The 1,153,433-nt window shown below is 46.0% G+C and overlaps 4 protein-coding genes across 5 annotated transcripts; 3 read left to right on the forward strand and 1 right to left on the reverse strand.

Moving 5' to 3' along the window:
• Positions 1–94,826: 94,826 nt before the first annotated feature.
• On the forward strand, positions 94,827–944,840 carry SARDH (sarcosine dehydrogenase). 2 transcript variants are annotated; one of them, XM_086921071.1, is made up of 21 exons: positions 94,827–94,966; positions 126,842–127,163; positions 150,097–150,275; positions 151,955–152,134; positions 177,436–177,559; positions 192,584–192,684; positions 300,654–300,758; positions 326,653–326,782; positions 411,300–411,386; positions 434,775–434,865; positions 583,642–583,783; positions 602,910–602,993; positions 626,878–626,991; positions 646,956–647,094; positions 652,743–652,856; positions 716,825–716,972; positions 738,346–738,439; positions 821,474–821,636; positions 824,273–824,441; positions 838,441–838,576; positions 944,368–944,840. In XM_086921071.1, exons 1-21 carry the CDS (start codon positions 94,880–94,882, stop codon positions 944,491–944,493), a joined length of 2,835 nt encoding a protein of 944 aa, XP_086777197.1. In that variant the 5' UTR covers positions 94,827–94,879; the 3' UTR covers positions 944,494–944,840. The 2 variants fall into 2 exon arrangements, with proteins under 2 accessions (XP_086777197.1, XP_086777198.1); XM_086921072.1 differs by lacking the exon at positions 94,827–94,966 and adding an exon at positions 113,738–113,873.
• LOC147710376 (uncharacterized) lies at positions 203,455–204,375 on the forward strand. The gene has a single exon (XM_086919985.1). The coding sequence runs from the start codon at positions 203,455–203,457 to the stop codon at positions 204,373–204,375; it is 921 nt and encodes a 306-aa protein (XP_086776111.1).
• On the reverse strand, positions 591,762–595,738 carry LOC147710377 (uncharacterized). Its single transcript, XM_086919986.1, has 2 exons — positions 595,468–595,738; positions 591,762–592,477 (listed from the first exon to the last, which is right to left on the reverse strand). The coding sequence occupies exons 1-2, from the start codon at positions 595,736–595,738 to the stop codon at positions 591,828–591,830; spliced, it is 921 nt and encodes a 306-aa protein (XP_086776112.1). The 3' UTR covers positions 591,762–591,827.
• A 77,795-nt stretch (positions 944,841–1,022,635) lies between the features above and the next one.
• On the forward strand, positions 1,022,636–1,027,626 carry LOC147710378 (uncharacterized). Its single transcript, XM_086919987.1, has 2 exons — positions 1,022,636–1,023,568; positions 1,027,192–1,027,626. Exons 1-2 carry the CDS (start codon positions 1,022,636–1,022,638, stop codon positions 1,027,624–1,027,626), a joined length of 1,368 nt encoding a protein of 455 aa, XP_086776113.1.
• The last annotated feature ends 125,807 nt before the right edge of the window (positions 1,027,627–1,153,433 follow it).

Here is a 1,153,433-nt window from a genome sequence, read left to right on the forward strand (position 1 = left end):
ATTGTTGGGAAGCTCTAATACCGGATAAAAGTGTTTTGGACCAAATCCGAGGCGCAAATTTTTTAGTGTTTTTGCTGACTTGCTTGCCTTTGAGGTGCTCTTAGGGGGGGTTCCGTCTGTTTGTGGGTGAGTTTCGGGGTCTGGGAGCACTGCTGGGACACTCTAATCTTGATTGCATTTGCTTTTCAGGAAATCCGTGGTGGCAACCCCGACTTATGGCCTAGCTATGCAGCGCGTTTGGACCGAAGGCCGAGAAATATTGCAAGTATGAGATTTTGCTTTTGGCCTGTTTGGGGGTGTTATGCTTCTTGGCGGGTGGGTTGGCGGGTCTTGGGGCATTCCTGGGAAGGTCTAATACCGGGTAGAAGTGGTTGGGACAAAATCCAGGCCGAATTTTATTTTGCTATTTCTGACATTTTGCTCAATGTAGCGTTTTCGGGGGCCTGTTTGGGGGGCTTCCTGGTGTTTGTGGGTGAGTTTCGGGGTCTGGGAGCACTGCTGGGACACTCTAATCTTGATTGCATTTGCTTTTCAGGAAATCCGTGGTGGCAACCCCGACTTATGGCCTAGCTACGCAGCGTGTTTGGACCGAAGGCCGAGAAATATTACAAGTATGAGATTTTGCTTTTGGCCTGTTTGGGGGTGTTATGCTTCTTGGCGGGTGGGTTGGCGGGTCTTGGGGCATTCCTGGGAAGGTCTAATACCGGGTAGAAGTGGTTGGGACAAAATCCTCGCGGAAAAGCCTTTTGGCACTTTTTGTAACTTAGGGTTCGTTAGGGTTAGCCCTAGCAGCAGGATTGCATGTGTTTCGGGGTGTTCTAGATTTTTGCAACTGAGTTCTGGGGTCTTAGAGCACTCGTGAGAATGTGTAATTTTGGTTGCAAGTCATTTGAAGAAAATCCATGGTGGGAAAGGGGGGATTTGGCATAGTTAAAGAAAGCCTTTGACACTATTCTTAACTTAGGGTTCGTTAGGGTTAGCAGTATTTCTATTGCATGTGTTTGGGTGGGGGGGTTTTCGAGTCTTGGAGCGATGCTGGCTATGGATACTTTTGCTTGGTTGCTTGCAAGTGGTTTGAATGCAATCCACGGTGGGTAAGGGGGTACTTGGGCCTACTTTTACTTTCAAAGTACGTTTTGTCACCAGTTTTCTGCTAGGCCTAGTTTTTTGAGATTTGATTGGGGGTCTTCTACATTTTTGCGACTGGCTTTAGTAAGGGTCTGGGTGGGAGCACTGCTGGGAAGATCTAATTTTGTTCTAAAACACAGTTTACAGGACACCTAGCTTGAGGGGAAAGATCCGCTACATTAATTTGCCCATACTTATTCATCCTTCAAAAGGTGACTCTGACAGAGTACGCACTTTCAAAAATATAGTACTGTCTACTAGGAAAATCAAAGTGTGACTTTTTGCACTCCACAGCCTACATACCTTATATTTATTTATCAGTGGTCTTGTAATATTATATCACTTCCTGTTTTTCGTTGAATAATTACAGGCCGGGTTTCAGTCTGTGCAATGGGGAAAAAAGGATGGAGTCAGGCTTCACATTAGCGAGCCACAATTCAGCATCAGGCAGGCAGTGGACAGGGTGTCTTCTGGTCACCAACATCGATGGACGAAGCGTCAGCTGCAATGGAGGAGTGCCGCTAATAAGAGGATTTTTTTTCTGCAAGCAACTTACTTACCAAATTCAACAGGACAACTACAACAACATACAGATATAGTATCCTTTGTCTTTTTCTCTGATTGTGACTGCATTTCTTGGATCTCTCTCTGCTTCTAAATTGATCCCTTAACACATCACTTAGTCCACTCCACTATCACATCTGCACCACACATAGTCATTTGTAAGTGCTCCTACGTAATTCGCAAGTCGCAGCACGCCCCAGCCCGTAGAGGACTGGGATGGCCCCAATGATGAAGCATGTCACCAAGGGGCAACCCTGGTGAGTGAGGGGACACCTAGAAAAAGAGCAATTTCTCCTTTTCTATCTACTATACCTTCCAGACCAACCCCATTGAGTGTTGTGAATGGATTTATAGTGACCAGCAAGGCTCTCAGGTATCTGGCAACAGAGACCTTATGTTGAATATAGTTATCAATAATTCCACACACGCCCTGTACTGTCGCTTTCTTTCTTCCACAGTTGTCGAAAGTACTACTTACTTTTCACTGACATGCATCCAGTAGTGCATGCACTTTCAAAGATTGATGGATAGGTTTGTACCCAAAGATTTGTTTATGTTCAATTGTTTGTCCATGCTGTGCTTTTTTTACAGGGTGTCTTCTGGTGGTGACCAACATCGATGGACGAAGCGTCGGCTGCAATGGAGGAGTGCCGCTAATAAGAGGATTTTTTTTCTGCAGGCAACTTACTTACCAAATTCAACAGGACAACTACAACAACATACAGATACAGTATCCTTTGTCTTTTTCTCTGACTGTGACTGCATTTCTTGGATCTCTCTCTGTTTCTAAATTGATCCCTTAACACATCACTTAGTCCACTCCACTATCACATCTGCACCACACATAGTCATTTGTAAGTGCTCCTACGTAATTCGCAAGTCGCAGCACGCCCCAGCCCGTAGAGGACTGGGATGGCCCCTATGATGAAGCATGTCACCAAGGGGCAACCCTGGTGAGTGAGGGGACACCTAGAAAAAGAGCAATTTCTCCTTTTCTATCTACTATACCTTCCAGACCAACCCCATTGAGTGTTGTGAATGGATTTATAGTGACCAGCAAGGCTCTCAGGTATCTGGCAACAGAGACCTTATGTTGAATATAGTTATCAATAATTCCACACACGCCCTGTACTGTCGCATTCTTTCTTCCACAGTTGTCGAAAGTAATACTTACTTTTCACTGACATGCATCCAGTAGTGCATGCACTTTCAAAGATTGATGGATAGGTTTGTACCCAAAGATTTGTTTATGTTCACAATTGTTTGTCCATGCTGTGCTATTTTTTCTTGTCTCCCAAAACCTTTCCCAAAACCCCCCGTACCCATCCATTTTTCAAACCCTAACCCTCTTCCCCCGGGCTGTGTGGTTTTCATTGATGTGTGACTAAATTACAGCAATAAATCCACACACTTGCTAGGGAGGATAAAGTGATAGCAACAGGCTGGTGAAGAAATCCGAGGATATATTCTTACTCTGATTGACAAAGACCCATGGCTAATGTCAAAGAACTTCAACCAAATTAGTTATACTTTAACATTTGTTAGGCTACAATGTGGCACTGTTCTAGTGTACTTCTGTCACCTGCTATATTCTCTATTGTACCGTTGTATTGCTCAGGAGGACAAACCAGATTTCATTTTCTTTTTTTTCATAGGCATGCAACTGCCACTGTGTCACACCACTAGTACCACCGCTATGAGGAAATTTTATCCGCCCAGGATTGCCAACCTTATTCGCTGTTTCCCGTGGAGCCAGCCCTGGGCTTAGCCCTACTTGCAAACAGAAATTACAGGTAAGATAGGCGTTTGGTTGGAGGTAGTATAATGGAGTATTAGGAGAGACGAGAGATTGGATTGACGGTAGTACTACTAAAGTCCGAGGACTATTCAGGAAAACAAACTTACTGTTAAACCTCCACCCACCAGACTCAAAAGCAGTAAAAAACAGGTATGGTCAGATAAAGTTTCAAAAAGTATATTTTTATAGCCCTAACAAAAGAATCTCCCGCAAGACCCTCCCTAACCCCAACGATTGTCCTTCAAAAGTCCCCAAAAATCCCAACTCCCAATTCCCACCCCCCAAAAGTCTCTAATAAAGGGGCAAGGGACACTATGGCAGGGTGCTGTTGGAATTAGCAGCCAGGGCATCATGCTCCTTGCGGAGGGTGGCAAGTTCGAAGCAGAGGCCCTCCACCACGTTCTTATAATTATGGACCTCCTGCTCCAGGTAGGACAGTCTGAGGGATAAGCGGCGCCGGTGTGCCTTGCAAATCCTGTGAGGGGCAGCTGCTTTCTTTGCTGCTGGGCGGTGGCGTTTGGCTTTGGTAGCCCGGCTCCGTACCGCTGGAGCACTGCGCTGGCTGGCAGCCCGCACGGAGGAGAATGCAGCTGTCCCAGTGGACGTTGTTGTTGTACCAGACTGCGTCTCCTCCTCCTCCAGGGCCACCAGCCGCCGATATTCAGCGACAGTGGCATCCAGCCTCCGTTGCCGGGCCATTCGAGCCAGCTCCTTCCTCCTTGATGGTGTCTTGGATTTGGAAGGAGCAACTACATGAAAAAAGAAAGACATAGTCTGTAACCAATGCTCCTTAAGATTAACACAAAATGATTGAGCAGAAAGTTGTCACAGTACAAGTAGCAAATTGAAAGCACAGTACATAACTATTGAGGACAGTATCTATGTAACCTCCGACTTCTTCATCCTTGCTCTAACATTAGTGGGAGTTTCAGGAACAAATTCTACGAGCACTATGGACTTCCATTACAGTAGACTATGACAGTACACCACTCTTATTCTTCTTCTTCTCTCTTGTTTAGGAAAATTGGTATGTTATCTTATGCAAGCCGGCATAATGCCAGCGCAGTGAACTTGCACCCGAGAAAAACAGACGCACACCATGGTGAGTGAGACAGACTTGCGTTACTGTACCGGTCCAGTACATGCAGGTGGTGAAGCTCTTACTTTTCTATTATGGGTGGCACTGAGAATACTCTGTTAAAAGGGCTACTGCTTAATTAATTTAGCTTTCACCCTACAGTGCAAATGAGTATTAGAAAAGGAAAATGAAGAAGCTAAATTATCTGATTATCTATCACTTCATATGGGATGTATTTGATGACATATGGGATGACTTTAGGTGCTTTGCTGATTATTGAGTGAACAGTGATACCCCCACACATGAATGACGTACTACTACTAAACTAAAGTTATTAAGAGAGGTAGGGAGTGTCCACCGTAATAACCGGATATATGCTGTGCTTGCAGTTGCAATACAAACTACTGCTACTATTCATGGTAGTATTTGGACAACGTTACAACTTCTTTTCCTTGCCTTTCCTACACTGGAACGGACATGCGGGTGCGGTGTTACATGCTCTTCAAAGTAACACTTAGTTCATCCAGTGACCGTCTACTCTCTCTAGATACACATATGCTATCTAAGAGTCAGATAGTACCATGAATGATCCAGGCATCCATCCATTCAAAGTATATTGCACACATACAGTTTCTGTCTCACCCACCCAGGCTGTTCTCCTTCCACCCATCCTTGCTTCATCATTCACCCAGCCATGCACCATACCATTTTCTTACCTTCCCAGCCACCTTGGGGACCAAGCAAGCACATATCATTCTTCTTTGCCAGTCATCATTACATTTCTCGTGCTTCCACACTTACTTACACCCTTCTTTCGCTTTTCGTTCATCCCATCCATCAAGTTCACCTCAGATCTGATTGGGATTCTTCTCGCCAAAAACTTCACAGCTAAGTCGAAGTACATTTAGAGGAGGCTACTACCTGCTTTTTTTATAATACACCCGTGCAGAAAGCACACTCTGCAGTCTTCAATCTCAATGACTAAGGAATGTATAGCTTACCTCTGCCCGCCACCACCGTGTGAACCCTCACAGGCATTTCCTTGTCCGGCACTTGCACCGCCTCCTCCCCAGAGTTGTCCTCCTCGTCCAATGTCACCACCACCTCCGCGCTGGCCCCGTCTCCAGATGTTCCACCTACAAAGTACATTTAATAATGTTAGAATACACCACTCACTACTATATAATATTTGGTCTAGGAGGAAGAAAGAAATGTGAAAAAACAGTATACAATTTAATAATTTATGACTGTGTACTCTAGAGTAAAAATGTCCCTTTTTCCAGGGAAGGCTGTTGTCTTGCTGCACTTTTTGGTACAACTGATGAATGTTTGCTTTTTACTTTTTAACACGCACCACTTTTTCTCCTAACAGACAGAACCTTGACTTCTAAGAACACGAGCAGGATCAAGTTCAAACCAGGTGAGAGCTCGGCTCGGCCACAAGAAATGTGTCCAATTAATCGTCAGCACTAAGCACTTTTCCATTTTCAGTTACACGTTCACTTTTATGACAAACTTGAATTTAATAAATGTGTTTACTTTTAATAAAGCTTTTAAACTTAAATAGACTCTGTGGTTTTTGGTCCTCCAGACTAGAGTGGATGAGCTAAAGGTTTTCGAATTTTTGCAAGCATGAGTCCGTGCCTCTGCCATCGGTGACTTTGGGAGCTAAATGACTCTGCCACACTATCTAGTCAGTAAGGAGATTGGGGGTTCAACTACAAAGTCTGTTATCACTGAGGTATGTGGAAAGTCTAACAGTTACAGCACCTATTATAATTGATAAGCTAAGCGATGCATTATTTAGTGTCCATAGTTCTGTTTGTGCAGATTTGTCCCTGCAACAGTAGTAGAATGGATTGTCCTCCTATCCAAACCAAAAGTAAAGTAGTATCTTATTCTTTCTTGGTGGTCATTCACCTTTTTATTGTTGGCAATGGTCAAAGCATAAACATTTAGAAAACTTGAAAAGACATTATGGACAATCCCAGAGGACTGAAATCAGTGCATAGAGCTATTGCTGACTAGAATGGGAGTCCAATGGAAATGCCAAATGTGCAATCTTAGTTAGCTACACAGACAGACTAATAAGAATAATCTAGTAATACCACACGGAGTCATAGTCGAGGCAGGATAAGAATTTAGATCCTGTCTACAAGAAGATCAAAGACGATTTAGAAAAAATCGAATGAGGAACGCTAGGAAAAAATAAGTACTCTATATTAAAATTAAAACTTACTGGGGTCAGCAAAGGAGCCCTCGCCTGCCCGGTCCTGGCCTGCATCGTCAACAGCACCGTCCTCCTCCTCCTCCTGTGTCCTCCTCTTGCCCCTGGGGGAAGCTGATGTACAACATGAAAGAAAGAAAAACAGAAAACATGGATGATATTTCTCAACCAAATCAAACATTTCAAAAGAACTAACAAAGTAACAAAATATTTTTGCGAAATAGCAAATAGGGAACGACTCCACGGGATATATTATTGACCAATCTCATGTGGTCGACTACGTCATTACTTTAGTATTGCTTGATTTGCGGACCGTCGAATTGGAAACTACCCTATGTAACTCACTAAACAAAGTACTAAAAAGGTTTGCCTAGGATTGGCAGGCAGCAGTCCGCAGCACGCAAAGTGACAGCCAAAGTCCATCGTGATTGAAGATCAGCGACAACACTAAAGTTTCCTACTAAATTAACCAGTCATTAAAATACTCAAACTATTAATCCACCACCACTATGTCTTATTATCGCCATGTGTACAAAGGAAGGACTGGACTTGAGTCTGTAGGGGCTGATTTAGAAGGCCCTTGCGGCTCTTTTGCTCCATTGTTGCGTGACTTTTGTGACGCAGCGACAGCACAAAAGAGGCGCAATGGTGCGGCGTATATTAACAACGTGACGCATATGGGAGATGCATCACGTTGTAAAGCCCTGCGCCAATAGGGGGCGTTCCGGCGCAAGGGAGGGCGTTCCTGCGCAGGAACGCATCCTAAAAGTGGCTGAGGGAAATCTACAAGATTTCAATCAGTCACTTTGAGGACAATGATGCGTGACTCAAACCCTGCGCCTGCTTGAAGCAGACGTACGGCTTGACGCAGCATTGGGGAGATAGGGCACCCCAGAGCATTGATGGAGCTGCACCATCGTTGCGACGCAACTCCAGCAATGCGCCGCCTTTACGGCACAGATGCGTAACGCTTTGGTGACGTTTTGGGCCCATGGTGCGCCGCATTGTAAATACGGCGCACCATGGGTGATGGTGGCGTGACGCACAATTACTGGCGCATCCCTGCTACTTTGCAGGGATGCGCTGGTAATTAAAAATCTGAACCTTAGTGTGTAGCATTACGCAGTTCTTTCAACTACACTCATACATAATTTCACAGGCCAATGAAATGAACACAAAATCTAAAACAAATAAGCATAGTAGCAACACTACTGAGAAGAAGGAGAGCAGTGTACCTGAAATGCAAAGAAGATTTTGAAATATAATTTACCTACAATGTAATGAGCAGCATTATTGCTCTTGGTAAAAAACAAAAATTTGCAATATAATAACACAGCAGGAGAAAACATAGTAGTAAAGACATAGCTACTACTACTCACCAAGCCCGGGGATCTCAAGGCCAAGGAGGTCGAGCAGATCTCGCTCACGGGGCAGGACATCCGTCCAGCGGTGGGTGGCCTGGTTGTAGGTGCGCCAGACCCGAGAGTGGTGGTAAATGGCCTGGCACACCTTCTCCCGCTGCTTCCGGCGTTCCCGGGCCCCGTACCCGGCACTGATCTTGCCGCCTCCCATGATGGTCCTGGGGAGGCGGCACTGAACATAAAAAACGAGTTGGCCCACCTCCTCCGGGGTAAAGATCTCCCGTGGCATCACTAGCTCCCCCCTCAAACGCCCGCACGGGAGCCGGACACGGGGTGCGGGACCCTTCCCCTTCTCTGGATGCTTCCCGGCTCCCTTCACCATGTTCTGGGCGGAAAGGAATAAAGAAAATAGAATAGGGAAGAGAAGAAAAGAAAAGAGTTTACAAAAGTAGTTTAAAATTAACCAAAAGTAGCAGTAAACACAACAATATAGGGCTAGAAAAATAGAGGGATAGATAATAAGTAAAATAGATCAAAAAAAACTTCAAACAAGCAAAGGATGGCAGAGATTGACAGAGGATACAAAGACCATGCCCAGAACCATAGCAATGAATGAGAAACTAGATGGCCGCGCCCGTTCACGACCGCGCGGGTAAGTTCGCGCGAGATTTTCCTTGCGAACACGCGCGAAACTGTACTGGCAAGCCGCGGACTTTGCGAGATTACACTTCACGCCCGGAAACGGAAATACGTCAGGCAAACAAGATGGCTGCGCCCTTGAACGACCGCGATGGTAACTTCGCGCCTTGCGCTACGAGCGGCTCGCAAAAACGCACAAAGCCTTGCCAACTAACACGCCGCAAAAAAAACAGATTGCATATTCGCACGAATTTGCGGCTTCCGAATCTCGCGTGTTCGCGCCCCCCGAACCCCGCGAAATTGCAGAAAAACGAGTTTTTCAAAACTGAAAGCACTCGGCAGGGGCAAGAGTTCAAACTCATCATTAGTAACAATTCCCGGTAGTGCTTCCTGACTGGGGCCCCTCCAGAATTCAGTTGCTAGTTGCAACAATTGTATGACCCTGCTCTGACCCTCACAGCAGGCTCATAGAATAGCTACAAGTAGGCCACAAAGGTCCTGGGGAAAAAAATGCACTGCAACAGAAAGCAAAATTACAGATAAGGAAGCAGGTGCCAGACTGGAATTTTAAAACAGTGACACATTAATAAACTAACCCCAAATTAATTCATCTCAGTTGAAGCAGGGCTGGTGTGCTTGCTTTCCCACCCATAATCTACAGTAATGATGAACCAGAGGGTGGCATTGATGTAACAGAGGGTTGCAGTGGTGAAACAGAGGGTGCTGGGAACCTGTGATGATGAACCAGACGTAGAAACAACATAATTCCCGACCGTTGCGCGCCGAAATGTAAGTTCGCAATTGCGAACTGGTACGAAACCCTCGCGAACTGGCAGAAATCCTTGCGAACACACAAAAAAAACCCCGCAAATTCGCAAGAATTCGTGGATTTTGCGGATTGCGAGTTCGCAAATCCGCAAAATTCGCAAACGCGAGATTTGCATAATTCGCCCATGCTTAGTTATGGCTCCTCTAGGCCTTTCTCCGTATCTCTTTGGACCGACGCATGAAAAAGGCCATACCCTGGATCAGATCTTCTCGACTACTTCCATTGAGATGCTGGTGCCTCTGCAGGTGCTCTGGTCGGATCACAGGCTGGTCAAATACTATGTGTCAGAGGCAAAAAAACCATCTAGTGCTCCTCCTCGGCAGTTATGTCAAGTGTCGAGGGCGTACCATCGGGTAACTCCAGAATTGCTGGCACAGGCATGCCTGGATCACCCCTGTCCTATGACAGGAGACCTGGAAAGGGATCTATTATTGCTGCAAGCATGGCTGACGGACAGGCTGGATGATCTTGCCCCTGTGATGCCCCCCGCAAAACAGCTAAACTGGTTTCCGCCCCTTGGTTTACCAAAGCACTGGCGGCTTCGCGGCGGCAGTGCAAGGTGGCAGAGAGGGCTTGGCGCTCGCAATATGATCCCGCGGCAAAGCTTGCTTACAGGACTTCTGTCAAAGCCTACCATCGTGACATCCTCTTTGAAAAAAGAGGCTATTTTGCGAGGAGGATTGAGACTGCCTCCAGTTCGTGCAAAGATATATTCGCTATCGTGAGGGAATTTACGGCCCCACGCACTCTTTCGACTCAGGTACCCCCTTCTGAGGAGTGGGCTAGTGCCCTTGCCAACTTTTTCACCTCCAAGATTAAATCGATCCAGGATTCTTTCGCCCTGAGGGTGGTTGTTTCATCTCCTTGCACTAAGGGTGTCTCAGACTTAACAGCAAGTGCGGATCCGGTTCTGGCAGACTTTCCGCCACTCTCAGTTTCCTCGTCCTTGGAACTTATGGCCAACCTTAAATCCGGATCGCCTCGACACGTGCCCTGCCAACTTTCTGGCAAAGGTGGCAGAAGTCATAAATCCCATTGTGAATCCCGTTTTGAACCGCTCCTTGAGTGAGGGGGTGGTCCCGCAGGCCTGGAAGCAGGCGATGATCATCCCTCTGCTCAAGAAGCCTGGCTTGGATTCGGAGGTTCTGGCCAATTATAGGCCCATTTCTCTCCTGCCCGCTTTTGCTAAGATCCTGGAGAAGCACACGCATATTGTGCTCTCCAACTATTTGGAATCTCATGATTTGCTTCATTCCACCCATTCCGGCTTCCGCACCAACTTGAGCACCGAAACGGCGCTCTTGGAAGTTTCGGAGGCAATTAAGGAGGTTCTGGATTCAGGAGGCAAAGCGATGCTTGTGATGCTCGATCTGTCGGCGGCCTTCGACACCGTCCCCCATGAGGGTCTCCTCGCCAGACTTTATGAGATCGGTCTGAGGGGGACGGTGTTCAGCTGGTTTAGATCTTTTTTGGCTGGCCGTCGACAAACGGTCTGGGCCTCTTCCTGCTCTTCCGAGATGCTGTAATTGGGAGTCAGAGTCCCGCAGGGCTCAGTGCTGAGCCCGACTCTTTTTAACATCTTTATGACCCCCCTGGCGGCACTGGCGGAGTCTTTCGGGGCCCAGATCGTTTCCTACGCCGATGATACCCAGCTCCTCTATACGTGCGGGAAAGGAGTAGATTTTGACGGAGAGAGTATCCGTGGTTGACTTGGGGCTGTTTTTAACTGGTTCCAGCTTAACAGCCTCAAGTGCAACTCTGATAAATCAGAGGTACTCTTCTTCGGCTGCAGATCGGACCCAGATTGGCAGGAATGGTGGCCTGCCAATATGTTTCCTCCAGCAAGCTCTTCTCAGCTAGCCAAGAATCTGGGGATCAAGATCGCTAATGGCCTGACATTGAGATCCCAGATCCTGGGCCTCACTGGTACTTGCTTTGGCCTCCTCAGGATGCTCCGCAAGTTTCTTCCTCTGCTCCCGGAGGATCATAGGAAGATCACGGTTCAGGCCATAATTGGCTCGAGAATGGACTATTCGAACTTCCTTTATCTCGGCTTGCCGGAGTATCTTTTGCAATGGCTGCAGGTGGTCCAGAATTCGGCAGCACAGGCCATTTTTGGACTACCCGGCCGAGCTAGAACTTCGGGCCTCCTGCAGTCACTTCATTGGCTGCCCATCCGGAAGCGGATAGTTTTTAAGGCCTTGACCTTGGCCCATAAGGCTCTTCACGCTTCTGGAGCAAAATATCTCCAAAAGAGGCTAGCTTTCTATTGCCCTGCCCGTTCCCTGAGATCTGAGTCTCTGTTTCTCGCCGTGGTCCCTCGTGTAAAAAGGGCACGTACAGGGGGCCGGTCCTTCAGGTTGCTGGCACCACAGCTTTGGAATACTTTACCAGTGACACTGCGCAGCACCTCCAATTTGTTGGCTTTCAGGAAGGGCCTGAAAACCTGGCTTTTTACTCTTTAGATATGAGTCTTGGACTTTTTGTTTATGGTCTTTTACTTTCTGCTATTTTTCTTTGTTATGTTTTTTGGTACAGGTCTGCAATAAAGCACCGGGACACTCTTTGAGTAGCTGTGCGCTATACAAGACAAATGTAACATAACATAACATAACATTAACTTGTGGGTTGGGACAATGTAAATTGAGGTTTTTGCTATGTGATACTTTGTTTGAAAATGTACCTTATTAGCTAGAATTTTGCGCAGTGGGTGTCCATTTGTAAAGTGAATATTGGGTATAAAAAGGGATGGTTCGCCTTATAAAATTGAACAGTTTCCTGAGTTGTACACCGTTTTGTATTTCTAGGACTTCTGTTACTAGCTGCAGCTAATAAATTTGGTCTTTGACACCACCCAGAAGTATTCCGTGTCTCTGTATACCAAGACAGGTGAATCTGAAGACTTTGGGCGTGCCCCTGGCGCCGCTGGGTTTAAAACCCGGTTTTTCAACTGGCGCCCATTGTGGGACCACTTCAGCGGTACCGGTCCAAGCCCGAAGATTGTGAGGAGCTTCATGAGGAAATTCTGGAGGAGGGCCCCCACTTCATCAACCCCTGCATGTCGACTGTGGACAGAAGGTCTTTACTGTGAGGCTTCCCCTTTCCGACGGCTACGAAGGACTGCTTCCCTGACTGTCGCCCTGTCTTGGACCCTCTTGTGATGATTTGTAAGGCGAGACGATAGACGGTCTTCTGGTGGCGTGACAGACATTTTGGTTAAGTACAAGTGGGTCGCTCCCACGACTTTGTTTGGTTTCTTGGGTTTCTTTGATTTGGTTATTGCAATTACCAAAGCGGAGGGGCTCGTATATTTTCCCACCATGGAAGTAGTGATCTTTCACCTAAAAGCTAGCCCTAAGGTACACTGGAAAGGGGCACTAGTATACCGCCCACCCGGACCTAATGCTGGGTTCTCCCTAGCCTTGACTGAACTTTTAGCTCCTTGCATGAAAACTAACGAAAACTTTATCCTACTTGGAGATTTTAACTTTCATATTGATGCTGCAGACCACCCTGATACAAAAGCACTTCTGACAGATCTTGCTCTGCTGGGCCTTCACCTTTGTAATAATGGTCCCACCCATACAGGTGGCCACACCTTGGACTTAATTTTTACTACCCTCCCTAACGTTTATTGTCATCCCCCTAAATACATCTACTGGTCTGATCATAAAATGCTAGACTTTTCTTTTCTGCATCTACCAGAACCTACTAATCACCCTATCACGCAGCCCATCAAACGCAGACCATGGCATAAAGTCACTCCTGCCAGGTTCACACAAGTCTGGAAGCAGCCAGTACTTTTAAACTCGGATGACATCGAGACATCCCTCTCCAAATTTAACTCCACACTGATGACAGCCATTAACACACTGGCTCCTCAGAAAACTATTAAACAGCCAACCATAGCTAAGAGGGAAACATGGTACACTGAGGCCCTCAAAGTAGAAAAGCAAGGGTGTAGGAAGTTGGAGAAATGTTGGAGACGGACACGTAAGGGGGAAGACAAGGACCGATATTTGGTAGCTATGACCACTTACTATAAAAATATTAAAAAAGCGAGGAAAATCAGTCTCACCTCCCAAATAACAGAGGCAGGCAATTCTACCCGAGAGCTATTTAAAATCATACAGGCCTTCACTAACCCAGTAATTTGTGAGAGCCCGGATATCTTTACCCAAGATCTCTGCAATAAAATTTCCCAGTTTTTCGAAGATAAAATTGAGGGGATATATAAGAAAATCATGAAAGTCTCAGGTCCCTTAGAGACTGAGGCCTCCGAAATTTCCCCAACGGTGACCCTCGGGAATACCCTTCATGTAATCCCAGAAATAACTCTAAAAGATCTGACCACACTTATTAGCAAAATGAAGACCAGCTCCCCCACTGATTTGATTCCTGCTAAAATGATTTCCCCCCTGACGGAATCTCTAGGCCCCACTATTCAAAAACTATTGAATCTCTCCTTTGCCGAAGGACAACTCCCACAACCCTGGAAAGAAGCGGTAGTGAACCCCATACGCAAAAACACCACCCTACCTTGGTCAGAGCTCTCCAACCTCCGCCCTATTTCCCTCCTCCCTTTTTTTAGCAAACTGGCTGAGAAACACATCAACACCATCATTTCCAGCTTCATCGAAGCGACAGGGGGCCTGGACCAATCACAATCTGGGTTCAGGCCCAACCACAGCACTGAATCGGCCCTCCTCTCGGTGACTGATAAGATCAAAATGTCACAGGATAGAGGGGGTTCCATGATTCTAGTGCTGTTGGACCTGTCCGCGGCCTTTGATACCGTGTCTCATAACATCCTCCTCAGCCATTTGCAGGGAGTGGGGATCGGAGGCTTAGCATTATCCTGGCTGGAGAGCTTCCTTTCCGGGAGGTCGCAATCTATTAGCCTGGGCCCCTACCGTTCCACCTCGAAGGTGCTCACGAAGGGGGTGCCACAGGGCTCATGCCTTAGCCCTACATTGTTTAATGTATATGTGGCCCCCCTTGCTGAGATTGTGCGGAAGTATGGGTTCACACCGGTTTCCTACGCTGATGACACCCAGCTCCTCTACCCTTTCAGCTCTCTTGGCCCTAAAGTCAAGGAAAACTTTGCTGAAGATATGAGGGCAGTGTCACATTGGATGGCCGCAAACTGCCTCCAATGTAAAAACAGAGGTTATGCTCTTCGGCAAAGCAAGTCTTCTCTGGTCTCCAGATTGGTGGCCACTGGTTCTGGGTCCAGTTCCAACATCAAAGCCAGACGTTAAAAATCTAGGGGTAAAAATTGATCAAAAATTGACCCTTAAGGAACACACCAACCACATCGCAGGATTGTGCTTCCACACCATTGGCCTTCTAAGACGAGTCTTCCCGTATCTTCCTGACACCTATAGGAAGACACTCGTACAGGCCCTGGTTACTAGCCGCCTGGACTACTGCAACGGCCTGCTGACATTAGCAAATGCAGATGCAGTAGGCCGCTTGCAGGTGGTCCAGAATACTGCGGCTAGACTGGTCATGAGTGTACCGGCTAGGACTCCCTCTAAGCCCTTGTTGAATGAGCTGCATTGGCTCCCTATACGGCAGCGCATCAGTTTCAAGATATGCTGTACGGTCCACAAATGCTCATATGGGGATAGTCCTAAATACCTTTCTCAATCACTTGAGCTGTATCAACCCAGCCGGTCACTCCGCTCAAGTAACCAAGCACTCCTAAAACCCCCTGCAACAAAAAAATCCAGACAGGGAGACCGAGCATTCTCCTCAGTTGGCCCTGCTTTATGGAATAAACTTCCAACAGATGTGAGAATGACCACCAACCATCTGTCCTTTAGAAAGGCATTAAAAACTCTCCTCTTCCAGGAAGCATCTCAGTCCCACTAATCTATCTCATTTACTCTGCTAATGTTCTGGCTGGCAAAGCGCGGAGATACCCTTACGGGATTGAGTCCAGCGCGATATAAGAAATTAAAATAAAATAAAAAATATATCGTTTTTGATAACCCCTTGAAGTTTGAAGCTAGATTAGTGAGCTATAAGATGCCTGATCTTAGCAAATTTAGGAAATGGTTTTGTTGTAATTGTAACAGGGATTCCTGATTGGAGGACTCGTGTCCGATACCTCCGGTTGTAACTCCAACTTGTGATTTCTATTCAAAGCATGGCATGGGTCCAATTACGTTTAATGAAGTATGGATCTGCTATACGAAGAAAGATGGTGTCTTACGATGGCCCCAACATGGTAGTTTTGAATCAGAAGTTTTAGATAACCTAGAAGTTGCGCTATTTAGGAAGAAAGCCCGGCCGGCGATGTTTGACTCTTTCCGCCCCTGGCGTAAGGAAGCCAAACAGCGAGAAATTAAGCAAGCTAAGAGAGCTAGGAAAGAAAAGAATATATCGATAATGCAAGCTGCTAGGCAGTTTAAAGAAGATGAAGAAGATCGTGCGCTTGAGGTGTCAGATAGACAACATTGCATGGCCATTGACAAATGTTATCCGGCTTTGCCACCTCTTCTTCCGAATGCCAGAAATGACCCTGAAAAGGATCCTTTGATGTCGCATTTGTTGAGATTACCACCCCCTTATGTGCAGAGTGCTACGGCACCTCCGCGACCCCCAGTTGTTCAACCCCCTGGTGTTGTTCAGCCACCAGCTCTTCCACATGTGGTTCTTCCTCCATGGGCGCAGCCTCCTCTAGGGCCGCCAGCTTTGCTACCAGTTCTGCCTCAAACTCCTTTACCTTCCTCTCCTTTGCCTTTGACTTCCTTTTCTACTGACCCTACGTCTTTGTCACCTCAAAACACTTTGTCTCCTGTTCTTATGTCAACTTCTTCTCCTTCTACTCGAAAACGAATGACTGAGACTGTTGCTAGTCTTTTGTCTCCACTCTTTGGGTCACTGAGTATGACCCCGGTTTCGGAACGTAAGCAGAGTCGTAGTCAGCTTCCTGGTCCCGAAGAGCGGGCAGTGTTGGATCTTTTGGCTCGTAGATGGGGTTTAAATGTTTCTAGGTATAACTTACAAGCGGTTATGGATGTTTTCTTACAGTGGGATCCGCCTAAGCAAAGGTATGTTTGATGATGTAATGTGTACTTTCCTTCGTGAAGAATGGGAAAATAATGAGTTGGGTCTGATTCCGCAGGAAGTGCTTGATGCTCAGTCTGAATTTGCTACAGGGACGATAGTGGGTCCCGATGTTGAGGAAGCGGTAGAGACGCTTCTTGCGTTTAGGTGTAGACTTCCTTCTCAGTCGTTGTTTGAACCTGATCCTTCTGTTAGGAGGAAATTTAAGCAGTATCCTAAGAGAGAGGTTCCCCCTGTATGGAGAGAGGCAGTTGTTGCTGATCCTAATAATGGTATTGCGGCTGTACCGGCTCATTTTCAGTGAGTGTTGGTACATGTTCCTTGGAAGAGAGCTGAGGTCCTGGCTCTTAAGCAGACTTTGCCTGACCCCCGTAAAAATCCTGCTGGTTACTACAAGGAGTTGTCCCAGACAGTTGATGCATGTGTTATGAATTTAGCTGACGTGGATATGTTGTTGGGTAATGTAGTCCCTCAACCTTTGTGGGCGAAGATCCGTCACGAGGATCATGCGGTAGAGTTAGGAGATATGTGGGTTAATATTGTTGCTGCAGATGGTCGATAGGTATGAGGTCCCAAACCTGAACCTTTATTTGCAGAATTACCTGGTAGGATTATAAATTTAATGAAAACCTTGATGCCTCCTATGCGAGTGAACTGGGACAAGTTAGCAGCATGCAAACAAAAGAAAGAGTGTGTCTGATTTCTTCACTAGGTTTGAGGAAACATTAAATGATCACAGTGGTCAGGACATGAGTACAGAAGGTGGTCAAAGGTTGTTTGTAGACAAGTTTGTTTTTAATTTGCTTCCTGAACTTTGTAATAAGTTAAAGGACTCTGAGAGTTCATGGGCTGTTTCTTCCTGGGCCCAGATATTGGCTACTGCACAATATTACGAGAATAGAGATAAAGATGAGAAGGATAAATCAGAGAAGAAGACTAAAGAATTGAAGACGAAGGTTCTTCTACAGCAGGCGTATCCGCCTCGCTCTAATCAGCGTCTGCAACCTTCCCAGTTTCAGCAGCCTCCACAGTTTCAGAGATTGTTGCAGAAGCCTGAGTCTTTTCCTCCGCGACTTTGGCTAGGCCCTAATCAGTGTGCTTACTGTAGGGAAGAAGGTCATTTCAAGAATAGTAGCCCGATTCTGCTGCAACATAGGAATGGTGTAGGAATGGTGTGTCTGGTCAAAGAGGTAGTGGTGGTTTTTAACAAGCGCCTAGGGGTAGAGGACGTGGTGCGTTTCCTCAGAATGAACGTTCCTTTCCCCCTCAGAATTCTATGAATTATTTTGATCAACAGAATGTTCCGTCTGTTCAGTCTGCTCAGTACTATATGGATGACTATTATGTTGAAAGGGAGAGTGCTGGTTTCAATGATAGCTAGGACAGCCATGGACAAAGGGAGGGAGTAGTGTCAGTTCCAGTAGACCAGAGTGGACCTTATGTTGAAGTAATTACATCAGGTGTGTCAGAACCTTTTCTTTTGGATACTGGTGTGGCTCAGAGTTCTATCATGCACTCTAAACTCCCTGGCGCACCTTTGTCTGGCTTGATGAATTGCTCGGTAGAATTTTCTGGCGCCCCAGTTCGTAATCCGGTTTCTAGTCCTTTGCCTCTTTCTATTGGTCCTTGTGAATTGGAAGCACCCCTTATTCTAAAGACAGGTTGTGGTGAGAATCTGTTTGGTTTGGATTTGTTGAAAAGATTGTATACGACATTACATTGTTCTCCTTCGGGAGTACATCTTACGTTGGGTAAGAGAGACATCTCTCCGATGTATTTGTCTAAAGATCGGCTTCCACTGGAATTGCGTTCGCTCCCTGATACTCTGTGGGCTACAGGTCCGAATGATGTTGGCCTTTTGCAGATTCCACCCTATGTTGTTACCCTCAAGTCAAATGCTAAGCTACCTCGCATTCCCCAATACAAGATCTCTAATGATGGTGAGAGAGCTCTTTGAGCGATTATCTTTGATTTGGTTGAGAAAGGTGTGATTGAAGAAACGAGAGGCAATGTGTGTAATAGTCCTATTCTGCCTGTCCTTAAGCGTACTGTTTCTTCTCAGCCACCTGTGTATCGGTTTGTGATCGACCTTCGAGAGGTCAATAAAATTGTCGTGCCACAGTTTCCTGTTGTTCCGGACATAACTGCCTTAATGACTATGATCCCTGCTTCAGCTGTTGGTTTTCTGTTATCGATCTGAAGTGAAGGACCGGGTTTTAGAACCCAGCGGCTTCAGGGAAAACGCCCGATGCCTTCGAGTTCCCCTGCCTTGGCAAACAGAGACACAGGACACTTCTTGATGACGTCAAAGACCAAGGTTTATTGGTTGCAACCAGGAACAGAGATCTACGAAGCACAACACGGGTGGTTCGCTAGAGACTGCACAAATTCAATGAGCGGAGCATGGTCTTTTATGCCAAAAATCAAGCCTCAGGCAACATTCCAAATTAGCATTGGGTTCATACAAACTGACCAATCGCAGAGTGACATTTCTAACATATCGCATGACGACAATCCCATTTTCCATTGTCCAGCCCACCAGAAACGACCAAGCACATTCCCTTATCCTGTTCAGTCAGGCCGGACAAATTATGTCGTAAAGGAAGGAGCAGACACAGATTAGTGGCAAGATAGAGAAATGGGTGCAGTGTACTGTAAACTTGAATTTGAATTTTGAATTTAAAAACATTTATTTAGCGCGCTTTTACCAAGCGGTTTCATGGCGCTTTTCAGATTGTGAACAACAGCAGTGGCGAAGTGGGATTAGGCAGCAAAAGCTCGGGAGAAAAGCAGGGTTTTAAGACTTTTCCGGAACTCTACATAGGAAGATGAAGTGCGAAGTCCCACAGGGAGGGAGTTCCAGAAAGCTGGGGCGAGGACCGCAAATTTTGTTCCGCCAGCCTTCTTCTTTTTAAATCGTGGAGTGGTCAGGAGTGCCATGTGGGTGGAGCGGAGTTCTCTACCCGGCATGTAGGGCTTGATGGCAGAGCATATAAACTCCGGAGCGGTGCCCATTTTGGCATGAAAGGTGAGGCAGCCAAGTTTGAATAGGGCTCGCTTTTTCACAGGCAGCCAGTGAAACTTCAGCATGTCCTGCTCTTTGATCTTTATCTGACCAGCTGCTTAACAAGGAACTGGCTCAACGAGGTCAGCCTCGGGCAAGGGAGTCAGTTCGGCCAGGTCATTCAGAAGTCAACTAAGGTGTACATGTCCCAAAGACTCGATCGGCCGCAGTCATCGGCCTATGTGAGGGCAACCACACAAAATGGCTGCCACACACAAAATGGAACCCAAGGGTTTGAACGAAATCTCTAAATACGTAGTGTTCGCACTGATCATTTAATGCGAAAACACTCGTACATACCGCACTCGTGATTTGCGGTGCGATGACACCAAAATCGTCTATTTCTGACGACCTTTATTGAACAGGTTCGGAACCACCGAACCATGGACCCTCAAACCACGGAACTACAGACCCTCCTTTTGCCCTTACATAGGCAACAGACCCAAACCCATGTCAATCTGAATCTGGATCTATATTCATCAGATCATCGATGTGTTGTTGTAGCATCATCCTATTACTTAGTACCTCACTCTGGACAGGGCTCCTTGCACACGAAGTAGCACAGAGGCCACAAATAGCAGGAGCACACTCTACACAGAGACAAAACATGAAAAGGATAGCTAAGACCATCCCAATGACCATCAGAATCTTCCAACCCCACGTGGATATCAATCCCCATAACCATCCCATTAATGACCAATCTCCTTTATCCAAATGGACAGAATCGGAGATCTTATGTAGCTTGGAAATGGCCTGGAAGACTGACGGAGCGTTGTCTGGAATGAAAACGCAGCAGCTCGATTGAATCAATTTACATACTTCACCTCGACCTGCTAGTATGACATCAAGGGCAACCCTATTTTGAAGTGTCATAAGTCTATCCGACTGGAGCTCAGCAGTCAAGTTACTAAGGGCACCGGCAGTTTCGACTATGGTGGACTCAACCACTCTCGTCAACTGGCGAATATTCCTGCTGTTAGCCATCGGTCCCCAGAATGGCAGAAAACCCCTAAAGAAAACTCTTGCCCTGCAGTGTCTTCTTGACTAAAAGCACCTCTGGCAACTCTCGTTTTATGGTAATCTGCTGCAGCTGTAAAAGTGGGGGGCAACAGGAAAGAAACAAAATATGTGCCCGAAAAATCAGGGGGCAACCATGTATATGCTTTGTCATAGCAAACAAAGTAGGTACCCTTAGCAGCTAGAAATGCTGGGGAAGACTGAGACGTAAATACGTAGGTGTCAGTACAAACGCTCTTCCCTAGCTGAGCTCTCGGATTCTTGCCATTACCATGCAGGCAATAGCGACCCTGATGGGGCACTATCCAAATCGGTGGAGAACTTTTCGCTCGCTGGTTAACACTCAGACTAACTCCATATCCAGTAATATCCCAACCACTATATGGTTGATTCTCATCTGTCGGAATAGTTTCAACGGCATTAGTCCCTTTAACCATGTCAACTATGCCTCTAGCAACAGCACTGTTCTTCGGATTGTCCTTCGGTGAACATAGGGGATAAACACTATGGGCATAGATAAACATCGTTCTATAAGCCCAAATAGAACCATTTAAACTAAAAGGCAAAACCAAGTACGGAATACCCTTCTCAGTCGTATGGGGCATTAGACCACACATCCAACAGTTCGTTGTGTTCATCACTAACTGGTGTTGGTGCAAAAGTTGAATAAAGGAATTATTGGCAAATTCCAATCGTCTAACTACCTAATGTTTAGGCAAAGGATGAAAAGAATAAGAAGAAATGGTAGGTGGAGGTGTAGGTTGCATAGTGGGATTAAACGTCACTTTAAAGGAGAATGTCACATAACCAATTATAAATATCATTAAACTCAATAGCAAAAACAAACACGGTATTATAAAACTTTTCTTTGATATGAGTTTGCATATCTCCTTTTTAAAAACCATTGTCCTTGCAGGTCTCTCCAACTCGAAGAAATCCTCCTAACTAAATATGCTGCTCGCGATGGTAGGGTGTTCTATGCTAAGGAATGCCTCGGTCAACCGAGGGCAACTCCCTTAGGCCAACCAGAACCCTTGACCTAGTGTCTCAGGCTTGCACTCCAAAGACTTAGGCACCGCGACCCTACAGCTGAACCCGGATGGCGGTTCGAAAAACAAAAATTAGTAGATCCTCGGTGGAGAATTAACCTGCAAACAGAAAAATATCATAAAAACTTTATTTGTACTTTATTTGTCCCACGACTCTTGGTCGCAAATTATAGCGGTCCTTTCCAGGAAACGTTTGGTCCTTAAACAACAAATCAGGCTCAGTAGTGTTCAATCGATTCAGAGGAGGCACACTTCTTGCAAGGTATCGTCACTTTCCTTCTCAGAGTTTGTACCAATCAGACGAGCATCGCTGAATGGCAAAAATCGTGGAACAGTTTCCGTTTCAGAGTCTTGAAGTCCTTCCTGGACCCACTGATCGTACGGTAAGGGCAATGGTGCTCGCTTACAGTGTACGCCGTGGATCCAGTTTTTCTTGCCTTGCACTCGAACTGCAGAACGTGTAGACAGGAGCACTTGATAGGGTCCTGTCCAGCGGGGCTGATCGTTCTTGCTCCGCTGAAAATTCTTGATAAAGATCCAACTGCCAGGTTCAATTGCGTGGCCTGGATCCTCAGAAGCTTGTGGTAGACTATCATGCACCTGTTGGTGTAAAACACGCAATTTAGTCGCCAGTTCGTACAAGTAATCAAGCAACACAGGGTATTCAATTTCGCTAAACCTAGTGGCCTTGGTACGCCCCAAATATTCGCTGGGCGACCAAAGACAATCTCATATGGACTCAGACCCATTCTCAAATGCACAGTCATTCTTGTGGACAAAACCGCTAAAGGCAAAGCATCTGGCCATTGTAAACCAGTGCTCGCTTGTATTTTAGCTAATTTTAGCTTTAAAGTGCCATTATAGCACTCAACTAAACCAGCTGATTGGGGGTGATTTGCAGCGTGGAATTTCTGCCGGATTCCTAATCCCTCACACACTCTTCATGACTTGACCCACAAATTCACTCCCATTATCACTCCAGATAATTCTCGGCATTCCAAATCTAGGGAAAAATTATTTGATTAGGGCTTTCGCTGTGGACAAGGCAGTATTGTCCTTAAGGGGATCAGCTTCTACCCATCTAGAAAACGAGCAAACAACCACTAACACATATTTCAAGTTGTTGCATCTCTCCATGTGGATAAAGTCTAGCTGCAAAGCCTCAAACGGGTACGTAGGAGGGGCAAAATGACCAGCTGTTGTTGGAGTTCCCTTGCCAGGATTATACATCAAACATACCATACAGTTCTTAACCAAGTTCTCTGCACATTTTGGAATTCCCGCATTCTGCCAAACCGGAGACAACAACTTGCAAATCCCTTTCACGCTGATATGTGCCATGCCATGAGCCATTGTAACAACTGGAAGCACATACGCGTCAGGCAACAGCCAGCTCTGATGCTCAGACAAATCAGTCCAACAACCATTCGAATCCAGTCTACCCTTACTTTCTCTCCAATCATTCAACTCTTTCTCTGTAGCTTCGGCTTGAATGGATTTCACACTCTCAATCGTATCTTCACACATACTCTTCTCTGGAACCCATCTCGCCGGACCTGCAACATACATTCGGCTCATCATATTTCTCGAAGTTTCTTTCGCGACTTCATCCGCAAACGCATTTCCGCGACCAACATCATCCGTAACTTTCTTATGGGAACTACATTTCACAATCGCTACTTGCAATGGCAAAGTAAGAGATTCAAGAAGTTCATGCACCAACTGCCCATGCTGGATCTTCGTTCCATGCGAAGTCAAGGACCCACGTTCACGCCACAAACGCCCAATGCTATGAGCCATACCAAAGGCATATTGACTGTCAGTGTACACATTCACCCGTTTCCCTCTTGCCAACACACATGCTCTCGTTAATGTAATCAACTCCGCTGCTTGTGCTGTATTATGTGGGATACGTGCAGCTTCAACAATCGTATGCAAAGTCGTAACAGCATATGCCGCAGTCGTATCACCATTCGGCAACTTAAAACACGAACCATCAACCCACAAAGTACCATCACACTCCAGAAGAGGAGTGTCCCTAAGTTCAAATCTCCCTTTCGTTTCTTCTTCAGTTCTCAGAAAACAATCATGTTGTTCTTCAATATCTGTCTCAACTGAAATTGGCAACAACGTGGCTGGATTCAACGTGTTGCATCTCTTAATATGCACATGACTCGCTAACAAGGTCAACTCATAACCCGACAACCGAGCACTAGTTAAGTGCTGTGTCTTGGTACGGTTCAACAAGGTATCCACTGCATGTGGAACCATTACCACTAACGTATTGTCCATAACCAAAGCAGCAGACTGTCGAATTGAAACAGCCGCTGCTGCTGTAGCTCTCAAGCAACTCGGCAACGCTCTAGCTACCGGATCTAAAGTCGACGAAAAGTACGCACATGGACGCTGCTTATCGCCGAACTGCTGAGTCAAGACTGACAATGCACATCCCTCTCTCTCGTGAACATACAATGTGAAAGGCTTACTGTAGTCGGGAGTACCCAATACAGGAGCCGAACACAACGCATTGCGTAATTCAGACAAGCTCTTCTGACATTCGTCAGTCCAAGGAATAGGATTTGGAGTATCCTTAACAGTAAGAGCTATCAAAGGTTTCGCTAGCAAAGAAAAATTAGGGATCCACTGTCTACAGTACGACGTGATACCCAAAAACGCACGTACTTCTCTCTGTGTCTTAGGAACGCTAATTTTCACAATAGCTTGAATTCTTTCTGGGGTCAGTTTCCTTCCCTCCTTCGATAAGAGGTGACCTAAGTAGGTTACTTCTTGTCGACAATACTGCAACTTGGAGAGAGAAACTTTGTGATGGAAATCAGACAAATGGCGTAACAATGACAAAGTGGTTTCCCTACAAATCTCTTCAGTATCAGCGGCAACTAACAAGTCATCAACATATTGAATAAGGGCTGCACCGTCAGGTAAAACCAACAGATCAAGTTGCGTTTTCAAAGCTTGACTATAGATCGATGGACTCTCGCAATAGCCTTGAGGAGCGCACTTAAAGCGGAAACTTCGTCCTCCTAAAGAGAATCCAAAGATGTCCCTACTTTCCATGGCAATCGGGATACTGAAGAAAGCATTCTTCAAGTCAATCACCGAAAACCATGTGGCTGTAGCCGGAATCAGAGTCAACAAGGCTGTAATATCAGGCACAACAGGAAATTGTGGAACAACAATTTTGTTCACTTCGCGAAGATCGATCACAAACCTATATACAGGAGGCTGTGAAGAATCAGTTCTCTTCAGAACAGGCAAAACAGGACTATTGCACACATTACCTCTCGTTTCCTCAATTACACCCTTTTCGATCAGATCATAAATGAACGCTAAAAGTGCACCATCACTCGAGATACGGCACTGTGGAATGCGTGGTAACTTAGCATTCACCTTCAGTGTCACAACATATGGAGGAATTTCTAAAAGACCCACATCGTTCGGACCAGTATTCCACAATGAATCAGGTAAAGAAGACAATTCAGGTGGAAGTCTGTCTTTCGACATGTACATTGGAGAGATCACTCTCTTACCCAAGGTAAGATGTACTCCTGACGGAGAACAATACAGCGTCACATACAATCTCTTCAATAAATCCAATCCCAACAAATTCTCATTACAACCTGTAGTCAAAAGAAGGGGTGCTTCAAACTTACGAGGTCCAACAGAAAGAGACAATGGAGCAGAAATCGGATTTGTAACCGGGGCACCAGAAAAACCTACAGAAACATTGTCAAAGCCAGAAAAAGGTGCGCCAGGGAGTTTAGAGTGCATAATAGAACTCGTTGTAGCACCAGTGTCTAGCAGAAAAGGCTCTGACACACCTGATGCAATCACTTCAACATAAGGTCCACTCTGATCTACTGGAACTGAAACAACTCCCTCTCTTTGTCCATGGCTGTCCTAACAATCATTACCATCCACTTCCTCACCTTCAACATAGTAATCATCCATATAGTACTGAGCTGTCCTACCAGACGAACCTTGCTGCTGATCAAAACTATTCATCGCGTTCTGTGGAGGCAAAGAACGTCCATTCTGTCCGCGACCTCTACCTCTAGGCGCTTGTTGAGCACCTCGACCTCTCATACCAGAAGCACCATTCGTGCGCTGCAACAAAACCGGACAACTTTTCTCGAAGTGACCTTCTTCTTTGCAATACGCACACTGATTAGGCGCATTCGGAAAATGCTGTTGAGAAGACTCGTTTCTTTGCGAGTTTCTCGAATATTGCTGATTCTGCTGATAATCGCGTTGATTATTAATACGGGGTGGATAAGCTTGTTTTAGAAGAACTTTAGTCTTCAATTCCTTAGTCTTCTTATCCGCTTTCTCTAACTCATCTTTGCGCCTATTTTCATAGTACTGGGCCGTAGCTAAAATCTGCGCTGACGTGGAAACAGCCCAAGCACTCTCGGAATCCTTCAACTTAGTGCACAACTCAGGAAGCAGATTATGCACAAATTTGTCAACGAACAATCTCTGGCCACCCTCAGTAGCCATATCCCGACCACTATGATCTACAAAGGACTCTTCAAACCGCGTGAAAAAGTCGGACACAGTCCCGTCTTTCTTCTGCTTACATGCAGACAACTTGTCCCAATTAACACGCACTTCGGGCATCAAAGTCTTCATATAGTTAATAATTCTACCAGGGAGTTGAGTGATAAGATCTTCAGGCTTAGCACCTCCAACTTGTCTATCATTCGCAGCAATAATATTAACCCATGTATCACCCAATTCATTATCATGATCCGTATGTCGAATCGTACTCCAGATAGGCTGTGGGAACGACATTACCAAACAACATGTCTATGTCCGCTAAATTTATGATACACGAACCCACAGTCTGAGTGAGCACTTTATAATATCCTGCCGGATTTTTGCGCGAATCAGGTAAAGACTGCTTTAGTGCTAAAACTTCCGCACGCTTCCAAGGAACATGTACCCATATTCGCTGAAAGTGCGCAGCAACATTACCATCAGTAGGTCTCCAAACTGGAGGAACCTCACAACCTCACGACCTCACGCATCGGATATTGTCGCGCTTTTCTCCTAACTGACGAATCAGGCTCAAACAACCGCTCAGAAGGGGCATTATTACGGAACGACAACAACGTCGCAATTGCTCTCTCGACGTCATGGAGACTCACAATGGTCCCTTTCGCAAACTCGGAACGCACTCGATACAACCCTTCGGGGGCCTTACCCACCTCGTCAATCCATTGCTCATGGAGGAGAACACTCATCATCTCAAAGATGTACCGTTGCTTTGGTGCTTTCCATTGACGGAAAACATCCATAATACCCTCAAGATCATACTGAGAAGTATACGTAACCCATCGACGCGCCATATGATCCAAAACTGTACGCTCATCTGTATCAGGCAACTGACTACGTGATTGTCTACGCTCGTTAACAGGAGACATACCCAATTGACCCAACAAAGGAGAAAGGAAACCAGAAAAAGCAGCAGTCATTCTCTGTCTAGTAAAAGGAGAAGATGGAAGAATAAGAGAAGATGGAACAATAGTAGAAGAATCCAAAGTCGGAACAGACGGAGCATTATAGGTAGGCGTAGGAGTAGAAGACGAAGAAGAAGCAAAGTTGGCGGCCCCTGAGGAGGCTGCGCCAAAGGAACAGTAGCCAACGGAAGAGGAGCTGGCTGTGAAGGAATCACAGGTGGTACAACAACTGGATGTTGCACAGCCACAACTGGTGGCGGTGGTGCCGTAGCACTCTGCGCATAAGGGGGTGGGGAACTCAATAGATGCGACATTAAAGGATCTTTCGCAAGATCTTTCTTCTCTTCCTGTTCTTTAAGCGGCAAAACTGGGTTGCATCTATCTACCGCTAACTTCTTAACTCTAAGCATCTGTTCGCTCTCTTGCTCTTCCTCATTGTCCCTATACGCAATAGCAGCTTGCACCATTGACATACCTCGTTCTCGTTTATTCTTCTTCGCTAATTTAATTTATTTCTGTTTGGCTTCTTTGCGCTATATGCGGAAAGAGTTAAACATTGCCGGCCGGGCTTTCTTCTTAAACAATTTCACTTCGAGATTATCTAGAATCTCCGTTTCAAAACTACCATAACGGGGCCACTGTAGGACACCGTCTTTCCTCGTATACTTCACCCAGATCTCATTATAACTAATAGGGCCCACACCATGCTTCACGTATAATTCGTATGTAGGAGTTCCAGTTGGAGGAACCGGACACAAATCCTCTAACCGGAAATCCTTAGAACAACCACAACTAAATAACTTTCCAAGTCAGCTAAGACCAGGCATCTTGCTCACTAGTCTAGCTTTAAACTACAAGGGGAAATCCGAAAACGATAGTCTTGTGAATACACGAGTCCCTTGGCTTTGGGGCCTGCAGGTACCAAATCAAAGCGATCCACTAAAGGGATACCAAAACAAACTAAGGACTAGGAGACGCTCCACTCATACTTAACTGAAATGTCGATGGCGTCACCAGAAGACCCGTCAATCGTCTCGCTCTACAAACGTCTAAGGCTCCAAGACAGGGCGATAGTCAGGGCAGCAGTCCTTCGTAGCCGTCGGAAAGCGGGGAACCTTGCAGCAAAGACTTTCGGACCACGACGACATACAGGGGTCGATGAAGTGGTTGGCCTTCCTCCAGAATTTTCACACGAAGCTCTCCACGATCTTCGGGCTTGGACCGGTACCGCTGAAGTCACCCCATGTTGGGCGCCAACTGAAGGACCGGGTTTTAGAACCCAGCGGCGTCAGGGAAAACACCCGATACCTTCGAGTTCCCCAGCCTTGGCAAACAGAGACACGGGACACTTCTTGATGACGTCAAAGACCAAAGTTTATTGGTTGCAACCAGGAACAGAGGTCTACGAAGCACAACATGGGTGGTTCGCTAGAGACTGCACAAATTCAATGAGCGGAGCATGGTCTTTTATGCCAAAAATCAAGCCTCAGGCAACATTCCAAATTAGCATTGGGTTCATACAAACTGACCAATCGTAGAGTGACATTTCAAACATATCCCATGACGACAATCCCATTTTCCGTTGTCCAGCCCACCAGAAATGACCAAGCACATTCCCTTATCCTGTTCAGTCAGGCCGGACAAACCCATCATAAAACCTTCAACCCAAATCAGTGATTATGTCGTAAAGGAAGGAGCAGAAACAGATTAGTGGCAAGGTAGAGAAGTGGGTGCAGTGTACTGTAAACTTCAGCATGTCCTGCTCTTTGATATTTATCTGACCAGCTGCTTAACAAGGAACTGGCTCAACGAGGTCAGCCTCGGGCAAGGGAGTCAGTTCGGCCAGGTCATTCAGAAGTCAACTAAGGTGTACGTGTCCCAAAGACTCGTTCGGCCGCAGTCATCGGCCTAGGTGAGGGCAAGCACAGAAAATGGCTGCCACACACAAAATGGAACCCAAAGGTTTGAACGAAATCTCTAAATACGTAGTGTTCTCACTGATCGATTAATGCGAAAACACTCGTACATACCGCACTCGTGATTTGCGGTCCGATGACACCAAAATCGTCTATTTCCGACGACCTTTATTGAACTGGTTCGGAACCACCGAACCATGGACCCTCAAACCACGGAACTACAGAACAATGCTTTCTTTAGTATTCCGATTACCGAAGAAAGTAGGGATATTTTTGGCTTCTCTTTAGGAGGCCGAAGCTTCCGGTTTAAGCGCGCTCCTCAAGGTTATTGTGAGAGTCCCTCCATCTATAGTTAGGCTTTGAAGACTCAGCTTGATGCTTTTGTCTTGCCTCCTGGTGCTTCTCTTATACAGTATGTTGATGATTTGCTGGTTGCTGCTGATGATGAAGAGATTTGTAAAGCAGCTACGCTTTCTTTGTTGCGACATTTGTCTAACCTTCAGCATAAAGTGTCACCTTCAAAGTTACAGTATTGCCGCCAAGAAGTGACCTACTTAGGTCATCTCTTGTCGAAGGAGGGAAGACGATTAACCCCAGAGCATATTCAAGCGATTGCTCAAATGACTGTGCCATCCACACAGAGAGAGGTGCGTGCGTTTTTGGGTATCACCTCGTATTGTAGGCAGTGGATTTCGAATTTTTCGTTGTTACCGAAACCTTTGTTGGCACTTACCCTTAAGGATACACCAAATCCTATTCCTTGGTCTGACGACTGTCAGAAGAGTTTTTCTGAGTTGCGTGATGCATTGTGTTCTGCTCCGTTGTTGGGTACTCCCGACCACAATAAGCCTTTTACACTCTACGTACACGAGAGAGAAGGTTGTGTGTTGTCAGTGTGAAGAAACCTGAAATCTTCATTCTCAGGGGTCTCACTAATAGAAAGAAGAACTTGACACAGAAGCTAGAATATAAAGAGAACATTTTTATTAAACTCAAATGAGTGAGGCTACGTCACACAGAAGCCTTAGCAACTGAATGAGGCAGTCTGAGGAGTACAGAAAACAGAGGCCTTATATATGCTTAGGGTTACAAAACTCAGCATAAAAGTAAGGGGCAGTCCTAGCTTTTGCAAGCATGCAAAATGCCTAACATGGACATGCAAGATCTGCCAAATATTAGCCAATAGGAAAACATTCAAAACAAGGCATCATGTAACCAGAACATTCCCCTTGAGTCGTGTCTTTGCCCGATCCCATAAGTCAATCAATAACAGCACCTATAGGTCAATCAGTAATGGCAGAACATGTTTGTGTGCTTCAAATGAAAGGGTTGTGGAATAGGAAAACACAGGGAGAGAATAGCGAAGGCCAAAAGATAAGATACAGCACAAGAAGAATGCTAAAGGCTAACATATAGTTGATACAGGGAATAGGTGGTCCAGACAAGAATTAGTTTAGGCCGGCTGGTGTCTGAGATGGGTTTCAAGACAAGGACGGAGGGGATTTTCAACACATTGCAGTCCAAAAGGGCAGAGACACTTCGTGAATCATGCAGCCTGTGTAAAGGCAACACAAAATGGAGTTGAATGTAAAATGGAGTCAAAAACCACGTAACCTCAGACCCTCCTTTTGCCATTACACAGGCAAATCCTAATTAATTGCTAGACGAGCATTTTACATTCTAAACATTTGATTAAAGATATGAGCAGGAATACAAAGAGGACAGGGCATTGGGTCATAATTAACATAAAGTAATGACCACTATTACAAACAAAGTTATCATTTTTCACAACCCTAAGCAAAAAGCAATTCCTAAAATTATCTAGTAACATTTTTAGGGCTCCTATGCATTTCAGTAACTTATTATATATTCAGGTGAAACAATGGCGATCCTTATCAATGCTCTCAGGTGAAAAAGGGATACTCTTCCACAGAGAATGGACTTTATTCTGCTTTTACTAAACAGAATACTACTTTAAAACAATGCCAGCAAAACAATAAGAATCAGTCTCCTAACACCCATTTTATGCAATCGCACGGAAACCACTTGTGAAACCACAACCATGCCCAGAGTCCGTTCCAAGCCGCTCTGTCAGGCTTCTATTGTCCATCAAATCTGCTCCCATTGTTTTCGTATTGGGCCTCTCAATTCAGGTATTCCATGAAAATAGTGCTTCTCAGTATCCGTTGGAGTGCCCTCCTGGCAAACACTCACAGCTTATTTGAAAGTCTCAATGTCTCAATGCAGTGCACCAGTGTCTCTCCTCTGCAGCAGACACTACAGATATTGTGCTCTTCATTGGTCATGGGCACAGATCATCTCGTGCAGACCCGGGACCATTCTCAGGCTCCAACACTCATTAGTCAGTGTCAGAGGACGCTCAGGCTGCTCTTTCATGGGCACCAGAATGTAGTGCCTTTTGCCAATCTTGGATCCTCCGGTGCACTACACTTCCGTTGGAGCAAAGGAAAAGGGGGGTGTGTGTGGCCAAAACTCAGGCCTAGGTGCTCAAGGGACTGCACACTGTCAGAGGTTATCAGCACATGACAGGTGGACAACTGAATCCTGAAAACAACAGGAATCCTTCTCTTTCGCTCTTTTGCACTGAAATTCTGGTTCTGTGATGTCCAATGCCGTCTGATGGAGCAAGTGCGATGCTTTAAACAGTTCATTGTATAACAAGGGGACTGCAAGCAGGTGGCCTGCAATCTTCAAGGAGTGGCCATACACCATGGGACAATTCTGGTCTAGAATACACTGTCATTCTCAAAGGCAATACAAAGACAAAGGCAGTAGGCAAACAGTGCCTCTAGGCTCTTCAATTGGGTTTCCGTGTGAGAGCATATCCTCCACCATCTAAGGGTAGATAGCGGCATGATTAAGTCTAGGTATTCCTAAATTCCTTATCTAGGACTTCTCAAAAGAAAAATCGCATAATACAGATTATCAGGGACATGAAGTAGGCCTAAAGAAAATTCTTAAAAACCAGTCTGGTCATACAAAAGGGAATTATACATAATATAGGGGTTCCTGGTACAATACTGCAGTCTGGAAGTGTGCTAATGTTCCAGTTCCTTCTTCAGGGAAAAATGAAACCTGGTTCGGTTTATGGTACAAAGCCATACACTACTTAGGAAGCAGAACAAAACTGACTAATGTAATATAGAAATTAGGTCACCATGTAGGAGAGTCACAGATCTATAATTTTATCCTTACGTCCAATCAGGATACATAAATCTAGGGCTGCCTGTTCCTTTAAGGGAAGGGGGCAGTAACGTGACTAACAGCAGATGACACACTTTGATCCTGTATATCTCTTTTATTTTTCTTGAATACTATTATAGCCAAATTGACATACACTGATGAAGTGTTGTCTGTCTCGTTCACAAAATAAAAATATCTTATCTGTGGAATTCAGTATCAGAGCAAATCTACCCAAACTGTTGTGCAGCGATATGCATCGTCATGTATATCCCTTCACAACACAGGTAAACTTGTAATAGTATCAAAAACAGCAACATAAAACCAAAACATGCATAACATTAAAAAAACGCACAAAACGCACATGTCAAGCCATCAGATATACTTGCTGTATATCAAGCACAAAAATCATAGACAAAACAATAGCATATGTGAATGAGTGGTGACACACAACACCATGTTATGTACTTTATGCACTGTGAACCTGCAGCCCAAAACCCAATATTCGGGCCTGCTTAATTTGTCAGGTTTAAAATCCTTACCCTCCTTTTGACAGCAGATCACCAGGCAGTGGAAATCGGCTGTCAAATACAACTTACTTTGCTCATCTGACATACAGGACAGCAAGAACAATTCATGATAGGACTAAATACACAAACATGAAAAACACAAGAACATTTCTTCCCAAAGAAGTTACGCAAAAACACATCTCGTTTCAACCAACCAAACTCACGTGTCTTGTCAGCCTTAATATCACCCAGAACAATCCATGAATGATCTGTGGGCAGAAGCAAAAAAAATACACAACACAAAAAAGAGAAACATTTCTCATAACAAACAAATTTCAATTATAACTTCTAACCAGAAGACAAAACATGATGCACATTAACAAACACAAAAATTAATTTTCATTACTTAACTGTTACCATCTTGTCAGTCAGCTTGCAACATTAAGCCACCTTAATTTTAACTTTCTAAAAGTAGAATTGTCTTACTGACACTCCATATTAATTTGGCACCTACAATTTTCACTGTCAAAAATTATTCCTAATTGGCAAATCAATCTCACTTAGGCATGTAGCCTTCAAAATTTTGGTAAAGGGCTTCGTCTTATTTTCTGTCTGAGACTTAATGCAATACTTTGTTTTTTGTCAAATAAAAGCAACTAGCAGACATTATTTTTTCAGAGCAGAGATACAAATGTATCAGTTCTGCAGAGCATTTAGCATGATGTTGGGACTTTCAAAGAAACCCTTTTTTCATATTTACCATTTGGAATTAAGTTCTTATAGTTTATTGATGTTCTTATGGAGAAACCAGAAACCCCCCCTTTTAGAGGCCCATTTAGCAAGGTCATTCTGCACCTCACAGGGACAAGGCCCTAATTTAAAAGGTCACAGATGTCAACATGATAGCCTCCTTCCATTGTTTGCAGGGAACCTAAAGATAGCACCTCAGCGCAACTTGAGCCAGCCTCTGCAGCTCTCCTAGCCCCCAGCTTCTGATCACTCTGAGGCTGTCAAAGGCAAAAGGCCTTCCTAATTCCTCAAAACCTGTAATAATCACTCTATTTTGAAAAATAATTTCTCCTTTTTAGGCGCTAAAAATGTATCGCTATTCCCAGATTATTAAACAACATTTACTGTGAATAATTCACAGAACCTAATAACACACATACCAGTTTTTAGAACAAATGCTTGTTGCAATGGTACTCATTTCATCAACCTTGAATGGCTCTCAATGGCCATTTAAAAGCAAACCCCAAATGGGGACAACCTGCAAATTTGTATTGTACCTAAATGTATGCATTTACTGAAGCCTAAAACACTTTAAAGCTATTATAAATGGCAAGAATACTGTTTTAAATGGTCTATTTTACCCAAATTCGACTTTGATATTAGAGGCACTTAAAAATAAATATCCTATAATTGTGTTACATATTAATCATCCTCAGAATGTTCTTTACAAATTGCAGAGGTTGGACATTAGACATATCCCACGTAAATCCTTAGAAAAAGCAGTTTTTTTTATGCCTGCGCTAAGTAAAATTCCATATGCTAATGTCCTCATTATGCAGGACAGTACAACTTAAATTAAATTATAATGCTAGGAGGTCACAGTATGAGCATTAAACTTCATGAATAGTAAAAAACGAATTTTGTAGCACTTATTTTTAATAATTATTTTTCATAATTAATAATTATTTTTAATAAACCCAATCATTTTTGATAATTCCACATATAAAAGCAAGCTGCATCTCTTGCCTATCTTTTTTAGACGCATTCATTTATAAGCCTAAGCACAGAAGCCTAACTTGAAACATGACAAAATTTGGCGCCACATTTTTTCTTTCTAAAAAAGACAATTTTTATTTAGCAACAGACCCAAGAATATGCTTACAAAAATGCTTAAAGAGAGGAAACCCTTAATTGAAATGCCTTCCTGTAATACAAAATAATGAACCTTAGTTTTGTGACCTTCTGAAAACAACATTCTGAAATACAGATTCACCCGTGTTTAACTGAGGGCAAAGTCCTGGCTGAGTAAATACTCCTGTTTATTTAGCTTGTCTCTCAGGGTTTGTAACATGAGCACAGTGGCCGTCTTTTTCAAACTAAGACACATCAATGCATGTTCTATAATATGCGTCTGAGTTCAGCAAAAATTTACTTCAGCTGAAATGTTTGACTGGAAATTTCTAATACAATGTATGTAAGTAAAAAATGCTATAAGTTTGGTTTTCTACAAAACACACCATTCGTTTTTGGGGGCCTTTTTATTCCTAGTGAATGTGAATGCTGAATTTTATTTTCTAAGCATTTAGACATTTTGCTTAATAGACTGAAAACATAAAAAAACCACAAACACACATTTGAGCTCATTTCAGACATAAACAGAAAAGGGTCAAACACTCAGGACACACAATACGGCGAGCCATGCATTTAGTGAATTGCGCCATCGCTATTCACTTACAGAAGTTGCACTAATGAGAAAACCACATAGACATTTAAACACACATTTAACCCACAAATCAATACTCAGTACAGAAACAAAGGACAGTCCACAGACTGTACTTGAACCAAACCATTTGCAAATACTAGTTGTAAGTCATATTTACAAGAAACGCTTCTCAATAGTGTTCCAAAAGACTGTAAAAAACAGCCCAACAGACTGATGTATGTCCAAGAAGCCAAAACACACTCAATTCACTAGCTTTGGCTGGCAGAACACCAAACAAAAATCGTTCTGCATATCTTCATTCATAAAATTGCGCAGAACAAAGGATCCTTGTTTTGTATTATGTCATATTTTAATTCCCTGGAGATACAAAATCACCAAGGAAGAAATATGTATTTAAATCTAAACCTATTTAGATATTCCCTCTAGGGGAGCCGGCTAATTTACTTCACATCACACTATGGTACCTTTCAAAAATAAAAAAACACATTCTTCGATGTGAGCTTGAAAACAGGCATGCCAAAAATATTTGCAGAATATGCAAATATTATAATCAAAGTAGTGCTTAAGGTACTTTTCGTACGTACACCGTTCAACAAAACCAAATAGAGAAAAATCTCCTCATTACCTGCCTACACAAATTGCAATTTGCATATCCAAAATCCAAAACATATCTAAAGTTGGCCAATACAAATTCCAAAATTCCAAAGCTACAGTAAGCGTTACTAAACTATCTTACTCTTACTAATCAAAAGGTTATCCAAATTCTAACTGTCAAGTTCTACATGACCTAACGGTCTTTTTAGAATACTCACGCCAAAAAGGTTCTCAGTCAGGAGTGACATCATGTGGAGGATCAAAATCAGGAAGATCAGAAATATACTGGGCTGCAGAGACAAAGAATCTCCACAATCCCTGTGCACCGAGTACCTTCTTAGTAGAATCCTGTTCTGTCCTCCTCAGTAGATTTCAGTCTTCTGACAAGATCACTCCCACAGATAGTCACTTCTCTGATGAAGCCCACATTGGCCGCGCCAATTGAAGAAACCTGAAATCTTCATTCTCAGGGGTCTCACTAATAGAAAGAAGAACTTGACACAGAAGCTAAAATATAAAGAGAACATTTTTATTAAACTCAAATGAGTGAGGCTACGTCACACAGAAGCCTTAGCAACTGAATGAGGCAGTCTGAGGAGTACAGAAAACAGAGGCCTTATATATGCTAAGGGTTACAAAACTCAGCATAAAAGTAAGGGGCAGTCCTAGCTTTTGCAAGCATGCAAAATGCCTAACATGGACATGCAAGATCTGCCAAATATTAGCCAATAGGAAATCATTCAAAACAAGGCATCATATAACCAGAACATTCCCCTTGAGTCGTGTCTTTGCCCGATCCCATAAGTCAATGAATGACAGCACCTATAGGTCAATCAGTAAAATGTAAAAAAATGTAAATTGATACTTGTATAGCGCACTATTCACCCGCAAGGGTCTCAAGGCGCTTGTACGTATACCGCTGTGGAACCCATCCTGGCGTTCCCTGTGAGGCGTCCGCTCCTGGGCACCCCCAAGGTGGAGGCCAGGCATCCTTAGCGTTGTGGGGGCCATTGTGGAGATTAAGCAAGCTATTGCCCAGAGTTGCAGAGTGGGACTCCATGATTTGAATAGGAACCGAGGCGAGAATTATCAGGTCCGTGGAATTTTGAGCCCAAGACCCAATAGGAAAACACAGGAAGAGAATAGTGAAGGCCAAAAGATAAGATACAGCACAAGAAGAATGCTAAAGGCTAACAGATAGTTGATACAGGGATTAGGTGGTCCAGACAAGAATTAGTTTAGACCGGCTGGTGTCTGAGATGAGTTTCAAGACCAGGACGGAGAGGGTTTTCAACACATTGCAGTCCAAAAGGGCAGAGACACTTCGTGAATCATGCAGCCTGTGTAAAGGCAACACAAAATGGAGTTGAATGTAAAATGGAGTCAAAAACCACGTAACCTCACGTGTTGACGCAACAATTTGGAGACAAGCAGCACCCATGTGCGTATTTTTCAGCTACTTTAGATCCGGTAGCTAGGGGGTTGCCTAGTTGTCTAAGAGCTACAGCGGTAGTGGCTGTTTCTATCCGACAGTCTGCTGGTTTGGTATTGGATGATACATTGATTGTGATGGTCCCACATGCAGTGGATACCTTATTGAATAAAACAAGGACTCCGCACCTTACGAGTGCGCGTTTGTCAGGTTATGAGTTGACGTTTTTGGCTAGTCATGTGCATATTAAGCGGTGCAACACGTTGAATCCAGCTACATTGTTGCCGATTTCTGTAGAGACAGATGCTCGGGAACAGCATGATTGTTTTCTCCGGACAGAGGAGGAAACGAAGGGTAGAGTTGATCTGAAAGATACTCCTCTTGCGAATCCAGATGGTACCTTATGGGTAGATGGTTCATGCTCTAAGCTTCCGAATGGCGATACGACTGCAGCGTATGCGGTTACGACTTTGCACACGATTGTTGAAACTGCACAAATTGCACAGAATTCAGCTCAAGCAGCAGAGTTGATTGATTGCACTGACGAGAGCGTGTGTGTTGTTGAAAGGAAAGAGAGTGAATGTGTATACTGATAGCCAATATGCATTTGGTGTGGCCCATAGTTTTTGGACGTTTGTGGAGAGAGAGAGAGGATTTCTTACTTCTCAGGGTATGAAAATTCAGCATGGACAATTAGTGAATGAACTTCTTGAGTCACTTACTTTGCCGACAAAAGTTGCGATTGTGAAATGCAGTGCACATAGGACGGTTACGGATGATGTTGGTTGTGGTAATGCGTTTGCGGATGAAGTAGTGAGAGAAACGGCGAAAGATGTGACGAGAATGTGTGAAGACACAATAGAAAGTGTAAAATCGATTCAGGCAGTAGCTACTGAGAAAGAATTGAGTGTGTGGAGAGAGACTACGGGAATGTTGGATTCGACTGGCTGTTGGGTTGAGTTGTCGGAGCACCAGCGATGGTGTTGCCTGATGCGTATGTGCTCCCAGTGGTTACAATGGCTCATGGATTGGCTGACATCAGTTCAAAAGGGATATGTAAGTTGTTGGCTCCGGTATGGCAGAATGCTGGAATTCCTAAATGTGCTGAGAATTTGGTTAAAAACTGCATGATTTGCTTGATGCATAATCCTGGCAAGGGAACCCCAACTCCAGTGGGTCCTTTTGCTCCTCCAACGTATCCGTTTGAGGTATTACAGCTGGATTTTATTCACATGGAAAGATGCAACAGCCTAAAGTATGTCCTAGTGGTTGTTTGTGCCTTTTCCAGATGGATAGAGGCCTACCCCCTCAAGGATAATACTGCTTTATCTACAGCCAAGGTTTTGCTCAAAGAATATTTCCCTAGGTATGGTTTGCCGAGAATGGTATTGAGTGACAACGGAAGTGAATTTGTGGGTCAAATTATGAAGAAAGTGTGTGCGGGTTTGGGAATCAGACAGAAATTTCATGCTGCGAATCATCCCCAGTCAGCTGGTTTGGTTGAGTGCTACAATGGCACTCTTAAGCTTAAATTGGCCAAGATACAAGCGAGCACTGGCCCTACATGGCCTGATGCTTTGCTGTTGGCACTTTTGTCAACGAGGTCGACAGTACATTCTCGTGTGGGACTTAGCCCATACGAAATTGTTTTTGGTCGCCCGGCGAATGTTTGGGGTGTGCCGAGGCCGAATTAATATTGCGACATTGAGTATCCTATGTTGGTTGATTACTTACATGACTTGACTGCTAAATTGCGTGTTCTTCACCAACAGGTGCACGATACTTTACCTTCAGCTTCTGTGGATGCAGGCCACTCGATTCAACCTGGAGATTGGACTCTCGTAAGGAATTTCCAGAGGACAAAGAACCTGGAACCGAGGTGGACGGGTCCATACCAGGTGTTATTGGTGACTCTGACTGCCGTCAAGGTTTGCAGCAAGAAAAATTAGGTGCACGCCTCCCATTGTAAAAGGATACCCTTACCCTTACCATATGACCAATGGGTCAGAGATGGTATTGCTGATTCAGAGACTGAAAGGGTTCCGAGATTCGTGCCTTTTAGTGATGCATGTTTGAAATGGACTCAGTCGGAACGTGCGGATGACGAAGTTCTGCAAGAAGCTGTGCCATTGCATTTGAGACTTGATACTACCCAACCAGAGACGCTTTTCGAGGATCAGACGGTGTCTGGTAAAGAACGTTATAATCTGCGGTCTAAAAAGGACAAATAAAATCCAAATTTATTTTGAGAATTATACTCTTTCAGACATGAAACTTTTTTGTTCTATTTTTCTTTTTTGAGCTACCATCCGAGCTCAGCTGCAGGGTCACTGTATAAGTTCTTAAGGGGTGACCCGCGTATTGACAAAAGGTCTGCGGTTCTAAGGACATCTAGGACGCCTGGGCGCACACTTAAGTGAAGAAGGAAAATTGCTGTTAGCAGCACGTTAGAGGATGTTGTTTTTTGTAACTGAGAGAGTTGTTGATAGAATGGATTTTAAGACTAGATTCTATACATTAATACGTAGCAAATGTTTTATCATATTATGTTCTTCTATGTTTTTAAATATCACATTAGTTTGCGTGGGTTGCATTGTTAATGCTACACCACTGAAATCTGCACCCACTTCCCAACCTATGCTTTCCTTTTCTACTGTTTCTTTGCACCAATTTTACATGTTGCCTGAACATGAACAGACAAGGAGGTCAGAATTTGTTAACAATTTGTTCATACAGCTGTTGCATCAGCATCAGTTCGTAGTAAATACCACTAATTGCTGGGTTTGTAGTCTTACACCTCATACGAGAGATAGAGGTATTCCTTATTTGGTTTTGCCTTTTTCTTTCAATGGGTCTCTATGGGCTTTTCAGACTATGTTCATCTATGCAAATGAGGTATATCCCTTACGTTCCGTGAAAAACAATCCGAGTAATAGTGCCTTGATAAAGGGAATAGTAGATATGATTCGAGATATTGATGCATATAATGCTATCCCTAAGGATGAGGTGCAGGCTTATGTTGGTTGGAACGTGACTGGATACAGTACTAGCTTGACAGAGAAGGAGAGACGAAAAAGGTCTCCCCCGATTTGGATTGTACCCCATCTAGGCCACTTTTCTTTGCAAGGTAGTGGTCGAAATCCGAGAGCTTAGCTAGGTAAGAGTGTGTGTGCTCAAACCTATGTCTATTCATCTCAGAGTTCTCCTCCGTTCGTGCCAGCTAAAGGAACGTATTTTGTTTGTCACGACAGAGCCTATATATGGTTGTCACCTGATTTTTCGGGAACTTGTTATGTGGCATTTTTGCTTCCCCCTACATACACTACTATTCCGGACTATCATAGGACAAGATATGGTAGAGGTGTCTTCGATCAGGAAGATACTGCAGCACAGGAAGTAGGAGACTTTTTCAAGGGTTTCCTACCGTTTTGGGGTCCTAGGGCCAATAGTGGGAATATACGTCAACTTGCGAGAGTGGTTGAGGCCACTATAAATGAAACTGCAGGTGCTCTTAGTAATGTTACCGCTGAGCTTCAAGCGGATCGTCTTATGATTTTACAAAACCGTATGGTTTTAGACATTATACTTGCAGATAGAGGAGGGGTATGCAAATTGATCCAATCTAGTTGCTGTGTTTTCATACCAGATAATGCCCCTACAGTATACCAAGCCATTTCTAGATTGCATAAGGTTTCTGAGTCTATTCATGTGGATGAAGGAGACTGGTCATTGACTGGATGGTTTTGGGAACTACTGTCCAAATGGGGATGGAAGATTCTGATGTTCTTTGGTATGGTTTTAGCTATCCTCTTCTCTTGCTGTCTTTGCATCCAGTGTGGTCCCGCCATCTGTAGTCTTTGTGCTACCTCATGTGTGCGGAGACCTGTCTCGAGAGAAGTAGAGAATAGTAGGATGATGCTCCAGCAACACCTTGATGATCTGATGAATATTGATAAAGACCTAGATTCAGATTAACGTGAGTTTGGGTTATTGCCTACGTAAAGGCAAAAGGAGGGTACTGAGGTTCTGTAAAATTCTGTCTTGTCTCGTGAGGTTAGGGTTCCGTCACGATTTTGGTGATGTTGTACCGTATTTAGTAAGTGCGGCTAATATGGAGTGAATTCGTCATGTTAACTAGCGAGTTCATTACGTATTCAGAGACCTTGTCTCGAATATGGGTTCCATTTTGGCCGTGCCTCCATTTTCTGTTGCCATCACGTAGGCATGTGGGCCCGTGGAGGTAACCAAACGAACAAAGTTGCATGGGCTTCGTTGTTCATGCCTTTATTAACTAGGCTAGGCCTCTTCTTGACTCTAAAGTGAACTGTAAGAAACTGACCCCTTCACTTGAAACCAACCTCGCTAAGCCAATTTCCTTGGTTGATCGTTGTCTGAGATTGCCAATCAAAGTTCAGGACATCGTTAACTTTTAGGTTCTTTACACATGCTTTATTTTGCTAGTTATCCGTCACTGTTTCATTTTCTATGTTCCTTCATTACATGCATTGTGCTTTTAATTATGGGTTCGTCCGGCTTGTGGAGATTGAATTTGGGACGTTCCTAATAATTAACTTGTGGGTTGGGACAATGTAAATTGAGGTTTTTGCTATGTGATACTTTGTTTGAAAATGTACCTTATTGGCTAGAATTTTGCGCAGTGGGTGTCCATTTGTAAAGTGAATATTGGGTATAAAAAGGGATGTTTCCCCTTACAAAATTGAACAGTTTCCTGAGTTGTACACCGTATGGTATTTCTAGGACTTCTGTTACTACCTGCAGCTAATAAATTTGGTTTTTGACGCCACCCAGAAGTATTCTGTGTCTCTGTATACCAAGACAGGTGAATCCGAAGACTTTGGGCGAGCCCCTGGTGCCGCTTGGTTTAAAACCCGGTTCTTCGGTGCTCCTAACTGAGTTCAGAGGGAGGCCCCTCCAAGTACCTTGCGGGGGGCCCCTTGAAGTTTTGTTACACCACTGCCTTACCTGATTCTTCTGCCATTATTTTACGATTGGTACAAAAAATCATTATATTATGTATGTATCACTTACTGCTGAAAAAATAGTTATTATTGTAAATACACGGACCGATTGAAATTAAAGTCATTCTGATGCCCTGCACGTCGCAGATGGTGCACGTCACGTGACATGGGGGAACAGCGTTTACAACGAAGTTTTTACCACGCAACTTTTACAATGTAAGTTGTTAAAACAACTTGCGCTGGGGGGCGCTGTAGGATAGGGAATAGTTTAATTTACTATCCAAAACCTTCCCTACTATCCACGGGGACTGGAGTTGGAATAGTAAATTAAACTATTCACTATCCAGCGCCCCCCAACGCAAGTCGTTGTAACGACTTGCGTTGTAAAACCTACGTGGTAAAGGCAAGCGTTGTAAATGCATGCGTAGTAACGACATACATCCCGTGACATCGTATTGGTAACACAGGCACTCGGGCAATGCCCGAGGGGCCGGTGTCCAGTTCCAGCTGTGGGCTGCTTTTTTGAGCAGCCTGGGGGCGATTTGGCAGTTTCTGCATTGTTCAGATGCCGCCAGTACCCCAGTGGGGGCCTGAGTGACCTTTCTGGAGACAGATGGGCCCCAATTGCCTAGTGCCGCGTGTAAAATCTCCTGAGGCACAGCCGGGAGACTTGTTGTATTTTAGAAAAACATGTGTGCTATTTTTAAAAATTGTGTTGTTTTTACAAATCTACCTTGTTCAGGACGCACATTTGACTGCGTTGCCCTTCCGCTATCCTGTGCAGCCGAGTAGGTGCTGGTGCGGGTAGAGTTAGTTTTGGCCGCCATATTGGGGGTAGCCCGGGATCACCGCTCAAGTGGTTCGGCCACTCCCACCCCAGCCAGGTATTTAAAGCCCGCCCTTAGCCTCGCACACAGACCTAGTGCCGCGCGTAAAATCTCCTGAGGCACAGCCGGGAGACTTTTGGTATTTTAGAAAAACTTGTGTGCTATTTTTAAAAATTGTGTTGTTTTTACAAATCTACCTTGTACAGGACGCACATTTGACTGCGCTGGCCTTCCGCTATCCCGTGCAGCCGAGTAGGTGCTGGTGCGGGTAGAGTTAGTTTTGGCCGCCATATTGGGGGTAGCCCGGGATCACCGCTCGAGTGGTTCGGCCACTCCCACCCCCAGCCTGAATATGAGCAGCACACCCTCCCGGCCGAGCAGCAGGCGCGCCAAAGGCAAACCCGTCTGCGCCCGTCCGCGCCCGGGCGGGATGTGATTCTGTAATTCTTAAACCTGGCTCCATTTTAGTCTTGCCCTCACGTAGGCCTGTGAAGTAGGCCCAACGAACAAGTGGCCTGGCCTTCTGAGTTCGTGCATATATTAACTTGGGTTTTTCTGACTCTGAATGAACTGCAGAGAGAGTGACCCTTTTCACCTGAAACTGACCTTTTGCAAAACTTGTTTCACTAGCTGGCCGTTGTCTGAATTTTTCAATCACTGTTCAGGACCTCGTTAACCTTTAGTTTCCTTGCACATATCTTATCCTAATCAATATCTAAATTGTTTCTTTCCTTACGACTTTTCATTACATGGGTATGGGTTTGTCCGGCTTGTGGAAATTGAATTTGGGACAGTCCTAATAATTAACTTTTGGGTTGGGTTACTGTAAATTGGGTTTTTGTTAATGTGATACTCAGTTAGAAAATGTGTCCTATTGGTCAGAATTTGGTGCAGTGGGTGTACATTTATAATGAGAATATTGTGTATAAAAGGTGATGTCTTGTTTCTTGAGTTGTACACCGTGTTGTATTGTTGGGATTTCTGCTACTAGCTGCAGCTAATAAATTTGATCTCTGACGCCCCCTAGAAGTATTCCGTGTCTCTGTGTACCAAGGCAAGGGAACCCAGAGGACTTTGGGCGTGTCCCTGGCGCCGCTGGGTATTTGACATCCCAGTTCTTCAGGGACCAGTTACCATAACCCCTGGTTCTTGCAGGGGAAGCCCCCTGAGTTATAGCAGTGCTGCTCTACACAGGCTAAGGCCTAATAAAAGGACAGATTGCCATCATACCCTAGACCCAGCAAAGCCTCCGCTGGTATGTTGTTACTGCCATTGTCATTTTAAACTGCACAATCACCTTGATCGAGATCGTACTTCCACTACTCAATATAATCTAGCCCTCCTAAACTGTAGATCTCTGCCTAAACATTCCACCGAATTAGCTCTCTTAATCGAGGAATATAAGCTTGATGCTTTATTTCTGATTGAAACATGGATGCAACCAGGGAATGAACCCGATATTATTCGGGCCCTTCGGATAGGATATGGTATCTGCAGAATGGATCGTAGCATAGGAAGAGGAGGAGGCCTGGCTATTATCTACAAAGACATCTACAGATGCAGATTATTACCATCTTTATGTACAGACTGGGAAAATCTTGCTTTCTCATTGGAACTGTCCCCAACTGACTGCTTATCAGGTGTACTTATTTATCGCCCTCCGGAGGCGCTAAAGGAATTTATCCCCAAACTTATTGATTTGGCCTCAGAACGAGTGGTAGCTACAGCAAACTTTACTACTCTAGGAGATTTTAATATACACTTGGAGGATGCAACTCTTTCTGCAACCAATAATCTCCTATCCGGCCTCCAAGCGCTGGGTTTAGACTTGAAGTGCCTCCTTCCTACACATGAAAAAGGCCATCTCCTTGACCCGGTCTTTAGTAATTTAGATAATTTTACATCAGGGGACCCCATTTTTCTTCCATGGTCCGACCACTCCCTAGTGCCCCTATTTTGGGTAACAAAGGCTGTACGGGGAGCACAACCATCCAACATACGGTGGGACCGGAAGTGGTGCAATTTATCACTGGATGAATGGAAAACAGCCTTGGAGGCAGCCAAGCTATCGCTAGGTATTGACATTGAGGAGGCAAATGCGAACTTCAATAGGTGGATTCAGGAAACTCTTGATAGGGCTCTCCCCAAGGTTATTGTTCAAAAACATAATAGGAAAAATGTAGCCCCGAGGTATAGCCCCCCACTGAGACTATTAAAGCAATCTTGCTGCAAGTTAGAAAGGCTATGGAGACTCGACCCCTCGCAAGAAACAAAAGAAACCAATAGGAAGGTGATCAGGAGCTATAAAACCGAGATTAAAATGACCCAGGCAAACTTCTATGAGACCAAAATAAGCACCGCAGCGAATTCCCCTAAAGAGATCTTCCGAATAGCGAAGTCCCTTACTATCCCTCCACAAACTTTTTCCTCAAAGGAAGGGGCTCTTGAACGCTGTAATCAATTGGCGGTGTTCTTTAAAGAGAAAATACAAGCTATCTACACCGCTATCTCTTCGAAGCAGGCTGACGTGGTGGACAATATTGCCACAGATCTAGCTCATGTACCAGTGCTGGATCAATTACATCTTTTGGATGCAGAGATGCTTGACAAAATTGTCAGCAAAGTCACCTCGGGCTCTCCGCTGGACGCAGCTCCGCCCCAACAGCTTAGGGCAGCTATCAAGGCTGTTCAGTCCACCATTATAGAGTCAAGTCAAGTCAATTCAAAGAATTTATATAGCGCACTACATACCCAGAGGGTCTCAAGGCGCTTAGGGAGGGGAGGAGGATTACTTGTCAAATATCCACGTTTTAAGTTGCTTTCTGAATGCTAGGTGGTTCTGGGTAAGGCGAAGGTAGGAGGGGAGTGAGTTCCATGTTTTAGCAGCCAGGTATGAGAAGGATCTGCCTCCCATGGTGGTCTTGTTGATGCGAGGTACAGTGGCGAGGGCTTGGCTGGAAGAACGTAGTTGGCGGGAGGGGGTGTAGAAGGACAGTCGTGAGTTGAGGCATTCTGGTCCGATGTCGTAGAGTGATTTGTGTGCGTGGGTTAGCAGTCGGAAAGTGATCCTCTTATTGACAGGTAGCCAGTGGAGGTATTTCAGGTGACCAGAGATGTTTTCGTTGCGCGGGATGTCTAATATGATCCTGGCTGAGGCGTTTTGGATTCGTTGGAGTTTCTTCTGGAGTTTAGCGGTGGTACCTGCGTAGAGGGTGTTTCCGTAGTCCAGTCGGCTCGTGACCAGAGCATGGGTGACTGTTTTTCTGGTTTCGGTGGGGATCCAGCAAAATGTTTTTTTGAGCATGCGGAGAATGTTGAAGCAGGATGAGGATACGGCGCTGACTTGTCTGTTCATTGAGAGTGAAGAATCCAGGATAACGCCTAGGTTTCGTGCGTGGTCTGTCGGGATGGGTGCTTTTCCAAGGGCCTCTGGCCACTAAGAGTCGTCCCAGGCAGAGGGGGATGTACCTAAGATGAGGACTTCTGTTTTATCTGAGTTCAGTTTCAGACGGCTGTGTTTCATCCATTCGGCGACTTCTTTCATTCCTTCGTGTAGGTTAGTTTTGGCGGTGCTGGGGTCATTGGTGAGAGAAAGGATCAGTTGAGTGTCATACGTGTAAGAGATGATGTTGAGGTTGTGTTGGCGGGCGATGGCCGCGAGGGGGCTCATATATACGTTGAAGAGGGTGGGGCTGAGTGAGGATCCTTGTGGTACGCCACAGATGACTTCAGTGGCCTCGGACTTGAATGGTGGAAGGCGGACTTTCTGGGTTCTTCTGGTGAGGAACGAGGTGATCCATTCAAGTGCTTTTCCTTGTATTCCGATGTTTCTGAGGCGTTGTAAAAGGGTGCTGTGGCAGACTGTGTCGAAGGCTGCAGAGAGGTCGAGGAGGATGAGGGCGACTGTGTCTCCATTGTCCAGTAGAGTTCGAATGTCGTCTGTTGCTGCGATGAGGGCGGTCTCAGTGCTGTGTTTTGCTCGGAAGCCGGACTGTGAGGAGTCGAGGGATTTGTTGGTTTCGAGGAAGGCGGCGAGCTGGTTGTTGACCGCTTTCTCGATGACTTTGGCCGGGAAAGGAAGGAGCGAGATGGGACGGTAGTTTTTGAGTTCGGTGGGGTCCGCTGTTGGTTTTTTCAGAAGGGCAGTGAGTTCAGCGTGTTTCCAGCTTTCCGGGAAGGTGGCGGAGTTGAAGGAGCAGTTGATGACGTCTCGGAGGTGCGGTGCTATGACGAAGTCTGCTTTGTTGAAGATGTGGTGAGGACATGGGTCTGTGGGGGATCCTGAGTGGATGGAGTTCATCAGGCGGATGGTGTCCTCAGTGGAGATTGGGTTCCAGTCGTGCACAGTCCCTCTCATGTGGAAATGCGCTATGGTCAAAGCATTAATAAAAAAACTTAGCTTAGATCCATCCACACTTTCGAACTACCGCCCAATTTCTCTCCTGCCACAGCTTAGTAAGCTGTTGGAGAAACATGTAAACAGCATTCTGTCTAACCATCTCGAATCCAACAAATTGTTCGACGACACTCAAACTGGCTTCCGCCCAAACCATGGAACAGAGACCGCGCTGTTGGTGGTAACCTAAGAGGCAGTGCTTAATTTGTAAAATATTAAGTGCAGGTGCTATCATTTTTTTAGGATGCCACACCCACTCTCCATGGCTCTGCCCACTTCCTCCAGGGGCTCCACCCACTTCTGTTATCGGCTCCGCCCACATACTTATGCCTCAACACATCAGAGTTGCCTCCTAACTCCTTGAAGTCTGCAAGAAGCTGAAGACTTGGCTCTTCGCATAAGCACCTAGGGGTCCTCACACTTGCCGATACACCTGGACACCCTCTCAAGTCATTAGTGCGCTAATAAAATCAATATAACATAACATAACATATTGGAAGCTAGTATGACAACAACTTAAAAGTGAACGCAAATTAGAGAATGTGTGTATATCTCAAAATGCAGTTTTAGGAAAGGTTATTTGAGGACTTGAGGCAGCTTTGCAAACTTAAAGAGAATGTGTTTGTACTGCGCTGTTTAAAAGAAAGGAAAGGATGAAGGAATGAATATAGTAAAGAAAGTAGCAACAAATGCAAAATGGAAGGAGAGTACTGGAGTGAGAAAATATATAAGTAATGGAAGAATGAAGAAGGAAATAAAAAAATGTGAAAGGAAGAAATTAACGGATAGAGGAAGGAAGGAAGTGAACTATGTGGGATGAATGAACAGAAAGAAGAAAGGAAAGGAGGAAGAAAAGTAGAAGGAAGGGTTGAGGATAAGAAAGGAAGAAATTAAAGAAAGGATGAAGGGAGCAGCATGAAAAAAATACTAAGGAACAAATGAAGGAAGAAGGAAGAAATGCACTGAGAGAGGATGCTGGGAAGGCTGACGGCTTAAAGTTCCCTGGCCTTAACGAGATTGTGCGCTCTGACACAACAACATTCAAATTTAATCGACATTAATAGCATTATCTGTGCATAATGAAAATTCAAAAAGTTGTGACAAGTACTTGAAGTGAAGTGGCAGGCCGTGTGCGGTGGGCGTGGGCAGACTTCAATCATCTTCAGAACCAGCAAACTGCAGTGTGGTCTGGCGCGTGGGGATCTGACTCAGGCCGGCAGCTCTGCTAAGTCAAGCAGCTGGCTGCCAGTGACCCCGTGGCAATTATCTGCCGGTCAGTGCAGACGAAGCTGCGGCCAGCAGTGTTCTCTACTTCAGTCACAGTGACTGCAACGTAAGCCCCCCACAGGGTGGGATGTCCGGTCGAGCTGCAGTGCGAGCTGCACATTCTCAGTGCTGGCAAAGCAACTCCGAGCACAGAACACCATTATTGCCGCACCCGGCGCCACCCCAACAGGCAGTAGGCACAAGACTCAGTGAGGCCCGCTCAGGTGTCAATAGTAGCTATTGGATACATGGGTCACCTTAACGGCCCTGGTTACCATCAGAGAGGATTGCGTGTTAGGACAGAGCCATTCTTATAGGTTGAAGGTAGCCCATACCATACAGTACAATGCTGTGGCCCCACTGTCTAGCCTGACCGAGATCTCCTTGCCCAGCAGTCAAACGTCATTTCCGGCGGTTCATCGCGTTTGTACTTGTATATTCTCGTAGGCTGTTTTTGTCCTTTCTTGTTTACTAAGGCTGTGGATTTGACCAGTTTGCGCTAATGTGTTTTTCGAACTGGCCCTTTCCCCCTCATTGAGCTGCGGAGTTACTAAGCGCATAACGCATAGCTGCCAAGGTTTCAGATTGCCATGTGTGACATTTTTTTAATTTCTGTGAAATTATGAGACATTACAACGACTAAGAGTGACACTTTCTCTCTAGCAGAAATCATGCAATGAAGACGAGGGAAACTTCTAAATAACAGAAATTACAGACATTTGAGCAACAAGAAACTCCCCCTGCCCGCCCCCCTCCCTCGTCCCTGCATGGGCCCCAGTGCTGAGAGAGCAGCGAGCGAGAGTTAGCCTGGCTGGTAAAACGGCCACGCACTGACCCGTAGTCTGGAAAGATAAACCCAATTAGTCAGGGCTCCCATTATAAGGATGAGAAGACAAAGCAGCCCTGCGGCCGGGCCTGCAGATTTACTGTGATTAAATCAGATCTGCAGATAAACCTGGCTCATTCAGAAGGATGATGAGACAGAGCATCCCTCACAGCAGATTGTAAACTATATTGATTGTGTGTGACTAAAATAATTTATCAGATATCAGACTGTGCGTGCCACTCCGGGGCGGCGCTGAAACAAGCACTGATTATTAAACTCTGCATAGCTGCCAAGGTTTCAGATTGCTATGTGACATTTTCATAATTTTAGTGTCATTATGAGTGACATACAGTGACTATGAGTGACACTTTCTTGTGTACAAAATCAAGCAATGAATATGAGATAAACATAAATATCAGAAATTGCACCAATATGAGCAACAATACACTCTAAGGAAATCTTAAAACTTTTGCACAGCACCAGAAATGGAAGGGCACCAACTTCACATGAACGCCTGTAGTGATAAATGAATGCAAAATTGCTATTGAACTAAAAGAGCTCGTGACAAGTGTACTACAGCTGCAGGGATGGTCTTGCACCGGAGCTGTGATTCACACAGTAAAGCTCTCAGCTCCTCTGGCCAGCTCTGCTCCCCGAAAGTGTTTCAGGGCTGCTTAAAAATTTGCAAACATTCGTGACAAGAATTTTCAATTCTATTAAGGACTAGGAGGCGAGGATTATGCTTAGTCTCATTTCTTTACTGACACATAGCAGCCAATCACATTACAGTAAAGAAAAAACAGAAATAGGGCAACCATAGAGTACACCCCTAGTATATAAACAGTCTCAGAGGTAACCACTTCCTCTTTCTTTGTCCAAAATCCAGTAGGAAGAACCAATTAACATCAGAAAAACCAAGGAGAACATCATCCAATAGGGCCAAAATCCGAATGAGGCGGCGGAGGAACTTCCAAAAGCCACAGGAACAGAAGCAGGCCAACGAGGAGTAGAAACTCGCAGCAGAACGTCCACAAGGGCGGAGACGGAGGAGCCTCACTTGGGATCAGAGCCTGAAAAGAGACACAAAGCCGTAATACACATCCTGTGTAATCATGAGCAAATAAGGGTGGGTAGAGAAAAAATCAATGCATTCATCACATATCATTAGGAAAGATCTATGAAGCAGTGCATAGTAACAATATAATCGATATATGCATAGACAACGGGTGGGATAATCCTCGCCTCCTAGTCCTTAATAGAATTGAAAATTCTTGTCACGAATGTTTGCAAATTTTTAATTCTATGTCAGGACAGGAGGCTCCGATTATGCTTGTTTAAAGCTGATCCACCACTACAGAAGCAACACTATCGATAGGTTTAAAATAAAAAGTCTTAAACACAGAAGCAGATGACCAATCTGCAGCCTTCATTATATCAAACAGAGTAACACCCATGGAATAGGCTTTGGACGCCATCGCTCCCCGTGCAGAGTGTGCGCCAAACACAGAAACATCAATTCCAGCTTCAGACATAAGTCCCCGCACCCAGCGCGCCAAGGTAGCTGGAGAGACAGGGCGAAAAGGCTTTTGTAATGCAATAAAAAGCGGACCCTGCATGTCTGAGCGCAAAGAAGCGGTACTCACCTCATAATCCTTCAGGCATTGAACCACACAAAGGTTGGGGTGAGAAGGAAAAGAAGGATAAGAAATAGAAGGCGTATTAGATTTGGTACGTCTGGAGAGACGAAAGGAAACTCCTTCAGGAGTAAAGCTGCGACCCGCCAGGTCCAACGCGTGTACGTCCGACACGCGCTTACAGGAGACCAAACATAACAACATGGTCAGTTTTGCAGATAGTTGCTTGCGAGATAAGGAAGCATTGGGAGGCCAGGCCTCCAAAAATCTGAGTACAACCGAAACATCCCACAAGGTAACATACTTAGGAGTGGGAGGTTTTGCGAAACGAACTCCTTTAAGTAACCTGGAAACAAAAGGATGTTCACCCGCGGGTTTCCCATCTATGTGGGCATGACCCGCCGAAATAGCCGACCGAAAACCGTTGATAGTCGAATAAGCCAGACCAGAGGTGGCTAAGGAGGCCAAGAAATTAACAATCATGCTGATATCTGCTGAAACGGGATCAACTTGGTGTTGTGAACACCAATCACACCAACGCTTCCAAGACCCCTTATACCGTTTGTGAGTATTGGGAGCCCATGCTTCACTAAGGAGCTTGGAAGCGTCGCTTGAAAGGCCTGGGAGCGACCAGCGATCCCCGAGATCCTCCACGCGAGAAGCGGGAGGGAGCCTGAGAGGATCAGGGGATGAGGATCTCCGAGAGGGTCCAACAGGAGATTCCACAAAGGGGGAAGGAGAAACGGTGGAGCCGAACACATTTCTAGAAGGACCGGAAACCACGCTTGAGCCCTCCAGAGAGGGGCAATCAGAATCAGATCCGTCTGAAATCGTTTGGAGTAGGCCAATACCCTGGGAATCATCAGAAATGGAGGGAAGGCATAACAGAGGGTCGATGGCCACTGCTGGAGAAAGGCATCCATGGCCAGAGCCTGAGGGTCCGGCCTCCAACTGTAAAAATGCGGAAGTTGCGCATTGAGGCGTGAGGCAAAGAGATCTAGTTGGCAAGGACCCCAACGCCGATGGAGAGCACGGAAGACCCGAGGATGCAGCCTCCAATCGCTGTAATCCCGGAGATGTCTGGAGTGCCAGTCCGCTATCTGATTGTGGCATCCCGGAAGGTACTCCGCAATAACAGTGATCTTCTTCTGCAGACAGAAGTGCCAAAAATCTTTGGCAATCTCCGCCAGGATTCTGGACCTGGTCCCGCCTAGTTTGTTGACATAGCGGACTGCTGATATATTGTCCATCCGGAGAAGGACACAACAACTGGTTTGCAGAGGGGAAAAACATTTGATCGCAAAGGAACCCGCTAGAAGTTCCAGACAGTTGATATGTAGTGTCAATTCCTGAGGGGACCAACGACCCCCCGTCGAGACCGAGCCGCAACGGGCTCCCCAGCCCCACCGACTGGCATCGGACTCTATCACTAGATCCGGAGACACACCGAAGAGGGCTCGGCCGTTCCAGGCCTCCATGTGGTCCAACCACCACTGCATCTCCCACCGGACCTCCTCCGTAAGAGGAATCTGATCGGAATAACCGAGGCCTTTCCGGAGATGAAGAATTTTCAGGCGCTGCATTGCCCTGTAATGCAGGGGACCCGGAAAAATCGCCTGGATGGAAGATGCCAGCAGACCGACTACACGTGCCAACGACCTCAACGACACAGTCGGTCTGGAAATAACAGATGTCAACTCTCTCTTGATATAACGCATCTTTTGGTTGGGCAAGAGAAGCTGACAAGTTACCGAGTCGATCTGAAAACCCAGGAAATCTATACGCTGGGATGGAACCAACACCGATTTCTGAACATTGATCAGAAACCCCAGAGACTGTAAAAGAGTGATGGACAATTCCAGATGTTGAATAAGTTTGAGTGGACAATCCGCCATAAGGAGAATATCGTCCAGATAAATAATCAACCTGACACCCAGAGACCGAAGATGTTCCACAACTGGTCGCAACAGCTTCGTGAAGCACCATGGTGCCGACGAAAGACCGAACGGGAGAACCTGATACTCGTACCAGACTCCCTGCCAGAGAAACTGGAGAAAACGGCGATGTGGTTTGTAAATCGGAACCGAGAGATATGCATCTTTGAGGTCCAGTCTGACCATCCAATCCTTTTCTCGAAGGAGATCTCTCAAGAGATGGATTCCCTCCATCTTGAAATGTCGATAGACGACTCCCCCGTTGAACTCTTTCAGGTTGAGAACAAGGCGAGCACCGCCCCCTTTTTTCTCGACCAGAAAGACAGAGCTGGCAAACCCCTTTGGATGACGGGTGGTTGGAATCACCGCCCCTTTCTTGAGAAGAGAGTCTATCTCCTCGGAAAGACAAACCTGATCCTGAAGAGAAAAACGCAGACAAGGAGGGGGACAAGTCTGATGCATCGGGTGATAGAATTCTATTCTGAACCCTTGAACAGTTTGCAGCACCCAAGCATCGCCGGAGAGCATGCGCCAATTCTGCAGGAAAAACTGAATGCGACCCCCCAACATCACATCGCATGCAGGAATCAGTCTCACCTGTAGAGTGGGAATCCTGGTATTGTCCCTGATGACCACCGGAACGTCCTTTGCCGTACTGGCCTTTTCCTTTTCTGGAAGGATAAAAGTTGGCTCTCGATGAATAACCTGCGTCGTAGGAGCCTCTGTGTTGAGAGGAATTGCCTCTCTGGGACTGACTGGCAGAACCACGGCCGAACGAGCGTCCCCTACCTCGTCCGGCCTTTCCAAAAACCGGACGCATGGCTCGCCGCAAGGAGGCCTGCGCCTTGTCGATACCACTGAAGGTTGATACAAAGCGCGTGAGTTCCTTAAGGAATGGCTGGCCAAACAGGAGGCCGTCCGCCTCAGGGCCCGACTCAGAAGTGGCCAGTTCAGAGAGTCTAGGGTCAAGCTTTAATAAGATGGACCTGCGACGTTCCGCAGATATCGCACAATTCGCATTGCCCAACTGGCAAATTGCCCGTTGCGCCCATTCGATCATTTCCTTAGGGTTCACAAGGGCAGAAGCTTCCTGGGCCCTGTAACCTAGGTCCAAAATTTTAGTGAGAGGCCCAAGGACGTCCAACATCTTATCCTGACAGGACCGCCAAGATCTATCCAGGCCCTTCTTTGGGTCCTTGGCATATTTTTTCAAATATGTGACCATCATGGGGTCAACTTCTGGGGTCTCAGCTAAATGGGCAGACAAATCAGGCCTCGGGCATTCAGAGCGCAGCCTGGCACGAACCGAAGCCTCAAAAGGCTGACGGATATGTGCCTCAATGTAGGCAGCTACAGCCGGAGAAGGCCCCCATGATGAAGAGTTGGGGTGAACAATGTCGGCCGGCTCGAAATTGAGCACCGGAGGACGCTCAGGAGCGTCCACAAAATGTTCCTTACAGACCCGTTTTTTAGGTGGAGGAGAAACATGGTCTGAAGATGCGGAGGACAACACATTGTCCGAATCAGCCTCATGAAGACCTGCAGTCGTGGATGGCGCAGATGCTAAACTTTTCGCCAGACGCTGAAAATCAGTTTTGTGAGGGTTAACAGGCGACTTCGCCGATTTCTTGGCAGCTGGCAACCAGCCCTGCTGTTGAGCATAGAGATTGAGGTGACGCTTCAAAGGATTAATAGCACGTACAAGTGCTTTGTTAACGGATTGCTGAACACCTTTGTCCAGCTGTTCAACCAAATCCTGTTCCAAGGAGCCTTCCTCCTCATCAGCATAATAATAATAGTCGTCTTCAGCGTCATCATAATAATCAGCCATTCAACAGCAAGTAGAGGTAAGTGCCCACAAGACGACTTGAACAATATGGAGTGTTGACAAAAAACACAAGTCAAGGGGGAGTGTTGAGACCCCAAAAACAGGCTTCGAAGAAGCAGGAAATAAACCTGACTCGAAAAACAATTAGAATGTGGAGGGAGCCAAAGCCTGTATCAAATAGAACACTCTAGGCAGAGCCTATGCGAAGAAAAACAACCAAAGCCCTCAAAAGACCTCGGTGTCTGACGGGGTTAACTCCAGTGACAGGCCGTGGGCAAAACGTCAATACGCCGTCGCTCAACCAGCTGAGGAAACACCAACAACCGGAAATGGACAGCGCGCATGCGCGACTGTCGCCTGTCCTCGAAGACCGTCGCAAGAGCGCTCGCGCTCCTAAGCAAAACGGAACCCCTGCTCCCGCTCCACTAACAGCGCGCGAGCAGTCAGGAAGCGCTCGTGCAAGGAAAACGGAGGTGAGGCACACGCTCCGACAATGAAGGAAAAACTGCACGCCGGCAGCAAACAACACGCGAAGTCAGTGAACGGAGACACAGCCCCAGACGCGCGATAACAAAGCGCAAAGGTCAGCACAAAGCAAACAGTAAATAACAATGCGCAAAGTCAATAGTAAAGATAAAGCACTTAACTGGCTGCGGAGCAGCAAAGAAAGAGGAAGTGGTTACCTCTGAGACTGTTTATATACTAGGGGTGTACTCTATGGTTGCCCTATTTCTGTTTTTTCTTTACTGTAATGTGATTGGCTGCTATGTGTCAGTAAAGAAATGAGACTAAGCATAATCGGAGCCTCCTGTCCTGACATAGAATTGATAGTGCTGGCACTGTCATCTGACAGACAGCCTTTCTGTTACTGTAGTGTCTCTCTTCCACGGATCACGTTAGGGATGCAATAAAAGCCTGTCCTGAGTCCTCCAAACTGTGACAAACGCACACGACTGGAGGGAGGACTTCACTGGTAAGTGTGAAGTTCAGTTCCGTCTGGCCTGCCAATTATTTCCAGATAGGGCGGGCGGCAGGCTGCAGTTTGAAAAAACATCCTGCGCCTATGCCAAAAACTCAACCTCACACACAGCACAGATCAGGTAAGTGTTGTGCACGAAACCAACTGGGCAGGTGACAAGGGAAAAATGAAAAGTAAGATGTTTTTAAATCGTCACACAGTTCAAATTTACCACCAGTCAATGCTACAAATGTCCCAAAAATATATTGTTTACTGACACAATCAAAAACTTTGCAAACGAAATAATAAATTATGAAGCAGGCATATTTATGGCTTACCTGAATGGAGGAAAGCGGAGTTCAAACAGCTAATAACACTGTGTGTTGTTGGCACATGGTTTTGGCCAAAGTAGCATGTAACTGGCAGCCAGCCCCTTAACAATACCACTGACTGCCCTGTCTCTCGGTCTCTCCTCGGGATCAGACTGTGTTAATTGGAGTGCGGCCGGGCGGTGCAAAGTGTCATCGTGGTGCTGCAACTCGCACTCTCCACAGGCCCACCCGTTGGGTCTATGCCGCCTTGAGTTTCTACAGTATGTCTCCTGGCCACTGCTAGCCCTGGTATGAGCTGGGCTCAGCTCTGGCCCAACGTCGAGCGAAAAGGGTGACGACTGCCGTGATCCAGAGCGGACGGCTTCCCCTGGGATGCTGCCTTAAAGTAGGCCTCCGTCCCAGGCCTTGTGACTGGGGGAGCGGGTGCACATTAGAGTCTAGACTGCTGGCCTGTCGAGGCATATGGGGCAACAGGAAGGGGAGGCTAACATTAGAGAGTCACTCACTCAGGTCGATGCTGCAGCTGTGCCCATCCCGCCTGTCTAACGGCCGCCGGGTTAATTATATTATAATAAAGTATTGCCTCGTCCTCCTACGCAGGCAGCCGGCAGCACAACGGCGCCACAGAGCTGCTTGTAACGCAACTGCTGAGGGCAGGCCCTACCCGGGTATCCGGGCAGATTGCAACATTGTAGCACACCACTAGTGAGAGCATGATATTTAACTATTTAGTGATACTGAGCCTGGCAAATCAAAGTCAAGTCTGCTGTGGCCCGGGCCGGGCGCAGAGCACACAGGTGTCAGAGGCAGCGCCGGCGGCCCCGTTTCAGCGTTGTCATCAGAGTGCCGGTCAGTGGCACAAATGCTTAAGTGTGACAATGCATTTAGCACCACGCTGAAATGTGTTAGAGAAGCAAAGCATGCTTTCTTCACTGATTGGGATAATTGTTTAACAATTACTGCGGCTACCGCTCGGGTAAGGAAACTTTCATAGACCCGGCCCTGAGAAATAAGTGCCGGTGCTAAGCACCGGAAAGCACCGGCACAAATTAAGCCCTGCTAAGAGGCAAGGAGGCTGATGGATGAGGGAGGAAGGGCCGCCATTATTTTTTTAGATCTTAGAGCAGCGTTCGACACGGTCAACCATTCCATCTTGATCAACCGACTCAAGAGTAGCGGGGTGTCGGGCGCTGCACTAGATTGGCTCACCTCCTTCCTCAGCAACCACCGCTTCCAAGTCTTTGATGGAGATGTGGTCTCCTCCAGTCTGTCCTTGGAATGCGGGGTACCACAGGGCTCGGCTTTAAGTCTGACGCTCTTTAATGTGTACATGCAGCCATTGGCAGCCGTCATCCATCCATTAGGCATTAAGATCGTCAGCTATGCAGACGACACCCAGTTAGTGGTATCTCTGTGCCACAACAAGGGATCGTCTGGCATGCTGGCCCCCTGCCTTGAAGCAGTGGCCAGGTGGATGGAGGACTCTTATCTCCGCCTCAATGGAGATAAGACGGAGATCATGTTACTGGGCAACTCTTCTCCCACACTTTCCATCCCAGCATGGCCCTCATGCCTAGGGCCAGTGCCACTGCCAAAGCCACATATAAATAGTTTGGGCATGTGGCTAGATGACACCCTTAATTTCGGTCACCAGGCTACGGTCTTAGCATCAACCTGCTATAGGTTGTTGAGGATGTTACGCAAAGTCCTTCCTCTACTTACATTCGATGCCCGCAGAATTATGGTCCAGGCGCTGATATTATCTCGGCTGGACTACGGAAATGTCCTGTACTTAGGAGCCCCACTGACCACAATAAACAAATTACAGGTGGTTCAGAATAGTGCAGCAAGACTGCTTCATCAGGTTCCTAGGAGATAATCTACAGGACCAGCGCTCCGTCAGCTGCATTGGTTACCTATGGCCGCCAGGATACAGTTTAAGGCGATGTGCATAGCCCATAAAGTTATGTGGAAATCTGGTCCAGCTATCCTTCACTCTATGCTGTCGCCCTACGTACCATCAAGATCTCTCCGCTCCAGTAACTAGTTTCTGGCTACTATAAGGAAAATTAAGAAATCAAGATGGGGAGGTCGCTCCTTTTCATATACGGCGGCCAGACTATGGAACTCACTCCCCCAGTCAGTAAGAGAGATCCGTAGTCTGACGACCTTCCGCAGACTTTTGAAGACACATTTATTCAACTAGTAGTTCGGCTGAGGCCTTTGTCTGTGGCATTATTGGTTCCTGAAGCTCTACAAGGCCTCCGGGTAGTTTAAGCGCTATATAAATATTTTTTAATAATAATTTAATAATTACCTCCCTTGTATCAAAGGGCAGAGGAGTCACTCCCTTTCTCTTGCTGGGGCCAGCCCATTAGCATATGCATATTGTCCGGGGGGCAGGGGGGCGGAGCAAAAGTGAACTCACTTTTATTCAGGTGTGTTTCACCAGTAATCCGTGCATTTTTTTTTACCCTCCCGCCCCAGTGTTTTACAAAGGCAATATGCAAATGTGGGCCACTTTTTTTTGCGTGCCCTGGCCGATTTTTAATCCCAATCCAACCCTGGTGACATGGAAAGATTCCCCGGGGGCCAGCCTGGATCTCTGATCCTGATCAGTAATAATTGCTGTATCTGAGGTCTGGCAGGAACCATGATATTCCAGCCTCGCTACCACACCTGTGTCATGAAAGGAACCGCTCTCCCTTTTTGGATGGCATTTCTGATTGAAATATCAGAATGCTCTTGCTCAGATAAATAAAAGAATTCACACTGTAATTCTTCGTGTTGTACCTTTTTGAACAGTGCTTGAAGTGGAAATCTAGAGGTGCAGGTACCCTGTACCCGAGTACCTGTTTGTTTCTGAGAAGCGCCGTTACTCTCCAATTAAAAGTATTACTTCTCTCTTGAGAAGTGCAGGTACTCGCCCTCTCAAAATAAAAAGTGCCGAACTTCGTACCGGGCAGTACCGGAACATTTAAAGCACTGTTTATTAATAATTGAGGACATGAAGTTACAGTTTGATGCTATTGTAGTCACTAGCCAGAACCAGTAACACACTGGTGGATACAGTATCTGCAGAACCTTCTGAGACCCAGGTTGCAACATTTGTGACCGAACGCGTGAGTGATTTTGGATACACGAAGTGTTCGGAAACAGTATCGGTAGAACCTGGAGATTAGAATGTCTTTTTGAGACTACGGTCGCAACATTGTCACAAACTGTACACTAATAGGATGTGTCTACAGCCACCGACGTGAACAGAAGTTCTCACCAGCGGGATCGCACTTCCGTCATTTTATTCTGTGGAAGATTCCATGTTTGATCTACTTCCTAAACAATCCCAACGGGAATCGATTCTGACAGTGAAACTTTGACTGTTCGGGCGCGGACCCCCGGCACGGAGATCCAGCCTGTGCTTGCCTTTGTCAAGGGCACACCCTCTTGCTCTTCCTCCAATCACAATCGCTCGTGCGTCACACGCCCCTAGCTATGAGTTTTGGCATGTGTTTGCAGGCCGCGGCGTGGCCGACCAAGACAAACCCTGTACCAATAAGCATTGCATTGGCACACCCAAGGGATCTGGCTCGTATTTGGAGTACCGATTAAAACATTTAAAAAGCCTTTTGCAGTGATGGAATACACACATTGCTTCACCCATAACGCATCTTTGAGGGAAAGAAGGTAATGCGTGAAAACCGTGCACATTGCAGATGTAAAATTGTGCCTGTGCATTGCAGTGCATCATTCATAAGAGCTATACACCGAACAGACAAGCACGAGGTGAGAGAAATATTGGTCTGGGTGGACCCAACCTCACTTTATCAATTTTTTAAATAATTTGTAAACAATAGGTCGTGCAGACAGTGGTACTGAAATCCAGACCTAAAAAAACAGCCATCCTTGCTTTTCAGCAAACAGAAATACCCGAGTGACCCCTCGGTTAAACGCAGACCCCGCCAGAAGTCCAGAGTGTCGGATAAGGGGATGCTGGGTTGGAAGGCAATGCAGGTCCGGCACTCTCGGGCCATTATTATTATATTAAATAGATTTTTTAAATTGAAATATGTTGTATATTTTGTGGATGTGGCTGCATAAATATATGCTCAGGAGGTTTATGCACCTGCCCCTAAAAAATTATGTACACGGTAGCTCCATCGGAGGTTGGTAAATTCAGTAAGATTAAGTGGGAAATACTGAAAAACATCATTTAAGTAGGGTGCTTTGAAGTTGCAAGTCTGTGGCAGTAGGTGTTGTACAATGTATTATTATTACAATTACCATTGGTAGTAGTAGTAATAGTAGTATTGTTCAGCGATTCCTACAAGCAATGTCTCCTACACAATGTCAGTGGAAACAATTCGAGCAAAACCACTCATTTTTTATTATAATGCTTTTCCTTCCTTAAGGACAAATTGGGGCAGATTTACAAGGCCCTTGCACCGCTTTTGCCTCTCTTTTCCCATGTTAAAAATGACGCAAAAGTGGCGCAAGAGCCTTGTAAATAAGCCCCCTTGTATTTTTGCGTGAAGGTTGCTTCATATTTTCAGACTTCATTAAAAAATGTTTATAGGTAGCAGTTGGCACCATGTCATGACCAACTCCTTCAGCCAGCCACTTTTTCACCAACATCACCTGCCCTTTTGGGGATTTGTATTTTACCATTGCATTCTGGTAGTTGTAGTATTGTTTGCTAGGGGACTTCAATTACTGGCCCTCAGACCCACATGAGTGCTCAGCCTCAAAACAATTCACAGATTGCCTTTCGTCCCTCAATCTCGTGTCACACATATCCATCCCCACTCATTCCCATGGGCACACACTGGACCAGGTCTGGTCCCTCAACCTCCCTGTGGCCTCGGCTGCTGTCTCGCCGTGCCCATGGTCCGACCATGCCCTCATCTCCTTCTCCATCCTCCGTAACCTGATGCCTAAAACTCCGCACGCCAAAAACACCTGGGCGCGGAACTGGAATAGACTGGATTATCCCTCCTTGACCTCCCTGCTCCGCAACTCCACCCCTACTCTTGCTGGCTTACCATCTGCCTCTCAAGCCAAGGCCATCGACACCTGGCTGGCTGAAGGCTGCGACTCAGTGGCGCCCCTACGCCGCATTTCCACCCGCCGACCAAAGGACTCCAATAGATGGTTCAATGACCACCTAAAAGATCTCAAACTGAGCGCCCGACGGGCGGAGAGGCAATGGAGGAAAAATTACAGTCCTTATCAAAAACCCACTTTTTATCAGCACTGGCCGAATACAAAACAGCAATCCTGGCTGCAAAAACTACCTACTTTTCGTCAAAAATAACTTCTGCAGAAAACAAACCCAGGGAAATCTTCGGCATAGTGAATGACCTGGCATTCTCAGACCGAACCTCGCCCCATATCCCTCCCTCTCAGCCTCTCTGCGACCAGCTTAACACCTACTTCTTAGACAAAATAGCTACCATCAAGACCAACATCCCACCACCCTCGTCTGCCTTCGTCGATCCCTCCCCCCCTTCCATTCAATACCCTCTTACCTCCATTCCCCCCCTCACTCAGGATTCTTTTCTGGAAATACTCCCCAAAGTGAAGTCGGGGTCTCCCGCGGACGTCTGCCCGGCACGAGTCCTGCAGCAAATTTACTCCGGCTGCCCTGACCCCCCCATTGCCTTCCTCAACAGCTCCCTGGCACAGGGCGTAGTGCCCTCTGCGCTAAAGGCAGCTACCATAGTGCCCATCTTGAAAAAACCTGGCGCTGACCCTTCCACCTCGGCCAACTACCGCCCCATCTCCCTGCTACCCTTTCTGGGCAAGGTGATGGAACATCAAAAATGAAAAGGAGGGAAGAGGAAAAAAGTAGGGTCCATTCGTTTCCCCTATTTATAAGTTACTGGTAATCAAGAGAGAATGGACACTGGTATCTGCAGAAACCATTAGTTTTTTTATCGAAAACCCTCATAGACTTCCTGAAAATTGTCAAAGCGGTATATCTTTTTTCCGCCCCATCAGGAGTCTTGGCATAGTCATTGGGTCTACGATTGACGTGCAAGATGCCTGCCTCACCCGAGGCTACTTCTGGTGTATGCAGAAGTGTCCAGAAATGAAAAAGGGGAAGTTAAAAAAGTAATGACTAGAAAAAATGGAAAACTTTAATGAGTGCAAAGAACTAGTCACTCTTAATAAAAATCTTAGTGATATGTGAGTAGCTGAGTTATAGAGCTACTATATCATTCCAAAGGTGTCGACATGTTTCAGCTCTCGGGGCCCACAGGGGTCAGGGGAGCTTTCGTCAGGACAATAACAAGGACAAACAAAAACAAAGTATATATATATATGTCAAACACACACACCTTCTTGCTTGTAGAGTAATCCTACAAATATGGTTAATATTTACCAGCATTAAATAAATGCTTTATTATTATTTGCCTTTGCTTGCTAAACCCTACCATTGCACCAACTGACACAAGATTCTGTTGGCTTTTTTCACAGCTTGGAAATTCCAGCTTATCATTGCTGTAACTCACACAGAAGGTATCGCCCCACTCGCAATCAACAGAGAGCACTAAATCTTCCTAGGGGACCTCAAATGGGTATCTTGATACTTCTGGCCCTTGGACATTAGGGAAGCTCTTTCAAAGGCATAAAGTTTCAGTCGGAGGATTAAATCATCAATGTCAATCAGACCTCCAGATGTCCATGAATATGCACTGGATGATGACGGTGTACAATTTAAAATAATGGTGATAATAGTGAATTTACATTCCTACGGGGGCATTCACACAACATCAGAGATATTGTAGATGCTGTTACTAAAGCCATCCGTAATAAAGGTAATTAATGCCCTAAGATTAATGTGTGATCTGTGGTGTTCAGGAGTAAAGAAAACTACAGCATTTTAACACGTGAAAAACAGGAAAAGTGCTAGAAGTTACACCAAACTTTCACCATGCTTCATTATTAGCCAAAAGCTATGTGGTTGGAGATGGGGGTTTTGCAAGATGTGTGTATACTGTGACACCACAGAACATCTGCGAGTCGGAGGCAGTGCATGTTATGTTATGTTATAACAATTTATTGTGCGCACTACTACCAGGAGGTGTCTAGGCCCTCACGGTCTGCCATGCTGCGTTAGGAAAAGCTAATTTCTAAAGAGCCATGTCTTGAGAAGTTTCCTGAACTCAAGAAGGGGATGACATCTTCCTAAGGGAGAGTGGAAGGGCGTTTCATTCCTTTATAGTGTTGTAGCATGGATCTCCTTCCCCCCCAATTAATCCTTTTGATTCCAGGGGTGGGCATTAGCTGAATGAAGCGATCTGTTGGGAGAATACCAGCTAAAGAGGTCACAAAGAAATTGTGGTCCTTCTCTATGCAATGCCTTGTATGCAGTGCAGAGAGCCTTAAATTTGATCCGCTGACCAACTGGTAGCCAAAGCAATTCCTGAATGCCTACTCTGATAGACTGGTATTTAGGAACATCCAAGACCAGTCTAGCCGCAGCATTTGTACTGCGTGCAATCTTCTAAGTAAATTGGATTGTAAGTTAAGATACAATCCATTAGAGTGATCCAATTTGGATAAGACAAGGCAGGTCAGTACTGTTTTTCTGGTGTTTATGGGTATAAACGGCAGAATTTTACGTACAATTCTGATAGTAAGGAAGGAGGAGGACACCACCTTAGAAACTTGGGACTTTATATTGAGTGTATCATCTATGATGACCCCCCAAATTTTTTGCCTTGGCTACTGGTGTAGGAGTAGGGCTCAGTGTGTCTGGCCACCCCACTGGCGACCCCTGAGAAGAAAGGTTTCCAAATAGCACCACCTCCGTTTTTCCTGAGTTCCTCTTCAAGCAGTGCCTACCCATCCAGTTGCTCAGGGTGACCATACATTCATGAAGTTTGATGGAGGAATTGATGTCCTTATTCACTGCTGAGATAACCAACTGAGTGTCGTCGGTATAAGAGGTGGGAATTAAATCAAAGCTTCTAATGAATGAAGCTATTTCGGAAACATAAATATTAAAAAGCCTAGGACTTAACGAGGACCCCTGAAGCACCCCACATGGCAGGACGAAAGGTGCGGATTTAAAATTGCCCAAATGCACAGATTGAGTTTGATCCCAAAGGAATGAAGTCTGTTGCCTGGAAATCACTCTCAGAAATAATAGTGTGATAAACATCATTTATTCCAAAAGGGGGTGCGTGGTGGTCACCCAAAAATATTTTCACAAAATAATGTTGAATCTGAAGGATACCATGAACAAGATATACGATTCTAAGTGGATAACGGTGAAGCTTCATTTTAATCCTCCCCATTAAGAAGCCCCCCAGAATAAAGAATGTATGGGAAAGTTATGTTGACATTATTTTTATAGAGATTACTATAGAGCAAAAGCCGTGTCAGGGCTCCTGGGTTTTCATGGATCATCTATCATGCATGGCGCAGGTATCGGCAATATATTCAGGAGCCTTTTCAGAAAAGCAGGACCACTTCATTTTTTTAATTACTATCTTTGCTGGATTTTACCATTTCAAAAAAGAGATAAATTGCAAACATAAGCATAACGGAGGAGTTTGATTCTGGAACATGTGCAATTATTATACCAATAACTGATGATTACACTCCCCACTGTCTTGCCATTAGTGGCCCATGCCTCTATGTTATTCTTTCACTGACGGGGCAGCCCACGATCTCCCGGGGTGAGCAATAAACATTTTGGCAACAACCATGTCGATGAGCACCACCTGTTTTGCTATCCACCATGTCCCATTCTGACTGTGTGCCTAGAGGTGCACTTTATAGATCTATATATTCAAGGGGCTCCTCCACCGCACTACCCCCAAAGCAGGTCGAGTCAACTCATTCCCATTGTGTGTAGCATTTCATTGATGTAGTTTGTTCTCTGCAAGTACTTGAATTGAATGAGGCGTAATCAGGCCATTGTCTCCATGTGTCTGTCCGCCATGTTGGCTTCCATCCACTCCTCATCCTCCAAAGGCCCTAGATCGCACCCACATTTTTCTTTTAATTCTTTTAGGGGGCTGGTGTATTCATTGCCAGCGCTCTATGCAATTTGGAAGTGCCTTTCTCCTACAGTTTTTCCAGGACTAGTTTAGACTCTGGTGGGTTGAACTCTGGGAGTGGCATGAGTTTTCTTTTGTTCTCTCCTAGGACATGCCTGATTTGTAGCTGTCTAAAGAATTGCAACTTGCGCAGTTCAAATGGAGGTACAAAATGCTTTGATGTGGCTGGTTTTCTAGATGGAACTGACTCTAGATATTCTTATGATGTCCCAAGCATGGTACCCTGTCAGTCGGATGACTGCTGACAGCCACTTCCCATGCCACATGCGGGTTTCTCAGCACCGTGTGCCTGCAGAACAGTGAGACCCTGGTTATTGATGATGTTTGCTAGGGTCAGTTTCTCCAGTACATCTGTGGCAACACATTTTGAATCCCTAGTGTATCACTTTGCAATTGCACAGTGTGGTCTTATCTGCAAGTAATTTCAAGCAGTCATTCACTGGGTGTAAGTGGACTGCCAAGTAGTAAAGTCACATTTTTGCAAATCGAAAGGGGACTGAACACATTAGTTGAAGGCGACTCTCAGGGACCCGCATGCCCACAGGCAGCTTGAAATTGAATCATGTAATTGGTAAATATACAATTTGGTAGAGCATTGGGATGGTTCTGAAGGATATATAGAAGCAGTGGCGGCTCCTCCGCTAAGGGGGAGGCGCGTCGCCCCACTGCAAGAAGGGAGCAAAGAAAGGAAAAATAAAATGATAATAACGGAATGTTATTATCATTTTATTTGCCCCCCTGCTGCGGCAGTGCAGGAGGTGGCGGGCGGAGCTGCAGGGGAGAAATGGTAGGACACTCCTGTGAGCAATGACTGTTAGGCAGGGTCTCTAAGGCCACCCAAAACAGTCATGCACACTTTCAGGCTGCATTACAGCCTGCATGGAGAACATGCCCACCCCTTCCGCACCTGGCTGAGCACCGTGTCACAGCGCTCAGACCTTGCAGCGTTGTGATTGGCTGAGGGGTGGGACCCTGGATGCCTGCTTCCTTTTCTGACTTGAAGTCAGACACAGGCGAGCAAGAGAGAAGACACAGGACCCGGTGGCAGCCAGGTCACTGTTATCATTTTTTTCCATGTGGCCCGTGCCCTTTCTCCCCCATGCGTCCGCTCTCCCGCCCCCCACTAGCGAGCTGTGCCGGCCACCCCTGTATAGTAGTTGAGGTAGCGCTATTATTTTAAATATGGCTCCCATTCATAATATGGGCACAGAAAGTTTGCTCCAAGCCTCCATGTTTACTTAGATTCATTGTGCCTTCAAAACAACATTAAGGTCCCACCTCATATGCGGGTTCCTAGAGATGTGTATGCCCAGATATTTAAATGCAGCTCTCTCACCTTGGAGAGTTTTACCACTCCAAATCATGCTTGTATGTCACTCTTTACCTAAAGTATTATGGATTTTCTCCAGTTGACTTTAAGGCCAGAGGTGTTTCTGTACACTCTAAACCTATGCGTTAATCCAGGGCTTGATTGTTCTGGCAATAACAAGAACAGCAGGATGTTGTCTGCTGGCCATTCAAGGTGCCAAATTTGCACATCCTGTCTCACCCATTGGGCCAGAGAGTCCATATTTAGGGCAAACAAAAGAGCGGATAGGAGACATCCCTGTTTGGTACCCATCTGTATAGAGAAGGGTGCTGATATGACCCCACTGAGCAGTTTCGTGGACATCATGCAGAATAGAGTCATTTCCAGTATGCTCTAAAGCAGTGATTCTTAACCTTTTGACTTGGGAGAACCCCAGCTGAATAACTCGAATCCGGGGACCACACTCAGTCATTATTGGAAGTAAGGCACGCCTAGCCTTAGAAATTTGTATTATTTGAACCTCAAAACAATACAACAAAATATAGAAACTGGTACACACCCAACAAATTCTCAAATATTGAATATTTATTTCTTTTAATTGAAATGCTATTTCCTTTGCTAAAAACGGCCATGGACCCCCTGAGAAGGCCTCGCGAACCGCCAAAAGTCCTCAGACTACAGGGTAAGAATTACTGCTCTAAAGAGAGCCAACATTAATTGCCTCCAACATTCCATGGAGGAAAGACCAGTCCACTGAATCGAAGGCTTTCTCACAGTCTACTGAGGGTACAGCAGTGAGCTCACCAACCTCTTCACCTAGTCCAAGGCTGCTTGCAGCAGCTGAGTCCAAGGCTAATTGCAGCCACCAGAAGCAGTGTCTAGTCCCACCTGCCCAGCATAAAGAAGTTTTCGTATCACTAGATTAGGTTTATTATTAAGTTTATGAAACTATCATTAAAACCTTGGCTAGTAGTTTACTGCTGTATAAAATAGCCGGTTTAGGAATGACCACCTCTGTGGTCCTACACAGATAATTTGGCTGAATTCCATTCTGAAGGGCTTCTTTGTATATTTCTATCATGTGAGGGATAAAATCGGAGGCATTGCCTTTGATTAAATGTAAGAGTAAAGCTGTTAGATTCTGGCATCTTCCCCCAGGGCATGTCCTTCAATCTCCTCTGCAATGGGGAGGTGTTGGACCTTCTTATCCTCCTCCTCCTCTGACATGCTGGATGTTGATACATCCTAAAGTATAGACCTCTGTATCTCTAGCTTACACTGTTCTTGTCTTTCATACATTTTTAAAGTAGGTGGCTAAAGTGTTGGCAATGACTTGGAAGTTGGCAAGCATCCTGAGCACGGGATCATGGAATTTGGAGAGGAACATGGCCTCTGTGATCCTGTTGGCTAGCTAGAAGATTCATTTGCTGGTCTTGTCCTGTGCATATATTCTGCGTTACGATGCCTTCCTGGCTAATTTATCAGAGTTTAACAACTTGTCTTTCAGTGTTTCTCTTGTTGCTAATGAAGGGCGAGAGTTTCCATGCTGGGGTATTGGACAGGTTCTGGATGTAGGCTGGTGATGTTCTGCTGTTACGTATTGACCTCTCTCCCTTTTTTGTTACCGGCTGTATATAGTACTAATCCACCCCTAATTATGGCCTTAATACCCCAATGCTCGAGGGTGCATTCCACTAATGGGAAACTGTTGCAAAGTCATCATGTGCCCTGGGCAACCCCCAACATTTTGCTGACTGGTACTGGTGGTAACTGACTCTGACTGACCCTGGGCTTTGCCTAACCAAGCCCAGGGCTATGCTGAAAGAGACACATTTAGATTACAGTGAAAACACCTACATACACTAGGGTACACTATGGGTTGGGGTACCCCTGTGATTGGCAAGACCTAACCTCTAAGGCCCTAGTACATAATAGGGCAGGTGGATTGAAAATACCTATCAGTCCCTAGCATATAAAAGGGCATGGCAGTTTAGAGGCCAGCAGACCTTTCTGCACTTGCATGTGTGCACTGCTGAGCCTGAGGTCAGTTTCAAAATGGCTCTGTGTTGCAAGACTGCTTTTAAAAGTTAATTCAAGATGATGAATCCTTTACTTGCGGGACACTTTGTCTAATTTATTTGCGTCATACCATACAGAGTGTAAGATTTTGAAATTATTTTAAATAATATATTTGAAAATATTAAGGGAAAATGATGCTCTTCTAAAGCAGTTTGTGAAGCGACAGTTGCAGAGACTTGTATGTGTTTGTTGTACAATATTTAATTTATTCATGCAACATATACAAAAACATGCATGCATGTACTAAAATAGGGGCTTCAAGCAAATAGAAATGCATTATTAATTTTATATTGTAATTAGTATTTCCTTTTTCCATTTTTTATTTGTTGTCAATATCAGTGGAGCTTTTCTGTGTTTTCCCGTTGTTTTTAAAAAAGTGTAAAGATCAGAGGTTATCGGCGTGTATTCGTTTTTTCTCCATAGATTACCACGGGGATGGTGCTTTTCAATTGCTTATAAATACATTTGCTGTTATTTCCTTTCTTCCTTCCTTCATTCATACATTATTTCCTCCTCATGACTCTTTTCTTTGTATCCTTTCATTGAATGTATTCTTTCAAGTACTTTTTGTTGTTTCTCTCTTTAATTTCTTGGCATTCAAATCATTCTTTCGAGCAGTCTACTCCCACCCGAAGTCAAGGATATGCTTATATGGATGCATGTTTTTCCCAATGAAGAAAGGTTAATGATGTGTGTTAAACACTCCTTCCTGCTGCTTTGTTCTTTGGCTACATGGTAAGGATTTACCGAATTAAGATGTTCTACTTAGGACATATGAACTATATATGTTATGTTAAGTGGGATTTGTAAAGCGCGCTAACACCGTGGGTTTCTTGGCGCTGTAAAAAGAGGTGAAGCTGAGGTCGGAGGAAGCAGAGTTTAGCTGGGTGGAGGAAAGAGGAAGGTTTTGAGCAGTTTCCTGAAATGGAGGAGGGAGCTACTCGATTTGATAGTCAGGGGGGGAGAATTCCAAAATTTGGGGGCCAGGAGGGCAAACCGGCGGCCACCGAATTTGTTGGTTTTGGGGACAGCAAGCAGGTTGAGGTGGGCTGAGCGAAGATTGCGAGTTGGACGGTGTGGGTTGATGAGTGATGTCAGGAAGGCGCAGCTGGTACAGTGGAGGGATTTGAATGTGAGGCAGCCCAGCTTGAAGGCCGCCCTTTTTTCTATAGGTAGCCAGTGCAGTTTGTATAGCAGGGGTTTGGCCGACTGCCATTTGGGAGTTTTATAGATGAGACGGGCTGCTTGATTCTGCACGACCTGGAGGCGATGCAGTAGTAATTTTGGGAGTCCGTAATACAGAGAATTGGAGAAGTTAAGGCGGGATAGTACCAGGGAGATGGTGACCTGGACCAGAGCGGCTGGTGGTAGTAGATGGCTGACTTTGCGAATTTTACGAAGTGGGGTTCTTAATGCTGAGTTGTTATTGTAAGTGTCACTCTGCCCTGTTCTTTTCTTGAGATACCAAGAATGATCTGGGCCTATTCCTAGGGAAGAAGTTCGCTAAGAAATTAAGGGGCAGATTTACAAGCCCCTTGCGCCCCTTTTACGCCGCCGTTGTCACTTTTGTGATGCAGCGGCGGCGCAAAAGATGCGCCATGGTGCGGGGTACTTACAACGTGACGCATCTGGGAGATGCGTCACGTTGTAAAGCCCTGCGCCAGAAGGAGGCGTCCCTGCGCAGGGGGGGCGGGGGGGCGTTCCGGCACAGGAACGCCTCCTAAAAGTGGCTGAGTGAAATCTACAAAATTTCACAGTCACTTTGGGGCCCATGCTGCGTCAAAACCCTGCGCCTGCTTGAAGCAGGCATAAGGATTGACGCAGCATTAACAAGATAGGGCCCCCCAGAGCCTTGCTGGAGCTGTGTCAAGCTTGCGACGCAACTTCAGCAATGCGCCGCCTTTACGGCACAGATGCGTGACGCATCTGTGCCGTTTTTGCCCATTGGTGCGCCGCAGTGTAAATGCGCGCATCAATGGTGGCGGAGGCATGTCGCACAATAAGTGGCGCATCCCTGCTAATATGCAGGGATGCGCCACTTATTGTAAATGCCCCCCAATGCATACTGTAAACTATAGGGACTTTGGTGACAGCAAACTGTGCTGCTGTGTTAAGAAGAAGCTATGGTAGAAAAGATGCTTCGTCTTTTGCAGGATGCCTTAGGCCATTTGCATGTGCAGTTCATCTGTGAATGAAGTTTATGTTGGGTTTTTAAAAGCACCACAAGGATGTCTAGCACTGACGATGGTTTACCAAGCATATGGTAAGTCTCTTTTTTCTAAAATAACTCAGTCACCTATGTCCCTGAAGGGTATTCGTGACAGCTTCACAAGGCACTTTGTATTCTGCGCAGTGTGTACTGTTTTAGTACATTTTGCAACAAGGACAGATCAATATGTTTCCACTGAATGCAGTCACATTGTTTGTACAGATGATGTTGCCAAGAATTGAGCCTTGATTCGCACCATAGGTTAAAGTTCATTTTGACATGAAGACAGTAGGAATGAAAGTTGGCCTTGTTAATCTAGGGCTGTATCTAGATTGGCATACAGGGTTAGAGAAGGTGCACGCACCTGTTTTTGTTTGGAGCCGCACCATCTATGATACATATTTGGAAACGTTGAGCAGTGGTTGCCTCTTCATGTTTCTGAGCTGTACTGTATACAGTTTACACACTTACTCATTCATTTTCTTAGTCACTCAAAGAAGCGCAGTTTCACCAAAACTAGCTCGGGGGCCTCTGTACATGACGCATGAGCACTTCATTTGTTCATTATATGGCTTCTGATCCTTCAGTATGAAGGAATGTAGCAGCAATTGGCATGCTTTTTTTCTTTTAACCCATCATAATGTAAACCTAAGAACAGGGGTATTGGATGTAGTGCTTTATGGGAGGACATTGCTTTTGGAAGTAACCATATGTAGTTATCTATTTTGCTACAAACTGTTGCTGAGCTTCAAAAAAGCCCAGTTCTGTCTTGCTGTCTAAGAAGATGATGGAGTAATGGAGGTACTGATGCCCTGGACCGAGACGGTATACAGTCAAAATATTGAGTTAAAAATATCGAATTGCAGTAATATCGAATTAAAAATATAGAATGGACAAAATATCGACTGGACAGAATATAGACAACAAAAATATCGAATTTTAATGGACAAAATATCGAATGGACAGAATATAGACAACAAAAATATCGAATTTGAGGTAAGTAAGTTAATATCGAATTACATAAATATAGAAAATCAAAATATCGAAGTATATAATATAGGTATTAAATATATCGATTTTTTAATAATATCACATTTTATAAAGTGTTTTTATGTTAGTATATGTGGGAAAAGTGTATATTTATTTTATAATTTATTTTAAGTAATGAATGTTTTGGTATTTAATTGTTGCGTAATTTAATTCTGTAGCGGGTTGTGGGTTTATAGGAGAATAGGGTGGAAAGTAATTTCATTATAATTATTTAACAGTTTTAATTTATTTATTGGTATTTATCTTGCTTTAATTGTTAATTTTTAATTGGCAATTAATTAAATTATAATTGGTCATTAATTTTGCTTAATTTATTAATTGATAATTATGTTAATTGTATTAATTTATTTTCTGTAGCGGTTTGTGGGTTTATATGGGAATAGGGGTGGGAAGTTATTTAATTATAATTGATTATATGTTTTAATTTATTTATTGGTATTTATCTTGAATTAATTGTTAATTAATTCTTAATTGGTAATTATTAAATTATAATTGGTCATTATTTTTCATTAATTGCCTAATTGATAATTATGTTAATTTTATTAATTTATTTTCTTTAGCGGGTTGTGGGTTTATAGGGGAATAGGGTGGGAAGTAATTTAATTATAATTGAATAAATGTTTTAATTTATTTATTCGTATTTATCTTGAATTAATTGTTACTTTTTAATTGGTAATTAATTAAATTATAATTTGTAATACATTTTTATTAATTGATTAATTGATAATTATGTTAATTTTATTCATTTATTTTCTGTAGCGGGTTGTGGGTTTATAGGGGAATAGGGTGGGAAGTAATTTAATTAAAATTGATAAAATGTTTACATTTATTTATTGGTATTCATCTTGAATTAATTGTTAATTATTTTTCAATTGCTAATTAATTAATTGTTAATTGGTAATTAATTTGTATTAATAGGTAATGATTTTTAATAAATAATTTTCATTTGTATTTTTAATTGATTAATTATTATATTATATTAAATTGGTAATTATTTTTAATTAATTTGTAATTGGTTTTAATATTTAATTTATTTTAATTAATATATGAAGTATTTACTTTCCCTACTGTTGCACTCACTGGAGTGGGAATAGTAATTTTACCCCTAAGCTATCCAACGCTTTCCCTACTGTTGCACTCTCCGGAGTGGGAATAGTAATTTTTACCTCTACGCTATCCAACGCTTTCCCTACTGTTGCACTCACTGGAGTGGGAATAGTAATTTTTACCCCTACGCTATCCAACGCTTTCCCTACTGTTGCACTCTCTGGAGTGGGAATAGTAATTTTTACCCCTATACTATCCAACGCTTTCCCTACTGTTGCACTCACTGGAGTGGGAATAGTAATGTTTACCTCTACGCTATCCAATGCTTTCCCTACTGTTGCACTCTCTGGAGTGAGAATAGTAATTTTTACCCCTACGCTATCCAACGTTTTCACTACTGTTGCACTCACTGGAGTGGGAATAGTAATTTTTACCTCTACGCTATCCAACGCTTTCCCTACTGTTGCACTCTCTGGAGTGGGAATAGTAATTTTTACCCCTACGCTTTCCAACGCTTTCCCTACTTTTGCACTCACTGGAGTGGGAATAGTAATTCTTACCCCTATGCTATCCAACGCTTTCCCTACTGTTGCACTCTCTGGAGTGGGAATAGTAATTGTTACCCCTACGCTATCCAACGCTTTCCCTACTGATGCACTCTCTGGAGTGGGAATAGTCATTTTTACCCTTACACTATCCAACGCTTTCCTTACTGTTGCACTCACTAGAGTGGGAATAGTAATTTTTACCCTCCCACTATCCAACTCTTTCCCTACTGTTGCACTCTCTGGAGTGGGAATAGTAATTTTTACCCCTACGCTATCCAACGCTTTCCCTACTGTTGCACTATCTGGAGTGGGAATAGTAATTTTTACCCCTACGCTATCCAACGATTTACCTACTGTTGCACTCACCGGAGTGGGAATAGTAATTTTTACCCTCCCACTATCCAACGCTTTCCCTACTGTTGCACTCTCTGGAGTGGGAATATTAATTTTTATCCTCCCGCTATCCAACGCTTTCCCTACTGTTGTACTCACTAGAGTGGGAATAGTAATTTTTACGCCTACGCTATCCAACGCTTTCTCTACTGTTGCACTCACTGGAGTGGTAATAGTCAATTTTACCCTTTCCGCTATCCTACGGTAAAAATATTGTATATATTTTATTAATATTACGTTCATATATATATATGTATTAAGAAATCAAATTGTATGTTTTTTTAACTTACATTAATTATTGATACATTTTAAGGTTATTTAGGTATTTTAAGTATGTTTAATGTAATTATATTTATTATTTCATTAATCTTTAATTACTTTTAAGCATTTAAAAAAATTCGATATTTTGACTAACTATATTTTTTACATTGATATTTTTGATTCGATATTTTTGTACTTGCCTGTTTGGAGATAGGAATTCGATATTTTTGCATTCTATATTTTTTCTTCGATATTATGGTAGTTCTATATTTGTGTCATCAATATTATTTCAGTGATCCTACTGAGACATTGCACGGAGTTCATCTGTAAACCTGCTGACCTCTCCGCATCATCATGCAGTTAACAGTGAGATGAAGCCATAAAATGTGAGTCTTGCTTCCAAATGGGAGTTGAAGTATGTCCTAGTGGTCCGGGGACCTTGTGGATGGCCACCAAGGCATATTAAGTGGCACAGCAAGGGCTAAGTGAGTCCGAACAGGAGCATCTATCATAGAAAGGTGCTTTGAGGTAGGTGCTTCATTTATACAGTTTGACACCAGATGGTGTCAAAGCAGTACAAATAAAGCAAAATCCTGTGTTCTCCAGTTTCTGCTGACAAATAAATATCAGAGGTGGATGGAACTTGCGGAGGAGTTTCACTCCAGGGACTTCCAAGGAGTTACATGAATACTCTGCGAAATTCCATGGAGCTCTGCAACTGGGCGGAATTAGGCACTTTGCGCGGATTTATTTGCATAGGGAGCTCGTTCTGAACTGAAAAATCTGCACGAATGGCACCACGTGGCACAACGGAATGAGCTGCTTCTCAAGTTGAGTGTTCTGTTGCTCCAGCAGATTTTCTACTCGAGCAGCAGATTTCCAACCGTGACTGTCCGTGATGGCCCGCGTTGGGGAAATCTCACCGGGTGTCCTCCTAATGACCGAACATCACACTAGAGTATCCCTGTATTATGAAACACATGTACACGTGCAGGACTGGTAGAGAGTGGTGTTATGAATTGGGGGAGTCCAAGCATGTATGCTCAATCAGTGGGCCAACACAATCAAATAGTTATGGTTTCTTAATTTGATGATATCATGGTTCTTTGGAGAAGTGTGGCTCACTGGTTAGAGGAGGCAGACCTGGAAGCAGAGGTCAACCCGGGACCAGGGTTCAATTCACGGCTCAGCGGGGTCTTGAGTTCTAAAATGTCCATGGACTCGACAATTCTCGCTCCGGTGCCTACTCGATTCACGGGTTCACACTCTGCGACTCTGGGCAATAGCTTGCTTAATCTCCACAACGGCCCCTCGCGGCGGGATGCCTGGTTTTCACCTTGCTCATACCCTGCCGGGGTTATCTCACAGGGGAATGCCAGGACGGGTTCCCTAAGCAAGCGCTTAGAAACCGCTTGGTGATTTGCGCTATATAAATTCCTGTACATTTACATTTACATTCTTTAATCTAAAGGTGATTTAATGTGGTTTTGACAGCTACACGTATATAAAATGTGATGTTTCAGCACCAGGTGCAAATGAGTAGGATTTGCTGTTTCTGTTTAGGTGTCATTTGTTGTGAACACAATATGAACAATTTATACTTATATACGTGTTTCATAATACAGGTATACGACCTAACACTGGCAACATACAGGTGTTGTGGGAGTCATATTTGGGTCTTGAAAAAGATGGTCCAATTGAAATTTACCATCGAAATGCGTTGACGCTTGGGTACACAATCAGTGTAGTGGCTGGAACTACAGATATTGAATTAGGCACAATTTATCGGGTTCCAGGCTTTACGTGTTTTGAACACTGATATCTGTTTCCTATGACAAATTGCACTGTCTTGTTTTCTCTGCCCTCCATGACAAATTGTGCTGTCTTTTCATGCGTATTTTTTCTTCATTTTATTATTTTTCTTGTCTTTTCAGCCACGATTAAGGTCAATTTTGTCTAATTTATATATGAACTGGAAATTCGAGTAATTTTTATGTGTAATTCTTTTTATCTTGTTTTTAAAAAGCAATTGATTTTGATATGTTTTGTATATGCTTTAAATAATAAAAAGTAGATATATTTTCTATTTCTTGTGTTTGGGCCTTAGGTCTGCAGCTAGTCTCCCCTGTTTGAGTTGATGTGATTATAAGTGGAAGAGTATCTGTTTATGAGTGGTAAATGCAACCAAGTAAACCAAAGGAAGCCCTGTTTTTCAATTCCTTCTCTTAGTATGCAGAAAATGCAATATTCTCTCAAAGTGTGGAAGAGCAAAATTTGTAAGCGGCAGCTCTATTTGTGTGTATAAATCAAAAAGCGTAGTTTAAAAATCACTGGAGAAAAACCTTTTAAAAGTGAGATGTCCACAAACAGGTGTCTTACATGTCTGCTCTATTACCTTGGGTATATTTCAAAAAGTGTGTGGTATAATTACCCAGGTAAGTCCCAGGGCGTGAGATGTGCATGAACTGTTGTGTATGTCAAAAGCACAGGAGATAAGCGTCCTACCAACTTTCAGAAGGCGTGATATGCAGGGACAGGTAGACGTGAACAGCAGGGTGTTGAGGGTGGAGTGTGTGTGAAGGCTTCTTACAATGAGACTAAGTTGTGTTCAGAATTTGGCGGGAGACTGATTAGACATCGAGATGTGAGGCCCCCCGTCTACTGGAACTCTTCAGCGCAGCTATAAGGAAGGAAAAGACAGCGGAAACACCTGCTGACCATTCATGACTACTTTCTCCTGGCAGACTGGGCATTGCTTCTCTGAGTGATAAGCTGAATCAGACACCAAGCTTTCTGGGATAACCAGCTGATGGAGTGCAGATTTAATTTAAAAGAATGGCTTTTAGATCGCGAATTGATGGTAGGGCGAGATTAAACGCATTTACAGCATGTGATCTAGCAGTCAGAAAAAGTTATCTTTGGTCCAAAATGTTAGCATTCATTGTGTTTTGAATTAACTCCCCCAGCCACTGAAACAAACAGAACAAGCATTTGCAATGCAATAGGTCTCGCTTTTGCGCAAGTTTGAGCTAATAGCATTGTATATGACATTGCCTTTTATTGATATGTTTTGAAAGCCTGCAAGCGGTGCATATGCGCGCACTTTGTACTTATAGTAAAGTATATTGTTCTAGGGTAGTGCAAAGTCTTTTTGCAATTCCAAATTTGACCTAGGTCTGATTTATGTTTCTGTAAAATATCTAACTTTTCACCCCATAAAACAACTTAGACAAGCCTTTACATTGAGAGCACTATTGGCTAGCATGGGAACAAAATTAGATTAAGATGAGCCAGAGAAGTCAATGCATTGAAATAAGAAACTTCTTTCCCAGAAGTGCTATAATTCAACTGATGTCATTTGTAGAGCAAATAATCGAAAATGTCCAGTTCAGTGAGGTAGCCATTTTATCCCAACTATCTTCTATTTACATCAAAAACAAAGTTACAAAAAACTTTCAATCTGACATTCCAGATCCTACAATGTAGTGCATAATATTAGAGACCAGTGCGTTTGTAGAATTTAGAATTTTACGTGGAAAAGCTTACAGAATTGTAGATGGATACCTGTGATGTTTTTCAAAGAGGGGTTCTAAGTGACATGAAGAGCAACTAGTCTATGATGCCACTTAGAACCCGGAGGTGAATAATGTTCCCTTTATTCAGTTACTCATATGCAAATGTATGTTGTATATGGGTCCTATAGCCATACAGTAGAAATGAATGGGTACAATGGATTAGAATAGACAGTGATCATTGTTACATCAAATAAGTAAGATAAGTACCCATATAAAGTGGTGGATATTATTTTCCCCATAATGTGTCTATGATGGGAGTTGCCGCTGCATGAGATGCTATTCAATAAAAGCAGCCTTCAGGCAATATAGTAGGAACCACCATGAGAATGGCATGCAAACAAACTCAACCTGTGGGTGACATGGCAGTTATATTGATTGATGTACATTCCACTGGGAGTTGTAAGCTAATACAACAGCATAGACACTGCCCAAAAGACACACAGCAACAAAATAAATAAAAAATGCCTTGTTGTTTTGAAATGAATATGTTAATGGCGGCTATATGAGGGCCGCATATTTTGAATACAACAACGCTGAGAGTGGCGTATTTTAAAACATCGCACCACCGATTGAAAATATCATTGTAAAAACGCGTTAAGAGTGCTGTATTATAAAACATCGTACTTCTGTTTTCCCAAATATGCACTGATTACATCAACACAATAGACGCTGTATTTCCTAATTGCAACAACGCTGTGTGTCAGGTTAAGGAATAGCCAAACTCCACAGGAGCGAAGATAAATACCCCCAACTTCCAAAAAGCAGCGCCCAGAGTGGGCTGTGAAACACACACGCTAAGGAACTGTTCTCCAAAAGTATGGGGGAATTAAAACCAAGGAGTGTCCACCACTCTCCCCATACGTGGTATAATGGTGTTGATGAAATTAGGTCAGCCAGGAACAGGTGCTGGAAGGAAAAAAACAATAACACAATTTTCTATATATACTCTAACTCTTCTTATACATTGATATGCGTTCAGAGCCTTTTCACTTACCCCACGTTTTTCGGATGCCAAAATTTATAGGAGTCTCAGCAGCAGATCCACAGTAGTGTCTTTCAGTGGACAATGTGATCACAGGGGATTATTTAGTATCACAAACTAAATGTACTGATTTTGGGGCACTCACACATCATTCATACCGAGAGAACTGTGGTGGACAAAAAAAAAGAACTACCATCAACAAGGAGAAACTAAAAGTGGACCTCCTGATAGTACTAAATGATATTCAAGGACAGGGAATAATGGCGGCCAATAGACCAGGGGTAGGAATTGAGGTTTTCCGACCGGCTCTACCGACTGGATAGAACGGAGCAGACACACACTCAAGAGGTGCGCCGTCCGGCTCCAGAATGACAAACGGAGCGGAACAGCGACACACTCAAGTAAGGGTTACGAGGAGAGTGTTCCGGCTCTAGAAGGAGGGATAGAGAGGAACAACTCTAACTCTCGAGTCGACTTAGGCAGATTCAGTAACAAGGGCTCGAGCAAGGAGTAGCAGCCCTCGATACAAACATGAAAAGCAGCCCAAACAGGGAAAAGATTGCAGCGAGGGAGAAACACTGCCAAAAACATATTCCAATCACCAGAACGGGAAAGCTTCAGGGTTCGGCATAAGCTGAATCAGGATCGAGCAAGAGGCACAGGCGAGGGGACGCAGAACGCCATTCGGGAAACACGAAAATAAGGAAGGGCGTGGTCACGGACGGGGTCAGTAAGCCAAGCGTCGGCTTACGTGAGAGGCGTCTCTTTACAGGGATTAGGGAGTGTCTGCAAAGTGCAGACACCTTGTGAGCGATCCAGCGCTGAAGGGAGGAAACTCACACCCGACAGGATCCAGGCAATTCTAGACACTCCCGTTCCCAAGAATCAGAAGCAAGTCAACTCTCTGATATGCCTCACCTCATTCTGCCAACAGTGGTTGCCGAACTTTAGCCTCATTGTCAAACCCCTTCTCTCCCTCCTAGCTATAGACACTCCCTCACCTTTTCCCTGCACACCCGAATGCCAGTCAGCATTCAAAGAATTGCGAGATGTCCTCTGTTCAGCTCCTGTTCTAGGTACCCCAGACTACTCCAAACTATTCTCCCTCTCCACCCCCTGAAAGGGAGGGATGTGCATTGTCTATCTTAACACAGTCAATTAGTCACAAACATCGCCCATGTGCGTACTTCTCTGCCACCCTCGACCCAGTAGCTAGAGTGCTGCCAGCATGCTTGCACGCTGTGTCGGCTGCAGGTGTATCCATATGCCAGAGTGAGGGAATAGTGCTCTACAACCCCATCACAGTGTTAGTTCCCCATGCAGTCGACACACTACTGAACCAGACCAAGACCCAACACCTGACTAGCGCACGACCGACAGGCTATGAGTTAACCCTGCTAGCAACACACATCACCCTGAAGCGATGCACCACTCTCAATCTTGCGACATTGTTACCCCTACCCGAGTCCGACCCTGGTGTGATTCCACTGCACGATTGCGTAAACCTCACAGACGAACAGACAAAGAGTAGAGTAGATCTCCGAGACACTGCCTTCCCAGAACCAGACGGGGAACTATGGGTAGACGGCTCGTGCCTCAAACTTCCCGATGGCACCACCTCAGCAGCATATGCCTGAACTATCCTAGAGACAGCCCGCATTGCCCAGCGATCCGCCCAAGCAGCTGAGCTCATTGCCCTTACACAAGCGTGTATTTTAGCGGCTGGCATGACAGTCAACATATACACTGATAGCCAGTATGCCTTTGGGGTGGTTCATCATTTTGGGCTCCTTTGAAGGAAAAGAGGGTTCCTGATATCACACGGCACACCCATCCTACATGGAGATCTAGTCTCAGCATTAACGGAAGCAGTCTTCCTCCCTAAGCAGCTAGCAGTAATTAAGTGCCAGGCTCATACAAAAGTGACCGACCTCATTGGCCAGGGAAATGCACTAGCTGACTTCACTGCCCGAACCACAGCCCAGGACAGAACCATGACACGGATGTAGGTGACCAGGTCACAAGCAGAACAATGGACTGATGCTAGAACGACTGTAAGGCACATACAAACAACAGGCACACAGGGCGAACTGACTGAATGGGCTCGGGTGGGACTAAAAGACGAGGAAGGCTGCGGGAGGACAAAAGACGGGGACAAATAGCTGCTGCCAAATGCCCATCTGATCCCTATAGTGACCATGGCACATTTACCCGCACACATAGGATCTGCCCCCATGGCTAAATTGATCACCAGGGTATGGCATAACAGCAAGATAAAGGAATCAGCAAAATGCCTAGTGCAACAATGCCTAGTATGTCTGCAACACAACCCAGGGAAAGGGACCGTAGTACCGCGGGGAGGGTTTGGAGTCCCCGACCATCCCTTTGAAGTCCTCCAAATGGACTACATCCAGCTAGAAAGGTGCCGCGGTATTAAATACGTACTGGTGATCTTGTGCGCTTTTAGTAACTGGGTGGAGGCCTACCCCACCCGTGACAACACCGCCTTAGCCACAGCGAAGGTGTTACTAAAAGAATTCTTCCCCCGATATGGCCTTTGTTGAATTTCATGGAGCGACAATGGCCCCCACTTCGTAGCAGAAGTTATACAAAACATATTGAAGGGGTTGGGGGTAAAGCAAAGGTTCCACGCTGTTTTCCACCCCCAATCAGCGGCCTGGTAGAGAGACACAACGCCACACTAAAACTTAAGCTAGCAAAAATAGTCGCCACAACTGGGTTGAAATGGCCAGACGCTCTACCACTGGCATTGCTTTCAATGCGCTCCACCCCAACAAAACACCGACTTACCCACTATGAAGTGGTCTTTGGCAGGCCTATGAACATTTGGGCAGCACCAAAGCCAACTTCCATCCATGATGTCCCGGACATACTAATGTCTGATTACTTGTACAAATTGACGAACAAACTAACTCTTATCCACCAACAGGTGCTGCATGCCATTCCAGACGTGTCCAGGGGCCCAGGACATGATATCCAGCCTGGGGACTTTGTGCTTCCAGAGGTCGAATAGTCCAAAACCCAGGTGGACGGGCCCCTGACAGGTCCCGATTACCACCCGAACTGCCCTTCGAGTGGAGGGAAAGAAGAGCTGGGTGCATGCGCACCATTGTAAGAAGATACCTCCAACACTGACGGCCCCCTGAGAAGTGAACAGCCAAGAAGAGCTCCTGACCAAAGACCGACCAGCCCTGAGTTGCTATCCACAAACAGAGACGCTTGAATTGGCAGAGTTTACCGACCCCACAGTACCATCCAAGGAGGGGTACAATTTAAGATTGATGAAAGGAGAGTGCTCCGACAAGCAGGCCACTAACTGAGTCAAAAGTCTCAGATCGGTAGCTAACACTACACGGCTCCCGGGAGATACGCTAGACGAAAGTATGTGGTCCTGCCATTCGTCGAGTCTCTTGAAGGTGATGGAAGATCCCGGACGACCGAAGAACCACCGCGATGACTCCAAACTTGCCAAACTGCACAGTGCAAAGACAATAATTCTTGTGGCAGCATCTCTCACCTGCCTCTTGCTGATTGTTGCCATTTGGTACCTTGAAGAAAATGCTCCCACTTACAGGACAATGTCACCCACCATGCAACCCACCACCAAGATAGAACACTATGTGGTGTCACTGTCACCGCGCCTCCGAGAACGGCGCAAAGAGTTCTGGAGCAATTCTTTTGTACAATTATTGCACCAACACAATCTTGCCGCAAATGCCACCAACTGTTGGATCTGTGGGTTGCTACCTCATGCCACTGAACATTCCATTCCTTTCATACCTTCACCCTTCTCTGTTCATGGATCCTGCCTTGTCTGGTTAATGCTCCTGCAAGAGAGCTACAAAGACACTGCCACGTCCGATGGGACCATCAAACAGTTTTACAATGAGTTCTGGTTGAACAAAATGGGGAGAACCTCTGCTCTCTTTTGTCCTCTGACTTCGAATGCAACCTTTCCTATGAACATTCCCGCCAAAGAAAGAATTGAAATGCAGGTGTACCACAACCCAGCCAGACCCACCTTTTCCTATCTGGAGAAACAAACTGCCACAACTCTAACAGTGGCCCTATCTGGGGTGAACGTGTCACGCCTCGTCTGCATTGAAGGCCACAGGACTAAGATCGTAGGCCACAGCTCTTTCCAGATAACGAGGACTCTGAACACTGACGACCCCCCTTCATTTGTTGCGCATCACCCAACATGTACTTTATCTGTGGTACCAAAGCCTACACCTGGCTCCCAAAAGGCTGGGAGGGCACTTGCTACATTGCCTTTGTTCTGCCGCCAACCTACACAGCATCTGCAATCCATCACAGAGAAAGGCGGTCCAAAGGCACAGACAAGCAGACTCAGCCTCATCACAGTTCCTTGATGCAGCAAAAGGACTCGTCCCGCTATGGGGCCCGATGGCAAACAGCCGAGCCATCCGACACCTATCGCTAGCAGTGGAAACAGCCTTGAACGTCACAGATGGCATCCTCACCAACAACACAGCCGAGCTTCAGGTGGTCCCCTTGGTAGCTTTGCAGAGCCGTCTTGTTCTAGACGTGGTACTAGCAGACCGTGGAGGGGCATGCAGCATCATCGGTGCCAGTTGCTGCACTTGCGTCCCTGACAGCTCGCCATCAGTCTACATGGCAATTGAACATCTCCACAGGCTGGCATCAGAGATCCACCAAGAACCAGAGACTTGGACACTGGGAAATTGGTTTTGGGGCATAATAGAGGAATGGGGTTGGAAGATATTGATGGTCCTCTTGGTTCCGATCTTAGTAATATGTGGCTGTTGTCTGGGGATACATTGTATACCGCCCCTGTGTTCTCTTTGTTTGCATTTTCTGCGCTCTAAGACTTTGGACACTCGATGCGAAAACATGAAAGCAATGTATGACAGAGAGGTACAGGACATTATGGACATTGACGCAAACCGACCAGCTGGCCCCTACATGTTCAAAGGGCGACTGTAAAATATAAAATGACAAATATGAACATTGTCGCCACCATCTTGCTTAGTGAAGGCCTCTGCGAGCGCCTAAGCAGCAACCATTTTAGATATTGCAGCCATTTCATTCACTGCTAGTCACCTATGATTCACCCTGACCTCGCAATCATCCCCAGCACCCTGACTAAGCGTGACCAAACAAACTGGGTTATAAAACCTTGTCCTTGTGACAAGGTTTCTTCCCGCCCTAAACCCATTTGTCCTTTCATCCTCTGCACATGAGCAAGGCCTCCTAATAACCTCCCTGACCGTACCTGGCTGCTCAATCCGGTCTCAGGTACTAACCGACCTGGAGAACCGGGCCTTAAGGGCCTGGCGGCGCAGGGCACGCCTTAAATCCCCCGAGTTCACCTGCCTTGTAAAACAGCGACACGAGACACTCCGTTGAGCGTGGAAGCCAGGTTTATTAGCTGCAGCTAAGCACAGTTATCCTAGAAGTGACACACAAGGTGGGTTCTGAGGAGACTGCCACTTCAATCCGTGGCATACAATCTTTTATAGGAACATATTTACAACGTTTTACTCCTTACACAAACAAAATGAACCAATGAGAAAAGTTGGAAAACAAGCTATCAGGTGTCTCAAATACGCCCCTCTCTCAAACCCCGTGTGTTACCCCTCCCAACAAATTAATCAGTGATGGTATCAACAATCCGATTTGCAGGTGGCAGGACATATTTGTGTGCCTCAAAGGATAGTTGTGTAATAGGAGAATACAAGGAGAGAATAGCGATGGCCAGTCGGATAAGATAGTATAAGGAAAGAATAGGAGAAGGCAAATAGTCGGTCGAGACAGGGATCAATCAAGCCAGACATGGATTAACGAACTCAGCCAGACCCTGACATCGGGTTTCGTAAACAAGGGCAATGGAGTTACTCTTTAACGGGAAGGACACGCAGCAGCTGGGAAATGTAAAAATACACCGTCCGTCGTGCTGCCTGAGTGAGGGCAACACAAAATGGCGGCAAGACACAAAATGACGGCTAGATACGGGATGAAGTCAGAAATCGAAGAACCTCAGACCCTCCTTTTGCTATTACTCAGGCAAAACACCAGGGACTCAAGTCAATCTGAGTCGATGTCAATGGCCATGAGGTCATCGAGCTGTTGCTGTAACATCATTCTAATATTCTCTGTTTTCTGTGACACAGGCTTTGGAACACACATAGTGGCACAAAGACCACAGATGGCAGGTCCACACTGTACACAGAGACAACAGGAGAAAATGATGGTCAAAACCATTCCAAGGAAAGTTAATATCTTCCATCCCCATGTGGACAGTAGTCCCCAAAACCATCCCATCACAGACCAATCTCCCGTGTCCTGGTGTATAGACTCGGAGATGATATGTAACTTGGAGATAGCTTGGTATACCGTAGGATTTAGAAAAGGGGGTGGTGATGAACAGAGTGTCTGAGTTAAGCAGACCACTCTTACCCAGTCCAAAGATCAGGGCTTGATCCATCACCGTTATTTATCTCACCGCCCCATCCCAGCTCAGAACCTGGCTATATGCAAATCAGTCTGTCCCTGGCCCAGTGCATCATGGGAACAGGGCATACTAAACTACCAAGCCAATTCTTCACCAGAAAGGAGACAAGCTACCGGGGACCGGTTTCTGGCATTTCAGCCTTCTTCGGCCCGGCTTGCTTGAATCCTGATGGAGCAGTGAGAAAGGGACTCATGTCTGAGTATACCCTGCCACACCTGTAGTGGCCAAAAACGATTTAGAAAAGGGGGTGGTGATGAACAGAGTGTCTGAGTTAAGCAGACCACTCTTACCCAGTCCAAAGATCAGGGCTTGATCCATCACCGTTATTTATCTCACTGCCCCATCCCAGCTCAGAACCTGGCTATATGCAAATCAGTCTGTCCCTGGCCCAGTGCATCATGGGAACAGGGCAGACTAAACTACCAAGCCAATTCTTCACCAGAAAGGAGACAAGCTACCGGGGACCGGTTTCTGGAATTTCAGCCTTCTTCGGCCCGGCTTGCTTGAATCCGGATGGAGCAGTGAGAAAGGGACTCATGTCTGAGTATACCCTGCCACACCTGTAGTGGCCAAAAACGATTTAGAAAAGGGGGTGGTGATGAACAGAGTGTCTGAGTTAAGCAGACCACTCTTACCCAGTCCAAAGATCAGGGCTTGATCCATCACCGTTATTTATCTCCCTGCCCCATCCCAGCTCAGAACCTGGCTATATGCAAATCAGTCTGTCCCTGGCCCAGTGCATCATGGGAACAGGGCAGACTAAACTACCAAGCCAATTCTTCACCAGAAAGGAGACAAGCTACCGGGGACCGGTTTCTGGCATTTCAGCCTTCTTCGGCCCGGCTTGCTTGAATCCTGATGGAGCAGTGAGAAAGGGACTCATGTCTGAGTATACCCTGCCACACCTGTAGTGGCCAAAAACGATTTAGAAAAGGGGGTGGTGATGAACAGAGTGTCTGAGTTAAGCAGACCACTCTTACCCAGTCCAAAGATCAGGGCTTGATCCATCACCGTTATTTATCTCACTGCCCCATCCCAGCTCAGAACCTGGCTATATGCAAATCAGTCTGTCCCTGGCCCAGTGCATCATGGGAACAGGGCAGACTAAACTACCAAGCCAATTCTTCACCAGAAAGGAGACAAGCTACCGGGGACCGGTTTCTGGCATTTCAGCCTTCTTCGGCCCGGCTTGCTTGAATCCTGATGGAGCAGTGAGAAAGGGACTCATGTCTGAGTATACCCTGCCACACCTGTAGTGGCCAAAAACGATTTAGAAAAGGGGGTGGTGATGAACAGAGTGTCTGAGTTAAGCAGACCACTCTTACCCAGTCCAAAGATCAGGGCTTGATCCATCACCGTTATTTATCTTACTGCCCCATCCCAGCTCAGAACCTGGCTATATGCAAATCAGTCTGTCCCTGGCCCAGTGCATCATGGGAACAGGGCAGACTAAACTACCAAGCCAATTCTTCACCAGAAAGGAGACAAGCTACCGGGGACCGGTTTCTGGCATTTCAGCCTTCTTCGGCCCGGCTTCCTTGAATCCTGATGGAGCAGTGAGAAAGGGACTCATGTCTAAGTATACCCTGCCACACCTGTAGTGGCCAAAAGCGATTTAGAAAAGGGGGTGGTGATGAACAGAGTGTCTGAGTTAAGCAGACCACTCTTACCCAGTCCAAAGATCAGGGCTTGATCCATCACCGTTATTTATCTCACTGCCCCATCCCAGCTCAGAACCTGGCTATATGCAAATCAGTCTGTCCCTGGCCCAGTAGTTTGGTTTGCCCTGTTCCCATCATGCACTGGGACAGGAACAGACTAATTTGCATACAGCCAGGTTCTGAAACTGGGATGGTGCAGTGAGCTAAAAAACGGTGTTGGATCTAGCCCTGATCTCTTGACTGGGTGAGAGCTTTCTGCTTAATTCAGAGACTCTGTCCCTCACCACCCCTTGTTGTAAATATGGTATACCGTAGGGGCATTATCAGGAATGTAAACAGAGCAACTAGACCCGATCAATTTACAGACTCCTCCACGATCTGCAAGGACAATGTCTAAAACTATCCGATTTTGCAAAGTCATAAGGCAATCTGCTTGAAGTTCGGCTGTCAGATTACTCAAGGTTCCGGAAGTTACATTTATGGTAGCCTCAACAACACAAACTAATTGTCTGATGTCTCTGCTATTGGCCATTGGGCCCCAGAAAGGAAGCAACCCTTTAATAAAGTCACCTCCCTCTTGTCCTGCTGTGTCTTTCGAATCAATAACTCCCCTGCCATATCTCTTCCTATAATGACCTGAAGGGGCAGTATATGTTGGAGGAAGAAGAAAAGCCACATAACAAGTTCCTGAAAAGTAAGTAGGAAGCCATGTATAGGCTCTATCATGGCAGATAAAATATGAGCCTTGCGATGGCACTAATGGTGAGGGAATCTAAGGTGTATAAACATAAGTATGGGAACAGACACTCTTTTCCTGTTGATTTTTAACATTATGGCCATTAATCTTTAAGCAGAAATTACCTCGATGAGGTACAGTCCAAATTGGTGGGGATCTCCTTCGTCTAGCCTTATCCGTGAGGCTAGTAACATAACGGGTTATATTCCAGCCATCATATGCTCTTTTCTCATCCACGGGAGTCCTACTAATCTCAGCAATTCTAGCCATAGCCATTATTTCCTTTATCAAAGAACTGTGACTGAAATATGCTCCACCACCTACCAGGAGAATACCGTAGTTGGTTCTGATAGACATTAGAGAACATAGCCAAATTAGGCCCAAGCGGAGCCTTCATAGGAGAATGGAAGGACTAAATACGGCATACCTCTCTCTGTATTATGAGGCATGAGCCCACAGACCCAACAATCAGTGGTATTCATCACCAGTTGGGGCTGATCCAATAACTGAATAAATGAATTATTGAAATATTCTGTTCTCCTAATCTGTTCGTGTTCTGAGAGTGTATAAAACCGATGTGGAGAGGTGGTGGTAAAGAAAGATAAAGAGACAGAGGTTGGAACAGGTGATGGCTGTATAGCATAAACAACCCAACTTACACACGCTAATAGAGTGCATAAACATATCAGAATACATAAGACTATGCCACATGGACTAATCATCAATTTTTTACATTTTCTTTTTATCTGCACATTATTATCATCACTTTCCTTTTTAGTATCCATACTCTAAAGCGTTGCTCACAGCAATCTTCCTAGATCACTTAGCTGTCGTTGTTAGCCGTCCTATGACACTGATAGTCCTGTAGACCTATGTCACTTCTCAGGTCACAGCTTAAGACTCCTACCGTGACCCTGCAACTTGATGAATAGTGGAAGAAAAACATTAATGTCTCTCAAAAAGCATAACCAGAAAAATAGAAAAAGGAAAGTTCAATTGTCTTTAGTTACTCTTGGTCGTAAATTATACCGAGTCTTATTAGGGATCGTTTGGTCCTTAAACAAAGTTTCTGGATTCGCTGTGTTCAAACGCAAATGTAATGGCACAGCTTCTTGCAACACGTCGTCGTCTTCTTTCTCAGAGTTCGTTTGATCCAGGCGTACACTACTAAACGGTACAAATCGAGGGACTCTTTCGCCTTCACTGTCACTCATGCCCTTACAAACCCATTGATCAAAAGGTAAAGGCAAGGGTACCCTCTTACAATGCACGACAAGGACCCAGTTCTTTTTTCCAGCGACTTTTACTACTGTACGTGTTGTCAATAAAACTTGTCGTGGCGGGCCCCAACGAGGTTCCAGATTCTTTTTCCGCGGAAAATTCTTCACGCAGACCCAGTCTCCAGGTTGGATGGAATGACCTGGATTTGCAGAGGCCTCCGGTGAAGCGGTTTGGACCTGTTGATGAAGAACACGTAATTTAGTGGTGAGGTCATGCAAGTAGTCAATCAGCATTGGGTATGGGATGTCAGAATACTTTTTAGGTCGAGGGACTCCCCAGACATTGGCTGGGCGCCCAAAAACGACCTCATACGGACTAAGACCTAAACGAGAATGCACAGTAGTTCTCGTGCATAAAAGTGCCAATGGTAAGGCATCAGGCCAAGCGAGACCCGTGCTGGCCTGAATCTTTGCCAATTTGAGCTTGAGAGTGCCATTATAGCACTCTACCAAACCTGCTGACTGAGGGTGGTTTGTCACATGGAATTTCTGCCTAATACCAAGACCTGTACACACTTTCTGCATAATTTGGCCTACAAATTCACTCCCATTGTCACTCCAGACAATGTATTCTGGGTCAGAAAAAAATCCGCTCTGCGCTGATGGTTGACTGCCTCGCCTTGGGACCCCTCCAGCCCTTCTCGGCCCCACTTGCACCATGCTGAAAGGAGTCCAGCAACAACAAATCCTGCAGCAGCAAGCCATGCAATGACCTACAGAAAAAAGTAAAAATAGGTTTTACTCATTCTCAAAGGTAACATTTATTAGCAGGAACTCAATCCCATTTTTCCTGCCCAGGTTTCATGATCAGAATTGTATTATCATTGCTCGTGGCAATCACTTCAGCCTGTTCAGGGGGTTGATTGGGTGACTGAACCCACACTTTGGCTCCTGGATTTTTGTCAGTTGAGCCGAAAACTCCTTTTCCACGTAAAGTTAAGAGTGTTGGGGCACTCCCCTTCCTCACCAGCCCTCCTAGAACGGGCATGATGACCAACTGAGCAACTCTGTCTCCGGGCTGGACTATTAAGTCCTTTCCGCCACTATTCAGCAGGATAATTTTGATCTCACCCTGATAATCAGAATCATTGATGCCACCCAGCACCTGGATGCCTTTTAAAGCTAGTCCAGATTGAGGGGCAATCAGACCAAAGTGTCCTAGTGGTATTTGGACACCAATTACAGTTTCAATAAGAACAAGGTTTCCACATTTTAACACATGCTGTTTTAGAGTATGTAAATCAAGACCAGCAGCTTCAGGAGTCGCTCTGTGTGGAGCCAAGGCTCCTGGAACCATTTCAAAGTAAACAATCGTGTTGGTAGCCGGATGAAGCTGAACATTAACAGATGGGGTCAACATTCGCATTAAAGGAGTTTCAGCATTGGTCTTTTATTTAAAATGTGTAATGCGTCAGATAAATGATCTCTCCAATTTTTTAAAGAACCATCAGAAAGCTTTTTCAGTTGAATCAATCGAACAATGAGCATCAACATGATAAACAGTAACAGTACTCTGGGGAAGCATATCCCACACTTCTTTCCACAGTTCTTTTCCACATACTTCCTTTGCATGAATCATCCATTTATGTGCATGCCATGTGGGAAGCCATGTGGCTAACCCATTGGCAGTGGACCATGAATCTGTATAAATATGACAAGTTCCATGTAACTCTTGTTTCAAAGCTTGGTAAACAGCGTAAAGTTCTGCAAACTTACTGCTTTTTCCCTCACCAGTCGTGCTCAACAATTCCTGAGTAACAGGATTATATGACACTGCTTTCCACTGTCTCTCTTGCTCCAACATACCTGGCTGAACCTTTCGTAAACCACACATGCTTTCTATCCTCCACGGAAAGATCGATAAATGGCTTACCCCACTTAACAGGAGATTCCTGTACTATAGGTACATTGTACTCCATGTCTGTCTCTCTGATCGGCACCTGCGCCACTTGCTCATATAACATCGCTGTGCCTTTAGGACCCCCGAGCCCTATCCTGTATGTACCACTTCCATTTAATCACACTGGCTACTTGTGCTTGGCCAATTCTATGAGTTTTAGGAGAGCTCATAACCCATTGCATTATTGGAATCTCAGGTCGTAAAACAACGTCATGTCCTAAAGTCAACTGTTCAGTATCCACTAAAGCCCAATAACATGCAAGCAATTGTTTTTCGTATAACGTTCACCAGCGCCTGGTAATTTTTTTGTCCAAAACCCCAAAGGTACTTTCGTTCTGCCTAGTTTTTGTCATAAACTCCAATTAGAATATGGTCCCTGTACAGTCCTATTCAGATCAACATCACCATCTCACACCGGCCATAAATCCAAAGCATGCTGGATAGCCTATTTCGTCAATTCAAATGTCGTTTGCTGCGTCTCACCCACTCAAATGTATTTTTCTTTTGTGTGACTTTGTACAAAGGGGCCAAAATTTGACTCAAATGGGAAATATGTTGTCTCCAAAATCCAAACAAACCATTAAATCTCTGAGTCTCTTTCCTATTTCGGGGCACTGCAAATTCATACATTTTCTGTCTTACCTGAGGAACCACTTCTCGATTTCCCTGATGCCACTTAATTCCTAAAAATATCACACTTTGTGCTGGACCTTGTAATTTATCAGGATTAATTTCCCATCCCTTGCTTTGCATATGTGTTACAATTTGGTCTAACTGATTTTGTACTTGTTCTTGTGTCTCACCTTGTATCATAATATCATCAATGTTGTGATAGATTTGCACTCCAGGAATTACTAACACCTCATCTATATGTTCCACCACCAGCCGGTGACATATCTTTGGACTATGTAAGTAGCCCTGGGGTAAACTTCGAAACATCATTTGTCTACCACACCATGAAAAACTAAATTGTTCCTGACATTCGGGAGCTATAGGGATTAAAGAGAAAGCATTAGCAATGTCAATTGTCGCATTGAAGAACCGGGTTTTCAAGTACCCAGCGGCGCCAGGGACACGCCCGAAGTCCTCTAGGTTCCCTTGCCTTGGTATACAGAGACACGGAATACTTCTAGGTGGCGTCAGAGATCAAATTTATTAGCTGCAGCTAGTAGCAGAAATCCCAGCAATACAACACGGTGTACAACTCAAGAAACTGCTCAATTTTACTAAGGCGAGACATCCCTATTTATACACAAAAAGGTACATTTAAAATGCACGCCCCTGCACCAAAATTCAACCAATAGAAAATACATGACATCATACAGCATCATACAGTAAAGCTAATTTTACAGTGTCCCAACCCACAAGTTAATATTTAGGCATATCTAAATAATAATCTGGAAGGCCCGCACAAACCCTTAATTGAAAGCGTAACCCATGAAATGAAGAAATAGTCAAGAAAAGTAGTTTCAGATAATGTGCCAGATAACAGATACGTAAAGAAACTTAAAAGTTAACAAATGTCTTGAATAGTGATTGGGAAAATTAAATAACGATCTTGCAGGGAAATTGGCTTGGCAGGGTCAATTCCAGGTTAAAGGCCAGCTTCTGAAATGAACTCCAGTGCACAAAGAAATCCTTGGTTAATGTATATATATATGATTCACAACAGGTCAGACTACTTTGCTCACAGACTAACTTCTGAGGCCTACATAAAAAGTAACACCAGATGGCAGTCACAACACATGGCAAAAACCCATGTTTCAGAAAAGAAAGTTTTTAAGGAAAGAAACCATTTAGATATTGTTTAGGATAAGATATGCGCAAGGAAACTAAAGGTTAACAAGGTCCTGAACAGAGATTGAAAAACTCAGACAACGATCAGCTAGCGAAACTGGTTTTGCAAAAGGTCAGTTTCAGGTGAAAAGGGTTACTCTCTCTGCAGTTCATTCAGAGTCAGAGAAACCCAAATTAATATATGCACGAACTCAGAAGGCAAAGCCACTTGTTCGTTTGGCCTACTTCACTGGCCTACGTGAGGGCAAGACTAAAATGCAGTCAGGGTTGAGAATTTCAGAACCACAGCATACCAAGTCCCTGCATGTCGATACATTTTCTCTATCAAAGTAACAGTATCAGAGACGCCAACAGTCAAAGGTGGTGTATGTTTATTCAGTTCGCAGTAATCCACTGTCATGCACCATGAGTTGTCACTTTTGCGCACCGGCCATACGGGATTATTCCAAGCAGTAGTAATTGGAATCACCTCTCCTACATCCATTAAATCATGAATTGTGGCACTGAACTCTTTGTGCCCACCGGGAATTCTGTACTGTTTCATAGAAATCACTTTAGTTGCCTGCGGCACTTTCCTTTTTACAGGAGGAATTTTCAAACAACTTACTCTCACAGCATTAACTGAAATGTAACGTTTAGATCCAAACTGATAGTATCCATCATCCAAACAAAGTCATTCCCCTCAAAATGTCAATTTGATAATATATTCAGAAAGGGGCCCAATCAACACACTTTATTCTCTTTTTGTATTCTTCCACTTTTTAAAACGACTTTAGTTTGCACTGCCAGGGTCTCTTTACCACCTAAACCTGTGATTGTAAAATATTGTCCTTTAAATTTCTTAGGATTTCCATATATTAAAGTGGCCTACGCTCCTGTATCTACTAGGGCTCGAGTCCTCTGTACATTATGTTTTTTCCAATAAATCTCTATATCTACATAGGGTCTATTGTCTTTGCGAGCCCAATTCTGTACCAGAGTTTGACCTATTTTCTAGTCATCTTTGTTTATTCTGTGCCCAGGACAAATCAGGGTAAAGGCTTTCATATCGTCTAGGAAGTACATCCAGCACATCCTCCTCATATGCTCTCTCTTCGGGGTATAGGTTTCCCATGTCCCTATCATTCTTCACTCTACGATCTGAGGTTCTCTCCCTCTCATTCCTTACTCTGTATTCCGGTGGTCTTTCCCTTCCATATCTCACTTGGTATTCTGGAAATTTCTCCCTTTCGTTCCCAACTCGGCGGTCTAAAGATCGTTCCCTCTCATTTCTTCCTCTGTATTCCGGAGATATTTCCCTTCTCCCGCTATATGTTTCATCGTCACTATTGTCCGATTGTCTTTGTCCTTGGTCCTGTTTATTAACTCTCCTGCTCCCTTCTTTTTGGTCTAAACCTCTTTTTTGAAACATTTGCCACAGATTTGTTGTAGGTATTCCATCTATGACATCTCACTTCACTCCGTCATCTTATGTGCTTGGTCTAAGAAAATTGAGGTCTTCATTACCTTTTCCTTCAATCTCTGTATCGCATCTCTCAAAGTATACCAAGGCTTCTCATTCACTGGCCAATCTGATTCTGTTGGGTATTTATGACTACATCCAATCACAGCCAATTGTAACAAACTAACCTGTTCGTCATGTGCATAATTTCTGAATTGTTCTTGAACCGTTGCATCTGTACTCAACGTACAAAATGTCACTGCATCTCCTTGATCTAACATCACACCTGCAGCACCCAAATCATAGATGTGAACCATCCATGTAAGTAAATGCTCACCAGGTTTCTGCCGAAACCTGTCCAAGATGTAATTTATCTCTTGTTGTGTGAAATCCTACAAACTGTCTAAAGACACCCCCTGTGGGTATTGTGGACCACCCAGCAACTTTCTGAGGTGTGTCGGCTGCGCACGGACCTGTCTGCGCCTTCTAATTTATCATCTTTTTGCGTTCTAACAGGCCCCTCTTTTCTGTTATCTTCCTCACCCGAACCTGAAAACTCAGAAGAATCCCAAATACTTCCATCCCACTCCTCAGGATCCCAGTCGAGTCCTGCCTTTGCAAAAGCCATATGCACCTTCCTCTTGTTAACACTTCCTCTCCTGTTCCTTTATCAGTACCTTGCAATACGTATCGCAGCCCTCTCGGCTACGGTCTGGTAAGTCTCTAGCTTATCTAATAAGAATTTATTTTGACATGTTAACAACGTAAAGGCATTCTTTGCTTCAACATATTGCTCTTCAAACGTCCTACACTTGTGCTGTAACTGTACATATTTCTCATGCATAATCTTGTTAGCATTCAAGAGAATCCAACCGCTCCTCCCTAATATAGAGAGTTCTTCTCCTTTTTGTATAGGCACCTTTTGTAAGCATGAAACCACCTGAGCAGGTTCAGCTTCCAATAAACAAGCATTCCAGTTTTCACTCAAATCAGCACAATTAGCCAACTCATGGGCCAGTACTCCATACGGAGTAATTTCCCATCCGGGAATCTCAATCAACAATCGGGAGTCGGCTTTCATTTTTTTGGAAAACATAATTTATTCCCCTTAATATCCACCCGTCGATCCTGTTCGTGACGCCAAAATGTTATGGCCCGATTTTTGCCAATAATCAGGTCACTCAGGCACATTCTCCCTCAGGACCCAAAAATACAACACTCTACAATACTCTACAATACTTACTCAAGGTAGGAATACTACTTATACTTTGTCTCTTACTGAGAGGTATTCTACAATAAAAATCTTCCTAGCGACAGGCGCTGTGCATAAGGCAATTAGCCGATCCTCTCTGCTACAGAATACTCGCCTAGGAAGAACCACATACAACAAGCACAGTACCTCTCACCACAAGAAAAAAAGAAACCAATTGTTATATCTTGGGGTGTATTTATTATTGGTATAGTAAGCACTGACGTTAAGCAAGATAAAGTCGGAAACCGAAAGGGACATAATCAAGCCCTACTTTGTAGCCTATTCTAACGTGGCATGCCTACACATCACTATATTATGCTGAAATATGCTAAATAAGACCAAGATGGTGATGGGCGACGGTCATTATCAAGCTATTTATCCACATAAATAGCACATTCATAACACACGTTTACCACAAGGAAGTTTTTGGATTAGGGAGTCGTTAAACCTCGGCCGTATTTATTAACATAAAATTAAATCAACACTTTTAATATAATATTAAAACAACACGCAGAAACCCATTACATTGATTACTTGGATAGGTACAGATGTAATTTTGCTAATCTTAACATATCTCTAATACAAATATATTCCTATCCAAATCTAAAAATAACATAATCAATAATCATAACAATAACCTTTCATTTTCTGCGTATCCCTATATTGAGCCTCCGGCAAGGTCACTAACTGGTCAGATCCTTATCAAAATATTATTATGCCTGCACTCCAACCGGGATGCGCATGCGCAGGGGGCCTGTTTACCGTGAGGGTACTTCCCCCCCAGGTCACCCCCATACGCCCTTATGCCCGCCCTCCAACCGGAGTGCGCATGCGCAGAGGGCCCATTCCCCGTGAGGGTACTCCCCACCCCCAGATCACCCTTGTACGCCTTGTAAATTATCTCCATAAGGGGCCTTTGCAGTTATGCACCGTTTACATGCGCCATTGTGCATGTCCGGGGTGGCCAAGCAACCTACAGGAAAGCGTAGCTCCCCCTCCCCCGCACCCATCCAGCCAATCAGCTGTAACTGCCCCTGGAGTTCTATGAGAGACCACTTGTCCCTCCCCATTGGGCGACCCTATTAAAGAATGGTGCTGCCCTTTAAGGACCTTAAATTTACTGTTCACCAATCATGACCTTACCGCCACAGGCCTGCATAGTTGCCCGACTATCAGGCCCCCCCCAAAAAGCTCACTGAAAGGTCATGCCCGGTCCCTATACACAACTAACTAGGTGAAGATTTAATTCCTTAATTTATACAAATGGACGCCATCTGTTTAAGATGCTCGACTCCCCCCAGATGCACCCCTGGCTATAGTCTGCAGGTGTACAAAAACCCTAGATAGCCTCACCAATCTGTTAGTAATTATTTTACTGAGTGGAACAATGCCCTCACAGACTCACTTCCCCCCCCAATGGAATCTCTGGAGTCTTCGTGCCAGGGTGTACCCCGGGCATAGACGTGTCAACCCACCCACTTTAGTGATTAATGTTTTGACCATCCCCCTTTTACCCAGGCGTACCCAGTCACCATCCCTCCCATGTGCAGGATATTAATGCTAGGGCTGGCTTACTCAGAGGAAGTTTGACCTACAATCTTGGTACAACTAAATGCCCCTAATTGACAGCAACATGATGCGGCCGATAGACACGTTGCCCCAGACGAGTATTCCTTACAGTCTTGGAACAACTAAATGCCCCTAATTGATAGCATCACGTTGTGCCGTTTCCCGTAAGCCTATCCTGGAATCCGTGAACCACCTACACCTGACCATTATTGATCTGGTATGAGCTCTGTGTAGGTTTATCCTCTTACTACGGAGCATCCCAATCCCGCGCAGTGTCTGCTATGATGGCACCTGCAAGCACAAGTGCCGTAATGGCAGAATACCGTTTCATGACATGAGGGGGTCAGGTGTTGCAACCGCCCATTACCCCAGGGTTTGGTCAATCTGGGAAGGCATACTCCTGTAAGGCAGCGTACTGCTGAAGTATCACGGCTGGCAACAACAAATGGATGACAATGGATGGTTAACCCCATGCACCATTATGACGATGGATGCTGTGCTCACAATCACACAGTGCAGGCATTGACTGTCCAGGTCCAGTGAATTTTTGTGCTTTAATTGCCTCAATCGCGCTCCCCTGACAGAAAGCTTCAATTTATGTTGTCTAATGCTTTTTTGCCCGCTAAAACGTGGCTCCAGCACCCTCGCGCCACACCCGCGCCTTCCCCAATCCCCTTGCACCCTTGCCCGAGGAGATTACAAGATAAAATTGGCTCAGAAGAAGCATACAACACTCCACACAAAACCAGTTAAGCCTCTAATCGAGGCTAAATAACTTTCTTTTGCGTACACCTTTCATTGAAGAAACAGAGACATTGAAACACCAGGAATTGAACACCTGACTTTGAGAGTAAGAGTCTAAACGACGGTAACCATTAGCCACAGTGACACTCCAGGCTAAAGTGCTGTAATCCCCAACTAATGAGGCTGCTAGCCACATGCACCTTTCTCTGTCAGCTGAAAAAATATTACAACACTGCGAGCTATCCTCAGGCAGCCCCAACCCCGCTTTCAATGCGCTTGTTCCGCTACGCTTGGGCACTAGACACTCGCTCTCCACAATCTCCCGCAACCCTGTTTAAAGTGCAAACACGAGGAGATTACACAATGGAAAAAAGCCTGCCCCCACCGCATTTAATAGAGCGAGCGGTGGGAGAGGCGAACTCTTGCTGAAGAGGGGCAGGCTCTCATATTACACTCGTGGGTGCAATACGGACTGGCTTTCCCTCAGCTGATTGCACCTGGTCTCTCACCTTCCACAGCTGTACTTAGAAGAACCGGGTTTTAGAACCCAGCGGCGCCCGGGAAAATGCCCGAAGTCTTCGAGTTCCCCTGTCTTGGCAAACAGAGACACGGGACACTTCTAGGTGACGTCAAAGACCAAGGGCAGATTTATGAAGGACTTGCGCCGCCGGTGCGTCACTTTTTCCCATGTTAAAAATGACGCACCAGCGGCGCAAGGCCTTCATAAATCTGCTCCAAGTTTACTGGCTGCAACCAGGAACAGAGGTCTAGGAAGCACAACACGGATGGTTCGTCAGAGACTGCACAATTTAGTAAAGCGAGACATCGTCTTTTATGCCAAAAATCACATTCCTGACTAGCATCAATTACTTACAAACTATCCAATCACGTAGTGACATTTCAAAAGTATCGCATAACGACAAGCCCACTTTCAGTTGTTCAGCCCACCAGAAATGACAGGGCAAAATCCAACATTCCTGCTCGGACAGGCCAGACAAACCCATAATAAAAGGACCTCAACCCAAACCATAAATAGGCCATAAAGGAAGGAACAGAACAGATGAGAAGCAAGATAGAAGGGTGTGTGCATGTACCATAAACTCAGCAATGTCCTGCTCTTTGATCTCAATCTGACCGGCTGCCTAACAATGAACTGGCTCAACAAGGTCATCCTCGGGCAAGGGAGTCAGTTCGTTCAGGTCACACAAAAGTTATGTTATGTTATGTTATAGTAAGTTTATATAGCGCACGGCTACTCTAAAAGAGTGTCCCGGCGCTTTCCACAGGCAGCTCAATGTAAAACAACATAACAAGAAAAAAACAGATACAGGAAAAAAAAGAAAGGCCCACCAGAAAAAACTAGAGATTAAAAAGCCACGTCTTCAGGCTCTTCCTGAACTGAAGCAGATTAGAGGTGCTAAAGAGCAAGCTAAAGAGTGTACGTGTCCCAAAGACTCGTTCGGCCGCAGTCATCGGCCTATGTGAGGGCAACCACAAAATGGCTGCCGTACACAACCTTAATTAAACAGGTTCAGAATCACGGAACCTCAACGCGCGTTGCTCTATTCATCAGGTTCCAAAACGATTACTGATCAATCCGAGCACCTGTGTTCTAGCGTAAGAGCAACTCTGCCTGGTAAGCTGAACAGGTGCTGAAATACTGCCAAACTCTACTGAATGTGGGCATCTACGACCGCTATTATAACTTAACCGCTAAAACTTAACCGCTACGTGGACAGGTTCGCTTTTAAACCAATTGTCGCCATTCGAGCCCACATACAAATAACCATTGCGCTTAACTTGCCCCCGGTAGCGCTCAACACTTTTTCTATATTTGCCTTATCAAAACAGCAGCTACGAAAATTCTGCAGCTTTAACCCCCGCAAGTGTGCCACACGGAAAGACCAAGCGCTTGGGTGCCCGATGCTTACTGCACTGCAAAGTGCCCGACTCCTCGAACTGCTCCTCGAAGACCGGATCTGCTGGCCCCTTGCTCTCTGTGCCTCGGTAAATCCCGGCACAGAAGAGCGCACGCAGTGAAGATCACCCGCTCTGTAGCCCATCACCGACTCCTCCGCTCCACCGACTTGTGGGATCAGAAGAAGACGTGCAAAAGAAGCCTCCCCGACGATCTCCCGGGCTCATGAACTGGCGGCCTGTAGAAACATGAACAAGAAATTAAAATACAGCCTCCTAGCGAGCCTGGTGTCCTTAAGAGCAGGCTGTGGGAGCAGCGAGTAAAGAGTTAGACTCTGTAGTTCCGTAGTTTGAGGGTCAGTGGTTCGAAGGTTCCGAACCCATTCAATAAAGGTCATCGGAAAAATAGACGATTTTGGTGTCAGCGGACCGCAAATTACGAATGCGGTTTGTACGAGTGTTTTCGTCTAAATCGATCAATGAGAACACTATGTATTCAGGGATTTCGTTTGAACCCTCAGGTTCCATTTTGTGTACGGCAGCCATTTTGTGTGGTTGCCCTCACATAGGCCGATGACTGCGGCCGAGTGAGTCTTTGGGACACGTACACCTTAGCTGACTCCTGAATGACCTGGCCGAACTGACTCCTTTGCCCGAGGCTGACCTCGCTGAGCCAGTTCCTTGTTAAGCAGCTGGTCAGATAAAGATCAAAGAGCAGGACATTCTGAGTTTACAGTACACTGCACCCACCCTTCTATCTTGCTTCTCATCTGTTTCTGCTCCTTCCTTTACGACATAATCACTGATTTGGGTTGAGGTTTTATGATGGGTTTGTCTGGCCTAATTGAACAGGATATCGGAATGTGCTTGGTCATTTCTGGTGGGCTGGACAACGGAAAGTGGGATTGTCGTCATGCGCTAATTTTGAAATGTCACACTATGATAGGTTAGTTTGTATATAACTGATACTAGTCTGTAATGTGATTTTTGGCATAAAAGACCATGCTCCGCTCATTGTATTTGTGCAGTCTCTAGCGAACCACCCATGTGTGCTTCGTAGACCTCTGTTCCTGGTTTCAACCAATAAACTTTGATCTTTGACGTCATCGAGAAGTGTCCCGTGTCTCTGTTTGCCGAGGCAGGGGAATCCGAAGACATCGGGCGTTTTCCCTGGCGCCGCTAGGTTCTAAAACCCGGTTCTTCAGTTGGCGCCCCATGTGGGGCGACTTCAGCGGTACCGGTCCAATCCCGAAGATCGTGAGGAGCTTCGTGTGGAAATTCTGGAGGAAGGCCTGCCACTTCATCGACCCCTGTATGTCGTCGTGGCCCGAACGTCTTTGCTGCGAGGTACCCCGGTTTCCGACGGCTACGAAGGACTGCTGCCCTGACTGTCACCCTGTCTTGGAGCCATAGACGATTTGTAGAGCGAGACGATAGATGGGTTTTCTGGTGATGCCATCGACATTTCAGTTAAGTATGAGTGGAGCGTCTCCCAGTCCTTAGTTTGTTTTGGTATCCCTTCGTGGATCGCTTTGATTTGGTACCTGCAGGCCCCAAAGCCGAGGGACTCGTGTTTTCACGAGGCTATCGTTTTGAGATTTCCCTCAAAGTTTGAAGCTAGACTAGTGAGCAACGATGCCTGGTTTTAGGAGATTTGGAAAGATATTTGGTTTTGGTTGTACTAGGGATTCCCGGTTGGAGGATTCGTGCCCGGTTCCTCCGATTGGAACTCCGACCTATGAGCTCTATGTAAAACATGGCATGGGCCCCATCGGTTATAATGACATCTGGGTAAAATATACGAGAAATGACGGTGTCCTACAGTGGCCCTGTTATGGTAGCTTTGAAACAGAGATTTTAGACAATCTCGAAGTTAAACTGTTCAAGAAGAAAGCCCGCCCGGCAATGTTTGACTCTTTCCGCATATGGCGCAAAGAAGCCAAACAGAAAGAAATTAAATTAGCGAAGAAGAATAAAAGAGAACGAGGTTTGTCAATGGTGCAAGCTGCTATACAGTTTAGGGATAATGAGGAAGAGCAAGAGAGCGAACAGATGCTTAGGGTTAGGAAGTTAGCGGTAGATAAATGCTACCCAGTTTTGCCGTCTAAAGAGCAGGAAGAAAAGAAAGACCTTGCGAAAAATCCTTTAATGTCGCATCTACTGAGTTCGCCACCCCCTTATGCACAGAATGCTACGGCACCACCGCCACCAGTTGTAGTTGCGCAACCTCCGGTTGCTTTGCCACCTGCGATTCCTCCACAGCCTGACCCTCTTCCGTTGGCTACTGTTCCTTTGGTGCAGCCTTCTCAAGGGCCACCACCTTTGCTACCTTCTTCGTCTGCTACTCCTACGCCTGTTTTGTCTCCTCCTTCTGTTCCGACTTTTGCTTCCCCTAATGTTGCTCCATCTTCTCTTATTCTGTCACCTTCTTCTTCTGCTAGACAAAGAATGACTGCTGCAGTTACTAGTATCTTTTCTCCTTTGTTGGGATCATTTGGTATGTCTCCTGTTGTTGAGCGTAGACAATCGCGTAGTCAGTTGCCTGATACTAATGAACGAACGGTGTTGGATCACATGGCTCGTAAATGATTTACGTACTCTACACAGTATGATCTTGAGGGTATTATGGATGTTTTACATCAATGGGAAGCGCCTAAGCAACGGTACGTCTTTGACATGATGTGTGCATTCCTTTTTGAACAATGGGTGAACGAAGTAGGACAAGCTCCATCTGAGTTGTACTGAATACGTTCTGAGTTTGCGAAAGGGACCATTGAGGGTCTTTCGACATTGAGAAAGCAGTTGCGACGTTGCTGTCATTTCGGAGTGCAACTCCTTCTGAGCAACTGTTTGAGCCTGATCCATCAGTTAGGAGAAATGCACGTCAATATCCGATGCGGGAGGTTCCTCCAGTTTGGAGACCTCAAGATGGAAATGTTGCTGCACACTTTCAGCGTGTTTGGGTACATGTTCCTTGGAAACGTGCTGAAGTTCTAGCTATCAAGCAGTCTTTGCCTGATCCGTGCAAAAATCCAGCAGGATATTATAAGGAGCTCACTCAGACTGTGAGTTTGTGTATTATGAATTTGGCAGACATCGACATGTTGTTTGGGAATGTTGTTCCACAGCCTATTTGGGGTAAGATTCGTCACACAGATCATGCACAGGAATTGGATGAGTCATGGGTTAATCTTAGAGATGCCGATAATAGACAAATAGGTGGCGCTAAGCCTGAGGATTTGATTGCTGACCTTCCTGGTAGGATTATCAATTATATGAAGACTCTGATGCCTGAAGTGCGTGTCAATTGGGACAAGTTGTCTGCGTGTAAGCAGAAGAAAGATGAAACTGTGTCCGACTTATTCACGCGGTTCGAAGAGACCTTTGTAGATCATAGTGGTCAGGACATGGCTACCGAAGGTGGCCAGAGATTGTTCGTCGACAAATTTGTTCATAATTTGCTTCCAGAATTATGCAGTAGACTGAAGGATTCTGAGAGTGCTTGGGCTGTTTCCACGTCAGCGCAGATTTTAGCTACGGCCCAGTACTATGAAAATAGAAACAAGGATGAGATAGAGAAAGAGTATAAGAAGACTAAGGCATTGAAGACTAAAGTTCTTCTACAACAAGCTTATCCACCCCGTAGTAATAAGCCCCGTAGTAATAATCCACGTGATTATCAGCAGAATCAGCAATATTCGAGAAACTTACAAAGGAACGAGTCTTCTCCACAGCGTTTTCCGTATGGGCCTAATCAGTGTGCGTATTGCAGAGAAGAGGGCCACTTCAAGAATAGTTGTCCGGTTTTGTTACAGCGCACGAATGGTGTTTCTGGGGTGAGAGGTCGAGTTGCTCAAACCGCTCCTAGACGTCGAGGTCGTGGTCAGAATGCATGTCCTTTGCCTCCACAGAATTCTATGAATAGCTTTGATGTATATATCTAAAGATCGACTTCCACTTGAATTGTCTTCCCTCCCTGATTCTCTTTGGGCTACTGGTCCGAACGATGTAGGCCTTTTAGAGATTCTGCCATATGTTGTGACACTGAAAGCAAATGCTAAGTTACCGCTCATTCCACAGTATCGTATCTCGAGTGATGGTGAGCGAGCACTTTTGGCGATCATTTATGCTCTGATTGAAAAGGGTGTGATTGAGGAAACGAGAGGTAATGTGTGCAATAGTCCGGTTTTGCCTGTTCTGAAGAGAACTGATTCTTTACAGCCTCCTGTATATAGGTTTGTGATCGATCTTCGCAAGGTGAACAAGATTGTTGTTCCGCAATTTCCTGTTGTGCCTGATATCACCGCTTTGTTGACTTTGATCCCGCCTACAGCCATGTGGATTGACTTGAAGAATGCTTTCTTCAGTATCCAGATTGCCGTGGAGAGTAGAGATATTTTTGGATTCTCTTTAGGAGGATGAAATTTCCGCTTTAAGCGCGCTCCTCAAGGCTATTGTGAGAGTCCATCGATTTATAGCCAAGCTTTGAAAACACAACTTGATCTGTTGGTTTTACCTGATGGTGCTGCCCTTATTCAATATGTTGACGACTTGTTAGTTGCTGCTGACAATGAAGAGATTTGTAGAGAGGCTACTTTGCCGTTGTTACGCCATTTGTCTGATTTCCATCACAAGGTTTCTCTTTCGAAGTTGCAATATTGTCGACAAGAAGTTACCTATTTAGGTCGCCTCTTATCGAAGGTGGGAAGGAAACTGACCCCAGAAAGAATTAAAGCCTTTGCGAAAATGAGTGTCCCTACGACACAGAGAGAAGTACGTGCGTTTTTGGGTATTACGTCGTACTGTAGATAGTGGATCCCTAATTTTTCCTTGTTAGCGAAACCTTTGATAGCTCTTACTGTTAAGGATACTCCAAATCCTATTCCTTGGACTGACGAATGTCAGAAGAGCTTTTCCGAATTACGCAACGCGTTGTGTTCGGCTCCTGTGTTGGGTACTCCCGACTACAGTAAGCCTTTCACATTGTACGTCTACGAAAGAGAGGGATGTGCATTGTCAGTGTTGACTCAACAGTTTGGCGATAAGCAGTGTCCATGTGCTTATTTTTCGTCGACTTTAGATCCGGTAGCTAGAGAGTTGCCAAGTTGCTTGAGAGCTACAGCGGCAGCGGCTGTCTCAATTCGACAGTCTTCTGGTTTGGTTATGGACAATACACTGATTGTGATGGTTCCACATGCAGTGGATACCTTGTTGAATCGTACCAAGACACAGCATTTAACTAGTGCTCGGTTGTCGGGTAGGTTACGAATTGACCTTGTTAGCGAGTCATGTGCACATTAAGAGATGCAACACGTTGAATCCAGCCACATTTTTGCAGATTTCAGCTGAGACAGATAGTGTTGAAGAACAGCATGATTGTTTTCTTAGAACTGAGGAAGAAATGAAAGGGAGGATAGACCTTAGGGATACTCCCCTTCCAGAATGTGATGGTACTTTGTGGGTTGATGGTTTGTGCTTCAAGCTGCCGAATGGTGATACGACTGCGGCATATGCTGTTACGACTTTGCATACGATTGTTGAAGCTGCACGTATTCCACATAATTCAGCGCAAGCAGCAGAGTTGATTGCATTAACAAGAGCATGTGTGTTGGCGAAAGGAAAACGAGTGATTGTGTACACTGACAGCCAGTATGCGTTTGGTGTGGCTCATAGTTTTGGACGTTTGTGGCGAGAGCGTGGGTTTCTGACTTCGCATGGGACGAAAATCCAGCATGGCCAGTTGGTGAATGAACTCCTTGAATCACTTACTTTGCCATTGCAAGTAGCGATTGTGAAATGCAGTGCCCATAAGAAAGTTACGGATGATGTTGGTCGTGGTAATGCGTTTGCAGATGAGGTCGCGAAAGAAACTGCGAGAAATGTGATGAGCCGAATGTATGTTGCAGGTCCGGCGAGATGGGTTCCGGATAGAAGTATGTGTGAAGATACGATTGAGAGTGTGAAATTCATTCAAGCTGAAGCTACAGAGAAAGAGTTGAATGAATGGAGAGAGAGTAAGGGTAAACTGGACTCGAATGGTTGTTGGATTGATTTGTCTGAGCATCAAAGATGGTTGTTACCCGATGCATATGTGCTTCCAGTTGTTACAATGGCTCGTGGGATGGCACATATTAGTGTGAAAGGGATTTGCAAGTTGTTGGCTCCTGTTTGGCAGAATGTAGGAATTGCAAGAAACAAAAAACACACACTGGGGGTCTACAACTGGGCCTAATATGCTCCAGGGAATAAGCTGGCAAAACGGCTGCTCAACAAGTCAGGGGACGTTTGCCAATGCTGTGTAACAACAAAGTTTACGGGGTATTAACAAAAATGACCTGTGCGAAAGGGATTCACTTCAAATATAGACCAGACCCATACAGAGAGAAGTAGGATGTCCATCAACGTCAGATGTAGATCATGTATTCTCATTTGGCCATCCAAATAGGAATGGTGTGTCCCATGATCATTGGGACTAAGCCATAACCTAAACTGGTCTGGGTCTCGTCTCCAGATGTAGTGAAGACCATATGAGGGAAAAGATCGTGATGGAGTCCAGTGCAGTGCAAAGAAAATGTGTAGTGAGGTTAAAAAAAGGGTAGTGAATCAATACCAAAGCTTTAATATAACTTGATCACTCCTTTAATAAAAACAAACAAGAACAGTGCAAAGATGCAGTTTAAACAAATAGCTGCATATATACGGCCAACATGTTTCAGCCTAGAGGGAACCAAATCCTGCGGCTTTCTTCAGGGCCACAGTCCTTAACGTTTGCTACTGCGTGACAAAAAGGTAACAGATAATGATTAAATTAATTAAAGGATACAACTGTGTCGTGATCAGTATCTTTCGAAGCCTCTGTATCAACCAGTGTCTGTATTATCTATTGATGAAAACAAAACAAAAATATTATATATGAATCTCAACAGGATTTGCTTACAGGTCACTTTTCTATACTGCAAAATACTATAGCTTGATTCCTTCATAGTACTAACCTGTGTTGTACAGGGAGTACACCTCACCTCTCCTGGATCCTGGCTCAGGATAATTTGAGGCCCCGCTCTAAAGAAGGTGAAAAAAGGGGATAAAAGAATAGTATAGGATGACAAGTAACTGTTGTATCTCCTAACTATTTAGATTGATATCCCTTTGGACTTTACACCTTATCGAGCAAAAACTAAATCTCAAAACTGGTGAACACATAGGACCCAGTCTCTTACAGTCAGCAAGAAACCCATCCAGCTCTTCACTGCTGTCTTAAATATTCAGAAATATGTCTCATCCGGTTCTGGTGCTAACTGTGTTGTTAGTTAAATCTGAGGGTGAAATGAGAGTAACATTCTCTCTGTGTTTTTTTTATGGACTAATAGATAAAAAGTCCCTTTAAGTGTCTGTTATCTCTAGTTGGAAGGTGTAACAGAACAGGAAAAGCAGAAGAAAAAACAGCGTGCTGTTTTATTCAACTTTGAAACAGCTATTGCCTCTGCTTATCATGCTGATCAAAGTATCTGAAGTTAGAGGGTGATGGTAAATACTCCTCTTTGGATATTAAATAAGGGAAAACTCTCAGTAATAACAAAGGGGATAACTGACCCTCCCTTTCTGAGTCCATGCAAAGTAAATAGCCACCAAACGAAAAGGAGAAAAGCTCACAGGCTTACCTGTCCGTCGTTGCCTCAAAGCTTCCAACTGAGCTTAGAGGGAGGCAATGAGGGCAGGGAAGCGTTTCCGTTAAATATAGTTTGAAAATGGGCGGGGCTTCCCGCCGAAGTTGCGTGATTAGTGATTTAAGGCTACTCACTTGCTGCTGCGAGAAATGTATCTGGCTAAGAACGCAATGCAGATACAATCACATCTTAGGTTAACTTTTGTGCTTTTAGGCTCACCTCTGAAACGCTGTGAAATTCAACTCGTGTCTGTGCTCTCAGCTCCGTTGACTCTGCTCCCTCGCGAGAACCACGCGCCAGAACTACACAATCGCGTCATAGCGCGAGGAAATGTAGTTCGTGGTTTGTACTACTGCCTGGCACTGTGTAAATCAAACGTTTATGGGAGCATAATTATGAGTGTACACCTCTTAATTAGAGACTTGTTCTGTGAGGCCAATAAATAATTATTATATGGCACAGACAAATGAAAAATGAAAAAAATTAAACAAAAGGGAAGAAAAGAAATACAACAGCGCGTCGAAGCGCAAGCAATTGTAGTTCTTAGATTATGCTGAATGTTGCAATACTTAAAATCGATAGAGCGTGTGAATACAGAAGTTCTCCCTTCCTATGAATTAACCTGCTCTGTGAAGCCAGATTATTAGGCAAGCGTCTTATTCATACAAGGAAATAGCGCTCGTAGTTCTCTGAGTCAAAGCACGAATCTCTATAAAAATGGGCACTAGAGTCTTATTTGTTGAGTGCTGCTAAGGGCTGTCAGATATCTAAAAAACTAGCTATACACCGTGCCAGGCAGGATCCCTAAATCAACTGGATGGAAAGAGGATTGTACCCGCATCGCTGGCTGTTTGGCACTATGTAGAGTTGTGACTGCAGGCGTTCATGTGCACCCAGGCTGGATAGAATGTGGTGCTAGAAACCCATCTTTGAATAGTCCGTCCACACACAAGGGTGTGTATCATGTCATGCGTGTCAGGGCACTACAAAAATATATATGATCCTCCCTTTAATTCAAAGCTGTCCAGGGTATCTCATCATTCAACCCGTTACTGTCAGAGGCCAATCTGAAGACCCACCTCTGTTCTTTGAGAAAGAGAAACCTAGAGACATCAGTAACATGTGGTGCAACATAGGGTTTCTCCAAAACGGTCCAGGTAAATTCAGTTTCCTGGTGGTTACAATCCAAGAAGTGTTTCGACAGTTTAGATACGTTTTTTCTGCAGCGGAACAGAAAAAATGTGCAGAGAATCTGGTTAAGAACTGTATGGTGTGTCTGATGTACAATCCTGGCTGGTCATTTTGCTCCTCCTACGTATCCGTTCGAGGCTTTGCAGCTAGATTTCATCCACATGGAGAGGTGCAACAACCTGAAATATGTGTTAGTGGTTGTTTGCTCTTTTTCTAGATGGGTGGAAGCCTACCCTTTGAAGGACAATACTGCCTTGTCCACAGCGAAAGCCCTTATCAAAGAGTTTTTTCCTAGGTTTGGATTGCCGAGAATGATCTGGAGTGACAATGGGAGTGAATTTGTGGGTCAAGTGATGAAGAGAGTTTGTGAGGGATTAGGAATAAGGCAGAAGTTCCACGCTGCAAATCACCCCCAATCAGCTGGTTTAGTCGAGTGCTATAATGGCACTTTGAAATTGAAATTAGCCAAAATTCAAGCGAGCTCTGGTTTGCAATGGCCAGATGCTTTGCCCTTAGCCCTTATGTCCACGAGAATGACTGTGCATTCGCGAATGGGTTTGAGTCCGTGTGAGGTTGTGTTTGGCCGTCCGGCGAATATTTGGGGGGTGCCAAGACCGACGAAGTTCAGTGAGATCGAACATTCTGTGTTACTTGAATATTTGTATGAATTGACGGCTAAACTGCGTGTCTTACACCAACAGGTTCACAATAGTTTACCACAGGCTTCCGAAGATCCAGGTCACGCCATTGAACCTGGTGTATGGATATTCGTGAAGAACTTTCAGCGGAGCAAGAACAAGCAGCCCCGCTGGACAGGATCGCACCTGGTCCTATTATCTACACGTTCTGCATTTTGAGTGCAAGGCAAGAAAAACTGGATCCATGGAGTACACTGTAAACTGGCTCCGTTGCCCTTACCGTACGACCGGTGGGTCCAAAAGGGACTTCCAGACTCTGAGACTGAAACCGTGCCTCGTTTTCTGCCATTCAGCGATGCCCGTTTGATTGGAACGAACACTGAGAAAGAAAGTGACGATCTGTTGCAAGAAGCTGTGCCTCCTTTGAACCGTTTGAACACTACTGAACCTGAACTCTTGTTTAAGGAACAGACATTGCCTGGAAAAGACCGTTATAATTTGCGACCGAGAGTTGCAGGACTAATAAATAAATAAAGTTTTTATGATTTTTTTGTTTGCAGGTTAACTCTCCTCCGAGGAACTACTGATTTTTGTTTTTCGAACCGCCATCTGGGTTCAGCTGTAGGGTCGCAATTGACAAGTCTTTGGAGTGCAAGCCGGAGACACTAGGTCGAAGGTTCTGGTTGGCCTAAGGGAGTTGCCCTGGGCTGACAGAGGCATTCCTTAGCACGGAACACCCTACCACCGCGAGCAGCATATTTAGTGAGGATGGAGTTCTTCGAGTTGGAGAGACCTGTCGAGACAATAAGTCTTAAGAGCAAGATATACAAGCTAATGACCCAAAAAAGATTTTTAATACTGTGTTTATTTATGCTACTGAGTTTAATGATATTTTTAATTGGTTATGTGACATTTTCTTTTAAAGTGACGTTTATGCCCACTGTGCAACCTACACCTCCTCCTACTATTTCTTCTCATTCTTTTCATCCTCTGCCCGAACATGAAGTAGTTAGAAGATTGTAATTTGCCAATAATTCCTTTATTCAACTTTTGCACCAACACCAGCTAGTTATGAACACGACAAATTGTTGGTTTTGTGGCCTAATGCCCCATACGACCGGTAAAGGTATTCCGTACTTGGTTTTGCCTTTCAGCCTTAATGGTTCTATTTGGGCATATAGAACGATATTCATTTATGCCCACAGTGTCTATCCCCTACATTCACCGAAAGAAAATCCGAAGAATAGTGCTTTAGCTAGAGGTATAGTCGACATGGTTAAAGGGATTAATGCTGTTGAGACTAATCCGAAAGATGAGAAAGGACCATATAGTGGTTGGGACGTTACTGGATATGGAGTTAGTCTGAGTGTTAACCAGCGAGCGAAAAGTTCTCCACCGATTTGGATAGTGCCCCATCAGGGTCGCTATTGTCTGCAGGGTAATGGCAAGAATCCGAAAGCTCAGTTAGGGAAGACTGTCTGCACTGAGACTTATGTATTTACGTCTCAGACTAACCCAGCGTTTCTAGCAGCTAAGGGTACCTATTTTGTTTGCTACAACAAAGTGTATACATGGTTGCCCCCTGACTTTTCGGGCACATGTTTTGTTTCTTTCCTGTTGCCTCCCACTTTTACAGCTGCAGCAGATTACCATAAGACGAGAGTTGCTAGAGGTGTCTTCAGCCAGGAAGATACTGCAGGGTAAGAGTTTCTTTAAGGGTTTTCTGCCGTTCTGGGGACCGATGGCTAACAGCAGGAACATTCGCCAGTTGACGAGAGTGGTTGAGTCCACCATAGTCGAAACTGCCGGTGCCCTTAGTAACTTGACTGCTGAGCTCCAGTCGGATCGACTTATGACACTTCAGAATAGAGTTGCTCTTGACGTCATACTTGCAGACCGAGGTGGAGTGTGTAAACTGATCCAATCGAGCTGCTGCGTTTTCATTCCAGACAACGCTCCGTCAGTCTTTCAGGCCATTTCCAGACTACATAAGATCTCCGATTCTGTACATCTAGACAAAGGAGATTGGTCATTGATGGGATGGTTTTGGGGATTGATATCCACTTGGGGATGGTAGATTCTGATGGTCATTGGGATGGTCTTAGCTATCATTTTCCTGTTCTGTCTCTGTGTACAGTGTGCTCCCGCTATTTGTGGCCTTTGTGTTACTTCGTGTGCGAGGAGACCTGTCCCGAGAGAGGTACTAAGTACTAGGATGATGCAACAGCAACATATCGATGATCTGGTGGATATAGATCCAGATTCAGACTGACATGGGCTTGGGTTTGTTACCTATGTAAGGGCAAAAGGAGGGTCTGTAGTTCCGTAGTTTGAGGGTCAGTGGTTCAAAGGTTCCGAACCCGTTCAATAAAGGTCGTCGGAAAAAGAAGATTTTGGTGTCAACGGACCGCAAATTAGAGTGCGGTATGTACGAGTGTTTTCGTCTAAATCGATCAATGAGAACACTATGTATTCAGGGATTTCGTTTGAACTCTCGGGTTCCATTTTGTGTACGGCAACTATTTTGTGTGGTTGCCCTCACATAGGCTGATGACTGTGGCCGAGCGAGTCTTTGGGACACGTACACCTTAGCTGACTCCTGAATGACCTGGCCGAACGGACTCCTTTGCCCGAGGCTGACCTCGCTGAGCCAGTTCCTTGTTAAGCAGCTGGTCAGATAAAGATCAAAGAGCAGGACCTTCTAAGTTTACAGTACACTGCACCCACCCTTCTATCTTGCTTCTCATCTGTTTCTGCTCCTTCCTTTACGACATAATCACTGATTTGGGTTGAGGTTTTATGATGGGTTTGTCCGGCCTGATTGAACAGAATATCGGAATGTGCTTGGTCATTTCTGGTGGGCTGGACAACGGAAAGTGGGATTGTCGTCATGCGCTACTTTTGAAATGTCACACTATGATTGGTTAGTTTGTATATAACTGATACTAGTCTGGAATGTTATTTTTGGCATAAAAGGCCATGCTTCGCTCATTGAATTTGTGCAGTTTCTAGCGAACCACCCGTGGTGTGCTTCGTAGACCTCTGTTCCTGGTTGCAACCAATAAACTTTGGTCTTTGACGTCATCGAGAAGTGTCCCGTGTCTCTGTTTGCCGAGGCAGGGGAATCCAAAGACATCAGGCGTTTTCCCTGGCGCCGCTGGGTTCTAAAACCCGGTTCTTCAACTCCGCCGCTCCCCAGCCTTTTATTTTAACCCAGGCCAGGCCGGTTCTAACCGGACTAGCGTTAGTGTGACGTGTGCCCCGGGAGTGATTACAATCACTTCCGTGGCATACTCCAACGGAGACCACTCGTGTGGGCATCGGGGGCTGGCACGACCGCCATACATGCGGCGTGTCCGATGATGGCCCTGCCTTCTTATTCTGTCCATCAACTGTTGTTTTTGCATTTGTCGCCCCGAGTGGGACGGGTGAGTCAGACGTGAGTCTTGTGCTCTCCATGCCACTGGAATCAAACTATCCTGGCTGATGAGGGCTGAAAGCCTGAAACCGGTCTTAGGCTGCTTCTTTCCAGTCCAGCGAGGACATGGCTTGGCAGTTTGGGCTGGACAGTTCCCATGGGGCACAGGGTCAAGGCTGATTTGCATATGGCTGCGTTCAAACTGGAATGGCATGGTGCCCAAAAAAACTATGGATTTAGGCCCATATCTCTGTACTGGTGTGAATGTATGACATTGCTCTGCATTCTGTCCATCAACTGTTGTTTTTGCATAGAGTGACCAGGTGGGGCAATGTCACGGGACAAGACTTTTCCAAGAGTATAACTCCCAGAATGTACTCATTTGTTTCAATTAAAACCCAGAACTAGAAAATGTATGTACCTAAGTGTAAATCCAGTACTTGTATAGCGCACAAATCACCCCTGAAGGGGTATCTAGGCTCTGGGGGCCGTTGGGAAGATTAAGCATATTGCCCAGAGTCGCAAGGTGCTGGGCAGACCCCTGCCGTGGGAGCCGGGGATCGAACCATGATTCCTAGCATCCAGCGTCAGTCGCTCTGGCCACGGCGCCACACCTCTCCCACCTGTACCTGAGACAGGTGTCCTGGTGCTCCACCTATAAATTACATGTAGAATACTTTAAATTTAGACGAGTAATAAAATATGAAGGCATGTCTGTATTTTTGAAAGTGGTTCTTATACCTCCAAATGCTTTTTTTATTGTATGTATGTTCTTCTACATGTAGAGGAACATATATGTAGACAGCTATCGTGTAACACCATGTTATGCGTGACAGCTAGCAGACCGGGCTTCGTCTCCAATGGCAACATTGACAGCTGTTTTTTCTAAACAAAACTACAAATCCCAGAATGCAATGTGTTATTGACTCATATACCTGACGTTGTTACACGACAGAGGTCCTCTGTAAAAAGTAAGTTTTTTTTCTCCAAAAAGCTATAATTTGACGTTGGAAGGGAGCTCGTGTACCAAGCAGCACACACAGGGTCGTGCTGACAACTCTGGGAACAGTTGTAGCTGGCCAGCAGTCAGCCAGCCGGCTTCCATGTGGCCGCAGTTGGCCCCGCCCCCATAAGTGAGCATATGCTCCGACTCGCAGAATCGTGGGGACAACAGACCGGGCCTTGGAAGTGAAGGCGCAGACGACGCAGGCATGATACTGCACAGACAGGTAAAACACTGCCCCAGGCACCCGGAGGTCAGCCTCCACGCGCCAGGCAGCGTGCAGCAGCGGGGGAGGGGTGAGCCAGCCGGGCTTGTTTACCAATCGGGAGAGCGTGTCTGTGTGCATCAGAAAACCAGATTCCACTTTCAAATGCTATTTTGGGGGTATATTATGGGGTAAATAGTTTCAGTTATTGGGGTGAGGAGTGAATAATAGCCATGAAAGTGAAGGGGAGCAACTGTTGTGTTTAGACGTTAGCACCAGCATGCAACTTTAAGGACACGTGGTAGCACTCTGGTGTACTGCAGAAGTGCACGTCAACAAAATACAGAAAAGACATAAAGATGGAGCGGGCACAGTTTGGACGATATCGGACTGTGAATAGTTTGTATGCCCTATTTTATTCCGATTTACATTCTAAACGAGGTGTTTAATTCTATATTTGCCAGTATCACATCAGTACTTTCTCGTGCTTTTCGTAAATGTATGGAGTTTATGTCCCTGAATGATAAGTGCTTTAGGTTACAAAGCCCGCTCAGTCTCACGTATGACCCAGATATTTCTGCAGCCTGTATTCATTCACAACAGGCGATTGATAGTAAACGACGGTCTGCGGCTGTTTCAGGAAGTCGCTACACATCTCTCGTCTCCCTGCTGGGCGCCCATGTTTCCCACCACTATTTTTAGGCTCCCTGGAGGCCGCTGTCTCGAGCTGTCAAGTAGCCTCGTGCCATAAAGACGTTCTTGAGTCCGGTGTATCTGTAAATCCAGGGGCCTTATTTATGAAGGCCTTGCGTCAGTTTTGCGCCGCCGGTGCGTCACTTTTTGTGACGCACCAGCGGTGTAAAAAATGCGCCTCGTTGCGCCATATTTAAAAAGTGGCGCATCTAGGTAGATGCGTCACTTTTTAAACCCCTGCGCCACATTATACCTGCGTCAGGTATAATGTATGCAGATGGGGCGTTCCCCCGCAAAAAGCCTCGTAATAGTGACGCTGTGAAATCTATGAGATTTCACTGCGTCACTTTTAGGACGCTGTTGAGTCAAAATCTTGCGCCTGCCTCACAGCAGGCGTAAGACTGACGCAAGCCCTTTCACATGGGGCTTTCCCCACGTGAAAGGACGCATTGCTGGAGTTGCGTCACTTTTGTGACACACTCCAGCACTGCGTCACTTTTGCGCTTACAGATACGTCAGAAATACTGACATATCTGTAACTCCTTTCGACATGATGCGTCATACATTAAATATGACGCATCAGGAATGTCGTAGGGAGTGCGCAGTGAAAAGTGATGCATCGCTGTTTTCACGCAGCGATGCGTCACTTTTCATAAATGAGGCCCCGAAAGTTTAAGTGGCAACTTTTACAGGGTCTCTCAAAGTGGCGTGCCCGATGGAATTAAGGGTGTGGCTTAAAAACACATAAACCAAAAATCTACGCTTGCATAGTGTGCCGCCAGACTGACTTGTTGCAGCTTCTGTCAATACATCCATATATACAATACAACAAGTAATGTTACACCTACAACAAGCCAGGACGATTGGCTTTGTCAATGGTTGTTAGTGGCAGGAGATCAATTAGAAACAGCTAGGGCTTCGTTAGATATAATATCGAAAATGCTTCAGTTCTGAATGAAGAGACTGTGAAAGAACCATAACGAGTCTCTTTAAACTTACTTTAGATGATGTGAAGGAAGGCACCATTGCAGAGTTAAGATATTTTTTTTCCACCCCGAGGATGAGGGCAAAAATGGAGAACCCAATAGGGACCAGTCTCAACAATTGCTCTTTAGAACTGCCAATACTGAGCACCGGCTGGACCCGGCCACCTTAAAGCCCTGTGCAGATCCACAGAACTAAGCATGCTGTGACACATGGGCCACACTTATAAAAAGATAAGTGAAACTATAAATCCCAGTATGCTTATAAGTGGTGACTGAAAAGACAGGAGTGACTAAAAATCATCTCATAACATGGGGTAGTAGGCACCTGTGATGTCCTGCAGCTGCCTGGGATCCTGAAAACACATTGGGGCAAATTTACTAAGAAGTCACGCGATGCAGGAACCAAAGTTGCTGTGTTGTGTGAAAGGGAGCAAGCAGGACAGTACCAGTTCCTATAACCAGTGCTTTAAATGGGCAAGCACTGTCCGGTACGGAGTACCTGCACTTTTTTAATTTCAAAAGAAGAGTACATGCACTTCTTAGAACTGCTGCAATATAATTAATGTCAGAGTACCGGCACTTTGTAGGAGCTAACAGGTACTCTAAATGTTGAGTACCTGCACTTCTATATTTCCATTTACAGCACTGCCTATAACCTAATATTTTCTCCCATGGCAATATCGCACTTTAGGGTGCCTTGCACCATTGTGTGAGTTGCTGAGAATTATTTGTTACTGGAAGGGCACCCTTGCAGTACAAAATACTATGCTATGCCGTAGTGCACTAGTTTGAAACGTTTCCACTTTTGCATGTGCGATGTACAGCACAGTACACATGCAAAGTTGCAAAAGCAGAGAGAAAAAAACTTTCTCTAAATTTACATCTGCATCATATATATATATAGTCTCGTATGCTGCCTTTGCCTTAAAGAAATTAAAGAACTTGCCTTGATTCTGGGACTCGTGTCGTTTTCTGGGTCTGGGGCTCCAGATTTCAGTCTTCGTGCTTTGCCTGTGTATATATATATATATATATATATATATATATATATATATATATATATATATATATATATATATATTCCAATTGCAGGCGCTCCAAGTGAGGACGACCGTAACGGAGCAGATTTCATCAGGATTTATTGGTAACCTGCCAGCACAAGTAGAACAGCAAACCCCTCCAATTATCGTAGAAAGCCGGACGCGTTTCGGGAATGGCTTCCCTTCTTCTGCGGCGAATGTTTTACTAGAAGCAGCTTGCACAGTGGGCGCGCACCTGTATTCACAGCCTGCCTCCTGGGTGTGGCTTCATGCAAAGCCTCCTGGTTCTTGTGGTGCGTGTGTGGTATTACCCCAGTGGGTGTGCAATAAGCATGGGCGAATTTTGCGAATCTGGTGTTCGCGAATTTTGCGAATTTGCGAACTCGCAATCCGCAAAATCCGCGAATTCTCACGAATTTGCGGATTTGTTTTTTGTGTTCGCAAGGATTTCTGCCAGTTCGCAAGGATTTCTGCCAGTTCGCAAGGGTTTTGTACCAGTTCGCAATTCATTTTGAACTACTTGCACACCCACTGGGGTAATACCACACGCGCACCACAAGAACCAGGAGGCTTTGCATGAAGCCACACCCAGGAGGCAGGCTGTGAATACAGGTGCGTGCGATAATTGGAGGGGTTTGCTGTTCTACTTGTGCTGGCAGGTTACCAATAAATCCTGATGAAATCTGCTCCGTGTCGGTCTTCCTCACTTGGAGCGCCTGCAATTGGACTTAATGTTTGCGGAATAAACGAAAATAACCAGCATCCAACGTGGTCCGTGTCTGTTTCCAGCGCAATCGATATCGAGTGTGGTTGTAGCAGGAGAACGGAGGTTTTTACATATATATATATATATATATATATATATATATATATATATATATATATATATATATATATATATATATATATATATATATATTATTATTATTTTTTTCAACAATGTCGATCCCTTGAACCAACAGAGTGAGCCGCCACAATCAGCCAATATTCTTGCCAAAAAGGTTTTAATAAGCACAGAAATCCAACGCGTTTCGGTAGTTACATCTACCTTGTTCACGGTCAGTTTAACTTACACAAAGCATTGTTTAAATTGCCCCTGTGTACCCAGGAAGTTATTGTTTCAGTTCCGCTCACAAGGAATTCTGGTCCATATAGTTTGCCTTATCAAACATCATTTTGCATTAGTTTTATGGAAGCCCCCATTTTACTGTATTCATACCAACTGTACAGTGAAATGAAAATCAAATAATCTCTGCAAGTGAAGCCCTCCAGTGGGCTTTTACCCAGAAAATGTTTATGATGGTCATTGTCAATAATGAAAAATCATAAGTTCTATTTAGTGCTGCCCTCCAGTGGGCTTATGGTTTAGCATGTTCATGGTGAACAACTTCATTGTCCTTCAAAGGATATTTTGGAAAAAGGGGGGGGGGGGATTTGAAGGGTACCATGAGGGAAGGGGAATAAATTGAATAAATTGTCAATGGAAAGGAGTAAGAATTTCATAGTTTATAAGTGAATATACATTTCTTCTGACTGGTTCAAACCCAAAGGTGACGAGGTCCGAAAATTCAGGATGTGGCATGACTCTTTGTCTTAAAAGCTTTTCCCGGTGGCCACCTCGATCTGACAGGGACATTGTTTCCAAACCCCAGAACTTCAGGAGTTTCCAATTGCTGTTATGATGCTTTTCCATATGTTTGGCAACAGCGTTGTTTCTGTCCTTGTTAGTCGTTGCACGGACGTGTTGAAGGATTCGTGTTTTTAGTTCACATATGGTACTGCCTATGTACCTCAACTTGCATGGGCATTCTATCATATATACCGTGTATGGACTTTTGCAAGTGATGAGTTCTTTTATTTTCAAAGTTTTTTTGTTGCCCATTATTAGTTCTTTCATTGGTTTGGCAATCTCACAAACTTTGCAGTTAAAACACTTTACGAATCCTTGTGTTTTCAGCCAAGAAGTTTTCGGTTTGTTGCTTTGAAAATGGCTGTGGACCAATTGGTCTTTTAAATTGGTTGCTTTCCTGTAAGTGATTACTGGGTGGGTCCCCATCTTTTCCCCCATCATGGGGTCTAATTGGAGTATCTTCCAGTTTTTTTTCAAAATCTGAGATTTTTTTGGATTCTTGACTATAATCCAATATCAGTCTTATTGGCTCGTTTTCCGGTTCATGTTGCTTCTCCTTGTTTATGAGGCAATCCTTTTTTTCTGCCGCTTTTTTCCAACATTTGTTGATTAACCGTGTGCCGTATTTTCTGTTTTGGAAACGTTTGATTGTGCCTGCACAGTTTTTTTTCCACGCCAGGTCTTCACTGCATATTCGTCTTAGACGGAGAAATTCCCCATAGGGAATACTCGAAATCAAGGAAGGCTGATGGAAGCTGGTTGCTTCTAGGGTTGCATTTGTTGCAGTGGTTTTCCGATAAAGTGCTGTTTCCAACTGGTTGTTTTTAACATACACCTCCGTGTCTTAAAAGGTCAATTTGCTGTTACTCATTTGATAGGTAAATTTGAGGCACAGTGTACTGGTGTTCATATATTCAAAGTATTGTTGGAACTCTGCTACACTTCCACTCCAGATGATAAAGAGATAATCAATAAACCTTTTCCAGGTCACTATATTTCGGGTGAAGTGATGATTTTGATCGTTCCAAGCCACTGTTTCCTTATACCATCCCATTGCTATGCAAGCATAGCTTGGGCTGAAGGAAAAGCCCATAGCGGCCCCATTTCGTTGTCTGAAAATTTTGTCTCCGAATAAGAAAATATTGTTTTCTAAACAAAAAGAAATCCTGTCCATTAGCATTGTATTGTGGTCCGTGTAGTAGATATTCCAATCTTGCAAGTAATATTGACAGGCTTGCATGCCCAGGTTATTGTGAATGTTCGTATAAAGGGCAATTGCGTCCATTGTAATCATCTGATAGTTGGGTTGCCATGTTAGTTTTTTTATTGTGCAAAGAAAGTCAGTGGTATCTTTTATGTAAGATTTTAAATTCTGGACATAAGGGTTGAGAAAGTAATCGATAAAATTGGCCATTGGTTCTAATACTGAGTCCTTTGCAGACACTATCGGTCTCCCTGGTGGTGTTTTAGGATCCTTGTGCATTTTTGGTAATAAATACATTGAAGCAGTTCTTGGGAAATCCACCACTAGGTATTTCTTTTCATCCAAATCGATTAAATTCTGTGATTCCCGAATGTCAAGTTTTCTGTCAATCTCCCTTTTGATCTGATCCGTGGGGTTCTTTGATAGTTGTTCATAATAAAGGGGGTTGGATAATTGAGACATTGCTTCTGTGATGTATGCGTTCCTGTCCCATAGAACCACATTTACCCCTTTATCCGCCATTTTTATTTCAATTTCTTTGTCTTTGATCAGTTTCGAGAGTGCTGCTCTTTCTTGAGGGGTTAAGTTATCTTTGCCTTGGGTTTTGGTGATGTTATACGAATCACGTATCACTGCCTCTTGAAAAATGTCTATTTTATTGCCAGGGGGTAGCTGTGGGTAAAATTTCGATTTTGCCTTTTTCTTGCTAATCCCAGCCCCCAATTGTGTTATGGCATAGTTTAGTTTGATTTCCTTACCCTCCTCTGAGTTGAGGTTTAATAATGTGAGGTAGCTTTCAGCTTCTTTGACTTTTAATGTGGATGTTAATTTAGGAAGCTCTTGGATTTTTTGAGGTTTGTTTTTCATTTCCATGAAGTGTTTTGCCAGTTTGATTTTACGTATGTAAAGATAAAAATCTATTCGTGTTTGTGCTAAGTCCATCCTTTTCGTGGGACAAAAATTGATGCCCTTTTTGAGTAGCGATGTTTCTGCTGGTGTTATTTCTCTTGTGGATAAATTCACCACTTGTAATTCGTCCTTTATTTGTTCTGCTTTTGTCTCATACTGCGCGTCTTGGTGTCAATCCTTTCGGCGGATCCACCTTCGTCTCCACCCTCTTCTGGTTGTTGATTTCCTTTTCTTTGTTGCCATGGCCTGCCTCTTCCCCTTCCACGTTGTGGTCTTGGCGCCCCCTGAGTTTGTTCCCACTGTTGTTGTTGGAGAACGAGGCGCATATCCCCTAAAAAATGTTTTTTTACACTGTCTGTTGTTAATTCTTCTTCACTCTGTTCATTGGAAGTGAGGGAAGTAACAGAGGACAAGCTAGTGGATGATGTGCCAGTAGTGTTTAATTTTGTTTTAAAAGGATCGTATTTCCGGGCAAATGTAAATAAGCGTTCCTCTGCATAGTCATTGGCATCTCTCACAAATTTATTGTGTTTCCTTACTCTTACAATTTCTTCATGTTTCTCAATTTGTTTCTCCAAGTTTTCCTTAAATTTGGTCATTTCTGGGGTTAATTTTATTGATTCCAGTTTTTTTTCAACCTTGTTGAGTTCTTCTTTAACTTTTTCCAGGGCGATTTCAATGTGCTTAACTAGTATTTTGATTAGGCCCAAGGATGAGTTTAATGAATATTCCCCCCATTCACATAGTAAGTCATTAGTTGCATCTTGCTGGCTTGGCATCAACATGATTCGGAGTCCTCTTGGGACTCTTTCCACATCCAAGTATTTCCTTAAAGCAATTATTTCCCAAGCTTTGTTTATTTCCTTTTTGCTTAATTTTTCCCAATGTCTTAGTTTGTTTTTGGGATCGTTTTTGCTAGCTGTAGAAGGTTTATCCTGTATTTTCTCCATGTTGCTTTTATCAAACATTGTAGAAACCAGTTACTTCCTTTTTGCTTCTCTGTTTTCCATTGTTGTTCGTAATTCCTGTGCCTTTTTATCCTTCGTTTCGTTTGGGTTAGGCAAATTGTATCTGGCTGTGTTTTCCCCGAGTACGTTTCCTACCTATTTCTTTTGTAACATTCACTTAGTCCGATCTGGGCTTCTAATGTTGTTTATAACATTGTTGCAAGTCGGGGAAAGTTAATCGCCTAATCGAGTGTGAGGGATGTGTCCCTCGCGGTTTGTTTACTCGACCGCGAAGGGAAAGAAAGGGCGTGTTACTGGAACCGGGAGGCACACACGCTTACCTCGAAAGCAGTCTCCGGGCAGTGTTCTTTTTCTCCCAAATCCCGATTTCGCTGAATGCCGATTCTTTTTTCCTTCACTCGATGAGCACCGACGAGGCTTTTAAATTACAACAGCATGGTTCAATTTCCCTCGTCCTGGAGCTGCTGGGCAGTGCGTCGCTCACCGCGGCTGAACCAAGCCGCCAAATATTTTCAACAATGTCGTTCCCTTGAACCAACAGAGTGAGCCGCCACAATCAGCCAATATTCTTGCCAAAAAGGTTTTAATAAGCACAGAAATCCAACGCGTTTCGGTAGTTACATCTACCTTGTTCACGGTCCGTAGATGTAACTACCGAAACGCGTTGGATTTCTGTGCTTATTAAAACCTTTTTGGCAAGAATATTGGCTGATTGTGGCGGCTTACTCTGTTGGTTCAAGGGATTGACATTGTTGAAAAAATTTGGCGGCTTGGTTCAGCCGCGGTGAGCGACGCACCGCCCAGCAGCGCCAGGACGAGGGAAATGGAACCATGCTGTTGTAATATATATATATATATATATCTTGTATCAGTGTTTATATAAGAGAGTCGGTATGCATTAGTATCTGTATGAGTAAGTGAGGTTGTGTGTGTGTATAACTGAATAGGTGAGTAAATGGGAGTGTGATTGATTCTTTGCATGACTGAATAGGTGTGTGAGTAACTCCATGGATGAGTGGCGGTATGTGAGTGTCTGTATAGGTCTATGAGTGCATATTATAGTGTTGTATTGATGAGTGGATGTGTGTGTAGACCTAGGAATCAGTGAGTGCATATGTAGTAACTGGTATTGGTATGTCAATAGTTTTGAAAATGGCTGTGGCGGCGGCGGGAAGGGGCCCACCATCCAGCCCTCACTTACCTCCTTGAACAACTTCTCCCGCACAACCCCCTTGTGCGCATTGACAGACTTCAAGTTCTCCGCCCCCTGGCGATCCGCGGACCCTCATACCCCAGCGTCCGCGGATAAGACACCAAAAGGGGCTTGAGACGATCCAGCCTAACCAGTGTATGAGCCTTTGCCCAGAGTTCCTGCCCCCCCCTTTTCCACCTGCCGACCTCCCCGCGCGCCTGCCAGCCTCCCAGCCACCGCGGGCTGCTGCCCCTGGGTACCCCCCGACTCCCCAGCATCGCACCACTGGGTGTCTCTTCCCGGACTTGGAGCATTCATGCTGGAAACGGCACACTTGCCTGCCGCATGCACCTTTATTAAAATCACAACATGCTCCGACTGTGGCCTGTGCAGTGCTTTCTCCCTGCCCCACCCCCCCTCGGTTCGGGCAGGCCAAAAAGGGGGACAGCGCAAGCGGCAAACCGCTAGCCGTATAAATCGTCCTGCCAAACTTCGCCCCGCCCGTGGTCTGGTGGTACAAGGCTGAATCAAGCTCACCTCACTTTGCCTCCAGATCCGACGCCGTCCGTACCCGGAACTCACTGTCATAATGTGACCAGGCATAACCTCCATAGGTAACCTGCACCCGCCTGATCACATCCATGTATTTGAAAAGAGCTATGGCCCTATCTGGGTGTTTCCCACAATATACGCTGGCGTATGCAAGAAAAGCCGCTGACCAGTTGTCAATAGTCGGGGGAACTTTGGGGCGCCTAGCCAACTCCTGCTCCTCTTCCTTCGACCCTTCCTTCACCATCAGCTCCCTGTAAAGGAGCTTCAGGATTTCCACATACTCCCCCTTCCATATGTTCTCCTTAGTCGCCAGCAACAGGTGGACCCCCAGCGGTTTTGCCATGCCCATGTAGAGGAGCCTGCGCACCGGGAAATCACAACTCTCTTTACCCCCTTTGTCTCCGACGGCTCTCTCGCCTGCTTTCGCTTCCCCAATACCGGCACCCCGACACCGCCAATTACTCCATCACCCCCAGACCCCCGACGTCCTCCGCCAATGCCCCGTCCGGGCCCACCCCTGTGTCCTTCACATACTGCCCCTTTAAAAGGCGCACCCCCAAGTCCCCCCTTGAGCATCCGTGCCCACCGACACACAACAAGGCTTGCCCAAACCACCCCCGCTCCGATCCTTACCTGGCGTCAAGGCCGGCGTCCGCACTGGATCCCGCCGCCTAACCTGTGTAGGCAGGGGGACCGTCACTCTCGGCGCACCTTGCCGCGGTTGTGCCTGTAACACACTACCAACATTGTTACTCCGCTACCCCCACCCACCCCACCCCCTCCCCTTCCCTTCCCTTCCCGAATTTCCCCCCCCCTCTGCAGAATCCTACTCATAGTCCAGTTGCACCATGTCCCCCTGCTCAGCACTGGGCCCTGCCTTCCACCCTACCTCCCGGCCGCCCCCTAAGGTCTCCAGCAGGCTAAACTCCGCTTCTCTCTAGAGGCCCGCATCAAGTCCCCCAGATCCAAACTCTCCCTCTTCACATCAACCGTATATGACTCCGCCACCTGATCCACAGCATCCAGCTTCCATCCCGTTTCCCCGGCGGCCGTCTCGACCCTTCGGGTGGGGCTGGCAGGGACCTACCGCCTCGCCTCCCAGTGTGCTGCCTTAAGTGGTCCTGCGGTGGAGCTCAACCGCCCGTACAAGGCAGAGCTGGCCCATCCCCTCGGTAGAGTGGAGCTGCATGCTTCTCTCCCGAGCACCTAGCTAAGCGTTCCTGCCAAGAAAAAGAGGTTGAGTCCAGCAAGCCGGGGAAAAAACGTTGCCCCCGCCCGCTTAATGACCACCCGACCAACTGCCCTCCCTGACCCCTCACTCCCCACTCCAACGACTCCCCCCCGCACCGACCCATCCCCCCCACACGACCCGCACCCCGCCCGACCAGGTCTCCGCCATGCTCCCCACCCCTTGAGCCCCTGCCGAACCCCACTCGCCCCACCCCCGCATCCCTACCTCTGTTCCCCAGCCCTGTCACCCCCCTCCCTGCCCCAGCTCACCGCACGCCCCCCCTCGGTGACGGTGATCTGCTGGGCCCCACCATACCCCCCCCTCCCCCTCCGACGACACTCCCTCCCCCGCCACTCTCTGTGCCCCCTAAGCCCTCCTCCTCCTTCATGTCTGATTCCTCAATGAGTAGTGGAGACTCCCCACCCCCTCCCCCAAACCGCACCCCTTCTCCCCCTCCCCCCGACTCCCCACTTGCCACAGACCCAGACGTCACCCGGCCCTGCCCCCCCTGTGTCCTGCTCACACCCCGCGATGCTGCATCATCCCCAGGCCCCCCCGCCTGCCCCCTCCGCAAACTCTAGAGGACGCGACTCGCTTCCCTCCTGCCCCTGTCCCCTTCCTCGTGCACGCACCGCAACGTGACCACGTCGCCCTCCTTCCCCAGCCTTCCGGCACAGCCCCCCCCACCGGCCTCCTTCCTCTGGCATGCCTGCGGCGGCTCTGTGGCCAAGACGGCTGCCGTGGCATTGCTGGCAGCACGCCGCGGCGGTCTCACCTTCACACCGGGCCGCACGATGTCCATGCTGCCCGCCTCCTCCAGCAACTTCAGGGGCTTCAGCACCCGCGGATCCTCCATGCGAGCCATCCGATAAGTAAACCGCGTCTGCTCGCTCCTCCCGGCTCCTCACTCTGGCACCACGCGACCACACACACACGCCGGACACACCAAGGCCGGTCCCACGTGCCCATCCCACCGCGCACTCTACTCCACACACCAGGCCCTGCGCGATCCCCCGGACCAGATGCACCGCCGCCACCACCTACTCGCCACCCAAAGCAGCCGCGATGAACACGCTAACCCAACACAAATTCCCTTCTTTGCCCAACTACAGATAAAATCAACCTCCAAAATTAGTTGAAGCACCACCGAAAATCCCCCACCCGGCTGCTGTGTCACTGCCACCGAAATGGTGGCTTGTGACCTAAAATGGCTGGCTTTAACCCTGCCAGCCTAACCCAGCCCAACCCCAGCCCAGAAACTACAGCCAGCCTAAAACCAGCCCTCATACAGCGCTGGTCAATCTCTCTCCCCCCCCCCCAAGCCCTATTCTGCTGTTTTGCCTCAGTCCCATTAACCTGGGAGTTGGCCTTAGCCCTGGTTTTGTATCCTTCAAGTTATGGTGCTAAAACCTCTTTGAGTACTTCTAGGTGGTCTGTGAAAGGGATTGCATTAGTCATGAATTCTCATCTGGATGGTAAAAGATTGATAACCATAGTGCTGTGAAGCATTCAGCTTTGGATAAGTGTGTTTTACGGGTGGATGTGAGACATTCTCCAGGTCACTACGTTTCACCCGTGTATGACAAGGTTCACACAGGCCCTGCAGTTAATGAGGCGAGTGCCTACGTGAATTAATATGTGATCTAAGCAGTTTGAGCTGCCAATAGGCAATGATCAACCATCCATGTATAAATAGGACACATGGTTTATTTAAGGTGGATCGAATTTTCATTTGCTTATCAAAAAGAACCAGTGCTTGCCTTCTTCCTGAAGATGGGGAGCATACACACCTGGACACACACAGCTGCTGTGAACAGATGGACCAGTTGCTGCTTTTGTGGTTGAAAGTTGAATCCTCGGCTCATGCATCCCACGGAGGAGTCTAAGCGAGGCCTTAATGACACACCTGGAAATAAGGTCCACTGAAAATCAAGTGTGGAAATTTTCTTTGAACAAAGTAATTGTACATTTCTGGAACACCTGACTGGAGTTAGTCCTGTCCTAGAGATTGTGAACCATGCCCCATTTCCTACTATTTTCAGCTCCCTCTTAAACATGGCAACAGATGTAAGTATCTGTGATATTGTAAGCATATATTCCCCTAATGTGTCGTGGGAGAAGCATGTATTCCACTCCGAGGATAACAGTGTATGTTTAATATGTAGGGAACATTTTGAAACAATTTGAAGATTTACCATTATTCCATCAGAACACCCTAAAGAAAAGACAAAAGTTGAAAAGTAACATAAGGGGAATAGAGGAGTTAATGGGACTAAATGAAACTGGATCTATGCTACATCCGTCCAGCCTAAAAGAAAAACTTATCACTTTTTTTCTTCTCTGAAATACACACATCTATATATTGTTTTACAAACTGCATCTATTGGGTGGAATTGCCTAGTTAATGTAGGCAGCTCTCTTTTTTGAGAGAACATGCTTTAATTTCATGTAAAAATCGAATAATGCATTGTGACTGAGTGGCTGTGGCTATTTCTTTTTATGTAATATCCTCTGTAACATGTTTTCTTTACCTGGTGTGATTTCCCCTGAATATTCCTACTTCACATCCCTTTTGTTCTTTCAGGTCATTATGTCCCCCCTGAGACAGGCTTTTCTAAAAGCTGTTTCCTACAGGACACCTGCGCTAAGCCGAAACGTCAGATACTCCAGTACTAGTGTGAGCCAGACATCTGAGAAGAGCGTCCCGTACACCAAAACTCTAAAAGAAGAAAGCACTGAAGCCAAAGGGCCAACCAAGGCGCTCCCCAAATCTGCTGAGGTGGTTGTGATTGGCGGGGGTAGTCTAGGATGCCAAACGACCTACCATCTAGCGAAGCTTGGCGTCAAGAACGTAGTCCTATTGGAGAGGGACCGTCTGACATCAGGGACCACTTGGCATACAGCAGGTATGGAGGGCCTTGGGAGGGCTGCTTCGTAGAAGAGGCTTAGGGGCAACATGGTCTTACTTTCAGAAGAGGTTAACATTTAGTCCAGCGATGACCCTAGAGAATTAGCCATGAATTAAGCAGTGGCTTCAACCCTTTAACCATCACTGGAGATGCACAAATCAAGTGGGGAAATTTTATGTGGGCAGATGATGCAGAAATTATCGTTTTCACAAACTTGTTTTCGCTCCAAACAGAGCATTAGGTTGTTAAGAACCCCCTGCATTAGGATAATTTTCCAAATGCGATAACTTTGGCATGTTGCATGTTATTAATGATTGCGTTGATGTGTTCCTGGTGCAAATTTAGCATTTAATTGTTTTGAGCACTGTCTCTTCTACATATTGCTCATGCTTGCTGCATGCTTGGAATATGTATAGAAACCTGTTGTTTTGTGGAAAACCATGTCAGTCACTCAAGGTTTGTGGGATAGCTTCATGAAAGGTTTTGTGGAAAGGAGGAATACTCAGGGATGAAACTGTGCAAGGAAAAACCTTTATTTTTTAAAAAGAACCCTCACTAACCAACCTAGTTGGTGACATGCTTCATCATCGGGTTCCCACCAGGGTGACCGAATGCCTCCCTGCTGTGCTTCAACGCCTGAATTACAGCGGTATCCCAACAGGTGTTATTATAGAGACAATTAAACATGCATGCTAAAAGCATTGCTACTACAGAAATAAGGAGACTTGAATAATTTTTAGTTTTGGCTGTTTTGCATCATATTTCACAAGGAAAAGGAAATACAGTTATAACAGCACTGTACGAAATGAATCCATAACAACCAGAATTGCACTTGGTGCTCGGTATGTGCAAGTGACATAGGTGGTGACGCAAGTGACAATAGTGGACAGCGTGAACGGCGTGAAGTGAGTTAGTGAGAAAATTATATACAGTGAGTAGGACACTGTGGCTCAAGGGTGATTCAAATTACGATAATCAATGATATAGAGGATTTGCACTTCAAATGAGTCATTGTAGGAACTGCGCCATGTATTGCGCTGTTTAGTCAACGACGTTTCGATCCTCGTGAATTGGGATCGTCTTCAGGACGGGGTTGTGTCGTTAGGAAGGTGCTGCAGGAGGGAAAGAAAGGGTCAGGAAGGAAAGAAGTGGACAAAGGCGCAAAGCAGTGGCAAGTACTGGCAAGCAGGGGGACTCAGCTGGTTTATGAACCACCGGTTGAGAAGGTAGAGATGGCAAGAGCGTGGGCGGGTAGGGGTGAGGTGATCAGCGGGTTAAAAAAGAAGTGGGGCCGCGTGGCTCAGGTGGAGCAGATCAGGTGTTGGGTACGGCCAATCATCACTGTATCAAGTAGGTGTATGAACCATCAGTTACGTAGGGGGGAGCGCGAAGGTGTGGGCAAGCCCAGGTCGATGATCAGGAGGTGAAAGGTGAGTGGGCCGCGTTGTTCAGGTCGAGTAGACCACAGGTCACTGTATCAGATTAGTGAGAAAGTAAGCTCTGACTGAAGACTTGGCAAGCACCTGCATGGGGCGAGAAACAACGTTTGCACAGCGGGGTGCGCTATCCGGGATAAGGAAGGAGGCGTAAGGAGCGAGGCTGCTATTACGTGGCCAGTTTGGACTAGGTGGGGTGTTGTCTGTTAAAAAGCGCATCGGGAATGGGGCCCACTATGGGAATACCTTGAAACTTGGCGAGCCCGTGGACAGATAGCGGGTGGTGATCGATCATAAAGCTGATCAGGACGGGTTCCAACAAGATCTGGGGGCGAAAAGCAGAAGATGGGGAGGGGGGACCCGAATTGAATAACCAGGGTGGGGCGGACGGGGGTGGGAAGGGCATGTACCTGTGAAAAATAACAAGACGTCGCTGGTGAAGGATGCACCGATCGGAGACGTCTGTGGGGTCCGGATACTCCGCGTCCAAATTACTGGGGTAGGAAGCCTAAGAGCAGGGCTTGAGTCGGGGTACCACGCGGGTGGACGGTGTCCCCCCACTTATTTTAAGGGGTCTTACCGGGTGGACTCCGTCCCCCCTGCGCAAAAGCTGGGCTTTAAATTATAGTGTTATTCCCAACTCGAGCCCTGCTCTTGCCTCCGTTAGACGCGCTGTTTAATACAATGAATAGGAAGGAGCCAGGAGTGCCAGACAAGCACCCCAGCCCCCTGTCCTAATAACTCTGCGATCTTATTGGCGCTGCTGTGTTAATGGAGTATGTGAGCGCTATTACGTATTTGAGCGTCCCCCCCACTTCTAGGTTTTTTCCTTTTTGTGACGTCACTTCTGGTCGTGACGTCCCTTCCTGTCTGTGAGCGTCCCCCCCACTTCTTTATTTAGGACTTGTGCCCTGCCTAAGAGAGTGAGCAAGGTAGGTTAGGACGTGATTAACTGCCAGGGTTAGAGGTAGCGGTAAACAAAGCCTCCGGTTGGACATAATACCTGAATGATCCCGTAGTTTCTCAGCAATGGAATAAATCCGGGGGCACTGGAGAGGTCGGCGAAGCACTCAAGCTGGGGCTCGCTCCGGTTGAAAACCAGAAATTGTCAGGTCACGAGGTGTCTGACGAGCTAGTAGTATGGCCAATCGTAGCGTGTGTGAGGCGGGTTCCAGGGGGTGGGGGCGGGGTCGATGAGGGGGTCAGGCATAGTGATGGGAAGCCTGAGTGACAAGCCACGATTTGGAAACGAAAACTTTATCGAGAGAAGCTAATGCAATTATGCTGGAGTGACTGGATGTTAGGCAGATTGCAAACAAAGGAGCAGTACACTTTTGGAGGGTGGGCACAACATTTCTGGTTACATGGCAATCACATTGTGGGGTAAATTGTGTCTAAATAGAAATGTTATACCGGGGTATTCAAGGAGTGAGAAATCAACTGTTGGCAAAGCTGTCTCACTGACAACAACTGTATGACACATGAAGTGATTAAAAGAAACATAAGGCAGTGGCATATGACCTTGGAGGAAATTTGTTAATAGTGGCAGTAAAAAACAATTTCAGGACAGATAAACCATGTAGATAATGCCGGGAATTAAACATATAATGGACAGAATAAGTGGCTGTACAATAGGGGAAGGTAATACATAAATTTCCGAGAGGTCAACGTAAGGATGTAGAAAGGGCTAATTAGCAGTAGCAATCAGAAATTAGACATTCAGATACAGAAGTCATGTAAATTGTGCAGGCAGGTAGGCATGTAATGAACAGAAATTGTGTTTGTACAGTTTAGGAGACAGGAAAGGGGAGTTGGATGGTTCAAAAAACCTCTCAATTCTGTAATCCAGTTAGACCGCAATTGTACTGTTCCATTCATCGATGGTGTTCAAACCATGGTTGACAGAGTTACACAGGGCCATCCATTTGCATTCTGCCCTATTTAGGAGGATTTTGATGTCTCCACCTCTTGTAGGTAGAGATGGTTTCTCGATTACTTTCCAACTGATGTCTGTGTCAAGGTGATTCTTTTCAAGGAAGTGTGAGACCAGCGGAGCCGTAAGGACCTTGCAATTGATTCTGCTTTTATGTTGGATGATGCGATGTTTAACCATCTGGGTGGTTTGCCTGATATAGGTTTAGTCACTTGGGCAGTGGATGGCATAGACCACATTCTGAGATCTACAGTTAGTGTGGATTCTGAGTTTGTATGTTTTACCGCTGTGATTGAAGTCTTTGGTATGGACAGTGAGGTCATATACACTGCAGTTCTGGCACCTGAAATGACCAATGATGGGTTGTAGTCCCCAGGATGCTGTGATGGTGTGTCTGTCTGCCGTTTGGTCTGGCCAGGTGATGGCATGCAAAAGATGACTTCCTAGATTGTCGCCATACTGGTATGAAAAGAGTGGAGGTTCTTGGAATGGTTTGTGAGGTCGTAGCAATGGCCAGTTTTTCTTACTGATCTTAGATATGTTGTTGCTGCCAGGACTGAATTTGGACACAAATGGTATCTGTGTCATCGATTTTTGTTTGAAGTGTGAGGACGTGGTCTCTGTGACAGTACCATGCCCTTTTGCGTGCTCTAGTGACCAGGCGCCTGGGGTAGCCTCTGTTGATTAATTTGTTGGCCAAGATTTCTACTTCGCGAAAATAGTCCTTACGGCATTCGCAGTTGCGCCTGATATGTAGGAATTGGCCGTAGGGAAGCCTATCTCGTAGTCCTCGTGGGTGATAACTAGAGTATTCAAGCAGAGTATTTCTTTCTGTCGGTTTGCGGTAAAGTGATGTGCCTAGTTTGCCATCCTCAGCATGGATTGTGACATCCAGAAATGGTAAATTATTGTTTCTACAGTCACTGGTAAACCTTAGATGATTTTGTGAATGGTTGAGCCAGTCAATTAAAGGGTTCAGTGTTTCAAGTGTGCCATTCCAGAGGAGAAGAATGTCGTCAATGTATCGATGCCAAAGTTTGATGTTCACAAAGAAGGGATTGTTGGCAGATAGGATGCGATTTTTCTCCATATGGTGTACAAATAGGATAGCAAAGTTTGGGGCAAAGCAAGCGCCCATGGAGACACCCTTGATTTGTAAGTAATAGGTGTCTCGATCTAGAAAATAGTTGTTCTGTAGAGCGATGCGTAGGAGGTCCATTATGAATTCATTGGGGATCTGGGCAGGTTGGAGTCTTGCTAGCAGGAGTGACTTAATGACTTGTAGACCTTCACAGTGTGGAATGTTTGTGTATAATGATTCTATGTCCATCTCAACCATCAATTGTGTATTAGTGTCAAAGGGTCTATCTTCGATAGTGTTGATGAGATCCATAGTGTCACAGATGAAGGTGTCTGTGATGGGTACAAAATCTTTGATGATGGCATCTATGTATTTGCCCACAGGTTCGAGAATCGAGACACAACCTGAGGCGATAGGACGACCAGGGGGATTGGTACTGACTTTGTGAACCTTGGGGAGGACATAGAGAACTGGTGTCCGTGGGTGCGGGTTATTCAAAAAGTAAAATTCCTTCTTGGAGATGATGTCTAAGTCACTGGCTTGACTGGTTACATGTTGTATTTTGGTTCTGATGTCGGCTAGTGGGTCTTTAGTGAGTGGGCGGTAGTGGTTTGGGTTGGAGAGTTGGTGTTTTATTTCTTGGTCATATTTGTTTATTCCCATGACCACTATCCCACTGCCTTTGTCTGGTGGTTTTATAATGATTTCGGGGTTGTTCTTCAAGGTGAGTAAGGCTTGTTTCTCAGCCAAGGTAAGGTTGTAGGGCACATATTGGAACTGGGATTTGAGTTCCATCACATCCTGCATAACCAGACGTTATGCAGGATGTGATGGAACTCAGGTGGTGGGATAGTGGTCATGGGAATAAACAAATTTACAAGAAGGAATTTGACTTTTTGACACTATGGATCTCATCAACACTATCGAAGATAGACCCTTTGACACTAATACACAATTGATGGTTGGGATGGACATAGAATCATTATACACAAACATTCCACACTGTGAAGGTCTACAAGTCATTAAGGGCCATATGTATCAAGATACCCATTTGCGATTCTCAAATAGCGGTTTTTGAGGAATCGATATTTGAGAATCGCAAATGGGTATGTATGTACAAAATCACATTTTTTTGCGATTCCATAGAATTCCTTAATTGCATTTAGCAAATTGCGAATCGCAAATTGAGAATAATTTCAAGGGTGCAGGGGTGTCCAAAGGTCACCCTGTTGCACTCCTGAAATATGGATGGGTGCACATGTGGTGCACATGCATGCCCTAAGGGCATGTATGTGCGTCACATGGCACTTTGAAAAATGCAAAAATATGCATTTTTAAAGGAATTCGCAACTTACCACCAACTTCCAGTTGGTGGTAATTTGCGATTCCTTAAGGCCAATTTGCGAATTTTTTTGGCTTCTTACATTGCATTTAAGGAATCGCAAAATTTTGATTCCTTAAATGCAATCGCAAAATAAGGAATCGCAAATTTTGCGATTCCTTATTTTTAAAGCACATTTCCTTCATACATACCATTTGTCCAAATTGCAGTACACACTGTACCACAGTTATTTCTCATGGAATGGCGAATACTCGTTGGCACATCCATGGGAAATTGTGCAGCTCCCAGGTAAGAGTTATTTTTCACATCCTTTTCACTATCCTTTCTGCATGTTGCATAGTCACCCGTTTTTGCTACTGTCTGACCATTTCATTCTTGACCATAACGCGCACTCCTGAATTCGTTTACAAGGCCTGTCTGTTAACCAGTGCATGCAGCACCGCACGCCTGCACCCCTCACATAATTCGTTTTTGCACGGTGATTTGGAGCGTTACATAAGATTCGCCCCCTTTCACCTTTTCACACCGAACCCACATTATTCACCTGCGCAATCTACTCACCATGGCACGTTCTTATACCCCTGTTACGTTTTTTGTTTTTGCTAGTGAGGTTGGGGTAGCCTTTCTGAATGTACATATATCTTTTTTCGTTTCTAGATTGTGTTAATGTCCCCTGATGAAGGGCTTCAGTCCTGAAATGCATTGCGATAAAAATATTACAATTGGAAGAATCAGTACTTGTTTCTAAAAACAGACCTACAAGAATGGATTATGTCCAGATGACATGAATCTGGTATTCAACTGAATAAACGATGTATATACTTCAGAAGCCGCCAATGAAATTTACGGACTCATCCAGGAGACCAGACGCATCACCCCTCAAAAAACGACCACTGCACAAATTCTTAGGCAATTTGAATACTTAAGCAAAAAAGAAATAAATCAACGGTTGCACGCAACCACCCTCATACACTATCACAAAAACCAAAGGATCCCTAGGGGACTCAGGATCGCACTCAAGCCGATGCTCTGTTCGAACAATAAAAAATTTTTGGAAAAGTGGTATCAGATTTTGAACAAGTGCTCTCTAGACCTGATACTTTTGATAGTCGAGGAACTATCCAAAGTGTTGGCAGAAGTTGAAGAAGAAATCAAAACAGTGAAAGAGCAATTGAATACCATTCCTGACCTTGAAAAATTACTGGAGGAAACGAATCTGAAACTAGACAGATACGCAAAGGAAGTGAACGAAAGAAAAATCCGCAAGTATCGTCGTGATACATTAGATTACAAATTGGAAGAGGTTTATTCTTGGGCTGAAATTTACAACAGAAGGAAATGGCAACCACAAGCACAAAAACAATCAGCAACCACTTCCTCCCAAGAAAGTGTAGTATCCGATGGAGACATTGCGCAGAACAGACCGCCCTTAAAGAAATCCACCAAACCAGCGGAAACAACATCAGCTGGTTCAACAGACATGCCACAAACATCTTTTTTAGACATAAGTCCAGCAGCAAACGCCCCTCCAACAACGTCACAAGAAGGGCAAAAAGGAAAAGAAACAGCAGAGGAAATCGCGAAGCGAACACGCAGTCAAGTGCAGAAGATAACCTAGTCATTAATATCTCAGAGAAATCATTGACTTCTATGCAGCTGGCAGTACTGAACAAAGGAACCACATTTGTACCTACTTATAGGTCTAACATTGGTGAGACTGAACTTTCTCTCTTCAAATTCTTCAGGAGCCTAAAACTCAAATATTTCTTCAAAGACATCAGTCAAACAGATACCATCCCAGTGTGGGATCAGGAATTCAAACCACCCAGCGCTTTCTGCGCTCCTACTACCCACAAAACACTCGAGGCATTCGAGAGGTCAGTGATGTCTGAAATTCAGAAAATTTCCTTTAGTAAAGTGAATAAGCCTAACTTAAGCGTGAAAGAATGGAACACGCTTAAAAACCTCTGTAATGACAAAGATCTCACATTTCAAAAAGCCGATAAGGGTGGCGCCCTTATCGTGATGGACACTCAATTCTACAGATCCAGCGTGACTGAGCATGTTCAGAACATCAACATCTATGTACCACTTGCATCTGATCCTACAAGTGAATACCAAAAAATTTTGTACAATATCGTTGACCACGCTTTAAACATGAAATGGATAAACCAGAACACTCATGCCTTTTTTCATCTGAAATTTCCCAGGAGACCGCAACTCTACATGTTGCCTAAAATACATAAGGATCCTTTGAGACCTCCTTTCAGACCCATTGTCTCGGCCTGTGGGTCGATATCAGAACCGATTGGCAAGTTTGTCGATAAATTTCTACAACCATTGGTCCAGAAAGGCGTCACATACATTAAAGATACCACTGCGTTTTTGAACATGTTAAACAGTGTCAAACTATCACCTGACAAAACATATTGGCTATGTACAATTGATGTTGTAGCCTTGTATACTTCAATTCCACACAAAGAAGGCATTGAAGCTCTGGAATGGAGCTTATTGAACAGCGACTTGGAAGACTACCAGAAAGTCCTGATTTTGGAACTGATGCAGTATGCTCTGTATCACAGTTACTTCGAATGGAACGGTGTTTTTTATAATCAACTCAATGGAACATCTATGGGTTTTGGGGGGGCCCCCTCATATGCGAACATTTTTATGCAGAAGTTTGAAAATGATTATATTTTGTGCAAGCGTACTTGGATTGAAGGTCTCACCATCTTCAAGAGATTCATTGACGATATTTTCCTAATCTGGTGCGGTTCAAGAGAATCATTGGAAGAAAACATCAGAGTACTAAACGGTCAAAATGAAAGGATTAAATTTACGCACACAATATCCCAGGATTCAATATCTTATTTGGATGTATTCGTCAATATTGCCAATCATGAGATCACAACTAGCGTGTTCCAAAAACCCACGGATAGAAACTCAAGCTTGCTTTTCCAAAGCTTTCATCCTGAACCACTGAAAAAACACTTGCCATTTTCGCAGTATACTCGACTAAAACGTATAACCTCTGATGGAGAACAAGCGAAACAAGCAATCTTGCAACAATCAGTCAAGTACAAAAAACGAGGGTATCCTAATGACGTTCTTATTCAAGCCTCTTCTAAAGTTGATAAAATCAACAGAATTGAGTTATTGACACCTAAAATCAAATCGACCATGCAAAAAACAGTGTGCGTATTGAAATATTCCACTGATGCTTCCAAAATCAAAAGAATTATCAATAAGCATTGGCACTTGGTAGAAAATGAGCCAGACTTGAAGAATATATACAGTGATCGAGTAACTTTTGCCTACCAAAGATCTAAAAACCTGAAGGAATTGCTCAACACTCCCAACAAAGAGAAAAAGAACTGGAAGGGAATGACTAAATGTTTTAACTGTATCCACTGTAATAATGTCATCTGTGGCAAAACTTTGATGCACCCCACCAAAGGTTTTCCCATTCAACTTGAACATTCTGGCAACTGTGACACCTCGAATTGTATATACCTGATAAAATGCCCATGTGGCAAGGTTTATGTTGGCCAAACGGAGCGGAAAGTTAAAGTTAGAATCACAGAACATAAAAGCAATATTAGGCTTAGCAACCTCAAGTCAGCTATATCATGCCATTGGAATGAATGTCATCACCAAATATCACAGTTAAAATTCACGGTTCTTGAAGTCATCCATCAGCGCCCTGACATGGATCCAGTCAAACAAAGACTTAAAGCAGAATATTTTTGGATGAAAAAACTGAACTCAGCCCAGCCCATTGGGTTGAACGACCGCATAGAATATGCGTGGGTCTTATGATGCATCGACTTGTTTTTTAATTCCTGGGCTCCTTCATGAACTTGTTCAATTGCCTTAAAATTTCGCAAATTATATTGTTTAGTTCTGTAATATTGATTATATTGTTTAGTTCTGTATTTTTGCTATGACTTAAGCCTTCTTGGGTTTTGTTTATGTTCTTCTATTGCATGCGCTAAGCGTCTGTTTTTTATGTTTATTTTGATGCCTCTGTACTCAGTACATGTGACCGTTAAGCTACAACGTGATTGGTCACTACCGCGATCACGTGACATGCAGTTTCCCTATTAGCCTACAACTTGTTAGACGATGGGTATTGAGCAGACTCCCACAGAAGCGTCTTAGCGCGTTTAAACCTGTAAGTTCCTTCTCTTGTGAGCTGTTTCTGAGCGTGTGTATATTTTAGCCCACCGGTAACGCGTAAGCCTTTCACATGGTGGAGCTTCCTTGAGCTCGTTGATTTATGCATTTTGCCGATTTATTCACAGTTGAAGTTTGGGCAGTATTGGGCTCTGAAGGCACTCTTTCTTTTCCATTTTCTGCGCGAGTGTTAGTTTCAGCCATGTGTTTACTATTTTTGGTTTATCAGGCAGGGTGACTAATTTGGTCCTGTTTGTTTTCCCTGATGTAGACCCCCGACGAAGGGTCTTGGCTATGGTTTGACCCGAAATGCATTGGGTATTGTGAGATGTTGAAAACTTTGGATGAATTCAACTATTGTGCGACAGCATAAGATGTGATTATGTTGGAGAAATACATATCAACAGCAAACGTTTATCTATGAATCTAAAATTGAAAACAATATGAACTGCAATTAAAAGTAAATAATGCAACGAGAAAACAGTGTTTTCGTGTGAATTTGGAGTGCCCCAGTCTAGGAGTTAGTGTCTATAACTCCAACATATACTACATTCAACTGAATAAACCATTTGTTGTACTCTAAGAGAATCCTTGTTTTCATGATTACAAACAAGCAACAACCAACCTATTACCTTTGAGATGCTGTCTTAACCAGGCATGCCACCAAGGTCCCAGTGTTGTTTGGTTTGACACTCATCCCAGTTTTGTATAAATTCCGGTCCCCAAGGCCAGGAGGGACCAGTCCAGTGGCATGCAGAAGATCAATACTCTGGCGAATTATGCGAATCAGCGGTTCTCGAACTCGCGTGAAATCGCAAAAATATCTGCGGATTTCCCCGCGAAATCACAGATGTTATTTGCGATTTTGCACCACTGCTAGTGTGTGTGGGGGGGCAAACTTGGGGGCTTCTATGCGAGTTCTCATGCCTCTTGTGTGTATAAATGGACAGGCACCGATCAGAGCAGCAGATCCGGGGAGAAAGAAGCTTGTGGTCACAGGAACTGCACGGGGATAGCGCTCGTGAAAGTCAAGGGTGCAAAGGCCTCCATCAAGCATCATAGCTAATTTTCGAGGGTAGATATGTGGAGAACACACACCTGCCCAGCCTCGACAAAACGCACATTTCTTTTGGGTTGATTAACTTTGCCATCGTGCTGAAGGGCGCCGGGGTCCCTCGAGTGAGCTGTCCGTCATAGTGGCTAAAGGGCGGGAAGACGGTGCACACCACTAGTGTGTGTGGGGGGGGGGGGGAAACTGGCGGGCTTCTATGCGAGTTAACACACCTGCCCAGCCTCGACAAAACGCACATTTATTTTTGGCTGATTAAGGAGTTACTGAATTTGACCTTCAATCAATCAATCAGGAGTTTGTTAAAGCGCGACTACTCACCCGTAAGGGTCTCAAGGCGCTAGGGGTGGGGAGGGGTGGGGGGGTGCAGGTTCCATTCCATCAAAAAGGGGGTCTGTCGAAGAGCCAGGTTTTGAGGTTTCTTGCGAAGATGGGGAGCGATGTTGTCTGTCTGAGGTGGAGCGGAAGGGCGTTCCATGCTTTGGCCGCGAGGAAGGAGAAGGAGCTGCCTCCCGATCTGGTCTTTCTGGTGCGGGGGACCACGGCATAGGAAAGCTGGGCTGATCGTAGGGTCCTTTGGGGTGCGTGGAATTTGAGTCGGCTGTTCAGGTATGCTGGTCCGGTGCCGTGGAGGGCCTTGTGTGCATGGGTGAGCATCTTAAAGGTGATTCTCGCCTCGACGGGGAGCCAGTGGAGTGTGTGCAGGTGCTGGGAGATGTGGCAGTGTTTTGGCAGGTTGAGACCTAGTCTTGCGGCGGCGTTCTGGATGTTCTGTAGCTTGCGGATGAGGTTTTTGTTTATTCCGGCGTAGAGTACGTTGCCGTAGTCGAGTTTGCTGGTGACCAGGGCGTGAGTAACTGTCTTTCGGTGTTCGAGGGGGATCCATTTGAAGGTCTTACGAAGGAGGCGGAGGGTGTGGAAGCAGGAAGATTAGACCGAGTTAATCTGGCGGTCCATTTTGAGCTCGGAGTCCAGGATGATTCCCAGGTTGCGTGCGTGGTCTGTGGGGGTTGGCGGGTTCCCGAGGGCAGTGTGCCACCAGGTGTCGCTCCAGGCGTCGGGGTTTTGGCCCATGATGAGTACTTCTGTTTTGTTGGTGTTTAGTTGTAGGCAGCTGTTTTTCAACCATTTGGCGACGGCTTCCATGCCTTCTCGAAAGTTGCGTCTGGCGGTGTTGGGTTCGTTGGATAGGGAGAGGATGAGCTGGGTGTCGTCTGCATATGACACGATGTTGAGTCCGTAGGTTCTGACGATGGGGGCAAGTGGAGCCATGTAGACGTTGAAGCTGAGGGAGGAGCCCTGGGGGACTCCGCAGGTGGTAGGTGTGGGGTCTGAGAGGAAAGGGGGGAGTATGACCCGCTGCGTCCTGCCGGAGAGGAAGGAGCAGATCCAGTCGAGGGCCCTGTCCTGGATTCCTGCATCGTTGAGTCTCTGTATTAGGGTGCAGTGGGAGACTGTGTCGAACGCCGCTGATAGGTCGAGGAGGATGAGGGCTACTGTTTCTCCTTTGTCCAGTAAGGTGCGGATGTCGTCTGTTGCGGCGAGGAGGGCGGTTTCCGTACTGTGTTTTTTTCTGAAGCCGGATTGGGAGCAGTCGAGGATGTTGTGTTCTTCAATGAATGTAGCGAGTTGGCTGTTGATGGCTTTCTCAATGACTTTCGCTGGGAACGGGAGCAGGGAGATGGGTCTGTAGTTTTTGAGGTCGGTGGGGTCCGCTGAGGGTTTCTTTAGGAGGGGGTTGACCTCGGCGTGTTTCCAGTCGTCGGGGAACGAGGCGGTCGCCACGGAGCGGTTGATGGTTTGGCGGAGCATGGGTGCAATGGTGTTGGCGGCTCTGTTGAAGATGTGGTGGGGGCAGGGGTCCGTGGGGGCCTTTGAGTGGATTGACTTCATTGTCTTCAGTGTGTCTTCGGTGGTGAGGGCTGTCCAGTCATCAATCGATGGTTTCCGGGTGTCAGGGGTGGTTGGTGAGGGTTCAGTGTGTTGGTTGTCTTCGTCGAAGTTGTCGTAGATGCTCTTGATTTTGTGGTGGAAAAAGATGCTGAGTTTGTCGCAGAGGTCTTGTGAGGGAGGGATGTCGGTAGACTCGCTGGTGGGTTGGGCGAACTCCTTGATGATGCTGAAGAGTTCCTTGCTGTTGTGTGCTTGGGTGGAGATTCTGTCTTCAATCACTTTTTTCCTCGTTTCTCTGATGAGTTGATGGTGGGTGTTGGTGGCGGCTCTGAAGTTGTTGTGGGCTTCTGTGGATTTGGTGTTTCTCCAGGCCTTTTCGAGGTGGCGGCATGTGCGCCTGGACTCTCGCAGTTCGGTGGTAAACCATCTGGCTTTCTTGGCACGGGTATTGTTGTTTTTCTTGAGGGGGGCTATGGTGTTGGTGCTGTCCGAGATCCATCTATGCAGGGCTCGGGCTGCGCGGTTGGGGTCATCGTTTTCCGCGATGGTTGGGGTGGAGTTGTTGAGTGAGGAGGTGAGCTGGTCATCGGTGATTTTGGTCCAGTTTCTTTGTGGAAGCAGGTGCTGGTGTCTGTGGATGGTGGGTGTTCTGAAGGTGAAGTGGACGCAACGATGGTTGGTCCATGGGAGTTCGGTGGTGTGGCTGAAGGTGATGGAGTTTCCTGTAGTGAAGAGGGGGTCGAGGGTGTGTCCTGCTGAGTGCATGGGCTCGGTCACGATCTGGCGGAGTCCAATGTTGTGGAGGTTGTCCAGGAGGCATGTGGTGTTGGGGTCCAGTTGATTGTCGAGGTGGAAGTTGAGGTCTCCCAGCAGGGTGTAGTTGGTGGATGTGATGGCCTGCGGGGAGATAATGTCCGTGATGGAGTTGGCGAAGGGTCTGCGGGGTCCAGGGGGTCGGTAGATGAGGGTTCCTCGGAGGGCGGCGGTGGGGCTGGCCAGTATCTTGAAGTGAAGGTGTTCCATCAGTTCTGTGGACTCGTCAGGGAGTGTGCTCAGGCGGAGGCTGGATTTGTGGACGATGGCGATTCCTCCTCCTGGGTGGGTGGGGGGGGGTCCTTCCTGGAGATCTTGTATCTCAGGCACCTGCTTTATCTATATCTGTAAGTGCTTCCTGCAGGAGCCTCGTTGTCTACTTGTAACTATTCTCTGACCCTGTTTCGCTGGTCAGAGCAGGGTCAGAGAATAGTTGCAAGTAGGCAAGGAGGCACCGCTCTGGAAGCACTTACAGGGTTACAGCAGGTGCCCAAGTTGAAGTTTAATTTCTTTGTAACCATTTTGTAAATGGTTACAAAGAAACTAGCTTCAACTTGGGCACCTGCTATAACCCTGTAAGTGCTTCCTGAGCAAAATTTGTCCCGCTCGTGAATTCGCGGATTTTGCCGCGATTTTGCGTGATTCGCGGATCGCGAAATCATGGAAAATCAACAAATTCGCGAGCGTAACAAATTTTCCGCCCATACTTAATATAAACCTTCACCGGAACCAGGTGTGCCGCACACTATCTTGATTGACAATCTAGGAAGTCATCTTGTGTATGCCATCACCTGGCCAGACCAAACGGCAGACAGATGCACCATCACAGCATCCTGGGGACTAAAACCCATCATTGGTCATTACAGGTGCCAGAACTGCAGTGTATGTGACCTCCCTGTCAATGCCAAGGTCTTCAATCACAGCGGTAAAACATAAAAACTCAGAAACCACACTAACTGTAGATCTCAGAATGTGTTCTATACCATCCGCTGCCCATGTGACTTAACCTAGATCGGGCAAACCACCCAGATGGTTAAACAGCGCATCATCCAACATAAAAGCAGGTCCTTACGGCTCCGCTGGTCTCACACTTCCTTGAAAAGAATCACCTTTACACAGACATCAGTTGGCAAGTAATCGAGAAACCATCTCGAACTACAAGAGGTGGAGACATCAAAATCCTCCAAAATAGGGCAGAATGAAAATGGATGACCCTGTGTAACTCTGTCAACCATGGTTTGAACACCATCGATGAATGGAACAGTACAATTGCGGTCTAACTGGATTACAGAATTGAGTGGTTTTTTTAACCATCCAACTCCCCTTTCCTGTCTCCTAAACTGTACAAACACAATTTCTGTTCATTACATGCCTACCTGCCTGCACAATTTACATGACTTCTGTATCTGAATATCTAATTTCTGATTGCTACTGCTAATTAGCCCTTTCTACATCCTTACTTTGACCTCTCGGAAATTTATGTATTACCTTCCCTTATTGTACAGCCACTTATTCTGTCCATTATATGTTTAATTCCCGGCATTATCTACATGGTTTATCTGTCCTGAAATTGTTTTTTACTGCCACTATTAACAAACTTCCTCCATGGTCATATGCCACTGCCGTAGGTTTCTTTTATTCACTTCATGTGTCATACAGTTGTTGTCAGTGAGACAGCTTTGCCAGCTGTTGTTTTCTCACTCCTTGAATACCCCGGGATAACATTTTTATATAGACACGATTTACCCTACACCGTGATTGCCATGTAACAAGAAATGTTGTGCCCACCCTCCAAAAGTGTACTGCTCCTTTGTTTGCAATCTGCCTAACATCCAGTCTCTCCAGCACAATTGCATTAGCTTCTCTTGATAAAGTTTATCGTTTCAAAATCGTGGCTTGTCACTCAGGCTTCCCTTCACTATGCCTGACCCCGTCATCGACCACGCCCCCCCTGGAACCCACCTCATACGCGCTATGATTGGCCATACTACTAGCTCGTCAGACACCTCGTGACCTGGCACTTCCTGGTTTTCAACCGGAGCGAACCCCAGCTTGAGTGCTTCGCCGAACTCTACCCGGACCCCGGATGTATTCCATTGCTGAGAAACTGCGGGTTCATTCAGGTATTATGCCCAACCGGAGGCTTCGTTTACCGCTACCTCTACCCTGGCAGTTAATCACGTCTCTTATGCTCCCTACCCACGTAATTCGGACGCTGAGTATCCGGACCCCACATACGTCTCTGATCAGTGCATCCTTCACCAGTGACGCCTTGTTCTTTTTCACAGGTACATGCCCTTCCCACCCCTGTCCGCCCCCTCCCTGGTTATTCAATTCGGGACCCCTCTCCCCAACCTCTGCTTTTCGTCCCCAGATCTTGTTGGAACCTGTCCTGATCAGCTTTATGATCGATCACCACCCGCCATCTGTCCACAGACTTGCCAAGCTTCAAGGTATTTCCATAGTGGGCCCCATTCCCGATGCGCTTTTTAACAGACAACACCCCACCTAGTCCAAACTGGCCACGTAATAGCAGCCTCGCTCCTTCCGCCTCCTTCCTTATTCCGGATAGCACGCCCCGCTGTGCGAGCGTTGTTTCTCGCCCCCTGCACGCGCTTGCCAAGTCTTCAGTCAGCGCTTCCTTTCTCACTAATCGGATACAGTGACCTGTGGTCTACTCGACCTGAACAACGCGGCCCCCTCACGTTTTGCCTCCTGATCATCGACCTTGACTTGCCCACACCTTCACGCTTCCCCCTCTGTAACTGATGGTTTATACACCTACTTGATACAGTGATGATTGGCCGTACCTAACACCTGATCTTCTCCACCTGAGCCACGCGGCCCCACTTCCTTTTTAACCCGCTGATCACCTCACCCCTACCCGCCCACACTTTTGCCATCTCTACCTTCTTCACTGGTGGTTCATACACCAGCTGAGTCCCCCTGCTTTCCAGTAGTTGCCACCGCTTTGTGCCTTCGTCCACCCCTTCCTGACCCTTTCTTTCCCTCCTGCAGCGCCTTCCTAACGACACAACCCCGTCCTGAAGACGATCCCAATTCACGAGGATCGAAACGTCATCGACTACACAGCGCAATACATGGCGCAGCTCCTACAATGGCTCATTTGAAGTGCAAATCCTCTAAATCATTGATTATCGTAATTTGAATCACCCTTGAGCCACATAGTGCGAAAATTATATACAGTGAGTAGGACAATCTCACTTCGCGCCATTCACGCTGTCCACTATTGTCACTTGCGTCACCACCTATGTCACTTGCACATACCGAGCACCAAGTGCAATTCGGGTTGGTATTGATTCATTTCATACAGTGCTGTTATAACTGTATTTCCTTTTCCTTGTAAACTAATGATGCAAAACAACCAAAACTAAAATGATTCAAGTCTCCTTATTTCTGTACTAGCAAAGCTTTTAGCATGCATGTTTAATTGTCTCTATAAAAACACCTGTTGGGATACTGTTTGTTTTCTCTACTCCTTTACCCTGATCCCAGCGTGGTCTATGGGTCATATTCCTGTAATATTTTACTGAATTGCAGCGTAGCAGGATTATGCAAAGCTTTCATCAGGACCGATACTCCCCGGTGGTATACGCTCGCTAAGTTTTACTAATGTGGCCTTCTGGGATTTCCATAGGCCCCTAGATTGCACCGTGGACGATCGAGATTAGGTCGAGAGTGGGGCACTGCTAAAACAGAAACATGCTTGGGCTAAAACAAACCCCCACCACAGACCCATGACGTGAAGCCATCTCATACTTCACAATCTAGGGTCCTTTGGAAATCCCAGAAGGCCACATTGGTAAAACCGTGAGTTTTACTTCACACATTATTCCTCCGGTCAGGCTACGCCTTAGCGAGCGTATTTCGCCGGGTAGGATTGGTCCTGATGAAAGCTTAACATAATTGCATTTATAAGTAGAAACATGTTGATCATTCTTTCACTTATTTACTAAATCGGACGGGTCTGGTTAACCTAACCCGCCAGCGCACGTCCGTCTCACTTGATTTTAATGATTGTTGGTTTTTCCACCATTAAAATTAATTCTGGATAAAAGCATCCATCTTTTAATTCTGCACCACCCCTTGCACTTACACCTTCGCCCAAAGAATCCTGCTCCGCTGTAATTCAGGTTTTGAAGCACAACAGGGAGGCATTCGGTCTCCCTGGTGGGAACCCGATGATGAAGAATGCCACCAACTAGGTTGGTGAGTGAGGGTTCTTTTGAAAAAATAGAGGTTTTTCCTTGCACGGTTTCATCCCCAAGTATTCCTCCTCTCCGGAATTTTTTGTCACTCTTTTGTTGATTTCAAGTACTTTTACCCAAAAATAAGAGTGACTATTCCTCGCTCTCTCTCTTGTTGTCTGATACAGTTTTTGAGGAATACCAGGTACAGTTACTCGGGGGGGTTGTAGAAAACCAGGTACCACCAAGGTTTTGAAACTGCTGGAACATAACATAACTTTTTTTTTAATGTCTCCAGATGTAAATTATGACACATTTGAGAATAAATGGTTCTTAAAAACCCTATGATATTGTGAAACTATTAATTTAAGTTGACTGATGTGTATAACCACTCGATTATTGTTGTGCAACGCGTAGATATTCCTGTGGTTGAGATACATTCCTCGTGTGAAGGTAGCAGTTGGTGACAGAATGTGATACTGGAACCTAAGGAATATTCCAGGGAGATCTAATATATTCCTCTAAGGCATCTCTTCCTCATAACTAAAAATGTAAAGAAAACCTGAGGTCAGTTGGTAACACCGAAGCTTATGTGGGAAGGAAAAATGCAAAACACTCAAAAAGAGGAGGTAAAGTGCCAAGAAATGCCTTCTCAGTCATATGCTGCTATGCAATAGCAGCTATGAGTCATGTGAAGAAAAATTAAGTGGTGCAAAGAAATAACGGTCCTAGTTAGTGGGGCAGACCTGTAAGGCTTGTGACATTGTTATAAAAAGTTGGTTACAATCCAAACCACTTGCTGTACTCTAGTAAAAGGATACATTGTATCAGCTTTGAGATTGTCAGTTTTAGCTCTTGTATAAGAAGGTTCCTTCAGCTGAACAATAGCTGTCACACTGCTTGCAGCTTACTGTGCTGAATTTAGATTGTAAAAAAAGGTACTCATAAATGCTCCCTATTTGGCTTTGGCCAACTTGGCTCTGCTCATGTTGTCTACCGCATGTGCCACCCTCTTCCACCACTGGTGCTGCGAGTGCTTGCATGGATGGTCCCAGATTCTGTAACCAGCGCATGAACGCCCATTCCTGAAGCGGGGATTGAAGGCGCACTGGTCTTGGTGGAGACTCTGTGCCTGCAGCTAGCAATGTAAAATACATGGCTTGAGCCCTTTTCAAATGTCTGGTCCACATCTCGCTACATAAATCCACAATGTTTTCCTGATTTGGCACATCAACGGTCTTCATGCAGAGACCAAGGATGAAATAGCAATTGAAAGCGGTCATCTTAAAAAAAAAAGCCAGAAATGAGTTCTACTGAAGAGGAGGACACATAAGGGAATGCACCTTCTGGCTGGTTGGCTCAAACTATGGATGCCTAGCACCTCAGGACCAGTAGTGTATGTAGAGAAGGGATACCGAAACTAGATGGTAGCGTAGTCCAACAAAGGTCCGAGAGGACCAGATCTGTAACAGGTTTCCAGAATATTCACGTAAAGTACAATAACGCGCATTCAAGTAGGACTAAATTACGTAATCCATGTTGAACCCATCTTGTTATCTGGACGCTTAAGGAGGCATCTGTGGAGTTTAATAGTCGCCAGATGTTAACAAAAGAAGTTGTGCCCAGTCATTAGTCTGCTTTTAAGATTTGTGAACAATCTGGTGGGTGAGTGACCCTTTCTAAAACCAAAACATTAAATTCCCCTCGTATGCTTGTCTTTTATCAATGAAAAGTCGATGTCATTGCCTATTGCAGTGGTTCCTAACCTCATGACTTCCATGGCGCCCCCCACTGCTGGAAGCCGGGCCCACTGCCAAACTCTTTTTATAATTTGTACCTTAAAACAAAAATATAGAAGTATACCACAAACAAATACTCCAATTATGAAATATTTGACTGATTTCACCAACAAAAAGAATTGAAAAATAGACCCTAGCATATCACTTTGTCGTTTTGCACCTAATGCCGGTTGTCTTCTTTGTGTCAGCGCATTCCTTTGCTGCTTCATCTGAGGTTAATCATGCACGATAGATTCCATTTACTCTACTTTGGCCTACTCCCTTGAATAAATAGGCTGTGTGCCAACTTAATATTTAGCTTCAGTTTAAAATTCCTTCATACACTGGAATTAAATAGTTAAGCCAACTTTACATTGCAAGCTGTATGTCTTTAGTTTTAAGGAAGCATCAGCTGCACCACATTAACATGTATGTGTTGTTTGTTCATATTACAAAACAAAGGATTTACTTCAATAGTCAAAGTGTAAACACTGCATTGTTGAAATTTAAATACTTTCAAAGGTTAAATGTAGCATAATGCCCATCATTTTTAAACATTTATATATATTGTCAAGGATTTCTGGTGACCCCATTAAACCAAGAGGACAAAAACACAAACAGGCGATATAGGGCCACATTATGTGTTCTCTATTTGTAATTCTTACATTGCATGTTTATTTTGGCCATACAAAGCTTGAAAAGACTATTTTGTCAAACATGGACATTTTCATTGAAAATAATATTTGAAATACTGGACTAAAATGTTTGGTTGCATGCATTAAAAAGAAGAGAGCAATACTTAATTCTGTAGTTAAGAATACGAGCAAAAAATAACCTTTGTGTTAGTAAAAAACATTGTCTGTGGACCGCAGAGATTGTTGACGGTGTCTTCTTCAATGTGCAGCTAGCAATTCGACCTGACTGGATTACGATTACGATTCATTGGGTGCTGTTTACCTTCCATACATAAATTGTTCAATGGACAAACGTGAGAGCCAGTAGAGTTAAGAGATTACGTGTCTGCAGCCTCTACGAACTACGTAGGGATTTACCATATTTGCCACATAATTTGCCTCGTCATTTGCAGGTTTCAACAAAGAATGTTCTGGCTCAGGAGGATCAAAATAATGCTGCAGCAGAAGGTGCCACATCACGTTCTATTTTTGGCTGCTTAATTAAGATAAAGTCCTAAATGTTTTTGTCCCCAATTGCTGCACAATCCTTGTGCTTTTAACCATGGTAAAGCTCTGTAGACCATTAGCATGTTCTCATAATGGTGGCTTTTATTTATAAACAATAAAAGGTCTGACCCCAGAGAGCAGTGAGACAAACGTTCTCAAGACTTCTGGGGGTCATTAATACTTTTCAAGAACCCCTCCCAGTACAGTTCCAGTTAACAATCCATTAACTGGTTAGTCGTTACTGCTCAATTTTTTTTTTTTATAAATGTCAATAACTACATCAAATACACATCCTACCCTAGTTGAAATTAATGTGTATACCTTACTCACAATATTAAAGAATTAAAAAAAAATGGGTGAAAAGGCTAGAAAGCATCTCACGTGCGCAAACCCTTAGGGCTGCTGGATGGTATCCGCCCGTATGCCCACATTATCGTCATCGGTCACTTTAAAGCCAGAAAGGTGTGTGTGAGAATTCTTTAGAGGTGGACAGTCAGACAACGTAAACAAGCGGGTGACAGACAGCACTGAGATTCTGTGACTCGCTCATTGTTCTCTCAACCCCAACCGTGCAAAGAGAATACGATTCTCAAGTTAAAATTGAGGTACCACTCACATACAGCAAGACCTTTATTAATTGTTGTGTGCGTCCTCCGTTTAGAAAGCAGGCATGTCACTGGCCACTTTTAACTGCAAAAGGCCATAACGAAGGCACCATGTTTTAAATTGACCTGAGAAATTTTACCAATGATGTATGGGTTGTTATTCCAATGCACTATTGAATAAAAGCACCCAAATATGTCATAAGAAATGTTTGGATGCTCATACATTTATAACTTATATTTTGGAGGTCTCAAAGTTTCAGGTCGACATAGTTGTGAAAACACTTTGGGAAGAACCAGATTCTACCTTCGATCTACTGTAGCGCGCCATTAATGGGTGAAGGAGCACAGTCCTTTGCATAATCACAACTGATAATAACAATGCGAATTGATATCCCTGCCCATCAATTTACAATGTTTGGAACTCTTCTATGAACAGTGTCAGATGTTGTTCTTTATAAAGTGCATAGCCATTTCAGGAAATAGTTTAAAGACAAGTCTCCACTCTCCAAGCCACATTGCAGAGCATAATGCCCAGTGTAGGTGCACTATGCACTGATTATTGAAGGGTAACACCAGTGGGCATCGGACAGGGACTCATAACAATGTAAACAGCTGATCTTTCATTCCGCCTTTTTTTGTGTTTCGCAAAATACAAAAAAAAGCTTGTGACATTCGAATTAGGGATGTAAGAAATTTGCGATTTTTGCTTTCTTGTTATTATTACATACAATTTGGGGCAAAAAATTACATGGAATTATGCCAAACTTAAATCTGTCATTTACTGATGTATGTTAGCATTAAATGGGCCCTCACAGCCACGTATGATGCAAGGGTGCATTTTCTGCAAAAAAGTAAGATTTTGTCACGAATGGTGCATATTTGCACGATGTGGCGTAGAAGTGTAAATTCAGGAATTTTGCAGAACAAGTGTAACATTACGTCAACGTAATTTTACATTTTGCCTTGACTATGCCCCAAAAAACATAAAGGAGAAGAAGAAATAGATTTGGTAATCAAATCACTATTTGGCATATGTTGTATATGATCCATGACCGTATATATCCTAACCTAATTTAAGAACAACTGACAACTACAAGTGAATGATGAACTGAGCGCTGCTGAATGGTTGCTAAATAAAAGGGAATAAGCATCGAGTTAATATGGCTACACAGGCAAGACTGTAAGCGTGTTAAAAAAGGTCCCACCTGATGCACTTATATAGATGTAGAAGGCTAGCAGATCCTTTTCCTAAAACCCCGGGCCCTGGCACAAGGTTGGGGTATTATAGGGGATGTACCAGTCTCCTTCTGCATGTGCACCTGTGCTTTCATGGTATTGGCCAGTTGAATATAAGTAAAAATATTTTGCTGTTACCAACAGAACCTGGCTAATCCTGGCCTTTTGATTTCTCCCAGGCCTCCTCTGGCAGCTGCGTCCCAGTGATGTTGAGGTGGAATTGTTGGCCCACACGCGGAATGTGGTGAGTCGAGACCTGGAGGAGGAGACTGGTCTCCACACGGGATGGATACAGAATGGGGGACTCTTTATCGCCTCCAACAAACAGCGATTGGATGAGTACAAAAGGCTCATGTCTGTAAGTCGGCATGCAAGCATTCCACCATTTTGTGTGCACTGGTTTGATGTATTGAAAGAAAAGTACTTGGGTTTTGAGGGTGATAACCTACTCTTGTTTAGGCTTATCACCTAGTTTTAAGAACCAGTGGTAAAGCCTGTAGATAATGTTTTGCAAGATATTGGTATAATTGATTATTAGAACTTTGGACTCCTTGCCTCTGCAACTGGAGCTGCTGCCTGGTCCCACCTCTGTGTCAGGTTGAAGCTGCCTCCTCTAGCTTCGGATGCAGATGTCCACCTCTGTCCCCTCAATCTGGCCAACTTGCTGACCAGTGATGCCTCACTTTAATCTCTGGATCCCACAGCCTAGCCACTCTACTGGGCGCTGAGGTTCAGGAGTGGGGTATGGTGGAGAGGGGAGTTGGCACCAGTTTTCTCAGCCACCTTTTCAGACTAAGATGGCTTGGGTTTGCTTCCGGCACGTTGCACCAATTGAAATAGGCTCTGTTAGTCGACATGCTGTGAAATGTGAGTGCATGGATGGTGACGATTTTGGGAAGATATGTTGCCCCGTGGGCTCAAGATGAACTGATAATCTTGCTCCGTGCACGGTGACCATATATGGATCAGCAAAGGTAGATGATTGGGTGACATCTGCCATTACACTGACAAGGGAATATGATTTATCTGCAAGTAGCAGGGGGATTTTTGGTACAGGGTTTATTTTTCCTACTCTATGGGTAAGGTGTCACAATAAAGTAAACATTTAAATGGGAGCAATTTTTCCAATTATTTCTTCAGCAAGGGCCGCACAACCAAGTTTCGTACAAAAAATGCACGCAGGCATTTAGACCTATGGAATATAGGCTTCATTTATATGTGTTGATGTATATTAGCCCCTACATTCCCAGAAGGGGGTTTTCTTGGGGATGCTTTTTACTGAAGAGCAACAAAGCAGAAAAGGAAGATCACGTGCAAAATTGAATTTTTTTTTTTTTTTTTTTTTTTTTTACCTCAACACAGTTTTACATGACTAGGTTCTATGACTTGCTTCAAATCGTAATCTTAGTTTGATTTGTTTTTGTCTTTTTGCATTTGTTAGATTCATTAAACTTCCTCTAACTTTAATTCATCAGAATGGTAGGGAGGTCATTGAGAATCGAAAGTTATGCATCATTTTTGTTTTGAGTGTACTGATGGTAGAAGAGGCTAGACGCAGCTGACCGAAAACTCTCTTGAAGCATCTCGGTCGCTCACAGTGATCCTCCAAAGAGCCTCATGCTTTGATGATCTTTCTTGCTCACCCACTAATTTTCTCCCTTTTTTTTCAGAACAAAGACATTTTTTCGACATTAGGCTTGAATTGCATTCGGTGACCAAGTAAATCCTCTTCCTAGTGAAATTCACTTTTTTTATGGATAGAAGCCTTTGGTTTTTTAATGTGTGCTCTCTTGTACCCAAAAACCTGGACCAAAAGTACAATTAGAAAACTTTTTCTGGTTTTCGAGGGGGAGGGGTGCAAACTAGATGTTAGTGGAGTTTAGGATGCGGTAACCTCCTTAAATCATTTTTTGTTCTTGCACAACAGCTTTAATATTTCATAAAAGTGAATTATAGCACCGCTTGAAAAAAACATGTTTGATGCTTTTTTTTGCACCTTAAATTTGTCTTGACCTTTCTATTGTGTCTCTCTTACAGCTGGGAAAGGTGTACGGAGTAGAATCTTATGTACTGTCTCCAGCAGAAACCAAGGACCTCTACCCACTGATGAACGTCGATGATCTTTATGGTACCCTGTATGTCCCAAAAGATGGCACAATGGACCCAGCAGGGACCTGCACTACCCTTGCCAGGGCCGCCAGCGCCAGGGGAGCTCTGGTAATCCAAGAGAGATGCATAGCCTTTTTTTGCATGCAATTGATAGGGCGTTTGGTGCCGTTGCTTGCTTCCTCTTATTTGGTCGTCTACCACTGCCCCCCTGGTTTACTTGCCATAATGTGTGTAATTTGTAATATCTGATTTTACTCATTTTCTAGAATATGTAAGTATCCTACACTCTCACTTTTCATCCTAGACGTCTTTTGAGGACAGAAGGGAAGGAGATGGGTTACCAGGCTCTATAGATGTAAATTGGCTAGAAGAGCGAGGGAGCTGTTGACCGCCTATAGTTACTTGGAGAGTCACGCGTCCTAGGTAGTCCATCACACGCTGTAGGATGGATGTTATACTTCGCAAATTGTGGAATGGCTACTTGAGTGTATTTTTGATGATGAGTCATTTATCAGCGGCATTCATGATGATGGTAGAAAGTTCCCCTGACTGAATTAAACTTCTTAGATGACCCATGAGCAGCTGCTTAATGCTGTGTAAATGCTGTTAAATAAATGCTTTGCTAACCTCATCAGATTGACGTCAACTGAACTACACGGTCCGTCAATGAGCTGTTTGTCATATTTGCATAGCCGGAATCATGCCATTGGCATCCGAATGTTTTATAAACTACTATAAAACAAATAGCATTCAGAAATATGCATCCTGCACAATATAGTTGCGGTCTCTGAACTGATCCAGAGTCTTTGGTTCATGCAAACTAGAGGTGTCGTAACCTCAGTATTTCTTCGATCAGATGCTGGCTACTGGCCGCCAGATAATACCAGTATGGGTGGCTGATAAGGTGGTCTGCCTAGCCTTATTACATTTTAGGTAAATGCAAGACACACTGAACAAGGGTCTTGCAGCCCGAAGAGGCCAGCGAATCAAAGGCTGAGCAGGAGTTCGGCATCATTCACAATGGATGCCCATATCAGGCCATGGTGACATGCATACAGCGTTTGCAAGGAGGACCTGGGGCTGCACCGCCACGAGAGACTTCTCGGCTTCCAGGCATAAATCAGTGGAAAACCTGAATAATAGTTCTTCAGTCCTTAGTTTAGGTTTGAAATGTGGGGGTCTGTAGGAAATGGAGCTTACAATTCAAGGTTGGTTTAGGTTCTTTATATTATACTGTAAATTCCTGGTCTAATCAATAATGACCTGGAGAGCCAGCAAGAGACACTAATGTGAACTTGCAATTCATTCGCGAACCGGATCATTCAGCCATTGCTGAGCAGTATCGGAGGGTTTTCTGAAGGAGAGAAATAGGAATGCTAAAGGGGGGTAAGGTGTAATTGACTTCTGTCAGGTCCTTGACAAATGCACAATGTGTTTCAGAAAGTGCAAAACTGTCATCTTTTAAGTGATAGTCACCCACCAAGCAGTAGTACTCGTGTTCATATTCCTTACTTGAAATTACAACTATAAAGGAAGGATAAGGAATTCAGCTAAGCGGAAATCTATTGGGGTTGGAGAAAGAGCCTTTAGATTACTTAGTTATCCTCCTAACAGCTAGAAGGCAGGCAGAGTAGCTCAATGACACCCCCTTCACCTGCAAACCAATCTTCGTCTTACGTTTTTTCAACAAAACCCCTTTATCGATCACTTATAATGCTCCACATTGACTCATCAGCCAGGAATAAATATTATATATGCTGATGGCATTAGGCTGCTGGCTGATCTTTCTTGGTACTTTAACCAGCCTAAAAGCTAAATGTGCCCCCCACAGATTATTTTCACTAATGTCTCTGTACAATAATAGGGCAGAAGTGAACCATGTTCTCTGGATCTTAGATTTTCTTCTTCAAACACGTTGCCACCTAGTCAACCTTTTATGGAAGCTTTAAATAATCTATAAGTCAGTGACTGGTTGGTCAGTTGATCTTAAAGGGTAGAAACATGTAGATGTGAGATTGCCCTTCAAGAGCTGGAAAAGCGCCACTTGAAGGATAACATGAATACTATTTTGAAAGACAGATTGTTAGTCGACGAGTTGTCTGGAAACAGGGTGGCAAGAACCATATCTGGGTTTGATTTTTTTTGGACATTGTTTTGTTAAAAATGAGTTTGCATTCCTTTGGTTGCAAACCTGCATTACGGGGAAAATGGGTTAGGCTTATGTTTTGCTTATTGCAGAAAGCAATTCCTATGCATGATTGTTGCCATTTGATATGTTTTGTTTAATGACTTAGGCTTTGGATTTAATGGGCTTTGGATTTAATTGCAAATATATATTCACCTTCATGAACCATTAGTCACAAAATCCTATGCTCATGGCCTTTCCTTAAATGAAACAGTTTACATTTCGATTTTTGAAATAATCTTGAAGATTACTTTTGTGAATGTATTTGATTATGTGATGACTTTCATTACATTCAGCTTTTAGGTGTTTTTACAAATATTGTGACTTCGTAAGCATTGCATTTGGTGAGTGCGTTATGGTTTGCATGGTTGTTATGCAAGTTATGGATTGTGGTCCTCTGATTATGTTGCCTACCAAGTCACTTGTTAAGTTCTTTGAATAATAACTTCAATTTAACTTTTGGTGTTTACACTGAAGTTTAGGGGTTATGCCTGCTGTACAGTGATACTTTTGGGCATCACGCACCCCCTCCCCTTGTTGTTCTTTGTCCCTGCTTGATAGACCTACACAAAACTTAGCATAAGGACGCTAAGTGGATGCACTTTTTTTAAGTCTTTGTGCAGATTCGTCAAACAGCAGCAAAAGTATCCACAAAACATGCCTTTCCTTTGCAAGCTCTTAAATTAAATTGCATTCTAATAAAGCGTGCCTTCACTGCCGCAGGAGCATCCTGACACTTTGTAAAAGAAGCCACTCACTCATGCGAAACTGAACTCAGGAAAAACACTAAACAAGCATTGGCATAGCCAATAGGTCTCGCCTTTGGGACCTTATAAGTGTTTAGTTATTGTTGTGTAGCATTTTAGAATCCAAGCGTAATTTACCGATTCATGACCTTATATAGCTGTAATTCACATTGCCCTTATATAGGCATAGAAATCATACCCATATTTAGACATAACCCATCCAGTCCAAATACAGGCCTGGCTACTTCCACTTGTTCCAAAAAGCCACAATGATTTCTTGGAAAACTCTGCTTCAGCAGTCAGGGACATCTCCTTGCTTTAATATTGATTTGTCCTAGAAATCATGGAGTTTTCAAAGAACTACCATTCCCTTGGGGTTCTTTCATGACGTTATTATGTCCGACTTTACGTCAAACTAGGCACCTTCAAGGTTTAAATATGCCTACACTTGCCCTAGCAAACACACAGTGGTTCGGAGCAGCTCAACTATCTACTTGCCCGACGCAACTCGCTACAGCAAGTGCCGAAGGAAACCGACCATCCAGCTGACGCACTGACAAAGAAGCTGTCCTTTCTCTAGCTGAGAATCCAGCTCCAGTGTTTCCAAGCTCCCCTCAAGGGTTGTTGGGAAATCGAGTCTAGAGACAGAGATACCAGTACTACCAGACCTCCTTCATTCTAAAACCAAGGTACGGAGCTGATTAGACCCTAAGAGAAATCTTGGTTAGATTCTTGCAAAGAAAAACGAAACCTATGCTACACCTCACTTACTTCTTCCCTCCTACTAGACTTAGGTTAGGTACATCGGGGTAGGCGTATTTTCGAAGCACCAGTTGAGTACTTTTTAGCTTTATTTATGTATGTGTTTAACTGTGGTCTAGGAAATATACAATGCTTTTACAGTATTATTTCATAATACTCTTCCTACTGTACGCATTATTCTTTGCAACCAGTATTACGATTGTAGCAGTTCACTTTACTTGCTTGAGAAAGAAGACTGTTCAATAAACCCTTCTATTGAAAAAGCCGGTCTCTCTATTTCTCTGCACCTCTGATGAAACGAAGCATGCACGATTGACTGAGTGAAATCTCTATCTATTGTTTCCACAACTCTGAAGATCACTTTTATTCTTGGGGAAACAAAGTTGTCATGTTTATGCGGTTGTCAGAAACTAATCCCTTCTTGTTTATTCGAGAAAGTTTATAGTGACCTCTGAGCTAGCTGGCACTCGCAATAAGTCTAATATATTCAATAGAGACCTAGTAGACATAAGTCCTACGTCATATCTAAAGGATATGTTATTCCAATGTGCAGGGCATAATCAGAATATAGTAACTACACTAGATTATCCAGCACAATATCCTTGATGCAACAGCATCATGTGTTGCATGGCTAAACACTTACAAGGTCCCGAAGGCGAGACCTATTGGTTATGCCAGTGCTTGTTTTTAACTGAGGGGGGCTATGAACAAGATTGCTGAATACTAGGGTAGCATGAGTAAGATGCATATGGGCAGTAATAGCTTGCTAAACGTAAGAGACTCAACATCGGTATATCGTAACTAAAATATCTCACAGAAATGTTGTGCCTCATATACAGCAATGTCAACAAATTTGAATTAATAATAGAAATCTACAGCCAATATTTTTATTTTAAGAGCAGGTGAGAGTGGATGTGCCTTGTTGGTCCTCGTGTTCCCGTTGTGTGTGGCACAGAGATCCAAGTACCTTTAGGGACACCAGTGGTGGGGTTCAATTTAGATCTGAGCGGGCATGGTGGCCAATCAAGTGCTTGGCGCGCTAACTTAGCAAGCCCCTGAGATGAGACTGAAGGGTGGGGAGAGAAGGTGCTGTGTATTGCATTGAATCTGTATTTACTACCTTAGGCAAGGTGCTAAAGCGCTTTACAGCGAGAAGCATGCTACTCTGGAACCAGTGGCAGCTGGTGACATTTGAAAGTGGTAGGGCGTAAAGTTACTGGTGTACTGCACTAAGGCGAGCGAGCGTAGCGTGTGGTAGAGAGAGCTCACCTGTGCTAACTTTTACTATGTCCACTGTTTCTGGCACCTCACACTATCCACCAATGCCACCTTCACATGCTGCCCATGAGTCAGCTCATCTCTGCCCACCAGTGCCAGCTTCACACTGTCCTCAAGCACCTTACAGTGCTCACCACTGCTTGCTTGTTGGAATTCAGAATGCTGTGAACTGGCATGTGGGGCCTCTTTGTGCCTTGTGTGAGCTATGGCTGTGCTCCTCCACCAATAGTGTTAACCGGGTAATAAATTGTGAAAGTTGGAGGACTTCAAGGGGAAAAGTTTAGGGGATCTTGTATTGGTGAAAAAGGTGCAATGCAATGGAGCTTTCTGACAGAAGAATATTAAAAGTAGAGATGAGCACATGAAAATGTGAGGAGTTTGTGTAGTTCCCTTCTGTGCTAGCCCTCTTCTGTGAGGGTTATTGAAGTTTGCGCTACGAGAACCAGGAATTGGGCCCCTGGTGAAGTTTTCGATCATGGCCTCACAAACCCTTCCTGAAGTCCTGACTGTGTGTGTGGGAGGGTGAGGAATGCTGATGATGACTCTTGTGCATGGAGTGTGCATAGTGGTGGTTCTCCCTCTTCTGAATGCTAAGACTGGGCTGATAGCAGGTGTGTATGAGGCTGAGTCTTGAAAAGCCATGGTGAGCACTGAGATGTGATTAGAGCTGTGGCTAGCAAGTGTGATGGTGGAGGTGCAATGTAGCCTTCAAGGCAAACCGCGCGCTCGTACCTATAGTTTCTGAAACTCCGCTATTAAAAAAACACCACTTTGAAACATAAATGCAAGCGAAACTCAACTTTCCGTTTGTCAGGAAAAGTAAAAAACTTAAGACTCTTGAGCCGTGTAATGGCATTCAATAATATTCTGCAGGACTGGTGATGTCACCAGGGCTGTCCCTGAGGTATTGTTACCTTTTTAATACCATAACCTTTCACCTTTGGAGACAATAATACACACTATGAGCCTGTTCAGAGTCATGGTAGAAAATCAGAAACCTACTTCCATATGTCTTCTGTTACATTAGCAGGATTTTTCGACCCTTTTCAGCATTCAGACATACCTCGTTTGCTTCCACCGACAAACATTAATGGGCACACAATGCTGTGATTGTGGGCAAATTGCTTAATCTCCTTGTGCCTGTAATCCGTGAATGCCACCTTTTGCAATGTAACTGGAACTCATGCACAACGCTCCAATTATAGCCTTAGGGTCGAGTTCACTTAAAAGCTGCCAAAAATGCACAGAGGCAAAACAAATCCTTAACATAAGAAAAGGCAAAAAGATGGTCGTTTCCTAGCTGATTTGTCCAAAGTGAAACACGAAAACCTGGGAAAATTGTATGATCTTGGGCAAATATTTTATTTTAACCAAAACTCTTTATTCTTCCTTATCGTGCATCATAAAACTAACAAATATGTGAGTTCAGAATATCTGTGGTACAAAAAACCTTTTGTTCTTGATTTAATAGACTACAAGGCTGCTTTGTAATAATCTGGGCAAGTACAGGGTAGGGTTTACGTGACAATTGTCTTGCCTCTTAGTGCACTAATTGTTTATGTTTAAAAGTGATTACTTTTAGTAATCGTTGATGTTTAAAACTGTTACTTTTAGTCGCTACTTCTCAGTGCTATAATGTGACGCATTGATGCTAAAGCTTCACAGGTTGCAGAAGTGCACATTTTTGAATTTGAAGCAACTTTATCACATTTTACCTGATGTCTGCTTGGAGATTTACACAGCAAACATTATTAGGGCTCGGCAAGGCTCGTGCACGGGCTTTAAGATGCGTGCCAGACCCTTGGCTCCGGTCTCCCTGCAAATTATTGGCTTGTCCACCACTACTGCTCAGGGTGTTACGCCACTTCCACACTAAACTACTGAGCAGCTGAAACACTGCATCGGTCGGTGTGAAGGCAGAGGCATCATTCCACTAAAGAAACACGCATCTCAAGTAAGCACTCAGAGAAATATCGTACCGTTAGAAAAACGCATAAACCTTATACAAATTGCTACTCACACACAAAAAATTCAAAGCATTTTATTTTAAAAAACCGACTTAATGATGTCAAATTGCATTTCTGGGGAAGGACTCGCAGACAGCCAGGTGTTCCATCTGCTTCCATTTTCTGGCTTTGTCAATATTTCAGCTCCGGGCTGCAGTGAGAAGGCCAGGATTGATTTAATGTAGCCAGTGTTAGAACAGATTCGATGGCGGGTAGGGTGGGTAAGTACATTAAAGGAAAATGAGTGGGGAGACTGGGCAGTTTTCTTTAGACATGCCATGGAAGACGGGACCATTCAGTGGGGTGAAGGGAGGGGGAGATCTCATTTAGGTTCTGGCAGGCAGCTCCAATGCAGGAATAAGCAGCAACTACTGCAGGACCCCGCGGTGCGCAGTCCAAATGGTAATGACATTGCGAGGGAAGAGTGGGAGGAGAGGATGGCTGAGGCCCGCAGAATCAAATTAATAATAAAGAAAAGAGAACAATCATCTTACCTCAGACTGAAGGAAGCTGTGTTGGTGTGGCCCTTCCTCTGCTATAGCCAAGCAGGCCTCCGAAGTGAGTGGCCTTCCTGTGAGTCAATCCAGACTTCTTCTGCAGCCTTCTGCGGTCCAGGGAAGACCTGGCTTGGCAGTTCGGGCTGGACTGTTCCCATGAGGCACAGGGTCAAGGCTGATTTGCATATGGCCAGGTCTGAACTTGGGTGGTGTGGTGAGCAAAAAAACGATGGATTTAGGCCCAGATCTCTGTACAGGGGTGAATGTATGACATTGTTCTGCATTCTGTCCATCAACTGTTGTTTTTGCATTAGTCACCCCGAGTGGGACGGGTATGCTCAGACGTGAGCCCCGTGCTCTCCATGCCACTGGGGTCAAGCTATTCTGTCTGAAGACGGCTGATAGCCAGAAACCAATCTTAGGATGCTTGATTCCGGTCCAGGGAAGACATGGCTTGGCAGTTCGGCTGGACTGTTCCCTTGAGGCACAGGGTCAAGGCTGATTTGCATATGGGAATGTCTGAACTGGGGTGGTGTGGTCAGCAAAAAAACGATGGATTTAGGCCGAGATCTCTGTACTGGGGTGAATGTATGACATTGTTATGCATTCTGTCCATCAACTGTTGTTTTTGCATATGCCTCCCAAACTCTTACCAGCCCTTGCCAGTTGCCAATCCATGCCTCTTTAGGTCTCGCACCTGGCGACGCAGCGCGAAGCGCTGTCGCCAGCGAGACTTATTGTCAGCGACTTGGCTTTCAAGGGCTCTCAAGGGAGACAGGAGAGGGGCATGCGCATGCTGCAAGCCGGCCGGACTGGAAATGTGAACGTGCGCGTTCACCACGTACAGTCACGCGCTGTGCCCATCTCCTGTCTCCCTTGCAAGCCTCATGCAGTTACTTTCATTTTCTCTCCCCCCTGCGCCGTCGGCTCCACAGCCCGTCAACACCCACCAAAGTGCTCCTTTCTGCTATCCGCACAATTGCATTTTACTCGCGCCTCTAAGACCGGCTCCCCGGCCCGACTAACCCCAAGCCAACCCTCCCTCGCCAAGTGGAAACATGTGCGCTCAAAAAGGGGCATCGCGTGGGGCGGGCAGCACAAAACGAGCAGCAGCGGTCAGACCAGCCCCCTGGCCCTCACTACCAACCTGCACCTGGGCCGCGTGGAAGAGTGCAGGCCAGCTTCCCCCGCATCCACATGCGGGATGTGTCGTGCGAGACAGCACATCCGCCGTTTCCCCATGGCCAGCCTCTAGGGTCGGGTGGAGCACAGAGGCGCTCTACGACGAGGCTCATCCCTGTAGGTTCTCGCTACCTCCGGCTGGTTCCTCCTCCCACCTCAGCTCCTCCTACCTCCGCTCCTCCTTCGGCAGAAGCAGGAACCAGGGGCTTTTTTTTTTTTACGCGAAAGCGATCGCATTCAGTTTTGCTTTTTTTGTTGTTGTTACATTTCAAGCACTTTGCACAGCTCTCGGCACACACAAAAAAAATTTGAGTGAGCGCGCGGGAACTTGAGCAGCTGCCATTTGCGGTGCTTGTGTGTTTTTGCATTGCTTTTTTAACATCACATGTATTCAAATTGACAAGATGATGCATTGCGTGCTGACAGACAGCCCGAACAAAGTGATTTCACACAACATAGCTCTTGCATTCTGGCAAAACAGCGAAACGTATCCTAATTATTTGCATTCACAATATAGAAGCAGAAGAAATACGTAAATACTGTTAAAGGTGCGCAGTCAACATATGCTTGGATGACGTGTGGTATCTATATTGTGGCTGGGCATAATCCTGTGCTATGTCAGGAGACGGACAAGTAGTAGTTTTATGTGTGCTCCTGGCCTACGTTCCACGTTCCAGCTCTTCAGAGGACAGCTGTAGTGAGTCGGCCCTTGCCCTGGACGTGCAGGGACCTGGTTGTGAGCTCTTGTGAATAATGAGACAATAAACGGGTCTCCAACCTTATCCTGCAGTGGTCTCGTTATGCGATACCCTGCAACAGGAAGATACTTTAATTTCTTGCTTTACTATGTTAGCTACAAGCATAATCAATCTGGGCACAGATCTACAGAAAACACACAGCCACTCTCTAAATGAGTAATAAGGACTAGGAGGCATTCCTGTCAATCATCAATAGTTTACTAGCATCCCTCCTCCCCCAACTTCTCCACACAAATAGCATTTTTGCCGCAAGCACACACAACCACACACACAACCGAACACACAACCACACATACAACCACACACACACACACACATACACACAACCACACACGCAACCACAACCACACATACCACCACACATACCACCACACATAGAACCACACACACTACCACACGCACACTACCACACACACACTACCACACGCACACTACCACACGCACACTACCACACACACACACACACACACTACCACACACACTACCACACACACACACACTACCACACACACACACACACACACACACTACCACACACATACACACACACACTACCATACACACACACTACCACACACACTACCATACACACACACTACCACACAAACACACTACCACACACACAGCCACACAAGCAGTCAGTGCACACTTTCAACAGGCACAGACACCATCAGTCATCAGTGCATGATTTCACCGGGCACAAACGTCACCAGCCGTCAGTGCACGCTTTCACCGGGCACAAACACCACTAGCCATCAGTGCACGCTTCCACCAGGCACACACCACCAGGCGTCAGTGCATGCTTTAGCCAGGCACACACACACTACCAGCCATCACTGCACGCTTTCACCAGGCACACACACACCACCAGCCGTCAGTGCACACTTTCACCAGGCACACACACACCACCAGCCATCAGTGCACACTTTCACCTGGCACACACCACCAGCCGGCAGTGCACGCTTTCACCAGGCATGCACACCACCAGCCATCAGTGCGCAATTTCTACAGGCACACACACCCCAGCCATCAGTGCTCACATCAATTGTTAATGCATCCACAATTAACTATTGTAGCAATCGCAGTATGGCGCACTTTACTTTTAAACATATTCATCTAAAGCGCAGCATGCCACCATTGCTACAAAAATAAATACACATTTTTTGGCCTACAATTTATAGACTTTTGTTGCAATTGGTGTTGCAATATTTAACAATGCCAATAGCTGAAACGTAATTAATGCGAGACCTATTGCATTGCAAATGCTTGTTTTTAGTTTGGCGCTGATGACATATTCCTTTCCCTTTCCTTAACTTTCCGAGCTGCTCTGCTTCAGATGCAACCTCATGCAATGCTGTTGTCACAAGCACGGCTCGGTCGGTGTCTGTTGACAGGAATGATGAGACGAACCAGGCGGCAGCGTGAGAACTGCACATTCATATCCGCATCTTTTCTGGCCACTTGACCCCCGTCCCCAGTTCGCGGCTCGGGGGGGTGGGGGGGGGGGGGTGTTTAAATAAAATCAATATCTTACCTGACTGGAACACCCAAGAGTTAAATGGCAGGCTGCTCCCTGGGGTGTACACCTCGTAGTATCTTAAGCATCTGTACTAAGGGTGCAGCAACAAGGCTGCCACTTCAGCCCAGAGCCAACAGTGGGGCCTCCTTCACAGACGGCTGGAGAGACCCCCCTTTCACTCCAGCTGCTTACATGAGTAGACACCTCTCACAGGCTCCCACCCTCTCACCCAACCACCGTCCTCTCGATCCTAGACGAGGAGGGGCGTGAGCTAGTAACGTCATGGGCGCCTCTCACAAGTACACAAGCAAATGTATAATTTGGGATCTGTGTGGGAACAGCAGCTTGAAGAAGTAAATGGGCCCAATATTGCCTGAAGTAGCTCCGATTTTGCTAAATTGAGAGTGAAAGTAGTGCTTGGGTCTGCGTTATTAAGTGATCATGTGTGACACCACTGAGTCCTGTTCAGCCGCGGGCAGTGCTTTAAATGGGGAAAACTAAGTGCAGGTACTCATTAAATTGAGCTAGGGGCGTGACAGTGGACGGGGCGAGAGGCGGGGCGAAACATGGTGATAAACATTCCTATCAATTATTCATTTTGCCCTTACATTTCCGTTGATAGTTTTAAGCTTCCCATATCTGCAGATTAACATCTGGATATACTAATAGATGGTGGTGTGAAGATCTGCTGGGAACAGGTCCTAAATCATAATAGAAGTAGCATTTAAATGTATGCAAACCATCAACGGCACTATTCAGGCTAAAATTCAGTGTACCTCAGAACAAGGGACACTTTAGAATAGTAGCATCAATAATGGGTTCTACACCAGTTGCAGGACATATCAAAACATGTGAGTAATGTTTCAATATAACAAAACATGTTAACTCTACACAAAATGAAGGCCAAACATCATCATGCGCGATCCCTAACATATACTTTTGAACAACTGCGCTCCCTCAATAAAAACAGGCCGCCAAACCCTGCCACACTGCCTTATGCTCTAAATCTTGGCATTGCTTCACCTATGCCTATCACGCCCGTCCCCCCCCCACCCCCCACTGCTGCCGTCCTTTTGAATACGAGATCAGCCGTTAAGCACCAGACCGAAATATTCAATCTTTTAGATTCCAATTCCCCTGACCTACTGTTTCTAACCGAAACTTTGTATAGATCTGACTCACTGCCGAGCGTCCTGGCGGCCCTCCCGCCCCACTACTCCATGCTCCGTGCAGACCGATCCGAGCAAAAAGCAGGTGGTGGGGTCCTGATCGCCCGCAAGGGATTTCATTTTCAGATACTTGCATTGCCGATACTACCAGCAGCTGACTGCCTTGTAGTACGCTCCACTTCTTTCAAGAACCCAATTACCTGTGTATTAACGTATCGGCCACCTCAGCCATCCCCCGGCTTTCTCTCCGCCTTCCAGAACTTATTGCCCACTTTAGTAGTCAATAGCGCCTCTGTCCTCGTCCTGGGAGATTTCAATTTTTGACCCACTGACCCACCGAGAGCACCACTTCCAAAGACTTTACTCAACTGCTTCTTAGCCTTAACTTCACTCAGCACGTTCAAGGCTCCACCCACTCCCGGGGCCACATCCTTGATCGGATCATTCCCTGCTCGATTTTTCCTTGGATTTGAGCCATAAAACATCTCCCTCCCTCGCCAAAAACACCTGGGCAAGGAATTGGAATCAGGTCGACATTCCATCTCTGTGCAACTCATTAGCAGCCACCTGTCCAGATCTATCGGGCTCGGCTCCACATTCCCAGGCTACCATCTTAGATCGTTGGCTCACTACAGCCTGCGACCCAGTGGCCCCCCTGAAGCGGATTACCATCAACCGCACCCACAATGCTAACAAGTGGTTCAGCCCTGGTCTAAAAGCCAAGAAACTAGAGTTACGGCAGGCCGAACGAGCTTGGAGAAGAGCATATTGCCCCACTCGAAGACAACATTTTATCACCTTACTCGGTGAATATAAACTAGCCATCCTGGCAGCTAAGACCGAATATTTCTCTGGGCGCATTCTAGCCGCAGAAAGCCAGCCTCGTGAGATTTTCTCCACCGTCCACGAGCTGGCATCATCGGACAGAACTCTACCCAAGATCCCCCCTCCCAGGCCCTATGCGACTCACTTAACGAGTTTTTTATCGAAAAAATAGCCTGCATCAAAGCCAACATCCCCCCCCCTTCGCCCACTCTCACTCCCCCCCAGCCACCAGACAATAATCGGTCCTTCACCTCTATTCCCGCACTGACTAGTGAATCCCTGCCCCCTTTACTCAGGCGCGTTAAGTCGGGCTCCCCAGTTGACATCTGCCCGGCACGCATTCTCCGCCAGATTTTTATTGAATGCCCATCCTCTGCCCTTACCCTCCTGAATAATTGCTTCACGTATGACTTCGTTCCGGCCCCTTTCAAGGCTGCTATAATCCTCCCTATACTAAAAAAACCGGGGGCCGACCCTTCCTCCCCGGTAAACTACCGCCCTATATCTCTTCTCCCTTATTTGGGAAAGGTAGCTGAGTCCCATGTCACCCAGGTGCTCAGCTCCTTTATAGAGGACAGTAACTACCTTGCACCCTGCCAGGCGGGCTTCCGACCCCGCCACTCTACTGAGAAGGTGGTTATTTCGGTCATGAACCAACTCAGGGAGGGACTCGATACCAACACCCCTCAGGCCCTGGTCCTCCTGGATCTGTCCGCCGCTTTTGACACAGTGAACCATTCCATCCTTTTGTCCCGTGTCAAGGCGGCGGGCATAGGGGGACAGGTACTGACCTGGATAGGCTCCTTCCTGGACGATCGCACTCAGGCGGTTCACCTTGCTGAACTCTCGGCCCCGCCCCGCAGGGTGAAATGTGGTGTCCCTCAGGGCTCCTCCCTCTCTCCCCTTTTATTTAACCTTTACATTTTTCCTCTTATTTTTGCACTGCAACAATTGGAGGTCACAGTCTATAACTATGCTGATGACCTCCAACTCATTTTTAATTTTTCCTCCCCTTTACCAAGCATCACTAGCTTCCAGTCCGTCATGCTGTTTATCCGGGACTGGATGAATGCAAACCATCTCAAACTTAACCCGGATAAAAAAGAGCTGATTTTGACTGGAGGCAGTGGCAACCCCTGGTCTCCCTCATTTTGGCCCCCCTCTCTTGGCCCACCTCCCACTCCCTCTCATTCAGTTAAGACCCTTGGCATCACACTTAATCATCATTTGACACTTCACACCCACATCAGTTCTGTTGTTTCTTCTTGCTTTTTTACCCTGCGCATCATTAGGAAAGTATCCCGGATCTTCTCTCCCTCTGCACTCAAATTGATTGTAATGGCCATGGTCTTATCCAAGATCGATTATGGGAACATTATCTATAATGGTGCCCCCGCCTATGCACTCCAACGCCTTCAGCTGGTGCAGAACCAGGCAGCTCGCCTGGTACATGGACTATCTTAATATCATCACTCCTCACCCCTTCTCACTGCCCTCCACTGGCTCCCCTTCAAACAGCGGGCCCTTTTCAAACTCGGTTGCCTCACTTTTCAAGCCCGGGCGGGCACTGCTCCTGCTTTCATCAACTCTGCCATCACCAGCTACAGCCCTTCTAGAGACCTGCGCTCCTCTACTAAATCCTTATTAGTCATTCCCCGTTTTAAGAAAAAAAGATCGGGAGGCCAGAAATTCCCGGTCCTTGCGCCCACCTTCTGGAACACTCTTCCGCCCCTGTCAGATTCTCTCCCTCCTACATTGAGTTCCGCAAAGCCCTTAAAACTTTTTTGTTCCAGCAAGCTTTTAGCTTCTAGTCCCCGGTGTCCCCACAGCACAGGAATCCTATAGCGCCAAGAAACTGCATAGTGAATGTGCGCTCTATAAATTGTTAAAAATTCAAATATGTTAATCTTTCCTTGTATTTAAATATTTGCAGCTTCTTACTATCATACTGTTCTTACTTGGTTGCATTTGGCACAATACCTATTTATTCTAGAGTGCACACACACATTCACACAGACACAAGCAGACATGCACACTCAAAAGCATTCCACGCATTTCTTTGAAACTACCTCCTGGAAGTGTCTCGATTCTCTTCCTGTCTGAGCTCCACACCCACGCACATAGATAAAGTTTCAATTGAGGTTATTCCTGAGTTACTTCACAGCAGAGGCGCAACTAGAGCCACATTTCGGGGGGGCTAAGAAAAAATTTGCTGAAACTTTAAGCAATAGGCAGAGTGGAGCTGCAGGGGTCTTAGAAGGGGTAAAACAACAACAAAGCCTCTTTAACAAGCAAAAGGTCTTTAAAAGACCTGTGAAGTGCTCTGGTGCGTGCGGCTGCGTGTGCCCGCGGAAGCCACACACGAGGGGGGGGGGGGGGGGGGGGCGCTGAAGCCCTTTGAGTAAAATGGATGTTGCGCGCCTGCTTCACAGCAAGGACTGTGTGAATGTGATTGATCGAGCAGGCCCATTCAGGCCTTGCTTTATCAAACACAGCAGGACAGTGGGATTTTCTACACCTGGGCATCCCTTGTATATGAGCTGCTGCTGAATGGTTCAGCAGTGACTCTGCTAAGAGCTAGGGAGGCAGTTTGGCTCCTAGAATGCCATACAGATCTGCTCCGCTACTATACCCTCAAGCTCAGCAGCACTAGCATCAGTGACCTTACCTTCAAGAGTACCGGTACTCTCCTTGTCAGTGGAGTTGTGCCGGTACTCAGATCGGTAAAAATAAGAAGTGCCGGTACTCACTACTGGTGAGTACCGGCCCATTTAAAGCACTGGTCCTGGGCCTCTGTCGTGGTTGTGTGGCTCACGCGCATATCTTCAGTCTGGGGACAACGCGCACCCCCACTGCTGCGCCTTTAACGCCCCCACGCTGTTCTGTGGGCGTAATGACCAGCACTTAGCGCAAAGGCCAAAAGAAATCAATCAATCACAGATGCTGGCCGGCCATTTTTCACCAGACCCCCGGGGTCCCAGGCTGTGCAGGAAGGCAGCACTGCACTCCACTGCCAGTAAATGTACATCTGTTTAGTGTCGACACTGAAGATCCATTTCTGACGCATCTCTGTCCTTCGCTCTGTTTGCGATGAACAGAAGCGCCTGTGTACAGCTGCAACACTTGTTTGAGATGCGCGGCCTGGCGCCACGGCATCTTGGTCCAGGTGGCGATGTCTTCACCATTCATTATGTGGTGCGCTATCATAAATGGAGGGCTTTCTAGGTTTGCGAATACAGACGATCGCTTTAGGGAGAAAGACGGGTCGCTGTATGGTTTTCAAACCTGCTAATCACATATCACCAATCGTCTGCTACCTAAACAAAAATGAGCGCAAGATACCGTTCACGCTGACATAGAAGCGTGTACTGGGAAGTGTTGAGGCTTACACGTCTCAAGTGACTCCAACAGAAGAAATAAAACCGCTTCTATGAATAAACCTGCGGTTAATTAAAGAGCTGGGCCCGCTATTCACATTCGGGGTAGGTTGCTAACTAAACATGTCTGGAAATCTTAAGCAACAAGCGAGGCAGGCTGCCGGCAACAAGGGGAGGTGCGCACAAGAGGCTCGCGCCAGCAGGGGGGGGGGGGGAGTAGACGAGGGCCTACGCGATTCCATTGCGGGAGCGATAATTGATACCATATGGTGGAGGTCGCTCCCGCAAGGGAATAGCCACACTTGTGCTGGTTGCCATTGAAGGCAATGGAACGTGTGCACGTTTTAGCCTGAAAAAGGCAAACTATGGCTATAGGTCTGTTTCCTATGCAACGCATGCGTGTGCGTAGGCGAGACCTAATAAAAAGAATCCGGGAGTAGCAGAGCAAATCGGGAATTGTAAAGAGCTGGATCTTTAACTGCTTTTCGAATATTGCCTCAACGTCAATGAATCTTAAAAAAGGAGAGAGTTTATTCCAAGCCCTGGTGCATAGAACCAAGAAAGAGTTACCACCTTGTGTCTGGAGCCTAAAAGATATGGACTTGAGGAGGTTTGCATGGGAGGATCTCAAGGGCATATTTGTATTGTAGTGAGTACATCTGGCCGATAAGTATCTCAGCTCTGTGGACCTGTAGGCTCTGAAAATTAATAAAAGGATTTTAAAAAGCACCCTTTTATGTACGGGCAGCCAGTGTAGAGCCCTCAACGCTGCTGAGGTAGATGAGCATCTCAGGCGTTTAAATACCAGTCTGGCAGCTGCATGCCACACATTTGGGAATTTCTGAACATTCTGTTTGGAAGAACCAACATACAGACATTATTAGTGTGCAGGGCACCGTCTCTCTGGCTGCCAGTGGGAGAAAGTAAAAAAAATGCCTTCTATGAGTTTATTAAATTAAAAACACATCCCTCCCTCTGCAAGGGCTTGTGGACGGAAAGACAGGAAGGCGTCAACTTTTACTCCCAGATTCCTAATGGTCTCGACAGAAGCGGGAGGATAGCATGCCAAATTTGTCCTCCGTTGGACTGGGGCAACAGATTGGAAGTGCTAAGCAGCATAATCTGTTTTATCAGTATTACACCTTAAATGATTGGATTGCATCCACCGGATAACTTCAGTGAGGGAGTTTTTTTTTATTTGATCTCTGAACTGATGGATTCCTTTTTCAAAGATAGGATCCACATACAAGATGGAGGCAATCTGGGAAATCAGCGTAAAGAACAGGGCTCAAATATGAGCCCAGTAGAACTCCTGATGTTTCTGTGGATGAGACTGGTCCTAACCAGACCGTTTGTCTGTTATCTGTAAGGAATGATTTAGCCCAATACAAAGCCATTCTAGAAATCCCATGGTCTTGGATACAATAGAGCAAAAGTTATATGTGAGATGGTCTCAAATGCAGCGGATAAATTAAGTAATATCAGCAATGCATTTTTCCTCCAACCAGAGTCAATTTAAAGGTATACGCAACCTCTAACAAAGCAGATTTAGTGGAAATTCTTGGGTGGAACGTGGTTTGAGCAAATGAGCGTTTACCAAAAATGCAAATAATTAGATATTAACCGGTTTCTTTTTTTTTCCCCCCCAGAATTTTGCTCATTGCAGGTAATCATGAAATGGGGTACAAATTGGAAAGAACTGTTGGATCAACTAAGGGCTTTTTCTGCAGAGGTTTATTCACTGTCAGTAGATAATGATGTATTCAGAATTTCATTTTTCACAGGCTTGACAATGACTTCATGAAGAAATGACTGGGTCAAGGATCATTTGGCAATTCTGATTTACGGGACAAATTGGCCTGATGTGACTGGGCTGAAGTGGTTTTGCTGAAGTGAAGGACCGGGTTTTAGAACCCAGCGGCGTCAGGGAGAACCCCCGATGCCTTCGAGTTCCCCTGTCTTGGCAAACAGAGACACGGGATACTTCTTGATGACGTCAAAGACCAAAGTTTATTGGCTGCAACCAGGAACAGAGATCTACGAAGCACACACGGGTGGTTCGCTAGAGACTGCACAAATTCAATGAGCGGAGCATGGTCTTTTATGCCAAAAATCAAGCCTCAGGCAACATTTCAAATTAGCATCGAGTTCATACAAATTGACCTATGGCAGCGTGACATTTCAAAAGTAGCGTATGACGACAATCCCACTTTCCGTTGTCCAGCCCACCAGAAATGACCAAGCACATTCCAGGTTTCTTGTCGGATCAGGCCGGACAAACCCATCATAAAATCCTCAACCCAAATCAGTGATTATGTCATAAAGGAAAGGCAGAAACAGATTGGAAGTGAGATAGAAAGGTGGGAGTAGTGTACCATAAACTCGGGCACGTCCTACTCTTTGATCTTTATCTGACCAGCTGCTTAACAAGGAACTGGCTCAGCGAGGTCAGCTTCGGGCAAGGAGTCAGTTCGGCCAGGTCACTCAGAAGTCAGCTAAGGCATACGTGTCTCAAGGACTCGTTTGGCTGCAGTCAGGGCCTATGTGAGGGCAACCATACAAAATGGCTGCCATACACAAAATGGAACCCGAAGGTTCGAACGAAGTCCTCGAATACGGAGTGTTCTCATTGATCGATTCATACGAAAACACCCAGACACACTACACCCGTCATTTGCGGTCTGCTGACACCAGAATCGTCTATTTCCAATGACTTTTATTGTACGGGTTCGGAACCACCGAACCAGACCCAAAAACTCATGGAACTACAGAAGGCAGTCAGAGTTTCTGTCAATGACATCAGAGGCGGCAGACCCTGATGCAGAGGTCTAGCCCAGGACCAGGGTCCAATTCCCCACCTCGGCGGGTCTTGGGCTCAAAATTCCATGGACCTGATAATTCTCGCCTCGGTGCCTATTCCAATCACGGAGTCCCACTCTGCAACTCTGGGCAATAGCTTGCTTAATCTCCACAACTGCCCCCACAACGCTAAGGATGCCTGGCTTCTACCTTGGGGGTGCCCAGGAGTGGACGCCTCACAGGGAAAGCCAGGATGGGTTCCACAGCGGTATTCGTACAAGCGCCTTGAGACCCTTGCGGGTGAGTACTGCGCTATACAAGTATCAATTTACAATTTACATTAGGGATAACCACCACCGAGTCATTCATCAGGAGTATAGGGTCTTAAATACTTGTTGAATTTGTTCTATCAAGAACGCAAACAATTTGATTGATTATGGGGCATTTTTAAAACTAAGCAAACCCTCCGAATTGAAGAACTTCTACCAATTTTGTTGTAAGTGCTTACCGTACTGATGTTCAGCTAAAACCTGAGTAAACCATGGTGAGAATGCCTGAGATTTAATTTTTTTACTCGCTACATGTATTACCGGGGCTAATTCATTCATTGTATTAGTAATCCAATTCTTAAAAGATTGAATGTCTGCCGCCATATTACCCACCAAGTTATGACTGGCCTTAACCATAGCTATCTATTATTACCAGTGTAAAATATATATTCCAGCACAAAAGGCGTTGCACTCCGGGGAAAGTTATAAACATATGCAATTTATTTTGCCATAAGTACTGACAGACGTGTGTTAAGCCCCCTAGCTATGAAGGTACAGGCTATGGACAGACAATGTCTACTAGTTCAAAAGAAGCAGGGGGGAAGGAGGGGAATCGATGACGAGGCTGATTATACATTTCTCAGCAGAATTTAAGGAAGTCTGTCAGATAGTTAGAAAACACTGGAATTTTCTACACTTGGACCAGGTTATTGGTCCCACATTACCGGCAGCTCCACATGTCACACATCGAACTAGTACATCCCTTAAGGATCTACTGGTACATAGTCATTATACTGATGAAAGATCAGAGACACCCAAGATTACTGGGTTTCTCCCATGTCATAGATGCAAAATGTGCAAGGAAAGTAGTAAGTTTAAGGAATAATAGGTCACAGGCAGAAGAAAATACCAAACAGATTATTTAACTCCTTAAATGCAATTCTAACTTTATCATTTATTGCCTAGTGTGCACATGTGGCAAGAGATGTATAGGCAGCATGATGCATCCAGCAAAGAAAAGCGTGCTGGAGCATGTGCGGGCAATAGATAATCAGGATGGAATGTACCCAGTGGCCAGACACTTTGCTGCAGACCACAGCAGTAACAGTAAATTACGGCGTTTCCTATGCGTTGACCATGTCCCACAAAATGAGAGGGGAGGGGACAGAGTCAGGGCTCTGAGATAACTAGAGTCAAGATGCATCCTAGAGATGCAAACGAGAGTCCGGTGGGGAACCCAACACCGATGAGGAGTTGTGAACGCATATAGGGTGGCAACTAAGCATGAGCGAATTTTGCGGATCTCGCGTTCGCGAATTTTGCGGATTTGCGGATTCGCAATCCGCAAAATCCGCGAATTCCCGCGAATTTGCGGATTTTTTTTTTTTTGTGTTCGCCCGTGTTTCTGCCAGTTCGCGAGGGTTTTGTACACTTTCGCAAATTGCGAACTTACCTGTCGGGTCGCAAGTTTCGCAAACTTGTTGTTTCTACGTGTCCAGCCTGTTTGGGACACTCTTCTTCATCACTGCCACTCTCTGTCACCACTGCCACTCTCTGACTACTCATGCCACCCTCTGGCCCACCCATGCCACCCTCTGTTTCATCACCACACCCTCTGGTTGTCCAGTGTACATTATTTTCGGCAAAGCAAAGCACACCTTCCCTGCCTCAAGTGACCTGAATTAATTTGGGGCTGATTCATGTGTCACAGAATATTTTTTTAGCTGGCACCTGCTTCCTTAGTGCGCCCTGATTAGTGATCTTTTGCACTTGCTAAGTGCTTTCATTGTTGCAAAATTAGTTACAACACCTGCCCTGCCCCAACTGACAATAATGAATTAGGGGCTGATTAATGGATTTTAACTTCCAGCCTGGCTCCTGCTTGTCTCCCTTAGCTGTAATTCAGGACCTTTGTGGCATATGTGTAACTATTCTGAGGTTCAGAGCAGGGTCACATACTAGTTTCAACTGGCAACTGAACTCTGGAGGGGCCCCTCAGGAAGCACTCCAGGAAATGGCTACTAATGATGAGCCTGAACTTTTGAACCTGGTAAGTAGTTACTTTCAGTTTTGCTAAAATCGTATTTCTGCAATTTTGCACTTATTCGCGGGGCGCGAACTCACGCGAACAGTGCGAGCAGTGCGAGCAAAATCCGCTGCTCGCGGATTTGCGGATTTTGCGGGAAATTCGCAAATCTCGCGGATTGCGGATTTCCCGAAAATCCGCAAAATCCGCGAGCGGAACGGATTTTCCGCCCACGCCTAGTGGCAACACATATTTAAAGAGTATTGGAAGCAATACACCTTTTAAGCACTAATTTAGTTATCACTTTGAGTGTATTTTTATTGCACCAGTTCACTTTACACATAGGCAGGTATCTTACAAACCGTGGAATGGAAATTCCCAGGGAATCTAGACCCATACAATGGACCATTTTTGACATTTTATTATTGATACCCTACAAGTGGCAACAGCCACTACAGGGCATGATGGCTAGTCATTCATTCAGAGTGATAAGCCAACACATCACTGGTTGTCTGATTAATAGCGGACAGTGTTGCACCAGAAACAGCCCACAACCAAGCTCCAAATGGCTGATAAATTCACACATAAGATAGCCAAATATTCTGTTCTGAACATCAGTTTTTAGAATGATGTGAGTATTGCTTGGAATGCAGTCACAGTAGTATCAGATTAAGCAATCATGTGGAGATAAATTGATGGAATATACCTATAATCATAGTTTTTTTAACAATAGGATATGAACGGCATTTTCCATCTGATACAGATAATCAGGCAGCATGGGATTTACCTATTGTATTAGAGTTCTGAGGCACTAGGATAAGACGGTCACCACCATAGCAAGTATTATGATTGATTGACACAACATTTGCTAGCACAATTATTTCTATGCCGTGAAGCTACCGCCTAGCCATGTTTCATTATGTATATAAAATGGGTAATGACGTGGACACACTGACATTGACAAAGGCCAGGGGGGCTGGAATGCGCCTGTCCGTAATCGTGGTATTTGTGGTGAAATAAACGACATATGTTTCCCCAGATTAAGTCATCAGTGATATCATTTGAGATGTCAACAGTGATGTCGCTCACCATGTCATGCGAGATGTAATATTTGAGGTCAAAAGCAGTGCATTACATTGACATAACTTATAGTTAACTCGGGTAACTATAACTGAGGAATTTCTATGGTTTTGTGAATGCAAAATCTGAGCCTAACAATAAGGTCAGTCTAATCTTTGGTTTCTTCAATGAATTTTCAAAGTTTTTTAGTTCTATTGCCTAACTGTAACCTTTCTGTAACCTTTATTTTTTTTCAGTGAATTGCTATGTTTTTTAAATTTTATTTCCTAACTGTATACCTTAGGGGATGGGTGTGTGAGTGAGTGGGTGTGTGAGTAGATATAAGAGTGTGCGAGTGGGTATGTGAATGTCTGTGATTGGCTGTGTGAGTGTCTGTGACTAGCTGCGTGAGTGTCTGTGTGAGTCTGTGAGTATGTGTGTGACTGTGTGGGTCTATGAATAGGTATGAGTGTGTGGGTATGTAAATGGGTGTGTTGGTCTGTGCGTTTCAATAAGTGGGTGTATAAATGGATCTGTGAGTGCGTGTGTGTCTGTGAATGCGTTTGGGAGTGTATGGGTATGTGAGTGTATGGCTCTGCAAGTGTCTACATGGGTCTGTGAGTGGGTCTCTGAGTGTCTGTGTATGTCTGAGTGGCTGTATGAGTGTCTGAGTGGGTGGGTTTGTGAATGTTTCTGTGGGTGTGTGAGTCTGACTGCCTATGTGGGTCTGTGAGTATGCTTTTTTTTTTTATTATGGCGGGATTCATGGTTCTGTCTCAACTTTACTTGTGGGACCACAAGGGCTCAGCGGATCCCTGCACATGGAAAAAAGCTATTTAGGCAATTTCTTGAACCTCATGGGTCACTCTGCGACTCCTCTAACAGACCCATGGGGCCAGGGTACCTCTATCCTGACCCCTTCAATCACTATGCACTCAAAATTTCAGGCCCGGGATCATGCCCTGGTGCATAAAATGACAGCCACAGCTTTCCTGTCAGGTTGTTGCCAGCCAATCATGACATTGCTTGCTGTTGGCACTAAGATTCATGGAGTGCTGCGATGGATCCTCAAAAGATCTGCGCCCCTGGATATACAATTTTGCTTTTTTCTTTAATAGCTCTGCAACTAATGAACAGGTTTAACCCAAATCACAAAAAGGGCTCTTTCTGGCCCAAGAGCTAGCTTTCTGCCAAATTGGATGCAATTCTGTTTAGCGGTTCGGCTGTAGTCGTACCTAAATATGGCAAAATCCCCATTGACCTAGAATGGGGAAAATGCATTCTACACACCTCCCCTTATCTCCCCCCCCCTTGTTAAATCACCCTGAAATTTTCTAAACTGCAGCTGAAGTGAGCGGGTAACAAGTTTTGAACATTTCGTAAAGTTTCGTCAAACTGTGCCAAAGTTATTGGCAAAACAAAAAAACACTTCATCTATGGGAAAGGTTTGTCCTAACTATAACTACCTACTGGTGACTGCCAGTAGCTTTAGTTGTGTGTGTGTGTGTGTGTGTGTGTGTATGTGTGTATTTTTATAGATTATATAGTCAATAACATCTTGATATAGCAAAGAAGAAAAATTTTCCATTAACACTGCATGTCTCCTTGCAACCATATATATATTTTTCTAAACATTAACTTTACTTAGGCGGAACACTGAGTAATGTATAGTGTAATTACATTCACTATAAGTCAAAGACATCCTGAAAGAATAAACCAATATGAACTCTGTAAAGTACTCTGCTACCCAGAGGCTCTCTGCTGGGAGGATAACTACATCAATTAAATAAAATGGCAGAAGCCGTATTATATTAAGAACAAAACTATGCTGTTTAAGGACAAGGCAAGAGTTAGATAATGTTTTAAATTCCCACCTAAATCTTATTGGCTTTGTTTCTCCTTTTATTGTCTTGCGGTCCTATCATTACAATTCTATTTTGTACCGTCTCGTCAATTAATATACAGGACTTTGATGAAAAGCACTTTAGAAAATCCTGAACAAAACAAAAAAAATACATTGGTAAGGCTCCTGCCTGAAGGTGGATGACGTTACCCAATAAATCTGTGATGAAGTGGAACACTTGAAACTCAGAATTATAACATACTGACTTCTTTCTCTCAATAGAACATGTCCATCCACCTAAAGAGAGGTTAGGACCAGGTAAACCGGCTTGTTCAAACTGAGATGTAAAAAATGTAAAGGGATGAAGATTGAAGCAAACCTAGATTACCTCCTCGCCACAGCAAAGTTAGTGGACAAGTTGGAGGCACCTCTTCACAGCACATGCTCATTTAGAGAGCCAAATAAGGATTGTGTATAGCCGCTCCCCTATCTATGTGGGTGAGGACAATGCCCTGAACCACTGAATGAAAGTTCTCAACTATGAGGGCAAAAAATCACTTACGCAGCACAGACCATGTTAGTGCACTTTAATGTCTTTCGATAGTGTATATGGAAACCATGTTCTGTACGCTGCATAGTCTAGATGACTGATTTGAATAGAGTTCGTTCACTGTTTTTGCAATTTATCACCTTGGGTAGGTGACACTTCCAGGAACTGTTTGTGGCTGTCTGAAAACTTGCCGAAGGTGTGGATTAATTTCTTTGTTGTGCTGTAGTATGCGGCACAAGAATCTAAATCCTATCCAAGTTTGTAAAGAATATCTACATGTGTTGTGATGTACCTTTCGTATTCCTATTGTTGTGGGTTCATATAAGTTGCCAAGAATTAACCAAAAAGGACCATATTTCAAGATGATGCTCCAGTAGCTTTCTATTTGGAAGAATGAGGGCACTGGAGATATTTGTGTTTCTTTCAATGTTGGTGATTTGCTATGGGCTTCCCTTCCAGTAGTATCTTGGTTCCAGCAAATAAAGTTCTGCAAAGTGTTTGCTAAATTCCACTGTGTTCTCTTGCATCACTATGATTATAGATGTATTTGCTTCTGCAGGTCATTGAGAACTGCCCAGTCACTGGTGTGCAGGTGCGGACGGATGACCTGGGTGTGAAGCGGGTGGCAGCAGTGGAGACGGAGCATGGAACTATCCAGACTCCCTGTGTGGTGAACTGTGCGGGTAAGATCTGGCACGCCAAGTCCATTCTGATATATATATATATATATATATATATATATATATATATATATATATTTTTTTTTTTATGAAATCCTTGTGTTTTTTCCAAACTCTTTCTGGTGTGTTTTGCACGTTTTGTTCCTTAAGCAATTATTGCTTTTCAGAGAACACAGAAACCCCTAAAGCCTTTTACAAAGGATACAACAGATTGAACACCCCACCTTCTGTGGTTGCTTATTGTGCCTAAAGACAAAAGAGGGCAGTGATGTCCTGACCTTGGTTCTTTCCTTAATACTTTTGTTTAATTGCTTATACAAAACATTCATTAAAAAAAATACAAACAAGCATTGGTACTTCTAATAGGTCTGACTTTAAAGGAGTGTTCTGGTAATGCGTAGCATTACAAGTAAATAGCATGGGAATGCACATTTTTTTGTGGCTGCACACAACTTCTATCAATGAACTCCTGGCTCCTAACATAAAGGTGGAGCCAAAACCCCTCTACTGGTGATGGTGATTCTCACATAATTGTCTGACAACAGCTGCATTGTTAAGCTAATCCACAAAAAGTGATTGATGGACTGATTGGGTTGCTTCTCTTCTGGTTCAGGCAGGACGTGTCCTGGCATTTTGAACTGGACCATTCCTACTGGACAAGGGTCAAGATTGATTTGCATATGGCTGACTCCAAACTGAGATTTAAGGTATGCAAAATAACACCGAACTGGGGTGCAGCTTGAATAATTACCAGTGCCGGAAGCTTGTTTCCGGTCCAGGGAAGGCATGGCTTGGCAGTTCGGGCTGGACTGTTCCCATGAGGCACAGGGTCAGACTGATTTGCATATGGCCATGTCTGAACTGGGGTGGTGTGGAGTGCAAATAAACGATGGATTTAGGCCCAGATCTCTGTACTGGGGTGAATGTATGACATTGTTCTGCATTCTGTCCATCAACTGTGGTTTTTGCATTTGAATAATTACCAGTGCCATTGATTAATTGAAGTATTCCATCCATCTCTTTTTTGTGTGTTTTGGTGCAGCACCCTGTGTGCGACCGGTATGCCCAGGAATATGTTCCATTCTCGTTGTGCCTCTGGAGCCAAGCTACACCTGACTGCCAAGCCCCAATCAGGACGAAATTTGTTTTTGATTGCTTGTGTTCTAGCTCAGCGAGGCCCTGCCTGGCTCATACCAACTAGACTGGTCCTACTGGACCAAGATGAAGACCATTTTGCATATGCCTGAGTCCAAACTGAGGTAGCAGAGGTGGCATGATGGGCAAAATATTAATAGACTGGGATGTGTCCCAAGTAATTACCAAAGGGTGAGATATATTCAAGCATTCCATCCATATTTTTTTTTAATGTACTTCATTTTTTCCATATTTGTAGGCCTCTGACAATAATTGTTTGCAACCTGAGGGAAGAAATATGTAGGTAGATAACAGAGATTGTGAAAAGTTGACTGTATTCAATCCTGATCTGTCTTGATGCTTTCCATAAAAAAAGAATTTAAACAAAAAGGGGAAGAAATCTTAATAGTACCTATTACAGTAGCATTAGTGAGTTATTTTTCAATAACTTTTTGAGTGTTACTGCTTGTGCGTATGTGGATTTAGAGAGCAAAAATCTAGCTACAAAACAACAGAGGGCTATACATTGCAAATACTTACAATTATTAGCTGCCTGTTTCTAGCTAAAATGGAAGCCCAAGTCCTTCTTGCACAATGAAAAGCTTTTCTGATTAGTTAGTGCCTGCTTTGCAAAGCTTGCTCAGTCAGGATCATGCCTGCTCACCCCTTGACTAGCACAGCTGTATATACATGGAAATTGTGTACTCGGAGCAAAGTAGTTGGACAATATGCCCTCTTACAAGCACAGACGTTGCTGTGCAGGCCACTTGATTTTGAACTCTTGCAGCCCCTAGTTAAACATTCTACCTTCTGGGCATGCACACAGTGTTTTAGAATATGTAAAGCTGGAGAAGCAGTTTTTTAGTAACATGCAAGATTGTCCTACTCTCTTATGGATTGTCTCATGCAGGATCTTTTTTTGCTCACTGTAACTTTCATAATTGATCAGGCACAAAAGAGTGATCTTGAGGTGATCGTATGCGAGGGCACCAAAGTGAGCTAATGTTACTGGAATGTGAAAGGAACAAAGCCCTCGACTGTATCCGCTCATTCTTCTTAGGCAGAATGCAGCGAGTCAGACTCCCTCCCTTCCTATCGTATCCCTCACCAACCACCTGCGGAATCCCCCCCCCAAAAGGATCCTCCATCAGCCCCACCATGTTCAACGTCTACATGGCCCTGCTCGCATCCATCGCCAGATCACACGGTCTCAACATTGTACCGTACGCAGACCACACTCCACTCATCCTCTCCCTTTCCAAGGAACCCAACATCGCCAAACACAACTTTCAAGAAGGAATGAAAGCAGTCGCCAGATGGATGAAGAACAGCTGCCGAAAACTTAACATGGACAAAGCCGAAGTACTTATCATAGGGCCTCACCCTAATGCCTGGAACGATACCGGATAGCCCCCCACCCTTGGGAACCCATCCCCACCCATGGACCACGCATGCAATCTGACTATTTTTATTTTCTTTGCAGTGGGGGGGTGGGGGGAGGTGGGTGGGGTTGAATGATTCTCCTCCGCCATAGTGGACAAGTCCCTGCTGGATAAATTAAGGAAATTTTGAAATGCTCTGCCAAAACATGTACACACTTATTATGAGATGAAATTATGATTTCTGTGCAGGAATGAGTTTGTGTGATCAAAAGACTGAGTTGGGCAATGCTTATCAACCCCCCGACTATTGTCCGTGATAGATTTTGGCGGGTAAAGCCTGGTATAATTTATCGAGTGGGAGGAGGCCTTCTAGACTGGACTCCACTGCTGTAACTATTGAATCGGCATGTTATTCTGCCTTTCAAGTGCTGGAACTCACAATAGGAGGAATTTATCACACCTGGTAAATACCTCGCTTCTAGGCAATGGCATTTACGGAGAGCAGTAGATATCACCCACTATTCCGACCCCGCCTATCCAGGTGCTTGAATGGTTTAAACTACTTGTTGCTGTGGCGGAAGCTAAATCCTTAAAACAGGCAGGTGGTATGCGAGCAAATGTATGACTTTTTTTCTTCACTGAGTTAGAGTCCACTTAGATGTAGAATGCGCAAAATGAATACAGATTTAGAGCACGCCTGGGTGTAGTTTGCAGAGTTTTGCTACGCAGAACTCCGCAAAGTTCCATGAGTGGTGGAGTGCAGTGCGAACTGCAGTTAGTGCTGGCACTCTTGCTGCTCAGGTAGAAATTCTACCCAAGTGGCAGCTTGCGAACTTACCATTCGCGATCGCGAACGTGGAAAAAAACTCTGCTGCACATCGCGAAGAGGAGTTCTCTGCACTCCGCGAGCTCCGCGGAGTGCGAAGTGCAGAAAACCCCTCAAACTCCAAGAATGGAGCACACCTCCCAGGCCTAATTTAGAGACGAGGGGCAAGGCTAGGGAATCCTTTTCTTTGTACACAAATGGCAGCAAGTGCTGGGATCAACTTCCTAGCAGAGAACATGGAGACAAACAATAAAAGAAAATGGCAATGGAGAAAATAAACCTATATTTGCACATAGGGAAGAGTGAAACCAGAATGCCCCAATCCATAAAACTTGACATTGTTATAAGCGCTGTGCAATGAACTAGGAGATTGTTAGCACCTTATAAAAACTGTATAAATAAAGTAAAGCTGTTTTAAAATCCCATTGAAAATATTTTTCTTTTCCATGGAGTGGTTTGAGATGAGCATTTTCCATCTACATTTGAATTTTCGAAAGCAAGCCCACTAAAATGATTTTCGTGGCAACCATACTGAATAACTACAATGTGGGAGAGAAAGAGAGAGACAAAAATAGAGAGAGTGAAAGAAAACATGTAGTCCAGGTTTAAGATTATCCCTAGTTTGCTTCTGGGAATGAGGATGAAACTGTGTATGATGCTATCACTAGTATGAGAGTGACCAGTGACATCTAATGCACTGTGTGGGGTACATCAAAATCCCATTATCTACATAAGTACAGAGGACCTGAACTGCTGAAAAGCACACTGCCTCACCCATTGCTAGAAATGGGGGTCTCTCGTTTGCAATGGTTTCACCTTTGTCCAAGTAGGGACCCTTGCTTCTAGTCTGGGTAAGGGAGTTACACTCCTAGACAACCCGTCTGGACTACCGGAACACCCTCTACGCTGGAACCACAGCCAAACTCCAGAAAAGACTCCAGCGCATACAGAACGCTTTTGCACGACTCATCCTGGACATCCCTCGCCACAGCCACATCTCTGCCCATCTGAAAGACCTGCACTGGCTCCCAGTCAGCAAAAGGATCACGTTCAGACTCCTCACCCACGCACACAAGGCTCTCCACGACATGGGCCCGAAATACCTCAACAGCCGCCTCACATTCTACACACCCACCCGCCAGCTCCGATCCGCCAGCCTCGCCCTCGCCTCTGTCCCACGTATTCGCAAATCCACCGCCGGGGGAAGATCCTTCTCCTGCCTGGCGGCCAAGACATGGAACTCCCTCCCCACCCACCTACGGCTGACCCTGGACCATCTCTCCTTCAGGAAACAACTCAAGACCTGGCTGTTCGAGCAGTAGCGACCCCCCTCCCCCCAGCGCCTTGAGACCCCAGCGGGTGAGTAGCACGCTTTACAAATTAGATTGATTGATTGATTGACAACCCCTGCCCACCCCCTTGGTAGCTTGGCACGAGCAGACAAGCGTATCTCAGAGGCAGTGTGTAAAGCATTTGTGAATGTATTCAGTAACACAGTGAAAACACTACAAAAAGATACCACACCAGTTTAGCAAAATAGGTAATCTTTGTCTAGACCTTGAGTACTCACAAACATTCTCTCCGGGGCCAAATTTACAGTGTGGTTTGTGGCCGAGAGCCGCACCGGTGGGGGCAGGGTCAGTGGGGGAGAGGGCGGGCTATAGCAAAAAAAACTGTGACCATGAGGTTGAACACAGGCCCCTGCAGCGGACGACTTCGTCCACTGAGCCACCAGACCCGGCATACACACACACATCTCTCTCTCTCTCTCTCTCTCTCTCTCTCTCTCTCTCTCTCTCTCTGTCTCTCTCTCTCTCTCTGCCTCTATCTGGCTCTGGCTCTATCTTTCAGTCTGTCCCTGTCTCTCTGTCTCTCTCTATCTCTATCTGTCTCTGTCTGTTTCTGTCTCTATCTGTTTCTGTGCCTTGAGCAGTGCACAAGTACTGTGTCTACACATCCCCGTCACCAGCCCAGGGACAGCCCCCCACCTCTCCCTGTGTAATGTAAAAGCCAGCTAGTTTTCTCTCTGAACTTGCTGCTTCGCGGGGTTTTTGTCCCACCACTGGGCATGGGGTCACATCTGTCGCTGGCTTTAATTCTGACTCTCACCCCGAGCTGTCAGATCAAAGCCCCCCCCCCCTTTGGTGCCAGTCACGCGTCCGTGTAGGTATGCATGCATCAATTGTATATAGTGCTAACCTATTGGTGACCATTTGTGCGCTGTGCTGTTAGAGCGGAGAACAGGCCTGAGCTCCCTGGCCTTGCCTTAACCCTCTGCCTACAGGCTGGCGGGAAACATCACATCACAGGCTCTAAATGCATTCCTCACCTGACTCTCACTCCCTGCTGCCCTCCGTCACCTCACCCGGCTCTCACACCCCTCTGTCCTTTGTCACCTCACCCCGTGTGTGTGGCAGCCCGACTGAGACAGCTTCCCGGGCACACACATAGCTGTACCCGAGTACTTCACAGGTCTTTAAAAGACCATTTACTTGTTAATGAGGCTTTGTTGTATTTCACCTCTTCTTAGCGCCCCTGCATCTCCATTCTATCACTGAAATCACCCGGCCCCCATAGAGCAGAGTCTCTGAGTCCGCGCTGCTGCAACCGGCGGTGTTTTTTGACACTCTTTAAAAAGAAAAAAAACACAGGTACGATGTCTGCAAGGTCTGTGGGCCGCCAAGGAAGGCTTGCCAGGCCGCTGGCGGCCCGCAAGCCGCACTATCGGTACCCGTGGTCTAGACCAAACAAGACCAAAATGGCAAAAATCCAACATACAGTTATCCAAATATTACTTTTAAAAGGTAAAAACAGTTCTATCCATAGTAAACTATGGCTGCGACACTTTCAACGCAAAGTACCTTGGATGCGTCAAAATCATAAGCAAAAAACAGCTGCAGATAAGGTGATGCGTCGGTTCGGTGCTCCAGGGATGTGATGCGTCGGTTCCTTACTTCCGCACAGGGGAGGTGGAGCGTCGGTTCCTTACTGGAGAGGAGGTGATGCGTTGTTTTCTTACTGTACGTGAAGGTGTTTACTAACTGCGACCTTGGTGTAGTTGCAGACTTGGTGCCCCAGCGCGATGCATGTAGATACTGGATGCAACCATTCTCGATGTGGTGGTGACACACGGGCACAGCATCAATATCTCCAGCCACAATCCCACGGTGCGTCGGTTCTTGCAGCCACACAACCGCCGCTGCATCGGTTTCTTCAGCTGCAGAGCGGAGATGCGTGGAAATGGGTGAGAGAACCACAATGCTTCATTTTTCTTTGGTTCTTACAGTTTTTCCCAGCTCCCAGTCACAGGAACAACCTCCAGAAGCCCAGAATTGGAGCAGGCACCACCTGGCAGGTCAGAACTCCCAGCAAGGGAATTCTGGGGGGTTGGTGGTGAAGTTTTTGCCTTCCTGAGACTTCAGAACAGGAGGCAAGCTCTACTTCAAGCCCTTGGAGATCTTCAAGCAGGATACACAGCAAAAACAGCCTTGGCAGAAACAGCCACTGCAGGCCAACCCAAGAAACTACACAGCAAAGGGGCAGTACTTCTCCTTCAGCATTCCCAGCTCTTCTCCTTGGTAGAGTTTTCTCTTGAGTCCAAAAGTAATCTAAAGTTCTGGGGTCTGGGTCCCAATATTTATACAGCATTTTCCTTTTGTTCTCTGTGGCAGAGCGGCTCTCTGCTCAGTCCAAACAAGTTCTGTTCTCTCTGATCCAGCTTCCTAGCAGTAGGTGGAGACAGCATTGTGTAAATGGACCAGGCCCATTCAAGTGCCAGGAAATCTCCTCCCACTACACTGAATGCAGCCCAAGGCTATTCAAATCAGCTCTGAGTCATGCAGGGAAGGCAGGACACAACTCAACCCTCCTTGTGGCCATCTGAGAGAATGCACATCCCCAACCCCTGTAACTCCAAAGCTAGACAGCCAATCCACAACCCAGCAGAGGCACACAGGATGGCGAAGCAAGAAAGTACCTGCTTTCTAAAAGTGGTATTTTCAAACACACAATATAAAAATCATCTTTACTAAAAGATGCATTTTTCTATTCTGAGTTCAGGCATACTAAACTCTATTTCTCCATCTTGTCCCAATGGTAAGTTATACTTATAAAATGTTAGCAATATACTCCCATTATATCCTATGTGAAAAATGTCCTTGTCATAGTGAAAAACGAAATACACTATATATCAGGACATGTCGCACACATCAGTATATGTCCTACCTTTCACATGCGCTGCACCCAGACCACAGGGCTACCTTTGGCCTACCTTAGGGGTAAACCCACTGAAAAAGCCAGGTTTAACACCCATCAGCACTTAAGCACCTGCATACATGGGCAGCATGCTCCGCCATGTAGGGTTTTTCGTTGAAAGGCTGTAGTCTTTGTTTTTGATCCGATGTCGGAAGTGTTTCGATGTTGTGTGTGATGACCACTGAGGTGTGGTTATTGTGTTATGTTAAGCAGTATAAGGGAGATATTATGTAGCCTGTATGAGCTACAATTTTCTTGATATTATGGTATTAGTATTAGCGTGGGCAAGAAAGGTTCTATATGAATTGGCCTGACAATATATTGTACTTAATTTAAGAGGTGTGGTCAACAAAACCACTACTACCTACTGTGACTATGTAATACCCAGGCTAGAATGAGGTCAGTCCTTTATAACTTACCTGGTAATAGTTGTATGTCCTTTTTAGGTTTTGACTGGCGATGCGTACTTCAGTACGCATGCGCCAAAAAACCTTTTGATGTGTGTGTGTGGGGTCGGGAATACGCCCTTTCCTCTCATTGGCTAGCTCCATAAATGGAGGCTAGCCATTGGGAGAGGGCTCCGTCCGTCAATCTCGGACCAGATTCGGGGGCGTTCCCGAGAATTTTTGGCTTTTGGCGACGTCAGCCGAAAGCCTCTTCTCGGGAACGCCCCCGAATCTGCTCCGGCATTGAAGGCACCAGCTTCCTTCCTGCTCGGGCCACGCTTTGAACGGGTGCGCAACGTTTTCTGTGTCCCTGAGGCTGAGCTGCCCCTTTAACTGTGAAGCGGTTAAAGAAACTAATTCACTCTCACCCCTCCCCCCCCCGCGCTCCCGTAAATGTGGTGGCAGTTTTTATAATACAATATTAATTTTAGGTGGGTACATAACAGACTTGCATGAAGTGGGGTGCATGACAAGCGGGGTATTAAGACGACGTAATCGCAAAGGGTGCATACCGTAAGGGACGTTTACCCGCATAGGGCCCGCCTACCCGCATCAAATCAAAGGGTTAATGTCAGCATCCAGGGCTGCTTCCCTCCCTAGCCTCCCCCCTCCCCAGGGTGGCGGCGTCTGACGAGGGGACGGGCTATGCGGCGCAGCATTGACCATGGTGGGTGAAGTCAGTGCGATCGCTCGCAGTCACGGTATTACACATCATGCGCTCAGAGCACTGCTTCATTACTACATCCCGAGCTAAATAGGGACAGGCTGCACAGCAAAGGTGTGAGGCTAGGCAACGCCGCTATGCTGCCTTCCCGTTGTTTTTTCACTCCCTAGCGCCTCGAGGATCTCCGCAGGACGGCCTCCCTGATTCTCTTTCGTTTCAGGGCAGTAAATGCCATGCAGCTGTTGCACACCCAGGCTGCTTTACGGTTCAGTGCAAATGAGATGGGGTTGTCACTATCTAATGAGCCTGCCATCATATTTCTCCGGTGCCCCATAGCCCTGGGCCGGAGTTGGAAGTGGGTTTAGTCGTGCCCGAACCAACACTCCAACACCCCCCCCTCCTCCCCCACAGCGAGCACTGGCGCCCTGGGCGGCGCGGGCCCTGGAGTGATGGGACGATGACTAAGAAGTCACAGTGAGGCTAGTAACGTCAGTGAGAGCTGCCGTCCTATCGTGGTTCGATTTAATGTGAGTAACTCAGTTTAGTGTCGCTGCTTTACTCAGTGTTTAAGGCATGTTGCCTCACTCTAGTCGTTTTTCAGGCTCAAATACATAATTAATAAGGTGGCTTGTGTTTTTTCAGAGCTTCGTAACGCACGTCTCATTTACGAGCTATGCAAATAACAGGTATTACGATTATCCAATGTAGGCCCTCGGTACACGTTGTGTGGTGTGGAATTCCTGTATGGAATTACGATCGCAAATTGTATGTGGGCCTGTGTTTCTGAATCCAGATTTTCCAGATGTGGGAACAATGGACACTATGTTATGTATCATGGATTCCAGATGGCAAAATTGCTTTAAGGAATGCCATTGTGAGCTCCACTTGACCCCCAGCCAAGGCGCCGGGGGAGAGCACTAGTCCTGCCAGCCAATGTTCACTTCTGTCGCCACACTCGCCCCACATGAGACAACTTGCCGATGTTTACGCCTGGTGTGAGCCGGTGGAAAACATCTACTTTGTCTGAGTCGAACCCCCTTGTGTCAGAATCGGGAATTCTGCAGGAATCCTGTACATTGATAGTGGCCAGTATGGGAAATTCCGGTTGCATCTCCGCAGAGAACTCTTCTCGTTATCAGGATATTTATGTTGCCGACCTCGGAAAGATGAAAGGATGAGTTGATCATGTCAAGATTAAAGCTAATGATCTGCAGAGGACAGCTGATCTCAGCCGTAGTTGTTTAACTCATTGTGCGATCTTGTTGTCAGTAAATATAATGATAAATTAGGGTGACCAGACGTCCCCGTTTTCCCAGGACGGTCCCCGTTTTTGGAGAAGTGTCCCCGTCCCCCGACACTTTTCTCCAAGTGACTCAAATGTCCCCGTTTTCAGCCAGTGTCCCAGGTAAACACAGAAATGTCCCTGTTTTTCATTGTTCAGGTTATGCATGCGCGCGCATGCTCTCTTTGCACTGGCATTTGCTAGCCTGTCATGTTTTATTGATTTTTGGCAAATATATGCTGTAGTCCTTAAAAGTGTAAATGTAATAAGAAGTACTAATGCTGCTGTGTAAACGAGAGGGTTGCCAATAAAAGACCTCAGATTTGTTGTCTGTAATGCTTCGTCTCGGTCTGTGGAGGGAGCTGTCGTTTTTGTCCCTTTTCTATGTCTATGACAGCTGTCCAATAATCCTACTTTTATGTCAATGGTTACTGCAAATCGTAGTCCTACTTCTACGTCTATGACCTGTCCCCGTTTTTTGTTTTGAGAATCTGGTCACCCTATGATAAATGACACAATACTTTTGCAGTGAGGAACTATTTCTGTTCGAAAACTTAAGTCTAGCGGCATCAGCATGAACACACAAGTAGATAAATAAAGTAGAACCTTGCTGGATCTGTAAAATAGATTTGTTGAGAGGAGCAGGCGACATGCCCATCCCTGATGACACAGCACACTGTTTTCAGATGTCTCCGATTAGCTCTACGTGAATGATAAACATGTACCGTGTTCCCGGAAATGTGATTTGAAGCCACAAGTGTGTCTTATCCGGTGCACAGATAAAAATAAATAAATTGGCGCACTAGTCATGCAGTTTGCTCAACTGAAAGCCTTCACCTCTCCTGCTTTTCCCAACATTGCTAAAGTGGCAGAGGGAAGAATAAGAACCTAAAACATGCTTCAGTTCAGAAAGAGTGAACTACATAGGTTTAGATTACAAAGTACACCAAACAGTGACGTCTCATAGACTGACATTTTTAATACAATTACAGTTTCGAAGTGATTACACTGTGGAAACTGTAACGTGTTTTGAGTTGGGTTCTGTTTCTAAAGAATGGAGCTTACAGCATGCTACCTTCCACATAATCACCTGGAACTATTCTTTTAGACATGTCCCTTTCCAGCACGACCTCACTCCTTCTCCAAAGTGTTCCCATGCTGCATGTGCTCTAGTCACCCGTTTCTGGCCGCTGCAAGAATATCGCATTTCGAAAGCAGTTTCAACATTTTTGTTTCCCTTATTTTATTTTTGACAGTTTCCTATTTTAAGAGTTCTTCTTTTGTTTTTCAAAAGTATTGCTATGGAATTACTTTTTCAGTGGATTTATCCCTTTTTTTTTAACTCTTCTGCCATCTCTTTCCTTGCATTCTGCCCCAGAACTTTTGTGAAAAACTTAAGGGAACATGTGAGACATGTCTTAGGGCCTCATTTAGAATATGTCAGGCGGTCTGTTGTCTGTCAGGGTGGAGAAGATATTTACATCTGCCCACCATACTTCGAGAACTTCCCAGGCCTTTTCCAGATCTTCGGGCCTTTAAAGACACAACAATTAGCTAAGCGGCTCAGGCAGCCACTCGCGCAGGTGCAAAGGAGTCTTGTTTTGTATATTAGTTTGCTCCTAAGCTGTGAATCACTCCCTCCACGCTGCTCTTTTCACCCAAAGTGTCTCCATGGCTGCAGCAGGCAGGGGTGAAGGGACTTCAGGCGGAGCCGGTGACTGTGCGGAACATATGGTATGTATTAGAGGTACTAGCGGGAGAGCTGAGGAGGGGGAGAGGGCAGGACTTTTGTTTTCCCTCTCTTGTAATGGTATGTGATAAAAACCATGTTTGCCGCTGTACGGGTTTTATTAAAATGCTAATTAAAATAATGTTTCAAAAAAGTATGGGTGACTAAAAGGAGAAAGGATCCTTAAGAGTGGATGCTGGTATGACACTGTATTTTGTCTTTTGCAGTCACCTTTGCCCTGATATCTTTAGCTTTGACCAGAAGGGTCCAATCTTGTGCCACTAAATAGAAACAGCTCTTTACCCAAAGGAAAACCGCGGTGAGGCATATCAAACGATTACAATGCAATAACTGCCTAACTGGGCTGGCACTTTCATGATGCGGCGTTCAGTTGCTGTTTTGTCATTAGAGTATCATTTCAGCTTTGTCCCGTTCCCGCCCCCCCTCCCGCTGTCCGTGTGCCCGTTAACCCGCCCCCTCCCGCTGTCCGTGTGCCCCCTCCTGCCCCCCCTCCCGCTGTCCGTAGTAAGAGTTCATGCAGCAATGTTTGCTGAAGGCCAAGTAGTTCTATTGTCTACCATAAGTGTTCAGTGATTTCTATATAGATGAATTACGAATTACAGAAATGACGAGTGTAAGAATCTGATGGTTTTTTTTCTGCGGGCCTCTGAGTTTTTTAACTCTTGATACGTTTTTTTGTTAAACTGGCAAATGGAAAACTGCTAAACAGCTCACGCTGCATGTACGCTGACCCCTCAAACACAGTAACATTGGTTAATGCTGATTAACTTGCCGGACTATTTAATAAGGCTGCATGAATGTGGTGGAGGAGAATGTACCAGTAGCATAAAGGTCAGCTGTTGTTTGTGGGCTGCAGTTTAGCTTTACGCCACCCATTTGGGTGACTTTAAAAGCAAAGCATGCTCAGGACTGCAATTGGAACCCTGAATGGCTGCGGTGTCCGCCTATTCTTCAAAAGCGGTATGTTCCCAAAAGGCCACTTTCTGACATCACTGAAACTGGTTGGTGTCAACAGAATACTGAACACAATCAGCAGGGTGTGATCTTTATTTATAGAGTGTGATGAGCCATGATTACGAGGTCTGATGGGACATATATTTCCTTCCTTTGTTCTATTGTGCTCAGTGCATCCAAAAGCACTGTTGCAAGAGCAAGCACGCATACCTCCCTAGGACCATGGGGATAGCTTTTGCCACAAAACCTATTAGGGCACAGTTCTGCGGTTAGATCGGAGGAATGAGCCACTACAGCATGTTCTCCTTCTGCACAAAGTTGAATTATGTATGCCATCAATAAACTGCACAGACCAAAGTAAACCATTTTGACCTGGAAAGACCTGCTTTCAACATTTGCTGAGAATCCCCTACGTAGTGCACTGAAGCCCACAAGGTTGTGGTGCTTTATGGGTAAAAAGCATAACATGCCATATTTTGACATTGGCCTGCCCTACATAGGTTGGAGTAGTTTGTTTTGTAAAAGGCCCACTTCTTAATAGAATTGTTCTGTGGAAGAGACACAAGGGGGCGCTGTGCTTGCTTCCCTGCCCCCTCGCTGTCCTTGCTTCCCTGCACCCTCGCTGTGCTTTCTTCCCTGCCCCATGGCTGTGCTTGCTTCCCTGCCCCCTCGCTGTGCTTGCTTCCCTGCCCCCTCGCTGTGCTTGCTTCCCTGCCCCCTGGCTGTGCTTGCTTCCCTGCCCCCTCGCTGTGCTTGCTTCCCTGCCCCCTGGCTGTGCTTGCTTCCCTGCCCCCTGGCTGTGTTTTCTTCCCTGCCCCCTCGCTGTGCTTGCTTCCTTGGCTGTGCTTGCTTCCCTGCCCCCTCGCTGTGCTTGCTTCCCTGCCCCCTGGCTGTGCTTGCTTCCCTGCCCCCTCGCTGTGTTTGCTTCCCTGGCTGTGCTTGCTTCCCTGCCCCCTGGCTGTGCTTTCTTCCCTGCCCCCTCGCTGTGCTTGCTTCCCTGCCCCTGGCTGCGCTTGCTTCCCTGCCCCCCCGCTGTGCTTTCTTCCCTGCCCCCTCGCTGTGCTTGCTTCCCTGGCTGTGCTTGCTTCCCTGCCCCCTCGCTGTGCTTTCTTCCCTGCCCCCTCGCTGTGCTTGCTTCCCTGGCTGTGCTTGCTTCCCTGCCCCCTCGCTGTGCTTGCTTCCCTGCCCCCTCGCTGTGCTTGCTTCCCTGCCCCCTCGCTGTGCTTGCTTCCCTGCCCCCTCGCTGCGCTTGCTTCCCTGCCCCCTCACTGTGCTTGCTTCCCTGCCCCCTCGCTGTGCTTGCTTCCCTGCCCCCTCGCTGTGCTTGCTTCCCTGCCCCCTCGCTGCGCTTGCTTCCCTGCCCCCTCGCTGTGCTTGCTTCCCTGCCCCCTCGCTGCGCTTGCTTCCCTGCCCCCTCGCTGTGCTTGCTTCCCTGGCTGCGCTTGCTTCCCTGCCCCCTCGCTGTGCTTGCTTCCCTGGCTGCGCTTGCTTCCCTGCCCCCTGGCTGTGCTTTCTTCCCTGCCCCCTCGCTGTGCTTGCTTCCCTGGCTGTGCTTGCTCCCCTGCCCCCTCGCTGTGCTTGCTCCCCTGCCCCCTGGCTTCGCTTGCTTCCCTGCCCCCTGGCTGTGCTTGCTTCCCTGCCCCCTGGCTGTGCTTGCTCCCCTGCCCCCAGGCTGTGCTTGCTTCCCTGCCCCCTGTCTGTGCTTGCTTCCCTGCCCCCTCGCTGTGCTTGCTTCCCTGCCCCCTCGCTGTGCTTGCTTCCCTGCCCCCTGGCTGTGCTTGCTTCCCTGCCCCCTGGCTGTGCTTGCTTCCCTGCCCCCTCGCTGTGCTTGCTTCCCTGCCCCCTCGCTGTGCTTGCTTCCCTGCCCCCTGGCTGTGCTTGCTTCCCTGCCCCCTCGCTGTGCTTGCTCTCCTAGGTGTGTTTGTGTGTGGCTCTGGGTGTGTGTGTGTTTGTGTGTGGCTCTGTGTGTGTGTGTGTGGCTCTGGGGGTGTGTGTTTGTGGCTCTGGGTGTGTGTGTGTGTGTGTGTGTGTGTGTGGCTCTGTGTGTGTGTGTGTGTGTGTGTGGCTCTAGGTGTGTGTGTGTGTGGCTCTGGGGGTGTGTGTGTGTTAGTAATTGCTGTCTGCTGAGCTCGTCCAGTAGGGTACAATATGTCTTACATTTGCGAGAGATTAAGCTGTTGGCAATGTAAATGACAATGCCATTTATTTATCTGTTTTCAAAACCAACACAAATTTTTTTTGTCATTTACAATGCCAATAGCTCTAACTTTTTCAAAGGCAAAACCGTTGCATTGTAAATGCTTGTTTTAAACTATGTTCTCTTCCTCTGTTTCAGGTGTGTGGGCGAGAGCACTAGGGCAGATGGCTGGGGTGAACGTGCCTCTAGTGGCGATGCATCATGCCTATGTGGTCACAGAACGGATCGAAGGGATTCAGGTATGGTGGCCCTCTGCTTACCCTCCAAGTCATATTATGTTATGCTTTTTCTGAACAGAGCTGGGGACAGGTGCTGGTGTGTGGTGTGTTCTTGTTCAAAGTTTAGTCCTAATGAATGCAACCAGTTAGATATACCAGCTTTGTTCAGCTTAGCACTTTGTTAGAGAGAATACATGAAAAAAGAGATAACACCACTTTCAAACCAAACTAGTAATGAAGTACATATGGTTAATAACAAAGAGTAGAGATGATTAAAATGGAGAGTGAACATGGTGCAGTCATCTATATCCTTCTGCGACATTGTGCTATGACTCCTCCCCTGACCATCAACTCGCTCACTTGACCTGCTTATTTTGAAAGAAGAATTCACATATCTCTGCAATAATACAGCTGAGTACTTCCTGAAATACTTTTTAATAACGCCTTTTCTGCATGAAGGGTGTAGTACCCTGGTAGATGCAGGCAAGTAAGCCTTCTAAAAACTGTTCTCTCCCTGCTGTGTCTAATAAACAAAAGTTGCATTCTGTTGGTTAGATTGATGAGTGAAGGGGCCGTCATATTCAGCTTTTTGAAGTGTTAAATCTCTTGAATCCAACCCCATCCAGATTCTTGCAAGAGTCCCATTCCTGTTCAACTCTGATAATTGCTTAATATTATCCAGTCATGAATATTTCATATAATCCAAATTTCCTTTTATTCTGACCCCACATTTTGAGAGTTTTCCGTAATCTCATCCAACAATAAGTGTGTTTGGGGACATTGAAACAACCAGGCTCTGCATGATCACCACTCAGACACTATGCCAAAATATCTTGTTTACAGTACTGCAGGAAATATGTCATTTTCCCGTTAAAGCAACCCCCCTCATTTCTGAAAAGTTATTTTTTAGGTAATAGTTTGGCACCAATCTTAACCCTCCTTATTCATGTGATGTGTTTATCTCAGAAGCGAATATTCAAGTATCGGAATTCTTACAGCAAAACTTTAATTCTACACGACAAACTTAGTGTGCATACCAGCCTGGATGGAGCTCAATTCAGGATTGATTTGGAATGTGTGTAGTGTCTGCGGAAAAGCAGGAGGCTAGAGCAGGTAGTGGTAAGTATAGTTTTGGAGGACTTCTATGAGGCAGTCATTAACCAAGCTGGTTGACTGAGAGTCAATGAGCACCTTGTATTAGCTTGATTTAGCAGAGTCATGGTTTATCATTAATAGATGTGGGTGATAAGCATTGGCCTCCAAAATTTGGTGAGTTTTGAAACTTTGCATCATTGAAGATTTGTGACTTAGGTCAACTTTGCCAGTCTGAAGCTCCCCTGCCTGCAGGTCTCAGCAGTTTGAATGTTTACTAGCATCAGGATGTCCCATCCATAAAGAGTGGAACATCCTGCTGCTGATTAAAGGTTCCAACTGAAAGCAAGGTATGCAGTAGGGTGAGTCAGCAACGTGTATTGGGGCATGGGGGAGTCTGGAGTTCTTGCAGCCAGTGTGCAGTGATTTTTGCCCATAGGAACTTTGTCAAGAGGAATGCAGCGTGGTGCAAGGTGTCCGCTATAGGAAATGCTGGGAATGGGGCTATGAGGCACTCTTTTAAATATATGCCCTTGTCTATGGAAAACTGTTTGCACTCTAAGGTGTGATGCATTCTTTCTACATGGGGATGGGTTTGCATCTGTCTAGAGTGGACTCCTACAGTAAGTAAACTGCGGCTGTGGGAGTGAAATTGTAGAGGAGTTAGTGGGAGCTGCAAGGAGATTAAAGGGGTTATTGTAGGAGGACTCACTGACCGGAGCAAGGCAGTGGTCGATCTCTACTAACTAAAGCGATAATCTCTTCTAATCCATGCTGCTCTGGGCTACTTGTCCACTTTAGTGGTCTAAGAGACCCGGTGATTATACGACACAGCTTTCATGGTGATTTTTGTATTTCTGGATCTTAATTGAAAATGGTCTCATGTACGTATTTCTTCATTGCCATTTTCTAAGGTTTCTCTTTTCTGTTTCTTGGACTCTGCAATATTGGACTATTTGAATGTGTTATCTTATTACATACCAATACAAATTGTATGGAACATTAAATGGAACATTAAAAAATAGAATTTGTGTTCAGATATAGAGGGTTGGTGATAGGCCACTGTGTCAGAGAAGTGACATTCAGTCATAAGGACATAAGAGTGGTCCGCTGCGGGCCAGAGGTTGCAGGAAGGGATATGTCATTGAAGTAGATGTGAGGAAGTCCTAGTGGTTTACCTGGAGAGGGGTTGGCACAGAAAGGATTATTGGCTAGACTTTGATCAGAGAATATATTGATTGAAGGGAATGTCTTGATGAATAGTGCCACTGAGGATGAGGTGGCTGTATGCTCCGAGATGTGCCCTGTGTTCAAATTGCCATCGGATTTACGCTGTACCTCACTTATGCAGCCCAAGTAGGTTTAGACCATTCGGTATAGCTTTCCCATTTAGAGGGGACCTGGCCTGGCAGTCGTTGCTGCACTCTTCCTGTTGGGGCAGCTCCCAGTCTGATTTGCAAAAGAATTGTCTCGTTCTAGACTGGCATATAAGGCAAAAAAGATGGACTGGGGGCGTCTCCGAGCAATTACAAATGGCTAAGACTGATTCAAGAATCCCATCCAGTACTTATTTATCTGGTCTGGTTACAGACTGCTGTAGCTATCTGTAGTGCTTATTTTGTAAAATATTAAATGCCAGGCCTCTGACCAGGAGGCCACTGCAGCTTTCACCACCCATCACCCTTGTCATTGCTGCCAAAACAACTACTAACCATCGCTCTCGTATGTAAATGTAACAGTTCAGATTATTCCAGGTTTCCGAAGCTAAAGGAAGGGCTGGGGAGCCAGGTATTAGCAATTTTAATGTGTATTGTATTCCTAAACAACCGTTGTTCTGCTCATCTCTAAATTAGATGAGCAGCACTGCCATGTGGTAGACTGTTCTAAGTATGGTGTTGACAATTAGGTGCCAGTGCCGAGCACTGGAAACTAATTAAGTGCCGGTGCTGAGCACCGGAAAGCACCAGCTCAAATTAAGCACTGGCTATCTGGAACTTTTTCAATTCTTTGAAAAACTGCAATATGAAATACAAAAAGAGAATGAGATTTGCATCAGCCCCTTCAGACCTTAATTTTAAAGTTTTTCATGGTTGACCATTGTTGGGTGGGTTTTCGAGGAAGGCCATATCATTTTGTTGATGGTTGAATTGTCCCATTCGTGTTCCCTTTAGGGTTTTCTGGGGAGTGTCAAATAGTGTTTTTGTTAGACTTGTGACTGCTTTTTAATGTATTAACTTTGCTTTCACAAGAATGTTATATTTGCTGATTTGTGGTACTTGCTATTTGGATAATCGTAGCTTTTAAGCACACAGTGCTGATCACTAATGGCCCTTGCATATTCATTTGTTTTACTCTATTCTCAAGAATGCAAATGTAATCTTATGTCTACTTTTCCTAATATTATTCTTTGACGGTAAACCTTAACTCTAATGTTTGTGAAGGGACACTAACCTCAGGGTCTGTATTGGTTTAGCCCAGGATGTTGGTTAGTTATGACATTGTTATTCTATTCCAACTGTGGGAAATGCACACAAAGTCTCCCTGCTATTTTCAAACTCTTCCCTCACAAAAGCCAGCTGTTTTTAGTGGTGGGAGTAATCATAGAGATTATACACTTGTGGCAAGTGCCACACCCCCCTAGAGGAATGTTTAAATATGTCTAGATGTATTTAAAAATTGCAGTTAAGTTCTGTTACCATTTAAAAACACAATCAAATACATGACCACCAAGCATACTATTCTGGTCAGCAGACCTTACTAACGTGCACAAGTATCCACAGTGTGATTATTAGAAATGGGGTGGGGGTTTGAGGAATATTTGGAGGCCTTCCTTTTTGACACCACCTTCCAGCCAGGATATTAATGACAAAAGATGTTAGTGATGGCCTATTACAGAGCGGATTACTGTCACTCATTTGTCCCCACTGAAAACAAAGACATGTTATCAGCATAATGCTTCTTTGGGCAAGAGCCTGGTGCCCCAAGACCCCTGGGATCACTTGAAGCCCCCGTAGGGGAGCCCATCCCCCAGTTTGAAGAGTCCTGGTTTACAGTAACACATATAACATGTCTCCTATCACTGCACTGCCAGAGATGAATCCGGTTTGCTGACAGAATGCCCTTTCTAGATTTTACACCCTTTAGGATTCAAAGAGATAGTTGGACATGCTCTAGATGGAAGAAGTGAAACAGGATACCGGACAGCGATGTAAGCAGTCCAGCTCCAGCTCCAGCTCCAGCCCCCTGTGAATGTCTGGCTCTCATTTGTTATAACTTTTTGTCCTTCTTCTTCTTTGAGCGAACATTGATGGATTGTACACATGCTGGCCATCTTTTCAAATAACGTCACTTAGAGTGCCAGCTCAGCGAGCGCATAAGTGTGTAATAGTGAACGGCTCTGATGATCTAGTTAGGAAACACACTGCCATGAAGCCTTTTCATTTCTGGTCACATGCACTGTGCCTATTAGGAGTTCCTTTATTTATTTTATTTGTATTTATTTATTTTATACGTTTTATATAACACTAGCTTGACCCGAAGGTATCAGAGCACTTTACAAAATCGTGAACAGGAATACAGTAAATCGGGCATGCAAACACAAAAAAGATGAGAATTCAAAATGCCAAAATAGCAAACATCAAAGAAAATGAAAGCAGTACTAAAAACAAGAGAAGCAGATTCAAGATGATCTAAAGGATAGCATAAACAGATAAGCAGCCGACTATGATCTAAGGGACTAGACCTGTACATGCGCTAGTTAACCAAGGTCAATAATCTAGGAGTTAAAGTATTTGTTGAGGAGGAGGAGTTTCAGGTTCCTTTTGAAGCTAGGGAATGAGGGGTTGCATAGCAGGTCACAAGGTAGAGTTTTCCATTTGCTCGGAGCATTTCCGGAAAATGAGCGAGACTTGGTTGCTCATTTTTAGGTCTCGCCTAGGTAGCGCGCATGCGCTGCTCTAGGAGATGACCTTTAGAAATTGGTCAGCTCTTTTCCACCCACTCGTGCATGTGGCGGCATCCACCTTGAGGGAGCGAGCAGCGGCACGCGCAGAGGCCATCTGTTTTTTTCTAATGAGCTTTCACGCACGCGCTTGTTTCCATTTCCATGCTCGCGGTCACTTTCACTTTCTAGCCGGCTTGGGCATTTGGAAGCAGCGGCGCGCGCAGGGGCCATCCGTTTTACCATTGTTTTTGACCCTCACCCATCTGTCTGATCTGAGGGTTAGGGGTCTCTGGCAAGGCCCTGTTTTCTCCAACAGACAGATAACTTCCATTAGAGTGCCCTACACATTTCTTAGCTCATCACGTGATCTGTCCTAGAAACTTTGACCGCTTAGCCTGCTTTTTCCTCGATCCATGAGACATTCATACCCTTTCTACTTAACAAAAGCTGCAAATAATTCTGCCTGTCCATCAGAAACATCCTTTTTCCCAATCCTCAGTGGCACCTGTATGGCTCTCACAGCTGCCACTGTGACCTTTACAACCTCTCACCACCGTATTTGCAGCACTTACCAGTCCTCATCGAACACTGGAGTCTCTCTTCACAGAGCTCCCAGTCCTTTGCTGAAAAGGGCACAGCCTTCACTGAAGTGCTGGCCGCGATGCTGACAGACTCACGGTACGAATGATTCCTTGTGATCTGTGGTCTTGGCAAGGTTAGGCCAAGTTGTTTCAGACAGTAAGTGTACCTCTCTCCATCTGCTGTCTGTCACCCATGTATTTCTCTCTGTCCCGCTCACCCTCGTGTAGTCCCCATCCCTTTAATCACTTTTTTCCCGTCTGCTTTCCCACCACATACTCCACCACATACTCCACTTTGCTCTCTTACACCCATTGGCTCCCCACTCTCGGTGCTGTGTCTGTCATCTGCTTTCCCCAACCCATGCCCTCTGTACAGCTTCCCCAAAACCCATTCCTCCCTTGATGGTGCCTCCAACAAAGCCCCTGTGTTGTTTCTGCCACCATTACTTCCCCATCTGCTTAAAACATTTTTTGCGATGCAATACGTCTCTCATTTGCGAGAGTTTAAGCTATTGACATTGAAATTGACAATGTCTTTTATTTATGCTTTAAAAACCAACACGTAAATAAAAGGCATTGCCACTTGCAATGGCAATAGCTCAAATTCTCTAAAATGCGAGACCTATTGCATTGCAAATGCTTGTTTTTAGATTGGGAGGTATGAGTAAAAGTGCCCCGATTTACCTCTAGCATATATGGTACCGCTGACCGTATCCAGTGATCAGCTTTGCTGCATCACTGAGGAACAAGCAATTCATTTATTTGGGAGAGAGGGGGGGCGGATTGCATAGGTGAAGGGGGGTGGTGATGTATGATGTGAGAAGACTAAGAAATAATTCTTTGAAAGCTAAAGTTAGTAAACATCACAAGAAAGCTGCAGAGAGAACAGACACTGTACCATAATCCTGCTTTGCAGACTTTCCAAAGGTCAGAAGTGACCTATCATGTTATCGGGGTACATGTTACCCAAAGGATTGATAGAATTGTTACTTTTTGTTAGCTGTGCAGAGGCTGTATGCACACACAATGTTGAGTACATTGCTTATACTGACAAGGTGCTGTGCAGGGCTTTAAGTGGGATGAAAAAGGTGTGGGGGAAGGAGTCTCAAACGGGTGTGGTGTAAAACATATCTAGTAATACTTCCAGGAGATGTGGCCTGTGTAATGAAGGGTGTGACATTAAAGGAGATACACTAAAATCCTGTGTTTTCCATAATGTGTCAACCAGCTAGTATTTTGGCGCCTTTCTATGAGCTTTCTGTTACTGCAACTAGACCTATCACACAATAACAGATATGCACCGGAAATGAGCCACAGCTATTGTTTTTGCCAATGCTTGTTAGCAGTTTCAGTCCAATAAATACCCATGGTGATTTTGTTGTGAATAATTAGAATTGAAAAATTTTCAATTCTGAAGGTATGAGACTGTGACATGTCGCTGAGGTTTATGGAAAGGGTAGTGTAGTGGTCTGTAGAATGTCGCAACCGTTCCTGTTCTCCCCTTCACACCGCTTTCCATTGTAGCTTCCGAAATGCACCACTTTCTCTCTGCATATTTTAGTAAGCCTCGATCACAACTCTTCCTCTTCTGCGCTCTCTTCTCACCCTCCCCTCTGTGTATTTCTTTGCTTCTCCTTTTTTTCAGCATCCTCTCATACACACACTAAGTATCAACTCACCTGGAAGTACTGCCTTTTCATATACTATTGTATTGTAAGGTAAAATTAGATTTAAAAAAAAAAACATTTACCTTATGTTTGCGGCATCACCGACAGCAAGCGCAAAGTAAATGGTTTTATTTTTTTTTAATTTAGTTTTACCTATCCTTTCGTCTGTTGACTTCCCCGCCGCTTATATATATATATATATATATATATATATATATATATGTATATGTATGTATGTATATATATATATATATATATATATATTATGTATATGTATGTATGTATATATATATATATATATATATATATTATATATATGTATATGTATGTATGTATATATATATGTATGTATGTATATATATGTATATGTATGTATATATATGTATATGTATATGTATGTATGTATATATATGTATGTATGTATATATATGTATGTATATATATGTATGTATGCATGTATATATGTATGCATGTATATATGTATGCATGTATATATATATATATATATATATATATATATATATATATATATATATATATATATATGCGGCGGGGAAGTCAACAGACGAAAGGATAGGTAAAACTAAATAAAAAAAGAAATATATATATATATATATATATATATATATATATATATATCCAACCAACAGTTCGCTATAGACCCCTGCCGCTTGTCAAAGGCGGGCCTCGGATGGGATAGCGAGTCCCAATAAATCCAACCAAAACCTTCTCCAGTAAAGAAAAGAAATCCGGGCCACTTGGAAGTGCAAAGCGTGATTTATTCAATGGCTTTCTCGACGCGTTTCGCAGTCAGTTCTGCTTTTTCACGAGACCGAAACCAAACAGGAAGTGTTGAATATATACAGTCACATGGTATTGGATTCATACACATGGAGAACAGACTACCGGTATGTTTACAGGCTGAGTCCGGTGCAAATAAAGGCTCTTTATACATACAGGTTAGAATCATTCGAAATGTATGGAACAAATCAAATACAGAATCAACAGAAAATACATTGCATTTAGCTTGCATTTAGAACTATTGCGCCCCAGTGGGCCAAGGTTCCACAAACAAGGTGTCACATGGTATTGAATTCATACACATGGAAGACAGACTGCCGGTATATTTACAGGCTGAGTCCGGTGCAAATAAAGGCTCATAATATATGCAGATTAGTGGAGTATAAGGGACAAAGTAAATTAAGTAATCAACGAAAATTACAATGCATTGAGGACTATTGCGCCCAAGTGGGCCAAGGTTCCACAAACCAGGTGTTCCCATTCAACACGCCGTGGAGCCGTGGAGGGCAGAGGCAGTATTATCGTCATTGGATCGCGCCCTGTCGGCGATAGGACAGCAATGAATTAGGTCATTCATCCTGTCGATTTTCACATACAAAGCCTTATAAGGTACTATGATGGCCAGTGCAAAATGTTCCAAAATTCCATTGATTCAAAGTGGTCCATTCATACTCAGACAGCGTTGAATTCGGTCATTCATACTGTCGAATTTTCACATGCAAAGCCTTATAAGTTACTGTGATTGCGCCCAAGTGGGCAAAAGCAAAAAGTTCCAAAGTTTCATTGATTCAAAGTGGTCCATTCATACAATCGGACAGACTCCCAAAATTCATCCCGTAATTCTGTAAACCAAAAGTGAGAGAAATGCCGTCAGTGACCGAAATATAAGTGACAATAATAAAAAACAGTAATAGTTAAAAAACGGCAGAATTACACGCAGACAAACCGGCTAGTTAACCCAGATGCACCCTCAATTCCTCATGCAAGTTGTGGCCATTGGGTTGGGTCGTCTTGTATTTGATGATGAGTCTGGATTCCAGTCTCCTCATCTCCTTGATACGGTCTCCCCCTCTTTCCCTCACTGGGACTGTCTCCAATACACAAAATGACAACAGATTCGCATTGCTCTTGTGGTGCAAAGCGAAGTGCCTGGCAATGGGATATTGCTTATCTCCATTGGTTATGGCTCGCATATGTTCGAGCACCCTTTTCTTGGCTTGGTGTATGGAGCTGCCGATATAGTACAGCTGACACGGGCATTTTAATGCATATACGACATGGTCGGTTAGGCATGTCACATGCTTAGTGATTTTGAATTTGTTGGTTTCTTTTGATAGCTGTACCTCCTTAATGTTTTTGCTGTTGCGACCGGCTTTGCACCTGCCACAAGTGTAAAAACCTTGTATGGGATTTCTCTGTTTGATTGCCTTAGGTAAAAGAGTCGAACAGAGAAGATCTTTCAGGGATTTGGGTCTTCTGAACGTGAGTTGTGGGTGCTCGGAAATTGCTGGGGAAAGGTCCTTGTCTAGTTTTAGAATATTCCAGTATTTGCCTAGGGCATTCCTTACCCCCTTTGAGTCACAGTTGTAATCAGTAATGAATCTGCTAATCACCCCTTCGTTAGACTGACTCGAAGGTGGACTAGGGTTGAGGAGGCTTGTTCTGTCTTTTTCTTTCACCCTGGCTAGGGCCCTGGCTATACATTTTCGACCATACCCTCGTTCTTTAAACCTTGTGCTCATGAGGGCAGCTTCTGTATTATAGTCTGATTCGTTAGAGCAAATTCGTTTGGCTCTAAGGAATTCCCCCATAGGGATAGAATTAATCAGATTGGTGGGGTGGCAGCTCGAGGCGTGCAATAGGCTGTTCCCGGCTGTGCTTTTACGGAATAGGGTCGTGGTAAGAGTGTTGTTCCTATTTTCCACCCTGACATCTAGGAATTCAATGGTTGTGGGGTCAATATGACAGGTGAAGCTAAGATTGAACTCGTTGGAATTCAGTTCATCTACGAATTCCAACGCTTCCTGCTGGCTTCCACTCCAGACAATAAAAATATCGTCTATGTAGCGTAGCCAACAGGACACCTTGGTCGAAAATGCAGGGGACTGATAAACCACCTCCTCTTCCCACTGTCCCAGGTAAAGACAGGCAAAACTGGGCGCAAAACAAGTCCCCATCGCGGTGCCCAGTAGCTGATGGTAGACAGTCTCATTAAAAAGGAAAAAATTCTTGGTAAGGCATGTGTGTGCCATCTCCAGAATCATCTCAGTATGGAGAAGGTAGGAGATAGATCGTGTTTTGAGGAAATGTCTACATGCCTCAATGCCTTGCTGGTGGGGAATGCAGGTGTAAAGGCTGTTTACATCTAGGGTCATGAAGAGATACTTGGCGTCCCAGGGCATGTTATTAATTTTCTGTAGGAAATGGCCAGAGTCTCTGAGATATGAAGGAAGGTTCATAACCTACGAACAGAAACGCCTATCTTTGCTTCACCGGCTGTATTGGTGAGTGCCTCTGCATTCTGTCGTATTCCGTTACTGAAGTGAATTTGTTTGTTTATGATCGCTGATCACGAGCCACAACATTCCAGCGTTTCAGAGAGGCTTAAGGCTTGACACACTTCCCGTATACCGTTACGCAAGTGTGTCACGAATGCAAAGCAGGCGGAAGCTCATATTTCCCGCAGACATTTAAGACAATCACAATAATGGCTTCTAATAGGAACCAACGGCGGAAAGAGGCAGCAAGCCGTATGTTTACCGATGCCGACTCACCTGCCACCAGCAATACCTCTGAGAATGTGAATCAGAGGAACATTGGCCCTAACAAACAAAATCTTTGGAATGCCCTGTGGAAATTGCTGGTAACTGAGCAAAGTAAATGGTGGGAAGCCACTACACTTCAGAAATATATTGAAGTAGACAGAGTGCCAAGGGGGTTGCGGATTTACACCACGCCGACCCTCGCAGACCCGGACCCAGATATGGTGGAAGAATGGGCGGGGAACAGTCACGAATGTTCCATAAGAATGCTCAAAATTCTTGTGAAATACGCAAATAAACATTGTGAAAAACTGGCTTCAGAAATAGAGGCCATTACAAACCAGTTAAAAAGCCTTTATGAAGATGAAAAAGACTTTGACAGCGAAATGGCAAAGTACGATATCAAGCTCGAGAAACTGGAGAAAGAAATACGTGATAAGAAAGAAACCAAATTCATACGTGACCGCAATGACTATGAACGCGGCCAAGTGTTGACCTTTGCCAAGAGATACGACCATTTACGTTCAGTTACCATACAGGGGCCAAATCCGTCTCCTGTTTCAAATGGAACAAATGCCACTAACACTACAGATCAGGCTGTCTCAAGGGAACAAACAATAACCCCAGCTGGTCCGAGCACGATAACAGCACAAAATCCGGAGCTTATGAGCCCAAAAGAAAAGATTTTAATGGAGTTTGCCATGGTAGCCCAGGGAAGACTGACTGGGCAAAACAAACCATCCGGCGGAGGAAAAGGACGAGGTCAAGGCGCGAAAGGCGCCGGAAAAAACAGCGTGACCATGAACACAAGCAGCATTTCGAGCCCAGTGGGATCCAGGACAAGGGGCCAAAGGAGAGGAAAATAATGGAGTCTAACACCATCATCAACTTGTCGTCCAGGGAGCTGAACAAGGCTGAGAAAGAGGTACTTTCCTTAGGATTATCCTTTTGCCCCACCTCCTCTTTTGACTATACACAAAGTCGTATTGATCTCTTTTATTTTACTCGAAAGTTGCGCCTAAAGAAGTGGCATGCCACAAAACTCTCCACCGAGACCCGCGAGTCTGCACAAGTGCCCACCAGTATCACGGGTGAAGATGTGGAAACGCTGCATCTACTCCATGAACTGGAAGGAAACTTGGACACGCTTGAGAATCCTTTACTTAATGTGATACCCGATGACGTGGATATTGGTTTGAACTTTAAAAGCGGTTTTAGACCGAAATCTGTGTTCTTACCGCAAATTGTCAATGAATCAATCGATATCTTTGAAAAAGCTATGATTAGAGAATTTGAAAGATTATCTAAAACCAACAACCAGGTGAAACACAATTTAACTAAAGCTCAATTTGAGGCCATAAAAACCCTGTGCGATGACAAACAGATTATTATTAAAAAATCTGATAAAGGGGGAAATATGGTGGTGTTACCCCGTGACATGTATATTAATGAAGGCCTATCCCAGTTGAGTGATGATACTAAATATGAAAGGAGTAACAAAGCAATTTACCTTGCCTGTGTCTCGAAATATACGGAACAACTTAATGAGTGGAAGGAAAGGAAGCTCATTAGCAAAGAGGAATTTAATTTTATCCTCAATAAACACCCTAAAATGCCAGCCCTTTACCTTCTACCCAAAGTTCACAAAAATGCAACTAATCCCCCAGGTCGACCGATTGTGTCATCACGAGGCAGTTGCTGGGAAAACACCTCGAGATATGTGGACTTTTTTCTACAACCTTTGGTTATGAACCTTCCTTCATATCTCAGAGACTCTGGCCATTTCCTACAGAAAATTAATAACATGCCCTGGGACCCCAAGTATCTCTTCATGACCCTAGATGTAAACAGCCTTTACACCTGCATTCCCCACCAGCAAGGCATTGAGGCATGTAGACATTTCCTCAAAACACGATCTATCTCCTACCTTCTCCATACTGAGATGATTCTGGAGATGGCACACACATGCCTTACCAAGAATTTTTTCCTTTTTAATGAGACTGTCCACCATCAGCTACTGGGCACCGCGATGGGGACTTGTTTTGCGCCCAGTTTTGCCTGTCTTTACCTGGGACAGTGGGAAGAGGAGGTGGTTTATCAGTCCCCTGCATTTTCGACCAAGGTGTCCTGTTGGCTACGCTACATAGACGATATTTTTATTGTCTGGAGTGGAAGCCAGCAGGAAGCGTTGGAATTCGTAGATGAACTGAATTCCAACGAGTTCAATCTTAGCTTCACCTGTCATATTGACCCCACAACCATTGAATTCCTAGATGTCAGGGTGGAAAATAGGAACAACACTCTTACCACGACCCTATTCCGTAAAAGCACAGCCGGGAGCAGCCTATTGCACGCCTCGAGCTGCCACCCCACCAATCTGATTAATTCTATCCCTATGGGGGAATTCCTTAGAGCCAAACGAATTTGCTCTAACGAATCAGACTATAATACAGAAGCTGCCCTCATGAGCACAAGGTTTGAAGAACGAGGGTATGGTCGAAAATGTATAGCCAGGGCCCTAGCCAGGGTGAAAGAAAAAGACAGAACAAGCCTCCTCAACCCTAGTCCACCTTCGAGTCAGTCTAACGAAGGGGTGATTAGCAGATTCATTACTGATTACAACTGTGACTCAAAGGGGGTAAGGAATGCCCTAGGCAAATACTGGAATATTCTAAAACTAGACAAGGACCTTTCCCCAGCAATTTCCGAGCACCCACAACTCACGTTCAGAAGACCCAAATCCCTGAAAGATCTTCTCTGTTCGACTCTTTTACCTAAGGCAATCAAACAGAGAAATCCCATACAAGGTTTTTACACTTGTGGCAGGTGCAAAGCCTGTCGCAACAGCAAAAACATTAAGGAGGTACAGCTATCAAAAGAAACCAACAAATTCAAAATCACTAAGCATGTGACATGCCTAACCGACCATGTCGTATATGCATTAAAATGCCCGTGTCAGCTGTACTATATCGGCAGCTCCATACACCAAGCCAAGAAAAGGGTGCTCGAACATATGCGAGCCATAACCAATGGAGATAAGCAATATCCCATTGCCAGGCACTTCGCTTTGCACCACAAGAGCAATGCGAATCTGTTGTCATTTTGTGTATTGGAGACAGTCCCAGTGAGGGAAAGAGGGGGAGACCGTATCAAGGAGATGAGGAGACTGGAATCCAGACTCATCATCAAATACAAGACGACCCAACCCAATGGCCACAACTTGCATGAGGAATTGAGGGTGCATCTGGGTTAACTGGCCGGTTTGTCTGCGTGTAATTCTGCCGTTTTTTAACTATTACTGTTTTTTATTATTGTCACTTATATTTCGGTCACTGACTGCATTTCTCTCACTTTTGGTTTACAGAATTACCGGATGAATTTTGGGAGTCTGTCCGATTGTATGAATGGACCACTTTGAATCAATGAAACTTTGGAACTTTTTGCTTTTGCCCACTTGGGCGCAATCACAGTAACTTATAAGGCTTTGCATGTGAAAATTCGACAGTATGAATGACCGAATTCAACGCTGTCTGAGTATGAATGGACCACTTTGAATCAATGGAATTTTGGAACATTTTGCACTGGCCATCATAGTACCTTATAAGGCTTTGTATGTGAAAATCGACAGGATGAATGACCTAATTCATTGCTGTCCTATCGCCGACAGGGCGCGATCCAATGACGATCATACTGCCTCTGCCCTCCACGGCTCCACGGCGTGTTGAATGGGAACACCTGGTTTATGGAACCTTGGCCCACTTGGGCGCAATAGTCCTCAATGCATTGTAATTTTCGTTGATTACTTAATTTACTTTGTCCCTTATACTCCACTAATCTGCATATATTATGAGCCTTTATTTGCACCGGACTCAGCCTGTAAATATACCGGCAGTCTGTCTTCCATGTGTATGAAATCAATACCATGTGACACCTTGTTTGTGGAACCTTGGCCCACTGGGGCGCAATAGTTCTAAATGCAAGCTAAATGCAATGTATTTTCTGTTGATTATGTATTTGATTTGTTCCATACATTTCGAATGATTCTAACCTGTATGTATAAAGAGCCTTTATTTGCACCGGACTCAGCCTGTAAACATACCGGTAGTCTGTTCTCCATGTGTATGAATCCAATACCATGTGACTGTATATATTCAACACTTCCTGTTTGGTTTCGGTCTCGTGAAAAAGCAGAACTGACTGCGAAACGCGTCGAGAAAGCCATTGAATAAATCACGCTTTGCACTTCCAAGTGGCCCGGATTTCTTTTCTTTACTGGAGAAGGTTTTGGTTGGATATATGTATATATATATATATATATATATATATATATATATATATATATATATATATATATATATATATATATATTACCTACTGGCGGTCGCCAGTAGGTAGTTATAGTTAGGATTTTTTTCAATGTTAAATCTCAAAGTTCTATTTGGAATAACTTTGGCGCCGGTTGACGAATCTGCCTGAAAATTTTCTCAAACTGGCCTCGCAGCGCCCCGGTCCTTCCCTGAAAGTTTGGGGGGGATTTGTCAAGCAGGGGCCGAGATAAAAGGGGGGTCCCAAAACGTGTTTTCCCCATGTTAATTTCCATAGGGCGGTCGACCTCACTTTTAGCCCGAACGGCTGAATGGATTTCCACCAAACTTGGCAAAATTGTAGGGACTGGTAGCCCGATGTGCCTTTGCTATGTCTCATGATGTGTGCTCCAGTGGTTTTTGAGTAATTTAGGTTCAAACAAATATATATATCTATGTCAGCGCCCTGGGGAGCGCTCTGGGTGCGCCACGCGCACGGAAAGCTGATTGGCTCTCGGGTGTCTGTAAACATTCGAAACAGTCCGGAGCGGCCGCCATCTTGTGTCTCGGTAAAATCAAGACACAAGAGGTGGCTAAAACAAAGGGGGAAATGACCATAAGGGGTCAGGGATAGACCCCCCTGACCCCCTAGGCTTGATGTGGGGGCTATAAAAGGGCCCCGCGGGGCATTTAAATATATATATATATATTTTTTTCATTTTGCGCGGGGGGAGCGCCCGGTACGCGCACCGGGGAGCGTACTATGAGGAAAAAAGAATGACAGAGTTTTTAAAAAATGAAGCCTTTTTTTAGAAATTGGAGGTAGTTCTAAAAAGAACTGGTTTTTTTCTTCTTTTTGTTGTTTTATATTTTTTGTGTTTTTTGAACTTTTGTACTTTTTTTGGCTTTTCAAAACAGTTTTATATTTTTTTAGGGGGAGAAACAAAAAAAAGGGAATTGAAACTGACTCAACTGGAGCAAAAAAACAAAAAACCCCAAAATTTCTTCTTTTTGGGGCACTTGTGATTGTCACCTGCAAGGACGATGAGCTTTACGCTCTTTTCACCATAGGCGATAAGCTTGCCACATGCAGTACAAGTGATTTTAAAATCAGCAAATCGTGGCTGAATACAAGGCATCATCTCTGATGTTTCTGGTCCCGATGAAGTTAGTTAGTTTCTTTGGGAGGTGGTCCTTGAAGACTGGGGGAGGTTACTGGCCAGTTCCCTGAGCTCTGCGCGAGAATAGTTGTTAGGGTGCTTACGGATCATATGTCGAATCATGGTATTGTTACCAAAGGAATATTTTTTGTTTGGGTTGCCCCTTGAGAGTTGTTCCTTACAGATTAGGCAAGTTACCTTGGCCGCATTCACTTTTGTCTTGCCCTCTGGGAGTGAAAAAAACTCCCATACAATGTGTGACTTGGGCTTGTATGGGGTATTTTGTTCAGGCAGCCATCTTCCACCATCCTCCTCTTCCTCTTCCTCCTCCTCCTCTTGTTGACCACCAATGTAATCTTGAGGTGGTCCTCTTGGTGGTTGTGGTGGTGGTGGTGGGGCAGATGCACCAGCTGCTGCTGCTACTGAAGCCATTATAAAGATCAAAAAGGTACAGAGAGGTGCAAACAGGTCTTCCTAAGTCAAAGGACAAAGTCAGAATAAGGAAAAAAGGTGGGGTCTTTCATCATTTGGAAAAAAAAAACTGTCCTGAACCAATGAGAAATGTTATTTTCAGGTCGCATGACCTGACGCGCTTACGCTACGCGCCCCAGGTCGCGTCGCGTAAGCGCGTCGGATGTTTACGTTGCGCGATCGTATTCGCTCGAGTACTTCCGGGTGCCCTTACGCTGTGCGTGTCACGCGGACGCAGCTACGCGATACGTCACGATCACGTTTTCGTTCGCGATATGGGCGCTAACGGGACGCTCCCCGGTACGCGCCCTGGGGCGCTTCATAATACTCCGATTTCCGGGGAGCTCACCGGGGTGCGCACCGGGAGCGCTCCGAGGGAAAAAAATATATATATACAAACAAAAAAATGGGCTAAATTGTAGAAACTGGTAGCCCGATGTGCCTTTGCTATGTCTCAAGATATATGCTCCAGTGGTTTTTACGAAAATTAACTTTGAAAAAATATATATTGGGCAACATTGGGCTATATATATGTTAGAGCCCAAATGTAGCCCAATGTAGCCCAAAGATGGCCACCAGAGACAAAAAAAAAACAAATGTAGCCCAAATATCAGCCAGATGTAGCCTAACTATAGCCCAATGACAGAATGTCCCAGAGTGTTCTAAAGAACAACTAAAGCGCTAACAGTCTTACTTATAAACTGAGACTTATAGTTAGGAATTAGCATTTAAAAAACCTATGAAATTCACTTAAAAAAAATAGGTTTCACACCAGTTATAGTTAGGAATTAGCTTTTAAAAAACCTATGAAATTCACTGAAAAAAACATAGGTTTCACACCAGTTATAGTTACCTGGAAATTTTACTGACATAAAACCAGTGAAATTCCACGTTATAGTTAGTTGGACTCACTATAACTTGCGCGTGTAATGCACTGCTGATGACATCACGTATTACATCACTCATGACATGGTCAGTGACAATGGACAGTGAAAACGGAGTTCCTGGGCCCACTGTGGGTGAATTGACAATATGAAAAATGCTGGTTTAAAGTGGAAAGTATGCGCAGAACCTACAAAGGTTGAACACTGATTCCAGAAGGACTACAAGTCCTAGCATGCAAGCCCACTGAGGGAATAAAAGCATGCTAATTGGAGCCACCTGCGAGCTTTTCTGAATGCAAAGAGACCTCAGAAGAAGAGGCAGCAGCCTCGAAACGCGTCAGGTCGAGTGAAAGATGACCGTGGCATTCTGTTGCAGGTTCCCGTTTTTGTAAATAAACCGGGCTGGTTTAAATTTGCTGTGTGTGCATTCCTGAAGCATTTGGGCCATTGTTTAACATATATATATATATATATATATATATATATATATATATATATATATATATATATATATATATATATATATATATATATATATATATATATATATATATATATATATATATATATATATATATATATATATATATATATATATATATATGATCTAATTTTTTTTAACAAAAAATCGTTTGACAGCTCCGCAGCTCTAGAGATCAACAACAAGTGTACAGAGTTCCCCACAGTGGGTAGACTAAAGTAACTAAAGGAAACCTCTCTCTCTAGAAGTGTACGTGGCAAGGAATGTAATAATCCCTTAGCGGAATTAAGGATGCCTCACACAAGTCAAAGGTTGGACGACTGTTGCCATCACACCCGATGATCGTACAGTGTCATCATTGGCTTCCTGCTCCTGCGGCAGGCTGGCAATGCAATGCCCGTCGGGTAGCACTGGGTGCTACGCTTTAGCGGAGTTCTTTTATTCCTTAGCCAATGGGTGCATGTGTGTGAGGGGCCTAAGAAAAAAGTGCAATAGTGAACGTGAGTGAGGTTTAAAAGAGGTCAGTAGAGTCCATTAGGAAAACTTTAATAACATGGCTCACTGCCTTATTAAAAATTGGTGAAAATGAGGGGTACTGAGGCGTAACAATTAGGGTGATCAAGCCTCATTCAACCCTCAATCAAAGTGTGGTCGACATGTTTCATGCCTCTAAGGCAATTCATCAGGACCAAAGTGCTCATCAACTTGCTACAGATTCCCCCCGTTTTTGAAGGAATCGAGTATACGACCTGTATTGTGTCGCGGGTTCAACCCTTCATTAAGGCCCTCCCTAGGACCGCAGTCCCTGATCGGTAAATCCACACACTGTCCTCGTGGGGCCAGAGCTGTGTGAAAATCACCTTGCTCGCTTCTGGCATAGGGCACGCAGTCACCTACCCAGCCCACATCGGTAAACTTGCAGAACAGCCGGCTGCTCTGTCACACACTTAGCCTAGAAGCACAATTAGAATGCGCAATAATGACCATTGCTCTGTGTGCTCTGCAGAGAAGCCAAGGATTGGATGAGCATGAATTCCGAACATCTTTATCCCCCACTGACAGTCACGTTGAGAAACTCTCACTGTCTTTAGCCTCAACTACAGAGCTCTCAAAGTTGACAAGCACTTCTCTCATGTCAGATTAGCTGACTGTACAGATATGGCAGAAAAATGTTTTTTGTGTTTTTTTAAATTCACTTTGCTTGCATAACCATTTCTGTAAATATATATCCATCGCAGGCATAGAGTAAAAGCTTGATGGCAGATCGACAATAATTCATTGCACTATAATATTAGTAACATTTACAAATAAAACACTGTGTTATGAACCTCCACAACCTATTTCACAGGGACACCTACAGAAAAAGACCCATTTCACGGCACGCGCTATTAAAATGTAAGAAGTGGGCACCTATTGGTTGTAGCTGTGAAGCTGAACCTCTTCAGTTCATTGTTCTTTTCAATGCAAGAGGGGTTTTGGGAATGCAAATTGCTCTCAGGTTTAGTACCCCAAGCTATGATAGTATAGAAAAACGCCTTGGCATGGCTTTTCTGTTTGTGAAATGCATTAAAAGGCTTCCTACCAATCACAGTTGACGGCGCAATAATTGATTTTGTGTTCAGGCTTGGCCCCTTCTCCAGATTGTACTCCAAGTAAGCCCCAGATCACCAACAGGCTTCCACACTACCAGTTTGTCACCCAAGGACCAGTGTGTGAGAACATTGCTTGGCCCAAAATTCAATACCTGTAGTCAGGGCTTTAAGTGGGATGAGAAAACTGGGGTGTCTCTCATAGGGGTGATGCCGATGTAATTAAGGGCGTAGCCTAAAACACTTAAGCTAAAATTCTTTACTACGCATAGTGTACCGCCCCACTGGTATTTTGCTGTTTCTGTCCATTTATCCAGCTATTTGACACAAGTAACATTACACCTACAGTAAGCCAAGACTATTGTCAATGGTTGTAAATTGCACAAGATAAATAAGCAACAACTATTACTTTGTTGTATATAATATTGAAAATGCTTCTGTACTTGTGGGCGAGGTTGTGGGAAAGGCTAGAGCAGCCGACTTTCGAGCTGAAAAGGCAGGTTCGAGCCTCTCCTTGGTTTAACATCTTGTGATTCAAAACATGAATGTGTGCTTGTATTATGTAACTGGTGCTCAAGTTTGCACTATATAACACTGAAAAATTAGTCTATTTTTAAGCTACATCAAAAGCAGTGATGGATGGTACGAACGCAGAGTTAAGCTTTTTTATTTCCACCCTGAAGGTAACAGTGGAGAGCCCGATAGGGACCCGTTTCGGTCCCTGCTTTTCAAAACTGCTGGTGCTGAGCACCGGAGAGACCCGGCCCACTTAAAGCCCTGCCTGTAGTTTCTTAATATTTGCAGTTAAATGGTTCAGCTTATTCTTCATGGGCCATTATGGACCTCTGTAGGCCCATGTTCATGCCCACATACAAGGCTAAAAGTTCAGCATGGTAGAGTAAATGGGATGGGCGAGCGAGCATGCAAGGCCGGAGCTGTCCCGCCATCTTTCATGCAGTGGCGTAGCGAAACTTGAGAGGGCCCCTCTGCAAAGTACATGCAGAGGGGCCCGACGCTCCGGATACAGTTCGGAGCTCTCAAGCCAGGGCCCCTCATTGCTGGAGGGGCCCACACCCCAGGTGCCCCCCCCCCGCAGAAGGGCTGCCGGGGTTTTTGTTACGCCACTGCAGAGACGTAACACAGGCCCCTGCAGCCCCCGCATTGTGAGGGGGGCCCCGCACTCCAGGGGCCCCCTCGCTCAGGAAGCCTCTTCATCATGAATTAAATGGAGCGCAAGCCCGGCCTCTTATTAAGAGGCCGGGCGTGCGCACCATTTAATTCATGAAGTCGTGGCCCAGGAGTGCGTGCGCGCCACGCCTTGTAAGGTTGAAAGTGTTTAGTGCAAGGTCATCATTCATCAGTAAAGCCAATGCTTGTGAGGGACAAAGGATGTGGTATTTTAGGTCATCACATAGTGGGGAAAGTGAGGACTGTAAGGAACGTACCACTGGCAGCCCTCATGGGGAAGCACGTGCTGCACCCCGTCCAGACAGGGCACATCACAGCCGATGCTGCAGGTGCCCTACAAGATTCAGACCAGCTTTTAGGTGGAGGATGGGCGCAGGAAGAGGGGTGCAAGCATATGATTTCTCTTTCCTTAGGGTCTCCTCAGACATATTCAGCTGTTGCTCTCACTGTATCCAGTGTAACCGTATGCCTCAGATCTACCTCTGATTCTTTCATGCTCTTTTTCAGTGCCGGAACGCGATCCAAGTTGATAGCTTAGGGGGTGGCTACAGGAGGAAGATGTAAATGCGGTTGTTGGATAAGATGCTCTACTTTATCACCCATAGGTCCAAGACCAGGATTCAAAAGTGACTGGCTGTTTCCAGTTCTGCTAGACATAGAGCACTTTTCGCCCTCCTCCCTAGCCTGTGATGCAGTGTGGATGGAGTGGGCAGGTGAAGGCATGGGTGCTTCAGATGGAAAGGGATCTTGGGGTGAAGGAACGAGTCCTGGCCGTGTATACCCTGCTGGACTGACAAACCGGTACCTGTGAGAAGCCCTGGTCTTTTCCAGCCCCTGGTCCAGGCTGTAGCACAATTAAGAGTGTCTTTCTGAAAAGTGTGCCATTCCTACTACTTGCTACTGACCAACACCCTTCTCTGTGGTCCTGGAGGCCCCACTTCCCCTATATGATGAGGGCCAGTGGCCTGCACTGAAGAAACTATGTGAGGCCTAAGGATGCAGAAACGCCACCTCATTACCTCCAACTTAGGACTGCTCCCCTTCCCCAGCCAGAACTCAAGCAATGCTGTTTAAGTTGTTCACACTCAGGCACACCGTAGGTGTAGTGGAAAGCTGGTCTCTTTGGCACTAACACACTATATGCCCTAACCGAACAGGTCTCACAGACCATCCGCCCCCCCCCCCCTTTTCTTAATAAAGGAAGAGAAAGGCAGAAAAGAGAGAGGGGAGGGAAACGAAGACAGGAAATCTCCGGCAATGGGAGAAAGCAGTGGTGAAAAAGAACCTGCAAGATTGAGGTAAAGAAGTCTGAGGTGGACAGTGGTGGAAGAAAGAGGCAGGAGGTGGAATTTAGACTTACCAGCATTGGTATTTGGCACCCCGGCATCAAGCTCGTTCACCAGAGTGGGCGAGTGATAGGGTCGAATTGCAGGTAGCAGTGGCCCAGCTCACAGACACTTTGGCAAGTGTTGAGGTAGTCAAGTGGCCCAGCTCCTGAACGTAAACAAGGGAGCAATGCTCTAGTACTAGTTACCCCGTGCATAATCAAACTGTGTGATCCTGGGTAGATCGTTCTATCTTCCTGCTCCAAAGGCTAAGATAATAACAAGACGGTACATACCAGTTCTTGTGCTAGATTTTAAAAAGGGCCATATCCCCCAGCACTGTTCAAAATAAGGGTATTACAGGCCATATCCCCCAATACGGCACAGTTTAAAAAAAAAAGGTAATTTCAGACCATTTCCCCAAGCACTGCACAGTTCAAAATAAGGTAATTTCAGGCCATTTTCCATAGCACCACAATATCCCACAGCACTGCACAGCTCAAACGAGGTATACACCTGTTACAACGCATTTGTTACAACGCAATACTGTTACAACGCGACTTTTACAACGCATACCATTACAACGCATTGCGCTGGGGGGCGCTCTAGGATAGGGAATAAGTATAATTTACTATCCAACACCTTCCCTAGGGTCCACGGGGACTGGAGTTAGAATAGTAAATTATACTTACCACTATCCAGCACCTCAAAGCGCTATGCGCTGTAATGGTATGCGTTGTAATGGTCGCGTTGTAATAGTAGGTAGTTGTAATGGTATGCGTTGTAACATGGTACATCCCTCAAACGATGGTCAATTCAGGTCATATACCACCAGAACTGCACAGTTCAAAGGAAGGCCATTTCAGGTCATATTTTCACCAGCACTGCTCCGCTGATAAGGTCATTTCACCCCATATCCCAAAGAGACTGTGCAGTTGAAAAGAAGGTGATTTTAGACCATATCCCCCAGCACTATACTGTTCATAAGAACGTCATTTCGGGCCATATTCCCATGCACTGCACAGTTCAAGAGAAGGTCATTATAGGCCATATCACCCAATACTGCACTGTTCACAAGAAGGTCATTACAGGTCATACCCCGCCAGCACTGCACAATTCAAAAGAAGTTCATATTAGGCCATACTCCCCCGGCACTCCTCATTTCAAAAAAATATATCACCATATCTCGCAGCACTGATCAGTTCAAAAGACGGTAAGTTTAGGGCAGAATGTTATAATAGACCTCCCAATTTCAACACTGCGAGTAGGATGGCTTTTCAAGAAATACACAGGCCAAAAAAACCCATGTGAGCTCTTGTAAAGCACACAGTCGTCTCCATCGATGTCTTAGTGCTGTATAACAAATGTGTGCAATCCGACTCAATGATACTCTTGCTATCGACCTTTGAAGGATGAAAGACTGAATGCACTTGTATTAATGGGATGAAACATTTGCCCAAACCTTTATAACGTGAGTAAAAATAATGAGCCAATGCTATCCCAACATTGTGCCACATTATACAGCATACTTTGCCTTTTCTTGCAGCATAATATAGTCCACCCTGCCACATAATTTGATCCATCCCTGCTACATAATTCCAGTGGCCTTGAATATTAGCAACTGCAATTAATGAGTAAACCGAGCGTAGAAGGGATTGCGATCAATGAACCTCTCCACTATAACATACAGACCCCTGGTTTCTTCTCATTAGCTTTGGAAGTGGGTGGTTTATATAAACAAAAGCTGTGTTTCATTTAGCTTCAAATTTACAGGTAGTATTTCTAAAGTTTCATAATATCGTTAATTGTGGCTGTGAAGGGAAGCAGTAGCGTAACAAAGGCCCCAGCAGCCCCCAGTGTGGGGGGCCTCCGAGCTCCAAGGGGTCTCCTCAGCACATTTCCCTGGCCTGAGAGCTCCTGACTGTGGTTGGAGGGGCCCCCTCCATGTACTTTGCAGGGGGGCCCCCTCAAGTTTCGTTACACCACTGCTTTAATGCAGTAGGTTCAGAAGAAGTAATGACCCAAGCCCGAAGTCAGGCGCGCAATGCCCATTGGATTTAAAGGTCTTCAGCCTCCATCACCCCCCCGGCCCCCCCCCCCCCCTTGTCGTGTGTGGCAGCCCGGGATGAGACTGCTTCCCGGGCACACACACACAGCCGCACCCGAGCACTTCACTGGTGTTTTAAAGACCTTTTGCTTGTTAATGAGGCATTGTTGTTGTTGCACCCCTTCTAAGAGACCCTGCAGCTCCACTCTGCCTATTGTTTAGAGATTCAGCCCCCCCCCCCCGAAATTTTTTCTTAGCCACCCCGCCCCCCCTAAATGTGGCTTTAGTTGCTCCTCTGCCCGAAATTATACAAGTCATGGCTGCAAGCATTACTGGGGTACTAGCCGTTCACAGGTTACCCGGTGAGCTAGTTTATGCAAATACAATACAATACAATAGTTTATTCCATTTCGGTATAGAAATGGTCCGAGTTGTATCCGATTATTATCGTCACATGGAAATCTGATCTGTCTGTATAAGCCCACATTCCTTGTAGAAATCGTGCACATACATCCTCCTTGTGGAGCGCACCAGGTACTTTCAGAGTGCCTTGACCGTGGGCGGAAGCTCTCCGTGACGGCAGTCCCCGAGGCTTCCCAGCAGCCCCCGTGCTTGTAATGCTGCGTCCGAGAGTCATCAGTGTTTTAGAACTAATAAAGGACCTCTGGAACTTTTTTCTCCACCAAGTAGCCACAGCCAAGGGCCACGGCTCTCGTTCGGGGCTCCCAGGATAAGCGTGCGCATTGGACAATAAAGCTTATCTTAACTCGAAATATTCGGGCTGCCGATTTCCTCTCCGTCCATTCACGCTGATGGCTGGGAATGAAATATAAATAGACTTGTGCTTTTCGCAGAGTCCTGCTGAAATGATGGCATACTGTCCAAGGTGTGAACGGGCTGCGCGATTCACACAAATATCATTTCAATCTGTCCTTTATCCAGATTTAGCATTCTGTGTTGTTACTACATCTACCGCTAGATGTCGCGTCAGCACTACTGGAGCTTTCTTCATTTTTCAGTTGCGGGGAAGAAAGGCAAACTCCATCAAGCGGCCGCGCGAGAGTGTGTGCAAACATTTTAGATAACATCGGATTGTCGTTTTATGTATGAACTACTGTTCTAGGTTGACATTTGCTCCAACTTTTTTGAAAAATATGCATTTCCTATGAGTAGAGGTAGGCGAGTCACTGACAGTAAGTATTAGCGGGACTGGAGCCTGAAGTTTAGATTTGGCGAGCTCGAGGTTCTGTTGTGTAGTGCGGTTAGCACTCTAGTGGACGCACGCACGCATCCATGCATCCGCAGGCCAGGCGTGGCCTGCGGGGGTCAATAAAAGGAAGGCGTGCGCTCGGGCACGTCACTTCCGACTGAGGCGATTGTGTGTGTCTCACTGGTTGTCGCTGCGCGTTGCCACCCCTGCGCAAGCGACCGTCCAGGCCTGACCAGGCCCACACATCCCCGCACAACATTGGCGACGAGCGGAGGGGGCCCAACCCTCGCCCGTACACCATACCCTGGGCGGAGCATTCTGCCCACCTCGCGGTGCATACCGCGTGTCTCCTGGCGCACTGTCCTGTGTCCCGGGAGCCGGCGTGCTCCTTCCTGCATGCCCTCTGCCAGCTACGGGACGACGATCATCCGTCCTCGCTGCCCTGCTCTGGGAGGAGTGCCCTGCGAGTGTGCCTGCTGCCTGCACCGGAGACCGCCGCCGAAGCCGAGCGGAGCGGTCCGACGGAGCGCACGTGGTGCCAACTACCACGCATCTCGCGTGGTACGCGAAGGAGCCGCCCCTGGTATTCCCCACGCATTTGGGGTGAGAAAACGGCAGAAGTCGCCAGAAAACGGGCTATCCACTACCCTGCCTCACTCCTACTCCACCAGTAGGCCTACTGCTGCCTGGCGACGCCCCTGCTGTCAGTGTTTGCCTGAAGGGAAGTCCTGAGTGCCACAGTGACCACCACATCCCACGGACCACGTGACACACGACCCTGGACAACTGAGGGAGAGACACCGTGCCGAGGTACAGTCCGTGCTGCTAACTGTGGGAGAGCTGGGGTGATTTGGAACTGTACTGCAGTAGTCCCTGCACACCACCACCATGGGGGTTAGAGACGCTGTGGCCCCTATCATAAACATCCCATTCCAGCATGCTGCTGCCGGGGTACTACCGCCATTTAGTGAGGCGAGCGACCCGCCCACCGCCTCACCCCGCTGGAAGGTCTGGCTAGAAAGGCTCGAGAACTACTTTGTAGTCACAAGGGAGACGGACGACGCGGTGAAACGTTCACTGCTCCTACACTACGCCGGGGACGAGGTCTTCAGGCTCTTCAAACACCTTCCAAACCCGACAGGAGTGACCACGTATGCCGCCGCAGTCACTGCCCTAAACAACCACTTTGACCCTCAACTCAATGTGGACTTCGAGGTCTTCAAGCTAGGGCAGGCCCGCCAGCGCGAGGGGGAGTCCATGGACCAATTCTACACCCGAGTCCGGGAGCTGGCCAGCTCCACGGACGAAGACCAGCCGAAGGCCATACGACGCCAGCTAATACAGGGATGCCGAGACAAGACCTTGAGGGGTCACATCTTGAGAAAACCAGGAATAACACTGGAAAACATCCTCATTCTGGCTAGATCACACGAACTTTCTGATGCCAGGGCAACAGCCATGGAGCAGGCTCTACATAAAGCTCCCGCCAAAACGGAAACCATTAAGGTTGAGCGTGCTGACGCAGTACGCCCACGACCACGTGGCCAGGGGAAAAAGGGGTCACGAAGAGACGCACCGCAAGGCCGCTGCGGATACTGCGGACACGAACCACACGCAGCAAAGGACTGCCCAGCCCAAGGGCAAACCTGCGGGAACTGCGGAATTCCCAACCATTTTGCGTCAGTCTGCCGCAGAAAGAGCCAACCCCGGAACGCCAAGAAGCCGTGGGCACCCACCAAAGCTGTCCGCCAATTATCTCTCGCAGACCCACCCCCGGAGAGAACAAACAGATTCCTGCCAACAACTTATGACGAGTCGGATTCGGAGGACGAGGAGACATACGTGATCTCTTTTGCTAGGGAGCTAAAGCTCAGACGCCGACCTCAGCCAACGTGCGTAGTTCAGGTGGGGGAGAACGAGGTGAAGGCCGTCATTGACACCGGGGCTACCGTCAACGTCATGGGGTTGCAAGAGTTCAACAAGCTACGCCCTCGTCCGGAAGTCCTGCACTCCAAGACCAGAATATTCGCATATGGAGCGGACACTCCCCTCCCTCTGAAGGGAAAAATCGTAATACCCATACGGGCCGACGAGGCCGAAGTGACAGCAACGATACACATCATCGACCGAGAAGCCGACACGCTGTTGAGCAGCCACACGGCGGAGGACTTGAAGCTGATCGCTTTTGCCAACCGCATCCGGGACCACCAGGTAGAGGAGCTACTGGAGCGCTTCCCCGAACTGTTCAAGGGTCTGGGATGCATCAAATGTGATCCGATAAAACTCCATATCGACAAGTCAGTCACCCCCACAGCCCTACGCCATCGGCGTATACCATTCCACCTGCGGCCGCTGGTGGAAAAGGAACTCGAGAAGCTAGAAAACATGGGGGTAATTGAAAAAGTAACGGGACCCACCCCGTGGGTTTCCCCTATGGTCGTAGTCGAAAAACCCAAGCAACCGGGCGAGATCCGACTATGCATCGACATGAGGCTGCCAAATACCGCAATCAGAAGGGAGAGACACTTAACACCCACGATGGATGACATAATAGCGGACGTGAATGGATCGAGATGGTTCTCGAAAATCGACCTCAACGCGGGCTATCACCAACTGCCCCTTGCTGAAGAAAGCCGGTTCATTACCACGTTCAGCACACATCTCGGTCTCCGGCGGTACAAACGCCTCAACTTCGGAATATCCTCGGCAGCGGAGGTATTCCAGAATACCATCAGGGAGCTACTATCCGGACTGCCGGGGGTCATCAACGTAAGCGACGATATCCTCATTCATTCGGCCACTGCATCTGAACATTACAAACAGCTACGGGATGTGTTAAAAAGACTAAGCACCTATGGAGCAACACTCCACAAGGAAAAATGCCAGTTCTTCCAATCGTCGATCGAATTCTTTGGTTATGTGTTCAACCAGGAAGGGGTTCAAATTGACCCACGGAAGTCAAAATCCATCAAAGACGCCCCAGCACCGAAATCGCCAACGGAGGTGAGGAGTTTCCTCGGAATGGCCACGTACTGTGGCCGCTTCATTCCAGGACTAGCCACCCGCAGTGAGCCTCTCCGAGCACTAACGAAGACAGACGCTAATTGGACATGGGGCCCGAAGGAGCACGACGCGTTTCAGAGTATCAAAGACGCACTCCTGGAAAATGCAACGCTCTCGTACTTTGACCCAACCAAACGGACCGAGGTCATCGTGGATGCAAGCCCAGTGGGCCTAGGGGCAGTGCTGACGCAAGAACGCGAGCCAGGCAAATGGACGGCCCTGGCATTTGCTAGCAAGGCGCTAACCCCAACCGAGACCAGATATGCGCAGATAGAACGAGAGGCCTTAGCCATCAAGTGGGCCTGCAGCCACTTCCATCTTTATCTACAGGGACAATCGTTCGTGATGGTTACTGATCACCAACCCTTAGTGCCGCTCTTCAAGGGCACGGCTCCCCATCCGCCGCCACGCATTGAGAGGTGGGTGATCCAGCTACAAACATACGACATGGAAGTGGTCTACAGACCGGGAGCCAAAAACCCCGCCGACTACCTGTCGCGCCACCCTCTACCCCAAGAACCACCAGCAGCCGATGAAGGGTGCGAGGAATATGTACAGTGGGTAGCGCTCACATCCTGTCCCCAGTGCATGACCGTTGAGGAGATCAAGGAGGCTACAGTGGACGACAACCCGTACATGCGGTCACTGCAAGCGGTACAAGAGGGAACCTGGACCGACTACCTACATCCCCCCAACACCTGGACAGCATCGGATAAAGAGACACTCACCAAGTTCTGGCACATTCGTCACGAGCTCAGTGCCACGGAAGAGGGCATACTACTGAGAGGGAATCGGCTAGTGATACCAAGACGCCTCAGACACCGAGCCACCCAGCTCGCACACGGGGGCCACCAGGGTGCCACGAAAATGAAGGCGCGCATGCGCGAAAAGGTATGGTTCCCTGAACTCGAGAACACTGTGGACGAGTATGTCAAGAACTGCATGTCCTGCCAGCTGACCAGCGATCCGGAACGACCGGTCCCCATAATCACCGAGGAGCCATGCACGACCCCGTGGTCGAAAGTCAGCGTGGATTTTGGAAGCTTCCCCGGAGATGGCCACACCCTGGTAGTCATTGACTCATACTCTAAGTACCCCATCGTGGAAAGAGTGCCTTCCACGGCGTTCACACACGTGGGGCCAGCGTTAGAAAAAATATTCTCCCTGTTTGGACTGCCCGGCGAAATCAAAAGTGACAATGGACCACCCTTCCAGGGAACAGACTTTGCCACATTTCTGAAAACCAGAGGCATCATCCACCGACGCATCACCCCCCAATGGCCACAAGCCAACGGGGAGGCAGAAAGATTCATGCGGACCCTCAATAAAATGTTCAGAATTGCGGTGGTAGAGGAGGCCGACCCGGAACAGAGACTGCATGACTTTCTGAGAGAGTATCGCGGAACGCCCCACTGCACCACTCAGAAAAGCCCGTGGTCCCTAATGCTTCAGGGGCAACGCAGAGACCTCCTCCCCATGGTCACAAGACCGACATCGGAGAGGGGCGACATGAGGGAGGTTCAAGAACGCCGGCGCAGGAACAACATGAGAGCGAGCCACCGGCGCAGAGCGGCGCCAAGACAACTAAACCGAGGAGATCGGGTCGTCATTAGGAACAGACGCCCAGGGGGAAAATTCCAAACATTCTATGAACCAGGACCATGGACGGTGACCAACACGAAGGGAACCATGGTGACTGCCAGCAAGGAGGGAGAAGAAGTCTCGAGAAATACATCCTGGTTCAAGAGTGTCCCCCCTATCCCAAGCGCGAATACCGAAGCCACCGAGGAAACCATCGAGCCACCCCGAGCCGCGACACAAGACGAAGGAGGCAGCTCACCACACGACATCGGGGAACCGGGAGCGGGAACGTCGGTCACGTCCACTCCCGTCCGGAACCCATTGCGCAGCGGGGAGCGAGGATCAGGTCGCACCCCCCGATACAACCTGAGGCCCAATCCCCGCCCAAGTCAAAGGCTCAACGACTACGCCTGTCAGCTGAGACCCTGAAGCCGTCATCCAAGGGACACGCAAGTACAGAGCGTCTGAAATGATTCATTGTGAACAGTTTGTTTTGAACATTGCCGAACATATGCATAGTTGGATAGAGATGTAGTGCGGTTAGCACTCTAGTGGACGCACGCACGCATCCATGCATCCGCAGGCCAGGCGTGGCCTGCGGGGGTCAATAAAAGGAAGGCGTCCGCTCGGGCACGTCACTTCCGACTGAGGCGATTGTGTGTGTCTCACTGGTTGTCGCTGCGCGTTGCCACCCCTGCGCAAGCGACCGTCCAGGCCTGACCAGGCCCACACATCCCCGCACAACATGTTGCACCTCGGAGCCGTGCTTTGCTGTGGTTTTTGTTTTATTTTATTTATTTTATTTTTATTTATTTAATTTACGCATTTTTATATAGCGTGGACTTTAGGTGTCAGAGCGCTGTACAATAGAACCAGCTCCCTTACTTGAGAGAAATGTTACAAAATAGAGCGCTACAAAAATAAACAGGAGACTAAAAGAGGTAGGATTAAACCATAGAAGGCAAGCACACAATATCAAACACATCAAGCAAGGGTGAGGAATGTACAAGAAAAAATTACGAATTTACAATGATGAATGAACTTCTTAGAGGGGTCTGGGAATGAAGGTATTAGTTCTGAAAGTGTCTTTGGAAGAGAAGAGTTTTGAGTTCCGCTTTGAAGATCCGGGTGGAGGTGGCGACACGGAGCAATGGAGGAAGCGAGTTCCAGATTCTCACCGCATTACCCGAGTATGATTGAGCCATCCATCTTTCCCTTTTGAAGGAGGGTGGGCTCAAGCAGAAACTTTTCCGCATTCCGAGAAGGTCTCGAGCCTCCAGACATTGTCAGTTTATTCGCCAGGTAACGAGGGGAGGAAGTATGCAAGGCTTTGTGGGTGATGCAGGCAGTTTTGTAAATAGATCTAGCCTCGATGGGAAGCCATCGAAGAGAAGACAGGATAGGAGTGATATGGTCACTTCGTTAGGACCCTGAAATAAAGCGAGCTGCTGAATGGAGGACATATTTGAGGGGGGAGAGGTGAGATTTTGGTGGGCCAGTCAGAAGAGAATTGCAGTAATCCAGTCTAGAGAGAACTAGCAATTGGACCAAGGTTTTTAGGTCTTTCTCCGGGAAGAACCGATCCCTCCCACAGAAGGCGCAGCTGGTAGTGTGCGTTCCTAGCAATGGAGTTGATGTGGAAGATTAGGTCGAGTCTTTTGTCAAGAGTGACACCTGTCGGCAATGATGGGTTTATTGTTTAATAAATTAAGCTGATCCATCCAGGATTGAACAGAAGGGGAGAGCAAGGTAGATAGGAGGAGGAATTCAGTTTTGGAGGGATTGTGAATGAGTTGGTGAAGTAACATCCAGTTGTGAATAGAGTTGAGAGTAGATTTGAGTAGTGAGATATCATGTGCGGAAGACACCTTGAGGTAGATTGGAGTGTCATCCGCATAGAGATGGTAATGGATCCCAGCTTTACTTAGGAGGTTCCCCAATGGTTCCAGGTAGAGATTAAGCAAAGTGGGTGCAATGATAGAACCTTGAGGGATGCCTTGACCTACCGCCAATGGAGACAAAAGACTGTTTGGTATCTTGATCATTTGGGATCTGCCCAAAAGGAATGAGGCAAACCATTTAAGCACTGTGCCTTCCACGCCCATTCTCTGCTGAAGAGTGTTAAGGAGGGTGCTGTGATGAACAGTGTCAAACGCTGCAGAGAGTTCGAGAAGAATCAGAAGGCACAATTCCCCAGAATCGAGTATGTCCAGCGCATCATCAATCACTTGCAGCAGGGCTGTTTCAGTGCTGCAATTTTGAATGAAGCCAGACGGGAACACGTAAAGGAGATTATTGTCCATAATATGTAGGAAAAGTTGTTCCGCCACACATTTTTCTGTGATTTTCGAAAGAAAAGGCAGGTTGGTGATGGGGCGGAAGTTGTTGAGGTTGTTCGCATTTGCAGAGGTTTATTTTTTATTTTTAGAAAAGGGGTAACCTGTCCTGTTTTTAGGGCAGCAAGGAGGGAGCCTTGACTGAGGAAGAGATTAACTAGCCTTATCCAATAAGAGAGTATTGGTGTAGAAATCAATGGTGATGACACTAGGGATGGGGTCAGAAGAATAGTTGGAGGGTTTGGTTTCGAAGATGCATTTGAGGAGGTCATCTTCCGAGATGGTGGCAAAGTTCTGCCAAGTGACTAAGGATTTTCGCTCCTCAATGGGGGTGGGGTGGGAGACCTGATCCACCAGTGATTTGACCTTTTCATCAAAGAATATAGCAAATTCTGCTGCTTTCTGTGAAGAATCCTCAGGATTGATAGTTTGGGAAGAGCAGTTTGGGTTTTTGATGAGGTCATAAAGTTTTTTGGGTCTGTTTTGGCTGAGTCGAGGAGGGATCTGAAATGTGATGCTTTTTCATGGAAGATGTGCTTGTGGTATTTGGATCTTGCTGAGCATAAATGAGAGAGATTAGAGGTGAATGGAGATTGTCTCCAATGTTACTCCAAAATTCTAAGGTACTTTCTTTCATCATAGAGCGCTTTATTGAACCAAGGTGCTGAGGGGGTGGGTCTTTTCCTTTTGCTTTGGAGTGGAGCCACATTATCAATTTCGACTGCTAGGACTGAGAGGCAATGGGAGGTGAGATCGTTGACATCCACGTTAGGGTCTAATCTAGGAAGTGAACACATAGCAGAATCACAGAGTGTCAAGATCAATGTTTTTTGTGTTGCGGAACCAGGTAGAAGGCTTTTAGGTTGGCCGAGAGCTATAACGTGCGATAGGTGACAACGGAAGGGAATGAGAAAGTGGTCTGATCAGGCTACATGGATAAGGGGAGCAACAGTAAGCATGTCTGCTTTAGTTATAACAAGGTACAGAATTGAGCCCTTAGAGTGTGTAATTTCCAGGAAGTGTTGGAAAAGATCATTGGCTGAGAGAAAGGTGGCAAGCTTGTTAGCAGCCGAGTCTTCCAAAGAGCCCCAGTGGAGATTGAAGTCACAAAGTAAGATTTGTCCACCACCTTCGTTAAACCTAGAATGAGAAATTACTGACAGAACTGGCGACTTTGGAACTGAGAAGCCAGGTTCGAATCTGACGTTGACTCATCCTGTGATTCTGGAAAAATGGTTTAATTTCCCCGTTCTATAAAAAAATGACCTGGCCTTCTGTAAGTAACTGGTGCTCATTTAAACAACTCCGATATCTTCAGTGTAGCTCAAGATCAACTCTATAAAAACTGCAGTAAAATTCATAAAAAAGTAAAAACAAAGTCTTAACACAAGTTAAAACTAATAGATCGCCTTTTAGTGTCCAGTTTGTACAAAGTGAAACTAGAAAACCTAAATAATTTGCGGCTTCCTTGTATAAATTGTGTAATCTTAGGCAAATATTTCATTTCACTAACACTTCTTTTTCATAATTTTTGTGTATAATACGTCTTTCAAGTATGTGAATTCAGAATACAAGTTGTACAAAAACCTATTGTGATTGATGTAATATCTTAAACTTGCTTTACAATAATTTGGGCCAGACCAGGGTTTACATGACGGCTGTCTAGCCTCTTACTTCACTCATGGTTAAAAACCTATCACTTTTACTAAGTATGTCTCAATGCAGTGCTATAAGGTGATGTATTAATGTCAAAGCTTTTACACTTTTTTTTGAGAAATTTGAAGAGACTTTAAATTGTACGTGGTTTCTTGTGCAATATACATAGCATATATTTTCAGGGCTTGGTTCGTGCACGGCTCTAAGATCCGAGCCAGACTGTGGCTCAGCTCTGGCTCGCGGTGCTAATTTGTCGGCTCACCCACCTCTACCAATGGACCTTTCTCTGTTATGAGGCAGTCGGTGATTACTGAACTGTACTGTACTGGGTACCTTCATTTACTGCAGTTTATTATTGGACACCCCAGGGCCTTATGTGCGATTGCACTCATTAGAAAACCTGGGTTAAACCCTTTGTGCACTTGTCTCTTAAAGCTGAAGCGGTCAAGCAGACCAGGCTTACTCTGGCAAGTGACGGTCGGGGTTGCAACGTTAAATATGGGAATCTGTTCACCATAATGCTAGGTAGGGGCAGCAGAAGTGCACTTTGAGCCCAGATGTCATCACAGGAGGTGACATCACATGACCATTGATCCTGGTGACATCCCATGAAGTGATGGTATGGGTTCTTTGATCATGTTGTCGGTAATGTATGCGACATCAGAAGTTTGAAAATAGTTAGTAAAAATTAGAAAAAGAATGATGATGTAGGAAAATGTGAACTTTAGTTATCCACTATATACTCTAGGGTGCAGTCGTGACATAACCATAAAAAACCAGGAGCACAAATCATCCCTGACCAGGGGAGAGAAAGGATGGCAGGCACGAAGTTGCCTAGATACAGCTTCAGAAGCCCATAAACAGCCTCCAAAGGCCGGACAGCATCTCCACTTGGACAGGCAAACCCAAGACATTCCTAAAATAGAACCGCATGGCAATCTCTGCGTCATAAAAGCATAACCTTTTAAACAAAAGGTGGTCCTGGGAGCTGCACATGGGCCTATTCACAGCCATTACGCTCAAAGACCCAGGCACCATATGCAGACACTCAACTCACAAATAATTGTTATCCTTTGTCCTTCCTTTGTCACAACTGCCTGTGAAGTCTAGAAACCTGGGGGCCTATTCTGGTAAAATCACGCCTGTTTATGTACTGATTTGTTTGGTTTATACCAAGCCTATGGATGACATGAATTATAGAGGGTTTGTTTTATTTGCACCTGAAGTACTCAGTATAGGTCAGGTCCGGGATTTGATCTATAACACATTACTCTGTAAATAAGCTGCATTTAGATGAATCCATTTGATATTATATGCATGTAGATTTCCTACAACTATGTTGTGGATCCAACAGCCTGGACCTATGTTAGACTCCTGGCACCAATTATGTTAGCCATGTTTTTAGTTCATGCCACAAAGTGAATTGTATCTTAATCCATTTATGGGTGTTACCCGACAGACCATTTATTTTAAACCTCTGTGCACATGGCCACATCTCGCTGGTGAGTGTACCACGCTCACACCTCGCCACGCCTCACATTTGTACACTTTGACACCTCTTACCCGTGTGCTCCTGGGTCTCTGGAACCTTCTTCATTAAGCCACATCTCACAGGGTTCAGGCACTGCCCCATCTCATGTGTGTGCCCATAGGTCATAGTCTTACATGGGTGTACCTAGTCCCACGTTGACGGTGTGCATCTAGCTTATTGCTTTCTGTGCACACTCTGCCGCTTTTAACTGTATTGAACTGCTCATATTACCCTTATCCACGCAGCACCTCTCACCCGTGTCCACCTTGTAGGTTTCCACCCATTCTCTTTCTCTCTCTTTCAACACACAAAAAAGATATAATATGAACAAGAGTTCCTTTTACTTCCTCTTGCATACAGAGCAGGTACAGTGCAACCTTCTTCCGCATAGAGGACGGACCGCTGTAGTACCAGTTTGTTTTAAACAGCACCACAGGCTTCTCTCATACTGAAGTCTTAGAGAGAGCAGGAGTGGAGGCTTTCCTATCAGAGAATGGACTAAGTGTGATCAACAAGTACAAAACAACCCTCATTTACACCACATACGCCATTGTAAGGAGCAGTGCAAGCTTCCATAACGAGACTGGTACCCAAGAAATGTGCAAGCTTCTGTTGCACAGTACACAAAAATGAAAGGCAGCTCCATAGAAGCCTTCCTCATGAAGCAGATACAGCACAGGAAGCAAGGTGCAGTGCAAGCCTCTTATACAATGCAGTTATAGCATCAAAGACAGCCATTATGGCAGCCGTATATCAGAGCCAGACTGGCCCATAGGCCAATCGGGTAGTTCCCGGTGGGCTGGTCTGACAGATCAGTGTGTGGCCTGTGTGTTTTTTATTTTTTTTAAGGAATTGTGGGTCGGTTCCATGGCCAGGTGGGACAGTTTTTCCAGATGATTTCCCTAATATTGCCAGTTTTTAAGCTATTTGGTTTCACTAATGGGGGACCCTTTTACTTGGGTGCTGGGGCATATTTTGTTTTGTCCCAGACCGACCCTGACGCTTATATTTATAAAATGGACACGGGCAGCTGTAAAGGTAGGTGTTGCATGGTTGCTAACATGCACCATGTCTTGTGTGACACCTTCCAAGTTGGGCATTGCTTTTGAGTTAAAAGCACTTTACAGACTGGAATTTTGAATCACGTTAGTTTAGACAGGTAAAAACAAAACCACAGAGTCCCAGAAAGCACAGTTAGTCTGAAGGTGGCACCAGGTGGAGTCTGATGTATGAATAATGGTATTTGTCTAAATAACACAAAAGGGAGAGGGAGAAATATCGCTTGGATTCGTTCTCCCTGGTTGATATGTATAAGAAAAAGAATCCACAAGTAAGTGACAAGTGTTCTCTACAGTGGTGGGGAACACAGAGTGTTTTTAAAATACCCCTCACACACCAAAAGGACCCTTGGTGTCATGCTTCATCATTGGGGTCTTCGCACCCCTCTATGGGATGCCGCGTGCTTCTACCTACGGCTGTGCGGAGCACTTTTCCAATGACTATGCGTGGTATGTGTGAGGGTTGGATGTGAGTGAGTGGTGGGGTAGTGTGTGAGTGATTTAAAAAGGTACCTGGCTCATGGGGTAAAACTCAAAACACATTTTTAATGGCCCCCAGGGCTGGTACTGTTAAAATAGTGAGACTAGAGGTGTTTATGTAGCGTTACGTACAATACCTCTTGGGTGCGTCAACATGTTTCGGAGATCAACTCCTTCTTCAGGACTGGGTGCACTACTTCCCACCTTACTCACGTATTTCAAAAAAAAATTTTGTTAAATTTACAGAAAAGTGAAAATGTACGCAGGCTACAGTGTACCTACAGCAATTATTTCAAAAGGTTCTCTGCTATTTGCGCAACCTGGAAAAAAAGAAAAAGAACAAATTTGTTTTCTGCTCCTCATTGTTTGCATGGTTCAGTGACCTTGGAAAAATATATATATGGTTTGGGTTAAGATCACAAGACCGATATTGTCATTCTATTTGTGATGGTGACCCTGTAAAAAAGGGACTAAGACAAGACAAACATACAGTGAACATAAAACACACGCTATATATTCTTAGTCAATCTGTGTTTCTGGGACTTATGCACTATGAGTGGGGGGGAACAAAAAGAGGTTTTGAGGATGTATACTTGATTCCTCCATCTTATCCGCCTCATGAGCCTCAGAATGTAAGGGGTTGGTTGTGCCAATCTGCTACCTATAAGTAATACATAATATCAGCAAGGCAGTTACTTACAGATGATGACGATCTACCACCGTTCTAGTGTCATACTCACGAGTCCTAAAGGAGAATCCCTCTTTGTGACCCCTCACGCGGCTCCAATGGGAATGCGGTAGTGCGTGTGGGGAGCGGTATTTATACCTTCCTTGCTGGTCTAATTAATTTCAATTAGCCTTAATTGATCATGATGACCGGAAGTTATATGCCCTTGTTTGGATGTTCCGGCAATTTTAGGAGGTCTCCATTGTATTTATGGCAGAAGCGCTTCTCGTTAAGTGCGCATGCGTGTTTGCCGAACACCCTATGCTTATGTGAGCCTGCGCGAGGTGAGGACACTCGCTTCTCCCCCTCGATACATGCGCACGTGGTCTCAGAGCATGGTGTGCATCCACGTTCGAAGAGATCCTCAATTCTTTGTGAGCATGCGCGAAGTTGGGACACTCGTGTTCCTCCCTAGGTACATGCCCGTCTGGTTTTTGAGGTATTTTGTTTAACCGTAATGAATTCGAAGATTGCATATCTCAACTTAGATCTGAATTCAGGAATCTGTCCATCGTCAAGAGATAATGTGGTAGCAACTACAAGTGCAGATTTGTTGCATATGTTAAAAATTCTATGAAAAAAATTATTATTATTGTAGTGCTTAACGAATGCAGATAGAAATGCTGGTAGGCTTAGTGTGTATCCGCACATAATCCATTAATAATGTTATGTTATGCGTTTGTATTTGGCGCACAGATGCTCCAGCTAAGGAGCGTCCTGGCGCCCGACAAGGTAGCTGCACAACACAACTAAACAAAAGCAAACGTATATACACAAACTAAGGGAATAAAAAGGTTTTCACCGCGCGGCGAAAGGAAAGCAAATCTCTCATAGCGCGAATCGCCGGGGGCAGGGAGTTCCACAGGGCCGCCGCACGCACTCGGAACGAGCGTCCTCCGGCTCTACTCCGCTTGAAGCGTGGCACAACCGCCAGTTCTAGGTCCGCAGATCTTAAGAGTCGCGCAGGGGTGTAGTTGGTAAGGAGGGCCATAAGGATTGTTGCTGGAGACCCCTTCAGAATTTTATAGGCGACGCAGAGGACCTTAAACTGGATCCGCTGGGCCACCGGGAGCCAATGCAGTGACCGCAGGGTACTAGAGGTAGGACAGAATCTTGGGAGGCCTACCACCGCTCTAGCTGCGGCGTTCTGAATCCTTTGTAAGCGCCCGATCTCTGCCTGATTCAGACCAGCCAGCAAGGAACTCGCATAATCCAGCCTGGAGATGACAGTGGCCTGGATCATGAGTTGCCTGGTGGGGGCATCGAAGAACTTAAGCACAGGACGGAGCCCACGCAGGATGCCAAAGCAACATGCTGCCGTGCGTTTGGTATGGCACGCAAACGTGAGGGAGGGGTCCAGCCAAACCCCGAGGTTCTTAAGCTCGGCGACTGGGATGGGAGCAGGACCCAACTCCCCAGGCCACCATCTCTCTCCCCACAGATCCGGCCGTCTGCCAAAAACCATGACCTCGGTCTTACTAGCGTTCAGCTGGAGACAGTTGGACGTCATCCAGCTGGCGACCGCCCGCAGTCCTTGTTGAAACCTGGGGGCATCGACTTCGGCATCCCCGCTGATCGTGACCGCTAGCTGGGTGTCATCGGCGTATGACACCATCGTCATGCCCCATTGTCGGACAACCTCAGCTAGCGGCCTTACGTACAGAGTAAACAGCGTAGGACTCAGCGAGGAGCCTTGGGGGACCCCCAGGTTCAACGGATGGAATTTGGACTGGTAAGGTGGGACGGTCACGCTAAAGGCCCGGTTGGTTAAAAACGACCGGAACCACTGGAGAGCGATACCGGTGACACCAGCCTCCTCTAGGCGCAGCAGAAGGATCGGGTGCGAGACGGTGTCAAAGGCAGCGCTCAGATCTAATAACACGAGCGCTGCCGTTTGTCCCGCGTCAAGCACGGAGCGAAGATGCTCCACCATATAAAGCAGAGCCGTCTCCGTGCTATGATCAGCCCTAAACCCATTCTGCATTGCGTCGAGGATGTCTGCGCGGCGAAGATGTTCCGAGAGGACGGCGTTTACATGCGCCTCCATAACCTTAGCCGGCCACGGCAAGAGTGAAATCGTCCGGTAGCTCTCAGGCTTGCTGCCGTCCAGGCTGGGTTTCTTAAGTATAGGCCGAACCATGGATCGCTTCCACTTCAGTGGGACCTCGCCAGATGTTAACGACGAGTTGATCAAAGAACATAGCGGTGAGCTATCATGTGCCGCTAGGTCTTTGAACACATCTGGACAAAGTGGATCCTCTGGGGACCCAGACTTCACTCGGCGGGCCAATGTGTCAAGGCTATCCGATGTTAACATGGGTAAGGAATGCAATCCCTCAGATGGTAATGGCTTAGGAGATGGATTAGCCGAGGGAGTGGCCGGAGGAAAGGCCCGATAAATGGCATTTACCTTTTCCAAGAAAAACTCTGCCAACTTTTCACAGTGCTCAACAGAGCTCTGGTGCGTCGTTGTTACTTTTTTGGCAGTAAGGTCTTTCAATACCTTAAAGATAGCCTTAGACGGGTTCGAACTACTCCTAAATTGTGCAGCATAAAATGCGGCACGAGTTCTACATACCGCCCGATGATACACGTTCACAGTCGACAGGTAGAGAACTTTCTTCGTGCTGTTATAGGCTTTACGCCAAGCCCGCTCTGCACGCCTACAAGAGACCTTCAGTGCCCGCAGTGAGTCGTCGTACCAGGGGCTGGCTTTACCAGCTCCAGTTTTACAGCTTACCAAGGGAATAAGGGTGTCCTAAGCCCTGGACACCCAGTTGCAAAACCTGTCATAAACCTGATCAGGCGATCCCAAGATGTCAAATGGGTCAGCCGATAGGAGATGGAAAAACTCATCCAGCTTAAGTTTGTTCCAGCGTCGTCTTGGAACCGAGCACACCACTGGCTTAGGTTGAGTAGCCGAAATAGGGCAATGGATCTGTATCAAATAATGATCAGTCCATGCTAGGGGTGTGTGGCTGGTAATGCAGGCTTCCGTAAGATTAGTAAAAAACGGATCAAGGGTGTGACCCCCTGAGTGGGTAGGCTGTGCCACCAGCTGATTCAGCTGGAGCGCCTCAAGGTCTGCCACAAAACTGGACACCGAGGGACTGATAGAATTGTCAAAATGCAGATTTAAGTCTCCAATGATGGAAAAATTGGAGCACCCCGTGGCCAGTTCACTAATGGCGTCAGGTAGCGCCGCTCTGAAAGCCACTTCACTCCCCGGGGGCCGATAAATCAATAGGCCCGACAGGGTGAAGTTTGATGTAATAGCTACCTTAAACAATGCACTTTCGCAACCCTGGATTTTTTGCCCATGCCACGTACAAGAATAGCAAGATTTAACCGCAAGCGCTATTCCTCCGCCTCTTGAAGCTCGGTTTAAAGTGAATACCGAGTATTCCGGCGGGAAGGCCAGATTGACAATGGCCGTGTCGGCATCCTGCAGCCAGGTCTGTCACACAGAATAGATCAGGCAACTCCTCATCTAGCAGATCATGAATGTCTAGATGATGCTTAACGAGCGACCTGGCATTGAGATTCCATACACTAATACAAGGCTGTGAGCTTATGGCCGCGCGGGTGGCCTCTCTGCAGCTCCTGCTTACGGGGGCGGACAAAGAGAAGCATCCGCAGCCACATGAAAACGGGCCGCATAAGGGATCCACCCGAGACGCAGTGCAGGTCACCCAGGACCGGTTGATGGCAACCAGACTGTCTCTAGTATAGCACCGCATGATGTAAAGGAGTACGGCCAGGAGGGGGGTCAGAGTCCAGCCACGTCCAGCACGTCCTGTCGCGGACGGGCGCAGACGGGCAGGACTCTGGCACGACTCCGGCCACGCGAGGACGCGCCCGCTCCGCGATCCCGCTACGGAAGGGAGAAGCATTTAGTAGGCGTCCCCTCGCACACACATGCGCAGTCACGTGCTGGCAAAGGAAGCTGCTCTGCCCCTAACAACTATGGCGCCCACCCCGGGAACCAAGCCCGCCAAGCGGCGGTGGGGGGCACAATTTACTGTGAGGGTAAGAGGGATAATTTTAAAAACCCACCTGTCTACGCGCAGCACAATTTGGTGAACAGACTGTATTTAAAAAACGCGGTAAACACGCAGCGCGCTCCAGTATCACAGCGCTTCGCTACCTTGTCAACCGGAAGACGCCAGGGACTCGCCTTTAGTAGGCATCCCCTCGCACACACATGCGCAGTCACGCGCTGGCAAAGGAAGCTGCTCTGCCCCTAACAACTATGGCGCCCACCCCAGGAACCAAGCTCGCCAAGCGGCGGTGGGGGGCACAATTTACTGTGAGGGTAAGAGGGATAATTTAAAAAACCCACCTGTCTACGCGCAGCACAATTTGGTGAACAGACTGTATTTAAAAAACGCGGTAAACACGCAGCGCGCTCCAGTATCACAGCGCTTCGCTACCTTGTCAACCGGAAGACGCCAGGGACTCGCCTTTAGTAGGCGTCCCCTCGCACACACATGTGCGCTCTACAGGGGTGCTATAGACCAAGGCCACCACTTAAAGATGTTATATTGTAATTGTTACAGGGAAATCATTTTTATACCAGTTGACCCCATGGTATGTCATCGATGAGGCCTATCTCATGAGTCCCTAAACGGAACACCCAGCATTGTTTTTTCTAGAACAGGCCGGTGTTGGACTGTAGCTGTTCGATCACTGTCCAGTGAAGGTCATTTAAGCAATGTTGGGCCTCCAGGAAGTGCGTTGCCATCTTGGTGGTGCTTTTCCTACACCTTACGTTGCTCTTATGCACACTCATTCATGTCTTAACTTCCCTGGTGGTCATCCCTACATATTCGAGTCCGCAGGGGCACGTGATCATATAGATCACGTTTTTGCTGTTACAGTTGGTCAGTTTTCTTTGTCCCCATGTAGTGCCATTTCTGAATGTTAGTTGCTTGCTTTTTTTAGTGAGGTGGCAACTACTACAATTCCCACATGGAAAATGTCCTTGAATACCGTGTAGTGACGGTGTGTGTTGCTGATTTCTCCTTTGGACGGGTATGGACCAGGATGTCCTTCAAATGTCTCCCCCGTGTGTGTGCGAACATGGGTTTGTCAAAATCCAGTTCACCACAGGTAAGTATTCCCCAGTGTTTGTTGATGATCTTTGAGACCTTGTTCGAATGTGTGTTGTATGTGGTTACACAAATTGGTCTCTTTTGGTCTGGGTTTCTTTGGACCTTGTCTTCCAGTAGGGCTTCCCTATTGTTATTCCTAGCCTGTTTCATTGCTGAATTTATTATACGGACTGGGTATTGTCTTTGTTGTAGCTTTGTTTTAAGGTCCTTTGCCTGTGTTTTATACATTGCTACATCAGTGCAATTTCTCCATAGGCGCAAGAATTGGCCATACGGAAGGTTCTCCCGAAGTTGTCGGGGATGAAAGCTGTCAAATCTTAAGACAGTTTCTGGCGGTGGGCTTAAAGTGGGTGGTGGTCTTGAGTATTCAGCGGGGTTAACACCATTAAAATGCAATTTGAAGAAATATTTAATTTGACCGACACCAGAGCTGATACTTTCGCATACAGTGATGAAGAAGTTTCAAGGATCTATGCACTCATCAATGAAGACGTCACCGAAGTCGCCACGAATCGAACAAAGGAACAAAACTTAAGACAATCATTGTATCTTTTCAAAAAAGAGATTAACCAACGCCTGCATGCGAGCACTATGATTAAATACCACAAGGCACAAAGGATCCTGAGAGGGCTCAGGATACCATTAAAGCCATCATTATGGAAAAATGTGCAGAAATTTAAGAACCAATGGTTCGCGATTTTGAGCAAATGTTCCCTGGACTTAATTCTTTTAATCATCGAAGAGTTGTCCAACATTTTGGAGGAACTTGCAAAAGATATTATCAAGGTGAAAACAGAATTAGAAAGCAGCTTCAAAACACACAGCAGAAGTCAATGAACGTAAGATACGTAAACTAAGGAGAGACACCATTGATTACAAAATGGGGGAATCTACACGTGGGCGGAAATGTATGCAAAATGGCGTCGAAATAAGCCTTGCACAGCGAACACTGACACGTCATCTTCTGAAGGTGACACAAGCAACCAACAGAGAAGAATGGGACGCTATCCCCACAGAGACCTACGAGTAACATTGTTGTATCCCAGATGAATACTGAGACACCATCAACATCGGCAGAGTCTTTTTTAGAGGTAGGCCACGAAAGACAGGAAGACTCAGGAGGGGTAAAAGAAAAAACCAAGTAACCACCTCAAACGCGCACAGTCACGGCCAAGAAGGACAAACCGAAAACAGGAAGATAGATGACAATCTCGTTATTATCATTTCTGACTTTCACCTCAGTCAAACACAAATCAAGATCTTACAAAAGGGTACATCATTTGTTCCAACGTCTAACCCCTACAAACTCGAACTTGATATTTCTTTCTTTAAGTTAATGAGAAAACTACGTTTACGAAATTTTTTCTCTAACATCGTACCTATTGACACAGAAGAAGATCAACTTAAAGGTTTACATGCCAGCAGCACCTATATGGCACCAGTATCTCATAAAAGCTTGGATACATTTGAGACTCTGGTTAGAAATGACATATCGAAACTGAATTGCAAGTTGAAACCAAACCAGAAAAATTACACTAATAAAGAATTGAGCACTCTCAAAGCCATATCCCTCAATAGGGATATAATATGTGTTAAAGCGGACAAAGGAGGTGCTATCGTTATTTTGAATACCACCTATTACAATGCACAGGCATCCTATCACTTCTCGGACCAAGACACATATTTGAAATTATAAGCCAACCCTACAGTCCATTTCATGGAAATATTGGGCACTATCCTACAAAAGGCTTTCGACAACGGGATCATCAATGACAAGACCAGAAAATATCTTTTACAACAACATCCGAAAAGCCCCAAGTTCTTTTTGGTTCCGAAAATCCATAAAAACCTCAAGACACCGCCTTGCAGACCTATAGTTTCCACTCGTGGAAGTGTCCATGAACCTGTGGGCAAATTCCTAGACTAGTATCTACAACCGATTGTTATGTCTAGGCAGACATACATCAAACATACTACTGACTTCCTCAACAAGCTCAATGACATCACCCTTGAAAATTATGACACCACACTTTTGTGTACAGTGGATGTTACTTTATTGTACACCTCTATCCCTCATTCAATGGGTATTGAAGCCATCGAGCATTGCTTGTTAAGAACAGATCTCCAGGAAGGTTTTAAAAAATTTCTAATGGAACTTCTGGAATTTATGCTATTTCATAGCTATTTTACATGGAACAACGAGTGGTATCAACAAAAAACAGGTACATAAATGGGAAACTCAGCAGCTCCGGCCTATGCGAATATTTTTATGAGCAGATTCGAGGAAGAAAACGTACTCAATAAAACAACTCGGAATAATCATCTAAAAATGTTTGTAAGGTTCATTGATGACATTTTTATGCTTTGGCAAGGCTCAAAAGAAACTCTAGAAACTGAGCTAACTAAACTCAACGGTATAGATTCCCGTATACAATTTACTCATGAAATCCAAGGAGAATCCATCACGTTTTTGGACGTCAAAATCACAAAAACTCAGACAGGTTTTCAAACTGATTTATTCAGGAAAAGCACAGACAGAAACAATATTTTACACTATACAGTCAACTCATAAGAGCAATGAGGATAGTCTCGGACTCTGACACTTCAGTAATGCAACTACAGAACATGTCATCAAGATTTCAAGAACGTGGTTACCCTAATCATACTCTCGAGCAGGCCAAACAACGCTGTGCAGGGAAGACACGAACAGAATTACTGTTGACTCGACAACCTACCATCAAGGAATCCATTACGGTAGTCTCCAAATATTCCACTGTCAGTAAAATATACAAAAGCATCATCAAAAAACTTGGGAGATCCTTAGAATAGAACAGGATTTTAACCACATTTTTGATGCAGACCCTATCTTTGCATATACTAGAGCGAAGAATCTTGGAGAACTAATTAAACATTCTGACCAAAAGCCCATTCAATATAAAGGAACCCTTCCGTGCTGGAACTGCAATCATTGCCACAGCATTATTAAAGGTACCACCATTAATCATCCCCTGAAGGGACATAAGATCAAGATTAGAGCTACAGCCACGTGTGACACCTCCAATTTGGTGTACATGTTAAAATGCCCTTGTGGAAAAATTTATGTAGGGCAGACCGAGAGAAAGATAAAAATTAGACTCAATGAACATAAATCAAAAATCAGAACAAAGCAACCAAAATCGACTGTAGCGCAACATTTCATTGCAGCAGGACATAACATCAGTCAAATGGTTATTGCATTCTTGAGAATGTGGCAAAAGTCGAAGGCAAAGACAATCATAACGCACTTTTGCAAAGAGAAAACTACTGGATTTCTACCCTGGCCAGCATGAGACCATACGGCCTCAATGACCGTCTGGAATTCAGCTGCTATCTATGCTATATATACATTGGATAATAAAACAAACTAATGCTAGCCGCAATTACACGGACAAAGGATCAAATGAATAACATTCATTTGATCCTTTGTCCGTGTAATTGCGGCTAGCATTAGTTTGTTTTATTATCCAATGTATATATGCGATTTTCCGTTGCAGGCTACATTTAGTCCAGTGGTTTATATATAGTGTATAGTGTTTATATTCATTTATATTCATCTGAAACGTCCTTAATACATGCCATTTTTTTCTCCTCAGCCTCTGCATGTCAGCGGGCAATTTTTTCCCAGAACATTTTTTTCATATCACAGTATCTTTATTGACTAGTTCGAGTCACAACACTGTTTTTAAATGCTCTCACTACATTACGTTCAGTTAATGTGCAACACAATCATTACAACTGAATGTCCTCGATAGGACCGGCATCCATTTAGCATTTCACACAGTGTGGGGTTAAAACGATTTACATTGCCGTATTGACTCTAGCGTTTTCGCTAATTTTTTATCACCTGAACTCCCATTTGGGTGTACTTCAGTACATTTGGCAACCATTTCACCCACTTGTAACATGCAAGCTACGCATGCTTTGTCGTCTACACTACGTTTTTTTAAAATGACCACTAGTTTCTTATTAACACCTTGGCTGCTAGAGCAATTTTCCTCCGGTGCTGAATTATTGGAAAGCCCCTTGTTCATGACGAGCTCAGCTCGTCATCAGCACAGCTCCACTGTGCTTCATGACGAGCTGAGCTCGTCATGAGCATCGAAGGGGTTAATGCACGAATTTGGTTTCTTGATACACCATCACCCACCAAACAGTTCAGCAACTAGGTTTCAATAAGCACATGCATATAAATGACACTGACTCACGAACAGCACCGTTTTCCATTTATATAGCCATGATATTGTTTTTTGAGTTTAGCAAATTGAGCTTATCATATATTGTTCGTTACGCTGAGTGCATTGTAATTTCCTTTGTTGCCGAATTATCCCCGGAAGAAGGCAATCACATTGCCGAAATGCATTGGGAATGTGAAACTGTTTAAAAACTTTGTATGGATGCACCGACATACATAAATCTATCAATCTTGTGATGTCAACGAGATGAATCAAAAACAAAGATTTTCATCACAGAGACTTTGTTAAATGTAAAAAATTTAAATTGATAATTGTATAGTGCACTACTCACCCGCAAGGGTCTCAAGGGGCTTGTACGAATACCGCTGTGGAACCCATCCTGGCTTTCCCTGTGAGGCGTCCACTCCTGGGCACCCCCAAGGTGGAGGCCAGGCATCCTTAGCGTTGTGGGGGCCGTTGTGGAGATTAAGCAAGCTATTGCCCAGAGTTGCAGAGTGGGACTCCATGCTTGGAATAGGCACCGAGGCGAGAATTACCAGGTCCGTGGAATTTTGAGCCCAAGACCCGTCGAGGCGGGGAATTGAACCCTGGTCCTGGGTTAGACCTCTGCATCAGGGTCTGCCGCTCTAATCATTGAGCCACACTTCTCCACATTATTGATCACTTTGAAGAAACCTTCCTTGTTGAAGGACAGTCAACGGAGCCCGGGGGACACATCCCACTTTGGTGAGAGTGCAGCCCTCCAGGTCTTGAGCATTCCCCATTCAGGAAAGAAGTTCAGGTCAAGGAATATTATGGACTCATTTGAGACTGAGCTCGTGAATTTCAAAAAGGCGTTCTCTGTATTGAGCCAAGCCATGAAATCGGTCACTGATTGCAGATCACCTTGCCATATGATGAAGACGTCGTCAATATACCTCTTCCAAACAAGTATATTGTTGATGACCACCAGGGCAGTTAAGACACGAATGAGTGAGCATAAGAGCAACGTAAGGTGTAGGAAAAGCATCACCAAGATGGCAACGTACTTCCTGGAGGCCCAACATTGTGTAAATGACCTCCACTGGACAGTGATCGAACAGCTACAGTCCAACACCGGCCTGTTCCAGAAGGAACAACGCTGGGTGTTCCGTTTAGGGACTCATGAGATAGGCCTCAACGATGACATACCATGGGGTCAACTGGTATAAGGATTCTTTACCTGTAACAATTACAATATGACATCTTTAAGTGGTGGCCTTGGTCTATATCACCCCTGTATAGCGCACCTTATAGTAATCTATTCATTAATTCAATTATTAATGGAATATGTGCGGATACGCACTAAGCCTACCGGCATTTCTATCTGCATTCGGTGAGCACTACAATAATAACACATTTTTTAATAGAATTTTTAACATATGCAACGAATCTGCACTTGTAGTTGCTATTACATTTTTTTTTATGACGATGAACAGATTAATGAATTCAGATCTAACTTGAGATATGCACTCTTTGAATTCATTACGGTTAAACAAAATACCTCAAAAACCAGACGGGCATGTTCCTAGGGAGAAACGCGAGTGTCCCAACCTCGCGCATGCTCACAAAGACATGAGGATCTCTTCGAACGTGGATGCGCACCATGCTCTGAGACCGTGTGCGCATGTATCGAGTGGTAGACTCGAGTGTCCCTACCTCGCGCAGGCTCACATAAGCATAGGGTGTTCTACAAACACGCATGCGCACCTAACGAGAAGCGCTTCTGCCGTAAATACAATGGAGACCTCCTAAAATTGCCGGAACTTCCAAACAAGGGCATATAACTTCCGGTCATCATGATCAATCAAGGCTAATTGAAGCCAATTAGACCAGCAAGGAAGGTATAAATACCGCTCCCCACACGCACTACCGCATTCCCAGCAGAGCCGCATGAGGGGTCACAAGGAGGGATTCTCCTTTAGGACTCAGGAGTATGACACTATAACAACGGTGGTAGATCGTCATCATCTGTAAGCAACTGCCTTGCTGATATTATGTATTACTTATAGGTAGCAGATTGGCACAACCAACCCCTTACGTTCTGAGGCTCATGAGGCGGATAAGATGGAGGAATCAAGTATGCATCCTAAAAACCTCTTTTTGTTCCCCCCACTCATAGTGGATAAGTCACAGAAACACAGATGGACTAAGAATATAGACCGTGTGTTTTATGTTTACTGTATGTTTGTCTTGTCTTAGTCCCTTTTTTTACAGGGTCACCACCACAAATAGAATGACAATATCCGTCTAGTGATCTTAACCCACACCATATAGATATTTTTCCAAGGTCACTGAACCATGCAAACCACGAGGAGCAGAAGGCAAATTTGTTCTTTTTCCTTTTTTCCAGGTTGCGCAAATAGCAGAGAACCTTTTGAAATAATTGCTGTAGGTACACTGTAGCCTGCGTACATTGTAAATGTACATGTATTTATATAGCGCAAATCGCCCACATCGCAGGCATCTATGCGCTTGCTTAGGGAACCCGTCCTGGTATTCCCCTGTGAGATACCCCGGCAGGGTATCCACAAGGTGAAAGCCAGGCATCCCGCCGCGAGGGGCCGTTGTGGAGATTAAGCAAGCTATTGCCCAGAGTCGCAGAGTGTGAACCCGTGAGTCGAGTAGGCACCGGAGTGAGAATTATCGAGTCCGTGGAATTATTGAGCCCAACCCCCGTCGGGGCGGGGAATTGAACCCTGGTCCAGGGCCGATCTCAGCTTCCGGGTCTGCCGCCTCTAACCCCTGAGCCACACTTCTCCACTTCTCCACATTTTCACTTTTCTGTAAATTTAACAATATTTTTACTTAGAAATACGTGAGTAAGGTGAGAAGTAGTTCACCCCGTCCTGAAGGAGTTGATCTCCAAAACATGTTGACGCACCCAAGAGGTATTGTACCTAACATTACATAAACACCTCTAGTCTCACTATTTTAACAGTACCAGCCCGGGGGGCCATTACATTTTTTTTTTAGTTTTACCCCACGAGCCATGTACCTTTTTAAATCACACAACCCCACCACTCGCATCCAACCCTCACACACACCACGCATAGTCATTGGAAAAGTGCTCCCGCGCAGCCGTAGGTAGAAGCACGCCGCATCCCGTAGAGGGGTGCAGAGACCCCAATGATGAAGCATGACACCAAGGGTCCTTTTGGTGTGTGAGGGTTTTTTTAAAAACACTCTGTGTTCTCCACCACTGTAGAGAACACTTGTCACTTACTTGTGGATTCTTTTTGTTTATACATAATGGTATTGGTCACCATGGGCCCAAATGTAAGCAAACAAGTTGAAACCCCCACCCCGTTTGCTAGAATAATACAATCCTCATTGGGGTGCAAAGGTCCCCTCACAGCCCTGGTGCCACTGCACTTGCTGACTATTGATAGCTAGGACCCTGTTTAAGAATCTAGCTGTGACTCTCTGGCAACTTTAATGTATAGGTTTCTTTTTGGATTGAATATATGTTTTAAATATATTATATTGGAATTTTATTGAGCTGTTAACCAACATTCACATAATATTGCAAACTGTAGCTCCCTCTGGTTCCTGTGGCTTGTGCCTGTCCGCATATTTACAAGAAAGACAAATATACGTACAGTTTTCAGGATTCTAATAACTGCGAGAAAGTGTTAAGCCTGTTGCCTCTGGTGGCACCATGTGCTGGTCTTTAGGAACGGGCCTTTCACACCCAGACATGCATAAACACACTAACATCAGCACATGGGCCCCCAGACTCCAAGCCCCTCATGTCTCCCTGTTCTTCAACAGTTCTCTGGCCTGAGTTGTGCTGTACCCATATGTAGCTGCTGAGAAAGTGAAACTAAGTTGGTGGTGGTACATGGATACCCTCAGGGGTGACAAGTAGTGCTCTACAAATCTAATGATTGATTGGTGCACAACAACCGTGAGGTAGGTTTATTGGGCTATACCGAGAGCTGCCCCATCCTCCCTGGCTTCCCACTACAGGCAGTAGGCAATAGTGAAGGGCCCATCAGCTCTTCATCCTTCAGCAGTGGAGCTGATCAGCTCAAGTGTTGGTAAGGAGCTTTCTACAAAACATTTAGCTTGTTTAGCAATGGGTGCCCCAGTGAACAGTGAACAGAAGCGTGGTGGGGCTGTACCTCAACTCAGGGGCCACAAACTACAAACTGAAGTCAATGGACTGTGACCTCTGATGACCTCCGCTGCTTATGACACGTTGATTCAGTACATAACAAGCACTCCATGTCACGTCAGAGCAATATGATTTAAAAAGAAAGCAGTGACCATCATGCAATCTTGGCTGCCTTCCTAAATACTCCCTATTTTACCATGGTTGCGTTTGAAGTGCTGGTGACCTGCAGGAGAAGTGTCAGAAAAAATGCTAAAATATGTTGGGTTTGCTATTATATATATGGCCATGCTCCTGCTTGTGTGGAGACACTGGATGTAATGGGGACAATCCAATGAGTTCGAGACAAGACTGCTAAGAGCCTGACCAGAACTGCCCAGAACACTAAACTGTTTTAAAAGTAAAAATCACACTCCAGTAAATTGGAATTCCCACCCACAGCAAAATTATAGAATTGGGGTGCTTAGGAAATGGATTAGTGCCAAAGTTCTAATATGTAATTAACATGATCTATTGGGATCCAATATGAGACTGAAATTTCACTTTGAAGATCAAACTGAGTAAAACCAAAAAGCGATGCTATTGATTCTGAAAAAGGGGTAGCAAAGCTGGTATATTTACCCGGTGAATCAAGCTTTAAGTGCCTGTGTCTCGTGAATGGCTATTTGTAGTTTACATTGTCAGGCAGAGGGGACCTGGTGGGACGCAGAGCATTTCTTCAACCACAAGTTGGTCAGGGTTGGTACTCAACTCTCTTGCTAAGCAGATGTCCTCTGTTAGATTCGGATCAGCTTGGCCTCAAGGTCTTCCTGGGAACCCAATTTCTTCAAGATGAGCATCAATCGGGCATCAGTCAGCTGGCCTTTACTCTTGTTCTCCTGGCCACGGGTCATCTTCTCTTATCTTACCAAACAGTTGAGCTTCCTCTTCTTCCAGGGCACAGGATCTCCAGAATCATCGGCTGGTTTCCATCTCTAAGGCAAACAACTTCCAGATTCCAGTTCCTGGTCAGATATCACTTGGTGTTGATAGAGCAAAGGTTTTCAAGAATGTCTGATAATTACTAGTCCTCTTAAGCATTTCAAAGTGAGAAGACTGGCCACAAGGCAGGGCCAATGAAGCTGAGTTTCATGTTTTAAAACCATAATCTCATCAGACTGTAGTAGACAACGCTTTGCAAGACTTGTTCTCAGGCATGCGCAAAGTCTGGTAAGGACAAACTCAAACCAGTCAACAAAATAGATTTCTAGGGAGGTATTGCAGTCACACTGAGTGGGGTTGTGTAATAATGGAACTGCTCTTGACAGTCCTCGAAGAGGAGTGGACACAGATTCCCACATGATGTGGAGTGCACACTGAGCAAGGAAGCGGAACCAGTAAAGTGGAAGCTTAAATGTGTGAAATCACCATTATTTTCTGCATGCAACGCACATTCTCTGTCCTATAACTCCCAGTCTCCCTGCACATAAATATTGAATGCAAAGTTCCAGTGTTCACAACTTTTAACGTTCACACAGTGTGCCTGAATGATTAAATTAAGTGGGACATAACTTTCGAGGAAAAAAATAATCCTGAAAATACTGGAAGATAAAATTGCCAATAACATAAAAAAAATCAATGCGTAAAAGTCACTTTTAATACAGAAAAAGGAGAGGTAATGGAATAGAAGGTGGGACACATGAGCCATCCCAAAAAGAAATAATTAAAAAAATTAAGGTGGGGACACTTGTTATAAAGCAGAGGAAAAAATAAAAAATGATCAGATTAGAACAAAATTATTAATCCAATGTTAATTAAAAAATTAACGTAACCTGGGAGCTTAAACTAATTACTCCTTATTTGACTCCATCAATCCCAAAGTTTTAAATGGTGAAGATACAATGAAACCTAATCAGTAATGTCTCTCCTGCTATGGGTAACAGAGACCACTTTAACCTGAGGTTTAGGTCCTCTCTATACTGGGGTACGGCAAAAGACATCTTGTGCTCCTAGTGTAGAGATTCAACATCCATTAAGCATCAGTCTTCCCCTAGGCCTGCTTCCAAGTGGAGCATCCTTTCTCTGTCATCTGACTTCAAAGACAGGATCTCTGCTGTTGGGAAGTAAATCCAACCAATACCCAAAAAACAAAACTGGCAGAACTTTACTCCTCTATACAAATACTTTATAAAGCTTGATTTTGCCATTTGATATCCTATCTCTAAAGCTAAGATTTTTAATTTTAAAGTGCACAGCAGCAGCTTTTTCCCAAAGTTTTTAATTTTATTTTACCAGAACCTGTTCTGTACTGTAGTTTGCTGCATTTGTTGTAGGCATCATTCTAAAGCAGGCTGAATGTAAATGGTGTTATCTCCTGACCTTTTAATACCCAGCAAAGGATAATTATTTTTTCAAAATGCAGGAAGGAGAAAAAATACAGATGTGGTTCTATAACTCATTCCTTTCAACCATCGGGTGGTCATTTTTTTAAGTGCAGAAAGATTGGTACCTTTTCAAGTGTATGCAATAATGGAATTTGAAAAGGCAATGCTTTCTGAGAATTATAAAGTTATGTAAATTAATATAGAGGGAGTATGGCCTTGTGTGTGTGACCGTGAAGAGTTCAAGGGAAATGATAGTAAGAGCATGTATAGTGTCAATGAATATTCCCCCTGAACGTTTTAGCTCATTCTGCCTCAGCATTTACAAAAATCTCAGATGATTAATTTAATTTAATATCTTCATTGTTCAGTTCACTAAAACTGAATATTTATTATAAAATCACAATTTAAAAGCATCATTAAATAAATTCCGGCATTTTTTTGTGCATCTCTTGGCAATCATCTGTCGTTGGTTGTAAAAAATGTGACGCGCCTAAACACTAACACCAGATCAAAAAGAAAGAATAGCACATAAAACATGTTTGAGTTGCTAGTGCATGTACTCAGAAAAACAGGGCTGAATAACTTGACTTAGTATCAAGATAATCACAGGACACACTGGGCAAAAACAGCGGAAGTCGTGAAGGGCATAGAGCATAATAGTAGTGAAAATACTCATGGAAAGTGCTTAGTGCTTTAACGTGATTTCATTAGATCATACAAGGAATACTAAGGAAAAAAGAGGAAGACAACCAGAGATAAATCGTAGTAGCTATTGGTACAAAAAACAACAGGTGATGGACAGAATGCAGAACAATGTCATACATTCATCCCAGTACAGAGATCTGGGCCTAAATCCATCGTTTTTTTGCTCACCATGCCATTCCAGCTTGAACACAGCCATATGCAAATCAGTCTTGACCCTGTGCCCCATGGGAACAGTCCAGTCCGAACTGCCAAGTCCTCCCTGAACTGGAAACAAGCACCCAAGGACCGGTTTCGGGCTTTCAGCCCTCATCAGCCTGGATAGCTTGATTCCAGTGGCATGGAGAGCATGGGACTCACGTCTGAGCATACCCGTCTCACTCGGGGTGACAAATGCAAAAAACAACAGGTGATGGACAGAATGCAGAACAATGTCATACATTCATCCCAGTACAGAGATCTGGGCCTAAATCCATCGTTTTTTTGTTCACCATGCCATTCCAGCTTGAACCCAGCCATATGCAAATCAGTCTTGACCCTGTGCCCCATGGGAACAGTCCAGTCCGAACTGCCAAGCCAAGTCCTCCCTGGACTGGAAACAAACATCCAAGGACCGGTTTCGGGCTTTCAGCCCTCATCAGCCTGGATAGCTTGATTCTAGTGGCATGGAGAGCACGGGACTCGCGTCCGAGCATACCCGTCTCACTCGGGGTGACAAATGCAAAAAACAACAGGTGATGGACAGAATGCAGAACAATGTCATACATTCACCCCATTACAGAGATCAGGGCCTAAATCCATCGTTTTTCTGCTCACCATGCCATTCCAGTTTGAACCCAGCCAAATGCAAATCAGTCAGTGCTATTGGTTGCATTTTATCATACAGGGATACTCGGTCAGAATTAATACTAAGGGCAACAGCAAGTGCATACTGCTCACACATAGATGTCCATTGCCCTGAAGGTAAGTACATGGCGGCCAGGGCATTCAATACTTGCACAATAACTGCTAGAGTAAAATCTCGATCAATTTGCAGATAGTGCCAAATCATAGCAAAAAAAGTTCTTTATAATTCTGTCTTAGCTAGTTTTGAGTCTGTGATTCACATGAACTTAAGGAATTTCCCACAAACCATCATATCATCTCCTGAAGGCAGCCTATGATCGCTTGCCGGAACGTGCGTATTCTGTCCCTGATAAAGTACTGTCTCAGCAGATCTTTCCATTCCATCATTAGAGCTTGGCAGATGCAGATTATATGGAAAATGTCTTCAGGAGGGGAGTCTGAACCCTTTTCTATAGAAAGAGGATCCAGGCAAGGTTGTCCTTCTTCCCCCCTGTTGTTCGCACTATATATATAGACCCTTTTCTGCGCTGTCTCGAGACTTCTCCCAATATTTCTTCAATTACACTGCATGGCTGGGAGGTAAAAAAGATGGCATATGCTGATGATGTAGTGATAATCACATCTGAACCGGATAGAGCAATAGCCGAAGTTGAAATACTGGCGGATCATTTTGGCTCTCTTTCAGGCTATCGGCTGAACAGAGCTAAAACTCAGAGTTTAGCAAACATATACACCACAGTTGCAGACAGCAGGTTGGTTGATGAGGCTACATATTTAGGTATACGGATAAAAGCTAAGGTCGACAATATCATTGATCTAAATCTCAGTCCTTAAATCGGTAAGATCAAAAACGATTTGTGTTGATGGGATAATTTAAAACTATCAATAATTGGCAGATGTAATCTGATTAAAATGACTATTGTGCCTAAACTATTGTATATTTTTCAAACTATACCACTTGAAATTTCTAATTATTGGTTTAAACAGATTGAGAGGGAGGTTTCCAAGTTTATATGGTCGTATAAGCGCACATGGAGATAAAAATGCTTTTCTATCCCTTCCCAGAGAAAGGGGGGGTCTGGGATTGACTAATTTTAAATTCTACTACTTAGAAGCTTCTCTGGAGTATTACTGGCCTCTTTTTGGTGTAAAAAGGGAGGAAGCAACCGATTCTAACTATGTACCATCAATCTCTGAGTACCTAAATGGGCCACGCGCTAATGGCGATCTTTTAAAAATATATGAACCTAGCTATTACAAAAAGCCTGGTCTAAGACCTTGATAGCGGCATTTCGAAATTGGTGTGGGACCAGAAAAAAAAAGGGATTGACAGATAAAATAGGTACACGCCATTGATTGAAAATGAGCAGATTCTGGAAGCATTAACAGATCGACATCTGCAGAGATGGGATAAAGCAGGGGTCCATAAGATAGGTGATCTTTTAATAGGTGAACATTTTGCCTCTTTTGAGGAATTTAGGATCAAATTCAATATTGATCACTGAGATTTCTTTAAGTTCTTCCAAATAAGAGATTTTCTTCTTAAAGTGGTGGTGCAATGGGATTTTCAGTAGTACCATTGATGGAAGCCTTAAGCCATACACCCAAACCTTCAATATCGTCTCTTTATAGCTTACTGCTGGTAAAAGGAATGGATGACCTTGACAAACATGCATTGAAATGGCAGGCCAGGGTTGATGAGACAGATTCATGCTTTCTGAAGTCTACAGAAATCGGTAATCTGGTACCTTGCACTGCTAATTTGCGGGCACAACACTTCAAGACTTTTTTCAATTTTTGTATATCACGTCCACAAAAATTGTTAAATGGGGGGGGGCTACAGAGGGAACTCGCTGTTTTAGGTGTAAGGTTTGCGATGCGAACTTAACGCCTATCTTTGCAACATGTTCCATCTTGGATTTATTAAGAAATACATTTCCGCTTTTCTGGAAATTATGTTGAAAAAAGAAACCCTGCTTTCTCCTCAGTTAATGTTACTTGGGTTAACGATACAAGATAATCACAATTGTGAGTTCTTATTTATAGCCATGTCTGTGCTTAGACTATGTATCGCTTCAGCTTGGCTTGACCCCCCCCCAACCCCCACCCCCACCCCCAACTTTTTTCCAATGGAAAGCACGGATGGTTCATATATGTAATCTTGAAAGAGCAAAAGGCAGAGTATTAGGCATGAAGATTTAGAATCCATTAAAAGATTGGGTTAATGGAGTAGCCCAGGAATGACTCAGGAGAGGCAATAATATGGCCTGCTCTCTTTTTCCCGTTTCTTTTTGTTGATTATGCATAATCTGTTTTAGATCAGGAACGTGACGTTATGTGGATTTAACTTTAACTTGTGTTTTGCTTCAATACATCTGTTCTTGTAAAAATAAAAATTAATAAAAAACGTATTTAAAAAAAAAAAGGAAAATGTCTTCCTTTTAGTAGTTACAGAGCTGACATTAGAGCTCAGTGGAAGATCTCCTCCAAGCAGGGGAATTGAACCAAATTTGGAGATTGCCTAGCTGAAGATAATGCAGGTTAAGCTTAGAGAGTTACTCTAAGTATGATTGGGGTTTTAGGATAATTGTTTTGAGAGACATCGGAAAGGGCAACAATTGGCGGAAACTGATGTTAGAATCTTTCTATGGTGTTAGGTTGATAGACATCATCATTTCCACCTTACAACTTAAGGACCACAGAATAGTCAGTAAAATTCACAGAGGAAAGAGAAGAACATTTGTTAGGCTCGTGATATTAAACGAAACCTGGATATGACTTTAAGATCAGAATCTTTGGGGCGCATATCTTGTAACACAGCTGTTAACAACGAAGTATTGCACATTCGTCTAAAGAATAAGAATGGTTTTAGATAAGTAAATGAAAGTGTGTGAAGGGATTTACACATGAGCTCCAAGTAAAAGTTTAAGCAGTTTCTGTTAATTGTAAGTATATGTACGAATGTGTGTGTGTAAAAAGTAAACAATGCTAGAAGACATGAGCAAAGAGGGAATAAGAGAACGGTTGAATCCTTGGAATAGGTTTCACCTATTGCTATTGTCCTCCAAAAATCCAGCAAACTAAGGTTATGTGCAAATTTCACATCTTTGAACTAACAAACATTTAGTTGACAGTCCCCGAACTAAATCCGAGAGTGCCCTGCCATGATGTAAAAACCCAGATAGATTTGACAATAAATGTATGTGCTGTGTACCATTGAATTGAGCTTAAACAATTCTCACCTTTTCACTGCATTTGAAACCCCCAGATGTTACCTTCCTCTATTCAGTGGGTAATCATAAACATTTTTCCAGGGGTTCAAACGTATTGGCTTTGGCATGACCGAGGGATACATTGATGCCATCAGGGTGAAGGGTAGGCGGTGTAAGGTGGGCTTTGGGTAAGTAAAGCATATACATGGTGAGGGCAGTGAGTCATGGAGTTTTTGAGAGTCAAATGTTCTTCCTAAGCCCATGCCCCGTTAATTTCCATTATGTGATAGAGGTGGGTGAGTCACAAAAGGCTCAAACCAGATTCTTGGCTCTGGCACAGCTCAAAGGTCTCTTGAATCCTCAAGCCCAAAACTAACCTGAAATGCACATGGCTCCCGTCTGCCACCTGTGCTCTAACCTCATGCACCAAGAATTACAGACAAAACATGAATGTTTGATGTAAGACATGAGCGAGAAAGAGATACTCATTTAGTGTATAAATTGCACAATATGAAATCAGAAAGTCTGGGATCGATCGTCATTTTCCCACTTGACCAAATTGTGTGACCCCAGGCAATAGTTTTTTACACTTTGTCTACTTTTTTCTTAATTGTCACATATGAGAGCACTTTGAAACAAATGAGATCAGGGTGCACCCTGAACAAGTCCTTCTCTTGTGTGTAATAAACTATAATGTTGTTCCAAGTATAATAACAACTCGTGCCACCCCGTGGGTGCATTTGACAAATGACTTGCCTCTTGGTTCACTAATGGTATTGCTGTCTGGGTGCGAAGAGGCGTAAATGTTCCTACATTAATGTCTGAAAGATATTACTTCTAATAAATGCCTCTCAATCCAGTGATCTAATCTGATGTGCTAAGGTGAAACACTTCTGCATGTTCATGAAGTACACTCTCTTGAACTTTGAAGATAGTTTATCATATTTCTACTTGCTTGTGGCACAATGTCTTTAAAAATGAACTTGTTAGTAAACATAATTGGTTCAGGGGACCTTTTGTGCTTCATTTCCTGTACTATAGTTAATGTGTAAGTAATAAGGTTCGCAAATGGCCCCTGGACTGTACTTGGAGCATCCATGCTCTGTTTGCATATGCTTTTTGGTATGGCATAAGCTGCCTTTGTGTCCCAGAAGTTGATGGATAACTTGTGTCGAGTCAATAAGGGAACTACCATTTTCCTCCAGATATCTCCTTTTTTGGTGGTACTTTGCTTGACCACAATGTTCCACTGAGGAAAGTAGCAAAAACTCTACAGAACAAACTTTTGACTGTTCAAATGTAGATTGTTTGTGTGAAAAAGTTGACAATTTAGGTTACATGGTTACTAGTGCAGGCGTAAACCAAAGCAATAGTTACTTCAGGCTAATGAGACTGCATTATCTTCCAATGGCAGGACCATTTAGTTTCATTTAAGTCACTGTGGGCCAGATGTAGATGGTCCATTACCGGTCGGTAAACCCGAAACTCAGTAAATTTCAGGTTTACCGACCGGTATTGAGCCAATTGTGATGTAGGGGAGGATTCGGTAAATAACGAATCGGTATTTTCCGAATCCTCATTTACCGATTCGGTATTTACCGAATCGGTAAATGACATGTAGGAAGCACTTTAAACAGTGCTCATGTGCTTTAAGGATTCGTTATTTACCACCAACTAGTAGTTGGTGGTAAATAAAGAATTCCTTTAAAAATGCAAATCAGTGCATTTCCAACTGTGCCATGTGGCAGACATACATGCCACACATACTAGACACACATGTGGCACACATACATAGGGCATGTATGTGTGCCACATGTGCACACAAGCACTATTCAGGGGTGCAACACAGTGTCAATGTGACACCCTGCCACCCTTGAAGCTTTCCCTATTTTACCGAATCTGTATTTACCGAATCGGTAATTGACATTCATTCCTATGGGCCTCAGGCCCATAGGAATGAATGGCAATTACCGAATCGGTAAATACCGAATCTTAACGATTCGGTAATTTTTACTGATTTTTTTTTTAATCTACATAGCATTTACCGATTCGAAAATACCGAATCGGTAAAATTCGGTACTTTTGAATCGGTAAATTTCAATTACTTACATTTAGCCCTGTGAGTATTATTCAAGTTTCGTGGGTGGGGTTTGAAGATTGCCAGTCTTTTTTAAAGGCTTTGTTCAATAAAAGAAATCAGTGAACTCAAGACTTGGACAGAATGCTTCCAGCACTGACTCCATTTTCAGAAAAGTAAATGTGGATTGCAATGACTGACACCAGTGGTGTAGGTTTTTCACTACTACCACCAAGCAGCACTATTCCTGGAATGTGTGTGGCACTATATTTTAACCTCATGCGCGCTAGCAGAATTCCGCTCCTGCGCCGAGATTTTTAAAAACGCATGTTACGTGACGAGCCCAGCTCGTCATCAGCGTGGAAGGGGCTAAGTAATCGTGGTTTGGGCTTTATTATTGTTTCACTCCTTTCTCTGAAAGAGCAGTCCTTGTCTGTGCTACTAAAGTTTATCTGGTAAATCTTTCTTTTGCCTCTGTGATGTTCCGATTATAACGGTGTTGTGGGGCCCTCACCTTAAGACCTCTTTAAAAATGTGACCGCCACCCCCTTACTAACATGGTGGATTTCTTGAAGGTATGCTTTAGAAACTGAATACTCTTTAGACCCCTATCATGACTGGAATTATTAGACAATTTAAAAGTACCCCCTTATTTAACCCTCAAAGCCTGGCACACTGTCTCACATAAGCACATTCCTACCCATAAGCAACAAGAAGACAACATACATTTAAAAGCATGTATTACTTACCTACGCTACAGGGAGGGTCATATTCGAGCTATTGTACTCCATTCATATTACACTAATAGTGAATAATATATTACTCGCTTTTACCATAAGCTAGTTCATTTCCTAATTAACGGGTGTACATATAAACATGTATCGTTGATGAAAACTTATCAATACTAGCAGATTGCATATAACCATGAGCAGTCGATGTGATTGGCAGAATGCAATACATAGAAATTTACATTTGTTGGGTTACTACAAGCCTAGGGTGCAGCATACTACACAGTATAAATGCTTCTGACTTTCTCATCAATGTACAGCTCTAAAGGTGACCGACAAACATTTTGAAAACAATACCAAGTGGTTGAGGGAGGAATTCAGTTCAATATATCTTCGTCACAGTGTCTTTTTAGCAGTGAGCCATCACTGGTAGGCTCTCGTCCATATCTTTTCGTTGGCGCTGTTGAGCACCGGCGGTGGAGCTATAGGTCCAGCTCGGATCTATCCTTACGCGTTGCAGGGTGCGGTCAGTCCTCTGCTGTTAGACCACAGTCCTGTTCCCTAACCAATCCTTTTGGTGGTGCCTTATGCTCGGCACCTATATTTCTTTTTACTTCCGTTTGCAAACCTCATTTCCACCTAAATGCTGTTTCTTCTTTCTGAGTCAAAAAGTCATGTGGAAAAAGAGGGGGGTTGTTGGATAGTCGAGGGAAGAGAGGGCGGAGTGGGGTCAGATCCTTTCGGACACTTCCAAGGGACCAAGGGAGCAAAGGATAACGAGCAGGCAGGCCCATCAATCGGGCCCAAAAAGGGGACGAAGACTTCAGGCACACGTGGGTTAGCAGACTGAGGGCTTCAGGGCAGCCCGTCAAGTTTCATTTTCCACGTTTGAAATTGCTGTCTCGTCCCGTATCTTGTTGCTCTGCAGCTCCTCCTTTGGTCGAGGTTACATGTGTCTCAAGATCTGCAGCCAGGCTGTACGTCACGTCCGACCCATCTCCTCCGGTGATCGTATATCTTTGAATAGGTACAAAACAAGCTTTAGAGAACTGGCAGGAGAAGACATTTATGCATGTGAATTCTTCCTTCAATCCTACGCACTTGGGAGATACGTTCATCGGTCACAGTCAGAAGTCTATTACCATGCAGTGTATATGTCGGCATTCCTACTGAGTTCATGCCAATTTTATTCATCGTCTATTCATGACACAAATGGAGAGAAATCAGACTACTATCAACTGCGCATTTCATCAAATTCAACATTTCGGAACCTCCAGCGGAGACTTGTCCTTCTAACCCGAGCCTTAACAGTCTAACATTTCCCTTCAGAGCGGGTTAACCTTTTCAAACAGGGCGGGGGTGCTATCATCGAGAGAGGGGGGGGTAAACAGACTTTCATCGAGGAGCGACAGTTAATCAAGGCCATCAGTTATACTTCGGGGGTAGCTGATATGGTGCAGGGGTCAATGGGAGAAGCGGGGACGCTTTGAACATTCGCGCTTGAGTACATAAGGGTGGGGCAACCTGGACATTGGGGATCAATCTGGGCATTGGGGATCGTATTTCTAACGAACTGAAGAATAGGAAGCCATTGACATGTAGTCCCCCCTATAAAAGGCCAGATTGGGGGATATCAGTCGTCTTACCTGCCCTTTCTTTCTTAGCCAATTCAAGTTCATTTATTTTGCAGAAAGGAGAGGTAGTAATATGGCAAGTCACAATCGTTTTAGTTTCTGTCAATTTTGCTGAACACCTTTGCGTTCAAAAAGGAACCCAATTAGGCTGGTGCCGACGGGGCACAATTTTACCACGAAAAGGAAGAGGGAATAGGGAGACTCTCATAGAGAGTGAGAGTCGTCCGCAACCTAAACGAGCCATTCGGTACACGTATGACATGTAGCGAGAGAGAGAGAGAGAGATAGGGAGATAGAGAGGGAGAGAGAGAGAGAGAGAGAGACGTGTACAGTAATGGGTCTTTTAGTGCGCTCACAACACAGAACAGCAGGGGTCAGGTAACACAGAGACGCGAACAGAGGGGAGACATGAACCCATACATTACATACACACAAACTCAGTCAAAGAAAGACAGTACATGTATTACATACAAAAAAGGTTCATGACAAAACATAAAACAGTTATTGGCCAAAAAGATCTTTCTGCATGCTGCGTATCTTTAGTATCCTATTTGTCTACGTGCTGAGCTCTTTTTACCTTTTCCTCCTTTTCCTTTCGTTTGCTATCTTTGCGAGCGTTCTCGATCGCCAATACTTACACCTCGGTCAGTTGGTCAGGAATTAACCTGGTCGGGCTATTGCCCACGGTTGGATCTTGAACCACTTTTTTGTTTCTTCTTTTGGCAAGAAGTTTCCAGGCTGAGGCAACGGGGGGCATTAATCGGGAGAACAGTCGGACAGCTTGGCTATATCTAGAAGAGTGCGAGAAGGAGGTGGTACATTTTTGAACATCAACATCATTCCTACTTTTCCAGACGGGTGGTGCCTAGGTAAACCTTACCCCGGAACTTTCCTTGTCCTTTCCCTATCTAGTAAAACATCAGAGTTGCACTATCTGGTGTGCTGGTTCGAGTCAAATTCTGTCATACAGTACAAACCCGTCAAGTTTCTATGTCAGTCCATCCTCCCAGTTGCTACGTTCTAAGGAGGCACAGTCATATCTAAGTCTACACCTTTCAAAGCTCGTTAACATAAGTACTATGTTCAGATCCCCTTTTTCCCCTTCTGTCGGTCGCTCGATCATCGCTCTTCCATACTTCAGCCGATGTTCCGGCTCGACCTGCAGAAGGGAGGAGAAAGAAGGGGGTGGGGGCAGCATTCAAAACACATCAGCGCGCAATAATCCTAAAATGTGTTTACCTACCACATACTCGACCCATCTCCACGCGATGCATCTTCTACCATCTCGGCGTTTAAGCCCAGAGGGACCAGTATTGTCAGATAGATAATCATCGATGGTCTGCGTATCTACATGAATCACTTGATCGTGGCCTTTTAGGCCATGTGCAAGGGTGAGGGTCTGGTGGCATTTATTCGGTATCGCTTAAGGGCGTCTAAAACACTTTTCCGGCTGCCTGTGACACATAATGTAGCTGCTAAGTATCGGGCCTTTTTAACCTTCAACCTTAATCATGCTGCATGTATTTTACTTATATCGGTGACAGTAGCCATGCATTTCGAAACTCATCCGTCCAAACGCTACAATTATATTTGCCTGTTCAAAAAACCCTTTAATAAAAATGTTGGCGCACAAATACGGGCCTACAACCCAGTGGGCCGGCTACGGAGCAGACTGGAACTGTGCATAAGAGGAACGAAGTCAGTGGCCATTTATTTCATAATATAAAGTGCAGCAGTGTAATAAAATCGTATCGAAATTCATTGGGAGCAAGCATCATAAATGTCGAAAATTCGAACTTTCAATAACCATTGGTTTCAAACTTTACATCATCTCATTGTCCAACTATTCACTCAGTACCTATCGTGCATCAATCCATTGAAAAATCACGTAACCAGTATTCCTCTCATGCTGAATTCATTGTTGAAATACATGATCAATACCCATCTCATATCTGTTCATTATCCATCCACATAATTAGTACCCACCCCATATCAGTTCATTGTCCCAACAAATAATCAATACCCATCTTACATCGCTTTCTTTTCCAAACACATAATCAATATCCATTTTATCTATTTTCGTTGTCCAAAAACTGCATACATATCTTGGAACATCAAGGCTGAGCAATCAGGGTGCAACAAGGTGTTGAAAGTTTCATTTTATATCGGCGCCATTTTGGGCGAGGTCAGGCAAGTCCCAGTATAGTCAGATTGTCTCTACTGACTCGTGGTTGGACCAGAACCTTCTTTTGGCAGTTCAAAAAGTTTTTCGTACTAGGGTAACAGACTAGCGATATGAGCCATCAGTCAAAAGTGGGGAGGGAGGCAACAATCTTTCCTACCGGGTCATTCTGGTGTTCCACCGGAACTGAACAAATCTGTATCTTTGCAGGATTTTTAGTCATTTCCAAACTGAGGCTGGCGCCGGCAGGAGTGCGCCGACGTCTCGTGGCTCCATCGGAGGACGGGGGCGGGGGGCGCCTCGTGGAGAGGTTGCCCCCCCCCCCCGGCTCTTTTAGAATCTTCAAGGCCGAGGAGCGCAGGGCGCACGCCAGTCCTGGGCAAAAAAATCCACATTTTTGATATGGACCCTCTTTGAGCAGGAGCGTTGGGGTGTCGCTGGAAGCCTCCACCTGGAGGGAGGTGGGGGAGGCGCGTTCGCGCCGCCTCCCCCTTCCAGCGACCCCCGCACCATTTCTTGGCTCCACCACTTTGGTATGGCCGTACCAGGCAATGAAGAGTGGCCAGACCAGGCGGGACTACCTGCAACTCGCAAGCGTTGCCGCTGAAGGGGCTACCTGCAACTCTCCAGGGTTATCGCTGGCCGGACCCCGTTGGCCTCGGCCTCTGGCCGGACTGGGAGAGAGAGAGAGAGGGAAAACTTGCAACTCTCCAGTGTTACCACGGCTGGACCCCGTTGGCCTCGGCCTCTCCTCCGGCTACACCCTACGTGATGATCTCCTGGCCGACGGTTGGCAGTAGGACCCTCCCTATATATGCTGTTTCCTGCTGGGCGTAGCCGTAAGCCTGTTGCATTTTGGAAGTTTCCAGAAAAAGGGGCGGATGTCTGGTGACTTGTATCTTTCCCACTTTGCCGTTATTTGGGCGTGGCAGGCGGTGGGACAGGCACGTTTGGGGCGGTGAGGGGCGATGAAGCCTTGTTGCCTCGTGGCCGTTGCAATGTCACGCTTGGTTTCTCTTACTGTTCTCTGGATTCTTATTATGGGCTTATTTCTAACGTTTCTTGTTTCTAGGACAACAATAGGTTTTATCATTACGTATTGTTATCGTTTCTTTGTTCGTTATTTAAATAAAAGTTCATCAGTGGCCTACTGATTTCGTTTTCCTATGTCATTCCTCTTTTTCTCTTTTTAGTTTGTTTTTCCTTCCTTTCCAGTTTGTTTCATGCTAAAGTTTCTGTTAACAGGATTCGGTGATCACATCATAGTTTATATGTCCTTTTATCAGGGATACCCTCCGGTTGAACCGGATGATCTACCTCCAATAAATGGTCCGGGTGGAACTAGTTTACCAATCAGTGGGGAGAAGATAGGCATGACGGATTACAACGGGGACAAAAGTCTGCACTACCTATCTTATCACGGCGGGCAAAGACTAGACAGAATATTTCTATTCTTCGTTGTTTGCAGGCGGTGAATACCTCAAAAAGAACCAATATCGAACAATCAATGTTCGGTCAATCAAACAATCAATGGGGAGAATGAGTAGGTACGACGTGTTAAAGGTTTGCGTTACTTACCCTTTCGCTACCTGCAAAGAGAGAACCTGTTCTTCCCCGTTTGCAGGCAGAGAATCTCCAGAGAACAATCCGCGAACAACAGTTCGGGACCACAATCAATCAATGGGGAGAATAAGTAGGTACGACGTGTTAAAGGTTTGCGTTACCTACCCTTTCGCTACCTGCAAAGAGAGAACGTGTTCTTTCCCTGTTTGCAGACAGCGAATCTCCAGAAACAACAGAGCAACCAATCAATGAACAATATCAGTATTTAAATACCGATTCCAATACAAACAATCAATCAATCAATCAGATGGATAAAACCATCCTACCAATTAGACGTAACAGGCGTCTCCTACTTAACCTTACCCGGACCGGACCATGTGGACAGTCCTTCGTCTTCCTCCTCCAGCGCCCGATCGTTCTCTTATTCCATGCAGCATTCCTGTGGGATTCCAGTCAGGACAATAGGTCACTCGAGAGAGGTCCGTTCAGAATCGGTGAAGTTCATTCAATCGGCAGCCGGACGAGGGCCCTCTCAAGGCAGGTATACTCCAATCATTTAGATGTTCACCTCATCGTCTGGATCTCTCTTACTGGACCTTATGTCACTGATGGACCCCGCGTTGGGACGCCAATTGTGGAAAGTCAGCCCAATTTACAACCGATGCCCAGGCTGCTAGCGCAAGACGCCTCTTAGTTCCCATTCTGAATAGTTACCAAATAAAGAGACGGGCGCTGGAAGTAGGAACACAAGAACAGAGTTTTATTTCTCATGAGGAGAGCCTGTCATTTCGGACACGAAACACAGTGTCTTTCGGGAGGTGCTCTAACAAGTTCTCTGAGGCCTGGCCTTTTATACCCTGGTTTATGACATGTGAGCATTCTTTATTGCATAAAAAAACTCTGTGAACTCATAAAAAACATCCCCGTAATCCTCGTGTCAGACCCACCCCCACATCTATCCACAATAGAGGTCCTCACCCTGCTGATAACAAGAGGGGGCTGTCACGCAGCTGAGTGTTCCGCCGATTCTTAGGATGTGTGCGCCTGATCGTATCCCAGGGGGTGGGGAGGCCAGGATCAATAGTGGGCCCTTTGAAGAGGAGCGACTCCATACAATAGGGGGCAGTAAACTGTATCTCCCGGCTAGGCGATGGCCTCGGACCTGTGTGGACAATCGGACTCGGGGGAAGGGGTCATCAAAGGAGAGGTATTCATGCCGCGTGGACAATCAAGCGCGGAGGGAGAGTTTACCAACAGAGGGGTATTCATGAAAGGAAAGGATGTGTTGGTCAGGCGCGAGCGTGACTCCCACGGACAGAGTCACACAGAGAGAGAGATCTCATGACCCGTACATGAGAGAGCGGGGGCAGTCAGGTACGGCTGGGGGGTTATGTCAGCTGAGGCGAAGGATGCTTCATCAAGAGGAAATGGGGGGGTGCGTGGGTCAAGCAGGAGGGTTACTTTTCAGAGCAGGGTCGCACAGAGGGAGAGGGTTTTACGGTCTATGCATGTGAGAGTGGGGATGCTGAATGCGTGCAGGAGGGAAGCCGGGGATTCCAATGAGCGGGCAAAAAGGCCATGGTGCCTAAAATGGCTGTCATGTATATATGGGCACGGGCTTTTACTAGCGGGATGGTGCGGTCAACGTTTCACGGTATTCATGGTGCCTACAGGGAGGGGGATGGGAGAAGGCAAATGAACGCCGCTTATGTACATTAATATTGCTAATTTCCACACCTCTGAGGCCAGGGCTCGCAAAGGAAGTGCAAGGGACATGCTTGAAGTCGCAGCTGCTACCTCTGAATGACGTCTATGACTGTACAGCCCATACCATTAGCATGCTATGCCCAAAACCGACCACACAGATCTCGACAAGTTTTGAAGTGAACTTTGCAGACGGTGACCGTGTACGGTAAGTCGAGTGAAAGCCGTTTTTTCTGTCTTTACTGCATTCGGCGAGCTAATTTCTGAACATGCTATGGTACGATTGGTCATTTCTTTTCATGATTCTCCCAAGTTGGTCTGGTCTACTCTCCTTCTGTATGGTGATCCACATTTACTCCAGTGTCTGCTTGCTCCCTTTGGTAGAACCCACTCACTGAAAGACTTTTCATTAGGCAACCCACTTTCAGAGGGGCTCATCAGTGCAACACAGCTGATGGTTCTCAAACTTTCACAGCAGCAGCCAAAAACCATGAGCTCTTTCATGCTTACTTATTTTTGATTTTTTGGAGAAAGTGCAGGCACTCTATCTCAGGAAAAGATGGCCCTTTGCCTGAGTATCAGACTTCTCTTCAACTCCCTAAATTATATGGTCGCATCTTATTTATTTATTTATACAGGATTTATAATGCGCATGGCTGCCTCAGCAACGAGGCGTCCCAGCGCAACCAGAAACCAGACGAAAGACAGAGAAACTCACAAGCGTCAAATATCAGATAGTGGATAGATACACATCCATTTAAGTGGTTTTAAGCACGACAGCCATTTGTGACATCCTTCTCCTGTCTGGAATCAAGGAAGTCCTGGGGTATCTGAGCTGACAAATGGCTCCTTTCCTGTTTGACGTATTGATTATCTAATGTTTGTGCTGATAAATTTCATCAGCATGTTCTTGCATTATGTGTAGTGTTTCTCAGTGCTCCTCTTTGTCATCATCACTGTCTATCACCTCCTTCGAGATAGTGTACCTGCTGTGGGGGGCGTGGCTTGGATGCCGAGGAGGTAGGCAGCGTGAGCTCGGAGCTCCGTGCCCGATCCCGGAAAATATCCTGAAAATTCGTTCGAACCCCGAGATAACCGGTACTATCCGGTACTGGACGGTACTGCGGAGGGTCCGGGGCCCACGGAGGACGACACCGAGCCTTCCCACAGCAGTATTTCGACTTTGAAAGCTGAACCCAGGCGAGAAGTCGCGGACCCCAAAATGGCGGCGAGGGCATGAGATCGCTTGCGACGGAGACATCTGCCTGGAGACCCACTGAGGACTGCTCCCGGACACACTAGAGGTGTTGGTGGCCGCATCGCGCCTCTCCCCAGGAGCCGAATGGACTTTGGGCGCGCCCTTGAGCGGTGGTTGGGGACCGCCTCCTGATTGGGGCGACAACGGTGCGACAGTGACCCGGAGACGAGAGCCCCGGACCTCTTGCGCATCTGGCGCTGGCCGGACTGCGACCGCTCGGTGCTTCCTGCTTCTTGGTGTCATATCTGGGCCTGAGAACCCGGCCGGAGGACGGTGCCTGGCGACGCTCGGAGGGCGACCAGGAACACACTCGAGGACCACCGCCCATCCCGGCCCAGATGGGGAAGCCGAAGGGGAAGGGAGATGGCGCGACCGACACTGAGGCGGCGGAAGGAGCGGAGAGAGACCAAGCGGCATTACAGCGGATGCAGGATCGTATCCTGGAAGCCATCGCCACCACAAAGGACGCCCTGCAGCAGGATATAGCTCAGGTGGCGACGGGCTTGGGCCTCCTGAAGGCCGACCACGACAAACTTAAAGACAGGGTGAAATCCGTGGAGATCACGGTTAAGGACTTAGCCCCGGGCCAGGCAACGATGAAGGCCCAGATGGCCGACGTGATGGACCGCCTGAAGGTGCTGGAAAGGAGGGCCGAGGATGCAGAAAACAGGAACAGGCGCAACAACGTACGCCTAGTGGGCCTGCCGGAGAAAATTGAGGGCGACGACATGGTGGGCTACTTGGATAACTGGCTGCGGACGGAGGTGGCACCAGAAGGCCTGTCCCCCTTCTTCTCCCTGGAACGGGCACATAGAGTTCCGGCGCGTCCGCCAGCCTTGGGCCTTCCTCCTCGCCCGGTGGTGTTCAAGTTGCTCCATTACCGGGACAGAGACTGGCTTTTACAGAGGGCGAGAGAGGCAGGGCCCTTTCAAGTGGACAACAACAGAGTCACCATGTTCCCGGACTATAAATTTGAGACGCAGCGACTCCGGGCAAACTTCCTGTCCCTCAAGCGGGAGCTCCGCCAGGAAGGCATCAAGTACTCCCTGTTGTTTCCTGCCAAGCTGAGAGTGGTGGTGGATGAGAAGTCTTTATTCTTCACGACCTCCGCGGACGCATGGGACTGGTGGGACACTTATAAAGCGGGAACGGACGGTGCTAAGGCCAGGGAGGAGGAGGCTAAGGTGGCGAAGCCGATCAGGCAGTCCCAACGGATCAGGAGGAACCGCAAGAGAACAGGGAAACCTTCGATGTCGCAGACGGAGGCGGAAAGGCAGGCGGCCCTACAGGCGGTGGTGGACTTATCTAGAACCGCCAGGACTCAGTCTGGGAAGGGTACAGATTCGGAGGACCCGGGCACGGGCTCAGAGACAGGACAATCGGAATTTGGTGGAGCCCGGGGCCCTATTGTGACGCCGCAGACTTCGGGAGAGATACTGGAGGCGTGTTGAACTGATCTGGCGGAATGGACTCGCTGGTTGGACACTGGGGCACTGGGCCCGCAGCAGTGGAACGATATTGATTGAGGTTTTGGGGAGCTGTAATGTGGGGATTGTGGGGTGGAGCGCGCGGGGCTGATTTGTCTGAGGTCTTATAGCATTGAGCCGCGCCTTACTGGCCCCTAAGGTCATCGCAGTGGGGACTGCGACTATTACCACCTTTCCTTGAGGGGTGGTCGGGAGTGTTGGTTTGGATGGGGGTACTTCCAGTTGCGGGGGGGCCTGTCCTGGGGGGGTGGGAGTTGCGAGCAGTTGGGGTTGCTCAGGGGGTTGTAGTTGTTGGGGGGGTTTGGCTTCCTGTTTGGAGAGGGTGGGTGGGGGGGCCCGTGGTCGCGGGACTTATGCGAACATTGCTCTTTGCTGTATGGCCCGGTTGTGTAGGGGGGAATGGCTAGTACTGGGGCGTTGAAATGTGTGACCTGGAATGTGCGGGGTATGCAGTCCATGACGCGCAGACATAAGGTTCAGGCGTACCTCAAGCGTAGGGGGGTTCATATAGCGTTCCTGCAGGAGACGCATCTAAATAAGCAGGAAGGGGCGGCTCTGCAAAGGCGCTGGAGGGGGCAGTTATTCTACACGACATTTTCAGCATTCGCAAGGGGGGCATTGATTTGGATACGGGCGGGGGTCCCCTTCCAAGTCTCGAAGTCATCGATAGACCCTGAGGGCAGGTATGTGGCGGTGGAAGGAAGGCTGAGAGGCAGGATGATTTCTCTCTGTAATGTGTATGCTCCTAATGTAGACCTGCCCGCTTTCTTGTCTAACATCTCGGGCAAATTGGCGGGTTATTTGGCAGGGCCGGTCCTCTTGGGGGGGGACTTCAACTCAGTTGAGGATGTGCTACTAGATAGGTCCCATCCCCCGCTGCGCGCGTCCCCAGTACATAGGATCGCCAAGCGTAGGTTAGAATGGCAGGAGAGCTGGGCCCTCACGGATGCATGGAGGGCGTTGCACCCCACCACTAGGGACTACTCCTTTCACTCGCACCTGCATGATTTGCATGTGAGGCTGGATGCGTTTCTTTGTTCGGAATGTGTGCTCCCCGCGGTGGGAGGGGCGGAATACTTGGCCAGGACGATATCGGACCACAACCCCTTGTTGATGTCTCTGGAATGGATGGTGACTGTTAACTGCGTGCCAACATGGCGCCTGCAACCTGACACCCTGGACGACTTGTTGTTCAGGGAGGCCCTGAGTGAACGTATTGAGAGGTATTTTGAGGAGAACAGTGGCTCGGCCTCCACGAGGGCGGTTGAATGGGATGCTTTCAAGGTGGTGGTGCGGGGACACTGTCTCGGACACACGGCAGGGGCACGGAAGACTCTGTTGGATGACTTAGATAAGGCTGAGACATGGCTGAGGGATCTCGAGAAGAGGCGCCCGAATCACCCTGAACTGCAGGAGGGGCTTAGCGGGGCACGGGAGGGGCTGGCGGTAGAGCTAGAGCGGCTGCGTAGCTTCGACCATAAGGCGTACGTGACGAGGGCGCATGCGGAAGGTGATAAGGCGGGGGCGATGTTGGCTTGGCTTGCTAATCCTATCCGGGGGGGAGGGCCGATCATGAGAATCCAGGAGCCAGGGGAGGAGCCCTGCCACTCCCAACCCGGGATCCTGAACAAGTTTCGTGCTTACTATGAGGGGCTCTATCTGAGTGGTGATACGGGAGGGACGGAGGAGCTTGAGGAGTTCTTGGACGGGCTACAGTTGCCGCGAGTGGAGGACTCGGAGGCGGAAGAGTTAGGGTGGCCCATCTCCCTCGGAGAAATAGGATGTGCTGTAAAACAGATGGCTAGAAACAAGACCCCGGGCCTTGACGGTCTACCGATCGAATTTTATGGCAAATATCTAGAGCACCTTGCTCCGCGGCTGCGCGAGGTATACAATGAGGCGCAGGAGAAGGGCCGACTCCCGGGCTCTATGTGCGAGGCCCTTATGATCCCGCTCTTGAAGCCGGGCAGAGAGGGTGCGGCGCTGTCCTCGTATCGTCCGCTGTCTATGTTGACGACGGACTACAAGATCCTCAGTAAAATTCTGGCCAACAGATTGCTAGTGCACATGACGGGCCTGGTTCACGGTGACCAGTGCGGTTTCATACCGACACGCAATACCACTCATAACATCCGTAGACTCACGAGACTGATGGGTGCGGACTGGCCAGACACCGTCTCCCCATTTGTCCTGTCCATTGACATTGAGAAGGCGTTTGACAGCCTCGAATGGGGATACCTGTATGAGGTGATGCGTCGCTTCGGGTTGGGAGACGGATATATACAATGGACCAAGGTCCTCTACACTGAGGCGGTGGCGAGGGTCCGGGTGGGCGCACTGATCTCGAGACAATACCCGATTAGGCGTGGCACTAGACAGGGTTGTTCCCTATCCCCGCTACTGTTTGCATTGGCAATGGAACCCTTCGCTGCGGTAGCCAGACTGGGCCGCCACTACGCAGGTTTGTCTTTTAGGGGGAGGCCACACTTCATCTCCCTGTACGCAGATGACTTGTTGATGTTTTTGGCCGATGCGGGCACCGAACTTCAGGGGGCGCGGAGGCTACTGGAGCAGTTCGGTAGGTTGTCGGGCCTGAGGGTCAACTGGCCTAAATCCTGTCTGTTTCCCCTGAGGCCGGGGGAACCGTGCCCACTCACTGCTCAGGAACTCCGGTGGGAGCCGCGCTGCCTACATTATCTAGGGGTCTATGTTTACCACGCCCCGTCCGACCTGCTGGATGGCAACATCACTCGCTGTATTAACGCCCTGCGTGGATCCATGGACTTCTGGGCGACTCTGCCGCTCTCCCTGGCTGGTAGAATCTCCCTGCTTAAAATGATAGCCCTGCCCAGGCTTTTGTATTATTTTAGGACACTGCCGGTATGGGTCCCGAGCTCTGTTTTTAAACGCCTGAGGTCACTGATCATAGCGTTCCTATGGGGCACGGGTAGGAGGCGCATAGCGCTCGACACGCTGTTGCGCCCCAAAGATGAGAGTGGTATGGCAGTGCCGGACTTCGAAGGATATTACCTAGCCGCGCAGCTGCAGACTTTTGCTCAGGAGGTGGCGAGAGTATATAGAGGCCCCGAGGACGCGAGAGTTGAAGGCACCCCGCGACACGTTCTGGCTTATATTACGCTGCACCAGAGACTCCGAGTGGGAGACCTGACGGTCGAGGAGCAGACATTCCGGCTATGCTGGGACCGGGCCCGTAAGCGGGCGGGTGTCCGCCTTATGTATGCCCCCGAAATACCGCTGGGAATGGTCACTGCCCTCCCACATGGAGGTGACTGGTCACGCTTGCTAGGGTGGGAGGAGGCGGGAATACACATGCTGGGTGACCTCTACGAAGATGGGGTGTTGCTGCCGTTTCGGGACCTGCAGGAGAGATTTGACCTACCGAGGGGTGACTACCTGCTGCACGCGGCAGTCACGGGCGCCATGCGAGCCCACTGGGGGGAAGGGCTGCAGGAACCGGGCACCTCGATGGCTTGCCAGTACGCCATGATGGCGGCGGGAACCTTTAAGGCCGTCACGTGCCTGTACTCGAGGATGCAGCGGGAGGCCTTGCAACCTTTGGCAGCCTTGAAGGCCAAGTGGGAGCTGGACCTCCAGGTGGAGATACCAGACACGACCTGGGGCCAACTGCTGGGGCGGGCACGGAAGAGCTCGAGGAATGCCAGGTTCCAATTGATCCACTTTTATGTTATTCACAGGGCATACCTCACGCCCGGGAAAATCCAACAGTATTTTGGGGCGACCGACGCTGCTTGCCCCAGATGTACTACAGCGGGGGCGGATCTGTGTCATATGCTGTGGGATTGCCCCTCTTTGGGCGACTATTGGCAGGAAGTTGGGCGGGCCCTTAACGGCGCGACGGACAGGGATATCCAGTTTACTAAAGCAGTTGGCATCCTTCATTGGTTCCCACACACACCTAGAAATAAGATGTCTAGTAAGTTTATAGATTTAGGGCTTATCTTGGCCAAGCGGGAGATCACACGAAATTGGAAGTCCAGAGTGGGGCCCACATATAAAAGATGGTATGGGGAGTGTCTGAGATGGGCCGCGTGTGAAAGTACCCTACGATACCAGATGGCCTGGAGGTCGAATGACGAGAAAGCACTGGAAGGGGCGACTGCATGGGAGGTGATGGTGCAGGCGCTCCGGGATGTGGACGATGAGGGGCGGGATGGTGAGAGCGAACTAGCTGGAGCAGACCCTAACACTACACAGGAGAACACACCTTAGCGAATGATTACTTCCTCCTGCATTACACCGGGCACTATTACATGGTTACTCAAGCGCAGCGCGACCACGGGGGAGGGCGGGTAGGAAGCTAGTTTGGAGGGATGTTGGGGTACCGAAATTTGGGGAGGGGGAGGGGCGTAAATCACAAAAGCATTCCAGGGTTATGTGCACGATGAAGCGGTCGGACATTGTAAGAAGTACGAGACCAAGACAGAGATGAAGCCACCCGCGTCAAGGGCGAGGTGATCCCTCCGGATAGAGACCGAATGTCTCAAATTAAGTCTGTACATGTTATATTATTATTGCTGAATATGTTGTCTGTACCTTTATATTGGTGATGCAATAAAAATGACGTTAAAAAAAAAAAAAAAAATTGTGTACCTGCTGTCATCATCTTTGTGTTTCTGTAATTATGCAGATGATAAGCAATGTGGAAGTAGACCTGTGCTGTGCAGGTCAAGCATTTAGCACCATCCAAAGTTGGAGGAGTTTACCTTGGCTCAGCCTCAATGAAGGGCAAAAGGATTTTCCATATATTATATTAAAGGCAAAGTACAAGAAAATAAAAGATTATTAAATGTACATCCAAGTTGGGGCCATGAGCGTGAATATACCTAGATCATAGAAGATGCTGGGAATGATCCTGGCCTTTGCTTTGGTGCTGAACAGACATGTTAACACTATATTAGCTTTGTGTTAGTACATCAAGTGCCTTCACTATGTTCACTAATTCTTTTCAGAGTCCCAGAGGGCTGTTATCCGTGATTGTGGAATCTAACTCCGATTATTGAACTTTCACCTGATGGAAACATCCATAAACTTCGCCATCCAAAATTCAGCTTCCAGAGCAATTTTTATTCCAAGCTAGGATATGGAATTATATATGTATTTGGTTGTTCAAATAACAAGGTAACACACCCCCTGCAGAGAGCAATGCAACAACAGTCATTGGCAATTACATAAAGCATTCAACAGCAACAAGTGAGCACGTATCACTGACTGATTCTCATCAGTTCACTCAATTGACGAGTACAGTAATGCCGCAGCATCGTAGTGCAAGCAAATTCTATCCTGAATATCACAGAAAGACTATGGGCTTATTTAAGCTACTCTAGCCACCTCTGCCTCAGTCTGTGGTGCAGAACGTTGCAGGACATATGCGCAGAATGGTCATCCATATTTGCAATTGGGATAGCATCGGGTCCCAACAGGCATTCAGCTGTTCATTGAAGTTGGCAATGTCTTTCAACTAGAGTTTAAGCCTGGGACCTCAACCCCCAATGGATCACTACTTTCCTCTTGTTAAGCAGTACTGACACGGCAGTGAATTTCGACCTGTAACAGGAATGTTTTCGACATACCCCAGCTGGGCCAAGAGTGGTATATTAGGGAGCTACTAGTAGCTTGGACCAGAAAGTGCTAATGGGTGGGCATTGCCATTCTCTGTGGAAGAACCCTTTACACAGTCTATGTGGTTCTGTCGGATGCCCTTTAAGAACTGCTGCTAATTTTAAGGTAAGCGTTTTAACAATCCAACCACACAACTCGATGTACTCATTGGGAACACATTTGTACATAATTCCGTGTAATTCTTGTATGGCCTAGCCATATGCTTCTGAATAAAGCCTCTCAAAATGGGCTTGTGAGGTTGAGACACTTTTACTTCATGGGTCAGACTGGTTTTAGGGTTCAGGTCAAACTAAAAAATACGCCTGCGTTTCTACTCGTTCAGAGAGTGTGTGCTACAGAAGCATCAATTTGGGTCTTCATCAGGACAGTGTAAGGAAAACCCTAGAACTTGGGATAATGAATCCAACGGCTCTATAAAATGAACATTTGGTGGTCTGTATCTAATGGCCTCAAGAATCGAATGAGTCAGAATATATGGGCCACTTCAATTTTAGAACATCTATCAGGAACTAACTGATCATTTCGTTATCAGGTTCTCCCGGTTATACTATTCTCATCTAAGAGTTGAAAACTTGGATTTTAGAAAAGACTCTCTTCTTCTTTGTAATCTCATGCAGATTAATTCACCACCGGGGTTCCACTTCCCGGTTTGTTAGTGCTATATTAGTGGGATGGTGATGATACAAACATTGGTCAAGAACCATTCATCCGATACAAATTACGAACTAATGGCACATCATCTTGTTTTATGTTAGAACTTAAGCCTTTACCTGGTGAGAGGTTCATGACACATCCATTACAAGCTGGGTGGGGGGAGCAAATGTGGGTAAAAACATTTTGTGCCCACCTATGTTCCCTTCCTGTGGCAATTGGACCGCATCTGGTTATTATTGGAAGATTCTGAATGGGACGCCTTATTCCTTACGGAAACGTGGCTATCTGAGGAAAATATGGCCTCTATATCACTGGCAGTCCCGCCGGGTTTTAAAATAAGTTTTTCAAATAGAGAAAAGGGTAGAAGGGGTGGCGGGGTAGCTATTATTTTTAAAAACAAATTCACATTGGCGTCCTCAACACCTACCACTCTTTCTGGCATAGAGGGGTTACTTTTTTGCCTCCAAATTACTCCTCAACTATCCCTAGCCGGTCTGATTATTTACCGACCCCCGGATTGCTCTTCAACAAATACCTGCGAACTCATGGACTTTGTTGTCCAAAGCTCCTTGGCCCACTCATATTTCATTGTAACGGGTGACTTTAATATTCACGCTGACAATCCTGATTGCCCACTGGCCTTGCAACTTATCTCAACTCTGGAAGCTGCTAATCTACCTCAAATTATCTCGGAACCTACGCATAAGGCAGGCCATACGCTGGACCTGATTTTCTCCAACATCATGGATATAACAGCTAAACCCCCACAACCACTACTATGGTCGGATCACTTTCTTATCCCTTTCTCGTTTTCCCTCCCCCACTAGCACCGAACAAATGGGAGGCGCTCATATGTACGCAGAAAATGGGACAATATATCACCTGATTCCCTCTGCCCCGCTCTCGCAGCTACCCCCTAGCTCTGTCTAAGGATGTAAACACTGATGCGACAGCGCTGAATTGCTGGATAGGTAACACGGTGGATAGCATAGCCCCTGCAACAGTCGCTGCATCACGCAGGGAATCCCCCTCCGCCCCATGGTTCTCTACTGAGTTGAGGGAAAAAAAAGCAACTGTAAGAGGCTTGAGCGACTATGGCGGGCAAACTATTGCGACTCAGCAAAAACTTGCTATAAAGAAGCCCTCCGTGGTCTCCACCAAGCTACAAGGAAAGCAAAAAAGCTTTTCTTTGCATCTTCCATTCAGCAAGCGGACCAATCTAGCAAAGAAGTTTTCAAGATTGTCCAATCATTCTTCAAACCTGCGGCTATTGAGACTGAAGTCACTCCTTCGGAGAAACTCTGTGAGGAGATCTCAGACTTTTTTGATAATAAAATCGAGAAGGTTTATGCTTCCTTCATTAGCCCTGAGCCCACAGTCATGACGGATATTCCTGATACGGTATTGCCCTCGCCCTCCCTAGCCCAATTCCATCCTATTTCCTTTGCTGAGGCCCTGATGGAAATACAAAAATGCAAAGCAGGGGCCCCGGATGACCCCTGCCCGCCTAAGCTTTGGTCTATGATGTCGGAGGCGATTGCGACACCACTCTTACACATCTGGAACACTTCCATTGCATCAGGCATATACCCTGAGTGTTGGAAACACGCCACACTCATTCCCCTGAAAAAGAAGCCAAACGGCGCCTCAGATGACCTAACTAATCTCCGCCCAATCTCCCTCCTAGCAGCCCCTGGAAAAATGCTGGAAAAATTGATACAACGTCAGTTGAATAGATTCATTGAGGTCAAGGAGATTCTGCATGAAACTCAGTCAGGTTTCAGATCGGGCTTCAGCACCGAGACAGCCCTTATTGAGGTGGCTGAGTCAATTAGGTGGTCTCTAGATTCAGGAGCATCAGCTATGCTGGTGCTCCTGGATCTATCATCCGCATTTGATACGGTGGATCACGGCAGATTGCTGTCACGGCTGAAGATTATAGGTCTGAAAGACAAAGCATTGAGCTGGCTACAATCTTATCTAACAGATCGCTCCCAGAAAGTAGCGCTGGGCACCTTCACCTCAAAACCAAAACACCTTAGATGTGGCATCCCTCAGGGATCGGCTCTTAGCCCACTACTTTTTAATGTCTATTTAGCCCCCCTCTTTACCCTGATTTCAAAATGGGGAGTTAAGGCGATTTCGTATGCAGACGATACGCAATTAGTCTTCCCCTTCTCTGACGTATCAGAGGCAGCCTTCAGCAATTTAAGGACTTGTCTTCGGGACATTGCTAGCTGGATGAATACCAACAAATTAAAATTGAACGCTGGCAAGTCGGAGGTTGTCTTTTTTGGCAAACACAATTGCCCCCCCTCGGACCTGTGGTGGCCTCCTGAAATGGGTCCAGCCCCTCTACCTAGCACTAAGGCGAAGAACTTAGGCGTAAGATGGGACGAGGGTCTTTCTTTTTCGTCACACATACAACAGGTCACAACTGGCTGTCTTTTCAAGCTTAGGAACCTTCGAAAGTTCCTTGCTCTTTTGCCTGCAGACTGCTGGAAAATGGTGGTCCATGCAACAGTTACATCCAGATTGGACTATGCAAATGGCCTATATCTTGGCCTACCCAAATACTTGGTACATCGCCTACGTGCAGAATGCGGCTGCGAGACTGCTAAAACACATCCCTTTCAGACAGCATGTCTCTCCGCATCTGCACGATCTGCACTGGCTCCCTGTGGCTAGTAGAATAAAGTTTAAAGCTCTAACTTTGGTGTTTAGAGCGCTCAAGGGGTCCTGTCCCATCTACTTAAAACTCAGACTCCCCAGGTATCACCAGGTGAGGTTCCTGCGCTCCAATTCTCGACTTCAGCTCCTTGTCCCACGCGCCAAAAAAGCTAGACTTGGAGGCAGGACCTTTTCGGTTGGCACGGCTGTACTGTGGAATGCCCCGCCTGCCACTATCCAAGCTGCCACCACAGAATCCAGTTTCAAGAAGCTACTAAAGACCTGGCTCTTTGCCCAGAATAGATAAGCCCTCTCCCTCCTTTCTTTCTGCTTTTCCCTCTAAACAAGTTCTGCATTCTCAGCGCCAGGACACCTCCTTGTGAGGTAGCGGTTCGCGCTTTACAAATATCAGTATCATTATTATTATCTGAATTTAAAAGTGTTCAGACTGGGAGCTTGCGAGTGCCACATCACCAATACAGGAGTCAAGAAGCTGGTTGAATGCAGAGACTAGACATATGCTATAAATTTGCAGAGTCTACGTAGAGTTTTCTGTGTGCTACTGTTATTTTCATTAGTGCAAGCTGGCTTGTGACGTTGAAGGACCGTGTTTTAAAACCCAGCGGCGTCAGGGAGAACGCCCGATGCCTTAGTGTTCCCCTGTCTTGGCAAACAGAGACACGGGATACTTCGTGATGACATCAAAGACCAAAGTTTATTGGCTGCAACCAGGAACAGAGGTCTATGAAGCACACACGGGTGGTTCGCTAGAGACTGCACGAATTCAATGAGCGGAGCATGGCCTTTTATGCCAAAAATCAAGCCTCAGGCAACATTTCGAATTAACATTAGGTGCATACAAACTGACCAATGACAGTGTGACAATTCAGAAGTAGCATATGACGACAATCCCACTTTCCGTTGTCCAGCCCACCAGAAATGACCAAGCACATTCCAGATTTCTTGTCGGATCAGGTCGGACAAACCCATCTTAAAACCCTCAACCCAAATCGGTGATTATGTCGTAAAGGAAAGAACAGAAACAGATTGGAAGTGAGATAGAAAGGTAGGAGCAGTGTACCATAAACTCGGGCCTGCCCTACTCTTTGATCTTTATCAGACCAGCTGCTTAACAAGGAACTGGCTCAGCGAGGTCGGCCTCGGGCAAGGAGTCAGTTCGGCCAGGTCATTCAGAAGTCAGCTAAGGCATACGTGTCTCAAGGACTCGTTCTGCCGCAGTCTTCGGCCTATGTGAGGGCAACCATACAAAATGGCTGCCGTACACAAAATGGAACCCGAAGGTCTAAACGAAATCCCTAAATACATAGTGTTCTCATTGATCGATTCATGCGAAAACACTCAGACACACTACACTCGTCATTTGCGGTCTGCTGACACCAAAATCGTCTATTTCCGACGACCTTTATTGAACGGGTTCGGAACCATCGAACCTCACTCACGAACCACAGAACTACAACGTTAAAGCCTTGTTCATGTATAAGTCAATCGAATGGGGATATGCATTACAGGTATAGCTGGTCCTCCCTAGTTAAGGTTGGTTTCTCATTTCCCAATTGAATTAAACTGACGTAAGGGATTCCCTGTGTAATCATTTGTGGCACAGAAACCGAAAAGCGCACCAAATTTTATTGGCACAGCCATTCTCCTAATTTTGATATTGCAGCTACATTGCTCTGGCATCCCTCATCCAACATATATTTTTCTTCAGGCGTTTGGTTAATTTTCAAATACAATGGTGTAGATGAGCTACAGGAATGGTGGCGGATCCTGAACTCCACGGTGGATCTCTGCTTTTCTGCCTCCACTCTCATCATGAGAGAGAATCCATAGTAGTATATATTTCAGGGGATATTTAAACTTCCTAAGCCATTGCTGGGTTGCACTAGAGACCTGTGGGGTATGTGGGGTATGTGGCTCTGAGTGATGCAAGGACCGTGGCTTTCCCTGCTTTGCCTGGAGTTAAGATGGCGGCATGCATTCGACTTTGAAGTAGTGCCTGATGTCTCGATCAGTGAGCTAACATACCCCAAGAAGATAACTGTGCAGGAGGGCTGCAGCCTGAATCTTGCTTTGTTAGGAGGCAGGTGTGCTCCAGGCTAAACGAAGCAGTGGATTGGCGTGGTGGTGTCCATGATGATATTGACTTTCAGGCATGGGCTGGACTGAGACTGAGTTCTCCTGAAATGCAGTGATTGAACTAGTTCCAACTGATGGAGATGCTATTTGCTACCTCATTTGCAATAGTATTTTGAGTAAGATTCAGAAGTGTGTGAGCCACAGGTATATCTTCCACAATATGGCTGCTGATCACCATTGCCAAGTCTGAGCCGTTTTCGGTATAATAATTGAGAGTAAGTGCTGATCTCTCTAAGTCATTGGATAATTGGTTGGAAGGTGCTGCATTTCTTTTCTGATTCCTTATCCACACACCAAAATGAGCATACCAGCTCCCACAGAAGCATTGGCTGCACCAGTGAAGCCTGTGTTGGGTTGGAGACTGTGGAAGAATACATACAAGGAGTATTTGTACTCTCTAGGGAAAGAATGAATGTCACTGCAAAGGAAATCTGAAATTCCTTTAGACCTCTGGACTCAAACTGTGCTTGTGTAGGACTCGCATTGAATGAGCTAGTTAACAAATGGAATGAGCGGATTGAGCTGGCGTTCAATTTAATAAAACTGGAAATGGTAGGCGGCTTCTTGTCTTTGTTCATTTGAAACAGCAAAGTTCTGCTTTGAAGATGGCCTGGTTACCCTATGGAGGCGCAGAGGCTGGCAGGAAGGCTGGAGTTGTGTGTTTGCATTATGCACGCTGGAGGCATCAAATCCAGTAATTGAGTGAGAAACATTAGCTTTTGCAAGGGCCATGCATATCTTGTGGGGTACCAGGTGTGCTATTACAATAGACCCTAAGCCATTGGTGAACATGATGGGGGAAGGCAAGAGGGCAAAGTGGACTAAGATTTGCAAATGTTGATGTAAATAAAAGGGATTCTAGTATCGTGTTGGATATTTCCCTAGAAAAGTCCATTTGCATGCTGACTGATTATTAAGTTTAATGTTGGATGTGAATGAAGAAGAACACTATGAAAGGGCAAGAGGGTCTCCGGGAATATTTAGAGACCTGTGCGGAATACCTCCCCAAATCTACAATTACAAAAACATTTACGAATCCGCTGGTCTATTCAGTCAAAAGGGGGATTACATTGAACAGTAGAAGAGCTGGAACTCAATTGTTTGATAGACAAGGGAAAAGCACATTTCTTAAAGAAAAACCTTTAAAAAGGAAAATCCTTTAAAAAGGACGGATTCCCATCACTCACCCGAAGGTGACATGCTTCATCATCTGGGTCTCCTCCTAGCCACAACTTAGTGTGGCCAAGGACTACAATCTTCTTGTATAGGGAAGGGAGCTCACAGATGTTTTTCAGGTATTCGTGAGCGAGGTAGCTCACACAGAAGTGAAGAAAGGTTTTCTAAGAATGATGGGCGCAGTGCATAAAAAGTGAAGGTGAGATTAAAAGGGGACTAAGAGAGAAAAATGTGTTTATTCCGTATCTCTCATAGCCCACGTTAAAAACAGTGCAAAACAGTTTTAAATAATAACTATATGAACAGGTCAACATGTTTCAGCCCTTGGGCTAGTTAATCCTGGGCTTTCATCAGCACCACAAGAAGATTAAGTATTGCTACTGCGATGTGTGAAAAATTATAAAGATTGTTATCTAACATTTGGTTGAAAAGATACAACCATGTAACCTGATTTGCAGGTATTCAGATCCTCTGTCAAACACAAGGTGCAAATCAAACCCGTATTTGATGAGGAGTCGACCCCACCTCACCTGGCAACGACTCAGGAGAAAGAGGCCACGCTCGAGGGAAGAAGAGAGAACCTAGTAGTGATATACACAAACTGAGAATAATCTCAGAATTTATCACCTGTTCGAACTTTCATTCCAAAACCTGGTTGTGAAATTATCAAAGGTAGAGGGGCAGGGAAACGGCATAGGAAAGTGGTTGTTATATATTTCATGCATGTATGGGAAAAACAGTGTCACTTTAAGATGCCAATCTATGGTATTTTAATGAAAACTGATACTGCTAGATGATGGTGCAGGCTCTCAATAAGTCACCACTCTATGATATAACTGGGTGGTCTCTTTATCCAGCTCTATTTATGAAAAGCATAAAACATTAATATGGACAAATGAGTTTACTTCATTTATGTGGGTAATGTTAGTAACGCCAACCCATACTCCACGATGTTGGTAGCATTATTGCAGAAAGTAAAAGTTAAACGGCAGCCACTGTTGTAAACGGAGTAAACGGAGTACTTTACAACGATTTCGGCCTCTGCGAGCCGCTGTGTTGTGTTTTCTTCTCCAGTTCTCTTTGCCAAAGCGCCGGGACACCCCTTGGGGTAGCCGTGCGCTATAGAAGAGACATAATAACAACAGGGGAACATTCTAATGACAAACGGCCACTTGCGTAACAAAGCGTTACAAATTCAAAAGCTTTATTACGACAATTAAGTCTTAAAGAACATACATATAACAATACAAGTGCATTAAAAACCATGTATTACTAAACATTAAAATATACAATATAAATATAATAAAAAGAGGAAAGGACATTTAATCCATTAGATTAAAAGGTGTTTAAAAGAATCAGAATGTAATACAAAGGTAATTAATTGAAACTGTTATTGTAATCAGGGGAGTTTAGGTGTTACTCAGCTTTGGATTCCACCAATGTGGCGCATACGTATACTCCATGACCAGCTTAGAAATTTAGCCATTGCTATGGCAATTGGTGGTGCAGGATCGGAACAAAGTACTCTCAATGCCTCAGCACAGTTTCTAAGGCCCAGTGATTTTAGCTATCGGACTTAGCCATGCACGCCGAGGAGTAGAGTATGCAGGGCAAGCTATGAGAACATGGGGTACTGTTTCAATTCGGTCTATGCAGAAAAGGCATTTATCGCACTCGCCTTTACCCCACTTTGCAGTAAATGATCTAATTGGCAGAGTGCCTATCCTTAGCTGGAAATATAATTTCCGGTCACAAGGTTTAGTTATGGTGTCCCAGTATTGCTCAAGGAAGGGAGAGGATTTAAATTCCAAAAATGTACCCGTTAAAGATAAAGAAGATTGGCTGCGATATGTGTTGCAGAACACCATTTCCCAATATTTTGCCTTGAAAACTTCTTTAGAGGGGAAAGGCGCATTGGCAGGGTCTGTCCATAATACACCCATGCCCATCATTTTTCAAGAAGGGACTTGATTTCCCGAATCCATTTAACTCGATATTGGCTATCTGCCAAAATAACGTCCATAATGCCTAACGCATAGTGTTTTAATTCCTTTGTGCACCAGAGCCTCCGCCAATATAAGAGGGGGCGAAGTCTGGCCAGGCCTGCTAAAGGTTTCCTGCCAAGGTTATACAACAACAGGCCTGAGGGGGTACTTTGTGGGAAGCCTACGATTTTCCTTAAAAACTTTGTTTCTGCAATAGAAATCGCTCTAAGGTTTCCAAAGCCCCACAACTTAGCCCCATAAAACGTAGAACTCAAAACTTTTGAATCATAAAGTTGTATGACCGGACTTATAGGTTTGGTATGTGGCAGCCTATGATTGGTATAAATAGCCCCTGTGTTTTGGCGAAATTTCAGAACAGACATATCCATTTTGCCTTTCCATCCCTTATCTTTTTGAGAAGTTATGCTCAAATATACAAAAGACTTAGCCTGTTCCAAGGGGAGGTTATCCATTGTTATACCGCCCCTAAATTACCTCTGCTGGTTGAAGAACATGCATTTTGTTTTATTATTATTAATTTCTAGTCCCGGAGAAGTACAAAAATCGTTAAAACACTTCAGGGCACGTTGGAGGCAGCTGGGGGTTTTAGATAAAATGAGCGTATTGTCCGCAAATAGTAAAATAGGTGTGCGGCTACCGACCACAGCTGGGGCATCAGTGGCTACATGCATAAAGGAGTCCACTATGCCATTAATGTAAAGAGAGAATAGTGTTGGCGCTAACACGCATCCTTGGCGGACTCTTCGGTCCACAGGGAATGAATCTGTGACACTGCCCTGATCACCTCATCTTATGTGGGCAAAATTGTCCTCATGCAGGCGAATGATTAATGTTAATAACTCGGGTGCCATCCCCAGCTCAGATAGGACAGACCATAATTTGCTGCGAGAAACTAGGTCAAAAGCTGACCTAAGGTCAACAAAAGCAACGTAAAGTGAACCATTCCCCAAGACCACAGTGCCCCAATATAGATCTGGTCCACTGTACTGGTTTTTGACAGAAAGCCTGCCTGAAAGGGTGACAGAATTGCATGTTCGTCAATCCACTCTTGAACAATATTCAAGACCATGCGACCCACAACTTTTTGTAAGCAGTCTATCAGCTTATGGGCCTGTAATTTTCTGGTCTCGACTTGTTGCCTTTTTTAAAGATGGGTACAATTTCAGCCCCTTTCCATGATGTTGGGACTGGAGCACCTTGAGCAATGGCATTAGCCAAAATGGTGATGTACTGAACCCAGTTAGATTTATTGTTTAAAAAAAGGTTGGCGGGGATTCCGTCAATACCTGGGGCTCTACCCTCAGTTACAGCTCCCAACTCTCTCTCTTTATCGGCCGGTACAAAGGGTGAATCTCTAAAAAGAGTATACACACAATCCTCCGGTGCCCTCACATTATCGTCCTTACAGGCATACTGAGGTTTGAAGAAATCCACCCACTAGTGTTTATCGACATGGTTCTGCGGACGTTCTGGGTGGTCCCCATTACCCCATTTAGCGAGATTCCAGAACAATTTAGAGTCTCTATTTGTGCATGCCACTCTTAAGTCCTGCCACCTATTCTCATCATACTCTTTTTTTTTTTTTTTAGTCAAAACCTGAGTCCTCCTATAAATGTTCCGTGCCTCACGGACTCACAGGATTCCTTGATTTAAGCTCCATCCCTAATATATTTTGTGCCGCTCTACAAGCCTCATTAAACCTTTAATTCTGCGTCTCGGCAGTCATTTTTGGTCTAGACGTTCGCCTTACAAAGTGAGTGCGTAACCTTAGGAAAAAAGAGTTATGGATGCCAGTAATTTCCTTTCGGAAGTCGGGATTTTTATGCAAGCCAGCCTTGAGACTGGCTAGGGTGTCGATCATATCCTTATTAAAGGCAAAGTGTTACATTATTGTGCATTAAAGGAGCAGTGTCATAGGTTTGTGGAAACAGTATGCTTAATTTATAACAGTCATAATCACCGCTGGTGGTTGTGTGTATTGCACTAAGAAGCAGAAGTATATCAAGCCTCTGTTTTAAAGCGTGCATCTACTACGAATTATCAGCAATCAAAAGTTTTAAATTACTATTCTGTGCAGAGAAAACAGTATAAGGACGCTATGTTCTTAAGTGATGTCACTCGAGACCTGTTTTAAAGGGAAACGCAACTCAACGCCGCTGTGTTCTTAAATAGTTTCAAGCGAGACCTAAAAACACACCCTCCCATAGATAGTCTGGTTTGCACTGTGAATGAAGACTCACAAAGTGAAGTGACAGGTGAATTGTAAGAAGGTGTATTCCGGAATAGAGAGTAGTGGTAGTCACTCTATCTTTGCAAGAGTGGAGTGCTTATCATCAAACCATGGTTAGCATCAAACCATGGAGTGCAGTTTGTGTTTGAGGACATGGTAGTGTTTCGGTATAGAAGTGAAATTTAGCACTTGGAGGGCTATGTTACCTACCATCCTAATGGTAATGGGTAAGTCGAACATGCGAACACTTGTGAAACAGTCAATCCAGTTGACTTTGAAGACGAGAATGCGATTGTCACGGAATTTCTCATAGTCCACCATTGACTATTCAGCAACACACGGTCTTTTATAAATAAATAAATAAGTTTACACCATCAGAGCTGTTTGATAGCAAGGAGATGGGAAGTCAAGAAGACAGTGAAAGAAACAGCAAGTAAAAGTAAACTGTGACAAGGAAAGTGCTGTTAAAAAAGATTTCCCAGGGGTTATCAAGACTATCTGAAGCAGAGGAGCTAGATAAGGTTTGTAATTATTCTTTAAAGCTGCGGAGTGATGATATGTGTAATGTGTCAAGATAGTGAGAGCCTTTTCTGGGAAACGGAGAAGGTGTCTGCGTGATGGAGCAGATGTCCCCAGATTGAATGGAGAGGCTGTGGTTGGTCAAATTAGAATGAAAATATTCTGAAAAAAGAATGGAGGAGAAATGACAGGTGGAGAGTTTAGTAATGAAGAGACAAGGTAAAACAGAATGTGGAGAAAGAGAAAATCATGATAATGTGTAGGTCAGTCTTACCAGACTGAAAATCTTGGAGCAAGCTGAATTTGCAGATCATTACATGGTTTAGTGGGTCTGTTTTTTTCTTAACTGCATTGATTCAGGTTAGTCTGCAAAGAGAATGCACAAAGCATGGGGCCATAGGAGTGGAATATTTATGATCTTAGAAGGAAAATATATTGGAGGAAGAGGAGATGAAATGGAGTCCTGCAGAAACCTTTATCTCAGTCATTCCTTTTCTTTTCATTGGATTCCACACACAATAACAATACCCTAAAAATTCTAACTTGCTATCAGGTTGTCTGTAATTGAAGGCAGAGGCATCAACTAGCATGGTGTAACCATGACCTAGGATGTAACGAAGGGGACTGGATTATTTTGAGCAAATAATTCTCCTATTTTGGGCATGCTGTCAGGAACTGAAGTAAATAGCAAAACATCTCACAAAACCCCTAAATATGGCCTATCTTTTTTATGGAACAGAATTGCAGTGAAACGAATATGCGATCCTGGAATAGTTTACCCTAGCAGCGATTCCGAGAGCCATCAAAACTATAATTGGGAACTTTAAGACAGTCCAACGTGTTGATGCCCTGTGGTCTTATCATTGCAGTGGGAGTATGAGGGGTGCAACTAGTCTTACACTTGGTGCATGGATCTATGTGCAACCATCAAATGACAATGGTTCATCCTCACTTGTCACCTCCACTAGGACAAACCACAATATCGACTAAGAGCAAGATGAGAAGGACCGACAACAACCCTATGGAAGCAGGCGGTGACTGGGCCTGAAATAAAATGGCAGGAGGATGGGGCTCTCAAGCCAGCATGTAAGATGCCAATAAGACAGGTCCACTTAATGTGCTGTAGCTTCCTCCCTTTCCACTTTTTATAACGACTTGTAGTTGCCATTTTGCTTCTTTGTCGCTGCCTCTCTTTCCATCTCCTACCCCTGTCTCCTGTTACTGCTTTCTTGTGACCTCTCCCATATAAACACCCTCTCTTTTCTCTTCTTTATACCTCTCCCATGCTGTTTTCTTCATTGTTCTCATCTTTTCATCTCTTCTCCTCGTTCTAGGCCTTCACCCTTCCTCACCTCTCACCTTTCCACATCATTCACTCACATATTCCCTCCTTCCCATCACACTCTGTTTGCTCCTCTCTGTATGATCCCATCCCCTAGGCCGCCCCTCCATGTAAAGACGTCCACTGGGCTAGCACAACCCGCTCAAAACATTGACATGGATAGGATGCTTGTAGGCAGGGAGGGTGAAGATTGATGGCCCTGGAGAATCACACAGGGACATGGAGACAGAGGAAGCTCTGGCAGTGAACGGAGTACACGCTCCTGTAACCTAGGCAGAGGGTTCTAAGACTGCACCCGCTTTGGGCCATAGTCCCTTCTTTAACATTACAGTCAACCACACACAACAATACACCCCAAAACAACAAAATGCTGTGAAATGGCATGTGCTGGGTGATATAGAGAATGCATAATATCCTACGAGTCATCCAGCAATTATTAATAGGTAATATCTCTAATAGTAGTGCTTAATTTTAGCCTTTGGAGGCTACCGGCACACATTGTTGGGGACCAGCACATATTTTTCTGTATTAGACAAGAGAGGGAAAAAGACACAAAACTGAAAGATGGAGAAGCACATACAAGAGGAGAATGCAGGTACCTACAAATGTGCGATTAAGGGTCAGGGAGTCTCTGGTAGTGGATTAAAGAGATATGAGGTGAATTTAATGTCACACAGCTTTGGTATTTGCTGCGTGGACATTTCATTGCATTGGCAGTGGGCTTCTGTCACTGCCGCTTATGCCTTTCAAATTAAGCCCAGCCTAACAGTGCTTCCAACTTCTATGTGTGTTTGATAACATGACAATAGGGTTTTGAATATCTACCATACAAGTTATCCCTGCTTTGTAAAACATTAAAAAAAACACCTGCCCCGTTTTTAGTCCCCCTCTCCAAAAACCAGGACATGAGCTAAATTTCTCTAAATCTACACAGACAGCTGGTGAAAAACAGGGACCGTCCTTGCAAATCCGGGGCGCCTGATCATCCTACACCGAAGGCACCGCTGAGGAGACAGAGGGGAGGGGCAGCGCCTCAGAGCAGAGCACACGGAGGGCAGGGAATATGACGAGGAAGTCTTGGAGGGCCGGTTCTGGCCCCCAGCTCACTAGACACTACAAGAGAGGTCATTGTTTGCTGTTGAGTCGGATCGAGCAGAACTCAGTGGAATTCCACTTTGCTTTTATGCAATTCAGCGGAATTCCAAGTAGTACAACTCTGCGAACTCCATCCAAGATAGGAAAATCGTTATGACCCGGCAGTGTTGGCCGCATCATAGCACTTTTTTTCTCTTTAAGCTGTTGCACAGCAGCCAATGCTACTGTGAAATATTTCAGAACAAAAGTATGGGGGCGTAAGCAACATGAGTGAGGTGCAGGGGAGGAGGAAGGGAGACACTACAATGAACAGAGGGATGAGTGGGAGGAGTTGGAAGACCAATGCTTTCCACAGTGATGGATGTAACAGACCTGTCCATTTTTAAGTGAGGGCATGGGGGAGAAGAATGAAAGATGGAAGTGGAGATAAATGAAGAGAGTGAAAGAAAGACAAAGGGAAAGAAAGGTACAGATGTACAGATAGGTCTACTAGAGATGACAGAAAAGGTTCCTCTCGGGTACTAGCTGTTTTCCTGCATTCGGCTGCATATCATCTTTGTGGCACATTTTGGCTTTTTATTTTAATTTGTGGCATTGTGTCAATCCGTGCTGTGTTGACTATGGTCATTTGCCTTTGAATAATGGAAACAGCTTTCCTTAACCGAACTTTCTATGCAAATACATTGGTGTCAAAAGCAACATGAGGTAGGTGACCAGGGGCAGGGGGTGGGAGGGAAGGAGCAGCAACATTGGACAATGGGCTAGAACGCAATAGGAGGGGTGTGCCAGGGCAGAGGTTGAAGAGGGCGGGACCAGAGGGGCAGGACATGCCCATACCCTTTCAATTTATGAAAAAACGTTCCCCTACTTTTTGTGGAATGACAACCGTCCTCGGGCAGTTAAATCCGAAAGTTTAAATGTTTCAGCTGAAGTGTAAATCAGTGAGTCCCCTGCACTGTGAAACCGATGGCCGGCATCTAAAGAAGCCTTCTTGCCTGGGTGCTGGCTTGCCTGAAAAAAACCCAAATGTGCACAACTGGTTAATCTCAAATGGAAAGGGTGCTTGGAAGCCTGTACTGGCTTTAATTGATGGAATCACTTGAAGCTTTGTGATGACAGATTTATTCTTTTTGAATGGAAGTGCAAGAGTGCTGAGTTGTGAGGTGCATGCTTTCAAGGGACAGTTAATATATTTTTTTAAATTATGTACATTCTGGCCATTACGAATATCTATATTTTTGAAGCACCATTTTTCTTCAACAGTTTTGTATGTTTCTTAGCATTCTACTTATACTGAGTGTAATGCAAGTTTAAAATAAAGACTTACATATTCACAGGGCTTTCTGTCACAGGCTGGGACCTCATAGCGCTAAAAATACACAAGTCACTATTCTCCACTGCACCAATCAAGATTTAATTCTGTGGCTCTCTGGTTACACAAACACCTCTGCATTGCATTAAATAATAGAGGTTTCATAAAGTACTATAGTGTATTTCCCACTTATTAACTTGTGCAGCTTAAATGATAAATGCATTTAAAAAGTCATTATATTATATGTAGCTCCCTGAAGGTGATAGACAATAAAAACGTTCAGAATATTTCGTTTTTTAGCCACGTGTTTGACCCCGTCACCATTGCATGCAGGGTCACAGTACCCATACTTGTTTTAATGTGCTTCTTCCGCTGTCAAAGGGAGATAGGAACATGAGGAAGGTGTAGGGGAGAGGGAGATAGCAACATGAGGCAGGTGAAGGGGAGAGGGAGGGAGGGAGCAGCAACAACAGACAACAGGAGGATGGCGGGGTCAAACTAAAGAGAACATACACTTTAAGAGTGCATGGCAAAAAGCAAAGGAAAAGAAATGTACCTGCATGAACATACAGCTAGTAGAAAATCACTGGCCGCGGACAGAAATCTATGCTAGGTTCATGTTCCACAGCAGGGACAAACACTGAAGCCCAGAAGGAAGCAGGAAGCGCTGACCAATAAGAAGTTAGGACATGAGAGTGACTTTTTTTTTTTAAGTCCTCATTTGCCTTGCCCTTACTTAGGAGATGCCAACCACCTTACGTGTCCCCAACCAAGAGAGGGAACCAAGATGTTATTGCCCATCTCTGGTGCCGAACCCGAGATATTTTACTGGTGGCAGAGAAGTCCCAAGAGGAAGAGGGGTTTTAAGATGACTCCATCTAGGTATGTTTCAACCTGTAGGACCAAAAACCGTAACGAGGCCAGACCCGGTCCAGGGAGTGTTGATGGCATAATCATAGGACCCGGGGGAAAAAAGAAAAACAAAAAAAAAACCCGGAACACTATCTCCATTGTATCAGCAGATCCCAAAAGGCCAAGTTACGATTATTGCAAGCTCCAGCCATGTCCACCTTTGATGTTTCGTATAAAGACATGAGCCAGTCCGAGTATGTTGGAGCAGTTTTCTCAACCCACCGTATACAAATGTGCCTTCTAGCCAGCAAAATAGCATAGAACAAAAAGGATCTAGCCTTGCCAGAAATGCTGTCCTCCAAGCCGAAGATGATAAGTGGCAATGAAATTACTAATGATGTATTCAAGATGGAGTTCAGGGTAGACAACACTTCCTCCCAGAACCGGCCGATGTTGGGGCAGTCCATAAACATATCAATGTCTGATGCTTCTAATAAATTGCATTTATTACATTTCTTGTCTGGGAGAAAATTAGAAATTCTCAGCGGTGTTATATATGCCCAATGGGCTGTGAACAGGTGGTTGCGTCTCAACCATGATGGCTTCACCACTTTATAGATGAGCGCAAAAGATCTTAACCATATCTCCTCACACTGAAAGCCAGTCGCCTCTCCCCAGAGTTCACCTGGAAGGGTAAAATCCCCATCAGTTTCCTCCTGCAGCTGCCAATACCAGAAGGCCACCTCCTTGCCTCCCCTAGGTCTTTCCAATAGCAACTGCTCCAGGTAACTTGATTTCCTGAAGTGTACATCTTTACAGCTCTGGGCCCTCCCCCAGCTTTCCAGCTGGATGAATTTAAATCTAGAAAATGCTGACCTATACGGTCATGTAATTCATCCCAAGGTAGTACTGATCCTTCCACCATTAGCTCTCCCCATCTAATAATCCCAGCCTCCTCTAATAGAGAGGATAAGCTGTCCCTTAGGCACTCCGGTAAACCCGGAGAGTCCCAAATGGGAGCGAAATTGGAGTAGTAGGACCGCCCCAATCTTCTTCTAATGGCTAGCCAAACCTTAGCCCATGACTGCAACATTTTTAGCCTTATTTTCTTGAAAAATTTCTGGCTCCCAAACTTATATAGAAATCCATCAACTGGTAGATTTGCTCCGGTTAACATGGCCTTATACATTGTCCCCTCTGGAAGATTAGATGGTGTTTTTAATAGCATCCTGGAGTAGGATAACTGAAAGGCCCATGCGTAATATACGAAGTCCAGTAGGGCGAGACCCCCCTTCTCCCTTCTCCTCCTCAACTTTTTCCATGCATTTCTAGTGGATTTATAATTCCAGATAAAGGAATTAATCTCTCGCTGACACTTGTCAATTATCTTAACATCAAACCCCAATGGAATGGCACCAAAAATGAATATAAATTTAGGAAGAATAGACATTTTTATTAGGTTCACCCTACCCATTATAGAAAGTGGTAGGTGAGTCCAAGATTTCAATAAGCCCTTACATTCCCTGGAGACTCGATCTAAGTTGGTTTGGGCAATGGTACCGATGTCTTGGGTGATTCGGATCCCGAGATAGCGCATAGAGGTGGTGATGTTTATGCCTAACCGTGGATCTGGGATATTCCACGCCATGACCTTGGTCTTGCTTGAGTTGATACTGTAGCCCGAGATCTTACCAAACTCTTCTGCCCTATGGATCACAGCAGGGAAGGACAATACAGGATCCGAGGTAAAGATTAAAATATCATCAGCATATAATGCTGTCCGCCTCTCCCACTCCTTAAATTTAAATGATGGAATATTTTCGTCTGCCCGCAAAACCTGGGCAAACGGCTCAATTTATAGATTGAAAAGGAGGGGAGAGAGCGGACAGCCCTGCCTCGTACCTCTAGTAATCTTAAAGGGTTCTGTCAAGATCCCATTGATCAGCAGCCTCAACGAAGGGGCACCATAAAGCAAGGCAATGGTTCTGCAAAAGCCCTTCCCAAAGTTAAACTTTTTTAACACATCATTTAGATAGGGCCAGTTGACCCTATCAAAGGCCTTTGCCGCGTCAAGGGTAAGGGTGGCCAATGGAAGGGAAAAAGCTGAGGCAATATCTATTGCCCCTACCAAATCATGTGTAAGGTCTGAAAGATGGCGCCCTTTAATATAACCCTTTCTGGTCATGATGGATAATGGTGCCAATTACGTTTACCAATCTTGCTGACAGTATGGCGGCCAAGATCTTATAGTCGCTGTTCAGCAACGATATTGGTCTGTAGGACCCACAGTCTGATACATCCTCCCCTGGTTTGGGTATGAGAACAATTGTGGCCTCACCCCACATTTTGGCAGTAGCTTCCCTTCTCTAAGGATACCGTTAAAAAGGGTCGTCAATACTTGGACGATATTCTCCCCCAAGACTTTATAGATCTCCCCAGGAAGACCGTCTGGGCCAGATGCTTTCCCTTTTTTACCTGCTGTATTGCTTCCCTTACTTCTGCCTCCGTTATTTCAGTCTCAAAACTATTGCGCTGTGGTGTTGAGAGGGTTGGAAACATTATCCCTTCCAGCCACGTATCTCTTGCCGTCTGGTCATTTGGTAATTCTTCACTATAGATTGCCTCGAAGAATTCAAAAAAGGCTTTACCCATCTCCTGATTAGATACCCTTGGCGCTGCCTCCCCCTCCACCTTGATTTCTCTAATGTATTTCAGAGCTTGGTCAGATTTTATTTTCCATGCCAATACTCTACCCGCGGCCTCTCCAAACTCAAGATGGGAGATCTTGCTTGCTTTCCATCTTTTATTAACCATCTCTTGTAAAATGTTTTCTAGTTGGAGTTTTAACTCAGCCAATTTTGACTGCTCCTCTGGAGAACCTAGAGACTGTCCTAGATTCAACTCGATGCCCTTCATTTCCTGTTCCAAACTGGCTATCATGTCCTTATATTTTTTACTCCGATATGAGGCCCTACTAGTAATACACCCTCTTAAAAAGGACTTAACGGCCTCCCAGACCACTGCCGGAGAAGAGGATTCAAGATTTATTTTAAAAAAAGCAGTTGTTTCTGCGACCAGGAAGTTAACTTCGCCTTCCTCAAGTAGGAGTGTCCGGTCAAATGACCAAGATGGGTGTTCTTTCCTACTGTCGGTTCTAAGTGAAAAAACAAGAGCCGAATGGTCTGACAGATGAGATGGGAGATATTCTATCGCTATTAAGGTGTCTTTCAAGTTGTAGCTAAACAAAGCGTAGTTGATTCTGGATATATGCTTGAAGCGACTATTCCGGAAGGAAACACCCATTTTACTGCCCGCTCTTTCCCTCCATAGGTCCGCCAGGCCTAGCTGAGTCATAATTGCTGTAAGAGTTCGCCTAGACTTTGGTGAGCTACAGGCCTTCGAATTTGCTGATTTATCTAACTTAGGATTCAGTAATGGTATGTAATGTGCCCGCTCTGAGTCTATTTTAAGCCTTTTTTTATTAACAAAAGATGCCATTGACATCACATGCGCTGTCTCAAGCAAACCTAAAAATGCCAATGCTTAATTTAGGTGGGGTTGCATGTGTTGGGGACCAGATCTCATGATTGGGGAACAGGGGTTATCTTTCGCCATCAGACTTTGCCCTGGAGCAGAAGAGCGAAGGGCAGAAAAAGTAGGAAAGATTGAGGAGGATGGTAGGACAACATTGACAAAGGAAGGAAGCAGGGATGAAAGCAAGCCTGCAAGAGTGCAATAAATAGAAACTATATGTAAGAGAGAGATAAATAGACATGGATTATAGGGAAGAGTGAGATAAGAAGACATGAAGTATAGGGTGATGGAAGAAAGCGCCACGACGTGGAAGCAAGATCTGGCAGCCTTTTTTTCAGTCATTTCTTTGATTTGCAACACCAGCAACTGGGTCCTAAGAAAAACTTTTGGCCTCTGCATTTATTATTTTGTAAGTTATATATTTATTACAAATTACGCACTGCAATTGCCTTCTCGCATTCGAAGACTCACTCCCACTTCCGCCAAGTCTGGGGCCTATATCAGAAGAGGGAAAACGGAAAATCGTTGTGACTCCCACATCGCTCTGGAGACCTAAGCCTCCCTTGAGATCACCTAAAGAAATTTTTCTAGTAAAAATCCACATCCCGCGCTGCATTACCCACGTAGCGTGATTCTTATTTTCGGTTCAGATCAGTTCGCGGCGATGGTTTCTGAGAGGGGTATCACAATTGATATATACAAATTCACTAGAATACAACCAGCATAGCACAAGATCAGAGATCAGTGTCATGCATGCAGACCTTAGTGATCTACAACTGAACCAAATAATAATGGAAAAAACAAGAAGCTCCAAATATACAAGAAAAAGGAGATCCAACCAGGTGCTCATATTAGCATATGATGCCCTAATAAAGAAGAAGAAACTTGAAAAAAATATTTAAAAAGGAGAAACTTTAGAAAAGGTATGTTATAGTCCAGCCTTAGTGTATTTAATAACTGAACGTGGCAAGAAAGCCTGTAGATTAGAGAACTCAAAAACCGACCTACTTATTTACTAAATCAATAAGGGTCAACACTCATTCAACATTAATTACTCCTGAGGTCACGGAAGGAAACATTCAGTCCATATAAGAATCGATCCAAAATACTACAGGATAAAAGAAAAATAATCCAAAAACGGTGCCCAACAAAATGAAGAGAAAAGTTAAATAAAATGATAGGCCATAAATATATTCGAGGGATATCGGAGAAAATAAAGTCCCTCTCTTAATGGGGAGATACAGCACAATCACCGCTCACAAGAACTATCAGGAAAAATCTTAACTGAAACAAAAAGAGGGAAGGGGAATCGTTAATTCCACTGCAGGGAGTTCAAACCCCATAGAATCGAAATTGAATAGGTGAAAGGTGTAAAATTACATTTACCAGCCCGGAGCTGCGAGCATGTGTACCATTGGATAGCTGTGCAAACCACGAGGGCGTCTCGGTGGTAGCGTATTACTTGAACCTCTGTTGGGATTCTAGTCTTTCCCGTGCCCCCGGTTCAAGTAATAGGGCTGCCCCCGTTGGTGGTAACTTGCATTAGTTGAGCTACATGTTCTGGGTTTTCAGGACCTGCATCATATCCAAGATCATCACTGCTTCACACAGTGGGTCTAACTATGCACTAAAATGTCATCGCACCCCACCTGCGGGACATCATCAACACCTCCTTCGACACCGCTACCTTCCCGGAGAGCTGGAAGCACGCCGAACTCAGCGCTCTACTAAAGAAGCCATCAGCCGACCCCACCGACCTCAAGAACTACCGCCCCATCTCGCTGCTCCCGTTTCCTGCAAAAGTCATCGAGAAGACCGTCAACAAGCAGCTGGCCGCCTTCCTCGAGACGAACGGATCCCTCGACCTCTCGCAGTCTGGCTTCCGGGCCAACCACAGCACCGAGACCGCCCTGATCGCAGCCACCGATGACATCCGAGCACTGCTTGACAACGGAGAAACAGCAGCCCTCATCCTCCTAGACCTCTACGCGGCCTTCGACACTGTCTGCCAACGTACACTAGTGCAGCGACTCAGCAACGTCGGAATCCAGGAGAAGGCACTGGAGTGGATCATCTCCTTCCTCGCCGGAAGGACACAGAGTGTCCGCCTCCCCCCGTTCAGATCTGAAGCCACCGAAGTCATCTGCGGCGTTCCTCAAGGCTCCTCGCTCAGTCCAACCCTCTTCAACGTCTACATGAGCCCCCTCGCAGACATCGCACGCCAGCACAACCTTAACATCATCTCCTACGCCGACAACACCCAGCTGATTCTCTCCCTCACCAACGACACCGCCACCGCCAGAGCCAACCTTCACGAAGGGATGAAAGAGGTAGCCGAATGGATGAAGAACAGCCGCCTGAAACTGAACTCGGACAAGACGGAAGTCCTCATCCTGGGATCCTCACCCTCCGCCTGGGACGACTTCTGGTGGCCCCCCGCACTAGGCAGCGCACTCAAACCAACAGACCACGCACGCAACCTGGGCTTCATCCTGGACTCCTCCCTCTCCATGACCAGACAATTCAAGTCTCCTCGTCGTGCTTCAACATCCTGCGCATGCTACGTAAGATCTTCCGGTGGATCCCCACCGAGACCAGGAAGACGGTCACCCAGGCCCTCGTCACCAGCCGTCTGGACTACGGCAACTCCCTCTACGCCGGAACCCCCGCCAAACTCCAGAAGAGACTCCAGCGGATCCAGAATCCCTCAGCACGACTCATCCTGGACATCCCCCGTCGCAGCCACATCTCCGGACACCTGAGAGACCTGCACTGGCTCCCGGTCAACAAGAGAATCACCTTCCGACTCCTCACCCACGCACACAAAGCCCTACACAACCAAGGCCCAGGATACCTCAACAGCCGCCTCAACTTCTACGCTCCCAAACGCCAGCTTCGATCGACCGGCCACTCCCTCGCCGCCGTCCCCCGCATCCGAAGAGCCACCACAGGGGGACGGTCCTTCTCCTACCTGGCCGCCAAGACTTGGAACTCCCTCCCGACCCACCTCCGCCTGACCTAGGACCACCTCGCCTTCAGGAAGCAACTCAAGACCTGGCTGTTCGAGCAGTAGCGGACCCCCCTCCCCTAGCGCCTTGAGACCCTCTGGGTGAGTAGTGCGCTATATAAATGCCTTGATTGATTGATTGATTGATTGATAAATATCGTTGTTTTATAAATCATGAAGATGAAACATAGCATATTACACTTCGGACATCTATCATGCTATGTGCTACAGCTATAGTGGAAGGGGAGTGGCAGCACTGCCAATGTGAGTTGATGCTCCTTCCTACAGTCCACTCTGAACATCTGCATATGTTATATAAAGGTATATATTACACAGTTATGGTAAGGCCAGAGTTTCCATTGGAGAGTGTTAAAATGTTATAGATGGTCCATATACCTTTCCCGAACCTGGGTTTGAGGACGTTTTGTGGGCCTAAATTAAAATAAAAAAATGAAATCTATTGGATAAGACAAGATGTTTTTTCTTGTGCTTTATTCTGGGACAGTGGATTGAAAACAAATACCTAACATTTGATGTTATCGGTGATGTCATCAATGCAATTTGAGAAGATGCTAGTGGGGGCCCGAGTTATAGTTTTGCATAGAATTTAATCGGTGACAAATTCAGAGGTGTTTATCTTTTGCTTGAGAATGAAGACATCACTATTACTGTTTATTTCAGTGCTATGTATTTGGTTTTGAGTGACTTCTTCTCCGTAGTCCTCTCGGATCTGCAGTGCTTGCGGGAGTTTCCAACTTTGTTTCCTCTCAAATTCATGCCTTATAGTTATAAACTTCTGCAGACGAGAAGCTGTGAGAGACATGATCACTCCTCTTTTAATGCTGCTGGGCTGTGCAACTAGTATTAGTCTGAATATAAAAACAAAACTTCTCACCTCCCGAAGATGACATTCCTTGAGCTTTAACATTGTAATACCCCCTCTCCCTACTGGCATGTCGTTGTATCCCTCCATGAGTGCTTATTCACCAGTAACGCAGTTACATTCTGAAGGATATTTCTACTTTACCTGTAATGCCCCAGTCCTTTCTTAGATACTGCTCCAGTTTGGGAGACATTGCTATCCCAGCTTCCACATCGCTTGGCCATCTAATCTAGGGTTACCCCACTTACCGCAGGAGCTGAACCCTCTTGTATGAGAACTCTTCATTGTTTGCTAGATGTTCTAATATATAGGTGTCCAATATTGGTCGTGAGGACCATGTGCGTGCCTGTTTTTCAGTATAAACATGTACTATCTAAATCGTTTCCCATTAGACTTACTGTAAATACCCTCTTTCCCTATTGATATCCTTAACATACAACATGGATATGTCCCTCATTAGTTCAAAGCAATTACTGCCTAAAGTTTTTTTTGCACTACATATGGTGGCTGTACTAAAACTATGCTTTTTAAATTGCCTAGATTTATAACCCTGCATTACTTTTTTAGGTCAATCTTGACCGTGCAGCTGTCGCTGAACCTTTGTGTAATCAACCGAAAAAGAGCTCTAATAAGCACTTCTGGGAGAGGGGATTTAGCTCCGCCCACATATTGATTACCTTGAACATAGCATTTGATTGGTCACATGTTGTGTTCTTCACCAAAGGAGTTCATGGATTGAAAACCCATAGGCTTGTTTCTCTTCACTGCTGCATTAAAATGAAATGATGGAGTAGCAAAGGGAAAACTCTCCACCATGTTACAATGCTAATGTTTTAGAGGTTCTCCCCCCTCGCACCGCAGTACTGAAACACAGTGTTATGGTGGTGTTCATAGTCCACGTCAGTGAGGTGCTTCTGCTGGAGGGGGGAAGGGTGCAGGTGTATTTCAACTCTTCTCCCAGCACATCGACCAACCAAGTGCTGTGAATCTCTGGTGGTGTGTATGTCTTTGTAAGGTATAGTCTTTCCTTTATGTTTCTTTATTTATCTACATTCTAATGCACGCTACATCAATTAACCAGCTGGCACGCTCCATTGTCACTCCAGCTGGTTCCTCGCAGAGGAGTGTATCTTCAAACGTATTTATGTTTGAAGATGCATCCCTCGTGAGGTATTTTCCTGTTAGGGCCACAGCTGTTGTAAAGATCAGTAGCTGTTAGACATACTGGAAGACGGTAGCACTCCCGTGTTAATGCTGAAGTTTACCTGAAATAAATCTACCTTTGGATTTTATCCTACTCTGGATTCATCATCATTATTTGGAAAATAACCTTCTTTACATTTGGCGACGAGGGTGGGATTCATTTTCACTAAATCTTTGGATTGTTTCACTCCTCGAAAGGTTTTCATTCCAAGGATTAATTTGTTCTACCACGCATTTCTTTAACGTGAACCTGGTGTTTATTTCTTACCTCTTTCAACGGAAGAAAACGGAAGAGATTTCACCTGGCAGCGCATTTTTGTCTGTTTCCTTCATTTTACACGGAGCTTCAGAGTTTGATAATCTCGTGAGATTTAAACGTGATGACATCGTCACGCAACTAACTTTACCATCCCTGAAGCCCATTTCAAGGAAAAATACAACGCGCTCGTTTTCTGTTATAAAATTGTTATTTCAATTGAAGCTCGTTGTGGAAGCGCTCACTTGGGTTCACATTTCATTACAAGAACTTATACTACGAAATGGTATGTAAAAGATTTCCTTTTTAATGTATTAAGGATTTATAAAAAACGTAAGGAAATTGATTTCAATGAGAACGTTGAAATACAGTCTCCGGGCATTTTAAAAGTTACATTTTTTTTTTATTGTTGTCATAACGAAAAAGGAGGCCCGTTACCTGCATAAAATTGAAAGTACATTTGCCTGACAGTATATTAAATTGAAAGTGAAACATTTTTATTTTTAACATTTTAAAGACCTTCAGCATTTTTAAAACTTTTAACATTTTAAAGACTTGGAATATTGTTCTCAGCATTTTAAAGACATTCAGCAGTTTAGCATTTTAAAGACATTCAGCAGTTTAAAGACATTTAAAGACATTTAACATTTAAAGATATTTAACATTTTAAAGACTACATCTTCAGCAATTTTAAAGACATTTTACATTTGATTTAAAGTCTACTAAGCTTAGTTAAAAGCTATAAGAAAGGAAGAGTACAAGAGTTGCATATTTACAAATTATATTATTTTCAATACAATTTATTTAAAAAAATAATAAAAAGAAATGGCTAATAATCAACAGGTAATTATTCTGAACAAATTCTTGCCTGTTAATGGAAAACCTGTGGAACCGTGGAAAACTTGGTTTAGAAGCTTCGAGAATTATTTAGTGGCGATTGATGCAGAGGAATATGCTCCAAAAAGGAAGCTTGCTATTCTTTATAGTCACTTGGGGAGAGCTGGTAGAGAAGTTTACGATAACTTACCCCTTTCAATTCCACCGTCAGGAAGAGGCGAAGGCTGGAATGTTTACAGAGATGCAATTCTAAGACTCAATAGGAAATTTTTGGAACTTCCAAATGTCATTCTGGAGCGTTATAATTTTAGAAAAAGAAAGCAAAACCTGGAGGAAAGCGTGGAAGATTTCATTTCAGTTTTGAGGAACATGTCTGCTGATTGCAACTTTGGAGCTGATTTAGACATTTACATCAGGGATCAATTTGTTTATGGTTGTTGCCATAAAAAAATTCAAGAAAGGATTTTAAGTTGCAGAGATCCAACATTGGCTGAAGTAGTTGATATGGCCAAAAGTATCGAAAGGAGCATTGTTTCATCAAAAAGTATTATGTTTGAAAATGTTTCTCCTGTTAACTTTGTACAGAATGATGTTTCTGTTAATGCAGTGTCATTCAAGAATAGTTTTAGTAAACCTCAGCAGAGAGGTAATAATACATTTTGTTTCAGGTGTGGGTCAAGAACACATCTCAGTAACAGTCCCATGTGTAGTGCTCTAGGGAAGAAGTGTACGAACTGTCAGAAGTTTGGTCATTTTAATAATGTGTGCAGGGCCAGACCTACCGTACAAGTTAGTTCTGTGTCAGCATTTGAGAATTTTGATCAACATAGTCAACATGATATTCTTTCAGGGTTTGATGTGGTTCCCTTAGAATCTGATATGCAACATGTTAATATTAACACCTTAGATTTACCTTCAGTTTCAAATGAGTCTCTGCAGGGAGGTATTGTTCAATTATAGAAACTTTAGCTTCTTTGGGGGTGTTTGAGAAACCTAGGGTTTTGGTTGGAGCACACACTTTGTCTTTTGGTGGCGGTGTCAAAGGATTTTTGTTAAGATTTTCATGTTTTAAGCATTTTTATGGTTAAAACATCTTAATTCCTTTTCGTACGTGATGCCACTGTTATGTAATGAGTTATATGACATTCATGTTCTGCATGTAACGTGTTCTGTGACATGATGCTACTGTTATGTAGTTAGTTCTATGACATTCATGTTCTGCATGTTCCTTGCAAGTTTCCTGTTCAACTCAAGGGCTCATTGTAATTGTCCCTTTTTCCTTAAGGTTTTGAGATAGGCTAACCTCACTCATTTCAATTTTGTTATTATAGGAAGGGAGATGATGTAAGGTATAGTTTTTCTTCTGTTACTTCTTTCATCACGCTCTCTACTATGTTGTGTATTCCACTTCACGCTCCTATGTTCCACCAGCTACATTCTCGCGGGAGAGTGTATCTTCAAACGTGTTTATGTTTGGGGATGCATCTCTCGTGGGCGAGCTTCGTGGGCGAACTTCCAGTTAGGGCCATATTACATTCTAGTCCTGTTTCTGTTTAGAGTGGCACTTCTACCAATGCAATGTTTAGACCGTCTAGAACTCATTGTATTTATACTATTCCTTCTAGTTTAGAGATTTTTTATAGGTCTTAAGTTAACTTTATACTTTTCAAAGTTTTGTCAATGTTATAGGAAGGGAGATGATGTAAGGTATAGTCTTTCCTTTATGTTTCTTTATTTATCTACATTCTAATGCCCGCTACATCAATTAACCAGCTGGCACGCTCCATTGTCACTCCAGCTGGTTCCTCGCAGAGGAGTGTATCTTCAAACGTATTTATGTTTGAAGATGCATCCCTCGTGAGGTATTTTCCTGTTAGGGCCACAGCTGTTGTAAAGATCAGTAGCTGTTAGACATACTGGAAGACGGTAGCACTCCCGTGTTAATGCTGAAGTTTACCTGAAATAAATCTACCTTTGGATTTTATCCTACTCTGGATTCATCATCATTATTTGGAAAATAACCTTCTTTACAGTCTTCTCATGCTTTGAGTGCCTAGGACGTGGATAAATTGTGTAATGCAGTTGAATTTAGAGGGATGCCAAAGGTGCAGAGATTCAGGAGCAAGCAATAAGTGTTGTTAGAGTAAGGGCTGTGCAGAGAGTTCCCACCATCACTCTAAACAGGTGTATCCTTACATCTTGTATGCTGCTCTTTCACAATCTTTTACAGAAGCGGGTCTGAGGAATGCCTCAAAGTGCAATCAATCTGAACAGGCTTTTATGCATTTCTTTGGGTCCCAGGATGCTTTTTTCCGGTCCAGGGAAGACCTGGCTTGGCAGTTCGGGCTGGACTGTTCCCATGAGGCACAGGGTCAGACTGATTTGCATATGGCTATTTCTGAACTGGGGTGGCTGAGTTAGCTAAAGAATGGTGATGGATTAAACCCAGATCAGTTGACTGGGGGTGAGTGTTTGATTGGCTCAAACGCTCCGTCCATCATCCCCTTTTGTATCCCTATGTTTGTAAAAGACAGCATCAATTAGAGAAATAAAGGTTTGTACTTTTTTTTTTATTCAAAATGTTTACTTCGCTTTTGGGGGTCCTTCTGCAGAACAAAAGATGTACTTTGTTTTTTTGCTGGATAAAAATGCATTTTTTCTCCAAAGTAAATAATCACGTCTCTGCAAACATGGCATTCGCTATTCTCTATAAATAGGTGATATTAATGTATAAAAGTGGTGTATACATGAATTTAAAATTGTGTTTGTTTTGAAATGTACTACTACGCACACTGTGTGTGTCCTTGGAGCCCTTTGTGACATAGATTCATAGGAAATCTGTTGTGAGCTGCAAATCAGCCCATTGCTGAAACCATGTGGTGTGCAACCTGTTGACCCCCCCCCCCCCAAGTAACATGGACAATGTTTGGAGAGATGTCCCCACATAATGTTAAAACCTTGAACAAGCACGAGCCATGATGGAGAAGGTGTCCGCCTGTTCCTGGGTGCCTTGGCCAGACTGAGGGTACACCTGGGGATGGATGTAGTGGAGAAGATCTCTTTATCCAAATGTCAAAGTGTAGAGGTGGATCTGTAAAGAGCTGCTGAATCTGAGATATTCTGCTTTCAGTCTAAATTGAAGACATCAGGAAATCCACACAGATCAGCTCAAATCCACCATTGAATCTCCTGTATCTGTGAAATCTGGTCAACAAAATGACAATCGGCAACTACTGGCAGACCTGAGGCTGAGGTGGGCTGGCAAGTGATAAGCAGTTTTGTGAGACTTCCATGAGCAAGCTGGCACAAGACAGTGACTTTTCAGTCATTCTTTCTTTTAATAGGAGCCAATGGGAGAGCTTTTAGGTGTGATGTAGGGCAGGGACACATTCAAGCCATTCAGCAATTAAGGAAACAATGTTAAAGTGCACATAATCAATGTGTGGAGGAGCCTTCCTGGAAAACCACCTTTAGCAGCCTCCACATTATGTTTTTATAAAGGTGAGCAGGGATGTGTGAGAGATTAGCATGGAAGACAGAGCATGGGCCATGGAAAGTTCTTAATACACCCCGTGAGACCACAGAATGGGGCAGAGGGATGGGAGCTGTAGTACGAAGGGCAGGGTGTCAGAAGGAGGAGGGTAGATAAGGTCAGATTAAGGAGGTGTTTATTACAGGCGATGAATGCTGGCAATCACAGTCACTGTGAACAGAATGGTGCATGGCAGACAAAGTTGGAGACAAAACAGGAAATGTTTGCTTTTATTTTATTCATACAGTATGGATGAGCTGAAATTTAACAACTTTCCAATTCCATGGCCTATATGTGATCAGAAGTGTGCTGGGCCGCCCATAATCCACACACCACCCCCTCCCCCAAACCCACCCATTCCCAACAGTTTAAAAGGTCTTTTTGACAAAATGTTTTTCTTTTTTCTTGGCTTGGTTTAAACCCATGCTTGGTTACACTGCCGATGGAAATTGCGATCCCTCCACCTCCTTCAGCCTTCCTGGAAAATACGTCTACTGGCCCCTCCAACCCTGTACTGTAGCAGTGTTTCCACATTTCCAACTCTATCTCCCCTCTCCATCCTTCTAGACTACTACCCTCCGCCTCCACCCCTTTATGCTCAAGACGCATTTCAGCAGAGTCCGATGTCTGTCAGTGGAACGCCTGCCTACTGGACATCAATAGTGACTTGTATGGGACACTGTAAATTGAGTTTCATATGTGGTCAGATTGATAGACCAAGACCCAGGAAAATCCCAATTTGAAATTTAGAAAAAGAGGTGGATTGTATATTTCTTTTAAAAAAAACAAGAAGCAGCCTAGAAAAACACAGTGAGGCCTGGAACTTCAGCCTAACTTCCCTGAAAGTAACACCTCGCTCTAATAGAGTGTGTGGCTGATTGTGAAAAGATCTGTTTGTGTTATATTGAAAGAGGCATGAAGATAACTCTCCTTGCCTCTTGTCAAAGGCATCCCTTTTAACCCAGCAATTTGTTTTAAAGTCAGTTTTCAACTCCCCGTGCAACCAGTTCAGGCTTTCTACGCCATTTGAATGTGTATTTATTGTGACCACATATTCGGAAGTGCACCACAATGTAAACCGCTTCTTCTCACCCACTGGCATGGTACTGATTCTATTGAACTTGAAAGAATGAAAAGCTTTGGAGGGTTCATTCCTAGTGCAGCCTCCCCCACGCATCTCTGAAGTTGGTCCACCCATACCATAGTACAATGATAGGGGCGTCTGCTCGTTCGCCATTGCCACTCGCCCACTTCACCCGAAGGGGGTTTGCTGCATGCTAGCTCCTGCCTGGAAACTTCTCTAGATGGTTAGAAGCTGTGTCTTTCTTTTATTTCCGCAATAAGCAACAAAATGACGGAAGGGAATGCTCGAGTTCATCTCAGCCACTTGGGAGCGCCTGGGGCCACACTCCATTCTATTGTGCTTCACCCACTGTGCCACTGCAGAGTCCAGCCATACACAAATAAGTCTTGGCCCAGCTCATCCCTGGACAGTCCAGCCTGAACTGCAAAGCTAGGGCCCCTCTAGATGGCAGAACAAGGGCCCTCGGACCAGGGTCGGCCCACCTGGGCCTCATCAGAGGGGTGCAGCTCGAGGTATGATGAGTGAGCATGCGGCCCATATCTGGAAATACCACTTATTGGATAAAAATGGAAAGAATTGCACTAGTTACAATGTTGTGGTGTTGCATAGATGCAAGTTGTGGTCGATTGTGAAGCTGCACCAGTGTATGCACACAGTTCTACACAAATGCACTGACTATGGTGACTATTGTGACATGTGGAGGCATTTGACTGAGTGCTGGGGAGGCGGGGCGGTGAAGCCCGCTCTCCTCAGATGGAAGCCGGCCCCGCTTGCTGTTTCCTAACGAGTTCCTTCTTTATTTTTAGAATATGCCGAATGTTCGAGACCACGACGCTTCGGTCTATCTCCGTCTCCAGGGCGACGCTCTCTCCGTGGGTGGCTACGAGTCCAATCCCATATTCTGGGAAGAGGTGAGCGGGGCGCACTTGCTTTCTTTCCTACAGAAATAGACGCGAATGTTTCCAGGCGAAGGATTTTGGACAAAGCGGTACAAAAAAAGCTATGCTGGCTTTGTTCATGGTGCTTCTTCTGAATTGAGAGAAAATCAGTTTTTACAAGCCGAAAAAAAAACCGAGGAGATGAGCAAACAGTAATAAAATGGATAAATAAAGAGGAAAATGTTTTTAAAAAAATACTACTGAAATGCTTTTCCTCCCCCGAGCTCCTTGACTCTGAGGACTGCCTGGTAATGACTGGTGTTGTCTGCTCCCATTTTGAAGGTTCTCTCATGAATGAATAAATGAACGAATGCTCCCACAATGATGGCTGTGAGATTATGGAAGTGGTCGGTTTATGGGAAAGGCAGGTGGTAGGCATGTGATGGAGGGAGCAAAGAGTTGTCCAGTGTTGGGCCTAACCTCTAACCCTAAACAAAAAGAAGAACCTAGAGCCGGCCCCTAGGTTACCTGGTTCTCACGCGCCCTAACCTCTTCCCTTGTGACAACTTCTTAGTCATTTATGAACAAAGTTGATTGAAAACTCAGATGTGCTGCTGGTCTGAAAAGAGGAATTGATAACTGGCCAACTTTATCAACTTGTAAAATTAGCATATTTATTATTAAATGATCAATAGTGAGTTTGGATAACATGTAAATATTGCAGAACTGAGGTCACAAGCAGAAACATCTGGATAGGAACCGCTGTTCCTAGGATATGCCCATTACACTGCCACATGCATTGGTTTCAACAGTCTCCCATATTTGACCTCTGTAACTGACGTAAAAGATGAGGACCAATGAAGAGGTGCCACACAATGGAGATTGAACTCCATCTTTTAATAATTTTCCTGCGAGGAAAGTTGCAAATAAGTCAGAAATGAATGTATGACGTTACAACGCATACATTTTCAATGCATGCCTTTACAACACAGTTTTTACATTGCAACATCCTTTACAACGCATTCTTTTACATTGCATGCCATTACTTCGCATTTTCAGAAACTACCTTCACAACGCATTCCTTTACATCGCATTATACCTTTACAACGCATACCATTATAATGCATACCATTACATCGCATTTAAAGTAAGTGTTGGATAGTATAGGGGTAATCATTACTATTCTAACTCCAGTGAGTGCAACAGTAGGGTAAGTGTTGGATAGTGTAGGGGTAAAAATAACTATTCTAACTCCAGTGAGTGCAACAGTAAGGTAAGTGTTGGATAGCATAGGGGGTAAAAATAACTATTCTATGCCTGCGTTGTAATGACATGCGTTGTTGTGACATGCAATGTAATGGCTGTGTTGTAATGACATTCTATGTAAAGGATGTTGCGATGTAATGACTGCTATGTAAAGGTAGTGCGATGTAATGACTGCGTTGTAAAGGTTGTTTCCCGTAAAACATATCTTCATTGTTGTGAATGCAAATGAGACCATTAATGACAAAAGAGTGAATCTTGACGGAGAAAACCAAAGCCACAAAGCAGATTTAAGATCCGGTCTGGGTGATGGAAAGTTTGATGCTCCCAAGCCCTATGTCATGACAATCTTTAAATATTGATTCTTTATTTGCCTGAAGGTGAGTTGAAGACTTATACTAAGGTTTGCTGTTTAAATTTGGATTTTCCTATTCTTTTTGAGGGGTTTGTAAATATTTCTGTGAGGAAATTTGGAATAGGAGGCTGGGGAAGAGAGGCGCAGGTACTGAATAGCACTCTGACGCTTCCACAGCCTGATTGACAGCACAGTAGACAGACGAGTGACACTTTAGGATACTAGTTAGGAAAGCCACGGTGGGAGATGAAAACGAAACTTCAGCTGACCTTGTGCAGTCTGTGCGACCGTTTTTTCCAGAACAACCCATATCAACTTTGAGAATATGTGAGTGTACGGAGGGCGACAATGACTTTTGGAGTGTATTGGCAGCTGATTCACTGAGCATCTGCGTGGGTGTGCCTGCATGTGCTTAGAAGCAAGAATGTTGGAGTGAATCTCAGTCATTTGTTTGAGGCTGTTAATGGCTGAGGATGGCCCTTAGGGGTACGCCAGTTGGACAGCCTTTGGTGCGGGGTTCCAACTTGGCCTCTCCAGTAAGAATGTAGCTGACCTCATCTAGATTCCAATCACCCACCTGCACATGACCTCTCTTCCTTCCACACTGAGATCCGAGGAGTTCTCTATTCAGCATACTCCTGTGGCAGTGAGGGATCTTGAGGTTATAAGTGTATGTGAGAAAGAGAATGAAATTCCCAAGGGTTATGTCTATCTTGCTTGGCCAGGAACTTCTCGGCATTGCTTATTTTATAGATTTTTATCAATTCCCTCTCCTACCACTGGTGAGCTGATGCTTAAGGGTCTTTTCTTTGTCATGGATGTCGAATAGGAAACTCAGTGGCTATAACACACAGCCACCCTGGATACATTTCTGGTTCCTTGACCAGGTAACGTATGGGGAGGCTCTATGTTCCAGTTTTTCTATAGGGTTAGAAGTTAGGACCAACACAGGGAAATCTCAGGCTGCCTTCATCACACATGAACAATTTGCCTTGATCTTGGGTAACCAGTGTCTCTGCCTGTTATATCCAAAACATATCACGAGAAGTTTCCGTCCATGATTGGGCAAGAGAATAGGTGCTATATGGCATTCATATTTACCCCCATGTTTGTCTGTAATAGTGTTAGGCTTGCAGTGCCTGATGTAGTTTAATCAGTGGCTAATTCTTTGACGTGAGTGATGTCCACTGTCTGCCCCAGCAACCAATTATGTCTCTACATCTATCATATGCCCTCTAATTCCACAATTCCTTTCGCTTGCAGGCCCATCATGACATCCTTCTACTTTTCTTCTGTAATTAAATTGAAATTAAAGCAGCTTTAAAGCCAACATCTATTGTCAGGTGGACACAAATTCAATTTTTCTATGTAGACATTCGGAAGCATTGGGTAGAAGGAGGTAGGGTTGAAAGATGTAAGAGAAGACAACGAGGTGGAATTATAAACCTGAAAAACAGATAGTTTTTTTTTTATTACACAAGAGTATCCTTTTGAAAAGTACCTTTAGGTAATTAAGTTCCTCCTCGTTTGGTCCAATGTCTTTAATTTCCCAGAAAGTTTGGAATGCACATGGAAGAGTTATTGATGACACAGAAATTCGTGAAGAATGGCACGCTGTTTGAAGTGAAATAAAAAATGCTTTTTGTTACTATCAATCAATCAGGGAATTGTAAGCGCGCTACTCACCCGTGAAGGTCTCAAGGTGCTGAGGGGGGGGGGGGGGGGGGGGGGTTCCGCAGATCTGTTTAGCCGAAGAACCAGGTCTTGAGGGTATTCCTGAAGGTGTTGGGGGCGCGTCTGATGTCTGCCGGTACCTCATTCCAGGTCTTGGCTACAATGTGAGAGAAGGATCTTCCGCCTGCTCTGGCTCTGTGGATGCGCAGGGTTTCGGCCAGTGCGAGGTTGGAAGATTGGAGGTTTCTTTTGGGCACGTGGAAGTTGATTCTGTCGTTGAGGTATTTGGGTCCGTTATTGTGTAGGCATTTGTAGGCGTGAGTGAGGATTTTGAAAGTGACTCTCTTCTACACGGGGAGCCAGTGGAGACTTCATAGGTGTTGGCTGTTGTGTTCGTGTTGGGGGATGCCGAGGAAGAGTCTGGCGGCAGCGTACTGTACTGTCTGGAGTTTGCGTAGTAGGGACTTGTTGATGCCGGCGTAGAGTGCGTTTCCATAGTCCAGTCTGCTGGTGATTAGTGCATGGGTGACTATCTTCCTTGACTGCGGAGGGATCCACTTGAAGGTCTTGCGGAGGATACAGAGGGTGCTGAAGCAGCTGGAGGTGATGGCGTTGACCTGTTGGTTCATGGTAAGTGATGAGTTGAGTACGGTGCTGATGTTCTTGGTGTGGTCTGAGGGGGTAGGTGGGCTTCAGGGGGTGGTCGGCCACCAGGTGCTTTCCCATGCAGAAGGGGTGGTACAGAGGAAGAGGACTTTGTCATTGAGCTTCAGACAGCTGTTGGTCATCCAGAAAGGAATGCAAGACGTCGCAGTCTGGAAGTTGAGTTGGCAGTGGTGGGATCTTTGGTGAGGGAGAGGATGAGCTGGGTGTCATTGGCGTAGGATACGATGTTGAGACCGTGTTGTCGGACGATGGCTGCGAGGGGGCCATGTAGATATTGAAGAGGGTGTGGCTCAATGATGAACCCTGTGGGACTCCGCAGGTGATTTTCAAGGGGTCAGAGAAGGAAGGGTGGGAGTCTGATCCTTTGGTTTCTTTCGGTGAGGAATGATCGGATCCAGTCCAGGGCTGTTCCTTGTATGCTTGCGTCGTGTAGTCTGGCGACTAGTGTGCAGTGGGAGACTGTGTCGATGGCCGCTGATGGGCCGAGTAGGATGAGGGCTGTGGAGTGACCTTGGTCCGGGAGGATGCAGATGTCATCTGTGGCGGCTAGTAGGGCGGTCTCTGTGCTGTGTTCGCTTCGGATTCCGATTTGGGATGGGTTGAGGATGGTGTTCTCTTCAATGAATCGTGTCCGTTTCCTGTTTACAGTTTTCTCTGCAACTTTGGCTGCGAAGGGGAGCGGGGAGATGGGCCAATAGTTCTTGAGGTCGGTGGGGTCAGCTGTGGGCTTCTTGAGTGGGGGTCTGACTTCTGCTTGCTTCCAGTCGTCTGAGAAGGTGCTTGTTTTAAAGGTGGTGTTGATGGTGCGTTGTAGTTCGGGTGCGATGGCGGCTACAGCTCTGTGGTAGATATGAGGGGGGCAGGGGTTGGTGGTGGCCACAAGTAGATGCCTAGAGAGTTGGCCACTCAGGTTTCTCCCAATATAGGTTACGTGTAGGAAAAAACACAGTTTACCAACTGGCACCCAATGATATATAACGATGTAACGGCCTTGTTACCTTATTTTAGTCACCTGCATGCAATTGTGGATAAACAGAAAATATGCTGACTGTTGTCTTCATTCACAAGGATATGTCTGAAATCTCATTGTGATGTCTTCCATCCACTTCAGTTTTGAGGTTTGAAGGGGTGACAAGTTCACCCAGTGAAGCTCATGTCCTTGTGACAAATGGACACAATGGCTGGTAAACAGTTGGGCTCTATCTGCTCCAATCTAAAGCTAGAGGTGTGATTGGTTGTGAGAGACTTAGCCCCTCAAATCTACCATGTTTGGCAGAAGTGCTTTGTTACTGGAAACCTGGTATGGCAGCACAACAAAGTGGCACAGTGACCAAATCGGGTACCCATCCCAATCCTAGGACATGGGATGTGGAGCTCTTTTCTTAAGTTTTAGTAATTATTGATACAGTTGAGCAGGAAACCACCTTGATCATCTTTCCTCCTGGTGGTGGTCTTAGAAGATAATGTCTGGAATTGGAGTAAGCAGGAAGAATTCTTTACTTACATTTCTTTCGATAATATTGATTCTCCAATCGTGTGAGCCAAGCCTTCTAGAGGAAGGTTGGCTTGTGCCTTTCCTTTGACATCTTAACCCTTGAATCTACTAATTGACCTGCCTTCCAGAGTCTCCACTTTGCTACATATTGTTAGGCGCCTTCCATTAATGAGTTGAATGGTGTTCGGTTATCAAATATGCTGTAAGTAGCAGACACTTTAAGTAGAATCAAGGCCACCAACTGATCTTCTTTCATTACAGGCCAAAAGGCCTTTGAGGATGTTTATTAAAATCACATGTGCTAACATCTGTGCCCCTCATGAGGGTCTACAGCCTTGTTATCCGCCAGGGCACATGTTGGCTTCCATGTGCCCCTGGAGATGCAGTATGTCCTTTTCTTCTAAGTCATTACTTTATTTGGATTAGGCAGGTTTGAGTTTGACTTTGGACAGAACCATGGGGTCGTCAGAAAACAAGTTTAGTGCTGGGTAATCGTTGCTTCTTTCAACTGGTGATGGGCAGAGTCCAGCAGGAAAAAATGCACTGATGAAGCTAATCACACCAGGGGCCAGTGAAGAGAGGGAATCCTTGAACGAGCATGCGGAACAAGGGTGTGCTTAGCAGCCTGAGATCTTGACTTCTGCAACCACATTCAATATTTGCATCAGATCGATTGGCTTGAAGGTTTTTAACCTGTCCTAGAGATTAGGGATAATCAAAGGGTAGAAATGGGATGGCAGCCTTTACTTGGTGGCTGTATCTCAGAATTTTACAGTCTCTGATTCAAAGGAAGACTGGAGGTCTGTTGTGATATGTAGATCATTCTGAATCTCTAGGACGCACATTTCATGGAATATCTTGAATAGTTTGTTTGCTGGCATTAGACCTGCACCATTTGATCACTGTAGCAGGTTGTAACCCCTCATCAGGATTTTGAATATATTTGTTCTGCTCTACATTTGTTAGTTTCCAGCTGCTTATCCTCAATTTTGTTTGGTTCTATTAATAGGGCCAACAAGACCTGCAAAATACTGTTCACTGTACATGGTCCAGGACGTCCTTCCCATTACTGCATGTTGATGACCAGTGAAAACTGCACTTTGTGACTGCTCTCCAAATAACAAGAAGGTCTGAAGAATATGGCCAGGCAAGCACTTGTGTTAAGAGCAGTGAAATATGGACTCTATAGTTAGCCATACAAATATGCATAAGGTCCAATAAACTGTACTGGCAGCCATCTTCCTGCGCAGTGTCCAGTGAAGCTTGTTGCATATGGCCTGTGACCTCTTCAGAGCTGTCCGGCAACCCTTTGCGCAGGGCTCCGCAAGGAATGTTTAGTACTGGCTGTAATGGATCTGTACAACAGACAGTGAGTCCTGCACAGAATTTGCCCATAATGCACAGATGCGAGCATTCTGTGAGAGAATGTCCTCACCGTTCTGCCTGCAATGCATCCGCGCAAGGTCTAGAGAAGCCTGCATTGTACAGCCTGTAGCCTTTACTCTATTGCGTGCCATCCACATGAGTAGGGCCAAGCACAGTCTGCCTGCCAAGAATAGGTGCACTGAAGATTGAACAGAATTAGTTGCAATGCATATGTAGAGCACCATGGTTCAGTAAACCTTGTCTTTAGTGGTAGTGTTAGTGTTGTAAAAGGTTGGGCAATCCTAATCCCTCTCCTATGAGGCTGCAATCACTCTGTATTTAGTGATTCTCAGGTGTTCCCTGCCCGATGAAGTTCTCTATGACTTACTGTAGTTGCTTGAGTAAAGAGGTATGGAGTGTCATATGGCCGTTAGGGTCATTGTCGACATTGTTAAGTTAACATGAGCTCAGCTGCCATGATGCTGCTTTTGCACACGTTACTACATGACTTTATTTTGCAAGACTCGGTTTGTGCTTGTCACATGAGACCATCTGCTTTCTGCGTTCTCTGCCTGTTCCTGGAGTTTAGTCTGAAAACTGAGTGCAAGGTCGATAAACCATTCCCCTTGTTGTTCTGTCCTAGTCAGTCCCTAGCACTTAGACAAAACATGCTACACAGCTGCGGCTGCTGGAAACTCACGCTTTGATGTTACGGGGATGCATGTTGGTTTAACACACACTTGGAGAGGGACCTTTCCAGGGAGAAGAACTATGATGTTCCTATGATGTAAAGCGATCATCTAGGCACTAAGGTATGGGGTCTGCTGACAAAGTCCAGAGATCTTCATTTACATAATAAACCTTCGTCTTTCCAAGGGAAGGTGGTTAAGCCTTATATTCCTTTATCCACTGTCAGCATATGATGACATCCCCTTCATAGTCTATGGACTTGTTACAATGCTAACTGTTTTAGGTTTATGCGTTTTGCTCCTGGTAGTGTCTCGTATACTGCATTATAGAGCACTAAACTTAAAATAAACATTTTGAACTATAACAGTGACTCTGTCAATTCTTATTGTGGACAAGTACGAGTGAGAGTTAGCGAAAGGGTATGTCTTGCTATCGCGATTGCTGAGAGAGTCAGGAGTGTTGTGTTCTGGGTTGTCTAATCATTTGTAGCTTTGTGATTATGTAGGAGAACAAATTAGACACTATAGCTAGTCGGTTCTGGGATTTTGGGTACTGAGGCGGAAGGAAGGCTTATCCCCTACACACAGAGGTCCTGTTTTCCTGAGCATAGTTCTGTGTATGTGCAGAATTTCTGCAACATGGTGCCACCAACGTTTGGTCTGGTACTTATCTGCGAGACTCCTGAGTAGTGCTTGGGCTCGACCACAATCCCCTCACTTCTGTTTCGGGAGATGTTTGTGACGGTGTAGCCTCCTATATTGTATAATCAAAGGTTTTTCAAGCTTGAATTTTAAAAGGTCTTTCTCTTCCTTTTTTTTTTTTTACACGTTATTGCGCTGATGCACATAGGTTGTTATTCTCTGCTATTGATTATGGAGGTTTTCATATTGGCTCCTAACCGCGCTCCAGTTACTGCTTATTTGGCTCAACATGGAGTCTCTAATGCTGGTGCTGCTCTTATTTTTGTTGTAGAGGTGGATGCGGCTCACCGATTCGAGGTATTTTATTTGTGGGTCACCTTACTGGCAGTGGATGGAACTGATAATTTCTTTCACAAATATACTGCCACTGCGGTTCCGTGTGATTATCAACCTTGTTGAACTCTTGAAGTTCTGTTAACAGCTTGGCAACACACCATATGGTTTAATAGCACCCTTCTACACCCTTTGACAGCGGTCCGTTTAGGCTCCTTATCGATTGATAGGGCCACATGACCCGTTAAGGCTGGGTATACCCCGAATCCAAATTATCTAAATGTTACTGTCACAGAGCTACCCATATTACATACTTCTTTAATATGTGTACATAGAGCTGTTATATAGTTTCTGTTGCACAACATATAGGTGGGACCACCTGGAGTTGCTGCACAACCACCGGGACCCGGTGGTATAGTTATCAGCCCTGTCATGATTAATTCAGTGAAGGGCAATCGTCCACAAAATAAAGACAAACTTCCTTATTGGCTAGCTGAAAAATTTGGACAACTCAAAGCTGTTTTTCCAAATACCACACCTGTGGAGAAACACAGGATCCTGACCATGAATTTACCTAAGGGACTTGTTCCCGAGTTAGTTGATTGTAACACTTGGGGTAGAGTGTTTGCAGTGGTATATTCAATGTGTTTAGGCATTCCCTCCATGACCGTTCTTCCTTTGTGATAAAACGTGTTCAGGATGAGCATGGGGCCGAGGCGGCCCTGGAGTTGGGGATGAGATGGGTGGGTGTGTTCAATATTGTTTGCGATATGATCCTAGGGAGATGCCGTAAGCTTGGAGGCTGTTGCTGACCGAGACAAACACCGCAAATTGCCAAAGATTATTGGTAAAGCTGATAAAACTTTAGGGGGCAATAGTCTGGGAATTAAGCCTTTTACGCAAACTCAAACACAACATCAACAAAAAGCCCAAACTGATAAGGATGTGCGAACGTTCTTTCCTAAAAAGAACTGGAAAAATAAAAAACAGGGGCAGCAACAACAGAAGCAAGGTTCGCGTGCTGCTTCACCGACACCTGATTCTTCTGAGCGAACTTATGATTTGCACGATCGCGCAAAATTTACATCTCCTGATAGATTTCAAGTCCCTGATCAGCGCTCTCCTCGTTCTTTACAGGATTTATCAGACTCTCGAGTCGGTGGTGGGGAGCGCCAGGATCGCAGCAAAGGTGTGACCACTCAACATGAATGGGATCAAGCTCACCAGTTTGATGTGAAGGCCAAACAAGAGGGACTGCTTTGTTTCAGACACCCGTATCAAAAGAAGAAAGGTGAGGACGCTACTTCTAGACTGGAGATGAGCTGTGGCTCTGCTCGACAGCGCAGTGGAGGTTACCATATTGCGGGAGGCACTGCGTCCCTGTCTGGAGGCGAGAGCATCTGATACATTTATTACAGTAAAAACAGCAGATACTAGAGTTGCTCCCCAGGATAGACTCTATGAAATATTCCTCCAAATTTAGGGTGATATAAAGCGTACAGTTATGGCAGTTTTCTTGGAAACTATCACTTCTTCATATGACATTTTGTTGGCGGAGGCAGATTGATGTCCACCATTTGTTTTGGCCGCTTCTAGAGGGGAAGACTTATTACTTTCAAGTTTTTCACCATACGTCCCTGTAATGACCTGATAATCCTGTATTTCTGCTTAGAAGCTCTGGGCTTCTGCCAACTATCAGGACATCACGTGCACCATCCCTATACAGAATGCCTGAAAACACCAACACTTTTAGAATACTTGTCTGAGAAAGGAACAATACTAACTATTAAAGACACTAAATCTACTATAAATCATAGCTCTGAGGGTATGTATATCAACATTTTCCAACAAATCAGCAACACCTTCCGGTGAATAAACGCGCATCTACGCGAGCAACGCACACCGTGGTGCGAATCAGCAACGCCTCCCGGTAATCAACCTGCAAGAGCAACACCTTCCGGTGAACAATGCACCACCGTGCGAATCAGCAATGCCTCCCGGCGATCAACGTGCACCTGCACGAGCAACACACCCTGGTGTGAATCAGCCACGCCTTACAACGAACAACAAGAATCTATGTGAACAACACACCCTGGTGCGAAATCAGTACATCCCTCATACACTATGTTGGGTTGATCTACTTATACTTTGGGCATTCTTGCTTAGGAGCCGATTTCCCTTCCGTATCTACAAAAAACAGGGACCCGACCTCCCTTCACAAAGAACTGTCAAGCCAAATCACTCCCATCTGCAATTATCTCTAATCATGAGTCATGCACCTTTCTATCATCAGTTACATGTAAGAAGGGAATTGCACATCCATCTATACATCCACACCTGGCTAAAAAGACACTGGGGCTCCTTCTTAGAAACAACATACAAATGAAACTAATGCACACTGGGGTCTCTTTATTACACAATGATAGAATGACAAGAAAGAATCTTTATTACACAATAATAGAATAGCAATCACCAACACATACATACAGATGGGAAGCTGAAAGAAAAGGGATTAATTATGGCTTACAAATAGGTAGCTGGTAGAAAAAGCGGTTAAGCATAAACAGGTATAATTAAAACATTCTTAGAACACCTCACCATGTGTCTATATATTCCAGCACTGGCAGTTGAACTGGTTCCTCTCTCTCCCTTTTTGGTTCATTCAGGGGTCTGCTCTGCACGTCTGGACCGCTCTGCTTCATTAGACTTCCACAACTCGACCTCACACTTGAACTCCCTCCAGCTCTCTCCTGAACTCCCACAACTGAACTCCAGCTGTCTTCCAACCGTCTTTACCAACTCCAAAAAACAACTGACACCTCTGCTTCACTACTGTTCGATAATATGGGAGGCTCTCTCCTCATGGAAATTTCCAGCCAGCCACCTGCCTCCCAGCAGATTACTGCACCACTCTCTGTGCCAAAGATGCACCCCCAGCCGGCCGAACTGTTGTTGCGTTTCCGACAGAGAGAAAGTACATTCCTCCAATAAGGGCCGGTTCCTTCCAGTTTGCAAAGAGCAAACAACAAATTATAACTAAAACTTCACCCCTAACCTACAAGCGCCTCAGAGAGTCAGGGCAGAGACAACATGGAGTCTCTCTGGTTTAGGTTTCTAGGCCCCAAAAAAGGCAAAATAGACATAAAATCATGTCAAAGCCAATAGGCAAACACTACCACTAAGCAAAATATAGTCAGGAATATAGAGAACTTCAGGCGTACACATCCCTATATTGTGTGATGATGTGAATTGCAAAGCAGTTCAAAGGCAATAGTCAGTGCTGTCTAAGTGTCTACAATAAGCTGAGATGGTGGTTGGCCATGGTCATAATCAGATTCAGTCATAATCTACCAAAATATCAGTCACTACAGTCCCTGAGGAGGCTAAATGGGCATATGCATCGGAATGGGCGATGGCCCTTGCCCAGGCAGTGTACCATAATCAGGTGGGCTGATATAGAGATTCACCAGCACACAAGATTCCATACGGTCTATGCCACAGCCACAACTGCAATATCCAATCAGGCAGGAGGCTAAAGCTCCTGTTAGTGACATTCTGACTCAATTGGAATATCAAGGTGTAATTGAATCCTGATGAATAATCCTCTTTTTACGGTATTGAAACCGGATGGTCCATGTCCCATTGTGTTGGATTATAGAAATTTGAATAGTCATTGTCGTATGTTTGCAGTACAGATCACGCACAGCTCTGTGTTAGTCAACAGTATTATCCGTAAAAATACAAAACAACACTGGATATATCCAATGGTTTCTACAGTCACAACCTGGCTCCTGAGAGCCGTGACTTGACCGCATTTACTGCCATCGGAAAACAAACAAAGTTTACGCATTTGCCTATGGGGTATAGGAACAGCCCCGAGCCCTATGCTGCACATGTTGTGTCTTTGTTACACAGCATCGACCTGGATGCATTCTTGTACATAGATGATATTTATTTGACGGACAACAAATTGGTACCTCATCTAGTCTGTCTACTGGATTATACTGTCATTTGCGGACTATGGTTACAAATTTAATTTTGGTGGTGCTCTTTTTGGGCTATGGGCTCAATAATGAAGGTAGGGGGTTATCCCCCCGCTTTCTGGAGAAATGTCTACAATTGCAATCTGTGTACACTGAAGAAGCTTCAGTCTTTGCTGGGATTTTTGAATTTCAGGAGGACATGCATTACTGATTATGCCCAGCATATCAAACCGCTCTATGCCTTGATACAACCTACATTTACTTCTGCCTGCTGGCTTTCGTAACATACCTCTATTCGACTTTCTTTGCAGTCTGTTCTGCTAGAGACTAACTTCTTGTTGACTCGTGATAATTCTACGAACCTGGTCATACGTATTGTACCAGGAACGGTGGGTTTCACATATTTAACGTTCAACGAAGGTGACACAGTACCTATTGCATACAAATCACATTTGTACACAGCAGCATAAATGCGCTTTTCAAATGTTGAAAAGATTTTGGCTGCGGCCCAAATGGGGGTGCTGAAGGAATGCTCGCTGGTGCAAGGAAAACGCGTTCATATAGTTTTGCTTATCCCTGCGTTTGAAGCAGTGACTAAGGCAAGTGTACCGAACTCTAAAGCTTTACATCCCCGTTATATACAATGGGCTACTTCTTTGACATCGGCTGAACGTTTATCTTTGATCCTGCTTTTCAGACACAGGAGTTTCTACAGTATGAACAAGTACATCCTCGGCTGTCGTTGCTTCCATTGGAAGAGTACAAATGTATCATTTATACCGACCCCTCGGCTCAACCAGCCATCGGGTCTAAACATGCTAATCCAGCAGCTTGCGCTATTGTGGCTGGTTTGATTGAAAATTATGAATTGAAGTCTTCCATTGTGTTTACACAAGCATTTGGGAACTATACGGCGCAATTGGCTGAGATGCGTGCTCTTGTTTTAGCTCTTGAGTTTGCAGATTCTGATTTGAATACTCTTATTGTATGCAATTCTTACTACTATGTCCTGTCTTTTAATGACAACTTATTCTTTTGGTCTCAAAATGATTATCAAGACTCCAAGGGCCACACAATAAGGCATACAATGCTTTGAGTTCAAGTGGCGGTGCTTAAAAAACATCTGCAGCTCACACAGGTTATTCATATTTTTGGCCATCAGCGTGTGGGAGCACATACTGTTGGTAATTCTTTGGCTGAGGAGGCTGCCAAATCTGCAGTAGCCACGTGTTCCGTTGCAGCAGTAACAAGGTCCTTGACTCAGATCGATAATGACAATATGGTGGCTATGGCTGCTATGAAGGATGGAACTGCTTACCCACAGGGCTTCCCTTCTAAAAATTCTTATCATTTATCTCCCAAACAAGTTCCTTATGCTACTATTCAGTTGGGGATCGGCTGATCCCCCAACATGGACTGCAGATTTCCTTTGATCAGAGCAGCACATGAAGGCATGGCTTCTGCACATACAGAAGTGCCTGCGACTGTCTCTATTCTACAGCAACGTTATTGGTGGCATGGTTTATATAAACAAACCCGTAGTTATGTGCTGTCTTGTGATATCTGTCAACAAATCAAACCTTCTACAGTTTTGCGTCCACCACAGACATAGCTATGTATTTCGAATCAGCTGTTTGGCTGTGTATATCTTGATCACTGAGGTCCATTCACCTCTGATACTGCATATAAATATATTTTTGTTTCAGTTGATTCGTGCACCAGATTCCTATGGGTTTGGCCACAACGCAGCGCTGGCGCTCAAAATGTCATTAGATATTTGTGTGTCTTTTTCAGGACTTTTGCCTGTGGTACCTTCCGTTCTGATCAAAGGTCCAGCATTCGCCTCTAAGGTGTACATGGACGCGATTAAGTTTTTGGGTTGCTGGTGCAGTTTTTGTCTCCATACATGCCTGAGGGCAATTCAATAGTGGAGCAAATGAACTGTGCCTTAAAGAGATCTTTGACAGCAAGAGTCTTGGGTACTGGCAGGAACTGGCTGGCCCATTTGTATGGGGTTCAATGTGCACTTAATAATAGCCCAAGAAGATCTCTGGGTGGGCGGACCCCATACAAAATGCTGTTTGGCATTAATATGTTTGTGCCTGACCTTGATGGTCTAGATGATGTGGTGGTGGCTGCATCATTTGATGTAGATAACCATTCTACTATGTTACAGGACTAGCAACAGACCCACGACCGCTACGCTACAGAATATATTCCCTCTTCCAATGACAAGGCAATGTTGATTCCAGTCGCCGGCTGGCTTCCTAAAGTTGCAGATCTGGTATGAGACCAGCTGGTGAAGAAAAAAGCATTTGGTCCCTCTTATCGTGCACCGGTCACTGTTCTTGGATTGAAGGGTATTCCTACAGTGATACTGCCACCTTCTCCTTGTCGCAGTGAAAACCGATACATTTTGATTGACTAAACCATTTGGCAGACTCTAGTGTGACTGAGTGTTTCCTGCAGCGCTATTTCTTTGAATCCGATGACTCCTGCATCTTTGACTAATCCTGGTGTAGATGAGGGTGTAATAAAGACTACTGCTAGCCTTTTGCTTGCTGTGACTTCATCCACTGTGCCTTCCAACGCGGACCTTGAGTATAGTTATCCTGCAAATGAGTCCCATATTGAAGTAACGGACAGTCCTTTACATCATGAAGCTGATGCTGCGCTGCCACCGTTAATGAACATGGAAGCAAGCGGTTATTTTGAGGACCATACAAGTTTCTCTCATGACTCCTCCTCATCCTCCTCTGTGGCACCTCCACTGACAAAAATTAGCATTTTCATCTCTTGGTTCAAAAAGACTTACCTGGTCCCACCCTGGACCTCCATCTGGCTGGTGCTTATCCTGATTTTTCTCTTCATGTCAATTGGGTTTGTAACAGTGTTAGACTTGGCTGTCTCTAGTTGGCAGAGGTATACACTTCTGACAAATAGGGACTCACCTCCTCTAGTCAGGGCAAGGGGATCACACACTTAGATAACCCCTGCTCACCCCCTTGGTAGCTTGGCAAAGCAGACAGGCTTATCTCAGAGGCAGTGCGTTAAGCATTCATGACCATATACAGTAATAAAGTGAAGGCACTACAAATGGACACGACACAGTAGTATTATAAAAATAAGGATGTTTATATAAGGCTTAGCACAAGACCAAATAACGACAAAAATATACCACAATCTTATAAATACTCTTGGAAGGGAAAATAATAGTTGAAGTGTAGTTTCTTCTTAGCACAAAGTCTTTAGTAACAAAAAGCAACTCTTCTTCTTTAAAACACAGTTCTTGGCAACAATGCAACCCACACGGGAGTCACACGATGTCGAGGCAAAGTTAATCCAAAGGTTCGGCGTCGACCACGAGGAGCGCTACGTCGAGCCCGGAGTCGCCCAGACCCCCACAACACAGTACCTTGGAAAAGCGAAGCACACGATGATCAGCGGCGTCGAGATGTCCGGCGTCGCGTCTTCGGCGTCGATCGGGTCTCGGAGTCGGGGCGATCTGCAGCGGCGTCGACAGATGTCAGGCAGGAGCAGCGCTCACGAGGCGAAGCAGGATACAGCGTCGTCGTCGATGTCAATGATGATGTTGCAAGAGTGAGCAGCGCTCACGGCGTCGAGATGGCTCGAAGTCGATGCGATCAGCAGCGGTGCAGACACGGGGTCACTTGGAGCTGGAGCCGTACTCGCTACTCACTGGCGTTGCTGCTGGCGTCGATCAGGCCCGGCGTCGAGGAAGCGGGACACTGGAGCCGTTACTCACGATGTCGAGCTGGATTCGGCGGCGTCCGTCGGCGTCGAGATTGCTGGTTTCTTTCAGAGGTGCTGGATTTCCAGGCTCCAGCAACAAGCACTTTTAGCAGATGAAGTCCTTTAGCCCTGTGACTTCAACAGGAGGCTGGCACTCTTCCAGCCCTTGGAGATTTTCTTTAGAAAAGCTTGAGAGTACACACACAGTTCCTCTCTCCTGGTTCCTTGGCAAAAATAAAGAAGCAACTGCAGGATTCCCCCAACAAACAGCACACTGGCAGAAGGGGTAGGCAAGTCCTTGGATCAGCAGGCTTCTTGTCCTTGGTTCAGGTTTCCTTGTCAGAAGTGATCTAAATTATTGGTTCAGGGGTCCTTCTCTTATACCCCTTTTTGGCCTTGATCCCTTTGTCCATGCAGGGGAATTTCCCCACATCCTGGGTTTGTTGTGGATGTAGCCAGGCAGAGGCACCTGGCCTATTCACTGTGCAGGGCTGGGTCCTCAGACGCCCAGCAGGAGGTGGAGCCAGCATTGTCACTGGCAGGAGCAGAGCTATCGGCCTCTTGGTAGGAGATGGGGCCAGGATCGTCCCTGGCAGGCACAGAGCTATCAGTCGCCTGGCAGGAGGTGGAGCCAGCATTGTGTCAGGCAGGGCAGGCTATCAGGAGGTACTCTCCCCCTACTCTCAATGCAAATGTCCCACTCTGACTCATTCAGACCTCTGGCGCCACCCAGCTCCTGTCACACGCACACCAAACCAGCAGAAACCAGAAATAGTTAGACAAGAAAATAGCCACTTTCTAAAAGTGCTATTTTCAAACCCAGAGTCCAAAAACCATCCACACCAACGAATGCGTGATTAAACCCCGAGTTCAGGGATACCAAACTCGACATTGCACCATGCTCCCCGAGCCAGCTAGGATTATAGCTTTAATAATCCTGGCAGTCCATTCTAACTAATGGAGAGCAGGTTACCTTACAATAGTGAAAAACGAAAATGGCTGTAATTCACTATTAGGACATGCCAACTTGGTCAGGCTTGTCCTACCTTATACTTACAATGCACCCTGCCCTCGGGCCTACCATAGGGGTGACTAACATGAAGCTAAGGGAAGGTTTAGGGACTGGCAAGTAGGTGTACTTGCGCAGTCTGCGTGACAGTACCAGACTGCACGTAGGTCTAGCAATGGCAGACCTTTATACATACTTTTACTAGGCCGCTCTTGTGGGTGGCACAACACGTGCTGCAAGCCCACGAGCAGCATTTGTATTTACAAGCCCTGGCACTCCTGGTGCACTCTACTAGGGACTGACAGTAAACCAAATAAGCCAAACATGGAATTCAATTAATACAGCAATTTTACATAGGGAGCACTTGCACTGTGGCACTGATCAGCAGTGGCACAGTGCCCAAAGCATTATACCAGCAAAAACATCGTAAACCGAGGAGGCAAACAGAAAAAAATGGAGGAGAGACTCAGGCCAATGATGTCAGGTCTATCAAACAGTATTCTTCTTGCTCATCAATCGTCAGTATTTGCCAGAATGCTCTGCTGTGAAGTTGGTCGAAGGAATTCTGGCTCCCCATACTTCGTCCCCTATCATGAAACTCGATCAGGCCCTTGTGAACATTTCGGCGTTCCATGTTGCAGATGGCATCATTTGGGATAAAGTTGCATTTGAAATCCAAGGCCTGACGGAAGTCCTCAAGATAACATATGTGTTTTGCGTTTCCTTAGGAGATGTGGTAACACAGGACATACATTCTGATGACTGGGATGTACAAGCAGTACATTCATTGTTTTCTGATCTAAAGAATTATGCTGCATTTGATGCTGAAGATTTGTATTTAGATTCTGCCAATTATGCTGATTTATTCTGTTATCAACATTATGGCCATCACTTCTTGCACAAAACAGATACGTTAAGACCTGGTTTTAATTACACGCAGTGAGAACATTGTCCAACTCCCTTGAAGGGGAGCCCAAAAATGCTTAGAGATAAATTCACTTATTTCACTGATTACAACATGTCCAATCCATAATCTTATTTCTTTAAATTGAAATTGCTGTCTCAATCTAAATTCATTCTCACACACATGAAATTGATGTACTCCAATTCATTTAAGACTGAATTGGCCATACAGGGTTATGATCACTGAAAAGATACGATTGATTGAGACAGTATTCCGTTTGCGCCAAATTGACAAAGCAAATTTCGAGAAGGTTCTTGCAGTAGTTGACAATAGCATAAATACACTGTCTTCCTGCATTTATACTTTCGATAATATTGTTTCATCTATTATTGATATTGGTCATTGTGATGTATCTGTGTTATATCCGGGTCAAAATCAATTACGCACTTTGATGCAATTTGCATGGACGTTACAGACTCTCAAAATGGGAACAGTACCATGGGATTATTTGAACACTAGTGCTTTGTTTTTTCCATTTAATCTAACTGATAAACAGAGATTCATGTCCATGAAAGACGGTACATACACGCTGTTACACATGGAACACTTGGAACACTTTACATTTTCTGTAGCCGAAACCGATTCAGCTGTATAGATATTTTATAGCGTTATCTCTGCCATTTTCGCTGGTTCAATTTAAATTTTGCCTGAAACATTTCCCAATTGCCAGCTTGGATCTCTTAGGTAGTACCTTTCTCCATGAAATATGGTCCCTACCTTTCACCTACAGATGTCAACTGGAGGGTACAGATGTTTTCCTAACCGAGGATTGCGATTCCACAGTAGGACACTCCCTAGTTTGCAAACAAGTTAAGTTGCACAGCGCTTGTAATGTGTCCGCGCCTAATCTGGCTTGTTTTGGAGAGGAACGCCTGTCCCGGAAATAATTCCGGCTCTCACATTGCTTTCTAACGGCAGTTATCTTATTTTAAATAATGACTGCTGTGGCTTACGGGATGGAATCCTGTATATATTAACAGTTTCCCAACGTGTTATTTGTTGTAGCGAAGCGCTTTTTCACCCCCACATGGGAATGTTGATAGTTCCATTTGGCCTTCCATTCCTACTTTGAAAACAGATTTCAATAAATTAAGCAGACTCAAAGCTCTCACTTCGGCTCGAGAGACCTTGGAATTGCAGGTTGCTAGAACATCCAATGAGATTCAGTCACTGCTGAACACGAATCTCCCACTTCATTTCGGGGAACTGATACAGCAAATATTTTATGCGTCTGACACAGAAGGCCTTGCTCATTTTTTTTATACTTCTGACTTCTTTTCAGACAAGTTTTGGAGTAATACCGCCGTTTATACATTCTATTTTTTCCAGCACCTTCGGAGGGTTCCCCATCATACTAGCGCTGCCGACTGGCCTCCTAATACTTCTGCTCCTGTTACACAATGGCTGCCCATCTTGTGATACTGCACAGACCCAGACTTTTTCAACTGTACCGGGACAGAATACAACAACTTTTTGGATGCTTTCCATTAGCGGCGCTTAGTGTGAGTTATAGACTAACTTTTTGATTTGCCTACTTCACTTGCGTGCAACCTGTGTTTTACTGCCAGCGATGCCCTTTCTATTCGGCCTTGGATTTATGCCTCTCCAATACGTCATGCACAGACCCGAATTATGATCTATTAATGGGTCCCTTAGTGTCCCATGACCACATCTGTTCACGGGATGACAGTATGCCGCCTGCGACTGCACTTGGAGTGTTGGCTGAGTGGAATATCTGTGCGGCTGCACAGAACCTCTTGAAATTGAACTGAAATTGAAATAGCATTTGTATAGCTCATGGCTACACGGAGGCATCCCAGCGTTCGCAGAAGCAGCAATGAGGTGTTCAGCCATGTAGGGAAAAAGTAATGTTTTTAGTGATCTGCAAAAAGAGAGATGGTTGGGTTCTGATTGCAGTTGGGGGGGAGAGGGAATTCCAGAGTCTGGCCGCATTAAAAGAGAATTGCCAGCTTCCACTTCTGGCCTTCCTAATCCTAGGGATAATGGCCAGGTTCATGGTTTTGGAGCGAAGGCTCCTACTGGGCTCATAAGACTGGACGATACTATGAAGAATGGGGGACCTGTTTTGAATAAAGATTTATGGACAATACACAAGGACTTGAACTTAACTCTCTCCTGGATTGGCAGCCAGTGGAGTGATTTCAAGGCAGGTTTGGCTGAATGATGTTTAGGGATGCCCAGTAAGAGTCTTGCAGCCCAATTTTGGATGGTGTGTAGTTTGGAAGGGGTGGCAACGGGGGCATCCAAATAGAGATTGTTCGCATAGTCCAGCCGGGATAAGACAAGGGCCTGGACCATCATTTTCCTTGCCTGAAAAGGAAGAAGAGGAAGAACCTCCCGAATCATTTTAAGGACACCATAGCATGAGGCGGCCGTCTTCCGTGCCTGAGTTTTAAATATGAGGTCTTGGTCGATCCAGGCACCCAGACTCTTTAGCTCGGTCTTGGGGATGGGGGGTGAGTCTAGGGAGGTAGGCCATATTGCCTTTAGGGAGAACGATTGCCCAGGATCATGTTCACTCTTTTCCCCATTCAATTTAAGAAAAGAGTCTCTGATCCAGCTTGCAATTTCTTCCAAGCAAGAACGCAGGCAGGGAGGGGAGCTTTCTGCTTTATTAAGCCCAATCACCAATTGCGTGTCATCTGCATAGGTGATTATGTGTATTCCAAAGGGTAGAACTGCCTCTGCAAGGGTGCAGGTGTAAACATTAAATAAGGTGGGGCTCAAGGAAGATCCCTGAGACACTCCACAGCAGAGGGGTGTCTGTTTACAGGTCCCCTCGTTATCAAAGACTTGGAAGGATCTGTTCAGGAAGGATTGTAGCCAAGCTAGGGCGATTCCGGTGATCCCTAGTTTCCTGAGCCTATGGATCAGGATACAATGGTTTACGGTATCAAATGCTGTGCTGAGGTCAAGAAAAAGGACCACTGCGGTGCTACCGGAGTCCACTATCTCCACTACTGAGAGCAGGGCCGTTTCTGTTCCCTGTAGTGAGCGGAAACCTGTCTGGGTCCGATGGAGGAGTTTATGACTCTAGAGTTTCATTTAATACCCTGCCAGTTGCCCGGATATGCTCTTGGAGGGATCGGATTATGAGGAACACTTGTGTTCCTTTCGGTTGCTAGACTGGATGGCGTCTCTTTTTACTACAAAGGAGAAGGATGACCTATTGGAATGAATTGCATTGTTAAGTTCACATACTTTAATGGATTTTCCAGTTTAAAATTAATCATGTTCAAAATATGTCAAATTATGTATTTTTTTCCAATTTCGTTTTTTTGAGTGCTTTTAGACTCTGTATATCTTTGCACTCTCTTTCTGTCTTTTATCTATATGCTACAACCTTGCCAAGGGCGGGTGTCAAATGGCCATTAGGGTCATTGTCGACATTGCTAAGTTAACATGAGCTCTGCTGCCAGGATGCTGCTTTTGCACACATTACTACATGTCTTTATTTTAAGACTCTGTGCTTTTCACATGAGAGCCCTCTGCTTTCTGCGTTCTCTGCCTGTTCCTGGAGTTTAGTCGGAATACAGAGTGCAAGGTCGATAAACAATGCCCCTTGTTATTCTGTTCTGGTCAGTCCCTAGCACTTTGTCAAAACATGGGACACAGCTGCGGCTGCTGGAAACTCGTGCTTTGATTATATGGGGATGCATGTTGGTTTAACACACACTTGGAGAGGGACCTTTCCAGGGGGAAGAACTATGCTGTTCCTATGATGTAAAGCTACCATCTAGGCACTAAGGTATGGGGTCTGCTGACAAAGCCCAGAGATCTTCCTTTATATAATAAAACTTCTTCTTTCCAAGGGGAGGGTGGTCAGTCCTTATAGTCCTTTATCCACTGTCTGCATACAATGATCCCCCCCCTTCATAGTCTGACTTGTTACAATTCTAACTGTTTTAGGTTTATGCGTTTTACTTGCTGGCAGTGGCTCATGTACTGGTTTGTGGGGCACTATAGTTCAAATAAGCATTTTGAACTATAACAGTGACTGTAAATTACGATTGTGGACAAGTACGAATGAGTGAGCAAAAGGTTACTTGCTACGGTGATTCCTGAGAGAGTCGGGAATGTTGTGTTCTGGGTTGTCTAATCATTTGTAGCTTTGTGATTATGTAGGAGAATGAATGAGCCACTATAGCTAGTCAGTTCTGGGATTTTGGGTACTGAGGCATTAGGAAGGCTTAGCCCCTACACACACTGGGGTCCTGTTTTCCTGCGCATTGTTCTGTGTATGTGCAGAATCCCAGCAACACGAGCGGGAGGGGGTAGTCTGAACTAAAAGGGCTTTGGCCTTTGTCATTTGAACTGCCTCTCTGCAGCTCAGCCACAGTAGCCTCCACATATGTAATGATAGTAGTTCCATCCATTTAGACTAGAGGTTGCCACTAATTGGTCCAGTGAGTGTGATAGAGCCCCAGATATTCAATGTGACATGGAGCCCAGTTGAAAGAGAATTCAGACTCCAAGCAGTATTTCTGTTCCAGGGGATCAGAAAAGTTAAACATTAAGGTTTTGTGAATTCCTTTTACACCCTAAAGCCCTCAGATAGGCTTTTAGTTTTTGCATTAACTGTGGGATGGACTTGGATGGCTCGCTGAGCGTGATAAAGACTTCGTCAACAAACATCTTTAGAATGCCACTTTGCCTATTTGGACCCCTTTAATCTCTGCATTGTTGCATATTTTATCTCCCAGTGTTATGACTCTTTGAGAAGAGGGGGGGAAGAAGGGTCCGTCCTTCCCTAAACCTTATCTAATCTGGAAGGAGGGGAAGAAACGGGTCACAATTTTTTTCACATAAGCAGAGCAGTTTCTATAGCTGCAGAGCACCCAGTCTTTAAATCTAGGTCCAAAGCTAAATGTGGCCAAAGTGGCCCTTAGGAATTTCAAGGCAACCCTGTCAAACGATGTATCTACATCAAAAGGCAGCAGAATCACACTTTTCTGAGGCCTATGGATGTTGTGTATGATGTGCATTTGGGTTTTTATCTTGTCTCAGCACTTCCTTCCCCACTGTGAAGCCTGGATGGTATAGATTTATCAATCCCGGCATGTCTGGACCTAGTCTGGCTATAAGAAGCTTATTAATGTTCACTTCCATGTTCAGCAGTGAAACTGGGTAGGATGATTAAGGGCAGGGGTATCCAACCTTTTCTGTGGTGAGAGCTACTTCTGATCAGTAAAAATCATTGAGCTACTGAAGGCCAAGCCACTTGCGCAGTGTTACCAGACAGCCTCACACCCAGCTTCTTTGTCTTTGTCTAATCTCCGTATACCCATATACTATGGTTTGAACAAAATACTTTAACTAGGGATTCAATGACAGGACTGCCATGTATGTCAGTGAGCGTGTAGTATTTGGGGATGTGTGAACATGTGTTCATTTGAATGGGCTATATTTGTATGGGTGAATCCCAATGTTGTATGCACTTGTGGCTCAAGGTATAACTTTCACCATATGAGACACCGTCACATGTATAATACAAACATATACCCCTTTTTTTTTTAAATGAGTAATTTTGAAGTGCCAAAAAATTTTCTACAAGAATGTCCATCATATATACAATTTTCGCCACATTAAATTTCTCCCACTATATATTTAGATGTAATTGGCTTAATTAAAAGTGGAGAAAATCATTGGCTCAATTGTCATATAAATGTTTTTCTTCACTTTAAATTTCTTCCATATAAAAAATGGACCATATTTTTCAGTTATAAATATGGCACATGACTACTGTCCATTAGGAACAGGATGCCTGCTGTTTGTAAATGCCTCACTTTAATCATTAAGCTAAGTATTCATTTTAATTTTCTCCCATCTAATATTGAGTTGGCAAGCGCTTTTATTTAAGATTTAAATTTCTCAGTGCTTCAGTTCTTCACCTCTGTGCCCTGGGTCATAAATCTGGCTCCAGCACTGCTCATTAACAGGCTATGCTACCTGCAGCCTGCAGATAATGTAAACTGATAATGTAAAACAAGCACAGCCTTCCCTAAACTTCAAAAGGAAACTGTGACCCTGTGCTTATTTAAAAATAAACTCAAGGCTGTGAGTTACTGGTAGCCCATAATGAAGTCTTTTTAGTCTTTTCAATGTGGTAAATCCTTAACTGCTGCAGAGGATCACATCAATTACGCTAGTGATGTTTCATTTAGAGTGTGGCTCACTTTTGTGATGGGTCTGATAGAGGTTATTGTTGGTAAGTGCTTATACCTCAGTGTGGACTCTGGTGGCAATCAGTCAATGATTTTGTATGTAAGCAGGTGATTCCGTGAGGGAAATTACTTTTAAACCTACCTCTCTTTCACCATTCTTGCAGATTATTTTGCGAAGAAGAGGGAGTAGTTTATTTGAAAGCACTTTAGACTTATTGGACCACATTTCAATGGGACAAATTCTTGGGTTTCAAGATTTTTATGTACTTTAAGGAATTGTTTTGACCTGAATTTAGATGTGAGTTGAGAGACTGGCCTTCTGAAGTGCTTACCTTGCAGGAGACTCATACTGGATTGGGAGTGGTTTGCTGTGGATGCTGAGCTGAAATTCGATTCAGATCCAGGTGGACCTTACAATGTGTGGATTTGTTTCCATTTCACATTTTTGAACATATTTTTCTTACTTTCCTTTCCTTTCCTTTCCTTTCTTCCTTTCCTTTCCTTTCCTTTCCTTTCTTCCCTTCTTCCTTTCCTTTTCCTTTCTTTCCTTTCTTCTCTTTCTTCCTTTCTTCCCTTTCCTTCTTTCTCTTTCTTTCTTCCCTTTCCTTCTTTCTTTCTTTCTTTCTTTCTTTCTTTCTTTCTTCCCTTTCCTTCTTTTCCCTTTTCCCTTTCCTTTCCTTCTTTTCTCTTTTCTCTTTCCTTTCCTTCTTTTCCCTTTCCTTTCCTTCTTTTCTCTTTTCTCTTTCCTTTCCTTCTTTTCCCTTTTCTTTCCTCCTTTTCCCGTTTCCTTTCCTTCTTTTCCCTTTTCCCTTTCCCTCTTTTCCCTTTTCCCTTTTCCCTTTCCTTTCCTTTCCTTCTTTTCCCTTTTCCCTTTCCCTCTTTTCCCTTTTCCCTTTTCCCTTTCCTTTCCTTTCCTTCTTTTCCCTTTTCCCTTTCCCCTTTCCTTTCCTTCCTTCCTACTACACACAGCAACACCATGTTACAGCCCTTAACCCAGAAGTAGCCGCATTGAAGTTCAGATGGTGCCCATAGCAAACAGCCTTTAGCCTCTGTGATACTGATCATAAAATTAATGCTAAACAAAATTCTTCGGGATAAATCCAATTCCTATGTACTTTATGGGATTGCTTTCCACAATTCCAGCAATTTGCTCAACTATTGATGTATTTGGACCTTTTACATTAGGTCTGGTCAGCCCAGAGTCCACAGAAGTGTGTTCTTTTGTTATCCATTTTACAACCAGTTTCTAATTTAAGGTTGATCCCTGAAGGTGTGTGTGTTTAAACAGGGAGATGGAAGGTAGAGTCAAAATTATAAAAGCCTTTCTTTTTGTGGTTGCAATCTTACAAACCTTTAAATAAACACCCATTTTGGGTGTCTGAAAAGCAGGGAAGTCTTTTTTGAGCAATCTTCAGGTGTTTCCTACTTGGTCTTGTTCCTGAAATAATTGTGACTTTGTAGCAATAAAACAAATTTGATTTGAGCTGTCCTCTCACGCTCTGGTTTCCATTGACTTCACCCTGTCACCTGTACCCTTTTGTTCCTTTGCAGGTTTCGGATAAGTTTGCATTTGGCCTGTTCGACCTTGACTGGGATGTCTTTAGCCAGCATATTGAAGGTGCTATAAATAGAGTCCCGGTCCTGGAGAAAACTGGGATTAAATCGACTGTGTGCGGACCAGGTAAGGAAAACCCTTCCTTTAGTGGGGTGAAGTTATTCTCATAATTATTTTTAAGTGGAATGGATTTATTTTAGAAATGATTAAAGTTTAGAACTAAAAGGAACTAAAACTGCACCCTGTGGTGAATCACATCTCTATATTGGATAGGTATGGCTTTGTTCTAGGACCTTTTAACAAAACATTTTTTGTACAAAAATGTTTGGTTTATACCTGTCTTGATTTCATCCTGCAGAAAATATCATGTCTTTGTAATTACTGAGTCTACTTTTGCCTCTTAATAATGTCTTCCTTTTCATGGGTACTTGAAGGACCTAAATATTTTTTCCATTCCTGAGATCATATTTTGTGTAATATTCATTGTATTCTACACCACTTAACAGTTGCAAATATTGGCACTTTTTATTTCCATATGTATATATTTTGCCTGTTGTCCACCTACCAAAATGTGCTCTTTTTAACCCCTTGTATGCACATGACGGAACCACCCCGTCATGAGCCACGAGCGGCGTGTGCTCATGACTGCGCTGTTCTGCCATGCGGCTGCCGCTCCGCCACGTAGCATTAACTCCCCGCCTGTGCAGGCAATTTAATGAGACTGCAGGGCCATGATGGAACCATGCCGTCACGAGCACACGCCGCCCGTGACTCATGACGGTGTGGTTCCGTCACGAGTGCAGAGACGCCACGCTCACCCCACCCCCTTCAATGTAGTTCATTAATGCCACAATCCGACTAGGCCTGAGCGAGTTTGTGAACTTTTACTACGCAGAACTCTGCAAAGTGCTAGAAAAACTCTGCAGCGCACCGCGGAGTTCCGCAAGTGGCGGAGTCTGTTAAGTTGCATTGCTCACACTAATTTTTAGCACCAGGAGTTTGACCCGTGCAGCACAAACAGGACTACGTGTCGTGCCTGAAGGTGCTGCTGCATTCTGCCACTTGGGGAGACATTCTACTTGAGCGGCAGATTCCTCAACGCGAGCTGCAGATTTCTCAACACAAGGGTTTGAGACCTGCAGCAACAGCTCGCATTGATAAATAGCTCGAGGAGGAGGTCTAACATTGACCTCAGTGCTCTCGATTTGTAGCATCTTTCCACATGGACTCCTCAGAATGGATACAGGGAGGTCCCATCAATTAAAATACAAGAACACTCTGATTTACCAAAAACTGAAAGGAAGGAAATGTGTGTAAATTATATCTAGAACCTGTAAGAGAAATCACAAATCTGCCTACAGATCTGCCCACATTATGTACAGGTTTAGACAGCAGCTACCTGCCATGTTTAGACATTATAACATAATGTGTATTTGGTCCTCCACAGTGACAGCTTGAGCCTGAACAACTGAAGTTTGTCATCCAACCCAACTCACTGATACTCATTTTTCGATTTACTGAGATTCAATCCTATTTTCCCCAGGCCAGACACATATTCCTGGCGAGGATATATTAGTTGACAGTGTCATTTGAACATGCTTGCACGAGCTTACTTCAAGAGAACAGTTGCTTTGGAACCCTCTACTTCTGACACTTAAGCCTTTCCCCCAAACCTTTCGATGGCTTGGAGAAGTTGAGAAGAATTTGGATTCGCCTCGTTACTGGCCCTTTGTCCCAAATGATACTTGCTCTCTATCCATTGTTAGAAAGATACTCCATTAGATCCTGTCCGATGTGCTCAAAGAATTAAAGGCCTTGTACATAAAGGAGCCAACAGGTCATGAGTGTTTTTAACAAGGAGGCTCTATGCTAAGTATGGGCGAATTTTGCGAATTTGTGATCCGCGGATTTGCGGATTTGCGAATTCGCAATCTGCAAAATTCGTTAATTTGTGCGAAATTGCGGATTTTTTATTTTTGCATGTTCGCGGGTGTTCGCTGGGAGCTTTGTGTGTTTGCGGGGCGCTTTGCGTGTTTGCGTTTTTTTTTTTGCCAGGTTCATCACTGCCACCCTCTCGTTTTTATGACCTTCTGCCCTCTGTACCACTTGTTTTTGTGCCTTTCTGCCCTCTGCCCCACTCTTGTTTGTGCCCTTTTGCCCTCTGCACCACTGGTTTCTGTGCCCTTCTGCCCTCTGCCTAACTCATGCCCTCTGTCCCACTTTGTGCCCTTCTGCCCTCAGCCATAAGTCAGCTACAACAGAAAGCACTAATAGGTAAAGTAAAGCAGGTGCTCGAGTTGAAGGTCAAATTAAGTTACACAGTCATTAATCACCCCAAGTTTGGGGTGATTAATGATTGTGTAACTGAATTTGAGCTTCAACTCTAGCACTTGCTTTACTTTATCTATTAGTGCTTACTGTTGAAGTTGACTTTTGTAACGATTTTAGAGGCTCTGGCAGCTTGCTGGCGCCATTCTAAAATAGTTACAGAAAGTCAGCTTGAACTTTTGACCCAATCCATTCCGCTAGCGGATTTTGCGGGAAATTCGCGAATCTCGCGGATTGCGAATTTACCGAAAATCCGCGATCGGAACGGATTTTCCGCCCATGCTTACTCTATGCACTGTAATTATTTTGAACCATATATTAGTAAAGTTACCCGCTTCTTCTCAATGGTTCTTGTAAGAAACAGAAAAACCAGGATATTCGAGGAGCGTATTGAAAACAGTGAAGCAATGCAAGACAGGGAAGCCGCCTCTTCATTGGGATTACCCCTTGCTTCCACAACAGTCTCCAGAGTGGCTAAAGAAAAGTACAGGGAACCCTATCAACTTGGGTATTTCTTAAAACGAGAGAGTGGTGGAATTCCCGCCTGGTATCTTACCCAACATGCTCGGCACATGTCAAAATGATACCTGAAAAACCCAACTTTTTCATTGATTTCATGAGAATTGCTTCAGTGTTTGGGCCCACAGGTCAATCAGTACCCAGGGAACCCAAACATCACTTTCTGAAAACTAGATATTCAGGGGAATCCATGGTGGGATCGCATGCTTGTATCCAAGCACGTTTTCTTTACCTCTGCACACATCTAAACTAGGCATAAGCTCAAATTTCCTTCATTTCTAGAGAATAGCTGCAGTATTTTCAATCCATTTGGGTGGTTCCCAGGGAACAATATTGGCCAATTCTCGTACCATGCACCTACCCACCCATGCATTTGGAATAACTTTTTATTGCAAGAAGCTTGCCAATGTTGCATTCTAAAACTTTTGCCACGGGCAGTTTCAGATGTTTTTGTTGTATAAATGTGTGGAAATTCATTTTTTTTTTTAAATTATCAAAGTTTGATATTTTCAGGGAATTCTGGATAAGAAAACATAGCATTCTGGATAAGAAAACATGGTTTGTTCCAAGCCAACGATAGGACCCACCACTTCCCTGGGTCTCTAGTTTTAAACTTTTAAAGAATGTTTTTATTGATTATATCAGGATCAAGACGAGTTATACGGACAATGGGATAAATACATAGAATCTGAAGGATGTACACAAAGGAGTCTTAATCCACAATTCTTTGTGTACAGTTAAATTACAAACTGGAAGCAAAAACACAAACAGCAACCAAAAGCGAACAATGTGCCTGATCTGTTACTTATTGTCTTGGAGTTCACATCTCTAATTTGGGCAGTGTAGTGTCATTACAAGGTCATCATTCCTAAATGAATGCTGTAACCTCGTTTACTATTTGGCCATCAGCTGAATTGTGTATCTTTAGTGGGATGTTCCTGTGTGTGGCCCACCTTTTCCATATTAGTTTTAAACATTTTAAGGTCATATCTCATCATGTTCTGCAGGGAGTGGGGGAATCCATTTGCATTATGCCACTGTTTCAAACCCCACTCATGGCATCGGCATTCATGCCTGTTAGATCTGGGGGTCTCTAGTTGGCAGAGGTAGGTACCAATGTCCAAATAGTGAGCTTTGCTTCTAGTCATGGTTAGGGGGATACACTATTTAGATAACCCCTGCTCACCCACTTGGTAGCTTGGCACGAGCAGACCGGCTTATCAAAGGCAATGTGTAAAGTATTTGTACCAACACTCACAGCAACACAGTGAAAACACCCCAAATGGACTCCACACCAGTTAAGAAAAATAAAGTATCTTTATCTAAACTACACAAGACCAAAACAACAAAAATCCAACCTACACAGTTCAAGATAAGTCTTTAAAAAGAGTTCAAGGGTTTGCGTCAAAGTAATCCACAGTTGCGTCACTCTAAGCCCAAAGTACCTGTAGATGCAACAAAAGTTCCAAGTGGAAGCTGCAGCGTTGAAAAACAAGCGAAGCGTCACTCCTCAGGCCCTGAAGAGGCGATGCAACAACCCCGCTGCAACCCAGCGGGCGTGTTGCGATGAATCCAGTCTGTATGGGGAGGGATGCAATACTTTTTATGGATTCTGGTGCGCAGGTTTGGTAGGAAGCGTCTCGCACAGGCACGATGCGACGATCTTCGAGACGGCGATGATCTCCGGTGTGGTGATGATGCGCGGTGCAGCATTGATCTTCTCCTCTCGCGGACCCTCGATGCGTTGGCTCTGTGACGATGTTCGCAGCAACGAGATGCGATCCGCAAGCAAGCGATGCAACGGTTTCTCACATCGACGACAGGCTCTGCGACGATACTCACAGCAACAGGAATCTTCCCGAACTGGGGCGATGCGCTCCACAAGCGAACGATGCGTCGGTTCTTGCAGCGGCAACAGGCGCTGCGACGATCTTCGTGGCAACGGGAATTTTCTCTCACTGTCGACAATGCGCTCCGCATGCGAGCGATGCATGAAAATTGTAGATCTTCTGTTCTTCTTGTTGTCCAGCTCCCCACACAGCAGGCAACAACTTCCAGAGGCCCCACAAATGGATCAAACACTCTATTAAGGGCAGAACTCACACAGCATAGTTCAGTGGGAAGCTGGGGGTGAAGTACTTTTGTTCCTGGGACTGCTTAACAAGAGGCCAGCTCTTCTCAGGCTCTTGGAGATCTCTTCAAGCAAGGTGACACAGCAACAGCAGTGTTCTTCCCCTCTCCTTGGCAGAAAAGCAACTGCAGGTCAGCCCACTGTGGGATTTCGGACGGGGTCTGTGTGATTACAGAGGGGGCCTCGAATAGATTCGCACACACGGGTTGTCGGGGTAGTGCAGGTTTTATTACTTTATACAGTCTGCGTTTCTGTACAGGTACACGGTAGAACGGTAGGGGTGGTTCTGCCTCCTCCGTCGTGGGTCTTCCGCCTCCGGATCATCTGTCCCAAGGTCTCCTGGGAGTTGTAGGCCTTTTCCCCGCCTTCTCGCTGACCTCGTTGTGCCGGTATACCAAAAAAAGAAGGAAAGTCCGTCTCAGTACAGGTGTTCAGTAAGACACTTCTTGTAGGGAAGGGGGTGGGGGAAAACACACGTGCAAACTCCTACCCCGGCTTAGTGACGTGACCCCTTGTGCTAAACAAAACAACAGCAAGGGTGTGCAGTGGGGTATCGTGCATTTAAGGGGGCTTCCCTCGTCTAATGCCTGCCCACCCTGTGAATTTGGACCGTACCTGGTCGAGCTACACTTCCATGTTAGTGTGGATGGGCGATGCGCGTTCCACAGAGCCTCCTGGCTTCCCGCGGTAGTCACCCTCAGGTTCGTTCTCCGGTCCTGCGTTCGCCTTCCCTCCTGGAGTCTCCTCGTAGCTCCGCTCCGCCTCCGGTTCTCTCCCCGTCCTCCTTCGAGGTCTCGCTCCGCTTCCCTCCTCCTTCCTGCGATGTTCTTGCACCTCCTCCGCCTCCGTACTACGCTCTCCGTCCACCTCGTCCTCCGTCCTCAGATCTTCCTCCGTCCTCCGCTCGTCGTCTTCTTCCGTCCACTCCGCTCCGCTGTCTCTCCACTCACTCCACCAGTCTCCTACTCCGCCTCCGGGTGTCTCGCACACCTGGGTGGACTCCGGGATGGGTTTTACCTCTTCGGGGAGGGCGTGCCGCCATTCCAGATCCGCCCCCTTAAAGGTGTAGGCCTGTCGGGTCTCCGCATCGGGCCGTCTCCGTACGACATCAGGAGTATTCCACGCCTCTGTATGCTGGACGAAAAAGGCAGAAACGTTAATAGGCATACCAGGGGGCCCCTCATCCGGGTCCCCCATGTCACACCCACAAACAGACAGCAGGACAGTCCTTCCTCTTTCTCCTTGGCAGAGGTTCCTTCTTGATTCCAGGATGATCTGAAGTCTTGGGATCTGGGTATCCCTTTTTATACCAATATTCTCTTTGTTGTCTGAAGGCAGAGAGGCCTTGGCCTAGTCCAAACCAGTTCTGGTCAGTCATGGAGCATTTTGTTTACCTGTCTCCTTCTTTCCTTTGAGAGAGAGGAGCAGGGTCGTCAGCCGCCCAGCAGGAGGTGGAGCCAGCATTGTGGAAGGCAGGCACCGCCCTTTTCAGGCCCAGTGGCTATTTCCTCCCACCACTGAAGATGCAGATGACGCTATTCAGTTTAGGGGTGACTAACTCAGCCTTTGGGAGCCACCCCAGCCCCTGTCACTCACAAACCAGAAAGTCCATTCACACACAGGCCAAGGCACACAGAAAATTCAGACAAGAAAACAGCCATTTTCTAAAAGTGCTGTTCTCAAACACAGCATTTAAAAACCATCCTTCCTAAAAGATGAGTTATTAAATGCTGAGTTCAGGGATACCAGACTTAAATTTTCTATCTTGCTCCTATGGGTAGATATGCAGGTATATGTAATCAAAGAGTACTAGCCTATTGTGAAAATTTTAACAGGACTCAGAACTGTATGACGAAGTACAAACCATTAGGTTTTTTCATGAAGCCCTCACCCACTAACCTAGTTGGTGACATGCTTCATCATCGGGCCCACCCAGTGACACCGAGTGTGTCCCGGGTGTGCTAAGACACCTGCTTACAGTGGAGCGGGTATGTAGCTGAGTGTGCAGTGTGTTGACGTGAATAGTGATAGTTAAAAAGCTATACAGTGGTCCCAGTACCAGAGGGTTAATTAAACTTTAATAACTGGGCCTCTGTTAGCGGTTAAAAAGGCTGGTGGATGTGATAGGAGTATATATTAGGGACTCCTGCATCCAGGTGTGGTCTACATGTTTCAGCCAGGCCTTTGAATTTAAAATTGGCTTTCCTCAGGACCGTAAAATAAGGGATGGTGCAATTTTATACTTAAGTGGGTGTGTTGATTGAAATATGTGAAGCAAGCACTCGCTAAGGTGCTATATGTGTGCGAGGGGGATTCCCTCACCAAGCATAACTGGACATACAACATGTATGACAAGACAAACATACAGAAAAGAGTCTTAGCATGGTAGCTTATTCTCACAAAAACAGTTAATTGCCGAATTATAAGGTGCAGTGTAGACGATAAAATGCGGCAAAGGTGTAACCATTTTTGGTGATACGGTTAGCATCAAGGTGATCGGGATATGCATATACATGTGTGTGTGATACTCTAAGACATGAGAGTATCACACACAAAATTAGTGGTTTGGAGCATAAGGGAAAAGTATTCCCACGCTGGCGTTTTGCCGCGAATGCCTCGGAGTAATCCGGCAGAGATTTTGACCCTGAAAAGATGAAGGGGCCAAGGGTAGTTAGCGACCTTCAAAGGAAAATGGCTTACCCGGGCTGTTGCTGAATGTCATGCTACTCACGGTACTGGCGGTGAACCTGTTGTTCCATCACGGACCTCCGGGGAATGGTTCGAGGTCTTTTGTGGTTTTAAGTAATGCCCGGTTTCATTTAGGTCACCTGTGGTAGGGAATGACATGGAAGAGAGACTGCTTTTTGCTGCGTCATGCTTGCACTGTGCCTGTGCGAGTGTGGCGGTGAGCATCACTGGCCCTGTGCCTGGTCCGAGGAGACGGGCTTGTGATCGGCCAGCGCCTGCGCAGAAGTGGCAGGCCTGGCGCCGGCAACATTCAAAGTAGTGCGAAGTATTGGCTGATCTTCTGCTCGATCTGTACTTGGAGGAACGAAGGGAAATTGCCATTACAATTTATGGGCTCAGTATTACTGAGACGGAGGAGTATGAAAAAATAATAATAAAAAAAAACTAAACAAATAAATACAAAAAAATAAAAAATAAAAGTATATATGGATATATATATACGGTTTGGAACACTATAGTGGGGGGACTAACACATAGGCAGAAAAAGGCGTGCCCAGTATAAGAGGGGTTATGATCAATGTTGCATAGCAAGTGTCTGCATCATGACTATCATGCCCAATGAATGCAGTTTCAGCAGGAGGGTGAACATAATATGGTTCAGCAAGGATGTGAAAATCTGCATTTACGGTTTTAGCGTATTCCATGGAATGGAGTCATTAAGGCCTTGATGCTGTAAGGACAGACGGTGGATACATCTTTGTTCCTTGGTCAGCAGGATCTTGTCGTTGTCATGTTGGTTGGCATCAAACCGGTCAATGACAGTCCAGGTCATATCATTGGGAGTGTGGTGATTTTGTAAATAATGGTCTGTCAGTTTGCTGATGTTCTTTTTACATCTGATGGTGCTCCTGTGTTCGACCACTCTAGTCCTGACTTTTCAGGTTGTCATGCCCACATAGCGAATGCCGCATGGGCATGTGATGAGGTACACAACGTTACTGGAATTACAGTTGGTATGTTGGCGTTGTGTCCACGTCTTGCCTGGGTCAAGGTCAAGTGTTTTGGTAAGTTGGGTGAGGTGACACACGCTGAAGTTATTACACGGGTAATGGCCAGTGACTCTCGGGAGCCCCCAGGTGCTGAGGACAGTGTTATTTGTGGCTTTTAGGATGGTTCTTGGACGTGTTGACACCAGGTGGTCTTTAAAGTGATTTGCTCATTTGTATTCAAAGCGCGGTGTGTCCCACTTTCTTGTCCCTGAATTAATTATCCGCCAGTGATTACGGATAATCCTGGAGACCTGGTTGGATGCTGTGTTCTAGTTGGTCACGCCTGTCATGGGTGGTGATTCAGGCTCTTTTATCACTGTTTCAAGAAGTGCCTCTCTGTTTTGATTCCGGGCCCTTTTGCTGGTTTTTGCAATGACTGCTCTGGGGTGGCCATGTTCTTTTAATTTGTGCGATAGGGCAGCTGACTGTTTCTTGTAGTCCGTCAATTGGCTGTAGTTCCAGCGTATTCGCAAGAACTGGCCAAAAGGGAGATTTTCTCTCAGTGGTCTAGGGTGGAAACTGTCAAACCGTAGAAGGGAGTTCTTTGCAGTGGGTTTGTAGTAGGTGGTAGTCGTTAGGGTGCCTTGTTTTGCTGTGATGTTGAGGTCCAGGAATGCCAGCTCAGTAGTGCTTGAGGTACTGGTGAACCTGAGGTATGGGTCACGGCCACTGAGCCAGGTAAGAAATGTGGCTAGGGTGTCCTGAGTACCCTCCCAGATCATGAAAATGTCATCTATGTATCTGCGCCATGTTTTTATATTGCTCAAGTATGGATTGGTGATTGGCATTATGTGTTCCTGTTCAAAGTGGTGGACCTATAGTCCCGCCACACTGGTGAAAAAACACTTCCCATTGATGTGCCGTTAGTTTGCAAGTAATAGGTGCCTTCATGTTCAAAATAGTTTTCTTTGAGAGTCCGGGCTGCACAATCTAAGATCAAATACCTAGGTGTGTGATATGTCCATGGGGTTTTCATGAGGACATCATGTAGGACCTGGAGTGTGGCATCTTGTGGTAGGCTGGTATAGAGGATTTCTATATCGAGCCCTGCCAGGAGTTGGGTGGGTTGGTCAAAGCTCTCATGCTGGATGATATTTAGGAGGTGCTTGGTGTCTTTGATGTAAGTGGGGGTTTGCTGGACCAAGGGGTTAAGAAAGTAATGACAGTACCGGGACAGGGGTTTCCAATAGTGAATTGATCCATGACACTATGGGCCGGACTGGAGGTGGTATTATGCCCTTGTGCACATTGGGTACAGTATAGAAATATGGTACTTTGGCACGTTTGGTACACAGATATTCTGCTTTCTGCTTGGAGATGTGCTCTGAGTCGCTAGCTCTCTTGAACAGGGCGTGTATGGTCAATTGTAGGTCCAGTGTGGGGTCCTTGTTCAAGTGCTTGTAGTTGCGGGTGTCTCTTAGCAGTCTGCTGCACTCTTTATCGTAATCAGTTTTGTCCATGAGGACATTTCCTCCGCCTTTGTCAGCGGGTTTGATGATCAGGGTGAGGTTGTCCTGTAGGGGTTTGATGATGTCCCGTTCTTGTCTTGAGAGATTATTGAAAGTTCCCGTGGGGTTCAGTTTCTCTATGTCAGTATAGACCTCTTGCTCGAAGGTAGTGATCTCAGCTGGCACGCTAGTAGGTGGTGGCACAAATGTGGATTTGGGTCTCATACCCGTCTCATTCGGGTTGTTCTTAGTGACATTGTCATTCGGTGTGCTCTTCTCAAAGAAAGCTTTAAGTTTTAGTTTCCTAAAAAATTCAGCCAGTTCACCAAGAAGTTTAAATGTCTAGTCTGGTGGTGGGGACGAAGGATAGGCCTTTGTCGAGGACCAATATTTCATCCTCTGTCAGTGCGGTGCTGGATAGGGTAAATATCAATAATATTGGTGGTTCAGTGGTCACTGTTTGCTCGTGCCTGATTGTTCTCGGGATTTGTTGTGGGTATTCGCACTCACTGGGTTCTCGACTTCCGCCCAGTGTACTTGTTGGTGCTGTCTTCTTCTGCCGCGAGATCTGCGGCCCTGTCCTGAAAAAGGAGGTCTTTGGTTTCCTGGGTAGAAGGGCATGGGGCTTGGTGGGTACATGGGTGGGTAACCGTACAAGGCATTCTGCATGTGCCCAAATGGTGGTGGGCCATAGGTGTGTGCCTGTTGCGGTCCCTGCCAGGTTTGGGGCCATCGTTGTGCTTGGAGTCCTCTGTTGTTTGTTTGAACCGGAGCTGGAGTCACTGGATACAGAGCTATTGTCTCCTGATGTATCACTGGCTCTGTCCGTATTGTTGGGTGGCTCATAATCATCATCCACGTATGGGTACGTCTTGGAGTAGCTTAATTTCTTGAGATTTTCTTGTAATTTATTGATTTAGCTTGAGTCAGATAGTCTTTGTATTCCGTCATCTCTTTATTCTGATCATCTGTTTTTTTCTTGTAGGATGTGATTGTGGTTCTGAAATGTCTCTCTGTAGCTTGGATGTCAATTATCATGGCTTCCGAGAGGCGTTTTGCCGTTTTAATGATGAGCACCAGCTAGTCCCTGGTGCAGTGCCATGTTATCTGTGCCCAGTCTTTTCTAAAAGTCGCATCGTCCAGAAATATTCTAGGGGCATTGGTTACCAAGAGTCCCCTTGGGGCCGTGTTTGTCCGAAGGTATTGGGATATGCAGGTAAACATTATACACAGCATTCCCCATTATAGCCTAGGGGCAAGATAGCCTTTCAACAGTGAAAAACGAAATGGGCAGTATTTCACTATCAGAGCATGTTACCTACATTAGTACATGCTCTACCTTTCACCTACACTGCACCCTGCCCAGGGGGTACCTTGGGACTTCCATAGGGGTGCCCAATGTGCACAGAAAGGGAAAGGTTAGGCCTGGCCAGTGGGGACACTGATCAGGTCATCATGACAGTTAGCAACTGCACACAGGCACTGCGGTGGCAGGCTTGAGGCACAATTTTAGGTCTACTCATGTGGGTGGCACAATCAGTGCTGCAGGCCCACTAGTAGCATTTGTTATTACCAGCCCTGGCACACTCAGTGCACTTTACTAGGGACTTCCTGGTAAAACAAATATGCCAATCGTGGATAACCAATCACAATAATAATTTATACAGAAAGCATATGCACTTTAGCACTGATCAGCAGTGGTAGAGTGCCCAGAGTCCTATTGCCAACAACCACAGGTCAGGAAAAACAAGGGAGGAAGAAGCAAAAGGTTTGGGGATAACCCTGCAAAAAGGGTCATTTCCGCCATTTCCACCAATGCCCACCACCAACCTTTCATCCTTTCTCACCACCCCTCTACGTCACAAGAGATTCCCACCATGTACATCCACACCTTGTACTCCTCCAAGGCACTGCCTTCTACAACACTTCCTAAACTCCAACATGCCCTCTTTTCCAAACACGCACTCACCGAGGACACTTCATACAACTTGAACAACCCTTCCCCACTTCTTTGACCCCAGTCACTGCTTAAAAGACAGTATCTTCTATTAAGAATATGTAGGGTTGTCCTAGTCATTTAAGGGTACAATTTCATAGCATTATGAGCACTTTAAATCAATAGTTTCTGTCGCATTTGGCTTCATTTGATGTTTGTGAATTGGTATAGTTTCTTTATTTCATGGTTCGCCTACTCTTCTTGAAGTTCAATCAATCAATCAATCAGTGACACTTATAAAGCGCGCTACATACCCGTAGGGTCTCAAGGCGCTGGGGGGGGGGGGGGGGGGGGGGGCGCTTTTCTGCTCGAACAGCTAGGTCTTCAGCTTCTTCCTGAAGGAGAGGTGGTCTTGGGTCAGGCGCAGGTCGGTCGGGAGGGAGTTCCAGGTCTTGGCGGCCAGGTAGGAGAAGGACCTTCCTCCTGTAGTCGCTCTTCGGATGCGGGGGACGGGGGCGAGGGCGTGGTTGGCTGATCGGAGGTGGCGTTTGGGAGCGTAGAAGTTGACTCGGCTGTTGAGGTAGCTCGGGCCTTGGTCGTGTAGGGCTTTGTGTGCGTGGGTGAGGAGGCGGAAGGTGATTCTTTTGTTGACGGGGAGCCAGTGAAGGTCTCTCAGATGTCCGGAGATGTGGCTGGTTCGTGGGATGTCGAGGATGAGTCTGGCTGAGGCGTTCTGGATCCGCTGGAGTCTCTTTTGGAGCTTGGCGGTGGTACCGGCGTAGAGGGCGTTGCCGTAGTCCAGTCGGCTGGTGACGAGGGCCTGGGTGACGGTCTTCCTGGTCTCGGTGGGGATCCACCAGAAGATCTTCCGTAGCATGCGTAGGATGTTGAAGCACGCCGAGGAGACGTTGTTGACTTGCCTGGTCATGGAGAGGGAGGAGTCCAGGATGACGCCCAGGTTTCGTGCATGGTCTGTCGGTTTGGGTGCGGTGCCCAGGGCGGGAGGCCACCAGGAGTCGTCCCAGGTGGAGGGTGAGGAGCCCAGGATGAGGACCTCCGTCTTGTCCGAGTTCAGTTTCAGGCGGCTGGTCGTCATCCACTCGGCTACCTCTTTCATCCCTTCGTGCAGGTTGGCTCTGGCGGCGGCGGGGTCGTTGGTCAGGGAGAGGATCAGCTGGGTGTCGTCGGCGTAGGAGATTATGCTGAGGTTGTGTTTGCGTACGATGGCCGCGAGGGGGCTCATGTAGACGTTGAAGAGGGTGGGGCTCAGAGATGATCCTTGGGGGACGCCGCAGATGACTTCGGAGGTCTCTGACTTGTACGGTGGAAGGCGGACTCTCTGTGTTCTTCCGTCGAGGAAGGAGATGATCCATTCCAGCGCCTTGTCCTGGATGCCGATGTTGCTGAGGCGCCGTACTAGGGTGCGGTGGCAGACCGTGTCGAATGCCGCGGAGAGGTCTAGGAGGATGAGGGCCGCTGTTTCTCCATTGTCCATCAGGGCTCGGATGTCATCGGTGGCGGCGATGAGGGCGGTCTCGGTGCTGTGGTTGGCTCGGAAGCCGGACTGTGAGGGGTCGAGGGATCCGTTCGTCTCGAGGAAGGCGGCCATCTGCTTGTTGACGGTCTTCTCGATGACTTTGGCTGGAAACGGGAGGAGCGAGATGGGGCGGTAATTCTTGAGTTCGGTGGGGTCCGCTGTGGGTTTCTTGAGTAGAGCGCTGAGTTCGGCGTGCTTCCAGCTCTCGGAGAAGGTGGCGGTGTCGAAGGATGTGTTGATGATGTCTCGCAGGTGGGGTGCGATGACAGCGTCGGCCTTGTTGAAGACGTGGTGAGGGCAGGGGTCGGTCGGTGATCCGGAGTGGATGGAGTTCATCGTGCGGATGGTGTCTTCGGTGCTGATCGGGGTCCAGGCGTGGAGGGTGGTGGTGGGGGGTGGTTGTTCGGTCATGGTGTGCGTTGGTTGGTTGTTGAAGCTGTTGTGTATGTCCGCGATCTTGTTGTGGAAGTATGAAGCGAGGGAGTTGCAGAGGTCTTGCGATGGGGTGATGTCGTTGTTTCCTGCGCTGGGGTTGGAAAGCTCTTTCACGATGTTGAAGAGTTCCTTGCAGTTGTGTGCGTTGTTGTCCAACCGGTCCTTGAAAGCTGTTTTCTTGGCGGCGCGGATCAGCTGGTGGTGTTTCCGGGTGGCAAGTTTGAAGGAGGTCCTGTTGTCCGGTGTCAGTTCCCTTCTCCAGGCTTTCTCGAGGGCTCGGCAGTTCTTCTTGGAGCTCTTGAGTTCGTCGGTGAACCATGGGGCCTTCTTGCTGCCGCGTCTGCTAGGCGGGGTCCTCAGTGGGGCGAGTTCGTCCGCGCAGTTGCTGATCCACTTCGTGAGGTTGTCGGCGGCCTGGCTGGGGTTCGCTGAGCTGGCAGGAGGGTGCTGGCTCAGGGAGGTGGCGAGCTGGTCTGCTGTGATCTTGTTCCAGCTTCTGCGGGCGGCCTGTTTCTGGTGGTGGTGGGTCGTCGTTCTCTTGAAGGTGAAGTGGACGCAGCTGTGGTCCGTCCATTGAAGCTCAGTGGCGTGGCTGAAGTTGAGGTCTGTGCTGGAAGAGAAGACTGCGTCGAGTGTGTGTCCGGCGAGGTGGGTGGGGGTGGACACCAGTTGCTTGAGTCCCAGGTTGGCGAGGTTGTCGAGCAGGGTGCTGGTGTTGCGGTCGTTGTTGTTCTCCAGATGGAAGTTGAGGTCTCCCAGGAGGATGTAGTCAGCGGAGGGGAGGGCATGCGGGCTGACGAAGTCGGCGATGTCCTCGCTGAATTGCGTGCGTGGTCCAGGGGGTCGGTAGATCAGGGTGCCTCTGAGGGTGGTGTTCGGGTTGGTGTGGATCTGGAAATGCAGGTGTTCGGCGCTGGTCAGGGTGTTGTCGGTGCTGGTCGTGAGACGGATGGTGCTCCTGTGGACGATGGCAATGCCTCCTCCCATCTGGTTGGCGTTTCGGTCCCTCCGGACGATCTTGTAGCCCTCTGGGATAGCGATGGCGATGTCGGGAGCTGAAGAGGCGTTCATCCAGGTCTCCGTGAGGAAGGCAACGTCAGGGGCTGTGGCGTCTAGGAGGTTCCAGAGTTCGATGGCGTGTCTGTGGACGGAGCGGGTGTTGAGCAGGATGCACTTGAGGTGGGTGCTGCTGGTGTTTGACTTGGCGGGTGTTGGTGCGAGGCAGGTCCGGATGCAGGAGAACTTGCAGGCGTGGCAGCTGAAGGGACCGTGGGTGCGTCGTGGAGTGGCTTGGTGGCACTCTGGGCGTCGGCCGGTGTTGAGTGCGATGAGGGTGGCGGCGGAGTACGTCAGGCGGGTCGGTCGGGGTCCTCGTGGGCCAGGGGTCCTGGCACTGGGCGCGGTCCAGGCGCGGACGGGCGTAGACGGGCTTACCTTTGGCGCGCCTTTGGCGCACAATCGGCGCGCCCGCTGCGCGTGACCGCTGCGCGTTCGCACGGTCGCCATTTAAGGCCAAGTGCGCGGGTGGGCGGAGCAGCTGGGAGGCGGGAGCGGGGAGTGTTACAGAAGAGAAAAAAGGGGCGGAGCCAAGCGGCGGTGGCGGGAAAGGAGGGCGGAGGGCGGCGAGGTAGGCGGACAACAAGGAAGGAAAGTCAAAACACGGGCCAAATGAAATTAGGCAACACAGGCACAAATATTCGACAAAACAAGGAAAAAAAAGAAGTTAAGCACAACAGGCACAAATATTTGACAAAACAAGGCAAAAACAATCCCCGCAGCGGAGGCAGCCGGCAACCGGCAAAACGAGGCAGCAGCGGGGCAGAGGGCAGGCAAGGGGCACACGCAGCAGCTGGTGGCCGTGCGGCGCGGGGGTGTCCCACAAGTTAAAGTATTTACTTTTTTAGAGCCGTTTAAATTGTGTTTCAAGTATGTATTTATGTTTTTATTTCATGAAGTTCCCCTTTCAGAGATCTCACCTATTCATTAAACTTTTTAAATCTCCATTGCATTCCAAAAAGAATGTTGAGAATGGAGAAAATGGAGAATGCGTTTGACTGGTTTGGTGTGGCCTGGGGCCGACCAAACAGTCAGCGCCAACGGAGTGGGCACGCCATTCCTCCCTCCCTTTTACCCTACCACAGGACCGCCTGCCCCTAACCAAAACCTTCTGCTTTCTCACAGTGTGAGAAGCTGAAACATAAAATGGTATTTAGAATACCATTTTATGTTTGTGCTTCTCGCACCGCAAGAAAGCAGAGGGCCGACGCTCCTCCGCCCACATGGAGGAGCCGCCCCTGCTTCTGATCCAGTTCTCACCTTTCCTGGAGTGTCATGGTGGACTCAGTCTACACCAAGGCCCTTTCAAGATGCATTTTGAATCCTCCAAAACCCTCATTACGAATCAGCCGGAGTGGAATTACCTTATGGAATTTCCGTACTACTGAATGCAAGAGGTCGATTTTTCTACCCCTTTGTTATTTGGATGGAGACTGAGAGAACTGGACAATATGTTTACAATTCGTTAATTCCACACAATAAAATCGTATAAGGCTTTTCTCCTCTTTCCCCATTTTGTTCCAACAGAGGGCATAGATGCTCCCCCTGCCAGAGAAACCCATTGTGCGTCTACTTCCTTTCTCCTGCTCACTTACCACCTCGCTCCATCCAGTGCTCCCCACATACATTTATCTCCTGCTTGAAACATGCACTAAATGTACAGATTAAACCCCACAGAATTGGGAATTCCATGTGATTTTATAACTGGAAAAATCAGTCCACAATGTAAATCACCATTCCCTGTGATTTAATTTGCAATTGTATTGTAATTAAATGGATTTACAGCACGGAAATTGCATGCCCCCTATACTAATCCAGTGAAAACAATTAATAGGAGATGCGGATACTGAGGGAGGGTGATAACTTGCCAAGAGCATTAGAACGATCTTAATGAATGTGTTATTCTATGTGTACGGGATAGGCTTTCAAATCGAAAGTGTGGTTCAAAATCAATAAACAAAGTCAAAAAATACTACAAGAGAGGCATGTTGCCCAACAATAAGACATCGCTAGGGCCGCATCATAAACACTGACGCTCACCCAGCGCAATGCTGAGGGCCTGTTGTGTCTATTTGCACTGAGGTGCATTCATGTGACCTTGCATTCCTCCAAGTGTGTGTATGATATTACATAGCGGTAAACAACCTTTACAACGCAACTTTTACAACGCAGTGCCTTTACGACACAACTTTTACAACGCAAACCATTACAACGCATTGCGCTGTGGGGCGCTCTAGGATAGGGAATAGGTTTAATTTACTATCCAACACCTTCCCTACTATCCACGGGGACTGGAGTTGGAATAGTAAATTAAACTATTCACTATCCAGCGCCCCAAAGGACTATGCGTTGTAAAGGCATGCGATGCAAAAACCGCGTTGTAAAGGCATGCGTGGTAAAAGTATGCGCTGTAACGTCATACATCCTTACATAGCACAACCCGGAAACCGAAAGAGACAATCCCTGCTCCCTGACTGTGAACAGAGACATGTAAAAAGTAAGCACCTACTTGGAACAATATCCAGGGACATGAAGCCACTTTGAGTCCATAAACAGTGCTCTGCGCTGAGCCTGTGCAGCTGTTCATGATTCAGACCCCCTGGAGACAAATCTGCTGCTCATAGATGTACAGCTTTTTGTGTGAATTGGGTGATTAAAGTCTGATTTGCATATATTTGCCCATGAATATATAATCCAGCGAGGAATCTTTGCAAAGCTGAGGTCTGCAGGTGTTTTCATCGTCCACCGGATGCACGTCAGAAGGTTGCATGAGTGGAGTGAGCATGGCATGTATTTATTTGCAAAAGCACATTTTACTTTACTTTTTTTTCCTGTGGCTAAAATATTGTCCCCTTGGAGAACCTGTTTCCCTTACAATTACTTGAATTCAGGAGTGTGTGCCCTGTTCTTTCCAGCCCTTTTCCCCACTTTTTTTTCGAATAGTGAATTTGCATGTATCGCACGGATAGGAAATGGACCACAAACTATCACGGTTTTTCATGTCCATCACATTTTGCCCTCAGATTCCCCCAGTTGGAGCAATTACTTCCCCTTTCCTGGCGCTACAATTGTGAGTCCCTCAATCTACCATAAGCGTGAAATGCAGGGGCATCCGCACGCGACATTTATGCTTAATTTGTAAAATAAGTGCCTAGTTCCTGTCCAGGTCACTGCAGCTTGCACCACCCATCGCCCCTGTCATCGCTGCCAAAACCACTACGACCAGGGCACAAGTCCTAAAAAAAGAAGTGGGGGGACTAACCTAGTTAAGCAGAATGCAAGTGACATCATGGCGCGCTACATCACGACGCGTGACATCACAGCACATGACATCACAGGAATTGACATCATAGGAAGTGGCATCACAAGCCATGACTTTAATATGTAAGTGTGATGTAAAGCGTTCTGGCACTCTGCTTTGGGATGAGTAGTGCTATACAATACAAAAGAGTGGTATTTAAATTATTTCACTGCCTCCTCAAGGGTAGTAAGTGCTATATAAATTAAATTTATTTTGTATACATACTAGGAGAGACCAACACATCTGACATTCTTACAGAGCATGCATATCTAGTAAACTGAGCCTGAACAAAATGAAAAGCTGCCTCTCTTAAGTATGTATGAAGTGTTAACCCTCTGCTGCATTTGCTTCTAGGTGTGAGGCTCCTGACTGCTCCCGGCCTAATGACCCCTCAAATTTGACCTTTGTTATGGGCCCAGCAGGAGTCTAAAATAATAAAGCCCCATCCCCGCCTGCACCGTTGTTGCTTGTTGCAGATGCTAAGCAGACAACGTGCAGGTGCTGCTGAAAGTGTCCCGGTGTTTGGACATTACACCGGGACGAGTTCTGCACATTACTTAGTGGGTCCCAGCTTCTTGGCAGGGTGGACGCCGTTCACTCTGTGAAAAAAGTGGGTGGACGCCATCCACCCGCGTGTACCCCCGACTCGTGCCCTGACTACTACGATCTCTCTCGCCTGCAAGTGCTGGTATTAGTCATTTTTAATGTAGATTGTATACATTAACAACCATTGTCTCGCTCCTCTCTAAAGTAAATGAGAAGCGCCACCATGTGGCAGACTGTCCAAAGTGCGGTGTTGAAAATCAAGCGTCTGTGCCGAGAACTAGAAACCATTTAAGTGCTGGTGCTGAGCATGGGAAACAACAGGCTCAAATTAAGCACTGGGCATTACCAATTATCTATTTTCTAGCTATGGATCAGAGAGTTGTCTCCAGTAGATCAGTCTTTTGTGCACGGAAACAGTGTTGTGAAAGCTTGCTTGCCTTACAAATGTGTGGTAGGAAGGGGAAACTGACAAACTAAGCGGAGTTCTAAATTTGCTGTCCTTAGGGCAGGGCGAGCCACTGAAAACTCGAGCCAATCTCCGGCTCGGCTCGGCCCTTAAGCTCAAAGCGAGCCGAGCTTCTGTCTGTCACAAGTGCTGTACCCACATGCATGCTTGAAGTATTCTACTCAAAGCAGTAATCTTTGATGTGAAACGGGCAAGAGAAAGAGATACTCTTGTAGTGGTTTAACTGTACGACATGGAACTGCAAACCTGGGATCAGTCATGCCTCTAACATTGTGTGATCCCTGACAAATATTTTTATTTACTGAGTCTCCTTTGTTTTAATTATCACATATGAGAACACATTCAAGCATTCAAGTTTAGAATGTGTGCTGTATGAAAACTTCTTGTTTGATTTTATACATTATTATGCTGCTCCTCTCAGAATCTTGACCACATATTATGGTGGATTCATGCCAAGCGACGTGCCCCTTAGTCCATCAACAGCATTTTTGTGTTAGGGGGAGGGCAGCAATGCTTAAAAACTATCACTTTTAATAAATACCTTTCGAAGCTGTGATTTCATCTGATGCGCTAAGGTGAAACGCTTCCGCGTGTTAAATAAACCTTATAGTATTTTTACAAGATGTTTTAGTGCTAAATAATCTCGGGTCTCGGCTCGTAGAGCCCAGACAGACTTTTGGCTCGACTCTTCCTGTTAATTTGCTGTCTCGCCCCCTTCTACTATCAATACATTTATTTGTTTTATAGTTGCAGTCAAACATTAACACGCTGCTAATAGATAGCAAGATGTTATCATCACATTTACCACTAGGTGGCAGCAGCGGGTTGAAATAACTTGTACTAAATGCGTCAATTCTTGTACAACACAAAAATATCTTCCTCTGACGGCCCTGGCTTGTTTTTTTTCGTTCTATACGAAAGGTCTCCACATCTGTCAGGTTAGGTTCATCAAGCTTGTCCTTTTCTTTTTTGCTGCTAGAGGGGAAGTGCAAAGAAAAAAAAACTTTGAAAGTTTGGGATTAAAGTTCGTAGAGCTGGAAATGCACATTTCTCAAGTGAGAGAGATGGCAAAGGGGTTGATTGACAGCGGGAAACCATCGCCGCGGACTGATCTGAACCGAAAATAAGAATCACGCGCCGTGCGGGATGTGGATTTTTGCTAGAAAAATTCCTATAGGTGATCCCATGGGAAGCTTAGGTCTCCAGAGCAGTGTGGGAGTCACAACGTTTTTCCGTTTTATCTTTTCTGATATAGGCCCCAGACTTGGCGGAAGTGGGAGTCAGTCTAAGAATGCGAGAAGGCAATTGCAGTGCGTAATTTGTAATAAATAAATAACTTACAAAATAATAAATGCAGAGGCCACATTTTTTCTTAGGACCCAGTTGCTTGTGTTGCAAATCGCAGAAATGACGGAAAAAAGGCTACCAGATCTTGCTTCCACGTCGTGGCGCTTTCTTCCATCACCCTATACTTCATGTCTTCTTATCTCACTCTTCCCTATAATCCATGTCTATTTATCTCTCTCTTCCCTATAGTTTCTATTTATTGCACTCTTGCAGGTTTGCTTTCATCCCTGCTTCCTCCCTTTGTCAATGTTTTCCTACCATCCTCCTCAATCTTTCCTACTTTTTCTGCCCTTCGCTCTTCTGCTCCAGGTCAAAAGTCTGATGGCGAAAGATAACCCCTGTTCCCCAAACATGAGATCTGGTCCCCACCAGCTGCAACTCCACCTAAATTAAGCATTGGCATTTTTAGGTTTCGCTTGAGACAGCTCATGTGATGTCAGTGACATCTTTTGTTAATAAAAAAAGGCTTAAAATACTCAGGGCGGGCACATTACATACCATTACTTACCATTGGTTTGCTAAAACGTCACTCTCATGTCCTAACTTCTTATTGGTCAGCGCTTTCTGCTTCCTTCTGGGCTTCAGTGTTTGTCTCTGCTGTGGAACATGAACCTAGCATGGATTTCTGTCCGTGGCCAGTGATTTTCTACTGGCTGTAGGTTCATGCAGGTAAATTTCTTTTCCTTTAATTTTTGCCATGCACTCTTAAAGTGTATGTTCTCTTTAGTTTGACCCCGCCTTCCTCCTGTTGTCTGTTGTTGCTGCTCCCTCCCTCTCCCCTACACCTTCCTCATGCTCTTATCTCCCTCGGACAGCGGAAGAAGTACATTAAAACAAGTATGGGAACTGTGACCCTGCATGCAATTGGGACAGGGTCAAACATGTGGCTAAAAAACGAAATATTCTGAACGTTTTTATTGTCTTTCACCTTCAGGGAGCTACATATAATATAATGACTTTTTAAATGTATTATTTAAGCTGCACAAGTTAATAAGTGAGAAATGCACTATAGTAAATTATGAAACCTCTATTATGTAATGTAATGCAGAGGTGAATGTGTAATCAGAGAGCCACAGAATTAAATCTTGATTGGTGCAGTGGAGAATAGTGACTTGTGTATTTTTAGCGCTATGAGGTCCTAGCCTGTGACAGAAAGCCCTGTGAATACATAAGTCTTTATTTCAAACTTGCATTCCACACAGTAAAAGGTAGAATGCTATAAACGGTTGTAGAAAAATGGTGCTTCAAAAATATAGATATTTGTAATGGCCAGAATGTACATAATTTAAAAAAATATATTAACTGTCCCTTAAAAGCATGCACGTCACAACTCAGCACCCAGGCAAGAAGGCTTCTTTAGATGCCGGCCATCGGTTTCACAGTGCAGGGGACTCACTGATTTACACTTCAGCTGAAACATTTAAACTTTCGGATTTAACTGCCCGAGGACGTTTGTCATTTCACAGAAAGTAGGGTAACGGTTTTTCATAAATTGAAAAAGTATGGGCATGTCCTGCCCCTCTGGTCCCGCCCTCTTCGACCTCTGCCCTTGCACACTCCTCCTATTGCCTTCTCGCCCATTGTCCAATGTTGCTGCTCCTTCCCTCTTACCCCCTGCCCCTGGTCACCTACCTCATGTTGCTTTTGACACCAATGTATTTGCATAGAAAGTTCGGTTAAGGAAAGCTGTTTTCATTATTTAAAGGCAAATGACCATAGTCAACACTGCACGGATTGACACAATGCCACAAATTAAAAAAAAAAAAGCCAAAATGTGCCACAAAGATGATATGCAAACGAATGCAGGAAAACAGCTAGTACATGAGAGGGACTTTTTCTGTCATCTCTAGTAGACCTATCTGTCTATCTGTACCTTTTCTTTCCCTTTGTCTTTTTTTCCCTCTCTCTTCATTTATCTCCACTTCCATCTTTCATTCTTCTCCCCCCATACTCTCACTTAACAAGCATTTACAATGCAACGGTTTCGCCTTTGCCAAAGTTAGAGCTATTGGCATTGTAAATGACAAATTGTTTATTTATGTGTTGGTTTTGAAAACAGATAAATAAATGGCATTGTCATTTACAATGTCAATAGCTTAATCTTTCGCAAATGCGAGATCTATTGCATTTGCACACACACACACAGCCACATACACACACACAGCCCCACACACACAGCCCCACACACACACAGCCCCACACACAACACACAGCCACACACACAACACACAGCCACACACACACCACACAGACACACACACAACACACAGCCACACACACAACACACAGCCACACACACAACACACAGCCACACACACAACACACAGCCCCCCACACACACAGAGCCCCCCACATACACACAGAGCCACACACAGAGCCCCCCCACACACACACAGAGCCCCCCACACAGCCCCCCCACACACAGACCCCACACACACAACACACAGAGCCCCGATTACATCTGAGAGAAGGATTTGAGAGTCTGCAGGCGGCTGCGCCGCAGATCAAAGGCTAGGTGAGCGCCCCGGCCCAGAGGCCATGGAAATGACAGGGAAGCGAGTCTTCCAATGAATATGACCCCCGGCCTCCAAATTTCACTTACAAAAAAAACATCTAGGCAACAGCAGGCAGACGGGGAGCTCCCCATTCAGGGTTCAGAAACAGTGACATCATCACAGGGCAAGCGCGGAGACACAAAATGCTGTCAGACACACGTACATGCAATCACACCAAGGCACACGCAAGTAGAAACACTTGCACAACCGCAGGTAAGGGCAAAACTACACCAAAGGCAACAGCACGAAAACACGACCATATCTAAACACACCTAACCGCACTCCCACAGATTACACAAACACACAAGGCACACATGCACGTATCCAAACGTAGGCACACAACCACACGTGTGCTCACAATTGTAAAGACGTCGTTGCCACTTTCACCTAGCAGCCTGGCCATGGATGATGGAAGAATACGTCACAGTGAACATCCATTAGGCTCGAGTAAGGATATCATTCCCCAGTATAATGACCCCCCCCCACACTCTTTCACTCAGGACTGATGTCCTGGCCAGCCCTTCCTCTCTACCATCCCCCTGCGTCCAGACGGATGCACTGCCCAGTCACCCGAACCAGTGGCTGTAGGATGATGGGTGCCAGGCTGGCAGTGAGAGAGGTGGGGCCACGTCCGCCCCCACACTTGTGAGCTCGCCGCCCATGCCTTGGGTGTTTTCACACCAGTAGTGGAAGTGGGCTGCAGAGCTGCTTCCCGCTCTGCAGGGTGGTCTCCAGCCACCCTTCTTTCCACCCTTCGGCATCGTGTAAAGCAAACACCTGGTGGCACCGTGCTTGATGACCAAACCGGCCAGAGGCTGCTACCCCTGCGTGGTCGGTGCTTACATCATGTCGTGTTCAGACAGGCACCGGCACACTCCCCAGGTGTTTCACAAGAGCATGTGCTTGTGCAAGAATTATGGCGTCCCCTGCAGATCCGAGTGAACTGCTGCCACAATGGATTAAATGCGACTTTCATACCTCTTTTCTCCCCTTTCTCGTCTCTCTTGCTGCTCCAGGTGTGAACTTCACTGTTGTCCCCCCTTCAATTCTTTTCATCTGACCCCCCCTATCCTCCAGGCGGGGCCATGAGTGAGGAACTGGTCTGATGCGGCCACAAGTGAGGGACTGACCTGCAGCAGCCACGAGTGAGGGACTGGCCAGGCGCGGCCACGAGTGAGGAACTGGCCTGCAAGCGGCCCAGAGTGAGGGACTGGCCTGCAAGCGGCCCCGGGTGAGGGACTGGCCTGCAAGCGGCCCCGGGTGAGGGACTGGCCTGCAAGCGGCCCCGGGTGAGGGACTGGCCTGCAAGCGGCCCCGGGTGAGGGACTGGCCTGCAAGCGGCCCCGGGTGAGGGACTGGCCTGCAAGCGGCCCCGGGTGAGGGACTGGCCTGCAAGCGGCCCAGAGTGAGGGACTGGCCTGCTGCGGCACTAGTGAGGGACTGGCCTGGCCGGGCCACGAGTTGGGGATTAGCCTGGCGCGGCCACGAGTGAGGGATTAGCCTGGCGCTGCCGGCCGGTCCCCCTGCAGCAGTTCTCAATGGGCTTGGGCGGGTCCAGCCCCCACAGCCGTGCAGCCATGGTGGGGGAGAGTGGTTGGGGTGGCTTACAGACAGAAACTGCAGAACACACGCCGCCAATCTCTCAAAGATTGAGAGTTGAGGGCTGCAGCTAGCTCATCAGCCGGAGACACACACCCTTGCAGTCTGAAGCGGAAGCACCATTAAGGTTCAGTGGAGACCCTTTTCCAGATGCTTTTGTGCTGCATTTGAGGATCCCCTCTCCATAGCAACTGTGAAAACAGCGGAGGCTTTCTCCGGCCCAATCACGACCACTGCCATTCCACCATTTCGGGTCACGTTTGCAGATGTTTTGTCAGACTGAGAAGATACCTTTTCGGTTATCTTTCTACCCATGCTAATCGCCTTGCCTCACGCTTTCGGCAAAGGAGGTTCAGACCAACAAACACTGGCCTCCTAAAGACAGATCTGCAGGAATGCAGAGCAAGGGACAAAAGACTCATCGGGAGAACCTTACTAACAACTGATGGGATGGGGGAGGAGTTGTGTTACGGTAAGGTACTGCTAATGCTCACCCATTCACTACCTTACTTTGAAGTAAGGCAGTCTGTGATAAAAGGAAGCCAATGCCAAAAAAAATGCATAGTCAGCATGCTACAAAATAACATAACGAACTGTACTCATCGTAACTCGTAACTGTGTGATCATTTGCGTCCTTGTGCAACGCCAAAGACCGTGCTGCCAATGCTGCAACATCAAACACATGCCACGGAAACCCCAAACAGGACCACATGACTACAAAGCTAGCAGCAACACACCGGTGCTGTCTCCCGTTTTGAAGGCCTGCCATTACACCGAGTTTGTGGCATAGGTAGTCTGGGGGGATCTGCTGGTCTCTTTGAACGTAACACTCTAAGGGAGCTTCCTGGCCTCGGACTTCCACACACACCCTGAGAAGGGTCCTGGTTCTTCCGACGCCCCCTTGTCGGATACTTGGGTACTAGCGTTGTCCCTATGCCACCCGTCTTGCCTCCGTACGTAGATAGATAGATGAAGTCACTGTCGGGAAATGGAAGTAGGAGTCCGAAACAGCAACAGGTCAGGCGGGCTGGGCGGAGGAGGCACTGACTTACCCAGGGGGGCAGCTCCGCTGTGGAGATGCGGAGCTTCACCGACTTCTCCTCATCCTCCAGGAAGGCCAGGGCCCACGAAAGCTGGGAGCCCTTGGCCAGCTTGTTCTTCGGGCACCATCTTCGGAGGAATGCCAAAAACAAACCTTGGCGAAAAAAAAAAAATAACATCCGCCCACCGCCGCAATGACGATCGCAAGGGGGCGGAGAGGGAAAAAATGTACGGAACGCCCACGAATCGCCTCGGAAAATGACGGACGCCTCTCTCTTCCAATGGCTAGCCTCCATTTATGGAGCTAGCCAATGGAAGAGAGAGGCGGGGCAAAGCCAACAACTGTTCTAACATAAGTTTTCGCCTGCGTGAACGCTGCTACGCAGCAGACGCCAGGCGAAACCTAAAAATGGGCATTTCTGTTACATCCATCACTGTGGAAAGCATTGGTCTTCCAACTCCTCCCACTCATCCCTCTGTTCATTGTAGTGTCTCCCTTCCTCCTCCCCTGCACCTCACTCATGTTGCTTACGCCCCCATACTTTTGTTCTGAAATATTTCACAGTAGCATTGGCTGCTGTGCAACAGCTTAAAGAGAAAAAAAGTGCTATGATGCGGCCAACATAAAGATTTTCCTATCTTGGATGGAGTTCGCAGAGTTGTACTACTTGGAATTCCGCTGAATTGCATAAAAGCAAAGTGGAATTCCACTGAGTTCTGCTCGATCCGACTCAACAGCAAACAATGACCTCTCTTGTAGTGTCTAGTGAGCTGGGGGCCAGAACCGGCCCTCCAAGACTTCCTCGTCATATTCCCTGCCCTCCGTGTGCTCTGCTCTGAGGCGCTGCCCCTCCCCTCTGTGTCCTCAGCGGTGCCTTCCATGTGCTCTGGCTCGAGGCGCTGCATCTGCCCTCCGCCCCTGTAGCGCTGCCCTCTGTGTCTCAGTCCTTCGTGCCCGCTCCTTCCTCTTCTCTCTGCAGACTGTCAGCGACTCTGGTGTAGTCATGTGACTCCAGCCCTCTGCTGGGGGGAGGGGCCAGAGACTAACACTGCCCAGTGAAGGGCAGAAGAGTGGTACTGCTCATGTCCATACCTGAGATTTTTTCAGGTAAAAAATGAGACCCACTTACAGGGCCGGTCGTAGGATATGAGGGGTCCCGGGCAGAATGGGAACATGTGAGGCCCCTAAGCAGAGACGATGTGGGATCGAGCGGCTAAGGAAAGCTTTTTATTTTTTATAATTAAAATTAAACCACCCCCGCGACCCCCCGACCCCCGACTCATGCTGGCCGTGACTGTGTTTTATCAATGGTTGTTAGCTGTTTAAGCTAAATGTGTAACAACAATAAATTATGTAACTTTCACCATGTTGTTTTGACCAATAAATAGCTCCTTCACACACATTTGCATAGAATCACAACTGGAATGCAGGACCATTGCTCTTTGCGCTCTGCAGAGAGGACATATTTTGCATGATCATGTAATCTGAACACCTTTTTGACCCACAGACACGCACAGTGGGAAAGCTGTACTGCCTGCATCCTCAACTCCAAAGAGGCGACTAAGGGCGCATCATCCAATAGTAATATACTGTGAAATGAAATACAGAAACACACATGCTGGAAATAGTTAGCACACTTGGGGAATGCAAGATTATGTAAAGCATGTGAAATATAAACAGGAACAAAATCACTGCCATGGATTACCCTAACATCAGGACCACTGGAATTATGCGGCAGGAGAGGGCTAAATTATGTGGCAGGGTGAGTAAATTATGTGGCAAGAAAAGGCAAATTATGCGGCATAATCCGGCACATTTTGAAATAGTATTACTTCATTTTTTTGCCTTTTTTAAACTTAGTAACACTGTTTGGGCACTGGTTGCACCCCATTAGTACCAATTGAACACCCAAATTTAGCAGTGGGAAACCGAAAATTGACTATTCCAGCGTTTCAAAGGGCCTTCCCACATGCAGCAAGACGTGTCGCTGCATTTTTAGTAATTTTTGAACCATTTGAGGTAGAAAGCAATTTTGTTGTTAAAATCTGTAGATTATGCAGCAGATGATGGATTATATGGCAGATGCATCAAATGCATAATTCGGCAGAAGTTGCCGCTGCTGCACAATGGCATAATTCCCGTGGCCCTGCCAAACATGCAGCATCAGACTGGGAAAGAAAATAGCCCGGTACCAATAAAATAGGCCCCCATTAGTGAGTTAGTTAGCTAGAAAAGTCTCCCATGTTTGTGTACGTTTTTTGTAAGGTATGGAAGACTGCACTGATTTGAGTTTGGTGCAGGCAATGTTTGCTTTAATATCATAAAGATCAATAGTAAAAACCTTCTCACCTGACCATAAAGCAGGTCAACAACTAGCAAAAAAAATGGCCAACATACTGACCTAACTGAAGGGCTTTAAGTGGGATGAAAAAAAACTGGGGGTGTCTTTCAAAGGGGCATTGCTGATGTAATTAAGGGTGTGGCCTAAAAACATGTAAGCTATATAAATCTGTGCTTAGCATAGTGCGCCGCCCACTCGTATTTAGCTGCCTCTGTCATTGCCTCCAGATCAATATTGCAACAAGTAAAATTACACCTACAACAAGCCAGAACTATTGGCTTTGTCAGTGGTTTTTAGTTGCATAAGATGAATAGGCAACGTTTACGGCTTCCTTGTGTATAATGTTGAAAATACCGCAGTTCTGACATGATGAGACTGTGAAAGAACTATAACAAGTCTCTTTGAAGTTTCATTGAAGGTAGCGGAGGGTGGCACTGCTGCAGAGTTGAGATTTGTGTTTTCACTCTGAGGGTGAGGGTAAAAATGGAGAGCGGGCACGTCTCATCAACTGCTTTTCAGAACTTTCATTCATTGCGCAGGCACTGGATCAATGTTTTCACAAGAGAACTTAAGGACATGAATATAGGGTCCCTCTTGAATGTCCATTTTAATTTACTACCGGATCTGAGACTTGAGTGACCCAGCAGACTTTAAACCATGCTGCATCCACTGATTCTGTTCCTCTCCATACACCTCTTGTCTCAATGCCCTACACACACCTATCTGCTCCCCCCTCCCCGCACTCTATGCAGTGTCTTAACCCTTTAATCCCCCTCTCTGCTCTCTTTCCACTTATCCTAGGTGAGCAGTTTCCATTGTGATGTCTGTTCTATCTTTTGTTCAGCACCCAGCAGGATATTCTGCTTTTCATTGATATAGGGGCAGGGCAACCTTCACAGGCAAGAGCTCTTCAATAAACTGTCTAATTGCGGTCATCAGCGTGCAGATGCAGCCATTAGGCCCACAGAGACAGGCCTGCAGGGGAGATTGTTCAAACAAAGAAAAAATATATACTCTTAGGGGGCCCCCTGGGCCTCGAAAATCTGGAGTGTGTAAAGGTGCGAGGCCCCACGGCTGTGAGCAGGTGCGGGGCCCTGGGCAGCTGCCCATGCTCCCCATGCCTAGCACCGACCCTGCCCACTTGTGCCCCGGGGCACCATGATCCCCGCTACCTTGGCTTCACCCACCTGCCCTCTGTAATGCCCTCAGCTTTGTGTCCCTCCTCCATCATTGGGTGGTTTCCTTCCTGCCCCATGGACCGGTGACGGTACTGTCCCTAAAGTTATGTGCCGGCAGGTTTCCCAGCCAGGGACGGTAGAAGCCAGCGGGCGCCAGGGCTTCAATGCAGGCCTAGTGCCCTGGTCGGGCCGGGGTATTATTAAAAAGAGAACAGAATGTGTATGATTAGCTCATGAAGAGTCTGATTTAAACACTGAAGAGAACATGATACAGAGCGTGGTAAAGAGTAGAATTTCAGCATGATTTACTGGCAAGATGCAAGACCATCAGCGGCCATCATAGAGGTAGGGGGGGCAGGGTGGTTCTTAGGGGGTGAGGCTGCGGGAGGAGAAAGCAGGTATAAATCATAAATAAATAAAAAACTTCACGCCGCTTCCTCGCTGCGTCTCTCCTTTACCAGGAAGCACGTGCAGGCTCCCAGTCAGGCAATCACAAAGCTTCCTTAGCAGCGTTGTGATTGGTCTGAGCGCTGTGTTTCGGCTCTCAGATGCTGACTTGGAGCCTGGGCATGATCTCCATGCAGGCTGCATTGCGGCCTGCATGGAGAACATGCGAAGTGTGAAAGACTGTTTTGGGTGGCCCAAGAGGGCTGGCCAAGCATTCATTGCACAGTTAGGAGAGTGCTATCACTCCTCCCCTGCCACAACCCCCTCACGCAAAGCTGTTGAAGAAGAAAAAAATAAAATGATAACGTGAGTTATTATCATGTTATTTTCCCTTTGTTTCACTTTAAAAAAGCAGTGAGGTGACGCTCTTCCGCCTTTGTGGAGGAGCCGCCACTGCGCAAGACTTAAACACACAAGTTTACCCATAAATCATGTCATTTGCCAGCTGAAAGTTACTTTCATACATCACTTTAACAGCCATTACAGCAAACTTCAAAAAAAGATTTATTCAATACTATGGGTGAGCGGTGAGGGCAAACTACGCCACATGGCGAAATCTGAGATTTTTGCCAAACTCCGTGCTCCCAGTGGAGCTCAGAGTTGGCAAAACACCGCTGATGGTGCAGAGTTCACCACCCACCTCTATCTCTTCAGCAGGCCGTGCTGCTGTGCAACATAACTTAGTAAAAAAAAAAGTGCTATCACATGGTCAATATTGGCCATGCATTAGCACTTTTATTTTCTTTATGTTAAGCCATGTTGCACACCAGCCTGTGCAACTGTGCAACATGTCTACAAAACAATGATAGAGCCAATAGATCTCATATAGCTAAACCTATTGGCTTTGTCAAAGCTGATTTCTTTAGCTTTTATCTCGTGAGACACACTATTGATCTACAAAACTGATTGAGTGTTTAGGTGCTTGTCTTGAAGTTTGCTGGTATCGTCCAAGTCCTCGTCTTGCAGAATTGCAAGCTGACAAAAATTGTTACATCTTCAAAAAAAAAAAATCCTTTTAAGAAAGGAAATGTCTTGGTTTTTAAATTTTGTTACGTAATCACTGATCCACAATTCCAGTGTGTTCTGTTGAGGCCAGCATGCTACTCATAACTTATGTTTCCTGTCACAACTTCCACACTGCCGCCCTTAATGCCACTGTAGTCTATTTGCATTTCCCCTATCCTTAGCCACCTTTCCTTTATGTTTTTGGCTATTGCTGAGGACAATTTTTTGTGCCGACTATTGTGATTTGGTTACTTTCTTGAGCTCCACTGCCATCCACCCTTCACTACTTAGAACTCTTTATATAGCCTGTCCCTGCTCACATGTTGTGGCTGCTTGTAGGGTTTTGTTCTATGCCCCCTATCTCTGCCAATCAGCGATTCCCTGCCAGTCTGCACCCTTTGCACATGCTGCTCCTGCCACTTCCTGAACATGCTTACTGTTTATCATTGTTTTTTTTATTTTCCGCAATTGCTGTGTATATTTCCTTTTGTCCTCTCCACCAATTTATTGTAAAGCGCTCTGATATCCTTCGGGATCTTGTTTGCGCTATATAAAACTTTATAAATAAATAAATAAATAAACTGTTGGAAACAAAGAGGCTGCTTCTACAACAGAAATTCACAGTCGGTAGTTTGACATTTTATCACTCCGCTGCGGTCGGCAAGGGCACCACATTTGAGTGCCAGTGGCATGGCCCTGTAGAATGCACATCCACTGGGAGGTACCTGTGGGGTCATTTAGCAATATTGACATATAACTGATGCTGATTTCTGTTATTTTAGTCTTAAACATTTTGACTTGGGAAGGATGAAATACAGAGCGGACCTGTTGAGATTTGTGCCTGTGAAAATGTGGTTAAACACAGATCCCCTACCACAAAGGACTCAGTCGATGTCTTCTCAAATCAGAAAAAAACAGTTTTACTGCAACCACAACACAACCCACTGAGCAATATTTGAGTGGAATATGTTCAGGTAATTATCAATCACGTGACAATACAGGGATAGTTGGTATAACCCCGAGTGCTCTTTCATTAAGAAATAAAACACACCGGTACACTTGAAAGCGAGGAATGCATTTTAAAGATTTATTTAGCTTCGTGTTTGTCCCTGCTGTCGAAGATGGACCTAGTACAGCTGCCACCGTCTATCTACGGACTGTAGGTTCCTGCAGGTACACGGACTAAAAATGAACAACCTAGTCTAGTGCACACAATGTGAATTGTAGCAATAATAAATAAAATGGCAGCAGTAACATTTCCCAAATGAGTGAGCAAGAGGAAATACCCCAACTTGTTTGCTGTTACACTTCTATAGCAATTCTACTCCCATCCTACTACTTCTAGGCACTATGCTAATCCTAGCGCAGCAAAAAATAAATCGAATTTTGAATTTCAGAGATGGTTCATACCCGAATACCTGTTTGAACAAGAGAACTTTTGTTGAATAGACTAGCCAGGCCCGCTATTTTTGTCTCTCAAGGCCAGATGCATCCACGAATTAAGCCAATGGACGTTTAGTGACTCCCCAGTAGCCTTCGGCTAGAATTTGTGATGTGAGTCTGCATGGCCTGTCCTAGTGTTGTCTGGGGTGAGGGTCTCATCTCCACCCCTTGTCTCCTTGTTCTCGGCTTTTATAACAATATTTAACTGTTATTGGTCTCTTAGAAGAACCATTTAGCAGAGAGAAGTGCACATTCCTTTATCTCGTTTTCATTCTATAAAACTATATTCTTTTGAACACAGTCAGGACTTCGATAAAATACTGCGAATTTATAAGCAATACTTGATTCTCATGTTAAACATAACATAAGGTAACTGTCATACCTAATAATCACACAAACTCACCTTCGTTTGATTGGCACATGTACCTCAAGCAGGGGAATACCAAAGACAGCGAAGCCGTTATAATCATAACAGCATCAGGCATGCAAGAGAGAGACTGTGGCTCTGATTGAGCAACTCGTTTTAACAAGGCACCTTTAAAACTCTTTTTCAAGAAACATTCTCAGATGTGTCCATGTAGGAGAGACATTTCAAATCTGGAGGGGAGCACGTGCCTCTGGAACCTGGGATCTTGTCATTTCAAGGGAAGCAGCCAATCTGTGGATTTATTTTTAAGGTCGGGGTTTGTGTGACTTTTATTAAATCTAGGCAAATATGTATCATTCTATTACAAAACAATGCAAAGATTGCACTGCATGTCCCACCCAGGCGTTCTGGCTGCTGGAATCATAAGATATCCACACGCAGTGCAGTCCCTACAGGCCCTAGACATGCATATTAATGAGGCAGACATAGCATTAGTCATTTCCATTTGACTTCTGACTGAACTGCATTTTGACTCTTTCCTTTCAAAGAGGTGCGAACCACAAAAATGCATTTGCCAAGGTATAGCTGTCACCCGGCTCTGTGGCATGAGTTCCACATGACCGCCCACAGCGCGCGGGGACTTGGAACTGTACTTTTTCTCACTAGAAGTATGGGACTACCGGATCCACAATATTTTAGTGTTGTTGGATGCCAATCCAAGACTTTCTGAGCCTTCTTCAGGGCATGACTCCATTTGACAGCTCTGTAGGGGCGTTGTCTTGGGGCATGGCGCAGGTCTGTCTGCGGATGGAAGGGCCCGGTGTAAGGTTTGTGTCAATGTTAGCCGGGCATTGTTTGTGATCATTTCATGTGCTTTTATTTCCCATATGTCTTTCCATTTGCTATTGAGTTGTATTGGTAATAATGAGTAATTGCAACCACTTACTCTTTGCAGTGGAGCTTAACTCTGTCACCGTGGGAGTTTGATATATTGTGATTGATTTATTTGACTAAAGGAGGCCACTTTGAGCAATGTACCCTTAGGAGGCCACTTTGAACTATGTACCCTTTCCCTTTCTCAAACTCGTGATCATTCGGTCTAAATTTATCAATGTATTATACGCCTTATGGCTTTTTCTGGCCACTTTGAGATTCTGTGCTCTCTACTGGGTAAGGGTCACACAAGTGTGAGTGTAGATGTGGTTGTTGTGTGGAAAGTGCCAAAGTGAATGAGGTGCTGGTTTTGCAGGATGGGTGGCGTGAGCCGTTGCAGCCAGGACCCTTCTCTGGGACTCTTTGCTTTCAATGCATAGCTAAATCCACATTGGGTATGTTTGTCACCTGCTATGTAGACTGCTGGCGCCAAGACATGCTCTTGACACTCTCTGATCATACAACGCTATACAAGATATGCAAAGGATTGAGGCAGCTGCCATAAAACCAAGGGAGCACCAGAGGCTTTGGCGCGGAGGGCATGTGTGCCAGGCTCCCACTGTCACTGGTTTCTTCTCTCTCTCCCTCACTTCTTTCTTTTCAGTATTTCTCTTACCCTTTGCATCACAATTAGATGATGCAAAATGTGTCCCGCTTCTCAAAAATGAGCGATGGGGCTCATTACCCGTGTTCTGGTTATTCAGAAGCATTCCATAGTTCCCAAATTCAGAGACATTGAGGGGAGCAAAGTCTACCTCATGAGCTTGTCCTTAGTCTGCCAATTTTGTTTTTGTTGGGACCCCTCTGAGCACAACTTAATTTCCTGGTTTACCATAAATGAATGAATGAATAACTGGATGGACAGATACTTGTATGCACCCCAGCATTCTCACCGAAGAATTCCAACACTGAGGGAAGCTTGCTTACGGTTTATGATACCTATTGGAGTATCATCAACAGCAACCCTGCGGGATGTCAAATTGCACTTCACATGGCAAAAACAAAATGCGCGTTTCCTATTAACTTTCGGGCCCTTTGACAAATCTATGCAAAGTTTGTCCCTTGCTAAGAGCTTTGAACTCCTTCCCATGCAGATTGTTAAAGGGGGAACAGTTATTTAGGGTGATTCGCAGTAGCCGTGTCATTTAAAATGTCACAGGATTCCAGCAAAAATGTCCTGAATGGATTTAGTTCAAACGTCTCCTGGCGATGGGAACTCGCTTGTGATAAACCCTCTGGGGAGATATGAAGCAGTGCAGTGGATTTTGAAAGCTTTTGTTGAAAGAAGGTGTTGGGCAGTTTTTATGGGTTATTGTTTAGACTGTTTAACCGCAGAGGATTGAGGACGAGAAAAATAAAGAAAAATATTACATTTTGTTTTTGTGGATAAAGCAGTTTCTCCACTTGGTCATTTCAACATCTGCAGTTCCTAATATTCTGAAAGGCGTGCCATGAAAAACAACTGTTGAGAGCATCTGTACATCGTACATTGCAGCAGCGGGCTGTGGATTGAGGGTCCTTGGGTTGTGGGACAGTGCACATTCAGACCTCGGGGGGATGAGTGGTTATCGCAGCGTGACCGGTCCTGACACCACCCGAATATATATTTTGCAATGCGGGATCCAGAGTCACTCCAAGTGGGAAGGGTATGCTCAGACGTGAGTCCCAGGCTCTCCACACCACTGGATTCAAGCAAGCCGGGCTGAAGACGGCTGGAATGCCGGAAACCGGTCCTAGGAAGCTTGTTTCTGGTCCAGGGAAGGCATGGCTTGGCAGTTCGGGCTGGACTGTTCCCATGAGGCACAGGGTCAGACTGATTTGCATATAGCCATGTCTGAACTGGGGTGGCGTGGAGTGCAAAAAACGATGGATTTAGGCCCACATCTCTGTACTGGGGTGAATGTATGACATTGTTCTGCATTCTGCCCATCAACTGTTGTTTTTGCAAAGGCTGTGCTTGGCAGGGGCTGGAGGCATGGTGGCTGGGCAATGGTGAGGCCAAAGGAGAGAGAGGATTGCTTATGGGCAGTGACTGTGCAAATCTGGTTACCGTGGTATAGAACGGGGACACAGGATGTGACCAAATTCTGAGTCCTGCACCCAGAAATTGCTGCACGCAGGCAAAAGCTGCGTTCATCGGGCTCTTACTTGGAGTGACAGCCAAAGTATGCCATTGAAAAACTAATACATTCACTGTCATTTTCTTTTTTTCTTTAACTCAATGAGGGAATAGTCCGTTCTAAATCATGATAGACGTTTCCTTAATATCCTCCTGAAGGGAAATTGGGTGCAAACCCTGAAATTCTCCGGTTAAGATTAGCTGGGCACTTCGAAATGCAATGCTTGAGAACTCCTATGTGGTGTTACAGATGACATTACTGGTGATGTTTGGGATACTGCATAACACGTCACCGTAGACTTAGTCTTGTAATAGGTACAAGGCCTACTTTTCAGCCTACACTGCACTAAAGGTGGAACGGGTGGTGGAGCCAGAGATTGATTTGTTCTACAAAGTGGATTCTGGCCACATAATCTGGCTTCCAACTGAGCCTTACAGTGACTGGGAAGGGTGCAGAGGTCTAGGCCCTACTTTGGCCCTAGACAAAGGGCTTGGGTGCAGAGCTTGGGTTTTGATCAATCGCTGCACTCCCTGTTCTGCCCCAAGAGGCCATTGGGCATAGCCTCTTACCCTGACCAGTCTGTTATAAGAACAGAGTCTAGAATTTGGTCAGGCCCTCACCTTACATCACCTTACACGCAGGGTTAATTCAACATAACTTTCAGACTTGCAGGTGGGCTCAATGGAAGCTAGGAACAATATCTGGTCTTCAACCAGACCCTTCACTCAGGCCCATGGGGAGGAATTTTGTCCCTCCCCCCTCCCCCCAAGTCTACTGGTGCATTTAGAACTCCTTTTCCTAAAGCCTGCTGGACCTGCCTTCATAAGTGACTAGTGCATTCTGGATGCTGGTTCTGACCCATAAGGCCCTGAGCTCAGGAGTCTACGAGCATCCTATATCCAGCGGTCGCTGTTCCAGGTGTGCAGTTGTAACCTAGACCTCCTTGTCTAATGGTTCCATCGCTCCCTCAGCATTCCAACATTCCTCTTGCCTCGCCGAGGCTTTGACGCGTTGTTTACTCGTTTTAAGGTCCTTTGATATGAGCGCTCCAAGGAGGAAGAAGGCTTGTGCTACTGCTGCCTGCCCACTTCCTTTTTTATGTGCGTTGAGGGATGGGGTAGTTTGCAGCTACTGTTGCTTTTACTGTAACTCTGTCATAAGCCTGCGTCATTCCTGCACAGACTGCTTCCTGTGGGTGAATTAAGCATGAACGTCTGTTGGTTTGTGTTGATGGTGGGTAGGGGAGCGGATTGTTTCCAAAGAACACATTACATCCGCATCGCCATCTTGAAGTTCTGTATGTTACAGGTGTTGGTGTCTTTTCAGTTGTATTCCCACTATGCTTGTGAGAAGTAAACGCATTTGCTAAACATGATTGTTAAACAGCTTCTTCAATAATTCTGATCATACCAAAGGTACGCTACGGGATACAAGTCCAATTATGTCCAACATATTAAGTTCCTAATATTAAGAAACTTTTTTTATACCAAAACACCTTTATTTCGTGTTCAGAGTGTGCAGTTGAGACTTCTCAGCTTTGCTTTGCGGGTCTAGATAAGTAGCTTGCTGCCCTCCACGTCTCCTGCTCACCAAATCTAAGCCTATCGATTCCTGAAGATAGGTTCGGGTTGGGTGGTGGTCTGGTAATCTGCTAATCCCAGGCTTGCCTTCACTCCAGGGAGGGTTCTAGAGGAGTGCTGGGCTTTACAAATCTTCATGAATAAACCAGTTATGGAAGATGGTCCCTCATCAGGGTCAGATTGAGATCACAATTTGGCCCGGGCACTGACGAAAAAAGTGGCCCACATTTGTGGGGCGTGGCACACATTTGCGGGTGTGGCCCACATTCGCTGGCGTGCCCTTTCATGAAACGCACAAGGAATGTAAGTGGGAGGATATTGTTCTGGGGAAGGACACAGGGCCAAGGTGACAATGTCCTAAAAGCTGAGCACCTGAAAAACAGCCAAGCCCCTTTCTATTACCAAATTATTCCCAGCCCGCCAGCACAGGAGCATCTGAAAACAGTAATGCCCATTTCTCTTAAAAAATGATTCCACAGCCCTCCAGCTCAGGAGCACCTGAAAACAGCAAGGCCTCTTTTTCAGAAAAAAAGGATTCCCCAGCTCTCCAGCACAGGAGCACCTGAAAACAGTGAGGCCCCTTTCTCTTAAAAAAATTATTCTCCAGCACAAGAGCACCTGAAAAACAGCGAGGACCCAGCTATTTGTAAATTACTCAGCCCTCTCCAGCCCTTCACTGCCTCAGGGCGATGGTGAGGCAGGAGAGGGGCTAAAGCAAAAACACAGTTCTGGGCCATCCATGGGGGTGGGGCCATTCATGGGGGTCAGGCCCTCCATGGGGGTGCGGGGGGGGTAAGGTGAAGATGGTGCGAGTTCCCCACATCACACTGGCCCCCATAGTGAGAGCCATTCTTCCTCGCTCACTATGCCATGAATGAGAAGGGTTTTGGGCGAGGACTAATGCAAGCACTGTTTCTGGGCTGCGTGGGCCAAAGGGGGGCCGAGGTGAAAATGGCTCATAGGCCTGAGCAACACCTGGCCCCCTGGGCGGCCGATTCTGTCACCCAATCACCCCTCCCCAGCCACCATCAGCATGATTTCTTGGCAGGGCATGGGGTCAAGGAGAGGCCACAGCTGATCATCGCACAGTGAAGCTGCTTTCCTCTCCCTGTCAGTGCTCTGTGGACTGGGAAAGGGGGAAAAACCGGCCCACAGAGTGCACTGAGACACCGACCCTTCGGCCCATGCCCGAGTGCTTGCAGTGCCAATCCGCCCCTGTCCCTCATCCAGAGACTTGATGACGAGGTCCCTGCTTTCTGAAGCCGCCAAAGGGCCCAGTTCCGCATGGTCTCTGGCCACTTTCTAGAAGTCCGCCTTGGGCCATCGTTGGCGTGAAACCCAATTTGGCTCAGTGGGCTAATGCATTGACTGCTGGTCCACGCAAGTCCCTGGTCAAAGGTTTGGATCGAATCAGTTTCAAATCAATTTTTCTGTTAAAGATCTTCGATGAATATGTGATGACGAAGTTAGTAGGAACCGGCTTTTAGTAACGAGGCCTGTCCAAGGTCACACAAAGAGACAAAAGGAAAGAGGAACATGGTAAGAAAGACCAAACACAAGCGAACAGAGGGAGTCTACACTCATCTGAGGTCGGTACGAGAGGCGGTTGAGGATGCAAAACAACTGACATTCAGGGGTGCAAGAAGCAGAACATATTTAACATGGGCTGTCAATAGGACGCATGATGCAAGCAATAAAAGCTCAATGAAGGGGTGCACCGCTGGCAGGGCGGGCTGAAGAGGCGCTGCTAAGAGCGCTAAAAAGACAAGCATTCTTGGTGGGATACCCAACTCCGGGGACAGGGACCAGAAACCAACACGAGGAGTCAGTCCCTTTGGAAACAGAGTGAGTCTAACAGAACACTATATAGCCAACTCTGGGCTGAAGGAAACCTCCTTTCTTAATAATATGAAATAAGCACTGACATAGCGCCTTCTGACATCGGCACAGTGCTACAGTCCTTCAACAGCTCCCTGATGGTCACATGCCTGTGGTGTGATCAGCCCAGATAAGCACCTGGTAGTCTCGGGTCTTACGGTTCCTTCTCTCATCCTTTCATCACAGGGTGGAGATGAATCTTTGGCAAGAGCTTTTAATGAATAAAGGAGGAAAAAGACTAACAGCCAGATTCATGAACGAAAAATCGGCTCGCAAAGGGCCAGATTCTCAGAATCTGGCCCTTTGCGAGCGCAATTTTTGCATTTGGGATTCATCATCCCAAATGCAAAAATCGCTATTTGCGAAATCGCATATTTGCGAGGAATTGCATTTAAGGAATCTCTATTAGAGATTCCCTAAATGCAATTCATTAGCCAATTTGAAATTGCGAATTCGCAATATTTGGCCGCTATTTACCACGAAGTCTGACTTCGTGGTAAATTTCGAAAAAATAGAAAAAAGCACTTTAGTGCATTTTTCTCTGTTGCATGTTACACACACACATGTCCTTTGGACATGTGTGTGCGCAACACCTGTGTAAATTTGCATTTCAGGGGTGCTACAGGGTGTCCTTTGGACACCCCTGGCACCCTTGAAATCGCCATCTTATTTGCGATTAGCTAATTGCTAATCGCAAATAAGGAATGTGTAGGAATCGCAATTTATTTAGCGATTCCTACATGAATCCCGTTTTGCAAGTCCTTAACAGCGATTCCTTAATAATCGCTATTAAGGACTCGCAAAACGGCTCTTTCATGAATCTAGCTGTAAGGCTACTGCTGGAGTCCTTAATGGATCCAAAAGAGAAGGTAAGTGTACCCAGTGTTCTAAGAGGCTTGAGGTTGTTGTCTAGGTGCACCAAGAAGGAGCAAGCCTAGTTAATCAGTGACCCTTCTCCCAGCCATGACTCCTGGTGCTGCCACGACAACGCAAAAACCACAGTTGATGGACAGAATGCAGAACAATGTCATACATTCACCCCAGTACAGAGATCTGGGCCCAAATCCATCTTTTTTTTGCACTCCACACCACCCCAGTTCAGACATGGCCATATGCAAATCAGCCTGACCATGTGCCTCATGGGAACAGTCCAGCCCGAACTGCCAAGCCATGCCTTCCCTGGACCGGAAACTGATATGAACTGGGGTGGTGTGGAGTGCAAAAAAACTATGGATTTGGGCCCAGATCTCTGTACTGGGGTGAATGTATGACATTGTTCTGCATTCTGTCCATCAACTGTGGTTTTTGCCACGACAAAGAAGGCTGGATCTGACACACTTACAAACCTTTTAAACCAATAACAAGAAGGCAATATGAAAGGTGGATACTAACAAGTTATTTAGATCGCTACAAAGTTGCAAGATAGTTCCAGCAAGCAGTACATGACTACATTATGAATACAGGGGGATTGCAGCGGCAAAAAAGTGTTAAATCTGTTATGCGCTTCGACAAAGGGACTTCAGTCCCACAGTAGTGAATCCTTTTCACACCCTGGTTACCTTTCCCTGTCCACAAGACTCAAAGCATGTCCAGAAAGACGGCCAGTCATAATCTCCATATTAGTTATTCTCATAAAATGAAGATTTATGGACATGTGACTTGTTTCTTGCCATCCTTTCATCACGAGCCACAGGACTGTGGACCAGTTGTGCTGAATTTGGAGAAACCTTAATGCATGAAACAAAGAGAATGACCTGTCGGAGCATCAATCCAAATACAATATGTCACTGTTTGTGGAGGCAAAAAATCCCTACACAATACTGGAGGAGCTTAGTATGGCGAAACGTGTCCATATTTTATCCATTTGACCACATTTGTGCTCTCTGTTCCAAATGAAGTCCACGATTTCACATGCTGGGCTCCTCTTCCGGTGCGATGGAAGCAGTCAGGAGATCTTCTGTTCTCATGCTTGGGTCACAGAGCATCCTCATCAAACTACTCTCCTCTTTGCGAGTATTTAAGCTTCTCCTCGGAATGGTGCCTCAATATGGTTTCCGCTGATGCTGATACAGGAGGTTCAGGTCAACTTCAATAACAGATTGCACTGAAAGAAGCATAATTGCATGATGGTTTCTGTTTCTGAGCTGTTGTAAATTGTAAATGTAGCTTTTTTTGTCCTATAAATGGGGATTTTAGATGCTTTGAGTGCTGAGATCAGTCCTCAAGAAACAAGCTCATTGCATATCGACTTGTACGGTCGAAACGCGTTGGTGGTTCGCTTTCAGCTCCATGGGTCATGGAGGATGGCATCCCGGTCAATGTCTTCTGTTGCCTGGTCTCATTGTGCCATAATATGTAACTTGTCCAGGTGCTGCTAATGTCATCCAAGGTGCAACTCAACTCTGTCGTAGGTATTAAAATGCCATAGGAACAACGTATGCACTGCAGAAGCTGACGCTAGTAACAGCAACAACCTAGCTACTTTATTGGCGCCCAGCTCCTGTACTCTCTGGAGGCCCTGCAGTTGTGTGCAATAGCTGTTGAGGCCAGCGTGCTACTCATGACTTATGTTTCCTGTCACAACTTCCACACTGCCGCCCTTAATGCCACTATAGTCTATTTGCATTTCCCCTATCCTTAGCCACCTTTCCTTTATGTTTTTGGCTATTGCTGAGGACAATTTTTTGTGCCGACTATTGTGATTTGTTTACTGTCTTGAGATTTCCTGAGCTCCACTGCCCTCCACCCTTCACTACTTAGAACTCTTTATATAGCCTGTCCCCGCTCACATGTTGTGACTGCTTGTATTGTTTTGTTCTGTGCCCCCTATCTCTGCCAATCAGCTATTCCCTGCCAGCCTGCACCCTATGCACATGCTGCTCCTGAACATGCTTACTGTTTGTCATTGTTTTTTTTTCTTTCCACAATTGCTATGTATATTTCCTTTTGTCCTCTCCACCAACTTATTGTAAAGCGCTCTGATATCCTTCGGGATCTTGTTCGCGCTATATAAAACTTTATAAATAAATAAATACCCGCAACCATGTTGTATCAGTGGTTGTAGGTTGTTGTTTTGCAGGGGGGGTGCCACCACTTTCTGTGCTCTCCCATCACATGATGCCTGACATGAAGCACCTTTAATTGTTTCCAACCCCCTTCCATTGGCCTTGTGTTTGCCCCACCTACTTCCGAGTTGTGGTTAAGGTTGGCTACTTCCAGGCTTATGAGCTCCTGTGTTATTGTATATTTCTGGTTTTATTTGGATACTGTAACATCATGATGACAGTTTTTCCATATTTGCGGACCATCGCCTTTCATTTCACACCCTGGGGTTCCTCCACTTTTTCAGTTCATTCTCCCTTCTCCTGCATCCCTCACTCTGTTTCTCTCCATCCGTTCCACTCTGCCCCCATTGCCTTTTCATTATTCAGTTGCAGTGTTTCTTTACATTGTTGTTGTCGCTCTTTCCCCCTCTTTCTGAAATAAGAGTTTTGGAAGGTGGATTATCAATAGGGGTAAGTCTGTACCTACCACTAGCAATAAGACCACCAATGCAATATAAGGTCCAGACAAGGTCTCAATAAATTATTCCCTCGCTCAAACCTTGGTGGCTGGCAAATATTAGACAGGCTTAACTTAGGCGGCAGTTATGTAAGACATTTAAAAACACCACTACTTTAAATAAGTAAGACACAAAACACAAAAATCTCACTACAATTTATAAATGTAAGAAATATTTTTATCTTTAAAATTATTTTAAAAATCCAGTATAGGGAACCAGAGATATGAATTTTTAAAGATTAAACACTTCACAGTGCTTAAAAACATATAGCGCCAACTTGGGACATCTGGTCATGCTGGACCGGGACAAAGTCAAAGTTTGAGACCAACCACAATGGAGCCCTGGTCGGATACACTAGGCGGAAGGCCTCGGTCTCCCTGATGTTGTGTGTCCCCTCCAGGAGGTCGATTTAGATGCAACATCAATAGATTGCTTTTCCACAAGGCCCTGGTCAAATCCTGGAAGTCTGGAGCTCCGGAGCTTTCAGCTGGACAAACCTGAAATCAAGGCTGGGTCACGGTTGAAGGTAGTTGGCTTGACTCTCAATGTCGGGTTGGTCTACTTATGTTCTGGAACTTCTTCCTGAAGTCCTCTTGATGATTCAAAAAGTCCAAAACACACATCCAAGTGTCTAGAAGCACTGAGATGGTCACTGAAAGATTAGGACTACAATTTCCACAATGTACCTGGCCAAATCCTTAAACGTGCACTGGACACAGTCCAGAATGGGGACTTCTTGAGGGAGATGGTGCAGGGAAGCTCTGTTAACCTGTTGCTTTCAGGGAGTCCACTCCTTAATCCCTTTTGAAGCATGGCAAAGTCCTCAGGGCTGTAGTTCCAAGTGTGCAACAGGAGCAGTCCTTCGGGGAGCAATCCTGTCTGGTGCAGACCAGGATTCCAGCAGGGCAGTCCGTCTTGTAGTTTCAGGCAGCAAATCGAAGCAGCTCTCACATTTATTCAATGATCTGGGGCAACAAGCCATCTAATGAGGTGCAGGGTGCCACCCAAAAGCATGACAAGTGTGGCATATTCTTGTTCCGCAAAGCATTGCACTGTAAAATTCAAGATGGAGACTTCTCTGGAGTAAGAACTGGCTAAACGAGCCAACTGGTGTGGCTCATTTCCCATAACAATCCCCCGACCCCCTTTCCACCTCATGCAAATTCCAGTTTGATTTACCCAGTTCCCCACCTGGCCTGTTCTTTCCAGCTGCAAAGCTCCCCATCAGATAACCTCTCTATGCAAACCAAGTATCACCTAATAATAGCAGCTGGCTAAACATGTTAAGGCTGACCAATCAGGGCAGGCTGCTATAAGGTCTTTTCTGTGCTAGTTATGATAAATTAAACAGTGGCAAGTTGTTGGATTTATCATTGCCAACCATTTAAGTCCTTGAATGATATTTTTTATCCCCTTCTTAGCAATAATTATACTTAAATAAAAGACTCCAATATTAGCATATGGAGCTAATAATCTACAATAGGGGTAAATTAAATTGGTAGTTTTCCCCCACCAGGGCACATAAAACATCTTGTGTAATGTCCCTGCTTATAGTTACATGGCACCCGACTCATGGGGCACCTAGTGGAAACCTTAGGAATGATTAATATGAAAAAATAAGGTAGATTATCACTTTGGAAGTACCTTTAATTCCAAAGTTGAATTTGCATATAATTTACTTTTAAAGACTGTCTGCACAGCAGGGCGGCCCTTAAAAGTGACAGCAGGCAATGCAGTTGTGTAGTTCCGTGAGTTGTGGGTCTGGTTCGGGTGTTCCGAACCCGTTCGAATAAAGTCGTCGGAAATAGACGATTTTGGTGTCAGCGAACCGCAAATCACGAGTGTAGCGTGTATGAGTGTTTTCGCATGAATCGATCGATGAGAACACTCCGTATTCAAGGATTTAGTTTAAACCTTCGGGTTCCATTTTGTGTACGGCAGCCATTTTGTGTGGTTGCCCTCACATAGGCCGATGACTACGGCTGAACGAGTCCTTGAGACACGTATGTCTTAGCTGACTTTTGAATGACCTGGCCGAACTGACTCCTTGCCCGAAGCTGACCTCGCTGAGCCGGTTCCTTGTTAAGCAGCTGGTCAGATAAAGATCAAAGAGTAGGGCAGGCCCGAGTTTATGGTACACTGCTCCCACCTTTCTATCTCATTTCCAATCTGTTTCTGTTCCTTTCTTTACGGCATAATCACTGATTTGGGTTGAGGGTTTATGATGGGTTTGTCCGGCCTGACTGAACAGGATAATGGAATGTGCTTGGTCATTTCTGGTGGGCTGGACAACGGAAAATGGGATTGTCGTCATACGCTACTTTCAAAATGTCACTCTGCGATTGGCCAGTTTGTATGAGCCCAATGCTAATTTGGAATGTTGCCTGAGGCTTGATTTTTGGCATAAAAGACCATGCTCCGCTCATTGAATTTGTGCAGTCTCTAGCGAACCACCAGTGTGTGCTTCGTAGATCTCTGTTCCTGGTTGCAGCCAATAAACTTTGATCTTTGACGTCATCAAGAAGTATCCCGTGTCTCTGTTTGCCAAGACAGGGGAACTTGAAGGCATCGGGCGTTTTCCCTGACGCCGCTGGGTTCTAAAACCCGGTCCTTCAGTTGTGCATACTCCAGTGCAGGACATCCACTGGGTCTCTTAATCCCCCTGCCCCATTATCTATCAGGGACTTATAGGTCATTTGTACCACCCCCCTTGCCTTATTATATACAATGGACTTACAGGGGTCTGTCATTGGCCATTGCAATTATACCAAATTACCATATATCTTTTTCATCTGAGCACTGCTGACCCTTGGCCTGTGTAGCAGAGCCCAGGCAGAGTCAAAGTCTGTTACTAACAGTATCAGTCAGAAATGGTGGTCATCAGGGCAAAAAGGATGTCTTTCTCACAAAGAGTTTAACCCCTGAAGAAGGGCTCCAGCACAAGGCATGGATGTGCACATTTTCTCAGCGGAAACTCTGAGGCAATGTATGCCTTTTGAAATTATGGCAAACATTGTCCTAAGCTAAACCCCAGCAGAGATCGCAAGGCCTAGAGTCCAAAGGAGTGAGCGAGTGAGCTTTAAGTGGCTTTCGAGCCAATGAGTGAGACTTCTCTCCTCTCCAATCCAAAACATTTGCACTCTCACTCAGCGAGTACAGTGGTGTTCAGAGAAGTGGATTTTACACCCAGTGAGCAACCTGATGTGAGCATCACACCAAATGTAAGGGTGTGGACTTCAGGTAGTAATACTTAAAAAGAAATAATCTTTATTGACGTTTGTTATTTGTATACAGGATACAATATGACAATCAACATAATACTGCGTACTGTAGCAGAAGAATAGAGGATAGTCCAATGTCCATACAACATGTTGTTGTAGCAACCGAGACTATGGTCATGAGAAGAGATTCTTATAAAAGCATACTCAATTTGTTCAGCATCTCAATGCATAGCAGTGCTGTATACTGCATCCTCCAAGTAACAGCCAAGAAATAGCAGAAATAGTGTATCCTATCCATGTAACAACCTGAGTTATCGGAGAACAGTTCGAGCAAAAAACGTAACCCCTCCCAGCCATGCCCAGTGCTTTAGCTTCCATGTAACTATTAGTATATATCTTCTAAATGATTCTCATCATATTTTCAGCCCTGCCACCTCCATTGCCCCCACATACATTTTTTATTTTGTAAGCTGAAGCTGACAAGCAGTCCCACTTTACAACATTATCACTCATCATGCTACCTAGCTGAGAAGGTGGGGCCTAAGTGTGATCAGGGGGCTACAACAGCACCTGTGTCATCTCACTACAGACAAGCAAGGGATCATGTGCTTTATCTCGCCTGGTCCTTCTCATATGTGCCTCTTCCACCCGGCCTACTCCAGCATTTATTTCTCTTAAGCTTCTTGTGTCGTGGGCTATCCAGTGTATTGCTTTGCATCTCTTTGCCACAGTAAAGCCCAAAGCGCCTGCTCCATGTTCTTTTTCGGCTCTTCAGGAGTAGCCCTAGAAGACTTATTAACTGTGCTTGGGATGTCCCACCTTCAGGCGTCCTTAAGCTGGTTCAAAATCTCGATCCAATAGGAAACTACTACCAGGCAGTGCCAAACATATGTAGAAAGTCCGCTACCGCAGTCCTGCACCGAGGACGACTCTGATCACATGATGGCAAAATGTTGTGAAGGCATTTGGGGGAGAAGTAGGTCATATGGACAATATTATACTGTATCTATTTAAACCTACTGCCCACTGACACCCTCAGAACACAGCGGTACAAAAGGGGGTGGTGATGGACAGAGCATCTGAACCAATCAAACACTCACACCCAGTCAACAGATCTAGGTTTAATCCATCACCGTTCTTTAGCCCACTCTGCCACCCCAGTTCAGACATGGCTATATGCAAATCAGTCAGTCTCCATTGCGTCTTGAAGGGTAATGAACCAACCCTCTGGGTATAGATCAGATAGCATTATCAGCCCCTTCTTGCCACTTTGTAATTGACAACAGTTGAGTTATGTGTTCAAATGGGCGGATTATGCAGATAGGTAGGTCGTGGGCATAAGTCGCTCATTTTATGACTCACTGCGCAACCCGCTCCCAAAGCCTACCCCTCAGGTGTATCAAATGTGGGAAATCATGGGACAGTCTCCTACCTCGCATCAACAGAGACCCAAGCTGTTGTCCTTCATGTGTACCCCCACTAGAGGCCTCTCCCATTTGGGTTTCCCATCTAGCCAGTCCACAGCGTGCTGCAGATGGAATGCCTGGTAGTATAGTTCCAGGTCAGGAATTTCCATTTCCCCTTTGTTCCATTCTCTTTGGAGCTTAGCAAGCCCTACTTTGCATAGTTTGCCATTCCAGAGGAGAACCACCATTAATGAATCCAATTCATGGAATACATTTTGGGGCAGTTCATAGAAGGTTCCTTACATAACATACAAGCACCTCACTAGTACTACCAATTTTATAAGCACTATCTTTCCCATTCAAAGCTAGGTGCAATGTATTAAACTGGATTGGGGGATGTAGGCCATCCAATACTCTACCCATATTGTAATCGTAAAACTGTTGCTCATTGTGTGTAACATGGTTGCCCAAGTATCAGACATTGTCAACATTCTAGGGCAGGCCCTACTCCGGCAGCTGCTCTTTAGGTAATCCTGCAAGTTGATCCTGGGGGAATAGAATAGACTTGGTCTAGCGAATTCCCAGAACTCCTTCAACACGTTTAGCAGTATCAGGGCAGATAATTCTGGTTGCTGTAAGTAAATCAGGATATTATCTGCGTAGAGTGACACAGCATGTTCAGTGGTCTCTGTCTGTATTCCCCAGCCTTCGAGTGTCTGCCAAAGTCTGGAAGCCAATGGTTCCATCGCAATAGCAAAGACCAGTGGAGATAGTGGGCATCCCTGTCGGGCGCCCAGCTGTAGGGCTATCTCTACCAAGATATATCGTCCCATGCACACTCTCGCCTGTGGTTTGGTATAAAGCAATTTTACCTAGGTTATAAATTGGGTCCCCAATCCCATCCAATAGAGCACTTGCCACACGTACTGCCACTTCATAGAGTCAAAGGATTGCTCAATAGCTCAAAAGTTGAACTTTCTGTCCTCAAGGTAGCGTGAAGGATCTTCACCCGAACAGGAGAGTTGGAGACGCGTATGTACCTTAAGCATTTGTGGTAAGGACAGTTGGGGAGCTTGGCATGGCATCTGTAGGTGCCACCGATGAATCCATCATCTTGCTACTCCTGGATCACTGTTCTAGTATCAAATACAGCTTACTGAAACACTTACCATTGTTGTTCTTTCTTTTCACTACTTTTAGCTATCTTTATTACAGCAGTAGCTCACTCATGATCCTGAAGAAGGCCACAACACTTTCAAGGTCATATGCTGAAACATGTTGATCTAAGTTGAGGTCGACTTGATCTAATGCTTCCTGTTGTATCTCTTCTTCTCCTTGCTGTTTGTAACCCTAGCACAAGGCAGCCAGAATAAAAGTATGCACTAAACATTGTAGCTATTTTTTAGTCACCCCCATTAGCACTGCACACTCACAACACTCTGCCAGCTCACATTGGGCCTTAGTAAGAACACCTCTGAAAACAAAACATCTCTGAGCTCCTCCTTCGCAACGAGGGAGTTGTAGCCCACACCATGACTAGGTTTCATTGTTCAAGGAGGATTCCTTATGATGAAGCATGCCACCTCTGGTGGGTGAGGGAAACCGCCCTTTATAGGGACGCCTTCTTCTTAGCCAGCCTCTTACCTTTTTCTCTCTATTAGCAGACCAGAGGCCCCTTGTGGTTTTTGTTTGTATAAATTGGGTCCCCAATCCCATTCCAAAGAGCACTTACCACACATATTGCCACCACAGAGTCAAAGGCTTGCTCAATAGCTAAAAACAGCAAGAGTGTATTGATCTTTGTGTAGTCTGGTGCGTACATAAAGTATGTGAGTCGATGGAGGTTGCGGAGCGTATTCCTCTGCGGAATGAACTTCGTGTATCAGTCATAGGAGATTGGCTAGCATCCGTGCCACCAGGACTTGGCCAAAAAGTTTGAGATCCACATTTAGCATAGAGAGGGGTTGGTATGACACCGCCTCCATGGGACCCCTCTCTGGTTTCAGGGTTACCAGTATTAAGGCTTCCCTTGATGACTGTGGGAGTTCCGCTTTTCAAGGGCTTCAGCAACCACTACCAATAATTTGTCTATTTGAGTTTCTGGGAAGTGCTTATTAAACTCTGCAGGGAGTCCATTGACACCCGGCAAGTTAGTAGATTTTAAGGATTTCACTGCGCATATCAATTCCGGTTTACTTAGTGGCATCTCCAGAGACTCGCAGTCATCCGAAACAAGGCATTGCAGCTGTAGCTCCCCCAAATAGTCAGCGCCCCCTCCAACAGATTGTGTTGCAGCGCATACCTGTCACAGATGTTCTGCAAAAACAGCATTTATTGCCTGTTGCGTATAGACAGTTTGGCCGTCTCAGTCCCTTACTGCCAGTATTGGTCGTATCGGTGTCTGAGCCCTAATCAGACGTGCTAGTAACCACACTGTCTTGTTGCCCTTTAAGTACCAACGGCATCATACCGCATTTCTATTGTATTTCTCCAGTCGATCCCACAGTTCACAAACCTTGTGCATCTATCTGTCCCATTCTTTTAAGACAGCCAGGGTGTCATAGAAAGTGACCCTTCCAGCTTTTCCATCTCAATTTCCTGCTGTGTCAAGTGTTCCTCTCTAGAATATGCCTTACACCTACCGCGGTCGTCGTGCACCCCCCAGATCACCACTTTCATGGCATCTCATTCTATAGCCCTGCTTCCCGTTGATTCCCCATTTTCATCATTTTCACCAGAGTATTGAGTAATTGCTTTCAATTATGTGTCTGAAAAGGTCAGGTCCGTCAGAGATATAGTGGCCCAGGTATTGTGCATGTACTACTCCGTGGGCTGCAGATGTGCTTATAACAAAGTAATCTAACGTGTCTGTTGCTGGAACAGGAGTCGTAGGCAATATATCGGCCCTGGCACATATTTTGGGGCAGTAAGCAATATGAACAATCGACTCTCCAGGACCTAGATTTTTTGTTCTCACACCCTTTTGCCAGTGGATAATTAAATTGTGAATTTCTACACTACCTCGAGTGGGAGTCATTCATTTTCTACCACTCAGCAGGGGGCACCAAAGTTTCACCTATTGCATCGCCGCCCCTCCTCAGTTGCCTGGTGGGGCCCTGTGCTACTTCCTGCTGTCCTATTTGTAGGCCTGCTGTTCCTATACTATCATTAAGGGATCCCCACTCCAAGGAGGCAGTGCAAACCCCAGGGGTGGTATGTAGGAGATATAGAAAGGAGCTTAAGCCTGTGCTTCCACGTTGGAAAGCTTTAGTGTGCGGCGTCAGACCGCCCACCCCTCCAGCTGCATCACTCTGATCTCCCTACACAGCGGGCAGTTTTTGCACACACAGAGTCCCTAGTGCCCGAGCCTGATGACTAGTTTTACAGAAGGTAATCACCACAGCAGGATGGGGAGGGGGGAAATCATCCCCTAGGCCGCAGTGTCCAGAAACCTTTGTTTTCCACAGGCCGCGTATTCTGACAGAGTGGTGCACACTTCAGCGTCCTTGGATTTGGAGACCCAGCTCGCATCAGCATGACATACCTTGCAGCTATGCAAGGATATTGCTCTGGGCCTCCCGTTGAGGGTAAGCTCTGGCCTCGATTGTTGCAGGCATGGTCAACCTCATCATAGGGGAACGCCCCAGGTTGAGCCTCCGTGCCATGGTGCTGCAGGCCTCACTTACATCTCAGACGTGAAGCTGCCATCTTGGATTTTGGCATCGGCTGGCACTGTGGTCCGGTCGACCCCCAACAGCCCCAAGCGGCTGTAAAATAGTAGCTTCAGGAGTTTGTCTACAGAAGGGCAGTCACTTTCGGCCTCTTTACCCAACGGATTCCCCCCCGACCCTCCATCCCTCCGTCCCCACTGTAGCCACGTTCCACCCCAGGCCATGTCAAATCGGGGTCAGCAGAGGTGTTCTGCGCTGCTCGCGGTGTATAGTCACTCTTGGGGTTTTATTGGTAGACCCAAGGCTTCCAGGCACTCATGCCCTCCTTCATATGGGCATAATACCTCCGGCTGTGCCAGTATGTGGAAGGATTCACCAGGTCGGGAGCTTTGTTGAGGCACTTCTAATCTGCCATCCAGCTTGGCCATGCCCCCTTTAGGTAGTTATACTTTCAACGAGTGAGACTGTCCTCCCGGAAGGGAGACCCACACCCAACAACCAAGACTGCTTTCCAATATTTAGGCTTCCATCAGTAAGTGACACTGCACTCCAAACAGTGAAAGTCGCACCCAGTGACTAAGACCAAGGCAGGCCCGGTGAGCGAGACCGTGCTTCATTGAATAAGAGATAAATTACCTTTCTGCCTGGAGCCACATTTAAAAGAGGCAGACTATTCTATGCGCATGGCTAGTATACATCTAGAAGATTCTATTCTAGATCTGTTTCACTGTATGATGTGTTGCTTCTAAGTGGCTGCTTGGAGTTAGCATTAAAAGAAATATGCATCATGTAAGCCTCCAGTCTTGTAATGAAATCACACTCCCTGACAGTGGCTGTGCACCAAGGTGAACAACTAGCACCAAGCAGGAGTGAACCCCACTTCCATTGAATGAACTAGTACTTCAGGGCCTGATTTGCATCTCCACCTTGTGCTCACGTGGCTTCCACAGTGCTCTATGGACTTCCTGTGCTGTTGGGAACCTGCAGCTTCCGTCTCTGACAGGCTTCTGCTTCTGAGTGCTAGATGTCTGAGCCCTGGAAAATGATGCAGTAATATATAATGACAGCCACAGGAATTATGCAGCAGTGGAGGACTCATTGGGCATTTAAATTCTGTAGCAAAAAAAGGCACATTATAGCATGTGATGTGTCATATTTTCTGACAGTACTGCTTCCTTATTTTGTCATTTTTATACATGTTGAAGCACTATGTTTCACATCTTTAGTATCAATTCAACACTTAAATGGAGCAATCAGCAACTGAAAAGTAGGTGATCAGTTAACCGTTGTAAGGAAACTTCCAGAAACCCTTGTGGCAGCTTTTAATGTAACTTTAGCTACAAGATAGATTTTTTATTTATTTAAAACCTGCAAATTACGTAGATGTTTGATTATGTGGCAAGTGCGGCAAATTTATCAATCTGCATAAAATTCAGATGCTGCAGAATCAAGCTAATTCTAGGTGCCCTGAATATAGCACACTGTACACATATGATAATATACTCAATTGGTTTTTGGAGTAGAGTGGACTCTTTATTGATACAAACATCAATGTTCCTATCTTGTTTGTCTAGCGCCACAAGGACTGTTTATGTAATTTAGCCACATATGGAATGTTCTCAAGTGATGCCCTGGCTGGGGGTGCCTCTGGAGCACATGTGCCCATAATGCACCTTCCTCTCGAATAAACTTGCAGTCCCCTAGTGAGTAGCTGGATCTTATGAACAGGGCATCAGCCTTTCTCGTAAGTGATGACAGATTATTTCATGAGTCATTAGTCATTTTAGTTGTCTCGCCAGCCTCATGTTGTCCAGAACAATTATAACATTAAAATGCGTAGAACTATCCATACACATAGGGGCTTTCAGTCCGCCCTCTCCATCCATTGGTCTGTTCATGGGTACAGATGTAGATCCCACCTACCACAGCATACAACATTGTTCACCGACCTCATCCAATGGGTCTTTTGCACTGTAATTGATGGCATACTGCCTAATGACCTGCACTGCCTGAAAACGATTGCCCTTCAGGTCAGGCTTGCTAGAGCATACATTCATTATTTGTTATGTTTTTGCTAGTTTTTGCAACTTGTGTATGCTCGCAAAAAAAAATAGAAAAAGGCAGTCTTGCCATGGTATGACCTATTGGCTTTGCCAGTGCTTGTTTTTTTAGTTCAATGGCAAAATCGTATTATAATTTACTAATAACTTTTGCACTGTTTGTTGATTTGGCTAAAAACTTTGGACACATAAAATGTAATTTAGTTTTTTTGTCAGATCTGGGAAAATTAAGTTGTGTGCCAAATGATCATTGTGATCAAAGGATTTATAAACTGAGCTGAAGCTTTTGAAGGGAGTATATCACATTTTATTTTTGGGTTGGTGTGAACTAACAAGGATAAACAAAATGGCATAAGATTTTAATCAATCAATCAAATCATTTGTAAAGTGCACTACTTACCCGCGGTGGTCTCAAGGCGTTGGGGGGAGGGGGGTGGGTGGGGTGGGGGGGGGGGGGGGGTGCTGCTACTGCTCGAAGAGCCAGGTCTTGAGGAGTCTTCTGAAGGTCAGTAGATCTTGAGTCTGCCGTAGGTGGGTGGGGCGGGGGGGGTGGGGGGGTTCCAGGTCTTGGTGGCGAGTTGGGAGAAGGATTTGCCGCCGGAGGTCTCTTTGGATGCGGGGTACTGCGGCGAAGGTGCGGTCGGTGGAGCGGAGCTGGCAGGTGGGGGTGTAGAAGCCGAGTCGTCTGTTGAGGTACAATGGTCCTGTGTTGTGGAGTGCTTTGTGTGCGTGGGTGAGGAGCTTGAAGGTTATCCTCTTGTTGACGGGGAGCCAGTGCAGGTCTCTCAGGTGGGGTGTGATGTGGCTGTGTCCGTGGATGTCGGGGATCAGATGTGAGGAGGCGTTCTAGATGTGTTGCAGCTGTCTCAGTTGTTTGGTCGAGGTTCCTACGTAGAGTGCATTTCCGTAGTCCAACCTGCTTCTGACGAGGGCTTGGGTGACCGTTTTTCTTGTTTACTTGGGGATCCACTTATAGATCCTGCGGAGCATGCGGAGTGTGTTGAAGCAGGAGGAGGAGACGGCATTGATCTATTTAGTCATGGAGAGGGTGGAGTCGAGGATGACCCCTAGGTTGCGTGCATGGTTGGTGGGTGTTGGAGCTGTTCCCAGTGTGGTCGGCCACCAGGAGTCATCCCAGGCCAAGGGGGTGGATCCGAGGACGAGGACATTCGTCTTGTCTGAGTTAAGCTTCAGGCGACTATTCCTCATCCATTCGGCGACTGCCTTCATTCCTTCGTGAAGGTTGGTTTTGGCGGTATGGGGGTCTTTGGTGAGGGAGAGGATCAGCTGGGTGTCATCGGCGTAGGAAATGATGTTGAGGTCGTGCTGTCGGGCGATGTGGGCGAGAGGTGTCATGTAGATGTTGAACAGTGTTGGGCTGAGGGATGATCCCTGGGGTATGCCGCAGATGATCTCGGTGGCATCGGAGCAGAAGGCAGACGCTCTGGGTTCTGCTGGAGAGGAAGGAGGTGGTCCAATCCAGGGCCTTCTCTTGGATCTCGGCTTCATGGAGACTTGTTCATAATGCGCGGTGGCAGACCGTGTCGAAGGCGGATGACAGGTCCAGGAGGAAGAGGGCCGCTGTTTCTCTGTTCTCCAGCAGGGTGGTTCTGATGTCATCGGTCGCGGCGATGAGGGCGATTTCGGTGCTGTGGTTGCTGCGGAACCTGTACTAGGACGGGTCCAGGATGCTGTTCTCTTCGAGGTAGCGGGTCAGTTTATTGACGGTTTTCTCGATGACCTTCGCCGGGAACAGGAGCAGGGATATGTGCCGGAAGTTCTTGACGACTTTAGGGTCAGCCTTGGGCTTCTTGAGTCAGACGTTGATCTCGGCGTGCTCCCAGCTTTCTGGGAAGGTTACTGTCTTGAAGGAGATGTTGATTACTTTCCGGAGATGGGGTGCGATGGCTGTGCTGGTTTTGTTGAAGATGTGGTGTAGGCATGGGTTTGACTGTCATCCGGAGTGGATGATGTTTATGATCTGAACACCAAGATCTGAACACCAAGAGGCCACCACGTTCTATTGATTTTTTTTTTCTCCAAATTTGGTAACATTTTGTTAAGTAGTTTTATTGTAATTTGAAATATAACATTATATCTCGGTAGAAAGGACAAAATTCTGTTCTGCGACTCAGCAACATATTGGAAGCTGATTGGCTGCTGGAAAAAAAAGCTTGTTAAATTTCAATAAGTCTGTGGAGATGTGCTAAAAACCAGTCTTAAACTAGCCCATGTAGAGATATGCCGAGTGCAGAGAAGAGATTTGGAAAAGATAAGAAAGGTGGTTATTTGCAATGAAATGTGTCTGCTTTTACAACCGAAATTTGAGGACTTTGATTCAAGTCCTCCAGTAATGAAGAGTTCAGGAACTTCTTTTATATGTTCGAGCACTTCACAATTCCCTTCATGCTACATTTTTAAGCTTTTTATTGATTTGTAGATCGCTGACTTGTGAAATCCTAGCGCTAATAATGCCATGTTTATGTATATCATTACAAAACACCACAAATGATGAGGCAAATCTTAAAATTCTAATCATCACTTTCTTCAAGGTAAACTTTGGTTATTATATCCTAAGCAGATCAACCACAATCTCAATCAGTGGTGCTGGAACAATTATCAGAGTGGGGGTGTTGAATCAATGTTGCATCACTATAATCATTGGGATTGTGAAAAATCCAAGTGTCACACAAAGAACAAGTGTAGCGAATGAGCCTCGCCCAGAGTGTGGTAAAGGTGCAGTATGTAGCCAATGATGCATTTTGGAGCCTACTGCCACAAATACATTACTAAAACATGGTGTGGTAGCACACTGTCATTGACAGCCAGCACATTTTTCTCTTTGAAATGGCCACTACATTTGCACAGAGAGGACCTTTACTGATAAAACTATATAGAGCACCAAGCATAATATTTGGAAATTGGGATTCAGCGAATATTTATCATGTGTTCATCCCCAAAGAAAGTGTTTTGATTTTTCCTATTAACATCTTTGTGTCCATCATATTTTCAGAATTACAAAAAATGTGCTTCATATGTGCTTTCCGAACTGCTGATATATTTTGAAATGTGTGTAGTTAATTTACAGACATTTAAGTTTTGTTGTGTTGAACAAATTGACATCCTACAGTGGTTCCTTCCACACTCCATGTACCCCAGCGAGATTGCCACATTGTTCACTTTATAAAATTCACCCAATTTACAGACAGAGAAAGAAACCAACCTCCATTTTAAAAGAATAAGCAGCAATTTGTGAAAAGACATATAATGACATTTGACCTCTATCTATGAATTCCTAGCAAATGTGACAAGATAAAGACAAAATTTAAAGGGAACTTTTTTACTCATTCACCTTCTGAACTCCAGAATGGTTATTTTAGGGGTGTTGCACCAACCCCTGCAACCCTCCTTCCAGTACCTAGGATCACACATTGTATAAAATGCACGTTAGAACAATACTGGTGCAATTCATTCTGAATGCCTCATCAGCTATTTATATAGATATAAATGAGTAGTAGGCATTAGTCAGTGTCTAATTTGATTATTTTTTTAAAAAGGCCCAACGTTTTACTTGTGAGCCCTGAGCTGACACTTCTGAATTCCAGCATTGCTGAATACCAAGGCTTCCTTATTAAGATTCGTATCTGATTCTTCTACCAACTGATACACTTTTACTTTCTTTATCTCACTCTAGAAGCTTCTTTCTTAACCTTGCTTTCAACTGTTGTCACTGTTTTCCTATGTTTCTTCTCCCTTTTCTGGCTTTTTCTCTCTTGGCCAGAGTCTGATGATGAAAAATAAATCGTGGTCCCCAAAATGAATCCTGCTGCCCACCAGCTGCAACTACCAGAACAAACTAAGCAGCACACGTAGCCTTCTTGTAAGTGCTCTTGGTTCAGATATGTTCAAGCAGAGTTAGTTCACGGTTAACTCCATATCACAGAATTTGTTTTAATGAGAATGTAGTATCAAATCGCTAGTCAAAATGGCAACTTAACCAAATGGTTCACAAGCTGAAATTGATGCCTTGCTCATACAGAATGCATCCTGACAGGACATTATGCATTTTATTAATTTTCATCCTAAGATCTTTATTTTTTCCCCGAACTCCAGCATGCCCAGTGCTAGCCTATCCTCCTCAATAGATAGCAGAGACTGTATGGCTAATCACACACAAGATAAGTGTTCTCTGTTTTACTATCCTGTTTATCGAGATTTCCGATCATTTGCATGCATTTGCAAGACCTGGCAAAATTCTGTGAGAGTCATACAGTTTGAGTAAAATCTGCATTTTGTTTCTAGTCTTTGCTAAGTATCTTGGAAGCTTTGAAGGCTTGCGTGAAATTAAGAAGTAAGTATCTCAGAACCGTGGCATGTGTTGCCTCCTAATCCATATGACCTGAATTGAATATGGTTATATAGACAGTTATTCATACAGGGCGCTCAAGCGCAGTGGGTGGGCGGTATTTCTTTTCATATAATGCCTGGTATATGTGCCCCGTGCCATTACCATTACTGTTTGTAGTATCAATTTCTGAGAGCCTCCTCCACTGAAACAAAGAAATAGGACTACTATGAAAGGATGCTCAGTTTCTAGTGGAAAGAGACACTGCCTTTCTGGTGGTTCAAAGGGATCTAGCCTCAGATACAACCAGCCCTCCCCCTACTGCTGACTTGATGCTCTATTAGGGTGGACCTGCCCTAACACTCGGCTGGCAATGGCTAGTTGAGAAGAAGAAACAATTATATAGATGTATTATAATTTTATTTTTCACGTTTACCTCTGTGAGTGTTGCCTCTCAGCAGTGGGGTGACGATTTTCTGCCATAACTGAGGAGCAGGTCCTGTATAAAACCATTAAAGCCAGGAGGCGGTCTGCCCTCCCCTCTGCTCCTGTAGTCCCTGGAGAAATCAAAGTGCACTGTCACCGCTGAGAAAAGCAGGTCGTGTCTCGGTCTGCTCGCAGATAAATAGTGGCATGTACATGGCAGGGATCTTAGCCCGTGAATCAGCCACTTTGATTGAAACATGGCACCAGAGTGCTTGCTATTTCTCAATATTTCCTGCTCATTTTTTAGGTCTGGCCTAGAGACTTATTTTGCTGTTGAGGACGCTTTAGCTGTTTAGACGGCCTCCTGTAATAAAATTAAAATGCCTTCAAATATACATATGCAAAGGGTTTTGGCATTAGGACTCTTCATCTTTTGGTCTGGTAATCTGTCATTCACATTTTGCTTCTGTCCAGCCACAGGCCTTCTAACACTGAGGGTCACGTGTGCACATCCACCTAAAAACGAGTGCTCTTGTTTGACATGGCTGGTGGTGGACCTATATGTGCCTTTCTCTTTCCATTCTTTATCCTTTCTTATTTTTTTTTAATATTCTCTGCATGTTTAACCTATGTCTTCAGGTTACAATAATTCAATGCCCATACTATTTGTTCTTTGCATCAGTAAGAAAAGGGCTTCTATACATGTCCTATATACATCTGCATGCATACTGTGATATGCAATGGTTTATTTGTTTTTTTAATTTAAATATTAGATTTTAAAAAACTCTGGCCACCATGTATAGGCCACTTTTTCTTGCTGCATATGCTTGCAATAATGGATGGTGACAAACAGTGATATTATCCTCGACTCTGTGTCAGCAAGTATACTGTACTCTAGTTCAGGGTTTTCATTAAAAAAACCTTAACACATTCTGGGAGTTGTAGCCCAAGTTAATTTAATGTAATCAAATTGAACCAACACATCTGAAAACCTAGGATATGTACTTCAATTTCCCTACCACAAAATGGTTTATAAGCCAGACTATGCATGACCTGGGGATGTAACTTATTTAAAAACAAGAAGTGGATTAACATGTTTAGGATGTGCTTGAGAACAACTGTAGGAGTGCTGTTTATACTCCTTCCTAATCAGGTGAGGTTGAGTTTGAGCATGGGAAAGAGTTCTTCGCTCATCACCTGTGCTTCTCTGCCTTTAGCCCCCATCGTTGTTTCTGTACTCGCTGGATTATTTGTCCTTAGACAACCATTACTTCTCTGCTCCAAGTCCACAGTTGTCTCTTTGCCTCTAACCTTTTGTTTATCTGTCTAAACCCTACCCTCCCGTTTCTGCACCTAGCTGCCTTTCTCTACCTCAAACCTCCTGTTTCTCTGCTCCTATAATTTCCTTTTTACTTGCCCATAACTCCTGTTTCTCTTCTCAGCAGAACCTTTATTTCTCTGATCTCCTCTAACCCTCCATGTTTCTCTGCCCTAACTACCTCCTTGTTTCTCTGCCGCATTACCCTCTTTGATTCTCTCCCCGTAGCAACTCACTTGTTTCTCTGCCACAAATTAATTCTCTGGTTTCTCACTTGCACTTCAGGCCTCAGTCTCTTTCTGTTCGCACAGGCCCTCCCCTTCTTTTTTGACCCCAGACATCTGTTACTTTCTTTGCATCCAAGCCCCTACCTTTTTTGCTCTCGGGCCTCACTTCTTTTTAGGTCGAGCATCCAAGACTTCTTGTATATACTTTGGTATATAGTTATATTTAGGTTGAGCTTTCGAAACCTCTTGTATATACTTTAGTATATACTTATATGTGTATATACTTTGTGGGCTCTGGAGATCACCCTTAGGAATTGTCAGCTTCATTTTAGGGACTCTTCTTTTCTGTTCTGCTGCCTCTATTTAACTGACTTGATAGAAAACGACCAGTAGAGGTCAGTAACATACCAGAATTGCTTTCTGCTGAGGGACTTTCTTTTTTTCCTTTTCTGGCAACTGCATCTATTTAACTTTCCTGATAGAAAACGACCAGCAGAGGTCAGTAAAATACCAGAATCTCTTTAGCATTCTCTACATTCCAGTCCATAGAAATTGTCTTCCACAATCACCCATAGACAATAATATTTTTTTTCAAATCTTGCATTTTCAGTGATCTGACCACCGAAGGCCCTGATTTTATATTAAAAACAGAGCTTTGGACTATACCTTTTCCCGCTGAAAGGCAATATTTCTCTCAATGTGTTCCCATACCTGGTGTGTCACGCAGTTTGGTGCTTACTTTCCCTCCATGTTAAAGAACAGTAGATGTATCAGCACCCAAGCTAATATGCTGCATAGCTAAATACATATAAGGTCCCAAAGGCGAGACCGATTACATTGCAAATGCTTATTTTCCTCTGCCCCAAGTTTGCTTTAAGCTTTCCCTTGTTTGTATGTCCATGAGAGCCCTATTATTTTCCACCTCAGGTCATTCTAAGTCTCATTGAAAATAAACCCTGATGGGTTATTGTAGCAAACTGCCAGCCGAGGTACTAGCTATTAACCACACCACACAAGGAGAGTACTTAGTATGCATCTTTATTTCGCTGTGTGTAAGTCAGAACTCAACATTTTAAGCTTGCCTTTAAATTCATCTTTCCAAAGCCTACATCACAGGCCTACTGTCTACAGTGGAACCAAAAGAGTTGCAGCATTCTTTTATTTAAGACACTACATCTACCGCTTTGTTAAATTGAAAGTTATAACTTTCCAAGCTAGATAAATAAGTAAATAAATACATTCGCAAAAAAAATACTTTAATAAATACACAGATAATCCTAGAAATACAGTTAGTTACAATTTTTCAATTAAGCATTGCAGCGCCTGAATCGCACGTCATGATCGGATCCCTGGAAACCGGAAACTGGCGCTCGAAGTGTCAGTGATCTGCATAGGTGAGGTGGAGCTATCAGGAAAGACAGTCATCAACCATCTGACAGGACCCAGACGCTACATTGACATTGATGTTCGGTGAGTGATTAGCCACATGCCAAAAGTGAGAGGAATCTCTCGTAAGGTACACGCCAGGACACTGGGCTGTCACCATCTGTCCTTTGGTGTTAGTAACGGTAAAGGGTTCACCCTTAAAAGTAGCATCAGACTTTCCTTTTCTGTGTTGTCCGATAAGCACTCGGTCTCCTTCTCTTTCACAAGACAACTTCTGTTAATGACCAAAGTCTGTAGCAGGAATATCTTCCTCATTCCTGGATCTGAGGTTAGTCCATTGGGAAAGCTTTTCGTCATGGCTCTTCCAAACATAAGAGTTTCCCTGTCATTAAGTGAAGGGTTGAATGATAATCTCAAAGAGTAGTGTTCAAAACAACTTTGAGGTTGAGCTTCTCCAGTGCAGCATGCTGAACAGCTTTCTTTAGAGCACTTGCAATCCTTTCTACCGGACTATTGGCCAGTGGCTAAAGAGGAGTGCTTTATATTGAGGTAATTCAGAAAGTTTGAGAATTCTCAACTATTAAAGGGTGGGCCAATGTCAGATTTTAAGATTGTAGGTACACTCCATGTTGCTTAGATGCATCTAACTTTTGAATAACATTTTCATATGTAGTGGATAAAAGGGCTTTTACCAATAGAAAACATGAGTAATCTTCAAAAATAACTTGAAAGATGATGTCCATTCTTAAGATAACCAAATAAATCAATAGCAATTTCCTCCCAAGCATGATGTGGCAATTCTGACATGGGCAAAGGGTGCTGAATAACTTGACGTGAAAGATAGTCGAATTATCTGACAAGTCTCCAACTCTTTCAACACTTTCATTGAGATACGGCAACAAGACTCAATCACGGACAGCTATTTTAGTGGCAAGTCGTCTTCGATGTCCCTCATGGGCAACGTCGATTATTTGTTGTCGGAGACTTTCCAGAGGCACTAGTAACATTACAAAGTAGTTAGGCAAAATGGAAAAAAACGTATTGAGATGATGCTGCGCTGGCCCTCTGTGTCTCTGCTCTCCAGGCAAGAAGCAGGCTGGTCGAAACAGGGATAGAAGCGATCGTGATGAGCAGGAAAGTGAAGCTGTTGACTTCCTGCCAAGTGTCGAATCCAACCAGTTGTGGAGCTGCTCTCATGCTGTTGAGTCGCTCCAGGATTTGTTGGAGCAGGCTCACGCAACACATTTTAAGGCTGGTGGCCTGTGCCTGCAATCCTTTGTCTGTTTTACATCGCTGGGATTGCTGGCTCCAAAGTGCGAATGTTAGATTGGCCAGCTGTAAACAGCTGGCCAATCTGACATGCACTGCCCACAATCACACTCGCACTAGCACGGCACACCAACAGATTAATAATTTATCTTTGTTAACCTGCTGCGCTTGTGGCAGATGGGGCGACGCACCTCTGTCCATTAAGAGGAACCACCGCTGAGACTATTGGGATCAACAATTCATGGACCTCGAAGAAGGATGCCTTCTTGAGTCACTGAAAGTTCATCTCATACATTTTTGCAATTTGCATACTCACTGAAACTAGTGAGACGTTTATAGTGCTGGTTCCACAATTGATGAGCAATAATGTCTTTTAACTTTAAGATTTCACTATATTGACTTGTGACAGTGACAATTTGTTCTAAAGACATGACAGCTGGTGTGCTCGATTTCACAGTAAAATAGATGTAAGCCTCGATTGTCTTGGGGTACTAGGGCATTGTAATGGCACTCTATTATCAGCAGGATTCTGATCTTTCCCTGGACTATGAAGTATTGTATAGTTTTATCTTGTAATCTCAAACTCCTTGGTTCAATTCTAGGAGGCACATTAGCTTTGGGATTGCCGGATGCTTGATGATCTGTCACTACTGTGAAAGACTTTCAGTACAAAAACACATGGAAGTATTCGCAAGCCCAGACCACTGCCAATCTTTCTTATTCAGGCTGCGAGTAAGCCTGTTCCATTTGTGACAAGATATTACTGCTGTATGCCATGATATGTCTCCATGCATTGCGCTGTGCAAGGATTGCGCCTAACCCCACAGAGCTTGTGCATACCACAACCTCTGTGTGTAGTTTAGGATCAGAGGCCATTTCAGTGGCTCTCTCAATAGCTTGCTTGATCCTTTGAATGCTCTTCTCACATTCTCATGACCAATGAAAAAGACATTATTTTTTGTTAGTGCTTTTAATGGTGCACTTACTGTAGCAAAGTCTTGTGTGTATCTAGAACAGTAACTGGCCGTTCCAAGAAATTATTGTAACATAGAAATTTCTCATGGAGGATTTGCAGTAGACAACGCTTGTACTTAGCTGGATCAGGATTCATACCCCCATCAGAAAAGACATGGCCAAAGCATTTCAAGCTTTTCTTGTTGAATTCACATTTGTCAGCATTTAGAGTTAAACCAGCATCATTCAGCAAATGGCATACTTACATGAGACCTTTATCATGCTCTTTCTGTGTAACTCTGAAAAACAATATGTCATCACTATAGTTAAATGCATTTACTACAGGCTGTATGATACGTCGAATGATGTCTTGGAAAAGTTTGGCGAAACAGACTAATATGCATAGAAAAGGATGTTATGTACCTGCATTTTAATTCAAGCTCCAATTGGTAATATCCCTTATTTAGATCGAACCGACAGAAGAACTTCACACCTTTCAATTGAAAGGTGCGGTCTAGGCTGTCTCTCTCACTCAATTGCCTATTGGCCTGACGCATGTCAACGCGTATGCGTACGGTTCCTTGACTGTCTATTTTAGGCACTATTACAATGGGGGAAATCCATGGTGTTGGACCATTGGGAGCTCCGTGGCTAAGAAAGCTTACCAAAACACGCCGATCTCGGCGAGGACGGAGGCCACGCCCCCCGGAAGGCCACGCCCCCCCTGTCACGTACTTAAGCGCCAAGCTACTAGCGCCCAAGCCTGACAGCTGCACACTCCTGAGGCGGAAGCCGGGAGTTTTAAAATCGCCGTTATTTGTGTCACATATCTTTCTGTGTTGCTCTGGATAACTTGTGTTCATCACGCGCTGCTTGCGCTCTTACCTGCTTTTAAACCACTGTGAAGAGCAGACTTAGCGCTGCTCCGTGGCTAAGAAAGCTTACCAAAACACGCCGATCTCGGCGAGGACGGAGGCCACGCCCCCCGGAAGGCCACGCCCCCCCTGTCACGTACTTAAGCGCCAAGCTACTAGCGCCCAAGCCTGACAGCTGCACACTCCTGAGGCGGAAGCCGGGAGTTTTAAAATCGCCGTTATTTGTGTCACATATCTTTCTGTGTTGCTCTGGATAACTTGTGTTCATCACGCGCTGCTTGCGCCCTTACCTGCTTTTAAACCACTGTGAAGCGCAGACTTAGCGCTGCTCCGTGGCTAAGAAAGCTTACCAAAACACGCCGATCTCGGCGAGGACGGAGGCCACGCCCTCCGGAAGGCCACGCCCCTCCTGTCACGTACTTAAGCGCCAAGCTACTAGCGCCCAAGCCTGACAGCTGCACACTCCTGAGGCGGAAGCCGGGAGTTTTAAAATCGCCGTTATTTGTGTCACATATCTTTCTGTGTTGCTCTGGATAACTTGTGTTCATCACGCGCTGCTTGCGCTCTTACCTGCTTTTAAACCACTGTGAAGAGCAGACTTAGCGCTGCTCCGTGGCTAAGAAAGCTTATCAAAACACGCCGATCTCGGCGAGGACGGAGGCCACGCCCCCCGGAAGGCCACGCCCCCCCTGTCACGTACTTAAGCGCCAAGCTACTAGCGCCCAAGCCTGACAGCTGCACACTCCTGAGGCGGAAGCCGGGAGTTTTAAAATCGCCGTTATTTGTGTCACATATCTTTCTGTGTTGCTCTGGATAACTTGTGTTCATCACGCGCTGCTTGCGCCCTTATCTGCTTTTAAACCACTGTGAAGAGCAGACTTAGCGCTGCTCCGTGGCTAAGAAAGCTTACCAAAACACGCCGATCTCGGCGAGGACGGAGGCCACGCCCCCCGGAAGGCCACGCCCCCCCTGTCACGTACTTAAGCGCCAAGCTACTAGCGCCCAAGCCTGACAGCTGCACACTCCTGAGGCGGAAGCCGGGAGTTTTAAAATCGCCGTTATTTGTGTCACATATCTTTCTGTGTTGCTCTGGATAACTTGTGTTCATCACGCGCTGCTTGCGCTCTTACCTGCTTTTAAACCACTGTGAAGAGCAGACTTAGCGCTGCTCCGTGGCTAAGAAAGCTTACCAAAACACGCCGATCTCGGCGAGGACGGAGGCCACGCCCCCCGGAAGGCCACGCCCCCCCTGTCACGTACTTAAGCGCCAAGCTACTAGCGCCCAAGCCTGACAGCTGCACACTCCTGAGGCGGAAGCCGGGAGTTTTAAAATCGCCGTTATTTGTGTCACATATCTTTCTGTGTTGCTCTGGATAACTTGTGTTCATCACGCGCTGCTTGCGCTCTTACCTGCTTTTAAACCACTGTGAAGAGCAGACTTAGCGCTGCTCCGTGGCTAAGAAAGCTTACCAAAACACGCCGATCTCGGCGAGGACGGAGGCCACGCCCCCCGGAAGGCCACGCCCCCCCTGTCACGTACTTAAGCGCCAAGCTACTAGCGCCCAAGCCTGACAGCTGCACACTCCTGAGGCGGAAGCCGGGAGTTTTAAAATCGCCGTTATTTGTGTCACATATCTTTCTGTGTTGCTCTGGATAACTTGTGTTCATCACGCGCTGCTTGCGCTCTTACCTGCTTTTAAACCACTGTGAAGAGCAGACTTAGCGCTGCTCCGTGGCTAAGAAAGCTTACCAAAACACGCCGATCTCGGCGAGGACGGAGGCCACGCCCCCCGGAAGGCCACGCCCCCCCTGTCACGTACTTAAGCGCCAAGCTACTAGCGCCCAAGCCTGACAGCTGCACACTCCTGAGGCGGAAGCCGGGAGTTTTAAAATCGCCGTTATTTGTGTCACATATCTTTCTGTGTTGCTCTGGATAACTTGTGTTCATCACGCGCTGCTTGCGCTCTTACCTGCTTTTAAACCACTGTGAAGAGCAGACTTAGCGCTGCTCCGTGGCTAAGAAAGCTTACCAAAACACGCCGATCTCGGCGAGGACGGAGGCCACGCCCCCCCCTTACCCCCTACAACATGTGCTGTCACCGGAAGCGCAGCGGACGAGCGCAGCGGGAGCGCCGTTTGCGCGCCGAAGGTGCGCCTAAGGCAAGCCCGTCTGCGCCCGTCATCGCCACGACATCGCCAGTCGCCAGTCCCCCTGGTCCAACCAGACCCCACAGGCTCATACGGTATGACCGCGAGGAACTCCTTGCCATGAACATTAACCAAAGATGTCTCGCTACTACTGGCACCATGGGCCAATCGCAACTTCATTGCAACAGCTGCCTCTTCTCCACCAATACTCCTTCTCATGTATGGGAACACCGTGACAGAACCATAACCCCGTTCCTGAAGATACTCCAGCTGAACGTCAGATCTCTCCCCAAACACCATCTAGAGGTAAACACACTCTTACTAGATGAGAATCCTGACATCCTTTTCCTTTGCGAAACGTGGCTACGAGATGGAGCTACTACCATCCCTAACCTAGCGCTCCCAGATGATTATCACCTAGCCACCATAAACCGCGAAACCCGAGGTGGCGGCATAGCAGTTATTTCTAAAAAACATCTCACATGCTCTTTTATTAAGGAAACCCTCCCTGACTGCGAATGTGCCCAATTTAAAATTAATATTAACCCTCAGTTTACGATGTCGGGTTTATACATCTACCGCCCGCCAGGCCCTGCCTCCAGGTTCATCGACGCCCTTCTCGAAACGGCCACGGCGCTCATTACTAAAACCGCCAACTTTACGATCCTGGGTGATCTTAACCTGCACCTTGATCTTTCTAACGATCACACCATTACGAATCTCCTCACAGACCTCTCGGCTCTGCAGCTTAACTCCCTCATCCATGGTCCTACCCACATAGCTGGCCATACCCTAGACCCGGTTTTCTCTAACATTCAAGAGGCGGTAACTGAAACCCCAACCCCGATGGGTTGGACGGACCACTACCTCATCAAAATTAGGGTCCCAGCCCCAGGACGACAATGCACTACTGAAACTAACCTCCGCCTAAAAAGACCTTGGCACAAACTCTCCATCCCCACTCTTTACGAAACATTAGGAGGTTTCCATTGCGAAGCCAATCAGGACATAGACACTGTCTATACCTCCTTCACCTCCTGGATTACAGACGGTCTGGACACTCTCATCCCAGCTAAACTAACTAAGGGAGGTCGTACACCCTCTAACCCCTGGTATGATGAAACACTGAAAGCCATGCGGAAGGATTGTAAGAGAACTGAGCGTCAATGGAGGAAAAACTTTGACAATCAGGATAGGGCTAACTACCTCTCCAAGCTTAAGATGTATCACAAAGCCATCAATACTACCCGTGCAGCTTTCTATGCCGAGAAAATTAGCTCCAACCCGAATCCATCCAAAGTAGTCTTTAAACTCGTTAAAGAGCTACAAAGCCCGAGGTCACCCTCCCCCAAAATCTCATCCAACGAACATTGCGAGCAGCTGGCCACCTACTTCGTGGAGAAAGTCCAAAAAATCTATGCAACTTTTTTGCAGAACTCTCCACATTCTGAGGAATGCAAGACCCCAGCCTCCACTCACGTCCCCCTCACGCAAATCCCTGCCATCACGTCGACGGAGCTTATTAAACTTTGTAAGAAGGTTAAATCCGGCTCCCCGGGAGACCCAATGAGCCCCTCTCACTTTCTGGACTCAATTGATTTTTTTCTGCCCCCCATGCTGGACATTCTCAATCTCTCCTTCGCCTCCGCCTCTGTACCCATAGCCTGGAAACAAGCGTGGGTATCCCCCATAATCAAAAAACCCACACTGGATCCATCCAAGCCAGAAAACTTTCGGCCAATATCCCTCCTTCCCTGGATATCGAAAATAGCAGAAGCCCATGTTAACGGCATTCTCTCTAAACATATTGACCGAAACGGAATATTAGATCCATCCCAAAATGGCTTTAGAGCGGGTCATAGCACCGAATCCGCCCTACTGGCCACGACTGAGCATCTCCGGACGATTTTAGACTCCGGCCAAAGTGCTGCGCTGGTCCTTTTAGACCTCAGCGCAGCCTTTGACACGGTATCTCATGACGTCCTTCTAAAACGTCTGGAGATGGCTGGAGTGTCTGGTCTCACGCTCGCCTGGTTCCACTCCTTTCTTAAGGACAGATCCTTTATGGTATCAGCTCCCCCTTTCCTTTCAAATTCCCATCCGATAGCACAAGGAGTCCCCCAGGGTTCAGCGTTGAGCCCCTCCCTTTTCAACCTGTACGTCCAGCCGCTTGCGGAGGTGGCCAATAGGTGGGGGCTCACGCTGGTGTCGTACGCTGACGACACCCAGCTGATCGTCACCCTCACAGAAAGCCCGTCCATCGCGGCCTCCAAGTTCAGAGAGGGTATGGCAGCAGTGGCACAATGGATGACGGATAACCACCTCCAGCTTAACGCCGGAAAAACCGAGGTGCTCCTCCTTGGCAGAAACACCAGCCTATGGAACGAGCACTGGTGGCCGTCATCCCTTGGCAATATCCCACTCCCCAAAGACTGTGTAAAAAACCTGGGAGTCTGGATGGATGCCGGCCTTAGCTTTCAATCACACACCAAAAAGGTGGCCGCCACCTGTATAGGTCTTCTAAGAAACCTTAGGCCTATACTTGGATTCTTTGATCCTAAGACCCGACAGTTAATTGTCCAGGCAACCATCCTTTCACGCCTCGATTATGCGAATGTTCTCCTTCTGGGAGCAAACAAAGCAGAAACGGCTAGGTTCCAGCGAATCCAGAACGCGGCCGCAAGAATGCTGGTAGGACTCCCACGGAGATGTTCAGCCAGAACCACTATCCGTAAACTCCACTGGCTGCCTGTGGAACATCGAATCAAATTTAAAGCTCTCATTACGATCTTTAAAATTACCAAACAGGGGAACCCCCCGCTGTTGCGTAATCTGGCATGCCCCTATGTCCCTGGCCGAGAACTTCGTTCCTCCAACCAACTTCTCTTGAAAGTACCAAGAACCAAGCGCTGCCGCACTGGAGGCAGGTCCTTCAGCGTTCTTGGTCCCAAACTTTGGAACGATCTTCCTCTCAGCGTACGCTCCATAGACTCTCTCTCGGTCTTCCGTAAAGCAATCAAGACCCTCCTGTTCCCTGCCCCATAGACTACCTCTCAGCCTGACCAGGAAGAAGTGCTTCTGTCTCTCAGCGCCGGGACGCCCCTTTGCTGGGGTAGCTGTTGCGCTTCACCAAACCTAGAATAGAATAGAATAGAATTCAATGATGTCATGTTAAAGCAACAAATTAGGTACCTTTTCGACTGCTTCTTGCAAGTGAAAAGCAACTCGTCTGTGTCTTTGAGCAAAAAGACGAACATCGTCATTCATGTGCAACTTTATCTTCATTGCTTTGTGTTTTCTTAACCCATACAATAATGAGGGAAATTGAGCATTCATTTTGTAATTCACTAAAATAAGACCCAAATCAGCAGAAGTCTTAAAACTCAGCAAATAGGCACTTGAAGCTATTTCTTAAAGTACATGAATAGACGCTTATACCACTGTTTGCTTTAGCTGCTGCTAGAGTTTATCTTGCTGCAGCTCGTTTAGATTTTCTACTGGAGAAGCAGATTTCTCACTGCGAGTGGTCGTAAACGCCCGCAACTATCCGGTTTGGGGAAATCTCACTTGCTGCCCTCCTAGCACCAAAAAATCACCCTAAGGGACACATATTCTTGCTCACCAACTTAATATTGGTGTGCCGCAAGAGAGAAAAAACTCCCCCACACAGCGGTTGGCAGTGGTTCGCGGAATGGCTAATAATCCACCAACTATGCTTTCGGAGCTGAATTTATCGCCCACCCCTAATTTTATCCCACAAACCACCGGCACATTACATGAGAATGGTGCCTTCTGGACAACAATAAGTCCTGTGAAATTGCAGGATTATTTATTTTATGTGTATTTGTTTGTGCGTTCTGAAACGCTTTTCATATGTATAGATATAACTATGAAATCAAATGTAACAGTAGTAATGAAAACAATAAAAAAAGAAACATTTTACAAATGATTGAAATATTGTGATGGTGCTTCAGAAATTCATTGCATTCATCATGTAATAATTCCACATTCCATAAACAGCATTTTTCTAGAAACAAGTTGAGTAAGGTGGGCCTGATTCAATCAAAATTATTATCTGAAAGGTTTGTTTAAGTTAGAAAACTACACTAATTAAAAGTGATCTGTGTGGTTCTTTGAACTAACATTAATGTAAGTATTGCACAGCATTGCATTCACATGGAGCTATCATTAGCCATCTCTGACTTGGAACACAAAACTATTTTTGAAACACACACACTTTGAGAGAAGCAGTAATTTAATTTAATTGATGAATTACGAGGTCCGAAAAGGTGAAATGAAGTTGCTCTCTGGTTATCTATTCTAGAAATGTTCTACTATTTGTAGTCTTGCAGGCTTAGATTCTGCTTCAGTTCGGAGTTTTATATACTAAAACAGAGTGCAGACGTTATCTTGCTCACACTCTGTTACAGCAATTCTCCACCATTTTACAGGATGCTGCTTGATTTTTTTCCTGCCATACTATAGCCTTATAGCCCGCCTTGGCAGGCTATACCAGCTACTAAAGGCCCGCTGAATCGTTAAAGGCCTGAGCCGAAGGCGAGGGACTTTAACGAGACAGCAGGACTTTAATAGCCGGTATAGCCCTGCTACGAAGGGCTATAAGGCTATTAGAATATTCTGCCACTAGAGGGCAGAATGTTTTAACAAATTAAACAAAGGGTTCTCGAAGCTCGAGGGGATATAAATCCCCTTGGAATGTTGCTCTGTGGGCCTTTACCGGCCCGTAGAATCAGGGAGCACTCCATTGTCTGCAATGGAGCTCCCAACATTCCAATGTTCTAAAATGTGTTAAAGGAGGAGGTGAGGGCACTGTCATGGTTCATCTGTGGACCAGGTCAATCTCGGACAGATGGTCCAAACCAGGCACAACCTGTCTTGTCTCACCCATCCATATTTGACAGATGTCCATTTCTGCGGGACTACCACCGAACACTACACACACACTTGAGCAAGATTTGTATAGTGCATTTCTCCCTCTCTATGGTCTTGTAGCTCTTTCATGCGCTGGTAACCCTTATATCTGTACTACTGTGAATAACTGAATCCTACTCTGTGGTTGGGAATGGGCATTTAAGAGTATGAGTCAGTGCTGTAAGTGGGCTCGTATTCACTGGTACTGAGTATCGACACTTCCATATTTTTCCACCTTGACTACTGGACAGTGGCGGCTCGCACAGAGCAGGGGTGTGAGGGTGGGGGCAGTGGGAGGTATAGAAAAAAATGTATGTTCTTGTTGCGTCTCGCAGCATCTCACTGCTCTCTCCACTATTGTCTCCAGAATAGGAACAGATCACTCAGGAAGCACCCAGGCTCCCCTGAGCCAATCACAATGTTGCAATGCAGTGTTGTGATTGGTCTGACCGCGGTGGTTCGGTGCGCATACGGGGACTGGGGGGCTGCGCATGGCTGTTTGGCTGGCCCTAGACAGCTGACCAAACATTCATGCACACTTAGGAAAGGCAAACTACTCCTCCCCTCCCCTGCTCTGTCAGCAGAGCAGCCCTGCCCGCAAAGCTGCTGCAACAAGAAAAAAATAAAATGATAACTCAGAGTTAATATAATTTTATGTTTCCTTTATTCATACTGCATAAAAGCAGTGGGGCGATGCTCCTCTGTCTTAGCAGAAGAGCCGCCACTGGTACCGGAACTTTTCCTTGGCAAGGGGGAGTACCTGTACTCTTGGGGGGTGGGTGGAGGGTGCAGTAGACAGGCTTATTTTAAAAAGGTGTAGCAACATAGGACAGGTGTTGCTCTGTTTCTGATGAGTGCCTGCCAAAGGAGCAGTGAATGTGTGCATTGACAGACGATTATATATGTTGGCCAGTACCGATAATGCCCTGACTGAATCAATACCTGCTGAGATTTTCTATTTGCATAGCTTCTCTCACTCTTCTGCTGCCCCACCTAGGGATCAGAGTGAGTATTACAGCACAGAATCTGGGGTTGAAACGGCTGTCCTGTAATAGTTTTGCTATCATGTTAAAAGCAGCTTTGGAACATTTGCTACTGAAACATAATATCTCCAGGAACTTTCTGGTCAGCACTCCTTTTACTTTTGGGCAGTCAGCGGGTAGCGCTACACACAAAATTACAATGCAGCGCTACGCACTAATGCCCACATGCATCAAGCATTTTTGGAATCGCAAACGGTGCGATTCCTTAAAATCGGCCGTTTGCGATTCCAAAAATGCTTTTTGGGATGCATCATTGCTTTTTCTTTAAAATCGCTAATTTTGCGATTTTCTAAAATGCGATTGCATTTAAGGAATCGCAGTTTTGCGATTCCTTAAATGCAATGCATCATTCTTTAAAAAAATTGCGATCTTGAAGATTGCAAGTGCAATTTACCACGAGGTTGAACCTCACGGTAAATTGCGAAAAATGTTTAAAATGGTCAAAATCACATTTTAAACAATGTCATGTTACAGACACACATGTCCTTAGGACATGTGTGTGTGAAACATCCATTGAAAAAAACATTTCAGGGGTGCAGGGGGGGGTCCTTTGGACCCCCCCCTGCACCCATGGAATGCATCAACATTATGCGAATTCAAAATTGCGAATTCGCAATTTCCATTGATTCCTATGGGCCTTTTGGCCCATAGGAATCAATGGGAATAGCGAATTCGCAATTTTGAATTCGCATAATTTTTGCGATTCGGTAAAAATTGCGATTTTTACCGCATCGCAAAAATTATGCATTTTCTGTGATGCATCCCGTTTTGCAAATCCATATTTGCGATTCGGTAAAAATCGCAAATTTGGAAACGCAAAACGGGATCCCAAATTATTATGCACTTGAGACCAGTTTGTGCGCCCTTCTCTTCCAGTCATATTGGGGCTGTATGAGACACATGGGAAATGCTGACATTGGCGTGATGAGTGCCTGTAGCCAGGCTGCGTGTCAAGGGGAATGCCACTGATAATGCATTTAAAGCACTATTTGGATATTGGATTTATAAAAACAAATCCGTTTTAGCGAATGATGCATGTCTGAGTGTCCGTGCGAGTACCTGTGCCTCAGTTTGCACTATGAACTGCTAGAAAAAAAGTTTTTTTCCCATCAGATTATGGTAATAACTTTTCTTTCAAGTGCAATAGAGTTCTGTACATTATAGGCTGCTCATCACACATGGAATGAATGGGGCATGAACAATCAATTGAAACGCGAATACTTCTTCATATAATAGCGTTGTGAAGTTACAGTAAGGCTTTTCACAGCGCTACTTGAAACTCCGACATAAATAAATGAATAGATGCTATTAACCATGAAAATGCAACCTAATATCAACTAAGTAACTTATATATTAATTCTCACAACCCACACCCAAAATAGTTCTTTCATAAAACGATGTAACTAAGTGAGAGTGCTTGCTTTAGTTGAGCTATGCTAGTAGGCCCAGGAGGGATAGCTTTGATGGTAAGGAGGTGCTTCGTAAGAATGCTTCACACACATGCCAATAACCTGTTTATTGCTCACTGAAGGTTATTTGTTAGCGCTGGAGTACATTTACTTATAAGCTGCACCGTATTGCTCTTCCCGCTGGCCTGATTCCAGGGATCTCATCCTTGAACACAAAGCCTGCAAGATCTGTTTCTTCTGCAGTGAATTTACATTTAAAATTCTGTTAATTTTCAGCTGCACCCCAGTGTGTGTCTTAAAAGATGGCTATTTAATGTTTGTCCATAGAAGACTTTCAAGATAAATGCACTGCTTGCAGTGATGGCAAATATGTATTTTATGTCTGTGAAAGGAGTCTGCGTGGAAGGGTATCTTAATTCAAGGAGTCGGTATTTAAAGCGCCAGTGTAATGGCCAGGGTTCAAAAGACATACTCTCCACCGAAAGGGACAAATAATTGTGCCTTCTGGCTTGTCCTCGTAAGGTACTTGGGTATTGAATATATAAATGTTTACAGGAGTGGCCACTCGTGTTGTGAAGTGGTGGGGAGGGCAGAACACACAAAATATATATATATATAATTAGAGAAAGAAAAATTCATTTACCTGTTCCGATGGCCGCCACCTTTCTCCCGATGTGAGCAGCAATGGGATTGGTCTGAGCGCCTCAGTTCAGCACTCAAGACATAGACTAGTAGCCTGTGTTGGTTTCCCCACCCAGCTGTACAACGCCGCTAGCTGGAGAAAGGCCAAGTGCACATGACGGTCAGAGGACCGGCCAAACCATCATGAGCACTTGGCCGTGCCCACCACTCTCCCCTCCTTCCTGGTGCTGCAACTGCAGCGTCTGTTATAGATTTGCAACATTTGCCACATAATCCAACATCTGCTGCATGAACTGCAGATTTAAAAGTTACTAAAACACAATGACCTGTGTTACCCTTCTGTTGCTTATTGACATATTTGGGTGTTAAAGTGGTACTAATGAGGTGGAACCAAAGCTCCTATAGTGTTAACTAGTGTAAAAATAACAAAATAGTGAAGTAATACAATCTCAAAATGGGTTGCATTATGCCACATAATTTGCCTTTTCTTGCCTCGTAATTTAGTCAACCCAATCGCATACTTTGGCCCTCCCCTGCCACATAATTCCAAAAGCCCTGACTATCAGTGGAACCTAATGCTGTGAGATACAGGTGGCAAGTTGGATTCTGGTGACTCTACCTCAGTTGAACACAAGGAGGAGCCCTTCTCCCTCCCACACCTCCAACCTTCCCCTTTCTGTCTATCTTGTCTGTACAACAAGTGTAACTTTGTCAGCTATTCTTCTTGGTCATATAGCTCAATATTTTATTCATTTTCTGATGGTAATGTAATCTATTTAATTTGAGTTTTTACATAGTTCTCAAACCGCAAATTGCTGTCTCATATCGCAAAATATTGTTTCAAAGCTCTGTAGCACTTGGGGTGGGAGAAGAAACATCAACACTAAACTTTAGGAACTCTTTTTCCGATCTTAATCATTGAGGAAGGGTATTTCAATGGGAATCATGAAGAGGCTTTTGCTGTGATCCGGGTGGGCTACGACCAGTGCAAGGGCAAGCGTGATCTTTTGAGGGAGGTAGAGAGCAGGGGTGCTTTGGAGCAGTTGTAGATGGTAATATGCCCTTTTGGTGAGTGGGTTCTCATGTGGGGAGGAGGAGACCTTGCTGTCAAGGATGAGATTTAGATTGCAAACTTTCTAGGCCTCTTTTGTAGGTGGATCCCTGGTATTCAGCCATGATGGAGGTATTGTTGTACTTCGCTCTGTGCCTGCCTTATGTTTTTCATGAGATCTTGTTATTTAATCCAGCTAACACACTCTCATGTCTAACACTCCCAATAAGTATTTACATTTCTCTCTACTAATCCATCTTTGGGTACCGGAGTGGCGTGCTACTCGCTGAAAAGCGCTTCAATGCCTCTTCGGGTGTAGTAAGCGCTACATAAATACAATTATTGCTCAACGCGCCTAGAAGGTGGGCCCCTAGACATGTGTTTGTGTTGCAAAGAATGAATAACTTTCTTTGCATGATTAATTAAAAGCATTGCAATCAAATAACAATAAAGAGAAAATCAAAAATAAAATGGCGAGCTAAAAAACACGAAATTCTAAACGGCCAAACAGCGTTAAATGTGGTGCAATAAAAAGTTAAAAAGCAATACATCCGGGATTGTTCGAAAAGGTAGAGTGCTGAAGTGTAATTCTTCCAGTAGGAACGGTGTGCCGTGAAGAGATATGCGGCACCTCGCCTACGCCAATCCGGGCACTGGTAGAGTAGTGCATGCCTTCCGTGTTCATACATTGATTAGGACACAAAGGCTAGAGTGCATTTCATCATTGTTCATTAGTGCACAACACGTTGCTTGAGTGCAATTCATGTGGCATTATCATAGTTCTGGTCCAGCAAATGATGGGGGCGATGGGAAGCATTTAGATGAAAGCGGCTGCTAATTGCTGGTTTCATTGTAGGTGGCGCTGAAAGCAGATGAGGTCATCAAAAATGCATATTTCCAGTTGAACAGTTCTGAAACAATACAGAACCTAGTACGCATTCATGTTCCTAGTGGCCGTCAACAGGCTCAGGTACTGCATTTTAACAATTTGAACTGAATGATGTAATCGAGTTCTGTCAATTTTGGCTGACCAGGCCTTTCGGACAAAATCAGTTGGCCATTCATGGGGACAGCTAATATCCTGGCTACATCGTGTTTCCTGAAGCTTTAATTGTGGTTTGCTTGATAAGTTACTCTGCTTTTAGCAGAAGTTTTGCAAAACACGCCATGGTGTTTGTTGCCAAGCCTTTCATGCAAAACAGGATTCCTTGGCCACAGGATCTAAAGCTTTTTGAATTCAAGATGTTTCGAAGATAGATTTCTCCAGCAAATGCGTAGTATATGTAGAAAGTCTTCCCTAGGATGTTGGCAATTCTACACTCTTTGTTCTCCATTGGCTGGTGCCATTTTGGAAGTGCGTTGATTGATGGTAGAAATCCAAATCCGGCTTGGAGCTCTTTTAAATGTATATAGCTTCTTGAATTAGCGCTCAAATACGTTTGAGCGATTCGTGCCTTGTAGGTGTGGATGGTCATCCATGCATGATTGCACAACCTGAATGTGGCTTTGTCTTCTCGCCAGGAGAGCTGTGTGATTTGTTTGTTCAACACTAGCTTAATGACTGGTAGAGTGAGCAGGTAAGCCAGAGCCGTTCTACTACCTGGTATTTCATTGGTGCTACTATTTTTCCCGGCCAGAAGTTTACATTCAGGGGCACATTTGATGCAATTTCTTGCTATAGCAATGCTCTTAGTGAGTTTGGTTTAAAATACCAATGCGTATTCCTATTACAAACAATATAATGAGATGGTAATTCCGTACATGAGCTATGAAATGACACTATAGTGTTTTGGAGATAGCCGGCAGCAGAACATCTAGATGAATAGATACCCTGCCGCTCGAGCACAGTATCAAGACTGGGCGGGCACTGCCCGGTACTGAGATGCTCTGTTCGGACGCTGTTGCGGATCGAGGTGTAACTATGGTGCATGTCCCACGCCTTTCAGTGACGTGTGTACTTCTTGTATTTCTTTCTTTCTGGTGCAATAGAAGTGTCTACTTGGTATATTGATCTCTCCTGTAGTGCGCTTTGGCTTCCGGCTGGAGGTCCTGGATGAATATGTGCAACGTGTGGTCCTGAAGATGGTCCTATAGATTATTTTAACCGATTAAGGACCGAAATGTCGACGCTTGGCAACGCTTTGTTTACTTTCTGTCTCATTATTTGACTGTTAAATGACTATTCAGTGACTAATACTGTCTTGGACATGGTATTTATTTATTGTCCCATGTGTATAACAAAAGTTGCCTTATACTACTGAGAACTTTGTTTACCAATATCGTAGTATTTTTGTTGCCATATTTAAGTTGTGTATATGGAAAAAGTACAAAGAAAGATAAAAGATAAAAAATATATTTTGAATAATAAAACAGTTTAATTCTGTTTGCCTTGCTTCCTGCGAAATAATTGATTGCGCTTGCGGCTATTTGAAATTCATTGAATGTTGTTTGAATAATTCCTATAGGGACACTTGTGTACATTGTTATTGATTATACCCAGTCCCTCTGGGAATATTGGGTGGCTCTGTTTTGTGTAAACGGTACTGAGTACCTGCACTTCTTTATTTTGAAAGGGAAAGTAACTATCAGCACTTCTCAGCCCTGCTGCAATGCATTTAATGGGAGAGCACTGGTACTTCCCAGGAGCAAACAGGTACTCCAAAGAGTGAGTACCTGTACTTCTGTATTTTCATTTAAAGCACCGATCAAGCCCACCCCTCCATCGGCGCCTGTGGGGAGCAGCTGGTCGGGAGGGAGATGTGTGTGGGGGTCACACAAAGGTCGGTGCGAGAGTGCCCATGAGTAGAAAGCTATCATCTGTGAGGCTGGTTAAATTTGTGTCTTGTGCAATACGTGTGGTGTCTGTGGAAGCGGAATGACTGCTGTGATTTGGCGGACAATAAGCACTGGCGCGGAGGGTTCGCGGAGATCCCCGCCGCGAGCAGCGCATCTGCGCACGGCTGTGTCCGGCCCTGAACCGCGAGGGCTGACAGGGGCCGGTTGACACATGCTGGACTGAGTCCACTCACACCCCGGGTCTTACTGCGCCTTGAAGTGAGCAATATCCGGCCCAGGGCGCTCTCTCCTACAGGGAGACTTGTCAAGGAGGGGTGCGCGAGGATGATAGAAAATTGCTTTGTGGCTGTAAAATGACAGCTGCAAGGTGATAAACTTGTAATCCATAGAAACCTTGCAGCATTTCTGATAGAAACATCCCCGGTGGGGATTAGTGCTTCTGCTAACCCCCCACCCTTCGCCCCCCAACAACTCCCCCCACCTAGGCTCAGGCTCCTATCCAATGTGAATAGAGGAGTCCCCTCTTCTCCCTCATCTAAACGTCGACTGCGGTCCATTAAATAAATAAAATAGAACATTCATCCTGAACTGCAGCACCTTTTCCTGTGGAAATGATAAAGATAAAACATATCGATGCAGCCAATCGGCTGTGTCGCTGGGTAATGGCCGCCTCTGGCGGAGATCACTTGACGATAAACATCCTTCGATGACACCGGGAGCCCTGAGCAATTTCACCAAAGTGTAGTTCAAGGGCAGCCTGGGATGCTGCGGTTTCCGAGGCAGATTTTTATCTCGGATTATTCCACGTGGAAGAAGCCCTTGGTTCTTTAATAGTGGCACGCGCTCTAAGTGGCGCTCGAGGAAAAACAGCCGGCTCCGTCGGTGAAATGCACACCTAAAATCGGATTTAGATGAATAAACTTGATATTAAAGGTGGTGGCATGGCAGTATTTAAACTTCTCAATGCATCCCTTTGTAATGTAGGTCTTGGCTCGCGTTGCCGCTTTGACGTGGGTTTGGCTCGTGGGTTTGGCTCGTGTCTATCTCACGAGCCAAAGCCCGTGTTTGGTATTGTTATCTTTTGAATGTGTTATTCACGAGCCACGGTCCGTGCATGCCGTGTTATGTTTTAAAGTGTTTACCTCGTGCATGGACGCTTTACGAAGACCAGACGTCCATGACGGGTGGAGTTATTACCTGTGGATTAAACTTCACTTACCTGTATCATTTGCCTCCTCTTCATTTACGACACCCTTGCACCCCCTCCCAAACCAGCACCACTGTGATTTGATGTGCTTGCTCTACCTCGTGTTTGGACGTGGGCCTGGTTTCTTAGGTACGCTGCTGTAGCAACCAATGTTAGCTCGCGACAGCAGCCCATAAAATTACCATTCATTGAAATCAGACAAGCTGATCCGCTTACCCAATCATATCACCAACAACGCACAACAATAAGAGTTGCAGAATGCCTTTTTGATGACCATTGGCTGGGTGGCAAAACCGATTGTGACGTCATTCACTAGGTGGCTCCTATCACAAGAAGGGCGGCTCAATGCAGAGTTTCTACTAGCTCCATGTTACCTGAAGCATCTTTATCCAATCATAGCTGTTTAGCTAAATGCACATTGTATTCTGAGACCTGTTGGTTTGTCAGTGCTTTAAGTGGGATGATAAAGATGGGAGGTCTCTTAAGGGGGCGTGGATTCAAAGGAATTGCTCCTTTATAAAAAAAAAAAAGCTTAATACTTGCATGCTAAAGCCTTCTTTTACAAGAGTAACTGACATACGTAGCAATGTAGAGATCTCAGTATTGTGGGCCATAAGCGATAAGGCATCTGACGAGGTGCATGTAAAGTCTAAACTGCACAACAGTCAGGTTCTGAACATGTATTTATTTTTTCCACCTTTGAATATGGACTATAAGCTAAGCACATATTAACAAGCATTGTTAATGCCACTTGTTTTGGCTTTTGTATGTTGAAAAGGTGAAACAAGCCTAAGCGAATTACTCGAAAATTGAGATACCCCCTCTTCAATCATATCTCTAATCAAGTGACCAAACCCGACCATGTTTATCAGGGCTCCCTTCATCCTTTCATTTTCTTTGCATCCATCTATTGATCCATTTTTTCACTATTCTCTCTTCATCTAGCCATATTTTTCTTCACTTAACATTTCCATGCTGTCAGCCAGCCATCCAACCATAATTTCCTTCATCTCTCATCTGCCCACCCTTTCATCCTTCTCTATCCTACATCCATCCTTTCACCCATCACTGCACCCATGTTCTCTTCCATCCATTCTTTCCCTCACCAATTGTTTCACTCGTCCTGCCTCCTCCTTTCACCCAGCTGCCTATCCTTTCATCCATACACCATGTCACCAATCAGTCTTTCACTGCTCCACCCGATCTTTTACACTGTCACCCTTCCATCTATCCATGCTTTCATTATTCCATCCGTTCATTTCTTCCTTCATTTCACCCTTCCATCCTGCCTTTCTTCCTTCCTACGTTTCACATTTTCTTCCTTCTCCTGTTTTCTTTTCTCTTTGTCTGCCCATCTTTTATACCTCATTTTTGTCTGTTTTAGTGTGACCCACTTCACTAACCCATCGGGCCCCGCGGGAGCCCCTGGCGCAGCTGTTGCAGTGGGGGTTCACCACTCCACCCACCATGCAAGCCTGAGGAAAGACAGAAGAGGTAGCAGTGGCGAAGTCTCCTATTGCGCTTGCGCACTGGGCTTGCACTGCTGCAGCACATGTGACTGTGAGTGCAAGGAAGCCTCCAGTACAGCCCTTGCTCCTTCACTCAGGCAGCAACGCCCAAAGGCTTAAAGCGGTACGTTATGCCACTTCCCACAAAAGAAATGTATTCCTGTGTTCTAGGCAGCAATACAAATAAAGGTGCTCCACCCTTAATGAACAACAGCAGAACCAAGCAGTAATAATTCAGTGGCTACAGGGAGTACTGAGCCTCAATGGCTCCATAAAGAAATGAACAACAATGGATTCAATAATGCATTTCAATTAACTTAATTGGCAATGAACATTAGTGATCTGGGAAATGCATACATCAGTGGTCACAGGAAGTGCTAAGTCTCAAATCCTGCCCCGGACATCCTACTTCCAAGTCCCATTCTTAGCCTCCCTTCTGGACAGGCCTCTTAGAAGTGCCTCAGGCAGCCAGGCTCTCCAGGTCTCTGGTCAGAAGTTCAGCCACGGAATTTCAGGAATGTTGTCCACCACAGTCATGATGCACTTCCACTGTGGAACATTTGCCTGTGTCTGCCAAAGCTGTGACCTACCTTTGCACCCTTTAAGCAGTGTCATGGCCACGTCATCACTCATGCACGGTGCCTAGTTGGAAAGTCTTTAGTATACCCATGTGTGTCATTTCCATGTTTGCAATGTGCCTATGCATCCCTCTTGTGTTCCTGGTGGGATGCTTTGAGTGACACTTGATTACATGCAGTTGAAAAAAAAAATATTGAAATACAGTTGGAAAAAAAATATTGAAATGTAGGTATCTACACAACTGTTTTATTGTTTGAATTTAAGTTTCTTGCTTTCTGTATTACCACTAAGAATAGTAAAATGCACATACCAGAGTTTATAGGGAAGAACAGGTTTAGTTTTATTACTTGCACCTACTATGGAATAGGATGAAATATCTGAAGTTGTTCCATGTAAAGTCTCAACCTGCTTTCTATTTGTGGCTTGGATCAGAACTCTCCAAAATCCTAAAGTGTGAGGAATAATTTTCATAATCTCAAACATCACTGTAATTACGAGAGTTGTATAAATCACTAAGGGGAAGTGGAAGAAAGGGAGACCACGAGAACATTTATAGAGAGAGGATTATTATTTTCAAGTAGTTGTATCAGTACTACAATACAATTTTACAAAGGTAGCCATGACACACAATTGTGTCATGGTCACACAAGCAAGTGACGGTGAATGGCGCAGTGACACAAGGGTGAAAACACACAGTGAGTGTCGGAAAACCAACTGGTACAAATACTTGAGTGGTCAGTAATACAATGCAAATATATACAAGGTAGGTATTTTGATTTAGACTGAGTTGGTTGACCACACAAGCGCCCCAGTTTGCGCTGAATAATCGACGGTGTTTCAACCTGTTCAATACCAGGTCATCATCTGGACAATGGTTACTGATCTCAAATTAGTGCTGAGGTGGTAGTTGGATATCAATCCAGAGGATATAGGCCATGGCCCAATGGCGCAGGTGAAGAATGGGTCAACGAAGGACCACTGGGTTAAAGGATTGAAAGGAAATACAACAGAAATTTTGGTCCGGAAGGTAATAGGTATCTGGGTCCAGGGACCTGGAGGCATGAATTATGGCTACTCGCAGGGGGTCCGGGGAAACTCTGGTGGGACCTGCAAAGTCGTTAGTGGCTGTCCTCGGGGAAGCTCAATTGCATGACGAATGAGGCGCTTCATTCGCCCATCATCAATTGTTTAGCAGCGGTACCCGGCCCGTCTGCTTCTGAAACTTTGGACTCCCCGAGGACATTTATAGCAAATTTACACTCCAAAATGGCAAATAACCAAAAGTAGTAAATTAATTGCTACAAAGGGCAAGAGTAAATATACACATGTAGATTTTCTCCTGTGTACATATACCTTTGCGAATCGGCCCGAATTGTTATAACCATATGTTGTAACCATATTCTCCATATATCAGCCTGTTTCTCTTATTGACACTCTGCTCTGAACCCATTGGCTTAACCCAGGACTAGAAGCCCTACATCCCTGGACAGGTGCTCTGACAGTTGATTCCAGTATAATCCATCCCAGCTTCACTTCTAATGAAGCAATGGCTACAACTAATCGTTCCAAGCCAGCATAGATGAATGCAAAAAGGGGCAGCTCTCCTACTAAAGTAAGCATTGGAAAGGACTGGAGTCAGATGAGCACAGCTATGCTTCCTGAAGGTTTTGTGCTGATCAGCAATGGATTGAGAGCCTGGAACCACGAAAAGAAGCTCAAACCAACAAAATGTTCGAGTTTGTTTCAGCTTGACCCATACTTTAAGTTCAATTAGAATTTGAGCAGATTCAGTTCTTACTTATTTTGATTTGGATAGTGCACTCATCACTTGAGAGTGTATCCAGGCACTTGGGCAGGTGTGAGGGTGTTTTGTTCCCAAGGTGCTAATATAAAGAGCAATGTCTTCAGCTTCTCGTGGAGCTCAAGATGTGAGGAGGAGGCTCTTATGTGCTGAGGGAGGTTGTTCTGTGTCCTTGGTGTGATGTAGGAGAGGGAGCGGCATCCCGTTTTTGCTTTTGCGAATGCGTACGAGTGAGAGTGAGACAAAGCGTTGGTGTCTGGTGGGTTGGTGGAAGTGTATTCAGCTGTTCAGGTATACTTGCCCTGTGTTGTGTAGGGCTGTGTATGTGTGCGTGAGAAGTTTGAATTGGCTGTGCTTGTGAATGTGGAGCCAGTGATGCTCCTCGAGGTGCAGTGTGATACGGGTGCAGCGTGGGAGGTTGAGTATGAGTCTTGCAGCGGTGTTCTGGATGATCTGGAGTATGTGTAGGAGTTGTTTCGAGATTCCGGCATAGAGAGTGCCACTGTAGTCCACCCGGCTGGTGATGAGTGCTTGTGTGATGGTCCATCTGGTGTTCTGAGGCAACCATTTGAAGGTCGTTTGTAGCATGCCTAGGATGTGGAAGCAGGATCTGCACAATGCATTGACTTGAGAAGTCATGTTGAGCTTATTGTCTAGGATGATCCCTAGATTTCTTGCATGGTCTGTGGGTGTGTGTGTGTGTGTTGGTCCAGATGGAGTACCATGGGGAGGTCTTGGTGCCAAAGACCAGTACTGCTGTCTTGTCAGAGTTGAGTTGCAGGCAGTTGGTTCACTTCCATTCTGCAACCCTGTCCATCCAGTTGGTGAATTTGATCCTCATGGTGATTGTCTTGTCCGTCAGATAGAGGATGAGTTTGGTGTCATTGGCGTAGGAGATGACAGTGATGTCTTGTGATTGAATTATATTGGTGAGCAGTGTCCTACATATGTTGAAAAGGGTGAGACTCGGGGACGATTCTTGTGGGACTCGGCATTATCAATCTCTTGGTCTCTGATGTGACAGGTGGCAGCCTGCTTGTGTGGGTCCTTCCCATGAAGAAGGATCAGATCGTTTTGACAGCAGATCAAAGTGCTCTTAAGTTTGACTTTCAAGCAGACAATGACTTGCCAAGATGGTGGTGAATGACATCAAATCTTCTGCTTCTTATGTGAATCTTACAGTGGGAGCATTTTCCATCAATTTAACATTCTAAACTTGGCTGCTCAAATACACATAAATGAGGCTTTAATTTAAGTGCTACGGGAAAGTAGCACTTGCTCCAATCTGCACGTCCTGTTGTTCTTTAATATGTCTACAGTTATTATCTAACAATAATTGAGTAGGATTTAACCTTGTTCATTCTTAGTTTTGAAGAGATAGATTCTTATGCATCAGTCCTCTATGTTTTGTCATCGTTTCTCATGCCTTGCGGGTTGATGAGAGTCCTATTTTGTTACATTAATTTCATATCTTTGATATATTTGACTGTTATATACCTGTATTAATTCTCTGTGGTTTGTCTCTGTTACAGAGTCTTTCACAGCTGACCACAAGCCTCTTATGGGGGAAGCACCTGAGGTCCGAGGGTTCTTCTTGGGATGTGGCTTCAATAGTGCTGGTGAGTTACTGTTCCACGTTAGAAAAGCTTGCTCTGCCTTTGCGCATTTGAGGTAGGTGGTCCTCTCTAATAAGAGATAATACCTAGTTCAGTAGGAGTTCAGAAAGCTGGCTCGACAGTATGCGGAAGCATATCCAACACGTTCCACTTAAACGTTGTTCTCTGTGGTATAAATTATTGTTATAATGTGGATTTGACGAAGATCTATATTGTCTACATTGACTGCCAGCACCTTCCTGCTCTTTCAATTCTGGAATGTTAAGACACCCTTGATGAGCATTCTACCATAATCAGCTGAAGCTGAGATAGCACAGACTCTAGGTTTGTAGGCGTGCTGTGCATTACTTAATTCAGTGTTTCCTTTCCCTGAAGAAGTCTGGTATGTCTGTTTCACTGTTTGACCATTCTTACCTCCTTCTTGGGACTGTGAGACTGTGGGTCCCATTGATATCCGAGTACTGAATCTTTTTGGGCGTCCTGGTATCATTCTCAGAAGCACTAAGGAGGAGAAGAGCATGTCGGAGCTTCAAGTGTGTTGTACCTCTGTACATGCAAGATGCTGCATTTGTGTTCCACTGTCTCTGACATACCTACTCGTGCCAACCCATTGTTACTACCACTGCCATCTTTTTTCTTCTTTATCAACAGTGTGTTCTTTTCATTGCACTTCATGACCTGCTTATCATAAGATCACTGCAATCGCATGGTGTGCATCAGGGCCATCTAAACAGCATCGTAGCCCCGGGTAAAGCAGTGCACTGGCCCATGCCTACACAACCACTCACAGGAATAAAAATGTTTAACGAAAAATTAGTTTCTAATGTAGTCTGCATGGGGCCCCTATGTTCGTGGGGCCCCGGGCAACTGCCCAGCATACCCATGTGTTAAGATGTCACTTGTGTGTATCACTCAACACAAGGAGCAATGGCTGGTGATGGCTGAGTGGCATTACCCGAAGCTCTTGCTGGATTGCTCTGCCACTGCTGCAATTTGTAAAGGCTCTCGGGGGTGATGCTATGGAATGGGTCCCCATAAGTGGCTCTATGATGCTTGGTCCACTTCTCGTGAGAAAGATCCATGCCTTGTGCATAGCGAGCCTTTTTTAGATAGGTGATTGGCTAAGTGCCATGTGATGAAAGTGATTTTTACTTTATTGTCCTGAGGACACGTCAATGCTGATATCTTTCACAAAGGCTGTAGTACACATCCCCATGTCCCCATGTCCCATCAATTTACAGGTTTCACATGTCAGATGACCCTGCCAATAGGGCAACTGGGAGAATTCCAGTTGTTGACAGTACCACTGTCTCTGTGTCATTCATATACTCAAATGTGGACCTAGGACCCACAGCTGCACATTGGCAATGAGGGCCTGAAATGAACCCCCACCCTCCCACCCCCGCCCATCCTGCCCTGACTGAGTCCATTAGTCTCAGAGGGTTAACTGACTCCGAGAATGATAGACACACAGTAGTATTCAGTTTTGGTTTCAACTGTTGGACCTTTTGACTTTTCTTTGGTATTCAGCAAGAATGGAGAGTCCCAACCACACATCAGTGCAACCCTCCTCTGCCCTTACTGTCTGGCAAACGCTCCTTTCTCTGTGCCATTTATCTACTCCCATATGGGCCTAGGACCCACAGCTTACCAGTTTCTTCTGTTGAGCAGGATAAGCTCAGCCTGCATGTGTCACAGTTTCAGATGTGTTGTAGGATTAGGGGTACTTTTCTTTGTTGAGAGCAAATGGATGTTTGTGGGTGTAGTAAAGGCAATGAAAACATTCTAGATTTCCCATAAAAGTAATATCTGTGAAATAAAAAAAAAATCCTTACCCGTGCTTTACTGAAATTATTGATTTTGCAGTATGGGAAAGGGCTGGTTGTGCAGTAGATGAAATAGCTCTTTTTGCAGAATATGAAATGGTTGGTTCTACAGAGTGGTAAATGGCTGGGGCCTGCAGTATGGGAAGGGCTGGTTCTGCTGTGTGCGGGAAGATGCTGGTTCTTCAGTGTGGAAAAGGGTGCATCCTGTAATGGGGGAGATTTGTTTGTAATGTGCTGGTGCTGCAGTGTGGATAACAGGCTGGTTTAGACACATAGGGTAGGGTTTGTTCTGCTCAATGGGAAGAGACTTGTTCTGTCGTACGGGAAATTGCAGGTTCTGCTATATGGGAAAAGGTTGGCTCTGCCATGTTGGAAAGTGTGTGTGTGTGTGTGGGAGAGACATTGTTGCACAATAGATAGATGATTGACTTTAGAGTTTATCAAAGTGCGCAGTCTCTAACGTAGGGCACCAGGGACTGGATTCTGCACTATGGCAGAGGGTTGGTGTTAGAATTGGGGGTCGCTAGTTGGCACAGGTAGATACTTGCGACAAATAGGGACCCTCTCCTCTAGTCAGGATAAGGGGATTACACTCCTAAAATAACCCCTGCTCACGCCCTTGGTAGCTTGGCACGAGCAGCAAGGCTTTATCTCAGAGGCGTTGTAAGTTAAGCATTTGTGACCACATACAGTAACCCAGTGACAACACTACAAAAGGACACCACACAAGGTTGTATATCAAAAGTAAGTATATTTTATATATAGTTACCACAAGACCAATAAACGACGAAAATTATCCACAGTACTATTAGATTTCAAGAGTTCTGGTTAAAAGTCGCGGTGCGGGCAACGGCTCGGTGACGGCGTCAGGACGGAGTTGGTGAGCTCAGAGCTTGCGTTGTTCAAGGCGGACGTTGCTTGATGTGGTGCCTACAGGACACTGGCCAGTCGTGAGAGTCGGTCTCAGCTCCCTGCCTCTGTAGCCACTTGTTTCCAGCAGCAATTCACAAAGGCTGGTAAAGTCCACTGGTCCTGGGACTTCGGTCAGGGGGCAAGCTCTCTTCCAAGCCCTTGGAGATCTTTGCACAAGTTGAAAGAAAAGTCCACAAAGTTCTTTCTCCTCCCTTTGGCAGTCAGGCAACCACTGCAGGCCAAACCCCGAAGCAGCTTTCAGCTTGGGAATAGTCTCTCCTCAGTTTCTTCAAGTTCTTTCTCCTCAGCAGAGGTTTCATCTTGTAAGTCCAGAAGTGATCTAATTTCTTGGAATCAGATTCCCAATTCTTATACCCCAAAATCCTTTGTTCTCTGAGGGGAGAGGGGCCTATGCCCAGTTCAAGCCAGTTCTGAAGCACTCTGTTTACCAGACTTCTCCTTTCCTTTCACAGCGCAGGGCAGGCACATCAGACTCCCCACAGGAGGTGGGGCCAGCATTGTGGAAGGCAAGTACAGTCCTGGAGCACTTATTTGGCAGTCTTCCTTCTCTTCTTTCAGTGTGCAGGACAGACACCTCAGACGCACCACAGGAGGTGGAACCAGCATTGTAGAGGGAAGGCCCAGCCCTATTCATGTCCCAGGTGCAACTCCTCCCTCCCATCTAGATGCAGATCTCCCTATTCACCACCGGGCTGTCCCAGTATGTCTCTTGGAATCCCCCTTCCTTCTTACTCACAAAACCAGACAAAGGAATACACAACTTCGCAGAGGCAGGCTCAAATGGTTAGGCAAGCAAACACCTACTTTATAAAAGTGGTATTTGCAAACACAGAATATTAAAATAAACTTCACTAAAAGATGTATTTTATTATTTTGAGTCCATGCATACTAAACTCTAATTTCTACCATGTTCTCTGAGTCTGCTAGGATTATAAACCTGTAACAATCAAGCAGCCCATTCTGGCCTATGGAGAACAGGTAGCCTTGCATTAGCGAAAAACGAAAGTGGTTGTAATTCACTATTAGGACATGCCATACACATCAGGGCTTGTCCTACCTTATCCTTACAATGCACCCTGCCTGTGGGCCTACCACGTGGGTGACTAATAAGAAGAAAAGGGGAGGTTTAGGGACGGGCAAGTGGGTGCACCTGCCCAGTCAGCATGACAGTACCAGATTGCACGCAGGATCTGCAATTGCAGACCTTAGACACGTTTTACAAGGCCACTTTTGTGGGTGGCACAACCAGTGCTGCAAGCCCACTAGCAGCATTTGGAATTACACGGCCTAAGCACACTCAGTGCACTGTACTAGAGTCTGACAAGTAAACCAAACAGTGAATCATGGAATCACCAATTAATACACTAATTTACAATAGGGAGAGCATATGCACTTTAGCACTGATCAGCAGTGATAAAGTGCCCAGAGTCATAAAATAGCCAACAACAGGTCAGAAAAAAATATAGGAGGAAGGCAAAAAGTTCAGGGATGACCCTGCAAAAAGGGCCAACAGTTGGCTTTCTGGTATAAAAGAGACCGAGTTTTCCTTTAGGACAATTGCTATTTCTGCAGCAAAAGTGAGTACCGGTCTGCATGGCCTATGCTGGGATATAGATATGCAGTACAGGAGATAACTGATTGTGCAGTGTGGTATGCAGAGATCTAGATAGGCTGTACAGGAGATCACTGACCTTAAAGTGTGGTATGCAGAGATCTAGATATGCAGTACAGGAGATCATTGATTGTGCACTGTGGTATACAGAGCTCTAGATATGCAGCACAGGAGATCACTAGTTGTGCAGTGTGGTATGCAGAAATCTAGATATGCAGTACGGGAGATCACTAATTGTGTAGTGTGGTATGCAGAGATCTAGATATGAAGTACATGAGATCAATAATTGTGCAGTGTATGGTATGCAGAGATCTAGATATGCAGTACGGGAGATCAATAATTGTGCAGTGTGTGGTATGCAGCGATCTAGATATGCAGTACAGGAGATCAATAATTGTGCAGTGTGTGGTATGCAGAGATCTAGATATGCAGTACAGGAGATCACTAATTGTGCAGTGTGACATGCAGAGATCTAGATATGCAGTACTGGAGATCAATAATTGTGCAGTGTGTGGTATGCAGAGATCTAGATATGCAGTACAGGCGATCACTAATTGTGCAGTGTGGTATGCAGAGATCGAGATATGCAGTACAGGAGATCAATAATTGTGCAGTGTGTGGTATGCAGAGATCTAGATATGCAGTACAGGAGATCAATAATTGTGCAGTGTGTGGTATGCAGAGATCTAGATATGCAGTACAGGCGATCACTAATTGTGCAGTGTGGTATGCAGAGATCTAGATATGCAGTACAGGCGATCACTAATTGTGCAGTGTGGTATGCAGAGATCGAGATATGCAGTACAGGAGATCAATAATTGTGCAGTGTGTGGTATGCAGAGATCTAGATATGCAGTACAGGTGATCAATAATTGTGCAGTGTGTGGTATGCAGAGATCTAGATATGCAGTACAGGAGATCAATAATTGTGCAGTGTGTGGTGTGCAGAGATCTAGATATGCAGTACAGGAGATCAATAATTGTGCAGTGTGTGGTATGCAGAGATCTAGATATGTAGTACAGGAGATCAATAAGTGTGCAGTGTGTGGTATGCAGAGATTTAAATATGCTGTACATGAGATCAATAATTGTGCAGTGTGACATGCAGAGATCTAGATATGCAGTACTGGAGATCAATAATTGTGCAGTGTGTGGTATGCAGAGATCTAGATATGCAGTACAGGCGATCACTAATTGTGCAGTGTGGTATGCAGAGATCGAGATATGCAGTACAGGAGATCAATAATTGTGCAGTGTGTGGTATGCAGAGATCTAGATATGCAGTACAGGTGATCAATAATTGTGCAGTGTGTGGTATGCAGAGATCTAGATATGCAGTACAGGAGATCAATAATTGTGCAGTGTGTGGTGTGCAGAGATCTAGATATGCAGTACAGGAGATCAATAATTGTGCAGTGTGTGGTATGCAGAGATCTAGATATGTAGTACAGGAGATCAATAAGTGTGCAGTGTGTGGTATGCAGAGATTTAAATATGCTGTACATGAGATCAATAATTGTGCAGTGTGTGGTATGCAGAGATCTAGATATGCAGTACAGGTGATCAATAATTGTGCAGTGTGTGGTATGCAGAGATCTAAATATGCTGTACAGGAGATCACTAATTGTGCAGTGTGGTATGCAGAGATCTAGATATGCAGTACAGGAGATCAATAAGTGTGCAGTGTGTGGTAGTGGGATGGTTTGCGCTGTGGGAATTCGCTTGTGATGCACAACGATAATCATCTGCTGTGTAAGGAAAACATCTTGCGCATTTCTGCAGAAAAGAGATGGATTTCCTCCAAGACAAATAGTTCTGTGCTGGCAAGGGACGTTTCATTTCACTTCCCCTCTGTTCTGCTTCGGAAGAGCAGGGACTCTGCTTTGCAGCTGATGCCGTCTGCCTTTCAGGAGAGGTCTGGGCTAAACAAAGACTATCAGTTTGCTGGTTCATTTCATGCTTTGTGGCTCTCGAGACAGCCTTTAAAGGGCTCTCGCTCACAATGTACTACCTTTTCTGCCAGGCCCTTCTCCGTGGGATTGGTGAAGCCAGGACGGAAGGGCACCCCTCCCTTATAACCCCCCACCCCCCGTGCAAACAGCAAAAGACAGTGCTCGCAGGTCAAGGTCAAGAAACTGTTTTCCAAACAAAAGCTTAGCTCATGTTAACAGTCAGATGTGGTTTTATTGCATACTTAATTAAAACCTTTGCCAAATAATTTACAGGAAATTAAAATATAAATAAAAAGGACCCTGCGGCACTCGATAGAAAAAGTGCCCTATTCAATAAAAACAAATTGTTTCATGTAAAGTGCACCTATTAAGAAGTGCTAAACACTTTGCACAAATTTAAAGTATAAATTAAAAAACATTGCCAAACAGCAAAGTGACTAAGGTGCCTCTTTGAATTAAACCTCCAAGGTCTAGAAATGTACTGAGGTGCCAGGGTACAAATAAAAAAAAAAGTTCAATTGTGCACTTTAAAGAAGTGTCAAGACTTAGGATTCAAGAAAGTGCCGAAATGCAGGTGTCAATACTGGAGTTCATTTGTGCACCTGCCAGTATTGTCCAGACTTAGAAGGCTTGCCAGTCCTTTTAACACAATGGCCGGAAGTTTCATAAACGGGATATTTAACCCATGCCAACTGGTTATCGCTGAAAAAAAAGTGCTCATGCAGGTACAACCTCTATCATTAACACTACAAGGATAAAGTGCAAAGTGTCAAAGTGCGCAGTATAGAAGTTTTTTTTAGATATGCCTCTTCTTGGTGTCAAAATAGGACTCACTAGTCTTTTGACTAGCCCTATCTGATTGTATCCTGGAATTGTGGGCCCTAAGGGCACCTGTGTGCCTTTTCAATACCAATGCCAAGAATGTAATAGTCTGGATGTTAAGACGATTGTTGAGCCCATTATAGCACTCAATGACGGCTTGCCTACACCTGCCTACCCCCAGTTGATTCAAGAGAGCACGCAGAAGGGATCTTCGTTCAGCGAGTAGTGCCGGGCAGGTGCATATTACATTGAGTCTTGACTCTTGCACTTGAGGGCACCATCTGCATAATTTATCAGAGGACTTACTCAACCATCGAGGTTGGTGGTCCAGAGTGGACTAGCCTCACAGGTGTTGGTTCATGAACTGCATTTTGATATGTTTCGAGTAGCAACTGGCCAGATTGGATTGCATGCAATACTGGTGATTGCACTTTATCATGATCCATGCGTGTGATCTCCTTGCCAACCTTCGTTTGCCTTCAACGAAGGACGCCAAGCGCATGCTACAATTGATGAGTTTTTTTTAAACTGCAAAAGAAACCAACATCTCCCATGGCTCTTGAGCATGAAGGGGCTCCAAGCTCTGCTCAAAATAATCTCTAAAGGGGGATTTCCAGTCAGGATTTGATAATTCACTCTAGAACAGTTAATCCAAGGTTGTCTGACCGGCGTTCGTTAACTTGAAACAAAAGTTTTGAAAAAAGTTCCTTGCCTTGCTAGATGTTGGTTCAGTAGGCCACCCTTGAATCTTATTTGACATGGGGAAGCTTTCAGGACCAGTTAAAAGAGCTGTCTGTAGACCATGAGATGTAATGACTCAAAAACCTGACTTCGCCGCCGCACACAGACTCGCACCCAAATGCGAGGGTTGGCAGGAGTTTAGCCTCAGTCCACACAGCAACGGGAGCATAGACTGACCCTAAATCCCTTTCTGAAGAGTGAAATAAATTTACCAGCAATGAGAACAACTTTAATTTCATTGCAGATTTATGTGTCGAAAAAGAGCAACTGGAGTCAGAAATTACACCGAGGTACTTGCATTCTTGAACATATGTGCGTTTTGAGCGGTTTAAAAACCATGGGCTGCTTTGGCTCGGTTCTGGAGAATGTATTTACCTTAGTCTTTTTGACATTGACTTCGAGGCATGATTTGGAATGATGATTGCCCAAAGAATTCAACTGTCTTTCAGGCCTACTTGGGTGAATCTCAACAGGACTACGTCATACGGATAGAGAATGCTGGCTAACGGCTGCCTGCTCCATTGCTGCTCATCAGTGTTGCCTCTGTCCATGTCGGAAGTTAGGTCAGAAGTAAATATTTTAAAAAGAGTTGGGGTCAGCACACAGCCCTGCTTCAAACTGATATTTGTCCAAACCTTCTTTGATAAACTATTGCTGTCACCTAGATTTATACGGATCCAGGTATCGGTATAAAGGAGTTGAATTGCTTTCAGGAGGGGTCCTGGAATCCCTATACTATAGGAGACAAACTTCTCCTATAGTAACAACCTGATCACCCGATCAAAGGCTGCCTTAACTCCTTAACCGCGGCGGTTTTTCCGCCGTGGTGCGGGCTTTCTAAAGGGTGGGCGGGGCTGCATCAGCCGTTGGTCGTGCGCAGCACTGGGGAGGGAGTGGTCGCGACGGCCCTCGGCTGGTGGCAGCACTTAAAGGGTTAAGATCGATGAAACAAACATTTAAAGATGTCCTTGTTTCATACGCCTTTTTGGCCAAAGCGATTAGGGAACTTACATATGTTAAGGTACTCACAACAGGCAGAAAGCCTGTTTGATTGAATAAAATTATTTTGTGCTTGTCTGCCCATGTGCACAGTTTTTTCAATAAAAGTTCAGAAAAAATATTTTGTTTCATTGCCTCATAGGACAATAAGCCTGTAATTCAATGGATCAGATTTACAGCTGCCTTTGAATATTGGGTGGAGAATTGCCCCACTCCATGATTCGGGTACAATGGTTCGCTTACAGGTGGAATACTACATTGTGGTAAGTGAGACCACCCAAAATGCTGGATCTGACTTAGGGGCCTGTTAGGGCCAGAGGGGGCTTCTGTTTTGCTTCTCTTGATGATGCTTTCTAGCTCTTGTTGGGAGAACCACATAGTTTCGCTTGCACAGCGCTTGATGAGGCCAAGATTGATTGAGTTTGATCTGATGGTTGCTTGGACCCCTGACTCCCTGAAACGGCTTTCAAGGTGACCTATCCTCGCTTGTTCACTGATGCTACCATAGAACGCAATGTGATGTGCCCTTTCTAGGGTGTTGACAATCATCCAGAAGATTTTGGAATTCTTCGCCCTGCATGCGTGAATCGGTTTTGCCTATTGGACGTTGTTGGCCTCCTGCTTTGCGATCCAAGAGTGCTTTTTATACATCTGTCTAAATGATCTGATGTTTTCAATCAATTGAGGGTTTGCCAGATATTTCTTAAGAGCTCCTGGATGACTATTTCGTTCTGTTTTCAAGGATAGTAAGTCAGTCACCTTTGATAGGTGGAATTATTTTTCGTATGTCCCTTTTTACAAGTGGTATTCGGATAATGGTTAAGCAGATTCTGACAACGGGATCCCATGCCTGCAGGGGAGAGGTGACCAGTTTCTGGCCTGTTACAGGAGAGTTACGCATTACTCTCATATCTCCTGTGTGAGAATACCATTCCATTTGAATATTTTCAAATTTTCTGTGCTTGTGGATTACAACAGTGAGGGTGCCTTATGAAGGGTCATTAGTTCCGTATGTAACACAGTTACTTGTGGGCAGTGAACACTTTTGGTGTGCAGATCTATTCTAAAGGAGCAAGTGTATTGGCCAATCCTCATGACGCCAGGGTGAAATCAATAGTCGAACCCGCATTAGAGTTAAAATGGGAGCAAGCAGGTGGATGGTATGTAGCAATGCTACCTTTTAAAGGCTGCAGTCTGATGGACATGCATGCTGACAGAATCTCTCCACTGATTTTGTTGGACTTTGCCTCTTCATAGGCCACTTGACTACTGCCTGCCATGTTAAATCTTGGGAGTCAAATTGGTCAAGAAGGAATGATTCAATGTTAATTCACCTGAAAGAATAAATTCGGCTGAGTTGTAAATACCCTTGAGGTTAGTCAACAAAGGTTGTGGCTACTTCTTTCTTGTTCCTATGTGCCAGATTTATATAGTTGTTCAGAATAATGACCTGGTTCTTAATTATAACAGACCAGTTTTCCAACCAGACCCCCAGCAGCCAGGAAGATTGAACTTTAGGTTGGATATATTTGTCCTAAAATCAATGGCTATGTATTTAGATAGGCCTCCCCTTGGAGAACCTTTAGCGTAGGGTTTGATAGAAGGGTTGTTGAACTCGCAAAAGCCTATTAATGGGAGAGGATCCAATGCCTATGTTTGTTGCAGAAGGATGATTTCGAGGTGCTTCCAGTAATGTATGATTTGCTAATCATGGATCTCCGCTTCAGGCCATTCACTTTCTCGGAGCAAACTTGTAAGAATTTGCGTGCCCAATGGGACAACTAAGGGGGACTTTCTTCATTGTAGGCCTACATTGGAAGGCCTACAAGGGTGGCCAGGAGCCAGCTACAGTCTTGCTCAAAACTGGAATGGTGTACCTACTCTTTATGAACGGGATTGCCCTTGTTGGACTGCTTGATCTATTTCCAATTAGGATTCTGTAAGAAACTGGATTACTGGTTGGGCGGGGGAGATGAAACCCTTCTCAAGCACCATCACAATTCTTCTCAGGGTGAAGTAACAAGCAAACCCTGAATTAACCTGAGCTCAACCCTCTTGTAACTTGACTCAGAGCAGTCAGGCTTAACTCCAAGGCAATGTTTGACCTATTTGTGCAACACTTCAAACAGTAACACATTGAAGACACACAACAAAAGGAGCCTGCAACCGGATTAGAAAAATTGAGACATTTTTAATAAATATAACAAGAACAAAATATAATAAATTCTTTATTCTGTTTTTATCATAGTAAAACCATAAAAGCAACAATATAAAAATTGCAACACAGTACATTTAGTAAAATTACCAAAAGAGATATAAGTTCGCTCAAGTTTAAAGATTATTCCGATGCCTGATAATACATTTTAAAAAGTTCAGTACATGGTAACAGGTGCGCTCAGAGTCTAGCATCTGTAGGGATAGCATAGCCGGGCGACATTGTCTGAAACCCCAAGACTTTAGCAATGGGAATAACCAAATTTTCCGGTGAGAGTGAAAATATTTACAAACCGTATCGTGTGCATACACATCTGTGGTGAGGTCTCGTCACATGGACATAAAGTCAGCTTTGGGTCCCAAGTGTTCTTTTATGGGAAGGCCACTAGTCTGTGGAAAAGGTTGAGTCTGAGTCTAGTCAGGAGCATCTTGTCATATGTGGTGATTTCCAGTGTGAGATAGGGCTGAATTTGTGGAGTAAGCTGTACCATATTTGCGTGTTGTACAGATTGTTTGGTTGAAAGCAGAGTGATTCTGAGAGTCTCTATATGACTCATGGCTTTTTGTTTCAGGTCTTTCTTAGTTATCTCAGTTAGGGTTACTGGAGTGAGATAGTATCTTTCCAAGCCCAAGTCTGTGAAGAATCGCCTGATATAGGTGAGCCAGGCTATTTTGTGCGCACGATCCAGTGCCATTGAGTCCTCTAGGATGTTTTTGGTCAGCATGTTCTTGTCTGATAACCAAATGCGTCTCCAGAGTAACAATGGCTGAACTTTTATCAAATCCTCTATGTAGGGGATTCCCAGTTCCGCGTGACATGCGTAGATGGAAGAGCACTTTGGGGCAGATAGAAGAAATCTCATAAACGAGTTCTCAGCTATTTGGAGAGATCTAACGTCAGCGTGTCCCCAGACACCGGCCCCATATAGATCGATGGCTTGGCATTTTGCAATGTACATTTTTAGCAGCTCAACTGGTGGTCTCCTTCCGAGTCTTTGTGAAAAGTTCATCAAAGCAACGATAGCTCTCTTAAAAAGATGTCTCCTGGACTCAATGGCTGCTTTCCAATTTAGTCTTTCATCAATCATTATGCCCAGGTAAGGGTACTGGGGAGTTCTCTCACGTTTTTGTTCATTTAGGAGGATGTTCTTTGTGCGTTTTCGCCCTCCACCAGCCACCATTACAAAAGTTTTTTTGACATTTATGTGCAAATCTAAAGCGCCCATAAATTCAGCATATTTCTTCAGGGATTTCTGGAGTTCTATTGGTGTGCGGGCCAGGATAACTGCGTCATCCGCGTAGAGCAGTGCGGGGATCAGGCGTTGTCTTAGTCTTGGCAGGTCCTGCCACCCCCTTAACATCTTCTCTTCCAGCCCATTTGTATACAGGGAGAAGAGGAAGGGGGCAAGGACGCACCCCTGCCTGACTCCTCACTCTACTCTAAATGATGCAGTAAGCTCTCCCTTTGTCCCATAGCGCACTCTCGCAGAAGCGTCCGAGTATAGTTATCTTAAGAAATCCAGGAATGGAGGGTCCACCCCCATGTTTCTCAAAAGAGACCATAGCTTCACGTGGGATACGCAGTCGAAAGCAGAGGACAAGTCCACATATACCATGTACATTGTCCCCTGCTTCGCGTGAATGTACTTGGACACGATAGGGCTTAGGTTGAGGGCCTGTTCTACGGTTCCGAACCCTTCTCTGAACCCGAATTGTAAGTCCGATAGGATTTTTCTTTCGTCTGCCCATTCCTGGAGTTGTTCTAGGACTATTCTACCAACTACTTTTCCTAGAGAATCTAATAAAGAAATGGGACGGTAACATTTAACATCTTGGCGGTCCCCCTTTTTAAAAATAGGTACCATGATGGAGTTGGACCAAGACTCCATCAATCCCACTTTCGCTGCCGCAGTGCATACTCTTGTCAGTATGGGGGCCCAGAGATCCGGGAGGTGTTTAAAAAGATCTACAGGTACCCCATCTGGTCCTGGCGCTTTTCCCCCTTTTCTTAAATTCAAAGCCTGCACTACCTCAAGTATATCAAATTGTAGGTTGATTGGAAAGTCGATGGGAGGAAGGGGATAATGTGATTCTTCTGTTGGAGATGTTAATTTAAAAATATGAGAAAAATGGTTTACCCAGGTTTCCTCTTCTATTGCTACGTCGATCTGGGGTCTGTTGGAATCAGAGAGAAAAGGGGTTTTTACTATTCACCAGAAGGACTCGCTGTTTCTTGTAAGTGTACTTTTATGTAAGTCGTCCCATCTTGTTTCCTCAGTTTCCTAGCCTTTTTATACTGCAGCCTTAAGTGCTGGATCAGTTGTTGGTCTCTTTGCGGTTGTCTAAGAGCCTCTTTTAACTTGGTTTGAGAAATGGTACAATCATGGTTAAACCAGCCTAATGGTTTTGTGTTATTTTGGTTGTTTTTTCTGGTCAACATTACTTTTATTTTATCCAAGATGATCTTAAAATTTTCGAGAATGGTGTTATCATCTGTTTCTAGGTCTAGACATTTTATTATATTGGGGTATAGTGTCTTTATTAGATTGTTGGTTAGTTGGATTGGATCTATCTTCCCCCATTTTAACGTAAATCCATTTATTCTGCCCAGTTCGAGTCGGTTTTGGGATAGAGTGTGTGCGATTATTGTTGTGTGCGTTAATTGATTTAAGAGATCTAAATCCAGTCTAAGCGCTGAATGATCGCTTAGAGTGTTTGCCAGTAGGGTGAAGTCCCTAATTAGATGCCTCAGCCCATCCGTTGAAAGAATATAGTCAACGGTGGTCTCATGCCCCCTCCCTAGGTATGTGGGGTCTAAAGCATTGTTAACAGGGTTTTTCTTATTTACTATTGATAATTCCAGGTCTGTAAGAAGGTTGTTCATTGCTTCCCCTGTTCCATCATGGTGAAAGTGCACAAGAGGGTTATCATACTCGTCCACTATCCCGCAATTCTGATTGCTCAAACGAGGGCAGGGGTGTAAATTAAAATCCCCTCCCCATAATAGATGGACAGCGGCCTTTTTTTTGTATTGTTGTCTATATTTGGCAATTTTTTCCTGAATTATCAAGAGGGTGTTAATGAAAAGGTCCTCCTCTAAGTTATTATAAAAGTTTATTAGGATAACAATGGCTTCTTTACCTACTGAAAGGGAAAGCAATTGAAAGTTTGGCGTGGATTCTGTTTTTAGTAACTTCAGGGTTGGAATAGTATTCGCTATGTATATGGCCAAGCCCCCCTTAGGCCTACCCGCACTGCTGGGGAGGGCTGGGGAAAAAATGTTTTATAACCCACAATATGTAGCTCTTTCATGGCCCATGTTTCTTGGAGGCATATTATATTGCCTTCTTCAAGAAACTGGGCGGCTGAGCCGTCCTCTATTTTGGGGCGGAGACCCGCAATATTCCAAAAAATAACGGAGAGGGGTTGTGTCCTGTTCTCTTGGACTGCGGTCGTCTTCCGTGCCAGCTCTAGGGGTAGAGTGGGCTGTTCATCAGGGGGAGTTTCGGGTGATGGTCAATCGACCATTTCTAGGCCGCTAAACCGATTCATGGTCGGTATGCCCGACCAATTTTCCTAGTGTGGTACTTCTCTATAACTAGATCTGTATGGTCGCTGCGGTGGTGCACCCCATTGCTCCCATTCTCTTCCTCTATTACGGGGTCCCATGATCTGCCATGGGCCATCCTGTTGGTGATAATTGGGGTCTACCGGCCACCAAGGGGTCTCATGTTCATTTTGTCGCGGGCCGTTTTTGGTCTAGGGATGTTAAATTCCTAGAGCTGTGGGACTGCTTTACGCCAAATATTGTCGAATTCGTTAAGGCGGTAGTTGTAGTGTTTCTTAGGATAGAAAAAGGAAAGACATTTTGTGTCAATCCCACCGCTTGTATTGTGTTGTTCCCAGGAGCATATGTATTCGACCACTCGAGGATCCTCAAAAGTGATCACAATACAGTCTCCCTGTAATACTTTTTTGGTGTGTCCCACCCATGGGGTCCTGCTTACTGTTGCTATCCTACTAGACCAATTGGGGGGGATGGGCCGATTTGTATTTAGCCAATATTGGACCTTATTTTTTAAGGACCAATTAGGCTCTATGGTCTCCCCGTTAGTTCTGGTACCCCCGTCATCACAACCACGAATGGTGATGCTTCAGGTGGCAGATTCGTGTAGGGTCTGCCCTCATGAGCTCCTCTCGTGGTTGCTTTGTTCGCTGTAAGGTTTGGTTTTTTCTGGGTTGAGTTTGTGGGCGCTGGTGTTTTGGGGGCTGGCGTCTTTAGAGTTGTTGTTGTTGTTACAGGAGTTTTTGACGTTATATTACTCTGAGGGGTTGATATTGTGGCTTCCGGGAGCGATTTCCCTGCTGTGGGGACTTTTGCTACTAATTGTTGTTTGGGTAGAGGACAGGTTAAAGTTGTTTTTTAATTTTGTGGAACATGTGCGGGCGGATTGTCTATTCCCTTTTTTTGCAGTTCTTGAGTTGGCTTGGATTGTATGAATGTTGATATTTTTAGCAATTGTTTCTCGATGTTAGTTAGTCTGGTTTCAAGAGGTTGAAAGAAAGAGTGTAATAATGAGGTAATTTTGATTACCAGGTCCGGGGTGTCAGGTTCGTTACTGTGAGGGATTAGAACAGGTGAACCTGAAACAATGGTGCTTGGAATATTATTAAATGAGGAATGGTGTACCAGTACCTGATGGTCGGTAATGTCAACCATTTTAGGGGTAGGACCTACTGAGTTTGAGGTCACAATTGGGACTGTTGTGTCAGCCATGTTATTGACTGCGGGTTTTTCTACTGTTTCCTTGTCCTTTCTTTTCTTAACAGCCCCCTCTCTCCTCCCTCTTGCTTGTCTTACTTCCTCTGGTGTGTGGTCACGTACAATTTCAGGTGTTTTTTCTAGGTCAGAGTTTGAGAGTGATAGAGAAAGTTGGGAGGCTGAAAGGTCTACAACATTCGGAAGACTAAGTCTTTTGTTACCTTGGAACGATTGTGCTAAAGAACCCTCTGCCTCTGGGGATCTTGCTGTAGCCAATGGTCCCATAGAGGATTGTCTCGCGATCGCGAGGTCAGTGGATACTCTGCCCTCTATTAGGCTAATGCTTTGGTCAATAAAGCTGTTTGCCTTAGTGATAAAATCGTCCGTAGGCCCTAACAGCTGTTCGCCAATCCCGCCCTTTTTTGCCTTCTTGGCCTTACTACCCCTGGTGTTCATTTTCGGGAGAAGAGATTCGCAAAGTCTTTTTACGTGGGTGGATAATAGTTAGTGTGAAAAGTACGTTTTATGCAGAACTTAGAGGGAGGGCCCGGCCCGGTCTCCTCACGTTCTCGAACGGCCTCAAACGGCCCGCTCTTTGCCCGGTCTTCGCCCCGGACTGCGACCCGTGCGCGTCCCGTGATGCGCGTTACTGGGCTTACTTAAATCCGATTTGGCAGAGAGGAGGCGTGGCACTGGGAGGGGGCGCGGCTCAGGCGGGAAGAGGGCCCAGCTAATGATGGTGAATGCTGGTCCTCGCAGTCCCGGGGGCCGCGCCTCTCACCTCCGCTGCGGCCACGCAGTTGGTCCTTTACACACTCTCCGTTCAGTGGCAGATGGACGGTCTTTAAAAGCTACTCCAGTAGCAAAGGGCAATGTTTGGTGAAACAGAAATCCTCTAGGCGAGCGGCCCCCGTGAAGCGGGGGCCGCGAGAGGTTATCAGCAAACCGGTGGAGGCGGGCACTGGGAGGGGGCGCGGCTCAGGCGGGAAGAGGGCCCAGCTGTTGATGGTGAATGCTGGTCCTCGCAGTCCCGGGGGCCGCGCCTCTCACCTCCGCTGCGGCCACGCAGTTGGTCCTTTACACACTCTCCGTTCAGTGGCAGATGGACGGTCTTTAAAAGCTACTCCAGTAGCAAAGGGCAATGTTTGGTGAAACAGAAATCCTCTAGGCAAGCGGCCCAAGATCAAAATGTCAAACATCAGTAGAGCCGAAGTTCTGAATTTTTAAAGGTTTTAGGGGGCAATAGTGCCAAAAAGCACAAAGCATCAACTTTGGGTATCTGGTCGTATGAGACCGGGAATAAGTCACAAGTTCAGGCCAGCCACAATGGAGTGTGGGTCGGATACAGTGACCAGGTTAGTCCCACTGAAAAATTACCTTCTCAGTCCAGCACTAAGAATTCAGTTTGCAGTGGAGGGGGCCGCAATGAGCAAGGAAGCATTGCGGATGGTCATCGATGTAGTGCAAAGAGCTGGCCAGGCATTGCGGAGGGTTGTTGTTGTAGTACAAGGACCCTGTTGTTGTCACAATTGGCCAGACTGGTGTTTTGCAGTCGGGCCGGTGCTACACGTGATCATTCCACATGAGGGGTCAATGCTGTAGCACAAAGAGTCAGGCTGACGGAACTTTTCATTGTCTGGCTGTGCTAGTGTCGAGAATTCAGCACCACAGGGCCCGTTCACGGGCGTAAGGAGCCCAACAACCTCAATTCAGCCTTTCTGAGGCCACACCAAGGATCCGGGATTACAGAGGCACCACTTGTGGGTCATGGGCTTGCTCCAGCTGGATACGAGCGCTAATGCAGGTAGTTGGCAGTCTGTTATGTTATTGTAGCTCAGAACAGGAGGCCAACACACTAACCATTGGAGTCACTCTGGGAGTCCTGGGTTCCAGAAATGCAGACCCAGTTCTTCTCACCCAAGGAGAGGGCAGCAGGCAACAGGTGAGCACAGCAAGGCAGTAGTAAAATAGTCTGGCAGAGCGGCAGTCCTTCAGCAGCTCAGCAGTCCTTCTTCCTGGCAGAGTATCCACAGGTCCAGAAGTGTACTGAAGAGTTGGTGTCTGAAGTCCAGTATTTATACCCAGTTGTGCCTTTGATATGGGGTAGAAGCTTCTATAAGTTTCTCTTTGAAGTCCCCAGGCACCCTACCTTCCCTGTCCTAGCTCTAAACTAACTACAGGGATTATGTGGCCCTTTGCATGGAGGTAGGACACAGCCTATTAAAATGTAATTAGAGCTGTGCCCAGCTCCTCCCTCCCATCCTGCCAGTGATGGCTCATTCATGCACACCTAAGCTAATTATATGTGGCTGTCTAGGAGAAATACACACAGCTCACCTGTTAGCTACATCCATTCATGTGACCCAGGTACAGACTACAGGAACTAAATAGTTAAAGAAGGAAAAGGGCAACTTTCTAAAAATTATTCAAACTTTAGGGGTTGCGCCTATAACTAAACCTATGGCTAGACCACATCAATAGTATAAACAGATGTGTTTTGCCTTAGTAGGAATGGTTTATAAAAACATTGATTTTTGGGATTTTATGTGCCATGAACCTTGGTTTTTATTTCCCAATTTGTGTATTCTTTCATGACCATTTCTTGTGTCAAACACATTAGATCACGTAAAACAAAGGTATCAGGGGCCCTTGGGCCCTAGATCAAATCATCATTACATATAACACGTTCAAAAACAAATGTTTCCTACATTTGAATTTCACATGACACAACCATTTCCCCAAATTACACCGGTTTCCTAACACTTATTTGACACAAAATTAAATAAACCAAAAAAACAGTCTTGTACTTTCATAGATACGAAAAAGAGTCAATATTAAAATGGCATTTTCAAAATTGTAATTTAAAATCTGACTTCAATGTGAGTTAGGATTTTTCATTACAATTCCAAAGATACCAAACATGAACTCAGCACCTGCTCCCATTTTTAAATTACAGCTTGTTAAATGTAATGATGCAACTCCAATGTTAGTCCATGGGAGAGGTAGGCCTTGCAGTAGTGAAAAACAAATGTAATCGTTTTTCACTTCCAGGACATGTTAAATGTAAAAGTGCATGCCCATTTTTTAAAAATGCACTGCACCCTGTCCTCTGTGCTACCCAGGGCCTATCCTAGGGGTGACATATATGTATTATAAAGGAAGGTTTTGGCCTGGCCAAAGGATAATTTGGCCAGATTGAAATGGCAGTTAAAACTTGTACACACATTGGCAGGCCTGAGACCTGTTTAGAGGGCCACTTAAGTGGGTTGCACAATAGGGCTGCATGCCCACATATAGCATTTAATTTACAAGCCCTGGGTGCATGTACCACTTTATTAGGGACTTATAAGTAAATTAAATATGCTAATTGGGAATAAGCCGATGTTACCATGTTTTAAGGGGTGAGCACTGGTTAGCAGTGATAAAGTGTGCAGAGTCCTAAAGCCAGCAAAAATGAGATCAGCAAAAAAATGGAGGAGGTAGGCAAACAGTTTGGCGGAAGACCACGCTAAGGCTGACAGGTCTAACAGATTGTTTGGAGGTGCTTGTATTCTTGAGCCAGTGTGAGCATTGAGCTGTTTAAGAACCATTCTAGAGACTGTAACTACCTTAGTCTTTTTTAGATCGATTTCATGGCGTGATTTGGAAGTATAATAACCCAAAAAGTTTACAGTTTTTGCTGGCCTGCTTTGATCTGGCTCTACAGATTTATGTCATCTGAATGGAGAATGCTGGCTAATGGCAGCCCAGTTCACCCAATTCTGGCTCTTGAGCATTGCCCATGTACAAGTCAGGAAGTAGGTCAGAAGTTAAGATATTAAGAGATAGACTAGGGGATCAAAAACACTCAGACCATGGGCCTAAGAACAAGCAAGTTTATCTTCTTAACTAGACAACAGTGCCCTCAGCACAAAGAGGACTAATGTTGGCAAATACAATATTGCCTAACATTTACAACATAGGGATCTTCAATCAGGCTACTCATGTGCATATGGAAGAGGGGCTCTTCTTTCCCTCTTTGGTTGAGGTGTATTCATTATTAGAATTGATATGCATACCTGCTGGTAATCAACTTAGAAGCATTGTTCAGGCAGCCACAGACATAAAAACTAGTAGAGAGTAAGCGTCTGGAGTCAAACTGTGTCAGTATCACTAACTGTCCATGTTGTGTCCAAACAGTGGTTAATTTGTTACAAACAGATTGCAGGGGGTCCAGATCTTTATTTGAACCCCATCACTGGCATTACTGATTGCCAGAGCTGTCAGTGCCAAGGCTGTCTAGTTTTTATTCCACCTCACACCTTTTTCTTCCACTATCCTGCACTTCCGTTCTTTTACTCGTGCAAGTTCTTCTCAACTCTGCTATCCTCTACCTTCACAATTTTGTTATGTTTCTCACACTTCGTTTGCCCTTCACTCCCTTGCTCTGCATCAAAGCCTGAAGATAAAATCTACCCTCAAAAAAGAGTGCTGGTTCCCACCACCTGCACAACTTATTCACTGGGTTCTAGGATCTGGCACAATATCAGCCTGTCCAGGTCTTTCTCCTTTGAATAGTCCCTAACACTTTCTGAGCAGTGCCCATGCTCTTGATTCCTCTGAGAACCCATAACCTAATTTTTCTGCCTGTCCTAGTGGGAGTTCCATTGAGGTCTTGCCTGCGGTAGGAAGGCACAATTTCTGAAGTGCTGAATGACAGTGAAATTACTTCTTCTTATTCACCATATCTGTGTACTCAAAACAATGTGCCAATGTGTTTCTAAACTTTAAAAACTTTAAAACCATTCAAGTATTATCAGTGGAGGTTAGTAAAATGTGCCTAAAATTCACCATTTGCCTCAAACTTCACTAAGGCAGGTTTAAAGGAGAAAACACAAACCCATGTGTAGTTGCTATTATGCTCTATTCATATTTCATCAATTTTATTGATCACAAGTGTTTTAAAAATGCTATTTGACACTACCTGAACATTTCAATTTGTTGCATCTCTCTATGCCTGAAATGGCACTGTAGTTGTCCAGGTTTAATAATTCTAATACTTCAAAATTATTGGGAAATTTGTTATTTGCACTTCTCCATGTTGAGCTTTTAAAAAAAATATTGTGAGTAGATGCAGAGAAAGAACACCAATGATCCATCCTATGCTATTGTTGTCCCTTGCGGACAGGCCCCCAAAACCTCTACCCCTGGCTATGAGACTGTCTTTCTTAATGATTACTGTTTTCAGGTATATTTCCTTCCGGAAATGGTGCCTAATTTACTAGGCAACAAATAGCAGTCAATTTCCCCTGTCCTAGGGTATGAATCCTTGAGCAAATTATATTATTGATGGTGGTTATATGGTTATGGCTTGTACTTGAACTGGGGTGGCGAAGTTAGATAAAGAATGATGATGGATTCAAACCAGATCTGTGACTGGGGGTGTGTGTCTGAAAGTTTCAGCGCTCCATCCATCATCTCCTTGTGTTTGCTTTGTTTGCCCTAAGTTGGCAGGGTATGCCCAGACATGGGTCCCTTGCTCACTTTGTCACTGGGTTCAAGCTAGCCTGGCTGATGAGGGTTGTTACCCTGAAACCGGTCCCAGGATGCTTGTTTCTGGTCCAGGGAAGACATGGCAGTTTCAGCTGGACTGTTCCCATGAGGAACAGGGTCAAGACTTTTTTGCATATAGCTGCGTCTGAACTGGGGTGGTGAATTGAGCTAAAGAATGATGATGGATTCAGCCCAGATCTATGACTGGAGGGTAAGTGTCTGAAAGGTTTCAGCGCTCCGTCCATCATCTCCTTGTGTTTGCTTTGTTTGCCCTAAGTTGGCAGGATATGCTCAGACATGGGTCCCTTGCTCACTTTGCTACTGGATTCAAGCTTGCCTGGTGGATGAGGTCTGTTACCTCGAAACCGGTCCCAGGATGCTTGCTTCTGGTCCAGGGAAGACAAGTCTTGGCAGTTCGGTCTGGACTGTTCCCATGACGCACAAGGTCAAGACTGATTTACATATACCTTTGTCTGAACTGGGGTGGCGAAGTGAGCTAAGGAATGATGATGGATTCAACCCAGATCTGTGACTGGGGGTGAGTGTCTGAAAAGTTTCATCTCCCCGTCCATCATCTCCTTGTGTTTGCTATAGCTTGTAGTACACATTAGTATGCATGAAGAAATGCTGGGCGCCAGCAACTCGTATTTTAAAAAAATACATTTGCCACTGCAGGAGCAACCTCAATGAATGATTCAATTTTTCCAACTAGCTCCCCATCACTTGTGTAGGGGAATTTGACAGTCTGTTGATATGATTTTCCAACGTTTTCAGATGGCTCTGATCCTGTGGCAAAATGTGGATAGACAGTGGCATAGCAAGGTGGGGGGAGGGGGGGAGTGAGGACGGCACCACTTGCAGCGCTGTTGTGGGGTGGCAAGCTCATGAATCGTCAGCCGGCAAAAAAAGGAATCGCCAGCAACGCCCCATCCAACCCCCCCCTCCCCCCTCCCCTCTTGCGCTCTTACCTACCGGACAGTCGCGGGGCAGCAAACACAGAAATCACGGGCTGGCAAACGCAGTGCCATAGGTCTAGCTTCGCCACTGGGGATAGAAGAACCTTACTTTTACCACCCAATTTTTCCACAGACCACCACAACCAAAGTACTTCTGCTTTACACTACTTTCCATTATCTCATACTCTCTCCTCTGTCTGGTACCTATTGCTTTTTCTATAAGTCAGCCATTCAAGTTGATCAGCATGAGCTAGAGTTGTGCAATTCTACCAAATATTGCTCCATAAGGGGGTAACCCTTAAGTTAGGCGAGTGAAGATGATTTGAAGGACGTTTTTCTTTTGACTGTTTAAGACTGTAACAATGACTTTGTCTTTTGTTTACAGCCTATAGAACCTAATGTGTGTCTCACATTTAAACCAAGCAATAATTCATACTGTTTTCTCCTTCTGTTTACCCTCTATTGAATCTTACCTCACCTCTAACATCTATGTTGTTGCTCGTGGCTAAATTTTTCTTTCATACCCGGTCCGTCCATGCCTCTCCGGTGTTGTATTTCTTCCTCAGTCTAACAATTTCCCTCTCTTCTGTCTTCTATCTTCCACTATGCCCCCACCCATCCATGACTCTTCTTCAATTCTCTCACCATTGCTTTGTTTATCTTCTATCCCAGGTCCTCCCTTCACCTGTTCTCTGTGAATAATACAAGCTCTCCTCACCTGTGGTATTACCCCTGTGGTGTTTCCACTCCCCTCTTCTGACTTTTCCCCCTTCATCCCTCATACCAGCTTCACCTGGACTCTTTCAACCATCATTAATACACCATTTCACATCTCACCACATTCACAAGCGCCTTTCCTTATCTTACCTTCTACCCAGTACCCCCTCTGCCTTAATTTATGACACTCCATCCTCACTCCCACCTTCTCACACTTCCTCCACGTTGTCATCCTTCTCGAGTCTCAATGTCATGAATTTCCTATGGTGTCTGCCTTCCACCGGCACACTTGCAATACCTCACAACTCCTCTTTTTGATTGGCAGGGATGATGCTTGGAGGGGGTTGTGGAAAGGAGCTGGCTCATTGGATAGTACATGGACGTCCAGAAAAGGATATGTATGGCTATGATATCAGGCAAGTATCTTTCTCTTACAACTTTAGAATCCTTGCCAAGGAAAGCCAAGATTCCCTAAGCTTTGGAATGCTTTCCTTATTAAACCAGTTCATGGCGTGTCGAATGCCACAGTGAATGGAAAGTGTGTGTCATAGTGTGGAGAACGTTCAATCCCACAGACAAACGGGCACATTGACACAATGATGATTTTAGAGAATGCAGATTTTATTGGCTGCATGAATTGAGCTTTAAATGTATTTTGTACTGTCTTTTATATTGAGTAGTTTTGTATTTGCATGTCATCTTCTTTAAGGAAACCTTGTTTAAAAGACTAAGGTCTAAATAAACACATGCTTTGAACTGAACTAGCACATTGACACAAATTATATGAACATTATTGTAAGCAATAGCCATTGCCACTGGAAAAAGGTGACTACGCAACTGTGGCTTTTTCCTCTTAAGTATGTATTTGCAACAATTGCCACATAACCATAAAGCATAATTTGCATTTTTTTGTAAAAATAAAACCTGTTTAAAGCTCTAGCATATTAAATGTTATTAAAATCGTTGCTCATTGGGTGCAACACTGCTCCTAACACATTTCAAAAGGACACAGGTCCGGTTTCAGCTGTTGGATGGTGTAGCTTGTAAAAGTATACTCTTGTTGATAAGATTTAAACTTTCCCAGTTGATGGAGTGGGGGTGTGCTTTTGTATGCGGCTGAAAATAAAGTCCTTAAAAAGCCTTTTTATAAAGCAGTCGTGTGTGTCAATTACTGCACCATGATCAATCCTTATCAATAGGCCTTTCTTGAAAGTTTTTTTTGTTTGATGTCAGCTGGAGGTTTGTGATCTATTGTAACACAATTCACAGAATACCTCCTATATATGTTATTCAAACTGGTTGAAGCGAACCATTCCTTCTTTTTCATGGAAATGTTTTTGAAGCCACTGTTATTTCAGTGGGTATCCAAATAATCCCAAACATTTTGAATGCCTTTTTTGTTCCCTTTGTCTTGATTACTAAGCTGTCTCCTAGAGAGAAAGGTTTACGTTTACAAAAATATGAATGCATTATAGTGCACTGCAGAGAAGTTTTTAGACACCCTGTAGTTAAAGCAGAACTGTAATGAGCCAGCTAGAGTAGGCGTAATTTTCATTACAAGATTGGACACAAGGAATTGTTTTCTGCTGAGTATTGTGCAAAATATTGTTGCAATCTACTGCTGTCTCGGGAGGAGAAAGCACAGTGTTAGCATTCTCATACTGCTATGAAAACATTTTTTTTTGGGATAAATAATAGGTTCTGCTCCATGTGTATATTTTTCTTTATTGAGCAACCCATGCATTTTCCTAGCATTACAATACTTTTTTTGCACCGATTTATTTTAAAATCTCATAGTAACTATCAGTAGTGCCACAGAATGAGGCATAGTTTTTCTTTATTCACATAATATGCCACATAATTTGTCTTTAATCGCAGCATGATTTGTGTTTTTCTCCTGCATAATGTAGTCAAATGGCTGCACGAGTTGGTCTTCAATTGTGCACATTTCAAATGGTGCTGACCAAATCTTGCTAAAATATGTTCCTGGTGACGGGCACGCTGGCGCTCGTTATAACTAAGACCCAGACTCACGGTGTCCCATTCAGCAAGGGGCGGCCTTAGGCATGTGCAAGCTGTGCACCTGCACAGGGCCACCAAACCCCAGGGGCCACCACATCAACATATATCCTTAATATAAAAATCCTCTGAGGATGGATACATATTTGCGTGGCGGCCCCTGGCAGGGATTTGGCGGCCTCCGGCTCTGTTCCACTTCCAAACACCCTGACCCCCCCCCCTCCTGAGCTCCACTCTCCGCCCTGCCCAGACCCCTCTTCCGGGGCCCCCTACCTACACTCCCTGCCCAGGGCCACCATGAGCCTAGAGCCGCCCCTGATTCAGCACAACAGACAATGCAATGACCAGCAGGTTGTAGGTGTGCTGTCCTATGGGAGCGTGTTTGGGGCTTCCTGGTCAGGGAACGAGGGTGTTTTATCACCTTGCAGTCCTACTAAAGACCTACAGATGGGGTATTACCAACTCACAAAGCTGCCGTGGCCTTCGAATGCGTTTACCCCGAGTCTGCGCATGGTTCCAGGGTGGAAAGAGTGTCCCCTGATTTTATACTATTCATTGGGTGGACGCACCACCCACTTCATACTGCACTCCCAAGCCTGCCACCAGGGAGAGAAGACAGAAAGGATAGTTTAACTGCTTCGCTGCAACGCAAATGCCCTGGAATTTGACGCATGCACAGATCGGACGGCTCCTAACCGTCCGACGCACACGCCCACCGTGACGTCGGACACATCGAAGAGGTTAATGTGAGCTAAGCAATTGTATCACCTGCACTCCATGGTGTAATTATCCTATGTATCCCACACACTCAAGAGGTTCCCAGTGGTGGCTTATACACAACACTGAATCCACTTGCCAGTAAAGTGGGATGGATGGTGGCTTTGGAGCCCTCTGCAGCACCTGCCCCCACTTACCTATCCTTTCTCGCTCTGCTCAGGGCTTCAAAAAAGGCGAGAGCTTCTCTCAGGACACGCACATCTGAGAGCCGGAGGCTGCTGCACAGCGTTTAATGAGTTGAGGAATATGCTTTTGTTGTACTGTGTCTGCAATTAAAAACACAATAACAGCAGGAAATGAAAGCATCACACTTTCACAATGGAGAAAATGACTCATTCTGTGATAGAAATAAAGAATGCGTCCTTTATGCAGCGGTTCCCAACAGAGCTTTAATGCAGCACCTCTGGGTGTATTTCTTGCCCAATTTACCATGATTCTCAGTTCATTTTGAAGGCTGAAAGCAAAGATCTGAACCAGTCGCATATATATAGCTACATATAATCCTCCCCCCCCCCCCGCCCACCCCGATCTGTGCAAGATTCAATGCTGAGATCTAACAAAGAAGTGGATGTGTCTAAACCTATTCCAATGCACTGGCTAATCCAAATGATCCTTAAAATAGGATACAAATTATTAACTTGTCATATTACAAATGAAAGACTCGTTGCCAATCAATGTTGGGCATAAGACAAGGTTGCAATATCGCTTTCTGTGACGTCAGTTCGTGTGATGCAATTGTTACTTTTTTTTTTTGCAACTTTATTTCGGCATTTATTCCATAAAGGTTTCTGCATCATTGTTTTGCCAAGAAACAGATTAAAAGCAATACATACTAAATATTAAGTAGCACATGTGCAGTGCTCAAATTTCATCAAATTATTACTCATTTCGAAGATAATTAAATTCTGTAATACAAAATGATCAAAACAACTCTAAAAATTCCAGCTGGGGCAAAAAAAACTGCAAGTACCAGCTAGAAGATAAAAAAAGCTGTATACATGCAATTATCAACAACAGTTTAAAATTAATACATCAAAACTTTTGGGCTTTGGTATAAATGCCTCACATATGCCCTAGAAAATTGGCAACAGCACAAACAAATAAGGGTCTAGCGTCTGTTCTTAAAATTCGTAAAGCTGATTGATGGCTGCGTTTACCCAGAAGCTTGCAAATTGTTTTAATCCACTTGGCTCTTGAAATCACATATGCCTGATAAGCAAAAACTACATGGGCAACCGATTCAGTAGCAATGTTGCAACCATAACATAAACGAGGTAACAGCAAGTTATGGTGCTATCCACTAATAAAGGTGTTGAAAGGGAGGGTGCAAATCATAAACTGGATGTAAAGCTTCCTATCATTCCCTACCTGGATAATACATAGATAGTGTTCCAGTGTGCTAACCGAGTTTAAATCCAAGAACTCGCGGTAAAATGCCCATAAACTGAATTGTTAATCTCAGTGTCTGCCACCCACTCCCACTTGTTCATTGCCTATGGCATTTGTCGCCTCCACCCCAGAATAATTGTAGCAGATGTGCCCTGAATGTTGGAGAATGTAGTATTACTTGGATGTAAATGTTTGCCTAGAGTGATATTGTGAAACAAACACCCCGCCGCGTTACATATTACAGCTCTTCCGACTGCAGTGGTTGGATTGGGATATGGCCCACCTAATATAGGAAGGACGGGTGACTCTCTATGCTACTTTTGCCTTCCAGTGTTCGTAACTTAACATTCCACATTTGCTGGGATGAAGATACCCAAGTCGTCGTTTGTCCCATTACAGAGAATACACCTTGGGTAAACTTTATTCCAGTATACCTTCTGCTGCTTGGTTGTACACGGTACGACATTGGATTAGAAGACATTTCCTCTTAACTTTGCTTTTTCAGTAGTCTTATATAAATGAGTGCCGTGCTTGGGTGGAGTGCATTATGTCTGTGTTATTCAGTGTGATCGGTAACTGTGGCTTTCTGGGTGAGGCTTAGATCTGAGCGCAGTGGCTGTGTTAAATGCAAGATGTCCTGTCCCTAAAGGCATTCTCCCCTGAAAATTCCAATTGGTGCAAACAGGGACCGTGTGCCCTCTCACTGACAATGAGCTGTCCCTCGGGTAAAGGTGAACTTGCGCAAACTTCTGCGGCCCCTTCTGTAATACAACAGTGCCCCAGAGGTGGAGAAAATTGACAACTATCTGGTGGACCCCAGAGCACTGTATGGACTACGGCTCCAGATTGTACCCTAAAAAGATCAATTTGCCACCACAGGGCAAGAGTCAGTGCTTTTTGTCGACTGTCAGAATTCATGGAAAGCTTAGAGCTGAGATGAGCAGTGAGATAGAATATGGAATGACATCCTTTCAGCCTCCATGGTGTCAACTTCATGCTGGGCCTTGTGTACTTCTCCTTCATGTACTTCCATTATCACTTTGTGGATACTCCTGAATTATGCACTGTACGAGCATCACGCCAGCGGTGTTGGATAAAGTTGATATCCCTGTATCAAAAGACTGAGGAGTGCCCTGCATACTGAGCAACTCTTTGTAAATATTGTGGGCATGTCGCATTGCAGGGACATTTTGGGACACATAGGTGGATGTGTACAAAGGGTGGTTGTGGGATCAGGGTTATTAGAGCCCCTGGTATGCTTGATGGGATTAATGTGGAAGAAGAGATAAATGATCATGTTTTTCAACCATGCATTGGTTTTGGCAAGAAGTTATATATCCATGATATTGTATTTGGCATCGGCCGCTGGAGGAAAAGTGAGTGAATTAATTTATCACGTGGCCATGAGAAAAGCTGAAAGTTGCTGGCTATGGTGAGAGTGCAGGAAAATGGCAGTGCTGCATTAATAAACTGCAAAAGACACACAATTGATGGATGGAACAAATCAAAACATTCACCCCCAGTCAAGAGATTTGGGTTAAATCCATCATTCTTTTGCTCACCATGCCACCTCAGTTTAGACCCAGCCATATGCAAATCTGTCTTGACCCTGTGCCTCATGGGAACAGTCCAGCCCGAACTGCCAAGCCAGGTCTTCCCTGAACCAGAAACCAGCATCCTGGGACCGGGTTCGGGGTGACACCCCTCATCAGCCAGGCTAGCTTGAATCCAGTGGCAAAGTGAACAAGTAACCCACCCTCCCAACTTAGGGCGAACAAAGCAAATACAAAGAAATGGTTCCCATGCTCTCCATGCCACTGGAGTCAAGCTATCCGGGCTGATGAGTAATCCATTGCAAAAGGAGATGTCCAGGTTATCAAGGAATGAAGAAGTCATTAGATTACAGTGACTCTCGATTTGCACTGAAACTGCACACTGGTATGAAAAGAAACGGAAGCTTAATGTGAGGAAACTGTGAGTTAGAGTCTAGAGCAGTGGGATACGGCACCCCACATTTCACCAGCTAAAGCGAGGGGGAGCCACTGGGCCATAGGGCACCCCAGGGTGAGTCACGATAAAAGTCTAAAGAATGCAGGTTGATTTCTAGGTATGGAGGCAGAAGTTCATACATAAAGCGTCACTAAGGTGTCAGGACAGAGCTGAGAGGTGGGTTATGACGGCTTGAAAGGAGCTAAGTGCAGAGATGGAGACAAAGGAAAAAGGAATGATGAAAATTGGAGAATAAAGAGAATGTAAGGGAGCTACTGCAATGAAAGAAAGGTAAGGTGGGAAGGAAAGAAATAGCACGAAAAGAAAGAAATGGGACAAAATTGAAGGGAGGAAAAAAAAGTGGTAAGTTACAATGAAAGCTTAAAAGGAGGAAAGGAGAATGAAAAAGAGGAAATAAAAAGAAATATATATTTTGTTTAAAGTAAAGCGAAGAAAAGGGATACCTGCCAACACCCCTGGGGATGTTCACCTCAGTGCACAGGCAGTATTGTATTGTATTTATTTTTGTTTATTCCATTTTATGAAGTGCCCCCTTGTAACTGTCCTGATGACCTTTCACTTTTTCGACAAGTGTTGCGATGTTAAAGGCTCCATTTGGGAGGAGAACTCTTCTGCATCCCAACTCTCCCTCCCAGTCTGGTGGCTCCGTGGACTGATGCGTCCACTGCAGGGCCCTGTGTTCGACCTCATGGTCACAGGTTCAAATCCCAGTGGGCCCACTCAGTCTTTCATCCTTCTGAGGTCGATAAAATGAGTACCATTGAGTTGGGTAACAATATCCCAGGGAGCATTGCATCAAGCCGGCCCTGGCCTTTTTCATAACCTGATCAACTTAGCACTGATTCCCTTATTTATTCACCTTTTTCCCGATCTCTCGTGCTTACTGTTTACCTCTCTCTTTTTATAAAGCTTCAGCAGCAGAAGCACTGAGGTGTAGTCTATTCCTTTATATTCCTTTGCTCCCTGATCACCGAAAACCTACAAGGGACATTTATCCTCATCCTTCTGCCATACAACTGTGGACACCAAACGCTAGCTTACGGGCTTTGTCGTGTCTCTCACAGTGGAACAATTCTTTCAATCGTTTTTTTTTCAAGTTGAGAATAGGTTTCTGGGTTCAGTGTTGTTGGTCCAGTGATATTGCTCCCCATTTTGAACATGACCATATGTGTATGCCGAACAGACAAAACAAGGACCACTGTGTTTTAGTCGATGGATGGAGTAATTGCAAAGTTAAGGTACCTTTCCAAATAAGTAAGGATGTTTTTGATCAGCCAGAAGAATTAACCACATCAGCGTGGCGCAGATTCCTGCGCTGTGCTGAACGTTCTAATGAGCCAACGGGCTCATGACGGAACGGTTCCGTCATGAGCATTGAAGGGGTTAAAGAAGGTCTCATGACTGAACTTTGTTAAAAAAATAAAGCGGGCATAGCCAAATGGGGGTATGCATAACCTGTACGAATGCATATGGTTAAAACATTCGTACAGGTTAGCAAACAAACAATACAGAACCCGAAAGCATGGGACCTCATGAAGGCAGAACAAATCCTTTTTTTTTTTTTTTTAAATCACAGAACCTATTACCCCTCTTGAGGGTCCAGACTCTCTCTTTCTAACATTGGGAGCAGCAAAAAACAAAATCAACCCGTGAAAAAATGATTGAAAGATGCCCAATTGCAGTGTGCCGCTACTGGAATGGGGCCAAAAGGACATGGTTGGGTCATGACAACTCTTTCTGCACTAAGAGAATCCTCCTAGACTGTTACCCACTGGGATATGTCTAGACTGCCCACTCTGGCCTTGGAGGCATTAGCATGGCACATGAAAGATTGTAGAACTTAAATGCCAGTGTAAGAATCCGACTTTTCAAGCGCCATGCTGACTTTCTTATTTGCCCATTTTGTGCAAAACTAACAAACATGTATGTTCTGTTTCTTTTACAATGGATGGAGTCCAAGCAAATGAGACTTGCAGTGTTTCTGTGCTGTTAATGAATTATCATTTGGTGTCTGTGTGTGTGTGTGTCTCTCCATGTGCAGGAGAAAATGAGACAAACCTAGTGAGGGGTGAAATTAAATGTGGAAATTGAACTGCTGTAGAAAATGAAAGTTATTAGCTGTGCATATTTACAAGACATTGGGTTATTAGTTGAGGGTGGTGAGAACCCACATCAAATAATAATCACAGTCCGTGTAAGGGTGGACCACAAAAGTCACTAATTTAACATGAGTTCAACACCCTGTGGCACAGAGCAGACAGATTTAATTCTAGAGGCAATTTGTCAAGTATTAATTCAGTATTCAGAGTGATAAAGTCAAAACCCAACATAAGAAAAATCCTGAACCATTTTTCATAAATTGAAACAATTTTAATAAATAAAATAACAACAAAATAACAAAAATGTAATATAGAGAACTGGACATATACATTTTTGAAGTTTGAATTTAACCCCTTCGATGCTGGTGACAAAGCCAGCTCGTCATGGGCGTTACCTGCGCTGCGCGCATGACGAGCTGGCTTTGTCACATAAGGCTCTTTTTTGAAATTTCAGCGCACAGCGGGAAAACCCGCTAGCGCGCATGCGGTTAAGTAAGGCATAAATAACTGTTAGGCTTCAAATGCAATCATGGGGTTGTGCTCAACCCGCACTAAGGTAAAAGTTAACGCCCTCAGTGATGGAGTGTGCTTCGGATACAGGGACCAGCTTTGTCACTGCCAAAAAACAACCTTTTGATTTAGAAAATGTCTGAGAAGCAGAAAGTCTTCAGCAGACCCAGGCAGCAGGCTGGGGTCAGACATGGGCCTATCGATGATAGGGAGCTACTGGACGAGGTTTTGGTGAAGACTTAGATGAAGGCGGGAAAAGTCAAGGTTTTGTGGCCAAAAACGATTAGATGTCGATCAGTTGCCCTTCAACAGTGGCGCCGGTGAAGCTTTCTACATTTGGACTTAATCTGCAGGTACCCTTGTAGCTTGTGCTCCAAGAATTCCATAAGTTAGGTGTGGTTCCCCAAGCTTTGGGTACATTATAAATCTGTCCCCAAGCTGTATATACACAAGTACTATTTTCACAAGCCTTTAATATCTTGTGATTATTTCTCCATGCTATCTATGCAAACCGTATGTACCTTGAATGTATCTGCAAAGCAGTGGGTATCTTTCGGTTATTGTCATTGGATACTGACTCCGACTGTGACTTTGGTTATTTGTGTGTTCTGACATTTCTGTGTTTAACCACAAACATTCACTTGAAGCTGAATCAGGTGAAGGTTATTTTCATTATTGCAGACAGCCTGCAGCACTGTTAGTGTTTTTGCTTTTTTCCCCCTCTCCAGGTTCTCAGGAGTAACCAGCTGGAAAATGAAGTGAAGTGTCAGGAGCAGCAGAGCTCTGCCTCTTCGGCAGTAGTTATAAATAGAGATGTCGAGCCTCAGCTGGTGCTCTCTTTGCTCCTGGACTGACAGGGGCTGGTAGATGCATATTCCTCTTGCAGCAATATATTAGTTATGGAGTTTGTTTGGTCTTCTTGTGGGGGGCATTACCGTTGAGGAGAGGGACCCCTAATGCGAAGGTTATGCTGTTCCATACTGACTGACTGATCAAGATCTCATGGGCTGTTAAAGAATTTCCTCAAGTTTTGTCCATTGACACTATCTACAGATATGTGTATGTTATATATATATTCACTATAAAAACCATAGGTTTCAGGCATGTTATAGATAGTTGGACATTTCACTCCTACAAACCATAGAAATTCTGGCGTTCTAGTTAGTTAAGCTAACTATAACTCGTGCCCCTGCAATGCACTGCTGATGACGTCACATATTACATCATTCATGACATGGTCAGTGACATCACTAATGACATCCCTCTTGACATCTCAAATGACATCACTGATGATATCATCCAGTGACCGTGTGTTTCTGTGAAGTTTAAATATGTTTTATATATATGCCAAGGTGTATTAAAGAATGAGTGGTTGTATAAGTGTCTGGATGAAGAATTTAGTTGGTGTGTGAGTGATTAAATGAGTCTTACTGAATGCATGGGTTAGTGACTAAACTGTCTGAATGTCTGTATCAGTATGTCTGTTGTGTAAGCTGCTGCATGGGTTGGTCAGTAGCTACATGAGTGTCTATATGGGTTACTGATTGGTTTCCTGAATATTTATATTGGAGACCTTGAATGTGTGTGTGTGTGTGCGTGGGTGGGAGGGGTGTGAGTCTGTGCAATGATGTGTGAGTGGTTGTTTTACTGGGTGTATGGGTTGCATGTGGAAACAACTGTACGGGTGGTTGAGTGTGTGTGTGTATGGGTGTGTTGGAGAGTAAATGGATGTGTCAGTGGTTCATGTGAGAGTAACTACATATGTAAAAGGCAGTGTATGTGAGAGTTGGAGTATATAAATGACTATGTGAGAGTCAGTGATTGTGAGAGTGGCTATATGCATGAGTGTATACTTGTGTCAGGGATTGTATAAGAGAGTAAGTATGCGTTAGTATCTGTATGAATAAGTGATGTGGTATGTATATAACTGTATAGGTGAGTAAATGGGAGTATGATTGATTCTTTGCATCACTGACTAGGTGTGTGAGTAACTCCATGGATGAGTGACTGTGTGTGAGTATCTGCATAGGTGTATGAGTACATATGATAGTGTTGTATTGATGAGTGACTGTATGTATGAGTGATTGTATGGGTGAATGAGTGGATGTGTGTGTAGACCTAGGAATCTGTGAGTGCGTATGTAGTAAATAGTATTGGTGTGTTGATGGGTTTTGAAAATGATAGTCTATATTTTACAGTGGGTGTATCAAAGAATATATATAAGAGTATGAGGAGGTGCATCAGATTTTCATGTGGATAATGTAATTAGTGATATTATAAAAAATGTATACAGCGCGCATACCCCTAAAGGTTTCATGGCGCAAGCTCTAGAGTATGCCAAGACCATTGGGTGGAGTTATTCACGAGCCTGCACAAACAGCCATGTCTTAAGCATTTTCCCGAAACTCAGAAGATCAGTACATGAGCAAATCTCCAGTGGAAAAGAATTCCACAGTCTTGCGGCCAGGGATGCAAGCCTACAACCTCCCTGACTTTTTAACTGGAAGGTAGGGGTAGTCAGTAACTGGAGGTGAACTGAGCGCAGGTTGCGGGAGGGAGTGTACCTTGATAAGAGGCAGTTAATACATTTGTGGCTCTGACTATGTAGCTACTTAAAGATTAGGGATCCCGTCTTAAAGGCCGTGTGTTGAGATATAGGGAGCCAGTGTAGTTTTTAGGTCGCGCCTGAGCAGTGCATGCGCTGTCTCAGGGGAGACATTTAGTAAGTGGCTTTTCAAAGTGCTGCCAAAGGCTTTTCCTGGCCACCAGCGTGCGGTTACGCTCGTTGTGAACGTGCACAGGAGCCATCTGGCTTTTGTAATGGCTCATTAAGCCTTACAGCGCCTGAACCATACTCCTCCTCCCCCCTCTCTCTTGAGTTCCCTCTACCATTCTCAGCGAACAACAGAAACAAATTCAGGAGGCACACAGTACATACATACGCAGAAAACCACTTAACAGTGCATTTCTACGCTATTTTAACACACAATACTAGCACAACATCACAAAGGAAAGGCATAAGCAAGAAAAGTACAAATATTGGAACTGCAGAAAAGAATCCACCTAAAAGAATATTCAAATATTTACGATCATTGTACAGGTAGCCCAACTCACCTGAAAGAGTGAGCTCCTTTAGTGTTTTCTCCACTGAATAATTCAGTCCTGGCGCTGTGTTTGAACGGATCCATTTATTCTCGCAGACCATGCACAGAATAAGTGAGAACACATGTGCAAGGTTCATGTTCAAGTAAGTGTGTAACTAGCCGGTGATAGACTTCGGATTAACTAGAGACTAATCTGACCCCTGTGAGCCACACGCCTTCAAACTAGGACGTGGTGTGTATTACGTTGTTTATTGCAGCACCTTCTGTCCCATTCGCTCATAAAGATGACCTGCCTGATTATTACCGACATTTAAAGCCCTTTTGGCTGGTTATCAACAGTGGCCCAAAAAGGTGAATTTTATGTCTCGCCAAATGTTGTATATAAGCAGAGGGTGTCTTAAGAGTAGCTTGCGAGTCATGTGAATTTCACCAGTTTTAGAGGAAACTCACATACAATGGCGTGGAAAGAATTAATGAAAGAATGCGTTAGGGAAATGGCGCACAGCTTTATGACAGTCGCTGGGTTGGGGAACCGGGTCTTTCATATATTGGAACAGACTTTAGCGCAGAGCAAAATAGTGACTGAAAATGGAGTGGGCGGCGGGGTGTTGCAAGAGAAGGGAACACGGCGTCAGAGAAAGTGTGGGCGGAAAAAGAAGCTGCAAGGGTGAGTGATCTAAACAACGGAAGTGTAAGATATTGGATGAGAGAGGCACGAGTTAGAATGAGAATTACACATATTTGGTATTCGACAGCATGCATGCATTACATATTTACATGTAAAAAAGTGTGATGATTGTACTTTTCAGAGATAGAATAATACCTTTTGCAATCCAGTGTAAACCCTACCTAGGAGGCACATGATACAACCAATAACGTGAAGGTGAGATTAATAAACTTCTCAGGGATGATTTAAGATGTGACTAACAATGTCTCAAACTGGTGGCTGGAGAAGATTACTCTGGTAGACCAGCAGTTCACAGGGGCCTGACCTAAAGCCCATTCATTGTGTTTTGAACACAAAGGGTTGGCTTTGCCACAGCAAACAAGTATTGGCATAGCCAATAGGTCTCGCCTTTGGGACCTTATAAATATTTAGTTATGCAGCACAATATCCTTACTGCAACAACTTTAACTTTATCATTTCAATTCACTAAAGAAACATAGGTTTCAGGCAGGTTATAGTTAGTTGGACATTTCACTCATACAAAACCAGGGAAATTCCCCTGTTATAGTTAGTTCCGCTAACTATAACTCGCGCCCCCGTAATGCACTGATGACGTCCCTTATTACATAATTCATGACATGGTCAGTGACATCACTGATGACATCTGGAATGACATCCCTGATGAAATCATCCAGTGACTGTGTGTTTCTGTAAAGTTTAAATATGTTTTATATATATGCCATGGTGTATTGAAAAATGAGTGGGTGTATAAGTGTCAGGATGAAGGATTTAGAAGGTGCGTGCCTGACTGTATAAGTGAGTTCTACTGAATGCATGGGTTAGTGACAAAACTGTCTGAATGTGTCCATCAGTATGTCTGTTGTTGTTTAAGCTGCTGCATGTGCTGGTCAGTAGCCACACTAGTGTCTATATGGGTTATTGATTGGTTGCCTGAGTATTTGTATGGGAGACTGAGTGTGTGTGTGGGTGGCTGGGAGGTGTGTGACTCTGTGCATAGATGAGTGAGTGGTTGATTCACTGGTTGTATGGGTTCCAAAGTGTATGTGAAAACAGCTCGATGGGTGGGTGAGTGTGTGTATGGGTGTATTGGTGACAGATTGGATGTCTCAGTGTACATGTCCAAGTAACTACATATGTAAAAGGCAATGTATGGCAGAGTTGGAGTATACAAATGACTATACGTGAGAGTCAGTGATTGTGGCTGCATGGATGAGTGTGTACTTATATCAGTGATTGTATAAGAGATTAGGTATGTGCTAGTATACATTTGAATAAGTGAGGTGTTCTGTGTATAACTGTATAGGTGAGGAAATGGGAGTGTGATTGATTCTTTGCATGACTGACAAGGTGTGTGAGTAACTCCATGGACGAGTGGCGGTGTGTGAGTGTCTGTATAGGTGTATGAGTGTAAATGATAATGCTGTATTGATGGTTGGCTGCATGTATGACTGTATGGGTGAATGAGTGGATGTGTGTGTAGACCTAGGAATTAGTGAGTGGATATGTACTAACTGGTATTGGTGTGTCTATGGTTTCGAAAATGGTAGTCTATATTTTAGAGTGGGTGTATCAAAGGGTATATTAGGGTATGCGGAGGTGCATCAGATTATCACATGGATGATGTCATCAGTGATGTCATTTGAGATGTCATCAGTGATGTCACTGACGATGTCATGAATGATGTAATATGCGATGTCATCAGCAGTGCATTGCGGGGATGCAAGTTATAGTTAGCTGAACTAACTATAACGGGGTCATTTCTCTGGTTTTGTATGAGTGAAATATCCAACTAACTATAACTTTCTCTAAAACCTATGTTTTTTTCTGTGAATTTCAAAGTTTTTTTAAATGCTAATTTCTAACTTTAGTGTGCCTGAAACCTATGGTTTTTTTAAGTGAATTTTAAAGGTTTTTTAAGTGCTTGTTTCTAACTATGCCTACAGACGTAGGACAAGTGAAGAAAGAAGAAAAAACGCACAGAAAGAAGCAAAAGAAATGCAAAAAAAAGCAACAGAAGTCCACAAAGATGAAGAAAGTGCAGGAAGAAGCAAGAAATGTGCAGAAAAAAACAGAGGAGCAGAAAGAGGCCCTGTTGAAAAATCATCCTATGCTCACAACTTTTTCAGACGGGTACTGGGTGTCATTGACTCTGACTAACCAGACCTAGAGCCAGTGCTATGCTAAAAGACACTTAAAATACAGTGCAAACACCTACATACTCTAGGGAACACTATGCGTTGGGGTACCCCTCTGATTAGCATGACCTCTTCTGTAAGGCCCTAGTACATAATAGGGCAGGGGGGATTAAAACTACCTCTAAATCAGAGGTGCAGAAATATGCTAATTTAACTAGTAGTCCTGTTTTCAGAGTGGTGGGGAAATGGTGCTGGGCGTCCAACCAATGCTCAGGAATTCCACTGTGTAGGACTTACAGGAGGTAACGAGGGGTAGTTGGCCCCCAAGGACATCCTTGAGGGCCAACTTCCCAAATGATTACCTCCAGTCAGTTCAGTCCCACACAGCAGCACTGGAAAGTACTCGTACCAGGCCAAGCCCACTTTGCCCACGACTCTACAAACGCGCTCCCTGGTGCACTCTTGGATGGGGATTGAAGTCCACTTCACTGCTGGGGATCCTTTAGGGGCCAACGAGCCTACCTTTTAACTCCAGTAAGCCCCACGCGGTGGGATTGGTGAGAGGCAGATCAAGGCCATGCCCCCTTTTTACACCACTCCACTCTGCAAACTCGTCCCCTGGCGCGTTGTAAGTTGGGGGTTTAAGTCCCCTTCAATCCTGAGGGTCCCTGGGGTCCAACTAACCCACCAGGTACCTCCAGTAAATGCCACAGAGCTACATTGTAGAGAGGTGTAAAAAAGGGCGTGGCCTGGACCACCTCTCTGCAATGCAGCGCAGTGGCGCTTACTGGAAGCACCTGGTGGGCTAGCTGGCCCCCAGGGGCCCTATGGATTGAACGAGAATTAATTCCCAAACTTAAAAGGCGCCACAGGGCGTGTTTGCACACGTGTCACTTCCCCCCCCCCCATCCCTTCATCACTGTTCAAACACGCCCATTGGCGCGTTTTAAGTTGGAGGATAAAGACCCCTTGAATCCTGAGGGTCCCTGGGGTCCAAAGGGACCTGGACCACCTCTCTGCAACGCAGCCCTGTGGCGCTTACTGGAGGTTCCTGGTGGGCTAGTTGGCTCCCAGGGATCCCCAGTATTGGAGGGGAATTAATTCCCCGATTTAAAAAGCGCCACAGGGTGCGTTTTCAAAGTGTTGCTGGGAGGGGGCGGAGCGTCTGGCACAATCGCGTCTTTTTTTTCTCTTTAAGAAGGGGGATGTGTGGGAGCCCGCGCTTCGTTTTTTTTATTTTCTCGGCCGGATTCGCGCACCCACCGCGAATTCGCCCGATTTTTATTTATTTTTTAATGCTTTTTTTGGGCCCTGGGGTCCTTGTAAAACCCCCCTGAGCAGCCCTAGCGAGTCGGACTGTTTCTACCCTGCCCCTTTTTCTTGTTTTTCTAGTTTGTTTTTCTGTTTTCTTGTGCCTCGGTCACCGAGGCACAAGATGGCTGCCAACACTTCCTGGTGCTGACAGCCAATTAGAATAAATAAACTTTTATTTTTTGATTTTCTAAGCAACTACTACACGGATTTACACCAATGAAATAAAGGGCGCTTTCTGAAGCAAGCACCACCTTTCTGCCGAATTTATTGTAATTCCGTTCAGCAGTTCCAGCTGTAGCAGTGTCTAAGATTTCCTATGGGAAATTAATTTTTCAACCTCTTTTTTTGTTGTTGTAATTTCTCAGAAACTACTGAACGGATTTACACCATTTGACAAAAGGAGTTGTTTCTGAAACTAGGGCGACCTTTTTGTCAAATTTGGTGTAGTTCTGTTCAGCAGTTCGGGCTGTAGCCGTGTCTAAAGTTTCCTATGGAAATTAACATGGAGAACATGTTTTGGGACCCCCTTTTTTCTCGGCCCTGCTTATCGAATTACCCCGAAACTTTCAGGATAGGAGCTGACCGGAGTGCCTCACGAGTTTTGAAAGTTTTGCAAAGATTCGTCATCCGGCGCCAAAGTTATTGGGAAAACAAAAAACACTTTTCCTATGGAAACTAGGTCCTAACTCTAACTATCTCCTGGCGACCGCCTGTAGATAATACATATATATATATATATATATATATATATATATATATATATATATATATATATATGTATATGTATATATATATATGTATATATATATATATATATATATATATATATATAATATATATGTATATGTATTTTACTTTATTTACGTCATTTATAAAGTGCCTGAATCACCCCAAATGGGGTATCTCTGCGCTGAGGACAGCTGTAAGGGCAGAGAACCAAATTAAGAGTAGTGTTTTGAGCTTTTTTCTGAATCCCAGGTAGTTGTGGGTTAGACGGATCTCAGTGGGTAGCTAATTCCAAAGTTTGGGGACTTTCCACCCAATCTGGCATATCTTATCCGCAGAACCTTGAGCATTCCCTTTCCTTCAGAGCGGAGAGAGCGGGGAGGGATATGTTTCACCAGCTTGTCTGCGAGATAAGTCAGCCCCAACTGGTTTATGCCTTTGAAAACGATGCAACATATTTTGAAGTGTATTCTTTTCCGGACTGGCAACCAGTGGAGTTTTCGCAGCAGAGGGAGAGAGGGGGTACGATAGGTGGCTCCGGTTACCAGGCGGGCCGCAGTATTCTGTACCACCTGCAGGCCATGCAGAGCTGACTCCTGAGCGGCAATCAGCAATGCATTGCTAAAGTCCAACCGACTGAGTACCAGGGCATGGACCAGGGTTTTGCGTGTGGAAACCGGCAGAAAGTGAAAAACTTTCCGAAGAAGGCATAAAGCAAAGAAGCAAGCTTTTTTTATTGCCTCTATATTTACGTCCATATTAAGGTCATTGTCCATCAACACCCCTACGTTTTTGACAACTGTCTTTGGCTGTGGAGAAGGACCCAGATCATCAGGCCACCAACTGGGGGACCAGCTGGCGATGGTGTCCTTGAAGAGTATGACTTCGGTCTTCCCTGCGTTGAGCTGTAAAAAATTACTGCTCATCCAGGAAGTTATAGCTCTCATCCCTTTTTGAAACAACCTTTGGATATTCAGTGTGTCTTTCTTATACCAGAGGATAAGTTGTGTATCATCTGCGTATGAGATTGGGATAAACCCAATCTTCCTGAGGAGGGCCGCGAGGGGGGCAATGTATACATTGAATAAAGAGGGACTGAGACATGATCCCTGTGGTACTCCCTTGGTGACTTGAGTGGTCTTGGAAGAAAAAGGTCCCAGTTTAACGGTTTGAGTCCTATTTCTGAGAAAGTCCCGAAGCCAGGCCAGTGCTGAGTTTTGGATGCCTATGGAGCTCAGTCTATCCAGCAGGATTTGATGGGAAATGGTATCAAAAGCGGCGGACAGGTCAAGCAGTATGAGAATATCTGCTTGACTGTCGTCCGCCAGCATGTGAATATTGTCTGTTACATTGACCAGAGCTAATTCGGTGCTGTGCAAAGGGCGAAAGCCTGACTGAGACTGTTCAAGGCAGTGGAAAGCTTCTATATAGGTGGAGAGGTGGGTATTAATGTGTTTTTCCAGTAATTTGCTTAGTAAGGGGAGCAAGGATATCGGGCGGTAGTTGGATACCTTGTTGGGGGGAAGTTTAAGATTTTTCCTAATTGGCATAATCTGCGCGTCCTTCCATTCATTAGGGAGATGACCCTGTGTGATGGAGCTGTTGAAGATAGTGCGGATAGGCTCCGCTAATTCTGCAGCGAGTTTTTTCACCTCTTTAGTCGGTAATAAATCTTTGGGAGAGCCAGATTTGGTGGATTGCAGTAACAGTTGTGTGTCCTCGATGGTAAGCAACGGGAAGTCGTTGAGAGTGTGCTGATTTTTTTGAGCCTGGTCATGTCCAGCTAGGGAAGCATAGTTAGTGTTGGTGGGAGAGGCTAGTATCTTATTGTAAATATTCTCTATTTTTTGCGTGAAATGGTTGGCTATTTCATCACATAGTCATTGAGTTACTTCCTCGTTCGAATTACAGGCATTAGGATGGATAAGGGAATTCAAAATATTGAGTAGTGTTTTAGGTATATTGCCTGCTTCTTTCAACTGACTGGCTATGTGGTTTTTCTGTGCAGATCTTAGATTTTTATGATAGGTGTTTAAGGCCACCTTATACTGTTCCTTACTTGACTGTTTTTTATCTCGACACCACTGCTGTTCTAGTCTTTTGCATTTGCTTTTCTCTAAGCGCAGATCATCTGTGTACCAGGGTGTTTGTGTGCGTATGGGGGCGACACAGGATTTTTTCTCTGGTATTAGAATGTCTAACGTGCTCTTGACTGTTATGAAAGGACGACAGGTGGTTGTCGACTGTGTCTGAGCTGGCTAAGCTTCCCGGAATATATGCCTCACGGAATTTGCTAGGAGAAAGTTTATTCCACTGTCTGTATATGCGCATTATTGGAGTCTTTTGGGGGCCTGTTCTCGGATACCAGTCAGATCAAAGGAAATACATGAATGATCCGACCATGTTAGAGGGAAGGTGGCTTTGTGAGAGATGTCTGATGAGTTAGAAAGAATTTGGTCCAGGATGTGGCCACCAATATGTGTTGGAATGTTGTTTCTTTTTGTGAGCCCAAGAGCAGGCATTTCCCTCCAGAACAAAGTTGCCTTGCCTGATGACGCCCATTGGGGCGAGACTGTTTAAATGGATAAAGGTGAACCAAACTTAATGTTGCCTCCGTTTACTTTGTGCATACCACTAAACAAGGGCTACGGCTTGAAACGCGTCTGGCTTTATTTGCAACTGGAAGTTTTGGTCTCCGCTTAAACAGCTGCTGCCATTGGTGTTTGTGCTGCAAACCCCCCCCCGGAGCGACCTCTCTATTTGGGACAATCCTTCTCTTTGTGTGTAGCAGCTGGTCCGGCCGCAGAGAGGTCCTGCCGCTCAACCTGCGAATCCTTGTGCTCACGACCGTGTGCACTTTGGAGTGGAGGGGGCCTCACCTTTGGATGGTATTGATGAGCAACCAGAGCTTTCTCTTCAACTTTCACTCATTTGGGATCAGAATTTTAGAACAACCCACTTGGACTGTTTTTTTCAGTAACGGGGACAACTAATCCACTGGGGTTCCACGGACCCCAGTGACTTGCAGTCAGCACAGGCATAGGAACTACAAGACCCAAAATGCCTTGCCTGATGACGCCCATTGGGGCGGGACTGTTTAAATGAATAAAGGTGTTCCAAACATAATGCTGCCTCCGTTTACTTTGTGCAAGCCAGTGAACAAGGGCTACGGCTTGAAACGCGTCTGGCTTTATTTACAACTGGAAGTTGTGGTCTCCGCATAAGCTGCTGCCGCCATTGGTGTTTGTGCTGCTAACCGCTCCAGGAGCGATCTCTCTATTTGGGACAATAAATAAATATATATCTATATATATCTATATATATATAAATGTATATATATATATATACATATATATATATATATATCTGTATATAATATATCATAGGTTTCAGGAACGTTATAGTTAGGTTGACATTTCACTCATACATGAACAGAGAAATTCTGCCGTTATAGTTAGCTGAGCTAACTATAACTCGAGCCCCCGCAATACACTGCTGATGACATCACATATTACATCACTCATGACATGGTCAGTGACATCACTGATGACATCTCATATTACATCACTCATGATATCATCCAGTGACTGTGTGTTTCTGAAAAGTATAATGCAGTAGTCTCGTTTGCAGAGTGGTGGAGAAAGGGAGCTGGTCCTCCGACCAGCGCACAGAAATTCTGCTGTGTAGGACATACAGGAGGTACCAGGAGGGCTTCTTGGTCCCCAAAGTCCCTCAGGAGTAAAAGTGGGCTTCATCTCCCAACCTGTAGTGTGCCAGGAGGCGTGTTTGCAGAGTGGTGGAGAAAGGGGGGCATGGCCTCTGAAGACCTCTTAGCAATTCCACTCTGTGGGACTTACTGGAGGTAACAGGAGGGGTGGTTTGACCCCGAAGGATGTTTTTGGGGGCCAACTACCCCCTCCTCTTACCTCCAGTAAGTCCCACACAGCAGCATTGGTAAGTTCTCATAGCAGGCTTCGATCCCTTTGCCCACCATTCTGCAAACGCACTCCCTGGCAAGCTCTTGGATGGGGAGTAAAGTCCCCTTCGATGCTGAGGGTCCTTAGGGGTGAACTAGCCTACTGGACACCTCCAGTAAGCCCCAGATAGTGGCATTGCTGAGAGGTAGACACAGGCCATGCCCTTTTTCTGGGCCACACTAGAAACCCACTTCCTGGCTACTCTTGATTGGGTGATGTAGTCCCCTTGCATCCTGAGGGTCTCTGGGTGCCAACTAGCCCTACTGTTATTGCTAGTAATCCCCACACAGCTGGATTGCTGAGAGTGGTCCAAGGCCACGCCCCCTTTTTACACCACTCTGCAAACACACCTCCTTGCGCACTGCTGCTTCGTGTATGAAGTCCACTTTAGTCCTGAGATCCTCAGGACACAAGAGAATCTCATCACCCCACCAGCAGTGTGCCAAGAGGCATGTTTGCAGAGTGGTGTAAAAAGGGGCATGGCCTCGGACCACCTCTCAGCAATCCCACTGTGTGGCACTTACTGGAGGTACCTGGTGGGCTAGTTTGCCCCTAAGGACCCTTAAGATTCTAGGGGACTTAATGCCCCAACCCGGAATGCACCAGGAGGCGTGTTTGCAGAGTGGTGTAGGGAGGTGGCGGGGCCTCCGGCGAGATGCCAGCTTTTATTTATTTTTAGTTCAAAGGGAGGCTGTGTGGCCCCCCTTCTCTTAATATGTTGTGGGCCCTGGGGACACCATCCCCCAGGGCCTGAGACATTTTATCTTTTTTTAAAGTAAAAAACATGAAGGGGGTCGCGCAGCCTTCCTCCGAGGCCGATTTCAGCCTTGGGGACCCCATCCGCCGGGGCATGGCTACATATATATACATTTTTGACTCCTTTTAAAGGAGGGGGCTGCACAGTCCCCCTCCCGAGGCTATTAGTGGTCCCAGGGACCCCATCCCCGGGCATTGCCTCTTTTAAAACATTTTTGAAAATGTTTCTTGAGGGGGGCCACGTGGCCCCACTTCCCTCGACCACTTATGGCCCAGGGGACCGCATCCCCTGGGGCTTGGCCTCAATGTTGGGGACCGCGGGGGAGCCCCAATGCCCCCGTGGTCCCTGCCGGCTCCCCGCCACCTGCGGGAGCCTGCATTGCTTTTGCATGTTAGCAGCTCCCTTTGCCCAAAAGAAATTCTGCTTTGCTTCATGGAAGCAAGAGCAGGTTTCCTGCAGTGTTTGCTATGACAGGGCTTGAGTTGTGCTCCGGCCCTGCCATAGCAAAGTGTAATGTCCTGGGGTGGGCCCCCAAGGACATTGCTGGAGCGGGCCCGGGCGTGGCGGTCCCCAGGGCCAAGGAAAGCTCCAGGAGGCCCCCTCCCATCATGATTAAAGCCCCGGGAGGTGGTGGTCCCCAGGGCTGGGGCCTGCAACCGACCCCCGTATTTGCACAAAGTGTGCCCCTGGTAGGTGGTGGTTCCCGGGGCAGTGTGAGGCGGCGAATTGAATTTATCGCTGGAGTGAAAGCGAAATGGGGCTTCTGCAAAGGTCGATTGCACTTATTTGCATATATATTTATCTTCACACACCACTGAACAAAATCCTTTGCTACCAAGTGATGAATCTTTGTACTGCCTTATAAGGAAATAAGTGACCTATAGTCCCTATCCTGAGTCGAACTCTGCAGCCGGGCTGTTTTGTTTTGTGCATCAGTTCTTGTGGATGGTACACTGCAAAAAGTGACACACACAAACGCTGGCTACTCTGCTCACACTGGACTGTCATGGGTTGGAGACCGATTTATTACCATGTTCCTTGATGTGTGCAGGCACTACACATTGTAGGTCTGTTAGTAAAGGCTTTGCATGACCTAGCTATGAAAACTTAGTGCCCAAGTAAGTAACACACTGTCCTAGGAAAGAGCAGTGACTCTGCCGCTACAGGACCACTGTGACGTGAGTAATCATAGTTAGATGTTTATCAAGACCTCTGGTGAGGGGTGGGTGCATTCCCTTTTTCAAGGGGGAGATTTATTTGGCGTTGTTAATTTCTTTTTAAGAAGCAGGAGACATTATCCAAAATGTAGTTGCCTGAGATAAGTGGCCCATCAAACTTTGTTATTGTAAGGACTCCTGAAGATTGCAGATCCTGAAGAAGCAATAATTGTGCTTTCTCTTCCTGCTTCCAAGCAAAAGTGGCGCGAGTGTAGGCACAATGCGTCTGTGATAATCTCGTTCACCTCTCGCTGACCGTTTGTCAGCATTAACATTGGAGGTGGTCAAATATCTATCCGGTTGTGCTACTTCCTGAAGATACTATGCTCCATGACCCCCCCCCCCCAGTGCTTGAAATGGAAAAATAAAAGTGCAGGTAATCCATACCGGAGTAAGTGCTGGTACCCTACAATTAAATGTATTGCATTTCTCTTGAGAAGGGCTGGTACACTCCTCCTCAAAATAAAAAAGTGTCAGTACTCCGAACCGGTCTTTTTAAAGCCTCCCCCCCCTCAACCCCCCAGGTAAAAGCCACACACCCACATACTTCCTTCCTCTCCTGGACCTCTGCAGTGGACATAAGGTTTTGGCACCTTTAATTCCAGGAGAAACGAGCTCCTCCCAATTTCCCAAATGTATTCTACTCTGCCCTTTGCTTGTTAGGTTTCGACCTGGCGATCTGCGCAAGCAGTTTGCCCAGGCGAAATCTATTGTTTACAATATTGGCTTCAGGAACGTCCCCCGTTTCCCATTGGATAGCTCCATAAATGGAGGCTAGCCATTGGGAGCCGGATTTGTCCGTCAAGGCCGGACCAGATTCGGGGGCGTTCCTGCGATTTTTTCCCTCTCCACCCACTTCTGATCGTCATCGCGGCGGTGGGTGTGTGTTATTTTTTTTTTTCGAGTCGGTCTGTTTTCTTCTTTTTACAAGTGTTTGTTGTTGGAGTTGGCTGTAAGATTTGAGTTCCCACGAAGCGATCAGGTAAGGAGCATTTTGTTTATAAATGTGTTTTCACTTTGTATGTTTCCCGTCTTATGTTGCCTGCCCGCCTCCCCCTCCCGCTGTCCGTGCCTTTTCCTGCTCGTATTGTGTATCCCGTCTTATGTTGCCTGCCCGCCCCCCCCTCCCGCTGTCCGTATGCACGCCCTCACCCCCCCCCGCTGTCCGTGTGCCTGCCCGACCCCCCCCCCCGCTGTCCCGTTTGGTGCAGGTTCCTCACTTGTGCGCCTCCAAACACTCGTTAAGGGGGCAGTGGTTATAGTGATGGGGAGTTAGATAAGGCCAATCAAACTACGAAATACAGTTCGATTTATAAACGAAACCCCGGTTGTCTGTATCATTCTAAAAACTTGAAATAGGTCAATAGCTATATTTTGAAAACCCGTTTTTGATTTTATTAGGTAGGATTGCAGATTTATAACTCGTACAACTTGTATGTTATTTGCAAATCCGCTTCAGTGATGAGGCGAGAACACATTCAAACGTGCACACTTATGCAAAATGTGCCTCCGTTTTCCTATCCATACAGCGCACAGGCGCCACGGTTCCTGCAAAGCACTCGCTATACATCGCATTCCAGATCTGGTTCACTCTGCTGTTCTGGACAGCTCTCACTGCACACATTGAAGATCAGCCCACGCAGGACACACTCTATCTAACTTTGGAGGCATTTGTGGGCGTGAGTGGCCAGCGGCAACTGCATTTTAAAGAAAGGAACGTACACCTTTAGAGTGGTTGTGGCTCCCTTTGCCCTCTGCAGTAGCAATCCCGATGTGAAACGAAGATCTGGGATTGCTTTCATATGTATACAAGAGAAATGCCGCTGCTTTGCTAGACCCCTGCAGACCTGATTTTTCACACGTCAGAGCTTCATCTGTGACTAATTGGAGTGAAAGGGGAGCGGGGGGGATGGTGGTGGGGGCGGGGACTGCATCAGAATACTCGTGGTGGGAGGTGCGAGGGTTTCACGTGTTGTTGCGTGCTTATCTAGGTTCCTGATCGATACTGTGACCTTATGCCCCTATTCGGCTATAAATCCATTTATTCCCTATATTGGCATAACCGTTCAAGTGCGATTTTCTGAAAAGTCATCTCTGGCCTCACACGAACAGACTTTGTCAAATAAGAAATTCCCTCTGGCCACATTAATCAAAACAACATAAATGACAACCAACAATACAGGCAAACTTAATAGTGCAGTAGAAACCAAAACTATGAAACAACAAATAAATTACCAAATGTATAAATTTATTAAAATATAATTAAAAACTAAACAAATAGTAATGATACAATCAAGGGAACACAGTCAATATAGGGAACAGAAAATCTTCACAGTTAATCACACAGGTTCCTAAAGTATAAAAGAAGGAGGAACTCAATAAGGTTATATTCAGCAGCAGTCAGAATAGTCCTTAGTTGGTGATATGAGTTCTCTCCCCCAATTCTCAACGCGTTTCGACGGACCAGAACAATTGTAGCCGTCTTCTTCAGGAAGTTTATTAGCTGTATTCCCCAGAGTTACTTTTAAAGGGGTGTCATTCACTCCTGTTAGTTAAAAGGGGAAAGTTTTCTCTTTTCAATGCCGTATATACGTGCAAAAATGCGATAGTTATTATACTCCTCTTAATAATCAGCGCTCATATTCATTCGAGCGGATACCAAGGGTCTGTTCTTCGAAAAGCAGTCTAGCAATCTTGTGATCACGCGGTAGTAGGGTTGTTAAATTTGAAATCATCCAGGAACAATGGAAATAATAAGATAATCTTGGCGCCAACTCAACTGAACTGGGGCTGCCTCCGTCTCCCATACAGTGGTGGCTATTGCTTCTTTAGAAATGAAACTCCAAGCTTCCCGCGTGTCTTCTCCGTGCAGAGCTTTCCTTTCACACGAACAGAGCCACATTCCAGCATGACTCTCTGCTACTTCCTTTGCGACCAATTAGTGCAATGACAGAGCAGCAGTCACTATCTGATATTCCTAGATAACACTCCGAGTTCTTCAACAAGATAAAAACTTAGCAAACCTGGAAATCCCCGCTTGCTATGTTTTGATTAGTAATGGAACTCTAATGAGCAACTGATAACTGTCACTTCCTAGTGACATCTTTAATTGACGTCTTATGTCCAGCAAACTTGCGTCAAACCCGGCACCTGTCAGGTATAAATATTACCAACGTTGCCTTAAGCAAAGAGAGAGATACGAGCTGCGAGTTCGTTCCCTGTTGCTGATGCCAGCTGCCTGCATGACCCTGTGTTGGTAAAAACTAGCACTCTGTCGCTGCAGCCTGCTATCCTGTGGTGGTGAAGCTGCTGATTACCATTATCGCCGCTACAGCGCGAACTATGGTGCAGTACGCTTGAGGAGCCGAGCAGCCGTCCTCTGCGAAGACATCCAGCCGATTCCAGCTGCCCGCGGACGCTGTCACCCCTCCTTCCTCGACGCGCTGAGAGAAGCCGCTGCATTTCTCGTGCAGAGAAATCCAGTCCCGGCGCTTCCGGTTTACCCTCACGGGTGACTGGGATATCGAGAGAGACCCCTGAAGGAGATACCAATCCTCCATCATTCTATTCAGAGGTATGGTGTTGACTAAACCCTTAGACGAGAATTCTTGAAACAAACCTTGGCAAAACCAACTTAACTTAAAGCTACTTACTTACTCCCCCTTCTCACGTGTTAGGCTTAGGTCAGGCACACTGGGGTAGGCTTAGTTAGAAGCACCAGTTGAGTATGTTAGCCTAATGACTGTATATATGTTTTATTACTTTTAAACCATTGTATGGCTAAGAAACCATATCAATGCTTTTACAGTTCTATTTCGCAATACTTATCTTACTGTACGTACTTTTTATAATAACAGTTATTGCAATTGTGGCAATACATTTCTCTTGTACGAGAAGAAAGACTGTTCAATAAATGTTAACCCTTTATTGATAAACGCCCGTCTCTCTATTCTCTACATACTGTGAAAGTAAACTGCACTAGACTGACTGAGTGAAATCTGTGTCTATTGTTTCACACGACCCTAGAGATCGACTCTTGATCTGAGGAGCAAAGTTGTCATGTTGCACGGTTGTTGGAAAACTGAATCCCTTCTTGTCTGTGCCAAGGAAGCTGATCACTTCCTATGCAGAGAAGAAAGTTTCCAGTGACCTCTGAGCTAGTTGGTAACACAACCCAATTAAGTTTAGCATAGTCAGTGGAGGCCTGGAATATCTGCAGTTCCACGTCGATACTACTGTTTATGTTATTCCAATGCGCAGGGCCTAGTGGGAAACTAGGAACTACACTACATGGCGCCCAAACGTTTGGTAAGGCGATAAACTAACGCAAGACTTATAGAGTAACTCAGTCGTGCATATTTCACACCCCTTTCTCCCGTAAAATACTCCAATAGACGTCTGGAGTGGGTGAAAGGTTAAAATCCGCCCGACCTTAGTAGGAAGAGATTCCTATGTAAAGCTCTGGTTTATTCAACGTTGAAGGATACAGTGTTCCAAAATATTGTGCACCTAATCTTTGTCTCCTTGGAGACCTACTCTGCAAAACCTGCATTTATACAATGTCAGTAGAAAAAAAACGGAACCACTGGGGGCGCAGCAGATGCGACTCAGCAAGGTCCCGAATACACAGACCCGGGTGCTATTATCATCCCGGTCCAGTTAAGAAGAACTATAACGTTAAAACTTATAGAACACGGACTGACACCTCAAGGTGGTACAGTAATTTTCGTGATAGAGGCTCACGAATATCGGCAGACAGAGGTATTCTATTCATGGATAAACTTTCCAGCGGTAAACGCTATAACACAAGAGTTTCACTATTACAAAATAGAGGAACCTCCGGGAGAGTACGCTCCTTTCGAGGAGATTGAAATCCCACTTAAATTTCAAGAGCACCTGCTCTGGTTTAATGGCGCCCTAAAACACAATGATCACATAACTAGGCTCGGTCCACTAGGTAGACCAGGAGCCACGTGGCCGGTTCTAGCCAGCTACACACCACATCCTGACATTGCAAGAATGTCTAGAGAAGAGCTGTTAGCACAGCTAAACACATTAATAAAAATACATAGGCAATTAGTCCAATATGTAATGCGGACTGCAACAGTCCAGCCAGCTGTTAATTCACACCAGCTGACCCCTCATCAGGGGAACACAAATAAAATTACACCACAGAACATACAGTCATGTCTTGGTAAAACACCCGTAAAACGGGAACAAATTCCTTTCTGGTTAGCCCAGAAAATCACTCAAATAGAGGCAGTATTTCCTGATACTACCCCTATTGAGAAACACAGAATCTTGACCATCTGCCTTCCTATGGGAATCGCACCACACGTGGAGGACTGTGACACTTGGGGTACAGTCTTTGCTTCCATTTACACAAAAACACACGGTGTTCCGTCTATGGCGGTAATACCAGAAGTGCTAAAACAGATTCAAAATGAATTCGGTCCAGAGCCCGCTTTAAATCTAGGTATGAAATTACTGAAAGACTTCAAGCAGGTCACGGCTATATTATTAGCCAACATAAAGGGAGAAGCAGCATCTGTGGCGATCCGCCAGAAGTTGAAGGAAACAGATATAAAAGATCCTGTTGAGCTTGCAAAAATCATAGAAAAATGCTATGAAGAATTAGGTAGAGACAGCTTGGGTGGGAAACCAGTAAAACCCCAACTGCTCGAAAATCCTGAAAAATTATTTATTAAAAATAATTCAAACACTCCTAAAAAGAGCTGGGATGGAAATAAACAATCCACTCCCAAGGAAAAAGTTTTCCAGTCCAGAGGAAGGTCTCCTCGACGGAGGGAAAGAACTCCGACTCGAACGCCAGTCTCCCCAGCGGGAGCCCTCTGAGAAAAGATATAACCTTAGAAATAGGGATAATATAAAAAAACCTGTTAGATATCAAAGTATTGATACACGTCCCTCTCGATCTTTTCCACAGAATTCGGAAAGAAGAGGACGGTCAGACCCAGGAGAGCACACCAAGTCCAAAGACAAGGAACCTGCTCAAAATAAGAAATCTCAATTTCAGAAAAAGAAGGTAGCCAGTATTAGAGTAATCAACCATGCCGAGAATACTGAGGACACAGTTGAAAAACGGGGAGTGGGCATTGACAATGTTGGACAGTGCAGCAGAAATCAGTATAGCGCGCAAGATCTTGATGAGTCATCTGGAGACAGTGGACACGAATGAATACATTCAGGTTGAAACTGCCGACGCCAGACTTAGCGAGCCCCATAAAATATACGAAATAACATTGCGTATGGAGGGTGATAAGACTAGGAAAATGAAGGGTCTATTTTGGGATAAGCTCTCAAAAGGCTATGATATTCTGTTAGCTGAAAAAGATTGGCCCCCGGAGTTTGTCAGGGAGTGCCCTCGTGGCGAAGAAGTGATTATGCCTGCCTTCTCGAATCACATACCGATTCACAAAAAATACACATATGCAAGGAAATGGGCGGTAGCCCAGGCACCTGCATTATATAAAAATCATGTAGGATGGGATGAGGATTCTCCGCCTCACAAAATCCAACTAAAAAGTGAACCAACTGCCCAACGGCAGTATCCCATAAAGCAAGAAGCTAAAAAACAAGTCAGGGAGATCTTAGATCAACTTGAATACCAGGGGGTGATAGAAACATGCACCTCTCAAATGAACAATCCTTTGTTTCCTGTCTCCAAGCCAGACAATTCATATTGTCTAGTTTTGGACTACAGACATCTTAATACATGTTGCAAAACTTTTGCAGTACAAAACTCGCATAGTGCAGCCCTAATGAATAACATAGTTAGGAAAAAATACAAAACGACATTAGACATTTCTAATGGTTTCTTTTGTCAAAACATTGCACCAGAAAGCAGATATCTGACCGCTTTCTCTGCATTTGGGTCGCAGAATAAATTCTGTCGACTCCCACAGGGGTTCAAGAACAGCCCAGGACTATTCTCAGCTAGGGTAACAGAGTTACTACAAATCTATGATGATGAAGCATTGTCTTACGTAGATGATATTTATCTCACAGACGACGACTTGGATACTCACTTGAAAAGAGTGAACACCATTATACTTGGGTTCGCAGCAGAGGGTTACAAATTCAACTTTAAAAAGTCCCGAATTGCCCATCTGACAGTACTGTTCTTAGGGTACGAATTATCAAGTGAAGGAAAAAGCCTAGCGGACAACTTCTTAGAGAAGTGCGCTGTACTCCAAGCTCCAAAAACGCTGAAGAATTTACAATCAATACTAGGTTTTCTGAATTTCGGAAGAACTTACATTTTAAATTACGCAGAGAGGGTTAAACCTCTCTACGAACTAATAAAACCTGATTTAAAACAAATCAATTGGACTCAAAAACACACAGAAATTTTGAGATCACTGCAAACAGACATGTTAGCAAAAACAAAATTAGATACACGTGACAACACACGTGATCTTGTAATCCGAGTCATCCCAGGAAGATGCGGATTCACATACCTAACCTCTAATGAGGGAGAAAAGGTACCAATAGCTTACAAATCACATTTGTACACAAAGGCTGAAATAAAATTCAGTTCAACGGAGAAAATTCTAACTGCGGTTCAGACTGCTGTAGCGAAAGAAAGGCCCCTAGCACAAGGTAAACGAATAATAATCGTAACACCCATACCGGCTTTAGAAGCGGTAACTAAAGCAAGCATTCCTAATGCTAAAGCTTTGCATCCGAGATGGATTCAGTGGGTTAATTCTCTTGCTGCAACAGACGTAGTTTACGAATTTGATCCTAACTTAAAAACACAGGAATTTTTACAATATGAATATGAATGTCCTCTGCCAATTGAAATCCTGCCTCTCGAAGAATACGGAAGTATTATATATACTGACGGATCAGCACAACCCGCAGTTGGGGGTAAGCAAGCTTACAGTTCTGCGTGCGCGATTGTCAAAGGTCGTTGGCACAAAGGAAAATTTAGACCAATGGTCACTAAAACACAATCTCTAGGAGATTGCTCGGCTCAACGAGCTGAATTAGTAGCATTTAAGATGGCGCTAGAAAATACCGATCGCGAATTCCCCACACTAATAGTGTGCGATTCTTTTTATTGCGTACAATCTTATAATGAATACTTGCAGAATTGGGTGGAAAATGGTTTCAAAGATACAAAAGGTGGCACAATAAAGCATAAAATGCTTTGGGAACAGGTAGTTCTTTTACAGAAAGAACTACAAAAGACTCACGTGATACATACACTGAGTCATCAACGTGATGGCGTTCACGTTGCAGGGAATTCATTGGCTGATGAAGCCGCGAAGGCAGCTGTGCAAACGGCTTCCGTAGCTGCGATAACTCGGTCACAAACAAAAATAGACAGCGATATTCTACAAGCTGTCAGTACGTCAGTAAAAAATGATAAGAAAACACTCCCAAAAGGCTTTCCTGAAAAGTACTTGTACTTAACGGATAAAAATAATGTTCCTTTTGCTCGAATCCCTGGAGTGGGGGATAGAGTAATTCCAAACAGGGAACACAGACTAGGACTAATCAAAGCGGCACACGAAGGGCTTGCTTCTGCACACACTGGCGTTTCCGCAACAATATCACTATTAAAACAAAGATATTGGTGGCCTCGCTTGAGAATACAAACTAAAAAGTATGTATTAGAATGCGACATATGCCAAAGGATAAAAGTATCAACAGTGAAACGACCAGCGCAGACACCCCTTCTCATCTCGGATAAACCATTTGCATGCGTTAACCTGGACCACTGTTGTCCCGTACAAAGGGACGGCAACTATAGATATATCATGGTAGCAGTGGATTCCTGTACGAGGTTCATATGGATGTGGCCCCAGCGCTCGGCTGACGCTAGAACGGTTATAAAAGATTTGCGAGTCTTTATCGGCACATACGCAATTACCACGTTCCATTCTGACCAGGGTCCTGCTTTCAGCTCTCGAGCTTATAGGGAGGCCATGGCCAGCATGGGAATTGGGTTGCGGTATTCTTGTCCGTCGCACCCCGAAGGGAATAGTGTGGTAGAAAGAAAAAACTGTGACGTAAAGCAATCTATAACAGCGAAGGTATTAGGTTCAGGCGCTGGGTGGGTCAAACATTTAATAAGTGTCCAGACTAGTCTTAACAACATGCCAAGAAATTCTCTAAAAGGTTTCAGCCCATACAAACTATTGTTCGGAATTAGAATGAACGTTCAGGACCTCGATAGTCAGATATCAGTGGTACAAGAAGAAAAAACGCAGTTTGATGTAAAAGACCGTTTGGCTGTTTTACAGGAACTGAATGAAACAAGAAAATCATTAAGCAACATAAAGTTAAAGCAACAGCCAAGTACCACTGACGAGGCACCACCCGCAACAGCCCCAGCAAGGCCTGTCTGGATTCCAAAGATTGGGGATCTAGTCAGAGAAAAGATCGCGGTGAAGAAGGAATTTGGGCCTTCTTACAGAAAAGCAGTACCTGTCTTGAAAGTCACCGGAACAAGATCAGTTGTGCTACCGCCCCTTGCTGGTAAAAAGGAGAACAGAGTCGTGTCTATCGATCTGGTAAAACCACAAGCATGTGGCCTATAATCAACAGTAGGCCCAGTGGACTCCCAAGAAACAACAGAATACCCAAACTTGCAACAATCCAAGAGGTTCAAACTGAAAGACTAATCACATTCGATCAGCCTGCAGTGCACAATGAAGGACTATGCAATAATGCCATGGAACTCGTGCCTCTTGAAACACAGATTGAAACAGTTCGTCAAGAAACAACACCAGTCTACACTAATGTGGCATCAGAAAGTGCTACCGAGAGACAGATTGAAAGAACAATCCCATCAATTGACAGAACTGCCTCTGGTTATTTCATCAACTTCGACAACTTCTCTGAAGATTTAAACGACCCCGAAGTGATGCCAGAAACAAAAAAGTCTTTTAAAGAAAAAGCAACGGAACTCTTTCATCAACTGAAGGAAATCTACCTTGTTTCCCCTTGGCTAGAGTTCTGGTTTGGTCTAGGTGTATTTTTCCTCCTGCTTTGGCTCATCATGGTACTGTGTTTGGGAAAATTCATTGAAGGAAAATATATTACAATGGACACAGCAAGTCAGAACATCAACCTAGTCCTGAAACCACACAGATCATCCCACGTGAAGAAAAGAGAACTGTCAACAGTAAATGTCACAGCAATTCCAATACCTGGTGGGGTAGTATGGGAGAAAACAGACTATGAGATCTATGGTCCGGTCGAAATCCTGAAGTATCCTCATCAACTAAAGGTTTCCTTAAGTGACTTTTTGACACCAAGTACATTCTCTGATGATTGGGACTTTAACAGTATTAATGACATGATGTCTGATTTAGTAATGTCAGCTAGATTCACAGATCATGATTATTTACAAGGTTCATCTAGTTATGAGCAGTTATTCTGTTACACCCACTATGGGGATCATTACTTGCATAAATCTGCACAGCCTAGAAATGTTTTTATGTATAATCAATGGGAACATTGTTCTACACCACCTAAAAGCAGTTCTAAAGCATTTTTTGAGAAATTCAAATACTTTTCAGGGTTTAACACCAGTGATGCAGAAACGTTTTATTATAAACTGTTAGATAAAACAGGAATGAAAACAATGCTGACAAATTCTAAATTGATATATTCAGAAGCATTTTATGACAAAATGATGATATTTGGTTTTGATTATTGGAAAAATAATATTGAAACGAAAACAATTTGGGGTACAAAAGATTGGCAGGTGCAAGGCATAGAAGCACTATTTAGAACCTGCATGATACCAGAACAAATGTTATTTTTAAATGACACTGTACACCAAACATCTTGTCTTGGCCTAGCTAAGATCAAAGAAATGAAAACACCGTCTATACCAAAGCCAATACCTGAAAATACAACAGCTGATATTGAGTTAGACGTGTCACAAATTTTACATTTCAACAGAACACATCCTGATTGGAAAAAGTGGTTAATCTGGCCTACAGACACAAATAACTGTCAAGATAGGTTCCTGAATAAAACACAGGGGTTAAAAATGACCAGATTAGACCCTAGATACTCCCAAAGACAACATCCAGGGATTATAACAACATACAGTGTAGGGAAACTCTGCCTTGAATGGCTAACTTCATCCACACTGGCTGAAATTAAGCAACACTTGTCTTTACTAAAAGATGGTGCTGATTTGCGCGATTTCATTCTTGGACCACGCAAACAGCGTCAAAAGCGTTTCATAGCGACCAGTATCTATGCTGCTTACAACGAGGCTTGGAAAGTAAAGCAAATTGAAACTGCTGAAAAAATACGAGAAATTGATCGTATTAATTTGGAGAAATCACTTTCTGTGGTAGACAATGGGTTAATGACTCTGTCTTCCAGAATATATTCTTTGGACAATATTGTATCCTCTGCCTTTGATGTGATAGACAGAGATTTGCTAATGTTACAACATGGCCAGTCTCAATTGCGCTCTATTATAGAATTAGGCTGGACGCTGCAAAATCTTCGTTCAGGCTATGTGCCTTGGCGTTTAATCAACACAACGTCATTATTTTCCAGTTTTAACCTTACTGATAAACAGAATAGTTTGGCACAGAAAGGAGCAGACTATACAATCCTGAGCATCGAAAAACTCGAGAGATTACCATTGACAATGTCAGAGAGTCCTGTCATTGAATGGATAATACACGGAATTATCACAATTCCGATAACAACTTTCCGATTTCATAAATGCCTTGAGTACATACCTGCTGGCCAGTATGAACATTTGGGTAAGGGATATGTAAAATCCGAATGGAAATTACCATACACTCATTCTTGCTATAGTGACAGTGACAAAAATGTATTTCTTAGTGGTGACAACTGTAAACACTCACTAAGCGGTATACTTTTGTGTCAGGGTATTAATTTACACGGAGCATGTGATGGAAATTCAAACAACCTTTCATGCCACCAGCTAGTCACACCTGCAACTCAGATAGAGCCCTTCTTTATGCAACTCGCAAACGGGAGTTACATTCTTAGAACGGATCACAGATGTTGTGGCCTGACGCCAGGGAAAAGTTATCTAATACAAGTAACATCCATGGTCAAATGTTGTATGCAAGCATTGTTCCCGAGCGGGCCTCCAGACATAGTGACTCCCCTCTGGCCTCGTCTGAATCTCTATTCTATACGAATTGATACATTAAGCAAAATGAAATCTGTACTTTTACAGACACCCGTGCCTATAACGTCATCTAAAGAGACGTATGATCTTCTAGTCGCAAGGACGGCTACTGAAGTTCATGACCTTTTATCAACAAATTGCCCCGTGCATTTCGTAGAAATGTTCAGCCAACTCCTTAACATGTCTAGTGCAACAAGCATCCCAGGCATATTTAAGACAGTCTTTACGGGACTGCTAACACCCTTCCAGGCAATTTTGGGAATCTTTCCTAATTTTGTGCACTCCATTTTTGGCGGCATTCCACTATTTTTGGGACTCATCGCAGGGATTCTATTTTTGACCATCCTGCTACGTTATGGCAAGCCTCGGCTCAGACATAGCTCCCATGGGAATGGAAGAGACAATCCTAGCAATGCGCTACAGGGACAGGATAACTAACGTCCTCGGATTGGCCAGGCTGAGAGATCTAAACATGACCTGGTTCCTTTCATTCAGACCGATATGGCAAAATTGCATTTTACCTGTGCTACGGTGTATGCTTTGCGGCGATGAATGCGTGTTGGACATCTGTCTTTCACTTCCATCAGCAGTACCAATGGACGTCGATACTTTGCTCAGTCCAATAACGGCTCACGCATTGTGTTGTCCCCAGCGGCTACCAATCCTGATGACGGTATTCGTGGAGACTCCTGTACTACAGCCAAGTGGTAACAGTGGAGCGAGTGACAAAAGCAACATCATCCAGGTACAACGTTCTGTGAGCATTGCTGGTCCTGCCTTCGATGACAGCAATCATTCTCACACCTGCCAAGTTACAGCGCTATCTAATTTGGTTGAACTATCACCTGATTTTGTAGACCAATTCTTTGCGAGCCTGTCTGATACGATGTTCTCACCCACAGAGAAACAATAACTTTTGAGAAGCTTTCCGACACACAGCGTTCCCATGAACTCTGAATTCGGCCTTCAGTTTTGATCAACAAAAACTGCCAGGAGCTTTGGAAATCTATTTTCTTTGAATTGGACAATTTTTTCTAATATTGACCTTTTTTGGCACGAACAATTCTTTGCTTAACGTAAAGACTATTCTTAGAGAACAGAAGCTTCACACTTCTATTTCCAAACACATCTAGAGACATAATAACATTACACCAGCCTCTAGCACACATGTTATTACAATGCATTTTTATGTGATGATTTATCTCGCCTTTCTTCTGTCAGAGATACTTCATGTGTAATTCTTTATGCATAATCGTTCATTGATTCCATATGCAATACCTTTTGAATGATTAGTATGCTTTAAAAAACGTACAGTACCTAAATTCCATGTATTACAAGTACGCCTATTTCGAATGCATTTATGTATTTTGGGGTGGGCAATGCTACACATGCATCTAATTGCTTTAGTTTTAGTAATTTTGATGGACATGAAAACGTGGAGTGGGTGTTGCGTGCTTATCTAGGTTCCTGATCGATACTGTGACCTTATGCCCCTATTCGGCTATAAATCCATTTATTCCCTATATTGGCATAACCGTTCAAGTGCGATTTTCTGAAAAGTCATCTCTGGCCTCACACGAACAGAGCCACATTCCAGCATGACTCTCTGCTACTTCCTTTGCGACCAATTAGTGCAATGACAGAGCAGCAGTCACTATTTGATATTCCTAGATAACACTCCGAGTTCTTCAACAAGATACAAACTTAGCAAACCTGGAAATCCCCGCTTGCTATGTTTTGATTAGTAATGGAACTCTAATGAGCAACTGATAACTGTCACTTCCTAGTGACATCTTTAATTGACGTCTTATGTCCAGCAAACTTGCGTCAAACCCGGCACCTGTCAGGTATAAATATTACCCACGTTGCCTTAAGCAAAGAGAGAGATACGAGCTGCGAGTTCGTTCCCTGTTGCTGATGCCAGCTGCCTGCATGACCCTGTGTTGGTAAAAACTAGCACTCTGTCGCTGCAGCCTGCTATCCTGTGGTGGTGAAGCTGCTGATTACCATTATCGCCGCTACAGCGCGAACTATGGTGCAGTACGCTTGAGGAGCCGAGCAGCCGTCCTCTGCGAAGACATCCAGCCGATTCCAGCTGCCCGCGGACGCTGTCACCCCTCCTTCCTCGACGCGCTGAGAGAAGCCGCTGCATTTCTCGTGCAGAGAAATCCAGTCCCGGCGCTTCCTGTTTACCCTCACGGGTGACTGGGATATCGAGAGAGACCCCTGAAGGAGATACCAATCCTTCATCATTCTATTCAGAGGTATGGTGTTGACTAAACCCTTAGACGAGAATTCTTGAAACAAACCTTGGCAAAACCAACTTAACTTAAAGCTACTTACTTACTCCCCCTTCTCACGTGCTAGGCTTAGGTCAGGCACACTGGGGTAGGCTTAGTTAGAAGCACCAGTTGAGTATGTTAGCCTAATGTATATATGACTGTATATATGTTTTATTACTTTTAAACCATTGTATGGCTAAGAAACCATATCAATGCTTTTACAGTTCTATTTCGCAATACTTATCTTACTGTACGTACTTTTTATAATAACAGTTATTGCAATTGTGGCAATACATTTCTCTTGTACGAGAAGAAAGACTGTTCAATAAATGTTAACCCTTTATTGATAAACGCCCATCTCTCTATTCTCTACATACTGTGAAAGTAAACTGCACTAGACTGACTGAGTGAAATCTGTGTCTATTGTTTCACACGACCCTAGAGATCGACTCTTGATCTGAGGAGCAAAGTTGTCATGTTGCACGGTTGTTGGAAAACTGAATCCCTTCTTGTCTGTGCCAAGGAAGCTGATCACTTCCTATGCAGAGAAGAAAGTTTCCAGTGACCTCTGAGCTAGTTGGTAACACAACCCAATTAAGTTTAGCATAGTCAGTGGAGGCCTGGAATATCTGCAGTTCCACGTCGATACTACTGTTTATGTTATTCCAATGCGCAGGGCCTAGTGGGAAACTAGGAACTACACTACAGTGTAAACATACAGAAGAGCAAGGAGAGATGTATGGGAGAGACCTTTAAATACCACAGAGATGTGGCCTCGTTAAAGCAGGAAGAGCCATGGTGGTTCAAGTACTTTGTCGATATAAACCGAACGGTGGCATAGGCCACCGACATGTAAATACATCCAGGTTATGCATATAGTCAAGAGGATGATCATACTGTGTTAGGTCACGGTGTCGCTCTAGGACAAGGTGTTATGGCATAAAACATATCGGAAGGACCAGGAGTGACCTAAGAATGCTCTTTCCATGAAAAAGTGTGGTACTATAGGAAACACACTTCAAGTGGTCTGGTCGATTAGTGGACTAATGCATCCACTGTAGGGGCCTGTGTTTTACCGCATGGTCACAGGTTCAAATCCCGGCGAGTCCACTCAGCCTCTCATGCATTCTGAGGTCGATAAAATGAGTACCGTTGGGTAACGCCAAGATACCCCGTTGGGGTGAACTTGCGCTTTACAAATAAACATGTTGTGTTATGTTATGGTGGTAGTAGAGGCAGAATGCATAAGAAAAAGGCTTACACATTCATTGATGAAGCCAGTAATTTTGTATAATGAAAAGAAAATGCAAAGCTTCACTCGGGCACACACAACTCAATGTACATTATGGAGAGCAGCACCTTGGCTTTTCCAACGCAAATAATCGTCACATCACAGGTGGCAGCAGCAGCAATGCAAGCTTTCCTTCATACATACAGAACACATGCTGCATACGAGGTAAATAAAATCAGCAGGACAGGGAGGCTGTGTTTCACCTGTACGATGTACCTACAGATCACCGGTAGGGGTACATCTTGAGTACAGTGTACAGTTCGAAAGCGCTTTTCTGAAATATTGTCTACATATCAGTGCCTTTCTTTAAGTATTTTTACTGGCGCACAGTCTTGAATACACTACCTCCTACAGGGACGCCTGCTGACTCTCCTCTTGATACTCTTCTGCAGGAGTAAATGCACAAGCCAGTTTTTATCGTAGTGCAAAATGCTAACTGAAATAGTTGCAATACAAATCGCATTTGAGAGATTAAGCTATTGCCATTGTAAATGACAATGCCATTTATTTATCTGTTTTCAAAACCAACACATAAATAAAAAGTTTGTCATTCACAAGGCCAATAGCTCAAACTTTTCCAAGGGCAAAACAGTTGCATTGTAAATGCTTGTTTCATCTGCAGACCATACACCATGTGCATGTGCCTACTCTTCTCTTTCTTCATGGTTGTGGGGATGATCACAATACTCCAGGCAAGTATATCTTTGGAAGCATTATGTCCAATTTTTGGATACTCCCAAAATGAGCCTTCATTCTCCAAATGCATCCAATGCTCTCTGGCCACTCCTCACCCCCTTTCACTGCTCCTCTGATGTTCTCTGTCCCAGAGGAGGGATTCCACGCTCGGAGAGAAATATAAACTCCGTCAAAAAAACACATGGACTGTGGTTTTCAAGCGTCTGCATTGCTTGTAATCGCAGATGGACCGTCTGTGTCCAATCGCATGGGCTGATACTTACAGGGAGTGACGACGCAAATTAAGAGGCTTATTGCCTCTGCCATTTGCTGGTGCCATGCTGGTGCATGAGTGGAATTGGAATTTAGTGCTCATCACTGCTGGGAAATACCCAGTGATCTGGTGCACTGTATTTTAGTGCTCTGCAGTGCTGGAAATACCCAGTGATCTGATGCTCTGTATTTTAGTGCTCTGCAGCGCTGGAAATACCCAGTGGTCTGATGCACTGTATTTTGGTGCTCTGCAGTGCTGGAAATACCCAGTGATCTGATGCACTGTATTTTAGTGCTCTGCAGTGCTGGAAATACCCAGTGATCTGATGCACTGTATTTTGGTGCTCTGCAGTGCTGGAAATACCCAGTGATCTGATGCACTGTATTTTAGTGCTCTGCAATACTGGAAATATGCCGCAATCTGATGCACTGGATGTTAGTGCTGTGCAGTGCTGGAAATACCCAGTGATCTGATGTACTGGATTTTAATTCTCTACAGTACTGGAAATAGGAACTGTTTACTTAGCTGAAATACTTTAACTAAGTGCTATGCAGTGACAGAAATAGGAATAAACGTAGTTCTTATATACTGAATTTGAGTGCTCTGCAATGCTGGAAATTGAAAAACCTTAGTGACCTGATAATATTTTAGTTTTCGCAATGCAGGAATTAGGACAAATTCAGGGTTATGATGATGAACTGTCTTTTAGTACTCTGCAGGGCCGGAAATTGGAAATACCTAGAGGTCTGAAGTGCCTGTAACAGGTAAAATCCGCTGATCTTACATATTCTATTTTGGTGCTCTGCATTTGGGCATAATTTATGCTTTACAAGCTGCCAAAGAAATGTAGTGTAAGGGAATATGCTTTCGTGATGCTGTGATTTCTTAATCTATAGGTCTCAAATCGGCCATTTTAACAAACGTCCCTGTATTTCGTCATTTCACTTAATAAAATCATTAAAATCAGTCCTGTTTCTCTGACATAAAATAGTAAGCTATTTTCCGGCATAGAGCGTATACTTTTTCAGATCAACCTACTTTTTAATTTTAGAAGCCCATTTGTTATTCACACGTTAGAACCAAGGTCACCACTTTGAAAAGTCAAAATGAGTGCATTTGCATATGGTCATAATAAACGCTCTTTCTTGAATTGGGAAGTAGGACTCGTGCAACCTGTCCCTCTGCTCCACTCTCCCACCACATAAAAGGTACCTCCAGCAATCGGCAGAGTTAAGTTTAAGAAGAATCCTCTCGATTTTGCTCACTTAGAGATATGGAGATCAGGGCTGTCTTGCTAAAGAGGGAACGCTTAATGGCATGAACAGGTATATATCACGCTCTAAATACATTTACTACCAACTCCTCACTAACACAAACCACAACAAAATACATAATGAGAGATGTCGTCCTTTTTAGGTCTCGCCCTGGCAAAAAGTGCGCGAACCGCGCTCTTGCCGCGAGACCTATAGCCGCCCACTCTGCTTCCAAGGAGACAAGAGATGGTGATGCGCATCACGCCAGAATCAGATCAGGTCACGCGCGCACAATCTCCTGTCTCACTTGAAAGCACACACAGAGACACACGCATGTGCATTCACACACACAGAGACAGATGCATGCACACACACGAGCGCACATACACCCACGCACACACACACACACAACTCCTGAATCCCCAGCTCTCCTTGCACCCCCTTCGGTGTCAGCCAGCCATGCGTCATCTGCCAACAGCTACTCTCTCCCCGCATTCCTTACAGTCGTTCCGCCATTCTCGGTGTACTTCTCAGCCCAGGCGGCCGCCGTCACGCTGTCCGCGCTGCCTTTAGGAGCGGGCCAGGCTCAAGGACAGTTCAACCTCCAATTCAGACTCGGAGCCTAAGGGCAGGTAAATGCCGTGTCTTCTCTGGCGATCCTCAGCTTGCGCCGGGACAGCCGATTTGTACAGTCACGTCGTCTTGTGCGCGCTCACCATGCTTTCAGTTTTGCGCGCTGAGGGACGTTCTCGCGCCTCCCATAGTCACTCCACCGTACTGACCGAGCAAGCTACCTTTCTTCATCCCTCGACCTCCTAGAATTATGCATGAAACTGTTACCCCGTGCATTGACCTCGTTACCCGAAGTTCCTGCCCCTTCCCTATCTTAATCGGCACTTACACGTTGATCCTATTTAAGCAGTGGAATTGCCCTCTGCCCATAACCTTCCCGATCCCTTGAAACCACACTTTTGCCGCTGCATCGACGCCTGCCCTACACCCATCCACCTTTTGTCACCTGCTGAGCCTTCCCTCCGAAAACAGAGCCCCACCAATTCGAAAGCCGCCTCCCGCCGATGGATGCCCGCCTCTCCACGCATCTCCAGCAAACTTGACTCGCCCTGTGTCCAGCGTGCCCAACCTGCATTGCCAACTGCACCACCTGGCCCGCATTACCATCCACCCCCTTATTTCCTTGAGCCCCCGCCCCGGGCGCAACCCAACCCATGACAGAACACACCCATACTCCTGGTCGCCCTGACCTCATGCTCTGTGTAGCTTTAAATATTTTCATACCCTTTTGTTGAGGGCAACCGGCACCCCCGCACCCATCACCCTCGCGTCGGCTGTTCCGCATACGCTCCCACCCGCAACCCCCACCGAACACCCCTCCCCACTGTCATGCCAAGTCCCCATGTGCTCCCGAGCCCCACCACGCATCCACAAGCCTCCCTTGAGCCCCCGCCACGGGCGTAACCCAAACCGTGACCAAGCACACCCCTACTCCTGGTCGCCCTGACCTCGTACTCTCCGTGTCGCTTTAAGTATCTTCATACCCTTATTGTTGAGGGCAACCGGCACCCCCGCACCAATCACCCTCGTGTCTGCAGTTCCGAATACGCTCCCACCCGCAACCCCCACCGAACACCCCTCCCCACTGTCATGCCAAGCCCCCATGTGCTCCCGAGCCTCACCACACATCCACAAGCTTCCCTTGAGCCCCCGCCCTGGGCGCAACCCAACCCGTGACAGAGCACACCCCTACTCCTGGTCGCCCTGACCTCGTACTCTCCGTGTCGCTTTAAGTATCTTCATACCCTTATTGTGGAGGGCAACCGGCACCCCCGCACCCATCACCCTTGCGTCTGCAGTTCCGCATACGCTCCCACCCACAACCCCCACCGAACACCCCTCCCCACTGTCATGCCAAGCCCCCATGTGCTCCCGACCCCACCACGCATCCACAAGCCTCCCCTAAGCCCCCACAATTTACAACCTGCCACCCTTTCCCAAACGCCCATCCCTGCGCCCAAGTCCTCCCGAGTGCCCGTCTATCCCCATTCTGACGCACGCCACTGTCCCGCAAGACACCGCCTCGTCCTCCCCTGTATCCTATACCTTTATCACAATCACTAGCAAACTCCACGATGTACTTGCCTGCGTGCGGAATGACACCTCCATCCCCTCAGACAGCACCGCCATTCCAGCCGCAAAGAGCCTTGCATTCGCCCGCATGCCTCCCTCCTCACCTTGACCCTTAGGCTGCCCAGAAACCAACCCCACACTAGCCCATGCCTGACCCTCCCACCCGTCCCCAGCCTGAAAGCCAGCAAACCAAGGACCCCAGCCGCTCCCCCCATCCTCCGCCGCCCCCTGCACTGTCAATGGTCGACTGATATTGCGGGGAGTAGTGACTAACAACTGTCCTCTCCCTTCCACCATCGATGCTTGCTATCCCACCCACTCTTAACATTTACTTGCATTGTCCAACTACCCCCTCTCATTCTGCCTCCTTTTCCGCTCTCCAGCCCCAGCCACCCCACATGCTGCCCCGTGCCCTTCGCCCAACCATTCTCTCCTATACCCACTATACTGCAGCCCCCCCAAGCCCACCCCCTCCCCCCACCTCACCTCGCACTTTGTCGACGCCGCACCTCTTCTCCTGACCCAATTCCCCGGATCCCTCGTAGACTGTGCTGGCTCTGCCCCTCTAGATTTTGAAACTGACCAACGCAGTCACCACACAGTCTCTTCTCTCTATCTTATGATGTCTGCCCTGCCACCATTTACTTCGGACCCTCACACCTCCTCACCCTCACACACCATCTCACCCTCACACACCCTCACACCCTCACTCACTCACTCACCCTCACACCCTCACCCACCATCACCCACCCTCACCCACCCTCACTCACCCTCTCTCACACCTCCTCACCCTCACACCCCTCACCCTCACACACCTTCACCCTCACACACCCTCATCCCATCACCCTCACTCTGTCATCCTCACCCTCCCTCACCTTCACACACGCTCACTCACCCTCACACACCCTCACTTGCCCTTACAGCCTCACACCCCTCATTCTCACAACCCTCTCACCCTCACTCACCCTCACACCCTCACCCTCACACACCACATCACTCAGGAACACCACCGCAACACTCGGGGACACCACAACATCACTCAGAGACACCACCACATCACTCAGAGACAACACTCAGGGGTTCCACCACGTCACTCAGGGACACCACCACATCACTCATGAACACCATCACATCACTCAGGGACACCACCATATCATTCAGGGACACCACCACATCACTCGGGGACACCACCACATCACTCTGGGACACCACCACATCACTCTGGGACACCACCACATCACTCTGGGACACCACCACATCACTCTGGGACCACACCACATCACTCTGGGACCACACCACATCACTCTGGGACACCATCACATCACTCGGGACACCACCACATCCCTCAGGGACACCACAACATCCCTCAGGGACACCGCCACCTCCCTCAGGGACACCGCCACCTCCCTCAGGGACACCGCCACCTCCCTCTGGGACACCGCCACATCCCTCTGGGACACCGCCACATCCCTCTGGGACACCGCCGCATCCCTCTGGGACACCGCCACATCCCTCTGGAACACCACCACATCGCTCTAATACACCACCACTTCACTCTACTACACCACCACATCACTCAACCCAACCACATCATCACTCAGCACCACAACAGCACTGTCCTTGCTTGTTTTTACCTGTCGCCTGCCCAAGATCAGGAAGCAGGCACACCGAACCAGCACCTCCTCACCACTTCTTGTCAGCCAATAGCAACCCCCATGCCCAGCATACACAGAGAACTACACTGCTATGGCACAGCACTACCAACTGCCTGCCTTCCTGCCCCTACACTGTTACCCCGCGGTGCAGCCACAGGACAGTGGCTACATTGCCTGTGTCTGCCCCGCAACACGTTGTTCCTGCCATGGAGGTTTCCCACAACCGGGTGCAGTTAATAAGTACAGGGACCCAAAGATATGTGGCATTGCAGAATAAGAACGGACGTGGTACAGGTAGGCTTTTTTAAATTTATTTATTACTTTTCACTTTTATATAGCGCAAACTTTACCCGCAGGTATCAGAGCACTTTAAATCAGCATGCTTATAACAAGCAAGACTAGCACTCTATATTACTTCCAACTTAAGCACATAACCATTCACAAGCAATGTGTATATACCAATTGCAAATTAAAAAAAAAAAGTATGCAAAGCATTGTGATTTACAATGCCAGTAACTAAAACTTTAATGCTGCGAGACCTATTGGATTGTAAAGACTTGTTTCTTCTGCTTCATCCCCAAAAGAAAAGTTTTAGAGCTATAAAATTCTCAAAAGATCACTGTAATTTCCTTTGTTTAGCGCCAACCCTTCAAAGGGAACATATTCTGACACAGTATGCTTGTGAACCCTAAAGTTACTGATGAAAAATTAAACGTGAAAATGTCTCCTCCCTAAGCGGAAAGGGTGAAAAGCGCAGTTTAAAAGTGAAACGTTTTTCTTGAGGCAGCTCCTTCAATCAATCAATACATGTTATTGAACACCTTCATTTTTCTCTATCCAGTTGCATCAGTGTCCAAAGGGGGGAGTGGGGATAGAAAAAGTAAAGATGTTTGTTCTATTATAGAGAGACAGCAGAGCACATGTTCTTGAGTGGTGCTCCATTGTGGCAATGTTATGTTGGCTAGCAACTCACTAGTCACTCTCATTGACACAATCTGAAGCCGTGTTACACTTACCCCCAGATGCATCAAGAACCCGATTCGCTATTAAGGAATAGCAAAATCCAATGCATGAAGAAATCACTAAAAAAATAGCGTTTTCTTAAAATTCCTTAATTGCGACTCGCAAATTGTGAGTCGCAATTAAGGAATACCTCCCCATTCATTCCTATGGGCCTAGAGGCCCATAGGAATGAATGGGAAGACATTCTCAATTTGCGAATCGCAATTAGCAAATCGCAAATTGAGAATGCGATTTCAAGGTTGCAGGTGTGTCCAAAGGACACCCTGTTGCACCCCTGAAATGGATCTGTGCACATATGTTGTGCACACACATGCCCTTAATGCATGTGTGTGCCTAACATGAAACTTTGAAAAATGCACTTTAGTGCATTTTTCAAAGTTTTTGCAAATTACCATGAAGTTCAACTTCATGGTAATTTGCGAGCCCTATTAGCAAAATCCCTATTTTTTAATCTTTAATGCATTGCATTTAAGGAATCTCAATTTGAGATTCTTTAAATGCAAGTAATCACAATTTTGCGATTTCTTAATTTGCGATTTTTGCATTTGGGAAGATGCATCCCAAATGCAAAAATACCGGTCGCAAAGGGGCAGATTCTGAGAATCTGCCTCTTTGCGAGCGGATTTTACCTTGATGCATCTATGCCTTTGTGCCCCGGGGCCACAACGAGCCTCCACCAGACCTTACTAGACAGACGGCATTGTCTTGAAAAGACACTTTGCTTTATTCCCCAAGGTCGAAACGTCAACATAACCTTGGTAGTGTTGCCAATGAACTAATGTTGAATTATGATTCAAATATTGTGTATTTAACAAGCACTGTCTATACTAACACGACAGCCCAAGTTGGATGTATATATGTGGATAATATTCAAAGAAGGAGCACCTTTTCACTCTGGGCTGTCTGCACTAGGTTGTATTTCATTCTGCATAATAGTGATACAATAATACAATACTTTGTGATATTAACAGTGGCCCTGTGGTACATTAATTGCTTTGCTATTGCACCTAATTGTGAGTAACTATCCTGGGTGTGTAGATCAGTGCATATATTCAACCAATAGAACCACTGTCTGAGTTCTACATACCGGCCCATGTTCCACGCTGGGTACAGGGATCAGTCCTGTATGCCCAGATGGGATGCCTAGATGGGATTAAAGGGATTCTGTGACAACATGAGAAATATGTGCACTGAATATCTCACACATTTCATATAACATGACTAAATCCCATGTATGTTGTATTGAAGTCTTCGCTGGAGTGTATCCATTCACAGAAAACTCCATTAATGAAAACAAAGGGATGGCCAAGTTATTCAAGATACATTATCTTTCTGTCTTTTCCCCATAAAATTTCACAGGCATCTCAATCCTGCCCAGCAGTATGGATAGGTGATGATCGTCATCGTTTGAAATTAAAGGCCCATGTGCTCCGGTTTTAGCATTATGAACTTTTAATAGAGGCAGCACAAATTGTACTTAGATTGTTTTTGCCCAAACAAATGGAACACCATCAATCAATCAGTCGGGGAATTGTGAATCGCAGCTACTCACCCACGAGGGTCTCAATGTGCTGGGGGGCAGCTCTGTTGAGTTCTGGGGTCATCCGAAGAGCCAGTTCTTGAGGTTCTTCCTGAACTGGTGCAGTGTAGACACTTGCCCGAAGTAGAGGGGGAGGTCGTTTTAGGCCTTTGCTGCAAGGTAGGAGAAAGACTTTCCTCCCGTTCTGGTCTTGTAGATGCGTGGGAGGGTGGCAAGAGAGAGGTCAGCTGATCGGAGGTGTCTACTGGGTGCGTGGAAGGAGAGGCTTTTTTTAGGTACGCTGGTCCGATGTTGTGGAGGGCCTTGTATGTGTGGGTGAGGAGCTTGAAGGTTATTCTACTTTCGATGGGGAGCCAGTGGAGATCGCTGAGGTGTTGAGTGATATGACTATGGCAGAGGTGTCTAGGATTTGTCGGCTGCGGCGTTCTGGACAGTCTGTAGTTTGCGGAGGAGTTTCTTGTTTATTCCAACGTAGAGGACGTTGTCGTAGTCTAATCTGCTACTAATGAGGGTGTGTGTGACCGTTTTTTTCTTGATTGCGTTGGGATCCATCTGAATGTTTTTCGGAGTGTGCAGCGGGTGTTGAAGTAGGCTTAGTGTACCTTGTTGATCTATTGATTCATCATGAGCGATGAGTTAAGTATGATGCTGAGATTCTGTGCGTGGTCTGTTGGGGTGGGGTGGGGGGGTTCTGAGGGAAGAGGGCCACCAGGTGTCATCCCATGCGGAGGGGGTGGAGCCGAGGATGAAGACTTCTGAGTTTAGTTTCAGGCAGCTCTTCTTCATTCAGGTGGCGACAGCACTCATCTATTCTTGGTATTTGTGCCTGGTGATGTTGGGTTCTTTGGTGAGGGAGAGGATGAATTGGGTGTCGTCAGCATAAGAGACGATGTTGAGCCCGTGGTTTCTGACGATGGTCGCGTGGGGGGCCATGTAGATCTTGAAGAGGGTGGAACTGAGGGAGGTTCCCTGGGGCACCCCACATCTGGTCTCTGTAGGTTCTGAGAGGTAGGGCGGGAGTCTGACTAGCTGAGTTCTGGCTGTGAGAAATAAGCATATCCAGTTCAGTGCTATTCCACGGATACTTGCGTCATGGAGTCTGGTGGCTAGTGTGTGGTGGAAGTGTCGAAGGCAGCTGAGAGGTCCAGGACGATGAGGGCTGGCATTTGTCCCTGGTCGAGGAGGGAGCAGATGTCATTGGTGGCGGCGAGTAGGGCAGTCTATGTGCTGTAGTTGCTGCGGAATCTGGATTGGGAGATGTCCAGGACGTTGTTGGGTTCCATGAAGTTTGCTACCTGGGTGTTTACGGCCTTTTTGATGACCTTGGCTGCGAATGGAAGCAGGGTGAAGGGCCTGAAGTTCTTGAGGTTTGTTGGGTCTGCAGAGGGTTTAATCAGGAGGGGGTTGACTTTGGCATGTTTCTAGTAGTCGGGTAATGTGGCCGTTTCAAAAGAGCAGTTGATCACCATGGCGTGGTTCGGGTGTGATGGCCGTTGCAGCTCTGTGAAAGATGTGAGTAGGGCAGGGGCCTGAGGGTGTTCTGGAGTGGATGCTCTTCATGGCGTTTAGGGTGCCTTCTGTAGTGAGTGGGGTCCAGGTGAGCAGGGTCGGTTGGGTGACATCGCTGGGGTTGGAATCTGGAGCAGTGCGGAGGTCTTGGTTGTCGAAGTTGTTGTAGATAATCTTAATCTTCAGGTGAAAGAATGTTCTGAGTCTGCTGCAGAGGTCTTGGGATGGTGGATATCTGCTGTTTCGCTGTTGGGTTTGGCCAATTCCTTGATGATGGAGTTCTTTGGTGCTGTGGGTATTGGTGACGATTCAGTCTTGAAGGAACTTCTTCTTTGTGGATTTGATGAGTTGGTGGTGTGCTGTGTTGGCTGTTCTGTAGGCGGTGCTTTTTTCTAGGGTTACTCCATGTTTTTTCAAGTCGTAGGTAGGAGCGCTTGGATTCTTGGAGTGCAGGGGTGAACCAGCTTGCTTTCTTGATGTGTGTTCCTGTGGCTTTCTTGAGGGGGGGGCGGAGTGTCAGTGCATTTCGTGAGCCAGCGGTGGAGGCTGCGTGCCACGGTGTTAGCGTCTGGCATCGTTGGTGGTGGAGTGTTGATGAGGGCGGAGGTGAGCTGGTCTTCAGTGACTTTGTTCAAGCTTCTGTGGGGGAGGCAGGCGTGTTTGTGTGCGGTGGGTTCTCTGAAGGAGAAGTGGGTGCAGTGGTGGTCTGTCCAGAGGAGTGCCATTGTGTGGCTGTAGAGAACGCTGTTTCTTTCTGCATCAAAAAGAGGCACCGGTGGAGGCAGTGGTGGTGGGGGAGGCAAGCAATAAGGGAAGGTAAATAAATAATATAACATTTATTTATTGAGTTTTATATAGCGCTGGCTAGACCCGGAGGTATCAGATTGCTTTACATGAGGTAAACATTGTTTCAGAACATGGTTATAAAGTTACATATGGGAAGCAACCCCCACCCAGAAGACCTGAACCCAGAATCACTTCAATTAAGCTTGGATGAAGGCAACACATATTAATGGCTAAGTGTTGCACCACAGAGACTTCTCCCTGTTGGGTCATGGACTTTTATATAACAAGTAGGAGAATAAAAACAGGTTAAAATTTTTGCCTGCAGTGGTATGCTAACACTAGTCCTTCAGTAAGGGCAGCAAGATAGCCAGCTCTGCTCTTTCTCTGTTTCACCAGCCCAGTAACTGTAAATATCTCAGTTATAGTCCAGCTGCTTTATACTTTCTGTTTACACTCTGCAGCTAACTTTTAGGGCATCATTTGTTACTTACATTTCGTTGAACTTTGGCCTCATCTGCTGGTCTTCTGCGGTTCGCCCTGATTGAATTTACTGTTCGGTTACAAGTCACTGCTTGCTTCCATTGTGATTATATTATTGGGTTTCACATAGCGTAAAGTTTTCCATTAGTATAGTGGTAAGTGGCGAATGGAGCACCGCAATAGCCAACTATGTGGTCTGTGTCCTCCGTTGAATGTTTTGGCAGTTTTCACTCTAGTGAGTTTTTTCTTTGTCGCAGTGTGGTGCACATGCTGTTTGGAGCAACTTGGTAGCTAGCTGTAAGGCATACAACTGGTGATGACCATCCTTTGTGTGTTGCACCTCAGAATTGTAACTTGACAGGTTTTGCTGGCTAAAGAACGTTGTGCACTTTACCCTGCTAAGCCGTGGTAAAGTGCCAGTGCTCCTCCTTTCAATATGATGAAACAGGCTTATTTACTTATCTATAAGTCACTAGTACATAGTACCACAGTGTACCCAAGGCCTATAAGTTAAATGTCACATGTTGACAGCAGCATTTATTGTTCCACCCACTACAGTGGCAATGCGAACATGACTGCAGGCACTAGCCTGACTGTGCAGGTTTAAACTGCAAATGTAAACTGTCAAAATACCCCCTTTCGACATGCCTGGTATTTAAGAGTAGAACATGTAAAAGTTTAATGTTCAAGATTTCCTTTCAGTGAAAAGGTCTAAAAGGATATTTTAACAGTAACAGGCTTAGCTGTTCCATAAGAAAGAATTGGGTTGCAATAGTCAATTTAATATTTTCTATTTCCCATTAGGAAGCAGCTACAGAGTCCTGTTTACATCTTTTAAAATATTTATTTTAAGCTCAATTCTTTGGATAAGTCGAATTTGCAAAAAATAAATTTAAGACAGGTACTTTAGAAATGTTACGTGTTGTCTGCCTACAGCCTATAGAAGCCCATTTCCATGAGATTCCAACTGTCGCCTATGAGCTTTATAGCTCTCTGAAGAGATGTTAACTTCTTTGCACAGCTGAGATAAAGATCTTGAGTGTATGGAAGTGTACTGCTTCTCTGGCAGGATGACCATCTGGACTGTTTCCAGGAACTTAATTAACTTCAAAAAAGCTTACCCTGTCACAAACAGATATAGCCTGGGCCTGCCCTGTGCTTTATATAGATAGGTTATTATAGAACAGGGGGGTGTGGTAAATAAAATTATTACCCTGTCGGAATTTCTATACTTAACAAAAGGTCATGCATATAATGAGAGGCAGAGTCCGTGGTGTCCGATTCAAAAGGGCTTTATTTCAGTAACTCGAGTTAAGGGCGAATCGGGTTCCATCACCACTAAGGTTCAGGAAGGATCGTCATCTGAACTTTATTCACAGAGTACATTATTTATACGTTAAACATACTTTAACTTGCATAGAGAAGGCGGAGCGCTCCAGGCGGCGCAAGAGAAAGAGAGAGATAAGAGTACATGGGCGTGAAAAAGGGCGTGTAAGAAGGCGTACACATGGGCGTTCCCTTGAGGAGTCATAGGTGTGTCACAGGTGGGTGGATACATGGAGGGGGTCTGCGCAGTCAGCTGGAACCTTTACCCTACTTGTGTGCGCTACTTGGTCATGACGTAGAATTGACTTTCGTTCTAGTAGAAAAGCCTTGAGTGTCAGGACGACCTGCACGCTTGGCATTATCTGACATCTGAAGTTTGGAGGATGTATTATCTGAAGGAAAGGTCGCTCGAGCAAAGGTTGCTCATCACTAAGAGCCAGTGTATGCATATATTTCATTGTACAATATGTGGGGCCATGGGCCTTCTATGGATGCGAGCTCTGTAAATCACTTAAACGGAGACAGAATGGCTGGGCTCTATCTCTATGGACGGGTTCTGTTTACCTTCTTCGTTAAGCAGGAATGTGTTTCTGTGGAGCAGAGCAGATAACTATAAGCAAAATACTGTCTTGGCAGGCTGGACTGGGCCCCTCTCGGCTGAGCAGGAAGTATGCGAGAGGTCAGGGATACATAGCTAAACTGCAGCTTTCAGAGTGTCTGGAGGCACGGAGCCTGAATTCGGGTCCTGGCTCGGCTGAGCCACAAAACGGGTTCATCTCGACTTTTAAACGTGCACCATGCAAATACATTGGCAACATGGGCAACATAGGCCTCAGTGCAGAATTAACGTGGAAGGCTTGGTAGCTGACATACTAACATGGGACGGAAATGTAGAGGCATTATTATTACAGGCATGAGAGGGAAAGTGCATGGGTGAACGTGGGTACATGCAGGGGACACATTGGCCACGTAAAAATTTCTATTTCCTCATTCCCTCCTTGTCCCCTACTGTGCCCTTCAGGACACATCTATACTCATGAGACGGTATATCTGATCATACAGCATCATTTGTTCGTCTTTCTTCTTTTGTTTACGTGGATGGGGAATACAGGCAGTGGCACACAAGCCGCAAATCGCCGGGCCACATTGCAGACAGAGACAGCAACTGAATATCATAAGCAGTATCATTCCTAGGAACGACAACACTTTCCATCCCCATGCTGATATTACACTCCAGAGCCAACCGGACCAAGTCCATGTGCCTGGGTTTTGATGTATCTCGTGAGCTATCTTGTGGAGTCTTGTTATTGCTGCATACACGGATGGCGCGTTATTAGGAATAAACACGCAACAACTGGAGCCGATCACTCTACAAGCCCCGCCCCTATCTGCCAGGATGACGTCAAGAACAAGGCGATTCTGAAGAACAACAAGTCTCATCGCAGACTGCTCCTCTGTTAAGTTCGCCAGAGCAGATGCAGTCTCATTCACTACAGCTTCAAGAGTTCTTGTTAACCTGCGTATTAGTTTACTGTTTTGGACGGGACCTATGAAGAAAAAGAATCCTCTATTGAAATCTGTATATTGCTCCCAAGCTGTCTCAGTCTGATCAATCACTGGAGAATCGTTCTCTCTCCTGTGTCTGACATGTACTAGTCGTGAATCTCGATGATAGTGGGATGGGGCTAGAAAGACGGGTGGCAGCAGGAACGCTATATAACATGTCCCACCCCAGTCTAAGGGCAGACGTACATAGGCTGTCTGACCGCAAAAGAAATAGGAATGGCGGGAAGCTTTGAAAGTAGACTTTCCTTTATCAGTAAACTCGACTACAGTATTACAATCACTGTGTCCCAAATGTACTGAACCTTTCTTTCTAACGCACAATTCACCTTTTACTGGCAGGACTGATATGAACGGTGGACCTGTATTTTTCTCAGATTGGACATTCAGAATCATAAAGTTAAGGGAAGCATTTCCTTGCTCATACACTTCATTTTCTAGATCGGTCCCTTTCTTTTGGGGAAGACCGTCTTCGTCTGGAAAACATGCCTCATTCATTACTTTATTCAAATCTCCCCATATCCAATCGCCTTGGGAAACAGTAAATCTTCTGTCTAGTGATGACATTAAAGCGAACCTTGCTCCGCAGGAACCATTGTGTGAGAACGGAAAAGGAAAAAGGGGCAGAACTCCCTTCGTTTTCTGATAAGGTGGGAGTCGGCCACATACCCAGCAATTTGTTACATTGCTGGTCTGATGAGAATGGTGCAACATTCGAATAAAAGTATTGTTGCGAAGGGCTAGTCGATATGACAGTTCATGGGGTGGCAGATCACTAAATGTGTGCTCTACAGTGTCATTAAAGGAAGAGTGTATACGTGAAGCAATAGGAGGAAAGAAAACATGTAGTGCCAAGCTGATACATATTATAGTGATGCTCAGAAGAAACATAAAAATCAGAGTTACTATACATCTACTGCGTAATATCTTGCAGTATTTTTCTTTCATTTCTCTCTTTCTACTCTTATGGTCTACGATCTTATACATGTCAGGAACCTGTCTAACCGATTCACCACCTAGTGGACTTAAACAATTAAACGCTGTCTGACTTACTAGACCGTAATTTGGACCTATATTCCTGTTGCGGAGTCTTTTCTAGAAAAGGGGGCTTTGAGTCAGTATTATCGGGACAGTCTTTAGGCTTGATCAAAGTTCCGGAATCTCCGAAGAATTTTTTACAATGCTGGGCGTGAATCCATCCTTTGCGTCCCTCGACCTTGACGGCAGTCCTCGTGGTGAGCAGAACTAACTTCGGTGTTTTCCAGCGCGGCTCAAGGGGGCTTGAACGATCAAAGTTCCGAATATAAACCAGATCCACCGGGACGATGGCATGCTCTTTGACTTGGGTGTTGTCGGGGAAGGCGGCGGCAACCTGTGAACGACAAGAGAGTAGTGCAGACATCAAGGAAGCCAGGTAATCTGTCAGCATATTATTGTCAACATCAGTAATTTTCTTAGGCATAGGCGGGCCCCACATATTCGGTGGTCTACCAAAAACCACTTCGTAAGGAGATAGGCCTGTTCTGGAATGAGCTACCATACGCATGTAAAAGAGGGCAACCGGCAAGGCTACCATCCAATCCACGCCTTTTTCTGCACAGACTTTCGCAAATTTTGTCTTAAGTGTCTGATTATGGCGCTCGACCAGTCCAGCAGCTTCTGGGTGTCGTATACAATGAAATTTCCATTGATATCCTAACAGAAGGGACACTTGTTTCATCAATTCAGAGGAAAAGGGCTGACCGTTGTCTGAGTACACGACACGGGGCAATCCGTATCTGGGGAAAAACTCTCGTACCAATTGCCTGGCGGTGGTCACAGCAGTATAATCTGGGACTGGGTACGCTTCTGTCCATCTAGATAGTGCACATACAACTACTAGGACATACTTGTAACCTCTACATCTGTCCATCTGGATATAATCCATCTGGAGGACTTCAAAAGGATGGTCAGGAGGATGAAATCCACCTTGTTCCACCGGAATGCCTTTGCCTGGATTGAACTGGCAACAAATCATACAGGTACATACTTTCTGTTTCGCTGCTGCACGCAGGTGCTTGTTAAACCAGATATTCTGTAAGCTGTCTAGCATTGCCTTTTCTCCTAAGTGTGCTGGACTATGTGCTGTGTTTATGATGACTTGTACCATAGAGTCTAGGAGAAACCATGTAGCTTTGCCTTTAGTCATCCAACCTTGGTCAGTCTGGACCCCTCCTTGTTCAGTCCATTTCTTTATTGACTGTCATGTTGTTTGTCAGTAATGGTACCTCTGTCTTTGTCGTGTCTGTTGGTGTCTGGGCTGTAAGTTTAGCTGTTCGATCTGCCAGGTCATTACCCTGGGAAATGGTGTCTGTAACTTTCGTGTGTGCTTTGCATTTCAGGACGGCTATGGCTGTAGGCAGATGTATCGCTTCTAACAGAGCCTGAATAAGGGGACCATGCTGAATTTTAGCCCCATGAGAGGTCAGGAAACCTCTCTCCCTCCATAATACTCCGAAATCATGAACAACCCCGAAAGCATACTGTGAATCTGTATATATGTTTACTTTCAAGTTCTTGGCTCTTATGCATGCTTGTGTCAGAGCGATAAGCTCTGCTGCTTGTGCTGACAGCGTGTCTATTCTTTGTGTCTCTATGACTTCAGTATCAGTGGTCACGGCATATGCGGCCACTAACTCTCCTGTGCTTGTTCTCATGCATGAATCATCTACATAAAGTGTCAGGTCAGGGTCTGGCAGTGCAATGTCTGTCAGGTCTTGTCTTGGTTTCGTCACTGTATTAATCACTTCCACACAGTCATGTGGTGCAGTGTCTACTGTGCTGGAGGGCAAGAGTGTAGCAGGGTTGAGAATATTGCATCATCTGATCTCTATGTGTGGCTGAAATAACGTCAGTTCATATCCTGTTAGTCTCGCTACCGTCAAGTGCTGTGTCTGTGTCCTGTTCAAGAGAACTTCTACTGCATGTGGAACCTGTACTGTCAGGGGGTGACCTAACACTATGGAGTCACTCTGTCTTATAGCTAGGGCTGTTGCTGCAACTGATTTCAGGCACGCAGGCAGAGCCTGGGCCACTGGATCCAATGTACTAGAAAAATAAGCACAAGGCTTGTGTTTTCCTGCTTGATCTTGTGTGAGGACAGATAATGCAGTTCCATCTCGCTCAGTGACAAAAAGCGTAAAAGGCTTGCTGTAACAAGGAGTCACTAAAACTGGTGCTTGACATAAGGCTTTTTTCAATTCCTCAAATGCAAGGGTATGTTCTTGTGTCCATGGGAGGGCAATCGAAGACGCTGCCTCCTGTGTTGTCAACTGTATGAGTGGTTTGGCTAGATAGGCATACTGGGGAATCCATTGTCTGCAGTATGAAGTGAGGCCAATGAAGGCCCGTACTTCCTTTTGTGTCTTGGGCTGTGAAAGGTTAGCAATTAACTGAATACGTTCTTGTGTCAGCTGTCTACCCCTCTTGGACAGCAAGTGTCCAAGGTACACCACTTGCTGTGCACAGAATTGCAACTTTGAAGGGGACACTTTGTGCCCCTTGTCTGCCAGAAAGTGTAAAACTGTCAGTGATGCATTTTCGCAGTCTAGTTCTGACCGTGCTGTGATCAGGATATCGTCTACATACTGGAGCAGTGCAGTGTTAGCAGGCACATGAATACTGTCCAGTTGTCTCTTTAATGCTTGGCTGTAAATGCTAGGACTCTCTGTGAAACCTTGGGGAGCTCTCGTAAATTTAAAGCTGCGTCCATTTAAACTGAATCCGAAGAGATATTGGCTCTCTGGATGAGTTGGGACACTGAAGAAGGCATTCTTCAGGTCAATTACAGTAAAGAAATTGCCTCAGAATCAATAGCAGTCAGTAATTAAGAAATGTCTGGGACCACTGGGTATTGAGGGACTATACATTTGTTCAATTCTCGAAGGTCAACAACTAGTCTGTAGACTGGTGGTGCATTAGGGTCTGTTCGTTTAAGAATAGGGATGACAGGTGAATTACATACATTCGAATCAGTCTCTACTACCACCCCTTGTGCAATGAGTTCGTCAACAATTTTCAGTAAGGCTATTACGGCATCAGGTGGTAACTTGTATTGTCGGATACGTGGCAGTACTACTCCTGTTTTGAGAGTGACACGGTGTGGTGTAATGTGCATGTAACCTACGTCAGTCGGACCTTGTGCCCATAAGTGCTGTGGTACGTTCTGGAGTCAGTGGTCAAAATCTTTCAACACATAATGTCCCTTAAAATCACGTAGGAACAGTCGTACTCCTTCCGGAGAACAACATATAACAGCTCCTAGTTCTTTCAATGTCTTTATACCAAGTACATTTTCTGGACAGGACTTAGTAAGTAGCAAGTCTGTGGTACGTGACAATGGAAACTGGTTTCGACACTTCGTTAATAGGCTTTCCTGAAAATCCCAGGGAAACATTCTGTGAGCCTGAGAGGGGTGCCCCTGGAACCTCGTCATGGCTGATAGTAGTTCTGCTCGCCCCTGTGTCAATCAGAAATTTTCTGTCTTTTCCCAATACACGACTATGTACATAGGGACCCTCTTGATCTACAGGAACCTCAATAAGGGGCAAGCCAACTTCCCTCTCTAGGCTGTTTCATGAGAACTGCTGGAATTCTGGATAGTCCGACTGTATGTACTGGTACATTTGTTGGGAGGCTTGTTGTGTGGCAGCTGGTGGTGGGGGTGGAAAATTCGCTACTGTCTGTTGCGTGTTCTGTGGGGTGCTATTCTGTCTAGGAGGATGCGGTCGTTTTTTTGTCTTGCCTGTAGCTATATTGTGTTTCAAGACAGCACATTCATTTACATAGTGACCTGGTTGCTTGCAATAATTACAGTTCCCTTTAACAGGTGTCGTGCCCTTTTTATTCGCATTGGCGGGTACCGATTGTGCAACCAACACTTTCATTTTCGTATCTTTCATGCGTCTCTTTTCATGATCCTGTTCCTCTCTAATTCTATTCTGGTGATACTGTAACATTTGCAACATTTGGGAAGGGCTATTTGCTTGCCAGGTACTCTCAACCTTCAGTACTCTATTCTTAATCTGGGGTAAGGAATTCTCTACTAATTTGCTCACAAAAAGATGTGGATATGATTCACTACTTGGCTTAAGGCCACTATTAATAGTAAAACATTTCTCGAATCTAGAATAAAAATCACTTGTGTCCTCGTCTTGTTTCTGTTTACAGGCCGAAATAGCATCCCAATCTTCCTTTTTAGTAATCAATAGTCTCGGTAAAACTTGTATCAGGAGTTCAGGTAGTGCTTTAGCTTTGTCCCCAAGACCAACACCAGGTAGCCTCGTTTTATCCTCTTCCAATTCTGCCCAACTTAACTTTTTCTCTCCCACTTCCCAGTCTTTTTCCTTAAGCTTTTCGTAAATACCAGCAGGCAACAGTACTTTCAATAATTTAATAATGTCAGCGTACGTGTAATCCCCTATGCGGAGAATGTCTTTTAATTCACGGTGAAATCCCCCTGGGTCTTTATCATGGCAGGGCAACATCTTTTTCATTTCCAGTATTTCTAGTTTCGTCAAGGGTGTGTAAACATATACTCGTTGAAGCTCACCCGCTGTATTTTTGACGGGATGTACCTCTCGTAGGGGGTTCAGTCTGTCTATGTGTAAGTTCTTTCTGTCATGGTGTGGGGCAGGGATCATGCATGTGGTCAGAGAAGCCAAGTACTTATGTCGTTGATCCAGGATGACATTAATTAATTCAGTACCTAGGTTTGTCCACCTTTCTAGAAGTATGTCGTCCAGTAATTAATATAAGGGACCGGGATCAGAATATTGACTCTCATACAACGTGATCAAATGTTGAACCATGTAAATACCAGCCAAATGCTGTTCGTTCGGTGGGAGGCTCAAAAAGGTCTGGGCTACTACGTCACCGTTGTATATGTTAGAATTAGACACCCATTGGACGGCTGCTCGGACTAATTCCTGTTTGTGTGGGGTGTTGGGTATCTCGCACTCTACCCGTCGTTTCAGTGCTTTTTCAGTAGCTTGGAATAGATTTTCAAGGGAATATCTTTCTTTTATAGAATGTCCCTGTTTACGGTAGTCGAGACACTAGGCCTGTCAAACTGTCGCGCTTTGCCTACGTCATAAAATGACCAGGTGTGTCTCTAGGCGGGACGGGAACTGACTCTTCGAGTATCCCTTTCCTGGTCCCTATCTGACGTAATTTCGAAAACAGTGGCATGTTGAAACGAACGTAATGGAAACACAATACACTAAAATAGACTGACTGACTGAAACAACCATTCACACTACAACACTAAAACATTAAAAACAGGTACAGTTTGACTGATACATGGGGAAAAACATGAACTTGAAAACCGTTAACTTTATGTACTGCAATACAGTACAACCATACCGGTCTCATAAAGAGACGCGTCTTTACCGGACCCACCAAAATGGACCCGTCTTTACCATGCCTGTGTGAACAGACACGTCTTTACCGAGCTCAAATGAATGAACCCGTCTTGAACATTATGCGTTCCCAATAACGGTACTCACCGGGAAGCAGAACTTGAAGGCCTCGGAAACTCGATACTGCGGTGCTGCTACTGCTGCGCATGCGCCTCGGAACAGGTGGGCCTCGGGATACCTCGGACCTTGCTCTCTCACGGCTTGGGCTCTGGTTGGGATGATCCGCAATCCTCACCGCCTCGTGTGGATGCCTGGTCGCAGTCCGTCTCCTCCGTGGGCCTGAGGGAGTAAGCAGGAAGTCCCGCTGGCGTGTACACTTTGAAGTCCGTCACGGCTGTAGAAGGGGCAAAGGCTGGACCTACATCGCCGGCGCGTGGGGAAGGGGACTAGCCCTGTTCGGGCGCCAGATTATGTGGTAAATAAAATTATTACCCTGTCGGAATTTCTATACTTAACAAAAGGTCATGCATATAATAAGAGGCAGAGTCCGTGGTGTCCGATTCAAAAGGGCTTTATTTCAGTAACTCGAGTTAAGGGAGAATCGGGTTCCATCACCACTAAGGTTCAGGAAGGATCGTCATCTGAACTTCATTCACAGAGTACATTATTTATACATTAAACATACATTAACTTGCATAGAGAAGGCGGAGCGCTCCAGGCGGCGCAAGAGAAAGAGAGATATAAGAGTGCATGGGCGTGAAAAAGGGCGTGTAAGAAGGCGTACACATGGGCGTTCCCTTGAGGAGTCATAGGTGTGTCACAGGTGGGTGGATACATGGAGGGGGTCTGCGCAGTCAGCTGGAACCTTTACCCTACTTGTGTGCGCTACTTGGTCATGACGTAGAATTGACGTGTAACTGGGGGAAGCTAGGGGGGAGCTGACTTTCGTTCTAGTAGAAAAGCCTTGAGTGTCAGGACGACCTGCACGCTTGGTATTATCAGATATCTGAAGTTTGGAGGATGTATTATCTGAAGGAAAGGTCGCTCGAGCAAAGGTTGCTCATCACTAGGAGCCAGTGTATGCATATATTTCATTGTACAATATGTGGGGCCATGGGCCTTCTATGGATGCGAGCTCTGTAAATCACTTAAACGGAGACAGAATGGCTGGGCTCTATCTCTATGGACGGGTTCTGTTTACCTTCTTCGTTAAGCAGGAATGTGTTTCTGTGGAGCAGAGCAGATAACTATAAGCAAAATACTGTCTTGGCAGGCTGGACTGGGCCCCTCTCGGCTGAGCAGGAAGTATGCGAGAGGTCAGGGATACATAGCTAAACTGCAGCTTTCAGAGTGTCTGGAGGCACAGAGCCTGAATTCGGGTCCTGGTTTGGCTGAGCCACAAAACGGGTTCATCTCGACTTTTAAACGTGCACCATGCAAATACATTGGCAACATGGGCAACATAGGCCTCAGTGCAGAATTAACGTGGAAGGCTTGGTAGCTGACATACTAACATGGGACGGAAATGCAGAGGCATTATTATTACAGGCATGAGAGGGAAAGTGCATGGGTGAACGTGGGTACATGCAGGGGACACATTGGCCACGTAAAAATTTCTATTTCCTCAGGTGGACCCAATTATAGTCAAAGGACCTGGGTATCAAGTATTATAGTCAACAGTTGGTCCTAGACATTCATTCAACATGCACAAAGTAATGATATACTCCAAATGATTTCTTTAGTCACCATTAGATTCAATCCACTATGGTTGATATAGAACAGAACATGGTAGATATAATAGCCCAAAATATCGATTGGTACAGGAAAGCACACATAAAACCAATCAGTCTCACTGAAGTCCAAGAGACTTTCTTATTTAATATATTTTTGAAAAAAAAACAAATATAAAATACAAATATTTACAAATGGGTTTCACTATCAGTTGGTGTGCACAGAAAAGAGTGAAAGTAAGTGCTCATGTGAATGATGAAGAAGATCTGTGAAAGAAAATAGGATTGTTGATATGAAAAAACAAGTGAGCCTGCCCTAACTCAAAGACTCGCAAAAAATGTAACTCTTTCTTGCTGGCACGTGGTTGGATATACAGATAGCCAGTCAGGCACCCAGACCAGTGGGAGAGGAGCTGGGCCCAGAACTGGGTTTAAAAGACAGCAGAGGAGGGGGTGCTGATTTGTCTGTCTACAGTTCTGGGGTGGGCACATGAGCTCTGCAAAAGGGAAGGAAGGCTCTGACATGTGGGGTTTGGACAGAAGGGGACACTGTGGGATTGATTAGAGCAAAACACCCATGAGGTTCTGCAAAAGTGGACCCAGGTCACCCCTGGGAACTTTCATCCACATTGGTTAGTTGATTCTGGGCATAAATGTGATAACCACAGTGTCCGCTTCAGATTATTTCTGGACGTGGACAGAAGAGGACTGGATCTGCTGTCTGTGTCCTGAAAGTAGCTTTGATGACTGGACCTACTCTCCCTCTTGTACCCAGAACAAAGAAGTGGACTCCAGGGTCATAAGCCTGGCCTTTCGTTTAGGCTACAGACGCTACCCAAGCTCCAAGAGACCTTTACCTGAATTCCCAGCTGAACCTTTCCAACTGGAGCTGCCCTGGACCCTGCTGCTGACCTCTGGTGGAGTGAGTCTTGACATCCAAGTGCTGTCCCCAAAGTATGGAACCTTTGGCTGGTGTACTCCTCCCAGTGTTTGCTGAAACCTGTGACTTTTAAACTTTTAGTCAACCTTTTGCTCTGAAACCGATAGGAGACTAGGACCAACCTGCCAAGCCGATCTGACGAAGGTACATTGCAGCTGGACCAAAGATTCAGGTTGCTCCCACTAGGTTCTTCTCGGCTGCAGCAAATTCAATTCAATGGGACCTCGCGGGAAAGGTATCCAGCCTAGTGGAACTCTCTTTGGCTACAGCCTTGCTCCACTGGAAGAATCCAAAATCCAAGAAAGGACTAAGTCCAAACCTAGAAATCTTAACTGGGCAAAGGCTCAAAAAAGTATCCAGTCATGAAGAAACCTTTCACCTGCTTCGAGCTTTCATGCCAAAAGTAAATAGCTTCACACCGATCTCATTTTGTAGCTATCCACCAACGTGGAAACCTCTTTGCTCAGAGCCTGCTGCCTTGCTGGGGATTTTTTTTACTTCCCCTCCACAGCCTAAGGGCCTAATTACGATGTTTGCGTTTGGACCAACTGTTGAATGTTGATAGGACCGCCAGGCTGGGGATCGGAACTCAGTTGTAACACGGCGGGACTTCCCGATTCCACAGGAAAATGGCGCAGCAGATGCCGCCACCGTCCAGCACTGTTCAGTACTATGTTGTGCATGGCACACAGTGCACACACTACAGTGTGAATGTATACTATAGTTTGAATGTAGGGGGCACCACATGTGCCCCCGTTACGTTTTAATCCAGGTTCCAATCCCCAGGGGCCCTATCTGGGGTCCCATCTATCCCTTTCTGACAACCCTTACATGGCGGGATCCCTGCCATGAAAACGTTGTCAGAAAAAGATAGCATAATTCCGGCGGCGGTGCCTGCCTCAGCACCACCGCCATTCAGAATCAGACTTACGACCACTGCATCTTTAAGATCCTGGATCCTAGTGGTGTTGCGTTCGGTTGGTGTCGGTACGGCTTTCAGTATTGTAATACGATGGTAGGACCGAAGAGCTGTTGGCAGTCGGACTGCCATCGAAGGAATGGTGTCTGTCCAACCGCCAACATCATAATCAGGACCTAAGTCTGATGGTAAAACTTTTCACTGGGACAAACCTGGTCTTTGCTTTCGATCCATGCTCCATCGAGGATGGCCTTAAACCTCACCCTTGTCCCAGTCAAGCGCAACCAGATAACCACAGTTGATGCTTTATGCTTTTTTGCTCTGTTTTGAACCTTCAACTTTAAAAATTCATAACTCTGATTCTAAGTATTGTATGTTTGCCATTTTGGAATAATTGTAGTCTTTGAAATATACAATGTGTTTCTAAATTGGTTTAGTATTTTTCTTATGTTGTGTTTTCACTTAATAACTGTGCGAGTGCTGCATATATACTTTACACATTGCCTCCTAGGTAAACCTGCCTGCTCTGTGCCATACCTACCAGGGGATTGAGCTCAGGTTAATTTAATGACTTTAGTGTTTCACCCTGACAAGGATTGTGGTTATTATTTGAGGTGGCCATTCACCCTCTCAACTAATACTCGTTTCTTACACACATCAATGCTGTTGGATATATGTGATTTGTTCTTTACCTGCCTTTCATACAAGCTGTCAGTTGCTATCACTGCCTGGTAAAAAAACGATTAGATACTATGTTGACGGTCAAACAGCTAATGGGCATATGATGTGTCTCAAAGGGTGCTGTGCTTCCTGTTGAACTGTCACTGTCTGAATCTCCTGCTGTGACCAAGTCAATGCTGATTTTGCAAAGTGATATTCTTGAACTATTGTCTTACAAAAGCTCATTTTAAGCCTCAAACACAGGAAGTTGTAGTTGTCTGTTGGAAACCAATTTTTACTAATAAACATAAACAACATTTCCCCCTCATGCAAGTAGTGGCTCCAGCTACCCGGCCACTGCTGCATATTCCAAAATGGCCACTATGCATGCTTGCATATGATCCAGCTGAAGCGATGTAAAATGTGGTGAGCTCAGACATGGGTTACACACGACACCGTACACTCAATCGTTCACAACACAATTTACAATAACATAGAGTTTGGCCCATAGAAACTTCACACCAAAACCCAAACATAAGGTCCTCCGATAGATCTTTGTATGAGCTAATAGGGACTCGGATAACAAGACGGAAAGCCACTCCTTCATGAGGACCTTTAATAAAGAAGTGCCTAGCTAACAACAATATTCACACAATATCAATAAAATCATCAATAAGTAAGAACAAACACATGGAATAGTTATTAAGGTACCTTAATCTAAACTCCAAGATAAGTAATCAGAGCCCAAAAATACATTAACATCATTTAATACCAGTTATTCTTTTGTATACAGGTAAAATCATAACAAATCACAGCAAATATATCATCAAAGAACACATAGTGTGAGGAAAATACAATATGCAATTTGGAATCATACAAACCAAGATTCGGTTGTAGATTTATCGGGACCTGGACACAAGATGGACCCCGTACAATGCTAGATTACAGCATACACTAGCCGGAGTCATTAATCATTCAACTGGAAGAATTGACCTGCTCGACTTCACCAGCCGGTAAAGTGTCAAGGTAATCAGGAGAATTCAGGTCAGGGAAAATCAGAGTTCAGACTGACAGTATATCAGGCTCACAATTTGCAAGAAAAATATCCGCACACGTCCTTTTTAGGTTTTGACTGGCCATGCGCTTTGCGCATGTGCCAAAAAACCTCTTGAGTTGTGTGTGTGTGTTTGGGTCGGCCCTCGTCATTCATTGGCTGGCTCCGTAAATGGAGCCTTGCCATTGGACGAGGGGCCTGTCCGTCAATGCCGGACCAGACACGGGGGCGTTCCCGACATTCTTTGGCTTTTGCCGACGTCACGCGACGCCGGGAACGCCCCCGATTCTGGTCCGGCATTGCCGGCACCTGCCTCTGCCTTCCTGCTCGGGACATTGCACAAAAGACGCTCGATAGCCCCTCCCTCCCGCTCCGTGGCAGCCCGTCTCCCTCCCTCTCCTCAGGCCGGCCGGCCAGCCGAAGGAAGCAGCTGTCCGCCTCCAGCCAGGGCCGCGCTGGGATTGGCCCAGCCGGCCGAGCCTCCACCACGTCATCGGGAGGAGGAGTGGAGAGCAGGAAGCAAGAGATCTGCCAGATGTCCAGGTGAGTGCTTTGTTTTTTAGTTTGTTGCTTTGTCCGTGTGTGTGTGTCTGTTCCCGCCCCTCACCCTCCCGCTGTTAGTGTGTGGCCGTTCCCGACCCCCCTCCCGCTCTTCGTGCCTTTCCGCCCCCCCTCCTCCGTTTACCTCGTGTGTGGCCGTTCCCGACCCCCCTCCCGCTCTTCGTGCCTTTCCTCACTAACCTTTCTCTTGTACCCGCTCGGTGCACTCTTGTGAGTACAATTCTTAAGAAAAAGCACAGGGCCGGTTTGGAGTGCTACATAAAAACGCGGTCATTAAAAGGTTAAATCTTTCATCGTGCACTGTTATAAAGTGAGCCCTGAAAATTAAAATCAATGACGTGTGAAAAGAGGGGTGTGTGGTAATGTTGTAAAGCAATTAAGTTAAACCGAAATCCGCTGCCGAGGTTTGTGTAAAGTGAGGGATTACGGGGGACGCGGGAGGCAAAATGTGAGCTGTTCGGACACCGTCCCAGAGGCATCAAGTAATTCTGGAAGTCACTTCGGCGGGTGTCTAGACAGTCCGTGATAGTGGTGACTTGTAGCTGCCCGTGTTGAGTGAGGGGAGTTAAGGTGCTGAAGCACGTTGTGCACACAGTGCAGCACGTGTGCAGTAGGGGTGAGGTGACTGTAGAACTAAGGGTGATGACTTTGGTTGGGACTCCGGATTCGTCAGTGGTGATGTGAAATGAATTCCTGTGACGAGGGTGTGGTTGCGCTGCGGTACGCTGATGAACGGGAGGTGTGTGGAAGGGCCCGTTGCCTGTGACGGGTCCCAAGGGGTCCGTGCCTACTAATGGTCGAGCAGCCTCTGCAGAAGCAGGACCCAGGGGCTGCTTACCTTGGGGCTCAGGGGTGTCTCCTTGACAGCAGGGGCCTCGCGCACCGGAGTTTCCATAACACATGCGCACCGAGGCAGCCTTATCGCCGAGAGAAGGGAAGGGTCTGTTCACTGCGGGAAGCCTGGGTCCCGCCGACACCCCAGCAGGCAGTGGGGGATTGTCAACACCACGGTGGGCGGGCTGCACTGGCCCAGGCAGAGGGGGACCCTGTGATGGGTAAAGGTGCATGTAGCAGCGCCATGTCGCTGAGGGGCGTCAGTTGCTTTGGAGCACACAAGACCACAATTCCCAGAATGCACTGGTTTTTATGTAAGCCTAGGACTGGAAACAAGATGTCATGTCAACACCCACCAGAACCTCTACAGAAAACATTTAGCTGCCAAGTTCTAAACAGCAAGCTCGGCCGGGGAGACGCTATGCCCCCTCTGCTCGGCTCCTCGCTGTGGCTGAGATGCATTAACCATTAACCCCTCTTTGCCGCACTTGCGTTTTTGCTGACTTTAGTAGGGGCTGGGGCACTTTCGCGACTTATTGTGAGAGGTGGGTGGTCCCACTCATAACTATGCAGCTACGTTTTAAGGCGCTGCTAATGTAATCTGTAACACAAAAATGCTTATTTGTGATTCAGTGGCAACCCTTCGTGCTTTTAAAGGCCATGTGTACATTGAACCCCGCTCCCCCGCTTCACCCCACAAGGATTGGTATAGTCCACTTGCCATTCCCATGCCGCTCTGCGCCTGGAACCCTCGCCGGGCGGCGGTGTTGTTGTGTCTGGGGAAAGGGTCCGAGTGCGCTGCCCTGTGGTTTATTCTCAGCGTGGACAGGGAAGCCCCCTCCTGCGCTTGTTTTTGCTGTGGGAAAGCGAGTCTTCATTACCCCCTTGCCCAGGCGCCAATGCTTATTGTGTCCAGCCAGCCTCTTTCCGTGTTCTACTTCTTCACAGAACAGCAGTTTGTGGCCGCTTGATGCCACATTCGGGACCTTGCATCAGAATCCAGAGCTAGGCTTTAGGGCACCCGAGGCAGGCGCGGCACTGGAATCCCCAACACTTTACATCCTAAAGCTGCCAAGGTTTTATTCAGTGACGTTCAACTACCAAATGCGGGACACTTTTCTGTGAGTAAAACCGAGCGACCATTATATATATCAGAAAATGTACCCTTTTGAGCAATGAAAAGCTCCACCTTCCAGTTTTAGTAACTAATAGACACCGTTCTGCTTAAACAGGATCAAAGCAAGCTTCCCCCATGGCATGTTATTGACATACCATACATGCGTCATTGGTGAGCACAGCATACACATACACGCACCGTTCCACTCAAAAATCCCCAAACTTTTCACCGTGTGATTCCTTCGCAGTACCAGTGTGTGATCCTGTCCCGCGTCCAACCCCGCCGGGACTACACACCCCTCCCGACTCACCGGTATCCAGGGGCCCCCACAACAATCCCCGCTACCGAAAGCCCGTAACACACCACCATGACGGGGCGGCAACAGTGACTCGAAGTATCCCGCCCCTCTCTTCCATGCAGGAACCAATCCCCGGACGCCGCCAACAGGAAGCAATTGAATGCGACCCCGGAAGTCCCACCCCTACAACAGTGAAAAGCAACCCCAGCGCCCAGGACCCGGTCGGAGTATCGTGGCAGGATTCTCAGGCAGACGGAGAGGACGACGGAGCAGAGAGAGCGGAAGAAGACGTATGGTCAGAAGATTGGTGGAGTCCTTGAGGAGGTGGCTGAAGAGCGGCCGTAGTCCATCGGAGGGCTACGGCGGACCGCGTGAGTACCTAGTACCCCTTTCTGAACACCCTAGGTGCTCAGTGTATATAGTGTAAAGTCTCTCCTATTTAGACACGGAGCACGCTAGAGATACTCTCACTGTATATTTTTGTAAAGCACGTTCACTGCATTGCCCGCTCCCCTCACTCACCCTTCGGACACCCTCTCTATTCCCTTCCTCCTCCTTCGCCCTCCTTCCTCCCCTTTTCCGCACTTATCTTCGTTTCTTGGTCCCACACGTATCCGGTGGTGGTGTCGGAAGGACTGCTGTTCCACAGTACTGGTCTAACGGTCCCTTCTTTCTCTTATTGCCCTCCGAGGTACCTCCCCGACATCTGATCCAACGCGAAGGCCAACAAGACGGGATCCGGGACAAGGAAAGAAGGACCGGACAAAGACCCTCCTCGCGGAAGTACAAGACCCGACGTCCCGGGAGTCACACCACCTGTTGTTCTGGGACTTACTTGTATACTTTAATAAACCACCATAGCTCACTATATACGGCCTCCTTGCCTGCTATTTCAGCCTGCGACAACCACCCCTTCACAGTTGGTGTCAGAAGTGGGATTCGCTGAAAGCATGGAGGCCGTCATGAAACGCATGGCCGACTCCCAGGAACAACTCGGGAAGTTAATGGAACAATTCCTAAAGACCGCAGAGGACGACCGGGGCCAGCTCCATGACGTGCTCAAGGGTCAAGGAACTGTACAGGAACAGGCCCTGGGCAAACTAGCCGACGCTATCGGACAACCAAGACCAACAGCCTCCCTGCCTTCCGTAGTGCTACAGAAGTACGTCCCGGGGGAAGACCCGGACTACTTCTTTACGAACTTTGAGAGACTCGCGCAGGCAGCAAACTGGCCCGCAGATCGATGGGCCAATACCTCGGTCCCCTTCTGACGGGGGATTTACAGGCCGCCTACCAGCAGGCCAATATCCAGGGCAACAATCCCTACGCCGACATTAAACGCTGTATCCTGGAACGTCTTGGTGTTGATGACGACACGTACAGGATAAGGTTACGACAGGCCAAAGAAGGACCCCAAGAAAATCCCCGGGCTCTGTCCTTCCGGATTAAGGACCTCACTAACCGGTGGCTGAGACCAGAGACCTCCACCAAAGAAGACATCCTAGAAAAAATCTACTTAGAACAGTTCTTGAACTCCCTACACCCACCAACCCAGAGGTGGGTGCGCCAACACACCAGGCTCAACCTCGAGACGGCGGTTGAAATAGCCTGTGCATATGGACGGGCCCAAGACATGCAGCGTCACAAGGAAGAGCCCGTCCACCGACCACATCCCCTGCAATCCATCCGTCCTCCCCGTCCCCTGTTACCCCGAAGACAAGAACCAACACCTCTAATGCCCTCTCCAATCCCGTACAGGCCTCCCAATCCAGGCCCTCAGTGCTACAACTGCGGCAACTTTGGACACATTGCACGGGTGTGCCCCCAGAAGGAGGTACCGATGGAGATAGGCTTTGCTAGGAACTACGTATGTCATGTACCAGGGGACACACCCCCTGCCTTCCATTGCCCCGTGTCTATTGAAGGCCAGGAGGTCCTCGCCCTTGCCGACACTGGCTGCCGGCAGAGTGTCCTCCGCCCTCAAGATCTGACTCTATCCCTTGGGAAACCTACCGGAATGGTGGCTATACAGTGCGTCCACGGGGACACAAAACAGTACCCCACCGCTCAGGTACGGGTGCAGCACCCCGGAGACCCTGGTACTGACCTCACATTCGGTCTTGTGCCGGCCTTGCCCGAACAAGCCATCCTGGGAAGCGATTATCCTGGCCTACCCCAGCTCCTTCAGGATACCACCGACTCCCTTGTCCAGTGGTGGAAAGAGGCACCATATTCCCAAGGTTTGCCTACGACCCTTAAGGAGATCAAACCACGGAAAACAAAGACCCAGAAAAGGAAGGAGAAGAACAACCCAGCCTATGCCTACCCTGTGACCGTCGCAGAACACCCATGGCAAACCGACCAAGAGTTCAGGGCGGCCCAACAGGAGGACCCCCTTCTTCAAGAGGCGTGGGGAAGGGCCCTGGACCAAGAAGACCCGACACAAGTAGGTCCCTACTTCTTCAAACAAAAGGGGTTGTTATATCGGAAGGGAGGGCCTCTTCTGAAGCCACAGTTATTGATCCCGGGCCCCTTCCAGGACAAGGTCCTTTTCCTAGCACATAGCCACTTGTTGGGAGGGCACTTCGGGGATGAAAAGACTAGTCAAGCGATACTGGACAAATTCTATTGGCCTGGGGTACATCAGCGGGTAAAAACCTATTGCCGCGAATGCGCCATATGTCAGAAAACCAGTCGATATCGACCACCCAGGGTTCCTCTCAGGCCACTCCCACTCATTGACGTCCCATTCAGCAGGATAGCGATGGACATAATAGGACCCCTCCTTCCCTCCCGCAGTGGATGTCGCTATGCACTGGTCATAGTGGACTATGCCACCCGTTTCCCTGAGGCTTTCCCGTTACGGCAACCCACAGCACAACATATAGCCAAAGCCCTGATCACGATGTTTACCCGGGTGGGGTTTCCCCGGGAGATTTTAACTGATCAGGGCACACCTTTTGTGTCCTCTCTTCTCAGACAGGTCTGTGCGCAACTGGGCATCAAACAGATCAGGACATCAGCATACCACCCGCAAACTGACGGTCTGGTGGAGCGTTACAACGCTACCTTGAAGCAGACGTTAAAAAAACTGATAGGGTTGGAAGCCCGACGCTGGGAAGAGATGTTGCCACTCGCCCTTTTTGCGATACGCTGCAAAACACAAAGTAGTACGGGGTACTCGCCCTATGAACTGTTATATGGTCGGCCTCCTCGCACTCTCCTGGACATGGCACAAGAAGCCTGGGAGGCAGAGCCCGACCGCACTCGACCCTTGCCCGAGTATGTAGAGAACCTAAAAACTCATTTGGCCGAGATACGCGAAATAGTCCAACAGAACCTGGAGAAAGCACAAGATGCACAAAAAAGACAATACGATAAAGGAAGCCGAACCCGTGTATTCGCCATAGGCGATTTGGTCCTTCTAATGATGCCCTCCTCGGACCAGAAGCTCCTAGGACAATGGCAGGGTCCCTACGTCGTTCGGCGTCAGGTGACCCCTGTCACGTATGAGGTGGAGCTGGATCCCACAAGGGGCACAACCCAAATATACCACGTCAACCTTCTAAAAAAATGGGAAGGACCCCGTCCTGTCCTTACCGGGTCAGGCCTTCCCTCTGTTTGTCCCTTTGATTCCTGCCTAGATCCCTCCCTATCCCCTGAACAGACAAGGGCCCTCCGTGTCGCTCTGGCACCCGTCAGCAAGGTCTTCTCTTCCTGTCCAGGAAGGACCTCGGTCACCGCTCATTGCATTGAGACAGAACCCGGAAAGGTGGTACGATTGAGACCCTATCGAGTCCCAGAGTCCCGCAGAGCAGTTATCCGAAAGGAGATCGAGGACATGCTCACGATGGGGATCATCGAACCATCGGTCAGCGACTGGAACTCCCCGATCGTCCTTGTTCCCAAACCCGACGGGTCGGTCAGGTTTTGTATCGACTTTCGGGAGGTCAACAAGGTGTCTACATTTGACACCTATCCCCTGCCGAGAGTCGATGAAATGGTGGAAAAAATAGGGAAGGCCAAATATATTTCCACCCTCGATCTCTGCAAGGGGTACTGGCAGATACCCCTCAGAGACCAGGACAAAAAGAAAACCGCCTTCTCTACACCTGAGGGGCTGTTCCAGTTTCTTGTTATGCCTTTTGGGCTTCACGGGGCCCCTGCCACCTTCCAGCGAGCCATGAACCAGGTCCTGCGGCCGCATTCCCAATACGCAGGAGCCTATTTGGACGATATCGTCATTTACAGTAACAGCTGGGAGCAACATCTAAGACACGTTTTTGAGGTGGTGTCCTCCCTGGGTTCCTTTGGGTTCGCCATTAACCCCGCAAAAACCACCCTGGCCGCCCAGACCGTCCAATACCTCGGTTTCCTTCTCGGCGAGGGGCTTATCCGACCCCAGAAGGCCAAAACCGAGGCGATCCAAACCCTGCCTTTCCCACGAACAAAGAAAGACCTACGGGCGTTCCTAGGTCTCCTGGGGTATTACCGGAGGTTTGTTCCTAATTTTTCCCAGAGGGCGGCCCCCCTCACTGATCTCCTGAAGAAAACCACGCACACAGACCTCGCCCTTAAGGAACCCACTCCTGAGTTATGGCAGGCATTCACTGACTTGAAGAGAGCACTAACCTCCAGCCCGGTCCTGGTTAGCCCTGACTATACCTTGCCATTTATATTACAGACTGATGCATCTGAACAAGGATTAGGCGCTGTCCTCTCCCAAGAAGACGAAACAGGGAACGAAAGGCCCATCCTCTTTCTCAGCCGCAAACTATTCCCCAGGGAAAAGAATTATGCTGTCGTTGAGAAAGAGGCATTAGCGATCAAATGGGCCATCGAAAGCCTTAGGTACTACCTGGAGGGACGGGAATTCACAATTTACACCGATCACGCCCCCCTGGAGTGGATGGCTCGGAACAAAGGGCATAATGACAGAGTCCTCCGCTGGTTCCTGTCCCTCCAACCCTACCACTTCAACACTCGCCACCGGAAAGGCACAGAGCAAGGCAACGCTGACTTTCTATCCCGCTACCCTTCCTCTCCGACCCGTACTAGTAGGACAGCTAGGGGAAGGGTATGTGATCCTGTCCCGCGTCCAACCCCGCCGGGACTACACACCCCTCCCGACTCACCGGTATCCAGGGGCCCCCACAACAATCCCCGCTACCGAAAGCCCGTAACACACCACCATGACGGGGCGGCAACAGTGACTCGAAGTATCCCGCCCCTCTCTTCCATGCAGGAACCAATCCCCGGACGCCGCCAACAGGAAGCAATTGAATGCGACCCCGGAAGTCCCACCCCTACAACAGTGAAAAGCAACCCCAGCGCCCAGGACCCGGTCGGAGTATCGTGGCAGGATTCTCAGGCAGACGGAGAGGACGACGGAGCAGAGAGAGCGGAAGAAGACGTATGGTCAGAAGATTGGTGGAGTCCTTGAGGAGGTGGCTGAAGAGCGGCCGTAGTCCATCGGAGGGCTACGGCGGACCGCGTGAGTACCTAGTACCCCTTTCTGAACACCCTAGGTGCTCAGTGTATATAGTGTAAAGTCTCTCCTATTTAGACACGGAGCACGCTAGAGATACTCTCACTGTATATTTTTGTAAAGCACGTTCACTGCATTGCCCGCTCCCCTCACTCACCCTTCGGACACCCTCTCTATTCCCTTCCTCCTCCTTCGCCCTCCTTCCTCCCCTTTTCCGCACTTATCTTCGTTTCTTGGTCCCACACGTATCCGGTGGTGGTGTCGGAAGGACTGCTGTTCCACAGTACTGGTCTAACGGTCCCTTCTTTCTCTTATTGCCCTCCGAGGTACCTCCCCGACATCTGATCCAACGCGAAGGCCAACAAGACGGGATCCGGGACAAGGAAAGAAGGACCGGACAAAGACCCTCCTCGCGGAAGTACAAGACCCGACGTCCCGGGAGTCACACCACCTGTTGTTCTGGGACTTACTTGTATACTTTAATAAACCACCATAGCTCACTATATACGGCCTCCTTGCCTGCTATTTCAGCCTGCGACAACCACCCCTTCACACAGTGCATACTTTACTCACACGCTGCACAGACCGTAGCTGTGAAAGCTTCCCTGGCATGCGTCCTTCCAACACGTCACATGTGGTATGGGAAGAGAGACGGACGTGAAGGATGGAGGGGGTGGTAAACAAACTGCACCCATGTCCTGCGGTCATTGTGCCATCAGTTTCGCTTTTCATTCATCCTGGCACTCGGGTGAGTGGCATTGTGGTTTCACTCTAGCCTGTTTTGCCAAAAAGGGCACTCTGAGATCTTTTATAAGTTAGATGTCTTTGTCAGCAGATCTTGGGTTTTCTAGACGAAAGCATGCATTTCCAAAGGCCCCTCATACCAGTGTCCAGACTTGGAGATAAATAACTATCTGAATATTAGAAACCATGTTACATGTAAATAATGCACTAATTCCAAACATACTCAGTGTGTGTGTGCCGCTCCCCGCATTCTAACCAAGAGGTGCACTGAGTGAGTGTGAACATGTTGTAATGAGGCTGGTGCCGAATGCAGCGCACTGCTCCGAGCTCTGCCACAGGAGCCTTCACCTGTGTCAAAAATAGGAACACAAGTGATTCCTGTGTCTTTTACCCTGTGCATGGTTGTGTCTGACTGGGGCAGAAAATACGCCACCCCATTTGATGATCGCGGCAGTTTTTAACTTGTGAAGGGCAGCTGTGTGGATGTTTCGCAATGGATGGGAGACTGCATGCATGTGTACTCGCTGCGGGCAATGTTTGTGGGAAAAGTTGTCAAATTAACAGTAAAGCCAGGCTCGCCAGGCCATAAAAAAGGCCCACAAACAGCCAGCTCACACACTGACTTGTCGGACCAGTTCTTCTGGCACTGCCAGTTTGCCCTGTAGGTCAGCTGGACCCAGGCCCCAAGGATGCAAGCAAGTCTAACAGGAATGATTTGGCGACACCAATTCCCAGAACTTGCGCTACAGTCTACACATTTTTACAAGCGGAGCAATCTCTCCCTCATCCAGTGGTGGGTGTAATCAAGGTATTCAGCAGAACCCGCCTCTCTGTTCTTCAAGTAGATGTGCTTGGGTGTCATCAGACATTTGCAAGAGCATCTGATGTTGTTCTGATATTTGAGCCTGGGGTGGGTGTAGCCATTAAAGGGCAGAGGTGAGAGGGAAGGCACCTGTTGTACTCCCTGTGAAACTCTGAGAACATATTTCTGTTGATCTAATTCAAGATTTCTGGCTGCAGTTGAGGAGGAAGTGTTGAATCTACTCATAGGCCATACGTAGCTCCCCTCCCCAGACCTAAAGCCTCTTTAGCAGAATGGCGTGGCCTACTGCATAGGTTGCTGAGAATCCTTGAGATGGTGGCCTGGCATTAATGGCGGGTGGTTAGATGATAATGTACTTGCTAAAAAGGATTCAGTGCCTCTGTCTTGTCGGAAGCCCAACTGGAGGATTTGCAAAATTTGATTTCTTTTCACTCATTTTAGCAGCTGTGTGTTTTCTCTTCATGTACCCCTGTTAAGAATTGTGTCTGCCTATGCAGGCTGGAGATGAGTGAGGGGGGCACAAATTTAAGATTGATAGTGGCAGGGCATCAAAAGGAAATGCTGCTCAGGGTGCCAATTGTGTCAGACGTCTAGACTAAAAATATTGTGACTGCTTCATGCACACTGAATCTGGGATGTGTGCCCGTCAGATCAATAGCAGCTCTGTCTGTTGCTAGTGTTACATTATCATATGTTCAGGGATTGGTCGTGGTGCCCAGATGGTGACCTTTGTTTGATAATGTCATTAAAAAACTCAACGTTCACTCACTGTTGGTGTCTTGTATTGCGGTATTATTGCGTTACTTATGTCTCTTAAGTGTGTGTTTGTGTGTGTACATACACCGTATGTATTGTAATCTATGTGGTTTGATAGCTCAATCGGTCGCTCATTCAGCGCTGCATTTTAGCCCCGGTCATGGCGCTCGAGAGTGGACATTGCCGTTGATTGGCCGCCGCCCGTGGGATGCAGTGGTTCAGATGCGTTTCGGGCCCCAGAGGGGGGGGAGGGAGGGAGACCTTGTTTTGGAGTTGAGGTTTGCTTTGTTTTTTCTCGGATGCGGTGACAGAACTCCTCTTCTGTTTGCCATAGTCTCACGGTCATGATGACAAAGGTGACACGGCGCAGGGCTGGGCCTGCCAACCCGCCACACAATATAATCCGTTAGGGCCTTCAGAAAGATGTTCAATGTATTTTATTGTGACGAAAATCCAAGAACAGAAGTGAAATATTAACATATTGACATTTGTAATAAAGCTTGAAACATTTAGAGAACATATTTGATCCAGTTGTTGAATGGTTGCACAGATTGATGCTGTGGTGGCGCCGAGTGATGCTGTGGTAACGCATAGTGAGGTTGTGGTGCCCCTGAGTCATGCTGTGGTGGTGCTGAGTGATGCTGTGAATTGTTTCCCCTCGTTTTTGTATCCTTCTGCCCTCTGTCTGCCTGGTGTTTTGTGCCGTTCCTCCACCTGAACTGAGCCCTTTAAAATAAGGCCATGCTCCAAAAAGTACCGCAGCCCCCTGCCCTGAACCATAAAAAACTGCCCCCTACCTCCGTGAAGTACTCTGACTCTGCTCTCTACCCTCCCTTGGCGCCTAAAACTGTCCCCTGCCATGCACCCTACAACGCCTCGACTTACTAAACTGTCCCTTCTCTGTGTGCTTAGAGGCCGTAAAATGTAAGCCTAGGCACAAATGGATGGTTGGATTTGTGGGGTAAAGTTTTATTTAATGTGATTTTATGTAGCGCGAACTTTACCCGAAGGTGTCACAGCGCTTTACATAAGAAACAGTTGCCAAACCTAAGGACTTTGATTTACATGCGTTAAGTAAAAGATACAAACAAGAAAACAATTGAAATGTACTAGATGTAGTCACACAAAGAAGAGACTGTTGATTCTCGTTATATTTCTATATACATATGGAAGGGATATGAATAGATGTACTGCAAGAGTCACATAGGAATGTTAGAGTAGAAAGGTCTACTGCATATACTAGTGAATACAGTCATCTCTATATAGAGAAAAAATGAGTTATATTTAGAGGGGTCGGAGTGGGACGCAGTGGGTGGATGGATGCATGATGGATGGATGTATGCATGATGCATGGATGTATGGGTGGATGCATGGATGGGTTGTTGGTTGGATGGGTTGGTGAATTGCATAAATTGTTGAGGGATTGGCTGTATATATGCATCTACCCATCCACCCATCCATGCATCTATCCATACACCCATCCATACACCCATCCATGCATGCACCCATGCATGCACCAACTCATCCATGCAACATTACAACAAGAGCCCGCAGCTCTCCTTCGTCTCTCCTCGCCTCCCCTTCCCTGAGCCCGCAACTCTCCTTTGTCTCTCCTCGCCCCCCTTCCCCGTGCCCTGCCCTGCTATTGTAAATGACAATGCCATTTATGTATGTTAAAAAAAAAAAAAAATGTCAAGAGCAATGCCAATAGCTCTAACTTTAACAAAGGCAAAACCATTGCATTGTAAATGCTTGTTCCACTGGGTAATTATACCTCCAAATGTTCACAGTTCCTGCCCTCAAAATAACTTTTATGCATTTTGCATGATTTCTGTTGGTCAAAATCCATGGTGTGGTTGTTTTCTAACCCATGTCGTCTGGAACCCATATGTAATACCTTTGTTCAGTGTTCACTGTTTTCTAAGAATGTGCAAAATCATTTCCCTTCGGAAATAGGAAATACATTTGCAACTTAACATGTCCGCTCCACACGCTCTTTTCTGAGTTTGCAACTTAGTCAATGCAGTTTTATACTAAGAGAGAGAATGTCCATTTTTCAAACTGTAAGAAAGAAACTTCAGCAATTATACTGTGCAATCATGTCCTCATTTCTAGTCTTTTCATAGAAAATTATGAAAAACAAAATAAATTTTGAAGCCTAAATAAAAAACTACTAAATCACCATTTTCTTTGAAAAAACATCTAATATTGAAAATATTAGAGAAATAGAGATGCATAAGAAATAATGTAAGAACATCATTACATTATACTTATAAGCATAATCTGGTTACAATTCAATAATGAGCACACTTTCTCTCAAATTTTCTTGTTGGAGAAAACACAAGCAGGAATAATTTTACTTAAGCATTTTCATAATCATATCTTGCTAAAACTACAGACTCCATTATTATATTTCACATTATTTCCATAGCACATTAGTAGGTTTCTCTCTCGGTTATGAATGACTTAATCTTCAACCAGTTTGTGACCCTTCTGCATGCTTTTATGATGCAGTTTTAAACTTTAAAGTGTTTCACGAGGCACACTTAGTCATATTTCTTAAGTATGTATTTTTATCACACCCAATGAGCAGGAATTGATAGAGCATAATACTCTTAAATAATCACGCTCCATCACATATATACGGTGGCCATCTTGTACTGAAGTTAAAAAACAAACTGAAGAAAATCCATTGCGAGACCGCCACCCTGGAGGGACTTGGGTCAATGGGGACATCTGTGGGGTCAAAAAATAGATTTGCAAAGCCAATAGGTCAGTGCATAGTAGCAAATGTGAGACTCTTGGCTTTTCCACTGCTTGTTTTCTTTTATTGTGACAAGGACCTAATGTTGTTCATTCACTGGTTCTTCAATGTGCTTACTTTAATCAATATTTGAGCCCTATAATTTTCATCTGTTCATCTATTCTGCATACACTTGTCCCTAACAGTATATGATATAAAACGTTATTTGTTTTCATTTAATGTTTGTTCTTGCTCCTATTAATTTGTAGCTGATTGCAAGAAAATCGCTGATGTAATGATTGCAGCATAGCTACCCATGGACTCCTCTTCTAACATAAACCCAACAGCGGTTGGTGCGTGTAAAGGCACATACCTGTCCTCCCCTAAACACAAGGTAAAAGGAAAAATGAGCATGGGCCCCTTAGTCCTGCTGTTTGACTCGCCACAGGCAGACTGGCCTTTGCGCGGGGCTTTCCCGGCCCCGTGTCCATTGTTACGGTGTGAGACGATGGCAAGCTACATAAGCCCACTCCTAGCGAAAAGGTGGGTCACTGATGAGCTTCAAGAAAATGTTGCAGTCTGGATCAGGGGGTCCCACAGGACAACTTGGATCCACTGTGCGTACTCCCCAGAGCAGCCATCGACCCCTGACAATGACTTTAAAAACAAAAAAAGCCCTTAACTTGTAAAGCAGACGAGGGGAGGGGATTCAAAGGAAATGTGGAGGTCTGGAACACAAGAGTTCAGTAGAAAGCCTCTGCTGTCCCATCCTCGTCGCCATAAACATGTTGTGGTCAGAAGGCTGGAGTCAAGCAGGTGCAGCACGAGTATTTATTGAAGGTGAGAGCCCAAGAATGGTCCTCCCTGGTCAGCCAGCGACCAAGTGACACATCTTGGAATGTCCACACACCGGCAGAACTCCACAAGGACACGGATTCCATTGTGCCTTGAAGCCAGACAACTTCTGCCACGCGGGCCTACTTACTATCTTGTTATTCATTTTTTGAATGTTTGTTACGTTATAATCTTGATGTCCGGGATTCACGGGTGCCCAAGATTCGGCTAGTTAAGCGGCCAGTAAAGCCATGAAACGTCGGAGATGCTGCCTCTTCCCAATCTGAATCCCTTCCTGTATCCGCGTCCACCAGTGTTTGATGCAGGGCGGCTTGGAAATGATTAAGACCACTGCAGCTCTTCTTACTTTCAGAGCACGGCAGCTCCACTTACTTCTGCGAAGGTAAGCCTTTGGCAGGAACCTGAAGTCTCCCAAACGCAGCCTATTAAAATATTTAGCTCTTCAAAATGCTGAAATGTTAATATTTCATCGGTCTCTGCTGCTGTCTTGTAAAGGTGACTGAACCTGAACTAAGCCGGGCAGGGCCTGTTAGTGAAGGTAAGCTTGGAGGAGAAAGCTGCGGGGGAGGGAGGGTTTGAGGATACGGGCAGCAGCTTTTCTGAAGTGTTAGAGTTACAGTGAACCCCACCCCCCAACACGCACACACACACTGCCACCGTAGAATCACTAGTCTCTAAGGAGCAACAGCCAGCATGACAAATGTGCACCTTTAAGAAAAAACAAAGGATAACGCTTGTGGGCAATAGTTAAGGTCAATTTTAAGGGGCAATTTGTCTTTGGCTGTGTAACAAGCGTCCCCTGGAGCCAGCCGCTTACAAAACACCGCACGGTTTGGAAATCCGATTGAAAGGCCAGTTTCATGTTTTTACGCATTACTTCGAGGTATGCAATGCTCGCAGCTCACTCGAGCAAAGGGGAAATCTATCTCACTCCTCGGTTCTGTTTCTGATTACATCTTACGAGCATGTAAATCACCAAGTATAATGTATGGGGAAAGCTGTTTATTAATCATGTGTGTTGGGAATCATCCAGCGAAGGCATTTCTTGACCTTTAGCAAAGTTGGTCAGAATCTGCAGGCCAACTTTACTTTTTTTTTCTTTTCCGTGATTGCTCTTTGTGATTTCTCATTTTGAGTAAGTGGGTAAAGTATCTTCTTGAAATCTGGTTAAAAATGTCACTTTTCGCCTCAATGATAAAGGAGAAGAGAGACGCTTTGGGAGGAAACGAGATGTCGTGTTATTTGGGAAATCCCATGGTTCCTGAATTCTTTCCCCTCCCTCTCCAAGAGGATGGTTTCGCGCCATTTTCTGTGGACTGCGCATTGTGTTTCTCTGTTAGACTGAAAGATTTGGAAATTGCACTCACTTGTAGTGCAGGCAAGCGATGATCTCTTTAATAGTCAGTAGCTGGAGGTCTGTGCTCGCCATTAGGAAATTCAACCTGTTAAGTAGCATAGTAGGAAAATGGCATGTGACATGTATGTGTGACTTCCAGGGCAAGAGAAAGAGCAGGGCAGGCCATGCAGCCTCACAAATCCTTTAGGACGTGACAATGTTCATTTCCCAGAAAACCTACAAAAGCTTCTCCTTTGACCTCTGGAATGAATGCTTGTAACATGGGTGTCATGGTTGAGTTCTTGTCCTAACACACAGTGGCCAACTTCAGGCTGTTTATCACCCAGTGCCCCTCTGCAGCGCAGGGGAGGAACATGAAGGAACAGGATGGACATTTCATCCTTCGTTTATCTTGTTAATGTTTATAACTATTACCATTCAAGAAAGATCTTGAAACATGGCCCTGCTGAGCAGTTTAATGTCAAGAGCATCTGTGCAGCAACAAAGATAAATGCACAACAGTTCCAAATGTGTGTTTGCACTCTCCTGAGGTGATTTAAATACAAATATGTCAACTTATTAATTTGTTTATTTCTGATCATAAATATTGTTCCAACGTGCTACTGTGCAGCCACCTTAGGGCACAATGAGGCAGGTAATCTTATACACTGGGTTATTATGGTATACTTATACATTTGTCCAATAGGGTCAGAATAGAGTCTGCCCTGGTGGAGGTCACACCCTGCGTGATAGAGGTAAGGGGTAACAGCTTCATGTAGAAGGAGACATCCCCATGTGCCGGAGTTTGAATGGTAGATGAATGGGAAATAGCTGAACATTTATTATGTGTAGTGGCAAACCATTCTCTAATCACCTCTGATTCGCTGCATGCAGTCATGATGCAAGGATGGCCGTTTGCCCATCTTCCTTGGATTGATGCATCTCAAGGTACCAGCCATGTTTGTTGGCTGATTTGAAAAGCTCAGTTTTTCTGGTGTGTTCTACAGATAAGGTTTTACGGCCCTGCTTGACAGAATAGCATTCTGCCAGGCTTAATATCACCATTCTTTTTTAAAATATAAAGTGGACTTTGGCTCCACCCAAAGGAGTATTACTCTCTCACCTCGTGCTGTTTACTATTTGCTGTGTCATTCCCCCTTCCAGGAAATGTCCCTTTGGAATGCATGAGTGTTGGACCTGGCCCTTTTTGCAGGTTTACCCCCAAACATTTTGCCTTCCTCCTGTATTTTTCTTACCTGTTTTTGTGTGCTTTTGAACTTGGAGTGCTTTACCACTGCTAATCGGTGCTAAATGCACGTGCTCTCTCTTGAAACATGGTATAATTGGTCTACACCTGTTTGGCATATTTAAGTAACTTGTAAGTCTCTTTTACAGTGGTATCCCATATACCCAGGGCCGGTAAATTAAATGCTACTAGTCGGCCTGCAGAGCTGCTTGCGTAGCACGCAGAAGTAGCCTTGCAAACCTGTCTCAGGTCTCTGCCACTGCAGGGCCTGCGTGTGCAGTTTTCTGCCACATTTACTACATGTAGGTCAGCACTAAAGGAGGCGCAAGGTAGCCCTATTGGCAGGGTGCTATTTAGGTAAAAGGTAGGACTTGTGCCTTTATTGAGGGGCATGTCCTGCTAGTGTCAAACACCCTATTTCATTTGCATTTCGAGTTTTGCTCCTCTCATAGGTTAGTATTGGCAATTCCCCTATATGTATGTAAGTGGTAAGTTCTGATCTGAAAGGAGTAGTGTTGTCATGTTTGGAATGTTTGGAATAGTGGTAATACATCCTGCTTATTGGTGTAGGTGGATTTTCATTACTATTGTAGAAATGGCACTTTTAGAAAGCAGATTTCAAAAAAGAGCCACCCAATAATCCCCTTGGAACTGGGTATATTCAATAACATAAGCACAATGTCCCTAGAGGAATTATTTAGACAATATTATAACATTTTTAATGTCATATACATGAACATTCACTCTGAATAGTCACAGGGAAAAGATGTAGATATACCTGAATGCATCAAAACAGTATATTTTATTCAATTTTTAACATCAGCAACTTATTTTCTGGCAACCAAAATACTACTAACAAAATCAAGTATTCTTTAGCAGTAGTATATAAAGCATCTATCGCTTCCGGTATGGATAATCAAAAAACCATATAGATGAGAGTGAAACACAACATATAGTCAAATAGACATCCAATATCTGTAATAAATATGCAATACGATGCAAGGCGTCGACTTTTTGGTCCCCCGTTGGTCTAATCAGATCCTTGGGACCAACTCAAGGAGTGTGGCTCAATGGATAGAGCGGCAGACCCTGATGCAGAGGTCTAGCCCGGGACCAGGGTTCAATTCCCCGCCTCGGCGGGTCTTGGGCTCAAAAATTCCACAGACCTGATAATTCTCGCCTCCGTGCCTATTCCAATCATGGAGTCCCACTCTGCAACTCTGGGCAATAGCTTGCTTAATCTCCACAACGGCCCCCACAACGCTAAGGATGCCCGGCCTCCACCTCGGGGGTGCCCAGGAGTGGACGACTCACAGGGAAAGCCAGGATGGGTTCCACAGCGGTATTCGTACAAGCGCCTTGAGACCCTTGCAGGTGAGTAGTGCGCTACACAAGTATCAATTTACATTTACATCTTCATAACAGAACGTTGCACAAATACATCTAATTTGAAAAAGACAACAATAATAATACATCTCAACCCTATAACACAAAGAGGTAACGAAATTTGCTCACCACACAAAGAAAACAAAGGAAACCTAAGTGCCAAATTGCCATAAGTGCCAATAGAAATAAAGGAAAGACAGTATAACCCTTAAGAATACATGCCAGCCACAAAAGTGCCCAAAAGTGATTCTAATAAACCTAATAGGTAGTGTCTAAGAAAAACATCTCCAAATAAATATATTCATATATTCACCAGTTAAAAGCCACAGGTACTCACATGTCTTAATTAATCAGACATTGTAGAATCTGTTGATATAACCAACAATAATGATAAGAAATTAAGTTGCTGATGTTAAAAATTGAATAAAATATACCATTTTGATACAGTCAGGTATATCTACATCTTTTCCCTGTGACTATTCAGAGTGAATGTTCATGTATATGACATTGTTAAAAATGTAATAATACTTTTAGAAAGCAGGCATTTCTTTGTGCTTTGCAACATGACGCCAAACATTATGCATACATACATTCCTGACAGCAATTACGCAGGGAGGATGGGGTGTAACAGGGTTACACCCCTATACTTAATGGTCTTCCTGGGCTAGGAGAGAGGGAGGGGTGCACTTACATTTGTATAGACCTTGTCCTGACATCACAAAAGGGCTTGTTTACCCCCTGCTGTATGTCTGGATCCAGAGCTGAGTTGAAAGGGGATGTTGTGCAGTGATAAGTTTCTTTTGAAGTTACCTTCATATCAAAGACATTTTGAGTACAAGTACAGGGGCTCTGACCCCATGATTTTAGACACTGCATGAGACTTGTAGCCAGTTGTTGCTGGCTCTACAAAACTGCACCTTACCAGGGGACTGTGGTGCTGCTAGGAGGGACCGCCATTTGGACTGCCTGCTTTGTTGTATGTCCTGCTGGAATGCAGGATGGACTGTCACTTTGCACTGCCTAATGTGCTGGCCTGTTGCTTGTTTCCCTGCTTGTGCCCACAAGAGCTTAGCGTGTGGTGAGCGGTGTGGTCTGCTCCTGGCTTATGTTCTCTTTTCTGGCAACTGACACATGTGGAGCACTTCCTTCGGTGACAGTCTGAAGGACCACAGTTTACTTTGACAGACAGTGCATGGTAGTGCCTTATCTGCCCCAACTCGGCCTGTACTCATTCTCTCAGAGTGTGCACTGCCTGGGGCACAAGCTGGCATCCACTTAGGTGCGCTGGCAGTTTCCCAACCTTTTTTTGTCAATGGAAGATTCGGTGCCCAGGATAGTTGCGCCGCACTGACTGGCGTCTCTGTACATGATAGTGAGTACTGAGGGAGAGCCCCTTGTGAGTTTGGAATTGTACTTGCGACTTCTGCGGAGTAAGTTCTCTCAAAGACGGGGAACACACACCCCAAGGTTGCCCTGGACTCGTCTATGTGGTCATTAAGCAAATTATCCCCACCTGCGAAGGTTGCGCAAGATGGCGGTCCAACTCCCTCCCGTCCCCGGCCCGCCACTCAATTAGACTGTGTGCATATGTCCATCCAAGGGCGGAATTAAGAAACAAAAAGTATATATCACCATCGCTGCATGAGATATTTATCCCATGTGCTGGACCATAATAGAAACGGGTGTGGTCATGACGAGCTCAGCTCGTCATGAGCACAGGAGCACTGTGCCTCATGACGAGCTGAGCTCGTCATGAGCACCGAAGAGGATATGTATTGACATTATACAATTTTGAAGAAATCACTAATATGGAAATGTTTGCTATAAAATACTTCTGTTGATTTTCAATCAGGTACACACAGTTCATCAAGCCGTTACGTATTGTACTAATGTATTGTTTGCATGTTACAAGATGGCGCTGGACTTTAAGTGATCCTAAGTCCTTTAATACTGTCAATTCCCGTGGCGGGATACTAGTGAAACTGACATAAATACTGGCCTTTTCCGGCACGCCTGGTTACCATCGAGAAAAGGGTCTGCCGAAACACGGCTGGTTGCGTTTGTGAGTCTGTAAATAAATGAATTTTGGACTCGCCCCATGAGTCCTTTTTCTCTGTACTGAAGAGTGCAAGGTTGGAAACGGTCATATATATATATTTTTTTTTTGCTGGAGCGGTGTTTTCATCAGTTTTCCTGTCATGCGGCAGGGGAACAGATGAAAGATTGCTCCTGCGCGCACGGAGCTGCAAATTTAGCAGCTCTCTGTGTTTGGGAACAATGCCGTCTTCCACAGGAGGTGGGGAACTGACTGGGATGATGGGATATAGAGGCTCCATCTGCGGTCCCCATCAAAGCACTCCGGCTTCCCTGGGTAGGGCCAGTACATCGAGGTAGACAAGGCTGGACCCTAGGGAATGGGGTCCCCTGGCTAAAATCAGCCCAGAGAGGTTGGCTGCGTGGTCGCCCTCCCCAACTCAATTTTGGCCAGGCCCTCGGGGATGTGGTCTCCAGGGCCAAAATCGGCCTTGGAATCCATTAAATTCTGGCCGGGCCCTGGTGTTGGAGTCCCCGGATGACGAAAGTGGCTAAGGAGGGGAGCCCTGGGTCCCGAAATCGGCCAGAGGAGGTGTGCCATGTAGGTTCCTTACCACATTAAGTTTTGGCAGGCCGGTCTGGCCCTGATGCTCATTTCACAGAACTTAAACCTCAACAGGATGCGCTTACAGGTATGAATATAGTGGGTGCCCCAGTTAAAGCTCTGTAAAGGACAAACTATCCTGAACTCCGGGCTTGACGAAGGCAAAGCAAGTGTGTTTTCTCAATTCCACATTGAAAGACGATCTGAGATGCTTTGTGAAGGTGAATGCATTGTTGCTCTATTGGAGCGTAATCTGTAGTGACTGTGACAAGTGGGTTTTTCCTTGTCCTTGCCTGGTGAGAGCAGAGTCCACGGTTCTCCCTTTATTTGACTATGTGTATACAAATGTGCAAAATCACCAAAATCTCTGCCTGCTTGGCCTGCCCTATTCATCTTAGTAGTTTGCAATGGTCTTCCTACCTTTTGCCAGGATGATGGGCAGCTTACCAAAAGCCCCCCCCCCCCCCCCCCCGCCCCCCATTGTGTTTCCCGCCGATTTTGGTGTTGCGTTCTTGATGCCAAGGAATATGAAGACATCTCCACAAAACAAAGAAGTACTTAAAGTAGTTGAGAGGAAGGACCCTTGTTTGGTGGATATTTTCCTCTTTGTCGTCTAGTTGTCTTCTCTTTATAAGGGTGCGTGTTATCACATATATCTGGATGAAGATGCATGAGTAACAATCCATTACCAAAATGCACACAAGGTTACTAGAGACATTTCCTCATGGTCCATTATGCAGCTGTTGTGTAGAATATGCAGTAGATATTTACTAAACGAGGTAGCACTTACCAATTAACCAGTAGAAAGTACTCCAGTTGGATAGACATTTTTTGCAAAGCTATGGACTCTTGTTGGATAAAGGGGCAGGTGAGGTTCAGTTCTGAACTAGTCACTCACACAGCTACTGATATACCCTTGCAGACACTCTGACACCCACTCACACACACATTCTGCCATTCTCACTTCTACTCACAGACCCAGTCACTCACACACTCACTCACCAACCCATACAGCCAGCCACACAATCAGAAAACCACTCACGTACCCACTAACCGACCCATACAGCAACTCACACAACCATTCACAGACCCATACAGCCATTCACACAGCCCCTCACTGACCTGTACAGCCACTGACACAGCCACTCTAAAAGGTTACAGGTACAGTTAGGAAACCAAATTAAAGAAACCTTAAAGATTCAGTAAAAAATCCAAAGGCTACAGGGTTCATTATAGTTCGGAAATATTATTTAAAAAAACGTAGAAGTTCACTGAAAACAAATAAAGGTTACAGGGAAATTATAAGTAGGAAACGGAATAAAACTAACCGTAGAAATTCAATGAAAAAAAACAAAGGTTACAGGGACAGTATTGTTAGGAAATAGAATTTGAAAAAAAACCTTAGATATTCACATCAAAAACAAAGGTTACAGGGACGTTATAGATAGGCTTACATTTTGCTCATACAAAACCATAGAAATTCAGCAGTTATAGTTGCCTGAGCTACCAAAACATTACGCCCCCACAATGCACTGCTAAGACCTAACGTATTACATCACTAATGACATGGCCAGTGACAACTCTCTTCTACTTGTTTCTGAGACGTGCAGTACTCTCCAATTAAAACTATAGCATTTCTCTTGAAGTGCCAGTACTCTCCCTCTCAAAATAAACAAGTGCTGGCACTCCGTAACGGACAGTACCAGCCCATTTAAAGCACTGGTACACCTGATCATTCCCCAGTGCACTCTGCTGAGAGGCCAAAGATTGGATGCACATGTATTCTGAACCCCTTTATGACCCTTTGGCAGGCTCTGTGAGAAGTTTGCACTCCATTTTTCTTGAAATCTACATTTTCATAAGAGAGACTCTTTTCACACTATGCACTATAAATGAGTGATATGTCCCAGGGAACTCTACAGAAACACACTTTCCAGAAAAAAGCTAATTCTCCTAGGGAATAGAAAAGTAAAAAGTGCAATGTAAAAAGGAGCTCTTCCCAGGCTGAGAGGCCATTGTCTGCTTTTTCTGGCTGCGATTGTCGCAGGTGGTGTCACTTAGGGGTGTCAGAGGCGGGACTTTACAGGTTGGGCACCAGCCGCCCCCGTAATGATTCTCGTTGCACCTAACTTGTCATTTCAATGATAGTGATTTGGAGTGAACACGGCTGTGGTAACAGCCCGCTTCCATTTTGCATTGCACGCCTTGTCTCCAATGGCATATAAAATGCTTCCTCTCGGCCGGAGTTAGCACAGAAATTAAAAGATCATTCTGGGACGGCGTGGGAATATATTAAATGTTGATTACTGCTCTCCTCTTTCTTCCAAAACATTGTGCATCTTCATTGCCCACTGGCGCGAGGAGCAGTCTGGAATTAATCGACGGGTGCCTCTAGCAGTCACAGCTGGCATTACCACCCGTGTACAAGTAATTAGCCATTTTAGAAGCCAGTGTCCAGCAGCCAAGCGGATTTATTGGCCTTTTACCGCATGGGCTATTTTATTTGCATTTTTCAATATAAAATAGACTTTGCTCTTTTGACAGGCCTAGGGATGGCAAAGGAAGGAAGGCGGCTTAATTGGAGAGGATGTTCTAAACCTCCAGAGCAACACTGTTGGCATCTGGTTGTCTGAGCCAAGGGGCATTAGAACATTGTCTGTGTGTACGGCCTGAAGCGGTCTGTGTGGGCATGAGCTGGCCTGAGGCCTCCCAGAGGCTGGGCATGTTCACACGGGTGAACCCCGATGAGTTGGCAGCTTATTGTTCGCAGTTAGCACAAAGCAAGCCATGGAAATGCCAATATATCAAGTTTCAATGTGCTACACTCTAACAGGATGACCACTCACCTTGCACCCACAGGGGTAAAGTCTTTTACATTTGGTATTTTGCGAATAAAAAACAAGAACAAAGGAGGAGCCTTTGCCGTACCAATAAATCAAAATCCAGCCAATTTTTCATTAAAAAGAAAAGTGCTGTAATGAACACACAACTAATTATTTTGTACAAAATATCAAATATTTACAAATTCTCAAGTGGGGTTTGAAAACTAAAACCCATCCTAGAAGGGCCATTTAAATTTGCAGGATGCAAATCATGTATACCACAAAATTATCACACTGGGTAACTAACCGGATACATCTAGTCTGTTCCTGTATCTGTGTGGTGCTAGGTGATGATCTGTATACCAGCAGACTCTATCCCTAAAAACCAGAAGTGGTCCACGTAATGCAGTACACCGCACCATTTACTGTGGAAAGACGTAAAAGGAACCTTTGTACTGAACCTCTTCTTTTGCATGTGTCAGAGAGTTCCAAATGGAAAGCCCCTTCCTATTTTATTTGACAAATCCAGCTCATGAGGTCACAGTGGATCTGGATGTTGGTAGCCCCAACTGTCTCAATTGGGTCTTTCACCTCTGGTATTCTGTGGCCTCTGTACGCCAGAACGTCTGACTGGGGACCAAATGACACATTTATCACTCATTTCCAAGGTTTGCTAGATAGAACAAGCCAAGGTTCACTCAGGAAGGTGCTGTGGGATAGAAGCGTAGAACATACATCATTAACACTCAATAGATCGATGCCCCACCAGTGTTTTTATTTAATACAGAAAACGTCTTTTATACACGCACTATTAAATACTGTAATCAAAATGAAAATATACACGTTTTCAGATGGATTTACAAATTGGATCTCCTCCTACAGGTGTTTTCCAGATGAACTAGGATGCAAATCACATATCCTTAGGAAATATCACAAAGGGTGACTAACCTTGTAAATTTAGTCTGCTTCCACTATTTGTGAGGTACCATGCCACAGTTTGCGCACAAGCAGGCTCCAATCAAAAAATAAACAGTAGTGGACTCATATTGGCAAATTGGAATCTTTGGGGCTTCTTACAATCAAGAAGGGTACGTCTTCTGTCAATTCTTTTACAATGTAAAATGAGAAGCTTCCTGTCTTTTGTCGTCACCACATTTAGATATCATAATGGAAGCCTACTGACTTTGACATGAGCATGTGCTCATTTCCAAGCGAGATCCATCAAACAATATAGTAATAGTAATAACTTTATTTGAGTGATTAATTAAACTTGTTGAAATGGTGCACATACAAACTAAAGGGTACTGGTTAAAATGTGTACAATCAACCATAGTTCCAAAAATTCATATTTGCCTGTGTACAATACATATTAAAAAGTTAGTTTACAAGGAATGTTTTCTTCCCACTTATGTAAAGGACGAGCCATGGCCTATTGTTCTATAATGTTGGAAAATAGAATAACAGTAACTAATCCAACCTCCTGGCCTGGTGAGTTTAAGCATATTAAGACTGTGCGAGATCTGCTGTTGTTTGCAAAACTGCACCAAGAAAAAATCGTGAAATGTCCTGTAGGTGCCGGTCTAAATAATTCAAATGTGGGATAATAGAGTAACAGTAACCGTGCCAACCACCTCGCCTAATGAATTAAGATTGCTAAGGCAGTGCAAGATCCGCTTTTTTTGTGCAAAAGCTGCAGCAGGACAATTTTGCAAATTACCTTATCAATTCCTGTCAAAACAAAACTAGTAAAAATGAAGCTTTTATAAAAATGTTAAATTAAGTTGAGTCTGTAATAAAAATCATTGGATGGACTTTTGAGTTCATTAAGATTAATACTTCTCAGCAGCAACTGGTTTGCGATTGCTTGGTCGTTTAAGGCATCAGGTAGTTTGATCTGAAAGCTGCTGAGTCTTTCCTATATGTCTTTAGTCCTTGTTCGACTATTCTCAGGAACTTTACCGCAAAGCAGCTAAGTTGTGCGTCGTCTCCGGAGAAGCAAGCGATTAACGCATGCCTGCATGTGCGTATTCTTTTTATGTTATAGAGTGGCCGCAACCGTGCTCTCCATTTGTGCAACAGTTCATTATACATGCATAAAAGGTGGACAAGGTCCTCTCTTTCCTCCCCACACAACTGGTAATGTAATGACGAGGGGCGCTTCCATGGTGGGAGATGGAGAGCTGAAGGGAAGATGCCAAGGCGATGTTGTAGATATTCCTTATTGATGTTTTTGGAGAAACCAATGGCTAAATAGATTTGGAGGGGTAGGCTTTGTATAGTTGTGTATTTAAAACCATCCATGTGCCCTTGTGCTGCTTTGTCCTCCAGCATGGAGGCTCCTTTGACTGTTTTGTTCTCCAGTTTTTTAAGCTTTCATGTGTCCCTGAGGTCTCCAAGAGGCCTCGTAAGCTGAGCTGTTTTAGGGAGTCTTGGAAATAGGGCCTGGCAGCACCCTTCATCTTGGAAGGTAGTTCTAATCATAGATGGGTATTTAATGTACCTAATTAAGCACTTCTGATTTTATGCCAACATATGATGTATGATCTCTTGCTGGCAAGCCCTTGCCTCTGGATGCCAAATTCAAGTCTTAATCGGGCTGGAGATGTGTAGTTTGGGAGATTGAAACTCATTTGTGGGGCTTTGGTTACAGTGCGTCTCTCCCTCTCATGACCTCGCTCCAATTATTGATCGCTGGTATAAGGTTCACCTGTATCACTTGGATCAGCAATGAAAGGCTTGTACCAGCCATCCTGTTTTTCTATATTTTTCCGTGCTCGCAGAGGCGCTATGCCTTTTCTTTTATAGCGACCTTTTGAGCCACACATGTTCCTTTGCTGTCTATCATGATCTCCAGCGATTTGCATTTTAAGACAATTTCCAGTGGTTGCTTTGCCAACTACCATCGATAGGCTCCCTTTGTTGATTCAAACTCGAATGAATGAAAATTTTTATTGTATTTAGTTAATTAAAACCTTTACAATCTTGTAACATAAAACACATGATTAAAAAAGAGTACAAAGACTCAAATGGTTAAAAGAAAAACTTTCTAAGAATCCATGTAATTGAAGTATTTGCGAGAGGGGAGAGGGGGTTCTATGGATCAGTTCATTATACTTCACGCATCCGACTTCAGCACTATAGTATCGTGTTTCTCAGTAATTTGTATTAGCTGCAGTGACTTTTGACAGAATCTTGCGGCTCTACAAGCTGTCTGCAATTGTTGGCTGCTCAGTGCTAGCATGACAGCCGAGCGGCATGATCTAATTTTAAAAAAACGAAATGCCTGAAGGAGAAAGTAGCGTCTCAGATTTTTCAGAGAGGGGCAGATGCATAATATGTGCAACAATGATTCTTCCTTTTGTCCACATAGTCTGCAGTCAGTGGTCGACCATGTTTGCTTCCATGCTGGTGTATGTTCTTTTAAGACGGAGGTGCCCAGCCGTAGATTTAGAAGAGTCTTTTGGGCGGCCGTGGATATATGGTTGACTAAGTAAGGTTGAGGCTCCATTTCCCCATACGTGGCCAACACCGTCCACCCGTGTTTTTTGTTCGCTGTTGCTGCATTATCTAATAGCCATGATCTTTGCTTTGTGGCTCCGTTGGTCACTTTTTTAAAAGCCGCGAAGGTCTGGTTTGTATTCCATGCCTTTTCCAGATTGAGTTCTGACAGGGCATTCCCGCAAACTGTGTTCCAGTCATTTTTTGATTTTCTCTGGTGCTTCATCTCCATCCAACACAGACCCATGAACGTGTCTTCTTGAGCTGCTCTTAGTTTCCAACATGTTTTTAAAATAGCCGCTTGTCTGACTTGGTGCTGATTTGTTAGGCTGAATTCCAGGCGGATCTGCGATTGGGATACGAACCTCGGAATGTGGAAAATATGTTTGAACAGCTCTGACTGTTGCGTGTTCAAGAAGTTTGCGTCCTTACACCTATACAATTACGACCCGTAAGTTAGAGATGGTAGAAACTTGGCAGCTATTACCTTCAACAGTTGCGAGTTGGAGGGGAAATTCAATTTTGTTTTCAGTAGGTTTAGTGCAAAACGTAATTTGTTTGCCTGAGCCTTTCTGTACAATTGGTGGTCATTCAGAGTCCATCTGGAGTCGACCACTATGCCCAGGTATTTGTACGAGACAGTCTGCTCAATGGTGTTGCCTGCAATGTGCCATTTGAAGGGTTTTTCCCCTAATCGCGAGGCAAAGCAGACAATCTTTGTTTTCTTGAAATTAATTTGCAGGCCCTGTGCGCTGATGTAATCGTGGAGCTTAGTGATGGAGCGTTGGAGGCCCATCGGGGTCTGGCTGCACAGTACGATGTCATCTGCATACTGTATGCTCCTAATTTTATGCTGGGCTAGCTTTGGTGGGTCGCTTTCTGTCTCCGCGATGCTCTTATCCAGGTCCGCTGTGAAGATGTTAAACAGCGTTGGTGCCAATACGCAACCCTGCTTGAGTCCAACATGGGTGGGTATTTTTCTAGTCATTCTTTCTCCGTTCCCTAGTTTTATTCTTACCCAGGTGGATGAGTATAGGTTGATAATTGCCCGCAACAGCTTTGGTGGTATTTCCCAGGTGGCATTTTTTGCCATAAGGCCTCCCTCGGGACTGTGTCGAACGCTGCTTTTAAGTCGACAAAACACGTGTACAGCTTGGTAGTTTTCTCTCTTGCTTTGTTTTTCTCCCTTGCTTTGTATTGTTGATACAAACTCATAACTTTAGTTTTGTCTAGATTTATACTTAGCGCATTCTCCTCTGAGAAGCTTTGTGTTTCATCTAGTAGATGTTGGAGACAACGGGAGTGCGGCTAATGAGAACAAGATTGCCCGCCTATAGCAGGTTTGAGAGGACGATCTTTGGAGAGTGCGAGTTACACTTATCTAATCTTACTGACAGATCTGCCATGAAGAGGCTGATGAGTGTTGGAGCTAGTACACAGCCCTCTTTCTGCTGCATTGTACTCAGAATCTTTTTTGCTAGATGATCTCCGGCCCCCATCTTTAGTTGAACTCGCGTATCTAAGTGTAAGATGATTTGTTGTTTCAAGAGAAGAGGTGGATTTAGTAAGTTGACTCCATAGTTTGTTCCAGTTGATCCGATCAAAACTGTAATCAATGAAGGATAGATACAGCAGCTGCTTAGTTACAATGTGTGTGTGTGTGTGTGTAAATGTGTGTGTTTTGTATTTTATATAGCGCCTTCAACCCAGAGGTTTCGCAGCCCTGTATTCATACCGCTGTGGAATTCTTCCTAGCTTTCCTGTGAGATGTCCACTCCTGGGCACCCCCAAGGTGAAGCCAGGCATCCAAGCGCTGCTGGGCCGTTGTGGAGATTAAGCAAGCTATTGCCCAGAGTCACAGAGTGGTACCCATGATTAGACTAGGCACCGAGGCGAGAATTATCAGGTCCGGGGAGATTGAGTCCAAGAGCCGCTGAGGCGGGATCGAACCCTGGTCCCGGGCCAGACCTCTGCATCAGGGTCTGCCGCCCTAACCATTGAGCCACGCTTCTCCAATGATGGAGTCAATCAACAGGGAGAGCGTTAATATGTTGGTAGTAGTCCCCATATGTTTACAGAAGCCTATTTGATTCAAAGGAGTGATTTTCTTTCTGTTGTCCAGTTTGTCAATTCATTCAATAATATCCCAGTGTAATACTTGGCGTCATTATCTATCAGGGCTACCAGTCTGTCATTTTTGGCCTCGTTTCTGTTGCCATTTTAAAGATTGAGGAGATAATTGAGACCGTTCAAGAAGGTGGTATTGACTCAGTTTAGAGAATGTGTTCAAATATTGGTTTCAGTACTTATTACCAATAGTCCCGGTCCAATTTGAACATAATAGGAGAAATCCAATTTAGTCCTGGGGCACCCTCTCTGCTGCCCTGGGATATTCTTTCAGAAATTTGATTGCAAAGGGTATCAGATCAGTATGAATTATAGCCATCCTCTTAGGCTCTGCTTGTGCCTTTTAAGTTATAAAAGTGGTATCTCTGTGAAGTTCACTGTTGAAATGAGCTTGAAGGAAAGTTGTCCAGTCTTTAACTGTTAGTTGAGAATTGATCCCTAGAGTTTCGTGGGTTTAGTAGCTTGTTAATCTTATGCCAGAGTCAAGCACTCTTCAGATAATTTTTTGAGGCGTCAAATCATTTTCTTGTGCGTTGTTTTTAGTTGTTTTTAGTTGCCGGAGTTCTCTTTGGGTTTCTAAGACCAGGCTTCCTCTTTGGAATTTCCGCACTGCTTGGTTTATTGCTTTCTTTAGCCGTTTAACAAATGCGTTCTTGGAGATTGCGGGACACCCTTGGTGCTGCTCCACTGAATTTAATGGATGTGGGTCTGTTTTTGCTGGGAGTCTCACCTAATGCCTTTGTGAATCGATCCCAACTTGCGAGTGGATCTGGTTCATCCGCTTGTTTTTCTTACACGAGATTCTTCGCCAAAGCCAGTAACCTTTCTAGATCCCGGGCTTCGCATTTAAGTCTTATGTTATTGATAGTGATGGGAAGGCTTGACAAATTTACGGGCTGCGTTATAGCAGTAACTTGCATATGCATTTTGATCTCTTGTGTGAGGTGGTCGCTGTGATCAGTTACCTCTATATGGTAATCAGTCACTTTGTAGGACAGTTCAAGTGACACAAAGGTGTATCAATTGTTGTACTTGTTTCTGTATGCTATGGAACGTCAAAGCTGGAGGACGATCCCACGAAAATCGTCCTTTTAGAGCACTGAAGTTTATATGTTCAAATATCGCTAAGAGTTTTTGCGCAAACTTTGTTTTCCCCAGTTGTTCCCAACCTGTAGGGGGATAAGCCATGCCAATGCATGGACTTCCATTACATCTTCTTTGTTCGTTGTGCCCAACATGTGCAGATTAAAATCTCCAATGACTATAAAGTTTGAAGTTTGCTCTTCTGTTAAGACTCTGGTTATTTCCTCTTCTATATGATTAATTCTCCTGGCATTGTCTCATGGATGTAAGTATACATTTATTATTACCAACTGGAGGGACTCAGATGGTCCTTGTATCGTTAGTCTTAGAACTTGTATTGCGTTAGGCAGTGCTGATAGAGCGCGCAGTCCTCCCGGGTCACCGAGGTTACCAATTCTTTACACGCACTGGGCCCTGGCGTGCAAATTTTCAATACCACACTAATAATTTGGTGAACCGGGTGAGGATTACTTAGTTTCTCCTCCTGCACGCTGCTATGAGCAATTAAGGTTTGGTTTCACCTCTGCTTACCATGCACCTGACTTACCACAGGCACAATTCTTATGACAGATCTGGAGCTATCAGGGAAACAGCAGACAGGCCTGAGATCAAAATACTCTTTATCATCCGTACAATACTTATCCCCAATTTCCGTAAAATGACCACAGACACCTGAGGATGTTTAAAGATTTATATAAGGTTCAAAGAGAGTATGACAAGGCAATAAGTGATAGGCAGAGCAATGCATCAAACATCAAAATTAACACCATGAAATAGCTATGGATTAACACTAGGACCATTGAGTATATGGGAAGACTAAAAGGTAGGACTTTTAGAACAGAGCTAGTCACTGCAACTTTATACTAGGACATAGGATGTGGATGGGACCTAGAACATGTACTTAACCTAAGTGCTTTAAACTATTCTTACTAAGTTCACCGCAATCATACTAAGGGAAAGGGAAAAATCGGAACATACTAATAAAATATAACAGTTTGGCAATTCTCTAAAGGTGGGGAGAGAAGTGGAACAATTCTAATAAACAATTGCAAAAAGCTTGCTTTAAAGGTGATAGAGCAATATCACAGGCAAGAGTGCTTTATTAAGAGAATGGAGAGAGAGACGAGAGAGAGAGAGAGAGAGAGAGAGAGACGCAAACCCACAGGTTGATATTTACCTAGTTCTGAAAGAAGACTAACCCTGGCCACGGGTCAGTTGGAAGGACGGGGACAAGGACCCTCAGGAAGGAATGCCAGAATGCGAGCAGGTACAGCTCACGGACAGTAAGGACAGGATACCCCTCAGGATTTTGGGATCAGGACTGGGCTCACCAAGGTACGACCAACACCCACAGCTTCAGAAGCAACGCCAGCGTTACCCTTCTCCGCAAGTAATCCGCCAGTAACCCCGATTGGGTTTTTCGAATTTCCCAGCAAAGTGCTTTGCCAGCACTTAGGATTATTTCCACCCCTTAGGAGTTTGTGGAAAGTATGGACAGAGTGCTCCACAGCACTTCAGATTGAGCACCTATAGAGTTCGTAGGGTCAGTGACAGGTCTGCTACTCGGACAAGTCGGACAATTTTCCTAAGCTAAACTAGGGCAATTATACTGTTTTGGGGGCCCTTAGACCACCCTCTAATGTTGCAAGTGACAGTTTCCCACATTATGATTGGTCAGGAGAGGTGGTGCGGTCATTACCACCTCCTCGAATTCAACTTTCTCATCCCAAATATTAAAATTTTCCTACCCGCCCCTTGGGTTCACGTTCCCATGCATAGAATACAACAGCATAATAAAGTTCACAATAGGTAGCAACAGAGTTGCATCGTCCAAGGTAAGAATTTGCTTTCCCAGAGAAGTTCTCAGGCGCATTGTGCTTCAGTAGCCAGCTGGCTTGTTTCAGCTTCTGCGCAATGGAGTTTTCTCTCCGGTCATGTGACGGTGCCCAGCAGAGCTTCAAGTATGGCTCCGCTCCCGAATTCCCAGCCCCAGAGACGCGGTACATGAAAAGTAAGCGAGAACAAATTAAAATCACAAAAAAAATGATCACACTGTATACCATGATAAAGTTCTAACCAACCCTTATTTTATAATGACTATAGCATTATTGTTTTAGTGCGAAAAGACAGATAGGCTAAAGCAGCAGTAGCAAGCAGAAAGCGTGGTGAGAGACAGGCGGCCATGTTTGCAACAGTGCGCATGAGCACAAATTCCCTCCAGAATGCGAGTGCGTCACATCACATGGGTATGACCGACGCATGCGCAGACTGAATTTCAGCGAAGCAGCCGTGTTTAGTGCAAGCTTCGTTAGTATGAGAAAAAGACATACAAGCAAGCATCCTGGGGACACCCGCGTGTTTGGGAAAACACTTAATAAATGACGAACAATGGTGTTAATATGATTATACGGTTTAGGCAAGGGTTTTGTATGAGAGCAGGGCGCTTACATGCGAATCCCAGCTCCATCAATCCCCTCTTTGATGATATTTACTATCATCACCAAATAGAAGGAAACAGATGCCAACTTTTCTCACTCATCCACATCACTCATTTGAATTTCAACAAATTTATTGTTGAGTTTTCTTTCAGCTTCTCTATGAGAGTGGTGATTTTTCACCTTTTTGTAAATTTCACTCTTTAACTCCTCTAATTCTAGATCATCAATATTTCTTTTCACCCCCCTCTTATTCACAGTATATTTCTTTTTGCACTTCTGGCATTTGCAGCAGATAAAGATGATCAATACAACTACACCTATTACAACTATTGGCATCAGTATTTTCCACAAAAGATTTCTACCTAGGTTAGTAAACCAACTACCTATAGAGGAGAGACCTCCAGTCAGTCTCGTCCAGGCACTGTCAACCTCCAATGGTTTGAGTTCTTTTTCCAAATTAGTTATGTTTTTCACATATTGTTTCAGTTCGATACTTTTATCAGGAATGTAAGTGCAACAATGTTGCGCTTTCAGCATTCTACAGACTCCGCCCTCTTTTGCTAATAGGGTGTCAAGGGCAAGACGGTTTTGCAAAACCATTGATCTGATCGCAACCATTTCGGTATTGACCATCAGGAATCCAGCAGCAGTGTCCGTTGATAACCGGTCCACTACTGTAGACAATTTGCAGATTCTATGGGTGTTCAGAACTACCCCCATTCCAGGTATCAGTGCACTAAAAATATCACCTATAATTTCACCTACACTTTCACGTCTACTACGCACTAAGCCATTAGTTTCTTCATCGTTTCCAGCTGCATTATTCACATGGTATATTTTCGGGAAAACAATGCCAAAGTAGCAGCTTCCATACCAGTGATCCGGCAATTTGAAATAAGCCTTGTTCCCACATATATAATATATTCCGGGAAACACAGGTTCTGACCCATTTTTGAAACCCCAACCTCCAATTACTTTGTAATTATGTTCACACTCGCTGGAACCGATGAATACATTGTTATAGTACTCTGTCTTTTCCCTATGGATACAAAGTTTCCCCTTTCGTTCAAAATCCAGCAACAAGGCAGGACTAGCTTCGCCTGGCGAGGTGTTATCCATGTGCTCAGCCCACCTAGGGACTCTAGCCTTTTCGTCATTTGCCTTCTTCTGAAACTTTTCTCTCCTTCTGTCTGCCATCTTTATGAACATCTTTTCCTGTTCTTGCAGAGAACAGGTCAGATTAGCTTGTCTTGCTTCATCTAAATCTATGTTGCCTATAGTCAGAAAATATTCTCCCATATAACGGGTCACGTCACTTTTAGTATGTACAAGGTTCAAGTGTCCTCTAATAGGAAGTTCAGAAAATACTACGTCAGCATTTGAATAATAATACTGTAAAGTGCTTCTATAAAACAAGCTAGCTAATATACTACAGGAGATTCCATAGGTTAAAGGTAAATGGTGGTATGTCACGCCTTCAGCCACTGAGGTTGGCAGCTTCATGCAGACATAACAGTCCTCTATTTCCATAGCTTCTACATAATGCACTAATAAGTTAGCAAAAACATTTAGATGCGTCTTGTTTCTCATTTTGTGAAAGTGTAGTCCATCCTCATCTGAAGCTTCTAAATTAGGTCGTGTGTGTGTCAGTCCTACTCGTTTGTCGCGCCTTTCTAGGCTTCGTGGTGTTTCTGCAGTCTGTACAACCCCTACGTCTACTGCTTCGGGTTCAGTAGGGGACAAGTTGGGATCTTTACTTATCATAAAAGGTAGAAAAACTGTTAGTCCTATCCACATTACTATTAGCATTGCTATACTACACAAGCATATTTTACAACAGGTTTTAAGACACCCACACCGGGATCTCCCAGAGACATTCGGATCAGACATTTTTAGCTTACAGGTGGCTTTTGCTACCCCTCTTCGTTTCTTTGCACCAAAGGCTCACTTCGGGGCTCTCTCAAGGAGGGTCTTCGTCAGAACTCCGATCAGCAATGGACTCTTCGTCACTGTTGCCACTGTTGCGTGGTTCGTCTATTTCCTCCAACACAAAGTAAGTCCACTCAGGGCTCCGATACAGTCGGTTCTGTTTCTTTAGTCTGTCGCTCTTTCTTAGCGATTTGCCTTGGGCTGCCTTTCTTTCACTTTCAGCCCTTTTTCTGTCTTTCAGTTTTTCTTCGACTGTCTTTAGTCTGAGCCTCAGTCTCTTGACGTATCGGGGTGCACTTCTGCCTCCGTGCCTCCCAGTCGTTGAGGAAACTTGGCCTTCTTCGTGCACTCTTTTTACTTTTTGATGTGGCACCTCTGTTTCCCTGCCTGTCTGACTTGTTCCAGGTCTTTCGTCTATTTCTTCTGCCTGGTCCCTAATCTGTCCCTGCTCAGATTCAAATCGTACTTGCTTTTTATTTCTGGTTACTTTTGTTTCTGTTGTCTGAGCACTTTGATCTAATTCTATCTGTTCCTGTTCATGCTCTTCGATCTCTTCGCTTTCTTCTGCATGAACGTCAGCTCTAATTTCTAACTGTCCCTCTCCAATTTCTGGAGTTTCAGGAGGAGTTTCGATGTCTTGATCTGACCCTACTTGGCCTATTTCCTGATCAGGTGTGTTGTGATTTTCGTTGACCTGACCTTCTTCTTCTATTTCTAACTCACCTGGACTATCCCACTCACTGTCTAAGTAGGAATATTTCCTGGTTTGTATTGGGTCATGAACCTGGTCGTCGGCGGGGTACCATTCAACGTCTCGACTTGTGCTCGGCAGTTCGATGTCAGCTAGCTCCGGACTTTCCTCCTCGGAAGCTTCTTCAGCTGAGCTGCCTTCAGCTCCAGTCGCGTTTTCTCCAGTTACCCGCTTCGTGTGGCTGGCGTGGATCCACTTCGGTACACCAGCACACTTTACAGCAGTTGTAGTGACGAGGATCACTTGTCGTGGCTTTCCCCACCTGGGTTTCAGGCAACTGCTCCGGGTGTGTTTCTTTAACGCCACCCAATCTCCTGGTTGCAGTTTATGTGCTGGAGTCTTTGGCCACTCGTCTTCAGTCTCTCCAATCTGCTGAGAGAGAGAACGCACTTGGTCACCCAGCTGCTTGCAGTATTCTAATACCATATCATCAGAAATGCTTAGCAGTTTGTGTCCGGGTACCCATGCCTGTCGCATCACTCTTCCCATCAACACTTCATGGGGACTTAGGCCAGTTTTTCTGTTCGGGATACTTCTCAAACTCATCAGCACAAGGGGTAAAGCCTCTATCCAGTTCATCTTTGTGGAATCACACATTTTGGCCAGTCTGGATTTCAGGGTGCCATTTATTTGCTCTACTACCCCAGAAGCCTCTGGATGGTAGGCACAGTGCAGTCTTTGCTTCATTTTGAATGCTTTACAGAGTTCTTCTAGGACATCGTTGGCAAAATGCCCACCCTGGTCCGTTTCGATTGTCTCTGGAATTCCGTACCTAGGTATCAACTCCCTAAGCAATAACTTGGCTGTAGTTAGGGCGTCATTTTTCTTTGCGGGATATGCTTCCACCCACCTGGAGAATAGGCAAACTATGACTAAGATATATCTATACCCTTTACATTTAGGCATTGTTATGAAGTCTGCCTGCATTCTGACAAAGGGACCTATTGCCTTTCCGATATTACTCTGTTCTACCACAGTCCTTTTCCCTGCATTGAATTGCTGACACACTAGGCACCTCTGGCAAAGCTTTTCCGCCTGGTTCCTGAACTTTGAATTGCAGAACACCTTGTCAAACACCCGACACATTGCGTCCCTTCCCATATGTGTTGGTTCATGTATCATTCTGACCATGGGGTCTATCAGGCTGTCAGGCAATACAGGCACCTCAGTCGAGTTTACCACCACACCATCATCTCTCAATTTGCATCCCTCTGCTGCCCACCTGCCTTTCTCTTGTCTGTCTGTTGCCTGTTGCAAATCCTTTAATTCCTCCCACGTTGACACATTCTCAAACAACATAAGTTGGCAGCTGGTTCCATCCCACAACGCAATTTGGAGTGACATATGGTATCGGGCACAAAACTGTGCAATTTGGTCAGCGTACCTATTACCGGCAGTCACATCATCATTTCCAGATTTGTGAGCCGCACACTTGACCACAGCCAATTCTTTGGGCAATTGGATAGCTTCCAGTAAGTTATGCACCACCTTTCCATTTCTGATAGGGGTGCCTGAGGACGTCATGAATTCTCTTTGCAGCCACAATTGGCCGAAGTCATGAACAACCCCGAAACAGTACTGGCTGTCTGTGTAAACAGTTATTCTCTTGTTCTTACCCCTCTTACATGCTCTGGTTAACGCGATGAGCTCTGCCACTTGTGCAGATTTCACCTCGCTCAGGTAAGATGATTCTATGGTTTCTGTCAACGTAACCACAGCATAGGCAGCACTCAGACTCCCACTCTCATGTCTTAAACACGAGCCATCCACGAACATTGTTTTATCCCCATCAAGTAACGCTATTTCACGGATGTCCGGACGGGGCTTTGTACTGAACTCAGTTAGATCGATGCAATTATGTTCCCCTTCCTCTTCAACTTCTACATCCAGAGGGATAGGTAACAGAGTCGCAGGGTTTAGGACATTGCATCGGGAAATAGTGACATTTTCGGCACCAATCAAAATTCTCTCATACTTAGTCAGCCGACTAGGTGTGAGGTACTGGGTCTTAGTTCTAGTCAGTAAGATGACAACAGAATGAGGAACATATACAGTGACGTGATGTCCCATGACAATGTTCTCACTCTGTTCCAGACTGACGCAAGTAGCAGCAACTGCTTTCAAGCATCCAGGTAATCCAGCAGCCACCGGATCTAGGGTGGCCGAAAAATAGGCCACTGGTCTTCTAATTAGTCCGTGCTCCTGGGTCAGGACTGAAAGAGCACAATTCTCTCTTGTGTCACAGAATAGCTCAAAGGGCTTGGTGTAGTCAGGCATACCCAATGCAGGAGCGGTACATAGACAGTTTCTCAAAGTTACCCAAGCGTTCATGCTTTCACTGTCCCAACTGACGGGGTCTTCTACTCCTTTCTTTGTCATTTTTATTAAGGGTCTGGCTAGAGCTGCAAATCCTACAATCCATTGTCTGCAGTAACCCACAACTCCCAAGAACATTCTCACCTCTTTCTGAGTTCTGGGCAGTTCCATTGCTTTAATTATTTTAATTCTTTCGGTAGTAACTTTCCTGATTCCTTTTTCTATCTGGTGCCCCAGATACTTCACTGAGTTTTTACAAAATTGTAACTTGTCAGGTGACACCTTATGTCCTCCCTTTCCTAGGTGATTCAGCAGGGCAATTGTGTCAGTGACACAGTCAGTCTGGGTTTTGGATGCCACCAACAGGTCATCTATGTACTGCACCAAAACAGACTCTCTTGGCAATACTAGGGTTTCAAGGCACTTTTTCAGTATCTGGTTGAAAATCGATGGACTTTCGGTGTACCCCTGGGGGACACGATTCCAGACATAGATATGACTGTCAAATTCAAAACTGAAAAGGAACTTGCTTTCTGGATGCAATGGGATGGAAAAGAATGCATGGCACAGGTCGATGACAGTGAACCATTCTGCATTCCAGGGAATCTGATATAGTATCACGGCAGGGTTGGGCACAACAGGGCAGCAAGGCACAACAATTTGGTTTACCTTGCGTAAATCTTGCACCACCCGGTACTTTCCACTAGGCTTTTTGATCCCAATGATTGGCGAGTTACAGGGACTGCTCATCACCTCCTCTATTATTTCTGCTTCGAGCAGCCGGGTAATCTCAGTCGCTACTCCAGCTTTTACTTCTGCACTCATTTTGTACTGTCTGGTTTTGGGGTATACAGCATTTGTTTTTATTGCTATTTTAACTGGGTCCACATTTGCCATTAAACCTACATCCTTTCCTGTGAAATCCCACACTTCTGGAACTACTCTTAACTGGAGTTCTTCAGGTAAATCCTCAACTGTTAAAGGTTTGATATCAGAATCTTGTCTGACCAACATCAGCTTGTACAAACCATCTTCATCGGGGGTCTGAATTTCGACGCCTTTTGGTGTGCAATAGATGGTACAATGCATCTTGCACAACAAATCACGTCCTAGCAGGTTCACAGGACTGGAATCACAGACCACAAATCTGTGCATTTCTTTGAAATTTCCTATAGAAACTTCCATTGGTTCAGTTACTGGAGTACTTATTATTTGATTTGAGACGCCCACTACTTGGATCGCTTTTCCCGAGAGGGGTAGGTTAGGAACATCCACTGTTCTTACAGTAGATCTGGTAGCACCAGTGTCCAACAGAAAGGTGACGTCTTTTCCCTCAACCTTTCCTTCAATGTATGGTCCAGTCTGGTCTACCGGTAAGGAGGCGCCAAGCACGCACTCCTCATCCTCCCCTCTCAGGCCCCGTCAATCTTGATCTTCACAGAGGAAGGTATCATTTAACAAATACTGTGGAATGATTGCGTTTCTTTCACTCTCGACTTCCCATACTTCCGCCCTCTCATTCTGCTGACCCTGACTCTTAAAATTCTGTCTAGGAGCGCGAGGTACGGGAGGTAATTTTACCTGTTGCTGGTTCTTTCTTGTCCCCTCTTTCGGCACCTGTGGATTTAAACCATTTACAGGGGCATTACCGGCCTGCAGGTGTGGACACTCGTCTCGCCAATGCCCTATCTGGCCGCACCCATGGCACGGAAACTTTTTCATGGCTTCTTCCCGACTCATTTTAGCTCGGGGCTTGCCTCCCCCCCCCAGCAGTGGCATTCTGAGCATTATTACTAGAAGTCAATTTACTTAACTGTTTTTCTTGCTGTTCAGCTAATTTCACCTGTGCCCACATTACTTTCTCCTTGAGGGCTTTCTTTTTATTTTCGATTTCATCTTCGCAGTATTTTGCATATTTCAGGACATCATCTATGGGCTTTCCCTGCCAACTGATTTTATTATCTCGAATCCATTGCGAGATTTCAGGCCTTAATCCTAGCACAAATCTGTAACTGAAATTGGTCATGTCTTTCATGTCTACGTTATCAATACCACTGTAAGTTTTAAATACCTGCAGTAACCTTTCATAAAATGAATGCACCGTTTCATCACGTTCCTGGGTGGTTCTATCTATTCGGGTCCAATCTGTCTCTTTTGCGGGCACCTTTTTCTTCAGGTACTGTATGACCTGATCATACTTCCTCATTACCTCAGGTGAGGGAGCTCCGGTTTTCTCATCTCTGGGATATTCATCATTGGGCCAATTAATTTCTATTTTACATTCGGTCCATAGGTCTACAGGGACCACAATGTCGAAAAACCCATCCAGGTCTTTCAGCAGACACTTCTGAACTTTTATGAAGCGTTCTACCTGCCTGTACCAATCAACAGGCTTCTCCCGTAATTTCGGGAAGTCATTTGTAAATGACACAATATCCTGTCGAGACCAAGGGACATGGACATACTTCCCTCCCGGGACCTCTCTCATGGGGCACAATTTTTCTGTTGGTGTTACTTCCTTTAACACGAATTCTGAAGCCTGTGACTTAGCCCTGCTGTCTTCCTTTTTCTTTGCCCACCGGGTTCTCCATTTTCCCACCTCGCCCCATTTCTGCAAAAGCTTCAATAATTCCTTTACTTGGATCTGTTTTCCCATCACATTCAGGCTTTCTAAATCTTTGTCTGAAAAATCTACTCTGTAGGGTTTCTGAAGAATTTTGGAGCGACTAACATCAATTCCCATTTCTGTGGCTGTATCCATTATCCTTTCATGGAGCAACCTAGCACTCCGGGTAAGATTCTTGCTGATAAACAGTAACTCTTCTTCATTATACGAGCTTAGGCGCTCAACTCCTACATTTCCAGCCATCATTTCTTCTATTTCTATTCTTAATTTATATATTTCCAATGCTTTAGGTTGGGGAGTGGTCTCCTTCTCCAGCTCCTTTGTCCATCTGTCCAATTCTTCTGGGGAAACTACGGTGGCACTCCTAACCCCAGATGCACCATCAATCAACACCTCCTTTGGTCTTGTCTGACTTCTTGCCCCCGATGTACTAGTCCTAGGCTCTCTAATGGGCAAATCCATCAGAACCACAGATTCACAGTCACTCTCTTGATCCTCATCTATGAATACTTCCTTCCTCGGGGACGGGATGCTAGGAGTAGGCAGTATTGGGGTGATAACTGGAGGATGGGGACTAGCCAGGTCATTTCTATACAGTGGAATAGCTGGACCAATAGTTACTGGAATAGTCAGGGAATCAGGATGGGGATGTATCTGGGCAATGGTTCGAACTAAATCTTCTCGCTGTCTAGCCAGGGCTTCTTTCTCTTTTTCCCGCAACACTCTTTCTGCAGAATTGTCATGCAATACCTGAGGTACCAAGGGAGGATAAATACTTGGAGCAGTCGGAGTGACCAATCGGGGTGGACCTTCTCCGAACGGCTGATAATTTGGGACCGTGGATCTAGGTCTGCAAAACCCATCCCCCTCACTGGTTTTACTGTCTGTACCTGTTCCATCGGTATCACTATCCCTCCCACATCTGGGATATTTTGCAAAGGGATTTGGAGAATGCACAGGCTCTGACTCTGCAACATAGGGAGGTGGATTTTTCATTAACAAATCTTCCAGGTGCTCATCTTCTGAGTCCCCTACAGGCATTAGGTGATGGGTTTTTTCTTTACATTTTCCTCTCTTCTCTTCTAATACCCCCATCATAGGAAATAGTCCTTCAGTCAACATAGATTGCCTCCACTGTTTCATTTTCTGCTCTTTGGTCTGCGCTTGAACCCTCGGATACCATTTACTCACTCCCTTATCCATCCGGGGTTTATCTCGCTCTGCAGCCTCAATCTCCCATTCCTCTAAGGCTTCGTACTGTGTCAACCTAGGTCTAGGGTGTAATTCATTCATGCGGGTCCTTAAGTTAAACAGAATCCGACCATTAAATGTACCTTCAACAGGAAATGCTAGGACTCCGTCATCTGCAGTATACTTTGCCCAATTTTCTAACCAGACACAAGTGTGGTACCCTTTATCAAACAGCATGAAGGAGGCAGGGGTATTTGGCGGGGGAATGAGCACGCCTTCCCTCGTTCTAATGGGCTTGTCAGTCTTGAAAAAATTCTTTATTTTATCAGAAAGTGACAGTTTCCTCTTTACTCCATACATCATGTGCGGTCTACCTCGTATAAGCTGATCCTTATGAAATCCTAGGTACTTTGGATTCGGTATGAAATCTGGATACCACATGCAACTCTCCAGACTAGCTTCTAACTCGGCTTGATTAATTTTGTTTACCTTTGTGCTTCCAATGCTAGCGCGACTTTTATTTCACAATATCCAATCAGGTCAGAGAATACAAATAACCCTTAACCAATGCGTGCGCGGCCTTTTCGCAAGACAGAGTCTCGCGCTTCGGCACTCACCCCTCCTTTACAAATTCAGCTCCACTACACACCCGCTGTCTTGACCAATACCAGCGCGGCACGGAGTGACGTCAGAGCAGCTCTCCGACTGACTCCCTCCTTCACAAGGTAACGGAAACTTTTTACTCTCTCTAAAGTGCAAATGCAAGTCTTAGTCAACAACACACAACGTTTGCCACTATGTCTGAGTGTTCTAAAGAGATAAAAGAATTTTATTTCACTACTAGTAAACCACTTCTGTCTACTTTTCATTCACTCTGGATAGACTTCTTTGCCTGTCCCTTCACACTAGTAACATAGAACCCGTTATTCTTCTGACTCATCCACCTTAGTCGGGGATATGTACTGAGCCAGGATTTCACCAGCGAACTATATTACTTACCAGACAAGCCTCGGAGACCCTACTACTCCTTCCGTATGCGACCCTTACTAGGTGATATCGCAATGAAAGTTTTATAAAGGACTCGTAGCTATCATTTACTGAAGAAAACAAAGGTCCTAATTAGTGCTTCCAGTTATCCTTAACCCTGCACTAATACCTCAAACCTAGTGACTTCAACAGCTAACCGGATTCTGCTCACCGTTAGCTAAATACTTCCCCGGGGATTCGGACTACACTGAACATTCACAAACAATGGTTAATATAACATTTATAGCAGCAATGCAAAAATCATATACATTTACATATAAATCCTTTAAAACATTTCAAACTATTTGAACCAATACAGTAGAAAATCAGCAGCACATTTTATTTTCACGGTTTGTTTATGACCTATCCTGTCTACCTAATCCAACTAGTCCAAACCATCCTCTGGTTACCAGAAAATTACTGATAGAGCGCGCAGTCCTCCCGGGTCACCGAGGTTACCAATTCTTTACACGCACTGGGCCCTGGCGTGCAAATTTTCAATACCACACTAATAATTTGGTGAACCGGGTGAGGATTACTTAGTTTCTCCTCCTGCACGCTGCTATGAGCAATTAAGGTTTGGTTTCACCTCTGCTTACCATGCACCTCACTTACCACAGGCACAATTCTTATGACAGATCTGGAGCTATCAGGGAAACAGCAGACAGGCCTGAGTTCAAAATACTCTTTATCATCCGTACAATACTTATCCACAATTTCTGTAAAATGACCACAGACACCTGAGGATGTTTAAAGATTTATATAAGGTTCAAAGAGAGTATGACAAGGCAATAAGTGATAGGCAGAGCAATGCATCAAACATCAAAATTAACACCATGAAATAGCTATGGATTAACACTAGGACCATTAAGTATATGGGAAGACTAAAAGGTAGGACTTTTAGAACAGAGCTAGTCACTGCAACTTTATACTAGGACATAGGATGTGGATGGGACCTAGAACATGTACTTAACCTAAGTGCTTTAAACTATTCTTACTAAGTTCACCGCAATCATACTAAGGGAAAGGGAAAAATCGGAACATACTAATAAAATATAACAGTTTGGCAATTCTCTAAAGGTGGGGAGAGAAGTGGAACAATTCTAATAAACAATTGCAAAAAGCTTGCTTTAAAGGTGATAGAGCAATATCACAGGCAAGAGTGCTTTATTAAGAGAATGGAGAGAGAGACGAGAGAGAGAGAGCGAGAGAGAGACGCAAACCCACAGGTTGACATTTACCTAGTTCTGAAAGAAGACTAACCCTGGCCACGGGTCAGTTGGAAGGACGGGGACAAGGACCCTCAGGAAGGAATGCCAGAATGCGAGCAGGTACAGCTCACGGACAGTAAGGACAGGATACCCCTCAGGATTTTGGGATCAGGACTGGGCTCACCAAGGTACGACCAACACCCACAGCTTCAGAAGCAACGCCAGCGTTACCCTTCTCTGCAAGTAATCCGCCAGTAACCCCGATTGGGTTTTTCGAATTTCCCAGCAAAGTGCTTCGCCAGCACTTAGGATTATTTCCACCCCTTAGGAGTTTGTGGAAAGTATGGACAGAGTGCTCCGCAGCACTTCAGATTGAGCACCTATAGAGTTCGTAGGGTCAGTGACAGGTCTGCTACTCGGACAAGTCGGACAATTTTCCTAAGCTAAACTAGGGCAATTATACTGTTTTGGGGGCCCTTAGACCACCCTCTAATGTTGCAAGTGACAGTTTCCCACATTATGATTGGTCAGGAGAGGTGGTGCGGTCATTACCACCTCCTCGAATTCAACTTTCTCATCCCAAATATTAAAATTTTCCTACCCGCCCCTTGGGTTCACGTTCCCATGCATAGAATACAACAGCATAATAAAGTTCACAATAGGTAGCAACAGAGTTGCATCGTCCAAGGTAAGAATTTGCTTTCCCAGAGAAGTTCTCAGGCGCATTGTGCTTCAGGAGCCAGCTGGCTTGTTTCAGCTTCTGCACAATGGAGTTTTCTCTCCGGTCATGTGACGGTGCCCAGCAGAGCTTCAAGTATGGCTCCGCTCCCGAATTCCCAGCCCCAGAGACGCGGTACATGAAAAGTAAGCGAGAACAAATTAAAATCACAAAAAAAATGATCACACTGTATACCATGATAAAGTTCTAACCAACCCTTATTTTATAATGACTATAGCATTATTGTTTTAGTGCGAAAAGACAGATAGGCTAAAGCAGCAGTAGCAAGCAGAAAACGTGGTGAGAGACAGGCGGCCATGTTTGCAACAGTGCGCATGAGCACAAATTCCCTCCAGAATGCGAGTGCGTCACATCACATGGGTATGACCGACGCATGCGCAGACTGAATTTCAGCGAAGCAGCCATGTTTAGTGCAAGCTTCGTTAGTATGAGAAAAAGACATACAAGCAAGCATCCTGGGGACACCCGCGTGTTTGGGAAAACACTTAATAAATGACGAACAATGGTGTTAATATGATTATACGGTTTAGGCAAGGGTTTTGTATGAGAGCAGGGCGCTTACATGCGAATCCCAGCTCCATCAGTGCTAACTTGATTGATAGCTCTTTGACTGCATAAATGCTCTTGGTAGAGATATAAATTGCTAGTCCTCCTTTGAAATGACCTAATTTGGCACTTTTGACCACTGTTAAATGATGTAGCTTAAACCCTTGGAGATGAATTGGCTGGTCCAGCCAGGTTTCTTGTGAAATATTGAGATCAAGCGTGTGAAAATATTGCAGTAGGTTGATATCTGTTATCTTATTCCCCACCCCGCTTATGCTCCAAGACCTGAGCCTCAAATAGTTTTTTTCCTTTGCTGGCGTCTTTTTAGCTTGTCAGTGATCTTTACTTCAGATGTTTATGGTCCTGGCTAGCCAACCCCAGTCTTGTGGCACTGTAGATATGACTGCACTCACTCCTGATACTGTTCGTGGGGATTCCTGTAGATGGCTTAGGTTAGTACTGCATGCCCCCCTTAACAGAAAGTATGAACATTTCTTAATATGTTCTTGGCTAGATTCCGTGTGATCATTATGCCTAGCCAATAGAGGTTCTGGGTATTTTGGTTTGTTGTATGGTATTAGTTTGATTCCCCAAGCACTTTGCTGTTCTTGTTCATTTAGAACCTTTTGGCTATCCCAGTTGATGCTCAGACTGCTTTGGTTGCCTCATTCCCCAAGAAATTAGTTGGTTCCACCAATTCAATTGATTCCAAATCACAAGACCTTAGATCCTCCGCACTGCTATTTGTCGTTAAAAGTCGTAGGATATTCCCCCTGGTTAAGATGTCCATCCTTCCTTTGGACTTGTATTCTGGATAAAACAAGGTGGTGTGTGTCAAGGTGCATCTGCAGCCCTCTGGTGGTTGCTGCTTGTTCTGGCCATTCACCAAGTTCTTGAGGAGACCCTGAGCCGGAATGTACTGAGTCTCGATCATTCTCAGTAACTGGGCCAGGCTCTTGCTGGGTGTTTGGTTCCTTCCCCCGGGTTTCATCATGTAGTCTTGTGTTTGCACTTTTTGATACTTGTGGGGGTTATCCCCATTGCATTCTCTGGTCTCTCATTGGAGAGCACTAGACGGGGTCCACATCTTGGTGAGCGGTGATTGACTTATCCTCTATTACCCCCAGTAGTCGATCAACTCAGATTTTAGTTGTTGAGTCGCAATTAAAGTAGGCTGCTATAGCAGTCCTTTTTTCAATCACTATCATCTCTGCTTTCTGCGTTGCCTAGAGTCTGAAAGGTCAGTTGACCGGGTATTTTCCTGAGTTGTCAAGGTTGTTCTTCCAGTCGCCGCTTTCCTACCAGACAGGAAGGTCATTTGTTCTTCGTAATCTTGGTTAGTTACATCGATAGGTTCTTCCACCATTAAGGGGTTTTTGTCATGACCTTCTCTTGATTGTAAGGTAGAGCTTCCCTCATTGTTCTCCTGGCTCTCTTGGTCTGAAGGTCGGCCTATCGTCTGATGAAAATCTACTTGAGTTCCTGCCCGTAAGGGATCGGTTGTTTTCCTTGTGTCCACCAGGAGGATCCCCATCATGGCTGGGAATGTTGATAGTTTATCTACAATTGCTACGCAGGTGCAGTTTGTCTGCCTGCCTAAGCTACATCTCCATTTGAGCCCCCTATTCGGACTATTGAGGTTGGCTAGTTTGGTGTCAATGTTGGAGCGATATATAGACAATGAGTTTAGAACTGATAGATGGATGTCCATTTGGTCAGATTGATATTGTAGCGCGTTGACTGACATTTGTATGTTGTTTAGAAGTGAAACCCCTATATTGTCAGTCCTATTCAGGCTGCCCTGTTTGACGCTGGTTGAGGGCGTCCTGTTTATTTTTCCCCTGCATGCATACAATGGTTGCAGGGTGTAGAAAGCAACCAACTCTTCCCATTCCTGTGTCGTTAGATAGGATATGTCTGGATTATCTATATTAGAATCCTGAGTACAAGGTAAACATTGCATTACATTCTTGGCGGGTGATTTGCTTTGCATGAAGTCTGATTCTGGTATTGCTGAGTGAGCCAACCAAGCTTCAGGCTCTTTCTCAAGTGCATAATCTGTTACTGACTCTGGTATCTGTGATCTAAATTCTCTTGTAGACATTATGGATCAGTCAATTGTGTCCAATGAAGCTTGAGGGGTGGCTGTGAGCAGCTCTTCCTATGAGTGCAAGTCCTTGTTATGTTGTACTCTTCCGGGGGTCTCTGGTCTCCACTAGTACTGTTTTTGCTGCTATTGCTCCTAACTTCTTTTCCAGGGGTAAGTATGGAGTTGATTTTTTAATTCTTGGGCGTAGTTTCTCCCGTCACATATTCGTTAACTCTCACATTGGGGATGATTGCATCAGAACCCAGAAAGGCCATGTTACTCACATGTTTGATGCCTAGAGATGCTTGGTTGCTGGTCTTATCATTGTCTAGGGCTGTTTCTGCTCCCATCCTCTCTCTGAAATTGCACTCCTTGATCTTGCTCGGGTGATTTCCACAGCCTTCGTTCTGCTGTTGCTGTACTGGTTGCAATGATGAAGGCAGACCATTCATTACAGTGTTGGTTGAGTATAAAACCGCCCCAGCATCTTTTAAAAAGGTAAATGTTGAATATATTTTTGGTTGGTGGTCTGTGCTCATCGCAATTAGAGATGCTGATGGGCTTTATTGGAGAAATTAGTCTAAACATCTGTCCTCCATCTTACGCCTCTTATTTTAAGGCTTGTTTCACATTCTAATGGCTCTTTTACTAGGTTTTGTAGCAGTTTGTTGCCTCACCCTTCGAGATCTCCTATTGTGTGCGATGTTGATGACCTTATCTGACGGTGATTGCTAATGGTTTTGCTGAGATCTGGGCTGCTAGTTCTTGAATTCCAGAGATCCTGAGGGGGCCCTAGGGTGCTTATACTCAACAAGTGGTCAATGTGGTGAATTGCCCAATTATCAACATCGGTTCTGATCTCTTTGATTACAGTGCCTTAACCCCAAGTTGTAGATCAGAAGATCAGTTGGTTGGGAGATGGCTGCTTTAAGGCGAGTGAAGTTGCAGTAGAGGAAGGAGCAACAGGGGATGGAGTGCCTTGCCACAGCTTAGCTTCGCTGTTTTCCGTTAGCCTGCTGACCTTTTCTACTGTCCCACGTTGGTACAACCACCGAATTGTATTGAGGTCCTGAACTGTTGTCAAGTGCCACCACACCTCCCCTGTTATGGTCCCACCAATGATGCGGGGAGGGGCATGAGCGTGCTGTTACTGAGATATTTATCTCTGTACCTGTTGAGTGTCTGCCACTCCCTTTTACCCTCGTGCTGTTTTTCCAGGCAAGGCTAGGGCGTGGGAGGAAGAGTTAGGTCTTGTTGACTTGTTTCTTGGCAAATGTATGTAGCAGTGGGCTCTGTGGGTTAAAAGTCAGCAGCCTAAGCTCGATGTGTGAGAGCCAAACCTGAGGCCCTAAAGCTTCAAGGCTCCAATCAGTGGACAAGCAAGCCGAGCCGAGTGCAGCGAACCAAAGCACAGACCAATGACAGGTAACAACACGGACCTAAGTAAGCATGGGCGGAAAATCTGTTCCGCTCGCGGATTGTGCAGATTTTCGGTAAATTCGCAATCCGCGAGATTCGGGAACTTCCCGCAAAATCCGCGAGCGGAACGGATTGGGTCAAAAGTTCAAGCTGGCTTTTGTAACTCTTTTAGAATGGCGCCGGCAAGCTGCCAGAGCCATTCTAAAATAGTTACAAAAGTCAGCTTCAACAGGAAGCTCTAATAGATAAAGTAAAGCAGTAAAGTGGGGCTGAGGGCAGAAGGGCACAAAAGTGGGACAGAGGGCAGAAGGGGACAAAAAATGAGTGGGGCAGAGGGCAGAAGGGCACAAACGAGTGGTACAGAGGGCAGAAGGGCATAAAAAACGAGAGGGTGGCAGTGATTAACCAGGCAAAAAAAAACCCGCGAACACGCAAAGCGCCCCGCGAACACCCGCGAACACGCAAAGCGCCCCGCGAACCCCCGCGAACACGCAAAAATATAAAAATCCGCAAATTCACACAAATTCGTGAATTTTGCGGATTGCGGATTGCGAATTCGCTTATCGCGAATTCGAAAAATTCACCCATGCTTAGACCTAATGCGATTGGGAGGCAGTGGGGGACTGACCAGCTGCTCCCCCCTAGGCTATGGGCTTCTGCGGGTAAAAAGCTGCACCGGTCAAGCGCCGGCTGCTTCTGCACCAACAGAGGGATCGTAGGGGTGACCGCCCCTAAAGCCTGCTGCAGCTACAGTCCGCCCACTATGACCTGACCGGCTGATACTCAGGGCTATGGCTCCCTGCTGCTGCTGTCCACCATGGGAGCCAGAGCTGGTCCCGCTGGAGCCGGTGGAGCCGCTGGGATGGTCCCAGGAGATGCTGGAGTCACGGGAACCGAGCCGCACATTACCTCGCTAACTTGAGTGCATGTGACGAAACAGGAAGAGGGCACACAACAATTTAAACAATATAGGCAGACCCAAAGTATACATTGACCTTAATATTAACTCTCCTGGAGACACCAAGCGTTTACAGAGGGTGAACCTTTGCATTTGTCAAAGAGTTGACAACGTAAAACCCTTTCCTACTATATTTGTCAAATAATTCAAAATGTAAATTCTCTTCCGATGGTGTTTATTATGGTGTTCAAAATGCAAAACCCCTCCTTTTCATGCCTGCCAGAGAGCTCACACTGTGAAACCACTTCCTATTGCATGTTTATCATATGCTGCACAATATATACCCCATCTTATGTTGTTTGGCAAAGGAGTTTACATAGTAAAATCCCCTCTAATAGAATATGTTAGAGTTCACATTGTAAATCCTCTTCATATAAACCAATCCACATGCTTATAAAAGATCTAACACTACAAAAAGAGTGACTAAAAGACAAATATAAGAGAACACCGGCGCTAAACATTTTTTATAACTTTTCCCTGTTCCAATTGTGTGCATTGTCATAATATCTTTCCCAGAACTGGACTAGTACAGCCACATAGGGGCAAAAAGATCAAACTGTATATATCCTTTCAAATGACCCTGGGGATTTTTACTATATGTGGGCAAAAGTGAAAGAAAATGAAAACGTGCATAACAGACCACAATAGCAACATAAGGATGAAGTATGACAAATCTATTTCTCTGACTCCAAGCATAATGAATGATGCACCGTTGAGAATCCAAGTATTGAACGTCGTACAGGAATATCCCACTGTTGACATGAGGAAAAGACTGTTGCACAGAGAAATCTGGTGGATCAAATTAAATTTGTTTGGAAATGAAGTGTTTTTGTAAATATCTATATTGCACATTAGTATAGCCAGTGATTCATAATAGGAGTATACTACTACATATCCCAGAGCACTCACTCACTAGGTTTGCTAATGTGACTACCTGCTTAATTTGGAGCATTTGAGTTTGACCTCTTCTAACTAGTTTATGGTTATTTGGACATTGGTATTCAGTTGAAGACATACATTTGATATGGTGAGGTTTATTGTGCGTGCTGACGTATGATATTCTTCCCTTGTCTTTACTTATTGTTGAACATATTTACCAGTGCATCATTATAGCTTTTTGATTTATGCCATAAAATGGCCAGAGATGTATCTCACTTACCGGTGGAACGTTGAATGCATATTTTATGTTGGGGGCGATAGGGTTTGTTTGGGGGTGCCTTATTACTTTGTGATGTCAAGGATTTTATCTTAGATACTCCTTACACAACATGCATGTTTCTGGGACGACAAACATTACTTTGATATTATGAGTCTGATGTGCTCTACGAATTTAAACAAAATGTTGAAGATTCCCGGCAGCCCTGGAGAACCAGAAAATGGAAACTAGGTTATGAGGGAGGGGAGACGTGTAATATGCTGCTTGAAAAATAGAAGTACATCCTGGGAAAAGCAAACCTTTATAAGGAATGCAAGATTAAGTGAAGCCTTAACCCTTTTAGACTTATTATTAAAAATGTACTCATGTTTTTGCCTAAATAGTCAAGGACATGACTACAGGGCCTGGAAGGAACCTGTTTCAATGTCCATTGATTATACCCTTACAAAACGTAAGCAGTATGGTTTTAAAAAATACTTATCCCTAAACTCACAGGTGAGAGCTGAGAGATTTGTTATTTCCATTTTAAAGAAGTGACATTTTCAGATGGCACATCGGGGTAACAAAAGAGTGGTAGGGGAAACACCAAAGTGAGTTCTCCTACCACTGGTATGCCTTTGGAGGTTGCAGTATACCAGTAGTAGGTACAAAATGCAATGTTTCGCTAGAATAGACCGCGAAAGTTAAGCTGTTGTGGGTTTGGTCAGTGGGTGGGCTGGGGTGTGGGCTTAGCTTCTCAGCATGGGTCCTGTTTGCCCAGCAGAGGGGAGCACTTGCCTGTGTTGACGTGTACTTTATTCATCCAAGGGTACACCATGACCTGCTCTTTGCACTTGCAGTTGGGTAGCAGGAGCGCAGGGTTCCTGCGGCTGCAGGGGCTCACAGTGCTGTTGCAAGAGCTGTGGCTGGGGTTGCAGCTACTTCCGGGCCGAAAGAAGGTGGCTCTGCAGCAGTAATTCTGGGGGTGGTCGCCACACCTCTTGTTGCTGTGCATGATGATCGCTTAGCCATTGCCAGTAGCCATATCTTCTCTGGGTAGGCCCGCTGCCGCAGGTACAGTACTTCAGCCGGCGGAGGCTGGTAGCCAGGCTCCCATTGGTAGTAGTAAGCAGGCGGCGGCATGGATTCCCCATGCAAGTACTCCTCACACAGTGGGAACTAGGGGTGAATGTAGTTGGAGTTCATGCTCATTAACTTTTTGTAGTGGTTATCAAGTGTATAAAGTTGGCAGAGCCACATGATGTGCCCGGAAGCAGTGGGCGCAGAACCCTATAAAGAAGTGGAGGATGATGAATGTTGTGGGCTTCACTTAGCCCTGCATATCTTTCCAGCTGCAGCCCCGGCAATAACATGGGTGATAGCATCCAAAAGCATGTTTTCTCATGTATGTTCATGCTTGCTGCCAGCGGCATTACCTCATGATGACGAAGATGCACTTCCCCTGGTCCCCGTCTTTTACATGTAAACATGGAAATGCTTTTTGAAACATATAAAGGTGAAGAAGTAGAAAAAGTGATCAGCTCCTGGTTCATTATGCTTGGCACTCTGCCGCACGGTCACCATACTTAAACATAAACCTTGGCATGTCACGCTGCAAAAATTAGCAAAAAAGAGTTCTCTGAAAGAATGGATCAACGATGGAAGCGGTAGAAAACTGAACTGAGGCGATGCTCCTCTGCGAAAAACAGAAGTGACATATCGATGGGAGAACCAGTTAGGAAGCTGCAAATGAGAGCAACTCTGCACAAAAACAATGGGACGGAAGCAGGTGGGGGCAAAGTCCTATATCAAATACAGCAGGTCTTCCAGATAGCGAATGCACGCTGCCTAGGCTCGACCTAAGAAGGGGACTCTCAAACCCAGTCTTCAGTACCCTCCTAGACCTGTTGATACTGCAGAAGGACTGCCATGCTGACCTGCTGCACTGGACCTTACTGAACCTCCCTGAGTCCTGCACTGCTGTCATAGAAGGTAGACTGGACCTGCACCCTAACCCTAGTCTGAAGTGACTCCATGGGTCAGCTAACTGACCTCCTGTTCTGAGCTACGGGGACACAAAAGCCTCCAGAGGAACCTGGAACAACAGCCCAGCTGAACCTCCTGCACTGGTCATGCCTGGATCTGCAACTGGACCTGCCTGAGCATTGCTGGCCTCTGCTGGAGTGAGTTCCTGGTCCCCATCTGCAACTGCACCTACCTGAGTGTTGCTGGCCTCTGCTGGAGTGAGTTCCTGATCCCAAGAGGTGCCTCCCAGTTCCTGGATGCTTGGTGTAGCATTAGTTGTGCTCCTACTTGAAGAAAAGGAGAAATCCTGAAGTTTTGGGCTCTTCACAAACGCTAACGGCCCATTTACGCCAATATGTTGCAGCTCCCCAACATGAAGCTCTGGTGAACCTGACTCTTTGTGCTACAGCGGCTACTAGAGATGACTGGCAATGCAAGGTCTGCACTAGGAGCTAGAGCTTCGACAGCCTGCAATGACCACCAATGCACAGCTCTCAGCAATGATTGTCTGCGATGCCCAACAGGATCTTTGCATGACAGTGACGACCGTCTGTGACGTCCGGCCTGCTATACATGCTTGAGCGAGGACCATCCGGAATGCTCACCTTGCTCTTCATGACCTTCTCCACTGTGAACAGAACTCTTTGTGCTGGACTTTGGAAGGTAACTTTTTCAGAAGGACTACTCTGATACCTGTATCCAGCCTGTGCTTCATCACGGTGAAATTTTCACCTGGTCTTGCACAAAATGTGCTCTTTAGGAGCTATACTTACTGTATTTTTTTTTTTTTAAGTTTTATTGTTTTATTGCAAGGAAATACAGCGAAGCATAATAAACAAAATAACACAGTATATTCCAAAAGCAAAATATATAGTAATTTTTAGCAGAATACAAAATGGAAAAAAAATAGAACATAGCATAAAGAAAATTAAATCCACTCGGCAATTGGTGCCCATATCTTTTCCCCCATGATTCTTTTTTTAACCCCCTTAAGCTTATAAATAGCAGATTCTGTGTTATACATAAATAATAATTTTTCCCGCCACATGAAAAACGTGGAGGGATCCTGGCTGATCCATTCTTTAGTAATACAGGATCTGACTGCGGCCATGCAAAGAAAAAGAAAGTAAGAGCTTGGTCTGGGCCTAGTAACGGTGTGGTCTATACCAAGTAATACTAATTCAAGAGTTATCTTTATGTCGCATTTCAAAATAATAGACAAGAAAGTTTCAATTTGTTGATACAGCAATGACAATTTAGAACAAAGAAAAAACATGTGCAATTCATCGGCTGCATACAATCCACATCGACTGCAGTTCGTGCCTACCGTCGTACTCCATTTAACTACTTTGCTTGGAGTATAGTAAAGATTATGGATGCACATGAAATGTTGGGATTTCATCATCCCAGTTATAAGACACTCTGCAGCCATTCTAATCGACAATAAGATATCAACATCCGATATACCTAGACTGTTAGCCCATTTAATCTGATATTGGCCTAGATCATCCCCATATTCCTGCATTAAACTTGAGTAGATAGCTCCTATCCGGGGTTTTTTTTGTAAAAGCTCTAATAAAGGAATTTTAACTGGAGGGATTGAAGGATGATTCTGTAGGAAGCTACGAAGTTGTAAATATTTAAAGAAATCGTTTCTTCCCACAGAAAAATTAATCATTAAATCCTGAAATGAAACCATTTGACCATTATAAAATAAATCACCCAGATGGCTTATTCCTTTCTGCTGCCACCTATACATAATTAAATCATGAAAAATTTCTGGAAATTGCTCCATTGATATAAGGGGAGTATAGAAGTTTAGTTTCGTTAATTTTATATGTTTTCGGATTTGTTGCCAGACTCCAAAAGCTGATTTCAGCATCTTATATTTAGTTTTTTTGTGATAGCTGGGTTCTACTATTCTCAAGAAGCTACCCTTAACTTCCTCACCCAAGATCATTTGATAAATTGATGGGGTCTGGCAATCTACAAGTTCGACTCTGTCACCCAAAATTAAGGGGGCAATATATTGTAAAACGGCAGAAAAAAAATATAAAAGAGAATATAGGGGACATTCCATCCGCCACATTCCTTGCTAAGAATAATTTTCTTAGCAGCTTTTCTATGGCGTTTATAACCCCAAAGAAATCGAAGTGCAGTTCTCTCTAAATTTTTAAAGGAAAGTGGTTGGAAATCCAGAGGAATTGTACGAAATAAATATAGAACCTTTGGTAGAACCATCATTTTTAAAATGTTAAGTCTACCAAAGAGAGATAGACGTAGATGATCAAGACGGTGTAATGAGGTGTTAGTTTGGGTTATAATAGGATTTAGGTTGCGCTCTGGAATCTTTTCTATAGGTAGCGAAATTTTGATTCCTAAATATGTAACTTCTGAAATAGTAGAAATGTTTGCAGGTGGGTTTTCTCCTGAGCACAGAATTTGGGTCTTTTCCAGATTAAGTTTATAACCAGAAAAAAACCAAACTGTTTAGCAATCTGATCAATGATAGGTAAGGCTGTTTGAACGTCCGTGGTAGTGATCACAATATCATCGGCGTAAGCAAGGACTCGATAGTTAATATTGGCTAGATGTATGGGTTTGATATTAGCTTCTAAAAAAAAACGGTTAATTAAAGAGTCAATGTAAAAGGCAAAAAGTAGGGGAGAACAGGGGCATCCCTGACGGGTACCCCTAGTGATTAATAAAGGTGATGATAATTGCCCATTAATACGAATATACGCTCGGGGAGAAATATACAAAGTTTTTAAAGCTTTAATGATCCCCTGTCCTAGTCCCTTCCTACACAGAATTTCCCAGAGATAGCCCCAAGCAGCCCGGTCGAAAGCTTTCTCAGCGTCTAAAAATACGAGTCCAATGTTAGACCGAGTTGCTTGGGACCAATCCAAAAAGGATATTACACGTCGAATATGATCGGCAGTGTCTCTAGCTGGGATAAAACCATGTTGGTACTTAGAAACTAAAGGGGAGATAATATTGGATAGTCTTACAGCTAAAATTTTAGAAAAGATTTTACTATCAGTATTTATAAGTGAAATAGGGAGAAAAGATGAGGGTAATAACGGAGGCTTGCCTTTTTTAAGAAACACCGTGATAATAGAATCATGCCATGATTGAGGGGCATTACCTTGCTGTGCATTCAGATATAGATCCATTAGTTCTAATTTTAACGTATTCCTAAAGAATTTATAAAATTCTAAAGGAATAGCATCAGGTCCTGCAGCTTTTCCTGAAGCTAGGGACATTAGGGAGAGTTCGATCTCTTCCCAGGTAAATGGTAAGTCTAGTTTCTCCCTCTCTTCATTAGATAGGGTAGAGTTCAATACTGGGTCAACAAACTGATTAATCTGATCTAAACAATCAGGGCGATCATCATCAGCATACAATTTAGAATAAAAATCAGTAAAGACTCTCAGAATATCTTCCATTTTACTGACAGTCATCCCTGTGTGATTATTTATTTTATTGATACTAGCAAAAGCTGCTTTTTGTCTCGCCCTCTTTGCCAATAATTTACCAGAGTTTTCTCCAACTTCATATAGCTCTGTCCTAAAGGCAGAAACTTGTTGCGCAAATTTTGTAGCAAATCGTTGATAAATCTTGGTTTTCAAAGCTGTTAATTTCTTTCTAATTATTTCAGTAGCTAATCCTTGATTGTATGCTCGCATAAGTTGGACCTCTAGAGATCTAAGGTTTTTAATTTCAGAGATCTCCTGGACTCTAGCTTCCTTTTGTTTGCTTATTGAATAGCTCAGTGTTTCACCCCGAACCCCACATTTAAAGGCATCCCAGACTATTTCAGGTGATGCAGTACCTTTATTGTTAGAAAAGAATTCCGGAATCCAAGCATTCATGCGGTCAATATAGGATGGGTCATACAATAATTTACGATCAAAAGACCATGAGCGGGTGGTGTTAGAAGTATTCAATTGAAATTTGAGTATTAGAGGGTTATGATCTGAAATAACTTTCGGAAGAACCTCATATTCTACTTGCATTAGGTCATTATATAATCCCTTAAATACAAAGAAGTAATCTAATCTAAAGAATCTTTGGTGCGGTGCAGAAAAAAAAGTGTGCCCAAACGTTCCTATTCTTTTCTCATGCCCTACATCAGTTAATCTATACTCTTGGCTAATCCCTTTAAGTGCTGTGAATACCTTCTTCTTCCTACCCTTATATGGAATACTACTATGAATATCAAATGTTTCTTCCAAATGTAGATTAAAATCTCCACAAAAAATAATATTGGGTGACCATTGTGCCAACTCTACACTTAGAAGATCAAGCGCACCAGAGTCATCCAATATAGACCCATACATTGAGCATATAGTAATGATCAGTCCTCCAACTTTTTAGTTCGGCAATCACCCATCGTCCAAATAGATCTTCTTTAACTCTTTTTACTTCCCCCATTCCATATCTCTTAAGAATTGCGACCCCTCTTGTTGTAGAATTCTGACGAGAGCACCCTACCACTCCCAAACCGAGATCTCTTAAGGTCCCTCTGTTAGACCAGGCAATATGAGTCTCTTGAATGCATACTACATCCACCCGCATAGTTTTTAACATCTGATCCATTATACCCCTTTTTCTTTTATCATTCAAACCACATACATTGATAGAGTAAATCGATAATTTAGCCATTGTAAAATATTTTTAAGTAAACTTGGCTAAACAAAAATACATGAGCAGCAACTGCCGAAAATCGGTATCTGCCAGAAGTGAATCCTAAACAAAAAACAAATATATCTTCCAACTGTATGACCTTGCACCCCAAAAAAAAGACTTCTTCCCACCCACAACCCCCACTGTTCCCTCCCACCCCTCCCTTCCCCCCCTACCCCCTCCCACCAGAAGCGTAAGGGCAATTGCCCTCATTGATGGTATGTGAGTATAAGCTATGAGTTCCGCCCGGGTCTGACCATCCTGACAAATAGGAAAAATAGAGTGCATCTAAAGCTAGAAAGGCCAGAAAAAAAAAAAAAAGTAGAGTAGCATAACACACTGCTAAAGGGTCAGCCCATTCAAGCTAGATACAGTACATACTATAACAATTACATAGTTTCTAAATATTGTTGTGCTTTTATCTCCGAGACAAAGAATAAGGTTCTTCCCTTATGCACAACTTTGAGTTTAGCAGGATTAAGTAAGAAGGTTTGACCCCCCTTAGCTTGCATAGGTGGCATAAGCTGTTTTAGTCTCCAACGTTGTTGAACAGTTGCGGCACAAACGTCTGGTCTAACAAAGAATTCGTGCCCTAAGCCTTTTCTGGGTTTAGATGGCCTTGCCAAATCATATAAGATTTCTCGAAGAAGGTAGTTCTGCACACAAATGAGGATAGCTCTTGGATGTTTATTCCTCCCCTCCTTGTCTGGTTTTTGATTAAATGGAAACCGGTGAGCTCTTATGATTTCTTTATCCCAGTCCCATCCAGTCAGATCCTGAAAGGCATCCGAAAACATATCTACTACAAATCGTCGAGCATCCTTCCCTTCTGACTTTTCGCCAACTCCCAAAATACGTAGATTGTTACGCCGAGCACGATTCTCTAAATCCGTTAGTTTCCAGTCCACATCTTGCCTAGTACTTTCCAAGTCTTTGATTGAGTTCTTTTGTAGCGTTAACTCATCCTCTACCGCAGATATACGTGTTTCAGTCTCTTGCACTCTCAAATTAGTGTCCGTGCTAGACTTGGCCAATCGTCGGACGACATTTTGAAGTTTACGTACACCTCCCTGAGTCCGAAGACCCTCAGCCTTGGTTTCTTCTCTACGAGTTAGAATCATTCGATACATTGAGGCCTGTAACTTATATATGGATTTTAAAGTAATCTCCTCAGTTTCCTCTAGTAACTCAGGAGTTTCAGAAGTTTCCAGATCAATTTCATTATTTGCACCGGCCCCATCCCATTGAGGTTGACCCATGACTGTTGTATTCTCTTTAGATCTTTCCTCTATGACCTTGCGGACAGTATATGAGACTCCTTCATTTGTTAGGAAATCAGAACCGAGCATATCTTCCTCTGAGATTTGATTGCAATCGTCCGCCCAGTCTTTTTCGTGAGAGTGCCCCTCATTTAAAAGCTCCTCTTCAAGATCTCCTTCCGATGCAACTGATAAATCAGACATTGAAAAAAATTGACCCCCTGATTCTATAGACTCTGCATCTTGTTGTTCCGTCGGCCTAGGTGAGACTCTAACTCCCTCTACAGCGAGGCAAAGCTCAGATACTACATCATCATCGTTAGCTTCTCCTCTTACTCCAGCTCCTTCATCAGCTGAGACTAAAGCAGAGGGTTTAGCTGATTGGCTTATGTTGATTTTTTCGGGGTTAGAGTGTGCTGGAGCCTTAGAGGGGGTCTGTTCAATTGTAATACTTTTATTAGGGTTAGTTATAGGCTTTTTCTTAAATAAATCAGGTATTGTAGGTTCTTTAGAAACTCCGTTAGTTTGTAAATTGCGGTTTTCTGGCTCTGCTATTGTGGTGGTATTTGGAGCATTAGTAGAATTAATTAAGTTGGTGGTATTTTTCTTTGTTACTCTGTGAAATGAAGTATAATGGTAGTCATGAGGTAGATCCAAGTAGAGATTTATTATGTAGTTACAGGATCAAGGATGTTGGTTACAGGATCAATTCAAGATGGTACAAAGTTAATCCAAGCTAGTACATGGCCCCACCAGGAGCTGATCTTCATAGCTCACCCACTCAATCCAACTGTCACTCCTCCAGTCCACTAGGCATACCAACATTCCACGCTGACATCATGCACTCCAAGGTTCTATACACACAGACACATGCACACTAGCTAAGCTGCTGTAAATGTAGTTACAACACTCTGCCTTTAGGAGCCATGTTAAATAGATGAAAATTTGCAATATATCAAAGAATGGAAAAAGGTTTATTCAGTCAATTGAAGCACTTCTATGCTGTTGATACTTGCTGGCTGTTAGGGAAAAGTTTGAGCACTGCAATGTAGCAAATTAAAAAAAAAAATGTTTCCACTCACCGGGTGAATCTTCTGTTAATCCAAACGTAGCAGAAAAAAAAAATCAAAATAAAAGCTCAGGAAACTGCTACAGCGTTGATTGCTAACTGCAAGAGACTTTAAAGTTCAGTCACTTGCTAAGCACCGACAAAAGCGCCTTAATCGCGCCCTTGCACTTCACACCGTGTCTGAAACACCACCAGTGCCTTCTAAGCAAGAATAATTAACTTGCAACATTGTAGCCGGGAGCAGCAAAGTCCTCAACACAAATGCCCAAGCCGCGTCTTCTACACGTCTCGTGGCAGCTGATTGCAAATTCGATAGGGCGCGGCAGGGCTGAAGCGCTGCAGACGCGGAAACACAGAAGCACCTGGGTCCCGCTGATCAGCGGGAGAGAGTTCCCGACACGGCCCCCGCAGCTCAGCAATTCAGTGGCTCCAAAAGACGAACGGAGAACAAATCGGTCTTCTCTCCTCTCCTCGGAGCTTCAGTAAATCCCGTATAGCCTCCAACCTAATCACCGACGAAGGGCTGCAACAAGCGCCTCAATCACGCCAGGTAGGTCAGTCGCTGGGCAGAACACGAGCAGCTCCTCACACGGCTGCAGTAGCGGCCGCCATCTTGCTTCCAGGAGCTATACTTACTGTAAATCTTTGAAATTGCATATCCCTGGTTCAACTGATTGGATTTTGGTTGTTCTGGTGTCAAAAAATGTTTTGGATTTTAAACACCTTTTCTAGATTGATGTAGGATCTTTCTTTTGTTGTATTTTTGCTGTATTGCTGTTTAAGTACTGCATAAATACTCTACGCATTGCCTCTAAGTTAAGCCTGACTGCTTATGTGCCAAGCTACCAGAGAGTTAAGCACATGTTAATTTAGTGACTGTTAGTGGTTCACCCGGATGAGGATTGTGGCTCTTGCTTGAGAACGGCTCACCTCCCCTCCTCAACCAACAACCCAATTTCTCACACCTATAATCTCATGTTTTCCAACATCTGCAGGCCGCAGAGCTTTCATTCCTGATCTTAGGACAAAAGAGGCCTTTGACCCTGTCCTTGGTTTCCCACCCCTGCTTCTAATTCGAAGAATCCCTGTTCCTAGTCTGGCTCCCTGTTGTCAGACAGAATCCTCAGACTTCCCTTCTGCAAGTCTCCATCAACTGACCTGCTCTAGGAATAAACTATTTCTCTCTTTGCATTTTATGGGATTTTCTTTTCTCAACAATGAGAACCTTCCTTCACCAAAGTTTGTCAAACATGGAGATTGCGTGCACCTTAGAAGAGTCATCAAGGATAATCCTACTTTTACAAGAGATGTTCTAAGGTAAGATTAATTACCAGAAACTTTAAAAGACAATAAGGAAGAGGAACCACAGAGGAGTAGATTAATCTACCCTAACCAACCGTGCAGTTCTCCTGCCTCCTTTCCAATGGTGGTGCCTCCACTGGTTCTGTCCTTGAAACTTTTAACTGGTGGCCCATCCTCCACTCTGCCGCTGGCAGATAGGCTTTGGAAAGGGTGCCCCTATTTAGTGTGGCCTTCTGAGTCATATTTTAATCCTGCCTTGGAAAGGCAGCAAGGGAGGAAAATTATCAATAGCTTGATTACGTAGAGAGCAACTATCGAGGTGTATCAGGCCCTTCATTTTTTTTTTTTTTATAAAACAAAGTCCCGCTTTGATGGGTGCTGGCTTCTCAGAAAGAAAATCAACAAGTAGGGCATGGAGGTTCACCCTGCAATGATGTTTTGCTGAAAGTGCTCCACCAATGCTGGTGGGAGCACATTTGGCAAAAATGGCCCACCAGAGGACAGGCTTATTCAAATCCAGCAGAGAAGACTGTGTAAGTGTTGATTTCGGACAAGTTCAGAATCTAGTGCCCTTGCACTAGTGATAGGAGCTGACAGAAAAATTATATAAAGTCACAAGTAGTTCTATTTTCTGTTTTCATCAGCCACGGCCGGTGGAGAAAGTACTGGTGAGGCAGAAAGGCGGGGCGGGGGATGGGCAGGGTGGGTGCTAAAAACTGGAATATGGATAATTGGAGGTAAGTAAACAATTTAATTAATAAAACGAATTTCGTAGCGCGCACTGCATCCCATTTTGCTATGAAGGGTGCGCTACCAAAATTCGTTTTATTTATTAAATTGTTTACTTGCCTTTAATTATCCATATTCCGTTTTTTAGCACCCCCCCACCCTGCCCCTCCCCCGCCCCGCCTTTCTGCCCCACCCAAACTCCCTCCACGGGCCATGGCTGGTTTTCATGAGGGCCTTTTACGAAACGGGTGACTAAAAGACAAAACTACATCCATCTACCCACCTATCCATCGTCCACCATCCATCCATCTGTCTGTCCATCCTTCCTTGGATTAATTACTTACCCATGACGATCAACTACTTGTCTAATTCTCCCATGAGTGGGTTTTCTTGATTACTGAATGTTATTTTAATGTATATTGATGTCTTCCTCATTCAAAGTTTATTTGAGACTTCAAGGTCAAATCACTTGTTAATTCTTCATTGATGCTAGACTTTCCAAAGATACTTTTGTAACAACATAAGTTACTGGAATTATTAAAATCGTGGTCCACGTCTGTTCTTACTATTGCCAAACAAATTAGGAGGCCTTAGCTGGGGAAAACCCAAATTAGTCTTGTTGCTGGGGTGAGTTGGGGTGGGGCGTGCGGGCTGGTGTGATAGCAAAGGCCACCCTTTGCATTGTCTTGATTCGTTTATTAGAAAACAATTTCTTTTCACTTTAGCCCCAAAGAATGTGCTTCTGTGTTGCAATTTTAATTGCGTGCCTTTTTTCCCCGTTAACTAAAAGTTGATTAATTCAATCTATTTTTTCCCTTTCATTTATGAAAGCATTTACATTTCGCTGTAGTGCCCGTTGAGAATTTCTGTCTTCATTTCTCTCACTTTATATGCTCATTATCTGTCTTCCAAGAAAGCTTCAATTCTTTCTTCTTATTTTCCATGTAGTAAATTGGGTTCCCTCTTGATGTTGTTGTTTTTTTCTTTTCCTAAAACTTTCCAATATCTATTCTTAATAATTTAGTGCTGATTGAAATTCAGCAAGAAATATGTAATAGTTCCATTGTGGTGATTACTGTATCAAAAAATTCAAGATTGTGAAAAAACAGTCCTGCACTGCCATTAAAGCCCTCTTTCTGTGCAAGCTGATAGGCCAGCGCCGCATGAGCACTGCATTTCGTGATTGGTATTAGAATAATTTAGTTGCTACCAATCTTGCAATCAATAAGGCTAATTGTGACGTCATAAAGTATCACTCTCGATGACCCTCTATTGCCTAATGAATTGGTCTGTGTCCAGCTGCAGGTGTGCTTCACATCCCTCATGGAAGCCAAATTAGCTCCGAGTTTGAAACAACATTGTTCGCTTCTCGTTAACACAAGCGTAAATGTAGGCATTGTCTGAAGCTAAATCCTGCCTCACACACAGCTGCTCAAACGTCTCAATTTAGTGGGAAGCCACCAACCGCGGTCACTGTTACACACTACACTTCATTTCCTCAAAACTACCCATGTGTGTAAGTGTTGGATAACTGAGACTTCGAGCCATGCATTACTACTTGGCTTGGGGTCTGAAAGACCAAAAGGGGTATAAATAGCTAATTATTCATTGCAAATGTATTTTACTCGGCGTGAACCCGTGTGGGTTAGAGGTTTGTTTTTCTCTCCTGTGGACGCTGAGAAAACGGAGACGTTCTTTCCTGTACCCAGCTTAAACAAAATGTCAGCAGAGAGCGACACCAGGCTGTTTTCTAAAGCTGCGCCACCTTGGTCAGCCATTTTGCTTTCCATTTGGCGGGGGCACAATGGTGATGTGCAGCAGAACTGCTGAACCTTCTAGGGAGGTAGAAAGGTTTTACCAAGTCCTTACTTCGCTAGAAGTAGCAGGTAAACCAAAAAGTGGATAACAATCCTTAACTTAATGTGTATCTGTTAGCCTACATTTTAGAAGAGGACTGTAGAAGAGGCCAGTGTGGTCATCCTTTCCTCCATTTTCCCTGCCTGCTGTCTCTCTGCAGTTCCTTCTTGTCCCTTCTTCTCTACCTTCACAGCAGATCACTTGCATATGCTCCTCTCTTGTGCACTTTGAGACAGTAAAAAAGTGATGTATGGTCATGCTTGAGCCAACGTTACTGCCTTACTTTAAGAATTCTGATGGTTATTCAGTCGTCAGCCTTGTTGGGCTCACACTTTCCACCAAAGAATACGGCTGGCCATGTACCATCCCTGTTGAGTTGCTCTTTGAAAGAAGCCGCCCAGCCTGAAGAACCAAACTGCCTGCCTACCAGCTCAAGCATTTCCACCCACCACTTTTTGGTTGTCCGCAGGCTGTTCATGATGCATTCTTCTCTTGCCTCACCAATCCCCAGACGTATCCTGCAGTGGCAGAAACCCAAGAGTTCAGCTCAGTACTGTCAACAAATATAAGTGCATCCTTTGTGAAATAATCATTCATCTTCTTAACATGTAGTGTGTACACGGTAACCATTGGCTAACTAGTCATGTTAACTGCAACATTTCTAACTTTACCTTGAAATTTGGGGATTTTTAGACGAGTCTGGAGCACTGATTCGTCTGCCTTCTGAGACAAAATTAATGAGTTGTTGTCTTCTAATAGAAAACACATGTTTACCCTACCTGGCCCAAAAAGATGCATCCCTGCAGATGGCGGTACTCTGATTCCTCCATCAACATTTTCTCTACTATACTCAATACTCTTTACCCATTCTGAAGCCCTTAAACTCACCTTTACGCGGCCAGCCATACATCTTTGTCCTCTGCACGCCACATGCATATATAACGATACTCCCTTCTCCGCTACTCTTTCCATTATTTGTTCCACCCATCAACTCATCCCAGCTTTCTTGCACATTCTGCTCTACATTATCCACTTTTTGATGTACATGTCCTCCACACTCCAGTTTTTACCCTTTTTCATTTCAATAAGTTCACAGGAATTATAGGGGTAACATATGCGACATCAAATGAATGTTGTGTCACCTCTGACATGAGAAAATGTTACCTGGCATGCCTTTGCTTCGGATGTATGTCGTTACAACGCATACTTTTACAACGCATACCTTTACAACGCATTTTTTACACCGCAACATCCATCACAACGCATTCCATTACAATGCATGCCATTACAACAAATTCTTTGAAACTACCTTTACAACGCATTCCACTACAACGCATACTACATTTACAGCGCATACCATTACAACGCATACCATTACATTGCATGTATGGTAAGTATTGGATAGTGTAGGGGTAAAAATTACTATTCTAAATCCAGGGGGGTGCAACAGTAGGGTAAGTGTTGGATAGTGTAGGGGTAAAAATTTCTATTCTAACTCCAGGGGGTGCAACAGTAGGGTGAGTAGGGTAAGTATTGGATAGTGTACGGGTAAAAATGACTATTCTAACTCCAGGGGGTGCAACAGTAGGGTAAGTGTTGGATAGTGTAGGTATGCGTTGTAATGGTATGTGTTGTAATGGTATGCGTTGTAATGGTATGCGTTGTAATGACTGTGTTGTAATGACTGCATTGTAGTGGTATGCGTTGTAGTGACATGCGTTGTAATGGTTGCGTTGTAATGGCATACGTCTTAATGGATGTTGCATTGTAAACGTTTCGTTGTAAGGGTAGTGCGTTGGAAAAGTTGCATTGTAAGTGTTGTTTCCCCTTTGCTTCCTACCCGAATATCAAGATGTGACACCAAAGAACCCTTACCTATCACAGAATTAGGAGAATACCTACAATAAGAGTAAAAAGTAAATACCTCTAAAATCTCACAGATCAAGATAAAAGGCAGGCTTGTGAGTTGTACAGAGAAAAAGATGGATCCCTGTTTCCATTCATTCCAACCCTATATCACACTCTTGTTAGTGGTAGTTCCAGATTGTCATAACACTGTTTCTTTAGATGTACCAGTGGCATTGTGGTAGTGCACAAAGGCACAAAGATCTCTCTTCTCCTCGGGGCTAGAGTCCCCGAAGATGCCACTTAAAGCATTGGGGTTGCAGTCAAAGCCCCGAGCGTGTCAAGAGTGTGACCTGGGTCTCTCTACTTAGTTTATCTTCCTTCTCTTTTTACACTCTTTTTCATGATTCCTTTTCGCAACATCTTGCATCTCTCCACGTTATGCTCATACTTTTCACTTCCCTCTTGTTCCCAAACTATTTCTTCTAGTTCCACTTTTTCTGCTCTTTCCATACATAAATATTCATACTGATTTTTACATGCATCTTTTCCATTTTCCTCTTCTTAATATACTTGTTCCTGTGCCATGTTTAGATACCATATCTGATTTGGAGCTCGCAGAGAAAACAAAGAGTAGTTTGGGGTACATGTTGACCTGTGAATAGATGAGGGAAGATCAGAACTCCCCAAGTGTGGAGAAACATGGCGTGAAATTCTTTATGACCATTTATGTGAGGATCTGTTCATTGGGTTCGGTTAATTAGGTATTCCCTAACAATTACAGAGCGCTGCGGCATTACCAACACGCTGGAAGAGTTCCACTATTTTAGGTGGGAATTTCAGAAGGCAGGGGATGGATGGTGTGAAGGCTCTTCATCGTTTCTCTGCTAGTCCTCTGGGCTAATGGAAATTCTAATGTGGTAGAGGGAAAAAAAACTAGGATCCATTGTCCTCTAGCCTGGTGTCGCCCCGTTCTTGGTAGGGAATTCAAGCTCCAAGAAATAAAAAGTAATCTTCCCAACAAAGTCCGGATACTTTGCCGCCTTTGTACAGAGTGAAGTTTTCCGGCTTCACAGGCAAAGTATAAAATGCTGTCCAAATTTCCTTTTTTTGAGTAAAAAAATACAGCTTGAGGAAATTTTGGGTCAATAAGTGTCAAAGTAGAATAAAGTTATCAAACTACTATAGCTACCAACCTGCTTTATTTATAGCTCAAGAATCAAAGTGGTTTACAAATAATGAAGCTATAGTTCATGACAACAAGCAGAAGGGGCATTACAAGGCCTCTTAAGATACCCACTTACCTTCTCTTCTGAGGCAGGAATATCCATTTTGATTTAACTATCCTTAAAGCACTATCAAAGCTATTATCCTGCTAGACAGCAAGCTCCCAAACCACTTTGGTATATTAATTGAGAAATGTTGCGTTGAGAAGGGCATACAGCCTTGGATCAAGCATCACTTTCACCTGTTTAAGTGTCTTTAAGAAAGAGCCTTTACCGCTCTCTTTTTCACAACTTCAAATGGAACACAACCTCCTTGAAGTGTTCTACAACTTCCTTGAAGTATGTGAGCCTCTCTCAGATCTAGATTCTTTCTCCTATGTAGCACAGCTGGCAGTCCTCATATGTTACCTATGTTGCTGTCAGGCGACTGCTGCTAATATAGAACTCATGGAGAGCTTCTCCATATGCTATTTAAGTAAAAAATAAAATCCACTTTTATTAAGTCTTGCTGCACAAAGAGTGCTTTTCCCTCAGGAGCGTCTTATCAGCTTGATGTTGTCTTGCTTCATATTTTTCTATCAACTACACACTTATGTTAGATAACACAAGGCCCTAGCATGAGATGTGCTAATATCTTTAGCTGCCAAACAATATTATGGAATTGGTAGAATGCGGGCAAACTCTCTTTGAAGATGTGTTGTGTCTGGGTCTACCAGGCATGTTGGTTTACTAAAAAGATCAATAGGGAATTGACCACTTGTACCTGTGTGACCGGGGTCATGGATGGTTGGTACCTTTCATAAAAACCCTCATACACGTACGTAGGTGAACATGCAGTATATCTTGGTTCTCCGCCTATTCGTATTGTGACAGCATCATCATCTGGTTATTTTTGGTATGCGGACCTCCACCAGGAGTAAGACCCACTGGTACTACAGTAGTGTCCAGAGACTAAAAAGGAAGAAAAGAAAAAAGTGAATTGCTAAAAAATGAAGTGAGGTTAAAATGTTTCTACATCTTCATTATCGTGAAGTTGTTTATTGTATGGAGATGTGAAAAGGTTAAAAATTAAAAGTGTCCGACTGTAGATCGTGTTACTAATCCTTACACTCAAATGTAGTCCATATGTGAGGTCGACATGTTTCAGCCCCATTATGCCCAGCCGGGTCTTAGGAGCTTTCTTCAGGACCAGTAGAAGTGTACTGTCTCTATTTGTGAAACAGTGTGAAGTGGGTTTTTGTTTCTCCACTTTTTGTCAGGTCAATGGTACCTGAACTCCATACAAATGTCCTCCCCGTGCAGGGCATGTGTGGTGGTTTCTTGCTATTCCAGGTGACCCACAAATCATTGTGTAATACAACATGGTGAAATATGCCCAAGTGAGTGCTATAATCACTGGTGTACCTGCTTCAAATATACAACATTTTCTCTTGCATAAGGGGTTTTGGAGCACATCAAGGCTCAGGGGTGATTTCCCATGCTCTGCCCTTTGATGTGACTTTGGCGTGGAGATTGTGCATGCAGCCTGTGGCCATTTACTTTTTTTGCCCTGCAGGTAAACCTGCCCTTTTGTTGGGCACCTAATGCAGAACTCTATGTCCATGCAGCAGCTCTTAAGCTTGATGTACTGTGCCGGCACCTCCACATCACCCAACACAGACCGCAGATGCTGGGCTGTGGAAACAACGGCTCCCTGTCCCTTTGCTATCCTACGACCTGTGCTCCTTTCCTCCTGCGTTGTGGGAGATGAGGCTTCCATTGTGCACAACCCCTCTTTACACAGTACTAAAGCTCAAGGGCTCCTCTACTGGCCACTTCTTTCACTTTCCCTTACCTCTATGAGGGGCTATTGTTAATAAGCGTTGACTTGTGCCAAGGTACCCAGGAGAACCCACATGAACAGACTCCCCTGGATGGAGAGTGCAATGACACTGGAGATTTTTCTTGAGACTGGGTGCCACTACTCTAGAGAACTTGCTGCACTTCCCAAAATGAGGTGCATTAGGAGTGATGATGCTTTTTTATGTGCATTATTAATAGGATGCAGCGCAATTACTCTATGCTCAAATTCACATGTATATACTGCATGAAGTTACTGCTGCTGTAACACATTTGCTACAACCTGTTAAAGGTTTTTTTCCTGTCTTGTGTCCAGTAAGACTCAGTTAGGCCTCAATGCCATCTTGCCTAAAACATATGCATCAGCATCCTGTTTATTCTCCGTTTGTAATTATGCTGCTCATAGTTCAGCAAGATGTGGATTATTTCTGAATGACACTGTTCTCAAAGAAGCCACCTAGAGGGCCTTCTGTAACACTTTTTCAAGGACCATCAGCTTGCAGGCAGTATTGTATTCATTCACAATGGTTCATTGCTGTATATGTAACTAGCTTGTTCTGACATCAAGAGATGAAAGTAGGTCAGAAGGGCTAAAAAATATTTATGCAGTAGGTTAGTGTTAAGGTGGAAGTGTTATGTGACAATTTTAAAATCTGTAATCGATTTCTTGAAAAAGTAATTCTTTGCTAATGACATCATGAGTTAGCAGTCGTGAGGTTTTTTTTATGGAGAAATTGGCTATAAAAACCCTTTGATTTGGGGCGAGCTAGACAATGTGGGTCTCTATTAGGGATGCTTCTTGATTTCTTGCTGTACTTTTAATGCTTAGCCTATTATTGATTTTGCATTGTTTCTTTTTACTGCGAGCCTTCATGGCAATGGTTTTATGAATTTAAATCATATTTCCTTTATCTGTGCTTTACTATTTATGTATTGTATCTTTTACATTTCTTGTGATAAGTCTTCATGGTTTTCCTGAATTCTACTCCCCAACTCACCTTTTGAGTCAGTTCTTTCTTTGTTTAACTGCATTTTAACACTGTCCCTTACCCACCCAAGTCCTGGGCATGCCCTTGAGGTACAGGTTTTTTTAGGGGTACAGTGCCCCCCAGGAACACAAACAATATGTACCACATTGGACCCCGCTGTACCAAATTTTTCTCTAAGTATTTATGGTTGGGGTCTTGGTGGTGTGCCCCAGGAGGAATCTCCTGCAGCCTTTACACACAGTCTCTGGCACCACAGCTTTCTCCTCCTTGGTACCAGCTTGTTTGTAAAGCCCTGCCTGCTTCCTTGTCGGGCAAGCCGGTCTCCTGACTGGGGGCTTTTAAGCAGCAGCCCCAGGTCCTCCTCAGCAGACCACTCTCCTTTTCTTCACTCCCTATCTACCTAGGCGTTTGCCACTTCCAGGATGACTGTGTGCAGCAACAAGTGCAAGAGTGATGTTCCTAAGGCACCCAAAACAGTACCACTCTACAGAGGTCCCAGGGTCCCCCATCCTACCAGGTCCACAACACTTTACCCCATTACTAGTCCTGAGGGGGAGTCGTGCAGCTGGTCTAACCAGCCATGGACAGAGTGAACACATTCTAAGAGTATAAACCCGACTATCCCGACTCCTGACAGAAGTGCACCAACAGACATGTCCTTCCTCTGCTCTTCAGGCTCCTTTCGAGCTTTCAGACCCCCTGCAGGGACTTAAAAAGGGAAGCAGAGGTTTCCCCTGAGTGGTGAGGCTCAGAGAAATAGACCAAATTTAACCCTTTCGCTGCTGATGACGAGCTGAGCTCGTCATAAGTGAAGCAAAAGAGCAATTTGCAGCACAGCGCAAAAATCCCCGCAGCAGCCATGTGGTTAAAGTATGTTAAAAAATCCAAGTAGGTTAAATTGACTTCATATTTGGCTATTTGCATTCCAGGCCGACCAATTTGTAAGCGGCGGATACTGAGGAAACAATAAAACACAATTAACACACTCATATTGCACAGTGAAAAAACATCACATTACTCGTGTTACACTATGCTAAAATTAAGAAATTGCAGTTCATTTTGGTCCCCATTTAATTCGTATTAATTTTATTTTTGGCCCATCTGTCAGTGTCAAATTTGTACATATTCTGGGCAGAATACGGTACACTATTCTTTGTTCAACCTTATTTTAGAAGGTGGGCACAGAGGGTTGCAGCTTAAAGACATTTTCCACAGTGAATTGCTGTGGATGAGATTTACCACATCAGAGGTTCAAATAACATAGTTTTGATAAGTAAAAAACGGAGTTTTTTACAGGTTGCAAATAGACTACCGAAGAATACATATTGCATCTTATAGAAAACTATTTCATTCAAAGGGGAAATTAAACACTACGCTGTATAGATAAGTATTCATCCTCTTGGTGGAACCCATTTTTCTCACTTTACTTCCTTCAACTTTCTCCTTTTATTCTGAAATTCCCCAATCCAGTATAAAAAATTTGCACATTCTTACAACAAAGTTATACGAGAATAATTCCATTGTTTTATATATCTGTTTAATGATTATTATAATATAGTTTAACTATTGAAACTGGACCTTTCTTCAAACCGAAATGCTCTTCTCTCTTACCCCCTTTACTTTGCATTTTCTTTCATTGTTGCTATGAAGTATATCGCGTCTGCGGTGAAACTTCCGTGACCACACTCTGTGAAATACCTTAATGTTTTAAAGCAATCACTTTGTTGTTCTTTCATTCAATGCAACACCATTCCATTTGATCGAGATCCTAATAAACATGTATTGATTCATCACTTAGTCATATTGAAGATACCTCTCTCATGCTATAATGCCGAATGCCTACAGTCACACACTTCTCCAGGACGAGTCTCGGGAGAAGTTAGACAGTTCTCTCCATTTCAATATTTCTCCTATGTACCCCACTCTCTCGTATGTTTCTTCGGGCATCTCCAGGCCTCATACACTGGCCTCTCATGCACACATCAGAGGTCCATCTGGGCCCTCCGTACACCCATGGTTGGAGCAGTCACCTGCCGCCACAGGAGTGCTATGTCTCTTTTGGCAATTACTAGACCTACTCTCGGCAGCAGCCTTTATGCACCTGTGAATCCCTCATCTACCAGTAGGGACAGGGCTGTTTTGGGGTTAGGTCGATGCGTCGCCCCACAGCAACCCCCAGTGTGGATTCCACTTCTGCCCAGAAAGGTCTCAACTTTTGTTGGTCATTGGAGTGAACTTTGTGTTTTTGATCTCTTCTGTTTTACTGAAAGGGTTTCAAATTTTAAAAAGCTACCAAATTATTACAAGACCACAAAACCTCAGTAACAATTGCTACAAAAACCGCAGTAAATAAGAATATAGTTTTTTTCAGTTGTATCAAACTCTAACATAAATGTGGTTGATCTGAATAAGTGTGATCATCTATCTCTGAAACTAAAGATGCCGGTAGAATTCCCCCGAGTCAGGATCCTTATACATGAAGTTATTTTGTGGACTTTTCATACTGGCTTCCCCAACCCTCTGGTCTCTGGTTATAATAACTGGGAAAAGAAGGAAACTTGGGGCAGGATCCTCACAACAGCCACTCAAGTTACCAGGAAGAAAACTGGCAACAGTAATCTACTTGTTAAAAGTCGGAGATTGATCATGAATCATAGTTACGCGTTGTGGACCTATGTAGCAGTATATTAATTGCATACTATCCAGGACGTCCTACTTGTAAGGGTCAACCCTAGTTTCGAGTTTCCTTTGAAAGTGAATTTCATCTGACTTTTTGAGTTATCTCTGAAAGGACCTTTTACATTTGGCAGAGTTATTCTCACACTAAGGGCTGGCTTTCGGGCTGGTGGCATCCCGTTCGACATTACTTGTTGGGGGCCCCCCAATGACCAACACAGCCGTGGATTCCCTCACTACCACCCTTAAACAGTGTTACCGAATCTTCATAACCACCCTCTCTCAGATTCATTTTGTTAGTTTTATAACTCATACCAGTGTAGCGTGTAAGAGCACTTTACATCACATACACATTACACTGAGACAATTAATCATACCTATGTAAATTAGTGTAAAAGAAACGTGACACAAAACAGGACTAAAAGATGTAGGCGTCACATGTCATCCATACTGGTAGGCAGGATAGTTCGAGTGCTTGGTCTGGAGAAGTACAAATTCAGAATTTAAAACGTAACATAATGGTTGGGGGTTGTCTTTAATAAGAATTGATTTCTTCCTAGAGGAACCCATTTTGCAACATTAGGATAAAGTAAGACTGGGGAGGAAATCATAATGCTCCTTTCAGTCTGTATGCAGCTCTTTGATGACAATTAATTGCTCACTGGTCTACATTAGGATTTTAACTTATAAACTGCAAGAGACAATAGGAGCTCTCTGACAAAAGCGGTAACCTACATAATGTTTACTAACTACGAATGTATAGTTACCGGATATCCAGCAGCGAAAAGGTCTGCAAGATAAAGGATGTAAGAAGTGAAAAGTAGGATTGAAAGAAAGATTTGCAGAAGAGGGACAAGGTGCAGTAGCGTCACCTGGTGCTATGGAGTTAAAGCGTTCCTGAGTTTGGTGTGACTTACGAGTGAATATACATGTGTCAGGTTTGAAGGTACAGCACAGGGTCATGAGATTCTGAAATGTATACATGGTATAATCAGTGTGGTTGAGCCAACTAAAGACTTCAGAAGTTACCAGGAAGAAAATCTGCAACAGTAATTTACTTGTGAAAAGTTGGAGATTGGTCATGGATCATAGTTGCGCGTTGTGGACCTATGTGGCCGTATATTACTTGTACCCGAAATAAAGTTTAGGAGCAAGCCAATAGGATTGCAAACCAGGAGACAAAAACAGATGCGGGGGTAACACAATTTAACTATTGTGTATAGGCAACAGTAAGAAAGAAACAGGAGCCTATAGAGTTTGGCTCGATAAGAACAGTCTACAGAGTACCAACCATTTTGTAAAGTGATCCCAATAACTGTTATGGAGGTGATGTTTTTTGCATGGACCTCTAGGGGGTCAAGATAGAAAACAGGCATGAAGTATTGCTCGAGGGTCGGGTTCGTGGGATGCCGAGGAGGTAGGCAGCGTGAGCTCGGAGCTCCGCGCCCGATCCCGGAAAATATCCTGAAACTCTGATCGGACCCCGACGTAATTGATATCATTCGACACTAGAAGGAACCACGGAGGGTCCGGTACCCACGGAGGACGACACCGGGCCATTCCAAGCCAGTTATCCGACTCCGAAAGTTGGATTCAGGCGCAAAGTCCTCGACCTAAAATGGCGGCGGTGGCATGAGACACGGAGACGACGGAGTCGGCGGGCCGGAGCCCCCCTGAGAGCTGCTACCCCCACGGGTCGGAGGTGCTAGAGGTTGCATCGCACCCCTCCCTGGGTGCCGGAGTAGACCCTGGGCACACCCCGGGCGATTGGGATCCGCCCCTCGGTGGCGGAGGCGACAGTGTGGCTATAACCCAGTGACGGTGACCCCGGGCCCCCGAGAGAGACCGGCGCCATCTGGGCTAGCGGTAGATCGGACACCTTGATCCCTAGTCACAGCCTTGGATCCGGAGACCTGGGCGGCGCCCCGGGCACGAACAGGACAGGCTTTTCTCCACTGCGGCTGCAGGGACCCTTCCTGAGGGCAGAGCCCGGCGACATGCGGAGTGAGAGCGGGGACGGTGTTGGAGGCCACCACTTGAGCCGGCCAAGATGGGGAAGCCAAATAAGAAGGGAGATAGTGCGACCGATACAGAGGCTGCGGAAGGAGCGGATCGAGACCAATCGGCGTTGCAGCGGATGCAGGACCGTATCCTGGAGGCCATCGCCACCACAAGGGACGCTTTGCAGCAAGATATAGCTCAGGTGGCGACGGGATTGGGCCTCCTGAAGGCCGACCATGATAAACTTAAGGATAGAGTGAAGTCCGTGGAGATCACGGTTAAGGAATTAGCCCCGGGCCATGCAGCGGTGAAGGCGCAGATGTCGGAGGTGATGGACCGCTTGAAGGTGCTGGAACGGAGGGCCGAAGATGCGGAAAACCGGAATAGGCGCAACAACGTACGCCTTGTGGGCCTGCCGGAAAAAATTGAAGGCGACGACATGGTGGGCTACCTCGATAACTGGTTGCGAACGGAGGTGGCGCCGGAGGGACTGTTCCCCTTCTTCTCCCTGGAACGGGCGCATAGAGTCCCAGCGCGCCCGCCGGCCTCGGGCCTCCCGCCTCGCCCAGTGGTGTTCAAGTTGCTCCATTACCGGGACAGGGACTGGCTTTTGCAGAGGGCGAGAGAGGCAGGGCCCTTTCAAGTGGACAACAGCAGGGTCACTATGTTCCCGGATTATACGTTTGAGACGCAGCGGCTCAGGGCAAACTTTCTGTCCCTCAAGCGGGAGCTCCGCGATGAGGGCATCAAGTACTCCCTGCTGTTCCCCGCCAAGCTGAGAGTGGTAGTGGATGAACAATCTCTCTTCTTTACATCCTCTGCGGACGCTTGGGCCTGGTGGGACACTTATAAAGCGGGAACGGACGGTGCTAAGGCCAGAGAGGAGGAAGCTAAGATGGCGCGACCGGTCAGGCAATCCCAACGGATCAATCCCAAGAGGAACCGCAAGAGGACCGGCAAGCCTTCGGTGTCGCAGACTGAGGCGGAGAGGCAGGCGGCCCTACAGGCGGTAGTGAACTTATCCAGAACCAGAAGCCAGTCCGGGAAGGGTACGGGCTCAGAGGACCCCGGCACGGGCTCAGAGACGGGACAATCGGAATTTGGTGGAGCCCGAGGCCCTATTGTGACGCCGCAGACTTCGGAGGAGATACTTGAGGCGTGTTGAACTGAACTAATGGAGTGGACTCGCTGGTTGGACACCGGGGCGTTGGGCCCGTGGCAGTGGAACGCTGCTACTTGAGGTCTTGGGGCGCTATAATGTGGGGATTGTGGGGTGGAGTGCGCGGGGTTGATTTGCTTTGAGGACCTAGCGCGTCGAGCCACGCCTTACTGGCCCCTAAGGTCACCGCAGTGGAGGCTGTGGCCATTACTGCCTTTCTTTGAGGGGTGGTTGGGAGTGTTGGTTTGGATGGGGGTACTTCCAGTTGCGGGGGGCCTGTCCTGGGGGGGTGGGCGTTGCAAGCAGTTGGGGTTGCTCACGGGGTAGTTGTTGTTGGAGGGGTTTGGCTTCCTGTTTGGAGCGGGTGGGTGGGGTGGCCCGTGGTCGCGGGACATGTGAGGACATTGTTCTTTGTTGTCTGGTCCAGTTGTGTGGGGAGGGATGGCTAGTACCGGGGTATTGAAATGTGTGTCCTGGAATGTGCGGGGTATGCAGTCCATGACACGCAGGCATAAAGTTCAGGCATACCTCAAGCGTAGAGGGGTTCATATAGCGTTCCTGCAAGAAACGCATCTTAATAAGCAAGAGGGGGCTGCCCTGCAGAGACGCTGGAGGGGGCAGCTGTTTTACACGACGTTTTCAGCTTTTGCAAGGGGGACACTGATTTGGATACGGGCGGGAGTCCCCTTCCAGGTGACAAAAGCATTGGTGGACCCGGAGGGCAGGTATGTGGCGGTGGAGGGGAGGCTGAGAGGCAGGGTGATATCTCTCTGCAATGTGTACGCCCCTAATGTAGATCTGCCCGCATTTCTGTCTACAATCTCGGGTAAACTGGCGGGTTATCTGGCAGGGCCGGTCCTCCTGGGGGGGGATTTCAACTCAGTCGAGGATGTGTTATTGGATAGGTCCCATCCCCCACTGCGCGCGTCCCCAGTGCATAGAGTCGCCAAGCGCAGGATGGAATGGCAGGAGAGTTGGGCCCTCAGGGATGCATGGAGGGCGCTACACCCCACCACTAGGGACTACTCTTTTCACTCGCACCTGCATGATTTGCACGTAAGGCTAGATGCGTTTCTTTGTTCACCATGCGTGCTCCCTGCAGTGGGTGGGGCGGAATACTTGGCCAGGACGCTATCGGACCACAACCCATTGTTGATATCTCTGAATTGGATGGTGACCGTTAACTGCGTGCCAACATGGCGCCTGCAACCCGACACCCTAGATGATCTGCTGTTCAGGGAGGCTCTGGGAGAACGTATTGAGAGCTACTTTGTGGAGAACGGTGGTTCGGCCTCCACGAGGGCGATAGAGTGGGATGCGTTTAAGGTGGTGGTGCGGGGACACTGTATCGGGCACACAGCAGGGGCCCGCAAGACTTTGATGGACGATTTGGATAAGGCGGAAACGCGGCTGAGGGAACTAGAGATGGGTCGCCCGAACCGCCCTGAGTTGCAGGAGGAGCTTAGTGGGGCGCGGGAGGGGCTGGCTGTGGAACTGGAGCGACTGCGCAGCTTTGACCATAAGGCATACATGACGAGGGCACATGCGGAGGGCGATAAGGCGGGGTCTATGCTGGCATGGCTAGCTAACCCAGTCGGGAGGGGCATGCCGATCATGATGATCCAGGAGGTGGGGGAGGAGCCCTGCCATACTCAACCCGGGATCCTGAATAAGTTTTGTACTTATTACGAGGGGCTCTATGAGAGTGGTGAGACAGGAGGGGCGGATGAGCTGGGAGAGTTCTTGGACGGCTTACAGCTACCTAGGGTAGAGGACTCGGAGGCGGAAGAGCTGGGTCGGCCCATCACTCTTGGAGAAATAGGGTGCGCAGTAAAGCAAATGGCCAGGAACAAGACCCCGGGACTTGATGGGCTCCCGATCGAATTCTACAGTAAATATCTGGAGTACCTGGCTCCGCGGCTGCGCGAGGTATATAATGAAGCTCAAACGAAGGGTAGGCTCCCGACCTCCATGAGTGAGGCCCTCATGATCCCGCTCTTAAAACCGGGCAGGGAGGGTGCGGCTTTGTCCTCGTACCGTCCGCTGTCCATGTTGACGACGGACTACAAGATCCTGAATAAAATTCTCGCCAACAGACTGCTGGTGCACATGACGGGCCTGGTTCATAAGGACCAGTGCGGTTTTATTCCAACACGCAACACTACCCACAATATTCGTAGGCTTACGAGGCTGATGGGTGCGGACTGGCCGAGCGCCGTTTCCCCATTTGTCCTTTCCATTGACATAGAGAAGGCCTTTGACAGCCTTGAGTGGGGCTACTTGTATGAGGTGATGCGACGCTTCGAACTGGGGGACAGATATATAAACTGGACTAAGGTCCTGTACACTGACGCGGTAGCGAGAGTTCGAGTGGGTACTCTGATCTCGAGGCAATACCCGGTCAGGCGTGGCACCAGACAAGGATGTTCCCTATCTCCGCTCCTGTTCGCATTGGCGATGGAACCCTTTGCCGTGGAGGCCAGGCTGGGCCGCCACTATGCTGGTTTATCGTTTAGGGGCAAGCCGCACTTCATTTCCTTATACGCAGATGACCTGTTGATGTTTCTGGCCGATGCGGGCCCCGAGCTCGAGGGGGCACGGCGACTACTAGGGCGGTTCGGCCGGTTGTCGAGCCTGAGGGTCAACTGGCCTAAATCCTGCCTGTTCCCCCTGAGACCAGGAGAACCATGCCCACTCACTGCGCAAGAACTTAGATGGGAGCCGCGCTGCCTGCATTACTTGGGGGTCTATGTTTATCATACCCCGGCTGATTTACTGGAAGGCAACATCACCCGCTGTATTAATGCCCTACGGGGGTCCATGGACTTCTGGTCGACCCTGCCATTATCCCTGGCTGGTAGGATCTCCCTGCTCAAAATGGTGGCCCTGCCCAGGCTTTTGTATTATTTTAGGACACTTCCGGTGTGGATCCCGAGCTCTGTCTTTAAACGCCTGAGATCTCTAGTCATAGCCTTCCTATGGGGTACGGGAAGGAGGCGCATAGCGCTCAACACTCTGCTGCGCCCCAAGGATGAAGGAGGGATGGCGGTGCCGGACTTAGAGGGATATTACCTGACTGCACAGCTGCAGATTTTTACTCAGGAGGTTGCAAGAGTGTATAGAGGCCCTGAAGACGCGAGAGTAGATGGTACCCCGCGGCATGTTTTGGCGTACATCACGCTGCACCAGAAGCTCCGGGTGGGAGATTTGACGGTCGAGGAGCAGACGTTTCGACTCTGCTGGGACCGGGCCCGTAAGCGGGCGGGAGTCCGCCTTATGTATGCCCCTGAAATTCCGTTGGGAATGGTCACGGCCCTCCCGCATGGAGGGGACTGGTCGCGCTTGCTAGGTTGGGAGGAGGCGGGGATACAAATGCTGGGTGATTTATATGAGGATGTGGTGTTGCTGCAGTTTCAGGACCTGCAGGAGCGTTTCGACCTGCCGAGGGGCGACTACTTGTTGCATGCAGCGGTAACGGGCGCTATGCAAGCCCACTGGGGGGAAGGGTTGCAGGAGCCGGGCATTTCTATGGCCTGTCAATACACGATGATGGCGGCGGGGACCTTTAAGGCTGTAACTTGCTTGTACTCTAGGATGCAGCGGGAGGCCTTGCAACCATTGACGGCCCTGAAGGCCAAGTGGGAGCTGGATCTGCAAGTGGAGATACCTGACGCGTCCTGGGGCCAGTTACTTCGGCGAGCACGGAAGAGCTCGAGAAATGCCAGGTTTCAATTAATCCACTTCTATGTCATTCACAGGGCATACCTCACACCGGGGAAAATACAACAGTATTTCGGGGTAGATAACGCTGCTTGCCCCAGGTGTCACACAGTCGGGCGGACCTGGGTCACATGTTATGGGATTGCCCCTCTCTGGGAGACTACTGGCAGGAAGTTGGGCGGGCCCTCAACAGCGCGACGGACAGAGATATCCAGTACACTAAAGCGGTTGGCGTCCTCCATTGGTTCCCGCACACGCCTAGAAACAAGACAACTAGCAAATTTATAGACTTGGGACTTATTCTGGCCAAGCGGGAGATTACGAGGAACTGGAAGTCGAGAGTGGGGCCCACATATAAAAGGTGGTATGGGGAGTGCCTGAGGTGGGCCGCATGTGAAAGTACCTTGAGATACCAGGTGGCATGGAGGATGAATGACGAGAAGGCTCTGGAGAGGGCAACTGCATGGGAAATGATGGTGCAGGCGCTCCGCGACATGGATGATGAGGAGTTGGAGGGCGAGGGTGAGCTAGATGAGGCGAGCCCTGTCACTGTCCAGGGGAGCACACCTTAGCGAATGTCTGTTCCTCCTACAACGCACCAGGCACTTACATACTGCTGACACAGCACAGAGCGACCACGGGGGAGGGTGGGAAGGAAGCTGGAATTGGCGGGTTGTTGGGGTACCGAAATCGGGGGAGGGGGAGGGGTGAAAATTACAAAAGCAACCCTGGAATGCTTGCCTATTGCCACTGACAGTCAATGTAAGGTGATACAGGAAGCACCCGCGGATGAGGCCACCCACACCGGAGGAAAGGGTGGACCTCCCGGATAACTGAAAGACTGGTTAATACTACTCTTGTACACAGTGAAATGATATTACTGCTTATCTTGACTGTACAATTATATTGGTGTTCCAATAAAAATGATGTTAAAAAAAAATTAAAAAAAATGAAGTATTGCTCGAGTAACTTAAAGAATCATAAAAACAGTTATTTTGGCATTGCAATTGAAGGCCCACAGGGGTTGCAGCCAATGTAGATTGGACGAAGTAAATATTATGGTCCCCTCAGGAAAAACTATTCTAACCGACCAACAGCGTGCACCTGCCAAGCAGCAATCAGAGAAGCAATGTCAATGTTGGGAGAACCAGTGAGTAAAAATGCATCCCTTTCTGGTAGAAATAGAAAACGGACACTCCATAAGGCTGCTGTCTATGTGGAAGGTGTTTCTGGTTGGAGAGTGGAAGTGTCTCTGTCATGGAAGTAGAGAGAGAACGGTTGAGAAGAGACAACCTAAAATAAGGGAGAAAGATTAAAAGTATTGAATTATTTCAGATAACAAATGCGGAAAATGAGTATATATAAAACATACAATACCAGATTATTCATATTAGACCGTTGTTATGCCAGAAGGGTGAAATTATGTAGAGGACAAAGACTACATGTAAAATTAGGACATTGGGTAACAAATGTACCACAAGGGAAATCATTTGGTAAAGTGTGATGAATAAAAGAAGCACAAGAAAAATTGTGAATAATAAACTATTCTACGTACATGCAAAGGGCAAGACCCATGTTCTTGAAGGTATTGAAGATTGTATAGAATAATCATTGTCCTTTGATAACTAGAATTAATCACGAGTTGTTTGACCATATTCCTGTCACAATGAATAAAGAGAGTGGTTTGAAGTGATTACAAAATCTCAGCCTAACACACAGAGGCAGAGTTGGGGGATGGGATCGATGTGTTATGACACTGATTTTAGAAGGTTGCCTGTAACCTGTATTGTCCATATTTATATATGTAGCTTCTATTTGCCACTTGTTATGCAGTGTTTTTTGTTGTGTCAGCTTCTGTGCATGTGGTTGGGATATATGAATATAGTTATCTGGAAACTCTAGGTTCTGTCCCCATTGTTGACGTCTTTCAATGAGCGTGGCCAAATGTCACTTTTACTGACACGTCATTTTTATACATAGTATGAACTTCCTCGACCCATGATACTTGCAGGTTGCACATAGGTCTCTTCAATGAGGTTTTTAACTAGGTAAGCCACCTTATAGGCTAATATCTAGCCCCTAATTGAACGTATTGATTCTTTAGTGGTGACTGCCTAGTGAGGACCTGTGTTGGCACAGCTCAAGGTCACTGCTCAATTAAATCCTACTGGAGTCCTGCACACAGTGCTTAATTTGTAAAATATGAAGTGCAGGTGCTCAAATGTTTTTGGGAGGCCACACCTACTTTTTCCTAGCTCCACCCACTGGCTCCACCCACTTACTCTATTGACTCCACCCACATCCTCAACTGGCACTGCTAAAAGTCAGATGTAATACCAAATCTGAATTTCAGCAAGTGAGCCTTCCTCATAGTAAGTGTTTGATAGGAGGGTTCAAACATACACATCTGAAAGAGAAACTTCAATGTAATGAATTTAGGAATTAAGAATTTGAGGCCTAAAGTATTATAGATATTTTGGACTCAGTTTTTGTTGCAAGTCACACTAGAGAAATATTTTTGCTCCAGAGCAAAATAGAGTACAATTTAAGCATAATCTTGTCCTAAAAATTACAAACATCGCTTAAAGGTATTGGAACAATTATGGACGGGATCATAATGAAGCGGATGCTTTAATAAAGGGTGATGATTCAGCTCAAAACGTATGAGCCAGACAATCTCAATGCGCACAGGGGTACAATGTCTGATATTTATGTGTTTCTCTCATCTTCATTGCTTGATTTTGCTCTCTAGAAAGTGTTCATCATAGTCGTTGAAATGTCATTCATAATTACACTGAAATAACTGAAATTATGAAATGGCACTCATAGGAATCTGAAACCTTGGCAGCAATGCAGTAGGTGTCAGTGTCACTGGGCGAAGGGTGCACTGCAAGGAGAGCAGAAGGACATCACTGCCTGGCAAATTAAACTCTCCACTGTGAACCCTGCTGCCATGAGAAGAGCACTTCCTTGCAGGCCTGGCTGTTCCATAAGAAAATACATTAGGAGAGGGGCTTCTATATTCGGAACACACAGAGATCAATGTTGGAAAAAAAAGGGGGCACTGTGGGGTGTGGCACTGACTGCCAATGGAAGGGGGGGACAGTGAAGGGAATGCTGAGGGCTGCCAATGAAATAGAGAGCAGTCTGTGGCTTTCATACAGACTGCCATGGAAGGGGCCACAGTGAAGGGTTGCCTTGGGCTGCCAATGAAAACGAGGGCAGTCAGTGGCTTTCATACAGACTGCCATGGAAGGGGCCACAGTGAAGGGTTGCCTTGGGCTGCCAATGAAAACGAGGGCAGTCTGTGCTTTCATATAGACTGCCATGGAAGGGGGCACAGTGAAGGGATTGCAATGGGCTGCCAATGAAAAAGAGGGCCGTCTGTGGCTTTCATACAGACTACCATGGAAGGGGCCACAGTGAAGGGTTGCCTTGGGCTGCCAATGAAAACGAGGGCAGTCTGTGCTTTCATATAGACTGCCATGGAAGGGGGCACAGTGAAGGGATTGCAATGGGCTGCCAATGAAAAAGAGGGCCGTCTGTGGCTTTCATACAGACTACCATGGAAGGGGCCACAGTGAAGGGTTGCCTTGGGCTGCCAATGAAAACGAGGGCAGTCTGTGCTTTCATATAGACTGCCATGGAAGGGGGCACAGTGAAGGGATTGCAATGGGCTGCCAATGAAAAAGAGGGCCGTCTGTGGCTTTCATACAGACTACCATGGAAGGGGCCACAGTGAAGGGTTGCCTTGGGCTGCCAATGAAAACGAGGGCAGTCTGTGCTTTCATATAGACTGCCATGGAAGGGGGCACAGTGAAGGGATTGCAATGGGCTGCCAATGAAAAAGAGGGCAGTCTGTGGCTTTCATACAGACTGCCAATTGAATGGAGGCACCTGATGTTAAATAGTCTGAGAATGAGATACGGCACAGAGGGCTGGGCAGAAAGTGGTTAATCAGAATAGAAGTTGTTCTTTCCAGCCATCAGGCCCTCGCTGTCCACAGAGAAGGCATCGCTCCTAGAAACCCCTGCATTTCACATACACTGACCAGCGTACCTTCATCTGGTCACTTTATATCCACCTGGGGGCACAAAATGCTTGCACCTCCCTCGCCTTGCCACGCCTTCAATCTGCCACCAGTATTTTAAACTACCCTGCTGCCCTCGCCCCTCAATGGCTGGCAGGCAGTCCTCGTGTCTGCATTTATTCCCCACTACACCCAAGCCCCTATAATCTAGCGCCAGTACCACCCAGTGTATTGCAGCCCACGTCCGTTTCCCTTTCTCTTTACCAGTACTGCCCACTGCTCTTCAGCCCTCTACTACCAGTGCAGTGCCAGACATTCATTTCCGTCTGCATTCCCTATTGCTAAGGCCCCTTTTTACCTGTGAGCATTTCCAAATATCAACCATTGACTTCCCAGGCTTTAACTCGGAACTGCCCACAACTCTGTTTCTTGTTTTCTTAACCAGGACCTCCACCGCATGTCCTCGAGCAGCCTTCTTCCCGCATGGAGCCCCCTTTATCAAGCAGCCTGACTTCAGGGTTCCTCGCTGCACTACAGCCCCTGCTCACTCTGAGTACTGCCTACTGGCCTGCTAGTGTTCTCTCCCAGCCAGCGTCCTTGCTTGCCACTCTGTTCTCCCCACTCCTTCCGATGTTATGCCATGCTCACGGACAGGTGTTAAAATAAATTAAGCAAAAGCAGGGCAAGGCTATGACCAACCAGCAACCTCGGAGTATTGCACTGCACACGCTTCCCCGCCCGACGCCGGTGGCATGATTGCTGGGGCCTCTTAGGCTCTGACTGAGTTCTGGTGACCGTCAACATGCGCCAGTAAAAGTAGCATTTTCTTTTATTACTCACTGCGCGGTGGCTCTGGAAGGACTTCAGGACTGCCTTAATAAGAGACCTACTACTGCGTCACGTCATGCTAATTGGTGCTGCCATGCTGGTGAGTCGTGCGCAAGTGCGTGTGTGCTGAGGACAAGTGTGGTCCACCGTCCCTGGAATTAAAAAAAAAAGGTTACGTACGGCACGCAGCCGTAGCCCCCCTCCCTCCACAGTAGAACCAATTACAGCCTAATCTTCGGCCCGCCCCACTAGCAACACTGGCAGTCTGCGAGCAAATTGATTCACAATCTCATCATTGAGATAGATTTATTATCGGGCTGACAGGCTCTCTCTCTCAAAACTGCACAGAACACTCTTCTTCACCGACGGACTCACCCCGGAGACTGGCTGTCAAGAGTGTGAAGTGAACACTGCAGTAAGACAAATATATTTAATTTATTCTTTGACACATGACTTATAGATTGCAGTGCAGTTGTGCAGTTTGTAGACCCGGCCCTGATAAAAAGGTGCCGGTGCTAAGCACCGGAAAGCACCGGCACAAATTAAGCACTGCCTGCACATGTAGCTCAATTCACTGGAGAGTGCTATATTGTGTATTGGCCAACAATGGAAAGTCAGGTTCTACTCTTAGCTGATGTAATACTATTTGTTGTGTATTTATTTATTTAGCATTTATTTATTTGTAAAGCATACTTTGACTCAAGGGCCTATTGCTACAAGCAACTGTGACCTGTTTGCTAGATTTGTTTACTAAATCTGACATTCTGGAAGTCTGTCTGTGGTTGGGTTGAAGCCATCATCATTGTTTCTGGCCTATTTACTACAGGCGATTCCATCACTCTCTGACAAATAACAACCGGTGGATACGCGAACGTAGTCATGAGTCCTACGCAAAAAACTACTCGATTGTCTTCAAGAATGATGAACCACTAGCTGGTCGCAATATGAGGCATCTTCCACTTCACAAGGTAAGTGCAGGTACCTAGGGTTTCAATGAAAGTTGTGTAGTATGTGGTTGGGTGGTTGGATTCTGCAATGATGTTGCATAAGTGTTTTAAGGGTGACTTTCTGAACGTTGACTTTGTGTGGCCACACCATCTTTATTTGTGTCCTAACCCTGACATTTTCTGGGTACCTGGCTATAGTGTAAGTTAGTGAGTGTATGCTATTCTTATGGGTTGTTCTGGGAAGGATGACTTGACACACCCTAAAATATTTCCTTGTAAACACAATCAATCAACTTCATCCTGTGTGCACAACACGCGTTCAGGCTGTTATTCCAAAAGTATCAAATGCTCACTGTAATCATGAACTATCCCCTGCCGCCCATCCCTTTAAACCGTCACCGGTATACAAGCTCTAAGGGTCATCATATGCACCCACTACAGTACAGCTAGTAACACTTTATAATGATAATACACTTCATCAAGAAAAAGCTGAAAGCTGTAGGGCATGGCCAAAAGGCATTGGCAATACCTCCAGTGGCGAAACCTATTGGCTTTTCCAATGCTTGTTAGTAAACCAGTCGCATGACCTTTGCCATGGGTAATGGGTTGGGTGTGTGCAGATGTGAGTGACAGCCCTTGGAAGATGAGCCATTCAAGAAATGTAACATCATGCATAGTAAATGCTGCACCACTCACTGGCAGAAGAATAGGCTTGAAAAAGTGATATACTTGGATACCAGAAATCAAAGCACATTATGTTAATGACGGGCATTAGGGTTTCAATGTGAGAGTATGTGGTTGTCCAAGCTTACAAATCCTCTGGTGGTTATCAAAGTGGCACATCTGCTGGATCAAAAAATAGCAAGTGCTCCGCACTGGTACCTGTCCCAGTTTTCAATTTTTATTGATTTTTACAGATAAATACAGACAGAAAACAATGATTTTCCTGTCTGCATTTATTTTGAAAACTGGAAGAATACATAAAATTCGGTTTCCAGTGAGTGACTCTCCATGCTGTCTTTCGTGAATTCCAGGTCAACAGCTGAGCAGACAGACAACATGGGGCGTTAAAAAAATAGTATAAGATTTCCTTAAAAGCAGCCCTATGTCGGCATGTAATTGTAGTATAATGCTAAAGTATGAGTACGTTTCTCAAATAAATGTGGACATATACAATTTTACAACTTTATTGATTCTTGGAACACAAATTAAATATGGATAAATACCTATAAGATGGCCAAAATATAAATACTGATAAATACAGATGGAGATGTTAAAAAAACACAACATAAAACAAAGATTCATACACATAATCCATCATCTGCTGCATAACCTGCAGAATTTAACAAAAATGTTATTTCTAACTCAAATGGTTCAACACTTACTAAAACTGCATTAACTCTGGTTTCCGTTCAGTGGAAAGCCCTTTGCAAAGGCTGACTGGTCAACTTTCTTTTGCTTATTGCTACATTTGGGTTTTAGACTGGTCCTAATGAGGTGAAACCTTTGCCCAGACAGTGTTAACATATATAATAACCATTGGCATAGCAATAGGTCTCGCCGTTGGGACCTTATAACTATTTAGTCATGCAACACATTATCCTGGGTGCTACAACATCTACTGTTACTTCACGGACCACTTGTGAATGGCTATGCTGTGGCTAGGAGCAGTGCATCCTGTGGGCCCTGAGCCTGACAACGATGCTATTAATTTGTGCTTAAACACTACGTTCTATCTGGGACATACTTCTTACCGATTCATTATGAGGATTAATACATTTAGTGCACCTATTTTGATGAACTGTGTACAAATTATAAGCTCACAATACATAGAACTCTTCTCCATCGAATTTGCCAAACCCTGCAGCGAAACAGACGTCCAACCCTCCCAAACCTCTGCAACAGACTCAGCACCTTCTTCCACCTTAAGATCAAGAGGATCTACGACCACTTCGAAAACCATGACCTCCACTCGGCTCCTGCTCTACCTCCACGTGACGCCACCCGACAAACCCTGCTTAACTGGACCCCACTCACGGCAGAAGACACCTTTAAGACCATGAAAAGCATCTACTCCGGGGCACCCTCAGAACCCTGCCCACGCCACATCTTCCACATCGTCGGCTATCCCACCCGAACTATGTCAGACGATCAGCTGCTCCCTTGAGACCGCCACCTTCCCCGACAACTGGAAACACGCCAAGGTCAAAAAGCTCCTGAAGAAACCCTCCACCGACACAGCGAGCCCTAAAAACTTCGGGCCCACCTCCCTGCTTCCATTCGCAGCCAACGTCATTGAAAAAGCTGTCAATGCCCAGCTAGCAAACTTAATTGAAGCTAACAATGTCCTAACATCTCCGAGACCGCCCTTCTCACCGCCACCGACGACATCCGCACCCACCTCCTCCAGGACCTCTCGACTGCACAGTCTCACAACGCACCCTAGCCACCATACTCCATAATGCCGGCATCTATGAAAAGGCCCTCGACTGAATATGCTCATTTCTCACCGGCAGAACTCAGTGAGTCAGACTCCCGCCCTACCTCTCGGAACCGACAGAGACCAACTGTGGAGTGCCCCAGGGCTCCTCTCTCAGCCCCACTCTCTTTAACATCTACATAGCCCCCCTCGCAACCATAATCCGGAACCACTGCTCAACATCGTCACTTACCCCGATGACACCCATTTATCCTTTCCCTCACCAACCAACCAAACACATCTTCCGAGAAGGAATGAAAGCCGTCGCCACCTGGATGCGGAACCGCTGCCTCAAACTCAACTCTGAGAAAACAGAAGTCCTCATCCTGGGCTACACCACCCCCGCATAGGACTCCTAGTGGCACCCCCACCCTAGGAAATATCCCCACCCTGACGGACCTCCCCTGAAACCTGGGCATCATTCTGGGCTCATAGCTCACAATGAACCTTCAGATCAATGGGTATCCTCGACCTGCTTCAACACCCTCCGCATGCTTTGAAATATGTTCCGATGGATCCCAACCTTGTCCCGAAAAATGATCATGCACGCTCTCATCAGTAAAAGACTAGATTACGGCAACGCTCTCTACACCGGAATCAAAAAAAAACTCCTTCGCAAACTCCAGTCCATCCAGAACGCCACAGCCAGACTGATACTCGACATCCCCAATCACAGCCACATCACCCAAAACCTTTGTTATCTCCAGTGGCTCCCAGTCGAAAGAAGAATCGCCTTCAAACTCCTCACCCATGCATACAAGGCCCTGCAAAACACCAGACCAACATACCTGAACAACCACCTCTCCTTTCACTCACCCAAAGTACAACTCTGATCAGATGATCTCTCATGCCACCATCCCACGCATCTAGAGGACTAGAAAGGGAGGAAAGTCCTTCTCCTACCTCGCAACCAAGGCCTGGAACGACCTGCCCCTCCACCTCCTGCAAGCCCCCACACTGCCAAGTTCAGGAAATACCTCAAGACCTGGCTCTTTGGATGGCCCCAGCACTTAATGGAACCGCCCCCACCTCGCTTTGAGACCCTCATGGGTGAGTAGTTGCACTATACCAACCCTGATTAATTGATTGTTAAGCATTTCAACCCCTAATGGAGGATGTTTAAATGGCACTGGAATGTGAATTTCGTATACTGTGTGTGATAGATTTGGGACACTCTGGATTATTGTGCTGTGAATTCATAAGAATTGAAACGCAAATTACCATGTGTACACATTATATATTTATGCTGATAAATACAAACAAATGTGTATATTGTGACCATAAAACAATATTTATGACAACTCCTTTGGGTTACGGATTCGTTGCAAATTACCATCCGAAAAGCATTATTAAAAATTAAACCCTTGAGCTTAACTGTTATTCTTAGGATACAGGCATACACAAAGTCATTTAAACATAGAAACATACTGATGTAGAAAACAAATGTTCCACGCAACAACACACTTCCGCACATTGTTTACCAAGGTTCAGTCCCTAAAATCGAAGAGGACACTATATAGTCTGGAACCATTCGTAAATATTATATAACCACTAACTAACATCAGTATAATCAACCCTGCTGGCAACAATAGTCCCGAAAGCAGTTTCACAATTTGCAATAAATTACTTTATTTAATTAAACTAACAAGGAAACAACTTCCTCATAAAACTTGGCCTTATGAGTCATTGACTGTCTCTTAAACCAGGCGCGGCCCGTGCAGGTAAGAACGGTGTGGTGAGGTCGGAAGCTGACATACATTGACGAGGGAAACTAAAATAAGGAAGAAAACTATGGTTTTCTTTTTTTAAATGTTAGTTTCCCTCTGTTGTGCCTTTATCCTTTTTTCTATTTCCACTATCTCTAAATACGCGAGCTGTCCCAGCGTGTAATTGGTTAAGCCAGCTGGAATGTTGACAGCTGACGTTGTGTTTGACAGTTGAGACCTCAATAAAAATATTCTCATCGACCAGTACCCTCTGCCAAGAATTGGAGAAATGCTGTACCCCACAAAAGTCATGAAAGTATTCTCTACCATCGACCTAGCGGCGGCATAGCACCAGGTACCATTACACCCTGATAGCAAACACCTCACCACCTTCATATCACCATTTGGGTGTTTCAGGTTCAAGAGAGTACCTTTTGGCATAGTGTCTGCCGCTGCGTTATTCCGAAGACTAATGCAAGAAATTTTTAAGGGAGTGAAGAACATACTCATCTTTCAAGATGACATCTTGGTCAATTGCCACATTTCGCCACCAGCGCCTACACACTTCCGCCTTATCCGTTCGCACATTTAGGCACCTGGTGCAGATCCACGAATCAAAGTGGTTGAACATTGCGTGTTTTTTTTAACAAATATGTGTCTTCTGTTTGTCCTATTTTGTCTCCTCATTATTTCCCTGCAGGTACAATCTGAGAGGAAACACCTCTCACATATAAAAGCACCTTAGCGAGTGCTACACATACAGGGCATTGACACACATATTTATCCCCGTGACATCCCCACACATAATAAGGTCCTGATGAAAGCCAGTTTAGAAAGACGGCCTGGCTGAAACTAGTCGACCACACTGGACGTGGGAGACCATAAGTCTATCCCCACACGTCCCAACCCTTTGTTTTTAATCGCTTCCTGGGGCTCACTAATAAAGCATCTTTTTGGGAACCCAAGGACAGTATTTTAAAACCTCACGCAACACATCAGCACAGCACACTTACTCTCCAAATCCCCCTCCGCAGTAGTCTGGTGTCGCGGCACACCTGAGGCACACCCGGTGCCTCGGTGGGGCCCGATGATAAAGCATGACACCAACTAGGTTGGTGGGTGAGGGCCTTCATAAAAACCAAATGGTTTCCCATGCAGACACATAGAACGCAAACATCACCCTAATAGCTAGTTCTCTTTGTTTATACATTATACCCCAGGAGAAACGACCTAGCCATACTAGTTCCTCTCTCTCTTTGATTACAAGACACTGATGTGGATGCCTGCTTTGCCCTGGGAGCACCAGAGTGTGCACAAAGAACAAGGAGGTCCCTGTTTTTGCCCCCCGGGGAAGAGTGTAGCACACGCTCGATTGTAGCGTGACCCTGACTCAGGCATAGAGCGCACGCACGTAGCCACTTAAAATACAGTAAAAAAAAGCCCTAAGCAGAAAGTAATAAGCGAAAGCAGACAAGTCCTGCGGCAATACTCCAGAGCCCACAAAGTACATACAGCGTGTCATTTTGCAGAGCAAGCACTGTAGGCTTGACATAAATATGACAAAATAATGAATACTGTCACAAAAAGGTCAGTGCATAATTTGGCTTTTTTTGCCACATAATTAAGTCAACCCTGCTCATAATTTGGTCCTCTTTGTTAATGCATGCCGGAATGATCAAGGTTGCACTGGAAACCAAATCCAGCTCTGGTGAATGTTCAAAGCATATATATCAACAAGGAGAGAGGTAGGGAGAGTCAGGGACACTCTCTTAATCCCCGGTTATATGTTAAACAACAAAAGAAGAGAGGTCTAATCTGATTAAGCACGAGGTTACCAGAAGTTAGGAGCGAAAAGATAGGTGGGTAGTATAGATCACAGTCACTCTAATTCAGTGGGATCACAGTCACTCTATTTGAGTAGGAAAGCCCTCACACACCGACCTGGTCAGTGTCATGCTTCATCATCGGGCCCCACCGAAGAGACCGAGTGTCTCTTCGGTGTGCTGCGACGCCAGAAAGACTGCGGAGCTGGTCGTGTGGGGAGGACGTGTGGTGAAAATAATAAATTTAAAAGTGACTAACAGGGTATCAAAAAAACTTTAATGAGTGATCCCTAAAGCACGTGTAAGTGGTATGTGTGTCTGAATTTAAGAGCCAAGGTTATTAGGATTTTGTTTAAATTCAGCTAAATACCACAACTTTAAAATTAATCAGTCAACATGTTTCTGCCTTTAATGTGGTATATATTCACCATGGCATTCTTCAGGACTAAAACCCCGGCGGTATGGACACTCTAATAGTCCACCCTAACCTGGGGACGTGAAAGTGAAAAAAGAAAAAAGTGAAAAAAGTGCTTAAAAATTTGGAGAGCAAATTGCTCAATCCAAAAAACCCCCAAATTTAGGGGTGTAACAGCACTTTAAAAATGGGCGCTATTTGCACCATGGGTCACGGGAGGGGGGTTGGAGCGCGCTTGGCACATCGCCCTCAGCGCTCAAAACCCGCTTGTCAACCTGCAAGAACCCTCTGAACCGGACCCCGACGATAGGGTGGACTATTAGAGTGTCCATACCGCCGGGGTTTTAGTCCTGAAGAATGCCATGGTGAATATATACCACATTAAAGGCAGAGACATGTTGACTGATTAATTTTAAAGTTGTGGTATTTAGCTGAATTTAAACAAAATCCTAATAACCTTGGCTCTTAAATTCAGACACACATACCACTTACACGTGCTTTAGGGATCACTCATTAAAGTTTTTTTGATACCCTGTTAGTCACTTTTAAATTTATTATTTTCACCACACGTCCTCCCCACACGACCAGCTCCGCAGTCTTTCTGGCGTCGCAGCACACCGAAGAGACACTCGGTCTCTTCGGTGGGGCCCGATGATGAAGCATGACACTGACCAGGTCGGTGTGTGAGGGCTTTCCTACTCAAATAGAGTGACTGTGATCCCACTGAATTAGAGTGACTGGAATGTTCAAAGCAGCCCCATGATGGTGACTGGAATGAGACTTGGTGTGAGAAAGCCCCCGTAGCCTGCAGGGAAAATTCCAGGGTGGCAGAAAGGCCAGTCAGGGCGCGGGCAGTACGCCGTCGTTGCTTTCCTTGTCCTATGTTCCCATGACCTCATAAAACATCAGGCCCAGTGTTTTTTTTGTTTACTTTATTTTTTAGGTTCACGTTCAGTCCTATGCCCCAGAAAGGAAGCCTTCTCACTCCCTACGTCGAACACGTTTCCATTTCTGGAACCGGAACTGAAGGGGTCTTGCAGCCTTCCGCTCTCTTGCCGCCAGGTTAATGCCCACACCTGGCGCGCGCCGGTCCCATCCGTCTCGCGCGTCGCAGTCAGGTTCTTAGAATTAAGCCGAGTCATGACGGTGACACTTTTGCTAATGCCTTCCCGTACACTTAGGCGCTCGAGCTGGGGCCGACGTAGGTCGGTTAATTACCTATTTGCATTTCACACGAGCCGAGCGCGTGGGAGAGGAGGCCGTGGCGCACGGCGATTAACCTGTCAGGCCCAACAGCAGTACAAAGTCACGCGGCGACGGCGCGCGCTCGTTTGACATATTCCGGAATTAGTAATATGTAAAACAAATCGCGCAAGAAATCATTGTCCACACCTTCTTTTAGGAGCAAGAAAGGCCACTTTTATTTTAGGACAGGTGCATCATAAATTTCATAAACACATTCATTATTTATTTATTATTTACATACTTCAACTCTACAGTGAGCCTACGAAACCTAAATCCCAAAACCCCGAACAAACTCCTGCCTACTACCCCTAGCCTACCCAACGCTACCCTTCAGGATGGCCAACCCGCTCCAGGCTGCCCACCCCCACTAACAAAAACCCGCCACCCAGGAAAACCTTTAGCGTTTTCCTGCCCCACCTAAAGGAAAGGAAGGAGCACACCACAACTGTACCTGAAGAACCTTGCTAATCAAGTCCCTGAGTTCAAGGAGGTAAAAAGAGAGGCCCAAAGCTGAGAGATGCACACCGTCCTCACAAAATAAATGATGTTCAGAGACTTTTAAATGATAATGGTCCAAACTGTAGATCCCCCAATGTTGACAAAAAAGGCGCATTGTCCTGTTGACTTTCCTTCTAGCCTTTTCCAGGGCAGAATGATTCCGTGCCCCACGCCATTGCAAACGAGGCACAAACTCAGTCCATATAAGCATGGTGCTCACCCATGTGGTTCTGATGATTTCCATGTCCTGCTTCATTAATTTTAACAAGGTCAACCCAGAGAGAGAAACCAAGTCATTCTCTCCCAAGTGTAGCACCAGGAGATCCGGAGGGCCCCCCAAACACTGCGAAACCAAAGCAGCCAAGGCGGGAAAAAGCCCACCCCAGCGCATTCCCCCTGTTCCATGCCATGAGACTTCATGTGTCATACTGTTCAGACCAAGTGATCTCCCACAGAGCTGGCTGGCAACGGCTAAAGCTGCTCGTTTAATAAAAGAGTGCCCCAGTATCCACACCCTTCGTTTGCATCCGGCGACTGATGGCCAGGGACCTAGGAGAGAAAGAAATGTTAGACAAGCCAAAATGCACTATTTCCTCACATACTTTTCACAGCACTTGGAACGCCAACGACCAATGCGTCGGATCTGGGACCAGTCCCTCCCCAACCGAGCGGCCTCCGTCGCCGCACCAATTCGGAAAGAATGAGTACCAAATTGCACAGGATCCTTCCCCAAGCGCAACAAAACCTTGCGTAATACAGCCAACAATTGAGATGCAACTATGGGACTACCATCCGCATGACAAAATATGGACCCCTGGAGAAAATGCTGAGAGGACACAAACACTTCCCATTCCCCAACCGGGCAACATGCAGAGACACCACTTCTACCAAGGAACACCCACTTACCCCTCCCCATCTGGTCGGTTTTAGATGCCCGCAGCCACAGCCGCACTCTGTCACTTTCCAACACCACCTCATTGCTGGTCATACCTACCCTGCCCCGCAACCCCAGCAACTCTGATGCCCGAAATGCCCCAAAGAACAACCAAACAAAACACAAACGAAATTTGGCACACTCCAAAGCATCATAACAACACACCTCCAATTCCGGCAACAGCAACTGGAGCAACTCAAAAGTCACTGGCTGCCGGAGCTGCTGACCACCAGCCCGGAACCTGGCCAAACCTTTCAACACTTTACGAACCAACAACCCCCCAACCGGATCCCTCCCCCACCAAAGCTGCCCATAAAAAGAAACCCCAGCCAATTTGCCAGAAATGGTAGTGGGCGATAAGCCTTTGTCCGCCAGATGTAAAACAAACTGCAAGACGCATTGTTCATCAGACCAACCCGCCCCAATCGGCCCCATGGAAACCTTACCAATCTGCAGAAACTCATTCCAGGCTTTCACATAACCTCGCCTGGTGGAGTCAGCCACTGAATTTTCTACCAAGTGGTGAACCCTCAATCCCCCAGGTCCCATACGTACTGTGGGATCGCTGTTGGTTCCAGGTCCGCCCCAGGAGCTAACTTGCGGAACTCGGACCACTGAAAGCGAGACAAAGAATCAGCGATGCAATTAGAAGTACCAGGAACATGCCGTGCTTTAAAGACAATATTTAATTGCAGACACCGCAGCATGAATGCGCGCAGGAGCCGCAAAACCCGCAAATCACGAGCCTTTTGGTGATTGACAAGGTGCACGACTGCCAGATTGTCCACGTGAAACAAGACTGAGCGATTCTGAAACTCATCCCCCCATAGGTGCAGAGCAACCAGCAACGGGAAGAGCTCCAGAAACGCTATGCTGCGACCCTGATCCTTCCAGTGCGCCGGCCAGCCGGCCGCGCACCATCGACCGTCCCAAAATATTCCGAAGCCGTGAGCCCCTGACGCATCAGTGAACAACTGTACTTGCCATACCATGTCCTCATCCGCAAAAAACAAGGACACGCCATTAAACTCTTGTAGGAAACGAAGCCAGACGGTCAAATCGGCACGCACAGCGGTGGTAATGCGCACCCTATGATGGGGAAGGCGTGCTCCTGACATGGACAAGCCCAGACGTCTGCAGAACGTCCTGCCCGCCCGAACAACCCGGCAAGCAAAATTGAGGTAACCCAACAACTTCTGAACAGTTTTCAAAACAACTTTCCGCTCCCAACACCAGCCGTGCGCACGAGCCGTAAGGCATCGTCCACCGAAGCATAATTGACAGTTGAGTCAGCTGGATCAATAAAGTCATTAATTGATGAACCCTCTGGCCAGGACAGGTGATGGATAAGACGAAACTCCCCTTCCGCCTTCTTAGGCACCACACCCAGGGGCGATACAATCAAGTCAGGCAGAGGACAATTCACAAAAGGACCAGCAATCCTACCAGCCGCAAGCTCAGCATCCAGCTTCTTCCGCACAACATGGGGACTCTCCTTCGCAGACTTCAAATTGTCCGACCACCTGCCCACCCTGGGTCCCTGATACCCAATCCTGAACCCAATTTTGAAACCCCAAGACAAAATCTTAGCGGCCTCAAAATCTGGATAATCCACCAGCCAGAGATCGAGAACCTCCTGCCTAATAGGAGTAGGGGCCCTTGTAAACAGACTGTTGTTGCTGCCCCCTACCCCCTGAACCTCGTCCCTGCTCACCCAATCGCTGGCCGGGAAAACACTGGGTGAGGGCATGCTTCCCTCCACACTGCGAACACTCGTGTTTGTACCTGCAAGCAGGTCTGTTACAGGAACCCCTGTTAAAATGCCAGCATGTGCCAGAGGCGGCTGACTGACCTCTGCCCCAAACCCCCGCCCCAGACTGAGCGGGGCGAGCTGAAAAGGGCCGATAATACACGGGCTGCCCGCTAGCTGTGTGAGTCGTAGCAGGGGGGTTTGCCGATGCCATCCATTGCAACCATAACTCGGAATCAACCTCACCCCACGAACGCTCAGGGAAAGCGCTCATGCGCGCCCTGAATTCGTCATCATAGGACAACCAAGCAAAGCCGCCAAAATAACTGTGAGCCTTGCGGATAACATCAGCATATTTAAACATGTCTATTGCTTTCTCAGGATGACGTTGACAATAAACGCTGGCATAAATAAGAAAGGCCGAAGTCCAGTTCTCTATGGACTTCGGAACACGAGGCCTCCGAGCCAATTCTAATTCCTCCTCCTTTGACCCTTCTTTTGCCTGAACATCCCTATCGAGAAGCCGAAAAACATCCACAAATGCCCCAGACCATATCAAATTCTTCGTTTTTTCAGATAAATGAGACCCCAAAGGCATTCCCACCCCAGAATAAGGCAACTTTTTCGGTAGGATACTATCCTCCGTGACACGTGTGGCATCCACCCCGCCCACCCCCGCTGTAGAAACTTCATTTGCAACTTGCACATTAGAAACATTCGAAAGTACAGGCCGCTCAAGCCTCGGTGCCAGAGCGACTCGCTCAACCACAACCCCATCACCCGTACCAATAGATCTTGTACTTTTAACAGGGAGACTCTCCCTAGGTTGCCACACAGACCACCACCCATCCTTACCTCTCGGTAACTGCTCCGACTGCTGTGCGACAGCCCCACGATCCCTCTGAGAAGGTCCAGACCACACTGCCCCTCGTACACCTGCATGGTCCGCTCGAGACTCCTGCAAAACACGAGAAACAGTGGGTTGCCCCAACCCACCCCCCTGGGCCCGTGCTGCCAAAAGCCCAACATCCTTGTCTCTCAACTCCCCCTCTTCCAACTCATCATCATGAAAACTCCCACCGAAAGCTGCATCAGAAAATTCAACTTGATCACTACCACTGGGCATAGCCCCATCACCAATACCCCCATCATAAAATTGCCAGTCGATGTTTTGAAAGCTATGTGCACTGAAAGCTGTAGAAGAGCCGTCCGCTCCAGACAGCCCCCCTGTAAGCCCACCACTGGAAACAGCCGTGTGGACAGTTCCCGGGCCCGTAGAGACAGCCAACAGCCGCCCAGCCGATGGCGCAGATTGAAAACTGCGGCCGCTCGAGCCAGACAAAGAAACAGCCCCAAAAACATTGCCCCCCACAGCGGAACCGCAATCACCCCCCAACGCCAGAGCAGTGACACCCACCGACCCAGCCTCAGGGCCACCCAGAAGCCCACCTGGACGACCCCTGGGGACCGGGAACAGTGACTGACCAGTAGCCGGGGGCGCCCCCTTGCGCAGCAAACCCTTACCACCCGGAGTCAAGGACGTGTGGGGGGGGGCCGGGAGCCAGGAGCACCAGTTGAAGCAGCCTTGGCCTGGGGGGGCAGCAGGGTATGTGCAGCACCCACCGTAACCACAGCAGGGGCCGGGGGCAGGGCCTCAGGGTGGGGGGGCGACGTCAGCGTGGCACGGGGGTGCCTGACATCAGCGTCAACCGTGGGAGGAGTGCCAACATTAGGGAGGGGGGCAGGAACAGGCCCCGGCAATGCAGGGGAGAGCAGATAACACTGCCCGTTAAGCCATAAATATGGGGAGACCCCATCTGCCAAAGGCGGTACCGAGGGGGAAGAGGCAGGGGGCACTGCAGCAGGTAGGGGGGCGTGCAAGCGCCCATGCTGCTCCAAGCTTCGCCCACGCTTGGGCCTGGGGCCCCCCTGCAACTTCCCCGACTTCCCAGGTGCCAATCCGCCTGTGCGCGGAGCCAGCCGGCCCATGGAACGCCCCCGCCTCCCCCCGGGCGCCCCTCGTGCACCAGCATCGAAAAACGGTAAGGCACATACCTGCTGGAGGGCGCCCGGGTCACACGGCGGGGGTTCAGCTTCCACGGCGGGCAAAATAAGCCCAGGCCCGTCTGCCGGCATGGCCGCCTCGCCGTCTTCCTCGTCCTCTGGGCCCGGCGATAGACACGCCTCCACAGCCCTGGCGACGCCCTCCGAAGCCTTGCGAGGGGGGCGGGCCATGCCGACCCAAGCTTCCGCCGGGACACCCGGCATCAACAAGTCCTCGCGCCCTGCCGCACAAAGGATTTGGACAGCCCTCCTGACCTCCGCAGCTTCCTCCATAACTCAGGACAAAGGTGGGAACACGAGCGCAAAACAACCTCCCTTCACGCCTCCCGCCACGCAGTTCCTAACCGCCCGCCTAACTTCCCCTTTTAACCCCTCTGCTAATCAGCCCCCACCTGGTAATGATCCTCGCGCGAACCTGCCCAGGAAGAGACCGGCTCGCGCCTGGCTCCCCTGGGTCCCCCCTAAGGAGCCCAGGTATTTGTCAGTGCCTGCCTTCACGTTTCCTCCAAATAAGTGGCTGCTGAGGAAGGAACGCCGTGGACGCGAGAAGCTAATCCGTGCCCGTTTCACGAAATGGAAATCTAGACAGTCGTGGAATTTTCCAGACGCTTTTGGAATTACTCAGACTCTTGATAGTAATCAAGGCTGCTGTAGCATGTTATGATAATTTAAGGTTTAAAAACATGGGCTGAGCAGGATGCACAACCTTTCAAAGTGTGCGTTTTTTTTTAATGCTAGAGAGGTTTGTGGAAACACCGAGCTTTTATGAAAGAATTAACTGTTCATCGTTTTATTTTTACTTTAATTATAGATAACAAAATGGTTCCTCGTGCGATGTGGCCTAAAAGTCAGAGTTGCGACTTAACACTGGGAGCCAGGTTCGATTTCATGCGCCGGCTCAACACCCTGTGACTTTGTCAAATGAATCATTTAATCTCCCTATTCCTAATAACAAAAAATAAATAAATAAATAATAATGTGACCTTATGTAAATCAATTTGAATAGAAGAGCTCCCCAAAGGGCAAATTTGCCGAAATCTGCATATATATATTTCAAAGGGTCTACAATAAGATTACATTTTTGCCTGTGCCCTGCCAAACTTTTTACCATGTGTGTGTCATTGCAACCAATAATCCAGGTAATGAGTATTTATTTGACAGTATGACTTATTTGCTGACCTCTTGTCTACTTCTGACTCCTTTTAAGTCTGTGATGCTCCGGAGTACAAGCAAAGTTAAACAAATGTTGCTGGTCAACTCCTAACATGCCAAGGCCAGTCCCAAAACTTTGACAGCTGTGTTGTCATTCTTCCTCTTTTCCAAAGACAACGAGGGGTGTTGTTATTCTTAGTGGCTCTGTAAATAGACCACCTAAACCCTTGTCTTCTTGCACCCATGTTAGCTTTACAACCCTACCTCCGAAATAATACCCCGATCGCAACATACATGATGATGCTGTTGGTGCAAAATGACATTTTAGGTCACTGTTGACCACTTTAATTGAATCATCCTGGGTTCTTCCAAACCGTTTTTCATGGGTTGGAGGGGTCAGGAGCTCTTAATAAGACTGTCAACCCTTTAGGAATCTTACTTGCATCATTTCTTCTGCTTCCTTGATGAACAATACTTTATGCACTGTTAGATATTGTAAAAAGGCCATTTGACACCCATTAAATCTCACATAGCTCTACTAAAGTGTAAGGATGTGCAAAGTTGCCTGGTCGGCTTCATGAAGTGTGAAACTCAATAAGTAAACAAAAAATAACATATTTTCTTTGGACTTTTTTATCAGTTGAAAACCATTCTGTACAGCGCCATAAAGGGTTAATGTGCTGTCCTCTGTACTTCCTGGAACAAGATTATTTGTTGGTCTGAATAATAGGCCTTAAAACCAAACGGAGGCTTCTGTGAGTATATGCTGCTCATCCAATTTTATCATATAATTTTTATCTGGGGTATTGATTTCACTAGCACCTAAGCTAAAAAAACATAATCAAAACTTGCCCTTTTTAGAAAGCGCCTCTTTTACATTCCGTATAGAGATATGTATAGGTGATTTCCCAAATGACCTTTTAGGGTAAATATGAAGTGCCCTGTGATCAGAAGAAAGACAGCTCCCATCATAGTTCGCCATTCCAGTCCACGGAGGACTGTCTCCTACTTTTCATCCCCGTTATTGAGGTGATTCTGCCAGGACCACTTTCAGAGGGCTGCAAAGCATGCAACAGTTACTAAGCACAACCATGGTGGTTAAGGCCTATTACTCCTGGTGTTCGGGAACCCAGCCTACTGTGGCTCCTGGTCAGCTGGGCCAAGAACCCCTTCTGCACTTGACTCTCAGTGGTAGATGTGTTCATGCAGTCAAGGCTCCCTCTAAGGGGGGAGATTTAGATACAGGTCAGTGAACACGACTCAAAACTCAAAGTGCAAACAGTACAAACAATAAATCAATGTCCAGCTAAATACATGCTTTTATAGGAAAAAGTTGTATTTTATTTCTAACTCTATACAGGCAAAGAAATACTACTTTCAAAAACAACAACACAATCCCCCTTGTGCTCGTGGCTATAGCAGTTGTCAGGCAAACTCCCTGTCCCATCCTCGTGTAAAGTGTGCACAGCTGTTTCCCATTCACTGGTGGCCACATCCAGGTAATGCTCATTATTAGGCCGTACTCAAAGAGTTCCCCTTGGACTCATCCGTATTTAGTCAAAGGTGCCTATGTAGCCACAGCACTATTAGCAGTAAGTCTCCTGGGTCCCCACAGGCCCAGTTCTGATCATACCCGCTCCGAGGGAATGGAAATGTGCAGAAGTGCAGTGAATGCCCTCTCTGTGGACACTCCTGAGTTTTGTTTCTGTTTGGCAAAACAGGCTGCATTCAGTTTGCATGGCAGCACCCAGCAGGCCAGGCGCAGAATCTCTCATCTGAGCAGGGCTGCCGGGTCGTCCTGTGATTGGAGTTGCTCCCGCTCAGCCAACTCGTGGTAAGTCACTCTTCCCCTATTCCTCTAACAAAGGTGGGTGGGAGGAGAATTCTGCAGCTTCTTATTGAAGCTCTGGTGAGGGTGTGACCTCCTCAGCTGCGACCTCCGATCCTCGGGGTAACAGTTTTCAGGTACAGTTGACGGACTAGACCTGCAGGTCACAGCAGTAATCCTGGCATTCAGGCCACGACCCACACATTTGTCCATTTTGATACCGTAGCCCCTTCTGGCATATGAATTGAGGTGTTGCTCACTATCGAGTGCAGACTGTTCTGTGCGTGCACCCTCAATGCGATGGACACAAATCTCATACTCCGGCCTAATTAAATTCACTGGTGGACCCTTCTGGCATACGGGGTTACCGCTGCGCGGCAGTGGGCGCCCGGTGCTTTCTGCATCGCACACTTTACATAGCTGAGATCATGGCAACCCTATCCTAGCATACGGGGGTCGCCAGACTGTTCTTGAACCCGGACAATGACATGGTTGGCGCATAGCCACTCTCCTTGCACCTCGCTTAGGGAGTCCTCCTTGGTGTGGTTCCCCTCTGGACCTTGCTCTCTTCAGTGATCGCCTCTTCCTTACAGGACACACTGGTTTTGGTAATCAGCTGTGCGATGAGGCTCCAGGACAGGTGATCTTGGTTTCCCTGAGTAATGTGCCCTCACCCAGCAGGGAGACTAGAAGGTCTTTACCCCCAGCCATGCTCACAAGTGGAAGTCTTGCAGACCTTTCCCTCCTCACACAGCCCGTCTGGCTAGTTGGCAGATGACAACATTTGGGATCTCAACCTCCCCTTTTTATAGTCCATTTCCAGACCCAAACATTTTATTTGTGTCTTTGAAGTTTTGTTTTGGGGCTCAGCTTCTTTTGAAAGGGACACTTCTCTTTCTCTTCTTACCTCTTAAATGACCATCTGTCACAGCAGGCAAGACTTCAGATCTGATTGTCCCACAACACAATTAATGGGAGCAACCAGATTTCACACCTGCCTGTCAACCACAATGATATGTGCATAAAAAGGTGAATCTCAGCCTCCCCAACCCTACTCTTAAAGATTGCTTTATCAGCCCCATCTCCTTTCCTGAGATGTGTCCAGGCCCCTTCTTTCTGCTCGATCACTGAACCAAAGAGTAGTCATCTGAAGTGTTAAAGGGAGTCTCTCCCTTTTCCATCCTGTGTGTGTCCCACCCAGCTGGCCGTAATGTAGCAATGCACAAATCTGTCTGGGATGTTTTCTGTTCTCCTCAAGTCTTCACCAGGCAGGCCAGGGCTTTCCAAAATGGAACGCAGGGTCCTCAATGTACCATTTCAGGCTTGTTTACTCAGTGTATGTTTACAGCACACTTACTGTCCAGCACTGGTACCTCCATGCATTGTACTCTTAACATGTACACATGCATTCAGCACACACAGTCCGTCTGCAGGCACTGGTCAGCACTCAAACGTCTCTATCTATAACCAGGGTGTGATATTTACAAACGCACACTTTGCCAGCACACACACTCACCATAGCAACACGTTACCCTCCATGTATGGTACTCCACACAAGCAAACATACCTCCAGCACATGCTTTCATTATGCACGCATACCCACACAATCTGCAGAGCCCTGCATCTTTCAAGTAATATATTCCTTACAGACCTACATACGACCAGTATATGCTCTGTCCACACATGTACTGGACAGTACTGCTTTATCCCCTGTTCTGTACCCTTCCCAGGCACACGTACATTCAGTGCAGAGTGACTACTCCTGCGCTATGCAGCACTCTGTGATGTAGGTCAAGAGTGAGTTAAACTCACAGCAGTGGAAGTTTTAAAAAGGTGAGTGAAGCCTCACTCCTATGACTCAGGGTAAAAAGGGCCTGTTCACTAGGACTGATCACCACATGGTAGGGTGCCACCACCGTGCTCCTGCTGCTTAGCTCCTGGTGCAGACCATAGCCTGCCACCACAATGAGGGTAGTGGTGTGTGTGCCCCTCCCAGTCCAAGAAGACCGCAATCTGTGAGACGGGCCTATGTCATGGCAAGCACACATGATCTGTGTTTGCCTATGATGAAAAATCAGCATTAATGATTTAGATAACAATACAGTTGGGAACTCAGGGCAGGGTACATGTCTTTACCATGCAAATGACCTTCCAGTCCAGACAGGTATCTCCACCTAAAATTCACCACAGATGTCGCCCTCTTCTTGATTAGCCACCTGCTGGTTTGTGACCAAGGAATCCTCGCCTCCTTCAGAAAGGATGCTCTACCCTTCCACTCCTTTGAGAAGCTCTTGGTGTTGCCTCTGGAAAGGTGGCATCCTCCTCACCACAAAACATAGTGCCACACAAGCCAACCAAGACTTGGCCTTTCATTGTTGCCTCTTGCTCCTCTGTGGCAGCACCAGGACATGTCCTGCAGGGAAAGCGGTTCAGGAACTGGCAATCTCAGAGGTTTTCCCAGGTTCAATGTATTAGGGATCTTCCTCAGTAACAACCTTCTACTTGTTTGAGTTACTAATATCAAGTACATGGGTTGGGAGATGTTTAGAACTATTCACTAGACACTAGGTCTACCGTTCAGAGGGGTTATCACTGCTGTCAAAAGAGGGAAACGTTTGTCCACTTGAAAGTACCTCGCTAATCTACGTCGTCCATGCCCCATTGGATGACTTGCTCAAGTGAACGAAAGGTGCCTATCGCTGAAAATGGTTTAACGCCCCATTCTCTGGTGAGGTTTTGGCGTAGCCTGGCGAACTTTTCTTCCATTTTATAAGGCAACTTTTCCTCAACCCTCATCTGAAGAGTGTTAATTGTGCTCTCAAATGTGCTACTACTAAACAATTAAAATGCAATAACTGCTCAATAGGAATCGCTCAAACTGCTATATTTTTAATCGGGTTATCATACCACTAATGAAATTAGAAAGCAATGAGTGTTTTCTCTCGCTGTGTTTAATGTAATACTGGTGGCCCCTGATGTTTTATGAGGTACTTCTGCGTTCACTTAGTACAACAGTATTAGCTACAAGGTTTCCCTCTTCTTGCTTTGCTAACAATATTTATTAAGTCCATGTATTGAGTCATTTTTCTTCTGTTGTGTTGCATTCTTTCCTCAGTACTAGTACATGAAGGGGCCTAGCTCTTTAGGCTCTTACATTTCAGTCTTGCATGGGTTCTCACCATAACTCTGAGTGCCAACAAGCTATGAGTAGCCTGGAACAGTCTTAACCGTGCTAATCTGTGTTCCATTACAGGAGCTGCTCAGACAAGGCTGTGTGTTCCAGGAGAGGCATGGCTGGGAGAGGCCGGGTTGGTTTAACCCAACAAGATCAGCACCGGTAGGTACTTGGGGACAAGTATACACCAATCCAAAGCTGTGTGAAACATACGATCATGATGTATTGTATTGCCGTAACCAGGCCAAGCTTTCTGCATTAGCCCCAAAGGACTACAGTAAGAATTACAAGTCAAGTCAAGTCAAGTCAAAAAGGCTTTATTTCGACATAAAAAATATCTTAAAAAGCATACATACAATTAAATTCATTTCAGTGCATTTAAAGATAAAAACCACAGATTTAAATATACTCTAAAAAAAGATGATTAAACAATTTGTCTGAGTCTTTTTGACCGAATTCGCCATGCCCACCCAAGGTACTTCGAGGTGGCACAAGCGTAAAAGATACGAGTGTCTGAAAGTAGAATCCTTAGGGCAACGTTACAATGTCTAGTGCCCAGTGTGCGACACATGGGTTTTAGCCATTTTGACCGTGGGGCTTTATATGCAGGACACTCGAATAAAAAGTGGGGGACGGATTCTTGGCGCTGTGGGCAGAAAGGACACCACGGGGCAGTCTGGTATGGAATTTTCCAATGACTAGTAAATTCCATTACGGGGAGGAGGCCAATTCTAAATTTAAAATACAAGGACCTTTCCCACGGGGCTGAGATTATGTCCAAATACAGTTCTCTAAAAGGAGTATCTTTGGACTCCATGAAGTTTCTGGTCGACTTGCAAATCGAGGTGGAAGAAATCCTTCTATTTGACACCCAGTTCCAATAAAGCTGTTTTATTGTTGATTTGGGCGGGGCTGTCTGTTGGTGCCATGCTTCTTCTAGCCCCAGATTGGTGAGTAAAGCTTTGACATCCGTTAGCCACTTTATTTTCGCCCACCCTGTTGATCTTAATATCTCCCGTAGACCATCCGCGTAACTTGAGAGTTCAGGGACTCTCCAGATGCGGGCCCACAGGAGCAATGGGCGTAACTTCGCTAGATCTTCAATAGCCCGACAGCCCATGTCCAATTGCAGAGGCAGGATGGGGACAGAAGGGCCAAGGGACATCAGGCTTCTCAAGAAGGTGTTCTCAGCTCGAATAAGGACTTTCAAGTTCGTCATTCCCCATAACTCCGCCCCGTACAAAGCGGCGCTTACTCCTCTAGCTGCGTAGATGTCCAAAACTGCAGCTATGGGTTTAGATGAGGCTGCTCTCTGCTCTTTTAGCAGGATCCCGGTTACTCTTTTTAAGTTTAACAGCATTTTGAGCAGATGCTGGTCCCATTTCATGGAGTCCACCAGCCTAATGCCCAAATAATCGAAGGTTTTAGTCCTGTCTAGTGCCACGGAGCCCAATGTTGGCGGAGGACCAAGTTTTTGCGGAGGGTTCAAAATAAGATACTTCGTTTTATCTGTATTTATACTGAGTCCTCTTTGATTACAAAAATCGTCAAAGCCTGTAAGAAGCTGTTGTAGGCCCATTGGCGATTTTGACAGGAGCAAAGTATCGTCCGCAAAAAGCAGGGTGGGAATAGAACGACCTGCCAGGCGAGGGGCATCCGCTGGAATCTTCGACAAGTGGTCCACCACCCCATTAACGTAGAGCGAAAAGAGCGTTGGGGCAAGAACACACCCTTGCCGCACTCCTCTGTTCACATCTATTCTTCGAGACTTTTGGCCATTGGGACCCCAACGGATTTGGGCGTAGTTGTTTTCATGAAACTTCATGACCAAGTGGAGCAGGTAGGGTGGTAGGCCAAGATCACTAAGAACCTTCCATAAGTTATTTCTGGGGACCAAATCGAAGGCCGTCCGGAGGTCGATGAAAGCAAGATATAATGTGCCCTTCCCAATTGTAACGACCTTCCAGTAAATCATAAGAAGCCTTAACGATTGCTCAATTGTTCCGGTGCCAGCTCGGAACCCTGCCTGGAGATCCGAAAGGATCCTGTTCTCATCTGCCCATTGCTGTATTCTAGATAGGAGAACCTTGCCTGCTACTTTCTGTGAGCAGTCTATCAAGCTAATTGGCCTGTAATTCCCCAGATCTTCTCTCGAGCCTTTTTTGTGCATGGGGACCACTTCGGCGGCCATCCAGGAGGCAGGCAAAGGTGCACCCGCCATAGCTGCGTTCAAAACAGAAGAAATCAGCGTACTCCAATCGTCTAGGTCAGCTCGGAGCAGATCTCCCGGAAGACCATCGGGGCCAGCCGCCTTACGCGGGACGAGAGATTTTATTGCGCCTTCCGCTTCTTTCTTCGTAAACAGACTTTCCTCGGGACTTTCCATCACTCGAGAGGGCTGTGGTAGTACGAAATCCAATGCTTCAACAGCGGTTGCCGTATACAATTTCGAGAAATGTGTGAACCATAGATCCTCGGTTATGTTACAGGTGATGACTGTGTCGAGGGGTCTGTTTTTCTTGTGTACTAAGTCCCAAAAGCCTTTTGCGTTTTTTCCCATGCTGGCAGTTCTGAGATCCTGCCAAAACTTGTCTTCCCAGTCTCTCTTTGCTGTTTTGAGCTCCGTTTTATAACCCTTCCGTTTGATGGCTATTAGGGCGGCATCTCCACTTTTCACAGCCAATATCAGAGCTCTCTTCGTGGCACGACACTCCTTTGAATACCATCCTGGCTTACCCTGCCAATTATCACGATTGAGGTTTCCCTTCTTTACTTTGGCTTTGAAAAGGTCCCCAATTGACAGCGAGACCTCGCAAAACAATGCTGTGATCTGATTAGGGCAAATAGGCTGACTTTTTAAAATGGCACAGGCTGTAGAGGTAACAGCTCTGATACATGCCATTTTCTCCTCATCTATTGCCACTTTGTCCCATTTCAGACGTCTTAAGCAGTTTGATGGAACCACCCCTCCCAATGGCCCTGTCGCTAGTGCATCATGATTTCCGCTCCCTGGGATATTCTCTTTCCACCAGATTGATAGGGTCAAAGACAGTGCATTATGGTCACTATCCAGAGAGGGTAGGACCACCATATCCTTCATATGTACCCACAAGGAAAGATTTAAGAGGATGTAATCAATCCGGGAAGAGTGACCGATCCTATTGTATGTATGAGCCCCCTCTAAGTCTGATGGTGTCCTCCCATTGGCTGCCCGTAGGCCGTGCTCTAGAGTGAGGGAATTTAGCTGGATGATTCTGGGGGTCCAACTATTTATGATGGGAAGATCGAGTGACGGGACACCTCTCCTAGAATCTTCTTCATGCAAATCCAGGGATTCATCGGGCAACAAGGGCTCAAATGTGCAATTGAAGTCCCCCATGACCAAAATTAAGGAATCACTACTACACTCACCCAGGGCTGCCTCCAGGTCCAAGAGCGTTGGTGACAAGGCTCTCCCGGAGGCCCCTCGTGTATAGATGTTAATAATCTCCAGTTTTTCCGCTCTCCTATTACAAGTTGCAGTGAGATGCATCAAATCTGGAGATTTTTGGGGGTGATGGTGTACCCTCCATCCCAACGTGATATTAACCCAAACCAAGAGACCTCCATAGGGACGACCTCTTCCCGATGCTGGTATTTCTGCCGGGACAAAAAAGGTGGCATAACCTACTCGGTGCCTTGGTTCTACGCACCACGTCTCTTGGAATGCGCAAACTGAGTGAGGTTCAACGAGCGCCACCCAGTCTGGAACATCCTGCTTACTGCTTAAGCCTGCCACATTCCAACTAATGATTTTCAGAGGTGCATGGTGCTGGGGCTCATTGCGACCACTATTCCCACCCTGCGGACCCCGAATTTGAAGTCCGTCCACTAATTCGATATTATCTAACCCCTCGCCTAAAAGAATGGGCAGAATTGGGGAGGGCGGGGGATGGTGCATGACAATGTTGGTCAAGGGTTCCTCCCCTACTATGCAAGATGTGTTAGTCCTAGGGGGGGAGACATTGTTTGCCACTGAATTATTAAGTCACCAGCCCCAACCCTGTGGAGTGGCTGGTTGGGTAGGAGTCCTTACCCTTGCTCTAGGATCCAAGATTGGATAATGAGGGAACCATACACCTCTACCCCCATCTTGGAAAGTTTTATTTGGCCCCATTAAAGGGGGGGGTGATAAAAATACCCCAAGTCCCTAGTTTGTATGTCGCAGAAGTTGTGATGCGACTGTTGGCTACAAATCATGCCAGCTGCTCTGGGATCATTAAAATTGATCAACACACAGTCCCCGGTAATAGCCTTGCGTCTGTTACCAATCCAACCCACACGTCGGACAAGGGCTATTCTACCATCAATGTGCCCTGGGAGGGGTCTATTAGCTTTTAGCCAGGAGAGCGTCTTGTGCTTGAGTTCAGAGTAGGACTCACAAGAACCCTCTTCAAGCTCGGGTACCCCTGTTAGAATAACCACATAAGGCTTGCAGCCAGGGGGAAGGCTAGCATTTGGCGTACGCCGTTTTACCCTGTCTTTGGCCGGAGATTTTACTGTGGTATTTACTGGGGATTTGGACACAGCTTGTGTAACAGGAGTGGGCGGAGATGGGGTTGTAACACCCTTACTTCCGGTCACTGTATCTCCGGTTACCTTAGCGTTAGGGGCAGTAGGCTTAGGATTTGCAGCAAATTTGGCCCTAAGTGCCTTGGGTGCCTGGGTGCTAGATTTATTCATTGGACGGGCCAAACTAGACTCAAGAGTAAAAGTAGATGGGGGGGTATGGTACCACTTGTGGATTGTTGGGATTGGGGAACCTTAGCCAAGGCGGGTGTTTTTTGGGAAGATGAGGGCTCAGGGAGGGCTATAGAAATGGGGAGATCTAATGGAGCAGCACCACTCCTTGGGCCACTGATTTCTTCAGCCTGGGATTTAGCGTGAAATTTAACTAGCGATTTCACTGCATAAAAGTTGTCCAGCATTGACTGCTCAAGTGAGGCCAGTTTGCGTGTGAGGCCATCGATCTTATCTACGAGAGGCATCACCACGGACTTAATGATGCTCTCTACTTGAGGGAAAATGCTAGCATCTATAGGAACCATTTGACCAGGGATGCCCTCAACAGCGGATTCTCCGGTATGGGATGTTTGGGGTTTTAAGTGGGGAACCTGATTCGGGGTAATGCCCCCTTTTGATATAATATTCCTACTAACTTTACTGTGAGGTTTTAAAGAGCCTCCCCTGCGGGGACTAGCGGGGCGCTTTCTCTTCTTTTGGGGGACTATGCGTAAGGCTGGGTTCCCTACAAGAGCAGTTTGAGGAGCTACTACTCTAGGAGTGTTAGTATCGAAATGGCCTGCAGCGAGTGAGGAATTCACAGCTTCACTAACAAGCACAGGAGGGCTCAAGGCGTCAAGGATTTCAGAATTACTATCTGGACTCTGGGCCCCTGGTGATGAGATACTAGGAAGGGAGGAAATGGAGTGTGTCGGGTCAAGCACAATACTAGGTGCTGTGGTGGTTACCCTTTCTAGGCTAGCCCTAATCCGACTCACTCTCTCGTCAATAGTAGGGGAAGCAGTTATCAACAGAGGAGTTAGGGGAATATGACCAGGGCTATCAACTAGGGCAATGGCGCCCAAAGAAGAGCGCTTATTAGACATACTCAAAGACTCCCGTGATAACCTTCGCTCTGCCAAGATTATCTCCTTCTCAACTATGGAAACAGCTCGGGCTATAAACTGGTCCATAGTACCTAACACAACGTCTCCAGCAGATTTTTTTGTCTTACAGGATCGAGTTCCTGAAGCCATTGACCTGGTGGCTTGACGTCCGCTTTACGAAGCCAAGGGATGTGGCCCAGCCCGGCCTCCTCCGGCCCCGGACGGCCACAGACGGTCCCGCCCTTGTCCCGGGCTTCTCCCGCGCGCTCTCCCGCGCTGCGGGAGTACTAGTGGATATTTATAGGACCTACAATAGGTGGAATGGTGGGAGGGGTCGGGGAGAGCGGCCCAGGTGTTGCTCCTTTGTGCTGGCGTGCGCTCCTGGGATATGGAGTCCCTCCGTGAGCGCACGCACTCGCTCGCAGCCCCAGACAAAGTCTTCCCTCCAAGGACCCTCCAAACCTTGACGAAAGCTGCAGATGCACCAACGCGATGCGGGACCCGCGGAGCGGGTTCCGCGAGCTGTAGAGATGCAGGCAGGTCAGTCCCAGCAAAGAGAGCTTTCGATTCCACAGAGCGTCCCACTTTCTGCTCTGAAAAGCGCCCTTTTAGTAATGATCGGTGGAAGGGTGGGAGGGGTCGGGGAGAGCGGCCCAGGTGTTGCTCCTTTGTGCTGGCGTGCGCTCCTGGGATATGGAGTCCCTCCGTGAGCGCACGCACTCGCTCGCAGCCCCAGACAAAGTCTTCCCTCCAAGGACCCTCCAAACCTTGACGAAAGCTGCCGATGCACCAACACGATGCGGGACCCGCGGAGCGGGTTCCGCGAGCTGTAGAGATGCAGGCAGGTCAGTCCCAGCAAAGAGAGCTTTCGATTCCACAGAGCGTCCCACTTTCTGCTCTGAAAAGCGCCCTTTTAGTAATGATCGGTGGAAGGGTGGGAGGGGTCGGGGAGAGCGGCCCAGGTGTTGCTCCTTTGTGCTGGCGTGCGCTCCTGGGATATGGAGTCCCTCCGTGAGCGCACGCACTCGCTCGCAGCCCCAGACAAAGTCTTCCCTCCAAGGACCCTCCAAACCTTGACGAAAGCTGCAGATGCACCAACGCGATGTGGGACCCGCGGAGCGGGTTCCGCGAGCTGTAGAGATGCAGGCAGGTCAGTCCCAGCAAAGAGAGCTTTCGATTCCACAGAGCGTCCCACTTTCTGCTCTGAAAAGCGCCCTTTTAGTAATGATCGGTGGAAGGGTGGGAGGGGTCGGGGAGAGCGGCCCAGGTGTTGCTCCTTTGTGCTGGCGTGCGCTCCTGGGATATGGAGTCCCTCCGTGAGCGCACACACTCGCTCGCAGCCCCAGACAAAGTCTTCCCTCCAAGGACCCTCCAAACCTTGACGAAAGCTGCAGATGCACCAACGCGATGCGGGACCCGCGGAGCGGGTTCCGCGAGCTGTAGAGATGCAGGCAGGTCAGTCCCAGCAAAGAGAGCTTTCGATTCCACAGAGCGTCCCACTTTCTGCTCTGAAAAGCGCCCTTTTAGTAATGATCGGTGGAAGGGTGGGAGGGGTCGGGGAGAGCGGCCCAGGTGTTGCTCCTTTGTGCTGGCGTGCGCTCCTGGGATATGGAGTCCCTCCGTGAGCGCACGCACTCGCTCGCAGCCCCAGACAAAGTCTTCCCTCCAAGGACCCTCCAAACCTTGACGAAAGCTGCAGATGCACCAACGCGATGCGGGACCCGCGGAGCGGGTTCCGCGAGCTGTAGAGATGCAGGCAGGTCAGTCCCAGCAAAGAGAGCTTTCGATTCCACAGAGAATTACAGTCGGGCCCCAGTAACAAAAGTGTCAGTGCTTCGCGCTTGAAACCTTCCCCGGGCTGGTCCAACAAAATTGCCAGGGCTGCTTTGAGCTCCCAGTCTGGCCCTGATTAAGTAAAAGAGCCGCCATTATAATGTCTCTGTATTAAGTATTTGCGTCTTGTATTTTCTTGGACTTGGATGTAGTTGCACTAGTATCCAGTCTCTGTCCATATTTTTACCCATATCCTCTAGCTGAAAAGTACTGCCTAGCGGTATCGAATATGAGCCTGCATATTTCCTCTGATGACCAAGATATTAGGTTCTTTAGTGGAAGTGTATAGCTGGCACTGTACTGGCTTTCTTTGTTGCCTGAGCGAGCAGCCAAAGCCCAACTCATGGGTTTTAGTGTGAAGATAAAGTTAGATAAATTGTAGAACAATTGTAATGCGCCACATAAACAGGCGTGGCAAAGGAAGTTATTAAATATAAATAACAAATATAAACACCTTAAAATAATAGTATAGTGAAAATCGAGAAAAATGGTGGTAGTTTCAAATCTCTAGTTCTAGCCATGCGAGTGACGTTTCAAAAAACAATCCTTTAGTGCATAAAAGGTAATACATAGGTTTAAACTACTCCTGGGAGAATCAGTCTTGAGTCTAGCACTCCAGTTTTGCCAGACTGCCTTCATACTAGGCCTGCACCTCTAATAATGTAGGATCGAACAGCTTTCCCAAATGGGATAGCCACATGTGGCCAACCGCCCTGGGTTCAGGATAAGACTCTTCTAGACATTGAAAGGGGTTAGAGATGTCTCCAACCCCAAACAAAAAAATTGCAATTCAAAATGATATGTGCCACAGTAGGAAAAAGGACTTTTTGGTCTGCGTCTGCAATCTCCTACTCTGGGACACACAAGCTGGCCAATTGCTTGTCCTCAGCATAGCCTGGCAGGGTCTGTAGGGATCCATAATCTGTCTCTGGATACTGTTCAGCTAGGCCTAAGTCTAGTGGGGGCTGATGCTCTCACTATTTTGGATTCTTGGTATGAGGAACATGGGAGTGACCTAGGTCAGGGTTCATACAGTTATCAAAAGGTCACCAGTTGGCCTATGGGGAAGTGTGTTGGCCAGGCATAATCTCCAATTTGGGGGGATGTCATTGCACCTTCAATTAATAAATTGCTGAAGCCACTCTCTCTATTGAGGGATCTCTAGAGCACCAATGCTGAACCTGGGCAGCTCTTCTCTTAGTCAGGGTTGGGTATATCCGTTTGGGCACAATTTGTAGGCACCAGTCTGGCACACAGCCGCAGGAGACCAGACAGTAGCATGCCCACTGGAAAAACTTGTTTCTGGCCTGAAAAGTGGCATTCATCCCACAGCTCCAATTCAAGGAGCATCAGTTTGTGCTTGCAGGTGCCACAGCTCCAGTTCAAGAAGCATCACTGTGTGCTTGCAGGTCCCACAGCTCCAGCTGAAGAGGCACTAGCTAGTCCCAAAGCTCCAGTTCAATAAGCATCAGCTTGTGCTTCCAGACTCCGAACTTCAGTTCAAGAATCATCAGCTTATGCTTACATGCCCCACAGCTCAGTTCAAGAAGCATCAGCGTGTGCTTGCAGGTCCCACAGTTCCAGTTTAAGAAGCATCCGCTTGTGCTTGCAGGTCCCACAGCTCCAGTTCAAGTAGCATCAATGTGTGCTTGCAGGTCCCACCGTTGAAGTAGGATCAACTTGTGCTTGCAGGTCCCCAGCTCCTGTTCAAGAATCATCCGCTTGTGCTTGCAGGTCCCACAGCTCCAACTGATGAAGCACCAGCTTGTGCTTGCAGGTCCCACAGCTCCAGTTCAAGAAGCATCAACTTGGGTTTGCAGGTCTTATTCCCTTCTCGCTCATTGAAGTGCTGGAGCGGAGGTCTAGTTTATATTCTCTGTTTGAGGCAGTTAGGCAACCACTCTTTGGGGTTGCTTGTAATGTTATAAACGTTTTGGCACCTGCGAACAGGCTGGATGCATATGTTAATGCGTTTTCCCTCCCGCAAAGGGTTGAATCCATATTGCAGAGGCACCGAAGAGTAGTCCTGTGAATGGCAGTATGTTGCTAGGCAGAAGATGCTTTGGTCTTCTGCCAGGATCCCGTGCACTATGCAAGTGCTATTAGTGGGCAGATTCTACAAGTTCCTTTTGAGAAAGGCTGGCTGGGTGGTAATTCCAGACGAGATAGTAATTGGTGGCTCAGTGTAAGGAGGATAACCCATGAAGTGATTGGCAGTGATGGTCTGGAGCTGCCATAGGGTGGGCGCATATTGGAGGAAAGTGGCCGCAGCATTACATGCTTGCACTGGTCAGGAGCTGCCGTTCGACTGGCCTGTGTATCTATTGCATACGTTCCGCAGGACACCCACCACGAAAGTTACGTCCAGATTTCTTGATCTGGGATTGATAGTGGCCAAGAGACTGATCAGTAAAAAATAGAAACCGTCTGACCCCCCTCATATGCACGCCTGGCGTAATTCCATGCTTGCATGGGCCAATGCAGAAAGCTTCGCTACTAAACACGAGGAAACCCTGGGGCTACGTAAGATCCCTATCGCCACATCCTGGGAAGCCGTATGCACTGAGCTGCAATATAGCATAGGCACATCGTCTGCAGACTCGCCTGACACCCAAGCCATAGACCACTATCGCGTACACTGATTGCAACAGCGTATACACCACACCACTCTTTTCATGGCTAGCACATGCTGGTTGACACAATACCTATATACACCTCTTGGAACCGGGGAGGCAGCTAGTAGCTACGCTATGTATGGACCACATGTAATATTGTCTATGTAAGTGTGTGAGGTTGCGGGTTATATGACTTGTTACACACAGTTTTCTTCTTACTTTACATTTCCCTTCCTTCCCCCCTCTCCCCTCCTACAGTTATTATATGCAATGTTTCCCTCTTCCCCTCCCCCCTCCTCCTTTTTGTTTTGTTTAATGGCGAGCCCTTCTATTGACGCCTACCTATACACGAACGCCAGCACAATCAATGATCCTGCATGTCTGTGCGTGTATATACACGTCGAGGTAGCTAGGTACCAATATTCACACCTCAAGGGACTTTAAGACTGAGATATGGATAGAAAATCATGCCATTGTGTTCCCACTTCCCTTCCCCTTCTCCTCCCCTCACCGGAGTATTGGAGAAGTATTGGAAATGCACCTATGGGTACTCTACTACAAGGGCTCTTTTTGCTTTTTATATTACATTGTGAAATGTACTGACCTTGAACAAACACTTGAACGGGGCACGAGCTGTAACAACTGAAAAGCCCAGCAGTGCATGTATATGTATTTGTCTTATCGAGATTGTACAAAAAAACCTCAATAAAAACAGATTCACAAAAAAATGAAGTTATTGGCAGTGGATAGAGTGGGTTCAGTGGTGACCAGAGGCACCAGGCTGAGAATGCCAGAGCAAGCCACTGGCCGAGCAAAGACCCCCAAGGACTTTAGTTCAGGAAATGCAGAACCACGCTACACCAGAAGTCATAAATGTACAGTATTAGTACTATGATACTTTCATATAGAGGTTGATGTGGCACACAGGGTCTGAACTATAAAACATTCTTCAGTGGAACTATAAAACACTTCAGTAAACGCTTCTGGGATGTAGCAGCGCCAGACATTCCCACCCGTGGTGCTGCTAAGATAGATATGTAATGTAAATTGATACTTGTATAGCGCACTACTCACCCGCAAGGGTCTCAAGGCGCTTGTACGAATACTGCTGGGGAACCCTTCCTGGCTTTTCCCTGTGAGGCGTCCACTCCTGAGCACCCCCAGGGTGGAGGCCAGGCATCCTTAGCGTTGTGGGGGCCGTTGTGGAGATTAAGCAAGCTATTGCCCAGAGTTGCAGAGTGGGACTCCATGATTGGAATAGGCACCGAGGCGAGTATTATCAGGTCCGTGGAATTTTGAGCCCTAGACCCACCGAGGCGGGGAATTGAACCCTGGTCCCGGGCTAGACCTCTGCATCAGGGTCTGCCGCTCTAATCATTGAGCCTCACTTCCCCACTTCTCCATATGGGTGTCAGGGGTCGCATTACAAGTTGAGCAGTAGGGGGGAATAGTTTGGTTTGATTGAAAAAGCTTTATTCGAGTTATTCACTCATAAAAGCACAAACATCTTATTTATACATTAAAAAACACTTTACATGCACAAAATAACATATTACAATTAAAATTCATAATTTCATAGATAAAATATTTAACAATGATGATTAGAACAAGCTTTCTCAAAAATGCGAAGGCACAATATATGATGGCAGTTGGAGCCCTCTGCCTTACGGATCACGCCCAAAATCCATACAGACGGTACTTTTTGCATACATTTAGCAACATATCGCGATTTAAAATTCACAATTCACATACATAAGATATTTAACAGTTTAACAATGCAAGCTTTCACGTGGAGTGGTGGAACTCAATGCGTGTCGGGAGATAGAGCCCTTCGCCTTATGGACCATGCCCACCCCAAGTATTTTGCTGTTCCTACTACGATGGACATTTCGGTGGAGGTACAAATAATTCTCAACCCCTCAACACCACTTAGAACACCAAGGTTTCTACAGACAGGTGCCAACCAGATTTTTCTCGGTGTTTCATAGGCCTTACACAAGAATAGAAAATGTGCGATACTTTCGTTTGTGGCACCACATGTCGGGCAACATGAGCTATTACTAGTTCTCCAGCCGGACGTCAGTGACCTTAGGGGGATGGAGCCTGCCCTTAACTGGAAAAATAGTTTCCTATCTAATGGAACAGTTATGATGTCCCAATACTGTTCTAGTGCAGGTCTCGTTTTAGTTTCCATAAATCTACCCCCCATAGATTCTGAGTTTGCACTCCTCCAGAGCCTCTGCTCGATGTGATCCCAGTATATAGCCTTTATGGTATTTTTACTAGGGAATACTTCACCTAGCGGATTTTCCCAGAGCTTGGAGAGTCCAAGCTCAGCAAGGACATTCCTAAGCATCTTCAGCCATGTGATTTTGTTGAAAACATCTAGTTTTACTAAGGCTAGAAACCCCTCTGCATAATGTCTAATTTCTGGGGTCGTCCATAGCCGTCTCCAATAGAGGATAGGCCTTAGTCGGGCACGATCACTAACCAACCTCCTTCCTAGATCCAGACCGAGTGGTATTAATGGGGTGCTTTGGGGGAGACTTGTTATTCCTCTCAGAAACCTATTCTCAGATCTTTGGAGGGTGTTAAGGCTCTCAAAACCCCAAACTTCAGCCCCGTAGAGGGCTGCACCCAAGGCTTTTGCCTCATAGACCATAAGGACCGGTTTTATGGGCCTAGTTTTAGATTTTACTTGTTCAGCCCGGAGTGCTCCAGAAATCTGTTGGTGTTTTAATACAGCTTTCTCTATCTGTCTCGACCAACCAACTTTGCTCGTTATCTCCACCCCTAGGTATGTAAAAACATTTACTACCTCTAATTTGGTGTTGTTCAGGGATACCCTTGGATGGGATTGGCGCCTTTGTCCAAAAACCATCAGCTTTGTTTTTGTTACATTAACTTCGAGGCCTTGTTCTTTACAGAACATATCAAATATGTTCAAGGCTCGCTGCAGTCCTGCCGGGGTTTTGGACACAATCAGGGTGTCGTCAGCGAACATCAGGATCGGGACCCTGATGCCCGCTAGCGAAGGTGCGTCTACCCTTGCTTCCAACATCCTATCCACTATACCATTAATGAACAAGGAGAACAGCAGGGGCGCCATGGCACATCCCTGCCGCACCCCCCGGTCAACTGGGAAATTACTAGTGGACTCCCCGTTCCTCCCCCACTGAACTTTAGCAAAGTTACTTTCATGGAGACGCATTATCAATGTAAGTAACTCAAGCGGGACGCCTATCTTCCTCAGGACAACCCACAACTTACTCCGAGGCACCAGGTCAAAGGCAGCCCTCAGATCGACGAATGCTACATAAAGGCTGCCTTTGCCAAGGAGTACTGTCCCCCACCGTAGCATGGTGAAACGGAATATTTGATCTACCGTGCTGGTTGCCCGCCTAAATCCTGCCTGGTAGGGGGATAAAGCGTTGTTCTCATCTACCCAGGCCATAAGTTTGTCAACCACCATCTTCCCCACCACCTTTTGGATAGTGGCCAGCAAACTTATCGGCCTATAATTCGCCGGGAGCGACCGATCGCCTTTCTTAAAAATCGGTATTATTATTGCCCCCCTCCATATATCTGGGATTTTTGCACCTTTGGCGAGTGCATTTCCCAGCACAGTCACATACCTTCCCCACCGAACCTTATTGTGTTTAAACATGTCTGAGGGAATTCCATCTAACCCCGGAGCTTTCCCCCCTTGCAGTGATGAAATTGCAAGTTCAGCTTCTTTTTTTGAGAATAAATCACCCTTGCAAAATACCACTGGGATAGGTTCTGTAGCCGATATGTCCCTAATCTCCGCATACTGGGTTTTGAAATACTCAACCCATGATGCCTCATTAACATTGTTATCTGGGTTGTTGGGAGAGCCACCTCTGCCCCATCTCACGATTTTCCAGAAAAGTCTGGAGTCTCTTAACCCAGAAGCCTCAAGTAGCTCCTCCCAATATTCCTCGTCCCACTGTCTCTTAGCCTTACAGATGTTGTCCTTATATTGTTTCCTGGCGCTACTAATCAAAGCCTTATCTCTGCTTTTAATTGCCCTACCCAACTCCAATCTAGTTGACCTGCACTGCTTATTAAACCACCTCGCCAATTTGATAGGAGCATTTCTATTTGCCTTAACTGTTTTGATAAAATGTGGCTTTATCAAAGAGAAAAATGTGTCATGTATGGCAGTTATTATAGAGGAACCCGGTGTTACAGGATCTGCTGTTTCCATGGAAGTGATAGCTTTGTCAACCTCCAAATTAATGTGATCCAAGGTGGATAAATTGGCCAGCACGTTTGGCCACTTCACCCTTCTTGAGTCATTAGCCATAACAGGTACGATCTCACTACATGGCTCAAGGTTATCAGGTGCCACACTCCACCATGAGTGGGTAACACAGAGGGGATTATGATCGCTTTCTAATCTGCCCTTTACTTCCATGTCACCCACTCCACGCCATAGCTCAAGACTACAGATGGCATAGTCAATCCTGCTTTTATTGTGGCCATTATCAAATGTACAATTTCCCCCTTGGTCGCTCTTTGTCCTGCCATTTAGGGCTCTCAAGCCAAATTCTAGACATAACGCATTCAACAACAATATATCTTTGGTCCACCGCTTCACCGGCATAAGATTTAGATTTGGGACACCCCATTGGACATCTTCCTCCTGCCTACTGGGTATTCCGTATTTTCTAAAGGCTCGAATGTCCTGTTAAGGTCACCAGCCACAACCACTCTGTTTCCTAGCGACTGTGATTCTAGGGAGGTATATAAAGCTTCTAGGGTGGGCGAGTTCCCAACAGATGAACCCCTGGCATAAATGTTGTAGATATCTATCACACCCCCCTCTCCTGGTGATAACCTCAACAGTTGTATGTCCTTACAGCCTATATCAATCACTTTAATTTTGACTTTTGAGTTTTGCTTGATCCAGACTGTTAGACCTCCCATAGGTCTACCCCTGGTGTCTCTACATGCTGGTATACAAAAGTTTAAGTAACCTGGGAGGTAAATTGGATCACAAGCCCACGTCTCTTGAAATAGGCACATTTCAAACCCATTTACAAAATCTATCCAGTGCTGTGACAACAGTCTAGTGCCCAAACCCGCTATATTCCATGAGAGAAATCTCCCCTGGGTATTGTCTTTACAGATCCCCCTTTCGTTAGGTTCCATGGGCGATAAATCGGTCAGCCTCTCACAATCACCGTCCTCTCCTGGAACAGTATCTATGCAATTTACATCTATACCCTCCTTTGTGCCAATGCTTGGCGGAAGTCCAAGTTCACCCCCCCAATCCTCCAGACATGCAGTAATGCTCCCCCGCATATTTACACAATCCCTATCAATAGCCACTTCAACTATTTTACACATTACATCTTCATTAAATGCCAATGTTACCTCTGGGATGCTTCCCCTGACCATTTTTCCTCCAAAATCCATTTGTTCTGCTGGATTCTGTCAACATCCCCACCTCGTGTACCCCTGCCCATTATAAGGGTTATGTGCCTGGTTATAACAATCATTTGGTCTTGGAATGGGGGCAGGGAGGGGGCCGGCCTCTGCCCAGGGACGGAGACTAGATCTCAATTGCTCCCTACTACACCCAGGGTAAATTGCCACCGGTCTAGGAGAGAAGAAGGTGAGATCCACAACACCGATCCCACCAATGCTAATGTTCCAACCCGGTCCCGTAATTAACCCTACAACCCTTGGGTCTTGGAAGTTAATTATGATGCACTCACCCCCCTGTCTTTTTGAGGTGTTCCCTATCCAATTGACCCTTCTAACCCCGATGATCAAACCATCCACTCCCCCTGGCAAGGGTCTATTTACCCGAAGCCAATGCATGACCTTGTTTTTTAGCATGTCATAAGTTTCTCTTTGGCCTTCCAGTAGGGGTGGAACGTTGGTGAGGATAGCCACATATGGGTAGGAATCAGGGGTGAGCTGTACTGGGGGTGTCCTAGTCGGGGGTATGGTCACATGTGGCATTGATTGGCCGTGTTCTGGAATAGCACGGCACGGTGGAACAATATTTTCCAATGCCACAATAGCATTATTCCCATCTGCAATGGTATGGCCATCCCTTGTGGAACCACCTCTAGTTACTATCTGGGAGGTTGGCACCGCATTATTTCCAGTGCCATTATTACAGCAGGTTTTATCATTTCCTGGCAAAGTACCCAGACTTGTTTCCGAGGTGGTCGGCAGAGATGGAATATTTTTACTAGTGGTAGTGGCTGAGTTTTTTACACTGTCCTTTCTACCCTTAGCTATAGTGTTATTGGGCTTAGTTTTCCCACAATTACTCTTACTTGTGGTGGACAATGGCTCAGCTACGTTCTTACTAATCAGCCTGTTATTCCGCTGCATAGAAGCGCCACTCGCAGTTGGAGATTGTAAGTCAACCAACACGACACCTGGGTCTCGCTCGGCTGTCTGTTGGTATTTCCCATTCTCTCCCATTTTATTGCCAGGCTTAATTAAAGATTTTATAGAAAAGAAGTTGTCTAAACTAGCCTGCTCTAGATGGTCAAGTTGTTCTGCTAGCTTTTTAAGTCTAAGCTCAAAGGGGTTTAAAAGGGAACGCATTAATTTTTCCAACTCCAGTAGAAAATCATGGTTAGAAGTTAGTGGCCCAGGGGGTGCTATAATAGTGGGATCTATACCTGGTGACACTGGTGTCGTGGGGGGCACCAATATTATGGAGTCTGCACCTACTGGGGCAGCTTCCTCTTCTCCCGTTGATAAAACAGCGCCATTCTTTGCAGGGGCATGGCTTGGGGGTGATTTGGTACCCAACTTCCTATACTTTCTTGCAGGTTTTGGTGGTTGGCATTTTTTGAAAGTGGCACTCCATTTCCTTTTGGGGCAGGGTTTAGATTTAATGGCTTCCGATTGTACACTAACTTTTTGTAATACATCTTGCCCATTAGGTAATTGACTAGATGCATTTGGGTGCTCAGCGGGTACAGTGGTAACTACGGTGTCTGTGGAAGAAGTACCCAGTAACTCATTAGATAGAAGCGAACCATGCAATATATCATGAGTAGCTGGTAGTACAATGGATGACAAAGGTGTAACCAACGAAGGGAAACTTTGACCTTGATGTTTCTCGAGGGGGGTTTTCATGAGCTCAATCGACAGCCTACGCCCGGCTCGTCTTTCTGCCAGAGCAATCTCCCTATCGATGTCCTGAGGCAATCGTTTAAAATAAGTATCAAGAGGGCCCATAACTGCTGTCTCTATCTCACCCGTAGGAGGCAGCAGGGTGGAAATACTTGTCGAGCAAGCCATGAAGCAAGACCCCCCTGCTACCTAACAATGGACTAGCAGGTCAAAATACAGTTAGTGAGCAAATAGTTTTTGTCAATGCCGGCACCGTAGATGTAAGTGGGGTGTCCCAGCCCAGCCACCTTCGGCCACTGACGGCCACAGACGGTCCCGCCCTTGTCCCGGGCTTCTCCCGCGCGCTCTCCCGCGCTGCGGGAGTTCTAATGGCTTTATATAGAGTATGCACCCAATAGGTGGAAGGGGTAGGAGGGGTCGGGAGAGCGGCCCAGGTGTTGCTGCTCAGGGCTGGCGGGCGCTCCTGGGAAATGCAGTCCCTGGTGAGCACACGCACTCGCTCGCAGCCCCGTGAAAACACTCCCTCAGCTTTCCCTTCAAACTGCTGCAGGCAAGGACTCCACACGCAGCGGGACCCGCGGAGCGGGTTCCGCAAGAAGTGAGTCAGATGGCAGGTCAATCCCAAACGGGTGAAGCACAATCAGCAAGGCAAGGCGTCCCACTCGCTGCCTCAGCGAGTGCTGGTAATGAAGGCTCGGTGGAAGGGTAGGAGGGGTCGGGGAGAGCGGCCCAGGTGTTGCTGCTCAGGGCTGGCGGGCGCTCCTGGGAAATGCAGTCCCTGGTGAGCACACGCACTCGCTCGCAGCCCCGTGAAAACACTCCCTCAGCTTTCCCTTCAAACTGCTGCAGGCAAGGACTCCACACGCAGCGGGACCCGCGGAGCGGGTTCCGCAAGAAGTGAGTCAGATGGCAGGTCAATCCCAAACGGGTGAAGCACAATCAGCAAGGCAAGGCGTCCCACTCGCTGCCTCAGCGAGTGCTGGTAATGAAGGCTCGGTGGAAGGGTAGGAGGGGTCGGGGAGAGCGGCCCAGGTGTTGCTGCTCAGGGCTGGCGGGCGCTCCTGGGAAATGCAGTCCCTGGTGAGCACACGCACTCGCTCGCAGCCCCGTGAAAACACTCCCTCAGCTTTCCCTTCAAACTGCTGCAGGCAAGGACTCCACACGCAGTGGGACCCGCGGAGCGGGTTCCGCAAGAAGTGAGTCAGATGGCAGGTCAATCCCAAACGGGTGAAGCACAATCAGCAAGGCAAGGCGTTTGGTTATATTTAACGCATCCAATAATTATGGGATACTTTATATACCTCAAGCTTTGTTACATTTCTGCTGGCCAAACCTGATGAAATAACAGGAAATATGTTGGGTATTTCCCGTCACATGAAGATTTTGGTGCGTTAAACACCAAAATCTGCATATTATTCCCCAATAACTCATTGTAGGTGCTATTTAATGCACCCGGAAAATAACAAATCCTAGGTTATCGTTATTTACCAGGTGTGATAAAAAGCACCTTTACCTGTAAGCGGGCCCTGGGTGTCAGTAATCTATCACAAGTGCAGGCTGAAATGGGAGGTAAAGGAAGCTTTGACTTACTTTCTTGGGATAATCGCTTCCATGTCTTTTTTTAATCTAACCACTGTGGATAAAGTAAATTGCAGCCTTAGGGCCTAAATAAACAAACCTAACTTTGATTTATACAAAAATCAAGAAGCGTCAGAGTCGGTTGTTTCAGAGTCCACGAATCTACACACACGTGACGTGTTTGTGTTCACAGATGCCTGGTCCGTATGACTCACCGATGCATGTGCCTCGTGGCGCTCTATGCTTTTCTCCAGTTGACCTGACAGACTGTCTGCGTAGAGTGAATGTGTCTGAGCCAGGCAGCATTGAAATATTAAAGAGACACACCTGAGGCCTTCAGGAGTGTCGCGGACTGCACAGAACTACAGACAAATCAAAGAGCCCGGGCGAGCGCTGGAGACCTGTCAAGAACTATATATCATGTCCAATCAGAATCAGCGACGGTCTCCAAGGGGTTTGAGGAGACCGTAAAAATCCTCCTGATTGGTGACCATCAGTCATGTTATGCCCCAGTATAAAGTTAACCTTGCAATCGTGACATCTCCTTGACCCAGGTTTATCACCAGGGGCGGCTCCTCCATTAGGGCGGAGGAGCTTCGCCTCACTGCTTTCTCGCAGTGCGAGAAGCAGAAACATAAAGTTTTATTTTAAATGCCATTATATTTTTCTGCTTCTCGCACTGCGAGAAAGCAGAAGGGCATGCCTGGTTAGGGGCAGGTCGGGAAGGAGTGGCTTGCCCAATGCTGTGGCCCCTGACGGTTTGGTCGGCCTGACTGTTTGGTCGGCCCTCTGGGGCCGACCAAACCAGTCATGCGCACTCTGCCTTTTCTCTATGCAGGAATGTAAATGGATTGCAGATGAAATTTGCTTATTTGGCGCTTTCTTGTTTTTGTTTTCTAATTCAGTGTATGCATTTATATTATATGTTTGATTGCATAAGTGTAGTGGCTTCCATATGGGATTAAATGCCAGTGCAACACAGATTATACAGATAAGAATCAAGTTCTCTTTAATTGAGTCGTGGGCCATTCTTTACAGTCCCGCTTTGTACGCAGGTCCGGTGATGATTTTTGGGTTACCCCATTATCCATATTGGTTTTCTCTTTGTAGGCTGCATGCAGCCTACATAGAGAACATGACCTCCCCATTGGCACCTGCCTGGGCACCGTCCCCACCAATCACAATGCTGCCATAGGGGAGGGAGGCGCCACCCCTTACCCGTCCCCCTCACCCACCCGCGAGTCATGCCGGCCGCGACTGATGGCAGCAGCTGAATGCTGACAGTCATAGTCCCAAACAAGGGTTTGTTGACATTTTACACACGTCCTGCCTCCCGAGCGAAAGGCAAGTGTGGACCTCAAGGAGCACAACACGTGTGATATAAAGGGACCAGTGTGGTAATGCGGGGACTCTGCGTCATATGCGTTACTCTAACCCCTGATATGTGAGACTGGGAAGAGCTGTCAAGGGGACCCCCTGCCCTGACCGGTTTGCTCGAGGGTGCAGTTTAACCGCTCCCATCCGCAATAGTAAGTCACTGTCTCTCTCCACTCCACTAAGCAAAATAGCAGAAAATACCTGCTCATGTCACAGGTTTCTGCCTAGCAGTAGTAGGGCGAGGCATTGCTCAGAGGGGAGACAGAGAATAGCTAGGCGAGTTAGCATACGTAACACAGATAATTTGGTTTGTTTTTAATGTGAACATTTAACAAAAAAATGTACTGTTGTTTTGCGCAGGAAGCAATCTGTCCGCAGCCTACATACAGCAGGAAAAGACAGTTTGCAAACTAATAGCATTAATCCAAGGGCCTTGTAGCGTAAGAACATGGCTGCGAGGCCCAGGGGACCTTCTTCCCTCCCCGAGGCCCCACAGCTCGGGACCATGGCTGAACCATGGCTGCGAGCCCAGTGTAAGGTGGTCCATGTCAGGGTCTAATTGGGACCAATGAACAGGGCCGGACCGGGGAACCAAAACAGATCTTGAAAACAATGCTGAAACCAGCCCTGCTCCCTTCGTCTCCTCGTGCTATATCTCTCTTTCCATCCAGCAACTTATTTATTTTCTTTCTTTCCTTCTTTCTTTCTTTCTTTCTTTCTTACTTTCTCTTTCTTTCTTTCCTTCTTTCTTTCCTTCTTCCTTTCTTTCTTTCTTTCTTTCTTTCTTTCTTTCTTTCTTTCTTTCTTTCTTTCTTTCTTTCTTTCTTACTTTCTCTTTCTTTCTTTCTTTGTTTCTTTCTCTCTTTCTTTCTCTTTCTCTCTGTCTTTCTCTCTTTCTTTCTCTCTCTCTTTCTTTCTCTCTCTCTTTCTTTCTCTCTTTCTTTCTCTCTCTCTTTCTTTCTCTCTTTCTTCCCCCCTACCCCCTTCTCCCCCCAGGAGTGATCCTGGGCTTTAAAACTGGCTACCAGGGCTTCCAGCCCATTGGAGCGATGCTGGTGAAATATCCGGTAGATAGAAGGCCTGTCCTGCCTTGCCCATGAAATAGTATATTTTGTTTGTACAGTTTTATATAGTGCTGGCTAGACCCGAAGGTATCAGAGCGCTTTACATGAGGATCAGCAGGTTACATTAAGCAAAAAGTTACATCCGTTGTAGGTATAGGAAAAAACCATGAGAGAACACAATAAAATAGGTTGCTAGCACGTAGAATAGCCCAGACGTGCTTCTTGCGCATATGAGTCAATGAAACATCAGTTGTATCAGGGAGGATAATTTTCTGAGAAATGTATGGTCAGTTGAGCTTTTTGAAGTGTTTAAGAAGAGGAGCTTTGGTCAAAACTAACTTTCCCACCGATCATACTCTGTCTTTATCTGTCTCTCCATTCAGTCTTTCCTCCCTTCATCTCTTAGTGCGCCCCTTTTCCTTCCTTCCTCACTCCCTCTATCTCTGCTTCTCCAGCAGTCTTTTTCTATCTCCTCTTTATTCACTTCTCTCTCTGTTTATACCTGTTGTTTCTTTCCTACACTCTCTTCTCTCACAACTCCTTTTGACCCTCTCTCCTCCTGTTGCACCCATCTCTTCTTCTTTTTGTTACTGCTACATGTCAGCACCTTAGCGCGGGGACACTCCAGTTGAGTAGCCATGCGCGTCATAATTTTTTTCATTCACTCTCGTTTTCCCCTTCTCATTTCACCCCAGGATGATGGGTAAATGTGCTTTTACAGTAAGGCTATCAGAATGTTTTTTTTTGTTGTTTTTTTTTTGCTGCTTTCTACTCTTTATTCTTTAATTGTATTTTTTTCACAGCTTTTCAGTTGTATGTGTTTTTTCTCTATATTTAGTGGTCAAGGAGAATGCCGTAATTTGTCCGTAGGGCCCTCTTTCTCCTGATCTTTTGCCGCCCAGTGCACACTCCCCACTGAGAAAATGGGTGAAATTGTTTATGGAGGAAACTCCCAATCTCTGTCCAATATGCCAATACTGCTTTTATCATAAAAAGATTAGCTGCATGTATGCAAGGCTAGCGGCTCGCCTGTGAGATCATTGTGACCTCATGTAGGGGCCAAAAGCAGAACCCACTCAATGGTCAGTACTGCTCAACTGGGCCTGCTACCACAACATCCTTACCCTGTACGCTCTCCTTCGTCCGCTCACCTCCCTCAGGAGGCTGGAGTTAACTGTGCTTCTCAAAGGTAACCGCTCCCCCGGGGTTTGCTGTCACCCCCTTAAGTTTGGAATAATTTATTATGGAAAGAATTGCATGTCATGCTGTCCCTGTAGGCCTGCCCATTGGCATTGTGCAAGTGACCTTGAGCCTGCCTGGCTTAGACTGACTTTGTACGCACAAAACCTAAGGCTGCAGAGGCCCTCCTTTCATGGGCTTTGCAGTACTATGTCAAGGCTTCAAGGTCCAAGAAAGTGTCCCCGGCTTCCCTGTTCCTAGCAGCCCTCAATCCTATCAGTGAGGCCTGGATTAGGGGTAGGGGGCCCTCTCCTGGGTATTAAATCTCTGGAGTCTGCAAAACATGACTCACTGGCGTGGCGCCCAACGGTGGTGTGCTTACGCAGGCTCCCACTGTGCATGGCTAGCACCAGCACTGCCGCCAAATGCCAGGGTGGGGATTACCAAAGGCTGCCTAGTTTTGATTCTGCCTGATCTTACTACCAATCCTGTCACTCTATCTCAAGCCTACTAGTTCTTTTTCATCCCAGTTTACTTCTTTCTCTCTGTTTACTACCCCTTTCTCTCTCCTTCGTTCTCTTTGCAGCCTTTCTCTGCATTGATTATTAAGATAATAATTAAGTCCTGGTCCCCAAAAATGGAATGTGGTGCTCACCACCTGCAACCACCAACACAAATTAAGTTCTGCTCACCCATCCTTGAACCAATCTCTTACACAATGGGTACACCAGACTCTTCAACCTAGTCAGAAGAATTCCGAGAATATGCCAGATGAGGACATTGCCTTATTAGATCTATTTCTATGCTTTCACGGGTGCAAATTCTCAAATCAATACCATTGTTTCTCCAATGATATCTTAATAAACTTTATCCATGGCGGCGATGCAACTGGATTCATAGGTCATTGCATATCAATCTCTGTTTGCTCCTGTTGTATATTTTCCGGATGTATGTCAGTACAACGTTATCTTTTAGATCGCTGTACTTTACAACGCGGTTATTACAACGCAAGTCGTTACAACGACTTTCGTTGGAGGGCGTGGATCGTGGAATATTATAATTTTATATTCCAACACCAGTCCACGTAACAGTAGGGAAGGTGTTGGAATATAAAATTACAATATTCCTTAACCAACAGCGCCATCCAGCGCAAGTCGTAGTAACGACTTGCATTGTAATGTCAGCGTGGTAAAGGTCGTGCAGTGTAAACACCGCGTTGTAAACGACGTTTACCCTATTTTCCTACTGTCTCTCAAATTTTTCTCCCCTACCTGTTTTTCTATGTCTTCCTCAACCGTATGTAAAGCGCTCTGATACCTACTTGGGTCCTGTTCGCGCTATACAAAACTTTAAATAAATAAATACGTTATCTACTGAGCTCCACCTAATTTATGTCAGTTCCTTAGTGCAGCTGTCCCTTATCATGCGCCTTCTAAAACTGATCCTTATTGACGCCCTTTGAACGTGCATCAAAGCTAAGTTGGCTCTAGGAAGTCGCAAATCCCTCAGCCATTTTCCTAAATTCTGTCATTTAACATCTCTGATGAGTTTAGCTCTCGAGGCTGTCATACAGTAATTTACACCACTGCTCATATCTCTGCTCCTTGTTTACCTACAGATTCTGGATTACGATTACTACGGTGCATATGACCACGTGCCCCATAAAGACTACAACTACGAACAAATACTGGAGCAGGAATACACCTTTGAATTTCCCCCTCATCAGGATATGGTTTGTATGCAAATATGAATGTACTCACAATTATTTTAGTTCTGCAGTTGCCCTTTAGAGCAACAGCTTCACAGAGGACTCATGGTGACATCATTATCCAAAGTTAAAATTGCATTGTTTTTTAGTTTATGTATGCCATTTTATCAAATTCAACCCTCATCTTAAATGAGTACTATATACAAAGAAAATGAATACAAATATGAAAAAAGCAATGTTTTTCAAAAACATAACCAGGTAACAGAAAGAACATAAGAACATTGAGAAAAAGCAGAACGTTTTGCACCCTAGCTCATTGTAACCACTGATGGGGAAGATGTTTGCAGCAACTTTTGAGAAGATATAGTATTATTGCGTTATCCACGGAGACAGGAAGGTAGCTTAGCAGGCAGGAAGCTGACAGGCTGTGCCCTGTTGGCACAGTTTGCGTGCTTTAGTTTGGGAATTTCCAATCACAGCATAGGTTTATTGAGGGTGACCCTCGATTCCTCTTCTGAAGCACAATATGCTGGCCAGGTATTTTTCTCCATTGTTAACAGTTAAAGAGAACTACTTGTTTACGGCATAGTTCATGGAAGATGCATGGTTCTAGCAGGTAAAGTACTAGCTATATCCCAGGCTGAAAGCAGGGGCCATCCTAAAGCTGGACTATAAAACTTGAGAGACCGAGCAGGGGAACCCTACTCACTAAGGAACCAGGATAAGAAATTATAAAAGAATACCGAGCTTCCTGTTGAGTAATGCAATCTATATTGATAATGGTATGCGCAATCGCCATGTGAAGGGCTTGACTAAAGTCAGAGGGGGAAGAAACCACATGCACAGATGATTCAGTATATCACAGTTGGAATTTTATATTTCAAATAAGCATGGGCGAATTTTGCGAATCTCGCGTTCGCGAATTTTGCGGATTTGCGAACTCGCAATCCGCAAAATCCGCGAATTCTCGCGAATTTGCGGATTTCTTTTTTTTTTGTGTTTGCGCGGGTTTCTGCCAGTTCGCGAGGGTTTTGTACAATTTTGCAAATTGCGAACTTACCTGTCGGGTCGCAAGTTTCGCGAACTTGTTGTTTCTACGTGTCCAGCCTGTTTGGGACACTCTTCTTCATCACTGCCACTCTCTGTCACCACTGCCACTCTCTGACTACTCATGCCACCCTCTGGCCCACCCATGCCACCCTCTGTTTCATCACAGCACCCTCTGGTTGTCCAGTCAGTGTACATTATTGTGGCAACGCAAGCACACCTTCCCTGCCTCAAGTGACCTGAATTAATTTGGGGCTGATTAATGTGTCCCAGAATATTTTTTTAGCTGGCACCTGCTTCCTTAGTGCTTCCTGATTAGTGATCTTTTGCACTTGCTAAGTGCTTTCATTGTTGCAAAATTAGTTACAACACCTGCCCTGCCCCAACTGACAATAATGAATTAGGGGCTGATTAATGGATTTGAACTTCCAGCCTGGCTCCTGCTTGTCTCCCTTAGCTGTAATTCAGGACCTTTGTGGCATATGTGTAACTATTCTGAGGTTCAGAGCAGGGTCACATAATAGTTGCAACTGGCAACTGAACTCTGGAGGGGCCCCTCAGGAAGCACTACAGGAAATGGCTACTAATGATGAGCCTGAACTTTTGAACCTGGTAAGTAGTTTCAGTTTTGCTAAGATCGTATTTCTGCAATTTTGCACTTATTCGCGGGGCGCGAAGTTGTACTGGGAAGCCGCGAACTCACGCAAACAGTGCAAGCAGTGCGAGCAAAATCCGCTGCTCGTGGATTTGCGGATTTTGCGGGAGATTCGCGAATCTCGCGGATTGCGAATTTTCCGAAAATCCGCAAAATCCGCGAGCGAAACGGATTTTCCGCCCATGCTTAATTTCAAACAAGTAGAAGGGATATAAACAATAAAAAATAATTTAAAAACAGTTGTGCTTGGTGTCCCAAGTGAAAACAGGAACCTAAGACAGTAGTGAAAGTTGTGACAGTTTTCAAGGTTTCCAAAATTCCATACAAGTCGACCATTATCAAATATATACAGTGTAAACAGCAGCTATATACAGTGATTTGAGCTGGGTAATGGTTCGCTTTCTCTCTGTGTCGATGACGTTTCGACCCTCTACTTGTTGTGGGGTCTCACCAAGACCTAGGGATGTAGGGATATCTAGGAAGAGATGGATAGAGTCAGCATAAGGCCCATTTACCAGCACAGATGCGACAAATATGAGAAGACTATAAAACTTGGACAGCGAAAATAGTGGCACAGTGCTAAATTAGGCTCCCCTTTCAGATAAAAACAGAAACTCCAGTCGTGCCAGTTGTGAAAGTTTGTTGCCTCGTGTTATTTTGAGCAATTGGCAACATAACTAGGTTCTTGAGCAGTGAACTGTACGTCCAAGACACCAGCATCGCTCCGGTTACAGGGTTCCCTCCATCAGTCTAGAGTTTTAAGTCTGTGGCACCCTCCATTTCCTATCCTATTGCTCTTGTTCAGAGTGAACTTAGTCCACTCTGGTTCTACCAACAACTGTGACTCAAGACTTTTGATTCTCTTATTTGGGAGCTATATCTTCAGTTAAACGCCCATTCGTCATTTCCATGCCTGTCGCTCCTAATTTCTGTATTAGTGATTTATGTGATTTGTAGAGTTGTTGCCATCAACAAGCAAATCTGCATGTGCAATTGCATCCGATGGATAAAGAAGTAAACCATGTTCTTCACCTCCCTCCGACAGCAAATATTGAGAACTTCTCAAGAGCATGTGTATGAAATGCCTCCGCTTCTGCAGTGCTGCAGCACTTGAGTCATACTTCAAACTCAATTATCACCAAAGCAATTTTCAATTGATCCGTAGAGTGTAGATCGTAGAGTGGTGTGGCTCACTGGTTAGAGGCGGCAGACCCGGAAGACCCGGAAGCAGAGAACGGCTCTGGACCAGGGTTCAATTCCTGACACGGCAGGGTCGTGGACCAGGGTCAGCGGTCAGGGTCAGCGGACTCGATAATTCTCGCCTCAGTGCCTACTCTAACCTGGGATCACACTCAGCAACTCTGGGCATTGGCTTGCCTCATCTCTACAACGGCCCCCCACATTCGCCGGGGATTCCTTGGTTTCACCTTGGAGATACCCAGTAGGGACCATCTCACAGGGATAGCCAGGACGGGTTCCCCTGCGGTCTACAGTGCCACGACACCTCAGGGCAGCAGTGCGCTTTACAAGACACATACATTTACATTTACATTTACATCCGATTTCTGCCAGGCAGAGCCCACTCATGTTGAAACCTACAAAAAAAAGCAGACCTCCTATTTTCCTAAAATACCACATTATGGGCATGACAAATGAGAACTATGGTAGCCAATTTTTCCAAATGCGTAGGTCTCTTAAGATGAAATGGCAGAATGGACATAAAAAAAACTCCATCCATATTCGAAAAATCTAATCAGCAGATACATCAGCAACTCAAAACCTAGCTTTTCTCCTCCAACTAGCCTCTCTGGCCCATCTGTTTCCATTGAGAGGTAGGACACCCTATTCGGGGTCACAGTGAGTTCCATAAACGTAGTTCATGTGTTCATCCAAATTTGGCAATAAATAGGAGGTCACCTTATATAAAAGCCAAGGCATTCAGTCTTGCCAAATCAAGGAAACACTCTAACCTTTATCTGGATGCTGAGCTCTTTGGCAGAACCAGATCCAAAGCATTTTTTGGATGAAAGAAAAAGCGTGAAATTGCATGATGGCTGGTCAAAGTTCAAGAGTCAACTTATAACACCTCAGCCGAAGGCGCCCAACTGTGGATTTCGAGATTGGAAAGAATATGCTTGGCCCACAAGAAAGGACCTGATAAGGGAACATGCCTAATGGTGACTGCTGATCCCCCAAGACATTTACTTGCTTTAAAATATGCTTGCTGTAGTCTGATGTCTTTTGCAGCTGCAGTGCATGTGCACAACTGGCCTCTTAAAAGTCGTATTAAATGTAGACCCAGCAGGAGCTTGGCTATTGCCCAGTTCATGAAAAACTGTCTGAGGTGGATCGAGTTTTTTTTTTTTACTAGGTGTTTCAGACCATGTCCTTCTCTGTGATTTTGGTTGCATAAAATTTCATAGAAAAAATGTCATAGAATACCATTACTTGGAAACCATTTCACCTAAACTGCAAATTTTCAGAATGAATGGCATTTACTATTTCGTAGAAACCAATTAATCGAATGCCTTTTTATTCCAAATTGGCTTTTGCATGGTTATTCTTTAAGGTGTAAATGCAATTCAGTAACAGTTTTTGTCAGGGGTATTTATTTCAGTGCTTTACTTCAAAGAACATTATTTCAGATTTATTTCTTTTACATTGTCAAGCAATTACTTCAGATACCTTTATTTCCCTGACCTCTTCACCACGCCGAAACACCATCACTCCCTATTCCCTAAACACCACTCATCACACCTATACTAAACCCATTACATAACCCTTAAAGCCTTATCTAACCCTAAACTCCACCCATGCTAAAAACTTAAACCCTCACCACACCTAAACTACGTCCATCCCTGAACCATAAAAGCCCTTTCTACCCCTACACTCCACCCATTCCATAACCGTAAAAAAACGCACTACCCATAAACTCCACCATTGATGAACCCTGAACAAAAACCTTCTAGGCCTAAATAGCTCCCATCTGTGAATCTTTAAAGCCCCTCACCATCCTAAACTCCACCTACTCCTGAACCCTACAAATTCTTCACCACCCCATACCTGTAACCATCACTGAACCTTACAATACCACATCAGCCTTAAACTCCACCCATCTATGAACCCTAAAAAACCCTCAACATCCATACACTCCACCCATCCCTAAACTTTTAACACCTCACACCCCTAAACTCCACTCATCAATGAAACTGAAAAACCTCTCACCAGAACTAAACTCCAACCAGATCTCATGTCTAATAAAAAAACTTTACCAGCCCCAAAACACAACCCATACCTGCACCCTAAAAACCCCTTTCTCTGATTGAGCTCCACTCATTTCTGACTCCTAAAACTCCCCGATCACTCCTAAACATTACCATCCCTATACCCAAAACCCCCTCACTAGTCCTAAACACCGCCCAAATGTAATGTCATTTTGGATTTTTTTTATAGATAATCTTTCCTTTAAAATATCTTCTGTCATTTTTTATTTATTTTTATTTCCTTAAAATTGTATTTCCTTAAAATTGATTTTCCATGATTTGGTTTCCTCCAGTTTGGCTTCCCACATTTTTTTTTCAATTAATTCACACACATCAACAATTTCACCAATGTCTATATCAAAAATCTTATATCAGAGGTGTTCATATCACCCTCATGAGTATCAGATCTATAAAAGATGCTGGGGATATACAAACGAAATTAATATACCAAAAAATAATCTAAATGGACCCATGTGCATAGTTTGCAGTTTTTCTAAATTGGTGGACCGAGAGCAAGCCCCTTACCCTTAGAAGATGTGGATTTACTTCATTTCAAGTTATGGGAATACTAAAGGAATTAATCAACGAATCGGTGAATGTCAAATTAATTAATATCTAGTAAGAAAAGTGCATTACTATACAGGTAAAAGAGCCTTTTAGAATTCCAACAAAATTAATGTTGACTTTGACAGTACATCTTTAACCATTAAATACGACCGAAATTTTCCCCCAGTGCGCGAAAATTTCACGCGTGCGCAAATAGGGAAGCTACCGGCCATTCGACGCACACGGCACCCGTGACGTCGGACGTCTGGAGGCCATCCGACGCATTCAAAGGGTTAAATTTGGTGTAATCTGTCTTTAAGTCCCAGCGGGAGGCAGTTTTGTAAATAGAAATGATTGATTACATTTGTGAGATCAACTCTCAAATAAACAGAAATCCAGGAGGAAAGGCACATTTCAGGAGACTGGAGAGAACTGGCGTGCTTTAAGTGTGAAATGATACGTATGTCTCTGCAAAGGACCACCTGCTCTTCTTGGTATTTCTGCTCTACATAGTTATTTTCTTGACAGATTTGTAGAGCATTCTATTTATAATTCTTGGGTTATTTTCCTTCTTTAATAGCCAGCTTGTTTTACAGCCGTGACGATGATACAACAATTTGCACACTAGTATTGCTACAATCCAGGTTGGCATTTCGCATCTGCAGATTCTTGCACAGAGTGGCACCATGCTGAAAGATAAGTTGCTACTCTTCTGCACTATATATTACCGTATTTTAACATGCAAGGGCTTGTGATCGAAGGAAACAAGAGGTTGTGATTTGAACAGGATCACAACGTTCAAGTAGGGGTGGTAAAATTAAAAGCTGGGTCTCTGTTCGGCTTGCAGCTCATTCCTGCTGCACTTGACTGCAATAACGCAGAGTACCAAACTGGTGAAATCAATTCCTATCTTGGCTTCTCTTTGCCATGCCCACTCATGTGTGCCACAGGGGAGGCTAGAGGAATGATTGTTCATCACTTTCACCCAGGAGAAGCCCACTGGCCTCCTTCACTGCAGCCTGTACATCCTCTGTGCTATTCACTATTTAAGGACAGCCATTTAATACATGGGCGCTGCAGAGAATGTTTAATGGATGCTCGGGCCTTGCTCCTGGTTTTAGGCGATTGTCCCACAGCGTCTGACAGTACCCAATGGTATCACTGGGTCTGTACTGCATGTGCGGCAGCAAGCATCAACAAACTCTTCATCGAGCTGCTTCTGTAAAAGCATCTTAAGATGCAAATAGGAGCAATTGAAGGCTGTTACAGCCTTGCACATTTCATGTTTAGATTAAGAGTCAGGGCAGGTCACTGGACTTGTCCAAGCCTGAAATTGTAAATATGCAAATTAATGAGCAGTGTCCCGAGTGATGCTCCTGAAATTGCATGTCCTCTTATCCCTCGGCCATCCCATTCATCCACCATATTTCAAGGATTGTGTAATCCAGGATTACCAGACCCCACACACTACAAGTTTCACTTTTCTAGAAGTCATGTTAGAGATGCCTCAGGTGAAATAAATTTTCTCTGTAACAAACTATATGTGCTTTTATGTTGGTGCATTTTAAATGCCGGGGGAAATCACTGTTGATGGAAGTTTCTGCGTTACTGCCCAAGCAGCTGATAGCTTTGGTTCGAGGACCTATTCTGATAGCCTAGCGTGCATATTTTGGTTCAAAGTAAATCCACTACCTATGTTTAAGGTATGCTATGGGGTTTTTATATTGGTTATATTGGTTAACCAAAGATTGGTGCTGATGATTTTTCAACGACATCTCAAACCTGTCCTTTCATCAAAGGTATATGGGACACAAATCCTCAACAGCATCTTTCTTGAGTAGGAGGACCGACAAACGCATTGCCAGTCTGTCTGCAAAGATGAGTAGAGCAGGTAAAGAGCGGTAGCACACGTGAGAAATACACTATGGAATTGGCTTTTCTCCTATGGGATTGCCATCACTATATATCTAGATTTATCATGCATTACAGCTTGTTTGCATAGAATACCATGGGGTCTTTGGATCACTCCCTGTCAACAGGACATCATGTTTGCAGCCATTCCGGTTTCCGCATGACTTGTCCAATTGAAGCAAACAAAAGAATGCAGTGGTTTGTTAACTGAAAGCCTGACACTTTAAAGGTGATAGTCTGGGAACATGTAAACACCAGAAGTGAGAAACATTGCAACAACTCATAACTTAAATTTGGGCTGGTTGACTTCTGATGCTATGAAGCCAGTTCAGCACAGCACTCGGGTATATATTCTGCAAGGATCACACTGCAGGGGAATCTGTTGTGTGAAGGGCCTGGCCAGGGAAAGGAATCCACAGAGAACGGAAGAGTTCTCCCACCGGTGTAACTTTCTGGCCATCTGCGCATAGTGAGAGATGGTCGGTGGAAGGAAGTAACCCGGAAGTAAACTCCTTACCAGCCTAGTGGACTAAGCCAAGAAATGGAGGCTTAACAGATCGAAAAAACAAAGGTCACCGAAAACTATGGGAACAAGCCAACTAGTATTTGGGTTAATGTATAGGGTGGTGGTTATGGGGTTGAGTCCTATGTTGGTAAAAAGTATTCTGTATGGGAATCAGCAAGTGGAATTCAACTGTGAGGATCCTATAACTTTGAACTCTTCATTCTAAAATGACATGGACATTTTGGGAGCTTTCTGCAATCTAATGTTTCAATTGTTGATGTGGAGAATGCATGTGTGATCATTCAGGTAGGAAGAAACCCTCCAGGAGAGCCCGAACAGTGTCTGCATGCCAACCCAGTCTCTCTTTCCAGACTGAAAGTTCCTGGTTCCTTTGTAAGGGAAAACAATGTTTTAGTTCCTCTCTGTCTGGGTCCTGCCCGCTTATCTGAGGTGTGTAGTCCTGGTGTACTTGGAGCTTCCCAAGGTGGCGGGGGGGGGGGGCATTCTGATAGGGGAAGTCTGACCCTGTAGGATGGTGGGTCATCTAAGCTATAACTGAAGGCTCCACCCACCCACCCTTGAGTCAGTGGAATGCAACATGGTGGTAGAAACCCTTGACTGAGGATTGGTGAGGGCTTCTCCACCCACTCATGCTAGGGAAGTCCAGGGGCGAACATGATGACTCCTTAACCTCTCTCCTTCAGCCACCATCCCTGCCTTGGTACCTGGCTTTGGAGGCTATATTGGGGCTCATTCCAGCACGTGTGGTGATTTTTATCCCTTCTGCAGCAGCAGAGTGCTTTCAGCAGAGAATCTGAGGGCAGGTTCTTATCTGCACATGACATTGAAAGGGTGACTCCCTAGCCCTACTGTTACTGCTGCTGCCCCAACCCGGGGTATCAGTCCCACAGAGGGTCAACGCAATCCCCCAGTGACCTCTCTGGCGGCTCTCCAGGGTGCAGCGTGCTCCTTCTTGTTCTTTCCTTGAGCTGCAAGCCTAAATCGCATTGATTCTTTCCAGGTTTGTTTTTGTATCAGTTTCATCAGTTGTAATGTGCAAATGAGTAATATTGTTATATTGTTGCATTTGTAAAGGAAACAGTGTTGAGATTTTCATCTATCTTCCAATTGCTATATTTCTTGCAGTAAGGACTGTAAAAAACATACTCTACAGAGGCATTTTAGCCTCCATAATTTTGTGGATTGTATTATCTGACTATTCTCGAATTTCACAATTGAAGTCAGTTCAACAAAATACCTGCGGTAGTAGAAAAAATAAAATTCACCCTTTGATCCCTGGTGACATCAAATGTTTGACCCCGTGCCCCACCCTTAGCCCCTCAACTGCGTCCTATTGGGTTTTGTGAGGTTAAACAATGGCAACAATTGGAAACTACACAGAATAAAGAGTCCTGCAAGGACCCTGTTCGCTTTCTGTCATTGCTGCTGTCTACCGATCCTCTGAGACTGGGGGAAGCAAGGATAGAGCGAGGGACAGCTAAGTGCAAACTGGGGACAGCAGACACCACGTCTGGTGACCCATAATTGACATCTCTGGACACCATAATTGGTATACACCATGAATTAGCCTTACTAATGTTTCTTTGAATAACCTAAGGCTTCCCAGCCGTAGGCCTTTCAGACATTCCTTACGTGAAATTTACAGCCATTGAATAAGTTCTGACAGACAACAGTTGCAAGAAGCATGTTCCAAAGTATAACTTTAGTAGCTGAAAAAAATATCCTGGGTGTCAGAAATTGAGTAGCAGTATTCCTGCCACTATAATAAACACAATCTGATTATGTCACAACACAGTGTGGTGGCTTTTCCACGAGCAGCAGGCAATTCCCCATCCCATAGAATTGAGTGTTAAGTTCCAGAAGTACCAGGCAATATTAAAGTTAGGATCACACCAAAATAAAATGTTCATGACGTGTAGCTATAGACACTGATGCTGTGCATACTTCAGCCACCTAGTGTTGAGGCCCGGACACATACAGCTGGTTTTTCTTCTAAAGAAGTCTTTACGAGTCACGTGAGCTGGTGACACCACTTATTAGTAATATGGGCATCAACTACATTTTAGATTGTTTTTTCTCAGCCGTTGGGTTCAGACATGTTTATGTGAGCTCCTGTTCGACGCTGCATGCTGTCCTTGCTGGGTCTTCGGATCCGTTCCCCGTCGGTGCAGAAGATTAACAATTGCGCTTGTCTTTACGTTTCAAACCAGTTGATAACCTTCTGGAGACCATCATGGTTGTGGAGAATGTCCATGTGATGGAAAGAACTCTGTTCCGATTCTCTCCCAATTGCCATGCAAAATATCCGAGGTCAGATCTCCACGTAGTGTGTAATCTGTGTTTGTCCCCTGAATACCGTGAAGACTCCTGTTTGGGGTTCGTGGACTTTCGAAACAAAAGACCCTTCGGAATCGAAGAGCACACCCCATCGCCTCGGCGTCAATGGTGCACAGAAGAGAAGACGATGAGACTCCAGTCCTCTTCGAATCGAGAGGATGCTGAGCACCCAGGTGCCTCAGCTGTCGAGGGTGAGGTGGCTTTCTCACTGCAAAGTGTTGATTCTGAAGCGGATGTCAAACAAGAAGATTCTCCACTTGCCCAGCGCCCTTTGAAGGTACCAGTGAGAACTGTAGCTCCCTATACTCACTAGAAGGAGGCATTACCTTCCAGCCCCCGTGACACACTGACCCCTCTGGTGCACCGCTGCTTCTGAGACATGGTGAACACTGTCATTCCGAGCCGGACTTAGTATGAGAACACCATATGGCACCCAGATCCTCCTTGAAGGGTTGACTACCACTTTGGATCCGAAAATGCATGCTCGGCCACACTTAGATTTGAAACTGGTGGAACAGGAGCGCTCAGAGCCGAAACATTCTGCATCACTCCATTTGGAGCAGAGAGACATCGACCCACAGTGTTCAAAGTCCCGGGTTCCCTGTTCCGAAGCAGGAAGACTTGAAACACTCCGAGCCGAGTTTGGCTTTGACCATGTCTAATTGGCACTCCTTTTTGGCTCCTTCCAGACCCTTTACTGCTGCACCCTCTTCCGCCTCGAAGGCTTCTGAACTTCCAATCCTGCAAGAACATCTGGACGCCAAGCAAAATTTCAGCCGGGTACTGGTTGGATCCTGGCAAATCCTCTGCAGGTATTGAAGGATTCTACTCACCATAAAAGAAAATTGACTTTTGTTGAGCCCGTCAATTTTCCTGTGGTACCCACATCCTAGAAGGCTAAGAGGCTAAGACACACACTAGTGTCACCTTCCCACTGCCTCCTGCACATCTCTCTCCTCCACTCCCTCCTCCCCCTTCTCCTCCTTCCCCTGCTACTCCTCTCTTGCCTGTGGATTGTCCACAACATTCTCCATACAGTTCCTTACAATCTGGGGGTGGACACAGCCACAGGGCTGTTCCGACCTTTATAACCTTGGGTAGCACTGAAAGGTCCAGATCCCTGGGATGATTATTTATGATGAAGAGCCTGCAGCGGACACAGTCCCATGTCTATACCATACAAGACCATTGCTCCTGGATGACATTACCTCATACTACGATGTCCTGAAAGTGCAGCTGCCTTTCATAAGGTGGAAATTCCTGTAGAGCATAAGAAGGAGGACATCCTCATGGAAACCTTGTCTCAACGTTCACTCCAATACTTGCCTACGCTTAAAGGGGTCCTTAAGCCAGCTACTGAAATTTTCAAGGAGCCAGTCAAAGCTAGGATTGTCATCTTGAGGTTTGATAAAAGGTTTAAGGTGCCACCTACTGACCTGCATACCTACGAGGCGAGTTAACCTCCTGACTCCTCATGTGAGCTAATACTCAGAGGTCTGGGGATGCACCCCATCCAGACTGGGAGAGTAAAAAGATGGATGCCAGGGCCAAAAGAGTCGCAGCGCTATCTGCGACTCCGTGGTGTATTGCCAACTCTATAGGCTTGCTATCCTGGTACGATCGTGCGCACTGAGATCAGATGGCAGATCTAGTCTAGCATCTCCCAGAGCAGTATCCTAAAAGAGGACCAGAGTTGGTGACGAAGGGCAAAATAATCTCCAACATCCGCTGTGCATTGGATGCTGATGCATGGGCGATAAATAAAAGTATCCTATTATGCGGCCACGCGTGACTGGGAGTTTCCGGCTTCAAGCCAGAGTCACAGCAAAACTTTTTGAACGTCCCTTTGATGGTCAGCATCTGTTCGGCCCTCAGGTCGATCAGATGCTAGGGAAAATTAAAAAGGATACCAAAACTGCCACAGCCATTGGAGCCTTACAGACTCTCACTCCTTTTGACTCTTTCACCACTCACAATACCGTGACACTAACACTACCCCGGCCCCAGAGACCTCTTCCACTTTCTCCAGGCCCATCCAACAGACACCCTTAAGGGGGTAATAAAGAAGTGGATACAGGGGCAATAATAACAAAAGCAAAGGAAATGGCCCACCCCCCAAAGTGGATGACTCCCAAACAGTGACCATGTATCCCTTCCCCCCCGATCACACAACACATGTAGGGGGAAGGTTGCAGGGATATCTGTCCCATTGAAGAGAAATCACTTGAGATTGCTGGGTTCTCAACATTATGCAAACTCATTCAACCACCACCAAACATCCCTTCCCACCAACACAAACTGTCCCCAGATCATCTGCAACACATGCAAGAGGAGATGCAGCCCTAATTGCGAAAGGAGCCATAGAGCCAGTTCCCCCACAAGACTGCAGAAAGGGAATGTACTCCCTACACTTCCTTATTCCCAAAAAGGACGGCTCCTTAAGACCCATCCTTTACTTCAGGCCTGTCAACTGGTACATTCAGTTGGAGCACTTCCACATGGCGGCCATATTAGATCCGCGAGGAGGAAAGGCTTACCCCAACACTGCGAGGGTACAGGTATTTCAAAACCTACTGCCTCTTTTTCAGCCAGATCTCCAAGTAACTAAGAATTGCGATGCACTTATTAAGATTGATGGCATCTTGCATAGCCATATATCCCCGTGCCAGATTGCACATGCATCCATTATAAGAGTGCCTAGCAACACAGTGGTGTCAGGTGGAGGGGTCGTTTAGAAGATGTAGTGTTGGTGGGGAGCCACACGTCATTCTCTGGAGTGGTGGAATGTACACAAACTAACACAAGGGCAACCCTTCCTCAACCCAATTCCACAGGTCACCATCATTACGGACACCTCACTGGCTAGGGTGCGCATCTCAATCATCTGACTGTTCAAGAACATAGTCTTCTGCCCAGCACTCCCTCCACATCAACCACCTGCAACTACTGGCTATTCAGCTCTCCCTTCCAGCATTCTGTTCTCTCATTTAGAACATAACAGTCTTAGTACACACAGACAACATGACTGCCATGTTCTACCATATTCTACTTAAATATATAAGGAGGCACACATTCCATCCAGCTGTCAGCAGTAGCCCAGAGCATTTGCTGGTGGGAAATACATGAAAGAGTGCATCTGCTTCTCCAACACATTTCCATGTGGACAACAATCTAGCAGACCTGCTCAGCAAGATGCATCGACCAGTCCATGAGTGGAAATGCCATCCCAGGTTCTACTGACATACTTCCAGCAGTGGGGACACCCTCAAATAGATCTTTTTGCCACCACCAAAAATGCAAAATGCTCAAACTTCGCCACCAGGTTACCACACCTACAGTCCAGGGGCGATGCCGTATGGATGAACTGGTCAGTGATATTTGATTACGCTCTTCCGGCTAACCCGCTCCTACCATTTGTAGTCTGCAGACTGAGGCAGATATCTCTTCCCCCTTATCTTAGAGGCTCAAGCTTAGACATGCCACCATGGTAGTCCATACTCCTAGAACTCCTAATAGTTCCCCACAAGAAGCTCTCCAACAGGTCGGACCTTTTTCCACAAAATCGCAGAACTCTAAATTACACCAATCCTAAGCAACTCAACTTTGTTTTGGCTCCTGAGGTCTTAGAGTTTAATTACCTCAACCTTCCGGAGGAGTGTATGTTTATTCTTAAAGAAGTACATAGGCCTACTGCCAGGGCATGTTATGCAGCCAGATGGAAATGTTTTATACACTATTGCCTCCCCAAACAAATCAATCCATTGGCAGCATCAGTACAAGATATTGTATGTTATCTATTTCACCTCCAGAAGTCAGGTCTCACCTACACTTCCATTCAGTTGCCTCTGACTGCTGTCAATGCCTACCTACAGAATGAGCAACATGCTTCACTCGTCAGAGAACCAGTTCTTAAGGCAATAATGGAAGCCCTTAAACAATGTATTCTGTCCCGGATGCCTCCTGCTCCGGCGTGGAACCTTAACATCTTTGGTCATCATTGGTCCTCCTTTTGAGCCACTCCATTGCTGCCCATTACAGTTTTTTGTCATGGAAAAGTAGCTTCCCTTAGATGGGTCCGTGAGATACATTCCCTTACTTGGAAGAACCATTCTTTCAGGTTCATCATGGGTGACACTCAGAACCAATCTCAAATTTCTTCCGAAGGGGTCTTCAGCTTTCACCTTAATCAAACAATTGAATTGCCAGTCTTCTTTCCACATCTGGAGTCTGTGGCGCAAGATGCTTTATGTATTCTGAATGGCAAAAGAGCATTAATGTATTACATTTACAGAACAAAACCATTTAGAAAGACACAATAGCTGTTCGTATCATATTCTAAGCCACATAAGGGTTGTGCCAGTTTGAACGCAGGGGTTGCACGTTGGCTTGACAAGTGCATTCAGACTTGTGGTGCTAAAGCTAAAAGGTCTCTGCCTGCCCCACCAGACCCCATTGTACTCTAAAGAAAGGTGCTTCTATGGCGTTCTTAGGTAACATACCACTAGCTGGCATATGCAAAGCAGCTACCTAGTCCACTCCTGTCAGCTTTACAAAGCACTACTGAGGGTATGTCCTCACCAGGCAAAGTCTAGACTTGGTCAGGCTGTCCTGCACACATTATTCCAGTCCTCTGCAACATCGCCAGGCTGAGCCACCGCTTTGAGAGGACTGCTTTACAGTCTATAAACAGCATGTATATTTACAGCTACACATGCCATGAATGGAAAATGTACTTACCCTGTAAGCTTTAGTTCATGGCATGTAGTGTGTCCACCTGTGATATTTGAAAATACTCTTTCTTCCTTTTTCGTTTTCTTATATTGATACTTTCTATTTTGCATGGTCATTGTTTACTGCATCTTTTAGCTCAATCTCCAGTCATGCCCACCGTGCGATCCGCATACCATTACTAGGTGGAGTCACCAGGTTCAGTGACGCGAAAAGATTTCTTAAGAAGAAAACCAGTGGTGCATGTCCAAGCTTAACACTAGATGGCGGAAGTATGCACAGCATGCGACTCTACAGCACTGCATGCAACAAACAGATGCTTATAGGTTAAGTAAAAGTTTCCTTCTAAACCAATTTAAATACATCAAGAAAATGTAACAAGCAATAAAACACCAAATAGTTGAAATAAAAATAAGTGGACCCAGAGATATGGATATTCAAGGTACAATTATGAACAATACATTTAGGAATAATGGAGTAACTGGAGAATTCCCTACATCCTCTCCTGGCAACTTTCCAATCAAACCCATCATTCTTTTTCAACGCTTGGTCTCCGCTTACTGCAAACTTTTCAGGAGTCCTTGATCACAATTTAGCCTAACATTCCTCTACCTTTGAGTCTTCTTTTCTCTTCCAGATACTACCTTATTGAGATGAGGTTCCCTCTCCGATGCTAGTACTAGAACTGGATTTCCTCCTCCTGCTTGTGCATATACAGAAGGTCTAGGGTGGCTCTGGGCATGAATGGCTCTGTACCTGAAATCTCCATGAGGGATTTCTAATTCAAAAGGGAGAGTTATGAAAGTTGCCCTTTGTGTTACCAATTGCATGCCTCCCCACTTACAGAAGGCTAATCCCTGATAAATGTTCACTATTAAAACCTAGTCCTCCTTCTCCCAGAGGCCTGGCACTTGTCCTCTCAGATGTTACAGTCTTTAACAGCCAGCCGGGAGTGTGTATTCAATGTCTAGAGCAAGGCTACATACAAACCAGTTTACTTTCAGGCAGCACAAACATGTTCACACTAAGTGGATCTACTTTCACCAATGCATTAAATGTTTATTATGAGTGGTTGAAAGTTCTAGTATTTTACAAGGAAGAGGTTTTTATTCATTCCTAATCACACTGATGGAAAATTTAGCTTTTAGTTCACAGTTACCAAAACACATTTCGCTACTGTTCATAGTGGGGAAATATTTTTCCTTAATAGCTATGAAATTCCACTTTAACATAGAAGTACTAAGCCTTGTGGACTTACAGGCCACACTTAAGGGTGACTGAGCTAATATAAAAAGGCATTTACAAATGCAATAGGTGTCACCTTATCCAGCCCTCTCTTTAAAACATGTGCATGGGCAAAGTCATTTGTCATGGGTTGAGGAGAATTTAGCTAAGCATGTACATGTCTGAACTTTAATGTATTCAAAATGATCTACATTTTGCTTTGGCACCCTCATGCTATGAGTACCCACACTATGCCAGGAATTATCAATGTTTTGCCAGGGTCAATATATTGCCAAAGGTTAGTACCATTGAGCCTCACAAACCCTGTTGCCAGACACTGTCACCATTGTGCCAGGGTCAGTATTTTTGTGGCAGTAATTACCACAAATGTACCTTTGCCTGCTTACTATCAGGAAATGCCACCACCGTACCAGCAGCAGATCTCCAGGGATGTCATTTCAAGGGTGGTGGCACGGGGGAAAATACTTGCTCTTCAGCAGTACAAATATATTCTTGCGCATGCACACAGACTTCTACTCATGCACACACAGACATATGCAGACATTCACAGATATAGATACACACACACATACACAGGCAGATAGGCACACATGCATTCACGCATGCACACAGAGCAGAAACTTTTGTTCTTACCTTTTCTTTGTTTCCAAATAGGGGTGGGTGGAACTCGAGGAGTTTCACTCCGTAGAATTCTGCGGAGATACGTAAAAACTCTGCGAGATTCCATGGAGTTCCGCAGGTGGAAATCGGCATGTCGCACTGCTCGTGCTGATTTTAGCATGGGAAGCTTGTTCCCTGGTGTAAAATCAGTGTGAACTGCATCACGCGGTGCGCCAGAGTGAGCTGCTTCTTTCTGCCGCTCAAGTAGATTTACTTTTCGAACTGCAGCTTTCTCAACACGAACAGTAGCGACCTGCTGCGACCGGCCATGTTGAGAAATCTCGCTGGAAGCATTCTAGCACTCAAAATCCCAATGGGGGATACAAATTCTCGCTTGCCAACTTACTGTTGGTGAGCTGCATGCGAGGCAGTAGCGGAAGGTGTCTCGATAGAGTGGCAAGGTGGGGGTCAAGGGGTGATGGACGGATGACGAGACAAAGAAAATTACAAACCCACTTTCCTCTTGCATCGCGCTCCTCTCCACTTCCGGCACAGGCTCCCAGATTCCACTGTGGCCAATCCTGATGCTGCTGGCAGCATGAGAGCAGCATCAAGATTGGCTTGAGCACCCTCAATTTGCAATGCAGCTGGGTTGGAGAGAGATTCAGTGCGCATGACGGTTTGGCTGTCCTGAGACGGCCAGCCAAATCGTTATGTGCACTGATAACCGTACAAAACACTCCCCGCCGTGCCTGTCATCACCCTGGCCCAACCCCCAGTCAGAACGAAAATAAGAAGATAATAAACAAGGGTTTATTATTGTTGTATTTTACATTTTATTGGCCGCTGGCGGGAGCCGGGGGGGTGTGGGGGGGGTGGGGGGAACTCTCCTCCGCCATAGTGTAGGAGCCGGCGCTGGTGCAATGTAAAACTTTGTCAGAGTTTTGCCAGAAATCCACTTTCCAAGTGGAGCAGGGAGTGGGTAAAACTCAGCAAACTCCACTGGCAGAGCGAATTTCTCGTCCACCCCTATTAGCAACACCTGCTCTGCCGGACTCATTTTTCCCTCCTCTACCTCACATAGTTCCCGATGAGTGCTTCCAGGAGGGAGAGGCACTTCTGCAGTCTCCTTGCTTTGTGAGTGGAAGGACACACTTTCTGCTGACAAAGAAACCGGTTGCTCAGTATTGCTAGTGATGTGGTAACAGCCCGTAAACACCGATAGGTTTCACCTCCGTGCTCCCACTATGGACACCATTAAGGAAAAACCTAAAAATGTATTTATGCATCACAGAGCACATTTCCTTGTTGTGTAGCACCGCAATACTTTTAATCTGCACTCCAGGATCATACATTGGTGTCTTCTGGAGCCATACTTTTGGTTCATTCACCTGGGTGTTTTTAACCCGTTGACCGTGGAGCGAATTCCGCCGCGGTGCGGGCGTTTTAATCAGTGGGCGTGGTTAGGACGGCCCCCGGCCGTACTCCGCACGCGCCCACCGTCATGTCATCGAACGGGTTAAAGGCACACTGCAAGCCACATGTGACATTCAAATTCCTCTTTACTGTTGCAATTCTGAGCTGATGTACAATGCACTTATTGGAAAGTTAAATTAACCAATTGGGTCTAGCCAGTTTTATGGGCAGCACACACACTGTGCACTGTATGGGAGTGTCACGCTGCAGAGTTAATACATAAAAAAAATAGACTCCACCAAAAGCAAAAAGTTTGTGGCAACCACTGGGCAAAGATGAATTTGGTACCATGGGGCAATGACTGTGCCAAGTTCTCTTGGGTCTTCGTGTTTTGCGACTAAACACGTGATTTAATATCAATAAAAATCTTCTGAAACACCCACAATATCCTATTCACAACACTGCAGCTGGTGTAGAGGAGACCGAAGCGGAAAATGCAGGGGGTGATGTATAAATGTGTGTAAATGTATGTATACTTGTAGAGAGCACTATCACCTTACAGGCATCCTGGCGCTGTATACTGCTGTGGAACCCTTCCTGGCTTTCCCTGTGAGAAGCCCCCTACTGGGCACCCCCAAGGTGAAGCCAGGCATCCCAGCACTATCGGGCCGTTGTGGAGATTAAGAAAGCTATTGCCCAGAGTGGCAGAGTGGGACCCATGATTAGAGTAGGCACCGAGGCGAGAATTATCAAGTCCGTGGACTTTGAGCCCAAGACCCTGCCGCATCGGGAATTGAACCCTGGTCCCGGGTCAGACCTCTGCATCAGGGTCTGCCACTTCTAACCAGTGAGCCACACTTTTCCATTGATGGGTGGCACAGATTTTATTTGTTTTCATAGATGTGAGGACAGGAAGGAAAGGATGCTGTGGCTAAGGAGAATGGGTAGAAATGTAAGGGTATGATGCTAGTGGGTGGAAAGGTAAAGTGTGATAGATTAAGATACTGGGTGGAAAGGTGGGTGTTGCTTTGATGGAGAGGACAAGGGAATGCACTGAAAGGAGGGTAGATGTGAAGGGAAACACATGGAGTACGAGAGGGAAAAGGGCTAATGTTGGATGGGGGACCTAATGAGCAAGTAAGAGTTTAGAGGTTGAAAGGCATGGTTATTTTTAGGATTTTATTTGTAAGTGTGCAAGAAGGCAGAATGTTGATTTCAGCAGTTTGTGAAAGGGCGAAGAGATGGAGTTGATACAGAAAAGGTAAAAGAAGGATAGGACTTGATGAGGTTTTATAGGTGTAAATTCAGAGTATGGCGAAAGAGGGAAGGGAACGAAAAGCTAACGAAGGAAGGAGGGAGGGGGGAGAAGGGTGCAGCTGAGGATGAGGAGCGCCAGCTGACATGACAGCTTGACACGGCGCCTTGAAAGCTCCATTGTGAAGGTAATGAGCAGGCTTCCAGGCTGATGAGATCTCGGGAATAACGAAAACTGCCAGTGTGGGGGAACTTCATTTAAATATCTATTTTAAAATAAAAAAAGGAAGGTGACGGGTTTAGCACAAATTAAAGGAATATTTCAGGATGACTCACGCAGGGGTTCTTTTAATTTCTTTTCCCTGCCCCTGGCCCCTTTTGTTACTTGAAGGCAGCAAAGTTAACACAATCCTCGCTCTGCGCTTCCTAGTTTCCCATGATCTTGTGTCTTCTGTTGTAGATCAAGCGAGAGAGCCTAACCTGCAGGAAGGCGGTGGCTGTGTTTGACATGTCCTACTTTGGAAAATTCTACCTGGTTGGCCCAGATGCAAAGAAAGCGGCTGATTGGCTTTTTACGGCCAACCTGAGCAAGCCTGTTGGTAGGTATGGTGGTGGATTCACTGCAGGACCCAGGGGGCATCAAAAAAGAAATGTCACCGAGAAGCCTTTGCAAAAGTGCTGGTACAGGACAGCATTAGACATGATCTGTGGATTAAGGGATTGCTAAAGTCTTTGCAAAAGGAAGTGCATGCAGTGTGAAGTTCTAAACAAATTGCAAGGGCTGTTTTTGTTGCATTGGCCAACAAGACGTAAGGAGGTATTGGACACCGGAGTGGGTCACTGTTTAAGAGTGATCTTTCAAAGTGTCCTGCTCAGTTCTCCAAACACTAGTGAATTCATAGAAATTCTTGGCCTGCAGATGGTTTCATCTGTTAAGCAGTGTCGAAGCTGCTTTTTGTTGTTAGACTGGTAGTGAATGACTTAATCCAGACTGTCCAGAGCACCTGTGTGGGGAAATGCCTCAGACTATACAGTACTTTGGAAGATTATTTTGCCTGTATAGGTGGGCAGAGCAGAATTTTTCTCCAATCATGGTGAAATTGTAGAAAAGGATGGCTCTCTATCGAAGTGGGTTGACTGGTTATTACGAAAGTTGGTGTGCTTGTTTGGCGAATTGTGAAGGTTGGTCAGAGGAACATGGTAATTGGAATGTTCATAAGCCTCAATAAGTGGTAAGGTACAGTTGTATTGCAGTGTAAATTAATATACCTGTTTAGATCTTTTAAGTGGGTTGGCTGTGCTGAATGATGGCTTTAAGGAGATTAATGAATCTGCCTTGTAAAGTGAGATTTATAGGCCTGCGTGTTGGTGTAGCATTTGATTATGGGCCTCTAAGTGAAGATCGATGGACCTATCTGATGTTGTTGGAGAGAAAGGTGGGCTTAAGTTTGAAGTGGTAAGGCCTGTTTGGAGATGTAAGATGCAGTTGATAGCCCCATGTTTGATGCTCTAGAGGAGGTTGATGCACCTGCATGTTGATCTATGAGATTATGGGGCTTATTTTGACCTTATGTCGGTGGCCCCGATGCCCTAATCATGATGCGACCACACATGGTGCAGTCGCATACTGCCATTCCTCTATGGTAGCCCATATTACGGCAGTAAACCTGCCGTAACACAAGCTGTCATAGAGGAATGGGAGTCTGTGTTCATCCCTGCACCCCGTTGCAGGCACCTCAATGTGCCTGCCAAAAGTTGCAGGGATCAATAAGGAAGCACCTATGGCGCCCCCAACCGGAGGCCGAAATCAGAAGGGGGGACCTGCTAGGGGCCCCAAACCTACTTTCCGACAGGCTGTCCATGTCAGAATGGCTGGCATTGAAACCCTGCTGGAAACCGTGCATTGTAAACCAGAAGGCGGAAACACCTTCCATTTGGATTACGGGCCGGTTTTCAATTCCGACCGGTTGTAACATAATCAGCCGATCGAGATTGAAACAGACGAGGAGCGTCGGAAAGCCTCCGTCCTGAGGTCGGAGCCTTTCTGACACTCATTGTAATTGGTCCCAATGTGTTTGTATGTTGGGCAGAGGAAGTTGATAAACCTGTAGTGGATTGTAAGGTGATGGCGACGGGTTTCTGTTAGTGCTGGAGACAATGATTGACCTGTAAAGTGTGTTAATGTGCTGTTTAATGGAGTATGCTTGATGTGCAGGAGAAATATATAGGGCCAATGTAATACTTGTTAGGAGATTGATGGGCAGAATAGTGGGATGATCTGAAAAAACTTACTGAAAAGTTGCCTCACATAGGTTCATATTTGCATAACCTGCTATATAATTTGAGACCCTCCCCCCCCCCATTTTTATGCATACAGCTGTAAAAAACATACTAAACTATGAGCGAGCTGCAATCCACTGTGGTCCATTCAGTACTTCCCTCTCTAGCCATGCGTTCACCACTCGCTAATCGTGCATCCTCTGATATGCACATAAAGGCTCACTGTGTTTCAGTGCTACATTTTTGTCCAGTGCATTCCTCTCCAATGCAAAACATGACTTTTGTCATTGATAAGAATCTTTTATAAGCACCTTTTATGAACACTATGTAATTAGGTGAAATATTATTTGAGGGTGGCAGTCACCCACTTCAAGAAAGAATAATTCTAACTCATCAAGATGAGCCTGAAAAATCACTGAATTAACTGGAGCACAGTCTCCTGGTAGCTATTGCACAGAGCAGGCAAGCTTAACTTAGGGCAATGTGTAAAATATCTATGCAGTGCCAAAGCAGTAATAAAGTAAAAAAGGCAAACAAAAATCTCAAACTGAAATGGAAAACTAGAGTAAACGATATAAAAAAGAATGACACCAAAGCAACAAAAATCCAATAAGAGGGCCCGAAGGTATGAATCTTTAAAGATTTAAGTGGAAACAGCAAAAGCACTAAGGGCCAATAATAGTCTATGGAAGCAGCACCCTGGAACCTAGGTGCATCAGATACTTCAAACAGGTTCGTCCCGGTTAAAGATTTTTCCTCCTGACCTAGGCTTTTTTTTAAATAAAATCTAGCTTAAATCACAAGCGGGGTAAACCTGAAGCTGTATCCAACAAAGTTGCCCTTTTTTCTCATCGGTGGGAGCTCACTGCCAAGGATGCAGTCCATGGGCAAGCAGGGACAGCTTCCGTTCCCTGGGCAACTATCGCTCACCACCCTAAAGAGACCACAGACATGGGACAGTCATACTGCTGCTCCACTGGTATTCCTTACCCCACAGACCTCTCCCTGCAGGTACTGTTCTGGGGATCACTTAAACATCAAAAGGATCTGGCTACGCAGGGCCAAATCCACTTTTTTACACAGGGCTGGTATTGGGAGGGTGCCCACCTCTACCCATTAGCTGGTCTAAACAATTTCCCAGTCTAATCCAGTCCTAATTACCCAATATATTAATTTTACTTAAAATGTAAGTCAGATCACTCAGCACATACATACCCTAGATTGAAAAAGGTGTATGTAACCCACAATGAAATTGTGTAAAGGTGAGAAAGTACCTCACGTGCGCTACACCAGAGGAGCTACTGGCAGGTGCTCACCAGCTTGCCCACCTTTTTATAATCATTTGTAACTTTCTCACCTGTAGAAAAGAAATTGTGTCACAGTGTAAAGAAAAATAATGAAAAGGTGAAAAACAGTGATCTAGGTATATAAAAGAAGACCCCGTGTACGTGAGATATAGTGTATATCTCAAAATTAAAATTGAGTTAAGACTCACGTATATGGCTTGACCATTTTTAATCAGAATTGTGAGCTTACTCAACAGTAAAAACACGGCATGTTGTAGACCAATTCAATGTAGGCCAACAGGTTTCATCACCTCACTGGACATCTGACTTGATGCATAGAGTGACTGACAAACAAACAAACAAAAAGACAAGTGTTCTAATTAAAAAGCACCAACCATTTGTGACATCCTACAAAGCAGGTACTGGTATATCAAATCACAGACTGAGTCAGTGATCCAGATATTGTTAGTTTAAAATTATATTTACCAGGTGGCAGCCACAGGCCCTTGTACCAGGTCCCATCATGCCAGGGGGTGTATATCTTATACAAACAAAGCCCTATTTTATAGCACCTCTGTTGCTTTGAATGTACCTGTGAAAATATACATACCATCTTATTGTGTCAAAAAGGGCAATATTATCAGCCCAATATTATTCATGAGTCTATAAAACACATTCCAGTTCATTTTGTAGTGTTGGAATAGTGGCCCCATTACTCTCACCCCTCCTACCCACGGTCTATATGCGAAATCCAACCTTCGTTTTTGTAAGACCTATTTCTCTGCCTAGGATTAAGGCATCCATTATCCATCATGTCTCATTGGTGTCGCAAGTTGTACCCATCAAGATACATGTCTCACCCCACACTTGCCACTTTTACTACTCTTAGGAATTAACCAATTTTAATGACAACTACTGCTGAAACGCGACCCAACTCGCGGGTAGTAAAGTATTGAGAACATGTTTTTATAAAACAATCACACTGCGCAGGTCTCTCTGCATATTGCCTTACTGCCTTCAAGACAAAAACAGGTTTCCCAGCCGTTTCCAATAGACGACACTGCTCGCTCCACTCGGCATCCCTGCAAGGGGAATCTAACCGAGCAAGCGGGCCAAACACGAACACATACTCTTACTGCATTCACACGTGTCTCGAGCTTTGTCTCGTTACGGCATGCAACACCAATCAGACATGATGGATAATGGATGCCTTAATCCTAGGATGTCCTAGGTCCAAACGAGTCTTGGAACATCAATGTAAGAAAATGGATTAATTATTTGGGGTGGGCAGTGGTCCACCTCACGTAATAATTACCATAAGTTGTCAGGGTGAACCACAAAAATTACTAAATTAACCTGGGCTCAACTCCCTGCTAGCTATAGCACAGAGCAGACAGGCTTAATTGAATGCAATGAGTAATGTATTCATGCAGTGTTAAAACAGTAAGATTTTCAAAACACCCAACATTAAAAATTAAAAACTGAAAATGAACAGTATAGTACATTTTAATAAAACAGAATAACGCCAAAACAAAAAAAATCCTATAAGAGTAACCGGAAGTATGAATTTTCAAAGATTTTAGTAAAATAGCCCAAAAAGCACTAATCGCCAATAATAGGCTATGAAAGCGGTAGACAGAGACCTAGGTGCGATTTCAGACTGACTTCGATGGAGAGTGGGTGGGATACCTGAATCGGGTTCGTTCTGGTCAAAGATTTTACCTTTTGACTTAGTCTTTTTTATCAAGCTCAAAACCCTCCAGCATGGCAAGCCTGAAGGTGTATCCAATAAAGTTGCATCAAAACCGAACACCTTTACCGCGAGGTCCAGCTGACACTCTTGAATCCCAACATTTTCCAAGATCGAACTTTTCAGGGTTTCTGGAGCAGCGCCTCTGGATCACTTCAATGGTACCTAAGAACTCAGGGAAGGCATTCAGGGGCCAAGGCTCACTCCAGCAGAGGCCACAAGCAAAGTATAGTTGAGGTCCAGTAGGTACTGGTGAACTGGTCACTTCAGGAAAAAGGCCTGTTGCAGCCTGTTGCGTCCCTGTAGCCACTCCAGAGGTCACACACCTAACCCTAAGTCCGCTCGTTTGTCCTGTGTACAAGTGAGAGCAGGTTCAGTCCTTTAGGGCTCCTCTCAGATTTCAGTAAGCAGGGTCCAATCCTCTTCGGATTTTCAGCAGGGTCAGAAAGCATTCTGAAGAGTTGTATTAATAATGTTGCGAGTTTCATTTTGGAAACTGTAACATTTGGCAAAGTCAGAATATGTGAAATATTCCATTTTGGATGTTCTCCAGATGTAGCGTACTGGTGGTGTCAGCACAAAACTACTTTGCAGCCAGTGGGCAAGAGTGTAATAATTTCCCCATACTCCATCAAGGATTGACCCACTGTGGGCCATAACTTTTAAAACATGTTTCTTTTTTTAATTCTTTGCCGAGATTCAAACAGAGACCATTCCAGTCACTACGCGCCGGTGATTGGGTGTTTTCTATAATCATTGCTGAAGTCTGTCTACTTTGATGGGACGCCAACCATTAAAAACCCATCTGTGTCTACTGTGATCTCCTGTGCATAGGACCCGCCAAAATAGGAACATGTTGACGGAGTGTTGTAAGTGCTAAATGTTTTTAATTTTAAAGTCACTGATCTCGCACTTTTTCTCTTGTTCCTAGGATCAACTGTGTACACATGTCTGTTGAATAAGTTTGGCGGTACTGAGGGTGACATCACGGTTAGCCTGATCAATCCTGGTGACACAGAGTCTGTACTTGCCCCAAAATTTAAAGGTAAAAAGAAAACTGATTTGAGCAAATGTTTTTCTTGATGACTTGGCTCCTTGCAGTGATTGGACCTCATAAGCGATTGGTAAGTATAAGAATGGAAGTCATTGGAAGTTGCAACAGAGACACGTAAGTGCCTGGTTACTTGACTGGTCCTAGCTCAAGGAATATTTACAGGTACAGTGGCGGTTACTATATTAGAGCATGGGGGTGCTGCCCCCCTGTTTTGTTGTCCCTCTGGCCACTATTAAATGTATGATTCAATGTTTTATTTTCTAGCCGCAGTGCTTTTTTTTCTTGCACGGCCAATTTAGCTGGCTTTCTACATTAGTGATGGTGGATGTGGATGGGTGAGGCATAATTGGCAAGTTCAGCTGGGCCTAAGGGTAAAGTGCGCATGATAGGTTGGACGAGTGCCTTGCTGTGCCTAGCCCGACATGCGCACTTGAACCCTTTCCTACCTGTGTAATGTTAGGAGCTCTGAGGATTTCAGCCACAGTCCCCAGGTCTCCTACGGAGCGCTCAGTTCGCCTGACCGAGCCTACCCTCACGCTGCTCTCAAGCCGTTTACTAACCTAAACTGCAAGGGAGCAGCGTCGCTATTGGCTCAGGAGACGCGCCTAAGCCTCTCTAGTCATTCACATGTGAGGAAGGGGGCCTGGAAGAGCCGAGCTGCACAATAAAGCATTAAGGCAGCTCACCGTTCTGAGGGAATATTCCTTCTCCTAAGGAAGCAAAATAAAAAAAAAATTAATTGCAATTCTTCTGAACTAGTGCTGTCAAGCGGCACGCACCGTTATTGGGAGAAGTGTAAATATTAGAATACTTACACAGTCTGCCGATTTCCCAATCCCATATTCCCTGTTGATTTCTTCTTTGTGAGTCTGAATGTCTCAGTGCCAGGAACACCAGACATGTTTGTGTTTTAACTTCACAACTGTACTTGAGGTTGCATGGCACAGCTCAATGGAACAAGATCTATGCATGTGGTGCCACCAATATTCGAGTTCATGTAGGCGTGACTTATGGTTAATGACTTGCCATGTCTTATGTGTAGTACATAAAACTTCAAACAACGAGAGCGCTTACTTTGTCACACTTATGCCGTCCGTAAATCTGCCCAGCGGTTTCATTCAATTTTATGTGCTTGTGTTTATGCTGAAATTTAAAAGAGCAAAGCAATTTTCCAGGACCTATCATGAAGTTGAATAATTTCAGGGCTCATTCAACTTTGTTCTTTCAAGTTTAAGCACTTGTATTTTTTGTTCTCCGCACACATACCCTTTTTAGGTTGATGTATGCGCTGCAAGCTCTGAGAGACTACTGTAGTAGAGTATGGAAGACAAGACAGCACCCACTCTCCGCCCATATTTGTCATTGGCTTGTGTCATTGCCTTTCGCAAATGCTGCTTTTAAATTCGTTAATAGGCCTATTAGTCCCTCCTTAGTAAGGCTTTGTCTTCATTTGTAACCTCCCATGATACTGGTCTCTGTTACACTGTTATATAGTCTGTAAGCACTATTTTCTTTATTGAGTTTCTCAAACTGCAGGCCGGACATGCGCTGCTTCAGCTGAAACCGCTTGTATTTTTTGAAGCAGCACAGCCGCCCTGTAACAGGCGCCCCCTTTCAATCACTTTAACCTGGCACTATCTTCTATCTGTTTCAACCCCCCAAGTAAAATGGATTTAGAAATGATTAGCAAATTAAGTCCAAGTAGCACATCATTGTGTGTTAATGGGCTGAAGCTGACAACTGCATATCTGTGGTCATCTGCACTAAAACCAGTTGACAGGGGTGGTTTCAAAAGCTTGTTTTATTAACAACAACACCACCACCACCAATACCACCAACACACCACCAATACCACCACCACCATTACCACCACCAATGCCACTACCACCAATCCAATACCACCACCGTCACCAATACCACCTCCAATACCACCACCACCAATACCACCAACACCAATACAACCACCACCAATACCAACACCACCACCACCAATATCACGACTGCCAATAAAACCCCACCACCACCAATCACACCAATACCAGCCCCAATTCCACCATCAATACCACCTCCATCAATACCACCACAAATACCAATATCACCACCAATACCACACCCACCACCAGTACCACCACCACCACCACCACCACCACCAATACCAGCACCAGTACCTCCACCAATACCACCATCAAAGCTAATACCACCAATATCACCAGTAATACCACCACCACCAATACAACCACCACCAATAAAACATCACCATTACCAATAACACCACCAATACTGATACCATCACCACCAATACCAACACCACAATTACCACCACCAATATTAGTACCACCATCAATACCACCACCACCAATATCACCACCACCAACACTACCACCAATACCACCACCAATACCACCACCACCAATACCTCCGCCAATACCACCACCAATATCACCTTCACCAATACCACTACCACCAGTACCAATACCACCATCAATACCAGTACCACCACCAATATCACCCCCAATATCACCAGCAATACAACCACCACCACTAATACTACAACCACCAGTACAACCACAAATACCATCACCACCAGTACCACCACCAATTCCACCACCACCACCATCACTACAACCAATACCACCACCACCAATACCACAACCACCACCAATACCACCACCATCAATACCACCACCAATACCAATACCACCACCAATATCATCACCAATACCAATATCATCACCAATACCAATACCACCCACCACCACCAATACCACTACTACCAATACCACAACCACCACCAATACCACCACCATCAATACCACCACAACCAACAATACCACCACCACCTATACCACCATCAATACCGATATCACCAGCAATACCACCACCACCACCAATACCATGGCCACCAATATCACCACCACCAATACCACAAATACCAGCAATACCAATACCACCACCAATACTGCCACCACAACCAATACCACCATCACCAGTACTACCATCACAAATTTCATCACCAACACCAAGACCACCACCACTAACCACCAACACCAATACCACCACCAATACCACCACCTCCAATACCACCACCAACCAATACCACCCATCACCAATACCACCACCACCATCAATACCACTACCACCAATATCTAAACCACCACCAATAACACCACCACCAATACCAATACCACACCACCACCAATACCACAACCACCAATACTAAGCATGAGCGGGAAATCCGTTACGCCCGCGGATTTTGCGGATTTTTGGGAAATCCGCAATCCGCGAATTTTGCGGATTTCCCGCAAAATCCGCAAAAAAAAATCCGAGGACGTAACGGGTTCAAAAGTTGAACCCCCACTCATGTAACTATTTTACAATGGCGCCAGCAAGCTGCCAGCGCCGTTGTAAAATAGTTACAAAGTTAGCTTGCACAGGAACCACTAGATAAAACGAAGCAGGTGCTGCTTTATTTTATCTAAGTGCTTCCTGTGCAAGCTAACTTTGTAACTATTTTACAATGGCGCTGGCAGCTTGCTGGCGCCATTGTAAAATAGTTACATCATACATGCCAACATTAAACAGGTCTTACAAAAAAAAAAAATTACCTATGCGAAATTGTACAAAACCCTCGCGAACTTGCAGAAACCCGTGCGAACACAAAAAAAAAATCTGCGAGAATTCGCGGATTTTGCGGATTTTCGCAATCCGCAAATTCGCAAATCCGCAAATTCGCGGATTGCCAATCCGCAAAATCCGCCCATGCCTAACCAATACCACAACCACCACCACCAATACCACCACCATCAATATCATCACCACCAATACCACCACCACCAATACCACCACCACCAATACCACCACCACCACCAAAACCCCCACCACCACCAACACCACCACCAAAACCACCATCAATATCACCACCAATATCACCAGCAATACCACCACCACCAAGGCCACCACCAATACCACCACAAATACCAGGCCACCAATATCACCACCACCAATACCACAAATACCAGCACAACCAATACCACCGCCACCACAACCAATACCACCACCACCAATAATACCACAATCCCCAATATCACCATCAATACCACCACAATCAATACTACCACCACTAATACCACCACCAATACCTTCACCAATACCACCACCAATACCACCACCACCACCTATACCATCACCACCAGCAATACCAATACCTCCACCACCAATACCAGTACCACCACCAATACCACCACTAATGCCAATACCAACAATACTGCCTCCAATAGCCCCGCCAACAATACCACCACCAATGCCACCACCACCACCACCACCAATTCCACCACCACCAATACTCCAAATACCAGCACCACCAATACCACCAATACCACCACCATTAATACCACCACCACCACTAATACCACCACCACCAATACCACCACCAATACCATCACCAATACCACCACACCAAAACCACCCCCAACCATACCACCACCAATCCCACAACCAATACTACTGCCCATATCACCAGCATTACCACCACCACCACCAATACCACAAATACCAGCACCACCAATACCACCACCAATGCCACCACCACCAATATCACCACTACCAATACCACCACTACCACCAACACCAACACCATCACCAATACCACCACCAATACCCTGAAATGAAATGAGGTGTTTATAAAGCGCTGACTGCCACTCCAAAAGGAGCATCCTGGCACTGGTTTTGGTGTGAAAGGAGCTTAGGCGAGAGAGAGACTGAATTCATCTGTGGCTCCGAAAATCCTAGTTTTCAGTGCTTTCCTATATTGAGTTTCAGTTTTTAACGCTCTCAGATACATTGGCAATAGGTTCCAAGCTTTGTTACCCAGGATGGCCAATGTTTTTCCTCTCTTTGTTTTGCATCTAAAACTGGGGTGTTTGAGGAGGTTGGCTGATGACGACCTGTGGGTTCTTGTTGTAATGTGGGGGATGAAACTCTTCGAGAGGTATTTTGGTCCTTGTTTAAGTGAGGCTCTAAAGGTTAAAAACAGTATTTTAAAGAGTATTCTTTTGTGCAGTGGGAGCCAGTGAAGGGTTTTTAAGGCTGCGGATCCTGAGGACCTTTGTGGTAATTTTAGTACCAGACGGGTCACTGCGTGTTGGACCACTTAGAGTCTTTTTAATGTTTGTTTCTTGGCTCCTGCCAAGAGGCTGTTGCAGTAGTTCAGTTGCGAGAGAATCAAGGCGATTGCTACTGATTTCCTTGCTGTGAGTTGAATTAAATCAAAAACATTTTTCAAGGATTTTATGATGCTGAAGCAAGTCTCTGCTACAGTCATTGCGTGTGGCTGGAAGGTGAGCGCAGAATCAAACTGTACTCCAAGGTTTCTAGCTACCTGCACCGTATTAGGCGGAGGTGTTGTACCTTTCGGCCACCACTCACCCGGCAAGAACGAGACCTATTTTCCTACCGGTAGGATCTCAGTTTTACACCTGAGGTGGTTGTCCTTCATCCACTGAATTACCTCGGTTAGGCATTTTTTGAAGTTGAGTTCAGCGTTGTGGAGTCATTGTGGAACGATAGGATCATTTGGGTGTCGTCTGGGTAGGATGTAACTTCCAGCCCAAATAATGCAATCAGGGAGTGGGGTCATGTAAATATTACACAACAGCGGGCTTAACGATGAACCTTGTGGCATTCCTGTTGTGATGGTGCGTTCAACCGAGAGGAACGTTCCGAGGGACACAGCTTGTCTGCGATTAGAGAGGAAGGATTTTAGCCAATCCAGTGCGGTGTTGGAAATACTGCTGGCTTTGAGTCTTGCCAGGAGGATACTATGTGAAATAGTATCAAATGCAGCCGACAGATCGACTAGAATCAGCACAGCCTTCCTGCCTCTGTCAGCTATAATTTTTAAAGCGTCTGTGAATTGTAGAAGCACGGACTCTGTAGAGTGCTTGGGTCGGAAACCTGATTGCTGAAGGTGGAGGATATTGGTGTGTTTGACGAATTTGTTTAGCTCTTTGTAGACTAATTTTTCCAATACCATCACCAAAACCACCTATACAAAATGACCACTGCCACCACCACCTATACCACCACTAAAACTACCACCACCAATACCACCACCAGTACCACCACCACCAATACCACACCAGTACTACCACCACCAATACCACCAGCACAACCAATACCACCAACAATACCACCAATACCACCACCACCCCCTATACCACCACCAAGACTATCACCACCAGTACCACCAACACCAATACCACACCAGTACTACCACCACCAATGGCACCATCACCAATACCACCACCACCAATACCACCACCACCAATACCACCATCACCACCAATACTACCACCACCAATACCATCACCAATACCACCACTAATACCAATACCAATACCATCACCACCTCCAATACCACCACCACAACCAATACCCCCACCACCAATACCACCACCAATACCCCCACCACCAATACCACCACCAATACCACCACCACCAAAACCACCAATACCACCACCAGTACCACCACCACCAATACCACCACCACCAATACCACCCCCACCACCAATATCCCCACCACCAATCCACCACCACCAATGCCACTACCACCACCAATACCATCACCAATTCCACCACCAGCACCAATACTACCACCAGTACCAACACCACCAGTTCTAACACTACCAATACCACCACCACCAATACCACCAGCACCACCAGCACCAATGCCAACATCACCAATACCACCACCAATACCATCACCAATATCAATACCTCCACCACAAATACTTCCACCACCAATACTACCCCCAACACTAATACCACCACGACCACCAATACCAGTGCCACGATCACCAATACCACCACCTCCAATACCATCACCACCAATCCCATCACCAATACCACCACCACCTATACCACCACCAATACCACCCCACCACCAATACCACCACCACCACCAATACCACCACCACCAATACCACCGCCAATACCAGTGCCACCACCACCAATACGAATTCCACCACCACCAATACCACGACCACCTCCAATACCAATACCAACACCAATACCACCATCACGAGTACCAGTACCAACACCACCAATGCCACCACTAATACCAATACCACTAATACCGCCTCAAATACCAGCACAACCAATACCACCACCACCAATAATACCAGCACCTCCAATACCAGCACCACCAATACCACCAACATGAATACCACCAATACCACCACCACCAATACCACCACCTCATTGCCTCTCGCTCACTAGTAATAGCAGGGCCACTAAATGAGTCCGGAGCTGCAGATGAGACCATCCCTCCCTCTCTCCATGCCTGCCATAAAGCATAGAGCCCGCCCTGCACCAGGCGGTGGAGCCAGGGCCCTACTACAGCTGGAGTGTTTTTTATTAGGCTAAAGATAGCAATGACATTACGCAATGCCACACTACACACTCAAATCATGGAGGGGGCAGAAAATAGCCCCCTCTCCTGCTCTACATCCTGAGCCGCAACTGTGTAATCACAGAGCGAAAGGTTTTGGAGCACTTTGTTGGTGTTTATAGCTTGGATCATATGAAACTCTCACTTCACACGTAGTGTCTGTGTAATTTACAACACTTACACATCTTCTTCACTGCACTATTTATCACAACTTTGAAGACGTCGCATGCAGGACTCTTTCTCTGATATTTGGGATCTAATAAGCGGTCGAAAAGGCCCTTTATTTCAATGCAAGAGGTCTTGCATTTGAGGGAGTTTAAGCTATTAGTATTGTAAATAACAATTCCTTTTATGTTTTAAAACCCAAAACATAAATAAAAGGCATTGTCATTTACGATGCCAATAGCTCAAACTCGCATGAATGCGAGAACTATTGCATTGCAAATGCTTGGTCTTATGACCCATGATGCTCTAAAATCGCATCCAGCCGAAACAAAGAGAAATGAATGCTGGACTGCAGGTGCACACTGTTTTAGTATGCTGTTGAATTTTTAATTGGGAAGTCTTTTTTTGTTCTTTGCAACTTACATCCACCAATACCAATACCACCACCCTCACTAATACCAACACTACCAATACCACCACCAATACTACCACCACCACCAATGCCCCCACCAACAATACCACCCTCACCAATACCACCACTACCAATACCTCCACCAATACCAATACCACCACCAATATCACCAGCAATACCACCACCAATACCACCACCACCAATACCATGACCAAAACCACCACGAATAATACCATCACCAATACCAGCAATACCACCAATACCATACCACCACCAATACCATCACCACCACCACCAATACCATCACCACCACCAATAACTCCACCACCATCAATACCCCCACCACCAGTACCACCACCAATACCATACCCAATATCACCACCAAAACCACCAATTCCACCACCTATACCACCACTACTACCAATACCACCACAAATACCACAACCACCAATACCAATACCACCACTAATACCATCACCAATACCGCCACCACCAATACCACCACCACCACCAATACCAACACCAATACCAGTACCACCTCCAATACCACCACCTCCAACACCACCACCAATACCATAATCTATGCCACCACCACCAACAATGCCACCACCAATAATATCACCACCACTACTACCAATACCACTACCACCAATTCCACCACCTCAGCGCCTCTCGCTCCCTTGTAATAGCAGGGGCACTGTATGAGGCCAGAGCTGCAACCGAGACCATCCCTCCATCCATGCCTGCCATAAGCACAGCCCGCCCTTCACCAGGAGGGCAGGAAATAGAACGCCCACCCCCCCACTCTTCCTCCTGAGTCACAACAGTGTAATCACAGAGCGAAAGATGCTGGAGCACTTTGTTTGTGTTTATAGCACAGGTCATATGTAACTCACTTCACACATAGTGTCTGTATATTTACAACACTTACACATCCTCTTCACTGCACTATTTATCACTACTTTGAAGACGTCGCAGGCCCGTCTCTTCCTCTGAATTAGCAATCTAACAAGGCCCTTTATTGCAGTGCAATAGGTCTCGCATTTGCAAGAGTTTAAGCTATTAGCATTGAAAATAACAATGCCTTTTATGTTTTAAAACATAAAAAAATGCATTGTCATTTACAATGCCAATAGCTCAAACTCCCATGAAGGTGAGACCTATTGCATTGCAAATACTTGTTCTTATGACCCATGATGCTCTAAAATCACATCCAGACGAAACACAGAGAATTTAGTGCTGGACTGCAGGTGCACGCTGTTTTAGTATGCTATTTAATTTTTAATTGGGAAGTCTTTTTTTTATTTGCAACTTACATTCGTATTGTTAATTAACGAGCTACTTAATTAATGGCTCCTGCTGAGGTGTCTGTTTTCTTCTATTGTGCGCTTCAAAACAGTTTTAAAAGGTTAGTCACTAGTTGAGCACATATAGCTCACACTCAACCATTTCATGTGAGGTTTGTTTGGTGGGGAGCTTTAAGGACCTCCGCTCTATTTATTTTATCAGAAAGTGGCAAAGCATACATACGACTTTTCGTGTCACATAACCAGCTGTAGAAGCATCCATTTAATGAAAGCTAGCAGAACTTACGCTGCTTTGCTTAGCTGCATCTCCATTTCATGAGCTACTTTTAGTACTGTGCACCGACTACATAAATGTGTGTGAGCTTAGTAAGAGAAATGCATTTTTGTTTCATTTTCAACTATGAGCAACATAAATCCTTAATCTATATAGTGCCTCTCAACAAGTTTTGAAATGTTGACAAAAACTTGCGTAATGCTAAATGTAGCATCACTGTTTTTCTGGTCAGATATATGGTGCTAAACAAATATATGATAAGGGGAACATATATTATTGCAACACTAGAGCACCGCACAAGAACTCTGATTACAAAGAAGAAAGACTTTAGGCAGTAGGTGTGTTATTCATGTGGACTGCAATTCCATAACAGTCCAGATCGATAGACCAAGCGCACTTTCCATTAGCACCCTCAGATCCAGAATGGAAGAGTAGCACGCGTATCAAAGGAAAGGCTGGGATTTGTCCGAGTTCAGCCATGCACACTAACATCACAGCTAGATACCGCGGCCCATTTCTCTGCTGTTTGTGGATTACAATTCCAGTCCTGGAGAATTCAGAACATTCCATGATTCATACCGTTTTTAATGTGTCTAAATGTTTCAAGAGTACACATTCATAATTGTTTCAAAAACCTTTTTGCTTTCTCAAATTTCCTTTCAAATGTACCATTTGTAACTTTTTTTTAATTCTCGAATGCAGAACCACCCCCCCCCTCCTCCTCCCCCAATCACTGGGTTCGGCTTACTCACAACATAATACCAGTGGCGTAACATAGGCCCCCGCAGTTCCAGCGGTGCGGGCGGCCCCTGGGTTCCAGTGGGCTCCTTCCGCACAGTACCCTGGCCTGAGAGCTCCTGACAGAATGTCAAGGAGGGGCCCTAAATGTAGTTTGCAGGGGGCCCTCAAGTTTTGTTACGCTAGTGCGTAATACTCATCGCCAACTTGTATGCCTTACCACTTCACCAGCCACCACTGTACAGGTTTATGACAATATGTGCCCCACCGGGTACAAGAGTACATCTTGTTCAGCCATGAGGGACTGTCTTATCAAGATGTTGTGTGTGTTTATGTCTTTATTAACTGTTTTTGTAAGCCAGATACTTTGCAGCGCTCAATAAAGGAGTTATACTTCTTGTTTGATGAGATATGCATTTCGAGATTCATATAGATCCCAACTTCCACAAAAGAGTCTGTAATCCATCTGTTTGGTCCACCAATTTATCATATGTCACATTAGTCCAGGTGGGACAGCAGGTTGGCACTTCTCTTGGGCCCTCCTGAGCATCATACTCTAAAGGTTGGTGTTTTTGCAACCCCTTTTCCCTGTTGGTTGAAAGTGAAATATGAGTTGTGTGTCGATGTTTTCAACTTTCTGGAATGGTGACGTCACTGCTTTCATAAAATGGGATCAGATCAGCAGTATTTAAGTCATTGCTGAATTACTGTACTCGGATTATTGGGGTGGTGAGTACTATGCAAATGCTGTCATTCAGTCAGCCCTTCACAGTGTCTGAGGTAGCACCAATAAGCAACGGAACTGAGCCGAAACAAAAATGTTTTGTATTCGGTGTATTTGGAAAATACATAGTTAGTTTAAAATGTTCCTGAAAAAGCTGAAATATACCACACATTTTTCTTAAAACAATGACAGTTGAAAGGCATGGAATGGTTGCAAAATTCTCAGCCCATGGCAATAGCTCAGCGTTTCATTTCAGTCCATCATGCCACCCGACATAGAGCAGCAATATGCTGATCAGTGTTTGCCATGTACATGTTTTTGAAATGAAAATATGGCAATAAAAAAGTATCTTTCATTCCAGTCTTACTTATGTGTATGCTGACTGAGTTTTAAGTCTGTCTTTTCTGTTTATAGATTGTTTACAACTACTGGGCAGTTTTAAACTTTGGCAGTATAACTCCACAGCATGTGGTTTGGTGGATATACTTCTGCCCAGTGCTTGAAATGGAAAAATAAAACAAAGTGCCTGCTTGTTTCTGAGAAGTGCCGGTACTCACTAATTAAAAGTATTACATCTCTCTTGACAAGTGCCAGAATTCTCCCTCTCAAAATAAAAAAAGTGCTGGTACTCCGTACTGGAAAGTACCGACTCATTTAAAGCACTACAACTGCCTCACAAGAAAACAAGCCCGATCAAAGACTGCCACCACGTGGCGTTCATTCTCTCGAGTCGGCTTCTGCAAGCATGGCGGCTGTTCCTTTGGAGGTTCAACTCTGTGATAACATTTCCATCATGCCTGAGTTGTATGATGGAATTGTTGTTACATGCAACATGCAAGTATTAAAAATGTACCCCCACTACGCCTGCCTGTTGTGATGAGAGCACAACAGTTAGATAGACCTGGCTTTCATGGCAGTTTTGCGAAAAGTGACAGATGCAGATGGACAGGGCAGCGTTAATTGGCCATCTGATCCATTACCATTTTTAGGTCTCGCCTAGCGTTGCAGTGCGCATGCGCGGCTCCCTCTGCGAGGCATCTTGTAAGTGAGGAGATTTCAGATTTGCGCGACTGCTTTGGACACTGGGAGTGTGTGAGGCAAGTGTGCATGCACTAATGAAATGAGCACAAACGGTGGCTACCACACTACTTAGATTATCACTGCATCACGTTCGAAAAGATGCAAGTAAAGGGAGCGCACTGGCCATGCTGCCACCATCCAGCTGCACGCTGGGGTGGGCGTGTGGTCTGGTCTGCCTAGATATTTTTAATGTAAAACCTGATCCTATTCTAGTCAAAGCCATCCAGTCTGCTGCTGTTCATGTTTATTTACCCAGTAGCATGTCCTACTCTCTTGGGTGGGGGGTCGCCGGCCTATGTTTTAATGAATGGAATGGGTTTACTCTCTACCGGCTTTAAAAGGCCGGGCCTTTTTCTCTCAAATATAGCGCCTAATATCAGGCTTGCTTATATTTGCATGAGCACTAGGTTTTGTCTTTTCAGTGGGTTGAAGCACATGGATCTGTCGTTTTATGCTAAATATAAAGCCAAAATTTTTATTTATGAATTATAATAAAACCCCAATTTCCACAGCAGACAACACAAACACCCTGGGGAGAATATAAATCCTGACCTTTCCCACCGAAATGGCGCGTGAATCTGAAAAAGCGGGGGGAGGGGCGCACGTGCTGTGTTAACAAACAGGCCCGATACCGTTACATGATTTCTAGTACATCGCATGGGGAATAATAGCAGCAAGAAACCACTTTACTTTCTCTTTTTCTACAGCGTCAGGTGATATAATGACAACCAACAAAAAATGCTATAATCGTTGCACATAAAACGAAGGCAGTAGCATGAGAGAGGTTTTTACAGCATATCGCTATTTTACAGGGTCTTGCCTCTGTAGCTAGGTTTACACACCCTGGGCCGAAAGCCCCCTCATGCCTCGTACCAGAACATGTACAAAGTGCTATACAACGCTGCTCGCCCGCCAGCACACAACACCCGCCTCCCCCCTCACCGCCCCCTCATGTGGTGTTTGGACACACACATTGATTGCCTTTTGGCAGCGAAGAGAACGGGGGAGAAGGAAGACAGGAGGGTTTGCCCAGGATAATTCCCTTTAGGTGGGAACGCCGAGATTGGAACTAGAGTGTTCTGGGTCCACAGCTCAATTCAGCATTCCGTACAGCACCACAAGCAGGGTAGAAGCACTTTAATGATGGGGGTTGGTCCTCCGTGCAATAGATCTGATCTGGTTTAAGGAGTTTTTAGAAACGCACCAAGTGTAGATGCAACATTTTGAAAGAGGGACTTTTTGAAAAAAAGCATTTGCAATGCAATAGGTCTCGCATTTATGCGAGTTTAAGCTATTGGTATTGTAAATGGCAATGCCTTTTGTTTGTTTTAAAAACAAAAATAAAAGGCATTGTTATTTGCAAAGTTAATAGCTCAAACTCATGTAAATGCGAGACCTATTGCATTGCAAATGCTTGTTTGTAATGTCATGACCACTCGTTGGTGTTCCCCATGTCGGAAACAGTGGCCATGCCACCATTGGAAATGCCTCCTTCCCCCACCCTTGTAAAACAATGAGCCTCCCGACGTGATGTGTTTTTTTTCTCCCTAACTGTGGTACAGTGGGCCGGCTTCAAAAAAGATAACAGAAGCCCCATTTGCTGTCCTCTGCATTCCCCATTGTCTTACAAAGGCGGGGGAATGAATCATTTCCAATGGTGGCATGGCCATTAACTTGCATTTAATACAAAATAGCAAGCAGCACAGCAAAGTACAGAAATGAAAGTTGCCATTTCAACTGGCCATTGTTATTGCTAGGAAAGGCTAAGTTGGGGCATAATTCTACAATAGATAACATTTGGGACAGTTTATATACGTTTCTTTCAGTACAAACCTATGGGACCTAATCACATGTCAGAAACTCGTTACGATGGCAGGATATTCCCCACAAGGAAGTGCAAAAGGTACTTGAGGAGTAAATATAATTCATAAATAAAATATTGGGCTCATCATTTTACATAAGCACATGAGTTTATGAGGTTATGTCATGCAACATAGCAAGCATATCTGAGACTAATAACCACTTCACATCAGTAAGAAATGACATTCATATTTGTTTATAAAATATATTGTTATACATGTATAAAACAATAATACTGTAATACATAGGAATATATGATGATGTTTTAAACCACATTCTGTAACTCGCGGCCTGAGTATAAATGTTGCAAACAGGAAGCTGAAAAATATATGCCCAGATTCACATGCTCTATTAAAATGTCTCTGCCTCTCCCACAGTACTTTACCTCAAAATGTTTATATTGGTGTCATTCACACTTTGAAATCAACCTCTCATGTATTGGTTGCTCGCTTCAGCCTGTGCTGGCATGGTCCTTGCCCTCTCTCTACCATCAATGCCCTCTCTCATCTGGTTCCTGCGCACTCTCAACTAGTGTGTTTGTTGGTGAATTATTCTATAAAAAGGATGTTTGCTGGTGCTTTCCTGACACGAGAGCTAATATTGAATAATTGTTCATCTGTTTCTTTTTAAAACCTCACCAATTTCTTGAAGTTGGCAAAGTATTACAAAAAAAGTCCAGAACTTGAGAAAGGTGAACCTCCAAAGCTTGACCAAAAATAGTTTTAGGAGATCTCCCATCTAAGAAGAACCCCCCATGCTTCGCTCCTTTCAATTTGTCCATGTTAGAAATTGAGATTCTCGTTGGCAGAGGTGTGCACCTGGTCCAAGTAGGAACCAAAATCGTAGTAAGGGTAAGTCAGACACACGCTAAAAGATAACCTGTGCTCACCCTCTGGTAGTGTGGCACAGAGCAGTCAGGCATATCTAAAGAGGCAATGTGTAATGTATTTGTGCAACAAAACACACAGTAACACAATAAAAACACCACAAAAATTGAAAATGTTATGAATTAAGAACAAAACGACAAAAATCCAAGAAGCAGAAGTGAAAATATGAATTTCCAAAGAATAAAGGTTTTTCTAGCGCTTAGAACCAATATGCGCCTATGGTGGTTATCTGATTGAGCTGGGTTGGGGCAAAGTCAACAGTTCAGGCCGACCGAGATGGAGTGCAGGCCTGGGACAGGAGCCACTCAGGCCTGGTGAACAGAGTGCCTTGATCCTGGTCACACAACAGGGGGTGGTGATGGACAGAGTTTCTGAATTAAGCAGAATACTCTCACCCAGTCAAGAGATCAGGGCTTAATCCAACACTGTTTTTTAGCTCACTGCACCATCCCAGCTCAGAACCTGGCTATATGCCAATTAGTCTGTCCCTGGCCCAGTGAATCATGGGAACAGGGCAAACCAAACTACCAAGCCAATTCTTTCACTGGGAAGGAAACAAGCTACCGGGGACCGGTTTCTGGCATTTCAGCCGTCTTCGGCCCGGCTTGCTTGAATCCTGATGGTGCAATGAGCTAGGGACTCACGTCTGAGTATACCCTTCCACGCTTATGGTGGACAAAATAATTAAACAACAGGGGGTGGTGATGGACAGAGTTTCTGAATTAAGCAGAATACTCTCACCCAGTCAAGAGATCAGGGCTTAATCCAACACCGTTTTTTAGCTCACTGCACCATCCCAGCTCAGAACCTGGCTATATGCAAATTAGTCTGTCCCTGGCCCAGTGAATCATGGGAACAGGGCAAACCAAACTACCAAGCCAATGTTTTCACTGGGAAGGAAACAAGCTACCGGGGACCGGTTTCTGGCATTTCAGCCGTCTTCGGCCCGGCTTGCTTGAATCCTGATGGTGCAATGAGCTAGGGACTCACGTCTGAGTATACCCTTCCACGCTTATGGTGGACAAAATAATTAAACCGGGGGTGGTGATGGACAGAGTTTCTGAATTAAGCAGAATACTCTCACCCAGTCAAGAGATCAGGGCTTAATCCAACACCGTTTTTTAGCTCACTGCACCATCCCAGCTCAGAACCTGGCTATATGCAAATTAGTCTGTCCCTGGCCCAGTGAATCATGGGAACAGGGCAAACCAAACAACCAGCCAATTCTTTCACTGGGAAGGAAACAAGCTACCGGGGACCGGTTTCTGGCATTTCAGCCGTCTTCGGCCCGGCTTGCTTGAATCCTGATGGTGCAATGAGCTAGGGACTCACGTCTGAGTATACCCTTCCACGCTTATGGTGGACAAAATAATTAAACAACAGGGGGTGGTGATGGACAGAGTTTCTGAATTAAGCAGAATACTCTCACCCAGTCAAGAGATCAGGGCTTAATCCAACACCGTTTTTTAGCTCACTGCACCATCCCAGCTCAGAACCTGGCTATATGCAAATTAGTCTGTCCCTGGCCCAGTGAATCATGGGAACAGGGCAAACCAAACTACCAAGCCAATTCTTTCACTGGGAAGGAAACAAGCTACCGGGGACCGGTTTCTGGCATTTCAGCCGTCTTCGGCCCGGCTTGCTTGAATCCTGATGGTGCAATGAGCTAGGGACTAACGTCTGAGTATACCCTTCCACGCTTATGGTGGACAAAATAATTAAACAACAGGTCAGAGCTGATTTGCATAAAGCCATTATCTGACCCAGGGTGGTGTGGAGTGCAAAAAACGATGGATTTAGGCCCAGATCCTTGTACTGGGGTGAATGTAAGACATTGATCTACATTCTGTCCATCAAATTGTTTTTTGTAATTTTCTCCCTGAGTGTACTGGGGTAGCTCAGACGTGGGTCCCAGAGCCTCCACACCACTGGAGTCAAGCTAGCCGGGCTGATGAGAGGTGTTACCTCGAAACCGGTCTGGTCCTCGGATGCTTGATTCCGGTCTGGGAAAGATATGGCTGTTGTAGTTCGGACTGGACTGTTCCCATGGGGCGCAGGGTCAGAGCTGATTTGCATAAAGCCATTATCTGACCCAGGGTGGTGTGGAGTGCAAAAAACGATGGATTTAGGCCCAGATCCTTGTACTGGGGTGAATGTAAGACATTGATCAACATTCTGTCCATCAAATTGTTTTTTGTAATTTTCTCCCTGAGTGTACTGGGGTAGCTCAGACGTGGGTCCCAGAGCCTCCACACCACTGGAGTCAAGCTAGCCGGGCTGATGAGAGGTGTTACCTCGAAACCGGTCCGGTCCTCGGATGCTTGATTCCGGTCTGGGAAAGATATGGCTGTTGTAGTTCGGACTGGACTGTTCCCATGGGGCACAGGGTCAGAGCTGATTTGCATGAAGCCATTATCTGACCCAGGGTGGTGTGGAGTGCAAAAAACGATGGATTTAGGCCCAGATCCTTGTACTGGGGTGAATGTAAGACATTGATCTACATTCTGTCCATCAAATTGTTTTTTGTAATTTTCTCCCTGAGTGTACTGGGGTAGCTCAGACGTGGGTCCCAGAGCCTCCACACCACTGGAGTCAAGCTAGCCGGGCTGATGAGAGGTGTTTCCTCGAAACCGGTCCGGTCCTCGGATGCTTGATTCCGGTCTGGGAAAGATATGGCTGCTGTAGGGGGGCGCTAGAGGGCGCACTGCGGAATGGCCGCACTGTCGTGAGGCTCCCGCTGCCCGGAGCTATTATCCGCCTAGGTATCCTGATTACCATCGCTGCGCCCTGAACTGACCCCACGGCTCGGTTGGGATATCGGCTGTCCACCCACGGTCCAACTCCTGAGCCATTTGAAGGTTGCTGGCTGAAGTTACGAGGGTCCCAAGTTTCTCCGACTCGCGCTCTGGAAGTCTGATGCCCTCTTGCCCGGCGTCACTGTTCATGCCAGTCCGGGGCTCTGCACGTGGGGTGTAGGCCTAGCTCCGCCCTTCTCCGCCAGGCCCGATCGCTGGCCGGGCGAGACGCTTGGCTCTTCCTTGTTGTCGGACTTATCTCTCGGCTCTCCCGTCTGCCTGTCCAGATACCATCGCCCACGGAGGCGCAACGGATTTTATACTTGGATTCTGAGGGTTTGCCCCCTTGGGCTGGGAACGAAGACGGCCATTACTCGTCGTTGGGAGTGGCGGGGCGTGCTGGCCTGCTCGTGCCCCCACGATTCGAGCTGCTTTCTGCTTGGCCGGGTCCCTTGTCCGACCTGTATCCTGACTCCCATTTGCCTCGTTCCCCTACTGTACCACCGTTATGGGGAAGCCGGACACTAAACAGTCCAAACTGTCCTTTGACTCTGGAGGGGCCAGGCGTGGGGCGCGTTCGCTCCAGGAGGCTGGGACTTCGCGGTCCCCCCCCCCGAATGTCGCTGAGAGTGTCCCGCACCCACCTCCACCGGACTTCACCCAAATGATGCAGGAGATGAGGCAGGGGTTCGCCACCATAGTGGACAAAGTGGACAAGATATCGTCGCGCATGGATGCGGTCGTTCAGAAATTGGACATGCATGAGGAGCGCTTGACGGCGGCAGAACAGCACATTTCGGACCATGATGACACGGCGGCCACCCATACCACCCAACTGGCGAGAATGGACAATATCTTGCGTGTCATTGCCGCCAAGAACGAGGAGTTGGAGGCGAGGAGTAGGCGCAACAACGTGCGCATTGTAGGTGTACCGGAGTCCACGAATGTGGGCAAAATGGAGACTTATGAGGAGAGGCTACTGGTGGGCGCCATTGGGACGGAAGTTTTCTCGTCCCAGTTCATCGTCGAGAGAGCGCATCGGACGTTGGGACCTCGTCCGGCCTCTGGGGCTGCACCGCGTCCCATCATTGCGCGCCTCTTGAATTATCGTGATAGAGACGCTGCTCTTCAGGCTGCCCGCACTAACAGGGCTCTCTCCTTCGAAGGGGTGTCTTTCACCATGTACCCCGACTTCACACCGATGGTGCAGGACCAGCGTCGGAAGTTCTTGGGGGTGAAAAGGAAGCTTCGGGACCTTCAGGTGGACTACGCCTTGCTTTATCCGGCTAAACTTAGAGTGACGCATCAGGCTAAACAACATTTTTTCACCAACCCACAGCATGCTGAGGACTTTGCGAAGCGCCTCCAGCGCGAGCGCGCTGCTGCGGATCGTGGTGACGATCGAGATCCGGAGGGTGAACATTCGGCTGCTGAGGAGGAGGTCGCCTGATTCTGGTGACTTTGGACTTTGTCTATCTTCTTTCCGGTTTTTGGAGTATTGTGGACATGTATCTTTTGTATTTAGACCTGCTGGCTTCCTTCTCAGTATTTGCGGCCTAGCTATTGTCCGTTTTTGATTTTTTTGCTGATGCGTGGGTCGTGTCTGTATTGTGATGAGTGAGTGCGTTTTGCTATTTTTGTGGGGTTGGGATGGCACCGCAGGATGGTGTTATGGGATGTCGCGCTCTGGGCACCCACCCCCCCGCGCTGCGCCTGGGGCCGCCTGATACTCGTTGGCGCGGACACTGGCGTGGCGTGAGGGAGTGGCGTCGTGCACCTCTGGCAGGTTCCCCGGAGGGTGTGCCCCATGTTTACCTTTTGTTTGGATTCTAGTCCTATGTTGGTTGACTGGATGTGTGTTGAGGGATGGGGGGGGGGGGGGTGTACGTGGCCTGATAGTTGGGGTGGTGTCAGGTGGGTGGATGGGGGGGGGATGAAGCTGTCCGTGTCTGTTTGCCTGGGACTTCTGGTTCGCTTTGGTAGCTGCTACTGTTGTTTGAGTGCACGGAAATGTCGTGGCGCCCGCTATCCAGGCTGTTCCACTTTCCTATCTTACGGGACGGGTTCTGGGATCCGTGCTCTCGTCCATTTTGGGCCCGAGTGCGCCGGCCGCCATTTTAGGCTGCCACGTGCCGGGGCGCACTCTGCGAGCGTAGCACGTGTGCGAGATGTGGGCCGTGTGGGATGGCTTGGCGGCGCGTGGCGCGTAGTCTGTCCTGATTGCTTGCTGCATGGATGGGTCGGTTGGGGGGGAGTTGTTGTGTTCTTGTTTGGTTGTTTTGGAGATGACTGGGAAATGTATGGAGTGTATGTGGGGGTCTGCCCGTGCCCTGGGGCGTGGACCTATCGTTGGCTGTTGCTGGTAGTTGGATGCCCTATATTTGGTTATAGGGTCCCGTGGGGCCCTTACTTTATGTTATGTCGACTGCTGTTGTAGATCAGATCTCGATTTTGTCCTGGAATGTACGGGGCCTTAATGATGCCAGGAAGTGTCGCAGTGTGATCCAGTATTTGGACAGGCATGCTATTCATGTTGCTTTTCTCCAGGAGACGCATCTGCGCCCTGCTCCCTCCCCCACTTTCGGCGGAAGGTGGGCTGCGGCCAGGGGGTTTGCTTCATATTCTTCTTATGCTCGTGGGGTTGTCATCCTTGTTAAGAGGTCGCTTGCATTTCAGGAACTTGGATCTATGGGGGACCCTGAGGGGCGCTGTGTGCTGCTGTGGGGACGGCTTGGGCAGAACACTATACTGTTTGTTAATTGCTATGCTCCCAATGTTGATACGCCAATCTTTTTTGTCACTCTGTGGGGTCATGTCCTTGCAGTGGATGCTACCCACATTGTGTGGGGGGGGTGATTTTAATTTTGCATTTCAGGCCCAGTTGGACAGATCGGAGGGTAGCCCTCAGTACAATGTACAGGCTAGGGATGTGCTGCGGGGGATAGTGGAGGAGGCTGGGATGGTTGACAGCTGGAGGTACACCCACCCTGCCACTAGGGAGGGCACTAATTACACCACACATGCTCGCTCATGGGCAAGACTGGACTATGTATTTCTCTCTAGAGGGTTGATGGCTGGCCTAAGGGGGGCTACACATTTGGCTCGGACGTATTCAGATCACTGTCCGGTGAAGGTTGATTTGTCCGTCCCCGGGTTACACAGGCCGCGCCCGCCTTGGCGTTTGTTTCCGACTGCTTTGCTTGACCCGGTGTTCAGGGAGGAACTCGGTGCGGAGGTGGAGGCATTCTTCCCTAGAAACAAGGGCTCTGTGGAAAGCATTGAGGTCATTTGGGAGGCATTCAAGGTTACGATCCGGGGTGTCACTATTTCTAAAAGTTGCGGAGTACTCCGTCTGATTGTTCGGACCCTCGAGAGGTTGGAGGCTGATTTGCGAGACTTGGAGCGCAGGATGCAGGTGAATTCGGACCCCGCTCTTTTGGCACAGTTCCGCACTAAGCTCTCCGAGTATGAGGAGGAGGCTGCTCGAGAGGCTAAGCACAGGGGGAAATACTGGACGTCGAGGCGATACTGCGAAGGGGAGCGACCCGGTAAGGTCCTCGCTGCCCTTACTAGACATCCTAGGCATGGGTCGGACGTGTTAGAATTGGTGTCTCCGGATGGCACTCGCTGTCGAGACACTTCGGAGATTCAGCGCACTTTTATTGATCACTATGCACACCTTTACACGACACAGCAGACGGGTGAGACTCGATACGGTGGCTTCCTCGATGAGTTGGCGCTTTGTTGGCTATCGGATGGTCATCGGGAGTTCTTAGGCAGACCCCTAGAGGTTGAGGAGGTCAGGAATGCCATCATGTCTCTTTCTAATGGGAAGGCCGCCGGGCTGGATGGCCTTCCTGCTGAATTTTATAAGTGTTATGTTGACATCATGGCCCCTGTGCTCCGTGAGGTGTTTGAGGAGTCTCTGGAGGAGGGACGCCTACCGGGCTCCATGCGGGAGGTCGCCATCACGTCGCTGCTCAAGCCGGGTAAGGATCCACTGGATGTGGGCTCCTACAGGCCCCTCTCATTGCTCAACTGCGATGTTAAAATTCTCGCGAAGGTCTTGGCGGTGAGATTAGCCGAACTCATGCCCGTTATCGTGTTGCCTGATCAGTCGGGATTTGTGCCCGGCCGCGCCACCTCTCACAATCTTCGCACTTTGTTTTCGCTTGTGTCGACCATCGATCCCACTGTCCCGGTTGCCGCTATCTTTCTTGATGCCACTAAGGCGTTTGACTCTGTCGAGTGGGGCTACCTTATTGATGTTCTTTGTCGGATGGGTTTCCCCAGGATTTTCATCTCTTGGGTTAAGCTTTTATATACTGATCCGATGGCGAGGGTAGTAGTGAATGGGGTGCTGTCCCCCTCGTTCCCTCTCACGAGAGGGACCCGACAGGGTTGCCCCCTCTCACCCCTTTTATTTGCTATCGCCATTGAGCCGCTAGCCTGTAGGATACGTCAGTTTCATCAGCAGAGTGCCTTTAATTGTCTTCAGCGGCAGGTCGGCATTTCTTTATACGCCGATGATGTCACACTCTATGTCAAGGACCCTGAGAACAACCTTAATTCGCTCCTGCGGGAGCTGGTCGCTTTTGGAGGTGTCTCCGGGGTTCATATCAACTGGCGGAAATCTCAATTTTTCCCCCTCACAGCTGCGGTGGCCAGGTTTCCCCTTGACTACCCTCTGGAATGGTGTGACTCGGAGTTGCGATATCTCGGTATTGTCGTATCCTTGGATAGGGGAGACGCGGTTCGGCTCAACTATGGTGTGGCCATTACTAAACTGGCGGATGATATCACCAGGTGGATGTCTTTACCTCTCTCCATGGCCGGTAGGGCGTCTCTTATCAAGATGGTAGTTCTGCCCCGCTTTCTTTATCTCTTTCAAAACCTCCCATATCATCCTGGTGCTTATTTCTTTCGTAGACTTCGTTCTGAGCTTCTGCGATTGTTCTGGGGGGGCAAGCAGCCACGGGTGGCCTGGGCTACCCTTACGTTGCCTTATGCTGATGGCGGTTTCGACGCCCTGACTTTGAACTTTATTATCTCAGCGCTCAGGCGCATTATGCCTATCATTGGATGCGCCCCACGCCGTTCATGCCCCAGATTGCTGCTGAGCATTGGGTCGCCCACCCGCTCCCACTGGAGGGGATGGTTTTGGGCAAGGTGTCAGATGTGGAAACGCCCCGCACGACGGTGACATGCACGGTGGATGCTTGGAAGCGGATGGCTCATTTGCTAGGCGTTTCCTTTCTCTACTCGCCGGCCTTGCCTCTGTCTTATCATCCGGATCTGTCGCTGTTGTTGGAGACGGGGTTTCAGCGAATGTGCAAGCGGCTAGGTATCCTCTCGTGGGGCGACTTGTTTCATGAAGGTGCCTTCCGTACGCAGGCTCATTTCTTCGGTTCGGCTGCTTGCTCCCCTCTAGACCTGTTCTACTTTGTCCGCCTGCGGCAGGGCATGCGTGCTCTGCTACCGGACTACCCTTCGGAGCCTGGGGTAACCCTCCCCCTCCATGTGCTGCTGGTTTCAGATGGGCGACACCTGGTGTCGAAGTTATACGGGGCTATTCGCCGACAGCGATCGGTCCCGACCAATCGGGTGCGCGAGCAGTGGGTTGCCGAATTGGGTGCTCCTATTACAGACGAGCAGTGGAAATATTGTTGCGGGCTCACGGCCAATGTCTCTTCTAGCTGTCGCCTTAAAATTATCCATTACAAGTTTGTTCAGAGGTACTACTATACCCCGGCGAGGAAACTGCGGTTTCATCTGGCGGAGGATGACAGGTGTGCTAGGTGTCGGGCGGAAGGCGCTGGCTTTTTGCATTTGGCTTGGAGCTGTGCGGGGGTTTTGGAATATTGGACTCAGGTTCATGAAGCCCTGCAGGTTATGGCGGAGGATGGGGTGGCGTTTGACCCCTTAGTGATGTTACTTGGCTTCTCTAAGGACGTACCTGCCTCTCACCGTAGATTTGTTGACGTGGCCCTGTTGTTGGCTAAGCGTAGGGTTGCTTGTTGCTGGGGTCGTGGTAGGGTGCCGCGCTTTCAAGACTGGGTGATTGACCTCATTTACTGTCAGGATCAGTACAATATCTATTCTGATTTGATGCCTGTTCGATGCAGACCAAAGGATTTTTGGAGTCCGCTCCAGGTGTACCTCCTGACCAGGGCTGCGCGGGACTCTGATTCTGAACCTGAGGACCGTGAGGGGATAGGTTGATGACAACGTGATGGGCTGGAATTTTACACGACACCTGCTGTTCTTCCGATATCGGGGGGGGGGCGGACTGTCTCCTTTTCCTGCGAGCTATTGGGGGGTGGGAGTCTCCCTTCGGACAGGTATTTTATCGGGAATCCAGATTGTATCCCTATGCGGCACCCTTCTTTCCTGTGCTCCTCATACTTGTGTCCCCTCTGGCTCACGTGTTCTCCGCTAATGTACTGTATTCATATTGCATTGTCTTATTGGCTCGCCTGCCCATGCTGGATCATTGCATTTTAATATCTCCTGCACATTTCGTTGTTGCTCCTTGTATTGACTGATACCCTGCCCTGTACTTCCTCGTGTCTCCTTAATTATTTTTTGTATGCTTTCTAGGCTCTGACGTACCACTGTAATGGCCGAATGTGATTGTATGTTTTGAATGTACACTTCCCTTGTACCTGCTTGTCTCCAAATAAAGGTTAAAAAAAAAAAAAAAAAAAGATATGGCTGCTGTAGTTCGGACTGGACTGTTCCCATGGGGCACAGGGTCAGAGCTGATTTGCATAAAGCCATTATCTGACCCAGGGTGGTGTGGAGTGCAAAAAACGATGGATTTAGGCCCAGATCCTTGTACTGGGGTGAATGTAAGACATTGATCTACATTCTGTCCATCAAATTGTTTTTTGTAATTTTCTCCCTGAGTGTACTGGGGTAGCTCAGACGTGGGTCCCAGAGCCTCCACACCACTGGAGTCAAGCTAGCCGGGCTGATGAGAGGTGTTACCTCGAAACCGGTCCGGTCCTCGGATGCTTGATTCCAGTCTGGGAAAGATATGGCTGTTGTAGTTCGGACTGGACTGTTCCCATGGGGCACAGGGTCAGAGCTGATTTGCATAAAGCCATTATCTGACCCAGGGTGGTGTGGAGTGCAAAAAACGATGGATTTAGGCCCAGATCCTTGTACTGGGGTGAATGTAAGACATTGATCTACATTCTGTCCATCAAATTGTTTTTTGTAATTTTCTCCCTGAGTGTACTGGGGTAGCTCAGACGTGGGTCCCAGAGCCTCCACACCACTGGAGTCAAGCTAGCCGGGCTGATGAGAGGTGTTACCTCGAATCCGGTCCTCGGATGCTTGATTCCGGTCTGGGAAAGATATGGCTGTTGTAGTTCGGACTGGACTGTTCCCATGGGGCACAGGGTCCGAGCTGATTTGCATAAAGCCATTATCTGACCCAGGGTGGAGTGGAGTGCAAAAAACGATGGATTTAGGCCCAGATCCTTGTACTGGGGTGAATGTAAGACATTGATCTACATTCTGTCCATCAAATTGTTTTTTGTAATTTTCTCCCTGAGTGTACTGGGGTAGCTCAGACGTGGGTCCCAGAGCCTCCACACCACTGGAGTCAAGCTAGCCGGGCTGATGAGAGGTGTTACCTCGAAACCGGTTCGGTCCTCGGATGCTTGATTCCGGTCTGGGAAAGATATGGCTGTTGTAGTTCGGACTGGACTGTTCCCATGGGGCACAGGGTCAGAGCTGATTTGCATAAAGCCATTATCTGACCCAGGGTGGTGTGTAGTGCAAAAAACGATGGATTTAGGCCCAGATCCTTGTACTGGGGTGAATGTAAGACATTGATCTACATTCTGTCCATCAAATTGTTTTTTGTAATTTTCTCCCTGAGTGTACTGGGGTAGCTCAGACGTGGGTCCCAGAGCCTCCACACCACTGGAGTCAAGCTAGCCAGGCTGATGAGAGGTGTTACCTCGAAACCGGTCCGGTCCTCGGATGCTTGATTCCGGTCTGGGAAAGATATGGCTGTTGTAGTTCGGACTGGACTGTTCCCATGGGGCACAGGGTCCGAGCTGATTTGCATAAAGCCATTATCTGACCCAGGGTGGTGTGGAGTGCAAAAAACGTTGGATTTAGGCCCAGATCCTTGTACTGGGGTGAATGTAAGACATTGATCTACATTCTGTCCATCAAATTGTTTTTTGTAATTTTCTCCTTGATCCTGGTCACAACAGCAAGATGCAGGGTACAGACGAGCAATGCCTCAATGTTGAGCCCACAGCCGAGGTGATGAGTTGTTTTTCTCCACTTAGTGGTGACTGTGCATTGGTTCCGGTAATGAAGCACCGAGCCAAGATGTGTTGGTTTCAATGTGCGATGTGCAAGGTTTCTCCACCCAGTCAAGATGATGCGTCAATCTCTGCACACTGCTTTGGCGGTGATGCATGGTTTCCGATGCATCGGGCTCTGGAGGCGATGCTTTGGTTCCGAGAGCGATGTGGTAATTGTACTCCCAAAACAGGGTCGATGCCTGGTTCTGCTACATGCAGACTACTCTGGTGCAGGTATCTGGGCCCTGTTCTATCGAACCAGGCGCAGGAGCAGGTGTACCGACCTAGATAGCCCTGAGTCTCAAGCAACAGAAGGCAAGCCAACAAGCTATTGGAGATCATTTCAGTTGCATGGAAGAGTCCAGCTCTCCCTCAGCAGGGTTAGAGAGCGGTAGTCTGCAGGGCAGCACAGCAGAAAAGCTTCTAAAGTTTTCTAAATCAGCAGCCCAGCAGAGTGCCAGTTCTTGGTGTTGCACAGCAGTTCTTCTTGCAGAGTTCATTTACAGATTCAGAAGTGTCTGATTTGGTGTGGTCAGAGGCCCAGGACTTATACCCACTTGTGCCTTTGAAGTGGGGTTAACTTCAAAGAAGCGTCTTTGAAGTTCACAGAAGACACAGCTTCCCAGTCCTAGCTCCAGACTAACTTTAGGGGGTAATCAGCCCTTTGTGTGGGGCAGGGCACTGTCTATTCAGGTGTAAGTGTCAGCTTCTCTCTCCCTTCCTGCCCAGGAAGAGCCATCAGAATGCAGATGAGTATTCAGACATGCCTAACTTTCCTGTGTTTGTGGCTGTCTAGAGGGAATGCACAAAGTGTAGCTGTCACCCAACCCTGACGTGTACTGGAGACAGGCTGCAGGCACTCAGAGCTGTAAGAGAAGAGAAATGTCTACATTTTCAAAGTGGCATTTCTAAGAAATAATGTTAAATCCTAATTTGCCAGTAAAGAGGATTTATCATTACAATTCCAAAGATATAAAACATGATATAGCTACTCCTTTCTAAACATGAATTACAGCGTAAAAGCGTATTAAGGCATTCCTAATGTTAGCCAATGAGAGGAGTAGACCTCACAGTAGTGAAAATGAATTGGATAATTTTCACTACCAGGACATGCGAAACTTAAAAGTACATGCCCTACCTTTTACTTATTCAGTAAAAGGTACACTACCTAGGGCTTACCTTAGGGGTGACTTATGTGTAAACAAAAGTGGAGTTTATGGCGTGGCCTGAGACACGTTTATAGGGCTACTTGTGTTGGTGGCAAAATCAGTGCTGCAGCCCTACTAGTGCTTTAGAAGACAAGGGTCCTTAGCTTATCAAAATTTGAAAACGAGAATGAAATATAGGCCATGATAGGAAGCTATATTTGTCCTCTGTCCAGCCGGACAGGGTATTTATTAATCACAATAAATACACACTTGTATAAATGGTTTTAGGCACAGTCCTGTACCTTTCTCATGAAGGACACACGACACATAAGGGAAAATAAGAAGAAAATAGAAAAAAGATTTCACAGGCAAAGAAAGAGCAGTGCCTGGAATTGTGATACAACCGCCTTGCCATAGTTGCCAACAGGAGCTATGGTCGGATAGGACATTGTTCCCCCGGCCCTCAGAACACCAACGGCAACGTAGTCATTGCACTACTAAGACGAAGCATCGATATTCCATTGACCGCTATTGGTCTCAACACATGGGACACCTCTCCCCTGACCACCAGAACTCGTACTGAAAAGCAGTACCCGTATTACCAAGGCACTGAAACCCGATCGGACCCTGCAGTTCCACACTGCCTTAACTTAGCACACCATACCAAGGTATAGTCCCTCAATCGTGCTGTCAGCCACATCTGGAGGCGGGCGCCTCAACCATTTCAGATAGGACAAGCCCCAACTCGGGCAAGGCGGTTGTATCACAATTCCAGGCAGGCAAATGTTGTCAATTTTAGCCTGATGATGATCCTGTATAATTAGAGCAAAAAGGATCGAAACGTCGACTGATATAGTGCTTTCACAACCTAACCATTGAGTTTTACTTTCGTTGTGCCTAGCGCTGTCTGGCAAACACTTTAATTTAACAATCAAAAGTGGCCAGCACTGCTCTTTCTTTGCCTGTGAAATCTTTTTTCCATTTTGTTTAATAAATACCCTGTCCGGCTGGACAGAGGACAAATATAGCTTCCTATCATGGCCTATATTTCATTCTCGTTTTCAAATTTTGATAAGCTAAGGACCCTTGTCTTCTAAAGCATAATTCCCCACGGTCCTCAGCCAACTGTTTGGGTTCCCTTGTAATATTAAGAAACTGCAGCCCTACTAGTAGCATTTAATTTACAGGCCCCGGCTATTTGATATACCACATTACAAGATTCTTACAAGTAAATTAAATATGCCAATTCTATAAATACCAATGTTACCATGTGTAGGGGAGCAGCACATGCACTTTAGCACTGGTCAGCAGTGGTAAAGTGCTCAGAGTACTAAGGTCGAACAAAAGAATCTGCAAAATGAGGTTAGCAGGGAAAAGGTGTGGGGGAAGACTACCCTACGATTGACAGGTCTAACAATCCATTTCATATTTCTGATTTCGTATCGCATAGCTATGTTATCATGATGGAAACCCTGCAATGCCTATTCGCGGCTGTCTTATGTTAATAACCAGTATTAATGACTAATATCTTGTGTGTGAATGGTAGCACAGCTCTGTTCATTACACAAATATGTGCATCCCAAATTGTGCATGTGTAAAAAAGCTGTGTGTGAATGAAACATATTTGTGGATACAGGAAAAGTGTATGAGTCGTAGCACGTTTGAGCATCATTAAACGTAGGTGTAAAATAGTACATGGGAGCACATAGCTGTATACTAGAGCACACAAGGTTTACTCATTGTAAAATGCAACCATGTGAGAAGCAATGCTATCATAGAGAAGCAATAGCTGGCAAGACGTAGGAATAAATCTGTCTTCTCCTGGAACCAGGACCGGCACCAAATCGGATTGCCTGGGACAGCGCCCTGGGTGGAAGAAAACGTGGTGTTTGTTTTCGGGGTGGGGAGTCGTTGCAGTGTGACAGCAGGAGGTCTGAGAAAAATAGGAGGAGAGCGGGGGGGTGGGGTGATGGAGTGCTAACAATTTTGGTAAGGTACATTAAGGCAGTGGCGTAGCAAGGTCAAATGGTACCCGGTGCTGGAAATTTATTGTCACCCCCGGCTTGACAAAATGGCACAAATATGTGTTTAAAAAACATATTTTTGCCATTTTTTCATCCCCTTCCGTGACAACACCCGGACAGGCCCGCACCCACTGCACCCCCCTTCCATAGCCCCTGCATTAAGGGCTGATTACAAAGTCTTTACTGGACCCAACTGAGACAAAATAGGAAGGACGGGCTGCTGTTTGCATGACATTAGGTTAGGCAGCTCCCTGCTGCGCCTTTCACAGTACTGGCGCCCTGGGCCTGGGACCAGCTCGCCCACCCCCAAGGCAGGCCCTGCCTGGTACAGCCAGGACATGGCCACAGAGATAGACGGAAAGATCGTCTGGCCAAAAAGTGGACGTGACGTCACGGGCAGCCAGCTGCCAGTAAAAAGGATACCTCTCAGGGTTCCGGCAGGGGCACTTTTTCAGGAAAGGACAGCATGCACAACCTATATAAGTTATCAGCACTGTGAAAGACCATTATCTTAAACAGAAACTAAAACAGATTTCTTATGCATGCCAGTAAACAACCTAAAATGCCTTTTTTTGAATAAAGAAACGCACATGGAACTCTACTCTTAGAATGTAGTAACCTGAGACAACTTTTCCTATAAGAGAGTTATCAATAAACTGGCACAGCAGTAAGGACTGTGCTTCCATACCATGAGACTCCCACCCCTAGAGAGACTGTCCTGCAACGTGAGTGACTCGCACCCAGCGACTGAATCTACACTCAGAGAAGAGAGACTTTCTATCAGACTGTGCTGCTGGAAGTACCACTCTGCCAAATGAGGGAGACCTATTTACTCCCCCTTTTGCTGTCTCTTGTACTCACTCCCCCGCTCTGGCCGGCGTGCCCTCCACGGATTTGTTCTGTTTTTCCTCGAGATTTCTCGTATTCCCCTCTACTGAGGGCTTTTTTTCAGACTGCCCCTTGCAGCTTCTCCTCTTGTAGACTTCTGCTTCCAGGTGCTGGACTTTGAAACACTGGAATCGGGCAAAGAAAATAAGTTATAAGTTATAAGTAATATACTAATTGCACTGCGTGCTTTGTTAAATTTTACTCTGACTCCAGCTTGGACTGTGTCACGTGTTAGGAAGTAGACGAGTGAAGATCAGATAGCTTGCTAACATTAAAGGGGCCACTCAGTGGTGAGAAAACAGGTGCACTCAGTCCAGCATCTATAACAGTAAGCATTCTAGAATGTTACTTTGTTTGATGACGTTTGCTTAGGTTTTGAGAACCTATTGTGACAACACTCACTAGATGGCCCCTTTACACTCCGGGCCCGATTCACAGAACTAACTTAAGCCAAAATCTTAAACTTACTACCATTTTGGTATTCACGGAAGTTAGGAGTACTAACTTTAGGACTCCTAAATGCCTTCTGTGAATACCGAAAGTCTTAAAGTTAGAATTTTTCTCAGTTTAGGAGTAGTAAAGTTAGACTACTCCTTTACTACTCCTAAACTGAGAAAAATCCTAACTTTAAGACTTTCGGTATTCACAAAAGGCATTTAGGAGTCGTAAAGTTAGTACTCCTGACTTTACTACTCCTAAAGTGAGAAAAATCCGAACTTTAAGACTTTCGGGATTCACAGAAGGCATTTAGGAGTCCTAAAGTTAGGACTCCTAACTTCTGTGAATACCAAAATGAGTAGGTGCCTTCTGTGAATACCAAAATGAGTAAGTGCCTTCTGTGAATACCAAAATGGTAGTAAGTTTGGGATTTTGTCTTAAGTTAGTTCTGTGAATCGGGTCCTCCAGGTTTGATGTCCTACAGATTCTGATTGTGTACTGTGATGGCCCAGTTACTTCCTTACGCTGTTTGGAACATAATGCAGATGTTTCTCTGTGTGTGATGTCACACAAATGTTTTGTCACAGGAATGCTACATTACACTGTCTTTGATGTCACTCAGCTATCCTTGTGCTCTCTGTGGTGTGTATCGGGTGTGGTCTTACGCTGTTGTCTCTCACTGATTACTTCTATTATTACATAGATCCATATGCACATCACATGGCTTGTTCAAAAGCAGGTGTCTACTCAGGAAAGATCAGACTAGGCAGAAAATAGCTACAGGCCACAAAATAAAAGTGATCCTCATTAGCGAATCAAATAGTTAAAGTGTCCCACATTTTGAAAATCGGGCAGTTCCGAACATATAAAGATATGCTGTATAGGTATTTTGCAAGGTATGGGAAACTGCATGCATTTGTGCTTGCTGCAGTCAATATTTGTGGTAATCTCAGGGAAATCAACAGTAGAAACTGGACCACCAGAACATAAAACAGGCCCACAAAAAGCCTACAAAACAGATCACATACTGACCTGTCAGGACAGCCATTCTTGCCCGAATGCCTGTTAGACCTGGCACCATTGGCGTGGGTCTCCCTTTCATTGTTTTGCTGTTGCCTCCTGTGTTTTAGCTGGTCTAGATGCTTTGGGCACTTTACCACTGCTGTTCAGTGCCAAAGTGCAAGTGCTCCTTTTGTAAATTATTGTTATGGATTAGTGACTCCATGATTGGCATACTTGATTTACTTGTCAGACCCTAGTATAGTGCACTGTGTGTGCCCAGGGCCTGTATATCAAATGCTTCTGGTGGGCTGCGGCACTGATTGTGCCACCCACAGAAGCAGCCTGTAAAATGTAACTCTGGCCTGCCACTGCAGAGCCTGTGTGCATTCTGGGACTGCCATGTCGACTTGGCAAATGCACACAGTTGCCTGTCCATAAACCTTCCATTTTCTACATATCAGACACCCCTAAGGTAGGCCCAAGGTACCCCTGTGGGCAGGTGCATTGTATGTGAAAGGTAGGACATGCCCTGATGTGCGTGCCATATTCTGATAGTGAAACATTGCCAATTTCATTTTTCACTATTGGAAAGCTATCTGTTCCCTTAGGACAGAATGGGGAGTTGGTTTACGAAAGCTTATAAACATTACTGACCCTGGGAACAAGATAGAAAAGTAAACTTTAGTATGCCTGAACGCAGATTGTTAAAGTGCAACTTTTAGTGTGGGTGAGTTTTACATTCTGTGTTTGAAAATACTAAGTGTTACATTCTCTTGTTTTATAATTATCCCTGTTTCTTTAATGCTGGTGGAATGTTGGCTACTCCACTGTGTGTACTTAGGAATGTTAGAGTCAGTTGGAGCTGGGCTTTTCTTCCAGTGACATCTTTGGGTCTATTTCTACAAATAAACTATTAAACTACTCCAGCTTCCTGTGCTTCCTACTTGCAAAAGTGGCGACGAGGGAGAAAACAACCCTTGACCCTCTGATGTCTTCAGACAAATTTTAAGAATCGTTTTCAACAAAGGAAAAGAAAATCAGAGACCTTTTGAAAAAGAAGAAAACCTTACAAAGAATAAGAGAAAACCTTCAAAGCGATTTCCTGGAAAAGCAGTATCTCAAGCTGTAACCATATCAAACAGTGAGTTGTGACTATTTTTTTTCCTTCTCTTCGTTTGTTATCTTATTACTTTGAATTCCGCTGCTTGTAAATATTGAAAAGCAGTGTTTATCCAAGACTCTGCAATACTAAAATATTGCCGAAATATACCGGATTTACTTTTGGAGCTTATGTTGCCTTTTAACAAAACTGGGAACATGATTCTCGAAATGCTTTCATGTTGCATTTTTTAAAATCACCATCATCTGTTCAACTTACGCCAGCAACTGATAGCGCGAGCAAGCGTGTGCGAGCAGAACTTCACGAGCTGAATCATCTTGCATCCGCGCCATCCCAGCAGCGTCAGGCGGAAGAGTATGGACAACGTCAGGCGAATGTGATGCAACGACGCTAGCGGCCATTTTGTGTTCCCGGTTACCAGGCAACGCGTTTTACCGATATTCAACGCGTTTTACCGATGTTGATTTATATATAACAAAACAACATTCAACTAAACAGAGTCGAATAATCTTGCGTTTATTTTATTAAATGAACATTTTAAAACGTACTGCCATTTATCCTTAACTCTAACAAGAATTACAGGATTAACACAATACTCTCACCTGCCACTGTTCTTCATTTTCTTCATTTATTTTGCAAGGCACTCTGGGAAATTGGCAATGCATTCTGGGGTGTATTAAAAAAAAAAAAAGAAGATGCTTTATTAACCTCAGCAACAAACAGTTCCTCAATATTTCCTCCTTGAATTCAACACAGACAACGGTGACTACTTTTTGTTTGTTCATTTTTTTTTTTCCTTCTCCTAAATATTCATATTGCCTTATGCCAATTACTGTTATGTTTATTCTGTATACTTTATTATAATTAGTTATTTCTGAACATGGAAACTAACAATATTCTAGCTCCACCTAAATTCTTGCAAGATCCTGGTGTACCTCCTATGAATTGGGAGGATTGGCGTGAATCTTTTGAAACTTATTTGGAGGCAATTGGAGGTGAAGTATTTCTTTCTTCACGAAAATTAGCCTTACTCAAACACAGTCTTGGTGTTGAAGGTAGGAAAGTACTAAAAACATTACCAATTGTATCTTCTGTTAACTCAAAAGTATGTGTGGGCGGAGATGAAGACCTCAGTGAAGAAGAGGTTGTATTTGATTGCTCAAAGCTTGAACCAGTTTTATCTGATGAATATCTAGATGCACTTAATGCGTTAGAAGAAAATTTTGGTAAGAAAACCAGTATTGTTGTAGAAAGACATAACTTCTTTTCAAGAGCACAAATGGTTGGTGAGACAGTAGAACAGTATGTTACTGCTTTAAGAAGGTTAGCAGTTACTTGCAAATTTAAAGAATTACATGAAGAAATCATAAGAGATCAGTTCATTAATAGAACTAACAATGTTAAAATTCAGGAGAAATTACTTGACTTGAAAGATCCATCTCTTCATAAAACTATTTCTGTTGCCAGGAGAGTTGAAAACAATTCACGGTATGTTAAAGAGTTAAACAATACACACAGTACAGATCGTAAATTAACTGATAACAAAGATTCTGGTGAAGTATGTACTGTATCCAGTAAGCCAAAAACTTTTGATAGTAGATATAGTGTTAAGCGTGATATTAGAGTTAAACCTCGCAATTTTTCTGGTATCAACAAAAGCACTGTATCATACAACAAATCGTCTTCTAGTAAGACTGTGATTCCAAATAATAAGCAGTTTTGTTTCAGATGTGGAAATGCCAAGCATACCACTGAAAATTCTTGGTGTCATGCGTCAAATGCCACTTGCTTCAAGTGCAACAAATCTGGTCATTTTGCGAAAATGTGCAGATCAGGGAATCCTAATGCTTGGAAAAGTTCTGTAAATTTTATTGACGAATCTGTTTACTCCAATAGCGATAGTGACATTGAAGTTATGACTATTTGGAATGATGATGAAGTTAATCAAATCTCTGAAGAAATTCAGCCGCCTAAATGTGAGGTCACTATCAATAACCACAAGTTATTTCTTTGGGCTGATTCTTGCTCGTTATATACCATTATTGATAAGACCATGTGGGAAACTTGTGGTAAACCCATTTTAGTTCGTTCACAAAGATCTCCTGTGGGTTATTTATGCATTAAATTACCTGTGATTGGGTGTTTCACATCTGAAATCATTTTTAAAGATAGGAGTACTCTTGGAACTGTCTATGTTGTGGAAAAAGGGAGAGCATTATTAGGGTGGAAGGAACTATGGAATTTAGGGATGACTCTTGATCCAAATCATCCAGACCAAGTTTTATTATCTCCTAATTGGCATAAAAAAACTTCTGAAGAAGTTTTAGTAACTCAGGACGACAATGCTGTGTTAGAATGGCATAAAAAATTTCCTGATTTGTTTAATCCTAAATTAGGATGTCTCAAAAAATTTGAACATAGAATAATTCTTAAACCTGATTGTATACCTATTGTCCATAAAGTACGTAATGTGCCATTAGTGTTAAGATCTCAGCTCAAATTGGAATTAGATCGCCTTTGTCATCAAAACGTTATTGAACCAATTGAAGCATCTGATTGGCTTAGTCCAGTGGTTTTGGCACGAAAACCTAACGGAAAATTGCGCATGTGTGTCGATTTAAGAGATTTGAACAAAAATATTTGGGTGGATCGCTATCCCTTACCCAAAATCAATGAAATGGTTGCTTCTGTTAAAGATGCAAAAATTTTCTCGTCAATTGATTTATCCAATGCCTACCATCAGATAAAATAACATCCCGAATCTCGCCATCTGACATCCTTCATCACTCCTGAAGGTGCATTTCAGTTCTTGAGAATGCGTTTTGGTTTATCTTCTGCTTCAGCCGTTTTTCAAAGAGTCATGTGCAAGGTTCTTGAAGGTATACCTAACATGTTAGTATTTCAAGATGACGTACTTGTATGGGGCGCAGATAAAAGCGACCATGACATGATTCTGCATAATGTATTGGGTAAACTTCAAAAGGCTGGGTTGACTGTAGCTGCTGAGCAATGCAAATTTGCCACCAATGAAATAGAATATCTTGGGCACACTTTATCTGCCGATGGTGTTAAACCAAAAAAAAATTTATTAGATGCCATCAAGAATGCTCCGGCACCATCTGATAAAGACCAACTCCGTTCTTTTTTAGGTCTTGCCGAGTACTACTCAAAATTTGGGCCAAATTTTGCCTCTAAAGTCTTTTGCTTAAGATTGTTAATGAAAAAGGGTGCGAAATTTTTATGGACCACAGAGTGTCAGGCTGTGTTTGATGATGTAAAAAAAGAGATTGCAAATGCTGTTGCACTTAAACCTTATGATCCCAACAAGAAATCGATCATCGTTGTGGATGCAAGTGCATATGGGCTTGGAGCTGTTTTAATGCAAGGGAAAGACAAATTCGAGTGGGTGGTAGCTTTTGCCTCACGTACATTGAAGGGTGCTGAGCCTTCTTATTCTGTTATTGAGAAAGAAGCTTTAGCTTGTTTTTGGGGAGTGAATTATTTCAGGAACTATGTCTGGGGCACCAATTTTGAGTTGAGAACAGATCATAAACCCCTTGTCGATATTTTTTCTACTAAGGGTGCAGGGAAAGCCACGCCTAGAATTGCTAAATGGATTTATAAATTACAAGAATATGACTTTATAATGGAATATGTACCGGGTATCAAAAATGTCAATGCCGATTGTCTATCTCGACTTCCTGTTGGAAATGAAGATGTTGTGGTTGAACAAGATGAAGACTGGTCAATTGCTACTGTAGATGAAGCTTGTAATGGTGCTATCAGTTTGGAAGTATGGAAACAAGCTGTTCAGGATGATGTGGTATTGAAGGAAGTAATTGCACGCTTAACATCACCATACAATAACTTCTCTTGGAGCAATTCTGACTTGTCCGAATATAAAACAGTATGGGCTGAACTTTCTTACGACCTTGAAGTTGGTGTGGTTAGAAGAGCTGATAAACTCGTGGTACCGTCTTCCTTACGCAATAAGTTACTGGATCTTATGCATGAAGGACATTCAGGCATGTCAGGCATGAAAAGAAGATGTAGGTGTGATTTCTGGTGGCCAGGTATGGACAAGGATGTTGAAAGGTGTGTAAGGAATTGTGCCGCTTGCACATGCAGTGATAAATCTCATGTTTCTCAAGAAACTACGATTACTGCTGTTTCATTTCCTGACAGACCATGGCAGAAATTAGCTATGGATATCTGCGGTCCGTTCAGCATTGGTAGTATTACTGGCAAGTTTGCCATTGTGTTAATGGATTATTATAGTAAATGGCCAGAGGTTGCATTTGTCAAAGAAGTTAAGGCTTCCAGTATTGTTAACTTTTGTGAAGAGGTTTTCCACAGGGAAGGTTTTCCTGAGAGCATCACAACTGATAATGGTCCCCAGTTCATTGCTTCAGAATTTCAAAGTTACTTGCATTTATGTGGTATAAAACACATTACTACTGCTGTTTATTGTCCTAGGGAGAACGGCATGGTAGAAAGGTTCAACCGTGTTTTAAAGGATTGCATACAATTGGCTGTGACAGGTGGAAATGATTGCAAAGTTGCTGTCAAAAATATGGTTTGGAGTTATAGGAATACTCCACATTCTGCTACCTTGGTGTCTCCATTTCATCTTCTAAAGGGGCGTTCTGCTGGTAATAAGGTAACTCCTGCTTGGATGCTCAAGATTTCTGCTGGTCATGATTATAAAGAAAACCTTAACAGTAGAATGAATACTTACCAGAAAAAGTATGTGGACAGGCATAATGACAAAATTAAGAAATGTGAGAGCAGTTTTCATGTTGGTGATTTAGTAAGATCTTCTCGCTTTGGGTTATCAAAGGACGGTTCTTCCAGATGGTCTCGTCCCAAGAAGGTGCTAAAAGTATTGGGCAATTGTGTACTGCTGGATGATGGGCAAAAATGGAATTTATGTAATGTTGTTTTATGCAATGATTTGGAACGTGATCTTTGGTTGGAAAAGATGGCTAACAGTTCACTGAAGAAGTCTGCTTCAGATTCTGCTTCAAATTCTGTTCGTCATTCTCTTGTTCAATCCATGTCATCTGATCTTCCAAAAGTGGATGTTCCTAAGCCCAGAAGATTGTCTGGACGAATTATTGTGAAACCTGTTAAGCTTAAAGATTACATGCTATGATTCTGTTTGTATACAGTAATGGTTACATGCTGTAACTCTGTTTGTAAATAGTAATGATTGTACATTGTTTAAAAAAAAAAAAAAATTATTTAGAAAAGAAGGTGTGTTACATTCTCTTGTTTTATAATTATCCCTGTTTCTTTAATGCTGGTGGAATGCTGGCTACTCCACTGTGTGTACTTAGGAATGTTAGAGTCAGTTGGAGCTGGGCTTTTCTTCCAGTGACATCTTAGGGTCTATTTCTACAAATAAACTATTAAACTACTCCAGCTTCCTGTGCTTCCTACTTGCAAAACTAAGCCTGGGCAAAGCACTGTGCTACGCTACGCTCGCGTGGTTTTCACTACTTCGCACTATGCAAATTGCACGTATCACAGTGCAAACACGTGTAGTGTAGCGTAGTGTAGTGCAGCAGTCGTTTTTTGCTTGCTCGCAGTCCTCAACGTCAAGTTGGCGACCGCGAGCAAGCAAAATGACATACATGACATCCCGGCGAGACTTTTTCCTCGTTCCTGATCAGCAACATCAAGTTGCCGATCGCGAGCGTGGAAAATAAACCTCCCGGCGAGCTTCTCAATGTGGGGAGGTCAGGTTTCTCATTGTGAGTGGTCGCGTATGCTCACGACCGCTCGCGATGAGAAACTACCAGTCCGCGTTGAGAAAGCTGCAGCTCAACTAGAAATCTACTTGAGCGGCAGAAAACGACCGCTTGAACTGTGCAAGATGCAGTTTGTACTGATTGCACAGTGCGGACAAGTGCGGACAAGCATCCGGTACTGTGCAGTCAGTGCGAACAGCATTTTGCACAGTGCACTAAGCATTTCGCGTAGCTAAGGACCAGATGCAGTGACGTCATCTCCCCGACACAGTAAGTAACAGACGTCTTGCCTCCCTTGCGCCGCAGTAAGGAACAGAGGCTTCACCTCCCCTAGGATCGTGAAGAACAGATGCCGCTTGACGCCGACGAAGCATCCCCTGACTGACGCCGTGTAAAGTCGTTATTTTCATCATTTCCAAGGTACTGCTCTTTGTGGGTCTGTTTGACTCCGCGCCCGATGCTGCGCACCTCACGGCTGGTGCCGTACTTTGGAATTTCTATCTGTCACGACGTCGTGATAACTCCTGGTGGAGTTAGTTATTGCTAGAAACTTAATTTGTAGGAAAACCCTATTTTTAAGGATATTTTTGATACTGTATCGTGGATTTTTGTCGTTTGGTCTTGTTTTGGTTTAGATCAAGATTACTTATTTTTCTAAACTGGTACGATATCCCCTTGTAGTGTTTTCAATGCATTACTGTATGTGCTCACAAATGCTTTACACACTGCCTCTGAGATAAGTCTGTCTGCTCATGCCAAGCTACCAAGGGGGAGCAGGGGTTATTTTGGAAGTGTATCCTCTTTACCCTGACTAGAAGCAAGGACCCCTATTTGGACAATGGTACCTACCTCTGCAAACTAGAGACCTCCATTTCTAACATTGGTGGTCAGACGGTGAGGATCCTGAACTTGCATTTGTGAATTACATACAGTGGTTGGTGTATACTACTAGTGGGTCCATACCATTACGCAACCACATACATTTTGGTAGACTTTTTCCTGGGACTATTTTTTTTCTTGCATCTGAAGAACTGCCAATTCTTACCACGAGTAGACCAGCATCCAATGCATCTGTAGATTTGGAATTTGAAGAGGAGAGGTATGATACCTACACTGTGCCACAACTTAAAACCATCTACAAAAAATGTTATATCTCCGTGAGAGACCTTAACAGAAAGGAGGAGTTCCAAAAGGCACTGAGGGCCTGGTTGGAAGCAAGGAATGCCAGTGGGCAGACCGAGGAGCCTATGGTGGAGGGGAAGAATTTAGAAGAACAGCAGTATGGGCTAATGGGTCTAAATTGGGGAGGGTGCCTCCCAGGAAGGCAGCAGTGTGTCTCAAAGGGGCGTCTCCAGAAGAGCTGGAGGACAGGGAGAAAAACAGGATGCATGAGTTGAAGCTCACAAAGCTCAAGCTGGGGAAGGAGGATAATGAGTTGGCATTTCAGAGAGAAATTAGCCCTGGAGGAGAAAAAGATGCTCTTAGAGCATGAGAGGAAGGGAGGGACGCATTGCCCACTCCACTGAGAATCAGATGTCCTACGCCCCCATGAAGGAAGCCCTTAGTAACAAGGTATGGGTTGACCCCAGAGCTGTAAAGACAGAAGTTTAGGAACTGTAAGAAGCTGGAGTCATTCCCCAAGAGAACCATGGTAAGGGTTCTCAGCCTCCCACTGAGAAGAAACCATGGGTCCCGACAGGTAAACCTGTTCAAAGGGGTGCCAAGACATGTTTTAGTTGGGGTCAGGTGGGCCACTTCCATTGGGATCCTACGTGTCCCAAAAATGTTAACACTACACCCACTGGTGCACCGCCCCGGTAGATTGCTAGTGTAGCCTTGGGGGACGAGTTGGGTCCCCAAGGTGGGTGGGGCCCCACAGAGATGTCCCTGGTCTCTTTAGGAGACAGTGAGATGGTCCCAAGAACTCATCTGCCTGATAACACTGAAAAGTACAGGCAGTGGGTGACCATCAATGGCCATAGTGTGGAGGCGCTGAGGGACACCGGAGCCAGTGTGACAGCTGTCAGTTGGTGTCTGAGGAGCAGGTGGTCCCCAGCACATTCTACCCAGTAGTTGCCACTGGCAATTTAGAGTGCCTCTGTAAAGTGGCACAGGTTCCCTTTGAGTGTGTGTGTGTGTGTGTGTGTGGGGGGGGGGGTTCAGGTAACTTGCAAGTAGCTGTGAGACCAGCCATGCCTGTTGACTGTCTGCAAGGCAATGATTTGGAGAGCTCACCTTGGGCGAAGGTGGAGCTGAGGTCTCATTTAGAGATGTTGGGTCTAACTGAATGGGCGTGTGTGACCACTCGGTCTATAGCAGCCGGTAAGCGCATTTAAGAGGGCCTGGAGCCTGCAAGAGTGGCCCAGACGCCTGCAGAAAAGAGGGGTATGGCAAACTGGCCTGAAGTTTCCATGGTCCAGGCAGACCTTGAGGGGGATGCCCTGGAGCCTACAGGGGGAACAAGTGGCTGAACTGGGGGACCTGCCTGAGCTGACCCATTGGCAGCAGGAAGGAGGCACCTCCAGGGAATAATTCTGCGAGGAGCAGCTGAAATGCCCTTCTCTCATTGGTTTGCAGCAGCAGGCTGCAAACCAGGCAGCAGGTGATCAGTCTGGATCACAATGGATATACTGGGAGAATGCTCTCCTGTATAGCAAGCCTAAAGTTGCTGAGCCTGGGTCAGGCCGTGTGCTGGTGGTACCCCACCGCTTCAGACCCTTCTACTGGGTCTGACTCATGATGTGCCTTTGGCAGGACATTTGGGGCAAGACAAGTCCTTAAAACGGCTTGTCCCCCCCTTTTACTGGCCCCAAATGCAGAAGATTTCGGACAGTCACTGTAGGACTTGCCAGACTTGTCAGGCAAGTGGCAAGAGTGGGAGGAAGTACAAGGCTCCTCTCCAACCTTTCCCTGTGGTCAGCACCCCCTTTGAGAGGGTAGTTATTGACCTTGTGGGGCCTCTGGATCCCAAGACAGCCATGGGCAACAAGCTCATCTTGGTCTTGGTGGACCATGCCCCCCGGTACCCGGAAGCCATCCCTCTCAGGACTGTGATGGCCCTCATGGTGGGGTGTGCGCTGATGGGGTTTTTCTCCCACATGGGGTTCGCCAGAGAGGTGGTGTCTGACCATGGTACCATCTTCATATCGAAGTATATGAAGTCCCTGTTGCAGGAGTGCGGTGTTACATAGAAGTTCACCACTCCTTACCACCCCCAAGGTAATAGGCTGGTTGAGAGATTCAACCAGACCATGAAAGGCATGATTATGGGTCTAGGTGAACCCATGAGGCATAAGTGAGACGTCCTCTTACCATGCCTTTTGTTTGCTTACAAAGAGGTGCCCCAGAAGACCTTTGGGTTTAGTCCCTTTGAACTACTCTACGGCCACCCTGTAAGAGGACCTCTGAGTCTTGTGAAAGAAGGCTGGGAGAAAGCTCCCAGTAAACCCCCCAGGATGTATATAGCTACATGCTGGCTTTCAGATATCCGACTAAACGCTTCAGACAACTCGCTCAGGCGAATCTGGAAGCCGGCAAGGAGGAGATGAAACAGTGGTATGATCAAAATGCCACTTTGATCGAGTTTCAGCCTGGACAAAAAGTGTGTGTCTTGGCCCCCGTGGAGCCTTGTGCACTCTAGGATAAGTGGAGTGGACCATTTGAGGTGGTGGAGCGCAAGACTAATGTCACCTACTTGGTGGACTTGCAGTCTCCTAGGGACCCTTTGCGGATCCTGCATGTGAATCGCCTGAAGCCCCACTTGGAGAGGTCCGAAGTGGGCATGCTCCTAGCAACAAGCACTGGAATAGAAGAATAGACTGAGCCTCTTCCTGACCTCCTGTCTGCAAAGGAGCATGATGGGTCAGTGGATGGTGTATCACTCTTCCCTGCCCTGACTCCTGAGCAGCAGAGTGACTGTCGCCAACTATTGGGACAGTTTGCTGCTCTGTTCTCCCTGACCCCTGGTGTCACGCAGTGGTGTGTCCATGATGTTGACACTGGGGACAGTCCTCCTGTGAAGCACAACATTTACAGAGTAACTGACCGGGTCAAGGCTTGCATCAAGGAGGAGGTCTCCGAGCTAGAGCTAGGGGTGATTGAGCCCTCAAACAGCCCTTGGGCTAGCCCAGTGGTCTTGGTCCCAAAGGCTGCCGCACCTGGTACCACACCAGAACTTCGGTTCTGTGTGGACTACCGAGGGCTCAATTCAGTCACCAGGACTGATGCGCACCTCATCCCCAGAGCTGATGAGCTCATCGATCGGTTGGGTGCTGCCCGGTACCTCAGAACTTTTTGACTTATTGTCTGGGTACTGGCAGATTGCCTTAACTGATGGGGCAAAGGAGGGGTCAGCATTCAAAATGCCAGTGGAGCACTACCAATTCCAGGTGATTGCCTTTGGGTTGAAGAATGCTCTTTCAACCTTTCAGAGGTTGGTCAACCAGGTGCTGGCTGGGCTGGAGGATTTCAGTGCCGCCTACCTGGATGACATCGCAGTGTTCAGTGCCTCTTGTGAGGAACATCTGCACTACCTCTGGGAAGTGTTGAAGGCTCTGCAGAGGTCAAGCCTCACAATCAAGGCGACTAAGTGCCAGATCTGGCAGGGTTCTGTGGTGTACTGGGGACACCAGGAGGGGAGCGGCCAGGTGGCACCCCCTACAGCCCAATATTGATACCATTCTGGCTTGGGAACCCCCCAAGACCCAGACAGAGGTAAGAGCCTTTTTAGGACTCGCCAGGTATTGCAGGAGATTTATCAAGGGTTATGGCTCCATTGTTGACTTCACAAAACAACAAATTTCCTTTTCCAGATTTTTTGGGGCGGAAATCCTTAACAGTTGCTATATTCTATAGGGACAGGCGGACTAATGTAAAGAGAGTTTTTGTGCAGGTTACCAAATTTACAAAACTACTAGTATAGAGTCCAACTGATAAACAAGGGAAAAGTTACACACAACCCTTTCTCAAGATTTGATATTTTTTTTTTATTATAAATTTGTTGAATAGCTAGTACAGTACTAGAGTCAAATGTTAAACAGTTAAAAACACATGGTCACATTATTTAAAAAGAACGTATTTAGTAGGAAAGTTCAGAAATCACAATTTATATACACAGATAATTACACTTAAAACACAAAATGTATTAACGAACAAATTGTCGATGCTGCGTTTCAATGATCTACAAGGTCTGCACCTTCTTCAGGACATTGTTGTTCAAATAAAAACACATCTAGAAAAATGTATAATCACAGTCAGTTAAACAGAGTACTGGGTAATATTGTTCTCACAATCTTATCTTCTATCTAGCATTTGACATAAATGTTCTGTTTATTCATATAATATATATCGATCCCTAGCAGTTGTTTCAGTACATCCATGTTGTTCCCTTATTATTTGGTAACCCATCCAAAACTTTCTCATCGATCTATATATGTTCCAACAGTTCTATACATGCTTTCAGAACTGAAACAATGAGTTGTCTCATACCTATTGGATCTACCGGAGACCTCCAATAATCTGTGCGTCTAAAATCTTAGAGGCTTGCTGGTGAGTCAAGCTTTGCTGGAAGGGAAGGAAAAATAATTAACTCTACCCTTCATATTTATAATGGTTGATAGTTTGACCTTTTTTTTATATCTCATACCTAGGTAATATTTGCTTCCTGGTGACTTTATTATGTTCTTAGGACGCGTTGCTTTCCTGTATTGTATTACTAAAGGAAAGTGATATGCCATTAGGAATTTCTTATAGTAATATAATTCTTTTTTCTCACACATTTCATATTGCGTAAAGAGATACCTTAAAATCAACTTAATGAGCTTCTTCTTGATTATTTTTCCTGAAGCGATGATTTTCATATTCAGGGAGATATTATGTCATTATTATCTCATTGTTATCTAATTTCCTTTCTTTCTATTTTCTATCGCATTTTGCCTAATATCCCTCTCATTCTTACCGCTAATGGCCTATGTGGGGATGTAGGGAGGACGTATTTCCTATACGAAAGATAGACTTTTTGTCTTGAGTCTGAAAGAGTAATGATTTCTATGAGGTCACATATTTGGGAGCTTTTTCTTTCCTTTCTTTGCTCACTCACATCTTGGTTATAGCCTTCTTACCTTTAAGTTATCCACAATTTTTCTATTGGATCTTCTCAGTTATTCCCTTCATTTAATTTAAGGGATTCCCCTAGTTTGGAGGTTTTTGTCTATTCCAAGCTATAAGAGAAAGAATTTATCAATTACCTCATGTTGCTAAAGTCTAAGCATCCTGCCTCAGTTAAGTATTCCTACTAACACTTACTTGTAGTAGGAAGAATCTTGGTCGACGTCCTCCCTTCTCTCTTCTTGTTCTGCAAATGAGTTAAGGGAGACTTCAAATTCCTATAAATACTCTACCTAATTAGTAAATTAGCAATTAATGAGCTCTAATTAGGGCTATTCGTTTTATGTACTTCAAGCTTTTGCTGTTTTGTGGCGGCCATCTTATAGGATGTTTTTGTTATGTGTCTATATCTTATTTTTTTTATTTCTATTGTGCCTAGATCTTTTCTATTGTTTAATTCCCTACTATTTTCATCTTTACTTCATTTAAAAAGCCTTACTTGCGCTTTTTCGTTAAAAATTGTCTGTTTATTATTGCGACTGCGGCGTTTGTATTATTACGCGCTTGTGTTCATATATGTCCCTGTTTGTTCTGTTAACAATTCAGGAGTCTCCTCGCTCTTCACCCCCCCCCCCCGAGGTCATCTTATTATTTCAATTACAGCGCGTCTTATCCCAGCGTCATGTTGGGCATTGGTATATCCTGTTTCCCTGTTAGTCCGTTTTCTATGGCTCTTTCCTCCTTTGAGTCTAATGTTCTTAGCTGGTATGCTCTTCATTATGCTAATGGCGGCTATCTTTAACTTTCTATGGCGCTTCGGTTATTTACTAACTCGTACTCCACATTTATTACTTATAATTACTACAAGCTTGTTCCTGTCTCAATTTAAATTTTATATCTCACTCATACAAATGCCCGATTTTCTTACTGGTTTGATATGGTTGAGATAGCTCGTATTAAATATTCCCACCGTATTCTAATTTTCACTATTAATTTAGGGAAGTTTCACTCGATCTATTTAGACGCTTCTAATATTGTAGTGTAGTTCCTATTTTCCAAATAGGCTCTGCGCATTGGAATAACATAAACAGCAGTGTAGACGTAGGACTGAGGTCATCTAGATCTCTACTGACTATGTTAGACTTAATTTAGGTTTGCGCCAGCTAGCTCAGAGGTCACTGGAAACTTTCTTGAATGAATAGGGAGAGATCAGCTTCCCTGGCTCAGAGAAGAAGGGATTCAGCTTCCAACAACCATATAACATGACAACTTTGCTCCCCCAGAATAAGAGTAAATCTCTAGAGTCCTGTGAAAACAATAGACAGCTATTTCACTCAGTCAATTGTGTGTTCTTAGTTGCACCAGAGTGCAGAGAATAGAGAGACGGGCGTTTTCAATAAAAGGTATTATTTATTGAGCAGTCTTCCTTCTCAGGCAAGAGAAATGAATTGCCACAATTACAATAGTTAATATAAAGTAAAGTACGTTCAGTAAAAGGAGTATTGTGAAATAATACTGTAAAAGCATTCATATGGTTTCTTAGCCATAAGACACTTTAAAATGGATAAAATATATACATACATATATACATTGGCTAACGTGCTCAACTGGTGCTTCTAAAATACGCCTACCCCGGTGTACCTGACCTAAGCCTAATAAGTGGGAAGGAGTAAGTAAGTAGCAGTTTAAGTTAAGTTGATTTTGCCAAGAATCTGATTCAAGAATTCTCGCTAAGGGTTTAGTCAGCACTGTACCTTGGGAATAGAATGTAGGAGGTCTGGTATCTCTCTTTCAGGACTCGATATCCCAATCACCCGCAAGGGTAGGCTGGAAACGCCGGAACTGGATTTTCTCAGCAGGAGAAAAGACAGCGTCTTTCTCAACGCGTCAAAGAGGAGGGGCAGCGTCCGTGGGCATCTCGCATCAGCTGGGCTCTCTGCAAGTAGATAGCTGCTCTCCTCCAAAACCACCACCGCGTGTTTGCTTAAGGCAACGTTGGTATATTTATACCTGAAAGGTGCCGAGTTTGACGTAAGGTTTGGACATAAGACCTCAATAAAGATGTCACTAAGAACTGGCCGTTCTTACAGTGCTCGCAGGAGTTCTATTACAAATCAAAACAAAGCAAGTGGGGATTTCCCAGGTTGCTGGAGGTTTGGTGTGTCGAAAGAACTCATTGTGCTTTCTAGGAATCCAAGGAAGTAGCTTTTGCCGTGCCTTGGACTGCAAGGGCGATTTACTGAAATATGGATCTGATTCTTATGCCATTATAGGGATATTATTGATTATAGCCGTACAAGGGCATAAAATGGTAATATTGATTCAGGTTCCTAGATAAAAACACAATGATATCTTATTTTATTGTCATCATTGCACCACAATTTATAAAGGATCTATGGTTCTTTCCTCCTTCGGGTCTGTTATACCTATCTGGTTTGCTCTTCATTATTTTAGTGGCGGCCATCTTTGACTTTCTGAGATGCCTCAGTGATTTACTAGCTCGTGTTCCATATTCCTTACTTACACTTATTATTATGAGCTTTTTCCTATCTCGATTCGGATATTATAACTCACTCCTACACAGGCCCAAAATTGAGAGATTCAAGGCTTACGTTTTACATTGTTCCCTTGGGTGATATTCATGCCTTGAGGTTCGTTAGTTTGCCTTGTTGTTGAAGATACATTTTTATGATTTACTTATTCTTTAAAATGTATTTTACACATTTTTGCCCTTGAATTCTTTTCTCTTTTGTTAGCTCTCCTATTTTTAGTACTTAACCTATTAGCTGGATTCATTCTGAAGTGGGTGAACTAGTTCTACAGAATTCTTTCTCACTCCTCCCTATTATTAAGGCCTGTTTTGTATGTATTAAATCTAGACATATGGTACTGTTCTCTTTTCTTTTGTTTAGTTGTTAAATCTCCTCCTCTCTTATTTAGGCTGACTACTTCTATTATGCACCATTTCAGTTCATCCGTCTGGTGTCCTTTCTCTTGCCAGCCTACATTGGTGAAACCGCTAGAGAAATAAGACTCAGACTGAATGAACATAGGTCAGCGCTCCGTACTAAAAAACAAAATGCACCCCTGGTGACCCACTGGCAAGAGAAAGGACACCAGACGGATGAACTGAAATGGTGCATAATAGAAGTAGTCACCCTAAATAAGAGAGGAGGAGATTTAACGATTAAACGAAAGAAAAGGGATCAGTACCATATGTCTAGATTTAATACATACAAAACAGGCCTTAATAATAGGGAGGAGAGGGAAAGAATTCTGTAGAACTAGTTCACCCACTTCAGAATGAATCTAGCTAATAGGTTAAGTACTAGAAATAGGAGAGCTAACAAAAGAGAAAAAAATTCAAGGGCAAAAATGTGTAAAATAAATTTTAAAGAATAAGTAAATCATAAAATTGTATCTTCAACAACAGGGCAAACTAACGAACCTCATGGCATGAATATCACCCAAGGGAACAATGTAAAACGTAAGCCTTGAATATCTCAATTTTGGGCCCGTGTAGGAGTGAGTTATAATATCCGAATCGACATAGGAAAAAGCTTGTAATAATAAGTATAAGTAAGGAATATGGAACACGAGCTAGTAAATAACTGAGGCATCTCAGAAAGTCAAAGAAGGCCGCCACTAAAATAATGAAGAGCAAACCAGATAGGTATAACAGACCCGAAGGAGGAAAGAACCATAGATCCTTTATAAATTGTGGTGCAACGATGACAATAAAATAAGATATTAGAAGCGCCTAAATAGATCGAGTGAAACTTCCCTAAATTAATAGTGAAAATTAAAATACGATGGGAATATTTAATACGAGCTATCTCAACTATATCAAACCAGTAAGAAAATCGGGCATTTGTGTGAGTGAGATATAAAATTTAAATTGAGACAGGAACAAGCTCGTAGTAATTATAAGTAATAAAAGTGGAATACGAGTTAGTAAATAACCGAAGCACCATAGAAAGTCAAAGATGGCCGCCATTAACATAATGAAGAGCATACCAGATAAGTACATTAGACTAGAAGGAGGAAAGAGCCATAAAAAACGGACTAACAGGGAAACAGGATATACCAATGCCCAACATGGCGCCGGGATAAGACGCGCTGTAATTGAAATAATAAGATGACCTCGGGGTGGGGTGGGGGGGAAAGAGCGAGGAGACTCCCGAACGGGTAACAGAACAAACAGGGACATATATAAACACAAGCGCGTTATAATACAAACGCCGCAGTCGCAATAATAAACGGACTATTTTTAACGAAAAAGCGCAAGTAAGGCTAAAACCCCTTGCATGCTGATGACGGCCTCCATCCATCATGCACTACGGCGCTCGTGTGCTGATGACGGCTGGGGCCGTCATAAACCCGCCCACTCGCGATTTTGCCGCACAGTCGCATAATCGCGGCCGCATGCAAGGGGTTAAATAAGGTAAAGATGAAAATAGTAGGGAATTAAACAATAGAAAAGATCTAGGCACGATAGAAATAAAAACAGTAAGATATAGAGGCATAATAAAAACATCCTATAAGATGGCCGCCACAAAACAACAAAAGCTTGAAATACATAAAACAAATAGCCCTAATTAGACCTCGTTAATTGCTAATTTACCAATTAAGTAGAGTATATATAGGAACTTGAAGTCTCCCTTAACTCACTTGCAGAACGAGAAGAGAGAAGGGAGGACGTCGACCAAGATTCTTCCTACTACAAGTAAGTGTTAGTAGGAATACTTAAGTCAGGCAGGATGCTTTAGACTTTAGCAGCATGAGGTAATTGATAAATTATTTCTCTTATAGCTTGGAATAGACAAAAACCTCCAAACTAGGGGAATCCCGTAAATTAATTGAAGGGAATAACTGAGAAGATCCAATAGATAAATTGTGGATAACTTAAAGGTAAGAAGGCTATAACCAAGATGTGAGTGAGCAAAGAAAGGAAAGAAAAAGCTCCCAAATATGTGACCTCATAGAAATCATTACTCCTTCAGACTCAAGACAAAAAGTCTATGTTTCGTATAGGAAATACGTCCTCCCCACATCCCCACAAAGGCCATTAGCAGTAAGAATGAGGGGGATATTGGGAAAAATGCGATAGAAAATAGAAAGAAAGAAAATTAGATAGCAATGAGATAATAATGACATAATATCTCCCTGAATAGGAAAATCATCGCGTCTGGAAAAATAATCAAGAAGAAGCTCATTAAGTTGATTTTAAGGTATCTCTTACGCAATATGATATGTGTGAGAAAAAAGAATTATATTACTATAAGAAATTCCTAATGGCATATCACTTTCCTTACGTAATACAATACAGGAAAGCAACGCGTCCTAAGAACATAATAAACTCACCAGGAAGCAAATATTCCCTAGGTATGAGATGTAAAAAAAAAGGTCAAAATATCCCATTATAAACATGAAGGGTAGAGTTAATTATTTTTCCTTCCCTTCCAGCAAAGCTTGACACACTAGCAAGCAATTAAGATTTTAGACACACAGATTATTGGAGGTCTCCGGTAGATCCAATAGGTATGAGACAACTCATTGTTTCAGCTCTAAAAGCATGTATAGAACTGTTGGAACATGTATAGATAGATGAGAAAATTTTGGAAGGTTTACCAAATAATAAGGGAACAACATGGATGTACTGAAACAACTGTTAGGGATGGATATATTAAATGAATAAACAGAACATTTATGTCAAATGCTAGATAGAAGAGAAGATTGTGAGAAAAATATTACCCAGTACTCTGTTTAACTGACTATGATTATACATTTTTCTAGATGTGGTTTTATTTTAACAATGTACTGAAGAAGGTGCAGACCTTGTAGATCACCAAAACGCCGCTTCGACAATTTGTTCGTTAATAAATTTTGTGTTTTAAATGTAATTATCTTTGTATATAAATTGTGATTTCTGAACTTTTCTAGTAAATACCTTCTTTTTAAATAATGTGACCATGTGTTTTTTAACTGTTTAACATTTGACTTTAGTACTGTACTAGCTATTCAACAAATTTATAATAAAACAAAATATATCGAATCTTGAGAAGGGGTTGTGTGTAACTTTTCCCTTGTTTATCAGTTGGACTCTATACCAGTAGTTTTGTAAATTTGGTAACCGGCGCAAAAACTCTCTTTACATTAGTCTGCCTGTCCCTATAGAATATAGCGACTGTTAAGGATTTCCACACCAAAAAATCTGGAAAAGGAAATTTGTTGTTTTGTGATTGCTTGTTACCCATTCCTTTTCCAAGTAAAAGGTTATCTCTCTCTATATTTAATCCATTACTGCCTTGACAGAGCTGAATTCCAGGAAGCAGCCCAGGAAGGTAAACTGGAGTGACGCCTGCCAGAAGACTTTTGATGCACTGAAATCTGCCATGTGCACGGCACTCATGCTTCAGGCGCCCAACATCTAAAGGGAATTCATTGTGCAGACAGATGCTTCAGAGCATGGTGTGGGAGGGCCTAGAACAACCTGTAGCCTTCATTAGTAGGAGGTTACTTCCACAGGAACAGAGGTGGAGTCCGATTGAGCATGAGGCATTTGCTGTGTTCTGGGCACTGAAGAAGCTGAGACCATACTTGTTTGGGACTCACTTCAGGGTTCAGACAGACCAGAGGCCCCTCAGATGGTTGATGCAAAGGAGGGGCGAGAGTCCAAAGCTGTTGAGGTGGTCCATTTCCCTACAGGGGATGAACTTCACGGTGGAACACCGCCCTGGTACAGAACACGCCAATGCTGATGGTCCGCTTTTTCGGCCTTAGTGAAGAGAACTCCCAAGGGGATGGGTTCTCCCCACATTTCAGCTGGAGGGGACACGTGTTGGACCTGGCACCATTGGCGTGGGTCTCCCTTCCATTTTGTTGCTATTGCCTCCTGCGTTTTTGCTTGTCTATACGCTTTGAGCACTTTGCCACTGCTGTTCAGTGCCAAAGTGCAAGTGCTCCCATTGTAAATTATTGTTATCGATTAGTGACTCAATGATTGGCATATTCGATTTACTTGTCAGACCCTAGTATAGTGCACTGTGTGTGCCCAGGGCCGGTAAATCAAATGCTGCTGGTGGGCTTGTAGCACTGATTGTGCCACCCACAGACGCAGCTTTTTTTTTTTTTTTTTTTTTTTTGTATCCTCATCTGCCCGACACACGTCCCTTAGATGCGGGAGAAACCAACCAATCATCTCACTGCCTCTAGAAGCAAGACCCTGGAGATTGAGCCGCTTCCCTACTTGGCAAAGAGTTTTATGAGTTGATACACCATGCATCTTATGACGATGTCTCAAAGCAACTTCGTGCCAAAGTATTCAGTATATAAATGTCGGAATCTGGGCAGACCACAATACTGAACTTGAGTGGATGGGCTTAATCATCGGATATTGGGGAAAAAAAAAAAAAAAAAAAAAACCCAATATAACCTCACTTCCACTCCGTCAAAAGCTTCCAAAATGAGAGATTCTGAGCTCTACATGATCTTCTCAAATCTACCCTTGAGGTTTCATATAATGAGTTTAACCATCCTGAGTGAGTGGGAGGGGTGGTTTCTACCCATTGCATACAAATCTGCCGTCTTGCCAACAGAATGGCGTAAAACAGAAGGGATCGTGCTGCCCCAGTTATGTTTTGGTGTAGACCAAGGATGACTAGTGATAAAGATAATGAGATATCGGTTTGAATAATTGAGTCCAAGGTAGCTTTAATCTCTGTCCAGAAAGTGGCTAGATGGGGGCATTCCCAAAACATATGAATGTCAGATGCTGAGGGGAGTTTGCATTTGTTACAGCATTTCCCCTCTTGAAATTTAGACAGACGTAGAGGAGTGAGATAAGCCCGATGTAAAGTAAACAGATGGTTCCGTCTGAGCCAAGCGGGTTTTACCAATTTATATAAAAGAGTAAAAGATTCTATCCAACTGTCCTCCTCTATTGCCACAATTTCTCTCCCCCATAACTGTTTTGGCAGGTGAAACTCCCCGTCTATCTCCTCATGTATAGACCAGTACCAACCAGCCACCTCTTTACCTCCTATCTGTTTTCCAACTAGCTGTTGTTCTAGAGGACTAGTTCTCCCGATATTAGGGACTTTCCTGATCAGTTTTCTGGCCCAACTGCTAATTTGTATGTATTTAAATCTAGACAATGTCACCCCTACTCTTTCCCTAAGGGCTTCCCATGCTATCAGGATGCCACCATCAAGTAAATCCCCCCATCTGGCAAACCCAGCTGATATTAGAGGGGTGGCCAGAGAGTCTTGTGCATGGTGGAAGCCCGGGAGAGTCCCAAATTGGTGCATAATTAGAGTAATACGCCAACCCCACTCTGCGCTTGATTTGTACCCACGTCTTTAATTGTGTTAATAGAATCTTTAACCTCACCTTCTTGAAAAACTTTTGTTCTCCGAACTTGAAAAGAAACCCATCCAATGGGAGGTTTGCCCCTACCAACATTGCTTTAAATAGATTCCCATTTGAAGTGACATCTGGTGTCTTCAGAAGCATTCTTGAGTGGGAAAGCAGGAACGCCCACGAATAGTACTGAATATCTGGGAGGGCCAGACCACCTTTTTCCCTCCTCCTCCTCAATTTTTTCCAAGCCAACCTTTTCGCTTTATACCCCCATATGAAAGAATTTATTTCTTGTTGACACTTAAGAAGTTGTTTAGAATCAAATGCAATGGGAATTGCATTAAAAATAAAGGTCAATTTCGGGAGGATGGACATCTTTACAATATTAACCCTCCCATATATTGATAGTCTAAGACCTACCCAGGATCTTAAAAGGGCCCTACACTCCTTGGCAACCAGGTCTAGGTTTGATTTTGCTAAATCGTCTATATCTTGAGTGATTTTAACTCCAAGATAACGTATTGCGTGTGTTGAGGGCGTCACCCCAACACCCGGATTGGCAATATTCCATGTCATCAACTCGGTCTTTTCGGCGTTAATATCGTAGCCTGAGATACCTCCAAATTCTTTGGCTTTTTCGACCACTACGGGGAAAGCATTTGCAGGGTCACTGGTATATATTACGATATCATCTGCATATAGCCCCACTTTCCTTTCCCATCCACCAAATTTAAATGAGGGAATTCTTAAGTCATCTCTAAAGGATTGTGCAAGTGGCTCAATGTATATATTAAATAATAAAGGGGACAGGGGGCAGCCCTGTCTTGTCCCCCTAGTGATCTGAAAGGGCTGAGTACACACACCATTGACCATGATACTTGCACTGGGGTTTTGATATAAGAGACCAATTGATCTTCGAAAATTTGGACCAAATGCAAATTTCTTCATGGTTTCTGCTAAGTATGTCCAATTTACCCGGTCAAACGCTTTAGTTGCGTCAAGGGTCATAATCGCCAAAGGAAGGGAAAAAGTGGAGGCAATGTCCACTGCCCCGATCAAATCGTATGTTAGATCCGAAAGTTGTCTACCCTTTATAAAGCCTTTTTGGTCAGTATGAATGATTGACCCAACCTCACGTCCCAGTCTGTTTGCCAGCACCGCCGCAAAGATCTTATAATCGCTGTTTAAAAGTGAAATCGGCCTATATGAACTGCATTTGGCTGGGTCTTTCCCGGTTTTAGGAATCAAGACAATAATCGCCTCTCCCCAAGACTTCGGGGGAGCCACACCGTTTATTAGGATTTCGTTGAAGAGTCTTGTCAGCACCAAAATTATTTCCGGAGCTATGGCCCGTAATAATTCGCCAGGGAGGCCATCCGGGCCTGTTTCCTTGCCCCTCTTCACCTTTTTAATGCTTTCCTTCACTTCTTCTTCTGAGATAGGCCTATCAAGACGCTCGCTTTGTTCAGGACTGAGAGTGGGAAGAGTAATCTTCTCCAACCATCTAAGATTTGAAATGGGGTCGTCCAAAATTTCTTTCTTGTATATTTTTTGAAAAAACTCCAAAAATGCATCCCCAATATCTTTAACAGAAGTTCTTTCACTTGCCTCTCCATCTACTTTGATATGTTTTATGTGTTTTTTTGCCTGGTCCGATTTAATTTTCCACGCCAGGACTTTACCTGCCGACTCACCATATTCAAAATTGGAGATTTTACTTACTTCCCATTTTAGGGCGACTCTTTCTTGCAGGATGTTTTCTAGCTTTTCTTTTAACCCCTTACGTTGTTCTTGCTCCGTACTGGTTCCGATTCCGGTACCAATATGTTGATCCAATAATGCAATGTCCCTTTCAATACTATTGATCTTAGCTCTGTAGATTTTCCCTCGGTAAGAGGCCCTATTAGTTATGTAGCCTCCCATATAAGCTTTAAAGGCTTACCAAACTGTGTTTAACTGTGCGGAATTAATATTTGTGTCCATGAAAAGTTTAGTTTCATGGATGAGAAGGTCTGATTCTTCTTCATCTAGAAGAATAGTGCGGTCAAATGACCACAACGCCTGAGAGGGTTGCTGGCCCGATTGCAAACACAGACGCAGCTTGTAAAATGTGACGTAGACCTGCCATTGCAGAGCCTGTGTGCAGTCTTGGACTGCCATGTCGACTTGGCAAGGCCACACACTGGACAGTCCCTAAACCTTCCCTTTTCTATATATCAGTCACCCCTAATGTAGGCCCAAGGTACCCCTGTGGGCAGGGTGCATTGCATGTGAAAGGTAGGACATGCCCTGATGTGTGTGGCATGACCTTATAGTGAATTACTTCCAATTTTGTTTTTCACTGTTGCAAGGATATCTGTTCCCATAGGACAGAATGGAGAGTTGGTTGATAACATCTGATAAACATAACTGACCCTGGGAATTGAACATAAAAGACACCTTAGTACTTGACTTAGAACACTGATATTAATCATAAACTAAACATGGTGGGGGGCTGGAGCCCATTATATTACCATAGAGAGCCCTTCACAGAGGGCTGAATTGTAGGCTGGGCGCGTGGGCTCCAAAATTGCGAGAGCGAAGGACAGTCACCTGCAAAAGTAAGGTTCGAAGTTTAAGTGGCCCTCCTAAAGGTATGTTTGTAGGGGGTTGGCCTGCAGTGACTACTTGCTGCCAAGGAAAAAGAGAAAAATAACTTTGCTGTTTGCTTTGCCATCTACTTGAAGAAGAAGGTCTCCAAGGGCTGGAAATTGAGATTGCCTCCCGTTTTTGAAGTCTCAGAGACACAAAGACTTCATTTCTTCTGTCTCTCTGCATCTGGAACTGCTGATTCAGTTGCCACAGAAGGAAATTGTAACACCGACGCTGGTGAGCAATGCTGCTGTAACCTGCATTGAAGCCGTGGGCACCGCTCGTGAAGAGCACGACGCACAGCCCTGAATTGCATCGTAAGCCTGCCGCCGCGCCACGTTGACTCTGATGCCAGTGCTTCATCAACGCGGAGCCGATACTCAACGTGGATGACTCTTGAATCCATTGACACTGTATCGTAAGGACCAGACATCTCGCCACCGCAGTGACGTCACCTCCCCGACACAGTAAGGAACAGAAGTCTTGCCTCCCCTGCGCTGCAGTAAGGAACCGAGACTTCACCTCCCCTGGGGTTGTAAGGAACAGACACCACTCAACGCCGATGAAGCATCCCCTGACGGACTCCATGCAAGATCTTTATTTTCATCTTTTCCAAGGTAGCGTTTTTTGTGGGTCTGTTTGACTGCGCTCGCCGCTGCGCACCTCGCGGGTGGCGCCCTTACTTTGGGATTTCTATCTGTCACGTCGTCGTGATAACTCCAGGTGGAGTTCTTTGTTGCTAGAGACTTAATTTGAAGGAATAACCTATTTTTAAGGATACTTTTGATACTGTATTGTGGATTTTTGTTGTTTGGTCTTGTTTTGGTTTAGATAAAGATTACTCATTTTTCTAAACTGGTGTGTTGTCCCTTTGTAGTGCTTTCATTGTATTACTGCATGTGTTCACAAATGCTTTACACACTGCCTCTGAGATAAGCGTGTCTGCTCGTGCCAAGCTACCAAGGGGGTGAGCAGGGGTTATTTTGGGTGTGTATCCCTCTTGCCCTGACAAGAAGCAAGGGCCCCTACCTACCTCTACCAACTAGAGACCCCCATTTCTAACAATGCAGAGTTAATAAGAGTAGCAGAATGGTACACATGCACCTCACAGCCACTGCAGCCCCGAATTGGGAAGGTGGGGGCTACTCTTACTGCAGGTGGGTGCAGGGGCAGCTCCTCCGTTGGAGCAGATGAGCGCCGCCCCACTTGAATGCCCCTGAGATGAATAATAAAATGGTAATTCATTACCATTTTTTTTCTTCATCTGCCCGTCCCAAACAGAGCATCACGTCAGAGCGGGGCCTGCTGAGTGACAGCAGCAGTGAGGAGGGTGGGCTGACTATGCACTATTTAAAGTGCATATGTATTTTTGTCTGGCCGTTTCGCAACGGTCAACAACCCATGCGTACTTTAAACATTTCTAACACAGCTGTCAAAAAGACAGCTGGATTAGAGCAAGTGCAGGCCTCCAGAGTGCTGTGGAGTGCCGAGTTAGGCTGTTCCCTCCAATCAGGGCGTTGCTCAGATGCTGGATGTGAGCAGTTCCAGGATTGGTCAAGGGAGTTTCCTGGTGGCTGGGCTGCAGTCGCAGCACTGACGTCCGTTCCGAGGAGGTCCTGTTGAGTTCGATGAGTGTTGATTTTTTTCAAATTCTATTTGTGCGCTCCCCCAACCCTATAGATTCCATCCACCACTGGGTGGGTGCCATTTTGTTGCTGGGGGGGAAGCCAGCTGCGTTTCCTGCTGCAGCACTTTGCACTATCAGAACAAATAATGCAAAACACATGGGTTTAAAGTGTGCCCTTCAAGACCATGCTTGCATCAGAACCCATTAGTTTTGCATTTGGTTGGTTCATATCTCTTGCAGGGTTATCACAAACAGTGCTGACCTTCTGGGCATTGGGCAGAAGGGGCGAGGGGCCTGCTGTTGCTTCGCCCAGAGAGTCCAGTACATATATGATAAATTCTTCAAAATTCTAATTGGTGTATTTCGCTATAATGAGACCATTGCAATGCATTTCAGTTTAATATAATGAATTATACCATTGCATTGAGTGGCAATTGTTGAAAATCATAGTTTCTAAACATGAACTCAGAAACAATCAAGCTCCCACTCGTACTGACCTGAGGACCATGTGATTAGTGAACCAAGTTACGTTTAGCCCCCTTTATGTGGCCTAGGATTTTACTACATATGGGGGTATATTCCTTGTAGAATTAGAAGTTTTCAAGCAACAATAAAAGTGTCAGGATAACACCAGTGATTAATGTACCTGCTGAAGAGAGATGAGAGTTTTGTCCAGAGGCAGGTTTGACTTATCTAATGTAGCACAGAGGGTTAATATGCCTGCTGCAAAGAACGTGTACCATGCATTTTAAAAAACAGTATTTTATGGCCACAGGTCAGTGGGTTACTGCTTTTGTCACAGATATTCTTGTTACTCTGCAGCTCATAAGAGACAATCATAATCTAGCACAGCGACCAATAAACTGTCATCAAAGAGCTGCTTACACACTGCATGGTACAAGTTAGTAACTTATGTTTTTTCCCAGTCTTTCATTATCCTGATGCTGCTAAATGGGTTTATTTGGATGGATATAGATTTTTATTGTTAAAGTCAATGCTAACCACTTGGTTATGTTCTGAATCCGGAGTTTGTGCTTTTCCTGACCAAGCACTCTTTAAAAATGCCTACCAGTATGAATTACATGTGAATCGTACACCTTGTAGTCCCCTTTGCCTTATGTAACATTTTCTCTACACTGATTTACACATATGATTCATTGTCTCTATATGTGTGTGATGTAATGTGCTCTGACGTCCTACAATTGTGTGAGAGATACTATAAACCAAATGAAATACATGTGACAGAGGGGCTATGGAGAAATGAGAGGCACTGTAGGAGGGTGATAGTGAGGGACTCATTGAAGAACCCCAACAAAGATGGTTGTATCCTGGGTGCATAGTAAGGTCATCATTTACTATTCTTTAAAAGCTCATACAATTCAATATATACTGATAAATCTGTTGTAGAATGCACCATTGTATCCTCAATTTTCTTGAGGGGAGAGCCTCCCAGAGCCCCTTTTGTAGTGGTCTGGCTCACTCACTGCACTTGGTGTGCACTGTATGGGAGCTGGTCTGGACACATTTTCCAGGGCTGCTTTGGGTTTCCACTCTGGCCTTGGCAGGAGCAGGAGCCTTGTACTGTGAAATATAACCAACCATTTAAAAGTTAATCACGGAGATGCAGCACCAACCTTCCCATTAAATGTTTCCGTTTTTTGCAAACTTTAAATATAAAATACTAAAATCCTTAGTAATTTGAGTGTTTTGTGTGCACATGTGTGTTTATTTTTTTTTAATTACTACTTTTAATGTTTGAAATTTAAATATTTCAAATTGCGGGGGGTCCCGGGCTTCCAGAGGTGAGTCAATGGGGGTCCTCAGGAGTCAAAAGTTTGGGAACCCCTGCACTACATGGTTATCTCTTTCGCTCTCCCATTTTAGACCAAAGCTTAATGCTTTGTGTTTAATTCCCTTGAGGCGCTGAACCAATGCCCTGTGTTAAATACATCTGGGCTGTGCATATTTCACAAGGCTTGGTAGTAGCAGTGTTTGGGGAGGTGATGCTTTTATGCAGAAGGTAAAATGAAAACCATAGTCAATTTATCGAGACCTTTTAGTCCTTGTAACTAAACGTCTGTATTCATTGTCATCCATTCTCGAATTAATATATCCACCAGCTCCTCACTCATCCAACTATTGATTCATTGAGTCATGCCGTCTTGTCTCTATCTTCCATCCTTCTATTCAATGACTGGACAAAGTTCGATAATGAAAAATGTGTTGAGAAGCGCACCATATTTTTAATTTCTACAAAACATTCTGGGGAGGAGCTCCACCTGCCCCCACCCACCCCGCACCAATAGCCCCCTCCACAAATCCCACCCCTCCGCCCTCTTTACAGTGCCCAGGCTTCCTCACTACGTGCGCTATGAGGGTCGGTCTGATAAAATTAGCCAGGGCTGCTTTTGGTTCCCAGCCTGGCCCTGAGCCAGCGCCTCTTGACTGATGAGCCATTGGCGCTCTTGTCAGCTCATCTGAGAGCCTGTTTTTAATTGGCCAGCAGGAGTTGGAGTTTGGGAGTGTTAGTTGCGACCTGTCATGTTTTCTATCAGGAGGCAAGTGGTGTAACCCAATTAGCGCATTGCTGCGCCCCAGGGCCCGTTCCCCATCACATCGGTTATTGGGTTTCCGTCAGATAGGATCCCTCCGCAGTGCTTCCAGACAGCCCTGCCCCTTGCACAGGCCCTGGCTAATGGAATCATGGCTAATTGAAGAGACGCCTTGGCAACCAGGCTCACGAACCAAATGGGATTATGATGTGCAGACAAGGAGCGAGGCACCTGTGACTTCTCCAGGGCTGCAGGGCTGAGGACAGAAGCAGAAGGCCGTCCATTGGCTGCGTCTCCACCCTCTCCAGCTCCTTATGAGCAGCAGAGCTGGGAGGCCTGGTCTCGGCTTCTCAGTAGCCTGCAAGCTGGGACCCAGGCCAGCTCTACCAGAGGCTGGAGTCTGTGACCACTCACATCCAGGGGGCCCGAGGCTGATGCGACTCGTTTCACTTTTCTGCACTCTTCCATTTATGATCCATTTCTGTAATTTCAATGGCCTCAAAGCAGAGACAAGATGGCATTTTGTGGCGCTGCACAACAGGGCTGAATGGCTCAGTGAGCTATATGTTTGTGGCTGACAAATGCAGTGCTCAGAGTTTGAAAATCAGCAAGGCAGACTCGTCCTTTCTTCTTTCTATAAGACTGTACATTAAGTAGCAAAATATTGAGTTACAATAACATCTGTCAGTCAGTAATAACTTTATTCAACCAAAATTAGCCATAAATGTACAAACAGTTTTAAAGTGTCCGATTAAAGCAGGCAGAGCAACCTGCAGACAATATAATACAATACCAACCAAGAACAGGTGAAAATGGAGTAAAAATGTATATTGGAGAGATAAAGCTACAACTAAAATCCTAGCATTGATGCATCCTTCGGTCGCTGTGGTGAGTAAAATCTTTGAGGGCGATGTAAAAGACACCCAGGAGGCTCACCCTCCATAGATTTCCTGCATCTCGCTGCCGCTTTGACAAAAGAACTGACCCTGAAACAGACATCAGGACTGATTAAAAGCTGAGTACAAAATAACTCTTCTCTACATTTTTGGGGACCTAGAAATTTTAATAAAGGTTTGAGAAAGCCGAAAGAAAGGGAGAAACATTATACAGAAAAACATAAAGTGCAGCAGAGTTTCATCTGAGAACCCATCAGAAGGGCGGGGCGGGTCAGATCTCCCCAGAGAGCTGCATTCCTCCCAAAAACACAAAAGCTGCCACATTGTCCCTACCTTAAAAGGGAAGAGGAGAGACATCTCCCAGTGTGAGAGATCTGGGATCAGGTACAATACGGTTTCAGCAGGCACTTAAAATCTTTAATAATCTCTCACAGAGCTTTTATTCAATTCTTTGCACATCCTCTGCGTTTGGCAAAGATCCAGAAAATGTAGCTTGTACTTCAACTTATCATCTCTTTTAATATTTGAGCGATCAGTGAACAAATTAAACAATTAAAAACTTTCCTGTTCTAATACTTTGCCTTTGATCCGCGTTTCAGTTTTTTCAACCTCAGGTCACTATTTTCTAGGCAGCGCCGAGATGCCCCAGGGTTAGTCGAGCGCCCTAGAAATAAAGGTAACATAACATAACAAGGCTGACAGACCCATTGCGTTTAAAGTTTTAGAGATATATTCCAGCCATGAGATGGAGAGGCCCTTGTCCAAACGTAGGCAGTCGATGATGGCTTCCCAGCTTCAACCCCTTCACTGCGGCGGCAATTCTGCCAGAGTGCTAGGGGGGGGGGCCGCGTGGCGCTCCAATGCTCATGACGGAACCGCTCCGCCACGAGCCTCGGGCGCGCTGTGCTTGTGACGAAGCGGTTCCATCACGGCCACGCCCGCTCAATGGAACACTCAGCGCAGGCGCGGAATCCGCGCCGCGCAGGCACGCCGAGCGGGCCGTGACGGAACCGCTCCGTCACCAGCACAGTGGGACTGAGGCTGGTGACGGAGCGGTTCCGTCACCAGCATGGGAGGGGTTAAGCTGGCCTCAGGGTTGATCCATACACTCACCCATAACTGCAGTGGGGCCAGTTTTGCTTTATCTGAAATGTACTGTAAGCTTAGCTGGGATTCATGACAAAATGTGAGCTGGAGGGTGGAAGATAAAGCAAACACTGTAAAATTTGTTTTTTTGGCTTCAAGGGAGGAAGCATTGTGATGCCCCAAAGCCCATGCACCCTACAGAGCACCGGAGACACATTGGATGTTATATGTATTTAAAAGGGGGAAATGGTCCCTTTCCCTACAGAACAATGTAGATTGTGGATTACTGCTCCAGCAGCCCTACCGAGCCGCAGTCGCCAAGATCCCATAGAGTTACAATTAAACCCTAGGTAGCTAAAGTTGCTTACGCTACAGAGCGATTGACCTTTTATTATATGCGTTGGGTATGTTTTTCTTCCCTGGCCCACGAGCCATGATGCGTCACTTCCTAAAGTTTGTTGCCTTATCTAAGCTTCTTTCGGGGTCCATGCCAATAATACCACGTTGTTGGCATATATTAGCGCGGGTACCTGTGTGTGAGCAATTTCAGGAATATCTTTAGAGGCCTTAAACAAGGTGGGACACAGCTCTTTTATGTAGATAATAAAGAGTAAAGGAGCCAGAATGGACGATTGCCGCACCCGTCGGGCAAAAGGAAAAACATTATACATTTCACCTCCTGGGCAAAAACATACTTTTACAGCTAAAGTTTCATGTAAGAGGTACAAAATGTTTACTAATGCTGCCTCTACACCATAATCCAATAACTTCAAGCACAGCTTGGTTCTGTTGACACAGTCAAAGGCTATTGAAAAATCCATAAATGCCAGGTACAGAGGGCATCGCTTGGCCAATGATCAAAGTCAAGCACTGCTTGAGTATGCCCGGTCCATGGCAGAAGCCAAATTGGAAGAGACATGGGATGTTATTATCCCTGGCCCAAAATGTGAGACGATTAAAGCTACCCTGCCAATTAATTTGACTGTGCTATCAAAAAGAGAGATGGGACATTAACATTTATGCGACATACGATCCCCTTTTTTGAAGATGGGTACAATGGTAGATAAGGGTAGTTCTTGCTCAAGGATTAAACATTTTAGTAATCAGAGGTCCCAACAGGTCATTATTGCACTTGATGAGGTTCTTTGGTACCCAGTCTGGCCCTGGGACTTTGCCGCATGGGCTCTGCTGAATAGCGTCCACTTCTTCCATTAGTGATACGAAAAATGGTGCTGAGTGGCATAATCTACCCCACAGAAGTTCCCCCAGACTCTACTCTACTCTTCCTCCAAATGGTAGATGTCTCTGAAATGAGGAACCCACTCAGGGCCCAAAATATAACAACCGGGGCACCCCTTTGTCGAATTTTTTTAACCGTGTCCCAGAACACCCAGCTGTTTTTCACTAACGCAGCTTGTTCCAGGAGGTCCTAATCACTTCTGTACAGTTCCTCGTTCCTGGCCTTCAAGGTGTTTTTATAATGCTTTTGGGGATTGTCAAGCCTCGTCCCGGTCTTTCAGACTCACTTCAAGGGCCTTGACAGGGTCCTCAATGAATAGGATATTATGAAATATTGACAGCAAGTTTATAGAATAAAATATTTATTGTGAATCTAACTTAGTACTTGATACACTAATAACAGGCTCCTGTAGATAGCAAAAGCCTTGTGCAGGAGTGCGTGCTCAAGAGAGTAACAACCTATGATCAAACATTTAAAAATGAGCGAATTTATTTTTTTTGAAATTTTTTATTCTGCCAGTGTTGCTGTTGGTTGGTTAGTTAAAGTTTTAGAAGTAATGGTCCCGCTGTCACTATTTAAATCCGGGTGCGAAATGTCAAGTATAATGTGTGTTTTTATATCAAGGATGCTTTGAAATCCTCGTTTACTGATCACGTGAACCATAATTTGCACAATCAGAAAGGATCTGCACGTGCTTGCTATACGTTTGCAAATTTTTGAAGTTGTTAATGGTATTTCCTGATTCCCTTGTGTGGATTCCATGACATGAAAAAGGAAGGGGAGGAGATATGTTTGCAGTTCATCCTCCCCATCTCTTGATCATGGCGACCAAGTAGCCCATGCTTGTCTGACACACTGGGCGAGTCCTCGCTTTTAATCTAACAATGCTTTGATTTTTGGTACTCTTAATCGTAAAAGTACAACCACAAGCTGGAGAATGTGTATGTACTGCTTGGATTCAACTCTGGGCCAAATCGTCACGATTGGTAACGGGGCATTTGTCCGTGTGCTACAGTAGGTCCAGCAAGGGCGTCCTCCTTCCTCACAAGGCTTCTTTCTTCTTCCTCAGGGGACGGCTATTATCTTGCCATTGGAGGAGGTGTTGCCCAGCACAACTGGTCCTATATCTCGTCAGTGCTGCAGGACATGAAGTTCAGTTGCAGCATGATCGACCGCTCCAATGACATGGGCATGATTAGTGTGCAGGGACCATCCAGGTGAGTTCAAACGATTAGTACTCTGCTAAGTAAACGGGGTGCAAGAAATTATTTGAGTGGTGTTGTGTACTCATCCTTGGCCTTTGCAGGTGAGAAACCACCTTTAACAGCTTGAGTTAGAATGATGCTGTGAATATATATGATGTTGCAGCCTTATCATGGAAAGTGGATGCTTCTATAGTAAACAATCTATCACTGAAGATTTTAGCTAAATGTTGAGTGTCTGTCCACCCGAATGGACTCACCTTGCCACTGTCCACACATCTTATTCGCAGTCTGATGTCCACCGGGCAGGTCCTAATCTTTTTTAAAACTACTTCTTAGAATTCAACAGTTCTCTTTTCCACCTCTTCTCTTTTTCTCCTCACCCCCTAAATATCTTCTAGCTGGTGCTTTGTCCATCCATTGCAGTGACATCACTAACGCCCTAGTAAAATCTATGTTGTGAACACGGCTCACTAAAATTCCAACATGCCTTGTCACTGACATGCAAAAATGGCCACATAATTGATAGTGTGCTGTACAGAAACCACACAACTCTCAAGACCTTACCTTCAGGGCTAGAATAATTGATCATTGCCTCAGAAATGTGAACTCACACATCACTGCAGGAACCACGGATTTCATGTGATATCTGCCTAGGCTGAAGACTATTTACACATTGTATTACAACTAGTAGTGGTAGCAGGCGACCCCCCCTGCACTGTGCTCCTTACTCTGACCTCTCTAGACACAAATGCTGCTAAAGTCTTCACCCTAAAGTTTTCCTAAAAGTGACCATAACTCAGAGGCCGGAGTGACCTTTGCTGGCCAGCAGTAGGGGCTAGTGCCACATGTATTGGTATGTCTTTGTTTCACAACTGGTTCTCTTGGTAATGTATGTTCTCTCTGCCCTGGGGCAGTCAGTGGTTGGTGGGAGCATCCCTGGTGAGTCCCGTCATTTACCTTTCTAAGTCAAGGCTTCAGATATTTTTGCATTCCAACTCAATTACTATATGACGCCCTTTATACACCTGATTCTCAAATGATAGTTGTTTCAAGCATTCAAATCGTATTCTAATACGGTGCATTCGATTGCAAATCCAGATACCTTTCGACACAGCAATAGGGCTCATGCTCAATGCACTTTCCTGCTGGATTGTTTAGAAAGGTTTAGAGCCTCATTATGAGTCTGGTGGTCCACAGACCGCTAGACTAACAGTGACGTGGCAGTCCAGCCCCAGCCACACCGGAGGTCCGACCGCCCCATTAGGAGTTGGGTGGTCGGACCACCATTGCACTGCCGCATCTGCCAGGGATCAGAGATCCTTGGTGGTGTTGTGGCAGTCTTGAGGCCGCAATATGCTTGGCTGGACCCCTGAGGTCCCAGCAAGCATATTACAAGTTTCCTCTCCGCCATTCTTTTCATGGTGATCTACCTCGATGAAAACCGTTGTGGAGAAGAAACAAAAGGGGCCCTACAGGGCCCCTTTGTGCCTCTGGGCCCTAGGGTGTATGCAGGGAGGCACTTGTTGTTCCCCCCTGCGTGCATGCACCCGAGTACCTGCAGGACATGGACTGCACCAGTTCATGCCATGCAGATACTGCTTTTCATGTTCCCATTGCAGTGTCTATTTCATAGGCACCGCAGGGGGAACACCCAAAAAAACACCTGCCAGTGACCTGAAAAAGTGATAATCTGGTGGGCAGTGTGCTCGTGGGTTTGGTGGTCCAGGAGCGGGGCAGTGGCTTGATGGCCCGCTCCAGGACAGCTAAACTCGTAATTGGGCCCAAGGTCTTATTTTACAGTCAGGAAATAGATAGCAGTTAAAATAATGAATAGACAACAAACTGAGTGCTGCATTCTTCGGCTCAGATATGGCCCCAATCAATCCATGGTGAAACTCTATATTCTCAATGACTTAGTAGTCTGTGTACAACGATGTATTATTGGCCAAAGATCGCAAGTATTCAGCAAGGCCATAAACGTTTGAGCCTCTGTAGTGCTGGACAAAGTTTTTATTCACCAATGAAGCTGAAGATTTTTCCTCTGATGAAGTTGGCAAAGTTTTGCAATTTGATCAAATGTTCCAGAGGTAAACTTTGGCCTCCCCAGCCTGGCAGCAGTGCCAATTTTCTATAGTTGGCTGTCTTGGGTACTAGACACTATGTAGCAGGGAATAGCACTTCCTGTTATCCACCACCTCCCGGGGGGTGAGATACTGGGAGAGGCTGGGGTTAGTATGGGGGGATCTCCTGTAGGGTTTACATGGGAATCTGTATAAAGGGAATGGTGTGAGGGTTGGAGGGGAAGGTTTGGGGAAGGTCGCTGGTCACGTGGCCTTCAGAGCTGCTGGCAAGTGGATGGTGTGCGAAGTGGCCTTTGAGAGCGGTATTTTGCCCTTCTGAACTGAGAGTGAATGTGTGGGCTGGCTGACAGCTGGAAGCTACTGGCAAGAGGCACCAGGCCACCAAGGGCCGGCTTTAGCGCTGGTGGAGCCCGGCGCAACAATCTTTGTTGGGACCCCTCCATGACCTTGGAAAGGCGGGATTATTACTCTAGAATTAGCATAGCATTTTCCAGAATCCCGGCACTGGTCGACTAGACCTTTTTACCTGTCATAGAGTGAAATAGGCAATCTATTCAATAATTTGTCAACCAGTTCAAATGATTTCCGTTGTTTCCCCCAAAAACCACTGACTAATGATCAGGTTCAAAATGTTATTATAAAGCCAAAAACAGTTGGGTATATAAACACCTCAGCAAAAGGTTCAGAAGATAAACAGGCACTAATACAAACATAATCCTACGGAAAAGTCTCAGTCGACTAAGAAACAATACCAGAATCAGTTCCAAAATCATCAGGCTAACAAGAATTGCTATGACCTGAGTTTTGGTAGGCATTTGAAAAAGAATAAATCCAGATTAATCTGTCCCTGCACTATACTAAGTGACATCCCTACTCAACAAGGTTCCCTCCTAACAAAGGTGTCAGCCATGGTGACTTCCAAAGAAGCACACTCACTTTCTTCGGACTTAGTCTCAGAACTGCTCCCTCATAGCAAAGCTCTATGCCTGACCAACCGCTTCCTTTCGCCCTTATGCGCATCTACTCTGCCTTTTCCCCGGGGTGCTGTCCCTAATACAAAACCCCACAATACGGACGACACGCCCTAGGGTACGCCCCTCTCGAAGGTGTTGGCTTTCAGGATTTTCCACTATGGCATCTTTCCATCCTTGTCCGTTAGAGCGTCCTTGGGTCCCAGACTCTTCTTCGCTTCTGGTTGCTTCCCTAAATTCCTCAGTCACTCCTCCATGTCTGGGTCTACCATCCTAACACTCATACACAATGGGCCCTTCTTCTACACTATCTACTTAGTCCGGCACCTGCAAAGGAACGCATGCGAATCGACTTACAATTTATAATGTTGCAATTGACTTCAACTAAAAGCAGCTTTTCTCTAAAACATTTCTATGATTAAATGTCAAGCAAAGCATTCTAAATCAGGCCTACACGTTTACATGAACTAGGCCTCAGCACGTTTTTGTGCACTAACATCATAACATGAGCAATGCATTTCGTTCTTTAAGCCTTCATCATTAAAGCAAACACAATTCTCAATTTTAAGCAATTCTATCCCGTCTAGGTATAACTATGAATTCAATAAAGCAGATCTAAGACACTCTGGTAACCTATCGAGCATTTCTTAATTAGTGTATTTCTCCACTGCAAACAACATTTCTAGGTTAACATGGCATAAATGCTTTTCAACACCTTACGTTGCTCAAAGCATAATTCTAACACATTATTATTATTAGGGAGATTTGTAAAGCGCCTGGTGTACGCCTACAGGCGTGTCCCCGCGCTATAAAAAGTGGGGTAAGCAGTCAAGCAGCCAGCACAACCGTCTACCGTCTGAATAAGTGAGTTTTCAGTTTTGTTCTAAACAAAAGCTCAGATGACTCCAAGCGTAACTCTGACGGAAGGTCATTCCATTGCTTCGCTACCAGATATCTGAACGACCTTCCCCCCCATACGCGCTTTCCTAATTTTAGGAATTTTCAGAAGACCGGACATTAATTCTTAGCCCTACGTTACATTTAAACACAATTAATCAGTCCTCTATATATGTGGCTGCTGACTACTTGTGAATATGATGCACCCCTACAGATTTTTCTTCAGCTCAACGCTCTCTCAGTTCCCCCCTTTGATGACCTGTGTCATCACCATCACCACACCATCCCTGAGGGTAAAAACCGAGTTAGACTGAACTTGTAGCTACTTTCCCTCGCTTGAGCATCTCCAACGCTCTCAAGCTTCTATATTGACTGTCCTGTAGACTCTCCATTCTCTGCTCTTGCACCCTCATCGACCTTGCCAACCTAGTTGACCTATACCATTTGTACAGTCTCAGCAAACCCCACAATCCAATCACACATGCCACTACAATGATGAGGGGTTTCAGTATGTATCCAAGGAAACTTCTTCCCAAACTTGCAAACCAGTTTCCAACATTTCCAAATCCCTTGCCAACCGTCTCCCATACGTTCTCTTGTGTCAAATCCTCAAGTTCATAATGGATGGCAGTAATGTTGCGTATATATTTCTTCAGGTCTTTGGAGTTATCGGGAATATATGTGCAACATTCCTGAACCTTCAAAAGTTTACAGACTCCTCCCTCTTTTGCTAGAAGGACGTCTAAGGCAAGACGGTTCTGTAAAACCATTGTCCTTATCGACAACATCTCACCCTCAACCAACACTAATGACTTAGCTGTACTCATTGACAGTTCATCCACCACAGTTGCCAACTGCCGTATCTTCATGTCATTCAAAATCACTCCCAACATTGGTATCGCTGCTCCAAACACATCACCAATTATTGCACCAGCACTCTCTCCCCGCTTCACCCTCGTCTGGTGTCCACCCTCCAAAAGAGCAAAGTCCTCAGTATGGTATATCTTGGGAAAAATAATCGCCAGATAACATGTTCCATACCACTTCTCCGGTAACCGCACATACGCATTTTTCCCACAAAGTACACAGTAGGGATCACTTGTACCACACTCTTCAGGAAATCCTTTGTGTAATACTCCAATGTGAAAGTGTGCTCACAGGTTGTATGACCCACATACACATTTTCATAATACGTCTGTGGTCTGTGAAGGCACAACTTCCCTTTCTGCACCTCATCTAAAGCTATCGGACCATAGCTTCCCTTTATCTTGTGCAACTTTTCCTCATCCGTCCAGTCAACTTTACCTTGCCCGGATTCCTGCAACTGTTTCTGCTTCTGGAATCTATCTTCCACTTGCTCTATGAACTTCTTCTCTATCTCTGACAGTGAGTATGTCAAATTGTGTCGGTGAGCATATGAAGTGTCTAACTCTTGTGTTGGAATGAAAAAATATCCAAGTCTGTCCTCTGACTTATAATAATCCCACTTGTTCAGGTGTTTACAAGCAGGGACTTCCGGAAGCACAGTATCATAATTCGAAAAGAAATACTCAATGATTTCGCCCATAAAATATGCTAAGGAGAAAACTACATGAAATTCCATACGGTAATGGAAGATGATGGTATCTAATACCCTCGTCTACTGAAGCCCGCAGTTGCATACACACATAGCAATCTTTCGCATCCATCGCATCAATATATTCATACAACAACTTTGCATACGTATTTTGCCCAAAATTGCCTTCAGACAGATCTGCATGTAATCTACGACTCTCTTCTGCTAGCAAAGCCTTCTCGGCTCCTATTTTTACCTCTTTCTGGCTAGGAGTGGTAGGCGTCGGTGTTCCCTCAACCTCCACTACCTGCTCTTGTGGTGCTAAATAGGAAACTATAACCACTAAAAATATAAAGAATATCACTCCACCTATAAGTGTGCCTACAATGCACTTAGCCCTACGAGTCGGGTTCCCAGCCTCCATGGTCTCAGAACAGTGTGGTTTGTTTTAGCAGCAACACAAAGTCTCTTTTCTTGGCCTTTGTAAATTTTCAAACCACCTCTGGAAGCAGAAATTCCCTTTCAGTTCTTTATTTACAGCAACATCAGACAACCTTAACCCTTCTCCGTCCTCTAAGGGAAATCCCTAAATTTCTTCTTCTTCCACTCGGCTCTAGGAAAGTTCAACAGCTATTTACAAAAGTCTGTAATAATCAATGATAATATTTGCTCCAACTGCACATAGCACATAGTCCAAAAGTTCCATTCGAAAGACAACCGCTTCGTAAGCCAGTATTTCAGGGCCAAAGGTAGGAAAAATCAGTCTATCCAGGATTAGATCACGTATCTTGCTTAGGTAAGGGGGATTAGGAATAGTGAGTGTCAGTACGTCTTCAATTTCCAGTCCAGGTACCAACAGTATCACCTCCAACTTAACGTTTGGGATTGTACTGGTCACAGTGACTGACCTCACCCTCCCGGACCTCAGCACACCTGGCATTTGTCAAAGGGTAGGTCCACTCAGGAGTGGCGTATCTTCGACAAGGTACTCTCACCCTCCTTGACCTTCTCGGGCCTCTTTGCTCTGGCTCTTGTTTTCCCTCTTCCGGGTCTGATTCTTCAGATACAGGGGCGAGATCACTTTCTGAGGCCAACCTTACGTTCAGCCGTCCCCGCCTTTCAGGCCAACTTGTCTCTGTGCTGCTCACTCTTCTGCTTCTCGATTGCACACCCTCCTCATCACTGCTTTAAGCTTGTTCGGCGTTCGAATCACCTTCACAGCAACTTCCCCATTCGGAGGCAGACTCTGTGTCACTATTGTTGTGACTTCCGTCAGCTCGATCAGGTGAGTTACCAGCTCCTTCAGACACCCCCACAGCTTGGCTTGTCCCCTCTAGTGGATTTCCTTCCACAGCTGGATTTTCATCAACGAGAGGAGCTGTTTCTTCCAGGGGTGCTGGAACTCTTCGGGTGTGAGAAGCATGGACCCAATTCGGCAATCCACCACACTTCACAGCGGTGTTCGTCACCAAAATAACCTGGAATGGTCCTCTCCAGCGCACATCCAGGCAGCTTTTCCTCACGTGCTTCCGCACCAGGACCCAGTCACCTGGACACAGGTCGTGACAAAGGTCTCTAGAGGTCGGAATTTCAGCCGTCTGCACCTGAAGAGACACAGAATGGATGACATCAGACAGTCCTTTACAATAGTCAAGAATCAGATCATCTGTGATATTTAGCAAGGCCGCTGAAGGAACAGATGGCAGTCTTATAGCCCTCCCCATCAACACCTCGTGGGGTGAGAGTCCTGTCCTCCTGTCTGGCGTGCTACGTAAGCTCATTAACACCAATGGTAATGCATCTGGCCATTTCAGGGATGTGGATGAGCACACCTTCGCCATTCGGGCCTTGAGAGTTCCATTTATTTGCTCCACTATGCCAGAAGTCTCTGGTCGATAGCTACAATGCAGTCTCTGGTCAATGTTCAGTGCTGAGCAGAGCATTTTCACAATTTCGCTATTGAAATGCGTCCCTCTGTCCGATTCCAAAGAGGTCGGGACCCCGAATCGTGGCATTAGCTCCCTCAACAATAGTTTTGCTACAGTGAGTATATCGCACCTATGAGTTGGGTATTCCTCAACCCACCTGGAAAACACGCACACAATCACCAAGACATATCTGAGGCGATTACACCTCGGCATTTCAATAAAATCCAGTTGCATCCTGTTGAAAGGTCCACCGGATCTTCCAATGTGACTCAATGTGACTGGTGTTCTTTTCCCAACATTCATTTGTTGACATGTAACACACCTCTGGCATACTGCTTCCACACCCGTTCTAAATTTTGGGTTGTACCAAGTCTGCCTGAACACTCGCATCATTGCATCTCTACCCAAGTGTACAGGACCATGTATCAGTCGTGCCATCGGACTCACCAGTTCATTCGGTAACACAGCTCTCACATCAGCCGAAATCCACAAATCTAACTCTCTTTTGACACAACCAGCTGTCCCCCACACCCTTTTCTCGTAGTCTGACGCTTGTTCCTGCATTTTTCTCAATTCATCCCAGGTATCAGCCACTTCAAGTATCATGTTTAACTCGGTCCCTCCCTGTGTCCCTTCAACAATTTCATCCGTAAATGAGTATCCCTGCTCGGCACAGTAGCGTGCAACTTCATCAGCATAACTATTACCCAGGGACACAACATCAGCACCTTTACTATGTGCTGTACATTTCACCACCGCTATTTCTGCTGGACCCTGCAAGGCCTCCAGCAGTAATCTGACAAATTCTCCATTCCGGATAGGGGAACCTGACGATGTCATGTAACCCCTTTGAGACCATAACTGCCCGAAGTCGTGAACCACACCGGACCCATATTGGCTGTCAGTGTATATGGTAATCCGAATCTTATTGGCTGCCAAACAGGCACGCGTCAGCGCAATTATCTCTGCCACCTGAGCGGAGTGTACTCCTTCCAGGCAAGCCGCTTCCACAATTCCAGAAATTGTACAAACAGCAAAAGCTGCTCTCAACTGGCCAGTATTGTCTCTTACACATGAACCATCAACAAAGAAAATTTCATCGGGGTCTGTCAATGGCACATCGACAATATCCGGCCTGGGTTTGGTACATAATTCAGTCACATCAAGGCAATCATGGTCTTCACAATCATCGTCTAAAGCATTTGGTAATGGAATCAAGGTAGCGGGATTCAAAACCGAGCACCTCTTAAGGGTCACATTCTCCGCGGCAAGTATAACCTGCTCGTAGCGTGTGAGCCTATTATTGGTCAAGGCTGTGTTTTGGTCCTGGTCATCAACAACTCCACTGAGTGTGGAACATGTACCATCAATGAATGTCCCATCACAATGCTTTCACACCTTTCAATGCTGACACCTGTTGCAGCAACGGATTTGAGACATCCGGGCAACGCTGCGGCTACTGGGTCTAATGTAGCCGAGAAATAGGCAACTGGTCTACGGACACCTCCATGTTCTTGTGTTAAGACTGCCAAAGCACAACCCTCTCGTTCACAACAGAACAGTGAAAATGGTTTGGTGTAGCCAGGCATTCCCAGAGCCGGAGCGCGACACAAGTCCTCTCGCAGCTCAAGGAAAGCCATCATACAGTCTTTGTCCCATGGTACCGGATCACTTACATCCTTGTGCGTCAGTTTCTGCAACGGTTTTGCTTTCAGGGAAAAATTGGCAATCCACTGGCGACAGTATCCAACCATTCCCAAAAACATCCTAACTTCTCTCTGGGTCGAAGGCACCATCATTTTCATGATCGCCTCAATCCTGTCAGGCGACACCTTCCTCTTTCCCTTCTCTATCCTGTGACCCAGATATTGTACTTCAGACAAACAGTACTGTAACTTGCTGGGGGACACCTTGTGTCCATTTTCTGCTAAATGGTTCAACAAGGCAATCGTATCAATCCTACAAGCATCTTCTGTCTCTGACGCAACAAGGAGGTCATCTATGTACTGTACTAGAACCGAGTTCTGCGGCAGTACTAGATCCTCAAGATTCTTTTTCAGTAGCTGATTAAAGATCGATGGACTCTCTGTGTACCCTTGAGGGATACGACACCATGTTAACACGCGATTTTCCAGCTTAAAAGCGAAAATAAATTGGCTCTCCTCATGCAATGGAATCTAGAAGAAAGCCTGGCAAAGGTCAATTACAGTAAAATACTCAGCTTGGAATGGTATCTGAAACAGTATCACTGATGGATTTGGTACCACTGGACAGCATGGAACAACTATGTTGTTCACTTTTCGTAAATCCTGAACAATCCTGAACTTTCCGCTAGGTTTCTGCAAACCCATGATCGGGGAGTTGCACGGACTGCCCATGATTTCCTTCAGAATTCCTTGTCTAATCATGGACTCGATCACAGGTTTTATTCCTGCAATAGTTCCCGGTGTCAACTTGTACTGGGGTGTTCTTGAAAACTCGACATTCGGTCTCACTTGTATTTTAACTGGCTCTACTCCTCGGATCAAGCCGATCTCCTCTCCTGTAAAGTCCCACACCTCCTGTCTTACTGTATCCCTCAAATCCCAGGGAAGTTCCTCCACAGTTAACGCAGGATACAATTCTATGCACACATGTGTATTCGCAACCTTAAAGGCAGCATCATCATCATTTGTCTGCAACTCCACTCCATTGGGGGTACAGTAGATGGTGCAGTTAAGTTTGCACAGGAGATCTCTCCCCAACAGACACACAGGGCTGGAATCACACACTACGAATTGGTGTCTGTCCCTGAAGTTTCCTATCTTTACTGGGACTGGCTCAGTCAGTGGGTTCGTCATCCTCCTGTTTGCAACTCCTACAACTTGGATAGTCTGTCCTGAAAGTGGTAGGTTAGGGACTACTGCAGACCGTACGGTAGAACGGGTAGCACCAGAATCTACCAAAAAGATGGTGGGGTGTCCAGCCACATCAGCTTCTACAAATGGTCTCTCTGGTCTACCTCTAGTACTGCCCCGAGGGCTCAGTCTTCCTCTCCACTCAGGCACCGTCCTGTCACTGGGTCAAAGTGATCGTAATCGTCCCCTTCCACTATGAAAGGCATTTGCTGGTAAACCCTGCTCCCTGCTGAAATCTTCGGTGGCTGGGGAACCGGAGCCCTAGGTGCCAAAGTCCCCCCTTTAGCCGCCTTAAACTTAACTTCTGTAGCTTTCGGCGCCGGAGGGGCCTGAACCTCCTCTTCCTCTTCCTCTTCCTCTTGTACTTGGTTTTCCGGGTTATGGGGACACTCGCGTCTCCAATGCCCGACCTCAAGACACTGATGACACTTAGTCGTCTTTTTCAGAGTCGCCAGGGCTACTCTTGGTCTTGGGCCGTCCTCGCCATCCCTTTTCTGACCACCCGATTTCCTTCCTAATGTCCCATTTCCTGACTGACCCTGTCCTCCTGGCTGCATCTGGACTAACATCAGCTTGTCCTTAAGCTTCCTCGTCTTCGAATCTATCTCGTCACTGCAGTACCTCGCTTACCTCAGGATTTCGTCCAGGGGCTTGTTCTGCCAACAAATTAGATGTTGTTGTATCATGAGACAGATATCAGGTCTCAACCCCAGAACAAACTTGGACACAAACTGTCCCATGTCTTTTGGATCCATCACATCCAATCCACTGTACTGCGTGAAAATCTGCAATAATCGCTCATAATACTCATGGACTGTCTCCTTTGGTTCCTGCCTAGTCCGATCTATTTTCACCCAATCGATGTCCTGTGGGGGTACCTTAGTCTTCAACCACGTGATCGCCTGTTCATACTTTACCATCACCCTGGGTGAGGGTCCATTCGTGGCAGCATCTCGGTCTGGCTCCTCTGTGGGCCATTCAACGCTGACCTTACATGCTATCCACGAGTCTCCTGGAACCACAATGTCAAACAATGTGTTCAGAACAACCCACAGTACTTTTGAGATCTTAACGAACCTCTCTACCTGCTTGTACCATTCTACGGGACTCTCACGCAGCTTCGGAAATGTGTTCGTAAAGGCAGCCAAATCTCCCCTACTCCAGGGTACATGCACATACCCTCCATGAGCCACCTCCCTCAAGGGATACGCTTCCACGTTCATCAGTCCCCCTCCCTGAGATGTCTCAATGGCGCTCCGCCTAACGCTCTTTTTCCTCGACCACCTTTCCTCCCATTTGTCCAATTGGACCCATGTTCGGAGTCCCACAATCAATTCTCTGATGTGGGTTTTTAATCCGATCACCCTCTTCTCTTCTAGATCTTGGTCCGAGTACTGCAGTCTATGGCCACCCTGTAATGCTTTCGTCCTTGTCAAGTCCACTGAGTACTTGTTCGCTAGTTCAGATAGTTTCTCGTGAGCTGTCCTGGCCCTGCGATTAACATCCTTCGCTACAAACAGCAGTTTATCTGGTTCATAGAGCTCTATTCTCTCTAGTGGCAATGTACCTTCCACTATTTCCTCTACCTCTGATTTCAGCCTCAGCACATCAATCCTCCTTGCCTTTATTGCCGCCCTCAATGTACCTTGACTAGAGGTTTCACTAGGCTCCCTCCCTTTACATTCCTGACTCACTCGTCTGTCTTCCTCAGGTGTGTTATGGGGAACCCTTCCTCTTTCCCAGCTTTCGCGGTCCCACTTCTGGCTATTACTGGCAGATGCATGGGGGGACGCTCCCCTATTCTCCTCACTCCCACGGTCCCATTCGTGCCTACTTCCATTAGACATGCAGTGCAACACCCCCCTATTTTCCTGACTTTCGTGGCCAAAATCGTCCCTCGACCTGTCGCTCTGGTTACCCACGACCGTCTCCCAAGTTCGCAAGTCTGGCCTTAATTCCCTAAGCGACCTTGGCCGTGGTCCTCTCAGATCCATCGGTCCTCTCAAACCCCCCTGCTCTCCCGTTGAGTCTGCCGATGCTGCCAAAGGGGTGCTCCGTTCTATGGGCCTTGGCAATTGGCTCCACCCGTCCGCCACATTACTCATTACTCCTTCCTTCACTGTTACTTCTCTCCCTGTCTGTTTGTGGCAGACTCTCGCTTTGCATCTGTTCTGGATTGGATACTGATACTATGGGACCTATGGTGACAGGTACCGTAAGAGCGTCTGGCAGTCTCTGAGAACTGACCCCCTCTTCACTGCGTACCTTCTGTACTGGGAATCTTCCCACTACTCTCGTCTCTGGGGAAGGCTGAGGTACCCCCTCTCCCTCCACCGAGCCGGACCTGTCTCCTACTGGACCCAAGCCGCTCTCCATTAGGACGCCACCGTCTACGACAGACGTTTCCCTGCCCATCGCTGGTGCTGGCCTCCCCTCTATCTCCGGATTATATGGAGGTGGTCTCTCCGACAACAGTCTCTCTATCAGGCTGTCGTCTGTCTCACTGTCCTCATCCTCTGTGCTCTTCCTCTGCGTATCCCCTGCATTGACCATCAGCGGGTATAGCCTGCCTCCTTCGATGGTCTGCACTCTCCACCTCTTGGCCAGTGCATCCCATCTCCGCCCTAACTGATCTCTTCACTCTTTCCTGTCTCCTATCTCTATTCTTTTCATAGGCTGCCCTGATCCACACGTTTAATGCCTCAAACTGCGTTGGTCTAGGCAAAGGCTGCAAGGAAGCCATAGTCGCTTTTATCTGGTACAACACCTCCAATCTAAACGTTCCGTATCTAGGAAAAGTCAATTCCTCGCTTCCGTCAGTCATCTTACACCAGTTCTCAAGCCACAATATGGTGTGCAACCCGACATTCGTGGCCATGTAATGAGCCGGCGTATCCTCGGGTGGAGCCTCTTCCCCACCCCGAGGTTCTAACCCCTTTTCTCCCTTGAAACAATTTTGCAACCCTTTTAAGCATTTCATGATGAAACCCACAACGTTTCTTTGTTTACAGCGCTCTTTTACTTCCCGATGACATTCCACCAATCCCAGCGCGGCTTCACACTAACCGCCCTATCCCAGCGCGGCTCTTTCTGACGTCACTCGCTTCACTCTAACCGACCAATCTCAGCGCGTCTTCCACACTAACCGTCCTATCCCAGAGCGGCTCTTTTCTGACGTCCCTCGCCTCCGCTTCGCAGCAGTTCCCCTCCTCTCTCTGCTCGTCTCCCGGTCACGCATGCGTCCCAATCATACACTTGAAATGATCACTTCCGACCAAGCAACCACTTCCTTGACTGTACGTCCACAGTCTAACTGTAATTGTCACCAAACTGGCAAATGTCTGTCCACGAAACGACCGGACAATCGCCTCAACTGATAGGTTACAAACACACGGCAACTTCGACCAGCGTCCGTTACCCACACGCTCACACATTCGTTCCCCCTGTCTCGGTCCTGCGGGCGATCAATGGTACCTCATGACCCCCTTACAATGGTCGACAATTACTGTGGGTGTTCGATACACCCGAACCACTTAAACTCTCCTTGAGCTTAAGATTTTCACCGGTTGCGCGCGCTCACAACCTGATCTCGTTTCACACTACAGGCACTCAACTCCGCAAGACAATACAATTCACCAATACAATGCACACCGCAATCTAACACGCATGACCCTTTTCATACTCACTCTCTTACGACCTGCTGCTTTCTGTCGCACCGTCACTCTCCGTCAGTTTCCATAGAACGCCATCCTCCGTCCGCGGTCCTCTGGACGCTCATCATCAGTTCTCTATGGGCCTTGGGGAAATCTTAACCTACTCTAGATTACCCTTACTCCAGAAGATAAACCATCCTACTCTGCTACCAACTGGAAAGGCGGGATTATTACTCTAGAATTAGCATAGCATTCTCCAGAATGCCGTTACAGGTCGACTAGACCTTTTTACCTGTCATAGAGTGAAATAGGCAATCTATTCAATAATTTATCAACCAGTTCAAATGATTTCCGTTGTTTCCCCCAAAATCCACCGACTAATGATCAGGTTCAAAATTTTATTATAAAGCCAAAAACAGTTGGGTATATAAACACCTCAGCAAAAGGTTCAGAAGATAAACAGGCACTAATACAAACATAATCCTACGGAAAAGTCTCAGTCGATTAAGAAACAATACCAGAATCAGTTCCAAAATCATCAGGCTAACAAGAATTGCTATGACCTGAGTTTTGGTAGGCATTTGAAAAAGAATACATCCAGATTAATCTGTCCCTGCACTCTACTAAGTGACATCCCTACTCAACAAGGTTCCCTCCTAACAAAGGTGTCAGTCGTGGTGACTTCCAAAGAAGCACACTCACTTTCTTCGGACTTAGTCTCAGAACTGCTCCCTCATAGCAAAGCTCTCTGCCTGACCAACCGCTTCCTTTCGCCCTTATGCGCATCTACTCTGCCTTTTCCCCGGGGTGCTGTCCCTAATACAAAACCCCACAATACGGACGACACGCCCTAGGGTACGCCCCTCTCGAAGGTGTTGGCTTTCAGGATTTTCCACTATGGCATCTTTCCATCCTTGTCCGTTAGAGCGTCCTTGGGTCCCAGACTCTTCTTCGCTTCTGGTTGCTTCCCTAAATTCCTCAGTCACTCCTCCATGTCTGGGTCTACCATCCTAACACTCATACACAATGGGCCCTTCTTCTACACTATCTACTTAGTCCGGCACCTGCAAAGGAACGCATGCGAATCGACGTAAAATTTATAATGTTGCAATTGACTTCAACTAAAAGCAGCTTTTCCCTAAAACATTTCTATGGTTAAATGTCAAGCAAAGCATTCTAAATCAGGCCTACACGTTTACATGAACTAGGCCTCAGCACGTTTTTGTGCACTAACATCATAACATGAGCAATACATTTCGTTCTTTAAGCCTTCATCATTAAAGCAAACACAATTCTCAATTTTAAGCAATTCTATCCCGTCTAGGTATAACTATGAATTCAATAAAGCAGATCTAAGACACTCTGGTAACCTATCGAGCATTTCTTAATTAGTGTATTTCTCCACTGCAAACGACATTTCTAGGTTAACATGGCATAAATGCTTTTCAACACCTTACGTTGCTCAAAGCATAATTCTAACACATTAATTCTTAGCCCTACGTTACATTTAAACACAATTAATAAGTCCTCTATATATGTGGGTGCTGACTACTTGTGAATATGATGCACCCCTACAGATTTTTCTTCAGCTCAACGCTCTCTCAACCTCATTCTCCATGGATTCCCTTACTACCACCCTTCAATGGTGCCCCTCATTTCTCCATCACCCATCTCCTCTCCGAAGCCCATCTCACATGCATTTCATTTATTTTATAGCACTACTCATACCAGTGTAGGGTTTTAAAGCACTTGACATCACACACACATTATAAAGAGAGAATGATTAATAAGTTTGCAAATCAGTGTCTATGAAATGTTACATAGGACAATGAGGATTACAAGGAATGCGAATCCATCTAGTAGGTAGCATATTTTAAAAGTGTTTGCTCTGGAGAAGCACAAACTCAGGATTTAAAAAGTGCCACAATGGTTGAGCTTGACTCTACTAATAAGAATGTATTTCTACCCAAACTAACCCTTGAAAGCAATATTAGGATGATGAAAAGACTTGGGGATGGAGGGGGCACCATTCTAACCTATACCATGCAGTTTGCGTGCAGCTCTTTGACGTTTCAGAGGTCACTGTCCTCTATTAGGATTGTAAATTATGAACTGCAAGTAACAAATGGATCTTCATGGCAAAAGCAGTAACCCACTCTGTTGTCCACATAAACAGTCCTCTCATCTGCATTGTACACATTCTTTGCAACAGGCAGAATAAACCTCTGTCCAACTTTATGATGAGTCAAAACTGCCACTAGACAAAACTCAGATCTCTACCCAGCAGGATCATTGCTCACCAGTGTTATCTTGGCATTGTATGGCTGCTTTAAAAAACTGCTGGACATTCAAGAAACTCCGCAGTGGGTGCTTTTAAATTTGTAAGTTATTTCTAAACACAGCACCCCCTTACCCCTCCCCCCGAAGCTCCTACAACACCCCGCCCCTGAGCTCAGCGCCAGATGTGGTTGCAACGGTTGCACCGCCCGAAAGTCGACAGTGAGTCCACCCACATCCTTCAGTGGCACCGGGAAAAGTTCATAGCTTCTGCAAAAAGCCTCCAAAGGCCGCTGCAGCTTCTCAGTCTTAGGACACTGGCCGTACCTGGTACCTCACTCGCAGCGACATAGTTCACACCTGGAACTAAGAAGCTCATTTTTTGGGTTGGGGTCTTACAGCAAAATACGACCTAATATTTTCAGAACCATTCATAAAAGAGAAATAATTAACACTTTTCTAGGTCTCGGGTCTCTGCCCAAAGTCCACACCCCAAAGACTACTGTGAAATGAAAAGCCCTTGGCATAGGGCGGTCTAAAGACCATTGATCATGCTAAAAGATTTACTCCTGCTCTGAGAGTCTTCTCTGCCCTCGTGAAGACTCTGGGAAGACAGATATCTGAGCCAGCCGAAAAAGACTGCTGCCATATTCAAACTTAGAGGGGATGTTGCAGGTGGTGACTGTGTCATGGTAATCTCCACTAATCCCTAGGTAGAATTACCCCTAGAGTGCGATAACTAGATAACTGGAATTAGAGTCTTTTTGGGGTACCAACCCCCCTTTGCCATTGAAATATTTTTTGTCAGGGTCCTTGTGAGGACGGAAAAGATTTTCAGAGCAGGAGGGGGCACTTGTGTGACTGAATGATCAGAAACCTAGTAGTTTAACACCATCGCTGCTGATGGTATTCCCCTCCTATGCTGACAATTATTTTTTCCCATTGTTCATGAGCACAGCTCAACCGTGCCTCATGATGAGCTGAGCTCGTCATGAGCACCGAAGGGGTTAATAGTTGCAAAATTGCAATATGAGAAATCAATCCATTGGAAACCGTGTGCCGGCCCTGTCGAGCAGCATCTGATAGCTGTGTGGTGCCCAAGTCCTTATGGCTAGGGGGTTGTAAAGATTCACAAGCCAGAGGCTTTCATTAGGACAGCTCCAGTTCAGTCTTTGTCATTTGACAGCATTTTGTTTTCTCCTTCATTCAGGTGACATAACATTTGAAATGCAAAGCACTATGAAGTGTCTACAACGTTTGGTGACAGAGAAAACACCAAATAAAAAGATAATATATGTTGTCAATTCTAAACCATCATTCTATTCCTTCTAATTGGAATTATGCAGCCTGATTTAAAAATAGTGAGAACATTGTAACCTTCGTGGCTCACACAATCAACTGCAGTGGTATTCCATTCACCAATGAGCATGCAAAGTTAACAAAATCTTTCATAAGTCTTTCAAACCTAGAAATGGACTGAAGTCAACCAAAATACACCTGCATAGCTTTGTGCGGTTTTAATAAATGTTTTATAGTTCAATGGTTCAATCAATTATCATTAACCATGTCCCTCTCTCTGTATAATTTCCATAACTGGATAATGGAAGACCACCTTTTTATATGACAGCATTTGATAGCGCAAATACAGCATTAATGCTGTGACAATGTTCCCACGATGACGGTCTTCCTTATCTTAAGAGTAGTTTTGTATATGCAAGTGTTAAATGTTGATGTTAGACGTTGATGCTATCTCTAGAGTTCTAGAAATTCAAGCCTTCTTTATAGAGCTATGTTGGAAATTCTTGCCAGAGAATCTTCAAAGCATATTATCCCCAAGCAATTGACTCCTAAGTTACATATTAAACAATGATCCTATGTGGAGTTACATTTTCTCTGTTTAATCACCCAGCTCTGTCAATTCACACTCTTGACAGTGGGCTCACCGCAGACCCAAGATCAATAGTTTTAATTCCTCTGCAAACTTTTTTCTTCCTCCATCATTCGTTTCCATTGCTTTGAGGTTTCTTGCAGAGGTTATCACAGCCTAGTGCCAAGTTACAGAATGACAGGTTGCTTTTGCATCAGTGCTAATGAATTTCACTGACCAGACACTATGTGTCACTGCTGCCCAGTGTCTGTGAACAGATTCTTTCTCGTAGTTTTCTGGAGGTGCTAAAAGCAACAATCCAAGACCTGTGACTGCATCTGATTAGGAATATTAGGCCAGATGCTTGCTCTTCAATTAACCACATTTATTTTACATGGTGGAACAGGAGAGTAACTCACATAGAAATGGTCATGGTGCTTATAAAAAAAATAAAAACCTGTAGCATGCGACTGTCCTTGCCTGGTCAGCCAGGTATGTAACTTAAGGTTTTTATTGCTAGATCATTATTACACCAGTGGTGAGAATGGGCATTCTTTATGATATCTTGAGAATAGGATAAAAAAAACTCTTATGGCTGAATTTTTATTGAAATATACTCACAATCACATGACATTACATTCTATGCAAGTGTATGTTCATTTATACAAGGTTCAAGCACCTGAGCTGCACATATCCCTCAAACCATATCAGTGCATTCTTCAACATAATTGTGTATTTAAGAATCTACACAGACTTCCGCTATACTTTTTGAAATTTAACACATTGTCCTGTATCTTCTTGAAGTGGACTTGCATATGGTGCTAAACAATTCTTATTTATAAAGCAGTATGTTAAGAATACATGTTCTTCCATCCTCCCCTACTAATGTACACTCAATGTGTATGGCTCTGGGTGGGTAGGCAGCTTAATATTATTGTTTTTTTATTTAATTATTTTTTTCAGTGTTATATAGCGCAAACTTGACCCAAAAGTATTAGAGCACTTTAAATGAGCAACAGTTGCATTACACAAAGTCCCATTCATTTTTATAGGCACGGAGAGATTAAGTGATTCACCAAAAAGCAAGGAAGTACCCAAAAAATCGACAAAGGAACCGAGATCTGCCACCAGAGCAGGGCCGTCCAAAGTAGCCGCGAGCTCGGAGGGGTCAGTTGCTAAACAAGGTAATATGCGTAGAAAAATAAATTGTATAAATCTACCACCAGAGGCAGCACCTTATGTGTGCGTCCTTTCGGGAGTACCGGTGCTCACAAACGGGGAAACTGAAGGGCATCAGTACCTCAAAAATAAAGTGCAATTTTGCTTAACTGAGAATAGACCCCTTCCATCTAATATTGATGGAAGATTCTTAAGTGTCAGAAGGGTGGGATGGTTAGGTTCCCGTCCTAAGGACATGGCTGGAGACCTGGTAATTGTTAACTTCAGGGATAACCAGGTCATCCCATATCTACGTAGTTGGGACTCACAAATAGGAGACGGGCCCATAGCAACAAGAGAATTGTCCGATTTCTATCCCAGAACCGCGTATCTGCCCCCCCACAAGATGGAGCGTAGAGGAAATCCACTGGATGGGCAGGAGGGGCCCTGTAACGAGCAGTTACAAGATACCCACCTACAATCGTTATGACCTTCTTCACGGCTTAGATTTGGTGATCTGAAAGCATCCAATAAGCACAGTTACCTTTTTGCGTTGTCAAATGTAATGAATCTTTATTGATGTCACCTATGTGCTTTCTTTTACATAGCCTAGATATAGTTTCATATTCATTTTACTTCCTCGATTTTAATTGTTTCTTTTTTAACTTTAAAAATGTATCTTGTTGGGTTGACTCCTTACTGTCTGTCCACAGGGAAAATTGATTTATGTTTTTCTAACTATATTTTATTTTATTGTAAATGAAATTTGTACGCTGTATGCTTTTATGGTTATTAATTTTAACCGAATAAAGTACTTTGAACTTGAACTTGATTAAGTGATTTGCCGAGAATCATAGAATGTTGAGCCGACGCTGAGACTCGAAACCTCGTCCCAGCTCCAATTTGGTATTTACTATGTGCTTTGAGTCAAGGGCGTACTGAAGCCCCCGCTATACCAGCTTCAGTGGTGGTCATATATAATGTGTTATCTACTCACCTTTATTGTCATATCTGTGATTTGCAGGTCACAAGATTAAAGCTAATAAATAGTGCAGGAAAGAAGAAACATAGCAATCTGTGAGGTGGGGCAAAAGGGTGCCAAAGACGTAAAGAAAGAGAAAAAGTGGCAATGAAAAAACATAAGTGAGAGGCGTATTGAGTGAGTGAGCAATACAGAGAAAAGCAAAAAAGACAGGAAAGAAGGAAAATGGTCCGAAAGGAAGGAGGCATGGTTGAAAGAAGGCATAAATGAAGAATGGAAAGTGGAAAGAAAAAATGAGACCGAAAGGGAGAAAGAAAGAGAAAAAGAGAGCCTGAAAAAGGGTGGCAGTAAAGAAAGAAGTAACCCCGACATTATAAAAGAAACATATAAAAGAAACATATGAGGGAAATATCGAAGGATAGCAGGACAACAAAAAATATTGAAAAGAAGAATGAAGCACATAAGGAGGAAAATTGAAGAGAAGGGCAATAAAAGGAAGGAAAGAGAGAGAATTTAAGAAGCAAAGTCATAATGAAAAGAAACGAATAAATGGCAGGAAAATAAGTAAGGAATTAACAGAATGAATGGGGAAATGGACTAAGGAAGTAAAGATGGAGAACATAAAAATAAAGAAGGGCAGAAATGTGGCACGATGGAACTAAAGAACAGTCACAATGAAAGGAAGATAAAAAGAATATATAAAGGATGGGAAGATGGAAAGAATACTATAAAGCAGAAGAGAGAGAATGATATAAAAAAGGAAAGAAAGGTAAAAATAGAAGTTTAGAATGTCGGAGAAAATTAAAAACGAATTATAGGAAAGAAAGACCACAGAAACAGGAAAGCACAGAGTAAATGGAACAAGGCACAGAGGAAAGAAGGTATGAAGATGAAAAGGCTGGTAAGCAACAAGTCGCCCTGGGAGGGACTCGAAACCCGGAGAGGCACTGAAGTAGTGAATCTTTGCCTCCACTGCAGGGGTTGCACTTCTGACGTCTGCACTTGGCCATGTTTGCTGGCTCATATTTTGAATTTTGGATGTCACAGAATGATTCAAATTGTAATACAGTGCTAACCTACCAATGCTGATCTGTTACACTCACTTCTCTCTTCTAACAGCCGTGCTGTGCTGCAAGAGGTGCTGGAGGCAGACCTGAGCAATGAGGCTTTCCCCTTCTCAACTCATCAAGTCGTAAAGGCTGCCGGTCACACGGTAAGCAGCCAACGCCTGGTGTGATACAGACCCGCACGCTGCATGCTGATCTTTCCATCTTAGGCCCCTGGTCCACTTCTGCTTCTTGCTCTCCACCACTCTTAGTCCTCAAAGTTTTTGGGACGTCTTTAGAGGAAAGTAGTTCCCAGCTTTTATAGGAAGGTATTTCTTGTTGTGGGCATCTTGGTGTAGGAGAGACAGAGTACCTACCCCGTACCACCAACATGTATCCTCCTTGTGTAGTAACTAGCTCTGTTTAGGTGAAATTAAGCTGGTTGTGGAGCTGGAGTGGCGGCTGTGGAGAGGAACAGGGGCGGGTCCTCCACTAAGGCGGAAGAGGGCTGCACCGCTGCTCTGTGCGCAGTTGAAAAAGGAATGATAAAATGACACTAGTGAATGTTGTTATCATTTTTCTGTCATGGCTCAGCTGGTTAGGGGCGGGCAGAGCTGGATGTCACAGGAACAGAGGGAGGCGTGGTGGCACTCTCTTAACTGTGCACGACAGTTTAGCCGACTGTCTCGGGTCGGCCAAACAACCATGCGCACTTTGCATGTTCTCCACAGGCTGTAATGCACAGCCTGGGTGGAAAACATACCCAGACCCCAAGTCTCTGTCGGAGTGCCGAACCAGGGCACACCGACCAATCACAACGCTGCTGTAACAGAGCGTCATGATTGGCCAGGGGAGTCTGAGATCCTGGGTGCTTCCTGGTTCCTGCTTCCTTTCTGCTTCTAGAGTGATGAAGAGGACGGTGAGCCGGCAGCCAGCATGCAGGTAAGTGGTATATTTTCCCTATTTTATTTCACCCTCTCCTCTCCTCCCACCCTGCCGCGCCACCCCATTAAGTAACAGCCACCACTGGAGATAAATGGAGTTAAGGTGCCGGCTATAATGCTGGTTGTGCAGTGTAGATGCTGGCTGTAATGCTGGTTGTGCAGTGTAGATGCTGGCTGTAATGCTGGTTGTGCTTTGTAGATGCTGGCTGTAGTGCTGGTTGTGCAGTGCAGATGCTGGCTGTAGTGCTGGCTGTGGAGTGCAGGTGCTGGCTGTAATGCTAGTTGTGCAGTGTAGATGCTGGGTGTAGTGCTGGTTGTGCAGTGTAGATGCTGGTTGTAGTGCTGGCTGTGGAGTGCAGATGCTGGGTGTAGTGCTGGTTGTGCATTGTAGATGCTGTCTGTAGTGCTGGCTGTGGAGTGCAGATGCTGGCTGTAATGCTGGTTGTGGAGTGCAGATGCTGGCTGTAATGCTGGTTGTGCAGTGCAGATGCTGGCTGTAGTGCTGGCTGTGGAGTGCAGATGCTGGGTGTAGTGCTGGTTGTGCATTGTAGATGCTGGCTGTAGTGCTGGCTGTGGAGTGCAGAAGCTGGCTGTAATGCTGGTTGTGCAGTATAGATGCTGGGTGTAATGCTGGTTGTGCAGTGCAGATGCTGGGTGTAATGCTGGTTGTGCAGTGCAGATGTTGGCTGTAGTGCTGGTTGTGCAGTGCAGATGCTGGCTGTAGTGCTGGTTGTGCAGTGCAGATGCTGGCTGTAATGCTGGTTGTGCGGTGCAGATGCTGGCTGTAGTGCTGGTTGTGCAGTAAAGATGCTGGCTGTAATGCTGGTTCTGCAGTGCAGATGCTGGCTGTAATGCTGGTTATGCAGTGCAGTGCAGATGCTGGTTGTAGTGCTGGTTGTGCAGTGCAGATGCTGGCTGTAATGCTGGTTGTGCAGTGCAGATGCTGGCTGTAGTGCTGGCCAGCTTCTAACCGTGCAGGATGCAGGACGCCGTGGGCAGGCTCGGCTGCAGGGAGTTGGAACAACAGGAAAGTTACTGCTGATCCCAGGCAGCAGCTTCGCCACCTGTAGGCGCTTAAATCCTTCTGTGTGCAGACTCGTGCCCAGTCAATCGATACAGCACTCTCGGCTGTAATTGGAAAAGCGGCTTGAATTGTGTTTTTAGCAGTTATCTCTGCTGGCAACATCGATTGCGAGGACTTGGCTCTTCCGTGTCCATCCCCGGCGCCTGCTATCTAGACAGGCCTCGCGTTCCTCAGTTCTTTTCACCCATCCACCTGCGTTCTCTTCTCCCGCGCCTGCGCATTGGTGCATCTGCCGATGCACTTCCGCCACAGCACCTTCCCTCGTCCAGTTAATAACTCGAAGGCCAGAGATGTCAGGAAGTGAAAGGCGAGGGTCAGGAGCCTTCTTGCTGCCTCTTGTGAGTTCTTCTGGGGACTGCAGTGGACGTCTGTTCTGGCACCAGACCACTCACGCCTGAACTCGGACTTCCGGGGGCGTGTTTTAGGAAGTATTTATCACCTCTTCCCCCTTGTTTGTGCCGTTGCACGAGCGTTCAAAACACCACTTTTCCAGACTATTAATTCTCTGTGTCTTCGGTCTAGCACCTATACCTTTAGTACAATTCCATATGTAGTTAAGTTTCCTTGGGAATGTGGGGTCCTAAGTGCCAGATGTACGACACTTTTTAGCGGTCACAAACAGGAAATCGGCCCGTTTGCGATCGCTAAATAGGTTAATAACCTACTACTGACTCGCAAAATAGGGCTTGCGAGTCGTTAATAGGAAGGGGCGTGCCAAGGCCGTCTCTTCCTAACAGGGAGTCGCACTAGTATGCACGATTGTTTTGAACCCTCAGATGCGGTCGCAAAACAATCGCCCTTAAAAAATGAAAAGAAAACTTTTAATTTTTTTCTTTTAAACGCATGCTATTTTCTTTTGAGGAAAACAGACTGCATTTGAAGGAAAAAAAAGTTGCTTTATTTGAAAAAGCGAACACAGACATGGGGTCTGCTGTCCCCAGCAGGCCACCATCCCTTTGATATGTGAGATTTCTAAGAGGTCACAATTTGCGACCTACCGTATTGATATTAATGAGGTGGGTCGTTAGCGACCCCATGAGGAATCACAAACCCTGTCCGAGACACTGTTTTACATTACATTTTGCGAGTCGCAAAACGTCACAGTTTGTGACTCACAAAATGGAATGGTCGTACATCTGGCCCTCAATATACTGTTGTTAGACATAGCCTCTGTAGCAACTATTCTCTATACTCTTTTTTGCAATATTAACATCTTTTTGGTCTCGTGCTCCCTCCATTTATCATCTCTCTCCTACCTGAATAAGCATATGACCAAGGTAAATTATGCGAGTCTTGTTTTTGTTGTACCTTTATTACACTTCCAGACCCTATCAGATCCTAACAGGTAAGAGCTCGCTACCTTACCAAATCCAATGCTATATTGCCCTATTATTACACTCTTACACTTGGCATTAGCGCCAGTAATGAATGATCTGGCATTATTGCCACATTGAAATTCTCTAACCTATCCTCTCGAGATAGCCTCCTGAGCGGGTGCACTCCGGCACGCCGGCGAGCACCCCTTACCACAAGGCAACAATATGATTGTGGAGTGGCTTAATAGGGTACTATATGGACAATAAGTAGATCAGAAGGGTACAGGCTTGAAGACACCAAGTATTGTGTGTGTATATATATATATATATATCAGAGGTGTGGTTGCAGAGTCTGGTAAGTGTTGCTCTTGCTGCTTATTTGATGTCACTTGAAACCCCTGAGTAGAACAGAACAGCAATCCATCGGCATTTCAGTATGTTATTTGTGATCACATTCAGCAATGACCCTTACCACTTCCTTCCCTGTGTGGTCTATTTGCCACCGAGTATTGTGTCTCTAGCTTATGTGCCGCTACCCTGCTGTATGCCTGTCGTGCCCTTGCTCTTTGTTTTTTAAAAAAAGGCAACCTTAGTTTCAAAATTGTATCTGAGGTATTAGAATTGTGGTAAAATACCTCTGTGCCAAACCTGGCACCCTCGTGCGCTCCTGTCCACACCCCTAGGCTGCAACCAATCACGCCTGACGGGGGAGGAGTCGGAGGTGGGGAATCACTTGAGTTGCCGCTGGCAGTACGGGCGCGGGCACTCTAGCTTCTGTGCCACTACACTGCTGTATGCCTGTCGTGCGCTTGCTCTTTGTTTTTAAAAAAAGGCAACCTTAGTTTTAAAATTGTATCTGAGATATTAGAATTGTGGTAAAATACCTCTGTGCCAAACCCGGCTCCCTCGCGCGCTCCTGTACACACCCCTAGGCTGCAACCAATCACGCCTGATGTGGGAGGAGTCAGAGGGGGGAATCACTTGAAATGCCGCTGGCAGTACGGGCACGGACACTCTAGCTTCTTGCCGCTACCCTGCTGTATGCCTGTCGGGCGCTTGCTCTTTGTTTTTTAAAAAAAGGCAACCTTAGTTTTAAAATTGTATCTGAGATATTAGAATTGTGGTAAAATACCTCTGTGCCAAACCCGGCTCCCTCCACGCTCCTGTTCACACCCCTAGGCTGCAACCAATCACGCCTGACGGGAGAGGAGTCAGAGGCAGGGAATCACTTGAAATGCCGCTGGCAGTGTGGAAGCGCAGCGGACGCGCCGGTGGTGCGCCGAAGGCACGCCAAAGGCAAGCCAGTCTGCGCCCAGCCGGGCCCAGAGGCCACGCCCAGCCGGGCCCAGAGGCCACCCCTGCTGCACAAATCATCACATACTCCCCGCAGGAACTAAGAAGTCTTTATCAGTCCAATTACACTCTTTGTCCCATCACCTATGCCCACTTGAAGCATACTGGTATCGCTCAAAGTCAGAGTACACCTCATGGACTCCTGCGCACCATTCAGTATCAAAATCAGACACTGACCCCTTCTCAGGCCTAAAAAACCCACATTACGAATACTCTACCTCAACACCCGCTCCCTGGTCAAACACCAGCTAGACATCTTCCTACTCCTATCATCGGAGGCACCTGACATCTTCTTTGTTACCGAGACTTGGTTAAATCTTGAATCCACCCCTGACATTATGGCTGCCCTTCCTCCAAACTATTACATCTTACACACTAACAGGACTCAAGGGAAAATTGGAGGCGGTGTAGCTGCCATCATACATAAAGATCACACATTCACCTCTGTCTCCTTTAATTCTCCTCGCTGTTGATAACATGGTTATCAAACTGGACACCAGTGCCGGGCCACTTGTTTGTGTCTTGATATATAACCCCCCCCCCAGCACATGCCACTATTCCCTCTCTCACTATTTGAGCAACTTGCTAATCTGGTCACAGACTATGCAAAAATACTGGTGCTAGGTGACCTTAATTACTGGTGCAACAACACATCCGGTGGACCCCATGCCACTGAACTGACGGAATTGTTTTCCAACTAAATTTCACCCCTCACATTTCCTCAGCCACCCATATTAAAGGTCACATCTTGGACCAGGTGTGGACTACTAACCTCATGGTCTCAACACCCACAATCTCCCCGTACATCTGGTCCGATCACCACTGTATAAAATTGTCAATATCAATCCCCACTGGTACTAAGCCCCACCAATCAAGGGAGGCTTGATCAGAAAATGGAGCACTCTTAATAAACAAGACTTTATGGACAGTCTAACCAGCTCCATCCCTGTAGCGGTCCCGGATGTGGACCTCGCAGAAGCCAACATCTCAGCCTGGCTACTCGCAGCCAGCAATAAGCATGTCCCATTCAAGAAACTTAAAACTGCCCGCCACTCTGATGCTCAGAGATGGTTTTCCCCTGAGCTCAGAGCTCAAAAATTAGACCTCCATCAAAAAGAGAGAAAATGGAGACTCTCGTATTCTCCGGAAGGCAAATGCCACTACCTGATAGCTCGCAAATAATATAAAAGAGCTATCATCTCAGCTAAAGCCTCATATTTCTCGGAAAAAAACCACAAAGTCAAAGAATAAATCCAAAGACATCTTTGCCATAGTAAATGAGCTATCCAACGGCGAGAGAATTCTCCCCAAGCCCATGGCCACCCAAGCTCTGTGTGACTCTGAATACATACTTTACAGAAAAAATTGTCAATATCAAAACCAGCCTTCCCACCACCTGCCTTAAAGAGGATCAATCTGCTTTATTACCCAATCCCTATACCCTCAACCACTTCCCCCCCATTAATGACCAGTCCCTTCAAGCTCTACTGGCTAGGGAGAAATCTGGATCACCAAGGGACAACTGTCCTCCTTATATCTTAAAGGATGCATTCTCTGCCCTTTCCCCTCCCATCTTGGCTTTCCTGAATGAATCCCTATCCCAGGGCAGGGCCCTCAAAGCATTTAAGGACGCTATTGTAGTCCCCCTCTTGAAGAAACCAGGGTCCGACCCCCAGAACCTCTCCAATTACAGGCCTATTTCTCTGCTTCCCTTTCTGGCCAAGGTCCTTGAAGCTCATGTAACTACATGTCTGTCTAATTTTATTGAGCAGTCCGACTACCTAGACCCTCACCAAGCAGGATTTCGCCCTGCCCATTCCACCGAGACAGTAATTCTCGCAGTGCTAGATGCCCTATGGGGTAACCCTGGCAGGGGAGTCCCCCAGGCCCTCGTCCTCCTGGACCTCTCGGCCGCATTTGACACGGTCGACCATACCATCTTAATGGACCTTGTCAAACTGGCCGGCATCCGCGGGCGGCTTACAGCTGGATTCGATCCTTTCTCAGCGATCGCTCCCAGGCCGTACGCCTAGCCCCTTTTACCGCCCCCAAGCTTCCCACGACTTGTGGGGTTCCGCAGGGATCCTCACTCTTCCCGTTGTTGTTTAACTTATATTTGATACCTCTGATCCAGGCCTTAAAGAAACAGAAAACTATCACCTTCAACTAAGTTGACGATCTCCAGCTGATCTTTACCATCGACAACTCCCCCGAATCAATTCAGGATTTTCAGGGTACCATGCTTCTCATCCGTCAGTGGATGGATCATAATCACCTGAAGCTAAACCCCAGTAAGACTGAGCTGGTTCTGAATGGGCATAGCCAATCCATCTGGGGCCCACACTATATGCCCACTGACCTTGGCCCAGCCCCATCAAGTTCAGTAAAAAGTCTAGGGGTGATCATCAATGACGATCTGTCCTTAAAGACCCAAGTAGGTACAGTGGTGTCCTCCTGTTTCTTCCAACTTCGTAGGATCAGGAAAATCAGCCTCATGCTCACCCACTCAGCCTTGATCCAGGTGGTGATAGCCTTGGTACTATCACATCTGGATTGTGCCAACGCTATTTACCTGGGCCTTCCACTTGGCCTCTGCAAACGCCTCCAATTGGTTCAGAACCAGGCGGCCAGGCTAATCCATCAGCAACCTATGTGGCAGTCTGCCAGACCACTGCTAAAAAAGCTTCATTGGCTTCCAATCCCTCAACGCTCTGCATTTAAGACGGCCTGTATCATCTTCAAGTCCCTTCACGGCCGCAGCCCCAAGTTCATCACATCTCTTCTAACTAGGTACATCCCTGCCCGCAATCTCCGCTCCGCTAATCTTCCACTCCTTGCCACTTCATCCTTTAAATTACATCGCCAGGGCGGACGCAGGTTTGAAACTCTGGCCCACAGACTATGGAATTCCCTTCCATTAGAGATTCGATCCTGCAATAGCCTCTTGAGCTTCAGGAAGATGCTCAAGACTTGGCTATTCACACAGGCGCACGTGTAGTTCCTGCCTGGTTCCGGCATTCGTTAGAGTCAGCGCCATGAAACCCCCAGGTGAACGTGCGCTCTATAAGAAATTATTAACACAACATAACATAACATTAAGGCTGGTGCAAGGCCTCTTGCTACCTTCGGTAAAGTGCCAATCTGCTATCTCTAACCCTGTTCGAGGCAATCTTTACTGCTTGGGGGGGGGGGCTATCTAGTGCCTGCTGCTGGCAGTGCCCCTGGTTGGTAATTGGCTCTGTGCCCTGAACCAGCCATGTTCTTTAATGAAAGAAAGAATGAATGAAAAACCATTTATAAAGTGCATAGCTGCTTCACAGAGACGCGTCCTGGTGCTAAACCAGTCGGCAAGTGGAGCTAAAAATGATAAATAAGCATCCCTAAAAGGTGAGTCTTCAAACCAGATTTGAAAGCCTGCTCAGAATCAAGTAGTCTCAGGACTGTTGGCAGCAAGAAGGATCTACCATCCGATCTTTCTTTACAAATCTTTGGGATGCAGAGTTTTCCTTGACTTGTGGAGCGAAGAGCCCTGGCCTTAAATCGAATCTTTTGCTTAATCAGTAGCCAATGCCACTGTTTGAGGATCTCCCTAGTGGATTGCCTCTTAAAGCAGTTCAAAATCAAATGGGCTGCCACATTCTGTAATGACTGGAAATCCTAAATAAAGCATGTTTGCATGGTCCAACCTAGAAGTGACCAAGGCATGCACCACCACTTTCCTGGTGTGTCAGGGGAGTACCTTCAATGTATTTTTTAATGATCTTAGAAATGCAAAGCAAGTGGCTGTAATAGCCCTTATATAAAGTTTAAAAGATAAGTCTTTGTCAAATTTAGTACCCCGGTTTCTTTCTTCCGATCTGGGAGTAGGTCGTTCACCAAGAACTTTCGGTCAGAAGCTTCTATGGTCAAGGGGAGTGGATTCGCCAAACACCAGAATTTCAGTTTTATCTGAATTAAGTTTCAGACAACTGTATCCAGTTGGGCACCATGGACAGGCAACCATGAAAATTCGCCATCATCATAGTCCCTATTTGCTGAAATGACAGCATTAACAGGATGTAATCTTCTTAAGGGACCAGGTTGAATCCCCATTGTTCCGTGGCCCTCCCCAGCGGGGCGATGCTGCTGTGTTACCCAGGGACACTCAGCGCAAGCAGATGCATTATTTTGCCTGATCTGCCAGGCATCCTCTCTCAGCCTTTCTTCGGGCTGGAATCAGAGTTCTTGCTGTACGTACTGAGCTTACCTGCCGGCTTATAATTAAGTTTAGCACTTTAAGTGCCTTGGGAGGTACGAGAGGGCCTTCACTGTATGACTATAATTGTTAGAGGACAATATGCTAATAAGGACATTTTTAGCTCTCGCCTGTAGACGGCTGTAGCTGACTGTGGGAGACCTCATATTACCAGTACACTCATACATTGTGCACATACAGTCCACAGAGAGGGGGCTTTTGGTCGACACCCTTCCACCACTTACTGGTGGTATTTTCTCAGATTGGTTAAATCAGCTGTTCTTATAGACATGGCATTTGATGTACGTTTACATGGCTTTGCCACTATTTTTTACTTTACTTTTTTTTTGATAGGATGGGGCTTTAAGTTGTTTCTTGTAGTAACCTCTCCCTGTTTCCCAGATCACTGTGCTCCCACTGACTGTCCCAGTGCCCCCAAGCAGGATTTGGCATGACCACGGCATGCTTCCGCCCCCTGCCTCATTTATTTGGTTTTCCAAAGCTTGTTGAATTTCAACACAAGCCTTGACTAACCCAATAGTGTTGTCCAGTCATGTGGAATGAAAAACATTACAAAATGTCACTGTGCATGCGCACACATGCTCAGTATCCGTCTTGTAATGTTTTTCTAATGCTCTATGAAAAAGCATTACAAGATGGCTGTCAATCTTGCTCTTGCGTCGACAATGGTTATCTTGTAATTGTTTTTCATAACACATAAGAATCTAATACAAGGTAGGTGCTGTGCATGCAGCATGCTCATGGGGGGGCAATTGACAAGTCGAATAGGTTGGCAACTGGTATCACAGACACAAACTTTTGGCTTTGCCAATGCTTGTTTGTAATGTAACCTAGAAACAGAATTATTTTGGGGCTCACGACATGTGGTATAGTTGGCAAGAAAATATGTGGTTAAACCTGGGCTGTTAAACATATGCCATTCCTGTTTTGAAGAAACGTGTACTCAAAATGTGTCGGGTAAAGGAATGATGGCACAGGGTAATGGAGTGATTTGCATCCCATCATACAATTTCTACAACTGGGGGAAGCCGGATTATAACTCCAGTTTTTATCGAAACATAAAGCCAATGGACAAACCCTTTTTTAAAAGGGCTTAATTTAACGGTTTGCCCAGGCAGAGGAGGAGAGTAGAACTTTAAAGCAGTGCAAGATAGTGCCGGCCTGTTTGGCTGATAGAGAACATGTTGGTTATGAAGAACCAACTACTAGGACCTCTGCAGTTCTACCTAGTGATGAGAATTAAATGATGGCAAGAATACAAGAGACCCAGGAGATGGAGCAGAGTGAGAGAAATGTAGATTTATCCTGTAAATCTATGTTCATTAATTATTAATTTGGAAAAAAACAGAATTGTGGTAAGAAACCCAGGTGTAGTAGGATTTTGTAGAATTGGGGAGCTCCAGAAGGATCCTAGTGATGAAGAAAAAGGACTAGAAGAACCCAAAGTCTTACTTAATGGGGGTGATTGGAATTTAAAAGGTGGAGGAGCGTGAGATTTCACCAGCATCCACTGATCGTCACAACAAGGGCATCACAGTAGATGTGAATTGGTTCCAGGAAATTGCTCAAAATTCCTAAGGGGTTTGCAAAGAAGCTGTGAAAGCAAGAGCAGCCATGAATTGTTGGGGAATTGATCATTCGTCATTTAAAGGGAGGAGAACATACTGGAGGACGTGTAAAATGAAGGTACTTCTTGTGTGGTTAGGGACTGGATTCTTAAGACACATATCGTGGAGTCATACAGAATCCTTTTGGGAGATGGGACAGGAGTGGTCATTGGAATCCAGGAAGCTGGGTACGGACCATGCATTTGAGTTTGAGTGGAGAAATGGAGATAGCCCGGTAGGGACCTACAGGCACCAGGGCGGGTTGTTGGTACAGAGAGGGAGAGGCAGATATGGAAGGTGCCAACTTGCAAAAGTTGATTGGAGATGGTACACGAAAAAGATGCTGAACTGGTGGTTCTGGAGTAGACTGTAGCAGGAAGGGAGCAGATCAAAGTGGTGTGAGTGGGGGGAAGAAAAAACAAAACTTTGTGTTTGCAAATAGGTTTAAACAGGCCCTGTCAGAGGCTTAGAGGCGCCTTGGGCACTTACATTTTTGGGACCTCTTAATATTGTTTTAGCTTTATCAAATGGAAAACAATACAGTGTCTAAACAGCAGTCCTCATTGGATCTGGAGACACAAGGCAAATGTCCATTCTGGCCCACCCTCTGGGAAGAGCGCATAAGAAAGCGCTTGCAGAGTACTCCGCGTAGGCAGTAAGAGGTGGACAGAAGGAGTTTGGGAATGGAATTTGAAGGAGGGATGTTAGTATTATGGGCAGCCCGGTTGGAGCCATTAAGGGCTGCAGACAGCAGATAATTGGTCCATGTACTCGCTGGCTGATGGGCAGATGCCCCCTGCTCCTTCCATGGAGGCCATACCGGACTCACTATGCGCAGGACTCCTGCGCATTCCTCGTGTCTGGCTTGTTGGCATCCTATCCTTCAGGGTAGAACGGGTGTGGTGTGGGCACTGAGGTCTTTGCATCCTGCTCCAAGACTCCTTGACGCATGCGCCGTGTAGGGCCAGAGCCACGTGCATTACACCTTGGCAGAGTTACGCGCGCTCCATTCGTCTTGTTTTGTCTGCTGTCTATCGCTGTCAGATAGCTGGCTTCCGTCCGTGGTCGCCCAGCTTTGGTTCATCTTTCTTCCTCGCTTTGCCGGTGCCAACCCTCCGATCTGCCTGGCTCTGGCGGAACCCGCCTCTGTATTAATTGCGACGGCTGCGGTCCCGTGATTTCCGCTTCGTGTTTAAACACTGGTCTGGCCCTCGGCTGTGCAGGATAACGCGGCGCTGATTTAGTGCGTGTGGCAGCGCTTCTCAGGAGACGTGTTATCTGCCGCAGAAAACACAATCAGACCCTTGCCCGTGCCAGCTCCGTGTCCCCGCGGATACTAAATCAGTGCCCACGGGCATGCAGCGGGATCTGCGCGTTTTCTGAGCAGTTGATCGGATTTAGACTGGCAGAACGCACTCGTGCGTGGGCAACCGGGCAGAAAAAAGAACTTAGAAGAAATACTGGTGAATGGTGCTCGCTGGGTTTAGAAAGTTGATGCATAGTTCCCCTTCTCTTTTTGTATCGTTCTTTGCTTCATGTGCATATTACTCCTTCCCCATCTTGCTGTGCTTCTTTCCCTCATCTTGCTGTGCTTCTTTCCCCATCTTGCTGTGCTTCTTTCCCTCATCTTGCTGTGCTTCTTATCTTGCTGTGCTTCTTTCCCTCATCTTGCTGTGCTTCTTTCCCCCATCTTGCTGTGCTTCTTTCCCTCATCTTGCTGTGCTTCTTTACCTCATCTTGCTGTGCTTCTTTCCCCCATCTTGCTGTGCTTCTTTCCCTCATCTTGCTGTGCTTCTTATCTTGCTGTGCTTCTTTCCCTCATCTTGCTGTGCTTCTTTCCCCCATCTTGCTGTGCTTCTTTCCCCCATCTTGCTGTGCTTCTTTCCCCCATCTTGCTGTGCTTCTTTCCCTCATCTTGCTGTGCTTCTTTCCCTCATCTTGCTGTGCTTCTTTCCCCCATCTTGCTGTGCTTCTTTCCCTCATCTTGCTGTGCTTCTTTCCCTCATCTTGCTGTGCTTCTTATCTTGCTGTGCTTCTTTCCCTCATCTTGCTGTGCTTCTTTCCCTCATCTTGCTGTGCTTCTTTCCCCCATCTTGCTGTGCTTCTTTCCCTCATCTTGCTGTGCTTCTTTCCCCCATCTTGCTGTGCTTCTTTCCCCCATCTTGCTGTGCTTCTTTCCCTCATCTTGCTGTGCTTCTTTCCCTCATCTTGCTGTGCTTCTTTCCCTCATCTTGCTGTGCTTCTTTCCCCCATCTTGCTGTGCTTCTTTCCCCTATCTTGCTGTGCTTCTTTCCCTCATCTTGCTGTGCTTCTTATCTTGCTGTGCTTCTTTCCCTCATCTTGCTGTGCTTCTTTCCCTCATCTTGCTGTGCTTCTTTCCCCCATCTTGCTGTGCTTCTTTCCCTCATCTTGCTGTGCTTCTTTTCCTCATCTTGCTCTGCTTCTTTCCCTCATCTTGCTGTGCTTCTTTCCCTCATCTTGCTGTGCTTCTTATCTTTTCCTCGTCCTTAATTCCCCCTATCAAGTAATTACTTCCCTGCCTCTTTCTTTCCGGTCTTACTTGCTTTTCTTCTTCTTCCCCTTCCTTCCTTTTGCCCTTCTCGTTTTGCATTTTGTTCTGCTCTTTCCTTTGTTCTTATTTGCCTTCCCTTCTCCTCACATACCACCCAATATATGATGATACATCACTGTGTTTACATCGCGCGATACCTTTACAACGCAGGCATTACAACGCAAGTCGTTACAACGACTTGCCTTGGAGGGCGCTGGACTTAAGAGTAGTATGATTTACTATTCCAACTCCAGTCTACGTACAGCAGGGAAGGTGTTGGAATAGTAAATCATACTATTCCTTAGGTTAGAGCGCCATCCAGTGCAAGTCATTGTAATGACTTTAGTTGTAATACCTGCGTTGTAAAGGAATTGCGGTGTAAACAGCGCGATGTAACCGATATTTCCCCCCTACCTTCACTTTCTCTCTTCCTTCCTGCGCATTCTCGTCCTTCCTTCTGTCTTACCTTGCAGACTTCATTTCCGTTATTCCGTCCCCTCTGTTCTTTCCTTCATCTCCATTATATCTTCACCTTCCCATTCTCCTTCAGTTCATCCTTTCTCCTTTCTTATCTACATCTCGTCTTCTTCTTGTCATTTTTCTTTCTCTACCTCACTCCATTTCTTCCTCTTCTCCATCTCCTCTTCCTCTCTTTGTTCATTTCTCCCACTTTTCGTTTCTGTCCCTCACTGCCTTCCTTCTGTTCCATCTTTTTCACGCTCCAGTGGCGTTGCTAGACCTACTGCCACCCGGGGCGGCAACAAAGTTTGCCGCCTGGCGTCTTTATGTTAGTAACCCAGAAGCAGTCTAAGGGGCATTTTCCTAGCCTGCATCAGGGGTCCTGGCATCCTTGCTACGCAACTCGGCGCTTTAAATGGAATAAAATAAGAGGAGGTATTCACCAAAAGCAGAGGTGGCTGGAGGGGGAGGGAGGGAGGGCATATGGGCAATAATTGTAAGAATGCCGTAAGTATCTGTCCATGAGTTATTACACTAATAACCCTTTGCATAGCCCTTACGAATACACATTTATTGAATAACCTTAAAACAATAAAAGATTGAAAGAAAAACAAGAAGGCTACAAATATATATTCCTTGTCGTTTACATGCAGCTCCTTGATCCATGGTCAGGCCAGACTGGGAACTGAAAGCAGCCCTGGCAAATTTTGCCAGACCAGCCCCTGTCCAACGTGTCGCGAGCGAGCCCAGCGAGTGAGCCCGACCACTAAAATGCATTTTTCAACACATTTTTCATTACATGGCTTATGGCTAGTTGTGACATGTACATAAGCACCTGAGTGGGTCAAGGGTTTGAATTCCAGGGGCACAGTCTTTAAATACCTTTGAAAAGGAGTACAAATAGTAAACTCTGACATGAAGAAGGCAGAGCCAGCTTTAGCGCTGGTGGTGCCAGGGGCAACAGTCTTTTAAGGCACATCCCTCGCCAACACCCTCCAACAGTGCCCTTCTTCTCCGCATAGCCACTCACATGCATGTCATTTGTTTTATAGAACTACTCATACCAGGCAGTGTAGGTTGTGTGATTACTTTACAACACACACACATTATATATGGAGACAATAGTCTATAGGAAATAACACATAAGACAATGTGAATTGCAGGGTGTAGGAATCGCATATCATCAATACTGGTAGGCATTACATTTTAAGAATGTGTGTTCTGGAGAAACACAAACTGAGGATGTTAAATGTACCTCAGTGGGGGTTGGCTTTACTATTAAGAATATATTTCTACCAAAACAAACCCTTTTTAGCAGCATTAGGGTAATAAAAACTGGGGAAAAATAATGTTCTAACCCATAGCAAATAGTGTGCCCGTAGCTCCTTGATGACAGCTTATTGGTCATTGCACAATATTACGATTGTAATTTAGGAACTGCTAATTACAAAAACATCTCTGTGGCAAAACCAGTAACCCACTGAGCTATGCACATAAAATACAGTTATGTGATTTGCATGGTACATGTTGTTTGCAGCAGACATATTAACCCTTTGTGCTACTTTATGATGAGTCAAAACTGTCACTAGCCCAAACTCTGATCTCTCTCCAGCAGGAATATTAACCACCAGAGTTAACTTGGCATTTTTATTGTTGCCTGAAAAGTGCTGGACACACTACACACAAGTGTATATTAAACGCATAAATTATTTCTTTACCCAGTGTCCCCCAGGTCAGCATCAGGTGCGGCTGACTTGTCAGTCCTCCCCAAAGAGCTGGGTACCTACCCGAGTGTCTGGTAATTGCACTTACCAGCAGAAAGGGAAAGCAAATGAATCCCAAGATGAAGATCATAGCCGGTCGCACTAGTATATTTACTGCGGCATAATGACGCAACTGATGTGAACTACAGGTTCCTGCGGTGCACATCAATTGCATCGTTATGCTGCATTAAATATGCAAGTGTGAGGACAATAAACTGATGCCTGGTATGTGAGGAATGATTTGACATCTTTAACACTTCGGATCATAATATCGGATTCGGTCAGTTATATGTGTATGGGTAAATATTTTCATTTTCTTAAGTTTTGTAAAGTGAAGGAGTTATTCATTAACCTGTTTGAGAGAGATATATCGTGCAAAGCTTTTTAGGGATGGTTTCACATTGAAAAGATACCAGGATGTGATGTGATTATTTAAAGTTTGCTTATCCGTTTTAACAGTTGTGTCAACTGTCACCCAATTACACCTGCTCCTTTGGGTCTCTTTCCGGCAGCTGTATGAAATGTTATAGATATTTTGTTAAAACAGGGTAATTCCAGCCATTTCAGCCCAATTGGACATCAAATTGTATGTATTGCTGTCGTTTGCCTGTATCATTGTGCCCCCTTGATCATCACAGAGATGGTCTCTCTGGTGACATGACTCATCAATCGGTCCTGGTCGGTTCAGTGGGTCACGAGTTGTTGTTGTGGCCAGGTGGTGCCTAAAGTGAAAGTTTCGGCTTCCCTGCCCACTAATTAAATAGTGCGACCGCAGGCAGAAAAACTCCATGGAGGGGGACTGTGGCTGTGCCCTAGGGAGGGGGATGATTGGGGGGGGTGCCAGTGGCCAGGACAGTGTAACAAAACTTACGTTCGCCCCCCCCCCCCCCCCCCCCCCCACACCCCTGCAAGCCGCTCCTCAGGCTTTCACATTCACTAACTGGCCTGGAGTGGCACTGGCAATCTTGGTCGCAGAACCGGGCCCAGGGCTTGTATTAATTTACAAATTACCGTCTAGGCCCTAGAAGGTGATTTGTAAATTAATACAGGCCCCGGGCCCGGTTCTGCGCTGCTCAGAGCACAGAACAGCACAGTGCGCACTGCGCAGCAGTGTAGAGTAGACTACTGTATTCTACCGGCCCCGGACGCGGTGGCAACCAGCCGCATCAGGCCTGCCCAATGCAGTCATGCAGTTCCGGGCTGCGGGCGGCTTACTAACTGTTGCGCTACTCGCACCGTCGCATTCGCGTGCGTGCAATAAATCAAAACTTTTAATCATGATTATTGTCACAGTGACAATCTTCATGATTACAAAATGTTATTTTTCATCCGCCACGCCGGCCCATGCGATGCGCAAGCCACCTCTCTCTACTGCGCTGCGGACACTCACTCATAAATGGGAACTGCCTATCAAAAGCTTGAGGAGCAAATAAATGTATGCAATCTCATCAAGGCGGAACCGGGCCAGGGCCTATTATAGTTAAATGTACTTTTACTCAGATTCCCGGCCCGGCCGCCTGCCCCCACCTGACTGTGACCAGCCCTTGATGACCACACACCAGACGGACCACTAAAAAAGCAAAATGCCAAAAGAAGGAAAACTGAATTGCTCACGTGGTCTCAAAATATCTGCATATCGTGGTGCACAGCATTTGATTAATACGATTGATATTTTTACAGGAAAATATTTTGGTTTGCATTTTGAAGAAGAAACCACCACCTGCTGTTCACGTGTGTGCTTAAGCATTCAAAAACGAAAGTGAGGTGCCTATCCGCCACGCATTTGTCTTTACGGTAGATTGTTCGCTTGCATATCTATGCAAATGAGCACACTGCTCCGCGTTTAAAAAGTCAGTTTTTTTTGCGAGCTCCAGTGCTCCCGTACACCGACAACAAAGTACGCGTTTTTAGGGCTCGGGCCTCGCCTTCCACGAAGTGGAGGCGGAGCTTGCGAGCCCTTTAGTATTTAGAAAAAAAAATTCAGAAAGGGCTCCGGCTGGCACATTCCTTAGTTTTTTATGGCATCTGCCTAGTGATTCATCTTCGCTGTGCTGTGTATTTAGTAGCGTTGACGTGATAGGCTGTATGTAATGTACGCGTGCCCGATTTGGCATATTCTGTGCGCGAACGAGCACGGAGAGTGATTAATCTTAATTAGGAGCTGTCAGAGTGCCCGTGTAATGCAATCCAGATGCTGCGAGCGCGTTCACCATTGCATTGCATGTATCATGCGCGGTGCCGCGTTCACGGCGGAGATAATGGAAAGAAGTTTCCTGTAGCTTCAAGGGCAGGCACAGTATTTTTTAAGCTATCCCCCTAGCAAGAGTGGGGGCTTCACAAGCACTCTGCCCGCTCCTGGCCGCGTACAATCTGCTGGCCGCCTGTGAATCGCCGCTGCCCGTGGCCGGAATCATCCCTGCAAAGGTCGGCATCTGGCCGGAGCCGCCGAGGGCGAGAACCGAAGGAGCAGAGCCCTGATTGGCTCGAAGTGCCGAGCCCCCTCACCGAACGCCGTGCTGGGATTGGCTCCCAAGCGGCAGCGTCATCGCCTGTTCCTTGCATACCATTACAGGACAGAGAGGATATCCTTTGATTTAAAGAGAGTTGCGCACAAAACCTGTTTGTGCTCGCTGATTAGATGCGCAAATCTGACCACCAGGAATTCCATGGAAGCACCTCTGCATGTTCCACTATTTCTGGAAACTGCTACACAACGGGCTTTTTCATGTGTGTGGAATTATATATAAATACCCCATTATTGATCAGGCATTCCGGCAGACAGCAGTAACGCCGCGACAACAGAAGGCAACCAGCTGGCACTCTAGAAGATGTCTGCTCTGAGAAGGCCCCTCTAATCTCAGACCATCAACATGCCTTCATTACCCAGGAGTCGAAGTCGGCATCTGGCCGGGGCCGCCGAGGGTGAGAACCGAAGGAGCAGAGCCCTGATTGGCTCGAAGTGCCGAGCCCCCTCACCGAACGCCGCGCTGGGATTGGCTCCCAAGCGGCAGCGTCATCGCCTGTTCCTTGCATACAATTACAGGACAGAGAGGATATCCTTTGATTTAAAGAGAGTTGTGCACAAAGCCTGTTTGTGCTCGCTGATTAGATGCGCAAATCTGACCACCAGGAATTCCATGGAAGCACCTCTGCATGTTCCACTATTTCTGGAAACTGCTACACAATGGGCTTTTTCATGTGTGTGGAATTATATATAAATACCCCATTATTGATCAGGCATTCCGGCAGACAGCAGTAACGCCGCGACAACAGAAGGCAACCCGCTGGCACTCTAGAGGATGTCTGCTCTGAGAAGGCCCCTCTAATCTCAGACCATCAACATGCCTTCATTACCCAGGAGTCGAAGTGCATAACAATACAATATCTGGATCACTACACCCTGGTTACATTAGGAAACAACACAAAGATAGCCTGTGCACCTGCACTTCAGCAGAAAGCCACCACTGCTTGGAGATCTTTTATACAGGATTCCCGCCAGCTATTGAAACAGCATGTCCTTACTGAGAAAAGCAGTAACCACAACAAATGGGGGCAAAGTAATTGGTGTGTTAACGACGACATCTGGCACACAGATAATTTCACCTACGCAGTCTGTTGGTGGTCCCTCAGTATTTCCACATATGGCTAAACTTTAATTTGTGGGATTTCTGATGCTACAATTCGTATTACATGGTTGCTCACACTGTAGTAAAGATCACCTCGAAGTGGCTTTTAGCACTGGGTCTTTACAGCTGAACCTAGCAAATACACAGACAACACATTCCATATTTAGCAAGGTGGCACTTCGGCCAGACACAGGTGCAAAAGCTGCTTAAAATGGCACACTTCCCTAATATAAACTTGCGCATTAGCAGCATGTTACCACAAATTAAAGTTTTAGGTGAAACTGCTTCTTCCATTTGCCTTGGGAAAGGGCGCTCAACTTTTTGTTGATACAACGCCACATTAAGACTTTGAATGAATGCAACAAACGACCCATCTTGAAACTGCTCTGGCTAAGCTTCACTGTAAAGTTAGTTCATGCATTTCTGCAACGAACAATTGCATTTTACCTGCGGTCTCAACGTCATGAGATATGCTCTGCCCGTCACAGAGGTCTATCAACTTACAGCTCTATGAACCTGTGACTTTTCTTTTCATCTTGCAAGAGCACCCCCTGGTGAATTTACGCAAGACAAGTGCTTAGTGTTTTTTCTTGTATTAAATCCTGCAGGAACAGAAGCCCTTCAGTTGGATATTCAAGGTTCACTTAGCATACACCCACTGCTCCCAGGGATCACGTGAACACAAAGCAGCATTATGTTAGTTGAAGATTATTCATGGAGTATTGCAGTACTTGTCTTGGTGCAGATTCAATAGCCTACACAATTCAAAAAACACCTCCGAATTAGGTAAACATACTCCTAGGTTGTGGGCACCACCTTCTAAACACAGTCAAGGCACCCTTCATCTGTCCTTTAATTATCAACATTAAGTATGGCAGGAAGGTTTACCAGCCTCACAATAACTCCTTGCAAGGTTTTTCAGCTCTTCCACTTGGTCTGTTCATGGGCACCGTAAGTAGTAGTCGAGAATGTGATGGAGCTCCACAATGGACACTTTACTGGAGCTTTCCTGACCTTGTTCTACTAGTTAAGTCCATCTGGCCTCCACACCATTAAAACTCCACGCCATTAGCGCTCCGCTGACTTCCTCAGATTAACAAGGGAGAGTAGACAGGAGTTTGCTTCTCGAGAGGCTACAGTAATTTTAGTGAAATCCAGAAGGTAGGTCTATAGTTAATGGAGTCGTCTTGGACACTGCTAGTTTGGCTACTTACTGTTGGCGGAACACAGCTTGGCAACTCCATGTCCCTAACGTTACATTCCAACCACCCCCAAAATGGTTAGAAGCAATTCATAAAGGCAATGCAATATATGCCCTTGAGGGATGTGATGTTGCATTGCCACTAACCAGTGAAGTTGCAACCACCAAGAGTGAGAGCGTTAGCCAATGGTTTAACTGAGGATCCAACCACCCCATGCACAAAACAGCAGCCCAGCCTTAGCCACTGTAGGCTACTCAAGATGAACTCCTGTTACTCCATATGGCTTCCTCTCCTGAGTCATTAAACAGATATTCCACATACTAAGACCGGATTTTTTTCTTCTGTCCACTCTACTTTATTAGGAGGAGAAATGGTCTAGTAACTAACTGCCAATTTTGGAGCCTAGTAATATGGGTTTGAACCATGTACTTGGTACCTGTCCAAAAATATTGATTCTGCGCTAATCGCTTACTCTCCTTGTGCCTGCAAAAATAAATATGTAAAAATTGAAGTTGCAACCAATGGAGTAGAGTAGTGAGTAGTGAGTAGAGTAGTGAGTAGAAAGTAGAGTAGTGAGTAGAATAGTGAGTGGAGAGTAGTGAGTAGAGTAGTGAGTGCAGAGTAGTGAGTAGTGAGTGCAGAGTAGTGAGTGTAGAGTAGTGAGTGTAGAGTAGTGAGTGTAGAGTAGTGAGTAGTGAGTAGAGTAGTGAGTAGAGTAGTGAGTAGAGTAGTGAGTAGTGAGTAGAGTAGTGAGTAGAAAGTAGAGTAGTGAGTGGAAAGTAGTGAGTAGAGTAGTGAGTGCAGAGTAGTGAGTAGTGAGTGCAGAGTAGTGAGTGCAGAGTAGTGAGTGTAGAGTAGTGAGTAGTGAGTAGAGTAGTGAGTAGTGAGTAGAATAGTGAGTAGAAAGTAGAGTAGTGAGTAGAGTAGTGAGTGGAGAGTAGTGAGTAGAGTAGTGAGTGCAGAGTAGTGAGTAGTGAGTGCAGAGTAGTGAGTAGTGAGTAGAGTAGTGAGTAGAGTAATGAGTAGAGTAGAGTAGTGAGTAGAGTAGTGAGTAGAGTAGTGAGTAGTGAGTGCAGAGTAGTGAGTAGTGAGTAGAGTAGTGAGTAGAGTAGTGAGTGCAGAGTAGTGAGTAGAGTAGTGAGTAGAGTAGTGAGTAGAGTAGTGAGTAGAGTAGTGAGTGGAGAGTAGTGAGTAGAGTAGTGAGTGCAGAGTAGTGAGTAGAGAAGTGAGTAGTGAGTAGTGAGTAGAGTAGTGAGTAGAGTAGTGAGTAGAGTAGTGAGTGGAGAGTAGTGAGTAGAGTAGTGAGTGAAGAGTAGTGAGTAGTGAGTGCAAAGTAGTGAGTAGTGAGTAGAGTAGTGAGTAGAGTAGAGTAGTGAGTAGAGTAGTGAGTAGAGTAGTGAGTAGAGTAGAGTAGTGAGTAGAGTAGTGAGTAGAGTAGTGAGTAGAGTAGTGAGTAGAGTAGTGAGTAGTGAGTAGAGTAGTGAGTAGTGAGTAGAGTAGTGAGTGCAGAGTAGTGAGTAGAGTAGTGAGTAGAGTAGTGAGGTGAGTAGAGTAGAGTAGTGAGTAAAGTAGTGAGTGCAGAGTAGTGAGTAGAGAAGTGAGTAGTGAGTAGTGAGTAGAGTAGTAAGTAGAGTAGTGAGTAGAGTAGTGAGTAGAAAGTAGAGTAGTGAGTGGAGAGTAGTGAGTAGTGAGTGGAGAGTAGTGAGTAGTGAGTGGAGAGTAGTGAGTAGAAAGTAGAGTAGTGAGTAGAGTAGTGAGTGGAGAGTAGTGAGTAGTGAGTAGAGTAGTGAGTAGTGAGTAGAGTAGTGAGTGCAGAGTAGTGAGTAGAGTAGTGAGTAGAGTAGTGAGGTGAGTAGAGTAGAGTAGTGAGTAAAGTAGTGAGTGCAGAGTAGTGAGTAGAGAAGTGAGTAGTGAGTAGTGAGTAGAGTAGTGAGTAGAGTAGTGAGTAGAGTAGTGAGTAGAAAGTAGAGTAGTGAGTGGAGAGTAGTGAGTAGTGAGTGGAGAGTAGTGAGTAGTGAGTGGAGAGTAGTGAGTAGAAAGTAGAGTAGTGAGTAGAGTAGTGAGTGGAGAGTAGTGAGTAGTGAGTAGAGTAGTGAGTGCAGAGTAGTGAGTAGAGTAGTGAGTAGTGAGTAGAGTAGTGAGTAGAGAAGTGAGTAGAGTAGTGAGTAGAGTAGTGAGTAGAGTAGTGAGTAGAGTAGTGAGTAGTGAGTACAGTAGTGAGTAGTGAGTGCACAGTAGTGAGTAGAGTAGTGAGTAGTGAGTGCAGAGTAGCAGAGTAGTGAGTGCAGAGTAGTGAGTGCAGAGTAGTGAGTGCAGAGTAGTGAGTGCAGAGTAGTGATTAGAGTAGTGAGTAGAGTAGTGAGTAGAGTGGTGAGTAGAGTAGTGAGTAGAGTAGTGAGTAGAGTAGTGATTAGAGTAGTGAGTGCAGAGTAGTGAGTAGAGTAGAGTAGTGAGTAGGACATCACAGGCAGCAGCTGTGCAAGCTTCTTACACTCACAAGGAGACCACAGGCAGCTGAGGTGCAATCTTCTCCCACTCACAAGAACGACATGACAGGCAGCAGCAGTGCAAGCTTCTTACACTCACAAGGAGACCACAGGCAGCAGAGGTGCAAGTTTCTCACACTCACAAGAAGGACATCACAGGCAAGTGTTGCAATATTCTCACACTCACAAGGAGATCACTGGCAGTACACACCACATGAACACACTCCATAACACATAGCAACAATACATTGGCATTTACAATGCCATTAGCTCAAACTCAAATAAATCCGAGCCCGATTGCATTTCTAATGCTTGTTGCTGTTGTGTGCAGTGAAATCATGACTTTTTCTGTTTTTATAATTGTTCTGCTTTCTTTTATGGTAAGTGGTAAAGAGTGATGTAGGGGAATATTTCCTGACTCAGGCAGGCTAGGTGAAAGTAACTATATTCTGTCTCCTCTTTACTAAGGTGCCCGTCCGCAGATCACTCTCTGAGTCCGGGCCTGGAGTGGTGAAGCCGTCTCAGACTCTGTTACTCAAACTATAACTGTGGGTGTCACTGAATAATAACTACTGCTGCGGTCGCGGAACCGGGCCGGGGCTTAAGTCTAACAGGCTTTTGCAATTCCGGCGGCCGGCTCGGTCGCGACGCCCCCAGAGACAGTGCCTGGCCATAAATTCATTGATCAGGGTGGGAGATAAGGATTGCATTTGCATTGCCTATCATCACTCACCTGCGGGTGTCCAGCGGCAGCTTACAGACACGGCCCAGGCAGGCTACACATAAATAAATTATGGGTAAATTATGGGGTCAGGCCAGGGCCTCTAGGATCCGCTCCAGCCTCTCGTATTCTCACTCGCTGGCCTCCTCCGCCACTCAGTCGACCCCCAATGCGCTTGCGCATGATCGCCACCCCCGCCCTAAGGGTGAATGACATGCCGCGCAGACGCAAAGGCGGAGATTGAATTCGCGCATGGAACGGCTGAAATGAAATAAAATTGGGTGATGACATGACATCCACCACGGACATGTCAAGGACGGTGTGTGCAGCACCACCAGGCAGCAGCTGCATTTTATGCAGATAGTTGTTGTTGTGTGCTTGTCCTGTGCTCGGTCACGCCAAAGCTCAAATCGGCCCCAGCAACAAAACCGGCCCCCTGACATAAAACCGGCCCCCACCCCACCCAGCCTATCGGGGGATTGCCCGGTGCCCGGAAGTGCCAGTCCGGCCCCGGCGGACTAAGGTATATGACAAGGATTTTAACTTGAGACCAGCCGGTAATTCAAGGATCTCTGCAACCTTTACATAAACCACCGGAGCCATCTCCATAAATACCATATCAGATACACAATGTGCTTTCCAGCAGCAAGCACATTGACCCGCTAAGCAATTTTATGATGAGTTGAAGCTCTGATTAGAATGAACTCAGGTCTTTCCTGCAAATGCATTTACCACCGCCTGCATGCTATTTCCACTTCAGGCCTCAGAAGGGCCTCTAGAGGCTGCATAGTTGTCAGGATGGGTCTTCGCCCTTATATAAACGGATGCCAAGAGATAGAAGGATTCACTGCCAGCCCAGATGAATACCCAGAACCTGCGCCTGAAGCAGTGCTCTGAAAAGATTCCTTATTGAGTACAAAAAGCCAAAATGATGGTGATAGTTGATATTTGTTGATATGGCTGATGTGTGTGTACACCCAACAAATATATGGACAGGTCGCTTGATAGCTCCCAAGTTACGTCATGTTATGTGACATGTATGTTCAACCAGTCTCTGATATTTGCCATAAACGCTTTGCATGCTGGACTTTTTAAAATTCCTTACTTAGGAGAAAAGAAAGCCACAAGTCCAAGAATGCAGAAGCATTGCCAGCTAAAATCAAGAACTGCCTGAAGATCTCATACAATTCCTGGAGCCTCCTGTCACGTTTGGTTTCTGTCTGGTTTCCCATGCGAAACAAGAAGTTGTAGCTTTTAAATGCACCAAACTCTGTAAAAAAATGTTTTGCCTTTTAGTTCTTTATTTCTTTGTGGTTAATCAGAAAATTGGCAGAGAGGACAGGGATTTACTTTCAATACATTTAATTGAAATTGTTAATGGGAAAAGATTTTCTGTCATTCAAAACAATGGGCATGCTGAAAAGCTGTGCTACCCTGGACAATGTGTTTCACACCCCCAACCGTTTGGTTTTACAGTCACCTGTCTACCCCTGCTGTGAAAGATAACGAGTGGAGCCCCACCTGCATCAAGGCAATGCCACTATTAGTACCGGTACGCTCGTTGTCCGATGACAAGCTCAGGTATTCAAGAGGAGAAAATGAAAAAGTGGTGGTACTCCGTAATGTTGAGTACTGGCCCATTTAAAGCACCGATGCTACTGCAAGATGGCTGCCACCTTAAGATGCATGCGGACCACTCTAATGCTCACTTACCCCTCCTCCCACTGACAGTGCTGGATAGCATTGGTACCTGAGCTGTACGTTTGTCCACCTCAAGCCTCCCCCTTGGAAGGTGATTTAGAACCTGGTTTCTTATTTGGCAGGCGGCCCGCTCTCTGCCAGGGTGATGGAGTGAATTACTCCATCACCCTGATGGATGTGCTGCTAACCAAATTTAGAAATGTCCTTTCGCCCTGGAGATAGTTCTAGCATTGGCAGGAACCACTGTTGCGGCGCTTTCTGTCAGTGTGTTGTAAGTTTGCTGTACGGCTCCACCAACATGGCGGAGCCGCATAGCAAACGTACAAAGTTTTTTTTTTTATTGCCATGCCATAAAGGAAATCCCAATGCAGAATTTTGTTTTTGAAAATAAAAAAAAACAATGCCCCCCTTGCTATGAGTTTCCTCCCATGGCTAGCGGGGCATGAGCACATTTTAATGCCTCGTACCGCCAGGTTTTCCCTGGTGGTGGTGGGCATCGATAAACGTCTGTTTGTCCACCCATCTAAATTAGATGGGTGGACAAAAAGCCAAACCTTTGATGGCCTTACTCTGTTGGATTTAGAGGAGATTGACCATGACTGAGGCAGAGTAGTCTCCACTGTCATCAAACTATGGTCCGTCTGCTTCTAAATCCGGTGGATGGACCATAAGGTTGGCGGGGAGGCAAATCCATTGTTGTTGCAATTAAGTTCCCTCTCCACAACATATAAACTAGGCGCTTAGTCTCTGATGGTGCCTGGGGTATTTGCCATAACTGATACAGTAGCGGCCGGATGTGGGAGTGCTGCCGGGTGGTGACGTGGGGCGGGGCAGGGTGGGGGGTAGTAAACTACGGAACACGGCCAAATACAGGTAAGTAAACCTCTAAATAAACAAAACAAATTTCGCTGCGCGCACTGCATCGCATTTGCCCCCCACCACCAGCACTACTGAACTGATATTGACTGATTTCACTTGGCTCTCCCAATCAAGCTCACACAAAAGCTCTTCCCCAATCCAGAATCTCAGTGTGAGCGTAATCTCCCATTGCAACATCCAGAGCACAGAGCAGAGACACACAAGATGAATACTTCTTGTGGTGACCAGTTGAGCTAAAAGCAGACTCTGGATTCTGATAACTCACAGCTGCTAAGTCTTAGAATTCAGGGCACTTTGTAAGAAGATGGGTGATGGGCATTTTTCGCTCTTTAATGCTTTGTCATTCCAAATTTAGATTGACTACCTTTTTCTCCTCAGCAAACAAACATGCACTTTCCTTAAACGCTCTGAAAACATTTTTCAGGTTGTGCTGTGAGTGATTCTCTTCCAAGCTTATTTCCCAGGACTTTGTTCTCTCATTTGTGTTTGCCTCTTAGCTGTGGTTGTGACAATATTAGGTTGGTTGTTGCTTCATCAAACACACTCCCTGAATAGACTCTAAAGGCTTTTTTTTTCCTCCCATTCTGTTTCACTTTTAGGAGTGAGGGATCTGTATTGGCATTGCAGACTCTGGGCTCACGTCTCTGAGATAACACGCTTTGTGCAGATGGTGGCCCCATCCCAGTTTTGTCACCAGTCTGATGGAAGGGCTGTAACATTGCCCATGATGTCTGGAGCTCTGCATATTCCGGCTCCCTCCTGTAGATTGGCTCTGTGCGTGAGAGTAACCCTCTCTGCCAAGAGCCAGGCCAAATGCTCCCGGCAGCTGCTTCCCTTTGCAGGGAGCTTGTGATGTGTTGTGTTCAGACAGGGAGCCTTTGGAGAGAGGCTTCCTGCCCAGGCAACTATGCTGGCTCTGGGAGGGAGGAAGAAGAGGAGGCTCAGTTCAGTTCAGTTCATCTTTATTCGGATACAATAGTACCCATGAAAGCACACAAATACAGTACAGCAATCATCAGAATTTGTTTTAAAAAGTACAATATACAAGTTTTAAAAGTGCATTGTGCAAGACTATCCAACGTATCTATACGTATTTGGATGTAAGTACACATAAAGTACACCAAACATGAGTTTGTTACGGTTCTCGTTAGGGAGGATAAAAAGCACAGTATACAAAATTCAAAAGTGCCAGGTGCCAAACTGTCCAATATATCAGTGTTTTTAACTTTTTGTGATCAGTTCACAGGTTATATCATGCGGTGTCAAGGGGCCATCATAGATCTCCTCGCCCTTATCGCTGTTTTTAAGAAAGTGCCAGTCCAGAAGATAAGATCAGCATCGACCAAGTCCAATATTAAACGATACGCTATCCCCAAGGTGATTGGTCTTCTTTTATAAGAATAAGGATATAAAAACTGCTTAGAATAGTGTAATGGCCGGATTTTCCGCTTAGATGGGATCAGCCCCCAGGGGCCCCTATAACCCAGCCAAAACGTACTCACCTCCCTCCTTAGAACGTATTCACAATGAATATGGATATATATATATATATATAGGTATATACAGGTCGCACCTAAGGATGGGGAATAGCAATACACATGCATAGATTCTCTACAATATCTTATTCACATCAGTTGGTCTCGCGGCCACCCCGACCCAGACCGGTCTACCCTAGGGCAGATATGACACACAATCCGGTGCGTCTACACATGGGCCTGCAGAACCCAATGCTCCCCTTTCCAAACGATCCACAATCCGGTAGATCTACACGCCAGTATCCTCCCTGACGCTCTCACTTATGCAAGCCACAATCCTGTGGGTATCCACGCTGGTATCCTACCCAACGTTCTCACTAACGCCGCATATCAACGACGACCACATTCCTATGAGCAATTATCGGGACAATGTCTCAGTTATCTACTTGGGATAAAACTATAATAATGACTTTTAATATGGTTCCCAAATTATATGATGTACCTCCTATTCTTGGCATCAAAGGTCCACTCACTCCCTCTTTGTTCGATCACTATTTACCTGATCGGGATTTCACATCCGTTCACATAAACAACTTTCGACTAGAAGGTCCATTTACCAAGATTGAACAGGAACACAAGGCACACGTTCGTTCTATAAGAACTAGGGTATTTATTAACAATAAACACATATCACATTACTATGCAACATAATTTCTGTAAAGAAAAGGTAAAGATTAGAATGCGCGCTAATTGGGAAAAGGGCGGAGATCACCTTGTTAACATGAATTTGCCACCAATTTTTCTAGCTGCATGGCAGCGGTCGCCACCTGGATGGATAATAACTGCCTCCGTTTGAATGGCGACAAAACGGAGGTGCTAGTGGTAGGGAATAAAACCTCAATATGGTCCCAGGCTTGGTGGCCTACTACACTGGGCGATTGCCCCCACCCAGTCGAAATGGTCAAAAACCTAGGAATAATGATTGACTCGGATTTGTCGGGAAGAACACAAGTCAATAAAACAATTGGCAAATGTATGGGCACGTTAAAAATCTTGCGTACGACTATTGATCTTGTTCCCATTGAAGCAAGGAAAACGTTAGTGCATGCACTGATAACGCCCCACCTGGATTATGGAAACGTTCTCCTTTTAGGTGCGAACCAAAGACAACTGCACCAGCTTCAATGCATTCAAAATGCAGCCGCCCGCATGGTACTAGGTTTACCAAAAAGAACATCCGCTACAGCAACCTTGTCCAAGCTTCACTGGCTTCCAGTTAGAGAAAGAATCAGATTTAAGGCTCTCTGCTATGCCCACAGAATTGCACACAACAAAGGACCCACTTATTTGAGAAATCTTCTAACTATCCACCGCCCTACCAGAAACCTCAGATCCTCGGGTATGTCACAATTCAAACTTCCCCGGATCAATAGAGCAAGACTGGGCGGTCGCTCCTTTAGTTTTCTTGGAGCAAAGCATTGGAATGCCCTCCCAGTTCATCTGAGAATGGAACCATCAGAAATCCTCTTTAGAGCTAAACTAAAAACTCATCTCTTCCCTCATTAACATTTCCCTGTCTCTCTGTCTCGGTGAGCTGTAAGGAGTTTTTGTCAGCAATTAGCGCGGGGATACACAGTTGTGCAGCCATGCGCTTTATAAAACGCTTTATTATTATTATTATTATTTTGAAGTCTGGGCTCGGCAGTCATCTAGGTTCCCTTCTCGTCTCTGTGTCCTGGCTCGCCTCGCAGTCACGCCCCAGCCGTCACAAGTACACGTCTGCACCGCTAGGCTCAACCTCGTCTGCTTCCCTCCAGGCCACCGGAACCTTGCTGGTTATTAGCTACCGTCTCTCTCTCTCTCTCTGTGCCAGTGCGCTCCGCACTAATTCTCCTTCAGTCTTTCTCAGAGAGTTTCGGTCTTAAATCTTTCTCGGACTTCAAAGATGGCGACTGTCCGCCATGAAATAATTAATGGCAGAGATGCTAACGGCTAGATGCCGCCTAGGGACTAACTAACAACTGACTAACACCTTCGCTAATATCAAAGCCCGTTCCTTCATGGAAAGTTACGGCCAGCCACCTGCCGCCCACCAAATTCTTGTACCTCCCCGTACCAAGGACACGTTCCCAGCCGGCCGGCCTGAAGTTGTGTCTTCGGAGTGGAGAAAAATACATTCCTTCGATAAGGGCCAGCCTGAGCCGGTTCTCTCCAAGCGAACAACAGCTTGAAACTAAAACACTACACTTGACCTAGAAAGCCTTCTCGAGCTACCAGGCAGAAAGCAAAATGGAGTCTGTCTCGTTTAAGGCCTACAGGGCCCGCAATATGCGTAACTCCATGGAAAATATCCTAACACGTTAGCAAATGGGCAAATCATGATTAGTACTTATGTATCTATCCCCTAACTTAAATTCATAAGCCCTACATTAAGGAAAGTGACACGAAAATGCTCTAATATATGGAAGGCAGGGGTCCTGTCTATAGTCCTAATCCCTATGCTATGGGGGTGATAGGCTGGAGTCACTCTCCATCATTCTCCCTCTTAAAAGAGCCAGAAAAGGGCAGCCATTACAAATAGTTAATATAATAATTGCAGAAAAATATAAAATGCATAATAGTTTGCTCACTCCTCCCGTCATAAGGACACAAATTAAAATTCAGATTTGGGCTATAGCCAAGTGGGAAGCAGAGTGCGAATTGAATTGTGCCTGCTCTTAGTCTGAACAGTAAACTGGTTTCCCAGCGGCTCATTGGTAGGGTCAGATACACATGAAGCGGATGGCAATAATGTTCAATAGCCATGTAGTTATGAAGAATTGGTTTTCTTGCCTCTACCAATTCCCACTCCTTGTTGAATAGAGAGTACAAGGTATTCTTCAGTTCCTTTTTTGCCACTGCAGCTGCTAGTATAGGATCCCAGAAAATGTTTTCTCTGTTTAAGTAACGCCGGCTACTCAGCACACCGCTTAACCAGGGAATCTCTCTAGGTCCTTGTAACAGCATAGACAGTCCTTGATAATCTGCTGTGTTAAAGAGGCTGCTTAATTTTTCCACACTGAAATCCACATAAGTGCCGGACGGGCCCTAATAAAATCAGTTATAAAGTTAATATTGAGCTCCTTGTGACATATATATATTGGGGGTAGAGATTGGAGTGTTCAATAATCTTCTACAAAATCTATTCTCCTCCTGCTGGATTACAGAGCAATTACCCATTTCCCAGACCTCAGCGCCGTACGTAGCCACTGGGGTGCACTGAAGTTTATACATTTTCTGAACAGCTAAAAGCGCACCCATAGTCTTTGGGCTGGGTAAACTTAAAATCGAATTAGTGGCCTTTGACAACTTGCTCCTGGCATGAGCTAAATGCTCACTCCAGGAGCCCTTCGCAGCAAAGGCCAATCCTAAATAAACAAAGGATTTTACAGAGGTCAGTTTTTGGCCATCTATTGTAATCGGGCCAATATCATGCTTCCCTGGACCGGTTCTCATTAAAAAAGATTTCTTAAAATTTACCGGCAGGTCTAGTTTTTTCATAAAAATATTAAAATTTTGAACTAGAAGACATAGTGCTTTTGGGGTGCGGCCTAAAAGAAGTGCATCGTCTGCATAGAGCAGTACAGGGATGGGTTCTCTATTAATATATGGAACATCTGGGATGGCTAGTTTCAGAGAGGTACTAAGGCCATTAATGTATATGATTAAAAGCAGGGGGGCCAACACGCACCCTTGTCTGACTCCCCTGCCAATCTCTATAGGCCCAGATACCTCTCCACCGCACCAATCCTTACTTGGACCTTGAGGTCTGTGTGCAGAAATGCCAGGAAATTTACCAAGGTGGCATCCAGTCCACCAGCCAAAATGATTGCCCACAGCCTTGACCTATTCACTAGGTCAAAGGCTGTGGACAAATCCATAAAAGCCATGTAGACAGGGGACCTCTTTGCAATGGCATACTTGCGGACAATTAGATTTAAGTTAAGGCATTGTTCCTTAGTTCCTACCTTGCCCCTAAAGCCCAACTGGCAGGGGTCTAAGATATCGTTACCTTCTGTCCAATTCACAATTTTATTATAGAGGACTCTACCTAGGATTTTAAGGGTGTTATCTATTAGGGAGATTGGTCGATAATTACATGGGAGGGATCTGTCTCCCTTCTTAAAAATCGGCGCTATTATGCTTCTGGCCCAAGTCTCCGGTATCTTTGCCAATGTCAGGATGTTAATGATGTTCACGAGCAGCGGGGCCCAAAAAGCCGGGATCCACTTGATTAGGTCGATAGGCAATCCATCGGGGCCCGCGCCTTGTTACGTAAGCACTGGTTAATCGCTTCCACTACTTCTGAAATGCTTATTTCTATAGGTATTGGATTACCTGGTTTAAAAATTGTTTCGCTAGGAGAAGGGGTGGAATAAATGGCTGAGAAATGATCAACCCAGGCACTGCTGGCAATATTACAGCTGATCGGCGTCATAGACAGGCCCATACTGCGGACTTCCCTGACCGCTGCTCAAAAGATGTTACAATTTTTTTGGCTAGCCGCCTCGGACAAGTTATCCCAGCGTTCCTTCAGTAGTTCGTTCTTCCTACATCTGATGGCCTCCTTATATTCCTCTCTTGCATGTTTAACTTCTATAGGACACCTCGGAGTGGTGACAAGTACCTTACGCAGGTTCCTATTCTCTTGTGAACAATCATGATTAAACCATCTAGGCGTAGGGACCACCTTTGACTGAGGTTTGGACAGGATTGTTTTGATTGTCAGACAAATCTTCCCAAAATTCTCAATTGTCTGCACTGGTGGTGATTCTACGGAAAGACAGGAATCGATAAGAGATTTATTGTCCTTTACCAGTTTCTTAAAAATTTCCGAATTATCCACCCCCTTCCAACACAATCTTAAATTACCGGCTAATACTACTAGATTTTCCGCTCCGCATTCAGTTTGAAAGATTGGCCTTTGTGCTGTATGTATCGTTACCTTAATGGGATTATGGTCGCCGAAATCAGAGGGTACGACTTCGGCAGAGACCAAGTGTTTTTCAATCAAAGGGCATACAAAGATGTAATCGATTGTAGATCTACACCCCCTACCCCTATAAGTTGGATGATTAGTCCTGGTTGCCCTTGCGGCCAAATCCATGACATTTGATAGGTTAAACGATTTGGTCAATCTTTCAAGTTCTCTACCTCTACTAGTAGATCGTGCGAAGCGAGCTCCTCCCTTATTAGACACTGTGCCATTGATCTTAGCATTGATATCCCCCCACTAATATACCTAGGAGATCCCCTTTATTAGATTGCATGTTCAGATCTGAGATAAAATCGAAAAGCTTTATAAAACTCTTGTTAGGAACTGACTGAAAATCATTATTATAAAAATGTATCAAATAAAAAATGAATCCCCCTTTTAAACAAAACAGCCTGAAAATCTAAACACTGTGTGACGATTACCTTATGGCTACCCCCAGCTGCCACATTAATCCCCACAAACAGGCCACCCGACGGTCTTCCCATTCTAGGTGCTTGAGCTGGCACACTAAGGCAGTGAAAACCTTCGATGTATAGATCTTCGGTGGCCCAAGTTTCCTGAAACATGAGAATGTCATAATCCTTTATCGAATTTGTCCATTCCAAATTATCAAGTTTTGTTCGGAGACCTGCCACATTCCAGCTCAGTATACTCAAGCTAGCTCCATTGATACATTTTACTAAATCTGTCCTCCCTTTGACCCAGTTACCTCTGGTTAATGTGTATTGGGTTGGAGTGTCGCTAGCATCCCCAATAGGTGATATGATTGATGGTCAATCCTGCTGATCCAAACTAGAAAAAGCTTGGTAATTATTCGATAAAGGGATAGCTGTTCCAGTGTCTCTATTTGTACTGGGCATTGGCTTGTAAAAATAGCCCAAGGGCAATGTGCTGATGTTAGTTGGGGGGTTAAAGGTCTCGTCATTAGCAGATAAAAGATGTCGAACCATCTGAGGTCTTCTAAAATTTAGGACAATACAATCCCCCTCTATACATTTATTTGCTTAACCAACCCACCCTACTCTCCTGGCCATGATTATATCCGCCCTTCTACATGGGTTGAAATTCCTATGTTTATGGAGCCAGTCTACTCACTTGTTTTGCAAATCAGACCAGGACTTCCTCCGACCTTCTCTAAGGGCAAGAACACCAGTTAAAACAAGTACATATGGGGCAGAAGCGGGTGGGAGGTGTAAGACATCCGGATTATTAAAGGTGTTAAGCACTCCATTTATTTCATTGCTACCGGTAGGTGGCCTTAAAACCTGCTTAGATGTCATCCTTTGGCTAATCCCTGAAACATATGGAGAGTAAGGAATTGCGTCCGTAGATCTTGGACGGGGAATACTCCTGATCCCCTGGTCAAGAATTTTAAAGAACTAATGGAGTATTACCCGATGAGAGATGAAATTTTAATAAAAAAGCAACTGGACAATGTTAAAATATAGGTGAGATACTGGAAGGGGAGTTACGACCTACGTATCTCAATTATGTGTTGGTCAACATGTTTCAACCATTTGGGGTGATCCCCGGTATTCATCAGGACCAATGAAGGAAGTGGGAGGTGTGGGTCCCCTAAAAGACGCACCGTGTCCTAAATCCTTAGTCATCCAGAGGAAAGAATGTTCCACTGGGAAGACACTCCTACATTTTTATTAAAATTGTAATATAAAGTCAAAAACCAGGACAATTTTTAACACTCACACTTTTTTTGTTTGCATCCACACTTCACGACCTGCTCCACTGTAACTCAGGTGTCGAAGCACACCCAAGTGACGCTAGGCCACTTGGGTGGGCCCCGATGATGAAGCAAGTCACCACTAGGTGGTGAGTGAGGGGTTTATTAACAAGAAACACTGTTTCCACGTTTGGAAAGCCTTCATCTCTCATCGGGTAATACTCCTTCATTTGTTCTTTAAAATCCTTTGGCTAATGCCTTATGATTTTTTTTCTCAACATTTCCCAATAACAACCTATCACTTTTGTTAATATTAGCATTGCTCATAGCCAACGCTGATGCCCCCCCCAACCCTACATAGATCTCCAGAGACAACTTGGGGTGGCATAATGTGGTCTGCTGCACCTTGATAATACCGGGCTTTATCACCAATTGTTAGAACATGTGTACGCCCAGTCAGAAAGGGTTGCATAACATTTATTCCTCCCCATTCCCTATATGTATTTACTGCCACAACCTTTATCTTGGACACTTCCTTCCATAGGACATCAAGTTTCTTTGCAAAAGTCTCCATTAAATCATCAAGCCTTGATTCAAAACCTTCCATTAGGGTGTCCAAGATTACGATGCTCATATCGGTTGTGTTAGGGCCATTGTCCGGGAAGTTCTAGGCTGAGTAGAGATGAAATTGGTCAGCCTGACTTCCGTTATTTCATTGCCGCTCTCTCCCTCATTGGTGCTCATAACATCTTTATCTGGGTTTGTTATATTTCGCCTGCTTTTTGTCTGGTTCAGTTTTAGTGCATTATTCTTTCCACCAAGTGCTAAAACATTCGGTGTCTGCCCTTTGATTCCCTTGCCACGTGTATTGTTTGCAGGGGCATTTAAATCCTGGGCAACCAAGGAGGGGGTAGGTAAAATATTTATGATTTCCATGTCCGGCCTTAAGGGCACGGGAGGAGATCTTAAAGTATCTACAAAGGGTGAATCCTGAGTTCCCCCAGGTGACAATCGTGGTCGGGGCCGGGCAAGGTCTAAGGACAAACGTCTCTCGTTTTCCTGTATCTCATATGTTAGTACTGATTCGCCCCTTATAATAAAATCATCCAATGTACCGGCTACCTCCTTCCATTTATTCATTATAACAATCGGACCCTCAATTTGTCCGTTTTAAAATACTAGACGAAAGATCACTGTATCACCCTAGCCTTATACAATTAGTTTGTTACCTTACTCCAGAAGATCGATGATCCTTATTCGGAGCGTAAAGGGGGGTGTCCCAACCCGGCCTCCTCCGGCCCCTGATGGCCACAGATGGCCCGCCCTTTGCCCGGGTTTTGCCCGGCGCCCGCCGGCGCGCGTCCCGCGGGCGGGAGGCGTTCCACGTTCTTGTGGCGCCTCCAGGCACAGTGGGAGCGTCAGAGGTGCGCCGGTCCCTGGGGCAGCTGGGAGATGTAGTCCCCGCTGGCCGTTGCCCTCACAGCGGGAGAGGAGGTGATAGCGCGCCCGTTGCCTTCACGGCGGGGGGAGCGCTGGAAATACTGACAGCCTGGTCGTTGCCCTCACGGCCTCTGCGATGCTTGCCCTCTGCCCTCAGAGAACGCTCGGCGCTCCGCGTTCTTGTGGCGCCTCCAGGCACAGCGGGAGTCTCAGAGGTGCGCCGGTCCCCGGGGCAGCTGGGAGATGTAGTCTCCGCTGACCGTTGCCCTCACGGCGGGAGAGGAGGTGATAGCACGGCCGTTGCCCTCACAGGGGGGGGAGCGCTGGAGATTCTGACAGCGCGGCTGTTGCCACATGGTCTCTGCGATGCTTGCCCTCTGCCCTCCAGATGAGGCAATGAGATGGGGCGAGTGGAGAAGCCCTGGCCTGGGTGTGGCCAGGCTGACCACCTCTATTTGCAATCTTTAAAGTCTGTTAGGCTATTGGCCTTTGTATTGCACACAGTCTGACACTATGACCTCATAACAGTATACCGTTGCACCATGAACACGTCATGAGTGATATGGTATGTGAGGTCATAAGCAGTGCATGGTGGGGGGATAAATTATTGTTAGCTGAGTGAACTATAACTGCTGAATCTTAGTGTTTCTGGTATTTAAAACGTGCCGTTATGACGGACGTTTCAGCGAACTATTCCAGCACGTGAAGATATAAGAACAAGTGAGTTCATGCTACTCCTTAATCAATATTAGAATTCTAAAAGTTTGTAAAAATTAAAAGTTCCAAGTAAATTTTTTGTTCTCTACTTTTATTCTTCAAATCTGTATCCTGGATCATACGTTATCATCATATTCCATGAGCAGGACACCTTGCAGCCTACGGAGTCCATTCTCCTGGGTTGTCAGTGAAGCAGCCCCATACTTTATAGAGTGGCACCCCGTCATCACGTGTTAACAATCTCGAAAACTGCTGCAACAAATCCTATCATGTTTGGTTTCAAACATGTTGGAATCATAGCCCCACACCGTAAACAATGTGGGAGGTAAGATATCAAGCACTCGTAGAGCCCTCCATTAGGCTCTCAGTGTTCCCATCCTTCTAGTCCTGGACAGCACAAAATGGTTGCTGCCGACCAGAGACACATTTCTGCCCTCCTGCTGCTGAGCCAAGCTCGAGCAGGGAAAGGCAGAAAAATAGGCATCCTGTTACATGGAGGTGTGACCACCTCCTTGACAGGATTTAGTATGTTAGGTCTGGGTGGGTGCGTTTGCCTGTGCATAGTCCAGTTCAAACCAGTCCTGGGAGCCATTAGCTCCTGCTCTGGTGCGAAACTAGGCAAGGATATGGGAGTAACCTCCTCCCCTGTTCAGGCATTCCGTTGGGAGGGTCCCCTGAATCTTCCCAACCCTTTCCTTAGGGTTCTTATTAAGGGCTTACCTGGGTGTAGGTCTCTCGATTTGTTGTGGGATAAGATTCAGAATTGAAACCACTGCACTTCTACCGTCTGGGCACTCTGGACTTCGTTTGGGCCTGACTTCGTCTCCCTTCCAGTCTGCTGCATCATCTTTGCCTGTGCATCATACAGGAACCTTCGAAGGCCAGTAAAGCATCAAGGACAACTGAAGTAATCTCTTTTGGAGTGAAGGAGTCACTCCCTTGCATTCACAGGCAACGCAATGAAGACGGCGGGTCTGCAGATTCCGAGCTCCTCCGGACTCCGTGGGCTCTGCAGCACAGGTCGTGGTTTTCCTCCGCTCCCGAGGCCTGCTCTATTCTATTACCAAGTTTGAGGCTAGTAGTCCTTGTGGGGGTTGCAATAACTGAACCCCTGGGTACTGCGTGCCCTTTACAGTTGCAAAGATTTGTTGGCATCTTTGCAAGAAGATCTTCGGGCTCCAAGTAGCCCCAACCACGAGCACCTCCAGTGACCAGAATCTTTGGCCACACCGCATCATGTGCATCATGGCCTACATCTTTTGTTGATCTGCTTGAGGTCCTCTTGCTACTCCTGTGCCTTTGACCTGTGGATCTATTTGAGGGTTGCCTTTGTTTTCCTTTGGCTCCCCTGATTGCTCTGGGCCAGCCCTGACCATCTTGCTTATGGTGAGTTTCCTGGACCTTGTTGGTCCCAACCATGCACCATCTTGACTTCCTGCATGGGTTGCATTTGCCAAGGCTTGTTATTGCACCCACCGGACGATGACCCCTCAGCACTCGACATTCTTCGTGGGACAGCTCGTATCCGGGTACTGGTCATTCTCAGCATCGCCTGGTCCTCACAACTGCAGAGTCAAGTTCACCGTCATCTTTCCTGAAGCACCCGACATCGGAGAGCATCCGTCTTTCAAGTCGCCTGGTTACTCCCGAGTGGCATAGACTCTGTCCCCTCTGCTTTCAGGTACTCCTCTTCAAAAATCAATGTTTGGACGCCTTTGGACACTTTCTCCTCTTCCAGCAGCAGCACTTTCCTGAATTCCTCTATTGAGTTCGACTGCGGTTTCCGACACCACTTCACACCTATGCGCCCGGCATCCCTGGGATAGGTAACTTGGGTACTATGGTATCCACGGGAAGGGTGGTTCTCCAACCTTCTGTTTTCCACGTGGTTTCCTCAGGGTCCACTGGTAAGGGTCCCTAATATTTAAATTTCTAACCGCGACTTGCACATAGACTTGTACTGAGTCCGCGGTCATGTTCACACACTACACACATTCTCCGTGGGGGCCTTATCCCCATGCCTTGGGTGGTCCTGTGAGTCAAGCTGCTTTACACTCCTTCAAGACTAAGTCTGAAGGCTGCTCTCCACAGCTACCACTTGGATAGCTTTCTAAGGTTGTCTGAGACCTCCTAAATCACCATAAGGGTTGTCTGGACAGGTGCAAGGTGCCCACTTACATTAGTGGACATCATATACCAGACCAGCTACTCACAGCATACAAAATAATGAATTGTGTCTTAGTTCTCAAACATTCAGTGCAGTTACAGAAGTCTATAGGCCTCATAAAAAAGTGAGGAATCTATATCCGTAGGCCTCTGACTTCGCATGAATGCAGATTTCTGACTTTCTAGATTTGACAACAATTCCCCTAGTTAAGTGGGGGAACCTGAGATAGGCAAACTTTTCCAGCAGTACTCCTGGAAAACTTTTGTGAATTCCATTTTCACATACAAATTGCACACACATCTATCTTTACATGAAAATATTGGCAACACAAGTGAAAATACATAAGTTAATTGTGTTCTCTTTTTTAAAAATTTTCTCCAAAGAAATTCCCTTTACTTTAGACACCCACCGTTCTTTAGGGCATTCCCTAAAGGGCAAGCCTTGGGCACGAGCAGCCAGGCTTATCTCAGAAGCAATGTGTAAAGCATTGTATATAACACACAGTAACACAGTGAAAACACTACAAATGGAGACCGTACCAGTTTAGAAAAATAAAGTATCTTTATCTAAACAAAACCAGAACAAAATGACAGAAATCCAACATACAGATATCAAAATAGGACTTTTAAAAGGTAAAAACAGTTCTGTCCATAGAAAACTATCAGTGCCACTTATAGCACAAAGTATCTTGCATGCATCAAAATTACAGGATGAAAACAGGCACAGAGAAGGTGATGCTTCAGTTACTTACTCGCAAAGAAGGTGATGTGTCAGTTACATGTTCCAGGAGACGTGATGCGTCGGTTCCTTACTGCCACGCTGGTGAGGTGATGCGTCAGTTCCTTACTAGAGAGCAGGTTATGCGTTGGTTTCTCACTGCGATGGGAGGTGATGCGTAAGTTTCTTACTGAAAGCCCAGCATCGATGTAGAGTTGGCGCACAGGTTTGATGTGTGAAAATATCCAGGCACTAAGGGTCGATGCAGCGAAGATCCAGTCGCTGTGCTGATTTCTGCAGCTGCGATGATGCGTCAATATTTCTAGGTACACCGCGTCGGAGCTGGGGATTTGGACTTCGGAGACTTGGTGTTCGGGACTTGCGCTGCTTGCAGTTTCTTCAGCAGTTAATAGGTGCTACATCAATATTTTCAGCCGCACCATGCTGAAGCACGTATTTTTTAACGGCACAGCAGCTTGCAGTTCAAAAAATGGCACTGGAAGGACGAAGCGTGGATTTTCAATAACAGGAGCAGGAAAACAACCTCCAAAGGCCTAGAACTGGAGTTGCACCACAAGGCAGATCCGAACTCCCAACCATGGAGTTCAGGGATGCTGCAAGTGAAGTATTTGTGTTCCTGGGCCTTTTTAACAGGAGGCAAGCTCCTCCTAAAGCCCTGGGGAATGTTCTCAAACATTCCCAAAGCATAAGATTCAGGCACAAATTCCTTTTAAATGTTTGTAGATAAGGAGTTGCATCAAAATATGTTGCATCGAAACGCCCCTGCACCACCCATAGAACGCCCCCTTAACACAAACTAACGCAACTGTGCAACTGTGCAACTTTGGGACACTATCCAATGCAAATCCTGGTTTGCATTGGGCAGTAAATCCCACCCTAACACTTTGCACCAGGTTTGCTTCACAGAGGTGATGCACACCCAGTGCAAATAGTTAGTAAAACTCGGCCTGAGTGACAGTAAGTATGAGTGAATGAAAATAAGAAATAATGCAAGTGTGTGAGCGAGAACGTATAAGAATGAGTCAAGGGGTGTAAGAGTGTGAGAAAGAATAATTGTGAGAATGTGAGTGAGAGAATGAGTGTGAATGAGTGGATTTGAGTTTGAGCAAGAATGTGATGTGATGCTTGCAAGTTTTAACAAAGAGGATGAGTAGGACTCGCACGGCCTTGGTAATTCAAAATATCACCCAAAAGGTTATGTTCTGTTGCGTGCTGCTTAGGAATCGCTGTCTGATCCGCACAGCGTGGAAAATTGCAAGAACTATTACTAGGCTACCCCAACATGGGGGCAGGCTCCTATGCGCACTGCTTGTGTAGACTAAAGAGTCTTGTTCACTGGTGTGGTACAATAAAGATTGTTGAATCCAAAAAGTGTTTTGATTCCAGTGTCTTTAATTTTCAACACATTATCTTCATGTTTGTTGAAAAGTTCATTTCAAAGTTAACATCATAATGTCGTTATCGCCAAATACATGATCCTCCCCATTATTCATTCCCAATGCATTTCGGGCTCTATGGGAGCCCTTCGTCAGGGGATCACTCTACAAGTAAAGAAACACATATCTATAAGTAAATACGTCCACATAACTCTAAAGGTCATATAAATGTTAATCATGCAATGAATACATTCTGATGCCATGCGCTATGCTTTCATAGTCAAAAGATAAAAAAGTGAATGGGTGGCTGTGCAAAATTGGATCAAATCGTTGGTGCGTGTGGTAGAGAAACAAAAGCGTGTGGAGTCAAATGGCAACATCTTGTGTGAGCGTTCGTCAATCGGGTGTATCTGAACCAGTGCGCGAATGAACTAAGCGGGTGCTCTTGTGATTGTTTGGCCAAATTAAATGGCTCCAAAGATTCTCAATACAACGTGGAGAAAATAACAGTTAACTCACATAACCGGCGGTCTATTCAAAGGTGAACCTGAAATGATACCCTAAATTAAGGGCTACCGTTATGATGTTAAAATGTTACACTTGCGGTGTAAAGATCACGGGTCCTTAACGCAGGTACTTACTGGTGTTAGTTAAGTGTAGCCTCCTCCGCGTGAGTCGTGACTGTTGCCGACGGGTGTGAGACGTGCTGGTTAAACCGGCTGGTGAATGGTGCTAAACATAAAAGATGGTTCGAATCTCTGCCTATAGCCGCCATCTTGGAGTGGTGAAATTACTATGGGGCGAGGTTAATACTCTAAGTGCTCAGTGGAATGTGTGTCTGATGTGAAAAAGATGAACACAATCATAGAACGTAAAACTAAATCCTAAGTAAACCGGCTAAAGAAAATGGTATAAACTATGCATGTTAAAAAAATAATTCTGACTATACATCATAATCAGTAGCTGGTAATGCTTATGCCAACATAAAAAACATTTCTTATTACAGGTAACCTAGGAATTCCATCCTATCATTCAACCCGTTCGGTTGCATCGTTGCCATATATCGGATCCAGAAATTCTCTCTTTTCAAAAGTGTGTTTTTATTGTTCCTAGTGGGTTTGATCTGTTCCAGTATGAGGAATTTCAATTGTGTCACGGTGTGATTTTTTTCCAAGAAGTGCATTGCTACTGTGGATTTTGTGTTTTTAGTCCGAATATTACTCTTGTGTTCCAAAATGCGCACACGAATCTTCCTTTCTGTATGACCTATGTAACAAGAGCCTCAAGGACATTTTAGCATATATATGACATTGGATGAATTACATGTGGCGTTGACCCTCAGTCTGATTTTGTGTCCTTTCATGGGATGGTAAGTGTAATTCCCAGGGATGATATTGTTACAATTACTGCAATTGTAACATGGCTTGAGTCCCTTGTACGGCTCGGGTGTTTGTGGTTCACTAGGTCTGGTTAAAATCTCTTTCAGGTTACGTCCTCTGGTATAGGCAAAGATCAGCTGTTGGGCAAAAGCGCCTTGGAAATCAGGTTCGGTGCTCAAAAGTGACCAATGTTTGGAAATGATTTGCCTAAATGTATTGCTGATGATGGTGAATTTATACACCACCACTATGCGTGTGTTTTCTACTTTAGGTTTGACTTGAAGTAAATCTTTGCGATTGATCCGCTTACATCTGGCTGCCGCTTTGTCTAGTGTCTCTTGTGGGTATCCTCGATCTTTGAACCTATCTAGCATGTATTTCAACTCTTGTTCACATTCTGTGTTGGTAGAGACTATACGCTTGACCCTCAATAGTTGAGAAAAGGGTAGGTTTTGTTTGAGTCCTTGTCGATGGAAACTGTTGTAATGTAAGATCGAGTTACGATCTGTAGGTTTTCGAAAAATAGTAGTCGATATTTTGCCATCTCGTCTGTGGATTTCTACATCCAAGAAGTGTATGCTGTTGTTGTCATAGCTCCAAGTAAATTTGATTCGATCATTGATTTTGTTCCAGTTGTTAAGAAATTGAAGAAGAGTCGAGCTGGTGCCCGACCATAGGATAAAAATGTCATCGATAAACCTAAGATATAGTTTACCATAGGTTTGCCACACTGGATCTTTCAAAATGTGTGTCTCCTCAAATGTCTTCATGAACAGATTGGCATAGGGCGGTGCCGCACAATTTCCCATGGAAGTCCCGCATAGTTGATGGAACCAGTTGTCATGGACTGTAAAGTAACTGTGATATAAGGTTAATATCATCAATTCCATCAATAGTACCTGGAGATCGTTATCTAATGAAGATCCGCTAAGGGCCTTTTCCACAGCTTTTATCCCCATGTCATGGGGTATCGATGTGTACAAAGAGCACACGTCTACTGTACATAGTAGTAGGTCTTGGTCTCCCAACTGGTCAGTGCATGCGTTTAATTTTACCAAAAAATCAGTGGTGTCCCTGATGTAAGATCCGGTGGCTGTTACGAATGGTTGCAGATATTTGTCTAAGAATTTGCCGATGGTTTCATGTATGGAACCTTTGGTGGACACTAGAGGTCGAAGAGGAGGTCTGTTCGGGTGTTTGTGCACCGTGGGCACCATATACAAGACTAGTCCTGATGGATTGTTGGGTGCTAGATATCGTTTGGCTCTGTCGGTGAGAGATGGTGGCTATAGGCAGAGATTCGAACCATCTTTTATGTTTAGCACCATTCACCAGCCGGTTTAACCAGCACGTCTCACACCCGTCGGCAACAGTCACAACTCACTCACGCGGAGGAGGCTACACTTAACTAACACCAGTAAGTGCCTGCGTTAAGGACCCGTGATCTTTACACCGCGAGTGTAACATTTTAACATCAGTAACGGTACCCTTTATTTACGGTATCGTTTCAGGTTCACCTTTGAATAGACTGCCGGTTATGCAAGTTAACTGTTATTTTCTCCACGTTGTATTGAGAATCTTTGGAGCCATTTAATTTGGCCAAACAATCACAAGAGCACCCGTTTAGTTCATTCGCGCACTGGTTCAGATACACATGGGAGCACAGCCACGTTAATATTCACCCGATTGACGAACGCTCACACACGATGTTGCTGTTTGACTCCACACACTTTTGTTTCTCTACCACACGCACTAATGATTTGATCCAATTTTGCACAGCCACCCATTCACTTTTTTATCTTTTGACTATGAAAGCATAGCGCATGGCATCAGAATGTATTCACCGCATAATTAACGTTTATATGACCTTTAGAGTTATGCGGACGTATTTACTTATAGATATGTGTTTCTTTACTTGTAGAGTGATCCCCTGACGAAGGGCTCCCATAGAGCCCGAAATGCATTGGGAATGAAAAATGGGGAGGATCATGTATTTGGCGATAAAGACATTATGATGTTAACTTTGAAATGAACTTTTAAACAAACATGAAGATAATGTGTTGAAAATTAAAGACACTGGAATATAAACACTTTTTGGATTCAACAATCTTTATTGTACCACACCAGTGAACAAAACTCTTTAGTCTACACAAGCAGTGCGCATAGGAGCCTGCCCCCATGTTGGAGTAGCCTAGTAATAGTTCATGCTTGCAAGTTTGTGATTGGTTCTGGCATTCTGAAGGTAATTATTGCTTCATAGACATATTCAGGGCACAAAACTGGCACAGGCATACTTGCAGTAATTCTTAGTATAGCAGACAACTGTGACAAAATACTGGCCCTGGCACTTTGGGGTAGCTCTTGGCATAAAGGGCACTAATGGTAAAATACTGATACTGGCATATCATGTTGCCGTAATTCATGGCATATAGGGCTCCTGTGGAAAAGTACTGGCATTCTTGAAGAAATTCTTGGCATGTGGACACCAATGGCAAAATTCTGGTACTAGCACAATTGAGGTAATTGTTGGGATAAAGGTGGACAACCTGTCCTATGGGAGGGTGGCAACCATGACGAAATGCTGGCCTTGACATATTAAGGCAATTTTTTACGTAAGGGTCACCTATGGTATGAGGACAGCATGAATTCTAACATTCTGGCACTAGCATTTTGTTTCTATTTTTTAACAAAAAATTGAGGTTATTGATGACATATGGGGCACTCAAACCACATTTTTTTAAAAATTGATCAACTCCTGGGAATGTCTGGTTTCACTGGCATGACACACCATGAATGGATTTGAATATATTAATGAGTGCCCTTTCAATGACTATGGCACTTTAGCAAATGTATGTGAAAACTGGACTTTGCACAATTTGACTTCATTGTTTAAAAAATGTTCTCGAGGGGGGACCCCATAAAAGAGGTCTGGCTTACTCACTACAATTTAGGGCAACTATTATGCCCTAGAACCATCAAAGATCAAGTCAGCATCACAATACAAGCAGTCCCTTAAATAGGCATTTGCTTGTGTTATACTAGTCATGTTGGTATTATGGAACATCAGAGATGTGAATTGTTGTGATATTAGGATCTTGTGACATGACTAGAAAAAATCAGGGTCACAAGGAATGATATCACTTCCTAAATTTGAGATCTACTTGTTACGTGCTTTTCCGCCTTTCTGATGCACTCAATGGGAAATAGGACGCGACTCGTTACGCCGTCTAAAGCGGTAACAGAGCAACAAGGACCCTGGTTTTAGAGGTGAGCTACTTACTGTTTCAGAGAAGAAGTGTGAAACCAATAACCACTGGAATGGGGCTTGATTGAGGTATTTGGGCGCATGCTGCTTTTGGCCAGATCAGGGGTTACACGTAACATCCCCTGAATGAGACAGGAAACACATATCTTTTGACACATAAACTAATTTTGAACAGCATGTGACTATTAGAACGCCGACATAGATCACGGTGTACTGGGAATTTTTCTTGCGTTGACAGTTGTTCAGATCATTGGCCCTGATGAAGCCTTTTGTAAGCTGAAACGCGTTGACTGCGCTTATTTGGAAATATATATATTAAAGAAAAATTCTGCATCGACACTCAAGACTTACGATCATCTGTCTACACTAAATATACATTTCTGTTGCCTCTCGTTTTGTGCATTTAAATGTTTGTCATGTTTGGTTAACATACAGCTGACCACTGAGGTGGGCAACGGTATTCTCTACCTGTTCTTTTGTATACTGTAGTAACTGTTTCAGTCAGTGTGGCTTTGAATCCCCTGCTGCATCTTTTAACGTTGATTTGTTACACATTTTTTTTATGATGGTCCGAACTGTGATTTTCCAAAACACAGATCACTCCAGCAAGTGCATTAACCACCAGAGTTATCTTACTAGTATTATTGTCCTTTGACAATTGCTGGACACACATATTTCTCCAACACGTGCCTTAAATTCATAAGATATTTAAAATTGCAGCCTCTGGTGACCAATTAAGTATGGTTGAACAGATTTGCTATCACATTTGTCCATGTGCCAATTTCACTGTGGCAGAGTTTTTAATAAACGTATAAGTTGACTGTCAGACTCTGCTTTTCATGACTGCTTCCCTCCTGACTCAACACTCTTTCTGCTGCCAACCACAATTTATCGCATCCTCGGGTATATTTTTGCATTTCCAGCACTGTACTCCATCCAGTCACTTGCTGGGGATCCCCTGACTAGAAAAGGGGTCAGCTGTGTATTTAAACCGAAAAAAACCTCATCTGTTAAGTTGTAAATCACTGCCCAGCTTCCACCATCGAGCAGCAAAAATTAAGTGCCTTATTGCGTCGAAATAGCTTTCTGCATATTTTGTTTTTGCAGTCATGCTATTTTGGGCTATAAAAGTAACCTTCCTTCCTTTCTTGCTTTCACATTCCTTTAAGTTCTGTCACCTTAATGTCAGTGGGGTTCTTCCCAGGGTCTTTCTTATTTCCCACAGCAAACCGTTTATTTTTTAGAAACAAAAAGTCCCATCAGTTTAAATTAACCACCTCCCCAGCCGCTCTGAGAGCAGGCCTGTAGTTAGCGCATAGTCCAAGGGAGGGATCTTTATACTCAGAGTCGGTTATTCGCTCATTGCACAATTAATGTTAACTATCAGAGACAAAGCTGCCCGATTATTCTAAAATCTCGAGGAGAGATGGCGCCTATTTACACTAAAATCGTAGGCAAGGGTGGTGCCTACGCAAAAACGGAAAGGGAGGTGTAGATGCCTGCGCCCTCTGAAATCCCAGGGAGATCCATTGTTACATTTATTGCGCCCCTTGAGATAGCTCAGTGAACAGAGTGCCCGCTGCTGAGAAAATATTTGTAATCTGTAGAACAAGGGTTCCAGTTAAAATGGGGCTGACTGAGACTTTCATCTTTACTAGGTCAATAAACCTTGTGCAGTCAGCAACAACTGTTGTTTATATGAATACGAAGTGACAAGAAATACAATTACCATCCTGCTAACATCTAGAGGTGAGGGGCTGGCTGAGCCCTTAAATTCCCCCAGGCCGCCCGAAGTAAGCTGGGGTCAGATGTTCTTGCTTGGAGTGGATGGACGAGAAAGCGTCACGAAGCTGGCTTTTCCTCCACGGTAACCCGGCGATCTCTTCAGGAATGAGCTGGGTATTTTTACCCACCGCCTTGAAAGGTTTTTTGCTGTAGGGCGCACCATGGGCCAAACCCATTTCGAGCTAAGAAAAGATTAAAAGGTAAAACATTACCAGGGATCTTAATGGTTCAGCAGCTGTGAGCGCGATGCAGGTTTTAGTTGCAGAAAGCGCGGGGGGTGGACCCGGGGGACGACCTAACGAGAGAGCGGGGAAGAGAGAGACGGCTTCGGACGAACTTTCTCTTCCTCGCAGCTGTGACCTGTTCTGCTTCCTGAACTCGCCGCTGCCTGCTTCTTCCGGCTCTGAGAGCAGCACAGACGGATGCCAAAGCGAGGAGCAACGAATTCAATTTTAAGTGTCTGCAAGATGAGGCGAATAGTCAATCTGGCGCCCCAGTGGACACATTCATCCATCGCAGGCCTGTGTTTAAGCGTGTGGCCAAAGGCTGAAATCCGTGCTCTTCCGCTCAATCCTTCATGCTTCAGAGGTCGATAAAAATGAACCTCCTTCAGGTGGGGAACGCATCTGTTATGCTCTTGTGAGGCGAATGCTCGCTTTACATCTACACTTACACACAGAGCTTTGTCTTTAGTGTGGTGGAAACTATTTTCTAAAACTTAGTGAAGGTGGTGAGAACATGCACAGCCGGGCCTCAGCGACGCAAGCTTCCTTTGGACTAGAACAGGGGACGTTTCTCTCTCTCTCTGTATGGTATGTGTAGAACACAAGTTTAGTCCCTGTACAGGGCCAGAGGCTATGATAAAGTCAACGAGTGCTTGGCAGCGTCGGATTTGTAATGCGGGCACTCGGGCAATGCCTGAAGGGCCGGTATCCTAGCGTTGGGCTACTTTTTTGAGCAGCCTGGGGGGCCGATTTGGGCGGTTTCTGCGTTGTTCGATGCTGCCAGCAGCCACCTTTCTGGAGGCTGATGGGCGTCCATTACCTCCCTCTTATCAAGGGGCAGAGGTGCACTCCCTTTCTCTCACTAGGCCGGCCCATTAATATAAGCATATTGAGCGGGCGCAGGGGGCCTGAGCAAAAGTGAATTTACTTTTTTTTTAGGTGTGTTTCACCAGTGTAAACTAATCCTTGCATTTTTAACCCCTTCGCTGCGGCGGCAATTCCGCCGCAGCGCTAGGAGGGGGTGGCAGAGCGGCGCCCGCATGCTTGTGACGGAGCCGCTCCGTCACGAGCCACGGTTGCGCTGTGCTAATGACGGAGCAGTTCCGTCATGGCCCTGCCCGCTTAATAGAACGCGCCGCGCACGCGCGAAATCAGCGCCCCGCAGGCGCGGCGGCAGGGCCATGACTGAACCGCTCCGTCATGAGCACAGCTCAGCTGATGCTCATGACGGAGCGGCTCCGTCATGAGCATACAAGGGGTTAAAAATTCCCTCCCTCTTTTGTTATAAAATTTCGCCAAAGCAGTGTTTTGCAGATTGGCAAAACACTGCTTTGTGGGCCACTTTTTTTTAGCGTTCCCAGGACGATTTGTTTTAAAATTCTTTTTATTGAAACAAAACAGCTCCATCAAAAGACACAGCAGGTAGCAGCGGAAGTGCAGTGGTACATACACATTAAATAACTTCAATGAACCAGTCATCAGCGGGCATAGTAACGGTTTACCCCCAGATCACGCCCCAACAATTGCAGATAGGTCCGCCAACCCGTCCCCACCTCCCTGTCCAGTCCCACCTCCCGGATCAAAGCCCTCCCCCCGACCTCCCTCCCCCCACAGCCCCCCCATGGCATGTGTAGAGCCTGTCACAAGCCGAGTCTCATGGCCTCCCAGGAAGTGGATGTCTCGAATGTATACAGTGCGTGGTGCTCAGTGGGGGAGACTTCTACGGTGGAACATCAGGAGTATCCATCCATTCCCCTCTGTACCTCCTCCAAGCCTGCCATATCTTTTCCCATTTCTTGGGGCAACCCCGACTATCATAGATGACCTTCTCTGCCCTCTGGCACCAGTCTATATCTCGTTCCCATTCCTCAATCATTGGTATCAAGTCATTCCCCCAGAGCCGTGCGATGTTTCTCTTGGCCACCATGCTTATCTCCTTTAGGCCATGTCACCTCACCCGTGACCCCCAGAACGTGCCATCTAGCCTCCAGCGGTACCTCCGCCCCCACCACCTCCTCCATTATGTCCTTCAGTCTGACCCAGTATGTATGGATTTTAGGGCAGTCCCAAAGGATGTGGAAGAATGTGCCCTCTTCCCGGCAGCCTCTCAAGCAAAAGTGTGATGACGCATGTCCCATCTTAAATTGTACTGTTCGGGGGTGTAGGACCTATGGAGGATGCGCAGCTGCACCAATCTGAATCTAGCTTGAATCGCCACCTCCCTAGGACATTGCAGGGCCTCATTCCAGTCGTCGTCCTCTAACAAACCAAAGTCGGATTCCCACTTTTCCCTCAGTGGCCCAAGTGTGTCCGGAATATTAATAATAAGCTTCTTGTAGGTAAGTGAGATTGCCTTATCAATCATAGGGTCTAACAGTAGCCTGTCATCGAGTGGAGCATACTCAGGAAGTTGATCACCCTGCTTCAAATGCTTGTGCAGGGCATGCTTAAATTGTTTATAATGCAGGAATTCGCCATCACCCATCTGGAAGTCCGACTGAAGAGTTGCGAACTCCACCACCTGCCCCCTCTTCCAGACGTCCCCCAGCACATCTATACCTATCAGGCTCCACTGGCGCAGATCGCAAAGTCTTGCGACCTCCCTGAGGAACTCGCCTTTCCATAAGGGCGTTGGACCGTAAGCTTCATCTCCCACCCCAGCAATTTCGTTGCCCGTTTCCACACCCCCACCACTACCACAGTCTGGGGAGGCAAGGGAGAGCCGCTAAGTAGGAGTCTACTCCTAGGGCCATACAATCTCCCCAATATGCAGGTTCCTCCTGTGGAGCAAACACCCAACTGTTGATATTGATCAACTGTGTCGCCCAGTAGTATAAACGGATGTCGGGTACTGCCAGTCCCCCCTCATAGCGACCCCGTTGCAGTTTCCGAAGGGCAATCCTCGGGCATCCTCCGCTCCACAATAAGGAGCACTGCTCAGCCTCCACCGTCTTAAAGACATGTTCCGGGATCGGGAAGGGAGAGCTCTGCAGCACATATAGCAAACGGGGCTGGGCCATCATTTTGAATAACACGGCTCTGCCCATGAGGGAGACCGGGAGGGTCCGCCAGTGCTGCACATCACTGTGCAGGCGGTCCAGTTGTGGCTGGACATTGAGCTGGAGAAACTCGTGTCGGACGGTGTGACCCATATCCCTAAATAACAGAACATTGCGCGCCAACCTAGGCCCTCGCAGCCGACCATAGTGTGAGGCTGAGACCCCGCCAGAGTATAGCCCAAGGATTTGTTCCAGTTGATACGGTACCCGGAGTATTCCCCGAACATTCGCAACATGGCCATTAGTCGTGGTATGGACTCCGACGGTCGCTGCGTGTATAGCAATACGTCGTCAGCATATAGGGATATGCGTTCCTCCCATTCACCGCCCATGTCTATGCCCCACACCCCAGGGTCCGTCCTTACCCAATGTGCCAGCGGCTCCAATGCCAAGGCAAAGAGGGTCGGGGACAAGGGGCATCCCCGTCTCGTGCCGCGCCCCAATATGAATTCTCGCGACATGGCCCCATTGACCCGGACTCTCGCCAGTGGCCCTGTATACAGTAGTTTCACCCTGGCACAGAAATTTTCCCCGAAGCCCAACTTCTGTAAGACTGCATAGATGTAACGCCATTCAATGCTATCAAAGGCCATATGGGCATCTAGTGAGAGCAATGACGCTGGCACCTCCTGGCGCGTGGCCACTGTCTGTAGAACCCCGAATAGGCGACGAAGGTTGAGTCGCGTGCTCCTGTGGGGCATAAAGCCCCACTGGTCCGGGTGGACCAACGATTGGATCACCGCACCCAAGCCTGTGGCCAGGATCTTCCCTAGGACCTTTGTCTCATAGTTAAGGATGGAGATGGGCCTGTACGAACTACAATCCCCTTATGGTTTTCCTGCTTTATGGATCACAACGATTGTGGCCAATCGGAGGTCCCTCGGAAGCCGCCCAGTCTCCCGCGCCTCGAGGAACATGCTGCACATATGGGGCGCCGTGCGGCTAGCCACACATCCAAATGCTTCCGCTGGCCCGGGGGCTTTCCCTGTCTGCAGGTCCCCCATGGCCTCTTCAACTTCCTGGACCATGATCTCTGCTTCCAGCACATCCCTGTCCGCTGGCTCCAACACTGGGAGCTGCAAGGAGGCCAGGAAATCGCGGCACTCTTGTTCGTCCCTTTTCGTGTGCGACCGATACACCTCCTCATAGTATCTCGGAAAGTCTTCCGCAATTGCCACGCTAGAGGGGCTCACTGACCCATCCGGCCGCTCTATCCTCGGCACCCAGCTGCGGTCTCGATCTCTCTTTTCCAACCAGGCGATCATTTTATTTGCCTTGTCCCCCAGGTTGTTCACTCTCCGTTGGGTGGCTAGCGCGTGTGACCGTGCCTGCTCCATCAGGACATCCCTTATTTCTTTGCTTAGGAGGCGTACCCTATGCAGTCTGTCCCACTCCTGATCCGGAGTGAGCCCTGTCTCACTGTCCAGAGCAAGAAGCTCCGACTCCAATTGTTCCACCTTCGCATGCTTGTCCTTACTCCTCCACCCACCTCGGCCTGTACAAAATCCCTGGCCACGGTCTTGTACGCCTCCCACACTATCCCTGGGGAGCTCGCAGAGCCTACATTTTCATCAAAGTACTGATCCACCCTCTCCCTGAATTTCTCCTGGAAGTCCCTGTCTTTAAATAGAAAGGAATCCAGCCGAGGTAGGACACTCCAATCTCGTTTGGAACCCATCAATTGAACCCCCACCGGCGCATGGTCTGAAATCCCTCTAGCCTTGAGAAGTCTGTCACGAAACAGATTCATGCAGTCTGCCAGTGTAAATATGTAATCAATCCTAGATGAGGACCCATGGGCTGCGGAGATGTGTGTGTGTGTTGTAAATAGGACAAGTCAAGTGGTTGCTTGTAAGACTTTTATTCCAGGAGACAGCTTATACAACCACCACAAACAGGTACCAGATATAACTGAAGTACAGTGGAACATTACTAACTAAAGAATCCCTAGAGTAGAAAGAACCAAAACAATTCTAAATGGAACATGGAAGGTAGAGCAGGAGAAACATGGGAGAAATAACAAGGGAAGGGATACTACACACCTCCCCCCCCTAAAAAAAAAACAAAAAACAGACAGAGGAAGGAAAAAGAGGAGAAAAAAAAACTAATGAACATAATCACGCAACTTTACAGGAGTATGTTTAACTCGTACACTTTTCCTTTGAAGAACAACAGGATTAGGAACATCAGAAGGCTGCATGGAAACATTTTCATTAACAGAACCACTAACAGTACTAGGTTGTTCAATGTTCGGATTACAATTGTCAGGCATAGGAGAAGTGCAATGGTCAAGTACAGGAATAGGACAGGCAACGCCCTGACTTTCACAAACAAAAGTGTCAAGCAAAGGGGAATAAGATGCATCACTTTGTTTGACAGAAGCATTGGGCTTGTCAGTGAGACAGTCATTGGAGGAAGAGGAAGGAAGACAATGTTTAGTGTGAGGAAAAAGATTAGAACTCTTACAAAGAGAAATCCTTCTAAAGTTCCATATTTTGCCATCCTCAACCCTCACTGCCTTAGAAAATACCTCAATAACCTTGCAAGGGTCTGACCACCTATTCCACTTATTGTCAAAAGCTCTGCCAAACTTGACACGTACGAAATCGCCCACCTTGACTTTCTGGCCAGAACTTTTTGTAGATAGGAAATTGGTTTTCATTTTCTCTTGATATTTCATAACCCTGTCCATAACACTGTCAGAATCCACACAAGATTCACAGGGAAGTTTGACTTTCATCCACCAGGGAAGAAGTTTGGAACCAGGTTTCCTGCCTCTAAGCAATTCAAAGGGCGAAAAACCAGTGACAGAGTTGGGAGAAGTGCGGTAAGACAATAAGGTTGAACGTAAAGCTTTCTTCCAATCTAAATTGCTCTTAACGGCAAGCTGGATGGACTCCTTGATGACCCTGTTGAAGCGTTCTGTTTGACCATTGGCTTGGGGATTATAGTTGGACACCCTTTTGTGTACAATTCCACACCTCTGGACAAAAGACACGAACTCTTTGCTAATAAATTGAGGACCATTGTCCGACACAATTTCAGCAGGGATGCCTTCTCTACAAAAGACCTCGTCTAAAAACTGAACGACTTGAGTAGACCCAACCTTGTCAACAATTTTTAACTCTGGCCATTTGGAAAAATAATCAATGAGGACCAGACCAAACACATTTTGGTGGGAAGATAAATTAAGAGGTCCAATTATGTCAATACCCAACTTCTTCCAGGGACAGGAAACAAATTCAATGGGAGAAATGTCAACGGCCAATGGTTTGACAGTCTTATCACTTTTACCACAAGGGGAACAAGAGCTAACCCATTTGTCAACCATTCTATCTATACCAGGCCACCAGTAGAATTCGCGCATACGCCTCTTAGTGCTGGACATACCCATATGTCCTTCATGGGCCATGGAAATAATTCTTTGACTCAAAGAAACAGGAGGAATGATTTTGTCACCTCGGAGGATGAAACCTTGGTCAAACATAAGTTCATCCTGTACTTTGAAAAAAGAAAGAATATCCCCAGACAAATAACGTTCTTGGGGCCAACTAGACTGCAAGTACCTGGTTAACAAAGGCAAATTAGTGTCATTTGCCATTGCTTCTCTCCATTCGGCTTCAGCAATACTACCAGAAGAGCCTGCAGTACAAGAGTCGTTGACATCATCAATATTAAACACAACATCGGAATCATTATACCAATCACCAGAAAATACAGAATTGATCAAAGGTAACCTGGACATGCAGTCAGCATGCACATTTAAACGACCAGGAACATATTCGACAATACACTGGAATTCCTGTAACTTAGCAGCCAGACGTGCTAAACGTGCAGTTAACGTTCTTCCACCACCAGCTGCCAGCATGTTGATTAAAGGCTTATGGTCGGTTCTTAAACGAAATCTGGTTCCCCAGAGAAATTGCCTAAAGTGTTCTGAAGCCCAGGTACATGCTAGTAACTCTTTCTCTATAGTGGAATAGTTGTACTCAGCACCTCGCAAGGTTCTTGAGGCATAAGAAACAACATACTCTTCACCTTTGTCTTTTTGCATTAAGACTGAACCCAGGCCAACATTGCTTGCGTCAACACACACTATGCACTCTTTACCAAGGTCGAACGGTCTTAAAAATGGGGCATTGGTAATTTCCTGCTTCAATAACTCAAACGCATTTTGCTGATCACTATCCCAAGAAAACTTAGCATCTTTCTTCAATAACAACCTGAGCGGATGTACTTTCGATGCATAATCTTGAACAAATTTACTATAAAACTCAGTGAGACCTAAAAAGGAGACTAACTGATCTTTGTTCAAGGGTGAGGGAGCCATAGATATACTTTTGATGTGGTTAAGTTTAGGTTTAATGCCTAAAGCCGAAATTTCGTGGCCAAGGTACTCGACCTTACTTTGTCTGAATTTGCATTTGGAAAGTTTAAGTGTTAAACCATATTCTTGGACACTATTTAAAACTTTTAATAGATTTTTATCGTGTTCCTCTAAGTTTTTCCAATGTATTAGGATATCATCCTGAAAAGCAATTGCACCCTCACACCCTTCAAGCACAGTTTTCATAAGACGTTGGAATACAGATGCTGCACTGGCTAGACCAAAGGGCATTCGACAATACTGAAACAAGCCCTCGGGTGTAATAAAAGTGGTCAAAAATTTGGAATCTTCATGCAGGATTACCTGATGATAAGCGCTGGTCAAATCTAGCGTGGAAAAAACGCAGGCACCTGAAAGTGTAGAAATGAGCTCATGTATGTGAGGTAGGGGATGTCTGTCGATCCAAATCTCTTTGTTCAAACTGCGGAGATCTACACACAGACGAAGTTCGCCGTTGCTCTTAAGGGACAAAACGACTGGCGAAACCCAAGGGGATGACTCAACAGGTACGATGATTTTTTTTTAAACTAAATCTGATAAAATTACTTTAAGTTTGTCACGGTACGCTAAGGGTACATTTCTGACTCTATGACGGACAGGAATTGCTGACTCTTTAAGTATGATACGGTGTTTGAAATTGGCAAAGACCCCCAAATTATCGTTAAAAATGCAGGGAAAATCCTTTTTTAGTTGAAGAACAAAATCATTTTCTGGTGGCACCACATATACAGGAGGAGATGCATTAGGGTCGAGTTTGATCCCCAAATCGTATTGATGAGGCCAGTACAAGATAGATGCACCTTTGGTGGAAACGTAAACTTTCCCTCTAGTGGTTCTATCTTTAAACCTAATGTCCGCCCACATGTAACCTTCAAGGTCTATTTTCTTCCCAGTATACCCTCCAGGATGTATATCAGGTGGTAAAAGTTTTGTTGTACTCCAGAACTTATCAAAAATATTTTTCCCGATTATGGTGTACCAGGCACAGGAGTCAATAAGCATAGATATTTCTACATCGTTAATAAAAATAATATCGCTAGGAAAACTTTTACATTCTGTGTCACCTACACACAACATGGTATTAATTTCAGACGGTTGTTCACATTCATCATACTCATCATATGGCAGAAAATTGACTTTTTGTGAAGACTTGCACATTTTGCTAAAATGACCAGACCTTTTACATTTGATACAGATCTTGTTCCAGGCTGGACAGCCTCTATAGTTTCCCACATGATCATTAGCACCACATCTGTAGCATATTATTTGAGATCTCTTAGGAAAAGATCTGTTATCTCTACCAAAGTTATCTTTTTTAGTAGGAGTGAATACAGGTTTCCTGTAATTGAAAGAATTTTTTACCAGGGAAACTTCAGGAATAATTACTTTAGATTTAGCTTCATGCCCTCTAATTTCATTCACGAACAGTTCAGATTGCTCAATGCCTTTAGCAATGTTTAATACAGCGCTAAGGGAGGACTCAGGACCCATCCATAACCGTTCTTGAATCTTTTTGCTCTTGGTACGCATCATGATTTGATCTCTCAAAACCTGGTCAAAATCTATGGTTTCGAAAGAACAAGAACCAGCTAAAGTACGTAGAGCAGCAACGTGAGTTTCAATGGATTCATCTTCCTTTTGTACTCTAGAATAGAACTTGAACCTTTCCATAACAGTGTTGATTTTTCTTCCAAATCTAGTAGCTAGTTGCTTAATAACAACCTCAAAAACATTTAAATCACCTCCACCTGCATTATCAATGGGTGGTAAACTTTCTAATTCTTTGAGACCAGCTCCACCTAGACAATTTTTTAACAAGGCAAGTTTTCTTTTGGGAGAACACCCATCCTCCTCTACCACATCAACATAGGCTAGAAAAGTTGGATACCAAAGGTCCCATTCCACTTTAGGATCACCAGCAGAAGGCAAGAAGTGAGCTGGTGAAGTAATGTTATTGGACATATTGTAGTAGACACCAATGGAATTAAGAGTAGTGAAAAAAAAAAAAAAGTAGTCACCGTTGTCACGTTGAATTTGTTGTCAGCAGCTCAGTTGTTCAGTCGATCTCATAATGAAGAGTTGAAAGATGTTCTCTCTATATTAGTTATGCACGAGAGAAAGGAGTTAATGAATCAACAATGAAAAAAGTATTTAAATAGTTAGCTTATAAAATAAGTGGAAGCGGAAAAAGAAAATAATAGAATAATAATTGTTTAACACGGAGTTCCGATCGTGCACGTTGTCAAAATAATAGAATAAATGTTGTTTAACACGGAGTTCCGATTGTGCACGTTGTCATAGAAACCCAAAATGGCTGCTGGAACGCAACGCTGTGCGTGAAAACGTGTAGGTAACACGTGGTGACGTAGGGCTGCGCTGGACGCGGTGCGCGATGTAATGATGACACACAGAATCCAGGCGCGTAGCAGAGAGACCGAGAAACAAACAGCGCTCACGCGAGTAAGTCACAGCTCTTTTCAAAAGATGCTTCTTTCTTTAAATCAATGTCAAAGCAAGAGAAAGAGCAAACAGGGACATAAAATCAAACGGGTTTCACACGGAGGGGTCCAGAAGAAAAATAAAGTAAATATTAGGAATTTCCAAAGGTAGAGAAAGATCGAAGTGAGGAAAAACGGCCGCAGGTGCAATCAAAGCACTTAAATTAGAAGAAACTGCCGCTGGTGTTATAATATAACACATACACAGATAAATTGAATGAAATACCTTGAAAACGTCCTTCCAGGGAACGGTGAACGCTGTCTCCAAACTTCGTTTTTTTTTTTATAATAAAAAAAAAATTGTAGAAGAAGTGGGTCCTTTTCTAGCTTCCAGCTTTAGTATCCCGGTCGTCGCCAAATTATGTTGTAAATAGGACAAGCCAAGTGGTTGCTTGTAAGAACTTTATTCCAGGAGACAGCTTATACAACCACCACAAACAGGTACCAGATATAACTGAAGTACAGTGGAACATTACTAACTAAAGAATCCCTAGAGTAGAAAGAACCAAAACAATTCTAAATGGAACATGGAAGGTAGAGCAGGAGAAACATGGGAGAAATAACAAGGGAAGGGATACTACAGTGTGTACTGTCTCACGTGTGCGTTATGCGTTCTCCATAAATCGATCAAGCCCAATGCCTGTACAAAATCCCTGAGGTGGCTTACTCTCCCCCTGCATAGCGTACTCGGCGATCTATCCAAATCTCTAGCCATTACATTGTTCATGTCTCCACCCAGGACTAATGTCCCCAGAGGCATTTCCAGCAGCAATTTCCCTACATCAGGGAGGGTGGACGCATGTAGCTTCGGAGGTATATACAGCGAGCAAAGGTTCAGAGTACGACCCTCCCACTGCAAAGATAGGGCCGCATAGCCACCCAAGGGATCAGACCAGCATCACCCCAGGACCAATGGCAAGGAGTTTTTAATGAGAAATCCCACTCCCCTGGAGCCCGTCGTAAAGCCAGAGTGGGCACGTAGGGTGTAGCCAAACCTGTCGAGGGCCTTGCAGTGGTTCCCCAGCAGATGCGTCTCCCGTAGGAGGACAACATCCGGAGCGTGTCTGCGGAGGTATTGCAACACAACCATACGCTTGATTTTATTCTGCAAGCCGTTCACATTCCAAGATAGGATGTCTATGTGTTGCATCTTAGGTGTGTGTGGTCCTGCCATAGTCATTGCCAACGTAAAAGGTTCGTAACCATCTCTCCCTCCCACCCCTGTCCCTCCTACCTCCTGAATGTGTTGATTGAGTGGAAACAGTCATACAATATGAAAAACGAAAATGAACATAAAAACCATAACATTCCCCCCAGTTCCCCCCCTCAACAACCCCTCAACCTGCTACCCTGCCACACCGGCCAACTGTGCCAGACATCCCCAATAAGCAGAGCGCCTGTAGCCCTTAAAACGATAAACCAAGGGGTGAGCGGTGCAACCAAGTCCAGCATCCGGGGCTCACCCGACCCCCCTTTACAATTCAGTAAGTAGTCCAACGATCATTCTGAACTAAATCCATGTCTCATAGTGGGGAAAGACCCTCCCAGGACATGATCAGTGCCCCTCGGCCAAATTGGGAGTTAGCAACATCAACAAATACATGTGTAGGTCCGCTATCGATTCCCTCAAAACCCCCCAAGCAGGGCGGGGCCTCCCCCCATTCTCAGCCATCCTGCAGGAGTAGCAATCACAGTCCCTTCATACATTACATGTCCATGAAGTCCTACCAGTCCGAAACCATGTACTCCACCTCCTCACTCCAGATCTGGTGACGCCGAGAGGCTGCGGGTCCTTCTCTTTGCCTGTTGAAGCTAGGTCTCCCGGCGCCGGCGCACCTCCCCCGTCGACCCCACAGATGAGGCCGGAGACAGAGGGACCGCGCTCCTCCAGCTTCCCCCCCGGTCCAGGCCCCTCCGCTGCTGGCCGCACTCTTCCAGCCATGTATGGGCCTCCTCCAGGGTGGTGAAGAAGAAGGACTTTCCCTCTGCCAAGACCTTGAGCCGTGCCGGGAAGAACATCATGTAGCGGAGACCACGTTCTCGAAGTTTCCGCTTGACTGCGTCAACGATCGGCGCTCCTGCTGGACCTTGAGCGTGAAGTCAGGGAAAAAGTGTATTGTGGCGTCTTCCACACGCAAATCCCCGTGCTGTCTTGCCGCCTGCAGGATTGCATCCCTGTCTCTATAGTTAAGTACCCACGCGATGATGGTTCGCGGCGGGACCCCCGGGTGCGGTGGCGGGATTCGTGCCCTGTGCACTTGCTCTATGATGAAAAACTTCGACAGTCTCTTGGGTTTCAGGGTGTTTAGGATGAGATCCTCCAGGAACAGTTCCATACTAGCCCCTTCCATTTTTTCCGGCACACCTACCACCCTAAGGTTATTCCTTCGGGCTCTTCCTTCCTGGTCCTCCAGCCGTGCCGTCCTCTGCCTCTGCTGGTGCGTGAGCTGTTGGACCTGCTGTTGCAGTGATTTGGTGGCCCCCTGGAGGTCTGCAATGGCGGCAGCGTTGTGGGCGGTCTTCTCAGACGTTTTGTTCAGATCCGCCCTCTGAAGCGTCAACTCAATTGACATTTTGTCTATTTTGGATTCCAATGTAGTGCCCAGGGATTGTATGTCCTGCATGATGGAGGAGAGAGATGGCTCATGGGGCTCTGCAGATTGTCCGGGGTGGGGCAGAGCACCGCCGCCCGGTCCGCCGTATAATTATCCATAGTGTTGGACTGGGTCGCTGTGGACTTCTTGTTTCGCATGGCCTTGGAAGATCTCGGGCGGTCACCCATGGACCCCCCGCCGTCTGCCCGCACCCGGCCGGCGCCAAACGGAGTTGGAGCCACCCTCCGTATTCTAACACCTGCCCACTGGTGCCCGCCGGCTGCACGCAGGGCCAGACCACTGCCCACACGGCCCACACAGCCGGGTGCAGTCCACTCGTGTCCCCAGACCCCGCACCACTAGCTTCCCGGGCCTCCCCCACCGCTGTCACCGCCAATCAAGGTGTTTCTGGCGCCCCGGTGTTCAGGAGGCTGCATGCTGGTGTAGTATGCCTCGTCGTTGTGTAGCAGCTCCTCGCATCAGGCCGAGCCCGGTCTCTCCGCCCCCCACCCCCACCCGAATGGGGGGGGCAGTCGATCACGCTATCTCAGTGCAGAGGAGGGAGCAAATGTCCACAGCACTCCACGGTCCGGGGCACACCGGCGCCGAGCGCCACACTCAGCTGCCTCCTTGCGCTCCCTCTCTCTACCCGAGGCCGGCACTGCCCCGATAGGTCCCAGCTGTGTCGGCCACGTCTGGCCCGCAATTGCCGCCCTCTGGCTCCTGACCGGATTCAGATGAGAAGATCACCTCCAGGAATGATGTCTCCCGCGCCCGGTAGCTAGGGGCTCTCTCTCCAAGGCTATAGGTCTTGCCGCTGTTCAACTGGGCCCCACGGCAGGCTGGGCCCGGTCTTAACACTCCCACCCCCTCATCAGGGGGGGAGGGGGGCAAACGCCCACGCCGCCTCGGAGCAGGGGAAGGATCAAGGGCTCGCCCCACACCACGATCCAGGGCACTCAGGCTCAGAGCGTCGCTTCCAGCTGCCGTCCAGCGTCCCCGTCTCGGCCCTCTCCACACTCCAGGCCGGTGCTCCAATTATGGGCCTCCACTGCCTGGGCCGTGTACAGCCCGCCCTCGCCGATCCCCGGCTCTCAGTCTCCCGGGGTCGGTTTCAGACCGGGAAGACACCAACCGGCGTCGGAAGATGGGGTCTTTCCGAATCGGACACGGGATGTCGTCTATTCACCAGATCAATGTCGGATTGCAGGGGTCATTAGGAACGCCACCGGAGCGCCGCAGAACTGTGCGGCCATCTTGGTCGCCACCAGGCCACGCCCGTCTCCCAGGACGATTTTTAATCCCAATCCATCCCTGGTGCTTGGAATGGTAGCTTGGTTCGGAGAGTGGAAGTGGACTGAACCCATGAGGGATGTAGGGTTCTCATAAGAGTGACCCTCAACCATTTCCTAAATTGCAACAGGGTTGCAATTTAGGAATTTTAGGAAATTTACTCCATATTCTGGTTACATCCACCAAGAAAGCCAGTTCAACTGTGATTTCTTTTCTTCTTTTTTACACATTGTCTCCATTCTAATGGTGACGTCATGACTGACCCTCACTCCAACCGCCCTCTTCCTTCCTCACTCCCTTCAGGGATTTCACGCCCTACCTATGGCGGCTTATGACAGTCTGTGCCAATATAGTCTTTCAGTGAAGGTGCCCCACTCCTGGTAGGAACAGAGCAGCGCCAAGACTGGGAGGAGGAGTTGGCCTAATGGCTAGGGCGGTTGACCACAACTCTGGGGAACTGGGTTCGAGTCTCGGCAACAACGCTGAACATCCTGTGATTCTGGGCAAATTACTTAATCTCCCTGTGCTTAAAAAAAATGAATGTGTCCTCATGTAATGCAACTGGTGCTATGTAAAGCCCTCTCATACCCGATACCTTCGGGTCAAGTTTGCACTATATAAAACTCAGTAAAAAAAAAAGACTTCAACTTTCGTGCCAGCTCCTGAATTCCCTCTCCCCCCCTGATGTTGATACAAAATAATTAGTATCTCATTCTTATACCCTGATTCCAATGTAGCCAGGAAAGATAATTTGAGATGCAGGACCTTGCAGGCTGGTTGGTCACCACATGTTGTCAGCTCTTCACCCCACAAGATCCTATAATCACTCTGGCATGTTCTTTGTGTCTCATGGTGCACGCTACTGGTGCTCACTTTCACCACCCTGCATAGATATGATTCATAAATCCTTTAAATTCTCCCCACACTCACAAACCACCTTTCACCTCCTCTGGCCCAAGTGCTATGTCTTGCAGAACTCAAGCCCTCAAGTGACCTCTGACACTGCTGGCAGGCAGGTCGCTCCACACGGTGCTGCATGGCCCTGTCTGCCTTTGCCGGTCTCGCCACCTGGACCCGCATTGGTTCGTTACTCTGGTATTCCTGTGCCATTGTTTTTCTCTTTGTGCCTTAACTGCTTCATAATTTGTACCATTTTGTTTTTGTTTTGTTTTGCTTTCCTCTCTGTGCCCATACTGTCTCCTAACTTGTACCATATTGCTGCTCCTCACCCCCATTGCTCCTGTGCCTAATTTGTTTTTTCTTCCTCTGTGCCCAAACTGTTAACTTCTTCTGTGCCTCATTTGCCGCTCCTCGCCCTTTTTCCCTCCACAGCGCCCCTAAGGCCCCCCCGCACTTCCATTCGCCGCCCCACTCCCGCCTTCCAGCTGCTTCTCCCTCCCACATCCCTTCATAAGGAGGCCGCGAGGCGGCCACGCCGCTGATGCCGAAGGCGCATCTAAGGCAAGCCCGTCTGTGCCCGTCCGTGCCTGGCCGTGCCTGGCCCGCGCCCATCACCAGGACCCCTGGCCCCTGCAAGTGCCACGACACCCGCCTCCACTACAACTCCAGCACCCTCCACACACTCAACGCAGGACGATCACGCACTTGCTGCCTGGCTGCCCCGAAGCGCACCCAAGGACCCTTCTCCTGCCGGAACTGCAGCTTCACCAGCTTGCGGCCAGCCAACCCACCCAAGTAAGAACTCAACTTCCTCAGATGCATCCTGCTCAACACCCGCTCTGCCCGCAAACACACAGTCAAACTCTGGGACCTACTCGACATCAATGCCCCAGACGTCGCCTTCCTGATGAAGACCAGGCTGAACCCCTCCTCGACACCGACATCGTCATAGCCATCCCGGAAGGCTACAAGATTACCCGCAAGGACCGCACCAACGGAGTAGGAGGAGGAATTGCGATTGTCCACAGAAACACTCAAAATCTCGACAGACACCGATGACACCCTCAGCACCGCCGAACATCTGCACTTCCAGATCCACACCGACCCCAACACCACCCTCAGAGGTACCCTCGTCTACAGACCCCCCAGACCCCAACTGCAGTTTAGCGACTCCATCACTGACTTCATCAGCACACACGCCCTCGCCTTCACGGACTACATCATCCTCGGGGATCTGAACTTCCACCTCGAGAACAACAACAACTCCAACTCTTCCACCCTGATCGCCAACCTCGGACTCAGACAACTCATCATAACACCCACTCACTCCGCCGGCCACACGCTTGACCCCAAGTTCTCAGCAAGCTCCCACGTCTTCAACCACACCACCGAACTCCAGTGGACCGACCACCGCTGCATCGACTTCACCTTCCGGAAACCCACCACACACCACTGCACCCAGCAGATGCCTTGCCGCCACTGGAGCAAGGTCACTGAGGACTAACTAACCACTGCCCTTGCCCAGAGCCCACCTGCAAACCCAACTGTCCCGATGCTGCCGCCTCTGACAATGGATCGATAACTGGGCCAACACCCGCGCCCCGCTTAAGAAGCCCTCCAACACCCACAGCAGCAAGAGAGCCAGCTGGTTCACCAAAGACCTCCAGGCCTCCAAGCAAACCTGTTGAAAACTAAAAAAAAAAACTGGATCTGTGAACGAACACCGTAAAGCTACACAGCCCACAAGAACGCCACCCGCAGACACCACCATCTCATAGAGTGCCTCTGAAAACACGGAAACATTTTGCCCCCAAGTTATTCTCATTACAGGTCTAGGTGCTGTGTTGTGCCGCCAAGTCATTTTCAGTACAGACCTAGGTGCAGCCTTGTACCGTTATGTCATTCTCAGTATAGACCTAGGTGCAGCATTGTAACGCCGAGTCATTCTCAGTAAAGACCTAGGTGCAGCCTTGTGCCGCCAAGTCATTTTCAGTACAGACCTAGGTGCAGCCTTGTGCAGTTATGTCATTCTCAGTAAAGACCAAGAAGCTGCCTTGTACCGACAAATCATTCTCAGTACAGTCCTAGGTGCTGCCTTGTACCGACAAATCATTCTCAGTACAGTCCTAGGTGCTGCCTTGTACCGACAAATCATTCTCAGTACAGTCCTAGGTGCTGCCTTGTACCGACAAATCATTCTCAGTACAGTCCTAGGTGCTGCCTTGTACCGACAAATCATTCTCAGTACAGTCCTAGGTGCTGCCTTGTACCGACGAATCATTCTCAGTACAGTCCTAAGTGCTGCCTTGTACGACAAATCATTCTCAGTCCAGTCCTAGTTACTGCCTTGTACCGCCAAATCATTCTCAGTCCAGTCCTAGGTGCTGCCTCGTGCCGTTATGTCATTCTCAGTATATTGTAGCATTGTAACGCCGAGTAATTCTCAGTACAGACCAAGGAGCTGCCTTGTACCAACAAATCATTCTCCCACCTCGCCGCCAAGACATGGAACACCCTCCCCATCAGCCTGCGGCAGACCGAAGACCTCCTAACCCTCAGGAGACTCCTCAAGACCTGGCACTTCGAACAGTAGCATCGTCGCCCTCCACCCCCAGCGCCTTGAGACCCTCACGGGCATGTAGTGCACTTTATAAATGCTATGATTGATTGATTGAAGCCCACTACCTAACTGCCCACAGAAGGGGCAGTGAGAGGGAATTTCTCTGGGGGTAAATTGCAGGTGAGCGATTGCAGCCGAGGAAGGATGAGAGGCAAGTCTGGATACTGCTGCTGCCCCAGTGGTATCTGGTGATCTTCGCTGTTTGATATTAAACAATTCCATATGGATGAAAAGACAAACCAGTGGCCTCCCTTCAGATTTGTGCAGCGCAAGCAGCCATAATTAGTTGGCTAGAGATGCAAATAGAGCCAGCTGTCCTGTAAATGAAAGAGTTTCAATGGAATTATTGGACTGATGAAAGAGCTCAGTAGGGCATAGCTATCGCCATAGTTGGACAAGGGTCTGTAAGTGCGCTAAGACACCCTTAGGTATACTAGCGCTCTACAAATGTTTTAAAACAGCATAGCATAACATAAGTCAACATATATATTTTATTTGAGGGTTTTGTTAAATCTAGTTGGGTTTCCTTGCCTACCTATCATAAGGCGTCTTGTGTCGGACACCACTTATGTGAAGTAATCTTATGCCACCAAAACCAACTCTCTCCAGTGAGATGGTTAATTGAGTCATGTTATGCGAAAGGAGGTGGATGATCTCAGCTTGGGTCCCATCTTCCTGTTTAGCAAAAGCAACAGTGGACACACCTTAGAACAGTGAACTTCAACATTTTTAAGGGGAAAAAAATCATCAGGGCCCCCCTCAAACTTTTTCACAATTATTCTAATAAACTGGCAATGTTTAAATATGTCTACACATTTAAACATTGCAGTTAAGATTTGTTATCACTTTAAAAATGCAAACAAATGCATGATTGCCAAACATGCTATTCTGGTCAGCAGGCCTTTCTAACGTGTAACAGTATCCACAGTGTGATTACTAGAAATGAGGGTGAGGGTTTTGAGAAATATTTGGAGGCTCTTTCCTTAGAACACCTGTCCCAGCCAGGATATAAATGACAAAATATGTTAGTGATGGCCCGTTACAGAGCGCTTAATGCTGGTAATTATTTTCAGCGGAAAACAAAGCACTGTTATCAGCAAAATGCTTCTTCTGGCTAGAGCCTGGTGCACCCCTGGAATAGCTTGACCCCCGGCCTCCCGTTTGAGGACCCCTGCCTTAGAGTGTAGCAAGTGAGGTGAAGGAATAGGCCAACCCCTGAAAACAGGCTACATGCTCTTTCACTCATTTTCTTCGGATATGTCAGAAAACTGTGTCTATGATTTATGGATCATTACTTGCACATGATGGATATATTAGCTGTTCAGTGCCCTCCATGCAGCTATGGACCCGCGCCACAAGTGAGGGCTGTGCTTAATTTGTAAAAGAATAAATGCTGGTGCCCAAAGCTCTGCTCAGAAGCCCGCAGTCTGTGCAATTAAATGTCGGCGCACCTAATACCAAGACTGCGCATTATTTATTCCATCTTGCGCCTCTTTAAAACCCTTCCAGACGCCCCCTGCATCTTTAGCTCACTCTTGTATGTTCCTGTTATCTTCCTGTACCATGGTTTTTCATTCGTTCTCTATCTAAGGCTTTAAATTTTGTTTTTCTCTCTCGTGCTCTCTGACCCAGAATAATAAGTGTTGCTTCCCAAAAACGAGTGCCGGTGGCTCCTAATGGCAACCACCGGCTCAAATAAAGTACTGGGCAAAGGTACATGACAAGGAGGGGTAATTATTTGTTGCTATTGACCTGCAGGTAAGGGCAATAAGGCTATATCATCCCCTCTCACTGTGAGAGCTGGAGCTGCCTCTTACCTGAAAGACAGGTAGTTAAAGATTGCTTAATTCTCCCGCACTGGTTGTAGTGGTGCCTACATCTACAGTAGGACCCAGAAAGCAGCGTCTCAATTTAGTCCACCACCAGGCAGATCCTTCTACTAGCTAACCATCTCCTTTCCCTCCCTGTCCTTGTCAGGGGCTGAGCCCAAAGTGCTGCAAACTGACTTTCTTTTACCTTCATGAGTGGTGATTTTGAATTTTACCTCATCCGTGACACCAATTTGTCTTTTTAAAGTGCTCCATAGTTATTCTTCAATGCATTAGGTACCACCTCACATTGTATTGTTGTAATTATGTCTAGTACTATATCTCATTACTGTACAGTTCATCTTGTCCTTGTATATTTATTATTTGCTATTTATTTCATTTATATCTATGTACTTAAAAGTTTTATATAAGAGTAACTGGATCTGAAACTATACTCCAAAACATAGCTCTTACAGCCTTCACGCAAGTGAACAGTATAACACAAAATGTACCTTTGAACAAGCTTCGTGCACAACCCCAGAAAGAGGCCAACCTTCGGCGTGCATGGTCTTTGACCTTTCGGTCAAAGAGTGGGCTTCATTTATGGCACTTTGGCATAGGGCAGCGCAGCAAAGCAGCTTTATGCGATGCCCCGGTGCAAGTGTGCCTTCGTTAAGGCACGATTGTGTTATTTGCAGGAAGGGGCACCTTCTTGAGTAGAAACAATCCTACCAGGCCATTTCCTCTTTCTATGTGTGCTGCAGCACACATGGAAAGAAGAAACGACTAGGAGAATTAACATATTTCTCCTCGTTACGCCTCATCTCGGGAGGCGTATCCATTCGACGCTTCCCCAGGTTCACTTTGTAAATATGGGTCAACGACAAATTCCATGGGTGTGAATGAGAAAATTCAAAGCAAAGCCCATGGAACACTGCCCAAGCGCAAGAGTAAGTCAACGCAGCGATTTGCACTGCGTCACCTCACTCATGAATTACGAGGCCACTCAAAGCCTACTTTTCATGGCTTCATAAATCCAAATGAGAGCCCCACATCACGCATGTAGCCTTTTACGTGGTGCAAATGTGACACATGTCTCTCATAAATAAGCCACTGTTTGCCCAACTTTCCTTTACGTCATGGTTTTGACCATGTTGTCTTTTTTAGGGGGTATGGGAATTTGCAGGCACTCCTTTTGTGTTCACTGACCCTGCGGAAACTGGGATGTTCACTATGATTCCATGAGTCCTACAGGGTTTGTGAACCCTATTCAAGGGTCCTCGAACATTTTAAATGGTGCTAAAGCAAAGGTTCAAGAACATACATGCAGAGTCTGTGAGCCGAGGAATAAGGTTGGTGAACCTCAGAGCTGTGCTCTAGGCCTGCAGCCACTGCCCTGGAGCTTGTGGATCAAGCGATAAAATGTAACGCTTGTGTACCTACTTGAGCCTGGTTGTCACACACTATTCTCTTAAGTGCCCTTTTATTTTATTTTTCTTACTAGACATGGTAGCCAAGCCACACAATTTATTATGGTGGCCCCAATCGAAAGTTTTTTGTTGTGGCCTGCCAATCTGAATGTGAGATCATAATGGATGATGGGTTCAACATTAACTCGTCCAATCAAATTCATGTATTGTTTTCCAGATTGGGCACGCAAACAGTTCATATATCTTTATAATTTAGCATTTCATGAGAACCCAACACATTTTTCTTCTGCTAATTTCTCATTAAATTAACTAAAAACGACTGAATAATTTTACATCACACCAAACAACAGAATGCCTTAGTGAAGTTCTAGATTCATGCCATCTTTTATGTAATTCCCTTCTGATTTTCATTTTGGCAGTGGAGAACAAAGTTGCCCATGGGAGTTACAATGGGAAAAACTATTTTTGTCACCCACCTTTCTACCTTTCCTGTTGCTGGGATGCATGAAACTTAGATTTCAAACCTAAACCAAAATACCTTTTTTGAAAAGTTGTGTGCAGGTCCATGAAATGACTCCAAACTTTATAGTAGAAAAATAGCTTTTCAATGGAAAGTCAGACATAACCATCCCTACCGTCTGTATCAATGATTATGTAATTCGTATGTAAATATGTTTAGATGCTGAGAGTGTTAACACTATCTTGCAGCTGATGTGTTGGACTTGGCCCTCTATGCAGGGTCATGCCCAAATATTTTGCCTTTACCCTCCTGTTTTCTGATCCCAGTGTGCTAGCTTTTAGGACTCTGCACATGTTGCCACTGCTAACCAGGGACAAAAATGCTTGTGCGCTCTCCATTAAACATTGTAGAATTGGCTTACACCCAATTGGCCTCTTTAATTTACTTATAAGTCCTTAGTAGAGTGGTACTATAGATACACTGGGCCTGTATATTCAATGCTACTATAGGGCCTGCAGCACTCCTTGTGCCCCACACTTAAATAGCCTTTAAACATGTCTCTGGCCTGCCATTGAAGCCTCTGTGTGCAGTTTTGAACTGCCATTTCAATATGGCAAAGTAAATCTTTTTGCCAGGCACAAACCTTACTTTTTAATACATAAGTCACCTCTAGGTTAGTACCTGTATAGCCCAGAGGGCAGGATGTAGTGTATCTCAAAAGTTAGACATGTACTTTTAAGGTTTACATATCCTGGTAGTGAAAAACTTCTCAAATTAATGTTTCAGTACTGTAAGGCCCACCTCTCCATTGGGATGGCATTGGGTTACCATATTACTTTTAATTAGTTATAACTTAAAATTTTGAGCAGATGGACTGTTCGAGTTTGGTGTCTAAAGAATTAATATTAAAACCCCTCACAAATGGTAAAGTTAGATTTGTAATCATAAGTCTGAAAATGGCACTTTTACAAAGTTATATGAAAAAAAATTGAAATACTGCATGGGTGCACTCTTTTAAAAAAAATGTTTTATTTCATTTGTACATAGTTAATTAAAACCTTTACAAAATTGTAAAAACACCAATATACATTTTAAAAGAGATGTGTACTTGGGCGTATCAGATTAAATTAATTAAAAATAAAGAGTTGATTAAAATCAGTTAGTGCTTGTCTTCGGAGCCATATAATGTTCATCAAGCACTGTTTAGTCTTTTCTTTGTCAGATCAAAGAACCTCACAACCTGGCAGTTCAATTTAGTGTTGTTGGTGTTGAAACACAATTTGACTGCCTGCCTGCAGGACCGAATGGCATGTAGTTTGAAGAAAGGTTGTAGAAGGTTATGCCTCAGGTCCTTTAGTCTGGGACAGATGCAAAGCACATGGACAATGTCCTCCTTGGCAGTTTTACACAGGCGACACTGCTGTAAAGAGTTATTTATTTCCCAGGGAGGAAGATGGGGGAGTATGGGGATTACACCAAGGCGTAATTTTAGCAGCTTTTCTTTAAATTCCCTTTTCATACCGTTGTTAATGTATGCCTGTGGTTGGATTTTTCCATAGTCACCCAACGTTATCCAGCCGTGGGCCCTGTTTGCTAGATCCTGCTAGTCTTTGATCACTGAGAGAATACGCGCCGATTTTTTGGCGATTTTTTTTTTTTTTTTTTAGAGACAAAAGGTCTATTGATGTTTCCCAGATGTCAGTCAGGCCAAGGACTTGGAGTGATTCAAGAAGGTAATCTCTGGGGGAGGGTTTGCGTTGCCGACATAGCTCTTCCCATACGTTGGAGCTTAAGGAGCCCGTCTCTGCCAAGCGGATTTTGTGCCAGCTAGCTATGCACACGCACCGCCTTTCTAGGGTTTGTCTGAGAATGCCAACTCTAGTCGAATTTGGGCTGGAGAAACATATTTTGGAAGATTGAAAATAGCCCTGTATGTATTCGCTGTAACTGTGTCCAGTAGAACAGCATCCTTCCCATGTAGCGATTCACTGCCATATGTGAGAGTGGGCTGTAGTTTTGCACGCAAAATTTCAAAGAGCGGTTTGAAGGTGAAATCAGGTAGTTTGGCCTTTCTGATAAATCATCGTCGCCTTGCCTCGTAGGGAGTCAAGTTATAGCCTTGATGAGTTGTTGGAGTCCAAGGTAACTCCCAGGTATTTGTAAGAGGTCACCTGATCAAGCTATTCAAATACCAACAGAGGTTCCTTTTTTTCCTGTAATTCACGGCCATGACCTTTGATTTACTAAAATTAACTTGAAGGTATAATCGATAAACGAGAGGTATAAAGAGGACTTAATCTCTTTTGCTGATCCCATCAGCAGGGACAATGCCATGATGTTAGTTGTAGTCCCTTGGCCTTTGGAGAAACCCGTTTGATTTATTGGGAAAATAGAATTTCCGGATGCCCATGAAGTTAGTTCCTCCAGGATGACTCCAGCAAAGTATTTAGCCTCCACATATAGAAGGGCAATGAGCCGGTAGCTGCTGGGATCCTTCTTGCTACCCCGTTTATAAATCGGGCTGATAACTGACCCGTGCCAAGACTCTGGGAGAGTCTGAGTGTGTTTTATATTGTTTAATATTGGTGCCAGCGATACGCTCCAGGACTCCACATCTGTTTTGTACAGTATTGGTGGAATGCCATTCGGCCCCGGTGCCCCAGTGGGTCGCCCCCTTAATATTTTTCGTTGGATGTTTGCCGGCAAGATTTCATTCGGTGGGGCTGGCTCAATAGCCTTTACGGGATCTTCATCGGTATTGGGTTTATCAAATGTTAAGGTGCCAGTGGCTCCGTGGGCGCACTTTCCCTGGGCTTCTATGCCCGTATTATTCAAATTTTCTTTTGATTTTGACCTTATGGGTTTTAGACAAAGATTGTTGATAACAGTGTCCTCAATGGTGTCATCATTATTGAAATGCATCAGTAGGTATTTTGTCCATACCTCCTCTAAGATATTTGAGTTTTGACCTAAATGATGCATGGGTGCACTCAATAGTACTCTAATTTAAACCAAAATAATCTGTTTGATTTACTTAAAAAAAAAAATTTAAGTGTGACTCTGTAGGGGGCTCTGTCTGCCTCCTTAATACTAAAGTAAGTGAAATCAGCCCGGAGATGGGTCCGTGAACTCGGGGTGCACCCTGAGTTCCCGGACACATCTCCGGGCTGATTTTACTTACTTTTACAAAGTTGCGATTTTCTTGTCCGAACCATATGGGGCCTGCAACCAAATTGTGGGTCACGTGACTAAGTGACTGACCGTCGGTCTTTGTGTATTGATCCCAGTCAGTGAGAGAAAGGGAAGATAGGTGTTGGTAGGATGGGCCACTTTGAGTTAACGAGGGGGAGGATCTGTCACTTACCACACTTGCACATCACAAAGGCTCAGCCTGCGCAATCTCACAAAGGAGTTCACACTTGTCTATTGTGACCCCAGACAAGCTGGCGCCAGGACACGGAGAAAGGGGATGCCTGACACCCCAGGGGGTGGAAACCTCCAGGAGCTGCCTCCTCTTCACAGTGGGCACTGGTTATAAATACTGGACCCTTGGGCCCAACTCCTCAGTACAGTTCCTGGCCTTTGAAGTCTACCAGGACGAAGGACTGCTGTGCTCCTGAAAGGACTGCCACCCTGCTGGACTGTTGTTCTGAAGAACTGCTGCCATGCTGTGCTGCCCTGCTGCCCTCTTGCTTAGACATGCATGTGTTGAGCCCAGGATCCCAGAGTGACTCCAAGGTCTACCTGGCTGGCCTCTTGACTAGAGCCTAAGGGACAGAAGGCTCCAACAACTTCGAAATCTGCACCTGGATTTTACCATCTGTGAGTCCTACCTTGCCAAGTGGAGCCTCTCCAGTTCTGGACATTTGTAAGTGGACCTGAAGGTGCTGTAGCAGTGCATCTGTGGTTTTAGCAGAACCAACATATCTACTCTGCTGCGCGACCCACTTCCAAGCAGCACCAGCGCATTGCCTCTGCTGTGTGGCGTTCCGTGATGCAAGGACTTAACAGCGCTGCCCCGCAGTCTTCCAGGAACGTCAGCAGCGCAACTCATCCTTGACGCTGGCCCTCGCATCCCAAGCCCCTCATCGACAGCATCCTTGACGACGATGCAGGACTCCTCATCCCAAGTCCCGCACCTTCCCCAGAACCAGCCGCTGAGTGATGCATCTTGACAAAGGACTTCACATTGCAAGCCCCTCGTCAACGGCATCCTTGATGATGCAGGACCTTGCTTCGCAGCTCCTAGGAATAGCTGATGCATGACTCCTCCTTGACGTGGGACTACGCAACTAGGATTTAAGGAACTGTTGTTTCGCTGGCCTAACTGGGGCCTCGTTGCCAGTCCATGCTCCACTGTGGTCAGCCTGAACCTGTGAATTTGTCCTGAACTCGCGCAACCAGATATCCACAGTTTGCGCTTTATGCTTTTTGGCCGCTATATTCACTTAAATCTTTTAAATTACATATCCCCGGTTCTACTGATTGGATTTTTATTTTGGTCATTATTTATTCATTAAAATGTACTCTAAGTTGGTGTGAGATTTTTCTTCTGTTGTATTTTCACTTTATTACTGTTTGAAGTGCTGTATAAATACTAACACATCACATCTAACTTAAGCTTGACTCCTCTGTGCCAAGCTACCAGAGGGTTGAGCATAGGTTACTTTGGGGTTTGCTTGTGACTTCACCCTGACTAGAATTGTGGTTGCTGTTTAAGTAGGGTTCCACCAGCAACCCAATTTTCTTCAATATGTCTGTCAGAATATGCATTATTTGTAGTTAAAACAGTAGCAGCCTTTTATCTCCAAACAATGTAAAATGTGTTACGTGCCCTCAATGACATCCTTTTTCATATCATCTGCCTGCTTCTACACACCATAGGCCTCATGTACAAAGGTGTTTTATTGGTCACAGATCCCGAGATTCATAAAGTCACAGGGCTTTCGACCTCAAAATACCTTTCTACTATTTACAAAAGTGCTTTAATGAGTTGAAAAAGTATTTTTGACTCATAAACAGGCTTTTGATACCCTGACTGATTTGCTTGTAGGAGGTGGAAAGGAAGGGACTTCCCCTCTCATTTGTGATTTGGAACAGATTCGATCAACGAGATCTGTCTGCACTTGTGGTTGTAAACCATTGATCAGATACTGAAATCACAAATGGGTTCATTGCTGATTGTCAAAGTGTAATCTGTCCCCTTGGGACATCTTCCACTTTGAGAATCATGATGAGGTTTCAGCGGGAAGCAGGCAAGTCCTACTGAGGTCTTTCCAAACTGAAACTTTTATTAAAGCAGCACTGGTGCCTTTAATGGACATAGGCTGCATTAAAAACTAAACGTTTCTCATTTGGGAATGCAAATGCAGGCACAGAGGTTTACTATTCCTTACATACCTCCATCGTTAAATTTTCAGCTAACTACAGTGGGTCATAAAGTGCCACCTGCCTAATTCATATTCATGAGGCAGGTCATTTTGTGACCTCCCCAGCGAAAGTACAGTTTGCAGTGCGACCTATCAGTAAATAGGTCACATCATGATTTGGATTAACATTCGCAAACTGCACATCACTGGTTTGAGAAAGAATAGTACATCAGGCACCATGGGCCAGATGTAGGTAAAGTCTGTTTTGCGAGTCCTTAATAGTGATTTTTACCTAATCGTTATTAAGGACTCGCAAAATACCATGTAGGTAGCAATCGAAATATTTTTTGCGATTCATTAATGTTCCTTAATTGCAAATTGCGATTCGCAATCAAGAAATACCTTCCCATTCATTCTTATGGGCCTAGAGGCCCATAGGAATGAATGGGAATAGCGCACGCAATTTGCGAGTACCTAATAGGTACTCGCAAATTGCGAGCGCAATTTCAAGGGTGCAAGGGTTCCAGAGGGACACCCTGTTGGACCCCTGAAATGTGCATGTGTGCACATGTGGAGCATATGGCACTTTTAAAAAAGCAAAAAAGTGCTTTTTTAAAAGAAATCGCAAATGACCACTGTTAGAACTGGCTATTTCTGGTAGGCTAAGGCTGACGCCAAAGCCAGGCAGAAACCACCATTCTAGTCAGGGCAAGGAAGTCACACGCCAAGATAACCTCTGCTCACCCCCTTGGTAGCTTGGCTCAAGCAGTAAGGCTAAACTCGGAGGCAATGTGTAAAGCATTTGCGCCAGCGCACAACAGCAACAACATACTAGGCACACCACAAAAGAGACTCCACACAAGGTTATTATAAAAATAACTTTTGTATTGTAAAAACACATCAGATAAAATCACACATATACATTGTGCCAACTGGCACAGGCAATATTCACAGGGATTATGTACACCAGACAGGGCCACATGGGCGCCAGTCAGAATCAGATATAGTACTTCTAGATAAAATGTAGAATATAAAATCACTTCTAGAATAAAGAATAAATGTAACATAAAATAATAATCAAAGATAACAACCAGTAACCACTGGTAACAGGAACCAGGACCTTACTAGGACCACCTGTACTAAAAAAAGAAGAACCACCTAAGTATCACACAGCATTTAGGGGTCTAAGAAAGAATACATTACTCATGATGCAATAAACCTACATTCAGAGGAGTAGAAAAGACAACCACCTAAGTATCACTCAGCATTTAGGGGTCTAAGAAAGAATACATTACTCATGATGCATGAACACATTCAGAGGAGTAATAAGGAGAAACACATGACGCCATAAACATTCAGAGGTGTTAAGAATAGAGCACATGATGCAATAAAATACATTCAGGGGTGCAGCGCAAGAAGACACATGATGACTAACCATTCAGAGGTGCAGCGCATGGAAAGGAAGACACATGATGCAGTAACACATTCAGAGGTGCATAATAAATCAATAGCGCAAAAACTCACATTAGCAATAACTATTAAAAAGCATAGAAATCACATTGCGCCAACCCTACATAAGCCACTCCCTGTGGCAGTCCCTAGGCCAACTGGCCTTGTGGGGCAAAGATGCCCTGAGTCCAAAGTCAGGGTGCGCTGCCATGCAGCGCCAGTTTCAAAAGTACAAAAAGCCTAAACGTGGCAGCTGCCCACAAAGTGCTGGGCAACTGGGATCAAAAAGCTGTGGCAGGGCTCTCAGTAGCCTCTAGAAGAAATCTGCGCCATCCGAGCCACACAGGCTCTAACTACTAGGCACCCAGCGTTGGAGCCTCTCAGGCTCTGGCCAACACTGGTCAAACGTTGGAGCCACACTGGCTCTAAAGCAACATGCCCCCTCTGAGCCTCCGTGGCTCTAAAAATACACTAATGGCCCTCTGAGCCACACAGGCTCTCTCCACAATTCTGCCCCCACGTTGGAGCCACTCAGGGCTCTAGATTGCACGTGCCGGCAGGAAAGGGGGGGGGCGAGCACCGACCATGTGCCCCGACGCCCCATCTAGAGGCTGCCCTCGTTGGAGTCCCTCACAGGGGACTCGACACGAACAAATGCCCTCACGAGCCTCGCAGGCTCGTAAATCAAGGTAGGCGGGTTGAGCCTCTCTGGGCTCCAAAACAATAGGAGGAGTCCCCCTCGGGGGACTGGGCAGCCGCGGAAGCTCCACGGCCTCTGAGCACCCAGGCGCTCGCACTCGAGGGGGGGCGGGCACCGGACATGTGCCCCGACGCCCCCTGCTGCCAAAAACAGTACCGGCCCTACTCACCGGCTCAGCGCGCCGTCTTCTCTCTCTCCCTGGGGCTCCCTCAGCACACGGGAGCCCCAGCAGCGGGCCACGCTTCACCCGGTCCCCCATCTTGGGACCGGGACTTCGGAAAGCGGAGCCCTCGTGGCTCCAGGCTCATTCTTCGGCCTGACTCCCTCAGGGCGGCCTCAGCAGACACCCGGGAGCCAGCCAATGGCAGTGCGGCTCCCGGGACAAGCCTCCGATGACGCTGACGCCTCAGCCAATCGCTGCGCGGCTCTGCCAATGACGCAGCGGCACTGGAGCCAATCCCAGCGCGGCGTCACTGAGGGGGCTCGTCGCTCTCCGCCAATGGGAGCGCGGATGCTTCGGTTTATCTCGGCAATCCCCGGCCAAGGGCTCTGATGAATGTAGGCCCTGGGCAGCGGCAGAGAAAAGCGGAATAAGGCAAATAAAGCGCTCTCAAGCGCTGCAGGCAATTCCCAGCGCTCCCCAGCGCTGAAGGTCCCGAAAAAGCGCCCTCAGTACTAAAAGGGGGAAATAAAGCGCTCTCAGCGCTAAGAAGGACAAATCCAGCGCTCCCAAGCGCTATAGCAAAGAAAAAGCACTTCCAGGTGCTTAGGTGAGCAGAAAGTCCAGCAAAAGTCCTTAAAGATGTAGCCAGGCAGGGGGACAGCCAGGAAGAGTCCCCCAGCAGTCCATCAGATGTCCAGGAGCTGGGCAGGGCCCAGGGATTCCCCTGGGCCCCAGCAGCAGCATGCCCCTGGCAGATTCAAGTTAGAAACAAGAACATTTTGGAATGGGGCACAGCCCCTTCTTATACACAGAAAATCCTTTGAAGTCCTTTGAAGTCCTTTGAAGCAGGCAGTGTGAGAACCAGCTAGACTGGTTTAGAGGGAAGTCCCCTTCAGTATCAGGGACAGAGGTGTCAGTCGCCCAGCGGGAGGTGGAGCCAGCTTTGTAGTTAGGCAGGCACAGCCCTTCACTATCAGGTGCCATCTCCTCCCACTTCCCTGGCAGCAGATGCTGCCTTTCATCCATGGGCTGACTTCAGACAACCTCCTGGGCTCTCTAGCCCGTCATCCTCAAACCAGACAGTCAATCCACAAGCAGGCCCAGGCACTCTGGGCCAGGCTCACCAGCCAATCACACGCTAGCACCAACTTGCACAAATATGCCAACTTCCAAAAGTAGGACTTCTAGACTAGACACAGCCATGCTGCATACATCATTTTGCAGCATTCATTCTCACGAGTTCTCTCATACCAAACTCGCCCCTGCACTCCCCACGCATCAGGAACTACCATGGGCATACAGATTCCCCATTCATTCCTATGGGAGGGCAGGTCACTCACCATTCATTCACAGAGAGCTCAAGCACTTTACACTGTACCACAGTGAAAAAGTGCGCAGAGGCCTAAAATCACCAACACCAGGTTCCATAAATAGGCTAGGAAAACGCAAAAAGTCTAGGGGTGAACCTGCCTAATGGGCCGGGTCCAACACAACCCCCTTCCAGCCAAAACGCAGGGGAGACCAATCACACCACTGATGGGCTTCACTGCTTTGGGCGACAAAACCACGGACACGGCCTCGCACAGCAGGGACACCGTCCAGTTTTGCGCCACTCTGAACCTACATGGTTTCCTCCAAATAATAACTCTCTGACTCAACTAGGGTACCCCACTGGTACACACTAGTCATCCACAGCCAAGACCAGGCCATAGGCCATCCAAATCACAGGTCCTAACTAATCCACAGAGTGGGGGGTAGTAACCCCTGGCACACAATAGCCATTCTCCACTCTCTCTCTCAGTGTAGCTACAACTACCACTGATCCAACAACCTAGGGACCATACCCTCAGGCTGACCAGAGGTCACGGGCAAGAATGCCCCACCCTACCTCTACTTCTGGGTTTCCGCATCCTCACAGAAAAGCACTTCACCAGAACACAATTCTCCTACCAGATCAGGACCTCACTCCATCACTGGTCTACCACCTGGAAACTATTCTACTTCTGAGGTACAAAGCACACAGCACAGTCCCTCTTCAAGCAGGTGGGGGGACACAGCACACAGCAAAGCCCCCTTTCCTCTACCTTGGTGGAAACAACAAACTGCAGGTGAGCCCCAGAACACACAGCAAGGGCAGCCCCCTCAGTCTCTTCAGCTGATCCACTTGGTAGAGATTCCTCTTGACCTAGAAGTTTCCTAATCTCCCAACCTAAGATCTAAACCCTCAGGTTACACCGGGGTCAGAAGTAAGGACACCGTCCCTCTGCACCCCCTTCCAGTTCCAGTATGTCTCAGGCTAGACAGAGCACACGCCAGCGGCGTATCAGCGACACACTCTCCTCCAGTACTCCCTATCACAGGGTGATTCTCAGTATGTCCCAGGCTAGACAGAGCACACGCCAGCGGCGTATCAGTGACACACTTTCCTCCAGTACTCCTTCCAGGTCAGGCCACAACCCCAACCCGGCTTTTCCCCCTCCTCTGGGAACGACCTCCAGAGGCCCCACAAATGGTCAAGCACTCTAGACGGTCAAATGCTCAGCAAGCCAGGACTTCTGCACCCTCCACTAGGAGCGGTACTGCCCAACACTAGGACCGCCGGAGTTCTGGTTACAGACACTCCCCGTCCTCTAGACACAGGAAGATCCTCCTCAAATGACCTATGTACAGCTTAGGCCCCTCACCTGGCGCTCCTTTAGGGAACCCTCCAGGCCTTGAGATAGGGTTTCAGGCCAACGTGGGACACACCGTCCCACACTCACTCCGCCTCCACTGAGACAGGGCGTGAGTCCCTACACCCCTACCATACTACTGGGACCTAACTGGGTTACACAGTAACCTCTTCCCCTTCACAGGATCATCAGATACACAAGCCACTCCTTTTGGAACCACTTCCTAATGCCTCTGCAAGACATCTAGCACACCGCCAGACATCCACCTTCTTGTCCAGTTCCTCTGCAGAACCTCCTGCACACCACCAGAGGTACACCTCTCATGCAAGCTCTTTAACAAAAAAAAAACTCACACCAACTCCTCCAGTTCAGCACATCACTCATTCGCACACTCCCCCCCCTCGGACTGGTAAGGCAGTTACTACCACCCCTGATCACTCAACCTGACCACACGTGACACAGGTACCAAATTCTGGGAGCGGGGAATGGGAATTAACACACTGGACACATTAAAGCTGCCACCACTGGATCCTACCACACTGGGGAATCCAGACACACACACTACACTCAGGGAACAATCACCCTCCTGAGCTAGTCATTTCTCCTCACACTCCCTCTCTTCCATCTACCCACACAGGGACAGGATTTGGGATTGGACACGGGACCCAGCAAGGGATTCCTAATCTATCGGAACCTCCCCCTCTAATGGCGTCCCGCCCTGTCACTTTCTCTCATCTGCCACTAAACATAAAGCGCAGAAACATATTTGAAAATGACACTCTTGAGGAAAAAAATCAAAAACAATAATCCCATACATGTGACTATCTGAAAAAAAACAATTGCAGAGTTTTGTAATGTAGCCAGTTGTCGCTATGGCACTGCGCAAACACAAGTCCAAATCCGCACCGCTGACCAACAATGTTAGAACTGGCTATTTCTGGTAGGCTAAGGCTGACGCCAAAGCCAGGCAGAAACCACCATTCTAGTCAGGGCAAGGAAGTCACACGCCAAGATAACCTCTGCTCACCCCCTTGGTAGCTTGGCTCAAGCAGTAAGGCTAAACTCAGAGGCAATGTGTAAAGCATTTGCGCCAGTGCACAACAGCAACCACATACTAGGCACACCACAAAAGAGACTCCACACAAGGTTATTATAAAAATAACTTTTGTATTGTAAAAACACATCAGATAAAATCACACATATACATTGTGCCAACTGGCACAGGCAATATTCACAGGGATTATGTACACCAGACAGGGCCACATGGGCGCCAGTCAGAATCAGATATAGTACTTCTAGATAAAATGTAGAATATAAAATCACTTCTAGAATAAAGAATAAATGTAACATAAAATAATAATCAAAGATAACAACCAGTAACCACTGGTAACAGGAACCAGGACCTTACTAGGACCACCTGTACTAAGAAAGAAGAACCACCTAAGTATCACACAGCATTTAGGGGTCTAAGAAAGAATACATTACTCATGATGCAATAAACCTACATTCAGAGGAGTAGAAAAGACAACCACCTAAGTATCACTCAGCATTTAGGGGTCTAAGAAAGAATACATTACTCATGATGCATGAACACATTCAGAGGAGTAATAAGGAGAAACACATGACGCCATAAACATTCAGAGGTGTTAAGAATAGAGCACATGATGCAATAAAATACATTCAGGGGTGCAGCGCAAGAAGACACATGATGACTAACCATTCAGAGGTGCAGCGCATGGAAAGGAAGACACATGATGCAGTAACACATTCAGAGGTGCATAATAAATCAATAGCGCAAAAACTCACATTAGCAATAACTATTAAAAAGCATAGAAATCACATTGCGCCAACCCTACATAAGCCACTCCCTGTGGCAGTCCCTAGGCCAACTGGCCTTGTGGGGCAAAGATGCCCTGAGTCCAAAGTCAGGGTGCGCTGCCATGCAGCGCCAGTTTCAAAAGTACAAAAAGCCTAAACGTGGCAGCTGCCCACAAAGTGCTGGGCAACTGGGATCAAAAAGCTGTGGCAGGGCTCTCAGTAGCCTCTAGAAGAAATCTGCGCCATCCGAGCCACACAGGCTCTAACTACTAGGCACCCAGCGTTGGAGCCTCTCAGGCTCTGGCCAACACTGGTCAAACGTTGGAGCCACACTGGCTCTAAAGCAACATGCCCCCTCTGAGCCTCCGTGGCTCTAAAAATACACTAATGGCCCTCTGAGCCACACAGGCTCTCTCCACAATTCTGCCCCCACGTTGGAGCCACTCAGGGCTCTAGATTGCACGTGCCGGCAGGAAAGGGGGGGGGCGAGCACCGACCATGTGCCCCGACGCCCCATCTAGAGGCTGCCCTCGTTGGAGTCCCTCACAGGGGACTCGACACGAACAAATGCCCTCACGAGCCTCGCAGGCTCGTAAATCAAGGTAGGCGGGTTGAGCCTCTCTGGGCTCCAAAACAATAGGAGGAGTCCCCCTCGGGGGACTGGGCAGCCGCGGAAGCTCCACGGCCTCTGAGCACCCAGGCGCTCGCACTCGAGGGGGGGCGGGCACCGGACATGTGCCCCGACGCCCCCTGCTGCCAAAAACAGTACCGGCCCTACTCACCGGCTCAGCGCGCCGTCTTCTCTCTCTCCCTGGGGCTCCCTCAGCACACGGGAGCCCCAGCAGCGGGCCACGCTTCACCCGGTCCCCCATCTTGGGACCGGGACTTCGGAAAGCGGAGCCCTCGTGGCTCCAGGCTCATTCTTCGGCCTGACTCCCTCAGGGCGGCCTCAGCAGACACCCGGGAGCCAGCCAATGGCAGTGCGGCTCCCGGGACAAGCCTCCGATGACGCTGACGCCTCAGCCAATCGCTGCGCGGCTCTGCCAATGACGCAGCGGCACTGGAGCCAATCCCAGCGCGGCGTCACTGAGGGGGCTCGTCGCTCTCCGCCAATGGGAGCGCGGATGCTTCGGTTTATCTCGGCAATCCCCGGCCAAGGGCTCTGATGAATGTAGGCCCCGGGCAGCGGCAGAGAAAAGCGGAATAAGGCAAATAAAGCGCTCTCAAGCGCTGCAGGCAATTCCCAGCGCTCCCCAGCGCTGAAGGTCCCGAAAAAGCGCCCTCAGTACTAAAAGGGGGAAATAAAGCGCTCTCAGCGCTAAGAAGGACAAATCCAGCGCTCCCAAGCGCTATAGCAAAGAAAAAGCACTTCCAGGTGCTTAGGTGAGCAGAAAGTCCAGCAAAAGTCCTTAAAGATGTAGCCAGGCAGGGGGACAGCCAGGAAGAGTCCCCCAGCAGTCCATCAGATGTCCAGGAGCTGGGCAGGGCCCAGGGATTCCCCTGGGCCCCAGCAGCAGCATGCCCCTGGCAGATTCAAGTTAGAAACAAGAACATTTTGGAATGGGGCACAGCCCCTTCTTATACACAGAAAATCCTTTGAAGTCCTTTGAAGTCCTTTGAAGCAGGCAGTGTGAGAACCAGCTCGACTGGTTTAGAGGGAAGTCCCCTTCAGTATCAGGGACAGAGGTGTCAGTCGCCCAGCGGGAGGTGGAGCCAGCTTTGTAGTTAGGCAGGCACAGCCCTTCACTATCAGGTGCCATCTCCTCCCACTTCCCTGGCAGCAGATGCTGCCTTTCATCCATGGGCTGACTTCAGACAACCTCCTGGGCTCTCTAGCCCCTGTCATCCTCAAACCAGACAGTCAATCCACAAGCAGGCCCAGGCACTCTGGGCCAGGCTCACCAGCCAATCACACGCTAGCACCAACTTGCACAAATATGCCAACTTCCAAAAGTAGGACTTCTAGACTAGACACAGCCATGCTGCATACATCATTTTGCAGCATTCATTCTCACGAGTTCTCTCATACCAAACTCGCCCCTGCACTCCCCACGCATCAGGAACTACCATGGGCATACAGATTCCCCATTCATTCCTATGGGAGGGCAGGTCACTCACCATTCATTCACAGAGAGCTCAAGCACTTTACACTGTACCACAGTGAAAAAGTGCGCAGAGGCCTAAAATCACCAACACCAGGTTCCATAAATAGGCTAGGAAAACGCAAAAAGTCTAGGGGTGAACCTGCCTAATGGGCCGGGTCCAACAACCACCAACTTGAAGTTGGTGGTAATTTGCGATTCCTTAAGGCAATATCGCAATTTGCGATGCCTACTAGCATAGCATTTAGGGAATTGCAAATTGCGATTCCCTAAATGCTTGCACAGAAGAAGGATTTCCAATTTTAGCGATTCCTTATTTTGCGAGTAGGTATTTCCCTTTCTACATTAGACAAAGCTGTATTTCGATCGCAAATACCGAAATTCGCAGAATTTCAGCGATTGCAATTTTGCTTCCTACATCTGGCCCCATATCTTTTGGTGCATAATAAGGTTCGTGCAGCCAAAAATTGAATGAATGGTGGTTTCTTCACTCAATATTATGCCATGCCAGAAGGCTTCTTTCCATTTTTAGCATGCTGTGAGTGCCTACCTACGCGCACCTTTGTAATATGGATAGGAGAGCAGAGGACTTGTGCTAATGACATATGCAACTTTTAAAATATCAAATTCATTCTCTCTGTATTTGTTTTCAGATACGTGCAATTCGATTGACATTCGTGGGGGAGCTGGGCTGGGAACTGCACATGCCCAATGAGGCCTGCATGCCAGTGTACCAGGCAGTGATGAAAGCTGGCGCCAAGCACGGCATTATAAATGGTGGATACCGGGCAATTGACTCTCTCAGTAGCGAAAAAGGTATTTTAAAAAACCTATCTAGGTGAACACATATAGCTTTGCGTTAACTGTTCATGCTTTTGTCTTGTATTGCAATTACATTTATATAGTGCTTACTACTCCTGACGAAGCATCTAAGTGCTTTATGATGACTAGCGGGCTAAGCCGAGAACACAGGGTTACTGGTTAATTCAGTCGTTTTTGGTTATGGTTGGTTATTGGGATTAGATTTGTACTCTTACTCAAACCATTCCATGTATTTACTTCCATTACATTGTGTTTGATTACATAGTCGTTGTATGTGAACACCAGTGGGGGCCAGTGTCGGATTGGTAACGCGGGCACTCGGGCAATGCCCGAGGAGCCGGCGCTGAGTTCCAACTTAGGGCTGCTTTTTTTCGAGCAGTCTGGGGGGCAGATTTGGGCGGTGTCGCTGTTGTTCGGATACAGCCAGCGGAGCAGTGGGTGTCTGAGTGGCCTTTCTGGAGGCAGGTGGGCGCTCATTACCTCACATTTAGCAACAGGCACAGGTGTCACTTTCTTTCTGTTGCAGGGCGAGCCCATTAATGTATACATACCCAGCGGGGCAAGGGAGCCTGAGCAGAGGTGGCCTCACTTGTCTTCAGTCAACAGTGTAAAAGAATCTGTGCATTTTTTTGTATATTTTATAACATTTCGCCGAAGCAGTGTTTTGAGGAAAGGCAATATGCAGATGTGGGGCACTTTTTTTTTTTGCGTGCCCGGGGTGATTTTGAATCCTAATCCAACCCTGGTGGGGGCACGTGAGTTCATGCAAATCGTTAGTAGGATGAAGGTATCGGCTAGAGGAGATTAGATATTGTAAGTTGCAGGGATATGGTTTGAAAGTATGAGAAGTTGTGTGACCTATGGTGTGCGCAATTTGCAGAAATATATTTAAAAAGACAAGCATGCAACTAAAAGTAGACTACACTTCCAGTGAGGAGGCGTGCTGAGAATGAGAGATTAGGAGCGGGTCATTTGAAAGAGGAGAGGCCAATCAAAGGTTTTAAATCAAGGTTGCTCTTTCATGCAGCATGTTTAGGAATATAGCCGCGGAGGGTTTTTGGGATAGCATGCAATCTGAGTGTATATAACGTTAGAAAGAATATTTAAGCATGTAAAACAGTGCTATAGGAAGCACGTTTGATACAACAGGTCTCTGAACAATTTGGCATTAGGCTGTCATCCCCTTACCCGTCCACCTGCCCACCCTCACCCGCAACCCACAAGAAACTTTTGAAAGTGAATCCACATGAGATTGTGAATGGTGCCTGGATGGTTATTGGAAAATAAATCACATTTTTCAGAAAATCTTAAACTGAGTTTCTGGGACATTGGAGAACACAAGTTCTCTCCTGATCATGGTAGTAATATTACCCAAGTATAATATTAAATAATAAAAATTGAGCAGGATAAAAAAGCCTGTTTTGAATAAAAAAAATATAAATTCCCCTCTGCTTTGATAAATGAATACGCGTTTGGAGCTTTAGAACAGCCTTCTTTGTGCTTCATTCTCTCCAATAGAAAACCAGATTGTGAACATCTCAAGTTGCCCTGCATCAGGAGTTAAAAGATTTTGCATTCATTGGCTAAATCATGAGCATGTTCTGTGAACATGCACCAGATGTTTTGTTAGTGGGCAATAGCAGTATTTAATTTGTTCTTTGGGCAACACCGACGCTTATTTAGGGGTGATGGGATTCTTTACCATCTCTCTCACTATCCTGGTTGTCCTCTGCAGCTGCCTTCATTGAAGGAAATATACAAAAAGGTGATGGATGGAATGTTTGAATTAATCTCAGCCACTGGTAATTCCTCGGGCCACATCCCAATCCATCATTCTTTTGCTCACCATGCTTCCTTAGTTTGGACCCTGCCAAATGCAAATCAGTCCTGACCCTGCTCTAATGTGGACATTCCAGCCTGAACTTCCATCCAGGTGCTCCCATCTGATGGGCTCTTACAATACTGCATAGGGCAACATTCAGTTATCCTGGAACCTTTCCATCACCATGTCAGCAAAGATGTGCTGAAAAGGGTTGTGCACTTTGAAGCAGTGTTTGTGGCGAGAAGTCATTGTTTGTCATTTGCCTTTTTCTTGGAATATATTTGTTTGGTCAGTAAAACATACTATCATGTATGAGGTTGCATAAATGGAACAGCAAATAATCCCTCCTGGTGAGATTTAGGGTTGATGAGAACTTGTTGAAATTTTTCACCAGACTCCTTACGCCGTGAATAGGGTTGGCAAATCACACTGTGTGCACCATAACTCCAGCTATGAGTTTTCTCCCCCGTCCCCAAGTCCTCACCATTCATGTTTGCACAAGTTGTTCAGTGTTAGGAGAGGAAAACAATTTCCAGAATGCACTGTAATGGTAATTGAAAGTTAAAAACATGAGGCATGAACTTCATCGCATATGAAGTGATCTGACAACTGTACCTGAAAATAATTGTAATCCGCAAATTAACGCACTTTTACGTTGCGATGACACTCAGCTGGAATGTTGAACAATCTGAACCTTTGTTAGCGTCCCAGGATTTATCAAGTACAGAGGGTGGTGTTGTGGAATCTATGCATCAAATTATGAGATCAAACATGGCTGCTGTTAGTACTGAGATGGTTTCTTCTTCAGGGTACAAGCACTGGCATGAAGACCTGCGTAGTGATGATACCCCGCTTGAAGCAGGACTGGCCTTCACGTGCAAGCTTAAGTCCAACACTCCCTTCCTAGGGAGGGAGGCCCTGGAGAGACAGAAGGAGGAAGGGATACGGAAACGGCTGGTCTGCTTCACCCTTGATGAGTAAGTAGGACTGAATTTGTAAGATGGTTTCCGTGCAAATGCACCCCCCCGACCTGTACACAAACAGTAACTCACACAAAGTACCATATAATCAATCTTGTTCACAAAATAACCAAACTAACATCACATCTATCCCAGGAATCTTGTGTGCTGATTGCTATATTTCAAATATGTTTGTCATGATTAGGTTCTTGGGATGTTTCAAGTTGTTGTTCCATTGTAATCCAGGCTGGTCTTTCCAAATAGGGGGTTGAGATAGTAAGCAATTTGCAGTAAGTGATGAGCCATATTTGCGTTCCAGTTGAGTTAATCGCAAACCCAAAAGTTGGTTGCTACTTATAATTTCTTCATTGACATTTACTATATGCATTTTCTTATAGCATTGACTGCATTGAAAAGGGTTGTTTTAATTTTGATCGCCAAAATTTTGAATTCAGAAATTGTCGGGCTACCACCCGTGTTTACTGTCTGGATTCTTCCCAATTTGGACAGCATTGGTTTTTCGCATTGAAGGAATTCCCTTTTTATTTGATTGATGAAGCTTAGTACCTTCTCTAGGATCATTTGATCCAGGTTTTCGGAGTCTTATATACCAAGCTATTTCATCATGTGTGGTATCCGTTTGAAGGGGAGGCCCTTGAGCATTGTCTCTGTAGTGGATTAGATCGTGGTCATTGTTTTTCTCTGTGACCTGCTTATTTTATTACTAGAGAATCCCCCAAATTCCAAAATTGGCTGTAGTCAAGAGGAGCAATATCAACAAAGTTTAGCCTGGTCTGGTGCCTCTCTTAATCTTGATTGGGTTTTAGAGATGCTTCTGTTACGATTGAGGTTTGCTGTGGATTTTGATGTAGACTCTGTATCATTGATATAAAAGGTATTGCCCAGTCTGGATTGCTTCAGGGTACAACACCGAACTCCCCACTTCACTCTATCAAATGTTCTCTCTGCACCTAGGGCCAGGGGCACCTTTTGGTTTGTGGTTTGCTCTGTATATCACAAGAGATTAAGCAGTAATCACATGTGATTTCGTGATGGCCGATTCAGAACAAATCCTACCTGCTTTTTGCGTATGGGAATCAGAATGATTTTGGCAAGTGAACTATAATTGTTGCAGCTCAAGGCACTTCGTCACAGTTTCAGCATCAAGGTGTTAAGTGCTTTTTTGAATTCTGGGTGTGGATGCTTCTCTGCTGTGGCATCACAAAATAACTTCTCTAAAATTGGGGTAATCAGTGTGGCAGTAATTTTGTAGAATTCTATTGGAAATCCATCTTCATCCAGTGCCTTGACAGGAGGTAATGCCCTGATAGCCTCTGCTACTTCCTAGTTAGCAATATCTTAGTCTATGTCATCTCATAGATCACATGTATATTGGGAATATGCAGTTTGTTCCTGAACCTATTTTTCATCCTGGTGTCTGAGCTCTGATGACCTGGACCTCTGTTTCTCTTTATGGTCTTTAATTATGTTGTCAACAGAGACATAATAAATTAGGTCATTTGTTGACTTCTAAACTACCTTTAATACAGTAGATAGAGAGCATTTCTGAAGAAAATTGAAGGCCGGAAAAAACTGTCTAGCCTGACTCCTTAATTCAGCAATTTACTTGCATCCAATTGGGCACAGGTTGCACTAGATTGTTTTGTGCACCTTTCAAATAGAATTAAAGTATTAATTGGCCTGCTTCACGGCTGTGTCCTTGCACCAACTCCATTCAGTCTCTCTCTCTCTCTCTCTCTCTCTCTCTCTATATATATATATATATATATAAGTTAATTACTTATCTCTGTGCTTTACTTTCTCGATCCCACCGGGCCAGTACAACAATTAGTCCGCACGAGCCGGATGCATGAACCTCACCCCCGACCGAGTGCCCAATTGCATGCGAAGTCACATTGGCCACATTTAGCCAATCACGTTAGATGTGAGAACACATATGAGCTGACAGACACGTATCGACCCGGGACATGTAAACAAACAATACAATGTTTCCAACTATAGTAATTAAATAACGTGTGATGTTAAAGCACCGTTTCGTAAACTTTATTATGAGCATGAATTTAATGTTTGGGAATTTTTCTGGGACAATGTTTCATGACAACAAGTGAAAACAGACTGCCATGATGATGAAATGTGCATAGTCATGTACTTGTCCACGTCATTACAGAGGGTGTAACTGTGATACCCTAGCAACAACCAGTGCTAATTAGTTTTGTTAATTGAACCCATGACACTATGTATCTGTATATATTGCGCACAGTTTGTAAGGCAGATGCTAGTGAACAAGGCGGGAGCAAGCCGCCGAAACGCGTCTGAGCAGAAAGTGAATATGAAATAAACCGTTTGGATTGAGACTCACGGAGTCAGCGCCTTCTTTGAATGAAAGTTTGGTATGGTAAACATACCGAGTTACTGGCTGCTGAGACGACAACGTACCAAATATATATATATATATATATATATATATATATATATATATATATATATATATATATATATATATATATATATATATATATATATATATATATATATATATATATATATATTCCCTTTAGAATCCTTCCATCCCCTTCAGGTACTTTTCTCCAGGTATAATGCTTCCTATCATTTGCCCTTCTCAACTACCTACATCTCCATCCTTCATTCCGATACCCATAGTTCCTCTTTAGCTAATCTCCTTTGGCTGGTGCTCAGTGTGTTTACACCTCTGTGTGACAGTATGTCTCCCAACTGATAGTTTGTTGTTTCCCTAACTTCTAATCCAATTTTTGGAGCAGCAGCTAGCACATATTTTGGAAGCTTGCTGCTGAACACGCCTCAGTAGTTCTTTGTTGCAGGTGTGTAAAATTGCTGCGTGAACGGCGACAAAATTACAGAAAAATAATAATACAAGTGGTCAAAAATGCAATGTATATACAGTGATTTTTTTAAAGGCGTATTCAGGTAAATCGAATGACTACAACAGCGCACATGTTCTAGGCTCTGTAGTCGAAGGCGTTTCAACCTGAGTAATTTTAGGTCATCATCAGGACAATGGTCCATTTATTTATTTATTTATTTTATTTATTTAATTTGTATGGCGCGTTATAACCACAGGGGTCTCTAAGCGCTGTCTGTCCAGATTTACGTGAAAGATGTTACGTGATGAGATGTTACATTCACTTGAAAACCAGCTGTGCACCTAAGAGCTACTCCATGCTTGTTTAAACAACACAGTTTTTAGTTTTTTTCTGAAGAGAAATAAATTACTTTCAAACCATTGGTTTGAAGTAGTGCTCTAATTATTAGAGAAGAGGGTGAGGGGATCAGAGTAGGTTGAGCTAGTCCAGGAAGGGTCAGACCAAGGGCTGGGCGATGGGCCGTTTTGAATGTGGGCTGGAGGTCCCAGGGGCAACAATGCGAAGTCCGTATGTCAACCGGTCCAAAGCAAGGAGGAGTGAAGCTTCTATTCAGCAGAACCGGGCTTGGATGCTTTAATCGCCCAGCCCTTGGACTGACCCTGCCTGGACTAGCTCAACCTACTCTGGTCCCCCACCCATGGTTTAACTGGATCTTATCATCCCCTCACCCTCTCATCTATTAATTAGAGCACTACTTCAAACCAATTGACCATTGTCCTGATGATGACCTGGAATTACTCAGGTTGAAACGTCGTCGACTACCCCCCCTGAGCTTATTGAGAAATAAAGTAAAACTGTCAATCATTCTCAGTGCTGTTGTCACCTTATCATGAAAGAAATATATATTGTGAATGGATGGGTTGCTTTTTCCTTCGTAGGTTCTAGAATATTTGGTGAAAAAACACCATACTAGTTTATGAAGACTTGCAGGTGAACCGCATAGAGAATTGAAGAGGGTATACTTTACTATTGTCTAGTTATGGGATATTTGGGTTAAAAAGGGCATACTATATATTAATAAGTGTGAAAATGTAGCTTATCTCCAAGGTAGTAGTCTAGGAGAGTATACTGCTGTAATGCTTTTCCTGTAGTATTAATCACCAATGCACCAATCCTCATGCTGCTTCTTAGTGAGTCATGTAGTTTGAGAAATTGCTCTCTAGCTTGTTTTATATAAGAAGATGTAGGTGCCCACGTGACATCCCACGCTACCTCTGTTCTCCCCGGACAAAAGCAAAGTTGCTTCAGACCATCTCTTTGAACTACCTCTGGGACAGAAAGCATCCTTAATGACCTTGAGCTGAGCTTGGGATTCTTCACGAGTAATGAAAAATCACGCGTGATTCTTTATTTCGGTCAAATTGTGAACCTTCACTGGTAATTTGAACCCTTCAACATACATTTCGTGATGGCAACGATTCATAGAATGTTTTCTGTTTATCAAACATAAAGATAGGTAAGCTTTTACTGCGTACATTTAAAGTTTGTCAATGTGAAGAGTGGATTTTGTAGTGGTGCTGGGATAGCAAAGATATAAAAAAGTACAAATAGTAGAAGACAATTGCAGACTTCAAGTACTGGTGAGGATATTTGCGCCCAAAAGTGAAGTGTGGAAAGAATATATTATACAAATAATAGCACATTCAAAGAAATCAAACATAAAAAACGGAAATTTGAAAGCGAAGCAGGGAGCAGGTTTTGTTAAGTAATTGTCTTCACTTATTCAAATAAAGATCAGGATGAGGTAATCATGGACATGGAGATATGATGGACCCATTGTTATTGTACTTTTGTTAAAGAAGTGTTCACACAATGGCCAGTATTTGTCAAACAACCATTGCCACCTTTTCCTAACCAGACGGTCGTTTGGATCCTTTAACCTAGCACTATTGATTGAGCCAACATATTAGGGTTATTTGGTGCCATTTACAAAGTGTTCATGGGGGTAGTAGTCTTACCGGAAATTAAGAGAGCATGTGCAAAAAGGAGTTTCCTTTTTGCAGGTAACAGGAAATTTTTCCCTCAAAGGTTTTTCTGCAAAATTCTTCCACTAACACTTTTTTTGCTTGAATTTTCACTTGTCATTGTCCTGGGCATGTCCTCAGTTCCATGTTGAATAGAATGTGTACATAACCGGGAGACTGAAAAGTTGGCCTGGCATATGCTGTCCACTATTCTCTTGGGCACCTTGCACCAGTCCAAACAACCCTTATTGATGGTAGGTTTAAAGACAACCTATATAGAAAGCTATCCTAGTGGTAGCTGTGGAGAGCAGCCTTCAGGCTAAGTCTTAAAGGAATGTAAAGCAGCTTGTTTTACCAGTCTATAATCTCGTGAATGACCAAATGAAAGGAGAACCACACCAGGTATATATATAAAATATATGTATTTATTCTAAACACATCCCTCTAGTCTCTTTATGAGGCTAGAGGCAAAAGTACAAACAGTAAACTTAATTAGCACACAGTAAATTAGCACAGTATACGTTTAACCCTAGGGTCATCACAAACCATATACTAAGAAAGTGGTATAAGTACCACTACAATCCTAGAGACAAGGCCTAGAGCCTGTAGAACCACTGGGGCAACCAGGAACCACCCAAGGTAGAGACGCAGGAGATCCACGGTAGACGCGTGCAGTGTCTAAACACAGCCGCGAATCACCTTTGACTTATATGGAGAAAGTTGCAGTTAGAATTTTAAAGATTAGGGACACTTAGGAGTGGATAGGAACAAACCTCTTCAGTACTGGACAGTTCAAGAGTCAAGACTCATAGGAGCACCGAAGTACTCGTGTTACCTCACCCAGTGAAGCCGGGTGCATAGGTGTCTTTTCGTGTCTGGTTTCGTCGTCATTTCCTATGGAGAGCTGCAAGGAAGTGCTGCAGGCGACAAGATGAAAAGTGTTCAGATGGATCCAAGGGTGGATCAAAGATCTGAAGAACCTGAAAGCAGAGGGGACAGAGTCTGGGTCACTTGCCAGTGACCAGGGAGGCAATAAGAAGATGCCCACCGATGTCGGGTGATTTCAGGTGCAGGAGGTGAAGCTTGACTCTTCAGCCACGAGGACCAGGAGGCGGGGACGACGACAACCAGGAGCTGGATTCGAGCTGTCCCATGTTGGATGTCGAGTGCTGCGGAGTCGGTATTCGGATTGGACCCAACAAGCCTTAGAAACAGCAAACCACACAAAATGCAAAGATTGGCTTCGGAGCAGACCAACAAGGTCTGAGGGACTCACCCTTTGGAGGGGAGTCAGGGCACGTCTGGAGCAACCAGGGAAGCCCAAGAAACAAAAGAGTTACCTTCGGAGGGACCCCCCAGTCGACGGACCAGGGTACGCAAAGGGGCCTCCAGAAGAAATGCTAGAAGCGGGCCCACGGAATACTCGTGGAATGTAGGCCTACAATCTTAGGTGCAGATGGTGCTCAGGGCTTGGATTACGAGTAGCCCAATGCACAACTTGGGAAAGCTCAGGAAGTAGGTGCACTTGCAAATATGCACGGTGTCCAGGAGTTCCGGTCCCAAGTCTCTCGTGATGGTTGCGGGTCTCAGCTTTGCTGTGATCTCGTGTCGGCCTCGAAGATGTCTGGAAGTCCATGTCCTGTGTCGCAAATACTCCGTGATCCGGCGGGAGCCTTGGAAATGCAGACAGGCAAGATGCTTTTTTGGTGCCTGAATGGGGGAGTCGCTCCTTGACCCCAAGGGAGATTCTTCAGTCTGCTAGTTGAGCCACACTTCCGCTTTCCATTGCGGGGCAGGTCAGCAGTCTAGTCTGGGGAGGAGGGCCATAAATCGCGCATGCCTGAGTGGACACGCAGCGGGCACGTCTGCGCCTGGGCTCGGGGCCAGAACCCCTGGCCTGACTGGGGGAACTTGCAGATATTCCTCTGAACAACTAACTGCTCTGTCCTCCTATTGCGGAGCAGTGTAAACATAGTATTCTGCCAGGGAATCGGTGGCATAATTGTAGCCACTGCTCTTTTGTGTCAGTGCTAGAATGGAGTACCACAGAGGGCGACCTACCCCTACATTGCTCCTTGATCAACTGCCGGTCCCTGCAGAAACATAAATTGGAAATTTATGATTATCTGAGCGACTTCCAGCCGGACGGGCTTTTTCTTACAGGGACCAGGCTAAATGAGGAGTCTGCTCCTGATATCTTGGAAGCCCTCCCTCACCACTATGGCATCGTTAGGGTGGATCGAATGCACAAGAGGGGTGGAGGAATCACCATCATACATAAGCTATCTACCCAGTGCACCTTAGAATCTACTGAGATTAAGGATTGCGAAGCCCCTCTAGATTGCTGTATAAAGGGTTTCCTCATTTATAGCCCCCCCCGGACACCCATACACGCTTTGTGCCCTGCATGATTGAACGAATAATGCAACCCGCTTTACGCTACGCTAAACTGATGTTGGAGATTTAAATTTGCACTTGGAGGATCCATCTAACGGCGCGCAGAGGATGTCCGCCAGGCTCTAGCGGATCTTCACCTAATGCTTAAATCAGAATCTCCTACCCAACAACTCAGCCATTTATTGAATCCGATCTTTGCCAACTGGCAAGCCTTATATGGTAAGCCTCCCACCCCGATCCCGTGGTTCGAACATTTTGTTGTCTCCTTTGAGATTATGCGGCCTCAGCTTGCTGTACTACATAAAATGGGTACCACAAAACCGATTACGAAATGGGCTAAATTCTCCACGTCTAATTTTAATATGGCCCTTCTGAAGGGTGGGCCCCCCGGGGGCAGTGATATTGTGTCGGCATGTGATGCACTTGATAACCGCATCCTGGAGGCACTGGATAGCACAGCTCCCTTGTCCTCAAGAGCATCAGGCAGGAAAGGAAAGACCACCCCTTGGTTCAGCAATAAACTCAGAATGGCTAAATCTGCCTGTAAGCGTCTAGAGAGAATCTGGAGGAGGAAGTTCGATGCTCCGACAAAGCTTGAATATAAATCCAGCCTAAGAAAATATCATACTTTGATTAGGAAGGCACGGGCTACGTATGTTTTGCTATTGTGCAACATTCCGTCCATCATCTTGTGTGTTTTGTTGTTCATCCTATGTTGGAATGGTATGCCCAGACGTGGGTCCCGTGCTCATTAAGCCACTGGAGTCAAGCTATCCTGGCTGAAGACAGCTGATAGCCAGAAACAGGTCCTAGGATGCTTGATTCTGGTCCAGGGAAGACATGGCTTGGCAGTTCGGGCTGGACTGTTCCCATGAGGTACAGGGTCAAGACTGATTTGCATATGTCTGAACTGGGGTGGCTTGGTGAGCAAAATAACAATGGATTAAATCCAGATCTGTGGCTGGGGGTGAATGTTTTGCTCTGTGCAGCATTCCGTCCATCATCTTGTGTGTTTTGCTGTTCACCCTATGTGGGAAGGCTATGCCCAGACATGGGTCCCGTGCTCACTACGCCACTGGAGTCAAGCTATCCTGGCTGATGAAGGCTGATAGCCAGAAATCGGTCCTAGGATGCTTGATTCCGGTCCAGGGAAGACATGGCTTGGCAGTTCGGTCTGGACTGTTCCCATGAGGCACAGGGTCAAAACTTATTTGCATATGGCCATGTCTGAACGGGGGTGGCTTGGTGAGCAAAATAATTATGGATTAAACCCAGATGTGTGACTGGGGTGAATTTTTTGCTATTGTGCACATTCCGTCCATCATCTTGTGTGTTTTACTTTTCCCACTTTTGCGAAGGTAGCAGAGAAGGTTGTTAACATTCAATTGAGTGCGCATATTAATAACCACAACCTACTCCATCCTACTCAATCTGGATTCCGTGCCACTTATTCTACAGAATCGGCTCGGCTCTTATCCACCAAGCTTATCCGTAAACAAGTAGATGCTGGACAGACGGCGGCCCTAGTCCTCCTAGATCTCAGTGAAGCTTTCGACTCTGTTGCCCATCACACGCTACTACGGCGCCTCCATGAAGGCGGTGTAAATGGTAAAGCGATGGAATGGTTGCATTCTTTCTTAAGTGACCGCTGGTTTCAGGTGTCACAAAACCCTTTCATTTCGGAAAGTGTCACGCTGGATCAGGGGGTCCCACAAGGCTCCATACTTAGTCCCACTCTTTTTAATTTGTATATCACCCCATTGGCAGAGATTGTGGAGAAGTTTGGAGTTAGTGTGGTGACATATGGCGATGACACACAACTGACCCAAGACTCTGTAGAGGCTGCACAGCATTTTTCACTGCCTTCTAGAGTTGGCGTCCTGGATGGCCTCAAACTCTTTGAAACTAAATGGTAATAAAACGGAGGTTTTAGTCATAGGCAAGGCCCCCTCGATCTGGTCCTCTGCTTGGTGACCCCATACTTTGGGCCAGACTCCATCCCCTGAGGACCAGGTGAAGAACCTGGGGATATGGCTGGACCGTAAACTGTCCTTTGAGACTCACGCCAGGCGAGTGATGGGAAACTGAGTTGGGGTCCTGCGCACTCTCCGGAAGACCCTAGATGTACTCCCAGTGTCAGCAAGAAAGTCGATGGCCCACGCCCTTGTGACATCGCGGTTAGACTAAGGGAATGTTCTGTATCTGGGTGCTAACATCAAGTGTGTTCAGAGACCCCAGCATATTCAGAACGTGGCTGCACGTCTCGTTTTAATGCTCCCTAAGAGAGCCTCATCTAGTAAGGCTCTTGCTTCTTTACACTGGCTTTCGATGAAGAAATGTGTTTTGTTTAAAGCTGTGTGTATCAGTCACCGTATCCTGCAGAAGAAGGGCCCCTCCTATTTACATGATCTTCTCACCCCGAAAGTTCCCACGCGAGGTTTAGGATCTAGTGGAACGGGTCAGGCACGCATACCTATCATCAGAAGAGCTAAGATGGGCGGAAGCTCTTTTAGGTTCTTAGCATCCTCCTATTGGAACAAGCTTCCGATGGGGCTTCGGCTGGAATCATCTGAGACGATCTTTTGGAAAAAACTCGACGTGGCTTTTTACATCTGATAATTCCATTGGCTGATTCTTTCACTGTTTCATTCTGCCTGACACGGGATCTTGTCGCAGCGCGGGGACGCACTGGATAGTGCAACCAGGTGCTTTACAAACTCAATTTGATTGATTGATTGAATAGAATGTCGAAGGTTCCAAGATGTATGTTGCAGAGTTTCTTCCAGGATAATCTAAAGTCCCAGGGACTGGGTTCCTATACTTATACTAAGTTTAGGGGATGGACTAACTCTAAGGTCCCACCTATGGGAGGACCTGGGGAGGGGGTGGTTAAATCCCTTCCCCTTTGTCGAGTTTTGCACCAGAGCAGGGGCTCAGCGTCCCTGCAACTGGTTTAAACTGGAATATGCACAGGGACACCTTGTGTGCCCCAGGCACTGTCTGAAAAGCATTCACAGAATGCACCCACCCTGCCCCAATACACTAAAGCCTGTCTGGAGAGGTGGTTACACCTCCCTCTGACAGGAAACCTATTGTCCAGGCCTCCCCTGCCGGAGTTTCATCCAGCAGCAGGAGGTCAGACTCGTCAGCATACATTTTGTGATACTGGGGCTCTTTTAAACTATTACCGGTTAGGTAAGTGTGTACATGTCTTCTCCCTCTAGAAGGGTGGAATTCTACCCCTTTCGCCAGGATTGGCATGGGGGTAGGATTCCAAAGTGTTTGACACCAAACACGACATGTTTTGTTGCAGCCATTTCAAAGTTAGCATTTACCACGAGGTTATAATGCACTTAAGTGTATATGGTATGGCTGTATCACAGAACAGCTACAGAGAAGTGATTCCGAAAGCTGCAGAGGGGCTCAGCTCATGCTTGGGCACCCTATCACACAAAACCAAGCACTCCACCTTCAGGATTGTCAAGGCCTGCCATAAGAATGACTTATAGGTTTATATTTGTCTGTATTTAAAGGTAGGTATAGGTATACTATATCTTAGTAAGGGGTGCTTACACCACCATACCCAGGCTGCAGTAGCAGACCTGTAGTGCCATTTTGGAAGGCTCCCGAGGGGTGGTATAATACATGCCTCAGCCCCTGGTAGGCCTCTGTGATACCTATGCCCTTGGTACCTAGAGTACCATATACTAGGGACTCACAAGGGTAACCCAGTAACCAATCTGGAGTGTACCTAATGTACATGTACTCAATTTAGAGAGGAAGCAGCTAGGCTGGGGTCCTGGTTGGCAGGGCACCATCCAGACTAAAGTTGATAACCATAGTAAGCAGATCCTACTCTCCTACACAGACTGCAAAACAAATCACCATTATTAGCTGCACAGATTCAAATCCTCCGTCTGTAATTTATCTATGATGCTCACCCAGCTATACTGGAAATGCAAATCCATAGGCCTTCTACACAGAGTGAGATATTTAATTGTACACTTAGGACGCAGGGTAATGCATGCAAACTCTAGAAAAGAGTGTGTGGTTATCTGGAAAACAGATTATACACTTCGTGAAACACTTTTATGAGAACAGATTTTTGTTTTGAGAAGGCTGCTTTGATGCCAAGTGTATGATACCGGAACCATGTGTATGATATGAGGACTTATAACGATACATTGGCATGTTTAAATTATTTCCATGATATGAGAAAGAGATATAGAAATTTTGTGAGTGACACGTTGTTTCTACATTGTTTAATTGCTATACATAGTAAAAAGGTATAGAAAGACTGAGTTGATTTCTCATTACTTGAAGTACAAATACGAAAATTGAATTTAGCAAGTCCTGAACAGGATACATTTGCTTAGCGTTATCTGAAGAATGTGAATGACTTGAATACTTAGAAAGTACAGAGAAGAGTAGATTGAATTTCATAATTTAAAACCATAACCAGGTTGTAATCACTCTGAGGGCGCTGAGAGAGATAATCTGGTTGGCACATTTCTATGACCACATCAACCCTACCCTAATGGAACTCCACTGACAATCCTTGCCAGCCTCAAACATCTACCGAACTGGCTGCAGCATCTACAAATTCATCACAACTGGCACGCCTGGGTGGGTCTCTGGCTGACATGCTTATCCTCTCTGCTGGCTCTCAATACACCCACAGCTAAGACACCATCGGACTGGAGGAGCAAGATTGCAAAAACGAAGATCAAGGCAACTGGTTTTCACCATCTTTGCTTCCAGGATCTGAAATGGAATCTCAGTAGCCACCAGAACTGGCCTACACTTGCTCCAAGTTAGGAATGAGCTGAAAACACACCTCTTTAAAGAATCCTTCATCATGCTGAAGTATCATCCTGATTTTATTCCTAGAAACCAGGTACACCTCGAATCATGCATTGACTGACTTTGCCTTGGACCGTGTACAGCTCTCAGCTGCCTTTCTGCTAGGTTTGTGCTTTATGAATACTACATACATAGTGGCCCACATGCATCATTGTAGGAATTTGCGATTCCTAAATTGCGAAAATTAAGGAATCGCAATTTAGGAATCGCAAATTCCTATGCATCAAGAAATCGCAAAAGTTTTTGCGATTTCTTAATTTTCCTTATTTGCGATTCCTTAATTGCGAATCGCAAATAAGGAATCGCTTTACATTGATTCCTATGGGCCTAGAGTCCCATAGGAATCAATGGGAAGGCATTCTCATTTTGCGAATTCGCAATTAAGGAATCGTAAAATGAGAATGCAATTTCAAGGGTGCAGGGGGGGTCCAAAGGACCCCCCCCCTGCACCCCTGAAATGTCACGTAAGTACATTTTACTCATACACATGTCCCAAGGGCATGTGTGTGTGTGAAATATAAGTTTCAGCAATGCATTTTTTTGCATTTTTGAAACTTTTCGCAAATTACCATGAAGGTTTACTTCATGGTAATTTTCCCCTTCCAAATTGCGAATTCGCAAATTAAATAAAATCATGCATAGCATTTAAGAAATCGCAAAATTTGCGATTTCTTAAATGCTATCGCAATTTGAGAAATCGCAAAAAATTGCGATTTCTTAAATTGCAATAAATGAAAAATAAATGATGCATCCCAAAAAAGGTTTTTGCATTCGCAAACGGCCAATTTTTGCGATTCGCGCCGTTTGCGAATGCAAAAACGCTTGATGCATGTGGGCCATAGATACATAGCTACCTCTTGACTAGTAATGGTGATATGTAGGCTTAGAAGGTCTGGCGGAGCCTTGGTTCCAATTTGCATGAATCATGTAAATATTTACATCTGGAAACAGCTGCTTTAAATTGTATGAATCATATGCAAGATTAGAAACATGTAGAGGTCCTGGCAGGAATGCATTGACTTCCTATAGCATCAGTAATCTGCATCATATTGGAATAAAGATATTTACATTACCTGAATAATGTGCATGATATGGACTTGTGGAGCGCCCGAAGAGATAATCATTATCCTACTCTACGTGGGCATTCTGCATCATACTGACATTTAGGTTTGGAGGGAGCTTTATTGTCCCCACCCTGCTTGACAAATGTGCAATATGTGGCAGGTACAAGGTCCTGAGGAGGATACATTGACCCAGTATTACAAGGGACATGTCGGTAGAAGATCCTGGTGCAACTACATAGATTGCCGACTGCATGAATATTCTGCAAAATACGGCACAAGCAGGTCAAGAAAGACATATATATTTTTCGAACTGCAGGAAAGTGGGGGATATGAGCTTTTGAATGTTCAATGAGAGACACCAAGTTTCCCATTGTGTAAATTATGTTTAATATAGGCTGCAAGAAGGTCCTGAGAGAAATGGTTCCATATTGTGTTAATAATGCACAAGATGTGGCACCTTCTGATAGATATACATTGGAATGACTGTTGCACAAAATGCATGATACTTATTAAATGGAATTACGTGACAGGCATACTATGGCTTCCCATTGCATAAACGTGAGTGTAATATGTGCTGGGTAGAAGGTCCCAGTGGTCCCCCACTGTGTGAATATTCTACATGCTATAGTTAGGGAAAGATCCAAAATGAATAATGTGCATGATATTTGCTCAAAGATAGTGTACAGTAATACCCATTAGTTTCCAGTTGTATGTATGATGTAAAATATATGGGCAAACCTATAATGCCTGGCAGGATACATTGGCTCCAAATTGCCTAATTGTTGAACACTTTGTTGTCCTACAGGAAAGTGCCAATGTTTGGCCTGGAGGCCATCTGGAGGAATGGCCAGATAGTTGGTCACATCCGCAGAGGCGATTATGGATTCGCTATTGACAAAACCATTGCCTATGGCTACCTACGCAACCCAGACGGGGGAACTGTGAGTTCAGAAATTCAAGGGTTATGGATATTTAGTTACAAGCATCAAGGTGCACACTCCAATTATAACACACACAGTTGTGAAGTATAAAGACCTACTCAATATATGTGTTTGCTGTTCAACTATGTTTTGTCACATTTCCTTGTTTTTGGTTATATGTTTAATGCAAGCTTCATTTGTGGAGTTCATTCCTATTTAGAGTTTAATGTGGTTCTCTGAGGGTAAGAGGTGTGAGGAGCAAATGGTTTCCTTGCACTTGTCACAACATATAAATGGGACAATTCTCTCCAAAGCAATTATTAATACAGGAAATAGTACTAGTTATACAGAAGAACTTTTTTTTACATATTCATGCATGTCTTTGTGAATCGACCTTAAACATCGAACTTCCTCTTGGTGAAAGTGCAAAGAGTGCACAATCCTATTTATTTGTACTAATTGTATATTAATATTCCCTACATATTCCCACTTAGAATGAGTTGGTGCTGATTCACAAAGACATCTAAGAATATGTAAAAGAGTACCACAGGAGTTGTACTTCATGTATTCTGAAATGCCTTTTTTGAATTATCTGCTTCTTTATCTAACCATCCTGCTAATCTCCTGTTTCAAGGAAATTTATTTTTCTTCAGTCATTCTGTTTTTAATTGTCTCACTCAATGCACCTCCATTTTTTAAGTAGTTTAACATCATTGTGGATTGCAAAGGATTTTTGTGAACGTTAAGAGAAATTTATACTAATATTTCTTCTTCAGCATTCTTAGGAATTTCATGCAAGTTCATTGAGCCAAACCCCTTTTTATGTGCAGAAGTGTTTAGAGGAGCCAATCGGATTGTTCATATCAGTGCTGAAACTTCCAATGACATTGTATCCATACAGTAACAGTCTGATTACCAATGATAATTTGTAATCTTCATATTCACCCTTTTTCTTCCTAGTCTTTATTTTAGATGTTATCCTAACTTCCCAGCTCCCTAGATATGTGACCCATGTTGCAACATAGACATGAAAGAAAGGCCCAAACGGTACCTTATTTAGGGTCCCTCCCCATATCTGGCTGTAAAGTAGGAGCTCTTGTCATGGCTTAAATATAACATTCAGACAGACCAAGAGGGAGGGTGGATTATAATGACTTGGAGGAGAAAGAGAACATCTTGGGGCCTGATTACAAGTTTGGTGGTCTTGGAGCGGGGCCCCACGCCAGCGGCCCGCCCCAGGACCGCCAAACTCGACCACCGGCCTCCAGCCAGGTTACAAGCAATCTTGTGGTCTGGCGGGCTGTCCTTTGGTGTTCTCACGGCTGTGCCTAATGAAATGGGAGGGCCAATGCCTATTCCTGCACGACATGGACTATAAAGACCCATTGCCCGAAACATTATTCTGTGGTGGGCAAACACAAGTTGAGAATCCTACTGAACAGACCAATGGATGAAGAGGGCTGACCAAAAAGCACCTGAAATTGTAGGTCAGGTCTAAATAGCAAAAACATACAAGTTCTGGCCAATTAAATAGTTTATCTATTTTATAGGTCAAGGAGCTTACAGCCAGATTCATCAAAGTAAAATCGGCTTGCAAAGGGCCAGATTCTGACAATCTGGGCCTTTGCGAGCGCTATTTGTGCATTTGGGATTCTTCATCCCAAATGCAAAATTCGCAATTCTAGAAATCGCTAAATTGCGTTTAATTGCATTTAACCACATCGCTGCAGCGGCTATTCCGCCGCAGCGCTAAATGGGCGGGGCGGCCGCACAGCAGCCGCATGCTGGTGACAGAACCGCTCCGTCACCAGCCGCGGTTGCGCTGTGCTCGTGACGGAGCGGTTCCGTCATGGCCCCGCCGCCTAATAGAACGCGCCGCGCAGGTGCGGCGGCCGGGCCATGACGGAACCGCTCCGACATCAGCACAGCGCACCCGCAGCTGATGACGGAGCGGCTCCGTCATCAGCATCGAACCGGTTAAGGAATCTCAATTTGAGATTCCTTAAACGCAAATCATGAACCATTTTAAAATTGCGAATTCGCAATCTGGGGCCGCTATTTACCGCGAAGTCTAACTACGTAGTAGATAGTAAAAACTTACAAAAATGCACTTTAGTGCATTTTTCTAAGTTGTATGTTACACACACATGTCCTTTGGACATGTGTGTGCGCAACACCAGTGTACATTACCATTTCAGGGGTGCTACAGGGTGTCTTTTGGACACCCTGGCACCCTTTAAATTGCTTCCTTATTTGCGTTTCGCTAATTGCTAATCGCAAATAAGGAATGACTCCCCATTCATTCCTATGGGCCTTTAGGCCCATAGGAATGAATGGGAAAGCCATTCCTTATGTGCGATTAGCAATTAGCGAATCGCAAATAAGGAAGCAGTAGAAATTGCATCAAATATTGCGATTTCTACATGCATCCCGTTTTGCGAGTCTTTAATAGCGAATCCTTAAATTTCGCTATTAAGGACTCGCAAAACATGACCATGATGAATCTGGGGGATAATTACTTATTGGGATGTGTTTGCATGTTTCTATTGGGATGACTGTGTGGAGGAATGAGAGAATATGTCAAACAATGGATGGATGAGTGACTGAGTGCATGGATAATTAATGCATGAGGGTATAGATGGATGGCTGATAAATTGAGGAGATGGATGTATTGAGTGACTGAAAATTGTGAGCTTATGGAACAAAGACAGAAAAGAAGAGTGTTCTAGGATTTAGCTGTGATGGCCCAAAAGGAAAAGGCACTGAGAGATGACCTGAACTCCAGGACTTTCAGAAGGGGTGTAGAACTACGTGGCTGGTTCTACGACAAAGTGAGAGATTAACTTCAGTAGTACAAAGAGCACGGGGTGCTTTATGAGAAAGAACCTCAGGCAGGTACTAGTCCGGGCATAGCCCTTGAGAATCAACAACACATTCTTGTTGTTTAGAAACCCCTTACCCACCTACCTGGTAGGTGGCATGCTTCATCATCGGGGCCCAGCTGGATCACCGAATGCGATCCAACTGTGCTGCAACGCCTGTTTACAGCGGAGCGGGATTTTGTGTGTAAGTGAACAGTGCTATGTGAGGTGAGGTATATGTTAAAAATGCCTATAGGAAATGCCCTTATAAAAGTTTTATTGAAACTATGGTCCTATGGCATGGGTAAAAAACAATGATCGGATATATATGAGGTGGTAATGCCCCTCTATATCACAATAAAAGTGTGTATAGCCTTCTACGATAGTCGTGAGGCTTTCTTCAGGACCGGAAAATGTGCTGTGGCCAAAAAAGGGAAATGGCCCCAGCTGCGTGTCTTTTGTATCAACGTGCACCCTAAAGCGCGTTGTGTATTTAGTAGGTCGGTATACTTACTGATCCCATTCGTAAAGTACCTGTAAAGAAAATAAAGCAATGCAAGGCATATCATATCAGCATAGAAACTGTGGCTGGAATGGTGCCTATGGTGAGTAGAAAGTGACAGGGTGCTGGTACCTGCATTATATCAAGTGGTCCATGCTCAGCATGCACAGTGACGCTAAAAAGAAAAGCCTTGCGTGGCTACGATGTGCCAGCGTGGGCTTCTATCTGTGACTGATACGTGGTTTATAGGTGATTTAGAAATATAACTGTGGCACATCCTGTGCAGTTATATCTCTAAATAATTAAAATATTTAAAATCCGGTGTTAATATAATATTGCAAGCGCGTGGTATATCAAGAATTTGAGAATCAATAACACATGTGCAGTGACAATACAGGACAGACTAACATGTAACATAAAGTGCGATGCTCACGTTGTCTTTACTAAATATATAGCTACATGGATCCTGGCTCGTAAAATGGATAACTGAGGGACCCTGTGAAAGAAATGGTTGGGTCTTGAGTGCCAAAGCGTTCGTATAGGTAATGTGGCGCTGGACCAACGGTGAGCAAATGATGATGGGAGATAATTTACTCACGTTTGTCTCCTCTAGTAAAGACCATCAAACCTAAGACGAGTTGCAGGAACCGGCAGCTCGGTGGAGCTACACACTCGTACTTACAGGAAGAAGGAGAGGTCACGTGATTGCAATGGCGAGTCACGTGGTAGAAGAAAGGCTGAAACACTGACTGCCAGGAACGAGGAATAGAGGGGCATTACACCTCATATATATCCGATCATTGTTTATTACCCATGCCATAGGACCATAGTTTCATTAAAACTTTTATAAGGGCATTTCCTATAGGCATTTTTAACATATACCTCACCTCACATAGCACTGTTCACTTACACACAAAATCCCGCTCCGCTGTAAACAGGCGTTGCAGCACAGTTGGATCGCATTCGGTGATCCAGCTGGGCCCCGATGATGAAGCATGCCACCTACCAGGTAGGTGGGTGAGGGGTTTCCAAACAACAAGAATGTGTTGTTGATTCTCAAGGGCTATGCCCGGACTAGTACCTGCCTGAGGTTTTGTCTTCGTTGTTGCATCACATATATTTGGGGAAAAGGACAAGCACCTCTGTTTATTCCTCACTCTCTTGTTGCTATTAACTGCTTTATGAGAAAGGCATCATACTCTGAAGATACTCCTTTTGTGTAATGCAAGTCGGTGCAGAGATTTTGAGATGAAAGGAAATCCTAGATCAGTCCAAGACTAAGGATGGAAACCGCATTCTGGATGGGTTGAGATAAGTGAGTGAAGTATTCTTCTACAACTCACAGATTGAAGCCGAGAAGGAGCAGCAGTAATGTTAGCTGGCTTCGATGCTGGATAAGCGCAGGACTAGTGAACAATTCCTTCAAATGTATGGAACACACTCTGGGTAAAAGCAAAGTAAGTTTGCTGCTTCAAGACTAACCAGACAGGCTGCAGTCTAGAAGAGTGCGAGCAGGACTCACACATAGAATGGGGGACAACAACGGAAAATGTTTTGCAAACACAACAGGAATGACAGACACTGAAGTTTAGTAGAGCACGTTTCCTTCATGGGCAAAGATCAGCTAGGGCAGGGGGAGCCTCAAATCAAGCTTGTGTTACATATATAAAATAGGTGCAGCGCATTGAAGCAGTGTCGGCTTCCCCAGTGGGTATACAGCTGACAGCATCTGCAGAAGCAGTGCAACCATTACACCAAACAGGGAGGGGCAGCACAAGCAGCAACCATGCCGATGTCCCTTCTGCACAAGCAACAGGTGCAGCACTGCACTGTAGTAGTCTAAGGTTTAGTGACAGAGAGTCTAGGCACAGTGTGGTTAGCAGCAGTGCAAGCTGTGCTGCCCCCATATAAAGACCAGTTAGGACTTACAAATCATGCCCAATAGTCACAAGTCTTGTTCCTATACATAAAAAGACATAATTACACACATATATATATATATTATATATATATATTATATATATATATATATATATATATATATATATATATATATATATATATATATATATATATATATATATATATATATATATTTGAAGAAACAACAAATACAGGTACTCATGAGGACAGACAGGAGGACAACACTATCAAGTCACCAAACATTGAACGTTTTGCTTGGCATTGGCTATTTCTTAAACATTTATTACAGAATAGCTGCATAACTCTCAGCAACACAGTTATACTTTTAAGATGTTCAAGAACCTGTGAGCAGAGTCAGCGGGTCTCAAACTTCTCCCTTTTTTCTTTTCCACACAGTTTACAAACATTTATTTATTCAGTGGTTTAATGAAAGAAAGCTATCTGCATGTGCGCAAATACTGCATTTTGATCCACAATAATTCTACTTATGGAGGATATGCCTGTGAGTGGGCATAGGGGACCTTATTCAACAACCGTGAAGGATACTGCATTCATATGTGAATGATTCTGCATTTATATTGAAATGCAGTGAAGGGCAAATGCAGTGAAGGATACTGCATTCATATGCAAGTGCAGTGAAGGATGCTGCACTCATATTCAAAGAAAGTGAAGGATATTGCATTCATATGCAAAAACAGCAAAGGATACTGTATTCATATGCAAATGCAGTGAGGGATACTGCATTCATATTCAAATGCAGCAAAGGATACTGCATTCAAATGCAAATCCAGTGAAGGCCACTGCATTCATATGCAAATACAGCGAAGTCTACTGCATTCATATGCAAATGCAGTGAACAATACTCCATTTACATGCAATTGCAGTGAAGGATACTGCATCTGTATGCAAATGCAGCGAAGGATACTGCATTCATATGCAAATGAAGTGAAGGATACTGCATTCATATGTAAATGAAGCAAAGGATACTGCGTTCATATGTAAATGAAGCAAAAGATAATGCATTTGTATGCAAGGGCAGTGAAGGATACTGCATGTGCATGCAGTATCCTTCACTGCATTTGCATGCAATTGCAGTGAAGGATACTGCATTCATATGGAAAGATAGTGAAGAATACTGCTTTCATATGCAAATGCAGTGAAGGATACTTCATTCATATGCAAATGTAGTGAAGGATTTTGCATTCTTATTCAAAGACAGCGAAAAATACTACATTCAAATACAAATGCAGTGAGGGATACTGCATTCATATACAAATGCGGTGAAGGCTACCGCATTCATATGCAAATGCAGTGAAGGATGTTCCATTTATATGCAAATGCAGTGAAGGGTTCTGCATTTGCATGCAAATGCAGTGAAGGATGCAGCATTTCATATGCAAATGAGGTGAAGGATACCGCACTTTTATTCAAAGACATTGAAGGATATTGCATTCATATCGAACTGCAGTGAAGGATACTGCATTCATATGCAAAAACAGCAAAGGACACTGTATTCATATGCAAATGCAGTGAGGGATACTGCATTGATATTCAAATGAAGCAAAGGATACTCCTTTCATATGCAAATGCAGTGAAGGATACTTCATTCATATGCAAATGCAGTGAACAATACTCCATTTATATGCAATTGCTGTGAAAGATACTCCATTCATATGCAAATGCAGCGAAGGATACTGCATTCATATGCAAATGAAGCGAAGGATACTGCATTCATATGTAAATGAAGTGAAGGATACTGCATTCATATGTAAATGAAGCAAAGGATAATGTATTTGTATGCAAGGGCAGTGAAGGATACTGCATTTGCATGCAGTATCCTTCACTGCATTTGCATGCAATTGCAGTGAAGGATACTGCATTCATATGGAAAGATAGTGAAGAATACTGCTTTCATATGCAAATGCAGTGAAGTGAACAATACTCCATTTATATGCAATTGCAGAGAAAGATACTCCATTCATATGCAATACTGAGTTTGTATGCAAGGGCAGTGAAGGATACTGCATTCGTATGGAAATATAGTGAAGGATACTGCATTCATATGCAAATGCAATAAAGGATACTGCAGTCATATGCAAATGCAGTGAAGGATACTGCATACATATGCAAATGAAGTGACGGACACTGCATTTGTATGCAAATGAAGTGAAGGATACTGCATTTGTATGTAAATGCAGTGAAGGATACTGCATTCGTATGCAAATGCTGAAGGATACTGTATTCAAATGCAAAAGCAGTGAAGGCCACTGCATTCATATGCAAATACAGCGAAGTCTACTGCATTCATATGCAGTTGCAGTGAACGATACTCCATTTATATGCAATTGCAGTGAAGGATACTGCATCTGTATGCAAATGCAGCGAAGGATTCTGCATTCATATGCAAATGAAGCGAAGGATACTGCATTCATATGTAAATGAAACAAAGGATACTGCGTTCATATGTAAATGAAGAAAAGGATAATGCATTTGTATGCAAGGGCAGTGAAGGATACTGCATTTGCATGCAGTATCCTTCACTGCATTTGCATGCAATTGCAGTGAAGGATACTGCATTCATATGGAAAGATAGTGAAGAATACTGCTTTCATATGCAAATGCAGTGAAGGATACTTCATTCATATGCAAATGTAGTGAAGGATTTTGCATTCTTATTCAAAGACAGTGAACAATACTACATTCAAATACAAATGCAGTGAGGGATACTGCATTCATATACAAATGCGGTGAAGGCTACCGCATTCATATGCAAATGCAGTGAAGGATGTTCCGTTTATATGCAAATGCAGTGAAGGGTTCTGCATTTGCATGCAAATGCAGTGAAGGATGCATCATTTCATATGCAAATGAGGTGAAGGATACCGCACGTTTATTCAAAGACATTGAAGGATATTGCATTCATATGGAACTGCAGTGAAGGATACTGTATTCATATGCAAAAACAGCAAAGGACACTGTATTCATATGCAAATGCAGTGAGGGATACTGCATTGATATTCAAATGAAGCAAAGGATACTCCTTTCATATGCAAATGCAGTGAAGGATACTTCATTCATATGCAAATGCAGTGAACAATATTTCATTTCTATGCAATTGCAGTGAAAGATACTCCATTCATATGCAATTGCAGTGAAGGATACTGCATTCATATGCAAATGAAGCGAAGGATACTGAGTTTGTATGCAAGGGCAGTGAAGGATACTGCATTCGTATGGAAACATAGTGAAGGATACTGCATTCATATGCAAATGCAGTGAAGGATACTGCAGTCCTATGCAAATGCAGTAAAGGATACTGCAGTCATATGCAAATGCAGTGAAGGATACTGCATACATATGCAAATGAAGGTACGGACACTGCATTCGTATGCAAATGAAGTGAAGGATACTGCATTTGTATGCAAATGAAGTGAAGGATACTGCATTTGTATGTAAATGCAGTGAAGGATACTGCATTCGTATGCAAATGCTGAAGGATACTGTATTCGTATGCAACTTCAGTGAAGAATACTTCAGCGGTTTTCTCTTGTTTAACGGTTACTAGAAGGAGCTAAAGTGTACCTCGCACACATCTTCAAGACTACCTACCTACCTTATGAGTGATGGAGAACACCAGCCCTATTTAAACGGCCACTCAAATATCAGTTTTATTTCATGACTTTCAGCACAAGAACACATGTGAGAGGGGCGCAGCCTCGGAGATGGGCACTGATTGCTTGTAGTCTGGCTTATTTAGATCAACAACCTTACATTTAGTTTTACCTGACATGCTTTTCAGCTTGTTAATAAACATTAGGCTAAATTGCCAACTCTCAAGCAATAGTTTAAATGCTGCAGTCAGATATTCATAATTTGTCACATGATGGGCAAGTCTGTCCCCTCGTCTCTTCTGTGATCTTTCAACCAAAGAGTTTGATAATCAGGTTAAGCATACCTCCGTAGAGCCCAAGACTGCTGATCAAACAGACACAACTGTGAAAAGCTGTTCTCAGGGCCCAGAATGAAACAGACTAGAAAAACCCAAATCCCATGGCGGTGATTCTGCCACCCAGAAAGCAGAAACCATCTTGTAAGCATAGTATAATGAGACTGTAACTTGGGAACAACGAGTACCAAAGACCAGTGTGCCTACTCTGAGCTGTCTTTTAAAGACGATGGAGGTGGGAGTAATCATGCAATATAACGACAAGGTGGAAGTTACCTTTGACAGACTACAGAACCAGCAGGATACAAGCACAATAGATTCAGTAATATGCACACACATTTGTGTTAGACCTGGCATCCTTTGCGTAGTTTCTCGTGACTTTTTGCCTTCAGAGCTCCTGTTTTTCGCTGCTTCGTTTTTGCTGGCTTTAGGACTCTGGGCACTTTACCACCGCTAACCAATGCTAAAGTGCATTTGCTCTCTGCTTTAAACATTATATAATTGGCTTATCCACAATTAATATACATAATTTACTTATAAGTACCTAGTAAAGTTCACTACATGTCTCCCGGGCCTGTAAATTAAATGATACTACTGGGCCTGAAGCACTGATTGTGTCAACCACTTAAGTAGCCTGCTAAACATGTCTCAGGTGAGTCATTGCAGAGCCTGTGTGTATGGTTCTAAATTGCCATGTCTATCTGCCAAGTAAACCCTTTTCCCAGGCCCAAACCTTTCTTTTTAGTACATATAAGTTACCATTAGGATAGGCCCTGGATAGCCCAGAGGGCAGGGTACAGTGTATTTAAAAAGTAGAACATGTGCTTTTACGTTTTTCATGTCCTTGTAGTGAAAAGCTATCAAATTCACTTTTCACTACTGCAAGGCCCATCTATCCCATACAATAACATTGGGATTACCGTATTACATTTTATAAATGTAATTTCCGATTGGGAAGAGATTGGACCCCCAAGTTTAGTATCTCTGGAATCTTAAAATCACAACTTATGGTTAAGTCAGACTTCAAATTGTAATTCTGAAAATGTCACTTTCAGAAAGTTGGCATTTTCTTACTTCTGTCTGTCTCTGAATACAAGTTTGGGGTGAGTGACAGCTGGACTTTGTGCATTTCCTCTAGACAGCCACACACAAAGGGCCCTTAGGTGTGACTGATGGGCTATCCACATCATGATTGGATACCCTGGGCAGGATGGGAGGGAAGGGCTGATACTTACACCTGAATAGGTTGTGTCCTGTCACCAAGCAAAAGGCTTTATAGCCCCCTTTAGTGAGTCTGGAGCCAGGGAAGGGAAGGCAGTGACTCTGTGCACTTCAAAGCCATCTCTTTGAAGTCTATCCCACTTTAATGGCACACCGGGGTATAAGTACTGGACCCGCTCAGTACACTTCTGGACCTGTGGATATTCTATCAGGAAGAAGGTTTGCAGTGCTGCTGAAAGGACTGTCACTCTGCTGAGCTCCTGCTTTGCTGTGCTGACCTGCTGCCCTACTTGCCTGGGATGCATCTGCATCTCTCCAACCTACAACCAAAGTGACTCCAAGGGCTTGCTGGCTTAACTTCTGTTTGAAGTCTCAGGGGCATCAAAGACTTCTAACTCACCAGAAACCCACTTCCTAACCATTTGTCTCTCTCTTTAAAATCCCTTTACTTCGCACTGCATGCTTCCACAGAGTCAGGGGGCCATGTTTCTTTTCTCCATTACAAAATGACACCCCCACATGAACCTGCTTTCAGATGGCCCCTTTACTTATTGTGTGAGATCTCAAAAAGTCAGCTCTTAGCTTTTCAGGGCAAGTGCCAGAGCTCAATAAATCCTAAAAATGTCATGGGGCTAGGAGAAGCACTGTAGTCCAGTGCTCCTCACCATTATTTTAACAATAGAACAGTAGCTTGGGTAAAAACAAAGCAAAGGAAACGGCCAAAGGCAGTGATGCTTTGCAGACACCAGTTTGGCCGATGTTTTCATCAAACATTGTTTTCCTCATTTGCAGGCACCATGCAACAGTCTCACAACTACCTCCTGTCACACACAACTTCTCTAGGAAAAGTCATTGTCTCTTGCAGTAGTCAGTGAACTGGGACTTCTCGGTCTCTGGTATGTACTAATTCCTGCTGTGCCGGTAATGCGACAAAATGCAGTCACTCATAGTGAAGTGAGCCAATGAGTACAGGAAGCTGGCCACGCGTTGAGCTGTGGTGGACAGGAGCAAACCGTGATTGACAGCTAAACAGACCAATAATGATGAAGCTTAACTCTAAACCCCTCGGTAAGCATATATTATAAGATTATTTTTGAACACATAAAAGTCTGATGAGACAGCTATAGGCCAGACCATAAAAACAATCCCATACATGGTGGTCTATGACCCCAGCAAGCCACCTTCCCTGTGATGGCAGCAAATCCTATTGGGTCGCAAATTGCGATCTACCTCTTTAAAATTCATGAGGTAGGTTGATTATTACCTACTAGGTATCGCTATTTGGGATTACAAAAATGTATTCAATAGGAATACCAATATCCTAATTGCACTTCAGAGATAATCGTAATTAGGTGATCAGAATTTTTAATGTTTGTACATCTAGCCCTTACTTCTTTAACATGGCCCTTCATATAACTTTGCACCTGCAGCCATCTGTGTGTCATAGTCAAAGGATTTCTTTTTTTTTTTGGGTAAGACATTTATTGCACATTGTCATAGAAATAGTACATTCAATATCGCCTACATCCTGAGAAGGCCGGCTGTTCACGTTACTTAAGAGTAAATCAGAGACTCATCCTTACACAGCCCATCAGCCGACAACCATAGGTCCGGCGGCGCGTTGTCAGTGTCAGTGTAGGCTTGTTGTTTGTCAATGCATCAGAATGGTGTATATGCCTGGTCAGTCTCACATTTTCAGTATTTTCAGCCAAATCCCCCGTAACCTTAGAGGGATGACACAACAACAAAACAATAACTCCCTTTAAAACTCAAGGCACTGTGTCACAACATTCCCCCCCCCTCATTGCCCTGCCATGTTATGCACAGAGTGGCAAGCGACCTGTAGTGATCGAGCGTTCAGCACGTTTCGTCATCAGAAGCCACTGACACCAGGTATTGTCTGAAAGGTTCCCAAAAGTCTCTGGGGCGGGACCCCATAGGTAACTCCTCCTCGTATGTGACTAGAGTATCTCTACAATAGGTCAAATCCTCTAGCCAGTTTTTCACCTTTGGTTTCCGCTTACTGTTCCAATGTAAGGATATTCTCCTCTTCGCCATCAGCAGTGCAATCACACACAGTTTACGTCGTCTCGCCCTCAAGTGTGGCACCAGTCCCAGGAGACAGACTTTAGCAGTACATGGCAATGTGGCCCCCAGCATAGTGTTGAGTGCCTGCATCACTTGATCCCAGTATTGTGCCACCGCATCGCAGTGCCACGCCAAGTGTATGAAATCTGCGTGTTCCTGCCCGCACCTAGTACAGTTGGAGTTGTCCCTCAGACCATATCTATGCAGCCTTTCAGGCGTGTGATACATGTGGTGCAAATATTTATAATGAATCCGTCTAAGATTCCCGTTTGGTGTCAGCATCCCCGTTAGCATGCAGGCGGTCTCCCATTCCTCTTCCGTGAGGACATCCCCCAGTGCTGCGTTCCACTTCTCTCTGGCTTTTGTGGTGTTACCCCTATTGCTAGATTGTGCGCTGCGGTACAGTCGAGACACCAAGTGTGATGCTGAGGGGGTGGTGAGCACGAGTGTCAGTGGTGCAAGTGCTTGTGGTTCTTCCGGGAATGTTTCAAAATGTTCTTTCACCGCCCTCTGCAATCTGTAGTAGTTGAAACTAAACAACAGCGTTGGGTTCTGGATGTATGTCAGTTGGTCTAACGTTATAAAGTGCCCGTCTCTATATAAATCCCCTAGGGTATCTATGCCCGCTCGTTTAAGTAGGTCCATCCCCACCTGTTCCTGTGTGACAGATAGTGCCGGGTGATGAGCCAAGGGGAGTGTTGGTGCGTAGAGTGGTGTACAACGTGCCATCCTACTCAGTGTTCTCCATGCGTCTATCGTGGCGTTCACTGGGTTAATGTCATGATCGTGTAATCTGGGACGTTTGTGCGGTAATATACTCGTCAGTGGGATGGGATCAGCATCTCCCTGCTCTACAGCAACGTGCGTTAGAAATGGGATCTCGTGAAACCAATAATGTGCGAATTGCGCCTGCGCACACTGATAGTATAGATAAATGTCTGGCACCTTGAAACCCCCTTTAGCGTACGGCAGTGTCAGAGTTTGCAGGTCCAATCTAGCCTGTTTTCCCGCCCAGATCAAGGAGAGCATGAGGGATTTTATGTTACGAAACACCTCCGCCGGGGGCTTGATAGGTATGTTATTGAAAAGATATAAGAATTTTGGCAGGAGTACCATTTTTACTATGGCGAGTCTGTCTGCCAGTGAGAGCGGTAGCCCAATCCATCTCTTGACTTTATCTTCCAGTGTTGAGACGGTTCTCCCGTAGTTGGTGCGGATGACTAGTTCCGGGTCTCTGTGGAACCAAATGCCTAAGTATTTCGTCGGTTCCTCCTGCCATTCCAGGGGATAGTCCAGCGCTGTGGGCTGGGTACCGTCCGTCAGCGGGAGTATGAGGGATTTGCTCCAATTGATGTGGAGACCCGAATATTGGCCGAATTTAATGTATTCCCTCAGTAGTGGGTTGAGATTCGTCTCCGGGTTTTTTACGTAGAGGACCATGTCATCTGCGTACAGGGCTATGTGTATGGGCCTCGTCGGCAACTGAATAGCTGAATAGTGGTGGTGCTGTCGTATTTTACACGCTAGGGGCTCTAGTATAAGGGCAAACCGCATTGGCGACAGAGGGCACCCCTGTCTAGTGCCTCGCCTGATGTCTATCGGGCCGATAGATGTTTGTTCACCCGTATGCGCGCTGACAGGCCCGAGTATAGCATTGTGATCCAGCCGATGAACAATGGGGGGAAGCCCATCCGGATTAGGACTGCGTGTAAGAATGGCCAGTCAATTGTATCGAATGCCTTGGCCGCATCCAGTAAGACAGCTACCGCTTTTATATTCGGGGCCAAGTAATGTGCCAGAGCAAAAAGGTTGCGGGTGTTGTGCGTGGTCGACCGATCCGGAATGAAACCTGCCTGGTCCGGCCTTATTAACATCGGCATGAGCGGCTTCAGTCGGTCCGCTAGTATGCTAGCCAATATCTTAGTGTCTACGTTAATTAATGAGAGGGGGCGGTACGAGTCACATTGTTCCTCGTCCTTGCCCGGTTTGAGAAGAGCGATGATCAGCGCCTCTCTCATGGATGGTGGAAGTGTTTGGGCTTCGTGCGCGGTTTCGTACAGATTCACCAGATGTGGCGCTAGCGTGTCTGCATACGTTTTATAAAATTCTATGACGAAGCCATCCGGGCCCGGTGCTTTGCCATTAGGGAGTCTTTTGATAGTATCTATGACTTCTTGTGTTGTGATAGGCCTCGCTAAATATTCCCTGTGTCCGTCCGCCAGCCAGGCGATCTCTACGTCAGCCATGTATTCCAATATCTCCTCCCGTGGTATTTGAGCCCTGGCCTCGTACAGTGCCCCATAGGTTTCCCTGAATTCACCCATAATGGTCGGGATATCGTGTGCACGCGCGACGTTTTTTGTGCGTATAGCCGCTATATGTTGTGGTGCCCTACCTGAGCAAATCTTTTCCGCTCGTGCTCTGCCCGGCCTACCCCCTTCCCCATATCTCCTAGCCGTGGTCCTCTTGAAGATGTACTTAAGTTCATCATCAGCAAATGTGTTGTATTCCAGCAGTAGTACCTGAATGCCGCTCAGTAGTGCCGTGTCCCCAGTGTTTGTGTATCGCTGTTCCAGGTCTCGAAGCATCTCCTCCCTCCTTTGAAGCTGGTGACGAATATCTTTCAATATACCTGCGGACGTGTTAATACACACGCCCCGTATCGTTGCTTTAAATGCTTCCCACAGGAGGCACGGGTCCTCTGTGGTGGGGGCATTCAGCTCAAAGTAGTCGGTAATTGCTTTCAGGACTATATCAACGTACAGTGGATCCCGCAGGGCCTGCGCGTTGAATCGCCAGGTGTAGGGCGGTGGGACATAGTGAGGGATTCGTAACCTTAGTAGTACCGGACTGTGATCTGGCAGTGTTCTCGGGAGATGTGTTATCTGCTCTACCCATGTGAGGACGTCCTGTGTGGCTAACCAGTAGTCTAACCTGGACCAGCTCCTATTCGCCGCATTTACGTGTGTGGCTACCTGTTCCCCTGGGTGCAGTATCCTCCACAGGTCGCTTACGTTCATATCAGATATTGCGTCTAGCAGCATGTCCCTCGCCTTGGTATGTTGCTCAAGTGTGTGTGGAGCTCTGTCAAGCCCGTCGCTGAGTGTGACGTTAAAGTCCCCTCCCCAGATCACATTATCCGCCTGTATATCCGCTATTGTGTGCCATAACCTTTCGAAAAACCCTGCATCATCCACATTCGGGCCATATACATTCACTAGAGCTAGTTTTTGCTGTCTCACCTCGCCCACCACTATGACATATCGTCCCCCTGTGTCAGTGTACGTGTCTTTGATTTTGAAATGAGTCCCTTTCTTGATCAAAATACTGACGCCTCGGGAGTACGTCGAGTAGTATGAGCCAGTGGCGGATTCTGCCCATTTGTTCCCCAGCCGGGATGTGGAATTGGGTGCCATGTGCGTTTCTTGCAGTAATGCCACATCCACCTTAAGTCGATCAAGGTACGCAAACATTTGCCTTTTCTTTTTTGGGTTCCCCAACCCCCTGACATTCCATGTGAGAAAGTTGAGTGTGTCAAGGCGTGCCATTAACATGTGGTCAGGTGAAATCGTGTGCCGCGTGAGTTGTGTGGCCACCTGTGAAATAGCGCATCTTTAACATTAATAGTACAGGCAACAAAAGAGGTCGCAATGTTTCTCAGACACAGTGCAAACATATGAACCATACTCAGCTTCCCCTCCCCCCACCACCCACTTCAGCACCCAAACTGTGCCAAAGCCATTCCCCCCCGAACTTCAGAACTGTGATTAAACTTGTTGTGGGGCACACCCTCCTGGGGGTGTCGCCCGAAGCACACATCTCCATCCATATAGTGGATGTGGACGGGCGCGATTCTTCATAATGATATCGTCAACATTTCTCCTCCCCTTCCTCTCCCCCTCCCATCCCCTCGCATGCATTCATGACAATCGTGTACCCCCCGTCTCCCCCAGTGGTTCCAGTACATATATAGGCAGAGCCGCACACCCTCAAAGTCAGTGTCTCAGGGTTTCACAGTGATAGTGCAGTTAGTACAGCCTGCCAGCCGCATGTCTTTAGTCAGTTGACCCACTGATTCCGTGTGCGGGTTCTACAACAACACTCCCCAAGTGTACTCACTGCGTTACTGCCATGCACAGCCCCCTTCCAATGTTCGCCAGCAGCAACGACCACGTCTTCATAGAGTGCAAATTATAGTCTCGTTCCAATTGTAGCGTCCGTCGCCTGCTGCCAACTTCGAAGAAGCAATCCAATGGTACGCATAGGTCAGCCATCGCGTTGTCAGTCGTTGTCGCTCATTCTGCCCTCATTTTCCCGATCCTTCCTACGTTTGGTGAGGGTCTTGACGTAGTCCTGCGCAGCTTGCACCGTCGTGAGAACCACCGGCCTGCCATCCGTTAGGATTTTAAGTTTTGCTGGGTACAGCATCGCGTAACCAATTTCCAGCTCACAAAGTTTCTTCTTCACTGGAGCAAACTCCTTTCTAGCCTGCTGCACCGCCATGGTGTGGTCTGGATAAAACTCCAGCGAGTTGCCCTGGTGAGTGATGGCGCCTTTTTCCCTCGCCAGGCGAAGTATAGTATCCCTGTCTCTGTAGTTGAGCACTCGGGCAATGATTATTCGAGGCGGAGCCCCTGGTTTCGGAGTGGGGGCCAGGGAACGATGCGCTCGTTCAACCAGGAAGACGTCGGAGAAGCTTCCAGCACCGAATATATCCTTCAGCATGTTTTCCACGTACGTCTCCATCCTGCCAGTGTTGGTGGATTCCGGCAGGCCCGAGATGCGCACGTTGTTGCGGCGGGACCTCGCTTCCTGGTCCTCCACCTTCGCTTTCAGAGTTTCCGGGGTCTTCTCGATGGCGCTGTGTGTTTTCGTGAGGTCTCTGGAGTGGTCTTCCACCGAGGAGATCCTCTGTTCCGCCTCCACCAGTCTCTCCTCGTGGTTTTTCAGCTTGGTTGACAGAGAGTCCACTCGTGCCATGACATTGTCCATCTTGTTATTCATATCTTGCAGACTCTGCTGGATAGCCCGTAGCACTGTCTCCATGCCGGCGCCGTCCCCCAGAATCTGGTCCCCGTCCGCTTCCTGCGCCGCTCCTGTTTTCGCCATTTGCTTTCTTGCCTCGAAGGGCAGCTTCGACTGCTGCTTGTCAGGCTTCCCCATCTCCCCCGGAGATATAGCAGGGCTAATAACTTGCGGGCTTGGTGGGGCTATTGGCTTGGTCGTCGCCCGTGTGCGCCGTAACTGTGCACCAACCGCCCTCTGCGCTGTGGATCTACTCATCAGATGTTCCACTCAGCCATATATTCACTCATTGTAGCTTGGCGCTCTATGCAGGCGGGTCCTGTGGTATTTCATTTGTTATGGGGTTTTGCCATCGCCTGGGTATCTCCCTGTCCGTTAGAGACGGCCCCGTGGTAGATGGCGGGTCTGTTTCGCGCCTTTATGTGTAGCGCTGAGCAGCGCCGAGGAGCCCCTCACCTCTCCACACTCGCCGGTGCGCCTCCAGTCGCCTCGCTCCCTTTCCCGCTTTTGCTGCCGCGTATTGTTGCGTCTCTCCACCCGGTCTCACCCTGGTTTACCGAAGCGGGGAGCTGGCAGCGTCTGGAGCAGGGTCGCCGATCGTGCGTTCCACCGCCGCCGCCATGTTGGCCGTCCTGGAACGCACACAGTCCGCTGTAAGTTCCACCCGCAGTACAGGCATAATGTACCTGATTTTCGCCAGCTGTCAGTCCCTGCCGCTAGCGCGTCAGGTTGAGGTCAGCCCTGAGAGCCCCCGGGGGCGACATCGGTCGTTTTTCAGTTGTGGTCGCCACTACCGCTCTCCGCCATTTTGGCCAGCCTCACAGTGTCGCGCGGTCATTTGCCGATTTCTCCGGCGTGCCGTTCACCTTCTGGCTGATACCTCCACAGTGCGGAGCCAGGGCCGTCAGGCGTCCATTCAGCTAACTTGCGTGGGAATTGGGGCAGGTTGGGGGCCAAGGGGTTCGAGTAAGCGCGCCCGTCCGGCGGAGCCGACTCAGCAGCCAGCCATTCCGCAGTGAGCCCTCTAGCGCCCCGTCAAAGGATTTTATTAAGCGCACGTCACTCGAGGGTCACAAAGCGCTAGCCTAAACCCAGAACATGAAGAAAAGAGAGTGAAGGGAGCCGACAGGGAAGGAGGAGAAATCAGAACAGCCAGGTTTTAAGAATCTTACGAAATTTTCTGTGGTTGGTTTCTATACGTAAATGCAAAGGGAGCGAGTTCCACAGTGTAGGGGCAAGGTATGAGAAAAATCTCCTACCATTCCTGGCGGTACGGATCTTAAAAGGGATGAGGAAATGTTTGTTGGAAAATCTAAGAATTCAGGTGGGTTTATACCATATGAGTTTTTTGCATGATAGCGTGGTCCGTTCCCATAGATGGTTTTGTGGACCAGGCAGTTGATATATACGTTTCCTGATGGTAAGCCAATGGAGAGCTCTCAGAATTTGTGCCGACAGGGACCGAGAGGGTAAGTTTAATACAAGTCTGGCAGCTGTGTTTTGCAGCACATGTAGTTTGGTGTGGAGTTCTGCTTTAATGGAGGCCATTAATGCGTTTCCATAATCAAGCCGACTGATGATTAGTCCTTGGACCAGCGGCATCCGAGATGCCATTCGGACACTTTGGAAGATCTTGTGAAGCATGCGCATTAGTCCATTGAGATGTGTTGTGGTTCTACTTGGTACTAAAGTGGATACCCACCACTGAGTATGTATCTATTCACAAATGCATTCAAGGGCATAATTTAGAGGTTCGAATTAGTACAAACACAGGAATAAATGACTCTTGTGTCTGATTTTTCACAAGGACAAAATAGGATTTGAGGGGAAATGTACAAACTAATTTAAGCCAAATATGGTGGTTAATGCCATCATAGCAGAGAAAAGCTGTAACAGCAAGCGGATGTGGGCACTAAATCTGTGGCTGCATGCCCCATTCTTTCTGAAACAAGATAAAATTAATGAAAAAAATGGCACTCACCAAATGTATATTTTCATGCCCCGCTGTAGCATGAATTTTTAATGACTTTGAAATCAATTTAAATTTGCTTTGAACATTTGTATGTCAGTACGTTGGTAGGGGTGCACTTGTAGGTTTATGTGTTCCTTAGTTTAAATTGTTCTTTTTATGTTTTTGTCTTGCAGTTCATGTTGTATGGTTTATATATGTATATTTTTAGCCGAGGTCACCGGCGGTTCTTAGTCACTTTATATAAAGGATCGCTCTGTGCTCACTCATGCTTCTGTACAACTCTACACTCCCCATACTTATTCTTCTACCCAAGAGAGGGCTGTGCGCTCACTAACGTTTCTTCTCAGAACCACCTTTTTCACCCTCACACCCACACAAAGAGCCTTTGTTAGTTCGCCCTCACTTCTCACCTAGCATACGCTTCAGATGGGGAGTTTCTGGCAGGCTGATAGTATAAGTAGCCCTGCAAGAAAGAAGTTACATTTCTCAGTGCTCCAGCGCCCACCTTTCAGTGCTCGTACACTGTTCAGCATTGCTGTTTTCCTATCTTTGATTCAAATAATTCATCATGGCTGCTTCGAGACTCTTCCTTGTTCATCAAATATGTAGTTTTGCCATACTACGGGGCGAAACGCAAGTCCTTGCAGCCCCTGTGATGGAGGCAGGCCCCCAACTTAAGGGGCCCTCAATTCCTTCTGGGGGGCCCACTTCTGCGCAAAGGCCAATGAATACCTGTAGAGATATGGGAGATTTAGCGGGGGTAGAGGGGCTGTTCATAATCTGCAGGGGGGCCCCATGACATACAGTATAAGTATTCTATAAGCGGTACTTTATCCTTTGACAACTCTTCGGGAGCCCAAAACGACAACCTAACTCTTTGCTACAGGGACCTACTACAAGCTCCTGTCCAATAGCTCCAGCGGTACAATTTCCACTACTACAAACTCCCGTTCATTTGGCTCCAGTCCACAGGCTCAAGCCCAGTGCTTTGTAAAATAATTAATTAAGAATAATACTGAATAAATGAATGCCGGTCCCCAAACTTGGCAGGGAGGCCTTACCTCCAGCTCCACCACATCTCCCAGTGGCACTTCTGTCAGCTATACTGTCAGCCTGGTGGGTGAGCAGCATGCACAACATCTGGGGGGGGGAGGAGAAAGAGAGAGAAAGAGAGAGAAAGAGAGAGAGAGAGAGAGAGAGAGAGAGAGAGAGAGACTGACTCTTAATTTCTGTTGTGGTTTATTGAAATAGAAGAAGGACCGTCAATACATTGAGATGGCATATGACTACCATATTGGCTGTCCTCCTATTTCTAGACTAAATGGAGAAAGGACTAATCTGCTGTTCCCTGATAACCATATTGGTACCAGGACAGTACTGTAGGTGACAGAGTCCCAGTCCCCTGAAATAAGTGCTGGTGGTATCCAGAGGCACCCATCTATCTGCACAAATGATCTACTGGTTTAGACATGCTGCTAAAGCCTTGTAATGGAGCACCACAACCCCAGTTCTGAAAATCACTAGCAACACCTGGACGTGCCGGCAGTACTTGGCAACCAAATGTTTTTATGGCTTTGGTTTGGTTATATATCTTTTGCCTGGTGACACTACTTTTCAGAGGGCATTTTTCTGTTTTCCATTTTGTTACCAGGACAAGAAATGTAGTTTCTGTAAGTGTTCACATTGATTGCAGAACTATCATACACATGTGTAATATTTCCCCTATGTTCTGCTCCTGGGGGTGTGTGTAAGTTTTTATGAGAACTTTTTTTTGCGGATTTATATGGTGCTAAGAAATCCTCTCCCTGTCCCAACAGGCGGTAGTTTGAATGCTTGTGTATACATCAAGGTGTGTCTAAAAGTCTGTTCAAGTATGTTACTCTCTCTTGTTCCATTTATACGTTTTCTCTAATGGGGTAATTGTGAAGGTGAACGTTGTGACCGAGTGCAGTTACTCGGTGTACATAATTATGTGGGTTAGGTTTTGAGTCTATTATGTCTGCCCATGTTGTACTTTTCTTTTTACATTTATAATCACACGATAAAGTACTAGAGACAAAATGAAGTATAATTAAAACAATTAAGAATTGGGGATGGGGAGCTGTGCAACCCCCACCTATAATAATTAAAGTAATTAAGTGACCGCTAAGTCGTCTTTCTGACCCACATTTTCCTTTGGACATTTTGATGCCTTCAGCAGCCAGAGTCCAAAGAGGAATATTTACAAGTCTTCAGTAAACCTCGGGATCCCTTGGGGGGCCAGAGATTCCGTGAATCCCAGAATGGAGGCCTTAATCTTTATTTTGCATAAATATTGTATGTAATTAGCTTGCAAGGTTTCATCTCTACGATTGTATATTGCTACTTGGTTTCTACGGAGACTAGAAGATGTTTTGTAACATTTCCAAGAACTGGTAACAAACATTTTTATGCTATATATAATCGTGATATAATAGAGTAACATTGTTTACTGTACAGTAAAAATCACATCCAACAATACAAATAAGGCGTCCTCAAAGAAACCATTAATACATCAAACTTGTCACTGATTGTCTGTAACCTGTCCTTACTTATGAAGAAGACAAAAACATTGTTAGTCACATCGCAGGTGCATTTAAAATTATAAATAAGGCTCCCTGATTTCCGTTTTTACTGATTTGTACAGATAAATACAGACAGAAAACATTCATTTTCTTGTCTGTTTTTATTTTTAAATGTGGATGAAAACTGAAATTGGGTTGCTTTTTGAGTAATTCTAAATACTGTCTGCCATGACTGCCAGGCCATTAGATGTGTGGATTGATAAGTAAGAGGCTTAAAAAATAAAGGCATTTTAGTAAAGAGGCTTTAACAGCAGTAGAAATGCACAAGGTTGATACTGAAATGTGCATATTTTCATATATAAGTGCCATGATTTATCTTCTGCAGGTGTTCATAGCACTGACACCTGGCAGACTTTCAAGCATGAGTGCATATTTATCACTTAAATGTGGAAATATACTAATTTCAGCTTAATTTTTCCACAAAACCCAAAATAAATATGGATAAATACAGATATTAGCAAAAAATAAATATGGATAAATACAGACGGAAATGGCAAAAAAATAAATACCATAAAACCGTGAACCCTAATTATAAATGATCAACCACTTTTCTGAAGTAAAAAAAATATTTTGTTTTAAGTCACTGTGTAGAAAGAGGGAGGAAGGGAAACAATGCTAGTTCTTTGTTGCACTCTATTCGAACAGCACCCAAATCTACAAATTGACACACGGGGGTTAGGCAAATTACTTCTTTTCTATCCTAAGGATCTCCTTTTAGATTGACCTGAAGGTGTGCAAGTGATGCAGTAGATGCTGGTAGATATAGGACACTGGAGCTGAAACATTCTGATAAGGAACTTACATGTGAAAATAGAGTTAGATTTAAAATATTCTTAGTTGTTGTATAAGGTTCAGCATTTGTTATAGAAGCACACTAGAGCCCAAGGGAAGTCGAAATTATTCGGAAATTCTTCTGTGTGCCAGTCTGAGAAAGGAAGCAGGGTGGACAAAATAAAACAAGATGGTGGAAGGTTGCGGGAGTAGAAAACCTTAACTTCAGAGTTAGAAAGAATTCTAGAGTTGCAGATGATGGCTGAACGGGGTTGCTCGTCTCAGAATATTAGGGATAGCATTCATGGTGAAGTTCTGCTCGCTAACATGACAAAGCTAAAGGTGGGGTTGAAACTGCTGAGGTTAGTTTAGGCGATGAGACCATCATATCACCACAGCCAGTTTCCCCCGTCAGTTCCCTGCATTGTGGTCGTGCAGTTTCTTTCACATCGTTTCAGGTCACAAAGGATAGGTTGAAGAAATCTTCATGCTTTCAAATAGGCTTGCAAGGGCCATTGGTGAAGAACGTGGCAAAAGACAGCATTATAAAGTTAAATGATATAAGGATGCTTGCACACCATTCCACTAGTACATTGATAATTTATTCCATGTGTGCCACCTCCAAGAAACCATCCAAATGTGCAATCCAGGAACAACACTATGCTGTCAAATAGCTTCTATATGCTTTACCAGCAGTCATTGAGTGATCCATCAACAGGGTGTGAAAATCAACGACTTCCTTCATGTTAGGAAGGGCAACATTCTTATAACCTCCGTCAGTCAGAAAGTGGGTGCAACCATGTGACTATCATTTCATATAATGCTCTATTCCATTCCCTGTAGGGCTATCCCAAAAGGAATATAGAGAAATTTAGCTGCGCCTGCTCAATTACTCTTGGACTGGGTAGGTTAATGCATATTCTTTCGCCGTACACATTGTAGCACCGATGTGTACATTGCCAATATCCAGCTTTCTATATTTTATGCACAGCTCCCAAAGGCATTAGCTCTGGGCTCCAAATAGCTCTACTGCCGGCTTTTCTTTTTGGTAGTTTTGACAACCTTTTCCCTTCCAATCTACTAAAGCGCTGGAACACCTACCAAACACTGCTTTTCAGGACTTTCATGACCTGGCCTTCAACAACTGGGCAGTTTCCACAACCTTAGTGTTCAGGAATCAGTAAAGTTGGTCCTGTTGACGGCGTCATTGAGCTAGCAGTTACGCCCTGTAAGCAACCGTCGGCCCTGCAGCGATGTGGTGTCATAAAGTACTCCTTAGTGGGTTGTTGGAAAGATCTTCTTTAGGCTCTAGCCGAGTGATGTCAACAGCATTGTGGCACTTCCTGGAATGTGAGGAGTAACTAATTTACCTGGGCCTATAAGATTGGTAACTAAAGGGCAAACACCTCCTTCACTGACAATCAGGGGCGTAACACAGGCCCCCGCAGCCCCCGCGGTGCGGAGGGGCCCTCTCAGCACTCAACCATCCATTCTCGGATGAAGTGGAACATTGCTTTCAGTGTGTTCCTGCCTAAAGGTTGGCAGCACGGAGCAATCAAACCACGGTGACTTTGGATCGTCGTTCAATGGACAAAATATGTGGTTTACGTGTATGGACCAAGTTAATTCTTCAAGTGCAATCACTGGAGCGTTCTCGGCTACTACTGCTTCTATGGCTCCAGTCCTGGTGGTGGTCACATGCTGATAGCCAGGGCCAGACTGGAAACCACAAACAGCCATGGCAACAATGTTCAAACAAGCTCTGCTTTCTCCCACCCCACTTTCTGGCCCTTTCCAGCCATTATCAGTTGCTCTCCTCTCACTCTCTTCTCTCGCTCTCTATCCTTCTCTTCTTCCTCTCTCTTTCTGTGTCTCCTGTGCCTGCTATAATTGAGCACTGGGAGCTGGGAACTTGACAGAGGTGCCAGCAGTGGCCCTGGTCTTTCAAAAACAGGACTCCAGTCGTTGCAACTCTCTGGGGAATGGCCCGATGGAATAAATGACGAGTCCAGCCTCCCCCTGCTGAGAACCAGAGAAAGTGATTGTAATTGGTGGGGGGCCTTATGAGATGTTTGAGCACATCACACTATGGGCCATATGTATCATACTTCCGTTTTGCGATTTTCAAATAGCAAATCTTAAGGAATCGCTATTTAGAATTCGCAAAACGGTATGTATGTAGGTAATCTAGGAATTTTAGCGATTCCTTACTATTCCTTGTTTGCGAATTCGCAAATTGCGAATTCGCAAATAAGGAATACTTCCCATTCATTTCTATGGGCCAGGAGGCCCACAGGAATGAAGGGGAAATTTGCTAATCGCTATTTGCTAATCGCAAATTGTGCGAATTTTCAAGGGTGCAGGGGATGTCTCAAGAACACCCTGCTGCACCCCTGAAAATGACATGTGTGCGCATATGGCGCACATACATGCCCTAAGGGCATGCATGTGAGTCACATGCCACAATGAAAAATGCAAATTTGTGCTTATTGAAAAGGAATCGCAATTTACCACCAAGTTTCAGTTGGTGGTAAATTGCGATTCCTTAAACCAAATTCGCAAGAGAAAAAAGCTTCTTACATAGCAATTAAGGAATCGCAAAATTGCGATTCCTTAAATGCTATGGCAAAATGAGGAATCGCAAAATTTTGCACTTCCTTATTTTGCTACTTTTTCATACATTGCAAATGTGCAAAAATGGCCGTTTCCGATTCGCAAAGGCCCAAATTCAGCGAATTTCGGCCTTTGCGAATCGAAAATAGCTTCATACATATGGCCCTATATTCTAAAAGGGAAGAAGTGAGGCGCCTACATTAATTTATGCGTGTCAGCTTTCTCTGTCATGGCTTAAATCTGTTATTTTGATGCTACAAATGAGAAAATGCTAGTTTATGACAGCAGCTGAGTAATTAGTTGCACCGTGACTGGCATAATGCATGAAATGTCAGAGTACGACTCCAAATCAGTTTCATAATAATTTCTTTTTTATATAACGCATCAGACAACATTTCACCGTTTCCAGGCACTGTAAATAGTAGTTTGCTATAACTCAGATTATTGGTACTAAATATATCCAGCCTAGATGAACGAAAGGCTGTATAATCCTTGCCTGGATTCAGTATCATATTTTATTTATTCATTTTTTATTTTAAGAGTTTTATATAGCGCTGGCTAGACCTGAAGGTATCAGAGCGCTTTACATGAGGTTCCACAAAATTTCAAAATTACATCAGTTACAATTTACATCAGTTGCTAGACAAACATTACACAAGCATGGAAGACTAGATAAGTAAAAGTGTAGCGGGGAAAGGGGTTAGGGTAAAGGCGTAGGAGGGAGATAAGGCGGAGAGACAAAAGAAAGTCTGACCAAAGTCCGGCTGGGTAGGTGACGGTCGAGGGGGAAGTCCCAAAACCCATCTCCTCTATAGCAATCGGGTAGCTACACCGGGCATTGGCCAATTGGATAGGTCTCAAAGGGAAAACATTTAGAGAACATGGCCGAGGAGGAAAGTCCACAGCCCATCTCCTCCCATGCGTTGGCCAGAAAACTAGGTCTCCACGGTCACTAGTCATAGACAAAAACATTTAAGGAGCATAGAAGACTAGGAAATGGAGAGAAGGAAGGGAAAGTGGTTGGAGGGAGATACGACAGAGAGATGAACGGAAAGTCTGCTCAAGGTCCGGCTGGATAGGTTAGAGTCGAGGGGGAAGTCCACAGCCCATCTCCTCTATAGCTATCCCTTAGCTCCACCGGGCATCGGCCAAATGGCTAGGTCTCCATAGAAAAACATTTAAAGTGCATAGAAGATGAGATGAAAGGAGTGTAGAGGGGAAGGGGGTTAGGATAATGTCACAAACACCACACACAGTCAGCGACAGAAGGAGGGAGGTGGGGTATACACAGTCCACTGCGTGGGGTTTTGCCCCCCTTCTCAGGAAGCAGGTCAGAGATCTCGTGGAACATCAGCCAGGGTGTTCGTGGCTCTTTCAGTCTCACAGGCCCAGATCCCAATCGGGTCACAGGGACTCCCAACGCTGCAGTTGCGCTGCTATGTCTGGCACACAGAAGTCATCAATCTCCCCTTCCATATGAAGGGCGCAGGGACGCGCCAAGCATGATCCGCGGGCGATGCCGTTAGAATGCAGACTTGCGGCAGAGCACATGAGGTGGGCTTCCAGAATGGCGGTGTGCGCAGTCCCCCTAGCGTCGACCTCTTGTCTCACGGGCCCCAAGTAGCGAGGTCACTAGCAGGCACAAGCAGCTCACAATCCACACCGTAGCAATATTTATCCCCATTTACCAGCAGTGTTGACGGGCAGCTGGTCAGAGATCCCACAGACTATCAGCCAGGATGTTCGCAGCTTTCTCAGGCTCACAGTTCCAGCACCCACCCGGGTCACAGGGGACTCCACTCCGCCAGTTACGCTGCTATGCCTGGCACACAGGCGAAATCAAGCTCACCCTGCTACGAAGGTCGTTGAGACGCACCAAGCATGATCCGCCAGCAACGCCCTTGGGATGTAGGTGTGCGGCAGAGCTCACGAGGCGGGCCTCCAAAATGGCGGCGTGTGTAAGCCTCTCAGCGCCGATCTCCAGTCTCCCGGGCTCCAAGCAGCGAGGTCACCAGCAGGCACAGCCACCATACAGTTCACACCGCATGAATATTTACCGCCAGTTTTGTCGGGTTACTCTCGAGAGTCGCAGCGTCTCAGCCACCGCTCAAAGCAGGCGCCGCCACTCCAGCCTCTGGATCCTTTGAAGGCCACAGCCGGCCCCAGCAGGCGATTCTTCTTGGCACAGGAGTTTAAGCCCCGCCGGGTGAGATGGCCAGAGCGATGGTAGCGGCGTCAAGTATCCCCGCCACCAGAGTGTAGCAGCCCTCCACCGGCTGCATGCAGCAAGGATATAGCAAATGAGCAAATGCACATAACATGTCCACTTCAGGTGCTTACTTCACTCTGACATCTTGCTAGCTACGAAACATTTAAAGTCTATTTAGTTTGTGAGCATTGGCTTACACAGTGGCACGAGACATACATTGGGTCTATTTCTACAGAAACATGTGTAAAGCTGTACCTGGGGAAAAGGGAAGGCAGGGTTACTCCACCAGCCTCGGCAAGCTGCTCTCTCAAAATTATTACAAACAACCCCCTCGCCTAAAATGAAGAGGCAGAGTAGGACCATGACATATTCTCACCCATAAAAGGCAGATGAGACACACAGATGTCAGTAATTTCCTGGACCTCTACTTGCAGCCTGTCACATTCACAAAGGTGGCATAGGCCATTAGAAGAGCACCAGTGCACTGTCCATCTATCTAGCTTAAAAACAACATAAAACTGTCCCATTGCTGACACAGGCATAGTAGCGAGCCACAGTACTCTAACCCTAGTGGCAATTCACTTTGCATTCAACAATAAACTTTCATAAGAAGTAGGTTAAAATCAACATGATATCTCTCCATATCTAAAGCCTACCCCTTAGAGTAAACCCTAACCACCAAGAAACCAAGAGATGCCCTTGGAAAGGAACAATATTTTTGCTGCTACTCCTCTCTCCACTTTTGCCAAGTCCCATTATCAGGTAAACTCCTTTTTGCATACCTCAGTCTGACCATGAATCTAAAGATTCAAAAGACAAAACAAATTACCATTGCACCATATTAAAATCAAGCAGAATATGACTAGCTGGCAATTTATGTAATTAGCCAGTAGCATTCTAGTGCTATGTGAACTCGTCTGAATTTGTCCATTCCCAATATAGAGTTGTTGAATAATTGTAGTCATCAAAATCAATCATAAGTAATATACATCTAACAAAATAGCAATGGTAAATTATTGACTACCAAAATATAAACACTATGCAAATAAAATGTTGTTTCCAAAATACTGTTGTTCAAAAATATCTACATTTCAAATGTATCTAATATAAAAATAGATAACAATACTATTGAGTTTTAAAATAAACACCAAAATTAACAAAAATATGATAAGCAAAATTAAGGTTAAAAAAGATTGATAATATATCAAAGGAATATTAAATGCATTTAATTAAAATTATTTAAAAAAATTCAAAAGTTTCAATACTTTTTAGAAGTATATTTTATGTAATTATTAATACATCATGTATTCTTAAAAATGAAGTATTTGGAATTACAAATAATCAAAAATAATATTGAAATGACAAAAGAGTTCAATTAAAATACTTTTGTCTATAGCTGAAAACATGATTTCTTCAATAATAAAGTATAAAAACATAAAATGATTTCTTATAATCAATAAAAATGTAATTTCTTTGATAGTTTTGAATTTTGAATAGATTAACATATATTTATAACACCGATAAAAAATGTTGGACTTGGAGTGGAAGGGCACCCACTCCACACAAACCAACACTGGGGAAACCATTAGTGTTGGAGGTTGTGAGGGGGGCGTCAGATATACTGCCCCCATTCCCACTCCAAATTAAGCAACATGGAAGGGAAAAAGGGGAAAAATATGTTTAAGCAAATATAAAATAAAAATATAAAGAATGTATTCTTTAGAAGAGTACACAACCAGACCTATAGTCGTCGACTCTGCTTTCAAGGGCTTGCAAGGGAGACCGGAAATGGGCACGCGCATACTGCAGGCCGGACTGGGGCACGCGCAGGCTGCAGGCCGGCCGGACTAGAAATGTGAACGTGTGCATTCACCACGTACAGTGACGCGCTGTTCATCTCCTGTTTCCCTTGCAAGCCTCATGCGGTTAGTTTCACTTTCCCTCCCCGCCGTCGGTTCAATGCTCACCACGCGAGCTCCAAGCGTGGCGCGCTTTCCATGTACATTGAAAGATTCAGTGAATTGAGTGCAGCACCCCTCCAGATTCAGCGCTTTCCATGTACAGCATGCTTCTCCCCACATACAGCATGCTTCATCCCAGTTACCGGCACTTTGCGCTGCTCCTCAGCTGGTGTCCGTCTTCAGCCGGTCACTGCAGCAACAAGTGGGGTTCCGTCTAGCTCACAGGAGCCTCGCCTGAAATATTGCTTTGGCAGCACCATGCGGCTGCGGCATTTATCGCCTAACTGTCCCCACTAACTCCGCGAGACCCCAATCCCATCGCCCATCCTCTACCCCGGCTCGTGCAAACCCCGATCACCCTATCCCCCGGCTCGCGCGCAGCCCTTCTCCGGCTGCTGCTGTCTTCCCCCGCGGGCACGCCCCCAAGTCACGTGAAGGTCTCGCGCGGCCCCGCTTCCTTCTGTGAATGGGAGCCAGTAGTTCCCGTTAATGGAGGCAGGATAGAGGCTGTGCCGGGGTCACGTGACGGTGGCGCGCGGCCCCGCTTCCTTCTGTGAATGGGAACCAGTAGTTCCCGTTAGTGGAGGCAGGATAGAGGCTGTGCCCGGGTAACGTGATGGTGGGGCGCAGCCCCACTTCCTTCTGTGAATGGGAACCAGTAGTTCCCGTTAGTGGAGGCCGGGGTCCGTCGCAGGAGAAGGGGCTCTTCTTCTAACATGGGCAGCCACGGACAAACCCGCTCTGCCCCTGAGGCTGCCATGCACCTCCTCCTTTTCAGGTAAGACTGAGTTTACTGCTGCATGTTTGCACCCAGCCCAGGGTCTGTACATTGTTTGGAAGAAGCCATGTACGACTGAGAGGGCCCACATACAACAAAGAGATACATAAGCATGGTCCGTGTTTTTGCAAGCACTGCTCTCTGCTAGAATGTATGAAAATGACACTTTTCACCCTTGCCAAAAAAAAAATCCACTGTCTTATGTTCCCATCAAATGTACACTGTGCTAACAAGCATTGCTCGATTGTTTACAATGTATGCACCAATTGATTTTCCTTACAGCATTTTCTGTGACACGCTTCTAACACCACGCGCCCCAGGACCCCTTAAAGCAGAAAAAATACTTTAAAGGGAAGACAAACCCCAAAAGACACAGAGAAACAAACACACAACACAGTTATTGGATGTAATATTGCTGTGACTGTGGAACGCCGGTTATAGGCATTTGACTACAGCCTCATGACGACCACAAGTTCGACGGGGTCGAATAACATTTTCATCCTTCCTAGGTCGGCACAATGAGCATCATTCATGTGGATAATAAGTGCTGCTTTTATTTTTAAGTATCAACTGACTAGTTCTCCTTCAATAATGAATGATACACTCAAGGTATCTCAGGGGACAGGATGTGGCCTAAAGGCCAGAGCTGCCGATGGTGGAGCACAGGATGGAGTCTCGGCGTCGGCTCATCATCCTGGGATTCTGGCCAAATCACTTAATGTTGTGTCCTTGTGTAATGTAGCTGGTTCTCACGTAAAGTGTTCCAATACCTTCAAGTCGAGTTCGCGCTGTACAATAACTGCAACAAAAAAAGGTAGGAGAAGGAAGGTAGACATTTCAAAGAAAACTAACGACCCAAATTAGTTCAAGGCAGGAGATGTGTTTGACCGAAGGGCTGGAACTGCTAACTTTGGAACTTAAGAACCAGGTTAGAGTCCCGGCATCTGCTCAACATGCTGTGATTCTCGGCAAATCCCGGTATCTGCCAGTGCCTTTAAAAACAACACACATCTGACCTTGTGTAATGTAACCTGTTGGTCACAGAAAGCACTCGTAATGCATTTGGGCTAAATTTGTGCTGTATACAAACTGCACAAAAAACAACAAAAACATGTCTGCCTATCCTGCCACGTCACTACCTCCCGTCCCCAAAAAATCACAAACTAACCAAAACTGTCTTGGTTAGTTCGTGATTTTGGCAAGACATGATTGGAAGTCTGGCCCCCGTCCGGTGCCACGTGGAGATGCCACTCAAGGTCTTTTTAACCTATAACCTGTGCCACCCCAAAGCTTCACCTCTGCTCAGGGCTGGACTGCAATAGCGGGCACCGGGCAATCCCCCGGTGTGCCGCACGGGTGGGGGCCGGTTTTGGGTTTAGCATAGCTGCAAAATCGGCCCTGTACCAAAATCGTCCGAAAACCGGCCCCGGCAAAGAGCTCGGCGGCACCTCCAACTCCCCCCTGAGTGGGGGTGGGGGGCGACCGAGCACTTTGCCCGTGCCAGTTGTGGTTCCCAGTCCGGCCCTGCCACTGCTTCCTCCACAGGATGGGGTGTACGCTGTGTGGCCAGGACCAAGAAGGAGGTGAGCTGTGTCTCATCTTCCTGTCTATGCAGCCTCCCTTTTATGGGTCTGTAAACGTGTTTATTTTGGGCAGAGTCTCCGGCTCCCCACTGCCACTTGGGTGTCTCTTTGATAGCCCCACTTCAATGGAATGGAAATGCAGACATTGTAAAGGTGGGAGGGGAAACTGGGCGATAGCTGCAGGATACGGGAACTAGAAACCCCCCTCAATTAAAGGAAATACAACTCTAGCACCCTACCTCGCAGCGCAAAAAGCAAGGGAAGTTTCAGGCAAGGTTATCTAATAAGCCAAGGTCTGAAAAATATTTAGTTTTACAGGGAATAGGACTTTGACACGCAGGGTCTGTGTGTGTGTGTGTGTAGGGGGGGGGGGGGCAGTGGTATGTTATGAATACATAGGCGAAATATCAACAATGCCAAACAGTACCTTCCACATAAAAGATGAACACCCCTGTGATTCTGGCAAGATTAGTTCACCACGTGCCTACAAAAATATAAATATATATCCCTATGTAATGTAATTGGTGCTCCAATGCCTTCGGGTCAAGTTTGCCCTTTATAAAACCTCAAACAAGAAAAACAAGCATTTACAATGCAGATAGGTCTCGCAGTTGTGAGAGTTTGAGCTATTGGCATTGTAAATGACAATGCCTTTTATGTATGTGTTGGTTTTTAAAACATAAATAAAAGGCATTGTCATTTACAATGCCAATAGCTCAAACTTTAATAATGCGAGACCTATTGCATTGTAAATGCTTGTTGATATTCTGTGTGCAGGCAAGACTTCCACTGGTATACCACAGAACTTTTTTGCTCGAATTGCAACCTTGCTGTATAAACATTTATGCAAGTCTGCGTAATGTGAAATTTCACTACATATTGCAAAGTTCCAGTAACATCAAATTCACAATTATTTAAGGCATATACATTTTTAAGTCTCGGCCTGCTAATGTGCTTGCGCATTTCTGGCAGAGATTATAGTAAGGGCAAAATAACATTCTACCAACAGCGGATTAGCCACAGTTTATGTGACATATGCGCATGCACAAACCAGCCACGTCACAAACCACCATTTGTCTGTGCCTCACATCACACTTCAAAGGCTGCCGCTCCCCGCTCCGCGTGGGCACACCAGCACTCTCCTACTTCCCCTCCCACCTCCCACGGCCAGCCGCTCTTCCCATTCACGCGCTCTGCAGGTCACCATTTGCCAGCATGCGGAGACTTCAAAGACTTCAAGCTGTGGCCATTTTCAGGCTCCTCTGCTTGCCGTAACCCCTCTCTTTTCCCCCTCTCTCCTGGTCAGCCTCGCTCTCCCAAGCGCCTCGCTCAGGCACATACATACACCACTCGCGTGCTCCCCATCCTCCCCCGATCACTTTCGCTTTCACGTCCGTCTGTCTCCCTAGATATAACACCACTACATGCAAAACAGAAAATATATCGTTCAGCTGTTAATCTCCCAACTCAAGGCCATATGTGCGACATCAAAGAGTTTAAATACCTATATTCCAAGAGGAGTGCTTGGTCTTGAAGACCTGCGTTAAGAAAATAACTCTAAAAGGATTGTCTTTGCTTAAGGGTAAATCACAACTGCGATCAGAGACCTTTGTTGAGAACCCCTAAAAGGCTATGTTGTCGGAGATTCATGTTTCTACTTAGTCTCACAACTTGTCTCCACCAGCACTGACCGCAACTGCCCCTGGCGCTTCCTCTCATCTGGTGCCATTTCCACTTCTCGCTCTGTTGGTTGCACACTTGTTCCCTCAGCATGTTTCAATAAGCCCAGTATGCCTGTCACACTCTACTCTCCATGTTACTGAATACACCAACCCAAATTCGGTTGGTGTATTCAGTAACACGCTGCACACCACACACTGCTGCACGCCTCACACTGCTGCACTCTGCAGGCCACACACTGTTGCACACCACACACTGTTGCACGCCACATACTGCTGCACGCCACATACTGCTGCACGCCACACACTGCTGCACGCCACACACTGCTGCACGCGACACAGTGCTGCACGACACACACTGCTGCACGACACACACTGCCGCACGACACACACTGCTGCACGACACACTGTTGCACGCCTCACACTGCTGCACGCCTCACACTGCTGCATGGGCTCACTGCTGCACGCCTCACACTGCTGCATGCCTCACACTGCTGCATGCTGCTGGCCACACACTGCTGCACGCCACACACTGCTGCACGCCACACACTGCTGCATGCCACACACTGCTGCATGCCACACACTGCTGCATGCCACACACTGCTGCATGCCACACACTGCTGCACACCACACACTGCTGCACGCCATACACTGCTGCACGCCATACACTGCTGCACGCCACACACTGCTGCACGACACACACTGCTGTACGACACTGCTGCACGCCTCACACTGGTGCACGCCTCACACTGCTGCACGCTACAGGCCACACACTGCTGAACTCCACACACTGCTGCACTCCACACACTGCTGCACGCCACACACTGCTGCACGCCACACTGCAGGCCACACACTGCTGCATGCCTCACACTGCTGCACACCTCACACTGCTTTACGCTGCACGCCACACACAGCTGCATGCCACACACTGCTGCACGCCACACACTGCTGCACGCCACACACTGCTGCACGCCACACACTGCTGCACGCCTCACACTGCTGCACGCCACACACTGCTGCATGGCACACACTGCTGAACCACACACTGCTGCACGCCTCACACTGCTGCACGCCTCACACTGCTGCACGCCTCACACTGCTGCACGCTGCAGGCCACACACTGCTGCACGCCACACACTGCTGCACGCCACACACTGCTGCACGCCTCACACTGCTGCACGCCTCACACTGCTGCACGCCTCACACTGATGCATGCCTCACACAGCTGCACACCACACACTGTTGCACACCACACACTGTTGCACACCACACACTGCTGCACAACTGCCCACTACACACTGCTGCATGCCACACACTGCTGCATGCCACACACTGCTGCACGCCTCACACTGCTGCACGCTGCAGGCCACACACTGCTGCAGGCCGCACACTGCTGCAGGCCGCACACTGCTGCAGGCCGCACACTGCTGCACGCCTCACACTGCTGCACACTGCTGCACGCCGCACACTGCTGCACGCCGCACACTGCTGCACGCCACACACTGCTGCACGCCTCACACTGCTGCACGCTGCAGGCCACACACTGCTGCAGGTCGCACACTGCTGTACGCCGCACACTGCTGCACACTGCTGTACGCCACACACTGCTGCACGCCACACACTGCCCCACGCCACACACTGCTGCACACCACACTGCTGCACGCCACACACTGCTGCACGCCACACACTGCTGCATGCCTCACACTGCTGCACGCCTCACACTGCTGCATGCCTCGCACTGCTGCACACCACACACTGCTGCACGCCACACACTGCTGCATGCCACACTGCTGCATGCCTCACACTGCTGCACGCCTCACACTGCTGCACACCTCACACTGCTGCACGCCTCACACTGCTGCACGCCTCACACTGCTGCACACCTCACACTGCTGCACACCTCACACTGCTGCATTACTCACACTGCTGCACGCCTCGCACTGCTGCACGCCTCACACTGCTGCACGCCTCACACTGCTGCACGCCTCACACTGCTGCACGCCTCACACTGCTGCATGCCTCGCACTGCTGCACGCCTCACACTGCTGCACGCCTCACACGCTGCATGCTGCACACTGCTGCATTACTCAAACTGCTTCACACTGCTGCACGCCTCACACTGCTGCACGCCTCACACTGCTGCACGCTTCACACTGCTGCACGCCTCTCACTGCTGCACGCTGCACACTGCAGCATTACTCACTTTGCTGCACGCCACACACTGCTGCACGCCACACACTGCTGCACGCCTCGCACTACTGCATACCTCACACTGCTGCACGCCTCACACTGCTGCACACCTCACACTGCTGCACGCCTCACGACACCACCATATCACTCAGGGACACCACCATATCACTCTAGGACAACACTACATCACTATAGGACACCACCACATCACTATAGGACACCACCACATCGCTCTGGGACACCACCACATCCCTCTGGGACACCACCACATCGCTCTGGGACACCACCACATCGCTCTGGGATACCACCACCACATCACTCTGGGACACCACCACATCGCTCTGGGACACCACCACGTCGCTCTGGGACACCACCACGTCGCTCTGGGACACCACCACGTCGCTCTGGGACACCACCACGTCGCTCTGGGACACCACCACGTCGCTCTGGGACACCACCACGTCGCTCTGGGACACCACCACATCGCTCTGGGACACCACCACATTGCTCTGGGACACCACCACATCACTCTGGGACACCACCAAATCACTCACAGACACCACCACATCACTCACAGACACAACCACATCACTCACAGACACCACCACATCACTCACAGACACCACCACATCACTCACAGCCACCACCACATCACTCACAGACACTACTCACAGACACCACCACACCACTCACAAACACCACCACACCACTCAGGGACACCACCACACCACTCAGGGACACCACAACATCACTCAGGGACACCACCACATCACTCAGGGACACCACCACATCACTCAGGGACACCACCACATCACTCAGGGACACCACCACATCACTCAGGGACACCACCACATCACTCAGGGACACCACCACATCACTCAGGGACACCACCACATCACTCAGGGACACCACCACATCACTCAGGGACACCACCACATCACTCAGGGACACCACCACATCACTCAGGGACACCACCACATCACTCAGGGACACCACCACATCACTCAGGGACACCACCACGTCACTCTAATACACCACCACATCACTCTAATACACCACCACATCACTCAGCCCAACCACATCATCACTCAGCACCACAACAGCATCACTCAACACCACAACAGCACTCTCCTTGCTTGCTACCAACAAGCATTGCCATAGCCAATAGGACTCACATTAAGAAAGTGTAAGCTATTGGCTTTGTGAATAACAATGCTAATAATTTATATATTTTCAAAGCCAACACATATTTAAAAAAATTGTCATTTACAATACAAATAGCTCACACTTTCCTAATGCGAGACCTATTGCATTGCAAATGCTTGTTTTTACTGAGGCTATTTTCTGACCATGGACCTCTGGTGATCGGGCAATGGCAATAACATTTTAAAAAAAAATAACATTGTGGTATTTAAACGCTTACATGAGGTGGGTCCAGTCTAAGTTGACAATAAACGCAGCTGGTATCATCCGGATAGGACACTTTGGTCCTTAAACCAACTCCACTTAATTGTGCAGTGGACAAAATAGGAGGACTGCAGTACTGGCTCTCTGGTTGCGGAATCAGCAGCCACTGAAAATTAGACCAAAATAATCACTAAATGCTTTTGCTTGTCACAACAGTCCATCGTATTGTGTTTTAATTTCTGGCACACAATCAGGGTCGGATTGGGATCACAATTCGGCCCGGGCACTGACGAAAAAAGTGGCCCACATTCAAGAGGCGTGGCCCATATTTAAGGGGCATGGCCCACATTCAAGGGGCGTGCCCTTTCATGAAACACTATTTGCACAGACAAGGAATGAAAGTGGGAGGATACTGTTCTTGCACGGGACACAGGGCAAAGGTGCCAATGGCCTACATGCTGAGCAACTAAAAAAAATAGCAAGGCCCCTTTCTGTCCCAAAATTATTCCAGCCTTCCAGCACAGGAGCACCTGAAAAGCAGCAAAGCCCCTGCTATTACTAACCTACTTAGCCCTCCCCAGACCTTCAGCTCAGGAGCACATGAACAGAGGTAAGGCCCTGCAATTAGTAAATTAGTCAGCCCTCGAGGCCTCAGGAAAATGTCCTGGCAGGGGAGCACAAAACACAGCTTTCTGGGTCATCCAAGGTAGCCAGGTAGCCAGGGGGAGGCTGAGGTGAAGCTGGTGCATGGGAAGTGCCTTCCCAGTGTGTTCTGGCAGTTTGAGTGTTTACCATTTACTGTAGTATTACCCTTGTACCTGTGTATGGTACCCTTTTTAGGGCTCGGCCTTCGTCAACCCTGCGTCAGCAGGGGAGGCGGAGCTTCGAGCTCCTAATGTTAAAGAAAAAAAAAGGTATCTCTAGCGCTCTGGCCAGACACATTCCTTAGGGTTTTATGGCATCTGCCTAGTGATTCGTCTTCGCTGTGCTGTCTATTTAGTAGCCTTGACGTGATAGGCTATATTGACTTTTCGTCCGTCATTGATGTTAGTTTCATGGCATATTCTGTGCGCGAACGAGCACGCAGAGTGATTATTCTTAATTAGGAGCTGTCAGAGTGCCCGTGTAATGCAATCCAGATGATGCTAGCGCGTTCACAGCGGTGAGCGCGTTCAATGTAAAATGACGAGAGGCAGCAGGCGAGGCTCACAGAAGATGACTCATACTTGCTCGTCCACACTGTAGTTCTTGTGTTTCCTGAATACTCTCATTTCCAAAGGGCGCCATTTCCTTCTTTTCCTCGCACGCTGCGCTGCACTATTTTTGTCTGTGGTTTAAAAAACGGGGTTTAAAGGCGTTTTATTATAAAACATTTGGATTCTGGTTCTGTTAGCTTTGTTTTCCGAATTTTAATAAGTGCTGACATGCAGACTACTGGTTGAATAAATGATGAGGGTTAAAAGTGACCTTCGTGACACGTGCTGTCGAGCCTGACTCGCAGAGTTAACATGCAGTCATCATTATTGTAAAGTTTGTGGAAAAAACGTGAATACGCAATAATCATGGAAAACAGAGCCTTCCCGCGGTTACAATGGGAATTCACAAATGTGTTGTGTGTCTCATGTAATGCCAATGGCTATTTCATTAGGAAAAATTAGACTCATTGATACATGCACCACCACCACCAGTACTAACAGTACCACGACCACCAGTACTACCACTAACACCACCACCAGTACTACCAGTACCACCACCACCAGTACTACCACTAACAGTACTACCATTACCATTACCACTACCACCACCACCAGTACCACCAACACCAGTACTACCACCACCTCCGGTACTACCAGTACTACAGCCACCAGTACTACAACTACCACCACCACCAGTACTAACAGTACCACGACCACCAGTACTACCACTACCAGTACTACCAATACCAGTACCACTACCACCACCAGTACTACCACCACCAGTACCACCACCACCAGTACTACCACCTCCAGTACTACCACTACTACCACTACCAGTACCACCACCACCACCACCAGTACTTCCAGTACTACCACCATCAGTACTACCATTACTACCACTACTACAGCCACCAGTACTACCACTACTACAGCCACCAGTACTACCACTACCACCACCACCAGTACTACCACTACCACCACCACCAGTACTACCACTACCAGTACCACTACCACCACCAGTACTACCATCACCAGTACCACCACCACCAGTACTACCACTACCAGTACTACGGGCAGCAGTACCACCACCACTAGCAGTACCACTACCGGTACCACCACCAGTACTACCACTACCAGTACCACCACCACTAGTACCACCACTACCAGTACTACCACCAGCAGTACTACCACCAACAGTACTACCACTACCAGTACCACCACCACCAGTACTACCACTACTACAGCCACCAGTACTACCACCACCACCAGTACTACCAGTACCACCACCACCAGTACTACCACTACCAGTACTACCACTACCAGTACTACCACTACTAGCAGTACCACAACCACCACCACTACTACCAGACTAGCGATGACAGCGCATATCTACAGGATAGCAATGACAGCGCATATCTACAGGCTAGTGAAGCCAATGCATATCTACAGGCTAGCGATGACCGTGCATATCTACAGGCTAGTGAAGCCAATGCATATCTACAGGCTTGCGATGACAGTGCATATCTACAGGCTAGCGATGACAGAGCATATCTACAGGCTAGCGATGACAGTGCATATCTACAGGCTAGCGATGATAATGCATATCTACAGGCTAGCGACGACAGCGCATATCTACAGGATAGCAATGACAGCGCATATCTACAGGCTAGCGATGACAGAGCATATCTACAGGCTAGCGATGACAGAGCATATCTACAGGCTAGTGAAGCCAATGCATATCTACAGGCTAGCGATGACAGAGCATATCTACAGGCTAGCGATGACAGTGCATATCTACAGGATAGCAATGACAGCGCATATCTACAGGCTAGTGAAGCCAATGCATATCTACAGGCTAGCGATGACAGTGCATATCTACAGGCTAGTGAAGCCAATGCATATCTACAGGCTAGCGATGACAGTGCATATCTACAGGCTAGCGATGACAGAGCATATCTACAGGCTAGCGATGACAGTGCATATCTACAGGCTAGTGAAGCCAATGCATATCTACAGGCTAGTGAAGCCATAGCAATGACAGTGCATATCTACAGGCTAGCGATGACAGTGCATATCTACAGGCTAGCGATGACGGTGCATATCTACAGGCTAGTGAAGCCAATGCATATCTACAGGCTAGTGAAGCCAATGCATATCTACAGGCTAGCGATGACAGTGCATATCTACAGGCTAGCGATGACAGTGCATATCTACAGGCTAGCGATGATAATGCATATCTACAGGCTAGCGACGACAGCGCATATCTACAGGATAGCAATGACAGCGCATATCTACAGGCTAGCGATGACAGAGCATATCTACAGGCTAGCGATGACAGTGCATATCTACAGGCTAGTGAAGCCAATGCATATTTACAGGCTAGCGATGACAGTGCATATCTACAGGCTAGCAATGACAGAGCATATCTACAGGCTAGCGATGACAGAGCATATCTACAGGCTAGCGATGACAGTGCATATCTACAGGCTAGTGAAGCCAATGCATATCTACAGGCTAGCGATGACAGTGCATATCTACAGGCTAGCGATGACAGAGCATATCTACAGGCTAGCGATGACAGAGCATATCTACAGGCTAGCGATGACAGTGCATACCTACAGGCTAGCGATGACAGTGCATATCTACAGGCTAGCGATGATAATGCATATCTACAGGCTAGCGACGACAGCGCATATCTACAGGATAGCAATGACAGCGCATATCTACAGGCTAGCGATGACAGTGCATATCTACAGGCTAGCGATGATAATGCATATCCACAGGCTAGCGACGACAGCGCATATCTACAGGATAGCAATGACAGCGCATATCTACAGGCTAGCGATGACAGAGCATATCTACAGGCTAGCGATGACAGTGCATATCTACAGGCTAGTGAAGCCAATGCATATCTACAGGCTAGCGATGACAGAGCATATCTACAGGCTAGCGATGACAGTGCATATCTACAGGCTAGCGATGACAGTGCATATCTACAGGCTAGCGATGATAATGCATATCTACAGGCTAGGGATGACAGTGCATATCTACAGGATAGCAATGACAGCGCATATCTACAGGCTAGTGAAGCCAATGCATATCTACAGGCTAGCGATGACAGTGCATATCTACAGGCTAGTGAAGCCAATGCATATCTACAGGCTAGCGATGACAGTGCATATCTACAGGCTAGCGATGACAGAGCATATCTACAGGCTAGCGATGACAGAGCATATCTACAGGCTAGTGATGACAGTGCATATCTACAGGCTAGCGATGATAATGCATATCTACAGGCTAGGGACGACAGCGCATATCTACAGGATAGCAATGACAGCGCATATCTACAGGCTAGCGATGACAGAGCATATCTACAGGCTAGCGATGACAGTGCATATCTACAGGCTAGTGAAGCCAATGCATATCTACAGGCCAGCGATGACAGTGCTTATCTACAGGCTAGCGATGACAGAGCATATCTACAGGCTAGCGGTGACAGTGCATATCTACAGGCTAGTGAAGCCAATGCATATCTACAGGCTAGCGATGACAGTGCATATCTACAGGCTAGCGATGACAGTGCATATCTACAGGCTAGCGATGATAATGCATATCTACAGGCTAGCGACAACAGCGCATATCTACAGGATAGCAATGACAGCGCATATCTACAGGATAGCAATGACAGCGCATATCTACAGGCTAGTGAAGCCAATGCATATCTACAGGCTAGCGATGACCGTGCATATCTACAGGCTAGTGAAGCCAATGCATATCTACAGGCTAGCGATGACAGTGCATATCTACAGGCTAGCGATGACAGTGCATATCTACAGGCTAGTGAAGCCAATGCATATATACAGGCTAGTGAAGCCATAGCAATGACAGTGCATATCTACAGGCTAGCGATGACAGTGCATATCTACAGGCTAGCGATGACGGTGCATATCTACAGGCTAGTGAAGCCAATGCATATCTACAGGCTAGTGAAGCCAATGCATATCTACAGGCTAGCGATGACAGTGCATATCTACAGGCTAGCGATGACAGTGCATATCTACAGGCTAGCGATGATAATGCATATCTACAGGCTAGCGACGACAGCGCATATCTACAGGATAGCAATGACAGCGCATATCTACAGGCTAGCGATGACAGAGCATATCTACAGGCTAGCAATGACAGTGCATATCTACAGGCTAGTGAAGCCAATGCATATCTACAGGCTAGCGATGACAGTGCATATCTACAGGCTAGCGATGACAGTGCATATCTACAGGATAGCAATGACAATGCATATCTACAGGCTAGCGACAACAGCGCATATCTACAGGATAGCAATGACAGCGCATATCTACAGGCTAGCGATGACAGAGCATATCTACAGGCTAGCGATGACAGTGCATATCTACAGGCTAGTGAAGCCAATGCATATCTACAGGCTAGCAATGACAGTGCATATCTACAGGCTAGCGATGACAGCGCATATCTACAGGCTAGCGATGACAGAGCATATCTACAGGCTAGCGATGACAGAGCATATCTACAGGCTAGCGATGACAGTGCATATCTACAGGCTAGCGATGATAATGCATATCTACAGGCTAGCGACGACAGCGCATATCTACAGGATAGCAATGACAGCGCATATCTACAGGCTAGCGATGACAGAGCATATCTACAGGCTAGCGATGACAGTGCATATCTACAGGCTAGTGAAGCCAATGCATATCTACAGGCTAGCGATGACAGAGCATATCTACAGGCTAGCGATGACAGTGCATATCTACAGGCTAGCGATGACAGTGCATATCTACAGGCTAGCGATGCTAATGCATATCTACAGGCTAGCGACGACAGCGCATATCTACAGGATAGCAATGACAGCGCATATCTACAGGCTAGCGATGACAGAGCATATCTACAGGCTAGCGATGACAGTGTATATCTACAGGCTAGTGAAGCCAATGCATATCTACAGGCTAGCGATGACAGTGCATATCTACAGGCTAGCGATGACAGAGCATATCTACAGGCTAGGGATGACAGTGCATATCTACAGGATAGCAATGACAGCGCATATCTACAGGCTAGTGAAGCCAATGCATATCTACAGGCTAGCGATGACAGTGCATATCTACAGGCTAGTGAAGCCAATGCATATCTACAGGCTAGCGATGACAGTGCATATCTACAGGCTAGCGATGACAGAGCATATCTACAGGCTAGCGATGACAGAGCATATCTACAGGCTAGTGATGACAGTGCATATCTACAGGCTAGCGATGATAATGCATATCTACAGGCTAGGGACGACAGCGCATATCTACAGGATAGCAATGACAGCGCATATCTACAGGCTAGCGATGACAGAGCATATCTACAGGCTAGCGATGACAGTGCATATCTACAGGCTAGTGAAGCCAATGCATATCTACAGGCTAGCGATGACAGTGCTTATCTACAGGCTAGCGATGACAGAGCATATCTACAGGCTAGCGGTGACAGTGCATATCTACAGGCTAGTGAAGCCAATGCATATCTACAGGCTAGCGATGACAGTGCATATCTACAGGCTAGCGATGACAGTGCATATCTGCAGGCTAGCGATGATAATGCATATCTACAGGCTAGCGACAACAGCGCATATCTACAGGATAGCAATGACAGCGCATATCTACAGGATAGCAATGACAGCGCATATCTACAGGCTAGTGAAGCCAATGCATATCTACAGGCTAGCGATGACCGTGCAAATCTACAGGCTAGTGAAGCCAATGCATATCTACAGGCTAGCGATGACAGTGCATATCTACAGGCTAGCGATGACAGTGCATATCTACAGGCTAGTGAAGCCAATGCATATCTACAGGCTAGTGAAGCCATAGCAATGACAGTGCATATCTACAGGCTAGCGATGACAGTGCATATCTACAGGCTAGCAATGACGGTGCATATCTACAGGCTAGTGAAGCCAATGCATATCTACAGGCTAGTGAAGCCAATGCATATCTACAGGCTAGCGATGACAGTGCATATCTACAGGCTAGCGATGACAGTGCATATCTACAGGCTAGCGATGATAATGCATATCTACAGGCTAGCGACGACAGCGCATATCTACAGGATAGCAATGACAGCGCATATCTACAGGCTAGTGATGACAGAGCATATCTACAGGCTAGCGATGACAGTGCATATCTACAGGCTAGTGAAGCCAATGCATATCTACAGGCTAGCGATGACAGTGCATATCTACAGGCTAGCGATGACAGAGCATATCTACAGGCTAGCGATGACAGAGCATATCTACAGGCTAGCGATGACAGTGCATATCTACAGGCTAGTGAAGCCAATGCATATCTACAGGCTAGCGATGACAGTGCATATCTACAGGCTAGTGATGACAGAGCATATCTACAGGCTAGCGATGACAGAGCATATCTACAGGCTAGCGATGACAGTGCATATCTACAGGCTAGCGATGACAGTGCATATCTACAGGCTAGCGATGATAATGCATATCTACAGGCTAGCGACGACAGCGCATATCTACAGGATAGCAATGACGGCGCATATCTACAGGCTAGCGATGACAGAGCATATCTACAGGCTAGCGATGACAGTGCTTATCTACAGGCTAGTGAAGCCAATGCATATCTACAGGCTAGCGATGACAGTGCATATCTACAGGCTAGCGATGACAGAGCATATCTACAGGCTAGCGATGACAGTGCATATCTACAGGATAGCAATGACAATGCATATCTACAGGCTAGCAACAACAGCGCATATCTACAGGATAGCAATGACAGCGCATATCTACAGGCTAGCGATGACAGAGCATATCTACAGGCTAGCGATGACAGTGCATATCTACAGGCTAGTGAAGCCAATGCATATCTACAGGCTAGCGATGACAGTGCATATCTACAGGCTAGCGATGACAGTGCTTATCTACAGGCTAGCGATGACAGCGCATATCTACAGGCTAGCGATGACAGAGCATATCTACAGGCTAGCGATGACAGAGCATATCTACAGGCTAGCGATGACAGTGCATATCTACAGGCTAGCAATGATAATGCATATCTACAGGCTAGCGACAACAGCGCATATCTACAGGATAGCAATGACAGTGCATATCTACAGGCTAGCGATGACAGAGCATATCTACAGGCTAGCGATGACAGTGCATATCTATAGGCTAGAGAAGCCAATGCATATCTACAGGCTAGCGATGACAGTGCATATCTACAGGCTAGCGATGACAGAGCATATCTACAGGCTAGCGATGACAGTGCATATCTACAGGCTAGCGATGACAGTGCATATCTACAGGCTAGCGATGATAATGCATATCTACAGGCTAGCGACGACAGCGCATATCTACAGGATAGCAATGACAGCGCATATCTACAGGCTAGCGATGACAGAGCATATCTACAGGCTAGCGATGACAGTGCATATCTACAGGCTAGTGAAGCCAATGCATATCTACAGGCTAGCGATGACAGTGCATATCTACAGGCTAGCGATGACAGTGCATATCTACAGGATAGCAATGACAGCGTATATCTACAGGCTAGTGAAGCCAATGCATATCTACAGGATAGCAATGACAGCGCATATCTACAGGCTAGTGAAGCCAATGCATATCTACAGGCTAGCGATGACAGTGTATATCTACAGGCTAGTGAAGCCAATGCATATCTACAGGCTTGCGATGACAGTGCATATCTACAGGCTAGCGATGACATAGCATATCTACAGGCTAGCGATGACAGTGCATATCTACAGGCTTGGGAAGTCAATGCATATCTACAGGCTAGCGATGACAGAGCATATCTACAGGCTAGCGATGACAGCGCATATCTACAGGCTAGCGATGACAGTGCATATCTACAGGCTAGCGATGACAGTGCATATCTACAGGCTAGCGATGATAATGCATATCTACAGGCTAGTGATGACAGCGCATATCTACAGGATAGCAATGACAGCGCATATCTACAGGCTAGTGAAGCCAATGCATATCTACAGGCTAGCGATGACAATGCATATCTACAGGCTAGTGAAGCCAATGCATATCTACAGGCTTGCGATGACAGTGCATATCTACAGGCTAGCAATGACAGTGCATATCTACAGGCTAGCGATGACAGAGCATATCTACAGGCTAGCGATGACAGTGCATATCTACAGGCTTGCGATGACAGTGCATATCTACAGGCTAGCGATGATAATGCATATCTACATGCTAGCGACGACAGCGCATATCTACAGGATAGCAATGACATCGCATATCTACAGGCTAGCGATGACAGAGCATATCTACAGGCTAGCGATGACAGTGCATATCTACAGGCTAGTGAAGCCAATGCATATCTACAGGCTAGCGATGACAGTGCATATCTACAGGCTAGCGATGACAGAGCATATCTACAGGCTAGCAATGACAGTGCATATCTACAGGATAGCAATGACAGCGCATATCTACAGGCTAGTGAAGCCAATGCATATCTACAGGCTAGCGATGACAGTGCATATCTACAGGCTAGCGATGACAGAGCATATCTACAGGCTAGCGATGACAGTGCATATCTACAGGCTAGTGAAGCCAATGCATATCTACAGGCTAGTGAAGCCATAGCAATGACAGTGCATATCTACAGGCTAGCGATGACAGTGCATATCTACAGGCTAGCGATGACAGTGCATATCTACAGGTTAGCGACGACAGCGCATATCTACAGGATAGCAATGACAGCGCATATCTACAGGCTAGCGATGACAGAGCATATCTACAGGCTAGCGATGACAGTGCATAATTACAGGCTAGTGAAGCCAATGCATATCTACAGGCTAGCGATGACAGTGCATATCTACAGGCTTGCGATGACAATGCATATCTACAGGCTAGCGACGACAGCGCATATCTACAGGCTAGCGATGACAGTGCATATATACAGGCTAGTGAAGCCAATGCATATCTACAGGCTAGCGATGACAGTGCATATCTACAGGCTAGCGATGACAGCATATCTACAGGCTAGCGATGACAGTGCATATCTACAGGATAGCAATGACAGCGCATATCTACAGGCTAGTGAAGCCAATGCATATCTACAGGCTAGCGATGACAGTGCATATCTACAGGCTAGTGAAGCCAATGCATATCTACAGGCTAGCGATGACAGTGCATATCTACAGGCTAGCGATGATAATGCATATCTACAGGCTAGCGACGACAGCGCATATCTACAGGATAGCAATGACAGCGCATATCTACAGGCTAGCGATGACAGTGCATATCTACAGGCTAGCGATGACGGTGCATATCTACAGGCTAGTGAAGCCAATGCATATCTACAGGCTAGCGATGACAGTGTATATCTACAGGCTAGCGATGACAGTGCATATCTACAGGCTAGCGATGACAGTGCATATCTACAGGCTAGCGGTGATAATGCATATCTACAGGCTAGTGACAACAGCGCATATCTACAGGATAGCAATGACCGCGCATATCTACAGGATAGCAATGACAGCGCATATCTACAGGCTAGTGAAGCCAATGCATATCTACAGGCTAGCGATGACAGTGCATATCTACAGGCTAGTGAAGCCAATGCATATCTACAGGCTAGCGATGACAGTGCATATCTACAGGCTAGCGATGACAGTGCATATCTACAGGCTAGTGAAGCCAATGCATATCTACAGGCTAGTGAAACCATAGCAATGACAGTGCATATCTACAGGCTAGCAATGACAGTGCATATCTACAGGCTAGCGATGACGGTGCATATCTACAGGCTAGTGAAGCCAATGCATATCTACAGGCTAGTGAAGCCAATGCATATCTACAGGCTAGCGATGACAGTGCATATCTACAGGCTAGCGATGACAGTGCATATCTACAGGCTAGCGATGATAATGCATATCTACAGGCTAGCGACGACAGCGCATATCTACAGGATAGCAATGACAGCGCATATCTACAGGATAGCAATGACAGCGCATATCTACAGGCTAGCGATGACAGAGCATATCTACAGGCTAGCGATGACCGTGCATATCTACAGGCTAGTGAAGCCAATGCATATCTACAGGCTAGCGATGACAGTGCATATCTACAGGCTAGCGATGACAGATTATATCTACAGGCTAGCAATGACAGAGCATATCTACAGGCTAGCGATGACAGTGCATATCTACAGGCTAGTGAAGCCAATGCATATCTACAGGCTGGTGATGACAGTGCATATCTACAGGCTAGTGATGACAGAGCATATCTACAGGCTAGCGATGACAGAGCATATCTACAGGCTAGCGATGACAGTGCATATCTACAGGCTAGCGATGACAGTGCATATCTACAGGCTAGCGATGATAATGCATATCTACAGGCTAGCGACGACAGCGCATATCTACAGGATAGCAATGACGGCGCATATCTACAGGCTAGCGATGAGAGAGCATATCTACAGGCTAGCGATGACAGTGCTTATCTACAGGCTAGTGAAGCCAATGCATATCTACAGGCTAGCGATGACAGTGCATATCTACAGGCTAGCGATGACAGAGCATATCTACAGGCTAGCGATGACAGTACATATCTACAGGATAGCAATGACAATGCATATCTACAGGCTAGCGACAACAGCGCATATCTACAGGATAGCAATGACAGTGCATATCTACAGGCTAGCGATGACAGCGCATATCTACAGGCTAGCGATGACAGAGCATATCTACAGGCTAGCGATGACAGAGCATATCTACAGGCTAGCGATGACAAAGCATATCTACAGGCTAGCAATGATAATGCATATCTACAGGCTAGCGACGACAGTGCATATCTACAGGATAGCAATGACAGCGCATATCTACAGGCTAGCGATGACAGAGCATATCTACAGGCTAGCGATGACAGTGCATATCTACAGGCTAGAGAAGCCAATGCATATCTACAGGCTAGCGATGACAGTGCATATCTACAGGCTAGCGATGACAGAGCATATCTACAGGCTAGCGATGACAGTGCATATCTACAGGCTAGCGATGATGATGCATATCTACAGGCTAGCGACGACAGCGCATATCTACAGGATAGCAATGACAGCGCATATCTACAGGCTAGTGATGACAGAGCATATCTACAGGCTAGCGATGACAGTGCATATCTACAGGCTAGTGAAGCCAATGCATATCTACAGGCTAGCGATGACAGTGCATATCTACAGGCTAGCGATGACAGAGCATATCTACAGGCTAGCGATGACAGTGCATATCTACAGGATAGCAATGACAGCGTATATCTACAGGCTAGTGAAGCCAATGCATATCTACAGGATAGCAATGACAGCGCATATCTACAGGCTAGTGAAGCCAATGCATATCTACAGGCTAGCGATGACAGTGCATATCTACAGGCTAGTGAAGCCAATGCATATCTACAGGCTTGCGATGACAGTGCATATCTACAGGCTAGCGATGACAGAGCATATCTACAGGCTAGCAATGACAGTGCATATCTACAGGCTTGGGAAGTCAATGCATATCTACAGGCTAGCGATGACAGAGCATATCTACAGGCTAGCGATGACAGTGCATATCTACAGGCTAGCGATGACAGTGCATATCTACAGGCTAGCGATGATAATGCATATCTACAGGCTAGCGATGACAGCGCATATCTACAGGATAGCAATGACAGCGCATATCTACAGGCTAGTGAAGCCAATGCATATCTACAGGCTAGCGATGACAGTGCATATCTACAGGCTAGTGAAGCCAATGCATATCTACAGGCTAGCGATGACAGTGCATATCTACAGGCTAGCGATGACAGTGCATATCTACAGGCTAGCGATGGCAGTGCATATCTACAGGCTAGCGATGATAATGCATATGTACAGGCTAGCAACGACAGCGCATATCTACAGGATAGCAATGACAGCGCATATCTACAGGCTAGCGATGACAGAGCATATCTACAGGCTAGCGATGACAGTGCATATCTACAGGCTAGTGAAGCCAATGCATATCTACAGGCTAGCAATGACAGTGCATATCTACAGGCTAGCGATGACAGAGCATATCTACAGGCTAGCGATGACAGTGCATATCTACAGGATAGCAATGACAGCGCATATCTACAGGCTAGTGAAGCCAATGCATATCTACAGGCTAGCGATGACAGTGCATATCTACAGGCTAGCGATGACAGAGCATATCTACAGGCTAGCGATGACAGTGCATATCTACAGGCTAGTGAAGCCAATGCATATCTACAGGCTAGTGAAGCCATAGCAATGACAGTGCATATCTACAGGCTAGCGATGACAGTGCATATCTACAGGCTAGCGATGACAGTGCATATCTACAGGCTAGCGACGACAGCGCATATCTACAAGATAGCAATGACAGCGCATATCTACATGCTAGCGATGACAGGGCATATCTACAGGCTAGCGATGACAGTGCATATCTACAGGCTAGTGAAGCCAATGCATATCCACAGGCTAGCGATGACAGTGCATATCTACAGGCTAGTGATGACAGAGCATATCTACAGGCTTGCGATGACAATGCATATCTACAGGCTAGCGATGACAGTGCATATCTACAGTCTAGTGAAGCCAATGCATATCTACAGGCTAGCGATGACAGTGCATATCTACAGGCTAGCGATGACAGAGCATATCTACAGGCTAGCGATGACAGTGCATATCTACAGGCTAGCGATGACAGTGCATATCTACAGGCTAGTGAAGCCAATGCATATCTACAGGCTAGCGATGACAGTGCATATCTACAGGCTAGTGAAGCCAATGCATATCTACAGGCTAGCGATGACAGTGCATATCTACAGGCTAGCGATGACAGAGCATATCTACAGGCTAGCGATGACAGAGCATATCTACAGGCTAGCGGTGACAGTGCATATCTACAGGCTAGTGAAGCCAATGCATATCTACAGGCTAGCGATGACAGTGCATATCTACAGGCTAGCGATGACAGTGCATATCTACAGGCTAGCGATGATAATGCATATCTACAGGCTAGCGACAACAGCGCATATCTACAGGATAGCAATGACAGCGCATATCTACAGGATAGCAATGACAGCGCATATCTACAGGCTAGTGAAGCCAATGCATATCTACAGGCTAGCGATGACAGTGCATATCTACAGGCTAGTGAAGCCAATGCATATCTACAGGCTAGCGATGACAGTGCATATCTACAGGCTAGCAATGACAGTGCATATCTACAGGCTAGTGAAGCCAATGCATATCTACAGGCTAGTGAAGCCATAGCAATGACAGTGCATATCTACAGGCTAGCGATGACAGTGCATATCTACAGGCTAGCGATGACGGTGCATATCTACATGCTAGTGAAGCCAATGCATATCTACAGGCTAGTGAAGCCAATGCATATCTACAGGCTAGCGATGACAGTGCATATCTACAGGCTAGCGATGACAGTGCATATCTACAGGCTAGCGATGATAATGCTTATCTACAGGCTAGCGACGACAGCGCATATTTACAGGATAGCAATGACAGCGCATATCTACAGGCTAGCGATGACAGAGCATATCTACAGGCTAGCGATGACAGTGCATATCTACAGGCTAGTGAAGCCAATGCATATCTACAGGCTAGCGATGACAGTGCATATCTACAGGCTAGCGATGACAGAGCATATCTACAGGCTAGCGATGACAGAGCATATCTACAGGCTAGCGATGACAGTGCATATCAACAGGCTAGTGAAGCCAATGCATATCTACAGGCTAGTGATGACAGAGCATATCTACAGGCTAGCGATGACAGAGCATATCTACAGGCTAGCGATGACAGTGCATATCTACAGGCTAGCGATGACAGTGCATATCTACAGGCTAGCGATGATAATGCATATCTACAGGCTAGCGACAGCGCATATCTACAGGATAGCAATGACGGCGCATATCTACAGGCTAGCGATGACAGTGCATATCTACAGGCTAGCGATGACAGTGCATATCTACAGGCTAGCGATGATAATGCATATCTACAGGCTAGCGATGACAGAGCATATCTACAGGCTAGCGATGACAGTGCATATCTACAGGATAGCAATGACAGCGTATATCTACAGGCTAGTGAAGCCAATGCATATCTACAGGATAGCAATGACAGCGCATATCTACAGGCTAGTGAAGCCAATGCATATCTACAGGCTAGCGATGACAGTGCATATCTACAGGCTAGTGAAGCCAATGCATACCTACAGGCTTGCGATGACAGTGCATATCTACAGGCTAGCGATGACAGTGCATATCTACAGGCTAGCGATGACAGTGCATATCTACAGGCTTGGGAAGTCAATGCATATCTACAGGCTAGCGATGACAGTGCATATCTACAGGATAGCGATGACAGTGCATATCTACAGGCTAGCGATGATAATGCATATCTACAGGCTAGCGATGACAGCGCATATCTACAGGATAGCAATGACAGCGCATATCTACAGGCTAGTGAAGCCAATGCATATCTACAGGCTAGCGATGACAGTGCATATCTACAGGCTAGTGAAGCCAATGCATATCTACAGGCTTGAGATGACAGTGCATATCTACAGGCTAGCGATGACAGTGCATATCTACAGGCTAGCGATGACAGAGCATATCTACAGGCTAGCGATGACAGTGCATATCTACAGGCTAGCGATGACAGTGCATATCTACAGGCTAGCGATGATAATGCATATCTACAGGCTAGCGACGACAGCGCATATCTACAGGATAGCAATGACAGCGCATATCTACAGGCTAGAGATGACAGAGCATATCTACAGGCTAGCGATGACCGTGCATATCTACAGGCTAGTGAAGCCAATGCATATCTACAGGCTAGCGATGACAGTGCATATCTACAGGCTAGCGATGACAGAGCATATCTACAGGCTAGCGATGACAGTGCATATCTACAGGATAGCAATGACAGCGCATATCTACAGGCTAGTGAAGCCAATGCATATCTACAGGCTAGCGATGACAGTGCATATCTACAGGCTAGCGATGACAGAGCATATCTACAGGCTAGCGATGACAGTGCATATCTACAGACTAGTGAAGCCAATGCATATCTACAGGCTAGTGAAGCAATAGCAATGACAGTGCATATCTACAGGCTAGCGATGACAGTGCATATCTACAGGCTAGCGATGACAGTGCATATCTACAGGCTAGCGACGACAGCGCATATCTACAGGATAGCAATGACAGCGCATATCTACAGGCTAGCGATGACAGAGCATGTCTACAGGCTAGCGATGACAGTGCATATCTACAGGCTAGTGAAGCCAATGCATATCTACAGGCTAGCGATGACAGTGCATATCTACAGGCTAGTGATGACAGAGCATATCTACAGGCTAGCGATGACAGTGCATATCTACAGGCTAGCGATGACAGTGCATATCTACAGGCTTGCGATGACAATGCATATCTACAGGCTAGCGATGACAGTGCATATCTACAGTCTAGTGAAGCCAATGCATATCTACAGGCTAGCGATGACAGAGCATATCTACAGGCTAGCGATGACAGTGCATATCTACAGGCTAGCGATGACAGTGCATATCTACAGGCTAGAGATGATAATGCATATCTACAGGCTAGCGACGACAGCGCATATCTACAGGATAGCAATGACAGCGCATATCTACAGGCTAGCGATGACAGAGCATATCTCCAGGCTAGCGATGACAGTGCATATCTACAGGCTAGTGAAGCCAATGCATATCTACAGGCTAGCGATGACAGTGCATATCTACAGGCTAGCGATGACAGAGCATATCTACAGGCTAGCGATGACAGTGCATATCTACAGGATAGCAATGACAGCGCATATCTACAGGCTAGTGAAGCCAATGCATATCTACAGGCTAGCGATGACAGTGCATATCTACAGGCTAGTGAAGCCAATGCATATCTACAGGCTAGCGATGACAGTGCATATCTACAGGCTAGTGATGATAATGCATATCTACAGGCTAGCGACGACAGCGCATATCTACAGGATAGCAATGACAGCGCATATCTACAGGCTAGCGATGACAGTGCATATCTACAGGCTAGCGATGACGGTGCATATCTACAGGCTAGTAAAGCCAATGCATATCTACAGGCTAGCGATGACAGTGCATATCTACAGGCTAGCAATGACAGTGCATATCTACAGGCTAGCAATGACAGTGCATATCTACAGGCTAGCGATGATAATGCATATCAACAGGCTAGCGACAACAGCGCATATCTACAGGATAGCAATGACAGCGCATATCTACAGGATAGCAATGACAGCGCATATCTACAGGCTAGTGAAGCCAATGCATATCTACAGGCTAGCGATGACAGTGCATATCTACAGGCTAGTGAAGCCAATGCATATCTACAGGCTAGCGATGACAGTGCATATCTACAGGCTAGCGATGACAGTGCATATCTACAGGCTAGTGAAGCCAATGCATATCTACAGGCTAGTGAAGCCATAGCAATGACAGTGCATATCTACAGGCTAGCGATGACAGTGCATATCTACAGGCTAGCGATGACGGTGCATATCTACCGGCTAGTGAAGCCAACGCATATCTACAGGCTAGTGAAGCCAATGCATATCTACAGGCTAGCGATGACAGTGCATATCTACAGGCTAGCGATGACAGTGCATATCTACAGGCTAGCGATGATAATGCATATCTACAGGCTAGCGACGACAGCGCATATCTACAGGATAGCAATGACAGCGCATATCTACAGGCTAGCGATGACAGAGCATATCTACAGGCCAGCGATGACAGTGCATATCTACAGGCTAGTGAAGCCAATGCATATCTACAGGCTAGCGATGACAGTGCATATCTACAGGCTAGCGATGACAGAGCATATCTACAGGCTAGCGATGACAGAGCATATCTACAGGCTAGCGATGACAGTGCATATCTACAGGCTAGTGAAGCCAATGCATATCTACAGGCTAGCGATGACAGTGCATATCTACAGGCTAGTGATGACAGAGCATATCTACAGGCTAGCGATGACAGAGCATATCTACAGGCTAGCGATGACAGTGCATATCTACAGGCTAGCGATGACAGTGCATATCTACAGGCTAGCGATGATAATGCATATCTACAGGCTAGCGACAACAGCGCATATCTACAGGATAGCAATGACGGCGCATATCTACAGGCTAGCGATGACAGAGCATATCTACAGGCTAGCGATGACAGTGCTTATCTACAGGCTAGTGAAGCCAATGCATATCTACAGGCTAGCGATGACAGTGCATATCTACAGGCTAGCGATGACAGTGCATATCTACAGGCTAGTGAAGCCAATGCATATCTACAGGCTAGCGATGACAGTGCATATCTACAGGCTAGCGATGACAGTGCATATCTACAGGCTAGCGATGACAGCGCATATCTACAGGCTAGCGATGACAGAGCATATCTACAGGCTAGCGATGACAGTGCATATCTACAGGCTAGCAATGATAATGCATATCTACAGGCTAGCGACGACAGTGCATATCTACAGGATAGCAATGACAGCGCATATCTACAGGCTAGCGATGACAGAGCATATCTACAGGCTAGCGATGACAGTGCATATCTACAGGCTAGAGAAGCCAATGCATATCTACAGGCTAGCGATGACAGTGCATATCTACAGGCTAGCGATGACAGAGCATATCTACAGGCTAGCGATGACAGTGCATATCTACAGGCTAGCGATGACAGTGCATATCTACAGGCTAGCGATGATAATGCATATCTACAGGCTAGCGACGACAGCACATATCTACAGGATAGCAATGACAGCGCATATCTACAGGCTAGCGATGACAGAGCATATCTACAGGCTAGCGATGACAGTGCATATCTACAGGCTAGTGAAGCCAATGCATATCTACAGGCTAGCGATGACAGTGCATATCTACAGGCTAGCGATGACAGAGCATATCTACAGGCTAGCGATGACAGTGCATATCTACAGGATAGCAATGACAGCGTATATCTACAGGCTAGTGAAGCCAATGCATATCTACAGGATAGCAATGAGAGCGCATATCTACAGGCTAGTGAAGCCAATGCATATCTACAGGCTAGCGATGACAGTGCATATCTACAGGCTAGTGAAGCCAATGCATATCTACAGGCTTGCGATGACAGTGCATATCTACAGGCTAGCGATGACAGAGCATATCTACAGGCTAGCGATGACAGTGCATATCTACAGGCTTGGGAAGTCAATGCATATCTACAGGCTAGCGATGACAGAGCATATCTACAGGCTAGCGATGACAGCGCATATCTACAGGCTAGCGATGACAGTGCATATCTACCGGCTAGTGATGACAGTGCATATCTACAGGCTAGCGATGATAATGCATATCTACAGGCTAGCGATGACAGCGCATATCTACAGGATAGCAATGACAGCGCATATCTACAGGCTAGTGAAGCCAATGCATATCTACAGGCTAGCGATGACAGTGCATATCTACAGGCTAGTGAAGCCAATGCATATCTACAGGCTAGCGATGACAGTGCATATCTACAGGCTAGCGATGACAGAGCATATCTACAGGCTAGCGATGACAGTGCATATCTACAGGCTAGCGATGGCAGTGCATATCTACAGGCTAGCGATGATAATGCATATCTACAGGCTAGCGACGACAGCGCATATCTACAGGATAGCAATGACAGCGCATATCTACAGGCTAGCGATGACAGAGCATATCTCCAGGCTAGCGATGACAGTGCATATCTACAGGCTAGTGAAGCCAATGCATATCTACAGGCTAGCGATGACAGTGCATATCTACAGGCTAGCGATGACAGAGCATATCTACAGGCTAGCGATGACAGTGCATATCTACAGGATAGCAATGACAGCGCATATCTACAGGCTAGTGAAGCCAATGCATATCTACAGGCTAGCGATGACAGTGCATATCTACAGGCTAGTGAAGCCAATGCATATCTACAGGCTAGCGATGACAGTGCATATCTACAGGCTAGCGATGACAGTGCATATCTACAGGCTAGCGATGACAGTGCATATCTACAGGCTAGCGATGACGGTGCATATCTACCGGCTAGTGAAGCCAATGCATATCTACAGGCTAGTGAAGCCAATGCATATCTACAGGCTAGCGATGACAGTGCATATCTACAGGCTAGCGATGACAGTGCATATCTACAGGCTAGCGATGATAATGCATATCTACAGGCTAGCGACAACAGCACATATCTACAGGATAGCAATGACAGCGCATATCTACAGGCTAGCGATGACAGAGCATATCTACAGGCCAGCGATGACAGTGCATATCTACAGGCTAGTGAAGCCAATGCATATCTACAGGCTAGCGATGACAGTGCATATCTACAGGCTAGCGATGACAGAGCATATCTACAGGCTAGCGATGACAGAGCATATCTACAGGCTAGCGATGACAGTGCATATCTACAGGCTAGTGAAGCCAATGCATATCTACAGGCTAGCGATGACAGTGCATATCTACAGGCTAGTGATGACAGAGCATATCTACAGGCTAGCGATGACAGAGCATATCTACAGGCTAGCGATGACAGTGCATATCTACAGGCTAGCGATGACAGTGCATATCTACAGGCTAGCGATGATAATGCATATCTACAGGCTAGCGACGACAGCGCATATCTACAGGATAGCAATGACGGCGCATATCTACAGGCTAGCGATGACAGAGCATATCTACAGGCTAGCGATGACAGTGCTTATCTACAGGCTAGTGAAGCCAATGCATATCTACAGGCTAGCGATGACAGTGCATATCTACAGGCTAGCGATGACAGTGCATATCTACAGGCTAGTGAAGCCAATGCATATCTACAGGCTAGCGATGACAGTGCATATCTACAGGCTAGCGATGACAGTGCATATCTACAGGCTAGCGATGACAGCGCATATCTACAGGCTAGCGATGACAGAGCATATCTACAGGCTAGCGATGACAGTGCATATCTACAGGCTAGCAATGATAATGCATATCTACAGGCTAGCGACAACAGTGCATATCTACAGGATAGCAATGACAGCGCATATCTACAGGCTAGCGATGACAGAGCATATCTACAGGCTAGCGATGACAGTGCATATCTACAGGCTAGAGAAGCCAATGCATATCTACAGGCTAGCGATGACAGTGCATATCTACAGGCTAGCGATGACAGAGCATATCTACAGGCTAGCGATGACAGTACATATCTACAGGCTAGCGATGACAGTGCATATCTACAGGCTAGCGATGATAATGCATATCTACAGGCTAGCGACGATAGCGCATATCTACAGGATAGCAATGACAGCGCATATCTACAGGCTAGCGATGACAGAGCATATCTACAGGCTAGCGATGACAGTGCATATCTACAGGCTAGTGAAGCCAATGCATATCTACAGGCTAGCGATGACAGTGCATATCTACAGGCTAGCGATGACAGAGCATATCTACAGGCTAGCGATGACAGTGCATATCTACAGGATAGCAATGACAGCGTATATCTACAGGCTAGTGAAGCCAATGCATATCTACAGGATAGCAATGACAGCGCATATCTACAGGCTAGTGAAGCCAATGCATATCTACAGGCTAGCGATGACAGTGCATATCTACAGGCTAGTGAAGCCAATGCATATCTACAGGCTTGCGATGACAGTGCATATCTACAGGCTAGCGATGACAGAGCATATCTACAGGCTAGCGATGACAGTGCATATCTACAGGCTTGGGAAGTCAATGCATATCTACAGGCTAGCGATGACAGAGCATATCTACAGGCTAGCGATGACAGCACATATCTACAGGCTAGCGATGACAGTGCATATCTACAGGCTAGTGATGACAGTGCATATCTACAGGCTAGCGATGATAATGCATATCTACAGGCTAGCGATGACAGCGCATATCTACAGGATAGCAATGACAGCGCATATCTACAGGCTAGTGAAGCCAATGCATATCTACAGGCTAGCGATGACAGTGCATATCTACAGGCTAGTGAAGCCAATGCATATCTACAGGCTAGCGATGACAGTGCATATCTACAGGCTAGCGATGACAGAGCATATCTACAGGCTAGCGATGACAGTGCATATCTACAGGCTAGCGATGGCAGTGCATATCTACAGGCTAGCGATGATAATGCATATCTACAGGCTAGTGACGACAGCGCATATCTACAGGATAGCAATGACAGCGCATATCTACAGGCTAGCGATGACAGAGCATATCTACAGGCTAGCGATGACAGTGCATATCTACAGGCTAGTGAAGCCAATGCATATCTAAGGCTAGCGATGACAGTGCATATCTACAGGCTAGCGATGACAGAGCATATCTACAGGCTAGCGATGACAGTGCATATCTACAAGATAGCAATGACAGCGCATATCTACAGGCTAGTGAAGCCAATGCATATCTACAGGCTAGCGATGACAGTGCATATCTACAGGCTAGCGATGACAGAGCATATCTACAGGCTAGCGATGACAATGCATATCTACAGGCTAGTGAAGCCAATGCATATCTACAGGCTAGTGAAGCCATAGCAATGACAGTGCATATCTACAGGCTAGCGATGACAGTGCATATCTACAGGCTAGCGATGACAGTGCATATCTACAGGCTAGCGACGACAGCGCATATCTACAGGATAGCAATGACAGCGCATATCTACAGGCTAGCGATGACAGAGCATATCTACAGGCTAGCGATGACAGTGCATATCTACAGGCTAGTGAAGCCAATGCATATCTACAGGCTAGCGATGACAGTGCATATCTACAGGCTAGTGATGACAGAGCATATCTACAGGCTAGCGATGACAGTGCATATCTACAGGCTAGCGATGACAGTGCATATCTACAGGCTTGCGATGACAATGCATATCTACAGGCTAGCGATGACAGTGCATATCTACAGTCTAGTGAAGCCAATGCATATCTACAGGCTAGCGATGACAGAGCATATCTACAGGCTAGCGATGACAGAGCATATCTACAGGCTAGCGATGACAGTGCATATCTACAGGCTAGCGATGACAGTGCATATCTACAGGCTAGAGATGATAATGCATATCTACAGGCTAGCGACGACAGCGCATATCTACAGGATAGCAATGACAGCGCATATCTACAGGCTAGCGATGACAGAGCATATCTACAGGCTAGCGATGAGAGTGCATATCTACAGGCTAGTGAAGCCAATGTATATCTACAGGCTAGCGATGACAGTGCATATCTACAGGCTAGCGATGACAGAGCATATCTACAGGCTAGCGATGACAGTGCATATCTACAGGATAGCAATGACAGCGCACATCTACAGGCTAGTGAAGCCAATGCATATCTACAGGCTAGCGATGACAGTGCATATCTACAGGCTAGTGAAGCCAATGCATATCTACAGGCAAGCGATGACAGTGCATATCTACAGGCTAGCAATGATAATGCATATCTACAGGCTAGCGACGACAGCGCATATCTACAGGATAGCAATGACAGCGCATATCTACAGGCTAGCGATGACAGTGCATATCTACAGGCTAGCGATGACGGTGCATATCTACAGGCTAGTGAAGCCAATGCATATCTACAGGCTAGCGATGACAGTGCATATCTACAGGCTAGCGATGACAGTGCATACACTCACAAGGAGACCACAGCCAGCTGAGGTGCAATCTTCTCCTACTCACAAGAACGACATCACAGGCAGCAGCAGTGCAAGCTTCTTACACTCACAAGGAGACCACAGGCAGCAGAGGTGCAAGCTTCTCACACTCACAAGAAGGACATCACAGGCAAGTGGTGCAATATTCGCACACTCACAAGGAGATCACTGGCAGTACACACCACATGAACACACTCCATAACACATAGCAACAATACATTGGCATTTACAATGCCATTAGCTCAAACCGAGCCCGATTGCATTTCTAATGCTTGTGTAACTTCCACACGTCACTTTTCTCTGGTATCACACTGTATGCTACCTCTCACTTTTGTTTGCTTTAGATACTTGCACAAGTGCCACCATTGCCTATGTAATGTTTGTTCTTGTGCTGGAGTGTCTGCCATTTATTGCAGTATTATACCTCTACTTGTACTTTGTACGCTTTTGTAACCTGCACACATATCACTTTTTCCTCCTGTAATGTACCGATTGCTATCTCATGTATTTTGGTTGCTCATTATTGTCACTTTTGATTCATGTAACTTAACGTTTGCTTTTGTAATTTGTCCACTTGTAATTTTTCTCCTCATGTATTATTGCTGTTCCTTGTGTGAAGCGCTCTGACACCTTCGGGTAAAGTCCGCGCTATATAAAATTGAATAAATAAATAAATAAAATAAAAAATCCCAAACATCACCTGGCCCCCACAGCAAGACCCATTCTTGCTCGTCCACTATGCCCTGAATGTGAAGGGCTGTGGGCGAGGTGCTAAGACTAACACCGTTTCTGGGCTGCATGGGCCCCAGGGGGGCCGAGGTGAAAATGGCTCAAAGGCCTGAGAAACACCTGGCCCCCAGGGAGGCCGATTCTTGCAAAAAATCACCCCTCCCCAGCCCAGCCTCAGCTTGATTGCTTGGCAGGGCAGGGGTGAAGGAGAGGCCACAGCTGACAATCGCTGTCCGGCTGCACAGCGAGGCTGCTTTCATTTTCTCTGTCTGTCTCGTGCCCTCCGTGGGCCGTTTTTTTTCTCCCCTTTCCTAGTCCACTCTCTGTGGACTGGGACAGGGGAGAAAAAAACGGCCCACAGAGGGCACTGAGGCACCGGCCCTTCGGCCCATTCCCGAATGCCCGCCTTGCCAATCCGCCCCTGCACACAATGTCAATGGGGTATTTACTATAACAAGAACAATACGGGTGTTAGCTACTAAAAATATATTTAAAGATTATTTTATTTTTGTTGCTTTAATAGTTTGTTTTTCATTTTTCCTGTATTACAGTGAGATATATGTATCAGCTAGCCACTGATACCTTTGTGATACATACATACGTGTCATGCACATTCAGTTTTCTAGTAGCTATTAATTCTTTTGACGGCCAATTTTAAATTTGCCAACAAAATTGAAAAATTGTGCTGATTATTTAAAATGTAATTGCAAAATACAATGCATGCGTTTAAAAAAATGTATTGGATTTGAAACCATCTAAAAACGTTCCTGTGTGTGTGGTGGGGCAGGGGGTAGAGATGGCTCCTTCACTAGGGCCGAGGAGCGTCACCCTACCGCTTTGCGAGAAGCAGAAACATAAAATGGTAATTACTAACATTATATGTTTCTGCTTCTCGCACTGTGAGAAAGCAGAAGGGTTTCATTGCGGGCGGGCAGGTGGGCGGGGCTAGCCTGTGAGCAGGGGAGGAGTGGTCTGCTCCTGAGGGTGCAATGACTATTTGGTCGATCCTCTGGGGCTGACCAAACTAGTCATGCGCACTCTGCCCTTTCTGCAATGCAGTCTACATGGAGAAAATGGCCTCCCTGTAAGCCCCTGGGTGGGCGGCGTTCCCACCAATCACAACGCTGCCATCAGTGATTGGCTTAGGAGAGGGGAGGGAGGTGGCCTGCTTCCTGTTCCGAAGGCAGGAGAGCAGGAGCCGAGAAAATGCAGGACCCAGACAGCTGACAGGTAAGTTTTTTTTTATTATTGTTTAAATCCCCCCCTCCCCGCTTGACTCACCCCTCACACCCCCTGTCACCGCGATTAATGCCGGCCGTGACTGGGAGGGGGGAGAAGGGTGCTCGCTGAGCAGGCTGTAAAGTATTGGAATATTTTTGTAAGGGACCGATAAAGCCACCTGTAAAAAAAATGTTGAAGAAAAAACAATAGATATATAAGAATAATTCCTCCAAATTACGATTGGGGAATGGTGGAGCATTCGTAATGAGCTCGCTTCATGCAGATATATACTTATCAGTTTCAGCCTTCTCCTGCTGCTTCTAGAAAAATGCAGTGGGCAATGAGATACTCTCTGCCCCCTGAGCAGTGTTTTTTTGCCTTTTCCTCATCCTATTCCTGGCAGTGCTTGAGGAAGTGCTCCTGAGCACTGGGGGCTCCTTTGCTAAGGTGGAGGAGCATTGCCCCACTGCGCAAAAAGAAAAAATAAAATGAGAAAAACGTATTGAGATTGTCATTTTATTTTTCCGATTGCATGCAATCAGCGGCCTGTGTGAGGCAGGCGGGGCTGGCCAGAACAGGGGAGGAGTGGTTTGCACTCCCAAAGTGCGCATGAACTGTTTGGATGGCCCTCTTGCAGCCAATCACAACACTGCATTGCAGCGTTGTGATTTGCTCTTACAGCCTATGTATCGGGTGCTTCCTGCTGTCGGCTGGACTGGGAAAAGGAAGAGGACACAGGAGGGGCAGCGGCCAGCTGGCCGTTCTAAGGTAAGTGTGTGCTTTTTTCATTTTATTTATTTCCCCTGCCTCACCACCCCAGTCAGGTAGCAGGTAGCAGGTAGCAGCCGGTACAAACACGTACATAATTAATACTTAAACAACATTTCAGACCATACTAGTACCATGTGTTTGGCTGATGTCTACCACTGGACTTGGTTTAAGAATGGGTTGGTTCTAACTGGTTGCAAACTATCAATGGGTATTGTTTTTATTAATTATTAGGCTATCGCCAGGGTAGATTTTCTGAAATGAATGTTTCTTTATTTGCTCACGTCGCTGGCATTCCAGCCCCCGGTCTTTCTGTCTTTCACTTCCTACAATATGTTGACATGTAATGCCGATCCTCCAGTTTCTCTAGTTATTTTCTGCTTTCCTGTGATTTGTTTTTATTCTCTTAAGTTTGACATATGTACCGCTTGAGAAGGCTTCTTTGAATAACATTGCTTTAAAATTGATTGGAGATAATTTAGTAAAATCTAATTAGGATAACTAATCTCATCTACCACTTCCCACCTCTGATTTTGGTAGACGGGTATGCCAGACATGGGTCCCGTGCTCTCCATGCCACTGGAGTTAAGCTATCCGGGTGATGAGGGTTGAAACCCTGAAACCTGTCCTAGGATGCCTGTTTCCAGTCCAGGGAGGACCTGGCCTGGCAGTTCGGGCTAGACTGTTCCCATTGTGCCCAGGGTCAAGACTAATTTGCATATAGCTGGTTTCAAACTGGTATGGCATGGTGAGCAAAAAACGATGGATTTAGGCCCAGATCTCTGTATTGAGGTGAATGTATGCCATTGTTCTGTATTCTGTCCATCAATTGGTTTTTTTGCATTTGTCAACCCGAGTGGGACGAGTATGCCCAGACGTGGGGCCCGTGCTCTCCATGCCACTGGAGTCAAGCTATCCTATATTTCAGAATATGGAAAGTGTAAGGAAATGTCTCCTATTGCAAGTTCACCCCCACATTTTCCAACTGAGTGCACTGAGGCCTGCTTACCAGGCCTCAGTGTCAGTGTTCTATTCCCGTAGCAAAGTATATATCGAATTGGCTACCCCCAATTGGCAGAGAATGACTTACTTATAAGTCCCTAGTATATAGTACACAGAGCATGTAAGGCAAAGCGTCCATCCAGGACTGAAGCACTGATTGTACCACCCTGTGTGTGACAAGGTACAAAACGGCACCCAGCCTGCCACTGCAGACTAGAAGGGCAGTGGTGTAACACTGCTAGTTCCACTCTGCCATTTAAACCAATGGCAAAGCTCTAATTTCCCTTGACAATATTTATCTCTTTCCTAAGGAAGGCCTATCAAACCATAAGGCAGGGAGCCGCATATTATCAAGTGGGACATATATTTTAGATGAAGGTGCTGGCAGCAATTCTTCCAAATTGTAATTTTGCTGTGGGATAATTAGTAACCCCATTGGCTAAAACAGAGTTACCGGCTAACCACTTGGCCTGGCTAACTTCTGAATGGGACTACTGAGATGGGTACTGTAAGGTATCAAATTAATTAAACCCAACTTGATGCCCAAGTTGAATTTAATGTCACTATTAAAGAAATGCAACTTTTAGAAATTTGACACTCTGTGGCCCATTTCCTCCAGTGGTCTCACATGGTTACTAGCCACGAGACAGCTTTTTGACCTTCTAGAGAATAGTGTGAACGACTCCCAGGCTTAGGAACAATAGAAGCCTACTACGGGGTGAAGTTTTATGTCCCCTTCGCAGGAAGCAACTCAGGGTGTTAGCCTAAAAGGCGAGCTTCAAAGGCGATGCCACTTTGGAGGGCAAATGGTGATCACACTCTTAAAGGGCTGACCTTTTTTCAGATAAAAAGGCTGTTGGTGGGAACAGGGAGTGGAGATCAGTGTCCAAAACTGTTTACTCATGGGCATGTAGCCCACAGGTAGACACATCTCTAGGGTGGGCTGCCAAACTCCTAACATCCGAGGAAGGGTTCAGACAGCTTTACAGTGGGCAGAATAGTGCATGCTGGGATTGCTAGATACCACACATAGCCAGAGTCATCACCAAGATTGAGGGGACCTAGTAGCCCATAAGCCAGTGACCGCATTATACCCCCAGGTGACTTTCCTGAGATACATATGGCACCTCTCGCAACCTGAACCTCGGATCATGCTAGAGCTGAAACAAGGACGAAAGAATGACTGCCCTTCCGACTCCTTGTCTTGGCAAAGAGAGGCTGCCCCATCTGCTGGACTGCTCCTGCCACACCTTGGGCTAGCGAAGAGAGGACTGTGGCTCATGGCTTGGGGAAAGTTATATCCAAGCCCCAGACCTGAGAAGTGACTCCAAGGGACAGTCGCCTGACCCCCACCTTGAACCAGCACCTAGGCCATCAAAGCTGAAGTAGCCCAACTTGAAAATTCGGTAGCCACTCTGGGAGAACCACCACTGACTGCCACTGGGCAACGTAAGAGACCAATCGTTGATGGCCAAAAGTTGCACCAGAGTGAGCCAGACCCGGAAGTATTGTCTGAGTCTAGATTGGTTACACAAGAGGGAATCCAACCTCCACCAAAGGATACTGTTGGGGCCGCTATAGACGGAGACAAGTAGCCCAGTCACATTTGGCCTTCTGCTATCTTACCGAGGATTTCAAGGGACTATGACCTCTGTGGCCAAACTTGCCCCACTTGGCACATGGCCCGAGGAATAACTGCAAAGGCAACCCTGTCGACCAGATAGCACCCAGAGCACCATTGAACCTATTTCATCTCCAGCATCCGGAGCATCAGGGCCAATCGATAGAAGTCTATTGAGGTTGTGCTGTAATATTTGGAACTGGACTGGAAAATGCTTTATTGGCTAGATAGCTGTTGAAATACTCCTTTTTGGTCCCACAGACCTTCTCCCTGTCGGATTTGGTCACCCAAGCTGGACTGGAGTAGTCAAACTCCACTCTTACAAACATTCCAAAAGTTTAAAAACGTTATGGTTACCAATGCTTATTTGCAATTAAACCGATATTTAAGTTTTCTTTAAAAATCTATTCTTTTGTAGCCCAACGGTGGATTTTGCTTGTCTTAGGCTCTGAAAATACATATAAATAGAATATATTTTAATACATTAGTGTGAGATTTCTTCTGTGTTGTGTGGCTTACATATTTGTTTTGGTACTGTTGAATACTTTCCACTAGTTCCTTTGTTTAAGTCTTCCTGCTCGAAGTCACAACTACCCAGGGTTGAGCTTAAAGTTTTACAAATGAGCCAGATTGGACCCAAGGCAGTTTTTGAAAGTGTATTACATGCCATACCATATCATACACCCAAATCCTCACAGGAAGCACAAATAAAACACATTTAGGGTAATTCTGAAATGTGTTGGAAACAAATATTTTAATACGATCAAACCAGATCAATAAACTAGGTGATGACATTTCCACACTTCATCATTTGAGTACTGGATACTTTTATCAGTAAAACTGTCTGTATGTGCAAATGTAATTTATTTATTTTATTTTATTTATTTATTTTATTTAAAAGGTTTTATATAGCGCTGGCTAGACCCGGAGGTATCGGAGCGCTTTACATGAGTATCAGAACATAATTGCAGGTTACAATTGTTACAAAGGTTACACAGTTATTAGAGGCTGACAAAATAGTGACAAGTAAGGTTGAGACAAAAAAAATGACATACGTAAGGGTAGAAGCAGGCACGGGGAGAGATTCAGGGGAGGAGGGGATAAGAGCAGGGGAGGTAGACTGTCTGTATTGGCAGTGCACTACCATACCATGCATACGCCACTTTACTCCACACCACTCCATGACACTGCACTCTATTCTGCACATCTCCACTCCAGGCCACTCCAGACTGCGTAACTGCACTATACTCTGCACCACTCGGCACTTTGGCACTCCACTCCACCATGCTTAATTAGTGCACTCTAGTCTGCACCACTCCACTCTACACCACTTCACTTGATGCATCTCTACTCTACCCCACTCTACTCTATGCCAATGCACTCTACCTCATAATACTCTACTATGAACCACTGCACTCTAAGCCACTCGAATCTACTCTGCTACATTGCACTCTATGACACTCTACTCTATGCCACTGCAACCTACACCACATTGCTCTACTGTGAAACTATTTAACTTACGCCACTCTTCTTCATAGCACCATTCACCGCTAAGCCACTCTGCTCTATGCCACTGAAATCTACCCTGCGCTGCTCCACCCACCTACCCTTCTGCACTCTACGCCACTGCACTCTACACCAATGCACTATAGCCACTTTACTCAAAACCAATACACTCTACACCACTGCACTCAATTCCAATCTACTCTGCAACATTGCACTATACACCACTATACTCCACTCTGCCACATTCTGCGCTATTGCACTTTACGCCACTCTACATCACTGCACTCTGTTGCTTTACTCTGCAGCACTCTATGCTACTTCACTATGCACCACTCTACCCCATGCACTCTACACCAATGCACTCCACGCCAATGCACTCCACGCCACTCTACTTTACACCATTGCACTCTACGATACATTACTTTGAAACGCTGCACTCTATGCCACTGCACTCTACTCTGCACCACTCCACTCTATGCCACTCAACTGCTCTCTACGCCAATGCACTCTTCACCATTATACTCTTTGCTAATCCACTCTTCGTCAGTGGACCTGGATCACTCACAATCTGGGTTCAGGCCCAACTACAGCACCGAATCAGCACTCCTCTCCGTGACCGACAACATCAAGATGTCACAGGATAGAGGAGGCTCGATGATTCTGGTGCTGTTAGACCTGTCGGCCGCTTTTGATACTGTGTCCCATAAAATCCTTCTGAGCCGGTTGCAGGGAGTGGGCATTGGAGGACAGGCCCTTTCCTGGTTGGAGAGTTTCCTTTCCGGACGCTCACAATCTGTCAGCTTGGGCCCCTACCGTTCCATCTCAAGGGCGCTCACGAAGGGGGTGCCACAGGGCTCATGCCTAAGCCCCACGTTGTTCAATGTGTATGTGGCCCCCTTGCTGAAATTGTGAGAAAGTATGGATTCACACCGGTGTCCTACGCCGATGACACCCAACTTCTCTACCCTTTCCACTCCCTTAACTCTAATGTTAGGGAAAACTTTGCGGAAGGTATGAGGGATGTCTCCAATTGGATGGCTTCCAACTGCCTCCAATGTAATGTCGGGAAGACGGAGGTAATGCTCTTTGGGAAAGCTACTATACTCTGGTCCCCCGACTGGTGGCCTCTTGACCTAGGACCAGTGCCCTCCCCAAAACTGACTGTTAAAAATCTGGGTGTGAAGCTAGACCAAAATTTAACCTTAAAGGAGCACGCAAATGTGATCGCTGGAGCTTGCTTCTGCACCATTGGCCTGCTGAGGCGAGCTTTCCCTCTCTTGCCTGACACCTACAGAAAGACCCTTGTACAGGCCCTGGTGATAAGTCGATTAGACTATTGTAATGGGCTCCTGATACTAGCTAACGAGGATGCCATAAATCGGCTACAGGTGGTCCAGAATACAGCGGCAAGACTGATTCTGAACGCTCCCACAAGAACCCCTTCCAGGCCCCTACTAAGAGAACTTCATTGGCTCCCAATACGGCAACGTGTCAAATTTAAAATCTGTTGTACCGTCCATAAGTGTCTGTTTGGAAATGACCCCAATTACTTGACCCAAAAGCTACAACTCTACAAACCTGATCGTTCTCTGCGCTCAAGCAATCAACTACTATTAATACCCCCTCTCATAAAAAAAACAGACAAGGCGGCCGCGCTCTCTCCCTTGTGGGGCCGTCCCTGTGGAATAACCTGCCCTTCAGCCTCAGACAAATCCCCAACCATCTATCCTTTAGAAAAATGCTTAAGACCAACCTGTTCCTAGAGGAATAACTAGTCTTAGTCCAATTACTAAATCCCAAGCTCATCTGCATAGTCCACTTATCACCATCTAGGCGAGCAAAGCGCGGAGATACCCCGATTGGGGTCGATTCTTGCGCTATACAAGAAATTAAATAAATAAATCTACTGTGTGCCACTGTACTCCACAACACTTCACTCTATGCCTCTCTACTCTACAGCACTACTCTATGCCAGTGCACTCTACCCCATTCTACAATGCACCACTGCACTTTTTGCCACTGCAGCACTGTACTTTGCACCACTCTACTCTGCTCCACTCTACTCTAGGCCAATGCACTCTACCCCAATGCACTCTATGCCACAGCACTCTGACACTTCACTCTGACCCTCTTCTCTGCAAAACTGCATTCTCCACCACTCTACTCTATGCCACTCAATTCTAGGCCACTCAACTATATGCCACTGCACTCTAGCTACTGAACTATATGCCACTGTTCTCTATTCTGCACCACTGAACTCTGTGCCACTCTGCGCCAATGCATGTAATGCCACTCTTCTCTGCATAATTCCACTCTACGCCTCTCTAATGTATTCTGTTCCACTGCACTCAACGCCACTGCTCGCTACACCACTCTACTCTATGCCACTGCACCCTACACCACTTTAAACCTCTACAATCAACCCTGTATCACTCCACTCCGCTCTACCCTGCACCACACCACTCTTTGCCACTACACTCTACTCTGAAACAATTAGTCTGTTGCTGCACTCTATACCGCTGCTCTCTATGCCACTTCACTCCATGCCACTGCACTCTATGCCACTCCTTTCAACACCATTGCATTATCTCCACTGTAACCTACTTTGCATCACTCAACTCTACATCACTGCGCTCTATGACAATGGACTCTGCACCACTTTACCCAAAACCAGTGCACTCTACACCAATCTACTCTGCACCACTGCACTTTACACCACTTCACTTTAGTCCATTCTACCACAGTCCACCCCATGATACTCCACTCTGTGATGCTCTATTCCATTAAACTATACTCCACTCTTTGTCACTCAACTCTACAACACTCTACTCAATGCCACTCTAGAACACAATTTATTTATAAAGTTTTACTCCACTCTACAACGCTCTATGCATCTCCCTCTATGCCACTATACTCCACTCTATTCTCCAACACACTACTCCATTCCACTGTATCCAACTTGACTCTACACTGTGCACCACTCTACTCCACACTGCCATTCCACTCTCCTACACTACTCCACTCTATGCCACTCCATTCTACAACAATCTACTCAGTTTACGTCACTCTACTCTACAACACTCTACTCAAAACCCTGTACGCCACTCCACTCTACGCTACTCCACCACACTCTATTCCACTCCACTCTACGCCACTCCACTCTACAACCCTCTACTCCACTCTGACACACTATTCCTTTCTATGTCCAACTCTACTCCACTCTAGGCCCTTCCACTCTGACACTATATTCCCTCCTCAACACTTCTCAACACTCCACATCCCTCCACTCTATGCCACTTCACCTCATTCTTCTCCACACAGCTCTACTCTACACCACTCCTCAACTCTACTCCATAACACGCCACTCTACTGGACTTTACAACACTCCACTCTCCTTTACCCCAATAACTTTTAGCCATGCTGGTGTAAAGCATGGCTAAAACATGTTGGCAAAGCCCGTAGCTCTTGCATATGCTAGGCCTATTGTGTTTGCCAATGCTTCTTGTCATTCTACAGAATGAAGACGCTAGTGACCCTAGCTGCATGATAAATCTTGAATTCCTCTACATAAAATATATGCATTGTAAATCATAGCAAGCAAGGCACATATTTCATGTAATCCTGCAAAGCAGACGGATCTTATTTATTTATTGAGAGTTTTTTAAAGAAGGCACATGACCCTGGGGTATCAGAGCGGTGCAAGACAACAATGGGAGAGGTAGGGAGAATCAAGGACACTCTCTCAGTCCCCGGTTATATACAATTAAACAAAGAAAGAGAGGTACGGTCAGTCTCAGTACTGCCACGGAATAGGAGCGAGATGGATAAGGATTACACACTCACTTCGGGTGGATAGGAAAGCCCTCACACACTGACCTGGTCAGTGTCATGCTTCATCACTGGGCCCCACCACAGTGGCCGAGTGCCTCTATGGTGTGCTGCGACGCCAGAAAGACTGCGGAGCTGGTTGTGTGAAGAGGGATGTGTTGTGAGGGTAAATAAAATTAAAAGTGTCTAAAAGGGTATCAAAAAAGAAATTTAATATGTGATCCCTAAGACACAAATATGGAGTATTATGTGTCTGAATTTAGATGCCAAGGTTTAGGATTGGTTAAATTCAGAGAATACAATCAGTCAACATGTTTCTGCCATAAGGGTGGTTTCAATTTACCAAGGCATTCGTCAGGACTATACCCCGGCAGTATGGACACTCTAATAGTCCAACCTAACCTGGGGGCGTGAAAGTGAAAAAGGGGGTGAAAAAGTGCTTTAGAAAAAAAGGAAGAGCAGGTTGCTCATTCCAAAAATGCTCCAAAATAAGGAGTATATCAGCACCTGTGAAGTTAAATACACAGACAAACACAAACAAACAATTAACATAATTAGTTAATGTATAACGTTGCATTTGGTAGCAGTGCTCCTTAAATGTGGCCTAAGTGGTGTTCCCAAAGTAAACACTAGTTTATAACACCATCCACGTAACCCTATGGGGATGATATCGGCAGGGCCGGACTGGGAACCAGAACCGGCCCTGGCAAAGTGCTCGGCCGGCCCCCCTCCACCCCTCCGGGAGGAGAGGGGAGGGGGGAGAGGTGCGACCGCGCTCTGTGACAGGGCCGGGTTTCGGCCGTTTTTGTTACAGGGCCGTTTTTGCAGCATAACGGCCCTGTAACAAAAACGGCCCCAGGGGCCCAAAACCGGCCACCAACCATGCGGCCCACCGGGGAATTGCCCGGTGCCCTCAACGGCCAGTCCGGGCCTGGATATCGGTAACTCTGGGAAGTGAAGTGAAACGGTGTTTAAAAACCTACTAGAGGTGGAGGGAGAGTTTAAAAACATAATATATGTATTCCTTATGAAGGGATCAATGGACCAAAGGTCAGTGACCCCCTAAGATGGTAATCAGGATTCATATCTCACTTTAAAAATGGGCGCTACTTGCACCATGGGTCTCGGGAGGGGGGTTGGAGCGTACCTGGCACATCCTGTGAAAGAAAGAGGTTAGTTGTTAGGTACCCGTATCTCGGGTGGCACTTAGCTCGATTCTTGTTGGAGATCAGCGATCGTTTGACCCGGGTTTACTCACGCCCTCAACGCTCGCAGCCCACTGAAAACCTGTGTTCAGCCTCAGAACCGGACCCCGACGATGTAGAGCGGGGCTGGTGTCTGAGTATTATAGCATTGGGGCTGCACATCGCGTACTTCCTGGTGGGCGTGTCCAGCCGACACGAGGCTTGGGACGTGCCCGCCCACTGTGGGAGGGGCGCGAACGAGATCCAAGCGGAGGCTTGAAAGCGTGACCCAATCAAAGGTCTGAGTGGCCTCTGAGCCGATGATACGGCTAAGGTCATAAAAAGAAAAGAGTTAAAGTGGCAAGCATCCGAGTGGTTTAAAGATCAGAAGGAGCATGTTTACTTGTGGGTATCAATCTGTCCTAATCAGGAAAGAACAGAGTTCCACGGGATGTCATCGTTAAGGCCGTTGGTATTGGTGCCTAGACGATACACCCAACGCTGCTCTTTTTCAAAAAGTTTATTAGTAATGTTTGATGTGCCACTGATTGCTTCGATCACAGTCCATTTCATATCATTGGGTGTATGGTTCCTGTCTAAAAAGTGGCGGCTCAGTTTAGTTGTTGTCTTTTTGCACCTTACATTACTCCGATGTTCGCAGATGCGCTGTTTAACTCTACGTGTGGTCATGCCGACATAGCGGAGCTGGCAGGGACAGGTGATCAAATACACTACATTCATTGAATTGCAGTTAGTGTGCTCTCTCTGTGTCCAAACTTTGCCTGCTTCCAGTAACAGTGTTTTTGAGGCTTCTGTAAGATGGCACACACTGCAATCAGAGCAGGGGTAGTGCCCGGTGATTCTTGGTAAACCCCATGCTGCAGTTATTGTCGGTAAGCTGTCAGGAGGTTTCTCTTTGGGACGAGTGTGGACCAGGGCATCTTTCAGGCTCCGTCCTTTTTTGAAGGAGAAGAGAGGTTTTTCCCAAGTCTCTTTGCAGGATATTATGATCTTCCAATGTTTGTTAATGATTTTCTTCATTGGATTGGACAGACTGTTAAATGTGGTTACACATGTAAGTGGTATTGAATCAGAGTTGTTGGTTTTTTCCTCCAAGAGTACTTCTCTCGACTGGTTTCTAGCTCTTTTCAAGCATTTACTCAAGATAGATGTTGGGTAGCCTCTGTCTTTGAGTTTGTCTGTAAGTTCAGAAGACTGTTCTTTGAAATCAGACAAGGTGCTGCAATTTCTCCTTAATCTGAGAAATTGCCCATAAGGCAGATTCTCCTTAAGTGGGCGCGGATGAAAACTGCTAAACTCAAGAAGATTGTTTTTAGCTGTGGGCTTATGGTGGGTTTTGGTTGTGAGCCCAGTTCCATTGACAGTGATCACCACATCGAGGAAGACAATGTCTGTTTTGCTCGTAGTACTGGTGAATCTTAGGTAACGGTCTAGAGTATTAATCCAAGCCAGAAAAGATTCAAGCTCATTGTCACTGCCTGTCCAGAGGAGCAAAACGTCGTCTATATAACGCTTCCATAAAAGCATAGACGATGAAAAAGCTGAGGTAGGTGGTAGAATGTGTTTGGCCTCGAAATCGGCCACATACAACCCGGCCACACTGGGCGCGAAAGTACTGCCCATTGAAGTTCCTGAGCACTGTAGGAATAGTCTGTCTTTAAAGGAGAAAAAGTTCTCTTTGAGTGCTATGGTGGCACATTCAATGATGAAGGCCTTTGGTGTTTGGTAATCCCATTCGATGGAGTCTAGTTATTTTCCCAGGACTTCAATGGTATCGTCCTGGGGGATGCTCGTGTAGAGGCTTTCTACATCGAGGGTCACTAGAGTAACAGAATTTTCTGTGAATGTAACTTCAGTTAGGAGTTTAAGCAGGCTCTTGGTATCTTTGAGATAGGTGGGAGTGGATTGCACTATTGGTTTCAGGAAATAGTCACAAAATTGTGACAAAGGCTCTAAAAGAGAGCCAATCCCGGACACAATAGGACGTCCCGGAGGTGGCAACCGATTCTTGTGCATCTTGGGCAATGTATAAAAATATGGTATAACATTGCTGGTGCTGTTTAAGAAGTCTGTAGTAATCCACACAAAATGTTGAGTGAAGATGACTTTTATTCAGTATAAGTCAAGTACAGCAACCATCAGCAAAGCCACAAATACTGGTTTAAATTAGAACATTCTCATTGATGCAATTCCACTGCATCATGACTGCATCATCTAATTCTAACCATTACCACATATCTTCCCCCCTATGGAATCAAAAAGAAAGAAAGTAGGAAAACATTAGAAAATGTAACACATTACAAAGTACAATACATATCAATGAACTATTTAACAAATAAATCACATTCACCTTAGCATTGCATCAAAACATACTTACAAATGAGACACTTTACACAAACTTCCAAAACTCCATTTCTTCCCATCGTCTAACTCAACCACAGAGCCTTTAACTGAAACAACTTTATGTGGCTGAGAAAACTTACTTTCCCCTTTTCTTACAAAACCAAACTTCCTCACAACAACCCAATCACCCTCTTTGAAAATTAAATCCTTAACATGTCTCCTACTATCAAATTCCATCTTGTTGCGCCACTGGCAATCAACAGCTCTCGACCTCATCTCTTCCCTATCAACCCAAACTTGATTTTTCTCCTTCAACCACATTGGAGACTCCTTGGTACCTGGTTCTCTTCCTTTCAAAGCCACAAAAGGAGAAACCCCAGTAACTGAATGTGATGTAATTCTGTGACCCCACATCATTCTTCGCAACTCATCCTTCCAAGATAAACCATTAGCCAAAGAAAGCTGTATGGAATCCATTATCATTCTATTGACCCTCTCTACAAGTCCATTTGCCTGCGGACGGAACAAAGCCACTCTCTCATGACTAATGCCCAAACTTAGAAGAAAACTAGTCATATCTGAAGAGACTAACTGAACACCATTGTCAGTAATAAGAGTTTTGGGTACCCCTTCTTCCAAGAAAACCTCTTTCAAAAATGCAATCACATTTGAAGTGCAAATTTGCCCCATTGATTTACAAGTAAACCACTTGCTATGATAATCCACCAACACTAGCAAAAACCGATTATTACAACCCAGTTTGTCAATTGGACCTAAAACATCCAAGGCTAATTTCTCCCAAGGTTTCATGGGCAATTCCACACACCTCAACGGAGGTTCCCTTGTAATCTTCACTTTATCACTATTGCTACACGCATGACAATCACGTACAAGATCCTCCACATTCTTGTCCATCTCTGGCCACCAATAAAATTCTCTCAACCTACGTTTAGTCAGACTCCTACCTAGGTGTCCTTCATGTACAATTCTCAACAACTTTGACCTCAACAAAATTGGTGGAACTATCCTATTCCTTCTTAAAATTTTGTCACCTTGTAAACTAAGTTCATCCTTAACAGATATAAATTGTTTATGTACAATCTCCTCACTAGATCCTTCCCAAGAATTCATGATCAATTCTTTTATCTTTTTGTATTCCATATCCAACTCCAAAGCTTCTCTCCACTCTTCTTGACTAACAGCGAATTCACTGTCAATATTCACCACATAGTCTTCTAAAATTTCTACACAAATATCATCCTCTACTGGCATCCTAGAAAGACAATCTGCAATGACATTCCTGCTCCCTCGCACATATTCCACCACAAAGTTGTAATCTAAAACCGATAGTAACCACCTTGATATACGGGGAGTCACACTTCCATCCAAACCTCGTCCTCCTTTAAAAACATGAACTAAAGGTTTATGATCTGTCTTCACCACAAATGGCAATCCCCACAAATAATACCGAAAATGTGTTATCCCCCAACAACATGCCAGTGCTTCCTTCTCTATAGTAGAATACGATCTTTCTGCTCCTTGCAATCTACGTGAAGCAAACCCAATGATGGTCTCATTACCATCTGACACCTGTATCAACACCGCCCCCAATCCAACATTGCTCGCATCTGTGACTAATATGGACTTCTTCTTAAAGTCAAAATGTCCTAATGACGGAGCCTTTGAAATACATTCCTTTACCTTAACAAATGCGTCCTGACATCCAACACTCCATTCAAATAACACTCCTTTTTTTAAAAGAACTCTCATTGGTTCCACTAAGTCAGCAAATTTAGGTACAAATTTAGCACAATATTCTGCGAGACCTAAAAATGATTTTAACTGTTCCTTATTAGTGGGAGATGGAACATCCCTCACAGCTTTCACAATACTCCCTTTTGGTCTTATACCATCTGCTGATATTTGATGACCTAAATAATTAACTTGACTTAACCTTAACTGACACTTCTCCTTTTTTATTGTTAATCCATGCTCCAAAACTCTACGCAACACCTCATTCATCAACTGATCATGTTCTTCAAATGACCTTCCTACAATCATAATGTCATCTTGAAAACACAACACTCTCTCCATTCCCTTAAAAATATTCTGCATAATGCGCTGAAATACGGCTGCGGCCGACGCCAACCCAAACGGCATCCTACAGTACCTAAATGCCCCCAAAGGAGTCACAAAAGATGTTAAAGGTCGTGACTCAGGGTGTAAATTCACTTGATGATAGGCGGAAGACATGTCGAGGACACTAAAAACACTACCTCCACCCATTCTACCCAACATTTCTCCAATATTCGGTAAAGGTTGTCTATCTACCCATATATTACGATTCAAATCCCTCAAATCAATACATAAACGAATTTTGTTCCCTTCCTTCAGTTAAGGTTAAGTCAAGTACAGCAACCATCAGCAAAGTCACAAATACTGGTTTAAATTAGAACATTCTCATTGATGCAATTCCACTGCATCATGACTGCATCATCTAATTCTAACCATTACCACATAGTCTGCTTCATTTTTAGATAGGTGACCGCGTTCCTCGGCATGTCTGACCAAGGCTGTGATTTTATTGGTGAGGTCAGCTGTCGGATCTGTTGTGAGTGGGGTATAATTTCTCGTATCCCCAAGTAGGTCAGTGCACGTTTTCTCGTAGTCTTTTGTATTTTGGATGACAATCCCACCACCTTTGTCTGCCGGCTTTATCGTTATTGAGGTGTCATTCTGCAATGTTTGTAGTGCTTGATATTCAGCCGTGCTGAAATTCGCAAAAGTCTTTGGGGTGTGACACGTTTCCAGATCTTTAAATACGGCCTGCTCAAAGGCGGTGATCGCCGCAGGGACAGTGTGTGGGGGAGGGGTGAATGTGGAACTTGGTCTAAGTCCTGTATCACCTCTCCTAGTTGCTTCATTGGGGTCTGTTTTGCCTTCAAAGTATGCTTTTAGTTTTAGTTTTCGAAAGAAACCAGCCAGCTCGCAGTGTAGCTTGAATTTGTCTGGTCTTGCTGTTGGGACAAACCCCAAGCCTTTTTCAAGTACTTGAATTTCAGTTGGGGTTAAAGACCTTTTAGATAGATTTGTAACCAGGCTCACATTCCGCTCGTTCCCGGTTGTTGGTTGCTGCGGGTGTGACTCGCTACAGGGTCTTCCTCTTCCCTGTAGCGAGTCACACCCGCAGCAACCAACAACCGGGAACGAGCGGAATGTGAGCCTGGTAACAAATCTATCTAAAAGGTCTTTAACCCCAACTGAAATTCAAGTACTTGAAAAAGGCTTGGGGTTTGTCCCAACAGCAAGACCAGACAAATTCAAGCTACACTGCGAGCTGGCTGGTTTCTTTCGAAAACTAAAACTAAAAGCTTACTTTGAAGGCAAAACAGACCCCAATGAAGCAACTAGGAGAGGTGATACAGGACTTAGACCAAGTTCCACATTCACCCCTCCCTCGCACACTGTCCCTGCGGCCATCACCGCCTTTGAGCAGGCCGTATTTAAAGATCTGGAAACGTGTCACACCCCAAAGACTTTTGCGAATTTCAGCACGGCTGAATATCAAGCACTACAAACATTGCAGAATGACACCTCAATAACGATAAAGCCGGCAGACAAAGGTGGTGGGATTGTCATCCAAAATACAAAAGACTACGAGAAAACGTGCACTGACCTACTTGGGGATACGAGAAATTATACCCCACTCACAACAGATCCGACAGCTGACCTCACCAATAAAATCACAGCCTCGGTCAGACATGCCGAGGAACGCGGTCACCTATCTAAAAATGAAGCGGACTTCTTAAACAGCACCAGCAATGTTATACCATATTTTTATACATTGCCCAAGATGCACAAGAATCGGTTGCCACCTCCGGGACGTCCTATTGTGTCCGGGATTGGCTCTCTTTTAGAGCCTTTGTCACAATTTTGTGACTATTTCCTGAAACCAATAGTGCAATCCACTCCCACCTATCTCAAAGATACCAAGAGCCTGCTTAAACTCCTAACTGAAGTTACATTCACAGAAAATTCTGTTACTCTAGTGACCCTCGATGTAGAAAGCCTCTACACGAGCATCCCCCAGGACGATACCATTGAAGTCCTGGGAAAATCACTAGACTCCATCGAATGGGATTACCAAACACCAAAGGCCTTCATCATTGAATGTGCCACCATAGCACTCAAAGAGAACTTTTTCTCCTTTAAAGATAGACTATTCCTACAGTGCTCAGGAACTTCAATGGGCAGTACTTTCGCGCCCAGTGTGGCCGGGTTGTATGTGGCAGATTTCGAGGCCAAACACATTCTACCACCTACCTCAGCTTTTTTATTGTCTATGCTTTTATGGAAGCGTTATATAGACGACGTTTTGCTCCTCTGGACAGGCAGTGACAATGAGCTTGAATCTTTTCTGGCTTGGATTAATACTCTAGACCGTTACCTAAGATTCACCAGTACTATGAGCAAAACAGACATTGTCTTCCTCGATGTGGTGATCACTGTCAATGGAACTGGGCTCACAACCAAAACCCACCATAAGCCCACAGCTAAAAACAATCTTCTTGAGTTTAGCAGTTTTCATCCGCGCCCACTTAAGGAGAATCTGCCTTATGGGCAATTTCTCAGATTAAGGAGAAATTGCAGCACCTTGTCTGATTTCAAAGAACAGTCTTCTGAACTTACAGACAAACTCAAAGACAGAGGCTACCCAACATCTATCTTGAGTAAAGGCTTGAAAAGAGCTAGAAACCAGCCGAGAGAAGTACTCTTGGAGGAAAAAACCAACAACTCTGATTCAATACCACTTACATGTGTAACCACATTTAACAGTCTGTCCAATCCAATGAAGAAAATCATTAACAAACATTGGAAGATCATAACACCCTGCAAAGAGACTTGGGAAAAACCTCTCTTCACCTTCAAAAAAGGACGGAGCCTGAAAGATGCCCTGGTCCACACTCGTCCCAAAGAGAAACCTCCTGACAGCTTACCGACAATAACTGCAGCATGGGGTTTACCAAGAATCACCGGGCACTACCCCTGCTCTGATTGCAGTGTGTGCCATCTTACAGAAGCCTCAAAAACACTGTTACTGGAAGCAGGCAAAGTTTGGACACAGAGAGAGCACACTAACTGCAATTCAATGAATGTAGTGTATTTGATCACCTGTCCCTGCCAGCTCCGCTATGTCGGCATGACCACACGTAGAGTTAAACAGCGCATCTGCGAACATCGGAATAATATAAGGTGCAAAAAGACAACAACTAAACTGAGCCGCCACTTTTTAGACAGGAACCATACACCCAATGATATGAAATGGACTGTGATCGAAGCAATCAGTGGCACATCAAACATTACTAATAAACTTTTTGAAAAAGAGCAGCGTTGGGTGTATCGTCTAGGCACCAATACCAACGGCCTTAACGATGACATCCCGTGGAACTCTGTTCTTTCCTGATTAGGACAGATTGATACCCACAAGTAAACATGCTCCTTCTGATCTTTAAACCACTCGGATGCTTGCCACTTTAACTCTTTTCTTTTTATGACCTTAGCCGTATCATCGGCTCAGAGGCCACTCAGACCTTTGATTGGGTCACGCTTCCAAGCCTCCGCTTGGATCTCGTTCGCGCCCCTCCCACAGTGGGCGGGCACGTCCCAAGCCTCGTGTCGGCTGGACACGCCCACCAGGAAGTACGCGATGTGCAGCCCCAATGCTATAATACTCAGACACCAGCCCCGCTCTACATCGTCGGGGTCCGGTTCTGAGGCTGAACACAGGTTTTCAGTGGGCTGCGAGCGTTGAGGGCGTGAGTAAACCCGGGTCAAACGATCGCTGATCTCCAACAAGAATCGAGCTAAGTGCCACCCGAGATACGGGTACCTAACAACTAATCTCTTTCTTTCACAGGATGTGCCAGGTACGCTCCAACCCCCCTCCCGAGACCCATGGTGCAAGTAGCGCCCATTTTTAAAGTGAGATATGAATCCTGATTACCATCTTAGGGGGTCACTGACCTTTGGTCCATTGATCCCTTCATAAGGAATACATATATTATGTTTTTAAACTCTCCCTCCACCTCTAGTAGGTTTTTAAACACCGTTTCACTTCACTTCCCAGAGTTACCGATATCATCCCCATAGGGTTACGTGGATGGTGTTATAAACTAGTGTTTACTTTGGGAACACCACTTAGGCCACATTTAAGGAGCACTGCTACCAAATGCAACGTTATACATTAACTAATTATGTTAATTGTTTGTTTGTGTTTGTCTGTGTATTTCATTTCACAGGTGCTGATATACTCCTTATTTTGGAGCATTTTTGGAATGAGCAACCTGCTCTTCCTTTTTTTCTAAAGCACTTTTTCACCCCCTTTTTCACTTTCACGCCCCCAGGTTAGGGTGGACTATTAGAGTGTCCATACCGCCGGGGTATAGTCCTGACGAATGCCTTGGTAAATTGAAACCACCCTTATGGCAGAAACATGTTGACTGATTGTATTCTCTGAATTTAACCAATCCTAAACCTTGGCATCTAAATTCAGACACATAATACTCCATATTTGTGTCTTAGGGATCACATATTAAATTTCTTTTTTGATACCCTTTTAGACACTTTTAATTTTATTTACCCTCACAACACATCCCTCTTCACACAACCAGCTCTGCAGTCTTTCTGGCGTCGCAGCACACCATAGAGGCACTCGGCCACTGTGGTGGGGCCCAGTGATGAAGCATGACACTGACCAGGTCAGTGTGTGAGGGCTTTCCTATCCACCCGAAGTGAGTGTGTGATCCTTATCCATCTCGCTCCTATTCCGTGGCAGTACTGAGACTGACCGTACCTCTCTTTCTTTGTTTAATTGTATCAGAGCGGTGTACAGAATAAAAAGAGAACAGGTTACAGAGAGAACAGTTTAGGGGCTATATACAACAAAGGAGATACTTACAAGTGTTAGATACATGGGAATGAGAGAAATGGAGTAATAAGTTCACCTCTCTTGATGTATTCCTGCTTACAGCAATGTGATTTTAGGGAAAGAAAACATATGTTTTTATACATAGTGATAACTATTGTCTTTTAGTTCTGTTACGTATGCTTTGTATTATTATGCCAGACTAATGGTTTGTTCTTTTTAGTGCACAGTCAAACTGAGTGATGCAGTATGTGGGCTCCTCTGCTCTCTTTTTAGGTTGAGCATTCGAGACCTCTTGTATATACTTTACTATATACTTATATGTGTATGTACTTTGTGGGCTCTGGAGATCAGCTCTAGGACTTGTCTGCTTCCGTTTAGGGACTTTGTTTCTGTTCAACTTCCTCTGTTTAACTGTCTTGATAGAAAACGACCAGTAGAGGTCAGTAAAATACCAGAATTGCTTTCTGCTGAGGGACTCTCTTTTTAAAAAATTTCTGGCAACTGCCTCTATTTAACTTTCTTGATACAAAACAACCAGCAGAGGCCCGTAAAATTCCAAAATCACTTTAGCATTCTCTAGATTCCAGTCCATACAAATTGTCTTCCACAAGCACCCGTAGGCAATAGTTTTTTATCAAATCTTGTATTTTGAGTGATATGACCACCGAAGGCCCTGATTTTATATTAAAAACAGAGCTTTGGACAATACCATTTTCCGCTGAAGGCAATTTTTCTCTCCATTTGTTCCCATACCTGGTGTGTCCCGCAGTTTGGTGCTTACTTTCACTCCATGTTCAAGAACAGAAGATATTTCAGCATCCAGGCTAATGTGCTGCATAGCTAAATACATATAAGGTCCCAAAGGCGAGACCGGTTGCATTGCAAATGCTTGTTTAATTTAACATTTGCACTACAGATGTTTACTAGTTGAGGCATGTGGAGTTCAAATAATTTGCAGAGAATCATCGGATCTTCTGGTCAACATCCGAAGCCAATATTAGAACAAAAAAATCCACACATTATATATAAACTCTTATATGTGCAGGATGTCGTGTCCCTGAAGCGCCTGCTATAATGAAAATCATTTTTACATTATCTCCACTGTTCTTTGAAACAAGTTCAGCGATATTCTACAGACCTAAAACACAAAGAGCTGTATGGACGTATTAGATAAAATGTAGGCTTACGGTGACATTTTCACATGACTTTGTGCGTGTTGAGCCGAATGTGTCTGTGTGTATCATATGTAGGTTACTGTACGGAAATTTTTGAGGTTAAGTCAATAGACTTTTCGTGTGTATCTGTACCTCAGCATAGTTCTGTCTACTTGTTGTTCTGCTTGTGTGTATCAGGGACACATTTTACACGGAGAACTGGATTTTTGTGTTTACCTTTTACTATATAACATACTTCCACTGCATTCGTATATTTCTGCATTTTCCTTCAGAGTTTGCTGTGTGGCTTTGAACATTGATGCTTGTGGGTGTTTTTTTTTTGTATTAGTGAAAAGGAGGGGGTCTGTGTGACTGACTGCAGCTACTCTTTTCTGTTCTGGGTGCGTGTGCGTGCTTGTGCACTGTCAGCTAGGCTATGCTTGGTGTACACCTCTTTTGTATAGTGTGTGCATTTGTCTGTCTCCTTATTTGTGTGGTTGCGTACCTAGGGCCTGGAGCGCGCAAGGGGTTTGTGGTTTGCAGTAGTTGGAGGATTCATGTAGTCCTCTTGGAGAAGCAAAAAGAGAGCGCCATTATTATAACATTAACCTGTGGTTTCATACCCTGCGGTTATTTCAGTACAGAACTGTTTGCATTTCAATGCACCGGAAAATGTTTTTGATCCGGGCCTCGTAACGCGCGAGTGTCAAATCACATCAGGGTGCGGCGAGCCTGACGCGACCCCGGAAGCGCCTGCCGCGCTGGTGCCTGCGTCAAAACATGGCGTGACCCACTCCTGGGTTCGATATCCGTGGAGCAGGTGCGTGGAGCTGGAGAGGGCGCGCGATGGGGTCAGGAGTCACTGTTTTAATGGGACGGATTCTTTGGGGTCATTGAGGCAAAGCTTGCGGAGAACATCTCTCTTGGGCTCCCCCTGACCCCTGCTCTCACCGTTCAGCTGCCTCTTGTCTGCTTAATCTGTAAGGATTTGTTTCTTTCGATCGGTTTCACTCTTGCAGAAACGGCTCGAGGTCGGGTCGGCCTTTGTGGGCCGGGGAACTGGTGCAGAATTAACAGATGCTGGAGAGATGAGCAGTGTCGGCAGCGGCTGAAAGGAAGGCCGGATCCTTGGCGTGAAATGCTTGTTTTTCAACTTTACTCTCTTGGGTAGAAACTTTTTTACCCCGTCAGGCAGCCCTTGCAGTGTTTGGTCTGCTGTGGTCCAAGTGAGCCAGAAAGAAGGTGTTTCTCTGGGTCTTGAAGAGGAGGTCTCATTGCTGTTCCAGGTTTTGACAGATTGTCTCGGTCCTGCATGCGTCAGATTCTCAGAGCTGTTCTTTATCTTGTAGGGTCACAGTTTGAGAGAGGGTCTTCATATGTCTATGATTTTCTTATTAGACCCTGCTTTGCATGAGGTGATCCTTTTATTTGCCTTGTGAGGCCAAGTCCCAGTAATCTTGGCCATCATCATCCACAGTTTACACTATTTCCGAATAGTATTATGCAGCGCCTGCTTAGATGGTGCGTTCTCTTCCTTACCAAGTCTGAGATGGAAAACCATTAGGCTCCCATACAGAAAAAAAAAACACAGTGGACCCCATGTGCTGGTAGAAAACGTTGCATCTGCGGGATATGTTACTTCCATTTCTGAAACCTGACCCCACGTTGTGGCATTTGTCTTTCTTGTGGGGAGTGGGATAAGAATGGCGGCTGGTCCGCACACCGGGATATCATGGTGGACCTGCCGTCAGTGCTGCGTTAGCTGAAACAGCGCCTGCAATGGATAATGGAGCCATATCTGGGTTAAAAAGGCAGGTGTAATGCAGCCCACTCTCTGTGGCAGTTGCAGGTGGCGGGGCAGAGGTACAGTCCGTGCCAGCCACCTTTCACAGTCGGCCCATTGGGGGCTTAACCCCTTGGCGGGGCTGTTTCTCCCTCTGTGCTAGGGAGGGAGGGGGGGCACGTATAGCGCCCCCATGCTCATGACGAGCTCAGCTCGTCATGAGCCACGGTTCTCATGTGCTCATGACGAGCTGAACTCGTCGCGGCCACACCCGTTTTCATAGAACGTTCAGTACAGCGGGGAAATTATCCCTGCGTGCGAGCGTTCTAACGGCCGTGACGAGCTCAGCTCGTCATGAGCACAGGGGAACCGTGGCTCGTGACGAGCTGATCTCGTCATGAACATGGGAGGGGTTAATAAGACCCCAAATGTCCAACTTCTCTCTTCCAAACTAATGGTCTGCTTCTTTCAGAGAGTTGAGTGACCAATAGGTACCTCTAACTCCGGCTTTCTTCCTCTTCATGAACATCCCCCAACTAATGCAGCCCTCGGCAGCAGTAGAGCCAATTGAAGGAAGACCTGGCGTCCTTGCTGCCCTGTTGCCTCTTTAGGGCTTCTGTGCTGAAGATTTGTTAGTTACAGCCCTTTAACACTACTTTAAGGAAGCAGCATAGTTACCACATAGACAGATCTTAAGTAAAGCCATGCAGCAACTTTATATTTATTTTTACAGTTTTGTATAGAGCAAACATGGCACAGAGGCATAAGAGCACTTTACAATAGCAAGTATAAATAGGTACAAAGTAATAAGATTTAGTGAAGACAATGCATTGAAACAGCAGACACAAAACCATCAGTTAAATACCAAGTGACAATCTCACTGACAATTATACAAGTTAGGGAAAAAGTGCAAGTTTTTACTCTGATTAGTACTGTTGGTGACAAGAAGCATTCTGAGGGTAAAACAGAGCATCTTTCTGGTCCAGCGTTTGTCTCTATATTGAAGACCACATGATATGTAACACTTATAATATGGCTATTGCCATGCAGGTAAGTGGGTGAGAGCAGTGCTTAATTTGAGCTGGTAATTGCTGGTGTGGGGCATCAGCACTTATTTTCGGGTACCAGCACTTATTTCCCCGCATCAGATACTTTTGAGTGCAAGAGCACAGATCGGAAAGACAGAGGATGAGACTGATGGCAAAACTGTAACAAACGAAGAAGGCAGGAACCTGCAGGAATGAGAAAAAGAGGCAGGGAGTGTCTGGTAGTGGATTAGAGACTACCAGTATTGGTATTTGGCGCACTAATGTTTAATTGGCTTCTAAGTAGAGCTTCAGGCACCAGCACTCTTGCTTGCACAAACTATGAACTGTGTGGGAGCCATATCGTAGTACAAAACCGTCTGTAGTAGTCACTTATTTTTCCATACTTAAAGTGTGTATGTTACCATTGTAAATTAATCAATTCCTGTGACCAAAAAAGTATATGTCAATATATATTTGTATATGACATATTATGAGAAATCAATTTGTGACTATGCCATATGGTAATTTGCACCTTGGTACAATTCAACCCAAGACTGTATGTCTCAATATTCCAGTCTGACTCATGTGGGCAACCATACAAACAATAATCTTACTTCTTTCACAATCCATTCAAATGCAAAAACTAACCTAAGCTCCGTGTAGGGATACAGACAGAGTTGCATGACTGCGCAAAGAATAAAGTAGCCAAAACGAAGCCCAAGTGGGCAAGCTTGTCTAAGTATTCCATCACAGTCAGATACAAAAATAATATACAAGCATGGTAAAAGGACATGAAGTAACAGAAAACAAGCCTGAGGGGGCAGAATTGTATGTGTATTCCTTCACTGATGGTATTCATAGAGTCTGGTACTGAAATAATACATCAATATGGCAAGCAAATAATCAGTATTTTGTTGTGCCCCACAAACAAAATACAATACCTCTGCATCCTGACTATTAAGAAGTTCTTATCTGAAGCTATGTGATTTCCGCTCAGTGTCCCAATAAAGAAAATGGTAGCAGGGTGGTAACCAAGATTGGTTAAACCACATCTCGTGCAAAGAACCACATAGCTGGTTTGATTGTCCCTTCCTCCTCTTGCTGTGTGAAAAAATATTCGTATTAAAGCCCTCAGCTGCTTATTGACTCTTATTTGTTTGTGAAAGGTGGTGCCTCTTTCAAACCCTTACTGTAGCAAATACATGACTAATGTTTGTGATGATGTGACATGGTGTTGCGCTGTGGTTAAAAGATAACCATGCCCAAAAGAAGTGCTTATAGTTAGGATTTGGGATTTTGGTTTTAACTGGAGACAACCGAACAAGAGCAGCTCTGCTTTCGGTGGTAACCAACAAGAAAACAGGTTCATTGCATTTGTTTCTTTGCCTCCATCCTGAGTCTAATTGTTATAATTAAAGCCCAGTATACCTAAATACAATGAGTCTGTCGCTTTTCAATTCCTGCTGCAAGACGTACTGTTTTTTAGCGCTTAATTCTGTCTATTTTAGCCTTACACATTGCTATAAAGCATGATGATTCTCCACTAAATTGGGTGTATTTTTTGGTAAAAAATAATTAAACAAAGATAACTAGGGTTATGTAAGTAGAGGCCTAAGGAAACAAAAGCAGGCATGCCTTGAGGACCCCTGAGTAACCAGTGTCTACTACGGAGGTGCTGAGTGCTTTCTGGGAGGTGTCTGTAATAACCAGAGGTACTCTTCCAGCACAGAGGGAGTGCAGGAAAGGCTGTGGATTAGAGGAGAAGTCTGCAACTGACTAACTTAACAATGTAACATCAGACATGTCTTGACATGTTTGAGTTGCTCGATATGAGGGGAAACGCTTGCAATTCTTTCTAGGACGTTCAGAACATGGGCAAGATTTCTGCCAGTCTAAAGCTGTATGGCCGGGATACCCGTCACCCCCTCCCAACAAAATCCCCAAGAATGGGAAGACGGAAACAGTTCTTGAACTTTTGGAAGGCGGGAGGGAGTTACCCTCCCGGCCGTATTTATTAAAATATGAAACAAAATTAAAACATTAAAATAACAGTTTCATATCATGTACAATTTCATTTACACATTACGTTGTTTATTGGCTAACCTTAACACATCTCTAATACAAAGGTTCTCCTAGCCGATTCTAAAACATCCTGTAAATGCAAATTCTCAAAATTCAAATTGTACATCCTAACATTACGGGCCAACGGCAAGGTCGTAACCGGTGTCAGATCCCTAATACCAGAACTCCCCCCTCACTTGTGAGGGGCGGGCGCACAGAGGACTGTACCTCTGTGCCAACTTCCAATTTCCCTTGTCTTAGCGGGGGCCCCAAATTTACTCGACGCCATCTTAGTGGTCGTCCGAGGACTCGTGTGAGGTGTCTAGAAGGTAGCGTAGACCCCCCTCCCACCCCACACTGCTTACCACATTCGCCGTCGCGGATGTCCTGGCCCCGGGAAATTCCCAGGAGGGGCCCGTAGCCCCTCCTCCCCAGGGAGGGGCCTTGACCGCCTTCCCTTTCGGCGGCCCTATCCTTAGAGGGTACCGCCTCCCCGTGTGAGGGGCCAATGGCCGCCTCCCCCCGGGCGCTCCCATCCATAATGGGTGGCGCCCCACCTCTAGGGATCTTCCAATTACTGCTCACCGATCATGACCTTACCGCCACAGGCCGGATAGTTGACCGGCTATCCGGACCCCCCACAAACTCCTCCTAAAGGTCATGGCTACACAAACTTTTTAACCAAGCTATGAAGTCTCCTATGAGTAAGACATTCCCCTCCCGGGACAAATGGACCCCATCCTCCAGATACATATGGTCCCCCCGAATACATCCATGCGGGATACAATGCAACTGTCCTGAACGAAACAACCTACTCAGTTTGTTATTAACTTTCTTTACCGACTGATTCAAAGCTGACACAGAGAGGGCCCCCGCCACACCTTCCGAGGAATCATGTGTGACCATGCAATCGTGCACCCCGGAACCCTTCTCGCCAGCCAACTCACTGTGGATAAAATTAACTCGAGAAGTACTCGTCGACCAATGGTCACCAAATCATTGCCCCCAAGATGCACTATGATTACAGACGGTGGTGACCTTGTCCGCCCTAATAGTCCCTCCATAAAACTTTGAAACTGGTCAATACAGAGCCCGCCCCTTCCGTGGAAGGTCACCCTGTACCCGTATTCCCCAGCCACGTGAATCATGTCACCTGCTTTGAATACGTCCGCGGCGCGCCTCACGTATGAGTGGCCAACGACCCACACCACTCCTCCCTCAGCCTGTGGTCTTTGACCGCTGGTCCCCAGGTGTCGGGTCAACTGCACAGTCCGCCCCGCAAAGCCTGCTCGCGAAACTGTAAACCAAACAGAAAACAAGAAGCGTGAGTGCATGACATTAGCTTCACAACATGTGCAACCGCACATACCTTTTATAACAATTCGAGGACCAACGCCCCAACTGTTTCACCTTTTCAATACTCAGACCCCTGGCTGTAGCCTCAGTAGCAGCCCCTATCCGGAAAGAATGGGTCCCAAAATCGCTCGGGTTCAAGCCCGCTGCCGCGATTGCCATCGTTAACACCCGCTGAAACTGAAACCTCGTCAGTGGGGTGGCGTCGGTGTGTCTCAGCAAGCATCCCCCCCATGATACCGCCCTCTGCGCTAAATATTCCTCCACGCATTTCACCGGGCACATGGGGGACCCTAGAATGCGCTGCACAACCACACTGTCCCCGATCGCTCCCTGATCGGTTTTGGACCTGACTATTGTGACTACCATCGTATCACCCTTGATCTGAATGTGTTCTCGACACAGACCTCCCCCCGTATCCTGCTTGTTCCTTGCTACCAGTTCGCTTACCCGCATGGCCCCATGGAATGCTAATGCAAAAGCGGCCCGGAACAGCACTGTCTCTGACTGAGATGAACATGTCGCAGGGAGTACGGACATTAACAGGGACAACCTTGCTAGCCCTATCGGGCGCCTCTCGTCCACTTTACGACCCTCAAGGCGTTGCCACCCACGCAGTGCCTTCTTTACGAGAATGTGGGGTCCTGGATGCCATGAGCCTGTGCCATGAAGGAAATGGCGGCCCGGTGCCTATTGGCTGTTGCCACTGATCGGCCTGCCTGATGTAGTGATACTAGAAATTTCAGGACATACTCCTCCTGCCCCCACTGCTCCCCCCTAGCTGAACCCAAAAATGACCAATAGGAACGGAACGCTCCTTCATATGCTTTCCTTGTCCTGGGTGCTAGACTCTCTCCCACGAGGTTTTGTAATCCGGGGCACCGAGAGACCAGAGAGCTTCGGGAAATGGTGCCGCCACCAAGTCCGCTGAGGGCAGATAACCCCGGAAGGCCTGCATGTGGGAACGAGAGAGTGCATCAGCCGCCTGGTTCAGTACCCCAGGCACGTGTCTTGCCCTAAAGTAGACGTTTAGTCTCATACACAGCAGGACAATTTCTTTCAGCAATCTCAAAATCCATTTGCAGCGTGCTGCCTGATTATTGATACATTCAACCACGGTCATATTATCAGACCAAAACACCACTGTGCGATCACGCAACCCCTCTGGCCATGTGTTCAAGGCCACTAGAATGGGGAACAGCTCAAGAAACCCAATGTTACCTGTGAGCCCACTATCGTGCCACCACGCCGGCCATGTTCGTGCCGACCATTGATTACCAAAAATGGCGCCAAAACCTACGCTCCCTGCCGAGTCGGTCCACAACCCCAGCTCCTCGGAAGAAGCTGGTGGCTTGTTCCACACGACGCGACCGTTGAAATCCGCCAGAAATGCCAACCATATGCGCATGTCCTGGCGAACCTCTGCTGACAGTCTTGTGCGATGGTGCCCTTCCTTTAGGCCAACCATGGCCTGTGCGATAGAGCGGGAAAAGGGGCGAGCCATCGGTATCACCCTAAGGGCAAAATTAAGCTGACCCACAGCTTGTTGCAGCTGATGGAGAGTTACTTTTTTCTCGCCGATGCATATTTCGAGCGAGGCCTTAAATTTCATTACCTTCTCCTTGGGCAAACGGAAGCACCCCTCCACAGAATCGAGCTCAATTCCCAGAAACTTGAGTGAAGTAGATGGCCCCACTGTTTTGCCCGGTGCCAATGGCACGCCAAATCGTCCCATAAGATCACAAAATTCCCTCAAACCTGTGCACATTCCGTGTCCCCGGCTGCCCCCAGAAACAGAAAATCATCAAGGTAATGCATAACTTGCGTAAAGCCCGTGGCTCTGGTGAACGCCCATTGCAAAAAAGTACTGAACTTTTCAAAATACGCACAAGAGATGGAGCAACCCATTGGCATACATTTATCCATGTAGTAACGTCCTTGAAACACAAAACCTAAGAGACGCTGATCCAGTGGGTGTACCGGGAGCAACCGGAACGCTGACTCGATATCAGATTTAGCCATCAGCGCTCCGGGCCCCAGGCGGTTCAACATGGCGACGGCTTCATCAAAGGATGCATACCGCACCGAACAAACTCCCGGGTCAATCGCATCGTTCACCGAAAGACCCTTAGGAGCGGACAAATTATGGATTAACCTAAACTCACCTGGGTCCTTCTTGGGGACCACTCCCAACGGTGAACAAACAAAGTTGCAAACCGGCGGGTTCCCATATGGTCCCGCAACTCGACCACGGGCCACCTCCTTTGCAATCTTTGCCTGAACTACCGCCGCATTTTGTTGAACCGATAACTGGTTCTTACACTGTGTATTCCCCTGAAAATCCAGCGCCGGGATGCGGAAACCATATGAGAAACCGTCTCGCAACACCCCGGCGGAGCCATGATCAGGGTATTCGTTCAGCCAAGGGATCATTGCCATGATGTCAACGGGAGTAGGTAGCCGTGCCCCTCGGTCAATATTAGACCTGTTTGGCCCCTCCTCTACCTCCTGTATCACCATTCTTGGCTCTGCACGAACTCTCTGGGTGTGAAGACTGTCCGCACCCTGCACACTCATGCCTGAACCTGCATGTCCCTTGTGGCCTAGAGCACTTGCCTCTGTTAAAGCTCCAACAGACCCCTTTTCTCCCCGAGTTCCCATTACTCCTTGTGGGTTGATCACTGCTGGCGCCTGCCCGAAAGGGTGCCGCCGAATAATGGCGGGAAGGCTCCGCCGCATTTCCGCCAAACGAAGACGACTTCGTCGTGTTCGGCATAACCTGCTTCTGCCAGGAAATGGAGTCGAAACAATCCCACGTCAGGGATGAGTCATGTTCCTTGGCCTTACGAAACTTGTTATCATAACCCAGCCATTGATTACCTTCATATGTTTCATGAAATTCCATTATACGTGTCTGATAACAAGCCAATTCCTGCAATACCTCGGGCCTACGTTCCCCCATGATTGCAGTAAACATTCCAAACGCCCTGGCCCAATTAGCGATCGTCTCTTCTACTCTGAAACTCGCCATTTTTGCACGCCATACACTCGGATGCAACAACTCCTTCTGATTTCTAACATGCTCTATCTCATAGTGATCGGTCAACAGTGAAAACATGTTCACATATTTATCAGCCCAAATCATTTCCTTCGTGGCCATTGGAATATGTTGAACCACCTTTTCCCTCCTTGAGGGTAACGACCCCTCCCTCGCCATTGGTAATGGCTGCTTACCCGTATCAGTAACTGGACCTGTTGTTGCTGTTGTTCCAACGCCCGACGCCGGTTGTTCCGCTGGAACCTGAGGGGAACAAGAGGACAAGGTGCCTTCGCAGCATCTCTCGATTGCCGCAACTGCTTCATTATTAATCTGGCCTCCTCGGCGGTGTCCCCCGGTGCCTCGGCACCCCCGCTGCTCTTGCCTAACCACACCGCCAACTGGGCGGCCAGCTCAGGAGGCATATCCCCCTCGTTAACAGGTGTGACTACCACAGGGATCGGTTGTCCTACGTCCGGGATCGGGACTGGGGCCTCCACTGGACTGACCGGGCTCGCCCGAGGCGACTCGGGAACCCGTGCCTCCCCCCCTGTCGCCCTATTCCTGGCCCTTTTACCTCTCCCGGCAGGGACTACTCCCGGCAATGCTGGTCCGATGACCTTCTTCGGTCTCCCCGTACCATTCATTGCCGCCATCTGCTTTTTCATGTTCGCCATGTCTTTTACTAGCATGCGAAGCATCTGTTCGGTCCAGACCTTTTTTCCGACCTTTTTGCCAGGCATCGTTCTCGGATGTTCGACACTTGCTGCCCGACGAGGTCCTGGATCCAGAGATTCGGAATCACTGCAAAGAGAAGCACAAAAATTACAACGTTCTCAAAATTGGCTCCTTGTTCCGTCTAGGGCTCACGTGCAACGAGGAGGTGCAGCTTCCAAGCACAGGAACAAGAGGATGCTTCCTTGGATTGTTGCTCCTTTTATTCTTCCTCGGGAGGGCGTGTACCCTCCTCCGATCCGCCTACGGGGCGTGGTCAACGGTGTAGGTGTCTAGGACAACCCCTCTTGGGCGGGAAAAGGCGCGCCCCGGCTACGCCGCTTCGGGCATACCAACCGAGACACGCCCCCCGCCCAAGATGGCTTCCCGGGGGGATCAGGGCACCCTACCATACGTTCGGGGGGACCGAGTGGTCGCCCCTTTCCATACTTGTGCTAATGAGGCAGGTAGTATTATAGAGGTGACTACCTGCATGGATGTCATTTTGGGCTTTCCATGGGTTGCAGCTGCAACCCCTGCATTGCCTTTTGCGACCACTGGCACTGTCTTTGCGTCCCTTGGCCTTCGAGGTGGCAACATCGGTTTCAGGAGCACAGGTACAGCTCTTATTGTAGTTGGTTGTGGTCCACTTCCCTTGTTTTCTGTCAGTGTTGTATTACACTAATAGCAAATATTATTAACAACATTCTATGTTGTGCATCAGTGACTATGTGTGTATATGTAAGCATGTGTGTGTGAGTGAAATTAAAGGTCAAATGGGTATAGATGTCACTTTAGGTACCGTGGCAATTTGGTGAATTGTCGTTCATGTGCATATGGAGCAATAAGGGTCATAGGGTTCCATCCATGGAGGGCATGAGGACCCTGCAGCAGTTCCTGGTCAGTGGAGTGGAATGCAGCATTCATGGAAGAGACTGATTGTTTAAGAGACACGCTGGCTCCTCTGTTCCTGACGACAATATGTCCATGAGATGTCTGTTTAGTTTTCTTCTTATATACGCTCTTGTGACTGCTGAGCCCCTATAAGTCTGTCACTCTCATATTTCTGTGAATAATATACTGCTAACTGAATTGCATCTAGACACCCCCAACAAAGGATCAAATATTTTAAATACAAACCTCATGAAGCTAAAGTGAACAATTTATACAATGGATCACACCCTACGTGTCCCACTATATACATGTTCCTTTATTTTGTGAAATAAATGTCTGGTGTGCGCAGCATAGACTGAAAGTGAGTTGGTTTGTCAACAGCGTCAAGGGCCCTTTTTAGGTTGAGCCTAGTGTCAGCACGCATGTGCTGCTCTGCGAGACTTATTGTAGAGGAGTACGGAATAGAAGCCATTGGCTTGTGTCATTGTCTTCCCTAAATGCTGGCTTCTGATTCATCAATAGGTTTGTTAGTCCCTCCTTAATACCGTCTCCCCTTCATTTGTCACCTCCCATAGCGACTGGCCCCTTTACATTTGGTTGTTAAACGGTACGTGTTATTTAGACTTAGAGCACTATTTTCTTTAATGAGGTTCTCCTACTGCAAGCATGACATGCATTGGTGCCTTCTTTACTGCCCCTTCCTCCCGTTGTCTGTGCCTTCTCCCTTCTCTAATTATGATTCATTAAGAATCGCAATCGCAATTAGGGAATTCCAATTTGCTATTGCGACTCCATTCTTTCCTGAGGACCTCAACCCCTTAGGTGGGAATGGTCAATTATTGCCTAAATTGTGATTACCTAATTGGTAAGCACAAATTCGGTAATGCAGAGGCAAGGGTGCCCGGGGGCCTAACGCTCCACTGAGGTGCCTCTAACAAAACAATGTGCACATGTAAGGCACACACATGCCCTAGGACATGGGTGTGCCACATGGCACTTAAGAAAAATGCAGTTATGTGCATTTTTTTATAGTATGCACATGGCTAACATCAACTTCACATTGATAATATTTGCATTGTTTGCATTTTAGAAAGGCTTCTTGCATGTGCATCAGGGAATTGAAATTGCTATTCCCTATTTGCATTTGCAATTTAAGTAAATGCAAGATATTGTGATTACCTCAATTGAGAATCGAAAAACTTTCATGCATAGCAAAAGGCCATTTAGCGATCGTAAACGGCTGATTTTTGCGTATCGCACTGTTTGTGATCTCAAAATTGTTTGATGCATGGGCCCCTACCTGATGTAAATTCTTGCGGCCCTCCTGTCGAGAGGCTAGTGGTTGCTTGGGGCAACCACTAGCCTCTCAAACCTCAGGCCCTCCTGAGTGACCTTAATGCTACAGTTATGTGTGGATTATAGAGGGCTCAATTCAGTCACCAACATGGACGCTCAACCCATCCCCTGAACTGACGAACCCATTGAATGGTTAGAAGCTGCCAAATTCCTGAGCCCGTTTGACTTTATGTCCGGGTACTGGTAGATCGCCTTAACCACGGGGGCTAAGAAGAGGGTCTGCATTCTCCTCCACAGAGTGCCAATTCCAGTTTAGAGTGATGCCTTTTGGGTTAAATAATGCTCCCACCTTACAGAGGTTGGTCCACTGGGTCCTGGCTGGATTAATCATTTCAGTGCTGCTTCAGGCCATCCTGTCTGAAATCAGTGTTTTGGATCCTTCTATCGGCTCACAATACTTGTGGCTCTCCAATTTTACTCGATGCTTTTGGAACTCCTGTCTCATTTCAATGTCCTACGTCCCATCAGTGGGCAGTCCTTGCAGCTTTCTCATAACATTTGGAGGTTAGAGTAAATGCCCTAATTGTAGTAGGAATTATTGGCACTTAAATGTGTTTCTATCTGCAAATCTTTTGAAAGCTTTTTTTAATCTTTCCCTTCCATTTGAAACTCGTATTTATACCCAACTCCTCTATTCCTGTTCGCAGAAAAGCAGTGCATGGTCTGATTTCACCACTTGGGTGAAGAGAAGAGCAAAAACATAGTCTATTTCACCAAAATCTTGTTTTGAAGCATTTCTTCTCTGTACCCCAGTGCAATGTTACTCCAGCGGAACATCAATTTTATCTTCCAGTGTGGCCCGATTAGTATGTCATTTTTGTTGTTGTTTTTTCCATGTCTAGGGACTTTTATTCAGGGCTTTCACCAGCTCCTCCAGTGTTTCAGTTTTGCCTCACTTTACTAAGCATCCTTCACCTTGATGATTGTTTCGCTATTTATAGCAACGTTTTGGTTCTGTGCTAGTTTTCAGAGCAAAGGTCTGTTGAAAGTCTGAATGCCATTTGTAGTCCCCTTTTTAGATTTAATGCTCATGGGCTCAGAAAATTGGAGACCCTCTGACTATTTCTTTTTTAAATTCCAGATTCACCCTGACATGCACCATAGAGCCGCTGCTGGTCTTAGCCACACTTTAAGAAATTGATAGTCCTACTTATCTCACCTCTACAGTGATGTAGGCCATGTTACACTTCTTCCTTCAATACCCTCAGACATATCAAAAAATCTTTAGGAACAAAAGTCAACAAACAAATGTAGTACCATACGTTTGCACTCTATTATTAGGGTGGGTTACCTCTGCAAAATGGCCACCAAGATTATCCTTGCAGTCCTGTTTTCCTGGCCTTGCCATTGTAGAGCTTGTTCTCGAGTTGCATGGTTGTTTGAGGATGGTGGAGGGGCAGCGGTCTGTACAGCACCACTATGTACTGGTCTGTAGAGAATGTTATGTTTACAGAGCAGAATCCAACTCCATGATCCGTTTTTTAGGTCTCGCTCTGGAGACCTATTGTCGTCGAGATGCCTCTCAAGGGAGACAGACCGGGGCACGTGCGGCGATTCAGGTCTGTGGACGCGCACGTACAGGCATGCGCGCACACACACACACACAGGCGCACACACACACACACACAGGCAGGTACACACACACACAGGCACACACACACACATCCCCTCCCTCTCTCCCCCCCTCCCCCACACTCAACCACCCCCCCCCACACTCACCGGGCTCTTTCCGCGTGTCCCTCTCCCTCCGCAACGGGTCAGTCTCGGCAGCAGGCAGACTCAGAGGTCGGCGTGTCTTCTCCGACGATCTTCAGCTTGCGCCGGGACAGCCGATGTGCATGCTCACGGTAACTGCGTCTCGTGCGCTCCCACCGCGCTGTTTCGTTCCCGGCGATCCTCCGCTTGTTATATGACTTGTGCCCTGACTATAGGCATATTCGTCAGCCTTACAACCTTTACACTACTCTTGTGCAAACTCAAGGGTAATTACAAACACTACGGAATCATGCCTGACACAAGCACTTCTCTCAAAAGGGCAGTACCAGCATGTCGTGTGAACACTTTAATAACCCTTGCACCTCGCATCAGTGTAGTCACAATATGACATGGACCGGGGACCGTCAGGCCATTCAATTAGCTGAGCTCCCCTGAAAGAGGTAATACACTGGTCGGTCCTGAGGAAATATCAGCCCCACTTTGTCAAATCATCTGTTAGTTCTAGACATTTAACCAACACCACTTTGAACAGAGGACGTGTAGCGTGCTTTCATTATTATACTTATATAGCAACAATCCCAGCATGCAATTTTTTTTTAAATAAAAAAACAAGAGCAGAGATAGGGTAAACATGTAACCGGGAAAGTGTAACATATAGTAGTATACGCCATTTGGCTGGTAGTTAAATCCCTCTTGATCTTACGGTCGATGCAGCTTGAGATGGTTCTAGCAGGACGCACAACTCCCACGAACAAAGAACACCTCAAGGACCGGGAAAGAAGCGCACCGAACATGCGCCTCAACATACTCGCCATGACTGCCACTGCTCAGGAAATTTGGCATGAAGGTGAACAGAAGAGAGAAAGAGTGGCGAGGTGGGACTCGGGGGATTCCTGCCTACATGTGACGTAAGCAGGATCAAGGGGCAACACGGCATGCCGGGAAATGCAGTCCGGAGCACTTTCGGTAAAGGGGCATGTGTAAACAGGGGGTATGTATTGATGGAAGGAGGATAGTGTCACTGTTGAGTTTACGACTGGCGGTGCTTGTTGGGACTGCGGGTACCTCTATATAATTGGTGAGGCACGTTATCTGTTTTTGGTCTCAAGGCGGGTCTTAACCGGATGCATGTCAATGGTGGAGATTATTCGAACACGTGAGATGAGGTAAAAGCGGTGAGTTTCTCACATGAATTGTCAATAGAAAGCACAAAAAATGTGTTGCCTCCAACGCTCTAGATTTTTACATCCAGTATGGATCTGCGAGTTGTGGGTAGTAAGTATGAACAAGATGAACTTTTGAAACAATTAATTTGATGCCTTTTAGACTAGAAGACAAACCGCATGATTTTGTTTTAGTCTAATGCTGTCTTTTCAGGTCGAAGCCTACCTGGGGTAGCCTCGTCATTGGTAGTAAGCGCTATATAAATGCAATTACAATATTGTGAAACGTGCAGGAATATGTTTGTGTCCACATACCATCAGGTGTCTGTAGCTGGTGAATCCATAGACTAACGTGCACATAACTGTCCTAAAGTGTATACCTCTCCGATTTAGGGACAAGTTGGAAGCTGTCCTAGTAATGCACTCCTCACAATGCTTACTATTGAAATTTTGTTTTGTTAGTCAAGTTTGCTTACTTTCTGTTTGCAGGCTTTGTTTTAGCTCAACTGACTTTTGTTTGTCACTCCTGAGGAGAATAGCCTTTTTAGGTTTCGCCTAATCTATTATATTTAATGTAAATCTTTAAACGGGATCACATCCCACTCTTACTTTTCATTTGTATGTGTGTGCTTGCCACTTATTTTTTCTCAGTTTCTATTGGTTGTAGCATACTATTTCCTTCTGTTCTTCGTGTGTTTTTTTTAAAATCGGAGGCCCATGGCCCAAGTACTCCTTTTCTTCCGGTTTTGTCAAACTTTGTTATTGTGAGAAAGTGTGCACGAACCCGAGCGAAGGTATCAGAGAGATTACAGAATTTAGTGGAACTTCTTTGTTGTTGTGGATAATGTCCAAATGATCTCTGGGCTGCTGTGTGTCTGAGCTGTTGTGTGACTAGAGTGTGACTGCGGTAATTCTTGCTGTGTCTTTGTTGTTCCGTGAAGCACACTGTGCTACTGTGGAGGCTGCTCTCTTGTTGCGCGACAAAGGGCAGCGTTTTAGTGTGCTTTATCCACAGTGTGTACCTCAGCTGCACTGCACTTCCTGTTTATTCAGCTCTGTCTTTATCGGCTGTCGAGCAGAGGCGTAGCTAGAGCTTGTGGCGCCCGGAGCCATCTCTCAGATTGCCGCCCCTGGAGGGGTGCTGGGGAAAAAGGACCGAGAGAAACGTAGTATCGCCGCAAATAAGTACCTCGATCATGCAATTTACATGCACATACATGACACGGTCCAAGGCTACACAGTTTAATTAACCGGTGACTGGCAGTACAAAGGAGAACACACAGACTGCCACCCTGCAGGATTGCAGGAAGGGCCTAAAAACATGGTTATTCGATTAAGGTCCCTTATCAGCAGCAGAGTCCCACACCCCAGCGCCTAGATACCCTCACAGGGGATAAGTAGCGCTATGCAAATCCTGTTTGTTTGATTGATTGACACCCGATTTCCACACATCGTTTGTGCGCTATATTCGTTTTATCTGTAAAAATGTATGTCTTTGCAAGTTAAGTGACCCCTTCAATGGAGATTGTGCTGTCTATAAATGACAGTGCAAGAACACACCATGCTTTAATAATATATGTGCAACATTGTGAGTTCAGTGATGAAACATTGATGGCAGCAACTCCACTCTGAAAATTGTTCGAGCACCACTGGGTGTTCCAAATCCTGTTTCTCTTTGTTATTGCCTTCTCTGACTCAAGGAAATTCTAGTCCCCCCCCCATATGAATGTGTCACAAGCCCCCAAAATAGTGCTGCCTGGGGCGGTCTGCCCCTCCCGTCCGTCCCTAGCAACCTCCCTCTGTCTATCTATCGCCCTCACTCTATCTATCTATCTATCTATCTATCTATCTATCTATCTATCTATCTATCTATCTATCTATCTATCTATCTATCTATCTATCTATCTATCTATCTATCCTATCAATCAATCTATCAGCCTCACTCTATCTATCTACCTATCACCCTCACTGCATCTATCGCCCTCACTCTATCTATCGCCCTCACTATATCTACCACCCTCACTCTATCTACCGCCCTCACTCTATCTTTCTATCGCCCTCACTCTATCTATCACCCTCACTCTATCTATCTATCACCCTCACTCTATCTATCTATCACGCTCACTCTATCTATCTATCACCCTCACTCTATCTATCTATCGCCCTCACTATATCTATCGTCCTCACTCTATCTATCACCCTCACTCGATCTATCTATCGCCCTCACTCTATCTATCTATCGCACCACCACAGCATCACTCAGGGGCAACACAGCATCACTCAGGGGCACCACAACATCCCTATGCGCTACCACAGCATCACTGAACGCCACAGCATCACTTGTCGCCACCACAACTACACTCGGCACCACCACAGCATCAATCTGTGCAACCATTCAACAACAACTGGTTCAAATATGTTCTCTGAATGTTTCAAGCTTTATTACAAATGTCACAAAAAGATGTTAAGATTTCACTTCTGTTCTTGGATTTTTGACACAATAAAATACACTGAACATAATCTTCACAAAAGTTATTTACAAAAGTTTAAGCTATCGCTAATATAAATTACAATAACTTTTATTTAAGTATTAATTATTTTAAAAAAATAAAATGACATTGTTATTTGTAATATCAATACATCTAAGTCACGTAATTACAAAATACGTTGCATTACAAATGCTATAGGTGTCATATTTGCAAAAGTTAAAAGTATTGGCATTGTAAATGACAAAGCTATTAATTTCGCTATTTTCAAAACCAACACATAAATAAAAAAATAGTCATTTACAATACCAATAGCTTAAACTTTCCTAATGCGAGACCTATTGCATTGCAAATGCTTGTGATTTACTTGTCAGTGTGCACATTGCCTCACAATGTGTAGCAGCCATCAGAGGTATGTTTGTGTGCCTCACTCTGCAAACCAGCTGCAATGAGTCCTCCCAGTTAGGCATGGAGATTTCAGTTGGGCCTGCTGTGGTTATATTTTGTTACTTTGAAGTGCTCCATCTCTGCATCTGGGAAACCAGAATGGCTCTATATCAGACACATACAGTGGAGGAGAAGCATTTAATGTGTGACCGGAGAACCCATGGCGATTTCAATGTTGGCATTGCATCTAAATTATTGTTGCATGAGTGACATCTCTTATGCCCCACACTAGAAGGACTTCTCAGTAACTCACTTAACATTTTTATTTGATCTGCTTAAGGTCCATATATCCCTCAACTCTGTGCACCCAATACAAATATTGCAGGATTGTATAGAACCAGAAACCAGTGTTTCGAGACCAAAGATATTTGCGTACTTTAGCGGAGAAAAGAGGAAATGAAAATTTATTTCAGGGACAAAGAAACGTAGGAGCAGGACAAAGGCGTAGAAATTAACCATAGCAGGATAACCTTCTGCAGAGGCTAAATCTTTCAAGATTATATGCCGTTGGGATAGTGTTACAATACCAAAATCCGGGGACCTCACAATCCCACTGCTGCTGCTTGCAAGATATCCTTCACAGCCTCACGGATGAGGGTTGGCACAGGGAGGGCCTCAAGATCTTAGAGCCCTGCTGTGACGACCATGCGGGCATCCCCCTCCATTTGCCACATTTGTACTGGTTAGGTTGGAGGGTTGCAAGATCCAACTCCCCCATGGAACACCTCAGTCAGAATGACCCAAACCTCCAAACTGACCACCCACTACAACACCTGCTGCACTTACCTGCCTTGTGAGAAGAGTAAGTGTTTTACCACACCTGCCTAGGATGTTCTTCAACATGGGGCCCAGAGGGTCCCAGAGACCCTCCAGTGAAACCCCTCTCTGCCACAGGAGGGACGCAGTCACAAAGAAAGTGCCTTATCATTGGGGGCCTAGCCCCCTTCCAGAGGAACGCTATGGGTGCACCTGCATATATCGCTCTGTCTGGCCAAGGCAGTGGGATTGGGTGCCCTCCTGTTCAGCCTATGAAAAACCAAAGGGGATGTTGGACGGAGCGTTGACAATACAAACACTCACCCCCAGTCAACTGATCTGGGTTTAATCCATCACCGTTATTTAGCTCACTCCGCCACCCCAGTTCAGACATGGCCATATGCAAGTCAGTCTGACCCTGTGCCTCATGGGAACAGTCCAGCCCGAACTGCCAAGTCATGTCTTCCCTGGACCGGAATCAAGCTTCCCAGGACCGGTTTCTGGCATTACAGCCGTCGTCAGCCGGGCTTGCTTATAATAATAATAATAATACTGGATTTTATACAGCGCGAACAGCTACCTCTCGAGGAGGTGTCCCGGCGCTAATAGAACACAAGTAACCTGAGGCAAAAGAATGGGAGAGTTAGCTTGGCTGAGTGAAAAGCCACGTCTTTAGCAGTTTCTTAAAGCAGGGTTCGGAGGGGGCCTGTTGTATTGCTTGTGGCAGGGAGTTCCACAGAGCAGCGACGTTGGCTGAGAAGGTCCGACCTCCAAGCCGTGCCTTTTTTGCCCGCGGAACGATCAGTTGGACACGGTCATTGGACCGTAGTACACGGCTTTGGGCATATCTTGGAAGGCGGTTTTTCAGGTATTGTGGGCAGAAGCCATACAGAGATCTGAACGCAAGCGTCAGAGCTTTGAATTTTATTCTGTTGGTGACTGATAGCCAATGCAGGGTTCGGAGATGCGGAGAGACTGACTGCTTGAGAGGAATTCGCAGTAACAGTCTCGCAGCCGCATTTTGAACTACCTGAAGCTTGTGCGTCAGGTATTTTGGAAGGCCAAGGTATAAACCATTGGCATAGTCCAGCCGTGAAGTGACAGTCGCGTGAACAACCGTTTTTCTAGAGCTCTCCGGTAGGAGTCTAAGAATTTTCCGGAGGTTTCTCAGCTTGCTCATGCAGCATCCGGCCACTTGTTGAATATGGGATGTAAAGGACATGTTAACATCCCACCTCACTCCAAGATTTTTTGCCGAGTGACTGGGTGAAGGGGGGGGGCCCAACTCCGTCGGCCACCAGAGTTCAGGGGCGGGGGGTGGACCCTTGCCGAAGAACATGACTTCGGTTTTATTCGCATTTAATTTTAATTTATTGGTGTTCATCCAGTACGCAATATCCCGGAGACAGCCTTTAAAATCAGAGAAAGAATCCTGCGACGTCTCCGAGTATGGAAATACCAACTGGGTATCGTCGGCATATGAAATTGCCTTGATACCCCAGTTGGCAATTAGCGTGAAGAGAGGGGCCAGGTAGATATTGAACAAAAGGGGGCTGAGGGCCGATCCCTGCGGAACTCCACAACTGAGGGGTTTGGGTGTGGAAGAAATTGTCCCCAGTGCCACCTTCTGCGTTCTAAGTGAGAGGTAGGAGTTTATCCACCCCAGTGCTCTATCCTGAATACCTATCTCTGTCAACCGGCTGAGTAGCCTGGCGTGGTCCACCGTATCGAAGGCGGCCGACAGATCCAGGAGTACCAGCATTGCTGAGTTTCCTGCATCCATCGACCACCTCACTGACTCGGCTACCTCTAAGAGCGCTGTTTCAGTGCTAAAGCCGGGACGGAAGCCAGATTGAGTTTCATGTAGGATGTTGTTAGTTTCCACAAATTTGCTCAATTGACGCTGTATAATTTTTTCCAGCATTTTTCCCGGGGCCGCAAGTAGGGATATTGGGCGGAGGTTCGTAAGGTCATCTGGGTCCCCGTTAGGTTTCTTCTTTAGGGGTAAGAGGGTGGCGTGCTTCCAGACATCCGGGAAGGTGCCTGAGGTGATGGACGAGTTCCAAATACATTGAAGTGTGGGGGCTACCGAGTCCGCTATGGTACTCCATAATTTAGCTGGGCAGCGGTCGTCAGGGGAGCCGGATTTGCAGCGGCTAAGTGCCTGCCTTACCTCATTCAGGGGGATAAGCATGAACTGGGTGAGAGTTTCACCTGACTCGCCGTTATTCGCTAGGTCCTGCTTCACTGTATTTATTAGTGGGCCAAAAGAGTCATACACTGTTTTGATTTTATGATCAAAAAACTCTGAAATTTGCTCACATAGCGTGGCTGTGGGTACAACTTCTCTTTCAATGCATTTTGGCTTAAAAAACGACTGTACCACTTTGAAGACTTGTTTGCTAGACTGTTCTGCCTGAAGAATCGAGTCTGCATAGAACCGCTTTTTACTTATTCTAATGGCTTTCCGGAATTTTTTGGAAGCTTCCTTGTACCTAGCTTTTTCTTCCAGACCGTAGTTTGCTCTCCAGAGTCTCTCTAGTTTTTTACAGGTCGATTTCTCATTCCTAAGTTCCTGCGAGAACCAGGGAGCTGAGGGGGAGTCTCTCTTTGATAGGGCCCGAGAAGCTGGAGCAATGGAAGAAACCATCTTTCCGATCCAATTATTGAGAAGTGTAGCGTCCGTATTGGCATTATTTGTCAGGGAAGGGATGGTTTGCGCCAGGACCGGGCACATAGTATCAGGCGTCAAATTTTTCCATTGCCTCTTCAGAAAGTAGCATTTACTCGCCACTGGGATATCATTCACAATATTCAGTGTGAATGGGACGTGGTAAAGTGAGCATGGGACTCATGTCTGAGCATACCCTGCCAACGTAGGGCGGACAAAGAAATTGATCACACTTAAATAGATAGATGCTGTCTGTATATTCAGCCTCCCTCGTGGCCATTCAAAAACAGCCTTAAGGATCAGTGTAGCCCCATACAACCACAGAGCTGGCGCTTTACCCACCACTCTGTGATTTCCTGTGGCACTCACCCCATTAAGGCAGATATGTGTACACCATCATCTCACAAACAGACCTTTCTTTCATAATAAAATGCATTATAACATTGACTGTGTAGCAGTTTGTGTTCTCTTTCACTCGCATGTTGTGGGATTGTGTTTATGTGGGCTACTTAGGGATAGGCTGATTAATTCATAGGCGTTGCAGAACACTTCACAGAAGCTACAAGATGTAACATAGGGAAAAAATTGATACCGCTACCCATTTCATGATGACACTTCTGGAATACAATGTGACAAAAAGAGAACATTTATATAGTAGTTTGATCATGATCTTCATCAGGTTTTTGTTGATACCTACCCTGGTTTGTTTCCTTTCCTTCAGGTCTCTTTGGATTTTGTTCGTGATGGTGAGTACATGCTGGAACGGATGGGTGTGACCTACCCAGCCAAGGCCCATTTGAAGGCACCATTCGACCCAGAGAACACGCGAGTTAAAGGGATATACTGATACTGCAGAACCCTGGCGGAACCATAGGAGAGTGCAAACCAAGAACCGGACAAAGACTCATGCACAACTGCATTCTGGATGCCTTGGGGATGGTGGTGCCCATGATGCATCGAGGTGCTTTATCGGATTCATCCAGAATGTGTGATTGAAACTTACATGTGTTACATGTGTCCTTCAATAATCTTGGTAATGTGTCCCGTTTATGGAAAGGCTGAACTGGCAGGACGCTTCCCCAGTCTGGTCTGACGGTGGTGAAGAGGATTTGGGAGCATGCCAGAATGTGATCATCCCTCCTGGTCTATACCTGATGTTTAGGCTAATAAAATAGGAAATATTTTGCTATTAAACACTGTCTTGCTTTTTTTTGTAAACCATCCTGTTTCTAGAGTAATGTAAAGCCATAGGAACACTGAAGAGGATATGGTTCTTTTTTTTCCAGCGAATTTGTGTGATCTTAGGCATGAACCACCCTTTGTGTTCGAGATGCTCCGAAGCACGATGAGAACAGGTAAAAGCTTGGGCATTATAATCAGTGATACCAATGTGGTCATTCAGCGGTACCCCATGGGAACACATAATTGACGTTGCCGCAAGGACAGCATGCTAAAGTGAATACCTATTCCTTCATGCAAAGAGATGAGGCTATCACTGACTGGGAAAAGGGAAAATTGAGAGGAAATATGATTACTGGTGGGTGGGTGGAGGGCAGGCTCTGATGAATAACAAAGATTTGCAGGTCAAGGTGGCTAGCCACCCTCTTACTGCAAGCAATGAAAGAGTGGATGGGAAAGCCGAAAATGGCATGAAAACCCTTTCATCCGCGTTTGATCTATTATTAGAGGGCTCATTTCTGGATGAATGTGTTAAATGGTGATTTAAATAAAACTGCAAACCATATCTCACTAATGACATATCATTCGCATAGTTTATTATCTTTTACTTTAAACTTGGAATATTTGTTTTAGTAATCGAATAGAGCCCTTTTTTATGTCTGGCAAAGCAAACGCCTTGTGCCCAATACACCGAAAGTTGACTTTGGATGGGCTCACGTCGACAGTCGGCTAGAGAGATTGCCAATCATATCTTTGATTGATGTTGGCTGTTTGGGTATATTCTTCTACCTGCTTGTAGTTGCTTAAAATGAATAGGGCACTACTTCCTTCTGAAAAGTGCATCACTCTTTGTCACATTCAAGTCTTTATGTTTTGCGTTCTATACAAAACACAATACCTCTTTGTTATTTTGTTTCACTGCAAGATGCATTGATTAACTGTATGGCATAACAGATGATTTGCAGGGACACCAAGAGGTGTTCCTCTGGAGATTTCCAATAGTGGGTTGGCCCTTTGGTGCCCACAGCAACCACATTCAGTTACTGATTCAGCTCACCTGGAAGCTTCCCTGATTGGCTGCTGGGTCAATGATTAGATATACATTCAGCATGCCCAGTAGCTTTGGCAAAGCTAATAGATCTTGCGCAGGGTTGCAAATGTAAGCCAGACCCATTATCTTTGACGATGCACGTTAAATATACCAACCAAGCTCAGCTCAGTTTTGTTTTGGCCCATATATTTGACAGTTATTTGGTCACACTGTCATTTGCACTGTTCTAGTTTTTAATTAGGGGGTGTGCCCTGACAGGCATTAAAATAGTAGTTTTTGAGGACACACCATTCTATTTTAAGTCACTAGGTTTTGTTTACGTTGCACTGTTTTTCCAATTTAGTTTCTAACCATCAAAAATCAGCCATTATAGGGCTGTTCATAGTTTTGTGTGGACCAGATATGGTACCATTAATGTGTGGCATGAGGTCTCGATGATCCAGGGACCGGCAGATGCACAAGTGGAACAGCCAGATGATAGGACTGATCACTGAGTCTATTTGATGGTTATCCACGTTCACATGGTTATGGATCTTGTCGACCAATTCTATTTTAGGTTTAAAGCATTTTTATTAAGACAAAAGAACACGGGGAAAGGGGATAGGAGGTTAGGGTCACATACAGTACAAAAAAGAAAGAAGCATCATATCAGGAGTGCGATCGTGGAACAGTTCTCTAAGCAAGAGGAGAAGCAGCAGCAAGCGAAAAATGAAATACAAGCATATCTCCACTCTGCGTATATCCAACACCCCAAGTCCGATCAAGGAAGACAATGAAATTGACACAAAAGAGCCCAGCCCCCCCCCTAGAACCCCCTCCCCCAAAAAAACAACTCCCCAACTCCCCCCAACACCCCCGTCCAATGGGCCACTATCAATATTACCTGCCCCCAGCCACGTCCCCCCCCCCCCAGAAACCAGCCCCCCACTCTTCCTAGTCTGCCGGAATCACCGGCGGCGTCAGCCTCAGAACCCTGAGATATCGCGGGCAAGTGAGCTCCCTAAATTCGGTAGTTAACAGCGCACGGAAGGGTTGCCACAGCTCATCAAATTGATCTATCTCCCCCGCCACCGTAAGCGACAGTTTTTCCATTCCCAACACGTGCCAGAGTCTGTGTAGCCAACCCGTGATGGAGGGGATTGTGGTAGTGCGCCAGTGGATGAGGATATTCTGAACCGCAGACCCCAGCGCGATCGCAATTTGCCTGCCCCTGCGGGACTTCAGTGGGTACATTAGGCCATTAGGGAGGCCCAGCAATACATACGCCGGAAAGCGTGGCAGTTCAATTTCAAAGTGCTCATCCACCTCATCGAGAACTTCCTTCCAATAGGCGGCCAGCAAGGGACAATCCCAGAGAATATGTGAGAGGGTCCCCACCTGCCCGCAACCTCTCCAGCACCCCTTATCAATGTGCCTATTCATCTCATGCAGTCTCTCTGGGGTGTAGTACCAGTACGTGGACACCTTGGTAAATGTTTCGGTGAGGCCAGTATGGTACGCAGAGTGTCGTGCCCGGTGTGCAATCTGGTCCCACTCTTTGTGGCTAAGTGTCCTGCCCAGTTCCCTGTGCCATCGTTCCCTCCCCGGGTTATAATAGTGAAACGGAGGAGGCTGTAAGTGCTTGTAAAGGTCAGTAATCAATTTGGCATCAGACGTACGGGTCACCAGCCACCGCTCATACGGTGTTATTTGACGGTCAGCGGCGTCTCGCACCTGAGGCTGGAGGGCCCAGTGTCGGACCTGCATGTAACGTAGTCTGTCCAACTCCGTCAGGCCGAACTCCTGCTGAAGCTGCTGAAAGGGAACCACTCCCTCCGGCCCATAGATCTGAAAGAGCGCTCAGCAGCCCGAAGTCCTCCAATGGGAGAAAGCGCCCGGCTCCATTCCCGGGGAGAAGTCAGGATTATCCACAATGGGCGTAAATGGTGAAGGGAACGAGGTGAGGTCCCGGACCTCGCAGACCGCGTCCCACACCCTCAAGGGAACCCTCGTAACGAAGGAAGCGTAAAGGTTGGGGGGGCGGTGAGCACGGCGTAGGAATGGAACCTCCTGGAGGGTGCGGCCCGCAACCGCTTGATCCTGAAAGAGCCAGTGCTTATCGGACTCCCACCTACTCCACTCCACAAGGTATCGTAGCTGTGCCGCTTGAAAGTATTTACGGAGGTCCGGAATGCCCAGGCCCCCCGCCTCCGGGGCAAGTGTGGAGAGAACCCTCTTCATTCGAGGCTTGCGACCCTGCCAGACAAAGCGAGAAATGTCAGCCTGCGTTTGTCTGATCCAGCCCACTGGAGGCTGGAGAGGTAAAGCTCGGAAAAGATATGGTATCTGGGGCAGTACCGTCATTTTGACCGCCGCGATCCTGCCTAACCAGGATAGCAGGCCCTTACTCCAGCGGCCGAGCTCCTCCTTGATCTTTTTACTGAGAGAAGCGTAATTGGCCGTCACCATCGCTGGCAACGTGGGTGCCAGCAGAATCCCTAAGTATGGTACTAGGGACGATGACCACTGCATGGGGAAGAGTCGCTGAAGGTCCCGCCTAGTGTCCGTAGCCAAGGACACATCTAAAGCCACCGACTTGCTCATGTTCATTTTGAAGCCGGCCACGCGCGAAAAGGCATCCAACTCGTGGATGCAGGCGGGTAGGGACCTCCTGGGGTCATCCAGGGTCAGCAGGACATCGTCCGCATAGAGGCTGACCGTATGGACATACTGTCCCATCTTGATCCCGATAGCATCCGGATTGTGGCGGATCCTTTGGGCGAATGGCTCCATGTAGAGAGCAAAGAGGAGCGGAGAGAGGGGGCACCCCTGCCTCGTGCCGCGCTCGATTGCAAAACTGCGGGAGCTGCACCCGTTGACTCGTACCGACGCTGAAGGATACTTATAGCAGTTGAAAACCATCGAGCAAAATTTATCACCGATTCCCAGTTTCCTGAGAACCAGCTCGAGATACAGCCAATGAACCCTATCGAAGGCTTTCTCAGCGTCCACCGCTAGCAACATCCGCTCACCCGGGATCCGCGAGGCCTTCTCCAAAATGTGCGTCACCCGCTTGGTGTTGTCGACAGTTTGCCTGCCGGGTACAAAACCAGCCTGGTCCGCCTCAACCAGACCGGGGAGGTGCAGGGCCAGCCTGGACGCCAGAATCCCCGTGTACAGCTTGAGGGCGACATTTAGGAGCGAGATGGGCCTATACGAGCCACATAAGGCCCGGTCCTTCCCGGGTTTCGGAATCACCGAGACCGTCGCCCTTAGGAGATCCGGCGGGATGGCTCCCCGGTTGGAGAAGGAGTTAAATAGCCGAGCTAGGACAGGGGCCACAACCGGGCAAAAGGTTTTATAAAACAGGGACGTGTAACCGTCCGGGCCCGGGGCCTTCCTGTGCTTAAGTCTAGCTATAGCGGAAATCACCTCCTCAACTTGAATATCACGCTCAAGATATTCCGCCTGAGCGGGGTCCAGCGCCGGAAGGGCCACCGACTCTAGATATTCCGCAGTTTCCCGCGGTGAGGAGGGCTCCCCAGCGTACAGCCCCTCATAGAAACTGCAGAAGGTTTCCGCCACCTCCGCATCCCCGGAAACGGCCACTCCGTCTGTACCCAAAAGTTCCTTCACGACGTTACGCTTCTGCGCAACTCGGAGCCTATGCGCCAGGAGCTTGCCGCATCTGTCCCCCCCTGTATAAAAGGCATGCTTCAAACGCAACGCAGCGTATTCCGCCCTGTCCAGGTCCAGCGCCGATAGGAGCTTCCTTGCCGCCTTCAGCTGCCTCCAAACCCTCGGGCGCCCGTACGGCGGTGGACCTGCTCGAGCTCCCGAACCTGAGTAGTCAGCTCATCCCCTCTTCCGTTGCCGCTCCCTATTTTCCGCCGAGGAGATGGAGATGAACTCCCCCCTAAGAACCGCCTTCAATGCAGCCCACTGTGTCGCTAGTGAAGTGTCCGAATTACTATTATGTGTCTGGTAGTCACGTATGACCTCCTCAATATGTTTCACCACAGTTTTCTTGTGCAGAAGGGTGTCCCTAAGGCGCCACACCCCCCGAGAGGGGAGGCCGCCGGCCACGCAAACGCACCAATAACCGGCGCATGATCAGACAGAGTCAGGACCCCAACGTCCGCTGCCGTAGCAGCGGCGCGCATCGGCCCACTAACCAAAAGATAGTCCAACCGTGCGTAGGTTCGGTGCGCATGCGAAAAATAGGAGTAGTCCCTATCTGTAGGGTGCATTGAGCGCCAAAGGTCGTGTAAATCCATGTCCGCGATCCGGGCCTTCGCAGCCTGGGAAAGTTCTCCAGTCTGCGGAAACCGCTGTGCCGACCTATCCAATGTTGAATCAAAGACGATATTAAGATCACCCCCTAGAATAACATGTCGATCTGGAGAGGCAGTGACATCCACCAGTACTGAATCCAAGAAGCGTTCCTGGTGGTCATTCGGGCTATAGACAGAACCAACTGTAAACGATATGCCCCCCAGGCGGAGGCGGTATGCCAGAAGCCTCCCCTTCTGTTCAGCATATTTATACAGCACCTCCCCCCTGAAGGAGCTCGCTATGAGGATGGCCACTCCCGCGGTTTTGGTCGCCGCAGAGGAGAAAAACTGGGTGGGGAACTTAGCAGAGCGCAATCTATGGCAGTCACGGGACAATAAGTGGGTCTCCTGCAGGAGGCAGATGTCAGCCTGCGTCCCCTCAAGCAGAGACAAAATCGCCCTGCGCTTAACAGGATTATTCAGGCCCTTAACATTAAGGGTCGCCACCTTCAGGGACAACATGTCTCCCAGGGACCAGGAACGCTATGCTGCGGGTAGGGGACCAGGGGGGGGGTGGGCGCGGGGCAGCAGCGCGGAGCAGCAGCGCGGGACAGGCCAGAATAGGTCAAGCGTGAGCACGGGCAACATCGGACGGGACTTTCCCAACTCTAGAACAACACCCAACCCCACCCCGAACAAACCAGTGGCAACCAGGCAAATGCCAACTCGAACAAGCCCCAAAACGGACAAGTCTGTAGTAAGTAGTGAAAGTGGACGTCCGGCCACTCACTCCCGCTCCCCCCGACCCCCCCCCAGCCCAAACCTGGCATCGAAGAAGCTATGTCCATCTCCCCCCGGAGTGAATCTAGGCCGTCAAGGCCACGCCGTTGGAGTCGGCTGAGTCCCTGGCCACTTCTCTCAGGGCACTGGCCATGTCCGCCCTGATGGTAGGTGAATCAGGACGCCCCGCGCTCGCCGCCGATCGTCTTCTCGCCGATCTCCGTCGGCCCCCTCTCTCCGAGCGCCTCCAGGTCGGCGTCGCTCCATCCTCCTCTGTAGCCGTGAGCCCCAGGACACCGCAGATGTCTTGCAAGGAGCGTAGCTGATGAAGCACCCCGTTCCAGCGAAAAATCAAGCGGAAGGGGTGCCCCCAGGAGTACGGTGTCTCATGTTCGCGCAGGAAGTCGGTAGCATTCCTGAAGGACCTGCGCTTCTGCAGCGTGATGGCGGACAAATCCTGGTAGAGTGCCACAGGCCTCTCTCGGAAAGTCAGTGGTTGTTTCCTACGGGCTTCAGACATGATGCGCTCCTTCAGTGGGAAGTCAGGCAGGAAAGCTAAAATGTCCGGCGGGGGCGCCGATGACTGGCGCTGTCGGCCAACCCTGTGGGCGCGATCAATGCGGATAGGAAAGTCCGCGGCCTCTCCCAGGATCTCCCGGAACAAGTCCTGCAAATAGGCCCACCAGGTCAGCCCCTTCGTCCGCAGACGGCACACCCCGTACTCGAATGTTATTCCTCCTTGACCTGTTCTCCAGGTCCTCGGAGTGGGAGTTCAACGCATTGCTCCCGGAGACGGAGAACGTCCTGTTGTAAATGGACAATCTCGTCGTCCCGGCGTTGGGCCGCCATCTCCACCGTCTCAACCCGTTCACCGAGGCCCTCCACCTCTCTGCGGACCTCACGGACTTCACTTGCCACCTCCCGCTTAGTGCGTCTGGAAGTCCTCCTTAAGTGAGCTGAATAGTTCTTCCATGAAAGATCTCGTGACAGGGGGTTCTCCCCCGGGCGCGTCCGCCGAGGCCCGGGAGGACCCCGGCGATGGCTGTGCTCTGTCCCGCTGCTGCTGGGCCCTGCCAAGCATATCCGGCAGGGTGTGGTCCCCCTTCCTCGAACCACCTCTTCCAGACATCCTGGGCGCCCTCAACCGAAGAATGGGCACGGGCTCGACCACTCCGGGGAACGTCCAACAACAAGCAAGGACCCGCTGTGAGGAGCTCCCATCGAAATCGGGGACCTGCGTCACAGACGACAAAATGGCGGGTCAGTCCAGGCCCAACAAGCCGTGGGCACCCAATTGAGATATCAGCCGGGACCCGTACTGGGGGGACCCCGGCCAGTGCGCTCCGCCGAAGGGGGGTAGCTGTTCAGAGGTGGAGGGTGCAGGAAACCGCCTCCAAGAGACTCCGGAGGAGGCCCACGACACTGTCCCCTCGGAGACAAAATGGCGGGTGGGTGCATCCAAGAAGATCGCCCGAGCCCGGCGATGCCACCGGGGCCACTCCAGAAGCCAGGCAATCGGGAAAGTTCTACTACCGGGGCCACCCGGTTATTTAGAAGAGTTGGTAAATCTGGCCCCGATCTCAAGTCGATCGTCCTCCAACCCCGGGACCGGGGTCCCCGCCATGGGGGAGGCCACAGCTTCGAGTCCAAGCACCACGACACGCACTCGGGGGCCCCCATGTAGTGGGCCACCCAGCCGATAGCTTCCCTTCGACCTCCGTCGAGCGCCGGGACAGTCTCCACACCAGGTCGCCAACTTTCAGCACTAGGCCCAGCCGAGGCGTGTGGACAGCACTCCGATCTGCTCCGCCTCCCGGGCGCTCCGTCGTCTCGAGATCCACAATCGGTCTTTTGAGGTGCTTCCACCGGAGCGATCAGGGCCAAAGTAGCATCAATGCGTGCACCAGGTTCTCCGCCACACTCCTCTCAGCCGCTGAGCATCAGCGGGGGGAGAGAAGCTGAAGAAAAAGGGCTCGAGCCTAGCCGGGCCGGAGGAGCTGCGGGAAGAAGCGTCCGCTCACCCCGCCATCTTGGCCACGCCCCCCCCCATTCTATTTTAAATCCAGTTTTTTATGTGTTTTTCATACTTTAAGTGCTTTTTGAGATTTGTGATAGCTGCAGGAGGAGGGCTAGGGCATCCCTGATTCTCACGGATAGGGGTATTAGCAGCCGAGCCCTTTGTATAGTGCTCATAAACTCCCTGTGTTTGTTTTGCTTTTTTCAGTTTTGTTTTATAAAATGTAATTTGAAGGCTAAATTAACCATCATATATGGCAAAAATCACTTAAAGTTTTCCTTTCATTGTCTTTCCCTAAATAAAATTCCATCACGACACCACACACCCGTGGTATGCAGAAAGGCAATGGTGCGGCCTATGGTTAGGGTTCAGGGTGCCAGGGGACAGATAAGAGAGGCTGGTGAACAGTGGCATATTAAACAAGCATTGGCGTATACCAACTGGTCTCTCCTTTGGTACATTATAAGTATTTTGCCATGCAGCACTCTTTATTATATATATTTTTCTTACAAATTAAGGACCATTACAAAATCACTCTAGATGTAGAAGAAAAAGGAAAAACGAAAGCTAAGCAAGTGCTGTGTTAAGCACCGTTGCTTTTTTCATTGTGCTTGTGCAGGGACAGATCGTTAAATGCACCTAAAAGAGACAACACTACTTAAATTATTGACGGGTATTCTCTAAGGCCTTACTATGCAGTGATGAACAAATGACACTGCAGGCCATAGACACAGGCCTCTTTATTCCAGAGAGAACTTGGGTAACAAGCACTGGCAAAACTAATAGGTTTTAGCTATCCGAGAGCTAGAGGTGTTGGCAATGTTAATGCATTTGTGTATATCAACAAAAAAAAGCCTCAGAGCTGTACACGAATGCTTTAACATTAGCAATGCCTATAGCTTCCGGATTTCCAAGACCTATTGGCTTTGCCTCAATGGCCAATTTACAAAAGTAATATACTATTACTTCAGTCATAGCCTTCTGGTTGCAGGGACGTGCGCTGTGTAGCTGTGACCTAAAAACCATCACACTGTCACCTGACGCACAATTGCCGCCCATCCCCCTAAGCATTTCCTGTTCCAAATGAGTGTTGAAGTGGCCTTCTCTAAAACAACACACACTCCTTTAGAGAGCACAGCTGGGTCCTCCCTTACAGCTTAATCCATTAAAAAGGACAGTGGGAAGGAAATGAAAACAAAATACTCCCAGGCTTATATGGAGCAAAACAACATTTTGTATCACCCAAAATGACTGCTTCTGCAGCCCTGGTGTTGTGGTATTTAACAATAAAGAAAATATTTACCAAAAAGTATTAGGTTGAGTTCTACTGCTTAACCCCTTCTATGCTCATGACGGAGCCGCTCCGCCATGAGCCTCGGTTGAGCTGTGCTCATGACGGAGCGGTTCCGTCATGGCCTGCTCGGCGCGCCTGCGCGAATTTCGCGCCAGCGCGGCGCGAATTTCGCGCCTGCGCTGGACGTTCCATTGAGCGGGCGGGGCCATGACGGAACCGCTCCGTCATGAGCACAGCTCAACCGCGGCTCGTGCTCCCTCACGAGCATGCGAGCGCCGCTCGGCCCTCCCGCCCCCTTAGCGCTGCGGCGGAATTCCCGCCGCAGCAAAGGGGTTGATGGAAAGCCAAGATATTTTGTGTTTTATTTTAGCATGGTAACCCTCGCACTTCTTTCAGGCAGGCTCTGTGCACGCTCTTACTCAGAGAGCTTTTCAAAAATGTTTTGGATGTGGAGAGCTGGAGCAAGGCATGGAGTGCCCCTCCCCCTTGTATTATAATTTCTTAAAATTTAGGGGGAGGTGAAACTGGCCGATGACACTCAAAGATGCAGTGCATCGGTGTGTAAAGTTATTTGAGAGAGTTAGACTTGCACTACAGGGGTTGCCATTTGGTCAGACCCAGACTGCAATGGTGGTACGGGTTACTGAGTGGGACAGTCTGCATGGCACTGGCCGAAGTTTATTTTCACATTCCTAATACTTGAGCTGCCAAAACATAAGCAATACTTCACCTGTGTGGGGAAATGGTGTCAACCTTTGAATTCCGAATTTAGTGCCTTTCATGCTGCCTTGTGCATAGCAGTAGATAAATGTCCCTATAAACCTTTCAATTACATGATTGAACAAGTTAAAGCATGAAGGCTTAATGTATTGTTGCCTTTTTATGCTAAATTTGTCCCTGAAAGACTTCCTTAGCTGAAAATATAAACTAGTTACAAATAAACGACACAGGCGACCTTGATTAGTGCTGGTGCATGGCATAGAAGCAAAAAAACAGCATGCCGCTCGTATACGTGCTGAAGCATTACAAGCTGAGATATCCTCCTCCTGGTAACCCAACAGTCTCCCTCTCCCACATTGGAATGAATATGACCAACTCTTCAAATGTTATGGTAATTGCTGTGGCGGGTAGCTACGGACCTGTGTATTGGGGCCGTGGGTAAGTGGGTGTGGTGCTGGTATGTGCAAGTGCGTGGTCCCGACGAATGCTGCATGGTAGTTTGGGGGGCACCTTTTTCCTGCATCGCTAAATCTGCTCTGCTTCCTAAAAGAGAGCTGTAACGGATATTCTGCCAGAAACCTCCTACCAGCATGTAGACATCAAAACATCCTACAGTAACCTTATCCTGCCATATGCCGGTAAGCTTCCGCCCTAACGGTAAGATGAACCCATGGTCAATCTAGATCATGGGTACTCACAAACTTTCTCTCTGGGGCCAAATTTACAGTGTGGTTTGTGTCCGAGGGCCGCACCGGTGCGGGCGGGGTTAGTGGGGGAGGGTGCGGGCTAGATCAACAAAAAAAACTATGACCATGAGGTTGATCACAGGTCCCTGCAGCGGATGTCTTCGCCCACTGAGCCACCAGACCCGACATACACACATCTCTCTCCCTCCCTCACTTCCTCTCTCGCTCTCTCTCTCTCCCTCTCTCCCTCCCTATCTCGCTCCCTCTCTCCCTCCCTCCCAGTCTCGCTCCCTCTCTCTCTCTCCCTCGCTCCCTCTCTCTCCCTCCCTTGCTCTCACCCTCCCTCGCTCTCTCCCTCTGTCTGTCTCTCTCTCCCTCTCTCTCTCCCTCACTCACTCCCTCTCTCCCACTCCCACTCCCTCCCTCACTCCCTCCCTCTCTCCCTCCCTGTTTCGCTCCCTCTTGTTCCCGCTCTCCCTCCCTCGCTCCCTCTCTCTCTCCCTCGCTCCCACCCTCCATCGCTCCCTCCGTCTGTCTCTCACATTACCGCTCTCTCTCACTCCCTCTCACTCACTCCCCTCTCTCTCCCTCCGTCCCTCCCTCCCTCCCTCCCTCCCTCCCTCCCTCCCTCCCTCCCTCCCTCCCTCTCTCCCTCTCTCTCCCTCACACTCCCTCTCTCTCTCCCTCACTGCCTCTCTCTCACTCCCTCCCTTGTTCCCTCTCTCCCTCCCTCTCTCCCTTGCTCCCTCCCTCTCTCGCTCCCTCGCTCCTTCCCTCTCCCTCCCTCTGTCTGTCTCTCACTCCCTCTCTCTCTCTCTCTCCCCCCCTCGCTCTCACTCCCTCCCTCTCTCACTCCCTCCCTTTCTCTGTCTCTCCTCTCACTCCCTCTCTCTCTCTCTCTCCCTCTCTCCCTCTCTCCCTCTCTCTCTCTCCCTTGCTCCCTCCCTCCCTCCCTCGTTCCCTCACTCTCTCTCCCACTCCCTCTCTCCCACTCCCTCTCTCCCTCCCTCTATCCCTCCCTCTCTCCCTCTCCCTCCTCTCTCTCTCACTCCTCTCACTCTCTCACTCCTCTCACTCTCTCACTCCTCTCACTCTCTCACTCCACTCACTCTCTCACTCCTCTCACTCTCACTCTCTCCCTCCCTCCCTCTCTCCCTCCCTCCCTCACTCTCTCGCTCTCTCCCTCCCTCTCCCTCTCTCGCCCCATCTCCGCCACTCCCTCTCTCCCTCCCTCCCTCTGTCTCCCTCCCTATGTCTGTCTGTCTCTCTCTGTCTCCCTCCCTCTGTCTGTCTGTCTCTCTCTGTCTCCTTCCCTCTCTGTCTCTCTCTCTCTCTCTCTCTCTCTCTCTCTCACCCCTCTCTCTCCCTCCCTCTCTCACTCTCCTCCTCTCTCACTCCCCCCTCCCCGTCTCCCTCCCCGTCTCACTCCCCGTCTCACTCCCCGTCTCACTCCCTCTCTCCCTCGCTCTCCCCCTCCCTCACTCCCTCTCTCTACCTCCCTGTCACACTCTGTCATCTCACCCTGCCTGTGTGTCAGCCTGGGCTGAGACAGCTTCCAGGCGCACACACACACAGCCACCCAAGCACTCCACATGTCATTAAAGGCCATTTGCATGCTAATGAGGCGTTGTTGTATTTCACCTCATCTTAGGCCCCTGCAGCTCCACTCTGGCTATGCGAGAATCGCCCGGCCCCCACAGAGCAGCAGAGACTCTCAGAGTCGTGCTGCAGCAGACACTCTTTAAAAAAAAAACAATACATGGGTACGATGTTTGCAAGGTCCGCGGGCCACCAAGGAAGGCTTGCCGGGCCGCCACCGGCCCGCGGGCCGTACAATGAGTACCCATGATCTAGATGCATGGCTCCAGCCCACAGCAGAGCAGTTGCAACCCTCTTTCACATTGCTGACTTCCAAACACAACCAACATGCTCTGGATGCCACTATGCTAACAATATCCACTCCCTTAACGCTGATTTCCAAATGCAGAGACTTGCAGATTGGGAAATCGTTGCTGAACTCCAGTCGGGTGTTTTTTCCTCAAAATGAGTTATTTGAAGAGCGGCCCTAGTGGAAGGAAGATAAACAAGTACAAATAAGGGGAGGGGCTGGTGGGACATTCAAGCAACAACAGGGGCGGAGTAAGCAACAACCACAGAGGAAGACCTAGTTGAGACTTAAATGAAGTGCGGCGCCCGTGTAGATAAAGGTTTTACACCGTGCACTAAAAGCGCCCGGCCCCCCGAAGAGCTTGCATTGCATGAAAGCAGGCACCTTACTGAAACCTGAAGCGCAGCGCCCCGGGTGGGTCGAAGGGGTCAGCACATGGAGAAATGGTGGGTGGGAAGGGAAGGCAGTAACAGAGAACAAGTGTAAACAAGCATAGCAAGTGAAGAGGCAGCAAATCTTTCATCAAACCGGCACACGAAGTGAACAAAACACAACTCGAGTACAGGCAGGCCAGCAAACAAAAGAGTGCTCTCAAAGTATCCTAAATGGCATGAAGAGTAAGAGCACATGTAACAGGGCCAGTCCTCATGGGAAGATACAAAAGTCCAAACGGAGGGAGTACTAAGGGCCCGATTCACAGAATGAACTTAAGACTCAATCCTAAACTTACTACTGTTTTGGTATTCACAGATTGCATTTACTACTTTTGGTATTCACAGAATGAACTTACTACTTTTGGCATTCACAGAATGCACTTACTCATTTCGGTATTCACAGAAGTTAGGACTCCTAACTTTAGGACTCCTAACTTTACTACTACTAAACTGAGAAAAATCCTAATTTTAAGACTTTCGGTATTCACAGAAGGCATTTAGGCGTCCTAAAGTTAGTAGTCCTAACTTTACTACTACTAAATTGAGAAAAATCGTAATTTTCGGACTTTCGGTTTTCACAGAAGGCATTTAGGAGTCCTAAAGTTAGGAGTCCTAACTTTACTACTACTTAATTGAGGAAAATCCTAATTTTAAGACTTTCGGTATTCACAGAAGGCATTTAGGAGTCCTAAAGTTAGGAGTCCTAACTTCTGTGAATACCCAAATGAGTAAGTTCATTCTGTGAATACCAAAAGTAGTAAGTGCATTCTGTGAATAAAGCAGCATAACAGTTTCTAAAATATAATAAAACACACCCATTTATCTTGTGCACATATGCATGCACCCATGTACTCACACAAGAACAAGATAGCTAAGCATAAAGTGGGTTCTCTCGCCCTCTTTTGACATGAACAAATCAGGCACAGCAACAAATAACAGACACATCAATCTCCCACACTTCCAGTTACTTCAGCCTACTGCATTAATTATAGCCATATATTGAGCAAATCTGAGCACACAGACCTCCAACCAGTCTGCATAGTCCTCTGACTCAGAAGCAGATGATGTCGACACACAGTCTGCCAAACAAGAAAGGTCTCTGTTTCCAGATACCTAAGAGCCTTGCTAGATAGCAGTCAGCACACACTGGGGTTGACTGTGGGAATATGTTATTGTGTATAAAAAAGGAGAATTGCTCCTTTTTTAGGTGTCCCCTCACTCACCGGGGTTGCCCCACGGTGACCTGCTTCATCATTGGGGCCATCCCAGTCCTCTACGGGCTGGGGCGTGCTGCGACTTGCGAAATTACGTAGGAGCACTTTTTAAGACTATGTGTGGTGCATGTGTATTGTGGGGAGTGGACTATGTGATGTGTGTTAAAAATACCTGCCCAGTAGGTTTTCAATAAACTTTATTCTTGCCTCTAGGTGGTAATATTAAAAACGGGGTGGAAGTATAGGCTGCCCTAAACGTAATGTGTCCAGATGTACCTATCACCTCCTATAGTCTATAGGAGGTGATGAAGCATGTCACCGTGGGGCAACCCCGGTGAGTGAGGGGACACCTAAAAAAGGAGCAATTCTCCTTTTTTATACACAATAACATATTCCCACAGTCAACCCCAGTGTGTGCTGACTGCTATCTAGCAAGGCTCTTAGGTATCTGGAAACAGAGACCTTTCTTGTTTGACTTAATAATTGGAGGGCGAGCCTAGCTAAAAATCCTCTAACTCCCTGTCTTTTTGTTGACACACAGTCTGCGTCATTATATAGCTGACTTTGATGGTGATCATGTGCTCCATACAGAGTAAGTCATTATAATGACATGGCTCTAACATTTTAGATACCAGTCGATCAAGTCAAAAACTATTTTGTAGGAATTCCTGATTAGTAAACCTGGCAGACTCCTTCTTGTCAATATAACGCTACTGAATTCCACATAATGGCAACAATTCTATACAAGTATACATAAATTATTTCAAAGTATAAAAGCAGAATCTTTGAATACAAAACAAAATAATGAAAAACTATAGAACTGAGTTGTATATCTAATATACAGTATATTGTGACCCACCCAAGAAGACCCTAATAACCAGTGCTGTAAATACTAGATTAGTGGCGAAAATTTTACTTACTAATAGGAGTGGGCAGAAATCTCAGAATTCAACTCTAACATAACATGTTAAATGTATTTATCTAAGGAACTAAATACATGAACTTTAAGGGACCTATGTTTGCTCTCTAGATTTCATAAGCCAGTAAGCAACTTCATTAGATGCTGCTTGAGAGAATAAGCTCTCACCAGCAACGGCCTTATGCAAAAGGGCTCAAGATGGCTACCCTCTGAAACTGAATGGAGAGAATAATTTAGAGTACTACGGAGCCTAGGTGTTTGGGGTAGCATAAGTGCACAGCGTCTGAGGGACTTTCTTGCTTTCAAGTCTAAAAGACAGGGCATAATTTGGGGCATACTTAGGTAGACTGCGTCCACCTGTGGTAAATATAATTACCTAAGCATTTTTCTATACATTAATATCAATAAGGATAGCTCATAAAATGAGAGGCAGAGTCCGTGGTATCAGAGTCGAAAGGGCTTTATTCAATGGCTCGAGCCAGGGGGAGAATCGGGTTCCATCACCACTAAGGTTCAGGAAGGGAATCACATACTTTATTAACATCACACATTATATATAGTAAAACCATACAATTGTCATGAATACAGTAGGCGGAACTCTCTAGGCGGAGCAATGTGAACAGAGAGAGATAAGAACACATGGACGCAAAAGAAGGCGTGTAAAGAGGCGTACACGTAGGTGTGTACTTGATGAGTCATAGGTGTGTCATAGGTTGGTGGATGCATAGAGGAGGACTGCAGGATCAGCAGAAACCTTTAACCTACATGTGCGCGAAATTGGTCATGACGTAACATTGACGTGTAACTGGGGAGAGCTGGGGGGGCTGTGACTTTAGCACTAGTAGAGGAGTCTGGAGTCTGGGGTGTCAGAGCGACCTGTACTTTTGGCATATCTGATATCTTGTGTTTGGAGGATGTTTAGTCTGAAGTAAAGGTTTCTCGAGTAAAAGCTGTTCATCACTGAATGCTAATGTGCACATATATTTCTTTGTGCGTTACGTGGGGCCATGGGCCTACTATGGCAACGGGTTCAGTAAATCACTTGCATGGAGACAGGAAGGCTAGGCCCTATGCTCTGCAGGCGGAAAATGTTTACCTATTTCACTAGACTGGAATGTGTTTTTGCGGAGGCTGAGCAGATAACTGTAGGCAAAATACCATCTTGGCAGGCAGGCCAGGCTGGGCACCTCTCGGCTGGGAAGGGAGTAAGGGAGAGGTCAGGGATGCATACCTAAACTGCAGCTTTTCAGAGACAGAAGAGGCTAGGAGCCTGAATTCAGGGCCTGGCTCGGCTGGGCCAGGAAAACGTGTACTTCGACATTTAATAGTGTGCCATGTAAATGCATTGGCAACGTAGGCCACAGTGCAGAATTAACGTTCCATTCATGGAGGGCCTAATAACTGACATGTTAACATTAGACGGAAATGCAGGGACAATATTATGACAGGCACGGGAAAGGAATTACATGATAACATGAACATACATGGGGCACGGGTGCATGGATAGGGTGCGAGTGGGGGACACACTGACCATATAAAATTTCTGTTTCCTCATTCCCTCCTTGTTCCCTACTGCGCCCTTTCCGATACATCTATTTTCATGAGACCATCTATCTGTTCATAAAGCATCATTTGCTCGTCTTTTTTCATACGTGCACGGGAACGGGAACGTGGACGAGGAATACAAGCAGTGGCACACAAGCCGCAAATCGCTGGGCCACATTGCAGACAGAGACAACAACTGAATACTATGAGCAGAATTATTCCTAGGAAGAACAGTACTTTCCATCCCCAGGCTGATATCACACTCCAGAGCCAACCGGACCAAGTCCAGGTGCCAGGATTCTGGTGCATCTGATGAGCTATCTCATGGAGCCTTGTTATTGCTGCATACACTGATGGTGCGTTATTAGGAATAAACACACAACAACTGGAGCCGATCACTCTACAAGCTCCGCCCCTATCGGCCAGGATGACGTCAAGAACAAGGCGGTTCTGAAGAACAACAAGTCTCATAGCAGACTGTTCCTCGGTCAGGTTACCTAAGGCAGAAGTAGTCTCATTCACTACTGCTTCCAGTGTTCTGGTTAATCTGCATATCAATTTACTGTTTTGGACAGGACCTACGAAGAAAAAGAATCCTTTATTGAAATCTGTATATTGCTCCCATGTTGTCTCAGTCTGATCGACTATTGGGGATTCGATCTCCCTCTTATGTCTTACATGTACGAGTTGGGAATCTCGGTGATAATGGGATGGAGCTAGAAAAACAGGTGGCAGTAGGAACGCAATATAACACGTTCCACCCCAATCCAAGGGCAGACGTACATAAGCTGTCTGACCACAAATTAAATAGGAATGGCGGGAAGCTTTGAAAGTAGACTTTCCTTTATCATTGAATTCGACCACAGTATTACAATCACTGTGTCCTAAATGCACTGAACCATCCTTTCTAACGCATAATTCACCTTTCACTGGTAGGACTGTTATAAACGGGGAATCTGTATTGGTCTCGGACTGAACGTTCAAAATCATAAAGTTAAGGGAAGCATTTCCTTGTTCATACACTTCGTTTTCTAGATCGGTTCCTTTCCTTTGGGGAAGACTGTCTTCGTCTGGAAAACATGCCTTATTCATAACTGTATTCAGGTCTCCCCAAATCCAATCGCCTTGGGAAACTGTGGACTTACTGTCTAATGATGACATTAAAGCAAACCATGCTCCGCACGAACCATTGTGTGAAAACGGATAAGGAAAGAGGGGCAGAACTCCCTTCATTTTCTGATAAGGTGGGAGTCGGCCACATACCCAGCAATTCGTTGCATTGCTATTCTGGTGAGTATGGTGTAACATACGAATAAAAGTGTTGTTGCGCAGTGCTAGTCGATATGACAATTCATGGGGTGGCAGGTCACTGAATGTGTGCTCTTCAGTGTCATTGAAAGTAGAATGTATATGCGAACCAAGAGGAGGAAAGAAAACATGTAGCGTCAAGCTTATACATATAATCGATATACTTAGAAGAAACAATGATTAGTGTAATTATGCATCGGCTGCGTAAGGATTTGCAGTATTTTTCTTTCATATTTCTCTGTCTATCTCTCTGACTATTTGGGTCTACGATCTTAAACATGTCAGGAACCTGTCTAACCGCTTCACCCGAGGGGGACTTAAACAATTAAACGCTGTCTGACTTACTAGATCGCAACTTTTGTCTATAGATTTGTTGCGGAGTCTTTTCTAGCAAAGGGAGTTTAGAGTCTATTATCTCCGAACAGTTCTCAGAGTCTTTCACTGCACAGTTCTCAGATTCCTTTATCGAGCCAAGTCCATGGAATCTTTTAACATGGTGGGCATGGATCCAGCCCTTACGTCCTTCCACTTTGATAGCCGTCCTCGTGGTCAGTAACACAAGCTTCGGTGACTTCCAACGCGGCTCCAGGGGGCTCGTCCGATCAAAATGTCTCACCAGGACCAGGTCTCCAGGGACGATGAGGTGGTCCTTAACCTGGGTGTTGTCTGGGAAAGCGGCGGCAACCTGTGAACGACAAGAGAGTAGTGCAGACATCAAGGAAGCCAGGTAATCTGTCAGCATAAAACTGTCAACATCAGTAATTTTGCGGGGCATGGGCGTTCCCCACATATTTGGCGGTGTACCGAAAACCACCTCGTACGGAGATAGTCCGGTTCTGGAATGAGCTACCATACGCATGTAAAAGAGGGCAACCGGCAAGGCTACCATCCAATCTACGCCTTTTTCTGCACAGACCTTCGCTAGTCTGGTCTTGAGAGTCTGATTGTGTCGCTCTACGAGGCCTGCTGCCTCGGGGTGTCGTACGCAATGGAATTTCCACTGGTACCCTAGCAGGAGAGATACTTGTTTCATGAGTTCAGAAGAGAATGGCTGTCCATTATCTGAGTACACGACACGGAGCAAGCCGTATCGCGGAAAGAATTCACGGACCAACTGCTTGGCAGTGGTCACAGCAGTGTAATCTGGGACTGGGTACGCTTCCGTCCATCTAGATAGGGCACATACAACTACAAGGACATACTTGAATCCTCGACATCTGTCCATCTGAATATAATCCATCTGGAGGACTTCAAAAGGGTGGTCAGGAGGATGAAATCCACCTTGTTCCACTGGAATGCCTTTGCCTGGATTGAACTGACAACAGATCATACAGGAACATACTTTCTGTTTCGCTGCTGCACGTAAATGCTTGTTGGACCAGATGTTCTGTATACTGTCTAGCATGGCTTTTTCTCCTAAGTGTGCTGTACTATGTGCTGTATTTATAATAGCTTGAACCATGGAATCGGGGAGAAACCATGTGGCTTTCCCCATTGTCATCCATCCCTGATCTGTCTGTACCCCTCCTTGTTCAGTCCATTTCTTGATTTCGTCCGGAGTAGCATGTGTCTGTATATCGAGTGCATCTTGTGAGGGATCCCTGACTGTCATGCAATTTGTCAGTGATGGTACTCCAGTCTTTGTCGTGTCAACTGGAATGTCTGTTTGAGTTTGAGCTGTAAGTTTAGCTGTTCGATCTGCCAGATCGTTACCCTGGGAAACAGTATCTGTGACTTTAGTATGTGCTTTGCACTTCATGATAGCTATTGCTGTGGGCAGGTGTATTGCATCTAACAGAGCCTGAATGAGGGGACCGTGTTGAATCTTGGCTCCATGGGAGGTCAGAAAACCTCTCTCTTGCCAAAGGACTCCAAAGTCGTGAACGACTCCGAAAGCATACTGTGAATCTGTGTATATGTTTACTTTCAGGTTCTTGGCTCGTATACAGGCTTAGGTCAGAGCGATGAGCTCTGCTGCTTGAGCGGACAAAATGTCAATTCGTCTTGATTCTATGACTTCAGTATCGGTGGTCACTGCATATGCGGCCACTAACTCTCCTGTGCTTGTTCTCATACATGAACCATCCACATAAAGTGTCAGGTCTGGGTCGGGCAATGCAATGTCTGTCAAGTCTTGTCTAGGCTTTGTCACTGTGTTAATGACTTCTACACAGTCATGCGGTGCAGGGTCTACTGTGTTCGAGGGCAAAAGTGTAGCAGGGTTTAGAATATTGCAACGTCTGATTTCTATGTGTGGCTGGAACAGTGTCAGTTCGTATCCTGTCAGTCTCGCTATAGTCAGGTGCTGTGTCTGTGTCCTGTTCAAGAGAACTTCCACTGAATGTGGAACTTGTATCGTCAGGGGATGTCCTAACACTATGGAATTGCTTTGTCTGATTGCTAGAGCTGTTGCTGCAACTGATTTGAGGCACGCAGGCAGGGCCTGGGCCACTGGATCCAATGTACTAGAAAAGTAAGCACAAGGCTTGTGTTTTCCTGCTTGATCTTGTGTGAGAACAGATAATGCTGTACCATCGCGTTCAGTGACAAAAAGTGTAAAAGGTTTACTGTAACATGGTGTCGCTAAAACTGGTGCTTGACATAGAGCTTTCTTCAGTTCATCAAAAGCAAGTGTATGTTCCTGGGTCCAAGGGAGGACAGTCGAAGTCGCTGCCTCCTGTGTTGTCAACTGTATGAGTGGTTTGGCTAGATATGCGTACTGAGGAATCCATTGTCTGCAGTAAGAAGTGAGGCCAATGAAGGCCCGTACCTCCTTTTGTGTCTTGGGCTGTGGAAGATGTGCAATTAACTGAATGCGGTCTGTTGTCAGCGGTCTCCCCCTCTTGGACAGCAAGTGCCCAAGGTATACCACTTGCTGGGCACAGAATTGTAACTTTGAAGGGGACATTTTGTGTCCCTTTTCTGCCAGGAAATATAAGACTGTCAGTGATGCACGTTCACAGTCTCGTTCTGTCCGCGCTGTGATCAAAAGATCATCAACATATTGGAGCAATGCAGTGTCAGTAGGCATGTGAATACTGTCTAATTGTCTTTTCAATGTTTGACTGTAAATACTAGGACTTTCTGTGAACCCTTGAGGAGCTCTCGCAAACTTGAAGCTTCGGCCATTTAAACAGAATCCGAAAAGATATTGGCTTTCCGGATGGATCGGGACACTAAAGAAGGCGTTCTTCAGATCTATTACAGTGAAGAACGACGCTTCGGAATCAATGGCAGTCAGTAATGAAGAAATGTCTGGGACCACTGGGTACTGGGGTATTATGCATTTGTTCAATTCTCGGAGGTCAGTCACTAGTCTGTAGACCGGTGGTGCATTCGGGTCAGTTCGTTTAAGAATCGGAATGATAGGAGAATTACATACGTTGGAATCAGTTTCTACAACCACTCCTTGTGCAATGAGTTCGTCAACAATTTTCAGTAATGCAACTACAGCATCAGGTGGTAACTTGTATTGTCGGATTCGTGGCAGTACAACTCCTTGCTTGAGCGTGACACGATATGGTGTAATGTGCATGTAACCTACATCCGTCGGACCTTGCGCCCATAAGTGCTGTGGTACATTTTGAAGTCTGGGGTCAAAATCTCTCAACACATAATGTCCTTTAAAATCACGTAAAAACAATCTCACTCCTTCAGGAGAACAACAAATCACTGCTCCCAGTTCTTTCAACGTTTTAATACCTAGCAAGTTTTCTGGACATGATTTCGTAAGCAACAAGTCTGTAGTACGGGACAATGGACCAACTCCTAGGGAAACTGGCTTTGACACTTCGTTAACAATAGGCTTTCCTGAAAATCCCAGGGAAATGTTCTGTGAGCCTGAGAGGGGTGCCCCTGGAACCTCGTCATGACTGATGGTAGTTCTGCTCGCCCCTGTATCAATCAGAAATTTTCTGTCTTTTCCCAATACATGACTATGTACATAGGGACCCTCTTGATCTACAGGAACCTCAATAAGGGGCAAGCCAACCTCCCTCTCTAGGCTGTTTCAGGAGTACTGTTGATAATCTGGGTGGTCTGACTGTGCATACTGGTACATTTGTTGTGTAACATGTTGTGTGGCAGCAATGGGTTGGGGTACGGCTACTGTCTGTGGCTGGTTCTGCGGAGTTTGAGTGTTCTGCAGGATTTGTTCCTGCCTTGGAGGACGCGGTCTTTCTTTCGTCTTTCCTGTAGCTATATTGTGTTTCAGGACAGCACATTCATTTATATAGTGACCTGGCTGTTTACAATAGTTGCAGTTCCCTTTTACAGTGCCGTGCCCTTTCTCTGACCATCGGCAGCTGGAACTGACTGGGCAACTAGTACTTTCATTTTCGTGTCTTTCATGCGTCTCTTTTCGTGTTCCTGTTCTTCTCTAATTCGGTTCTGGTGGTACTGTAACATTTGTAACATTTGGGAAGGGCTATTCGCTTGCCAGGTACTCTCAACTTTCAGTACTCTATTTTTGATCTGTGATAAGGAATTCTCTACTAATTTGGTTACAAAAAGATGTGGGTATGATTCACTACTTGTCTTTAGGCCACTATTAATAAGAAAACATTTCTCGAATCTAGAATAGAAATCACTAGTATCTTCATCTTGTTTCTGTTTACAGGCTGAAATAGCATCCCAATCTTCCTTTTTAGTAGGCATGGGCGGAAAATCCGTTCCGCTCGCGGATTTTGCGGATTTTCGGGAAATCCGCAATCCGCGAGATTCGCGAATCTCCCGCAAAATCCGCAAATCCGCGAGCAGCGGATTTTGCTCGCACTGCTCGCACTGTTCGCGTGAGTTCGCGTGAGTTCGCGCCCCGCGAATAAGTGCAAAATTGCAGAAATACGATCTTAGCAAAACTGAAAGTAACTACTTACCAGGTTCAAAAGTTCAGGCTCATCATTTGTAGCCATTTCCTGTAGTGCTTCCTGAGGGGCCCCTCCAGAGTTCAGTTGCCAGTTGAAACTATTATGTGACCCTGCTCTGAACCTCAGAATAGTTACACATATGCCACAAAGGTCCTGAATTACAGCTAAGGGAGACAAGCAGGAGCCAGGCTGGAAGTTAAAATCCATTAATCAGCCCCTAATTCATTATTGTCAGTTGGGGCAGGGCAGGTGTTGTAACTAATTTTGCAACAATGAAAGCACTTAGCAAGTGCAAAAGATCACTAATCAGGGCGCACTAAGGAAGCAGGTGCCAGCTAAAAAAATATTCTGTGACACATTAATCAGCCCCAAATTAATTCAGGTCACTTGAGGCAGGGAAGGTGTGCTTTGCTTTGCCGAAAATAATGTACACTGGACAACCAGAGGGTGTGGTGATGAAACAGAGGGTGGCATGGGTGGGCCAGAGGGTGGCATGAGTAGTCAGAGAGTGGCAGTGGTGACAGAGAGTGGCAGTGATGAAGAAGAGTGTCCCAAACAGGCTGGACACGTAGAAACAACAAGTTCGCGAAACTTGCGACCCGACAGGTAAGTTCGCAATTTGCGAAAGTGTACAAAACCCTCGCGAACTGGCAGAAACACGGGCGAACACAAAAAAAAAAAATCCGCAAATTCGCGGATTTTGCGGATTGCGAATCCGCAAATCCGCAAAATTCGCGAACGCGAGATCCGCAAAATTCGCTCATGCTTACTTTTTAGTAGTCAATAATCTCGGCAAAACCTGTATCAATAGTTCAGGTAATTCTCTAGCTTTATCCCCGAGACCAGTACCAGGAGTTCGTGTATTATCTTCATTTTCTAATTCTGTCCAGCTAATCTTTTTCTCTCCCACCTCCCATTCTTTCTCTTTAAGTTTTTCGTAAATGCCTGCTGGCAATAGGACTTTCAACATTTTGATCGTATCAGCATATGTATACTCCCCCATGCGGAGCATGTCTTTTAATTCACGGTGGAACCCTGCTGGATCTTTATCGTGACAGGGTAGTAATTTTTTCATTTCCAATAATTCCATTTTCGTCAAGGGTGTGTAAACGTATACTTGTTGAAGCGTACCCGCTTCAGTTCTAACGGGATGAACCTCTCATAAGGGATTCTGTCTGTCTATGTAAAAGGTCTTTCTTTCTCGTTGTGGAACAGGAACAAAGTGTGGGGTCAGGAAAGTCAAGTACTTATGTCGTTGTTCTAGTATGACATTAATTAAATCGGTACCTAGGCCTCTCCATCTTACTAGGAGTAAATCGTCCAATAATTTATATAGGGGACCTGGATCAGAATGCTGACTTTCGTACAGGGTGATGAGGTGTTGAATCATGTAAATACCAACTAAACGCTGTTCTTCCGGAGGAAGACTCAAAAATGTTTGCGCTACTATCTCATCTTTATATATGGTAGAATTTCCAGCCCATTGAACTGCTGACCGGGCTAGTTCTTGTTCATGCATAGTACTAAGTTCACTATAACCTACTCGTTTTTTCAGTGCTTGGTCAGAGGCTTGAAATAGATGTTCAAGAGAACATCGTTCTGGTATGGGGGAAAGAGAACGTTTACTGTGTTCTAGGCGTATGGGTCTATCAAACGGTCTATCCAACGGTCTTGGCCTACCTACGTAATGTATATTACTTGTCTCCTCAGTTACTAAATCATCGTCCTCTGAGACTTCGTCGTCCTCTTTCTCGTTCTCTTTCACGGCTTGTTCTTGCTTGTGTATATCAAGAATTTCTCTACGTATTTTCCTGTACATGCTTTCTACGCAACTCTGTTTATCATGTTTACCAGCCGCTATATTGTCACTCCAATTCAGCATACTTTTAGTTACTTCTTTATCTGGCTGGTCTTGTTCCCTGATCAAACAATTTACCAAAAATTGTAAGAGCATACGTTGAAGCTCCACTTTTCTATGTGCCATGGCCTCGTGAATACTTTCTGATCCCTCCCCCGTTCTAATGAAATGGTATATTTTATCTAAGTGGTCTTTCATGTCTGGTAAAGTAATCAAATAATCTGCAACACGTCTTAAACGTATTGAGTATAGGAGCATTGAACCCTCACCTGGTACTGGATCATATATGCAGTCAGTAAGGTACTGTCTGAGGGTTGCGTATGTCGCTGGCTTTGGCGTGTGTTGTAATGCTATATCTCGTATGAGCATGGGCGAATTTTGCGAATCTCGCGTTCGCGAATTTTGCGGATTTGCGAACTCGCAATTCGCAAAATCCGCGAATTCTCGCGAATTTGCGGATTTTTTTTTTGTGTTCGCGCGTGTTTCTGCCAGTTCGCGAGGGTTTTGTACAATTTCGCAAAACGCGAACTTACCTGTCGGGTCGCAAGTTTTGCGAACTTGTTGTTTCTACGTGTCCAGCCTGTTTGGGACACTCTTCTTCATCACTGCCACTCTCTGTCACCACTGCCACTCTCTGACTACTCATGCCACCCTCTGGCCCACCCATGCCACCCTCTGTTTCATCACAGCACCCTCTGGTTGTCCAGTCAGTGTACATTATTGTGGCAAAGCAAAGCACACCTTCCCTGCCTCAAGTGACCTGAATTAATTTGGGGCTGATTAATGTGTCACAGAATATTTTTTTAGCTGGCACCTGCTTCCTTAGTGCTTCCTGATTAGTGATCTTTTGCACTTGCTAAGTGCTTTCATTGTTGCAAAATTAGTTACAACACCTGCCCTGCCCCAACTGACAATAATGAATTAGGGGCTGATTAATGGATTTGAACTTCCAGCCTGGCTCCTGCTTGTCTCCCTTAGCTGTAATTCAGGACCTTTGTGGCATATGTGTAACTATTCTGAGGTTCAGAGCTGTGTCACATAATAGTTGCAAGTAGGCAACTGAACTCTGGAGGGGCCCCTCAGGAAGCACTACAGGAAATGGCTACTAATGATGAGCCTGAACTTTTAAACCTGGTAAGTAGTTTGTTTTGCTAAGATCGTATTTCTGCAATTTAGCGCCTATTCGCGGGGCGCGAAGTTGTACTGGGAAGCCGCGAACTCACGCGAACAGTGCGAGCAAGCCATAAAATCCGCTGCTCGCGGATTTGCGGATTTTGCGGGAGATTCGCGAATCTCGCGGATTGCGAATTTACCGAAAAGCCGCAAAATCCGCGATTTTCCGCCCATGCTTAATCTCGTAGTGATTGTTTTATTTGTGGTGGGGTGCGCATTAGACTAGAGGACCCCCCTCCCGATGCTCCTTGACTCGAATCGCCTTGGCTTGAGTCAGCTTTTGTTGCCAGCGCTGCCGCTGGTAATGCTTGTACTACGGGCTGCGGTGGTTGCGTTTGAAAAGGATTGGTAGGGACGGTGGCAGGAGGATTAGGAGGAGGATCAGTAAGGTTGTCAGGAATGACAGGGTTGGGGGGAGGTACGTTTACATTTACATATGCTGGAGCAGCGTCATCTAAATAGGAGGAAAGGAAAATGTCCGCTGCGGTCTGTTTATGACTACGGAGTTTAGTCGGGATGAGTGGTGGCGGCAAGTTACTGGGTACTTCCGGGGTCACTCTAGGTAGGCCCTCGGCGAGAAGGGGATACATGCCCTTAATAAGGGCATTTCTTTGTCTGTCTAACTGTTCTGCCTTAACCCGTTCACCTTCTTCTAGTAGTTCTTTTTCTTTGGCTTTTTCTGATGCTTCTCTACTTCTCTCTGCTTTCTGAATTTCTTTCTCTGTTCTTCGATGCTCTTCTTTACGCCACATTTCTATGGCATCTTTCTGGGATTGTCTGGCTTTCTTTTTCCATAGTGCTTCCTCTACTCTCATGATGCAATCAGCATCCCATGTCCCTGAGACAGGCCATCTATATTTCTCTTCCAGATCTTTCGTGTAGTCTACCCATAAGTCTAAGTACAGTATGGCATCTAAGCCATGCTTGTGGTACATGAAATGTCCAGGAGTGTCCCTAGGAGGGACTGGAACTGCCTCTTCGAGTATCCCTTTCCTGGTTCCTATCTGACGTAATTTCGAAAACAACGGCATGTTTGAACTAACTTGAACGAGAACACAATAAGCACAATAATAGACTGTAAACAATCATTCATACCACGACATTAAAACAGTAGAAACAGATACTACCTAGTACATAGAGTAACACAATACTGACAACCCCAAAATACAATACTATACTGGATGCACTGCTAGAACAGTACAGACATACCGGTCTCATAAAGAGACACGTCTTTACCGCATCCACCGAAATGGACACGTCTGGACCGGATCTGTGTACCCAGACCCGTCTTGACCGGACTCAAATAAATGAACCCGTCTATATGCGTTCCCAACAACGGTACTCACCGGGAAGCAAAACTGAAGGCCTCGGAAACTGGATACTGGACTGGACTGCTACGGTTTCTTGCTGCACATGCGCCTCGGAACAGGTGGGCCTCTCGATACCTCGTACCTTGCTGTCTCGGCTTGGGCTCTGGTCGGGATGGTCTGCAATCCTCACCGCCTCGTGTGGATGCCTCGTCGCAGTCACCGTCTCCTCCGTGGGCCTGAGGGAGTTAGCAGGAAAACCCGCGGATGTGCACAGAATGGGTCCGTCACGGCTATAGAAGGGGTCAGGGGCTGCGCTTACATCGCCGGTGCGTGGGGAAGGGGACTCGTCCCTGTTCGGGCGCCAGATTTATGTGGTAAATATAATTACCTAAGCATTTTTCTATACATTAATATCAATAAGGATAGCTCATAAAATGAGAGGCAGAGTCTGTGGTATCAGAGTCGAAAGGGCTTTATTCAATGGCTCGAGCCAGGGGGAGAATCGGGTTCCATCACCACTAAGGTTCAGGAAGGGAATCACATACTTTATTAACATCACACATTATATATAGTAAAACCATACAATTGTCATGAATACAGTAGGCGGAACTCTCTAGGCGGAGCAATGTGAACAGAGAGAGATAAGAACACATGGACGCAAAAGAAGGCGTGTAAAGAGGCGTACACGTAGGTGTGTACTTGATGAGTCATAGGTGTGTCATAGGTGGGTGGATGCATAGAGGAGGACTGCAGGATCAGCAGAAACCTTTAACCTACATGTGCGCGAAATTGGTCATGACGTGACATTGACGTATAACTGGGGAGAGCTGGGGGGGCTGTGACTTTAGCACTAGTAGAGGAGTCTGGGGTGTCAGAGCGACCTGTACTTTTGGCATATCTGATATCTTGTGTTTGGAGGATGTATAGTCTGAAGTAAAGGTTTCTCGAGTAAAAGCTGTTCATCACTGAATGCTAATGTGCACATATATTTCTTTGTGCGTTACGTGAGGCCATGGGCCTACTATGGCAACGGGTTCAGTAAATCACTTGCATGGAGACAGGAAGGCTAGGCCCTATGCTCTGCAGGCGGAAAATGTTTACCTATTTCACTAGACTGGAATGTGTTTTTGCGGAGGCTGAGCAGATAACTGTAGGCAAAATACCATCTTGGCAGGCAGGCCAGGCTGGGCACCTCTCGGCTGGGAAGGGAGTAAGGGAGAGGTCAGGGATGCATACCTAAACTGCAGCTTTTCAGAGACAGAAGAGGCTAGGAGCCTGAATTCAGGGCCTGGCTCGGCTGGGCCAGGAAAACGTGTACTTCGACATTTAATAGTGTGCCATGTAAATGCATTGGCAACGTAGGCCACAGTGCAGAATTAACGTTCCATTCATGGAGGGCCTAATAACTGACATGCTAACATTAGACGGAAATGCAGGGACAATATTATGACAGGCACGGGAAAGGAATTACATGATAACATGAACATACATGGGGCACGGGTGCATGGATAGGGTGCGAGTGGGGGACACACTGACCATATAAAATTTCTGTTTCCTCACGCCCACTATTTTCACAGAGTAGATGCCCCCCACCCTGCCAAGAAGTTGGGCCCCACAGAAATATGCTGAACTTGTCCCTTTGGAATTTTCAGACCCCGGCACAGGTTTAGATGCACCTACATGTTGTCTGCTTTCTCCCTGAGCAGCAACATGCAGACGAGGGGGGATTTGTTGTTTTCACCTCCAGCTGGGACAAAGATAAAGGCAGAATTTGTGCCATTAGGACTACTTTTGTTCGAGTTTTCTGGCTGGGAGCTATCAGGAGCCTCACAGATAAATGCAACTGAGGGGAAACAAAGGCTCTCCGCTTATAATTTCACACGTTCTTAGGAGAGGCCTGTTTTTTACTTTGAGTGAGTCCCTGTACATGAGAGACATGCATGCACTGTAGGAATGTCGGATGTTTTTTAGACAAATAATTTATATACCACTATTTTTTATAGTGCTTCTCATCCCAGTGCAGAGTGTCAGAGTGCTTTACATAGCATACACATTATACATTTGCAATAAATCATGTGTGTAAATCAATGTGCAAGATATCTTATATAAGACAGGGAGTGTTACAAGGTGTAGGAGTCACATGTCCTTTACAGCTCACTGTGCTATAGTAGAAGGACTACAATTTATGAATTGCAAGTAATAAAAGGACCTCTGTGTTAAAAGCAGTAACTCCCTTTCCTATCTACATAAAATAAAAACTTATCATCTGCATATTACATGATGTGCTTTTCAGGAGACTCATTAATCTTCTATACTACTTTGATTCAAATCTGGGACTAGATAAAACTCCGATCTCTCCAGCAAAAGCATTAACCTCCAGAGTTATTTTACCATTAATATTATTCCCTGAGTTTTACTGGGCACACAAAGAGCTCTGCAGCAGGTGCCTTAACCCCATCAGATATCTTAAACTGCAGACTTTGCAACCAATCAAGCACAGCAGATTTACGGTTGTTAGTCCTTGTTGCCAATTTCTTTGTGGCAGAGTTGAAAAAAATTTATGTATTAGTTGAGGCCCAGATTTTGCGTGGTGGTTGCGCTACCTCTTTGGCACAACCCCAACATAGCATCTTATTTGTTAAATCTCGTAATGTGCCTAAATGTACTCATGATCAGGGTTGGATTGGAAACGCGGGCAGTGCCAGAGGAGCCGGTAACCAAGTTCCTGCTGTGGGCTGCTTTTTTTGAGCAGCCTGGAGGGCCGATTTGGGCGGTTTCTGTATCGTTCGGATGCTGCCAGCGGCCTAGTAGGTGCCCGAGTTGCCTTTCTGGAAGCAGATGGGCTTCTATTACCTCCCTCTTATCAACGGGCAGAGGTAAATGTAAATGTAAATCTAAATTGATACTTGTATAGAGCACTACTCTCAAGGTGCTTGTACGAAAACCGCTGTGGAACCCATCCTGAATTTCCCTGTGAGGCGTCCACTCCTGGGCACCCCCAAGGTGGAGGCCAGGCATCCTTAGCGTTGTGGGGGCCGTTGTGGAGATTAAGCAAGCTATTGCCCAGAGTTGCAGAGTGGGACTCCATGAATGGAATAGGCACCGAGGCAAGAATTATCAGGTCCGTGGAATTTTTGAGCCCAAGACCCGCCAAGGCGGGGAATTGAACCCTGGTCCCGGGCTAGACCTCTGCATCAGGGTCTGCCGCTCTAACCATTGAGCCACACTTCTCCACCAGAGGTGTCACTCCCTTTCTCCTGCTGGGCCGGCCCATTAATGTATGCATATGAGCGGGGGCAGGGGCCTGAGCAAAAGTGGCCTCACTTGTTTTCAGGTGTGTTTCACCAGTGTAAACTAATCTAAGGAATTTTTCCCCTCCCCCTCCCCCCAAAGCGCCCTCCCCTTTTTTAATAAAATTCCCATCGAACCAGTGTTTTTCGGAAAGGCAATATGCAAATGTGGGCCACTTTTTTTTGGCATGCCCAGGCCGATTTTTAATCCCAATCCAACCCTGCATCATGACAGATCTGCTAAATAAATGTGCGAGGCCTTAAAGTGATATCATCACTTCCTGTGATGCCACATGCAATGTCGCGAGCTATGATGTCATGACTAGCCATCATGTCGCGTGCTGACTTACCTGATTAATGCCGCCACATCTGTATTTTTTAGGACTTGTGCCCTGCTAAAAGGTATGACGGGGTAAGGACGTGCCTCGAGCAGGTAAAAGGAGATAAGAGTATGTTGTTACACCTCCACGGTGGGTGAGGTGGTCGCCGAACATCCTGCGTAGATTTATGAATTATAATTATTTGTCTCATATTCCAGCCCAAGAAGCGGCCATCTTCACATCACGCGCCACACTTTGCGCCGTCGGCTTCCGAGCGAGCCTTTGTTATAAATATGTCCCCTGAATCGGCCCCATCCGCGCGCAGCAATGCCTGTCACCCCGCCCGAGGGGAGGCTGGCTGCGCCCGGAGCCGCGGGGAGAGGGAGGCTTCCATTGAGATATGGAGCAGCCAATTAAGCAGATGACAGTGCCTGGGATCCTGCAGCCGCCATGATTTATGAGCCGGGGCCCTGACAGACCGCGGTGTCAGCTGCCGCTACAGGTGAAGTGCGGCAGCGCCTATTGATTACACGTCGGCTGGTTCCTTCCAGAGCTGGAGCATGCTGGGAGTTTATGTGCTAGAGCTCAAGTCAGAAGCCACACTGGCAGCTTTCAGCTCGGATATCCACCTGCTTATCCGATAAGGTTTGTTTCCTTTATATATTGTCCGTGTTTTGCACGCAGCTAACGTGTTGCAGTTTAGCTCCGCGAGAACCTTGTGATGACATGGTGACAACAGGAAATTGACGGGTACAGGCGGTATGACCCATGTTTTTTTTGCCCGGTCTCTAAGTATAGGCCTACAGTACAGGGGTGGCAATAGCAGGATCCAAAGGGGTGACAGTGGCAGGCCCAGTCTTGCCTTGTTAACCCCCCCCCCCCCCCTCCGGCACGGCTCGTGCTGCCCTGGTTGTAGTTCATCAAGCCTGCAGTAGTAATCTAGTTTCTGACGGGGTCCTTCAGTTTCCAGTGCCTTCCATTGTACCACTTAAGCTACATTTACCCCGACCCAGTTCTGGGAACTTTTTAACTCAACTCTACTGCTGATGAGGCACAGAGATCCTTCTGCACAACTACACCGGCTGACCCGCCAGTGGACTCATAAAGGACTTTTGTCCCTTTTCACCCCTACGATGCAGCGCTTGCTAAACTTTTCCAGTTGGGGCATTTGTACTGGGAGCTATGAATAGTGGTGAGGCGGAAGCAGGTTTAAAGAAGCCAGATCTAGAGGCCTCATTCTGGCTAATTATTGCCTATTGCTACTTGACATGCTCTGCCCAGTGTTTAGAGAAGATCATGGTTATCCTACGACAATACCTTTGGCCACCTACAAAATACCCGATACTTCACCCCGTGCATTCTGGCTACAGACTGGGGTATGAGACAGAGCTCAAACGTGGCTAGCTTATGAACGATATTCCTGAAAAGGTAGACGAGGTGCTGGTTGCTTACCAGTGGTTAGTCCTTTGGAGGACATCAACACAACGCACAGTCACTTTCTTTTGGCAGTGGTGGGCAACGCTGTTCATGCCTATTCTGCCACAATCAAATTGTTCAGATCACTCCTTGCCCATTGATCCCAAAGAGTAAGGTAAGACTTACCACTTACCACTTGCTTGTCCGAAGAAGGTGACTCCAATTACTTAGTCCCACACGGCTCTCCATCATCACTTGCACTATTTGATACTTATCTGGCTTAGCATTTGACCTGCATCAGGACAATGGAGCAGAGATTTACAGTACATATGGTTAGGAAGAAGGCCATGTCGTACCAGCAGTACATTAAGTATTAAATCCTGGATTTCAGGCAGTTTTATACAGTGAATCAACTCCAAACTGGACCTTATTCACTTGGGCACTAACAGAAAATACTTACTTCCTTTACTGGAGTTCTCTGAACAGCAGGCTCTCGAGTGACCCTTCCGATCCAGATATCTGCTGAACTTGACAGATGAGCCATGTAGTCTGTAGATGTTTTCCTGAGACAAAGTCTAACAATATACTGCACCCTTCTAAAAGAACATAATTGAAGGTAACTTACATTTGGACTAATGTTATGTGCTGAATTTCAGATTACCCACCTCCTAGATTCACAGGGGGGTATACAATGTGGCAATACACCAGCTTTTAGGATTTGATGAAGGGCTCCATATTACACCCTCCATAATATTCCATCACTGGTTACCTGTCAAAGACATGGAAGGCCATTGACACCTATGTAAGGGGTCTGGTAAGCCGCCGGTGCGGCAACCACAATGCCTGCACCAACCCGGAAGGCAACCATCTGACACATTCCCACCAGCTTGGCAGGAATTGTTTCGGTGAAAGTGCTCTTGCTGAGCCAGCAGAAGCACCTTTTCCAAAATTGAATTTGCAGCAAGTTGTCAGATCATAGCGGCACTCTGAATTTTTCTCAATTTCATCCACAAAGTGGCAAGCTGTTTCTCAAATAGAAAAGAATCATTGGCCTCGTGTTGAGGGAGTTTTCTCCTAGACTAACCGTTTTTGTTGACTGGGGGCACAACGCCTCGCATGGGGATCCCAGACTGGAAGAATGTGTCTCGCACCACCCACCTTCCAACCTGACGACCCAATGGTCCAAACGCGAGTGGCTATTAACCCACCTTAGTCTTGTTCTAACCATGGCTCCTAAAAGACAAATAAATCACAATGTTAACCTGGGTGCTTTTTTATTCCATCCTTTACAATATCATCTCGCGACTTTAGCCATCCCCGCTGGTGTACACGTTGACCTACTCGACCATTGTACCCTATCACACCTTCCTCCGATATAGTTGTTATAAGGTGTTGTTCCTCCACCTCCCCTGAAGGCGTAGGTCTCAAATCCTACCCCTTGTGACCTGTGTAGTAAAGGAAGATGCAGAGTCCACTGTAGAAGATAGGTTCCTTTGTTGATAAGTAGAACCCCACCAGGAGCTAGCTGTTAGCATCTCAGCCTGAGAGGACCAACTGCCACAGACAGGAAGATAGAGACACATCCCATCCTCGTCGCCAAAATGTAGTAAAGGAAGATGCAGAGTCCACTGTAGAAGATAGGTTCCTTTATTGTAAGTTCCTTCCAAGATATAAAGTACAGAAGTTGATAAGTAGAACCCCACCAGGAGCTAGCTGTTAGCAGCTCAGCCTGAGATGACCAACTGCCACAGACAGGAAGATAGAGACACTATGAGCGAGAGAGAGTCACCCAGGCATTCTATTATGTCACAGATGACATAGGATAGTCTAACAGGTGAAGAGCATTAGAGAGGACATTTACTACAACCTGCTCCTGTCAAGTCAGCAACCATCACCTTTTTAAACTAGTAGACAGTCAGTTCTGTGTACTCAGTTCTAGCACTCACCTAAACTAGGCATCCTAGAATGTTCCTTTGTTTGAAGATGTCAGTTTAGGTTCGGAGGCGTATTGTGACATCATTCACCCGATTACCCCATAATTGTAAGTGCACCTCACCAACCTTGATTGTCATACTGCAGCTGCCTGAGGGATAGCACATTCATACCATATAGTTGTCTGAGCAAGCATCACTTTGTGTTGAAACCATGATGCAATTAATATGAAGAACAGCTCGAGCACGGTGATAATCCTAATTTCCCCTGTACAGCTTCAGGTGCTGGTCTACTCCTGCACCCCTCTAGTCCCAGGTTTGCTGCACTACCATCCATTGCACAAGCATTGGGTTCAAGCTGTAGCTCATGGCTCATCATCCCTGTGGTCTGTCACTGCAATGCATCTTTAATCTGCTTTAGGAACTTGTAAAACTACTTCAATGTCATCTTTGCAGCGGAGACAGTGATGTCTACTGTGACTCTCCCAGGCACGAGTGGCAGATGTCTGACATAACCCCTGGAAGCCAGGATAATGTGTTCTACAAATAGTACCGTGCCCAGGAACTCCTGAAGCTCAGCATTGCCTCATCTTCTTGCGACGAAAGCCTTTACAAAGCACAACAAGCACTGACAAAAAAGAAAGCTGGCATTCATCACCAAACCTATTGTCTTTTCCAATGTTTGTTTTGTACAGCATTTAAAGTACAATAATTTTCAGGAGCCGTTTGCATCAATGTCCCAGAATCATGCTTTCCATTCTAGGTCTGTTTCTTGGCTTGTCCCTCAAACGCGAGTTAAATACTAGGCACAACAAAGTCTAGATTAAAGGCAAACCCACAAGAACTGTCCTTCAATTCTCATCACCCCAGACCATTGAGGTCTGGTTGGGACCTGATTACACTGACACCTGGATGTGATAAACTGGTGTTTGGAACATGTTGATGGGCAGTTGTGCAGGACAAGACATTGCGCTTACGGCAGTAATTGTGACTTCTGGTGTTAGCCAAGACCTTTTGATTTAAAACATAGAGGCTTTCATCTAGCCCTCTTCATCTATTGGTATATTGTTGCGTCAGATGCATTTATCTTCTGCCGCCCACAGCATAGGGCAGGGGGTGAACCCACTTCAGTCATTGGCTGACTTCAATGTGAGTGAGGACATTGTCCTCTTGCACAATTTGCACTTATTTAGAAAAAATAGTACCCTTTAGAACCGGGGTGCTAGTCGAGTACTTGTTTTTTGATGGAACAAAAAATGACAAGACAGTTTGATGAAGCAAACATTCTTTTTTTTGCAATAAATTATTACAAAAACCATTACAAAACAAAAACAAATGGGAAAACCTAAAGGTTGACACCCAATCCCAGACCTAATGACTTAGCTAGTGGGTGCTTTGTATGCTAATCTCCAGCGATAGTCTTATTTTTTTGTGATGTTTTTCTTTTTTTCTGATAAAGTTAATTGAACAAATACTGACTCCGAACATCTGAGTGCAAATATTATCAGCTGATACTTGTTTCACTCAGGGTACCCATGGTTCTGATCTTTCTCAATGCATTGCTGAGTCATAAATAATGTCTCTGAGTTGTTTTACAAACGCTGTGGCTCATTTTGTCTGTCTGATGGTTTGACTCTTTTGGCTCAGGGTCCGGCTGAGTGACACAGTATGTGGTTGCCTCTACTCTTTTCTATACACTTATATTACACCCAATTTCAACTTGAGGCACATGGAGAAAAAGTCATTTGCTGAGATTCACAGGATGTTTTAGTCAACTTTAAAACCTGGGAATACAGTCTATGCATTAGAAATTCCTTTATGTACAAGTTTTAATGTTTGAGAAGCATCTTCTACAATAAAAATCATTTCTTAAAGCTTGCGCACACCTAGCAGCTGTATCCCATTGGCCTATAAAACAAAGTGCTGTAAATGGCAACACCAGCCCAAGTCTAGTTTGTTCATTGAACACCTGCAGGTCTCAAAAGAGCCTGATCCCTATCACCTGCACATTCCATACTGTCCTCTATCACCGCTATCCTGGCTGATGAGGGGTAAAACCCCAAACCCAGTCCTAGGATGCTTGTTTCCAGCACGGTGAGGACCTGGCAGTTCGGGTTGGACTGTTCCAATTGGGCGCAGGGTCAAGACTGATTTGCATATGGCTGGGTCCAGACTGGAATGGCATTGGGAGCAAAAAAATTATTGATATAGGTAGGCCCAGATTTCTGTACTGGAGTGAATGTATAACATTGTTCTGTATTCTGTCCATCGATTGTTCTTTTTGTACTTTTCAAAGATAACTGCATCAGGATTGACCAATATGCCAATGATGGACGACTTGAAATTCTCCTCTGTTTCAGACATCCAACTCCTCAAACACTGATTGCACATCATCCACGCCTAGATGTCAAGCACCTACCTGAAGCACAAGCCAGCCAGGAAAGAATTCCTGTTATTTGCCAAGAACAACAAACATTAAGCAGTACACACCTTTCTCAATGACATGAACCTTGAAAGCTGGGAACCCCAACTTTCACCGAATTCCAAGTCACTTGTACTACTCACCCTGGACACCTACCTCAACCTCAAAAAACAGATTGCCAAAAAAAACAAAGACAACCTGGTACCAACTCTCTACTGTACAAGCCCATGCACTCTTGCATCTAGATGGTGGTAACGCCCTACTCTATTGCCTCCCAGACTCCACATTGGCACTGCTTAGAGGCATCCACCATGCTGCAGCCTGTCTCATCCAGGGCATGAAGAACAATGATCAAATCACGCTCATCCTGATGGAACTCCATTGGCTCCCCTTGCTGGCCTGCGCCATGTACAAAACTAGTTGCATTGGTTACAAAGCCACAACGTCTCACACCCCCACTTATCTTGCTCACCGTCAGAGGAGGTCCTGTGCACACCCACAGCCAGGACACCATCAGACACTGTAGAAAGAATTGTAAAAAAGCAAGAAACAAGGCAGCAGGCCTTTTCCCTCCACAAACCCAGAATCTGTGACAGCATCTCTATGTGCTTCTGGACTGCCCCAGCATTGGTCCAATTGAGGAAAGAGTTGAAGATGCACTTCTTTAAAGAACACTGCATCACAATGCATTAACAATTCACAAATCAGCTACATTTCCTTTCACTCATTTACTTTATACTGGTCTTTTAACCTGTGCTTTGCTGCCGTTTGGCTTTGTTTGCAGTATAGAAACGTCACGTAAATACATACTATCAGAAATTGTATTATTGGTTGACTGGAGTGTAAGTCCTGGTCAAGCAGCAACCACAATCCTTGTCAGGTTGAGGCACAAGTCAACCCTTAGTTAACATTTGCTCAACCCTCTGGTAGCTTGGCACAGAGCAGTCAGGCTTAACTTAGAAGCAATGTGTAAAGAATTTGTGGAATACTTCAAACAGTAATAAAGTATAAATACCATATGAAAAGCATCCTATACCAGATCAGAAAAGTAGAAATTTCTTTTATAAACAAAATAAGAACAGAATGACAAACATCCGGTCAGAAGAACTGGAGATGTGCAATTTTAAAGATTTTAGTAGAACTAGTGCCAAAAAGCACAAAGCACCAACTGTGGAAGTCTGGTTGCTTTGGACAGGAACAAAGTCACAAGTGCAAGCCGATCGCAATGATTAATAACCTCTTCCAATGTTTACCTATGTGCTGGGGATCTGCAATGGAAAAATTAACTTGACAATTTCTCCCATACCAGGGCCTATGAAACATGTTTTTATAAGGACTATGCTTTTACCTACAGGACCCCGCACACCTGGAACACCTAGGAAAGTCTTTAGGGGTTCTGAATATATCAAACTATTGCAGATCCTCCCTCCACAATGCTCCTAGCAAAAAAAGTCGATTTTGGGAAGCACTTTACTACAATTTCGGGAGTGAAATATGCAGTTTCACTAACCCCAGGGCACATAAAAACCTTTTTATAAGGACTCTCCTTATAGGTGCCTGCCCCCTGCCCCGGGGGCACCTAGGGGAGACCCTGGGGGTAACTATTATGCCAAAACATTGTAGTTTATCAATTTTTAAATGCCCAAAACACAAAAGTTGAGTTTGGGCACAATTGGTATTTTAAAAGCAATCTTGCAACACATGACTGCTTTTAAACTGACCTCAGCTCCAGTAGTGCACACATGCAAGTGCAGAAAGGCTGCTGGCCTTTAAATTGCCCTGCCCTATTATATGCTAGGGACTTAAAGGTAGTTTCAATCCCCTTGCCCTATAATGTACTAGAGCCTTATAGTGTAGGTCATGCCAATCACAAGGGGAACCATAATCAATAGTGTACCCTAGTGTAAGTAGGTGTTTTCACTGTATACTAAGTGTTCAGCATTGCTCTGGCCCTAGGCTTGGTTAGGCAGAGCCCAGGGTCAGTCGGAGTCCGTTACCAACAGTATCAGTCAGTAAAAAAAGTGGGGGGTGCCCAGGGCTCAGGATGACTTGGCAGCAATCAATGAAGGTGAAACGTTGCACAGAGGTACAGTAGAATGTGATGCTCTGCACCACAGTATTGTAGAACTTCGAGCACTGCACAGAAGCATCAGTGAATGTGTAACACTACAGAGAGGTAGTGTAGAATGTAGCGCTCTGCACTATGGTATTGTAGAACTTGAAGCCCTGCACAGAAGTATCAGCAGTGCGTACTCTGTACCGGACGGAGTTCCTGCTTGTTTCTGAGAAGTGCCGGTACTCTCTAATTAAAAGTATTGCATTTCTCTTGAGAAGTGCCGTTCTCTACCTCTCAAACTAAAAAGTGCTGGTACGCTGTACTGGACAGTACCGGCCCATTTAAAGCACTGAGTATCAGTGAAGGTGAAACGTTGCACAGAGGTACTGTAGAATGTGAAGCTCTGTACCAAGGTATAGTAAAACTTGAAGCCCTGCACAGAAGTGTCAGTGAAGGTGAAACGCTGCACAGAGGTACTGTAGAATGTAGCGCTCAGCACCACAGTATTGTAGAACTTAAAGCCCTGCACAGAAGTGTCGGTGAAGGTTAAACACTGCACAGAGGTACTGTAGAATGTGAAGCTCTGTACCAAGGTATAGTAAAACTTGAAGCCCTGCACAGAAGTGTCAGTGAAGGTGAAACGCTGCACAGAGGTACTGTAGAATGTGAAGCTCTATACCAAGGTATAGTAAAACTTGAAGCCTTGCACAGAAGTGTCAGTGAAGGTGAAACGCTGCACAAAGGTACTGTAGAATGTAGCGCTCAGCACCACAGTATTGTAGAACTTAAAGCCCTGCACAGAAGTGTCGGTGAAGGTTAAACACCGCACAGAGGTACTGTAGAATGGAAGCTCTGTGCCAAGGTATAGTAAAACCTGAAGCCCTGCACAGAAGTGTCGGTGAAGGTTAAACACCGCACAGAGGTACTGGAGAATGGAAGCTCTGTACCAAGGTATAGTAAAACTTGAAGCCTTGCACAGAAGTGTCAGTGAAGGTTAAACACTGCACAGAGGTACTGTAGAATGGAAGCTCTGTACCAAGGTATTGTAGAACCTGAAGCCCTGCACAGAAGTGTCGGTGAAGGTTAAACACTGCAGAGAGGTACTGTAGAATGGAAGCTCGGTGCCAAGGTATAGTAAAACTTGAAGCCCTGCACAGAAGTGTCGGTGAAGGTTAAACGGTGCACAGAGGTACTGTAGAATGTGAAGCTCTGTACCAAGGTATAGTAAAACTTGAAGCCCTGCACAGAAGTGTCGGTGAAGGTTAAACACCGCACAAAGGTACTGCAGAATGTGAAGCTCTGTACCAAGGTATAGTAAAACTTGAAGCCTTGCACAGAAGTGTCAGTGAAGGTTAAACACTGCACAGAGGTACTGTAGAATGTAGCGCTCAGCACCACAGTATTGTAGAACTTAAAGCCCTGCACAGAAGTATCAGTGAAGGTGAAACGCTGCACAGAGGTACTGTAGAATGGAAGCTCTGTGCCAAGGTATAGTAAAACTTGAAGCCCTTCACAGAAGTATCAGTGAAGGTTAAACACTGCACAGAGGTACTGTAGAATGGAAGCTCTGTACCAAAGTATTGTAGAACTTGAAGCCCTGCACAGAAGTGTCGGTGAAGGTTAAACACTGCACAGAGGTACTGTAGAATGTAGCGCTCAGCACCACAGTATTGTAGAATTTAAAACCCTGCACATAAGTATCAGTGAAGGTGAAACACTGCACAGTGGTACTGTAGAATGTGAAGCTCTGTACCAAGGTATAGTAAAACGATACGCCCTGCGCAGAAGTATCAGTGAAGGTGAAACGCTGCACAGAGGTACTGTAGAATGTGAAGCTCTGTACCAAAGTATTGTAGAACTTGAAGCCCTGCACAGAAGTGTCGGTGAAGGTTAAACACTGCACAGAGGTACTGTAGAATGTAGCGCTCAGCACCACAGTATTGTAGAATTTAAAACCCTGCACATAAGTATCAGTGAAGGTGAAACAGTGCACAGTGGTACTGTAGAATGTGAAGCTCTGTACCAAAGTATTGTAGAACTTGAAGCACTGCACAGAAGTATCAGTGAAGGTGAAACGCTGCACAGAGGTACTGTAGAATGTGAAGCTCTGTACCAAAGTATTGTAGAACTTGAAGCACTGCACAGAAGTATCAGTGAAGGTGAAACGCTGCACAGTGGTACTGTAGAATGGAAGCTCTGTGCCAAGGTATAGTAAAACTTGAAGCCCTGCACAGAAGTATCAGTGAAGGTTAAACACTGCACAGAGGTACTGTAGAATGTGAAGCTCTGTACCAAGGTATAGTAAAACTTGAAGCACTGCACAGAAGTATCAGTGAAGGTGAAACGCTGCACAGAGGTACTGTAGAATGTAGCGCTCAGCACCACAGTATTGTAGAATTTAAAACCCTGCACATAAGTATCAGTGAAGGTGAAACACTGCACAGTGGTACTGTAGAATGTGAAGCTCTGTACCAAAGTATTGTAGAACTTGAAGCCCTGCACAGAAGTATCAGTGAAGGTGAAACGCTGCACAGTGGTACTGTAGAATGGAAGCTCTGTGCCAAGGTATAGTAAAACTTGAAGCCCTGCACAGAAGTATCAGTGAAGGTTAAACACTGCACAGAGGTACTGTAGAATGTAGCGCTCAGCACCACAGTATTGTAGAACTTAAAGCCCTGCACAGAAGTATCAGTGAAGGTGAAACGCTGCACAGTGGTACTGTAGAATGGAAGCTCTGTGCCAAGGTATAGTAAAACTTGAAGCCCTGCACAGAAGTATCAGTGAAGGTTAAACACTGCACAGAGGTACTGTAGAATGTGAAGCTCTGTACCAAGGTTTAGTAAAACTTGAAGCACTGCACAGAAGTATCAGTGAAGGTGAAACGCTGCACAGAGGTACTGTAGAATGTAGCGCTCAGCACCACAGTATTGTAGAATTTAAAACCCTGCACATAAGTATCAGTGAAGGTGAAACACTGCACAGTGGTACTGTAGAATGTGAAGCTCTGTACCAAAGTATTGTAGAACTTGAAGCCCTGCACAGAAGTGTCAGTGAAGGTGAAACACTGCACAGAGGTACTGTAGAATGGAAGCTCTGTGCCAAGGTATAGTAAAACTTGAAGCCCTGCACAGAAGTGTCAGTGAAGGTGAAACACTGCACAGAGGTACTGTAGAATGGAAGCTCTGTGCCAAGGTATAGTAAAACTTGAAGCCCTTCACAGAAATATCAGTGAAGGTTAAACACTGCAGAGAGGTACTGTAGAATGGAAGCTCTGTACCAAAGTATTGTAGAACTTGAAGCCCTGCACAGAAGTGTCGGTGAAGGTTAAACACCGCACAAAGGTACTGTAGAATGGAAGCTCTGTGCCAAGGTAAAGTAAAACTTGAAGCCCTTCACAGAAGTGTCGGTGAAGGGTAAACACTGCACAGAGGTACTGTAGAATGGAAGCTCTGTGCCAAGGTATAGTAAAACTTGAAGCCCTTCACAGAAGTATCAGTGAAGGTGAAACGCTGCACAGAGGTACTGTAGAATGGAAGCTCTGTGCCAAGGTATAGTAAAACTTGAAGCCCTTCACAGAAATATCAGTGAAGGTTAAACACTGCAGAGAGGTACTGTAGAATGGAAGCTCTGTACCAAAGTATTGTAGAACTTGAAGCCCTGCACAGAAGTGTCGGTGAAGGTGAAACACCGCACAAAGGTACTGTAGAATGGAAGCTCTGTGCCAAGGTATAGTAAAACTTGAAGCCCTTCACAGAAATATCAGTGAAGGTTAAACACTGCAGAGAGGTACTGTAGAATGGAAGCTCTGTACCAAAGTATTGTAGAACTTGAAGCCCTGCACAGAAGTGTCGGTGAAGGTTAAACACCGCACAAAGGTACTGTAGAATGGAAGCTCTGTGCCAAGGTATAGTAAAACTTGAAGCCCTGCACAGAAGTGTCGGTGAAGGGTAAACACTGCACAGAGGTACTGTAGAATGGAAGCTCTGTGCCAAGGTATAGTAAAACTTGAAGCCCTTCACAGAAGTATCAGTGAAGGTGAAACACTGCACAGAGGTACTGTAGAATGGAAGCTCTGTGCCAAGGTATAGTAAAACTTGAAGCCCTTCACAGAAGTGTCGGTGAATGTTAAACACCGCACAAAGGTACTGTAGAATGTGAAGCTCTGCCAAGGTATAGTAAAACTTGAAACCCTTCACAGAAGTATCAGTGAAGGTTAAACACTGCAGAGAGGTACTGTAGAATGGAATCTCTGTGCCAAGGTATAGTAAAACTTGAAGCCCTGCACAGAAGTGTCGGTGAAGGTTAAACACTGCACAGAGGTACTGTAGTATGTGAAGCTCTGTACCAAAGTATTGTAGAACTTGAAGCACTGCACAGAAGTATCAGTGAAGGTGAAACGCTGCACAGAGGTACTGTAGAATGGAAGCTCTGTGCCAAGGTATAGTAAAACTTGAAGCCCTTCACAGAAGTGTCGGTGAAGGTTAAACACCGCACAGAGGTACTGTAGAATGGAAGCGCTGTACGAAGGTATAGTAAAACTTGAAGCCCTTCACAGAAGTGTCGGTGAAGGTTAAACGGTGCACAGAGGTACTGTAGAATGGAAGCTCTGTGCCAAGGTATAGTAAAACTTGAAGCCCTTCACAGAAGTGTCGGTGAAGGTTAAACGGTGCACAGAGGTACTGTAGAATGGAAGCTCTGTACCAAGGTATAGTAAAACTTGAAGCCCTTCACAGAAGTGTCGGTGAAGGTTAAACGGTGCACAGAGGTACTGTAGAATGGAAGCTCTGTACAAAGGTATAGTAAAACTTGAAGCCCTTCACAGAAGTGTCGGTGAAGGTTAAACGCTGCACAGTGGTACTGTAGAATGGAAGCTCTGTACCAAGGTATAGTAAAACTTGAAGCCCTTCACAGAAGTGTCGGTGAAGGTTAAACGGTGCACAGAGGTACTGTAGAATGGAAGCTCTGTACCAAGGTATTGTAGAACTTGAAGCCCTTCACAGAAGTGTTGGTGAAGGTTAAACACCGCACAGAGGTACTGGAGAATGGAAGCTCTGTACCAAGGTATAGTAAAACTTGAAGCCCTTCACAGAAGTGTCGGTGAAGGTTAAACGCTGCACAGTGGTACTGTAGAATGGAAGCTCTGTGCCAAGGTATAGTAAAACTTGAAGCCCTTCACAGAAGTGTTGGTGAAGGTTAAACGGTGCACAGAGGTACTGTAGAATGGAAGTTCTGTACCAAGGTATTGTAGAACTTGAAGCCCTTCACAGAAGTGTCGGTGAAGGTTAAACGGTGCACAGAGGTACTGTAGAATGGAAGCTCTGTACCAAGGTATTGTAGAACTTGAAGCCCTTCACAGAAGTGTCGGTGAAGGTTAAACGGTGCACAGAGGTACTGTAGAATGGAAGCTCTGTACCAAGGTATAGTAAAACTTGAAGCCCTGCACAGAAGTGTCGGTGAAGGTTAAACGGTGCACAGAGGTACTGTAGAATGGAAGCTCTGTACCAAGGTATTGTAGAACTTGAAGCCCTTCACAGAAGTGTCGGTGAAGGTTAAACACCGCACAGAGGTACTGGAGAATGGAAGCTCTGTACCAAGGTATAGTAAAACTTGAAGCCCTTCATAGAAGTGTCGGTGAAGGTTAAACGCTGCACAGTGGTACTGTAGAATGGAAGCTCTGTGCCAAGGTATAGTAAAACTTGAAGCCCTTCACAGAAGTGTCGGTGAAGGTTAAACGGTGCACAGAGGTACTGTAGAATGGATGCTCTGTACCAAGGTATTGTAGAACTTGAAGCCCTGTATAGAGGTATCAGTGAAGGTGAAACGCTGCACAGAGGTACTGTAGAATGGAAGCTCTGTACCAAGGTATAGTAAAACTTGAAGCCCTGCACAGAAGTGTCAGTGAAGGTTAAACGCTGCACAGTGGTACTGTAGAATGGAAGCTCTGTGCCAAGGTATAGTAAAACTTGAAGCCCTTCACAGAAGTGTCGGTGAAGGTTAAACGGTGCACAGAGGTACTGTAGAATGGAAGCTCTGTACCAAGGTATTGTAGAACTTGAAGCCCTTCACAGAAGTGTCGGTGAAGGTTAAACGGTGCACAGAGGTACTGTAGAATGGAAGCTCTGTACCAAGGTATAGTAAAACGTGACGCCCTGCACAGAAGTGTCGGTGAAGGTTAAACACTGCACAGAGGTACTGTAGAATGGAAGCTCTGTACCAAGGTATTGTAGAACTTGAAGCCCTGTATAGAGGTATCAGTGAAGGTGAAACGCTGCACAGAGGTACTGTAGAATGGAAGCTCTGTACCAAGGTATTGTAGAACTTGAAGCCCTGTATAGAGGTATCAGTGAAGGTGAAACGCTGCACAGAGGTACTGTAGAATGGAAGCTCTGTACCAAGGTATAGTAAAACTTGAAGCCCTGCACAGAAGTGTCAGTGAAGGTTAAACACTGCAGAGAGGTACTGTAGAATGGAAGCTCTGTGCCAAGGTATTGTAGAACTTGAAGCACTGCACAGAAGTGTCCGTGAAGGTTAAACGCTGCACAGAGGTACTGTAGAATATAGCGCTTAGCACCACAGTATTGTAGAACTTAAAGCCCTGCACAGAAGTAACACTGAAGGTGAAACGCTGCAGAGAGGTACTGTAGAATGTGAAGCTCTGTGCCAAGGTATTGTAGAACCTGAAGCCCTGTATAGAGGTATGAGTGAAAGGGATCCATTGCACTGGGGTACTGTGGAATCTGGCACTGCACCACGGTAATGTAGAGCTGGAAGCCCTGCACAGAAGCATGACTGAAGGGGCCACGCTGCTCAGAGGTGCCATTAGCTTTGATGCCACAGAAAGAGGCCTCTCCTGGACTGTGAAGCATTGTGTGGAGCTATTTTAGAATATCATGCACTTCACAGGGCGACCCCAGGTAGACTCGACCTCCCGCGTTACTCTGGCATTGCCGGTAAAAGCGCATTGATTCGTTTCTAGGCGGGTGACTAGTTCATTGTTTCCCCCTTCTAAATTACCAAGAACACAGCAGCCCTTTGACACGTTTCCATAGTAATCACGGAACGCACTGGAATAAATGGTACATTTCGTTAGTAACAATTAATTCGGTCCAAAGGAAGGGTTTATGATGATGTGTTTTGTTTCTTTCGTCTTCAGTCTCGCATAAGCCAAGATATTTTCATTTTAGGTCAAACTAGGTATAGCTCATATATTTATGGAGCTTTCAGACAGGCTTCTTCATCCAGTGTTCTGTTGTCGAGTCATTCACATTTTTTAGTCTCATGATGAAATGTGTCCGCCTACTTCAGCATTAGCCCTGAATTCTGTCCTTTCACAAGGGACATGGCCACACACTGGGATTCCCTATATAGAAGTGGTCCCAGCATCTCCCATAACAATACATTATTATTAAAAAAAGCAAAACACCAATTACAAAACCAAAGGTTGGCACTCAAGTCAAAACGAATGATCGACTTTGCCAATGCTTTCTTACTTTAGCAGGTTCAGGCCACAACAATCCATGCTTTGCTGTAGTTAGAAAAAATTACACAAAATCAGAAAGAGTGACTCGGCGCCTCTCGGTGACCGCGTCATTACTTTGAACCCCGGTTCTAACCTTTGACCAGAACACCACCATGTATCTCCTCCTGTCGGTGGGGTTTGTAGCACACACCGAGCCAGGAAATGAGAACGCAGATCACAGGAGTCCAGTGATTCTGATGTTCAATTCCTCCTTCTTTTCAAACCATAGTATTTGATGAGTACCGCATGAGTATTCTCAAGAAATGCATGCACCTTAATTGGCCATAATATTAGTTGGGTTGAGGAGGCTGGAAACATTGTTCAGTTTTTATCGACAGAGCAGTTCTACCTTTGACTGTGGGTTAGTGTGAGGCTGCTCGACCCACCTTTAGAATTGAACTGTGGAGGGACCCCCCCCATTCATGACCTAGCATTTCATACGTTCTGCGGCTACTGCTGATCGGGGAGCATCCATCTTGCTCTAATAGGTGGCCATTGGGGTCTTGATGGATAGTGAAGATGAGATGAGGGTAGGGTCAGCATACTGCTTATTTGGAGTATTCTGGCGGTAGAGATGCAGAGGAGAGACAGACAGCAATACTAGGAACTTGGGCAGGGGTGATCGGAGAGTCGTACAGACAGCGTAGAGGCATAGGAGAGACGGGCAGAACTATTTTCATTGTCCTTTTCTGTACGGGCAGTAGCATCTGGACAGACAATTAACCGGCTCTGTACTGACTCAGCACGAAATGGAAGGTCTTGATGAACCAATACTATGTAGACCATATCAATTCCTGGAGGCAATCTATTATCCTGAACATTTACCTGGATATTGCCTTCTTTTTATGATACAGTGACGTACAAATTATCAGCAATATGATCAGGGAGCCATGTATATATCTGTGTTCTGTAAGGATCAGCTTACTGCTTCTCTAGGAATAAAATAATTTGGGAGAATTGTGCGGGTCCGTGTGATCTGTGTTCTGCACAGACTTGGGAATAGTGCAGGACTGTATGGTCCATATAATAGAAATGGAGGGGGGGCTATATATGGCAGAAATAGGGTGCGTCAACATACTGGATCTGGGCACACACGGCAAAGACGCTTTGCAAGAACCCGGGAGCAGAATCTTGAATATTTTTTATTGCAGCCTGTTGAAGAGCACACGCATAGCATCGCATTCTCACTAAATTCTGAAATTTCTCTAGCTGACTGGTCAAACACACAGAGCTATGCTGTGCTCAATGTGTTTAAAGAATACACAGGAGATCAAAATGTATCTTGTGGTGCAACTGCCCACTCTGCGTGCTGGCTCCACCCACTGGTGCCACCTGTTGCCTATTTGTATAATGCCTACAGTTGACTGAACCAGGCAAGTGAAAAGAACTTTCCTACCAGACGGGGGGTTAGGTAGAAGGGTTTTCTCTTCCCTTGCAAATCGTGTCAACATTAGGTCCAATAATGCACTTTACAACTTTATTCTTTCACTTAAATTTGCTAATAGTCATAAACTCTGAATGGCAACTCTGAAAGCATACTCATAACATTTTACAGTACTTTTATGCTTTAGTTAGGGATTAGGGTGAGGCCTGGGCCATGCAGCATATACATAGAGAGTAGCAGATTCTACATAAGAGGAAAGGCGCAGAAATTAAGGTTGACCAATAATTACTCTTTCTGCAGACACATTAAAGTAACCAGACTTTCCACTAAAATCGAGTAGGAGTCAAAGTGATAAAATAAAGTGAACCCACGGAGAACAAAAAGGTACCCGGGCAATTTGGGAAAATCATGTTGAGATCATGGTACTCAACCAAATATCTTTGGGGCATATTAACAAGGAACAGGGAAAATTAGCGCTAAGGGCGCTTAGCGTTATGTTTTTTAACGCCCGCTATCGCTGGATAATATCTCCTGGTTATTGCGTTATCAACGCTAACAGCCTACGCGATAAAAAATCCAGCGATTGCGGCATTTTGGGAGGTTATCGCTGGTAATGCAGCGATAAAAACTACAAGGATAGGGATATCTTTGTTGATAGCCCATGGTGGATTTAGCCATGTAATCCACCTCCCATTGGATTACATGGCTAAGTCTGAAATTTACACAAAAACAAATGAAGGAGTATCTCCAGGACGCAGTGTCCTAGTGATCAAAAGTGGAGAGAAAGAGATGCAAGTAAAGAAAACATTATTTTCTTTATAAACCCCCCACTCACCAACCTGGTTGGTGACATGCTTCATCATCGGGCTCGACCCGAGTGACCGAGTGCCACTCAGTTGTTCTTCGACACCGGCTACTGCAGCGGAGCTGGTAATTTTTGTGAGTTGTGAAAGTGATAGTGGATTAAAAGGTGTACTACATGTACTCTCGAAATTATTTCATTCTAGAGCCATGTGTCACCATTAAAAGCAAGTGGAGTACTTCTACTGGTATGGAATTGACCGGAAAGCACCACAGTTAAAGTGCGAATAAGGTCTACATGTTTTAACATTTTTGCTCAGTGTTAAGTTTACGTCAGGAACAAGTGAATTGAGTAGGGAGGTCTGCACACGCTAAGGTGCACCCATCCCCGACTCAGCTAAGTGTCAAATCGTGTACTTACGGTTTGGTGTGCTAACATCCTTCTTAGGAAGACCAATTTTGAGCTACTTTTAGCTGGACCCCATGGATACTGTGGGGGGGGCCTGTACGTGAACGTTTTGTCACGTTATGGCGGCCCGCCGGAAACCAGGCAAATGTCCACACGGTGTCCCGAGGAAGTCTGAAAATTAGCAGACGTAAAAAAGCAGCGTTAACCGTGGCTAGCACTGCTTTTTTTGTCCCTAACGGGGTTAGCGAGAAGTTTGATAATAGGAGAAATATCGCTTAGCGACATTTCTCCTATTATTTTGCTCTGGAAAGCCCACTTTGCATCTCATTAGAGATGCAAAGGGAAGCGTAGTGAAAAAGGGTGCTAACATGCGATTTTGCATGTTAGCACCCTGTTGTTGATAGGGCAATATTTTTATCCCCGCTTTTAAAGACAAAAAAGGGGAGATAAAGCCCTTGTTAATATGCCCTTTTGTACCTTCATCTAAAGCAACACCCTCCAGCGTAGGTTCCGGAAGATTGGATCCCTGCCAGATCTTCAGAATAGCAATTCATAAGGAATATTCGATTCATTGAGAAAAAAAATCTGTAGTTGTCCTGGAGATCTGGATGGAACTGACCCTCTAGGATCCACTGTGGACATCTGTGGTATGAGGCTGTGCTCCATGAGGCAGCGAGTACTTCACCTATATGCACATCTATCAATCCTTGAAGATTTATAGGCTCTGACTGTCTTACCAAAGTCCCCAATCAGAGTGTGCCAAGAGCCATTCCCAAGGACCACCCATGACATTATAAGTCTGAGACCCTCTCAGGATTGGATAGGGACAAAAAATAAGCCTAGTCACCAAAATAAAAGTGGAACTCATAAGCGAACCAGATAGCTGAAAAAGTAGCTAATATTTGCAAATCAGTCAAATTTGGAACTTGTAAAGACCGGCAGTATGGTTATTTTGCAAGGTATTGGAGACTGCATGCATTTGAGCTTGATGAGGTAAAAACGGTCCCACCTGACCTAAAAACAGCCCACAAACTGCTAAAAAAACAAGCATTTGCAATGCAATAGGTCTCACATTTGCAAGTGCCGTTTATTTAGGTTTTAAAAAAACAAAACTTAAATAAAAGGCATTGTCATTTATAATGCCAATAGCTCAAACTTGTATAAATGCGAGACCTTTTGCATTGCAAATGCTTGTTAAAGCCTGGCAGTGTTACCACTGTCTTGATTTTGCACTCAGTCACAGAGGGATCCTAGGGGTCAGTCATTTGTCCCATGCCATTTCTAGGTTTAATGTATACCATGTATGGATAAGTGTGCACCTCCACCTATCCTCCATATAGCATGTGCATATATCCTTACCCAACTATTTTGGGCTGGTCTATCCTATACACTTATTCATTAAGCGGTGCATATATCCATTAGTTAACCACGCTAATCCTGGAAGTTTAATGGAATTTCCAAATATTGGGAAGCACTGTTCCCACGGCCAAGCCGATCTCTGTGGGGAAGTGATTATAAAAATTCTAAAAAAAAAAAGGTCTTTTTTTTCCAATACATCAACAACGTTTGTCTTTAACCCCTTTCATGCTGATGACGGCCCCCGGCCGTCATGGCCCACAGTGCTCGTGTGCTGATGATGGCTGGGGGCCATCATGACCACGCCCACGATCGGATTGTGCCGCACAGGAGCGGAATTCTGGCCGAGGGCAAGGGGTTAACTAAAAACCATACAGAAAAAGGCAAGGACAATAAAAAAATCAAAGAAATACTGAGCATATAATCGCAAGAACAATCCCATAATCATAAAACAAAGAGTACACATTCCTGTTGTAAAACTATTAAATCACAAAGTATTACTATATATCAGAAGCTGTTGCACTCAAATAGTAAAACAGTGGGAAACCTAGCTATTCACAACGATAACCTAAACTGGCGAAAGCTTCATAAATCACAAGTCAGGTATCATCAATGATGCCACAAGCATCAAGAAAAGATCACTGCTTGACCATAAGAGACCTTAACAGTTTGCACAGTCTCTACAAGAAAGCCACAGATCCTCCTCTCCTTGTTTTTGCCTGCTCAAATCCCCATACTCGAAAAAAACTGATCCCCCCGACTTAATCATCATAAATGTACCCCATGCATCAAGAGCCAAGCTAACATAGAAAAAGTGTTATTGCTACAAGATAATAACAGACGTACATAGAAAAGGTGGCTTTACAGAGAAAACAGCTAGAAGCTACATTTATGCTAGCACTCACAAAGAAAATAAAAGGTCTATTAAAGAAACACTCGTTATAAATTGCATTTAAACCAAGAACTTCTAAAAACAAGCGTTTGTGATTGCTATTGTAAACAAGCCGACGGAGGTAAGGAAACTGAAAGCGCGCGACATGCTTATTTTGAGGAACACACACACATTTCTTACGTACTGAGCATGCGTGTGGGCAACCTTGCCTGGGGCATGGAGTGTGCAGCAGTGTCCGGGGCTCCCGTGAGCATGACGGAGCCCGTGTGTTTCTGCGCCAGTGACCGGAAAAGAGGCCTTCCTGCCATGAGGAGACTAGCGGGAGAGCAGTGCAGAGTCCCCACAAGAACCGGTAAGTGGGGCGTGTGGAGCGCGTGTGAGCATTAAAAAAATGCTATTGCAGGAGGTTGACTTGCCTCGGAAGCGGCGCGCGTGAGCATTAAAAAAATGCTATTGCAGGAGGCTGACTTGCCTCAGAAGCGGGACAGGAGATGTGCACAGCGCGTGGCTGTACGTGCGTGTGCACCTGCTCCAATCGCCAATCACCCTGCGCGTGCCCATCTCCTGTCCCACTTCCGAGGCAAGTCCACAACAATAAGCCTCGCTGGTGACAGTGCTTCACGCTGAGTACACCAGGCTCGACCTAAAAATGGCCCACACAGTGCTCTGTCAGACCAGCCCATCGGACACTACCTATGGTATTTGCCCTGTAGGCCAATCTGACTTTGGACCCTATGCACTCCTGAGTGCTGCTTCCTTACTACCATTACCAACCTCCCAACCAAGGAGAAGAAGGAACCAGGGAGGGCAAACACAGGAGGCTAATGATTCATGTTCATATAGTGGGACAGATGTTGGCTAGGCAAGAAATGGCGGACTTTTAAAAAGCTCTTGAGCCCAGCGCATACATTCTCCTGATCAGAGTGGCTATTGTTCCTCTTGGTGACCCCCATTGTATGCTAGACTGCTTTTATAATGTATGGTACAGGATAATGGGATGTTTTCCTGAGTGGTAGCTCTATGCCAGAGATTGTAACCCTACTGCACTGATCTGCTTCTGCACAGGAGGAAGATCAGGTGCTCGCTACCTCTTCAGCACAACGAGAAGTGCAAGCAAAAACGCATTTTCTATGCATGCTGCAGAATGCAGCACGCATAGAAAGAGGGAAAAATGAGGAGAAATGAAGATATTTCTCCTCGTTAAGTCTCACCTGAGAAGGCGTAGCATTTTGAAGCATTTCTAGGTTGTCCAGTAATAGTAAATCTGGGAAAGCGCCAAAATCCAAGGGTGGGAGTGGGAAGCCCCATGCTCCACCCATTGAAAGCCTCCCTAGGGCAGAGTAATGCAATGCAGCAACTTGTACTTCTTTGCGCTTCTTGATAAATCTAATTCAGTGTTGTGTCACTCTGGCACGCAAGGGAGACTCAACTCTTTAACCACATCAGCGCCGCACAGATTCCTGCGCTGTGCTGAACGTTCTAATGAGCCAACGGGCTCATGACGGACCTGTTCCGTCATGAGCATCGAAGGGGCTAATAATGATGCCCCTAATTACGTTATGAAAGGTATTTCTATAGAACAAGCCCCGCATAGGGTCAGAAGTGTATTCTTACTGCATTCAAATATACGAAAAAACTCCTTTGGGAACCCTGCCTTATTTGTTCTGTTAATCATCTAGTTCACATTTGGAATACTAGGTTTTCCTTCTCTTTTTACAGGGATGCGTCATCAGGGAGCATCGAAGAGCACTGCTCAGTTCTAAGGTCCTGGTCACAAACCAAATGGGCCAGGGACCATGTTCAGAGTCTAGATACAGCCTGTGTCTGTGAAGGCAGAGGGGACTGCTTCATGGTCAGTACCAGAGCTGAGATGTGTCCAGCTAGACAGTGCTGTGCCAGAGTGGAGCAGCCAGAGCTCAGTGAGCATGACACTCCTGTCAATAGGGGGTGTCACCTCAGAAGTGTTTAACACCTGTACTGAACAGAAAAGAAATGTCTAAGCTTGGGCACACAATAGACAGTAAGGAGAGGCAGCTGTTGCAGAAAGTGTGCCTGTGGGGGAAACATAAAGAGTCCAAGACCCATCAAGTGAATGTTGTCACCAACACACACCTGCACAAATTAAATTCTAATTGTAATTGGATTTATATAGCGCTTACTACCCCTGACGAGGCATTGAAAGCGCTTACTATGAGTAGCACACTATTCCGGGAACACCAGGTTAGTGGTTAATCTAGTGGGTATTGTGATTTGTCATGTGTTCTCAAGAAAAGGTTGCATGCATTTCCTGCAGTTACTTTGGGGTATTATTTCTACGTAGTAGCTGTGATCATTGGTGGGGGATAGGGATGGGCGGAAAATCCGTTCCGCTCGCGGATTTTGCGGATTTTCGGGAAATCCGCAATCCGCGAGATTTGCGAATTTCCTGAAAAATCCGCAAATCCGCGAGCAGCGGATTTTGCTCGCACTGCTCGCACTGTTCGCGTGAGTTCGCGCCCCGCGAATAAGTGCGAAATTGCAGAAATACGATTTTAGCAAAACTGAAAGTAACTACTTACCAGGTTCAAAAGTTCAGGCTCATCATTAGTAGCCATTTCCTGTAGTGCTTCCTGAGGGGCCCCTCCAGAGTTCAGTTGCCAGTTGCAACTATTATGTGACCCTGCTCTGAACCTCAGAATAGTTACACATATGCCACAAAGGTCCTGAATTACAGCTAAGGGAGACAAGCAGGAGCCAGGCTGGAAGTTAAAATCCATTAATCAGCCCCTAATTCATTATTGTCAGTTGGGGCAGGGCAGGTGTTGTAACTAATTTTGCAACAATGAAAGCACTTAGCAAGTGCAAAAGATCACTAATCAGGGCGCACTAAGGAAGCAGGTGCCAGCTAAAAAAATATTCTGTGACACATTAATCAGCCCCAAATTAATTCAGGTCACTTGAGGCAGGGAAGGTGTGCTTTGCTTTGCCAAAAATAATGTACACTGGACAACCAGAGGGTGTGGTGATGAAACAGAGGGTGGCATGGGTGGGCCAGAGGGTGGCATGAGTAGTCAGAGAGTGGCAGTGGTGACAGAGAGTGGCAGTGATGAAGAAGAGTGTCCCAAACAGGTTGGACACGTAGAAACAACAAGTTCGCAAAACTTGCGACCCGACAGGTAAGTTCGCAAATTGCGAAATTGTAAAAACCCTCGCGAACTGGCAGAAACACGGGCGAACACAAAAAAAAAAAAAAATCCGCAAATTCGCGGGAATTCGCGGATTTTGCGGATTGCGAGTTTACAAATCCGCAAATTCGCGGATTGCCAATCCGCAAAATCCGCTCATGCTTAGTGGGGGATTGCTGTTTCATGTGAATAGTTGATGGGATAGAGAGATTGGCGGAGATTTGGAAATGTTAGACTAGAGCGATAGGGTTTTAGAAAGAAAGAATATGATGTTTGAAATGAGGTGTCAGGCAGTTGCAGAATTACAATAAGGAGAGAGTCAGGTAAGCATGAGACCGAGAGGAGGCTACACTCAGAAATAGACGGAGTGCAGAAGATGGAAGGTAAGAACTTGTGAATGCAACACGTAACATTTGTGAATGGCTGTGTATACATATGTTGGCACATTCAAGCCAAACCTTGTAACTTTTCCAATGCTTGTTTTCATTAAATGTTTGTAACAGAATGTCCTAATATGCCCTTGCCCTTTATGTCTCAAAGTATGAAATTCAGTAAGCTTCAACAGAAAGTCTAGAGCCTGCTATCGAATCCTGCTTTTGCACGTAACACATTTGAAGTGTATTTTGCCTACCTGGCATTGAGCAGGGGAACTGCCTTAAAACAAAATAGGTTGCGAGTAGAAGGCTACAATGGGAGTTTTACCCGAACTGGCCTTCGTCTTGGGCAGGCTGTTTTTAAATAATTGAACATAGTAGGTACCTGCCACAGAGTCCCCCTGTTTCCTTTCACAGAAGGTACCTCTTGAGGCATTTACTTTCCCCCTGTGTCTGGTCAGATTTTTGGGTCTAGCCTGTCTATCGTTTCCCAAAATGCTCATACATATTATGAAACCACAGAGGAGCTTTTGATCATATCATTAGGCTTCATCCATTGGTCTGTTGAACTGTCAATTACATTTTGCTTCCTCCCAGCACAGCATACAGCATGGGGCAATGGGTCGACCCATTTTACTCATTGGCTACCTGCTCTGTGAGTGACTTCATTAAGCTTATACTCATTTTCCGGCCCCGCTTAAACATAGCTCCATTTTCTTCAGCCAAAACATTTTTTGAAAGTTTGCTTTTTAGTTTTATTTTGTATATTATCTTTAAAAAACACAGCTATTTATTTTGCTTGTACATCAGGGACCCATTTGGATGGTGATTTTTTGTGTGTCTCCTTTTCAAAGTTGTTGTTATAAGGCGTTTGTGTGACACTGTAACTGAGTGCTTCTTTGGGTAATGATTTCTTCTTGTCACCTTCAGAAAAAGTTAGTCTTTTTTTTAAAAAACAGGAAAAAAACAGTACTAGTAAAACAGCCACATCAACGCATGTTTTTTAAAAAAATGTAACATTTATTCCAACTATATGGTGGCCACATTTAATTTGTGATCAGTCTCTTTACTTTTTATGGCATAATCTTGCAATAAAATAATTAAAAGGAATAAACACTTTACGATTGACCCTCAGGCAAAGACCATTCCTTTTGGCTAATGCTTGTTGTAGGAAGACCAGAAAATGTGTTTGCTTGTTCATGTTAGTTGCTTAGATGAACATGCCCAGCTGGTAATTACTTATAGAGCTCGGCATATTTATTCAATCTTGTAGGCCAATTTTTTTTAACTCAAAAAACACAGAAAACCAGAACGCCGCATTAGCCAACATGGAAAACCGTACCTCGGTTGGGCCCTTAACTACATACACCATCCTTTTCGAACTGAATAGATATTTGGCGAGTCCTCTGGTTACTTACTGTGTTTGATGGCTAGTCATGGAGTCTAGCTAAACCCAGGTCAGGGCACTACCACCTGATTCTCGTTGGTTCTCGAACCTGGACCTCAACTCCGAGTATCATCAGTTACTACTTGCAGAAGAGAGCCAGTATATCACCACCATCAGCACACACCTGGGCCTAGGCCGGTACAAGCGCCTAAACTTTGGCATCTCATCAGCTGCTGAAGTATTACAAAACGCAATACGCAAGACCCTGTCCGAACTGCCAGGTGTCCTGAATGTCAGCAATGACATCTTGAGCCGCAGTTGTCCACAGCTGCATGAACACCATAAGCACCTGAAGGCCACACTGAAACACCTCCACGAGCATGGGTGGGTGACGCTCCACAAGGACAAATGCTCCTTCTTTCAGCCATCCATTGAACTTTTTGGGTACATCTTCAATCAAGAGGGAATACAATTCGACCCCCGGAAATCTATAACAATCAAGCATGCACAGCACCCACCACTGTCCAGGAAGTAAGGAGCTTTCTAGGAATGCCCACTTACAGCAGGAGGTTCATCCCAGATCTAGCAACTATTGCTGAACCCCTGTGATCCCTCACAAAGGCAGATGCGAAATGGATATGGGGTTGTTTTGAGGAAGCCACATTCCAGAAGGTCAAAGAGACCCTTCTTGATAGCACCACACTTGTCTATTTTGACCCAGAGAAACCGACTGAACTATCGGTTGATGCCAGCACCATCAGGCTGGGAGCTATTCTCGCCCAAGAACAGGAACCAGGTCGCTGGGCCGCACTCTCATTCGCCAGTAAACCATTGACGCCCAAATTGAGCTGGAAGCCCTTGTAAACAAGTAGACTGTGGACACTTCCACCTATATCTAAGTGGCCAGACATTCAAAGTCATCACAGACCACCAGCCGCTGGTCCCACTCTTCTGACGGTCGCTCCCTCACCCACCTCCATGGATTGAGAGGTGGGCCATTCATTTACAACACTACCGGATGGAGGTGGTCTGCCTTCCCGGCTCAAAGAACCCCACTGACTTCTATCACACCATCCTGAAACCCCAGAGTCTTAAAACAGCTGTGAAGACATGGAGGATTATGTCAGAATAATCTCTGCAGCCTCCTGCCCCAAGCATTATGGTTGGAAGATCAAGGAGGGGGCGGAAGCAGAACCTGTTATCGTGCGGATACGAGCAGGGCCCTAAGCGGCATATGGAGAGACTTCCTTCGGGATGCCAATGACTGGCCAGGAGAAGATAAAGAGAGCCTGGCGAAAATGTGGAGAGTGCAAGATGAGTTCCGTACCACCTTAGAGGGGATACTTCTGTGAGGATACTGCATTGTGATACAGACGGCACAGATATCATGTGATGGAGTTAGCACACGTAGGACACCAGGGCCCCACAAAGAAGAAGGTGAGGATGCTGAAGAACATATGGTTCCCCGGGCTTGAGGAGCTGGCGGAGGATCTTGTGCAGACGTGCCCGGCATGCCAGATAATGGGTGCACCAGAAAAGCTAGTGTTAGTGATTACGAAAGACACATGCACCACTCCCTGGAGCAAACTCAGTCGGGACTTTGGGAGCTTCACAGATGGACGAACTGCCCTCGTCCTAATGGACACATACTCAAAAAACCGTGTGGTGGAGGCAATTGAATCACTGGAATTCGTGCACGTAACCCCAGTTCTCGAGAAGACATTCGCCATCTTCGGGCTGCCCGGCGAAATCAAGAGCGATAACAGACCGCCATTCCATGGTGTCGATTTGTGAGACTTCCTTGAACAACTGGGAATACACCACCATCGTATTACACTCCTCTGGCCGCAGGCAATGGGGAAGTCGAAAGATTCATGCACACCATGAATAAGTCTCTGCCCATCGCTACTGTTGAGCAGGCCAATCCCGAACGTCACTTACAATAATTTCTGAGAGAGTATCGGTGTACCACTCATTGTACGACTCACCAAGCACCATGGACCCTGATGTTTAAAGGACCCTGTCGAGACACCATCCCTACGTGCCCAGTTTGGATGCTACCACCTTACGACAATCAATGGACCCAGGCACATTGCGAGCAGTACAACATATGGCCGGGATGCCCGCCACCCCCTCCCAACACCAATTCCCCATGGGAGGAGACAGACACAAGTTGAGCTTTTAGAAGGCGGGGGGGAGTTACCCCCCCCCGGCCGTATTTATTAAAATATGAAACAAAATGTAAAACTTTAAATAAAACTTTTCATGAATTATGTACAATTTTATTTCCATTACATTTTGATGCAGACAAGTTCTTTGGCTAACCTTAACAGATCTCTAATACAAAGGTTTCCTAGCCGAGTCTAACATCCTGAAGATGCATAACAATCTAAAATAAAATTGTACATCCTAGCATTAAGGGCCAACGGCAAGGTCTTAACCGGTGTCAGATCCCTACTACCAAATTCCTGCCCTCACAGTGTGAGTGGCGCATGCGCAGAGGACTTTACCCTCTTTGCCAACTGTAACTTCCCTTGTCATGGGGGCCCCCTTTCACTCGACGCCATCTTAAAGGTCGTCCGAGTTCTCATGCGAGGTATCCATAAGAAGGACAGCGTGGACTCCCCATCCTTCCCCACACTCTCTCCGCCGGAGCGGATATCCGGCCCCCGGGAAATTCGTAGGAGGGGCATATAGCCGTCTCCCCCCCGGGAGGGGCCTATGGCCGTCTCCCCCTAGGCGACCCATTCGTAGTGGGTGCCGCCTCCCTGTGGGAGGGGCCAATGGCCGTCTCCCCCTAAGCGACCCATTCGTAGTGCGTGCCGCCTCCCCGTGGGAGGGGCCAATGGGCACCTCCCCCTGGGCGCTCCCATCCGTACTGGGTGGCGCCCCCCCTAGGGACCTTGAAATCACTGCTCACCGATCATGACCTTACCGCCACAGGCCGGATAGTTGACCGACTATCCGGCCCCCCCACACCTCCTAAAGGTCATGTCTCCTCAACCCCACTAGCCATGCTATGAAGTCTCCTATGAGTAAATCATTCCCAGCCCGGAACAGGTGAACCCCATCATTCAAGTAACAGTGATCGCCCTGAATACACCCATGGGGAATGCTTTGCAAATGCGCGGAGCGAAACAATTTCCCAATTTTGTTGTTGACCCTCTTTACCGAGTGGTTCAACGCCGTTACAGAGAAACCCCCCCCGCCAGACTCTCCTGGGGATCATGCGGGAGCCTCCTAGCCAACCAGCTGACTGCCGACAATATGTGTTCAACTAACACCCGTCTTCCCAGTCTTACCAAGTCATTGCCCCCCAGGTGTACTATGATTACAGATGGCGGTGACCCTTGCCGCCCTAAGAGTCCCTCCATAAACGTTTGAAATTGGTCAAAACAGAGGCCTCCCTTCCCATGGAAGGTTACTCTGAACCCGTATTCCCCAGATGCGTGAGTCGCGTCACCTGCCATGAATACGTCCCCGGCGCGCCTCACGTATGAGTGGCCCACGACCCATACCACTCGATCTCCAGTCGGTGATCCTTGACCGTTGGTCCTCTGGTGTTGGGTCGATCCCCAATTCCGCCCCGCGTCACAGGCTTGCGAAACTGTAATCCAAACAAAAGACAACAAGCGTGAGTGCATTTCATCAGTCTTTTACAACATGTGCAGTCGCACATACCTCTTGAAACAGTTCGAGGACCAACGGCCTAGTTTTTCACTTCTTCCGCACCCAGACCCCGAGCCGTAGCCTCAGTAGCGGCCCCTATTCTGAATGAGTGGGTCCCAAAATCGCACGGGTTCAAGCCCGCCGCAGCAATCGTAAGTGCCAGCACCCTCTGAAACTGAAATTTCGTCAACGGGGTGCCGTCCTTGTGTCTAAGCAGGCTCCCCCCCCATGTCGCCGGCCTCTGTGCCAGGTAGTCCTCTAAATACCTTATGGGACAACTGGGGCTCCCTATGGCGCGCTGCAAAACCACACTACTCCCCAAAGCTTCCTGGTCTGTCTTGGACCTGGCTATCGAGATTAACATAGAATCACCCCGTATTTGGACATGATCCCTGCATAGACCTCCCTCCACATCCATCTTGTTTCTTGCCCGCATGGCCCCATGGAATGCCAATGCGAAAGCCGCTCGGAACAGAACTACCTCGGAAGGGGAGGAGCATGTCTCCTCAAGTTTTCCTAGTAGCAAAGACAATCTTTCGAAACCAATCGGGTGCCTTGTATCTTGTCTGCGACCTTCCAGGCGCTGCCAACCGCGGAGAGCCTTCCTGACTAGAAGGAACTCGTCGGGTCCCGTATGCCGTGGAGCTGTGCCATGAATGATATGGCCGCCCTATGTCTGTTGGTAGTAGCGGCTGATCGACCTTCCTTATGAAGCGCCACTAAGAACCCTAGGAAGGATTCCTCCTGCCCCCAGCTATGTCTCCCTACCGGCCCTAAAAGGCGCAGTACTAACAAAACGCTCCCTCATAGGCTTTCCTCGTCCTGGGCGCTAAGCTGGCTGCCACGAGGTCCTGTAATCCGGGGCACCGATCTGCCATAGTGCTTCGGGGAACGGTGCCGCCTCTAGATCCGCTGTGGGTAGATAACCCCTGAAAGCCTGCATGTGTGAACGAGAGAGTGCATCAGCTGCATTATTCAGTACACCCGGCACATGTTTTGCCCTGAATTGTACATTCAATCTCATGCATCTCAATACAATTTCTTTCAACAGTCTCAAGATCCACTTACAGCGTGCTGCCTGGTGATTAATGCACTCGACCACCGTCATGTTGTCTGACCAAAACACGACTGAGCGGTCCCTAAAGTCTTCCGGCCATGCCAACAGAGCCACCCAAATGGGAAATAGCTCCAAGAATCCAATGTTACCTGTTAGGCCACTGGAGTGCCACCATGTTGGCCATACTTGCGCCGACCATCGGTTACCCAAGATTGCGCCAAATCCCACACTCCCCGCTGAGTCGGTCCACAAACCCAGTTCGTCAGATGACGCTGGGGGTTTGTTCCACGCCACCCGACCGTTGAAGTCCGCCAGGAATGCCAACCAAATGCGCATGTCCTGGCGAACCTCTGCCGACAGTCTCGTGCGGTGGTGTCCCTCCTTGAGGCCTACCATAGCATGTGCAATGGAACGTGAGAAGGGGCGAGCCATCGGTATCACTTTCAAGGCAAAGTTAACCTGACCCACTGTTTGTTGTAACTGGTGCAGGGTCACCTTCTCCTTACCAAGACATTGTATTAAGGAAGCCCTGAACTTGGCCACCTTCTCCATTGGCAGACGGAAGCATCCCTCCACGGAATCGAGCTCAATTTCCAGAAACTCCAGTGAAGTAGATGGCCCACTGTCTTACCCGGTGCCAATGAGACCCCAAACTCCTGCATGAGAGTGCAGAAGTCCTGCAGTGTCTGTGCACATTCCGTAGTGTCTGCCGGACCCAAGAAAAGGAAGTCGTCTAAATAGTTCATCACCTGTCCACGCCCAGTGGCCTCAGTGAACGCCCATTCCAAAAAGGAGCTGAACATTTCAAAATAGGCACATGAAATTGAGCAACCCATGGGCATGCATTTATCCATGTAATACTTCCCTTGGAACGTGAATCCCAGCAAGCGCTGGTCCAGAGGGTGTACCGGGAGCAACTTGAATGCTGATTAGATGTCTGATTTCGCCATCAAAGCACCGGGGCCCAGGCGATTCAATAACTCGACGGCATCGTCGAACGATGTGTATCGAGCTGAACATACCTCAGGGTCAATAGCTTCATTTACCGAGGCCCCCTTCGGGGCCGACAGATTGTGAATGAGTCTATAACCCCCCGGATCCTTCTTCGGAACCACTCCTAGAGGGGAACACACAAAATCCGCCACTGGCGGGCAAGCAAAAGGGCCTGCTACCCGTCCCAAGCTGACCTCTTTGGTTATCTTCTTGGCGGCCACCGCCGGGTTACATTGAACAGATAGTTGATTCTTACAGAAGGGGCTCCCCCGAAAATTCCCCGCCGGGATGTTGAAGCCATAAAGAAAGCCATTCCTCAAAATCCCGGCGGATACATGATCAGGGTATTTGTTCAGCCAGGGAGTCAAAATCAAGATGTCGATGGGTGAAGATAACTGCTTCCCAGGCACCACATCAATCCTGCTTGGATCCCCCCTTTCCTCCCGAACTACCGGACTTGGATCTACAGCTAGTTTCTGGGTGTGAGGAGTTCCCACAGCCCGAACAAGCATGCCGGAACCTACATGTTCCCTGAGGCCTGTTACAGTTACCTTTTTTGAAACCCCAACAAACCCCACGCTTGCCCCCATTCCCGCCGGTCCTGGGCTGTGATTCCCCACCGGCGCTCGCACGAAAGGGCAGTGCCGGTCTCTGTTGGATTGTCCCAGACCCGCTCCAGCCTGGTGACGACGTACCCACCGATCCAGGCAAGAGCTGCTTATGCCATGACACCGTGTCGAGACAATCCCATGTTAAAGCCTCGTCAAACTCTTTAGATTTTCGAAAGTGAACGTCATAACCCTTCCATTCATTCCCCCCGTACATTGTATAAAAATTCATGATCCTGTTCTGGTAACATGATAATTCGGGCAACACTTCGGGCTTACATTCCCCCATTACTGCTGTAAATATAGAAAAGGCCTTGACCCAGTTCGCCATGGTCTCATCGACCCTAAATTCCGCCATCTTGGCCCGCCATACGCTGGGGTGCCATAAATCTTTCTGGGTCTTTGCGTATTCTATCTCACGATGGTCGGTCAACAGTGAAAACATGTTAATATATTTGTCCCCCCATATCATTTCCTTCGTGGCCGCCGGGATGTGCTGAGACAACCTTTCCCGCCTTGAAGGCACTGAACTCTCCCCAACCAATGGCAATGGGTTCTTACCGGGTTCAACCGCTGTGTCCGCTGTCTTCGCTCGGCCATCCGTTGTAACCCCCGTTGCTACCTGTGGGGGAATATAAGGAACATTCGCCGTCCCGGCTTCCCTTGACTGCCGTAACTGCTCAATTATTATTCTGGCTTCCTCGGCCGGGTCCCCAGCAGCCACTGCCCCCCCTGCTTTCTTCTTTAGCCAGGGTAACACTGCCGCTAACTGAAGTGCCAGTTCTGGGGGCATCTGATCATCCTCGACTGGCGTTATCACTACGGGGATTGGTAAACCCACGTCCGGACCTGGTACCGGGTTATCCGCCTGTGCGACTGGATTGATTGCGCCCGGGCTCGTTGGGGGCACCTCTGGAGCTGGGCTCTCCCTGGAACCCGCCCTCCTCTTATTCCTCTTCCCCTTACCCTCTGGGGCGACGTCCGGCAAAGCCGGCCCTATAACTTTCTTAGGCCGCCCGAGAGGTTGTTCTGCGCTGCTATCTGCTTCTTAACCTCTGCTAAGCCCCGACCGATCACATCCACTTTACCCATTTTTCGGTCCATCACCGCTACCCGGTTCACGAGGGTGCGTAGCAACTTCTCCATCTCGGAGCTCTTTCCCGCTTTCTTGACAGACATATCTTGATTACTTCTCCCAATTCGATCTGCAAGGTACTACAGCTTCAATATGCCTGGCACTGAAAGAGAAACAACAAAGATTACAAGTTCTCAAAATTGCCGCTTGTTCCTTCGAGGGCTCACGAGCGACGAGTGTGCAGCCTTCAGAGCACTGGAACAAGAGGAAGCCTTGTTGGATTCCCGCTCTATTTATCCTTCTGCAGGAGGGCGGAGGCCCGCCTCAGGTACGCCCATCCGTGCGCGGACTTCCGGGCAGGTGTCTAGGACAACCCCTTCTGGGCGGGAAGGGCGTGCTCCGGCTACGCCGCTTTGGGCATACCAGCCGAAACACGCCCCCTGCCCACAACGGTTTCCCGGGGGGATCGGGGCACCCATCCATACGTTCGGGGGGACCGAGTGGTCTTCCCTTTCCACTCTCGCCAGCCAGAGAAGACGAGCGAAGGAGTTTTACCTTCTACCTGGTGACAAGGTGATCATTAAATACCGGAAGCCTTAGTGGAAATTCAGGACACCGTTCAAGCCTGGAACGTGGACCATTGTCAGAAGTGAGGGAACTATGGTGACAGCTACAAAGGAACAACATATTTAAGAACATCTTGTGGTTCAAACTAATTGAGAAATCGCCACTCGCCCCTCCTCAAGACTCACATGAAGAGGACACCAGCTGGCTGGAGGGCGATGGGAATGATCCCGGGTCTAGTGGGCCAGAGAATCGAAGCCCACAAAACTCTGAGGGAAGCCGGCATAAAGACTCACGAACCAGCTCTCCCGTAAGTGACCTGCCAACCCAGAGTCAACCCCATCAGTCTAACCTCCCACCTAATCCACAGCCCAGCCAGCGGCTCAAGGACTATGCTTGCCATGTGATCTAAACTCTAGTTAATCAAGAACTGAGTTGGGGAGGGATGTAGCAGGTTAGCGGTCCTGCTATTCGCACACCACCCGGATGTAATTGCACCACATTCTCTGGCTAGGCGTGGCCAGCGGGAAACAATTAAAAGGGGGTGACCGCGGAAGGTCACACTCTGACACCAGCACTGTGTATTCATGCCTTGTGTGTCTGGGGCAGTGGGAGATTGGGGCCGCGCAACAATGGCAGCCCTCAGAGTTACTGTATGCAGGTGTTGTACTTAACAATCCAATCGGTACCATAATATCAAATGAAATACAGAATTGACTATGTTCACCCCACAATTTTGTTACATAATATAAAAATGAGATAGCCAAACTAATGCAAATATGAATAAATAGGATAAGGTGATCAAAAGTTACAGACAAAGGAACAATGTCATCACTCAGATTCTTTGATAAGAGATGTTGCAGTAACAATCAATGGAATTCTGAAAAACAACAAAAGTTAATGAAAACATTTCGCAGTGATCAAGAGAAAGTTTAATGTGGCCTACATCTCACAACCCCAACCCCCTCCGCCCCACCCCACACCCCATTGCCAACTCATTAGTACCCATGATCAATTACAAGAGGAAGAGTTCTTTGGTGAAACATTCTAACTTCACACTTACAAAGTTATGGAGGTAAAAGAGCCTAGTGGGACTAACCTGGAGCCTTTTTTCATAGAAGACCCCAGGGTCTTCAGTTTTACAAGAGCCCTCGAATAAACAAGTATATCTGGTCCAAAACTCCCTATGGGCACCAGGACCCAAGTGAGGCTGACCACCAGTGCTGGCTAGAAAATGCAGGTTTCCCACCTGTGTGAAGGTTCACAATGGACTATTGAATATTTCTGATATTACAGTAACATATGATGATTGAGCCAGGAGAAGGTACCTGGAAAGGTTGTTTCAAAGCCAGAAACCCACAACCCAGTATACTGCTGACTCACCTTTGGAAGTTTTCAAGTTTTCCAAGTGGTCCAAGGCACTCTGTTTATAGTAGGCTTGAAAAACATCGAAGTCCTAAATCAGTTTCAAAATGAAGCATTTTTGTTCAGAACTTGAATGGGTGATATTTTCCCTGGCTGCACAGGACCTTGTTGCCTGTTTCAACTGTGGCGGTGCAGGCAGAGCATGCTGTATCCAATGGTTGGGCAGACAGCACTGCTGTAAGTGGTGTGCACCCAGCACAGTACACTGAGCTAGGATGTCCGTGTCCTTGCCATGGCTCCGCCTAGCTGGTCAAGGCCCCTGAGACTGTACCTGTGTGCACTTGTTCCAGTACTCTGCATCATGGTCATAAAGCAAGTGGGGGCTTATTTATGAGATTTTAGCTTATGGGAGCGCAGCAAGACATCTTGCTGAGTTGCCCTACACCAAAGTGAAAGGGTAGGATTGCACCGTATTTAAGTAATATGGTGCATTACTGTCCTTCCTCCCTGTGCTGGCGCCGTTTCGGCAGCCTAGTGCCAATCCAGGCACCCTGGCACCATGGTGCAAGTCTGCTTCCGTTGCATGCAGGATTGTCTTTGTGCATGAAGGGGCACCTTCCTGCACAAAAACAATACTATGTGGTGTTTACCTCTTTCTATGGGGCCCTTCTGTCACCTCTCCTCAACTCCCACAAGTCATTTTCACTACAAAGGATCTCTGGAATCCTGCGGAAGCCCTACAACTCACATTGCTGTCTGAGGCTCCCTCCAGTACCCCATCTTTGGTGCCACTTGCTTTCATGAAAACAAGGTGGACTCCTGTATTATCACAGCCACATGTGCCACACTCCAGCACAATCTCAGTATACAGAGTCATACATCTACACTCATACATGAATGGAGTTAATTACCCAGAGATGCCAGTTCCTGGCAGAGGCGGGCTAAACAGTATGCCAATCGTTATCACTGACACCATTGTCATTTATAAGCTGAAGTGTATTCATACTCAAGAAGGAGAGTGCACATGGTGTGCTTCTTCAGACCACAGCACCCTGCTCGTATTCTGTGAAACAGAAAAACCTTCAGTGCACATGCTTGATTTTTGTGCATGCATGAGGCAGAGGGTCAAAGCCTACCCAGCTTGCTGTTTAAACTTGAGGTAGGGATGCCCCTCTCCAGAACCTTGCAGAGGGGATCTGTCTGCAGTTTTACCTTCATCACTGTAATCAAATGGGTTATTGGTTGAGGGGGAGTGGAAACACCACTCTGGCAACAACCAAAAACTCTTGTAAGGGTGAACCACAAAAGTCACTAAATTAACCTGTGCCTAACCCACTGGCAGCATGGCACTAAGCAGTCAGGCTTAACTTAGAGGCAAAGTGAAAAGCATTTATAAACAATAATAAAGTGAAAACACAACACAAGTAAAATCCCAAACCGATTTAGGAAAATAGAGTACATTTTAATGAATAGAATATAAAAACGTAATAAAACCAATCGGTACAGCCACAGATATTTAGGTTTAACGTTTTAAGCAGATACAGCACCTAAAAGCATAAGCACCACTAGCTGTCATCAGGTGGCCTATTAGGCCTGGCATTCTTGGCGTGATTTTCCCCTTAACATTTTGCCTTCAGACCTCCTGCTTTGCTGAATTTATTTTGCTGGTTTTAGGACTCTTTACCAGTGCTAACCAGTGCTAACATACTTTTACTCACTCAAAAAAAACATGCTTGTACTCTCTCCTTAAAACATGGTGAGATTGGCTTATACCCAATTGGCATATTTAATTTTACTTGTAAGCCCCTGATAAAGTGGCACTACCTATGATAATGATAATGATATTTATAAAGCGCGCAAATACCAAAAATGGTGTCTCGGCGCTAAAACCATGAGAAAACCCCGACTGACACCCCTCACTGGAACAACCAGATTTCAAATTTTTTCTAAAGCTCAGAAGAGAGCTGGCCTTCCTAATCTCAGGTGGCAACAGGTTCCACAGCTTAGAAGTACCATACTCAAAACTCCGTCCTCCCCAATGCAAGGTCCGAATTTTCGGCACTGTAACTAGTTTTGCACCCGTAGAACGGAGTGATCTGCCTGGCTGGTACCACACGAACAGCTCCTGCAGAAACAACGGACCCTTCTGTGTCAAGGCTTTAAAGGCCACACAAAGTGCCTTAAATTTGATCCATTGCACCACCGGAAGCCAATGCAGCTTCCGAATTTCCTCTAAGGTGGATTTATGCCGGGGTAGGCTCAGCAAAAAGCGAGCCGCTGAGTTTTGAACTGCCTGAAGTTTCCTCAGGCACTGCTTCTGGGCATTCAAATAAAGCCTGTTGCAATAATCCAACTTGGACTGTATGAGGGAAGTGATGACCACTGTCTTGGTTTCCTCAGGAATATAAGGAATTACCTTTCTGATTTTCTGTATCAGGAAATAGGAGGCGGACACGATGGCATTGGTTTGTTGAATGCACGTCAGTCTGTTGTCAATCAGAATGCCCACATTTTTAGTCTTTGCCGTTGGATTGGGCGGCAAGCCCATTCTGTAGGCCACCAGAGATTGCTCCAGGAAGGTCGTAGATTGCCAAAAATCAACACTTCCATCTTCTCGGAATTTAATTTGAGGCAGTGACTACTCATCCAGATGTTAATAGCGGCCATGCAGTTATGGAATTGTACAGCAGGTGAGCTCTGTTTTTTATGAGCTGCAACCACAATCTGAGAGTCATCTGCGTACGATGTTAATGAAAGCCATCATCTCTAACCAGCAATGCAAGTTCAGTAACGTAGACATTAAACAACAATGGACTCAACGAGCTTCCCTGCGGAACCCCACAAGGCAGCACATAAGGCTCCGAGTTAAACCCATCGAGCGACACTGTTGATCTCCTCTCATGCAAAAAGGAGGCCAGCAGGGCCAATGCCATGCCATCCACACCTAAAGTTTTTAATTGGTGAATCAGGAGATTATGATCAACAGTGTCGAATGCGGCGGAGAGGTCGAGTAGGATTAGTGCAGCGGTACCTCCACCGTCCATAGGCCTAGGGCCTGTATGCCTGGGCATATATGCCTAGGGCCTGTAAATTGAATGGTACTATTGGGCCTGCAGCACTGATTGTGCCACCTACTTAAGAAGTCCTTTAAACATATTTCCAACCTGCCATTGCAGATTGTGTGTGCAGTTTTAAACTGCCATTTTGACCATTACAGGCAGGGTGCAATGTATATAAAAAGTTTAACATGTACCTTTAAGTTTTCCATCGCTTGGTAGTGAAAAACTCACTTTTCACTTTTGGAAGGCCCACCTCATCCATAGGATAAGGTTGAAATTACCTTATCACATTTAATAAGCTGTCATTTCAAGTGGGAACAGGTAACAAGTTGATGTTTTGGTGTCTTCGAAATTGTAATGAAAAATCCTAACTTATAGTGAAGTAGAATTTTAAATTACAATTTCGAAAATGTCACTTTTCAAAAGTTATAAACGCACTTAGGAGCTAATGAGATCTGTGGAGCCCAGGAAGTACTGATTCCTAAGATAAATACAAGTCACACAGAAGTACTTTGGCCAAGTGTGGATAGTAGGGAAAAGAACAGAAGGAAAAATCTACATACTCAAGAAGGACAGGTGCTGTCTAGAAGCTCATGGGAGGGGGGAGAGATCCCTCAGGACGAGAACCCTCACTCACCGTTAGGTGACATGCTTCATCATATGGTTTCTCTCCTCACACCATGTTGTGGGCTGCGACTCCCCGAAGGGAGGAGTAATGCGTTTTCTCAGAAGATGAGCGTTGAAAGACGGGTGAGTGAGGAGCAGAGTGCAAAAGAAAGTAGGTTTTACATGTCCTGGTAGTGAAATATTCTTAAAGTAGTTTTTCTCTACTGTAAGACCTATCTCTCCCATTGACTAACATGGGGTTAACTTTTGACTGGAAGCAAATAGAAATATGGTGTTTACACTCAAATTAATTGTAAAAGAAATTCTTCTTCGATGATAAAAAAGCATTTTCAGTCACAATGTGAAAGTGCCACTTTTAGAAAGTTGTACCAAAGGGGATGATGGGCGGAGCGTTTGAGCAAATAAAACACTCACCCCAGGTCAACTGATCTGGGTTTAATCCATCATCATTCTTTAGCTCACTCCACCACCCCAGTTCAGACATGGCCACATGCAAATCAGTCTGACCCTGTGCCTGATGGGAACAGTGCAGCCCGAACTGCCAAGCCACGTCTTCCATGGACCGGAAACAATCATCCTGGGACCAGTTTCAGGTTCAAAACCCTCATCAGCCAGGCTATCTTGAATCCAGTGACAGAATGAGCAAGGGACCCATGTCTGGGCATACCCTGCCAACTTAGGGCGAACAAAGCGATACCAAAGGGGATGATGGACGGAGCGTTCGAGCAAATCAAACACTCACCCCCAGTCAACTGATCTGGGTTTAATCCATCATCATTCTGATCCAGGGAAAACGTGGCTTGGCAGTTCGGCCTGGACTATTCCCATGAGGCACAAGGTCAGACTGATTTGCATATGGTCATGTCTGAAATGGGGTGGTGGAGTGAGGTAAAGAATGATGATGGATTAAACCCAGATTAGTTGACTGGGGGTGAGTGCTTGCAATGTTTAACACTCCATCCATCATCCCCTTTGGTTTTGCTTTGTTCGCCCTAAGTTGGTAAGGTATGCCCAGACATGGGTCCCTTGCTCACTTTGCCACTGGATTCAAGCTAGCTGGGCTGATGACCGCTAATTAGCCAGAAACCGGTCCCAGGATGCTTGTTTCCGGTCCAGGGAAGACATGGCTTGGCAGTTCGGGCTGGACTGTTCCCATGAGGCACAGGGTCAGACTGATTTGCTTATTGTCATGTCTTAACTGGGGTGGTGGAGTGAGCTAAAGAATGATGATGGATTAAACCTAGATCAGTTGACTTGGGGTTAGTGCTTGCGATGTTCAGCACCCCGTCCATCATCCCCTTTGGTTTTGCTTTGTTCGTCATAAGTTGGCAGGGTATGCCCAGGCGTGGGTCCCTTTCTCACTTTACCACTGGATTCAAGCTAGCCTGGCTGATGACGGCTGATTAGCCAGAAACCTGTCCCAGGATGCTTTCTTCTGGTCCAGGGAAGACATGGCTTGGCAGTTTGGGCTGGACTGTTCTCATGAGACATAGGGTCAGACTGATTTGCATATGGTCATGTCTGAACTGGGGTGGTGGAGTGAGCTAAAGAATGATGATGGATTAAACCCAGATCAGTTGACTGGGGGTGAGTGCTTGCAATGTTCAACACTCCGTCCATCATCCCCTTTGGTTTTACTTTTAGAAAGTTAGCAAAGGAAACAAAAGTTAGATGGACTGCTGAATTTTGCAAACATTCACCCCCATTCACAAGGACCTGGGTTTAATCCATTGATATTTTGCTCACCACACCACTCCGGTTAGGACCCAGCGATATGCAAATCAGTCTTGACCCTGGTCCTCATGGCAACAGTCCAGCCCGAACTGCCAAGCCATGTCCTCTTTGGACCAGAAACAAGCATTCTGGGATCAGTTTCGGGGCATCATCCCCTCATCAGCCAGGCTAGCTTGAATTCAGCAGTGCAGTAAGCACAGAACCAACTTCTGGGCATACCCTTCCCTCTTAGGAAGACAAAAGCAAAAGGAAGGAATGGTGGACGGAATGCTGAAAAATGCAAACATTCACCCCCAGTCAGAAAGATATGGGTGTAATCCATTGTTCTTTTGCTCACTACGCCACCCCAGTTTAGACCCAGCTATACGCAAATCAGTCTTGACCCTGTTCCTCATGGGAACAATCCAGCGCAAACTTTCAAGCCAGGTCCTCCCTGGACCGGAAACCAGGATCCTGGGACCGGTTTCGGGGCATCATCCCTCATCAGCCAGCTTAGCTTGAATCCAGTGGTGCAGTGAGCACGGGACCCACGTCTGCGCATACCCTTCCCACTTATGGCGACAAAAGGAAAAGGAACAACAGATGGACAGAATGCTAAACAATGCAAACATTCACCCTCAGTTAAAAGGATCTTGTTTTAATCCATCCTTCTTTTGCTCACCATGCCACCCCAGTTTGGACCCAGCCACAGGCAAATCAGTCTTGAAACTGTTGCTTATGTGAACAGTGTAGCCCGAACTGCCAAGGCAGATCTTCCCTGGACTGGAAACAAGCATCCTGGGACTGGTTTCTGGGCATCACCCCTCATCAACCAGGCTAGCTTGAATCCAGTGGTGTAGTGAGCATGGGACCCATGTCTGGGCATACCCTTCTCTGCTGGCCTCTGCTGCTGTGAGTTTCTGATCCCCAAAATGTGCATATCATTGTCCTAGACCCGTGGCTGGCATCAGTTGAGCTTCTTATGTGAAGAAACGTGAAATCCTGATGTTTTGCCCTGTTTGCGACTGCAAATGGGCCTGTTTGCGCCGAGACTCTGTCACCTGTGAACCGGACTCCTCAGGCTACGGTGATGACCAGCAAAGTGAGATCTGCCCTTCCTGCTACAGCAATAACAAACCGCAATGACCCTGAATGTGAAGCTCCAGCAACCAGCCTTTTTAGTCAATTTGGGTGTAGGAGAGTAGGGTCTGCAATCCTATGATCACCCCAGATTTTTGCTTTTTGCTTTTTGCTTCACTGGTTTACGACTTCCCTGGCTGTGGGCCTGCTAATCAGACCCACAGCCTAGCTGTTCTCTCACTAAATTGACACGTGTACCTTAGGTACATTTACCAATTGGTACTGGGCCACCTTATCAGACCCTGTAACTCAGGGCATAGGTGTACCCAGGGCCTACCAGGGGCTGCAGCATGTATTATGCCACCCCTGGCTGGCCATCTAAATCTGACACAACTGGCTGCACGACAGCTGGGGCAAGGTGGTGTAATCACCCTTTGCTTTAAATATAGTATACCTATATCTAACCCTAAAATGGACACATATATTCCTATCAGTCACTCCTATGTCAGGCCTTGACAATCCTGAAGGCAGAGTGCTTGGAATTATGTGAGATGGTGCTCTGGCATGAGCTGAGCCCGTCTGCAGCTTGCGGAACCAAGTCCTAATAGCTGTTCCATGATAACGCGTACCATATACTCTTAAGTGCCTTATAATCCTCGCGGTTATTTGCCAACTTTGGTATCGCTTTACCAAAACATGTCGAGTAAGGTGTCATACGATTTGGAATACTAACCCCTCGCCAATTCTTGCGACGGGGTTAGCATTCCACCCTTCTAGAGGAACACAACATGTATGTAACTGTGAACCCCGGTTAAAGTTAACTCGAGCCTCAGCATCACAAAATGGATGCTGCCACCACAGACACAAGTCTGACCTCCTGCTGCTGGGAGTCCTTCCAGCGAGGAGAGCTTGGACAAAGGGTTTCCTGTCAGGGGTGGTGCTAGCACCATCCCAGACAGGGTTTGTGTATCCTAGGTAGGCAGGGCTGAATAGGAAGGTGACTGCAAGTGGCACCCCGGTGCTCACTATGCATCTGCCGGCTTGAACCAGTTCCAGGGGCACACCAGCCCCTGAGCTGGGGAAAGTCCAGACAGGGGAGAGGGGTGTAACCACCCCCCTTCCTGGTTCCACCCATGGGCAGGACCTAGTCCCGTACCAGCCCCTTTCTTTAGAATAAAGGTAGGAGCGGGGACCCTTCCAAATTAGATCATCTTTGAATCCTGAAACTACTTTCTACGAAAGGAACTCAAGACTTCTTCTCAAGATTTCTCCCTTGTGACTAAGGAGTAGTCACCCTGCAGCAGCAGGCACCAACTAAGTATCTTGCGGTTTGCTGAAACGTCCTTCCTCCGGAACCAGACCGACCAGCACGACGAGACCCGGACTCCCTGCCTTCTCTGACCTCTACCTGCCTCTACAGCACAGCTGAGAACCATGGGTGCGACAAGACCAGAGGACCCGGCGACCATCAGAACCAGCACGACACTGACCCAGCACGACCGCCGAAGGACCCTCGAGTGGGTGCATTGGGGTAAGAGAAGCCCCAACCCCAAGCAGCACAAGCACTGAAGACCAGCCCCCCAGCATCCACCAGATCTGCGTGGGGCCCTTTTGCTTCTGTGTCGCTTGCCACGTTGTCCGGTCACTTGTCCGTTGGCTAGTGACCCTCCAGACGACATCCTACGTTTGTTTCACCGCTGGTCTAGCTCCTCTAGACTGGCCCTATTCTCCTCCTGAAGGGGACCTTCCTCGGACCCTCCTGGTCCACTCGAGACGCCATTTTGTGTTGCCACGTGGGCTTGCCGTAGCCAAGGCTTGTTGCCTCCTTCACCGGATCCAGCATCGCCAGCAGCAGACATCCGACGTGGGACAGCTCGCAGACCTCCAGCCTGGTCGACATCAGCGCCCCTGGTCCGTGCAGCAGCAGAATCCAGTGTCACCTCTTCACCTGGCTGAGTGACCTCGTCCGGTGCCATCCTGGTGCCCACCTAATCACTGGCTAGTGATTCAGAACTTGGTCCCCTCTGCTTACAGGTACTCTCCTTCACTGATCCGTCCCTGGATCAGCCCGGAACATCTTCACTGGTCGCCTGCCAGCAACTTCCACTTCAGGCTCCTGGTTCGTCAACGAGGATTCCCGACGACACTTGAACCCTATGCAGCCGCAGCCCCTGGGCTAGGTAAACCGAGTACCACGGTGCTCCAGCGTAGAACAACTCTCTAAGTGCCTAGATCCACTTTCGTTTTTGACCTACCTAGTCGGGTTCGCCCGAGAACACTAACTTTGCATTTACTAGCATCCATAGACTTTGTCCCGCATTGCGCGTGAGAGTTCCCACTCTGCACCCGGCGCCCCTAGGCCTCCTGCTTCTGATCTAAGGGTTCAGCATTGTAGGCCTAGCGATTCTAAAGTCTCTGAGAACTGTTACTTACCTGCTAGTGATTCGCATTCCACTTCCATAGTATATGGTTTTTCGTGCCCCTCGGGCATTTGTGTAAATTGTGCGACTTTCAGTATTTCTTTAAGAGTTTTGTATTGTGCTTAGCACCCTGTCCTCATAAAGAGTCCAGGGTTGGTGTGTTATAAATAAATATCCTTTTAATTTCATAACAACTTGTGTGGTGTCCTTTCACTTGGTGTTCAAGGGGTATATGTGATGGTATAACAGCTGGCTTAACACACCCTCTAGAGTTTAGCCTAAAGACTGCTCTTGTCCATGCTACTAGGATAGCTGGTCTATAAGGTTGACTTACAACCAATCATCAATAAGGGTTGTTTGGACTGATACATAGTGATCACTAGAATAGTGAGCACTGCATATCAGGCCAACTTCTCACATTGGGGTCCTGTGGTGAACAGATGCAGGTCCAGTACTTGTCATCCAGGCAAGAGGGCAGCAGTCCTTCAGAGCAGCAGTCCAGCAAAGTGAGAGTCCTTTCAGCAGCACAGAAATCCTTATCCATGGCATTGCACCTCAGGTCTAGATGTGTACTGAAGAGTTGGTGTCTGAGCAGCACACATAGAGGTTGCAAAATGCCATTTAACCCCTTAGCTGCGGCGGCTGGGGGGGTGCACGGCGCTTCCGTACTCGTGACGGAACCGCTCCGTCACGAGCCTCCGGTGGGCTGTGCCTGTGACGGAGCGGTTCCGTCATGGCCCAACCCACTTAATAGAACGCGTCGCGCAGGCGCGAATTCAGCACCGCACTTGCGTGGTGAGTGGCCGTGACGGAACCGCTCCGTCATCAGCACGGAAGCAGTTCCGTCACGAGCAAGGAACGGGTTAAAGATTGCAAAAAACAACATTTCCCTCAATTGACACACCCTTGCACTATAGTGCAAGGGTGTCTGCTTTGGCGCTAGGCAGTTAAATTTAGCACCAGCGCAGGGGGAAAGGCAGAGCTGCTCCATATTGTAAATATGGTGCAGACCTGCGTTTCAGAAGTGGCAGAGCGCAGCGTTAAGCCAAGAAGGCTAACGCCGCGCTTCGTTGTTTACATGTAAATATGCCCCTTAGTTTTCCACATGAAGCGCGTCTTTTCTTCAAACTTTTCACTGTGTTTGTAGGTGAAGGGGAAGCAGTGTCCCCAGAGATGTTGGGACCAAATGTTTTTGCTGTGTCTGCATTCTTGCGGCGGGATTGTTGACATGCAGTGGGTGTCTGCTCCTCCCCTCTTTGATTGTTGTCATCTGTGAGCTGATGACTTTGAAGGTTTGCCCTGAGGACTAAGTGGAGCATTTCCCAATCTGACAGTTACTTTCTTGATCACCTGCAGCACTTACTCCCCAGAGAGAGCTGCGTGGGAAGTGCCACAGATGATATACAAGTTTACAGGTGGAAAACCCACAATGAGTCACCGCCTTCATCAAGGCGGCAGAGCAGGCGATTGATTCTCACGATTTACAGCCCAGCCTTAGTCACAGTGGCGCATAATCAGAGAGGCAGCAGTGTCAATGCGGGATCTGCAATGAGAGAAACACAGTGAGGGACAGAGAGACAAATAGAGATGGAGAATGAGAGAGATTGAAGGCCAGGGGCAGAGATAAGGGAGACAGAGAGACTAGGGGAGAGTTACAAAGAATCAGAGTCAGGATGGCAAGGGAAAAGATTGGAAAATGTCAAAGAAAGCACACAGAGTGAGTTAAAATATTCAGTGCCTTATTTATGAAGGCATTGCAACACTTTTGCGCTGTTGTTTCATTGCTTTTGGTAACGCAGCGGCGGCATAAACAATGCACCACGTTGCGCCATATTTACAAAGTGAAGCAACTAGGCAGATGTGTCACCTTGTAAGGCCCTCTGCCACATTATACCTGCGTCGGGTATAATGTATGCAGGGTGGGCTTTGCCCCGCAAGAAAGCCTTGTTGAAGTGGCGCATTGAAATCTATCAGATTTCACAGAGACATTTCTAGGACGCCAATGCGTCAAAACCTTACGCCTGCCTCATGGCAGGTGTAAGGGTGTCGCAGTGCCATTGGCACAGACCTACCCCATACATTGCTGGAGATGCGTCATGCTTTCAACACAACTCCAGCAATGCGTGACTTTTGCCCCAACAAATACGTCAGGATTCCTTTTGTATCCGTCTTTCCTTACGATATGGAGCGCGGTACTTTAAATATGCAAACAAAACAATTGATGGACCGAATGTGGATCAATGTCACACATTCACCCCAGTCCAAAGATCTGGGCCCAAATCCATCGTTTTTTTGCACTCCACACCACCCTGGGTTAGACAATGGCGATATGCAAATCAGCTCTGACCCTGTGCCCCATGGGAACAGTCCAGTCCGAACTACAAAAGCCATGTCCTTCCCAGAACGGAATCAAGCATCCGAGGACCGGACCGGTTTCGAGGTAACACCTCTCATCAGCCCGGCTAGCTTGACTCCAGTGGTGTGGAGTGCCTGGGACCCACGTCTGAGCATCCCCAGCGCACTTAGGGCGGAATTTGCAAACAAAACAATTGATGGACCGAATGTGGATCAATGTCACTGTAACACAGCGGGGTCAACACGAAGCAATGACTGTAAAGGATATGAAAGTAGACAAATGTTAAACACTACCTCTTCCTCTCCACAGAACGTTGAAACAGAGGTAGACACGCAATCCACACACTGGCCCTTTAATTCTGAATGGACTTCGGAATGGGAGGAGTCTCGTCAGGACACGGAAACCTCATATGCCGGAATGGACGAATCAAGGGTGTGCTTGTTCACCCAGAGCGAAGAAGGAGACGAGGAGGAAGACGGAAGCGGAGCGGAGCTAAGGAGAAACTTGTATGCGGAGGACGAACGGAGAGACGAGAAAGAAGACGGAAGCGGAGCGGTGCGAACGAAGACCGGGTCCGAGGAGAGACAACAGAGGGACGGAGGCGAGGACGTTAAAGAAGGGACGCCAGGAGGCCACCGACACCACGAGCCGCCCAGCCATACACCCGGGGGAGGTGTATGGCTTAACCAGGTGCGTGACAAGTTAAGGGGTTGGGTCACTCGTAAAATAGTATCGTCGGACTAAACCCGGGATCCCCAACTCCTTGGTGTGTTTTCCCTACCCCGAGCACAAACCCCTTCACCTCGGCAGTTAGTTACAGAGTGCATCACGTGTGTTTGGTCCCTCACTCCCCTCCCTGCAACAGCAATATAGAACGGGTACTGATACACCGTTTTCTTGCCTTTCTTTTTCCTGTTCCGGTAACTGACGGGCACCACGGAAATCGACGGAGACCTTCCTCGGCGGACACCCGACCGAGGACGTAGAACAGCCTCCTCAGATTCAGGCATCAGGAAAGCAGCACGGAGCCGTTCTCCAAGACTTTCACGAAGCACTAGAAAGAAAAGTTCAGATTCTCTGTATACCAAAATAAAACCTAGAACTACTAGAATCAGCGTATTGCCTATCCTTCCCCCGCCTGCTACAGTGGTGGAGAATGCGGGCATAGGCACCATCTGCGGAGTCAAGATGGAGACAGTTGTAGATCAGTTAGTAAAGGGTCAAGGACGAATTGAGTGGGTGTTAGAACAACATCTAGTATCTGCACAAGCCGACAGAGAGATACTAAAGAAAGCCATTGAAGAGAAACAACCCTGGGCAGACCCAGTACAGAGGGGTGGGACAACGGAGAGAACCCTAACCCATGGGGCGCCGGCCGTATCTCTGCAAAAATATAGACAGGGAGAAGACCCCGACGCATTTTTATTAAATTTCGAGAGGGCAGCGAGGGCCTGTGGCTGGCCAGTTGCAAAATGGCCATTCTTTTTGGCACCTCTCTTAGGCGGAGAGGCCCAGGCTGCTTACCAAGTAGCAAATCCAAGAGGAGACACCACCTATGTGGAAATCAAAAAAATAATCCTAGATCATTTGGGGTTAGATCCCGAGGCATATCGCCTAAAATTCAGAAAAGAGAGAGGATCTGTAGGTGAAAATCCCAAAACTCTATTCGTGAGATTAAAAATGGCGGCGGACAAATGGCTAACACCCACTACCAGCACGAAAGAAGAAATACTTGACCGAATATACTTGGAACAATTTCTTGAGGCTCTTCCCTACGCTACTCAAAAGTGGCTTCGCCAACATAACAATTTAACAACCACACAAGCAGTGGAGATGGCCTCATCATTTACCCGGGCTCAACCTAAAAATTTTCCGTTTGAGATGGAAAGGAAGGGAGTAGTACGACTGGAGAAACCGGTTGTACGAGGAAAAGATACCACCCGTCCCCGTACGTGGAGGACTGAGAACATGGCCAACACAGGGCCGCAATGTTTCGACTGTGGTCAATGGGGACACATTGCCCGGATGTGTCCCAAGAAAAGGAATGAGGAAGAACCAATGGAGGTCGGGTACCTCCCCAGGGCTGTACTATTTTCCGCAGAGATGGGAGGCTCTTTTAGAGTAAGTGTGAAAGTCAATGGTCATTTGTTATCAGCTTTGTTAGATTCAGGCTGCCGACAGTCGGTAGTCCAAACTCCCTACGTCAGAACAGGGCAATATGTTTCCCAGGGGATAGTAAACATCAAATGTGTTCATGGGGATATCCGGCCCTACCCCATTGCTGACATTGTAATTGAACAGACTGGGGTGCCCCCACAAACTGTAAGAGTAGGAGTAATGTCCAACCTACCCGAAGATCTAATAATTGGGACAGATAACCCTAGTTTCTTGAACATGTTTAAGGATAAACTAAAAACAGTGTGCCACACAGGGGAGGAGGGTAATACCCTAATAGAACGTCCGCTTAGACCTAGCCTCCAAGTTATGAAGTTGTCTAATAACGCGACGTCCCCCACTAAAGGTTCTGCAAAGGCAGCTGGTTATGACCTCTACAGTGCATATGATTATGTGGTTCCTGCCAAAGGGAAGTCCCTTGTCAAAACTGACCTACAAATTGCAGTCCCTCCCGGGTGCTATGGGAGAATTGCTCCACGATCAGGGCTAGCAGCAAAGCATTTTATTGACGTGGGGGCTGGTGTTATTGACGAGGATTATAGAGGTAACGTTGTAATCCTACTGTTTAATTTTGGTACAGAACCCTTCCAAGTGAGAAAAGGCGATAGAGTGGCGCAATTAATTTGTGAGTGTATAGCTGAGACTAGGCTGGAAGTACTCCGCCAGCTGGAAGACACAGAAAGAGGCGCTAATGGTTTTGGCTCGTCAGGTACACGTACACAGACAGTGAATTCGCTCCTGACACATGATCCTTGGGTTATGGATAGAAGCTTTAAATTTGCGCAAATCAGTGATCCCACGCTGTTCAACGCGTGGGAACAAGCACATCAGAGAGCTGAAAACTCAAAAATGTTTCCAGGGTTTATTATCGATAATGACCTATTGTATAGAATAGGTGGCGAGGGGCAACCCGCACAACTATTGGTGCCTGTCTCCTTCAGAGAGCAGGTCCTTTTCTTTGCTCACAGCCATCTCATCGCCGGGCACTCCGGCGCCGAGAAAACAACCCAAAACATCCTCAGGCAATTTTTTTGGCCCGGTATTTATAAGGATACCGAATCTTACTGCAGGTCCTGTGAGATTTGCCAAATGAAGAATATGGTTAGACCACAGGCAGTTCCTTTGCAACCACTACCAGTCATTGGCAAACCTTTTGAGAGGGTCGGCATGGACCTTATCGGTCCACTGCCTAAAACTAAAAAGGGGTTCCAACACATTTTAGTTGTTGTTGACTATGCCACACGGTTCCCCGAGGCTTTTCCATTGTCTGTAGCCAACTCCAGACAGGTCGGGGACAAAATGATTGAGCTGTTTAGTAGGGTTGGTTTTCCGAAGGAGATTTTGACCGACCAGGGCACGCCATTTGTGTCGAAATTAATGAAGGAAATTTGTGCCACGTTGAACGTCCACCAGATCCGTACCTCAGTTTACCATCCGCAGACGGACGGACTGGTGGAACGCTACAACCGGACCATAAAATCCACCCTTCGGAAAATGATGGAGGTTAGTGGGGATGATTGGGATCGGATGTTACCTTTGGCTCTATACGCCATTAGGGCTCAGAGACAGAGTAGTCTGGGCGTGTCAGCCTTTGAAATGCTTGATGGCCGACAACCTCGTTCATTGCTAGAAATGACCCGGGATGCCTGGATTAATGAACAGGAGGAGGAGGCAAAAACTACTCTTGAGTACGCCAGGGACCTGAAAGCTAAACTGGGTAAACTAAGGGAGTTGGCGTTGGACCATCTTGACCTTAGTCAGCATAGACAGCAGACTAGTTACAATAAAGGGAAAAAATGGAGGCGCCTTAATATCGGGGACTGGGCTTTGGTTCTGCTCCCGTCCTCATCCCATAAATTCAAGGCAGAGTGGATGGGTCCTTTTAAAGTGGTGGGGGTCATAGGGAGTACTAGTTATAAATTGCAGGTAACGCCACGGAAGCAGCAATCTTATCACATAAATTTGCTGAAAAATTGGTTAGGTCCTCCTCCTGCGGACATCCATGTGGCTACTACACCAGGATTAGAGGGCTCAACTATTGACATGCTTGTTCATAATGAAGAACTGAAGGCCCAACAACAGGAAGAGTTGAGGGGGACTTTGGAACTTTATGGGGATGTTTTTTCCAACAGACCTGGGAGGACCTCCCTAGCGGAACATTGTATTGACACACCACCCAACAAAAAGGTTAGGATTAAACCTTACAGAGTCCCCGAAGCCAGAAGAGCTGCGATTAAAGCTGAAGTGGACGAAATGCTGCGATTGGGGGTGATTCGCCCATCGAAAAGCGATTGGTCTAGTCCCATTGTAATGGTTCCTAAACCCGATGGCAGTCGAAGGTTTTGCATGGACTTTCGGGCTCTTAATGACATTTCACTCTTCGACGCATATCCCATCCCTAGAGTGGACGAGTTAATTGAGCGACTAGGACAGGCCAAATACATTTCTACCCTCGACTTAACAAAAGGGTATTGGCAGGTGCCTCTGCGACCCGAAGACATCAAAAAAACAGCATTCTCAACAGAGGAGGGTCATTTTGAGTTCACGGTCCTTCCATTTGGCCTTCATGGGGCGCCTGCCACATTTCAGCGCCTCATGAACACTGTTCTCGCGGGGTTGTCGGGTTTTACATCGGCTTACCTGGATGACATTGTAATTCACAGTCCAGATTGGCAGTCTCATCTACGACACCTGTCTGTGGTTTTACAAGCGCTTGGGAAGGCTGGCCTCACTGTCAACGCTAAGAAATGCAAACTAGCTTTTCATAAAGTTAAATACCTTGGATATGTCTTGGGACATGGCTTGATAGAACCTCAAATCGAGAAAGTTAGGGCCATTGCTGACACTCCATTCCCATCCACAAGACGGGAATTGCGTTCCTTTTTGGGACTGGTGGGCTACTACAGACGCTTTATCCCACAGTTTGCGGACATTGCCGCCCCTCTCACTGACGCTCTAAAAAAAACGCTGGGCGAGCATCTTCACCGGTGCGTCCCACCGTACCGATGCAGGAGTCATTCAGAGTTCTAAAGTCCGTGATTACCTCTACACCAGTTTTGGCTTCCCCTGATTTCACTCGCCCGTTCTCATTACACACTGATGCTTCGGACTATGGGATTGGGGCAGTGCTCTCCCAAACCGGTCAGGATGGCCTCGATCACCCAATTTTATATGTCAGCCGGAAGTTGTTTCCTAGAGAATTAAAATATGCAACTGTCGAGAAGGAATGCCTGGCAATTAAATGGGCCATTGAAAAACTGGCATATTACCTGGAAGGCCGGCGTTTTGAACTATTCACAGATTACGCTCCCTTACTCTGGATGGCACGCAATAAAGCTAATAATGCGAGAGTTTTGCGGTGGTTCCTCTCACTGCAACCATACTCCTTTTCTATACATCACCGCAAAGGCTGTGAGAATGTTGGGGCGGACTTCCTATCCCGTCATCCACTCCCCGATCGTGAGTGTCCGGAGGGGGAGGTGTGTAACACAGCGGGGTCAACACGAAGCAATGACTGTAAAGGATATGAAAGTAGACAAATGTTAAACACTACCTCTTCCTCTCCACAGAACGTTGAAACAGAGGTAGACACGCAATCCACACACTGGCCCTTTAATTCTGAATGGACTTCGGAATGGGAGGAGTCTCGTCAGGACACGGAAACCTCATATCCCGGAATGGACGAATCAAGGGTGTGCTTGTTCACCCAGAGCGAAGAAGGAGACGAGGAGGAAGACGGAAGCGGAGCGGAGCTAAGGAGAAACTTGTATGCGGAGGACGAACGGAGAGACGAGAAAGAAGACGGAAGCGGAGCGGTGCGAATGAAGACCGGGTCCGAGGAGAGACAACAGAGGGACGGAGGCGAGGACGTTAAAGAAGGGACGCCAGGAGGCCACCGACACCACGAGCCGCCCAGCCATACACCCGGGGGAGGTGTATGGCTTAACCAGGTGCGTGACAAGTTAAGGGGTTGGGTCACTCGTAAAATAGTATCGTCGGACTAAACCCGGGATCCCCAACTCCTTGGTGTGTTTTCCCTACCCCGAGCACAAACCCCTTCACCTCGGCAGTTAGTTACAGAGTGCATCACGTGTGTTTGGTCCCTCACTCCCCTCCCTGTAACAGCAATATAGAACGGGTACTGATACACCGTTTTCTTGCCTTTCTTTTTCCTGTTCCGGTAACTGACAGGCACCACGGAAATCGACGGAGACCTTCCTCGGCGGACACCCGACCGAGGACGTAGAACAGCCTCCTCAGATTCAGGCATCAGGAAAGCAGCACGGAGCCGTTCTCCAAGACTTTCACGAAGCACTAGAAAGAAAAGTTCAGATTCTCTGTATACCAAAATAAAACCTAGAACTACTAGAATTAGCGTATTGCCTATCCTTCCCCCGCCTGCTACAGTCACACATTCACCCCAGTCCAAAGATCTGGGCTCAAATCCATCGTTTTTTTGCACTCCACACCACCCTGGGTTAGACAATGGCGATATGCAAATCAGCTCTGACCCTGTGCCCCATGGGAACAGTCCAGTCCGAACTACAAAAGCCATGTCCTTCCCAGAACGGAATCAAGCATCCGAGGACCGGACCGGTTTCGAGGTAACACCTCTCATCAGCCCGGCTAGCTTGACTCCAGTGGTGTGGAGTGCCTGGGACCCACGTCTGAGCATCCCCAGCGCACTTAGGGCGGAATTTGCAAACAAAACAATTGATGGACCGAATGTGGATCAATGTCACACATTCACCCCAGTCCAAAGATCTGGGCCCAAATCCATCGTTTTTTTGCACTCCACACCACCCTGGGTTAGACAATGGCGATATGCAAATCAGCTCTGACCCTGTGCCCCATGGGAACAGTCCAGTCCGAACTACAAAAGCCATGTCCTTCCCAGAACGGAATCAAGCATCCGAGGACCGGACCGGTTTCGAGGTAACACCTCTCATCAGCCCGGCTAGCTTGACTCCAGTGGTGTGGAGTGCCTGGGACCCACGTCTGAGCATCCCCAGCGCACTTAGGGCGGAATTTGCAAACAAAACAATTGATGGACCGAATGTGGATCAATGTCACACATTCACCCCAGTCCAAAGATCTGGGCCCAAATCCATCGTTTTTTTGCACTCCACACCACCCTGGGTTAGACAATGGCAATATGCAAATCAGCTCTGACCCTGTGCCCCATGGGAACAGTCCAGTCCGAACTACAAAAGCCAGGTCCTTCCCAGAACGGAATCAAGCATCCGAGGACCGGACCGGTTTCGAGGTAACACCTCTCATCAGCCCGGCTAGCTTGACTCCAGTGGTGTGGAGTGCCTGGGACCCACGTCTGAGCATCCCCAGCGCACTTAGGGCGGAATTTGCAAACAAAACAATTGATGGACCGAATGTGGATCAATGTCACACATTCACCCCAGTCCAAACATCTGGGCCCAAATCCATCATTTTTTTGCACTCCACACCACCCTGGGTTAGACAATGGCGATATGCAAATCAGCTCTGACCCTGTGCCCCATGGGAACAGTCCAGTCCGAACTACAAAAGCCATGTCCTTCCCAGAACGGAATCAAGCATCCGAGGACCGGACCGGTTTCGAGGTAACACCTCTCATCAGCCCGGCTAGCTTGACTCCAGTGGTGTGGAGTGCCAGGGACCACGTCTGAGCATCCCCAGCGCACTTAGGGCGGAATTTGCAAACAAAACAATTGATGGACCAAATGTGAATCAATGTCACACATTCACCCCAGTCCAAAGATCTGGGCCCAAATCCATCGTTTTTTTGCACTCCACACCACCCTGGGTTAGACAATGGCGATATGCAAATCAGCTCTGACCCTGTGCCCCATGGGAACAGTCCAGTCCGAACTACAAAAGCCATGTCCTTCCCAGAACGGAATCAAGCATCTGAGGACCGGACCGGTTTTGAGGTAACACCTCTCATCAGCCCGGCTAGCTTGACTCCAGTGGTGTGGAGTGCCTGGGACCCACGTCTGAGCATCCCCAGCGCACTTAGGGCGGAATTTGCAAACAAAACAATTGATGGACCGAATGTGGATCAATGTCACACATTCACCCCAGTCCAAAGATCTGGGCCCAAATCCATCGTTTTTTTGCACTCCACACCACCCTGGGTTAGACAATGGCGATATGCAAATCAGCTCTGACCCTGTGCCCCATGGGTACAGTCCAGTCCGAACTACAAAAGCCATGTCCTTCCCAGAACGGAATCAAGCATCCGAGGACCGGACCGGTTTCGAGGTATCACCTCTCATCAGCCCGGCTAGCTTGACTCCAGTGGTGTGGAGTGCCTGGGACCCACGTCTGAGCATCCCCAGCGCACTTAGGGCGGAATTTGCAAACAAAACAATTGATGGACCGAATGTGGATCAATGTCACACATTCACCCCAGTCCAAAGATCTGGGCCCAAATCCATCGTTTTTTTGCACTCCACACCACCCTGGGTTAGACAATGGCGATATGCAAATCAGCTCTGACCCGGTGCCCCATGGGAACAGTCCAGTCCGAACTACAAAAGCCAATGTCCTTCCCAGAACGGAATCAAGCATCCGAGGACCGGACCGGTTTCGAGGTAACACCTCTCATCAGCCCGGCTAGCTTGACTCCAAAGGTGTGGAGTGCCTAGGACCCACGTCTGAGCATCCCCAGCGCACTTAGGGCGGAATTTGCAAACAAAACAATTGATGGACCGAATGTGGATCAATGTCACAAATTCACCCCAGTCCAAAGATCTGGGCCCAAATCCATCGTTTTTTTGCACTCCACACCACCCTGGGTTAGACAATGGCGATATGCAAATCAGCTCTGACCCTGTGCCCCATGGGAACAGTCCAGTCCGAACTACAAAAGCCATCTCCTTCCCAGAACGGAATCAAGCATCCGAGGACCGGACCGGTTTCGAGGTAACACCTCTCATCAGCCCGGCTAGCTTGACTCCAGTGGTGTGTAGTGCCTGGGACCCACGTCTGAGCATCCCCAGCGCACTTAGGGCGGAATTTGCAAACAAAACTATTGATGGACCGAACGTGAATCAATGTCACACATTCACCCCAGTCCAAAGATCTGGGCCCAAATCCATTGTTTTTTTGCACTTCACACCACCCTGGGTTAGACAATGGCGATATGCAAATCAGCTCTGACCCTGTGCCCCATAGGAACAGTCCAGTCCGAACTACAAAAGCCATGTCCTTCCCAGAACGGAATCAAGCATCCGAGGACCGGACCGGTTTTGAGGTAACACCTCTCATCAGCCCGGCTAGCTTGACTCCAGTGGTGTGGAGTGCCTGGGACCCACGTCTGAGCATCCCCAGCGCACTTAGGGCGGAATTTGCAAACAAAACAATTGATGGACCGAATGTGGATCAATGTCACACATTCACCCCAGTCCAAAGATCTGGGCCCAAATCCATCGTTTTTTTGCACTCCACACCACCCTGGGTTAGACAATGGCGATATGCAAATCAGCTCTGACCCTGTGCCCCATGGGAACAGTCCAGTCCGAACTACAAAAGCCATGTCCTTCCCAGAACGGAATCAAGCATCCGAGGACCGGACCGGTTTCGAGGTAACACCTCTCATCAGCCCGGCTAGCTTGACTCCAGTGGCGTGGAGTGCCTGGGAGCCACGTCTGAGCATCCCCAGTGCACTTAGGGCGGAATTTGCAAACAAAACAATTGATGGACCGAATGTGGATCAATGTCACACATTCACCCCAGTCCAAAGATCTGGGCCCAAATCCATTGTTTCTTTGCACTCCACACCACCCTGGGTTAGACAATGGCGATATGCAAATCAGCTCTGACCCTGTGCCCCATGGGAACAGTCCAGTCCGAACTACAAAAGCCATGTCCTTCCCAGAACGGAATCAAGCGTCCGAGGACCGGACCGGTTTCGAGGTAACACCTCTCATCAGCCCGGCTAGCTTGACTCCAGTGGTGTGGAGTGCCTGGGACCCACGTCTGAGCATCCCCAGCGCACTTAGGGCGGAATTTGCAAACAAAACAATTGATGGACCGAATGTGGATCAATGTCACACATTCACCCCAGTCCAAACATCTGGGCCCAAATCCATCGTTTTTTTGCACTCCACACCACCCTGGGTTAGACAATGGCGATATGCAAATCAGCTCTGACCCTGTGCCCCATGGGAACAGTCCAGTCTGAACTACAAAAGCCATGTCCTTCCCAGAACGGAATCAAGCATCCGAGGACCGGACCGGTTTCGAGGTAACACCTCTCATCAGCCCGGCTAGCTTGACTCCAGTGGTGTGGAGTTGCTGGGACCACGTCTGAGCATCCCCAGCGCACTTAGGGCGGAATTTGCAAACAAAACAATTGATGGACCGAATGTGAATCAATGTCACACATTCACCCCAGTCCAAAGATCTGGGCCCAAATCCATCATTTTTTTGCACTCCACACCACCCTGGGTTAGACAATGGCGATATGCAAATCAGCTCTGACCCTGTGCCCCATGGGAACAGTCCAGTCCGAACTACAAAAGCCATGTCCTTCCCAGAACGGAATCAAGCATCCGAGGACCGGACCGGTTTCGAGGTAACACCTCTCATCAGCCCGGCTAGCTTGACTCCAAAGGTGTGGAGTGCCTAGGACCCACGTCTGAGCATCCCCAGCGCACTTAGGGCGGAATTTGCAAACAAAACAATTGATGGACCGAATGTGGATCAATGTCACACATTCACCCCAGTCCAAAGATCTGGGCCCAAATCCATCGTTTTTTTGCACTCCACACCACCCTGGGTTAGACAATGGCGATATGCAAATTAGCTCCGACCCTGTGCCCCATGGGAACAGTCCAGTCCGAACTACAAAAGCCATCTCCTTCCCAGAACGGAATCAAGCATCCGAGGACCGGACCGGTTTCGAGGTAACACCTCTCATCAGCCCGGCTAGCTTGACTCCAGTGGTGTGGAGTGCCTGGGACCCACGTCTGAGCATCCCCAGCGCACTTAGGGCGGAATTTGCAAACAAAACAATTGATGGACCGAATGTGGATCAATGTCACACATTCACCCCAGTCCAAAGATCTGGGCCCAAATCCATCGTTTTTTTGCACTCCACACCACCCTGGGTTAGACAATGGCGATATGCAAATCAGCTCTGACCCTGTGCCCCATGGGAACAGTCCAGTCCGAACTACAAAAGCCATGTCCTTCCCAGAACGGAATCAAGCATCCGAGGACCGGACCGGTTTCGAGGTAACACCTCTCATCAGCCCGGCTAACTTGACTCCAGTGGTGTGGAGTGCCTGGGACCACGTCTGAGCATCCCCAGCGCACTTAGGGCGGAATTTGCAAACAAAACAATTGATGGACCGAATGTGGATCAATGTCACACATTCACCCCAGTCCAAAGATCTGGGCCCAAATCCATCGTTTTTTTGCACTCCACACCACCCTGGGTTAGACAATGGCGATATGCAAATCAGCTCTGACCCTGTGCCCCGTAGGAACAGTCCAGTCCGAACTACAAAAGCCATGTCCTTCCCAGAACGGAATCAAGCATCCGAGGACCGGACCGGTTTTGAGGTAACACCTCTCATCAGCCCGGCTAGCTTGACTCCATTGGTGTGGAGTGCCTGGGACCCACGTCTGAGCATCCCCAGCGCACTTAGGGCGGAATTTGCAAACAAAACAATTGATGGACCGAATGTGGATCAATGTCACACATTCATCCCAGTCCAAAGATCTGGGCCCAAATCCATCGTTTTTTTGCACTCCACACCACCCTGGGTTAGACAATGGCGATATGCAAATCAGCTCTGACCCTGTGCCCCATGGGAACAGTCCAGTCCGAACTACAAAAGCCATGTCCTTCCCAGAACGGAATCAAGCATCCGAGGACCGGACCGGTTTCGAGGTAACACCTCTCATCAGCCCGGCTAGCTTGACTCCAGTGGTGTGGAGTGCCTGGGACCCACGTCTGAGCATCCCCAGCGCACTTAGGGCGGAATTTGCAAACAAAACAATTGATGGACCGAATGTGGATCAATGTCACACATTCACCCCAGTCCAAAGATCTAAGCCCAAATCCATCGTTTTTTTGCACTCCACACCAGCCTGGGTTAGACAATGGCGATATGCAAATCAGCTCTGACCCTGTGCCCCATGGGAACAGTCCAGTCCGAACTACAAAAGCCATGTCCTTCCCAGAACGGAATCAAGCATCCGAGGACCGGACCGGTTTCGAGGTAACACCTCTCATCAGCCCGGCTAGCTTGACTCCAAAGATGTGGAGTGCCTGGGACCCACGTCTGAGCATCCCTAGCGCACTTAGGGCGGAATTTGCAAACAAAACAATTGATGGACCGAATGTGGATCAATGTCACACATTCACCCCAGTCCAAAGATCTGGGCCCAAATCCATCGTTTTTCTGCACTCCACACCACCCTGGGTTAGACAATGGCAATATGCAAATCAGCTCTGACCCTGTGCCCCATGGGAACAGTCCAGTCCGAACTACAAAAGCCATGTCCTTCCCAGAACGGAATCAAGCATCCGAGGACCGGACCGGTTTCGAGGTAACACCTCTCATCAGCCCGGCTAGCTTGACTCCAGTGGTGTGGAGTGCCTGGGACCCACGTCTGAGCATCCCCAGCGCACTTAGGGCGGAATTTGCAAACAAAACAATTGATGGACCGAATGTGGATCAATGTAACACATTCACCCCAGTCCAAACATCTGGGCCCAAATCCATCGTTTTTTTGCACTCCACACCACCCTGGGTTAGACAATGGCGATATGCAAATCAGCTCTGACCCTGTGCCCCATGGGAACAGTCCAGTCCGAACTACAAAAGCCATGTCCTTCCCAGAACGGAATCAAGCATCCGAGGACCGGACCGGTTTAGAGGTAACACCTCTCATCAGCCCGGCTAGCTTGACTCCAGTGGTGTGGAGTGCCTGGGACCCACGTCTGAGCATCCCCAGCGCACTTAGGGCGGAATTTGCAAACAAAACAATTGATGGACCGAATGTGGATCAATGTCACACATTCACCCCAGTCCAAAGATCTGGGCCCAAATCCATCGTTTTTTTGCACTCCACACCACCCTGGGTTAGACAATGGCGATATGCAAATCAGCTCTGACCCTGTGCCCCATGGGAACAGTCCAGTCCGAACTACAAAAGCCATGTCCTTCCCAGAACGGAATCAAGCATCTGAGGACCGGACCGGTTTTGAGGTAACACCTCTCATCAGCCCGGCTAGCTTGACTCCAGTGGTGTGGAGTGCCTGGGACCCACGTCTGAGCATCCCCAGCGCACTTAGGGCGGAATTTGCAAACAAAACAATTGATGGACCGAATGTGGATCAATGTCACACATTCACCCCAGTCCAAAGATCTGGGCCCAAATCCATCGTTTTTTTGCACTCCACACCACCCTGGGTTAGACAATGGCGATATGCAAATCAGCTCTGACCCTGTGCCCCATGGGAACAGTCCAGTCCGAACTACAAAAGCCATGTCCTTCCCAGAACGGAATCAAGCATCCGAGGACCGGACCGGTTTCGAGGTAACACCTCTCATCAGCCCGGCTAGCTTGACTCCAAAGATGTGGAGTGCCTGGGACCCACGTCTGAGCATCCCCAGCGCACTTAGGGCGTAATTTGCAAACAAAACAATTGATGGACCGAATGTGGATCAATGTCACACATTCACCCCAGTCCAAAGATCTGGGCCCAAATCCATCGTTTTTTTGCACTCCACACCACCCTGGGTTAGACAATGGCGATATGCAAATCAGCTCTGACCCTGTGCCCCATGGGAACAGTCCAGTCCGAACTACAAAAGCCATGTCCTTCCCAGAACGGAATCAAGCATCTGAGGACCGGACCGGTTTTGAGGTAACACCTCTCATCAGCCCGGCTAGCTTGACTCCAGTGGTGTGGAGTGCCTGGGACCCACGTCTGAGCATCCCCAGCGCACTTAGGGCGGAATTTGCAAACAAAACAATTGATGGACCGAATGTGGATCAATGTCACACATTCACCCCAGTCCAAAGATCTGGGCCCAAATCCATCGTTTTTTTGCACTCCACACCACCCTGGGTTAGACAATGGCGATATGCAAATCAGCTCTGACCCTGTGCCCCATGGGAACAGTCCAGTACGAACTACAAAAGCCATGTCCTTCCCAGAACGGAATCAAGCATCCGAGGACCGGACCGGTTTCGAGGTATCACCTCTCATCAGCCCGGCTAGCTTGACTCCAGTGGTGTGGAGTGCCTGGGACCCACGTCTGAGCATCCCCAGCGCACTTAGGGCGGAATTTGCAAACAAAACAATTGATGGACCGAATGTGGATCAATGTCACACATTCACCCCAGTCCAAAGATCTGGGCCCAAATCCATCGTTTTTTTGCACTCCACACCACCCTGGGTTAGACAATGGCGATATGCAAATCAGCTCTGACCCGGTGCCCCATGGGAACAGTCCAGTCCGAACTACAAAAGCCAATGTCCTTCCCAGAACGGAATCAAGCATCCGAGGACCGGACCGGTTTCGAGGTAACACCTCTCATCAGCCCGGCTAGCTTGACTCCAAAGGTGTGGAGTGCCTAGGACCCACGTCTGAGCATCCCCAGCGCACTTAGGGCGGAATTTGCAAACAAAACAATTGATAGACCGAATGTGGATCAATGTCACAAATTCACCCCAGTCCAAAGATCTGGGCCCAAATCCATCGTTTTTTTGCACTCCACACCACCCTGGGTTAGACAATGGCGATATGCAAATCAGCTCTGACCCTGTGCCCCATGGGAACAGTCCAGTCCGAACTACAAAAGCCATCTCCTTCCCAGAACGGAATCAAGCATCCGAGGACCGGACCGGTTTCGAGGTAACACCTCTCATCAGCCCGGCTAGCTTGACTCCAGTGGTGTGGAGTGCCTGGGACCCACGTCTGAGCATCCCCAGCGCACTTAGGGCGGAATTTGCAAACAAAACAATTGATGGACCGAATGTGGATCAATGTCACACATTCACCCCAGTCCAAACATCTGGGCCCAAATCCATCGGTTTTTTGCACTCCACACCACCCTGGGTTAGACAATGGCGATATGCAAATCAGCTCTGACCCTGTGCCCCATGGGAACAGTCCAGTCCGAACTACAAAAGCCATGTCCTTCCCAGAACGGAATCAAGCATCCGAGGACCGGACCGGTTTCGAGGTAACACCTCTCATCAGCCCGGCTAGCTTGACTCCAGTGGTGTGGAGTGCCTGGGACCACGTCTGAGCATCCCCAGCGCACTTAGGGTGGAATTTGCAAACAAAACTATTGATGGACCGAATGTGAATCAATGTCACACATTCACCCCAGTCCAAAGATCTGGGCCCAAATCCATTGTTTTTTGCACTCCACACCACCCTGGGTTAGACAATGGCGATATGCAAATCAGCTCTGACCCTGTGCCCCATGGGAACAGTCCAGTCCGAACTACAAAAGCCATGTCCTTCCCAGAACGGAATCAAGCATCCGAGGACCGGACCGGTTTCGAGGTAACACCTCTCATCAGCCCGGCTAGCTTGACTCCAGTGGTGTGGAGTGCCTGGGACCCACGTCTGAGCATCCCCAGCGCACTTAGGGCGGAATTTGCAAACAAAACAATTGATGGACCGAATGTGGATCAATGTCACACATTCACCCCAGTCCAAAGATCTGGGCCCAAATCCATCGTTTTTTTGCAATCCACACCACCCTGGGTTAGACAATGGCGATATGCAAATCAGCTCTGACCCTGTGCCCCATAGGAACAGTCCAGTCCGAACTACAAAAGCCATGTCCTTCCCAGAACGGAATCAAGCATCCGAGGACCGGACCGGTTTTGAGGTAACACCTCTCATCAGCCCGGCTAGCTTGACTCCAGTGGTGTGGAGTGCCTGGGACCCACGTCTGAGCATCCCCAGCGCACTTAGGGCGGAATTTGCAAACAAAACAATTGATGGACCGAATGTGGATCAATGTCACACATTCACCCCAGTCCAAAGATCTGGGCCCAAATCCATCGTTTTTTTGCTCTCCACACCACCCTGGGTTAGACAATGGCGATATGCAAATCAGCTCTGACCCTGTGCCCCATGGGAACAGTCCAGTCCGAACTACAAAAGCCATGTCCTTCCCAGAACGGAATCAAGCATCCGAGGACCGGACCGGTTTCGAGGTAACACCTCTCATCAGCCCGGCTAGCTTGACTCCAGTGGCGTGGAGTGCCTGGGACCCACGTCTGAGCATCCCCAGTGCACTTAGGGCGGAATTTGCAAACAAAACAATTGATGGACCGAATGTGGATCAATGTCACACATTCACCCCAGTCGAAAGATTTGGGCCCAAATCCATCGTTTCTTTGCACTCCACACCACCCTGGGTTAGACAATGGCGATATGCAAATCAGCTCTGACCCTGTGCCCCATGGGAACAGTCCAGTCCGAACTACAAAAGCCATGTCCTTCCCAGAACGGAATCAAGCATCCGAGGACCGGACCGGTTTCGAGGTAACACCTCTCATCAGCCCGGCTAGCTTGACTCCAAAGGTGTGGAGTGCCTGGGACCCACGTCTGAGCATCCCCAGCTCACTTAGGGCGGAATTTGCAAACAAAACAATTGATGGACCGAATGTGGATCAATGTCACACATTCACCCCAGTCCAAAGATCTGGGCCCAAATCCATCGTTTTTTTGCACTCCACACCACCCTGGGTTAGACAATGGTGATATGCAAATCCGCTCTGACCCTGTGCCCCATGGGAACAGTCCAGTCCGAACTACAAAAGCCATGTCCTTCCCAGAACGGAATCAAGCATCCGAGGACCGGACCGGTTTCGAGGTAACACCTCTCATCAGCCCGGCTAGCTTGACTCCAGTGGTGTGGAGTGCCTGGGACCACGTCTGAGCATCCCCAGCGCACTTAGGGCGGAATTTGCAAACAAAACAATTGATGGACCGAATGAGAATCAATGTCACACATTCACCCCAGTCCAAAGATCTGGGCCCAAATCCATCGTTTTTTTGCACTCCACACCACCCTGGGTTAGACAATGGCGATATGCAAATCAGCTCTGACCCTGTGCCCCATGGGAACAGTCCAGTCCGAACTACAAAAGCCATGTCCTTCCCAGAACGGAATCAAGCATCCGAGGACCGGACCGGTTTCGAGGTAACACCTCTCATCAGCCCGGCTAGCTTGACTCCAAAGGTGTGGAGTGCCTAGGACCCACGTCTGAGCATCCCCAGCGCACTTAGGGCGGAATTTGCAAACAAAACAATTGATGGACCGAATGTGGATCAATGTCACACATTCACCCCAGTCCAAAGATCTGGGCCCAAATCCATCGTTTTTTTGCACTCCACACCACCCTGGGTTAGACAATGGCGATATGCAAATTAGCTCCGACCCTGTGCCCCATGGGAACAGTCCAGTCCGAACTACAAAAGCCATCTCCTTCCCAGAACGGAATCAAGCATCCGAGGACCGGACCGGTTTTGAGGTAACACCTCTCATCAGCCCGGCTAGCTTGACTCCAGTGGTGTGGAGTGCCTGGGACCCACGTCTGAGCATCCCCAGCGCACTTAGGGCGGAATTTGCAAACAAAACAATTGATGGACCGAATGTGGATCAATGTCACACATTCACCCCAGTCCAAACATCTGGGCCCAAATCCATCGTTTTTTTGCACTCCACACCACCCTGGGTTAGACAATGGCGATATGCAAATCAGCTCTGACCCTGTGCCCCATAGGAACAGTCCAGTCCGAACTAAAAAAGCCATGTCCTTCCCAGAACGGAATCAAGCATCCGAGGACCGGACCGGTTTTGAGGTAACACCTCTCATCAGCCCGGCTAGCTTGACTCCAGTGGTGTGGAGTGCCTGGGACCCACGTCTGAGCATCCCCAGCGCACTTAGGGCGGAATTTGCAAACAAAACAATTGATGGACCGAATGTGGATCAATGTCACACATTCATCCCAGTCCAAAGATCTGGGCCCAAATCCATCGTTTTTTTGCACTCCACACCACCCTGGGTTAGACAATGGCGATATGCAAATCAGCTCTGACCTGTGCCCCATGGGAACAGTCCAGTCCGAACTACAAAAGCCATGTCCTTCCCAGAACGGAATCAAGCATCCGAGGACCGGACCGGTTTCGAGGTAACACCTCTCATCAGCCCGGCTAGCTTGACTCCAAAGGTGTGGAGTGCCTGGGACCCACGTCTGAGCATCCCCAGCTCACTTAGGGCGGAATTTGCAAACAAAACAATTGATGGACCGAATGTGGATCAATGTCACACATTCACCCCAGTCCAAAGATCTGGGCCCAAATCCATCGTTTTTTTGCACTCCACACCACCCTGGGTTAGACAATGGTGATATGCAAATCCGCTCTGACCCTGTGCCCCATGGGAACAGTACAGTCCGAACTACAAAAGCCATGTCCTTCCCAGAACGGAATCAAGCATCCGAGGACCGGACCGGTTTCGAGGTAACACCTCTCATCAGCCCGGCTAGCTTGACTCCACTGGTGTGGAGTGCCTGGGACCACGTCTGAGCATCCCCAGCGCACTTAGGGCGGAATTTGCAAACAAAACAATTGATGGACCGAATGTGAATCAATGTCACACATTCACCCCAGTCCAAAGATCTGGGCCCAAATCCATCGTTTTTTTGCACTCCACACCACCCTGGGTTAGACAATGGCGATATGCAAATCAGCTCTGACCCTGTGCCCCATGGGAACAGTCCAGTCCAAACTACAAAAGCCATGTCCTTCCCAGAACGGAATCAAGCATCCGAGGACCGGACCGGTTTCGAGGTAACACCTCTCATCAGCCCGGCTAGCTTGACTCCAAAGGTGTGGAGTGCCTAGGACCCACGTCTGAGCATCCCCAGCGCACTTAGGGCGGAATTTGCAAACAAAACAATTGATGGACCGAATGTGGATCAATGTCACACATTCACCCCAGTCCAAAGATCTGGGCCCAAATCCATCGTTTTTTTGCACTCCACACCACCCTGGGTTAGACAATGGCGATATGCAAATTAGCTCCGACCCTGTGCCCCATGGGAACAGTCCAGTCCGAACTACAAAAGCCATCTCCTTCCCAGAACGGAATCAAGCATCCGAGGACCGGACCGGTTTCGAGGTAACACCTCTCATCAGCCCGGCTAGCTTGACTCCAGTGGTGTGGAGTGCCTGGGACCCACGTCTGAGCATCCCCAGCGCACTTAGGGCGGAATTTGCAAACAAAACAATTGATGGACCGAATGTGGATCAATGTCACACATTCACCCCAGTCCAAACATCTGGGCCCAAATCCATCGTTTTTTTGCACTCCACACCACCCTGGGTTAGACAATGGCGATATGCAAATCAGCTCTGACCCTGTGCCCCATGGGAACAGTCCAGTCCGAACTACAAAAGCCATGTCCTTCCCAGAACGGAATCAAGCATCCGAGGACCGGACCGGTTTCGAGGTAACACCTCTCATCAGCCCGGCTAGCTTGACTCCAGTGGTGTGGAGTGCCTGGGACCACGTCTGAGCATCCCCAGCGCACTTAGGGCGGAATTTGCAAACAAAACAATTGATGGACCGAATGTGAATCAATGTCACACATTCACCCCAGTCCAAAGATCTGGGCCCAAATCCATTGTTTTTTTGCACTCCACACCACCCTGGGTTAGACAATGGCGATATGCAAATCAGCTCTGACCCTGTGCCCCATGGGAACAGTCCAGTCCGAACTACAAAAGCCATGTCCTTCCCAGAACGGAATCAAGCATCCGAGGACCAGACCGGTTTCGAGGTAACACCTCTCATCAGTCCGGCTAGTTTGACTCCAGTGGTGTGGAGTGCCTGGGACCCACGTCTGAGCATCCCCAGCGCACTTAGGGCGGAATTTGCAAACAAAACAGTTGATGGACCGAATGTGGATCAATGTCACACATTCACCCCAGTCCAAAGATCTGGGCCCAAATCCATCGTTTTTTTGCACTCCACACCACCCTGGGTTAGACAATGGCGATATGCAAATTAGCTCCGACCCTGTGCCCCATGGGAACAGTCCAGTCCGAACTACAAAAGCCATCTCCTTCCCAGAACGGAATCAAGCATCCGAGGACCGGACCGGTTTTGAGGTAACACCTCTCATCAGCCCGGCTAGCTTGACTCCAGTGGTGTGGAGTGCCTGGGACCCACGTCTGAGCATCCCCAGCGCACTTAGGGCGGAATTTGCAAACAAAACAATTGATGGACCGAATGTGGATCAATGTCACACATTCATCCCAGTCCAAAGATCTGGGCCCAAATCCATCGTTTTTTTGCACTCCACACCACCCTGGGTTAGACAATGGCGATATGCAAATCAGCTCTGACCTGTGCCCCATGGGAACAGTCCAGTCCGTACTACAAAAGCCATGTCCTTCCCAGAACGGAATCAAGCATCCGAGGACCGGACCGGTTTCGAGGTAACACCTCTCATCAGCCCGGCTAGCTTGACTCCAGTGGTGTGGAGTGCCTGGGACCCACGTCTGAGCATCCCCAGCGCACTTAGGGCGGAATTTGCAAACAAAACAATTGATGGACCGAATGTGGATCAATGTCACACATTCACCCCAGTCCAAAGATCTGGGCCCAAATCCATCGTTTTTTTGCACTCCACACCACCCTGGGTTAGACAATGGCGATATGCAATTCAGCTCTGACCCTGTGCCCCATGGGAACAGTCCAGTCCGAACTACAAAAGCCATCTCCTTCCCAGAACGGAATCAAGCATCCGAGGACTGGACCGGTTTCGAGGTAACACCTCTCATCAGCCCGGCTAGCTTGACTCCAGTGGTGTGGAGTGCCTGGGACCCACGTCTGAGCATCCCCAGCGCACTTAGGGCGGAATTTGCAAACAAAACAATTGATGGACCGAATGTGGATCAATGTCACACATTCACCCCAGTCCAAAGATCTGGGCCCAAATCCATCGTTTTTTTGCACTCCACACCACCCTGGGTTAGACAATGGCGATATGCAAATCAGCTCTGACCCTGTGCCCCATGGGAACAGTCCAGTCCGAACTACAAAAGCCATGTCCTTCCCAGAACGGAATCAAGCATCCGAGGACCGGACCGGTTTCGAGGTAACACCTCTCATCAGCCCGGCTAGCTTGACTCCAGTGGTGTGGAGTGCCTGGGACCACGTCTGAGCATCCCCAGCGCACTTAGGGCGGAATTTGCAAACAAAACAATTGATGGACCGAATGTGAATCAATGTCACACATTCACCCCAGTCCAAAGATCTGGGCCCAAATCCATTGTTTTATTGCACTCCACACCACCCTGGGTTAGACAATGGCGATATGCAAATCAGCTCTGACCCTGTGCCCCATGGGAACAGTCCAGTCCGAACTACAAAAGCCATGTCCTTCCCAGAACGGAATCAGGCATCCGAGGACCGGACCGGTTTCGAGGTAACACCTCTCATCAGTCCAGCTAGCTTGACTCCAGTGGTGTGGAGTGCCTGGGACCCACGTCTGAGCATCCCCAGCGCACTTAGGGCAGAATTTGCAAACAAAACAATTGATGGACCGAATGTGGATCAATGTCACACATTCACCCCAGTCCAAAGATCTGGGCCCAAATCCATCGTTTTTTTGCACTCCACACCACCCTGGGTTAGACAATGGCGATATGCAAATCAGCTCTGACCCTGTGCCCCATAGGAACAGTCCAGTCCGAACTACAAAAGCCATGTCCTTCCCAGAACGGAATCAAGCATCCGAGGACCGGACCGGTTTTGAGGTAACACCTCTCATCAGCCCGGCTAGCTTGACTCCATTGGTGTGGAGTGCCTGGGACCCACGTCTGAGCATCCCCAGCGCACTTAGGGCGGAATTTGCAAACAAAACAATTGATGGACCGAATGTGGATCAATGTCACACATTCATCCCAGTCCAAAGATCTGGGCCCAAATCCATCGTTTTTTTGCACTCCACACCACCCTGGGTTAGACAATGGCGATATGCAAATCAGCTCTGACCCTGTGCCCCATGGGAACAGTCCAGTCCGAACTACAAAAGCCATGTCCTTCCCAGAACGGAATCAAGCATCCGAGGACCGGACCGGTTTCGAGGTAACACCTCTCATCAGCCCGGCTAGCTTGACTCCAGTGGTGTGGAGTGCCTGGGACCCACGTCTGAGCATCCCCAGCGCACTTAGGGCGGAATTTGCAAACAAAACAATTGATGGACCGAATGTGGATCAATGTCACACATTCACCCCAGTCCAAAGATCTGGGCCCAAATCCATCGTTTTTTTGCACTCCACACCAGCCTGGGTTAGACAATGGCGATATGCAAATCAGCTCTGACCCTGTGCCCCATGGGAACAGTCCAGTCCGAACTACAAAAGCCATGTCCTTCCCAGAACGGAATCAAGCATCCGAGGACCGGACCGGTTTCGAGGTAACACCTCTCATCAGCCCGGCTAGCTTGACTCCAAAGATGTGGAGTGCCTGGGACCCACGTCTGAGCATCCCTAGCGCACTTAGGGCGGAATTTGCAAACAAAACAATTGATGGACCGAATGTGGATCAATGTCACACATTCACCCCAGTCCAAAGATCTGGGCCCAAATCCATCGTTTTTCTGCACTCCACACCACCCTGGGTTAGACAATGGCAATATGCAAATCAGCTCTGACCCTGTGCCCCATGGGAACAGTCCAGTCCGAACTACAAAAGCCATGTCCTTCCCAGAACGGAATCAAGCATCCGAGGACCGGACCGGTTTCGAGGTAACACCTCTCATCAGCCCGGCTAGCTTGACTCCAGTGGTGTGGAGTGCCTGGGACCCACGTCTGAGCATCCCCAGCGCACTTAGGGCGGAATTTGCAAACAAAACAATTGATGGACCGAATGTGGATCAATGTAACACATTCACCCCAGTCCAAACATCTGGGCCCAAATCCATCGTTTTTTTGCACTCCACACCACCCTGGGTTAGACAATGGCGATATGCAAATCAGCTCTGACCCTGTGCCCCATGGGAACAGTCCAGTCCGAACTACAAAAGCCATGTCCTTCCCAGAACGGAATCAAGCATCCGAGGACCGGACCGGTTTCGAGGTAACACCTCTCATCAGCCCGGCTAGCTTGACTCCAGTGGTGTGGAGTGCCAGGGACCACGTCTGAGCATCCCCAGCGCACTTAGGGCGGAATTTGCAAACAAAACAATTGATGGACCAAATGTGAATCAATGTCACACATTCACCCCAGTCCAAAGATCTGGGCCCAAATCCATCGTTTTTTTGCACTCCACACCACCCTGGGTTAGACAATGGCGATATGCAAATCAGCTCTGACCCTGTGCCCCATGGGAACAGTCCAGTCCGAACTACAAAAGCCATGTCCTTCCCAGAACGGAATCAAGCATCTGAGGACCGGACCGGTTTTGAGGTAACACCTCTCATCAGCCCGGCTAGCTTGACTCCAGTGGTGTGGAGTGCCTGGGACCCACGTCTGAGCATCCCCAGCGCACTTAGGGCGGAATTTGCAAACAAAACAATTGATGGACCGAATGTGGATCAATGTCACACATTCACCCCAGTCCAAAGATCTGGGCCCAAATCCATCGTTTTTTTGCACTCCACACCACCCTGGGTTAGACAATGGCGATATGCAAATCAGCTCTGACCCTGTGCCCCATGGGAACAGTCCAGTCCGAACTACAAAAGCCATGTCCTTCCCAGAACGGAATCAAGCATCCGAGGACCGGACCGGTTTCGAGGTATCACCTCTCATCAGCCCGGCTAGCTTGACTCCAGTGGTGTGGAGTGCCTGGGACCCACGTCTGAGCATCCCCAGCGCACTTAGGGCGGAATTTGCAAACAAAACAATTGATGGACCGAATGTGGATCAATGTCACACATTCACCCCAGTCCAAAGATCTGGGCCCAAATCCATCGTTTTTTTGCACTCCACACCACCCTGGGTTAGACAATGGCGATATGCAAATCAGCTCTGACCCGGTGCCCCATGGGAACAGTCCAGTCCGAACTACAAAAGCCAATGTCCTTCCCAGAACGGAATCAAGCATCCGAGGACCGGACCCGTTTCGAGGTAACACCTCTCATCAGCCCGGCTAGCTTGACTCCAAAGGTGTGGAGTGCCTAGGACCCACGTCTGAGCATCCCCAGCGCACTTAGGGCGGAATTTGCAAACAAAACAATTGATGGACCGAATGTGGATCAATGTCACAAATTCACCCCAGTCCAAAGATCTGGGCCCAAATCCATCGTTTTTTTGCACTCCACACCACCCTGGGTTAGACAATGGCGATATGCAAATCAGCTCTGACCCTGTGCCCCATGGGAACAGTCCAGTCCGAACTACAAAAGCCATCTCCTTCCCAGAACGGAATCAAGCATCCGAGGACCGGACCGGTTTCGAGGTAACACCTCTCATCAGCCCGGCTAGCTTGACTCCAGTGGTGTGGAGTGCCTGGGACCCACGTCTGAGCATCCCCAGCGCACTTAGGGCGGAATTTGCAAACAAAACAATTGATGGACCGAATGTGGATCAATGTCACACATTCACCCCAGTCCAAACATCTGGGCCCAAATCCATCGGTTTTTTGCACTCCACACCACCCTGGGTTAGACAATGGCGATATGCAAATCAGCTCTGACCCTGTGCCCCATGGGAACAGTCCAGTCCGAACTACAAAAGCCATGTCCTTCCCAGAACGGAATCAAGCATCCGAGGACCGGACCGGTTTCGAGGTAACACCTCTCATCAGCCCGGCTAGCTTGACTCCAGTGGTGTGGAGTGCCTGGGACCACGTCTGAGCATCCCCAGCGCACTTAGGGTGGAATTTGCAAACAAAACTATTGATGGACCGAATGTGAATCAATGTCACACATTCACCCCAGTCCAAAGATCTGGGCCCAAATCCATTGTTTTTTGCACTCCACACCACCCTGGGTTAGACAATGGCGATATGCAAATCAGCTCTGACCCTGTGCCCCATGGGAACAGTCCAGTCCGAACTACAAAAGCCATGTCCTTCCCAGAACGGAATCAAGCATCCGAGGACCGGACCGGTTTCGAGGTAACACCTCTCATCAGCCCGGCTAGCTTGACTCCAGTGGTGTGGAGTGCCTGGGACCCACGTCTGAGCATCCCCAGCGCACTTAGGGCGGAATTTGCAAACAAAACAATTGATGGACCGAATGTGGATCAATGTCACACATTCACCCCAGTCCAAAGATCTGGGCCCAAATCCATCATTTTTTTGCAATCCACACCACCCTGGGTTAGACAATGGCGATATGCAAATCAGCTCTGACCCTGTGCCCCATAGGAACAGTCCAGTCCGAACTACAAAAGCCATGTCCTTCCCAGAACGGAATCAAGCATCCGAGGACCGGACCGGTTTTGAGGTAACACCTCTCATCAGCCCGGCTAGCTTGACTCCAGTGGTGTGGAGTGCCTGGGACCCACGTCTGAGCATCCCCAGCGCACTTAGGGCGGAATTTGCAAACAAAACAATTGATGGACCGAATGTGGATCAATGTCACACATTCACCCCAGTCCAAAGATCTGGGCCCAAATCCATCGTTTTTTTGCACTCCACACCACCCTGGGTTAGACAATGGCGATATGCAAATCAGCTCTGACCCTGTGCCCCATGGGAACAGTCCAGTCCGAACTACAAAAGCCATGTCCTTCCCAGAACGGAATCAAGCATCCGAGGACCGGACCGGTTTCGAGGTAACACCTCTCATCAGCCCGGCTAGCTTGACTCCAGTGGCGTGGAGTGCCTGGGACCCACGTCTGAGCATCCCCAGTGCACTTAGGGCGGAATTTGCAAACAAAACAATTGATGGACCGAATGTGGATCAATGTCACACATTCACCCCAGTCGAAAGATTTGGGCCCAAATCCATCGTTTCTTTGCACTCCACACCACCCTGGGTTAGACAATGGCGATATGCAAATCAGCTCTGACCCTGTGCCCCATGGGAACAGTCCAGTCCGAACTACAAAAGCCATGTCCTTCCCAGAACAGAATCAAGCATCCGAGGACCGGACCGGTTTCGAGGTAACACCTCTCATCAGCCCGGCTAGCTTGACTCCAAAGGTGTGGAGTGCCTGGGACCCACGTCTGAGCATCCCCAGCTCACTTAGGGCGGAATTTGCAAACAAAACAATTGATGGACCGAATGTGGATCAATGTCACACATTCACCCCAGTCCAAAGATCTGGGCCCAAATCCATCGTTTTTTTGCACTCCACACCACCCTGGGTTAGACAATGGTGATATGCAAATCCGCTCTGACCCTGTGCCCCATGGGAACAGTACAGTCCGAACTACAAAAGCCATGTCCTTCCCAGAACGGAATCAAGCATCCGAGGACCGGACCGGTTTCGAGGTAACACCTCTCATCAGCCCGGCTAGCTTGACTCCAGTGGTGTGGAGTGCCTGGGACCCACGTCTGAGCATCCCCAGCGCACTTAGGGCGGAATTTGCAAACAAAACAATTGATGGACCGAATGTGGATCAATGTCACACATTCACCCCAGTCCAAACATCTGGGCCCAAATCCATCGTTGTTTTGCACTCCACACCACCCTGGGTTAGACAATGGCGATATGCAAATCAGCTCTGACCCTGTGCCCCATGGGAACAGTCCAGTCCGAACTACAAAAGCCATGTCCTTCCCAGAACGGAATCAAGCATCCGAGGACCGGACCGGTTTCGAGGTAACACCTCTCATCAGCCCGGCTAGCTTGACTCCAGTGGTGTGGAGTGCCTGGGACCACGTCTGAGCATCCCCAGCGCACTTAGGGCGGAATTTGCAAACAAAACAATTGATGGACCGAATGTGAATCAATGTCACACATTCACCCCAGTCCAAAGATCTGGGCCCAAATCCATCGTTTTTTTGCACTCCACACCACCCTGGGTTAGACAATGGCGATATGCAAATCAGCTCTGACCCTGTGCCCCATGGGAACAGTCCAGTCCGAACTACAAAAGCCATGTCCTTCCCAGAACGGAATCAAGCATCCGAGGACCGGACCGGTTTCGAGGTAACACCTCTCATCAGCCCGGCTAGCTTGACTCCAAAGGTGTGGAGTGCCTAGGACCCACGTCTGAGCATCCCCAGCGCACTTAGGGCGGAATTTGCAAACAAAACAATTGATGGACCGAATGTGGATCAATGTCACACATTCACCCCAGTCCAAAGATCTGGGCCCAAATCCATCGTTTTTTTGCACTCCACACCACCCTGGGTTAGACAATGGCGATATGCAAATTAGCTCCGACCCTGTGCCCCATGGGAACAGTCCAGTCCGAACTACAAAAGCCATCTCCTTCCCAGAACGGAATCAAGCATCCGAGGACCGGACCGGTTTCGAGGTAACACCTCTCATCAGCCCGGCTAGCTTGACTCCAGTGGTGTTGAGTGCCTGGGACCCACGTCTGAGCATCCCCAGCGCACTTAGGGCGGAATTTGCAAACAAAACAATTGATGGACCGAATGTGGATCAATGTCACACATTCACCCCAGTCCAAACATCTGGGCCCAAATCCATCGTTTTTTTGCACTCCACACCACCCTGGGTTAGACAATGGCGATATGCAAATCAGCTCTGACCCTGTGCCCCATAGGAACAGTCCAGTCCGAACTAAAAAAGCCATGTCCTTCCCAGAACGGAATCAAGCATCCGAGGACCGGACCGGTTTTGAGGTAACACCTCTCATCAGCCCGGCTAGCTTGACTCCAGTGGTGTGGAGTGCCTGGGACCCACGTCTGAGCATCCCCAGCGCACTTAGGGCGGAATTTGCAAACAAAACAATTGATGGACCGAATGTGGATCAATGTCACACATTCATCCCAGTCCAAAGATCTGGGCCCAAATCCATCGTTTTTTTGCACTCCACACCACCCTGGGTTAGACAATGGCGATATGCAAATCAGCTCTGACCTGTGCCCCATGGGAACAGTCCAGTCCGAACTACAAAAGCCATGTCCTTCCCAGAACGGAATCAAGCATCCGAGGACCGGACCGGTTTCGAGGTAACACCTCTCATCAGCCCGGCTAGCTTGACTCCAAAGGTGTGGAGTGCCTGGGACCCACGTCTGAGCATCCCCAGCTCACTTAGGGCGGAATTTGCAAACAAAACAATTGATGGACCGAATGTGGATCAATGTCACACATTCACCCCAGTCCAAAGATCTGGGCCCAAATCCATCGTTTTTTTGCACTGCACACCACCCTGGGTTAGACAATGGTGATATGCAAATCCGCTCTGACCCTGTGCCCCATGGGAACAGTACAGTCCGAACTACAAAAGCCATGTCCTTCCCAGAACGGAATCAAGCATCCGAGGACCGGACCGGTTTCGAGGTAACACCTCTCATCAGCCCGGCTAGCTTGACTCCACTGGTGTGGAGTGCCTGGGACCACGTCTGAGCATCCCCAGCGCACTTAGGGCGGAATTTGCAAACAAAACAATTGATGGACCGAATGTGAATCAATGTCACACATTCACCCCAGTCCAAAGATCTGGGCCCAAATCCATCGTTTTTTTGCACTCCACACCACCCTGGGTTAGACAATGGCGATATGCAAATCAGCTCTGACCCTGTGCCCCATGGGAACAGTCCAGTCCAAACTACAAAAGCCATGTCCTTCCCAGAACGGAATCAAGCATCCGAGGACCGGACCGGTTTCGAGGTAACACCTCTCATCAGCCCGGCTAGCTTGACTCCAAAGGTGTGGAGTGCCTAGGACCCACGTCTGAGCATCCCCAGCGCACTTAGGGCGGAATTTGCAAACAAAACAATTGATGGACCGAATGTGGATCAATGTCACACATTCACCCCAGTCCAAAGATCTGGGCCCAAATCCATCGTTTTTTTGCACTCCACACCACCCTGGGTTAGACAATGGCGATATGCAAATTAGCTCCGACCCTGTGCCCCATGGGAACAGTCCAGTCCGAACTACAAAAGCCATCTCCTTCCCAGAACGGAATCAAGCATCCGAGGACCGGACCGGTTTCGAGGTAACACCTCTCATCAGCCCGGCTAGCTTGACTCCAGTGGTGTGGAGTGCCTGGGACCCACGTCTGAGCATCCCCAGCGCACTTAGGGCGGAATTTGCAAACAAAACAATTGATGGACCGAATGTGGATCAATGTCACACATTCACCCCAGTCCAAACATCTGGGCCCAAATCCATCGTTTTTTTGCACTCCACACCACCCTGGGTTAGACAATGGCGATATGCAAATCAGCTCTGACCCTGTGCCCCATGGGAACAGTCCAGTCCGAACTACAAAAGCCATGTCCTTCCCAGAACGGAATCAAGCATCCGAGGACCGGACCGGTTTCGAGGTAACACCTCTCATCAGCCCGGCTAGCTTGACTCCAGTGGTGTGGAGTGCCTGGGACCACGTCTGAGCATCCCCAGCGCACTTAGGGCGGAATTTGCAAACAAAACAATTGATGGACCGAATGTGAATCAATGTCACACATTCACCCCAGTCCAAAGATCTGGGCCCAAATCCATTGTTTTTTTGCACTCCACACCACCCTGGGTTAGACAATGGCGATATGCAAATCAGCTCTGACCCTGTGCCCCATGGGAACAGTCCAGTCCGAACTACAAAAGCCATGTCCTTCCCAGAACGGAATCAAGCATCCGAGGACCGGACCGGTTTCGAGGTAACACCTCTCATCAGTCCGGCTAGTTTGACTCCAGTGGTGTGGAGTGCCTGGGACCCACGTCTGAGCATCCCCAGCGCACTTAGGGCGGAATTTGCAAACAAAACAGTTGATGGACCGAATGTGGATCAATGTCACACATTCACCCCAGTCCAAAGATCTGGGCCCAAATCCATCGTTTTTTTGCACTCCACACCACCCTGGGTTAGACAATGGCGATATGCAAATCAGCTCTGACCCTGTGCCCCATAGGAACAGTCCAGTCCGAACTACAAAAGCAATGTCCTTCCCAGAACGGAATCAAGCATCCGAGGACCGGACCGGTTTTGAGGTAACACCTCTCATCAGCCCGGCTAGCTTGACTCCAGTGGTGTGGAGTGCCTGGGACCCACGTCTGAGCATCCCCAGCGCACTTAGGGCGGAATTTGCAAACAAAACAATTGATGGACCGAATGTGGATCAATGTCACACATTCATCCCAGTCCAAAGATCTGGGCCCAAATCCATCGTTTTTTTGCACTCCACACCACCCTGGGTTAGACAATGGCGATATGCAAATCAGCTCTGACCTGTGCCCCATGGGAACAGTCCAGTCCGAACTACAAAAGCCATGTCCTTCCCAGAACGGAATCAAGCATCCGAGGACCGGACCGGTTTCGAGGTAACACCTCTCATCAGCCCGGCTAGCTTGACTCCAGTGGTGTGGAGTGCCTGGGACCCACGTCTGAGCATCCCCAGCGCACTTAGGGCGGAATTTGCAAACAAAACAATTGATGGACCGAATGTGGATCAATGTCACACATTCACCCCAGTCGAAAGATTTGGGCCCAAATCCATTGTTTCTTTGCACTCCACACCACCCTGGGTTAGACAATGGCGATATGCAAATCAGCTCTGACCCTGTGCCCCATGGGAACAGTCCAGTCCGAACTACAAAAGCCATGTCCTTCCCAGAACGGAATCAAGCATCCGAGGACCGGACCGGTTTCGAGGTAACACCTCTCATCAGCCCGGCTAGCTTGACTCCAAAGGTGTGGAGTGCCTGGGACCCACGTCTGAGCATCCCCAGCTCACTTAGGGCGGAATTTGCAAACAAAACAATTGATGGACCGAATGTGGATCAATGTCACACATTCACCCCAGTCCAAAGATCTGGGCCCAAATCCATCGTTTTTTTGCACTCCACACCACCCTGGGTTAGACAATGGTGATATGCAAATCCGCTCTGACCCTGTGCCCCATGGGAACAGTACAGTCCGAACTACAAAAGCCATGTCCTTCCCAGAACGGAATCAAGCATCCGAGGACCGGACCGGTTTCGAGGTAACACCTCTCATCAGCCCGGCTAGCTTGACTCCAGTGGTGTGGAGTGCCTGGGACCCACGTCTGAGCATCCCCAGCGCACTTAGGGCGGAATTTGCAAACAAAACAATTGATGGACCGAATGTGGATCAATGTCACACATTCACCCCAGTCCAAACATCTGGGCCCAAATCCATCGTTGTTTTGCACTCCACACCACCCTGGGTTAGACAATGGCGATATGCAAATCAGCTCTGACCCTGTGCCCCATGGGAACAGTCCAGTCCGAACTACAAAAGCCATGTCCTTCCCAGAACGGAATCAAGCATCCGAGGACCGGACCGGTTTCGAGGTAACACCTCTCATCAGCCCGGCTAGCTTGACTCCAGTGGTGTGGAGTGCCTGGGACCACGTCTGAGCATCCCCAGCGCACTTAGGGCGGAATTTGCAAACAAAACAATTGATGGACCGAATGTGAATCAATGTCACACATTCACCCCAGTCCAAAGATCTGGGCCCAAATCCATCGTTTTTTTGCACTCCACACCACCCTGGGTTAGACAATGGCGATATGCAAATCAGCTCTGACCCTGTGCCCCATGGGAACAGTCCAGTCCGAACTACAAAAGCCATGTCCTTCCCAGAACGGAATCAAGCATCCGAGGACCGGACCGGTTTCGAGGTAACACCTCTCATCAGCCCGGCTAGCTTGACTCCAAAGGTGTGGAGTGCCTAGGACCCACGTCTGAGCATCCCCAGCGCACTTAGGGCGGAATTTGCAAACAAAACAATTGATGGACCGAATGTGGATCAATGTCACACATTCACCCCAGTCCAAAGATCTGGGCCCAAATCCATCGTTTTTTTGCACTCCACACCACCCTGGGTTAGACAATGGCGATATGCAAATTAGCTCCGACCCTGTGCCCCATGGGAACAGTCCAGTCCGAACTACAAAAGCCATCTCCTTCCCAGAACGGAATCAAGCATCCGAGGACCGGACCGGTTTCGAGGTAACACCTCTCATCAGCCCGGCTAGCTTGACTCCAGTGGTGTGGAGTGCCTGGGACCCACGTCTGAGCATCCCCAGCGCACTTAGGGCGGAATTTGCAAACAAAACAATTGATGGACCGAATGTGGATCAATGTCACACATTCACCCCAGTCCAAACATCTGGGCCCAAATCCATCGTTTTTTTGCACTCCACACCACCCTGGGTTAGACAATGGCGATATGCAAATCAGCTCTGACCCTGTGCCCCATAGGAACAGTCCAGTCCGAACTAAAAAAGCCATGTCCTTCCCAGAACGGAATCAAGCATCCGAGGACCGGACCGGTTTTGAGGTAACACCTCTCATCAGCCCGGCTAGCTTGACTCCAGTGGTGTGGAGTGCCTGGGACCCACGTCTGAGCATCCCCAGCGCACTTAGGGCGGAATTTGCAAACAAAACAATTGATGGACCGAATGTGGATCAATGTCACACATTCATCCCAGTCCAAAGATCTGGGCCCAAATCCATCGTTTTTTTGCACTCCACACCACCCTGGGTTAGACAATGGCGATATGCAAATCAGCTCTGACCTGTGCCCCATGGGAACAGTCCAGTCCGAACTACAAAAGCCATGTCCTTCCCAGAACGGAATCAAGCATCCGAGGACCGGACCGGTTTCGAGGTAACACCTCTCATCAGCCCGGCTAGCTTGACTCCAAAGGTGTGGAGTGCCTGGGACCCACGTCTGAGCATCCCCAGCTCACTTAGGGCGGAATTTGCAAACAAAACAATTGATGGACCGAATGTGGATCAATGTCACACATTCACCCCAGTCCAAAGATCTGGGCCCAAATCCATCGTTTTTTTGCACTGCACACCACCCTGGGTTAGACAATGGTGATATGCAAATCCGCTCTGACCCTGTGCCCCATGGGAACAGTACAGTCCGAACTACAAAAGCCATGTCCTTCCCAGAACGGAATCAAGCATCCGAGGACCGGACCGGTTTCGAGGTAACACCTCTCATCAGCCCGGCTAGCTTGACTCCACTGGTGTGGAGTGCCTGGGACCACGTCTGAGCATCCCCAGCGCACTTAGGGCGGAATTTGCAAACAAAACAATTGATGGACCGAATGTGAATCAATGTCACACATTCACCCCAGTCCAAAGATCTGGGCCCAAATCCATCGTTTTTTTGCACTCCACACCACCCTGGGTTAGACAATGGCGATATGCAAATCAGCTCTGACCCTGTGCCCCATGGGAACAGTCCAGTCCAAACTACAAAAGCCATGTCCTTCCCAGAACGGAATCAAGCATCCGAGGACCGGACCGGTTTCGAGGTAACACCTCTCATCAGCCCGGCTAGCTTGACTCCAAAGGTGTGGAGTGCCTAGGACCCACGTCTGAGCATCCCCAGCGCACTTAGGGCGGAATTTGCAAACAAAACAATTGATGGACCGAATGTGGATCAATGTCACACATTCACCCCAGTCCAAAGATCTGGGCCCAAATCCATCGTTTTTTTGCACTCCACACCACCCTGGGTTAGACAATGGCGATATGCAAATTAGCTCCGACCCTGTGCCCCATGGGAACAGTCCAGTCCGAACTACAAAAGCCATCTCCTTCCCAGAACGGAATCAAGCATCCGAGGACCGGACCGGTTTCGAGGTAACACCTCTCATCAGCCCGGCTAGCTTGACTCCAGTGGTGTGGAGTGCCTGGGACCCACGTCTGAGCATCCCCAGCGCACTTAGGGCGGAATTTGCAAACAAAACAATTGATGGACCGAATGTGGATCAATGTCACACATTCACCCCAGTCCAAACATCTGGGCCCAAATCCATCGTTTTTTTGCACTCCACACCACCCTGGGTTAGACAATGGCGATATGCAAATCAGCTCTGACCCTGTGCCCCATGGGAACAGTCCAGTCCGAACTACAAAAGCCATGTCCTTCCCAGAACGGAATCAAGCATCCGAGGACCGGACCGGTTTCGAGGTAACACCTCTCATCAGCCCGGCTAGCTTGACTCCAGTGGTGTGGAGTGCCTGGGACCACGTCTGAGCATCCCCAGCGCACTTAGGGAGGAATTTGCAAACAAAACAATTGATGGACCGAATGTGGATCAATGTCACACATTCATCCCAGTCCAAAGATCTGGGCCCAAATCCATCGTTTTTTTGCACTCCACACCACCCTGGGTTAGACAATGGCGATATGCAAATCAGCTCTGACCTGTGCCCCATGGGAACAGTCCAGTCCGAACTACAAAAGCCATGTCCTTCCCAGAACGGAATCAAGCATCCGAGGACCGGACCGGTTTCGAGGTAACACCTCTCATCAGCCCGGCTAGCTTGACTCCAGTGGTGTGGAGTGCCTGGGACCCACGTCTGAGCATCCCCAGCGCACTTAGGGCGGAATTTGCAAACAAAACAATTGATGGACCGAATGTGGATCAATGTCACACATTCACCCCAGTCCAAAGATCTGGGCCCAAATCCATCGTTTTTTTGCACTCCACACCACCCTGGGTTAGACAATGGCGATATGCAATTCAGCTCTGACCCTGTGCCCCATGGGAACAGTCCAGTCCGAACTACAAAAGCCATGTCCTTCACAGAACGGAATCAAGCATCCGAGGACCGGACCGGTTTCGAGGTAACACCTCTCATCAGCCCGGCTAGCTTGACTCCAGTGGCGTGGAGTGCCTGGGACCCACATCTGAGCATCCCCAGTGCACTTAGGGAGGAATTTGCAAACAAAACAATTGATGGACCGAATGTGGATCAATGTCACACATTCACCCCAGTCCAAAGATCTGGGCCCAAATCCATCGTTTTTTTGCACTCCACACCACCCTGGGTTAGACAATGGCGATATGCAAATCAGCTCTGACCCTGTGCCCCATGGGAACAGTCCAGTCCGAACTACAAAAGCCATGTCCTTCCCAGAACGGAATCAAGCATCCGAGGACCGGACCGGTTTCGAGGTAACACCTCTCATCAGCCCGGCTAGCTTGACTCCAAAGGTGTGGAGTGCCTGGGACCCACGTCTGAGCATCCCCAGCTCACTTAGGGCTGAATTTGCAAACAAAACAATTGATCGACCGAATGTGGATCAATGTCACACATTCACCCCAGTCCAAAGATCTGGGCCCAAATCCATCGTTTTTTTGCACTCCACACCACCCTGGGTTAGACAATGGTGATATGCAAATCAGCTCTGACCCTGTGCCCCATGGGAACAGTCCAGTCCGAACTACAAAAGCCATGTCCTTCCCAGAACGGAATCAAGCATCCGAGGACCGGACCGGTTTCGAGGTAACACCTCTCATCAGCCCGGCTAGCTTGACTCCAGTGGTGTGGAGTGCCTGGGACCCATGTCTGAGCATCCCCAGCGCACTTAGGGCGGAATTTGCAAACAAAACAATTGATGGACCGAATGTGGATCAATGTCACACATTCACCCCAGTCCAAACATCTGGGCCCAAATCCATCGTTTTTTTGCACTCCACACCACCCTGGGTTAGACAATGGCGATATGCAAATCAGCTCTGACCCTGTGCCCCATGGGAACAGTCCAGTCCGAACTACAAAAGCCATGTCCTTCCCAGAACGGAATCAAGCATCCGAGGACCGGACCGGTTTCGAGGTAACACCTCTCATCAGCCCGGCTAGCTTGACTCCAGTGGTGTGGAGTGCCTGGGACCACGTCTGAGCATCCCCAGCGCACTTAGGGCAGAATTTGCAAACAAAACAATTGATGGACCGAATGTGAATCAATGTCACACATTCACCCCAGTCCAAAGATCTAGGCCCAAATCCATCGTTTTTTTGCACTCCACACCACCCTGGGTTAGACAATGGCGATATGCAAATCAGCTCTGACCCTGTGCCCCATGGGAACAGTCCAGTCCGAACTACAAAAGCCATGTCCTTCCCAGAACGGAATCAAGCATCCGAGGATCGGACCGGTTTCGAGGTAACACCTCTCATCAGCCCGGCTAGCTTGACTCCAGTGGTGTGGAGTGCCTGGGACCCACGTCTGAGCATCCCCAGCGCACTTAGGGCGGAATTTGCAAACAAAACAATTGATGGACCGAATGTGGATCAATGTCACACATTCACCCCAGTCCAAAGATCTGGGCCCAAATCCATTGTTTTTTTGCACTCCACACCACCCTGGGTTAGACAATGGCGATATGCAAATCAGCTCTGACCCTGTGCCCCATAGGAACAGTCCAGTCCGAACTACAAAAGCCATGTCCTTCCCAGAACGGAATCAAGCATCCGAGGACCGGACCGGTTTCGAGGTAACACCTCTCATCAGTCCGGCTAGTTTGACTCCAGTGGTGTGGAGTGCCTGGGACCCACGTCTGAGCATCCCCAGCGCACTTAGGGCGGAATTTGCAAACAAAACAATTGATGGACCGAATGTGGATCAATGTCACACATTCACCCCAGTCCAAAGATCTGGGCCCAAATCCATCGTTTTTTTGCACTCCACACCACCCTGGGTTAGACAATGGCGATATGCAAATCAGCTCTGACCCTGTGCCCCATAGGAACAGTCCAGTCCGAACTACAAAAGCAATGTCCTTCCCAGAACGGAATCAAGCATCCGAGGACCGGACCGGTTTTGAGGTAACACCTCTCATCAGCCCGGCTAGCTTGACTCCAGTGGTGTGGAGTGCCTGGAACCCACGTCTGAGCATCCCCAGCGCACTTAGGGCGGAATTTGCAAACAAAACAATTGATGGACCGAATGTGGATCAATGTCACACATTCATCCCAGTCCAAAGATCTGGGCCCAAATCCATCGTTTTTTTGCACTCCACACCACCCTGGGTTAGACAATGGCGATATGCAAATCAGCTCTGACCTGTGCCCCATGGGAACAGTCCAGTCCGAACTACAAAAGCCATGTCCTTCCCAGAACGGAATCAAGCATCCGAGGACCGGACCGGTTTCGAGGTAACACCTCTCATCAGCCCGGCTAGCTTGACTCCAGTGGTGTGGAGTGCCTGGGACCCACGTCTGAGCATCCCCAGCGCACTTAGGGCGGAATTTGCAAACAAAACAATTGATGGACCGAATGTGGATCAATGTCACACATTCACCCCAGTCCAAAGATCTGGGCCCAAATCCATCGTTTTTTTGCACTCCACACCACCCTGGGTTAGACAATGGCGATATGCAATTCAGCTCTGACCCTGTGCCCCATGGGAACAGTCCAGTCCGAACTACAAAAGCCATGTCCTTCCCAGAACGGAATCAAGCATCCGAGGACCGGACCGGTTTCGAGGTAACACCTCTCATCAGCCCGGCTAGCTTGACTCCAGTGGCGTGGAGTGCCTGGGACCCACATCTGAGCATCCCCAGTGCACTTAGGGCGGAATTTGCAAACAAAACAATTGATGGACCGAATGTGGATCAATGTCACACATTCACCCCAGTCCAAAGATCTGGGCCCAAATCCATCGTTTTTTTGCACTCCACAACACCCTGGGTTAGACAATGGCGATATGCAAATCAGCTCTGACCCTGTGCCCCATGGGAACAGTCCAGTCCGAACTACAAAAGCCATGTCCTTCCCAGAACGGAATCAAGCATCCGAGGACCGGACCGGTTTCAAGGTAACACCTCTCATCAGCCCGGCTAGCTTGACTCCAAAGGTGTGGAGTGCCTGGGACCCACGTCTGAGCATCCCCAGCTCACTTAGGGCGGAATTTGCAAACAAAACAATTGATCGACCGAATGTGGATCAATGTCACACATTCACCCCAGTCCAAAGATCTGGGCCCAAATCCATCGTTTTTTTGCACTCCACACCACCCTGGGTTAGACAATGGTGATATGCAAATCAGCTCTGACCCTGTGCCCCATGGGAACAGTCCAGTCCGAACTACAAAAGCCATGTCCTTCCCAGAACGGAATCAAGCATCCGAGGACCGGACCGGTTTCGAGGTAACACCTCTCATCAGCCCGGCTAGCTTGACTCCAGTGGTGTGGAGTGCCTGGGACCCATGTCTGAGCATCCCCAGCGCACTTAGGGCGGAATTTGCAAACAAAACAATTGATGGACCGAATGTGGATCAATGTCACACATTCACCCCAGTCCAAACATCTGGGCCCAAATCCATCGTTTTTTTGCACTCCACACCACCCTGGGTTAGACAATGGCGATATGCAAATCAGCTCTGACCCTGTGCCCCATGGGAACAGTCCAGTCCGAACTACAAAAGCCATGTCCTTCCCAGAACGGAATCAAGCATCCGAGGACCGGACCGGTTTCGAGGTAACACCTCTCATCAGCCCGGCTAGCTTGACTCCAGTGGTGTGGAGTGCCTGGGACCACGTCTGAGCATCCCCAGCGCACTTAGGGCGGAATTTGCAAACAAAACAATTGATGGACCGAATGTGGATCAATGTCACACATTCACCCCAGTCCAAAGATCTGGGCCCAAATCCATTGTTTTTTTGCACTCCACACCACCCTGGGTTAGACAATGGCGATATGCAAATCAGCTCTGACCCTGTGCCCCATAGGAACAGTCCAGTCCGAACTACAAAAGCCATGTCCTTCCCAGAACGGAATCAAGCATCCGAGGACCGGACCGGTTTTGAGGTAACACCTCTCATCAGCCCGGCTAGCTTGACTCCAGTGGTGTGGAGTGCCTGGGACCCACGTCTGAGCATCCCCAGCGCACTTAGGGCGGAATTTGCAAACAAAACAATTGATGGACCGAATGTGGATCAATGTCACACATTCACCCCAGTCCAAAGATCTGGGCCCAAATCCATCGTTTTTTTGCACTCCACACCACCCTGGGTTAGACAATGGCGATATGCAAATCAGCTCTGACCCTGTGCCCCATGGGAACAGTCCAGTCCGAACTACAAAAGCCATGTCCTTCCCAGAACAGATTCAAGCATCCGAGGACCGGACCGGTTTCGAGGTAACACCTCTCATCAGCCCGGCTAGCTTGACTCCAGTGGTGTGGAGTGCCTGGGACCCACGTCTGAGCATCCCCAGCGCACTTAGGGCGGAATTTGCAAACAAAACAATTGATGGGCCGAATGTGGATCAATGTCACACATTCACCCCAGTCCAAAGATCTGGGCCCAAATCCATCGTTTTTTTGCACTCCACACCACCCTGGGTTAGACAATGGCGATATGCAAATCAGCTCTGACCCTGTGCCCCATGGGAACAGTCCAGTCCGAACTAAAAAACCATGTCCTTCCCAGAACGGAATCAAGCATCCGAGGACCGGACCGGTTTCGAGGTAACACCTCTCATCAGCCCGGCTAGCTTGACTCCAGTGGTGTGGAGTGCCTGGGACCCACGTCTGAGCATCCCCAGTGCACTTAGGGCGGAATTTGCAAACAAAACAATTGATGTACCGAATGTGGATCAATGTCACACATTCACCCCAGTCCAAAGATCTGGGCCCAAATCCATCATTTTTTTGCACTCCACACCACCCTGGGTTAGACAATGGCGATATGCAAATCAGCTCTGACCCTGTGCCCCATGGGAACAGTCCAGTCCGAACTACAAAAGCCATGTCCTTCCCAGAACGGAATCAAGCATCCGAGGACCGGACCGGTTTCGAGGTAACACCTCTCATCAGCCCGGCTAGCTTGACTCCAGTGGTGTGGAGTGTCTGGGACCCACGTCTGAGCATCCCCAGCGCACTTAGGGCGGAATTTGCAAACAAAACAATTGATGGACCGAATGTGGATCAATGTCACACATTCACCCCAGTCCAAAGATCTGGGCCCAAATCCATCGTTTTTTTGCACTCCACACCACCCTGGGTTAGACAATGGCGATATGCAAATCAGCTCTGACCCTGTTCCCCATGGGAACAGTCCAGTCCGAACTACAAAAGCCATGTCCTTCCCAGAACGGAATCAAGCATCCGAGGATCGGACCGGTTTCGAGGTAACACCACTCATCAGCCCGGCTAGCTTTGTAGTTCGGCCTGGACTGTTCCCATGGGGCACAGGGTCAGAGCTGATTTGCATATCGCCATTGTCTAACCCAGGGTGGTGTGGAGTGCAAAATAACGATTGGATTTGGGCCCAGATCTTTGGACTGGGGTGAGTGTGTGACATTGATCCACATTCGGTCCATCACCTGTTGTGTTTGCATATTCCGCCCTAAGTGCGCTGGGGATGCCCAGACGTGGGTCCCAGGCACTCCACACCACTGGAGTCAAGCTAGCCGGGCTGATGAGAGGTGTTACCTCGAAACCGGTCCGGTCCTCGGATGCTTGATTCCGTTCTGGGAAGGACATGGCTTTTGTAGTTCGGACTGGACTGTTCCCATGGGGCACAGGGTCAGTGCTGATTTGCATAACGCCATTGTCTAACCCAGGGTGGTGTGGAGTGCAAAATAATGATGGATTTGGGCCCAGATCTTTGGACTGGGGTGAGTGTGTGACATTGATCCACATTCGGTCCATCACCTGTTGTGTTTGCATATTCCGTCCTAAGTGCGCTGGGGATGTCCAGACGTGGGTCCCAGGCACTCCACACCACTGGAGTCAAGCTAGCCGGGCTGATGAGAGGTGTTACCTCGAAACCGGTCCGGTCCTCGGATGCTTGATTCCGTTCTGGGAAGGACATGGCTTTTGTAGTTCGGACTGGACTGTTCCCATGGGGCACAGGGTCAGAGCTGATTTGCATATCGCCATTGTCTAACCCAGGGTGCTGTGGAGTGCAAAATAACGATGGATTTGGGCCCAGATATTTGGACTGGGGTGAGTGTGTGACATTGATCCACATTCGGTCCATCACCTGTTGTGTTTGCGTACTTTAAATATGGCGCATTCATCGGAGGGAGCAGTGAAAACTGTTGGATCGCTGTTTTGTTGCAGCGAAGCAACAGTTTTCATAAATGAGGCCCTAAGATTGTGCAATATCCCCATCTTTGGAGAGAAAGACGATGAAGAGAGTGATAGAAGGAGAAAGATACTGAGTTTTCCTGGACTCCCCTGTGAGGTTTGAATTTTGAAGGCAGAGACAATGTAGGCGATATGTACAAAGGGCCTGTTGATAAGAAGAAGAAACATCCCTGCACCTAGTCTTGATTTAACAGGGTAAACACTTGGCATCTTCCATCATGCAAGATCAGTTGGAAGAGATCCAGTGACCCTTTTCGGTACCTGTTAGATTTATTTTTGCCAGCATCACACTCGGGGTGGGGAGGGATCTGGGGGGGTGGCAGAGTAAGGTAAATGTCTACTGACTGCCCCTGTGTGTCATCTCCCAGAGCAAGTCGTCTCCTGTGCAGCCACACTGGAATCGAGTGAAGCCTTGACTCCAGCCAGGCCTATCTGTGTGCTGTGCATGTTGGCATCTGCTGAACATGTGCATGTTAAAGTGATTCACATGTGTGGTGTGGGGAAGCTGAAAAGCCACATTGTGTCTTTCAAATGGATAATGGAGCCACCTTGTACAGTTATTCTGGTGCCACCATCTTTCTGTATGTTTTGAAGCACACCATCCTGCACCCACAAAATGGTGCCTGCTAAGCATGCTCTACTCTTCCACTCTTTAGGTATAAAGTATTAGGGCGCACCCAGAGCAGACGGGGATACGATCCCAAGTTACATAATATGGTCCCAAGTATTGCTATTCATGCTAGCGATTAGCCAACAAGGGGAAGACATGTTTTACTGCCTGAATGGGAGGAGAGTGGTTTTGTGACGTAAGCCTTGTTTGCCTGCCAAAAGGGCCAGGGATGAAAGAACTACAGCCCATCAGGTTAGGGTCTCATTTTCTATGTAATGGTGGGCTTAAGTACTTATTTTAGCCTTTTATACCACCTCTTTTGTCCCGACATTAAATTACCCTGTGTTGCTTGTGCTTCATTATCAATGGAAAATCAACAAAGAGCCGAACAATAGATGCAATGCCTCAATGGATCAGTTAATTTGCTGTTCTATTTTGGTAAACTGCTAAAATAGCAACATTTCCATATATACAGTCGATATCGTGGTGCACATATTTAGTTGCAATTAATTATGTTTTTTCCATATATAGTTTCATCGATTGTGCTCTGCCCATTTTCATTATCAAAGTTCAAGATTATGACGTCACACAGAAAATACAGCTGTATTTGTCACTTCCATTCTCTTGTCTGTCATTTACCTAAAATTGCTAGTAATTCCGATCCCATTGTTAAAGAACAGTCGCTGCATAAAATGTCTTCTGCATTCATGGTGGCGGACTGGTGGTTTCAACAATTCTTAGTGTGCATTGGGGTCTCCACTTCCAGGAGATAATGATGTACACATTGAATACTTCAGTGAGCTATACTTCAAAAGGGTAGCTTCTCATCTTCTAATATGTCATCCAATAGTTTCTTCACCTTCCTGCTCTTCATAAATGAAGAAACACCAACCATGGGCTTTATTAAGTGTTCGGTGGATGGGCTGCTCTGTCATATATGTGTTCGATATCCTGTCTGCCGTATTACAAGTGCATTATAGCCTGTAGCACATCTAATAAAGCTAATGTAATATCCACCACATTTTGACCGAGTATCACATCCACCAAACTCTCTATAGGACCCTATATTGTTGATTTGACTCCCTTTTTAGCAAACAATCCACCTCTCGATTTATAATAATGGTGGAATTTTTCACTTTTATTTTTTATCTCTAATGCCATGCCACCTCACCCTCTTTTCATCTTTGTGGAAGTCAACTGCCCTTTAAGTTTGATTATGCTGCAGTAAATGTTTTCCTGGGCTCATTCTAAGAGGTTTGAAATCAATTTCCTCAAACTCATTAGTTATCTATTTCTCGCACTCCTACTCACTACAATTTTATTTTCCTATCACCTCCTTTCTCATTCCAGAGCAACTCCTACAGGGACCAGCTATATACACTATAGTTTGGAAAATAAAATCACTTTTAGCATGTTTATATTCCACTTATTTTCTTCCCATTCTCAGTGAAACTGACTGGGTCCCTTTAAATGTGAAGAACGCCTTTCTGCATCCATTCCGTGGGCCAAACCAATTTCAGCGCTATACCACAGCACCGAGACAAGCTTGATCACAGCCACCGATGACCTTAGGGCCCTCCTGGAAAACAGAGAAACTGCAGTCATCATCCTGCTGAACCTGTCCACCACCTTTGACACTGTCTCCCATCACATCTTGCTCAACAGACTCCACCACATCGAAATCCATGAAGACATCCTCAAAAGGATCAGCTCATACCTCACCGAATGCACTCAGAGAATCCGTCTCCCTCCATTCACCTCAGAACTCAAGAAGATCATCTGCAAAGTCCCCCAGAAATCATCACTCAGCCCCATCCTCTTCAACACGTACATGACCCCCCCCCTGGCCAAGACCATCAGATCGTATGGACCCAACATTATCTCCTACGTAGACGACACCCATCTCATCCTCTCGCTGTCAGAAGACCCCTCCACTACAAGAGCCAACTTCCACAGATGCATGATGAACGTCGCTGACTGGATGAAAGATAACTGTGTCAGGTTCAACACAGGCAAGCTGGAAGTCATCATCTTTAGGAACAGCACCTCGCCATGGAACGACACATGGTGGCCTGCTGAACTTGGCCTATCCCCTGTCCTGATAGACCACACCCACAACCTCTGTATCATCTTGGACAGCAAGCTTTCTATGAAGAAACAGGTAAAAGCAGTTTCATCCGCCTGCTTCCACACACATGCTCAGCAAGATCTTCAGGTGGTATGTAACTGTTACCACGGATTTTTTACAACGCATACCATTACAACGGATACTATTACAACGCAGGTCATTTTACAACGGATACCTTTACATCGCATTACACTACAACGCACATACTATTACAACGCATACCATTACATCGTAAGTATAATTATAGGTAAGTTTATCTTTTTTTAATAAACATTGGGTTTTGGGGTACAGGGGTATTTTTAGGTTTTAGGGTTAGGTTTGGGTTTTGGGGTACAGGGTTATTTTTAGGTTTTAGGGCTGGGTTTGGGTTTTGGGGTACAGGGGTATTTTTAGGTTTTAGGGTTGGGTTTTGGGGCACAGGGGTATTTTTAGGTTTTAGGGTTGGGTTTGGGTTTTGGGATACTGGGGTATTTTTAGGTTTTAGGGTTGGGTTTGAGTTTTGGGGTGCAGGGTTATTTTTAGGTTTTAGGGCTGGGTTTGGGTTTTGGGGTACAGGGGTATTTTTAGGTTTTAGGGCTGGGTTTGGGTTTTGGGGTACAGGGGTATTTTTAGGATTTAGGGTTGGGTTTGGGTTTTGGGGTACAGGGGTATTTTTAGGTTTTAGGGCTGGGTTTGGGTTTTGGGGTACAGGGGTATTTTTAGGTTTTAGGGCTGGGTTTGGGTTTTGGGGTACAGGGGTATTTTTAGGTTTTAGGGTTGGGCTTGGGTTTTGGGGTACAGACGTATTTTTATGTTTTAGGGCTGGGTTTGGGTTTTGGGGTACAGGGGTATTTTTAGGATTTAGGGTTGGGTTTGGGTTTTGGGGTACAGGGGTATTTTTAGGTTTTAGGGCTGGGTTTGGGTTTTGGGGTACAGGGGTATTTTTAGGTTTTAGGGCTGGGTTTGGGTTTTGGGGTACAGGGGTATTTTTAGGTTTTAGGGTTGGGCTTGGGTTTTGGGGTACAGGGGTATTTTTATGTTTTAGGGCTGGGTTTGGGTTTTGGGGTACAGGGGTATTTTTAGGTTTTAGGGCTGGGTTTGGGGTTTGGGGTACAGGGGTATTTTTAGGTTTTAGGGCTGGGTTTGGGTTTTGGGGTACAGGGGTATTTTTAGGTTTTAGGGCTGGGTTTGGGTTTTGGGGTACAGGGGTATTTTTAGGTTTTAGGGTTGGGTTTGGGTTTTGGGGTACAGGTGTATTTTTAGGTTTTAGGGCTGGGTTTGGGTTTTGGGGTACAGGGGTATTTTTAGGTTTTAGGGTTGGGTTTGGGTTTTGGGGTACTGGGGTATTTTTAAAGGTTTTAGGGTTGGGTTTGAGTTTTGGGGTACAGGGGTATTTTTAGGTTTTAGGGTTGGATTTGGGTTTTGGGGGACAGGGGTATTTTTAGGTTTTAGGGTTGGGTTTGGGTTTTGGGGTACTGGGGTATTTTTAGGTTTTAGGGTTGGGTTTGAGTTTTGGGGTAGAGGGGCATTTTTAACCTATTTTTACAAATATTAAAATTAATATTAATTTAATTAATAATTTTAATTATAAAATATATAACAAATAATTAAATTAAATAATACATTAATAAATATTTACATTATATTTTAAAATTATTTATTATTATTATATACTTACCTATACTTACGTTGTAATGGTATGCGTTGTAATAGTATCTGCGTTGTAGTGTTTTGCGTTGTAAAGGTATCCGTTGTAAAATGACTTGAGTTGTAAAAAATCTGTTGTAATGGTATGCGTGCTAAAAGTACGCGTTGTAACATCATATATCCTCTTCAGGTAGCTCCCAGTCAACACCAGAATGACCATCATGCAGACATTGTAACCAGCAGGCTGTACTACGAGAACACAGTCTACATAGGGATCACTGCATGGCTCCTGTAGAGACTACATTCACTACAAAACTCGGCAGCAAGACTCATCCTCAACTTCCCCAAACAAACCCACGTCACACCACACCTCGAAAAGCTACACTGGCTTCCAATCCAGAAGCGATGCCAGTTCAAGATGTTTGCCCACGGATACAGAGCACTGCACACCGAAGGATAAGCATACATCAGCAAATGCATGACCTTCCACCAACCAACTAGACGCATATGATCCACCTCCGTTTTCCTCGCAGACACCCCCCTGGATCTGCTGAAGCAACAGCGGAGGACGCTCCTTCTTACACCTCGCAGTCAAAGCTTGGACCAACCTTCCCCTGCACCTCAGGACCCCCTCATCACTCTGGAAATTCAGGAAAAGACTCAAGACCTGGCCGTTCAAATGAAAAGGTCACTATGTAGAAGTTAGCAACTCCAGCGTCATGAGATACTCACGAGTGATTTGCCGTGCTGTATAAATCCCTGGTTGATTGATTGATTGATTGATACACTAGAAGCAAACCCTTGATTGCTGCTCAGCATCACATAACTAAATTGCTCAACTAGCAGCAGTCGACAACAAAAGACCCCTTTTGTCATTGCTTAGCCCTTTGATCGTGATTTTACAACTTTGTTTTCAAGTTCACTTGTAAGCCCCATAGTGAGTACATTCATTTCATAGTTTAACTTTTCATCATCAACCATATTCATCTTTTTTTTGTCTATCCTTCTGTGCTTCATTTAATCTTCTTCATTCCATCCTGATATTCTTCCATTATTTAATTCACACTTCCTTCAGTTTTTATTTTCCTCTTCTTTTCGCATGCTCACTTTATTTGCCTGCCTCACTTTTTTATTCTCCAGTTTTTAAATTTCTCTCTCCATTGTGTCTAACTTTCCTGGGTGCCATTTTTTCCCCACTCCACAGCTCCGCCATCATATATTCTAGCATTTATTAGCCTCTGAGCAAAGAACTGGGAGTTAAAGATCAAAGATGAGGGGGGGCCAAAATGATATTCCAGTGTTAACCGCCGCTGCAGGTGCTTTGTTCACAATGCCCATGCACCACTGGCTTGCCTATGCATCTTTTGTATAGGAGCTCTGGTGTATCGGCCGACTACCCCCTGTTGATCTCCCCTCTACCTGAAATTCAAGATAGTGCATTACAAGTTGGCGTTTCATTGATTCCTTTGATCACATGAATTAAAATCCAAGTGCATCTAAACATTTTTAGTGATAATAAACGTACCAGGCTATGTGCTGCAGAAACAATTCTTGAAGTAAAATGAAAGCACACGAAAACAACTGCCTTGTGGCTGTTCCTTGCGAAAATAAGTTGATAGAAACCCATCAGTCTTTTAGTTTAGGATGGACAAAATCAGAGAAAGAGGGTACTCTTGTAATTTGAGGCACAATAGACCAGTGGCGGCTCCTCGAGGGAGTGCTGCTGGATGGTGAGGCGGGGTGGGGCGGGGAGGGGAGGGGCGGGAGGGACGAGGCAGGGTGGGGGTAGTAAACTCCGGCATACGGCCAAACGGAGTTAAGTAAATAAATAAATAAATAAAACAAATTACATTGCATGCGCGCTGCATCACCGATTTGGCATTGCAGCACGAGCAATTCAATCCGTTTTATTTATTTACTTAACTCTGTTCGGCCGTATGCCGGAGTTTACTACCTGTAGTAAGTTCATTACACAAGATGTAGGTTCCAAGAAGATTTATTCCAGAGGAACAGCTTAACAACCACAGGTAGAAGGATAGGTCTTCACAGCTTCAACTCCACAGCAAAACAGTAAAAGTCAAGGCAAAACATTCTACATAACACAGGGTGATTCTAAATGACATGGAGTAATTCCAAATGACATCAAGTCATGGAATACCACACACCTCCCCCCTTTAAATAAAAAATAAATAAATAAATAAATAAAACTACAGAGAGGAAAAAAAAACACAATATATAAGAAACATGAAAGAAAGATTGGTTAATAATTAAGATCTAACATAATCCTTAAACTTTGAAGGAACACATTTGATACGCTCACTGCGTCTTAAGGAAGTTTCTTCACAGTCAACATTCAGTGAAAGGTTATCAATCTCAACAGAAGAATTAGGTAGAATGTCAGAATGGGTCCCAACATCAGAACTATTTACAAACTTATTCTCTAAATTGTCATATACCTCATGTGTACCAGGAAATCCATTAGAGTTATGGTCTAAGTAGGACTTCTCAGAAAAAGTGGTCTTTTGAGTGGGAGGAACAATAGTGGTCTTGCATATAGAAATTCTCCTCAAATTCCATATCTTACCTCCTTCCACTCTGACAGCTTTGCTAAAAATCTCAATGACCTTGACAGGATCAGACCATTTAGAAACTTTCCTGTGTAAAAGTCCGCCTAACTTTACTCGAACAAAGTCACCAATTTTAATACTGCAAGTATTGTATTTTTTGTTTTCAGAATGTTGAATCATTCTTTCCTGGTACTTACCAATTTTATCCTTCAACTCTTTAAAATCTACTTCGTAAGAAGAGTTACCGCTTAGCCACCAAGGTAAAAGCTTAGAACCTGGTTTCCTACCACGTAATAGTTCAAATGGAGACAAACCAGTCACTGAATTGGGAGACAAACGATAGGTCAACAAGGTCGCCTGAAGAGCTTTCTTCCACTTCAAACCACTTTTCACAGCCAACTGGCAAGATTCCTTGATGACCATGTTGAACCTCTCGACTTGGCCATTTGCCTGTGGAAAGTAATTTGAAGTTCCTTTGTGTATAATACCACAATTACTGAGGAAATCTTCAAATTCCTTACTAACGAACTGTGGACCATTGTCCGAAACAAGTTCTTCTGGTAGACCTTCTCTAGCAAAAATTTCATCAAGAAATTCAATGACATACTCAGAGGAAGTTCTCTTAACAATCTTCAATTCAGGCCATTTAGAGAAGTAATCAATAAGAACCAATGCAAACAATTCTTTTCTTTTCCAGACTGGTAGCTAAAAGGTCCAATAATGTCAATGGCTAGTCTACGCCAAGGTATGCACCTGTTACAACGCATTTTTTACAACACACTACTGTTACAACGCATCCATTACAACGCAGATACTGTTACAACTCATGTTTTTACAACGCATTTTTTTACAACGCAGGTACCTTTACAACGCATACCATTACAACGTAAGTATTGGTAAGTATATAGTTATATTTTAAATGTTATATGTTTGGGGTAAAGGGGTATTTTTAGGGTTTAGGGACAGTTTTGGGTTTTTGGGTAAAGGGGTATTTTTAGGGTTCAGGGTCAGTTTTTAGTTTTTGGGTAAAGGGGTATTTTTAGGGTTTAGGGACAGTTTTGGGTTTTTGGGTAAAGGGGTATTTTTAGGGTTCAGGGTCAGTTTTTAGTTTTTGGGTAAAGGGGTATTTTTAGGGTTCAGGGTCAGTTTTCAGTTTTTGGGTAAAGGGGTATTTTTAGGGTTCAGGGTCAGTTTTCAGTTTTTGGGTAAAGGGGTATTTTTAGGGTTCAGGGTCAGTTTTCAGTTTTGGGGTAAAGGGGTATTTTTAGGGTTCAGGGTCAGTTTTCAGTTTTTGGGTAAAGGGGTATTTTTAGAGTTCAGGGTCAGTTTTTAGTTTTTGGGTAAAGGGGTATTTTTAGGGTTCAGGGTCAGTTTTTAGTTTTTGGGTAAAGGGGTATTTTTAGGGTTCAGGGTCAGTTTTCAGTTTTTGGGTAAAGGGGTATTTTTAGGGTTCAGGGTCAGTTTTTAGTTTTTAGGTAAAGGGGTATTTTTAGGGTTCAGGGTCAGTTTTTAGTTTTTGGGTAAAGGGGTATTTTTAGGGTTCAGGGTCAGTTTTCAGTTTTTGGGTAAAGGGGTATTTTTAGGGTTCAGGGTCAGTTTTTAGTTTTTGGGTAAAGGGGTATTTTTAGGGTTCAGGGTCAGTTTTTAGTTTTTGGGTAAAGGGGTATTTTTAGGGTTCAGGGTCAGTTTTCAGTTTTTGGGTAAAGGGGTATTTTTAGGGTTCAGGGTCAGTTTTTAGTTTTTGGGGTACAGGGTAAAAATATATTAAAATTAATTAATAATTTTTTTAATTGAAAATATATTACATTAAATTACATTACATTATTTTAGGGCTTGTGGGTCAGTTTTGAGTTTTTGGGGTACTGGGGTACAGGGTAAAAATTAAGTAAAATTTATTTTAAATTAAATTAATTAATTGGAATTAAATTAAATTAAATCAGTTTAATTTATTTTTGGGGTTGAGGGTCAGTTTTGAGTTTCTGGGGTGCAGGGGTACAGGGTAAAAATAAAGTAATATTAATTTAAAATTAAATTAATTAATTGTATTTATATTAAATAAAATTACATTAAATTATATTTTTTACAATTAATTTACCATTATAATATTAATATTAATATATACTTACCAATACTTACGTTGTAATGGTCTGCGTTGTAAAGGTACCTGCGTTGTAAAAAATTGCGTTGTAAATACATGCGTTGTTACAGTATCCGCGTTGTAAAATCCGCGTTGTAACGGTATGCGTTGTAAAAGTCTGCGTTGTAACATCATATATCCCTACGCCAAGGACCGTTAGCATATTCAATGGGAGCCGTGTCAACAGACACACTCTTTACAGACTTGTCGCTCAGTGAGCAAGGAGAGCAATTCCTGACCCAATTATCTACCATAGCATCGACACCAGGCCACCAGTAATGTTCTCTAATCCTCCTTTTAGTAGTGGACATCCCTATGTGTCCCTCATGTGCTAATTTGCAAATAATTTCTCTTAGTTTCAAGGGAGGAATAATTTTATCAGATCTAACAATAATGTCCTGTGACAACATCAATTCATCCCTAACTTTGTAGAATGATGACAACTCACCCGAATGTTTCCTCTCTTCAGGCCAACCTTTAATCAAGAACTCCTTAACCTGGTTCAGGACATGATCATTCCTCATAGCTTCTAACCAGTCTTTCTCAGAAAAAACAAAAGAACCCTCTTGACTCAAGATTACATTGACATCTGCAAATGAAAATGCAACATCGCAATCAACACTTTTACCAACAGTTACACTTGCAGGAAAACGTGACATACAGTCTGCATGAACATTCAAACGTCCTGGAACATACACGACCTCACAACGATATTCTTGTAACTTGGCCGCTAACCTTGCTAAGCGAGCAGTGAGTACTCTTCCACCACCAGCAGATAACATGGTAATCAATGGTTTGTGGTCAGTTCTTAGAGAGAATTTAGTTCCCCACAAAAATTGCCTAAAGTGCTGAGATGCCCAAGTACAGGCAAGTAGCTCCCTCTCAATAGTTGAGTAATTCTTTTCAGCGTCGCGTAGAGCTCTAGAGGCATACGACACTACAAACTCACCAGATTTGTCTTTTTGCATTAATACAGCGCCTAGACCCACATTGCTAGCGTCAACATAGACAATGCATTCCTTACCTACGGAATACGGTTTCAAAAATGGAGCCTCAACAATTTTATGTTTCAGAATTTCAAAAGAATCTTGTTGCTCTTTGTTCCACTCAAATTTGGCATTCTTTTTTAGTAAAATCCTTAAAGGATGTACAATGTCTGAGTAGTTTTTTACAAAGTTGCCATAGAATTTGGTCAGGCCTAAAAAAGAAAGCAATTGTTCTTTAGATTTAGGTGCAGATGCATTCACAATACTCTGAACATGATTTACCTTTGGTTTGATACCATTGCTCGAAATTTCATGACCAAGATACTGAACCTTATCCTGTCTAAATTTACATTTAGTGAACTTTAATGTAAGGTCCTTAGATCTAATTTTCTCCAAAACAGAAAACAAGTTCTTATCATGTTCAATGCAATCTTTCCCAAAAATCAAAATGTCATCTTGGAAGGCTATGGCCCCCTTACATTCCATTAATAATTCTTTCATAAGACGCTGAAAAACGGAGGCTGCACTTGCTAAACCAAAAGGCATGCGCAGGTATTGGAACATCCCTTCTGGAGTGACAAATGCATTCAACTTCCTGGAGTCCTCATGTAACTCCACCTGATGGTAGGCACTGGCTAAATCAATGGAAGAAAAGACAGTAGCGCCTGACAGTGCAGAAATAAGTTTGTGTATGTTTGGTAAAGGGTGTTTGTCTATCCATATTTCTTTGTTAAGGCTGCGAAGATCCGCACATAAACGAAGTTCGCCTGAGCTTTTAAGAGAAATTACAATGGGCGAAACCCAAGGGAAGGATTCAATAGGCTCAATTATGTTCCTTTTGACTAAGTCATCTAAGATTTCTTTCAATTTAGGTCTGTAGGCTAGAGGAACATTTCTTACTCTGTGTCTAACAGGCAAAGCGTTATCATTTAAGATAATTTTGTGTTTGAAATCAGCGTACTTCCCTAACTCATCGTTAAAAAATTCAGGAAATTTCTCAAGTACTAATTTAGTGAAACTACTGTTGGATACATCTAGTGTTAAGTTCACCATGGAATCAGTGATTGACTTCTGAAAACGAGGTTCATCAACATAAACTGGAGGGTTAGCATTAGGATCTAATTTGATTCCCAAACCAAGTTGATGAGGCCAACCAAGAATGGATACCCCTTTAGTAGATACATAAACTTTTCCCTCGATATCCCAATTCTTAAAGTATAGCTTAGCCCAAAAAAACCTTCTAAAGCGATTTTTTGACCTGTGTAACCACCTGTATAAATGTCTGGGCTTAATAATTCTCTTTGATTCCACAATTGTTCAAAGATGTTCTTGCCAATAATGGTGTACCATGCACAAGAATCAACAAAAACTTCAACGGGTTTACCATCCATAAGAATAGTACAAGAAGGAAATTTTTGTTGAACACATTCATCAACAGAAAGTATACAGTTCAAGCTGTTAAGAACCTCCTCTTCTTCAGGAGATATATAGTTGATTTTCTGACCTGATCTGCATACATTACCAAAATGCCCTTTTTTCTTGCACTTTACGCAGATTTTATCCCAGGCAGGACAGCCTTTATAATTGCCCACATGGTTGGAACTTCCACATCTGTAGCAAAGTATTGTGTACTTTTTGACAAAATTCCTATTATCATTGGCATTCTTTACGTATTCTTTTTTAAAATTAGTTTTGCTACTGGAAAAACTCGAAGTAGGTTGATTTTTAACAATAGCTACTTCAACATCAGGAACATGTGTTTTCTGATTTTTCCCCCTTATTTCAGACACAAATATTTCTGAGTGTTCTATGCCTTTAGCTATATTCACTACCGCAGATAATGTGGTTTCAGTTCATAACCAAAGTCTCTCTTGGATCTTTTTGCTTTTAGTCTTCATCATTATTTGATCCCTAAGAACTTGTTCGTAAGATATAGTCTCAAAGGCACAGGTGCAAGCAAGTGAACGTAATGCTGCAACGTAATCCTCAATTGTATCATCAGGTTTCTGCTCACGAGAATAAAATTTGAATCTTTCCATTACAGTATTTATTCTTCTACCAAAACGAATCTTCATTTGTTTGGCAGCTTTATCAAAAACATCCATATCACCAGCATCTTCTAAGGGTGGTAAATTGTCAAATTCTTTAATTCCAGCACCCCCAAGACAATGTCTCAAAAGAGCAAGTTTTCTTTTAGTAGAACATCCATCTTTTTCTAATACCTCTACATATGCAATAAACATAGGGTACCAAAGATCCCATTCTATAGAAGGATCACCTGCAACTTGAAGAAAATGAGGAGGTGCAGCAATATTAGACATTTGTAAATAAAGATCAGAACAAACAATATAAGCAATTAAATAAATATGAAACTTGAAAAGTAAGAATATTAATGTAATTGGTGTGCAAATCACCGTAGTAATTGATTTGCTGAAATGAAGTTTTTCTGTCTTAAAACGTCGTTTTTCTCTCTTTAAGTCACTGTTTATCTCTCTTTAAATCAGTGTTTATCTCTCTTTAAATCGCTTTAAATCGCCGTATAAATTGTAAGTAGTAGCAGGAATAAGCCTTTGCAGATAATTCAGATTAAATACGAAAATTCCGCTTCATCCTTTACCAAAATGGCCACCAAGAGCGTCAGCAATGCGCGATGACGTGCGCAATGACGCGTGTATCCCAGAGTGCAACTCCGTGTAAACAATGACGATAGAGCGAAGTGTAGGAAGCTCGAGCGATGCCTCGTGAGGAGTTCAGAAAGTAAACGAACTGCAAGGCGCTCGAGGTGAGTTCCTTCAAATGTAAACAACTAGGGGAACACGCTCTCATTGAAAAATGAACAAAATCTGCAATATTTAATTTGAAGTTCGTAATGCCTGTCAAAACACCGCTCGATAAATGCGGTCGGAGAGGCAATAAATATCGAGTAATTGGCGATTAAAATTTAAAATAGTCAATGAGAAAACTTACGTTTGTCCACGTTTTCGGAAAAACAGGTTTCTCACGTTTTTGGAAAAACAGGTTTCTCACGCAATTGAAGAAGCAAAGTTTTCTTTAAGTTGAGAAGAAAAAAAAAATGAAAAATATGACCAATCCAACAGAAAAAGAAGTGAACGCCAGTAATTGTGTAGTAAGTTCATTACACAAGATGTAGGTTCCAAGAAGATTTATTCCAGAGGAACAGCTTAACAACCACAGGTAGAAGGATAGGTCTTCTCAGCTTCAACTCCACAGCAAAACAGTAAAAGTCAAGGCAAAACATTCTACATAACACAGGGTGATTCTAAATGACATGGAGTAATTCCAAATGACATCAAGTCATGGAATACCACACTACCCCCAACCCTGCCCCTTCCCCGCCCTTCTCACCGCCCGGCAGCACTCCCTCAAGGAGCCACCACTGCAATAGACAGTGTAGGTCAAACATATGAATTTATACTGCAGATGAAGGTCTCTCTCCAGCCAGCAGACAACTGATTCGAGACAGAATCCCTCTCTGTCACAATACAGTATCACCCTGGAACATGAGTGATGCAACATTCTATATTAAAGACACACATCCTCCAAGTTATACTGATACCCGAGTATAACACATCTTTCCCCTTTTCCCAAACACAAAAGTTGAACAAAGACATATGTACATACACCATAAACACACACTGTGTGGATTCACCCAATCTATGTACAAGGAGCACAGCAACATATTTACCAAGAACAACCATGGTGTAAAACACAAAAACACACCACCTTCACCACCCATGCTTCACATCAAAACACACAGTCCCCAAGATACTTTGGTGGGACTCTGTGACTACTACAACTATTCACACCACGTTCATCCACCACAGCATCATTAACATTTTCTCTTAACACCACATGCTACACCTCTGTTGTGTATTTATGATTTCATGCATGCGCTCTTTCTCATGCTTTGTGCTATCTCTCGCGCATGTATTTCCTTTTCAATTGTACCTTGTGCAATTGTTATGCTTTGAATATGTGTGTCTCGCTACACTGCACAATATGTTATCGTGCCGTTCCTTACTGTACTGTAACTGTTAGGGCAGTTGCTGTCAGCTGTCCGGAGCCTACAGATGTATTGCTGGGGGTGCTTCCTTATCCACGATTAAACTTCATCTTTCAACATTGATTCCTGTGATCATTGACTTAACAACCTCCTCTCCTAACACCTCACCATCCTCCATCAACATGAAGCTACTGCACTCAATTTATCTGTCATTGTGATTCCTTTCCCTTCTTTGTGCACCTACCCTACCACCTCTTTCATACAAAGCCACTCTTCTCAAATTCCACCGCTCTACATTTTCCCAAAATACGAACAGCCCATGCACACTTCTCACTTCAAATGGACCCCGAAACGTCATAACTCCACCTCCAGTTCGTCCTGGTTTGACCGTTCACCAAATCACCTGCCACTATCCTTCTCCCGATTCTCTCATGCCCACTCTTTTTATCCTCCTCATCCTCTGCCTGACCAGAAATTACTTTCATCCACACAGGCAGCAAGTTTGTATTTGCTCTACACCCTCTCGTTACATTAAAGGGACTTTTCTTGTCACTCCATTTTCAGTGGTGTGATGTGCCCATACCATATCATTCACCATATCCTTAATATCACTTCTACTCTTCACTGCCATCTGAATCACCCCCTTCACCATGCGTTTGGCCCTCTAAACAATGCTGTTTGCTTGTGGGTTATTAAATGACGTATGTGAGTGCATAATACCACAAAAAGACAAATAGTTTGTCATTTCACCTGAGGTTAACTGTGCACCAATATCAGGGATTAATTTGACTGGAAACCCCTACACTCTCAAAAACCTCTTCTAACACCTTGATGTTGTTCCTTGTCATTATTTCATGCATAAACCTCACTATTAGCCATTTAGAGTGAACATCAACCATTACTAGACCAAACCTCTTCTCTATGGCTACACTCTCCAATGGTCCTATAAAGGCCATACAAGCTGTATGCCATGGTAGACCTAAATCCATCACTTCTCCTATATAGCTGATTAGTCCCCCACTCTCAGTCTTTTCTCTCAATCTTTGCAATCCACACACTTCTCAACTCATTCCATGACCTGTTGATCCATTCTGGGCCAACAGAAATTCTCACGTATTCTTTTATTCATGAGTGTCTGCCCCAAATGCCCCTCATGTGCCAATTTGAACAATTCAAACCTTAACCCCTTTGGAGGAACAAACGTATCCCCTCTGGCTATCAATTTTCCCACACACACTGACAACTCATCCAAAATTTTCACAAATGGTCTTACAGCAACTGGCACCAGACCTTCACGCCTACCACCCTTCACAAGCATATCCGGAACCTCCTGCAATACACCATCACTGGCCATGCATTCACACCACCATTCCTTCCTAATATCCCCACCACTCATCTACACCAAATCCTCTACACTTGCAACAGCACCCTTCAAGCAATTCCACTTTTCCCTTAACTACCACTTGCCCAGGTAACCCATCCGCCTGCCATTTCTCCAATTCGGAATGCATTCAATTTTGTACTGCTATTCTTGTAAACGAACTGCCAGCCGGGCCAACCATGCGAATGATGATGATGAAAACAGATTTATAAAGTGCACAGATGCTCCTGGGAGTGTCCCGGCACTAATCCAGCAGTAAACAGAAGATTACAGAGTAAATAGCTAAGTTTTTAACCCCTTCCTAAAAGCAAGTTCAGCACTTTCCAGCCACAGGTGCACCGCAAGAGAATTCCATACAGATGGCCTTAAGAAGGAAAAGGACCGTCCGCCAATCCTTGACAATCTTATTCTCTGCACTCTAACAAAAGCCGAATGTTAGGGCCTGAGGCTCCTGGCAAGATTGTAAAAATGAATATGAGAAGCCAGGTATCATGAACCAATATTGTGCAGAACACCATTGCAAGGAAGAAAGCCATTGGAAGCCATTGCAAGAAAGAAAGATGGCTCGAGTTCCTAGCTCTCTTCAGCAAATTCAATAAAAGTCACGCTGCAGTGTTTTGCACCATTTGAAGTCTATGGCTAGCATGTTCTGGAAGACCAAGATACAAGGCATTAGCATAACCCAGGCGAGATGGTATCTGAACCTGGATAACTGTTTTCCTAGCTGGAAAAGACAGAAAGAACAGAAATTTCTTCAAAGCCTGTTAGATACCAAAACACATTCTAGTCACCACACTGATCTGGGGAAGGAAGGAAAAGCAATTGCCAAACTTAACTCCCAAATTCCAGGCTTTGTCCGTGTAAGATACAGGTGAAACAGAACTATATAGCCAGCATGCCGACCAGCCGGTAGGTGCTGTAGTGCCAAAAAAGAGAATTTCAGCTTTGTTGGCATTACACATCAATTGTTTCTGATGAAACCAGACAAACACAGGAGTATGGCATGATATAATGGCATCAAAATCCAGATCCTCGCCATCTTTAAAGTTGAAGAGATTCTGCATATGATATGATCTTGGCACCAGATGACTCAATGATCGAAGCGAGCATGGTAAGAAAGGCATTAAACAAAGTAGGACTGAGGGCAGTGCCTTGCGGGACCCAGACTGAGATTGCCCAATGGTAGCTGGGAAATAGGGTGGCTGCATGTGTATGGGACATCATGATGTCAGCTGGTGTGTCATAACCAGCTGATGAAATGGTTTATGGTTTAAGGGTCCAGGGACACAGATGGAAGGATGGATGGGATCTTCTTTGGAATAAAGCATCTTGGTTTTGGCAACTCTACCATCTCTAAGTGTTATTCATTGAGCTGTTTACTTTAAATGCCACACTGGCATAGTCAGCAGGATACCGGGGGGATCCCAACACTGACAGAACACTATGAGGGTTCTCTGACATTTACATAGTTGAGATCATCATGTTGCGAGACTAAGGATTGGGTGACATCAACGCTATTTTTGTGTACTCTTATCCCATTTACTATAGTTTGCTTTTTTCCTATTGTTGTTGTGGGTTTGGTCCCTGTAATTCTGATTTCTTCAGAGTTTGAGAGTTTTTGCAGACATTGGGCCTGAGCGCTCTCTCCCCGACACCTTTTGTCGTGACTGGAGTTATTGTGGTGGGAAAGATCTGAACTTTCAGAGTCAGACCGCCTTTATCCCAAGCACAGGATTGCTCGAGCACCTCTTACCTGCTCTTGCACAGGCAGTCTCTGGAAGGAAACCTGCTCGAGGTTTTGGAGAGCGTCTGAAGCACGGGGCATGCCTTGTATGCACTGCCATAGGAACGCTGGAGTGAGTGCAGGTCTCATTGAGCCTTGAGACGTTGCTGCACAGCGTTAGTTCTGGAACGTACCCCGGTGTGCTTTTACACTGGCACACACACTATAATGCTGACATGTGGGCTGCATAGTGGGCGCGTCTGGCTTATTTCAGACAGCATTGGGAAGTCCCAGCTTGGGCATAATGCAGCATGCTCTTTCAGTGACATGCACACTAGGATGCTAACCTTCAGTTGCGCCAGAGTGTGCTGGGTGGTGGCAAGAATTTTACTGTGTGCTCCTTCCAGCGTATTCTCAGTGATATGCACACTTAATTATGCAACAACACACTCAAGTTCAGCATGCTTTAAACTCCAGTAATCCGCAAACTAATATTATCTGCAGCGTGGATCAGAGAGTGGTGCTACACTGTCCAAAGTGGTACACTTACGCTGCGGTAGTTACTGCGTGTCCTGCTAGTATTATTTATAGTGCTACGCACATTTTTTGTTCTTGTTTGTTCTTGCTACTTACAGTCACACACTTTCCTTGGCAGTATGCATGCACTACAGTGGTAGGTGCGTGTTCCTGCTCATTTTATTTGCACTGATACGCCCACTTCATCTTGCTATTAACGCTCATGCGCCTTACTTGGCAATAAATGTTCATGACAGTGGTTGTTGCGTGTTCCTGCTAGCTTCATTTGTACTGATACCACACTTTATTGTATTATTATTATTGGTATTTTCCACTACACAGTGGTATCTGTATTTCTATTTTGTGGTATTATACAGTGTTTTTTGGGGCTATACTGTGGTGCTGTATACCAGTGTAGTTGGATTCTACATTTGTTTGTAAATACGTCCGCTTTTGTTACAGAAATGCAAAACATTCCTACACCTCCTTTCTTTCTCACAAGCCCGGGTACTCCACCTATGAAATGGCAAAAGTAGTAGGGTTTTGAAAGCTATGCAGAGGTGTGTGGTGCATCTTTGAGCGCTGAGAAAAAATGTCTCTGCTTCTCCATTGTTTGGGTTCAGAAGGTCAGGAACTCTTTGACCACCTCCCCCAGCTTTCCCAATCTGATTTAGAGGACATGAATGAGTACGAAGCATTTATCAATAAATTCGATAACTTTTTGCCGAATGTGATAGAGATTATAGAGCATTATCATTTCACAACAAGGTTTCAAAAGGAGGGGGAGTCTGTAGAATGCCATGTCACTGAACTGAGAAGGCTTGCTGCATCCTGCAAATTTGCTGGTATGGTGATGCACGCAGAAGTGACCAATTCATGGTCGGTTGTGGGATTGAAAATGTGAGACATGAACTGTGGTTAAAGGGCGATACTACCTTGGATAAGGTGTTAGTGGTTGCAAAACATGTGGCGCATTCCTTGGAGTATGTTGGGGTAATTAAGAAAGAAACAGAACTAAGTGTAGTAAAAGAGAAGAATATGAAAAGCAATGTAAAACCTGAATATGGTGGTGGCAAAAGTAAACTCACTGTACGCAGAAGCTATAGGTGTGATAAGACTGCTCAACTGGCCAACAATAAAAGTTCCTCGGGGTTGGAGGAAGTTTGTGTGTAAGAAGAATGGGCATTTTGCTGCGGCATGCACAATGAGGGTTTTATTGCCAAAGATCAAGGAGCTGTATGTGGAGGACACACATTTTGAGTGTGGGCAGATTGTGCTTCAGGTAAGCTGTGAGGGCAAAGTCAGACTAAGTCCTGTGGATGAAGTGTTGGTGGAAGGTGAATCCACAAATGTGCTTTTTGATTCAGGAACAAAAATCACCATAATATCAGATAAGGATTCTCGTAGCAAATTACTGAATAAGGTTACTTTGTGCAAACCTGACATTAGTCCTTGTGCATGTGTTGGTTAGCCCATAAAGCTGCATGGGTATTTTGTGGGTTTAATTGAATACAAGCAACGTTGAGTTTCTGAGAGAATATATGTGTCTAAGAGAGGCAACAGCATAATCAGTTGGGAGATTCAAATTGATTTAGGTATTTTGTTGGATCCTGGCAGCTCCTCCACTAATTGTTTGAAGAAGAGAGATGAACTCTGTGGTGTTCATACTATGGCTGAGGGCAAGCTGTATGAACAACTTAAGGGTGAATTCCCAGAAGTATTTAAGAAGGATTTAGGCTGTTTGAGGAATTATAAGCTTCATTCAGTTTCTGGGCCTCAGTTGGTTTGTTTTAAAGTTATAAATGCACCAATAGCTGTCAAAGAGGAGATGTGTGATGAAATCAAAAAACTCAAGTAGAGTGCAAACATAGAGGAAGTTGAAGGAACTTAATGGCTTGCGCCTGTGGTGGCAGCCAGAAAGGACAATGCAAGCTTCCGCTTATGCTTTGACTTGAGGCACCTAAACAAGTGTGTAATTGTTGGCAAGTATCCACTTCCCAATATCCCTGAACTTTTATTGTTTCTGGGTGGGGCCACTGTGTTCAGAACCATTGACCTCATCTAGGCCTCTCATCAGATTGAGCTGAAGGAATCCTCTAGAGATTTGACTGCATTTATAATGCCTGTTGGGACTTTTAGGTTTGTTTGGTCTCAGCAGCTGCATTGTTTCAACGCATGATGGAAAGAGTTTTGCAGGGAGCCAAAGGGGTTTGTGTCTACCAGGATGACATATTGTTTTTTGGTAAAGACTCTAAAGAACATAATTCTTACTTAAGGGATGGCTTAAAAAGGTTGACTGGCTGCAATTTTACAATAAAATTAGAGAAGTGTAAGTTTGGGACCAAGACCATCAATTATTTGGGGGCATACCATCTCTAGTGAGGGTGTGTTTCCCAAAGCGGAGCTAGTGGACGCCATCTTACACAGGAGTTCATATTCATCCTGTGACGAGTCAATGAAGATTCTGAGGATGATTGACTAGTATGGTAAATTTGTCAAGAATTGTGGGGATTTAAGTGTCTACATGAGGAATCCTTTTAGGAAAGGGGTTGAATTCACCTGGGATGACAGCTGTGAGAACGATTTTCTTGTATTGAAGGAGTGACTCAGTGCAGCTCCCAAACTTAAACAATTTGATGTCAAGAAAAGGTTATTATAACAATGGATGCCAGTCTTAAAGGACATGGGGCTGTTCTGCAACAGGAATGCAAGGGTGGTATGAATACCATCATGTTCACCTCACGCTTGAAGAACCCAGAGTCTAGGTACTCTGTGATTGAAAGAGAAGCCCTTGCAGTGTACTGGGCAGTTAAGAAGCTACATTAGGTTTTGTGGGGGTTGTACTTTGCGGTAAGGATGGATCCCAGGCCTCTTTGTGAGGTTTAAAAAAGAAAGGGGTGGATTTTATGCCAGGCAGATTAATTAAGTGGGTCATTGCCCTACAAGAATATAATTTTACCATCAAATATTTACCAGGGGTAAGGAATACTACAGCTGACATATTCTCCAGGTTGGTTCCTAAATGCACTGATGAGTCTGGTGTGGGTGAGATGTCGGATGAAAGTAACAAATTGGTTTGTGCATTTGATTTTAGTGTCATTACAGAGGAAAAATGGTGTGAAGAATGGAAAGCAGATAAAATTCTTAAAGAGGTAATGGACTTAGTAAGAAAGGAGTGGAAAAGTAAAAAACTAGGATGAGAAGGTTATCACACCTATTGGTGTGTGAAGGATAAATTGTGTACAAGTAGAGACATGGGGGCAGATTTACAACCCCGTGAAACTTCTGCGCTGCCGTTGCATCGCTTTTGTGACTCAGTGGCAGCGTAAACAACGCAGCCAATTTACAACGGGATGCATCTAGGGAGATGTGTCACGTTGTAAAGCCCTGCATCACATTATACCTGCAGCAGATATAATGCTTACAGAGTGGGCGTTCCCATGCAGGAAAGCCTAGTAAAAGTAATGCAGTGAAATCTACAAGATTTCAATGTGGCACTTCTAGGACGCCACCGCATCAAAAACCTTTCTCCTGCTTAAAGCAGGCGTAAGGAGTGACGCAGTAAATAAGTATAGGCCTCAACATGCATTGCTGGAGTTGGGTTGTGTTTGCAACATGACTCCAGCAATGCATGACTTCTGGCCCAACAGATGCGTCAGAATTTCTGACGCTTTTAACAATCCTTGTGCCATGGTGCGCCGTATTGTGAATACAAAAAGAACAATTGATGGACAGAATGCAGAACAATGTCATACATTCACCCCTGTACAGAGATCTGGGCCTAAATCCATTGTTTTTTTGCTCACCATGACATTCTAGTTTGGACCCAGCCATATGCAAATCAGTCTTGCCCCTTCGCCCAATGGGAACAGTCCAGCCCGAACTGCCAGGCCAGGTCCTCCATGGACTGGAAACAAGCATCCTAGGACCGGTTTCATGCTTTCAGCCATCCTCAGCCAGAATAGCGAGACTCCATAGCATGTTGTGGAGCAGTGTGTAGAGTGGAGTGGCGTATTGGGTAGTCGTGTAGAATAGCGAGACTCCATAGCATGTTGTGGAGCAGTGTGTAGAGTGGAGTGGCGTATTGGGTAGTTGTGTAGAGTGTGGTGGAGTAGAGTAGAGTGACATACAGTGAAGTGGCGTAGAGTGGAGTGCTGTAGAGTGGAGCATGCATAGTGTGGTAGCACACTGCCATTAAAGACAACACATTTGCAATTGAAATTACTATAACATTTGTGGAGACATACAGTTTTACTGATAAAGCTATACAACGCACAAACGAGAATGTGTGGAAATCCACACCACCTACTTTATTGATTTATTTTGATTGTATTAGAATATTTGTTTCCACCACATTTCAGAGTTACAAAAAAATCTGCTTCATTTGTGCTGTTCTAATTCTGATATATTCTTAAATATTTGTTAATTACACTGGCATTTAAATTGTGCTGTGTGCTTGTAAAAAATTATATCCTACAGCCTTTCCTTCCACAGCCCCAGTACCCAGCAAGATTGTCGCATGATCTTTTCACTTTGCAGCCAGAGAAAGAAACGTATATAACAACCTGCCTTAAAAGACAGAACCTAACATTTAACCTCTGTCTTTGAATGCACAGCAAATTTGACAAAATAAAAACACAATTCAGTTTAATGGCCTATTTTTTGCTCATTCACTTCTGAGCTCAAGCTTTGTTTTTTCTGGGGGTGTTCTATCCCCCCTCACTCCCCTACTTCCAGCACTTTTGGAATGGCCATGAAATTGAGAAAAAGGATTGTTTAAGATGTGCTTTTAAAGAGCACTGACCAAAATAAACAAGCTCCTAAACAGAACATTGTTACTCACAGCAATGCGAGTAGTAGTTGTAGGAGCAGAGATAAATAGAACCAGTCAAGCAGAAACATAGGAGGCAGGAACCCTTTTCTAATAAATACAGCACGCTTACTGCTTCCTAAATTAGCATACAAGGAAGACAAATCAAAACACTTGTACTCTTGTGGAGTGACCCACGAAAAAGAAAAAAAAAGAGTTCCCAGAAAACGAGTACTCATGGATGAATGCAAGGAGCCAGTCAGAAAGGTAGTAAACAGGCTGTGCCCCTCCGGATGGTCAAAGACATGCTGGACAGCCTGAAACAAAGTGAGCCAGCAAATAGAAATCAAGCAACTGTGTGTTAAAAAAAAACCAAAGCAAATAGTAAGCAATAGGCAGAATACATTACTATGGAATCTTTAATCATGTCCCCAATAATTATTTGCAACCTGATAGGCTTCAACCTAAAAATGGACCATTTAGTGCCAGGAAGAGGAAGTGGACCTGAGCTGTGGGGAATAATATTTCTGAAACTTGTATAAATATTTGACCCAAGCATACCTGCAAGTTCAACACACTCCAAAAATGAAGCATACTCTGAACGTGTGGGTAAAATGTGATGTGCTGCAGTTCTCTGGTTAAGCATGGCTGTGCTAGATTTGCTGATTCCACCCGGGACTAGAGGAAGAGAATGGTAACTTTACAACATGATAACATGCCACTTCTCTCAGGATTAGGCACAACATCCACAAACCCCTCCCCTGCCCTTCCAGTGATGGTAAATATATCGTGGGCCTCATTTATGAGGCCTTGCGTCAGTTTTGCGCTGCGGATGCGTCACTTTTTGTGACGCATCTGCGGCGTAAAACATGCGCCTTGTTGAGCCATATTTAAAAAGTGCCGCATCTAGGTAGATGCGTCACTTTTTAAACCCCTGCGCCACATTATACCTGCGTCAGGTATAATGTATGCAGAGGGGGCGTTCCCCCGCAAAAAGCCTCGTAATAGTGACGCAGTGAAATCTATGAGATTTCACTGCGTCACTTTTAGGATGCTGTTGCGTCAAAATCTTGCGCCTGCCTCACAGCAGGTGTAAGACTGACGCAAGCCCTTTCACATGGGGCTTTCCCCATGTGAAAGGACGCATTGCTGGAGATGCGTCACTTTTGTGACACACTCCAGCAATGCGTCACTTTTGCTCTTACAGATACGTCAGAAATACTGACGTATCTGTAAGTCCTTGCGACATGATGCGTCATACATTAAATATGACGCATCATTGGTGTCGCAAGGAGTGCGCAGTGAAAAGTGACGCATCGCTGTTTTCACGCAGCGATGCGTCACTTTTCATAAATGAGGCCCCCAGTCTGGTACACCATGGTCCCTATTCTAGAAACTCACAGGATTATCATATATGAGTTTCGAGATGGCTCAATACCGATGTGACTACACCATTCTACACTGACCATATTGAAGTATACGTGGACAGTGCATGCGACCATACACAATACCTGGGAAGATGTCATTCATTTTTTCATTCAAATACTTTATTCGGTTTTTGAAGATAAAAAAACCATAAAAGTTTGCAATAAATACAAATTACAATCCAAGTATTAAAATACATTTCAAGAAACCAAAGTACAAAAATAGAGTCCCAGACATAAAAAATTCTTTCCCAGTCCCGGGTTAAGGCAGTATCAAGAGAATTCATAATTAATCTTTTGAAATTCTAAGTTACATATCCAGATATTCAGGGAGGGAAACACGGGTTTATGGGGTAGAAATCATGTAGATCCCATAGTGATATTGGGCCGTCTCTTACTTGGGGCGGCCAGGTTTTCAAGTAAGGGACAATATTTCGATCTCTAAATCGCACAAGTACCAGGTCCCCTGCAACCTCTTTGGGAAGAGAGCCCAACCATCCCACCCTTCTAACGCTCCTTATTGCGCCGTATAAATTACGGGGCAGTGGCCTATTTTTTGACAGCCAGAATTTGGTTTTATTGAGTAGGTCATGATATCTTTCGATTTTGCCAGATGGAAGGGCGGGTACACCCGCAAGGATGCACACGTATGGGGCCGCTTCTGGGGGTAAGTGGATAGAGTTAACTTTATTTTCGCCTACTCTAGGTGCGGTCGGATCGGAAAGGGAGACTTTTGCAGGGTATTTAACTGTTTTTTGCCCTGGAGCACCAGGGCCAGCAAGTTGTATTTGGCGGATTTTTTTCTGCTCAGGTGGTGATTTTAGACCTAAGTGGGTAGGATGTGTCTTAGGGCGATTAGATGCATCACTGCATTTATCAACCAGCATATTTGACTTAATGGCTTTCTCTATCCCAGAAAGCCTATCCCCTAAGATAATAATTTTTTCTAACAGTGGGGCTATCATAGCGCTAACCATCTGTTCAATGAGGGGTAGTAAGTGCAAAAGGGGAGGGGGTGTTTTAGCTTCAGAAATCTCAGCAATCGGTGGGACCGTTGGGGAGTTAGCAAAAGATAGAGTATGACACCGTTTTAGGATTAGGGGGTTGTTTTCACCTAGGTTAGCAGCGTTATGTTTCCTTTTCGCGGATGAAATCTGAGGGAATTCGGTACTTTGCCTAATCGGGCTGCGGGATGTGTTAGATAGTATGGAGGGATCTAAAGGTATAGCCGTGTCTGAAGGTATACTAGCACTTTTGGTCATGGGTGTAGTTTCCAGTGTGACATAATTAGTTTTGCATAGAAGGTTTAATTCATCTAGCAAAGAATATGTTTGCCCAGTGCCAGCTACACCGGTTGTGTGGTCCCCCTTGGAGGTCATGATGGGAATGGGCTATAGGGCCGTGGAGTGTGGAAAAATCCACAAGCGTAGAAAGGGAAGGATTTGAGGGGGTCTTTATCCTATGGCAAATGTACCTTTATTATATCAGCCAAATGGGAGGTAGCCCGTCCCGTCCTTATCCGGCCTTTGAGGGCCGTAGAGGGCCCGCCCTTTGCCCGGGCTATGTCCCGCGCGCGTCCCGCGTCGCGTGAATAGGTACTAAATTTATTCGCTGAAGGTAGGGGGGCGGGGACGCCGAGGGAAGAGGCAGCAGCTGGGAAACACCGAGCCTGCTGGACCTCGCAGTCCCTCGGCGTGTGCAGCAGTTCAAATCCTTTCACCCCAGGTTAGCCTGCAAAGTTCTGAAGGCGCTTGCAAAGCGCTAGAATCCCACGTCGTTCTCCCCTGTAGCAAGACACCATGAGCGGCACCCGCAGAGCGGGGGCCGCGAAAAGTATTTGTAATGACCAGGTAGGGGGGCGGGGACGCAGAGGGAAGAGGCAGCAGCTGGGAAACACCGAGCCTGCTGGACCTCGCAGTCCCTCGGCGTGTGCAGCAGTTCAAATCCTTTCACCCCAGGTTAGCCTGCAAAGTTCTGAAGGCGCTTGCAAAGCGCTAGAATCCCACGTCGTTCTCCCCTGTAGCAAGACACCATGAGCGGCTCCCGCAGAGCGGGGGCCGCGAAAAGTATTTGTAAGCGATGCGTCACTTTTCATAAATGAGGCCCCCAGTCTGGTACACCATGGTCCCTATTCTAGAAACTCACAGGATTATCATATATGAGTTTCGAGATGGCTCAATACCGATGTGACTACACCATTCTACACTGACCATATTGAAGTATACGTGGACAGTGCATGCGACCATACACAATACCTGGGAAGATGTCAAGCTTGTCCTACATTTCGAGTCAACTCCAAAGACTCAGACCTGTGGTGTCAGCATCTACCACTTGCACATCCCCACCACATGTTACAAAGAAGGTCAGCCATTATTGGTCACAAATATGAAATAGCTGTCACCAAATGTAACTGCATATGCTGTTGACTAAGGTGGGACAGTAAAGCTGTTCATGAAGAAATACCAAATGCAGTCAACATACTTTCTCAAAACTCGTACACACATTCCTACATACATTATCTACATTGCTGGCAGTGGCGGCCGGAAATTGGAGCAGAGAGGTGGGTGGATGGGACAAACATGCACATATACAGACTCACTCACACCCATGAATTCACATGTGTGAGTGCATGCACACATCCATTGACAACACTCACTCCCAAATCTTCAGGCATATACGTACGCATGCACAAACATTAAAAAAAATCACACTTACCTTCTCAACTCAGCCTCGGCAGTTTCAAGAGGGTTGGGACTGCTGCCATCTCTCATTGGCTGATCTTAGGGGGGGCAGTAGTCCCTGCCTCATCACAGAGTGGGATGGGGTCAGTGAGACTGATGACCCCACCCCATTCTGTGACGAAGGGTCACTGATTGACATTCAGCCCTGGGCACCTTAGGGCTGAAAACAGAGGTGCCCAGGTTGGAGGCAATCAGTGATGCTCCCCTTCTTCGCGAGGGGGAGGGCCTTGAGGTGCTTTTGTCAGGCTGAAGAGGGGATGCCCACAGGAGTGGTGACATCTTCAGCCCAGGAAAGTTCAGCTCAAGCAGCCCGGAGCCTGCACATTTAGCATATGTTGACCTTTCCCCAGCCTGACAGACACTCTTTACGATAGAAAAAGGGTGAGGGGGCGTGGCCCTCCGCCCATTAGGACAGCCCGCAGCTGATTGCTCGATGGAAGGACAAACACGTTAACATCTGAGTCAAGTTTTAACCTGCTGCTCTGGTTGTTCATCCCCTGAGAGCTTCTGCCAATGCTCAGGACCATTCCAGAGAAGATAGACATTGACTCACCTCAAGATCATAAAAATGGGATACCAAATCTAAACTTAAAAAAAAAGAAAATGAGATACCCATCAAGGAGGATCTGATCAGGAGATATTTCGAATCTGTAGACTATCACAAAATGAAGCAAATTCAACAAAAATTAAGGAGAATGTTTATCCTAAAATATATATATATATATTTTTCACAAATAACCCAGCAAGTCCCGGATGATACCCACCATGGCAATCCTACCACCTCCCTAATGTCAGCACCCTACATGAATGAAATCCCAACATCACAATCCTACGGCCTTTACAGAGTTGTTACTTCTGACCTCTTGGCTGGGATGAGGGGATCTTGAACTAGAGCTTGGACTATTTGGAGGACTCGGAAGGGGAAGCTGATGGCACTGTCCATAGTGCAGTTAACTCCCAGGCAAATCATGGCTATTTGGAACAGAGTTATCCCCTAGTATACCCTAAAACAAGGCAATTATTTGACCGAAGTAAGCAATCTACTACCTCCTTGGGAGATTCCATGCCATCAGGCAATTCAAGAACTGGCACAGGTCACTCATGTCTATTGTGAGCTACAGATTCCACCAAATCTCGTTTACTGTCTTTTTTATTTGCTCCAGGGCCCTGCGACCAGTTCTGTGCCCTGCACATACTCTTGGGTAGCCCAGATAGGGTCTGATGCAGGCTTCAAGGAATTTGTGTGGCTCTGCTTCACAGCCAGTGCTATAAAAACTGGTAATACAGCTTTCCAAGTGTGTGATGTTGTTGTAGTGGCCTGTCTTAGCAATGACTGTGTGTCTTCCTTAATGGTATCTATGGTGTCAGTTTTAAGGTTTCTGTGTAGTAGTTAGTTGTTATTGTCCTCGATATCTCCAGTACTCTCCTCCACCATGATGTGCTAAACATCTCCTAGTAGGGAGTGCTCAATGGCATCGGTATAGCATAAAAAAGTGCCTCAAGGGGTGTTGTTTGGTAGGAATTATTATCAGGGAGCACAATGAATTACCAAGAACGGGGGAAGGGGAACAGGGAAACAAAAGACTGTGAAGCAAAAATTTAAAGGAATTGCTTTCCACGTATATTTGATTATATGGTCAAAACATGAGAAATAAAAAAAAAAAACAATCATAAATGCACTGTGTTACATTAAATGCAATGTAACCTTTGATACTGTGCACAAGTGCTCATAAAAGGAGCACGGCTCTGGTGGAATGTGAACGAATATATTCACCCGGGAAAAAGGCACACACAAGGGGGTATACAGTCAAAATATCAGTTTTTAATATCGAGTTACATTAATATTGAGTAAAAAATATAGAATGGACACAATATCGAATGGACAGAATATAGACTACAAAAATATCGAATAGAATAGCATAAATATCGAATGAAAAAATATAGAATGGACAAAATATCGAATGTACAGAATATAGACAACAAAAATACAGAATGACAGAATATAGACAACAAAAATATAGAATGACAGAATATAGACAACAAAAATATCGAATTTTAGGTAAGTTAATATTAATTTATTAAAGTATTTTTTATGTTAGTATATGTGTGAAAAGTGTATATTTATTTTATAATTTATTTTAATTAAATAATTTTATAGTATTTCTTTTTGCGTAATAAAATTCTGTAGCGGGTTTGTCGGTTTATAGGGGAATAGGGTGGGAAGTATTTTAATTATAATTAATTAAATATGTTTATTTATTTATTGGTATTTATTTAGAAATAATTGTTAATTGATAACTAATTGGTAATTAATTAAAATATAATTGATAATTATTTTAATTAATTGATTAATTGATAATTATGTTAATTTTATTAATGTATTTTCTGTAGTGGGTTGTGGGTTTATAGGGGAATAGGATGGGAAGTAATTTAATTATGAATAATTAAATATGTTAATTTATTTGTATTTATTTAGATTTAATAGTTAATTGATTATTAATTGGTAATTCATTAACATTTAATTGTTCAATATTTTAATTAATTGATTAATTGATAATTATGTTAATTTTATTATTGTATTTTCTGTAGCGGGTTGTGGGTTTATAGGGGAATAGGGTGGGAAGTAATTTAATTATAAATAATTAAATATGTTAATTTATTTATTTGTATTTATTTAAAATTGTTAATTGATAATTAATTGGTAATTATTAAAATATAATTGATAATTATTTTATTATTTTATTAATTGATAGTTATGTAAATTGTATTATTGTATTTTCTGTAGGCGGTTGTTTGTTTATAGGGGAATAGGGTGGGAAGTAATTTCATTATAATTAATTACATTAATACATTTATTTTTTGGTATTTATTTGTAATTAATTGATATAAAAAATGTAATTGGTAATTAATGAAAATATAATTGGTAATTAATTTTAATTAATAGTTTATTGTTAATTAGGTTAATTTGATTAATTAATTTTTGTTGCGGGTTGTGGGTTTATAGGGGAGTAGGGTGGGAAGTAATTTAATTGTGAATAAATACATATTGTTATTTATTTATTGGTTTTGTTTTGTTGTAATTTTTAATACATATTTAATTGTTAATCAATTAATTGTTAATCGGTAAACATTTTGTATTAATTGGTAATGATTTGTAATAAATATTGTTTTAGTATTTATTTTCATTATTATATTATATAATTTTGTATTACTTTTAATTAATTTGTATTTGCTATTAATATTTATTTTATTTTTATTCATATATGAAGTATTTACTTTCTCTACTGTTGCACTCTTTGGAGTGGGAATAGTAATTTTTACCCCTACGCTATCCAACGCTTTCCCTCCTGTTGCACTCACTGGAGTGGGAATAGTCATTTTTACCCCTACGCTATCCAACGCTTTCCCTACTGTTGCACTCTTTGGAGTGGTAATAGTAATTTTAACCCTCCCGCTATCCAACACTTTCCCTACTGTTGCACTTTCTGGAGTGGGAATAGTAATTTTTACCCCTACGCTATCCAATGCTTTCGCTACTGTTGCACTCTTTGGAGTGGGAATAGTAATTTTTACCCCTACGCTATCCAATGCTTTCCCTATTGTTGCACTCACTGGAGTGGGAATAGTAATTTTTACCCCAACTCTATCCAACGCTTTCCCTACTGTTGCACTTTCTGGAGTGGGAATAGTAATTTTAACTCTCCCGCTATCCAATGCTTTCCCTACTGTTGCACTCTTTGGAGTGGGAATGGTAATTTTTACCCCTACGCTATCCAACTCTTTCCCTACTGTTGCACTTACTGGAGTGGGAATAGTAATTTTTACCCCTACGCTATCCAACGCTTTCCCTACTGTTGCACTTTCTGGAGTGGGAATAGTAATAACCCTCCCGCTATCCAATGCTTTCCCTATTGTCGCACTCTTTGGAGTGGGAATAGTCATTTTTACCCCTACGCTATCCAACGCTATCCCTACTGTTGCACTTTATGGAGTGGGAATAGTAATTTTAACCCTCCCGCTATCCAATGCTTTCCCTACGGTTGCACTCTTTGGAGTGGGAATAGTAATTTTTACCCCTACGCTATCCAACGCTTTCCCTACTGTTGCACTCACTGGAGTGGGAATAGTAATTTTTACCCCTACGCTATCCAACGATTTCGCTATTGTTGCACTTTCTGGAGTGGTAATAGTAATTTTAATCTTCCTGCTATCCAACACTTTCCCTACTGTTGCACTTTCTGGAGTGGGAATAGTAATTTTTACCCCTACGCTATTCAATGCTTTCTCTACTGTGGCACTCTTTGGAGTGGGAATAGTAATTTTTACCCCTACTCTATCCAACGCTTTCTCTACTGTTGCACCCACTGGAGCAGGAATAGTAATTTTTACCCCTACGCTATCCAACGCTTTCCCTACTGTTGCACTTTCTGGAGTGGGAATACTAATTTTAACCCTCTTGCTATCCAACGCTTTCCCTACTGTTGCTTTTTCTGGAGTGGGAATAGTAATTTTTACCCCTTCGCTATCCAACGTTTTCCCTACTGTTGCACTCCCTGAATTTGGAATAGTAATTTTTACCCCTACGCTATCCAACGCTTTCTCTACTGTTGCACTCACTGGAGCGGAAATAGTAATTCTTACCCCTACGCTATCCAACGCTTTCCCTACTGTTGCACTTTCTGGAGTGGGAATAGTAATTTTAACCCTCTTGCTATCCAACGCTTTCCCTACTGTTGCTTTTTCTGGAGTGGGAATAGTAATTTTTACCCCTACGCTATCCAAAGCTTTCCCTACGGTTGCACTCTCTGGAGTGGTAATAGTAATTTTAACCCTCCCGCTATCCAACCCTTTCCCTACTGTTGCACTCACTAGAGTGGGAATAGTAATTTTTTCACTACGCTATCCAACGCTATCCCTATTGTTGCACTCTCTGGAGTGGGAATAGTAATTTTTACCCCTTCGCTATCCAACGTTTTTCCTACTGTTGCACTCCCTGGAGTTGGAATAGTCATTTTACCCCTATGCTATCCAACGCTTTCCCTACTGTTGCAGTTAATGGAGTGATTATAGTATATTTTATACTTTTCGCTATCCTACGGTAAAAATATTGTACATATTTTATTAATATTCCTTTTATAAATATATATGTATTAACAAAATAATTTGTAAGTTCTTTTTTTTTAACTTACATTAATTATATATTAATTTTCATGTCATTTAAGTAGTTTAAGTTAATTATATTTATGATTTAATTAATTATAAATTAATTTAAAGCATTTTAAAAAATTCGATATTTTGACTAACTATATTTTTTAACATCAATATTTTTAAATCAATATTTTTGTACTTACCTGTTTGGAGATAGGAGGTCGATATTTTGGTATTATATATTTTTACCTCGATATTTTAGTAACTCGATATTCTTTACATTGATATTGTTTCAGTGATCCAACAAGGGTATATATACAGTGTGGTCATTCGTGATGCCCGTACATTCGGTACATTATGGACAAATTAATTTTTCTGGGCAATCACAAGGGAGACGCCGTGAATTACGCTGTGGGATCGAGGACGTTTCGGCCTTTATACAATGTTAGACCATCATCTGGACCAGCTTACAAATTGGGATACAGTGCTGAGAAGCCAGGACAATTGATGGCGAAAAGTGAGAGGGCACTTGAGGCATGGAAAAGGAGAGCTTTAGTGAATGAGGTCGCTGGATGTGGAAATATAGACTGAATCTACTGGCAAGTCACGGTGGACATCGGGTTGAATCTACTGGCAAGACATGGTGGATATCGGGTAAAGGCTGCCAAACTCCATTTGCATATTTATTTATGAGGAGGGCAGGAGCTCAATTCAGGCTCGTGGCCAGTTTCCTGGCCAATTTAGTGGGATGGTGAGATCGGCGTGATTCCAGTCAGTGATCTCAACCTCAGAGAAAGTTGTGCAGGAATTTAGAGGGAAAATGCATCCATAGTTGTATGGGTGATCGCAGTGGCAGCCGGGTTCAGTCTGCTGGGGACAGGGAGATACAGCTTGTCTCACGCCGGAGCTACACTGTATACAATATTTACCCTGGTCTCTATCAGGTTTATGGGTAACCTCCTGTAGCTTGTTACTCTATGGCATTGGTAGGCACATTAATAGCTGTTGTTCCTTGGCTTTTTGAGGGTAGTGATGGGTCCACCCGTGGTAGCATGTGCTGGTGTGCCTCCTGTGACTGCAGACTGCATCTCATCGGGGCTTTGTCATGCACGTTTCTTTTGTGCGATCAGTATGAAAGCAGAATATCGTAGCCTAAATATCATCAGTCAAAAATATATTGTCCTAAATAATGGTCACTAAAATATCACCCATTGAAGGTTAGAACAGAAAATAGACATCCAATTAAGAGACAGCTTTATGAGTGAAATTTAGGCAAAGATCCAATATTTTGTTAATGATATTCTGACATACAACTATGGCACCTGCAAATTGGATTATTAAAATAGTGTGTGCTATTTGCACATGGGCAGAACATCTTACGCGTGTCTACTATACTGGTGTTTAGAACATGGAGGAACCTCACCTACAGCAGGATTGAATGGTCCACCCGCATTCTAGTCTTCTGACAATCCTGTCACTCTTGTTGAGGTCAACATAACAGGGTCTTTTTTGCCTAAGGCCCGACAACCAACCAGAGTGGGATTCCGATTGCTCCTGGTGGTTTCTTGCTTCTTCAACCTACTGTGCTGCTGTTCCTCACATCCTCAGCCTGGGATGGATAACTAGATGCAATATTTATTCGGTAGGTGATGGCTAACCATAGGTGGGAAACCTTGTGGTCCACCTCATCAATTTGGTAGGTAAACTCTTCATCCAACATATATACTTTCTTTGCCATCTGCATGTTCTTTGGTGTTTCTGTATCTAGGGGGTGCTTGGGTTTTTAAGTTGACAATGATGGCTGTTTGTGGAATTATCTGCTGGGTGCCTTGCAGTTTGTTACTGTGTCTCTGTAACGCTGTAGTAGGGCTGTTGCAAGGGGGAGCATCCGGGGCTGCTTGCCTCTATGTGCCAATCTTTTCAGGGCCCTGGGCACCCACTGCTAACTTTGTTTATATGTATTCCACGGTTTTGTGTCAATTTAATGATGAAACAGTTAGTCATGCCACAACTAGGTGGTACTCTGTGCTGTGACCACGTTCCAGGACATTGCTTTTATTTTGAATGAGATGCTCATGCTATCTTAAAAACAGAGAAAGCTGCACCTGACGTTTGTGATCTAGGCCCCACAAAATATCTTGCTAGGCTAGCTTGGTGGTGGAATACAGCCATAGGCGTGGAAAATTAGCATATTTTGTGAGGACTGGTGCCCATTGTGCAGGGTGATTATTTTCAAATTGTTTCCCTCACAATTTATTGGCTGTCCTATGAGATTTTAGTGTATATGTTAATATCGATTGGCTTTATTGCATGCACTGAAACCACTTGTTTGCCACACGTTACCCTTAAGTCTGGAATGAAAAACCATTAACAGGGTATCCGACGGGCAAATGAGTAGGTCTTTAGCCCACAACTCTAGACAATGACCTCAGCTTGGAGATATATTCCTTTCTTATAGATGCTCAACATAAACACCTTACTGCTTCTTTTTAATACAAACCTATTTGTATTCTCTTGGTTGGGTCACATGAAGTACAGTCCAAGCACTTTGTCCGGTAAAAGTATTTAATGATGTTGAATGGTATACATTTTAATGTTATTGACTTGGGGGCAGATTTATGTTAACTGGCGCATCCCAAGGGATGCGCCAGTTAACGTGCGCCACAGTGCGCCACAGCTCCGCCACCCATGGTGCGCCGCATTTATAAAGCGGCGCACCATGGTGCAAAAACGGCACAGTTGCGTGACGCATCTGTGCCGGAAATGTGGTGCATTGCTGGAGTTGTGTCGCAAGCGCGACGCAGCTCCAGCAAGGCTCGGGGGTGCCCCATCTACACAATGCTGCATCAAGGCCTACGCCTGCTTCAAGCAGGCGCAGGGTTTTGACGCAGCATTGGCCAGAAAGTGACTGAGTGAAATCTCATAGATCTCACTCAGCCACTTTCAGGAGGCGTTCCTGCACAGGAACGCCCCCCCCCCCTGCGCAGGAACGCCTCCTTATGGCGCAGGGCTTTACAACAAGTTGTAAATAGGGCGCATTGTTTGCGCCGCAGTTGCGTCAAATAAAGTGACGCAATTGCGGCGCAAGGGCATCATAAATCTGCCCCTTGGAATTTAAGAGTTTGCGAATGAGGTTGCATATTATCAAGGGCTGGCAATCGAATTACCGCTGCTTTAGCGTCTTTTTCTGGACGAAAAGCGGCAATAATTTTATTGCAATATCATCAAGGACACGCTAGCGCGTGTTTCCTTGACTTACCGCCCGTTTCCAGCATGCCTAACTCCGCATCGCTAATGAGATGCAAAGTAGGCATGCCTGACAAAACATCATGACAAAATATCGCAAAGGAAGCTTCGCGATATTTACAATAATGGCCCGGCCGGCGTAGTGATAAAATAAATCGCGCTAAATGGCCATTATGGCTGGATTTTAACGTCTGCTAAAATCCAGCCATGAAATTGGTGGTGGATTATGCTGATACGACCACAGGGTCGTATCAGCAAGGTTATCACCGTTTTGCTTGGCCCATTTCCCCTGATATCGCTGGAATATTAATCACCATTGTGCTAAGCGTTGTTAATACAGCACAAACATGGCGATATATTCCAGCGATACCCGGCGATAGGAAAATTCACGGAAAGCACCGACAGCGATAATTATCGCTGCCGCTTGATAATATGCCCTGAATTCTTTTCCTTTTTTAGCAGTTACCCAAATGAAATTATGAAAATAATTAATCGCAGGGTTCCGTCTACCAAATGAAGAAGAACCATGTGGGGTTTGAAATGCATTTAGAATACTGTTATCTGTATAAATTTCGATATTAAAAACAATGGAGGAAGATCAAATGTTCATGAAGTTAAAAGACAAATGTTTAAATGGAAAATGAAAACGTTTTTAAAAATGGAAGACAGATGAATTAAACATGGACTAACACTATAAAAGAACATTTCTAGAACAAAGTAAAATCGGTCTTTGCAATTGTGTGATATTATAAATACTGTTAAATCCCACTAATTAAAAATAAATAAAAGGGCTCTTTCTCAAAGCACATACTCTTGATACTTCCTTATTACATGTGCAAAGTATAAGAAACGTTCGGTCTAAATATGGTATTAAGTGAATATTTTACACGAATTAATAAGGTATTTATGCTCAGCTGAGGAAAGATTTTTCACCATACGCACAGAGCCAGACCTATTGAGTTTGTCAGCGCTTGCTAAATCGAGTGAGATGAAAGTATTCTCAGACGGAGGCCAAGGGACAAGCAATTATGCAGGTGTTTGTTCCTATATTTACCATGGGCCCTGCCAGCCTCAAGCTGTTGCTTTGTGTTGGTGCCTGGCATTTCCTAGCAACAGCTCACAAGTCATTAAATCTTGCACCCACCTCCTCCCCATGGCGGGGGCAAACCTCAATAGAAGAACCTGATTTCGAAGCAAAAATATCAGTAGCAAGTATTTATTAAGCTAATGTGCAGGAGGCCATAAGCAGATATCTCTGCTGGCATCTGAGCTTTCTTTTGTGTTTAACTGTTTGCACTCAAGAATGGTCCCCGGGCTATTTGAAGAATGTAATCTCTGTATATGTAGCATCAGAATGGCACTGAAAGAACACCCAGAACCCTTCCTGAGGATAGGCGTTCACAGGACCTTGCCTTTGAAAGGCCAGAAGGGCTGGGCAGAGGCGTAGCTTCTATTTGTTCAGCTGGTGCAGTGGCACCGGGGCTCAGTGGCCAGAGGGGCCCACTAAACTTGGATTATTGCTGTATTTTACAATTCAAACAGAAACCGAGGGGGGCAACTCTTTGCTTGCATTAAGGCCCGCGACTCACAGCTGCGCTACTAGGGCAGGGGGAGGGACAGTTACCCATGCAGTGCTACCTGATTTGTAGGTGGCTCCGTTCCCACAATTTCATCCTGTTCTAGGAACAAGCTTATAAGGAAATATATTTATTTATCGTAACTACATAGGCCCGGGTTAGAATTAATTTAGCAAATTTTCAATTGCATTTTAGCTTCCAAAAGTGGTCACTGGGTAGTCATGTCTCTTGGGAAAGGTTTTCTAATTGAAATTATTTGGCCAGCAGGAGGCTCTTAACATGCTCTAGGACTAAGCATGGGTGGAAAATCCGTTTCGCTCGCGGATTTTGCGGATTTTCGGTAAATTCGCAATCCGCGAGATTCGCGAATCTCCCGCAAAATCCGCAAATCCGCGAGCAGCGGATTTTGCTCGCACTGCTCTCACTGTTCGCGTGAGTTCGCGGCTTCCCAGTACAACTTCGCGCCCCGCGAATAAGTGCAAAATTGCAGAAATACGATCTTAGCAAAACTGAAACTACTTACCAGGTTCAAAAGTTCAGGCTCATCATTAGTAGCCATTTCCTGTAGTGCTTCCTGAGGGGCCCTTCCAGAGTTCAGTTGCCAGTTGCAACTATTATGTGACCCTGCTCTGAACCTCAGAATAGTTACACATATGCCACAAAGGTCCTGAATTACAGCTAAGGGAGACAAGCAGGAGCCAGGCTGGAAGTTCAAATCCATTAATCAGCCCCTAATTCATTATTGTCAGTTGGGGCAGGGCAGGTGTTGTAACTAATTTTGCAACAATGAAAGCACTTAGCAAGTGCAAAAGATCACTAATCAGGAAGCACTAAGGAAGCAGGTGCCAGCTAAAAAAATATTCTGTGACACATTAATCAGCCCCAAATTAATTCAGGTCACTTGAGGCAGGGAAGGTGTGCTTGCGTTGCCACAATAATGTACACTGCCTGGACAACCAGAGGGTGCTGTGATGAAACAGAGGGTGGCATGGGTGGGCCAGAGGGTGGCATGAGTAGTCAGAGAGTGGCAGTGGTGACAGAGAGTGGCAGTGATGAAGAAGAGTGTCCCAAACAGGCTGGACACGTAGAAACAACAAGTTCGCGAAACTTGCGACCCGACAGGTAAGTTCGCAATTTGCGAAATTGTACAAAACCCTCGCGAACTGTCAGAAACCCGCGCAAACACAAAAAAAAAAATCCGCAAATTCGCGAGAATTCGCGGATTTTGCGGATTGCGAGCTCGCAAATCCGCAAAATTCGCGAACGCGAGATTCGCAAAATTCGCCCATGCTTACTAGGACAAATCCCAAACTGGAGAATTTACTCTTACTATGTATATCACTTGATGCAAGCATGCTGCTTTCTTGTCTTAGCAATGTCTCGCCAGCTCCTGGTCCGTCACTCACCTATCCTTCATTGGCAAGATCATCAAAAAAGCTGTTTTTTACTTACTCCAAGATCACATCAGCACCACCCATCTTCCGCAGGACTACCTATCTGGTTCCAGATCATGCTTCTGCACACATGACTACTGCATCTAGATGTAGGTCGGTCGGTAACGGCCGAAAATCGGTATTTTCGGCCATTACCGACCGGTATTCAAGAATTGGCATGTAGGGGCACAATTTTACAGAATCGGTAAATTTACTGAATCGGTAAATTTACTGATTCTGTAAAATACCGAATCTGTATTTTTACCGATTCGGTAAATCTCAGATGTAGGTGGGACTCTTCTGAGTCCCAAAGGCCCTAAAAAATCGGTATTTTACCACACAATCCTATTGTGTGGTAAAATACCGAATTCAGGTGTGCATGCACACCTAGCCATGTGACAGACAGACATGCCCTTAGGGCATGTCTGTGTGCCACATGGCGCACATGCCTATTTGTGGGGTGCCAGAGGGTGTCAAAGTGACACCCCCTGCACCCTTGCAAAATTCGGTATTTACCGATTCTGTAAATACAGAATCGGTATTTCCCATTGATTCCTATAGGCTTCAAAGCCCATAGGAATCAATGGGAAATACCGATTCTGTATTTACAGAATCGGTAAATACCGAATGTTACAGATTCGGTATTTCCACATCTGGAAATACCTACATATCCACCCCTTAGATTTACCGATTTTTAATTACCGAATCGGTAAAATTCGGTAATTAAAAATCGGTAAATCTATTTTACCTACATCTGGCCCCTAGACACTGTTGGACCTCTCACCTACCTCCATTCCATCCTAACCTCTTGATCAGAATTCTCTGGCCACTCCAGTCACTGGTTCTCCTCCTATCTTCTCAACCAATACTAGCTGTTTACATGGACATCTCCATGTCCCAGAAAATCCCTATTATCTGCCCAGTTATCCCAGAGTTCTATCCTGTCCCCTGTTATGTTCAGCTTATAACTGGAGCCCCTTGAGGCTCTACTCACTGATAACAGCCTCAAAACTCAATAATATTCCAATGACAGACAACTTATATTGAAAGTCTGTTCTGCTCCAGACATCCTTTGCCCACACCTCATCCAGACCTGGCTGTCTAGCCCTTACCTCTAAACCTTACTCAATGACATGGATTTTAATAGTTTAAAATCCCAACTTTCACCCAATGTTAAGTCACTTTGAATTATTTTGGACACAGCCCCCCCCCGGAGTAATACACTGCCAAGAAAACAAAGAAGGCCTGGCACCAGCTCTCTCTAATGAAGTGCAACTATTCCTACTCTAGAACTGCTGTTCAACCCCTTTTAGTCTCCCATTTGGACACTGGAAATGCCCTGGTAGATAGCCTCCAAGACTTTACACTGGCCCCCTATTCAGGGCATCCTACTCACCATAGCACCTCTCAGCCAGGGCCTGAAGACATGTTATAAGATTATCTCCATTCTGATGGATTTCCACTGGCTAGCCTTGTCCGCACCATCTTCAAAACCAGCGGCACCATATAGAAAGCCATCAAAGCTTTTTCCCAAAGAAGCCTGCATTGGACCCAAATATTTACAACAAGGGGTGGTGAGGGACAGAGTCTCTGAATTAAACAGAATACTCTCACCCAGTCAAGAGATCAGGGCTAGATCCAACACCGTTTTTTAGCTCACTGCACCATCCCAGTTTCAGAACCTGGCTGTATGCAAATTAGTCTGTTCCTGTCCCTGTGCATGATGGGAACAGGGCAAACCAAACTACAAAAGCCAATTCTTACACTGGGAAGGAAACAAGCTACCGGGGACCGGTTTCTGGCATTTCAGCCGTCTTCGGCCCGGCTTGCTTGAATCCTGATGGTGCAATGAGCAAGGGACTCACATCTGAGTATACCCTTCCACGCTTAGGGTGGACAAAAATATTTACAACAAGGGGTGGTGAGGGACAGAGTCTCTGAATTAAACAGAATACTCTCACCCAGTCAAGAGATCAGGGCTAGATCCAACACCGTTTTTTAGCTCACTGCACCATCCCAGTTTCAGAACCTGGCTGTATGCAAATTAGTCTGTTCCTGTCCCAGTGCATGATGGGAACAGGGCAAACCAAACTACAAAAGCCAATTCTTACACTGGGAAGGAAACAAGCTACCGGGGACCGGTTTCTGGCATTTCAGCTGTCTTCGGCCCGGCTTGCTTGAATCCTGATGGTGCAATGAGCAAGGGACTCACATCTGAGTATACCCTTCCACGCTTAGGGTGGACAAAAATATTTACAACAAGGGGTGGTGAGGGACAGAGTCTCTGAATTAAACAGAATACTCTCACCCAGTCAAGAGATCAGGGCTAGATCCAACACCGTTTTTTAGCTCACTGCACCATCCCAGTTTCAGAACCTGGCTGTATGCAAATTAGTCTGTTCCTGTCCCAGTGCATGATGGGAACAGGGCAAACCAAACTACAAAAGCCAATTCTTACACTGGGAAGGAAACAAGCTACCGGGGACCGGTTTCTGGCATTTCAGCCGTCTTCGGCCCGGCTTGCTTGAATCCTGATGGTGCAATGAGCAAGGGACTCACATCTGAGTATACCCTTCCACGCTTAGGGTGGACAAAAATATTTACAACAAGGGGTGGTGAGGGACAGAGTCTCTGAATTAAACAGAATACTCTCACCCAGTCAAGAGATCAGGGCTAGATCCAACACCGTTTTTTAGCTCACTGCACCATCCCAGTTTCAGAACCTGGCTGTATGCAAATTAGTCTGTTCCTGTCCCAGTGCATGATGGGAACAGGGCAAACCAAACTACAAAAGCCAATTCTTACACTGGGAAGGAAACAAGCTACCGGGGACCGGTTTCTGGCATTTCAGCCGTCTTCGGCCCGGCTTGCTTGAATCCTGATGGTGCAATGAGCAAGGGACTCACATCTGAGTATACCCTTCCACGCTTAGGGTGGACAAAACTATTTACAACAAGGGGTGGTGAGGGACAGAGTCTCTGAATTAAACAGAATATTCTCACCCAGTCAAGAGATCAGGGCTAGATCCAACACCGTTTTTTAGCTCACTGCACCATCCCAGTTTCAGAACCTGGCTGTATGCAAATTAGTCTGTTCCTGTCCCAGTGCATGATGGGAACAGGGCAAACCAAACTACAAAAGCCAATTCTTACACTGGGAAGGAAACAAGCTACCGGGGACCGGTTTCTGGCATTTCAGCCGTCTTCGGCCCGGCTTGCTTGAATCCTGATGGTGCAATGAGCAAGGGACTCACATCTGAGTATACCCTTCCACGCTTAGGGTGGACAAAAATATTTACAACAAGGGGTGGTGAGGGACAGAGTCTCTGAATTAAACAGAATACTCTCACCCAGTCAAGAGATCAGGGCTAGATCCAACACCGTTTTTTAGCTCACTGCACCATCCCAGTTTCAGAACCTGGCTGTATGCAAATTAGTCTGTTCCTGTCCCAGTGCATGATGGGAACAGGGCAAACCAAACTACAAAAGCCAATTCTTACACTGGGAAGGAAACAAGCTACCGGGGACCGGTTTCTGGCATTTCAGCCGTCTTCGGCCCGGCTTGCTTGAATCCTGATGGTGCAATGAGCAAGGGACTCACATCTGAGTATACCCTTCCACGCTTAGGGTGGACAAAAATATTTACAACAAGGGGTGGTGAGGGACAGAGTCTCTGAATTAAACAGAATACTCTCACCCAGTCAAGAGATCAGGGCTAGATCCAACACCGTTTTTTAGCTCACTGCACCATCCCAGTTTCAGAACCTGGCTGTATGCAAATTAGTCTGTTCCTGTCCCAGTGCATGATGGGAACAGGGCAAACCAAACTACAAAAGCCAATTCTTACACTGGGAAGGAAACAAGCTACCGGGGACCGGTTTCTGGCATTTCAGCCGTCTTCGGCCCGGCTTGCTTGAATCCTGATGGTGCAATGAGCAAGGGACTCACATCTGAGTATACCCTTCCACGCTTAGGGTGGACAAAAATATTTACAACAAGGGGTGGTGAGGGACAGAGTCTCTGAATTAAACAGAATACTCTCACCCAGTCAAGAGATCAGGGCTAGATCCAACACCGTTTTTTAGCTCACTGCACCATCCCAGTTTCAGAACCTGGCTGTATGCAAATTAGTCTGTTCCTGTCCCAGTGCATGATGGGAACAGGGCAAACCAAACTACAAAAGCCAATTCTTACACTGGGAAGGAAACAAGCTACCGGGGACCGGTTTCTGGCATTTCAGCCGTCTTCAGCCCGGCTTGCTTGAATCCTGATGGTGCAATGAGCAAGGGACTCACATCTGAGTATACCCTTCCACGCTTAGGGTGGACAAAAATATTTACAACAAGGGGTGGTGAGGGACAGAGTCTCTGAATTAAACAGAATACTCTCACCCAGTCAAGAGATCAGGGCTAGATCCAACACCGTTTTTTAGCTCACTGCACCATCCCAGTTTCAGAACCTGGCTGTATGCAAATTAGTCTGTTCCTGTCCCAGTGCATGATGGGAACAGGGCAAACCAAACTACAAAAGCCAATTCTTACACTGGGAAGGAAACAAGCTACCGGGGACCGGTTTCTGGCATTTCAGCCGTCTTCGGCCCGGCTTGCTTGAATCCTGATGGTGCAATGAGCAAGGGACTCACATCTGAGTATACCCTTCCACGCTTAGGGTGGACAAAAATATTTACAACAAGGGGTGGTGAGGGACAGAGTCTCTGAATTAAACAGAATACTCTCACCCAGTCAAGAGATCAGGGCTAGATCCAACACCGTTTTTTAGCTCACTGCACCATCCCAGTTTCAGAACCTGGCTGTATGCAAATTAGTCTGTTCCTGTCCCAGTGCATGATGGGAACAGGGCAAACCAAACTACAAAAGCCAATTCTTACACTGGGAAGGAAACAAGCTACCGGGGACCGGTTTCTGGCATTTCAGCCGTCTTCGGCCCGGCTTGCTTGAATCCTGATGGTGCAATGAGCAAGGGACTCACATCTGAGTATACCCTTCCACGCTTAGGGTGGACAAAAATATTTACAACAAGGGGTGGTGAGGGACAGAGTCTCTGAATTAAACAGAATACTCTCACCCAGTCAAGAGATCAGGGCTAGATCCAACACCGTTTTTTAGCTCACTGCACCATCCCAGTTTCAGAACCTGGCTGTATGCAAATTAGTCTGTTCCTGTCCCAGTGCATGATGGGAACAGGGCAAACCAAACTACAAAAGCCAATTCTTACACTGGGAAGGAAACAAGCTACCGGGGACCGGTTTCTGGCATTTCAGCCGTCTTCGGCCCGGCTTGCTTGAATCCTGATGGTGCAATGAGCAAGGGACTGGGATGGTGCAGTGAGATAAATAACGGTGATGGATCAAGCCCCGATCTTTGGACTGGGTAAGAGTGGTCTGCTTAATTCAGACACTCTGTTCATCACCACCCCCTTTTGTAAATCGATTTTGGCCACTATAGGTGTGGCAGGGTATACTCAGACATGAGTCCCTTTCTCACTGCTCCATCAGGATTCAAGCAAGCCGGGCCGAAGAGGCTGAAATGCCAGAAACCGGTCCCCGGTAGCTTGTCTCCTTTCTGGTAAAGAATTGGCTTGGTAGTTTAGTCTGCCCTGTTCCCATGATGCACTGGGCCAGGGACAGACTGATTTGCATATAGCCAGGTTCTGAGCTGGGATGGGGCAGTGAGATAAATAACGGTGATGGATCAAGCCCTGATCTTTGGACTGGGTAAGAGTGGTCTGCTCAATTCAGACACTCTGTTCATCACCACCCCCTTTTGTAAATCGATTTTGGCCACTATAGGTGTGGCAGGGTATACTCAGACATGAGTCCCTTTCTCACTGCTCCATCAGGATTCAAGCAAGCCGGGCCGAAGAGGCTGAAATGCCAGAAACCGGTCCCCGGTAGCTTGTCTCCTTTCTGGTAAAGAATTGGCTTGGTAGTTTAGTCTGCCCTGTTCCCATGATGCACTGGGCCAGGGACAGACTGATTTGCATATAGCCAGGTTCTGAGCTGGGATGGGGCAGTGAGATAAATAACGGTGATGGATCAAGCCCTGATCTTTGGACTGGGTAAGAGTGGTCTGCTCAATTCAGACACTCTGTTCATCACCACCCCCTTTTGTAAATCGATTTTGGCCACTATAGGTGTGGCAGGGTATACTCAGACATGAGTCCCTTTCTCACTGCTCCATCAGGATTCAAGCAAGCCGGGCCGAAGAGGCTGAAATGCCAGAAACCGGTCCCCGGTAGCTTGTCTCCTTTCTGGTAAAGAATTGGCTTGGTAGTTTAGTCTGCCCTGTTCCCATGATGCACTGGGCCAGGGACAGACTGATTTGCATATAGCCAGGTTCTGAGCTGGGATGGGGCAGTGAGATAAATAACGGTGATGGATCAAGCCCTGATCTTTGGACTGGGTAAGAGTGGTCTGCTCAATTCAGACACTCTGTTCATCACCACCCCCTTTTGTAAATCGATTTTGGCCACTATAGGTGTGGCAGGGTATACTCAGACATGAGTCCCTTTCTCACTGCTCCATCAGGATTCAAGCAAGCCGGGCCGAAGAGGCTGAAATGCCAGAAACCGGTCCCCGGTAGCTTGTCTCCTTTCTGGTAAAGAATTGGCTTGGTAGTTTAGTCTGCCCTGTTCCCATGATGCACTGGGCCAGGGACAGACTGATTTGCATATAGCCAGGTTCTGAGCTGGGATGGGGCAGTGAGATAAATAACGGTGATGGATCAAGCCCTGATCTTTGGACTGGGTAAGAGTGGTCTGCTCAATTCAGACACTCTGTTCATCACCACCCCCTTTTGTAAATCGATTTTGGCCACTATAGGTGTGGCAGGGTATACTCAGACATGAGTCCCTTTCTCACTGCTCCATCAGGATTCAAGCAAGCCGGGCCGAAGAGGCTGAAATGCCAGAAACCGGTCCCCGGTAGCTTGTCTCCTTTCTGGTAAAGAATTGGCTTGGTAGTTTAGTCTGCCCTGTTCCCATGATGCACTGGGCCAGGGACAGACTGATTTGCATATAGCCAGGTTCTGAGCTGGGATGGGGCAGTGAGATAAATAACGGTGATGGATCAAGCCCTGATCTTTGGACTGGGTAAGAGTGGTCTGCTCAATTCAGACACTCTGTTCATCACCACCCCCTTTTGTAAATCGATTTTGGCCACTATAGGTGTGGCAGGGTATACTCAGACATGAGTCCCTTTCTCACTGCTCCATCAGGATTCAAGCAAGCCGGGCCGAAGAGGCTGAAATGCCAGAAACCGGTCCCCGGTAGCTTGTCTCCTTTCTGGTAAAGAATTGGCTTGGTAGTTTAGTCTGCCCTGTTCCCATGATGCACTGGGCCAGGGACAGACTGATTTGCATATAGCCAGGTTCTGAGCTGGGATGGGGCAGTGAGATAAATAACGGTGATGGATCAAGCCCTGATCTTTGGACTGGGTAAGAGTGGTCTGCTCAATTCAGACACTCTGTTCATCACCACCCCCTTTTGTAAATTGCATTGGACCCAAGCATTTTCTCCAACTATAGGCCCATCTCATTGTTTCCGGCCTTAACAAAAATGCTGGAAAAGCTAGTTAACACACAGCTCTCAGAATATCTTGAGGAAGGGAATTTGCTACACCCCAGCCAATCTGATTTTTGTCCCCCGTCATAGCACAGAATCTGCAGTACTGGAAATCTCTGACAATATCAAATGGGCTTTGTATTCCGGGAAAAATGAATCCCCTTATTCTTCTAGACTTGTCTGCCGCCTTCGACACTCTCCCACATTCTATCCTCCTGCACTGTTTTTCCATCTCGGGTATGGAGGGATCTGTGTGGGACTGGTGCAAGTCATTTTTGACGAATAGAGGCCAATCATTTTGACTTGCTCCTTTTTCCTCTGCAGTCTGGGCAGCTAACCAAGGGATTCCGTAGGGCTCTTCTTTTAGCCCTACCCTTTTTAGCATCTTCATGGCCCCTGATATCTGTTGTCACGCTGTTTGTCTGAAAAATCATTTCACTCATCTGCTCATTGCCTTTGAGGTTACGCCTGCCTATATTGCAGCCCCTTTCTCTGCCTGCTTGCGTGCTGTCTTTGATCGGATGGAGAGCAGTCAACTGAAATGCATTGCAGTGAAGACTGAAATTATCTCTTTCTGGTCACATTTGCCCAACTGGTGGGAAGATCTTTGGCCCTCTGAAGTGCCTGCCCCTCCACCTCCTTCTCCAGTGGTAAAAAAAATTGGGAGTAAAACTGGACAATACCCTTCCTCTGAAGGCTCATATTTCTGCAGTAATGGGTCGATGCTTTGTGCTGCTCCATACCATTAAAACATTTCTTACTCTCCTGCCTTTGGAGGCAAAAAGGGTAGTGATCCACGACATGATCACTTCACGATTTGACCATGCAAATGTTCTGTTCTTGGAAGCTGCTGAAGCCCGGATGAGGCACCTGCAGGTGGTTCAAAATGTGACAGCCAGTTTACTTCTCCGTCTGCCTAGGTTTTTCCTCAACAACAGCTGCTCTCAAGGTTTTGCATTGGCTGCATGTCAGGAAACACGTCCTCTTCAAAGCATTAGTGATGGTCCATAGAGCGGTGTTCTCTTCTAGCCCTAGATATTTGGCTGTTAGATTCAGTCAGTTTATTCCCTCCAGTACTCTGCCTCCCCGTCCGCTTCTCTTTTAGTTAATCTACGCTTTAAGTGGGTTTGAATGGGAGGTAAGGCCTTCTCTTTTTTGGCTGCTGTGGTCTAGAATAAGCTCCCCTGTGAGCTGTGATGGACTGTTTCTGAGCCCGTCTTCCATAAAAAACGCAAGACTTCGTTTTTTGTCTGGGGAGACGTAGTTCTTCCAGTATAGGACAGTGCACCCGGGCTCTCCTGCTAGCGCCGGGAGACTACTTGGAGTAGCTGTTTGCTTAATAAATCTACCATTCATTCATTCATCAAGATCAGCACCCCCACTTATCCGGCTAACGAGCTAACCTTTCTCTGGTGGCTCTTGGCACACCCGCAGCCAGGACCCCATCAGCTGGAGACAAAGAAGTGTAAAAAGGAGACAAAAGGAAACAGGCCTTTTCCATCTATGCACCCAGGATTCTGAACAACATCTCTATCCATTAGGACCGAACCAACCCTCTTCCAATTTAGGAAAGAGCTGAAGAATCATCTTTTTTAAAGAACACCTCACCACAGTGCAGCAAGAGTACACTTCAACCTCCTAGAAAGCAGCTACCTCACCTGTCACTTGCTGACTTTATCCTTGCCTTTACTTTTGGATAGGTTTGTGCTGTGTAAACAGCACATGAGACTTACAGTGGCCCTTGTGTGCACTGAGACTGTAAATGTATATGAGATGCTTCCAGAGAAGTTGAATGAAGTCTGATGAGTCTTAGTGGATGCCAGGAGAGGCGGAGCTTCACTAAGACAATTCTAGTCTGGTTAGGGTGCACAACCTGGGAGCAATAATTTGCAACTTGAATTCTTAAATATGGCCGTATAGATAAAGGTCCGTATTGTTTAGAAGTAAGTGACCATCGATCTGAAACCGGCAAACAAGAAAAATACTTTGAGTAGTTGGTGGATGGAGGACAAATGGAGAGAATGACCCGGTGACCCGGGCATCTGTCTGTTTTTGAAGCTGCACAGTGAATACTCTGAGGCAACACGCACTCCGGTCGTTTACGAAAAGAATTTACAAGAAGAATACAAAAAAATTAAAAGAATTGCTGTTTGCAATTTCTGAACAAATACGTAACATAAGAAATGGAGCAAATGTAGAAGTTTTAAAAGAGATTTATTAAATGTTAAAGGTCAAGACAAGAATAATCCAATACAATATCCATAAATGTTGGGAAAAAGAAATCATTCATATAGGAAAGAGAACAGAAAAAGAAAAAGGAAAAAAGGAAAGGGGAAAATATGAGAAAATACTGTAATATAACTTTGCAATTAAGCATAACAAATGCTAAATGTAAGATCCTCTAATAGAAATGTATAAAGTATATAAAAGATAAAATACAACTGCAAATCAAACAAAAATTGTACATATCAAGGCGATTTGGGAACTTCTCCGGTGCAAGGGGTATGCAAAGGTAAGGATTGAGCAGATAAGTCCAAAAAATGTGTAATAAGTAACCATAACAAATCTCACTTAATGGCGAGTGTGATAGGATAAACATAAGCCCTGTCTAATATGTGATTGTAACAAACTCCATACCACCAAGCTTGAAAGGAGACATTTGAGGTGTCATTCCAAGATTTAGTAATTTGTTGAAATGCAACAGCTACAAGTAAGTCAATAATGGCTGTGTTAGTCTTGGAGAGAAACCATATTTCCGAAAGACTACCCAGAAAGATCTGTGACAAAATAAAAGGGAAATGAGTGGAAAAAATCTTATTAATTTGTTGCCATACCTGGGACCAAAACGTGTGAATCAATGGGCAAGTGAATAGCATATGTTTAAGATCTGCTACTGCAGCTGAACATGACCAACATGTAGAGGGAATAGAGGAGTCTATTTTATGTAATTTAGTAGGAGTGATCAAAAGTCTATTATAAATTAAAAATAGTGTCTGAGTGGTATTTGCCGCCCTAGAAGATTTCCTTATTTTAGACCAAATTTTGTGCCAAGTTAAGATAGAAAATGATTCTAAATCCAATTTCCTGTCTTAGTTTTATCTCGAGTAATAGAAATATCCTGTATGTTTTTGTAAATTTGAGACGCGGAGGAAGAGGAAAGCAAAAAAGAAATAGTAAGAGGAGAGGATGTGATACGTGGAATGGAAAATGCGAGGGCATCATAACTACTTTGAGCAGCTGTACATAATAATTTATATTTGGGGTAGAAAGAAATTAGAAGAGAGAACTGAGATTGGAGTAGAGAGAAGGGAATACATGTACCATCTTGAAAAAGTTGATGAGTCCAATAAAGACCAAGATCATGCCAATCTCTCCAAAAAAGAGTCTTATTTTTGATTTTATGTTTATGTTTATGTTTAAAATATTTCTAGAGCGCACTATCACCGATTGGTTGCTTGGCGCTGTGATCAGCAGTTACATGAACATAGAGGGGCGGAAATTATGGGAATGCCTGTCTGAATAGCCAGGTCTTCAAGGCTTTCCGGAAAGAGAGGAGGTCTTGACAATTCCAGATCTCCACAGGGAGAGAGTTCCACAGGCAGGAGGCGAGGGTGGCAAATCTACGACCTCCTGCACGTTTCAGATTGAAAAAAGGCGACTGCAAGAGATTTTGATGGAGTGAGCGTAGGTTGCGGGACGGGGTGTATTTGGAAATCAGGTTGTTGATGAAAGAGGGGCTTTTGCAGTATAGGGACTTAAAGATTATGCAGCCAGTCTTGAAGGCAGAACGTTGGACTACAAGGAGCCAGTGTAGTTTCCTAAGGAGGGGGGTGGCTGCCTGGCGCCTAGGTTGGTTCAGGATTAGTCTAGCGGCATGGGTCTGTACCATTTGGAGTCGCTTAGCTAGGTAGTTGGGAAGACCTAGGTAGATGGCGTTTGCGTAGTCCAGATGGGATAATACAGTAGAAATAACCACCTGGGTGATTGCCTCAGGCGTGAGCAGGCGGCGTACCTTCCGGATTTTCTTCAGTTGGAAGAAGCACTTGGATACCACTTGACCGACTTGAGTTTTAAGAGATAAGTCACGGTCCACAGTGACTCCAAGTGTTTTAGCTGACAGGGAGGGTGTGGGGGCTTGGCCTAGTTCAGAGGGCCAGTAGTGCGGGCCCCCGTACTTGTCGCTTTCGCCGGTCAGGACTAGCTCCGTTTTACCTGGGTTTAATTTGAGCTGGTTCTGGTCCATCCAGGTTTTGATGAGACTCATAGTGGACTGGAAGTGCCGAATGGAGTCTTCGGTGTTGTCGATGGTAAACAACAGCTGTAGATCGTCTGCATAGTTGTAGACTCGCACCTGATTGTCTCGTAAGGTCTGGATCAGAGGGAGTATATACAGATTAAATAGGTGTGGAGACAGGGAGGAGCCCTGTGGCACTCCACAGGTAATAGCCTGTTTGGTGCCCATTAATTCACCAAGGCGTAGAGTTTGATTACGGTTAGTCAGGAAGGATCTCAGCCAACCGGCTGCAAGGTCCCTGACGCCGGCTTGTTCGACACGGTCGACCAGGATGTTGTGGTCGACCGTGTCAAAAGCGGCAGAGAGATCTAGAAGCACCAGGGCTTGTGGAGAGCGTCTGTCAGCACAGTCGCGCAAGGTGTCCAGAACTGTCGTGACTACTGCTTCGGTCGAGTGAGCAGGCCGAAAGCCTGCCTGATTGGGGTCGAAGCAGGAGGATTCCTCAAGGAAGTTTGATAGGCATTTGGCCACGTGTGCCTCGAGGACTTTTGCCAAGTAGGGCAACAGCGAGATCGGTCGAAAATTGGCTTTGCAGGCTGGGTCTGCCCCCGGTGTTTTTAGCAGCGGAATGACTATGGCTTCTTTGAAAGCTGTGGGGACTAGTCCAAGAGTCAGGGATTTGTTCAGGAGTGTAAGAGCAGGGGCAGGATGAGTCAAGAAGCACTCTTTTAGGATGTGGGGCGGGCAGCTATCTGAAGGGGCGCCGGATTTTACTCTAGATAGTAATTCCCGGAATTGGTCCTGGGTGATGGGAGGGAAACTGCTCAAGGTGTAGTGATTCGGCTTAATTGACATACCCGATGTAAGGGGGGACACTGGTCGAGGAATGCTGGCTTTAATGTCCAGAATTTTGTCGATGAAGTAGACGTTCAGTGAGTCACATAAAGACTGGGTGGGGGTGATCTTGGGTCGGACCGTGTCTAGGTTGGTAAGTTCATTGAGGATGGAAAAAATGTCTTTGGATTTATTTGTGGATTCCAGAATTTTGGAAGAGAAGTAGGACGCTTTTGCCGTCAAGATGGCCCTTATGTATTCTTTCCTAGCTTGAGTATAAATCTTTTTTAGGTCAGGGTCGTACTTCCGACGCCACTGACGTTCCAATTGCCGTAAAGTCAGTTTCTTAGCTTTTAAATCAGTGGAGAACCACCGGTTGGCGTCGGCACGTCTTGCCAGTTTGATTTTTTTTAGAGGGGCGTGATAATCCCTGGCCGCGTTAAGCCAGCTGGTAAGCGAAGAGACAGAAGAGTTAATCTCGTCTTGAGTGAGTGGGATGGTGTTAGCTAATGATTCTAAAAAAGCTGGTTTGTCAATTGAGTTCCAATTCCTGGCTGACCCACCTCCGACTGGAGCGGCAATAGTCGCAGGGGAAATGCGTAGGTTGAATTGAAGGAGAGCATGGTCAGACCAGGTACATGGTAGTATGGATGGGGTCGTTGTGCAGGTGGTGTTCGACCATAGTTGGTCCAAAATGTGGCCCTTGCAGTGGGTGGCGGAGGAGACTAGTTGGGTGAGATTTAGATTGGAGAGGAGGTCCGACAGTTCGGCCGAGTGAGGGCCTTCTAGAGGATCTTTGTACCAGTAGTTTAGGTCTCCTATCAGAAAGATTTTGGGGTGTTCGAGAGCTAGGTTAGCAAGTTGATCGGCCAGGTTCATAGGAAATGTAGGCATTAGGGTCGGGGGTCTGTACAGTAGGACACACGCAATTGTTGAGTCTGAGGTGGTGATTTTCAGTACAAGATTGTCCGATCCCTCCAGCGAAACGCCAACGAGGGGGGTAACAATAAGGTTGGAACGAATAATAGCTGCGACTCCTCCTCCTTTCCCGCTGTTGCGGTCAGCGTGGATGATATAATAGTTGGGGGGGAGGGTCGCGATTATATCGGGGGCAGAGTTGGGGGTTAACCATGTCTCCGTGAGTAGGAGAATGTCTGGTTTCTCAGTATCTAATAGAAGGAAGATGTCCAGCTGGTGTTTTACCAGGGAGCGAGTGTTTAGGTAGAAGATGGTAAGTGATGGTTCGAGTGGGTCTCTCTGCGTGTGTTGTAGTGCTGGGGTAGTGACGTGACAGCCCTGGGACAGGATGCCGTTAGAGCAGAGACGACTGAGGGTGTCTCTTGATAACAAGCCCTGTCCTTTGAATCTCTGACTCAAGAGAGCAGACCTAGAGTAGGCGTTGGGGCGGGCAGCATGGTCTGCCCCTGGTCCCGGCCGGTCGCGGACGGGCGCAGACGGGCTTGTCTTAGGCGCGTCTTCGGCGTGCCGTCGACGCGCCCGCTGCGCTTCCTGGGTGGGGGGGTCATTAGTAGCCGTAGAGGTGGGAGGGGCCGAGCACTGTGCCGCTCGCCTGCTCCTCACCTGAATGTGATTTTCGCTAGGATCCCCGGCAGCGCCTGACAGCTGCGGTGGGGCGGGTACAAGGGAGTGAGGTGAGCGCCCAACAGAGGCGTCAGTATCAAAATAACATAAGAATTTTAATAAGTCGGTTATACCAAATAGGGTATTGTAAGAATCGGAACGGTCATCAGTACCATCTAGAAAAAGAGGGAGAAAGGATTTACTAGAATTTTTAAGAATAGGAAGAGACATTTTGTTTAGGATATGCGAAAATGATATAAACTTTTCAAAAGAGAAAGGATGAAAGAAGGAGGATTCAATTTCGACCTGTAATGGTTGAGTAATGATGTCAGATAAACAATCTGATAAAAGAGAGGCAGAATGAATAAGAAAAAATGAAGTATAATACTAGGAAAAGTCCGGAAAATTGATGCCACCCATATGTTTAGGACATTTAAGTTTGGAAAAGGACATCCTAGCTTTCTTGTTTTGCCATAAAAATCTTCGATAGAATAGATTAAATAGTTTTATAACAAGATTTAGGGATATTAAGTGGAAGATTGGAGAGAAAAAAATAAAATAATTGGAACTAGCATCATTTTGATAGAGTCCAACCTACCCCACCAAGAATAAGGGATGCCATCTTGATGTAGAATCTTTCAAAGTCGTATGTAGATTTTTAAAGTTTAAAGCTACAGTATCTTTAATCCTGAGTGTAAACCATAAACCTAAGTATTTAATTTTAGTGGGGCTCTAATGAAAAAAAGAAGCCAGGAAGTCAGAATGAGAACAAAATGCATTTAGAGGTAATATTTCGCATTTATCAACATTGAGTTTATAACCAGATACCAACGCAAAGTCCGAAACTTCCGATAGAAAAGTTGGAAAAGACGTTTGAGGGTTAGAGATGAATAAAAGGATATCATACGCATATGCAGAGAGTTTCAATTGACTATCCCCATAAGAGAAACCTGTAATGTCTTTATTGAATCAAATTTTTGTTAAAAAGGGTTCTAATGCTAAAATAAAAAGAAGGGGAGAAAGGGGACAATCCTGACGGACACCTCTAAAAAGATGAAAGGAAGAAGAAATGAGACCATTAGCTAAAATAAAGGATCTAGGAAAGGAATACAATAATGAGATATAAGAAAGGAATTTTGGGCCAAAGAAAAACCAAACAAGAGTCGAGAATATAAATTGCCAATTAACCCTATCAAATGCTTTCTCAGCATCTAACGCAACAGCAGCTAATGAGTGTTTGTAAGAGTGGGATTTGCTGGGAACATTAAAAAAGAGACGTGTATTATCAGAAAGATGGCGGCCCTTGATAAAACCGCACTGTTCTTTACCCATTAATTGTGGTAAATTTTATCCAGACGAAGTGCGAGAATTTTCGCAAATATCTTATAGTCCAGGTTAATTAATGAAATAGGTCTATAATTTTTACATAAGGTGTGATCTTTATTTTCCTTGGAAAGAAGGCAAATCAAAGCTTCTTGGAAGGAACCCTCAGATTTCTTAGAAGTAATAAAAAATGAAAATAATTGATGAAGCTTAGGAACTAGTAACTTAGAGAAATGTAAGTAAAATTCTATAGTAAAACCATCTGGCCCGGGGGCTTTGCCTTTCTTAAGCATTTGAATGGATTCCAAGATATCTTTAGGGAGTATATAATTTTCCAAGGAAGAAAAATCTACTTCTGGCAACGAGGGAGAAGGGATCGAAGACAAGTAATGATTAATATCAGTAGATAGAGGAGGGGATTCCGGAGTATACAGCTGTTGATACAAATTAGTACATTCAGTCAAAATATCTTCGTCTTTATGGATGGTAGTATTAGAAGAAGTTACAATAGATTCTATTATTGTTTGTTCCTTTTTAATTTTGAGATACTTGGCTAGAAGGCTGCCAGCTTTATTTTGCTCGCTATAATATGTAGCGCTAGATTTAAGTAGACATACATTAGCAGTCAGTAGAGAGTTTATTAAAGGAGAGTTTTGCCTGAATGAGTTTAGTCAAATCAGCTTGATTTTTAGTTAAATAGTAAGAGTGTTCTAATTGCTTAATTTGAGTAGTAAGTGATTGAATAGATTAAGCAGCTGAGCGTCTTTTTTTGGCAACAAAAGATGTAATGAAATCTCTAGAGGCAGCTTTAAAGGTGTCCCATAACAATTGGGGGGAAATCTGAGGAGATTCATTATTGGTAAAAAAACAGGGAAGCAAAATCAAAAAAATCTGACGTAAATTTAGAGTCTAGAAGAAAAGAGTTATTAAATCTCCATCTCCTGGTACATTTTATGGGAGGGAGTAAATCTAGGCTTAGAGAAACTGGGGCATGATCAGAGATTAAAATTGAACCTATGTCAGAGTGGACAATGTGTTGAGTCAAGGCCTTGGAAATAAAAATATAATCTATCCGGGATTGGGAAGAATGGGCAGGAGAAAAATACGTGTATTCCTGTAATGTGGGGTGGCAAAGTCTCCAGTAGTCAACAAGAGACCTTTGAGATATAGTGGAGGTAAATTAAATTGAGTGTGAGTGGGTGAGGGTGAGAAACGAGAATTGGATTTTCTATCTAAAAATGGATCTACAATCACGTTGCAATCACCACCCAAAATAAGATAATCATCAGTATATTGCATCAGTGAGGAGAGAATCTGAGGCCAAAACAATTTGTCTTGGATAGTGGGGGCATACAAATTAAAAATAGTTAAAGGGATTTTATTAATCAACAAAGAAACCACAACCCATCTGCCATCAGAGTCATTATCTTGACTTAATAGCTGGATATCTAACCGTTTATGATGAGAATAGCAACACCATTACGTTTCCCAGAACCAGGAGAGGCAAAAACATGGCCTACTCAATTTCGACGTAGTTTAGTAATCTCAACATCTTTGATATGAATCTCTTGCAATAACACTATATCAGCCTTTAAGTTTGCTAGATGAGACAGGACACGCTGTCGCTTAATGGGAGAACCCAAGCCTTTAACGTTCCAAGATACTATATGTAAAGACATCTAAAATTCAAAATTGTATCTAAAACTGGTGAGAGGATTAAATATGTAAAAGAAACGCAAATAAACAATTCGTCTGGAACTATAAGAGAAAATACATTGAAGAAGAGGAATAGTAATGAGATAAAGCAGAGAAAAAGGGCATAAGTAGGATAGAGAAGTTGAGGTAAGGAATGGAAAAAATACAGGAAAAAGAAAAAGAACTGGGAAAAAGAGAAAAAGAGAAAGAGGCAGAAGTAAACAGTAGAGAGAGGGTAAAGACCTAACATAACACTAAAGAACAAAATAGGAGAAACAGTTGATGAAAAAATGTTGCAACAAAAGACATACCACAGGAAAACGATAAGAACAGGGGTGGCGGTGCCACGTAAGGGAAATGGAATGCTGAACGGAAGACCCCAAGACGGGACTGCGAGGAGGAGAACAACTTCCAGGAAAGGTAAAAATAGCAAAAAACAATGAGGGACCACAAAACCGTTACCTAAGAAATGAAAGAGAAAGAAAAGTTATTCAACAAAACACACAGAGAACATACTTATACCATAAAAGTCATATAATAGAAAAACATACAGATACAAAAAGTGTCACATAATACAAAAGGAGGGAGATAAGATAGCAACGGAAACAAAACACATAACAAACACTATCATATTATGAAGTATAAGTCTTTTATGACCAAGGTATTTCCATGGACTCCACTCTGCAACTGTTCATGAACTGTTGGAGTAGTGCAGGATCTTCATAATTAGTTGTTTTGTTATTGTAAGTTACTGTGAAAAGGCAAGGGTGGAACAAGCCATATCTAGCATTCAAATTTCGTAGTGCAGGTCTCATCTCCAAGAATCTTTTCCGACGTTATGCAGCTATCTTGGCATAGTCTTGAGCGAAATAGAGGTTGGAACCATTCCAAGTAATTTTCCCACGTTGTTTAGCAGCTTGGAGAACTTTAAGTAAATTGGTGTACTCTAAAAAATACAGGATAACTCCTCCAGGTTTTGAAGAAGAAGATGAAGAACGAGAGCTTGGACCAAGTCGATGCGCACGTTGAATATTCAAAGGTGGACTGTCAGGAAGACCCAGAAGGGTTGGTAAGAAAGTCTGAAAAAAGGAGATCGGATTTGGACCTTCAAGACCTTCAGCCAAGCCATAAATGCGCAAATTATTACGTCTGTTGCAGTTTTCTAACTGCTCAATCTGCTGCTTAAGATGCTCTATCTCTTTGGACATATGCGGAACCTGATTTGTAAGTCCTTGTACCAGATCAACACGACTTTCCAATTCTCCGACTCTCTGTTCAGTAAGCGACCAGTTGGTCTCCAGATTATTAGTTTCCTCCATATGTGGTTTAAGAGCACGAATTTCATCAAGAATGAGCTCCATAGAAATTGAGGATGACGGGTTAGTAGGAGATGGTGGGTTTACTTTCACTTGTTTGCCAGATGCAGACGCCGATGCTGAGGGTATTTTAGTACCTTGTTTTGCATCTGGGCGGGAAACAGAAGAAGCTGACCCCTTGGAGCCAGCAGAATCATTAATATGTTCCTCCATGGGATCCTGTAGGACATTGAACGGATTAAAGTCCTCTAAACCCGCCTAATTAGAGTCAAGAGACCCATTGCGAATGGTACGAGGCATTGCCATGAAGAGCCACAGGAGGAGAATCACCTTGAGTGATTTATGAAAAAGATAGTAGTACACGTAGCCTCAAATTGGTGAAAAAATGATGAAAGAAGAAATTATAAGTAACCAGCAAATAGCAGCATAAGTAAATACAGGCAGGCAAAGCAATGAAGGAGAAAATGATTAAAAACAGAGGAGAAACGGTGCCACAGCAAAAGGTGCGTGTTTTCTGAAAGAAAGCATCATGTCACGGCTCGCAGGCGATGATTAGTGGGAGCGCCAAAAAACAAAATTGCGGCTGCGACGATGCGCTGAGGCGCGGCAGCAAAATGAAGAAAATAAAGGCATTGGCCTCACCAAATGTTATCCCCGTCACTGCATTAGAAGCAGCCTTGGTTCCGACGTCTGTTGTGGGCAAAATCCGGGTCCGGAACAAAGAATTGATTCTAGGAGCCGATCCGACTCCTCACGTCTCGGCGGAGCTCCCGAGAACCGCGGCCATTTCCTAAGGCTACGAAGCCACGCCCGAGCAAATGTAGTTAAACTTAAATATAATCACAAATGAGCAAACTGCTACGGAAATATCTTCATGTACATCATTCAATGGTTGTTATTGGAGATTTATATCTCACAATGAATTGCTTGCAAATCGTTCATAGTAACTAGAAACATACATTCTGGAGAAAGAGCACAAGATATTCGCCTTTAATATGACTGACAGTTTAGGCGGACGAGCCGAGGAGGCACAAACTTAACTTCCAGAGTTGCTGGGTTCGACCAGGTTGCCAAAAGGAGAAGGATTGGAAATTGACCAGCCTGGGATATGAGAGAAGAGTGGAGCACCAATGTGCCAGAAGATGAAGGCTGGGCTGGGATATGAGAGAAGTGCTGGGAGCACCAATGTCCCAGAAGATAAAGGCTGGCCTGGGATACGAGTGGGCTAAAGAACGGTGATGGATTAATCCCAGATCTGTTGACTGGGTGTGAGTGTTTGATTGGTTCAGATGCTCCGTCCATCACCACCCCCTTTTGTACCGCTTTGTTCGCCATAAGTTGGCAGGGTATGCTCAGATGTGAGTCCCTTGCTCACTTTGCCACTGGATTCAAGTAAGCCTGGCTGAAGACGGCTGTAATGCCAGAAACCGGTCCTAGGAAGCTTGAATCCGGTCCAGGGAAGGCATGGCTTGGCAGTTCGGGCTGGACTGTTCCCATGAGGCACAGGGTCAGAGTGATTTGCATATGGCCATATCTGAACTGGGGTGGCAGAGTAGGCTAAAGAACAGTGATTAATAAAACCCAGATCTCTTGACTGGGTGTGAGTGTTTGATTGGTTCAGATGCTCCGTCCATCACCACACCCTTTTGTACCGCTTTGGGATCTGAGAGAAGCGCGGAGCACCAATGTGCCATAATATGAAGGCTGAGCTGGGATACGAGAGAAGCGCGGAGCACCAATGTGCCAGAAGATGATGGCTGGCCTGGGATATGAGAGAAGCGCGGAGCACCAATGTGCCATAATATGAAGGCTGAGCTGGGATACGAGAGAAGCGCAGGGCATCAATGTGCCATAATATGAAGGCTGAGCTGGGATACGAGAGAAGCGCCGGGCACCAATGTGCCATAATATGAAGGCTGAGCTGGGATACGAGAGAAGCGTGGAGCACCAATGTGCCAGAAGATGATTGCTGGGCTGGGATATGAGAGAAGCGCGGAGCACCAATGTGCCAGCAGATGAAGGCTGGGCTGGGATATGAGAGAATCGCGGAGCACCAATGTGCCATAATATGAAGGCTGAGCTGGGATACGAGAGAAGCACGGAGCACCAATGTGCCGTAATATGAAGGGTGATTCAGAAATGGGGGTGGTGATGAGCAGAGTGTCTGAATTAAGCAGACCACTCTTACCCAGTCCAAAGATCAGGGCTTGATCCATCACCATTATTTATCTCACTGCACCATCTCAGTTCAGAACCTGGCTATATGCAAATCAGTCTGTCCCTGGCCCAGTGCATCATGGGAACAGGGCAGACTAAACTACCAAGCCAATTCTTCACCAGAAAGGAGACAAGCTACCGGGGACCGGTTCTTGGCATTTCAGCCGTCTTCGGCCCAGCTTGCTTGAATCCTGATGGTGCAGTGAGAAAGGGACTCATGTCTGAGTATACCCTGCCACACCTATAGTGGCCAAAAACGATTCAGAAATGGGGGTGGTGATGAACAGAGTGTCTGAATTAAGCAGACCACTCTTACCCAGTCCAAAGATCAGGGCTTGATCCATCACCGTTATTTATCTCACTGCACCATCCCAGTTCAGAACCTGGCTATATAATATGAAGGGTGAGCAGGGATACAAGAGAACCGTGGAGCACCAATGTGCCAGAGGATGATTGCTAGGCTGGGATATGAGAGAAGTGCGGAGCACCAATGTGCCAGAAGATGAAGGCTGGGTTGGGACATGAGAGAAGCGCCGAGCATCAATGTGCCAGAAGATGAAGGCTGGGCTGGGATATGAGAGAAGTGCTGAAGCACCAATGTGCCAGAAGATGAAGGCTGGCCTGGGAGATGAGAGAAGCGTGGAGCACCAATGGGCCATAATATGAAGGCTGGCCTGGGATATGAGAGAAGCGCGGAGCAGCAATGTGCCATAGTATGAAGGCTGAGCTGGGATACACGAGAAGCGAGGAGCAGCAATGTGAGATAATATGAAGACTGACCTGGGATACGAGAGAAGCGTGGAGCACCAATGTGCCAGAAGATGAAGGTTGGCCTGGGATATGAGAGAAGCACAGAGAACCAATGTGCCATAATATGAAGGCTGAGCTGGGATACAAGAGAAGCGCGGAGCACCAATGTGCCGTAATATGAAGGCTGAGCTGGGATACGAGAGAAGCGCGGAGTACCAATGTGCCGTAATATGAAGGCTGAGCCGGGATACGAGAGAAGCGTGGAGCTCCAATGTGCCAGAAGATGAAGGCTGGCCTGGGATATGAGAGAAGTGCGGAGCACCAATGTGCCAGAAGAAAAAGGCTGGCCTGGGATATAAGACAAGCGCGGAGCACCAATGTGCTAGAAGATGAAGGCTGGGCTGGGATATGAGAGAAGCGCGGAGCACCAATGAGCCAGAAGATGAAGGTTGGGCTGGGACATGAAAGAAACACGGAGCACCAATGTGCCATAATATGAAGGCTGGCCTGGGATATGAGAGAAGCGCGGAGCACCAATGTGCCAGAAGTTTAAGGCTGGGCTGGGATATGAGAGAAGCGCGGAGCACCAATGTGCCATAATATGAAGGCTGAGCTGGGATACGAGAGAAGCGTGGAGCACCAATGTGCCAAAATATGAAGGCTGGCCTGGGATATAAGAGAAGCGCGGAGCACCAATGGGCCAGAAGATGAAGGCTGGGCTGGGATATGAGAGAAGCACGGAGCACCAACGTGCCAGAAGATCAAGGCTGGGCTGGGATATGAGAGAAGCGTAGAGCACCAATGTGCCAGAAGATCAAGGCTGGGCTGGGATATGAGAGAAGCGCGAAGTACCAATGTGGCAGAAGGTGAAGGCTGGGCTGGGATGTGTGGGTAGTGTGTAGCACCAATGTGCCAGAAGATGAAGGCTGGGCTGGGATATGAGAGAAGCGCGGAGCACCAATGTGCCAGAAGATGAAGGCTGGGCTGGGATATGAGAGAAGCACAGAGCAACAATGTGCCAGAAGATGTAGGCTGGCCTGGGATAGAGAAGCGCGGAGCACCTATGTGCCATAATATGAATGCTGAGCTGGGATATGAGAGAAGCATTGAGCACCAATGTGCCATAATATGAAGGCTGAGCTGGGATACGAGAGAAGCCTGGAGCACCAATGTGCCAGAAGATGAAGGCTGGCCTGGGATATGAGAGAAGCGCGGAGAACCAATGTGCCAGAGGATGAAGGCTGGGCTGGGATATGAGAGAAGCGCGGAGCACCAATGTGTCAGAAGATGAAGGCTGGGCTGGGATATGAGAGAAGCACTGAGCAGCAATGTGCCAGAAGATGATTGCTGAGCTGGGATATGAGAGAAGCGAGGAACACCAATGTGCCAAAAGTTGAAGGCTGGGCTGGGATATGGGAGAAGCGCGGAGCACCAATTTGCCAGAAGATGAAGGCTGGCCTGGGATTTGAGAGAAGCGCGGAGCACCAATGTGCCATAATATGAAGGCTGGCCTCGGATATGAGAGAAGCGCGGAGCACCAATGTGTCAGGAGATGAAGGCTGGGCTGGGATATAAGAGAAGCGCGGAGAACCAATGTGCCAGAAGATGAAGGCCGGGCTGGGATATGAGAGAAGCGCGGAGCACCAATGTGCCAGAAGATGAAGGGTGGGCTGGGAAATGAGAGAAGCGCGGAGCACCAATGTTCCAGAAGATGAATGCTGGGCTGGGACATGACAGAAGCGCGGAGCACCAATGTGCCAGAAGATGAAGGCTGGGCAGGGATATGAGAGAAGCACGGAGCACCAATGCGCCAGAAGATGATTGCTGGGCTGGGATATGAGAGAAGCGAGAGGCACCAATGTGCCAGAAGTTGAAGGCTGGGCTGGGATATGAGAGAACCGCGGACCACCAATGTGCCAGAAAATGAAGGCTAGCCTATGATTTGAGAGAAACGCGGAGCGCCAATGTGACATAATATGAAGGCTGCCCTGGGATATGAGAGAAGCGCGGAGCACCAATGTGCCAGCAGATGAAGGCTGGGCTGGGATATGAGAGAATCGCGGAGCACCAATGTGCCATAATATGAAGGCTGAGTTGGGATACGAGAGAAGCGCGGAGCACCAATGTGCCATAATATGAAGGCTGAGCTGGGATACGAGAGAAGCACGGAGCACCAATGTGCCGTAATATGAAGGGTGATTCAGAAATGGGGGTGGTGATGAACAGAGTGTCTGAATTAAGCAGACCACTCTTACCCAGTCCAAAGATCAGGGCTTGATCCATCACCATTATTTATCTCACTGCACCATCCCAGTTCAGAACCTGGCTATATGCAAATCAGTCTGTCCCTGGCCCAGTGCATCATGGGAACAGGGCAGACTAAACTACCAAGCCAATTCTTCACCAGAAAGGAGACAAGCTACCGGGGACCGGTTTCTGGCATTTCAGCCGTCTTCGGCCCGGCTTGCTTGAATCCTGATGGTGAAGTGAGAAAGGGACTCATGTCTGAGTATACCCTGCCACACCTATAGTGGCCAAAAACGATTCAGAAATGGGGGTGGTGATGAACAGAGTGTCTGAATTAAGCAGACCACTCTTACCCAGTCCAAAGATCAGGGCTTGATCCATCACCGTTATTTATCTCACTGCACCATCCCAGTTCAGAACCTGGCTATATGCAAATCAGTCTGTCCCTGGCCCAGTGCATCATGGGAACAGGGCAGACTAAACTACCAAGCCAATTCTTCACCAGAAAGGAGACAAGCTACCGGGGACCGGTTTCTGGCATTTCAGCCGTTTTCGGCCCGGCTTGCTTGAATCCTGATGGTGCAGTGAGAAAGGGACTCATGTCTGAGTATACCCTGCCACACCTATAGTGGCCAAAAACGATTCAGAAATGGGGGTGGTGATGAACAGAGTGTCTGAATTAAGCAGACCACTCTTACCCAGTCCAAAGATCGGGGCTTGATCCATCACCGTTATTTATCTCACTGCACCATCCCAGTTCAGAACCTGGCTATATAATATGAAGGGTGAGCAGGGATACAAGAGAACCGTGGAGCACCAATGTGCCAGAGGATGATTGCTAGGCTGGGATATGAGAGAAGTGCGGAGCACCAATGTGCCAGAAGATGAAGGCTGGGCTGGGATATGAGAGTAGCGTGGAGCACCAATGTGCCAGAAGATGAAGGCTGGGTTGGGACATGAGAGAAGCGCCGAGCACCAATGTGCCAGAAGATGAAGGCTGGGCTGGGATATGAGAGAAGCGCAGAGCACCAATGTGCCAGAAGATGAAGGCTGGGCTGGGATATGAGAGAAGTGCTGAAGCACCAATGTGCCAGAAGATGAAGGCTGGCCTGGGAGATGAGAGAAGCGTGGAGCACCAATGGGCCATAATATGAAGGCTGGCCTGGGATATGAGAGAAGCGCGGAGCACCAATGTGCCATAGTATGAAGGCTGAGCTGGGATACACGAGAAGCGAGGAGCACCAATGTGAGATAATATAAAGACTGAGCTGGGATACGAGAGAAGCGTGGAGCACCAATGTGCCAGAATATGAAGGTTGGCCTGGGATATGAGAGAAGCACAGAGAACCAATGTGCCATAATATGAAGGCTGAGCTGGGATACAAGAGAAGCGCGGAGCACCAATGTGCCGTAATATGAAGGCTGAGCTTGGATACGAGAGAAGCGCGGAGCACCAATGTGCCATAATATGAAGGCTGAGCCGGGATACGAGAGAAGCGTAGAGCTCCAATGTGCCAGAAGATGAAGGCTGGCCTGGGATATGAGAGAAGCGCGGAGCACCAATGTGCCAGAAGAAAAAGGCTGGCCTGGGATATAAGACAAGCGCGGAGCACCAATGTGCTAGAAGATGAAGGCTGGGCTGGGATATGAGAGAAGCGCGGAGCACTAATGAGCCAGAAGATGAAGGTTGGGCTGGGACATGAAAGAAACACGGAGCACCAATGTGCCATAATATGAAGGCTGGCCTGGGATATGAGAGAAGCGCGGAGCACCAATGTGCCAGAAGTTTAAGGCTGGGCTGGGACATGAGAGAAGCGCGGAGCACCAATGTGCCATAATATGAAGGCTGAGCTGGGATACGACAGAAGCGTGGAGCACCAATGTGCCAAAATATGAAGGCTGGCCTGGGATATAAGAGAAGCGCGGAGCACCAATGGGCCAGAAGATGAAGGCTGGGCTGGGATATGAGAGAAGCACGGAGCACCAACGTGCCAGAAGATCAAGGCTGGGCTGGGATATGAGAGAAGCGTAGAGCACCAATGTGCCAGAAGATGAAGGCTGGGCTGGGATTAGGCGTGGGCGGAAAATCCGTTCCGCTCGCGGATTTTGCGGATTTTCGGGAAATCCGCAATCCGCGAGATTTGCGAATCTCCCGCAAAATCCGCAAATCCGCGAGCAGCGGATTTTGCTCGCACTGCTCGCGCTGTTCGCGTGAGTTCGCGTGAGTTCGCGCCCCGCGAATAAGTGCAAAATTGCAGAAATACGATTTTAGCAAAACTGAAAGTAACTACTTACCAGGTTCAAAAGTTCAGGCTCATCATTAGTAGCCATTTCCTGTAGTGCTTCCTGAGGGGCCCCTCCAGAGTTCAGTTGCCAGTTGAAACTATTATGTGACCCTGCTCTGAACCTCAGAATAGTTACACATATGCCACAAAGGTCCTGAATTACAGCTAAGGGAGACAAGCAGGAGCCAGGCTGGAAGTTAAAATCCATTAATCAGCCCCTAATTCATTATTGTCAGTTGGGGCAGGGCAGGTGTTGTAACTAATTTTGCAACAATGAAAGCACTTAGCAAGTGCAAAAGATCACTAATCAGGGCGCACTAAGGAAGCAGGTGCCAGCTAAAAAAATATTCTGTGACACATTAATCAGCCCCAAATTAATTCAGGTCACTTGAGGCAGGGAAGGTGTGCTTTGCTTTGCCGAAAATAATGTACACTGGACAACCAGAGGGTGTGGTGATGAAACAGAGGGTGGCATGGGTGGGCCAGAGGGTGGCATGAGTAGTCAGAGAGTGGCAGTGGTGACAGAGAGTGGCAGTGATGAAGAAGAGTGTCCCAAACAGGCTGGACACGTAGAAACAACAAGTTCGCGAAACTTGCGACCCGACAGGTAAGTTCGCAATTTGCGAAAGTGTACAAAACCCTCGCGAACTGGCAGAAACACGGGCGAACACAAAAAAAAAAAAATCCGCAAATTCGCGGGAATTCGCGGATTTTGCGGATTGCGAATCCGCAAATCCGCAAAATTCGCGAACGCGAGATCCGCAAAATTCGCTCATGCTTGGCTGGGATATGAGAGAAGCGCGAAGTACCAATGTGGCAGAAGGTGAAGGCTGGGCTGGGATGTGTGGGTAGTGTGTAGCACCAATGTGCCAGAAGATGAAGGCTGGGCTGGGATATGAGAGAAGCGTGGAGCACCAATGTGCCAGAAGATGAAGGCTGGGCTGGGATATGAGAGAAGCACGGAGCAACAATGTGCCAGAAGATGTAGGCTGGCCTGGGATAGAGAAGAGCGGAGCACCTATGTGCCATAATATGAACGCTGAGCTGGGATATGAGAGAAGCATTGAGCACCAATGTGCCATAATATGAAGGCTGAGCTGGGATACGAGAGAAGCCTGGAGCACCAATGTGCCAGAAGATGAAGGCTGGCCTGGGATATGAGAGAAGCGCGGAGAACCAATGTGCCAGAGGATGAAGGCTGGGCTGGGATATGAGAGAAGCGCGGAGCACCAATGTGCCAGAAGATGAAGGCTGGGCTGGGATATGAGAGAAGCACGGAGCAGCAATGTGCCAGAAGATGATTGCTGGGCTGGGATATGAGAGAAGCGAGGAACACCGATGTGCCAAAAGTTGAAGGCTGGGCTGGGATATGGGAGAAGCGCGGAGCACCAATTTGCCAGAAGATGAAGGCTGGCGTGGGATTTGAGAGAAGCGCGGAGCACCAATGTGCCATAATATGAAGGCTGGCCTGGGATATGAGAGAAGCGCGGAGCACCAATGTGTCAGAAGATGAAGGCTGGCCTGGGATATGAGAGAAGAGCGGAGAACCAATGTTCCAGAAGATGAAGGCTGGGCTGGGATATGAGAGAAGCGCAGAGCACCAATGTGCCAGAAGATGAAGGCTGGGCTGGGATATGAGAGAAGTGCTGAAGCACCAATGTGCCAGAAGATGAAGGCTGGCCTGGGAGATGAGAGAAGCGTGGAGCACCAATGGGCCATAATATGAAGGCTGGCCTGGGATATGAGAGAAGCGCGGAGCACCAATGTGCCATAGTATGAAGGCTGAGCTGGGATACACGAGAAGCGAGGAGCAGCAATGTGAGATAATATGAAGACTGACCTGGGATACGAGAGAAGCGTGGAGCACCAATGTGCCAGAAGATGAAGGTTGGCCTGGGATATGAGAGAAGCACAGAGAACCAATGTGCCATAATATGAAGGCTGAGCTGGGATACAAGAGAAGCGCGGAGCACCAATGTGCCGTAATATGAAGGCTGAGCTGGGATACGAGAGAAGCGCGGAGTACCAATGTGCCGTAATATGAAGGCTGAGCCGGGATACGAGAGAAGCGTGGAGCTCCAATGTGCCAGAAGATGAAGGCTGGCCTGGGATATGAGAGAAGTGCGGAGCACCAATGTGCCAGAAGAAAAAGGCTGGCCTGGGATATAAGACAAGCGCGGAGCACCAATGTGCTAGAAGATGAAGGCTGGGCTGGGATATGAGAGAAGCGCGGAGCACCAATGAGCCAGAAGATGAAGGTTGGGCTGGGACATGAAAGAAACACGGAGCACCAATGTGCCATAATATGAAGGCTGGCCTGGGATATGAGAGAAGCGCGGAGCACCAATGTGCCAGAAGTTTAAGGCTGGGCTGGGATATGAGAGAAGCGCGGAGCACCAATGTGCCATAATATGAAGGCTGAGCTGGGATACGAGAGAAGCGTGGAGCACCAATGTGCCAAAATATGAAGGCTGGCCTGGGATATAAGAGAAGCGCGGAGCACCAATGGGCCAGAAGATGAAGGCTGGGCTGGGATATGAGAGAAGCACGGAGCACCAACGTGCCAGAAGATCAAGGCTGGGCTGGGATATGAGAGAAGCGTAGAGCACCAATGTGCCAGAAGATCAAGGCTGGGCTGGGATATGAGAGAAGCACGGAGCAACAATGTGCCAGAAGATGTAGGCTGGCCTGGGATAGAGAAGCGCGGAGCACCTATGTGCCATAATATGAATGCTGAGCTGGGATATGAGAGAAGCATTGAGCACCAATGTGCCATAATATGAAGGCTGAGCTGGGATACGAGAGAAGCCTGGAGCACCAATGTGCCAGAAGATGAAGGCTGGCCTGGGATATGAGAGAAGCGCGGAGAACCAATGTGCCAGAGGATGAAGGCTGGGCTGGGATATGAGAGAAGCGCGGAGCACCAATGTGTCAGAAGATGAAGGCTGGGCTGGGATATGAGAGAAGCACTGAGCAGCAATGTGCCAGAAGATGATTGCTGAGCTGGGATATGAGAGAAGCGAGGAACACCAATGTGCCAAAAGTTGAAGGCTGGGCTGGGATATGGGAGAAGCGCGGAGCACCAATTTGCCAGAAGATGAAGGCTGGCCTGGGATTTGAGAGAAGCGCGGAGCACCAATGTGCCATAATATGAAGGCTGGCCTCGGATATGAGAGAAGCGCGGAGCACCAATGTGTCAGGAGATGAAGGCTGGGCTGGGATATGAGAGAAGCGCGGAGAACCAATGTGCCAGAAGATGAAGGCCGGGCTGGGATATGAGAGAAGCGCGGAGCACCAATGTGCCAGAAGATGAAGGGTGGGCTGGGAAATGAGAGAAGCGCGGAGCACCAATGTTCCAGAAGATGAATGCTGGGCTGGGACATGACAGAAGCGCGGAGCACCAATGTGCCAGAAGATGAAGGCTGGGCAGGGATATGAGAGAAGCACGGAGCACCAATGCGCCAGAAGATGATTGCTGGGCTGGGATATGAGAGAAGCGAGAGGCACCAATGTGCCAGAAGTTGAAGGCTGGGCTGGGATATGAGAGAACCGCGGACCACCAATGTGCCAGAAGATGAAGGCTAGCCTATGATTTGAGAGAAGCGCGGAGCGCCAATTTGACATAATATGAAGGCTGCCCTGGGATATGAGAGAAGCGCGGAGCACCAATGTGCCAGCAGATGAAGGCTGGGCTGGGATATGAGAGAATCGCGGAGCACCAATGTGCCATAATATGAAGGCTGAGTTGGGATACGAGAGAAGCGCGGAGCACCAATGTGCCATAATATGAAGGCTGAGCTGGGATACGAGAGAAGCACGGAGCACCAATGTGCCGTAATATGAAGGGTGATTCAGAAATGGGGGTGGTGATGAACAGAGTGTCTGAATTAAGCAGACCACTCTTACCCAGTCCAAAGATCAGGGCTTGATCCATCACCATTATTTATCTCACTGCACCATCCCAGTTCAGAACCTGGCTATATGCAAATCAGTCTGTCCCTGGCCCAGTGCATCATGGGAACAGGGCAGACTAAACTACCAAGCCAATTCTTCACCAGAATGGAGACAAGCTACCGGGGACCGGTTTCTGGCATTTCAGCCGTCTTCGGCCCGGCTTGCTTGAATCCTGATGGTGCAGTGAGAAAGGGACTCATGTCTGAGTATACCCTGCCACACCTATAGTGGCCAAAAACGATTCAGAAATGGGGGTGGTGATGAACAGAGTGTCTGAATTAAGCAGACCACTCTTACCCAGTCCAAAGATCGGGGCTTGATCCATCACCGTTATTTATCTCACTGCACCATCCCAGTTCAGAACCTGGCTATATAATATGAAGGGTGAGCAGGGATACAAGAGAACCGTGGAGCACCAATGTGCCAGAGGATGATTGCTAGGCTGGGATATGAGAGAAGTGCGGAGCACCAATGTGCCAGAAGATGAAGGCTGGGCTGGGATATGAGAGTAGCGTGGAGCACCAATGTGCCAGAAGATGAAGGCTGGGTTGGGACATGAGAGAAGCGCCGAGCACCAATGTGCCAGAAGATGAAGGCTGGGCTGGGATATGAGAGAAGCGCAGAGCACCAATGTGCCAGAAGATGAAGGCTGGGCTGGGATATGAGAGAAGTGCTGAAGCACCAATGTGCCAGAAGATGAAGGCTGGCCTGGGAGATGAGAGAAGCGTGGAGCACCAATGGGCCATAATATGAAGGCTGGCCTGGGATATGAGAGAAGCGCGGAGCACCAATGTGCCATAGTATGAAGGCTGAGCTGGGATACACGAGAAGCGAGGAGCACCAATGTGAGATAATATAAAGACTGAGCTGGGATACTAGAGAAGCGTGGAGCACCAATGTGCCAGAATATGAAGGTTGGCCTGGGATATGAGAGAAGCACAGAGAACCAATGTGCCATAATATGAAGGCTGAGCTGGGATACAAGAGAAGCGCGGAGCACCAATGTGCCGTAATATGAAGGCTGAGCTTGGATACGAGAGAAGCGCGGAGCACCAATGTGCCATAATATGAAGGCTGAGCCGGGATATGAGAGAAGCGTAGAGCTCCAATGTGCCAGAAGATGAAGGCTGGCCTGGGATATGAGAGAAGCGCGGAGCACCAATGTGCCAGAAGAAAAAGGCTGGCCTGGGATATAAGACAAGCGCGGAGCACCAATGTGCCAGAAGTTTAAGGCTGGGCTGGGACATGAGAGAAGCGCGGAGCACCAATGTGCCATAATATGAAGGCTGAGCTGGGATACGAGAGAAGCGTGGAGCACCAATGTGCCAAAATATGAAGGCTGGCCTGGGATATAAGAGAAGCGCGGAGCACCAATGGGCCAGAAGATGAAGGCTGGGCTGGGATATGAGAGAAGCACGGAGCACCAACGTGCCAGAAGATCAAGGCTGGGCTGGGATATGAGAGAAGCGTAGAGCACCAATGTGCCAGAAGATGAAGGCTGGGCTGGGATATGAGTGAAGCGCGAAGTACCAATGTGGCAGAAGGTGAAGGCTGGGCTGGGATGTGTGGGTAGTGTGTAGCACCAATGTGCCAGAAGATGAAGGCTGGGCTGGGATATGAGAGAAGCGTGGAGCACCAATGTGCCAGAAGATGAAGGCTGGGCTGGGATATGAGAGAAGCACGGAGCAACAATGTGCCAGAAGATGTAGGCTGGCCTGGGATAGAGAAGAGCGGAGCACCTATGTGCCATAATATGAACGCTGAGCTGGGATATGAGAGAAGCATTGAGCACCAATGTGCCATAATATGAAGGCTGAGCTGGGATACGAGAGAAGCCTGGAGCACCAATGTGCCAGAAGATGAAGGCTGGCCTGGGATATGAGAGAAGCGCGGAGAACCAATGTGCCAGAGGATGAAGGCTGGGCTGGGATATGAGAGAAGCGCGGAGCACCAATGTGCCAGAAGATGAAGGCTGGGCTGGGATATGAGAGAAGCACGGAGCAGCAATGTGCCAGAAGATGATTGCTGGGCTGGGATATGAGAGAAGCGAGGAACACCGATGTGCCAAAAGTTGAAGGCTGGGCTGGGATATGGGAGAAGCGCGGAGCACCAATTTGCCAGAAGATGAAGGCTGGCGTGGGATTTGAGAGAAGCGCGGAGCACCAATGTGCCATAATATGAAGGCTGGCCTGGGATATGAGAGAAGCGCGGAGCACCAATGTGTCAGAAGATGAAGGCTGGCCTGGGATATGAGAGAAGAGCGGAGAACCAATGTGCCAGAAGATGAAGGCTGGGCTGGGATATGAGAGAAGCGCGGAGTACCAATGTGCCAGAAGATGAAGGGTGGGCTGGGATATGAGAGAAGCGCGGAGCACCAATGTTCCAGAAGATGAAGGCTGGGCTGGGACATGACAGAAGCGCGGAGCACCAATGTGCCAGAAGATGAAGGCTGGGCTGGGATATGAGAGAAGCACGGAGCACCAATGCGCCAGAAGATGATTGCTGGGCTGGGATATGAGAGAAGCGAGAGGCACCAATGTGCCAGAAGTTGAAGGCTGGGCTGGGATATGAGAGAACCGCGGACCACCAATGTGCCAGAAGATGAAGGCTAGCCTATGATTTGAGAGAAGCGCGGAGCACCAATGTGACATAATATGAAGGCTGCCCTGGGATATGAGAGAAGCGCGGAGCACCAATGTGCCAGAAGATGAAGGCTGGGCTGGGATATGACAGAAGCGCGGAGCACCAATGTGCCATAATATGAAGACAGAGCTAGGATACGAGAGAAGCGTGGAGCACCAATGTGCCATAATATAAATGCTGGCCTGGGATATGAGAGAAGCGCAGAGCACCAATGTGCCAGAAGATGAAGGCTGGGCTGGGATGTGAGAGAAGCGCGGAGCACCAATGTGCCATATTATGAAGGCTGAGCTGGGATACGAGAGAAGCGTGGAGCACCAATGTGTCAGAAGATGAAGGCTGGGCTGGGACATGAGAGAAGCAGTGAGCACCAATGTGCCAGAAGATGAAGGCTGGGCTGGGATATGAGAGAAACCCGGAGCACCAATGTGCCAGAAGATGAAGGCTGGGCTGGGATGTGTGGGTAGTGTGTAGCACCAATGTGCCAGAAGATGAAGGCTGGGCTGGGATATGAGAGAAGCGTGGAGCACCAATGTGCCAGAAGATGAAGGCTGGGCTGGGATATGAGAGAAGCACGGAGCAACAATGTGCCAGAAGATGTAGGCTGGCCTGGGATAGAGAAGAGCGGAGCACCTATGTGCCATAATATGAACGCTGAGCTGGGATATGAGAGAAGCATTGAGCACCAATGTGCCATAATATGAAGGCTGAGCTGGGATACGAGAGAAGCCTGGAGCACCAATGTGCCAGAAGATGAAGGCTGGCCTGGGATATGAGAGAAGCGCGGAGAACCAATGTGCCAGAGGATGAAGGCTGGGCTGGGATATGAGAGAAGCGCGGAGCACCAATGTGCCAGAAGATGAAGGCTGGGCTGGGATATGAGAGAAGCACGGAGCAGCAATGTGCCAGAAGATGATTGCTGGGCTGGGATATGAGAGAAGCGAGGAACACCGATGTGCCAAAAGTTGAAGGCTGGGCTGGGATATGGGAGAAGCGCGGAGCACCAATTTGCCAGAAGATGAAGGCTGGCGTGGGATTTGAGAGAAGCGCGGAGCACCAATGTGCCATAATATGAAGGCTGGCCTGGGATATGAGAGAAGCGCGGAGCACCAATGTGTCAGAAGATGAAGGCTGGCCTGGGATATGAGAGAAGAGCGGAGAACCAATGTGCCAGAAGATGAAGGCTGGGCTGGGATATGAGAGAAGCGCGGAGTACCAATGTGCCAGAAGATGAAGGGTGGGCTGGGATATGAGAGAAGCGCGGAGCACCAATGTTCCAGAAGATGAAGGCTGGGCTGGGACATGACAGAAGCGCGGAGCACCAATATGCCAGAAGATGAAGGCTGGGCTGGGATATGAGAGAAGCACGGAGCACCAATGCGCCAGAAGATGATTGCTGGGCTGGGATATGAGAGAAGCGAGAGGCACCAATGTGCCAGAAGTTGAAGGCTGGGCTGGGATATGAGAGAACCGCGGACCACCAATGTGCCAGAAGATGAAGGCTAGCCTATGATTTGAGAGAAGCGCGGAGCACCAATGTGACATAATATGAAGGCTGCCCTGGGATATGAGAGAAGCGCGGAGCACCAATGTGCCAGAAGATGAAGGCTGGGCTGGGATATGACAGAAGCGCGGAGCACCAATGTGCCATAATATGAAGACAGAGCTAGGATACGAGAGAAGCGTGGAGCACCAATGTGCCATAATATAAATGCTGGCCTGGGATATGAGAGAAGCGCAGAGCACCAATGTGCCAGAAGATGAAGGCTGGGCTGGGATGTGAGAGAAGCGCGGAGCACCAATGTGCCATATTATGAAGGCTGAGCTGGGATACGAGAGAAGCGTGGAGCACCAATGTGTCAGAAGATGAAGGCTGGGCTGGGACATGAGAGAAGCAGTGAGCACCAATGTGCCAGAAGATGAAGGCTGGGCTGGGATATGAGAGAAACCCGGAGCACCAATGTGCCAGAAGATGAAGGCTGGGCTGGGATGTGTGGGTAGTGTGTAGCACCAATGTGCCAGAAGATGAAGGCTGGGCTGGGATATGAGAGAAGCATGGAGCATCAATGTGCCAGAAGATGAAGGCTGGGCTGGGATATGAGAGAAGCGTGGAGCACCAATGTGCCAGAAGATGAAGGCTGGGCTGGGATATGAGAGAAGCGCGGAGCACCAATGAGCCAGAAGATGAAGGCTGGGCTGGGATGTGTGGGTAGTGTGTAGCACCAATGTGCCAGAAGATGAAGGCTGGGCTGGGATATGAGAGAATCACGGAGCACCAATGTGCCATAATATGAAGGCTGAGCTGGGATACGAGAGAAGCGTGGAGCACCAATGTGCCATAATATGAAGGCTGGCCTGGGATATGAGAGAAGCGCGGAGCACCAATGTGCCAGAAGATGAAGACTGGGCCGGGATGTGAGAGAAGCGCGGAGCACCAATATGCCATAATATGAAGGCTGAGCTGGTATACGAGAGAAGCGTGGCGCAGCAATGTGCCAGAAGATGAAGGCTGGGATGGGACATGAGAGAAGCGCGGAGCACCAATGTGCCAGAAGATGAAGGCTGGGAGGGGATATGTGGGTAGTGTGTAGCACCAATGTGCCAGAAGATGAAGGCGGGCTGGGATATGAGAGAAGCTTGGAGCACCAATGTGCCAGAAGATGAAGGCTGGGCTGGGATATGAGAGAAGCGCAGAGAACCAATGTGCCAGAGGATGAAGGCTGGGCTGGGATATGAGAGAAGCGCGGAGCACCAATGTGCCAGAAGATGAAGGCTGGGCTGGGCTATGAGAGAAGCACTGAGCAGCAATGTGCCAGAAGATGATTGCTGGGCTGGGATATGAGAGAAGCGAGAAACACCAATGTGCCAAAAGTTGAAGGCTGGGCTGGGATATGGGAGAAGCGCGGAGCACCAATTTGCCAGAAGATGAAGGCTGGCCTGGGATTTGAGAGAAGCGCGGAGCACCAATGTGCCATAATATGAAGGCTGGCCTCGGATATGAGAGAAGCGCGGAGCACCAATGTGTCAGGAGATGAAGGCTGGGCTGGGATATGAGAGAAGCACGGAGAACCAATGTGCCAGAAGATGAAGGCCGGGCTGGGATATGAGAGAAGCGCGGAGCACCAATGTGCCAGAAGATGAAGGGTGGGCTGGGATATGAGAGAAGCGCGGAGCACCAATGTTCCAGAAGATGAAGGCTGGGCTGGAACATGACAGAAGCGCGGAGCACCAATGTGCCAGAAGATGAAGGCTGGGCTGGGATATGAGAGAAGCACGGAGCACCAATGCGCCAGAAGATGATTGCTGGGCTGGGATATGAGAGAAGCGAGAGGCACCAATGTGCCAGAAGTTGAAGGCTGGGCTGGGATATGAAAGAACCGCGGACCACCAATGTGCCAGAAGATGAAGGCTAGCCTATGATTTGAGAGAAGCGCGGAGCACCAATGTGACATAATATGAAGGCTGCCCTGGGATATGAGAGAAGCGCGGAGCACCAATGTGCCAGCAGATGAAGGCTGGGCTGGGATATGAGAAAATCGCGGAGCACCAATGTGCCATAATATGAAGGCTGAGTTGGGATACGAGAGAAGCGCGGAGCACCAATGTGCCATAATATGAAGGCTGAGCTGGGATACGAGAGAAGCACGGAGCACCAATGTGCCGTAATATGAAGGGTGATTCAGAAATGGGGGTGGTGATGAGCAGAGTGGCTGAATTAAGCAGACCACTCTTACCCAGTCCAAAGATCAGGGCTTGATCCATCACCATTATTTATCTCACTGCACCATCTCAGTTCAGAACCTGGCTATATGCAAATCAGTCTGTCCCTGGCCCAGTGCATCATGGGAACAGGGCAGACTACACTACCAAGCCTATTCTTCACCAGAAAGGAGACAAGCTACCGGGGACCGGTTCTTGGCATTTCAGCCGTCTTCGGCCCGGCTTGCTTGAATCCTGATGGTGCAGTGAGAAAGGGACTCATGTCTGAGTATACCCTGCCACACCTATAGTGGCCAAAAACGATTCAGAAATGGGGGTGGTGATGAACAGAGTGTCTGAATTAAGCAGACCACTCTTACCCAGTCCAAAGATCAGGGCTTGATCCATCACCGTTATTTATCTCACTGCACCATCCCAGTTCAGAACCTGGCTATATAATATGAAGGGTGAGCAGGGATACAAGAGAACCGTGGAGCACCAATGTGCCAGAGGATGATTGCTAGGCTGGGATATGAGAGAAGTGCGGAGCACCAATGTGCCAGAAGATGAAGGCTGGGTTGGGACATGAGAGAAGCGCCGAGCATCAATGTGCCAGAAGATGAAGGCTGGGCTGGGATATGAGAGAAGCGCAGAGCACCAATGTGCCAGAAGATGAAGGCTGGGCTGCGATATGAGAGAAGTGCTGAAGCACCAATGTGCCAGAAGATGAAGGCTGGCCTGGGAGATGAGAGAAGCGTGGGGGCACCAATGGGCCATAATATGAAGGCTGGCCTGGGATGTGTGGGTAGTGTGTAGCACCAATGTGCCAGAAGATGAAGGCTGGGCTGGGATATGAGAGAAGCGTGGAGCACCAATGTGCCAGAAGATGAAGGCTGGGCTGGGATATGAGAGAAGCACGGAGCAACAATGTGCCAGAAGATGTAGGCTGGCCTGGGATAGAGAAGAGCGGAGCACCTATGTGCCATAATATGAACGCTGAGCTGGGATATGAGAGAAGCATTGAGCACCAATGTGCCATAATATGAAGGCTGAGCTGGGATACGAGAGAAGCCTGGAGCACCAATGTGCCAGAAGATGAAGGCTGGCCTGGGATATGAGAGAAGCGCGGAGAACCAATGTGCCAGAGGATGAAGGCTGGGCTGGGATATGAGAGAAGCGCGGAGCACCAATGTGCCAGAAGATGAAGGCTGGGCTGGGATATGAGAGAAGCACGGAGCAGCAATGTGCCAGAAGATGATTGCTGGGCTGGGATATGAGAGAAGCGAGGAACACCGATGTGCCAAAAGTTGAAGGCTGGGCTGGGATATGGGAGAAGCGCGGAGCACCAATTTGCCAGAAGATGAAGGCTGGCGTGGGATTTGAGAGAAGCGCGGAGCACCAATGTGCCATAATATGAAGGCTGGCCTGGGATATGAGAGAAGCGCGGAGCACCAATGTGTCAGAAGATGAAGGCTGGCCTGGGATATGAGAGAAGAGCGGAGAACCAATGTTCCAGAAGATGAAGGCTGGGCTGGGATATGAGAGAAGCGCAGAGCACCAATGTGCCAGAAGATGAAGGCTGGGCTGGGATATGAGAGAAGTGCTGAAGCACCAATGTGCCAGAAGATGAAGGCTGGCCTGGGAGATGAGAGAAGCGTGGAGCACCAATGGGCCATAATATGAAGGCTGGCCTGGGATATGAGAGAAGCGCGGAGCACCAATGTGCCATAGTATGAAGGCTGAGCTGGGATACACGAGAAGCGAGGAGCAGCAATGTGAGATAATATGAAGACTGACCTGGGATACGAGAGAAGCGTGGAGCACCAATGTGCCAGAAGATGAAGGTTGGCCTGGGATATGAGAGAAGCACAGAGAACCAATGTGCCATAATATGAAGGCTGAGCTGGGATACAAGAGAAGCGCGGAGCACCAATGTGCCGTAATATGAAGGCTGAGCTGGGATACGAGAGAAGCGCGGAGTACCAATGTGCCGTAATATGAAGGCTGAGCCGGGATACGAGAGAAGCGTGGAGCTCCAATGTGCCAGAAGATGAAGGCTGGCCTGGGATATGAGAGAAGTGCGGAGCACCAATGTGCCAGAAGAAAAAGGCTGGCCTGGGATATAAGACAAGCGCGGAGCACCAATGTGCTAGAAGATGAAGGCTGGGCTGGGATATGAGAGAAGCGCGGAGCACCAATGAGCCAGAAGATGAAGGTTGGGCTGGGACATGAAAGAAACACGGAGCACCAATGTGCCATAATATGAAGGCTGGCCTGGGATATGAGAGAAGCGCGGAGCACCAATGTGCCAGAAGTTTAAGGCTGGGCTGGGATATGAGAGAAGCGCGGAGCACCAATGTGCCATAATATGAAGGCTGAGCTGGGATACGAGAGAAGCGTGGAGCACCAATGTGCCAAAATATGAAGGCTGGCCTGGGATATAAGAGAAGCGCGGAGCACCAATGGGCCAGAAGATGAAGGCTGGGCTGGGATATGAGAGAAGCACGGAGCACCAACGTGCCAGAAGATCAAGGCTGGGCTGGGATATGAGAGAAGCGTAGAGCACCAATGTGCCAGAAGATCAAGGCTGGGCTGGGATATGAGAGAAGCACGGAGCAACAATGTGCCAGAAGATGTAGGCTGGCCTGGGATAGAGAAGCGCGGAGCACCTATGTGCCATAATATGAATGCTGAGCTGGGATATGAGAGAAGCATTGAGCACCAATGTGCCATAATATGAAGGCTGAGCTGGGATACGAGAGAAGCCTGGAGCACCAATGTGCCAGAAGATGAAGGCTGGCCTGGGATATGAGAGAAGCGCGGAGAACCAATGTGCCAGAGGATGAAGGCTGGGCTGGGATATGAGAGAAGCGCGGAGCACCAATGTGTCAGAAGATGAAGGCTGGGCTGGGATATGAGAGAAGCACTGAGCAGCAATGTGCCAGAAGATGATTGCTGAGCTGGGATATGAGAGAAGCGAGGAACACCAATGTGCCAAAAGTTGAAGGCTGGGCTGGGATATGGGAGAAGCGCGGAGCACCAATTTGCCAGAAGATGAAGGCTGGCCTGGGATTTGAGAGAAGCGCGGAGCACCAATGTGCCATAATATGAAGGCTGGCCTCGGATATGAGAGAAGCGCGGAGCACCAATGTGTCAGGAGATGAAGGCTGGGCTGGGATATGAGAGAAGCGCGGAGAACCAATGTGCCAGAAGATGAAGGCCGGGCTGGGATATGAGAGAAGCGCGGAGCACCAATGTGCCAGAAGATGAAGGGTGGGCTGGGAAATGAGAGAAGCGCGGAGCACCAATGTTCCAGAAGATGAATGCTGGGCTGGGACATGACAGAAGCGCGGAGCACCAATGTGCCAGAAGATGAAGGCTGGGCAGGGATATGAGAGAAGCACGGAGCACCAATGCGCCAGAAGATGATTGCTGGGCTGGGATATGAGAGAAGCGAGAGGCACCAATGTGCCAGAAGTTGAAGGCTGGGCTGGGATATGAGAGAACCGCGGACCACCAATGTGCCAGAAGATGAAGGCTAGCCTATGATTTGAGAGAAGCGCGGAGCGCCAATTTGACATAATATGAAGGCTGCCCTGGGATATGAGAGAAGCGCGGAGCACCAATGTGCCAGCAGATGAAGGCTGGGCTGGGATATGAGAGAATCGCGGAGCACCAATGTGCCATAATATGAAGGCTGAGTTGGGATACGAGAGAAGCGCGGAGCACCAATGTGCCATAATATGAAGGCTGAGCTGGGATACGAGAGAAGCACGGAGCACCAATGTGCCGTAATATGAAGGGTGATTCAGAAATGGGGGTGGTGATGAACAGAGTGTCTGAATTAAGCAGACCACTCTTACCCAGTCCAAAGATCAGGGCTTGATCCATCACCATTATTTATCTCACTGCACCATCCCAGTTCAGAACCTGGCTATATGCAAATCAGTCTGTCCCTGGCCCAGTGCATCATGGGAACAGGGCAGACTAAACTACCAAGCCAATTCTTCACCAGAATGGAGACAAGCTACCGGGGACCGGTTTCTGGCATTTCAGCCGTCTTCGGCCCGGCTTGCTTGAATCCTGATGGTGCAGTGAGAAAGGGACTCATGTCTGAGTATACCCTGCCACACCTATAGTGGCCAAAAACGATTCAGAAATGGGGGTGGTGATGAACAGAGTGTCTGAATTAAGCAGACCACTCTTACCCAGTCCAAAGATCGGGGCTTGATCCATCACCGTTATTTATCTCACTGCACCATCCCAGTTCAGAACCTGGCTATATAATATGAAGGGTGAGCAGGGATACAAGAGAACCGTGGAGCACCAATGTGCCAGAGGATGATTGCTAGGCTGGGATATGAGAGAAGTGCGGAGCACCAATGTGCCAGAAGATGAAGGCTGGGCTGGGATATGAGAGTAGCGTGGAGCACCAATGTGCCAGAAGATGAAGGCTGGGTTGGGACATGAGAGAAGCGCCGAGCACCAATGTGCCAGAAGATGAAGGCTGGGCTGGGATATGAGAGAAGCGCAGAGCACCAATGTGCCAGAAGATGAAGGCTGGGCTGGGATATGAGAGAAGTGCTGAAGCACCAATGTGCCAGAAGATGAAGGCTGGCCTGGGAGATGAGAGAAGCGTGGAGCACCAATGGGCCATAATATGAAGGCTGGCCTGGGATATGAGAGAAGCGCGGAGCACCAATGTGCCATAGTATGAAGGCTGAGCTGGGATACACGAGAAGCGAGGAGCACCAATGTGAGATAATATAAAGACTGAGCTGGGATACTAGAGAAGCGTGGAGCACCAATGTGCCAGAATATGAAGGTTGGCCTGGGATATGAGAGAAGCACAGAGAACCAATGTGCCATAATATGAAGGCTGAGCTGGGATACAAGAGAAGCGCGGAGCACCAATGTGCCGTAATATGAAGGCTGAGCTTGGATACGAGAGAAGCGCGGAGCACCAATGTGCCATAATATGAAGGCTGAGCCGGGATATGAGAGAAGCGTAGAGCTCCAATGTGCCAGAAGATGAAGGCTGGCCTGGGATATGAGAGAAGCGCGGAGCACCAATGTGCCAGAAGAAAAAGGCTGGCCTGGGATATAAGACAAGCGCGGAGCACCAATGTGCCAGAAGTTTAAGGCTGGGCTGGGACATGAGAGAAGCGCGGAGCACCAATGTGCCATAATATGAAGGCTGAGCTGGGATACGAGAGAAGCGTGGAGCACCAATGTGCCAAAATATGAAGGCTGGCCTGGGATATAAGAGAAGCGCGGAGCACCAATGGGCCAGAAGATGAAGGCTGGGCTGGGATATGAGAGAAGCACGGAGCACCAACGTGCCAGAAGATCAAGGCTGGGCTGGGATATGAGAGAAGCGTAGAGCACCAATGTGCCAGAAGATGAAGGCTGGGCTGGGATATGAGTGAAGCGCGAAGTACCAATGTGGCAGAAGGTGAAGGCTGGGCTGGGATGTGTGGGTAGTGTGTAGCACCAATGTGCCAGAAGATGAAGGCTGGGCTGGGATATGAGAGAAGCGTGGAGCACCAATGTGCCAGAAGATGAAGGCTGGGCTGGGATATGAGAGAAGCACGGAGCAACAATGTGCCAGAAGATGTAGGCTGGCCTGGGATAGAGAAGAGCGGAGCACCTATGTGCCATAATATGAACGCTGAGCTGGGATATGAGAGAAGCATTGAGCACCAATGTGCCATAATATGAAGGCTGAGCTGGGATACGAGAGAAGCCTGGAGCACCAATGTGCCAGAAGATGAAGGCTGGCCTGGGATATGAGAGAAGCGCGGAGAACCAATGTGCCAGAGGATGAAGGCTGGGCTGGGATATGAGAGAAGCGCGGAGCACCAATGTGCCAGAAGATGAAGGCTGGGCTGGGATATGAGAGAAGCACGGAGCAGCAATGTGCCAGAAGATGATTGCTGGGCTGGGATATGAGAGAAGCGAGGAACACCGATGTGCCAAAAGTTGAAGGCTGGGCTGGGATATGGGAGAAGCGCGGAGCACCAATTTGCCAGAAGATGAAGGCTGGCGTGGGATTTGAGAGAAGCGCGGAGCACCAATGTGCCATAATATGAAGGCTGGCCTGGGATATGAGAGAAGCGCGGAGCACCAATGTGTCAGAAGATGAAGGCTGGCCTGGGATATGAGAGAAGAGCGGAGAACCAATGTGCCAGAAGATGAAGGCTGGGCTGGGATATGAGAGAAGCGCGGAGTACCAATGTGCCAGAAGATGAAGGGTGGGCTGGGATATGAGAGAAGCGCGGAGCACCAATGTTCCAGAAGATGAAGGCTGGGCTGGGACATGACAGAAGCGCGGAGCACCAATGTGCCAGAAGATGAAGGCTGGGCTGGGATATGAGAGAAGCACGGAGCACCAATGCGCCAGAAGATGATTGCTGGGCTGGGATATGAGAGAAGCGAGAGGCACCAATGTGCCAGAAGTTGAAGGCTGGGCTGGGATATGAGAGAACCGCGGACCACCAATGTGCCAGAAGATGAAGGCTAGCCTATGATTTGAGAGAAGCGCGGAGCACCAATGTGACATAATATGAAGGCTGCCCTGGGATATGAGAGAAGCGCGGAGCACCAATGTGCCAGAAGATGAAGGCTGGGCTGGGATATGACAGAAGCGCGGAGCACCAATGTGCCATAATATGAAGACAGAGCTAGGATACGAGAGAAGCGTGGAGCACCAATGTGCCATAATATAAATGCTGGCCTGGGATATGAGAGAAGCGCAGAGCACCAATGTGCCAGAAGATGAAGGCTGGGCTGGGATGTGAGAGAAGCGCGGAGCACCAATGTGCCATATTATGAAGGCTGAGCTGGGATACGAGAGAAGCGTGGAGCACCAATGTGTCAGAAGATGAAGGCTGGGCTGGGACATGAGAGAAGCAGTGAGCACCAATGTGCCAGAAGATGAAGGCTGGGCTGGGATATGAGAGAAACCCGGAGCACCAATGTGCCAGAAGATGAAGGCTGGGCTGGGATGTGTGGGTAGTGTGTAGCACCAATGTGCCAGAAGATGAAGGCTGGGCTGGGATATGAGAGAAGCGTGGAGCACCAATGTGCCAGAAGATGAAGGCTGGGCTGGGATATGAGAGAAGCACGGAGCAACAATGTGCCAGAAGATGTAGGCTGGCCTGGGATAGAGAAGAGCGGAGCACCTATGTGCCATAATATGAACGCTGAGCTGGGATATGAGAGAAGCATTGAGCACCAATGTGCCATAATATGAAGGCTGAGCTGGGATACGAGAGAAGCCTGGAGCACCAATGTGCCAGAAGATGAAGGCTGGCCTGGGATATGAGAGAAGCGCGGAGAACCAATGTGCCAGAGGATGAAGGCTGGGCTGGGATATGAGAGAAGCGCGGAGCACCAATGTGCCAGAAGATGAAGGCTGGGCTGGGATATGAGAGAAGCACGGAGCAGCAATGTGCCAGAAGATGATTGCTGGGCTGGGATATGAGAGAAGCGAGGAACACCGATGTGCCAAAAGTTGAAGGCTGGGCTGGGATATGGGAGAAGCGCGGAGCACCAATTTGCCAGAAGATGAAGGCTGGCGTGGGATTTGAGAGAAGCGCGGAGCACCAATGTGCCATAATATGAAGGCTGGCCTGGGATATGAGAGAAGCGCGGAGCACCAATGTGTCAGAAGATGAAGGCTGGCCTGGGATATGAGAGAAGAGCGGAGAACCAATGTGCCAGAAGATGAAGGCTGGGCTGGGATATGAGAGAAGCGCGGAGTACCAATGTGCCAGAAGATGAAGGGTGGGCTGGGATATGAGAGAAGCGCGGAGCACCAATGTTCCAGAAGATGAAGGCTGGGCTGGGACATGACAGAAGCGCGGAGCACCAATATGCCAGAAGATGAAGGCTGGGCTGGGATATGAGAGAAGCACGGAGCACCAATGCGCCAGAAGATGATTGCTGGGCTGGGATATGAGAGAAGCGAGAGGCACCAATGTGCCAGAAGTTGAAGGCTGGGCTGGGATATGAGAGAACCGCGGACCACCAATGTGCCAGAAGATGAAGGCTAGCCTATGATTTGAGAGAAGCGCGGAGCACCAATGTGACATAATATGAAGGCTGCCCTGGGATATGAGAGAAGCGCGGAGCACCAATGTGCCAGAAGATGAAGGCTGGGCTGGGATATGACAGAAGCGCGGAGCACCAATGTGCCATAATATGAAGACAGAGCTAGGATACGAGAGAAGCGTGGAGCACCAATGTGCCATAATATAAATGCTGGCCTGGGATATGAGAGAAGCGCAGAGCACCAATGTGCCAGAAGATGAAGGCTGGGCTGGGATGTGAGAGAAGCGCGGAGCACCAATGTGCCATATTATGAAGGCTGAGCTGGGATACGAGAGAAGCGTGGAGCACCAATGTGTCAGAAGATGAAGGCTGGGCTGGGACATGAGAGAAGCAGTGAGCACCAATGTGCCAGAAGATGAAGGCTGGGCTGGGATATGAGAGAAACCCGGAGCACCAATGTGCCAGAAGATGAAGGCTGGGCTGGGATGTGTGGGTAGTGTGTAGCACCAATGTGCCAGAAGATGAAGGCTGGGCTGGGATATGAGAGAAGCGTGGAGCATCAATGTGCCAGAAGATGAAGGCTGGGCTGGGATATGAGAGAAGCGTGGAGCACCAATGTGCCAGAAGATGAAGGCTGGGCTGGGATATGAGAGAAGCGCGGAGCACCAATGAGCCAGAAGATGAAGGCTGGGCTGGGATGTGTGGGTAGTGTGTAGCACCAATGTGCCAGAAGATGAAGGCTGGGCTGGGATATGAGAGAATCACGGAGCACCAATGTGCCATAATATGAAGGCTGAGCTGGGATACGAGAGAAGCGTGGAGCACCAATGTGCCATAATATGAAGGCTGGCCTGGGATATGAGAGAAGCGCGGAGCACCAATGTGCCAGAAGATGAAGACTGGGCCGGGATGTGAGAGAAGCGCGGAGCACCAATATGCCATAATATGAAGGCTGAGCTGGTATACGAGAGAAGCGTGGCGCAGCAATGTGCCAGAAGATGAAGGCTGGGATGGGACATGAGAGAAGCGCGGAGCACCAATGTGCCAGAAGATGAAGGCTGGGAGGGGATATGTGGGTAGTGTGTAGCACCAATGTGCCAGAAGATGAAGGCGGGCTGGGATATGAGAGAAGCTTGGAGCACCAATGTGCCAGAAGATGAAGGCTGGGCTGGGATATGAGAGAAGCGCAGAGAACCAATGTGCCAGAGGATGAAGGCTGGGCTGGGATATGAGAGAAGCGCGGAGCACCAATGTGCCAGAAGATGAAGGCTGGGCTGGGCTATGAGAGAAGCACTGAGCAGCAATGTGCCAGAAGATGATTGCTGGGCTGGGATATGAGAGAAGCGAGAAACACCAATGTGCCAAAAGTTGAAGGCTGGGCTGGGATATGGGAGAAGCGCGGAGCACCAATTTGCCAGAAGATGAAGGCTGGCCTGGGATTTGAGAGAAGCGCGGAGCACCAATGTGCCATAATATGAAGGCTGGCCTCGGATATGAGAGAAGCGCGGAGCACCAATGTGTCAGGAGATGAAGGCTGGGCTGGGATATGAGAGAAGCACGGAGAACCAATGTGCCAGAAGATGAAGGCCGGGCTGGGATATGAGAGAAGCGCGGAGCACCAATGTGCCAGAAGATGAAGGGTGGGCTGGGATATGAGAGAAGAGCGGAGCACCAATGTTCCAGAAGATGAAGGCTGGGCTGGAACATGACAGAAGCGCGGAGCACCAATGTGCCAGAAGATGAAGGCTGGGCTGGGATATGAGAGAAGCACGGAGCACCAATGCGCCAGAAGATGATTGCTGGGCTGGGATATGAGAGAAGCGAGAGGCACCAATGTGCCAGAAGTTGAAGGCTGGGCTGGGATATGAAAGAACCGCGGACCACCAATGTGCCAGAAGATGAAGGCTAGCCTATGATTTGAGAGAAGCGCGGAGCACCAATGTGACATAATATGAAGGCTGCCCTGGGATATGAGAGAAGCGCGGAGCACCAATGTGCCAGCAGATGAAGGCTGGGCTGGGATATGAGAAAATCGCGGAGCACCAATGTGCCATAATATGAAGGCTGAGTTGGGATACGAGAGAAGCGCGGAGCACCAATGTGCCATAATATGAAGGCTGAGCTGGGATACGAGAGAAGCACGGAGCACCAATGTGCCGTAATATGAAGGGTGATTCAGAAATGGGGGTGGTGATGAGCAGAGTGGCTGAATTAAGCAGACCACTCTTACCCAGTCCAAAGATCAGGGCTTGATCCATCACCATTATTTATCTCACTGCACCATCTCAGTTCAGAACCTGGCTATATGCAAATCAGTCTGTCCCTGGCCCAGTGCATCATGGGAACAGGGCAGACTACACTACCAAGCCTATTCTTCACCAGAAAGGAGACAAGCTACCGGGGACCGGTTCTTGGCATTTCAGCCGTCTTCGGCCCGGCTTGCTTGAATCCTGATGGTGCAGTGAGAAAGGGACTCATGTCTGAGTATACCCTGCCACACCTATAGTGGCCAAAAACGATTCAGAAATGGGGGTGGTGATGAACAGAGTGTCTGAATTAAGCAGACCACTCTTACCCAGTCCAAAGATCAGGGCTTGATCCATCACCGTTATTTATCTCACTGCACCATCCCAGTTCAGAACCTGGCTATATAATATGAAGGGTGAGCAGGGATACAAGAGAACCGTGGAGCACCAATGTGCCAGAGGATGATTGCTAGGCTGGGATATGAGAGAAGTGCGGAGCACCAATGTGCCAGAAGATGAAGGCTGGGTTGGGACATGAGAGAAGCGCCGAGCATCAATGTGCCAGAAGATGAAGGCTGGGCTGGGATATGAGAGAAGCGCAGAGCACCAATGTGCCAGAAGATGAAGGCTGGGCTGCGATATGAGAGAAGTGCTGAAGCACCAATGTGCCAGAAGATGAAGGCTGGCCTGGGAGATGAGAGAAGCGTGGGGGCACCAATGGGCCATAATATGAAGGCTGGCCTGGGATATGAGAGAAGCGCGGAGCACCAATGTGCCATAGTATGAAGGCTGAGATGGGATACACGAGAAGCGAGGAGCAGCAATGTGAGATAATATGAAGACTGACCTGGGATACGAGAGAAGCGTTGAGCACCAATGTGCCAGAAGATGAAGGTTGGCCTGGGATATGAGAGAAGCACAGAGAACCAATGTGCCATAATATGAAGGCTGAGCTGGGATACAAGAGAAGCGCGGAGCACCAATGTGCCGTAATATGAAGGCTGAGCTGGGATACGAGAGAAGCGCGGAGTACCAATGTGCCGTAATATGAAGGCTGAGCCGGGATACGAGAGAAGCGTGGAGCTCCAATGTGCCAGAAGATGAAGGCTGGCCTGGGATATGAGAGAAGCGCGGAGCACCAATGTGCCAGAAGAAAAAGGCTGGCCTGGGATATAAGACAAGCGCGGAGCACCAATGTGCTAGAAGATGAAGGCTGGGCTGGGATATGAGAGAAGCGCGGAGCACCAATGAGCCAGAAGATGAAGGTTGGGCTGGGACATGAAAGAAACACGGAGCACCAATGTGCCATAATATGAAGGCTGGCCTGGGATATGAGAGAAGCGCGGAGCACCAATGTGCCAGAAGTTTAAGGCTGGGCTGGGATATGAGAGAAGCGCGGAGCACCAATGTGCCATAATATGAAGGCTGAGCTGGGATACGAGAGAAGCGTGGAGCACCAATGTGCCAAAATATGAAGGCTGGCCTGGGATATAAGAGAAGCGCGGAGCACCAATGGGCCAGAAGATGAAGGCTGGGCTGGGATATGAGAGAAGCACGGAGCACCAACGTGCCAGAAGATCAAGGCTGGGCTGGGATATGAGAGAAGCGTAGAGCACCAATGTGCCAGAAGATCAAGGCTGGGCTGGGATATGAGAGAAGCGCGAAGTACCAATGTGGCAGAAGGTGAAGGCTGGGCTGGGATGTGTGGGTAGTATGTAGCACCAATGTGCCAGAAGATGAAGGCTGGGCTGGGATATGAGAGAAGCGCGGAGCACCAATGTGCCAGAAGATGAAGGCTGGGCTGGGATATGAGAGAAGCACGGAGCAACAATGTGCCAGAAGATGTAGGCTGGCCTGGGATAGAGAAGCGCGGAGCACCTATGTGCCATAATATGAATGCTGAGCTGGGATATGAGAGAAGCATTGAGCACCAATGTGCCATAATATGAAGGCTGAGCTGGGATACGAGAGAAGCCTGGAGCACCAATGTGCCAGAAGATGAAGGCTGGCCTGGGATATGAGAGAAGCGTGGAGAACCAATGTGCCAGAGGATGAAGGCTGGGCTGGGATATGAGAGAAGCGCGGAGCACCAATGTGCCAGAAGATGAAGGCTGGGCTGGGATATGAGAGAAGCACTGAGCAGCAATGTGCCAGAAGATGATTGCTGAGCTGGGATATGAGAGAAGCGAGGAACACCAATGTGCCAAAAGTTGAAGGCTGGGCTTGGATATGGGAGTAGGGCGGAGCACCAATTTGCCAGAAGATGAAGGCTGGCCTGGGATTTGAGAGAAGCGCGGAGCACCAATGTGCCATAATATGAAGGCTGGCCTCGGATATGAAAAAAGAGCGGAGCACCAATGTGTCAGGAGATGAAGGCTGGGCTGGGATATGAGAGAAGCGCAGAGAACCAATGTGCCAGAAGATGAAGGCCGGGCTGGGATATGAGAGAAGCGCGGAGCACCAATGTGCCAGAAGATGAAGGGTGGGCTGGGATATGAGAGAAGCGCGGAGCACCAATGTTCCAGAAGATGAAGGCTGGGCTGGGACATGACAGAAGCGCGGAGCACCAATGTGCCAGAAGATGAAGGCTGGGTTGGGATACGAGAGAAGCGCGGAGCACCAATGTGCCATAATATGAAGGCTGAGCTGGGATACGAGAGAAGCACGGAGCACCAATGTGCCGTAATATGAAGGGTGATTCAGAAATGGGGGTGGTGATGAACAGAGTGTCTGAATTAAGCAGACCACTCTTACCCAGTCCAAAGATCAGGGCTTGATCCATCACCATTATTTATCTCACTGCACCATCCCAGTTCAGAACCTGGCTATATGCAAATCTGTCTGTCCCTGGCCCAGTGCATCATGGGAACAGGGCAGACTAAACTACCAAGCCAATTCTTCACCAGAAAGGAGACAAGCTACCGGGGACCAGTTTCTGGCATTTCAGCCATTTTCGGCCCGGCTTGCTTGAATCCTGATGGTGCAGTGAGAAAGGGACTTATGTCTGAGTATACCCTGCCACACCTATAGTGGCCAAAAACGATTCAGAAATGGGGGTGGTGATGAACAGAGTGTCTGAATTAAGCAGACCACTCTTACCCAGTCCAAAGATCAGGGCTTGATCCATCACCGTTATTTATCTCACTGCACCATCCCAGTTCAGAACCTGGCTATATAATATGAAGGGTGAGCAGGGATACAAGAGAACCGTGGAGCACCAATGTGCCAGAGGATGATTGCTAGGCTGGGATATGAGAGAAGTGCGGAGCACCAATGTGCCAGAAGATGAAGGCTGGGCTGGGATATGAGAGTAGCGTGGAGCACCAATGTGCCAGAAGATGAAGGCTGGGTTGGGACATGAGAGAAGCGCCGAGCACCAATGTGCCAGAAGATGAAGGCTGGGCTGGGATATGAGAGAAGCGCAGAGCACCTATGTGCCAGAAGATGAAGGCTGGGCTGGGATACGAGAGAAGTGCTGAAGCACCAATGTGCCAGAAGATGAAGGCTGGCCTGGGAGATGAGAGAAGCGTGGAGCACCAATGGGCCATAATATGAAGGCTGGCCTGGGATATGAGAGAAGCGCGGAGCACCAATGTGCCATAGTATGAAGGCTGAGCTGGGATACACGAGAAGCGAGGAGCACCAATGTGAGATAATATAAAGACTGAGCTGGGATACGAGAGAAGCGTGGAGCACCAATGTGCCAGAATATGAAGGTTGGCCTGGGATATGAGAGAAGCACAGAGAACCAATGTGCCATAATATGAAGGCTGAGCTGGGATACAAGAGAAGCGCGGAGCGCCAATGTGCCGTAATATGAAGGCTGAGCTGGGATACGAGAGAAGCGCGGAGCACCAATGTGCCATAATATGAAGGCTGAGCCGGGATACGAGAGAAGCGTAGAGCTCCAATGTGCCAGAAGATGAAGGCTGGCCTGGGATATGAGAGAAGCGCGGAGCACTAATGAGCCAGAAGATGAAGGTTGGGCTGGGATATGAGAGAAGCGTAGAGCACCAATGTGCCAGAAGATCAAGGCTGGGCTGGGATATGAGAGAAGCACGGAGCAACAATGTGCCAGAAGATGTAGGCTGGCCTGGGATAGAGAAGCGCGGAGCACCTATGTGCCATAATATGAATGCTGAGCTGGGATATGAGAGAAGCATTGAGCACCAATGTGCCATAATATGAAGGCTGAGCTGGGATACGAGAGAAGCCTGGAGCACCAATGTGCCAGAAGATGAAGGCTGGCCTGGGATATGAGAGAAGCGCGGAGAACCAATGTGCCAGAGGATGAAGGCTGGGCTGGGATATGAGAGAAGCGCGGAGCACCAATGTGTCAGAAGATGAAGGCTGGGCTGGGATATGAGAGAAGCACTGAGCAGCAATGTGCCAGAAGATGATTGCTGAGCTGGGATATGAGAGAAGCGAGGAACACCAATGTGCCAAAAGTTGAAGGCTGGGCTGGGATATGGGAGAAGCGCGGAGCACCAATTTGCCAGAAGATGAAGGCTGGCCTGGGATTTGAGAGAAGCGCGGAGCACCAATGTGCCATAATATGAAGGCTGGCCTCGGATATGAGAGAAGCGCGGAGCACCAATGTGTCAGGAGATGAAGGCTGGGCTGGGATATGAGAGAAGCGCGGAGAACCAATGTGCCAGAAGATGAAGGCCGGGCTGGGATATGAGAGAAGCGCGGAGCACCAATGTGCCAGAAGATGAAGGGTGGGCTGGGAAATGAGAGAAGCGCGGAGCACCAATGTTCCAGAAGATGAATGCTGGGCTGGGACATGACAGAAGCGCGGAGCACCAATGTGCCAGAAGATGAAGGCTGGGCAGGGATATGAGAGAAGCACGGAGCACCAATGCGCCAGAAGATGATTGCTGGGCTGGGATATGAGAGAAGCGAGAGGCACCAATGTGCCAGAAGTTGAAGGCTGGGCTGGGATATGAGAGAACCGCGGACCACCAATGTGCCAGAAGATGAAGGCTAGCCTATGATTTGAGAGAAGCGCGGAGCGCCAATTTGACATAATATGAAGGCTGCCCTGGGATATGAGAGAAGCGCGGAGCACCAATGTGCCAGCAGATGAAGGCTGGGCTGGGATATGAGAGAATCGCGGAGCACCAATGTGCCATAATATGAAGGCTGAGTTGGGATACGAGAGAAGCGCGGAGCACCAATGTGCCATAATATGAAGGCTGAGCTGGGATACGAGAGAAGCACGGAGCACCAATGTGCCGTAATATGAAGGGTGATTCAGAAATGGGGGTGGTGATGAACAGAGTGTCTGAATTAAGCAGACCACTCTTACCCAGTCCAAAGATCAGGGCTTGATCCATCACCATTATTTATCTCACTGCACCATCCCAGTTCAGAACCTGGCTATATGCAAATCAGTCTGTCCCTGGCCCAGTGCATCATGGGAACAGGGCAGACTAAACTACCAAGCCAATTCTTCACCAGAATGGAGACAAGCTACCGGGGACCGGTTTCTGGCATTTCAGCCGTCTTCGGCCCGGCTTGCTTGAATCCTGATGGTGCAGTGAGAAAGGGACTCATGTCTGAGTATACCCTGCCACACCTATAGTGGCCAAAAACGATTCAGAAATGGGGGTGGTGATGAACAGAGTGTCTGAATTAAGCAGACCACTCTTACCCAGTCCAAAGATCGGGGCTTGATCCATCACCGTTATTTATCTCACTGCACCATCCCAGTTCAGAACCTGGCTATATAATATGAAGGGTGAGCAGGGATACAAGAGAACCGTGGAGCACCAATGTGCCAGAGGATGATTGCTAGGCTGGGATATGAGAGAAGTGCGGAGCACCAATGTGCCAGAAGATGAAGGCTGGGCTGGGATATGAGAGTAGCGTGGAGCACCAATGTGCCAGAAGATGAAGGCTGGGTTGGGACATGAGAGAAGCGCCGAGCACCAATGTGCCAGAAGATGAAGGCTGGGCTGGGATATGAGAGAAGCGCAGAGCACCAATGTGCCAGAAGATGAAGGCTGGGCTGGGATATGAGAGAAGTGCTGAAGCACCAATGTGCCAGAAGATGAAGGCTGGCCTGGGAGATGAGAGAAGCGTGGAGCACCAATGGGCCA

The sequence above is a fragment of the Lissotriton vulgaris genome, chromosome 5 (assembly GCF_964263255.1).
Source record: "Lissotriton vulgaris chromosome 5, aLisVul1.2, whole genome shotgun sequence".
Lineage (NCBI taxonomy): Eukaryota > Metazoa > Chordata > Amphibia > Caudata > Salamandridae > Lissotriton > Lissotriton vulgaris.

Coding starts and splice junctions, on each gene's coding strand:
- LOC147710376 (XM_086919985.1), top strand. CDS start 203,455: ATGGCTTCTAATAGGAACCAACGGCGGAAAGAGGCAGCAAGCCGTATG.
- LOC147710377 (XM_086919986.1), bottom strand. CDS start 595,738: ATGCCCAGTGGTAGTGATCAAGTTGAATTTTCTGATGCAGCTTTCGGT. Junction 592,478..595,467: donor GTCGGAGCAGTTACCGAGAG/GTAAGGATGGGT, acceptor TTTCTCTCCTAG/GTCCCTGGCCATCAGTCGCC.
- SARDH (XM_086921071.1), top strand. CDS start 94,880: ATGCACCTTCCTCTTGTTAACACTTCCTCTCCTGTTCCTTTATCAGTA. Junction 150,276..151,954: donor AGTACAAAAGGCTCATGTCT/GTAAGTCGGCAT, acceptor TCTCTCTTACAG/CTGGGAAAGGTGTACGGAGT. Junction 824,442..838,440: donor GTCTGCTTCACCCTTGATGA/GTAAGTAGGACT, acceptor GTTGTCCTACAG/GAAAGTGCCAATGTTTGGCC.
- LOC147710378 (XM_086919987.1), top strand. CDS start 1,022,636: ATGGAGACAGTTGTAGATCAGTTAGTAAAGGGTCAAGGACGAATTGAG. Junction 1,023,569..1,027,191: donor AGATGGGAGGCTCTTTTAGA/GTAAGTGTGAAA, acceptor TCCTCTCCACAG/AACGTTGAAACAGAGGTAGA.